The sequence below is a fragment of the Chrysemys picta genome, chromosome 2 (assembly GCF_011386835.1).
Source record: "Chrysemys picta bellii isolate R12L10 chromosome 2, ASM1138683v2, whole genome shotgun sequence".
Taxonomy (NCBI): Eukaryota; Metazoa; Chordata; order Testudines; family Emydidae; genus Chrysemys; species Chrysemys picta.
Window position 1 is genome coordinate 206,406,550 of NC_088792.1, and position 1,063,441 is coordinate 207,469,990.

The 1,063,441-nt window shown below is 42.0% G+C and overlaps 6 protein-coding genes and 2 long non-coding RNA genes across 18 annotated transcripts; 4 read left to right on the plus strand and 4 right to left on the minus strand.

The window, feature by feature from the left end:
* Nucleotides 1–150,730: 150,730 nt before the first annotated feature.
* DLGAP1 (DLG associated protein 1) lies at nucleotides 150,731–783,860 on the plus strand. Of its 5 annotated transcripts, XM_065585317.1 has the most exons (14): nucleotides 150,731–151,005; nucleotides 267,859–268,007; nucleotides 389,297–389,406; nucleotides 498,133–498,262; nucleotides 565,463–566,488; nucleotides 583,872–584,086; nucleotides 638,270–638,447; nucleotides 641,848–642,088; nucleotides 744,563–744,936; nucleotides 752,439–752,530; nucleotides 763,673–764,094; nucleotides 772,772–772,863; nucleotides 776,865–777,017; nucleotides 780,057–783,860. In XM_065585317.1, the coding sequence occupies exons 5-14, from the start codon at nucleotides 565,535–565,537 to the stop codon at nucleotides 780,264–780,266; spliced, it is 2,931 nt and encodes a 976-aa protein (XP_065441389.1). In that variant the 5' UTR covers nucleotides 150,731–151,005; nucleotides 267,859–268,007; nucleotides 389,297–389,406; nucleotides 498,133–498,262; nucleotides 565,463–565,534; the 3' UTR covers nucleotides 780,267–783,860. The 5 variants fall into 5 exon arrangements, with proteins under 5 accessions (XP_065441389.1, XP_005303188.2, XP_005303189.2 ...); XM_005303131.5 differs by lacking the exon at nucleotides 498,133–498,262; XM_005303132.5 differs by lacking the exons at nucleotides 389,297–389,406; nucleotides 498,133–498,262 and having other exon boundaries at nucleotides 150,788–151,005.
* A 24,642-nt stretch (nucleotides 783,861–808,502) lies between these two features.
* TGIF1 (TGFB induced factor homeobox 1) lies at nucleotides 808,503–820,238 on the minus strand. The gene is made up of 3 exons (XM_005303137.5): nucleotides 819,181–820,238; nucleotides 811,193–811,419; nucleotides 808,503–809,541 (listed from the first exon to the last, which is right to left on the minus strand). The coding sequence occupies exons 1-3, from the start codon at nucleotides 819,194–819,196 to the stop codon at nucleotides 808,978–808,980; spliced, it is 807 nt and encodes a 268-aa protein (XP_005303194.1). The 5' UTR covers nucleotides 819,197–820,238; the 3' UTR covers nucleotides 808,503–808,977.
* A 53,724-nt stretch (nucleotides 820,239–873,962) lies between these two features.
* LOC101935947 (myosin regulatory light chain 12B) lies at nucleotides 873,963–883,827 on the minus strand. Of its 2 annotated transcripts, none has more exons than XM_005303138.5 (4): nucleotides 883,416–883,827; nucleotides 879,506–879,704; nucleotides 879,170–879,331; nucleotides 873,963–875,278 (listed from the first exon to the last, which is right to left on the minus strand). In XM_005303138.5, the coding sequence occupies exons 2-4, from the start codon at nucleotides 879,687–879,689 to the stop codon at nucleotides 875,106–875,108; spliced, it is 519 nt and encodes a 172-aa protein (XP_005303195.1). In that variant the 5' UTR covers nucleotides 879,690–879,704; nucleotides 883,416–883,827; the 3' UTR covers nucleotides 873,963–875,105. The 2 variants fall into 2 exon arrangements, with proteins under 2 accessions (XP_005303195.1, XP_065441390.1); XM_065585318.1 differs by lacking the exon at nucleotides 883,416–883,827 and adding an exon at nucleotides 883,112–883,307.
* Nucleotides 883,828–901,112: 17,285 nt separating this feature from the next.
* Nucleotides 901,113–904,896, plus strand: LOC101936479 (uncharacterized). The gene is made up of 2 exons (XR_010598825.1): nucleotides 901,113–901,672; nucleotides 902,339–904,896. It is a non-coding gene; the product is annotated as an uncharacterized LOC101936479 (long non-coding RNA).
* On the minus strand, nucleotides 904,419–915,507 carry LOC101936202 (myosin regulatory light chain 2, smooth muscle minor isoform). 2 transcript variants are annotated; one of them, XM_005303139.5, is made up of 5 exons: nucleotides 915,018–915,507; nucleotides 914,161–914,348; nucleotides 907,070–907,268; nucleotides 906,663–906,824; nucleotides 904,419–904,935 (listed from the first exon to the last, which is right to left on the minus strand). In XM_005303139.5, the coding sequence occupies exons 3-5, from the start codon at nucleotides 907,251–907,253 to the stop codon at nucleotides 904,763–904,765; spliced, it is 519 nt and encodes a 172-aa protein (XP_005303196.1). In that variant the 5' UTR covers nucleotides 907,254–907,268; nucleotides 914,161–914,348; nucleotides 915,018–915,507; the 3' UTR covers nucleotides 904,419–904,762. The 2 variants fall into 2 exon arrangements, with proteins under 2 accessions (XP_005303196.1, XP_023964596.1); XM_024108828.3 differs by lacking the exons at nucleotides 914,161–914,348; nucleotides 915,018–915,507 and adding an exon at nucleotides 909,459–909,618.
* A 129-nt stretch (nucleotides 915,508–915,636) lies between these two features.
* On the plus strand, nucleotides 915,637–919,734 carry LOC135981689 (uncharacterized). Its single transcript, XM_065585319.1, has 2 exons — nucleotides 915,637–918,097; nucleotides 919,015–919,734. The coding sequence occupies exons 1-2, from the start codon at nucleotides 917,518–917,520 to the stop codon at nucleotides 919,512–919,514; spliced, it is 1,080 nt and encodes a 359-aa protein (XP_065441391.1). The 5' UTR covers nucleotides 915,637–917,517; the 3' UTR covers nucleotides 919,515–919,734.
* Nucleotides 919,735–948,946: 29,212 nt separating this feature from the next.
* Nucleotides 948,947–979,110, minus strand: LOC135981690 (uncharacterized). The gene is made up of 3 exons (XR_010598826.1): nucleotides 978,706–979,110; nucleotides 951,988–952,784; nucleotides 948,947–951,756 (listed from the first exon to the last, which is right to left on the minus strand). It is a non-coding gene; the product is annotated as an uncharacterized LOC135981690 (long non-coding RNA).
* Nucleotides 963,844–1,062,817, plus strand: MYOM1 (myomesin 1). 5 transcript variants are annotated; one of them, XM_065585321.1, is made up of 40 exons: nucleotides 963,859–963,999; nucleotides 967,310–967,381; nucleotides 967,531–968,065; nucleotides 982,260–982,397; nucleotides 987,421–987,631; nucleotides 988,248–988,405; nucleotides 992,461–992,553; nucleotides 995,828–995,916; nucleotides 996,044–996,106; nucleotides 997,548–997,712; nucleotides 998,325–998,486; nucleotides 1,004,909–1,005,050; nucleotides 1,008,553–1,008,752; nucleotides 1,010,825–1,010,881; nucleotides 1,011,390–1,011,514; nucleotides 1,014,734–1,014,917; nucleotides 1,015,589–1,015,763; nucleotides 1,017,858–1,017,979; nucleotides 1,018,958–1,019,284; nucleotides 1,021,156–1,021,352; nucleotides 1,023,863–1,023,989; nucleotides 1,024,976–1,025,160; nucleotides 1,026,201–1,026,315; nucleotides 1,032,199–1,032,355; nucleotides 1,033,386–1,033,492; nucleotides 1,033,645–1,033,689; nucleotides 1,038,525–1,038,661; nucleotides 1,040,535–1,040,679; nucleotides 1,041,742–1,041,801; nucleotides 1,042,080–1,042,147; nucleotides 1,044,726–1,044,839; nucleotides 1,045,766–1,045,853; nucleotides 1,046,676–1,046,714; nucleotides 1,046,807–1,046,912; nucleotides 1,048,264–1,048,427; nucleotides 1,049,263–1,049,299; nucleotides 1,049,634–1,049,656; nucleotides 1,051,383–1,051,438; nucleotides 1,059,696–1,059,911; nucleotides 1,062,676–1,062,817. In XM_065585321.1, exons 2-40 carry the CDS (start codon nucleotides 967,375–967,377, stop codon nucleotides 1,062,688–1,062,690), a joined length of 5,154 nt encoding a protein of 1,717 aa, XP_065441393.1. In that variant the 5' UTR covers nucleotides 963,859–963,999; nucleotides 967,310–967,374; the 3' UTR covers nucleotides 1,062,691–1,062,817. The 5 variants fall into 5 exon arrangements, with proteins under 5 accessions (XP_065441394.1, XP_065441395.1, XP_065441396.1 ...); XM_065585320.1 differs by lacking the exon at nucleotides 1,062,676–1,062,817 and having other exon boundaries at nucleotides 1,059,696–1,060,734; XM_065585322.1 differs by lacking the exons at nucleotides 1,018,958–1,019,284; nucleotides 1,062,676–1,062,817 and having other exon boundaries at nucleotides 963,844–963,999; nucleotides 1,059,696–1,060,734.
* Nucleotides 1,062,818–1,063,441: the final 624 nt, after the last annotated feature.

A 1,063,441-nucleotide genomic window follows, 5' to 3' on the forward strand; every position in this document is an offset into this window, starting at 1 on the left:
CTACCAAAAAGCATATATTTGCATAGTTTCTGCATTAATTTTTAATTGGGTGCTAGTCAACAATGCAAATCGAATTGCAGTTGTTCAGCAGCCCTGTGATTGTGCTGTCCACCCTAATTAATGAACAGCTTCCTCCTTGAGTAGATTAAAGAAGGTAGTCCCATTACCCAAAGCTATTTCAGTCACGGTTATAGTGCACCTCATCAGAAGTGTGAAGCGAGGCAGCATTTCAATTAGCTGTTATACAGTAGCTGCTTTTTAGTTTCTCAGCTATTTTTTTTAAAATGAGTTTTTAAAAACTCTCCTGACCTATCTCCCCATCATCCCAATGTACACAATAGAGAATGTCTCTCTCAAATGTCACTTCACTGTTGAAAGTAAAACTAAATCTGATCACATTCTCAGTGTTACCACAGAACTGTGAAGTGAAATTCAGCACTATCCTGCTTAATGTACAGAAGAGGGGCCTCTGGGCTTGACTCTCCATCTAGCATCACCTGCACAAAGTGGGTGTAAATGCTACTACCTGATTAAAATGGCAGCTTACAATCACATTACCGTACACGGGTGTAAACGGCTATAAAAGGGGCCAGGCCATAGCAAATTGAACCTGTCATTTGTTAGTTGCACACAGGGCCAGCTCTGGCTTTTTGGCCGCCCCAAGCAAAAAAAAAAAGGGGGGGGGGCTGGCAGAACGGCAAAGCAAAAGAAACCTGCGGCGCGGCCGGAGCGCGGGTGCAGGGGGACTGGCTGGAGGGGGGAGGGAGCGGGCGGGAGAGAGAGAGAGAGAGAGAAGGGGGCTGCCATGCGGCCCATCCCGCTGGGCTGCTCCCTGCTGAGAGGGCGCCGCTCCAGTCGGCGGGGAGGGAAGGAAAAGGACTGCCCTGCAGGGCGCTCTGGTTCTCCGTGTCACCGCCCCCTACAGGGCGGCTGGAGCGGAACAAAAAAAAAAAAAGCAGCCGTGCCGCCCTAGGATTGGGCAGAATGCCGCCTCGAACAATCTGCTGCCCCAAGCACCAGCTTGCTCAGCTGGTGCCTGGAGCCGGCCCTGGTTGCACATGGCTTTCGCACATGGAAGCCTGACAAAGATGGCAGAACAGGTTATCACCCTCTGTGGTTCTAGGGCCTGATCCTACAAACAGGTAAGAGCTTTCCACATGGACCTGAGTACCCTCAGCTGACACTGAATTTAGTGTAAAGCCCTTAAGCACAGCATTGAGTCCCAGTATCAGTTTAATTTAAGCACATGCTTAAGCTTTAAGCAGCTGCTTAAGTGGTTTGCTGAATTGTTTTCTAAACCAGCGGCTCTCAATCTTTCCAGACTACTGTACCCCATTCAGGAGTCTGATTTATCTTGCATACCTTTAAGTTTCACCTCATTTAAAATCTACTTGCTTACAAAATCAGACATAAATAGACAAGTGTCACAGCCCACTATTACTGAAAAATTGCTTGCTTTCTCATTTTACCATATAATTATAAGATAAATTTATTGGAATATAAATAGTGTACTTGCATTCCAGTGCATCGTATATAGAGCAATATAAACAAGTCATTGTATGTTCTCTGCTTTCTCTGTATTGTTTGGAAAATCTAAAGCCTGCTTCTGTAAAAGAAATACAAGTTAACTCACATTTCAGACAGGTGCTTCCAGTTCAGCTTGCCACTGACAGAATCATACTTATCAGAATGCATGTGGCTCCGTATATCACCGACCCTATGGTTATAAGCCAAGGTCTGCTTAAAAAGAAGCCATTTCAGTTCAGGCCATTCGATAATATTTTTATTTTATTTATAATATTAAATCAAAGAATATACTCAACACACACTTGTGGTGCTGGTAGTCCTGAAAAGGGCTCAAGGACACAAGTATGAAAAAAACAGTGGATCTAGTGGAACAAATGTCAGAATTGTATTCAAGTTCTTCTCCTCTACCATATCCATCACCATAGGATCTGTACCCATTGCCAACTTGGCAACAGGTATACTTATGCAAAGGTGTGAATTCTTCATGGGGAAACTGCAAACAGACTTTAGTTCTTGGTTTTTGGATGGGAATAATCTCTGAGCAGTTTATTGAGGATGGTGAGAAATTGAGAGATCTGATATGGCACTTCCTCTACAGTCAGCCCATGTATGAAGGTAAAGTAGATAGTTAAGCGGTCCTATCAAAAGTCAGAACCTCTGTCTGTTAGCAAAGTGTAGATGTACCTGAGGAAGAAATACATATATTGGCATTTTCTCCAAGAGCATTTGGCTCCAAATTTTTTTTAAAGATCCTAACAATTTGTGGTTCTCCTAATGATCACATTTAACTTTTTTGCAGAAGTTGGAGTGTTAGCTTGGATGTTTTGGACACATTCAAATTGGGCAGTTTCATTCTCCCTATAGCATTAATTGTGTAAAATACTCCTTTTCCTGCTCTGCAATGTTGAGTGGTGTGGCTGTTAAAACATCTGCCACATTTCACCTCAATGGCAGCTGAATTTCTGTGATGGGTAAAGTGAGTTCATTCACTATATATTGGTGACTTAAAGACTTGTTTTGGTTAAAGCCACCTTTTTTCCTTTTAATTATTATTATTGATGCCTTGGATTTCATTACTACCTACCCTCTCCATTCCTCTGACTTTTCCTTTTTTTCTCAGGCCCTGGCATGGGGTCTGCATGTATTGCACAGAGTCCATCTAAAATACCCACCTTTAGTGAGATTGAGAATTTTAAATAGAGGTGGTCAGAACCCAGAATTTCCTTTCTATGGGAAATACTGAATTAAAAAAACATTCATGCCACATCAGAACGAACCTCATTTAGAAATATCCCATCAAACAGGAATTCTGAAAGGTAAATTTGAAGTCAAAAGAAAATGTCATGTTGATATTTTCAAACCCCAATTTATGAGGCTCCCTCCGCTGCCTGGAGATCTGACAGCCCAGTATCCAGACTCCCAGCTGTAGACTGGGGAAGCTAGAAGCCCTGAGAGTCCTGGTTCTAGCTCTTGTTTCCAGGGCTGCCAGGCTCTCAGCTCAGGAGCAGCCCACCAGGTGGGCTACCAGGGAGGAGGGAGAGCTAGCAGGAAACCAGGCAGGTTTCCCTAGGCAACCTGCTTAGCTTCCATTGGAAGATGATTAATTGAAAGTGACATGCTCCCACAGAGCATTCTGATTTAATCAAATTGGCATTTTCCAACAGAAAAATGTTCCTTTAGAAAATTTTCTGACCAGCTGAGTTTAAACAGACCCAGTAGACTCTGATGTGTCCCTGCCCACAGGGTGTTAATGCAGCTGCAGCCCTTTATCAGGGCTGGGGTGCTTCTCCAGATAGAGTTTTTGGGAAGGACTGACTGACAACCCCTCAGAAAGCCACTGGATTTGTGGAGGGAGCGGGACATCAGGCCAGCTTGCTGAAGAAGCAGGAGGTGGGACCAGGCCTGTCCTCTGTCCATTGTCATCATCTTAGTAGTCAGCTGGTCCAGAGGGGAGACCCCAAATCAGTTGGCGGGGGATAATAAAAGACTAAGGTGAGGGAGAGAACTTGGCTTTAGGCTTCACGACACCTATGGCCACAGGCCCCTCCTATTTCTACATATCTAGGGCAATCTAGAAACATGAAGGAATCTTGGCTTTGCTTTAAGATTTTTAAAAAGCAAGTTTCTAACCCTCTTTCCTTTCTAAGAGCCGTGTAAACATCACCTGTGTAAACTCACTCACTGTGAGATTTAAAAAGTAGTAGTAGCTAAGCTCCCCTTCTGCAGCAGGAGGCTGGGATGGTGGGAGCTAAAGAGCCAGTTATAAATGGGGTGACTCACCTCATCAATCCTTTCCTGATTCCTCAGGTTGGCCATGTACTCATGAGGGACAGGAATTGGTTGGGGGGGGGGGAAGAGGCGGCATAGGGACACTGCAAAAATGGCAGGGGTAGTTCTGCATAAGGGCCCAGGGAATGGTTGGACTGTCTCCATTCCCTTTTGTGAGGGAAATGGTATTGGCAAGTCATCTGGGTTCAAGATCTAAACTGGTTGGGGAGGGTGTGACTCTTGGGGTGACCAGGATTGTGGGTCACTTGGTTACACCCTGCCTCCAACATGAGGCAGTCTTTCTTGTGGTATCTGAGTGTGAGCACCTGTACAGTACCAGCCTTTATACCACTGCAACACTCTTCAGGACTCAACCTGCAAAGCAAAATTAGGACTGGCAAACATTAGGTGCACCCAATCCCTTGAAGAGCATTCCCTGTAGTATCCAGCCCCTGTCACTGGACACTCTAAGAAATTACCAGGTGAGTTGCATCCCAAAAAGAATGTATACACGCAGCTGGAAGGTCACAACTCAGGTTTCACACTCTGCTTAATAACACAGCACTGAGATATATTCATAATAAAACAAAAATATACTTATTAACAAAGATGGAGATTCAAGTGATACTGAGTCAGGATAATGGACACAGAATTGGTTACAAATAAAACAAAAGTATAACTTGCTTTCTAGACAGTAAAACTTAATTTAACAGGCTACAACCCTTGTCTAAAGCAGTTTCTCACCCTCTAAGTCTTTCTGCAGAGCTTGCTGGTTTTCAGTCAAATTGCCCATTTCCACCCAGGGTGTTCTTCAGTGAAATGGAAAACAAAAATGGCCTCTTGCTTTTCCTATTTCCCAAAGGTCATTATCCTGATTCTGGGGACAGAGACAACTCCATGGGGCTCAGACCCAGAGCAGGGGTAGGCAACTTGTGGCATGCAAGCTGATTTTCAGTGGCACTCACACTGCCCGGGTCCTGGCCACCGGTCTGGGGGGGCTCTGCATTTTAATTTAATTTTAAATGAAGCTTCTTAAACATTTTAAAAACCTTATTTACTTTACATACAAGAATAGTTTAGTTATATATTATAGACTTATAGAAAGAGACCTTCTAAAAATGTTAATGTATTACTGGCACACGAAACCTTAAATTAGTGAATAAATGAAGACTTGCCACACCACTTCTGAAAGGTTGCCGATCCCTGCTCCAGAGTGTTTTCCCCTGTTGAATTTACATCCCCCTGTCAGTTTCCTCCCAGGATTGCTGGCTCCAAGTTGCCTTCTCTTCCCCATGTTAAACTTTTTTCCTTTTGCTTCACCTGCAAGTGTAGCATCCATTGTGTTTGGCTCACAGTGCTTAATTTACATGACAGAACGAGAACTACTTTCCCTCCTGTCAGGAGGAAACTTGTTTCTTCCTTGGTTTTGTTACAGACTTCAAAGCACAATATCCGTAGGCGTACATAATTCCTTGTAGAATGTCAATACATTTCATGCAGATATTAATGACCAGTTTGTCACCAGCTTTTATCTAATAACCAAAAAGTGGGTTGTAAGGTATGTACTATGAAAATGGTATTAGGCCTGACAAACTCGCTACACCTGCTAAGAGTTGCTGACAGAGTGAACTGCTGATGGGCCTCTGTCACAAAGGAGATTCTATCCAAGTTGGTTCACTTATCCCATATGGAAAATCCTGTTGTTCGGGGGCTCTCAAACTGTGGTCAGGACCCCAAAGTGGGTCACAACCCCTCTTTAATGGGGGGGCTCCAAGGCTAGCTTAGACTTGCTGGGGTCCAAGGCCAAAGCCTGAGGGCTTCAGCCCTGGGTAGCAGGACTCAGGTTACAGCCCACCTGCCTGGGGCTGAAGTCCTTGGGCTTCGGCTTTCTCCCCCCTCCTGGAGGCGTGTAGTAGTTTTTGTTGTCAGAAGGGGGTTGCAGTGCAAAGACGTTTGAGAACCCCTGCTGTAGTTAACAGGGATTTGTGTGCTACACTTGCCTTATTTATACTAGCAAACACTGTTTATGGTTGGAAGAAGTGTCTTCCACAGAACAGCAATTATTTTGGGTTCACAAGAAAATGATCAAATTGAACTTCGAATCAGTATAAATAGATTCTAAAGTGAATTCTAATAGTCACTGAAGCGTTTCAATTTCTGTCATACCTTATAAGTTAAGCAAAACATAAAGTAATTCTACAAATTGTATTCACTACTTCTAATCAGGCCTTTCAACCATAAAATGAACTATTTAAGGATGTAAAGCCTAAAAATACAAAAGAATGAAACAAGCAAGATTTCTCCTTTCCAATTTCTTATTTTATCCTTGTAAGGTAGTTTATGTAAATTGCAACTAACGGAGATTGTCGTTCTCCAAGAGAACAGGTATATTCAGTATGTTTGAGTTCTACTAATTGAGATGAACTTTGTTACACTCAGGAAAACTTACTTTGTAAATTAAACATTCTAGAGAATATATATATGGAGATCCATAGGTTCAAAGATAAGGTTATTTTTTACTTAGGTTCTGAGGACTGTAGAAGACTTAAAAGATGGTATGGTATCTGTCCCAAGGCATGTAAATCTAGTTACATGGTAATGTAAAAATACACTGGGAGACCTAATCTGAGTGTTTGTCTTTACTTTTAGTCTAAAAAGTGGCTTCCTTTCATAGCTGTTGGATCAGGATTCATGCTGATTCAAATTTGACCTATGAACTTGGGACTTAATAAATAAGGGGATATTGCCTTTCCAGTGATTATACAATTCAACATTATTTCTTATAATCTAGGGAAAACTCTGGTTATCTGTATAGTCTGCTCAACAGACATCTTCATTTTCATATGTTTAGTTTCCACTATTGCATAGTTTTCCTATCAGCCAAACAGGGAGAGGCACCCAGGTCCCCTTACAGTTCAATGGAGTTGAATGCCCTGAGTCTCCTTTGACAATCCCAGACTTAAAACATTCATTGTCACCTGGCTTTTAACTAGTCATTCAACATTTTATGGAGAATGTGAAGAGTTACCTAAGGGGTGGCTCTGTCTAGAATTCAAGAAAGATAATCTATCTCGTTTCCCACCAGTTGCCATCTATAAGAATTGTTCCAAAAGTGGAAGGATTCTCACTGACTTCCAAAGGGGTTGGATTGGGTACCAAATAAGGATCGTGCAAACTTTCCTTTTTAAAAACAACTAATGATGATGACTGGTCTCTGAATCAGCCATAATTTCATTAATGAATATCATTCAAGTGCTGTTTACACCCTTTTCCAGAGCACTACTGACGATGTTAAAGAAGCCTGAACTGAACAGTTACCTCCAGACCACAGTAGATACCTCATTTAACTCCATAATTTTCCACTCGTTGGAGTGAAATGAGTGCAAGACATTTAATGGATTCATGGAATTTTCTTACATCTGCAGTCAGAGAGAGCTCTCTAGCCTCTTGTAATTTCACACGTCTTGGCACTTACTCTAAAGAAAACAATATAAAATCCATTACTCAAGGATATCATAAGGATTTTGATATTTTATATAGTCTTCTAAAAAGTATGACCTGACATAAAACAATGAGATTACACTAAACTCTACCTTTTTTACATCTGTAATAGTTACAGTATTGATGATCTTCATTTAACAAGCCATCCATATATAATTTGTTACTAGCATAAGTTAACTCTATTTTTAATTTCATTTAACTATTAGAATGTTGATGGAAACATCTTTGGATTTAAAAAAAAAGGGTGCTACAGCATTGCATAGCTTTTCAGCATTCGCTAAATACTTTTGTTCCAAGAAACAGTTTTTCTTTTAGGTTTCTGCAAAATCACTCAGTTAAGGTGACTACTTTCCCATAGTCTCTATTAGACACATCTTTATTGGTCTGTTTGCAACCATGCACCTCCGTTAACCCTGTATAGAGAGCAGGTTACAGAAAATTATTTAATTACAGCATTAAGACTTAGCATTAACGTGACTTACTAGTTTTAGTGAACATACCTACGCTACCTGGACATCTACACAGCAGTGACTACAACTCCTGAATCCTGTCTTCGCATATACGGTGTCCGGTTTAAAACCTGTGAACTACTTGAGTGTTGTCCCTTTTTTCAGTTCTGCAGGCCCAGCTTGTAGGATTTGTTGTGCAGAGGCCTTGGATCAAAGTTGGCCAAGGTAACAAAGGTCCAACTCAGAATGTTTTATATAAAATCCTTTAGGAAAAGGTGCGAAAAGGAAGCAGACTGAATTAGTTCAAACAGAAAGATCTACTGATGCTGCCCAAGAGTCTGTTGATCATGTCTAGTAAACAAGAGGAGAATGGGACCAGAAATTAATGGGCCAAAATTGGAGTAGTGGAAGTTAGGGTTAATTGGTGCTCAAGGTAATGAGGGATGCATTATTCCACCTATTATCCCCCTGGGGGGGGTCTCCAAAAAAGGCTTTGGGTGGGGATCAAAATGGCTGGGAGAAGGGTGGACTGAAAGGAGAAAACCTCATGGCTGCCACGGTCTCCTGGGATCCCAGGATCCACCATGACACCGTTGGGGTTACATCATCCTGATCCTGAGAGAGATCACTTGACCTGGACAAGGGACCTCGATGATATCACCACATCCTCCATCTTTGGCTAAATCCTGAACACCAGCTGGAATCTGAGACTTGGATTCCTGCTGTCACCTCCTTCCTTGGGCATTCTCTTCCTTCTTCCTCCACCCTCACCTTATTTCTTTCTCCAGCAGCAAGGTTGCAAGTAAAAATCCACACCAGGGACTGACACTGGACTTCCTATCTTTCCTCATTTTGTCTCCAAGGAAGCAGGATAAAACTTCGACTCCAGCCCCAGATCATTTTCTAATAATTTATTTTCACTTCCCTAAAAAGGACAGTTACTACCATCTTTAATGTCATCTAAATGATTCAAACAGGGAGATTCCTTATTAAACTCTACAGCTAAAGGGAATAAGGGATATTGTTAAAATAAAAGCCTTATTTAATACTTCACATCATAAATGTTTCAGCTGTTTTTCCTTTTTCTATATCTTTAATGAAAGTTAACTTTAAAAATTAATGGTGATTGCCATAGGACTGAATAGGCAAAGGTCTCTATCTGAAACCCTGAACATCCTGTTATTGTACAGCACTGATAACACCTGGAACACTCTGGGCCACTTGTTTTATCAAACGTAACGGTGTAGGAAGATCTGTTGCATTAAAAGGTAGTGTTTTACAGAGGAAGTGTCTAGTTCATTTCAATGAAACATTAGGCATTATTTGCATGGGGATTTTTTTAAATGGAAGTATAGGAGTGCCCTTATTTTGATCAGTTTACAATGAGGACCAATCTGTGTTTTCAGGGTTTGTATACTCATTTGTGGATCTCTCACTGCTATCGTTGGATGCTAAGCACATGCAGCTATGGGCAGAATTTTGTTTTTCCTTGAACTGTCATTCTCTGAGAGCTGCTACAATTTTGGATCTTTAAAACTCCTTCTGTCTTGCAGGGGATTTGATACAGATGAAATTATTGAGTTCCTGACTTAAGGAAAAGACACTTCTCTTCCCCCACCCCCACCCCCACCCCCCGTAAGATGGTGCAAATTTGAGGGCTTGAGGACTGTAACTGTAGGAGAAACATAGAATACAAGTGACATGGCCTGGATGGAACTGGGGGACTCTTATAAATGAATAGAGGTTTGATTTATTGAAGACCTTTCCTGCCATGCTTTGAAATGCAGAGATGATTGCTTGGAGGTACCTTCTCTTCTCCTTTATGCAGGCCTACATCAAACATGCCAAACCTGTGGGGGGAAAACACCGAAGTTGGGCTTGTTTTTTGGCTTGTAGCTTGTTGCGTGTGGTGTGTTTTTTGCTCCTGGCAAACAGGGGCTGGGGGCTCGGGGAGAGTCAGGGGTGCACAGTGGGCCCACCATAGTACCAGATGCACGCCGGGGGATCTAGTCACATAGAGTGCTGGGGTTCTTGGGGACTAGCTTGTTTTGGCTTTGTTTTGAAATGGGATTAACTTGATTTTTGGCTTCTTGTGAAAGACAGCGTTCTTATTTACCACAAGAAAGTTGGCAACTGTGGCTTACATCCTATTTCCTTTCTTTGTGTGAAGGAATTGGTGTTAGTTGATTGGGAAGAAACCCCAACAGTGAGCAAGCTAGGGCATAATTAACCATCTTGAGGTTTATGAACATTCCTATGAATTAGAGATAGGATGCTGGAGTAGATGGACCAGTGGTCCAATACAATATATGCTAATTCTCATGTGCCTGCTGTTCCTCCTTCTTACCAACTTCATCAGTGCTGGTCACCTATAAAGTCCCATTTCACTACCACTAAACAAGACTGGAAATGAGGTGTACATTTTTAACAATGAGAATAATCATTGGAACAACTTTCCAAAACTCATGCTGGAGTCTCCATCTCTGGTGGTTTTTAAATCAAGATATGCTCGAGTTCAAACAGGATTTTTTTTTCCAGGAATGTTCTATGGTGTGTATTATGCAAGAGTTCAGACTAGATGATCATAGAGGTCCCTTATGGTATTAGAATCAATGAATCAGTATAGAAGATTAACGAGAGCAACAATTCATCCTTCTGAATATGCTTGGACACTAAGAGTAGTTTACTGGTACAAAACTCAGCAGGCAGTCTTATGAAGTCAAAAAGTGACCTGGTGACATAAGGCTCACATTAAGAACTTGACTGCAGCTATAACTTTTCAAACTGAAAACAAATAGGAATATATTCTTTGATCTTAATGCTATGGAAGGAAATCGTGTGTGTGTGTCCAGTCTTTCATGACAACCCAACCTTCTTTCTTTTTGACCATGTGCTGCTATTGATGTGCACACTACTCTCAGCTGACCTCTGAGACAGGTCTCCTAGTACTTAAACTCATTTCACTAAAAGTCCAGGAGACCAGCTCTGAGATATCAATGGGACCTCTGTGGACTGAAGACACAAACTAGCACTGCAGTTTGTGTGGTGCTGTACTATTTGTCAATAGTTGGTGTGTTTGTGTGTACATCCTGCTTAGTCAGAAACCTAGTGAGCCAAGCCTACTACACCCAGAAGTCTCATGAAAGACACACAAGTCCTTTAATGCCTGTCCACAGTAAAGCTTTTAAACCACATAATCAAAGCTCTTCTGAAAAAGTTAACAGATTCTCAAGTAGGAGGTAGCAGAACTTTCCTCATACGCTGCCTCACAGGGGAGATTATCTATGTCCAGTGATTAGAGAAATTGAACTGACCCCTAGAAGATCTGGAGAGGCAGAAATAGTAGTTTTTGAAGTTGTGGAAACTCTTACAAAAGTTCCTTCTTACCATTATCTAAGTACTGGTACGGCTCCCATCCTGGTAGGATCTGAGCACCTCACAATACCCCAGCAATTTTATCCTTGCATCACTCCTCTGAGAGGCAAAAGCACTACTATCTCTGTTACAGAAAGGAAACTGAGGTGCACAGAGATTACCTGCCCTAAATCACATGGAGTCTGTGGTAGAGCTAGGAACTAAATTCAGTTCTCCAGAGCCCCAGTCCACTATGTTAATCATGGGGCCGCCTCCTACTCCAAGAATGATTTGGACAAGTATACTTGGTTTCTCTGGCTGTCTGCAGCACAGAAGTGGTACTTAAGCTACTATACCCCAAGTTAGATGGAGACCCATGTACAGACTTAGCCAGTTTCCATAACATTTAGGTCCACCTCTAATTAGCTTCATTGAGTTCTTTGTGCTAGCCTGTGCTCAGGAAGACTAAACAAATTATCTCACAATAGGAGAAATTCCAGGTCTTTTCATTCATGGATGTAGCAAATGAGCACTTTCATATTTACAATGGAGCTACAGCTAAACAGTGACTAAAATCTGAAACATGAAGCAGAAAGAATAAGCTTCATTAATCAGTTTTGACCTCTACAGGCAGTTTACTTCAGTGTTAAAGTGACTGAGAAGCACCTATATTTCATGCCTGTATGCCACAGCAATAACCAATTAGGTACAATATGCTAAGGCTAATTATAGAAATGATGCTAGCTGGGTATGAAAGGCTGAACAGAACAGCTCACAGCTGGTATAATGGAATCCTTTACTCCTGAGATCTTGCTGAAAGCTGTATCTTGCTACTGTATTTTCTTCCCCGACTTTCTTTTGACAAACACATGCAAATATTTTTTCAGCTTTACATAATAAATTGTTTCAGGGCATGACCTGATCAAGTGTTCCCTGGTGTAAACAGTGTGTGGTATTTACACAAATTGGGTTCCACAACTTATTAAACTAGGGCTGGGTTTCTTTTATTGCCTCGGAATGATTTTTTTTTCTTTCCAATTTCCTAAAGGAATAAATGATCTGTGAATTTTTAAATGGAATAAAAGACCTATTACAGCCATATCTGCCACCAGCCTATCACAGGGAAGTTAGTAAAGCACTCAATTAGAACTGAGCAGTAGCAACCTTGCAGCTGGAATGCCATTGTGTTGTATTTATAAAGCACTCTTCATCCTGGGATTCCAAAGCACATTGTATAAACTGAATTGCTATGTAATCACTGAAGTACAGTCACTTCAGAAGTGCTATATATGTATGGAGATTGCCATTGTGTTGTCACACCTTGTTAATGGTTTTAAAGTTCTTTGAAGATGTAAAATGTTAATTCCCAGCACTTACATAAGTGGGTGCTGGGCATGACCTGCTATAACTAAAGTTGCATAATAGTTTCCATTCTAATTCTCAGTTTTTCAGTCATTCATAATGCTCTCAGATTTTCATCTTTTGAGCCAATGTTTTCCAACAGCATGGCCTCAGACTGAAGACATTTTTTCCCAAAAAGAGTTTGAAGATAAACCATTCAAACACTTTTGATTAAGAGAACAAAAGTGGAAGATAGGTCCATCAATGACTATTAGCCAGGATGGGCAGGAATGGTGTCCCTAGCCTCTGTTTGCCAGAAGCTGGGATTGGGTGCCAGGGCATGGATCACTTGATGATAACCTGTCTGTTCATTCCCTTTGGGGCACCTGTCATTGGCCACCATCAGAGGACAGGATACTGGGCTTGATGGACCTTTGGTCTGACCCAGTATGGCTGTTATGTTCTTATGTAAAAAGGAATACTCTTCCCATCTGTTTTAAAGCTGCTCCCCTCCCCCCCCTCCCCCCCCACAAAGCTGATATTTGAAACCTGAAATTTGGTATAGAAATGACTTTGGGGAACTGTGCACGAGCTTGTTTTGAAAGAAACTGGCTTTGATTTCTCCGTTATGAGTATCTGGAAAAAATGCACTTGGAGCAGGTGTGGTAGACTTTCCCCACTGCACTCATTAAATGCTCATGTAAGGAAAGCTGTGCTGCCTGTGCACTCAGATCCACAGTAAATTAGCTGTGCCATCAAATGGCTTGTCACCTATATTGCTGAATTCAGTAGGGAGAACTGAGGAAGAGATGTTGTGCAGACCTTGTAATTTGTGCAAGACTTGAGGAACTTGGATGCAACAGTGACGGGAGTTAAACATTTACAGAGCTACAGGACAGGCAAGGGCTGCTAAGGCATCCTTGATTACAAGGTGTACAGGGGCATAATGTGCCCAAGGCGTGAAGGAAGTATTCTACAGAGCTCCTAAAATGTGTAGGAAAATGTCTCTCCCTTCTGAAAACATAGGTTTTAGGAAAAGGGTTTCTTTTCCTATCTGCCCAAAACCAGCTTCATGTATTTAATTTTACTATTTGACACGGTAAATCATGTAATTAAGCTCTATGTCTGAGTGGGTATACAATATTGCACACGCAACCTCAGTTGCAATTTCCTGAATTTCTAAAGTTTAAGTGTGCAATATTGATCTGTTAACGTTTTTATTGGTGTAGTTTTATGGCCACATTTCGCCACTGCTCCAGCTATGCAAATTGAATTGGGTGGAACACTGTCGGAGATGCTAAGACTATCAGAAATGAGTAGAATGTACTTTTGGTTTTTTTTTGTTTGTTTTTTACTGAGTGACAAGTCAACGCTTAACGTGTTAAGTGTGGCATTAAATATGCCCTCAAAAAATGAAGTACACACTCACTGCAGGTCAGCAACAAAATATTACTGGTATTGTATGTAGTTAATGAGAGAGACTTAAGATGCCACACTGTTATTTTTAAGTAAATTTTGAAAAGAATCATTTATTTAATGCTATGGATTGTGGGACTGGCTTAATAGCACACCAGCTGGGAGAAGGAGTGTTCTCAAACTAAGATCTGAAAAGTTACTACTTGGGCTGCAGGGGAGAGTGGTCACCCAGATCCCCCTGAAAACAATGAGAAGGAACAGAATGGACTCCCCTATTCCTGGAATGGGGCAGTTATTCTGGTCCTTGACAAAATCTAAAGTTCAGGGGTCCCAGAAGCTGACTAGAAGGGGGTGGCTGCAGAAAGACAGATCAAAGTTGCTTGTGTAGACTGAAGTTTCCTGGAACTAAGTCGTGCTTGCCAATTGCATAAGAACCTGAACTCACCCAGATTTAGTCCTGTGATAACCAGGCAGGCACAGAGCTCTCCTGTGCACCCACCTTTGGTAAAACCTGGAGTCAGACCTTCTGGAGTGGAACTCTGAATTTGTTGTGTTCAGCCTTCTAAATGCCATTGAGTAGGGTTACAATTCAGAACTAACTGCACCTCTGATCCCTTTTCAGGCCTTTCTGAGTGCACCTCTCCCCTAGTACCACCGGTATAAGACCTCATGCCTTGACCTACATGGGGTAGAATCCCATGACTGCCCTATTCTTAAAAGGGGTGCAACAGGTCCAATAGCACCACAACAGGTCCTACTTGACTCAGTACATGTGATTCTTCCCTTAGGGAGCCACGAAGCAGCAGTGAATGCAGTGACCCAGAACAGCCTTCCTAAAACACAGATTATTTGCTTGTTCCTACTGTTAAGAACAAAGTATAAGAGGTTTTTTGTTTTAGCACAGATACATATACATATCTTACCTAAAGGCTTAGACAGCCCTATCTTTCTCTAAGCTTCTCTTGAAGTTCCCCTGTCCTTCAGGGACTGCCCTTTTAAATGCAGCTCAAAGTCTTTGTTCCCTGCTGTGTTTCCTGAGCCTGGTTAACCTAGTCTGGGCAGCGCCTCAGGGGGTCAGTGGTGGACTTCAATGTAAATAGCTCTGCATTACCCCTAAAGTGTTTGTTTGCCAGGAGCTGGCTTTCATCTGGAGCCATTATCTGGCCTTCCTGTAGTCAACCCCTGCTTGAAGTAACTCCCTACAAGGGCCTGCCGAATATATAGCATTCATAAATTATTACAGAGAGACTCCAAATCTGTCTTAAGTATCATAATGTTTGTTTGTTTGTTTGTTATTGGGGAGGGGGAAGGGCTAGGCTGGAAAACACAAGTGTGAACCTGACAAGAACCAAAAGAAGGAAAATGATCAGGAGCAGGAAAAAAAACACAAGCTGAGAGCAGGTCTATGCTATAAACTTACAGTAGTATAACTACATCGTTCAGGGGTGTGAAATCCATACCCCTGTGTGACGTAATTATACTGAGCCTAACCCCCCTGTGTAAACAGGGCTCTGTCAATGGGAGGGCTTCTCCCGCCTCCATAGCTGCCACCTCTTGGGGAGGTGGAGTACCTATGCAGATGAGAGAAGCTCTCCTGTTGGCATAGGTGGCATCTACACTGAAGCCTTATAGAGGCGCAGCAGCACCAGTGCAGCTGCAGCATTTAAGTGTAGACCTGCTCTGAGTTTCCTTTCTATCATTACCCCTGCTCTGCCCTATTCCCTCAGTTCCCTCCCCACACACAGGGACACTCACTTCCATCTACAGCCGAAAAGATTACACACTGTAAAAGTGGAAAAGCAAACAGCAGAGCTACATGGTTCAGCCATAGCAGAAGCTAAAGATACTGCAGTTTCACTGCTTCTAACTTGAGAGGCAGAAACTAGTACAGCAGATCATCCTACTTCAGTCACAAGAGTCTCATTTCAGAATTCCATCCGCATCAATGCTGGGCTGGCCCTTTCTTCTATGAGTCTGTTGTGTAAATGACTGGAGTAAAAGTATGGAATTGAGCACCATTAAGATATCTTACATTAGCAGTTTCTGTTAGAGGATGCACTCTGCATCCAGTAATCTGCTTTGTCTCTGAGGCTCTCAGCCCCTTTTTTAACTTGCAGTATTGATGTACTGGGTAATACTGGAACTCCATGGGGTAGTGCTGATGCTGCATCAGTGGAAAGATGCTTAAAATATACCTCGAGCGCTGAGTCAACAGTGATTCACTAATGGCTCCAGTGGTGCGGTTTCAGTTTTTATTTGGGGGCATGGAGCGTGTCCGACAGTAGTTCTGATCCACTTGTGACAGAAAAGATGTTTCCTAACTTAGATACAGGGCGCCAAGGTGACGCTACCATGATAGGAAGAGCATTAGAAATGCATAGGTATTTCAGATAGTTGGACTGTAACCTCAACCCACACAAGGACATTATGGTAAGAGTACATTTGAGGGGGGTGTTTTAAGGGACACTTGCTTATTCCAATTCCCCCTGCTCCACCATAAGGGAAGCTTATTTAACATGACAAAAGGCCATCTTTTCCTGGGATTTTTGTGCAATTGACTGATGGTAACACTTCAGTCAATAGGCCAGATTCAGCTCTGATCAAAGAGCTTGACTCCACCTGAAGTCAGGGGAGTTATACCCAAGAGGAGTAAGGGAGAAGACCCAGCTTTGCAAGAGACCCATTACTGTAAGATGACTAGTCAGTCTATCAGGGCTGAATATTTCATAATGAACAAAATTAGAACTTTTGAGTAAAAGTCCCAGTATTTTAGGGCTTGTCTGGGTCATTGAAGTCAATGGGGAACAGGAACTGACCCTTATTCACACTATAAGATTTTTGTTGAAATACCCTCCACCCCAAGTTTCTTACAAATCCACACAATCCTATCTTCCTCACTTGTCTGTTTTATTTTCTTTCGATTTCTACATAGCTATGACACTGATAGATGTTAAGTGCTGCACAAAATTAAAAAATGCAAGTGCTCAGGAGGGACAATAGGTAAGACAGAAGTAATAAGAACTTAAGCCCCACAGCCCAAGAGTAGTCATCCCTCATGTGTAGGAGATCTTTGCAGTAGATCATTAAAGTGTGAAGTCAATGAGGTTGCACAGGTGTAACAGAGCAGAAGATGGCCCAATGTGCCTTCAGTTCACAGCTTCATAGTGACAATTATATATACTTTAAAAAGTTATGCAATTGTGTGCCTGAGAAATGATGCATACTATTCATCTACCTAATCAGGTTAACAACCTAATTTAATTGATCCTAACCACAGCTTTGTTTAAGCAACAAGATATCAAAAGCCATGCTTAGTATCCCAGATTTCTGTAATAAAAATGTTTTTCCAAAATGAGGGTAACAATAATATTAACCTGCAGAATTAGCTTTTTTCTCTGAATATAAATGGATACAAAAGTGGGTATGCGCACAACTCCTCCCCTAAACTTCCAGCACAGGCATGTCTGATGAATGCATTTGGACAAATATTTCAGCCTTCAAATGCTAATCCACAAACTACTCATTTGTGCTCCGGTTTTTATAAGCATCGTAGCCATTAGACATTTATTTGTTATAGTCATCAACCACCTTTCCCAATGGCGACAATCTCTTATGCATAGTCACATACTCTCAACTCTGCCATAATGAGCCTATTTCCATAGTATGACACATCCTCAAAACTCCTTTTCAATTGACTACCAAAGGACTGTTTGGCTTTATCTCTGCCTTATCCTCCTCTAGTAATTTTCCAGTCCAGGTAAGTGGAGATGGGCTATGATTGGGGCTTGCCAAACCAGTTGTTTTTGATTTTGTAGGGACACGCTCCACGTGTGTGTGTGTGTGTTTTATTTATTTATTTGAAGTTGACTTACAGCTGAGGAACATGTAAAAAAACCACAACCCTCCACTTTTCAAGTCTCCCCTTGTCATTCATGAGTACCTGAAGCTAAATACTTATGATCTTAGAGTTACAAGGGGAATAAACTAAAAATATACACCCCAGGCTCAGCATGGCAAATCTAGATGCTATATAGGCACATGCAGTAAAACAACCTCCCGTATTGCCAAAATGCATACAGGAGTACACAGCAAGGGATCCCCTGGTATTTTCAATATTCATATTAGAGAATACAGTAAACCAATGCCCATTATTGACCACATGTGCACAGAAGCATCCACAAAACTAGCCTCCATCATTAACTTAAACAGAGGTTCACACAGCAAATCAGTCCATTAACAAAAATCCATCATAGTATTAGCAAATGTACATCGGGGCCTGGGATCAACCAGCCCCCACCTATGCACTTTTGCTTTGAGTCAGGACTACTGCATGCTTCAGTGTGAATTTTTTGTTCTAAGATAATGCTCCAAACTGGGTGGCTTAAGCATAGCAAAATGCATATGTATGGAGTAGTTCATTTTGTGCTCTTGTGTGCATTTTTGTTAAAGTTGCTTTCCTGCATGCTGTCCTGTGCCCTTTTATTAGGAAATAGGGGAAAACAGCCATATAGTCAAAATACATGAGTTCAAAAGTACACTGGCTCCCGTGTGTGAGCCTAGGGGTGGGAAATATACTGGTGTTTATATTTTCTTCTTTAATTGGATCCAAATCCTATAAGCCCATTTCTGGCTTTTTAGTTTGTAAAGTGTAGTTCCTGAATATATTCTCCAAAATGTACATTAGGATTCATTGTATTGTGTGGAGTCCTTTTTAATAAGGAAGAAATCCAGTTTGCATGCTTTAAAAGTGTATCTGCTGATTATTAGCCAAGTAAAGGAAGTTTCTTAGCAACACTTTCTTCTGTGATATGAATTATGCAAATTGTTTCGTCAGTAGATTGGCTAATGATAACCTGACTTGCCCCATCTATATAACAAAATGTACGAAATAGTACATCTGAAATTCCCTGTAGAAAGTTATAAATAATCCATGTAATTCAGAATAAATGAATATTGGGAAGAGGAATGAGAAGGCCAAAGAAATCCAATGTAGGATGGAAGATTTTGTTTGAGCTGCTGCCAATCACAGCTGAACAGAGAAACCATGGGACCTCTTCCTTCCATGTATGTACTTGTTCCTCCTCTTTCTCTTCCCCCTCTGGGGCTGACTGCATACTAGAAGTGAGGTGCCATATTTTTCAATGTGTGAAATATACATATTCATGGGAGGAAAATAAATGCTTATGCAAGAACAGTGCATACACTACAGCCTTCACCTATGCCCAAGTGACAAGTGTTATATTGTATAACTGTCATCTGCTAACTGATTTTTCAAAAAGGTGTGGTTACCACAGCAACTGCTCTATACTTGTTATTTACAGTATGATACCATTTGAATATTGTACTAAGCAGATTCTCTTTACTCCTAAGGTTAATTTACATACTTTCTGTTCTACTTAACCTGTGGCTTTCAGAACTCACCAAAAAATTAACTGACCCTCAAATCTGATAGAAGATTTGCAGAAGAGAAGCAATCTGTACCCTTCAGTTGAATTCTGTCCAGGTCAGGGTGTTCAGAGATTAACTTTGAATTTAATGTCCGGACTTAGAGGTTCTACAGTTGTACTGGTTCCATAGCTGTAACTAGCAGTGAAGAACTGTAGCTGGTAGAGACTAAGGGTATGTCTACACTAGGAGAGTAGTTCGATTTTACTTAAAGCGACTTTGTGGAACCGATATTACAAAGTCGAACATGTGTATCCACACTAAGGACAGTAATTCGACTTTGTGAGTCCACACTAACGGGGCAGGCGTCAACATTGGAAGCGGTGCACTGTGGGCAGCTATCCCACAGTTCCTGCAGTCCCCGCTGCCCATTGGAATTCTGGGTCGAGCCCCCAATGCCTGCTGGGGCAAAAATGTGTCGGATGGTTTTGGGTAACTGTCGTCATTCAACCGTCACTCCCGCCCTCCATCCGTGAAAGTGCCGTCGGGCAATCAGTTCCGCACTTTTCTGGTGAGTGACAGCGCGGACGCCACAGCACTGTGAGCATGGAGCCCGTTGCAATTATCGCTGCAGTTATGACCGTTGCCAACACCTCGCACCTTATCCACCTTTTTCAGTGGCAGATGCTGAGAAATCTGGCGAGGAGGCTACGGCAGCACGGTGAGGACATTAAGTCTAAGAGGGGCACAGACCTCTCGCAAAGCACGGGCTGAGAAATCTGGCGAGGAGGCTACGGCAGCACGGTGAGGACATTAAGTCTAAGAGGGGCACAGACCTCTCGCAAAGCACGGGACCCCACGCTGTAGACATCATGGTGGCAATGGGCCATGTTGATGGTGTGGAACGGCGATTCTGGACCTGGGAAACAAGCACGGATTGGTGGGACCGCATAGTGCTGCAGGTCTGGGATGAATCACAGTGGCTGCAAAACTTTCGGATGCGTAAGGGAACTTTCCTGGAACTTTGTGAGTTGCTGTCCCCTGCCCTGAAGCGCAAGGACACCCAGATGCGAGCAGCCCTGACTGTCCAGAAGCGAGTGGCCATAGCCCTCTGGAAGCTTGCAACACCAGACAGCTACCGGTCAGTCGCAAATCACTTTGGAGTGGGCAAATCTACCGTGGGGGTTGCTGTGATGCAAGTAGCCAACGCAATCGTTGAGCTACTGCTCTCAAAGGTAGTGACCCTGGGAAACGTGCAGGTGATCATAAATGGCTTCGCTGCGATGGGATTCCCAAACTGCGGTGGGGCTATAGACGGAATTCACATCCCTATCCTGGGACCGGACCACCAGGCCAGCCAGTACATTAACCGAAAGGGCTACTTTTCAATGGTGCTGCAAGCACTGGTGGACCATAGGGGACGTTTTACCAACATCAATGTCAGATGGCTGGGCATGGTTCATGATGCTCGCATTTTCAGGAACTCTGGTCTGTTTAGACAGCTGCAGGAAGGTATTTACTTGCCGGACCACAAAATAACTGTTGGGGATGTGGAGATGCCTATAGTCCTCCTCGGGGGCCCAGCCTACCCACTAATGCCCTGGCTCATGAAGCCCTATACAGACGCCCTGGACAGTGAAAAAACTCTTCAACTACCGGCTGAGCAAGTGCAGAATGGTGGTGGAGTGTGCTTTTTGGACGTCTGAAGGGGAGATGGAGAAGCTTACTGACTCGCTCTGATCTCAGCGAAACCAATATCCCCATTGTTATTGCAGCTCGCTGTGTGCTCCACAATCTCTGTGAGAGCAAGGGGGAGATGTTTATGGCAGGGTGGGAGGTTGAGGCAAATCGCCTGGCTGCTGATTATGCCCAGCCAGGTACAGCGGGTGATTAGAAGAGCCCAGCTGGACACTCTGTGCATCTGGGAAGCTTTGAAAGCTAGGTTCCAGAGTGAGCAGGGTAACCTGTGACTATTACGTTTGTTTAAACAGAAGCTGAACCTGCCCTCGTTTCTTTACCCAGTTAATGTTGACTATCCTTTCCAGTTACCAACCCCCTTCTCCCCCTTCCAACACCTTTAAAAATAAAATAAATGAAACTTTGTTCATTAACACCATTTTCTTTATTAAGGATTTTGCGGTAAAGTGTTGAAACTGGGACGCAGACTGTGGTGGGGAGCGGGTGTAGTGATGGAAAGGACACTTCTAAACTCAAGGAATGACAGGCTTCCGCTCCTAGAGCGGTCCGCAGTGGTGGACTGGTTGTTTCAATGGAGGCTGCCACCCCTCCTTTTCGGGACGCTGTGTGTGGGGGGCTATGTGACTTTGTGGCGGGGGAGGGCAGTTACAGATCCCCTGCTGCGTGGCTCTGTCATCCAGGCTAAGGGACCGCTGCATAAGATCTGTAACCACCCTCCCCTGCCACAAACTCACATAGCCCCGCCACACAGAACATGAAAACCACCTCCCAGACTGACCAGGGTGCCTAGTGACTGCAATGTGTGTGTGACCTTCTGCTGAACTTGCCCCCGTGTCTGTACCCTGGTAAAGATGACTGTCCTCTCCAATTACCAACCACGTTCTCCCCCCCCCCCCCCCCGCACCTCCTGCTTCAAACACACTCTCCTCTAAAAGAACATGAAGGAAACAGTAATTAACAGAAACGTATTTTTTATTAACAACTACACAGGGGATGAAACTGGGACAGGGGCTTGGGTGAGGTGCTTTGGAGTGAAGGAAAGGACTTATCAAATCTTTGGGAATGAGAGCCTTCTGTTACTTGAGCAGTCTGCAGGGGTGGAGTGACTGTTTTCACGGCCCCTGCCGCCCCTCCTTTTTGGGATTTTGGGTGAGGGGGGGATGGGACTTTGTGGCAGGGGAGGGCGGTTCGAGAGAGAATGCAGCGGGGCTCTGTCCTCCTGCCTTTGGTCCTGCAGAACATCTACAAGGCACCGGAGCATGTCCGTTTGCTCCCTCATTAGTCCAAGCAGCGTTTGAGTCGTCTGCTGGTCTTCCTGCCGCCACCTGTCCTCCCGTTCGCTGTGTGAGCGCTGGTATTGCGACATGTTCTCCCTCCACTGGGTCTGCTGTGCCGCCTCGGCTCGGGAGCAGCCCATAAGTTCTGATAACATCTCGTCCCGTTTCCTTCTCTTTCGTCGCCTGATCTGCACCAGCCTCTGGGAGGGGGATGCTGGGGTAGCTTGGGAGACACTCGCAGCTGTGGGATGGGAAAAAGGGAGTGAATTCCTCAGAAAGATAGTTTTGCGAACAATGAATATAGTCTTTCTCTGTGAACAAGATCATGCACAGCACCTATCACATGCGCACTCAGTACAAGGTCGAATTTTCGGCCTTCCCATTGAGTGCCTGGGGTCTTGCTGTACAGATCACACAAGCGGGGCCAGACAATGGAATTCGGCTAGCAGGCGGACATGGTAAGCCATAGACTTTTGGCTGCTTTAAAGCTTAATTTATAGCAGTGCCCTCCTTTCATGTTCCAAGCAATGCTCCTAGCGTTGGTCAGTTCCTGCTGCCGGCAATCCGGCCAGCAGGAACTCTGCCCCTGTCCCACCCCCCTCGCGGTTGTCCCCAGGAAAGATCCCTCCATGCTGCCCCTGTCACGCCTCCACCGTGTGGCTGTAAACGGCCGGTTACAGTTATGTAAAGGAACAGGCAATCAGTCCCAATACTAACATTCCCCTAATTCAAAGAAGGTCACCATGAGTGATATCACTCTGAGGATTTCGGAGACAGAGAAAGACCGCATGCTGCATGAATGCCAGCAAGCACCAGGGCCGTATGCCGCCATGCTTTGCGAGGCAATGATCCCGGAGTATCTGCTGCTAGCCTGGCGCAGAAAAGTTTCCTACCATGGAGGACGCAATAAGGCCGCTCTCCCCAGGAACCTGATGCAAAGGCTTTCACAATACCTCCAGGAGACCTTCGTGGAGATGTCCCAGGAGGATTTCTGCTCTATCCCCAGACATATTGACAGAATTTTCCAGTAGCTGCACTGGCAAGGACTAGAAACTAAAGCGCCTAGGGCAAACTAATCATGAAAAACCCATTGTTAAGATACCATTCCTATTCTGTTCAAAATAAATGTTTAAAACACTTACCTACTGATGTTTCCCCTGATTCACTGTCTGGGTTACCGCCTTGGGAGGGTTGGTAGGGGATCTCCGTGAGGGTGATGAAGAGATCCTGGCTGTCGGGGAAGTCAGCGTTGAAAGCGCTGTTGACTGCCTCGTCCTCCTCATCTCCTTCCTCATCTTCCCCGTCCACTAACATCTCCGAGGAAGCAACCGTCGACAATACCCCATCGTCAGAGTCCACGGACAGTGGTGGGGTAGTGGTGGCGGCCGCACCTAGAATGGAATGCAGTGCCTAGTAGAAACGGCATGTGTGGGGCTGGGATCCGGAGCGTCCGTTTGACTCTTTGGTCTTCTGGTACCCTTGTCTCAGCTCCTTGATTTTCACGTGGCACTGCGTTGCATCCCAGCTGTATCCTCTCTCCGTCATGGCTTTGGAGATCTTCTCGTAGATCTTTGCATTCCGTTTTTTCGATCGCAGCTCCGAAAGCACGGACTCATCGCCCCACACAGTGATCAGATCCAAGACTTCCCGATCAGTCCATGCTGGGGCCCTCTTTCTATTCTGCGATTGCATGGTCACCTCTGCTGGAGAGCTCTGCATCGTTGCCAGTGCTGCTGAGCTCGCCACGATGTCCAAACAGGAAATGAGATTCAAACTGGCCAGACAGGAAAAGGAATTCAAATTTTCCCGGGGCTTTTCCTGTGTGGCTGGTCAGAGCATCCGAGCTCGGACTGCTGTCCAGAGCATCAACAGAGTGGTGCACTGTGGGATAGCTCCCGGAGCTATTAGCGTCGAATTCCATCCACACCTACCCTAATTCGACATGGCCATGTCGAATTTAGCGCTACTCCCCTCATCGGGGAGGAGTACAGAAATCGATTTAAAGAGACCTCTATGTCGAAATAAATAGCTTAGTTGTTTGGACGGGTGCAGGGTTAATTCGAGTTAACGCTGCTAAATTCGACAACCTCCTAGTGTAGACCAGGCCTAATACAGCTAGCCCACTCCAGTGTTTTGCTTCCAGATGCAGGATCAGGCTGATCAGATCAACAGCACACAGGATTCAAAGGAAAACTGTACTACCATGAGCAAGCTGGTCTGCTTCAGGTGAATTGTAAAAGATAGTCTCATTACAGCATTCAATGCCTTTTTCTTTTTTAACATTATCACAAGAATGCTTTGATATATATTCATCAGCAATGATACAAACTTCTACCTCCGGGGGGTGGTATGAACGTGTTTTCATTAATGAATGTACATATCCATCTGCCTACCTATGTTATGTACTTATACAGCCCTGTCATTGTGGTATCTTAGTATCTAGCTAGGTTGGAGTAGTAAGTCCATGTAATGAAGGTAAAAGTAATTAATGGTGATTGCCCATTTTTTCTTCAAACAGCATGCAAGATTCTCATTTATGTGCCCTGACCTACTTGACTTGACTGTCAAGCTTTCCTTAAACAAACAGTCACAGCTTCTGATTTGGTCCCACAAGAGTCTACTTGCTTTGTCCAGATGCATTTATTTGCTGAGAAGCAATGTAGCCTGTTCTATTAGTTTTAGAAAGTTGCATCTTGCTTGAAGACCTAAGGTAGTACCTAGAAGCAGTGAAATTATGGACTGAAACCTTCTCCATTGAGCCTTAGCAGACTTGTGGGGGGGAAGCAAGGGCTGAGGAAAATAATCAGGAAGCCAGTTCTGAGTCCCCTGTCCTGCACTCTCCAGACCAGCAGAAATTAGAGCTGCTAAGGTGTATACCAATGCAAGCTAAGCTAATTTTAAGCAAACTACTGCATTAAGCTCCATCAGAAAGGGCTAAACCTGTTTGAGTGGTTTAAAATCAATTTGTCTGTCCACACTACAAGCACCCCACTATAGACACCTGCTACAGGGATGGAAGGGGGATTTCCACCCTTTCAAGAGGCATAGCTAGAGCAACGAAAATTCTTCCATTGACCTAGCAACGTCTATACCTGGTCTTAGAACAGCTTACCTGCATCTCTTAGGGGGTGTAGTTTGGTTGGTTGGCAGTGGTTCTCCCTCCCCTCTTCTTCCCCTTCCTCCCCACCCCCACTCCTGAGCAACGTAGCTACGTTGACCTAAGTTTTAGGTGTAGACTAGATCTCAGTTAAGTTGGTGCAACTTTTCTAATATAGACAAGCCTGAGAGTAGGAAAGTAAGAGTGTGTCTCCATTGCAATCCGAGGTGTGACTATAGCATTCATAGACATACCCAAGCTAGCTTTGGTCTAGCTCACTTGAGTAACAATAGTGATTAAGTCACAGCAGCACAGGTTAGCCACTCAGGTACATACCCAGGGTCCTGGGCAGGCTGGTACAGCCACGCTGCTGCATGTGCTGAGGTGGCTTCACTGCTATTGACATTGGAGCCAGCTTTGCTCTAGCTAGCTCCAGTGTCAAACTTGTGTACCTCTACTTGCTGCAGTCTCACCCCCTGAGTGCAGTGTAGACATACCTTAAGAAGAAATTAGGACAGAGATGTTACATAGGCAGGGGCTATACAGCTGGCTGACAATGAATTCACAGTGATCTATATCCCATTACCAATTCCTTGAGCATTCAGAGAACAAACACAGATTTTTGGTAGGCTTTTGCCCATGCCAAAACCTGAACGAATTATAGGCAATCTAGTAAAGGAACACTTCAGAGAAAACAACCCAGCAGGAAAATAAGTTTTTACAATGTTATGTAAAGGAACACAGGCAGCTTTAATAGCAAGGAAACTGTTTTGCACAGAATTAGCCATCAGTACTAAACATCTAGGGAATACTCAAGTACAGCACCAATGTGATATTGTTACTATAGCATACATCTCCCAGGCTTACTTGTCTCATTACTGGTTTAGATTTCAAATAAAATACTAATAATATGACAAGCTGTAGAGAAACCAGAGAATTTTTATATAACTCGTATCTGCCAAGATACAAGAATCCAGGGAGAAATGACACTAAATTTGTGTGTCATAAAGTTTAATAAATTCTGGCAGCTTTTCCCAAGTCTGCTTTGAAAACCCTTAACCATTAAAGATAATGGTGATGAAATTGATGGAGAAAATTCCCACAAATTTAAAGGAGAAAGCAAATTGGCATTTTCCAGTCTCTAAATGCACACTGCCATGTACAAATATTACAAGATATTTATGTAATATTAGTACGTTATGCAGCAGTTACTTACCATGAGCTCAAGGCAGATAATACAAGATAAAGCCAGTTCTTACGTAACTTAGATGGAAAATATAAATATATATTTGGTCCTACTCCAAATCAATAGCCTCCTACTGCATTGGGAAATAAATACATGTAGGACAGTCTCTAGGTATGAGATTAAAAGAGTTTCAAGTCAAAAAGACGAGGAGAAAAAAATAAGTTATACCAACTGTTACAGGCAAAATGAAATGAATGAGCTATTATTTATTTATTGTTCTATCCTAGCTTCTGGCTTGTGCAGCTGACATATGTAGTATGTATAACCCATATAATGCCTGTTGTCTTCAATAGAGTTGTGCTGGATTTAAACTGGTGCAAGTGAGATCAGAATCTGGCTGACTGATTTTGGTGGCATTATGGGACCCTTTCTTTGGAGAAGCTGTCTACTCTTGTGCAATGTATTAAATATAAATAGGCTCAGGTCTTTTTTTTCAGTTTATTCTTTTTAAATGATTCTCTCAATTTAGTGCAAGCCCAGTGACATTACAAAATCTGAAGTAAATGGGAAATATTCAGTGTTTTGGTGTTTTTTTTTTTAAGTCTTTACAGATTTTTGGATGTAAGTGGTCCCTTGCAACATTAATAGCCCACATATAACACCATACGTATGGAAAAACAGAAGTTGAGTAGAAACAAAAATGAAAGTCATCTATTTGCACTGACATTTTTGAAAAATAAATGAATTCAATAAATTGTGCAAAATAAACTACTTAAGTGGTACATAGACCTCATCCTGGCCTCCTGGGTGGGATGAGTTTTCACCCAAAGCCCTTAAAATAGTGTTGAGAATTTTTTATATGGGATCTCTGCTCCAAGGAGAAATTTACACGTTTCTGAAACACTCCACTGAGCAAAAACTTGTATCTTTATTATATAAAAAAGTAAGGCAGAAAGCATTCTACATGTTCTTCTGATATTTTGATCAAAAGATGATTTAAAAAACATTTTATTGCAGTGGAGACTACCACCATTTTTCTCCACCAGAAAAGGTTATTTTGAATTTACAGTACCCTGGACTGTTTATAGTGTAGTGCTTCAATAGAGGTGTTTCCCAGTCTAAAACTTTTACACAGAGAAAGTACAGACATTGTGTTTAGATTTGTTGCTAGTTCACTTGACCTTGATGCATGGGGACTCTGGTTTTTCCTGAGCGTCTTTAATGTCATAATTCTTGCCAACAGATACATTAATGCTTGAAGAAAAACTACTTTAAGCTAAATCTCACTCATCCGGGTCCTGTGAAAAATGTTTGAAACTGTTTACATTTGATTAACACTGCATAACTTCCTTTTCAGGTTGTCTGAAATGAATGTACAGTATTATGAGCCAAAGGTACATAGATGCATTTAAATTGCTAGGCACAGAATGAATCTGAGGGCAGAATCTAGATCAAAGACTGTAGAAAAAACAGTTTTAGTACTTCATAAATAAAACTTAGGTCCAGATTCAGCAAGGTATTTAAGTATGTGCATAATTTGTAGATCTACAAATTATGCACATGCTTAAATAGCTTGATGAATTGGGGCCTTAATTAGTAATATCAAATTACTAATACTTAAATAGCTTGATGAATTGGGGCCTTAATTAGTAATATATATATATGCAACTAGCAATACCTGGAAAAGTAAGCTGGGTTTCTTACATTATATCTTATAAATTCTTCTTATAGGGAGATACTTGGTGCTCTCGGATTGTACCAGCCTTTTAATCTTAGATTTAATGTAGGTGTCAGTTTTAGATTTTGCCACAGCTGGTCTGTCCTATTTTCTTCCCACTATCTTGTATGAGTTGAGGATCTGGCCTGATTTAGTATCCTGTTAATTAAGCTCTATTGAAGTCAATGTCACTCTGGTTGTGGTTCTGGCTTATCCTATGCACTTCAAAATACCCGCCGGATGTTTGACACACAGAGTGTGTGGCAAGTCAATTAATCTTTTTGTGCTGCAATTTATCCCTCTACAAAATGTTTGTAATAACAATTACCTGCCTCACAGCGTTGTTGAATGACTTTTAATTAATTTTAAGAATTTTAAAGAATCTCTGAAAGGTCCTGTAAAATTGTTACTGTGTAATACACATGCACTTCATACTTCACTCTGCAGGGTCCTAGACCCCAGGCTCCAGCAGTGAAACAGCCCCTCAGTCCAACCCCATGAGCCCAAGTCAGCTGGCACAATCTAGCCATGGATTTTTCTTGTCTGTGTAGACATACCCTTAGGCCTGGTCCACACTGGGGGGGGGGGGGGGAAGAATCGATCTCAGATACGCAACTTCAGCTATGAGAATAGCGTAGCTGAAGTCTAAATATCTTAGATCAAATTAAAATTACTTACTTCGCGTACTCGCAGTGCTGGATCGCTGGCCGCGGCTCCCCCATCGACTTTGCTTCCGCCTCTCACACTGCTGGAGTTCAGCAGTCGACCGGAGAGCGATCAGGGATCAATTTATCGCGTCTACATTTGATGTGATAAATCGATCCCCAAGAGATCGATTGCTACCCGCCAATCCGGCGGGTAGTGTAGACATACCCTTAGAGTTAAACAGTAAGCACACAAATGCTGCAATACTAAGTGTCCAGTGGAGGCTGTGGTGAGTCAATCCTTGCAATCCTGGATCTTCTTTTCTGCCTTAATTCAGTTTGAGGGTCAATGAGGAAATTCTGATATGTGCTTTCAGAACTGAGCAGTTTCATATCCTCAGTCTTGGTGCATCATGTGCACTTATGTCTTCAACATACCTGATAGACAATGTGGGGCCTGAAGAAGAGCTCTGTGTAACTCTAACACTTGTCTCTTTCACTGACAGAATTGGACTAATAAAAGATATACTATATCATCCACCTTATCTCTCTCATATCCTGGGACTGACACAGCTACACCACCACTGCATTCAACATACTTGACAGATGTTTGACACAAATCAAAGTTCTTGATTCTGGTGATTTTATTTATCCAACACAGAGAAATTGGGTCATATTCATATCTGACTTAGCTCCACTGATTTCAAGGGAGTTATACCAGAAATAAATATCTCCTATACTATTTTTATACATGATCCTTCATTTGCCATTTAACATTTCAGGGGAGTTGCTTAATTTTCCTCCTCAGGGTTGTTTTGCTAAAATGGTTGTCAGTATCTGGCTATTTCAAGCATGCAGCCCATGTTTGCTGCTTGGCAACAGAATGTGTCAAGTTAGCATGTCTTTGATATGTCAATTATCCCTTTCCCAGCTGCTACAAAAACATCTGTTAACCCACCAAACATAGTGAAACTATATCTTTCTTGCCTGCTGCTGAAGATTGTGCTAATGCACCTGCAATTTTCCAACTCCTAAAGAGAGTCTCTCTGGATTTGGCAGCACAGAAAGGTTAAAGGCAAAGTACTTTAGGTAGGCACAGAAACTACATTTTTCTCAAAGGTGCTGAACCATTGCTTTTGTATTTATTATGCAATGAATTATAAAAACAAGAAATAAGTATAGTTTATATGACACCCAGCAGTACAATAAATTGGATTTAATGTACTATTAAATATAAAACTTTGGGAAGGGATAAAGGAAAACACCACTCTCCGATAAATAGAAGGTAAAACATTTTTAGTGGTACTTGTAAACTACAGCGGCTACCATTGCCTCTTACACAGCAGTCAAGCACAAAGGCTTCTTGCACACCCTGGCTGTGGCCAAGGTCATCTCTGGCAGCATGACTCCAGTGTAGCCAGAACTCATAGGAAGCCATGGGGCAAAACATGGAGGTAGGCCCTATGGCTAATTCTGGGGTAGGTGTGTGGCCAGTCCTTATGCACTGATAGTGAGCAGGGAAACTGCAGGGATTGTGACCCAAGGACCCTCATGATGCCAACTCAGAGTGTATATGGGGTGCAAAAGGGTTACAGGGATCCCAGGTCTGGTATTTACACTCCAGCTCACCAAAGAGTGCCATGTAAAGTTTCTACTGAAAGCACATGTCACACTGGTCATCAGAATCTCTGCGAAATATGTGTGCAGATAATATGTAAGGAGAGGGGTGTGTGTGTGTGTGTGTGTATAATCTGGTTTTAAGGCCTTGTAGTTAAAGGCAAGTCACCCAGAGGTAATATGCCTTGAGACAGATTTCACCAGACAGGTGGTGGGAGACACTTATCTCCCTAGTTGACCATTGTGTATTGTGCATCTTACAATCAGATGCCTCATATGCCCCAATAGTGGGGGGCGGCAAAGTGAGGGCAGCTGCCTTCTGCAGTGTTACTGAACATGCTCAGTACAAGCCAAGCAGCAGATCTGGAGGGGCACATGACCCTGCATGCCCTCTCCCACATGTTGCCTACGCTTACAATAAGAAGTAACGAGTCAAATGCTAATTAAGAGATTGCGGGGAATTTAGAAGGAAAAATTAACAGGGAAGGTAAATAACCGGGTGGGAGGGGGAGGACCCTGTTTTACTGAAGCACTGGTCTAATATATTTAGTGGCACAGAAAATTGCCCTGGCATCCTTCATCATGGGGAGACAAGCTGCCAGTGGGCTCCTGACAAGAAGGTTTCAGACTTCGGGGTATGCAGTACCTTATTAGACACTAGGGCATCTTGTGAGCTGAGTTAAGGCTCTAGAATGCATGTTATGATTTTATTTTATACATAACCAGGAACCGAGGATCTGGGAATGCTATGAGCCTCCAGTGGGTTAGGGGCTAGACACCACAGGGAGACACTAGGAGGTTGGAACATGCCTATCTCTAACCTTTGTGAGGGACTGCAGAGTCCACATGGGCTGAGAGGGGAGTGCTTGTGTTGCCTATCGCTGGGAGAGTCAAGGAGCTGATCCCTGGCAGGCACAGACAAAGTGTCCACACGCGAAGGGCAAGTGTTAGCCAGGTTCATCACAACTCTGGGTATCCCCCATGAAACATTACAGGGTTCCTCACTTAGATTGCCTACCTCAGGGTGCCTTTGGCTCACCACTCCCTTAACTCTCCTATTTCAGTTCTGATCAGCTGCTCCCACGGGCACTGAATTGTACCAAATGCTATAGTGTTTTTATGATGCATGTTAGAAATTTCTATCCTAGAAATAGAATGAGACCATGAATCTTGTTCATAAGTGAGCTGTGTTGAATTGAACTTAGGTCTAATATAGGTGAAATTTCTTATGTAACAGTGTCTCTCTTTAAAGCTGCCATCTGGCCATAACTTAAAGACTCCGTCATCAAGGATCAGTGATTAGTACGTGAGTTGAGGTAGAGTGGGAAGCAGGCTGCTGGATCTCTGCTAATAAAATAACATTGGATCTGTTCCTGTGTGCGAATTGATTTTCCCCACTCCCTCTGACAAACTGTTTTTAATCTAAGAAGTTTCCTTCTGTCATTCACACTTCCTCTGAGTCAGTGCATTGCAGACAAGATAATTAAAAATTAAAAACCTCCACCATACTGTACACCGTAATGTGAGCATTTGCAGTTTAGTTAGACATTTCACTTCCAACATTAAACCTAACGATCAAGAAGATGAGGGAAATGATCTTGGATAAAATAAAATGCAGAGATCCTACCCATCATCTGAAAAACACAGCGACAAATTCTGCTGATGGGATTTGTGCATGTTTTATCATTTGGCCTCAATGGGAGCTATGGGTGTGGCAGAGGGCAGATCTATTCCTCTCAAACAATCAGCAATGCCTGCTTGGTTAAGGTATTTTGAAGGTATTTAGAAACCACTTCCTATCTCCCTATCGCTTCCTATAATATATATATTATACCCAAGATTTCCAAAATAGAGATACCGTCTTTAAAATGAAGCTGCATGTGGCCAATGTACTGAATCATGGGAAGGGAACCCCTGTGCTATCAAAATTAATCACTCTACAACCACACACATGAGAGCTAAGTGTCAATAGGTTTCTTTCAGGTGCTTATAGTCAGTACTCTGTTAGTAGGATGCATTCAACTTGAGAAGCCTGGGTAATGGACTGGGGGAGGTAACAGTACTTGCGGTGCATGGGAAATCTTTGCATAACCCAATTTTAGCAAAGATTATCTGGTTCCTTTTGAGCTTTGTTTTCTGAGAGTTGTGACTTAGGCCCAAATCATCAAAGGTATTTAGGTGCCTGGGAATTAGGTGCCTAAATACTTTTGAGGATCTGGGCCTTAGTGTTGATCATATAGATGCTGTATGCCCTGGGAGGGTGTGATAGAGTGCTGAGAGCCAGCATCTGACCCAGCACTCTGGTCACTTCAAACTAACTAGTTTCCCCAGAGAAGCCCTGAATGAGGGGTGGAAGACTTAATTACCTAATCAGACTGCTGAGCTAAGGGGCTAACTATCCCATTAACTGAGAAGGTAGTTAAAGCACCAGAAGGATGCACAAAAGGAGGAGTGAGGGATTAGCAGAGCTCCCTAGGTCTTTGGCCGACGATGGTACAACCTCTTCCTGGTGAAAGGACTGAGCATTGAAGAACACTGTAGGTAGAAGTGCTGCATGGAGATTTTGATGGTGGCTTAGTGGTGGTACCATAAATGAAAATTCACAGAAGTGTGGACAATCAAAAGGTCTCCAAAATTGTGTGTGACCTTGGGGGGGGGGGGGGGGGGGGGGGGAGAGAGTTGCCTGCCTGTTACAGAGGGGTTATCTACTTTATGGCATTTTTAAAACCTCTTTGTGGGTTTTTGTGGCACATCCTTATTTCCTGGTTTTTCCCCTATTATTTCTATAAAACTCCACAGGATGAAATGTCTTCTCCAACCTTTTTTTATTTGTGTGGCTAGATAAACTACATTTGTGTGATACTACCTACTTGAGGTCAGTGGGGAGCTGCAGGTATCACTGGTTGGGCACCCATCCATTGAAACACACACATTATTGCAAAACTTTTGCTTGACCTTATGAAACAATCCAAGTAGACTAAATATGTAACTGCATCCTAGAACTTTTATTAGAGATCTCAAGCACTATTCCACTTTGGTTATCTGGGGAATTTAGAGCCTTCAAATTTCAACCTCGTCTGGAAGCTCTTTCTAACATGAACATAATGACCTAACTTTGTGTTTCTGAGCATGGATGCTGTTGTCAGTAAAGTCCATTGTAATGGCAAACGTTGCCTTGTCACCCGTTGCTTAATAATATGCACAACTTTTTTTGTTAAGTTGGATTTAATATTCCTTTTCAAACTGCACAGTGAATCCCCTTTTGTAGGGGAAACTTCTATGTGGTGTCTGTTTCTGTTACTGTATTGTTTGTCTGCTCTTTTTGTAGGCAAATACTCATTGTCGAAATATCATCTACTGTATGTGGGTGTATTTCATCACCTTGCATTCCAGCAGCATTCTCCTGAGCTGCTTGCGGAAACAACCAGAGGCCTGCATACCAAGAAAGGGGAAAAAAATCATAGGCAGCAGTTGTAGACCAAGCTGGATGAGCCAGCATCTCAGAGAGGTGATTAAGAAAAAGCAGAAAGCCTACAAGGAGTGGAATATGGGAGGGATCAGCAAGGAAAGCTACCTTATTGAGGTCTGAACATGTAGGGATAAAGTGAGAGAGGCCAAAAGCAATGTAAAGTTAGACCTTGCAAAGGGAATGAAAACCAATAGTAAAAGGTTCTGTAGCCATATAAATAAGAAGAAAACAAAGAAAAGTGGGACCGCTAAACACTGAGGATGGAGTGGAGGTTAAGGCCCAGTATATAAACAAATACTTTGCCTCAGTCTTTATTGAGGAGCTTAGGGATAATGGTAGGATAACAAATGGGAATGAGGATTGGAGGTAGATATTACCACATCTGAGGTAGAAGCCAAACACGAACAGCTTAATGGGACTAAATCGGGGGGCCCAGATAATCTTCATCCAAGAATATTAAAGGAACTGGCATATGAAATTGCAAGCCCATTAGCAAGAATTTTTAATGAATCAGTAAACTCAGAGAAACCGTATGACTGGAGAATTGCTAACATAGTTCCTATTTTTAAGAAAGGAAGGAAAAAAAGTGATCCGGGTAACTACAGGCCTATTAGTTTGACATCTGTAGTAAGTAAGGTCTTGGAAAAAATTTTGAAGGAGAAAGTAGTTAAGGACATTGAGGTCAATGGTAATTGGGACAAAATACAACATGGTTTTACAAAAGGTAGATTATGCCAAACCAACCTGATCTCCTTCTCTGAGAAGGTAACAGATCGTTTAGACAAAGGAAATGCAATGGATCTAATTTACCTCGATTTCAGTAAGGCATTTGATACAGTTTCAAATGGGGAATTATTAGCTAAATTGGAAAAGATGGGGCTCAATATGAAAATTGAAAGGTGGATAAGGAACTGGTTAAAGAGGAGACTACAACGGGTCATACTGAAAGGCGAACTGTCAGGCTGGAGTGAGGTTACTAGTGGAGTTCCTCAGGGATCGGTTTTGGGACCAATCTTATTTAATCTTTTTATTACTGACCTTGGCACAAAAAGTGGGAATGTGCTAATAAAGTTTGCGGATGACACAAAGCTGGGAGGTATTGCCAATACAGAGAAGGACCAGGAAGATATACAGGAAGATCTGGATGACCTCCTAAACTGGAGTAATAGGATGAAATTTAATAGTGAAAAGTGCAAGGCTATGCATTCAGGGATTAATAATATTTTTTGTTATAAGCTAGGGCTGCATCAGTTGGAAGTAATGGAGGAGGAGGACCTCGGAGTATTGGTTGATCACAGGATGACTACAAGCTGCCAATGTGATATGGCCGTGAACAAAGCTAATGCGGTCTTGGGATGCATCAGGTGAGGTATTTCCAGTAGAGATAAGGAGGAGTTAGTATCCTTATACAAGGCACTGGTGAGACCTCATCTGGAATATTGTGTGCAGTTCTGGTCTCCCTTGTTTAAGAAGGATGAATTCAAACTGGAACAGGTACAGAGAAGGGCTACTAGGATGATCCAAGGAATGGAAAACCTGTCTTATGAAAGGAGACTCAAAGAGCTTGGCTTGTTTAGCCTAACCAAAAGAAGGCTGAGGAGAGATGATTGCTCTCTATAAATATGACAAAGGGATAAATACCAGGGAGGGAGAGGAATTATTTAAGATCAGTACCAATGTGGACACAAGAACAAATGGATATAAACTGTCCATCAGGAAGTTTAGACTTGAAATTAGATGAAGGTTTCTAACCATCAGAGGAGTGAAGTTCTGGGACAGCCTTCCAAGGGGAGCAGTGGGGGCAAAAGATATATCTGGCTTCAAGACTAAGCTTGATAATTTTATGGAGGGAATGGTACGATGGTATAGCCTAAATCTGGCAATTAATTGATCTGTGACTATTAGTGGTAAATATGCCCAATGGTCTGAGATAGGATGTTAGATGGGGTGGGATCTGAGTTACTACAGAGAATTCTTTCCTGGGTGTCTGGCTGGTGAGTCATGCCCACATGCCCAGGGTTTAGCTGATCGCCATATTTAGGGTCGGGAAGGAATTTTCCTCCAGGGCAAATTGGGAGAGGCCCTGGAGGTTTTTCACCTTCTTCTGCAGCGTGGGACAAGGGTCACTTACTGGAGGATTCTCTGCACCTTTGAAGTCTTTAAACCACGATTTGAGGACTTCAATAGCTCAGACATAGATTAGGGGTTTGATACAGGAGTGGGTGGGTGAGATTATGTGGCCTGCGTTGTGCAGGAGGTCAGACTAGATCATAATGGTCCCTTCTGACCTTAAAGTCTATGATTCTATGAAAAGAAATCTGATGAGGTTCAACAAGGACAAGTGCAGAGTCCTGCACTTAGAATGGAAGAATCCTATGCACCCCTACAGACTAGGGACTGAGTGGCTAGGCAGCAGTTCTGCAGAAAAGGACCTAGGGGTTACAGTGGATGAGAAGCTGGATATGAGTCAACAGTGTGACCTTGTTGCCAAGAAGGCTAACAGCATTTTGGGCTGTATAAGTAGGAGTATTGCCAGCAGATCGAGGGACATAATCATTCCCCTCTATTCGGCATTGGTGAGGCGTCATCTGGAGTAGTGTCCAGTTTGGGGCTCCACACTATAAGAAGGATGTGGAAAAATTGGAAAGGGTCCAGTGGAGGGCAACAAAAATGATTAGGGGTCTGGAGCACATGACTTACGAGGAGAGGCTGAGGGAACTAGGATTATTTAGTCTGCAGAAGAGAAGAATGAGGGGGGATTTGATAGCTGCTTTCAACTACCTGAAAGGGGGTTCCAAAGAGGATGGATCTAGACTGTTCTCAGTGGTAGCAGATGACAGAACAAGGAGTAATAGTCTCAAGTTGCAGTGAAGGAGGTTTGGGTTGGATATTAGGAAAAACTTTTTCACTCGGAGGGTAGTGAAGCACTGGAATGGGTTACTTAGGGAGGTGGTGGAATCTCCTTCCTTAGAGGTTTTTAAGGTCAGGCTTGATAAAAAGCCCTGGCTGGGATGATTTAGTTGGGGATTGGCCCTGCTTTGAGCAAGGGGTTGAACTAGATGACCTCCTGAGGTCCTTTCCAACCCTTAGATTCTATTATTCTATTATATGTTGAGCAATGTGAGGTCCTGCATTCAAGTCAATAGCAGCTCTGTCTTTTTTGCATGTGTCAGCTCATCAACTTCAGGGAACATTCTAGGCATCAGTGGGCATAACATTGACTGGTGAAAATTGGGGGCTAATCCCCCCCCCCCGCCCCCGTTATCCTCCTCCCCCCCTCCTCCCACAGGAGCCTAGTGCGGCCACAGTACTCCTAGCCCCGGTGCTGTTGGCACTGGGCAGCCAGCCCCCATGCACCAGTAGCGCCCCTAACCCCAGTGTGCCTGGCGGGCAGGGCAGCCCCAGCCTCCTCGAGACCCCAGCAGGAGGCAGGCCGGCCAGCAGGAGGCAGGCCGGCCAGCGCCAGGCAACCTGGGCTAGGACAGAGCATTGGGAACTACAGTAGCGGGGCCTGGCAGTGGAGCATGGGCAGGCCATGCTAAGCTGTTTAGGGAGGCACAGCCTCCTTCTGCCTATGATACCTGCCACCCATGGGGGGGTGGGAAACAAAAGGGGCACATGAGACACATACAACTCCTGCCAAATGGTTAGCACAGCCAGTAGTTTCACCACTGTGTCAGTCTGTCTAGCTCAAAGAAATGATTGAGGGCAGCCCCCCATGCTCTCTCTCCTCTCCCAGTCCCAGAAAATAAGAAATGGGAATGAGGGCACAAGGAACCCCTGCTGAGGGTTGTGGGGGCAATATGGTGGGAAGAATGCATAGGACATACAGCTCCTGATATGAGGTAAAGGAAGAATGGGGGGCCACAGAGTCCTTGGCATATGGAGAAAATGGGGGACAATCCCAGGGCATGAGAGAGGGGTCGGGGAGTTGCAGGGAGTCTCTGAACCATTGAGAGATGGGAGAGTGGAGCACAAGGAGCTTGTCCGGAGCAACTCAAGATCCTCTGTATGCAATGTCTTGGCCTACAGACAGAGATGATACATGTGAGGGGGTCATGGGGGGGGCCCCGATTTGCTGCTTGGCTTGTACTGAGCATGCTCAGTAACACTCCTGAAGCCGGCTGCCCTCACTCAGCCCTCCCATTATCTGCAGGTATGAGTTGTCTCTACCTACAGAAGCAACTGGAGGCCCTGAGTGCGATCAGGGCCCATTATGCTTGGTACTGCACAGTCAGGTGGGCAAGAGTCCCTAAAGAACTAACAATTAAATTAGACAAAGGGCAAAAGGGGGAACAGTCGATGAGAACAGTCTTCACTGTTCCTCCTAAGTTGAGTCCTATCCACACACACAAAACCCCTTCATGGGAGTGTGGAGATGCTTTTAATATGAGTTGGCTGGGCCATCAGAAAGTATTGGTTACAGCTTGAGGTAGCAACTGACAAGTTGTGCTAACACAATCCCTCTGAGCAATAATACAATTACTCTGTCCAGTTTGAGAGTTATTTTGCAGTGTGGCTGCTAGGTGAACTTTGAGAGGAGCTAACTCTGCAATGATTTGCCAAACATCACACAGAAGCTCAGAGGTAGAGCCAGGAATAGAACCCAGGTGTCCTGACTCCCAGTCTAGTGTCCTATCTGGTAGATGCTGCATTTAGTTTATTGGAGCTAGCTGAATTGGTCAGTTTTTCTAGAACTCATTTTCTTCATCTAAAACACTATCACTGATTCTGGGAGAATCCTATTAAGGGTTACAGAGTAGCAGCCGTGTTAGTCTGTATCCGCAAAAAGAAGAACAGGAGTACTTGTGGCACCTTAGAGAGACTAATAAATTTGTTAGTCTCTAAGGTGCCACAAGTACTCCTGTTCTTCTTTTTATTAAGGGTTAGTGAGTTTTCACTATTTTACCGTGCTCTGTAAAGTCAGACAATGCATCCTCCTCTTAAATGCTTGAAAGCCCAGTCACTTCAAAGAGCTTGTACATATATATGACATGCTGTGGCTTTCATAAATCTGTAAATTCTGCTGTGTTTTGTTTCTGACTCCTCCTGGAACTCTCAAAGCTTTGGCTTTGCTTTTGGCATAATGTGGTGTATTTTGTTTTGTTTTACACTGTTAGCATCCTTTTCACTAAAATTCCACACTCAGTTGCCTGATTTCTTTTGGTTTTTGGTCTATTTCTGAGAAGTTGTCAGATTTACCAGACATTTCTGGGTGCTCAAAAGACAATATCCATAGAGGGCATTAGTTTCATTCTGTTCTGACATGCATCCGTGTATGCTGTAAGAAAACAATTGTTACTCCAATTCACATCTGCTCATTATGACTCCAAATGGAAGATTTCCTCTGTATAAAAGCCCCTCCCTCCAAAAATGGCTCAAGAAGGCTATAGTGCAAAGAAACAGATTAAAGCAAATGACGTAGCACATTCTGTTACAGGTTACAACTCTAGTTTAATTTAGACTTAAATGTTAACAAATAGTCATCCTGCAAACCCTTCAAACTACCAAGTTTTTCTTATTAAGGGGAGGCAATAATTTTATGTCCAAAATAGTTACAGAATAACAAAAATCTGAGAAAATTTCTTGCATTGGGAGACTAAGACAACATGGTTTGTTATTTATGCCATATGTGTTGCTCTGGTGAAGGCCATTAGAGGATGGTCAGAATTCTTCATAGAGGATTGGTCCGCGTGTGAGCATCTGCTACTGCAAGGATTTGCTAACTACTGGATAGTTTGGGGTGTCTGTTGCTGGGTCCTTTTTGAGGTAGGATAGTTGTGTGTGTTCCTCTCCTCTTCCCCCTTTCCCCCCTCCCCCAACCCATGAAAAGAAATCACATTTTAGCTTAACTAAAGCTGTTGAAAACAAGATATCAACCATCTGAGGTGGTTGTGGGCACATTGTAGGTAACTGTGAAGGGTAAGAGGACTAGGGAGTTCCTATCAAATCATTCTGTTAGTGTTCCTTTCCCTCCCATCTCTTCCCCCAACCTCTCGCCCTACGGAAGGGCTTTCTCTCTCTCTGTTCCCCAGGCCACCTTTTTCCCTTGCAGAAGATGCACTGCCATTACCAAACCTTCTTTCGGCTGTGAAGTAGTATTAATAGAGGGGACCCTGTGGTAACAAATACTATCTTGAATCCCATTAACACCTGCACAGATTCCTAATAAATCTGAGGCATTGGCAAGGAACAATGGCATAGAGCACTGACTTAAGCTGGTCCCTTTGCTACTCCCATCTAGTCCTACCTACAAAGTACTGCAGATCCCTAAACTATACGTGGAGCTTCAGAATCCTAGAAAGGTGGCTAGTGTCAATGAGGTTGTCAGACCAGTGCATCTCTGTGCTCCCTACCATGAATGTATTACTGACTTTTTTTCCCCACATCCTTCCACGTGCAAACCAAGTGCCTTGGTTCCCTTACCACTAACCCAAGTGTACATGGTTCAAAATGAGGGTATAATTGTAACTAATTTTTAGAAACTTTTATACATCACCCAAAAATAGCTCTTCCATCTATGATACATTAGAAGCTAGAGTTTTATGTATTGCTCTGTAAACAGAGAAAAGGTTTATCGAATGTTACAACTTGACTGGGTTTTTTTTTAACTACAACTTGAGATTGTTGCCTGCAACATCTTGGTTCTCTTTCATCTTCCCTATAAAAGAAAGGGAGAGTGGGACTTTTAAAAACGTTCTCAACTTCCATATACTGCGTTTTTTCTCTTGTGTAAAATCATCTAACGGGGGGTGGGAGGAGGGAAGGAAAATGCTGGAAAGTCTCTCAAATAGCATCCAATGCCCTTGTTTGGGTAGTGGGAGGGAGAGCTCTTAGAGACGGGCTCCTATTTTAGTGACACCTGTTTTATGACAAAGGCAAAGAGCGAAAAGAACATAAGATGAAAACAGAGCTGCATTTTTCTAGGTTACTGGAAGCCAGCAGGAACAGTATACAATCATATCAGCAACTTCTGGACTCTGGTTATGCACCCTTCGCTCACAAAAACTGACTTGCTCTGGCTGAGTTGCTCTGACTTTTGTGTCTCGCCGGGTTGAGGAAGGCAAAACATGTTTGTCAAGTGTCTGAAGCATAGTCTTCAATCTGCCAAATTGATCACAGGAAAATGCTAAAGTTAAACTTGTCCTGCAGTAACTCTCAAAATTGGACAGTTATTAGACCAGTCCAGAGAGAGAGAAGAGGCCTGAAAATGAGGAAGTAATGAGTAAGAGAACAGGGAGCTAAGTTTCATATTGCAAGAGGCTCAGAACAGTGGAGATAGTAACTCTTCTCATCATCTGGCCTGCCCAGAACAGATCCAATCCACTGCCCTCCAGGATCAGGAAATATCATGATAGTAAATCCTGGTTCTTAGTATGTGAAGGTAATGAGTGGCGCTGAAAATGGCAAATGTGGTGGAGCTGCCCCTGAAATTGCCAAGTCTTTCCAGAAAGATGTGCAAAAGGGGTGGCAACCTTAATCAAAGGGTTGCATCAATGTAAGTTTCTGCTAGTACTTTACTGTTGACAGGCCTGAAGTGTGAGGCTGTTAATCATGTTGGTGATCACTTACACAAGGAATCATACTGAAATGAATGGGACTACTCCGGAGGAAGCGCCCGTGTAACACCAACAGACCCTGGTGGTAGGCAGGCAGGATCGAACCTGGGATCTCTGGAGCTTAGTGAATGAGCCTCTACAGCGTGAGCTAAAAGCTAACTGGTTGTTAGCTAAGGCTGTAGAGCAGACTCATGTTATCTCTCGCTTAAGTGGTCTTGGTGTCACTAGATGGGACAGAACTCCACACTCAGAAGGTGTGCAAGTTACACCCCACCATGTGTAAAATCTCCATAAACTGGCTCTGTTTGAATAGGACCTCGACTTGTTACCATAATCACTTTTTTCTAGTGAGAATATAGCAGTCTTGAAAACTCCTAATAAGCAACCTTTCTAGTCCAGACAAACACACTTAATGCCATTTCTCTGACCTCGTACTGTTCCAGCCATTTTACATAACGTTCAGAGGTTTAAAATGACTGTCCATCTATTTTAGCTCACATTTTTAACACCTAGCCTAACACAAGTGTTCACCAGAAAATGAAATGTTCTATTCGCAATGTTCTAAGGTTCCTAGTCCAAATGGTTTGCAGGATGTGTCACACTGAATCTGTGTAGGACTGAGAGATGGCTCTCCTGCAGCTCAGATTTGTGCATTGTTGGGGAAGAGAATTCTACCGTTTTTTGGGAGGGAGGCAGGGGAAGAAAAACAACTGGCTACAAACAAGGCAGCTGCTTGTTGAGTTGGTGTGTTAAAAGTAGCCTCAGTAGAGACAGATTAGGGTTTAGGATACAAGTAGGGATGATGGCAGGAGGGTAAAAGGTGCATGGCTAATGCAACTTGTCACATGACTTAGCAATTTTGGATATCAATGCCAGATGTGAGATTTGTGTATGTAGGCTCCCCTCTTGGAGCAGGAAGAGGCTGTTGCTTGTAGGGGGAGAAAAATCGTATTCTCTAGTAGGGTAATAAACCATTGTGTATCTTTTGTGTTTTTAATTTCCTCAAACAGTGAATTCCTAAGTAAGCTAGCACTAAAATATCAGGGGCTGGCTGTTGCTGAATCTAGCCAACTGTTATCACCATAGCAACCATACATTCTGGATCCATGCTGGAGATGTCTGACTCTTCTTGGATGTTAAAATATGATTCATTTTTTAAAACAATTTATAGCAGATACACTTCTCTTCTTGCATATGAAGGAAAGATTTCTTTAAATCCTGTTGCAGAAAAAAGAGTGGATGTACTGTACACTGCAGTATAGTCTGTATACCTTGGCTTAGTTCCTAGATGGCCATATGTGAATTGCAACAAGAGTGTAAAATCTATCAAGATCAGGAAAACTCTACAGAAAAAATATTAATGCCAGACATGAGTTATTGCTTTCACAGGAAGAAATTATAACCCTAATCCAAAGATCCACTAAAGTCAATGGGACTCTTTTCTCCCCCCTCCCCCCCCCCCCCCGCCCCATTGGCTTCAATTTTATTTGCATCAGGTCCTAAAGCTGAAACTATGACTGTTTTTACCACTGCTGTAAAATGAAATAAATATCTTGCTACGTTTCACAGTGTGCACAGTGTTTGGTACATCTGTGGTCCTCTCCAACAATTGGAAAATGAAAACAAGCCAAAGTCTTAAATGACCTCTAGTTTTCCATTGAGGAAACTGCCCAAAAATCTGTGTGGAAAAAGGTTGGACTAGATCAGCCTGGGGCAATTCAGCATGCCTGTTTATCAGCTGCTCTTGTTTGACCTGTTGTTCCCCTCCGTGAAAACAGCCAAACTGCATTTTTTATTACTGTATTTTAATACTGGGCTAAATTACCAGGATTAAACACTTCTTTTCATACAGTGTAAATCCAGGCCCTAAAATGCACGCTGTTTGTCACTCTTAATCCATTGCTTTTGTCTTGCAGAAAATGCACTATTTTGCAAGATGACTGTCTTTAAAAATTGGAATTGGCACCCTTTATAGCAGTTGGGTGCACTTGTATTGTATACATGCACTGTGGCTACAGGAATAATGCCCCCTCTTTCCCTTCTAAACAGAATTGGCACTGAAAATTTCCCAGTGGCCTTTATGAAAAAGGTTAAGGCATAAGACTGCTTTTGCGACCTGACTGCATGCAATTTGTCCAAGCTTTTCAAAGTGGTTGCTGATTTTTGAGTGCACAACTTGGATACCTTGCACCTGATTTTCAGGTTTCTGTAACTTGTATTGATTGTTAGAGGAGCTCTATGCTTCTGAAATCTAGGCAAATCTTGAGATGCCTAGAGCCCCTAAAACTCCTAGTCAGCCTTGAAAATGTTGGTCTTAATCTTTCCCTCACTTCCTTGTTAAGGATAATAGCTGCTACCTATGATCTAATCAGAAGAGGTGACCACAATAACTGATGTTCTGATGGAAGCATTATTTTGGTTTCATATTGAAACATTAACAGACAGACATCTCTGCAGAGAGAAAGAGAACCTACTAATCTATTATATGCCTTTTCCACAACTGATTCGGAATTTACAATGACTGGCTAATTAATCACACATCCTAAATTGTAGGTTATGAAATGGAATTCTGATATCACTTGTACATTAGCTGTGCTTTTTCCTTTTTTGAAGTCACTGACAGCAAGAGCTGATATCTGGCTAGACAAATTCAGTCCTGGTGCAAGTGAGCACAACTCCTGTATGGTCAATAGGGTTATGGCAAGGCTGGCTTTCACCAACTCCTGCTAATGCACCTACATAGTCAGTATGTGTGTGGGTAGGTTATCTCTAATATAGTCTACGTGTGTTATACCAAGGCAGTTTGCTTCACTTCCTGCCATGTTTTCAGTGTAATTAACGGGCAAGTTGTTGAATGTCATACCACTGCCTAATGTTTCTACTGACTCCACACTTGTTCTAGAGCTTTCCATGTTTAAGTCTTCTAGATAACATTTAGAGAATGGTGAATTTAGAGATGGGATTGAGAGAGGGTCGGGGAAAAAGAGGAGGGGATATAATCCTTGACTACAACACACTCATTATTTGAACCTTGCCGTTTTTCATTGAATAACTTAACATACCTTTTTTTAATGTGATCAGCTATACTAATTACCCTCTCAAAAACTATTGGCTGCCACCAATCCGTTCATGGAGGGAGCTCCTCCCGTAGGAGACTCACTCCCACATCCTCACACTCCTGGGAAAGTAAGGAGGGGCAGCCATGGACTATGAGAGGCTATTCAGGGAGGTGTTAGTACAGCCTGGGGAGGAGTGGGCAGGCTTGGGGAAACTGCATCACAGAAAAGCAAGTGTCACGAACCTTCCACAATTTTGGCCCCTATTACAGGCAATCTTGCAATGATGCAAAAAGTGCTTGCTGCCCCATAATTTTGGGAAAGCTAACTCAGAGAGCGTGAGGAGCGCTCTTGCACATGATGACCTGTTGCCACGAAGAAGGTGCACTAAACAGCAAGCCGGCAAATCATGAGGTCTAGTCCAAGCTCTTCTGCTGCCTTGTTAATATTTCTGTGCACTTCACAACCCTCATTATGAGCCAAGGTTTCATACTGCAACTTTCTTGGGGTATAGCCATCACTCACTTGTCTCAGATAAGATAATGGAGAGCAATAAGGGGACAAAATACTTTCAAATCTTGGTGGGGGGAAGGCTTTTGTTTGTGTCCTTGTTTTGGGGGTTGTTCGCTCTTGGGATTAAGAGGGACCAGACATCAATCCAGGCTCTCCAAATCTTTCTGAACAAGTGTCTCACATTTCAAACTTGTAAGTAAACAGCCAGGCAAGGCGTGTTAGTTTTTATCTTTGTTTTCTCAACTTGTAAATGTACCTTTTTGCTAGAGTGTTTATCTCTGTTTGCTGTAACTTTGAACCTAAGGCTAGAGGGGATTCCTCTGGGCTCTTTAAGTTTGATTACCCTGTAAAGTTATTTTCCATCCTGATTTTATAGAGATGATTTTTACCTTTTTCTTTAATTAAAAGTCTTCTTTTTAAGAACCTGATTGATTTTTTCCTTGTTTTTAGATCCAAGGGGGTTGGATCTTGATCCACCAGGAGTTGGTGGGAGAAAGGAGGGGGATGGTTAATTTCTCCTTGTTTTAAGATCCGAGGGGTTTGGATCTGTATTCACCAGGGAATTGGTGAAGAGTCTATCAAGGCTACCCAGGGAAGGGAATTGGCACTTTGGGAGTGGTGGCAGCGGACCAGATCTAAGCTGGTAGTTAAGCTTAGAAGTTTTCATGCAGGCCCCCACATTTGTACCCTAAAGTTCAGAGTGGGGAAGCAGCCTTGACACAGTGGCACTGCTATGGGTACCCGCATGGCCCCACGATATGCCAACATTTTTATGGCTGACTTAGAACGCTTCCTCAGCTCTCGTCCCCTAACGCCCCTACTCTACTTGCACTACATTGATGACATCTTTATCATCTGGACCCATGGAAAAGAAGCCCTTGAGGAATTCTACCATGTTTTCAACAATTTCCATCCCACCATCAATCTCAGCCTGGACCAGTCCACACAAGAGATCCACTTCCTGGACACTACAGCGCTAATAAGCGATGGTCCGGTAAACACCACCCTATACTGGAAACCTACTGACCGCTATACTTACCTATATGCCTCCAGCTTTCATCCAGACCACATCACACGATCGATTGTCTACAGCCAAGCTCTAAGATACAACTGCATTTGCTCCGATCCCTCAGGCAGAGACAAACACCTACAAGATCTCTATCAAGTGTTCTTAAAACTACAATACCCACCTTGGGAAGTGAAGAAACAAATTGACAGAGCCAGAAGAATACCCAGAAGTCATCTACTCCAGGACAGGCCCAACAAAGAAAGTAACAGAACGCCACTAGCCATCACCTTCAGCCCCCAACTAAAACCTCTCCAGCACACCTTCAAGGATCTACAAGCTATCCTGATGGACGATCCCTCACAGATCTTGGGAGACAGGCCAGTCCTCACTTACAGACAGCCACCCAACCTGAAACAAATACTCACCAGCAACCACATACCACACAAAGCTGGTTGCCAACTCTGTCCACATATCTATTCAAAGGACACCATCATAGGACCTAATCACATCAGCCACACCATCAGAGGCTCATTCACCTGCACATCTACAAATGTGATATCTGCCATCATGTGCCAGCAATGCCTCTTGCCATGTACATTGGCCAAACCGGACAGCCTCTACGCAAAAGAATAAATGGACACAAATCAGATGTCAAGAATTATAACATTCAAAAACCAGTTGGAGAACACTTCAACCTCCCCAGTCACTCAATTGCAGACCTAACTTGCAATTCTCCAACAAAAAAACTTCAAAATCAGACTCCAAGAAACTGCAGAATTGGAATTAATTTGTAAACTGGACACCAGTAAATAGGTTTGAATAAAGACTGGGAATGGATGGGTCATTACACAAAACTATTTCCCCATGGTTATTTTCCCCCTACTGTTACTCTCACCTTCTTGTCAACTGTTGGAAAGGGGCCATCCTGATTATCACTACAAAAGTTTTTTTTCTCCTGCTGATAATATCCCACCTTAATTAATTAGTCTCATTATAGTTGGTCTGGCAACACCCATTTTTTCATGTTCTCTCTCTCTGTGTGTGTGTGTATTCCTACCGTATTTTCCACTGTATGCATCCGATGAAGTGGATTTTAGCCCACGAAAGCTTACGCTCAAATAAATGTGTTAGAAATGTTTTGTGTTTGATATGTTCTTCACTGTACTGGCTTTCCCCGAAGCTCACAAGTTCTTTAGGGCTGATTAGAGCCTAACTCTGTGGTCGTTGCTGAAAAGCCTCTGCCTGCAGCAGCTGCAGTTTTATCCAGGAGAATCCAAGGTGGTCTCTCTTCAGTGAGCTCATTATTAGTGCTTTGACTGAGCCTAGCCCTTTCTCCATTTTTAGATGTCCTCTGACATTCCCCAGCTCCTTCAAGAGCTGTTAAACACAGCAGGCACCAGTGTCTTGCTGGGGCAATTTCCTCTTCAAAGGGCTGTTCCTTTGCTGCAGCTATTCAATTCTATGAAGGGAGCAGAAGCCATAGGCACAGTTGAGGTTTCATTATGCAGGTGGCCAAATGTGAATCCTTCCCACACTGACTGATGTCCCTTAGACAGGGATGGCACAGCCTCATTCATGCCCTATCATGCTACTTGCTGGCATGGCTACCTGCTTATTTCTATAAGTAACTTGCTTGTTAATACAGGTTGTTGGCCTATCCTTCAGCCCCCAGTCTGGACTGCCAGTGGACAGCTCTGTATCTGCATGCTACCTGATTGGGATGCCCATACAAGGAGTTAAAACTCCCACCAGCATAGATCATCGACTCCGCCTACTCCTCTCGCGGAGCAGGATTACTGGCGTCGACAGCGAGCACTTCCAGGATCGATTTATCGCATCTAGACAAGACACAATAAATCGATCCCAGAAGATCGATTGCTTGCCGCCGAACCAGCAGGTAAGTATAGACGTACCCAAAGAGTAGTCCCCAGGGAACAAGGTGACCATAACTAGAAACCATTATAAAAGAGCTACTGGAGTTGCTAAAGATCCTCTGGGTCCTCATAATTTAGAACAATTATAAAGGAACAAGGATTTTTAAAAATCTAGTTACTGCATTGCAGAGCTGCATCGGCTAAAAAGGCTTCTATTCCCTACATAGAGCTTCCTCCTCGAGATTGTTGCTATGGCTGCTTGTTTCTATCAGTAATGGCAAGTCTCGATGACAAAATTAAGTCGACCTAAGGTACATCGACGGACAGCCACCACAGTCATGGAATCGGTTTTACACCTCCACACTACACTCATTGTGGCAGCAGTACGCATCCTCACCAGAAGCGCTTGAACCACTTTAACTGCCAGTGTAGGGTAGTGTGGGACTGCTTCTGAAAGGCAGCAACAGTCAATGTCAGCAATACAGTGTCTACGCTGACACTGCATTGACCTAACTACATCAACTGAAGCAATGTGCCTCTCGCAGAGTTGGAATTAAGTCGGTGTAGTGGGCAAATTACATCAGTGGGAACACCGTTGTAGTGTAGGTTTCAGAGTAGCAGCCGTGTTAGTCTGTATCCGCAAAAAAAAGAACAGGAGTACTTGTGGCACCTTAGAGACTAACAAATTTATTAGAGCATAAGCTTTCGTGGACTACAGCCCACTTCTTCGGATGCGTTGTAGTGTAGACGCTTACAGAGTTAAGTTGACGTAAGCGGGCCTCACTCTGTAGTGTAGACCAAGCCTTAGTAAGTCCAAAACAGTATTTTTTTGTTGCAGACTCAAACTGTCCTAGAAGTGCCACAGAACAGCAGAGAATCTTTCAGGGAGGGTCCAGACTTAAAAAAGCCTGAGGAATTAACTAAAATGAGATTCCTGCCCTAAACATCCCCCTCAGACAAAAGCAGCCATAACTGGAGCTTTTTTCTTTTCTTTTTTTTTTTTTTTCAGCCCCAAAATTCCTGGAGAGTAGTGAGTGATTACAGAGGGAAGAGCACCTGTGTGGTGGGGGAGGGTGGGGCATTGTCTTTTTTATTTTTCCTCCTGTTCTTTGAGAATTTTAACTTCAAGGCCTTTCTCCTGAGCATCCTGTATTTCCCCATCCACTCTTTCCCTGCCCTAAAGTGGTTAAACCATAGCTGGAATGAGACTACAGAAGAAAAATACTTCATAATAGTGTTCTGCTTGCTGAAGAAGCTGTATAATCCTGGCATTAATATCCACCGGGAAATATGATATGGCTTGAAACGTCACACCAACCACATCAGTTGTCATTCAAAGCTATTTCGTAACTGTCCTAAGATTAACACTGACACATTTACCAGGCTGGCTAGCCTCTGCTACAGCTGGTTCAGACTGCTCCTGTATAATATCAGCATACTCCTGTATAATATCTTTAGGGCTCTTCATTTTTTGTTTTTTGTTGTTTAACTTTTCCGGGGATTTTATCAGTGTTTATTACTACAACAAAAACCGCTGAAAGTTTGTGCAAAAAAACGATTACTATTTTTTCCTGTTAAACATTGGGGTTTATTTTGATGTATGGAAGGACGGGGCGGGGGAGGGAGAAGTATTCAGTAGATTAATGCTTTGATGAATGGAATTCAATGTGGTTTGCTGCAGAACTCAAAACAAAATGTCATCTCTGAGTTTAAGAAAACAATACATCTAATCCCCAAATAAAACTTTTCATTTGAATAAACAGTTTATTGTTGTAGACTTAGAACTATTAGCCTATCAATATTTACATTTAATAATTGGGCCCAATATCTTAAAATATTTATAAACACTCAGTCGTGTGTGAAGTCCTTCGGTGTCATTTCCAAAAATCCTGCATACCATAGGCTCACAGCAGTCTTTTAAAGGAGTCTTTTCGAAGGCCTGTTCTTAGTTAACCGCTTGAAATGTGTATGTGGTGGGAGTGAGATTCATCAGTACATTCAGACGCACATGCACTACAGACCTTGCATTCATGCCTATTTGTGGAAAGGCTATCTATTAGTCTAAGATACACACTTCAACGGGTAACTTTGCATATACACATAGACTAATGTATTATCATAATACATATATCTCATGCAATGTATTATATTTTCATAATAAAACAAGTTATTTTTTTATATATTTGAATGATACAAAAATAGGCGAGGAAATCAGGGGGAGGGAGGGAGAAAGGAATAATACTTGTAAAACCTGGAATTTTTTTTTTTTTTTTAGTAAATCAATTTTAAACTGAAAATGAAGGGTCTTAAATATCATTTTTTATAGAAGTTGCTTCCTATTCTAAATATTGGGTGGGAGGAGGAGGGGAAATACTGCAGTGTCCAGATATTAAGGCTTGGTAAATGTTGGTGTTTTAATGGCAACCACTGTACTTTCTATTTTTGTCTTCAGCAGTTTTTTTTAATTGTATTTGTACTGATTTTTAAAAAAATTGGAGCAAAAAGCAGTGTGATCCAATTTAGAATGCATAGCAACACTGGTGCACTAATTATAATTTTGCCATGAGCAATTGTCAAAATCATAAAACTGCCAGTCTGTCTGGTTATGGGCAGCATTCTATATCACAGACATCTGGCAGAATCAGCAGAGGATGATTGGCTTGTCAGACTACTGGCAGTGTGCAGGAACAAAAAAATTCACTGTGTGGGAGATTACTAGTTGTACTTTGCAGCTGAAATGGTGCCTCCAGCCCTCCCTCCCCCCCATCATACCCCATCACCACCTAATGAAGTGTCAATTGGTACTAGGCAAATGAATCTGTGACTGCCACCCCAACAGTGGCTGTTACAAATACTAAGGGGGGATGGCTCAGTGGTTTGAGCATTGGCCTGCTAAACCCAGGGTTGTGAGTTCAATCCTTGAGTGGGCCATTTAGGGATCTGGGGCATAAATAAATAAAACTGTTAGGGATAGTACTTAGTCCTGCTACTGAAGGCAGGGGGCTGGGATCAATGAACATTCAATGTCCCTTCCAGTTCTGTGAGATAGGTATATCTCCATTTTTATTTTATTTACACTCTTGCTGCTCTCAAACTTCTCCACCACTCTTTACAGAGACTTGGAGTATTACTGTATTTGTCTAATAATGCCTAGCACCTTTTTGTAATATACAAGGGCCAAAGAGCTTTGCTGCAAAATCCATGTATGTGCCACTGCCCTAGGAGAAGAGTGAGCAGCTGTTGCATGTGGACCATTGCATTGTCTTTTTGCATTATTTCAATAGAATATCAAATTAACCATTACATAAACCATCAACCAGGTTAAATTGCTAAACAGCTACTTGACTTCAGTAGATAAGGTCTTTGGAGGCAAGGACCATTTTGTTTTAGGCCCTGTCTACACTGGCAAGTTTCTGCACAGTAAAGCAGTTTTCTGCGCTGTAACTCCTGATGTGTACACACTGCCAAGCCACTTAGTGCGCAGAAACTGCGCCGTTGTAGCAATCTAAAAAAAAACCACCCTGACAAGAGGCATACAGCTTTCTGCACTAGGGCTACAGCACTGTGGTGCCAGTGTAGATACCATGGCCATTACAGCACTGCGATTGGCCTCCAGGAGGTGTCCCACAATGCCTGTCCTCGCCTCTCTGGTCATCGGTTTGAACTCTACTGTCCTGCCCTCAGGTGACCAACCGTCATCCCCACCCCATACATTCCTTTGCAAATTTGAAAGTCCCCTTCCTGTTTGCTCAGTGATACATGCAGTGGTCTCAGCGAATCTTTTCAGGTGGCCATGCTCCATGCACCAGGTGATCCCCCGCTTGGAGCAATGCCAAGCTGCTGGACCTCAACAGCATTTGGGGAGAGGAGGCTGTGCAGTCCTAGCTGTGCTCTAGCCATAGGAATTATGATACCTATGGACAGATATCACGATGCATGATAGAAAGGGGCCATGACCGGGACACATTGCAGTGTAGGGTCAAAGTGAAGGAGCTGCAGAACACCTACCACAAGGCACGGGAGGCAAACTGCCGGTCCGGTGCTGCGCCCGTGAACTGCCAGCTCTACAAAGAGTTGGACACTGTACACGGTGGTGACCCCACCTCCACTGTGAAGGCCCCTGTGGATATTTCGTTGGCTCACGTGCCAGTCGAGAGCTGGAAATATTGGATGAAGAGAGGGAGGGGGACCCAGAGGCCGAGGATGACTCAGAGGCCAGAGATGCATGCAGCCAGGAGCTCTTTTCTACCCAGGAGGAGGCTAACCAGTCACAGCTGTCGGCTCTTGGCAAAGTGCAAACAGGAAAGGAGCCCCCTGGTAAGTGGATCTGACTATGGGAATTGCTGAAGCAAGTTGTTGGGGGCAGGAGGGTTGCAGAAAGCAGGCTTGTCTCCTGCGGCATGCCTAGTCTGAGGGGCGGAACAGGCTATTGATTGACTCCCTCACTTCACAGGAATCTCCCTCAGATCTCCAGGAAACTCTCATGGAGATACTGGGCAATCTGCTGCCACAGGTTCCTCGGCAGAGCTGCTTTGTTTCTTACCCCATTAATGAAACTTTCCCACGCCACTTTGCCATCATGGGGGGGGGGGGGTGACCATTGCTGAACACAAGCAAGCCTCAGAGGGGCTAGGCCAGAAGCTGCAGGCTTGGAGAAGACCCTCCCTTGATTCCCCGCTCACCCTCAGCAGCGAGATATCTTCCATAATGATCACATCCTGTGGAAAGTGTGGGGACAGGAATGCTTATCAGGGTTCTCCCCAAGGGTCACATGCCCATTGTACAGCAGGGTCTGGGAAGAGAGATTTACCCTGCCCCCGAGGCTACTCACCATTTGGGGGGTCTTATGGCTCTTGTGTGCTTGCCTGGGATCGGACAGTTAGTGACAGGTGTGTGTTGTTTTAAAGCACTGAATCAGTGTTGTCTGTGTTGCAAACAATACTGCTTCTGTAAAATGTTGCATTTAAACTTCACAGAGATGACCTTGGGAGGCCAGCCTCCCTCTTTGTTATCGGCGGCAGAATGGCTGCGCAGAATTAGAAAGCGGCCAAGAAGAACTAAGGAGGACTTTCTCTGTGAGGTTATGATGCACTCCGCTGCCGAGAAACAGGAATTGAAGGAGTGGTGGGACAGCAAGAAGAGGGACCGAAAGGAGAATGTGGCACACCAGAAAGAAACCACGGAGTAGCTCTTAAACGTTATGGAGCGCCAAGTGGATATGTTCCAGGTGATACTAGCTCTTCAAACTGAGCAGCTCCGTGCCCACCCTCCCCTGCAGCCACCATCGCAAAACTCTTTCCCATGTGCCCCCCAGACATTGCAAACACACTGTCATCAACCTCCTGGCTTCACTCTCTACTCACAGCAGTCCACTCCCACTGCACTCAACAGCCATCCCGCTACAGTTTGGCTCTCCTGAAGTACAGCACCCGCTGCATTGTACTCCAAAGGAGAAGGTTATGTATGATCACTGGACATACACAAATCTGTAGCCGTCCCAGGACCCCTCCTCCTCTTGGGACCTTCCTATCCCCTCCCTGCTGATGAATTTTTTCATTTGACTCTCTCCTCCATTTGTAGTCTTTTAATAAAAGAATTGTGTTGGTTTGAAAGCAATCTTTATTCTATTAAGTGAAAGCAAAAAGAGCACTGCAAAGCAACATACAATTATGTTAAGGCCCCTTCTTACATCATGTTCATCCATCCCCTCCTAGCATTACAAGCACTGCAATCCCGAGCATAGCAACAACGATTAGTGGCTTTCAGCTTCAAATTGGTGCCTCAAGGCATCCCTGATCCTTATGGCCTCACGCTGTGCCCCTACTAGCCCTGGTCTGTAGCTGTTCAAACTCAGCCTCCATGTGCTGAGCCTCTGCGGTCCAGCCCTGAGTGAAGCTTTCTCCCTTCCCTTCACAAATATTATGGAGCATACAGCACGTGGCTATAAGCATAGGAATATTGTCATCGGCCATGTCTAGCTTCCCGTACAGGCATCCCCAGCAGGCTTTTAAATGGCCATATGCACACACAAGAGTCATTTTGCACTTGCTCAGCCTGTTCTTAAACTGCTCCTTGCTGCTTGTCAAGTTACCCTGTGTAGGGCTTCATATTCACAGCATTGAGGGGTAGGCACAGGGCTGGCCGTACCATGAGGCAAACTGAGGTGGCTGCAGGACCCGCTCCAGCTTTTTTGCCGCCCCAAGCAGCGAAGCGAGGAGAAAAAAAAAAGAGAGAGAGAAAGCCGCGATCAGCAGCAGCTCTACCGCACCACTTCATTCTTCTGCAGCAATTTGGCGGTGGGTCCCTCACTCCGAGAGAGACTGAGGGACTTGCCACCGAAGACCCAGACATGCCACCCCTTTCCAAGGGCCGCCTCAAGCACATGTTTCCTTTGCTGGTGCCTGGAGCCAGCCCTGGGCCTCAGGTGCCAGACTGTGTGGGGGCGCCACTAGGACCCAGAGTGTAGAAAATTGTGTCTGCTGCTGGTGCATATGTATTCTCTCTGCTCTAGATGCACAGAGATGGTGGAGTGCTGGGCTGGAGGAAGGAGGGCACAAGAGACATAACAGGCAGGCAGGAGACAAGGTGAGAGGGACTAACAAAGCAGCAGGAGCTGCAGGGAGAGGAGGAGGATCCTCTTATGTACCTCTCTAGCACCCCCAGGAACCTGAACTGATTCACACCAGCTTCTCAGGGAGCTTCCTGTTTCCTGCTGCTTCCCTGAACCCACTTGAGGAGAACAGGCAGTCAACTGAAGTAGTAGGAGCCAGTTAGGCCCTTAAGACGCTGATATCTTCTCTCACTCAGGCCCTGCTACCAGCCTACTTATTTGTCCCCTTCAATTGAGTGTTGAGAGCCACTATAGCTGGCACAGAACAGCAGTCATGAGTGAAAGAAGAAAACGCCCCTCTGGGGCAGCATTCAGAAGAAAGAAAGCAAGCAAAGGAAGCTTTTCTGTCTAAGCAGGAAGGAGCTCTCCTGAGATACATAGACACAAATGTTCACGGTGAGCCTTCCGGCCCCAGTGAGGATGTGAGTGGTGAGGAGATGCCTGATCTTCCAGTTAGTCAGAGTGCAGGTGACCTGGCAGTTACTGCCGCATCCATATCTCCATCTCAAATGGATGTAACCACGAACATTCCTGAAGAAAAGTGTAGATCAGAGAAGAGTGTGGTGGAGGCGCAATAAACAGCTTCTGCTGAGTTTAGTTCCTTAAGTCTAGATGATCCAGGACTGTGGACCCACTTGAGCAGTAGCCTGAGGGACTTCCTTGTACTGCATGGGCCACAGCAAGTGAAAAACTTCATGTTCCCCAAAGACAATGAAAATAGTTTCCATCCAACACATTGGAAATCCCCAAGGTTTGACAAAGTGAAGAGGCCATGGCTTATGTACTCAAAAACCCAGAATGCTGCATACTGTTTTTATTATAAACCTCTTCCAGTCTAATGTTCCAGCCACATTCGGTTCTATAGGAACAAAGGACTGGAAAAATCTGGCTAGAAATCTGGCATGCCATGAGAAGGCAGCAAATCACCAGAGAGCATTCCAGAGGTGGAAAGAGCTTGAGATGAGACTAAGGTTAAAGGCCACCATAGATGATCAGCATCAAGAGAAGATTGCATCAGTCTCTCTTTACTGGCAAAATGTTGAAAATGCTCATTGCTTGCTACCCAAAACCTAACACTGCGTGGCACTTCAGATCAACTGTATGCTCCAAACAATAGAAACTTCCTTAAAATTGTGGAGCTGATGGCTGAGTTTGATGCTGTAATCCAGGAGTATCTAAGAAGAGTCACCACCCAGTAAATGTACACACACCATGACCTTGGAAAAACAATTCAAAATGAGATCATACAGTTACTGGCAACAAAAGTCAAACAGAAGATTGTGGCAGATCTGAAGTCAGCAAGATAGTACTCTGTTGTTCTGGACTGCACCCCTGACATCAGCCATACAGAACAAATTACTTTAATGGTGCGTTTTGTAACAACAACAGAACCTAGTGAAAATGTCCCTGCAATGGTAACTGTCAGAGATTATTTTCTAGAATTTATTGACATTGATGATCCTACAGGAGCTGCTATGACAAATGTGCTTCTTAAAAAGCTGAAAGATACAGGAATTGCGATAGCTGACGTGAGAGGTCAGGGCTACGATAATGGTGCCAACACGAGAGGAAAAAACAGGAGTGCAGACACAGATCCAAGAGTTAAACCCTCGAGCTTTTTTTTGTCCCATGCAGTTCTCATTCATTGAACCTGGTGATGCAGCATCAGCTTCTAGTGAGGCTGCTGAATTTTGTAATAATGTAATTCAAAACATCAACGTATTTTTCTCTGCATCAACTCATCGATGGCAAATTTTGAAGCAACATCTGGGAACATCCTCTCTGACACTGAGACCACTGAGTGCCACATGATGGGAAAGTCGACTGGAGGCAATAAAGCCTATCAAATACCAAATTGGGAAGATAGATGATGCCATAGTTGCCATTATGGAGGATAATGCTATGACAGGCACTGTTTGTGGGAGAACAGTAGCAGAAGGAAATGGAATGACCAGAAACATACATAACTTCAAATTTCTGTGTGGCTTAGTGTTGTGGCATGACATACTGTTTGAAATAAATGTTGTAAGCAAGAGACTCCAAGTTGTTGACCTAGATATATCTGGAGCAATCGAACAACTGGACAAAGCAAAGTCATACCTACAGTCTTACTGGTCAGATGAGAGATTTCAAAACATTCTGAAGAGTGCTCAGAAGTTGGCAGAGGAACTTCACACTGAAGCTATTTTCCCACCCATTCAAGAATACAAGAGTCACCAAAGAAGAAGACATTTTGATTACAAGGTACAGGATAATCCCATAAGAGACCCCAAACAACAATTCAAAGTTGAATTCTTTAACCAGGTGCTAGATTGTGCAATACAGAAAGTTGAACGTTTCTTGCAGCTCAAGGAACACAGCAGTATATTTGGGATGTTGTATGATATTCCAAAACTCCTTACTATACCTGAAGAAGACCCTAGATGCAAGGCAAGGCACTAGAGACAGTGTTAACATATGACGACATGCGCGATATTGATGCGAGTGATTTAGGTGATACCCCCTGATACTTGAAAACCCTTTCAAGATACATTTCAGCAGGATCAACTCGAAAGGCTGTTCTGGAATATATGTGCACAAATAAGATGGCCACCCTCTTTCCAAATGCTTTTGTTGCTCTGCACATACTTCTAACACTTCCTATAACAGTTGCCAGTGGAGAACGCAGCAAAAATACATCTACACTCCTCAATGACACAGGAGAGGCTGGTCGGCCTTGCAACCATCTCAATAGAGCATGAGCTGGCCCAGACTGTGGACCTTCAGCAGAAAGCAGTTCAAATCTTTGCAACCAAGAAGGCATGGAAAGCACCACTTTGATTATTTAAACAGATAAAAATGCCAGTGTTTACTATGCAGACAAGAAAAGTTACATTCGTTGTTCAGGCGTTTGAAAGTTGTGTTACTTAAAATTTTTGAACAAGGCATTTTAAGTTGTTTGTTCTCCTTTATTGGGGTAGATAGCAAAGCAGTGCCATGAGAGGAGTAGAACAGGAAGAAGGCAGAATTGAGACCTTTCAAAGTTTTGGCCCAAGCGAGTGGGCATGGGGGCATCATTTGAGCTCCCCGCCTCAGGTGCCAAAATGTTGTGGGCTGGCCCTGGGTAGGCGTGGTCTCCCAAGATCACAATGGGCATTTCGACTTCCCCTATGGTGATCTTCTGGTCTGGGAAGAAAGTCCCTGCTTGCAGTTTCCTGAACAGGCCAGTGTTCCAAAAGATGCATGCATCATGCACCTCTCCGGACCAGCCTGCGTTAATGTCTGTGAAATGCCCACGGTGATCCACAAGCACCTGGAGAACCATTGAGAAATACCGCTTGTGATTAATGTACTTGGTGGCTAGGTGGTCTGGTGCCAGAATTGTAATATGCGTGCCATCTATCGCCTCTCTGCAGTTAGGGAAGCCCATTTGGGCAAAGCCATCCACAATGTCATGCATGCTGCCCAGAGTCATGGTCTTTCGGAGCAGGATGCGATTAATGGCCATGCACAGTTCCATCAACACAAGTCCAACCATAGGCGCCAACTCCATGGGTGCTCCGTGGCTGGAGCACCCATGGGGAAAAATTAGTGGGTGCTCCACATGCACCGGCAGCCAAGTTTCCCCCGCCCCTGCCTCCTTCTCCCCCCCGCCCAAGTGCCCCGTGTCCCCGCTCCTCCCCCTCCCACCCAGTGCTTCCTGCCACCTCCCCGCAGCACCTAACAGCTGTTTGGCAGTGCTTAGGACTTTCCGGGAGGGAGGGGAAGGAGCGGGGACGCAACGCGCTCAGGGCAGGAGGCGGAGAAGAGGCAGGGCAAGGATGGGGACTTTGGGGAAGGGGTAGAATGGGGGCAGGGCAAGGGCAGTGCAGGGGCAGGAAGAGACGGGGACGCAGGGGTGTCGAGCACCCACCGGGCAGAGGGGAAGTCAACGCCTATGAGTCCAATGGTCGACTTTTCCACTCCAAACTGGTTGGCGACCGATCGGTAGCAGTCTGGAGTAGCCAGCTTCCACAGTGCAATCGCCACACAGGGCAGCTCTCATTCTCGTGTCCTTGGGTCACAGGGCTGGGGCGAGCTCATCACACAATCCCATGAATGTGGCTTTCCTCATGCGAAAGTTCTGCAGCCACTGCTGCTCATCCCCGACGTGCATCACGATGTGATCCCACCACTCAGTGCTCGTTTCCCGAGCTTCTTTCCTGGAGATGTGCTGAGGCAACAATATCTACTGCTATCGATGCTTAGCTGTAGGCGTTAAGACCTTTCCTCTTACAAATTTATTTAGCAGATAATTAACTTGCTCTCGCACTTGCTGTCTCTTTCTCTGTGTATATATGTGTAATGTGTTTATATATAAAATGGTATGCTAGAGATGTGGGGTTTTTTAGGCTATGGCTATACTAGAGAGCCTACGGTGGCTCAGCTGCACCGATGCAAATGTGACACTGTAAGCTCTTTTTGGTGTAGTGGTTCTAAGCAATTAATTACACCAGCCCCTGCAAGCGGCAGTAGCTATGTCTGGCAGGAGAACTTCTCCCACCAACATAGTGCTGTCCACACCAGCACTTAAGTTGTCGTAAATTATGTCGCTCAGGGGGCGTGGCTAATTTACACCCCGAGCAACATAATTTATTTTGACTTAAGCTGTGGCGTAGCCATAGCCTCCAAAGAGAAAATTAGCATAAGGGCGCACACACACTTGTAATAGTTTAAAAACCCTGCTACAATAGTCACATTTGAACTTTTCCCCCCTTATTGATGGGGGAGGCCTCTTCTGCCCTGATTCCAGCAACCAGTGGGGCTACACCGTGCAAACCCCAATCATAGACAAGGAAAGTCAGACTTTGTACCAGTGGTGCTTAGGTTAGTTTTAAGCAAATAATGGCTTTCCATGTCTGCACTATGGATTTGTACTGGGGCAGAAACATTGGATAGTGATTTCTGGGTAAAATTCCCAATGTAAACAAGGCCTAAATAACGTCGCACAAATATTGTGCGAACATTAGCTAAGGAAGAATCATATTCTGGTGGAAATCTATCGAGGGAGGGAGTGACATAGGTAAAAGCCAGGCCTTCATGGGTTCACAATTGTCACAGAAGCATGACTTCTGGAATTTTGTTAAAATTGAAGAGATTTACAAAACTCTTCTTAACTGTAGTCCTTATTAGTATACGCTACTTCCGTACATTATAAAGCCGTGGGTGCGAGTGCTACTAAACATGAACAAATATTTTTTTAAATAATCCAGTCAGTTCAAAGCAATAGTTACACAAAATATCATGCCAAATAAAAATGGTAATATTGCCTCTTCTGTAATGTCACCAGTTACACCTCTACCCCGCTATAACGCAATCCGATATAACACGAATTTGGATATAATGCGGTAAAGCAGTCTCCGGGGGGGCGGGGCTGTGCGCTCCAGCAGATCAAAGCACGTTCGATATAATGCGGGTTCACTTATAACACAGTAAGATTTTTTGGCTTCCGAGGACAGCATTATATGGGGTAGAGGTGTATATGCAATTAATCGCTTTAATATTCCAAAGCTAGTCTAGATAATGATGCTAAGGCTAGGGAATACTATAAATGCTGTGGGGGGAAGAGCGGATCAGAATTATTGGTGGGTTTTGTTGTATTTTCTATTTTCTCTGGCATTGGGCGGTATAAAGAAATGCAATGAGACTTTGTGTCGGTACGATAATCTTCAGTGCAATGCCAGAGAATGCTTTGCCTGCAGTTGAGCACCGTGAATAGCAGGTAGAACAGGGCTGGTTTTAGACTACAGACAGAATAGGCTGTAAACCAAGGCAAAAAAAAAATGGAGGGTTTAGATACTCCACTTTGCTGAGAGCCCTGATTATTTTGTAACCTGAATAAAAGGACTTGGGAGCTAAAACATCCTGATGTTTTTCTGCTGCTTTTACCTGCTGTAAAAGACCAAAGAATTTTTAAGGACTTGTCTACCGCTAAAATGCTACAGCAGTACAGCTGCGCCGCTGTACAACTTCAATGTAGCCTCTACTTGTGCTGATGGGAGGGATTGTCCCATCGGTATGGCAGTCCACCTCCCTGAGAGGCAGTAGCTGGGTGGATGGAAGAATTCTTCCATCAGCCTACTGCTGCCTATATGGGTGATTAGATTGGCTTAACTACGCTGCTCAGGGGTGTTAATTTTTCACACCCTTGACTGACATCGTTAACCCAACCTAATTTTCTAGTGTAGATCAGCCCTAAGTATAAGACAATGGAGAGAGAAGCTCTTTGTGGTGCAGGATGGACTCTACTGTTGCCCTATCTGGGTTGCAGCAGTGGGGGAAGGGAAGCTTTGCAGGGCCAGGAAGAATCTTCATAGGAACTTCACCAGAGTGAGATTCTGAGTAGAGCTGCTGGAGCTGAATTGGTACATTCTGAATGAGTGGATTTTTTTTTTAACTGTGCTAAATGCACCCCCTTTGGTAGTGGTTCCTTATGATAAGCTCCCCTCCCCCACATCAGGTAAATGGATTGCAGACTTTCTGCCACTGCAGCTTGGTCCCTGTGGATACCTGCCAGGAGTTATGCTGAACTTGGCCCTGTGTTTGTGATCTCTCTTTAAAGCAGCATACTGAAAAGTGCATTATGAAGAGAGAGAGCTGAATTTAATTTGGAAATTCTATTAAACATTGCCTTTCTGGAATGAAGTATTGCTTGGCATATCAAGTTCCAGCCTGAATAGAATTGTGATCATGGAATGGTATAGTGCTGTTAGCTAATTCTAGATGGGTGAAAGCTATTCGTTATCATTGAAAAACATTGTATATTCATTCCTTCTCTCTCTATATTTTGGTTTCTGTCTAGTTGGAGGAAGCTTTAAAAGTACCAAATTTGCTGCATTGATCAAACTGGCTTAAAAGCTAGTGACTATGCATTTTGATAGTCCCTTAAGGTCACTTTTTTCTAGTCCTTTATTCTTTTAACTTTCTCTCTGATATTTTTCAATCAGATTTGTCTTCTGACATTCTTTTGGCTCAGGTTTGATAGTCAGATGTATGGGTAGAAATATGTTTCAAGAGAACACATTGAGCACATATTGTATATTTCCCTTTATTTTTAAAGTGATACACTTAATTTTATGTAAGCTATTTTCCTTAAATTCTTTGTATGTTTAAAGATTAATGCTATCAGCTTGCCTTCACAGGACCTCTGACTAAGAATTCAGAGAGTTATTTCAGTCAGGAACTAACTTTTTGCATCTTATTGCTACACCATCACAGGAGTTTCCCAGGGAGAAAAAGTGTGCCAAATGCCTTTCCCATTTAGTGTAGGGGGGAAAACTCTTACGGCCTAGTGAATATTGATGAAGGAGGATGTGAAAGAGACTTTAAGCATGCAACGTACACTGGCAAATATGAAAATTACAACTCCACAGTCCGTCCATCTAGAGATTAAGCTAGCCACTAAAATAATCTAACTACCGTCAGGGAGGTTAGGGACTCTCATGATCCGGATACCCAAAGGGGAAAACAAGGGTTGAATCCCAAAGAATAAGGAGTCAAATCAAGTGATTGTATACAATGTTTTTGGGCTGTTAAAACATGTTGAGGTTTAAGATTGCTCTAAACTTAATCATTGAGATGTATCCAATGTATCCAGGCTATGGTTAAGAATTTATGTAGTTGTGTATAGTTGAGAACTGAGCTTACAAACGTCAGCTTGGACAGTGAGTGATCAGCCAGGCAGAGGCACTTCCCACACCCGGTGTTGGGTATCTGGACCTGTTTTCAGTATAGGACATTTTAATCTTTATTTACAAAACTCTACCATATAGTTGGTGTTTTTTTGTTTTTATTTTTTTACTTCCTTAGTAAGCAGAACTTTTGGACAGAACTTTTAATGGTTGGAGGTTTTGTAATGTTTTTCAATGGCTGCTTCACCATTCTAAATAGCTTTATTGTTCATAATTAATAATCTGTTAAAAGAAAACAGCATTTGGATGGTACTTTTGAATAGGATTTTGGTGTTTAGGCTTTACTGATATTTACTGGTTTTGTTTCTTTTTCCTTGCTGCTGGGTTGGTTTTTGCTTTCAAAGCACACAGCTCTCTGAAAAAGAAAACGCAACATATTGACTCCTTTTTCGAGCCCTTATGGGATTTTAATTAAGTAGCACGGCTTGTTTACTTTTTTACTGTATACATTGCATGTTGCATGGGAATGCACATTTTTGTATGTTTTACTGTTTATTTGCTATAACATCATATTATCCATATTAATTTAATTATATAATACCCTTTTTCAGCTTTTTCAGGTATTGCTTTGTTACTGAAAAAGATCCAGGTATTTTCCACTATCCTGGTTTTGGTCACCCTTTTACTTCCTATTTTTATTTACTTATTTATGTTTAACATTTAACTTAATTTAAAAAGTTAAACTTGGTAAAAGCATTGAGACATCCAAAAGGTTAACTAACAAACTTAAGACTGTATGCAGTATTGTGTAGCCATGGTGATCCCAGGATATTAGAGAGAAAAGGTGGGTGAGGTAATATCTTTTATTGGACCAATTTCTGTTGGTGAGAGACAAGCTTTCGAGCTTACACAGAGATGCTCTTCATGTCTATGTAAGTTCAAAAGCTTGTCTCTCTCACAAACAGAAATTGGTCCAATAAAAGATATTACCTCACCCACCTTGTCTCTCTAAACTAAATGTAAGATTGCCAGGAGATGTTGGCTGCTGCCCAAGGGGTGTGTGTGTGTGTGTGTGAGCTTTGCAACACTGATTGAAAGATTTGGGTGGATGTTTAGTGAGATCTTTTAAAAGCCAATTCATTTTACTCATACACTTCTTTGTAAATAGGTGTTTTCTTAAATTCTGTGGTCCTTTGCTATGTTGTGAACAGTTTATTATGAGGGACCAAATAAACATTTTAAACTTGCTCAGCTTAGCCTTGCTAGCGAAGCCAGTGAACCATCTTCTTTCCTAAAATGGTTTTACCTCCTGAAGTTTTCCTTTTGTAAATTGTAAGTTATGAACAAGTGACACATTTAAGTTGCCTACATGTCTGGAAACTCTCTTTTTATATTTAAGCCTTTGAATAAGTTCTTCATAAGTGAGAACTTTTTTGGCCTGGACTTTGATAATTGCTGTATTCTAGCAATGTATTACACTACCTTTTTCACTCCCTTATATTTCTTCTGTATTTCTGCTATCTGAGACTTTAGTAAGCTCATTGTTATACTTAACGTTTTCTGACAGGCAGTTTCAGCTGCTGTTTCATTTATTTTTTGCTTTAACTTACCACTACAATTTATTACCTTCCTTTTCTGTGCCCAGGTTGCATCCCTGCTTGTACATTTGGAAGCAGTTAAGCCATATAGGGATTTCTATTTCCTTTAGTTGTTTTAACTAAATTGTCCATAGTCAAACAATTTAAATCAGATTGTCTCTGTGCCTGCAGCAGCCAGCACAATTGATTTACAGACACATTCATCGGTAAGACCCCCAGTTTCCTTTCAGAATGGCTTGGAGGGCAGGGAAAAGCATAGCGCCTGACCTCCCATTTGCGTAATTTGTTCGATTACTCAGGATTTCACCAGGCATGACTGCACCAAGTTACACTTCAATAACTGGATTTCATTATCAAACCAAGCATTCACTTCTTTAATACTTTCACTGTTTAACATTTCCACAACCCCCAACTGCTTAATTCCCTCAGAACTCTGAAGTATTCCTTTGCGCAAAATCTCCTTTTAACTTCTCATTCTCTTTCCTTAAATCACTTATCTCCCAAAATAACACATTTTCTCCGCCAAATTTTTTTGGCAGCTCTTAGTTTATGATATTTTTTGCACTTATTGCTTAACTTAGGTACACTGTGCCAGCAAAGCTGTACTCACTAAATACAGTCCTTGAAGAATGGCCACTTTTTCCTTTAGATTTATGCAAATGGGTAACAGACACTGTTTTGGGTTTTTTCCCTGACTTTTCAGGATTCTTTTCCATTTAGTTTGTTTCATCTTCTACAACTTTGATTTATGCTTTTTGCATTCATCTCTTAAAGTGGCACATTTCATTTGCAAAGTTTTAGTCATCAGAAATAATCCTTATGAAACTGATGCCTTGACTTGGGCTCTCTTTGCCAGCGGATTAATAATAATAATTAATAAAAAACTAGATACTAAATTTTCCCTGGCTGTCAGTGGGTCTCCTCTATAAAAAAATTCAGTGGCATTTAACAGACCTCTACTGTACTCTGCCAAGCATTCTTTTACACAGGTATTTAAAGTACCTCTCTAATTTTGTAACAACTTTTACTTTGTTTCAAAAATGCCTGAGACTGCACCCTTATATCTCTTTGCTCTTCCATGCCATTCTTTTCTTTTTCAATATTTCCCACATAACTGACTAACTCTCTTACTTCTCTACACAGAGCTCCTATTCCCAGGATTAGTCCTGCAATCAGAAGTGCTGGAACAATTTTTATAGTGGGGGTGCTGAGCCATTGAACCGAACTGTAAACCCCTGTATATGATGGAAAACACTTCAAGCCAGGGGGTATGGCAGCACCCCCAGTACCCGTAGTTCCAGCACCTATGCCTGCAATAACTGGATTTTGATTTGGGGTTTTTTGGGTTATCTTTGCATTTTTTTTAAATCCAACACTATTCACTGGAGTTCCTTTTTCACCCAGTCCCAAGGTTGCCCTAATACCTCTCTTGGGAATCCATAGGGACCACCCTTATACTTAACCTACTCCTCCAGTGCCCTGGAAACCTCCTCAGAGTTAAGCCCTTCTAATGCCACTGCTAAATTGCTAGTCTGCGAATCTTGACAGTAAAGTTACACATATAACAAACTATATGTTACCTACTCCAGATGACTGGATCTGATCGAAGTCACAGCACCATTATGTTGGGAAGGTCTCCAAGACCTCTTCCATTCAATTCCCCATGAACTCACTTTGACTCTCATCACTCTGGTTCATTTAACTGGCATAGAGTAAAGCTACACTGAGGCCTGGTCTACACTATAGAGTTATGTCGACATAAGCTAATTTATGTCAACCTAACTGTAAGCTTCTACACTAAAATGTTGCTCCCGCTGATGTAAGTCTCCACTACAGCGACTTAATAACTCCACCTCCACGAGAAGCGTAGTGCTTAAGTTGATGTAGGTAGGTTGAGGCAGTGTCCATGGAGACGCTGTGTTGCTTACATCGCCTGTTGCTGACACCTGGAGCCCCACTGCCACCTTCCAGTGAAGGAGGGAGGGGAAGGAGATCTCAAGCCCGGGCTGCATCCCAGTGAGGGATTGGAAGGAAGTGGGGGAAGGAAAGCCAGAGCCTAAGCAGCGGGGCTCCAGCTGCCAGTGCCCCACATTGTCAGTTAAATCAGTGCAAGTACTCCTGGTGAGAATGCGCACCACCGACAGAAGGAGCATAGTGTGGACATTAAAAATTGAATTAATTACTGTGGTAACTGTATTTTAACTTGTAGTCTTAGTTTTGTAGTATAGACATGCCCTGAGTTGATGAGACTCAAGCATAGGGGGTGGATATAGAGCATACTTCACATCTAAAGTTACACAGCAAACCTCTTCCTTTATATACACTTACATGTTACATTGCATTCACTATACAGTGCATCTCTTGTTTTGGGATTGGCTCGGTCACTTTGTAGGAACCAACCCTTGTACAGCATGCTCTGTCCATGCATGACTTACTCTTTACCTCATCTTTGTCCATTGTAAATGGTTCCCTGGGTATTCCCCCTTATTTTAGGTGTATAGACATTTTGTTTCCAGCCTTCTGATCCATTTATCTCCCTAATCCTGTCTCCCAAAATATGAGGCCTCATCCTTGTCTAATTACTCATGTCAAACTAAGCCTACAGTTGTAAGAAACACTTAAAAGGCCACACCTAGAATAAGGCCTAATAGCTTCTGAGAACACACACAAACTGGAAGAGACTCAGTCAGGCAGACAAGCCCAAGGAGAAACTGAAAGTATGGTGTCTGACCCTGGAAGAAACCTGGGGAGAAGTTTTTGGGACAGTAGTGCAGGCTGAAAAGACCAAACTTTGATTAGCTGCTCAGCTTAAAAAGGGGTAACAGTATTAAGAAAGGAATACATTATGTTCTTTCTAATGGAATTCTATAACTAGATGGTATTGCTTCACCTACAATATGTACAATTCTAGATGCCATCCAACATTTTAGGAAGTATTGCAAAAGAGCAACAGAAATGATGAGGAATAAAAAGATCTCCAAAGGGGAAAGACTATAAACTTTATAGGCTTAGATGCTATGGTGAGGCATGCCCTAGATTAAACTCTAAAATAATTTAGACTTAAAGAGGAGACAAATAAAATGTGACATAACAGTGTATAAAATGTGACCTGCTGCGTATAAAATAAGGATAGAGATCAGATCTTTATGTCCATTTCTGAAATGCTCTAAAAATCCACATGCTGACTCTTACTGTCTTGAAATTTGCTGTGCCACACAGGAATATGGGCTACAGTTAGTGGAACAAAATTTGGGTTTGTTTGAGCAAAGGGATTCCTGATATGCAGCCCCCTAAATCATGTATTTACAGAATTGTCTGGCTGTTTTTCTGCACACCTGGAAGTAAGACTATATGGCTTTGATCCTCCCCAAACTGCTTTAACCCTTTTGATTTACTTCTGCTAGGGTATAGGACCTACTGGCCCTTTGGGAAAGCAATATTGGAGTTATTTGGGATACAGTTAGTGATGCCAAATCAGCACAAGCTTAACTGACACACTGGGGGTGAAATGTGCAAGTGCAGTGAGATGAGGGCTCCAGTGCTAGCTAGATGCTTTACAGACAGTCTGTTATCACAGTGGCTCAAGATGACAAGTCCCTGAACCTGAGCTGCACCTATGCCCTGGGAATTGGAGCCCTAACCATGGCAATTTTTCAGAGAATGTCTGTTCTGTATGCTTCTGCTTGCTGTAGGGGTTCCTTTGGAAAGCTTTGTCCCAAACCTCTGCTCTAAGAGCAATATTCTAAAATTCAAGTGCCAACTTTGATTTTTCTTTAGGAATATTGACAGAGAAAATAGCATCAATTAAATAGAAGGAAGATGAAAGGCTTTAATACAAGCATGACTCATACTCTTCACCCTTTCCCTGAACAAGGGGATGGAGTGTGACCAAAGGAAAATAAGGTCACGAGCCATTTGGTCAAAGGGTTCCTGATACATAGCCCCCAACATAAATTGCTGATAACATTTTCAGATTCTTATTCACTACCTCTTCAAAAAATTATATGTGTCGGGATTTCAGAGCAATGAGGGGGAAATATTTGGTGGTGGGAAGCAGTGTGGGGGTTGGAAGGCTGTTGATAGAGGAAGCAATGAAGGGAGTGGGGGACTCGAAGGCCATAGAACCCCAACACTATCTATAACCTTTTTTATTTAAAATGAATTTAGTAATTTTGTATTACATTATCATGGGTTCAGCTCTTGTTACTACAATTTCAAAACTCCAAAGAAGGAAAATTACCTCTGGTGCTTTTCTCAAATGTGGAGACTCTAGGAACACACACAGTCCAAAGATAATGACCATAGTCATTCATTACTGACCATTCCCAGTGGCTATTACCAGTCTTACGGGGGTGACATGTACCTTAATTTTGTATTTCCTGGTTTTCAGAGGCTTGAGTACAGCTGAACTCATTGCTCTGAAAAGCACAGTGAACCACTGGGCAACCTTAACTTTGTGTTAAGTTTGGGGCAGTTAAGACTTGATCTATGGAACTTACTGCCACAAGACATTGAGACAAAGACCTTACTTAGCTGGATTTAAGAAATTATTAGATGTTTATGGGTAGAATTTGGTCCTGTGGAGAGGCAAAACATACATCTTATTTACCACTTGAATCCTCAAAAATAATGCTGACTCCTGGGCAACACTGAATTTCACTCTTCTATGAATAACAATAACTGCAGTTGCACTAGCTAGTATAAAAACTTAAGATATATTTGTCCTAATGATTCAGGCTATATACCAATCACTAACTGCCTGGGACTAGGAAGAGAGGCCCAGATCCACAAAAGCTATGTAGGCTCTTAACGTCCATTGATTTTGATGGACGTTAGGAGATTAAAAACCTGTATGGACCTGAGCCAAACTTCCTATTCCCCATCTCCCTCCTCCCTAGCATTTTATTGCATATTTTTTCACTTCAGGATTTTGCTCTTTCTCCTAGGCTAAGGATCTGGTCCTGGTCCTGTCACAGACTAGATACATTACTTGTGTGCACCAGCCTGGTCAGTTGTACAGCCAATAGCAAGTTGGGTTTTTTTAATTCTGGAATAAATTCCTGAACGAGGATCTACTTTCAATAAAACAAACACTGTTTAGAGATGGACACGCTAATCAGAGAATGATCTGTTCCCCTTCTAGTATGAATAGACTATAGACCTCTTGTTAGTGAAAATGAGTGAATAAACCCCAGAGACAATAGTGTATTTACATCCCCTCTCACTTCAAAAATTTGATTAACAAAGGGTTGTTTTTGTGGAGGGTATTAAAAGTCTTGCTTTCAAATTACCTTAGGAATCAAAACCTAGACAAATTTTTCAAGAGTTTCAGGGGGAATCTATTTCCTAGAGTTTTTGAAAGTGAGGGCAGAGCTGAATTTAGTTTCTCCACTAGATGGTCCCAAATTCTCCTGATCCTTGGACCAATGTGTACTAAATTGACCCCCGACAAATCCTTAGAAATAGTCATTTTTTAAAAGGTAAGATATATTTTACATTTTTAATCACCAGCTTTATGTAAATGGAAATTTTAGTTAAATCTTAGCATTGTTTTGGGAGGTATTTTTAATGCAAAAGATGGAGCTGATGACTTATGGTCTATAAATCGAGACTGAAGCACAAAAACTCCTTGAAAGCACAGTTTGGACCACTACTGGTCTTAACTCAGCCTCTCATGCTTCTGGGGTAAATGAAATGAGCTGCAGTGAAGATTGTGTCTTTCTCAGGGGACTTTAGACAAAAAATTCTTATTTGCTTTCTGCAGACAGAAAAGATCCAATGACCGCTATCAAAAAGTTAGAGATATGTCCTGGTTCCCTTTGCCAAGCTCCTCCTGTCGTCTTCCCCCAAAATTCTACCACAGAGGATTACAACCATCTGACTGACATAGTAATGACTGTGTTTTAGCTCAGCTTTTTTTAGCTTTTTTTCTGTTTGTGAATTGTCCAAACCAACTTCGATTGTTATGAATATTAAAAATTACTCAGATTTTGTGAACATATTTTAATCTCATGGATTGTTCATGCACTATTCATTTTGGCCCTACCTTCAGCTATTTAGTTATTTGTTCAAGATAGAGGATTATTGCTCAGGTCACATGGTATAATCTTTGGTCCTGATTGGATAACTGAAACGTTTATAAATAGAGGGAAATTGGAGACTTCAAGATGTCTACAAGCACTTTGGTGGAAATCTTAACTTGAATGCATTTGTGAAACCTTCTTGTTTTCCTCAAAGATTCCTGTGAACAAAAGCAAATCACGCATATAAATGAGATTTAAAAGGGCCATAAATACCATCACAGAAGACTGCAGTTATTACTTGAACAAATATTTAAATGTTTTTGTAGATTTTGACACCATCTATTATTTCATTAACTCTCTAACCCTCTACATTAAGTATTATGTGTTTAAAGAATCTGTTTTATAAATGCCTGGGGTTGTTTTCATTTTAAAATGAAAAAATGAGTAATAGTAAAGTGTTTTTGACTAAATACTGTGTAAAAGTCTTGCCAAATTATACGTATGCATGTTGAGTAATATCTTTATTGCAGTATGGCAGAGGTTCTCAAACTGTGGTTTGCGGACCACCATTCAGGTCGTCTGCAGATAGTTCCCTCTAAGGTGTGCAACTGGGTGGCCACACACAAGAGAATGAAGGGCCACCCACCTAATTAGTGGAGCCGCGCAGGCATGGCTCCACTAATTAGGTGCCTGAACCACATGTAAGGTGAGGTGGTGGCCTTGGGGGGTAGGTGGGACGGGACAGTGGGGTGAGAAGAGGAGGTGGGGTGGAATTTGGGACATGCAGGGCTCTGGCGGCCAGCCAGAGAAAGAGGCGACTTTCCTCAGCTCCAGGGCTGCAGCTGCCGGGGAGAGACAGGCCTCCTTCCCAGCCTCAGCTCTGTGACTGCTGTGGCAGGGGAGAGAGGGCACATCCATCGCATTAGAAAGGTAAGACTACCGATATTAAAATATGAGTTGTGTGCTTTTATTTGTAGAACAAAAAAAGTTAATTATTAAAAAAAAAATTTATCAACCGCTTTTATCCAAAGTGCTTTACAATAGTTAGCTGACGGTACAAAAAACATTTAGAAAGATCATTAAGTGGTCCGCCAAGACTCTCAGCGATTTTCAAGTGGTCCACGAAAAAAAGTTTGAGAACCACTGCGGTATGGGATACATGTAAATAGTTAGCATGTGTAAAGAATGTGAGGATTCTTTAAAACAATGCATATCAGCAGAATCAACTAGTACTGAAGTGACTAAAAGGTATGAGTGAAAACAGTTGCCAAAAAAGTGTTCTTAACAATGGTCTCTATAAATACAGCCTGTCTGTTATCATGAAGTCTAGTCCTATGACACATGTGATTACCAAGCCTTGTGTAAATTTAAAATATAATCCTCTTTTGTACAGTAACATGTGGATTCTTTATAAGAGCTTAGAGAGTAATTAGCTGAGGATTTTGGATTTATTGACTGCATACAACTAGAGCAGGGGGAGGGAAAGACTTGAGCAATTTTCTGTCCCATACTTTAGTTCTAGTTTTCTCCAGCACATAGTAGCTCTAAGTATAATTCCATCAGGTACTGATACTCAAATTGACTCTGTCAGTGATTCCTCTAATTCATCCTCTGCTTTTTAAGTATTAGTCCTATTAGGGCTGTTGAGTCTATTTACTATTAAGTTAGTGTCTAATGATGTCTCCACTGAGAATATGCTCTGTGTTTGTGTATGGTGGGTGAGACAGAGGGGAGGGGTGATGGTCTGTGAAGACATGGTAGATAATCTGTGATTTTTATTATCTCAGTCTCACTTCTTATAGAGACCTTAATACTGCAGTTAAAACCTCCTCCCATTTTGCATTCAGTTATCACCTCTAATCCCCTGCTGATTAGTAGTGATGAATTCACTGAGTGAGTGTTAACGTGTACTACTGTATTAGCTCTTACTGTTTGTAAGATTTCCACATGCTTACCTGTTTAACTGACAGTGATAAGATTCTGCATTACCCTACTGGCCTCTTAATACAATGTGATTCCTTTTTTAAAAATTAATTACCAGTGTTTGAAATGCCCTGTACCTACACAATTCTCAGTGGCATCAGTCATCTCTTTTAAAAGCTGTACGTTACTTTGTTCTGCTGAAAGATTAATGCTATTTTATGTGCTATATCCACTGCGCACATCATCTGTGTAAGTTCTTGGGTGATAATTATTTCACTCAGAAATAGCCTTCAGTAGCAGACAGATCTTTGTGGGGAGGGTCTCCCTGAGGGTGCACTACAAAGTGTAGGATGAGATGGAGTTCCAAGACAGCTGATATCTGTGCCATTTACAATGATCCCGATTCCCACTCTGCTGAAAAGATAAAACTTGCTGGCAACGTTAGAAGCTTGGGCTCTTTCCCTTTGCCCTTTTATCTGTTGCAATCTATTCCTGTCTGAAGTGTAGCAAGAAAAGAGCCTTTTTCTTGTTGAAAGGAATGGGGTTGGGGCTGGCCTTTTGGTGGAAATGAGGTTAATGTTTGAAATCTCCCGTCAGGTTTTTTCTTTCTTTGAATTGTAGCAGGGTAAGAAGAGAAAAATCATATGAGGCAAAGTCAACACGACATTTGAAAAGCAAAAAGTATGGGATTTTCATTGTCCTATCCCACAGCCTGCCATTTTGGATCAATGGGTTAAGAACATTAGACTGAATGGAAGTCAGGGAAGAGAGAGAAGGAACAGAATGTTTTGAGGGGGAGATTGGGGTCAAGTAAAGAAAGTGATCTCAGGAAAAACGGAGAGATTTTGGTAGAAATGTGTGGGTTTAGGTAACCTAGGGAGGTTTATGAGGAAACACTTTGGCAGCTAGGGTGAATATTATGGTGGTGTTAATTACATTGAGTGTTAGTCAATACTAGAACATGCAGCTAATATGTGTTGATGTACTAACACCAAGGTTCCATCCTTCCATCTGATCCATGAAAACAAGACTAGCTGGAGTCCCATGGAAGTCAATGGGGCTGTACACAGGTACAGGGGTCACTTACATGGATCAGATTGCAGGGGATCTAATGGAGAAGATACCGAGCTGATAGGTGACTTGGATAGATGAAGTATATCTGTTGCTGTTGAGCAGGAACAACGAAACGTCTAGCAGTACATTGCTACTCTTTCTAGCTGACAGTATGCAGCAAGTATGACAAGGTTTGCATAGTATGACAAAATGAAGGAAGCTTGTTAGTATCTAAGACTGTCTTTGTTTGCTCTTTTTAAATTGGATGGGGTCATCTCTTTGATTCTCAAACCACCAATTTATCTAGCACAGAGATTTCTTGGCATGCTTTTTCAGTCACTCAACGGAAACACAGGCCAGCTTTTGGTGGGGTAAGGAAGATACTGTCATAAAACAGCTGTAGAGACCCAGAGGTCAGCAAGAAGTAGGCTCAGGCAGGAAGTTTCTCTATTGAAGGCTTTTTGAATAAAAGGACAAATTCAGGCAATGGTGCACAATCAAATCATCCTTTTATAGTAGAACTTACCAAAAAACAACACAAGAAATAGTTTTGCAAAAAGTTTTGGGTTTGTTTTCATTTGAAATGTTCAAAACATGACTCACTATTTAGTTTTGGGGGGACATGTGGGAGGTTTATATTCTTAATTTTAGTTTATCACATTGTTGAAATTATCATTTACGTTTTATTTACCAAAACCTGTTTTTGGTTTAAAAAAATCAATTTTTGGTAAAAATTGAAGGAAGGTTATTTAAAAACATAACTTTTTTTGCAAAAAATGAAAAGTTATGTAGACAACTTTTCAGTTTTTAAAAGGCCTTTTCCCCCCAACAATTTGTTCATTTTTTTCAACTTGTTCAAATAAAGTGGAGTGGAGTGGCTCTAATCTAGAGCCAGAAGTTCTAGTCACAGTTTACTTCTCAGTATCCTTCACTTAAGGCCCTGGTCCTGCAAAGACTTAAATTTTGTGTAATTTTATGTGTGTGACCAATCCTATTGACTCCAGCTCATATATAAATTTGTACACATGCTTTAAATCAATTTGGTGCCAATTTCAATCTTGCTCTATATCAGACTCCAACATTCCTCCAGAGTATTAAAAGAGAACTGAAGTGATTTTCACTACTTTCTTATACCCAAATCCTGCGAACACTACTGCACTTATTAACTTCACTGAAATGAATACTAATCCCATTAAGACAATTAGACTATTTATGTGAGTAAAGTTAAGCATGTGTTGAAGTGTTTGCAGGATTGGGGTCTTAGAGAGCTACAGACTCTTTCACTTCACATGGAGATATCAAAGAAATGGCAAACTGCTATCTAAAATATCTCAAGCTGTTTCAGATATTCATTGATATGAATTAGGCAGCTGTGTATTCCCCGGGGGCTGTCATTTTAATGATTATTCCAAGAGAAATCACGGCCTGATTACTCTTATCAAGATAAAAAAATCAAAGATGCTGGGAATAGCAGAAGATTCCACAGCTCTTTCTATATTAGAAATTTAAGTATCATATGGATATGCATTTTCTCTCGCTCACACACTCACACTTGTCTGAAAAGAACTGTTCAAGTCTCCTGTTATTCCTGTGGCTACAGTGCAAGGTCTCAAGATACGGTAGAAGTGGGATTTGAATGGTGCATAGGTCTTTGGTCTCCTGCAGAGGGTGAATTGTCCCCTGTGTCTCCGCTGCAGCTCCTCATGTTCATATGCTCATGCTTACAATACAGTTGACTCCTGCTTGATATGCAAGGGATTGTAAAACAATAGTTATTAACGAATTAGGATCAGCAAACACTTATATGCATGAGTAATTTTGAAAAGGATTACTCCCATGCATAAATTTACTTACCTACATAAGTAAGTATGTGGTAACTGTGGTATGTAACCTATCACTTAAATCAATCTCTGCTTGATGATTGGAGGATAGCTACTGTAACACCAATTTTTTTAAAAGGCTCCAGAGGCGATCTTGGCATTTACAGGCCGCTAGGCCTAACTTCAATACCAAGCAATTTGGAAACTATAGTAAAGAATAGATTTATCGGACACATAAACGAACACGAAATGTTGGTGAAGAGCCCACACAGCTTTTGTAAAGGCAAATCATGCCTCACCAGTCTATTAGATTTCTTTGAGGGGGGTCAACAAACATGTGTACAAGGGTGATACAGTTGATACAGTGTACTTGAACTTTCAGAAAGCCCTTGATAAGGTTCCACACCAAAGAGTCTTAAGCAAAGTAAACAGTCAAGGTATAAGAGGGAAGGTCCTCTCATGGATAGTAACAGGTTAAAAGATAAGAAACAAAGTATAGGATTAAATGGTCAGTTTTCACAGTGGAGAGAGGTAAATAGCAGGGTCCTCCAAGGATCTGCAGTGGGACCAGTGCTGTTCAACATATTCAGAAATGATGTGGAAAAGGGAATAAGAGTGAAGTGGCAGAGTTTGCAGCTGATACAAAATTGCTCAACACAGTTAAGTCCAAAGCTGAATGCAAAGAATTACAAAGGGATCTCACAAAACTAGGTGCCAGGGCAACAAAATGGCAGATGAAATTCAATGTTGGTAAGTACAATGGAAACACTGGAAAATATAATCCCAACTATCCATAAAAATGATTGGATTTAAATTAGCTGTTTTCATTCAGGAAGGAAGATCTTGGAGTTATTGTGGATAGTTCCCTTAAAACATCTGCTCAGTGTGGATCAGCTGTCAAAAAAAGCTAACAATGTTAGGCACCATTAAGAAAAGGATAGATAATAAGACAGAAAATATCATAATGTCATTATATAAATCCATGGTACACCCACACCTTGAGTACTGCATGCAGTTCTGGTCACCCCATCTCAAAAAAATATATTTTAGAATTTGGAAAAAGAGAAGGGCAACAAAAATGATTAGGGGTATGGAACGATTTCCGTATGAAGCTAAATTAAAAAGACTGGGACTGTTCCTCTTAGAAAAGAGATGACTAATGGGGGATATAATACAGGTCTATAAAATCATGAATGGCATTGAGAAAGTGAATAAGGAAGTGTTATTTACTCCTTCACATAACACAAGACTCAGGACTCACCCAATTAAATTAATAGGTTTGTTTTATATATGCTACCTAAGGAAGTACTTCTGCATTCAGTGCACAGTCAACCTAAAGAACTCATTGGCAGAAGATGGTGTGAAGACCAAAATATAAGGGGGTTCAAAAGAGAATTAGATAAATTCATGGATAAGGCTATGGTTTAGTCATGGGTATTTTTAGTAAAAGTCATGGACAGGTCACGGGCAGTAAATAAAAATTCTCAGCCTGTCCATGACTTTTACTATATACCGTTGACTAAAACTTGGAGGGGCAGCGGTGGCTCAGGAGGGTGGCCTGAGGGTGTGTGGCCTGGGGGGGCAAGCCATGGGTGCTGTGGAGATGGGGTTGGGGGGACTGGGACAGGCTTCCTACCCAGCTCTTGGGAAGTGGTGACCCTAGCTCCATGTGCTGCCTCCGCTCCACTCCAAGCCCCGGTTCTGCAGCTCCCATTGGCTGGGAACCGTGGTCAATGGGAGCTGCGAGGGCGGTGCCTGCGGATGAAGGCAGCATGTGGAGCTTGGAGCTGAGGGAGGGGAGTTGCTGTTGCCCATCCGGGGAGCCCGCCCAGGTAAGCACTGCCCTGTATCCCAACCACCAGCCCTGCGCCACCCACACACCCAAACTCCTGCTGCTGGGAGGCAGGGGGGCCCAAAACTGCCCCAGCAATGGCCAGGCACACCACCTGGCCCAGGGCACACCACCTGCCCGAGCTGCTCAAGCGGCCCCAGGCCAGGTGCACTGGCTGTTGCAGAAGTCACAGAGATCACGGAAAGTCACAGAGTCAATTAATTCTATGACCTCCATGACAAACACAGAGCCTTATTTATGGCTATTAGGCAAGATGGTCAGGGATGCAACCCAGGCTCTCGCCATCTCTAAACTTCTGTCTGTGAGAAGATGGGACTGGATGACAGAGGATGGATCACTTGATAATTGCCCTGTTCGTTCCCTCTGAAGCATCTGGCACTGGCCTCTGTCAGAAGACAGGCTACTGTGCTAGATGGATCATTGGTCTGACCTGCATGGATATTCTTATGTACTTATCCTTGTGCTGTTACATTACCTCTCATTTCCAGTGCTCTGTATGTTACAGCAACCTAACGCAAACATTTATCCAACATATAACAAGCCTGATTCACTACTGCATTACTCCAACTTTGTGCCAGTGTAACTTAGGTTGGGGTAATGCAGGCCCAATATACCTACAGTGTGCCCAACTATTGTTTTTTTTCCCTCATGAATCTCGTGATAGTTGTTTTTCATTAAATCCCCAGCTCCTGGAGTCAAGTGATTACATCAGACTCTCAGCTTTCAATATTTTTTTAAGAAAAGTAAGCTTTTAGCCCTATTTGTTTCAGAGAAAAGTTTGAAGACATGAAGTGAATGTACCCTAAAGGCTCAAAAATGAGAAAGCAATAAATATAACCACAATTTTATTATTTTTAAAATATCATGGTTGTAAGGGGCCTTATTTGAATATTTTGAGTACTTGATGTTGGTATAAATTTTCATTTGAACATCTTAACTGTTACTGTTCTGATTTTTCTTTAATTATGTCTTGTTATCTCATCATACTCTTACATGGTGTTATGAAAATTAGCAAGACTTATTTTTAATTTTTCTAGGAATAAGAGTCACTGATGCTTAAAAGTGGCAGTGCTTTGCTAAAATAACTGACACTTATGTAACTTTGGCCACAAATATTTGGAAATAAAATTTCAAGTAAAATTACATCACACTGCAGTCAGGAAGTCTAGCTACTGCAGAATCCTAAGAAGGGAATGATCAATAATGGCTAATTAACTTTGGTGTGAATGTGAGTGGAATAATTATTGTGTGGGAGGAATAATTATTGTAAGACATCGGTGGGAGAGCAGATAGGGTTGACAGTTGAGCTCTGAAGATAGGATGGTGGAACAATTGCCTTGTGATAAGGAAATATGAACAAGCCTGGTATCCTGTGAATGGACATTGTCTCTTAAAAAGACAATGATCCACCCATATTTTATTGTTGAGATAGGGGAAGATTGAATACTGGAGTTCCAGTGGTTCCCCCCCTCCCTCTGCCCCCCACCAGGAATCAACAATGAGGTGAGTTTTTTTGAGGAGAAGGGGTTTTGTTTTATGCAATATTGATTTAAACTTTTAAATAAGAAATTAATGGTCTTTATGCTTGTTTTTATCCTCCCTCCCCACCCCACCCCACCCCCAATATCCCTGCAGGTATTTCCCATGTACTTAATACTTTTGTGTTTGTGAAAAGAACTTATGGGTTGCCTAAAATAACTTACATCTGACTGAGACAAATGAAGTATAACCACAAAGTGACAGCTGCCAACTTGCAATTAAATCCTGGCTCTGACCAGCCAGTGTGCCCAATTTCAGACTGAAAATGAAAACTGGCTTCTTGCCTCTACTTCCTTGTAAATGGCTCTGAATAGCAGAGGGAATCAGTGGTTTCCACAGCCTGCTATAATGGGAGGAGAGCAGATGACAGTATATGTACTCTCTCCAGAGAACACCATGAAGAGCTGGTGATGCAACACAGCCTGACGTACCTGTAGCATGTGATTGATGCCAAGCCTCAGTGCAGTACACTACAGTGGAAAAGCAGTACACCATCTCCAATATTCTTCAGGACAGATGTCACATGGTTCACTCCCAGGTGGCCGCAGCAGTACAAGCAAATCTCACCTCAATTTCCCCTTGCTGTCCCAACATGTCAACTGAGTTGCCCATCTTCCTCACAATAGACCAAAGGGATGGTTAGCTCCCCCTCCAGGGAAAAGAATGATGTTCTTTTCCAATTCAAGTCCAGTTTCTGGGTAATTTATTAGTACAATTCCAGGCCTCAGCAGATCCCTACAAGTAAATCAAATCACTACCCCCCAAAGTAAAACAGCTGGAAAGGCAGTCGTGCTCCATCCCCACCCCAAGGACATTATCTCCAGGTCCCCCACCTGAGAATCCATAATCAGTCCATTTCCCATTTCCTCTATTCTTATTCCAGCACCCATCCTCCAGACCATCTACCTGGGATGGAACCAACCCCATTCTGTAAATTCCTGTGCTTCTATTCCAGGCCTCTACAGCACTGGCCATTCTTCATACTACTTATTACTGTTCCACCAGATCCTCAAGTCAGGGCTTCTACAATAGGGTTCTGCAGCATTCCGCTCCTCTGACACCGTCACTGGTGAGTCCCACCACTAAAGAGCTCCTCCAGACACTTTCCCTTGTTTTGGGGGGCCTCCACATGTGCCTTTTACCCAGCAGTATGCCCCAGCTCTGGCCAGTCCTGTACTACCAACTCGCTTCAGTTATTTCTCTACACCAGGTCTCCACTACTGCTCACTCTCTCTTCATCCATGCAGGTGTCGTTCCCCTCCCCCCTGAGAATTCCAGTTAGTACCACTACTGCTTCCCATTACTCTTTAGCGAGGCCTTTTGCCCTTTATCAGGAAGCACCTAATTAGTCACAGATGAAAGGGACCTTTTAAAGAGGCAAATCACCCTGGATGGGATCCACACAGGTACTTAAGTGCGTAAATCTGGGATTTAAGAACCTAAGTCCCAGTTTTAGGCTCCACTGCGATCCACAAACTCCTGCCAAAGCCATAGGTTACTAAATTCACTTGGTGCCTAAGTTTTCAGGATAAATGTTCTTTTGGTGCCTAAGTTTCTGCCTCTGGGCACGCATGCTGCTGCCTGCCTCCGTCCACACAAATATGCAGAGGGCAAACAAGGATTTTTTTTTAATCCCTTCAGAATCGTTTTAATTTTTGTAAATGAGTGAGAGAAAATCAATCTGCAATGGCAGGAGGAGAAAATACATTTATAGTAGTTGGAAACAAACCCCCTTCAGCAGCTCTGCAAATAAAGTGAAATCAAATGACTATAACAGGCATGATCTAGCCAGAAGAAATACTGCAGGTAAAGGAAACCTCAAAGATTTCTCCCCACCCTCACAGGTCAGAAAATGCCCCCAAAAGATTTCCCCCCCACACACACACACAAAACTGTTTCCTGGCATCATTGCTCAGATGGAGGACCATCTGGTTGTTGGTACATATGTAATAGTAATGAGTGTTATGCATTGAAGAGGCACTAGGCCTCACATATTACCTTTTTTCCATCCCCTCAGAAATGCACTATGAGCTTAGAAAACCAGCGTCTAATTGTAACAATAGCTTTCCTAAACCCAGCATTTTAGTCAATAAGATGGAAAGATTTCAAAAATGTAGTTTGATATTAATATGTAGACATTTATACTTCTCTCCCATTAGGACCCTATCCTGCAAACCCTTATGCATGTTCTAATTATAATTTTGTATCCAGGAAATAACTAAAGCCCAATTACGATCACCCAAGTGTCAAACGCTGTTATCAGTGTATAAGCACCATCCAGCTGATACATTTATCTATTGCATAACTGGGATGTGGTGAATTACCACCTTAGGCACTTTATTTATGTTTTCCCCTTTGTCCATCTGTTTTAGGCCCTATTGAGAGTGCACTTCATTTATTGATAAGATATCTAGTAACTCGATCTAATCAGTTTATTAAACATAGATAAATCACACAAACAGAGAGGTTTGTACTTTACCAGTCTGGAGAACAGGCTTGCAGCAGTTACATCTTCACTCTTTTCCAAACTATGAGCTCAGTTCTGCTCATATTTATATTCCCCTTGTTCATAACAGATAGAAGATTCCACTGTATTACCACAGATCTTACATATTACTTCTTATCCAGCACAAAGACATCTGTACCACTTATCCCAAGCATCTGTACCCACAGTACCTAGCACACTGCTCATATCTGGCAATCCTCAACAGAACATACATCTTGTTTCTGACAGATTCTACACATTCAGAAGAAACAGATATTACAATTGTTTAAATCCTAGTAAATTTCCACAAAAACTTAGCATGAATACAAAGCATTCTGGGAGTATAGTTCATAGTTATACAAGTTGGCATGACTTTAAACCATTCTGGAAGTGTATGATATTGGCTAACGGCCCCAATTCTGCAAACACATAAACCATGTGTGATGGGGTGTACAAACCACACACTGGGCAAGAAGGGGTTAATAACAACTTGTGGGCTCAATCAGCCCCACGCGGCTACATCTGCAGTAGGTGTCAAATCTGAAGGAAGGAGCTAAAAGGGTTAAAGCTGGGTCAGTAGAGGGTCTAGAGGGAAGTAGAGCAGATCTCTGGATCTTGCTCAGTGAGAGAAGCCTGGCTAGAACTTGGTAGGTAAGTTGGGTTCTATAGACAGAACCTCCCTGAGGGAAGGTAGGTCTGAACCAGGACTATTGTTTAAGTTCCTTTCTAGTGTCTTGCCTGTTGGCCCTGAGAGGGGTGGCTGCATGGCACAGCCTTCCTGAGCATGGTAGTTGTGGTGGAAAGCTGGGAGAAACTGAGTTCACTCAGGTTTCTTTGCTCTGGTGGAGAGGGCATCAAGGTCAGGGAGTGACCAGTGAAAATGCTACTGAAGCAGAACCAAATGAGTGGCAGAAAGTGCTAGATAGCTGATGCAGTGAGCCTAGAGAACCTCACAGGTACACAATGAGCCTGAAAAGAGCTGTGGGAAAGGCCTAAAGACCGGTCAAAGTAGGAAGTGGCCCAGAGAGGAAGCGTGGGGTCCGAGTACAGCAGCGGTTCTCAAACTGTGGCTCAGAACCCCAAAGTTGGGTCACAACCCCATTTTAATGGGGTCACCAGGGGTGGTGTTAGACTTGCTGTGGTCTGGGGCCAACGCCCAATCCCCACCACCCAGGGCCAAAGCTGAAGCCCATGCCCCACAACACAGAGCCAAAGCCCAAAGACTTCAACCCTGGGCGGCGGGGCTCAGGCTACAGTCCCCTACCCCGGGGCTGAAGCGCTTTGGTTTTAGCCCACCCCACCCAGGGCAGCAGGGATTGGGTGGGCTCAGAGTTCAGCCCCTGCTCTTAGGGTCACGTAGTAATTTTTATTGTCAGAAGGGGGTCGCAGTGCAATGAAGCTTGAGAACCTCTGGAGTAGAGGGACTCTGACTGTGTGTTACCATCCTTGGACTGGATCCTAGAGTAGCAGGAATCCTGGGTTCCCCTCCAGGCCAACAAGGAAGGTTGTACAGAAACACCCGATAAAAGAAGTATTGAGTCTGGAGTTGGGCTGGAGACCCAATTTGAGATTGGCAGACTACTGTTTGTTGCATTATTTGTCTAACCCAGAAGGTGAGAGACTGTGTGATCAGGCCAGAAGGCTTAGTCAAAAGTGGCTCATCAGCAGGCCTGCCTGACTATTGGGTGGGGGTGACTGAGGGGAAGGCCCTGCAATGCCAGACCAGGCCACAAGGGGGTGCTCTGGTAGTGAGTCATATTCTTACACCATGCTTAGCACTGCCCCTTCCTTTATGCCCACACATACTCTTCTTAATCTTTTTCCCAATCCACAGTCAGAACTGGTTTTAAGCAGAACAGGTTTTCAAACCTGTGTCACACAGTAGCAGCTGTCTACTCAGCATAAACTCTTGGGAATGTTCTATCTGCCTCTCTCTATCCATCTCACTGACTCTCTTTGGCTATATACATAATATTCATTTAAAAGCACTCAACATACTCTTTCCACTGGCAAAAATCATTTAGCTCTTAACCACATGGGACCTGATTATTCAGTAATCTAAGTGTGTACTGATGCGAGCATATACATTCTGATTCACATGGGTATGGATAGATGGAGGCCTATCTATCTGTGTGTGCATGCACAATAAATGCAAACATGCATATATACATCCATTAGTGTATGTGAAAAATGTCTTCATTTGCCTACTGCGATGCACAGAAAATCAAACCCCTTATCTGGGAAGCAGTGTGGTCTAGCAGAAGATGTGAATGCAAGTCAGGAGGCCTGGTTACTCTTCTCCACTCTGCTCCTGGTTTACTTGGGCTTACTTCACATGTTTAGGTTTCCCATCTTTGTATACTGCTGTGAGAACTGTAGATGAAAAGCAAAATAAATGCAGATAATTATGACTAGATATGACTATTGTTTAAGTCAGTGGTTCTCAACCAGGGGTACGTGTACCTCTGCGGGTATGCAGAGGTCTTCCAAGGGATACGTCCGCTCATCTAGCTATTTGCCTAGTTTTACAACAGGCTACATGAAAAGCACTTGTAAGGTCAGTACAAACTAAAATTTCATACAGACAATGACTTGTTTATACTGCTCTATATACTATATCAGTGTTTCTCAACCTGGGGACTATGATTTATTTTGTAATTGTATGGTAAAAATGAGAGAATCAGCAATTCTGTAATAGTGGCTGTGACACTTTTGTGTTTTATGTCTGATTTTGTAAGCAAGTAGTTTTTAAATGATGTGAAACTTGGGGTATGCAAGACAAATCAGCCTCCTAAAAGGGGCACAATAGCCTGGAAAGGTTGAGAACCACTGATTTAAGGTAAAATGTTAAAAGCACTTGTACCAAACAGAAAAGAAGAATTTATGCAATGTGATGTTGATTTATCACAATATAGGTTACATGTAAAAAGGTCTCCTAGAGGATTAACATAAAATCATGGTGACTGTCTTAAATATTACACATATGCAGGGAAAAATACAGTGTTGTTAGTTGTTAAAATGTGCGATTGACTGACAGAGTCTGCAAGGCAAGAATTCACAACATTTTTTCTCAGTAAACATACCCCTTCTGTGCCATGATGTCCATTCCTTTGTACAGGGGATTACTAAGCCTTTTGTGAGTAATAAGCCACTTTTGTACAATAACACATGTGGATTCTTCCTAAGAGCTTACATTGTAATTAGTGAGGCTTTTAGATTCATTGACTGGATACAATTGTAGCATGGAGAGAGAAACCCTGGCTGTCTTGTCCTTTTTCTGACCTGTACCTTAGATTTTCCCATTATAAAGCATCAGCTACATTAAACATCATGAAGAAATGTAGTCTAGTGGGTAGAGCCTGGACTGGGACTCAAGAGACCTAGAGTCTATTCAGGGCTCTGTCACTGGCCTGCTGGGTGACCTTGGGCAAGTCACTTCACCTTTCTGTGCCTCAGTTTCCCAATCTGTAAAACGGGGACAATGATACATTAAGCATCATTAAAATTACCACTGACACTCATTCTATCTGGTGGGGTATTTGAGAGGTTTCTCAAGAGAATACTACAAATCCTGTTTTTAAAAAAAAGATAAATACAGTGTAGTATTTTTAATGCTGCCCACTATTTCTCCAGGACAGCGCCACATGAGTCTAAAGCCAGAAAAGATTGATTAGCTCTCTAGGTTCTTCATAAATCAGTGTACACTTGTCCGGTACCACTCTTCCCTTATGGCTGTTTTAAATTGATCTTCAATTCACTTTGTTCTTCACTCTGCTCCGTTCAAAAAACAAAACAAAACTCCTTCCATTTGGCATTATTCGCTCTAGGTCCCAGCAGAGTCTGATGATCTATGGTGCTAAGTTCAGCCAATGTGTTACCTCTCAGAATTTTTCAGTTTTCCACATGTCTTTAACTGTCATCAGATTTCTCACTGCTATTGATTCCTTGGTCCCTATGTTATTTCTCTTGGAATCTTTGAGGTAGTGAAACTCTGCTTGTGGTCCCTATTATTCTTCAACTGCATCTACTTAGGAGTAAGGTAATGCAATAAAGGTACAATGAACATTGTTCTAGAAAAATCTGGTAAATGTCTAACTCTGGTTAACCTAGTTCAGGTGAATGTAACGTTCTTGAACTGTTAATGATTGTCACAGAGTGATATTGCTCAGGGGGAGCAGGGCCAGTACACACATGACTCATGAGTTTACCCTAAAAGAGGGCACCTGGACCTTAGAGGTGAGAGAAACCTGGTGAGTCAGGACTGCTTGGTTCAGTGAGGAAAAGCCAGATGAGAGCTGCCTGGGAGTCAGGAGACTGCAGGAGGTCTTGGGAAAAGCTACAGAGAGCAGAAAGGTGGAAAGAGGGAGGCATTGTCAGGAAAGCATGGAAAGTGGAAAGGGCTGAAGGCTCAGAGCAGCAGAGGGAGATGTGGCCAGAGAGGGCTAAAGGCTGGAAGTGAGGAGTGGTGAGATATGACAGAGCAATACCTGTGTGGTGAGAGATGCTGAGAGTCAATTGTCTCGGGCTGGCACTGTGAGCTAAAAATAGCAGTGTAGATACTGGGGCTGGGGCTACAGCCTGGGCTCTGAAAGCTGGAGAAGGGGAGGATCTCAGAGCCTTACCTCTGGTCTAAGCCCAAACATCTATACTGCTATTTTTAGTCCCATTGCCTGAGTCAGTTGACCTGGGCTCTGAGACTTGCCGCTGTGTGCTTTTTTGCTATGTACCAGTACCCTTGGGGACTTGGTTATAATTTATGTACACATGACTTTGGGGGAGAAAAGTAATCTGAACACTGAGTTGCCCTGCAAGCTGTCCTTGTGGCAGTGAGCTTAGTCACAAAGGGCCAAGATCATGTCATTTAGGCAGCGCTGTGCACAAGAGGTAGACCGACTCAGGCAGTATTTAAGAAGGCAAGGGTCGGTCTGTCTGTATGGGAGAATGTGGAGAGGAACAGTCCTTCCACTTTCCTGAGAACAGGGACTATGGTTGTGCTAGGCCCTTCTTGCATGGGGGACAGAAGAAGGTTCCTTGCATACTCTCCCCAATCTGGCTGGTCACAGTTTGTCCCAGAAATACTACATATTTCATTATATTTCCACTGAAGTTCTGCGACTGATAATGGATCTGTCAATGGTGCTTTTAAAAATTACTATTTAAGATGTGGTTTTTCTTCCCCTTCAGAAATAATGCTGGGGGGAAACAACTTCCTTTTTTTTTTTTTTACAAAAGCTATTGGCATTCCAGTGGGATTTCCAAACTTCAGGGAACACTAATGAATGTCACTGGATGTGCAGGAAACTGCCTTTCATATTTTTAACCTTTAAGGTGGGGATGTACCTTGGCAAATAACCAGAGATTGGTTAAACTACTGCTATTATCAGTTCATTTAATATTCAATACAGTATGCAGTTGATAAAATTGGAGGCAGAGATTAAAGAATAAAGGCACCAATCGTGCAAATTTGGAACTATGTCCTTAAACTTCCACATCTGAATAATACCAATGAAATCAATGTGACTACTCATGTGAGTAAAGTTCAGCATCTGCATAAGTGTTTGCAGACTCTGGGCCCAAAATACTTATCCAATTTCTAATGAAGTAATGGAAAATGAATTTCCTGTCTAAGGGCTCGTCTCCACTTACCAGAAGATTGACGCACGGCGATCGATCCACCAGGGGTCAATCTAGTGAAGACACGCTAAATCACCCGCCGATCGCTCTCTGTCAAAGCCGGTACTCCACCAGAACGAGAAGCATAAGGTAAATCGAGGGGAGATTTTTCTCCTATTGACCTAATGCGATGTAGACACCACAATAAGTCGACCTAAGGTACGTTGACTCCAGCTATGTTATTCACGTAGCTGGAGTTGTGTAACTAAGATTGACTTAGCCCCATAGTGTAGACCTGCCCTGAGAATTTGAAAGGGAAATCTTTAATGAGATGAACTCTAAGTCCTTGTCCAGTAGGATATTTTAAATCAGTATGGTTGCTCAGTGTTAGAGACCCTCTGTGTGCTTGCAAAACAGTTGATCCATAGTGTAACTATTTATAAAACTAAAGCAGGCTAAATGCAAACGTGTACAGAATTCCAAACTTTGAATTATTTACTACGAGCACATAGAGGACTTCCCGTAGAAGAGGGTAAACATTTTGCTGTCTGAAGGATCAGTTTACTCAGTGAATAAAAGCTTTTGGTGATATCTGAAGGAAAATAAATCTGGTGACAAGCCTGAAGACATTTCTCTAGCTTCAAACTGCAAGAAACAAGATGCATCTATTTGCAAAAGGGATTGTTGAAGAAACAGATGAACTAATGCTTCATCTTCAGTATCTCTCAGCTTGAACTATAGTGAAGAATGGAATATCCCTGAAGCTAATCAGATCTCTTCATGAACACTGGTGACATGCTGAATTTTTTAAGAAAAGGAACGGCAGTCATTAGGCTTTTCAATAATAGTATAGCTGTTAGGTGAGAGTCCTAACAACATTTGAAATACTAAAAAGTACACTTTCAACCTACTGTCCTGCTTGGCTTCTGAAATGTACCTTTTTGTCAAAGAAGGTAACCTTCTAGAACTCTTCCATTGAGTCCACATGTACATAGACTAGGAGGAACCTTGAAATGTGAGATTAATTCCTTTCTAATAAGCATGCTATAAGATCTCCGTATATATTAAGCAGAAGTTTGCTGAGGAAGGCTGTAGTTTCTTTGCTGGGGATTTTGAGTTTTCTCTCAGTATATTGTACATCTTATGTGGGGGGTATTTTTGGTCTTACTAATGTGCATGTGCCTAAAGAAACTATAAACTACAAGAAATGTTTTTAAACATTTTTTTTACAACCTTCAATTCAAGTCAACATGTCTGTTTACAGTACAGTAGTTGTGTTGGTCCCAGGAGAGTAGAGAGTGAAGGTTGGTGAAGATTTTATTGGACCAACTTCTGTTGGTGAAAGAGACAAGCTTTTGAGCTTACACAAATCTGATTTGAAAAGCTCTGTGTAAGCTCCAAAGCTTGTCTCTTTCACCAATGGAAGTTGGCCCAATAAAAAACTGGGGAGACAAGATGGATGAGGTAATGTCTGTCGGAGACACAGTAAAAACTGAGCTAATGCTAGGATTGTGTGAGACCGAGAAACTTGGATCTAAACTGAGTGAAAGACCTTGTACCAATGAATTACAGTTGAGGGATATGCAGGCCATAGCTGCAAGATCCATTATACAATATGTAGATATATTTTATTTAAAAATAGATTTTTGTGTGACTTGGATACTTCAGATGTCTTTTTGATATGCATTAACTTTGAAAAATTCCTTTGATATAAACCAGAACTCTTTTCTATGCATCATCAGCATGACTTATTTGCATGTTGTGTTGTAAGATGTGAGGAAAGGGAAGATGACTGTTCTTTGACAAGCTGGAGCATTCTTTAAGTGCCTGCCTACAAACAACATCCGCACTGCAGTAGAATGAAAAACTGGTAAATTTTCCATAAGAAATGGGAACACCTTTCTCCCTCCTCCTGCAACTTGACTCCATCCTCTGCATAAGAGAACTAGGTAAATTACCAATCTTTAAAACAAATGTTGCCCTTGCACAAAAAGAACCTGAAGCTTTTGCTCTATTGTTCTTCACTAAGAGCAAGTATCACCTCTATCTATTAAAAAGACTGGGGAGGGATATTTTTAAAAATCAGATTCTCTGATACCAAAGGCCCTCTGTGCTCCCCTCTCCCCTGGGAAACAGTGCAGGTGGGCAGCTCTGTTTTATGCTAGGAGTCCATGGGAGCCCTAAAATGGAAGCTCCATTTGGAGGTGCAGTGAACAGGCATCTACCATCCCCTCCCTTTGTAGCCAGCATCAGCCAGCTTTAGATCCCTTGCAGGGGTTATGGGCATCTGACAGTACTGTATTCCTATTTCTTGTTGGAGAGTGAGAGACTTAAAGCCTGGGTTGCACTGCTTGGGAGTAAACTGGGCACCGCATCTTAAGGATTCAGCCCATTTCTGATTAATTTAATGATGGAGCCTCTGAGACATCTGAACATCTGCTTTGTCAGATTCCATGTGTAGGTCAACTTGTCCAAGGGGGCACAGAGTCACCGTCTCTGTTTAAAGCTGGAAGCTTTCACTGACAGGCAAAGTACACATTTTTATGCCAACACATTAAGAAAAATCTGCTGGTTTACATTCAAGCAAGCCTCTTAGCAGAGGTAGAAGAATGTCTGGCCAGGGGGCAAGAAACCCAAACAAATAAAGCTTTGACTATGGAGGATTCCGCTTTTCAGTCATTACCAAGCATTGCTGCACCTGCATGTGAATGATTTGCTGTTTTACATATCTAACTGGTTACTTTTCATGCCACCTTGGTTCCGCAGCAAACAAATTGACAATTTATCTATGGTTTGGTGTATTAGAAGTCACACACTTTCTTCCTCACTAGGATTTAGTACTCATGTTTCAGACATGAACATGATTGATTAATAAAATAATTGTAGCAAACTGACCTGCTGTCCACACACCAACACCATATGCTGTACAGTTGAGAGATCTTGTTTACCTTATATTCAAATTGTGTGTTTTAAAAACAGAAGAAACTACTTTGCTTGCCATCTTGGTGCAGAGAGGACAAAGTGCATGCACCTATGACCCTTCCTTCCTCCTTGACAGGCCCTGAGATCAAAGATCCCTGGGTTTGGAAGTGGAGGCACTCCTACCATGGTACTGCAAAAACTGAAAAGTAAATGGAGGTGTGCAAAAATGCTGTAGCTAAACCTATTTTGTTACAAAAGCAAAACTCTTGTAGGTTCCCAGACCTCAAAACAGATTCTGCTGAGCAGTCCTCAAACAGGCTCTGGGATTCTACCTTGTGTTATGCAGTCCTTAGCTGGAGGAGTGACACAGTGGCTTTGTCCTTCAGAGTGACAACCAGCTGGTCTCTGAATTTTCCCTCCACCCTTGAAGATTCAAGAGCAGTCGTTCTCAATCCTCAGCCCCTAGGCCACTTGCAGCCCAATCAGCACACAGCTGCAGCCCATGTGCCATCTTCAGGGTCATACAGGTAGTATATATATTGTATGGATTCAGCCCACATAACACATAGAGAGCTGCATATGTGGGCCACATTGGTAAATAGGTTGAGAACCACTGTTCAAGGGTGACTAGGTGAACGGGCCCATTGCTTTCACCTTCATTTCTCATGTTGCTTTTATATAGATTCAAACCTTCCATTTCCAGGAGGCAAGCAAGATGGGTCTGCTCCATTGCTTCTGTTGCTCGCAGGAATTCCATTTGGAGTCATGTAGTCTTGGGAAGTCTTTCAACCTCAGAAAGGAGTAAGAATAAAGCATGATGGCAGCATGGAGACTGCCTACAGAGGTGTTTGTACTTTTACTGTTGGTAATGTATAGGAGATTTTTTTTTTCCTCTCCCTTAGTCTGAGCTAACAACTTTTAAGATAGTATCAGGGGGGTAGCCGTGTTAGTCTGTATCTACAAAAACAACAAGGAGTCTGGTGGCACCTTAAAGACTAACAGATTTATTTGGGCATAAGCTTTCGTGGGTAAAACCTCACTTCTTCAGATGCATAGAGTGAAAGTTACAGATGCAGGCATTATATACTGACACATGGAGAGCAGGGAGTTACTTCGCAAGTGGAGAACCAGTGTTGACAGGGCCAATTCAATCAGGGTGGATGTAGTCCACTCCCAATAATAGATGAGAAGGTGTCAATTCCAGGAGCGGAAAGGCTGCTTCTGTAATGAGCCAGCCACTCCCAATCCCTATTCAAACCCAGATTAATGGTGTTAAATTTGCAAATGAATTTTAGTTCTGCTGTTTCTCTTTGAAGTCTGTTTCTGAAGTTTTTTTGTTCAATTATAGTGACTTTTAAATCTGTAATAGAATGCCCAGGGAGATTGAAGGGTTCACTTACTGGCTTATGTATGTTACCATTCCTGATGTCCGATTTGTGTCCATTGGTTCTCCACTTGCAAAGTAACTCCCTGCTCTCCATGTGTCAGTATATAATGCCGCCATCTGTAACTTTCACTCTATGCATCTGAAGAAGTGAGGTTTTTACCCACAAAAGCTTATGCTCAAATAAATTTGTTAGTCTTTAAGGTGCCACCAGACTCTTTGAACTTTTAAGATAGTAACTTTAACAGAGAACAGATCCAGATCATGGCCAGCTAGGATGATGCTCTTTATTAAAAGGCCATGAGAGGTGGGGATTTCCAGTTGAGCTAAAAGTTATAAAGATTTGTCTGAGCATGGACTTGGGTGGAATCAAATTCCACAATTCCTTGAGCTGTGTGCCCATAGGAGGCGCATTAAGATATCTTTTTTTTTTAAAATTTGATAGGTCCCAGATTGTGAATGTTTGTCCATTTCTCTGCTCATGACATACTCCCTTCTTTGTCATTCTCCCACTCTAGGGATAAGCTCATCTAGTGTCAGGTTTTTCTTGGCCAGCTGATTGCCAGTGGGGCCATTCCTCTGTTACTATAACATAGTTTCAGTTTCAGATTATTTTACTGCAATAATAGGAAATCAAATGGGCTCCTCTCCCTGTGGGCATGTGCTCCCAGAGCTCTGAGAAACATCTCCTCTCTTTCTCTTATTGGTGGTCTCCTGATATTGACTGGCCACTCTGAAGCATGGCATAACATCTTTGCGATGCAAAATGTCACCTTGGAGGACCAAATCCCAAAGATAGTTTGTCTGCCGCCAATTTGTGTCTGCAATACTTGGATTCAGTCTGCAAAATTATGATGTAGCCAGTTTGGGCAGGTTTGGATTTCTGCCTGAACTGTTTGCTTGACGATAGCCAAAATGCTAAAACTACCAGAGTTTAAAGGGATACTGGGCAGAACAGAATTTTGCTATATCAAAGTCATTTCACTGAACACTCTTGATGGGAATGAGTCACTTGTTCATTGAGATGCAAAATCAAGGCCTGTAATCTCTCTGCCTGGCCAATCATGTTTGAATGACAATATAAAGACAAATGCTATTTATAAAGATGACTAGAAAGAGTTAGCAGGCTGATTGGATAGCACAAATTTCAAAGGTGTAGATTAATCTCTGAATTACACAGCTCAGAAGAAATGCCCTTCAGTTAATGAAGTTGAATGCAGTGTACTAGTAGCAGGACATATATGTACATTAGGCCTGATTTTTTCCACTGCCTGGCAGCTTGTGGATTCATTAACACTTGTGGGAGGTGTTAAAATGCTGCTGAATTGGGTGTAAAGCACCATTCCACTTTCCACAGAAGTAAATAACTCCCCAAGGGTCAAGGCATATGGAAATTCCCCACACAGAAATGTTTAATGACAATAATGCAACCTTAAATACCCTGAAATGAAATTGCCTTCACCAAGTGGAGTGCAGGGATGCTGTATTGACCCACAGTTCTGTAGTTATTTCTCTGTTACAGACGCCTGCACTCTGAGGCCATGTCTACTCTACCACTTATATTGGCAAAACTTATGTTGCTCAGAGTTGGGAGGAAAAACACACCCCTGAGTGACCTAAATTTCCCTGGCATAAGTGGCAGTGTGCACAGCGCTATGTCAGCAGGAAAGTTTCTCCCGCTGACATTACTACCAGCACTGGTTGAGGTGATTTTATTATGTCAACGGGAGTGCTCTCTGTGTCGGCATACAGAGGCTACACAAGTGATCTTACAGTGGGAGGGGAGGGATAGCTCAGTGGTTTGAGCATTGGCTTGCTAAACCCAGGGTTGTGAGTTCAATCCTTGAGGGGGCCACTTGGGGATCTGGGGCAAAATCAGTACTTGGTCTTGCTAGTGAAGGCAGGGGGCTGGACTCAATGACCTTTCAAGGTCCCTTCCAGTTCCCAGTTCTAGGAGATGGGATAGCCCCTTTAATTATTATTATTATTAGCAGCACAGCTGCCTCGGTACAGCTGTGCCTCTGTGAGTTCGCTAGTATAGACATGGCCTAGGGTGACCAGATAGCAAATGTGAAAAATAGGGACGGGGGTCGGGGATAATGGGCACCTATATAAGAAAAAGACCCCAAAATCAGGACTGTCGCTATAAAATCAGGACATCTGGTCACCCTAACATGGCCTGATTTGGCCGTTGCCTTCAGACCTCTACATTCATATGTTGATGACAAACATGGCTGGTTTGGCTTCTCATCTTCTCTCTACTGTTGAAGTTGCTTGTTTCAGAGGAAAGGGGTGAGAAGAGGGAAAGCATGTTCCTGCACATGCAGTACCCACCAATTATAATAAGGCCCTTCATGGAACTTTCTCCCCCTCTGGCTGCCTTTTTTCAGCTTTGTCCTATTCCTGGACCCTGCAGTGTCTGGTTTGCAGTGCCCACCTCAGCTGGGATCTCCTTCTAAGAGATGCAGTGCCAGGGACACGGAGATGTCATGTTGGGGCCAAACCCCAGTCTCTTGAAAGAATGAATATGAAAAAACTTCCAGGAGGAAAATGTTGTGGAGACTTTTTCCACTTAACCCTCCCATGCAAATTTTCCCACAGGAGAGAGCAGCTGGGCCCATAGTAATTCCAGCATACTGGGCTAATAAACAATTCAGTCTCTGCCTTCGTTAGCCCAGGATGTGGTTATGACTGAGTTAATCTGAATTAGTCCTCAAATGAATTTATACTGAAACCTTAAATTGTACCTTTTTAAATACAAGGAGCTGTAATAGAAACAACAAAATTGACCATTGAACTGCTACAATTTGAAAAATAAAAGTGAAATGCTATGGTGGGCTTCTGCATCATTTCCCTTTATATCTTCTCTTTCTCCTTTCCTAGGCCACTGAGGTTTATATTGCTTTGTAACAACATTAGCTTCCATGCAAGCTGGGAGGAAGTGGCTGTGTTCAGCCTCTGAGGATAAACAATCTATGGGAACAGGACTGTTGTTTTGGGGGTTAGGTGGTTTTTTTTTTTTTTTTTTAATGTGGAAGCAGTGAGCTGAGGAGAGTGGGAGGAAAGAAGGAAAGCTAAATCAGACTCTAATTCTCTTTGATTTTTAAAGGAGTTTCCTAATCCTGTTTTCTCTGCTTTTTGAATTCCCCCTCACCCTCCATCAGAATGTTACGTTTTCCGTTTCAGATGATGCTTCAGGGGGAACGGCTTGTTTGCTAACACAATATGAAAAAAATTGAGTCCTAGATGCTGCTTAGTGTAGCAAGATGAATAGTTATAGTACAGTCATTCAGAAACGATGGTTTAGGGCCAGATTCTGCCACCCTCTGCTTTGTATGGGACTATCTGGAGTAAAGCAATACTCAACAAGAATAAAGTTTGCAGATTCTGGCCATGGGGATTATTCAAATTAAATTTAGACCAATTGAAAGGTGGCACCTTTGCAGTCCGTCTATAACTATTCAATTTCAGTGTCATATCTCAAACAAGAACCACCCCTGAGCTATTACATCACATACTTTCTGATAAGTTTGAGTAAAACCACAGGATAACCATTTCTTATTTTGCATTACAGAAATAATGGAGTAAAAACTGCAGTGTTAAGTTACTTCTTTTTAATGAAATATTGTGTGCTACTTTCTAAAACACATTAGAGGTTTAATATTTAAAAATGTACGGTTACCATAAACTTAGCCGCATGTGGTGGCTAACAAATCCCTTTTGGTAACTGAAGTCTCTCTCCCACTTCATCCTGATGTTACGGATTCCATACAGGAAGATACACAATGCTTGCTATACAGGATGATTTACCAACAAGAGTACCAGAGACCATAAACAGGATAGCTCTGCCAGGAAGGACTCATTAAACAGCTGTTAAAATTGCCAGAAGACTTCACACAAGTCTGCCAGGTTTGGAAACACATCTATCGTTCATAGGGACAGGATTCAGTCATAAAGCACAACAGCAAAGTGAGAATGAAATGTCCTGACAGTAGAAATGTCATCTTATTTATAATTTGACCATATTACTCTGAGTGACGGTTCAATCACAATCTTTTTTTCAGATTGAAATATGACTCATCAAAACTAAGGATAAACATCAGTGATGTACTTTCATTCAGGCTTGTATTTGCTAAGGGGAAGAGACAATAGGATCTCATTTTAGGCAATGGCTAGAATTTTTATGAGCAGGAACCTGTAATTATTAAAGCTGAAGGTGTCAGAGTGCCCTGTATCTGCTATAACTGAGCATTTCAAGTTAAAATGGAAGGTTTTTTTTATCTGCCCCATGCCCCTAAACCTGAGGAGGAACATTGTATCCAATCACCAATCCTGTGCTCCTTTTTCCTCAACCAGAGTATTTTGCTTCTATGTGGCCAGTTCGAAACCAGCTCAGATCTATAGTGATCAAAAACGAATACCTTCTGATAATAGTCAGCAGTCTGTGATGTGAGTTAATAGAAGAACTGGGGGTAGAGTGGTGGACAAGTGCTCTTATCTTAACAATCAAACTTGATACACAACACTCAAGAGTGTTCAAGGATTGAATGGATATGAGGACTGAATTATCTTTGGTAAAGTTCTATTTAAATGTGGGGATACATCATTTTCTGCTGTGAAAAGGTTTACATTGTTAACTGTTCTGTGGATGGAGAAGTATGAGCTTGAGGGCTATCAATCTAGGGCTCATGAAAGGAAGCTAAGTCAGTAGCCTCAGTGTGCTACCCACCCATGTTTGATCACATTTTTCTGGTTGTCTGATATTCATGATGTGGAGCATCACGAGGCACATCTCGGGTGGAAGGTGTTGGAGGCACTGGTGGTTTCATAGCACTCACTGGAACAATAGTGGTATCAAGCTGTCTGGCCAGACTTTGGTTATTCAGGAATGTTTGAAGCAGAACTTGACATTCCTCCACCTTCCCCCTCCCCTAAAAAGGCATTTTGGGGATAATTCACCTACAGTCCAGTAGCAGTGAGCCCTAGTTCTTAGTTCCTTGGGCACATTATCATCCCCCTCCCCTCCTCCTCAGGCCAGTCTTGTATACTGTGTATCTGTCAGGGGTAAAATTATCATGCTAGACATTGGAGGCAGCAGCCTAGGAAATGTGGTCCTAGGATGACCAGAGGGTGAAAATCCTCCACCCATCAGCTATCACCTGACAGGAGCAGTCAGTCTGCTATAACAGCTGTTAGGGAATTCTCCTTGATTCTGATCCTGAAATCAGTGGGAGTTACAATACAATCCTAGCATTTGACCCCCAGTTCGTGCATACAGCTCTTAGGAATTATAGTATAATGAATTGGAGGAATTATCAGACAGAGCTTTAATCACTATGTAATGGGCTGGACTAGACCCAGAGGCCCCTTGCTGGCTTCAGGGTCCTGCCACACCCATCCCAAGAAAGGAACAGTGGAGAGGTCCTCCAAGTAGGCCAGAGTGGTTGCAGGGAAGCAGCCCGTCAGGGAGGCTTCAGGGAGCAGCCAATGAAGGCCCAGCAGGCTCATATAAAAGGGGCTGCAGGGGCAGACCAGAATGAGTTCAATCTGTTTGCAGAGACTGAGGGTGCAAGAGGTGCTCCTAGCTGGCTGGCTGTAGGGGCTAAGGCAGGTAGTTGCTGGCAGGGACTGGGGAAATGAGGAATAGCTTCTGATGGGCTGCCATGATCTATTCAGACAGGCTGCAGGGAAGTGCCCCAGGGAAAAGCAGTTAGTTAAAGGGATGTGGCTGTTACTTAAAGGGTCCCTGGGCTGGGACCCAGATTAGTGGGCTGGCCCAGGTTCTCTCCCCCACAGGGCTGGAGTGCTTGCAACTAACTCCGAATGGCTAGAGCCAGCTCCAGGCGGGCAAAGTTAAAATTGCATGGGCATCTACGTTAACTCTGTATTTCCCCGTTGTCAGAAGTATGAGTTTTGCTGAACTTGATGTTCTGGAAGGCCACAAGCTATTGCCAAGCAATCATAACTGCGTGTTAACAAGGGTTTTGCTATTTAACTTCCTAGAATTTTTTTTTAGAGAAATGTTTGTTGGTAGGAGCTAATGCTCATTTAGACAGTTGTCCTCATGTAGGTTTGCAGCTGATGTGTGGCTGTGATAGGTGATTAATAAAAAAAAATCTACCTTTTTTTTTTTTTTAATATAGCGCTTTTTATCAGATCTTAAACTCTACAGCATTCACATTTTGCAGATGGGAAAATGAGACACAAAGAGGTGAAGGGACTTGCCCAAAGTCACCCAGCAGGCCAGCAGCCAAGCTAGGTATAGTCCCAGTCCAGTGGCCTCTCCCCTAAGCCACCTTGTCGCTATGTGATTCCTCAGTGTTCTTCCCCACCCTTGCTCTCCTGCACACTTTATTATAGTGGAATGGGGATAACGGTTGTGCTTTGAAACATTTGCAATGCATAGCTGTTAACAGGGCTGGTGAGAGAAATGTTATCCATGGTCTATGCCCCACAACCTTGGCAGTTGTATTACATAGTTGTTACAGTAACTTTAAGCATATGAGAGAAGACTGGTGTGTGTCTCCTTCTCTACCTTCTGCCCCACCTTTTCCTGCAACATGTAGCCCACCTAGGGTGACTATATTTCCCAAAGGGAAAATGGAACACTGAGTGGGGCTAGCCTGAGTCCTCCTTCCCTCCTCATACCCTTCTCCACTGCGGGGCTGGCCCGAGTCGCCCTGCCTGAGCCCTGCGGGAGGCTGGCATCACTGCACATTCCTTGACACGCCACTTTTTTGACAAAATAGGGCATTTGTCCCATTGGCTCTTGCCAACTGATCAAGAGCCACTGGTACAAATGTTCACTTTTGCCAAAAACGTTGGGACAGCTGGGACAGAGCTTAAAAAAGGGACTATCCCAGCCAAAATGGGACATATGGTCACCCTAAGACACCTCCCCTTCAACTTTTCCAGCTCCCCCCCTGCTTCCTGTCCTGTGGTTGGCACTGTAGAAGACACTAACTTGTAGGAAATTGCTCCTTTGTTGTCTCCTGCCCTATGCTGCTGCATTCATGTCACAGGTTGTTTACTGGAAGGCTGCATGCTACCTTGGTTACGTAGCCTGAGCTGTGCACTGAACTGGGCCCCTCGTCCACCACCCTCCCCGAGCTGGGACTACTGCCCCTGCCTCAGCTAGGCTGCCCATGCCCACTCAGTCCACCCCACCTCCAAACCAGCCCCCTTCCCCACACACTCTGGCCAGACCCCCTCACACACCTCACATGGGTGACTTATCCTAAATATTCACATTTCTGGATTTCAGGTGTTTAAACTGGTTCCCTTCAGTCCCCCAACCATAAATCCCAGCTCACATGGAGACAAGTTCAGACATTCCTGGGACGGCAAGCCCCTTCAGAACCTAGGGGGTCAGAGGTGGTACAGTCCGAACCCCTTACATGTGTAGAGACCCTCCAGAGCCTGACCCACATGTGGGAGGCAAGGCATGGGGCTCCGGAACTTGCAGAGGTCAATGATCCCAGCTCGTGTAGGGGTATAGGGAGAGGGGCTCAGACCTTCAGATAGGCAGGCTCCCTCCAGAACTTAGCTCACATGAACGGGGGAGGTCAGACCTCTGTAGATGGGGAAGCCTATGGGGGAGGAATGTGGCTCCCATGGGGGAGGAATGTGGACTTGACAGGTGTACCTGCCCCTATTCTTCCCCCAGTCCCTTTGTCACTCACCTCCATGTCCCCCTTTCCAGAGTCTCACCACTCTCCCCTTATTCCTACCTACTCTTCCACTCTAATCACCCTCCACTCCTAGCGAGCATTTTCTGTGTAGCTTCCTTCCAAAAAATACTTTCAGTCCCTTCTGAATACTCTGCTGTACTTGGGTTGCATTTCTCCAAAATTCATTCTGCATTGAACTGAAACCCACTTTGCAAATATCAAAATGTCCCACAAACCCCACATTTCAGCCAGCATTAATCTTAAAACGCTGGGATTGCAGCTGCACATTAAATAGGTCTTAACTGAGATGTCCATGATGATGCGCAGGTCCCTCTTCCGATTTGATACACTTAATTTAGAACCTAGCAAGATGTAGGGGTAATTCCCACCCCCACACACACCTGACCCTGAAAAGCTAAGGGACCACTTTAAAATCCACTGGGGGAGGCTGATCCACTATCACTGTGATCTCACTGCACCCTAGGAGTCCAGCTGATGATGGCTGTAGGAGAAATATGCTCAATCGGGGCATTTTCCAGCTATTCTGTCCTGCTCTCTCCCAAGCCACCACCACACAATGTTGGAGCTCTGCTAGCTTCCACTTGAACCACTAAAAGAGTGGAGACTATTCCAATGGAAGATGGCTATAATCCTACCCCTGTGTCTCTCACGTGCACTCAACTTTCTGACCCAGGGGGTCTTTCTGGGGTCTGCCATGATAGAAACAGGCATAATGCCTGAATGAACTTACTCCTGTGTGGTTATGCTGTTAAATTACAATTCTTGTGCTGCAAAGGACATCTGTTCTTAAGGGTTCCATCTCTAAAAACTCACCTCTTTGGGAGCAGGGCAGGGGATATAGTGAGAAACAGAGCGCTGGCTCATCACTACGTTTTAAGGTGTGGAGCGTATTTTGTTTTCTAAATGTTAAACTAGTCCATGCTTTGCTGGCAGGTAAATGCTTTCCCTTATGACTCAGTTTGCACCTGATGAAACTCATGTGGCTTTTTCAAGAGGTTTGGGGGGAAAATTGATTATTACAAAGTTGGCTGTCTCACTTGCACAGTGGAGTCTTAAACATTCAGTCTTGGCATTAGTATAGCCATAGAAGATTGAAATGTAAACCAGGCTTTCTCAGCATGTGTCTCCAGATCATGGAAGGCAAAAAAGCAGATCTCCTCTTGTTTTAGTAGTACCCTGGAGGACAGAGCAAATCAAATAACCCAGACTCATTTAAAAACTTTATTTCTTGAGGGAGCATTTCTTCTACCCAAAAACTGTCTGGATCAGCAGAGAGCTATTTGAGTAACTTTAAAAATAAGCAGCTTAGTACTTCCTATTTTGACAAGGTTTATACATTTTGTTGCAACCAGCTACACAGACTTCTACACACCAAGCTGCCCTGGACTCAGTTTCTTCTTTTTTTAAAGGGAAGATACAATGTGCATACACATACACCCAATTTCCAACTGGTTTTATGGGGCGCTGGTTATACAAGAGCCCTCATTACAAGGCCTACTTAAAAAAAATTTACTATCACCTTTGCTCTAGCTTGTGATGGTTGTGAATACCTTGACAGACTTAACAGATACTAAGTGGTGTTTAAGCAGGTGACATTCTTCCCTCAGAGTTCATACTGAATTAATGTTCTAGCAAAGTGGAGCAGGTCATAGCCCTAAATTTGCAATGGAGGAATTTCTCTGCCTGTAAATCTGTACCTGGCCTGTACTGTACATATCAAACACTTCCATAATATCATTTCCATAACTCTGCTTCCCTCCTGTATCTCACCAGACCTCAGACTCTTCTCTGGTCTAGGAAATCGATGAAGAGAAATGTCACAGTGAACATGGGGAGGGGAAAGAGCATCCACTCTCCCAAATCCTGTAGGATCTCTGCTTGCTCAGCAGTTAATAATATAGCCTCAGGATGTAGTAACCGATGAGGAGGCTCTTTGCACTCTGGGGGTTTCTTCACTTGAAGGGGGGGAGGGTGGTCAAAGGACCTCTGCTAGCAGGGGAATGCCTTGTTGGTGTGACTAGGAGCTATGCTGATAGTGATACTCCTGGGGGGAATTCTGCGCCACTGGGCACACACAGAATTCATGTACCCTGCAGATTTCTTTGCTTCCTCTGCAGAAAATGATGGGGAAAGCAAAGGGAAGCTGCAAGAGCAGTCACGTGCCTCTCCCCAGCAGTCCAGGCATGTCATTTTGGGTGCCGGAAGCAGACAGCAGAGAGAGAAATCACTGTGGCGGGTGGGAAAAGAGCTGGGGATGCTGCAGCCGGTGGCTCCTACCCTGTGCCAGGCTTAGCTGCTAGTACTGGCTGGGCTGGGGATGAGGGCCGATGGGAACTTCCTCTTCCCCTTCAAGGAGCAGCCAGGTCCAGGTCAGACCCATTCCCATGCCCAAAAACCTCCCCGGCTGCAGAAAGCTCCACAGTCTGCCTCCCCCGCTTCCTGCCCCCACCACTCCTCTGCTACAGAAGGAGGGGGTCACTATAGGGTAACTTGTCTCCCATCTGCCCAACCCCATGCATCCAGATCCCCCAGACTCCCCTGCCAAGCCTCACACCTAGAACTCTCCACTAAGTCCCCTCACACCTGAACCCCCACCCCACTGAAAACCCACCCCCTGTATCCGGACTCCCACCCCTTCACACAGACCAGCTCCCATTGAACCCCCACCCCAATGAGCTCCACCCTCCACTGCATCTGGACAACCCTGATGAGCCCCCACACACACTACTGAGCTCCAACCAGCTGCACCCAGACCACTGCTGATCTCCCCACACCCAAAAAAAAAAACCCTGCCAAGTCCCAACCAGCTTCACCTGGACCCCCCCCCTGCAGAGAAACCCATCACCGAGCCCCTGAGCATTTGGATCCCCCCAGACTCCCATCCAGATTGCCCCACACAGAAAACTCTCACACCACATCAAGCCCCTCCACGCTTGGATCCTTCCAGCCTGAGCCTGCCTGCCTACACCTGGATCAGGGCTAGGCATGTGTGCAAAACTCTGTCACTGTTGCTTAGTATCTTGGTGTACCTGGCGTGGAGGGGCAGGGCCCTGTGGTTTTTCTGGGGCAGGCCTTGCCCTTTCACTGTGTCAGGGTTGGATGCAGCCTCACCACCATGTCTGTGTCCAGGGGGGAGAGAGGAGGGCTGCAGGATGATCTCCCATCTCTGTGCAGCCAGTGGCCTGTGCTCCCCACTGCTATGCTGGAGTCTCCATGTTTATATATTAACAAATAAAATATGCAGAATTTTGCAGAATTTTAAAATATTGTGTGCAGAATTTTTTTTGGGGGGTGGTGGTGCAGAATTCCCTCAGGAGCATAATGAGCCAGGGTAGATCAGCAAGGGCCTATAGGCACAGACTTAGAGAACAAGACAACTCAGGGTGTGTCTACATGGCAAAGAAATCCCACGGCTGGCCTATGCCAGCTAGCTCAGGCTGCAGGCCTGTTTCATTGCTGTGTAGACTTCTGGGCTTGGGCTGGAGCCTTGTTTTAGGACCCTGTGGGGTGGGAGGGTCCAAGAGCTCAGGCCTCAGCCCAAGTCTGGAACTCTACACAGCAATGAAACAGCTCCACAGCCTGAGTCCCACAAGCCCGAGTCGGCTGACTTGGGCCAGCTGCAGGTTTTTCTTTGCTGTGTAGACATACCCTAAGCCTCCAGCAATCTCTAAGGTTTCTAGATATCTTTGGGCTATTACAGGGTTGAAGGCCAGATTTACTGCATGTAGGAGAACAGTGGAGACCCCTGAACCCAACAGAAGAATGTAGAAGAAACTTCCGTCTCTTTAGACCACCAGAGTGCTTCACAAACACTTGAGTTATACGCACAAGGATCAGATACTCATTAATTTCCCCCTCTGTGGGAGGGGGTGTATTATAGATGGTGTTACCAGCTCTGCCTATTACTGTTGAGGATGTCTGACAATTCCCGTTATCAAACCCTATTTTCAGTTGCTGATAACTTTGACAAACTTTAACTATTTGGTCTGAAATCTTCCATACAAGATATCTGCCTCAGGGTGGCTTTTTGTAGGGATGAGGGTGGGGAGGGGAGTGGGAGGTGGCATGCACAGGGCTTAAGCTCCAAAAATGGTTCAGCTGTTTCCAAGAACAAGATTAGGGGAAAAGACATAGTTTTGTCAATTGTTAAAAATTCTTACAACCTTTTTGCTGAGAAGCGCTAGTGCCTTCTTACTTTGGAGCAAAGGCCTGAAATTTGGTGTGAGGGGAGAGTAGTCACCTTGGTATCAGTGAGGTGCCTTTTTCTGTTCCTGTGATTGTAGTCTGGGCCACTTCATATTTGAGACCAGCAGCCAGGGCCGGATTAACTTTTTGTGGGCCCCGTGCCAAACATATTTGGGTCCCCATTGGGGAAATAGGGCATGTGATAGGGGGGCGGTCCGCAGAGCGAGGGGTGGTTGGGGGCAATGAGACACAGTGCAGCAGGAGTGGCCCCACTCAGCCCAGCACAAGGGAGGGTGGGAAGGGAGCAAGCTGTGAGAAGAGACGGGGAGGGGGAGCTTGGCTGCCCTACTGCAGCAGGTATAAGGGGGTAGCCGTGTTAGTCTGTATCTACAAAAACAACAAGGAGTCTGGTGGCACCTTAAAGACTAACAGATTTATTTGGGCATAAGCTTTCGTGAGTAAAAACCTCACTTCTTCGGATGCATAGAGTGAAAGTTACAGATGCAGGCATTATATACTGACACATGGAGAGCAGGGAGTTACTTCACAAGTGGAGAACCAGTGTTGAGAGGGCCAATTCAATCAGGGTGGATGTAGTCCACTCCCAATAATAGATGAGGAGGTGTCAATTCCAAGAGAGGAAAAGCTGCTTCTGTAGTGAGCCAGCCACTCCCAGTCCCTATTCAAGCCCAGATTAATGGTGTTGAATTTGCAAATGAATTTTAGTTCTGCTGTTTCTCTTTGAAGTCTGTTTCTGAAGTTTTTTTGTTCAATGATAGTGACTTTTAAATCTGTAATAGAATGACCAGGGAGATTGAAGTGTTCACTTACTGGCTTATGTATGTTACCATTCCTGATGTCCAATTTGTGTCCATTTATTCTTTTGCGGAGGGACTGTCCGGTTTGGCCAATGTACATGGCAGAGGGGCATTGCTGGCACATGATGGCATATATGACATTAGTGGATGTGCAGGTGAATGAGCCCCTGGTCATTCTATTACAGATTTAAAAGTCACTATCATTGAACAAAAAAACTTCAGAAACAGACTTCAAAGAGAAACAGCAGAACTAAAATTCATTTGCAAATTCAACACCATTAATCTGGGCTTGAATAGGGACTGGGAGTGGCTGGCTCACTACAGAAGCAGCTTTTCCTCTCTTGGAATTAACACCTCCTCATCTATTATTGGGAGTGGACTACATCCACCCTGATTGAATTGGCCCTGTCAACACTGGTTCTCCACTTGTGAAGTAACTCCCTGCTCTCCATGTCTCAGTATATAATGCCTGCATCTGTAACTTTCACTCTATGCATCCGAAGAAGTGAGGTTTTTACTCACGAAAGCTTATGCCCAAATAAATCTGTTAGTCTTTAAGGTGCCACCAGACTCCTTGTTGTTTCTACTGCAGCAGGAGCCTCACTGTCGGGGCACCAAGCTTCTGACCCCCACAGGAGAGAGCGGGGGCGGAGAAGAGTGGGCCTGGTTGGGGCCCCCCTGGAGTGTGGGCCCGGCTCCATGGCACCAGTAGCTACATGGTAAATCCGCTACTGCCAGCAGCAAACTATAAATCAGGTATTAGGGATCCAGTCTCTACTCCACTTGTTTGCTTTCAAACTGGCAGATGCAGAACACTAAGGCTATGTCTACATTACCGCGGTAAGTTGACCTAAATTATGCTACTCCAGCTACGTGAGTAACTTACTGTGGTGTCTACACCATGCTGGATCGACAGGAGATCCTCTCCTGTCAACTTACCTTACTCCTCTCATTCCTGGTGGAATACCACAGTCAATTGGAGAGGGCTCTGCTGTCGATTTAGCGGGTCTTCAGTAGACCAACTAAATCAACCCCGGGTGCGTTGATCTCAGCAGCATGGAGGTAGTGTAGACATAGCCTGAGCCCTGGAGGAAGAACTGGGAAGGAATTTCCTCATAGTGCTCCTTAGGGTGTCTTCTGCCTGACACAGGAGTAGCACTAATAGTCTCTGAAAATGTTATTCTGGTTGAATACCCTAGCACTAATTTAAAATGATGTTAAATCAGACCTGAAATGCACTTCCAGTTTTAGGGTTTTTTTCCCCTTCAGAGCTTTAACATTCAATTATATGTTACCTAGAAATATTGTAAAATTTATAATCCTGCGTCTGATCTGTGTACAAATAAGGGTTAGGTTGACCGTGGGAAGGACTGAGCCAAGTGAATTGCAAAGACTTTTCAAAAGATTTGCTTGTTTGGAGCCCTAATCCTGGGTTTATTACAGTTTAGTCATCTGCAAAGCAACTGATTGGGTTGGCAAAAGTCTTATGACTTCAGATGTGGAGTAAGCACAAAGAGTAGAATATACTTTGGTGATGCGTACTTGGGTTTTTAATGCAAATCTATATAACTACTTCCAAAAAAATTCCTGGGAATTTTAACACACACTTAATGAATTTGTCAATCACGCTATCTATTGTTTGCTTTCCATTAATATTTGTGTGATTTAGTCTTATTAACATGGATAGTCACTGAAAGCACACAACTATTTGTATCAAAAGTACATGCACATGCATTCAATTAGTGAATGGAAACCCTGGTCATAGGTAATATGATAATTGTAACTAGCCAACAAGCTTGAATAGCAAATATTGAATATTAACAGAACTCGGTTCAGAGAGCTAAAACACAAAATAATGATTTAATTACAAACTAGAGAAAACCTCAGATCTACACACAGAAATATCATGAATATAAAGAGGTAATAGTCAGGAAACAACCTGCTCATGTCTCTCTAGGTATTTTATAATGACCAATAACTGTATTGAATAATAAAAAGCATGAAAGGAGATACACAAGGGAATTATATGACAATAGAATGATTTGGGGTTTCTTTAAATCTTACATGATGTGTTAAAAGGGTACTCATACCACAGGGATAAACTATAAACATTTAAAAAAATATTGGGTGGGGAGCACCCATCCAGAAGCAATCGCTAAGGAATGGTTATCTTACAGCGTTAGGAACACTAGAGTTTTTCTGTCAAAATAGTTGGCCAGTTCGACATCTTAGATTGGATTTCAGCTTTTTTGTAGTTTCTGTTTATGTTCTGACTTTTCTTCTAGGCTTTCCTTTAGAAAACGTCTCAGCTAGTACTTGCTGCCTTTGTGTGAAGAAGTCATTTTGATAATTTAACATCCTTCATTTTTGAATGAATACCTCTGTTGCTAAAGATAGGGATATGACATTTCACTTTTAGATAAGTGGTAATTTTTTTTCAAAATTGCCTCTGACTTAGGTGCCCAAGTATCATTGAAAGCCAGTGAACCAGGCCATTCCAATCAGGTTAGTGTCTTAAAAAAGAAAAAAGACAGGCATTTTAAAATTTTCTTTCCTTTGATTAATTTAATTTTGCTTTTGTGCTAGCCTAGCTGGTATAAAATATTTGATTTCAAGACAAAACAATTTTTAAAAGAAAAAATATTGTAAAACAATGCACACTGGCCTTGAATCTGTTTCCATTACGCTGCTTTGTCGATGTCGGTTTAGCCAATTGTCTCTTTTGTAAGGGGCATGGCCAGGGGAAAAGAAGGGAAAGGACAAAGTGCATCTGGGCTCCAGAAATTCCTACTGCCAGAATGGTCTGGCTGTGATCAGCTGAACGTAAGTTCTCTAACTTATTCTGTGGGTCAAAATAGTCCCCCAAATCAGGCCCAAAATCATAATTATGAAGATGGTGTAATGTCACACTTGTCTCACCATCTCCCCCAAATTCTGTACCCAATACAGACTTATCAGACCAGAGAATTAGGTGCAATTGTTCATACATGACTGCACTCTATTTGCTCTCTTCCCTTTTTTTAAATACTGTGATTTTCCACTTTTTTTTAAAGTGCATCTCAAAGGGACGAGAACTGCAGAACTTTCAGCAGAAAGTCCTAACTCATAACTCAGTGTTCTTAAGGTGCAATGTTCAGTAATAACTTTCCCAGGTCATTAATTAGAAGCTGTAGGGTAATTACGTTAAATCTTGAAATACTGCTTTGCATTGATTACAACTGGACAGTAAATGTCCTTGCTGTATTGTTTAGCATTTATGCAATACTAGACACATACTCTGACAGCTAGTATGGTTTCCCACAAAACACAACATAGGATTCTTCACTTTACTACCTGTGTGTCAGAAAAAGAATTGACAGTTACAGAAGTGAGGGCTATTTCATAAAAGAAGTGGTCACATAAATGTCTACACCAGCAATTAGAACTGGTAGATGAAACTGATTTTGCTTCATGAGTGTCCCATTAAGTGAAACTTTGAGTGTGTTTCTATAGATTCAGAAATAATTATTGATACTAGATCACATGATATAGCTAACACACTCAGATTCTGAGCATGTCTACATTTACAGCAAAATGTGCAACTCATGTCTACTTTTAAGTATGTACTAGAATTGCAGTAAAGCATTTTGATCTACTAAAGAGCAGGCACTACTTCTTGCTCCCTGCATTTTCTTCAGCCACTTTGGCTGCACATGGCTCCATTTCTTCCAAATCTAGGTAGGTTCTTATACCACCTTTATCATTATAGTATCTGAGGGTCTTCGAGTAATGCATCAGGCGAAATGTGGTTCATTCGGTCTCATCCTCTCCCCAGGAGCAGAATTGCGAGCACAGTGTAGCACACTGTTTTGGTAGATTCCCCAAAACAAAACAATTTCTCTTTAATGTTCATGCTACTGTGTGAGTGTTAGAGGAGGCAGGTTGAAGAAGTGAGCCTTGCACTCAGATTGGAAGGGGGTGAGGTTTGTGATGGCCCATAGTTCCTGTGGGAGTTCTTGTTGGCTGCTGAGAAAGCTCTGAGTAGTGCACAGTTGAGGTTTACCCTTATTGTAAAAAGTCTCATTATGCCTGAGGTGTGGAGTTGTTGATCACGGTCCATCGCCCTCGAACTTTAGGTGATCTTTTAGATATGTTGGGCATAGGCCATTGAACACTTTGAACTTAACTCTCAGCTGGCTTCCCATAGAATAGAGAGGGGAAGACTGGTTAGGTATGCTCATGATAACCCATTTTGCTGAGAAGTTGTGTTGCAGCGTTTTATAGTAGTTGGAGTTTCCTAAGGCCGGTGGCTTCGTGTCCAGGCATACTGCACTGCTGTAGTCAAGATGGGAAGTAAGAAAGGCATGGCTAACCAAGCCCAGTTTGCCATCTGCCAGGATGAGATGGAGTGTCCTAGCCAACTGAAGATGTCAGAAAGTGTTACTCCTGGATGATGAACTTAATGTCTCTGAGGAACCCAGGAACACTCTTAAACTACAGACAGGACTGACAAACTGTGGTTGTATAGCTTTCTCCAAAGGAGACTGTGCCATAGCACCAAACTCCTCAAAGTGGCCAACCACAAAGTGTTTCCTCCTGTGGTGCTCCTAAAGAAGGGAACCCTTCATCTTCAGTAGCTCTGCACCTTTGGAACTCCTCAGGGCAAAAGTGCCCATCATAGCCTGACTCCTGCCACCTCTCTCTCTTCAGCGTCCTCCTCTGGCACTGCCTGGTGCCACTCAGCTTTTCCCTCAGGCCTGACAGCCAGTCACGTGTGGCAGAAAGACAGAGTCATGTTGTAACGTCGCAAAGAGAACTCTTTGGTTGTGTAACTGAATAGTTTGTAAGGCCTTGGCTAGGCCTCTCTGGATCAGCCATGCATACGCTCCAGTCTCAACTTTCCATGGTACAATGTTACTACAAAGCTGCCAGACTGATCTCAGTGTTTTGTAAGTATACAGGGGGTTTTATTATTGTACGTACTCACAGGAAAAAAAAATTCAATTCTGTAAGCGCCATTGCCAATTCCAAGAAGTGGACAAAGAGCATGAGGCACATCTTCAAATTATGAGACTTCTACTTGAGTAAATAAATGTTGACTCTTTATTTGCCTTCTGTTGTTGCTTTTTAGCCTTTAGGATGCTGTCAGGCTTTTCACATTTTCTCACTTTTCTCTGCACCATAAGGCCAAGAAACATATTTTAAAAAAACAAATAAAAGCTGAGATTCTCATGTAATCATTTTAGAAATCTGGGTCTTGTTTAATAAATAAATAAAGTACTGTGAGGCTTGCAATAAAATTCTGAGTTGTCAACAGTGCATCAGTAACTATGTAGGTTGAGATTAACAAAATTCTGCTTAAGTAGGTAATTGATATTCTTGAGGTTCAGAATAAGTTTCATAACAAGTAGCATTCACACACTAGATTTATTTACACATCCTGTGTTTCACAGTTGTACTCCACATCTGCATAGCTCTTCCACATGAGCAAAAGAGAGCTCACTTCTCTGCTTGTGTGATTATCATCAGCAATGATGAGACTTAATTACTGGAAAAGGCTGTTTATAATTAAAATAACACCTGTTTATTGACCGGTACATAATAGCCCAGGGACAAATACTGCTCCCTCTTTAGTGCAGAGAGCTTCATACTCAGTGGAACAGGTGCAGTTTCATTGTGCAAGAGGCTAGGATTTAGGAGAGATGGGTAAAGGTGCATGACAAGGGATGGAATGGTTGATCTGTGGAGATGTGGCTCCCCCAACACTAAGAATGCAGTAATGCCCAGGCTGCCTGCATTTCTAGCATACAGGCACAATGGCTGAAGTAGCAGCTCCTCATCTTGGGCAGGGGTACAAAAGGTTCCTTCCCTCTGGGCTTCACAGCGATCACAAGCACACATCCTGGTGCTTGAGAGAAAATAGATGGAAATGGGTACAAGTCTACAAGAGGTACGCATCATACTTCCACTTATAGTCTGACACCTTTGCCACCACTGGTATTGCATTCATTACATTTAAGATATTTCTATCAGACATGCTGAATCCAACCTATTCTTTCACCAGACCTTGTTCAAAGTCTTAGTGTGAGATCACTTTAAAGTTTAGATGTCTGATGGAAAATTCTGCCCCTTAAGAAACAGCCTTTAAAATAGTAACGGATGCTATTTTTCCTTTTTTTAAAAGGAATTGTTAGCATATTATCTGATAGTGTCTAATTGGATTTAACTGTCAATCAGTTATAAAGCTTTAATTTAAGCAAATAACACTTTAAAATAATGTTGAAGTAATAAACATATTTGGTGTTAATAGATTTCAAATAAGTTTACACTGTGCTTGTATGCATGTTTATGCTTTGGGAGGACTTAAATGTAAAGCAGATTGGAGATGAACTTACTAATGAGGATCTTTGAAGACACCATTTCCTTGGGGGAGAATGCTTACATGCTAATATATTCAGATTAATTTTCATGTAGTTATCATTCACTTTCAGGATTAAAGTTAATGCTTGGATTAGGAGTAGGAAATGGTAAATCATGAAGTCAGCACTAAGTTCTTATACCTGTAGAGATTTTAGTTGTGGATCTGTATTCAGTCATTTAATGCTTCATGTCCATATACAGTCTTTTTTCCAGAAAAGATTGAATTACCTTAAATTATAGAATTCAAAACTGAATTAGGTTCATGGTCAAATTAACGAGAACAGTACAAAGCTGACATGTTTAATTTATAATTCCTGACATAGCTGACTGAATGTGTGTGTGTGTGTGTGTGTAAAACCTGTTTTGTGCATCTGTTTCCACTTCCTGGGTTAAAATGATCAAATGTGTTGGAGATATCACTTTATTTTGGATTAGTTTCCTGTGATAGTAAATTTATCAAATCCTAACGTAAAAGTATGATGAAGGACTTGGGCCATGCAAACGTATTGGCATAAAGAGGAGAGATGTGTTGCACTGCTGACTTTTTTCAAAAGGATTAAACTACATTAATTCAAAAGACAAAGAATGCAAGAGCCTACAGAACTATGATGATTTAAGAAGTCTAAAGATAGATAAAGAGTATTGTTCAAGAACTGAGTGTAATGTAAGCAACATCACAGGATTCTAAACGTCAACAAAGTAGTAGATTCCAGTGAGTCCTCAAACAAGAAATTAATTGTACAGACATGTATAGATAAGAAAATGAGAAACTTTAATATAATCTTGCTGTTCATGCTTACCAGCTGATTATCAAGGCAAATGAAGTGATCTGAGGGTATAGTCAATATACTGTATCAGTATGTGAGGTGCACTGGGATCTTTTGGAAAGCAAGATACTATATAAATACAAGATAACCTTCTGGATGTTCAAAAAATATTAACTAGCAATGCTAGGAACGTGGCAACCATCCTGTCAAGTAAGCAGTGGGGTGATGCATACCCCATGTGTCCAATGGTGCATGAATATTGGGACTGTACTTGCAATGTCTAGTTTGTCAAGTATTTAAAACAAAACACTGTACCACCGGTGTATAATAGGGTAGTTGGACCCTTAAATGAAATTGGGACCAGCGCTCCTCTTCTGGACCTAGTTTGATGTAATGAGAGGGTGGGGCTGTCCCTGGGAGCTATAAATGGGAGACAGTCCAAAGGCAAGAGGGTTCAGAACCTAGAGTCCCGATAAGGAGAGAGATTCCAGAGTCCTGAGAGGAGAGAGATCAGAAAAGAGGAGCTGGGCTGAGCGAGTCAGGGAGAGGGTGCCCCGAAGGAGGGAACAGTGGGAGTTCCCAAGGGAGCAGTGGTGCCAAATCAGGTGATGAAAGCAGAAGGCAGTTGGGGTGGGGGTGGGGATGGGGGAATGTCACCTATGAACTGCCATGGCCAGAGGGCTGGAGAGAGCTGAAGGCTAAGAGCAGCAGGGGGAGATGCTTGCTGTCTCAAGCTAGACCGCTGAGGCCAGAGGGCCAAAGAGGGCTCAGCGCTGAGGAATGATGGAGTGAGTTCACTGTGGGCTCCAGGCATGAGCTGGAGCCAGACCTGGAAAGGAAATAGGGTGGAGAAGTACCCCAGCTTTAGGGGTTTGGGTGAGGTGTGGTCAGATGCTGGAGCCCTGCTTGAGAGCTAGGGCATGGTGAGATGCTGGTGCTGTACTTGCTGTGTTGATGAACTGGTGGGACTTGAAGGATTGAATGTACTGTTCAGACTGTACTAGGGAATGCTGGATTATGGTTGTGAGATAATTTATTACAAATGAACACCCATAAAAGACTATTGGTACTCTAAAAGCATGCAGAATATTACTGAGGTCTCCAGAAGAAAGGGAAAACTCAGGCAAGTGCATCAGTCATGCAATGGCCTGAACTAGGAGGGTGCCCGAGGTGGAGCTGCTTTTTTATAAGATGTTTAAGGACTAAAGACCTCATAAGACTGACTTTATTAAATGAACTTTAAAAAAATCCTGCCTTTCTCTTCTTTCCCAATTTGTCACAAATGCATACTTGTGCCATTACTGACATCCAGTCTCTTGGAGGTGGCAACATTCAACTAGCAAAATGAGAGGCTATTACTGAAGTCTCTTTAATTTTCTGAGTGTAAATTTGTGCCCATAAAATCAAAAATTTGGGTTAAAGCCTTGCTTTAAAGCCAAGCCCTCAAATGATTGTTAAATGGCATTTATTGTACTTGCTTGTGAATGATTTGGAAAAAAATAAAGGCACATTGGTCACTCACAATAGTCCTGGTATCCTTAAATGTAGTATATGGTGGCCAGTAATCTACTTTAAAATAGCGGAGCTGTTTATCTGTGTTTCACCATAATGGATATCAGAATTTTTTTTAGTACATTCCAAGGATATGAATACTGTTTCATAACAACAAAACTAGATAAAATTCAACATACATCAATATGACTTCAGAAATAATAACTACATGCCACTAATTTAGCTAAAAGTAGTTGGGTTGCATTATTCAAACAAAACAAAGTTGTGTTGAAGTAGGAACATTACGCTATGACTTTTTAAAGAATCGAATTCTCAGTTTCCCTTTTCACTGTGTTAATTACAATGACTCATCATGACATCTGTTGAAATGAACTAATTAAGTGTTTAAACACCTTTACTTCCATCTGTCAATATGAAGGTCTTCTTGCCCTTGCATTTGCTATTTATCTAATGCGTTTTTCCTAGTATACCTTTTTCTAGTTCTCAAATTAGAAATGATGTTCTCCCCCCCTCCCCCCCCCCCCACGGCCTTGGCGATGTTACTATCAATTATCTGCACCAGCTTAGAAAAATAAGTTAGCAACAATTAAATCTTGTTTATTTTGCAATTAAAATTCTCAGTCAGGCATGCATCATTCGCCAGCGGGTTGGCATTCTGTGTTGGTCATAACTTGGCCTGCTACCTATTTCTTATTTTTATTTTACTCACCATTCTACTGTTTCTGCATGTGTTCATCTGCACTTAAAAATACCAAAACTAGTTGAGGTATTGGCTAGGTTTTTTCCAGGCTATCCAATGAGACAGATGTTAGCCTCTTCCATTCCATGTATTTGGGGAGGGGAGGAGTGTTTTCATTATGTATCCATGAGCTCGCAGGGTCAGTTCAGGACAGATCTCAAATATTTTCATAGCGTGGGCTACAACAAAATAGCTTCATGGACCCCTTGCCCCTGCCCCTTCACAATTGCATATAATCTCTGCAGTAACTACAGCAATTGCTTACATTGGGAAGGTAACCTCAGAGAAGAATTTGTGTACTGAAGTCTTTAACCCCTCCACCTGTCCTCTCAACCCAATCCCCTGTTGACTGCTAACCTTCTGCACTCCCACTCCTCCTTTTCTCTTTCTGTTCTGTTCCATTCCTAATACAAAGCCTGCTCCAGTATCACCTTCCCCCACACTCCATTTTTATTAACATACTGCCCTCTCCCCATGTCTAGAATTGCTTTTGACTGCTCCCTCTTGTTCAACACATACACATTGTGTTCAAGTCTTGCCACATCTTCCTCAATAACACTTCTAAGATTGTCCCTTTCTTTCTGGTTAAAACTCTCATACAGGCTCTCAAAACCATACTGAGTACTGTAATTGCCTCACTTCCAGTGCAAGGGGAAAGATACTCACCAAATGGGGAGAGGAAAGGAAGCACAGTACCCTAGTAAGGGATGTCTATTCATTCTGCTACTTTGATATGCTTGATTTTGCTGATTTCGCTCCCATTCTCCTTAATTTGATTCCTTTCCTTTACCAGTACTGGGTCATTCAACTATGTGGGCATTATTAATCAATCAAATCAGATCAGGAAGTCAGAGCTGTACCAGGGGCTCTGGGGGTCTTCCTCTGCTTTACCTACTGGTACACCTGGGAACTAAATTCTAAAGTCAATACGTAAATTACTGAAGTCTTCTGTTACAACTGGATTTTTTTACATCTCAAAACTGCTGATTATCTTCAAAAGATAAGACTCATTTAGCTGCACTGATATCAAGTTTATTTTCCTATTTCCGTACTGCATTGGTACCTTTCTTGTTCTGTTCTGACTCCCATCTTCCTTGGGACAGGTACGGTATTCTGTTGCTTTAGTTAACTGTTCTGAGTTAGGACCCTGGTACGGGGAATCTCATTCCACCATTTTTCTTTATCTTCCTGCACCATCAGATGCATGCCATCAGTTTCTGCCATTTATTTCAGTCTTGTGCTGGACTGTTCAGGCCTCTGAATGCCATGTTGATGGAATTTGGCTTCTTTCTCTATTGTTCTGTGTAATGTTTCCCTAAGTCACCCTCTTTCTCTGCCCAGGTTGTGTCCATATCACCATTTGACCTGGAAGTCATGCTTAAAGCATGTCCTAAATATGTCAATTGTCATCTCACCATGTGGGCTACTTAAGGTTGGTTTGTACTTAGAATTTCTGATGCTGCAAGAAACCCTCTAACGGATGCTGAAGATTTTCTGTAGGCATTTATTCTTTCCATCTACTCAGGAAATACTGATTCTGACTCCATAAGAAGCAGATATCGACTAACACAGGGCTGCGTCCTGAAGTCAAAGGTCAATGTCCTCCTACACTTATGCAGGTCAAAGACTGTGCTCTAGCTATGGAAGACTAGGCACCTGCCTAGCGCAGCAGATTTCTGTAGACTTGCCCCCCATTCCCTCTATGGGCAGTGGCAGCAGATGAAGTGGAGGGGCTGCCTGGGGAGGGGAGCAGCCCCGAGGCGGGACTCTGAGAAGCAGGAAGCAGGGGACTACCCGAAATAAATTATAAAAACTGCAGGATTTGACCCACAGTGAAGATACTCCTATTTTTTCACAGTGTGAAATTCTTCCTGTGATATTCTGTATACAGGATGCTCTCTCTTTCTTTGTTGTAGTTTACAGTTATTTTACAGCTGGCGTAGTATCATTTCTTTTAAAGGTGTCTGGTTACTTTATCTCATTCCTTTGTTATGTAATCCAGTAACACTTTAACTATTCTAACAAGATTTTTTTCTACATTAATGAAAATGTTTTAGCTGTACCATAATTGTATTTCCATTGAGAGCTCTTTACTCTCACTAGAGAGCATATTTCAATATGAATGTCTTCTTTTTTTCCCCTTGAATGTTCCATTCATCACTTAAGTTTAAGTGCCTGCACTTCTCAAAACACTGGTTCTAAAGTTTGATTTCATAATCAAATATGACTGAACGTTGCATAGTGAAGGCCTCAACTAAGCTGACTTGATTGTCCAGTCATGACACCAAGTCTTATCCATAGCTCTACATAAGCAGAATAAAAGATGACATGAGCATACATGACAAGTACTCTAACAAATAAGTACCAGGGCAAGATTGCTGTTGAGATTAGGGTAATTCCACTTTGAACATCAAAGCTACTTGTAAATTGACTACAATTCTCTTCCTGCCCTGACGTACGATACTAGTATGTTACATAGTATGGGAGAATCTCAGATGAATTCAATTAATTCAAAATATGGACAAATCCCAAATTTCTAGTCTATTGTTAGATATAACATGCTAAAATATTAATTTATGCTGCTTCATATCTCTACTTTTCAATAGACTTTTTCTTCAGAAAACTCATGGTCTCTATTTTCACTCTTGTACAAAGGCTTGTATTGCACCTAATGGTGCTGCTAGAGGGATGTTCAAACCAGGAAAGAAGAATGGTATCAAAAATGAGGCGTTCTGATTAAAAAATTTGCATTATGCACACACTAAGAGAATTGCTATAGTGACTAGGAGAGAGGCCATTTAAATGGGATTTGAGCTGGATGCATGCTGTAATATTAAATACTGGACAATGTCCGGTATGCAAGGGAAATCATTGCATGTATTCAAATAATTTGAAAGCAATTTTAATTAGACTGTAATTTGTATTCAAAGCTAAGATTCCACTCATACGATGGTAATGTCTACTCCACAATAAAAGACCCACAGCTGGCCTGGTTCAGTTTTGAGACCCTGTGGGAGGAGGCAGGGAGGTGTCTGAGCCCAGACTCCAGCCCCAGTCCAAGCCCAAATGTCTACATTGCACCTTTATAGTCAACTGACCCAGCCTCTGAGACTCCTTGCTGCAGGTTTATCACAGTGTAGATATGCCCAAAGGAACTAAAACAGTTCCCAATTGAAGTATGTGGAATTTACACCATTGATTTCACTAAGAGCAGGTTGAGCCCCAAAAGAGATCCCAAATGGCACTACAGAAAACTTACAAATAATCTCCAAAAATCTAGAGGAGATATCCACAAATTCTGCAGTTTGGAATGTAATGACATTAAGTACCGTACTAAAGTATGGCAAACATGCTTCAGATTTACAGTGGACAATCCTGGTCTAATATGCGTGAAATCTTAGCAGCTTATACTCAAACTGAGCAAATTAGAAACTAGAATCAGTGGGGCAAGATCCAGACTTTAGAGGTGTCTGAAATCTGAGATATGGGATTTCTATACAATATTTAGATTGAGATTTTATAATAGACAAACACTCATGAACCCTGGGGTATTAGAAATCTAGATTTTTACAACTTGAGCCCATTTCTTCTAGTAATAGCTGTCACAGTTTCAGGCTCAACTGCACCTTTGACCCCCTTCCTGGTCTTTCTGGAGGGCACCACCTTACGGCTTCGAGTGTCCAGTAGTCACTTCTCTCCGGCATCTAACTGGGAATCCAAAACTGAACCAATTAACTGGTTTCAAATGAAAACAGTGACTGGAGGAAAATTGGGTTTGAAGATCCTACGTCTGGAATTTGAGCAAGAAGTCTGGGTGGCTCAAATAGTGGGTGAATTAATATTTGGCTTGGATTTCATTATGGCTAATAATTGTGTAATCAGTGTCAGGAAAGGTGTCTTACAAATTCAGCTTGTGGAAATTTTTGTTTAAAGATAGGGCCCAGGTGAGACAAATGACTTGTAGGCAATTGGTTTTCCATGAACAAATTGTCCTGCCCCCAAGCAAGGGAAAGATGGGAGTGGTTGAAACCTATTTTGAAACTGAGGGTACTGCAGGAGAGAGAGAGGGATATCTTACTTGCTAAAGCTCTTGTGGATCTAAAACAACCTGTTCACTTGTTGAATGCTGCTGACAAGCAGCAAATAGTAAAAAAGGGAACTGCACTTGCAAAATGAATTTGGTGAATACTAGTATAGAGGAAAACTACAGGTGAATTCCCTGAGTTTCTATTAGACTTGTTCTAATGCAGTGTTGTACACTTACAAGACGAACAGCAGAACAGTCCAATACTTTCTGGTTAGGAATCAGTTGTTCTCCTGATGCAGCAAAGATACAGGTTGTACTGCACTGGTCTGGGACAAGTTTGATAGTGGAGGAAACCAACTCATTAAATAGCCACCTCAGTACTTGCTAGAAGGAAGAAGCATTTATAGGCTATTAAGGACATATATCAGGAAGACATAACTTTGGGACTTACCCATAGTTCTGGTTAAGAAAAAGATGGCAGCACCAGATTCTGTGAACTACAGAAAATTAAGTGAAGTTGCAAAGGATTCTTATCCATTACCATGAATAGAAGATACCCCATATTCTGTAACAGGTTCAACCTGGTTTTTCACACTGGATCTTAAAAGTGGGTATTTGTCTTTTGGATCCTATGATGGTTGGACTAGGCCCAGAGCCCTTCTGCTGGAGGCCTCAGGGTTTTGCCACACCCATCCCAGGAAAGAAGCAGTGGAGCTAAATCCTCCAAGTTACCTAGAGGGATTGTGCAGGAAAGAAGCCAATCAGGAGGAGGTTGGAAGGAGCTAGCCAATCGGAGGGTTGCAGGCTAGTATAAAAGAAGCTGGCGCAGTGCTGCAGGTTAGTGTTGGTCCTTGATGGAGCCAGAGGAGTGCAGAAGGTGCTCCTGCTGGCTGAAGGGAAATGCAGCACCCTGGACAGCTCACTACTGTCAGAGACTGGGGGAGCAAGGACTACCTCCTGGCTGGCTGCTGGGTCTGAACATAAGAGTCCCCAGGTAAGGGTGAAGCATTAGTGAAGGCTGGGGCCATGGGGAAGTGGCCCAGAGAACTGAAAGCAGTTTTGTTAAAGGGACACAGTGGCACATGGCTGCTATTCTTAGGATCCCTGGGCTGAGGAGGGAATTTCCACTCATAGAAACTTAAGGCTATACAGAGCTACTCCCCAGACACTTTCAGATTTGCAGTTTTATAGGGCTCTGCTCCTATTACAGAAGGTTCATTTGTGGGTTGGCCAATATTGCACAGGATTTTGACCCATGTGGATTAACAAGAAACCCTATAATACAAAACTGAAAAAGTTCACACCTTTGAGGATAGCCTCTGATAAAATAAAGACTCTAGAGAAAGAAGGGTAGAAGCACTAAGATGGACCCTGTACAGTACAAATCCAAATAAACCTGGGTACATTTGTGTCCCAGGATTAAGCCCCAAATCACCCATAATCATCCATCTAAAGAGGTATCGGGGGACTTCATTGTGGCTTCCCCCTGAAACTGAGAATGTAGCTGTGGAAGTTTGACAGTGAATTCTATGTTTTAATTGAATGGGTGGGGACTATCACCACCAGTAAGTACCACAGAAACAGACACAGCTCAGGAACACTCTGAAAGGAAATCCAGGGAGATAAAAAGCCCCGAAGAGATGTAGGTGGGAAAATTTTTTGTTGGGTGATGATATGAAACTATCTTGACAGACACTGTATATATCTAGATTGTTACATTTGTATCCCCTATTTATTAAATTACTGTATTATTTTTCTTTCAGTTTGCGATTGGTTATTAGCTGTCATCAATTTAGCCTCATTGGGAAGATGAGCAAAGCTGAATTGGTATTACAAACTGGGTGAAACCTTGTTATGGGTTGAGTGAAAACCTCATGGAGATTAATAGATGTGAACTTACCCTTTAATTAAAATAAGTGGAAGAACATACCCTTTTGTCTTGGGGAGGAGGGGTTATGTGAACTTGTCCAGGAGTTTTGAACTGTGTGGGCAGAAGGGCTTTTGCTGAATGTTTTGGGTAAGAGTATATTATGTGTGTCTGGGAAGGCTGAACACAACATCACATAGTGGCAGAGAGCCTGGAGAAATCCAAACGGAAGCCTCTAAGCATGGTGTGACAGTGGAAGAAGTGAGGGAGAATGCTTTTGGGCATGGTCTGGCTAACAAAGCTTTGGACTGTAAGCTAAGAAACTTCTTCTTTTGCCTTTAGTTCCTCCTGCTTTCACAGAACATTCCTTTTAAACAAACAAGATTCCATTAAAAAAAATTACCAGACTCCCATCATCAATCTCTACTCCAGACTGGAACGTTCACAGGGCCTGTAACTTTTGACTAGCCAGTCAGGTCAAAATATTAACTCTCCAAGATTTAACAAGATTATATAGCCTTTTTGTTTTTGTTTTTGGGGGTTGTTTTTGGCAACTACATCACATTACTGACTCATTCAATTTGTGATCCACTATAGCCCGCAGATTCTTTTCAGCAGCACTACTGCCTGGCCAGTTATTCCCCACTTTGTATTTGTGCATTTGACTTTTCCTTAAGTTCAGTATTTTGCACTTTAGTGAATTTAATCAGGTACAAATTATTATTTTTTAAATTTTTGCTGATCTACAGTGGGCTCACTCTCTTTCCCCAGGGGGCAGGATCTGGACAAACTGCTCTAGTAGGACCCATTCAGCGACCTGCACCCCCATCTTTGCTTCTGGTCTGAGCCATCTCCAACATGAGTCACGCAGCTTCTGGGTGACCAGGCGGGGTTGGGCCCTGGCGCATACCTCTCCCCTGGGAAGCATTGCCGGAACCTTTTCTCTGAGATATCTAGGGCGTCGAGGATCACTGCCTTGACCTGGGCATAGTCCTGGGTAACGGTGGGGTCTAAAGCGCGGTATGCAGTCTGTGCTACTCCAGTTAAGTATAGGGCCAGCACTGCAGCCATTGATTTTGGGACCACCGGACAACCATGGCCACCCACTCAAAAGTCTCTAAGAAAGCCTCAGGATCATCATCAGGCACCATTTTGGGGCAGGGTTAGGCAGCTCTGCTGGGGCAGCAGGTTGCACAATGGAGGCCACCTGTTGGACTAGCTGTTGCTGCTGCTGCTGGGCTGCCAATTTGCGAATTAGCTGCTGCGTGGCCATCTGCTAGAGGAGTTGCAGTTGTTGCTGTTGATGATGGGTGTTTTGCTCAGCCATCCATGTCAGCAGCTGTTCCGTCTCCATTCAAGGGCTTGGCCCGGGGCTTCTTCTCACTCTCTCTCCTCCCTTTTTTTGTTTTGCTTTGTTTTTTGTTTTGACTCCCTTCAGCAGGGAGTGGGGTCAATGCCCACATTTTCCACCATTTCCAATAGGGCCTTCAGTGGCCGGGCAGCCTAGTGGCTAGATCGTTGGTTAGGGGCTGGAGGGGGGGACCTGCCCTCCTTTCCCTCAGGTCCTGGCTCAGAGTCCTGGGCCACTCACACCCCTAGACAGGGGAGATGGATCTTGCTCCCAGCCATGAGGGAGTGGGGGTCCTCAGGACCTGTTGTTTGAGCTGCTCTGTATGTAAGTTCTTAGTTTGGGGCATGACCCTGCTAGTTCAGTTTCCCCACAGTTGGGGCTTGGCGGTATATTCCCCTTGGCAGGGGAAGACTTACTTGCTTCCAGTGGCTGCATTGGCAGGCAGGTGGCATCAGACACAAAGCTCCTGCCTCTTCACCAGTCAGCCCCTGACTGAGCCAGGCTCCCTTCTTTTCTCCCCCTTCCAGGCCTGGCATTGGCTGCAGTTATAACGGGGCAGGGCTGGCTGAACCCACAGGTTTTCTTTAACCCCTGTTGTGCCTGGCAGTCATCTCTCTGCTCCTTCACATGATGTAACTACTTTATTTCTTAAAATTCAGAATGATAACCCAAGAATGCAAAAACAGACAAAGCAGGGTGCTCCCTAAAACAGAGGCACAACTTACCTCATCTTACTTTAGGCTGGCTTCCTGCAGAACTGACTCTGATCGCATGCTCCCCTATAGGGCCCTCTAGTTTGCAAAGAGAACCAGGAAACCCCTTGCACTTTACGTGATAACTTGTAATTTTTAACAGTTTCAATACACCAGAACCTTCACCTATCCACAATCCACATTGACAGTTACAATCCGCTTCAGTGCTGCAGCTGAGAGTCTTGATGGTGGAAACTCTTGAAATCCATGGGCAGGGTAGTAGGGAATCCCCACCTGTGGAACTATCTTCCAATGGAGCCGGACTCCTTTCAGTAACTCCTGTTTTTACATATTGAATTTATTTTACACTTCCTGTTTTTAGTATGCTGTATATTTTCATCTTTGGGTTGTTAACTCTGAAACCAACTTAGATGACTAGAGTAGTTCATACCTCTCAGTTATTGTCACAAGCTGTAGGCAAATGCCTGACAATATCTTGACCTCAGTTTTCACCTGGTTTGCACTTTCCAAGTTTTGTTCACAACTGAGAGCTAGAAACATACATGTGTGTTATTTAAATGAACACTGGAAAACAATTCTGTGCCAGCGGTGAATTTTGCAGCGCCAAATCCATGGCATACAAGGAGTCTGTCATTACTAAGATTCAGTTTCATTCTCTTTGTAAAACGCTTTTTTATCATACACACTCAAACTTTTATTTTCTGTCATTGTCAGGACTTTTTTTTTTCTTATTAGGCACTGTTAAATATTCTGGTGTCAAATTGAAATAACCTCATGTTTGGCTACAGTGGAAAATACACACTGGGTAGAGCAAATTGTACATTTCCACTCATTCTGCAAAGAAGTATTGGCCAAATTTATTTCAGTTTCATTCCAGTTTAGCACAAATGCTAATGATATTTTTAATGGTATCTTGTGTATTATAAATACTAAGTTTGGGGAGTCTTGCTGGCAAGATATCAGGAGTTGAGGTACATCTGCAAAGTCATAAAGCTCATTTGCTTCTGATGTCTTACTTATAAATAACAGAGGAAATTAGTTTTAGGCAATTTCATACCTATTTTGCAGTTCTTCAGAGAAGCAGAACCATTATCCTATGAATATTTAAATTTTATGTGTTTCCTCTTTATTTATTGCAAACATACATCTCCTATGTTTCTTGGATAGTAAGATCCTAAGAAACTACCTAAATCATGCTTTAATTCTTTTAAATCATATGATAGTTCTTTCTCATCTCCTCATGCACCTACTCTATTCGCTATAGCACGTGAATAGATTACTGTGAGGTGTATTGTTGCTTGAATAGCAAAACTGGAAAATTCTGCTTTCTGGTAAAGAAAAAGTCAAATTTTCTAACTACAAGGTGGCAGTAAGGCTATTTTTTAATACATAAACACAAATCATTCTTAATATACTGCCACAGTCTCTCTGTCAGCAGTATAAAGAGTGCCATTTAAGTACATCATTGAACAAACTCCTGGCCACGTCAGTACAAGGCAAATTAGCTGAAATAATAGTAAAGAATAATCTTGTCAGACACATAGAACATAAATTGTTGGGCAAAAGTCAACATGGTTTCTGTAAAGGGAAATCACGTCTTACTAATCTATTAGAGTTCTTTGAAGGGGTCAACAAACATGTGGACAAGGGGGAATCCAGTGGACATAGTGTACTTAGATTTCCCGAAAGCCTTTGACAAGGTCCCTCACCAAAGGCTCTTATATAAATTAAGTTGTCATGGGATAAGAGAGAAGATCCTTTCATGGATTGAGAACTGGTTAAAAGACGGAACAAAGGGTAGGAATAAATGGTAAATTTTCAGAATGGAGAGGGGTAACTAGTGACGTTCTCCAAGTGTCAGTCCTAGGACCAATCCTATTCAATTTATTCATAAATAATCTGGAGAAAGGAGTAAACAATGAGGTGGCAAAGTTTGCAGATGATACTAAACTGCTCAAGATAGCTAAGAACAAAGCAAACTGTGAAGAACTGCAAAAAGATCTCACAAAACTAAGTGATTGTGCAACAAAATGGCAAGTGAAATTTAATGTGGATAAATGTAAAGTAATGCACATTGGAAAAAATAACCCCAACTAGACATACAATATGATGGGGGCTAATTTAGCTACAACTAATCAGGAAAGATCTTGGAGTCATCGTGGATAGTTCTCTGAAGACGTCCACGCAATGTGCAGCGGCAGCCAAAAAAGCAAATGGGATATTAGGAATCATTTAAAAGGGATAGAGAATAAGATGGAGAATATCTTATTGCCCTTATATAAATCCATGGTATGCCCACATCTTGAATACTGCGTACAGATCACTTGATCATTACCTGTTAGGTTCACTCCCTCTGGGGCACCTGGCATTGGCCACTGTCAGTAGACAGGATACTGGGCTGGATGGACCTTTGGTCTGACCCAGTATGGCCATTCTTATGTTCTTATGACTGAGTGGACTTGTTGGCTCTAAAGTTTTAGTTTTGTTTTTGAGTGCAGTTATATAACAAAAAACCACTGCATTTGTAAGTTGAACTTTCATGACAAAGAAATTGCACTTCAGTACTTGTATGAGGTGAATTGAAAAATACTATTTCTTTTGTTTCATTTTTACAGTGCAAATATTTGTAATAAAAAATATAAAGTGAGTACTGTACACTTTATATTCTGTGTTGTAATTGAAATAGATATATTTGAAAATGTAGAAAAACATCCAAAATATTTAATAAATTTCAGTTGGTATTCTATTGTTTAACAGTGCAATTAATTGCGATTAAATTTTTTGAGTTAATCGTGTGAGTTAACTGTGATAAACAACCCTAATGTTTTTATTTTTCGCAAAATGTAAAAACTAAAGATTCTCTGTATAAAAAAAAAAAAAATACCCCCCCCCCCACAGACTCCACATTTTTCCATGGCAAATGGCTATCTCGGATCCCTGGTGACCATGTAATTAAAGACTGTATAGTAATGCATATGCGCAAGGGGGCCACATTAAGGTGGCACAAGTAACCTTAATTCTGGCATTTTCCTAGTTTGAGATAATTGTATCTCTATTTGGAGCCTTTCAGCCAAATTCCACTTTCATACAGCTATAAATACAGGAGTAACTAGCAGAGTCCAATCTTCCACCTGAAATCATAACCGCCAAAGTGGAGCTTTCAACTCCCATTGACTTCAGTAGGCGTTTTGGGCTCCAAGCACAAGTAACTTTGTAATCTCACAAGTTCAGCCCTCAGTTTAGTGGGGGTCATGAGAGTAAAGGTAGTTACGTGCTTATATATTTACATGATTGGGGGGTCTTAGTCTCAGATATCCAACACCCTCTTCAGGTTATTTTAATGTTACCATGTTCAAATGTAAATCCCCCTTTGTTCAAAGCACAATTCACCAGGCACATCATTGAGAATTATGAAAGATATATTAATTCTTCTACATCAACTTTTCTACTTAGTATTTGTTGCCTTTATTTTCTCTTTGATAAGAATATTTGTGAAAGAAAAGGAGTTTTGCATAGAAGTCCCTTTGGTCCTATGTGTTCCTACCCTAAAGTGACAGACAATCTTTGACACCACACAAACAGTCACTGTTTGTCTCAGGACTGTTACAGTTCCAGGTGGAGAATAAGTAGCCAGATGAAAACAGTGACCAAGACATTTCATTTCATTATATAAATACACTTACACATTTTGCATTTAGAAGTTACATCATTTTTGTTCTGTGTTTGTACAGCGCCTAGCACAATGGGGGCCTGGTCCATGATGGGGGTTCCAAGGAGCTAACAATACTAGTGCTCAATTTTGAAAACTCAGCCATGCTTTGTACACTCTTCGGAGTCTCTGCATCAAGTTATTCCTGTGACAGCTGTCATTCCCACCCCAGTCTCCATTGCACTTTTTGTTGCGCTATGTGAAACTATCTGAGCCTGAATCTTTTTTAAACTTGTATGCACTGTAACTATTGGGGCTGCTCAGTAACGGAGTATACCAAACCTTTCAGGTGCCAGTAGTGTGCCAGGTGTACTGCAACTTGGAGGCAAGCACTGTAGGTGCTTCAGCAGATAGGCCTTGTAGGCAGTAGCCTTGGGAGTGTCTGAGTTTGGACCATGGCTCAGGGAAAGATTGTTTTACTATGGCTGGAAGGAAAGGGAAAGGTTGTAGATACCCTAAGTACAGAGGCGTAAACAGTTGCAGTTCAAAGTGAACAAAAGAAGTATGTGTTTGGGTCCATGGGGCGGTATAATTGAGAGTTAAGGCTTGTCTGGCCGAGAGTCTGGGCTGCCCTCTCCAGTCCAGTCTCTATTCAAGCAAATAGGTGCTTACAGGTTCCCAGGTCAGGCTCAATTAGTGTCTCTCATAGGGGCCCCTCTGCATTGACTCCCTGCCCAGCCGCTGCTGCTGCTCCCCCATAAGTCCTGCACATACCCGCACCCAGCTGTAATGTCTGGCTCTCAGTCTTTTCCACACATGCAATTCCTGGGGAATTCTGCCTCCAGTTTCTCTGCATCTCCCGACTCACTGTGCAGCTGCTGCTTCCCAGAGTCGAGCCACTACCTGCTTCAGCATTTTTCCCCTTATGTGACCCAGGGAAAGGCAAGTGCAGTGGGGAGGGAGATGATGAGAAATAGTTCTTGCTTAGCAGATCCATCACAGTGCTGTGGGCCACCTCTTTCAGGTACTGTACAATAATAAATATGAAGGATTCCTGATTATGAGTCCTTCAACTTGAAAGCATCTTTAACATGTCTTACAGACTATATCACCTTGGACTTCAGATGGTGTGCCAAGTCTCCAATACTTGAATATGAAGTAGAAACCTGAGATTTCCAGTGATGTCGATTCCACTTGCTCGCAAAGAAGTTGGTTCAATGTATGACTCTTTGCAGAGTAGCAGCTGTGTTAGTCTGTATCCGCAAAAAGAACAGGAGTACTTGTGGCACCTTAGAGACTAACAAATTTATTTGAGCATAAGCTTTCGTGGGCTACAGCCTACTTCTTCGGATGCATGTAGTGGAAAATACAGTAGGAAGATTATACACACACACACACACAGAGTGAGAACATGAAACAATTGGTGTTACTATACACAGTATAAGGCGAGTGATCAGTTAAGGTGAGCTTTATCAGCAGGAGAGAAAAAAAAAGTGTGGCTGATGTGATTAGGTCCTATGATGGTATTCCCTGAATAGATATGTGGACAGAGTTGGCAACAGGGTTTATTGCAAGGATAGGTTCCTGGGTTAGTGTTTTTGTTGTGTGGTGTGTGGTTGCTAGTGAGTATTTGCTTCAGGTTTGGGGGCTGTCTGTAAGCAAGGACTGGCCTGTCTCCCAAGATCTGTGAGAGTGATGGATTGTCCTTCAGGATAGGTTGTAGATCCTTGATGATGCACTGGAGAGGTTTTAGTTGGGGGCTGAAGGTGATGGCTAGTGGCATTCTGTTACTTTCTTTGTTGGGCCTGTCCTGTAGTAGGTGACTTCTAGGTACTCGTCTGGCTCTGTCAATCTGTTTTTTCACTTCAGCAGGTGGGTATTGTAGTTGTAAGAACACTTGATAGAGATCTTGTAGGTGTTTGTCTCTGTCTGAGGGGTTGGAGCAAATGAGATTGTATCGTAGAGCTTGGCTGTAGAAAATGGATCGAGTGGTGTGGTCTGGATGAAAGCTGGAGGCATGTAGGTAAGTATAGCGGTCAGTAGGTTTCTGGCATAGGTCCTAAATCACATCAGCCACACTATCAGAGGCTCGTTCACCTGCACATCTACCAATGTGATATATGCCATCATGTGCCAGCAATGCCCCTCTACCATGTACATTGGCCAAACCGGACTGTCTCTACGTAAAAGAATAAATGGACACAAATCAAATGTAAAGAATTATAACATTCAAAAACCAGTTGGAGAACACTTCAATCTCCCTGGCCACTCGATTACAGACCTAAAAGTCGCAATATTACAACAAAAAAACTTCAAAAACAGACTCAACGAGAGACTGCTGAATTGGAATTAATTTGCAAATTGGACACCATTAAATTAGGCTTGAACAAAGACTGGGAGTGGATGGGCCATTACACAAAATAAAACTATTTCCCCATGCTTATTCGCCCCCTTCCCCCACCCACAGTTCCTCATATCTCCTTGTCCATTGCTGGAAATGGGCCATTTTCATTACCACTACAAACAGTTTTTTTTTCTCTCCTGCTGATAAAAGCTCACCTTAACTGATCACTCTCCTTATAGTGTGTATAGTAACACCCATTGTTTCATGTTCTGTGTGTGTGTGTGTGTGTATATATATCTTCCTACTGTATTTTCCACTACATGCATCTGATGAAGTAGGCTGTAGCCCACGAAAGCTTATGCTCAAATAAATTTGTTAGTCTCTAAGGTGCCACAAGTACTCCTGTTCTTTTTGTATGACTCTTGTTTCAGCTCCTAAGAAGACTTTTGGTGGTAGAATTCCATATATCCATGCTTTTCATCACTGTGTCTCCTATTCTGCATCAAGATAACCTCCACTGTGAAAATCACTTATTTTCATCCCTGTTTTTAGTGACAAAATCGTTGATAACAATTTACAGGAATTTGTTAAGGAATTTTAAAAATTATCTCCAAAAACTCATTAAGAGAACCAAAACCAAAACCCCCAACCAAAAATCTGCTTCAACCAGCTGCAATAAGTCACTTAGGTCATCAAAGTTTTTGAGTGACATTGCCATGCCCTGAGAGAGAAAAAAGCAGAAAACCTACTCTTCAGTCCAGAAGCTTCAAGCCACTGAAGTATTAAACCCTTCAGTTCTGTGTTCACATAACTGCCACTGACTTCAACAGGTGTTACAGGTGCATAAGTTTGCAGGGTTAGGCCTTACAAATGGTGAAAAGGGGGCAATTGTATGAATCACCAAATTTCATTGGAAGAGAGCTAAAGCAACAATACCAAAACTTGAACTACCAAATCCCTGGCTACTGCGTATGAAGCAGCATTCTGAGATCTTAACATACACCTAATTGTGTAGCTATTTTGCAAATGGTGGGTTACCTCCCTCAGTCAGGGGAGTTATAATAATCTGCAGAAGTTCTTTCAATTGCTTGCTCCAACTACTGGTGTTATTTCAGTCTTGGCTGGCTGAAGCTAAATCCAGATAACTCCCATCCACCCCCAATCTCAAACACTGAATCATTCATTCCACTACACACGTGGAATCAGAAATGGAGATGTAGAGTTGTGTATCATTAGCATAAAGATATTAATAATCTAATTAAATGCAAATACTGTATGCATATTAAAATGATTATGCAAAAGTCTAGATACAAATTATGTAAAACAACCGAAATTAATAAAACACACAAACATTGAGTAGAGTTCCATGCAGGCAGAATAAAACTTGTTATTTTTCAGTCCCTGTGATTGAGATGGTTGATGACATTGATGACCCTTCATAGAAATTCGGTAAACATTGATATGGGTATGTGTGTGGATGTCTTATGATTTGTTAACTTTATAATATCACATGGTCCTTCTGTTGCTCTTTGTTCCACTAATCACCAAGTCTTAGTGGTGGTCCTAGTGACCTATGAGAGTAAAGTGAACATAAGAATGGCCATACTGGGTCAGACCAAAGGTCCATCCAGCCCAGTATCCTGTCTACCGACAGTGACCAATGATAGCTGTCCCAGAGGGAGTGAACCTAAGAGGCAGGGCCGGCTCTAGGCACCAGCAAAACAAGCTGGTACTTGGGGCGGCACATTTTTTGGGGCGGCATTCTGGCGCGGGCCATGCCGCCCCTAAAAATGTGCCCCGGCCACCCTAACTCACCTCCGCTGCTGCCGCTCGCGCGCCGCTGCTCGCCCTCCCTCCCAGGCTCTCAAACCCAGGAGGGAAGGGGAGCTCCCGAGCGACCGCGGTGTGCGAAACAGCTGATTCGCGCGCCGCGGCCGCTTGGGATCTCCCCCTCTCTCCCAGGTTTGAGAGCCTGTGAGGAAGGGGGAGCAGCGGCGTGCGAATCAGCTGTTTCACGCGCCACGGCCGCTCGGGATCTCCCCCTCCCTCCCAGGTTTGAGAGCCTGGGAGGGAGGGGGAGACCCCGAGTGGCCACGGCGCACGCGCTGCTTCTCCCTCTCCCTCCCCCCCTCCCTCCAAGGCTTGAGAGCCTGCGGGGAGGAGGCAGGGCTGGGGATTTAGGGAAGTGGCAGAGTTGAGGCGGGGCCGGGGGTGGGGTAAGAAAAAAACGGGGGGGGGGGTGGCCAAAATTGTTTTTGCTTGGGGTAGCAAAAATCCTAGAGCCGGCTCTGCTAACAGGTAATGATCAAGTGATCTCTCTCCTGACATCCATCTCCACCCTCTGACAAACAGAGGCTAGGGACACCGTTCCTTACCAATCCTGGTTAATAGCCATTAATGGACTTAATCTCCATGAATTTATCTAGTTCTCTTTTAAACCCTGTTATAGTTCTAGCCTTCACAACCTCCTCAGGCAAGGAGTTCCACAGGCTGACTGTGCGCTGTGTGAAGAAATATTTCCTTTTATTGGTTTTAAACCTGCTGCCCATTAATTTCCTTTGGTGGCCCCTAGTTCTTGTATTATGGGAACAAGTAAATAACTTTTCCTTATCTACTTTCTCCACATCATTCATGATTTCATATACTTCTATCATATCCCCCCTTAGTCTCCTCTTTTCCAAGCTGAAAAGTCCTAGCCTCTTTAATCTGCCCTCATATGGGACCCGTTCCAAACCCCTAATCATTTTAGTTGCCCTTCTCTGAACCTTTTCTAGTGCCCGTATATCTTTTTTGAGATGAGGAGACCACATCTGTACACAGTATTCAAGATGTGGGTGTACCATGGATTTATATAAGGGCAATAAGATATACTCCATCTTATTCTCTATCCCCTTTTTAATGATTTCTAACATCCTGTTTGCTTTTTTTACTGCCTCTGCACACTGCGTGGACGTCTTCAGAGAACTATCCATGATGACTGCAAGATCTTTTTCCTGATTCGTTGTAGCTAAATTAGCCCCCATCATATTGTATGTCTAGTTGGGGTTATTTTTTCCAATGTGCATTACTTTACATTTATCCACATTAAATTTCATTTGCCATTTTGTTGCCCAATCACTTAGGGCTGGTCTACACTTAGTCCGGACTTCGGACTAAGGTACGCAAATTCAGCTACGTTAATAACGTAGCTGAATTCGAAGTACCTTAGTCCGGACTTACCACGGTCCAGACGCGGCCGGAAGTCTCCCCCCGTCGAGGCCGCGTACTCCTCTCGGAGAGCTGGAGTACCGCCGTCGATTGTGAGCACTTCCGGGATCGATCCGGGATCGATTTATCGCGTCTTAACCAGACGCGATAAATCGATCCCAGAACATCGATGGCGTGCCTCCGGACCAGCCGGTAAGTGTAGACTAGCCCTAAGTTTTGTGAGATCTTTTTGAAGTTCTTCACAATCTGCTTTGGTCTTAGCTATCTTGAGCAGTTTAGTATCATCTGCAAACTTTGCCACCTCACTTTTTACCCCTTTCTCCAAATCATTTATGAATAAGTTGAATAGGATTGGTCCTAGGACTGACCCTTGGGGAACACCACTAGTTACCCCTCTCCATTCTGAGAATTTACCATTTATTCCTACCCTTTGTTCCCTGTCTTTTAACCAGTTCTCAATCCATGAAAGGACCTTCCCTTTTATCCCATGACAACTTAATTTATATAAGAGCCTATGGTGAGGGACCTTGTCAAAGGCTTTCGGGAAATCTAAGTACACTATGTCCACTGGATCCCCCTTGTCCACATGTTTGTTGACCCCTTCAAAGAACTTTAATAGATTAGTAAGACATGATTTCCCTTTACAGAAACCATGTTGACTTTTGCCCAACAATTTATGTTCTTCTATGTGTCTGAGAATTTTAGTTTTTACTATTGTTTCAACTAATTTGCCCGGTACTGATGTTAGACTTACCGGTCTGTAATTGCCGGGATGGCCTCTAGAGCCCTTTTTAAATATTGGCATTACATTAGCTATCTTCCAGTCATTGGGTACAGAAGCCAATTTAAAGGACAGGTTACAAACCATAGTTAATAGTTCCGCAACTTCACATTTGAGTTCTTTCAGAACTCTTGGGTGAATGCCATCTGGTCCCGGTGACTTGTTAATGTTAAGTTTATCAATTAATTCCAAAACCTCCTCTAGTGACACTTCAATCAATGACAGTTCCTCAGATTTGTCACCTACAAAATCCGGCTCAGGTTTGGGAATCTCCCTAACATCCTCAGCTGTGAAGACTGAAGCAAAGAATGCATTTAATTTCTCCGCAATTATTTTATTGTTTTTAAGCGCTCCTTTTGTCTCTCGATCATGCAGGGGCCCCACTGGTTGTTTAGCAGGCTTCCTGCTTCTGATGTACTTAAAAAACACTTTATTACCTTTTGAGGTTTTGGCTAGCCGTTCTTCAAACTCCTCTTTGGCTTTTCTTATTACATTTTTACACTTAATTTGGCAGTGTTTATGCTCCTTTCTATTTACCTCACTAGGATTTGACTTCCACTTTTTCTTGTTCAGCCAATTGCTAAGAGAAATACATTTATTTACATTTATGGGAGATAATGCTGCCCACTTCTTAATTACAATGTCACCTGAAAGTGAGAACAGGCATTTGTGTGGCACTGTTGTAGCTGGTGTCGCAACATATTTATGTGCCAGATGCGCTAAAGATTCATATGCCTCTTCATGCTTCAGATATTGTTCCAGAGGACATGCTTCCATGATGATGACGCTTGTTAAAAAAATAATGCGCTAATTAAATTTGTGACTGAACTCTTTGGGGGAGAATTGTATATCTTCTGCTCTGTTTTATCTGCATTCTGCCATATATTTCATGTTATAGCAGTCTCAAATGATGACTCAGCACATGTTGTTCATTTTAAGAACACTTTCACTGCAAATTTGACAAAATGCAAAGAAGATACCCATGTGAAATTTCTAAAGATAGCTACAGCACTCGACCCAAGATTTAAGAATCTGAAGTGCCTTCCAAAATCTGAGAAGGATGAGGCGTGGAGCATGCTTTCCAAAGTCTTACAAGAGCAACATCTGATGCGGAAACTACAGAACCGAAACCACCAAAAAAGAAAATCAACCTTCTGCTGGTGGCATCTGACTCATGATGATGATAATGAACGTGCGTCAGTCTACACTGCTTTGGATGGTTATTAAGCAGAACCCATCATCAGCATGGATGCATGTCCCCTGGAATGGTGGTTGAAGCATGAAGGGACATACGAACTTTCAGGTGACATTGTACACAAGAAGCAGGCAGAATTATCTTCTGCAAATGTAAAGAAACTTGTTTGCCTGAGTGACTGGCTGAACAAGAAGTAAAACTGATTAGACTTGTAGGCTCTAAAGTTTTACATTGTTTTATTTTTGAATACCGAGGTTTTTTTGTACATAATTCTACATTTGTAAATTCAACTTTCATGATAAAGAGATTGCACTACAGTACTTGTATTAGGTGAATTGAAAAATACTATTTCTTTTGTTTTTTACAGTGCAAATATTTGTAATCAAAAATAAAGTGAGCACTGTACATTTTGTATTCTGTGTTGTAATTGAAATCAATATAGTTGAAAATGTAGAAAACGTACAAAAATATTTAAATAAATGGTATTCTATTATTTTTAATCGCTTGACATCCCTAAAAAACATATTAACTAAATTTTACTGAAAGTGACATCACTTTCAATGTGTGCAGCTTCACACTCTTGTGGTTGATTTTTTTGAATGCCCTTTAAATTTACATAGCTAAACATACTCAAGTAAACTGCTTCCAACATGTAAAGGTTCCTCAACATAGTATAGGGTTAAATGCACATCAAATTTCACTTCAGCCTCCAGAAGTAAGTAAGTAAGGTTATGAAAAGATGCCAAAAACTTTAAAAATCACCCCCAAAAGACTGTCACGAGTTTGGCAAGGACAAATTTCACGTTGATGGTAATGTGCTGTACCGGACACAGCAAGGCTGTAGATCACATTCGACGGCAGACAATTGTAGAACACAGGGAAAGCGCTAAACAAACTGAATGAAAAGAAGTGAAAACAAGAGGCTGAAACAGCAGGGCCATCGACAACAGTAAAGGAATAATGCACGGTGACTGGATCATTCCAGCGTTTTGCAACTGCCAAACAACAGCATGAACCTGTCATTTCAAATTTTGTTTGAATGTGTGTAAAAGCATCCATTTCTCTGCATAAAATGGATTTATCTGTTGTCAGAGATTTTTTTGAGCAAGCACTTTAAGGGAGTTGGTGTCATTCCCAAGTCAGATCAATTGTATTTCCATTGCTTACCAATTCTTTTTGAAGAGGAAAAACAGCACCTTCTTCTGAAAGGAAACTCCATTGCCGTGATCGCCGATGAAACAACTGACTTCCAAAATAGACCAATTTTCAACATTTTATTTCAGGTGTTCAAGGTAGAGCCTCCTAAGCATGCTGACACTACCGCACCACAGCTTGTAAAGACAGTGTACCTCGGAAAAGTTAATCATGCCACCATTTCACAAGCCTTGATTTCCTGCATGGTGGAATTCAGCATCCCACTTGATCAAATATTAGCATTTGTAACAGACAGTGTGAGCTACATGGCAAAGGCTTGGAATGATGTGCTTTGCAACCTGAAGTCAAACTGTGCCCACATTCATTGCTATGCACATATAGTCGCTCTGGCAGGAAACACCTGTCGAGATTCCTTTAAGCAAACGGATCGCTTTCTTGCTTTGATGAAGTCACTTTTAGTAAAAGCTCCAGCTCATCGTGCACGGTTCTTGAAATACCTGAATAAACAGAGTGTTGATTTGCCAAGGCTTCTACCCAAATCAATTGTTACTAGGTGGAATACATGGTTCAACTGCGTAATGATTGCTGCTGGTAAATGTCAAACTTGCTTAAAAATTGTAAATATATCAATAAGCTATTGTGTTCAACTGATACCTATCTATATATTAAAAAGAAGAACAGGAGTACTTGTGGCACCTTAGAGACTAACAAATTTATTAGAGCATAAGCTTTCGTGGACTACAGCCCACTTCTTCGGATGCATACAGTGGGCTGTAGTCCACGAAAGCTTATGCTCTAATAAATTTGTTAGTCTCTAAGGTGCCACAAGTACTCCTGTTCTTCTTTTTGCGGATACAGACTAACACGGCTGCTACTCTGAAACCTATCTATATATTGTGGCTAGGGAAACTAAAGTTCAGCATTTCATTTTAATTGCAAAAAAAAATGCTGTTTTAATTAGAGAATTTGGGGATTATTTTATCATGGAAACTAGGATCCCTCATGATCACATACCATTTTTTTCCATGGGACCCCCATCTTATTGTGGTGAGGTTCTGGCATAATTACATGACTGCAGGAGCTGAAGTTTTAAGAAGAACACCAAATATCATCAGATATTGACAAGAAGGTGTGAGCAACAGTTGGGAGAAATTAGAATTGGGGAAATTAAGTTTAGGTTTTGTAATGACCCAACCACTCCCAGTCTTTATTCAGGCCTAATCTAATGGTATCCAGTTTGCAAATTAATTCCAGTTCTCATTGGAGTCTGTTTTTGAAGTTTTTTTTTGTTGAAAAATTGCCACTTTTAGGTCTGTTATTGAGTGACCAGAGAGATTGAAGTGTTCTCCTACTGGTTTTTGAATGTTATGATTCCTGACGTCAGATTTGTGTCCATTTATTCTTTTGCGTAGAGACTGTCTGGTTTGGCCAATGTACATGGCAGGGGGCATTGCTGGCACATAATGGCATATATCACATTGATAGATGTGCAAGTGAACGAGCCCCGGATGGTATGGCTGATGTGGTTAGGTCCTATGATGGTCTTCTTGTCAACTGTCTCTAATGGGCCACTCTCTTACCACTTCAAAAGTTTATTTTTCCTCCCTTAGTATCCTACTGTTAATTGATTTTTATCTCCTTAGACTGACCTCACACTTGGTAAAACAACCCACATCCTTTCATGTATTTATAGCTGCTCCTGTATTTTTCACTTCATACATCCGATGAAGTGGGTTCTAGCCCATGAAAGCTTATGCCCAAATAAATTTGTTAGTCTCTAAGGACTCCTAAGCACAAGGACTCCTCGTTGTTTTTGCTGATACAGACTAACACGGCTACCACTCTGACACCTGTCACCAAATATCATGAGACTTAATTTAAATAGAACGACTACAACACTCACTCAAACCCATCTACTCCTCTACTAATAGTGTTTCTTAGTAGCAGGGGGAACAAGAGACTGACATGGCCAGGGCTGGGAGGAGTTAGAGCAATTGATCCACGCACCATGTTCCTCTTGAAATCTATTTGAATTTAAGATGCATTAAGATGTATTAAGCGTAAATGACTGCTACTTTCTGACCTGTGAACAACAACCTCTGAGGGACTGAACATGAGTATCCGGGGGAAGGAGCTCTATGGGCTGATCCTGTCCCACTGAGAGCAGAACACTCACATTGATAAGGGCTGGCTTTGAGGTAAAACAGAGATCTGCAATCTCTGCTAATCCCATTTTCTATAAATATTTCACAGAAAATTCCCATTCCCAAATTTTCATCCCTACAGGCCTCCCATTGCAGCAGGGATGATAATACAGAGACGCAACCTTCTGCTTTTGTTTTAACCTAAAAAGGGAGAGATTTGGCTGTATATACCTCTCCCTGTTTACTTTACACTTTGATTAATGTGATGTCTATAAGAACATGTGTGGATGTTAATTCTGATTAACTTTAATTGCACTGCTTGCACACCCTTAACTTTGTAAACTAATTGACCTTGTTCTTTATCATTCCTTTTGTAAAGGGTAACTGTCCAAGACTGTGGTGTGCAGTAGCGCTTAACCTTTTCAGAGCCATGGCTGTTGTACTGTTTTCAGTAAAACTGACTGGTTGAGCCTTTGTTTCCCCACCCAACACTGCCTCTAGTTAATCAGAGGAAGTTCTCAGAGTCAAAAGCGTGGCAGATTTACACAATTGAACTTTGAATGTTTTGATTTAAATTAGAAATTGAAAAGGCCATTCTCAGCCCAGCTAAGCATAACAACCTTGTGGGCAACACATAGCCTGTGTTCTAGTCATGAAGACAAAAGAAAGTGAACACAAAGAGCAAAGGAAGAAATATTAGCACACTTTTCTGGACCCTTGCTATGTCTCTTAGTGGAAACAGGAATCTTATGGTCAAGTGTGTTAGTAAGAATTCTATATTACGAGGTCCAGGATGATAAGAACGTCTGACCATCATCCAATGACAGCAGGAAATCATCCATCAGTATCACTAAAGCTGTTTCCATCCTGTGTCCTGGCTTGAATCCAGATTGTCCAAGGCCTAGGATATTGGCTTTAGCTAGATCAGCTTGTTGTTGGCATTTGGCTAGTTTCTCTATGAACCTTCTGAGGAATTTAAGGTTTGATACTGGGTAGTAATTGGCTAGATCCAATATATCCAGGGTGGGTTTTGTCAGTGCTTGGTTGGGTTAGTGTGTTTTCAAAGAGAGAGGATTAATCCCTGAATGACCCACTGGCTATCTCAATCATGAGATGCATCAGTTTGCTCCAAATTTTCACCAATCAGTACAGGTACTGGTAGAGGTCAGAATTGCAGGTGTTGGGTTGAGACTCCTTCAGGGATTTATAATACCTCTTCCAAACTGAATGGACTAATCTCAGGGAATGATGGTGGGCTGTTTGGCTGGTATAGTCTGTTCCCTTCTCAGAATAAAGTAAGATAACTACAGGAAGAAAAGCAAACTACTACATTTTCTGGGATGGAGTAACATCAAACCTCCTTTTCACACAATCACAGATTATAAATTATTACCACCTTTTAAGCCTTCCTCCTTTATTTTAGGGTTATGGATTTATCATATAAATAGGCATGCAAATCAATACAAAGTCTGTCTTTTTGAATAGACCTATTAAGCTATTTAACCCACTACTTTGGCAGTGCAGGAATGTAGTCTCAACTGCTTTGTCCAAGCAAATTTTTAATAATGAAGATATGAAGCTTTTACTACTTCCCTCAGGAGTCTTCCACAGACTAATATCAAACATGTATAGGCTAAATATCAAGAAAAAGGTTGCAACAGTCTGTTTCATCCCTCACACTCACTCTCTCTCTCTCTCTCTCTCTCCCTCCAAGAACCACATTGCACTGCAGTTATGGTCAGAAAATTTGCTATTTGATTTTAAAACATCACATTCTTATTCAATGTTTTTTTCCTCTTTGTGTGTATTTTAAATCACATCTGCTTAGTTTTCTGAAAAATATTAAGTTTTTACTATTTATACTCCTGTTAGTCCTGCAGAACCAATGCAGCAAAAGTGAGTTTGATTTGTTTCTGGCCCAAACAATAACAGAATTATTAACCAAATTCCAATGGCAGAATCTTAATTATTAGTAATGTTCACTGAGCCAGAAAGAATACAACATAACCTTGAGACCCCGGTTTGAATTGCATGGATGGGAGTTTTCAAAGCCATCTTTCAACTTGCTATCTGAAAAATACGTGGTGAGACGAACATGGGACCTTACTGTGCCATGCCTAGTGACTTTTGAGAGTTTAACTACACTTTAAATGATTTGTCTCCTTCACTTCTAAGTGATTATCCTATTCCCCCTTGATTGTTTGTTGAAGCTATATATATACTTTTCTCACAAATCCAACCCTCCCTAGCCCATGAAACTATTCCTCTGTGTGTGCAATCTAAAACTGCATTTGCTTTTTTGCTTCTACTTTCCCTCCACGGTAATCCGTTAAGTCAGCTTTATGGCCCCTTTGTCACTGAAGCATTGTGAAAGAGTGGTAATGTTGCAGAGAATCTGGCCGCTGGGTATAAGGAATCATAGAATTACTGACTACCCTACACTGCAGTATTTTTCATAAGTGAGCAGTTTCACCTGGTAACACTGGTCAAACTCTTTTTTTCTTCCCCTCAGTGTTGTCTAATAAGCTATGTACTAATTTTCTGTCAGATGTCCTCTACCCCAAAGATGGCTGTGCTATAGTGGTGAAGTGATTTATTTATGTTAATTTGCTCCCCTGTACTGAATGCCTTTTTTACATTAAAATAGATTTTAAATGTGTTTTTAAAAGACTAATGACTATACACACCTGCTTGTATCGCTGAAATGTTTTAACATGTATTATGGTTTTGGGTCAAAAACAAATCTTTTGTGATTCTTTGTTATACAAGGAATGGCATTTGGAATAGTGATTCAAATGAAAATGCTGTCAATGTATTTTGTGTCTGCCTTCTGAAAATTGAGTAAAGTATACTGTGGACTTTTTTCATGTATCTGCAGTTTTCCAAGGCTGTACAAACTATGAAAGGTCATGGAAACTGGCTCTACCGCTAGATGCCTGATATTGGGGGAAATCAGCTTGCAAAACACATGCACTCTGAATATCGGATTGTTGTCAAGAAGTTTGGAGGGAAGAAGCTCATATAAACAAGTTCCTCATTTTCCTTCTTACAGGAGGTATAAAAGTGTGTTCCCTAACATTTTACAAATCTGTTGTTTTGGAGTTGTATAATCCGCCTCAGCTGCTGGGAAGCAAGCAATCAACAGTGACAGCATAATGTCTGAAGTACACTATATGGCTGCTACCAAGGGGAGAGAAGGCTATCAGAATCAGAGTAATGTCTGTGGCTCTGCAGACAGGGGAACTGCCCTGGGCAAGTAGCAGCTGCTGACTTGCTGCTGGTAAGACAAGTATATTGAATCAATTGTCCCCTCTGCCTCCATGCGTTGAGAAAATGAATACCTGGCAGATACCTCCCCTGGGGGCTACAGCAGAGAATTAGCTGCCTTTGTGACATCACACACCTTACTCCCATGGAAGACATGGAGATATGACCCATGTGTGGGAAGGGAGAGGGTATAAAGGGGTGGATATGCCATTTCCTCTCCTCAGGCGATCAGCAAGATAGTCACTGAAAAAAGAATAGTCTGTATTAACTTTACATGGCATGTTTCTCTGTGTTAGGGGGCTGCTAAGGGCAAAGGAAGCCAAGCCCTGTCAACTTGATTCCATGATGGTAGGGAGAGAGTCACTGGAGGGTTAAGGAGCAGGGTGGAGGTCAAAGGTTCCTGAGTGGATGTTCTTGGCCTCCGGTGGATCACGAAGACCTGGAAATATTTGGAAGTTGGAACACTTTGTCCTTACACTGCGTGGAGCAGACACTGCACCCTAAAATGAACTAGAGATGGTTGAAAATTTTCAGATCTCAAGGTTTTTCAACAAAACAGTGGGACATATTTTTCAAACATTTGGAAATAAAGGGATGATTTTTTCATACAACTAGTCTAGGAACAATCTTTTGGAACTCCATGGAGTTTTTTTGTCCCTATATCCCCTATATCATTTTTTCTGTTTGTAGGAAAAATCTAGGCCTTTATTGTTGCTACCAAATTAATACTGCACTATTTATATTGTTTATTAGTAACATACTTTACTCTCTCTCTCTCTCTTCAGCACTAAGGAAGTATGGAATAAGCAATAGTTCATATTTTTAATAAGCAAGAGGTGGGGGGGGCGGTCAACTTGCATAGCCCATTAAGCGATAGATTTTTTTTAAAGTGATGTGCAAGAATTCTCCATGTGACTCCAGCTAACATCAACAGGAGTATCATAGTCCCCAGATGTCACTTAAAGTTTTTTACCCATAGACTTTTTTTAAAAGGGGGTTGTTGTTTCTTTGAATAAAAAGAAAAGAAAGGACTTCTGTGGGATTGCAGTAAGGGCAGATTTTGGCTGATGAAATTTAGAAGCCTAGTACGTTTAGGAGGGATCCAAGAAATGCTCACTTCTTAAATTCCTAACATGACTATTTATTATTTAACATTTACATTCTAGTATTAGAGACTCCATTCAATACCAGGGCCTTGTTGTCCTAGGAGGTACTGTACAAACATATATGACGACATACTTACACTCTAAAATATCTAATACATTTTCTTTTGCCCAGTTTCAAGTTTGTTTTATGGTAGAAGTACTAAATTGCTGTATGTTCTCATAAATTTTTCTTGAGTAGCTCACATAAATTGTTCCTGTGCCTCTTTTGGTTTAACTACAGGTTCTGTAAGAAAAACTATCCTTAATTTTAATTTCGTTTTTGAGGCATGTTATTTTTGTGTGAATGGTACATAAATTGGGGCTGAAAAAGGAATTTATTTATTTCCAAATTGCCTGATCCTGCTGCCATTAAAATTTATTTCAAAACTCCCATTGACTTCCATAGGAACAGGAAGAGGCCTGAAATGTCATCTTATGTCAGTTTTCAGTCTTTATTGCACCTTGAGATAATCCCTTTCCCATGCTTGACTGACACTTTTATTGATGTAAGTCTTAATCACCGATTGCTTTTGTAGTGTAATTCTACTACAAGTTCCTGTTAAAAGCTTTCCTCAAAACTATCCTAAATGTGAGAGATCACCATATCTTCCCGCTGAGAAGTGGAGAGCAATTGAGCATGTTATAAAAAATGTGTTTTAATTTTGGATATGGGGCATCTTGATCGATTGGTAGTAATGTTCTTAGGCAAGTGCTTGCCACTTGACTTATCAGGAATCATCTGCCCATGCAGCAATGACAAAAACTCACAGAAAGGTTCTTTCTTTTAACACTGGAGAAGGAACTTCAACAGAATAAAGACAACAGTTTTGTATCTCTACAGTATGTCTCGCCCTGCTTCATTGCAAAGCAGATGACTACTCCCCTCTTGCCTGACTCTCTGCTGTTGGTTTAAAGAAAAGGCAAACTTCACATTTTTGCCCACTCTCCTTCTCTTTTCTATATAAACAATCTTTAACAGAAATTAATATATCATCTGGAAAAGGCACTGGTTCCACCACTTATTCAAATCTGGACCTTAAGGAGAGTTTTGTCTGGTTGATTCATTTGGATAATCATCACAAAGTTGTCAACTCCTGTTGAATAAGTTTAGGACTCCTCTCAACACAATTATCTCCCTTCTGTAAAGTAGTAGCATGAGCACCTTTGCTATGAGGTTCACTCAACAATTCAATTGATTTAGAATCAGCTAAAAAAGACAATCTTGTGGTTATGGCACTGGCATGGGCCACAGAAAATCTGAGTTCAATTCCTAGCTCTTCCAGAAATGTCTTTTGTGAGAACTATCTCCCATCCTTCTGTTTGACTTGTCCGTTTAGATTGTAACTATTTAGGGCAAGGACTGCCTCTTACTATATTTGTAACAGCAACTAGCACGATGATGGCCTAGTCTCAATCGAGGGTCTCTAAACGCTGCTGTAATACAAATAATAATGAAAACGCTATCTTTTTCTTCAGTACCTCAACTGTATAGTATCTCTGGTGCAGCTATGTCCACTGACAACAGTGCCACTTAGGACAAATATTTATTTCTAAGGTTTGCAAAATTGTTCTGATATGTCAGGGGAGATTTTGACAGCCCAGCTAAATGCCGAGGCCACTGCCATTACTGGAATATTGATTATTATGCTTATTGCCAAAAGCAGCTGTAAAGCCTTTGTAGCAACCTTAGCATAACTAGGCAGGCCAGGAGGGGAGGGAGAGTGACCACAAGAATTGAGCATGATCCTGCACCATCTTGTCTTGCTTCTTTCAAACTGCTGAAGTATGCGGTTTTGGAAAGACAGGAAGTCTGTCTATATTTGAATTCTGGTGTGCGTGAGTTGGGGCCCAGGAGACTGAAGACTCTGCAAAAACACATGTATAACTAACCACTTGAAACTTCTTGCTTAACAAACTGCTTGTTCAGCGGTTATTGGTGATTGACAAGCTATGTGACATTTTGAGCATAAAAAGGGAAAGAGGTCTGCATGATTTGGATTTGAACCTTCGGGACATCTCTTGGAATCCCCAGCAACAGGCAGAGGCCTGGCCACCTGAACCTTGTCGTTCAGGTGGCCAGCCTCTCCAGATTGTGGGTAACTATAGATTTGGGGAGTTCTAACCTTTTGCATATCTGTGTATGCTGGAGCTCAAATACAATAGTAATTTTGGATACAAGCACTTTGGGTTTGTGCCAATCTTTAATCAGACAGAGGGGCTGTGTCCCTAATGATTTATTTTCTGAAACTGCCTCACAAAGAGTAAAGTTACCAAGAGCTTTGGGTTGAGAGAACCCTGGATAACGTGTCAACCCTATAAGCAGCTGAACTGGGTCTCTGTAACTTGCTGGCTGTGTCATGTTCCCCACTAGTTGCTGGTCTACATACAGGAGAAGGGCCTACTACTGTTACCTGTTAAAAGTACTACTTAGCCATAACGGCAGAGGGTAGTGTTTTTTGGATGCTGACGATCCCCACTGATTCCCAACAGCAATGGTGGCTCTAACCTAGCTCTGACTACTGTCATTTGCATGATCTGTTCTATAGTTAGGTCAGACACTAACTGTAATTTTTCTGAAAGCTCCCTGTTTAAAACTCCAACTACTAGACAATCTTTTGTGTTTTTTCTTACTGATTCCCATGTGATGCTGCTCTGATTGCTTGTATGAGTCCTTGTAAGACTTCCATGCTTTCTCCAGGCCTCTGCACCCTTGGGTAAAAACCTATGTGTTCTTGTGGAGCATTCTGGCTTTGGAATTAAATTATGCACTTATTTTCTCCTTTCTCAGTAAAGGCAAATGATTTATACAACTTGAACTTCATTCCCCACTGCATACATCTATGAGATGACTTATACTTCGTCACTCTCTCGGTTAAGTTTTGTTGTGGTTCAGACTTAGGAAAGGACTCTTTTTCCACTCAGGCCATTCCCTAGGTTTATCAGTGTGAAAGTCTCGTAGAAGGCTGAAGTTCAGCATTTTCTTTTCCTCCTTATTTGTGCTTATTCAAAATGACTCTACTTCTGAAACCATTGTCACGTGATCAGGGCCGGCTTTAGGCCAATTCCACCAATTCCCCCGAATCGGGCCCCGCGCCTAAGAGGGCCCCGCGCCCAGTGGCAGAGCCGCCGGGGTGGGGGCAAGTGGCCAAGAATCCCTTCCCTGGCTAGAGGCTCCTTTTTAATTTTTACTCACCCGGCAGCGCTCCGGATCTTTGGCGGCACTTCAGCGGCGGGTCCTTCACTCGCTCCGGGTCTTCGGCAGCACTTCAGCAGTAGGTCCTTCAGTGCCACCAAAGACCCGGAGCGAGTGAAGGACAAACCGCCAAAGACTACGAGTGCCGCCCGGTGAGTACAAGCCCCACATGTTTTTTTACGTGTTTTCTTTTTTTTTTCAGTCATCGCTGCCGGGGCCCCGTCAAAACTGTTCGAATCGGGCCCCGCACTTCCTAAAGCCGGCTCTGCCATGATAATGGTAAAGATTCATGAAGAGTTGCTAACTTTGTATAATGAACACGGAACTTTTATTCGAATAAGGAAAATAGTGTCATCCATAAAGCTGCTCTGGCTGCGTCTTGCTCTTTCTGTGCTTCGCTGTGGAGATTCTGCCTAGAACCCTCCCTAGTCCACTTCTGCCAGGCTTCCTGTTACAGATCTCTGGCACTCAATAAGATATGTCTCTAGTAGCAAACTAAAATTGGGAAAGAGAGTTATAAATAGAGAATGTTTTTGAGATGTCTGCTACTACTCCTTGTCCAGGTAAGTTCGTGAGCAACATACATAAAACTACAAGTCTGGCTTTGAATAACTCTGTACTAAACAAAAGGAAAAACAGATTGACAAAAGCCATTAATAAAGTCAGAGGACAGTATAACAATGGAAAATGGCAGAGATCGGTTACCCTTCTATATCCTGCCATTTAATTTATTTAGTGTATTGTTTTAGATATTTGTTTCAGTTCGCAGGCAGATTTCGATATAGGAAATACTGAAAAATTCATAGATATGGCATTTTCCCCTCAGTGATTTGTGTCTGACTAATAATCCAATTTCATCTCCTAGTCAGAGCTTCCTGACCCTTCAAATCGTTGATAATACTTTTGCATGCTCTGTTCTGAAATATTTCCTGTAGATTTTAGGATGGAAACAAGCCCTCGCCACTGTGATAGATTCATTGGAATTGAATGTTCGTTTGATAGCTACAGCAGGGATCGGCAACCTTTGGCACGCGGCTTGCCAGGGTAAGCACCCTGGCAGGCCGGGCCAGTTTGTTTATCTGCCGGTTAGTCTGCAGTGTCTGCAGGTTCAGATCGCAGCTCCCACTGGCCGCGGTTCGCCGCTCCAGGCCAATGGGGCCAGCGGGAAGCGGCGGCCAGCACATCCCTCGGCCCGCGCTGCTTCCCGCCATCCCCATTGGCCTGGGACGGCAAACCGTGGCCAGTGGGAGCCGCAATTGGCCAAACCTGCGGACACGGCAGGTAAACAAACCAGCCTGGCCCGGCAGGGTGCTTACTCTGGCGAGCCGCGTGCCAAAGGTTGCCAATCCCTGGCCTACGGGGTCATAAGAATGATTTCTTTGACAAAATACTTAATTTTATTTGTGAATCAGAAAAGAAAGAAATGAGAGAAGTGCGTGTAATCAGGTGCAGAACAAGGTCAAGCTTTTTCTAATGTGTCTGTATCTGGCAGTTGTGCTGAACTAGCATTGTATTTGGATTGCTCTACACCATATTTCAGCAACTCTTCTTCCTTACACAGTGGGGGATAAGGGGGAAATTTATTACAGTGTGTTTGTCAGATAACCAGGCACCATGACATGATCCAATCTGAGAAGAGCAATGTATGTAACTTTCTATGATGTGATCTGCTATAGAAGCTCCATGTGATGCAGTAAGAAGCAACAAGTAGCCTTATGATGGGCACAGCTCTCTATTATGAGTCGTTTAGATTACTAATTATAGGCAGAACTGGTAGTGCTGCCTGTAGCCCAACACTTCCCATTATCAGACATTCTTTCCAGGTGTTTGTCTCTTATAACTGCCAAACTTTAACCATTTGGGCTGAAATTTCCTATGCCAGATGTCCTCTATACTCTATAGGCTATATTTTTTTAAGTGATGGTTAAAATGATTCATCCATTGCTAACAACCAGATTAGGGGGAAGAAAAGTTCTTTTGCCTGTTTTTTTTTTTTTAAAGAAAAAAAAATCTACAGCCACTTAAGTAAGAAGCTCTAGCATTACTATGTCTCGGAGCAAGAGCTTGACATTTGGCAGAAGGTGCATCACACTGATGTCAGGGAGATGTCTTATTGCTGATCCTTGGAAAATTCATCCAAATTTGGCCACCTTATAAAAAAAATAAAAAATCTCAGTGCATGCTCAATCGAGACTTATTAGAGTTTGGAAGCTAAATTATCTGAAGATTGTTTGTCTACGCTGGGCATACTCGATCCCTTCACAGGTCCTGTCTATGATCAGATTGTGCATGGACTATCCTGCAGAGCAACTGAGCATGCTTCAGCCCAGGAAGGCAGGAGCTGAGCTGAGCAGGACTTTTCTTGAAATTGCTCCTTTTGGCAGCCAGAGGTTGTAGTGGTACCAGGAAGACAGGAACTGAGAGCAGGGTTACTGTCTCTCCTGTGCTCTCAATGCTTCTGTTACTGGCATTCAGGTAGCAGGGAAGAGAAGGAAGAAACAGTCTGGACGAAATGCAGAAGGGTGAGACGTGGTGGGGAGAGTGAAGGGGGAAGGATCTGGAAGACAGTGGGGGGTTGGATAGCAGCAGAAACGGAGGGCCCTCAGGCACACATCCAACAAGGAAAATCTCAACCCAAAAGGTTAAAATTTCAGTTAAACAACTGAAAACAAGGCATTATACTAGGAAAGGTTGAGTGACCTTAATAGGCAGCCCTACCAGTTCTACTTATAACTAATATGTAAAAGAATTGGTAACAGACAGCTGTAAAATGTGCATCAGATGTAATATGGCCTAAACTAACTTTGAACAAAATTTCTCCTCTTACTGAATTTTAATAATTGTGTGTTGTAGGTAGGTTTAACAGTAAAAGTCCAACCTCTCTGGAGCAGAAACAAGGCTGATTCAGAGGAACAAGATCTAGTTTTGGAAAGCAACACATAGCCAAAGTTAGGAATTCATGCCAATGAATCTCCTGGAGATTCTCAAAGCCAGGGAGTGAATTTAGACACATCTTTAATTGAAATTAATGAAAGAGATGGGCTTGTTTGCACAAACAGAGTGTGGCAAGCTGGGGTATGAATTTACCCTGCATTAGGCTGCCTCACTCTAACTATTTGTGTGCACCTTACAGATGTGCCTTAACGGTTCACTAGAGCGCTTTGAGCTAGGCCTGTTTTTAAAAGGAATAGATAAGCGCACTCTAATGAACTTCTAACATATGTCAGTAGGATGCACATGAACAGTTAGATTGTGGAAGGCTAGTGTGGGGTATATTTACACCCCAACTTGCCATGGTCCAAGTGTTCATGTAAACAAGCCCTAAATCGTCTCGATGGCTTTGAAAATCTCAAGTATTCCTTAATAAAAGCTTTGTGAGAACAACCCTCTTAAAAGTATACTCATCCACTTGTTAAGAGCCACTACAGAGAGTAAGATTTACGATCAGCCAGTTTAATTCACATTGTAAAGAAAAACAAACGTATTACTACAGGTACAGGCCACCTCTAACTTCTTGGTTGTAACCATGGGTTGAAGTTGTGTCCTTCAGCTACACAAGAGAAACTTCAATAGCTGTAGCAGTATTAAGGCTTATTATAACATATAATTAAACAGTTCTAACTTTCTACCCAGTAGAAGGCAATGGTACACAAAAACTGATTGTGTATTACAAAAAGCTTGTTGCCTGAAGCTTGAATTGGTAAATGCTTGCATTTGGAAGGGCAGCATATGAGCATTTATGCAATCATTTTAATTTGCCACTACTGAAAACCTGTATTAGGATCTCTCTGTGCGGTCATGAGAAAGAACCCTGACTCCTGGAAGTAAGAGGATGAAGTAAATTACTAAAAAAAAATACTTAAAACTGCAATTTAAAATTTGGGATTATTTAAGGAGATTAATAATTAAAATATCTCACCTACTCAGGCTCTTGTCAAGTCTAAGGGTCACCTTCCCGTTTTCACTGTTCTTGATCTATACATGATTTCAGATCACTTCCTTCTTCAGCATTCTGTCTTCTCCTTTTGCTTCTCTGACACCTATATTCTTCCCCTTGGGGTCTACTGCCAGTGCTGTTTCCATGCCTTCTTGAAATGCCCTCTTCACCCCAGTGAAGTATCTGTGCTCTCCTCTTTCACACCCCTCCTCAAGAAAAACTTCTTTCAAGATAAGTATTACTCTGCTACTAAGCCAGGCACTATTGTTTAATTTAAAAAACAATCACACATGCACAAAAAAATCTGCATGGTTATGGGATGAATGTACCTCTTGGAGGAACAGAAAGCTCAAGCTTTCCTCCAGCCTAGCCCAGGAAACTGTATCAGGAAACTCCTGTTCCCACCCCAAAGTCCAGGAAGCAAGGAGGAACTGAAAAATTGACCATTCTGCTTAAAGATATGGACTACATTGTTTACAAGAAACAGTGTAGGTCGGAGGTGCTGATAAGAAAAGACCATCACACAAGAATGGATGCTTTCTCCTTTCAGCTCTCTCTAATCTTGAAAGTAAAGTGGAGCTACCTCTTTTCCTGGGACCCTTCATAAACTCAGCCTCTGCTGCCACATCATTCCTGTCTTAAGGTGTTACTAGCATCTAATTCCTTAGACTAGGCAGAATGCAGTTAACCCTTCTGCTATATTTTTTTCAGGCTGACACAGGTAACTCTGCTAAACCCTGAGTTACAACTTCATAGACCTACTGCTGGCAGGAGAAATCTTTACATAACTACATATGGAGGATTACATACATTCTAGTATGAGGTCTTCACACTTTTTTCCTCAAAGTTTCAACAACAGAATATGCCAGGTTTGAAGCCAGCATTAAAATACAGTTCATTATGACAGGTCAAATAGTTCTACTAAGACACAGACGAATCAATTGAATACTGAAAGTACTAAACTGCTCTATGTAGAAGCAGAAAATAAAACAACAAATCCTCTATTTTTAACTATTTATCCAAATTAGCTCAGATCAGATTCAGCATCTGGTTTTCAGTTAAAGGAGACTTGCAAGAATTTTTGCAACTTTTTTGTGTGTATGTGTGTTCAGCTTTATGCTGTATAAAGGCCTGAAAGGGTGTGGATTTTTGTTTTACTTTCATTCTGTTTGTTCAAAAATCAGGCCACCTATGCACATCATAAAGAAGCAAAACAAACAACCATAAACACAATTTTTCTCCTTTGCAAGTTATTTTGTCTTTTTTAAACATAAACCCAGTTTTACAGCTGGATCACTACAAGGGTTACTGGTACAACTTGCTCGTAGGGTGGTACTCTGCCTGGTTTGAAAGGCCTGTGCCATATCCCTTTCTACTACATAAGCCAGGTTATGAGGCTGCTCAAAGCCAAACAAAGCAGATTTCATATGAGCATCTAGGTAGGCAATGGAACTGGGTTCAGTGGGGGGAAAGTTACAGGATTGATTTTTACCTGAATCCAGTGGTCCTAACACTCTGCTCAAGTTATATAGAAAGGCTGAAGTTGCAGCCCACACCCATATACAGAGATAGCAGCTGTAGGAAGAGGGCTGAGTTTACATCAGACTAGAGGGATAGATTTTTCTTTTCCTAGCTCTCTTGCACTTCCTCCCTACTTCTCATTGAGAACGGGTTTTATTAAAGGGCATACTAGCTTAGGGCTGGTCTTCACTACCCGCCCGGATCGGCGGGTAGAAATAGATCTCTCGGGGATCGATATATCACGTCTCGTCGGGACACGACAATCGATCTCCGAATCGACACGCGTACTCCACTAGCCCAGGTAGGAGTAAGCGCCGTCGACGGGGGAGCCGTGGCGGTCGATTTGTCGCCATCCTCACAGCGGGGTAAGTCGGATCAGATACGTCGAATTCAGCTACGCTATTCCCGTAGCTGAATTTGCGTATCTGAAATGGATCCCCCCATAGTGTAGACGTAGCCTTAATGTCCATCATTGTTTTAAGATTAGATTTAAATTTGGAGAGGTGAGAAGAGAAACATGGGAATAAATAATGAAAAAAATAAGGAACCATGGAATGTAGTGGATAGTAAACTTTATTAATCTATATATAAATCTCCTAAACTAGAACTCAGTGTCCTGAAATAGGGATTGGGGTTGTGGAGGCATGAGAAGGGGAAAAGTAGAACAGTGTTTCATGGGAAGGTTAAGGGATCAAGGCAAGGATAGTATATTTCCCACAGACTTTTTCTCTGTATCCACATACCTAATGGAGTCACTCACAGAAACATAGTGGAGTGCATGTTGCCCAGCACTAGAATTAGCTGGAAACGGTTTATTCATCAGATCTAGCCTTTCTTTCCCTCTCCCCCCTGCCCCCCCATGAATTGTCTGTGACTAGATCTCAATTTACATTAATTCATTCCTTGATTGAATGCACCATCTTTGATCTTATACATTTCCCAAGAACTCTTTGTTGCAAGTATTGCTTTAAGTACAACATTTGAAATTTGAGTGTATTTGATTGGACATATAATTGCCACAATGTTTCTGTTCTCTAATTTGGATGAATGTAAACCTAAATCAGGTTTCCACTTTGAATACTTGCAAAAATAAATTCAGAACATTCTTTTCTGTGAATATTTTGCAGTGCTCACTCTAAATTTTGCTGTGAACACAAAAAAGAGATGGAAAGCAATTATGGCAAATTTGTTCAAAAATTCTAACAAATGTTCATCCATAACTTTTTGAAGTATTTACGCATCATTACCCAGCACTCTCCAGTCTGTGCTTTCTTTAAAGCCATTCTGGCCAGAGTCAGCCCTACAGGGATGGTACAGGGATGATACCTCCCAACTCCTGTTCTTTTGGGTACCTGTTGTCACTTATCCATGAGCGAAAAACCCCTTTCCATATCTCTTTGCACAAAGCCCTCCAGAATTTACAGCCAGCCATTATTACCACTGTTTATTATTTTGATATAATAATCATAGGACTGGAAGGGCCCTCCAGAGGTCATCTAGTAGTTCAGTCCCTTGCACTCATGGCAGGACTAAAAATTGACCTGACAGGTGTTTTTCTAACCTGCTCTTAAAAATTTCCACTGATGGAAATTCCACAACCTCCCTAGGCAGTTTATTCCAGTGCTTAACTACCTGACAGGAAGTTTTTCCTAATGTCCAACCTAAACTGCCCTTGCTGCAATTTAAGCCCATTGCTTCTTGTCTTATCCTCAGAGGTAAATGAGATCAATTGCCTCTAATGCTCGGTGAAATTTTTCAGACAAAACTTTTTTTACTGAAAAAAGCAGATTTGGTGACATGAAAACATTTTGCAAATTCATGTCAAATTTGCCTAATTGTTTTTGCTGAGAAAATCTAAACATTTTGTTTTGATGCTTTTAAAACAAAACATTTCAGTGTTGATTTTTTGATTCAAAATGACTTTTCGTGTAGAGTATTTGTTTGTTTTTTAAAAGGTGACCCTCCCCCCCCCAAAAAATCAAGAAATTGTTTCAGGCTGAACAAAATGTTTCATTCAACCCACACTTTGACCGGAAACTATTTTTTTCCTGGTTTGTTTGGGAGCTAAAAAACAGTTATTCACACAGCTCTATCCTTGACACCCCAATCAGAATTCAGCTCTTCACTAGTCTAGGTGCAGTATAAACATGTAATAATAGGAGTTCCACCCCTGACTATGCCCTGTCTACATTGGCCAGGGCAAGGATGTTAGCACCTTCCTCAAGCACCAGATGTAACCAGGCTTTTCTGCTGTAGTCTGGCCATTGTAGAGAAGGCCTAATGGCAGCAGTACAGACTGTTACTAAACTGCTGTGGGCTAATCCCTGCTACCCATGGAACCTGGTATTACATTTCTGGCAAGCCCCACGTGTAAACCACTTTCCCCAGTTCCTCCAACCCCCCAGCCCAACAGCTGTGAGTGATTTCTAGTCCCTGGGTGTACAGGTGGAGGGTCTTTCCCTTACATAATCTCTCGGGGATTGGGGCGCACCGGGCGGGCGTCTCTTTCCTCCTCCCCTCAAGGGCCAGGGAGGAGGCAGGCTCGCCCGGGCACCCCGCGGCCAGCTCCTGGGGGGGCCGCGGCGGGGCACCGCGTTGGCTGCATGTGGGTGCAGGGGCCAGTAGCAGCGAGGGCTGCAGCGAGCGCTGTGGTGGGTGGGCGAGGGAGCGCGGGGCTCCTCCCCCTCTCCCCAGCAGCACTAACGTGCGCACACGGGTGGGGGTGTGTGAGCGGCGAGTCTCCCTCCCCGCTCCTCTCCACGGGCGCAGCCAGAGCCGCGCGTTGCCGGACTCCACTGCAGCCGCCCGCGCCTGGCCAGGAGGGCTGCGCGCTGCCACGCGGGGCAAACGCGCCCCGCACACGGCTACTGCGGGAAGCCTGGCCACAAACAGGGGATTAGCTGCAGCTGCCTCCCTCTCCTCCCCGACTCTCCCGCCAGCGCTGGACGGCCGGAGCGCGGACACCTCAAGGTAAAGACGCGCTTCGGTGTTGTTTGCTGCCCGTGTAAACGGGCGGCATGGGGGGCGCTGCATTCTGCCCCTGGCAAGCCGGCGGGGCCCCCTCCGCCTGGCCTGGGGGTGGCTGCTCCTGGGGGCTGTGGGACTCCCTTCCCTGGGAGAGGTGTCGCCCCTTGGCTCTGCGTGGAAGGGCGTGTGTGTGTGTGTGTGTGGGGGGGGTGCTTAGCAAACGCGGGCCCCGCTGCAGGCTGCTGCTGGCGGGGGGTGTGAGGCAGAGGAGGCGAGGTTTTGCCATGGCTGCCAGGGAGGCGGGCATCACTGGGGGGGCTGGAGAGTGGCGAGGGAAGGCGCCTGAGCCGCCCCCACCCCTCATATTTGCTGCATCGTAGGGCTGGAGAGTTCGTGGCTGGCCCCACGTTGTGGTTTGCCGCGGGTGTCTGGGCGAGAGCGGCTGGTCTGCGCGGAAAGCGGGGAGCCCCTCCTCGCTTGCCCCTCTGAGTCCCCCGGGCCCCGCTCGCCCGCCGGGTGTCTCTCTCTGTGTTGTTCTCGCAGATTTCCAGCCCCGATCCGCATGGACTCATTCCTAGTTCACAACACCGCGGGGATGTAGTAACCATGATAACGATCGCTGGCCCCCCCGGTGCACCTAGCACAGAGACGCGCGCACACACAGAGGATGATAGTACAGCAGAGGCTACTAAAATAGGTCCCTTGCTTGCTGTGTGGGCTTGACAGCTAGTTCGGCTTGCATCCGCACCCCCCCCTCCCCCCCCCCACACACACACTCTAGAAAAAGAAGTAGGGTGAGAATTGTGTGCTCTCCCAGCAAAGCCCCGGGTTGGGTATTCCCTGACACCGAGGGAAGACCCTGCCTGTATTCGGTAGTTCAGAGCGAGCAAATTGAGTAAGCCGGGCTAGGTTTAAAAATCAAACAATGCCCGCTCCTCAGGGCTGGAGGGAGAGGGCTAACACATTACACTTTCATTTTCTGGGAGTGCGGCTGCTGGAGAACCTTTCGAGGCAGAAAGGGGGAAGAAATGAAGACTGCATTCAGGAGTCTGCGCTGCTGATGTATTTAGGAAGTGTAAATCTCTCTCTCTGTGCGAGAGAGGATGGCTGAAAACCCAGGGAAGGCTGAATTGGTCATAGTTCCTTGTCAGTTTAAGCTACTGCGTTTGGCTCAGCTGATGCTAAAAGAGGTTCAGCACTGAAATGTCTGGAGGACCCTCGTTAATAAACCCGTTCACTAGTCAAGGAACAGCAAACCTAGTCTGTGTGTGTGTATGAAGGGACAGACTGGGGAGGTCAAGGCTTTTAGATGAACTAGAAGCTCATCATCCCAATCCCTTTCACAGTAGAGAGATGTTTCGGTGTGGCATTTTCCCTCAAAACACCTAATACACAAAAGCAGCCAAATGTAAACAACATATTGTAAAGATCAATAAATGTTAACTGGACAGTTTCTGAAAAGCCAGGATTATTTGTCTCCCCCCTCCAGGGGGTAAAATGGCCAGTATTCAATCTGGGCTAGGACCTGAGGACCACAAGGCATTTGAAGTTGCTGTTAGGGATAGTTGGGAAAATCTATGACACAGAAAAGTCTCATTTATGCTATTTGATTAGGAATTTTGGTCCTTTAACTTGGATTGGGTTTAGGGAAGGCATTTTTACTGCTCATGCTACTCAGTGTTCATAATGGGGATTTTCATTTGATTTGCATTTTTGAGCAGGAATGGTGTACAGAAAGTAAAGGGTGTAAACATGCCCTCCCAGACAATCACCAGGAGATTTTTCTTCTTGTGACTTGATTGGTGGTAGAGGTGGGGATTTAAAGCATTTCAAAAGCAAATTTGGAGAACGTATAAATCTTGCACGTTTTTTTTTTTAATCATTTTCTAGATTTCTGAAGAGGCAGAGTGGGAGAAATGGAACATATCTTGTTTTGGAGGATTATTCTCACCTACTGTGAACAGATTCAAACTTATATAAATCTCCCAGTATCTTGAGAAAAATATCACATTTAGCAAGGGCTGTTATGTAATTGTGGTTTTATTTTTGTAATCTAGATAAGGATAACAGTCAAACTATTGTACTGTGTTTATTTTTAAACAAGATTGATGTGCTTATTTAGTCTGGGGGGAATGCTGAGAAATTAATATTAATCAGGAACTACTTTGATTCTACATGTGATTGATTTTTTGGATAATGTTTTATTCATATTTTTATATTTACTAGAAGTATACTGTATACATTTTCTATTATTTAAAAAAAATGTAGCTGACCTATGATAAAAACCGGAAAACACTGAGAATAGTTGTCTAACGTTCTGATAATCTACTTCTAAATTAATATCAAGGGCATAGATGTGATAATCATAGATGACAGATGCTCTCCCTGTTGCATTGTACAATACATTTTTATATTAATAAACATATACTATTTTATATAGTGGTCAGTTTTAAAAGGCAACATTAGCCTGCAAAGGTCTTTGAGATATAGTAGCGCACTTCAAAAGTTTCTGCTGGTTTGATAGATGTTACCTGTTCCACCAGTATTCCCCCTGTTAAGTACAGGGGTTATCCTGAAACAACTGGAGTATCCAATACCACTGTTAACTGTTGGTGAATACTGAGTGTTTAGTGACAATCACTGTATTTCTTTTTCCTTCTTCACTCTTTATACTTGTTTTCCTGTTATACTTCCGAATTATTGAAATCAGATGTCAGCTAATGAAAACAAACATCAGCACAAATGCTGTATTTTTTACTAGAGAGGTAATTAGGTACTTTATTTTTTAAGTTAACAGTAGTGCTTTGCTTTATGTATTTTTCTGAATTAAAGGGATTTTTTTCTCAACTAAACAGGCATTTTGATACTACATTTTGTAAATAGTCGCTTAATCAAAGACCATTCTAATCTATTTAGTGTTGGATGGGCACTTTAATCATATAAATATAAAATGTGCATGAGAGAGATTTTGTGATGTTGCCCTTCGTATAATGATATTACAGCTGAGGGCAACTGAATTAGTCACGCTAGCATCTGGAAGTACAACATGTAATGTGCATACAGTTGTTAAAAGAATATATTAGATAAAACTCAGTTCCTTAACAAATAGCTTTTGAAAGTACTGTCCACACAATTTTACATTGTGATTTTCAAGCTATGGTCTCAGAGTGTGAAACTTGATTCAAGATATTCTAACTGTAACAGACGGGCACAATGCCGTCAAATTTGTGGTGTCATTTTAAGACGATAGAGCTCAAGGCACTTAATCATGAGATATTGTATCCTATCCTTAATCTCTGTAACCAAAATTAATTTTTACGGCTTCTACAGTGTAATCTTTCATATTTAAGAAGGCTGTTTTTGTCAGTAATATATAATACATGTTGTGTGCCTCTGTTAATTCCAAATTCTGGACCTCTGCACAAAGTCCAGCCAAAGGAACCTGAATAGGGGATCTCCACGGGAACTAGAGGAATGGAATCCTTTCCCTTACCGCAGGACAAGAATACAAGCATATCCATTCTATAGCTTCTAGCAGCAGTCACTGGCACCTTCTTCTTTTACATGGGATTGTTGTTGAGTGACTATGCATAGCTGTGCCTTTGCTGCTCCCTAATGCTTCCTCTCTGCTATCTCAAACAGAGCGGTGGTCATGCGGAGGGTGCACAGTATCCTTGCACATGCGCAGCACTGCTGCAGTTGTTGCCCCCACATTTTGTTCCTTCCACCCCATAGGGTTGACCTTCATGAATATGCTTTTGCTCTTTGAAGAAAGCACTTTTTTTTTCTGTCAGGCAGTTGGTTTGAAGATGCTGGTCCTATCTATGTCTAAGAACTCAGAGAACCTTATTTATTTCATCTCTTTTTATTCCACTTTGGAGGAATGATGGACCTTTCTTCTTTGTTATGTAGGACTTTCTTGGACAAAGTTTCTTATGGTGTTATGATCTGGCTTTGTATAATTTGAAAACATTTGTGAGGGGCAGTGATTTTCTTTTTGTGTTGATATTTGATGTCCAGATTTCTATTTGGGTAAAGATATGTGATATTGGATCATTTGAAAACATCTGCTAGAGCAACCAGCCTTAATACAAATACTAGTATCATTTGTGGATCTGTAATTAGAAGGCAGATACTAATTCCAAGTCTCGCTCCTCAAACTACTCTTACTTGGTGGTGAGTTGTTCAGGTCTATACACTCTTTAGAATGCTTCAGGATGCTTTGGAATCATGGAACATATTTCTGCTCCAGGAACCCTCCACTTCCACCATGTTTCTATGGGAACTACCTTGTTATCCCTTCTTTTTTAGAAAACTATTCTCTCTATCACATCAATACCAGGTCAAGAAGCCATCACTATATGCAAAACCAGATACCTTTGGAACATGACCTACTAAAGAGAATTGAATTTGCACCCCTTTTCACTGTTTTTCTAGTATGCGGACAGCTGCATTTTATTTCTTTTAAGCTGAGGGAACAGTATTTGATCAGTGAGAAGCCATTTTCAAAGGGTTCTCTATAGGATGTCAGTTACCCTTCCCATATCCGAAACTATCATTCCAGTTCCACACCACGATGTTTATTACTATATTGTAAGAATTTCAGACCAGCATGTTGTCTCATAGTTCCTTCTTTTCCAACCTCAAACCCACATAAAAATATCCTTTCTGAATTCCCATGCACAAGAAAACTGGTGATTTGAGAACTGTGGGCCCTCTGTATAAGTGTGTGAAGAAGAGTAAACTTTTAGATGCTGGTAGGTTGTCTTCCTTCAGGCTGTGACTCAGTTGCTACATTTTTATCTCCGGACCTCAAAGATGTGTATTGCCAGTTCGTATTTGACTGTCCCACAAGTTATGCCCAATGTTCTCCGGTCCAATAAAACTCCATTCTGTGCAGGACCTGGGTGAGGAGAAGAATGTATTTTATCTTGTGATTCCCAGGACTACTGGGGGCTAGTTTGATGCACAGCACCAGTAAAACCAACACCAAGATTGCTCTAATTTGTGTTGGCTTGTAACAGCTCCCAGCAAACACTTCTGATGTCACTGTGGGGTGGCATAGAAGGATGTAGAGCCTATGCTGGCTCTTACTCCAGCTAAGATTCCTCAGGCTATTATTCAGCAGCCTGGTCTGAGAACCTGCTTGGACACTTTTTCTCTTCCAGGCTCAGTCTTAATCCCTATCTAGAGCATACAGATGGAAAGTAACAGCTGCAGATAGCAACTGGAGCATTCTCATTAAAACCAGCTAAGGTGGGTTGGTAAGATGGGAGGCCAGTGTTTAATAAATAAATTAAAATACCATAATAGAGAGTGGGGGTTTCTGTGGCAGCTGCCCCAAAAGTAACTTCTGTAGCTAATTCTTTGTTGGTATTCTGCAGCTGTCTTGGGAGATGATGGTTTCATAGGCTGAGCATGTAAGTATCTCTCTGATTAACATGTTGAGAACTGCTTTGTCTGATGTTCTCACCTTGTCTTACACACAGTAAAAGTGTTGAGAAATGAAAAAGAAACCTTGGTTTCTATTAGTTGGTAATAGACTCAACTGTACCTTTTACCCACCACCTTAGTAAGGGGTTAATGTGGAGATGCACTGCTCCAGCAGAAGCCCTGGGTGACATCATGTCTCAGAGAAACACAATGCCTCATGGAACTCCCCGGTACTCAGGGAGGTCAGGCCTCGTGCTGTGACTTCAAGGGGTTGAACATTCTCCTATGCCAATGGTACATCTCTGTGGTGTATGGTGGGACAAGGGCCATGGCCCAGCTGCTTCCTCTCCTTTTGCTGTGGGCCTAAGGGATGCTAGAAGCTTGAGGTTTCCAGCTGTGTCTAACCACAAGGAGGCTGACAGAGGCTTCTTGTTCTTCCCAGTTCACACCCATTCTCTGCCTATGCACCTGTAGAGCAGCCGGGCATAATTTAGCCCAGTATTTGCTATTGTGGTTGATATTCCTCCTGTCAACTATATTGCTGCCATACCTCTTTGTTTTCATATTTTCTGCCACAGGACAATTCTGTGGAACTCAAGAAGAGTGAATTCCTGTAGGTTCTTACAAAATGGGATCCTGTCATAGCAAGTCATCTACCCAACTGTTTGCCTCATCTCAGAGAGAGCAGGTCCCTTCCTCATGGAGTAAAGGCTTATTTGATGAAGAGAGGAACTTAAACAAATGTTCTTAAACATATTTTGCGAATACCATAATCTCTTATTTTTTCTCCCAGTGACAAGAGGTGTATTACATGACTGAGAAGCAAATAAGAATAAACGGGGAAAAAAACCTCACACAAAGGATAAATAGTGCAGCTAGGACTCACCTTTATGAGTTCTTAGGTGGTAGCCACACTGGCTGTATCAATAAAATATTACAACCATTGTGATGTCAAAACAAGCTAATTTCATCCAGATCCAAACAGGCTAGTATATTTGTATAGTTCTGTTAGCTGAAGAACATTAGTATGATGTAACATAATATATCTATCATAGAATATAGTATAGTTTCATGCATAGCATACAATATTATTGAACCATTTTTTATGAGAAAATCACCTTGAATAGTTAGACATTTCTGTTTCTAGCATTAATAGTTTTAATAAATATATGCAGTCAGTTTATTTATATATACTGACTCAAGTAGCATTGACAGTTATTAGACCAGTAATTGTGTATCCAAAAATATACTGTATAGAGTATTGTTGTTTTTATTTTTTTACAGATTACAGGGAAATGCTTACATTTATTTGGGAAACAGTCATTCTTAGTGAGAAAAGGCATTATTTTTATTGATGCACTTATTTATGATATTTGGTCAAGAGATTAGATATTTGCTGCACTAAATAAACTCAAAATTGCACTATGGAGCCTTTGTTTCATGTCCTCTGAATGTTTTCTTGCTGATAGAGAGAAGATGAATCTAAAAGTATTTATAGTAGAGGTACTGATGTTGAAGTCAATAGAGGCTAATGTGTGGTGAACAAACCAGCTGGCTGCTTGCTTATCCAAGAGAGCAGTATTTATAAATCTACCTGCTAAGATGCTATGAACTCATTTGTTTTATTGGTTCTTAGATTTCCATTTTTAAAACTATAGTCTAGTCTAACCCATATAGATATGGCACAGACAAAAATCACTTGAAAGATGGGGTTGTTTTTTTCCCCCCCCCCCCCCCAAGAAATTCTGCAGAGTTGTCATAAGGCCCATATCAGTTCAACTACAGTACTTAATGTTTAATTGCAGATGAATAACAGTTTATTTCTAATAGGTTAGTGACATAAGGCAACATAGTACCTGGTAATTACCATTTTTCTCTGAAAATCTGTAAATGTGTGATACCAATAAAGATCTCTTACCATAGATCAGCAACAATGCTCTAGTAGATTTCTGGGCTGCAGAATGCTCGTGATGCTATTTTATTTCTCTATAACTGAGGATGGTGGTATGTTTGCTATCTGGGAATTTGTACACTGTTTTATAATGAAAGATATATGGCAAAATTATGTGTGAACAAGGGTATTTATGCATGAAAAGGAGTATTTTCTATTCTTTCATCTATTGCTAGTTAAGTGTTTCAGTCATCCAGTCAATAGACAGAAACAACATTGCATGGTTTACGTGACAATACACCACAAATAAATAATGAATGGGCTAAGTGAACAGTACATTTACAACCCACAGATACTTTACGCTAATAAACTATTTGGCAGCTACTTGCAAGTTACAGGGTCAGTTTGCAAACGGGGGAGGGGGGGAGGAAAAAGGGATAAATGTAATCAGGTAACTTGTTTGCAATCAGTAATTTGTACAGTTCTGTAAATAATATGCTGCTATTAACAATTTACATCAGTAAATGGGGGATCTAGACAAGTATGAATATCCTTATGAAGATAAGCCTGGCCCCCCCAAATTCATGTAAACAAAGGCCCAATCATGTGAATGTTCAAAAATCGCAAATAATAAAGAGTAGAGACATGGACATGCTCTGCAATACAGTATTTGACTAGCTTTAGTTACAAAGCACCAATAGTGTGCTAAGTACATATAAAACCAACATAGCATGTTTTGAATTAATTTACCTTTTGCATAAATAAATAAATGGAGTTTCCTACAAAAACACTTCAGTTTGTACCCTGGGCTTGATCCTGCACTCACTTTAATGGAGATCTGTTTGAGCAGGGAATTCAAGACAAGCTCTTTGACCTATCAAAAGCAGATGAGTTTATGTGAACAGCAGGTAGGTGGTGTGTTACATTGGGGATGTTCCATTACCCAAATGCTATGCAAACACCTTAATTGATTATGCTTAGCCTACTGCTTACCTGTTATTTTTTTGCACTACTTTTGGAGAGATATATATATATGGTGAGGGATTCGATCATACCATCTTTTTAGAAGGCCAGACTTCTCTCCAGAGCATGGAAAAAGTGAACAAGGTACATGCATTGCATCAATAATACTCCTTATTCTAGGCTTAGATTGCCCCTGGAAAAACCTGTCTGTAGCAGAGGACCTTTCGAGAAAGAGGAGGACTCAGCTTCATGTTTCAGTTTCTTCTGAACTCTTCAGTCACTGAGACAAGGTTTACTCCCCTTGGAAGACGATGCAAGGACTTGGCTCTGCCACCATACCCACTCTCTTGGCAGACTTTCCATTTCTGTGGACACTTCAGGTTGGCTTATGCTGCCATCCACCTTGCTGAGTATTTTGGCTCTTGAACTTTAGTATGGCCAGAAGAGAGTTGGACCTTTTTGTATTAGGCTGGAGAAAGGTTTAATTTATGAAGAAAGTCTTTCCTCTAAAACTTAGTAAAGATCAGATGTGTGGCAGTATATCACCTGGGAACCATGTACATATGTAAATCAGATCTGCAAAAAATCTCAAACTATTGAAGTTAGTTATTTGTGTATAATGATCTCATGTTAAACTGTTGAAGAGCAGTGTATAATACAGTACGTTATTATTTAGGACTAAATCATACAAGTCTTTCACACACAACTACACATGGAGAACACTGGGAGAAGGTTTGCAGGGTCAGGTGCTTATTCTGTAAAACACAACATAGTTCAGAAAGACTTGTTATTGTAGGAAGAGATAACAAATGGAGGATTCAGGGATCCAATAGGACTTTGTGTTTTTACAGAACAATTGTGACCCATTGGGAGCTCTGCTGCCCCATTTTAATTTTCTTTGCTTCCCTTACCCTAGTAGAGAAGAATATAGGGCTTTTATAAGTGGTTCAGAGATTGATTTAGACATGCTGACCTGCTCAGGATATTTCATGTCAACTTCCTTCACAACTATAATGCATTCAAAACTGACTATTATGTTGGTCCGAGTACTGTTTGAATAGACTAACATTGTGTTATCCCAGTTGTGTTGTATGAATTGGTCTTTTACAATTAAAGACAGATAAATCTATTGACATTGCATTAGCATTGAGCTGAAGCTTTACATGCAAACAGTTGGCCTTGTTCACTGTTCCTCTCTTCCATCCCACAATGGTTGCTGGCCCTAAGTCAGCAACATGGGTGGCAAACCTGTAGTACATGCTGAGATCGAAGTTTTTCTTCCTTTTAGTTTTTGCATTTTTGTCTAGGCAGGATTGATGTTTTAGGATTTTGTCTTACTCGGCCAAACAGGGAGGGGGTAAGATCCCTTAACCTCCATGCCTTCTTAGCCTACTTGCAGTTTAGTTCTGCCCCTGGTCTCTAGAAACTCCCCACAGTGTGGAGAGAGGCTGGGAGTAGCTGGCCAAATGCAAGGGGGATGTAAGTGGAATCCTTTCAGGAGGCATTGTGGCTGTGAATTTCTTCCTGGGGCTGCTTCTGTGGCAGGACGCTTACTCGGGGCTAACCTGAAAGCCCAATCCAGCCCTTAGTGATCAAACCCTTCATACTACCCTTGAAAACATACTCATAATGTTGAGAATTAACACTCTGTTAGTCAAATACCACTGGCCATGTAATATCACCATGGATACAATCACAGTGGAATGGGAAGGCTTACTACTATAATAACCACAGCAGATTGACAATGGCAGAGCAAATAGTATATAAAATTCTTTCAAAATAAGATGTGTGCCCCTCCACAAACTGTAAATAATCACTTCATTATTTAGTGTGCTGTGATATATGAATGAATTTTTAAAAAATTGACTACAGTACAGCTGTACTGTGAAGCCTAATGTGATAAAGGTTTTCCCACCACCAGTAGTCCAATAACTTATTACTACAATTAAGATTCATAGATGTGATTCATTCTGTCTAACCAGATACAAATTGTTTTTTATTTGTGTAAGTTATTATTCAAAGCCATAGCTGAATTCATATGATACAAGAATATTTAAAGGACCACTGAATTAACTATATTTCATATATATTTGAAACAAATAAAACTTTTTGACCAAACAATGTTGAAATGATTAGTAGCCTGTGTTTTAGTTTGAGTAATCAAGAGGCCAGTTCCTATGCCTAGTGAAACTAATTGCAAATCTCCCATTGACATCCCTCGGAGCAGGACTGAGTCCTATGTTAGATACTGAAACGTACAATGTTTGTAACCCAGATAGATGGTCATTTTCTGGTTTGTTCATCCTTGCTAAGTATTGTTTTAAGCTTTACTGCCTGCTGTGTGTTTTGCAGAAGACAAATTATAGCAAAGCCACAGTATAGTGAACAAAAACTTAAAATGAATTAATCAGTGTGTGGACTGCACACATTGAAATCTGTCAGAAATGGATACATTAAATAAAGGAAAAAAATCATGTTTTGGTGTCTGAATTATCAGATTAGTCATGGATTGTTGCCCACAAACAATTTTACAGAATCTTAACGGATAGTACTTCCTGTCTGCTAGGTTCCATTATTGTCTTTACAGTATGCTGCTAGTCACACTGAATAAATTCATTGGATTTTCACAGGGATAAGTTTGAATAAATGCTGTAATTTATCAGCGTGCTTGCTTAAGTTAGTACACATAGTTTCAAGGGTTTTTCCCACCCACTGTAAAAATCATAAGGAAAAATGCTGAAAATGTAGGATTAATTTTGGCTGTATTTAGAGTTGGGTAAATACTCTTTTTTTTGGGGGGGGGGAGAAGACAATTAATCATGACTTAGTCACTAACTATTTTTACTAGTTCTGTTTGTATTTAATAAAATACGAAATCAAAATAAAAAATACTAAGGAAATAGTTCTGCCAAAACATTTTTTTTAGCCTTTTCATAATGTCAAAATAGGCCTGATCCTGTTTTCCTTGTGCACCCACTATCCATTGATTTCAGGTAAATTCCTACCTAGTGCTACATGGAAGCACAAATTACATTGTCATTATCCTATCTCTCAGGAGACATTAAGCACCAAAGGCCAGGTTCTTCTCTAGCGCATCATCAATGAAGTAAATGGAGTTATAGCAGGGATGAATGTGACCCAATGCCAAATTCAAGTCGGTGTGAAACTAAGTACTTGGAGCCAACTACTGAGTTGTTCATTCTGGAATTCTAATTTTTGGCATATGGTATGTACACATACTTAATTCTCTTATCTCATCCAATACTTTTCTAAAGAAAAGGGGAGAGAGAAGAAAAGTGACTATTTGACAGGAGTATTGCATCACTGGCTAAAGAAATGGGAACAAATTCACCTGTGATGTAAACCTGTTAGATTATGTCAGGAAAGTATTTGGTCCTTCGTGACTTAATATTCTATAAGTGCCATATTAGGCATCACAGTAGACAGAGGTTAAGATAAACAAGCATGAAAAGTGCAAAGGAAAAGGCTTATCTTCTATGCAGTAATATTATAATTTGACAAATCATAGGTATGAAGCTGAATACAGTAGCAAATAAGTGAAACCATATTTTTTCTCCTTGTTGCTTTAAAGAAATGTTTTCTATTGAGCTTAACTCTATTTTCAGGCTAATGAATTTGAAGCAAAATTGTGCTTTGTAAAAGGAAAAGAATTTATATATAAATTATGACTTGAACCACAGAAGAAAACTACATCAAACTGAAACAGTCTAAATAATTTTTTTGTCTAGCTTAACTGTAAATAAGCACTTTGTTCAAGTGACCTTTCTCAAATGAAGTAATAAAAATGTACAGCAAAGCATGAAAGTAACAAATCAGTCTCTTCGAGCTTTAAAATATTTAGGCCTGTATTTATGATGACAATTCAGAAGTGACTTTCCCGTTTCACAGATGGTAAATTAAATAGTTCATTTCTGCAGTTTCAGACCACTTAAGTTAGTTAAATAAAAAAGGTTTTGTTACATATACTTAATATAATGTCACATTAATGTGAAAATGGTAAACTTATAAACAATTACAGTGCTAAACAAACCGTAACAAATACCATTATTTTCCACATAATTGTGTGATACATGAAATTAGTAAGAGGTTAGAAGGAAAGTATGCTCGTATTTCTAAAATCTATCATTAATCACAAAATTTAGTTTATCAAGAACCTGAATTGCAATCCATTTATATTAACTTCAGTAAGATATTCTCTAAGGTCACACTATGTTAGAATTGTTGATATCGTTATAATTCATATAGAGAGTAAAATCCTCCTAGCCATGTTGAAGACAATGGCAAAACCCCCATTGACATAAATGGGGCTAGGATTTTATCCATTGACTCTCACTGAGTTGCCCCCAAAAAAGCTTGTCACAAATCCTAACTGTAAAATGTACATCTAAAATATTTATCAATATAGAAATAATTTATGGTTTAGTACGGGGTTCTCAAACATGGGGGTCGTGAGCTGTCAGCCTCCACCCCAAGCCCTGCTTTGCCTCCAGCATTTATAATGGTGTTAAATATATTAAAAAGTGTTTTTAATGTATAAGGGGGGTCGCACTCAGAGGCTTGCTGTGTGAAAGGGGTCACCAGTACAAAAGTCTGAGAACCCCTGGTTTAGTATAAATGGAACAATCCATAGGACCCTGATCCGCTGTTCGTTGAAGTTGAGACTACCGTTGACTCCAATAAGCACTGCATCAGGCCCTCTGTACATAATTTTTAAAATGTCATCAGTGATTCATGTGTCACTACATAACACACATTTGTGAGAATTTTAGTGTTAGAACTAAAACACTGTATTACTGAACAGCATAAGCATCTATGATTGTGATCATGTGTCTAGAAGTAACACAAAAAGCAAGAACATGCTGAAAAAAAGCAAATGCACCTCCAAACAATTTGATGATGATCAAAAATGGTTTTTATTGACAAAATAAACACAGAAAAAAGTGATAAAACTGATATGCTAATAAATTAATCAAATGCAAATTTTGAACATACCCAGAGACACAACCATAGTATCATTAAAAACAATATATAAAATACAAAACAGATGTTTATTGATAAAGCCTTCTAAGCTCTATTAGAAAGCAGCAGGATTACTAGATTCCAACAGATCAGCCTGTCAGTAATTTGGGAAGTGCTACTATATATACTGTATTAGGCCCCAGACTCCTTCTTTTTTCTCAGGTGGAAGGATTAGCCTATTAAAGTAGATGATATTCCTTGTGGTATTTCATTTCTCAGGGTGCCTTCCATGCTCAGAACAGTGTCAAGTAAAGGCAGACTTGTAAAAGTAAAAAAGCAACCACCTTCTCTTTCCCCCCCCCCCCCCCAACCAGGTTCAATGATGTCTCATTTTTATGCACGGGAATAAAAGTCATGCAAGGTAGCATTTCACAGTAGCTTTTCTAACTACAGTGGGATTTATGCATGTGCTTAAGTGCTTTGCTGAACAGGGGTGGACTTAAGCACATGTTGATAGCTGTTCTTTTGTTCTACTGTGCCCGGAACAGCAAGTGTCCCTTATTATGTGTTTATGACTAGCCCAATGGGAGTCCAGACTCTCATGGGACCACAAGGTGCTACTGTAATAGAAATAACAATAATGAATATCTACAATGGGCAGAACGTGCAGACTCCTTTCCTTTTTCTTGACTGTTGAGTGCTTAACTGATCAATCTTAATACTCTCTTAATGTAGGTTTTTTGTATGGAATGCTGTTTTGGATAGTGAGGCTCACATATTACTCTTTGTGTGCTGAGAACCAGCTATTCAAAAGTGCTCAGGGCACACAACTAGGGCCAGATTTTCAAAAGAACTCAGCACCCAGCAGCTTACTCTGTTCTCAATGGAAACTGCTGAGTGCAGAGCACTTCTGAAAATCTGGCCTCTAAACATCATTCATTCACTTTTTCTTCCTCATTTATTATTTCTATTATAGTAGCACCTTGCTATCACCTCTTTTCCTTTTGTATTCATCTAGTACTTGTGAGCCCCTCAATACTTTTCTTAACGTCACTTGCACATATTGTGAGTCTATCAGGAAAGTCCATTGTGTGCCGTCAGTGTTGGCTTTCATGTGTCTCTGTATAAACTCGGGTGGAGTTCTAGTGATCTTTCTCTTAAGACTCTGAGTTTGCACCACTGTGTAACCAGGACATTCACCTATCTGACTTACTGGTATGTGCACTAGCATTTAAAAAGGCACAAATATTAAGGGCAAACAAACAGACCCATAATCCATGACCCTCCTGACAGTCATGACATCACCTACTCATTAAAATATTGTTCTCAACCTGAACTTCAAAGGCTAAATCTTTAAAGCTCTGTATCTGAGTTGAGCTTGCAGTACACACATGGACAATCTGGTATTTGTGTAAAATGTATATTTTTTTCATGTTGAAATATTGTGCATGTCTGCACCAATTTTTGGAATCCAGTTTAGGCTCAGCTTTGGAAAATATAGGCAAAGCAACAGAAAACATGAGAGTGCGCAATTACATAGTATCCCAGTTTTAAGACTACAAGGTGAAATTCATCTCTGTGCAGTGGGCCTGCATAGGGCCTTATGTACCTCTTATGTCCCACCTAAGATATACATTGAGGGTTTAAGTGAGGTTTAATCAGTGCATAGGGCCTTTTACAAAGAGATGAATTTTTCCCATAGAGAATAAAAGATAGTGGTTATTAGGGTTACCATATTTCCACAAGCAAAAAAGAGGGGGGGGAGCCCTGCTCTAGTCCTGCCCCACCCCATTCACTCCCTCCCACTTCCCACCCCCTGACTGCCCCCCTCAGAACTGCCAACCCCCCTGCTCCTTGTCCCCTGACTGCCCCGACCCTTATCCACACCCCCACCCCATATTCGCACCCCCGCCCCCAGACAGACCCCCGGGGACTCCCATGCCCTATCCAACTGCTCCCTGCCCCCTGACAGGACCCCCAGAACTCCTGACCCATCCAACCCCCTCTGCTACCCGCTTGCCTCGACCCCTCTCCACACCCCTGCCCCCCTGACAGCCCCCCAGACCCATCTAACCCCCCTGCTCCCTGTCCCTGACTGTCCCAACCCCTCTTCACACCCCTGCCCCCTGACAGCCTCCTCGTCCCCCCTCCCCCCAAACTCCCGACCCATCTAACCCTCCCTGTCCCCTGACCAGGGCCAGCTTTAAAGAGCCCAGGAATCAGGCTGCTGGGGCCGCCGTCCTGGGGCCGGAACCGCTGGGGCTGGGCCGGAGGGAGCCGCTTGGCCAGGGCCGCGCCCCCCTGGAGCTCTCCTCCTCGCGCCCCCCCGCCCCAGCTTACCTGCTGCTGCTTCCCGCTTCCCCCTGCTTCTTTTCAGACTTCCCGTGAAGATCTGATTCCCAGGAAGCAGGGGAGGGGGAGGAGCAGGTGGGCGGAGCGTTCAGGGGAGTAGAGGAGGGGGAAGACAGCTGCGGGGCCGGACAGCGTGGTAAGGCTGCAGGGGATGGGGAGAGCCGGGAAGGGGCTTTGGGTGCCCAGCGGTGCTTGGCCACTGCTTTTCTGTCTATAAATAGCTGACCGGGGGGAAATCGTGGACATTTTTAGATTTTTTTTTTAAAAATCCCCCCCGAGCGGCTATTTATAGACCGAAAAGCCGGACATGTCCGGGGAAATCGAACGTATGGTAGCCCTAGTGGTTATGCTGGAAGATAGTGTATATTTCTCTCACTGAGGACTTAGAATACTTAAGACTATCAAACTCATTTCAATGTCAGTTGCTTTTCTAGGGGTGAAAAGTCAACCAGGCTTTCAAGAGAAGTTTGCTAATTGGAGCAATGAACATTTCATTAATGTTCCATTCACAATAGAAGATAATTGCACTATGATGGGCTGTCCTTTTGATTCACATACAGAATAAGACCACAGGTTGATCTGCTCTTGTCAGATCTTGGTGCCTGACAACAATATGCATGTGTCTGTTGTAACGTTTCTGAAAGACTTTTTCTGTAAACCCCTTATTTATTGCCACGCTTTAGTCTGTGATTTGATGTTCCTCTTTTGCTTCATTTAACTTCTTTTATACCTCAGACATCTGCCCCTTGACATTTTATTCACTGGCTTGAGTCTGCAGGGAACAAAACATCTCTGCACAAGAGATGTGGTATAAAGATAAATTCTAATATATGGACATGGAACTAAAAAAATTACAGTAAAATCTTAGGACTGAAGAGGAAAATGACTTGTGCTTGATTTTTAGGAATTAAGTAACTTCTTTAGAGTAGTGGGACCACTGGGATGTGTACTAACAGTACTCTGCTCCCTTCCTGTGCATGCAGCTTAGTCCTGTGATCATGAAGCAGCTGGTGCTGTTTTATGTAGCTGAGGTATCAGCCTTCTAACGTGACTCTGGGATCTACTATTGATGGTGTGATGGATCTGCTGTGCAGGGGACTACAATGCCTATCAGCACTCTTTCTAGTGCACTTCCCTTTCCCCTGATGAGGTAAGGGAAAAATCCTGAGCCAGGAAGTGCGAGGCTCCCTTGGGGTGAGGTGGATGCATGGCAAAGTGGGAGCTGCAGGAGAAGATGAAGCATGAGCCACTTGGCAGACCTGGAGCTGAGGAGAAGCCCTAGGAACTGTACAGAGCTGCAAGTGGAACAGGCTGTGACTGCAGGTCTGTGTGGGACACATGGGAGAGCAGCAGTGACTGTGCAGGGAGCCAGTGCAGAGGGGCCCCGATGAGAGAGACTAACTGGGCCTGGCTTGGAAATGTGCAAGCACCTATTCGCTCAAGTAGAGACTGGACTGGAGAGGGCAGCCCAGGCACTAGGCCTGACTCTCCATTATACTGCCCCAAGGACCCAGCAAGAACTGCTATTGCCCACTTTGAACTGCAAATGTTTAAGCCTTTATACCTAGGTATTTGCAACCATTCCCTTTCCTGCCAGCCCTATTAAAATTCCCTTTCCCTTAGCCATGTGTCTGAGTGGTTACTGGGACCCACCAGGAATAGCGCCCACAAGACCTGGGTGCTGAAGCACCAACAGTACTTGCCTCTGAGTTGCAGTATACCTTGCATGCTACTAGCACCCTGGGGGTTTGGTGTTCTGGGCAGTCCCAGTAAGTGCAGTACTGAAAATCTTGACATGAGGCCCAATAGACAGCAGACGAGGGGATTGTGTGCTGGGAGGTGCAGCACAAAAGAATATCGGAGGGAAGGCAGGGACTGCTCTTCAGAGCTACTGACTATGATCTTGGGGAAAGGATTCCATTCCCCATGGAACATCAGAGGCAAAAGCCCATTTTCCTGGGTTTATCTTCTTCCTCAATGACTGAAGATCAGAAATATATTGTAATGGTTGTGGTCATGTATGCTTAGATGGATCATACATTAAAGGCAAGCTAAGGTCGCAACGGTAAGCATTATACACCTACCCCGATATAATGCGACTCGATATAACACGAATTCGGATATAATGCAGTAAAGCGCGGGGGGCGGGACTGCGCACTCTGGTGGATCAAAGCAAGTTCATTATAACGCGATTTCACTTATAATGCAGTAAGATTTTTTGGCTCCCGAGGACAGCGTTATATCGGGGTAGAGGTGTAGTTGCAGATGCAGCCCCTTTCTGTATAAGCACTATGACACAGCATGGGCAAGCTTAATTCTGATATTGCCTGGCTTTTCAATCCTACCATTCTTTTAAAGTGCTAAATTTTTAAGTAAAGAAAACTGAACTCCTCCGCCCTCAGAAGTTCCATATTGTAGAATCACATTCATTCTCACATGGGTCAAGAGCAGCATTGGGACTGCTACAGCACAGAGTTCCAACGAGCTACTGGAGAAAGAGGTAGCAGTAGCAGGCTGTTATCCTTCAGGGTGGCTAGCATGGTATTGCCCCTGCTTCTGTGGCTGCACTATTTTTAGTGTGCTAGCTCAAATGAGAACTAGCGTGAGTATGTGTATGCAAGCTGGGAATCACATCCCCTAGCTCGTATTGTAGACCTAGCCAAATAGGCCTCCAGATGCGATGGTCTGCAGTACTGCCTATATTGTTAAGGGGCAATCTAGCATGTCTACTTCTATGTAAAACCCTCTTCCAAAGCCTCCAAACTCTGGGGATATACCAGATATGAATAGAGCTACAGCTATTAAGATTTCTTCAAATGCTGTAGCTTCCAAACTTCTTGACTGTGAAATTCGAAGGAAACAACCCACTTAAAAACTGAAGTGTGTGGTCCTTGAGAATAACCAGAAATACTGTAATTCAAAATTTGAAATATTTCCTTTTTTGGTAAGCCCATTTACAGTTCAAGTTGCCTGTATCACCTTAGATGCACTGTAACTTACTAAGACTTAGTTACAAGTGCTACAACAGCACAGCTGTCGCACTGTAGCTGTGCTGCGGTATGTAGGCACTTTAAAGTGACAGAAGGGCGTTTTCCATCACTAGTAAACCCATCCTCTTGAGAGAAGGTAGCTAGCTGATGGAAGAATTCCTCAGCAGTTGGGCTTACGTTGGCTTTACTACGTCTCTCGGGTGTGGGGGGTTTTCACACCTGCTGAGTGACATAGCTAGGTACACCTAAATTTTAGATGTAGACCAGGCCTTAGTCAGAATTTTACTGGCCTTGTTTAAAAGATTAAAAAGTGCTGCTTATAAAATCTTTTTAATGAAGTACTTGCTGTGTGTGTGTGTGTGTGTGTGTGTTTTTAAACCCTCCTCTCCCCCCCTTTATTGGTGTTCAACCAAAAGCCTTATTGCTGTAATTACAGCTGCTGTTTCTACTTGCTCTGAGTTGGTATGGAAACGTTCCCAGATAAGGTGGCAGTAGAGGCTTGACTGACTGCAAACAAGTATTTGCTATTTCAGCACACTAAAGGGAGTGCAGGAAATTGTTATCCACGCTCAGTAGCTACTCTGAAGGTGGTGTGACATTTTTCATTAGGGGCAGACGTTCCTGCATGTGCACACTTCTCCCTTGGTTAGAAGTTGGAAGCTCCTAACCAATCACTAGTGAGGTCTCTCGGGGTAAAAAACTGGCAGCCATTTTGAGCACTAGTCAGATCCAGTCCAGCAGGGAGATGATAGAGCTGCCGGGGTAACCCAGACTGAATCTGTGTTTTGGATCTCAATACAGTTTCCTACAATTTTATGGAAATCAGTGGCATGGAGACTGTGAAAACACCATGAAGGAGACCTTGTAGGCCAGCAACCAAATATCTTTGAGTTGTATCTCATTGACCCAAGGACAATGTATGAGCCTAATAGCTACAGCAATTTTTAGGGGTGTTTAATTTGCAATTGTGCATGTGCTCAATATGTGGCTGCCATAGGAATTGGTTATGTGGTACAACTAAATGATTTTATCTAGTTATCAGCATAATACCAAGGGTGAGCCTACATGAAAACAAAAGATCTCTGACTGTCAAAAGTCCCAATCTCTACTCCTTTTGTGCGGTTTATATATATTTTAGGGTTTAGGTGCTGTTATATTCATCTTAAAGGAAAATAATGCATCTCTAGTTAATGTTAGTCTAGCTAGGGAATGCTGTAACTGTTACGCTGAAATGGTTTCTTTTGGAGTGTTCGGAAAAGAAGAAAAGCATGAAACTTAAATGTGTGTGTAACTGGTAAAGACTGTCTACTACTAATACTAATATGGAGATATTCCTATCTCATAGAACTGGAAGGGGCCTTGAAAGGTCATCAAGCCCAGGGCCAGCTCTAGGTTTTTTGCTGCCCCAAGCAAAAAATGTTTTGGCTGCCCCCCCACCCCAGCCCTGGGCTCTTCCCCACCTCCCCCCCCAACTGCACCCTCCTGCCGCCCCAGCCCTGGGTCACTGGTAACTCGCTCCCAGAGCGGGTCATTCAGCAGGAATTTTGGATGTGCACAGAAAACAGACAGGATTGGTTCCCATATGGTTACAGAACTGCAGTAAAGTGGAACAGTTTTCAGCTTGTGTGACTGGAGGATATCTGGATGCATATTATAAGACTGTCCTACATAAGTGAGAAAAAGTTGAGGTGCCTTTATTATTCTTTTGCTCCATTCTTTGTTTCTATGGGGAATGCACTATCATGGTCTTCCTTTTAAACAAGTAAAACTAAAACTTAAAAAAGCAATGGCTGTTGAAAATAGCAATTCCAGTCCTAATAACCACTGGGAAGCATTTCTTGCTCAATTTCTTCTACTTTTTCTACAGCAAGTTACAGTGAATCAGTGTATTTGATTTGGGGGAAATGAAGTAACAGCTGCCCAAATTGAGCCTGAGCACTCCTGAATTTTGAGGGTGTTCAAATCTGGAAGGCAAGTGCTAGATTCCCTTTCTGAATATTAGCTATATCTGGAAAGGAAAAGTCAATTTCTGCTTCCATGGCTCAGAAGTGGAAATCCTCCTAAGTGCCTGGTACTGTATCTAAAGCTGCCCAGGTCCAGAGCCTCCCCTCCCTTACTTTTCATTTTAAATTCTAGTGGGATCCACATACCTCCCTTGCTAGGCTTCAGATAGAGAGGTGCACCATCCATTTAGTCCACCCAATTCCTTCTTTGGGGGAGAGCCCAGGGCTGGGGCGGCAGGGGGTATGGGTGGGGGCCAGAGCTGGGGCGGCAGGAGGTGTGGGGGGTGGGAAGAGCCCAGGACTGGGGCAGCAGGAGGTGCGGGTGGGGGGAGAGCCCAGGGCTGAGGCAGCAGGGGAGTGCAGGTGGGGGCCAGAGCTGGGGCGGCAGGGTGTGTGGGAGAAGAGCCCAGGGCTGGGGGCATCAGGAGGGTGCAGGTGGCCAGAGCTGGGGCAGCAGGGGGTGTGGGCAGGGGAGAGTCCAGGGCTGGGGCAATACAGGGGTGTGGGGGGAGCCCGGGGAGGGGGGGGCGGGCGAGCGGCAAAAAACCTAGAGCTGTCTCTGTTCCTACCATTCACAGCAAGCTGCAGATTTCAGTTCCACACTCCTTCCCCCACCCTTTCCTGTTGCTAGTGGCCAAGGGAATGCTGGGAAATGTAGTTCTTTCCCTGCTCCAGGGCTGGCTCTATAGGCAGGGAGCTAACCAAGAAACTACAGCTCCCAGGGCCCCCTGTTGATTCTCAGCTCCCATGCTGGATTCTTGCGCCCCTTGCAAATCTGCCGCCCCAAGCAACTGCTTGCTTTGCTGGTGCCTAGAGCCGGCCCTGATCAAGCCCAGTCCCCTGCCTTCACTAGCAGGACCAATTACTGTCCATGACAGGACAGACCCCATCCCATCCCATCCCTAAATAGCCCCCTCAAGGATTGAACTCACAACCCTGGGTTTAGCAGGCCAATGCTCAAACCACTGAGCTATCCCTCCCCCCAACTGGTAGTGGATTCCTAAAAAAAAAAAAAATAGTGAATCCTATTATCATGTTCATCTTCTAGCATTTAGAGGTTTTCTATAGAAAAACATTTTATACGACTGTAGAATAGAAATGTGGCATTTCATATATTGTGGTGTTGTCATCATCAAACACATTCAGTTTACTGAGGACTGCTGCACCAACCAGAGTAACCACAGTTGATAAAATCGTAAAATGAAGTTCCGAGGACTGGCACAATGCTGCTAATCCATAAATCTCTGGGACGGTCTCACAGGTGAAGCCAGGGAGGTTAAGGCATGCACCCTTCACATGTCGATGGAGATCACAGTGTGCTGATATATTTTTGTCCATCCTGACAACATGGCTGACGAGTATGCAAAGCTGCTTTTAACATAATGAGTGATTGGAGGAAGCCCAGATCTCTGTAAGATTATGGCATATCACTCACAGTTGAACCACTTTATGAACATAAGAACGGCTATACTGAGTTAGACGAAAGGTTCATCTAGCCCAATATCCTGTCTTCCGACAGTGGCCAATGCCGGGTGCCCCAGAGGGAATGAACAGAACAGGTAATCATCAAGTGATCCATCCCCTATCGCCCATTCTCAGCTTCTGGCAAACAGAGGCTAGGGACACCATCCTGCCAATCCTGGCTAATAGCCATTGATGGACCTATTCTCCATGAATTTATCTCGTCAAGGATTTGATATGCTCAGGATTTGGTGCTGACAGTGCATGTGGAATGCCTCTAGCCATTCCAAGTCTCCCTGTAAGAGGGTCCAGCTTTCTGACTCATATAGCAGTATGCAGGTTTGACAGTTCCTAAACTTTGTCTCAGCGCAGACATTTTTGTGCCATAAGTGAGACATTGACTTCATGCAGGAGGCGGTTGGACCTACTTGTTGGAGTCCATCCTGTTTACAGCTATTGTTTGAACTGTGATTGCAGCGTAAGTAGATGAACTTGTCAACATTCTTCACGGTGCTTGACCCCAACCTGCACCAGGGGTTCTGTACCTTGGTCTTCTGCCATGAGTCGTTCAACCTCAGTGCAGGCAAAATCTGGGCAACTTGGCAAGTAGTGTGGTAGCTACTGCAGACTGTATACTCTTTTTAATGGCTATCTCTTTCAGTATTACTCCTGTATACAAGATATCCTGGCACTACAAAGTATGCCTCTTAGTCTTTTGACACTCCAGAAAATATTAATGTTACTCAAAAAGGGTGTGAAGTAGCCCTTTTTATTTAGGCTAAACTGTGCTTTCATTTCCCCTAATGCGATGAATGATATTGGCATTTCAGCCCAGTATCAGAGAAGCTGTTTGTTCAGTAGTTGAACTATATGCTCCAAAGAGAACTAGTTGCTGTCTGATTAATTGCAACTTTGTAATGTTTCATTTATTTAACTACCTCATTGCAGCTGGTTGTTTCCCACTGAACATAGAGGTTACCTGTTGGTTCAAGTCTATTTTTATTTTCAGTAACTGTGCATGTGACTAACTTATTTTTGTGGCAGTGGCAAATTAGATATATTTGTTTTCCTAACTCTTGAAATGTTATATTAATAAGTTTGCATTTTAGAGGCATTATTTAGTTATGAACAGAGTTAGTGGATTAAGCTACACTCTTACTGAAAATAAATGCATTTTATGCTTCAACAATTAATGAAATTTGACAGAAGCTAACATGAGTTTCAAAATAGACCAAAATTAAGAGTGTCTATAATAATTTCAGTGGTTGCTTTGTGGCATTGATATTATTCCATAATCCTATCTTTTGGGATGACTACAAGTAAGTTAGCATTAACCAGTTTACATAGACACAGGAAACTTTTTGAATGTTTAATACTCTTTGAATTCACATGGTAGTTCTGAGATATATCTGTAGGCTGAAATGTCTTCACAGAAGATTTTGGTGAATAATTTTGCAGATTGAACAAATGCTTAGAAATCATGATCTCCTTGTGGATGACTTGTGTGTGTGTATGTACAAATACAGGACTAAATTGGATGGGAAAACTGTCTAAATAGACCTGTATAAACTATCTGTAGTAAGCTAGTTGTATATAGATGGTGTGGTGTGGTAAATGATGGTGGAATACTTAAAAGATTGAGTGAGGATCCTGATTTGTCTAGCATCTGAGTTGGGGCCACGCACAGTGACAAACTGATCTTTTTTGACCTCATTGAGGTCTTGACTGCTTAAATGTAGCAGGAAGGATAATTGCTAGAGATTATATTCTGTTCTACTGAATGGCAGAATCAGGAAGGATCATTGTTGCAATACATAATGCAGGAAGGATTAAAATGATAGACTGTATTAACAAGTGTATATATACCCTTACTACTATCCAGTAAACACAAACTTTCTCCTACACATTTACATTAGGGAAATACATATGACTATACAATTTCATAGATAAATGTACTTGGAATTATACATGTTTTCTTCTGTTTAGATCACCTGAACTTTACTGAGCCAGACTCACTGTAGTAAAGTATAATGATGTAAATTACTGTAGGTCACAGCAGACAGTACAAAAATACATGAAAAGATGGTCAGAAAATTCTGACCTACATTGTGGGCCATTGTAGTCAGAATCCATAGGCCATTTAGAACATACCGGAAGTGGCACCTACAAATTCACTTATCTCTATCCTCACTTTACAAGTATGAGCAAAAATGCTTTCTTGCCAGACCAGAAGGAATTAACTAGAATGCTGTTCTTGTTCCTTCCAATGTTATAATGCTTCATGTTCTTAAAATATTCATTTGTACTCACCAATGTGACCTATCCTTAAGAGTCTTATCATTCAGACTTTACACAACTTCAGTTTTAGGAACATGTTAACTCTGGTGAAACAGAAGCTAATAGAATTTGTGTGGGAGAAAGGAAGATGTTCTAAGTAAAATTTTAATTAAATAGTGAAATTTCTGTTTTGGGACCTCTGAATATTGGTGCTCTACCTTTTTTTTTTTTTTTTTTTTTTAAGTGATTATTGAAGCATATGATCTGGGAGCCAGCAGTCCTGAGTCATAATTCCAGTTCTGATAATGACTCCCTTTGTGTTCCTGGGTATATCACTTCACTTGTCCTCTTTGCTTCAGTCTTTCCCCCTGGATAATAGGAATAATTGTACTTTCCTATTGTGATATGTAGGTTGTGAATGTCAATAGCTAAGCTACTAGAGTCTGTAAACTTGTAATCTATTTAAGTTTACAAAGAGAAGGTTAAGGGGTGACTTGATCACAGTTTATACGTACCTATCTGGGGAACAAATATTTGATGAGGGGCTCTTCAGTTTAGCAGGCAAAGGTATAACATGATCCAATGGATTGAAGTTGAAGGAGGACAAATTTGAAATGAAAATAAGGCCAAAAAATTAACAGTGGGGGGTAATTAACTATTGGAACAATTTTTACCAAGGGTTGTGGTGGATTCTGCATGGCTAGCAATTTTAAATCAAGTATGGATCTTTTCCTAAAAGAGATCCTCCAATTTCAAACAGAAATTAACTCGGGGACATTGTATGGCCTGTGTTATTCAGGGGGTCAGATCATAGTGGTCCCTTCAGGCCTTACAGTCTAGGAATCTGTCACTTTGAAGAGAGAGTAGTAAATATTAAAATGGTGCTATACTTACATTAGTTGGTATTTGTGAATATTTTGTTCCAGGGAGCAGTAGTAAGCATCAGTTTGCTATTCTTGTTTAGCAGCTTTCCTAATCTGTAGAGACCCTTCCTTGTGTGGAAACATTGCCACTGGGGGGGGGGGGGCTATTGCTTTGACAGGTCTTTCCTTCACTCCTCTTCCATTCTGGATTACTTGGAAAGGACACCCCTTAAGGGATGTAGTCTCTCCCTTATTCATATGGTTAACTTAGATAAAGGTAAAAAGAGTGTCTCCTATGCATCAAAGGGAAGACAGTAGTTAATGCTAGAATGTCATTTGTTTTAATAACACTGCTCTACAGCCAAAATGCTTCTGAAATAAATGTAGTCAAACTTTACTAAATCTGGGTCACTGAGAACGAAAATGATGCTTAAAATTGTTGATTGGCTCTAGTTTTCAAGATATGCTGTTGGGTCAGTATATACGACCCTTGACTTGGGAATGGCGGAGGATAAGTGAGTTATAAAGGGAAGGGATCTCAACTTAAACCAGAAATGACTAAAATACATCTATAGGTAGGTCTACACTTACCCGGTAGTTCGGTGGCGAGCGATCGAACTTCTGGGTTCGACTTATCGCGTCTTGTCTGGACGCGATAAGTCGAACCCGGAAGTGCTCGCCGTCGACTGCGGTACTCCAGCTAGACGAGAGGAGTACTGCGGAGTCGACAGGGGAGCCTGCCTGCCGCATGTGGACCGAGGTAAGTTCGAACTAAGGTACTTCGAACTTCAGCTACGTTATTCACGTAAGCTGCCACTGAATAACGTAGCTGAAGTTGCGTACCTTGGTTCAAATTAGGGGGTTAGTGTAGACCTGGCCTTTGACTGGATTTATGAATAAGTCTGACTGGGTTTGGACAGTACTTGCTTTTTAGGCAAAACAATGAGTGATGCAATCTGAAGCTGGTATTGCGTCATACATGATATGAATTGCATCATGTTATTCCTAAAAGTCATGGATGATGCAATCATAATGAAGCTTACATCACTCTGCTGAACAAATTGCCCTATATCGGCTCTAGAAATCATACAGTGTCATGCTCTCTTATTTGTCAGTGTTTGATTTTGCAAAGGGACACATTTCTGTTTAGCCAAAGTGAGCAGAGATGCCTCATACTTGTGTGAACAGTGCAGATAACTTCTGCTGTGTTTGTGGTGAAGTGACTTTTGCATCACAAAAGCGCAGTATAACCACTATGGTTAAGAAAGCCTATCACCTTTATTTTGGCTGCAAAATTGGAGATCAGGACAAGAGGTGGGCCCCACACATATGCTGCAACACTTGTGCAACAAATCTTCGCCAGTGGTTGAACAGGAAAAGGAAATCTATGCCTTCTGCAGTGCCAATGATTTGGAGAGAGCCAACAGATCATACCAGCAATTGTTACTTCTGCATGGTGCCTCCAGTTGGGAAAGGTGTGTCAAAGAAGAAAGTGGACTGTGCATTATCCAAGCATTCCATCAGCTATACGCCCATTACCCCAAGGAGAAGGACTGCCGGTTCCTGATGCACCAGAATCATTCTCACTTGAGTCAGATGAGGAAGAGGATGAAACTTCTGGTCCTGAACCATCAATGTCGCAGGACCCACATTTTCTCCCATCCTCCTCCTCTGAACCACACCTCATAACACAAGGTGAACTGAATGACCTTGTCAGGGATTTGGAACTACCCAAGAGTAAGGCAGAGCTGTTGGGCTCCAGACTACAGCAGTGGAATCTCCTGGCAGGTGATGTTAGGGTTTCCATGTTCCGTGACCGTCAAAAGGATCTTGTCCCATTCTTCTTCATGGAAGATGATCTTGTAGCGTGCAACAACATCGATGGTGTGATGGCAGCCCTCAACATCGTTCACGATCCAGATGAGTGGAGACTGTTCATTGATTCATTGAAGACGAGTCTTAAAGCTGTTTTACTGCATAATGGCAATGTTTTGCCATCAATTCCAGTTGGTCATGCAGTCCATATGAAGGAAACCTATGACAACATGAAACAACTTTTGAGGTGCATAAACTATGACCAACATCAGTGGCAGCTTTGTGGCGATTTGAAGGTTGTTGCTCTCTTTCTTGGTCTGCAGACTGGATACACAAAGTACTGCTGTTTTCTCTGCGAATGGGATAGTCGTGCAAGAGATTCCCACTACATCAAGAAAGATTGGCCACTCTGACAGTCATTGGAGCCTGGGAGGAAAAGTGTTCAGCATCCGCCACTTGTTGAATCAAGGAAGATTTTGTTACCACCCTTACACATCAAGCTGGGTCTGATGAAGAACTTTGTCAAGGCCATTGACAAAACACAAGCAGCTTTCAAGAACCTCCGTGGAAAATTTCCAAGGTTAAGTGAAGCTAAGATAAAGGAAGGTGTCTTTGTTGGTCCTCAGATTCGTGAACTTCTTAGAGATGATGCATCTGACCATGCACTGCATGGCAAGGAAAAGACAGCATGGAAAGCCTTCAGTTAGTGGCAATAAATTTTCTCGGAAACAACAAGGTTGTTGGTGGAAAATCTCCTCAAGGCATAGAAAAGCTTTGGTTGCAACATGTCACTAAAGATACATTTTTTGCACACTTATCTAGATTTTTTTTCCACCGAACTGCGGAGCAGTGAGCGATGAGCACGGCGAGCGATTTTCACCAGGACATTGCAACAATGGAGAAACGCTGTCAGGGCAAATGGAGCCCATCAATGCTTGCAGACTATTGCTGGACAGTGACAAGAGATGCTCCATTTAATGAATACAAGAGACAAGCGAAGAAGCGCCGAGTAGACACTGAATAGGACTAAACTGTGTACATAATAGTTTTTTGCCTTTTGTTTCATAATAAATTTTATTTATATAACCCTTTTGCTGATTTTTAAAGTGTTACATAAACAGGACAGGTGAATTATTATCATGTAAAGCAACCATAAACACATGAAAAGACCTAGGTTTACAATTTAGGATTAAAACTCGATCTACACAATATACAGAGACATAAAATGTAAAAACTTAAATATCTTAGAAACAGCCAATCAGATGTTTTAATTGTCATATTTAAATTCAGCACATCAAAATACATAATAAATAGCACATTTTATCTCTGAAGCAGACGACTTCTCAAAAATTGTAGACCAGTGTAAGGAAAAGTTAAAAGGTATTTGGATACAGTAATACACTACATGCAGCCATAGGATCTGGGAAGCAGGTATATTCTGAATGCTGTAAAGAGGTATTATTTAACAAGCCATTGTAATGAGGATTAGCGGAGTTGGGAGCTCAGTTATAGTAATTTTATATAAGATTGCAGAACATTTTAGGAGGTGTTGAAATGTATTTATATAAAGTTGTTGTATTCTTGCCAAGTTCTGCATGTGAATAACTGCTTTAATAGTCTGTTTTACAGTTAAATCTTCTAGAACGCAACAGCTGTTATATATTTTGTCCCTATAGTTCTATCCAGCTGAATTTTCCTATTGCCCTTGTTAACCCTCTGCAGTAGTGCTCATTAACTACTTAATGAGAGAATGATTAATAGGTTACCTTGTTGATGAATTTGGACAGCAAATACTTATGACTCTCTAGAGTTTGATCTTTATGTCACCCTTAAGGCCACCCTTAAAATGACTATTTTGTCCTATTACTGAAGTGTTTTTGCAAACGTTGGGTGGCTTTCTGACTTTTTGTTTACTGCATGGAATGGTCCACTGTGGCCTTCCAGTGAATGTTACTTTATTATCATGATTTATGACTAGAAACATGACTCCTTATTCCCACTGTGGAATAATGGCAAAGGTGGAGATAGTGAATGGAGGCAGTTAGGGGAAGGATGGCGTTCTGAAAGAAAGTATAAGGACCTGGTTGGTTTGGGTGGAGTGAGGAAGAAGCAAAGACATGGAGAAGGAGGAAAGAAGAGATCAAGATTTTCAGTGCTTGCATGAATGGAACTCTGAGTATCTTGGAGTTTGCCCTCTGTGCTATGTGTAGTAATTGGGGGAAGAACCACGAGTGGCACATCGTTGTACCACCTTCACTGTAGCAATTAAATAGACAGGGTAAAATGCCGAAAGCCGCCTGCCTGCCGTGCTTGGGGTGGCAAAAAACATAGAGCTGCCCCTGGATACTAGACAGTTGTTCTAGGGCATGGGTCGGCAACGTTCGGCACGCGGCTCGCCAGGGTAAGCACCCTGGCGGGCCGGGCCAGTTTTATTTACCTGCTGACGCGGCAGGTTCGGCCGATCGCGGCCCCCACTGGCCGCGGTTCGCCGTCCCGGGACAATGGGGGTGGCGAGAAGCAGCGCGGGCGAGCGATGTGCTGGCCACGGCTTCTCGCCACCCCATTGGCCCGGGACGGCGAACCGCGGCCAGTGGGGGCCGCGATCGGCCGAACCTGCCGCGTCAGCAGGTAAATAAAACTGGCCCGGCCCGCCAGGGTGCTTACCCTGGCGAGCCGCGTGCCGAACGTTGCCGACCCCTGTTCTAGGGAGTCATTCTTCTATCACTTTTGCTGTGGTAATTCTAACAGCAACTAGGAGATGAGTGATCAGTTGTTTATAGATTGTATACACGGTTTTCAGGATAGTTCACTATAACTACTAAGATTACCTGACAGCTGATACTCTATCTCCCTTATGGAGTCTCCAACAGTTTTCCAAAATTTCTTAATTTTTAGATACATGTCCAACAAATATGGAAAAATTCTCCTATTTCATTACATTGTATCCAGCATTTACCCATTCTTGTACTATATACTTGTTTAAATGTAAGGGCAGTTACAGACCATGGATAAAGAATTTTAATGTTTCTTTTATTAATGTTTATTGAAGTGTGAGGATCATTTCTCCATATATTCTTCCATTCTTCTAAGCCTATATCAACTTTTTGTATTTTCATGAACAGAATTATTTCCTCTAAGTAATAGTTAAACATTACTTTGTATAGAGTGGAAAGTAGTTTTTGCAGATTCCGTGAATTTTCTCCCGTTGATTTTCAGTTAAGCCAGGATTTCACCACACTATTTTAGCAATCTCTACAAAACATTCTTTTAAAATTATTTTTAAAAATCATTACAAATTGACCATAACATATTGAATTAATAATTGACTATCACATGAATTGGCCATATTGGGAAATAGCCCACAGTATTTCATATCTGAAAATAAGCCCAGTGCTATTTAAATTGGTTTCTATTTTTAATGTCCTAATTGTAGAAAAATATTACTTTTTAAAAATTGCTCTTATTCCTGAATGAATTTTGTTATAACCAAGCTATAAATCCATGAAAAAGAGGATCTGTAGTGAAAATAGCAATACAGAATTTAACCATCATGTGCCAACAGCTATTATAAACTAGAACTGGTTCCCAAGCCCTAAACTATATAGAATATTTGTACAGTAAATGTATAATTCCAGTAGGCATTAGCTAATTAAAACTGAATTGCTGAATCAAGAGGATTTCTCTGTTCTGGCATTTTGTATAGATTAATTTCCAATTGAATTTATTTAATCCAACCTCTATTAGTCGAAGTTTATGATTACTAAGGGACAAATACTTCAGTTCTTAGCGAAAATGCACATTCATTTGAATGGGAGTTTTGATTGGATTAAATACTATGGTATTTGCCCCTAAATGCCATTGAATCTATAAATGTTGCAAGCTTAAATAAATATTTCCAACTTTTCTTTTAAAGAGGGACTGCCACTGTAGAATAAATGTGTATATCAATTAACCCCCTTTCAAAAGAAGGCACTCCTATTGAAAAATAACATTAATTCATATATTAAATCCAATTTCAATTAAACCTTGTAGCCATCCCTCCAACATAACACTGGAAAGTCTGAGACAGGCAATATAGAATCTAGGAACATTCACAATAGCAGAAAATTTATCTGTTCTTTTAGGAAGATTTTGTTGTGGCTTGTGCTTAAGAGATGTTAGTAAGAGTACGGGGACATCTACGCTGGCAGAGTTACATCGCCGCTCAGAGTGCTGAAGGGAAACCGCTGTTGTATGTTCACACTGTCACCTGTCTATGCAATAGCGTCTTCACACTTAAGGCACTTGCATCAGTATTCGTAGCGGTGCACTCTGGGCAGCTATCCCACAGAGTATCTCTTCCTCTTCTGCCGCTAAGAGTTGTGGGAAAGCAGAGGGGGTTGCAGGGCATCCTGGATCCTGTCCCAATGCTCCGGAATGCATTGCTTCACATCCTAGCAATCCCTGTGCTTCGTCCGCGTTTGGTGCCATCTTTCAACGTTTTGTGTACTGCGTGCTCTGCCTCTTCGGTCCTGCACTGCTGACAAATATGCTGCTCGCTCTCACTAACTCATCACTAGTGGCAGTGGAGTTATTCCTTAAACTACAAAGGCAAGAGGAGTTCGACATTGATCTCGCCACTTGTAGTAGCTACGACACAAGATTGCTTGTGGCATTCACAGAGGTGCTGACCACTGTGGAATGCCACTTTGTGGCTTGGGAAACAAGAACCTAGTGGTGAGATCACATCGTCATGCACGTCTGGGATGATGAGCAGTGGCTGCAGAACTTTCAGATGAGGAAAGCCACATTCATGGGACTGTGTGATAAGTTTGCCCCAGCCCTGCGGCACAAGGACATGAGAATGAGAGCTGTCCTGTCGTTGGAGATGCGTGTGGTGATTGCACTGTGGAAGCTGGCTACTTCAGATTGCTACCGATCAGTCACTACCCAGTTCAGAGTGGGAAAGTCGACCAGTGGACTCGTGTTGACGGAAGTGTGCAGGGCCATTAATTGCATCCTGCTCCGAAAGACCATGACTCTGGGCGTGACATTGTGGATGGCTTTGCACAAATGGGCTTCTCTAACTTTGGAGGGGCGATAGATGGCACACACATTCCAATTCTGGCACCAGACCATCTAGCCACCAAGTACATTAATCAGAAGGGGTATTTCTCTGTTTCTCCAGGTGCTTGTGGATCAGCATGGGCGTTTCACGGACATTAATGCAGGCTGGTTCGGACTCATGATGCACGCATCTTTCGGAACACTGGCCTGTTCAGGAAGCTGCAAGCAGGGAATTTCTTCCCGGACCAGAAGATTACTGTAGGAGAAGTTGAAATGCCCACTGTGATCCTGGGAGACCCTGCCTACCCTTTAATGCCGTGGCTTATGAAGCCATACGCGAGGAACCTTGACAGCAGTAAGGAGCAGTTCAACAACAGGCTGAGCAAGTGCAGAGTGACTATTGAGTGTGCTTTTGGCCATTTAAAGGCCTGCTAGTGCTGCCTATATGGGAAGCTGGACCTGGCCAATGACAATATTCCTATGCTTATAGCTGCGTGCTGTACACTCCATAATATTTGTAAAAGGAAGGGTGAAAGCTTCACTCAGGGCTGAACCGCTGAGGCTCAGTGCCTGGAGGCTGAATTTGAACAGCCAGAGACCAGGGCTATTAGAGGGGCGGAGAGCGAGTCCATAAGGATCAGGGATGCCTTGAGGCACCAATTTGAATCTGAAAGCCGCTAAAATATGTTGCTATGCTCGGGACTACAGTGCTTGTAATGCTAGTAGGTGATTGTGATTGGTGCAGATGATGCCTGTGAAGGTTTAAGAAAATTGCCTGTTGCTTTGCAGGGCTCTGTTTGCTTTCAATTAATGGATTAAAGATTGCTTTCAAACCAAAACAATTCTTTTATTAGAAAAACAACCAGAAGAGAGAGACAAACAAAAACACATCAGCACTGGGTGGGAAGGGAGGGTCCCAGGAGGAGGTGGGACCCCGGGGCGGTTAAAGATTTGTGTATATCCAGGTATTATATGCAACCTTGTCCTTTGGAGTACAGTGCAGCGGGTACTGTTCTTCAGCAGTGCTAAACTGCAGAGGGACGGGTGTTGAGTGCAGTGGGTACTGGGAGTCTGCAGGGCTGGACAGTGAGCGGGGAGGAGTGGAATGCAGCAGGTACAGACTGGGAGCCAGGAGGTTGATAAGAGTGTGTTGGCGGTGTCTGGGGGGGTGCATGGGAAAGAGTTTTGTGACAGCGGCTGTAGGGGAGGGTGGGTGGAGAGCTGCTCGGTTTGCAGTGCTAATATCACCTCGGGTGTGTCTGCTTGACGCTCCATAATATTTAAGAGCCACTCCGTGGCTTCATTCTGGCGTGCAGTGTTCTCCTTTCGGTCCCTCTTCTTGCTGTCTCGCCACTCCTTCAATTCTTGCTTTTCAGCCGCAGAGTGCATCATGACATCACACAGAAAGTCCTCTTTAGTTTTTCGTGGCCGCTTTCTGACTTTGTGCAGCCGTTCAGCCGCCAATAACAAAGAGGGAGGTTGAACTCCGAAGATCGTATCTGTGAAGCCAAAATGCAACATTTTACAGAAGCAGTGTTGTTTGCAACACACAGACCACTGATTCCATGATTTAAAACAGCCACTATTCACTTACCTGTCACTAACTGGCTGACCCCAGGCAAGCACACATGCGCCACAAGACCCGCAAAATGGTGAGTAACCTGCTGAGGGTGAGCAGGAAATCAAGGGAGAGTCTTCTCCAAGACTGTGGCTTCCGCCCACGCCCTTATGCGGCTTGCCTGTGTGCAGCAATGCTGCCCCCACCATTGACTGCAGAGTGGTGCGGGAAAGTTAACCTTAACGAGACAAGAAACAAAGCAGCTTTGCCAAAAACCTGCGGCAGCGGATTGCCCAGTATCTCCATGAGAGTTTCATGGAGATCTGAGGCAGATTCCTGTGAAGTGAGGGAGTCAATCAGCACCCCGTTCCGCCGCTCAGAGTAGGCATGTGGTGGTACGTGCATCATACAGAGACAAGCCTGCTCTCTGCGGTCGTCCTGCCCCCAACAACTTGCTTCCGTGATTCCCAAAATCAAAGACACTTACCAAGGGCTTCCTCTCCTGTTTGCGCTTCGCCAAGATCCGAGTTCTGTGACTGGCTAGCCTCCTCCGGGATAGAGAAGAGCTCCTGGCTGCATGCATCTCTGACCTCCAAGTCGTCCTCTTCCTCCACATTCTTGTCCAAGATTTCCTCCTCCTGGCTCAGTCCACTCTTGACTGGCACGCGAGCCACCAAAGTATCCACAGTGGCCTTCGCGGTGTGTAGAACTGGAAGCTCGTGGGCGCAGCACTGGAGCAGCGGTTTGCCTCCTGCGCCTTGTGGTAGGCATTCTGTAGCTCCTTCACTTTGACCCTGCACTGCACTGTGTCCCGGTCATGGCCCCTTTCTGTCATGCATTGTGAAATCTGTTCATAGGTATCATAATTCCTATGGCTGGAGCGCAGCTAGGACTGGACAGCCTCCTCTCCCCAAATGCTGATGAGGCATTGCAGCTTGGCAATCCAGCAGCTTGGCATTGCTCCAAGCGGGGGATCGCCTGTTGCATGGAGCAGGCATGGCCACCTGGAAAGATGCGCTGAGACCACTGCAAGTGTCACTTAGCAAACAGGAAGGGAACTTTCAAAATTCCCAAGTAATTTAAGGGATGGGGCTCACAGTTGGTCACCTGAGGGCAGGGCAGTAGAGTTCAAACTGATGACCAGAGAGGTGAAAACAGACATTGTGGGACACCTCCCGGAGGCCAATTGCAGTGCAGTAATTGACCATGGTGTCTACACTGGCACTGCGGCGCTGTAGCCCCAGCGCAGAAAGCTGTATGCCTCTCGTCGGGGTGGCTTTTTTTTAGTGTTGCAACTGAGCAGTTTTTGCGCACTAAGTGGCTTGGCAGTGTGTACACCTCAGGAGTTAAAGCGCAGAAAGCTGCTTTACTGCGCAGAAACTTGCCAGTGTGACAAGGCCTAATGTTCATGGAACTGGAGTATACTACCAATAACAGCTAGTCTAAAGCCGCAAATATTCTCAATTTTTTTATTTAGCAAGCACCTGTTTCAAAAGATCAGAGTAAATTATGCAAGAGTAGATTGAAAGCAGTCATAATAAAGCTCCGCTCCAGCAAAACACCTGTATAGGGCAGGGGTCTCAAACTCAGATGACCCCGAGGGCCGCATGAGGACTAGTGCATTGGCCCGAGGGCCGCATCACTGAACCTCCCCTCCTCCCTGCTGTCTCTGGCCCCGCCCCCACGCCACCCCTTCCAATTAGGCCCCGCCCCTGCCCCACCTCTTCCCACCCCTTCCCTGCTCCATTCCAATCCCTTCCCTGAAGTCCCCACCCCAATGCTGCCCCCAGGGGTGCAGAAAGGGTGCAGGGTGCAGCGGGGGCTGAGGGCAGTGAGTTGAGGTGCAGGAGGTGTGCAGAGTGCTCAGGACAGGGAGTTGGGGGTACAGGAGGGCTGTGGGATGTGGCGGGGCCTCAGGGCAGGGAGTTGGGGGTGCGGGATGTGGCAGGGGCCTCAGGGCAGGGAGTTGGGGTGCAGGCGGGGTGTGGGATGTGGCAGGGGGCTCAGGGCAGGGAGTTGGGGTGCAGGCGGGGTTCGGAATGTGAACTCCAGCCTGGTGCCGCTTATCTAGAGTGGCTCTGGGGTGGCAGCAGCACTCACTGGGGCCAGGGCAGGCTCCTTGCCTGCCTTAGCCCCGGCTCCATGCTGCTTTGTTCCAGGAAACAGCTGGAACCGTGTCCCTGCAGCCCCCGAGCCCCAAGGGGTGTGCTGCCGGCTGCTTCAGAGAGCAGTGCGGCGCTTGCAGCATCGGGAGGCAATCCCATGGGGTAGGCAGAGTGGGGGGGGGGTGCGGGGAGCTTGGCGGGCCACGCACAAGAGCTGCGGCCCGCGTGTTTGAGACCCCTGGTATTGGGGAATGCGTGTGATCTGATGGTTTGAAGCATAAATACGTAGTTCTTTACCCACTTAAAGGAAAGCTGATATAATGTAGTTCTCGGCTCTGTGAGCTGAGGGGTGAAAACATTATCTACTATCACTACATCTATAGTCACAGCTATAATCTCTGGGCCAGATAAACTGTGGTTGTACTAGCAGTAAGTCCACCATGAACAGGATGTAACAAGTCCCTGCTTCATTCAGGAACTGGAACTTGCCAATACTAATCTCAAAGTGGGTTGGCCCATCTGGTTGGGGCAGGGGCAGGTTCTCTGAGAAATGCATTATTATTACTATTTTCCTGGGGATCCTCCACCAGCACTTAGTTTCCCTTTTCCCAGCATTTATTCCACCCATGATGCAGCTACGCCAGCAAAGGGTGCAATCTTCATTCCCTCTCCCCACCTGCACCCACTGAGGTTGGTAAATTCTAAGGCCAGAAGGAACTGCGGTGATCATGCAGTCTGACCACCTGTATAACAAAAGCCATAGGTGTGCCCAAAATAACTCCTGCTTGAGCTAGAGCATATACTTTTAGAAAAAAAATCTACTTTTTATTTAAAAATTGCCAGTGATGGAGAATCTGCCAGAATCCTTGGTAAGTTATTCCAGTGGTTAATTATACTCATTTTTAAAAATGTGTGCCTTATTGCTAATATGAATGTGCCTTGCTTCAACTTCCAGCCATTGGATAGTGGTATACCTTTGCTAGATTGAGGAGCCCATTGTCAAATATTTGTTCCCCATGTAGGTACTTATAGGGTGTAACAAAATCACTCTTTAACCTTCTCTTTGTTAAGCTAAATAGACTGATGTACTGGACTCTGTCCCTTTAAGGCATGTTCACTATGAGGTGAATCTGGTGTACTCAGCTGAAATATAAAGAAGGGTAAACTTTTAAAATATAACTAAGTTAGTAGATACCATAATATAATAAAAATAATTTACAAACTGTCAAGAAGCTGTCCCCTTTTAAAGCCCTTGTTTTGTCACGAATTCAGACCATGAGCCATGTATCTCTTCTATCAGGTAATGTAATCAGGCTGGACCACTGAAAAGTGTGAGTACAATGGCAGCTCCCACTGGAAGCCACCAACTCCGTGGAGAGATAGAAACAGTAACAGCTCAAGACATTCCATAGAAAACTATGCTATTGGAGCAGGGTTGTTTTGAATTCACATTTTGATGGTGAGCTAATAGCTTTTGTGCTACAGTGTTGTTGCTCTGGCTTCAGACTCTGTATTGTACGCTGCAGAATGAAGCACCAGAGGAGAAATTCTTGCTGCTTCTATGAAATAAGTAATTGACTGAATTAGGGAGGCTTAAGGATATGTGGGAAACGTTCAGCTGATCCCATCCTATATAGGAACGGATATTTGGTTGTGTCAAAGAAGCACTCATCAGTCAGGGGTGTATGTTTGAACATGTACATGTGTGCAACGATAATTAAACTCGTGTTTGTCCTCCCCTAACATACATTTTTCTACTTTAAACTTCTTATGTCTGTATTAACTATGATGCTAATTTAGGCTCTGATCTTCAGGTGCTCAGTTGTAGCATCTCTTCTGATCACTTTAGTGCTGGAGTTGGTATTATAGCTTCCAGTCGTAGCAAAAGCTACTATTGCACATCGATGAAACTGTCTGACCATGCCCCTTTAGGTGCCTATGGTAGCTTTGCCATTTTCTTCAGTGCAGCTGGCTCAAAAATTAGCCTCATCACTTTTATATGCTTATTTTTAACTCTTGAGGAAACAGTAAAAAGGCATGTGTTCTCAGTAAGGAGTAGGCCTTCTGATTTCACATGGTAAAATTGATCTGTGTTGTGATCTGTGAGCAAAAGAATTGTTTTAAATGATGAAAGCATATACAGTACTTTCAACTTAAAAAAATAGTTGAAGGGAATTGTATTCTGTCTTTCAAAAAAATTGTCTGAGCTGAGACCAAGCAGAGAGAATATCTGCCACAAAGGAGCATTTTTCAAAAAGTCTGAGCTTGTGAACCAGGATATTAAAAAAACAATACTGTACTGACACAACCTTAACTGTAACATGTTTTCAAGAGTAATGGGACTATTTTGACTCATAGCAATAAAACCTTATACCACACCATAAGTATTCTCTTTCATGTGTCTCTGCTGAGTGACTCTGTGAGGTGTTGAGTGCCCTTCACTCTTGCTGGATCAGCCTCTAATTACAGAAGTGTGATGGGGTGTTCATAATGCATACATACTGTGTGTGTGTTTCTAATATATGTAATGTAATATTAAATGAACTTCAATAAGGTTTACAGTCTTTTTGCATGCCCAAATAGCAATTAAATCAATAAGAGTAGGATCTGGTCTGTTGAATGTAATCTTATGTAAGCCGGAGTCGAAGGCTATGTCTACACTACAGTTTATGTCAGCATAATATATGTTGCTCAGAGGTGTGAATAAAGCATCCCCTGAGTGACGTAAGTTACACCAACATAAGCGCTGGTGTGGACAGTGCTGTGTCAGCGGGAGAGCTTCTCTCACTGACATAGCTACTGCCACTTGCGTAGGTGCTGACCGGAGAGCTCTCTCCCATCAGCATAGAGCATCTTCACCAGATATGCTGCAGTGGCACAACTGCAGTGCTGTATGTGTAGACTTGCCCTAAGTCTTTGGACTGAGATTTCAAAGGTTGCCTGTTTAAAATTAATGGCAGTTGTGTATCCAGATCCCTTTAGATAGCTTTGAAAATCACATCCTTTAATGTCTTGAAGATATTAAGAACAACTTCAGTAGTAAATTAGGTGCAATATTACTTTGATATTATATGCAGTACTGACTGCCAAATGGAACCTAATATGAACAATAGGGGATAGCAATGTAGTAGGCCTAATTTTAATATGAAATCAAATAATTTAGTGTGTGTGCAAAATCAGCAGTTGAGCAACTACAACTCCCATTGCTTTTCTATTTCTCTATTTTATTAAATCTGAAAATTCTAAATTACAATTTAGACTACGAAAAGCACTAATGTATTGTATATTTTGTTTTAAATCTTCCTGCTTTGTAAATTTGCCATATTTGCATTTTAGTTTAAATAATTTTAATCTTACAGAAGATAATTACTTCTAAATTAGATCTATATCTGAATATTATTCTCTAGGTAATATTTTCATTTTGAGTGAGATGCAAAATAACTAAAGTTTTGTCTTAATTATGTGGATCGTATGTGGTGGATTTTTTTTTTTTTTAGGCAATGTTAACAAAATACAATAGGAGAGACAAACACTGCTTTTTATTTCCTTGCTGCCAAAGAGGAATGTTCTGCAAGCACTGAGAGCTGGGAAATAGCATATGACCAAAGCAAGGTCTGCAATGAGATGGGTGCCCTCATTTCCCATGGAGATTAGTGAGAATTGAGAATTTTCAGAACTGCAGGGGCCTGGCATCTCACAAGACCAGGCCTCAAATGAACACGTGGACCAAAGCTAGGGTTACCATTCGTCCGGATTTACCCGGACATGTCCTCCTTTTTGTGCTAAAAATAGCGTCCGGGGGGAATTTGTAAAGCACTCAAAATGTCCGGGATTTCCCCCCTCCCCCGGCAGAGCAGAGCGAGCGGCTGGGAGGGCTGCAGGAAAGTCCCGGGCTGGACTCCGGAGCAGCTGTAGAGGAGCTGGATCCGCCCTGCATTCTGAGCAAGTGTATCAGCACAAAGTGCAGCCCTCCCCTTTTGCAACTGGGAGCGGTTTCTGCCATGCAGCGTAGCAAAACGGGAGCGAGAGCACTTTGTGCTGATACAAGGGCAGCTCTCCCCTGCAGCCCGGTCCGGCAGCACTGTGCAGGGCCAGGGACCGGGTTTTGTTGTGCAGGGCCAGGGACCGGGTTTTGTTGTGCTGGGGAGCTTAGCCACGTGTCCGGCTGGCACAGAGCCAAACACCCTGTTCTGAGCAGCAGGGTAAGGGGGCCAGGGGGCAGGAGAAGGGGCAGGGAGGTTCTGGAGGGGGCAGTCAAGAAACAGGGGGGGGCTTTTTGGGGGGAGTGGAGAAAGTTTTGGGCAGTCAGGGTACAGGTAGGGGGTAGGGTCCTGGGGGGCAGTTGGGGGGGTCTTAGAAGGGGGCAGTTAGGGGACAAGGAACAGGGAGTCTTAGGTAGGGGGTGGGGTTCTGGAGGGCAGTTAGGAACAGGGGTCCCAGGAGGGGGCAGTCAGGGGACAAGGAGCGGGAGGGTGGGGGGCTGGGAGTTCTGGGGGGGAGCTGTCAGGGGGCAGGAGTGGGGAGAGGGATCGGAGCAGTCAGGGGACAGGGAGCAGAGGGGTTTAGATGGGTTGGGAGTTCTGGGGGGGGCTGTCAGGGGGTGGGGAGTGGTTGGATGGGGCGTGGGAGTCCCAGGGGTCTGTCTGGGGGTGGGGGTGTGGATAAGGGTTGGGGCAGTCAGGGGACAAGAGGCAGGGAGGCTTAGATAGGGAGTGGAGTCCTGGGGGGCAGTTAGGGGCAGGGGTCCCAGGAGGGGGCAGTCAGGGGACAAGGAACGGGGGGAGGGTTGGGAGTTCTGGGGGGGGCGGGAAGTGGGAGGGGCAGGGGCGGGGCTAGGGCGGGGCTCCTCCCGTCCTCTTTTTTGCTTGCTGAAATATGGTAACCCTACCAAAGCAACCATTAGGGCTAGAACTTTCATGAGGAAAGGTCATACATTTAGGCTCACATGTACCCCGGGGTCAAAGTCATTCCTAATGTAATTCCAAGAGTTTCATCAGAGATGAATTTGACCATTGTTTCTGCGCAAGGGTTTAATTTTTATCCAAGCTAGATGGCCTATAAAGGAGAGCTTAATCATACCATCAGAGAACATCTGAGTAGTTTGCTTTGCTTCTCTGTTGAAATACTATTACTGTTCTAGAGGAATTTCCAACAAATGTGCTCCGCAACGTCTAGGGCAATTGTTCCTCCTCCCCAGTCCTGACCAAAGGAGAAGGCAGTTGGCACGCTGATAACAGAGATGTTGCTTGCTTAGAATGGCAAGATTCCTTGGGTCATACTCACTCCTTCATACTGAGCTCCAGTTTTCAACCTGTAAAAGTAGCATGCTCCCTAAAAATTATGTTAAAGGTGAATTGCAAAGAGGGGACCCCCCCACATACCCTAACAACAAAAAGCTTTATCTTTGATTGTCTGTTTTGTCTAAAATGTGCCTCAAAGGTGTGTGTGCTCACACACAGGCGCTCTCGCTCTCTGTCTAATCTCTTAAAAAGCAAAGATTATTTAGCAAAAATCTGTGGCTTCCTTCTGTGTACACAAATCTACCTTTATGATGCCCTCTCATGCTTGGACATGGTATTGCAGGGGACTTTGCCTCTTGTATCCCCCCTGCTGGACACCTCTTTGGCCCCGTGATGGCCAGTCCTAGCCAGCGTCTTCTCCTGACTCCCTCTCTGGGTCTTCTGTGGCTCTGCCCTCCAGCCAACTCATGTGATGGTTCACTCCCCTTCCAATGTAGCTAAAGGTCCAACTTAACGTTATTTGTCAGTGTCCAGACGTCTAGTTCTTGTGCCCTTCTCAGACTCGACTGAAATCTTCTGTTTCCTGACTCCTGCAGATTCTCTTGAACTGCTTCTTCCTCAGCAGGATCCCCCCACTGCTTCCCTTCAGCAGGGACTCCAGCAGTTTACCTCTGAAGCTCTCCCTGCAGGCCTTATCTCAGGACTTTCCTGCACATGAGCCTTTCCTGCTCCCTGTGGGTGACTCAGTCTGACTTCCTCAAGGTTTTCCCAGAGGGGATGCCTACTTGTGCCTCTCTCCAGGGTCTTCCCCCTCTGCTGAGGTCCCAGCTCTATTTAAGTAGTGCTCTCCTTGCTTATTAACCACAGCTGGGGTCAGTCTTTCTAATTACGCCCCATTACACCTAGCTGTGGTAATTAATTAGCCGTTAGGTTGCCAACACATCAATTAGCCTGAAGGCTAGCTGCTAAGTCCTCAAAGGGCCAGTCCATCGGGGACATCTTGTCACGTGTAATTAATTATTTCCAGAATCTAAACATTGTCACTTTTGCCTACCCATAATTTAATGTTGGAGAGGGACCTACAGCAAAATCTTGGATCTTGCTGTCATCTTGGCTAACAAACCAGGTATTGAACCAGGGGTGTACAAAGCTAAAGCATAAGGCTACAGCTTGAGTAAGAGAGCCAGATTTTGTAGCTGAACACTATGAATCGGTATAGAGGAGGAATGTAACGCTCCAGTGGGTTATACAGTACAAGTGCTTCCAGTCTTTAGAAAAGAGAGGATCAAGATCTGAGCTTTGGAGCTAGCTCCTGTTCCTATAATAGGCTGGACCAAACCTCTGAACACACCCAAACTATGCATTCATTTGGATCTTGAGCTAAACTTTGCATTTAGAACCTATCTCTCTCCAATAAAGTGATTATTTCAGAATATTTTTGTATGCCTTGGGTTTAGTTTCCCCTTCTGTCTGTCTGCAGACACTTTAACCTGTGTTCATGATCATGGAAATTACTGGTGTAAATCCCCATGTCTCTTATTTAGAAGAGACCCACTTCTCTCTTCTGTATGATGCTGCACAGATATTATAAAGGGCAACTCCTACCCCAGCATCCATAGAAGGCCCCACGTATAGCAGAATCCACAGCTAAATGGATCTGCCAGTTCTCCTCCTCCTGGGAAGGGACTCACTAGCATTGCAGTGTCTACTCCTAAATGTCTTTATAGTTTATTGTAGAATACAAGCATGAAGTTTACTATGAAGTTATAGCTACTATGTTAATGTATTATGAAAATGTAAAGTAATTTCAATGAATAACTGAACATGAATTTAATTCAGAAACCCTTGGGGCTATATTCTCATTTCAACGAGAGGAGGTTTATCCTTAATAAAAGTCTTAGGCATAACTCTCGGTGCATTGAGATGAGAATATGCCCAGTACTACTTGAACATGAAAGTTATGAACCATCTATTTAAAGGTTTTACAGTCAAAAGAGTGGGAATTAAAAAGTAACTAGTTAGTCCTTATTTACGTAGGAAAATTAGCTCAAATTTGAGTCTCAGAGGAAATTTCAAAGGACTGTGTGTCACCTCTATTCCGTGTTATCTGATCAAATTGGACATGAAAGCAAATGGTCTAATCCTTCTTGTTATATAAGCCTTGCAAAACATGCTTTATAAAATATAAATTGACTTTAAAAAAGCTTGTTTCTAAAGAAAATTGTTTTAAGTTGCATTTTTCACTAAATGAAATTAGTCTTGATTATGAAATATGAACATTCCAAATGCTTTCCAATATATTAAATACAAGTTATTAATGATTTTGTTTTGTTTCAATGAAACTTAGTGAGTCTGTCTTCTCAAATAAACTTTATATTTCAGACTCACAGATTTTTTTTATATGCCCTAGTTTGCTCTATAAAGAAAATACATATTAATATTACTATTCTTTGTGAAAGAATTACATCATTTGGTACAAAGCCCTCATCCTCTCAATAGGTAGGCCATGGGCAGGGACGGTATTGGCTTCCCACATCTGCCTCATCCCTGATCTGTATGGGCTTTTGGGAAGACTCCCATGTCACCTCAAAGCCTTGGTATCCCAGTTGAGACTGACAAGATGGGTGTCAATTAGTGTGGTGATTTTGTGATCTCAGCAATATCCATTGGAAACTACACTGAGACTAGCATCTTGTATTATACAGGCCAATAAACAGCCTTTGGATAATTATAAAGTTCGTTATTGCAGAATAGTGTAGATTTGAGCTAGTTATCTGGCAGTGAAAGATCTTTATAATAGTGACCAATCCACCTGACTATCTAGTACACTGAACTCCTGCTTCTCTTATTGCTTTTATATCACTTTTCCAATTGAATTTCCATGTATACATTTAAACTTTTTTTTTTAATATTGTCTGGAGTTAAAATGAACTATGTTCATGGGGTCCATTTCTTATCAGTGTGTAGGATATTGCTTTTTCAAGTTATTCTAATCAAATTTTTTTCATGCAGTCAATGTACTAGAATTCTTTATAACCCCACATGGTGGGGGAACAGTGGAAAGAGTCTTGGCCAAAAAACAACCACCAACCAAACTTTTGCAAAATATTGGGGGATTGAGTTTTCACACACTTAATTTTTCTCTTGTTGTTTTAGTCACAGTTATATGGGTACTCCAAAGATGAGGGAGAAAGTCTCTCTCACTCTACAAGCTTCCTAGCTTGCTTATAGGAGAGAAGGTCTCATTCTGTACACAAATTTAGCTTGTTTCTCTTAGCATTCTGTATCACCTAATTAAACCTAAATGTAGAGCTGGTCAAACATTTTCAGAATGAATGTTTTTCTATATTCAGTCTGAATGTAGCTACAGCTGCATTGGAATTGTAATGTTCTATGGAAACATTTTGATTTTGACAACTTTGTTTTGAGGAAACAAAAAGCATTTTGTTATGATTGACCTTATCAGAATGGAATGGTTTGTTTTTTGTTTAAAAATCACTGTTACAAATGATAAACATAAAGTAAGAAATAAATTGTCTAACTCAAAACTTAAATGATTATTGACACAAAATGGTTTTAAAAATGTTTTTAATGGGAAATCTCAATTTCAGCTTTTTGTTACAATTTGGAATGAATTATTTTTAAATGTCAGAATTTCCCATTGAATGGAAATTGCAGTTCCTGACCAGCTCTACCTGAATGTTTTATTTTGATGTAAATGTATACATTTCAACTGGTTTTGATGTAGAGGGTCATAGCCTATATTGCAAAGTTGTCCATATTGTGACTATATGATCTGTCCTAAGTGAGGGCCACGTGAGCAGCCCTCTCCCTCTCAGTACTTGGTGCATCTTTTCCCTCCCATGATGCAGGAAACTGGTGAAAGTGAGTAAGGGAGCACGTTACAGCCGTTTCTCTCTTCCAACCTTCAAAAGTTGGCTTGAGACTTGGCTATAAATTCCAGTTTCTCTTCCCCAGAGATTTTTCTATAATTTAATTTACAATTTATTTCATAACCTTTCCTTTTAATCACAGTCGTTTTATAATGCTGTAATAAAGTACAGTTGTCTTATCTTTACTTAGTGAGCAACTGTGTTTTTCACACTAACGGTGTTATTTCCCCACTCTGTATAGGAGCAGTTTTATTGTTGCTTCAGAGTCTAGACATTTTCCACTGCAGAGAAGAATACAGCTTCTGCAATTTATACTCAGTACTGTTAAGATTCATATGAAATTCTTTCTTTTTACAGTAATTAGTAAAATTGCTTGTTACCAAAAAATGTAAGTTTTAATATGCTATTTTATTTAAATTATGCCTTTTATTTAAAACTATTATCTGACATATTACCTGCGCTTTATACATTTCGGTAATGTGATGTCAGAGTTTACTGCCAAGCAGAATTAAAATCTGAAATGATTTTGGCTAAATGATTATTCCTAAACTTGTCACCTTTTGAAGCTGGGGCTCAAACCAAAGCAAGTGAGATTCTTTTGTTAAGTTTGTGAGCTTTAGATCAGACTCTAGCTCCCCTTCCATTTAAATACATAAATAAACCAAAATAGAAATTTCCATACCCTCTTAAAAACATCATTAAGAGGGTAACAGATCTAAATCAACTTGGTCAAAGTGATTACTGGTCATATTGGAGATACAGTGCATGTCCAAAGGAACTCAGAAAGGATTCTGATACATGAAATTAATGGTGGTGTTCTGGACTTGCACAGTAGCAACTGAGATCAGAATCTAGCCCTTTGATTATCAGTTTAATCAACATTATAATCTATAGTGGAGGAAAGATTCAGCCCAGAGGAGGAAAACATTTAAACTCGGCTCTATTTGTTGGTGTACCAAGAAGCCATGTTCTTCAGCAGAAGAATAGCCAGAATGAGATAGTAGGAGAGAATGGATTTATGAAACAGGAGTATGTGCCAAAAATAACTATTGGCAATGCTGGAAAAAAAATATTTTAGAATGTTATATAAGAGAGCTAGTTTAACAGCTGGTTATTGCCTGTGCCCACATGCAGTGTTTAAAATAACTGCATTATATTCAGAGGGTTTATTTAGACTTTAGGTTGATGAAAAGAGCTATTTCATGCCTTCCTATGGCTGTATGCAGTTTAAAGTTTTTAGGTTTATACTGAGTTCACTTCAGAAGATCTGATGTACAACTAATACCACCTGTTTCAATTATCCTTTGTATATTGGGCATATTACATAAGTATTCTGTCATTAATTTCAAACACATTTCAGCTGTATCAACAGGTTAAAATACAGACAGTTAAATAAACAAGACTTGTTTAAAATTTTAATAGTTTATTACACATTCTGCTATTATTAATAATGTGTCCAAAGAATTGGAAAGATGTAAAATGTGGACTCTCAAACTGCGATGAAATAGTAGGATTTTAAAACACCAAGCAGAGAGATCTTCCTTGTAATTAGAGACCTGAATGTGAAAGTGTTAGCTCTCATAAATAAGTAATGGGAAACTATATGGCCTTGGTTTACAAAATGAGAGAGGAAGGCTTTTAATTGAATTCTGCTGCTCTAATCACTTGGTCATTATAAACTCCATCTTCGCCCTAGACATTTATACATATGGACACCACCTGATGGTATGACAAAGAATCAAACTGAGTATGTAATGCAATGCTGGGGATTGAGCATCCAGTGGGTGAAGACTTTTCCAAGGTCAGACCATCAACTGTTAGCCTCAAACATAAAATTAAAACTTAAAGAAAGATAAGATGTTTGGCAGGTCCATTGCAGTTGGGTATGTCCAGCATCAGCAAAAACTATGATTTCTGTCAAGAATGGGTTTAGGCATTGTCACAGGTGAAAGAGGACAATAATCCAAATGAATTTTGGAATAAACTAAAACTATTATGCTTGAAGCCGCCAGAGCACATATTCCAAAAAGTCCACATCGGACTGCGTCATGGCTACTTGAGAAGGTGTTTGAACTGGAGAAATGATGGGACTGAGTGAAAAAGAATGACATGGGGGCCTGAAGAATGAAGGAGACAGTACAAGGAACTGAGCAGTCCAATCTGAAGACAGTATAGATGAGATGGAAGTGAATACATAAGGGTAAAATGCATGGGATTTGAGAACTGCAAAGAGAAAAAATATAAAAGATATGTTCACAGTGGTTAGACTTACCAAAAAGTTTTCCACGTGACTAAGTACAATAAAAGATCCTGATGGCAGAGTCCTCACTGAAAGTGATGGTATCAAATGTTGGTGGAGAGAGTGCTGTGCCAATCTGTATGCCTCGGAGCCACTCACAATATAGGATGACAGAATGAATCTGAAGCCGGAGGTATTAATCCTGAGAGTAGAAGTGGTTTGTGCTATGAAAATGAAGCCTGGGAAGGCACCAGGGTTACCTAACATACCTGTAGAACTGTTAAAAATGATTGACTGTGGTACTGATTTCATGTGGAAAATTTGCAGTGATGCATGGATGACTAGTAATAGGCTAAATGACTGGACAAAGGGAATCCTTCTGCCCTTACGAAAGAAGGGAGACATAACTGAGTGTAGTAACTATAGTGTCATCTCCTTGATATTGCAGGTGAGCCAAATTCAGCTCTATGTAATCCAGGATCTCATTAAGCGAATGGTAGAAGCAGAACAAGCTGGTTTCAGAGAGGGATGAGGCACACATGATCAAATTGTGAATATATCATATCCTTGAAAAATGCAGGGAGTACAATCACCTATTGATTGTTTTTCCATTGACTACTCAAAAGCATGCAGTATCATCTGACATGACTGTCTTTGGAGCATACTGGCAGATATGGAGATTCCAAAGCATCTCATTGACCTCATTGAAAGTCTGTACTGCCAACCACAGACCAAGGTGCACACAGCAACAGGCAATACCGCGTGGTCTTATACTGGGCAGGTTGTAAGACAAGGGTATATTCTGTCCCGAAGCCTTTTCAACATGTATGTAGAATGTATTATGAGACAAGCCTTGGAAGGTTTTGATGAAGTAAAAAGAATGGGATTTCCTTTGGTGGCCGCTTCTTAATGACCTGATGACATGACACTCTTTTGCTGCAGTTATGGATGGAATGCAACAAAAGTTGGTCTGTTGGAATCTGCAAAAACCATTAGGCGTATGGATAAATATGGACTATTCCTGAATACGTCAATGTACATGCATTTTATATTCACTATGCTTAACAACAAACAGGACGCAAGTGGAATCATGATTAATGGCCGAGTTTGTAGAGGCAGTAGATGAATTCAGTTATCTGGGATTACGTTGTTCGTCCTTCACATTCAAAGATGACCATGACATCACTGGTTGGTTTAGTCTTTGTGAACACTCGAGTAGCTGATCAGGCCAATTTGAGCTTTGACCTCTATTTAGCACACTGAACAAGAGATGCCACTGTGGGTTATTTGATTAACAGCGGATATGTTGCTATTGCGAGATTTAGGCTGCTAGTGCTTCTGCTCTGCCTCAGCAGTTCTCCAGTATCTGAGACTTTGCCAAGTAGAACGATCATGAGCAAGATCTTCCCAAAGCTCTGGGTCAGTGTTGAAACACACCAAGGATAACTTCAGGGAGTCCTTAAAATGTTTGTTCTGGCCTCCCTGAGAGTGCTTTTCCTTCTTTAGCTCACCGTAAAATATGTTCTTTGGCAGTTGCTTATCTGACATTCTGGTGACATGGCCTGCCCATCTTATCTGTGACTTCATCAACAGAGTATGGATGCTTGGAATGCCTGCCTGTATGAGAACCTCAGTATCTGGAACCTTGTCTTGCCATCTTATCCTCATCCGTTTCCTCAGATAGCTCATGTGAAAGTGATTCAGCTTCAGAGCTTGATGTCTGTACACTGTACAGGTTTCGCATGCATAGATCAGAATTGGCCACACAATAGCTTTGTAGACCTTCAGTTTTGTCTGACTAATACCTCTGTGCTCCCACACATTTGCACATAGTCTGCCAAAGGCCATACTTGCATTGACAATTCTGGCATTGGTGTCATCATTGAGGTGAACTGCATGTGACAGTGTGTTGCCTAGCTAGGTGAACTTGTCCCCTGCCTGGAGGGTTTGGCCATTCACTGTGATAGTAGGCTCTATATAAGGCTTTCCTGGTGCAGGCTGGTACATAACTTCAGTCATCTTGATGTTAATTGTGAGACTGAAGTTGTCACAAGCTGAAGAGAAATAGTCCATATGTTGCCGCATGTCAGACTCAAATTTGGCATGCAGGGGACAGTCATCAGCAAACAGAGGATCATGAACATTCACTCCCTGTACCTTCGTCTTTGCCTGTAGTCTCCTCAAATTGAAGAGCTTTCTATCAGTCTGGTATCTAATGCCAATCCCAGTGTCTCCGTCACGATAGACATCTGTAAGGATGGCAGAGAACATCCAACTGAAGAGGGTTGGGGCCAGCACACAGCCCTGCTTGACTCCATTGGTGACTGGGAATGGTTCAGATGACTCTGTCCACAATGCTAGCAAGCATGCCATCATGGAATTGCTGAACCATTGTGATGAATTTCTCCAGGAAACCAAATTTTGCCATGATCTTCCAAAGGCCCTCCCAACTGACTGTATCGAATGCTTTTGTCAGGTCAATGAAAGTCATATATAGGTTGGAGTTCTGTTCCTGGCATTTCTCCTGAAGTTGGCGAGCTGCAAACACCATGTCTATAGTCCTATGTCTTCTCGTGAAGCCACACTGACTCTCAGCAGGAGCCCTTGTTCGATGTGTTGCAGAAGGCGATTCAGCAGAATTCTGGTGAGAATTTTGCCTGCTATTGACAAGAGGGAAATACCCCAATAGTTGTTGCAGGATTGTCTGCTGCCTTTCCACTTGTACAAGTAGATGATGGATACATCCTTGTACTCCCGGGGTATAGTTCCTTGAGTCCACATTGACTGGAAAAATTCAGTTTCAGAGCCATGTGTGAGCCTCTGACTTGTAGATTTCTGCTAGTATAGCATCTGCTGCAGGTGCTTTACCATTTGACAGCAGGTAAATTGCTTTCACAGTTTGTCAGTATTGGAGAATCAGCAAGAGATATATGGATATCATTCTGGGGCAGTCGATCAATTGCCTCCTCACAAATAGATGTTTGTTGATTTGAGGATGTTGTTAAAATGCTCTGCCCACCTTTTATAGTATCTTTTCTTTGTCAGTGAGCAGCGTGGTGCCATCAGTACTCAGTATTGGAGATGTTCCTGATGACTGTGGCCTGTATATTGTCCTCAGAACATCAACAAAGTTCTTCATGTCATTTCTGTCTGTGTAGGATTGAATCGCGTCTGCCTTGTTGCTCAGCCATGAGTTTTGCATCTCTCAAACTTACATAGGACAGTCCTCTTGAGGTTGTTGAAAGCTGCTTCCTTAAATGTTGAAGTGCTGTCTCCTAAACAGGCCTTATGAAGCTGATGTTTCTTGTTCAATAGTCTCCCTATGTCAGTATTTTTATCAACCAATTTTGATGTTTTGGTGTGATAGGACCAAGGGTATTAGATGCAGCTGACTACACAGAGTCTCTAAAGAATGCCCAATTTTCCTCACTGTTAGAGTTTGCTTAAATTGTTACAAGTTGGTTGCGCAGTTCTTCAGCAAAAGCCTGTTTCACATTCACCTGTTTCAATTTGGAGACATTAAACTTTTTGGATGCTTTTTAACCTTGTGGTCGCCTACTAAGATGTATACAGATATTCAGCTTGGAGATTATAAGCCTGTTATCAGTCCAGCATTCTGTACTTCTCATGGCCTTTTGCCACTCTAACATCCTGTCTGTCTCTTCTGATGATGATGTAGTCAATTAAATGCCAGTGCTTGGAGTGTGGATTCATCCAAGATGTCTTGTTATGGTTTGACAGGCGGAAGACTGTGTTGGTGATGAGGTTGTGTTCGGCGCATTTCCCAAGGCCATTTTTTCTAATGACACCTGGCCGTGCCTGGTAATCTGCGCCAACTCTGTCATTGAAGACACCAAGGATGATGAGTTTGTCTGCTTTCAGCACTTATGCGATAAGGGATCTCAAGTCTTTGTAAAATTTGTCCTTTATCATATCTAGGTTGGTCATGGCGGGTGCATGGGATGATATAATTGAAAGTTTCACATCTTTTCCTGGACAGTGGGAGTCTCACTAGCATGAATCTATCATTCACACCCTTTGGGAAATGTGTAAGCTTGCCAAGCAGCAGTGTTTTGATGGCAAACCCAGCTCCAGCTTCACGTTGCTTTTCTTTACAACCACTCCAGAAGAAGGTATAGCCAGCTCCTTTTTTTTTTTTTTTCAGTGAGTTATCCTCCTTCAGCTAGGCAAGTTTCACTCATGGCCACTATCTGGATTTTGCAGCAGCTCTAGTTGGTATTCTCTCTGGTCCATCTACTGTTGTTCAGTCCATTAACGTGCACACATTCCAAGCACTGATGGCGAGTGGTGATATAATCTGGGATTATATGTATGCGAGAAAGGAGGTTGTTCCAAAGAAACTGGAAGATCAGAAATGGCTTGTTCAGCCTTCCTCACAAAAGTTTGAAAAAAAAATGGCATTTTGAAATGTACAAAAGTTTAATTTTCTCAGTAACAAACTATAGATACGAATCATGGGAAATTAATGCTGCTGAGAAGAAGAAAATTGAAGCCTTTAAGGTGTGATTCTGTTGAAGAGTCTTTTCTATATCCTGGACATAAAAGAAGAGAATGTGTATGTGTATGTTAGAAGTGCTACTGGACAGAAGCAGACCTTGTTGTCAGAAATCAACAAACTTTTATGTACTTTGGTCACATGGAGATGGAAATAACCTTGAAAAAGTTATCATGGAAGGATTGGTAGCAGGTTGTCATAGTAGGGGACCAGCAAGGTGATGGATAGATGGTTTGTGACAGATCACTGGGAGCCAGCTGCTGAGTGTTCGAAGTTACAGATGGATCAAGAAGGCTTCCAAAAATTCTGCTATGATGTCATCAATATTCAGACATGTATAAATGAGTTTTATTTACTTACTTTTAGTTAAGAGCTGAATAGCACCTTTAACTTGAAAATTCCATCTCAGGCAATGGGAAGCTAAATATATTGTATTTCACAAATGCAGGTGAATAACTTATAAAGTATTTTCCATCTTCGTAGGTGGTAAAACCTATATTGACTTCAATAGGAGAAGTTAGATCAGTACTTCTGAAAATTCCATCTAGGTTATATAAAGGAAAATATTTCTATATCAAATACTCTTTACCACAAGTATTCCAAGAACTGTTTGCTAAGAACAAGTTAATAGTAGCTTTTCCACTTGGATCAGATTATCATAGCTTGTAATTTTTATAATGTTTCTTCCTTACTGACTCAGGCTCTGCTCATTCAAAGCATTTAAGAATTTTAACTAGTAGGGTATTGAGCAGTTCCTTTAGTTTCAAACCACGGGGAATACTCCATGTTTAAGTTAAGCATGTACTTAAATGCGCTGAATGCCAAGGGACTCATTAACAAGATCAGGTTCTGTGCCTTTTTAGGAGATGATGGCCGTTGATGTAAGAGCAGCATCCAACAGAACTTGGGTTCTGCAAGCTTTTCCTTCCTGCTTCCCAGGTGAAGTGAAATGGCTGTGGTTCTGCAGTGAGCGAGAGGAGCGGCAAGAATATCAGGTGCCTCCATAGGGGTTGTACATGGCACTGTGCAGTACAGAATGTTGCCCTGAAAGGGCTCCATGAGAGCTGTTGTGTAGGGCATCGGGGACATTGCTGGCATATCTGATCATATGTTTTCATTAGCTATTGCACTAGAAAGCATTAGGGCTGTGGAGAGATCTATTGGAAATTTCCTTCATCCTTGCCCCATGCAGGTTCCTAACATCCTAGTAAGCCCCTCAGTCTGGATGCTGGGAAGATAATTTGTGTGCGTGTGTGTATTTGCATTTGCCTTGTATAAGGAATTATTTATTCTCAAGACCCAAGCCAGAACATGGGGGAATTCCCATTAACTTTAGTAGGATTCGGTAGAGAGTACACGTAGGATCATGGAACTAATCAGAGTTACCGTACCTGAAATTTTGTTCTTTGCTGTCAGCCAATACAGACTTTTCATTTCAGCTCAAGGAAGGATTTCTCTCTTTGAATCCTCTCTTCATATCACTTTAATGTTTTATCCCACAGATAAGTCAGACATGAAGGAAGATGGAGGGGAAGAATGTGGTGGTTTTTTTTAATGCTTTCTTTTGTGCTCTCAAATTCAAAAGACACTGAAGGCTGATCCCAAATGACTGAAGCAGAGCTTAAAACACTCTTAAAATAGTTTGCATGGTTTAATTATTGGACATGTAGAGGGCCAGTTTACAAGTGGGCCAAAGATCAGAATTTGTAGGTGAGAGTAAGTGAGTGGATTTCCCATTCTACTCCGAAAAGAATCGACATGTGCTATATTTACAAATACTCTCTTGCTGGGATTTCAGTTTTATTAACTTTTATTACCCACAGCAAAACCGTAAACCTTTGGCTATGCTTTCTCCCTAAACATAGCTATTCCTAGGGTTTCCCTGCAGAGTACTTACTGACCTTGACCCCAGGTTTCTCTCAAAGAGCCATTCACCTCTTATTTCCAGGACAGTGGTAATGAGCCATATCTGCAAACTGTGGGGTCATATCCGTTTTATGAATACCTGCTAGTGGGGTGAATGAGCAGAAAAGTCCAGCCACTACGTTACGTTGCGTTACCCTGGGTATAACAAAGTGCCCAGGATGGGATTCTGAAATTTAATAGACCTAGTACAAAGTTCAAACACACTATTTTAATCCATAGATTTAACCAGGTGTAATTGTTATAACATCAGCTTGTAATTTATTCTTGCTTCAGGTGTTGATGGCATAGAGCAGTGTTGTTGTTGTAGTCAAAAGTGCAGAACATAATGCAAGACCTCTGTGTCCAGGGTTCCAGAGGGAGCACGCTGAGATTGCTCAGTTAGGGTAATCTGCAAAGAGTGGGGCAGATGATCCCCCAAACTGGTGGTCATTTCTAATAGTTAGATCAACGGTTCTCAAACTGTGGGTCAGGACTCCAAAGTGGGTCGCGACCCTGTTTTAATGGGGTCATCAGGGCTAGCTTAGACTTGCTGGGCCCAGGGCCAAAGCCCACACCCCACCACCCAGGGCCAAAGCCTGAGGGCTTCAGCCCTTGGGGGTGAGGCTCAGGTTACAGGTCCTTGCCTGGGGCTGAAGCCCTTGGGTTTTGTCTTTGGCTGCCCCACCCAGGGCAGCTGGCCTCGGGCGGGCTCAGGCTTCAGTACCCCTCCTGGGGTCATGTAGTATTTTTTTGCTGTCAGAAGGGGGTTGCGATGCAATGAAATTTGAGAACCCCTGACTCTAGATTCACCAAGCCAGCAACAGCTTCTACAATACCTTAGTGGTTACCCAGAAGCCAAAACACAGTTCCCTTTAAGCAACCCAGTTTTGGGCTCCCCCTCGGCCCAGACAGCCGAGTCAGATATGATGAGGACTACTGAAAATCTTGTTCATCATATAAAAAGTTCCACCTATTTCAAAGGATCGGACGCATTGCCCACCAAGTCAATGAATATTTCAGATCTTACTAAAATACACGGCTGTAGTCAATTCTTATTAACTACACTAAGATTTATTTAAAAAAAGGGGGGGGGAGAAGAGAGCATTGGTTAAAAGTTCATTATACATACAGATATGAATAAAGTTCTTAGGTCAGTTTCATAGTAGAGATAGTGAGCTTTAGAGTTGCAAAGAGTTCTTTCAGAATTAGTTCCATAGGTCATACTCCAATGTTTCCTGAGAGCCACACTGTTCATACAGAACTGTGCCCAAATGACATAATTAAGCCCTAAGTAAGAACCTCTGGACTTCACCCAACGTGAATAGTTCAGTCATCATCAAAAGCAAACCATTGCTCGTATCTGTCTACCTGAAGTACTTTGAGAGTGCCCATTACTGTAATAGCTAAGCCTTAATGAGTACCCTATAGTCACATGACTAGACCCTCTGTAACACATAGAGGGAAAATGCCACCTAATATCAGGGCTAGGCACTGTACAGACACGGAGTGTCCCTGCACTGTTTTCGCCCCTGCATGCCCGTGGCAATCCACGTGCACCAAAGAGTTAACAGTCTAAATAGATAAGACAGAAAAAAGAGTATGAGAAAGGAAGCTTTATTATCCCGGTCTTAGAGAGATCATTATAAAAATAAGTGGTTTGCCCTCATCTGGAATAATGTGTGCAATCCCAGTTACCCCATTTCAAAAAAGTATATTACAGATTTAGGGGATAAGATAAGGCCATTGAAGATGTTTAGGCCCATAGAAAAATGCTCATATGTAGAGTGACTGAAAAGATTGACATTTGTTTACCCTAGAAATAAGACATAAGATGGGACAGGATAAAAAATATACAAAATAATATACAGTATAAAGAAAGGGGATTGGGAGTTTCTATTCTGTTCTGATCCAGGATGACCATTCTTGTGTTTCTATGTGGCACTGAGGGATGAAGTGATTTGTCCAAGATGAGAGCATGTCAGTGGCAGATTTGAGAACTGAATCTAATTCTGTGGACTACCAGTCCATTACTGTGACTGGTTGGATCACAGAAGCCTCCTTGGGGCTGCCAACTGATGTGCCAAGACTACTTCTGCCCCTGCTTCCCATGCCAGCTTGGGACTCCAGCACCCTGTCTTGTTGAGCCAGACACGCCAGTCTGCTCCAACACAGACACAGGATCTGAACCACGTGTCCCAAAGCTGCAGACTTAACTGAAAGCAACTTATAGAAGTGTTCCTGTCTTTAACTCTCAGATGCCCAACTCCCAATGGGGTTTAAACCCCAAATAAATCCATTTTATCCTGTATAAAGCTTATATAGGGCAAACTCATAAATTGTTCGCCCTCTGTAACACTGATAGAGAGAGATGCACAACTGTTTGCTCCCCCCCCCCCCCCGGTATTAATACATACTCTGGGTTAATTAATAAGTAAAAAGTGATATTATTGAATAGAGAAAGTAGGATTTAAGTGGTTCCAAGTAGTAACAGACAGAACAAAGTAAATTACCAAGTAAAATAAAATAAAACATGCAAATCTAAGCCTAATACAGTAATAAAACTGAATACAGATAAAATCTCACCCTCAGAGATGTTTCAATAAGTTTCTTTTACAGACTGGACACCTTCCTAGTCTGGGCACAATCCTTTCACCTGAAACAGCCCTTGTTCCAGCTCAGGTAGTAGTTAGGGGATTTCTCATGATGGCTGCCCCTTTGTTCTGTTCCACCCACTTGTATATCTTTTGCATTAGACGGGAATCCATTGTCCCTCTGGGATCCCACCCCTCCGTCTCAATGGAAAAACATCAGGTTGAAGATGGATTCCAGTTCAGGTGACATGATCACATGTCACTGTAAGACTTCATTACCCACTTGCCAGCACACACGTATACAGGAAGACTTACAAGTAAAACAGAGCCATCTACAGTCAATTGTTATGGTTGATGGGAGCCATCAAGATTCCAAACCACCATTAATGGCCCACACTTTGCATAATGACCATAGGCCCTCAGAGTTATATTTCATATTTCTAGTTTCAGATACAAGAGAGATACATTTATACAAATAGGATGGCCACACTCAGTAGATTATAAACTTTGTAATGATACCTTACAAGAGACCTTTTGCATGAAGCATATTTTAGTTACATTATGTTCCCACTCATCAGCATACTTTCATAAAATCATGTAGAGTGCAACGTCACAATTACATTAACCACAAGCCCATTCTTCCTTTCACATGTAGAGCATATGATGCCATTGACCATCTGGAAAACACTGCTAACATGGCTTTCCATGAACAGACTGGAGCCTGCCTTCGGTTACTGGCTCACCAAAAAAAAAAAACAAAAAAACACAGTTGAGTTGACACAACATCTAATGCTTCTGTAATTATGCTGTGGCAGTTTTTCTAATGCTTTTCTTCTGGAGGTTTAGTTACAGACATGTATTATACATGTTCAGTGTTAAAATTAATTTTCACCCAAAGGTTTTGAAGTTGGTCTCTTATAAGTTAGGTCAGTGAAGAGAATGCATGTACACTTAACTAATACAACTTTCAGGGCCCCCTGCAGTTAGTGTACCTCCATTATGAGGTCTTTTCCATCCTGCTTTCATTGGGTCAAAATAGAAGATGATTCTTGCAGGGAAATTGGTAGCATTTGGAGCATATCACTTAAGGTGTGTCCACACTGCAAATAAACGCCTGTGACTGGGCTGTGTTGACTGACTTGGACTTGCAGGGTTTGGGCTACAGGACTGTTTCATTGTGTACGGACTCGGGCTGGAGACCGGGCTCTGGGACCTGAATCCTTCCCAGGCACCAGCCCGAGCCTGAATGTCTACACTCCATAGCCAGAGTGAGCTGACGTGGGCCAGCTGCGGGTGTTTAATTGTAGTGTAGTGTTAGAGAGTGTTGAGCAACAGAGTGGAACCTATTTAGTTAAATTGATCTCTTTATTTGACTTAAAAAAAATCACGTGGTATGAATTTTTCATATGGAGATGCTTCATCAGAATGGTGTCCAACCTCTTTTCATTCTTGACAGTGAGTGGCCGTGTTTCAATCCCTTACATCAGAATACTGATTACTAAAGTGTAATATCTTCCCCTTGTCTTTCTGCTTATCAGGGTCTCCAGTTTGCAAAGGTATTTTTGTTGAGACACTCATTTATTGTGAGACTACCAATAGGATTTGATAATGTTTGATGGACTATTTTGGAAAAGGGGTAAGAGAACATAATAAACAATAAACTGTGCTTTGAACTTTATTTTAATTAAAAAATACTTGAAGTTTTATGACTTTTAGAATATCTTATGTAGCCACAATGACTATCTAATATTGGAATTGTTCTGGATATTTACTAATTATCCTTCTTTAGAAGGCAGCTCTGATACAGAGTGACACAGTGACAAAAGATTGGCTGCCAGTGATATCAAAATGATTACAAAACTCATAACTATTTAGTTCTATAAATGTTTCATCAATGCATATTTAGTGACATTAATGGAAGTTGCACAAAGGCATTGAAGGAAAAATGTATCCCTTTGCTTTTAGATGCTAATGGTGCCTGTATTCAAAGAAAAGCTTCTTAATGGTAGGGACATCAATAATGGCTAAATGTGAAAGATTGATGGTTGGAGTTGCTAGGGCAAAAAGTAGAGTACACGGTACAAAGCAGATAATGTTTAGGATGCAAATTTATGGCATCAGGTTGGTATGAAAACCTTGTGACATTTAGTGATTGCTGTAACTTCTGAATCACTTCAGCCTAGTAAATCACTTTTTACATATTGTGACTGTGATGTAGAGCTATACTAGTCCACAATGAAAAGATCTCTACTGTGTGTATATATGTGATTAGTATATGCCCACATAGTATATACCTCTCTATTTATTGTACCATTAAAAAAATTCAGTTTCTTCTACATTCTTGATCTTTTCCATGATTAATTTTTTTTTAAATAGTAGTGACATGGCTCAGGAGTGAACATAAGTGTTTATGGTTACAATTCTGCTAATAGGTCCCAGTCAAAAATAGGCCCCAATCAAAACTCACTCATACTTAATGTATCTCAGAGGGACTATTCATGTATTTAAAGTTAAACATGTGCTTAAGGGCTTTCCTGAATCAGTGCCTGATTGTAGATCTTTAAGAGCACATTTTAAAAAATGAACAAGATTCTTAAAGATAATACAGAAATGTATTCATTGAAATGCAGAGCTGGAAGAGAGCTTGAGGGGTCATTTAGTCTGAGGTGTATCTCTAGACCATCACTGACAGGTGTTTGTCTAGCCCGTTTTTAAAACGTTCAATGATGGGTGTTCCACAACCTCCCTTAGAAGCCTATTCCAGTGCTTAACTAGCCTTAGAATTAGAATATTTTCCCTAATATCTAACAAGTCTCTCTTGTTGCAGATTAAGTGTGTTGCTTGTTGTCCTACCTTCAGTGGATGTGGAGAACAATTGTCACCATCTTCTTTAGAACAGCCCTTAATGCATTTGAAGACCAACAGTTCCCTCCTCAGTCATCTTTTCTGAAAACTAAACATGCCCAGTTCATTCAAACTTTCCTCATAGGACAGGTTTTCTGAACCTTTTATTATTTTTGTTGCTCTCCTTTGGACTCTGCCGTTTGTGCACATCTTTCTTAAAGTGTGGTATTCAGAACTGGACACAGTACTCCAGCTGAGGGCTCACCAGTGCCAAGGAGAGCAGGAAAATTACCTCCCATGTCTTGGCATACAACGCTTCTGTTAATACACTCCAGAATATTAGCCTTTTTTGCAACTGCATCAAATTGGTGAATCATATTCAATTTGTGATCCACTGTCACCCCTCGATCCCATTCAGCAGTATGATCACCTAGCCAGTTATTCTCTACTTTGTAGTTGTGCATTTGATTTCTTTCCTTTAAGTGTAGTGGTTTGCACTTGTCTTTACTCTGTATTTTGTTGATTTCAGACCAATCCTCCCATTTGTCAAGGTTGTTTTGAATTTTAATCCTGTTCTCCAAATTTCTTGGGACCTCCTTCTCCTCCCCCACCCCCCACCTTGGTGTCATCTGCAAATTTTATAAGCACTCCATTATCCAAATCATTAATGAAAATATTGAATAGTACCAAATTGAGGCTACACCCCTGCAGGACCTCACTAGATACTTCCTCACCATTTGGTAGCAAACCATTGATAACTATTCTTTGAGTACAGTCTTTCAACCAGTTTTGCACCCACCTTAAAGTAATTTAATCTAGAGCATTGGGGGTGGGGGGAAGAGAGAGAGGAATAGTTCGGTGGTTTGAGCATTGGCCTGCTAAACCCAGGATTGTGAGTTCAATCCTTGAGGGGGTCATTTAGGAATGGGGGAGGGGAGGAAACAAAAACAAAAAACCAAAACTGTCAGGGACAGTACTTGGTCCTGCTAGTGAAGGCAGGGGATTGGACTTAATGACCTTTCAAGGTCCCGTCCAGTTATATGCAGATATACCCATCTCATAGAAGAAGATAAGCATGTTTCTGTAATTAGTTTGAGAATGTATGTGGGATTGTCAAAAGACTTACTAAAATCAAGATATAGTACATCTACAGCTTATATTCACTAGGCCAGTAACCCTATCAAAGAAGTAAATTAGGTTGGTTTGGGATGTTTTTGTTTTGGCATGTTTGACAAATCCATGTTGGCTATTACTTATTAATACTATTATTCTCTAGGTGCTTACAAACTGATTGTTTAACAACTTGTTCCAGTATCTTTCCAATTATAAAAGCTAAGCTGAATGGTCTTTAATTCCCTGGTTCCTCTTTGTTCCCCTTTTTAAAGATAGGAATTGTTTGCCTTTGTCCAGCCCTCTCTCCTCTGGGACATCACCCAATCATGAGTTCTCAAAGATGATTGCTAACAGTTTTGAGATAGCTTCAGCTATTTCCTCCGGTGAATTTCATCAGGTCTTCTTGATTTGACTACATCTAACTTATCTAAATATTCTTTAACCTGTTCTTTCCCTGTTTTGGTTTGCATTTCACCCCCCCCCCCTTACTAATATTAATTCTGTAAAGTATACAGTCACAATTTACCTTTTCAGTTAAGACTGAAGCAAAATAGGCATTAAGCACTTCAGCCTTCTTGATGTCATCCCTTATTAGCTCTCCTTCCCTGCTAAGTAGAGGGACCTACACTTACCTTTCTTTCTCTTGCTCCTAATGTATTTATAGAACCTCACACTCCTCTCCCACTCTTGGCCTGCAGGGGGGAAAAAAATCAAGATTCCTAATAGTTTAGTGGAAAGAAGTAAAAAGTATTGGAATAAGGTGGTGTTGGTCTTGGAATCCACATTTGCCAACGATATTTGTGTAAAAGTATGAGTGATCTTAAAGTCAATGTTAATGGAAACAGACAAATTTAAGAACAAAACTGGAAGACATTACAATGAGACCTTACAGTTATATTTTGAAATTGGGATTACAGATGTTGGAGAACTGGTGCTGTACTAAACTCACCTGAAGGTTGTTCAAAATTTAATGTTGATGGCTGAAATAAATTTATAAAGGATATGAGGGGAAAAAAACACCCACATATATTATGTAATCATCTGTGTAACAGTCAAATTAACAATTTTCTTCATTTTCAAACTGTATCTATAAACAGTACAAAGGAGTTCTAAGGTTTTTCTAAGTCAGCAGAAGAAGGGGTGTTTTGGAGAAAATCTGTGGTTGCCAAGAGACTTACACTAAGGCACTGAAAAAGCACAAGTGGATTCTGCATCTAGTTAGAGATGTGCTCTCAGAGCCTAAAGGTGTGAGATGCTGAGACCCTGACCCCCGCCCCCCCCATTAAAGGGTGGTGACTTAATTCCAATTAAAATTCGTTAGCATCTCTATAGGATCAGCCCCATCAAAATAGCTTCATTTTAGGTCATTTTTAAAAAACAAAAATGCACTTGCTGTTGTCCTAGGCATATATACAATGAAATCATTAACAATTACTAGATACATGATGAATTTTTCTTTATGCCATTGTCTGTACAGAAATAACAAAATTCATTTCCTTTTAACCCATGCTTTCCTGAGAAGCCTTGTACCCTGCTTCAAAGTCAGCAAGCTCAAGCTGTGTCACAGCAAAGGAGAAAGCAAGTACCATTGCTGACCGATCATTTTCAGTGAGGGGCAGTCTGCAGCCGCCCCCTTTTTAAACCAATATATTGCCATCTTGAGTGCATCAGCTGATCTCAACTGTGGGCATATATACAGTTTTTATTGTTTTGATTTTTTTAAGTTTGAATTGCACTTGGAAATTAAATGAAATTAAAGCTAGTGTGGATATTGAAATACAAATCAGAAAACTTCGATCAAAGTGTTGACAAAAAATGAGTGGAGAAGGGGAAGCTACATTTCCCTCGCCCCTTCCCCCGTTTTCCAACCAGCTCCAAACACAGGTGTTACTACTTTTCTACAAGATGTGCGTTTGTTTAAGTGGGCTACCTCCTTCTGCACTAGGTGTAGCTTTTAAATGGTCAGAGCCCCAGCTCTGGGACCGTCCCACCTTGCACGGTGCTGCAGCCTGAGCCGGAACGTCTACACCACAATTAAATAGACCCCTTAGCCTGAGTCCTGTGAGCCTGAGTCAGTTGGCATGAGTCAGCTGAGGGTGTCTAATTGCAGTGTAGACATACCCATATACATTGCAGTAATCCAGGTTCAAAGTCCGAATAGATGGATAACTGCTGTAAGGTCCAGCTCTGAATTAAAGTTGACAAGCAACGATGGAGAAACAGTTGCTGTTCTTCATTGCTGATACCTGACCATCCAGAAGCAACTGGTATCTCCAGAACGTTTAGGCTGTAGATGTATGTCCCAAGCACTGGGCATATCTCCCAATCACAGAAGCTGAAATAAATTCTGCCAAATCCTCTGTTTGCTTTGCCAGATTATGGGCCTTTGTCCATCATTTTATCCAGACTGAGTTTCACCCAGTTAGTTGTCATCCAACCCCAATCTCTGATGACAGTAAAAAGATTCTCTGAATAATTGTAATGATGTGCTTGTCATTTATGACCTAACTTGGAAACCCTTTCTGGTTTTATATTGCAAATAAGTGCATATGGTTCTCCTCCCACTTGTTTTAGTCATGTGTGTCCATGTGTTGTGTGGTGAGACTGAATGATTCACTTTTGTTTTTCTTTTTGAAGGGCAGTTGTTTTTCATCTTTTTTTTTTTTTTTGACATGGAACTGCACCTTTCTTGTATTAACACCTTCTGTAATATCTCTAACTTAACAAAATTTACTGTAGTGAGCCTTTTTATGAAGCAGTACCAGACTGGGATTCACATTGGGAGCTCATTGGTGGAGACTATAGACTGCTCAAAGAGACTGGGACTGGTATGAAGAACCCAGAGGGGTTGACACCGGAACCGGCTAGGTAAGAAGACTGAGATTGGAACTGGGATGAGAATCTGGGGAAGGGGAAGAGACTGGGACAATGAGATGGGGGAGCATGGAGGAAGGGGAGACAGGAGTAAGATGAGGACAGAGACAGAAGGGTCTGTGACTGCTGGGGATGAATTAGGGTTGTGTAGTGAAGGATAACGTTGTCTGTAGGATCACTGCTTCATCTGTTGCAGAAGTTGGAAGGTTGTACAGAAAGAGATCGGAAAATGCAGGCACAGAAAGGGAGGGTTTTACTGCTAAGGCATGCCCTGAAGACTTGGATTTTATCCCTGCGTCTGCCACAGAGTTCCTGTGTGATGCTGGGCAAGTCACTTAAATCAGATTTTTCACAGGTTATCACTAATTGTGTGTTCCTCATTTTCTGGGTGCTCAACTTGATACGGTGAGGTCTGGTTATGCAGAAGTATTGAGCACTCACAGCTGCAGTTGAAGTTATTGCATACAGGCAACCTTAATTCTAGTGTTTCCTGACTTTTCAGTGCTTGACTTTGCAACCTGAACATTTTTAACATCGTTTTTTTTATAGTGTGTAATATTGTGACAGCACGTTGCAAGCTAGTAGCTAACCCAGTACTCTGATCACTTAAGTATAAATTAGCTTCACCAGGAAAGGTCTGATGGAGGATGAGTACTTAATTGCCTAAGCAGAGTGGGGAGTTGATAAGCTAAGGAGTTGTTTATCCCACGGCAGGAGGAGGGTTTTTTTTTGTTTTGTTTTTTTGCTTTGGCAAAAAATGGTAGAGCCGGCTCGGCAAGGGGTGCGTGCTCAAAATTTTTTTACTGATAGGGATGCGTGATCAAAAAAGTTTGGAGACCACTGCCCTAGGAGATAAGAGAATCTAGGGGTGATTTGTGGTCTTTTTCTATAGAAATAGTACAGATGGTAAAAAGGTGTCTGTACTGGCATAAAGTAAAGCACTTAGCAGCCCTAGGGCATGGTTATCCACAGGTACATCTTACCTTTAGTTAAAACATAAATTAGCTACTTGAATAGCAGTATGTGAGACATTGGCATTGAGCCAGTGCTGTGTATTTATTCCTTAATATTTACCCTCTATGTAGTCATATTATATTATATTGTTTGTATTTTTGCTGAAAAATAGATCTTAATTGTAAAGCAAAACAAACAAACAAAAGCCCTCACATTGGTAAGTCCTATAGTTCATGTTCATGGAAAGCATGTACGGTATATAGGAGGAAATCATTCCACCTACTGTATGTTATAAAGGTGATTAGTGTAACCAAATGTAATGCAGGGAGAGGCACTTGGTTGAAAGATGGCTGCACTGCTGTGATGCCCAAGAGTGTGGATGCATTTTTGTTTCTGTATGCAGCTGGATGGGAAATATTTTTTTTAAAAGCATTGGTCACATGGTTTTAAAAATTCATCCCAAACTGAAATACATGCCACCCTTAAAGCCGAATAATTGTTCCTGTTGCATATATTGTACCTTGCACATATAGCCGTCTTTTCATCCGTACAAAGCCAGATTGTAAAAGTTATGTAGTTGCTCAGTGGCCGGGAATGCACCCTGGAAACCTGCCGCACACCATTGTGGGAGTTTTGGATTGGGGAACCACATAGACTATAGACCTGCTCATGAGTCAGCTCTTACAGGCAAGCCAGAAACACCTCCTGTGTTGCCCTGGTGAGACATGCCATGGAAAATTCTGCTCTGTGCCTGTGTGAGATCTCTGCACAGCATCATCTTGCCCTTCCCTGCCCCACCCATGCAATATGGCCATGTACACCCAAACAAGGGGGATGAGGAAACATTTGTCCGTCAATGGGGTGTGGTTTGCAGGGAGGGTTTCAGTATTGCCATCAAGTGTTTGTTTAAAAATCAAAATCAGACCCTCCCCCCCCAAATCATGAGATTTTAAAAATAGCTTTTGGTGTCTTTTTATTTGTCTTTCTTCAGGGGGTCACATTTTCAGGCTTTTTCTCCAAATCGTGAGGGCTAGACCCTATATTTTATTTTAACGAAGGGTGAGATTCTCATGTATCGGATGAATTCAGGTTTAAGGAGTTTTAAGGAATTCACAATAAAATTGCAACAGTTGATGACACGGGCTTGGTGGCAACTCTTTCCTGCATCTCTATCCTCTTGTGATTGCATGTGCTTTTATCTTATGCTCATGTGAAATAATAATTGGTGGGGCATGTAGGGCCAAATAATGTATTCTTTGAAGTCCATGTTTAAGTACACTATGTTGTCACAAGGTTATTTGATTTGATCTTTTTAAATTGATGGATCTATTTTTGTTTTTCTTTAGTGTACTTTCAAAAGATTGTCATGGGGCCCCAGAGCATTGTACAGATGCTGTTCATTTTAAAGTAGTAAAAATCCAAAGAAATTCATGAAGTTGACATTTAAAAACTGGCTCCCTAAATTGCACCTGTATAAACGTGTGGAAAATGGCTAATTGTGCGTGCAAATCAGCATTCAGATGTGCAAAAACAGATTAGTAAATTCAGGATAGGCAGCAAACTTTAAAAACTTAATCTTAACTTTGCCTTTTTGCTATTTAGAGTTGAAAATCAGTCATGGCTCTTGGAGGTAGCCCGGGCTGGGAAATAGCATTTTCGTTGTATATGTGCTTTTTGGGGAGGAGGAGTGGGGTGAATGAGGTGGTGGTGGGGAATTCAGCCTAAGAGATCAGCTCATTAAAGAGCCTGCTGATGCAGTCAAAGAAAATTGGATTCAAGAAGCTGACTCTGTCTGTAGGTGCTACTGTTATCCCAAAACTGAAAGAGTATGAACTTAACAATGGTAGAGAGCATAAATTCTAGGTATTGACAATTGCTCCAGGTGGTTGCTATTTATCCATAGGGATGAGTTGAGGGACAGATTGGATCTGTAGAATTGTCCATGGGTTTGAAGATCAGTTTGTCCTTTTTGTGTAACTTTTTAAAGAATTTGCATATTCATGAGCAAAGTGGAAGCACAGATTCTGTTGGATCATAGCGGATTCTTACATAAGGCAAGCAGTTCCACTCTGCATATGTTTTCAGTTGTGTATCAATAGATGTAATAGTTAATGTAGAAAAATAGAGAAGTCCAGCTTTTGCTTGTGTATCGCATGGGGCTTGTCTTCTCTAGGCTTTATCTCTAACTGGTTCACTATCAGTTAACTGGAGGTACTTATGTGTATGTAAAGGCTGTGTGGACATTCCCCACAAGTTTAATCCAGGCTACAAACATTGGTTCTTTAGATTGCCAATTAACTCAAGATATTTAATTTAGGAATCAACTCAAGGTAAAAAAGTGTAATGAAAACGTACCATTAGTATTAGCTGCCGGTCATGACAACTCTCTGGCAATAACTCCCAAGAACATTACTGTTAGTTTGACTTGATCAATTTTTGTCCTACAGTACATATCTGACAAAAACCTAGCTAACCTTAACTTTAGTTTACACAGACCTATCACCAAACTTTTATCCAATAACAAAAAAACCCACCATTTTTTTCAAATAATTGTAATTCAAAGTGCTTTAAAACAAAGCAAACATTGGAAATTATAGAATGATACAGTTAAGGTCACCCAAGCAACCTTAACTTTGCCCTGGCATACACTCAGAGTCATGTATGTGCTCTCATATTCACTCAGTTGTTTGGATGGACTCATAGACTTCAAGGCCAGAAGGGACCATCATGATCATCTAATCAGGCCACAGACCTCTCCCACTCATTCCATAACCTCTGGCTGAGTTACTGAAGTCCTCAAATCTTGATTTAAAGACTTCAAGTTAGAGAATTTCCCATATACTCTAATTCAAACCAGCAAGTGACCTGTGCCCCAGGCTGCAGGGAGGGGCAAAAACATTGTTGGCTTGTAGTCCTCTTGCGATCAACCAATACACTCAGGTCTTTATCTGCCTTTTTCGCTTCAAGCTAGTACATTCCCAGCCTATAGCAAAATGTCTTTGTCAGTCTCTAAAGACATGACTTTTCATTATCAAATTTCATCCCATTTCTATGACTCTAGTTTTCAAGGTCTTGCAAATCTTCTTGTATGATATTCCAGTCCTCCTCTGTATTGACATTATTTCCCAACTTTGTGTCATCTGCAGATTTTATTAGTACACACCCACTTTTTTTGCCAAGGTCATTTAATGAAAATCTTACAGTAACTTGCTCACAAAGGTTTTCACAAAATCACACTTGCACTCAATTTCACCGTTGTCTACACTGATTTTTCCACTTGCAGAATCATTCTCGTGCACGTGCATGCTCACATATATGCCCATTTGTAGTCTTGCGTGCTAGCACACGTGCATACCCAGTTGGTCTCCTGCATAGTATCTGTCAGCCTGCTTTACACACCCATATTCACAATCACCCATGAGCCGCACAAACATTCATCCTCCCTATTTCCATTATCCCCAGCACGTGCTGACAATGGGGAAGTCAATTTATTTCCTGACCTTGCCTTTTATATAGATAGGGTCCTTGAAAGTCTCCCACAACGAGCAGGATTCCGTTGTACTAAGGGAAGTCGTTAATTCTCTGAGTGGGCATATTCCTTTTACTGAGGAGGAAATCTTGCCTACATTGTTGGGACCTTGCACCAACACTCTGTAGCAATTCTAAACATTTGGGGTAGGAGGGTGGCATTTTCCCATGTCCCTACTTGAGCTTTGTGGAAAGTACTCGCTCAAGGGTCTTCCACAGCTCTTCATTCACAGGGCAGGTCCTGCCCTGTACCTAAGAAAAGGGCAGCAGCTCTTCCCTCTGAAGTACTCTGTGATGATGTGGACTTTAAGGCTAAAGTCAGATCACTGTGTGAGAAATAAGTAGACATGTCTAAGGCTAAATATTGTGTGCTCATGGAGGTTACTTACAGGTTTCTGTTCTGGATTCCACAATTATGATGGTATAACAAAGAAAAAAGGCTTTATTTCCAACTCTTCAACTTAAAATGATTGCCGCTAGAGATAAAATATCCTCTTGGTGTACAAGTGATACATGTTTTCATAGTCGTCTTTCCTTCTAAGATCAGGCATGTCTGATTACAGTCAGATACACTTGTATGTCTTATGTTTGAAGTATCTTAAAAACTGGAAAATTATCCATTTGTTAGCCACATCTTTGTTACCAAAAATAAGACTGTGTGAAACAAATAAAATACCAACAATGTAGGTGTCAAGGCTGTATCCCCACTTTGAACTTTAGGGTACAAAATGTGGGGGCCTGCATGAAGACTTCTAAGCTTAACTACCAGCTTAGCTCTGGTCCGCTGCCACCATCTCAAGCTAATTCCCTTCCCTGGGAAGCCTTGAGAAACCTTTCACCAATTCCCTGGTGAATACAGATCCAAACCCCTTGGATCTTAAAACAAGGAGAAATTAACCATCCCCTCTTCTTTCTCCCACCAACTCCTGGTGAATACAGATCCAACCCCCTTGGATCTAAAACAAGGAGAAATTAACCATTCCCCCTCCTTCCTTTCACCAACTCCTGGTGAATCAAGATCCAAACCCCTTGTATCTTAAAACAAGGAAAAATCAATCAGGTTCTTAAAAAGAAGACTTTAAATTAAAGAAAAAGGTAAAAATCATCTCTGTAAAATCAGTATGGAAAATAACTTTACAGGGTAATCAAAGAGCTCAGAGGACTCCCCTCTAGTCTTAGGTTCAAAGTACAGCAAACAAAGATAAACACTCTAGTAAAAGGTACATTTACAAGTTGAGAAAACAAAGTAAAACTAACACGCCTTGCCTGGCTATTTACTTACAAGTTTGAAATAGGGAGAGACTTGTTTAGAAAGATGTGGAGAACCTGGATTGATGTCTGGTCCCTCTCAGTCCCAAGAGTGAACGACCTCCCAAACAAAGAGCACAAACAAAAGCCTTCCTCCTCCCCCCCCCCCCAAGATTTGAAAGTATCTTGTCCCTTTATTGGTCCTTTGGGTCAGATGCCAACCAGGTTACCTGGGCTTCTTAACCCTTTACAGGGAAAAGGATTTTGGAGTCTCTGGCCAGGAGGGATTTTATAGTACTGTACACAGGACATCTGTTACCCTTCCCTTTATAGTTATGACAGTAGGTATAAAAGTAATAATGAATAATAACACTTCCTCAGCATGTTCATTTAGGATCTCAAAGCAATTTATCAAGTAAATCTCTCAATGTGATGTCAAGGACATAAGTTACAATAGAAAAGAAATGATTATTCTTTGATTTAATTTCCATAAGGATGCAGGTCGTGGAAGTGAAGCTATTTTCTGGGGACCCCACTTTAAAGATAGAAATGATGAAGGCAAGTGTCTCTGTCCAAGGAAATGAAGACTTGCTAAATTAAAGATTTAGTATTGCATTAAAAATATGCTGTCTGTCTCAGTGATAATGGTAGTTATAGATGTGATTTCAATGCCACCTGAATTTGTATAAATCTTCATACTAGTAAATCACAGGACCCCCTCCCTCAAATTGGTCAATATGAGGTGCTAGCTACTAGAAGCCGCTGGCAGTGATTTATCTGCAGCAAACAAGCTAACAAATGGTCAGTAGAATGGATTATGTAATTCCTTCTTAATATTCCTTCCTGTGGAACGTTCATCACTGTCAAGCAGAACCTATAAAGGCAAAAGCACTGAGTATCTGCTGAGCCTGATTGAGCTAAATATAGCTTTTTTTTAAAAGATGGATATGACTTCTTGATGCTCTTCATAGACCTTTTCTTTAGCATTAAACAGGTGTAAGGGTTAATCAGAAATAGGGTGACCGTATTTTCCTATGCTGAATACAAGATACCATGTAAAATTACTCATATTCAAGCAAGTTCAACAGCAATCAATCACAACTATGCAGTACAAACATTCAAATTAACATAAAGTTGACTGAACCCTTGTTAAAAAGAAATACTGCATAATTGGATTATTTTTATTTACCTTTTAATCTTTTTATCTCTCAGGCTTAAGGGTTCACATGGGGAGAGGTGACACACACACTCCTGTACACCTCTTTAACACAGGGGGTGTGACCGACTGACCCTCCCTTCCCTGCCTGCCACACTGTGCCCTCCATGCCTGGTTGGGCCCCAGGGATGGACCCTCCTCTCCTGGTGCCATGTCTTCCTGAGGTAAAACGTGGACGGGGGCAGGCAAGTTCACATGCTGCCCCCCGCCCGGATTTCTGTCAGGGTTCACACCAGAATGTGGCCAGCAGCAGCCTTTTGGCACCGTGTGGGAGGGAAGGGATGGCAGCTGCTCCCAGCCGCAGGGGAGGAGGGAAGGAAGGGACAACCGTGTCAGGAGGGCTTCAGAGTAGACGCTACTTGTGCTGGCGGGAGGGGTTTTCCCATTGGTATAGGTAATCCTCCTCCCCAATAGGCAGTAGCTAGGTTGACAGAAGGATTCTTCTGTCAACCTAGTGCTGTCTACATGGGAACTTAGGTCGTCTTAACAATGCCATTCAGGGGGTGTGGATTTTTTGCACCCCTGAGCTACATTAAGCTGACCTAATTTTCTAGTGTAGACCCAGAATAGAACGCTCTCAACTTAGCATCTAGATCTGACACTCACTTTGGGAAGACAGTTCTGCAATCTTTCTTTAACTAGTATGCCTCATCTCACATTCCTTGGAGGTTGTACTGCTCACTAGATTTCCACAAGGAAGAATGTAGTCTGACTGTTGCATTTGTGTAGTCACAATACCTGATTAGCTTCCTCTCTGTCCTAGAGTTCTGCTCTCTTATGCCTCTGGATGGTGATGGGCGAGGACCTCTTACAGCCTTGATTCCAAACATTCAGTGTAGAGAATGGTGTGTCTGTTGCCCCAATGGGCATTGAACTGGTGTGTTTCCTGGCCAGTAGCAAGTTGCCTTGTAGAACAGTCAAAACTTTTCCAACTGTCATTTATTTATTTTTCTGTTTAATTTCTATTTCTATGGGAGAAAAGTAGCATTTAAAATTTGTATCTTCATATACTTTTAACTGCTACTTGTACTTGATTAAAACTCTTTTAAATCTTTGCTTCAATGAAACTGAAAACGAATCTAGATCGCTTGAATGTAAAAATACGGATCCAGATCATCAGCTGATGTAAACTGGCAGAGCTTCATGCATGTAGCCCATAGTACAGTGTTTTCCTTAATTAAGTTAGCACAAAAATCTGAGATACATAATTGTGAATGACAGAAGAGCAAGGCACTACAGTAAATGTGGTACCACAAATGATATATGCAATCTTTTGAATACTTATCAGGGAACTTTGGTACATATATGAAAACAATTTGTGTATAGCCCTTCCTTTTTTTCTTACGGTTTGAAAAATAGGCCTACGTGTCATATCTCACAACGTATTGCAAATGTTAATCATAGCAGAGGAGACAGGTAATATTTCATTTGGCTTTACTGCAATCAAAAAGCATTAATTTCTTTTCATTGCACCGCTTGCTCTGGAAGAACTGAGCTGTGTATAGCTGATTTCAATTCTTACCGACAGAAGTACAAAAGAAACACATGAATAAAACATTACTATAAATATGCGAACATCAAAGTTACCTTCTTAGAATATTATTTTATATTTGACTGTGTAAAATAAGGGCTATTTTGTTTGTTTTTTTTAAAAGCTGAGCATTATTTAAAGTACTACAATACATTTCAAAACTTGCTATGTTCCCATATCAGGTACCAAATTCTGGATTACAGTTGAGAGAGCTTGCTTCCTTTTAACATTAAAAAATATGCAGTAATACAGATTGAAATCCACAATGATTTGTTCACAGATAGGCATGCAACCTAGTGTACCTTTTTGTGAAAATAAGGGATTGTGTGATTTCCCCAAATCTGCAGAATAGCCCCAATAGGCTATTCTGGGCGAGTGTTTAAATCAGGGTGGACTGAGAGGCAGCATGGTCTAGTGCAGGGGTTTGCAACCTTTTTCTTTCTGAACAACCCCCCTCCCCATGCTATAAAAACTCCAGGGCCCAGTGGGGTGAGGGGTGGAGGAGGGTGAACTCTGGGCTCCAGCCACTGGGTAGGTGGGGGGAGCCTTTGGCATAGGCATAGTTTGACTTCTGTTTGGGTGGGCAGGGCCTGGTAGGGCTCGGACCAGGTTCCACATGCAGGGCCCAGGGAGGGAGCGCCACGTCCAGGGCCGGCACAACCGATTAGGCGACCTAGGCGGTCGCCTGGGACACTAACATTTGGGGGGCGGCGACCGCGGTGGCCGGACCTTCCGCCGCCTCTGTCGGGGGCGGGACCTTCCGCCGCGTAGGGCGGCAAAAAAGCTGGCGGTACTCCTGGCCACCTTCATCCCCTGACTCACCTCAGCAGGCCTCCCAGCCTGTTGGGATTGTGAGGGAGGGGGTTGCACCAGCTCAAAAAAGTTAGAAAACCACTCAGGGTGCAGGGAGAGAGAGTAACTAGGGGCTGTGTACAGGCAGGGGGTAACTCAGGGGGCAGACATGGTTGGTAGGGCTGTGCGTGGGCAGGAGGGTAGCTTAGGGTTCTGGGCAAGGGTAGCTAGGGGCTGTGTGCAGGTAGGGGGTAGGTAGGTGCTGTGCATAGGCAGGGGGTAGCTCAGGATGCAGGCACTGGGTAGGTAGGGGCTGTGCAGGGAGAGGAGAGCTAGGGGCTGCGTGCCCCCTCCCCACTCCTCCCCGATGGCTCTACGGGCCCCAGAGCTGAGTCCCCCTACCTGGGCAGCTCTTATCAGTTGCACGAGTAGTCAAAGGGGGCTGGGGCTGAGGAGCAGCCATAACCTTGGGCACCAGCAGCAAGAGATGGGGAATGCCAGGGCTGCCTATTCCATATCACCAGCCAGAGCAGCAGCTGCCCCGCACTGCCCAGCTCCAGCTTTCCGGTTTCTGACCTGCCCAGGGGACAGGGCCTCGAGGGAGAGCCGGGGGGAGCACTGGGTGAGAAGTGTGTGTGTGGTGGGGAGAGGAGGGTGGAGCTGTCCCTGGGACTGTCCCACTCTGGGTAAGGCACTGCAGTTTGGTGGGGCAATAGCCCCTGTGCTCCCGCAACTCTGCCCATGGGTTTGGGGCTTCTGTCCTGCCCTGCGCCTTAGTCTGGTGCGGGATGCTGGGACTTGGGCTTTCAGCTCCCTACTTTAGCCCCCTGGGGGGGCAGCATGACTCAGGGCTTCAACCCCAGGGTTCCCGACTTCCGCCCTGCGGGGGGCGCTGGAATTCAGCTGTGCAGCTCCGGGCTTTAGCCCCACGGGGGTGCCAGAGATCAGGACTCTAGGCTTCAGCCTCGGGGGATCTGCAGCCCCCCCAAAACAGCCTCTGCTCTAGTGTATGTGGGGCACGGGATGTGAGAGTAGAGACCTGGGTTCCTAGCTGTGCCACTGATTTGCTGTGTGGTGTTAGGCAAGTTCCTTCACCTCTCTAGGCTTACGTTTTTTGCTCCCACCCTATCTCTCTCATTTATTTACATAGTAAACTCTTTGAAGTAAGTGACAGTCCCTGCGGTGTGTTTGTGCCTAGCATGGTGGGGCCTATAAGCAAATAAATAATGAATCTTGCGGAACGAATAGTTTACTCGGTGGTTGTACAGTGACCATTTTTTTTGGACTAGATGGACCTCTGGTTTATTCTGGAATAGCAATTCCTACCCATACCAAATATATGTTTACACTGGTCTTTAAAATAAACCTTAAACGTCTGAAAACAAACCATTCCATTTTTACGTTGCAATGCACTCTAACTAAGAAAACCAATAAACGTGTGGTGCTCTCCGACTGGTTGCAGGCATCTATTCCACTCATGTCCACACGTGCGAGAGGTGGCGCTTGCTCCCCCAACTCCCCTCATAGCCCTTGCTATGGTTATTTAAGAGCAGCACTGCCCTGACTCACCCCTCAGTTCCTTCTTGCTGTTCGTGGCTAGAGTCAGTGTGCTTTGTGTGACCTTTCCTCATGCTTGTCTTCACAGCTTTTTGTCTTTTGTAGATAGTTATAGTTGGTACACTTAATTAGGAACCGTTAGGTAGTTTCTCCTGCTGGGATGCTCTTTGTGTGCATATCTTCCTCTACGCTGAGGGAGGGAGCAAATTTCATGAGCTTACGCTATACGGATTTCTGTGCAGCACAAAACAAGACAATTTTGGGTTTACGCTCCAGAGGGGGTGTGCACTTGAGTGCTGGGCAATTCCCGAGCTGAATCTTCCCACACAGAGCTGATCTCAGTGTCTGTCTTTCTGCAGCTGGTGTGTGTGTGTGTGTGTGTGTGTGTGTGTGCGCGCGCGCGCTGGAGGAGGCTTGAGGGCTTGGCTCAGCAGGACAAAAAGGCCCAGGCTGATGGAACGGGTGGGCTCAGTGGGACCCCAGTATATCAGGTGGCACCCTAGAGTGTGTGTGTGGGGGGACCTGTTACACCCACTTTTTGAGAAATGGAAAGATATGAATTCCCCTCCTTCTGAGAGAGGCTGCCACCATCATAATGCATTTGGTAAAGACATGTGGGACTGGTGACAGGCTGAAGGAGAGAACCATGTACTGGTAGGTGATAGCCTGCGAAGATTGCCATGTGAAAATAAGCATCCTTGAGATCGAAAGCAGCAAACCAGTTATGATTCAGAGCACAAAGAACAGTAACCAAGGTGACCATAAGGTTTGTACCTGCTGAGAGGGGTCCCTGAAGAGGGACAGAGTAGGGGGGACAGGACAGAAAGGGAAGGGAGGAATGGATAGGAACTGAATGATGTAACCTGATCCCAGAGAGCTTAAGGGCTGTCTGTCCATAGCTGTTGTCTCCCAAGCACTGTAGAAGTAAGACAGCCTGTCCACAAATAGCTGGAGAGTAGATAGGATATCAACAACTGAGGCCCGCTTTCGAAACACCAATCAGACTGTTTAGCCACAGAACGAAGAGGACAGACCATCTCACTAAAAGCAGACCGATATGGTTTCCTTCTCTGTGATTTATGCCCCTTGCTGCCTCGGAGGATAGGTGGGCTGACAGAAACATCACCGAGGACAAGATTGTTGCTGCTGTTGATGGTTCCCAAAATTCTGTCTCTACAGCCTAGGTATAAATCCCCAGTGAGCGTAGGGTGGCCTGGGAGTCTTTGAAACGGGGTAATATTTCATCAGTTTGGAGACTACCATCAAACGGCAAGTCCTTTATGCTTTGCTGGGTCTCAGGAGCTATGCCAGAGTTTTGTAACTATGAGATTCTTCTCATTGTTGCAGCTGAGGCCATGAGCCTGGACGAAGCATCTACTATATCCAGGGCTGATTATGAAGGGTGTCTTGGCCACTAAATGACCTTCCATAACAAAGGTCTTGAACTCCTCCCTGAAGGATTCTGGTAACTCATCCACAAATTTGGACAGTGGCCCAGTTCACAAAATCATATTTTGATAATACAGGCTGCTGGTTTACAAAATGCATCTGCAAGGAGGGAATCAAGTATAACTTTCTCTCCACCAAATCTAGCTTTTTGGACTCTTTCTTTAGGCATATCTTCCCTGTCTCACTTGCTGCCATGTCAGCCAGGGAGTTTGGAGCTGGATGAGTGAAAAAGGATTCGAAGCTCTGCATTGGCACATAGTATCTTTTATCAGTGCACTTTGCTGTGCATGTTAGAGTTGAATTATTCCAAAAAGATTTAGCAGGCTCTAGTATTGCTTCATTTGTAGCAAGAGCAACTCTTCCAGGAGCTAATGGCTGAAGGATATTCACCAATTTATGGATGTTTTCCTGCACAAACTTGTCCTGAATATCTAAGGATGTTGCCATGCATTTGAGCAGATCCTGATATTTCAAACCAATTTCACTTCAAAACTAGTTCAGGAGTCGGACATGACAGTTTTTCCACAGTATTCCTCTGTGTTACTCTGCTTTTTCCTGTGTAAACCCATGGATATCTCCTGCTACAATTTAGCCATTAATTTGGAAGGCCATATGAATACTGACATTGATGCATTTTGCTTTGACTAGTAACCAATATTTAACAAAGCTTTAGTGTACCCAGGATGAAATGTTAAGTTCCAAGTTACTGCTGACCTCTATTTTAAAATGTCTTACTTTTCAAAATTAAAGCTACATTTGTAAACGTTGGGTTATTTTTAAAAAGGGTTGTAATATTGCTTAATCATAGCAATCTGCTATCTAATAGGTTTATCCTTTGGATGGGTTGGAATGGAAAAGCTTGCACAGCTGCTACCCATGCTGTACCTGTTTGGATAAACAGATAAATTCATTATCCAGTACTGTCAATATAGCACTCTTAAACACTAAAATTCAGAAGGGAAAAAATGGCCACTAGATCTACATCAAAATTGCATATCTTTATTTACTAGCTGTTCTAACTTGTACAGGTCAGGTTTATTGCTACATATAGCTGTAGAATTTTCACTTGGGGCATGATTCTCATTTGCATTGAGGCCCATTTATATTGCTCTGGTAGTAAAGGGGCCTTGATATGGTTGTAAATTAGTGACACCAACTCTGAGCAGTATAAATGGGCCTTGAGCATTTGTTTTATTAAATGGTCATATTGCAAATGGATACCACCTTTTTGGTAAACATTCTTTTATTTTGTTGCTGGCATACTACGCTTGTGCTACTCCTCTTTTAGCGCACACATCTTTTTTTTTTTTTTTTTAAATGGAGATATCCTATCTCCTAGAACTGGAAGGGACCTTGAAAAGTCAGAGTCCAGCCCCCTGCCTTCACTTGCAGGACCAAGTACTGATTTTTGCCCCAGATCCCTAAGTGGCCCCCTCGAGGATTGAACTCGCAACCCTGGGTTTAGCAAGCCAATGTTCAAACCACTGAGCTATCCCTCCCATCCCATTACACTTTTGATGGCTTTTCTATTGCACACATTTTACATGAGGAGAAATACTGCTAGTAACAATGAAGTGCTAAAGCTGTTGACATTTACCGTCATTTCAGCCAAGAATTGCCTGGAAAGTGTTCCACATAGATTAAAAAGTTCCCTTGTTGCTAGTTCTGTATTTTTATGAACGTCTTTGAAAATGTGTTTGGTAACAAGTTATTCTAATCACAGCAAAATTTCAGGAATATGCATCCTTCTGACATTATATTGACATTATAGTGACATCTTAGACCTAGTTAGCAGAGATTCTTTTGCATATAATGAACTGAATTACAAAGAAGAACAGGAAAACCCAGATTTAAGGTTTCTCATGTGTCTCTATATTGCAGCACATCAAGATTGCCTGCTGTTCTCCATTCTCTGCAATATTTAGGATCAGTGGGATGAGTTTAGGACTGAATGGTAATTATAAATATAGAAAAGACTAATGTTCTTTTAATGTAATGCAATTTAAAAATACTAGTCAAAAACCACTAAACAATTAAGGGAAATAGCATAGGGAAATACAGCTAAAACACCCTGCCACTAATGTTAAAATGGATTTGTGTGACTCTCAGTGCTCTGTTAAATAATAATAATTAATAATAATACATAGCTTTGTATAGTCCTTTTTATTCAAGTATACATTACAAAGGAGAGCAAGTATCATCTCCATTTTACAAATGGGGAAGCTGAGGCATGGTGGTGTAAAGTCACTTTCCCTACGTCACTGGCAGAGCTGGGAATAGGCTGCAAATGAACAGATGGCTGTGTGGGTAGCTGTTCTTTCATGGCACTTGACTCTCTGACCCATTTCCCCCCCAGTTTTCCTGTGACTTTTGTTTTGTTCCTCTTTGCACTGGTTAGTGGTTATATAACCTTAATTAATTATTATTTGCCTCCCTTCCCCACCAAAAAATGTACTTGAATGAAACCTGATATCTGGGAGGATATCTGAAGGGGAAAAAATGTCTGAAATACAAGGAATGTTGTAGAGTTTACATATCTTTGTATGAAAAGGACCAACTTAAGAGTTCAGCCCATCTCCAGGCCCCTGTGGGTTGCACACCCTTACCTCAGGTTTCACAATGTGTCTATCCCCCATTATCTTGGGGGTGGGGGAAGAGGAGGGTTTTCTTCCCGCTTCATGAGAGGGTGATTGGTAGGAGAGCCTGGGCCCTCCCTGAGGTTGCCTCCCTGGGTCACCACTTACTTTCCCATTTTAGGGCATGGTCATAATCTCAAACAATCCAAGTGAATCCTTAAGGACAAGCTAGTCTCTCCTCTGGGACCAGGGATAGCTGCTGCTTGCAGACCTATACTTTCCGGCAGCAAAGGGCCCCTGCTATATTCTTATTCAGGAACTCTCAGGATAGCTCCATCTTTCCATCCTATGTGCTATTTACCCCTCTTACTGAGCTGTCTGTCTCTCTTTTAAACTCCTCCTCCTCCAGCTAGAGCAGGCAGAGTCAATTGGGCCCAGAACTGCCTCGTTATCCCGTGTGTGTGTGGATTGTATAACCCCATCACAAGGATCAAAAGGGATTATAAGCGAAGATGAAGTGAAAGATGCAGACAGCGGTGTCCTTGTCCTCCTTGAGTCACAAGAGATTCATATAAGGTATCCCTTATTCACAACACAATACCAACAAGGTAGAGTACTCCATACTTGTATTTCACAGATATTTAAATATCTTTCTCACCTCCCAAAAATTATAATATTCATCAATAGTAGAGCAGCAGCACTGCATAGCCCAAAAGGAAAAGCAACAATGATGCCAATAGTGCTATAAAGTACAGAAAGAAAGAGACACAAATAGACGTTTGCCACTAGAGCTGGTTGAAGTTTTTTCTATTTGGAAAAAGCTTCCTCAGGAAGGACAGGCAGGGAAAAAAGGGAGGAGGTGTTGCCTTATATATTAAAAATGTATACACTTGGACTGAGGTTGAGATGGAAATAGGAGACAGACTTGTTGAAAGTCTCTGGGTAGGGATAAAAGGGGTAAAAAACAAGGGTGATGTCATGGTAGGGGTCTACTACCTAACTAGGAAGAAGAGGTGGATGAGGCCTTTATTAAACAACTAACAAAATCCACCAAAGCACAGGACTTGGTGGTGATGGGGGACTTCAACTACCCAGACCTCTTTGAGAAAATAACACAGCCAGGCACAGATTATCCAACAAGTTCTTGTAATGTATTTTTTATTTCAGAAGGTGGAGAAAGCTACTAGGGGAGAGGCTATTCTAGATTTGATTTTGACAAATAGGGAGGAACTGGTTGAGAAGTTGAAAGTGGAAGGCAGCTTGCGTGAAAGTGATCGTGAAATGATAGAGTTCATGATTCTAAGGAATGGTATGAGGGAGAACAGCAAAATAAAGACCATGGATTTCAAGAAGGCAGACTTTAGCAAACTCAGGGAGTTGGTAGGTTAGATCCCATGGGAAGGAAGTCGAAGGGGAAAAACACTTGAAAACAGTTGGCTGTTTTGCAGAGACACATTGTTAAGGACACAAGAGCAAACTATCCCACTGCGTAGGAAAGATAGGAAGTATGGCAAGAGCCACCCTGGCTTAACCAGGAGATCTTCAATGGTCTAAAAATAAAAAGAGTCTCACAAAAAGTGGAAACTAGGTCAAATTACAAAGGATAATATAAAAAAATAACACAAGTATGTAGGGAGAAAATTCGAATGGCCAAGGTACAAAACGAGATCGAACTAGCTAGGCACATAAAGAATAACAAGAAAACATTCTAAAAATACATTAGAAGCAAGAGGAAGACAAGGACAGAGTAGGCTCATTACTCAACGGGGGGAGGGGGTGAGAGAAATAACAGAAAATGTGGAAATGGCAGAGGTACTTAATGACTTCTTTGTTTTGGTTTTCACCCAAGAAGGCTGGTGGTGATTGGACGTCTAAGAGAGTGAATGCCAGAGAAAATGAGGTAGGATCAGAGGCTAAAATAGGAAAAGAACAAGTTAAAAATTACTTACACAAGTTAGATGTCTTCAAGTCACCAGGGCCTGATGAAATGCATCCTAGAATACTCAAGGAGTGGACTGAGGAGATATCTGAGCCATTAGCGATTATCTTTGAAAAGTCATGGAAGACGGGAGAGATTCTAGAAGACTGGAAAAGGGCAAATATAGTGCCCATCTATAAAAGGGGAAATAAGAACAACCTGGGAATTACAGATCAGTCAGCTTAACTTCAGTACCCAGAAAGATAATGGAGCAAATAATTAAGCAATCAGTTTGCAAATACCTAGAAGATAATAAGGTGATAAGTAAGTCAGCATGGATTTGTCAAGAACAAATCGTGTCAAACCAACCCGATACCTTTCTTTGACAGGGTAATAAGCCTTGTAGATGGGCAGAAGCGGTAGACGTGGTATATCTTGACTTTAGTAAAGCTTTTGATACTGTCTCGCATGACCTTCTCAGAAACAAACTAGGAAAATACAACCTAGCTGGAGCTATTATAAGGTGGGTGCAAAACTGGTTGGAAAACCGTTCTCAGAGAGTAATCATCAGTGGTTCACAGTCATGCTGGAAGGACATAATGATTGGGGTCCTGCAGGGATCCATTATGGGTCCGGTTCCGTTCAATCTTCATAAATGAATTAGATAATGGTATAGAGAGTACACTTATAAAGTTTGTGGATGATACCAAGCTGGGAGGGGTTGCAAGTGCTTTGGAGGATGGGATTAAAATTCAAAATGATCTGGAGAAATGGTCTGAAGTAAATAGGATGAAATTCAATAAGGACAAATGCAAAGCCACTTAGGAAGGAACAATCAGTTGCACACATACAAAATGGGAAATGACTGCATAGGAAGGAGTAATGCGGAAAGAGATCTGGGGGTCATAGTGGACCACAAGCTAAATACGAGTCAATAGTATACACTGTTGCAAAAAAAAAAAAGGTGAACATCATTCTGGAATGCATTAGCGGGAGTGTTATAAGCAAGTCACGAGAAGTAATTTTTCCGCTCTATTATGCGCTGATTAGGCCTCAGCTGTAGTATTATGTCCAGTTCTGGGCACCCCATTTAAGGAAAGATGTGGACAAATTGGAGAAAGTCCAGAGAAGAGCAACAAAAATGATTAAAGGTCTAGAAAACATGACCTATGAGGGAAGATTGAAAAAAATCGGGTTTGTTTAGTCTGGAAAAGAGAAGACAGAGAGAGGACATAACAGTTTTCAAGTACATAAAAGCTTGTTATAAAGAGGAGGGAGAAAAATTGTTGTTCTTAACCTCCTGAGGATAGGACAAGAAGCAATGGGATTAAATTGCAGCAAGGGAGGACATTAGGAAAAACTTCCTAACTATCAGGGTGGTTAAGCACTGGAATAAATTGCTTAGGGAGGTTGTGGAATCTCCATCATTGGAGAATTTTTTAAGAGCAGGTTAGACAAACACCTGTCAAGAATGGTCTAGATAATACTTAGACCTGCCATGAGTGCAGGGGACTGGACTAGATGACCTCTCAAGGTCCCTTCCAGTTCTTTGATTCTGTGATTTGACAAAACGAAACATTCCATGGGAACATATTCATTTTGCACTGCAAATTTAGACAAAGTCTAAAACAAAGAATTTCAATAACGTCAGTGTTTAATTTCAGTAAGGTCAAAACACTATAATGTAATAAATTTTAATATCAAAAAAAGTCAAGTCAATAAAGTCAAAATGAAATGTATCAATCTAATTGAAACCATCTACCCACACTGGCTTAATTGGGAGGTGAGTACACAGCACTATTAAAAGTCAAGACAATGGTAGGCTTATTTAAAAACAAAACAAATAAACGCACAAAACAAATCTATACTACTCCTCAAGATTAAAATATATATATCAGCATTTGATCACATTCTTGTATCTTAACTATCCATGACAAATACATGCCAACTTGAAGCCATTTTATTGACATTTTGTTCACTTAGACAAATATAGTTAGCCAGGGATAATACTAAAGCAGGTTTTACAGTGATATAATCTTGTTTATTCAGATAATTTAATTTTAACATTGTCACAATTATGGTATCTCAGACGAAATCCAGCTATTAAACACAACAAAACTACTTCTTCCTTCTTTCTAATATTGAACTATAGCCTTCTAAAAAATGTAAAAGCTTTTTTAAATAGACATGGATACTAAAATGATGAGCATGGTCAAAAACCTTACTGGAATAGAATCCGATAACGATAGCTTTTGGTAACAAGTCACCAATAGTGAATTAACTCAAGACAAATACACAGAGTATTATAACTAAAGAATTCCTTTCTAATGCCCACAGTGCTTACTACTAAAAGTAGACCCATTGACTTCAACTACACTCCACAGTATTTGCAGAACTGGCCTTTAACTCAGGAAACTTGTCTGGTTTTTGTTTCATCTGTGAAGGCTTATAATTCAGATAATTGTCATGATTAATTATATGTTTAAGGGCCATGCATACTTAATAGAACAACATGAATAATAGAAATATTATACCCAAACTGTACAGTTTACTGAAGAAAAGGAAATGCAACCAGTATCCTTTTTTTATAAGTGGTTATGAAAGGAAAGAATTAGTTTACAAAAATAGCTTTTGATAGATTATTAGTAGTAAGAGGGTCAGCTTGTATTGGTGGTAGTCCATTAAATATGATGTAGATCTTCCAAGTTTTGAATGAAATATCCTCTGTTTCAGTTGGGGTTTTTTTTTTTTGGGGGGGGGGGGGGGGTAAAACACAGATTTTGGGTTGAGTTCTGAATTTCTAGTTTGAAATAGGTAACTTAAATCTCCATGGTTTATTTTGTGTTCTTTGCTGGCATCACATTTTCTGCTATCTGTGTTGAACTCCAGACCCAAGAACAGGTTCAGTTTATCCAGATAAAAGCCAATGGCTGTTCTGCACAGCCCACCGTCAATCCCTCTGCTGTAAATCACCTCAGCTCAGTTGCGGGTTAAACTTGAAACCTGTAGAGCTAAGGAATTACCATAGTTGTTCACAGCTGAAATAGTGTCAAAACCAGGCTGCAAATATGGGAAGAGAAGGAATGTGACTTAATTATACATGTTGCAATCTGTTTCTAACAGAGGCTTGTAGCAGTTTTTTAAACTATCCACTGTGACATTTTATAATCCTGGTATCTTTATAAAGTGTGGCTTGTAGACAGCAGTTATGATTTTTTGTAATCAAAAGTCCACAACCATATAATGTTTTAATAAATATTTCCCTGTTGAAGTTATTCTTTTTTGAGAAGCAACTCTTAAGTAGTTGAATACAAAGAAATAGGTCAAGGTACTCTGTTCAGTGGGAAACCTTTTTAAATTGTAAACACCTATTAGTTTAATAAAAAAAAAAACTGAGCAGAATTCAAAATACCTCCTGGAACTCCCTTTGTTAGGAAGTATAAAAAGGATAATATAAGTTGAGTTTTTTTTATAAGGAAAAATCTGTTTGCAGATTTTCCTTTAAATGCGTCATGCAAATGAACAACTGATTTTTTTGTTTGTTTTTCCAGCATTTTAAACAAGAACTCTGTAACAGAACTTTCACCAGGTGTCCAGATATAATTAATGAATAATTTGGGCAGGCTTTTCAAGGAAAAATGGCATAATGCTTGTCAGACTGTCTTGAGTAACCAACCTCCAGACAGATTGTCAAGGAACAGGGCACAAACCCCAAACTGGTTGCATCTTCTATAATTAGATTTCACCAACCAAGAAACAAGAGTGAACTCTGAAATGGAGTCACAGATGGTCTCCTTGGGCACTCCGGTCTATTTTGTCATTGAGGCAAGCCTGCCTTTGTGATAGTTCATCCCTTACACCAAAAATCACAACAATATTCAGATTACTTCTAGTCCCAAAGGGCCAGTCCCCAGTAGTGTAGCTAGGCGGGGAACGGGGCAGTGGCCGCTTCCCCACTGAGCATAAGTGTCGCCTTGTCAATTTCTTGACGCCTTTGTACTCACCCGGGGGAGCGATTTAAAAAAAAAAAAAAAAAAAGGTGACACCTGCTGTGGCGCTTTTATTTTACTCACCCGGCAGCGCGCCGAGTCTTCGGCGGCGGGACCGTCACTCACTCCGCTGGTCTTCGGCGGCAGGTCCTTCAGTGCCGCCGAAGACACCCGGAGCGAATGAGGGGCCCGCCGCCGAAGACCTGGATCGCTGCCGGGTGAGTAAAAGTCCCGCAGTGGGTGCCCCCCCTTTTTTTATCGCTCCCCCTGTTCCCTCCACCTGACTACGCCACTGCCAGTCCCTTACCCCAGATCAATTGTATGCTAGATCTCTCACCAAAGTCAACACTTACAGCCAATCCTGTAATAAACTAACTAGACTTATTAACTAGGAAAAAGAAATGAGTTATTTATAAGGTTAAAGTAGGTAAATATACATGCACAAATGAGATACAGTCTTATGTTCTAAAAGGTAATACTAGCTGCTATAATGTGCAAGCTGTATATGTCCTTTAGGGCTAACCCAAAACAAGCAGCTTGGGGATCTCTTGCTTCTGCTAAGTGTATTGTCCTTTCCAAATTCCAAGCAGCATAATGATAACAATTTCTCCTTAACAGGGATTTTTATTCCCTTCCCCCAGTGTTCAGGCTGTGATGGGACGAAGGCAGGCAATAAACCAAGTCTTTTGGTCACTGATGTTTTACAGTGACTTGTCTGATGTCAATAGGCCTTCTTTTGTTGCAGAGGAGGTGACACCTCTTGTGGTAAACTAGTATTTGACAAAAAGAAGAACAGGAGTACTTGTGGCACCTTAGAGACTAACAAATTTATTAGAGCGTAAGCTTTCGTGGACTACAGCCCACTTCTTCGGATGCATATAGAATGGAACATATATTGAGGAGATATATATACACACATACAGAGAGCATAAACAGGTGGGAGTCTGTATGTGTGTATATATATCTCCTCAATATATGTTCCATTCTATATGCATCCGAAGAAGTGGGCTGTAGTCCACGAAAGCTTACGCTCTAATAAATTTGTTAGTCTCTAAGGTGCCACAAGTACTCCTGTTCTTCTTTTTGCGGATACAGACTAACACGGCTGCTACTCTGAAACCTAGTATTTGACACTTGGCAATGCTTCTCCCCTGGCTGTGGGGAGTTAGTTTTGGCAAACACTTTTATAGATACAGAGTAAATGCTTAAATATTACCATTAACATGAGATACAGATATTAGTGATATTAATACATGCAGCATCCTACAAAGATTTCATAAAGTCTAAACACAATCTTATAATTATAATATCTCTTTTTAATAATAACACACAGGTGAGCTAGACTGGCTTCCAGCTATGCGTTTGTCAGTGTTCAGTGAGACCCAGGGCCCTTGGCGTGAGTTGGCATCTCATCTGCCATCATCACACCACTTTCCTGAGGAAAATTTACATTAAATTGTTGTTTTTGTTTTTTATTTTATTGTGTTTAACGCTGGTTACTCATTGGTTTTCTGTATCTCAGGTCATTCTGGGTCATATTCTGATCTCAGTTACACAGGAATAAATCTCTAGGATCTGTTTCTCCTTTATACTAGGGCCCATGTGCACCACAACTGGCAGTATAAAGTGAGTGTCACTATACACCTGAATAAGAATCAGGCCCATGGATTTAATTGGATACCAAGGAAAGCATCCTAAAAGATGTTGTGTTGCAGTGTGTGCACTTCCACAGTGTTCTTGGAACGCTTTTATTTATTTATTTGGGGGGGGGGTATGGGGGAGGATGGATATGCCTTCTTCCCAACACAGGGCTGTGTATAATCTTTCAATCTGGTGTGCTGTCTCTGTAAATATATAAATAATTATATGACTTGTACTCACCCATTCAAAAAACCCCATGAAATTAGGGCATCAGAATTTAGCATAAGCCAGTTCTGTATTTTACTCCCCCCCTCCACCCCCCCCCGATTTCACTAAGGGGAGGCGTCAGTAGCTCTGTGACTTATGCAATGCTGATGAATGTACTGATTCATAGATTGCCTAGATGTATCTGCTAACAGAACTCTCAAGGCTACATCAAGGATAGCTTATTCCAAGCCCTATGGGAGAAAGAGGACCCAATTCACTAACTTATTTTTCTGGGAAATGTATTATAGGACTTAGGGAATGTATATGCTGCAGGGGGTGGTTTGGGTGGTATTTAGACTAGAAGGTGCAGCTGTGTGATTTTGAAGGGAAATGGGAGAGCACTTAATTTGCCTGGGTTGACCCTAGCAGTTCAAGTGGGAGCTACAGTATCCCTCATAATGGGAGATCATACTAAATCCTCATTGGCCTCCAGATTTGGCAGCTGAATTCTAACACTGGGTCTTTACCACCACTGTGCAAATAATGTGTCTTGAACCACAAAATTACACATACTTAGTCTCAGTTCTCTGTTTGAACTGGATCCACAAACCAATAATGGTTTGCTCAAATTTTGTTTGTATTGGTGATGTGTCCATAAAATTGTTGTGAAAACTTCTTTTGAATCATCTGGCTACCTGCACATTTTTTTCAGGCTGTGCTTCAGGATCTGTTTCTAGCTAAAGCCTGATTTGTTAGGATAGATCATGTGGTACAAGATGCAAGGCAATTTGCCTGTGTCTGACTGAGCCTATCTTGTGTTCAGGAAGTTTGAGTCCTGCTCAGCAGAAGCCACTTTGGACTGGATTCTCAGAGGGAGACTTTGCATTTTTTTTTTTATTGAGCTTCCTGAGTCATCTGTAATAATGTGTGTGTTGAGGGGAGGGGAGAGACATAAAAGCAAAACAATTCTCTGGGAGCCCCTTTCTTTCTGCATCTGGTAAGTGGCCTAATACATTACCTTAATCAGTTTTCTTTCAGTGGGAACTGTACAATTTCTATTTGTAAAAATAATTTATGCATTGTATTGTCCTCCTTTTCCAAGAGCATCTTGTTTCACCTCTTCTGTTGTGTCAAAAGGAGACCCACAGCATATTTGTTTTGGATTTGAGAGGGCCAGCACAGTCTAGGGTCTCTTCACCCCCAGCCTGATGCTTTGTGTATCCTCTGTGGTGTATGCATGAGTGGTGGTGGTCATACAACACAAATGGAGTTTAGTTTTTTAAATGTAAATCATTGCTATGTTTAGAAGAATCATTTGATCAATGTCAGCAATTAATGGTGACACCACTGTATAAAACTGCCAGAACATTTCATTTTAATATTAATAAGTAACCTCCATGTCAGTTATAATGGATGGTTATGGTATATTTGACAGTGGCATCCTTCTCTTGAATCTAGTGAAAGTGAGGAAAAGCCAAAAAATATTATGATAAATACACTTTTCTTTCTTGTACACTGACAATTTGTTTTAAATAACTTAGGTAAAACTTTATTCAGTTTTAGGCATGAATGTTTATACACTTGCAAATTCTCCTATTAATCCTGAGGAATATGTTAGCCTTGGGGCCAGTTGGCGTGCTATTGTGCACAACCCTGCACTGTGGATATTGGGGGAGCCCAGGGAAGAACTATGACTCAGGAGGCACAATTCTTGGAGCTCCACCTCACACAGAAACACTGCACCCCCTCTTCTATCCCTCAACAAATGCAGCAGTGTTCCCCCCACCCCCCAACCTTCACACCTGTCTAGTGGCAGGGAGGGATGCGTGGTCCAGGCCTCTTTGTTATGGTTGGAGTGGGTTTCCCCCCTCCCGCCAGGATCACTTGGAAGGAACATTCCCTGAAATCTAGCAAGCACGGGGATTATACTGAGTATTGCCTTTTATAAGGGGAGCTCAAAGGAGACAACTTCTTGCACCCTCTTCTGACCCCACAGCACATCTGGGCAATTGCTAGATGCAGACTAGCTCTTGGTGAGGGGATGATATACGTATTGTAATATTTGCCATCCTGTTGCACAATAACATTGCTTTCCTTTTCCTTTCATTCCTCACCTAATGAAGGGATGGGGGGAAAAGTTGCCTGTATTATTTACTCTGCACAAATGACCCCCATGTTAGCTTTGCAAAGTTCCTTCCTGACAAAGTATGCAATAATTACAAGGTTTGCTTCTTACTGGTGTACAGTATTTGCACAGTGAGCTCCCTTACTTCCAAGAGAACATATTTTCAGGGAGTTTGTTCATATACAGAGAAAAGTGGGATGGTGATGCACCAGAAGGTTTCTCTGCAGCCCTCATTTCTTTTCTGCAGTAGAATAAGCAGAAAGTTAGTGATGCTAAAAATATCACCCTTTTGAGTTTCCATGGATGTCTTGGGTTTCCATGGATGTTGAGGTATTAAGTGTTAAGGGCATCTTTAATTGTTTGAGTGAGGGGGCAAAAATGGAACTACATAATCGGCTTTGATTGTATTTACAGGAGGGAAGCGGGGAACACTCAAAAAGCAATATGAATCTCACATTCACCAAATCATCCATTCTCTGCCTGCATTTACCTCCTACTCATTTTTTCACTGCTTTTCTGAATTGCATAAGAGGAGCGGGGTGTAGTGTGGAGGTGTCTGAGAGAAGAGAAAGGAAAAGAAAGTGAGATAGAATGACAACTAAGACTCCTGAAAAGAATTGGGGACTATCCTATATAATTCCATTAAAGCCCACTGAATATTTCAGAATGTAAGTAGTTTTATTGAAGCCATTCTATATTAGGCTGCTGTTCTGAATGCGTTCTGAGATGAATGAAATAGGTAATGTTCTTATCAAATTGGCACATTCCTTTTTGCCCGAATAGTGATGTCACTATCTTCCAGTACTACTTACTAAAGAAAAGGACATAGGCAGCAATAAATAGGGAGGTGAAAGGGAAGATAACCACATTCATTATTGTCTCCAAACAACTTTGATTGTGTCTGTCTTATTCAGGACCATATTCTCCCCTCTGCTGCAAGGCATAGTTGGAATTAAGCTACAGTAAATATCAGCCATATCTGGCTAGTAAGGTGGGAGAGAAGGAGCAGAAGCTGTGAGGCATTCTGTCTCTCTCCTCTGAGATGGCAGATGCCACTGCATACAAACACAGTATGTTCGGGGTTCTCTGGGTTTTCTGGGGGAAAGTGACCTGTTGGAGACGGGATAAGTCCAAGATGAGCTGCCAATATTTTTAACAAGGGACTCACAAATTTTTTCCTCCTTAATCTATAATAAAGCTTGGCAAAGTGAAAGATTGGAAATCTATTTATTTACTTTTTCATTTAAAAAAACAGGAAAACACATTCTTATCATAACCAATGGAGTTAACAATTATGGGGCACCATCACTTACTACTCAGTGATATTAAGCAGCGTACTGTAGGAAACAATCATACTTTGTTCCTGAAAAATGAGTATATGAATATTATAGCACTGTTGAGCCCAGATAACTTGACAGGAGGGTTAAGACTTTATTTTCTGGTGAGTCTGGCTTTATCCTCTTCCAGAACATTTAAAAAAAAATGCCTGTCATTTGGTGCCATTTGGCCCAATCTGCTTACAAAATACTTCCAACGGGAATTAATAAATACTCTGAGCAGCCTCTTTCAAGGCTTTTGTCTCTTTGGTAAGTATAATGTGCAGCTGCAGTTGGACCACCACAGGCAGCAAAGCTCCTAAAGTAGCCCATACTGCCAGTGGTAAGGTACCAAGGGACAGTATGGTGGTGCTGGCTCTATACCCAGAAGCCTCAAAATCTACAAACTGCCCTTTGGATCTTGGAGCATCTGTAGGGTCAGAGGGTCCAGCCCCTACCCTGTCTGCATTGCTACAAACCATTTCCCTGGAGTGAATGATCTGTTCAGAGCTTTCAGTGCAACTTTCTTCTCATCTACTTTTCCTCAGGAAGTGATGAAAAGACCTTTAGGTACAACCCCGGGAAAGGAACTGGGAGGAGGATAGGAGCAAGGGGAACAAGGGCAGGAGTCGGACAGAGAGGCTGTGCGGGGCGTGGATGGGCAGGAGCTGGGAAAGGGGCATAGGAACAGAAAAGGACAGGGAGAAGAAGCTGGAAGGGACAAGGACAGAAGGATCTATAAACCACAGCGAACATTCCCCTACAGAACCTAGAATTTGAACCCATTATTCCTGAGTGTCAACATTTCTTTGCTCTCTAGCAAATAATTAGCAAACCTACTAACGAAGTGTCTTACTATCCCTCTACAGTGGCATAGTCCATATACAAGATAACAGCTAGGTGACTGTTGGCTGAAGAGGTAGCACTAAAGATCTCAGAACTCCTGTTGGCCCATGTTGAGTGGAGTGGTCAATGTGGTTCATGACACACTTTCTGTTTTTTCAATTTAAGTATGTAGGAAACTACATCCAAAAAGCTATGTTAAAAGAACACACAAATTAAGAAACATCAGAAATAAGGTTGTTTTGTTTAACTTTCTTTAATAGCTCTTATGTACAAACAGCTGAGGGCAAAATAGACCAGCGAGCGTATGGACAATCAATTTTTCAGGTAGAACTGGTGAATATAAGTGCTCATTTCTTCTTTCAATACTTCAGTATTGGAGTATTGCACCAAATGCATAGCCCCTATTTTCACCATGCAGAGTGTTAGGAAGGGCTGGTTGATTGCCTTTTAATGCTTAGCACTCTGGGGTATCCTGCTTAGTATTGTGTTTTTTACCAGTGGTTCAGGTCTCCTAGAAATAGGCCAATGTATTTTTAATCATACATTTGATTTTTAACTATATCCTGTTTGTTTGAAATGTACTTAATAAATATTTCAAATACCTCTGTTGACTTGCTAACTTGTTTTTAATTAAATGCTTGTTAAATTGATTGACTTAATTGAATTGAGTGTTAACACTCTGATGAGAACTGGGTTATTTTGAATCTAGTTAGCCTTCAAATGAAGGTGGGGGTTTTTTCCGTTTTTTCTGCAGCATAATTGCAATTGAGATTACATTATTATGTGCATAATATGTGACCTCTCATTTCATGCAGGGTAAAGAAATGATCTGAGCTATTTAAAGTACGAACATAAAGTACATGGGTTTTAAGATAAGGTATAAATTTAACTGTTTAGCATCTAAAAAACACTGTTGCTCAGATGGAAACATTATTTATAAAGTGTAGAAAGGGCCCCAGGCAGGCCAGGGCCCCATTCTGCTAGGTGCTGTACAAAGCCTGGAACAGAATAGTCTGTTTAACCTCTGACTCCATTTTGATTTTTCAAAATGAAGCTTATGGTTTTTAGGTGGCCTACAAGCTGAATTTGTCATGTCATGAATAAAAATGCATCCGCTTCAGAATTACTTTATTATTTTCCTGCCGTCAGGCTTATAAATAATACTCAGTGCAAAAACAATTGAAAGCCTCAGCGACTAGTGTATATAGGTCTCAAATGTCGAATCCTTCTCATCAAGGCTTCTGTGGTTTTTCAAGGATCCCACTCATTAGGAAAACTTCTGTTAGGTGGTTTTTTGTTTGTTTTTTTGTTCAGTCAGGAATTTGTATGCTGTTATTTCATTTAAATAGTGACATGGGATACAATACTGTTGGTTTTTAATGAGTGCAATGATGACTTGAGGCACATCAAGTATGTAGAGGGAATAACAATGAAGAATATAATTATGCCTTAATTGACAGCATCTCCATAATAGGGAGCATCCTAAGAGCTGCCATAGTGGATCAGACCATGGTCCATCTTGTCCAGTATCCTGTCTGACAGTGGCCCATACCAGAGCTTCAGGGAGAGCAAACGAAATGGCAATTATGGAGTGATTCTCCTGTCTTCCACTGCCTGACTTCTGGTAGTCAGGGATTTAGGATTTTCCTGAGCATGGGGCTACATCTTGACCATCTTGGCTAATAGCCATTGATGAACCATGAATTTATCTAGTGCTTTTTTGAGCTTTTTTGGTCATAGCATCCCATGGCAATGAGTTCCATGGGTTAGTTGCATGTTGTGTGAAAAAGCACTTCCTCTTGTTTGTATTAAACATGCTGCCTGTTAATTTCATCAGGTAACTCTAGTCACTTTTTCCACATGATTAATGGTTTTATAGATCTCTATCATGTGCCCCTTATTTATCTCTTCTAAGCTGAACAGCCCCTTTTCTTTCATATGTTTAACAGCAAGATGACAATCCCCCCCCCCACACACACTCTAATTCACTGCTGTTTTCACCCCTCTTTCCTAATGAAGTTTTCATTGTGGGCTGACATTAAGTGTTAAGAAATCATTCAAAGTCAGATGATTCAAAGACACATGAGACACTACTTTCAGATGCTGATTAGCTCGTAAAATGACTAAGTCCATAAATGATAGTCTGTCTAAAGGATTTAATAAAACGTCACAACTAATAATTTCATGGGATTTTAAATCCCACTTTTTTTGGTTGATGTATTACGTTTCTAAAAATCTGGCCCAGACTGTCAGCAATGAATCATTGGTCTCTTCTCATATCTTATTTGTTCCATTTTTATTACTGGGATTTGTGAAATATACTGAAAACAAAGATTTTTTTTTAAAGGGTAATGGCAAGAGTTCTGTGTCTTATATTGTGCATCTTATCAAAATAAAACTGATCCAAGTGACAGGTAATTCATAATGAGAGGCAGAATTCAGAATCCTAAATGAGCCTGCAGTAATAGTAGAGTGTACAGGAACATATACGATGAAAAAAGCACCTAATGAGAATAGTTTTCTTGTGAAGTTTATAAGGGGGTTAGGCAATTGTCTTAAAGCTATTGTGGGCCCACTTACACCAGTGCAACTTCGTTGAGTTCAGTGGACTTACACAGATCTATACTTATGTAAATGAAAGCAGGATGAGGGCCCAGGTAATTAGGCAGAGATGAGGGAGGATTGAAACTTGAAGTATCTAAATATATTGAGAATTAGATCCATTTTCTTGGATATGACCTCATCCTTTCAATTTTGGGTCTAGTGAAGATCCAGACCCAAGAAGTGTGTGTTTTCTGGATCCTGTTTACATGTAGCCCAAGATGGCAGAAATCTCACAACCAGTTGTGAGAGTTTGGTGCCCTTGAATTCACACCCAAAATTTAGCTCTAGTTCAGCCTTAGATCCAAAGTCTTAAGCTTGCCCTACTCTAATCTTGATCCGAGCGATGCTACTTATGCTCATCTTTAATTTCTACCTACTTCTTGCCAACAAACTTGTTTTTGTCTAATTTCAATGTCATAAGTTTTGAATGGCTGATTTGAAGCCAGCCATTGTCACAATCTATAAAACTATCTCCGTATCATCCTTAAAATTCCCTCTGCTGTGATACCTACAGAATACTGCCATCCAGTAAAGGTTATGCAGATGGCAAGATGTGATTACTGCTCCTGATTAGTTTATTATGACTGTGAATTGTACACAGAGCTAGTCATTGCTAAAACATTTTATTATTAACTCATCTTTTCTCTATAGCTTCCTCCAACTACCTTTTTTCTCTTCCAACCTGTTTTCTTGTTTTTTGGATTATAATCTCTTGTGAAAAGGGAAAGTCACTTGCAGAATGTTTGTACAGTGCCTAGCACAGTGGAACCCAGGAACTGCGGCCAATGGGAGCTGCAGGTGCGGTGCCTGCAGGCGGGGCAGTGCATAGAGCCGCCTGTCTGCAGCTCCGCATAGAAGCCGGAGGGGAGACGTGTCGCTGCTTCTGGGAGTTGCTTGAGGTAAGTGCTGCCCATAGCCTGCACCCTGAGCCCCTTCTGTGCCCCAACCCCCTGCCTCAGCCCTGATCCCCCTCCTGCCCTCCGAACCCCTCAGTCCCAGCCCGGAATACCCTTCTGTACCCCAAACCCTTCATCACCAGGCCCATCCCAGAGCCTGCACCCCCAGTCAGAGCCCTGCCAAGCCCCAGCCCTCACCTACCCACCCACCCGGTGCCCCAATCTCTTGCCCCAGCCTGGAGCCCCCCTCCACACTCCGAACCTCTTGGCCCCAGCTTGGAGAATCCTCCTACACCCCAAACCCTTCATCTTCAGCCTAACCCCAGAGCCTGCACCCCCAGCCAGAGCCCGCACCCCCACCCCAAGCCCTAACCCGGAGCCCCCTCCTGTGCCCTGAACTCCTCATTTCTGACCCCACCTCAGAGCCCATACCCCCGGCCAGAGCTGTCACCCCCACCTGCACCTCAACCCCAATTTTGTGAGCATTCATGGCCTGCCATACAATTTCCATATGCAGATGTAGCCCTTGGGTCAAAAAGTTTGCCCACCCCTGTTCTAGGTGCTACTACAATATAAAATATAGTGACTAAAAATTATTACCATTTGACTGCTGTTCAGTGGCCTTTGTGAATTGCATTTGCGGAACATCACAATATCACTACCAAAAGCATAATTGGCATACTTGGTAGCATTTTTAGTAGAGGTGAGAGCAGAAAGAGTAGGGCCCTACCAATTCATGGTTGTGAAAAACATGTTACAGATTGTGAAATCTGAACTTTTGTGTACTTTTACCCTGTCCTTCAGAGCTGGGCAGCTGGAGAGTGGCGGCTGCTCTCCAGGCACCTAACTCTGAAGGTTACGCCTCCCCACCAGCAGCAATGCAGAAGTAAGGGTGGCAATACTGCTGCCAGCTGGTGGGGGGGTTCGTAGCCTTCCGAGTTAGGTGCCTGGACAGCAGCCACCACTCTCCGACCGCCCAGCTCTGAAGACAGCACCGAACTAAAGATGGCAATACCGTGACCCCCCCTAAATAGCTTTCCAGCCCCTTTTGGGTTCCCCCCCCCCCCCCCGTTTGAGAAACGCTGAGTCTTAAGGGCTTTATATGTTTATATTTTGCTGTTTTAAAAATACATATTCCTGGTGGTTACAACACTGTGAAATTTAAGATTTTTAAAATGCTATGACTGTGAAATTTACAAAAATGGACCATGAATGTGGTAGGGCCCTATGAATTTGCATGGAGATTGAACTGCCCTGTCCAGAGGAAATCCTCCTAGGTCAGGGATGAGGCACAGGATGTGGGTGATTTAGGAAAGCTTATACTGCCATTTTATGTGCTGTAATCATCGGCGATTCCTCGAGGTTGAGAATGATCTCTTTCACAGGTTTTATTTTTCATGGGTCCGTCAATGACTGAAGAGTCCCATTCTTGAGCCAGAGGCTCATTTGCAGACATTGCAGGTGGTGCTGGAAGACCAGGTTGGGCCGCAATTGCTGTGTGACTGTTGTCTTTCCTTTCTTTCCTGGCGTTCTTCTGCGACCAGGCCAAGGCGATTTTCCTCAAAAGTCGACATTCCCTTCTGACACGTCTTCACCAGTTATCCCTATCCTGGGATGCTGTCTCCCAGTGTGCTGTAATCATTGTGCAGATAAATAGAGGACTCTTGTCTCCATGGCAGTCAATCCAGAACTGTAAATAAGCACTAATTTAATTTTAAAAATAAAAAAACCCAACTACAGTATTTATTAAAGCGTGCTTTCTTGGTATTATGCATGCTAGGTGATAGCAATAATGGCGGGATGCAGTCATTTTCTGAAAAACAAAATCTTGTTTAAAAACAAATAATAAACGAAATACTAACAAATTAAAGTTAATTTGTAAATATCTTATGCCATTCATATCTCAGTTGAATATGTATGACTTTCAAGTGTCCCAATAAAGGGATATATTATTTTAATTCCTCTGCAGTTGCCAATAAATTAAACTATTATACCTGTCAGTCTGCCCTTGGTCTTTCTAAAGGGCTCTTAGTTAAGTTTTCTTGCTGCTTAATAATTTGGTTCTACTTGGCTGAAGCTCTGAAGAGGTGAAATTTATTTTCTCTGGAAAAATATATGAACGTTTTCCTAACTTGAGGCCATGATATATTTCTTAACTGGAGCAATATACTGTATATACACTGTAGGGATCAATTCAGTATTGGTAGGGAGATGGATTGATAATTGTTGGGGTGTGGATAGATAATGAACTACAAGCAAAATAGTCAGTAAAGGTATTAATTCAAATATATAGGTGGCCCTTAAGATAGTAGGTAGCATTCTAAAAAGTCACCAACAACAATTTATATTGAAACAGAAAAATGAAGTCTCAAGAATTGTCAAGTCACTTAAACTGATTCTGATTTTTAAAAGTGCATCAAGTCTAATGTTTATAGATCTTGAATAAAAGCCATAGAAGCCAGTTGGAGTTTTGCCATTGACTTCACTGGGGTCAAAATTTCACCCTTGACTCCTCCTCTGAGATGTGCACTCCACTGTTCTGAAGTGAATCTTTCTTTAAATATGTCAGTTGCACCCATACATCACCCTCTATTCACAATAAAGGGAGGAATACAAATGACTCTTCCTCACTTTGCTCCAATCCTCCGTATCTGCATAGTGCAGGAGAAGATCATGCATGCTATTTAAGTGGGGAAACTGCCACCAATATAAGTAGATACGCAAGGCCATTTTGCTCAAGAGTTTAGCACAAGTTTATTGTACTCTGATGTAATAGCAAAGCCATATAATACCAGCCTTTAAAATCAGTGTAATCTATATATTTCATTTTCTAGCATGTTCATTATCTTAGTATCTGAGCACAAGGTTTGAGCCTCTTTCTGGACTCTTAACATCAAGAGTAAATGAACCCTCATGGGCCATTTTTTAACTGCCAGTTTTGTCTGGCTAAGGGGAGGATTCATAGATTGAGAGACCAGGAGGGACCATTATGATAATTTAGTCTGACCTCCTGTATAACATACGTCAAAGAATTTCACCGAGTAATTTCTGCCTCAAGCGTGATTGAAGCTAGAATATATTTTTAGACATCTAAGTTTGATTTAAAGACTTCAAGTGATAGCGAATCCTCCACTTTCCTTAGTAAGTTCTAGTGGTTAATTTACCCTCACTCTTAAAAATACGTATCTTATCTCTAGCTTCAGCTTCCAGCCATTGGCTCTTACTAGGCCCTTGTCTGCTAGATTAAAGAGCTCTCTACTGTCAGAAATCTTCTCCCCATGTAGGTACTTATAGACTGTGATCAAGTTGCTTATTAACCTTCTCTTTGGTAATCTAAATAGACTTAGCTTCTTAATTGTTTCACTGTAAGGCAAGTTTTCCAGACTGCAAATCATTCTTAGTTTTTTCCTGAACTCTTCCAATTTCTCAATATTCTTGTGTTGTTTTGAAGTGTGCACCCCAGAACTACTCCAGTAATTGTCTTACCAGTGTTATGTATAGAGATAGTATCACCTCCCTGCTCTTCCTTAATATCGCCCTGCTTATGCATCCAAGAATTGTATTTAACGTTTTTAGCAACAGCATTACCCTGGGGATTCCATGTTCAGTTGGTTATCCACCATAACCTCTACATCATTTTCAAAGTCATTTCTTTCCAGGATACATTTCCCCCCATCCTGTAAATATGACCTATGTTCTTTGATGCCAAATGTATGACCTTGAATGTTGATCAAATGAGCCCCACTTACTAAGCAATCCAGATCTAGATGTTCATCCCTCTTTCTCTCAATCCTTTTGTCAACTTTAATGCACAAAAATATATAACAAAATAAGATGCAAGAAGCACTTAAAAAACAAAACCAAATCCCACAGATTACTTTCTTCCCTTTAAGTCAGAGGTTTAGGAGGAAAACTGACACTGGATTACTTTGGATCCTAAATGGCCCAGCTGGGTCTTAGGTGGAAGCTAGTATACTTGCAAAGATAACGAAACAAGAAGTTTGGAGAGCTGTTAGCCAATGGAAATAAAATAATAATGTAATAAAACTCCATTACTTCACAGAATTCACACTAGGGCTCATAATTCATCCTCATATTTTTTTTTTAGATCCTCCAGAGAGAAAAGATGGGGATAGCTGTCTCTATATTGCAACACCCCATAATATCCTAAAATGGGGAACATGAAGTTTCTCCCTTTTGTCTTCAGAAGTTCCCCTTCTCTGAAGAAAGAAACACTTAAATCTCCTCAATATATGTTCCATTCTATATGCATCCGAAGAAGTGGGCTGTAGTCCACAAAAGCTTATGCTCTAATAAATTTGTTAGTCTCTAAGGTGCCACAAGTACTCCTATTCTTTTAAAATACACTTAAGGTTCTACAATTAGTGTATTCCTGCGAAAACTTCTGTGGCAATTGATATTGCTATACAAATTTCTTTTCCCAGAAGCCCCTGACTTACAGGCAGCCCAAGTCCCACAATGACCATTCAGGGCTGAGGAAAGCGGGGACAATTGTACCAAGGCCATGAGCTCAGGGCCCCATCCTAGAAATATTTGTAACTGGGGTGAAATGGGGGTAAAAGCAGGGTGAGAGGCAGCATGATGTACCAGGGTCCTAGATTTCTCTTGACTTGTATCTTTTCTAGTTCGTATTTATGTATAAACAATAACATGGGGGGTGCATTTAATTTCTGTAGTTTATTTTTTAAAAGTGAATAGTTGCATATTGTTGTAAATAAGTTATCTTTATTTAATTCAGTGTGCAATGCAATAGTGGGATGACTTTGCAATGAAATAAGCACACACTTCCAAGGCATTCACCATTTTCTGTGTGCGTGTAGTTCCACGGTAGACCATCACTACAAGACACACCAAGCCTTAGAAGTAAAGTTAGGGTTTTAGGATGCCTGCTACCATATTCTTGATTTTGAAAAAAAAATGTAAGTGACACCCTAGTTGATTTACCTGATGTTAAATGATGATCAAGGTGTCAGTCTTCACTGTCATGTTTCTGTAAACAAATGTTAGAGCAGCTTTATCTATCTGATTCAGTAGAATGTCTTGTGCTGCATTAAAAAGACAGCTAATTTTAAGAGAAGGGAGGCAATGTACATGCAGAAAGATTTGTTGAGTCTCAAAAGGAAAAAGGCCAAGTTAATATTTTTGTTAAACCAAATTTTTGTTGGCGTCTGTGAAAGTGAACTGTTAAGAATGGATTGAGAATTCAATATTAATTTTTGCATTTTCAGTTCCGCTCTTCAGGGAGTGGGCTAGCTGTTTAAATCTTAAGATTGTTGATATTGTCAAGACTGATTAAGAAAAAGTGAATTCATATCCTATTAGTGTGTGACACCTAAATAGCGGATTTCTGAACATGTTGGGGGGGGGGAGCGGGGGGGTAGGTGGTGATGAAAGGATAAGATGATGGACTTTTACTAAGTAGCTTTGCAAAATTGTTATGAAAATTTAACAGCTTGGCATAAAATCTATTCTCCAGCTTTTTACTATGAAGATTATTGGGGGGTTTTCCAGATTTTATTGGTCACAAAAAATTATTCTCCTTCAGTGAGTAGAATTTTCAATTATTTTCCAGTAATCTTGTTTCCTGCACAAATTTGTTTTATTTTTTCCATTAAATCTTTTGGTAGAATTGTCTATCTCTTAACAGAGAACTTTCAAGAGAGAGGCCTTGATCTAGCTCTAAAATTGAAAGCTAGGCATTGCTGCATATTTGTTAAAGCCATCTATTGCATGTGAGTACATAAGTTCAGTAGCCAGTTTTGCAAGATTCAGGAAGATGATGTATGTATTTAGCCTCAAGTCTACATTTGCAATACAATGCAGTATTCCAATAGTTCTCCAATTTTTTAGGAAGAACTGCATAGAGAAGGAGAGGAATAGTCTGTTTATGCGTGCGCATGTAAAATATATTATATATGGCAGGGGTGGGCAAAGTATGGCCCATGGGCTGCGTCCAGCCCACCAGCCATTTTAATCCGGTCCTGGAACTCCTGCTGGGAAGTGGGGTCGGGGGCTTGCCCCGCTCTGGCGCTCCAGCCGGGGAGTGGGGTCAGGGGCTGCTCCGCGCGACTCCCAGAAGCAGTGGCATGTCCCCCCTCCATCTCCTACGTGTAGGGGCAGCCAGGAGGTAGTCTGCACGCTGGATGGGGCAGTATGCAGAGCCGCCTGGCCGCACCTCCACATAGGAGCCGGAGGGGGGGACATGCCGCTACTTCCGGGGGCTGCTTGAGGTAAGCCCAGCCTGGAGCCTGCACCCCTCCCCCCCTCCCACACCCCTGCCCCAGCCCTGATCCCCCTCCAGCCCTCTGAACTCCTGGGTCCCAGCCAGGTGCCCCATCCTGCACCCCAAATCCCTTATTCCCGGCCCCACCCCAGACAGAGCTCTCCCCCATCTGTGCCCCCACACTCTGCCCCAGCCCTGATCCCCCCTCCTGCCCTCTGAACCCCTTGTCAAGGCTGTATCCCCACTTTTAACTTTAGGGTACAAATGTGGGGGCCTGCATGAAGACTTCTAAGCTTAACTACCAGCTTAGTTCTGGTCCGCTGCCACCATTCCCAAAAACTAATTCCCTTCCCTAGGTAGCCTTGAGAAACCTTTCACCAATTCCCTGGTGAATACAGATCCAAACCCCTTGGATCTAAAAACAAGGAAAAATCAATCAGGTTCTTAAAAAGAAGGCTTTTAATTAAAGAAAAAGGTAAAAATCATCTCTCTGTAAAATCAGTATGGAAAATAACTTTACAGGGTAATCAAACTTAAAGAGCTCAGAGGACCTCCCTCTAGCCTCAGGTTCAAAGTATAGCAAACAAAGATAAACACTCTAGTAAAAGGTACATTTACAAGTTGAGAAAACAAAGGAAAACTAAGACGCCTTGCCTGGCTTTTTACTTACAAGTTTGAAATATGAGAGACTTGTTTAGAAAGATGGGGAGAACCTGGATTGATGTCTGGTCCCTCTCAGTCCCAAGAGCGAATGACTTCCCAAACAAAGAGCACAAACAAAAGCCTTCTCCCCACCAAGATTTGAAAGTATCTTGTCCCCTTATTGGTCCTTTGGGTCAGATGCCAGCCAGGTTACCTGAGCTTCTTAACCCTTTACAGGGAAAAGGATTTTGGAGTCTCTGGCCAGGAGGGATTGTATAGTACTGTACACAGGACAGCTGTTACCCTTCCCTTTATAGTTATGACACCCCTCGATCCCAGCCCGGAGCACCTCCTACACCCCAAATTCCTTGTCCCCAGCCCCACCCCAGAGCCTGCACCCCTAGCCGGAGTCCGCACCTCCCCCCTGCACCCTAGCCCCCTGCCCCAGCCCGGAGTTTCCTCCCACACCCTGAACTCCTCATTTCTGGCACCGCTCCAGAGCTTGTGCCCCCAGCCAGAGCCCTCACTCCCTCCCGCACCCCAACCCCAATTTTGTGAGCATTCATGGCCTGCTATATAATTTCCATATCCAGATGTGGCCCTCTGGCCAAAAAGTTTGCCTGCGCCGATATATGGTATGATATACAGTATTATCTTACACTGTGAGTATGTGATATAGGTACAGTTTCCCATCCTATTCCCACACTGTCCTCATCTCAGAACATTTTGTTTTTTTGCAATACAGATGCTCCCTGGGTTATGCAAGACCTGACTTGCGCAAATCTGCACTTACCGAGAAAGTTCCGTAAGCTAGAAATAGGGGTGTGTGTGTGTGGTAGTAGACAGGCAATATAATAGAAATAATACTCTTTGGAATTACTGCTTCCATTAGGTTATTTTTATTCAAGTGATTTATTACATCATCTAAACTGGATTTAGAAGAGTTTAAAAGTTCCAAAAAGAGAACCACCAAGAGAGAGAGGCTTTTTTATTTATTTTAGCTTACAATAATACATATTAGCTATGCCAGGCTTTAGGCAAGGTGTCTAGATTCCACAAATTAATAATACTGCCACATAAAAGATTGAAGGAGCTGCTGCTCCTCACCCCAAACACAAATAAGTACATGAGGAAAATAAAAGTCTAAATAAATACCCCTTCATACCATGAGCACTCACCTTTATCATGTCCTTCCCTGAGTAAGTAGATAGGTCTTGTGGAGTTCCCAGAAGGCCAGATCTGGGATGCTTTTCTTGTGCACTTGTCACTAAGGCTAAGGTGCACTTGTCATGGGTATTTTTAGTAAAAATCATGGACAGGACTCGGGCAATAAACAATAAATCACAGAAGTCCCAACCCCTCTGCCTGACAGCTGGAGCCCCCTGCCATGCTCAGGGCTGAAGCCGAAGCAGTCATAGAGACCTGTTAAAATCACGGAATCCATGACCTCTGTGACCAAATTGTATCCTTAGTGATAAGTCTGCATTTATATCACTGTCTTCTGAAACTGAAGAAATGGGTAAAAAGTTTGCGACCCATAGAAAGATTTCATGTTCACTAAATAGCAATGATACAACAGTAACAAGAGTCAAAGCCAATTAATGCTTACCTCTGCAGTGTCACTGCTGTAGTATAACAGGTTGTCAGATTTAATTTATTTTAAATTTTTCAAACGCATGCTGCTGTCTTATCCAAATAGTCCAATAGAGCTTTCTATTGGCTTATTTCACAAGAGCATCTCACACTTCCATGAAGGGTATGAGAACAAGCCACCTCAAAATCACTTTTGAAATAAGTTTTTAAAATATGAACATAATAGGTTTATTACTTCCTAGTAGCAGCGGTAGCTCCTCCATAGTTGATTCAAGCTAGCTTCTCATTTCAAATCCCAGCTTCAGTACCCACCTTGGTCCCTAGATCAAATAACTTAATGTGATATCTCATCCCAGGGTACAGCTTTTATGGAAAGTTTGGAAAAAAATTAAACAGGAGTTTAAAAGTTTTTTTTTTTAAATGGTCCCATCACTGACTTTCTGAACATTTCCCTAACATTTTTTGAATGATCATACCTTCAGAATGGCTTGGCCTATAAACTCAAAATTTCATGTTCTTATTTGGACTTGACGAATAAAAGTGCTCTTTTTTTTTTCTTTCTCTGAGTTGATAGGTGCAATGGGGGACAATACCAATATATACTTCAATTTTATAAAGCTTGTACATGCTATGGCAGGCGGGAAAGAGATTAAGTATGGGCTCATTACAGCAGAGACCCTGTGCCTCCTCTTCAGATTTCTCTGTGCCTCCTTATCCAGATCGGAAACATTGTCAGGAAGGTCTGGGGCCCCAACGAAAGCAGCAAGGAGGAATTGGGAAACAGACTATTTTGCCAGTTTACAAGAGACGTAAGTTTAAGATTGTCTGCTCTACCAGCTGAAGCAAGCCATCTTTTGCTATTTTTTTGGCTTCTGGAAGCTAATACCAAACTACATGGTCACCCATACTTTAGGGGAGAGCCTCCAGCTTCTCCTCTGTGCTGTTTTTTTTTTTTTATATATGGAGAATGGGCCCATTTACAAAAACTTTGTCTGTTTGGGGAGTATAGTGATAGGAGAGCAGCAGATCTTGGGTGTGCAGTGGTTTGCTATGTCCATTTACAGAGAAAGTGGAGCATAGTGACAGGATTTTCTTTTCAACATCTTTATTTGCCATTAGAGAGGCAGCATGGTCCAATTGATAGGGCATTGGCCAGGAATCCAAGAGAATCTAAATTCTGTTTTTGGCTTTGCCATTGGCCTACTGTTTAACCTTGGGCAAGTCACTTCAGGTTCATCTGTTTCTCAGTCCATCTTTTGTCTGTCTTATCTATTTAGATTGCTCAAGCTTTTGGGGGCAAAGCCTGCTCCTCACCATGTGTTTGTATAGAACATATCACAAGGGGCCTACTCTATTATGGGGCCCCTAGTACTGCTATGATACAAATAATTTAAGAAAATATATAAAAGCAACAGTATACATTTGATAACACATTGTCTCTACAGAACAAAGGGAAAAGTTTTGGATAAATCCATTTTACTGCAATAGAGCTTTGATGATTTACAGGCCCACTGTGTCTATAACTAATCTTTTGTATCCCTGCGCTTAAACCCATCTGGCTAAATGGCAGTCTGCTCCTTCACACTGTTCATGTTACCTCTCTAAGGATAGATGCCAAGTGATCCTGCCGGAAGTTTCTCCACTGTGACAGCATTGCCACATGGATGACATATTTCGCTTTACACCTGCTGGGACTTGTGTGTCAAAAAAAACAATCTGCATAGGTGCAGGAACTAGGGTATGCTGGGGTGCTGCTGTACCCTTTGGCTTGAAGTGGTTTCCATCATATACAGGGTTAACAGTTTCGTTCAATGGCTCTCAGCATCCCCACTATAAAAATTGTTCCAGCATCCCTGACAATGGTGAAATGAAAAACAGTGTTCATGGATGCTTATAGCTATACTGCAGCTAAAGTTGGGAAACCATTTGAACTACATGGGGGTCAAAACCTAAGTAAAGTGAGTGTATAACCTACAGGCACTCAGAGAGAAGACAAGTCTCATGCAGGCAACAGGGACACATTACAAAGGAGTGAATTTGATGAAAGATAACTGCAAAGTAAATATTTATAAAATGACAATATGGGAATCTTTCTGCCTGTGCACTATACACTCCATTCACAGTCCCTATAGGTATGGCATAGTCAGCTAAATTATTAACAGCATATATTACTTAATGTTTATATGGGGCTTTTCATTTTTAAGGAATTGTACAAATATTAACTAAGTATTATTAATACTGGTCTATATTGCTGCTCTTCTCATTGCCCTCCCTCCCCCACTCCTTCGAATACCCTTTTTCAGCAATACAAGGGACTGGTTAAGGGGAAAGGAAAACTCTGCAAGAGATCCCTTGCGTTGTGTACATAGGGACCCAGCTAAGATCTGGGCTACATTGAGCTAAATGTGATACATCCACAGGAGGTTTGTCTACACTGTGCTTTTGTCCACACTAGACAGGTGTGAATTTTAGTGCGTGCTAAAGTGCTGCTCACCAACTGGCCTGTGTGGACCCTGTTGGTGCACACTAAAAGTTCCTTAGTGCATGTAATGTAGTCCCGTTTCAAACTAGGGAACATGCACTAGGGAACAGTTAGTGTGTGCCAGCAAGGTCCATGCTGGTCAGTTAGTGCAAAACACACTAGAATGGGCTAAAATTCACTTCCCAGTGCTGTGGACTAAAATACTGTGCAGACAAGCCCTGAGTAAGAAACAATCCCTGTCCCAAAGAATTTACAATCTAGATACACAAGGTGGACAAAGAATTATTATCCCCTATTAAATAAGGGGAACCATGGCATAGAGAGATTACGTGATTTGCCCAAGGACACCCAGGAAGCTTCTGGCAGAACTGAGATATGTATACAGATCTTCTGCGTGCCAATCCAATGCCTTAACCACAAGACCATCCATCCTTCCTAAAAACGAACCATTGGCCAAATCCTGTAGATCTGCCAGGAGGCCAGAGCCATCTGAGTGTCTGTATGTTTCTGTCACCCTCTGCAGCTTCCTGGCTGTTGCTCCTCTGACACTGGACAGTCATAGGCTCTCTGGCTGCGTTGCAACCTGTGACCCTCCTTAATTGGGAGGACCCTACTGTGGTGCTGGAGATTGGAAAGGGGAATGCAGCCTCAGCTTTTATTACCTTTCCTGCCTAATCTTCCCAGAGCTAGTGGGAGCTGATGGGTAGATCATGAAAGTTTGATCTGGCCTATTTATTCATATTATTTGTACGAGGCAAAATCCACTTTATTTGAAAAACACGGTTAAAATGTTTTCTTGCCTGTTTATTTTTTCCCTCCTCATCCCTTTTGTTCCTCATCATTTAGTTTGCATGCGTTGACTCCTTTGGTCAGTGTGCTGGCTGTAAAACTGAAACTATACATTTATGGTTGGGACTACAAATAGGCAGGGTGGATGAAAAAGAATGAGAAATTTGAAATCCATTATGCTAGAACCCAGCTTTTCCTTTTCCTTTGGAATTTTTGGAAGGTCAACAAATACAAAGTGTAAGGAACATTTTAACAGTTTCGTGTCTTTGAGCACTAATCACGTAGGGTGTTCTTGTGGAACTGTCAGAGCATATAATTTTTTTAATATATGGTTTCCAGAGGAACATATTGATGGTGCATACCATGGAACAGTAAATGGATCTCATTGCACTTTATAAATAATGGAGGTAAGTATAACTTTTCTTTGGGTATATATCCCTGTGGGTGCTCCATGTTGTGTATATGTGCATATGCGCCTGTATGCCTTCAATTGAAGATTTTTCTTCAGTAGTGTTTGTGGGTCCATGCCTGCGTGGTACACATCCTCATACTCTGGACCGAGGATGTATAGGGAGGGGCAGACCCGCTGCCACTCCAGTTCCTCTCAACTGCCTGTGCCTGGAGATGTGTTGTGTCCACTACTTACCTGATATCTTTACCTTCTTTGTTCTGTATGTTACTTAAATACCTTATTTTTAGTTTTTCACCTCAGCACTGGTTTTCAGTTTCCTTCTGCCGTTGGAGGGACATCACCCCTCCATTCTTTTTGGCCATGGCTTGGACCTCCAGCCCTGGGCCTTTCTTCCTCAGCTGGGGTATAGTCCATGGTAGGTTATGCCCAAAACTCTGGGCTTCAAACCCTGCCAGACCTGCCACAGGTCTTTCCCCCTCAGCGACGGGTGCTCTAGCTGCCTTGAAGGGTCTCGCATCTCATTTAAATGCAAGGTCTGTGCTAGATTTTAAAAGCCAATCTCACAAGCTTAGAGGAGATGGATTGAAGCTCTTTCTCATTAAATGAACTCTGAGACCACAGGGGCTGACTCTCCCCTGCCCTTCAATCCCATACATCAGTATGTCTCTCAATGTGTACTGGTGGCCTCTTTGACTTCGGCTCCAGGGAGCAAAGGTAAGAGGTCTCTGGGAGAGATCTCCCCAAAAATTGGGGTCTAAGGAGACCCCAGCTCTAGGTACCGGCTTCTTCTAGCAGGGTCTAGTACTGCCAAAGAGATCTTCCACCACTCCACCCAAGGAAAAGTCACTTGGCTAGCAGCCACATTCAACACCATGCTCAATACCCCTAGAGGCCTCTGGATGCAGGGATTCAAAGAAGCCACTGTCCTTGACTTTGGCATCCTCTGTGGGCCCTGGGCCTAGTGAGAGCACAGACCTCAAGCAGTACCAGATGGTGCGGATGAGCGGAGTACTGGAGGAGTACTGCCCCGGATCACCAGTATCAACTTCATTTCTCTGACAAGAGAACCAAGTTCCCCTCTCCTGAGAGTTGCAGATGAGGAAACCTTTCTTGGTATCGACACACCCAGTGGCTCCAACTTACCCATCAGTACAGCCACATTCTACCTCAAAAAGCTGGATGCTGATACTGACTTGGATCCCATCTCCCTTCAGCCACTCATACCTATCCAACTGCCAATACCAAACCATCTGCTAGTACCACTGCCCTTGGCTTCCCGATAGTACACGGGATGATACAGCTTCTGAATCAGACATCTCTGCCGGGACTCAGCCATCTTTCCCTTCCACCCCTCCATTCCCTTCACCATACCCGTAAGAGGAAACTCGAGGATCTGGCCATCGTCCTCCCTGCCAATCTTGGCAGGAGCACTCCTGAGGTGGTCCTGCCTTTTCTTAAGCCCTGCCCCATTAGGCATTTTGGAACTCTTTGGTGACCAGTTTTACAGGGTGCCATAAATGGACCCACAAAATCTCTTCCCCGGGAAGTCCCCTGAACTAAAGAGGACTTTGAGGAGCAGCAGGGTCTAAGAACTGAGGAGGAAACACTTCCAACAAATCTTCATCTCCTGATGCAGCAGGCATGCCTCCACCCCCATCCTCCAGGTATGACTTTAAAGTTTGTCAGGGCTTGATGAAGAGTGTGGCCAAGACTTTACAGATCCCCCTGGAAGAGGTGCAGGAACCCTAGCATTCCCTGTTGGAAAGCATCCATACCACATCACAAGGCAAGCTAGTGCTGCCTGTTAATGATGCACTGTTGTCACCTGCCTGTAACATCTGGCAGCCACCTGCAACCATTCCACCTATGTGCAAGAGGGCTGACAAAAAACACCATGTTCCAGCAAAGGGTTTTGAATAGCTGTTATTGCATCCCACCTCCTCATTGGTAGATATGGGCAGTGGAGGAGCAGCTAGCACCAGCAGAGATCTGCTCCGCACTACAAAGAACTTGCGTTCCTCGGCTGCAATAGCTGCTCCTCAGCGACATTACAATATTCAGAGTTGCAAATTATCACATCCTACTAGCAAAATATGATCACACCAGCTACTCAAAGTTCTCTTCATTTATTGATTATCTGTCACAGAACCAAAGGGACTAATTTCAAGCCTTTATTTCTGAAGATCAGACTGTCGCTCGGGCGTGTCCCTTGATGCAGTTGACACAGCAGGTTGCTCTGCAGCCACCGATGTGATTATGTAGCAAGCTTTATGGCTGCAGTCTTCCTCAAAGTGTAGATAACCATAGAGTTCATACCCTTTGAAGGGCCTGAGCTCTTCAGCAACATGAAGGACAAGTCCCTGCATTCTCTCGTGGACTCCTGGGTGGCTCTTGGTATTTATGTTCCTGCAACCAAGAGGAAATTTAATACATTTCAGGTGGACCTATGATCTCACCTGGACCAATGATCTCACCTGGCTCACTTTTATATTTTATCCCCTTTGAGCCTATGGGAAGTTGCTCTCTCTTCTCCACTGATCCTTCTAAGACGGTGTTCCTCCTACCCATTACCTCAGCCAGATAAATAAATGAACTGGGAACACTTATAGCTGACCCATCTTTACACAGTGTTCTACCATGACAAGGTGACTCTCGGCCCTCAACTTCGCTTCCTGCAGAAAGTCACTTTGGACGTTCACATCAATCAGGCTATCCAACTACTGGTCTTTTAACACAAATCTCACTCCTTCCTCCAGGGAAGAGGCTACCCTACATGCTCTAGATGTGAGAAGGGCTCTCACTTTCTGTCTCGACAGGACCTGACCTTTCAGATTTTCACCTAGACTCTTCATCTCTATTGCTCATGCAAGACAGAGACATCTGCACAAAGACTGTCCAGCGTGGCATGCTATGACATGACCCAAGTTGCACATTCCATCTAGGGTGGTGGCCATTCTACAGGAGCTCAACCTCAGTAGCCCTGCTCAAGAATGTACCCATTGCTGATTTGCAAAGCTGCTACTTGTTCATCAGTGCATACATTCACTCAGCACTATGCCTCCATCTGTGCTTCCAGATCCAATGCAGCCTTTGGTTAGGCTGTCCTCCAAACTGTTATGGATTCATCTCCTTAGCGCCTTCCTCCATATTGAAATACTGCTCTGGAGTTTCACAAAGTGGAGACCCATAGGGACATATACTCAAAGAAGGATAGGCTTTTCACCTGTATAGTAATTGGTGTTGTTTGAGGTGTTATATCCCTATGGGTGCTCTACCACCTGCCTTCCTTTCCCCTTTGCTTCGGAGTCCTTGTCTTTGGACTTCAGAGTTAAGAAGGAACTGGGGTACCAGCAGGTCTGTCCCTCCCTGTTTACCATCAGTCTGGAGGACAAAGATTATTTCGGACGCAAGTGTAGACCCGTGGACACTGCTGAAGAAAAATCTTGGATTGAAGATGTGCATATGCAAACAATATGGGACATAACATCTGAAAGAACTCCAGTTCCTGCACAGGTAAATAACCTCTCCTTATTTCCGTTGTATAGAAAGGGAAACCAAGGCAAGGAGTGGTGAAGAGACTTGCTCGAGGTCATACAGCAGGTCAGTGACAAAGCTAGAGGTCTCCTGGCTCCCAGGCCAATGCTCTATTCTCTGAACCACTCCTCCTTCCCCGTTCTGTGGGGTAATATATTATCATTTTTATTTTTAGTGTAATATATGGTAATTTATTCAACAGATCATAAGTATTATAAATAGATTTTAAATGTATTTATGTACTATAACTCTGAACTTTTATGATCACAAGCAAATAATATTCTCTGTTAAGAAAGATTTCTCCATCCTTATTCCTCCAGTTCAGCAGCATTATTTAAGAGAAAAAGAGAGAGAAGTGAGCCTAAAAATATTTTAATTATAACTTGATGGTTCTGACACAAACCAGTGAAAGCTAGGAGATTCAAAGATAAGGCTTATACGCTAGGGGTACGTCTACATTGCAATTAGACACCTGTGGCTGGCTTTGCCTGCTGACTCTGGCTCTCTTGGGCTGCATGCAGGGCTGTTTAATTGCAGTTTTGACTTTCTGGGAGGCTGCAGGCTGAGCCTCACAAGCCCGAGTCAGCTGGCACGACCAGCCCTGGGTGTCTGATTGCAGTGTAGACATACCCTAGCTTTCATTTACATTTGTGGCTTTTCCCCTCTCCTTCTTCCCAATAGTCAAAGTTAAAGATGCATTGTTAATCTTCAATGTTCTTGGTTTTTCCAGTTTGGTTTCATATGTTATGATTTAATGTTTTGTAGGATTTTAAGCAATAATAAAACACTTATTTCAGAAGTGTGGGAATGTTGATGAATGGTTAGAGACAGGGACTAAGTGCTATGACTCCCTGGTTCTCTTCCTGGTTTTGTTACTGACTCGCTGTCTGATCTTGGTCAAGTTAGGCTAGGTCTATACTACCCGCCTGAATCGGCAGGTAGAAATTGACCTCTCGGGGATCGATTTATCGCGTCCCGTCGGGACGTGACAATCGATCCCCGAATCGGCGCTCTAACTCCACCAGCGGAGGTGGTAGTAAGCGCCACCGACAAAAAGCCGCAGAAGTCGATTTTGCCGCCGTCTTCACAACGGGGTAAGTCGGCTGCGATACGTCGAATTCAGCTACGCTATTCACGTAGCTGAATTTGCGTATCTTAAATCGACTCCCCCCTGTAGTGTAGATGTACCCCTAGTTTAAACTCTCTGGGTGAAATCCTGGCCTCACTCAAGTTGACAAGTAAATTCATACTGACTTTGGTTGGGGCCAGTTTCACCCTCTGTGGCTCAATTTATTTGCGCATTAAATGAGGTTAATGATACCTACCTCATATTGGTTTTGTGAGGCTTATTTAGGGTTTGTAAAGAGTTTTGAAATCATGGATGAAAGGTGCTAAATAAATGCAAAATATTTGCTTTTTCCTTTTAAATGAGTGATTGTCTCTTTGCTATACGATAGTTATTCGTAACTGATATAACCAGCAACCAAAGCCATGATTATGACATGATTAAACATTATATACACATGCATGTAGTTTTGCTTAATGGGTGTGAGACACAATAAATATTTTAGCTAGAACAAAGCTTTCCTTCAGTTCTGATGCAGGGATTGTTGCCTTTAGTGTTCACACAGGCATTAAGCTCTGTTGAGTTAGCAAAGGTAGAGGCATTAAAAAGTAATCTGATGTCTGTGAAAACGCACTGGTCTTTTGCCAGGCATATTGAACAACCTGTGAGCTGTTTGCGTCAGAACAGTCCATCCACTGTTGTAATTCACAGCTGACTGAGGAGGATAAGAAATCATGCCTTAGAGAATGACTACACATGCCTGCAGTGTGAGTGGCAGTAGCAAGCAGTGGTGATTCATTCTCTTGATGCTGAAATTGCCAGCATCCAGAGAAAAACTATTTGTTTTGAACAAGAAATATTTTATCCAACAGAGAATGTAGGCATTATAAACTGTTAATCAGGACATTCGTCCTGAAAGTGTTTTTTAATTTGCAGCTTTAGTGGAGAGGGAATCTCAGATTAGTCTATGAAGGCGGTAGATTGAACTGCAGGTTTTTAGGAACTCCTCAAATTGCACCTTAGAAAGTTTCAGTATGTAAATGCTAATGAAATGTTTCCTATTTGTATGGCTTAATGTTTTCTTGGAATGACATCTCTCCAATACAGATATAAAACAGCCAGTTTAATTTGCTATGGCTTTTCTACAGAAATAGCACCTGAGGCTGTTACTTTGCTAAATCTCATGCATTAAGCAGGGTCCAGCCTAGTTGCTAGTTAGATGGGAGACCTCAAAGGAAAACCCAGGTAATTGTGTTGGTGATTCAGCTGGTAGTATTCTTTCCTCTGAATCGCTATTGAACCATTCCCAAACTAGGTGTTAGGGACATTATATTGCTGGAGCAGCTACAGCTATTATCTGGATGAGCCATAAAACTCATAAATGCTGCCTCAGCCCTGATATTGTCATGAGCTCTGGAACAGTGAACCGCCACTGAAGTTAATAAGGTTCCATGCAGGCTCAGGGGTCTGTTCAGATGGAGTTTATTAGAATCCTAGAATATCAGGGTTGGAAGGGACCAGAGGAGGTCATCTAGTCCAACCCCCTGCTCAAAGCAGGACCAATCCCCAACTAGTCAGGGCTTTGTCAAGCCTGACCTTAAAAACCTCTAAGGAAGGAGATTCCACCACCTCCCTAGGTAACCCATTCCAGTGCTTCACCCCCCTCCTAGTGAAAAAGTGTTTCCTAATATCCAACCTAGACCTCCCCCACTGCAATTTGAGACCATTAATCCTTATTCTGTCATCTGGTGCCACTGAGAACAGTCTAGATCCATCCTCTTTGGAACCCCCTTTCAGGTAGTTGAAAGCAGCTATCAAATCCCCCCTCATTCTTCTCTTTTGCAGACTAAATAATCCCAGTTCCCTCAGCTTCTCCTCATAAGTCATGTGCTCCGGCCCCCTAATCATTTTTCAGAGTAGCAGCCGTGTTAGTCTGTATCCGCAAAAAGAAGAACAGGAGTACTTGTGGCACCTTAGAGACTAACAAATTTATTAGAGCATAAGCTTTCGTGGACTACAGCCCACTTCTTCGGATGCATATATGCATATATATATATATGCATCCGAAGAAGTGGGCTGTAGTCCACGAAAGCTTATGCTCTAATAAATTTGTTAGTCTCTAAGGTGCCACAAGTACTCCTGTTCTTCTTTTTGCTAATCATTTTTGTTGGCCTCCGCTGGACTCTTTCCAATTTTTCCACATCCTTCTTGTAGTGTGGAGCCCAAAACTGGTAAGCTTCTTTTTAAGATGAGCAAGGATTTCACTGTTAAGCCAAGCTGGTCGCCTGCCATATTTACTATTCTTTCTACACATTGGGATGGTTTGTTCCTGCAACCTCAATAAGGATTCTTTAAAATACAGCCAGCTCGCCTGGACTCTTTTCCCCCTCGTGTTGTTCTCCCAGGGGATCCTGCCCATCAGTTCCCTGAGGGAGTCAAAGTCTGCTTTTCTAAAGTCCAGGGTCCATATTCTGCTGCTCTCCTTCCTATTGCAGGTTTGGGACCTTAATTGCTAGGAGGAGAGAGAGCCCCAAAAGTTCTTAGCAAAGTAGCCGTAAACAGTGGAATCTGTGCTCCACAGCATGGAATGCACTGGAAACCGCTCTTAAATTGGTATGATGTGCTCTGAGAATATAGGCAAAAAAGAACTGTAGAAATACAGAAACACATTTTTAAAGAGTGGATACTATGAACGAGCTTTTAAACACTACAGAAACTTAACCCTAAAACTCACAACTATAATTGCTGCTGTGCTATTGCGGGTTATGATATATTGTACTGTGTTGCAGTTCTTAAATATAGATATACAGTAGGGGGCTGATTCTCTACTGCCTTGTGTCTTGTGTAGTTACACCTGTGTAAAGAGGTATAAGATACTACCAATCTTATTTGGTAGTGTTTTGCACCAACTCTACACAAGTATGCATGTCCAAGGAATGAGTATATGCATGTCCAAGGAAAGAATCTGTCTCAAATCTATGCATAAACTGATACCATGGCACAAGTATTTTCATCACATTCATTAATGTTGAAAATATAAATTTGTGTGTGGTAGCTGCTCGCCTCTCCTCTGTTTACTCTTGTTAAAACATTTGCTGAACAGCCTTGAAGTTTTCAAGTTTACCACTCTGTGAGTCATAAACTAACAAATTATTTACAACCAAGCTGTTACAAATATGCTCAGAGTAGGCTTTCTGTGTGATCTTTATGGAATGTTATGTGATTAGATAATCTGTTTTATCACAAAATTAACCCAGCCTCCCATTGACTTTTGACTTTGTTCATATGGATGTGTGTTCTGGTTCTACTATTATTATGGAGATTCATATCTTCATAGTGACTGATTTAGCAAGAGAAATAGAATCTAGAAGTGAAAGATAACTACAGTTGTATGGTATGCAGTTCAAATAGATTGTTTTTCTATTATGTATGTAAAATAGAACTTGAATCTGTAGCTGTGTTTTTACTGGAAATTTCATAACACATTTTCTGCAAGAATAGAATTAAAAGACAAATGCAGTATAACCCAGAGTTTAATTTTCATTTGTCTCAGACTGGGGAGCTTGCTTTGTGTGTTCAGAATTTTTCTGCCAAAGTCCTTAAATTCTCCCAAACATCTGAATAGAAGTGATTCAGGATAGCTGTGTGATTTAAGGAAGAGTGTGTGCTGCCCTGACAGTACATACTATGTGTAATGCTATATATTTGGGTTTGATTATTTCTGCTTCCTTTTAATGCAGATTCCATCTATGATCATGGTGTAGTACTTGCTGCATCTGCCACTGATGGCAGGAAAGCCACATATGTCATTTAAATAATTAGATCAGACTCTATTTTTCCATTTAGGCAGAACCTGGAGCTCTGAACTGTGCAGAGTCCTCCCCTCTCAGGAGGAATTAAGTGTCAGGAAATTCCTCCTGGTGCTAACTGGTATGCAGAGGACACACATTCACTGCCACAGTTCACAGGTGTAGCATACTCCCTCAGCACAACTGGCCAGATCAGCTGGGTGAATCGTGGAAAAGGCAGTGACATGGCCAAACCCTTCCCTTTGGGGTTTTTGGTCCCCAGAAGGTGCATGGAGGGAACAATCTCTGTGCTCCAGGGAGATCAGGAGGCCCAACTGCTATACAGAGAGACAAGAAAAAGGAACCCCTGAAGGGTCAACTGTACATTCACAGAGCAGACTTGCGCAGTCTGGCCCATCAGTATTCTCTACATCTGGCCCAATCTGTTGGAGGAAACCAGAATGCTGACTCAAGATATTTTTATGTTGAGTGAAATCTCATGGGGGGATTGCTTTTAAAGATACAGAGTGAAATCTTCCCCATTGGAGAGGTTGGGAATTTTTCTATTGACTTCTTTGGGGCCAGGATTTTAGTAAGCTCCTTATGTCCATAGAAAAGTGCAGTTTCTCATGAATTGCTGTTATGGGTCTGTTGTGCATGATTTGTGGTACTGTAGCTCATGTTAAGAACAAAACTCCAAAGTGAAATTCAACTTTATTTGCTGAAGTTTTACACGCAGCAGCAGCATATTTGCTGATCAGGTTCACTTTGCTGATGTGCTTCCAGGCAGTTTCACAACTAGAAATGTGCAGTGAGCTGAAATACTTGTGACTGACTGAAAATTCCTGTTAACTTCATTTTTGGGTTGTTTATTCAGAAAACTTTTAAAAATAGCGCAATGCTGCCATGTTTGCTATTAAAACAATAAATAAAAAAACCTCCACCTTTTCCTCTGGTGTAAATGGAAATGGGCCACTTGCTCATTTGATCAGAAGAAATTCACATATGTAAAAACTGTGTAACTCCCTTTTATTTTTATGGGATGAGCAAAAATATATGGAGATGGAGAGGACAAGTGTATCTATGAAGCAATAGAAAGTTTAGGAATAATGTGTTTCATTGAAAGTGAATGTGGTGAATTATTATTATTATTTTTTGAAGGAGAGAGGAGAGTAGCTGTAAGACACCTTTACCAGAAATGTCAGGTGTTTTTTTGTTTTTTTTTAAACATAGATACATTGTGCATTTGGATTATCAATCAGAGAAGGAGCTTATGAGGATAAAACTAAGCAGCCCAGAATGTAGTAGGGAGAGGTTTTCAAACTATGGTTTGTGGAGTACTTGGTGGTGGTTTACAGAGAGGTGGCTGGTCATATGGTCCTGATTCTTCTTTCAAGCCAATAAGTCATATAAAAGACAGATAAATACACATTTACTACTTTTCTGATATTATTTTTCCATGTAAGCAACTGTTGTAGTTGCCGTAAGGACATTATGTGTGGAAAAGGAGGTGATTTGTGGCCCTATCTTTGGTTCATGCTATGAAATATTTGAGAACTCTTGTAGTTATGGATGAAAATGTCATGAGCTCTGCCTGGACTAGTTCAAAGTTTAAAGATCCTGAAGCAAGGGCTTTCTTTGGCTACAATCTTTCTGGTGCATGGAGACGGGTGAGGAAATCGTATTGCTAGTTTCTTTGTGCGTCTTGATATTGGGTCTGTTTTCATTAACTTTCCTTTCATATTTACATTGTTTCTATTTATGTCCTCTTATCTAAATTGGACCAAGAACAGGAAACTGCCATGGATTATCCATGCCATTAGGAAGAATTTTAAATGCTATAATTAGTCTTCTTTTATCAAAGCCCATTACTTTGAGTTGCTGGATGCTGCAGCTAAAAATTTATCCAAATCTCTTTGTTTCTTCCATTCCTGCAGTGATTATTAGCAATTTAAAAAAATCTGACAAGAACCCTAAATATCTGTATTATATGGTTGTTTAAAATGTGTTGAGTATGCCATCAGCAAAGGAAGAAATATCCCAACTAATGAAAGAAGTATGAAAGACAGAAATTTATCCACTGCAATCAGCTGCTATCCGTGTGGAATGTGTAACACAGCTTGAGCAATGAATAGATTGGAGAAAGAGGGAATGATTTTTGGAGGGGGAAGGAGGGCTGTTCTTTAGAAGACAGAATTATTACAGACAAACTATCCCTTTTTATGTGCAGCTTCAGTTAATCAAATGCTTTGCAGCATCTGCTGATTTTAACAACTTGGGTGGTCAATGATGGATAGCTGGCTCGTTTCACTGTGGCTTTCCCACCCTACCTGCTGTCTGCTTTGCTGTGTATTGAACTCAGTTTATGGATTTTCTTGGCTATACCATATGATTTTGGGCAGCATTCAGTGGTGTCTAACAGTATGTGCTACCTAGCTCTTCCTAGTTTTTCAGACGCCTTTGTACAAAGAGATTAGTTGCAGTTAGAGATGTGCACCTGCTAATCTCTCTTCCTTTTCAATGAAAGGCATTATTCCTAATCTTTATATTGCTTCATAGATATACCTGTCCTCTCCATCTCCATATCATTCGTTCAGAATCCTACCTTCTTTTTTTATTATTTGTAAGGGTAACAAATAAGGGCTTTGTTCGTGAAATGATGAGATACCATATGATGTGTACAATATAAACACCTAGATACAGTCAAATAGATTCTTAATGTCAGCCAGGAATGAAAGTGTACAATTAAGTGCATCATTCAGCTGTCACAAGTGTCTCCTGCTTTGCTAGTTAATTAGAAAGTCTTAATTACTTCTAAAGAAATACTCTTCTGTAATGAGGAATTATATATATCTCAAGGGCTTCTTTTCACAGTTTCAAATAAGATTTTATTAATCTAAAATCTGTAGCTCTTCAATTGACTTATATTTGTTTGTCTTTTTTCTTTTATTCCTTTGGCAGACAAAGTTCCTAGGAAATCGCAAGAGTCATATTGTTCAGGATTTCAAAGAGCCGTCATTTATCTTTGTGGATACAAGTAACGGACAATGGTGCCCCAACCATCAGTTCAAGCTGCTTGAAAAAAGACTTCTGTACAAACGGCATGAAAGGTAACCTAACCGCAGCAGGAGCCCCAGTGTACTTTAGCTCTGCTTGACATCTTTTCTCCCCCACCCTTCTTCCTCATTCAGACCTCCTAATTCCCACTCTGAGGAGTAGTTAATTAGACTGTTTAATTCCAGGATTCTAACTAAAAAAGGATTGTTTCTGCTCTCTGATACTTTTCTAGATAGAAAACAGCTCTTGAAGACAAATGGTACGTGCCTCATATTTGTGCTCCTTGCAATGGAAGGCTGTTGGTTTTAGTCAGTGTTTTTCAAGAGGTATAGAGTAGTAAGCAAACAGGGAGTGGTGAGCAGTGGTTGGAGATGTACTCTTCTGAATCTCTGTCTGCTATGGAACCATCACACTTTGACTTGGCCAGTTCTGAGGCATCTGAACAGTTTCACAGAGATCCAAGTCTTTGACAAAGGAGCTGTTATAGAAGCTGTGGCTTTGACAAAAATCTTCTGAGATCAAACGTGAATGTCCTGGATTAGAAGAACCCATTGCCTTTCATTGGGTTAATCCCCACCTTTCAGATGCCGGGAATGTTATTGCAGTCGTATAACAAAAAAGAATCTTGAACCCTCCCCCCCACCCCCAAACTGTTCTGCATTGCCAGATCAATGAACAGAAGTAGTCAACATAAACCACGTTTTCTGGTGGCTACCCACAACACATAAGGATTCACTTATAATGAATTATGCTAACAATATTTTGATAATTAGCAAAAAAGTCTTACCCTCTGACAGACCTCCTAATTCTCACTATGTATAATATTTAAAATTCCAACAGTTGGGTTCTACTAGCATAAAAATACAAAGTAGTTATGAGACTCCTGAATGTGATCTTCTTTTAAGGGTAATTTTAATTTATTAGCATTTGGAAACTGATTAAGAGATTTGCTTGAAAATAGTTCAGTTTTTTTTTTTTTTTTAAACATCAAGCTTTACTCAGGGTTTCTGCGCCAAATTTACACTTTTTTCCCCATAGGAAACAAAGATGTTGAACATCTGCTTTAAATGCAGAATGGAACCTAACATTCAGCGGTGTTGCTCCTGATGCAATTTTACCCTTAAAGAAATCTGAGCAGATCTACTTCTGAGAGAGATTTTTTTTTAAAAATCCAGAAGAGGTGGAATATAACAGATTTCAAAATGTTTTATATAACTTTCAACAAGAAGCAATTTATAGCAACCTTAGATTTATATAACTTCTAACTCTGATTTTTAGTGGCACAATTTAGAGAAGCTGTAGTGCTTTCACTATAATTTTAAGGAATATGTAATCAGTCTGTCTAATCTATTTTAAGCATTTCTAAGGAATACATCACTATAGTTTCTAGGTGCTAAATCTGAATACAACTGACAGCTTGCGATAAACTTGTATTATACAGAATATCAAAAAGGAAAATGTGTATTTGTTTTTAAAGACAGTCTGCTTACTGCAATCCCGGGTTCCAGAATTGTGCCATTAGTAAAGCCTATATTAAGGAATCTGTATTCATTGTGAATCTCACTCTTTGGTCTGGGGGAAACTCCGTTTGTCCCAGAAAAGTGATGCTTTTGATTTGTTGAGGCCAGGTACTTGTTGTCGTAGTCATACAATACTGAGGAGTGTCAGAAACATCAAACAAGGGTGATTTCATATCATCTTAGCTGAAAAGTGATGCATACATGCATCCAATTGCAGTGGCCCAGATTTGGAACATAATGAACAATATGAAATTTTCAAATGAAGAATAAAAGATACCTAGGCGAAACCTGCAATATGGCATAGTACCTTTTGTATGCATATAACTGGAGGTAGTTGAACAATCTTGAATAATTTATTCAATGAAATTTATGATATTATTCAAATAAATTATTCAGATATTTTGCTCATTATTTGCTTGGCTTATAGAGATGGGTGAATAATTCATGAAGATTTTCATTGAATGGTTTAATCAGGGAATCTTCTTAATAAATATTTTCATTATTTGTTCTGTTCTACCAATAGCAGCATCTGCCCAAACCCCGCTCTTAGACGTGCAATAAGTATACACTATTGTGCAATTGTAGGAATTTTGTTATATGCTGTATGGTAGGGTATACTACTTGTCTGGGTCTTGGGAGAGGCAGGAGAAAGGTGGCAGTTAGAAAGCTGTGGAGCTCCAGGCCAGGGAGGCAAGGGCTAACAGTGGGCACATGAAACACCTGAACCCTGTGGGCCTTTCTGAAAGCCAGTTGGCGCACCTAAGAGGAAGTGCAAGCTCAGAGCATTGGACTGGGAGTGGCTAAAAAAACAGCAGCTGGTCTGCATCTCCAGGAGTCAACACTCCTAGTGTCACTGTAAGCCTGTTTTGTTTAGAGTGCATATATTTTCAGCTTGTTTTCTCCTGATTCTGAAGAGGAAGAGCACCCAAAGACTATTTTCAGTCCACTAGAAATCTTTACCAGAGAGAAGGGGAGAGAAAGAGAGAAGCACTCCAAAGAGCAGTAGTTAGATAGCCCTAGCCCAGCTGGAATTCCAGACTGCTGAGTGGGAGGGAGTTCTCCTCTACCAAGGCCCGGAGAGACGCCCTCCCCGTCCCCCCGACATGACCAAAAGTGTGAATAGTTGTGACCTATGGTAATGAATAGAGCTGAGTGGACACATCATAGCAAATAGTATACTTGAGAGTTCAGCGTCTCTTTCTGCTTGTCACTTATTTGAATGTATTTGTTGTTCAGATTTTACTGAACAGGTTATTTTGGGTCAGATGGTGTACTGGTACTACACTGCCTCACAAGGGAACAGGAGGAAGTGTAGCTACTTTGCCCTCAGGGGCCCCCTCCTTGCACAGTTTGCATTAGGCTTCCTAGATTGCTGCTCTTTGGAGCATTGAGGCTGTGCCAGAGATGTGCCTCTCCTCCTGCCAGGAGCAAGTGGCCAGGGGGGCCAGGGAGTAGATGCCATATAAACATACCAATAGTAACATTCCATTTACTGATGTGTAATTGTCTGCCATCATTGCAGCCTTGGACACAGTGCAGTTGTGAGTGTACATCCTCATTGCACAAGCTGCAGTCAGACCCTTTCTGATTCATGTAACTGCTTCTTGGCTAAGGCCATGGTGAGAGGTTTTGAGAAAACCTTCCCCCTTTTGTGTTAATAAGTAGTGCCCCACATAATATTCATTAGCTGCCTTCACTGATCTAGTATTGCTAGACTCAATCAATAAAAATGAGTCAGCCCCTCCCCCGATAATAAATTTGGATTAAAAAATTATGCAACTTTTAAAAAATAAATGCTGGATCCTGTTTGTTTGCCTCTTGGGTTTTTACCCTTCAGGATTCACAAGATTCAGCTTTTCTCCACAACCACGAGGACTAGAAACATATTTTCATTTTTTAAATGAAAGCTGAGATACTCCCCTAATGGCATGATTCTAGATGATGGAGGTTTCAGAAAATGTCATAAAACTCATGGTGAAATTGCAAGAGTTGGGAATACTGCTGCTGATCAGCACTAGGGTTACCATATTTTGTGCCTCCAAAAGGAGGACACTCCACGGGGCCCTGGCCCTGCCCCCAGCCCCGCCCCAACTCCGCCCCCTCCCCAAGTCTCCGCCCCCTCCCCTGCTTCCCGCGAACATTTAATTCGCGGGAAGCCTGGGCAGGTAAGGGGGGTGTGGGGGGAGGAGGTGCGGCCCAGGCTGGCCCCCCTGGCGGCTCCAGCCTGGGTCGGCTCGGGCCCTGGGGTGCCGGCCCTGGCCCCCGGCCGACCACCCCCGGCCCGCCCAGCACTGCCGGCCGGCCCCCGGTGGCCCAGCGCACCCCCCGGATCCCGGCCCCGGCGGCCCAGCGCACCCCCCCGGCGGCCCGACCCCGCGGCCCAGCGCACCCCCCCGGCGGCCCGGCTCCCGGCCCGACCCCCCGGCCCCGCGGCCCAACGCACCCCCCCGGCGGCCCGGCTCCCGGCCCGACCTCCCGGCCCCGCGGCCCAGCGCACCCCCCCGGCTCCCGGCCCCGGCGGCCCAGCGCACCCCCCCGGCTCCCGGCCCCGGCGGCCCAGCGCACCCCCCCGGCCCCGCGCACCCCCCGGCGGCCCGACCCCCCGGCTCCCGGCCCCGCGGCCCAGCGCACCCCCCCGGCGGCCCGGCTCCCGGCCCGACCCCCCGGCTCCCGGCCCCGTGGCCCAGCGCACCCCCCCGGCTCCCGGGCCGACCCCCCGGCTCCCGGCCCCGCGGCCCAGCGCACCCCCTCGGCGGCCCGACCCCGCGGCCCCAGCCCAGCTCCCGGCCCGGCACTGCGCCCCTGGACCCCGGCCCGGCACCGCGACCCCGGCCCCGCGACCCCGGCCCAGCCCTCCCTCCCGATTTTCCCGGACATGCCCGGCTTTTGGGGATTTCCCCCCGGACGGGGATTTGAGCCCCCAAAAGCCAGACATGTCCGGGAAAATCCGGACGTATGGTAACCCTAATCAGCACACAGTAAGGTGTAATGGTAGCAAAGGAAGGAAATATGTCCGTTTCAATAGGCATGTTTAGGCCTAAACGCAAGGGCCTAGTAATCAAATTAGTACCAAGATAAAATTGTCTTCACCACCAAGACCTTCATCTAGTCACAGGCCAGAATATTCTGCTGCAGAGAAATGTTTGATTTTTTTTTTGTTCTCTTTGAAAAGGGTGGGGGAGGCCTACCTTTTGAGTTCAGAAGATGTATATGTTGTGCGGTCAGAGAGAGCTGTCAGTTTGCTATTATCTGGAGCCAGAAGGGTCATCTGAGGATGAAAGGGGATAGATGAGGATGCTGCCACATTGCTCAAAATAATTTACATCATGGGGAGTATTTAAAGGAAAGTATTACTAGAATTGGGCAGGAAAGAACAGCACAGTTTTTTGAGCTAACACCTATGTCCAAGGACAAAGTGTGCATGCCATTCAGGAACAGAGTAGGAAGGATAGTTTAATGTTCAGTGCAGTGGACTGGGAACTTGAGAGTTCAGGATTTAATTTCTAGCTCTGATTAATAATTGAGAGTGGCTCTGATACTATGGTTATGGGAGCACCTGTTGAGTTCTTAAAGTGATCACAACTGGTAATGAAAGTGGGCATATCCCAGATGTGATGCTTATAACACCTTCATACTAGATGATCTAATGAAAATAATTCAAAGGTGTGCAATTTATTGGGGAGTAAAAAATTAAAATGGATTTCATTATAGATCCTATATCATGTTTAAAAAGTAAAATAAAGTAATCATAGGTGGATCTGACAGTGCGGTTGGACTTCTTAGTGGCGATGAAGAAACTACCCACAGAGTTGACACTGTAAATAGATTCATGAGATCTCAGAAAGGCAATCAAGCAAGAACATTACCTATTGATGCCTAAACTTGCAGATATAATAACAAGTAAATTGGCTGATGCCCATTTTCTCAGTTCTGGAGGCTAGATCTAGGTACTAGCAAGTAAAACAGGGCAGAGGAAGTTCATTCTAACCATGTTTAATACCGTAATAGGCACGTAAGATTCACTTACTCTTTGGTATTCATTCAGCCTGTGATGTGAGGTTCCAAAAAAAAAAAAAGGGGGGGGGAAATATATGCTGAGCTTTGTGGACTCAGCTATTGTGGGTGATGTATTGATGTTTGGTGCTGTCGTGGAAGAATATGATGCCAATCTATGTACTATGCTCCAAAATCTAGAGGAAAAGGAGTTAAATCTACACAAAATCATCACCGACGAACTAAGCTAAAATATTTTGGTCATTTTCTCAGTGGAGAGTATGAACCTGATCCTAAAAAATAGCAACCATCACTGAGATGAGGCTATCTAGAGAATTATGCTGAGCAAGAAAATTTATCCAGGATTTATCTTGTTGGGTTTATGTGTTACTTTGTAGAAATTTTGACACCAGGTTTTCTAAAAAGAAACTGAGTTTCAATGGGATGCAGTATTTGATTTTCAACAAACTGAGGCAATTAGCTGTCAATGTTGACATACTATGATAAAAATAAAGAAGTAACAGTTCAGGAGGATGTGTTACAGGATCTGATTCAATGCCCAATAAAGTCAATGGGAAGCTTCCAGTTGGCTTTAGTGGGTTTTGGATTAAGTTCAATGTCAGGGCTTGAAACTGCACTACTTCAAGAAGAGAAGCCAGTAGTTTATGCGTCTTAACCCTCTGACATGTATAGAAATAAATTGTGCACAGAAGGAGATGTTTGCATGTATGCTTAGCAAGGAGTGCTTCCATCAAAATACATACGGGAGAAAAGATGCAGTGGTGTCTGAGCAGAGCACTTTGGAGGCAGGCATGAAAAATCATGTTACAGCCTCACCACAACTGTAAAGAATGATGTCTGAAGAAACATGATGTTGTAGGTAAGAAAAATGCCAGATGTTCTTAACTTGAGCAGGTGGAGTTGACAAGGCTTTTGACCACACCTAAAAACTACCTGCATGAATATATGGGCACTTGACGGTTGTCATCTTACTTAAGCAGGCCAGGTCTTAAGGCCCACTGAGGGACTGAATGTGTATATTTTTTCTAATGCTTTTGAAAGTTAAATATCTGCCTTCTAAAATATTTGCTTCTAGCAAGCCTCAAGTTTGTTAACAGTACATTTTATATGGTTTTTTCCCCCCCCTGTGTGAAGGGAATAGTCAAATCAGTGGTAGTCAGCAAAAAACTATCAAGATGGTTTTGCTAGTTTTGGTTATCTGAATGCATAGGAGTTAGAGCTTGAAGAAATGCCTCTTGTTAGCTATTATGCAGTTCTTTTTAAGATGCAGTCACATGTAAAGTTTGTTCTGATTCTCTCTCTCTCTCTCTCTCTCTAAAATTAAGAGTAGTTTATTCTTATGGATTAGTCTCACATAAAGAAACTATTATTTCGGAGCCAAAACATTATTTGTCCCTTTTTTATTTTATATTAAAAAAACGATTAAACACACAACGTCAGTGAATCTAGACAAGTAGGAAATTCCCAGGGTGGATGGGTAGGGGAGGGGATATACGTACAGCCATGTGTAATTAAGTTATGGTAGTTGAGAGATTTTTAAATAGTGTCAATTAAAATACAGGAGAGAGACAATGATATATGAAGAGTGAGCAGATAAGATTGCCTATTTACCACATTCCAACAAATAAATACTTCCTTGATTCCTTTAGTGCGTCTTCTGTTGTTTCATTTCTCTTATTTAATATATGGTTGACATCTGGTGTGAAACATTGCCTCTGTTAGAAAATTTTCTGATTTTTCTCAGCTTTGGAAAAAGCTGTGTGGGAAGAAGTTGTCTTTTAATCCTGCATTTTGACTACGTAATACCTTTATTGTAAGTCTCCCTGTATGAAGTTGTATATATTTAAAAATGGGGAAAATGCTCATTTTATGTATAACAAGTTTAGGCCAGTACCTGCCAAGTCTGACAGTGGATATTATAAAAAGGTAGCATGCTAATAGCTTAGTACCAAAGTGGTGTTACGTGTCTGAATAACAAAAATTAAAATGAGAAGCTCATTTTGTGAATAAAAGATAATTTAGGAAAGATTTACATCATGTTGTAACAGCCATTAGAATATCAATATTATGGTATTGGCCAGCCAGCCTTAAAATGAGGATTTAATTTCTGTTCCTCTTTGCTGTAGGGTTGTTACAGATTTGGTTTGTACCTTTTTAGTTGCAGAGCAGAACTTTTTCATATGACAAACAAATCAGTATGAGTGATGCCAACCGTTGGTTGTAAATGGCATGACAGAGTTTGCAAACTTTACTAGCAATTTTAAAGACGTTATTAAAGTAAGATATTTTTTGGAACGATTTTGTTTCCTATCTGACTGATGTGTAGCCCATGGCTTTTCTTGAAAATGTGATAGATAGATATTAGTACCTTTCCTGTGAAATAAATGAGGAGGATTTATTCTAAAATTTCACTAAGAAAAAACTGTGCAGACAGGTGCTCTTTGCTTGTTTCGAGAAGATATTCAGTGTTCACTTTCAAGCTGCAACAGTTTAACTGGGAAATGTGAAGCCGATCTCCTATTCTACTTAGCACTTAGAAGAGGAAGTCCCTCACCCCAAAGAGTATTAATTTGTTGGGTGTTGATTTTTTTTTTTTTTTTTTTTTTAAAGAATTGGCTTTTTTTAATGTCCTTGTGACGGACCTCAGTTGGACCACACTAATCAAGCTATTCAAGATTTCTGATAGTTATTCTTTGAGAGCATGACACTGTAGAGGTGTGTGAACAAAAAACATATCATCCACGCAATTTACCTAGTTGTACTTTTTTTAGTCACTTGATTCCCTCTTTTTTTTTCTTTATTTTTTATTTTATTTCTAACTTTATTTCTTAGTAGTATTTTCCAGCCAGGAGGGTCATTGTGCCCAACCCAGTACTGGGGGACCCTTACCATAGTCCTCAGATTTTAGATTTACTCAGGCTGCAGAGTGGCCGTGCCAGTCAGTGATCTTCAGTTGCACTGTCTCAAGTGCTTGAGTGAGGGTTGTGTAAGATCAGTTTGTCCATTAGCCTAGTTGTCATGGAATCAAGACCAGGAGAAGGAAGTTGAGGGAGGAGCGTCTCCATTACCTTTTGGTTGAGGATGCCCTTAGACTGGAGTTGGAACCCCACTGGTCATCCAAGGGAAGTACTTTGATTCCTTCCCAAAGTGCTTTCCCCCAGTTTTTCTGCAGACAGGAGCTGAGGGAGATCCCTGTCACTGGGACTATCTTCTTTGAGGCCCAAGACTTCAGAACAGTCCTGGCCCCAGAAACACAAGAAGGAGGCATTGGGCTCTTTAGAGTCCAAAATGCAAGACTCCTATACAGAAGATTGTTCAGGTACTGATGGTAGAGCAAGCCCTTTGGCTTGCTGCTCCCTGGTACTAGCTTATACAGAGAGACCTGAGACATCAATGCATCAGTCCTCCCAAGGACTGGCAAGACTGGCTAACTCTTCAGCTGCAGTGGAGTAGTCATCCCAAATCACTGTGGGACAGCCACCCATATCCGTACTCACTATGCCAGAGGCTTTTGCTGTGCCCAGGGACTTGTTATGCTTGTTGTACCACCTTCACTATTGCTTCAGGTCGGCGGCATGGATGCTGAGATCATCTGCAAAGGAATGCTCTATTCTGGGGTCACCAGCTTTGGGCTTGGTACCACCTCCTTCGACTTCTTTTGGTCCAGTACCAGTTCCTCCACACTGCATGTAACTGGCGGCTAGGAAGCTGCCTATACTTTCCCTAGTGCCACATCCCTGTTGCAGATCTAGATCTCAGTTACTGAGGTCCCTTTCCAGTACCGCACCATCTCAGAATACTCTGTGTCTTCATCAGACTCTGAGGTAGGCTGTCGAGTATCTTAATACTAGAGTCTAGAGCTTTCTCCCAATCCACTTCCCACACTTATCAGCATGGGTTTGAGAAGAGCTTAACCAGGGATTGGGATGCTTGGGCCAGACATGCCTGGGGCCCCGCCCCGATACTGTTCCAGCCCTATCAGTGGCCCTGTTAGTTGCCCTATAGGATGCCTCCAGCATCCAGCTCTATATTGCCAATAGCTCATACGAGTAGATCCCCCGCAGAAGAGAGCCATCTCCTGCCAGTACCAAGAGACTGTGATGGTTGATACCGATCAGCCTTCGGAATCTCAAGCTCAGGATTTACCTGTTCAGCTTTGGAGCTGCAACCTGCCTTGGTACCACAAGAACAGCCTTGAGCGCTAACTGCTTTGCCTCCCCCTTATGCATCCTCCTCACCATGCGTCTCTGACTTTAAGGCATTTCAGAAGATCTTCAGGAGAATGGCAGCTTCTTTGGGCATTCAAGTGGGGCTAGTGATGGAGAATACCCGCATGCTGACTGACACTCTCCATCCCGCTGTGGTAGAAATGGTAGCCCTGCCTATCAAGGAGGCCCTTATGCAGCCAGCCAAAACACTGTGGCAAAGTCCTTCCTCCATTGCACCTATGGCCAGATGAATGGAACATAAATACCAGCTTCTGTCCCAAGGGTTTGAGCAGTTTTATTTACATCCCACACCTGGCTTATTAGTAGTGGCCATGATGAATGAGAGGAGTTGGCAGGGCTGGGCTAGGGCTACCCCCAAAAATAAAGATCCCCAAAAGCTCAAACTTTTTGGTAGAGAAAAATATTCTGCAGCAAGATTACAACTCCAGATCACCAACTATAGTACTCCTGTTGACAACATATGACTTCTCTAACTGGGAGGCAATGTCTCTTTGCAAGCAAGCTGCCCAAGGGTTCCGGAGAACAATTGCAATCACCCATCACCCAGGGCTGCCTCGCCTCTCAATCAGCTCTGCAGGCTTTTTTGGATGCAACAGATTCCACAGCCAGGCTTGTGGACTGCCCACGAGGGCAAGTTACACATAAATGTATTTGAGTTGCATGCAATATTCCAGGCATGTTGGCAGTTCCTGCTTTACATTCAGAGCAAAACTGTCCAACTACTTGCTGACAACATCACAGCATTGTCTTATGTGAACAAGCAAGAGGGTACCAGGTCAGACAGTTTCCGTCAGGAGGCAGTCAAGTTGCAGAATTTCTGCATTCAGAGTTTGGTCACTCCCAGGTTATCTCACTTGCTGGGGTTCAAAATGGCCTGGTGGACTGTCTGAGCAGATCCTTCAATTTAAACACATACATAAGGGGTTTTCCATTGGTGGATCTGTTTGCAGCTGGGCAGAACAGGAAATGTTCCTGGATCTGTTCCAGGGCTGCTCACAACCTTGGATCAATATCAGACACTTTTCTGTTGCCATGGGACAAGGGTCTGCTGTATGTGTACCCACCAGCACCCCTGATTCCCAGGGTCATCCTCAAGCTCAAACAGGATCATGGTAGAATGATCCTTATAGATCCAGCCTGGCCAAGACAGACTTGGTATTCAGTTCTGTAAAAATTGTCCACTCAAGATCACTTGTTACCAGTGTAACTTTAGCGCCCTCGTGGCCAAGATGGAGTCTGCTCTGCAGGCAGCTCTGGCCAAGAGCAGGTGCGCACAGGAATGCAGCCGGAGAAATCCCTTCCACCCCAGGGGCACCTATTCCAAACCCACCAGAGTGGACACACACACCCACAGGAATCGTACAATGGATATGACCAAGGGAGATATTTATTTACAGAGGGATGAAAGGAGAAATACAACAAGGGGAAATATAGGAGGAGCAGCAGAACAGGGTTGCCTCCAAAACAAGGCCTCACAGGCCCAGTGGTAGCACAGTCTGGAAGGGCAGACACTGAGCAACGTGTCTGCACGCAGAGTTCAGAAGTCCTGAGCAAAGTTCCAGTCGAGTGGTGAGTCTTGGGTGCTCCTGGTCATCTTCGGCGCCAGTGAACTTTCCCCCAACAAACCCCTCTGGTGCCCTCTTCTGCCGCTCTCTGCAAAGCCACACAGAGCGACCTCCCCACTTAACTAGCTGCAGCCTCCCTCCTTGTTCCCAGTGCAGAGTCTCAAGCCCCAGTACTCACAGCCCCATGCAGCTATGGGCAGCCGTGATACCGGGTCCAGCTCTGGCCTGTCCTTCTCGGCAATTCCTACCTGGCACAGTGCTCCTCCTGGCTCCTGTCCTTGGGGGTCCCCAATCGGCCACCCTGCCCTTCGCAGGCTTCAGGCAGGTTCTCTCTCTGCTTCACTTTTCCAGGGCCTGCAGGCTGCCTCTCTCCCTCATTGGGGCTCCAGCGCTGCCCCCTGAGTTTCCCTCCTTTTTTCTTACTCTTTCCCCCCAGGAAAAATATTTAAAGGGGCCATGCTCTCTAAACCCCAAAGGGGTTACACCAGTAACCAGAGACTTCATGACCCAGAACCAGTGCGCTGTGCTGCATCTGAATCCTGAAGTGCTGCATCTCACAGCATGTGAGTGATTGAATGCAGAGGCACATGGTGTTCAGTAGCAGTTGAGAATGCTCTTCTTAATAGCAGAAAACCTTCCACAAGAGCTACTTACCTGAGTAAGTGGAAGCATTTCTCTATCTGGGCAGCCTCCCATAATATGTCCTTGGCTCAGATTAAGAGTCAAACAGTCTTGGGCTATCTGTTGCACCTTGAGGAATCAGATCTAGCCATCAGCTCTATTCGGGTGCATCTCAAGGTTTCACCCTATAGATGGGTAGACTGTGTTCATTAACCCTATTACGACCAGATTCCTGAAAGTTCTAGATAGATATCCAGCTTGGGATTTGAATTTAGTGTTGTATGTTCTTATGGATCTTCCTCTTGAGGCCCCAGCACCGTGCTTGCTCCTACATCTGTCAGTGAAGGTAGTTTTCTGAGTGGCCATTGCCTACCTCTTCTAGGAGAGTAGAGAACTAAATGCATTGGTCACTGACCATATACAGTTTTCTTCCAGGACAAGTTTCAGCTTGGACCACACACTAAATTTCTCTTAAAAGAGATGCCACCTGAATCAGTCTGTATATCTGAGTTTCTTCCAAGCTCTTTATTTCTTATGACGAACATCTGAGAGACAAACCATTCGTGACTCAGAGACTCTTGAAATGGATCACCACCTGCATCACCATATGTTAGGCTGTCAAAGGGGTAACAACTGCTGGCAAACTCACAGCACACTCAACAGAGCACATTCAGCCTGGGCAGTGTTTGTGGTACACAATGTCCAGATTATGGGCAACAAAGTGGTCTTTTCTTCCAACATTCACTATCAGTTATGCACTTTCTGCTGCATCGAGGGAAGAGGCAAGTGTAGGTAAAGTGGTTCTACAGCCCCTCCTCCTGGGGAGATAAGAGATTTATGAGCTATAGTTCTATAGTGTCAGTTAAAACGGAGAGTAGGTTTGTAATGTGATGTATCACATTTGGAAATCAGAAAATGTAAGCCTTGAGTCAGTGGTCAGCTTGTATCATGCAGCCTGTGACAGAATGCAGGTAAGCAAACAGGTAAGCTTGAGAAAGCTGATGGAGGTCATTAGACAATCAGACTGTCCAGCTGGATGGTCTAAGGAAGCCAAATACCCCATCAGCCCAAGGCTGATAAAGAGGCAGGAAGAAAGTGCCAGGAGGGAGCGGGAGGGGAGACCAGGGCTAGTTGAGCTCAGAAACACAGAGGCCTCAAGGGAGGGAGATCTCTGTTCCCCTCAAGAGTGCTGTTGGAGGGTGGTGGTGGTCAGGGACTCCCTCCTCCGGGGGACTGAGTCATCTATCTGCCGCCCCGACGGGGAAAACCGAGAGGTCTGCTGCTTGCCAGGAGCTAGGATACATGATGTGACGGAGAGACTGCTGAGACTCATCAAGCCCTCGGATCTCTACCCCCTTCCTGCTTCTCCATGTGGGCACCAATGATACTGCCAAGAATGACCTTGAGCGGATCACTGCAAACTACGTGGCTCTGGGAAGAAGGATAAAGGAGTTTGAGGCGCAAGTGGTGTTCTCATCCATCCTCCCTGTTCAAGGAAAAGGCCTGGGTAGAGACCGTCGAATCATGGAAGTCAACGAATGGCTACGCAGGTGGTGTCGGAGAGAAGGCTTTGGATTCTTCGACCATGGGATGGTGTTCCAAGAAGGAGGAGTGCTAGGCAGAGACGGGCTCCACCTAATGAAGACAGGGAAGAGCATCTTCGCAAGCAGGCTGGCTAACCTAGTGAGGAGGGCTTTAAACTAGGTTCACTGGGGGAAGGAGACCAAAGCCCTGAGGTAAGTGGGGAAATGGGATCCTGGGAGGAAGCACAAGCAGGAGAGCACAAGAGGGGAGGACTCCTGTCTCATACTGAGAAAGAGGGACGATTGATGAGTTTTCTTAAGTGCCTATACACAAATGCAAGAAGCCTGGGAAACAAGCAGGGAGAACTGGAAGTCCTAGCACAGGCAGGGAACTATGATGCAATTGGAATAACAGAGACTTGGTGGGATAACTCACTTGACTGGAGTACTGTCATGGATGGATATTATCTGTTCAGGAAGGACAGGCAGGGCAGAAAAGGTGGGGGAGTTGCGTTGTATGTAAGAGAGGCGTATGACTGCTCAGAGCTCCGGTATGAAACTGCAGAAAAACCTGAGTCTCTGGATAAAGTTGAGAAGTGTGAGCAACCAGGGTGATGATGTGGTCAGAGTCTGCTATAGACCACCAGACCAGGGGGATGAGGTGGACGAGGCTTTCTTTTGGCAACTAGCAGAAGTTGCTAGATCGCAGGCCTTGGTTCTCATGGGAGACTTTAATCACCCTGATATCTGCTGGGAGAGCAATACCGCGGTACACAGACAATCCCGGAAGTTTTTGGAAAGTGTAGGGGACAATTTCCTGGTGCAAGTGCTGGAGGAACCGACTAGGGGCAGAGCTTTTCTTGAACTGCTGCTCACAAACCGGGAAGAATTAGTAGGGGAAGCAAAAGTGGATGGGAACCTGGGAGGCAGTGACCATGAGATGGTCGAGTTCAGGATCCTAACACAAGGAAGAAAGGAGAGCAGCAGAATATGGACCCTGAATTTCAGAAAAGCAGACTTTGACTCCCTCAGGGAACAAATGGGCAGGATCCCCTGGGAGAATAATATGAAGGGCAAAGGGGTCCAGGAGAGCTGGCTGTATTTTAAAGAATCCTTATTGGGGTTGCAGGAACAAACCATCCTGATGTGTAGAAAGAATAGTAAATATGGCAGGCAACCAGCTTGGCTAACAGGTGAAATCCTTGCTGATCTTAAACGCAAAACAGAAGCTTACAAGAAGTGGAAGATTGGACAAATGACCAGGGAGAAGTATAAAAATATTGCTCTGGCATGCAGGAGTGAAATCAGGAAGGCCAAATCACACTTGGAGTTGCAGCTAGCAAGAGATGTTAAGAGTAACAAGAAGAGTTTCTTCAGGTATGTTAGCAACAAGAAGAAAGTCAAGGAAAGTGTGGGCCCCTTACTGAATGAGGGAGGCAACCTAGTGACCAAGAATGTGGAAAAAGCTAATGTACTCAATGATTTTTTTGCCTCTGTCTTCACGAACAAGGTCAGCTCCCAGACTGCTGCACTGGGCAGCACAGTATGAGGAGAAGGGGACCAGCCCTTTGTGGAGAAGGAAGTGGTTTGGGACTATTTAGAAAAACTGGATGAACACAAGTCCATGGGGCCGGATGCGCTGCAACCGAGAGTGCTAAAGGAGTTGGCGGATGTGATTGCAGAGCTATTGGCCATTATCTTTGAAAACTCATGGCGATCGCGGGAGGTCCCGGATGACTGGAAAAAGGCTAATGTGGTGCCCATCTTTAAAAAAGGGAAGAAGGAGGATCCGGGGAACTACAGGTCAGTCAGCCTCACCTCAGTCCCTGGAAAAATCATGGAGCAGGTCCTCAAGGAATCAATTATGAAATACTTAAGAGGAGAGGAAAGTGATCAGGAACAGTCAGCATGGATTCACCAAGGGGAAGTCGTGCCTGACTAACTTAGTTGCCTTCTATGATGAGATAACTGGCTCTGTGGATGAGGGGAAAGCAGTGGATGTGTTATTCCTTGACTTTAGCAAAACTTTTGATACGGTCTCCCACAGTATTCTTGCCGCCAAGTTAAAGAAGTATGGGCTGGATGAATGGACTGTAAAGTGGATAGAAAGCTGGCTAGATCGTCTGGCTCAACGCGTAGTGATCAATGGCTCCATGTCTAGTTGGCAGCTGGTTTCAAACAGAGTGCCCCAAGGGTTGGTCCTGGGGCCGGTTTTGTTTAATATCTTTATTAATGATCTGGAGGATGGTGTGGACTGCACTCTCAGCAAGTTTGCAGATGACACTAAACTGGGAGGCGTGATAGATACACTAGAGGGTAGCGATCGGATACAGAGGGACCTAGACAAATTAGAGGATTGGGCCAAAAGAAAACTGATGAGGTTCAACAAGGACAAGTGCAGAGTCCTGCACTTAGGACGGAAGAATCCCATGCACTGTTACAGACTAGGGACCGAATGGCTAGGAAGCAGTTCTGCAGAAAAGGACCTAGGGGTCACAGTGGATGAGAAGCTGGATATGAGTCAACAGTGTGCTCTTGTTGCCAAGAAGGCTAATGGCATTTTGGGCTGTATAAGTAGGGGCATTGCCAGCAGATCGAGGAACGTGATCGTTCCCCTTTATTCGACATTGGTGAGGCCTCATCTGGAGTACTGTGTCCAGTTTTAGGCCCCACACTACAAGAAGGATGTGGAAAAATTGGAGAGAGTCCAGCGGAGGGCAACAAAAATGATCAGGGGTCTGGAGCACGTGACTTATGAGGAGAGGCTGAGGGAACTGGGATTGTTTAGTCTCCAGAAGAGAAGAATGAGGGGGGATTTGATAGCTGCTTTCAACTACCTGAAGGGATGGATGTCGGCTGTTCTCAGTGGTGGTAGATGACAGAACAAGGAGCAATGGTCTCAAATTGCAGAGCGGGAGGTCTAGGTTGGATATTAGGAAACACTATTTCACTAGGAGGGTGGTGAAGCACTGGAATGCATTACCTAGGGAGGTGGTGGAATCTCCTTCCTTGAAGGTTTTTAAGGCCCGGCTTGACAAAGCCCTGGCTGGGATGATTTAGTTGGGAATTGGTCCTGCTTTGAGCAGGGGGTTGGACTAGATGATCTCCTGAGGTCCCTTCCAACCCTGATATTCTATGATTTTGAGAGAGGAACTACGCCCTTTGGCAGAACTATTACGGTATGTCTACGCTGCAAGGGAAGGTGTGATTGTAGCATGGGTAGTCATACATGTGCTCGCTTTAATTGAGCTAGAATGGGTAACAATAGTAGTGTAGATGTGGCAGCATGAGCTAACAAACTGAGTAACAGGCTCCCTAGCTGCTTATACTCTGGTGGCAACACCAGGGTGAAGGCCATTTGTCTCATCTGTAATTACTTTATTATTTAATTTGTCCTTATTGAGATTGCTTTGTAATCCGTTGTAGCCACTAAACATAGCAAAACAAAATAAACATCTGGTGAAGTATTAAGCACTGTGTACACTGACATCATATAACCCATTATGTATTAGTAAATTATAAGTAATAAAAAAAAACTCCAACCATTGGTCCTACTATATAGGATTACCTCAGTGAAAGGCATTTAATAAACTAATGAAAATCTAATTTATGCAGTTCTTCTTTGTACAGCACCATTCATGTAATTAATAATTAAATCACCTCCATTTACTCCCTCTGTATTAATGAAACACAATGTAGCAAAGTAGTTGGAAATTGAAGTTGGAGGGGATATAATGAGATAACACTAATTGAAAAGCACATTAACAACTCTATTTGTACTGCAGTTCAGCACAGTGATACAATAACCTCTTGAGCAATTTTTTCTCTTTTTACTCATTTATTCCAAACAAATACCCTCTCAGCCTGACCTTTGAAAGCAGCCCAGACTCTCTACAAATGAATTCTATCACAGCTGGTCAGATAGTGTAAAACCCTATTCACAAACAATTAAATGAATTTGAAACTTGGTTGTGGTTTAGCCCATTTATAACACTTGATGGCCGGAAAGCCAATTTCATTTCCATGCAGAATTTTGAGGGGACCTCAAACTGGGAAGAAAAACCAAAATCTTGAAAAATCTCTCAGAAATGAAATTCTGCAATATTTTGCTTTAGAAATGTTCCCACAGCAGGAATGTTTTGGTGTTTCTGAAACAACATCCCTGGGAGCCCCAGCTCCACAGTAGCCCGCCAGGCAAACTGCTGAGAAACCAGGGAGCCTGGGGAGTCCAGCACCCGAACTCCCTGACTGGAAGGTTGCTGAGCAGCCAGCAAAGCAAGTGCAATTCCCACAGAAATGTTTCTCTTTCAACAAATCAACATTTTCTGCACAGCTCTATTCCTGAATCTTCATAGTACCTAGGTTTAGTTGGCAAACATTTGTTCCAGTAGTAAATTTGGGGGCCATATCCAAAATATTGCTCATTCAGGTACAAAAATTGTTTCATGATGCAACTAAATTTGTTTCAGTGTAAATATGGTTTAAAACGGTCATCTAATCAAGGAACGGGAACAGCACTACATGATTTACGTGACCAATCAGAAAGCTTCAGTAATATATTCCTTGCAAATACTGAATACTCAGTACAAATATTTTGTGACCATTGCAGAGTTTTAATATAAATGTACTTTGACAATTTCAGACAACAAGTAAATTTGTAAAAATCATGATCTGTGGACAATTTGTACTCAGAAAAAATAGGAGAAAACTTGAAATGCCATACTGAACCCATGGACGGCAATGGCAGAAATCCCGTTACTTCAGAGAGGTCAGGATTTCATCTTTGGTGAATCAGTGATACTCCGTAAATAGTAAGACCAGCTCAAGCCAGTATCTCATTTAACAAAATATTTTTTCTATTGTAATACTGGTCAGAAAAGTTAGAAAATTAGAAATTTCTACCAACATTTTTATTTTGGAAAATTTGTGAAACATCTATGGAAAATTTCTGTTACCTGGTGAGGAACATAAAGGACCTGGTGAGAAGTGGGGGAATTTGAAAGGTGTAGTTGGGATAACCTTTGGTATAGGAAGGGGAGGCTAGGTCGAAGGGGATTGAAATTCAGTGAGGGATGGGAAAGGAAGGGGGAGGTTACATGCTTGTAAAGGGGGAGAAGAGAAGCAGTGCTGGAAGTTACATCAGAGGAGCTATTGTAGGAGGGGAAAGAGCCCCAAACTACTTAATTGGTTGATTTTATTTGGGAAATCTGAAAAGACTTCGGAGGAGGGTGGGAAGCCAGAAATATTTTATATCCAATTCACAGCTCCACCGCTTACTTTTGGCACCAGCTGCTACTTGTTTGTACCTGTACACCAAGGCCATGTCTACACTACAGGTGTTACAGTGGCACGGTTCTGGCATTATAACTATGCCATTGTAGCTCCATAGTTTAGACGCTTCCTACAGTGTCAGATGGGATTTTTCCATTGTTGTAGCAACTCCACCTTCCTGAGCGACAGTGGCTAGGTTGACTGAAACATTCTTCTGTTGACCTCTATGCACCTACACTGGGGGTTAGATCTGCCTAGCAACAGCACTCCATGGTGTGATAAACTGACACCCCATAGCAGTGTAGCTATGTCAACTTAACTTTTAAGTGTAGACCAGTCCAACAACCAGATGAGATTCATCAATCCTTTTTTATTTATTTTAAGACCAGAAGGGGCCATTATGGTCATCTAGTTTGATCTTCTGCATAACACAAGCCATAGGACTTCCCTGAATTAATTCCTGCTTCAAGTCCAATAGCTGTGGTTGAACTAGAACTAAGGTGGGCACTCTCACATTCCCAGAATACCAAACATACTGGTATTTCTGGAAATGGTATGGCCTGCCCTCGCTGGTATGTCCACCCGCCTCTCCTTCCCCCCCCCCCCCCCCCCCCCCCCAATCCGGAGCATGACTGTGCATGTAGGGTGACCAGATGTCCCGATTTTATAGGGACAGTCCTGATTTTTGGGTCTTTTTCTTATATAGGCTCCTATTACCCCCCCACCACCATCCCGATTTTTCACATTTGCTGTTTGGTCACCCTATGTGCATGCAAATTGACGCTGCATGGAGAGGCACAGTTTTGAAGAGCATGCCTCACCACCTCAGCTGGCATGACTTTATGCACATGGTGTGTGCAAGGTCACTCTAGCAGACAGAGCGGTGCATTCTTCATTCTGGCACCCTCCCATCTAATAACGGACAAGACCACTTCCGGTTGTTTCTCGGTTCTGGGTGGGGGACAAGCATTAGAAAAGCAGGACTATCCAGTTTAAAACTGGACTAAGGTGATCTTTAGAAATATATCCAATCTTGATTTAAAAATTTCTAGTGATGGAGAATCCAGCACAATTCTTAATGAATTGTTCCAGTAGTTAATTACTCTCACTGTTAAGAAATTGCACTTTATTTCCAGTTTGAACGTGTCTACCCTCAACTTTCAGCCTTGTTATCTTTGTCTGCTCCCTTGAACAGCCCATTCTCTAGTGTTTACTCCCCAGGCAGGTAGTTAGAGTGTGATCAAGACACCTCTTCACCTTCTCTTTGTTAAGATAAATAGATTTAACTCCTGCAGTTTTGGATTATAAGGCAGGCTTTCCCATCTTCAGTCATTCCTGTGGTTCTTCGCTCAACTCTTCCCAATTTTTTAACATCCTTCTTGACGGCTGGCAAACGGGAACCAAGGCAGTCTACCTTGCTGCTCCCCCATTGTTGGCAAATGTACCCCAGACCATGATCCTGATCCAGCAAAGTACTTAAACATGTGCAAAACTTGAAGCATCAGAGCAGAGGTTCTGGAACAATTTGTATGGGGGGGGGGGGGTGCTGAGAGCCATGGAACCAAACTGTAACCCCTGTATATGATGGAAATCACTTGAAGCTAGGGGGTGCAGCAGCATCCCTCGTTCCAGCACCTATGCATGTGAGTAGTCCCCTTGACTTTAATGTTGTTGTTTTGAATTACAGCTGCTTCTGTATGCCCCATTCAGAGATTGAAGCCCCCATTGTGCTAGATGCTGAACAAGTACAGAGCCGGAGATGTTTCCTGCCCTTAAGAACTTACATTATAAATAGACAAGTCAGACAATATTTTTACCTCTGTGTTTGGCACTGGTGCACCCGCTGCTGGCATACTGTTTCTAGTTATGGTCTCCACAATTCAAGGAGGATGTTGATGTATTAGAGCGGGTTCAGAGAAGAGCTATGAGAATGATTTAACAATTAGAAAACATGCTTTATAGTGATAGATACAAGGACCTCAGCCTATTTAGCTTAACAAGGAGAAGGTAAAGGGGTGACTGGATCAAACTCTAAAAGTACCTATACAGAAAAGGAATATTTGATAATGGACACTTTACTCTAACAGACAAAGATATAACAAGATTTGATGGCTGGAAGTTGAAGCATGATAAATTCAGACTGGAAATAAAGTGTAAACTTTTAACAGTGAGGGGTAATGAATCATTAGAACTATTTACTAAGGGTTGTGGTGGTTTCTCAATCACTGGCAATTTTTAAATCAAGATGGATAATTTTTTGTAGTGATATGCTCTAGTTCAAAAGGAATTATTTTGTGGAAATTATATGGCCTGTTACACGGGAGGTAGGGTGACCAGACAGCAAATGTGAAAAATTGGGACAGGGGGTAGGGGGTAATAGGAGCCTATATAAGAAAAAGACCCAAAAATCGGGACTGTCCCTATAAAATTGGACATCTGGTCATCCTAACAGGAGGTCAGACTAGATGATCACACTTAAGACCTTGCAGTCTAGGAATCTGTTAATCTAGGAATCTATAATAAACAGGTGGCATACAAAGAAAATGTTAAGTACAAAACTTGGTGGTGTGTTTTTTTTGTTTAATTCCCCTAAACTCCTTTATTCCTGTTTATCCTGTGTACAAGTGTTCCAGGCAATCTGCGCTACCACTGTTGATCCATAGAGTCCTTTCTTCAGTCAGACCACATCTATCTTAAGCACTTTGCAGGACTGGGTCCCTTGTGCCTACTTCAGCCACATGCACTTTAAGCAATAGCGTTCCCTATTGTCAGCATTCATTGAGAATTCTTTGAAATTTGAAAACTACTCTATGGATAGGCACAATGAGAATGTACCTTTACCCGTGCTGGTTCTCTGTTAGGAAGAAAGTTAAAATTATATGGTGTCTATTGTATATCCATGTCCTTATTGGATTTGCTATTACCCTTCATAATTGGACTCTTCCAGTAGCTTGCTGATTGAGATATTTGAAAAGACCACAATGAAGTAAGCTTTAATTTTAGAGCTCAAATTCTTTCTATGAATGTGATGAAAATGTTCAATATCTAGTAAAGGACTTCTTTCTAGACAGAATTTTTGCAGTTATTGTAGCTGTCCAACTTTCTCAACTCAGTCTTTGTAAATTCTGTTTCAGAAATGATTGCTGAGCTACCAACTATATTTTTGCAGAAGCTTCTATGGCTGACTCCATTCCAATAACAGTAAAATATTGTAGAAGAAGGGGAGAGTGGTTATCACATAATCCAGACATTTTCAGATTCTGTGATGCTGTTATTGCAAAAATGGTTATACAGAGAGCTGGGAACAAAACTGATTTATACTGAAAATAAAATAACCATTTTACAATAATGTGAAGATTCTTGAGTGGAGATAGGCAAAACCCTGGATTCAAATACCTACAAACTTTAGGATCTTTGAAATCTAGATCTTAAACTTTGCAGCTTAAGTCTATGATTAGTCTATTCTATGATTCTAAGTCCATCTTTATTTCTGAGTGACTAAAACCAACAAAAGCTAGGAAATTCAGCTTGTAGACTCTCCTCCTTTAATACTGCAATGGGTTTGGAAAAGTGTGTGGTTTTTTCCTTATATCTCATAGAATATCAGGGTTGGAAGGGACCTCAGGAGGTCATCTAGTCCAACCCCTTGCTCAAGGCAGGACCAATCTACAACTAAATTATCCCAGCCAGGGCTTTGTCAAGCCTGACCTTACAAACCTCTAAGGAAGGAGATTCCACCACCTCCCTAGGTAACCCATTCCAGTGCTTCACCACCCTCCTAGTGAAAAAGTTTTTCCTAATATCCAACCTAAACCTCCCCCTCTGCAATTTGAGACCATTACTCCTTGTTCTGTCATCTGGTACTACTGAGAACAGTCTAGATCATCCTCTTTGGAACCACCTTTCAGGTAGTTGAAAGCAACTATCAAATCCTCCTTCATTCTTCTCTTCTGCAGACTAAACAATCCCAGTTCCCTAAGCCTCTCCTCATAAGTCATGTGCTCTGCCCCCCTAATCATTTTTGTTGCCCTCTGCTGGACTCTTTCCAATTTTTCCACATCCTTCTTGTAGTGTGGGGCCCAAAACTGGACACAGTACTCCAGATGAGGTCTCACCAATGTCGAATAGAGGGGAATGATCACGTCCCTCGATCTGCTGGCAATACCCCTACTTATACAGCCCAAAATGCCATTAGCCTTCTTGGCAACAAGGGCACACTGTTGACTCTTACCCAGTTTCTCATTTACTGTAACCCCTAGGTCCTTTTCTGCCGAACTGCTGCCTAGCCATTCGGTCCCTAGTCTGTAGCAGTGCATGGGATTCTTCCGTCCTAAGTGCAGGACTCTGCACTTGTCCTTGTTGAACCTCATCAGATTTCTTTTGGCCTAATCCTCTAATTTGTCTTGGTCCCTCTGTAGCCTATCCCTACCCTCCAGCGTATCTACCACTCCTCCCAGTTTGTCACCTGCAAACTTGCTGAGGGTGCAGTCCATGCCATCCTCCAGATCATTAATGAAGATATTAAACAAAACTGGCCCCAGGACCAACCCTTGGGGCACTCCGCTTGATGTCGGCTGCCAACTAGACATGGAGCCATTGATCACTAACAGGAGCCATTCTATAGAATAATGGAATTACTTAACATCTGCTTTCTTCTTTATAGTATATGAGAATATATGTTATTTTCTTGTTGTCATAAGCTTTTTTGATCCTGTATGTCCTTGGCATGGTTCTTGCTAGATGTCTGACTTTTTTGTGCATATTGTAGGATTTTGCATAAATGTTGTGACTGTTTGCTTTTATTTTCTCAGCAGCAGCATCATGGTGGCATGGTATTTGAAACTCTAAGGACCTGCCTCTCATTGATTGTTAATTGTAAAGGAAATCATTTTAGCTGTGCACTCGTGTATTGTGTTGAAATACACCAAATTTGAAGGTGTATTAAGGATAGCTCTGGTGTGCCCCAAAGGAACGTGTGTAACCAGGATACCCAAGGCTCCTGAGAACATTTTTGATACACAATAAACACAATGTGTAATGTGCATGTTAATGTCAAATCCATACTATGGAGATATTAATATGTGGGACTTATTTCCAGCTTTGTAGTAGTGGAAAGGAAGTTATTTCAGATCCATTGATTAGTATTTAAGCACATGTTTAAGTCAATGGACTTAAAATTAGGCATATGCTTTGGTGAATTGGGGCCTTAATGCATATGGTGGCAGGGGTTGTTTTTTCAGGAACTTAGGTGAATTCCAATAAACAACATTAAGTGGAACTGATCACCTTAAGTGGACAAGAACTGTGTTGTAAATAATTTTAAAACCATAAGTTATAAATCGGATATTTCAATTTTTTTAAATATACAAAGTCAAGTAAGGGATAACTGTCTGAAATGGCTTATACGTTAAATGTCAGCTTTTTTTCCTTTTGTTAAAATATGACACAAACTGTTTATGAAAGAGGAAAAACATATATCTTAATGGCGCTAATAATGAATAAAAATCAGATCCTGTGTTGACAAGCATGTACACCAAGTTTCAGTAAAAATGAATTCAAATAGCCTCCTTTGGGTTTTAGATTAGATGACTGAGGATGTTCCATGCAACCATGTCAGCTGTGATTTTGTGATGTATACTAGAAATGCTGATAGAGCCTTAGCTGTACCAGTCCACTCCTGAGTGTGACTAGAATTAAGTAATAAGGCATGACAGAGAGAGCATTTCTAGGCAATTTTAGCTTGTTTGAGGTGGTTTTACAAGACAGAGTGCAAAAAATCAAGAGCCTAATTCTGCCAGCCTTAGTAGTTCCTTCAATCAGTGTGGGACTATTTGCATAATAAAGCACAGTTGTTCACTGTGAATAACCTGACATAATTGGGTCCCAGGTGATTTGAAACTTGAGAATTACTACTTGACCACCTGAGAATTGTAAGAATGACTAGGCATGCACTGCTTTTTGTTCTATTAGTATTATAAAATGGAATGAACGCATAATAATGATGAAAACTGGTCTCTGCATTTATTAAGTTTTAGTGGTATGATATCGTTGAGAGCCAGCCAGAAATCTCGGTTGATGTCCTAAATTCTAAAGTCATTTTATAGTAAACATTTACTGTTCTATTCAAGCTTCCTGCCTCGGTTTCTACATTCTGCTAAAAAGAGAGATGATGCCTTTTGTTTCATCCTCATATTTTGCTTTATTTTCAATGTAGCAACAGCACCCAACATATATAATGTAATAGTCATTCTTTCTGGCACCAAATCCTTTTGCATTTTAAAGTAATTAGTCACAGGTAAGGTTGCTAGATTAAGTGTACCAAAATGTGGGGCTGCGTGCTGATACTCTCCAAAGGGAGAGATCCCTCTAAGGAATTTTTCAGTCCTTCCAGACAACTTGTCAGGATTGAAAATGGAAGTTGCAACCCTGATTCATCAAGAAAATGATTGTAGAATGAATGTTTCCACTGCTCCCCACTGCATTGCCTACAGCATCTTTTGCATTGCTTGTTCTAAGTAGGAAAGCAGTGAGCATGAAGAATGAGAAATACCACATCGAAAATCTGGAGTTCCTCTACAAATTCTGGATTTTTTTTGACCACCTTCTTCAGACACATGCCTGTACTAGTAGAATTCAGCTAAAAAAAATCTACAGTTGATTTTTTTCCCCTCCTTTGTTGTGCACAGACCTACGTTCTGTATAATATTTATGTCAGGACATCTCTGTCCTTTGGAACTACACTGCATATAAAATCTATTCTGATATTTTCACATTTTGAATGATGCATGATCTGCTACAGCAGCTAACTTTATTGGCTGATTTTTATTCACTTTACTACAAGCCTTTAAAATATTCTTAGCAAAAACCACAGAAATAATTTTTAATCAAATTATCTCAGATAGATAATCTTTCAAAGAGAGGGCTAGAAAGTGAGTTAAACTTGAAATCCTCAAATCCACTATGATGATGTAAAAAAAAGATCTTATTTATCATGTCTAACAAATTACAGTCTATTACAAGCTTTTAGTGATGCTGTCTGATGCCTCAGCTGAGCCTGCTTTATAGCAGTAGTGTTTTTCTGCTTTTTATTGTGCATCTGGAGAACTAGTGAGTGATGATAAAATCCTTACATTTACTGAAGTGTTTCTGCCAAAAAGACTAGCAAAGCATATTATAACTATATGCATGCAGCACATATCTAGGCTGGGGGTGGGCAACCAATCAACACACAGCATAGTGAATAATAATGAAAGGAGGGAAAATTCTGCACCAGGAAAAAATTCAGTTCTTACAATGGGATCATGGTATTTTTAAGTTGCTAAGGTCTTGTATGAATCTGAGTCTGTTGGGGTAGAGCTATCCCTTTAAAAACCATTGAATGATGAACGTTTGTTAGTTGTTGTATTTTGCCAGACACCTATTGGCTGCCTGTGCAGTTGTCAGCCTTGTAAAGAAGCTACCTTTCTCAACCTAGAGATATGGCAAAATCCTCCCATCTGGTCCATGGAGGAGATCTGGGATAACTAGGGGGAAAGGGTTTCAGAGAAGAAAAGCCTTCCTATTAAAAGGTGTACAAACCAGTCCAACATCTGTGCAAAAGCATGGGTTTTTTTGTTAAAGTAATTTTTATCATGACTAGGGGACCTCTTTGTTGTTGTGAGTCTACATGGCATAGAGTGCATGTCCTGGTAAGATAGGTGCTAAACCCAGGGTTGTGAGTTCAATCCTAGAGGGGGCCATTTGGGGATTGGTCCTGCTTTGAGCAGGGGGTTGAACTAGATGACCTCCTGAGGTCCCTTCCAATCCTGATATTCTATGAAATAATTTATCTCATAGATCATTCTATGGTATACCTATCTCATAGAACTGGAAGGGACCCTGAAAGCTCATCGAATCCAGCCCCCTGCCTTCACTAGCAGGACCAAGTACTAATTTTGCCCCAGTTTCCTAAGTGTCCCCCTCAAAGATTGAACTCACAACCCTGGGTTTAGCAGGCCAATGCTCAAACCACTGAGCTATCGCTCGCCCCCTAGATAAATATATCTATATGGGTCCAAATTGTCAAGACCAGCCATTTCTTCACCCACTGTAGTTTGGGGGGAGTGCATAAAGGGTTATGCCAGCAGGGTGCGTAAAGGGGAGTGTCAGCTCCCTGAGCTGGGGCTGCTAAGGACTAGTCTAATTACAAATTAAGTCTTAGAGGAGCCTTGGCCTGTTCTAAATTGATAGCCCCAAAGGGCCATTCTGTCAAGTGACAGAGACATAAGAGGTGACATACTTCAGAAGCCCTACCCCATATAGTGATTTCCCCGGGATGTGGGAGTTCCTGAATATCTGCTTAGGATGAATTTCAAGTTGTCTGTGCTGCTAGATCAGCACTGAGCAGCCCATATCATTTCTCCTGTGAAAGAGAATGAATGGAGTTGTACAATATCTTTACCATCAGTGTTTCTCACACAGATACAAACTGTCCTAAACTCCCTGAGAAAATACTGCATGAGCAGTAACAACTCCTGGAATTTGCTAGTAGAGTAATCAAGCTATTCAGAAACACTAATGATGCATGGTGGCTCCCTGTTGAGTATACCTCTTGATCTGGGCCATGCATCATTTACATACTCTACCTTATTGCTTAGATTGTTTTTACGAGAAAAAGCAAGAATAAAAATATACTGTAGCTTTTATTCGTACAAACAGTATATGCAGATCTAGACTTATGCAAACCTGAAGGTTCACAAGAGAAAAGAAGAAATTGTTTTGACAGCCAATTCTGAGCATAACTGTAGTGAAAAGCAGCTCACTTCATGGTGCATGATTTTGAAGTATTGAGTATGAGGACTCCATCAGAGTTTCATCAGTGGTTGAATGTGGCGCTAGGTGCTCATTCATAGACGACCACAGTGCAGCAAGCAAAGGTCTGAAGTCATATCACTGCAAATCTAACAAATTGATTCTTGCAGCATTTAATAGATAACACCTTTGAAGCAAAATTCAAAGTTAGGAAATAATTTTTGTTACAGCAAATGTAGCATATGATCTGTACATTGAGATTGTCTGGGGAGGGGAAAGAGAGATATCACAGACACCCCAGGGGAATGCTTTTACATTTCTCTAGGGGGTGGCTCTATTATCTTGACTAGCAATAGAAAGCATAGCTGATTGTTTCCATAAAGAAAAGCTATCTAGTGCTGTTTTTCAGATGAGAATTTCATTTCCCACAAAAAGTTTCCTAAGCATTTTTGTCCCTAAATGGTAATGGAAGCAGGATTGTACCTCAGCTTCCAATTTGCAACTTCTATGTGTATACAAGGCACTTGCGCTTCCGCTTCAGCTGAGTGCATCTTTGGACACTAATGCTTCTAACTTCAAGAAAGCCATCTTTTATGATTGACTATATTGCATTATATAATCTATATTACTAGGTTTTGGTTCTCCCACTGCTATTGTACTTATCCTGAGTTACTTTCACTTTAAAAGAGACATTCCATCTTCATCTTTCTTTCCAATCTTTCTGACTTAATGATTGCAACTTGATTACAATATATACCTCATTGAACATGGCTCTGTTGAATGTTTACCAGCAGAAGATGATGGTGGCTTTTTCCCCCCTCAGCAATATTTTCTTTTATAATCAGCATGTCATGCATTGCTAGACAGTTGTCTTTCAGATCTTTACATTCAGTCTTTGAAACTCAACAATAAGGGCTCATTTAGAGAAAATCTCACCCTCGGTTGTGTTATATTCTCCACCAGTGGGTTTTCCATACAAAATTCTTAGCATTTTAATGCTTTGTTTCTTTTCTCGCTGTGAAGTTTTATTCATTAGTCATAAAAAAGAGGGGCAGAGGCTGAAGGGAGAAAGAAGCGTGCCCTAAGGTGCGGCTGAGTATACTTTGACAGAGTACAGATATTTATAGAATGACACAATTACTTTCAGTGCTAAGATTTATCAGTAATCTGAAAGTAAGAATAGCTTCATGTAGGCCTCAACTGGGGAGGATCAGTGCATGTACTTTATATTTAAAGCAGGTGGTGATCTTCATGCAATGTCTAGTATCTGAGCCAAGGGAGGATTTTTACAGCTCAAGTCAAAGGAAATAAATCTTATGTCTGCATTGTTTGAGGAGAACTAGCTTGTAATCATATTTATTGTAATTTTTTTGCAATCGTTTGGTAGTAAATCTATTAATTTACTGCCATAGATAATTTTCACTTGTTTCTATGGTCCTGCTAAACGGAGTCCTAAATGAAATAGACAGCACTGTGACACCGCACAGTGGGATACGAGGAAGGTGTCTTTTTTTAAAATTCTTTTCATACTGACAATGCCTAGTTTTTGACTCCGTGCAAATAATGAGGAAAGCTAGTATCAAACATAATTTTTCGTAATGGAATTCAGCTTGTAAATGTAATTAGAATGCCATGAGCCACTCTCTTCCTGAAGAGTCAGTCAGCTCATTGTTTTCTTCTTTTGAGGATAGTATGTTTTGTTTTTTATGAGATCTTGAAAATACAGGGGCATCTACATTCCTGATACAACACTGGTCTACAATTTTTGAGAAGTCGTCTGCTTCAGAGATAAAATGTGCTATTTATTATATATTTTGATGTGCTGAATTCAAATATGACAATTAAAACAACTGATTGGCTACTGTTTCTAAGATATTGAAGTTTTTACATTTTATGTCTATGTATATTGTGTAGATAGTAGAGTTTTAATCATAAATTGTAAACCTAGGTGTTTTCATGTGTTTATGGTTGCTTTACATGATAATATTTCACCTGTCCTCTTTATGTAACACTTTAAAAATCAGCAAAAGGGTCATATAAATAAAATTTATTATGAAACAAAAGGCAAAACACTATTCTGTACATGGTTTAGTCCTATTCAGTGTCTACTCGGTGCTTCTTGGCTTGTCTCTTGTATTCATTAAATGGAGCATCTCTTGTCACTGTCCAGCAATAGTCTGCAAGCATTGATGGGCTCCATTTGCCCTGATAGCGTTTCTCCATTGTTGCAATGTCCTGGTGAAATCGCTTGCGGGCTTGTTGCTCACTGCTCCGCAGTTCGGTGGAAAAAAATCTAGATGTAGAAGTAACAATTGCTGGTATGATCTGTTGGCTCTCTCCAAATCATTGGCACTGCAAAAGACATAGATTTCCTTTTCCTGTTCAACCACTGGCGAAGATTTGTTGCACAAGTGTTGAAGCATATATGTGGGGCCCACTTCTTGTCCTGATCTCCAATTTTGCAGCCAAAATAAAGGTGATAGGCTTTCTTAACCATAGTGGTTATACTGCACTTTTGTGATGCAAAAGTCACTTCACCACAAACATAGCAGAAGTTATCTGCACTGTTCACACAAGTACGAGGCATCTCTGCTCACTTTGGCTAAACAGAAATGTGTCCCTTTGCAAAATCAAACACTGACAAATAGGAGAGCACGACACTGTATGATTTTTAGAGCTGATATAGGGCAATTTGTTCAGCAGAGTGATGTAAGCTTCGTTATGATTGCATTATCCATGACTTCTAGGAATAACATGATGCAATTCATATCATGTATGACGCAATACCAGCTTCAGATTGCATCACTCATTGTTTTGCCTAAAAAGCAAGTACTGTCCAAACCCAGTCATAGATTTATTCATAGATCCAGTCAAAGATGTATTTTAGTCATTTCTGGTTTAAATTGAGATCCTTTCCCTTTATAACTCACTTATCCTCTGCCATTCCCAAGTCAAGGGTCGTATATACTGACCCAATAGCATATCTTGAAAACTAGAGCCAATCAACAATTTTAAGCATCATTTTCGTTCTCAGTGACCCAGAATTAGTAAAGTTTGACTACATTTATTTCAGAAGCATTTTGGCTGTAGAGCAGTGTTATTTGCATGCAAGATAGATAAGCAGTTTGTAATGAGTGAAGGGGTTGTTTGGATAAAAAGCATATACTTTAAATAACTCAGTTTCATTATCAGCAATACTAATAACACTAGAAATGGTTAGAATGGAAAGTAGAAAAAGCAAATTTATTTTCCAGTGTTTTTGCCATTCTTGCAGTGATCTAGGGCAGTAACATTATGCGGTTTGGTTGCATTTTCTGGTGGATCTGGGTTTCTGACATTTCTGGGAATATTTTCTTTTTTTAAAAAACATTTTTAAAAATAAAACTGAAAATATTTGTATTACGTTTTTAACTCTTACCTCTGTTTTTAAGATAACTGAAATATTGTCCCAGAACAATGTGGCAGTGTCCCTTTAAACTGCAAAAGACCTTGACTGAATAAAATAAAGGAGTAAATAGAAAGATGCACAGCCCAAGTGCATGTAAACATGACGTTATACACCCATTTGGTGTGAATTAACTTACTGTTTTCCTTCAGGCGATGCATAAGAAGGGGTAATTCCCACACACAAAGACAAAACAGACTTTGTGTGAGGACCACTGTGGGAGTTCGTAGGAGGGAAACCTCCCACAGCTTGGGGTATGGCCAAGTATCAGCGCAACCAGGATGCAGCTGCTCAGTTTGTATGAAGTGAATCCACTCCTTTTGCAGACCTATTGGCCCCATCCTACCACTCCCATGCTTGACCCTCTCCTCACATGCTAACACTTAGAGACCTACAACAGAGCTCAGCTCTGTAGAGCACAGGAAGATGTAGAGTCCCCTGTCCAGCCTCTCTACTCTCTATCTTCCCTCACTGGACTGAATCCTAGTGTCTCTGGTGTATTTTGGGGCTTCCACAGCTTTGAGGTCCCTGGAGGACTTTGCAGAGCTAGTTGGATTATTTTGTAGCAAAGAAATTAGCTGGATCAGGCCCTTTATGATCATTAATAATTTGCAAACTGATGCAGATGTATTTGTTGATCACAACTGTTCACTAAATAGTTTGAACAAGCAGTTTTCGACTGTGGAGTTTTTATTAGCTGTGCAGTTCATCTTTTCATTATTTATTGTTCATTGCATGTGATTGGCCGCTTAAATCATTTGGTATTATTTCTGCTCCCTTATATGGATCCCTGAAAGATTTTTAAACTGATGAATAATGGTGATTAGCAAATGTAGAAGAGTGAATACTCATGTTCATGCATAAATGCCCTGTGGTCACAGTGATACTAGTATTGAAACAGGGGGAAACTATAACAGAGAGAAATGTACTCCTAGCCAACAAGTACAGTTGTAAGGGGACTATGGTGATGAGAAATGTATGTGCTGTATTAATAAAATTCTTATCCATGTCTGATTCAATAACAGATGCTTATTCAGATGGTACAGTTTAGAGCCTCACATCTTATGTAAATACATGATTAGATTTCAAGTACCTTTGGAAAGGCTGCCAAACCTGCCTGTATAAATCTAGCCAAATCTGTCTTGATAACTCCAAACAATCTTGCATGTTTTCAGGCACTGGAAAAAGTGACAGCAGTAAGAAGGTGTTTTCACTCTGCTAACAGAGTGTGACAGTGTGCAGGAGTGATCCTGCCTAGTGCATTGACTGATCTTTCCTTTACCAAGGGGCTGTCCTCACCTCAAGCTTCCTTCCCTCCCCTTTACACAGGTGCTTAGGAGAAGGAATATAATAGTGCTATGGTGATTTGCACCAGCTGAAGATCTGTTTAGAGAGAGGAAAATGTCAGTGGAAGGCAGGACTCAACACCTCAGGGTCGCAGAACTGAGCTGAACCTCATCTGGGGAATTTCTGGTCACTCTTTTTCTTGTGGGTAACTTGTTTTGATTTCTTGTTATAAATATGATCCCTCGAGGAAAAAGCCTTGCTGACTGCACCTCCATTGTGTTTGTGCTGAGTCATTCCACCAGGTTATAGGGAGAATGCAGGCAAAAGGTTAGTTTTTTCTAATTCTTTCAGAGGAGTGAGTATTTCAGTAGGTGTGACAAACTGAAATGAATAACTCTAGGGAATGAAGAGAAAAGAAGTTTTCATGTTTCAAGTAATACTCTTACAAATTTGTCACTGCTAAAACTCTTCTTGGTTACAAAAGATATGTACATACATTGTTTATTTGAATAACCATTAAGAAGGAAATGGTTGTTTAGACTGTGCAAATGAGAGCACCTGTCTCCAGGCTAGGTAAGGATGTTAATCATGATGTGATTTTGAGCACAAAAATATGACCCTGAGTTGTTTGTAAATCGGAGAAATATGTGCACATGCTTAGATGCATGCAATTGCATGATCAGAGCTTTTAATTCTGCACTGCTTAAAATGTCTCTCATTTACCAGGTTAGGTATGTACACACTAAGGGCCAAATTCTGTCTTTGGGATGCAGCTGCTATTGAATTCAATAGGAGTCCGTTGTGTGCTTGATTGGGCAACAGTTGGACCTGAAAAGCTATTAGAATGCTATCAAACTAGAATGTACTGGGAAAATGCAGATACCTTGAATGTACAAGCAGTCCCCATGCCAAAAAAAAAAAAATCGTATTGCAAGACATTTTCAATTATTTAAACTTAGTGAAAACAGAACATGATGGTTCTAATTCCTCCTGTTTTCCTTTTGAAATTACCATTGTGCGCACACAGTATATAAGCATTTATACCCAAAACATCCTGTTGGAAAGTAAGGAAGATTTGTTTTCTACTTTCTGCTCCAAGCAACCAAAGTAAATAAGACATTTGTTGTAAGGCTAGGACTCTGTGTTTAGTTTCATCTTAGAGCAAAAACTTGTGGTCCTGAAAATAAGGGATTTTCATGGGAACACTAACAAAACCATAAGTATAGTGGTATGAAGGTCAATAATATTCCCTCTGGCCATAAAAATGAAATCTGTTGGGAGGAGGGGGTTACGTAATTTGTTCCTAGTTCAGAAATGACATGTTTAACAGTTCCACCTGTGGTGATGCTTTAGGGCAACCTCTAAGCCTTAATGCTGAACTCTAATTAGTGTGGACAGGATCACAGTGCTGGCTTTTTGAGGGAACACAAGATAACATGCAGACAACATAAATTACCAGTGAAGTAACATGACTGGCTTTGACATTGTGATCAGTTCATTTATAAAAATACATCTGTCCACTATTCCATTTTGTAATAATTTGGCAATAGCTACCAAAACATTTTGCACCCTGGTGCTGTAGGGAACCAGACTTCCAGATAAGTATAGAAGTAGCTATGTAGCTGGAGGGTTTATGGTAATTCTGTAAGCAGTAAAGTGTCTCTGCAAGGGAGAGATAAACAGCTAGTAATCCTCATAAGTCCCCACTGATAGCCTATCCATCTCTGCTATAAATTAGAAAGCCTAGAGATTAGGAAAGCTAGGCTGGGTGTAGCTCACAGCATTAATCACAGATTTAGGACAGCAGTGTGCTGAAATACTGTCCATGGTATTTTACTCCAGGTTACATTAGTACATAATGTAGTTTGGCATAAATATATAGGAAGACTGATTTTTGTTTAACTTTTGCAGAGAAAGTTTTGCAAAAGACACTATTATTTCATAAATTCTTTAAAACTAAAAGATCAACTACATTGTATAGATAACAGTACATTAAGTTTGTTATGAAAAAAAATTGTGCTGTTCTGAAATTCTTCCATTCCTCCAAATTATGAAGAATTTTTGATCTGTTTTTGTTTACATTCATTTTATATGCACTTAGGGCGAAATTGACTTCAGAGCTTGTGTGTGTTTTTGTTTGCATGGGAAGACAAGGTGGGTGAGGTAGTATCTTTTATTGGACCAACTTCTGTTGGTGAGAAAGACGTTACTTTTTGCTTTCAGAATCTATATTTGTTTATGCAAATTGGGCTATTAGACATGCAGTCACTTGATTTTTCACATGCAAATTTCCATTTCAGCATGCAAAATTTGCATGGGCTCTTCTAAAAATATGGATTTCAATGGCTAGAAGCAAATGGTTGAAACAAATGTTCTTCTATTAGTGCAGAAGTTATTTTAAAATGGTAGCAATCATTTCATAAATAACATCGCAGACTCATTTTATTCAGATCCATAATGAGGAAATAATGAATCATTTCAGTCAGCGGAATAAAGAAATAATTTACTCAGCAGAAAAGTCTGATACCCATATGTTTTTATGATGATAATTCAAAGGCAACCAGGTTAGATGACCAAACTGTGTCATAAACAGAATGAATATGCTTTAAAAGACCATTTCATTTTCTAAAGTTGGTTAACTTTTTTATTTTGCTTTGTTACATACCACATTCGTACCATGATGTTTTATATTTCAAACCCAATATAAAATGTTTTAATACATATAATTCTAAAATTGGATATTTTATAGTATGTCAGAGTCTTGAATTTTATATCCGATTCTTCTGCCAAACATTCATATCTCTTAAAATCTGGAATTTATGTTCAGGGGTTATTTTAAAGCTTTCACAGTGGTTGTAACCTGGAAACTATATTTTTCTATGCACTTGATTTAAATCTTTGAAAGTGTGTGCGGGACTGCAGCTTGAACATTTTAGATAGTATCAAATTCAATGAACTATTGCTTAAATGTTGAACATGGATATATATCACCAAAAACCTCATTTCATGGGTTTTTATGTACTGTAACTGTGTGTGAGGTCTAAGATACAGTGAAGGTGTTTCCACCATGTTCTCTATGGGTATGTCTACACAACGAAATTAGGTCGAATTTATACAAGCCGGTTTTATAGAAATCGGTTGTATATAGCAGATTGTGTGTGTCCCCACATAAAATGCTCTAAGTGCGTGAAGTCGGCGGACTGCGTCCACAGTACCAAAGCGAGCGTTGCACTATGGGTAGCTATCCCACAGTTCCCGCAGTCTCTGCCGCCCATTGGAATTCTGGGTTGAGATCCCAATGCCTGAATGATGCAAAACAGTGTCGCGGGGGGTTCTGGGTATATGTCATCAGGCACCTCCCCCTCCGTCAGAGCAACGGCAGACAATCGATTCGCGCCTTTTTACCTGGGTTACCTGTGCAGACAACATACCACGCCACGCATGGAGCCCGCTCAGCTCAGCTCACCGTCCCCATATGTCCTCTGGGTGCTGGTAGATGTGGTACTGCATTGCTACACAGCAGCAGCTAATTGCCTTTTGGCAGTAGACGGTGCAGTATGACTGGTAGCCTTCATCGGCGATCTGGGTGCTGGCAGACGTGGGGCTGGCAGACGTGGGGCACACAGCAGCAGCCCCTTGCCTTTTGGTAAAAGATGGTATATTACGATTGATATCCATCGTCGTCATACTGCAGTGGCTGTCAATCATGTGTACCTGGGCAGACATGCTCAGTCCTATCTAACAGTCTCGATGATGATGGCTATCAGTCGTAGTATGCTATTTTCTGCCAAGCGCCCAGTATTTTCTGCCAAGCACCCAGAAGATGACGAGAGCTATCAGTCATGCTGCACCGTCGTCTGCCAGCTTAAGATGTAAAAAATAGATTTGTTCTGTATTCATTTGCTTCTCCCTCCCTCCGTTAAATCAACGGCCTGCTAAACCCAGGGTTTTGAGTTCAATCTTTGGGGGGGGCCATTCTGTGTGACAGTTGTTTGTGTTTCTCCCTGATGCACAGCCACCTTCGTTGATTTTAATTCCCTGTACCTGTACGCCATGTTGTCACTCGCCCCTCTCTCCCTCCCTCCGTCAGATACTAGTTTCGCGCCTTTTTTCAGGCCAGACGCCATAGCACTGGGATCATGGAGCCCGCTCAGATTACCGCGGCAATTATGAGCACTATGAACACCACGCGCATTGTCCTGGAGTATATGCAGAGCCAGGGCATGCCAAAGCAAAACCAGGACCAGACAAGGAGGCGATTGCAGCGCGGCGACGAGAGTGATGAGGAAATTGACATGGACAGAGACCTCTCACAAAGTACAGGCCCCAGCAATGTGCAAATCATGGTGTTACTGGGGCAGGTTCATGCCGTGGAACGCCGATTCTGGGCCCGGGAAACAAGCACAGACTGCTGGGACCGCATCGTGCTGCAGGTGTGGGACGATTCCCAGTGGCTGCGAAACTTTTGCATGCGTAAGGGCACTTTCATGGAACTTTGTGACTTGCTTTCCCCTGCCCTGAAGCGCCATAATACCAGGATGAGAGCAGCCCTCACAGTTGAGAAGCGAGTGGCGATAGCCCTGTGGAAGCTTGCAATGCCAGACAGCTACCGGTCAGTCGGGAATCAATTTGGAGTGGGCAAATCTACTTTGGGGCTGCTGTGATCCAAGAAGCCAACGTAATCAAAGACCTGGTGATATCAAGGGTAGTGACTCTGGGAAACGTGCAGGCCATAGTGGATGGCTTTGCTGCAATGGGATTCCCAAACTGTGGTGGGGCCATAGACGGAACCCATATCCCTATCTTGGCACCGGAGCACCAAGCCACTGAGTACATAAACCGCAAGGGGTACTTTTCAATGGTGCTGCAAGCCCTGGTGGATCACAAGGGACGTTTCACCAACATCAATGTGGGATGGCCGGGAAAGGTACATGATGCTTGCGTCTTCAGGCACTCTGGTCTGTTTCGAAAGCTGGAGGAAGGGACTTTCTTCATGGACCAGAAAATAACCGTTGGGGATGTTGAAATGCCTATGGTTATCCTTGGGGACCCAGCCTACCCCTTAATGCCCTGGCTCATGAAGCCGTACACAGGCAGCCTGGACAGTAGTCAGGACCTGTTCAACTACAGGCTGAGCAAGTGCCGAATGGTGGTGGAATGTGCATTTGGACGTTTAAAAGCGCGCTGGCACAGCTTACTGACTCGCTCAGACCTCAGCGAAAAGAATATCCCCATTGTTATTGCTGCTTGCTGTGCGCTCCACAATATCTGTGAGAGTAAGGGGGAGACATTTATGGCAGGGTGGGAGGTTGAGGCACATCGTCTGGCCGCTGATTACGCGCAGCCAGACACCAGGGCGGTTAGAAGAGCACAGCAGGGCGCGGTGCACATCAGAGAAGCTTTGAAAACGAGTTTTGTGACTGGCCAGGCTACGGTGTGAAACTTCTGTTTGTTTCTCCTTGCCCCAACCCACCCTCCCCTCCCCCTTCGAGCACCACTTGCAGGGGCAATAAAGTCATTGTTACTTCACATTCATGCATTCTTTATTTATTCATCACACAACTAGGGGGATAACCCAAGATAGCCCGGGATGGGTCGGGGAGGAGGGAAGAAAAAGGACACACTGCAGTTTAAAACTTTAACTCTTATTGAAGGCCAGCCTTCTGATGCTCGGGCAATCATCTGGGGTGGAGTGACTGGGTGGCCGGAGGCCCCCCCACCGTGTTCTTGTGCGTCTGGGTGAGGAGGCTATGGAACTTGGGGAGGAGGGCTGTTGGTTACACAGGGGCTGTAGCGGCGGTCTCTGCTCCTGCTGCCTTTTCTGCAGCTCAACCATACGCTGGAGCATATCAGTTTGATGCTCCAGCAGCCGGAGCATCGACTCTTGCCTTCTGTCTGCAAGCTGACGCCACCTATCATCTTCAGCCCGCCACTTGCTCTGTTCATCCCGTGATTCAGCCCACCACCTCTCCTCTCGTTCATACTGTGCTTTTCTGTAGTCTGACATTGACTGCCTCCATGCATTCTGCTGTGCTCTTTCAGCGTGGGAGGACATCTGGAGCTCCGTGAACATGTCATCCCGAGTCCGCCATTTTCTCCTTCTAATTTTCACTAGCTTCTGTGAAGGAGAAACATTTGCAGCTGGTGGAGGAGAAGGGGGAGAGGTGGTTAAAAAAGTCACATTTTAGAGAACAATGGGTACACTCTTTCACGTTAAATTTTGCTGTTCACATTACACAGCACATGTGCTTTCGTTACAAGCCACAATATCTGTGAGAGTAAGGGGGAGACATTTATGGCGGGGTGGCGCATTTTTCCTCTTATATTGAGAGCCTGCCGGTTTGGTGTGAGAGATCACTCACGCAGTGCCAGGCAACAGATTTCGGCTTGCAGGCAGCCATGGTAAGCCACAGTCTTGGCTTTTTTCACCTTCTTAACATGTGGGAATGGTTTCAAACAGTAGCGCCCTCATTTCCCATACCAAGCACTCATTGGGTTGGCCATTTAAAATGGGTTTGCAATGTAAAAGGAGGGGCTGCGGTTCCCGGGTTAACATGCGGCACAAACCCAACTAACCCCCCCTCCTCCCCCCACATCCAATTCTCTGGGATGATCACTTCACCACCCCCCCTCGCCCCCCAACTGCGTGGCTAACAGCGGGGAACATTTCTGTTCAGCTGAGCAGGAACGGGCACCTCTGAATGTCCCCTTAATAAAATCACCCCATTTCAACCAGGTGACCGTGAATGATATCACTCTCCTGAGGATAACAAAGAGCGATAAGGAATGGATGTTGTCTGCATGCCAGCAAACACCGGGACCATATGCTGCCATGCTTTGTTATGCAATGATTCCAGACTACATGCCTCTGGCCTGGTGTGGTAAAGTGTCCTACCATGGCGGATGGGATAAGGCAGCCCTCCCCAGAAACCTTTTGCAAAGGCTTTGGGAGTACATGAAGGAGAGCTTTCTGGAGATGTCCCTGGAGGATTTCCGCTTCATCCCCATACACGTTAACAGAATTTTCCAGTAGCTGTACTGGCCGCGATTGCTAGGGCAAATTAATCATTAATCATTAAACACGCTTGCTTTTAAACCATGTGTAATATTTACAAAGTTACACCCACCAGAGGTCCCCGGTGTGCCCTCAGGGTCTGGGAGCACGCCTTGGGTGAGTTTGGGGGTTACTGGCTCCAGGTCCAGGGTGATAAACATATCGTGGCTGTTGGGGAAACCGGTTTCTCCGCTTCCTTGCTGCTGTGAGCTATCCACATTATCTTCATCCTCCTCTTCCTCGTACCCTGAACCCTCTTCCCTGTGTGTTTCTCCAGTGAAGGAATCATAGCACACGGTTGGGGTAGTGGTGGCTGCACCCCCTAGCATGGCATGCAGCTCCGCGTAGAAGCGGCATGTTTGCGGCTGTTCCCCGGACCTTCTGTTTGCCTCTCTGGCTTTGTGGTAGGCTTGCCTTAGCTCCTTAATTTTCACGCGGCACTGCTGTGCGTCCCTGTTATGGCCTGTGTCCTTCATGGCCTTGGAGACCTTTTCTAATATTTTGCCATTTCGTTTACTGCTACGGAGTTCATCTAGCACTGATTCATCTCCCCATATGGCGAGCAGATCCCGTACCTCCCGTTCGGTCCATGCTGGAGCTCTTTTGCGATCCTGGGACTCCATCACGGTTACCTGTGCTGATGAGCTCTGCGTGGTCACCTGTGCTCTCCACGCTGGGCAAACAGGAAATGAAATTCAAACGTTCGCGGGGCTTTTCCTGTCTATCTGGTCAGTGCATCTGAGTTGAGAGTGCTGTCCAGAGCGGTCACAATGAAGCACTGTGGGATAGCTCCCGGAGGCCAATAACATCGAATTCCGTCCACACTACCCCAATTCCGACCCGCTAAGGCCAGTTTTATCGCTAATCCCCTCGTCGATTTTATCGCTAATCCCCTCGTGGAGTAAAGAATCCGGTTTAAAGGGCCCCTTAAGTTGAAAGAAAGGGCTTCGTCGTGTGAATGTGTCCAGACTTAATTTGATTTAACGCTGCTAAAGTCAACCTAAACTCGTAGTGTAGACCAGGCCTATGACTGCATTGCTTGTTTTTGTTTTCAAGCTGCCTCTATACATTTTCCAAGTTTAGGAGGAGTCAGAAGGTGCTGACTTTGCCTGAAAGGACAGGCAGACAGTTAACTGTCAGACAAACTTTGAGACTTTCATAAAATACTGTAGTTATTAATAAACTGTGTGTGTGGGTGGGGGGGGATTAATGTGATGAATCAGTGGGGGGGCGGTGGGAGATTTTATATATATAAATATAATAATAAAAAAATGTGTGTGTGGTGTTTTTCTCTTGCAAGTCTCCTGTTCCTTTCGCATCTCCACTCCTATCATGTCCCCAACAGCATGTATGCCCCATCCTCACACCGAATGATGTCTCCCTTCAATATTGCTCCTTTGCTCCAGAGCATGTTGTCAATCTACCTGCTTATTACAAGTGTCAATCTGAGGAACTAGTTGCCAGTGATCCACAGGTGGCTCTCTCGGGAAATATCTCAGCACCTGAGACATCATCAGCTGATCTCCCCTCTCACTGCTCTCTCCCAACAAAATGGGGCCTGAAGGGAATAAAAGGAAGGTAGGAGCAGAAGATTTCTCAAGAAAAAAAGCTATAAGCTGTGCATTTTAGTGAACCTTGTGCATTCTGTGCAGTATGGCATATGTGATGAAATTTGCCTGCTTTTTCTGGTGTCCTTCGTTTCATTTTAGGGGAACTTTGTCTCTTTTTAATGACCAGATGCTTCTTGATTAGTATGAGGAAAGTGCTTACAGGTAAGAAAATACCTAGTGAGCTCACTGTGTGCTTTGAGATCAGGATGCGGAATCCTGGATTAGCATAAATCTATCCCTAAATATGGGAGTAACTATTAGGCAAACACTATGTTTCTGAAACTTAGATATGAAATCCCTCCCACACCAATTTCCTCAACATTATGCTCTTTATCCAACTTTGATCTAATCAAGTAGAGGTCTAGAGCCCTCATGATGTGTACCTGTTACAAGAATATGAAACTGATCATAAATCACTTGAAAGCACATCTGGGGAAAAAAAACACTCTTGTCTTTTACCACCTAGAATCCCACGTATGACACTGCTGTGCTCTTCTAATTGCCCTGGTGTCTGGCTGCGCGTAATCAGCGGCCAGGCGATTTGCCTCAACCTCCCACCCCACCATAACTGTCTTCCCCCTTACTCTCACAGATATTGTGGAGCATACAGCAAGTGGCAATAACAATTGGAATATTGGTTTCGCTGAGGTCTGACTGACTCAGTAAAATGCGCCAGCATGCTTTTAAACATCCAAATGCACATTCTACCACCATTCTGCACTTGCTCAGCCTATAGTTGAACAGCTCCTTACTACTGTCCAGTGTGCCTGTGTATGGCTTCATGAGCCATGGCATTAAGGGGTAGGCTGGGTCCCCAAGGACAACTATAGGCATTTCAATGTCCCCAACAGTTATTTTCTGGTCTCGGAAGTAAGTTCCTTCCTGCAGCTGTACAAACAGACCAGAGTTCCTGAAGATGCGAGCGTCATGTACCTTTCCCACGTTGATGTCGGTGAAATGTCCCTTGTGATCCACCAGTGCTTGCAGCACCATTGAAAAGTACCCCTTGTGCTTTATGTACTGGCTGCCTTGGTAGTCTGGTCCCAAGATAGGGATATGCATTCAGTCTATCGCCCCACCACAGTTAGGGAATCCCATTGCAGCAAAGCCATCCACTATGACCTGCACATTTCCCAGAGTCACTACCCTTGATAGCAGCAGCTCAGTGATTGCGTTGGCTACTTGGATCACAGCAGCCCCCACAGTAGATTTACCCACTCCAAATTCATTCACGACTGACCGGTAGAGCGGCGGTGTCGGTGAGCTGAGCAGGCTGCACACTTGCCATGATGGCGTCTGCACGGGAAAAACTCGCGAAACAATTGTCTGTCTTTGCTTTCACGGAGAGAGGGGCGACTGATGCCATGGACCCCAAACCACCCGCGACAATGTTTTTGCCCCATCAGTCACTGGGAGCTCAACCTAGAATTCTAATGGGCAGCAGAGCCTGCAGGAACCCACAGTGCAACTCTCCGAAAGTTGATGCTAGCCACGGTACTGTGGACACACTCAGCCGACTTAATGCGCTTAGTGGGGACACACACAATCGATTGTATAAAATTGCTTCCTAAAAATGGAATTCTATAAATTTGACCTAATTTCATAGTGTAGACATAACCCTGAGGTTGCAGAGCTAGATGGGGGCTAGATTCTTCAGTGCGGTGCTGCTGCCCAGTGAAATAAAATATAAGTAGCCTTGAGAGGCATTAGGAACCAGGTCACAGGAAAAGTGGCTAGATAAATATACATCTGAAATAAAGTATAATTGATTGATTAAATGACTGACTGAAAAGTATTTCAAAATATGTTGGCCATATATATGTAAAGTTACTTCCAATTGTCAGAGTAGTTACAGTTGCTAAAGAGAAGGATACATGGATGGATAGATTTGCTCCTGAAAGGATGACTATGCTAATCAGATTTTGCAATTTTAGCATGCCAGTGCTATGTTAATGGCTGTGACATGATGCTGAGCATGCTCAGTATGAGATAGCTCAGTGGTTTGAGCATTGGCCTACTAAACCCAGGGTTGTGAGTTCAATCCTTGAGGGGGCTACTTAAGGATCTGGGGCAAAAATCTGTCTGAGGATTGGTCCTGCTTTGAGCAGGGGGTTGGACTAGATGATCTCCTGAGGTCCCTTCCAACTCAGATATTCTATGCTTCTATGTTAAAGTATATGGAGTCAAGAGCTCATGCACTCAATAAAAGTACTGTGAATTCTCTTCTGACTAACCTGCGTGTTGAGTGCTTGCTAACAGTTATGTATATCTGATGATGTTTCACTTATGGGGAAACTACTAGATTAAAAATCATGGGCCAAATTCTGCTATTAGTCTATTTGTTTTACTAAACTAGAAAGAATTTTAAAAATCTACAACTTTTCACAATAATACGTTTTTTACATTTTGCAGTTTGTTCACCTTGGATGATGATGATTATTTCTATGAAAATAGAGCCATGTTCCACATTCATGTTATAATACCCTACCAGGCAATTGCAATGTTTGGATTACAAACAAAGCCCCTGTTCTTGTTGGACAAGCAGTTTTTTTTCCAAAAGTGATTTCGCCTGAATATTAATGGCTTACTATTAGACCCCTAAAATTAATATTGTCCTAATGAAGGGTGGGCAGGGCTAACTTTCATCGTTAGCTTATTTTTTTCTTCTTCTTCTTTGTTTTCTCTTAACAGTCTGCCATATTGGCATTATAGTATAATAATGGATTCCTGAATTAAAGTTATTAGCAGATGCCAGAGAAATGAACTTGCAGCTCATGCAGCAGATAAAAGCTATAACAGATTTTTTTTATTGTTTGTGTAGTTTACGTTTTGTCATCTTATACACTGCTGTAACGACATGACATATACATAGATGAACACCATTTGTTAGAGAAGAGTCAACATGGCTTTTGTAAAGTGAAATCATGCCTCACCAATTTATTAGAATTCTTCGAGGGGTTAACAAAAATGTGGACAAGTGTGATCCAGTGGATATAGTGCACTTGGACTTTCAGAAAGCCTTTGACAAGGTCCATCACCATAGGCTTGTGACGGGTTGGACCCCTTGGGAAGCCACCTGATGTGCTGAGATATTACTGAGTGTACCTGTTCTACTAGCATGGGCCCCCTTTTACCTGTCTTGCTGAGCCAAGCTCTTAAAACCTCCTCTAACACGCACACAGGCAGGGCCACACCCAGCTGCAGATCAGCTCTGGGAAGACTCAGTTTAACGGTCTTGCTCCAGCACTCAGATGTCCATCTCCTTTGGAGTGCAGACCCAAAGATATATTATGAAATTCGCCCCCTCCCTCAATGGGGAGAGAGGTGTGCACACTCTTTCACATAACGCAAGAACCACGGGTCACCCAATGAAATTAATAGGCAACAGGTTTAAAACAAATAAAAGGAAGTACTTTTTCACAAGACACACAGTCAACCTCTGGAGCTCATTGCCAGGGATGTTGTGAAGGCCAAAACTATAGTGGGGTTCAAAAAAGAATTAGACAAGTTCATGGAGGATAGGTCCATCAGGCTGGTCAGGGATGCAACCCCATGCTCTGGGTGTCCCTAGCCTCTGAGTGCCAGAAGCTGGGAGTGGACGACAGAGGATGGGTGTTTCAATGATTGCCTGTTCTGTTCATTCCTCTGAAGCATTTGGCATTGGCTGCTGTCAGAAGACAGGATATTGGGCTAGTTGGATCATTGATCTGACCCAGTATGGCCGTTCTTATGTTCTTAAGACATATTTCAATGATTGAAGCATGTGTTGCTTACTGCCACTTTAAGAGGGAGCTCTGTGTTTCTGCAGTTCCACCATCTGGGGAGAAGGAGAAAATGCTGTAAGACCAAAGAGTCTAGAGATGGCTGCCAGACAGGCAGATCTCTGCAAATGCTGCTTTTTCCAAGCCTGAGTCCTTTTTCTGACCTTCAAAGACTTTGGGCATGGCTACACTTGCGAGTTAGAGCACATTAAAGCAGCCCAGTGCGCTCTAACTCATGACCCGCCCACACTGGCAAGGCACGTAGTGCGCTCTGACTCCGCGGCTAGAGTGCTCCTGGCACTCCACCTCGTTGAGTGGAATCATGTTTGATGTGGCCCCATCAAGCACCCCGGTGCCAGTGTGGACACCCTGGTCTGTTAATGCGCTCTGATCGGCCTCCAGAAGTGTTCCACAGTGCCTGTTCTAGCCACTCTGGTCGTCAGTTTGAACTCTACTGCCCTGCCTTCAGGTGACCAACCATCGGACCCACCCTTTAAATTCTCTGGGAATTTTGAAAATCCCCATCCTGTTTGCTCAGCCAGGTGTGGAGTGCTCTCAGCACATCTTTCCAGGTGACCATGCCTCCATGCGCCAGGCGATCCCCAGTATGGAGCAATGGCGAGGTGCTGGACCTCATCAGTGTTTGGGGGCAGGTAGCTGTCCAGTCCCAGCTGCGCTCCAGCTGTAGGAATTATGATACCTTTGGGCAGATATCAAGGGACATGATGGAAAGGGGCCATGACCGGGACACTCTGCAGTGCAGGGTTAAAGTGAAGGAGCTGCGAAATGCCTACTGCAAAGCCCACGAGGCAAACAGCCGCTCCGGTGCTGCCCCCACGACCTGCCGTTTTTACAAAGAGCTGGACTCAATACTTGGGGGTGACCCCACCTCCACTCCAAGTACCATCATGGACACTTCAGAGCCCAGTCCAACAAGGCAGGAGGAGGAGGAGCAAAGTGCGAGCGAGGGTGCTGAGGAGGAAGAAGACACCCTGGCATCCCTAGGTGCATGCAGCCAGGAGGAAGGTAGCTAGTCCTGGTGGCCGGTGCTTGGGGAAGGACAAACACCAGAGGAGGTTCCCGGTAAGCAGCTTTTATTTTGGGAAGGAAGTTATTTGGTGCGGGCTCTTGGGGCGAGGAGGGTTAGGGCTGCATGCGTGCCTAGATGCGGAATAGGGCATTGATGTGCTCTCTCACATCATGGTAATCGGCCTCAGTGATCTCTTCAAAGGTCTCAGCCAGAACTTGGGCAATGCGCTTGCGCAGGTTTTGTGGGAGAGCCACTGTGGTCCTTGTCCCAGTCAGGCTAACATGTTCGCGCCACTGCGCCTTGAGGGGCGGGGGGACCATTGCTGCACACAGGCAAGCTGCATATGGGCCAGGGCGGAAGCCACATTGTAGTAGAAGACCCTCCCTTGCTTCCCAGGTCACCCTCAGCAGCGAGATATCTTCCAGGACGAACTCCTGTGGAAAATGTGGGGACAGTGTTCAGTATAGGGGCCCCCTTCAGCTGTTGGCTTTCCCCAAGGCACAGAAACCCAGAGGACAGTACAGCCATGAAAGAATCAGTCCCCCTTGACTCTGTGCTTACTTACCATTTTGGGGCTCCCGTGAGTTATGTGCACTCGCTTTGGGATGGGCAAATTATGCTATTGTGTAGACTGTGCTTGCCCTCCTTCAGTATAGGGGAACCATTGCTCTGTCTGGTGTGAACAATGCTGCCTCTGTTAAGTGTTGCATTTTGCCTTTACAGATGCAACCTTGAGATCTCCGCCATCTGTGTTATCACTGGCCGAAAGGCTGCAAAGAATCAGGAAAAGGCCACGTAGATGCAAAGAGGACATGCTGCATGTAGACATTCAGCACTCCCTTAATGAAAATCAAAAAGGGCAGGAGTGGCAGGAGAATGAAAGGAGGGTCCGCCAGTAGAACGCGGATCATCAGCACCAAGCACGGAGCGGCTGATAAGTATTATGGAGCACCAAGCGGACTAGATCCAGGCGCTCGTAGCCATGCAGGCGGAGCACTACTGCACCAGCCCTCCCTCCCACCCCAGCAGCCCTTGTCCCAAAACTCTTAACTCTTTCCCTTGTGCCCCCATGTCACCTCCAACCCACTTTCCCCAACATCCGGATTCTTATCGCCACCAGCTGCTTCCAACACTTGTAGCTTCACCACTCAGCCCTGAAAACTACAACCCTTACCGACTGTACTCCCATTACCATGCAGTATAGCCATCCTGAAGTGCAACACTCATTGTATAGCACTCCAAACAGGAAGGCTGAGTATGATAACAGGACATATCATCTGTGTCCTGTTACACATCTGTGATTGTACCATTCCCCACCCCAGCCCCTTGCCCTTTCTGTTTCCCAAGCAGTTGTTTCTTTTCAATCAATGGATTTTCTTTTCAATAAATGGATTTTTTTGCTTTGAAAACATTCTTTATTATTGCATAATGTAAAAGATACCTTAGCCCAGGAAAGCAACAGGCACTGCAAGTCAGTGTATCATATGTAGCAAACACAGATTCCTGTTAACATTGGAACCACTGCATTGTACTCCCATTCAGGGCACCAGACATTACTGGGGTGGCTTTCAGCCTCAAATTGCTCCCTCACGGCATCCCTAATCCTTGCAGCCCTGTGCTGGCCCCCTCTAATAGCCCTGCTCTCTGGCTGTTCAAATTCAGCCTCCAGGTGTTGAACCTCCGAGTTCCATGCCTGAGTGAAACTTTCACCATTCCCTTCACAAATGTTATGGAGGGTACAGCATGTGGATAGAACTGCGGGGATGCTGTTATCGGCCAGGTCCAGCTTCCCATACAGAGAGCGCCAGCGGCCCTTTAAACGGCCAAAAGCACACTCTACGGTCATTCTGCACCGGCTCAGCCTGTTGTTGAACCGCTCCTTGCTGCTGTTAAGGCTCCCTGTGTAGGGTTTCATGAGCCAGGGCATTAAAGGGTAAGTGGGGTCTCCAAGCATCACAGTGGGCATTTCAACTTCCTCTACTGTGATCTTCTGGTCTGGGAAAAAAGTCCCGGCTTGCAGCTTCCTGAACAGGCCAGTGTTGTTCTGAAAGGTGCATAACGCACGCATCTTTCTGGGTGCCTATGTTAATGTCAATGAAATGCCCACAGTGATCCACAAGCGCCTGGAGAACCATTGAGAAATAGCCCTTCCCATTAACGTACTCGGAGGCTAGGTGGGCTGGTGCCAGAATTGGAATATGCGTCCCATCTATCACCCATCTGCGGTTAGGGAAACCCATTTGTGCAAAGCCAGCCACAATGTCATGCATGTTACCCAGAGTCATGGTTCTTCTGAGCAGGATGCAATTAATGGCTTTGCAAACTTGCATCAACACGATTCCAATGGTCGACTTTCCCTCTCCAAACTGGTTAGCGACTGAGCTTTCTGGAGTTTGGCAACTTCTAGATTGCAATAGTCACCCGCTTCTCCACTGGCAGGGCAGCTCTCAATCTTGTGTCCTTGTGCCACAGGGTGGGGGCGAGCTCCTCACACAGTCCTATGAAAGTGGCTTTTTACACCAGAAAGTTCTGCAGCCACTGCTCGTCATCGAAGACTTGCATGACGATGTGATCCCACCACTCAGTGCTTGTTTCCCGAGCCCAAAAGCGGCGTTCCATGGTGGTGAGCATGTCGATGAATGCCACAAGCAATCTCATGTCGTATGTGTTATCTGAGTCGATATCATCGTTGGAGTCCTCACTGTCACTTTGGATCTTAAGGAATAACTTGACTGCCAAACATGATATGCTGGCGAGGCTCATCCGCATATTCCTCAGCAGTTCGGGCTCCATTCCTGCAGACCGAAAGGGAAGACAGAGCGCGCAGTACAAAAAACGTTGAAAGATTACACCAATTGTGGACGGAAGCAGAGGGATTGCTGGGATGTGAACCAATGCATCACAGGGCGTTGGGACAGGGACCCAGAATGCCCTGCACCCTCTCCCCCTTCCCACAAGCCACAGCGCCAGAATGGGAAGAGGTGCTCTGTGGGATAGCTGCCCACAATGCACTGCTCCCAAAGCCGCTGCAAGTGCTGCAAATGTGACCACACCAGTGTGCTTGCAGCTGTCAGTGTGGACAGACTGCAGCACTTTCCCTACTGCGCTCTACGAAGGCTGGTTTAACTCAAAGTGCTCTACATTTGCACTTTGTGTGAGCTTCTGCATGAATGAGGTTGGATCTGGTGTGCATGGAGGTGGGTGTGAATTGCATTTGTTTTCTGGGGCTATTGCCAGTATGAGATCATCCGTTTATCTCACGATCCTGGTCATCTCAGAATTTTCATTATTATTCATGCAATGTAGCTTAGACATATTAAGAAAACATGCTGCTAATGACAATCAAGCCTTGGCTGCCCTTGAAGTGTTATATTATGTCATTGCAAAAAAATAATTCTAATGTTTCGGCTATATACTTTTTCCTTTAGGGCTGAGAAATTCACACAGTTATGTCGCATCTTATTTTTCAGACATTAAATTTCTCACAAATGCAGCTGCTGTAAGTGATAGGTGATAAACTTTAATGGGTATGAGAAAAAGGGAAATATGATAGAATGTGGCTTCAAATGAACAAACAGACGTCTCTATCAGGAGAAAAGAGTATCTGGAATATATATGTGTCATTCAGTGATGTTCTGGCTACATGGTCATTGTAGTATACATTTTAAAGAGGATTTTATTTGTTAGACTCCTTAAGAAGGTAAATAACTGCAATTGATATCTTGGAGAACTTTCTCAGGGCAGAATCCTACCCAGGTTTGTATGTATGTGGTTCCCACTGGAATAAAAAAAGAGTTGCACACAGAATTTGTCCCTTAAGTTGCTGGCCTTGATTATAGTCAGTGTCGTAGCAAATAATATTGGGACTTCAGGCATGAAAATGTGAATGCTTAACGTTGGAGACAAATATCATTCAGTTGGTTGGGCCTGAAATCTGAGCTACAAGTTTTTCTTCTTCTTACTGTTTGCAGGAGGGAAAAAAAACACAAATCCTTAGACTAGCAGCCCTGTAATAACAAGATAGGGCGGGCCTGTGCGGAATAAAAGAAGATAAGACAGATTTAGGGATAAATCATGGCTCTTCAGTCACAATCCTCTAATAAAGGGGTGCAGAGAGGGAGGTACTATGGCTGAATCAAGTACCATGCTTCCGGGAGAGCAGATCAGTGACACCACTGCTGTACTCACTACCACCCTTTCAGAATGTAGGGTTACCATTCGTCCGGATTTACCCGGACATGTCCTCCTTTTTGTACTAAAAATAGCGTCCGGGGGGAATTTGTAAATCACTCACAATGTCCGGGATTTCCCCCCCAGGCAGAGCAGAGCGAGCGGCTGGGAGGGCTGCAGGGAAGTCCCGGGCTGGACTCCGGAGCAGCTGTAGAGGAGCCGGATCCGCCCTGCATTCTGAGCAAGTGTATCAACACAAAGTGCAGCCCTCCCCTTTTGCAACTGGGAGCGGTTTCTGCCATGCAGTGTAGCAAAACGGGAGCGAGAGCACTTTGTGCTGATACAAGGGCAGCTCTCCCCTGCAGTCCGGTCCGGGCCAGGGACCGGGTTTTGTTGTGCAGGGCCAGGGACCCGGTTTTGTTGTGCTGGGGAGCTCAGCCACGTGTCCGGCTCGCGCAGAGCCCAACACTCTGTTCTGAGCAGCAGGGTAAGGGGGCCAGGGGGCAGGAAGGTTCTGGAGGTGGCAGTCAAGAAACGGGGGGGGGGCTTTTTGGGGGGAGTGGAGAAAGTTTTGGGCAGTCAGGGTACAGGTAGGGGGTAGGGTCCTGGGGGGCAGTTGGGGGGGTCTTAGGAGGGGGCAGTTAGGGGACAAGGAACAGGGAATCTTAGGTAGGGGGTGGGGTTCTGGAGGGCAGTTAGGAGCAGGGGTCCCAGGAGGGGGCAGTCAGGGGACAAGGAGCGGGGGGGGTAGGGGGCTGGGAGTTCTGGGGGGGAGCTGTCAGGGGGCAGGAGTGGGGAGAGGGATCGGAGCAGTCAGGGGACAGGGAGCAGAGGGGTTTAGATGGGTTGGGAGTTCTGGGGGGGAGCTGTCAGGGGGCAGGAGTGGGGAGAGGGATCGGAGCAGTCAGGGGACAGGGAGCAGAGGGGTTTAGATGGGTTGGGAGTTCTGGGGGGGGGCTGTCAGGGGGTGGGGAGTGGTTGGATGGGGCGTGGGAGTCCCAGGGGTCTGTCTGGGGGTGGGGGTGTGGATAAGGGTTGGGGCAGTCAGGGGACAAGAGGCAGGGAGGCTTAGATAGGGAGTGGAGTCCTGGGGGGCAGTTAGGGGCAGGGGTCCCAGGAGGGGGCAGTCAGGGGACAAGGAACGGGGGGAGGGTTGGGGGTTCTGGGGGGGCGGGAAGTGGGAGGGGCAGGGGCGGGGCTAGGGCGGGGCTCCTCCCGTCCTCTTTTTTGCTTGCTGAAATATGGTAACCCTACAGAATGTGTCCTTCTACATATGCCATTCCAGTTCTGCTGGCCAATGTGAAAGATGGGAAGAGAGGACAGAATCCTGCTCTTTCTTCTTTGGGGAATCTGAGGTCACTTTTGGCACTTGACTCATAAATCCTTTATTCTCCCGGGGCACAAGGACCATGATTGTGCTTGGTTGTTACATGGGAGTTCAAGAAGTTGGAGAAGAGCTTCTGGTCCTTCTTCCTGTGCATCCACATATGGGTAGTTAATTAGTAGTGAATTAAGGTTTTTTTATTAATTGTAAAAAATGAAGTGATCCTGTGTTAATGATTTTCATTTCCAGCTCTGGTAAAGGTGCAGTAGCTGATTACTATTCCTGGTCCCAGTCTCTTGATCAGCAGGCTGGCAAGTGCTGGCAGTGCTATAAAATAAACCCATTAGAAACTTTGCATAAATAAGTTCCTTACATAACTGAACAATGATATTTCCTGCCAATAATGGAGAAATCTTGAGGAACTCAAAAAGAGGAAGTCCCTCCCAATTTCTCTGTATCAGAAGGGTGTGGCTGTGACATTATTGTAGTGTCCTGAAGTCGGGAATGTAAAATGAGAAAAATGGAACCTAAAAATGAAGCCTTGAGAAAATAATTCTGAATACAATCGTTTTAACTGAGTAGTCTGATTTCCCCATATAAAAGGCAGGAAACATTTTGTGAAAAATGTCAGGAAATGTTTGCATGGGAAAATGTCTTGTCAGAAAATAGTGCTATAAAATATGGTTTTACTGGTGCTGACTACCTTTGAGAGATTTGGATGATAAATCTAGCACTGGAGGGTGTTTTAACAATAATACTTAATATTGCTCTAGTTTTATTGGGTTTACATCATTTTATATTTTACTGGGGGGAGACAGACCTTTCTTCTTAGTAGGTAAGTTCTGAGCACTTTCCTTTAAAAATCCATGTATTTTCCTAGTGATTACACTCAAAATTCCCCGTGTTCTCACTTTTCTCTCTCCCCTCCCTTCCCCTGATTACTCTGTTTTGGTGACCTTTCCTCCAGGGAGGGTGGATGGCTCTGCATCCCTTCAGAGCCTGCCGGTGAAATTCCTTCAGTCATCCATAAGTGACTGCTGGAGACTGATGAAACACCCACACTCCCCTCAGAGAGTGACTGTGTTGCCTCTATAGTATTCTGAGTTGATGCCAGTCTGAGGATGAGAAACTGATGTAGGAAGCCATATTAGATCTCCCACTCTGCAATGTGATATGGGAGATCTCTCCTAAGTACAAAACGCATATATTTATTTGTTGAAATATCTCCAGTTCTATTTTTTTCCTGCCTTACGTTAGCAATATAAGGATATTTTATTCTTTTTAGTATTGAGATAAAAATTATTTTTACAAAATGTATTGACTATATATTTATTAGCACATTATGAAACATCATCATAAATAATTAATGCTAAGTTACACAGTGGGCAGACTGGAAAAAATAGGTGATAGTATTCACCAGAGTAACTATAAGTTCTGCCCACTTGTGGTACCTCAGTAAGATGCTATTCATAAGATAGTGAAGATCTTCACAAAATAATATCTCACTTTTTGGTAAGCTTGGATCAGTATAAGAAACTTCCTCACTACCTTCTGCATCCTTGTGTAAGGGGCCAGACACAGTCATGGTCCTCATGCTCAGGAAGTGTAAGGGAATTTGAGATAAGTGCTCAAGGTGACATTAGTGAGCAGACATTTTTCCCTGTTATAGCCTTCAGAGTCAAGAAGGCTTGAAAGGAACAGGAGCAGCTTGCACCATTCTGAGAGTTATTGATTCAGGCTCTCTGCAAACTTGGGCAGATATGAAACTGATATAAACTGATACAGTAATTTCACAATCATATGAACTAGAGATTTATTTTAGAGAGACGGAACTTATTTTATATTTGATAAAAGTTAAGATCCTGGAGCACAAGATAGAAAATTACCACTTCGCTGAACTGCTGAGAGTAAGTGCAATCCAACTGCTTTAAACTATCACTGAAAAACTCAAATAAAAAGAGTACATTTTGTGAGGCTTTATGCTTGCTTTTAATTGTCTATTCTCTAAGCACCCATTCCTGCAAAATATATGCCTCTGAGTGCTGAACGTACACAACTCTCATTAACTTCCTTGGGAATTGAGGATGCTCACACTTCTCATGACTTAATCCCATATTCACTACATTTGCAATGAGTCTCCCAGCTGAGAGAGGTTCTCCAGAACTATAGATTTTGAGAGAACCTTTCCCTAATTGTGCTGTAAGAGCAAATAGATTATTTATTGCCAAAGGTCACAGAGTCACTTGCCTAAATTGATTTTTGCACTGAGGACCCTCCTTTCTGCATAAACTGTTGCACTAGACGGGTTCCCTACTATTAAATAATCATATATATTCAGCCATGAAAACATAGTGAGTTAATTGTAGCAGCTCGTTTCTTTGGGAAGTGTTTTGGGGCCTAATCCTGCTCCCATTGAAGGCTGTCATTGATATTAGAGGGAACAGTAGCACGTGCTTCATATTAACATTGTTTAAATCATCCTGAAAGAAAAACCACGAGTGCATTGGGGGAGGAGGGGGGAAAGGTAAGAATACAAAATCGACTTAACATAAATTATTTTTTTTTAAAAGTTATAAACATCTATCACTGTTACTATTGCAATATTAACTGTGTACAAACTGAAACTGAAAAAGGTTTAATTTATATTTATTTTAGTCTGAAAAATATGGCAAATAATATTGCTATTAAAGTAATGCAAACGAATTCAAAATCTTCTGAATATGTATGCCTCATACGAATTACTCAGCCTTCTGTAAGTGAAAGAATTGTGTCATCAGTTTGGCCAGATGACAAGGCATATGGCAGACTCTTTTATGATGCCTTTGATCTGTAATGATAGCTGTATGTGTAGCTGTACCATTTGAGTGAGGATAGAACAGTAGTGCAGCACATGCTGCTAAATGGAGCAAACTGCTTTTATCGAGGACAAAAAAATCCCCAAAGAGCAACATTTCAGAAAGAGGAAGGAAAAAGAAAAGCAATGCAATCACCCAAGGGAGTTGCTATAGAAGCAGTAATCTCAAGCATCCAGGCACGTTGCCAAGAGCTCCAGTACGTTGGGTTAATCAAAACTTCCAAGTTTCCTGCCAATCTGTGGTGCTGCTTTTTGGACAGCTCTGTGCATCAGAGGGGAAAAAGAACCTGAAATGGTAGTATATGTGCATGGGGTAAATGTATATTTTCATTGTCTGTTAATTTGCATTCTTACCCTGTAGATTTTTCTTTTTTGCTCCTCTAAAGAGATTTCCACAGTATTAGATTTTTAACAGAAGTAAATGTATTTTTTTACAGATACAGGATCAATTCAAATACTCTCAGATAATATATGCTCTTTCTTTATTAATTAGTTAATGTCCTAATGGTAACATACTATACATTTGATGCTTCCTAGAAGTAGAAAAAGAAATAGTGCTAGGAAATTTTTTTTAAGTAAACTATTTCTAAATAAATAAGAATAAATGTTATAAATTCCCTGTTTATTTAGGTAGTTGTTGGATTAAAGTGTTTTTGTTAAATATTATCAGACCTCAAGGAAGTTACATTTTTAATTGACTTTGATGAGCCTTGTGTCTAGAGAATGTACCATAGGAACAGTGTTACATTTGTAGAGGGACAAATTATAATTTTAAGTCCTCTTCATCTTTAATTTCTGTGAGATGGATTTTTCCCTCTACTCCTATGAGCAGAAAGGAGCAGGAATCAGATGGATGCAAAACGAAAAAGTGTTGTGTAGTTTGATTTTCTCCCCACCTGTCCTATGGTAACCACCAGAAATGCTGCAGGGGGAACGGGCTGCACAAGCTGGGGAGGCAGTGCAGGAGTTAGAAGGAATGGAGTGTCGCCTCCACCACTCCTCTTGAACCCCACTGCAGTCTCCACACAAAAAACAATCATGGGGTCAATGTTAACTTATATGGTATGGTACACTTTAAAGTGAAATCCCCCCACTTCCCCAGGGAGACTGGACAGGTGCAAGTAGGAAAGCCTGGGAACCATACTGCCATAGAAACTGAGAGGCTACACAGGGGTATTGGCCTGGAGGCAAGGGCAACGCACGGAGCCCTGTGTCCCCTGCCCAGGGGTTGCAGAGACGTGGTGCTGGCAGCGCCGCGGGCTGGATTTAAAGCCCTGAGGGGCTGGATCCGGCCCGCGGGCCATAGTTTGCCCACCCCTGCTCAAGAAGGTCATCCACTGATTCCCTGCACCTACAAGTAGGCAGCTGGCCCCAGTGTAGCGGCTGGGCAGGATAGGTTCGGCAAAACCCCAGGGTGAGCCGTTATGCATTCTGTGCTGCAACCCTCCACCCTTACCCAGGGATAGTGAATGGGGGACTCTACTGAAAGGACTTGAGTGGGGAGCCCCATCTCCATCAAATGCAGACAGTTTGGCTTAATTTAGTATAGAGAAGACATTTATGCGAGCAGGGAAGCCCTATGGATTTAGCAATGCCCAGGCATCAGAAGGCTCCTGTCAGTGACCCAAGTAGAGTGACACTTCCCCTTCCACATCTACCCCTCCCCCCAACAGGAGAATTTTGAAGGAAATTCTTGAGTCTAAACTAGTAGAGTTCCCACTGCTCCTTGGTTTGACCAAGATATTTTTAATGGTGGGAAAATATACCCAGAAAATTAGATGTGGACTAGGACTTCATACTTTCCAGAATATACCTCTAATTTAACTTTATTTTAAATTTACCCCCTGAAGTTTCCCACTCACTATGATTTCAAATATAGCAGTGAGCAATTGGCCTCGTGATATGACAACTTTGGGGCACTGTTGTAGCTCAGTCGCCATCTCTCTTACGCTCATTCTTTTTTCTTGTAAAGAAGGGCAGAAAATAGTTGCACTGTGGATCAAATTTAGACAAAACTGGATTCTGATTTTTTTTTTTTTTAAATTCAGGATAGGCCATGTATTATAACCTTAATCTCAAAACTTACAATCAGCCACATGGCAAACTATATTATAATCATATTGATGGTACTGGCAGTCCATTTGCACAGAAGTAGATAATTTCTTTGCTTTTCTCAAATATTTTGGCCTTTCAAAATTGACATCTAGAATAAGATTCTTTGCACACCAATTATGTTTCAAATGTCTGTATTACGGAAGATGGTTTGTTTAAAATGTCCCAGACCGCCATTTATTAGTATCCAGAGAGAGAGTTTTCAAAAGAATATGAAAAAGACGGGAACACTTTAAGTCCGTTAGATATTTTAGGTATTACGGGTCTGGATTGGTACATTATATGCTATTACGACATGAAAAAAACCCTATATATGTACACATTTTATGGAGGGAGAACAGTCAACTGCAAAGCTGTGCCATTTTAGTGATGACTTGCTAGACATTCAAATATTTAACTGTTATTAAAATAACCGAAAACTGTTCTAAAATGTCATTGCCATAAGCGGGGTTTTGGCTTTACAGCAGAGGTGTTGATGTTTGGATAAATACTGTGAACTTTAAATGCAATTTCAGTTACTTATTGCTTCTTTTCATAGGACAGAGATTAGTAATTTGCTTATTAATTTTACACAATCAGTTCTTCTATATACAGCTACTTAACATAAATCTCACCATGGCAATCAAATTATGTCAGTTTCCTTATTGCAGGTGGCCAGGCTGCAATCCATTACACTGCAGCTTATTTGATGTTAACAAGAAGGGCCTAAAATTGGGGCACCCGGGATAAGCTGGGATTCATAGGACTGAAGCTGTGCAGGAGGCACTTTCCTTTAAACTCACAAGTGATTAGTTTTTATAACCGTCCCTGCTGTAGCACCATGACTCATCAAATCCCAAAGGCAGCTTTACAATTACTATACCGCAGTTAGAGGGGGAGTGCCTAGTGAGTGCAAGGATCATCACTCTGGATCACTCATTCCCCTCCAATAATGTTCTTGGTTCTGCTATGGGAATGTTGAAAAATAAATACTGCCAGTCTGATCCTCAAGTCATAGAAGGGCCAAATTCGGCTCTGAGACACGAGCACAATTGCCACTGTCTGATGAAATATAGTTGGGATTTATAATACTGTACATGTCTTTCCAGCCTTTCTACTGACAAGAAAAAGGGTCTCTTCCCTGAACTGCATTTAATATACCTCTGCTAATTTGCACATTCAGCCCACATGCTGCTACATCTACATAAGACCAGGCTTGTTTTCTTTTTTTAATCAGAAACGCCATTTAAACCTTACATGCATAAAAAATCTGCATCAAAATTAACACCCCCATAAGCATTTTTCTTCATGAATCAGGCTCCAAGTCCCCTTTAAAGGGAACTATTTATAGTGCAACTCCGTCACATATTATGTAAACTGACAAGCTTCCTTCCCACTGTACAGCTGGCAATAATAGATGAGATCGGTCCAAAGAAGCCACATTTCCCCCCTAATTCAAATAAAATATCAGTCCCTGCTCCATAAGTATTGTGAGTATTTACTGGTTACTGGGGTAGTAAGGAACCATCAGAGATTTTTAATGTAATATAAAGGGATTACCTTTTTATTGGGTCTCAACCAGAGGAAGCTGAGAAAAATGTCAGCTGTTTAATTATTAACACTGAGTCTAAATCAATAGAAAAATAAGCTTTGATGGTGATCTTCAAAAGGGTTTTTATCATTACTTTCCCAGTTACAGAGAGAAAATGACACTGAATTCCAAGGGTCTAGTCTGTGTTTCTGTTAACTGTATTAGAAGGTTACAGTTATGGGAGATTGCACAAACATTTATATCGATGATTAGTTTAGCACTTTGCTTTTTAAAAGTATTAGTGTGTTCAGCTTCATTATCCTCTCAATGTACTTATGGGTAACTGCTGGAGAACAGACCATAGGCTAATGATTAACACTCCATTAAGTCCTATTGATGTTAATGAAATAATGTGATGTGGAAGTCAGTGTAGAATTTGGACACATGTGGTTCTGGGGCAGCACACAAATGTGGACTGCAAACAATTAAACATAACACCATTTTAAAAAGATAGATGCATGCGACTTACGACTGGCTGGACTGCTGCTGTTTCTGCCTAGGTTGCTATATGAAAATATACATCTGATTGTTTTTGGACAATGAGCCTACATAGATCTTTCCATATTCCTGTAGTTTAGGTTATGTACATACATTTTATTTCGGAAAAATATATTTAGTACTACTGAAAGTTGCTGGATTGACACTTTTGGAGATTGCAGTCCTTAACGTATACATAGAAAAAATATAACATGAGAGGTAGAGATGGAAAAAGAGTTTTGAGGAATGAAACAAAGCTAGGGGAGAACTGAAAATGTGGGTGCACTGCTCTGAAAAGGAGAGCTGTTGAGCCAAGAGGTTGATGATGATGATGATGAAAGAAGAGAATAAAGTTATAGTGGAGGAAGTTTGTCTGGTCCTGGATTTCATTCAAACATAGCCCGTGGCGTGGGGGTGGGACCTTTTGATTAGCAAACAGGCTGACTGCTCCAATTTGCCATATTGGTCATTCGACAAAGTTTCCAGTCAGTGGGTGATGCTATACAAAGCAGAAATAAACAATATTTTTTAGATGTTCGCTTACACTGGATGCAGCTAACCAATAGAAATCTGTAGTGCACCATTTAGAAGTATGCCTAAAATTGTTGTTTTTTTTTAAACCCACTTATTTCAAGGGGTTTGGTCTAAAAAGATTTACCTTAGCTAATGCCATAAACCAGTCCTTGGCATTCAAGCTCAGAAGACTGGTATCTTGTGCCATTTGCACAGCAGGATTGCTTTGTTTGTGGCTGTTTTCTGGTGTGATGATACTAGTAGTACAAAAGCATTTTCCCTTTTTTCTCAATGTAGGGAGCTTTAACTGTTGCACTATAAAATGATAGAGTACATTCCTTTTTATTTTTCCCCAAGCACATTGCCATTGTGGTGCTGATTTCAATGTACTTTAATTTAGTTGGGCAAGTAAATGGGCCACTACTGCTGTTCACTTTGTGTTGGTTGATCTGGGATGAATAGTACAAATTACCATATTTATTGATTCATTGTCAGGTCAATAGCTTAAGTACACCACAAGAGACTCATTCTCTTCAGTTTCTGAGTTTAGGATCTGTAGCCGGCTTTTAAATGTGGGTCCCCCACTTGAAAACAAAAAGCCCTCCTGCTAGGATGAAGAGTTTTCATAGATTGAGCTGTCTAGGTTATCCCACCCTAAATATATATAATAAATCTTATAAAGCAACAAACTTTCTCTCTTCTAGAAATCGCTTTAACATGTTTTAAAATGTTTAAAAAGGGAATTTTTCAAGCTTTTTGTTCCTTAAGTTTTATTTGTTTAAAGTGATTAATTTCCCACCCCCAATGATATTTCTGTTCCTCCTTTCAGTCACTTTTATCACAATCTAGATGCTGTTTAAGGAGTGACTGTCCACATAGAGTTCACTCTTGACATGCCTGCACCCCATTCATGCAAGATCTTCTTAAATAGCAGTGTCCAGTGGGTCTGCGTCTGCACCCTGCAGCACTTGGAATCACCATTAGTTGAAGGTATAAGGGGCTGGGTGGCTTCAACCACCTCTTAGTTTCTTCTTACCGTCCATGGTAGAGATAGAACCTTGTAGTGTCCATGTCTTTTCAACCTGCATGAGATTTATTAGTTATTGCTCTTATTCATTATCTGTAGCTGTTATTTTAGCATACTCCATTGGTGTAGAAGCATGTACACTTCCTTACTAATTAAGTATCCAGTTTCAGGAAATAGCCCATTGACTAATTTGGGTCCTCATGCAAGAGAAAGTCTCTGTTATCACCAGATTTTTGCTCAACCATCAGCTTTCAGCTCAGTAGCTATTCACAGCAAGCATTGACACTGCAAACACAGGTGGAGCAGAGGACTGACACGACTTTATAGTCTTTTCCTGGTGTGCTAGCAGGCAACCCAAGTTGCAAAGAATGAGACAGTTAATGGTGCCTATCTGAGATAGATACTTGATATTACCCAGAGGATTCTCACGTGGCTGGTCCAAGACTTTGGTCTTCTCCCTTCCAGGTGTCTTCAGCTTTCAGGAAGCAATGTGCTGAAGGAGACAGGCCATTTTATCCTATTTCTGCTGGGTAGTCAACTTGGTTCCCCTTCTTTGAGATGGTGACATGGACCAATCAGATGGCGACCCATAGTTCTGATGAAGATTTGAAATGTCTAGTCAAAATGAGAGTTGTCCCCTCTCACCATCCAGTCAGAGAATGATGCATCACTCTTGAATTCTTGGGGCTGGAATAGTCTAGTTTCTTTGTGCAGAACGTCTTGTCATACCATTTTTTGTAAGACAAGGCCATAGCTATTGATACAGCCACTTTGGGACAGCCATTTAAACAACTGCTGGTTAGCTCCAGCCAGTACCTTACCTCTGCAAGCCACTTTCCATGAGCCCCAGTTGCAAAGCATCCCTTGGCCAACTTTGCATGCTCTGCCTGCTCCAGGTGCAGTTTCTCTATTAGCACCCTGCTTTCACTGACATGTCTGATTTAAAGTTCACGTAGTTTATACAACGTCCCTCCATGTTCTTTGATGCTCTTTAAACTTGCTTTAACAGTCTATTATGAAATCACAAAATCACTTCAAGAGCTGTTGTTCTCCAGCAGGCTGGAACAGCTGAATAAATCTTCCATTTTTGTTCTCCTTATTTTAACAACAATGGGGGGACCTTTGTATATGTGGCTGAGCTGTGCCTGTGCATTATTGATCAAACAGTTATATTTATGATTATTCAAAGTTGTGATCAATACACCTTATGACACATTATTTGGTTTCAGTCCCTTTTATTTACTGCCTTTTCCAGCACAGGTGTATTTCACTAAATTGATAACATAAGCATGCTTGATTGCAAATATTAACCACCTTCACTTTATCACTGAGCTAAAAGAAACCAATATGAATATGACCTGCTTCTTTCCATAACAGTACTGCCCATAAGGCAAACCTTGTCATTAAAGTTTGATATTTTGCCCAAAGTGGTATCATTTATAGTCGACTCCTGTTTTACATGTAACTTCATTGAATCAAAATAGTTTTTTTCAGTCTAGTTTCCTATTTTTTACCTTTCTGCTGCATCTGACAACCTCTCATATCGTATCTTTATATTTAGTATCTGTATTTTAATTCATTCATTCATTCACAGTAGATTAGAGAATGGGTACAAGGGAAGTCTATTCAGTTGCAACAATGGTGGGATTAACAGGCTTCCTGTCTTGCCTGTTCTGGGTTATATTTCTCTCTTGAGAGAGGCTGTAGAAACTCTTGAGCCTCAGACTACTCGGTAAGTCTGAGGAAACTCAGAAGAAACCGTGCTGTTAGACTTCAAGTTTTTACTTTCTAGACCCCTGTTCTTTCCTTTCTAAAAGACCTTGATACTGGGAATTCTTACATAACAATGGCAATGCCCTACATCAACAGGCAAGGAGGGGCCTGAACATCCCACTCTGCCAAGAAGCCATGAGTTTGTGGTTGTGGAGTATTTTGCACCAGTCACCCTGGAGCTCTGTCTCCTAGGTCTTCAGAAAACCCTGGTGGACTAGCTCAGCAGAGATTTCTCCAAGAGCCATGAGTGGTTGCTCAAGCCCTTGGTCCTTCAAGACAGTCTTTCACAGATGGGGATACCTGACGATAGACCTCTGTGTGACATTTACACAGTTACAATTACAAATGCCAAAGGTGGTGCTCCAGAGGAGATGAGAATCCAGGATCCCTCACCAATGCTTTCCTCATGGCCTCCAGACCTCCTGTATGGGCTTCCATAGATACCCAAGGTCTCCAGTGTCCTGTGGAAACTCAGTTAGGACTCAGGAACTATAATCCTGATAACCTCAGCTTAGTGTGACCCAGGAATCTCTTGGTACCAACTGGCAGAGGGTATAGGGGTGCATAGCGTTACAGGGATCCCGAGTCTGGTCTCTACATAATAGTTTGTCAAGGGGGGGGGGGGCGATGTCTACTGAAAGCTTGTCTCACACAGATCACATAATCATTGCAAAATGGATGTGCATAAGGAGTTGAGTGTGTAAATTGAAAATTATGCTCTTAAAGTCTGTGAGTTGAGGCTGATCACCAGAGGGAGATTATACAAGTTTCTTTCAGACAGGAGATGCTTATCTGCCTGTCTGCCTATATGTAAATTGACTATTGTATATTTCACAATGAACACCTATTTTGCAGTCTGAGCAAAATGCTAATCAAGTGATTGCAAAGTCTCCAGAAGAGGTTCTACACAGGAAAAAACAAGCAGCTGGGGTTATCCTGTTTACAAGTGAAGAGAATAGATGGTCGAAACTATATATCTGGGAGTGCAGAGGTACACTCAGGTATTCTTCACCTAGGGGACAAGCTGCCAGCTGGCTTGTCTTTCGAATGAAGGATCACAGCCAGTCTGGCTGTTTAAACCCGGAAGAAAAACTTTGGGTGAACTAACTTCTGAGACGGGCGAATGAGTTGTTTAGTTAAGTTTAGGCTCTAGAAAGTGTTATAATTTTATTTTGTATGTAACTATTTGTTGCCACTAATTCTGCTTGCTTCTTCTTGAATGTCTGCTCTTTGTTAAATAAACTTGTACTTGATTTCACTATACAAATCTAAGTGCTGTGTGTTAAGTGGAGTGGGAAGCCTGAGGTGTAACTGATAAGGTGGAGTGTACCATTCCTTTGGAAGTAGTGGATCTGTGAATTCTGAGAGTGTCCAATGGAGCAGAGGCTAGAGAGTCCAGAGGGATGCTTGGAGGGGTTGGAATGTGACTATTGCTTACTTGCAGAGGGACAGCAGAGCCTGCATGGGCTGAGAGGGCAGTGGTTGTACAGCCTGTGGCTGGGAGAGTCAAGGAGCTGACCCATGGGAGGCACAGATAAGGCTTCCTCACTCTAAGGCAGATAACAACAAGATGCCTTGCAATCCTGGGTACCCCAGGGAAGCATCATATTGGGCAAGACTGTTCTGGTATTCCGATATATGAGACTGTCAATCTGGAACTGTTACTGAGTCTGCCTGACTTGCTGTCTAAGAAGAGCAGCTAGGGCCTACATCACCAGGAGTTGCTGCAATGCTGGTTGGCTGACACCCACTGAGAGGAGTTACTGAGCATTTGTCCTGGACGTCGCCTTCCAGAGCAGGAAACTGTCCATGAAACAATCTAGCCAACTTAAATGGAGGCCGTTTTCCATTTGGTCTGAACAGTAGCATGTGACATCCCTACAGGGGTCGCTTCTGGCTGTTCAGGACTATTGCTCTCACTGAAACAATTGTGGCTATCACTCAGCTTTATTAAGGGCCATCTGGACACCATCTTGGCTCACCATCCCACTCCCATTGAGTGCCACTCAATATTTTCTTTCCCTACTATGACAAGATTCCTTAAGGGACCACCCATACCTTTTCACCAACCAGAGAACCTCCTCCTCATTGTCCTTTTACGTAGATAGGACCTGTCTGAGACTGTTTATGGTATTCACAGATTGGACAAAGGGTCAGCCAGTATCCTCACAAATACTGTCCAAGTGGTTTCAGAATGATATTTACCTGCCATGTTCTTGTGAAGAAAGATCCACCTGGATGTATTAGAGCTTGTTAGACTAGAAGTCAGATCACTTCTGTCACCCCTTTCAATTGATTTCCCTGAACTCCCTGAAGGAGATTTGTAGGGCAGCAACATGGAGTTCGATCTATACATTCACCACTCACTGTGTGTTGCTGCAGGCCTTTAAATCAGATGCAAGCTTTGATAGAGCAGTCCAGTCCGTATTACAGTAGGACTCCTTACCCATCTCCAAGAAAGGATACTGCCTACAAGTCACCAAGAGTGAAATCTGTGTGGACAGTCACTCTAAGAAGAAAATACGGTTACTTACCCTACTATAACTGTAGTTACTTGAGATGTGTAATCCACACAGATTCCACAACCGGCCCTCAATCCCTGCTAATAGGAATCATGAGACATGGGATTCTTATGGGTGGAGGAACTGAGCACTGATGGTTCTTTACCACTTCTACCCTCAGCTGTGGAAGTCACGAAGGCTCCCAGGGTGCAGTCACAGCCCCAGTTGGATCTCACATGCATGGAGTGCATGCGCACCAAGAGTGGAATCTGTGTGGACTACACATCTTTGAAGAACTAGAGCAGCGGTTGTTAAACTGGGGGTCGGGACCCCTCAGGGGGTTGCGAGGTTATTACATGGGGGCTCGTGAGCTATTAGCCTCCACCATTTATAATGGTGTTCAATATATAAAAAAGTTTTTTTTAATTTATAAGGGGGGGGGTTGCACTCAGAGGCTTGCTATGTGAAAGGGGTTACCAGTACAAGAATTTGAGAACCACTGAACAAGAGTTACTGTAGGATAAGTATTTTAAAAGGTCTTTTTAAAAACCTATTTTTCCATCCTAAAATGGTAGACTCTTCCTAGATATTTATGATGTATTCATGAAAGAACCCAAATTGACGAAACAGGTTCAAGAACCAGATCTGTCAACTTTGGAAAAAAATCAGGTAAAAATGACTTTAAAACAGCTATATAATGATATCCAGTAATCCAGAAAGAAAATTCCTTATTAAGTTTTAGAGTATGAAGTCAGTGTACTGAGATGCATGGTAAGGTAAATGACAGTACACAACCACAACCTGTATGCTCTGAATAACCTATATGCTCTGAATCACCAATATATGGGAAAAACCCAACCTTTTTTGGCCTGTTCAATAAATGTTTCCACCTTCTCTGTCTCCAAATAGCTCCTAAAGGATATATGATTCAAGAATGAACCAGACCAATTCATGCAACAATAGTGAATTATGCATAATTGCTATTGGAATTATATATATATATTATAACTCAAAACATTACATTTGAATTACCACAAATATTTAAGGAAAGAAATCATTTTCATATGAAATATTTACCAGTTTGAGACTCAACCAGTTAGCATTTGGATCTGCTCTGCATCCTAGAATTGATCAAATGAATGCAAATTATTCTATCTCACAGTTGCAAGTACAGTAAATCCTCACTTCAAGTCGTCCCGGTTAACGTTGTTTCATTGTTATGTTGCTGATTAATTAGGGAACATGCTCGTTTCAAGTTGTGTAATGCTCCCTTCTAACATGGTTTGGCAGCCGCTTGCTTTATCTACTGCTTGCAGGAAGAGCAGCCCATTGGAGCTAGCTGGTGGGCGCTTGGAACCAGGGTGGACCGGCAGCCCCCATCAGCGCCCCCTATCAGCTCCCCGCTCCCCTAAGTTCCCTGTGAAGCAGCTGCCTGCAGTTCAGCTGTGTCCCTCCCCCCACTGCCATGTGCTGCTCCTGCCCTCTGCATTGGAGCTACTCCCCGAGACTCCTGCTTGCTGTGCCGGAGGGGAGGGAAGGAAGAGGGGGGCTAATGTCAGGGTGTCCCCCTCCCCCCTGCTCCTGCACCCCGCTTACCCCATCTTCCATAGAGCAGGGCTCAGGAGGGAGGGAGCTTGCAGCAGCTGCGGTCTCAGCAAGCTGATCTAATTAACAAGGCAGTGTACTTAAGGGAAATGCACATATCTCCCTCCATTCCTGCTGCCTTGTAGAGTGAGAGAGTTAACCCTTGAGGGCTCAGCCAATTGCTAGTTCATCATTTAGCAGTAAGGGAAATATCCCACTCTCTGACTCCTCCACCTCAACCAAGCTTCACAATCATCATCACTGTGTACCAGTATTAAATTGCTTGTTTAAAACTTATACTGTGTATGTGTATGTGTATATGTGTGTGTGTGAGTGTATATATATAAAAAACATAGTCCTTTGTCTGGTGAAAAAAATTTCCTTGGAACCGAACTTCCTCATTTACATTAATTCTTATGGGGAACTTGGATTCGCTTAACATCATTTTGCTTAAAGTCATGTTTTTCAGGAACATAACTACAACGTTAAGTGAGGAGTTACTGTACAAATCGTATGGGAACTTGTTCTCTGTAGAAAGTATCTCTAAATTTTTGCTGTTAAATAGACTTCTTGCCTGAAAGTTATGGTATGATTTTTGCAGCATGTGTGAAGAATGATTTTATACATTGATTTCTGAGATGCTTGCAAATATCAACAGTAGTGTGTGTCATACCTTTAGGTACACTTGCTCCCTTCCTCTGTGGGCTCTGAGAATGTCTAGAAATTTGTATATGTATGGGTCAGTTTGTTCCCAGGTAATCTTGTCTCTTGAATCTCGTAAGGACATAGCATCTTCTAATCAAACCCAGATATCTTTTGAAATTGGAGAATCCAGTCATCTTATTTGTATTTTGTTAAATATTAGTCACTCTAATTTTTCATAGTCATGGAGTTCAGTCGTTTAAAGCATGCATAGTAGAACTTAATTTGCCAACGCAAATTTTCTTAGTGGATTTTATTTGCCTGCCTGGATTCTGAGTTCCTGCACTGCATCCATTTTTTTACAAGGTGTGGAACTAATTAGGCATGGACTTGCCCCGTGTATGAAGATTCTTGTGTGTCTAAGTACTTGTGCTGAGGCTTGAAAATAGAGCTACATGTTTCTTTCTGGTCTGCAATATTGTGAATAGTTAGCCCATCATGTACTCTGACCAAACTGTAGTACGTGTCATCTCTTCTGTAGAGCCCACAATAAGTAATTCACTGTTTTTTATATATTCAAAATTATTGATTAGGGTATAAATAACCAACCGCCTGACCCACCAAGATGTGTGCATGTCTATACCCTGTTGCCACATGATCATGCTGCTGTAGACCCTGTCCATCTGTACCCTTTCCCCCATCTACTGTTTGTCACCATTGTTCATTGTGTCAGGAGTGTAATTTAGACTGTAAGCTCTTTGAATACTCTTTTGTTTTGTTTTGTTTTGTTTTTTTCTCTGAAGCGCCTAGTACCTTTTTGGGTGCTATAAAATAATGAATAATAGCAACTGTTTGCTGTGGGAGAATCAGAGTTGTTGGCATAGGCAGACTGTGTGGAGGATATATTTTGCTTTCAGTGCTATGGAAACAACCTCTTCTTTTCCATTTCTTTCTAACAGATGGTGCTTCTTTGTTAATTAATAAAATGTAAAGTGATCCATTTGTGGCCCCAATCCTGCAAACAATTCACATACAGTATGTATATATATTTAAACATGCAAGTAGTGCCATTGAAATCAATAGAACTATTCCTGTGCTTAAAGTTAAATCATGCGCTGAAATGTTTTCAGGATTGGCACCTAACTTGAGATTGTTCTGTTAAAAATATACACAAATGTGGTTAGGCAAGTCCTCAGGCAGAAGGTGATACACAGGAACTTATTTTGATGTTCTGTGTGGTGATATGCAAGCTGCATATCCTTTTGCCATACAGAGAAGTTGCTTGCACATCAAGATCCGTCTCCACAACTCATCTGGGAAAGACTTGGAATTTAATGTCCTTTAAAATATGTGCTCCTTAAACTTTAATATTCATATTGTATCTTTCCTGCCAAGCAATTAGTTAGAAAAGTATGACAGCCAAAGATGATGATGTTATAGTGGAGGTCAAGGCTCCTGAGCATGTTGATTATTCTTTCTCATTGCCTATTACCTTTGCTGAAATTGTATAAATCCTGATTATTGCATGCAACTAGTCCTCAACTGATTACATTACTAGGAATTGTCAGTGTTGTCATCATCAGGGTCAGTTCTTATCCTTGAAATATATGGAAAGCTCTTTACAAAATTATCTTTAACTCTCTCATTTCAAAGCTCATATCCTTTCAGCCAATTTGGTGGCTAAATCTACTATCTCACTGTGTTCTAAGTATCATAGTTTGAGTTCCCATTCTGCCCTGGTGGTATGAGGAATACCTTTCCATTTCTTTTTCCCCTCTGTGCTTGATATATGTAATATACTATTTAACATCAGTTATTTTAGTAAATATTTTTCCCATTTCTTGTAACCTATGTTAGCTTTTCATTCTGCTGGTTTTTAATTTTTATGCCCTATATTAAGAGAGACTGCAAATCATAGTAAAATATTTCCTTAAAATTCTTGGCCAAAATTTTCAAACATCTATATTTAGGTCTGATTTTTTTTAAGAGGTGCTGCTTACACACAACTCCTTTTGATATCATTAGGAGCTACAAAGGCAAGCATCTCAAACTCAGACAACTTTTATTTATGTACATAAATAAGGATATATATGCCTAACTTTATGTACCCTTGTTTGAAAATTTTGATCCTTAAGTATGTTTTTTAACATGCTATAGCAGTAGTCCACAAACTCTGGGATGCATGCACCTAGAGGGGTGTAGAGAAACAATGGGGGGGGGGGGATATGTGGTGGGGCCCAGGCCAGCCTCTTTGGGGGTGGGGAGGGAGAACCACCTAGCCCCACTCGGCCACCAGACCAGCTCTACCCCCATCTACAGCTCCATTCTGCTCCTAGCCACAGCTCCACTCTGCCCCCTGCTCCAGCCCCAGCTGCAGCTCTGCTCTGCCCCCAGGGAAGCTCCACCCCCATCTACAGCTCCGCCTCTGGCCCCAGCTCCTCCCCCATTCCCAGTTCTGCCCCCAGCTCAGCCTTCAGACCAAGCTCCTTTGTTGAGGAAGCCTTAGCTGTGTAGAAATGGAGGGAGTGTGTGGACAGATTCCATTACTGGTGAGGGTGTGTGTGAGACCAGAAAAGTTTGGGTACTACTGTGCTGTAGTTATTACTCTGTCCAACAGAAAGCCATATATGTTTAATTTAAGGTTACAAAGTCAAGCCCTCAAAAGTTAGGAAATGCCCTAATTAAGTTTGCCAATGTAACCCTAATACTGCCCCCTTGTAGGTATGCATTATGATACCCGTTGCCTCATTCAGTGCATCTCCTCACCCCTGCCCTACTTTCCCCTGCATTCGAGTCAATCTGGTTGCTCCTTCTCTTCCATGGGCACCTGTTGGGGGACCATTGAGCGCGCAGGAGAGACAGCCTCTGTGCTCTCTGTTTTGTGTGTCAACTCCACAGCAGCCCCTGGCAACTAGAAGGAGCAATTGCAGGGATTTTCTCTGCAGTCCTGCGCTGGATCATGCCCAGTGCCAATAGACTCTTTGGAGGATTTAGCTGCCAAACATCAACAGACAGAGCACAGGAAAACTGATCATTTTTTGGAGGGCTAACTTTCGGTGGATTTTGTTTAGGCACAGCAAAAGGCACATCTCTGATGCCAGGACAATTTCCCCACCAAATTTCAAGACCCTGCTTTAAAGGATGGAGGCTCTAGAGATTCTTAATGAAACATTTATAATTGTTTAACATGGGTAAAACAATGAATTTTTCTCTTACCTCATTCTTGGAAATAACTGGATCATTTTAGCCCCTGCCCTGAGTAGGATCAGATGCATTATTTGAGTTTTTCACAAACATTAGTTTTCACAGAACCCCCCCTGAAGTGAGTGGGGGTATTATCTGCATTTTACATATATATCTAGCAAACTAAGGCACAGATAGGTCAAAAGTATCCTGTAATTTTCTGTGCCCAACTTTAGATATCTAGGGCTTTAGTTTTGTATAGTGTGCTTAGTTTTGTATAATACTTTTTATATTTGAAGCACAGCTACCATTGACTTCAGTTGCAGCTCTGAGTGCTTAGTGAATGCTACTGGTCATGTCTCGTTCGCCTCGATTTTGTTTAGAATTCTTTACACATTTTCAAGTGGCATGCTTGATTCTTTGTTCTCAGTGAGATGAACAAAGTAAATCCCATCAGGGAATGGAATTTATTTTTTCCAAGTCTTGTAAAGCGCACTTGATGTAAACATTGGCTAGATCCTAATAGAACCACTAGAATGTATCAGATGCTTATCTCTCTGCAACTGAATGGAAAAGTTAAATGTTGTTTTTATGTGAAGTGTCTCCATTTCCCCTCCATAAGTTCCCACCCATTTTCATAGCAGTAAAGAGGTTTTTACTACATTCCATGTTGCATAGCAGAGGGGAGCATATAGGTCACCCTTCAGACAGAGCTATCTGGTAAGTTAATAGACTACACAGGCTTGAACTGGCACAGCCACAGGCATCATTTCTGTTTTCCACAAGTCTGTCTGATGGACTGAGAAGCATAACCAGTTTCTGGGTATCTCTTGGAACATATACCTTCTTGAGAAGTATCTCTTTATGGGACCTCTGCCCCTGAGCTAACTAGTCTCTTCTCCCTGTGCATCTGGAGTGGTGGGAGTGATGTGGGCTTTTCCTGTCTGATGTCTCTGCCAACCATATCTCCCTACCAGGTCTAGAACCAGAATAAAGGAATTCCTGGCTCCTGGCCCTTTGTGGCAAGTCTGCTTGTACTTATTATTCTGGGCTTTCTTTTAACTTCCTTTTCATTCATTTTCTCACGTATTAAGAGAATACAGTGACACATTTTGTCTCTGGGGTCCAAAGGGCAAGATAAAGTATATTGTATGGTTGTACAGCATGTGTATTATGCCATTTTATTTGTCACTTCTTTCATGTAATTTTATATTGTTTTTATAATATGTTTGTCTCTTGGCTGTTTGGTTCTTTCACTCTCTCTGTGTTTGTAAATACAAATCACCCAAAGCCTATTGTGGGAATGATTGGCATAGGGCCTCTTGTTGTAAAACATCCACTGGAAGTTAAATAAAACATTTTCCCCTCCTTATTTAAAAAACAAAAAATGTAAAGTGTCCTAAGGTGAAGGTTTCTCTTTGGGAAGTCACCATAAGCATCTAGGGGGCAGGGAGGATAAATACACACTGGTATTTCCTCTCAGGTGGCTTCTGTTCAGCCTTACAAGTGGGATAGAATTTGGTAGTGTCCGCCTAATGCAGGGGTAGGCAACCTATGGCACGCAAGCTGATTTTCAGTGGCACTCACACTGCCCGGGTAATTTTAAATGAAGTTTCTTAAATATTTTAAAAACCTTATTTACTTTACATACAACAATAGTTTAGTTATATATTATAGACTTATAGAAAGAGCCTTCTAAAAACATTAAAATGTATTACTGGCACGCGAAACCTTAAATTAGAGTGAATAAATAAAGACTCGGCACACCACTTCTGAAAGGTTGCCGACCCCTGGCCTAATGTATGGTTATTCACAATACTATAGACATTAGTGTCAGTTTCTGTACGGAGAGGGATTGGATTGGAAGACTGTGGATTTGGCTGTTCAGAATAGATGCATATATACTTAAATGAATAATAGTATAAATCCAAAGGGGTAACATACAACCATGCAGTGGAGGATTCTCAGAACATTTCTAAAACTGTGGTTTTATTATCAGAACCCTAAAATGGAATGGTTTTGTATTATGTTTCATACTTGTATTTCTTAGAGTTCTGTTAAAATGTTGGTATTTCATATATGTTGATGTTCTTTATTCAGAAAAGCATGTGTCACATCTGTACTTTTAAAAAAATTCGTTTTAATGTTGACAGTTGGCCTTTAGGAATCTTCAGCGATCATACATAGTATTTTGTATAGGTTTGCTTGTGACAGAACAGCTGCACTGAATAATATGAAACAATTCAGATGTCCCTAAATCCACACAACAGCAAGACTTTTTTTTTTTTTTTATTTGCAAACTTGTAACAATTAATTGTTTCTTCCTGATTTTGTGGTCTCTTGAGGTTCTGTTGTATCTTTAGTTTTGCACATAATAGCTATTGTTTAGGATGTGGAATTCAAAAAATAGATTTATTTGAATTTCTAGGTCATTTATTATCTCTGTGTATTTGGTATATAGCTGAGCACACACTGTACCGTATCTAGAGGAGAGATTGTTTTGAGGTATTATTTTTACCACCAGTGTTGTACAAGCTGAGAGACTGATTAATATTCTCTCTTTTCGAACTTGAACTGTATAATCATAGCTGCTATGTCATAGCCATAGGGACAGATTTTAAAGTATCTCAGTTTTTCTACAGGATTGCGGCCCTATCTTGTCTAAAAGTTAAAAATGAACACAATTTCCTCTCAAATAACTAGCAATAGTAAAGATATTTGTAATTAAAGCCAGTGTTCCATGCCAGCTTTCCATTTTCCCTAAACTCAAAGAAAATCAAATTTTAATCAACTGGATTAAAAATTAGAGCTATGAAAACAGTGGTTGCCTTGTGTTAGCTCTTATGTTATCTTTGGAGAAAGGTAAGTAAAGTATGTTTGTGGGAATGAAAAATTCTGAACACTAAAACAATTCTCATTGAAACATAAGGGCCTAATCCTGCTCCCACTGGATTCAATGATAAGACTGCTGGATCCTCAGCTGATGTAAATCAATATAGCTTCAGTAGAGCTCTATGCCTGTTTACATTAGCAGATGATCAGTCTTATTACCTATTTATTAATTTCTGTTATTGTATTATTAATATTAATATTATTAATATTAAACGATGTTTAATATTCTAGCAGAAACACAGCATGCTGTAATATATGCCCCAAATTTGAGTTTTTAGTATATTTCCAGCTTCCTTTGTTTAAAAAAAAAAACACATCCAACTCTTTTTAATATTTCACTACAAAGCTGCAGTATCATTGTCACAGCAGCAAAACTGCTTCTCAAAATTGTGCTATTGACATCCAAACTGTCAAACATTACACTTCAAAATGCTTTAAAAACATCAAGGACTTACAGTGAACATAAAATTAAGGCAGAGTAAGGAAGTGAGATATCTGTGGGTTTGTATTTGATTTCTAATGCAAAATTACTCCTATTTGGGGGAAATAAATCTCTGGCAAAAATGTATTTCTCTCTCTCTCTCAGTACTATTGGGCATTTGTTCAGAAATGTTTATGAACATTCAGACACAAAAGAGTAACAATAGCTTCCCACAGTGAGGAACACACATGAAAATGCAAAAAAAGATGCTCTCTCAGTTAATTGAGTGATTAGGAGTTCAGTAGGGACACATTTTATGCTGGAACCTGTGGGCACTTAGGTACAGTACCTAACTTTACTAATGCGAGTTATCCTATTGGGAAAAAAAACCTCAACTTGTATGAGAAAAGTCATTCATATGCATAAGTATTTGCAGGATTGAGCTTTTGACTGCATTATTTTTTTAGCTGTTGTGTATTAAAACATTAAGCTTTCCATTTACATCTCAGGGGCACTTTATTCCAATTAGTTTAATACGGTCTGTCTTGTGAGTTTTACTAAAATAGTTTCAGAAACCAAATTTAAAAGCTTGTATGACATTTTGAAATACAGAGTGTATTGGCTATTAAATGGTAAATGACAAGCTGCTATCTTGGCTGTTGTCAAATGGAAATTGAAATTAAATTTAGCACGGCTTCTTAGGTATTACCAGACTAAAGAGCTCTCCATCAGCAGCAAGTGTCATGCCCAATTGAAACAAAAGCTGAAATCCGACAGTACAAATTGCTGTCTTTAGCGTGCTCTCGATGAACCATTCCAATTCCTTGTCAGGTTCTCTGGCTGCTACTCACCTAGCACAGTCATATTAAGGCTCATTTGGAGTTACTGTCATGGTTCCATGTTTTAGTATCATTTCTGTTCCTTACAGAACCTGGCTCCATGTTCATGGTGCTACAAAACATTATTTGAAGTGGGTGACCTTTTTGTAACAAGCCCCAAAATCATATGAAACTTTGCTGGTTTCTAGTTTCAGTCCAGACTTAAAACTTGGCCCAGTTTCACTAGGGTTAGTGACCTGGATCAAATTTTGAGCAATCCATCTCTCTATCCTTGAGTTAAAGGAGTTATTTATGAAAATATATTAAACTCTGCAACTCAGCTGTGGCCATAGATGCCCTGCTTTAGTTGTGAAACCTGTCCTCCTGCTTCCTTAATGAAGTAGTCTCCTGCTTTAGGAACATCCATGAAACAGAAACATTTTTTTTTACTGGGTATTTTAAAAATCTGGTAAAATTGATGCTTTAAATTGTTTCTGGAAGTGTATCTTACTGTGGCCCTGTAATAGCAAATCACAAGTGTGTCTTAATAAAGATTAAAAAATCCTTCTTACTTTCTCTAGCAAACTAGGAGCAATATCCCATTTGATTATTTGCCATGTTATCTCTTCCTTGTCCAATGCTCCCAAATGAGGTAAACTTGCCTTCCTTAATAATGCCCAAATAATGCCTTCTTTAATAATGCTTTCTTTGGGCATCTATCACTATGGATCCGTGCAATGGAGAACCTATATATGTTTTTTATTACAGTGGTAAGCGTTACATTGGCAACATTTTTCCTAATTACCATATAATACACCATATAGGTACATTTCCCAGACCTGAAGAAGAGTTCTGTGTAAGCTCAAAATCTTGTCTCTAATAAAATATATTCATTCACCCACCTTGCCTCTCTAATATAGTGGTATCTGAAATACCATTATAATGTCCTAAGTGCAAAGGAAATTGCTATGTTTCCTGAATGACAGCTATGAGGTAGTTGTACATAGATGTTAGCTAAGATTTTCAAAAGTGATAAGGGACTTTGAGTGACTCTAATTAGCCATCCTGAAACCAAGGCATGGTCTACACTGGAGGGTGGGGTGGGGGATCGATCTAAATTATGCAACTTCAGCTACATGAATAACGTACCTGAAGTACTTAGATCGACTTCACCGCAGTGAGTCGACTGCTGCTGCTCCCCCATCGACTCCGCCTGCGCCTCTCGCGGTGGTGGAGTACAGGAGTCGACGGGACAGGGCTCGGGGGTCGATTTATTGTGTCTAGACTAGATGTGATAAATCAACCCCCACTGGATCGATCGCTGCCCGCCGATCTGGCAAGTAGCGTAGACATACCCCAAGTTACCTTTTAAAGGTGGGGGTATTCAGAGGATGGCTGAAAGTCAGGCCTCCTTAAAGTACATCAGGTTGGGCATCCAAGACACTTTTGAACATCTTGGCTGTTGACTGTCTATAATGGCTACTAGGATGTGAAATTTTTACAATTTGGATGTAGATCTTAGGTTTTTTTAGAAGCTGTGTAGCACTTCTAGATACTTTCTTTGTTCACATTAAGCAACAGAATGTGCTAGTTGCTTAGTGGGTGTTAAAACTGATAAAGGTGGCTTGGCAAAGTACAGTTTCCCTAAAGCGGTTACTTTTGGTTTAAGAGCAAATCATCCTCTTTACTGTGACAACTTAGAGGCTGCTGAAAATGTGAGTGAAGGGAGTCCTCTTGGCACCAGTATTAAGAGTTATTTAAATGTTCTTTTCTTTTACTTAAGAGAATTAAGTAAACCGTTTTGGTCTCCCTTTCTCAGGTGAGCTCAGTTCCAGCACTAGAATAATGCCAGTAAAGAAAATCAAACTAACAGATTCACTAAAGCAGAAAAGTCTCATTAGTGGAGTGAGCTATGATGCCCGCTCTGGAATGGCATTTGATCACTCAGCTGTAGTGATTCAATCATTCCACACAGCTAATTTAGTGTGTTTCTCAACTCATGTCACGGAAGATTATATGAAGATTCTGGCCGTTGTTTGCCTGTGTAGGCAGACTGAGATAATCTGTGTTCTTATGTGCAAGGAGGAAGATGCTGGATCATAATCAAAATTATTAGGCACTAGTATGTTTTATTTTTACAGTCCTAGATGTAATGATAGTAATAGTGAAGCAGTTATCAGCTACAGTTGTAAAGATGCGAGGCCTGTTAAGAGTAGAAAGAAATTGAGGTCGTACTCTTAGTTACATCAAGTCAATTCAGGTATGAGTGAAAATACTTGATAGCTCAGATTGGGTTCTGATTCTACTTTTTACTAGACTATCAATGTCACTAATATTTATATATTCCCACACATCAGAGAGAAACAAGAACAATTTCCTCTAATCCATGCTCAAGAGTTTATGAATTCTTTAGTCCAATTGTTGTCTGCTGTGTGATACCATTGATTGCAAATAGATTTCAGAGAGAAATCATCCAAGGCAATTTAGGATTCCTTAATCTGCTTTTGGAGAGCCAGTTCAACTGAATTTACTAATATGCTACTGTGATGAATATATATAATTAATGGTAAATAGTTGAGGGATAAAATATCGTTTTCTTGGGCAGAATTCAAAGCCATTTATACAATGCACAACAGAAACACTAGTACAAGAGATGAAGTGTTAGCAAACAATATGGCTTTCTTTGCAGCAAACAAGATGGCTTCTTTGCATACTGAAAGGTAGGAAAAGGGATGACCACTGTGCAGTGCTGCCCACTTCTTGACTCTGAGCTGATCTCATGTTGTTTTTCCTCCACTCCCCTAGTCTCAATGTCTTTTACATCTGTCTCTCACAGGCATTTCATGCCTTTTTCCATATTGCCATTCACACTTCACTCTTCCCAAACCTGTTTGCCAAACAGTTTCCCTCCTCACCACATTCATATCCCTCCTAAAAATACCCTTTTCTCTTCCACTTTCTCTCTCATCTGTGAGGCGCTAGAGGAGGCATAGTTAAGTAAGCAAAAATAAGTGCCTGATGCGTCAAGATGCATACATGCTTTCCTGACTAATTTTATGACCTGACTACTGCTACCTTTGCCTACCCTCTTCTCTTTCTCACACTTTTTTTTTTTTCTGGTTACAACTCACTAATGCATCACGATGAAGGTAGAGTGCCTGTTTCTCAGTCCATGGGCCACGCCTCTTAACTATTTTTGAGGCACGTAGCACATCTTGCAGTGCTTGAGCTATAATTCCTATTACGTTTTATTTTTTCATTTGGGTTGAAAAAGGCTAGTCCACAGCTGAAGTCATTGTTAATATTCTTTCCCAGTCGTTTTTAAAAAAAAAAACGCCCTCCCCCCAAACTTTATTTAATAATTTTCAATAGATGCTGTATTAAGACAATAACATCACTGGGGTTTGCGGAAGAGCTATTGCTCTTAGTAAAAGAGCTTGGTATCCAGCTGGGAAATCTTGTTTGCCTATTGACTGGATGAAGATTATGGTAAGGCGTACCTTCTGCATATCCATGTGTCCTCTCAAAGGGGTAAATACTATATTGAGAAGTAAGAAAACACTTTTCTTGGTCCCATAGTATGCTGTGACTTCCATGGGAGTTGTTGGACGCTCAGCACTTTCGAAAATCAGTTGCCCACTATGGACATGGGAACCTAACTTTAGGCACCTGATTTTGAAAATGTTGGCTACTTGTGGATAGTAGTGAGCATGAATAACCGTACCAGAATGTTGCACAGAGCCACTGAACCTGAAATGCCTAAACCCAAAGAGAAAATCATCTCACACAGGAACAAAACTGAATGTAAAAACTCTGCTGTCTTCCTCTGATATTCCAGCTACATCTCCTGCAACTAAATCCCCAAAAGAACCATTTAAATGCATTATCGAATAAATTAACAGAAAATTTCAAAGAATACATGTTACAGTTTCAGCCATGGATGGAGAATTGGATTCTGTGAGGCAAAATGTAATAAAATTGGATATATGTGGTCAACAACAAAACCTTTAAAGCTGAAAATGACTATTTAAAAAAAAAGGTATTAGAAAATGGATTTTTTAATCTCAAACTGTTAGTACACTTACAAAGGAGAATAAAATCCTTAGCAACAAAATAGAGCCCAACACAGACTAAAAATATTAGATTACTTGGGCTTTTAGATAGTGAAGATGACTTGAAATTGTTTATGGAGCTGCTGGTTCCTAAATTATTAGATTTAAATCTAACAAGACCCTATTCAATTTGAAAAGCTTATCCTGTCACAATAATAGTACCAATTTTGAATTAATGGATAGAAAAACAATTTTTTTTAAAGTTGCTGAGCTATAAGGTAAAGGTAGAATCTTACTGAGACCTAGACAAATGAAAGAAATGCTCTATAAAAATACACAGTGGATTTTGCTTTTTCCAGACTTGAGTCCAAGCCCTCAGACAAAAAGAAGATTGCTCACACTTACTTAAAAGGTTTTAATAAGGAGTAAGTTGAAGCTGCGCTCTTCTTTTTTTTCTTTTCCCCATGCAAAACACTGGAAGACTCAAATTAACCGTTGTTGAGGAGCGCTAGGTCAGATCGTAGCATGTTTGAAGGGTGCCTATGAACCACTATTCACTTCTGAAAGGGTCTCTGTCAGCTCTACCTTGGCCAGCATGAAAAGCTGCTATGAATCTGGGCTGTGGTGGAGCCAAAATCCATACTGATGTGGATCCAGTGTTCTCATTTCTTGACAAACACTAGTATAGTGTTCCATGCTGATCTGGAAGCTATATGTTATCTCTGGTCTTCCAATACAAAGTGTCATAATGGTTCCACTGTTTGTCCTAAAATGAGATTTGTCAACATGACCAACCATAAAGCACTTTTGTACCCTGAAACAGAAATATGTAACAATGCAGTATCATAACAGACCTGCTCTTTTGAGAATTTGGGTTCATGCTTACTCTAAGGACAAAAATTAATTCTTGCTGCTTTTTACTCCTATTAGTACTTACTCTCTCCACATGGTGTAGGCTTTTAAGCTAGATTCTATTCCTTCGTGTGCACATACAGACTTGTTTACTGAGGTCTGCTCAGCTACATTTAAGCAAACCCACTGAAGGCAAATGAGTTGCATAGGTGTTGCTGAGTGACTAGTTTGGCCTGCAGGGCTGGTGACAGACCAGATGAAGAGTCCAACTTGATCTGAATTTCCATGTCCAGTTTGCAGGGCTGGTGGCTGGGGGGGAACCCACGCTTTTTACTTCTAACCTTAGCAAATTTGAAATGGAAATCCTTGTGTGACAATAAATGTTGAATTTCACTATGCTGCTTCTAGTGTCACATTTCAGATTAGAGCTGTGCTTAATGGCAATACATAGTTGGCTCCCCAAGAGGTATCTGCAAAATGTGAAACCATTTTCTACTCATAGCAACAAATTTATGGATAACAAAAGGGGGCATGCAAGTTTAGTGAAATAAAGCATAAGAGGTGAATTTGGACAGAATGGACTGTTAACATTACTGTTATATGAAATAATTTAAATACTCTTATGTCAAATAACTCCTACTGTAAGTAAAATACATGAGAACCATATAATAGACCAACGAGAAACACATTCATTGTACCATTAATGAAATGTTGCAGTTTTATAATCGGATAAAATTATATAAAATTCTTTGTTTTAGGCAAGCAGACACTAACATAGTCATATCAGTTCATCCCTGTACTTTTATTGAGGTACAGATCTTCTGTTTGGTGGAAGTTTTTTTTTTCCTTTTTTTCCCAACCAGTAATTATCTGCAAATAAAAGACAAACATCTAGCAAGCTAATTGGCTCACATGGAGTTCGTTGCATCAGTTTAAATTAAATAAGCTTTGGAGAGAGTTAGAATTGACACACATTTCTGAGGGGAGGGAAAGGCTGATTTTTAGTTAGAAAATGGTCTCCCACGGAAGGCCTGCCCAAGATGGTAAACACAGAAGAATGCACTCCTCGTAACACCACTAATGTCTTCCTTTTTCTCTCTTGTTGAATCTCAGCATACCCTGGAAGATGTGAATTTGCTCAAAACTATGGTGGGTTTGCAGAATTTTTTTCTCTACCAGTGCTAGCTTATAGTCATTGCTGAAAAATGACAATGCTGTAGATCAGTGTGTGCCTATGAAGTTGTTTCAAAATTAGTGAGGAAACGGCTTGATGTGCTTGCAGTGTGCTGCTGATAGATAGCTTTTCTCCGTATTATCCAGTACAGAAGATACAGGTATCTCTTAGTGTCTGAGCGAAACTGAGGCATAACTGATAGCAAGTTTGGTCTGAGGCTCAGTCCAGCTAAGATTGAGGAGATGATGGTAAATTGGGGAAAGCATGCTCTATCACGTAGAGCTGGAGGAATCTTTGTTCTTTCTGGAACCTTACCACTGCTCTGGTGTTTCAAAGTCTAAATTCTCTGGCAAAGGTAAGCAACTGTCTAAGTCAAAATTAATTAAAATTGTTAGCAGTGATATTAAACAACATAATCCTATTTAGTTTTATATCGTCAGCATCCATTTTTGGCAATGGAATACAAGTAGGCTCAGCTTTGTATCCTAAAAAACATTAGAAACTTGGCAATGTACCTTTTACTCCAAAATGAGAAGTTATTAGGATAAGACCATATTTCATCTCATTTGTAAGACTGTCTAGTACCAAATTTCATAAAAAATTGCTATCCAGAAAATATGAGGTTAACTAATAGTCTGATAAAGGAATATGTAAACATTATCTTAAAAGTTGTTTAATGAATGGCTCTAATTCTTATATTTTCATCTCATGTCTGTCTGTTGTTGCATAACCAGGCACCTGAATGATGATGTAGACTAGAGAGAAGTAAATTGTTGGTATCTGTGTGGAATTTTTTTTTTTGAGTAATTTTTTCTTTTGATTCTTCCGTCATCCCTTGTTTTTCACATATCCTTAACTGCAGAATCATCTGTGAACCATAAACTTAAGATAATTATATCAATAACAAAGCTTTTTTTAAAAAGTCTTTCATTCTACCTATCCCGATGTGTTTTATCGGTGATATACACGCAGGAAACACTTTATTACTGAAATTTATCCAAGTCTGCAATGGAGGACAGCTGTCAAGGAGACCATCAGCATTTCACAATTGGAGGAAGAGGGGTAAACCTCCAATTTTATGCAGTCTTTCAAATCTGTTTGCCATGAAGTGAGACCAGAGGTCCATGTACATTTGTGCAGTTATGATGCATTTGTATACGTTTGCCATGACTGAATGTAGTTTTACCACTTAGAAATGTAAATGGCTCATGCAAATATCAGATTTGCAAGCACAATTGCAGCAGTTGTATTCAAAAATGCATTTGGAGCTTGAACTACATGTCATGAAAATCAACATATAGGAGTTTGTTTTTAGGAGCTGCCCAAAAGACCAACCGTAAACTAGATATTATTTATCCTAGCTTGGAAGGAAAGATGATGAGCTGAGTTAAACCTGTTGGGATTTGAACTTGTAGTTCAAGAGAATCTAGGTGTTTCAGCTCTGTGTTAAGACTTCTAAACCATCTTTTGACATTATAAATTAGGAGTAATTGATTTGGCAGACTTTTTATTTTTTAGTCTTTAGAAAATGTGATACCTATAGAATGGAATGGAAACACATTAAGCTTGGGATTTTCAAAGGCATTTAAGGGCACTAGACCCAATTTTGTCATTGCTGTGATCAAGACCATAGAAGAGAGATTATCTCTAATTGCTTCTTGTTTTTAGCTGACAATTTAAATGGTTAATCTTATTTTGATATGGCTGGGGGGGGGTTATAGTTATTACATACAAAAGAGCTACACTAAGTGTTAAGGTTACAAAGTCAAGCACTCAAGTTAGGAAATGCCAGAATTAAGGTTTCCCAGCAACCTTAATTTGGCTCTCTTGAGTGTATGCATTGTGATAGGATGTGTTCACGTAATTAAAAATGCTGTCTTTTTCCACAGGACCTCTGCCTCATTCGTGCACAGGATGAACAGTTCTCAGGGAATGAACGTGAATTTATTTAGTGACTAAGACTACTGTCTTTAGGACCCAGGCTTCATTTGATGCACAAATTGAAAGATGTGTAGTGACTAAGCCAGGGGAATGCAGGAAGAGAAAAATGATTGTGTGGTTAAGGCAGTTGAATGTTGTCCTGGGGAAGTGGAATCCATCCCTGCCTCTGCCATGGAGTTTCCTGTGTAATACTGGACAAGTCACTTCAACCAAACTTTTCAAGTTTTCTTCTGTGTGTTCCTCATTTTCTGGGTGCCCAGTTTAAGACAGCTGGAGCCTGATTTGCAGAAAAGCTGTACATTCACAACTGCAGCTGCAGTCAGTGGGAGCTGTGCTTTGAACATATAAAGTGCTACAAACATACTAAGTAAAAGGCCCTAAGCATCTCAAGATGGTGACCCAAAATTAGTGGATAGTTTTGACAATTACGGATTTAACCTTTCTGTGCCTCAGTGTCCCATCTGTAAAATGGGGGTAATAATCTAATTTTACTTCACAAGGATGGTGTGAAGATATATTAATATTTGTTGTGCATTCTCATACTACAGTGATAAGCACCCTAAAAGACTGAGGAAATTAATAATTCTGTATTAAGTCCAGGGTTTGGATAGTGTGCAGTAAATAAGGCCTAGAGCCACACATTGAATGATGAGGATAAAAAAAGAAATATTGAATCACTACCTATTCAGAGAACACCATCCATCTTGTGCAATCAATGAGGCAGGCGTCGTGTGGAAAAACAGTATTTGATCATGCAATTAAAGTCTCGATTGAAATGTATCCAGAAGGGATCGGTGCAACCTTAATTCTGGCATTTCTTAATTTCTGAGTGCCTGATTTTGCAGCCTTAGTGTTCTCTTAACATATTTTTGGTATGTAATAAAATATATTTGATGTAGTCTGAATTGATCTGCACCCTTCTATGGAGGAAATGGCAAGTGGATCCACATAGTCATGAAACAACTATCTCCAGCTTACTTTTCCCCCACCCCTTCCCAGATCCACTCCCCAAGGCAGGATGCAGGAAGCCCTCATGGAAGTGTGCTCTATGATGCACCATGGTTGTGGGCTTATCCAGTCCTTTCCACTCTGCAGTTGAACCAAACCACATCTATTGGTAGTCAGGACCCATTATCCCTATAGAAGGAAGTAGGATTCTTAGGGCTTGTCTACACTACCCGCTGGATCGGTGGCAGCGATCGATCCAGCGGGGGTCAATTTACTGTGATAAATTGATGGCTGAGCACTCTCTCGTCGACTCTGGTACTCCACCAGAACGAGAAGTGCAACGAGTTGACGAGAGAGTGTCAGCTGTTGATTTACTGCAGTCAGGGCCGGCTCCAGGCACCACTGCAGCAAGCAGGTGCTTGGGGCGGCCAACAGAAAGGGGTGGCACGTCCGGCTCTTCGGCAGCAATTCGGCGACGGGTCCCTCAATCCCTCTCGGAGGGAAGGACCTGCTGCTGAATTGCCGCCGAAGCAGCTTTTTTTTTCCTTTTCTTTTTTTTTCCGCCGCTTGGGGCAGCAAAAATGCTGAAGCCGGCCCTGACCGCAGTGAAGTCACCACCAGGGCCGGCTCCAGGGTTTTGGCCGCCCCAAGCAGCCAAAACAAAAAAACAAAACAAAACAAACAAACAAAAAAGCCGTGATCTGCAGCAGCAATTCGGCGGGGAGGTCCTTTGCTCCCAGGCAGAGTGAGGGACCGTCTGTCGAATCACCACCGAATACCTGGATGTGCTGCCCCCTCTGGAGCCGCCGCCCCAAGCACCTGCTTGAGAAGCTGGTGCCTGGAGCCGGCCCTGGTCACCGCAATAAGTAGATCTAAGTACGTCGACTTCAGCTACGCTATTCTGGAACGGATGTGTATTACCATCAATACATGTTTTTTTTTCCTATTTTGTAAATCTGCCTTTTTAATTCTTTCATAATGTGACTTTATTCTTAATTTCTGGATGAATTTTGGCTCATAAAATGAGGGAGATGAATTGTAGTGGCTAGATTAAGACACAATGTGAGTAGCTGCTATGCCATATTGACCAAAGCATCTTAGTCCTGACCTGCAGCATCCCTTATGTTTCATTGCTGGGCTCTTTTGAGCAACTATTGCTCCCTATGGGTAGAATTTTCAAAAGTGTTTAGATTACTTGAAATCTGCTCCCATTGAAGTTAGTGGTAAACCTCTCATTAATGTCTATAGAAGTTAGGTCAGCCTTGAATACTTTTTAAAATCCCACCCTCTGCTAAAATATGTGATTTTTCCAGTACTAGAGAACCACTGATCTTCAGAGCTAAAAATGCACTTGTTTTCATTCAAATTCCTAGTATCGCTTTCCATACTTACTCCTTTTATTCCATTCCCTTTTTCAGAGGTGCCACTTTGAGGCACTTATCACTCTGCTACTATTTTGTAAACCATTGACTCTGTTGACCGTCTCAGAAGAGCAGCAGTAAACGAGACACTTCTTTTAGGGACTCAGTAACATGCATCTTTTTCTGTGTTAATGTAGCTATTTTGAAAACGACAATAATATGCCTGTCAAAAACTAGGGGGAACAGTCAATAAAAACTTCTTCCAATTTCTTTGTGGCAGGGAAGCACAATTGTCTATTTATATATGTGTGTGTGTAATATCATGTATAAAAGGCATTGTGTATGTATGAGAGAGAAAGGCTTGCATGAAGATTTGCAGTGCTGAAGATGAATAGAATTTTCCTTGACTCCTATCCATGTAAGAGTGTCTGTTTTTAAACGTACAGCTGGCTGTAGCACTTTGGGGAATTATTACTCGGTCTACTTGTATGTATACTTGATGAGTGCTCTTAGCTATGCTTTCCTCTACAAATTGTTAACCACGTGTTCATCTGATCTCTAAAGGGTAATGGAGTGGGAGAGTGGCTCTGTCAGTAATAGTTGTTTGTAACAGGGCAGAATAATGGTTACTTTTAAAACTTAAAAGGCGATGAAGTGTGGAGTAGTTGAAACAGTGGAATTGTATTGTTGTTTGTATTCAAGAAAGGTGACTGGCAGATAGTACTGGACACTAAAATATCTGGAAAGGACACTATTAGGCATGAGAAGGTAGTTCAGTCTTCGTGCCTATTCAGAGCTTGGCCTTCTTGCTGAGAGTGTTGACAGTTTGTAGTGGTGTCATCACAAAAACACCCACCATCTCAACAGCTATCGAATGGTCAGAACCAGCTTAAGCTGAATTTGAGCCACTAAGCAAGAATTAAAAGGGAAGTGCTTCTCATCGTTTGACTGCACTGGAAAAGCTACAGACTTGCTTCAAGGTAATTTCCAGTATTCATTGGGTTTTTTTCCTCAAGTAACTTTGGTTTAATAAAAGCAATGTACACATTTAATAGGGTGGCAGATTGTAAGACCCTGCATAGCAATGTGTTGCTCTTCTGTTGGGTAACCCTAGGCTCAAATGGAAAAAACACTGTATTAAGTTTCAGGGAAATTACTGCAGAGTTAGGCTGGCAGGAAAAACATACCATAAAAATGGGGGGGGGATCTGTTTGGGTCAAGGAGGAAATTCTAGAAACAGTCCAACTTGCTGCGGAAGCTTATGTTGAAGTTTATGCTGGGCTTTTTGGGGGGGAGGAGGGTTATAATAAAGCCAAATCCCAGAAAGGGGGTGAAGTATTTAGGCAATTAAAGGTGCAGATAGGTGTCTATTGAAATTTTCGAAGCACCTAGCATCTAACTCCCATTGATTTCAAATGGAGTTAAAGGGTCTGAATTACTGCCCCAAAACTGCAGGTTTACCAGAAAACAGCTAACAGAAGTGTGCTTATCTTTAGCACTGAGATGCCCAACTCCCAATGGGGTCTAAACCCAAACAAATCAGTTTTTACCCTGTATAAAGCTTATACAGGGTAAACTCATAAATTGTTCACCCTCTATAACACTGATAGAGAGATATGCACAGTTGTTTGCTCCCCCACGTATTAACACATACTTTGAGTTAATTAATAAGTAAAAAATGATTTATTAAATACAGAAATAAATGTTGGGGGGAGGGATAGCTCAGTGGTTTGAGCATTGGCCTGCTAAACCCAGGGTTGTGAGTTCAATCCTTGAGGGGGCCACTTAGGGATCTGGGGCAAAATCAGTACTTGGTCCTGCTAGTGAAGGCAGGGGGCTGGACTCGATGACCTTTCAAGGTCCCTTCCAGTTCTAGGAGACAGGATATCTCCATTATTAAAAATTAATTAAAGAAAGTAGGATTTAAGTGGTTTCAAGTAGTAACAGACAGAACAAAGTAAGTCACCAAGCAAAATAAAATAAAACACGCAAATCTATGTCTAATCAAACTGAATACAGATAATCTCACCCTCAGAGATGCTTCAGTAAGTTCTTTTTTCTCAAACTGGACACCTTCCAAGCCTGGGCACAATTCTTTCCCCGGTACAGCTCTTGTTCCAGCTTAGGTGGTAGCTAGGGGATTCTTCATGATGGCTTTCATCTCCTTCTTTGTTCGCTTCCACCACTTTATATAACTTTTGCATAAGGCAGGAACCCTTTGTCCCTCTGGGTTCTCCCCCACCACTGGAAAAGCACCAGGTTAAAGATGGATTCCAGTTCAGGTGACATGATCACATGTCACTGCAAGACTTCATTACCCACTTGCCAGCACAGACGTATACAGGAAGACTCACAGGTAAACACAGCCATTTGCAGATGATGGTCCTGGTTAATGGGAATCATCAAGATTGCAAACCACCATTAATGGCCCACACTTTACATAATTACAATAGGCCCTTAGAGTTATATTTTATATTTCTAGTTTTAGATACAAGAGTGGTACATTTATACAAATAGGATGATCACACTCAGTAGATTATTTATAAGCTTTGTAATGATACCTTACAAGAGACCTTTTGCATGAAGCATATTCCAGTTATGATAAGTGAATATAATGTGTTTTTATAAAACCATATAGACTGCACAATGTCACACCGTCCTATAGACTACACAACATCACAAATGCAACCAACAGGAGGTTGATTTTCCTTTTTGGTGGTTTGGGTTCTGTAGATTCCGCATCAGAGTGGCTCTCTCTCAGATTTTGGAAGGCACTTCAGATTCTTAAACCTTGGGTCGAGTGCTGTAGCTATTTTTAGAAATCTCACATCGGTACCTTCTTTGCATTTTGTCAAATCTGCTGTGAAGGTGTTCTTAAAACAAACATGTGCTGGGTCATCATCCAAGACTGCTATAACATTAAACATATGCAGAATGCAGGTAAAACAGAGCAGGAGACATACAATTCTCCCCCCCCCCCCCCAAGGAGTACAGACACAAATTTAATTGATGCATTATTTTTGTTAATGAGCTTCAGCATGGAAGCATGTCCTCTGGAACAGCGGCTGAAGAATCAAGGGGCATTCTGATGTTTAGCATATCTGGCATGTAAGTACCTTGCAACGCCAGCTACAAAGGCACCATGAGAATGCCTGTTCTCACTTTCAGGTGACATAAATAAGAAGCAGGCAGCAGTATCTCCCGTCAGTGTAAACAAACTTGTTTGTTTTAGCGATTGGCAGAATAAGAAGTAGGACTGAGTGGACTTGTAGGCACTAAAGATTTACAGTGTTTTGTTTTTGAGTGCAGTTATGTAACCAAAAAAAATCTATATTTGTATGTTACTCTTTCATGATAAAGAGATTGCATAAAGAGGTGAATTGAAAAATACTATTTCTTTTGTTTATCATTTTTACAGTGCATATATTTGTAATAAAATAATATAAAGTGAGCACTGTGCATTTTGTATTCTGTGTTGTAATTTGAATCAATATTGAAAATGTATAAAAACATCCAAAAATATTTAATAAATTTCAATTGGTATTCTATTGTCATAAGTGCGATTAATTGCGATTAATTTGAGTTAATTGCGTGAGTTACCTACGATTAATGTACAGGCCTATTAAATACCTTTGAAAATCCGCCCATAGTGGCCTGTGTGCTGTGTTGGTAACTGAGTAGGGATTCAGCCTGTCCACTTGCCTTAAATTGTGGTTCTATTGTGGAGTTCCATGACAACTTTCTTTCAGTAGGAATGATGAAACTGAGGTGCATCAGAACATTGGCTCTCAGTTGCAAAGATATTAAAATGTTGAGGAAATACAACATCTGCCTAAGTATTAAAAACTAATCAATGCTTTCTTTAGACTAGAGCATAGAGTGCCTAAGAAGTACAGGGTCCAATGATCTTGAAAAATAAATTCCACAATATTGATCTGGATCTAATGGAATGCTGCAACTTTTAGTGACCTTTGTTACATGAAATGTATTTTAATGAGAAACACTCCTTCTCTCCTTAACCAGCAGCAAACCTATCCAACTCAGTCCTTCTCATTAGTTCTTTGGCCATAAAACACAAAACTGGGACTCTCAACTAGCCCCCACAGCAGTCGAGACTGACCTCTTCCAACCCATCTCTATTTCAAGCAAAAATTTTGCACTCCAATGAGGGAGCACCTCACTCTAAAATTAAAGCCCATCCTTCCCCTCTGTTTCCAAAAACATACTTTGTATCCTGGCCTTGTTCCCTGTTACATCTGTATCCTGAATTAGGGACAAACTTTAGCCGTGTTCATGTGCCACTATCACAATAGACTCCTGCCACTCTAAAGCTTTTGTTATTGTTTACTTTTTATATTCTGGCAGTGCCTAGGAACCCCAAATCAAGGCACTGTACGGACAAGTAATAATAATAATAAAAAAAAGACAGCTCTTCCCATAGATTGCTCACAGTTAGCATGTCAGACAGGTGCAAGAAAAAACAAAAAGGCACATCTGCCATATCTGACAAAAATAAGCGCTTATGAGCATGTCAGTATTATATCCACAAACCAGCAAGTCCAGCAGCAGTCACAGAATACTTGAAGAAAGGGACTAAATAAATAAAATAGCTAGCTGCATTTGCCTGTCGGCAACAAGAAAAAAAACTACCCATCCTCACCCTTAAATGTGTGGTTATCTGAAGCTCAGAGTAAGTCGCTGCACCATTAAACCATATGATAGGTTTTCAAATGCCATTTGGGAAAACAAAAACTAATCAGGAAAGAGAGAGCAGGAGAGCTCTCAATCACTCTCGGGAGCAGGAATGAATTTCCTACTGCGGTGACAGGATACAAACCCCACTCAACTTCAAAGGGTCCGTCAAATCCTGGGGGAGCCAGTTCTGTTTCTTATCCCAGTGAGCCCTTCCAAAGTACTACCCTCCATCAAGAAGGGGGTAGGCATAGGCACAGTTGGAACCTTGTTTTTCTGATCTTGGAGGCATTATGAATGCAAGCACATGACTGACTTAAAAAATGAGAATATCTTTCTTTGGCATATAAACAAGGGCATGCTGTGTGGAGTACAAATGGTGGCAAGTGAGAAAAATGTAGTGTGTGCAGACTCTTTGCAAAACATAAGAAATACGTTGTTCCTGGATGTGATTCAGAGGAAGTGTGAATTCTTAAATAGGGAGAGCCAGTGTACCATCTGGTGGTGAAAAAAATACAAGTTGGTACTCTTCTGCCTTAGAAGATCAGGTGAAGGCTACTTTATGAACATCATAGTATATGCCTTTTTAAAAATATATATATAAGTTGATTTTTACATGATTGGTAGTCATAATCTCTGCTATATTTGATAATCTATGTTCTAGTTTAGCTGTATATTGTTTTACTTTGTCAAAATGGCTGCATATTATAAATAAACAAAGTCCTGATGTTAGTATGGACAAGGGTGCAACAGAAGCTCCTTTTATGCCTTTCTTTGCACATCAAAAATAAATCCTTATAGATTCATAGATTCTAGGACTGGAAGGGACCTCAAGAGGTCATCGAGTCCAGTCCCCTGCCCGCGTGGCAGGACCAAATACTATCTAGACCATCCCTGATAGACATTTATCTAACCTACTCTTAAATATCTCCAGAGATGGAGATTCCACAACCTCCCTAGGCAATTTATTCCTGTGTTTAACCACCCTGACAGTTAGGAACTTTTTCTTAATGTTCAACCTAAACCTCCCTTGCTGCAGTTTAAGCCCATTGCTTCTTGTTCTATCCTTACAGGCTAAGGTGAATAAGTTTTCTCCCTCCTCCTTATGACACCCTTTTAGATACCTGAAAACTGCTATCATGTCCCCTCTTAGTCTTCTCTTTTCCAAACTAAACAAACCCAATTCTTTCAGCCTTCCTTCATAGGTCATGTTCTCAAGACCTTTAATCATTCTTGTTGCTCTTCTCTGGACCCTCTCCAGTTTCTCCACATCTTTCTTGAAATACGGTGCCCAGAACTGGACACAATACTCCAGTTGAGGCTAACCAGCGCAGAGTAGAGCGGAAGAATGACTTCTCGTGTCTTGCTCACAACACACCTGTTAATGCATCCCAGAATCATGGTTGCTTTTTTTGCAACAGCATCACGCTGTTGACTCATATTTAGCTTGTGGTCCACTATAACCCCTAGATCCCTTTCTGCCATACTCCTTCCTAGACAGTCTCTTCCCATTCTGTATGTGTGAAACTGATTTTTCCTTCCTAAGTGGAGCACTTTGCATTTGTCTTTGTTAAACTTCATCCTGTTTACCTCAGACCATTTCTCCAATTTGTCCAGATCATTTTGAATTATGACCCTGTCCTGCAAAGCAGTTGCAATCCCTCCCAGTTTCGTATCATCTGCAAACTTAATAAGCGTACTTTCTATGCCAATATCTAAGTCGTTAAGGAAGATATTGAACAGAGCCGGTCCCAAAACAGACCCCTGCGGTACCCCACTCGTTATGCCTTTCCAGCAGGATTGGGAACCATTAATAACTCTGAGTACGGTTATCCAGCCAGTTATGCACCCATCTTACAGTAGCCCCATCTAAATTGTATTTGCCTAGTTTATCGATAAGAATATCATGCAAGACCATATCAAATGCCTTACTAAAGTCTAGGTATACCACATCCACAGCTTCTCCCTTATCCAAAAGACTCGTTATCCTATCGAAGAAAGCTATCAGATTGGTTTGACATGATTTGTTCTTTACAAATCCATGCTGGCTGTTCCCTATCACCTTACCACCTTCCAAGTGTTAGCAGATGATTTCCTTAATTACTTGCTCCATTATCTTCCCTGGCACAGAAGTTAAACTAACTGGTCTGTAGTTTCCTGGGTTGTTTTTATTTCCCTTTTTATAGATGGGCACTATATTCGCCCTTTTCCAGTCTTCTGGAATCTCTCCTGTTTCCCATGATTTTCCAAAGATAATAGCTAGAGGCTCAGATACCTCCTCTATTAGCTCCTTGAGTATTCTAGGATGCATTTCATCAGGCCCTGGTGACTTGCAGGCATCTAACTTTTCTAAGTGATTTTTAACTTGTTCTTTTTTTATTTTATCTGCTAAACCTACCCCCTTCCCATTAGCATTCACTATGTTAGGCATTCCTTCAGACTTCTCGGTGAAGACCGAAACAAAGAAGTCATTAAGCATCTCTGCCATTTCCAAGTTTCCTGTTACTGTTTCTCCCTCTTCACTAAGCAGTGGGCCTACCCTGTCTTTGGTCTTCCTCTTGCTTCTAATGTATTGATAAAAAGTCTTCTTGTTTCCCTTTATTCCCGTAGCTAGTTTGAGCTCATTTTGTGCCTTTGCCTTTCTAATCTTGCCCCTGCATTCCTGTGTTGTTTGCCTATATTCATCCTTTGTAATCTGTCCTAGTTTCCATTTTTTATATGACTCCTTTTTATTTTTTAGATCATGCAAGATCTCGTGGTTAAGCCAAGGTGGTCTTTTGCCACATTTTCTATCTTTCCTACCCAGTGGAATAGCTTGCTTTTGGGCCCTTAATAGTGTCCCTTTGAAAAACTGCCAAGACTCCTCAGTTGTTTTTCCCTTCAGTCTTGATTCCCATGGGACTTTACCTATCAGCTCTCTGAGCTTACCAAAATCTGCCTTCCTGAAATCCATTGTCTCTATTTTGCTGTTCTCCCTTCTACCCTTCCTTAGAATTGCAAACTCTATGATTTCATGATCACTTTCACCCAGGCTGCCTTCTACTTTCAAATTCTCAACGAGTTCCTCCCTATTTGTTAATATCAAGTCTAGAACAGCTTTCCCCCTAGTAGCTTTTTCAACCTTCTGAAATAAAAAGTTGTCTGCAATGCAGTCCAAGAATTTGTTGGATAGTCTGTGTCCTGCTGTGTTATTTTCCCAACATATATCTGGATAATTGAAGTCCCCCATCACCACCAAATCTTGGGCTTTGGATGATTTTGTTATTTGTTTAAAAAAAAGCCTCATCCACCTCTTCCACCTGGTTAGGTGGCCTATAGTAGACTCCTAGCATGACATCACCCTTGTTTTTTACCCCTTTTAGCCTAACCCAGAGACTCTCAACACTTCCATCTCCTATGTCCATCTCTACCTCAGTGCAAGTGTGTACATTTTTAATATATAAGGCAACACCTCCGCGCTTTTTCCCCTGTCTATCCTTCCTGAGCAAGCTGTATCCATCCATAACAACATTCCAATCATGTATTATCCCACCAAGTTTCGGTGATGCCAACAATGTCATAGTTGTATTTATTTATTAGCACTTCCAGTTCTTCCTGCTTATTACCCATACTTCTCGCATTTGTATATAGGCATCTAAGATACTGGTTTGATCTTTCCTCCCAGTTTTGTCCTGACCCTCCTTTCTCTCTGCCAATATAGCCCACACTCCCTCTCGTTTCCGACCCATCTCCCAGGTCTCCATGTTCCCGACTTACCTGCGGGCTTTGCTCACCTGTCCCCGTCGAACCTAGTTTAAAGCCCTCCTCGCTAGGTTAGCCAGTCTGTGTCCAAATAGGGTCTTTCCCCTCCTCGAAAGGTGAACGCCATCTCTGCCTAGCAGTCCTTCCTCAAATAGCATCCCGTGGTCTAGGAAGCCAAAGCCCTCCTGGCGACACCATCTTCGCAGCCAGGCATTCAACTCCATGATGCATCTGTCTCTGCCCGGGTCCCTACCTTTGACAGGAAGAATCGAAGAGAATACCACCTGCACTCCAAACTCCTTCACCTGTACTCCCAGAGCCCTGTAGTCACTCTTGATCCGCTCAGTGTCACACCGCGCAGTATCATTTGTGCCCACATGGATGAGTAGCATGGAGTAGTAGTCAGAGGGCTGGATAATCCTCGACAATGCCTCCGTAACGTCTCAGATACGGGCTCCCGGTAGGCAGCATTCCGAGATGAAATGTCAGGGCAACAGATGAGCGCCTCCGTCCCCCTCAGCAGAGAGTCTCCGACCACCACTACCCCATGTTTCCTATTCGCAGTGGTGGCAGCAGACCTCCCAGCCTTAGGGGTACGAGGCTTCTCCTCCTTTATTGTAGGGGGTGATGCCTTCTTTAGTGTATCAAGAAGAGCATAACGGTTACCTATTACCACGGCGGGAGGGTTCGGAGCAGGGGTGAAGCACTGCCTGCTGCCAGAAGTAACCAGCTGCCAGTGTCCACCCTGAGCCATCTCCTCCTCCACCAGTGGTGTATCAGCAGTCCGGTGTACTGGGACAGCTACCTCAGCTGTCTCCACGTGGACACTGTCCAGCAATTGCTCGTGGATTCGGATGCTCCTCAACCTAGCCACCTCCTCCTGTAGCTCTCCCACCTGTTGCCTGAGAGATTCCACCAGCGGGCACCTTTCACATTGGATGGTTCCCCCCAGCCTGGATATCAGTAAGTGGAAATTGCAAGTTACTGTCTCTGCAAAACCACACCAGGATCTGGGTAGACGCATCCATGCTCAGGCGCTCTGTCTGGCTACAGGCACAGGTGGAGGAGACAGAAGCAGTGCTGGCACAGGTGTTGCGGGTCTTCCTAACCATCATAAGCCTCCCTCTGTCAAACTCCCGTCTGCAGCCCCCTGCCCGCTGAACGGGTTGTTTAAGCAAGAAGTTTTAGGTTTTAAGGGGAATAAAGGGAAAACAGATAGAACCGGCAAGGGACCCTCGCCCCTTCCCACTCCCCTTGCGAAACTCCCTGTTAGCAGCCCCTGGTCGCTTGTGCGCTGCTTTATAAAGCCCTGGCCTGTATGAATGCCCCACCCGCTGATTAAGACTCAGCCACTTACCAGAGGCTTCTAGCTTTCAAACCTTCCTTTGAAGCTCACAGCTTCCAACTGCCAGCCACAGCACACGGTCCTTCAACCAACCAACCAACCAAACAGACTGACAAACACAAGCTCAGCACACAGCAAGTAACCCCCAAACACAAACAAACACACACTACAGACAGTCACTTACCCCAAAAGGGTGCTGTATTGCTCCTCCTTCACCTGGAGATCTCCCTTGTGAAACTCCCTGTTAGCAGCCCCTGGTCGCAATGCGTTTAACTTCTATCAATGTACCACAATGTACTTGCTAGATGTAATGTTGCATGCCTTATGACATAGGACAATTCATGGTCAAACTTATCAATATCATCTTCATTATATTGTTAATCATACCTCCAGCTTTTGAGTGCTGTGTTCTCAGTAGCTTCCACTTCAATACTAAAGCTAAAATTGCCAGCTAATGCATTTCAGCTGCATCTCAGTATGAGTATTGTGTTAATGAGCAGGTTTGAAAATAAGTGTAATGCCAGTTTAATATCTTACATGGAAAGCCCTCTATTATGGGGTAGACTTGATCTTTTGTATTCGAACAAGTATGATCTCAAGATCCTGTTATTTCAATAGTTCTCTGACCATTTCAAATAAGAATGTGGAGTTGTTCCAAATATATTTCCTTTTTGCACTTTTAAAATGAAATTGTGCTAAGTAACCATATATTGAGATAAATGGAGCTATTGAAAAGGAGATATTTAATTTAGAGAGGAGGCAAATAAGGGGGGACATAAGAGGCATACAAAATAATGAGTGCCATAGAGATGGTAAATTGGGTGATCCTCTACCAGAATAAGGTGCCATTCAAGGAAAAACTTTACAAAACTAACCTGAGAATTCATTGAAGCCAAGTAGAATTAAAAAATTAAAAAATAAAAAAAATAAAGCCTAGACATTTTTATAGAGTTGTAGAGAACAGCCACAGTTACATTAGATAGGACTTTTTGAAAGGGGATATAAATACCCTCATGCTCCAGGGCATAAGCCAACAATTCTCTAACTGATTTTTTTAGGAGGAAAATCTACTATGGGTTTTTCTGTGCCGCCTTCTGAACTTTGATCACTGTAAGAGATGTGATGCTGGGGTGGATGGACCACTGATCCAGTCTGTTACAGCAATTCCTATTGAACATCTCGCCTTAGAATGATTCTTCTAGTCCTTCATCCAGGTCCCAGTGCACAAGGAAATTGCCAATATTATATATAAGATGCAAAGTTTATTATGGAGAGTTGAATTATTTGGAAAGAATGTAGACTATTGCAATCAGGGTTGGTAAATCACTGTAATTTGAGTTACTGTTATTAGCAGGCAGCACTTTTTGAGGGTGTGATACACAGAAGATACTATAGTACTAAAGTAGTTCTAGAAAATATTGTGGTAAGGTTTTGTAAGATGTCAATAAATAAGTTGTTACAAAAATATGTCCTCATATGTTTATATTAAAGGTTTTCATAGCATATCTGCAGCCCGGCAGAAATGTTTTTCTGGTGGAACACTTGTTTATGCTAGTGAGGCTTGATTAGATACTCCATTCCTATTTGAATACTTAATGTTTTCATAGTTACTGAAATAGGGATGTAATCGAAGGACTAGTTTAGAAAGTTAGTTAATGCTGCTGCTAATGTGGTACAAAAAAAATTAAAGTTCAGGAGAGAATATACAATAAAAACTTATATTTAATTGTGCTTTTAGTAGTATATATGCTTAGCACTATTTCTAAAATAACCTCTTCACTGTAATAATGTTGGATATTGTGAGGACCCTTTCTGAATGAGGGTCACCTATGTTACAAGAGGAGAAAAATCTGTTGCGGAAGTTTCTGAGAGCTCAAGAAAAGACTGAAGTCTACACTATTTATTTTTCAATACAAAATAAGCTAGTCTTGTCACACAAATAAACCCGAAATTAAAGAAGTTTTTCACCTGGTGAAAGAGACACTTATTATTGCTTCTTTTATATGAAGTGTAGGACTCTTAAATTCAAATTTTGTTCACTGTGACAAGATTTACCAAATTATAGTTTGAAATTATACGTGCATACGTAAGCTTACACAGTAGTCCCCCTTTCTAAATAAAATAACTTGATAATTGTTAGGGATTTTTTTTTTTTCGGTAGAATACCCAGAGGAGCTAATTTCTATGCACAGATGGTCTGCAGAACTTCAGCTGAAAAAATCCAAGCTGCTTTTTTAATTATAGAAAGGCACAACATGGCATTTGATTCAAGTAACAGCTTTTTTTTGTGACACAAATCCTCCTCTGAATCATTTTATAACTCATTTCTGGTGAGATTTCATTTTAGTCTAAAGCAAATGGCTGCAGTATAGGTGGTTCTATGTAATAGGTCTATAATTAATGTCATTTATAATGTCATAACAACACTACTGTGTCTTATATAAGAATTGTAATAAGCAGGACATGTCACTACGAATTTGGTTCCAAATGTGGCAGGCAGGTTGATTCCTTGCTTCAATACCTTAAGCCAATCAGAGAAATTTATTTGATAGGAAAACATTTTAAAAAAATTATTTGAATTCATACATATTCCTTGGCCAAAACACTGTATATCTTTTGTGGTTATCCTGCAAAATCAAATTTTATGCACATTCAAACAAACTCCTGCCTAATCATATCTCTCTTCTCACACTAGCATTATTTTAAAAGAACAAATTTCTTGTTTTTTTTTTTTTTTTCAGAATACACCTTTACCCCGATATAACGCTGTCTTCGGGAGCCAAAAAATCTTACCACATTATAGGTGAAACCGCGTTATATTGAACTTGCTTTGATCCGCCGGAGTGTGCAGCCCCGCCCCCCCCGGAGCACTGCTTTTCCGCGTTATATCCGAATTCGTGTTCTGTCGGGTTGCGTTATATCGGGGTAGAGGTGTACTCTTCACTCACCATTCTGGTGAGTCTTTTTGAAATATTCAGGCAGGAGAAACTCGCCCATCATGTACTGGATTAAAGTAACCTACAGTATGCTTTCTTTGCAAATATAAAATTGCAGGCTACCTTTTATGGCTGCACTGTTTCATCACTATCGCATGACTGCAATGGGGTGGAGAAGCTCCCTGTGTAGCATAGTTAGGAGGAAAATATCGAATTCTACGTTCATATTTCTGTCAGACATGAGAGCCAACTCTTTTTAATACCTGAGCAATTATGCTGTGTAAGTAGAGTCTTATATGGTCATAAATAACATGTATTTAATTCAGGCAGTGTATTATATATGTAATGTTAACGTATGTAGTTTGCTAATATAACAGGAAGTTACTTGGGCCTTGGCTACACTTGCGAGTTACAGCGCTGTAAAGCCTCCCCCAGCGCTGTAACTCACTCCTCGTCCACACTGGCAGGGCACTTACAGCGCTGTATCTCCCGGGGTACACCGCTGCAGGTACTCCACCTCCCCAAGAGGAATAACAGCAACAGCGGAGTGGCTACGACTCACAGGTGTGAGTGTAAACGCTTGCAGCGCTGTACTAATCAACTTGTCAAGTGGCCAATCCCCTCCATTGTTGTGAACGGCTGCAGGAATGCAGAAGTGCCGGTTTCAAAGCTTGTACCACAGAGAAAAGGCAAACAGTTTGCTGTTTGCTTTGAGTGAGTGAATGAATGAGCAGGGGGCCAGGAGTTCGGAACTTGAAAAATACAGAGCTGACACGCTCCAAAAAGCACACTCTCTCCCCCCACACTCCCTGTCACACTCTACCCCAGCCCTCCACCCCCGTTTTGAAAAGCACGTTGCAGCCACATGAATGCTGGGATAGCTGCCCATAATGCACCGCTCCTAACACAGCTGCAAATGTTGCAAGTGTGGCCACACCACTGCACTGGCAGCTGTCAGTGTGGACAGACTGCAGCGCTTTTCCCTACTCAGCTGTACGAAGACAGGTTTACCTCACAGCGCTGTACAGCTGCAAGTGTAGCCAAGGCCTTGGGATGCTGCAGCACTGTCAGTATTGTGTAATGCTAGCGTTTTATATTCACTAATCTGAATAATTTCTTATATGAAGCGTTCTACTACAGCAGAACTAGCAAATAGATGCCAATGATCAAATTCACCAGCATAGTGAGAACATGTATAGAATGAGCATATTAAGACATCTGAGTCTACACTATGTAGAGCTAGTGCCAGAGGCATTAATTGCGTATTTTCCCACTACATTATTAATCTTTTCCTCGGCATTTGATGAGAACCCCCCCCCACCCCCCCCGGAATTATCCATCTCTAAAAATATGGTTGAGCAAGCACACTTTTAAATAGCATGCTTTCAGAGAATCACTGTGACTAAGATGAGAGCCTGATAGAATGGTAGTGAATCTCTAGAACAACATTCCAGTTAGGCAAGGATTTTCTTGTAGGGAAATGAAACTTCTGTTTTACATTTACATTTACGTTCTGTGTTACAGCTGAGGGAATAAGAGAAGCCCCTTCACCCATTAAGAAAGTTTGTTGAAGAGGAGTTGTTCATAGTGAGGTTGGATACCACAGTCAGTGTCTTTTTTTAAAATGCCTAAAGAACAGCAAGAGGCAGGCACTATCTTAAGAAAGAAGTGGTGATGTTACTGAAAGCCTGGAAGGAAAAAAATTGTCCTCAAAACCTGTTGTTTGCCATGGAAAAGATATTTCCAGGTAGATTTGTCAAGTCTGTGGCTGACACATCTAGGGGATTGAGGATTATGCTAGAAAACCTTCACCTTGATTGTGAATTACCATGCCACTCGTCAATAAACAGTAGGGTGACCAGATAGCAAATGTGAAAAATTGGGACAGGGTGTGGGGGTTAATAGGAACCCATATAAGAAAAAGCCCCAAATATTGGGACTGTTCCTATAAAATCGGGACATCTGGTCACCCTAATACACAGTCATTACACGGTTATGGAGTAAAATGGTTGCCTTCCATAGCATATCATGGAGTTTTTACTGTGGTGGATATTTTCTGAATTCTGTGAGGCTCCTACTAAACATGCTAGACCTGATATTCTACTTTCCTGCACCTTGTGTATTCATCTACCCTTGGGTAAAGTAGATGGAAAATGCTACCATTATGACTGGTAGCACTTGACAGAGATTTGGCTGTTACTTTGCACAGGTGTAAATCGCCACACAAGGTGTGGAGAATCAAGCCTATTGTATTTACCTTAGTTCCCTTCCTTCATAAACCTTTAATACATGCTCTGTCTAGTCATATTTTTCTTTAGGTGACTGCGTGTAGGTGAAGAAAACATGGTTTTGGGACTTTGTCCAAATGGCAGCAGAAATTCTGTTCTTTAAAAATGCATTGATTTTCTTTTTCCACCAAAACAGCCCTCTTTATACGCAATGGGAAGATATTTACAAAGTTGGCAGGGACTACAAGGATTTGCCAATATACATATAACAGATTTTTAAGTGGAGTAGAAGATATAGGCATATTTTTGCCATTAAGTTTTATCTAACTTTAGTAGAGATTAGTTTGACTAATTAAATAAATGAGAAACAAAAAAGAAGTTTCCCATTATTCATATCCAAATACATATGAGAGAAATTAGCAGAGAGAAGGACCAGATCATCACCTCCTGTAAATTGATGCAACTGCATTGACTTAATCGAAGTTTACATCAGTTTACACCACTTGAGGATCTGGCCCAAAATTTCAGCTAACATGTAGCTAAATGCTTTTAGTTTCTTAATCTCCTGATATTTAGTGGCATTTTCCCTACAAACATATTTTGTTTTTAAATTTCTTTTATCAGGAGTAATCAGACGCCTAGGCGCTGACTCTGTGGGTGCGCTCTGGGGCTGGAGCACCCACAGAAAAAATATAGTGAGTGCTCAGCACCCACTGGCAGCCCCACCAATCAGGTCCTCCCCCACACATGCTGCTGTTTGCGTTGTTTGAACACTGGACCCTCAGATCCTAGCACAACCACAGGAGTAACTGATATCCTCTATGTTGGATCAGCCACTAGAGGGGAGAGTTGTGTAACCCAAAATGTTTTTCAGCTACTTTGCTAGACAGCAGTAGAATATTACAGACCAGGTCCCCTGGGTTCCATCTCTGGCTCTGGCATGTTCAGTCTGAAAGGGAGTGTGGCTGAGCGGATAAGGCTTGGGTCTGCTACATTAGAAAGCTTGGATCTATTGGCAATTCTGCCTGAAGCAGGGCTAAAAAGTGGTGGTGGAGCAGGGCAGGGACAGTAGTGGTGGTGTTCTCACAGTCTCTGTCCACAAGCCAAGCTCCATACACTTGAAATGTAAAAATGAGCTGCCACTCACAGCAGATTTTGTTTATGTTCAAAATATGATTATCCAAGGTCTGATGGGCTCCACAGGCTGGGTTCCTCTTCAGTGCCATTCAGATACATTGTAGGCCCCAGACCCGGTGTCCTGTAATAATGTCAGAATCTCAGCTTTCATTTAAAAAAATAGTCTAGTGAAGAAAACTTAAAAATACATATAAAAAAAATATACTGTCCTGAGTATCACGGATGGAGTGAAATAAGATTGAGTCTGCAGACAGCCTCCAACAGATGGAGGAACATCAGCCACTAGAACCAACCTGGTCTTTCAACCACTAGCCTATCACTAGAGCACACCCGGCCTACACTGCTCTAATGGTGCCAAGAGGAGACTATCTAGTTGTGGGGTTGGATGCCATACTCTGGGACTGGCTAATTCTTGACTGTCATCTAGGGTTGGGGGGGTGAGGTCTTGGTCGGTAGCAAGAGCTGTGACTAGCATAAAATATAAACAGCTGTCAATAGAGATTTGAGCTCATGGTCCCCTGGCTCCCAGCACAGTGTATTTTCCCTTAGGCTACGGGATATTGGATGAAGGAGTTCTCTGTGTCCTCCTCCCATCCCCGGCCAATGCAGAATGGAATGGGCATAGAACAGTGGTCTTTCTCCCTGGGACGTACGTGTGTGTGCATCTCCCATTAATGTTAATCGGGGTAGGGTTTATGTATATTGAAGGGAAAATAATCTATCAAGATTTTCCTAAAATCCACAAATATTGCATCACAGAGCAAGACTGTGACACTCATTAAAGTTCTGTTGAGGAGGGCAAAAGGATAGCTACTTCCTCCAAAACATTAAAACTGTCTGACCATCCTCATGTCCTCTGGAAAATAACCTATTACAGCAAGGGGCCCCTAAAGAGACTTATCCATGTTTGCTTTGATGGCTCCAGATTTAGAAGTACATGCCATTAACATTAAGTATAGTAATTCCCATCAAATAACCATAAAAAAAGCTCAGTAACAAATGTAAAGCAAAAGGAGCACACATATGGCCAAAGCAAACTCATTTAACAATTCAAATGAATATTAAAAGACTCTTTTTGCTCTATTCACTAAGCTCTGATGATGATGATACTTTAACTCTGCACAAATCTACCTTTCAGGATGGGCCTCCAGTAGAGTATCTAGCCTGCTCTGTGTATACAGCAGCATAAAGTACACCTCTACCCCGATATAATGCTGTCCTCGGGAGCAAAAAAAGCTTACCGCGTTATAGGTGAAACTGTGTTATATCGAACTTGCTTTGATCCGCCGGAGCGCTCAGCCGCCCTCCCCCCCCCCCAGAGCGCTGCTTTACCGCACTATATCCGAATTTGTGTTATATCAGGTCGCGTCATATCAGGGTAGAGGTGTAATTTCTAATAGAGTGTGCTGTACACTTGGCTGCCTTTACTTGGTTTTTCTAAAGCCTTCTGCATATGATTTTCATATTTCAGTGGGCTAGAGAAAAAGAAACATTAAAAAACCTACCCCATGAATATGTTTATAATTTACCTGATATATATTTCAAAACTTGTTTTATGAAGTACGTTCAGTATTAACTATCGTGGAAATAATTTTGATGTAAGAATATAAATGTTCTGTCTTAAGATTATAGAGAAATTGATTTGATTTGTCATGTACTCCTCCATAAACTTTTGCACTTTTATGTTCTTAGGTGGTTTTTACTTTTTACCTATGAAATTAAACTACAATATTTCAGAAGAGTTTAGTTCTACTTGCAAAACATTTCTATCTTTTTGTATCTTACCATAATGAATTTGTGACATTTGGTGTAAATTATTTAGGATATTTTCTTTCTCATCTATACTCTTCAATTGTTTCCATAGTCCTCAAAGAAACTTTTACTTTTAAAGCAATGCATCTTTGTCTGTTTTCTGCGTTCTCCATGCTTCATATACCTTGTCCATTTCTCCCACTTTTTTTTTTTTTTACCATCGATGAACAATCTGTTCAGTTGGCTTCATGCATTTATGCATGATCTTAAACTTGGTAAAAGTGATAAATACCCTGTCTTCCCTTTGCTACTCAGCCCCTAAGTCATTGTGACAGCAGTAACCAATGTTCCACTTAGAATGGGTTCATCAGGTCCTCAGAAAGTGCCTACAAAAGCACCTTCACACCTCCAAGCTCACTGCCTTAAATATTGTTATATCATATCACCTAATTCATGAGTCCAAGACTGTGTCCAGCAAAGCTCATAATAAAATATAGAACTATCCTGTCTCCCTGGATGGTGGAATTATTACTCCTAGTTTGCAATCCAGTGGCACTGTCACTTTCTCTGCTATTTCGCTTCATTTCCTCCATATGTTCTCCTAAATGTGAACACTTGGGCAACTGTTTTACATATCATTCATTCACATCATTTTCTGTCTTACAGTGAAATCTACTTCATGCAGTGTTTTCCTCTCATTTGCTAATTACACCTCTACCCTGATATAACGCGACCCGATATAACACGAATTCAGTTATCACGCGGTAAAGCAGTGCTCCGGGGGGGCGGGGCTGTGCACTCTGGCGGATCAAAGGAAGTTCGATATAATGCGGTTTCACCTATAATGCGGTAAGATTTTTTGGCTCCCGAGGACAGCGTTATATCGGGGTAGAGGTGTATGACTGTTTCCTAGTCCTTTTTTCCCCCCTGAAGCTAGTTCCTCAACTAATATAAGCCAGTTTCTTCACCAATATTTATATTTATAGTTTTTTATGATTCACCCACCAATTGCTACTGCACTTGAATGTTACATAAATAATACTATTAATTTGCACTTATACTGCTTTACATTTTCTAAGCACTGCGCAAACTAACTAATCAAGCCGTTAATACACTAATTAATCAAGCAACAACAGCAAGCAATTATACTGCATCTTGCTACATTGGTACAATCAGGAACCTCTTGCATACTGGTGTACTATAAAGTCTAATCAAGAATAGCATGTATAGATGAGATACCTAATTAGGAGTTTTCTTCAGTTTTCTTAAATGAGACTTCTTAATATGATTGCATATATAATTAAAATAACCTGATTACATAATGAGAAGGGATTTTCAGAAGCTGTCGCGATTGGCCTGACTCTGCTTCCATTGAAATCAGTGGCAAAATTCCCATGGTCTTCAGTGGGATCAGAGATAGGCAAACCCTAAAATCCTATGCTTAAGATTCAAAAAGCAGTGCCATCTTGATCTCAGAATGCCTCTTGCTTATTAGTAAGGGGTAAAAAGAGAGAACAGTGTGGACTGACCTCCCAGCAAGAGGGTAGAGCCTGCTCTTTTGTGGAATAACGGGCTGCCAAAATGCCTGCTTATGCCATGTTTCACAGATAGCAAAATTTAGTTATTAAAAAATAAATTCATTTGCTGTTTCACTTTTTGAAAAGTTTGAATCAAGTTTTTCAGTTTATAACTAATAAAGCACAAACTAATTCTTTTGAGTAATAGTGATATAACTTAATCTTTTGACATTTGGAGATGTACAGTGAGATTCTGTTTCCTCCGATATATACAAATAGGATGATGATATAACTGTCAGTATATTATTTGCAAACAGCTGTCTTGAGAAGACTGTCATAAACCTGAGAAATCTAGGTAATGTTTGTCTGGGTCTTTCATCCTCAGCCTCATTAAGATGACTCAATCTTGTTATAGCGTCTCCAGATGAAAAACATAATTTATTTTACTAATAAAGGTATATTGTAATCCTGCAGGATATAACAACATCTAATCCTTACTGCCCATTGTCTCACTGGAACAGTTGAGGTTGATGGGGTTAAGGTGATGCCCCATTCCAGGATGTGAACCTGAGTAACTGAGGAGCCATGCCCTTTTCCATCAGAAGCCTGCTTTTTGAAATTTCTCATTTTTGATCTTTTGCTACTGTAGATCCCAGTCATCTTTCAGACAAGGCTTTAAGACATTTATACATTTATTTATTATATTTTTGTTCTTCATTTTAATGTGCTTGTTTGCATGTCACCCAGCCCCATTCTGAATAGCAATTAAGATTTGTTGCTGGAGAGATGTAACTTTGTTTTGAATTAAGATAGCTAGAAAACTTTGAGTATTTTGGTGCAAAATACCCTCATCCAAAAATCTTCAGCTTCATCTTAATGTCTGGGGATTTTTGTGGGAACTTTTTTGTCCTCCACAAAAAGGCACTTATTTTCTATGAAACTGTTAGTCTTTAAAGTAGTATGCTTTTTTTTTTCTTGCTCTAGTGGTTCCGTGCCACAAGCTATCAGAATTGTCCTTGCAATGGATTTTAATGGGTAACAGTACAGGAGCATCAAACAGAAGAGATTATGATAAGCTTCAAATACCTCATTGAAATATTGTATTTGCACAAAACAAACTAACAAAAAACCCCAAGGCTTGAAATCTTTCTAGCAATTTTGCTTTCCCACTAATCTAATTCTCTTTTTGATTTAAATTATCTTGACAGTCATTGCTGTGTTTTTCTTTAAATTCATTTGCTGTGAGGTAAATCATCACAAAAAAATTATTTGTGTGCCTAAAAACTTCAAATACATTTATCAATTGCTATAAGTTATAATGTTAAAGAATCCAAAATGCTATCAACATTTTCATTTGGGCAGTACATTTTCTCCAATATTTTCTTTGAAGAACCAGCCAGTGTTCCGTGCATGAAGGGTTCTTCAAAGACTTAACGACGCTCCTGTTAGCAACGTGTTTTTCTCTTGACATAATGCTGTGTCCAGAATGTTTCAGAGTGGTAGCCATGTTAGTCTGTATCAGCAAAAACAACGAGGAGTCCTTGTGGCACCTTAGAGACTAACAAATTTATTTGGGCATCAGCTTTCGTGGGCTAGAACCCACTTCGTCAGATGCATGGAGAGGAAAATACAGGAGCAGGTATAAATACATGAAAATATGGGAGTTGCCTTACCCAATGGGGGGTCAGTCTAATGAGACAATTCAATTAACAGTAGGATACCAAGGGAGGAAAAATAACTTTTGTAGTGATAATGAGAGTGGCCCATTTCAAACGGTTGACAAGAACGTGTGATTAACAGTAGGGGGAAATTAGTATGGGGGAAATTACGTTTAGGTTTTGTAATGACCCAACCACTCCCAGCCTTTATTCAGGCCTAATTTGATGGTGTCCAGTTTGCAAATTAATTCCAGTTCTGAAATTTCACGTAGGAGTCTGTTTTTGAAGGTGTTTTTTTGTTTTTTATTTTTTTAAAGAATTGCCACTTTTAGGTCTGTTATTGAGTGACCAGGGAGATTTAAGTGTTCTCCTACTGGTTTTTGAATGTTATAATTACTCATGTCAGATTTGTGTCCATTTATTCTTTTGCGTAGAGACTGTCTGGTTTGGCCAATGTACATGGCAGAGGGGCATTGCTGGCACACGATGGCATATATCACATTGGTAGATGTGCAGGTGAACGTGCCCCGGATGGTGTGGCTGATGTGGTTAGGTCCTATGATGGTGTCCCTTGAATAGATATGTGGACAGAGTTGGCACTGGGGTTTGTTGCAGGGTTTGGTTCCTGGGTTGTGTGTTTCCGTTGTTCAAGTGAGCGGGACTGCTATGGGTACCAGCATGGCCCCACAGTATGCCAAAATTTTTATGGCTGATTTAGAACAACACTTCCTCAGCTCTCCTCCCCGAACGCCCCTACTCTACTTGCGCTACATTGATGACATCATCATCATCTGGCCCCATGGGAAGGAGGCCCTTGAGGAATTCCACCAGGATTTCAACAATTTCCACCCCACCATCAACCTCAGCCTGGACCAGTCCACACAAGAGGTCCACTTCCTAGACACTACAGTGCTAATAAGCGATGGTCACATAAACACCACACTATACCGGAAACCTATATTTACCTACATGCCTTCAGCTTTCATCCAGACCACATCACGCGATCCATTGTCTACTGCCAAGCTCTAAGAAACAACCACATTTACTGCGATCCCTCAGGCAGAGACAAACACTTACAGGATCTCTATCAAGCATTCTTAAAACAACAATACCCACCTGGTGAAGTGAAGAAACAGATTGACAGAGCCAGAAGGGTACCCAGAAGTCACCTACTACAAGACAGGCCCAACAAAGAAAGTAATAGAATGCCACTAGCCGTCACCTATAGCTCCCAACTAAAACTTCTCCAGCGCATCATCAAGGACGATCCCTCACTCTCACAGACCTTGGGAGACAGGCCAGTCCTCGCTTACAGACAGCCCCCCAACCTGAAGCAAATACTCACCAGCATCTACACACCACAAAACAAAAACACACAACCCAGGAATCAAACCCTGCAACAAACCCCAGTTTCCTCCCTTGGTATCCTCCTGTTAATTGATTTATCTCATTAGACTGACCTCACACTTGATAAGGCAACTCCCATCTTTTCATGTATTTATACCTGCTCCTGTATTTTCCACTCCATGCATCTGATGAAGTGGGTTCTAGCCCACGAAAGCTTATGCCCAAATAAATTTGTGCCACAAGGACTCCTCGTTGTTTTTTTCAAGAATGTTCTGCAGCATTTCTCAGGTTTGATTTGGGTTACCTTAACTGAATGAAGAGTGAGTGTATTTTATATGTCTGGTCTATGGAGAATATCCATCAGTTTTCCACAGAGGAGAATGCCAGCTCTGTCCATATGCAGTTCCAACTGCAAGCATACTTATAGAGCAACATTTGAGTTTTGATCCACAGAAGAGGTTATAATATGGAAATACAAGAACCTGACAAGGGAAGTGCAAGAAGACTTTCAACAAGGAATAGTAAAGTAAACAAGAAACAACTTTGCCTAGTTACAGTCAATTATATAAATATGGTCCTATGTGCTATGGAATATAGTCTGATATAATATTGCATGAATTACTTATTACAGATTGTCTTGACAGGATAAGTAGAATATCCCCTACCTGACTGATGTATACTTCTGTTGCACAGGTAGAATGTTAGAGGATTTGCTCTTCTTCACCTCTCTAGTGTGTCTTTCAACCAACTGTGAAATTAAAAATTCTTCCCTGCCAACAGCTGGATGCAGTTTGTTAGTTTGTATGTTATCAAAAACTGTTTAAATGCATCTCAAGTGCTATTTCAGCAATAATTGAAAACAGGCTTTCAAAGTTTTAGAGTGAAGTACATTTCAGTGATTACACAACTCCACTACCATAACTAACGGCAAGGATTCTAGTCCATTGCGGGAGATAATATGGACTCTATTTTCTATTGTCTGTTGGCCTCATCTCCCTACTTACTTAAACACAGTCATGATACTGATGTGATAAGTGGTCATTGTTGGCCTACATGAGTAAGAAAATCTCTCTCTTATAAATAAATTTAGCAAGTAAAGTTAAAGTATCCGAAAAGAAATGTATCCTACTTCCATATAACGTAATCTTAGATCTAAGTTTCTATTTTACTTTAATAAGATAGAAAGCTAATTATACCTTATTTCCTAAAGGAACACTAGCAACCCTCTTAACTATTTTTTTTTTAAATGACCAGATTTTGAATCTTTTTCAAAGTGTACAACTGAGATTCACAAATCCAAAGAGAGTAATTAAAAGTTAAAATGTGCACAGAGTAATTCAGAACAAATGTTAAAATAAATCCAGCCACAGTGTTCTTTGTCTGCATATACATTCTGCTACAATGTTTAAAGGATCATGTAAATGTATTTACAAATGATAAGAGAACAGTAAAGTAATTTCATAGATTTTTAACACCAGATAGGGCACTATGATCATCTAGTCTCACAACCTGCTTAACTCAGGCTATAGAATTTCAACCAGTAATTCCTGCAGTGGAGGGAATTGTTCTTCCCTGCCACATAGATAAATACTATCAAGCCCAGTTCCTTATGATTGAACTGGAGCACATCTGATCTCAATTTAAAGACTCCAAGTGATGATGAATTTACCACTTTCCTTGGTAAGCTATTTGAATGGTTACTTACCTTCACTGTTAAAAAAGTTAACTTATTTTAGGGTTTAATTTTTCTAACTTAGCTTCCAGCAGTTGGTTTTTGTTATGCTTTTGGGTGTTAAATTAAAGAACCCAGTAGCGTCAGATATCTTTTCCCTGTATAGTATCAGGGGGTAGCCGTGTTAGTCTGTATCCACAAAAACAACAAGGAGTCCAGTGGCACCTTAAAGACTAACAGATTTATTTGGGCATATGCTTTCGTGGGTAAAAAAAATCTCACTTCTTCAGATGCAACAGATTTCTCCCTGTATAAGCACTTGCAAACCATGATCAAATTACCTGTAAACTTTCTCTCTGATAAACTGGCGATGAAATAGACCTTACAGTTGTAGCTGCATTTAACTTTATATGATATTCATGCAACTTATTTGGAGTACATTTTCAGGGTAATTGATACTTATTTAATGACCTGTAAGAGCATGGGTGGGCAAACTATGGCCCAGGGGCCGCATCCAGCCCTTTAGACATTTTAATTTGGTTCTCGAGCTCCTGCCAGGGAGCGGGGTCCGGGCTTGCCCCGCTCTGTTGCTCCAGCCAGGAGTGGGGTTGGGGGTTTACCCTGCCCCATGTGTGCCATGGCTCCACGCAGCTCGCGGAAGCAGCAGCATGTCCCCCCTCCGGCTCCCATGCGTAGGGGCAACCAGGGGGCTCTGCATGCTGCTCATTCTCCAAGTGCCGCCCCCACAGCTCCCATTGACCGGGAACCACAGCCAGTGGGAGCTGCAGGGGCGACACCTGCAGATGGGACAGCGCACAGAACAGCCTGGCCATGTCGCTGCGTAGGAGTCAGAGGGGTACATGCCGCAGCTTCTGGGAGCTTCTTGAGGTAAACGCCGCCAGGAGCCTGCACATCCGATCCCCTCCTGTGCCCCAACCACCTGCCCCAGCCCAGTTCCCCCTCCCGCCCTTGGTTCCAGCCCGGAGTACCCTCCTGCACCCCCAACCCCTCATCCTCAGCCCAACCCCAGAGCCAACACCCCCAGGTGGAGCCCTCACCCCCCCTGCACTCCAACCCCCTGCACCAGCCCAGAGCCCCCTCTCGTACCCAGAACTCCTTATTTCTGGCCCCACTCCACAGCCCGCACCCCCAGCCGGAGCCCGCACCCCAACTCCCAATTTCATGAGCATTCGTGGCCCACCATACAATTTCCATACCCAGATGTGGCCCTCGGGCCAAAAAGATTTCCCGCCCCATGTAAGAGGATGCCTTGCCCCAGCTCTGATTTCAGGGTGAGCCACATGTGGGTTAAATGAAGTGATCCCAGGATAAAAAGAGCAGGAAGTTGCAGTAAAGGGGGGAAGTTGGGGAAATTGCAGATCTCTATAGACACTCTAAGGAGCAAGAAGGCTTCTGTAGAGTATGTCACTCTGTCTGGAGTGGTTCATGAGCATGAGTGACGACCTCAAAGCAGAATGTCAAAAAGCAGGGCAGACACCCCAGACTGGTGGTATGTTCTATAATTAGATTTCACCAACCCAGTAACCAATGTGAACTCCTGAAGCACTAAAACAGTTTTACCCTGGAGTCACAGACTGTCCCCTTGGGTAATCCAGTCTATCATGCCACCCAGGCAAGCTGGACTTAGTGATAGTAGTTGCTATACACCAAAGATCACAAAAGATTCAGGTTGTTTCCAGTACCAAGAGACCAGTCGCTTACCCCAGGTTAATTTGTACCTGAGATCTCACACCAAAGACAACCCCGGTATCCAATTCTATAGCAAACTAGCTAAGGATTTATTAACTAGAAAAAAGAAATGAGTTTTTTACAGGTTGCAGCAGGCAACATATATACACAAATGAGTTAGTCTATGGTTCCAAAAGGTGACACAGAGTGGTAATAATCTGTCAGCACCGAATGTCTTTTAGGGCTAATGCAGGTTGACCCTGGGGATCTCTGCTTCTTTTCCTAACTCCAGCCCTGTGAGAGCTCAGACAGCAGAGAGAAAAAATATTCATGTCAGCTGTCTTTATTTCCTTCTTCCAGAATTCAAGATAATGGAGCAAGATTTCTTGCGTGTAGAACCTTCAGGGGTCCGAGAGGCCATTAACCCAGTCTTTGTATTGTTATGTTCCACAATGGCCCATTTAGTTTTGATAGCCCTTCTTGATGGGCAGGGGAACTACTCCTCCTGCCTGGGTTCACAAGTTCAGAGTAGGCATTTTTACAGTTATAAAGCAAAACTTACATATTACCTTATAGCATGGGATACAGACATTACAAGTAAGATTAATGCATGCAGCAATTCTGGTTTCCAGCTACAAATTTTTCAGTGCTCCACTGATGCCTACAGCATTGGCAGGAGCTGGCACCTGGTCTATCAGTGTCGCAGGGAAAAAAGCTGAAAGAGCAGGAGAGAGATCTCCAGGAAGGGAGGCCTGGGAGACACTGTAAAGGGCAGCTGGGATGAAGGCTATGTGAGTTTGTGTTTTGATTTTATTTTAATTTGGGGTAAGCAGGAAAGACATTGAACAGCTTGGGGCCTATAGGGCCAGTATGTATTAGAGGCCCAAACAAATGGGATCTCTTGTGGGGATTTTTTTGAACCACCTTCAAACTGTGAGTTCTTAAAGGGCCCTGAAGAGGCAGAAACAGAGGCTGAGTGGTGAAGACTGACTGCCAGCCATGAGGGGTCCTTGGGAGCTGGCTACATGGTATTACAGATCCTTAATGAAAACTGAAGGCAATGTATTACTCAGGATAAGGTTTTTATTTTGTTATGATGATAGATGTGTTAGCAGTTTTTATTTTACTTTCAGTTTTTTGAGGTATGGGGTCTGTATTTGATTCATTAAACTATATGTCTGTCACGATCATTTTTTAAAAATGAGGACAGAGCCATGAGTTGACATTAGCGCTCATGAGAACTAACTGTAACTAAGTACAGTTTCTAGACACTGACAACAAAAATCAAAAATAAATAACAGAAATAATTTAGGGCCAGTTACACAATTGATGTAAATTAGATTATTGTTGCTCTGTTGGAATTAAATTGGCCTATTGCGTCTAGAGATAACTATTTGATCCCAGACTACTTCTCACTGAAAATAAAGGTTAAAGCAAAAGTTCACATTTTATTGTAGCTTAATATGAAATAATCAGATATTAGTGACTAGGGCCAGGTCTTTCTGTGGTAGACAGACTTGCTTAGCCTTTAAAAATAGTAAAAAATTGAGACTTCAGTTAAAACCCCTTTGAGATAAACGGTGTGTTATTTGACTGAGGGGGAAACAGGACTGCACTGATTGATTACAGATGAGATAGAAACATTAAAAATGAAGGCTTGGATTCTAGAGAATATACTAACATTTGTGAAAAGCAGAAAACGCTTGAATCCAGTTTTTTCTGCTACCTCTGCTTTTTATTACCCCCTTACATTAATGTGTAGGAAAAGAGAGAGGGGGATGAAAACTGAGTGTATATATAAATGTACAATAACTCATGAGATGATGTAATCCAGGGCTGAAGAGTACAGAAGAGAGAGTAAAATTGTGGTTTAAAGTCTGCATGGGCATAAGATTAGATGGCCACAACATTAAATATTGAGGCAGAGCTACTACATTATATGGTATTCCAGACGAATGCCAGTAATACTCTTAGACCATACCATTATGTATCCTGTGCATCTTACATAAATCACAGTAAATTATTGAAACTTTCTAAAACATTTCTAAACATATTTTCGAGTGGGAATACTTTTGTATCTCTACGCCAAGATGTCATTGTACGTCTCCCTGTATAGACTTCTGAGGGTGAGGGGGAAACAATTAACTACTAAGCACTAAAAAGAACTTACTCTTCATAAAAATGTGACAACTTTAAGGTCTGATAGTTTGGAACATTTCCTTTTCATGGAATCATAGAATATTATGGTTGGAAGAGACCTCAGGAGGTCATCTAGTCCAGTCCCCTGCTCAAAGCAGGACCAACACCAACTAAATCATCCCAGCCAAAGCTTTGTCCAGTCGGGCCTTAAAAACCTCTAAGGATGGAGATCTACCTCCTTAGATAACCCATTCCAGTGCTTCACCGCCCTCCTAGTGAAATAGTTTTTCCTAATATCCAACCTAGACCGAGGCAAAAAAAGCATTGAGTACTTCAGCTTTTTCCACATCATCTGTCACTATGTTGCCTTTCCCATTCAGTAAGAGTCCCACACTTTCCCTGACCACCTTCTTGTTGCTAACATACCTGTAGAAACCCTTCTTGTTACCCTTCACATCCTTTGCTAGCTGCAACTCCAATTGTGCCTTGGCCTTCCTGATTACACCCCTGCATGCTCTAGCAATATTTTTATACTCCTCCCTAGTCATCTGTCCAAATTTCTACTTCTTGTAAGCTTCCTTTTTGAGTTTAAGCTCACCGAAGATTTCACTGTTAAGCCAAGCTGGTCAACTGCCATATTTGCTATTCTTTCTTCACTTCGGGATGGTTTGTTCCTGCGCCCTCAATAAGGCTTCTTTAAAATACAGCCAGCTCTCCTGGACTCCTTGCCCCCTCATATTAGCCTCCCAGGGGATCCTGCCCATCAGTTCCCTAAGGGAGTCTAAGTCTGCTTTTCTGAAGTCTAGCGTTTATATTTTGCTACTCTCCTTTCTTCCTTTTTTTAGGATCCTGAATTCAACCATCTCATGGTTACGGCTGCCTAGGTTGCTACCCACTTCTACTTCCCCTACCAATTCTTCCCTGTTTGTAAGGTCAAGAGGAGCATGGCCCCTAGTCGGTATCTCCAGCAGTTGTACCAGAAGTTGTTCCCAACACTCTCCAAAAACTTCCTGCATTGTCTGTGCACTGTTCTATTGGTCTCCCAGTAGATGTCAGGGTGATTGAAGTCCCCAATTAGAACCAGGGCCTGTGATCTGGAGACTTCAGTTTGTTGTCCGAAGAAATTTCCTAATGATATAAGGATGGGTCATGAGATATTAGACCATAAACCTGTCACTAGTCCAGGGCTGAAAATTGCTGACCTGGGCCTCAGGCCAGAGTAATTTGGAGGACAAATTCTACATTGTGAGAGGTATTTTCCCCCCCCCCAGGCAGGTTAACTTTTTTTTAAAATGACAGAGGTTTGAAATGTTAGAAGTAGTACCAGCATGAATGAGTTTGTAGGCAGAGACTAGGCCAGATGAACAAAGGTATATGATAGATAAAATTTGTAACATGAGGTCTGCAGTATTTCACTTGACTCTGCAATTATCAGATTGATATCACCACCGCACCTTCAGTGTTAATATTTTATAGCTTGCCTAATAAATATTTTTAAAGTAATAATTATATTTAAAATATTTGATTATTTTCTCCTATTCTTTTGCTTTATGTGCAAGAAAACTCTCATATATGATTTACATGGAATATACATTTCTTGAGACTAATTGTATAATTATTCTTTTGTACAGTAATGACTGTTGCTGTTAGCACTATTGCCATTGGAGATAATTCTGAATATATACCAGAACACTATATCCTAAATCAACAAAGCTCTTAAACTTTTGGATGACTTTGATAGTCAGAAAATGTAGTTTCATTTGTTGTTGTTTTTTTTTTTATACATATTCAGAGAGTTTCACGTCACTAGGAATACTTATGTTCACCAGGTGACATTAAGCATAATGAGAAAATGACATTGCAACTGTTAAGACTGTTATATTTAAGATATAAATGTTGCATAGGACCTCTCCTTTTTTAGTTTCTCACAAGTTCCTCTTGGGTAACAAGCTCTTTCTTCTCCTCCATAATCTCCATTAGGCTTCTTGTGGCCTTCCTCCAGATTAATAGTGATTTCCCCCCCTCCCTCCCCCAAATCTTTTATGTGAGCCCGTCTGAGGTTTCTGACTTATGGCTTCCTATCTCACATCCTTCTGTCTTTAATGAGTCATAGTGAGAAAAAATGGTTGTGCCCTTATGTATAGTGTGGTAGTGTCTACTGTGAGCTGCATTCAGCTGAAGTACTTCTCTGTTATGGTCCTAGTGTGGAGATAATTGATTGAGCAAGTGGAGCTTTGCGGAGTCTGTAATTATTTGTTACTGCATACTTACAGATATGACCATTGTAAACTAACCTGCTCGTGTGGTGCATCGGGCCTAACATTCGTAACCTTTAGAGTCTCCAATAATAATATTTTTAGCATAATGATATAAATGATGATGTGTTTCAGAGGACAGTTACTTCACAATGGACAAAAAAGTCACAAACATTTGGGTAGCTCTTGTGCCATGACAGTAGAATGATATCCTCCAGTAGAATTTACTCCCCATAGTTAAGGCAATGGTAACCCCACTGCAGAGTATCTGGAGTTCAATAAAAGTCAGTTCCAATGGATCGCTACAGAAAAGGACATCAGCTACATTTCGGTTATGTAGAATGGGGAATATCATTCAGGACATTCTGCAATTAAAAATTGATATTTATTGCACTATATTCTACACTTTGAGCGCAAATACTGCAGTGTTTTCAAGTATAGCAGATAATAAATGTCCACTTTTAATGGCTTTTTCTTCCTGGATGTACTTTCCTATACATGAGCTATGGGAAAAAACTCACCCTTTTATCCCAGTTGTTACATGAAGTTGCAGAAATAATTTTCAAATAAATAAGAAGAGGAGACCTTGGTGAGTAACCAAGTAAACTTTTTCAAGGAGACATCTTTAAAATGTTGCTGTTAGGGTTTTAAAAGTTTTGTTGTTAGTGTGATTTGGTTATTTTCCAAACTAGAGCTGGGACACTCCTTCAGACAGGCTTAATAACGAACAATAAGAATCTTATGGTGCAACATTCTCATATGAATTGGACACCTGAGGATGGAGCAATCTCATTTGAAAACACTTTAGAAACATATAAACTTCAACTTGATTCCTTCAGTTGCATAACAGAGTGAACTAGATGGGGCCATGTTCTGCAGCTAACCAGCAGAGATCATCAGTTATGCCAGGGGTCGGCAACGTTCGGCACGCGGCTCGCCAGGGTAAGCACCCTGGCGGGCCGGGCCAGTTTATTTACCTGCTGATGCGGCAGGTTCGGCCACCCCCACTGGCCGCGGTTTGCCGTCCCGGGCCAATGGGGGCGGCGAAAAGTGGCGTGGGCGAGCGATGTGCTGGCCGCGGCTTCTCGCTGCCCCCATTGGCCCAGGACGGTGAACCGTGGCCAGTGGGGGCTGCGATCGGCCGAACCTGCTGCGTCAGCAGGTAAATAAACTGGCCCGGCCCGCCAGGGTGCTTACCCTGGCGAGCCGTGTGCCGAATGTTGCCAACCCCTGAGTTATGCAGAACTTCCCATTGGTTTTATTTGAATATTTCATAGGGAATTTCCATTTGCAGGCTGATAGCTGGATAAAGGCCTATGTTTGTCTTTTTTCCTTATGTTATATGTAGACTAACCACTCAGTTTCATATGCAATTAATACTTAAGGTCAGATTGAGAATAATACAGTTGCAGTGGAACAGGAAGAATAAAGTATCTGCCATTCACATGCTGCTATAATGTAATAAATACATAATTTAGTCGTGAATAAATGAAATCAGATTTAGTCTATCTGTGGAAACAGATACCAGTTTCTATCATCAGTAGAGTATATTGTTGGCAAGTGACATGAGCTGTCAGCATGATTTTAGACTCTTCTCACTTCTTGCAGAGTGCACAGCTGAAGTCTTCAGTGATTCAGAGATTTAAAATGCCTCTTCATTTTTGTGCTAGACACTGATATCAGTACGTTTTCTTAAGATATGAATAATTTCTGCTTCAGGTACAGGAAGAAGTGATTGTCGATAATGATTGTCTGTTGACTTCCTAAAATAGCATAATTAAAAACAACTCTTTGTAGAGCACTTTAATCTGCATTCATTTTTGATCCCTTATTGTTAAATAGCTTTAGGGTGTCTCCTTTTCAATTTAGACTAAAATATAGTCTTGCATGTGTGTATAATTGGTGGCAAATACAATGAGGCTAAATGTTGCAGTGTGACAGAAGATACTTATGGCTCAGTATTGGTAATGCAGTTCTCCAGTTGTCATGGGAAAAATAATCAGTATGTTTTGACTTAGAGCAAAATCTGTGTGCATTATTATTACCATACATCAGTGATTGAGCTGTAGAAAATAAAGTATTGCATTAATATTTGCTGTGCGTGGATTAGTTGAATTGGTTGACTTGGTAGAAGGCTTAAGCAGAGATGTGGGCTTTCATATTATTTAATTATATTTGTAATTTATTGTGGTTCAGCATGCAGCATGATTTCTAATTGTCAGAGGGAAACAGTTAATTTTACAGATGAAGTTGGAGTGGGAGGAAACAGTAACAGTGACTGTATTGCGGCTGTAGGAGGAAGGTTGTTTCTTTTTGTGGTTTTATGTTTAGGGTATTTCTGATACTGCCAAAGTAGGGTGGTTAATAATAATAATAATAAAAAAATCCTCATTTGCCAATAGATGCCATGCAGTAGTTCTGATATCTAAGATTACTGCAGTTTTCTCTATTTTAGATAGCAAATAGCTGACTTACTTATCTTGTATCTAAGGGTTAGCAAATGTTGACTTTAATGGTTGGCCTTTTCTGAAAATATGTGGATATCTGCTGTGTGCAATGCAATGTATCAATGACTCTAATGGCTTATAAAAATTGTGTGAGGCCCCTCTGATTACATATTTGGTTTTGCTGTGGTTGATGTCATGGTTTTCCATACACAAAGAACAACCATGCAAGGTGACAGGTTTGGTGGTGCCCAGAACGGGTCCAAATCTCCCCCCCACACACACATACCTGCCTTGTAAGCCAGTATATGTATTTTTTTAATAATGTAAAAACAGACTGGAACCAGTAAGTGTTTAACAGTTTCCCTATATTGCACCATGTGAGGGTATGTGGGGGGATGAGGGCTCTGGCTGGGGGTGAGGGCTTTGGGGTGGGGCTGGGGATGAGAGGTTTGGAGTGTGGGAGGGGGCTCAAGGCTAGGGCAGAGGGCTGAGGTACAGGGGATGAGGGCTGGGGGTGTAGGCTGTGAGGTGGGGTGGCGCTGGGGATGAGGAGTTTGGGGTGCAGGCAGGTTGCCGCGGGGCTGGGGCCAGAGAGGAGGACTCCACATTCCCCCCCAGCCCTCTCCCCACAAGCAGCAGTGAGCTCCGGGGGAGGGGCCCCCTGGTAGCACAATCACCGGGCACAGTCACTGCATATGCTCCTAGGGGCTGGGCCCCTCTCAGGTCCAGGAAGCCCCCTCGCCTCCCTGTGGTGGGTGCTGGGGGGGAGGGCTGCCATCACGTGTGTGCCTCCTCCCTCCACAGGCGGCAGCTGTGCCACCACCTCAGCCTGCCATCGCCACTCCCTTTTGTAGCCTGCAGAGGCTGGTGAGGGAGCACAGCGCAGAGCGGCAGGGCATCCGCCCGCTGCCCAGGGTGCAGGCAGAGACGCCCTGGGGGAGGTGCGTAAGGCAGCAGGCGGAGCCGGGGGAGAGACCCAGCCCCAAACATTGGTGGAGCCAGGCCACAGGGCCCTGAATTTGCTGGAGCACAGGCACCACGGACCCATACAACTTGCCGCCCCTGAAACCATGTACATTCACACTGAATTATTTTTATTTTACATTAAGAAAAACAACAAAATAACCAAGACAAAGGTGCTTATCTCTAACAGAAATGTTAGTGTCTCTTCTATACAACGCCCTGTCAACTCAAAATGGCAGAAGACAGGCTGAGAAAACAAGCTATGCAGTCAATTGTCTAACAACACAGTTCAGGGCCCTGAACTCTGAACTGGATTTTTCCACTGACACTTATATTAATGCTCATGGGAGCACTGTGAACTGAAGACTGTTATTAATCCACAGAATAGGTACAGCAGAGGTGAGGGTATCTATCTTCCTTATGCTTCCCTTCAGACCAAAACTACAGGAGCCACAGATAGAGGCGATAGGTAGTGGCCACTTGTCGCCTCAGAACTGGTTTTTAATCATCTACTTTCTGTAAATAGGCTACCAAACAATTGTCAACTGGTGTGAAAGATTTTGGTCCCCAGCATGTGCTGAAATTGAACCAATGACTCATTGTTGTAAGATGCCTGTCTTTTATATAGGGGTTAGATAAAGTTCTGACTTTTACATTAGCTGAATTTTGAGCGAGTCTGTAATGAAAAATGGTATATACAGTCTGTGAAGCTTCAGGTTTAGGTTTTTGCAGTGAAGGGCAATTCATAAATATACAGTGAAGTATTAATCCTGTTATTTCTCTAAAACACTGTGATCTGACATTGATCAAAACATAAATCTCTAGTGTTCCAGTTAAGGATACAAGTCAATCATTATTCAAAAGAGCATAAATAACTTTTAAAGGCTTTAGTTTTAGGAACATTTGTGATATAACCATTATATCACAAATATACCTTACCTTCTGATCAATCAGAATTCCAATTAATCTGGCTAACAGAATGAAGAGTTGGTGTGGCAGCAGTTTAACTCCCCCAATGAGAGCTAGTCTGGCCATACAATAATGGTAGACGTCTGACAAAGTTATAGACTTCAGGTAAAAGTTGTGCAAGTGTGTGTGTGAGAGAAGGGCAAAGAGTGAATGTATGTTGTGAGCAGAAAAATAACTGGATGAAGAATTGAAAGTAATATTTTAAAGGCCCAAGCCAATGCAGGCATTTGACTTAAATAGTATCCGCAAGTCCTGTGCACGTTGTGGGAGAAAATCCAGCCCGCAGCTGAGCACGCAAAAAAATTAGGCACAGAAAATTAGAGATCACCTCTAAAAAGTGGGTTGCATGTATTTACAATACATTTTTTTTTTCAGAAAATTCTTCTGATAGCTAATGAAAAACACTAAGCAAAATTTAATTGTGTATTGGGCTTTTCAGTGGTTTAGCACTCAGTGCTTTACACAGCCATGTGGGCAACATCTCTTCAGTTCCTGCCTCTAACTTCTTGTACCCTGGTGAGGTGGTGGTAGTTGCACAGGTAACTCATTCGGCCTGTAGGGTTCTGTGGGCCAACAGCAATTCCTTTTTAAGCCTCAATTCAGGAAGATATGTAAGCACTTGAGTTTTAATGGAACAATTCACATACTTAAAATTAGGCACTTGCTTAAATGCCTTGCTGGTTTGGGGTCTTAAAGAGCAACTCTGGCAGCTTCCAACGGGAATCCTGTGTATCTGGGGAAATGCAGAACCTTAAGGTTGTGGTTATGGTAAAACACAGGAAAAACATGGAACCAAAACAAAGTCTCCTTGAGGCTTATTTTCAGAAGCATTGTTGAAGTCAACAGAAAGTGCAGATACTCAGCACGTCGGAAAATTAAAGCCTCTGGTGTATATCTTTGGATGAATTTCATCTTGGATTTAATTTTAAATGTTATATTTAATTTTATTTAATTTTATAGTACAGGTAGATATTTTAAAAATTATAATTTTTTAAAAAATTTGCAGCAATATTGCATTCCAGTAAGGAAATCTGAAAATGTACAGTAAAGTTAGTATTGTCATTAAATTAATGTCTTTTCCTTAAAGAGACTTTCTCAACTTGAAATCTACTACATTTCAAAATATGAGTTAAAAGTGGTATCTAGCACTACACCTCCATATAAGTCTTCCTGCCAATTGTTGTGGTTTTACAATCACTATTTATTTATTTGTTTTTTAAATTCCTCTCCCATGGAAGACCCACACAAACACAGTAAAACTGGCTAACAAATTGACCACACAAGGTTGTACATAAAGTGCCGTCAATTGCGCTGTTAATGAGATGACGTTCTATCCTTGCTTCTGTAGGGTACACAGACCCTGAATCAATGCTGAAACTCACCCCTTGCTGGAAGTTGGATTTATTACTAATGCAAAAGACAATAACATAACTAACATAAACTGCAGCCTCCTTGAGTATGGTCATTCCTACACTTCCCCTCCAAGGCCTTCTCTGTCCTACCTTCCGAGTTTTCTCCTCAGATTTCCTTCTTCCATATCTTGTGTGAAATGTTAAGAAGCTGTACTTGCTATAATGTGCTATTCAAGGGAATTTAATAGTGAATGTTTTCCTAGATGATATACTCTAGTACAAACAAGAATTAATTCAGGGGAGTTCTGTGGCCTGTGTAATGCTGGGGGTGAGACTAGATGATCACAATGGTCCCTTCTGGCCTTGGAATCTCTGAATCTGTGACACCATTGAGTTTTTAAAAAATGCTTTGTCACAGTTAATGTAAAGATGCTTACTCTGTAATATGGTAACAAACTGTTAAACAGAGAGGTCTGTTGACTATATTACTGAGTAATGTTTCTGTAAACAAAAGCTCACTGTTGTAATGATTACTATTTTGTTTCTGATATTTACCGGGCAAGGATTTGTAAACCTATTGAAACTTCCAAAACAAATAAATAGTTTAAAAACACTCCACAGGCTTTGCTCTGAAATTTTTTACCTGCTATTATTACCATTAACGCCTGAGGTTAGTAAAACTAAAAGAAATTTAAAATACACTATTTTGTTCTCACTCTTTCAGTTTGCTTACTCTGTGCATAAATAGGTTGTCAGGGCTCTTTTCTTGATCAGCCCTGTTAACAGAGGCTGGAACCTGGGAAAAAAGCTTTTGAAGTTGGTCTAACTCATCATTGTGTATTGTCCACCTGAAAAACTACAATAGAATGTGAATGAACAAACCTGTGCTTGAAGAGATGTATAATAAATTTGGAGTGATGAGATGATTCATCTCACTTGCTTAATAATGAGAAGACGTTTATTTACTTTATTCTCAACACATAGTTTTGATGCCACTAGAGGGGAAAGATAATCGATATCACTTTAAAATGTTGAAAATAATGGAACTTTTCATACAGAGAGAGAGGCTGGCTTGAAAAGAAATATTTTTTCAGTTACCTTAAACAATTTTTAAATGCACGTTTTATATATAATTAATATGGCTGATCTGTAGAGTTGTTTTGACATTATTTCTCCACCTTCTCAGTCATCCTTTGACAGTTGCCTTGTGAGTAGGGGGTTGGCAGCTGGGAGGAAGAAGAGGTGAGAGGAAAGAAAATTCAGTATGTCAAGTGTGGCAGAACTATCAAAGTCAAACATACCAAACCAATCTATATATGTATAAGGGAACAAACAGTGTGCTTGTATGTTGTTTGGGAAGAAATCAATTATACAGTACCGGGAATATGGCTTTATAAATACTTCAGTTTTCTATTTTTTTCCCCCTTGTACACAGAAAAATGTAGAATATGGCACCAAGTAGCTTTGGTATCAAAATCTCTCATCACTGCAATTACTTTTAATGGCTGAATGAGTAGTTGCTTTTGAGACTGTTATTAATTTTTATCTTGTTTCTGGCTAGTCGTTTACCTATTGCATTTTTATTACATTTCAGAACAGTCAAGCATCACATATCACAACTGACATCTGTATTAAAGACTGTGCAAAATTCTCCTCCCACTTTAAGCCTTGAAACAAACCAAAATGGAAAACTGATTAAAAGAGGTGAGCCCTTTTTTCTTAATCTGATTTTTTTCCCCCAGTCTGCCTCTGCATTTGTTCTTTCAGATGTTTCTCTATAGCGCTGAACATTTTGGGTAACCAACCATAAAAATAAATTGACCCCAAATTGATTGCCTTCTTAATGAAAATGAATATCAATCTGGTGACTTGGTATCTTTCAGTTGGCAAAGTATCTGTACTTGGTGCCTATATCTGTAGACATCTACGCTTGCAGGTTTTAAAGAGCATTAACATTGTTAGTCTTCTGTGAACATTATTCCATCTCAGTAAACTATTTTCATTGGACTTGCATGAACAGAAAAATGTAATATATAAATGTAACTGTTGGGTAAAGCCCCAAAGAACTGCATGTACTGTAACTGTAGAGCCAGATTAGAGAGAGGATTGGTTTGGCCTGGAGGAGTGGGGCAGGGAGGGTGAGAGGGAGATCAGAACAGAAAAGGAGCACTGAAAAAGCATGGGGGAAGGGCTGCAGCATCTTGGAAGGAACATTGGAATAGCCTAGAGGAGCTTTGAGAGTGAAAGAACTGCTCTCTCCACAGCTTCCTTACGGTGAAAGCTGCAGAAAAACAGGACCTTATGGATCTCATACACATGTTGAAGATAAATAAGCCTCTAGCAACTCTACCCTATTGAGGGCAATTGGTATGATGGTGAAATGTGGCCCAGTTTGATTTACATCAACATATTTTTTCTCTTACTTGTAAAACTTATCCCAACCTTAAAAACACTGTCAATTGCACTCGTGCAAAAAAAAAAAAAAAAAAAATGTAGTATGTAATTTAGCGGAAATGAAAGAATGACTTTAGAATGCATACTACTCATTATGCAAACCCAGATACATCCTATCTAGACACAAAAAAGAGAGAGAAATTGTATTTCCGAGTGTTAATTTAATGGAGGCAATAGAAGATTAAATGGTATAGAATCTGGCCTTTAGCATTAGCACACAACTGGCCTGACAAGCCATAATAGGAGATGGAAACTTTGTGGGGTTTTTTAAGAGAGGTTTCCTTTCAGAACATTAGTCATGCTGCTATAAAACTGTAGTTATTTTGTAAAATAACTCTCAGCACTTGCTCTTAGTGCACCTCTGAAAAATCAAGGACATTTAATTGTGTAGCATATTGTAGCTGTAACCAATAGAACATCAAAATTAGATGTATACCATGCTTATATTGCACCTTCTACATTTTCTCTGAGTCAGCTGAGCTTGATTTATCAAACCCAGTGTTTTGCAGTCTCTGAACATTTTTATACCAGTGATTTTCTTCCCCCATTGGGTTATCAGGTTTAATACTGTTGATTGCAAAAGTAACTGCTTATCAATAGGTATGTTAATGTGTATTTTTAAGAGTTAATTTGTTCCTTTTAAATAAAGATAGTGCCTGCAATGGCAAGTACATTGCATTTTAGTGCATTTGGTAGAAATAAAGTATCCGTGCTTTTGGCAATATTTCTGTCCTTGATTAATTGTCCTCTGTGCGTATATTAAAGGAAGGACTTGGAACCAGGATGCCACTGTCCTTTTCCTGGCTGTGCCAATGACTTTTTTCAGTTCAACTCTCTCTTCCTCTGTTTTACCCTTCTGTAAAACAGTATCATACTTACTTGAAGGGATGATGAGAGTTAATGCTTTGACTCTCCCAAGTAAAAGCTGCTATATAAAAGAGCAATATGTTGTTCAATAATACATTTATTAATTGCTTATATTTTTGGCATCAGTTGCAGTGCAAACTGAAATCTAAAAGTCTCTTCCTGTTATAAGACCTATTTTCAGTTGCTTGTAACTTTACCAAACTTCAGCCATTTGTGCTGAAATTTTCCATTCCGGGTGTCTGCCTGAGGTGTGGGTTTTGTTTGTTTTGCAAAACTGCAGCCATTTCTCACAATGAGGCTAAAGAAAATATATTTTGCCCGAGTTTTAAAAAAAGATATTCTTACAACCGTTCTACTGAGAAGCTGTAGCAGTCCATTCTTTGGAGCAATGACTTGAAATGTGGTATTTGGGGAGCGTGAGTTGGTGTTACATATGTGCCTTTTGCTCTTCCTGTGAAAATCCACCATATTTGGCCAACTTGAGTCTCTGAAAATCTCAGAGGGGTAGCCGTGTTAGTCTGAATCTGTAAAAAGCAACAGAGGGTCCTGTGGCACCTTTGAGACTAACAGAAGTACTGGGAGCATAAGCTTTCGTGGGTAAGAACCTCACTTCTTCAGATGCAAGTAATGGAAATCTCCAGAGGCAGGTATATATCAGTGTGGAGTTAACGAGGTTAGTTCAATCAGGGAGGGTGAGGTGCTCTGCTAGCAGTTGAGGTGTGAACACCAAGGGAGGAGAAACTGTTTCTGTAGTTGGATAGCCATTCACAGTCTTTGTTTAATCCTGATCTGATGGTGTCAAATTTGCAAATGAACTGGAGCTCAGCAGTTTCTCTTTGGAGTCTGGTCCTGAAGTTTTTTTGCTGTAAGATGGCTACCTTAACATCTGCTATTGTGTGGCCAGGGAGGTTGAAGTGTTCTCCTACAGGTTTTTGTATATTGCCATTCCTGATATCTGACTTGTGTCCATTTATCCTCTTGCGTAGTGACTGTCCAGTTTGGCCAATGTACATAGCAGAGGGGCATTGCTGGCATATGATGGCATATATAACATTGGTGGACGTGCAGGTGAATGAGCCGGTGATGTTGTAGCTGATCTGGTTAGGTCCAGTGATGGTGTTGCTGGTGTAGATATGTGGGCAGAGTTGGCATCGAGGTTTGTTGCATGGGTTGGTTCCTGAGTTAGAGTTGTTATGGTGCGGTGCGTGGTTGCTGGTGAGAATATGCTTAAGGTTGGCAGGTTGTCTGTGGGCGAGGACTGGCCTGCCTCCCAAGGTCTGTGAAAGTGAGGGATCATTGTCCAGGATGGGTTGTAGATCACTGATGATGCGTTGGAGAGGTTTAAGCTGAGGACTGTAGGTGATGGCCAGTGGAGTTCTGTTGGTTTCTCTTCTGGGCCTGTCTTGTAGCAGGAGGCTTCTGGGTACACGTCTGGCTCTGTTGATTTGTTTCTTTATTTCCTTGTGTGGGTATCGTAGTTTTGAGAATGCTTGGTGAAGATCTTGTAGGTGTTGGTCTCTGTCTGAGGGGTTGGAGCAGATGCGATTGTACCTCAGTGCTTGGCTGTAGACAATGGATCGTGTGGTGTGACCGGGGTGGAAGCTGGAGGCATGAAAGTAGGCGTAGCGGTCGGTGGGTTTTCGGTATAGGGTGGTGTTAATGTGGCCATCGCTTATTTGTACGGTGGTGTCCAGGAAGTGGACCTCCCGGGTAGATTGGTCCAGGCTGAGGTTGATGGTGGGGTGGAAGCTGTTGAAAGCATGGTGGAATTCTTCCAGGGTCTCCTTCCCATGGGTCCAGATGATGAAGACGTCATCAATATAGCGTAGGTAGAGAAGGGGCATGAGTGGACGAGAGCTGAGGAAGCGTTGTTCCAGGTCAGCCATAAAAATGTTGGCATATTGTGGGGCCATGCGGGTGCCCATAGCGGTGCCACTGGTCTGGAGGTATATATTGTCACCAAATTTGAAATAATTGTGCGTGAGGATAAAGTCACAGAGCTCAGCAATAAGTTGTGCTGTGTCATCATCAGGGATACTGTTCTTGACAGCTTGTATTCTATCTGTATGTGGGATGTTTGTGTAGAGAGCCTCTACATCCATGGTGGCTAGGATGGTGTTTTCTGGGAGGTCACCAATGCATTGTAGTTTTCTCACCACAGATTTCCTGACTTTATCCTAGATTCTGTCTGCACTGGGCATGCTCCAGTTCCCTCAAAACTGGACTGAGCATGTGCATGGAGCGACAGAGCATGCTTCAGCCCCAGGCATAGGTGCTGGAACTACGGGTGCTGAGGGTGCTGCCATACTCCCTGGCTTGAAGTGGTTTCCATCATGATACAGGGTTTACAGTTTGGTTCAGTGGTTCTCAAAACTCCCACTATTCAAATTGTTCCAGCACCCCTGGCCCCAGGCATCGGGGGCTGCACAGGATTTTCCCTGCAGTTGCACCTTCTGACAGCTAAGAGCTGTCATGGCACTAAGGGATAACAGGAAGACTGTCTCCCGTGTTCTCACTTTTCCCACTTCTGGCACTGAGTAGGAAAAGGAGGAAGCCTGGCTGGAACACAGAGGGGTGAGGAGCCAGTCCTAGGGGACTGGTGAGGGAGAGACAAGAGGTCAGGAATTGAGTCGGGGGGAGGGGAGGGTGGAATCTAACTAGGTTGAGTAGCCAAAGAGGAGGGAGTGGCGTGAAGGGATGCAGGGGACTAGGATGCGGTGGGGGTGGGGGAGGTGAGGGGGGCAGAACTGTGATGAAAAAACAGGGGAGAAGGGAATGTGAGAGAGAGCCTGAGGGTAGGGACTGAGATGAGGAGCTAGGGATGGTCACAATGGAGACTGGAATAAAGACAGTCTGGAAGACCCAGGGGCATACTTTTCCACTGGGCATCTCAGTAGTATTGTTGGTGTTAAATTGAGTGGAATAAGTTTCCTCTTTAATGATTGATTAAGAGGTTAGCATTTGGAATTAAATATTGTTTGCTTTAGAAGCACAATCAAGGGCTAGGTGTAAAGGGATCTATATGTATAGATGAACATTGCCCTCTTTAATATCATAGCCCTCTGCCTATGCACTAGAAGCACAAGCAAGGCCTCTTGGAGTGTGGACAAGAGACTACTTCATTAGAAACTGACAGTATAGAATGCCACAGGGAAGGCCTTTCAATATGGCAGAATATTTGGGGAATTGGGTGCGGAGCTGAAAGAGAGGACAAGCAGCCATAGGCGCTGACTCCATGCTGGAGCAGGCTCAGGGAAGAAATGGTGGGTGCTGAGCACCCACCGGCAGCCCCCTTATCTGAACTCCCCCCCCCCCAGCGCCTCCTGCCTGCCAGGGGGCCCCACCTATCAGCACCCCTCCTCCCCCTCCCACACTCCCTGCCCGCCACAATCCACTGTTTTGTGGCATGCGGGAGGATCTGTGGGAGAGGAGCGAGAATGTGGTGTGCTTGGGGGAGGGGGTGGAACGTGGCTGAAAGAGGCGGGATGGGAAGAGGAGGGGTGGGGTGGGACCAGGAGGGGTGGGGTGGGACCTTCAGGGAAGGGGTGGAGTTGGGGGCAGGGCCTGGGGCAAAGCTGGGGGTCAAGCACCTCCTGGCACTTTGGAAAGTTGGTGCCTGTGCAAGCAACAAATACATTCACAATAAAAATAGTGTATCAAATTGTTAGAGAAGGAATTGAAAGATAATGTAAGGAAGTAACAAATGGAACTCTAACAGAGGATAATAATTCTCGTGAAAATAGCATTAATGTAACCAAAATGTTATGGGGACAACACACAATGATTAATTGCACAACACACAATGGGGTCTCAGTCTATGACTGAGGCCCCTAGGTGCTATGGTAATGCAAACAGTAAGTAATAATCTAATGCACCGGGCTTAAATCGACTTGTGAAATGAGAGAGGATCATGACTGAACTGATATGATCCCATCATGAATTAGTCATTTGTAAAAAGGCTCATATTTTTCAAAGGCTTATAAAAGTCTACTAGTGTATGGCTGCTTTGGATAGGAGTTTGTTTTCTGAGCCAAAACAAAATGGAGGGAGGTGTGATGGGTTGAATCACAGAAACCCCCTTGGAAACTGCCAACTGATGTGCCAAGACTACTTCTGCCCCTGCTTTCCTTCCCTGCCAGCTTAGGACTCCAGCACCCTGTCTTGTTGAGCCAGACATGCCAGTCTGCTCCAACACCGACCCGGCGTCTGAACCACATGCCCCAAAGCTGCAGACTTAACTGAAAGCAGGTTACAGAAGTGTTCCTGTCTTTAACACTCAGATGCCCAACTCCCAATGGGGTCCAAACCCCAAGTAAATCCATTTTACCCTGTATAAAGTTTGTAAACTCAAATTGTTCGCCCTCTATAACACTGATAGAGGTATGCACAGCTGTTTGGCAGAAGAGAAGAAAAGTGTTTAGGAAGGTTAGTGGGGGAGAGTCTACAGGAAATTGATTATTAGATATGTGGAGAGAGCTGAGTCATTCTTATCCCCAATTTCTCTGTGTAAGGATGGGTATTACTGTAATTTCTCCCTCTCTTAATTTCTTCCTCTCACTGTTAGCGCCAATATTGGACATCTGATATGTCTTACTCTTTCTAACTGATTAGGCCTGTGGAAAAAGGGCAAAACACCTAGAGAACAAATAATCACCAATTAAAAGATGTGAGGTCTTAGATGGCATAGAAGAGGATACCTAGGTTATGTTACTAATGATGCTAATGTGGAGTTTGTAGTTTATATATAAATGAGGGAGAAACTCATAAGTAGAGCCTCAGGTTTAATTCATAGAAGAAGAAAAGTGTAGATGTCTAGATGAAATAAAGATAGTGGAACAACAATGGAAAGAAACATGTTTTAAAGAAATCTTGAAAAAACTCAGAGCTCTCAGGGCTAACTGAACACGATACTTTTTGGGAAAAATAGTGAGCAGATTTTATTGTGGCTTGAGCAATATTTCTAGGAACAGAGAAACAAATCCCAGGTGTTCCTAGCATATAAGCTTGGATTGGGGGCAGGGGAAAGAGAAATATTTTGACCATTCGAAGAAAAGCATTTGAATTGTTTCAAAAATTCTATTCTCACCTCTACACATGAAAATACAGCCTCAAAACAAAAAATCAGGGAATAAATCTTTAAAGCAAAAATGCCCAGACACACAAACAATATAAAGGAAGAGACCTAATAAGAATGAGGATATTCAAAAGGTGATTAAGGGTCTTTCTGCAGGCGTGAATCTCTGTCCCAAAATCTGCAGGCCAAGATGTGCTGCAGTCTTCTAGCTAGTCATAGTTGGAAGAGGAGACCACTTTTTACAGCTGTCACTGTACAGCTGTCATAGAAGCAGGAGTCCTAGAAGACTCCCACGCAATGCACCCATTTGACACTTTTAAAGGAAGATTCCTTTGATGGAGGGTGAGATGATAGTTTGAGAGCCCAAGTTAAAGTAACCCAACTACCAAACTCATGCCTCTTGTTCAAAATCCTACTTGAGTTTCCTCAGGAAAATGACAGGACTACATGAGCGAGTATGGATATTTGTTCTTAAATGGATGGCTTGATTGTTAAATGTATGTATCAATCTGTTTTCCCCTTACTTTATTTGAAAAGTTTGTAAATAAAGTCTAGGTAGATGTGTGTGTACGTGAATGTTTTGTGAAAGTAGTGCCAAGAGACCCCCAACTTAGTTTTGCGAATCTACTGTGCTAGGCATTTACAAGCACAGTCCCTGACCTGAAGAGCTTACAATCTAAATAGACAAGACTGAATGTGAAGAATGTGGGAGTATTCTATATTATTTTTGTTACAAATATGTGTACCTCTGTCTTTTTGCTTAACATCAGATGTGTTCTACATGGGTACAAAGATTAAACAGTCCTGGGCAGTTGGTTCTCTGCAGGTAGGCAAATAAGCATCAGCAATTAAGTTAGTAGTATTAATGGGCTATATAGTGAATCCACAGCCAGAAATCTACCTCTGACCCCTCCAGTGAGATGCATAAACCAAATCAGCTAGGTTCAAGGGTCCTAGAAAAATGGAACTTTGAAATGACTTAAAAAGTCAGCTGGTGAACTCGGAGGGATAGACGCTGACTGATGGTCAGACAGATAGAGGCAGCTGCTGCAGGGGTACAGGCTGCCTTGCTCAACTCCAATACTGTAGCAGGGGGAGAGAAATGGGACTTACCTAAACGTTACCTTACCTGGCAAGGGGTGCCCACAGAGAGACTGAGTGAGGAGTCTAAGGTACTGCTCACTCTGGCACCGTAACATTGGGAAAGGAAATGGACACAGAGGTAAAGTGAGACTACTTAGATGAGTAATCTCACACTGTTGGGAATACAGGTTATGCTGAATTCTGTTGGAATAAGATTATTAATAATGATGATGATGAAAGCATTAACTCCAGCATATATCTGATTCAAATAGATCTCTTTAATTCAGTCATAACAAGTATCCAAACTGCTGTATAAATAATGAAAAGAGAAATCTGTGCCATTGCTGAAGAGCAGATGTCAGGCCTAGAGTAAACTGAAACGTACTTAGTGTTAGGTAGTATAAAGTTTATGTTGACATGGAGGTGCTAATTTTGTTGTTTGTGTTTTATTTAAAAAAAAAAAGGCCACCACACCTTTCTCTCTCCCATCTCTTTATTCCCTTAATCTATATCTGCAAGGTTGTTCTATCTCTGGGGTACCATTATATGAACTCTAGTTATCTTTTCATTTCATTCCTATCTCCTTCAATCTGTTGTTACTTTCTTCTACATATTCTGGGAAAGGTTTTCAAAAATGGATTCTGGTAGGGGCTTGTCTACACTTACTGGGGGATCGGCGAGTGGTGATGGATGTGTCGGCTTTTGATTTAGCGGGTCTAGTGAAGACCCACTAAATCGACCACAGATTGCACTCCTGTACTCCACCGGATCAAGAAGGGTAGGGGGAGTCAAAGGGACCCCGCGGTAAGTAGATCTAAGCAACGTTGATTTGAGTTACGCTATTCACGTAACTCAAATTGCCTAGCATAGATTGAATTTCCCCTGTAGTGTATTCCCCTGTATTCAATTTCCCCTGTAGTGTAAACATTTTGGATGTCCAAATGGAGATGCCTTAAAGGAGCCTATTATTTAATTAAAAACAAGGCCCTTACGATGGTGTAGCAGATCAACACTCTCCAGCGCGGCGCCTCCTGCTGGTCGTCTGGGAATTAGCTCTTTTCCAGCTTCGGAGCACCCTCTGCTGCCTCAGGCCCCCCGTGCCCCTCCCAAATCCCAGTGCCCCTTTACTTCAGGGTTCTGCCCCAGAAGTACCCCCACAAGTCAGTGAGAATTTAGAGTAAGACCCATACTCTGGGTCTCTCACTCTGGATCGCCCCTCCCAGGGAAACTCCCAACCCTCAACACCCACCTTGCCTCAGCGGCTACTGCCAGTCGTCATCTTGCCCCTGCTCACTGGGGCAGACTCTGCAGCCCCAGTACCTCTTTAGGCCTTGCACAAGGCCTCAGCCTGGGGAGTTGCCAGGCTGGAGCTCCCCAGCTCCTTTTGCCCTTCCCCGGCACTGCTCTGCTTCAGGTACCCTATTCCTAGGCAGCTAGGTCCTCTCTCTGCCTCAGCTCCTAGCTCACAGCCCTTTTATAGGGCCTCCTGTGGCCTAATTGGGCATGGCCCCAGCTGTGGCGGCTGCTTCCCCAATCAGCCTAGCTTTTTCCACCGGAGCAGGGTAACTGCCCCACTACAGATGGGTATTCAGAATCACCCTGGGTGTGTTTCTAAGATCCAAAGGGGAAAAAAGTCAAAGAAAAGGACTTGACTTATATTTTGCTGCACACCACTTTACTTTGTCTTCTGTAATTATAAAACTTGCAGCAATCACATTTTCCCCTCAGATCAGATATTAAGCAAGAATTTGTCTGGGGCCTTTATTGAAGCTTCAGTGGGGTGGAAATTTCTTGTTAATATCTTCTTCCTTATATTTTTTTTAAAGAGGGAGAAAACATTTAAATATTTTAAATTTAACAGAATAAATTGCACACAAAAGTTTTCAAAAGAATGAGCCAAGAAGCTTTCAGGAACATAGATGTTAGATTTTAATAAATCTTGGGAAACTCTGGAAATTCCAGTGAACTGGAAGAAACTATAAAGTAACTGGTGATAAAATTTTGGAAATGACAAAGATTGTTAGTGGTAAATACTGATGAGGTTGGGTCGCTTAAACAGAACTATTTGGATGACTTGGTAAAGTCAGAGTGATGCAGCCAGATACAGGATTATACATTTAGGAATTTTTAAAAAATGAAGACCATTTTACAAAATGGGGAAATTCTGTCCTGTAAAAGTAACTCTCAAAATAATGTAGGGGTCAGGCTGAATCACCAGCTGAATACGATCTCCTAGACCAGGGGTCGGCAATGTATGGCATGCGTGCCGATTTTGAGTGGCACGCAGCTCCCTGCCGCGGTCTCGGCCCCCAGCCCCATGCAGCCCCCCTGCCCACCGCTCTCCCCTGCAGGGGCAGGAGGCAGAAGCTTGGTTCTGCGGCAGCCAAGCTTCCCCACTCCCCTGCTTCTTCCCTCAGTGGTGCTTTCCTGCCCCTCCTCCTCTCCGTCCCTGGCCAATCAGCTGATGGCCATAGAGAGGGGGAGGGAGAAGAGCAGCAGCGTGCACACAGCTCTATAGAGGATGCAGAGAGGGGTAGGGATGGAGCCTGGGGGAAGAGGGTGGAACAGGGCATATCCCTTCCAGCCCCCTGCTATAAGCCGCTCAGGGCAGGGGGCTGGGAGCACCCCCACGAGCCGAGCACCCCAGCCCTCTGCCCTGCACCCCCACAGCCCCAGCCCTCTGCCCTGCACCCCCCCCACACTCAGCCTTCTGCCCTGCACCCCCATACCCCAAGCCTTCTTCCCTGAACTCCCTGCACCCCAACACAGACCCAGCCTTCTGCCCTGCACCCCTCTGCCCTGAACCCCCCCACCCCAACACACACCCAGCCTTCTGCCCTGCACCCCTCTGCCCTGAACCCCCCCACCCCAACACACACCCAGCCTTCTGCCTTGCACCCCCACAGCCCCATCTCTCTGCCCTGAATCCCCCCCACACTCAGCCTTCTGCCTTGCACCCCCATACCCCCAGCCTTCTGCCCTGCACCCCCCACACCCCAACACACACCCAGCCTTCTGCCTTGCACCCCCACAGCCCCATCCTGTGACGGGTTGGATCACAGAAACCCCCTTGGGGGCTGCCACCCGATGTGCAAAGACTACCCCTGCTTCTGTTTTCCCTGCCAGCTCAGGACTCCAGCACCCTGTCTTGCTGAGCCAGACACTCCCGTCTGGCTCCAGACACAGACCCAGGGTCTGAATCACTTGTCCCAAAGCTGCAAGTTTACCCAAAAACAGCTCACAGTAGCGCGCTTGTCTTTAGCACTCAGATGCCCGACTCCCAATGGGGTCTAAACCCAGATAAATCCGTTTTACCCTGTATAAAGCTTATACAGGGCAAACTCATAAATTGTTCGCCCTCTATAACACTGATAGAGAGATATGCACAGCTGTTTGCTCCCCCAGGTATCAATACGTACTCTGAGTAAATTACTAAATAAAAAGTGATTTTATTAAATACAGACAGTAGGATTTAAGTGGTTCAAAGTAGTAACAGACAGAACAAAATAAGTCACCAAGCAAAATAAAATAAAATGCGCAAATCTATGCCTAATCAAACTAAATACAGATAATCTCACCCTCAGAGATGTTTCAGTAAGTTTTTCTCAGACTGGACACCTTCCAGGCCTGGGCACAATTCTTTCCCCTGGTACAGCTCTTGTTGCAGCTCAGGTGGTAGCTAGGGGATTCTTCATGATGGCTTCCTCCACTTCTCTGTTCTCTCCCCCCCCCTTTATATATCTTTTGCATAAGGCGGGAACTCTTTGTCTCTCTGGGTTTCCACCCCCCCTCACTGGAAAAGCACCAGGTTAAAGATGGATTCCAGTTCAGGTGACATGATCACATGTCACTGCAAGACTTCATTACTCACTTGCCAGCACACACATATACAGGAAGACTCACAGGTAAATACAGCCATCTGCAGACAATGGGAGTCATCAAGATTCCAAACCATCATTAATGGTCCACACTTTACACAATTACAATAGGCCCTCAGAGTTACATTTTATATTTCTAGTTTTAGATACAAGAGTGGTACATTTATACAAATCAGATGATCACACTCAGTAGATTATAAGCTTTGTAATGATACCTTACAAGAGACCTTTTGCGTGAGGCATATCCCAGTTACTTACATTCACTTATTACCGTATTTTCTCTAAAACAATCTCAGTTACATTATATTGACTTATTATCAAGTTTTTATAAAACCATATAGACTGCACAACGTCACACATCCCTCTGCCCTGAACCCCCCCATACCCTCAGCCCTCTTCCCTGAAACCCCCACACCCCAACACACACCCAGCCTTCTGCCCTGCACCCCCCCCAGCCCTCTGCCCTGATCTCTGAACCCCCCTCACACACCTCAGCCTTCTGCCCTGAACCCCCTCCCCCAGCCCTCTTCCCTGACCCCTGAAACACCCCCCTCCCAGGTCTGGGGTCCCGGCCGCAGGCCCTGATCTGCCCGCTGCCAGCCTAGGTGAATAGAACCCCAGGCTGGCAGCGAGCTGAGCAGGCTGGTGGTGTAAGATCAGCATTTTAATTTAATTTTAAATGACGCTTCTTAAACATTTTGAAAACCTTGTTTACTTTACATACAATAGTTTAGTTATATAATATAGACTTATAGAAAGAGACCTTCTTCTAAAAATGTTAAAATGTATTACCGGCACCTGAAACCTTAAATTTGAGTGAATAAATGAAGACTCGGCACACCACTTCTGAAAGGCTGCCAACCCCTGTCCTAGACTGATGCTATAGCTTGGTCCAATAGGTCCAGTGTGATGATTGGACCTGTGAATATTACTTCTGTGTCCAGCATTGGTAAGACCACTACTGGAATATTGTGTCCAGTTTTGGTGTCATTGCTTTAAAAAGGATGTTGAAAAACGGAGAGGGCTTAGAAAAGAGATACAAGAATGATTAGGGATCTGGAAAGTACATCTTGTAATGAAAGACTAAAGGAGCTAAATCTATTCATTTATTAAATTGCAAGTTAAGTGGCTTCATCACAGGTAACCTGACAGGGAAAAGGTAACTAATACTATAGGGTGTTTTTTCTGTAGCAAACAAAGGCACAACAAGATCCAATGGCTAGAAGTAGAACCTACGAAATTCAAATGAGAAATAAGGTGTACATTTTTAAGTTATGGTAAATAACCTTGGGAACCAATTTATCAGGGGATGTGATGCCTTCTCCATCCTTGAAGGCTTTCAATCAAGATTAGGGCTAGGATTTTCAGAGATTCCAAAGCCAGAAGGGACTACTATGATCCTCTAGTTTGACCTTCTGTATAACACAGGCCACAGATCTTCCACCAAATAATTCCTAGAGCAGATCTTTTAGAAAAACAGGCACACATGATTTTTAAAACTGTCAATGATGGAGAATCCGCTGCAACCCTTAATTACTCTCACCGTTACAAAATTATTCCTTATTTCCAGTCTGAATTTGTCTAGCTTCAACTTCCAACCATTGGATCGTGTTATACCTTTCTCTGCTAGATTGAAGAGACCATTCTTAAATATTTATTTCCTCATGTAGATACCCATAGACTGTGATCCATTCATCCCTTAACCTTCTTCGTTAAGCTAAATAGACATAAGGTATGTTTTCTAATCCTTTAATTATTCTTGTGGCTCTTCTTTGAACCCTTTCCAGTTTATCATCAACATCTTGATGTACGGACACCAGAACTGGACACAGTATTCCACATCAGTGCCAAATAGAGAGGTAAAACAACCTCTCTATGCCTACTAGAGATTCCCTTGTTTATGCATCCCAAGATTACATGCTGTGACCAAGAGTGCTAATCACATTGGGAGCTCATGTTGAGCTGATTGGCCACCAGGATCCCCAAATTTTTTCCAGAGTCACTGCTTCCCAAGATAGATTCCGCCATCGTTCAAGTATGGTCTACAGTCTTTGTTCCTAGATGTATACAGTTACATTTAAATGTATTAAAACACAAATTCTTTGCTTGTGTCCAGTTTATCAAGCAATGTAACTTGCTCTGTATTAGTGACTTGTCCTCTTTATTTACCACTCCCACAATCTGTATACTTACCAGTTACAATTTTGTTGTCTTCCAAGTCATTGATAAAAATATTGAATAGCATAGGGCTAAGAACCGATCCCTGGGAGACCATGCTAGAAACACACCCACTCTGTGATGTTAGTCATCCATGTTAATCTAGTTTTCAAAAGACACCACTCTTTCAGTTGGAATTAAATTGAATTAGTGGCAATGTGGACATAATACATATACGATCAGCCAAGATTAGCACAAATTGCTGTCCCAGTACTAACATGCGCTCCATCTGCAACTCCATTTTGTTTAGAATCATAGAATATTAGGGTTGGAAGAGACCTCAGGAGGTCATCTAGTCCAACCCCCTGCTAAAAGCAGGACCAACCCCAACTAAATCATCCCAGCCAGGGCTTTGTCAAGCTGGGCCTTAAAAACCTCTAAGGATGGAGATTCCACCACGTCCCTAGGTAAACCCATTCCAGTGCTTCACCACCTTTCTAGTGAAATAGTGTTTCCGAATATCCAACCTAGACCGCCCCCACTGCAATTTGAGACCATTGCTTCTTGTTCTGTCATCTGCCACCACTGAGAACAGCCTAGCTCCATCCTCTTTGGAACCCCCCTTCAGGTAGTTGAAGGCTGCTATCAAATCCCCCCTCACTCTTCTCTTCAGCAGACTAAATTAGCCCAGTTCCCTCAGCCTCTCCTCCTAAGTCATGTGCCCCAGCCCCCTAATCATTTTCGTTGCCTGCTGCTGGACTCTCTCCAATTTGTCCACATCCTTTCTGTAGTGGGGGGACCAAAACTGAACACAATACTCCAAGTGTGGCCTCACCAGTGCTGAATAGAGGGGAATAATCACTTCCCTCGATCTGCTGGCAATGCTCCTACTAATATAGCCCAATATGCCATTGGCCTTCTTGGCAACGAGGGCACACTGCTGACTCATATCCAGGTCCCTTTCTGCAGAACTGCTGCTTAGCCTGTTGGTGCCCAGCCTGTAGCAGATTTTTCTGGATTCTGATGTCCTGGGATCAGAATGGCAAGAAGTGCCCATTTTGTTAAATAGTTCTGATAGTCCCACATAGGTCCTGTTTGCAAGCTATTTTCAGTGTGTAGATCATTTCTCAGACATGCAACTGAGTAAAGGTGGCCAGAGAAAATGAAGTAGAGATCATACACTGAATTTCATGCATGGGAAGACCTCTTGAATCAAGTTTAGATTTGGCAATGGTGAAGCTTCTGACTTTTGTGAGAGCTGTGGAACTCTGAATTTTCACTAATAGCCTGTCTATAAATGTAGAGCAATAATCTGAAATGAATAATAAAACAGTCTTTTGGCCTTATCCTGAGAGAATTCTTCAGCACAAACTCAAGCAAAGGCTATACATTAACAATATGGAAACAGAACAGAAAATAGGATAATGTGCTAGTACAAATGATATACTTTCAAATTCTGTGTCTTACCATTCCTACACAATTCTAAAACGGTGTTTTTATTAAAATATATATATGAACATGCTTTTGTGAGCCCAATCTTTTAAATTCATAATATAAATAAATTGTATATTTTATACTTCTGATTCCCTGTTTGATCTATTGTGAATATTTTGGAACCTGATTATACAAGACATCTGTTTGACAACTAAGATCTAATTGTAGATTGTTGAGGTAATATCAGTGCTATAGAGGTTATTTGTCATCTTAAAGAACCATACATCATTATCAGAATAAAAATTATACTGACGAGATTGCAGCAGTTCTCATTGTGATTGTGTAGCTGCTCTGCGTGGACCATCAAGTCCAACAAGGAGTTGCAGCAATATATATTTGAGACAAATTGCTACTGACAACTACTCTATATTCTTTGGAAGATTTATAAAAGTTGGAGCTATGAGCAACCACTGAAAGGATGTTTAAGCCATATGATGGAGCTATGACTGCAAAACAAATAATTTAGTTAATGTGATTTTAAAAAATGTTATGAGTAGGACTGTCAATTAATCACAGTTAACTCACATGATTAACTCAAAAAAATCGTGATTAAAAAAATGTATGCAATTAATCACAGTTTTAATCGCACTGTTAAACAATAGAATACCAATTGTAATTTATTAAATATTTTGGATGTTTTTCAACATTTTCATATATATTGTATTCTGTTTTGTAACAGAAATCAAAGTGTATATTATTTTTGATTACAAATATGTAAAAATGATAAAAGAAATAGTATTTTTCAATTCACCTCATACAAATACTGTGGTGCAATCTCTTTGTCATGAAAGTGCAACTTACAAATTTAGATTTTTTGTGTGACATAATTGCACTCAAAAACAAAAGAGTGTAAAACTTCAGAGCCTACAAGTCTACTCAGTCCTACTACTTCTTGTTGTCTTAGTGGTGGGCTGAACAAGTTTGTTTACATTTACAGGAGATAATGCTGCTCTCTTCTTATTTACAATGTCACCAGAAGGTGAAAACAGGCATTTGCATGGCACTTTTGTAGCCAGCATTGCAAGGTATATACGTGCCAGATATGCTAAACATTTGTATGCCCCTTCATGCTTCATTCACCATTCCAGAGGACATGTTTCTATGCTGATGACGCTTGTTAAAAAAAATTGCGTTAATTTAATTAGTGAATGAACTCTTTGGGGGAGAATTGTATGTCTCCCGCCCTGTTTTACCCACATTCTGCCATATATTTCATGTTATAGCCATCTCGGATGATGACCCAGCACATGTTGTTCATTTTAAGAATACTTTCACTGCAGATTTGACAAAACACAAAGAAGGTACCAATGTGAGATTTCTAAAGATAGCTACAGCATTCGACCCAAGATTTAAGAATCTGAAGTGGCTTCCAAAATCTGAGAGGATGAGGTAAGGAGCATGCTTTCAGAAATCTTAAAAGTACAACACTCTGATGCAGAAACTACAGAACCCGAACTACCAAAAAAGAAAATCCGTCTTCTGCTGGTGGCATCTGACTCAGATAATGAAAATGAACATGCATTGGTCTGCACTGCTTTGGAGGGTTATCGAGTGCAACCCATCATCAGCATGGACGCATGTCCCCATGAATGGTAGTTGAAGCATGAAGGGACATATGAATCTTTAGCGCATTTGGCACATAAATATCTTGTGACATCGGCTACAACAGTGCCATGAGAACGCCTGTCTCACTTTCAGATGACATTGTAAACAAGAAGCAGGCAGCATTATCTCCTGCAAGTGTAATCAAACTTGTTTGTCTGAGCGATTGGCTGAACAAGAAGTAGGACTGAGTGGACTTGCAGGCTCTAAAATTTTACATTATTTTATTTATTTATGCAGGTTTTTTAACATAATTCTACATGTGTAGGTTCAACTTTCATGATAAAGAGATTGCACTACAATACTTGTATTAGATGAATTGAAAAATACTATTTCTTTTGTTTTTTTACAGTGCAAATACTTGTAATAAAAATAAATATAAAGTGAGCACTGTACACTTTGTATTCTGTGTTGTAATTGAAATCAATATATTTGAAAATGTAGAAAACATCCAAAAATATTTAAATAAATGGTATTCTGTTATTGTCTAACAGTGCGATTAATTGCGATTAATTTTTTTAAATTGCTTGAAAGCCCTCGTTATGATGTTTCAAGATCAAGAGATTCATGGTAAAACTTTAGTGAAAGAATTCCAGTGTCCAGACAACTGGGATGTCTGCATTTGTGTGTGCAAAAATAGCTCTTTTAATTAATGCAATTTTTAAAGGTTAGGTTTTAATAGTTACACTTGTTAACTACAATAACTTTTTATGGTAACTAAAGCAATTCAGTTTCTGATATAGCCAAATGCCTCTGGAAATTTTTTTACCAACAGTAACCAGTAGAACCTCAGTGTTATGATCACCTCAGGAATGGAGGTTATTCATAACTCTGAAATAGTAACTCTATTATTGTTATTTCAAAAGTTTACAACTGGACATTGACTTAATAAAGCTTTGAAACTTTACTATGCTGAAGAAAAAATGCTGCTTTTAACCATCTTAATTTAAATGAAACAAGGCACAGAAACAGTTTCCTTACCTTGTCAAATCTTTTTTTTAAACTTTCCCTTTATTTTTTTAGTAGTTAATGTATAACATAGTACTGTACTGTATATCCTTTTTTTTGTCTTTGCTGCTGCCTGATTGCATACTTTCAGTTTCAAATGAGGCGTGTCGTTGACTGGTCAGTTCATAACTCTGGTGTTCATAACTCTCAGGTTCTACTGAATATAATATATATTGCTTTCTAAATCATTTCATAAATGTTTTTCCTAAAATGAAATATGAAATACAGTAAAAGCTGTGTTATCCGGCACTTTACCAACTGGAATGCTCTAGAAACCAGCATTTTGGGAGGGGATGCATGGCACGGGCTCGGGGAGGGAGTTTGGGTGCAGGAGGGGGCTTGGTGGAGTGGGTTGGGGGCGCGGGAGGGGTTTCGGTGTGCCGGATCCGGGTGGCGCTCACCTCAAGCAGCTCCCTGCAAGCGGCAACATGTCCCTGCTGCTCCTAGGCAGAGGAATGGCCACAGGGTCTCCATGCGCTGCCCACCCTGCCCAAGTGCCAGCTCTGCAGCTCCCATTGGCTGGGGACCACGGCCTAGGAGCTGCGGAGGCGGCGCCTGCGGGCAGAGGCAGCACACAGAACTGCCTAGCTGCGCCTCCACCTAGGAGCAGCAGGGACATGTTGCCACTTGCATGGAGCCGCCCAAGGTGAGCGCCGCCCGGATCTGGCACCCCAAAACCCCTCCCGTGCCCCAACCCCCTGCCCTGAGCCCCCGCCTGCACTCCAACTCCCTCCCTCTTAGCTAACCAGAATTTTTCACTTACCAGCATACCCTGTTTCCCCAACATGCCAGATAACACAGCTTTTACTGTATATGCAACTGGTAAATTGTGCGGTATGAAATGAGGCAACCCATCCTTCCTAGAAGGTACAAATTTGCACTGATTAGGTCAAAACTTATTTTCTTTAATATGGTTTGGAGTTTGCCCTCAAGCAGAATAATCCCAGGGCAGGATTGAAGACAATCTGCAAACATGACATCAGGAGGGAAATAACACCACTGGGTTGGAGTGTTCCTTTAAATAACTTCTGTAGCGCTTCTTTGGATTTAAGATCAAGAGCAATCAAGAGAGTGCACACCGCCTGCAAGCAGCTTAAGATGTATCTTATTATATGATATATAAACTGGTTATGAAACCAGAACCTTTTACCCAGGGGCTATTTCCCTAAGGTCATTTGTTTTTGGAGGAAAGTTAAAAGAAGAATCAGCTTAGTCTTGCAGCAAAATTTCCAATATAACTTTGAGTCAGTAATGTCTGATGACACCGGTCAGTCAGATTTCATAAGGAATCATGAACAGAGCTAGTTTCTTAGCGCCACAATGACTCCAAGAAGTTCACGCTGTGGGAAAAGTATGACGGACCCAGATATAACCGATATATCTGCAGTGCAGTTTTAAAAATTGCCACGTTTGGGAGAACACCATTTTTAAGGCTGGACAGACTAATACATTGGGACTACTTGCATAATAAATTTGGGCCATACGGAGATCTGTGACCTGAATATATGAGATAATAGAAAAATCATTAATGATCAAGTATCCTGATACCCTGGGCACAGCCAGAATTTATTTATCCAGTGTTGACTATCTGCTATTTTCTTGAATAAACTTGATGGTTTAGATAAAAGGTTTTAATTTTGAATTACTAAACTCTCTCTCTCTCCTGTAGTTAAGTACACAAAAAACCCAAGGTTTTGTGTGTTGTGTCAAGTAAATGGTTAGGAGCCAATATGTAAGGAGAATCAAAGATAGCTGTATTAATATACAAAACTTGTATATGAATTCAGTGTAGCACACATTAAGTGGGCTTTAGATGTACATTTTTGTCTACCTATATTTTATTTGCTTTTTGTTTTTTAATTTTTGTTTGCATTTAAACAAAAAAACCTAATGAAATTTTAAAAACTGTTTTCTTTTCTCTTTACATTGTGTTTCTACCATGTGAATAAAAATTGGAAAAATATCTGGCACGAGGTCAGACTTTCTGGTTTCAGTTAAAATTGACTAATCCTGCTTATTTGTGTTTGACATCAAACACTGGAGCAAATTCTGGATGGCAAAATGTAGTTATTTAGTCTACGTTAATTACTACTTTCCTGAATCATAGCTGTCCTGTCAGTTCCAAGTAGGATACAGTGATCAGGTACAAAATGTTGTGATATTGTGATACTTTGTAATAGACCAGATACCTTCTCAGAGATACTTCTTGGCTAGAGCTAGAAAGGTGGAATCCTGTTCATTACAATTACCAACAATTTATGCTCTTTAGGTAGTCTTACGATATGTCTAACACTCTTTATTCTGGCATACATTCTTGAATTGATTTATATTTCAGTGTTCGCTCTCTATGGAAATGTGCAATAGTTTCTAACTTTGTGAAGTGGAAGCATCTAATTTTGTGAAATATCTGCAGTGTTGATCAAATTTTGACCTCTGCAAAACATTTTTTGACATTCTGAAGTATTTTATATTCATTATTTTCAAGGAAGGTTAATAGCTAGTAGACTTATTTATAGCAATAAAGTCTCAAAAACAAAAGAAGCTGTACCGGGTATGAGTACCATATTGTACTCATCCAAGGAAAAATAACTGATGGCATATTTGATTAACTTAGGTTATTTATATATCAAACATTGGCTTTAAAAAAATCTAGATTAAACTAATGTGAATTGCCTTCTTGTACTCAGTTGTTTTCTCCTGCTGTCTTAATGATTGTTGGGAGTCTGACAGTTATAAAACTGGGATTTTCAAATCCCAGCCTAAATAAATACTTTCATAGCCAAAGATGTCTCTGTTTTCACCCAGTGCAGACATTTTTCATTTTTTGCATTGAAATTATTTATCTCATTTATAGGGGTGGTTTGAGCACTCTACAGCTTGATGAAATGGAGGAACAACTGAATAGAAAGTATTTACTCTGTTAATTAGCTTTTTTATATGGCTCATTGTCACAGTTCACAGGAACTGCAGCTGTATTCACCATCCATGGTCCAACAAGGGCTCCCGGCTTCTCAGCCGTCACCTCTCTTGGGCAGAGACCCGCATCTCTCTCCCTCCTGACCAGGTTTTTCCAGACTGCACAGTTCCCTGCCTACATTGTAAGTTCCCCAGCAAGTAAGACTGCCTAAGCAGTCCTGCTTTGCTTTCTTTTCAGAGGCTATAAGCAGGGTAATTGTCAACAGTTATAAATTACCACTCAGCCCTTTCTTAGCAAGCATGTTTATTCTTAAGGTACAAAATGTTATAGAGAAAACAATAAAAGAATTTATATGCATGCTAATAAGCTCACGAAACACCACCCCAACTGCAACAAGGGCTCTGGCAGGTGATCTGTCCTTCAACCCCACCAAGGAGTTTTTCTGTGGGTACAAGTTCATTAACAGCTATTAGCTCAGAAGAAGCACACCCATAATTTTGAGTTCTCCTGTTATGCAATTTGAGCTTCTGATCTTGGGACCCTGGGAACAGGTAATCAGCTTGCAGTCACCCTCTCCTAAGGGCATAGCTTCAGAGGGCTGGGTTTTTGCATAACTGGAGGCGAAGGATATGGATGTGGGGGATGGGATGGGAGGGACAATCTGCATTTGCCTGCTGCTACATATTTCTCAGGAAATCCTCTTCACACACATTGTCCCAAAAGTTAATTCTTGTCTGCCTCATTGTTCAGTATAGTCCTTTGATCATCCAGACCCATAATAATACATAATTTTTTTGCATTTAATGCAATAGACTCCAAAGATACTTAAACTGAATCTAATAAGATTTCCCATAGATATTGCAGGAGCTTGGCATATTTGTCAACACTCATCACCATAGTATCTGAGCACCTCACATACATTAATTAATTGATTCTTTCCACCCTGTGAGGCAGCAAAGTAGTGAGCTGTAGAGGGTATACCAAAGAGAAAGCCACTCTTCATTGGGACGTTTTTTGAGATGATGGGGCCTCGTGCCCAAATGTGAAGAAGTGTCTCTTTCTTAGTTGGGAGGATGGCAGGCTTGGAATTTGAAATTGAATGGGAAAACCATTTCAAATTTGTGTCAGTAGCTCTTTGTTGGAAAAGGGGAATGTAGTGGACTTCCACCACTCCCCAGGATCCTGTCAGTTCCAGTTATTTGGGTGGACCCACCTTCCATAAATATCTCTGCTGTCAATGAGTTTGGTGGCATATGTGCATCTTGTTTTGCTTTGGGGAGCTTACTGCTGCTGATGGCATCTCAGGTCTTACTTAAAACCACATTCAATATGAATAATCCTGGAAGACTAGGCATGTCCGTTGACTATGTCGCTGAGCACAATTAGCTTTCACCCACCAGCAGCACCTAAAATGGCAAATAATTTATGTGGGTAATGACCATTATAATTTTATCCTAAATATTAATTGATGTGCTCCTGCTGAAGGTAGAATTTAAGGGCTGCCAGCAGGGTGCTTTTAGTGAGGAGGTTAGATGGCTCAGGATCTAGTGTCCAGAGACTCTCAGAACAAAATGCATGTCAGTTAGCATGTTCAGTGTGTGAAGTGGCTTAGGAAGGCAGTGTGGCCTTGTGATTAGAGTATTGAACTGAGACAATAGACAGGGTTCTACTCCTGGCTGGGCAACTGGTCTGCTGGGTGAGCTGCAAATCACTTCTCCTATCCGGGTCTGCTTCTCCATCTCTAAAATGGAGATGGTAATAATGACCTCCTTTGTATAGCACTTCGAGATCTACTCCATGAGAAGCAGCACCATATAAGGACTAGGTGGTATTATTTATTAGAGAAGGCAGCAAAATGGTTGGTGAAAGTTACTGCCTATAGCATAGTATAATTTGTTTTGTTTAAATTATGTAAATAAAATACACCCAGAGGCATACTAAATCTCTCTACAAATACATACTTTTCTTTCTTTGCAGCAAATAGTTCTTTGCTGTTCCTGAAAAAAACGGTAATTTTGCATAAAAGATAATGAATAATTTTTGGTGAAGCTAATTAGTTGATTGCTATAAATTGCATTAGTTTTTTAGTGTAAATTTAGCCCCTTACTATCCATTTACAATTTCATTTGACAAGATCATTGATGTTGATGACTAAACACTTTTTATTTTGCCTTCCATTCTCAAAAGTTGTTTAAAGCACAAAGTGGCAGACATCAGGCAGCTAAATGTTTTCAAATGTGCTAGTTTAGTGGAGAGGCTGTTTGAGTAACAGAGGAAGAAAGGGAGACTCAGATTAGTTGGTATACTGTAAATAACTTTAGTTCCATATGGTTGTCCATAATAAGGTGACAACTTACCATTTTATCTATCTTGATGTACACTAATTAACAAATTTAGTGACATACCAGGTTGTCGAAAAGTGTTACTCCCAGCAAGGGAAATTTACCTTGAATTCCCTTCAGTTGCTGCAACACTACACTGTGCAGGCCTGTCACACACATTAGATAACCTTGTGTATATTTAGTCACTTTAGAAAGGAAAATGAATCTGGATTGCTTTTCACTTGTTTTTCACAATCTTCCACTACGCATGTAAAGTTACAGTAACAGAGTACGAATGCATGTATTTAGCGAGGAAACAGAGTGGTCTGCAATGTACAGTACCAAAATCCAGAAGATTGAATCCAAGCAGGATGCCAGGCTTCTTCTCAGTTGCTTGGAATTTTTTAAAAGGTTCTATTTTCTCGGGGAGTTTTAAACCATAGTGTTTCCCTCTGGTGGGAATTCCTTTCTTTTTTCCCCCCCGTTTCTGAGGGAAAAAACCCAATGTGAGTCACTCAGCTTTATTTGATAGATATTCGGTTATTCATTGTTTCTTACCTTGAAAACCCATAACATCTTTACCAGTTCTCTTTTATTCCTTTGCAAACCTCTTATTCAAAAGTAAATTAACATAGGTTAAGTAACAAGTGCTGCTGCTATGCCGCTGCAGTGTAGATGTTTCCTACGTCGATGGAAGGGATTTTTCTGTTGATGAAGCTAATCCATCTCTCCGGGAGTCAGTAGGTAGGTGGATGGAAGAATTCTTTTGTCAATTTAGCTCCATCTACACTGGGATTAGTTTGATACCACTCAGAACATAGAATGTTTCATAGCACTGAGTGACATCGCTAGGTCCATCTAATTTCTAAGTATAGACCAGACCTTAAATATTAACAGTTGCCTCTCCGTGCAGGAGAGGGCTATCTTAAACTGCTTGTGGCTAGCTATTAATGCTCTCTTTTACAGGCCACTGCGGAGATGCCACAGCTTACTCTCTCACCCAGCAGTGTGATAATTCTGCCTTCAGGAAAAGAACTAATGGGATGGTCATGTCTTTCTTTAGGATAACCAGTCAGAAAATGAAATGACAATCATGTGGATTGACTAAGGAAACATGAGAGTTGGGTTTCGAGTTCAGAATAGTTGCCATTAATCATTACAGAATTCAAGGCTGCTCATTACACTGGGAAACAGTTTGACGGACAGAAAATGCATTTTTCCATTTTAAAGCATGGGAAAGTTGTTGTAAATTGTTGTAAAGACATTTCTGTGCTTTTAAAAAAAACTAGGAAGTGTATTGATTTTTCATTTTCTTAGAAGAATTTACCTTCTAAATCTACCAATCTGTGCTTTTCCTGTGCTTTACAGTGACGAACTGTTCCTCTTTCCTAACCTAGATCATGAAAAATGTTTGAAATTTTTGGCATGATTTAAAACTTTTCTTTGCTCTTCTTATTTACATATTGTGATCTTTCAGTTAATGGCAGAGTGAACTGTTTCATAACAGTTGGGGGGAGGGATAGCTCAGTGGTTTGAGCATTGGCCTGCTAAACCCAGGGTTGTGAGTTCAATCCTTGAGGGGGCCACTTAGGGATCTAGGGCAAAATCAGTACTTGGTCCTGCTAGTGAAGGCAGGGGGCTGGACTTGATGAACTTTCAAGGTCCCTTCCAGTTCTAGGAGATAGGACATCTCCATTAATTTAATTTAATTTATAATTTTTCTTCATAATTCATTGATGCGGTATTCCCTCATAATTTGTTGCGATTAATTCTTGGGCAGCAGATTCTTTTCATTTTTTAATTGCAAATATTACAATCAAATATGCATTTTGTGTTTTGTTCTGTAAATTATGTAACTGTAAATATCAAAGAGCATATTTGACTAATAGTCAATATAGGACTAAAGTGTTTTATAGGCTTATGCTGGCTCTGTGCATGAGAATGAATTTCACCCAGTTTGCACCAAGTTGTTTCACATTTTGCTAGTATTCAGTTAAGCAAAACTTGAGCAATTTGAATGATCCATGGAAAGTGAACATGAGAGGTGTTAGCATGATCAGAGCAGTTCACTTTTAGATTTGGGGGAAAAAATCATTAACATATCAATTGTTCACTCAATTGTATTTATATTATACTGGAGTTTTCTAGTACTGACTTTTCTGTTTTTGTAGTCTACTTCCTTCTCAGACAAAAGAGCTTGTTTAAGGCTACTATTTATGCAGCAGTATTAAAAAAAACCCAACCCTAACAAATAAATATCTTATCAGCTACAGATATTGTAGTGACTTGATTAAAAACAGCAAGAGCAGCCGATAATTTGTTTCTAAAAATTACCTTAGTGGGCCATCACGGCAGTTGTGTATTCTCTAACTGCAGATGTATTGTAATTCTTTTGACAAGTCAGCCAGTAATAATAATTTGTCCATGGTTTAAGTCACTGGGACATGTACCTTTTTCTTTCTTAGCTGTCTGCATTTCTTCCTCCCTGTTCCCCCCCCCCCCCCAGCTTGGCTGTAAAAACACCCCAACTCTGGCAGGAAGGGCAAGAGAAAAAACTTGATTTATGGGCAGATAAGGTGCTGCTTAAATCACTGCATCTGTTAACCTCCAGGCCTTTCTCTCCTTTCCATCCTCGATAATGTCCTGGGGTAGATGCCAAGTGCCACACCTAGACAACATACTTTACTCCACCTTATACCTTTCATAAGCACTAAATTAATGTAACAGGTTTTTTAAATAATTTAATTTTAAAAGATTCAAATGTAAATAAAGTTGTAGGTAACTACTGTGAAAGTGCTGTGCCTGATCCAAACACAGCCTTTTCATATTGACTTTCCGTCAGGTGAAGGATTAAACTCATGACCTTTATTGTTTGGCCGTTCCATCTACAATGAGGATAAGAATCCATTTCTAACTGTTTTACCCAATCAATTACACTATTTGATGGCCTGTAACAATTTAATTGGGCAGCTTGATAATATTTACTGGCAGAGTAAAGCTTTTTGACAGTTGTGAAGAAAATGCCAGCTAAACCACTCGTCTTGTTTTGTCAGCATTCTTCAGAAGTAATGAATACTTTAAAGCTCTCTTGATGATAGAGTGCATTTTAATTGTCAGTGGTTACTTTACAGACTTGCTAAACATGCATTCTCTCTATTGTATGTTTTTGAGGGAAACTTTCAATCAAATCGTGGGCTGTAAGTCATTGCACCCCTTTCCTCCTCCCTTCCCCCAATTCAGGAAGCTGTAAAACAGTTCATTGTCAAGGACTTTTACTTTGCTTTTAGTGATTTTTTTTTTTTTACAGGGTTTCAAGGGACTATTAAAATTGAGAGTCACTGAATCATGCAGATCAAGAATGTTTTAACATGTCATGCAAGTTAATAAGCAAGAAAATTTATACAACCAAGGGGCATCTTGTTTCATAAGGAAGTAATCTGAGAGCATTTTCAAAGCACTGCTACATTGTCCTACTTCATAGTAGATCTTTCATTGTGATGGATTATGAAATATTCTATTAAGTAGTAACTTCTTAGGTAAGAATTAAATGAAGGATCATGTTACATCACAGCTAGATCATTTCAAGTTAGTACCTGTAGGGAAGCATAATGCAGAGCATGCACACTCAATGGGAATAGAACTGGGTGAACAATATACTCCACCGCTGTCTGGGCCACAGGGGAAAGCAAATCCTTGGGCCCGTTCATAAATTACAACCAGCTTTTTTCTTCCCACCTTGTTAGGCACTCAGCCGAGTTGTGGATGGGGGATCCTTTGCTGATTGGTGGGGTGGATTGGTGTACTGTAAGCCTGTTGCCTCACATACACTCAAGGGCTGGGGGAGTGTGTTCATAAGCCCTTCACCCTGCCTACGATGCCATTCTGCATCTGGAAGCAACTGCACCTATTCTCCCTGCCTTGGGATTAGAGTAGCTCTGGGTTTTTGAGCCTTGCTGTGGTCATATTGCGAGTTGTCATTTTGTGGCTGGGAAAGAATTTTTCCATCACCCCCTCCCCCCGACCCTCCTGGTAAGCACCGCCCCGCATCCCAACCCCCAGCCCTGAGCCCCCCCAACACCCAACTTCTGCTGCTGGGGAACGGGCCCGAGACTGCCCCAGCAGCAGCCAGTGCAGCTGCCCCAGGGGCTGCCCAAGGTGCTCAGGCGGCTCCCGGGCCAACTGCACCGGCTGCTGCAAAAGTCACAGAGGTCATGGAATCCATGATTTCTGTGACAAACACAGAGCCTTAGTGATAAACTGTGTACTGTCGTGCAAAAATGGTTGACTTCTCTCTCCTCTGCTTTGTGGCCTCTGCTTTTTTGCCAAAATTTTTATTTTTGTCAAAGACTATTTATTTTGTTAGGAAAAAAATGCTTTGATTAAACGTTTTTGACAACTCAGACCCATACTCCTCCACTGTATTTACACATCCCATTCCTTTCTGTCAGAAAAATAGTCCACTAAAGAAAACGTTAGTAATGCTGCCCACTAGAGGTTGAACAGGAGACTTATGTGTGAACTACATGCCAGGGGTGTGATTCCCCTGCTCTCATACACATACTCGCACTAGCTCAGTGAGCGCTAGCATAAGACTGTGTATGCGAACGGGGAGTTACACCCCTTGCTCGTAGTGTAGACATAGCATTGGGGTTTGCCTACGCTGCAGCTGCGAGCAAGTCTCCCAGTCTAGGTAGCCAGAATCCCACTAGCAGGGCTCAAACTAGTGCACTAAAAATAGCAATGTAGATGTTGTGGCTTGGGCTGGAGCTTGGGCTCTCAAGTCTAGGTAGTTGAATGGGCTTGAGAGATGGAGCTCCAGCCTGAGCTGCAACATCCACATTTGCTATTTTTGGAGCTCTAGCTCATGCCCCACTAACACGAGCCTGTGTATCCAGACTGAGAGGCTCACTCCCAGCTGCAGTGCAGACATACCCTTAGAGGTCTGAATTATATGAAAATTGGCCTTGTGTGGAGAAACTGTGGCCTAGTGGACAGAACACGGGACTAGGTCTTTGAGACCTGGCGTCTATTCTTGGCTCTGACACTGGTTTCCTGGGTGGCCTTGGGCAAGTCACATAATCTCTCCTTGCCTCCGCTGCTGGGGGAGGGATAGCTCAGTGGTTTGAACATTGGCTTGCTAAACCCAGGGTTGTGAGGTCAATCCTTGAGGGGGCCACTTAGGGATCTAGGGCAAAATCAGTACTTGGTCCTGCTAGTGAAGGCAGGGGGCTGGACTCGATGACCTTTCAAGGTCCCTTCCAGTTCTAGGAGATAGGACATCTCCATTAATTAATTAATTAATTCCCCATCTTGGGATAACGATACTTGCCTCCATTGTAGTAAAGTGCTTTGAGATCTGATGATGAAAAGCACCATAGAAGAACAAGGTGGGATTTATTATTGATTGTAAAGCCAGAATGCAACTTACAATGAAGGAATGCAGTTATATGAGCAGCTCTTCAATAGTAGGAAGTTGACTGAGGGAAGAGGGAGAACTTGGGGCAAAATCAGTACTCGGTCCTGCTAGTGAAGGCAAGGGGCTGGACTCGATGACCTTTCGGGCTCCCTTCCAGTTCTAGGAGATAGGATAGCTCCATTTATAAATTTTATAAGTAAATAAACTGAGGCAGTTTTCCCAAAACGGCTTCTGTATTTATTGTGAAGAGCAGAGTGCCTATCTACTGTGCCAACAATAAATGTAGCCATTTGGTGCTGTGGAGCAGCACCACTGGCTGTGCCAGAGGTTTACAAATATCAAGATAGGTAGAAGAAAAGACAGGAGTGCTTGATCCTTGGCACTGACTTTATGCCTCACCTGAGTTCTTTCCACCTCATACCAGTTCCTGCTGCTCCCCTCTGCTCCCCACTGGCTCCCATCTCTACAATGTTGGGTTGTGAGAAGTGGTCTTGACATAATTTAACATCAGAATTTTCCTTTATATGGCCCTGTGCAAGACATTTTGTACTAATGAACATTTTTGAGGCAATTTTTCTTTGTTCCAGGGCACACGTTTGTACAGTATCCAGCTGGATATGGACTGTATGGTTGTTGTCTATGGGCAATGATATGGTCTCTGGCTGTTACTTTTAATAAACAAGTCATCTTGCTTTTATTTTTGTATGCTAAACTTGTTCTAATTTTTATTATAAAACTCCATTGGACCCAGTATAACTTGCAGAGTTAGGCAGTGCCAGTTAGGTAAAGCAGGCTCTTTAACTGTATTTTCAGGGGGCTCAGTGAACAAGAAGCTCAAGACAGAATTGTATTTAGTTTAGGAAGGTATTGGTATCAAGAGTATGACTACCAAAAAAAAATAGTCTTGTCAAAAACACGGTTCAGTTGAGTCCCCCATTCTTGGGTTCCTTAATATCCATTCCCCTTTCCTCTTATGATTTAAAAGTCACCATTTTGCTTGTGTGGGTCAGTCAATCTGGAATGACCTCTCACTCCTACTGAAGCATTGACCCATTTCATCTTTTTAGTTCTACTCTTGCATTCCTTTTCTCTGTAGCGTGTCACTGGTACTGTCTGTATATCTTTTTGATACTGTGTGTAACGAGGCAATATGAAAAAATTGATTTTATTGACATTTTTATAAATATCCTTAAGACAGTATGTACTGAAAAACTTGCATGGTAAAATATAAACAAACTAGTGAGTATAATAAAGAGAAACTATTCTGCTCCTATCAAAAAACACACATTAAGATAAAGATTGTGTGTATTTTAAGGGTAGGTGCCGTAAACTTCAATCTAGAATCATGGTGTCTGTACCTGCACTTGTAATGTCAGTCGTAATATTAGAATTAAACTCTTACTGAAACATAAACCTATTGAACACATTTCTACATTCTATATGCTGACCACCCATTCACCAAAAAATCAGCAACAACATAGAAATGTTATTGTTTATGTTAGTGTCATGGGATTGCTTTGTAAGGGCATGATTATGACATTCTTACTCTTGGTGAAAGTATCTTGCTCTACAAGTAAACCCATTAAAGTCAATGGGACCATTTGTGGAGTAGGGTGCTACTCCCAATGAGTAAAGATATCAGAATCTGGCCCAAAATGAAGAGAAGATTCCAGTAGAGTACTTCAGCTTATGCTCCTGCATATCTCTTCACTTGCCTCATATAGTTTACCCAAACCTGTCTCTCCTGGCTGTTTGATCTGGAGTTTGGGTTCTAACACATTCTGAAGTTCTGTTGCTGATACCTTGCTTCTTGAATCTGTAACACTAGGCTGGAAATCTTGTGGGAGTTTTCTCATGAGAATGTTTTTACTTCTGTTTCTGACTGGAAATACACAAATACAGGCTTTCTAGAGATATTTTGGTATGTATGGTCCTGCCCAAAACCAAGATGTACAAAATAAAAAATATCTGATCATTTCAGAATTCAAAAGGTTTGTTACAAGTCCTTTTCTAAAAAATAGATAAAGGTTCTGATCTTCTCTGAGTTGGTTAGCTGAGATGTTTTGAACTCAACCCCCAGGATGAAATCTTACATTGCCCAAAGTGGGTGAAAAGTAAGAGAAAGGGCACTGTAACCTCTAAACCTGTAGGTGAAATTTCTGTTGAAAGGAGAGAACAAAGTCAAAAAAGATGGAAACTGATGTGGTTTGACCTAAAAGAACTGTTGCCTAGGGATGAAAGGAAGTGTCTATATAGGAACGATCAGAAATGTGTTTTGACTAAATAATTTTGGTGGAACAAGGTTGCCACTCTTTTTTGATATTTCTTTTTTGAAGAGCATTTGTCAGCTTACACTGCTCCAGTGTGGCTGGAAAGTGTAAAAAGAATCATCATTACCACCACATTGACCAGCTTTTGTCGTCATGGTTATGACCACGACCACATGGTGGGACTGGGCCTTATTCTTGATTTGCAAATTGTTCTAACCAGACCCAATGAGGAGAGGAAACCAGATAATATCAACATATTCACAGCTCTGTTCTGAGCAACTTCTGAGGTGTGAACCTAAGGATCCTGTTGTTTCCCCTTGTGCTCATTTGCAGCCACATTTTATTCTTCTTCTCTCTTTTGTTGTCTATCCAATAAGAATCTGGATTAGCCAACCATGGCAAACCTAAACTTGTATTGGAACACTGCTGTGACCAGTTTGGCAAGCAAAAAACAATTCCTGATCATTGTGAAAATGTTGATCTCCCACAGACTAGCAAGTTGACAATAAAAAGTATATTAGCCAAATGTTTTTCATGGTGGGAAAATAAAGCTAATTGGGTCTTGTGCTGTGCCTCAAATTTTCCAGTAGCTCAGCTACAATCCAAAGGTAACAGCTGCATTTTCCTGTCTTTTTTCAATATTTACTTCACTTCCCCGTTGTTTGTCTTTTCTTAAGACTTGAGCAAAACAACCTGAGGACCTCAAATCTACCACCTAATATTGATTTTTTTTTCTTTTCTTCAAAACAAGGTCATTTGCTACTGTCGAGACCATCGAGCACCGGTTTTCCCTTTTGAAAGACTCTATAGAGTAGAGAGAAGAACTGAAGGAGATATTAAAAATGAATGTCGGTGTTTAACTCTTTTGTTGTGTGATTATGAAGTGTTTGGGGTGGTACAATGAGCAATTCCAAGCCCTTCTAATAGAAGTCCAAATTCTAATTATTATTCATGTTCTGGCAATCAAATACTGTTGCCCCTTGGTCTGAACGATTTAGCCAATATTAGGGATTTGCAGGGTAGTTTCCCTTAACAGGAGAAACTGATTATAGGAGTCGGGTATTTCTGGTACACTATTCTTTATGTACAAAGAATGTACCTAGTGTCCTGTTTCCCTGAATACAATAGGAATAAACCACAGGAGGTAGTTTACTTGCTTACAGTTTCCAAGCCTGCCTTTCCAGTTAGTCCTGTGCCCCAAGGAGCTCTGTCTCTGCTCGCTGCCATGGCCATGCTACTGTGGCTTTCTCTGGCCTTCTGCCTCTGACACACACAGCTCCAACCAATCAATGCCACAGCCCCAGTGTTTGCAACCAGTCCCCAGGGAAGCCCCTTGCATGCATGGCTTAGCATCTGCTGATCAGTCTGGTATGCAGCCTAGTGCCTTCACTTCCATTATCTTCGGCTAGCTGACTCCATAAAGGAGCTTAATTGCCTCTTCCCATTAGCCTGAATGAAGGGTGGCTAGCATGCCCAACAGCTTTAACGATGCCTGTGATTGCCTATAAATCAGACACTTGGTGGCAGGCATTAATACCTTCCAACATAACAGTACCAAACAGATAGAATTAAAAATGACATCCTACAACCCAAAGCTCATCCCTACTTATAATTATGCCCAGTTGTTGAAAAGGCTGTATGCTATTATAAAAGTTAGTGAAGTGTTTTTATTAGATTAGAAATGTCAAGGAAACATGGTTTCATACTAGTGATTCCTATGGTGGACCCAGATAGTTTGAAGTTAACTACTTAAAGTTTATTGAAGTGTCAGCTATGTAAAGAACTGTTTCATAAATTCATTTTGTTCCTCTCTGCAGTTAGCTTTGGTTGGTGTTTGCTCTTGTTTCAGTTCATGCAGTGTTATACCCTTATATTTTCTATTCCTTGCTGTATTGATACCTAAATGAGGCCCTTTCTTAATCTCTTCTTTGCTAAAGAAATGCAGACCTACATTTTCCATCAAAGCTTTCAGAAAAGCAGAGATTCTTGTGTTTCTATGTGAGCCTGGTTGACCTACACTGTAACACTTCTCTCTATAGTGCTCTTTTTATAATGTAACTAGAACACTGAAATCCGAATTGCTTGCCTACTGCCTTTAGCTGAATAGCCCATTTAATCCAAAAAAATCTATTCTGATCATGAAATTACTGTTGCTTCTTGTAATTGAGTTTTGAGTATTTCAGTTTTTAGAGAAAGATGTGTGATATATGAGCAAGGTGAAAAGAGAACAAAATAACCATGTTAAATTGCATGAAAGGAAATGTTACCAAAGTAGGTGTGTAGGTGGGTGGGAGAGGAAAGGATTATATCATAAGGACCCCAGAAAACTGTCAGATTTTTGTAACACAACTCTTTGGAAGTCTTGAAGTTATCCAAAGGAAGTGCTTCAGAGCAGGGATCAGACATGACTCTCTGTTCATCATTACAAATGGAGATTAAGTATGCATTCTGAGGTGCTAGCAAGAAATTTCATATAAACTTGAGCTATTATATATCAGGCCTTAATCTTTGTAGAAGTTGTAAACCACTTCTAGACAGACATTACAGTGCAGTTTGTTGTAATTAAAAAGTTATTCTATTTTTCACTGTGATTTAAAGGCTTTTTAATATTTAGTGCTAGACTAAATATAAATTGGCAGTCTAATTCCAGTAGGTGAGGCAAAGATAATGGTTTGTACTGTGATGGAGCAGGGAAGAAAAGCCTTATAATACAGCATGAGATGATGTAACTGCTGTGCTGATGTAAATAAGGGAAGTGCATAGTCTTCAATGGAGATAAAGCTATTAATTAACATATAACTGAATCGCATGTTGATAAAGATAATCACTGCTATGGGTTAGATAATCAAACCCAAAATTCCAAACTCTCTCGCCACCTCTGCCTTGTTTTAGGAAACCTATGTCTGTGCAATAAATAATTAGTTTCTTGACTTTTAAAAAAGCTGACACGTAAAAAGACTCTATATCTAGTATATGTAATTAATTTTTTCTGAAGAGGAAGCTCCAAGTTTTCCATTTACTCATTTAGTCTGCCATTCCATTATACTCAAAGGGCAAAGCATCTTCAGTAATTTTGTACAGAATACAGAGAAGGAACAAATAAATGACTGAAGTCACAGAGAATTTCATATGCAAGTAGGTGTTTCCTACTTTCCCTGTACACCTTTGAATAAGGAGACTGCAAATTTCTTGAATGGATGGTAATAAACAGATTTCCATACTGAGTTTTATAAATGTGTCTATAGAAGTTGATTTTTGCCTCATGGTTTGAAATAAGGGTCTTAAAAGAATTCACTACTGAATCTCTGTGTGTGTGTGTGTGTGTGTGTGTGTGTGTGTGATATATATATAAAATCTCTGAAGCCATTATATATATATATAAAATGGCTTCAGAGATACTAGATTCAATGCACATTTCAAAAAGCTAGAAAATCAGGACTGATCTTGTTAGATTATTTTCTATTCATTTTATAGCCTTATCTTAAAGCACTGCCTTCTAATATTCAGTACAATGAAATAGGGCGGTGGTTCTCAACCAGGGGTACATGTACCCTTGGGGGTACATGAACCCCTGGGGGTATGCAGAAGTCTTCCAAGGGGTACATCAGCTCATCTAGATATTTGTCTAGTTTTACAACAGGCTACATAAAAAGCATTAGCGAAGTCAATACAAATTAAAATTTCATATGAACAATGACTTGTTTATACTGCTCTATATACTATACACTGAAATGTAAGTACAATATTTATGTTCTAATTGATTTAGTTTATAATTATATAGTAAAAATGAGACCATAAGCAATTTTTCAGTAATAGTGTCTGTGACACTTCTGTATTTTTATATCTGATTTCATAAGCAAGTAGTATTTAATTGAGGTGAAACTTGGGGGGATACGCAAGACAAATCAGACTCCTGAAAGGGGTACAGTAGTCTGGAAAGGTTGAGAGCCACTGAAATAGGCTTTAAAATGAAGAAATTGTCTCAGAACTTTGACTTATGAAAGACTTAAAAAAAATTAGCTAAGCAAGGACGTACAAGATGGTGGTATTTTTAGAGGTTAAAAACAGGGTTTGAATTTGCTTATTGGCTCACTTCACATTCCTGGCAAACAAGAACATAAGCTCTTTCACTAGGTGCTATAAAGCATTTTTAATGGAAGAATAAAATCTTACATGACAAACATTTTTAGTAGGATGCCATGCTATCAAAAATAGATATCAGGCTGTCTGTGGTACTAAAATTATTTTTCACTCTGTTTTCTGCCCAGTCTGATTGATGAACAGGAATTTGATGAACAAATACTATTAATAACATGAATGAAATAAACTAAAAAAGGAAATGGTGCTAATTCAAAAAGTATGGATGAAGTGCAGTTTACTAGAGAAAAGATTATTAGGTATTGTCATGGGAAAATCTAATACCATATGCAGTAACCAGTCTAGATTCATAACACTGGACGTGCTTTTCAGGGTCTACTTTTACCAATGTCACAGCAATGTATTGATCCCTTGATCTGTCCCTAACAGGCAAGCTGTTTTCTTGTTATGTTACTTGCATGTATTTCTGAAATAAAACAAGAATTGTATGTTCATTTTCATAATAATTATAGGATATATGTAACATCTGGCTAATGAAAATATATATTTTTGAGAAAAAATATTTAGTCGAGATGAGCCAAACTGAAAATTTGGATCTGGATTTTTAATAGTTGTCAAAATTTAGGTGAACCAGTGTTTTGGTTTGGCCTATTATGAAGAATTGGGTCATTTGTAACACATGGGTCAGGTTTGTTTTTTGAGGTTTTTGTTTTGGTCCATCTCTTGTACTGATATTACAATCTGATGTTCTGGTTGCTAGGATAAATTATGTTTACAATTCCACATTTATGACTGAATTTCTTGGTTACATTAGCTGGTTATCCAGTCTAAAAAAGTCAGTAAAGCTCAGGAACAGAAATACCTTGAGCAAAATTACATCAATAGTAAATTATTATTATGGCCAGATTTTCAAGATCTCAGCACCTAGCGGCTGCCCTATGACCCTTTTTGACAGGCAGCCGGTCAGGGACAGGACTTCTTACCTAAAGTGTTCTTAAGTCCACCTTTCTGACTCTCGCTGCTATTATGCTTTTTAGGTCTCTTTAAGCCTGTCACACCACACAAGAGTGTATGCTGATGTCTCTGTTGAGGCAGATACTACCATACATCTTTCATGCCGTGTCGTATGTTTTCCTTCCAGTCATTCACTATTGTACTTGCTGCTTTGGATAAACATTTAAATTCTCATATATATATATATATTTTTGGTCTTCACCTTTCACATTCTTATTCCCAGATAAACTTACCCACTCCCAGGCCTCTTTGCCCTTTGTTCTAGCCTAGGGAACCATACTTCTGCATGTTGATTTTCCTGGCTGGAGGTCTCAGCCAGAAGCCAGTTCACAGAGTTCCTTGCATTAGTGGTTAAAGGCACAGGGCTCATATAATTATATCTGGGTGAAAGTCAGGGCTTAATTGGCATCAAAGTGGCTTTGTGCTGACCCTCTTCAGAAGGGTGAATTTCACTTTCTTGGCATTAATTCAGCTCTATATCAAACACGAATTATTGACAGATTAATGCTGATTTACCACAGTAGGCATGGGGAGAACATAGTATCTCCAGGTGAGTTTTGAAAGTGGAGAGTCAGTGAAGCAGAGAGATGAGGAGGTTATTTTGAAATGACAAGGTGAGGGGGAAGAAGGCTCTAGCACAGAGTGGTGGTGGTTGTGTGAAGGGACAGAGAGTAGGCTAACAGTGGGCAGCTAAAAGGAGCAAGGAGGGAAGTAGAGATGGGATTGCATCAGAATTCCTGATCCATGCATGCCTAATATTTGGGTGTGTCCATATCCACAATATGGGGACCAGAGCCATACGTTTGGTTTTGTATCCAACCAGCTATAAGTGTTTGAAAGTGGAAATTAGACCCAGGCCCTGTTCACCCCGAGTGACGTTTGTCTCTACTTGCTCTCTTCTTGGAGTGTCAGGACCAAAGAACTCCACTATTCTTCTATGGTCTGTTAATTCGGGCTGTTGTCCCAACCTTCTAGGGAGTTCCTAGCATCATGTTATTACATAAGACTCTCAGTTTTCATTTTTAAACTAGGAGATCACACATTTTGTTGCTTCTTTAGGTCGAACTCATTGTACACACCAGGAGCTCTTTGCATCTCTCTATTCTCCCCCACACGCCCTTTCCATTCCCCCCTATTTCAGGGGAACCTCGCTGCAACCTCCCCAATCGCTCCTTCATGCCAGCAGCTCTGTGTCCCCTCTCCCTCTCCTCCCTGTCTCAGAGACTCCCATTCTCTATCAGGGACACCCATACTCCTGCCATGAGAGGTGCTCTGTGTGCCCCCAATTCCAGAGGCTCCATTCTTCTCCATTTTTCCTCTCCCCTTGCCTCCCCATTCCTCTCTTCCCTCCACTAATGCTATTCTCCTTCTTTTTTTCTCTTTCAGGATGTTAACATTATAAAACTGTATTGGGAGAATGGGTAGAGATAAAATGGAGGAGTATTGTTATTCTGAGATGTGTTAGTGGCTGCCATCAATCAGTTCTTTGACCTATAGATGATTGCAGAGTTAGTTCAAAAGTTATGTTATATACAAACAGAGAAATGACAACAAGTTGAGTGTAAGGCCTCACAAGCTTGGCAGAAAACCTTCATGGTTGTGGATAAATGCTTGAAAACAAGACCCCTACAGGTTCAAAATCCAGGGGGCAAATAAAAAGACACACACCCCCAGTTTATTATTTTTGAAAGTCTTGTCATGTTTTAAGTCAATATCATGATATTTGGGACCTGACGTGACTTCTGAATGCTGTGCATTGGCATTAGTGTTTGTCACACATGAAAACATTCATGCATGTACAAACTGTGAAAATCTGTAGCCTATGTTCACCCTGTGACAGGTTCCCTGCAGTGCAACCTGGAACTGGTGTAGCGCTGAGCCCTCTGTCCCTCCAACCTGAGCTCCCTCTCACACTGTTACGCTGTTGCTAAGCCACAAACCTCTGTCAGGTGCTGTCTGACAAGCCTGACCAGTGTAAATTTATAACCCAGTCTGCCCCTCCCTCAATGTGGAGAGGTCATGCAACAGTTTTTGTTCCTGAGCAGATTTCCCAAGCAGTTCAACCAAAATGCACTGTTTTAGGTAAAACATAAAACAGGTTTATTAACTACAGAAAGATAGATGTTAAGTGATTATAAGTGGTAGGCATAAAGGATACAGATGGTTAGCAAAGAAAATAAAAATAAGCGCACAATCTAAGTTCTATAAGCAGGATTTGAATCAAGCAGTGTCTCACCCTGATAGATAGTGCAAACAGGTCACAGATCTTCAATACACAAGCTGTCAAGTATCAGAGAGATAGCCGTGTTAGTCTGGATCTGTAAAAAGCGACAGAGTCCTGTGGCACCTTGTAGACTAACAGACGTATTGGAGCATAAGCTTTCGTGGGTGAATACCCACTTCGTCAGACGCTGGCTGGAACTCTCCTTCAGCTTGGGACCACCTCCCTAGTTCAGTCTTTGTCCTCCAGATGTGTTTCCAGGTGTTGAGTTGTGGGGAGAGTGAGGCTAAGTAGTAATGTCACTTCTCTTTTATAGCTTCTTCCAGCTTGCTGGAAAGAGCCTTTTTTATAATGTGGGTCAAGCAGTCTCCATTGTCTATGTGTTATCTCTGAGAAATCTCCATTGTATTCAGTTCCTGGGATAATCCTTGGGAGTGTGGATTTCCTTTTAATGGGCCATTGGTGTGTCGGGCTCCTCCATTGTTGTACCTGAAAGGCTGCTTGTTGGTGTTCCCAACCGCACAACATATTTCAGTAACTCACACATAGCAAAAATTCGTAACTTCACATATGATGAATGCATATACAATCCAACAGGCCAAGACATTTTAAAATAATACTTCACAGGACATACTTTGTACAAAACATATTAAAATTATATGATTGTAGTGAATATGGGGGTTCCAAGGTGCTGCTTTGAGGCACAGCATGTCACACATCCTTTTTACAAAACTACAATGGATTTTGTACAAAGTATGCCTTGTGAGGTATCAGTTGAAAACTCATAACTGATCATTATTGTCTGGGGTAAAATGTGTGAGGCAACATTGTATGTCAGGTTATAAGGTTCTACTGGATGACATTGCTGAGACAGACTCCAAGTTTAGGAAAGCAGGCACAGACCAATTCCTCAGAGACAAAAGGCAAACTGACGTCGCAGCCAGGTGACGTCAAAATCAAATGGACTATCGCCTGGTTAAACAGCTATTCTTTGGCAGGAAGAAGGGTGTGAGTGAGAAATTTACATCTTGGGAAACAGAATTGCTGTAGCTTGAACCCCAGCTGGAAATGATTCTCAAAGAAGATAAATGTTATAAGAAAAGAGAACAGAGGACACAAATCATCTCTCTCACCCCATGTCTACTCGTAGTATCAACAACATTCGAAAGACAAAGAAAGCATTACTGAACAGGGAGAGGGGTCCTACTTGAAATATACAACCAGACTACTGAGAGCATGTGGTGAGAAAAACCGTTTTGCTTTGAATTCACTTAGTTTGCTAAATTAGGTATTACCGGTAGTTTGCGTTTTACCTTTTATTTTTTGTAACCAATTCTGACTTTTATGTCTCATTACTTGTAATCGCTTTAAATGTGTCTTCAGTTAATAAACTTGTATTATTGTTTTATCTAAACCAGTATGTGTTTGGATTGAACTGTTTGGAACCTCCATTTGAGATAACAGGATTTGTGCATATCATTTTCTGTTAATGAAATGACGGACTTTCTATGAGCTTGTATTGTCTAGGAGGGGACTGGGCAGTACAAGACGCACATTTCTAGGGACAAGTCTGGAAGTGGGAATTTGCTGGTGTCGCTCGGCAATATAATTCAGGAGTGGCTGGCTAGGAACACTCCTGTAACTCAGCTGGGAGTAATTTACATACTAGAAGCTGTGTGTGAGCAGGCCAAGAGTGGTGGTTCTCACAGCAGAGCAGTGTAAAAGGCACCCCAGGTTGGAGAATTGAGAGGACACAGCTGTCAATCAGTCCAGATTGTACCCTGGAGAATGTCACACAAACATACCCCAGTTGGTTCAGAACTTTCAGCTTCTTGTGGCTAGCACTGCCTTTCAAAACCGCAAGTCCGAGAAACCCTTGGGGAGTTACTAGGAAACATTTGCCTTCCATTGTGTTATAACAGCTTTCAATTCGTGAGTGTTTTGGGGGGGGGTTCTAGGTGTGTGATTCTGAATGCATAGAACCCTAAGGTAAACTATTAGATTTGTGAGCAACTACATAATTTGTGTGTGTGTGTGTGTGTGTGTGTGTGTGTGTGTGTGTTAATTAGCTTCTGAATATTAGCACTGTTAGAAAAAATAAATTCCAGCTTGATTTATTAGACTACAGAAAAAGTGAATAAGTGTCAGTGTCTTTAGCATGATATGAGGAGGATTTCAGATGTACGTATTCAGGGCTAATGATAGACCAACCTCATTATCTTATGTTTTAGACCTTGAAATAAGGTTTTTTTGACATATTTTATGCTGTTGGGATGCAAACATAAATGATGTGCGAACCGGAGATAATTCAAGGTTACTTTTCAAAACATCTAATAGAAATATATAACTCTGTATTGTGTTTGACATGTGCTGCTGCAGAATTCATTAAAGTCTTATTTAATATGATTATTAATTCTTATATTCCAGATTATTAGAGCTGGGTCTTGCTGCTGTTTTTCTAGCCTAATGAGGCTAGAAATAACAAGTTTACTTTGTTGCTTTGTTAAATGAGGTTCTTATAACTCATTATTTAATAGCTGGACCTTGGCAACAGTGTATCTGTGAATGAAAGGACAGAACCAAAGCTGATGACAGGTGCAAAAAGTGGGAAACATGGTTAGTATGCGCTGACATTTAAAATGGGGGATCTGTTTAATATGATTTGTTAGGAATACCTAGAATTATTAGCTCATTTCTTCTCCACTTATACCAATTTATTTAGGTTTTGAGTGGGGAGAGAGGGAGAAAGTTGCCAGTGGAGACTTGAAAGCTTAAAACAAACATTCATAATTAAAATGTTTGAAGAAGATTTTCAGTTACTGAGTGCTTCCATATGGTATTGAAATAAGTCATCTTACCAAAACTCCTGAGAAGTGATTGCATGCTTTGTGTGAGTATGTTTGTTTAAAATATCTAGGAAAAAGGCATTTAACAGCAAGTGGTTCATGCTGCTGTGCACATATCAAATGGCATTTGGTTTGGCCATGTTACAGTCAACAAAAATAGCAGGACAAAGAGAAGCTAATTTTGATTTGAAGGCTCAGGAAGGAAGGCTATAGAAGAAAGAGAGACAGCAGGCAGGAGGATACCTGTACAGCTTAAATTAATGTTGCTACATAAAAGACCCATGGTGTATCTTAAAATTAAACTGGTGAGCCAGGTATAGTGATTGGGAGCACAAAATGGAGGAAAAAGAAAAAAAAGCTGAATGATTTTATAAACAAGCCACTCCTGAAAGCGTCTCCAGCAGCTTGACAGAAACATGTCTATACAAAATTGTTAATTGTGATTAATAATATCTGTACTTCATTACTTTACTAAATGTGAAGAATGACTGTCGCTCTTTTATAGACTATTAATGCATTGTTACAAACCACATTTATGAAAGTCAGTATCTTTTATGTATGTATTTCTCTGTGAAGAGCTGCAGATGTTCGTATTCTCTTAAACTGTTTTAAGAGTCAGTATTTGATGTACACATGTGGAGCACATACAGCAGTGGGGTAGGGTTCATAGATTGGGTTCTCCCCATCCATTCACCCCTGCCCCACCATCTCCTATGGGAAAGGCAAGGTCAAATCAATGTGGCTACAGCAGTGAGAGAAGAGTATATTTTCAAAGACTTGGGAGCTTCTCCTCTGTCATCAGCAGTTTTGTTCATACTGTAGAAGGAAGGGGGCTTTCTTTGAGGTCAGTAGGAAGCACAGAGGACACACTTGGTCAACAGTGGTAGCGCAGTTTGGATGGCAGATGTAGAGTGGAGTTGGGGGGGTGTTTGAGGAACTAAGGAATTTAAAAAAAAATCTTGGCATTCATTTCTAGATCAAGCCCTGTATATCCCTATGTATTGAAAAGATGGGCCCTATTGTTTTTGCCCTCTACTACTCGTATACACACAAACAAAGCCCTCACCTTGAGGTGAGATGGTAGTTGCTTGTGCAAAAGGAATGTCATTTAAAATGAAGTCTAAGCATTCAAAGAAACCATGGCAGTAGGGTTTTGGGGTTTTTTTGTATTTACAGTAACTACCTTAAAGGATCTTATTTTCCCAGCAGCTGAACTGAAAGTTGCCCTAGTAAACAGCAAAAGCTATTTTTATGATCAAGTTAATATGTCAAAATTTTTATGATGAATAGATTGTCTCTTTCTGTCTTAGCAGTGAGGGAGGGTATTTGGACAGGCAGGGGAAAGGCTAGCTGTTGGCATCTTGCTGGGAGGGGTTAGGACATGCCTTCTACCAGTAGGGGCCCTCTCTTCCCCACCCAGAATGTGTGTGGGGCTGAGGCTAGAGAGGGTTGAGTAATGGTTCACTTGCCCTAGCCCACCATTGGTCCTGTCTGAGGGGGCGAAGAATGCAACTGATTCCGTTGTGTTTAAATATTCCAGGGTGCACAACAGCCCTTCTTGCTGCTGAAAACTGCCCTGCCCACTCTACCCTGTGGGTGGTGTAGTTGTCAGAGCTGTATTTCCAGGCTTGCTTTGGGTCTAACCCGATCACCTTTTTGGGGTCAGGAAGGAATCTTTCCCTAAGTACAACTTGGCAAGGTGTCCAGAGCGTTTTTGCATTCCTCACAACACCCTGGAGGCCTGGTAAGTTGGGGACAATAAGAATTGGTGAAAGTACTTTTTTTTAAAAAGATGTGATGTGCAGTCTATGGTTTTATAAAAATATGATAATAAGTGAATATAATGTAACTTGGATATGCTTCATGCAAAAGGTCTCTTGTAAGGTATCAATACAAAGCTTATAATCTACTGAGTGTGATCATCCTATTTGTATAAATTTACCACTCTTGTATCTAAAACTAGAAATATAAAATATAACTCTGAGGGCCTATTGTAATTATGCGAAGTGTGGGCCATTAATAGTGGTTTGGAATCTTGATAACTCCCATTAACCAGGACCATTGTCTGCAGATGACTGTTTTTTACCGGTGAATCTTCCTGTATATGTGTGTGCTGGCAAGTGGGTAATGAAGTCTTGCAGTGACATGTGATCATGTCACCCGAACTGGAATCCATCTTTAACCTAGTGCTTTTTCAGTGAGGGGGGCGTGGAAACCCAGAGGGACAAAGGGTTCCCGCCTTATGCAAAAGATATATAAAGGGGTGGAAGAGAACAAAGGAGAGAAGAGCCATTATGAAGAATCCCTTAGCTACCACCTAAGCTGGAACAAGAGCTGTATCAGGGGAAAGAATTGTGCCCAGGCCTGGAAGGTGTCCAGTCTGAGGAAAAAACTTACTGAAGCATCTCTAAGGGTGAGATTATCTGTATTCAGTTTGATTAGACATAAATTTGCACGTTTTATTTTATTTTGCTTGGTGACCTACTTTGTTCTGTCTGTTACTACTTGGAACCACTTAAATCCTACTTTCTGTATGTAATAAAATCACTTTTTACTTATTAATTAACTCAGAATATGTATTAATACCTGGGGGAGCAAACAACTGTGCATATCTCTCTATCAGTGTTATAGAGGGCGAACAATTTGAGTTTACCCTGCATAAGCTTTATACAGGGTAAAATGGATTTATTTGGGTTCCGACCCCATTGGGAGTTGGGCATCTGAGTGCTAAAGACAAGCACACTTCTGTGAGCTGTTTTCAGGTAAACCTGCAGCTTTGGGGCAAGTAATTCAGACCCTGGGTCTGTGCTGGAGCAGACAGGAGTGTCTGGCTCAGCAAGACAGGGTGCTGGAGTCCTGAGCTGGCAGGGAAAACAGGAGCAGGGGTAGTCTTCGCACATCAGGTGGCAGCTCCCAAGAGGGTTTCTGTGATCCAACCCATCACAGGAGGGAAAAAAAGGTATAAAAATGTCAAATTCACAGCTTGTAGCCCATATCACATGCGAGTAAGAGCTCCCCGGGGCCATCTCCTGAAATAACTCGAGCATATGACCTGGGAGAGACTGATAGAGCCCCTTGGTGATCCCAGAATGGGCTGAATCAGAACTTGAATAGTGGGGGTTGAATAAGAAACCAACCTTTATTCCCTGGTTGTATGGCATGAAGCCATTCAACCCACACTGGCCACAAATAATGCCCGCTAGTTTGAAGTGAGGGTCAGCTTCTCCTTTAACATTAAAATTAATAAAGTTGCAGCCTCCCTCTTTAAATGTCACATGTCTATGTCATCATTTTCCTGCATGTCCTGGTCAAATGATATATGGAACATAGAGCAAAAATTCCATTTAAATATTCTGATATGATTTGAAAATTTCCTTTATAACATTCAAAATACATAAGGGATTTTAGGCAGCTTGTGTGTTGAGACCACAGCCTATTATGCTGATCTCATTGTTCTAGTCTCATTGTTTCTTTGTATTCCCCTCTCAATCTGTCTGCATCCCGCTATTATGTCTTAGATTGTAAGCTCTTTGGGGCAGGGTTTGTTGTTTTGTTCTGTATTTGTACAACACCTAGCACAATGAAGTCCTGGTCCATGATTGGGGCTCCAAGGTGTTATGACAGTACAAATAAATACTAGTGATAATATTGAACTTCAGTAGTATTTGTTCAAAAGTCTCCCTAAGGAGCTGTTAAAAATCCCTCCCTCTCTCAAAGTATAAGATTAAATTGGCTTATTTATATACTCAAAATTAGAACTATAATTGTAGTGGTCAATAAAAGAAAAAAAGGAAGATTTCCTTTTGCTCACCACTGCATTTCTTCACTTGCAGTGCTAGGAAACTCTCTGTTAATCCTTTTATTAGGTATTATAGCACCTTAGATCATGAAGTATAGTTGGAGCAGTAAAGGCTATATTGTGGCATCATTTCAGCATGTTGTCATCTGATTTTGATAATACTGTAGCTGTTGCAGTGAGTTTGGTTTGTTGCAACAACTGGTTTCCAGTTAATATTTTGAGATCTTAATTTGGAAATGCTACAGGAATTCATCCAAACTCTGATATTATTTCTGATTTATAGTAGAGTACTCGCTGGCAGGCGGCAGTCATTTGCTGACGGATCTTGCTTTTACATGTACACTGATGTTATGGAATTGTATCTCTCAATTAGCACGATTGAACACTTGGCAGTTACATTGTCAAGGGGAAGTGATTTGTAGGAACTGGTCATCATGTTCCTTTGCATAAAGAACCTTTTGTTCTTTATTTTTCTGTCTCATTCCATAATAGATTGTCTTGCATTATATCATGTTCTGTGCCATATGTAAGTACATGTCTGTCTCGAGTCTAGCTGCACACTGTTTTGGTATTACAATACTCACCATTGAACAGTGAACATTTACCAGCAGTAATCATGTTACCGTGTTACTTCAGCATTTGCTTAAACTTAGAATGTGGACTCTTCAGTACCACAGTGTGGTAATTTTTGGAGCATTTCACTAATGATGACCCTCCACACCTGAATGTGAAATTCATATTATGAAGATATAAAGTTCTTTGATGAAAGTTGCTATCAAATCTATCTTGAATTTGTACTATTACTGTACGAGACAGAAGATAGCTATATAGTGTTCCATTTTCTGAGATCTGGGTCTTTTGTGCATCTTTCATGGTAGAAAAACAGATTTCTGTGCTTGAAGTCATTGAATAAACTAATTTCTCTGCCTTTTTTGGATTGACACAGGGAAAATATTTTGCAAAGGAAGTCTGAAGTAGTGTCAGGTAGATGGAGGACTTTATGCATCCCCTGAAAACAATTAATTTGCTAAAAACATCTAACCTTTTTTAATGAATTTTGTACTTTTTATACTTTTGCTAGATTCACTTTTAAAGCTATGGAGACTGAAGTCTCTTATTTAGCCACAGAACAGGTGTAACAGTGTAAGTTTCCTCAAACTGCCTTACAATTGTACATCAACCATGGTCTGGAAGGAACACCTATTGAGGTGATGTATGGTAGTCCTTGCCTATTCAATCCTTGGCTTTTCTGCTGTTGATACCAACAAATTCGTCAGGTGTGTGTGTGTGTGTGTGTGTGTGTGTGATATGTGTTTACGTGTCTCCTGTGACCTGGAATGAGACCATCGACTTATTGTACATAGGAAAACAATCACCTATGGCAAAGACTTGTGATCACCATATATTATCAGTTCCTGAAAAAATACAGTCTCCTTATGCAATGTCTCACCTGTGAGGGAATGGATACATCTCAGAATAGTTTCATCTGTTTGCTGAATTGATTCGAGAACAACAGGAAAGTAGCAATATTCATCTCGCATACAGGTTCATGAACTTTAGCTGTGAATATCCGAGGTGTAGGGAACCTGGGCCAACTTTGACTGGGCCTGGATAACTTTATTTGGTCAAATGCTAAATGAAGTTTAGTATTATTAAGGAATGCTAAAGCGTCTGATTTTAGGTGAAAAAATGGAGTAGGCCAGGCATTCACCCTGGACTAGGCCCCCCTCAGATACCCTTTTCCCTTGTCATGGTTACTATCACAAGGAATTAATGGAAATCTGTGAAAGGGTAATTGAGGCCTGCTCTTTAACTATATTTATCGAAGTAAGAATGGGACTTATTCCATTAGATGGAAGTCTGCTGCTGACTCCTTCTCACACAGGCCTCTGACATGTCCTGCTTACAAAGAGGACATCTGCTTGTTGTCACCAATTGATTGTGCAAGAAAATGTCCATCTTAGACTGGATTCTCCAACTATGACCTTAGCTTGAGATATCGTATTATTGGTCCTTGTTGAGCTATAGCCAACATGCTGGAATCTCTAATTCCAGTCCTCAAGATGGAGCAAGGGGACACTGAACCCTACAAAAGACTCTAACCATGCAGAAAGAAGTGGGGACTCTTTTCCACCAATGATGACACCGAAAGTTGTATCCTGCTCTCTTCCCTGAACCAGTCAGCTAGAGAAGGAGAATTGAAGGATGCTGACCGCCAGCTAAACCAAATCTAAAGTCTACAACGAAGAGAAAGAAAAGATCAACCACCTCTGTGCACATGAAATGAGCTCAAGTTATTTACAATACCAGCATTAATTCTCAACTAAGACCAACCACATGAGTTAGAGACTCTAGGAAGACAATAACATGAGGTGTTTCTATAGAATCCACAGACATCTGAACTCTCCAACATTCCATTTGAGAGAGACAGTGAGTGTGTGTTTTTGTGAGTCACTAACCATTTTCCCAGGCAGACACTGAAAATCCAAGTCTGTTATTTTAATTAGTAAGAAAATATTTTGGATTAAAAACATTTCATTCCAAAAAGTGCAAAGTACCTGATTTTTAAGAATCACTTCTGCATCTCTATATAAGAGTGCCAGAAAGGTACACACATTGTATTAATTTGAGAAGGAGAATAAGCTAAGTAAAACCTATGCTGGACTATATTTATATTCAGAGAAACTTAAAGTGGAACACCGAAGTGGGAAACTATGAAGCAGGGTTTCTCAATCCATGGATCAGGATTGAAAATTGGATCACCAGAATGTTTGAGACTCACGTGGCAGCTCCTGTGGCCCCTGCTCCCCAGGACTGGCTGGGCTCACCTCCCTGCTCCAGGCACTGCAACCTCAGTGCCACTCAGGTTTGGCCCAGCCGTCATGATGACAGGAGTCCAGGTAGGCCAAATTTGAGTGAGTGCCACTGCAACCCCATGAGCCAGGTCACAACTCCACTCACACAAATTTGGTCCAGTCAGGGGCGGGGCCAAACCTGAGTGGTGCTGCAACTCCAGAGGTTGCAATGCCTGAAGCAGAGAGCCAAGCCCAGCCGGCCCCATAGCACAGGAGCTGCCGCTCTGGGGTGATTGCCAAGCAGGACCTTCACTTCCCCCAGGCAGGGCGTTCACCCCCAGACTATTTACTGGGTTGTAACAGGCCATAAACATTTACAAATGGGTCCTCAGCCCAAAAAGGTTGAGAACCACTGCTATAAAGAAATAATTCCAGGAGTTTTTTCCTTGAAACAAAGTTGAGAGTCAGCATCTGCTTTTTAGCAGACTCTGAGCCCAACTGATTAGTTTAAAAGAAAAGCCTTCTTCTTTAACTTTCCTATTGAAGTATTTCTTGTATTAACCTCATAAATTGATGTAATTACTCATTGTAGTAATTTAGCGAGCCAGATAAATTGAACCTTCCATCTATTAATTGAATTTCAATTGTAACCTTAATTTGATCATGATGTGTTATATTTGATTAGTTTAGGTAAATTAGTTAGTGACATATTTCCTTAGCTTCATATTTGTTTGCTTTTTCTTTTAATGAATCCATAAAAGCATACTGGACTGGTTCTTCTCTCAAAACTTTAACATGGGAAAACAATCTACCTAGAGGTAAAGGTAAATACATTGAGTAGCTTCTGGACCCGTATTTTGATTATTTGATTAAAATTTTATTACCACGGTAGAGGGGAAAGTTGAAAACAGGAGCTGGTATTAATGTTTCTGATTCAAGCAACGCTTAGCCCCATATTTTGAAATATGGCTGTCTCGGTTCTGTCTGCAATATGTCTGCTCAGCTGCTACGTATGCAGCAACCACATTTGCAGATGCAGACCGACATTTGTGTATTCAGATTGGGTAATTGTATGTGTAATGAGTACTTAGGCATGTATTTGCACAATTTGTATATGTAGTATACATGCAGTTTAGAAATATAACTTAGGTACTGACATTTGAAAACGTTCCCTTTATGCCTGTTACACTAAAAATAAAATACATTTTGTAAAAGGTATAATAATCTAATAATAATAATGATAATAGTGGGTTGCCCTTACACTTACGATGCAATAATCCCAACAATAATATGGATATTCTTAGAAGTGGTAAATCAGTTTTGTATATGATGGAGAGTAGGCAGTTTTCTTTCAGAAATGATTCTACTTTAACTGTCCTAAAATCTCAGTATAGTGTCTTCTTTCAGTATAACAATTTAAATATTTCAGTATTTGCAGATACAATATGCTGTATGTGCAATTGTGCTTGCCGTATCAAAAGTTATTAAAGTACGCTGAGACGTCAAAGTGACTAGAAAAGAAATTAATAATTACAGTAATGAATAATTATTATTCTTGCTTGTTCTAAGTAATATTCTAATTAGCTTTTAGGAAATGGTAACTTCCTCTGTGACTGACACCTCAAACAGTTCCTGCGGTTGAAGGCACTTTGGGTTAACACTGAAGGTCTCACTTCACCTAGAGATAGGTGTTTGTGTCTCTGTCACTTCCAACATGGACCACTCTTGTAACCGTATATGCCTGTGTGGGTCTTGCTCCTGCTTGCACCGCAATATGACAGTTTCTAGAATTTTCCTAAAAGCTTCTGTGCCATGGAGGCACAAATCAAAGTTGGGATTCCAACCTGTAGTGAGTGACTTACCCTTGACTTCCCATTCCTGCCAGCTCTTGTCCACTACTTTATCTCAGGAAGCAACAATATGCAGCAGAGTCCATAGACAGGAAACTTTAGCTTCCATGCCAAAAAGTTGCCCCCCTTGCAGAAGGGAGGAGTGAAGCTGTCTGCTCTGTATGATGTAGTGACTCTGTTAATGGCCACAGCAACAGAAGTTATTAGAAGTCTTTGGGTGGTGTGTTTGGGCAGGGATCTTATTTTGAAGATTAGAAGGAGGAGTAAGTTGTATAGGAAAAGTGGAGTGGCTGCTGTGTTGGAAGTGTGTTGGAAGCTATCCAAACAGCTGTTCTCACCCCTCATTACAATATATTGTGAATGAGTAACTCATCTTTAGGATCCCAAAGGTAGGTGCAGTACAAGTGCCTAAACTGTGTTTAACAATGATTGATAAACAGGAAATGACTTTTATTCCCTTGACTTCCAAAAGCAGGCTAAAATCGACCATATGGTTTTCTCATAGCCTTTTTAATGTTTCATTCAGTCCATCCCAATCTTCTGTAATGTTTGTGGCTTGACTTTCTGAATTGCTCTCCCTCTCTTCTGCTTATTAGGTAGTCCCATAAACACTGGAACAAAAAGACGGGACTTTTTCATCTTGATAGGAGAACTTGAAGCTTTTGCATGTTATGGAACTTCCTTGTAGCGTTTGCCATAGTGAATACATAGGAACTAGAAACCATCCCTTTTGGGGACTTGCCACCTCCTGCTCTTTGACTTCTCTACCCAAGAGACATCTAAGTGTGGCTGGGATTTTGTACATGGAGTGGAGTGAGTCATGTTGATAACAGTATAAAAGTACAAACAGGGCAAATCTGAGATTAGTAAACAGAATCCGAAGAAAGGATTTTGATTTTGGTAATTTTTTGGGTGCTTTATGAAAAAGAGAAGTTGGAATATATTGTTCAAGAGACTGCTGGTTATTTGAGTATAGATGAGTATGAGTTTGGTGAACAGGGGGATGTAGCTTTCACTTCAACTTTTTTGTCTGCATATTGCTTTTTTTTTTTTTTGTCCACGTCAAGGCAAAATCCCCACTCTGTCACTCCAAGTGCAGGAAGTGAAGGCCTGCAAGGATTTTAAAAATTAATACTTGCCACTCCAGGCTTGTATTAAACTCCCAAGGTTACAGCTTTTCTCTGACCTTGTCTTGGTAAATACTGCCACCACCCAAATGACAAAAAAACCCTTTGAACCCAGGAAGGAGCACATTGGAATTCCTCCCCGTGGGGTACCCTCAAGCCCTTTCACCCCCTTCTGGGGAAGAGCTGAGAAAGAAAACAAAGGAAATTAGCTGTGACCACCAGCTAATCAAACAGCATATGCACAAACCTCTTAGGACGCCAAAAATCCAATCCTGTTCTTAAAAAAGGTAAATTTTATTAAGAACAAAAAGAAAGAAAATACATCTGGAATTTAGGCTTTTGCTAGATTTTAAAAGAGCAATTCCAAAAATCATGCACCCAAAAATAGCTTTCTTGGGGTGCATGATTAAAGGTTAAAGGTTACAAGCAAACAAAAGCGTCTGGGGTTAGCACAGAGGAGATCCACAAGCCAAAATAAAAAATAAACCTGATTGTGTCTAACTAAACATTGCCTATCCAAATAATTTCTTATAGTTATGGAAGGTGAATTTTCATACCTGGTTTAAGCCTTACACTAGGGTTACCATACGTCCTCTTTTTCCCGGACATGTCCGGCTTTTCAGCAATCAAACCCCCGTCCGGGGGGAATTGCTGAAAAGCCACACATGTCCGGGAAAATGGCCGGCACTTCCTCTCCCCCTGTGGCTCTGCTCCACTCCTCCTCTCTCAGATTTACAGAGCCAAGCTGCCCGAGCAAGCGCTACTGGCTTCAGGCAGCACCCCCCCCCCCGCCTCCGGACCCCGAGCCCCCAGCCAGGCACTTCTCCTACCCGGCTCCAGCTGAGCTGCTCCCACGGTGCAGGGTCCGGAGGCAGGGGGGGGGCTGCCTGAAGCCGGTAACGCTGGCTCCTGCAGCTCTGCTCTGGAGCCGGGTAGGAGCAGCTCGGCTGGAGCTGGGGAAGGGACGTGTCCAGCCAGCTCTGGGTCCTGAGGTAGGGGAGGGCTGCCAGCAGCTCGGCCTCTTACAGTCTGAGCTGGCAGGAGCAGCTCAGCTGGAGCCCAGGTAGGAGAAGTGCCTGAAGCCGGTAGCACTAGGGCAGCTTGGCTCTTAAACAGAGCCGAAGAGTCAGGGAGCAGCAGCAGTCGCCAGAGCCTGCTCTAAGGTAAGCCAGGGATGCCAGCAAAGCTGGGAGTACCATGCGCCGCTGATTGCACAGGTGGGGGGCAGCGCTGGGGGAGCTGCTCCGGGGAGTCGCCAAAAAGCACTGACTGTGGTGGGGGAGGAGGGGAGGGCAGTGTGAAAAAGGCAGGAGTGTGCAGAGGGATCAGAGCTCTGGCTGCGATGGGCATCGGGCTGCCTTGCCTGCAAGTGGATCAGAGCTCCTGGGGCTGGGGTGTGCTGTATGGCACTCAGCTCCCCATTTGTGATGAGACACAGCAGTGTGGTGGATCACTGCAAAATACCTGCCCAATCAGAGCTGCGGGGGCAGGGCTTGCAGGGGCTGGCTCCGACAGCTCCCATTGGAGCTTTTCCCAGCCAATGGGAGCCTCTGAGCTTGGCTTGTGGCGGGCCCAGCACGTGGAGACCCTGGCTGCCCCTGATCCTAGGAGCAAACACAATGCCAAAACGAAAATACAAAGTTCACTACATATAAAGAATTACGTTTTAGAATTAAAGAATTAAATAGCTCAAAATGTCCGGGATTTTACCGGGCAGGGAGGAGAACTGGGTGCTCCAAGGCATCTGGGGAGCTGGGAAACAGAACAGTGTGAGCTGCGTGTCCTGACCGCTCCCAAAAACTGAGCGCCGGGGCAGATCCTCCACTGAGCAGCTTCATTAAAGTCATGGGAGTCTATACTAGTGGAGTGCCTGACTTTAGAATTGGTGCAGCTGTTTCGTGTGGCTGGGAGGGAGGAGGGGGAATGTGGGGTGCTCAGGGGAGGGGGCGGAGACTTTGGGGAAGGGGTTGGAATGGGGGCAGGGAAGGGGCGGAGTTGGGCGGGGCCGGGGGTGGGGAAAGGGGTGGGACCGGGGGAGGGGAAGGGGCGGAGTTGGGGCGGGGCCGGGGCCCCATGGAGTGTCCTCTTTTTTCAATGTTCAAATATGGTAACCCTACCTTACACAGCATTGCTGCTCCGTGTCTCCTTCTCCAGAGAACAAAAGACAAAGGGAAAGTTTCTTTCCCAAATTTAAAGTTCTAGCCTTCCCACTGGCTCTTTTGGTCAGGTGCCCACTCCTTTTCTTTTACCTGTGGGCTTGTTAACCCTTTACAGGTAAAGCAAGCAGAGAACAGACCAAGAGGGACTTTAGGGCTAACTGCTGGCTGGGTGTCCATCAAAGGGAGCTACTCCCCACCCCCTTCATGTATCACAGTCCAAGCCTAGTTATATTTGCTTACCAAATTTTGATGAATCTCAAACTTTTAAAATCCTTTTGTTAGTATATTATAAGCCCATTTTCAGGATTAATTCTGAACTGGGAGGTCCTTTGACCACTGAAGTTCAAATGGAACACAGGTGAAAGATCATTTAGGAGATATGTTGTTTCAGCTGCTATCAGCAAAGTAAAACACTATGCACAATGTGCCCTGATGTAGCAGACTATCATGTATGAGGGTAGTGAAAAGGGAAACAAGGGCTAAAGAAGAAATGTAGGAGCAGAACATGGACAACTAGAAAGGGAGGATAAAACAAGTTTTGAAAGGAAACTTCGCTGCAAAGGAGGAGGAAGAGGAACCAGGGAGAGGGGAGAGAAATAGGATAACAGCTTCTAAAAACTGTATAGGGGGCAGAAGGAATGGGTTTCCCAGAGGAACAGAATTCTGTGACCAACATTGTTTTTTAATGTTTTTCAGGCCTAAATGGCCCGTTACATTTAATTTTAAGAATTAATGCTGCACATTTCACCAGCAGTTCAAATGAGAAGCAAGTGAACAATCTGATGTATCGAACTGTATGGGAGTCTTTATTACTTTTGGCAGTATTACTTTAATCAGTTTTGCGGTTCGCAGTGTGCCAAGCACTTGGTCTATAGCTATCGCTTAGGGAGATTCACATTTGACATATGCAGCTAAGCTGCCAATTTTCAGCAAAGGAGCCTGACAGACCATATTTCCAGTGCTAATTTATATTTGACATCTCATTTAAACCCAGGAAAGGTTGATAGAAAATCTTAGAATACAAATAATGCCAGTGCAGCAAGATTCTGAAAAGGAGATGCTGTTGACCTTCTTTCCGTGGAATTATTAAATAAATGTATCTAGTATAAGAGAACTGTAGAGTTAATGAAAAATAGCTCTAAAAAGCAGGAAAAGCCAGAACTTTTGAGAAATCTGTACTGTACCTATAGAAAAACATAATGCAATGTATTTTTGTGGAGGTGATGTCTGAATAGACCATTCATTCAAAGAAACTATTGTACCTCAGCCATTAAATGTGTTTCAATGATACTTTACAATCTTATTTTACTGAATTTGTGCAAGGCATTTAAAATGACTAAATCTGTGCAGACACAGACCAGGAAGGTATTTTTAAATAGCTTTTCAGTGAGAGATGAGACTTAATAATCTTAAAGTGTACTTGTTGTTGTGTTGGAACAAGTGCACTTACAAAACACAGTGGGCCAGCATCTCAGCTGGTGTGAATCTTTCGGATCTTACTCAGTATGTGAAGCTTGGGGCTTTATTCTGGTGGACAAAATCTAATACAGCGATGTGCACACTAAGTAGTAGATGGACAACATCCCCTCCTGCTGCAGTCATACAGATTTGGCAAACTTACAGCCTCACTATTTTTGGCCTCCACAGAGGAAAATAGGGGCAGGAAATAGTGCATACTAACGTAAACAGTAGTGTAACCACTTTCAGTCAGAATACTCAGGTATGCTAATTTAAATATAATTTCTGTAAATACTCGTAAATCAACTTTGAAATGTTGCTGTCTGCAAGTATTCATTACAGTAAAACTGGATACCTTTTATTGTTTGAAGAAAGTTCATGCAGCAAAGGTACAAATATCTTTAAATAAAATGCTTTAAATTCCAGAGAATATTCATAGAAAACATTTTACAGTGTTAAATTCAAACTAAACATTTTAAAGTTAACCCCCCCCCCCCCCCCCAAGAAAAATTTAACAATATAAAAGTGTCCTTTTGGAACTAAAGGTGGATGACTCTTGCTGAGTTCAATCCTCCCAGATGCTTTGGGGTACTTCTTTGTACAGCTGTCATGCCATATTTTACAAAACCAGTAACTCTGATGGTTTGGCAGTCCCATGGGGGCACAAAATACAAGGTCTTCAGGAGCCTCAGCAGGTGTAAATTGATGTACATCCAATGAAGTTGATGGAACAATGTTGATTTACACCAGGTTCTGGACCACAGTGGGTATATGAGAATGTATCCGGGTAGGATATTGGCAGAACTGTCCATAATAGTACAGCCATTGAAAAGGCTACAGAATCTGGGAACAAGTGCAGAATTCCCCTCCTGCTCACCGTTGTGAATCCCACCTGTGGTCTCTTCAGCCTGCATGGAAAGCTTGGGAGGGAGTAGATACATAGATAGACTAGAGTTACATTGGTTTTTATTCTAATGGGGGAAAAAGAGAGCTCAGAACACTAGTATCCTCAGTATGTGAATACCAAGAAAAATTAGTCTTCACTATATTCAACTGTTTAATAGCTACAGCAATATTTGATAGTTCCCCATTCTAAATATAGAGAATCTTGCAAATACTGTGAATATCACAAACAATGGTAAAACCATCTGTTGTAGTTTCCAAGCAGTGAGAATGAACATTTTCATTTGTTCTAAAAACTGATGAAGACATCATCTGTAAAAGTACTACTTTGCCCCTTTGACTTGAGTCCTCCTTGTGCTTACTGGAAGGTCAAAATCCAACCAGTGGACCAAACTTGGTGATGAAACCTGGTCACGTGTCACCTGAGGCACGTTGCGCAAACGCTAAGAAGATTGCAAATGGAAACTCCCAGGCATCATAATACATGTACATTTTCCAAGCAGCTAGGTCTTAGCTCCTACTCTAATTTAAATAAATGACAAAGTCAGTACTGCCGGCTCCAAGTATTCAAAAAGATGTTTAAGGTCCCAAGAGATCATGATTTTGACTAAAAAAGCATGAGGTTTTATGTAAAAATATATATGGTTCTTTCTATTTGCCTTCTTGGCTTTTAGTCATTAGGGTGCCCTTGGGTCACATTTTCAAGTGTTTCTATGCAATGATTAAGGCTAGAAACTTACTTTATTTTTAATGTAAGGAGATTTTTACCTATTCACATGCTTCTCAGAGATAGGATTCAAAGAAAATACCAAATATTCTGAGATTTGAGATGAAACCATGAGCCTTGACAACACTGCAAAGTTCTCAGTGGTTTCATGAGAGTAGTCAGGGCCATTGTTTTTCTCCCAAGAGAAAAGAAAAGAAATAAGGTCTTGCGTAAAGTCTTAATATTTCTGGTAAACTAGAAGTACTGTAAAATATAACTACACCACTAATGCAACCTGGGTTCCTCTGAAGAACCTCCATTACTTTTGTCAAAGGTGACAGGTCTTTTTAATCTTTAGACAAGCTGAACACGTTATTGTTTTACAGCTAACTTAATTTGTTCAAAGATGTCGTGAAGCTGCTGGCTTGACTCATGAAGTGATGATATGATACCCAATATGGTAAGTTTGAGAATGGTTTTCTTTTGGAAGGCAAAGTTGATTAGGGGTCGTTTACACATTGCTTTAGTATGCACCAGAGGGGTGTAACTTTTAGTCTGCACAAGTGTGTCATGCACTAAATGGCTTGTGTGACACTGCTGGTGTGTACTCAAAGTACCCAAGTGTATGTTAATGTCCCATTTCAAACTTTTGTTTCAAACAGGACTACTTTTATACGCACTAGGGAACTTTTAGCATGCACCAGCAGCGTCAATGCAAGCTAATTACTGCACAGCACACTGGTGCAGACTAAAATTTACACCCCGGTTGTATGGACTAAAGCACTATGTAGATAAGCCCTTCTCTCCCTATATTAGGAAACTTCTTGTTTGTCAAGCTCTTGAGAGAAAAATGCCATTTTAAAAAGTTCACAGATGGTAAATCAACCAAGAAAATCTCAGCAGACTCATATTAGTATATTCACAATCCCATCTTCTCTTATTAAAACCAGTGGCATACTAGAAGACCAGTAAATCTCTTCATTTATCCAGCAAAAGCTGCTGAAACCTACCAAAAAATGACTGTTTTATTCAGTTGTGAAGAAAACCAAAAGTCTAATCACAGGAGCTCAAAGTTACTCCTCTCTAACACGTATGTATAGAACAGGTGTGGATATCTCTGGAGCTAGGTGTGCTTCTGTCAAACAGAGATAGAGATTTGTGAGAGGGTGTGATTTGATATGTTGCCAAATAACAAAATGAACCTTTCAGATATCAGAAGAAAATATTTTTGATTACAAGGAATATTGCAAAAATTAGATCTTTAGTTCTAAAATCAGACCTGAGGGTCTGAAAAATAGAGCTGCTGACTCTTAAAATTACAGGGAATAGTCTGTTTTTTGTTCTCTTAGAAAAGTTTTCTCCACTCCCCTTTGAAGACATTAGTCTAGTGCAGGGGTTCTCAAACTGAGGATTGGGACCCCTCAGGGGGTCACGGGGTTATTACATGGGGGGTCGTGAGCTGTCAGCCTCCACCCCAAACCCCGCTTTGCTTCCCTCATTTATAATGGTGTTCAATATATTAAAAAGTATTTTTAATTTATAAGGGGGTCGCATTCAGAGGCTTGCTATATGAAAGGGGTCACCAGTACAAAAGTTTGAGAACCACTGGTTTAGTGATATGATCTGTTTCCTTCCCTGTCAGGCACCATAATGACACACTCTGGGAACTTTATCAGCATTGGACTAGATTGTCATATAGCTTACACCAGGGTGGCTCCCTTTAATTCAGTGGAGTTACTCCTGATTCACACTGGTGTAAATGAGAGGAGAATTAGGGCCATTTTCCTGATGAAACCCTTAAGAGTACATACAATCTAGGGGGGGGGAAGACCAGGAGATTTCTCCTTAGCTGATGACAAGATTTTATCACTTTGATGTATTTAAAAATACCATAAGAAACTGACAATTCCAAGTCCAGTTCAGATTTTTCTGGGCTTCTAGTTCCTGGTATTAAACATCACTGCTAACTGTTAAAGGACAGAATCCACATCTATTAATGCTTCTTAACTAATATCTAATGATTCACTTATATTTAATATAGAATATAAAAGAACTTAAACTATAATTGAAATATTGTGACAATAAAAAATATAGTTTTGTCCATATAGACTATTAGTTAAGACATTCCAGTGGAAAACAAAATTGATTAAGACATTATTTCTACAGCTATTCCAATACCATGAAGGATTTATGCAAATACCTTAGAGTCCAATTCTTCTCTGAAAGTGACTGTAAAAATAGTATTGTGGGGCTCCATGTTTATCTCTCATAACAGTTAATATTTAAGTAAATTAAACGTATTCAAGTCAGCAAGGGCCTGACAGAATTCACGCTGGAGTAGTTAAGAAACTAGCTGAAGTAGGCTTGGAACCATTAGTGATTATTAAGGCTGCGTGTCTGTCAGGGAGGTCACAGAAGTTATGGATTCCATGACTTTCTGTGACCTCTGTGACTTTTGCAGAGGCAGGTGCGGCTGGCTCTTGGGTTGCCCGAGCACTCGGACAGCCCCTGGGCCAGTAGCAGCAGCAGTTTGTGTGTGGGAGGGGGTCACGGCTGGGGCAGGAGGGTTGGGTGCAGGGTGGCGCTTACCTCGGGGTCGGGGGCTTCTTGGAAGCAGCTGGCATGCCCCTACAGCTCCTAGGTGGAGGGATCGCAGTGCTCTGTGTGCTGCCCCTGCCTGCAGGCACCGCCCCCAGAGCTCCCATTGGCTGTGGTTCCCAGCCAATGGGAGCTGTGGAGCTGGTGCTTGTGATGGGGGCAGTGCGCAGAGCCCCCCTGGCCTTCCCTCCCCCAGGAGCTTCAGGGACATGCCGGCTGCTTCTGGGGAGCTGCGTGGAGCTGGGTAGGGAGTCTGTCAGCCTCACCAACCCCACCCCCCCCAGCACCAGCAGGGGTCCCGGGCCACGCAAGGCCCCCCCCCACCTTTCCCCTAGTACAAGTGGGGGGTCCCGGGCCGCACGCTGCCACCTGGTCTTTCCCCCGCCAGCACCAGTGAGGAAGTCTGGGACCACCGCCCCCAAGGCACCCGCGATGCCCCCAGAGCACCCCCAGCCTCCGAGCCCAAGTTTTTGTTAGGGGTATGTAGTACAAGTCCTGGACAGGTCACGGGCCATGAATTTTTGTTTACTGCCCATGTCCTGTCCATGGCTTTTACTAAAAATACCCGTGACTAAAATGTAGCCTTAATGATTATCTTCAAGAACTCGTGGAGGACGCGTGAGGTCCCAAAGGACTGGCGAAGAGCTAACGTAGTGCCTGTCTTTATAAGGGGGAGCGAAGAGGACCCAGAGAATTATCGACCAGTTAACCTAACTTCGATACTTAGATACTGGAACAAATTACTAAGCAGTCAGTTTGTAAACATCTAGAGGATAATATGATGGCATGTAATAGCCAACATGGATTTGTCAAGAACAGTTATGCCAAACCAACCTAATTTCCTTCTTTGACAGGGTTCCTGGCCTATTGGATACAGGGAAAGCAGCAGATGTGATATATATCTTGATTTTAGTAATTATTTTCAGACAGTACCACATGACATTCTCATAACCAAACTAAGGAGATGTAGTCTAGATGAAATTATTAGAAGGTTGCTGCAAAACGGTTTAAAAAAACCATACTCAAAGAGAAGTTATCAATTGTTTGCTGTCAAATTGGGAGGGTATATCTAGTGTGGTCCCTCAGTGGTCCATCCTGGGTCCAGTACTATTCAATGGTTTCATTAATTACTTGGATAATGGAGTGGAATGTATGCCTATAAGATTTGCAAATGACACCAAGTTGGAAGGGGTTGCAAGCACTTTGGAGGACAGGATTAGAATTCAAAAGGACCTTGACAAATTGGAGAATCGGTCTGAAATCAACAAGCTGAAATTCAGTGAATACAAGTGCAAAGTACTTCACTTAGGAAGAAAAAAATCAAATGTATAACTATAAATGGGAATAACTGACTAGGCAGTAGTACTTTAATGTAAAAGGATCTGGGGGTTATAGTAGATCACAAATTGAATGTGAGCCACCAATGTTCTGCATTTGCCAAAAAAAGACCAATGTCAATCTGGGGTGTATTAACAGCAGTGTTGTATGTAAGACACAGGAAGTAATTGTCCCTCTCTACTCAGCACTGGTGAGGCCTCAGCTGGAGTCCTATGTCCAGTTCTGGGTGCCATAATTTAAGAAAGATGTGGATAAATTGGAGGGAGTCCAGAGGAGAGCAGCAAAAAATATTAAAGATTATAAAAGCTAACCCATGAGGAAAGATTGAAAGAATTGGGCGTGTTTAGTCTTGAGAAAAGAAGACAGAGTGGGGACCTGATGACAGTTTCCAATATGTTAATGACTGTTATAAAGAGGACAGTGATCAATTGTTCTCCACATCCAATAAAGGTAGGACAAGAAGTAATCTGCTTAATCTGCAGTAAAAGAGATTTAGGTTAGATATGAGGAAAACATTTCTAACTGTAAGAATAGTTAAGCACTAGAATAGCCTTCCAAAGGAGGTGGTCTCTCTTATTGGAGCTGTTCCACTGTATAAATAAATATTCATTGGGCCCAAGAAAGACTGACTTCTCTATGATGCATCAGTTAGGGCACTCAACTGGGGTGTATGAGACCAGCTTCAAGTCTAGCGCTACCTGATTCAAAGCAGGGACTTGAACCTCTGTCTCCAACATCCCAAGTGAGTGCCCAAAGAACTAGGCTATTAACTATTCTGGAGAGGGTCTCTCCCTATGTTTTTCACAAAAAAATTCAAAAGATCTAGCTTTCATTCCCATGCAGCATGAAAACAAATACTGAAACGTAAAAATTAACACGTGCTTAGGCACTTTTCAAACCCATGTATTATTGAAAAGACAATAAAACCCTGGGTTAATCTGCATTTGGCTACTTCAGTGCTGTTATCACCTGCATTATGAAAACATTGAAGAGCTTCTTTACACAATATTGTTTCATTATGTTAGCCTGTAATATGGAGATGTTCTGATGTTACTACAGATAAGCACATTAAAAAACAATTAGGAAAAAAGTGAGAGTGTCTGCACAATAACAGATGTTCAGACATTGGGTACTGCTATTAAATGATTAATTGAAATTACAGTCAGCAGCACAAATTCTGTACTGCATTATACACCCAATGACTTAATTGGTGTTGCATGGAGTGTAAGTTGGCGTGGAACTTGACCCAAGGTCTAAAGTGGGGGGGGGATCAAAAACACAGGCAAAAAGGGGTATATTCTATATAGACAGATACATGAAGATCCTAACATTTTTTCCTTAGATTGGTTTAACCTAGTACACGGCCACATTTTGCAACAGATACTGCATTTCTTCACCATATGTTCCTATTGCTATTGCTACAAGGTCCTGCCTTCCATGTGTACCTGTGTGTGTGATGGGAAAAAGGAATGGTGCATTGGATATCTGACCTGATGTTGCATTATTTACTTCAAAGGTCTGTTTAGTTACTTTACTTTCAGGGAGGAAGAAAAAAGTAGATGTTGCACTTCTAAGACTGGATCCACTTTGCTATTACTACTCAGTCACAGCACAGAACTACATCAGCAGCATGTTTTCAAAGACGCTTTGTTGCATTTAGCTAGTGTAACCAGGCTGCAGAAAATACATGTTGACATTAAGGTAAACAACCCTTCATTCTCCCTAAGCACACCTGTCAGCAGAGATGTTTAAAGGACTCTGCCTTGGAATGCAGGGCTTATGTATTTGGCGAGTTGTCACAAAAATAAGTCTGCTTTCCAAAATAGTAGATTCTTCCTTGAATTTCAGCTGCAAACATTTTGCTGCTGTGAATATAATTGGCTGCAACCCTAGGTTGTTTGGATTTGAGTTCCATTACAGATATTAGGTCTAATCCAAACAAGATGGGTCCTGAAACTACAGAGTCATGTATTGCACTGTTGGCATTTCTTAGCGTTGTTCATGACAGTGACATGGCGGAAGGCTTTCTGTTCAATAGTCGGAATGTAAAAAACAATTGTAGGAATGCTTTTTAAATCTTGCATAGCATTTATATGGGGGTTTTGTGAAATGGACTCAGTAAAAATAAAGGGCCAAGCAATGAAACTAAATAAAACCTGAGTCTTTGCCGCTAACATTGAAATGAACCTAACTTTCCAACGTGTTCTGAAAGTCTCTACTAAGGGTATGTCTACACTACGAAATTACTCCGATTTTACAGAAGTCGATTTTGTGGAACAGATTGTATAAAGTCGAGTGCATGCATCCACAGTAAGCACATTAATTCGGCAGTGTGCGTCCATAGTACCGTGGCAAGCGTCGACATTCCGAGCGGTGCACTGTGGTAGCTATCCCAAGGTTCCCGCGGTCCCCGCTGCCCATTGGAATTCTGGGTTGAGCTCCCAATGCCTGGTGGGGCCAAAAATTTGTTGCGGGTGGTTATGGGTAAATGTCGTCAGTCAACCCTCCCTCCATGAAAGCAACGGCAGACAATCATTTCGTGCCCTTTTCCCTGGATTGCCTGAGCAGACGCCATAGCATGGCAAGCATGGAGCCCGTTCAGCTCACTGCAGCAGTTATGAGCATTGTAAACACCTCGCGCATTATCGTGCAGTTTATGCAGAACCAGAAGCTGAAAAACCAGGCGAGGAGGCGACAGCAGCACGGTGATGAGAGTGATGAGGACATGGACACAGACTTCTCCCAAAGCGCAGGCCCTGGCAATGTGGACATCATGGTGTTAATGGGGCAGGTTCATGCTGTGGAACGCCGACTCTGGGCCCGGGAAACAAGCACAGACTGGTAGGATCGCATAGTGTTGCAGGTCTGGGATGATTCCCGGTGGCTCCGAAACTTTCGCATGCGTAAGGGCACTTTCATGGAACTTTGTGACTTGCTTTCCCCTGCCCTGAACCGCAAGAATACCAAGATGAGAGCAGCCCTCACAGTTCACAAGTGAGTGGTGATAGCCCTCTGGAAGCTTGCAACACCAGACAGCTACCGGTCAGTCGGTAATCAATTGGGAGTGGGCAAATCTACTGTGGGGGTTGCTATCATGCAAGTAGCCAACGCAATCACTGAGCTGCTTCTATCAAAGGTAGTGACTCTGGGAAATGTGCAGGTCATAGTAGATGGCTTTGCTGCAATGGGATTCCCTAACTGTGGTGGGGTGATAGACGGAACCCATATCCCTATCTTGGGACCGGACCACCAAGACAGCCAGTACATAAACCGCAAGGGGTACTTTTCAATGGTGCTGCAAGCACTGGTGGATCACAAGGGACATTTCACCAACATCAATGTGGGATGGCCGGGAAAGGTTCATGATGCTCGCGTCTTCAGGAACTGTGGTCTGTTTAAACGGCTCCAGGAAGGGATTTACTTCCCATACCAGAAAATAACCGTTGGGGATGTTGAAATGCCTATAGTTATCCTTGGGGACCTAGCCTACCCCTTGGGTGGTAACAAAATCTTCCTTGATTCAACAAGTGGTGGATGCTGAACACTTTTCCTCCCAGGCTCCAATGACTGTCGGAGTGGCCAATCTTTCTTGATGTAGTGGGAATCTCTTGCACGACTATCCCATTCGCAGAGAAAACAGCAGTACTTTGTGTATCCAGTCTGCAGACCAAGCAAGAGAGCAACAACCTTCAAATCGCCACAAAGCTGCCACTGATGTTGGTCATGGTTTATGCACCTCAAAAGTTGTTTCATGTTGTCATACGTTTCCTTCATATGGACTGCATGACCAACTGGAATTGATGGCAAAACATTACCATTATGCAGTAAAACAGCTTTAAGACTCGTCTTCGATGAATCAATGAACAGTCTCCACTCATCTGGATCTTGAACGATGTTGAGGGCTGCCATCACACCATCGATGTTGTTGCAGGCTACAAGATCACCTTCCATGAAGAAGAATGGGACAAGATCCTTTTGACGGTCACGGAACATGGAAACCCTAACATCACCTGCCAGGAGATTCCACTGCTGTAGTCTGGAGCCCAACAGCTCTGCCTTACTCTTGGGTAGTTCCAAATCCCTGACAAGGTCATTCAGTTCACCTTGTGTTATGAGGTGTGGTTCAGAGGAGGAGGATAGGAGAAAATGTGGGTCCTGTGACATTGATGGTTCAGAACCAAAAGTTTAATCCTCTTCCTCTTCCTCGTCTGACTCAAGTGAGAATGATTCTGGTGCATCAGGAACCGGCAGTCCTTCTCCGTGGGGCGTATAGCTGATGGAATGTTTGGATAATACACAGTCCACTTTTTCTTCTTTGACACACCTTTCCCAACTGGAGGCACCATGCAGAAGTAACAATTGCTGGTATGATCTGTTGGCTCTCTCCAAATCATTGGCACTGCAAAAGGCATAGATTTCCTTTTCCTGTTCAACCACTGGCGAAGATTTGTTGCACAAGTGTTGCAGCATATGTGTGGGGCCCACCTCTTGTCCTGATCTCCAATTTTGCAGCCAAAATAAAGGTGATAGGCTTTCTTAACCATAGTGGTTATACTGCGCTTTTGTGATGCAAAAGTCACTTCACCACAAACATAGCAGAAGTTATCTGCGCTGTTCACACAAGTACGAGGCATCTCTGCTCACTTTGGCTAAACAGAAATGTGTCCCTTTGCAAAATCAAACACTGACAAATAAGAGAGCACGACACTGTATGATTTCTAGAGCTGATATAGGGCAATTTGTTCAGCAGAGTGATGTAAGCTTCGTTATGACTGCATCATCCATGACTTCTAGGAATAACATGATGTAACTCATATCATGTATGACGCAATACCAGCTTCAGATTGCATCACTCATTGTTTTGCCTAAAAAGCAAGTACTGTCCAAACCCAGTCATAGATTTATTCATAGATCCAGTCAAAGATGTATTTTAATAATTTCTGGTTTAAATTGAGATCCCTTCCCTTTATAACTCACTTATCCTCCGCCATTCCCAAGTCAAGGGTCGTATATACTGACCCAATAGCATATCTTGAAAACTAGAGCCAATCAACAATTTTAAGCATCATTTTCGTTCTCAGTGACCCAGAATTAGTAAAGTTTGACTACATTTCTTTCAGAAGCATTTTGGCTGTAGAGCAGTGTTTCCTATCGTTACATGCATTAATAAAAAGATGGTATTACAAGGTTGAGAGGAAGGTTGGTCTTGTGGCTAAAGCACTGTGCCTGGACTCTGCTGCAGATTTCCTGTGTGACTTGGGCAAGTCCTTTCACATCTCTGTGCCTTCAGTCCCTTTCTGTAAATGGTAATAGTACTTCCTTTCTCCTCCCCTTTGTTTGTCTTGTCAAGCTGTCTGTCATGTCTTCTTAAATTATACACTCTTCGTGGCAGAGACTGTCTGTCTCCACTATGTGCAGTCACAGCACCTTGCACAGTGTGGCCCTCATCTTGGTTGGGATCCCTAGGTGCTAATGTAATACAGAGAGTTAATAAAAATGCAAAGGAAAGCTGATTAACAGCGGAGTTTTAGGCTCTCACTATGATAGATGGAACCTGTAGGATTCAGACTCCCCTAAGCCTATAATCAGGAAAATGTTTAGAAAGTTAATAGGTCTGGTTTATTTGAGTAGTAATTAATTGGCTATGGCTTTATGTGCAATCTCTTGTCGGACTGGAGAAACTACAAAAGGAACTCTCTCTGTGCCAGCTTGACAAAGATCCTTTTTTAAAGCATGATGTTAAGAAAGGATATTTTTATCAGTCTTGCAGTGTTGTCATGACACTTTTCTAGCCACATACAAAATCTTTTGGCCTACATTTATTATGATGCTTGATGAAAATTACTTCACTTTATGCTTCAGCCTACTCCATTGTAAAATGGGCCAAATAATGGTTACCTATTTCACAGGGTTTTGAGGCTAAATCGATTAATATTGATGAAGCACTTTAACTTCTTTGGATGGAAGATGCTAAAGTTGTCCCCTTAATTATTGTCAATAGTATTACCAATAAGATCATGTATTTGAGCTATGACTTCAAGGTTACAAAATGCTAATCATCTCTGTCAGCCATTAGTTTAGATTTCATTTGCTATTAATTTACAATGGTAAACTCAGTAGAATTTGTTAATTTCTTACCTTGAATAATAGCACTCATAGATAATGTTTTATTTGTTCAAACAGTTTTATCTATGTAAAATAGGCATTTTTATGCCAAATGGACAAGGCATTAAAGGGCCCTAAAAGCACCATCTCAGCCATTGGAGGATTCCTCAGTTCCTAGAACTGAGGAAGACAGCAAGAAAAGACTGCCCTCTGATGATCCCCTCGCAAGTCCTGGCAGAAGGGGGGTACCAAAGCAAGGCTGGAGGTTGGAAAGGTATTATGGAGGCAGGGCCACAGCATGGTTGCTCACAGGGCAGCCCAGGGAGACTGCTGTAACTTAGACAGGCTCTCATGGCTGTCTAAGGGTATGTCTACACTACGAAATTAGGTCGAATTTATAGAAGCCGGTTTTATAGAAATCGGTTGTATACAGCCGATTGTGTGTGTCCCCACATAAAATGCTCTAACTGCATGAAGTCGGCAGACCGCGTCCACAGTACCGAGGCTAGCGTCGACTTCCGGAGCGTTGCACTATGGGTAGCTATCCCACAGTTCCCGCAGTCTCCGCTGCCCATTGGAATTCTGGGTACTGCATTGCTACACAGCAGCAGCTAATTGCCTTTTGGCAGTAGACGATGCAGTATGACTGGTAGCCTTCATCGGCGATCTGGGTGCTGGCAGACGTGGGGCTGGCAGATGTGGGGCTGCATTGCACACAGCAGCAGCCCCTTGTCTTTTGGTAGAAGATGGTATATTACGATTAATATCCGTCGTCGTCGTACTGCAGTGGCTGTCAATCATGGGCATCTGGGCAGACATGCTTAGTCCTATCGAACAGTCTCGATGATGATGGCTATCAGTCGTAGTATGCTATTTTCTGCCAAGCGCCCAGTATTTTCTGCCAAGCACCCAGAAGATACTGAGGGCTATCAGTCATGCCGCACAGTCGTCTGCCAGCTTAAGATGTAAAAAATAGATTTGTTCTGTATTCATTTGCTTCCCCCTCCCTCCGTGAAATCAGCGGCCTGCTAAACCCAGGGTTTTGAGCCCAATCTTTGTGGGGGGCCACAGTTGTTTGTGTTTCTCCCTGATGCACAGCCACCTTTGTTGATTTTAATTCCCTGTACCTGTACGCCATGTCATCAGTCGCCCCTCCCTCTCTCCTTCCCTCCCTCCGTCAGATACTAGTTTCGTGCCTTTTTTCAGACCAGACGCCATAGCACTGGGATCATGGAGCCCGCTCAGATCACCGCGGCAATTATGAGCACTATGAACACCACGCGCATTGTCCTGGAGTATGTGCAGAGCCAGGACATGCCAAAGCAAAACCAGGACCAGCCAAGGAGGTGATTGCAGCGTGGCGGCGATGAGAGTGATGAGGAAATTGATATGGACATAGACCTCTCACAAAGTACAGGCCCCAGCAATGTGCAAATCATGGTATTACTGGGGCAGATTCATGCCGTGGAACGCTGATTCTGGGCCCGGGAAACAAGCACAGACTGCTGGGACCGCATCGTGCTGCAGGTGTGGGACGATTCCCAGTGGCTGCAAAACTTTTGCACGCGTAAAGGCACTTTCATGGAACTTTATGACTTGCTTTCCCCTGCCCTGAAGCGCCAGAATACCAGGATGTGAGCAGCCCTCACAGTTGAGAAGCGAGTGGCGATAGCCCTGTGGAAGCTTGCAACGCCAGACAGTTACCGGTCAGTCGGGAATCAATTTGGAGTGGGTAAATCTACTGTGGGGGCTGCTGTGATCCAAGTTGCCAGGGCAATGAAAGACCTGGTGATATCAAGGGTTGTGACTCTGGGAAACGTGCAGGCCATAGTGGATGGCTTTGCTGCAATGGGATTCCCAAACTGTGGTGGGGCGATAGACGGAACCCATATCCCTATCTTGTCACCGGAGAACCAAGCCACCGAGTACAAAAATCGCAAGGGGTACTTTTCAATGCTGCTGCAAGCCCTGGTGGATCACAAGGGACGTTTCACCAACATCAACGTGGGATGGCCGGGAAAGGTACATGATGCTCGCGTCTTCAGGCACTCTGCTCTGTTTCGAAAGCTGGAGGAAGGGACTTTCTTCCCATACCAGAAAATAACCATTGGGGATGTTGAAATGCCTATAGTTACCTTTGGGGACCCAGCCTACCACTTAATGCCATGGCTCATGAAGCCGTACACAGGCAGCCTGGACAGTAGTCAGGACCTGTTCAACTACAGGCTGAGCAAGTGCCGAATGGTGGTGGAATGTGCATTTGGAAGTTTAAAAGCGCGCTGGCGCAGCTTACTGACACGCTCAGACCTCAGCGAAAAGAATGTCCCCATTGTTATTGCTGCTTGCTGTGCGCTCCACAATATCTGTGAGAGTAAGGGGGAGACATTTATGGCGGAGTGGGAGGTTGAGGCACATCACCTGGCCGCTGATTACGCGCAGCCAGACACCAGGGCGGTTAGAAGAGCACAGCAGGGTGCGGTGCGCATCAGAGAAGCTTTGAAAACGAGTTTTGTGACTGGCCAGGCTACGGTGTGAAACTTCTGTTTGTTTCGCCTTGATGAACCCTCCGCCCCACCCCCCCACCCGGTTCACTCTACTTCCCTGTAAACCAACCACCCCACCCTGCCCTCCCCCTTCGAGCACCGCTTGCAGAGGCAATAAAGTCATTGTTACTTCACATTCATGCATTCTTTATTAATTCATCACACAATTAGGGGGATAATTGCCAAGGTAGCCCGGGATGGGTGCGGGAGGAGGGAAGGAAAAGGACACACTGCAGTTTAAAACTTTAACTCTTATTGAAGGCCAGCCTTCTGATGCTCAGGCAATCATCTGGGGTGGAGTGACTGGGTGGCCGGAGGCCCCCCCCACCATGTTCTTGGGCGTCTGAGTGAGGAGGCTATGGAACTTGGCGAGGAGGGCTGTTGGTTACACAGGCGCTATAGCGGCGGTCTCTGCTCCTGCTGCCTTTCCTGCAGCTCAACCATACGCTGGAGCATATCAGTTTGATGCTCCAGCAGCCGGAGCATCGACTCTTGCCTTCTGTCTGCAAGCTGATGCCACCTATCATCTTCAGCCCGCCGCTTGCTTTGTTCATCCTGCGAGATCACTCACGCATTGCCAGGCAACAGATTTCGGCTTGCAGGCAGCCACGGTAAGCCAAAGTCTTTTGGCTTTTTTAACCTTCTTAACATGTGGGAATGGTTTCAAACAGTAGTGCCCTCATTTCCCATACCAAGCACTCATTGGGTTGGCCATTTAAAATGGGTTTGCAATGTAAAAAGAGGGGCTGCGGTTCCCGGGTTAACATGCGGCACAAACCCAACTAACCCCCCCTCAATTCTCTGGGATAATCACTTCACCCCTCCCCCCACCGCGTGGAACATTTCTGTTCAGCCGAGCAGGAACGGGCACCTCTGAATGTCCCCTTAATAAAATCACCCCATTTCAACCAGGTGACCGTGAATGATATCACTCTCCTGAGGATAACAAAGAGCGATAAGGAATGGATGTTGTCTGCATGCCAGCAAACACCAGGACCATATGCTGCCATGCTTTGTTATGCAATGATTCCAGACTACGTGCTACTAGCGTGGCGTGGTAAAGTGTTCTACCATGGTGGACGGGATAAGGCAGCCCTCCCCAGAAACCTTTTGCAAAGGCTTTGGAAGTACATGAAGGAGAGCTTTCTGGAGATGTCCCTGGAGGATTTCCGCTCCATCCCCTACACGTTAACAGACTTTTCCAGTAGCTGTACTGGCCGCGATTGCCAGGGCAAATTAATCATTAAACACGCTTGCTTTTAAACCATGTGTAATATTTACAAAGGTACACTCACCAGAGGTCCCCTGTGTGCCCTCAGGGTCTGGGAGCACGCCTTGGGTGAGTTCGGGGGTTACTGGCTCCAGGTCCAGGGTGATAAACATATCCTGGCTGTTGGGGAAACTGGTTTCTCCATTTTTTTGCTGCTGTGAGCTATCTACATTATCTTCATTTTCCTCTTCCTTGTACCCCGAACCCTCTTCCCTGTGTGTTTCTCCAGTGACGGAATCATAGCACACGATTGGGGTAGTGGTGGCTGCACCCCCTAGCCTGGCATGCAGCGCCGCGTAGAAGCGGCATGTTTGCGGCTCTGCCCCGGACCTTCCGTTTGCCTCTCTGGCTTTGTGGTAGGCTTGCCTTAGCTCCTTAATTTTCACGCGGCACTGTTATGGCCTCTGTCCTTCATGGCCTTGGAGACCTTTTCTAATATTTTGCCATTTTGTTTACTGCTACGGAGTTCAGCTAGCACTGATTCATCTCCCCATATGGTGAGCAGATCCCGTACCTCCCGTTCGGTCCATGCTGGAGCTCTTTTGCGATCCTGGGACTCCATCACGGTTACCTGTGCTGATGAGCTCTGCGTGGTCACCTGTGCTCTCCACGCTGGGCAAACAGGAAATGAAATTCAAACGTTCGCGGGGCTTTTCCTGTCTACCTGGTCAGTGCATCTGAGTTGAGAGTGCTGTCCAGAGCGGTCACAATGAAGCACTGTGGGATAGCTCCCGGAGGCCAATAACGTCGAATTCCGTCCACACTACCCCAATTCTGACCCGCTAAGGCCGATTTTATCACTAATCCCCTCGTCGGAGGTGGAGTAAAGAAACCGGTTTAAAGGGCTCCTTAAGTCGAAAGAAAGGGCTTCGTCGTGTGAACGTGTCCAGGCTTAATTCGATTTAACGCTGCTAAAGTCGACCTAAACTCGTAGTGTAGACCAGGCCTTAGTCATACTAGGGGCCACTCTAGGCCTTCACCAGTCCAGAATCAAGAGGATGAAAAGGTGGCTTAATGCCACCTTAGTGCTCTGCCCCAGTCCTTCCCTGGGCTACAAGTTCTGTTCTGCTACTCTTATCAGCACAGACTCTCACCCTTGCTATTTTTAAATGTACATAACAAGAGAGGAGACAGTGCAGACAATTTCTGTCCTAGCACATAATAATGTGCTATGCCTTAATAAATGAGACTGTGTTTCTTTAAGACCGTACAGTGCAAGTTCTCGGTGTTCTGTTTGCACCTATCTTTTGTTTGATCATGTCTGTTTCTAGAAAGGCACTTACATTGATCACCTACTATGTTCCTTGCAGCATACTTTGTGTGTGGCCTCGTTCATGCAGCAATATCTCACTGAGCTAATGAGAGATTTTTTTTTCCTGGAAGACCATGCCAACATAGCTTTTTAATTACAGAAAGAACAATTTCATTTCATTGTGTTAGGGAAATTTCTGAAAAAATGGAAATTCTGTCAAAAATGTCTGATTGTGGGGACCTTAACAACTAAGGGTATCATTTACTAAACAACCTGTAGGCCATAAATAGGTATGTGATATATTCCCCTACCATAAAAGAATTTCAAATTAATTCAAAATTGCTGGAGGAAGTCATTTATTTGCACGGTAAGAGTTATTTGCACTGTAACAAATTTCTAGTTTTTCTCCTAGGCAAAAATCCAGCCATTCCTTCTATGGCCATTGTGGTTGCACTGAGTCACGGGAGTGTCCGGATTTGGGTCCCCATGCAGAGTTGTGTTTTCCAGCTCCATGGTGGGTTCATTCTACCCCAGATAATGAGTTAAAGTTGGGGCAAAGTGGGGGCAGGGTTGGTGGATCTGCAACTATTCAGATCCTACTGCCATTCTGTGACCTACTGAGGGGAAGATTCTATTTTTCCCCACTCTCCATAACCCTGATACCAAACCCAGCTCATATAAAGAATAAGGCTTTGCCTTTTGATAAATAAGTGGGACAAAATCAAATCTTTAGCCATAGCCAATCGCATCTTTTTTAGTGTCAAGTGAGTCAGAGGTATGATGGCAATATGACAGCTGTAAGCTTGTGAGAATATCCTGTAGCTGCAAGTCCAGTAGAATTGTATGTAGAACGTGCTCTAAGGGTTAAAGCCTAGATGGCAATAATGTAATGTGGGATGACTCATTTCTTCATGTGTGATTAGATGTAAGCATCCCTGGCAGATAATCAGGTCTCGCATTGTACAGATTACAAAAACAATCCATTTTTGTTAATATTCCTGCATTACAGTGCACACACAGACATGTGTTTCAGCCTTATTTGCATTTTTAATTCCGAGGAATCCCATTGTCTTTATCCCTAAGACTCAGATGCTAAAACACAGGAGAGAATCTTGTTAGACCTGTAATTTTAACAGGCATTATTTGCACTGTTCTTTAAACGGAGATTGAACTGAATGGAAGAAATTTTGTTGGGGAAGCCCATCCATGCAGCTAACATAAAATGGGAATGACCCTATATTTTGTCACCAAATATTTTTCAGGTTAGACCTTGGCAGGAGAATAACCTTGTTATAAGAGAGTAGCTTATTAAATGTAAATATCTTCAGCCTTCTCTGTCTAGGCAAGAACAGCATATTGGAAAGCACTTAATGAACAGAGAGAAAACTTAATTAGACCAAAGGAGACAAGAATAACATTAGGAATGGCATTGGAATGTCAATATGTTCTGGCACTTGTTAGTGGTTAGTAGGAAGCCAGTGTATTTCAGAGCCTAGCATACCCTGACATGAGGGGAGCTGCAAGCTGTTGGTTCAGACTAGTTCGAATATTAAGGCCTGCAGAGAATTGAGTGGTCATATTAAAGCTTCTATTGGTTATTGGAGGAAGGTGTGTTAGATTCATACTCTTCAGAAGCCATTCTCTGTAATCATAGAATCATAGAAATGTATGGCTGGAAGAGATCTCAAAAGGTCATCTTATCCACCTCCTGTGCTGAGACAGGTCTAAGTATATCTACTAGATAGGGTGATCAGACATCCCGATTTTATAGGGACAGTTCTGATATTTGGGGCTTTATCTTATATAGGCACCTATTGCCCCCCATCCCCGTCCTGATTTTTCACACTTACTCTCTGGTTACCCTACTAGGCCATCCCTAACAGGTATTTATCTAACCTGTTCTTAAAAACCACAAATGACAGAGAGTCCACAATCTCCATTGGAAGCATATTCCAGCTCTTAACTACCCTTACAGTTAGAAAGCTTTTCCTAATATTTAATCCCAAATCTCCCTTCCTGCAGATTAAGCCAACTACTTCTTTTCCTACTTTCAGTTGACATGGAGAACAGTTGATCATTGTTTTCTTTATAACAGCCCTTAACATATTTGAAAACTTATCATGTACCCCTTCAGTCATCTCTTCTCAAGACTAAACATGCCCAGTTTTTAAACCTTTCCTCATAGGTCAGGTTTTCTAAAACTTTCAGCATTTTTGTTGCTCTCCTCTGGACTCTCGGCAATTTCTCCACATCTTTCTTAAAGTGTGTAGCCCAGAGCTGGACACAGGACTCCAGCTGAGGCCTCCATAGAGCCACATAAAGTGGGACACTTACCTCCCACCATTGCACCCTGTCCTACATACAATAATCTTAAGTATCCCAGAATGATATTTGCGTTGTTTGCAGCAGCATCATACTGTTGACTCTTATTCAATTTGTGAACCACTATAACCCCAAGATCCTTTTCTTCAGTACTATCACCTAGCCAGTTATTCCCTAATCTTTATTTGTGCATTTAATCTTTTTCTTCCTAAGTGTAATATTTGTCTTTATTGAATTTTATGTTGTTGATTTCAGACCAATTCTCCAATTTGTCAAGATCCTTTAGACTTCTAATCCTGTCCTCCAAAGTGCTCTAGCAACCTCGCCCAGCTTGGTGTCATCTACAAATTTTATAAGCATCCAAGTCATTAATGAAAATATTGAATACCTGTAGCACTAAACCCAAGACAGACACCTGCGGGACCCCACCCAATTCTGACGGTGTACCATTGATTACTACTGTTTGAGTATGGTCTTTAAACCAGTTTTGTACCTACCTTATAGGAATTTCATCTTAACCACATTTTCCTCGTTTGCTTATGAGAATGTCATACGGGGCTGTGTCAAAGTCAATATACATCACATTTACTGCTTTTCCCTTATCCACTAGGCCGGTAACCCTGTTACAAGAGGTTTTTAACTAAATTAAAGGAGATATCCTATCTCCTAGAACTGGAAGGGACCTTGAAAGGTCATCGAGTCCAGCCCCCTGCCTTCACTAGCAGGACCAAGTACTGATTTTGCCCCAGATCCCTAAGTGGCCCCCTCAAGGATTGAGCTCTCAACCCTGGGTTTAGCAGGCCAATGCTCAAACCACTGAGCTATCCCTCCCCCCGGGTTGAATTTGATGGCATGGGAGTTCCCATCAGATTTAGATGTTGTCCCCCCCACCACCAAATGAATATTTTTTTCAAAATATCAAGAATAATCTCGTCCATTCTTGGCATGCGTGAATAATTGTGATTTACAGATCATAGCTCGATGTCTAATAGTACAATTGCAGGGAACTTCTCAGGTTCTAAACAAAGCTGTCCTTTCTGATAGCAACTGGTTATTGAAAAATACTGGGAGGTTTTTCTGCAGGCAATCAGTCTTTTATTTTTCTTTGTTTTATCAATGTTTTGCTTGAGGGCACTTTTATATTAAGTGCTATGGATCAGAAGAATAGATAACTATATAGTGTGTCTCAATAAAAGAGAATAAAGTTGAAAACACAACCATGAGCTGCATAATAGGATAGTGTTTTTTAAACTGTGGTACATGTGATTTGTATTTTCTGGACTCAGATCCATCTTTATGATGCAAAGTTTGGAAAATTCTTGTGACTTTTCCAAATATATTTATGTAAAGTGTGATTGTTCTCTGAAAAATGGTCCTCTCAAAAAGGCAATGTGAGGTTCCATTATTTATTGTTCCTTGCTGACCTCCAGTTTACAAGAGGACTTTTTGAAATGTTAGACCTTCAAACTCTACCTGGGTTCTGGAAGTCAAGTTGGGTTCTTTTCTTCTTGTGCTTCATTTTCTTCAGATTTATGCCTTAAACACACCAGGACAAATCCACTGAGTCAGATTTTCCATTCCTTCTTTCCTATACTGAGGCCAGGGAAGAAGAGGGGCAAAGGTAGCTTTATGCCATTTTTTTTCCTGGCCCTGGTCCTCTGTACCAACTTGTAATAGCTCATTATCAGCTGTTGTCCTGGCATAGAACAGCCAGAGTGCCAAATACTCCAGCCACATACCCTCTTTTTCCCCAGCCTACCCCAAATTAGCCCTTTCACCAGGGACCAGACATAGAGCTATTTAGGTGGGTATACACTGAGTATTCTGTAGGTGCTATGTACATTCCCATTGAGCTAATGGAGTGATTTTCACCAGTTATAAAGTGTTCCTTGCCAAGGTGCTTGGACACTGCACAATTAAGTCATAACTATGACGGAACCTCATGATCTGTTTGGTTCTCTTTGTGATCACATTGGTATTCACATGCATTTCCGTGGCACTATTGTAGAGGAAGAGCACAGCCACTTTTGTGTCTTTGAGCTTGTACCCAGGTAGTCTTGAAGTAACTTCGTAGCAGAAATCCCATTGACTTTCAAGGGAATGTGTGTACTAAATGTGTGTACTTGTCTACAATTATATTGCTGCAGTGGCTATAGCGCTTAGTGAAGACACTGCCTATGCTGACGGGAGAAGCCCTTCCTTTGACATAGCGTTATCTACACTGGGAGTTTAACTGTGTTGCTCAGGGGTGTGGAAAATCCACAGTTATACTGACCTAAGTTTGGTATAGGCAAAGTCTTTTAGGGCAGGTCTACACTAACCCCCCAATTCGAACTAAGGTACGCAACTTCAGCTATGTGAATAACGTAGCTGAAGTTCGAAGTACCTTAGTTCCAGATTACCTCGGTCCAGACACGCAGGCAGGCTCCCCCGTCGACTTCGCGTACTCCTCTCGCTGAGCTGGAGTACCGCAGTCGACGGCGAGCACTTCCGGGTTCGACTTATCTCGTCCAGACAAGACGCGATAAGTCGAACCCAGAAGTTCGATTTGCTTGCTGCTGAACTACCGGGTAAGTGTAGACCTACCCTTAGACAGGGCAAAATCTCTTAAACAGGCCCTTTGGAAAATCCCAGTCCCCTCTCTGTCTTTCATTAGAGCCCAGTTCATTTTAGATTGAACCAAAGGAATACTTAAAGGCAGTTCTCACAATAGAAAGATAGAAAATAAAAGTTTAGTTTAAAATGTATATGTCTTCATAGGGGTTTAAGACAAAATCCTGAGAGTGGGCTATAGAACATAAATTATACAAAATGGTAGAGGAAATCCGATTGTTATCAAAGAGTTGTTCTTGGCATTGCCTTTCAGTGTTGTTTCTTCCTACAAGAAGAATGTATAGTCAGTGTTAACTCCTAGACCAATTGTAGATGCTTGAGTCTTTGATGTGGAGGAGTGAGAAAAAATAATTTATTTTGGAATAAGGTTGCTTTTGAAGTCTTACAATCTACAGCCATATATCAGGCCATTAACATTTGGTCAAAATACATGTTAAGTGTCTGATTAAACATCCTCCTCTTTTGTAGCTCAAAATAAACCTAATTATGAACATTTGTTATAAAAATGTATTGACATTTGATGAACGATACAGTATTTTGTTTCCCCTATCTGCATTAATGTCATTGTGTGTTACCAAGGAAACTTGTCAAAAGGCTTTTCTTTACATAGACCACAGGGAACTTCCACCCTTGAAATAAAGCAAACAAGATCTTTACATATTTTCTAATTATCCCTCCTTTTATCTTCCTAATAAGTTCATCAGCACCTTTCTAGTAGCAGAACTTAATTAGCACCTCACTCAGTTTTACCCAGGTGGTTTAGTCTTGTATTTAATAGCAGACTCCTGAATGACAGATTAACAGTGAATACCACATTAGAAATTATCTATAACAGTGTTTTTCAATCTTTTTTCAGTTGCGGATTCTTAAAAAATTACGACTGGAAGTGCAGATCCCTTTGGAAATCTTAGACATAGTCTGTGGACTCCCAGGGGTCTGCAGACCACAGGTTGAAAACCACTCATCTATAAATCTGCATCAGATAATATTAATATTGCACAAATTGGTCACATTTATTACACTAACCAAAAGCCATTAAAATAGCAAGAAAGATAATATAATTTCAGAAAAGAAGTTTGAATAGCTATCCCAGCATCACTTTAAAAAGGCAGGAGGATCATAAACAGGGGCCCTCTGGTGATAACACCAAGAAAATTCTGACAATTTAAGGGGAAAAACTCTCAATTTATTTTCTTGATGATTAACTTCTTCAGTACCTGGAAAGATAATGGAGCAAATAATTAAGCAATTAGTTTACAAACACCTAGAATATTCTAAGATAAGTAACAGCACGGATTTGTTTAGAACAAATCATGTCAAACCAACCTAATAGCTTTCTTTGACAGGGTAATAAGCCTTGTGGATAGGGGGGAAGTGGTAGATGTAGTATATCTTGACTTTAGTTAGACTTTTAATATTGTCTTGCATGCCCTTCTCCTAAACAACCGAGGAAAATACAACCAAAATGGAGCTACTATAAAGTGAGTGGAAAACTGGTTGGAAAACTGTTCCCAGAGAGCAGTTATCAGTGGTTCACAGTCAAGCTAGAAGGGCATATCAAGTGGAGTCCCACAGGAATCAATTCTGGTTCTGTTCAATATCTTCATCAATGATTTAGATAATGGCATAGAGAGTACACTTATAAAGTTTGCGGACGATACCAAGCTGGGAGGGGTTGCTTTGGAGGATAAGACTAAAATTCAAAACGATCCGGACAAATTGGAGAAATGGTCTGAAGTAAATAGGATGAAATTCAATAAGGACAAAGGCAAAGTACTCCACGTAGGAAGGAACAATCAGTTGCACACATACAAAATGGGAAATAACTAGGAAGGAGTATTGCTGAAAGGGCGCTGGGGGTCATAGTGGATCACAAGCTAAATATGAGTCAACATTGTAACACTGTTGCAAAAAAAGCAAACATCATTCTGGGATATATTAGCAGGAATGTTGTAAGCAAAACACGAGAAAGTAATTCTTCTGCTCTACTCAGCACTGATTAGGTCTCAACTGGAGTATTGTGTCCAGTTCTGGGTGCCACATTTCAGGAAAGATGTGGACAAATTGGAGAAAGTGCAGAGAAGAACAACAACAATGATTAAATGTCTAGAAAACATGACATATGAGTGAAGATTGAAAAAATTGGGTTTGTTTAGTCTGCAGAAGAGAAGACTGAGGGGGGACATAACAGTTTTCAAGTACAGAAATTATTGTTACAAGGAGGAGGGAGAAAAAATGTTCTCTTTAACCTCTGAGGATAGTACAAAAAGCAATGGGTTTAAATTGCAGCAAGGGTGGTTTAGGTTGAACATTAGGAAAAACTTCCTGTCAGGGTAGTTAATAATAAATAAATAAATTTTATTTGGAATAAATTTGGAAATAAATTTGAAATTTGGAATAAATTTCCTAGGGAAGTTGTGGAATCTCCATCATTGGAGATTTTTAAGAGCAGGTTAGACAAACACCTGTCAGGGATGGTCTAGGTAATACTTAGTCTTGCCTTGAGTGCAGGGGACTGGACTAGAAGACCTCTCAAGGTCCCTTCCAGTCCTAAGATTCTGTGATGGTCAAATCTTAAGCACACTGTAGAAAGTGTGGCATAAGAAAATAATGTTTCTTTTTCCTATAAAGGAAAGAAAAAACAAACAAGTACTGTCAAGCAATATTGTAAGAATAAAGATGGTGAGCATACAGAATGTGCCCTTGTCTCAGACACATCAGTCATTCTTCAATTCTTTAATCCTGCAGGACAATTCATTTCATTTTGTAGGATTAAATTCCAAAGTACTGCAGTTGCCAGACCCTATAGCCTCTGCTAGCTTCTAATTACCAGGATTTTATATTTTACTTTTTTGTCCAAACAGTTTTCAGAATCTGGTGATTTTAATAGATCAAGACATACCTAAATAGTGAGATTAAACTAAGAATAACCCTCTGATGGAAAGCACTAAATTAATTGTTGCTTTCAATATGATTTGTAGATGAATTTGAGGAAATTAATTTCATGTGCTTGATACTTTCCCTTGAAATATTAACTAGTCATACCCACATATACAGCTATATGGGATGTTTCTGTTTGTCTGCCTATGCCAATTCAAGTGATATGTGGTGTTTATGAAACTATCTAATGTGATGAGGTCGTAACATACCACTTATAGAAAGTGAAGGTAGGTACTGGAGATTTTATAATGTACACTTCTCATTTCTTTTTCCTCAGTTTCTTCCTATATTGTTCCATTTTCCAGAATTGCTCCCCAGGGTATCTCAATTTGTTTCTTGGAGAGTGAAATGACTTTTTTATTGAGATAAATAAGAATGTAGCCAGTTGACTCTCCAAGAATGTTCTTTGAGTTATTTTCTTGCTATGCTGTTTGGAACTCAAGCAAAATCAGCATGAGACTAAAAGCAAGAAAAAAAGTCCTTAAAGAATATGATTCCAGTCTATGTACATTGGAACTGAATTGTTTTGTTCTTTCAGTATCCTAATTATCCTGCACAAAGGTCCAGAGCCTTAACCTCTTGCTTTGTATCACTCTAGCAGCATAAAACAGGCTTAACTGTCTGGTTGGGGTTTTCTTTAGCATTGGGGAATCCCCAAGTGGACTAGAGCCAGCAAAGCCAAGTGTATGTCACTCCCTCTCTCATCCCAGCTCCCATACAGGATGCATGTTGGGAGAAGGCAGCAAAGCCACAGCGCTGTTGCAGTCCTTGGTTTGTGTAATATCCTTATTGGGATCATTACTATCTGGTGCAATTTAGAGCTCCTGGCCTACCTCCTGGAGTGGGGGCAGAGGCAGGGAGTAAAGGTCTAAAGTCACCTTTGCTTTCCCTCACCTCAGTTGTACCAAGACCATTGATTTATACAGAAAGTGATAATTTGTACTGAGCAACAGAAGATTCAGAACATTGCAACTGCAATCTTTCATTTGGCATATCTATATGTTAGGATATGGGGAAAATTCCTCTTGTTGGATGGCAGGATGTTACTACCGAGATGTATAGTATTCCTAATAAGAACATAACATAAGAATGGCCGTACCGGGTCAGACCAAAGGTCCATCTAGCCCAGTATCCTGTCTACCGACAGTGGCCAATGACAGGTGCCCCAGAGGGAGTGGACTTAACAGGTAATGATCAAGTGATCTCTCTCCTGCCATCCATCTCCACCCTCTGACAAACAGAGGCTAGGGACACCATTCCTTACCCATCCTAGCTAATAGCCATTAACGGACTTAACCTCCATGAATTTATCCAGTTCTCTTTTAAATGCTATTATAGTCCTAGCCTTCACAACCGCCTCAGATAAGGAGTTCCACAAGTTGACTGTGCTTTGTGTGAAGAAGAACTTCCTTGTATTTGTTTTTAACCTGCTGCCTATTCATTTCATTTGGTGACCCCTAGTTTTTGTATTATGGGAATAAGTAAATAACTTTTCCTTATCCACTTTCTCCACATAACTCATGATTTTATATACCTCTATCATATCCCCCCTTAGTCTCCTCTTTTCCAAGCTGAAGAGTCCTAGCCTCTTTAATCTCTCCTCATATGGGACCCGTTCCAAACCCCTAATCATTTTAGTTGCCCTTTTCTGAACCTTTTCTAGCACCAGTATATCTTTTTTGAGATGAGGAGACCACATCTGTACGCAGTATTCGAGATGTGGGCGTACCATCGATTTATATAAGGGCAATAATATATTCTCAGTCTTATTCTCTAGCCCCTTTTTAATGATTCCTAACATCCTGTTTGCTTTTTTGATTGCCTCTGCACACTGTGTGGACATCTTCAGAGAACTATCCACGATGACTCCAAGATCTTTTTCCTGACTTCTTGTAGCTAAATTAGCCCCCATCATAATGGATGTACGTCTCTAAAGATATTCTGTACTGGAACAAATGCTGTGCTGGATTATACGCAGATCTGGCAGCACTCACATCCAAGCCACTTGGAATAAAATTTGAACAATTTAAAATATAAAATAGTTTAAATACAATCAATCAGGACTATTTCTGCACTGACTTTAACTGACCGACTTAACTACTGAAGTTGCACCAGTCAGGTAACAGAGTCTAATAATTAATAAGATTTAAATCAATACAGAATTTAGTTTGGTGAGTCTTCTTTACCATAGGACATTTTATATCTCATAAAATTAAACCAAAATATCTTTGGTAGAAATATTGCTTTTTAGACTGAAAATTTCTTGAAAAATCACAACAATAAATAGCATTCTATTGAATTTGGGAAAATGTCTATAAGGGGACTAAGCAGCCTGCTAATGAAATTAGCAGATTATACTACTAAGGAGAGTGACCGTAAAAAGCATGGATTAAAGCAAATGGAGCTAGAGAGGTTCTTAACATGGGCAAAATATTCAAAATTCATTTTGGACAAATGCAAGCAAATACATCTAAAGAAAAATATCTTCCAAGGCACGCATGCTCAATAAGAGCAAGAAACCTGGAAAGTTGCTTTGCACTGAAAGATCTTGGGCATTAATGCACAACAAATGTGTTATGAGATTGTAATTCAGTATGGCAAAAAAATAAAAAAGGTTAGTTTAACTCAGATGTGGCATACAAAGATGCATCAAGTCATTGAGCAGGGAGGTAATAGATGCTTTCTTAATAACTCCAGTGAAACCACATTTGGAGTGTTGGGTTTGACTCTGAGTACTTTGGTGATGATAAATTAGGAGTTCAGAAACAACAGCAAAATAATCAAAGGGCAAGAATGACTGAAGTAAGGATAGATTAAGAGATTAATCTTTTATGTTTTGTCTAAATTATAATTAAGGAGGGAACATGTAAGCCAACAACAAGGAAGTATAAATGCAGTAAACACCAAAGAGGAAGAGAAATTAACTAGGGCTGGCTGAAAATGTTCTGTTGGAGCTGTTTTTTCAAAGTGTCTGCTTTCTGTGGAAAATTTTGACTTTTAATTGAATCCCAGTGTCACGCTGTCTGGAGTAGTTCACAATTGTAAGTGCCTACCTAGGGCAGACTGTCAGAAAACAAGGTAGACATCCCAAACTAGATTTCACCAAGCCAGTAACAAATGTGAACTCCCAGATCACTATACCAGTCTTACCATGGAGTCACAGACAGTCCCTTCGAACTCTCCAGTCTGTCTTGCCACAGAGACAAACTGAACTTTGTGATAAAAGATTACTTAAACCTAAAATCACAAGTCCACATCAGGTTTCTCTGAGTCCCAAGAGACCGGGCACTTACCCCAGATCAATTGGTACTCCAGATCTTACACTAAAGACAACACTGCCAGCCAGTTCTTTAGTAAACTAATTAAAGATTTATTAGCTAAGAAAAAAGAATGAGAGTTACTGAGAGGTTAAAGCAGGTAAAATATATGTACAGGTGAATTAGCTTGTAACTCCAAATGGTGGCAGAGATGTAATAAACTGCCAGTTTCCCAAAAATCTTTCAGGATATCCAGATTATCTCTGGGGATCTCTACTTTGTATCTGGCATACTTCCCAGTAAGCGTCCAAACAGTCAGAGATAAAGGCGCTTTCTTTGAATCCATATTTATAGTATCTTTCACACAGAAAGCAAGCAGACAGTGTCTCTACCAACATGGGCTTTCCCTTTGATGATGTTGAGTGAGGAAAATGCACTTTGAGTCTCTGATCTCAGGTCATCACCGCAATGGCCATTTGCTTTGAAATTAGCACCTTTTCTGATAAAGTCCTTCGTTAGCATTCCCTAAGGCTTCTGTCAAGGCTAAATCCCCGCTCTGGCACTTTGAGTGCAGAAGGTAGGGGCCTGCAAGGATTCTAAAAATTAATACTTGCCACTCTAGGCTTGTATTAAACTCCCAAGGTTACACCTTTTCTCTGACGTTGGCTTGGTAAACTCTGCCGCCATCCAAATGCGCAAAAAAAAAAAAAAAAAAAAACCCTTGAACCCAAGAAGGAAGACTTGGGAATTCCTCCCTGTGGGGTATCCTCAAGCCCTTTTGCCACCCCCTCCTTCACCGGGGAAGAGCTAAGAAAGAAAACAAAGGTAATTATCTGTGCTACCAGCTAATCAAACAACATGCACAAACCTCTTAGGACACCAAAAATCCAATCCCGTTGTTAAAAAGGGTAACTTTTATTAAAAACCCAAAGGAAAAAATACATCTGGAACTTAAGATTTTGCTAGACTTTAAAAGAGCAATTCCCAAAAATCAAGCACCCAAACTAGCTTTCTTGGGGATTCAGCTTAAAGGTTACAAGCAAACAAAGGCATCTGGGGTTACCACAGAGGAGATCCACATGCCAAAATAAGAAATAAACCTGATTGTGTCTAACTAAACATTCCCTATCCAATAATTTCTTCTAGGTATGGAAGATACTTTTTCATACCTGGTTCAAACCTTACACAGCATTCCTGCTTATAGCATTGGTGCTCCGTAGGGTGACCAGACAGCAAGTGTGAAAAATCGGGATAGGGTGGGGGGTAATAGGAGCCTATATAAGAAAAAGACCCCAAAATCAGGACTGTCCGTATAAAATCGGGATATCTGGTCACCCTACTGCTCCGTGTCCTTGCAGCCCAGAGAACAACAGACAAAGGGAAAGTTTCTTTTCCCATTTTAAAAGTTCTAGCCTTCCCATTGGCTCTTTTGGTCAGGTGCCCACTCCTTTTCTTTTACCTGTGGGATTATTAACCATTTACAGGTAAAGCAAGCAGAGAAGAGACACCAAGAGGGGTTTTACAGCTAACTGGCTGGCTGGTGTTCATTAAAGGGAGCTACCCCCTTTCACTTCATTTATCACAGCTTCTTTGGTGTCTGATGAGTTATTTAGTTAAAGGGATACTTACAATGTAAATATTTGCTATTACTTTATAACAGGAACAGGTAAGTGAAAACAATACATGTAGTTTTCATGAAGTTTAAACATCTGAATACACACTTACACATTTAAAACTTTGATCTATACTAATACACATGTGAATTGGCCTGGTGTTCTGACCTGAGCTGTCACCTGGTTTGCCAGCATCACATGCCAAACACCTGAAAACTGAAAAATTTTGGTTTGGAAATGATGCAATGGTGCTTCATAGGAGAGTTGTATTCAGCTGATTCATGCCTCCATCCTCTATGGGCTCGGTTACCCAACCAAACTACATCTTTCAAGATGCACTATGGCAAGGGACTCCCAGGATGCACCATGGGAGATGTACTTCAACAAGGAAAATATTTATTTTTTATCATTCATTGGTTATTTTCACTGCTTGATAGATGATTTTTTAAAAGACTCTTGGTACTATAGTGTGATGGATTGCTTTTAAACTGTGATACCACTGAGTTTTAAATCTAATAGTAGCACAGAAATTGTTGTGGTATCTCTCATGTTGACTAACAGCAACCTTATTCTACCCCTAATATAACCTATCAACAACATTTTACACTACTGTATTAAATACATTATCAATACTCTGTAGTTGAAAATCACCAAATTGTGACTGTGGTGAGGTACAAACCGTGCGACACATCACCAACAACTGCCCTATTCATGCTAACAGGATCCACCTACCTAGTCTAGAAGCATTAGAATGGCTTTTGAAACACAAGATTCAGTTATAATCCCAGCCCATTGCTTTTCAAATGACATACAAAAGAAGTTCAGTTGCTAAACTAATCTATATTCTGCTAATATAACCTCAGATTCCCACTGTTCTATATAGGGTCCAGTCCTGTGGAGAGCTGGGGGAGAGAACATTCCAGATGGGGGCAGGGAGAAGTCTGATTAAAAACTGGGGTCCCACATGTATCAGGTGACCAACCTCACAGAGATGGGACCATTGAGGCAACTCTGATAAGGGAAGCAGCAGTCCGACAGGATGGAGGTTGTGGGGCCTCTTTAATAAACCCCCAGTCAAGGACAAGAGCAACTCTGTAGGATCAGGGGCCAATAAAAGCCTTATTTTTAGGGAAGCAGCAGCCATTAGGAGGTATTAGGGGGCAGAAAATAACTCCAGTCAGGTATAGCAACTGGGAGGTGAAAGCCAGGGAGGAAAGTACTGTGGTGCCTCATGTCACCCTGACCTCAGATGTCTTTTCCAGTTGTGTACATTTGGGGATGGAATGAGGCCTAGCCACAGGTAGCTGCAAACTCTTGGCCAGGGTGGGAGTCCGGGATTCACAAGGAGAGAGGTTCAGCATAGCTTTCTCACACTTACTCTTTATACGCGCTATGGAGAAAGACTGAGGAACAAGCAAGAACTCTCTCTGATTCCCTGTGGGGTCCTCTCTACCCTAGGAAACCCCTGTGACTAAAGCCTTGCATCCTTTTAAGATTGACGGTAGGCTGCCATTAATAGGAAATGATACATGAACTGAAAAATCTTCCTGTGCTAAGTGCACAGCTACTGCTTTGCAATCAGAGAGTTTATTTGTGCCTGTGTTAATCTTATGCACAGAACTCACCAAGCACTGGAGGGAAAAAACAAGGTTTATAGGATAATTTTCCTCTCCTCTGGTCATGAACTCTTCCTCTACTTCCAGTTAGGCAGCTGTTTCCAGTGAAGGCCCGATACAAAACCCACTGAAGTCACTGGAAAGACTATTGATAATGGAAATAATAGATGCTATACAAATTGACTAGAAAGAGAATTGTAATAAATCTCAAATGGCCTTTAAATTATTATTTCCAAGCTCTGAGTAGTTTTTCATATGGCCCTTTTTGTGTTTGAAATTTTCAGTAAAGGTATGTGAATATTGTCAGTATAGAATATTGTCATTTTGTAAGAATTGGGCTTGGGCAGGTGCGTTTTGGTAAAACCCTCAGTTGTTTTACTTTGCCTTTCCAGTGACAACTAAAACCACTCATGGTTTTGCTTCAGAATTTGTGATCTGTGATCATATCTGTTTTACACTTTCCAAATTTCCCTTGATCATTTGCCACATTATCACTCTAAAATGATAATTTCTTTCCCCCTTTTGATAATTTCTGTCCTGCTCTTAGTACAATGAGATTAATGAAGCATATCAACCCTCTCTCTTGTGTCACTTCTACCTCTTTCCCCATTCCTTATCCACCCTTGTCTATATTTCTCTTGTCCTGCTACTATTACTCCTTTCCCCATCACCTCCTCTTCCCCAATGTTGCCCCTTCTCTCATATTTACTCCCTTGTGTTTTAATTTCCTTCTACTCTGGTATTTCTGTGTATCCCACCCTGGTTTCATCCCTTTTCTGCCCATGATGTCTTGAGCTTCCACCTTTGTCTTCATTCCTTCCAACTTTTGTTTCCTGGGTCCTGGGAAATAGGTTGTTGAAGAACATCACCTGTAGTTCCCACCTCTTACCTGAGGCACTGGGAGGGGCACTTGTGGGAGGAGCAGACTTTCTCTTTATCCCCTTTGAGTAAGTCACTGAGAAGTAGTAGTTATGCAGAGTAAAGGTAACTTTTCATCTTCCTCTGAGGTACTGGCATGTGGGGCCCGAGGACTAAGAAGTTGGCGTCTTATTTTGCTAGGTCTGAGCAAGACCCAACTTTCAGTGTCTCTATCATTCTTGGTTCATAGAAGAAAAGTGATAGTATCAAGCATATTTAATCTATCATGCAGATTTACTTCAATATCAGAATCTTTTCTGGAAAACTTTTTCTGAGTTTGGATATAATGAGACAGAACCAAAAACAGGGTTATGATTCCAGATTTGGGGTTTCCATTTTGGGGGGAAAAAAACAAAAAAAACCTCTAATTTTTTAGCTGGTGGTGAGTTAGCATCCAGGGATATGTGTGACCCCGCTTAGATGATGGCCTTCCATTTCTGGATAAAAAGCCCCAGATCCAAGCCTTTTTAACAGATTTTCTTTTCTTTTATTTTCTTTTCTTTTTCTTTTTGTGATGACTCATGGCCATATGGAGGAGGGGAAACTCCCTCCTTTTCCGTTTTTCAAGACTGGGGTGTTCTTTTCAGTTTCAATGTCTTTTCATTAACTTTAATGGTCCAGCATTGTCTCTGCCTTGCTAGACAATGGATGTGTATTTGAATTTAAGTTTTGGGAAACAACTGGCTTGGGTGACGCACCCTGCTGTGATATATACTTCAAATTGTAGCTTGCTTAATGTTTTTGGTTTACAATGTTGTTTTTTGAGGAAAGTTATTAAAAGTGCTGAAATGAATTGGAAAACCATCAGTTGCATATTATTAAGATCTTGATTCAACTATACGAACAGCTATGAAAGCTAATTCCAGCTTGGATCAGTTTTCAGAGAACTCCACTTACACACTCTTACCAGGACACTGAATGACAACTTCTTCAACCAATAAAACAGAAAATAAAAACATTATAGCAAAGCATACTGTCATTTGTTAATTAGACTTCTGCAGGCAGGAGGCTGTTAACTATGGAGGGCTAATTAACCATTTCATGTATAAAATACATCACAAACATAACTAACTCACGAGTTTTAGCTCACTTTAAAATACTTTTTTTGGGCAATTTTAAAATGTTTTTCTGCACAGTGCTTCTGATGGGTCCATTGGTCATTTGACAGTACATACACACCATGAAATTTTATTCCCAATCAAATACTCCCATTAAAACCTATGAAATAAAAAAAATATATGTATTGAAAAGTTTGGAGTAGAACCAATAAGATCAATAATAATCATAAAGAAGAATAAATAACAACATGAAATAATAGCACCTTATATGGTTGGGTAAGCATTATTATCTCAATATTAAAGAAGAGGAAACTGAGGCAAGATAAAGGACTGGCCCAAAGTCATACAGTGAGTCAGTAGCAGAGCTAGGAATGAATCACTTTCCCGAATTCCAATCCAGTGTTCTATCCATGGACCATGCTGCCAGATAATGTAAGAGAGGGTGTTCTACCAATATCTGTCAGGCTATCACCAAAATAGGTGAAGTTGATGAAGGAACAAGGTGGAAGCAAGATAAGCAGGATAGATTTAACCTTGCATAAATTTAACTTTTATTATTTAGAAAGGAAAGGATATTTGATCATTCAAAAACCCAATACAGGCTCTGAGATATCCTTCTAATCAAGTCTTGTCTGTATCTTTCCACATCAGTGGGGCGCACCATCACCTTTCTCCATTTCCCCTCCACTAACAAGATGGTTGCCTTAATCCGATGTACTGAAATTCTGTGTATTATGATATTTTGTATTTTTTTCTTTACTCTTTGTTAGGGGTGTGAAAGTTAAAAAATGAAGAAAAAGAAATCAGCCTTGGTAATGTGGTAGATAAAATTCTGTCACTCCCCGCTTTCCCTACATTTGAGGGCCACTCTAATGGTGAAAATGATTTAGGCCTTGTCTACACATGAAAGTTATTGCATATTTAACTAACATGCAATCAGTAAAATCTCTGACCTACAAGGTTTTGCATAAGAATAAAAGATTTATACTGAGGATTAGGTACTGTAGTGTTAGGAGCATTAAAAATTCATAGGTAGTAGATAAAACTCTCTCAAAGTAGAGTGATAAGGGTAAGCAAAGTGTCTTTGCACTTAAGAGACAGAGGAGGGTACACAAATGCAATGAACCATTAATAAAAGTGAAAGAAAGACACCTAATGGTCAAAAGGAAATTAACAGAATAGAACACAGCACAAATCTAAAAACAGATGGGAGTACAATTTAATATCATAGCCTTATATACTGAGGGGCTGAATAATCCAATCAAAATGTTAAACCTCTTGGCAAAACAGCATTGGTCCATAGGCATGCTCTGAGAAACACAGTTACAATAAAAGAGCAGGAAAAACTCCAAACCCTCCCACACTGAATCCAAAGTAAGACAAAGAAGTAACCATTCTCATGCCCAAACTTATCTTCCTCCCTCTTTCCCCCCACGCCCTATTAGATGACTCAGACAGTAAAATGTTAGTATTAGGAGAAATTAAGAAGACAGCTCTCCCTCCTAAGTAGTTTCTTTCTTTCGGATTTATAAAAATAAAAACGCCTAGGTACAAATAACAGTGCTTTAAAATACATACATAATATACAACCTGAAATAGTGTTGCCGTTAAAATATGCTAACCCATCAGCTCTAGGTTCCCAGCCATACAATTCTTTACCAGCTCCTTGGAAGAAGGAGTAGGTAAATAAATAGTTCTTGCAATGTGTCTTGAACTGGAGATCCCTCGCAGTTTTAAGGATAGCAAGCAAACAAAAATAACTATACATTTGTATACTAGTATTAAAACTTTATGCTGCCACTTGTATCTACATGTACCAGTTTTACACCAAATACTAGTATATATCATTGCTAAATCACTTCAAAGCTTTCCTACCTCTGCATTACAAAGTTGTTTCAAATATCAACTGATCTTTTGCTAGCCTATCTAACCATGTATAATAAAGCCTCGATAAATATATAATTATGTACTTTTAGATAAACAAAACTGCATTGAGGCCCCAAAATACATGTTTAACGTAAATCACTGCAACAAAAAGTTTTGTTTCAGAAAAATATGGACAAATTACAGAGATTGCATTTCAGTATGTAAAGAGTACTTGAAATGGAAAGAGGAGGCTTTATGGGATATCCAACCCAACTATGTTATGCTCCAATTTTTGTTTTGTTTTCATGTATAGAATTTAATTATTACAGAGTTCCGTCTAGAGCCCCTCAAAAGTACTGGGTTTTATTCACCACCCCAGTACTCCAGTTTTACATCAGCATCACTCATTTGAAATCAGTGAAGTACCCCAGCATAAAAACTGGAATAATAGTGTATTGATACCGGCCTATTATATCCATTTCTATATCTGTACATCAAGAAGCAAGAATTTTGCTCCTGTTACTTTCTCACGTTCTTTAAGATGCACTTTATGTCCCCTCTGAAAAGATTTGGGTTAGGTTTTCTTTAATTCCATAAAAAGAACAGGAGTACTTGTGGCACCTTAGAGATTAACAAATTTATTAGAGCATAAGCTTTCGTGGACTACAGCCCACTTCTTCGGATGCAAGAAGTGGGCTGTAGTCCACGAAAGCTTATGCTCTAATAAATTTGTTAGTCTCTAAGGTGCCACAAATACTCCTGTTCTTTTTGCGGATACAGACTAACACGGCTGCTACTCTGAAACCTTTAATTCCTTAGTTTTTCAGAAAAATAGTGTGAGTTGGTTCATAGCAAGGGGGATCCGCAGCTGTTTGCCTTTTATGTCAAGAGGCATCCAAATCTCCTGTTAAGTAGCTTGGCACATGCTGTGTTTTTTGGATTGGTTACTGAGCAAGTATTGTTAGAAAACTGACTTTTTGATTAGAAGGTTAAGCATCTTCTGACTGAATACTGAACATAATTTGATTTTAGTAGACTGTAACTCCTGTATGTTATTAATAGAAGGTATGAAGAGGGGATTGAAAACTATGTTGAAAATGTTCTTCTTTGTCACACCTTTCGTAAGTCGTTTCCCCTTTTGTACCATTGCAGTGATGTTCTAGATTAGAACGGTAACACATGGAATGGCAAAATAGAACATTCACATACTGCCAAGCGATTATTCGTGTCTTGGTATGGATGGCTTTCAACTAGAATTATTTATCTCAAAATTAATATATTTCCAAATTCAGCTGCTGACAGCACTTTTTTTTTTAAAATACTGATCCAGACAATTATTGGTGATATCTATGTTTGTGAAATCGATACGTCAGCACCACTTTTCCACACAGGAATTATTCATCCATCCGTTTGTGTGGGTGATGATTCACACAATAAAAGTAAGGCGGAATACCTCACCTTCAGCAAAGCTCTTTCAGTAGATTCTGACAAGCTTCTAGTTTCTATGTATTCATCATGAGCACTATATATTGTTTTTCAAAGATGTGGTGAACATTTTGCGGGGTGGAGGGGAATCTTTTGAAGGAAACTTGCCTTGGGTAAGCAGACCTGCTATACAAATTAGAAGCCATGCTGTTTCCCTGCTTTCTCCTGCCACTCTTAACTGTCTGCTCTGCTCAGCACTGCTTTGATGCAGCATTATCAAAACCCACACAATCACAGCCAAAAGAGCAAAAGGTACACAGAGTCCATGCTTTGTGCTGCTCTAACGGTGTATGTGTTTTTCCATATGTTGTATTCATGAAACCAGCATGCAACTTGTATTTAGTCCTGGGCAGCTTAGTGTCAGAAAGATGTCAAGAAGTTGGATTGAATTCAGAGAAGAGCAACAGAAGTGATTAAATGGATCTAGTCATTGAGAGAACTAAATATAACTATGGGAGGGCTAATGAGAGAAAGGATGATCTTGTAGTCAAGGAGACTTTAGTTCCATTCCTTGCTCTACAATTGATTTCCTATGTGACCTTGGGCAAGTTACTTAATCTTTTTTTTCTTCTGCCCTCAGGGTATGAAATGAGGATAATAATACTTCCCGGCCTCACCATGTGGTTGTAAAGATAAATGAATTCAGGTTTGTGGGGCACTCTGCTACTACCATGATGAGGTCTATATAATCATCAGATAGATAGGACTAGAGTGGTTTATGATAACTGACTGGCAGTATTTGAAGGATATAAATCCTAGGGAGTTAGAATGGGATGCACGTGGATATTAAGAGGGGATGAAAATAAGCAAAGAAAATATAGGTTGAATATCGGGTAAATGTTCCTGATATTTGGAAATTATTTCGGGTCTAGAATAATCTCCAAATTCCTACTATCCACATCAATTATAAGAACTGAATTTGGCAAAATACTCAAAAATATCCTTTTTAGGGATATTCTTAGGGATACTACCTTGTCAGGAGGGATGAATAAGTGATATAGTACATTTTTTCTCTCTCGTGTCACTTGGACCAAATTTAAAAGCCTGTTGCTGAGATTTTGACAAAAAATCCTTTTATTCTCTTTATATTTTTTTTATCAGAGAGATTAGCAGTCTTGCATAGAGTTCTCTCATTAAGAGGCACTATTTAAAACTACTATTCTGTTGTCTGAGGAATGCCCCTAGACGTCTTTTGGAAAGCGTGAAATGAGCATGCAGGATTTAAATAGTACATGCTACCTGAATTTCCTTTTTGGCTGGAAGGAAAATTGCCAAAGTGGTGATTATGGCTAATTGCAATTCATTTAAGTTAATTTCAAGTTTCCATTCCAGAATGAAACCAGAAATGCATCTGTGGTGACCATATGATCATCTTTTAATATCGAGAGCTGATGAAGCTACAGTAAGCATTGTCGGTTTTAAAAAAAAAAAATTCAGTTCCTTCAAAAAATTATTTAACCAGAGCCATGAGCATTGAGATGGAATGGCACTTCATCAAAATGAATATTTCAAGGAGAATAGTGTTCCTGATTGTTTGTTTAATTATTAGAAATAAAGTTTATAAGCACCCTAGAATATGTGCAAGAATGAGACCAAACAATACAGCCTAATTAAAAACATGAGCAGACACCAATTGCAGAAAAAACCCAAATTCCTGAATGCATGAATGATTCATTTGAAAGTGCTGATAGGAAGCCACGTGGATTATAATGTTTATAAATAGTAGGACTAAGTACAAGTATTTGCTAATTCAAATAAATATAATTGAAGGACATTTAGGGAAGGTTTTGCTGTTTTAGGCCCTGATTCAGCAAAGCACCAAGGAATTTAAACACATGCTTAACTTTTAGGTATGTGAGTAGCCCCGTTGAAATCAGTAGATTTAATTAACAAATCATAAAACATGAAACACAATATCTAATAAATAAGAAAAGAGAGAATGTATAAAGGAATTCTACTTGACGGATGAAATGAAATGAAATGATAGGGCAATTATAGTCATGCCTGATATCCCATGCCAATGATTCTTATTAGGTTTTTCCTTTCTGTCAACTAAATTTGCCTTACAGACTATCCATACCAATGTTTTAGCTTTTTGTATAGTATTTTCCCTCTTTAAGGTGCTTCACAACTGTTAACTAGTTGATCCTCATAAAACCACTTGAAGGCCCATAAGTGCTAGTATCTCAGTTTTAAAGAAGGCAAAAATAAGAGAATCGATAGAGGTTAAGGCCAAATTCTCAAAAGTATCCACTCTCAGTTCCACAGGAGGCTCTGGGTGTCATAAATTGCGAAACAAAAATTGAGGCACATAACATCAGTGGACACTTTTGAAAATGTTGGCTTAAGTATGTTGCCCAAAGACACAAGGAAACTCAGTGGCAGACCTGAAGGACACAAGTGGTCAATGGGGGTCACAAGTAGAACTAAGGGGCTCCAGACTCTTCTTAGTCTTGTGCTCATCTGTCTCCCTCTGCCACCTTCTCTCTCTCTCAAAGAGATTTTTCTTGTCTGCTGAAAGTGTTAATCCTCAGACCTTGTCCAGAGAGGATTTGTGACCAAGGACTTTCCCTCTTCTTCTCTCATCACACCAATGATTTTATTTATTTATTTATATCAGACTTGCTCCCATCTCATTTACAACATGATTTCTTCAAAAGCTCCTTCTGATTGACCTATTTAAGTGTCTGCTGATGAAAGCTGACAATCTGATCTTTTTAATCATTTAATGTCACATCACATATCTGTAATTAAGGGAGATATGAAACCCTTATGAATGACTCATGTTTTTTTCCTGATGTGACTTGCAAGCTTGCTTGTTACTGTATGTGCTGTGTTCTCTGGCAAACTGCTCCCTTGCTCTCTTCTTGATTGACAGGTATGATGGTGACCTAAATTTATCCTAGAACTTCCTCTCTCCCTCTCCTCCCTTCACTTTACTATTGTTCTTCCAGATTCTTGGGAACTGAATGTTTCATATATCACATTGTACTTACTATGGATTTTTCACTTTCATTCTTCAAATCCTGTGGAAAATCCATGCACTGTAAACTACAGCAATGAATTTTAATAAAGTAGCTGCCAATACTTTGAATGTACTAGGTGATACACGATTATTTGCTTTCACATGAGATTAAGTTTGCAAAATGTGTTCTGAATAATCTAAAACATACATTATTTTTTTTGCATTCAGTCATACATTCCTCCTCACTCCAAATAAAACCAAAAACCCCAAAACAAGAAAGGACAATTTAAGCATGTGCTTCCTGCCATATTCCAGAGTCTCTAAAGAGAAGGCTATATTTCTAGTCACTGTGGTATTTGTCATTGTTAAAATTATTTATAATTTATATTGCAATAGTGCCTAAAGCGCTCAACAAGGCCGGGCACCCATTGTAGTATGTACTGTATGAACTTACAATAAATGACAGTCTGTGCCCCAAAGAGCTTACAATCTAAAATACAAGACATAACAGGTGGCTGAAACAAACAGTCAGGGATGAAAGAGTTACAAATATTACAGGACGGGTTCACATGAATTAGCTGTTTGAGCAATTCATAGCAAGTCAGTAGCAGTGATCACAAAATTACAGCTCAGCGCTGTTATGATTTTACATTGTAGCCATTGTTTTCAGATAGCCCTAGAAATTGCTGCTCTTGAACCCTTGCTTATAGATTTGGAGTGGTTTTCTTCAGCTATCTAGCATCTCAAGTAGTTTTATAGAGTGTAAAATTTAAGGCTACTTCACCTTTTGCAGTAGAGTCAAAAATACTACACAGTTGCCAACTTTCACGCAGTAAATAAGCACCATGACTTTCACAATAGCCAAAATTCAAGCTAATCGCATTTCAAAACAAGGCCAAAACAAGCCAGTCCCTAAGAATCCCAACACTCTATGTGACTAGATCCCCCAGCATGCTGTCTGGGAATATGGTGGGCCCACTGTGCACCCCGACTCTCCCCCCCCCCTTGTCTCCCCCTTGCTCCTGCTTTCTGGGAGCTGATCAAAAAAAAAAGAAGCAACAAGCTACAAGCCAAAAACTAGCCAACAAGCAACTCTCAAGCCAATTAAGCCGAAAACAAGCCCAATTTCTGTTTTTTTTCCGTGGGTTTGGCATCTCTGAAATAGTATTGTGACATTAAATATCAAATCTTACTTAGTCTTCTGTATTTGGCTTCATTTCAGTAATCTTTTTTGCTGTGACAAAGCTCCTGTGAATCATTCCTGAATCTGTGCCTTGTGTCTTTTGTGAAACACGTTGGCTCAATGCAGTTTTAGCACTAAAAGAAAAGAACACTGGGAGATTAGCCATTGAACACATTTCATTTCAGGCGGTTATCCCCAATATAATTATTTTAAAAGGTCATCATGGGTTTCCGATATCACAATGATGGTAGATATTAGATATGAGACTATGATTGCACCACCTATGTCAATAGGTGGGGGTGGAGAGAAAATAATCTGCTCCCAGGCATGGGGGTTTGTGTGAGATCTTTGTTCTTGTGGGCTGAACAAGATTTTTCTTCTACTTTTGCCTCTTTTTTTAAGCATCTGCCTGATATTTGGCAGGTCTATGCATTTAGAACAAAATCTATGCAGAAATATTAAAGCTAGGAATTGAATAGAAATTTACTTTGAAGAACTTCACTCAAATACTGATCGTTTTCAGATATTTTCAGTTCACATTTGTGCCTCACTAATAATAGCATATTGATGTTGATTTCCATAAAGAGTAAGTAATGTGTATACAGCTGTGACAGCCCCAGGGCTAACATGGCTGTCGATGAAGTCTTAATATTACAGCCTTCTTATCTCATACTGAATCCTGCCAATCTGAGGACGAATTCTTAGGGTTTAAACAGATCATGAGGATAATTTGACAAGGCACAGCCAAATGTGGCATTTGAAAGGTACTAGTTATTTTTGCTCTGATATAGTTTTTTTTCTCTTTCATTTATAAGACTCAGTGACAAGCTGTTTCTATTGTTCATGGGTTTGGGACTCCTAAACTTCATAAATAACAAGTGCTGAACTATTTACAATGGAATAAGATAGGGGAGAGGGAATCGTAAAGAATAATATGGTGGCACTAAAAGAAAAATTAGGCTGAATATCAAAAGAATCTTGTTGATATTGAAGTTTATTAGACTTTGAAATAATCTGCTGTAAGAAGTGGCTGAAGTGCCTTTGTTTTTCATCAAACACTAGATTGGACAACATACTATAAAGTGCACAGTAGGTGGAAACCTGCACCAGCAGGTAGATTGACTAAATGACCACCACTAATTGACCTTTTTCGTCTTCTATGTCTTTAATCATATAGCATTTGGGAACAAGTGAAACAACCACTACATGGAAAGATAAAAAAGTAATGCAAAAAAGATGATGTTGAAACAGGGTAACATTTTCTAAATCTACTAAATGATTTAGAATCCAAAATCCCCTTTTCAAGTGCTCTGACCACAGGATTATCGTGTTAGTATTTGTTTTTTTCACTCCCTTTGGAGGGTGAAGAGGATCGGAGCAGCAGCTGGAAGGAAAGTAGGACGCCAAAGTGGCCCAATGACCATTTAAATGACTTTGATACTTAGGAGCCGAGTCTCATGGAAAATAAAATAGTAAATTCCATTTTTAAAAGTGATTTAGGTATTAGGAAACTGAAACTCAAATGTAATGATGAAATTTAAAGCAAAAGTCTACAACTTTATGACCTTTTAACTTTATTTTTGTAATTTATTGCACATTCAGGTTTGATTTTCAGATTGAAAATCCATGTGCATTTCTGTGGCTTTGTGCACACAGAACATTATATATTCATATGTAAATAAGGTCAGATAGGCAAACAACTACACCTCTACCCTGATATAACGCGACCCAATATAACATGAATTCGGATATTACGCGGTAAAGCAGCGCTCCGGGGGGCCGGGGCTGCGCGCTCCAGCGGATCAAAGGAAGTTCGATATAACGCGGTTTCACCTATAACGCGGTAAGATTTTTTGGCTCCTGAGGACAGCGTTATATCGGGGTAGAGGTGTATGTGCAGACTTTTTAACTGAAATTCGGGCCCTCAGTAAAATGCACTGAATGACTGTCTTAATCCTACCTTTAGCATTGCAACATTATATTATAGTGAGTTCTCTGTTTTATATCCCAATCCGGAACTAAAAATAAAGCTTCATTTCACAACTGCAAGGATTTTATTTTCAAATCTCTTGACTACTGTATTTGTTTGGGGCTGCATCTCTCTCCTGTAAGTAACTTGTACCCAGAAGTTCAAGGTGACTTACATTCAGTTTGGGACTCTTTTCCTGAAGATAAAGAGGACAGAACTAGTTGTCTTTGTGTCCTTTCTACAGAATCACCTTGGATCACAGTTTCTGGCGTCCCACTTTCCTTCCAGCTGCTGCTTCCACCCTCTTCCTCCTCCAAAGGGAGTGAGATCACCCCAACTCTATAGCCACACTCATCGCCTGCGCCACATACAAAATGGTCTCTGAATCTGGCACAATGTGGGCATCAGAACATCTGCTTCCCAATAAGCCAATGGCCTCGTAATGCCTGCTTGCCTCATCTTAGGTGCTGGGCCTGTATCTCTGAGATTCCATACCAGTTCTTTTGCCAGCTACAGTCCAGTCTCCTGACAGGAACTACCCAGCCTGAGGGAAGTGTCAGGAACTGACAGCAAGGGGATAAGGTGGTTCATCTTGTGTTTACCGTTTGTCCAGTCAGAGGATTATGAGGAGTATATATGATGTGGGACTTTATCCTTGCAAGATTCCTAACCTGCTTTGCTTCCCATTGGCCAGAAAATCTATACCTGCTATTTGCCATGGTTGTGACAGGGACTTTAAATCCATCCTAAGAATTAATCAAATTGACTTTTGGGATTGAAAAATAAACATTATCACTTTCAGTCACTTTTGATACTTTACTACACCCTACTCCTGGGGAAATTCTGTGTCACTGCGCATGTGCAGAATTCATGTCCCCTGCAGATTCTTTTTTTCTCCACAGAAAATACATTCTTCTGGAGAGGCGCTGCAGTTACACCTTTTTCCCACCAGGGGCTGCTGTGATGCCAGAACAGAGAGCAGCTGGCTCACTGGCAGTAGCAGCCAGCAGCCAGCTGTGTTCCTCACAGTGTCCTGCCTACCAGTCCAGGTTAGGAGATACGGGATATGGATGGGGGACAGACAGAGTGGGCACATGGGCTGCTGGGGGGGTCACACAGACTAGGGTTCAGAAGGGCTAGTTGGGGGGACAGACTGGGGTAGAGGCTGAATGGGAATGGGGCTACAGGGCCACATGGAGATGGCGAGCAGGGTGAGACTCAGTGGAGGTGCAGGGACACGGGGGAAAGAGGGTGCAGGGACATTTGGGTACAGGGGCAGATGTGCCTGACTGAATGGGAAAGACTAGGGGCCAGCCAGGGTCTGCATGGGGGAGGCTCCCCAACTCCCTAACAATCCCTACCCTCAAAAAAAACTTGTTCCATACATCTCCCACCCACACCCAAACACCTGCCAGGTTTACTCCCAGGCTCCTTCCCTCTTCATCAGCTCCTTCGTTACCCCTGACTCCTCCCAAGCCTTTGCACTGCTTCTGAGGGGTGTGGGAAATACATTTCTGTATTGTAGTTTAAATGAATTATTACTCAGAGTTCTGTATTAATATGCCTGGTAAGGAATCTATTTGTCAAAAAACATTTCCTGAATCTTTTTTGTTGTCTATATTGCTACAGACATATTTGCTGACAGGTATTTTGAAATAAATTACCAAAATAATTGAAACTGGTGTGATTAGACTGAGTGTTATTTTGACAAATAAAATTTGGAAAATTTTGTAGAATTTTTAGTTTTTTTGGCGCAGAATCCCCCGGGAGTAACACCCCTAGCCATCACATCTTGAGGGAATCCTCTCTCCGTCCCCCTCTCATTTTCTTCATTCTCTTTTCTACTACCTTCTCTCTCTCTCTCTCTCTCTCTCTCCTGCAGCCCAAATCAGTCCCTTCTTCATAATCAAATAAAACCTCCAAGTACTTAATCCTTACCTCATACCACTGAGGACTCTCCCCAGGTATTCCTGTGCCAGGTCTGCTCTTGAAGTGCTTGTCTAATTAGCACTCTGCATGTGCTATAGGTAGAACGGGAAGTGGAAAGCTGATTAGACAAGCACTTGACTTCAGGAGAAGACCTGACTTAGGAAGAGTCAGCTTTTCATGCAGGGGGTCTTGCTACAGGCCTGTGGTAAGGAAAGGGAATTTGGGTGTTTAAAAGGTGGAGTAAAAATTTCTCTTATAAAATCAGGAGGCTTGCAGTTGAATTAGGAGTATTGGCAAGGATGAGAGACACATCAGGTGAATGATGCAGTTTATTTTTCGAATGAACAGATGGCACCTGCAGGTTTTAATAACAAATTGTGTCCTGTGAATGCTTTGTTCATACTGCACCTGAATTATTTTACTAAATACTCAGTTTATGGTGTCTTGTTTCGTGATGATACACAATTCATTGTAGTATATTATCAATTTTTGTATACGGGAGAATGAAAAGACTATATTACAAACCGGGTTCCTTAAAATGATCAATTCTGAGTGGCAGTACAGACTGGATCAAGAAGTCTCTTGCCCATCCATTCCTGTTATTTCCTTTCAGGAAACAGAAGCTTTGAGCAGGCATGCACATCTCATTAAGGGGTGGAAAAGCCACTATGACCTTGATTTTTTTTTTTCTTGTCAGAGGTGCCCAGAACCCACAATTCAAATTGAAGTCAGTCAGAGCTGGGAAACTCAGCTCCTCTGAAAATCAGGCTCCAAAAGTGAAAAACATTCTGATTTATTTCATCTTATGCTGCCTTTTGGCCAGATTTCAATGTATTGTGGAAGTGGGTATGTAGATAGATCATTGAATTTATGAACCATCAGTAAAGCAGAAGTGCTTAATTGTTTGTAACGCCAAGCCTCAAAGATTGAAGCATTGATAAAGAAATGAAAAAAAATACTACTAGAGGTTCAGCTCATAGGAAAAAAGATGGCTCAAGGCTGATGGTGATTTATGGAAGAAAGTGGAGGAATATCAGTGACTATTCTAAAATAATGTAGAATATTTCCTAACAACTGTTCTAATCATCACATATAAAACGTCATTACAAATATAAATGATTACCAGAATATTGTATCTTTGTGAAACCAGGTACAAAAAAACTGGCTGACCTCATAATCTTTCTTTATTGAATACTGGTTTAAAAAAAGTAAAAATATTGCAACGGCTGTAGACAAGTTCAGTTTTAAAGCCCTTCACTTTGGTCTAACCCATTTGACAGTGATTTATTGTGTGAATAACTTTCAGTGGAGACTGCTATCTTAGTAATATTGTAGACCCAATAAATTTTAAATGGCTTAAATACACCTCCCAGTTTACGGAAGAAAAATGTGCAAATTAAGCTTTCTAGAGGATTAAAAACCTAATTAAATCAGATCAGAATGCTTCCAAGTGTGATATCTCTCTCTCACCTCTGTCAATACTGTAATTTGTTTATCAACAGAAACGTAGAAGTAGTGATAGCAATAGAGGTTCTTAGACGAAGACAACAGGGGAATATATTTTTCTATCTTAATTCAGTCTGTTTGATTTTTATTGAAAAACCCAGAAGTCCAGTAATTTAAGCAGAGGATTTAAAGTCAGGCCTATCCCAGCACTACTACTGATTCACATATCATTGTAAATCTGGCCTGCTCTGACTTTGTGAGAGGAGTGTAAGGGAGTGAGGTGCCCAAATCCTACTGACTTCCAAAGGTGTCTTCCTTTGACAATCACAGCCTAAAATGCTCTCCTTTCAATTTGCTAATCTGAAAACTAGCTATAATACAATCCTCGAGCCTTAAACTTCCACCTCTCATGCAGGAATTCAGTGTTGTTAAATGGAAATCACCCCATGAGATAGGGGAGTAAAATTCTGTATTCTCCATTTGAAAGAGATGTTGTGGAGTTCAACATTTGTAAACTGTTGTGAGATCCTTCGATGAAAAGTACCCTGTAAGTGTAAATTATTATTAACCTTGCCTGTTATATATGGTGATATAAATTAAACTACCATGTGGTACTTTTCTTAGAAGTGAAGGACATTTTTTTTCCAGCAGAAGTAGTAACTAGTAATGTAATTCACACTTCCAGAGAAGGATAATGGCAGCAATATAGTCCTCATTTGGAAAAGCTCTGAGGCTCTGGATAGGATAGTGATGATAATGAGTAAGATTGTCCATCTGTAACAATAGAAAGTTTATAAGTTTAAATAGCTCTGTCAAATTTAGAGGTAACTGAAACTCTCTATTTAATGGCTCTGATAGTATGTGAAATAGAAATTGCATATTACAGTTTTACTGTGTATAATTCAAAGGCAGAAGAGCAGAGTAGAAAAACACCAAGATATCTAACAGGAATTCTGAGAGGTGAGGTTGAAATCCATTTGTTTGGTACACAAAGAAGGATTTGTCTGCCACAGATGTAGAGCAGCACAGTAATAATTTAGAATACTGTATATTGACTAGGTATTTAGGATGTTTACTGTTGGTTTAGTTTAATTGTGTGCTATAAAGAAAACGCAGGTGGGAAGGAAACAGTGGCTCCAGATAAGTCACTTCTTGGTGCATGCTTAAGAGTTGCTGTAAGAGACAGTGCCTGACTATTAGCTGTGAAGATGTTACCTCCTAGCTCCAGCTGTCTTAGCACATTGCCTTGATCCAGAAGGCCAAAAGTTCAGGAACTTACAAGAATAAAGGCATTCTGGCTGGGGTAAAAGGACTCCCTCTCCCTCTCTCCAGAGATTGGGAAGCTGTTCAGACTGACACAGGCACCCACTGGAGAGTTGGGAAAAGCTCAGGCTGCCTAGGCTACCGTTAATGGATGGTATAACCCTTTGGGTAAGATAGACATGCTTGTTGTTTTAAAATATTTTTTCTCTTTGTTCCTACTGTTGAAATTAATCAATATTTTTGTGACACTCCCTAGGATATACAGGGTTGTGTGGCACCTCACTATTACCTGCCCTTAGCATGAAGCAACCTTGGCTGTTCCAACTATGGATCAGCTCCCTGAATCCAGCAACCTCTCCAACACAAGCAGTACCTTCCAGACCTCAGCATCTCTATAAAGGTAGCAATATGCACACACCAACCACCAAGGTCTTGGGGTGTTCCCTGCAGTATTCAGCCCCCTTATCTGCTGAACGCTCAAAGAATTACGAGGTCTGTTGTCCCCAAACGGACAGTATACACACCACCTTATAAGATTCAATTCAGGACCAGCACTTTGCTTAACAGCACAGCACTGAGATATATTTATAGTGAAAACAAGAATAAGTTTATCATCCAAGACTTAGAGATTCAGGAGATAGTGAGTAAGGATGTTGGAAACAAATGCTTACATATAAAACAAAATCATAATATGCTTTCTAGAGACTAAACTTAACTAACAGGTTAACCTCCTGTCAAAAGAAATTTCTCACCCGAAGTCCTTTTCAGCATTTTCAACCAAGGTTGTCTGAGACCCTGTTTTCATGAATGTAAATGCATTGTCCATTTACTTCCTAGGTGCAGGATGACAGGGTGTCTTTTTTTCCTTCCAGAAATACACCCGAAGTTCACTCTCTTTACTCATAGACAGGATAATCTCTTGTGGTACGTTTTTTCCTGTGTGCCCCTTTCCCCTTGATTCCATATCTTTGTTAACATTTGCCTTTGTATGCAAATGGGTATCCATTGTGTGAGCTTACAATGCTTAGTTTACATCCCCACAAAGAGAGAGGTGAATAAACATCTGTTGTATGACAGAAAACCTGTTTTTCACTTCTGCTGGTGAGTAGTACCTTGATTCGGACTCTGAGAACATACCGTATTTTCAGTATATATACATAACTCCCTATGTAGTATCTGTACATACATTTCACAATGATCATTATAACCAGTGTGACACCGGCTTTCATTTGGGACCTCGCATGACCATAGGTGCTGGAACTAGGGGCGCTGGGGGGGGAGGTGCTGCAGCACCCCCTGGCTTGAAGTAGTTTCCATCATATATGGGGTTTACAGTTTGATTCAATGGCTGTGAGCTCCCCCACTATACAAGTTGTTCCAGCACCTCTGCACATAACATTCTTTGGTGACCCAAAATATTCATACCAGAATCTGGATATTCCTGTAACCCTCTTGCCAGTTGGCGTTAAGAGGTTCTTGGATCACCACTCTGGTTTAAACACGACTGCTTGGTCACTGTGTTAACCACTGGTCACAAACTTATGGAAGGAAGGACCACAAATGCCCAAACTCAGCTAGACACGCTGGGTAAGCTTGTTTGATACACAGGGTTCTGTAGTGCAAGGTTCAGTCTAAAGGTATCTTTACACTTGGAGCTGGGGGTGTGATTCCCAGCTCACAGAAATGCTTGCTCTAGCTAGCACACTAAAAATAGTAGTATAGCCACAGTAGCATAGGTAGTGGTGTGCAGTGGGAGGAGCTAGCAGCCGCAAGTACAAACCCATCTGGACCCCAAGGGTAAATACTCGGGCGGCTAGCCCCTCTCGCCGTTGCCAAGACTACTTTGACTGCACTACTATTTTTAGCATGTTAGCTTGATGAGATCTAGTGTGAGTATGTCTCCTCAAATGGGGAATCACAACCCTAGTTTGTAGTGTAGGCATTCTCTTAAAGTAGGGAAATTGCAGAATTCTACCCCAGGAGAAGTAAAGTCATGAGATCTGACACTGGAGGGATGCTCTCATAGAGATCAGAAAGGGGGCAGTGGTGCAGCTAACCCTGTAACCATGCAAGTGCCATCCTCATAAAGTATTATCCACTTTCATGCCAGAGATATGACGGTACCTAGCAAAAGGTTCAATATAATGTAAGTGGGGGAGAAAGAGGAGAAAGATGGCAGGCACATCTGATGCCACTCAGTGGGGGACTGGATCAGAGATTTTGTTATTTTAAATGTATCCTCTAGGGATGGCTACCACTTAACTTTAGCTTGAAACGCGAGTCTATATCATATATTTTTCATTATATTGAACAAAATTCCCATCCAAATCCACTGAAGGTGTTCTTTTTTTCTTTAAGAGAAACACATGTAGTTGGTCCTGACACCAGATTTCATGAACAATATAAATCATTATCCGTACATAAAAAGGCCATCTGTTTCCAAATAAACCTAACTGGATCTATCTTTCCTAACAACTTTTAATCTGACTGTTCATGTGACAATAATGGAATAATTGTTATCAGAACAAAGGACCACAGCGGCTATGTCTACACAACAAAGAAAAGCCCACTGCTGGCCCGACCCCACCCACTTGCGGTCACGGGATTTGACTGCAGGGCCGTTTCATTGCTGTGTAGACTTCTGGGCTCGGGCTGCCACCCGGGCTCTAGCACCCTGCACGGTGGGAGCTTCCCAGAAGTCGGGCTCCAGCCGAAGCCCAGAAGTCTACACAGCAATGAAACAACACCTCAGCCCAAGCCCTGCAAGTCTGAGTCGGCTGGCATGGGCCAGCCATGAGTTTTTCTTAGCTGTGTAGACATAGCCAGTGTTATCCTTAACGTTGTATCAGTGCACATATTTAACCAAAAACAATATCACCTGCATAAGCCAGTTTTATTTGTCATGTTCAGACTTACCACCTACTGTAATAGGAATTACTCTGCGTCTTTCAGCCTGTAACCTCAAGATTGTTTGTAATAGCCGCTGGGAATTGGGTCAGTTTACTGACCTCTACTGTTTACTACTAATGGCAAGTCTGCTCCATTTCAAGAGTGCAGAAAAGCTCCTATTCTTCATTCTACCGCCTGTTGCAGGATGTTCATTTAACTGTATGATTTAAAATGAAGAACATTTGGCAAATTAGCAGGCAGCTGTTCACTTAGGTGAATGACTCATACAGAGATATTTATGGTGCATAACTATTTTTCAAGCCTGTAGAAACTTAAAAAGAAAAATGAAGACAGAAAAGGAGATGTTTTTGCTACTGTGTCCATGAAAAATGTTGAAGACTGAACCCTGTTCTTATTTAACAGTTTATCTTTCAAAACTGAATGATAAGTAGGTAAATCTGAATCTTAACAAGTATTTCTTAGGGAATAATAATGTAATGTAGCACTGCAAAAGAAATTACTCCGTTTTGGATATACTTTATTTCATATAGAATGATTGATTTGCAACCTATTAAATTATGAGGTGGCATAAAATGTACTATAGTTGGGACCAATTAGCTGAGGATCAAAGGAGTCATCTTTAATCTTTTCTTCTTATGAGATGCTATATACATATATATTTCAAATGCAAAAAGAAAAAGTAGAGAAAAACATTTTAATCTGCCTTCTACATTGCATAGATTCCATTTAGAAATACCATTATTGCAAGATTTCAGAAGTATCATATTCATATAATTGTAAGAGCCAAGCCTCAGCTGGTGTAAATCAACTATACTAATTGATATCAGCTAGGATTTAGACCTTGAGTCTATTATGGATGATATAGACAGTAGTGTTTGGAATTGTAAATTTATGGGATTCTTTCACTGAATCTGTGTTGCCCCATGTTTTGGTGCATTTCTTTTGGTTATTTGTTACCTTGCAGTGCTCAGCTAGCTATCTTCTAGATTTCTTTTAACCCACTCTGCTGTCCCCAGCTGTGAAACAGACAAAATGTGTGTCTCCTGCTCTCAGGTACTGCTCGTCAGTTCTTACTCTCACTCTCCTGCCTAGATTAGCACAAACTCTTCTGGGTGTTAGATTAGTGGCCCATACCCAGGATACATAGACTATAAACATAACGGGGAAATATATTCAGATCAAAGGAGAAAATTGAAGAGGAATATTTTTGTTGCTTTTGTTCTCTGTCTCTTTCTCTTCAATTCTGTCTCTTCACATATTTGAAATTGTGTAGTGCAAACTGCTGCTTTAAGATTTGTAGGACCTTTAGTGCCACTTTGTGCAAAGTAGCACTCTAGAGAATTAGGCAGCTGAGCAGTTCTCTTTAATTCTGCACTCATTATATTCGAGAATCCTGCTTTCAATTTGCTTTTAGAATATTTCTAAAAGCAGTTGTTTAAAATATGTAACCTTTAAATGCTTTAAGCGCTACAACAGCTGTTTCCAGTAAGTGTCTGAAAGGACCCAGGCTTCTCTTTCATGTAAATAAGGTAAATTTATGTTCAGAAGGGGGGAGGGATAGCTCAGTGGTTTGAGTATTGGCCTGCTAAACCCAGGGTTGTGAGTTCAATCCTTGAGGGGGCCACTTAGGGATCTGGGGCAAAAATCAGTACTTGGTCCTGCTAGTGAAGGCAGGGGGCTGGACTCAATGACCTTTCAGGGTCCTTTCCAGTTCTATGAGATAGGTATATCTCCATATATTTTAAGAAATTACATGGATACATTCTGCCACTGCCTGCTATATTTCTACTTCATCGGTGTAGAGAGCAGATAAGGGCTTTTTTGTTAAATAATCAGAACACAATTTAAAGTCTTAAAAATACTCTTGAATGGAAGGAGAGCAGAGTCATTTATATAACAGTTACTGTTGTTAGCTAATGTTCAGATGCTTAAACAGAAATACTGAGGTGAATTGGTGTCTTGTCACTAATAGAAAAACTATGCACTGCTGGAGATCACAAGACCTAGTACAGTTTATAAGGTTATTCATAAAGAATAACTTTGGGCTAGATTTTCAGCTGGGCTGAGAATCACTCAGTACAGCAGAGGATGGGACCCATCAGTGGACTGTAATCGGCTCCCAATTCTCTGCCTGACCTTGGAGTTAGTGTAGGTTAAAGACTGTGGAGCTGCTGTAAATTGTGCCTGCTGCAAATGCGTTCCAACGGACTATCTGGGGATGGCAAAGGGACATCACACTCCAGCCACACCTCTGTAGGCCCCTATTCCAGTGGCCATTGCATGGTCATGTACAAACCAGCTGTAAACTCACAGGGAGTTCCCTCAGACCAGGAGATTGTCTCCTAGAGAGGTGTGTACAGTTTACATTCTTTTACATTGCCTGAACTACATGAGCGAGTGAAGTGGGGCTGTAAATTTGGCCCTCTATTGTGTTTTTTTAAGTGCTTTCAACTTATAGGCTGAGCAAAGAGAATAGAAGATCAAGTTCAGTGAAATAAACACACACACACTTTTAAAACTATTATTTGAATTTAACTGGAATTGTCAGGTGAAATGTCAGTTCTTTTCAGCGTAAATTGCACTCCTCGTTCATATACACACTCCTCGTTCACAGTAGGTTATAGCTTCAGAGGTGAACTGAACACGTATGCATTAGAAATCCATGTGCTTTAAAGAAAAAAATAAATAAATAGACCAGGAGTGGGGGAAGTGAGAGAAAAGTACTGTAGTCCTAGGATAAGTTTTATGGTTTGTTCTATTTTGAACATATTTCTGCTCCTATTGGAGTCAATGGGAATTTTGACTGACTGAAATGGGAACAAAAGCAGGCTCTTTATCTGTTGTTTTTTTTTAAATCTGTTCACACTTTACTATAGCTCTGCATGCTGTGCAGTTCTCTGAATCATGAGTAAATTACCCTTGAGATGGCCACATCATGTGGTGCTTGTCCTGCTACTTAAAACCCAAAAGATCATCCTTAAAACACCCTTCTACATGTGTTTTATATTTAATTTCATATTTTCTGCAATGCTCTGGGAGAAAAAATTTACAATATGCATTTAAAAATAGAGATAACAGGCTGGTTTGGGAAAATGGGCACATCCACAAACCTGGAGAGATAGAGGTTTGTTACTACTTGATTGCCTAGGAGTACACATTGTCTACCTACCCAGTGGCCTAATTCTCTCTTATTTGGTTTGATTCCCCATTTTACAGATCCAATCACTGTATCAGGCCGTGTCATACTTGGTTACCCTAGGCCTATAGACAAATTACCCTGACAATCAAAATAAAAGGGAAAAAGGCCACGAGAGGTTGAAAAAATATTGGTGGAAAGTCTGTACTGTATTTAGAATATAAAAATATATTCTATATCAGCAAGATTTCACCAGCGTAAAAAATGGATAACCAAGCTAAAGGACAATTGCAGCTACTTGTAAAATACAAAACTGAATTTGCCTAGCATATAGTAGCTGTCCATCTCCAGCTAATAGTAGTTGATTTAGAGAATTGCTCCAGGTGAAACAGTATTCAAATTGGTAGGACAGGAATAAAATATTTTAATTAGAATATGTTTACGTGAGTTGCTGGATGTAATTAATCTTTTCTTTCCTTAACACTTCATGTAGACTCCATCACTCTCTGGAGCATGCCAGCAGTAGAGAATTTCCTCTGGCACATTATAGCCCATCTTGTCAATTTGTAAAGAGAACAAAACTCTCTGTACTAGGAAAAAAGAGGAAGTTGTCAGACAGACAATTTAGCTAAAATCACTCTGTAACTATATTTCACCCAGATAGCAAACAACAGTAACAAGATACTTAAAGTATCCAAATTACAAAGCAGCTGAAAGTTCTCCACACCCTCTATGGAATACTATACCAGCAAACTACCAAGCAGAATAAATAGGGGAAGTAAAATTCTTCTTCTGATCTGCAATGAAAATAATCTGCATTTTATAAAGGTGCCTCCTGCTCTTGTTGTAGTGTCAAAGGAATTAAGAGCAGCCAAAGAACACAAATACAGCACAGCAGTTCTAAGGGAGTTAAAAAGAATTTTGAATACTGTATTTGCATTGCACATCAGTCTCCCAAAGTGTTATCTCAATAAGGATCTAGAGTGGATAAACGTCTACATAGACAGAGTTAGCTTTCTATTAGTATTTATTTTTGTATATATCATCTCTTTGTAGTGTCTATGTGAGTGTGTAATAAATATACTGTGTAAAATATAATCTTTCAGAAATGTGAATTTATTAATTCTGAGAAATGTCCTTGAGCCTTGAAGTTGTCTATCAACCAGGCCAGCATGGGCAATGGCAGTACAAATTCCCCACAATGCCTTGCTGACATGCCTTAAACATGCCAAGAAATTTGTCAGCTGAGGTGGTGGCTTTCTGATGTGAACATCTCTGCTGTAACCGGACTAAAGACCAATATGCTCATTTTACATAGGCCACAGAGGTTAACAACTTTGTCACTACAAAATTTGGCAGAATTTGAAATGGTAAAGAGGTGAGAGGTTCTACAACATACTGCTTTTTCCTTAAACATCTCCTCTGTTTTCCTGTGACGTCAATAAAATGTAAGTATTTTTGTTTAATTGGGATCATACAAGCTAAAACTCAATTGTTAGGAATAGTGTAATTGAATCTTGCTCAGCTAAACATTGCTCATTTAAAAAGAGAATATATTACTAGCTGACCAATGCCTTGCATGGGTAAAACACTGACTGAAAGAACACCAGTCTCCCAACAATTCTTTAAAATGTGTGTAGCTAAACCTATCTTTCAGGTGGATGACAGGGTCTGACTCAGGTGTAGGCAACCTATGGCACGTGGATGACCGGGTCCTGGCCATCGGTCCGGGGGGCTCCGCATTTAAATTTAATTTTAAATGAAGCGTCTTAAACATTTTGAAACCTTATTTACTTTACATACAACAATAGTTTAGTTATATATTATAGACTTATAGAAAGAGACCTTCTAAAAAGGTTAAAATGTATTACTGGCACGCGAAACCATAAATTAGAGTGAATAAATGAAGACTCGGCACACCACTTCTGAAAGGTTGCCGACCCCTGGTCTGACTTGAGATACTGCTGGAAAAGTGTATTGTGGTCTGCAAACCTATCCCAATCGTGAATTGTAGTACTCAGTCTTAAAATCTTTTTAATGTTGACTTAAATGACTAGGTAGCATTCCCTCACAATTGACAGTATTTTTGAATTAGTTATCTGAGTCATTGAAATGTTTTTTAACAATGACCCCTCTATATTGTTCAGAAGTACCAGCTGATTCTTATCAGACACATTAATAAATGTTGCCAACTTCCTGACATGGACTGACCATTATTATTGGAAATGTTTAAATCTCAAAGATTTAATATTGAATAAGGTCTTAATAATCCAAACCATAATCTTCTATTAATAATTTCTGACAATGGGTATTAGTAATCCTTTTCTTAGAGGTTCAGAGGATAAAACATCCAGAAGAGAGAGAATATTATTTTTTCATCTTAGTTAATTATGTTAAATTAACCTGCCTGTTTTTCTGTGTAGCATGGGAATTCATTCACTGAGTTGGCCATCTAGAGTGTTTGGGTAGAGCCCTCTCCGTTCACTTTGCATTATTAATGAAAATAGATTGGATTTTGGAAAGAGGGCATCTTGAACTATGGAGACTGAGTACATGTTCAGTTGGTGCCTGATAAAATTTATGTAATGTTTTTTTCATCATGTAAACTTGTATTTTAAGGAAAATTCCTCTTCTGGTTCATTACTTTAGCCTTCTGTAGGAGGCATGATGATGATTACTGTTCAACTTCGCAACTGACATTATTGCTGCTATTTTTGTTGAAAATCATATTCACGCTTACTCATTCAAAATCAAAGAGGAAGACGATAAATTTAACAGGAAAAACAAGGGTATGTTTGAGATAAGGAAAAATCAGTAGCTTCTGGTTTCATAGATGGTATAAAATATAATTACTTCACTTTGTCAAGGTGGATTTGAATACAGACAAATGATGTATAATCAGATGTAACCCAGGGATCTAGATATGTGGAACATAAGATTAGAAAACAGCTAACCTGGTTGATTGGGAAAGAAAAGAATGAAAATTATTTGACAAATTAGTGGGGAAATGAGCTGTAAAAAAACTGCTTTAAAAGTAAACCTGACATTCTAAAAATACAAATTACCTAAATGCATGTAAATTAAAATCAGGAAATAATGCTTGCAAGTTGCATGGTTTGATCACAAAAGCTTCTATAACTTTAGAAGTAACTTTGATCACATAGCTTCTATAACTTTAATCATACAGTTGTGATGAGAATAAGAAGGTGTGTGTGTGTGGGGAAGTGTCTAACAAACTGGGTTCTCATATTTAAAACTTAAAAACAAGTTAAAGACTCAGATCTGAAACGGTCCTAAGTAAAATGGGAGATGGGCTCTGGGTTTCTTATCCAAGGGACATGTGGTAGAGTTTGAGGGCAGGTGGTTGGTAAAATATTTATTTTAAGAAAGATCAGATCTGGGCCCTTGATTTTCCATTATCCTCCCACACAATTTTCATTATTTTCATTACTATTGCAGGCTGGTAGACCTTTGGTTCCAAAACCCACAAGCCTTTGTCACTTGAGTTAGAGGACAATCTCTGTTAATTATAATATTATTAAAGGCTTATTATTAATAAAGTTAGTTACTCGGTAATAAGGCTTATTAAGCTTTATTCTTAATATTATAAAACAGTGTAAGACAAGCAGTAGAGAGCAACATAGCCACTAACATTGGTGCAGGTCTGACATTTTAAGCAATAAAGGTAGGCTTGGAAGGATTAGATTTTTATAAATAAATACTGATTTCACAAACAGGCAAAAAATACTCCCATTAATAATAGTTGAAATTTACAGACAGGCAAAGTAAGAAAAATGCTACTTGAAAACATATTAGAGTTTGATTTAAGGATATTTACTTCGCATATTTTGATGGGATGTTGACAATTTGTTTTAATAGTTATAAAGCTTTAATGACAGGACACATTGAGATTCTAAAAGTTAAATAATTGTCTGACACGTCCTCCCCATTGCCTGACCATCCCCCCATAGTTTCCCACAACTGCAAAAATTTAGATAAATAAAAATAGAAAAAATGCCCCCGTAATTTTATACAATTGAAAATTAGCATCAATATCGATTGAAATTATAAAAAAATAAAAACTGAATTCTGCCAAACCTAAATAAAGGGCAGCGGTACATATACACAGTGCATTATGTCCGCTTTAAATGTGTTACCCATTCTAATGAACTGAATCTTTTTGAATACATGTAATCTACATGACAGTCTCAAAACAGTAAAAAACACTTTTAGGAAGAGGTGTTAAATCTCTGCCAAAACTCTGCATAGATGGAAAACAACAGGTTTAGGTGACCCATTGAAGAAATTTTTCAAAACACTTACAGCTTTGCTAATGCATCCTATATTTAGACTGCATAATTTCTCGTTAATAAAAAGAATTTCTAAGAATCCATTTCAACAATGCGAATTACCTATAGAGAATCCTACTGAATGTAGAGCACAGAGTTAAATTTAGCTGGGTTTACACCGACAACAAGGCTTTGGCAGCAGAAAAAGATCCAAAGGAAGCTTGCTGCAGTAGAAAGCAGCTGCAGTTTCCCATCTCTGAGAGAGGGGTTATAGATGTCCAGCAGTTGAGCACTGCCCAGAAATTGCTGTTGGCCAGGAAGAGTGGGATGGCCATGGAGAATCAACTCATCCTTTCAGTATCGTTATTTAGCGGGGCTACTTTAGAGGTTTGAAAGTAACCTAAAACTGCTCTCCTTTCTGAGAAAACTCAAACAGTAGGTAGTGGCAATATGCCACCTGCTCTCTGTTAGGATCAATCCCATGAGTGAGCAGGTGTATGGAGGTGCAACGGCTCTTCTCTGCATCAGCTTGAGAGAAGCTGACCTACAGATTTTTTTTAATTTGTATTTGACATGATCTTCACGATAGTGACTAAAGTTCTGCAAAATGATTTTTTTTAAAAAACCTATCAAGCATATAATTCACCTTAACCAACGTGATTCTAAAGCCAAATCTGTGTCAATTTCCATTAATAAATGTCCTTAAACACAATGTTCTGAGTTGTTAAAGTGGTACAGAGGGATTTAGCTGTCTGATCCCCAGTCGTTGAATAATAATTGAATGGCTATATTTCTCTCCCTCTTCCCTATACCTCTCCACTGTATCTCCTATTCTGAAGATGGAAAAATTACACCCATAGATTTCCATTACACCATTCCATTGCAAGATCACTTGATACAGGAAAATCTGTTGACTTGGTGGACTAGGTATATTGAATGTATTCTTCATGCTAAGTAAACTTTTACCAGTGACATTCACATCAGAAACTGGAACATAGTATTTGCCGTGATGCATCAGACAGTTGTCCGTAAAGTATGAGAAGCTGGTTCTAGCAGTATCCATTATCTGATATCTCAGATGGATTATAAAAAGGCCACAGTGCACCAGGTTGTCAGCTTACATCTCAAAGCCCAAGTTTTAATTTGGTTGTAATATTCTGCCTTTTTTAAAAAATGTAGCCACAGTATTTGATTTAGCCTGCTGAAATGTTTATTTCTACAGATTGTCTCATTTTCTTTTATTTATTCTAAGTTTTGCTGCCATTGAATTACTGATCAGTTTTCACTAGAGATGGGCCCACATCATCAAAATTTGATCTGGACTTCAAATACACAAATCTCGGGGGTTTAAATCTGTAGTATTGCTTCTGCCCAATAAAAATGGGGCCGGCAGCAAGAATTGGATCCAAATCAAGATTTAGATTACAACATGCTCTTATGCCTTCACGGCACGTATGTAATATTTGCTGTACTTTTGAGTGTGTCACACTCAAGTTATTTTCCTCTTTCCAAGCTGAATATTCCCAGTTTTTGCAATCTCTTGTTGAATACGCTTCAGCCTTATCATGTCTTTAGACTTCTTTTTTGGACACCCTGAGGACTGAAACTGCTGGTCTTGGAAGAAGTTAAAAAGGGGTTATACTTCAGCAATGTGTAATACCTCCCTCTGTACTCAGTGCCAGGTTTACAATGGCTCCAGTGGCTCCATGGAGCTGGGCCCATGCTCAGAAGGGGCCCTGGCCTGCTCCACTTGCACTGCGCCCCGAGACCCCACTGGCTCCCTCCACCCACCTCCCCTGCTCCTCTCTGCCTGCCCGTCAGCTGGCTCTCACCTCTGCCACCTGGCCCCTCCTCCCTGCTCCTCTCAGCCCCCTGGCCGGACCCCAGTGCACCTCCAGCTCTGGGCAGTCTCTGCTTCCCATCACTTGTGGGGCCCTACCTGTCTCCCCGGAGCTGAGCCACCTGGGACTGTGCAGAAGCCTGGCCAGACTCAGCCAACTGTGCGTTGGGGGAGGCAGGGAACAGCGTGGAGGGCTTGGCTGGGCCCCTCCAGGCAAGTGGGTTCTGAGGAACCCTGGCCAGGCCAGGTCCTGGCCTGGCTGATCGCACGACTCCCAAGGGGCCGGAGTGATTCCCGGCCCTGGGACCAGCCCTGGCTGCGCTGCCAGCTCTGCCCGGCAGACACAGTCCCCTCCCAGCAGTGCCGGCGAGTGCAGCCAGGAGGTAGGGCGTGGGGGAGTGGGTCTGTGGGGAGCCCGGGGGGTGCTGGGCTGTGAAGGGGCGGGGAGGATCTGTGTGTGTTCAGGCACTAGGGAGTGGGGGTTCTGTGGGGGGTGCTGGGCAGTTGTGGTGGAGCTGTGGGCAGAGTGGTGTTGTGCAGGGCGCTGTGAATTTGTGGTGGTCTGGGGGGGGCCTCTGGCCATAGGGAGGTGGGGGGTGTTGGGCAGGGGAGGCTGTGTGGCATGGCATGGGTCTGCCCCCAAGGGAAAGGGACACGCTGGCAGCACAGGGCCGGGCAGGCCACTGTGCATCTGGCAACTGCTGGTTTGTAACTAGTGCTCTGCACTGGGCGAAGCAGGGCTGCCCCTGCCATGCCCCATTGCCACTGGCTGGCTCCTCGCTCCGGGGACTGGCCTCCCCGCGCCATGCTCCATTGCCTCCATGGGGGCCCACAAATATATTTGGTGCCAGGCCCACAAAAGGCGATTCCTGCCCTGTCTGTACTGCAAAATTCCTTCTCCCCGTGGTGAGTTACATAGGAGAATGATTTCAACGAAGGTTAGATTTTAGAACTACAGTAATTCAAGGGCACATGGTGAGAAGTGAGGTTTGAAACAGTCCTGAACAGGAATTGTTAAGAATGCAAAATGAGCTCTTCAGAGATTCTATAACTTGAAATTGTGGATGAGTTACTTATTTTATAAGGGGGTGCTAAGGCAGGGGAGGATTTTGATGACAAGCTGACCTTTCTGCTGGATAGGCCAGTTTCTCACAGAGCCAGGATGTGCAGCAGAGAAGGTCATGAGTATTTTCAACTAGATGGGGCCCTTAGGACATGTATACACATCTCATTCTTTGTTAGTCAGATTCTATGAACATGTGTTGTTATCCACAAACACCATTTCAAGAAGAAAAATACATATTTTAACTGAGAGAGAATACAAATCTTGTAAGTATTTTTATGTAAAATAACAGTCAACGACAGACAAGTAAGTAGCCCTTGATGACTAAATTCACAACTCACTCTAAAAACAACCAATAAACAGATGCATTTGGGGAACTTTACTAAGGCCTAACTGGTATATAGACTATATTATTTTATCATGTGTAAATTCAGGTGCTTCAGAGTTTTGTAAGTGGCATGTATCTTAATGTTTCTGTGTTTATAATTGTTTGCTGAAGCTTTACAAGCAATACTTCTAAAGGCAGCAGGGGAAACATGCAGGGATTGAACCAGGGAAATACAGAGTTGAAAGGTTTCAGAGTAGCAGCCGTGTTAGTCTGTATCTGCAAAAAGAACAGGAGTACTTGTGGCACCTTAGAGACTAACAGATTTATTAGAGCATAAGCTTTCGTGGACTACAGCCCACATCAAACTGTCTGTACTGGGCTATCTTGATTATCACTTCAAAAGTTTTTTTTCTCTTACTTAATTGGCCTCTCAGAGTTGGTAAGACAACTCCCACCTGTTTATGCTCTCTGTATGTGTGTATATATATCTCCTCAATATATGTTCCATTCTATATGCATCCGAAGAAGTGGGCTGTAGTCCACGAAAGCTTATGCTCTAATAAATTTGTTAGTCTCTAAGGTGCCACAAGTACTCCTGTTCTTTTTACAGAGTTGAAAGTACAGTGTCAGTCTTTGCAGCTTGAGATGGAGAACCAGGCTTTGTAGCTGTGTGCTGTAATTGCCGTGCATCCTGTATGGATCAGGCACAGGATGGAGGGACACGCAGAACACACTGACCATAGTTTACACATATACCCACTAGTGCAATTGAAATAATTTTGTGGATGCACATTTTCCAGGCCTAACTGTTTTTGCAGACGTTTGAAAACACCTTTGAAAGTACCAAGAAGAGAAGTCCTGTTAAGGTGTGATGGCCACTGACTTAGAGCAATTCCTGCTTGGGGCCCTAGCGTGTGACTGACTTTCCTTTGTGTTGCATGTGTTGTCTGAGAAGGATGACATTCCATTCATTTCAGAATTTAGATGGTGACAGTATTATCCCACCAGTGATTTTTTCTTAACTGAATTTTGATATGTCATCTTTGCTGTCTGAGAAAGAAATACTTAAGGACCTGACCCAGTGCCCACTGAAGTCAGCTGGAAAGCTCGACATTGGATTAAATTGACTTCACAAAAGCAGAGATATGATCTCAGTGATGTGTTTTTCTTATAATGCTGTTAGAACAAACGTAAATTCACTCAAAACATACAGATCAGTGTAGCAGATAATAAAGCCCTTCTTGTATAGAATATGGATATTTGTAGGCAAATAAGTTCTGTATCTTTCATTAGGTTTAGTAGCAGATATAAATGACTTTTGCTTTAACTTTTGAATAATAAATGCCACTCTCATCTTAGCTGGTATTTCAACACTGCCATGGAGAAGTTGAGAAACTCTTGCTGTATGAATTACAAATCCACATATGTACCCATTACCCGTTCGTTTTTTTTTTTCCAGATAATCAGAACACAGTGATATGCTCACTACCACTCGAGTGGTGTTGTTTTTAAAGAGACAGAACATGTTCACCATGTTGCAGTCTCAGCCTGAGTAATCTGTGTAGATTATGAGAATTATTTAAATGTTGAACATGGCAGCTATTAACTCTCTTCAAAAAATCACTTAGTTTTTCTTAATAAATTCTATTTTAACTAGATGGAGTATTTCAGTCTTATCAGTCTGAGGCAAGTCTAATAGATTCCCAGCCAAGCATAAGACTTAAGAGGAGGTTACCCTTCTTGCTAAATCAAGATGAGATCCCAGCCACTCAGATAAAATCAGAGAAAGCAGGTAAATGCTCCCTAAACTAAACCACCTGTGTGCTAATATGCAAAAACTGACACCATACCATGGTATAATGAGGGGAAAATCCTTCCTAGCACTTGAGAGACTGCTGGTAGAAGCCAGAGCACAGATGTCCAGCAGTAATAAAGTAACTGCAGCAATTAACAAAATCCCAGGGAAGTGAAAGCAGGAGCCTTTAAAGGCCGCCCACCTCGGTTTCTTTATTGCTACTAGACACCTGTGCTCTGAGTGCTACCAGCAGCCTGTCGCGGTAGGAAGGATTTTTCCCTCATTGTAAATGTGCAACAGGGTTGTCACATTAAGGCAACCATTGGCTAATTGGGACATGGGGGAAGCAAGTCAGATGTGACACCAACCCTGCCTCGGCTGCATGAGGCATCATAGGAAGGAGGGCTGCAATCAGTCAGGCTGACCAGGAACATAGGAGTCTCCCCTGCTAGTTCAGTAACCCTCCTTCTCCCCAACAAGCAAAGAGACTGCATTCTAGCATTTGGTGAATGTTCAGTTAGATACAAGAAGAAACGTTTGAGCTTTTAATACCCTGTTTAAGAACTAAAATGGCAAGATTTCTTTTTATTGTTACACTGATTAAATTAATAATTTCAAAGATGCACCACTGTTTCATATGTACATTCCTTCAGGTTTTGCATAAGGTCAAGACTAGTGTCTGCAGTGAACTTCTAATACGATGGGCGGGTGGGGGGGGCTGTTAGAAAACTGTGTTTCAGCCTTGTAAATGTCCCCCGGTTCCATTTCGTGCCTTAAGATTCCACACAAGTTCAGGGCATATCCTGGTGGGTAACAAGTACGTGAAAGTGAAGGGTGCTTTTTGACAACTTGTCCAGTTACCAATTTGCAATCAATTTCTCATTAGAAAGTGAAGAAAATAAAGCAACCTGTCCATCAGGCAGTTTTAACACCAAGCTCATCTCCAAATGCCATTAGGTGGCAACTGGATCTTTATTTCTGACTCCTATCTTTACACTCTGGATTTTCTGAAATGCGCATTTGGGATTTCCTTTTTTCTTCTTCTCGTATTTGTGTATTTATGGACAGGTTGCTTACACTGGCTGTTTTGTGTTCATCATAGTAACTAAATTGTTGAATAGAATTTTTTTTCTTTTGAAGTATTGAAGTTCTCTCTTCAAGAAGCATTCTCTAAACATTTTTGCAAATTTCACATAGCTTAATTGTGCAAATGGGTGGCCAATTTAAAAAATGTCTTTTGGATGCACTTGTTATTAAAAATGCCATAGTGATTTTAGCCAGAGTAAGAGTATTAGCCCTGGTAGCCTATCCAAATTCAAATTGTGCGATTGTTTTCTGCCTACCTAAATTCTCTTGGTAGAAATACTCATTCCGATGAGATATTCTTTATTTTCTAGAACTGTTGCATATTATCACTTTCAAAAAACAAAAATTAGAATAGGAAGCCAAATATTACAAACTCTCAAAAATGTTCCTTTTACATTTTCAGTGAATCTTAAGGTCTTTTCTTATTTTTCTGAAGCAATTCACCCATCTCCATAATAAATATTCAGCCTCCCAATACTGGTGCAATAGTTGCTATCGGGATGGGTTGATGCTTTCATTCCAATGCCTTATTCTAGTGCCTCTTAACTTTAACTTAGTTTAAACAATGACTGTGGAGACTTAATTTTCTTATGCTTCATCTGATCCCAGAAATTACATTTAAAGATATTTTATAACTAACTGGTCATTTTTAGATATCCAACTATTTAATCCTAGAGAGTTTAGAAGTAGGTTGGCAGAACTCAATTTTTATAATTTTGATGGATAATATTGATTATTTTTAACATTTTTTCTGATTTTTATCACTTTTAATGTTTATAGTTGTGCAAAATTATGTGGTTAAATCCTCTGTTTTCTATTTTATTGATTTTAAATGTTCACAGTTATGGAAATTACAGGAGGGGAGTCAGATAATTATTAAATGATAGATGTTGATATTCAAAAAGTTCAAGGTTAGTAACCATTAAAACATAAATTGTCCACATCACATTTCACACTATGCAAACTAAATATCTTTTTAGTTTGATTTAAAATTTCAAGCAGTGTTTTTCTTTCTTTGTTCATCTGACAGTTTTGATTATCATCGCTGGAATATGTTGTCAGTTTGTGTGTGCACGGAGAAATTGACATTCACGATAAAAATCTAATCCTCCTAAACCTATTTATATGTTGTTTTAAGCCACAGCCAATAATAAGGCAAGTTGTAGAAAAACACATCCCCTGCAAGAGTTTCTACAGTCATTTTGCCTGACTGCCAGTGTTACAGAAGTGCAGCTGCTTCCACTCCTCTCTTGCTCCTCCTCTGTGTTGGTGCAAAAGGGTAGGAAAGCTCCCACCTCCACCATCTTTTAGTGGGCTGGACACAAACTGGCTTAGAGGAAGACATGATCCATGTCCCAAGGAGCGTGCATCTAAATTAAATGTTAGCTTGATAGCAAGTATTTAAGGAGCCCTCTTTACAATTGAATAACTAAAAAAATCACAAATGTACAAACAAATGTTAGTTTTAAAATTTCTAATTTCACACACTTGCATGCTTCAAAGAGGACAACTGGGGTTTGTTTGAACAAAGGTACATAGAATTCTCTGGCTTTGCACAAAAATGATACACCTGGAAGTTCATGCACAGAATGAAAATAGATTGACTCTTAGTTTTCAAATGAAATATATAGTTGATAGGAAATGTAGCTTTTTCACTAGCTTCACAGAGTCCTGCAGCAATTCAGTGCTGTGCTTTAGCTCTGATTTCCCTGGCTTCAGTATAACACTTTGTTATAAGGTTTTAACTATTCAGTACTACAGAGAATACATTTTTGTATGATTGGTAAAATGCTTCAAGTGGCATTAAAGAGCATCACTTGAACTCACTTTTCTCATCACCAGTGGACAATTTTTTTTAAGAAAAGGGTAATTTATTATGCAGATACATATGAATTTTATTTAACACATTTTAGTTGGCAAGATGTTTATCTTCTTGAACGTGTTTTCATGTAAATTATTAAATCTCTTTCACCTGGAAAAGAAAATTGCATATTTGGAATCAGCAGTGTTGGGTTTTTCTGTATGGTATTTTTTATGTCTTGCACATTAATGGGTGCCTGTGTATAACCACTTCCAAGATTGTTCTGAGTCAGGTTCAATAATGTGTATAGCACCAAGCTTAAACACTTGGCTGAATTCTGCCCCCACTGTAGTCAATGGCAAAATTCCCACTAACTTCAATAGGGCCAGAATTTGTCCTTTGTGTGGGCCAAAGGTAGGACTCATTAGGAATGGAAAACAAAAGGTTTTCCTATTATATCTACCCTCTCCAGAAATTCAGACTCCTCTGATCTTTTACATACTACAGTACCTATGGAGTTAAGACCTGATCCAAAATCTTTCAAAGTCAGTTGGTCTTTTTTCATAATGAATGGAAACTGTTACCATAGTTTTCTTATAATAAATGTATCAGTATTCTATAACATTGGTGTGTGTGTGTGTGTGTAACTTTAAGTCCCAAGTTTTTGTAAGTATGAAGAATGTCTTAAGCCTCCAGGAATATGGGGTGCATGGTTTTTATTGACTTTATAAGAGAGACTTTTGAGGCTTATATAGAGTATTTTAATTATTTAGAGTACTCCTCTATTAGTGTTTTCCACTGTCTCTTCAGAACTGTAAAAATAAAAAGGCAATAGTATTAAATACTGATGATTGGAACTGGAAATAGAACAACACTTTTAATTATTCATTTGAGTATATCTCATTTCAAATTAAAATGAGGCACCCAGTCTCCATTATGTTGGAATAATATCTCTTGAAGTCAGTCTGTGAGCTTGGCTGGAGGGGGAATTGGAAAGGCGGGGTGAGAAATCTGTGTAGTGGAGGGGTGACCTCAGTGGTAGCAGAGTGGATCAGACAGTTTTGGAATTGGTGAGATTGTCCAGCTCTGAGTTGTCTGCAGGGTAAAAGCTCCTTTCAGCACAGCTTTTTTATATCCCTACAGGTCAATTTAGCTGGAAGCTTATCGTGATTAGGAAGCATTAGCTGGCTAGGGTGTGAAACTGTTATGCAAGTCTGTCTGCCCGCTGACCTTACTATTCTTGAACTGGCCCAGACACTCCTGCTTGATGACAATTTCTTTGTCATAGTTGTTTCCACAAACCCAGTCTCTACAATAGGCTGCAATATTTGCAAATAAGTATATTTTGTGTGTGCTCCTTATTAGAATACTAAGACTATAAATAGCCAGAGCCATCACAAGAATATCTGTTATGTACTTTGAGAATTAATAAAAGTGCAAGTGTTGATATATAAAGATACAGCTCATGTGTACTTATACTTACCTGCCACTTGCTTTCATGCAAACTATTGGTCCCATTGTGTTCCCAATTTAGAGAGGAGAAACAAAACAATGGAGTGGTTGCTAAAACACCAAGGAAATGGGAGCAGGATTCTCCTCCACTCATCCTTTGGGGTATTTATCTTTAAGACCCATTGGAGCAGAATCAGAATTAGATAAGTTAAGATGTGCATTGGATACAGCCATTATAAAGGTCCAGGTGGGGAGAGGAATTTTTTTGCCCCTTAAGGGAGACTTGACCCATTAACTTTCCATGCTCCCACCCCTGGCTTCTGTTATACAGGTAACACTGCATACTCTAACACAAATAGATAGAATTCTGATAGTTAAAATGTCTTTACGCTGCAGGGTCAGTGGAAGGCTGCACTTACATGACCACCCCCCGAGGCATAGCATCTGAGGAAGGCACAGTGCCTTCAGTCATCCAGTTTTGCTGGCTGATGCAGAGAAGGGGCAGGGCCATCGCCCTTACCCATTTATTTCCTACCCACTCTGAGAAGTCTAGTGCCAGATTCCTCCAGTCCTTGAGCACCAGGGGCCTTGATCCAAAGTCCACTGACGTCAGTGGAAAGACTCCCATTGACTTCAGTGGGCTTTGAATCAGACCCTAGGAGCACAAGGACTAGGATTGTGCTTAGCCTGTGTGGCAGGTGGGAAGACTTCTTGCTCTAAAACTCCCACAATCCATTCCCCCCCCTCCACTGTGCAATTCTAGAAAAAGTCTATTCTGTTCTATTTAGCTTCATCTTCCATACCCATCACCATTGTGTGTGAGCACCTAACCTGTTACTCTGTTCGCAGTTTTAGATCTTTTGGCGTTGTTGACAGGCTGAAAAGAATAGAGTAATTAATTAAAAAGAGAGGATTATATATTCAAAAGGATGTTTTTGTGCTGCAGGATTAAATGTGATCATAAACTGTCACTCAAAATCCATTCTGAGATTAAAAGTGTATTGTGCAGTGAAATGAGATCACAGAAGGACTAGGGTGTGGAGAAGAGCTGGATGTTGATTTTGCAGTGCAGTAACAGGTTCAACTTTTCCCAGCTGTGATTTGTCAACTGATTGCACATCCAAACAAAGCTGATGGATTTTCATGTAAATTTAATTATGATTTCATTAAAAGCACTCTGTTTGTGGCGCTCTGTGTTCCATTTCATACATTACTAATTGCTGAGGATGAGATTCGGTTGTTGAAATGCTTGTTATGAAAATTTTTGAAAAATGTTTTCATTAGCTGTACCTTTTAAAAAGTGGTGAAAAAGTGTTTTCAACAAAAATTCATGAAAAAAGTCTGCTTTCCTTGGAAATTTTTGATCCTTTGACAAAAAAAATTAACATTCAAAAACTGAAAAGGTTTTGGTTTTCAGCTGAAATATTTGAGCTAAAACCCAAAATATTTCAATTCACATATGCTGCCATGGAGGCCTCATGGGAATTGTAGTTTGGGTGCCTCATGTCCCAATTCTTCACTGTGGGACAGGTTCCCCAGCCAAACTACATCTCCCATAATGTACCAAAGCCAGGGACTCTTGTGATGCATCACCAAGAGGCGATACCATTGTGCATCATGGGAGATGTACCCCAAGCATAGAGCCCAACTTATAGAGGAGAATGGAAGCATGAAGAACCAAAAGTACAACTCCCATGAGGCCCTACGGTGGCACTTCCAATTCAAAGCATTTGTTTTATGGCCAAAATGTTTAGGGTTTTTTTTAAAATAAATAAATAAATTTCCCAACCAGCTGTAGTTTTCACCTTGCTAGTAGATTATTCAGGCAATGGGAAATTGTTTGATCAAACAGAAATCAATTTTCAGCAAATTGAAAAATAAAATAAAAAGTGTCAAACAAAACATTTCATGTCTACAAAATCAAAATATTTTTTTCATTTTGATCATTTTTAAATTATTTTGATTGTTTATCAATAAACGAAAGGAAGCTTTTCAACAAAAAGTCAGTTCAAACCAAAAAAATAAAAGATTTAATTTCCAAAATATCAAAGTGAAATGTTTGTTTTCAGAATTATTTTTAGTTTAGTTTTTTTTCCACAGCCACAATGATTTGGCAAAATCAGCATGAGTTTGCTGAATGTTTCAGTATAGCTGAATCTGCAGTTTTTGCCAAAAAACGTTTCAGCCAAAACATTTCACCCAGCTCCAATAAGGAGTCAGGCTGTGTGAAAGCCTTGCCTAGAGCTCTGAATCCTTAGTTTTACAAATTGATAAATTAAGTGATTTACCAGTGAGTCAGTATCAAGGAAGGAAACTCAAGGTTCCTGACTCCCAATTCTGGATCCTATCCACCAGACCATTATAGGAAAAAGATGGTGTTTTCAATCCATTAATCTGTGAAGGTTTGATATATATTTTGTTCATTCTTAAATATAAATCTCATGTACTCAATAAACCTTTGTACTAAACCGGGGGGGGGGGGGAGAGGTTCAGAGTAGTGGCTAATGTTACAGTAAATGTTTTGAATAAAACCTTTATGCATTCAGGGAATTCTTCAAATATTATAAAATATTGGGTGAAACCCTGGTCCCATTGAAATAAATGGGAGTTTTGCCATTGAGTCAGGATTTCATCTGTTGTTTCTGGAGTGAGTAATCTTACCTGTTGGTCTAAACAGAATACTGTCAATTGGCAGTTTGAGAAACTTTGAGGGTGCAGATTCCCACTAAACATGGAATTCAACAAATGTAAACAGATTGGGCCAGATCCTCAGCACATGTAAATCAGTACAGCTCCACTGAAGTCTATGAAGCTGCTGTCAGAATCCTGGGCAAAGCTAGGCAGGACTAGTGGCAGGAGCTTGGGATTCCAGGACTGAAACTAGAGATCAGAGCCAGTATCCAGGTCAAGAGTCAAGCTGCAAGTCAGGTCAGAGTCAGGAGTTAAGCCAAGGGTCAGAGGCAGAGTCAGGAATCAGGCCAAGAGTCAGTACCAGGTATGAGGGTCCGTGTTGGAGTTCCACCGGTGAATCAAAAGTCAGAATCCAAGCCAGAGTGGAGGTCAGTACCAGGAGTTCAGGAACAAAGAAACAGTACAGTCATGGCAGCTAACTAGGAGCCACATCATTGCCTGGACACTTCCTGGTATGCCCGTGGGGTTTATATAGGGCCAAGGAGCTAATCAGGGATCACTAAGACCACTGTCAATCTGGTCACTTTAGCTGGAACTTCCTGTGGCATTGAACCTCTGCAAATTGTGAGTCTTGAAGAGTGACTAGGTTATAGCTGCTGCTGGGTGGTAATATGAGGATGCTGGTTGCCTAGTAGCCCTGCAGGCCCGGGTTCTAGTCTCACTGATCCTTACAGCTGTGCAAATATAATACTACTGAGGAGCTGTCCTACCGTTTTCTCCAATTTTTTTTACTAAAAAAACCAAAGCTGCTTGATCATGTGTGCAGGGGACCATTCAGACTGGTGCAGTGTCCCCATATAACTGACTGGATAAGAAAGAAAGCTGAGTGAGGTATGGAAAGCTCATTCCTACTGTACCTTGATTGATCTTATGTTTGTTTTCTAGGCCAAAGGTAAAGCAAACTTACGCTGTGAGCAAAAATTCTCAGGAACGCATATATTGTTGGTTATAGTCAAACCGAGAGAGACTAGCAGTTTGCCCTGAAGTTTTGTTCTGAATAGCTGGTTTTGCGAGAAATGAGTTATGAATAAATGAAAATACAGTTCAGCCTCAATTTTCCCAAATGCCATTTTATTAAAGGCAGTGGTTGTATTAAATCTGAATTCCTAACAGTGCTAGACTCTGAAATGGTCTTCCCATAGCTTGAGCCGATTCAAATTGAACTGAAAGCAGCATGTACTAAGAATATACTGGAGGGCCAAGGAGCTAAACAGGGATAACTAAGACCACTGTCAGTCTAAGACCACTGTCCAGAATATACTTTCTATTCTATTTCCCTGGCAAGGGAATGAACAACATGAAAAGCTGTGTGAAGTTTAGCACCTTTGCTTCATGGGGATTTCAGTCTGGCTCACCATTGTTGCTGGTTTCACTTGCAATTTCACATCTGTGCAAACCCAGAAAAAATCAAAGTGAAATTTGGACAAAATGAGCCAAGGTCACTTAATAGGAATAGTATTTGAAAGGGTGCAGTTCAGAAGTTAGGAGATTCTTGTTTATACATCTGATCTTCTAACAGGTTGCCCCCTTCATTGAGCTTTCATCAGCTGTCTCAAGCACAGATAACCATGGCACAGGTATCTTATCAGGTGCACTGTAAACTTAAACCCTAAAGGCTTGAAAAACAGAAGGCAAATAAAAAGCATGCAAAATGTGTTGATTTTAAAAATCTCATCATTTTGGGGGGAAGGGACCTGAGTCATGCTGTTTGAACACTTGAGGCTGGTAATACTGCAGTTCTTCTCTCACTGCTTAACATTGGCATTGCTGGCAATGAGCCAGCATACTCTAACCCTACAAAAATTACAGTGTGAAGAAGAGGCAAAGATAATTCCTCACAAATATTCCCAATCCCTCTAGGAGGTTCCCCTTCAGTAGCTTTCTAACTGGAAGGTATTCTGACAACAGTTTTCATATGAAAACAAAATACTCTGAAATGGTCTTCCCATAGCTTGAGCTAGCTTTTAGTCATGAAAGAGCTAGGAAATCTGAATCATTTTATGGTTTTGCCCTCTCATATGTCTGATTTTTTTGCATTCAAGAATATAGAAGCTGTTTTTTAAAAAACGTGAGGCTAGAGTAAACTGAAAGCAAAAATGGCATTTACTATGTACTGCATAGTACTGCAAGTCAGTCTATCCCGTAGCAAAGTCCTGAACCTAAGCCGGGCACAGTAAGTTTAGTGCAAGAATCTTTGCCTGACCCCAAAAGGCTGGCTAACTTCTGTGATTTCATTTAGAATAGAAGTACCAAGAAATGAAAGACAGTGTCTGGATTGCAATAAAGTCTTGTCCATTACTGTATTAATTCTATGATTCTAAGCCACCATGTCACTTGAAATTTCAGGTGTGCAGAGGCTTCCTGTCTATTGCAACTTTAAGAGAAAGTGACTAGGTCCTATGCTAAACACTAGAGGTTTATTTTTTCCTGTCTGCCCTTTGATATAGTGTGAGTAGCACTTCAAAATGTGTCAAAAATTGTTTTACCTCAGGAGTGGGCACTGACCGAGAAATCCGGTGATCACAGCAACTTTACAAATTTAAACAGAATGGCACTTTCTTTTCATATGAAATTCTAGCTCCATCCCACTTCTTAGCATGGGTTTTCTTCATTTTGGTGTCTTTAAAGCACTTAATGTTTCTCCTTTGGGAAAAGCATCATCTATTATTTATCTGTAGCCTCAAGCGGCTTCTTTACATGTTTCTTTCTAATGCAGCCTGCACTGTTTCAGCAGGAGAGCAAGTTTTATAAAACATAAGGGTGTTCATTAAGATGTTGTGAAAATTACATTTGTCTTTTTGTACAGATTTATTACAGATTGTTATTTTTCTAGTGCTTGATTCTCATTTTACTTTGCATATAGTAAAACCAGTATACAGTGATTTAAGAGTGCAAATTTGGAAATGCTTCCTCATGCTTTTGTTAGTGTGCTTGTTTCCCTTTCTCATACTTGTAAAATGAAGCAAACACATCTCATGTGACTTGTAATGAATCGGGCAGGCCCTGGCAATGTAGATGAGTACACGGAAAAGAGTTTTAGCTGCAGTATAAGCTTGTCACATCATAGCCTGGAAATAACATTTTGTAGGAAGGATTTTCTTTCTGTTTTCACAGAGGCCTCAAATGAAAAACATGCCAGTACTGCAGTATATCTGTCATAGATTGGGAATGTTTGTGCAGGTGTTGGTCCTGCTGGGAAAAAAGTTAAGTGGGTTCTATTGACTGAGGCTTGATCTACACTAGAAGCCTGGTCTACACTACAGGGTTAGGTCGAATTTAGCCGCATTAGGTCGATTTTAAAATGAATGCGTCCACACAACCAACCCCGTTCCATCGACTTAAAGGGCTCTTAAAATCGACTTCTGTACTCCTCCCCCGACGAAGGGATTAGCGCTAAAATCGACCTTGCTGGGTCGAATTTGGGGTAGTGCTGACGCAAATTGACGGTACTGGCCTTCGGGAGCTATCCCAGGGTGGTCCAATGTGACCGTTCTGGACAGCACTTTGAACTTCGATGCACTAGCCAGGTACACAGGAAAAGCTCCAGGAACTTTTGAATTTAATTTCATGTTTGGTTAGCGTGGCAAACTCAGCAGCACTCAGCAGCACAGGTGACCATGCAGTCCCCCCAGAATCATAGAGCATAGAATGTTTCTACGCTCCCCCTATCATCTCCGTCCCTGAGGTTATTGCAGATTAGAAGGCGATGACATGTTTTCCGAGCTCATGCAGTCCTCCCGCACTGATAGGGCACAGCTTAATGCATGGAAGCATTCAGTGGCAGAGGCCAGGAAAGAATTAAGTGAGCGCGAAGAGCGGAGGCAGGACACGATGCTGAGGAAAGCCAGCAAGAGCACAGACCCCCGCTGCATCCATTGTATAACTGCCTACCCTCCTCCCCATGTTCCATAGCTTCCTCACCTAGATGCCCAAGAACGCGGGGGGGAGGTTCCGGGCACCTAGCCACTCCATTCCAGAGGATGGCCCACGCAACAGAAGGCTCTCATTCAAACAGTATGATTTTTAGTGTGGCTACAATAAGCAATGTGGCCGTGGCCTTCCCTCCTCCCCCAGCTCACCCGGGCTACCTTGTCCTTTCTCATTTTTTTTTAATTAATAAAGAAAGAATGCATGGTTTCAAAACAATAGTTACTTTATTTCGAAGGGGGGGAGGGTGGTTGGCTTACAGGGAATTAAAATCAACAAAGGGGGCGGGTTTGCATCAAGGAGAAATACACACAACTGTCACACCATAGCCTGGCCAGTCATGAAACTGGTTTTTAAAGCCTCTCTGATGTGCAGCGCGCCTTGCTGTGCTCTTCTAATCGCCCTGGTGTCTGGCTGCTCAAAATTGGATGTCAGGTGATTTGCCTCAACCTCCCACCCCACCATAAATGTCTTCCCCCTTATTCTCACAGATATTATGGAGCACACAGCAAGCAGCAGTAACAATGGGAATGTTGATTGCACTGAGGTCTGACCTAGTCAGCAAACAGCGCCAGCGAGCTTTTAAAGTGTGTGACGGTGAGATGAGTGGGCTCCATGCTTGCCGTGCTATGGCGTCTGCATGGGTAACCCAGGAAAAAAGGCGCGAAACGCTTGTCAGCTGTTGCTGTCATGGAGGGAGGGGCGACTGACGACATGTACCCAAAACTATCCACGACAATGTTTTTGCCCCATCAGGCATTGGGAGCTTAACCCAGAATTCCAGTGGGTGGCGGAGACTACGGGAACTGTGGGATAGCTACCCACTGTGCCCCGCTCTGTGGTCTGGGTCATAGTCAGTCTAGCATGATTGACAGGTTTAACTTCTGCTATCTTGTGCTGCTGCTTCAGCATCAGTAATGAGATCTCTGTCATTGTAAAGATGAGATTTACAGTTTAAAAATCTCTTGCTTCCAGACCTGGAAGCTTCTTAGATATTAGACTTTAAAGTTGGGACATTTTTAGGAGGTTTCAAAAGTTTTATTTACTTACTTTCCCTTTTCTCTTGGTACTGTACAGCTGAACTTGTACTAACTAAGGCACCTAGGTTTACAGGTGGAGGAACACAACAAAAAAGAGTCTCAATAAAATTATTTTAAATGCAAAAAGAATTTCTAAAATAGTTTTCCCCCTGTGAGATTTTTCCCCCTGTAAAATGCATTGCATACAGCGTGGATGATGGCTTGGTGTAGTATAAAAGATTTTAGAAGGAACTGAGTATGTGTAGTTTGGAAAAGAGGAGATTAAGGGGGGACATAATAGCGATCTTCAAATACTTGAAATGTTGCTATAAAAAATGGAGAAAAGTTGTTCTCTCTTGCCACATAGAGCAGAACAAGAGGAAATGGGTTCAAACTACTGCATAGCAGATTTAGATTAAATCTCAGCAAAAACTTCCTAACTGTAAGAACAGTAGGACAATGGAACAGTCTGCCTTGGGAGGTTGTGGAAGTGCCTTCACTGGAGGTTTTCAAAAGGAGGCTGGGTAACCACCTGCCTTGGATGGTTTAGACACAACAAATCCTGCATCTTGGCGGGGGGCTAGACTCTATGACCCTTGCAGTCCTTTCTAACCCTATGGTTCCATGATTTGGTCCACGCTTGTTTGGGGTGAGCTTACATAATTCACTCATGGTTTTGCTGCTCATGAGCAAGTATAATGCAAACTTTTCAGTTTATTAATAAAGCCACACCATAATCTCACTCACACATATAGACAGACACAAACATACACTGCATTTTATATTTGAGAAATTATTGTGGCTACACACACACATCTACACAAAATATCTAAAAATGAAGGTCCGTTTTGCTATTACTAATTTAGTTCCTGATGTACGGATAACATGCTTTAAAATGTTACGTTGTCAAAAATGTATGTCGGTTCAGTAAGGCGAATACAATTTTGAATGCACTAAATGAGAAATTGTGACCTTTTAAAAAATATATCCATAAAACTATGAAAATGTTTATCATTTTGCTCTGAGCTATTTAGAGTATAATGCTTTTTTTGTTTTACAAATATGATTGTGTGATTTTCTTTAAAATGTGCAATCGTGGTAAGTTCAGCCAGCTAAATCAACAATCTGTAATGCATCTTTTTGTTTCAATGATATTTTAATTGAGGGTATATTTTCAAGGCCAGTGAAATGTTTGTCTTTCTGGCAGCTTCTAGCTCAATACATGGATTCATCATGTGGACAAAGTATCATTTAGTTAAAGTGCACTTCAGTGCCAGAACCAAGAATTATTTCCCATCAGCTTCCATTCTAATTGGGTTTTAGTGTTATAAAACAATGTGCAATCCAATTAAGTTATTCTGTAACAAGTGTTAGAAGGGTGCTGCTTAAAGACCTACAGTAAATGTAGGCAGATGTTCAGTGATTAAGGATCTCAGCTTTCATCCAGTGAAATATTTTGATATTTTTGTGTGTGCGCGCACCTGTTGGAAATGCAGAAGTACAGTCTCAGAGATATCCATCAGTAAGAGAATATATTATGACAATGACATTGTGCAAGTTAAAGTAATTTTGTAAATGTAGATGACTAAAGACCTTGCTGCTAATCGTGGGGATTTTGTCTGTTCCTTTTTCCCCCGCTCATTCTTCAAAGAACCCTCAGAGAATTTGGCAGATTCAGAACCTTGGACAGAGCGGGAGAGAGAATGGCTGTAATAAACAGTGTCTGCAAAAGAAAGATGCCCAGAATGAACACACAGCCTGCTAAAATAGTAGGCTGGGTATTCAGCCTTAATAAGACAAGGGATTCTATGAGCGCTAAAGGATTTGTGAGCAGTGGATGTTGTGCAGTAATTGCCGCAAATTGATAAGTAATGTTCAGTTCCGTTGGTTGGTTGGCTGAGAGATTTAGAGTGCATAATATTAATTCCAGAGTACTGACGCTCTTTAGATATTGAAATTGAATGTTCAAAAGATGCTTTCAAAATTATTAATTTTCTAATTAAGGGGAAAATATCCCAGCAAGTCTCTATTAGTTGGTGAAGGCCCACTGCTGCTTTTCAGTACATTCTTTGGCAAGGCATGAAAATTAAAAGTTAAATACCGCATTAGGTTTTCAAGCAGGTCTTGATAAGGGTTATTTTCAGAACTGATGCTTAATTTGGTGACTTTTGGCATTCACGAAAGTGAGACATAATGACTGTCATGTATTTTAAATCTATGGGGTTTATTTGTAAATAGGTACAAATTTCAAGAGCAACTAAGTGACTTAGGAGCATAAGTCCCATTGATTTTCACTGGATTTTAGGCTCCTGTGTCACTTAGATGCTTCTGAAAATGTTACCCCCCAAAATTACCTATATTACAGATATAGCATTGATTCCCATTTGCCTTCTAACTTGCTAATACTTCCGCTATATGTATTGTTATGGCGGGCGTCACCAGGAGGTGGTACTACGCATAGTCTTCCAAGGTCTTTTTCTTAGCATGTGAGCAATTGTACGGTCTTTGTTATGTAAGGTGCTGGGTAGAGGAAGCTGTGGCTTGGCAGAGGGGAGATAGCATTTGATTATGTTTTCATTAATCATTTTAAAAGTTTGGGCATGATTGTGCCTTGTCCTGCATGCCCATGCAGGTAATAAGGGGTTGTAAGGTGCCTCCATACTCTCCTACAGCACTGCAGATGTTGTATTGCAGGTAACAGTGTAAGGGAAGAAGCAGCCTCTGCAGAGCTGCTGCTTCCCCTCCCATGCTGATGAATGGGAAGAGAGTAGGTGAGAGTGGGGACAGGTGGAGCCTTGGGCTGTCTCTGGGGCCATCTCCCACCACCCAGGGAAGGGGAAACCTGGGAGACAGATTGACTGTGAGGCACAATCTCCTTCACAGGCTGTTCCTGATGCAGCACAACAATGCCACAATTCAGCCCTTTATTTAAAATTGAATTTATCCTGCTGTAAAGCTAGAGATGGGCCTGAGCTGCAAAGTTGGGAAATGAAGATGAGCATTCCATTACTCCAGATATATCAAGGTCAACACCTTGGAGTCTCTTGCTTACAACATTTATTTCACACAGTATGTCATGCCACAACACTAAGCCACACAGAAATTTGAAGTTATATATGTTTCTGGTGAGTCCATTTCTCTCTGCCATTGTTATCCCACGAACAGTTCCTGTCATAGCATTATCCTCCATAATGGCAACTATGGCATCATCTATCTTCCCATTATGCACCATTAAAGTCATTTGTTCCGTATGGCTAATGTCAGGTGTGCAGTCTAGAATAACAGAGTAATATCTTGCTGACTTCAGATCTGCCACAATCTTCTGTTTGACTTTTGTTGCCAGTAACTGTATGATCTCATTTTGAATTGTTTTTCCAAGGTAGTGGTGTGTGTACATTTCTTGGGTGGTGACTCTTCTTAGATGCTCCTGGATTACAGCATCAAACTCAGCCATCAGCTCCACAATTTTAAGGAAGTTTCCATCGTTTGGCACATACAGCTGATCTGAAGTCCCACGCAAGTGCTAGGTTTTGGGGAGCAAGCATTCTCACAATGGCAATGAGCCTTTTCAGAACATTTTGCATCAGTAAAGAGGCTCTCTGATGCAATCTTCTGTTGATGCTGATCATCTATGGTGGCCTTTAACCTTAGTCTCATCTCAAGCTCTTTCCCCTCTGGAAAGAGCTCTCTGGTTATTTGCTGCCTTCTCATGGCATTCCAGATTTCTAGCCAGATTTTTCCAGTCCTTTGTTCCTGTAGAACCCAATGTGGCTGGAACATTAGATTGGAAGAGTTTGCAACAAAAACAGTATGCAGCAGTCTGGGTTTTTGAGTACATAAGCCATGACCTCTCCACTTTGTCACCATTGGGGATTTCACGCCAGTAATATGTTGGATGGAAACTTCTATTTTTCATTGTCTTTGGGGAACATGAAGTTTTTCACTTGCTGTGGCCCATGCAGTACAAGGAAGTCCCTCAGGCTACTGCTCAAGTGGGTCCACAGTCCTGGATCATCTAGACTTAAGGAACTAAACTCAGCAGAAGCTGTTTATTGCACCTCCACCACACTCTTCTCTGAGCTACACTTTTCTTCAGGAATGTGCATGGTTACATCCATTTGAGATGGAGATATGGATGCTGCAGTAGCTGCCAGGTCACCTGCACTCTGACTAACTGGAAGATCAGGCATCTCCTCACCACTCACATCCTCACTGGGGCCGGGAGGCTCACCGTGAACATTTGTGTCTATGTATTTCAGGAGAGCTCCTTCCTGCTTAGATAGAAAAGCATCCTTTGCTTGCTTTCTTTTTCTGAATGCTGCCCCAGAGGGGCGTTTTCTTCTTTCACTCATGACTATTGTTCTGTGCCAGCTATAGTGGCTCTCAACACTCAGTTGAAGGGGACAAATTAGCAGGTTGGTAGCAGGGCCTGAGTGAAAGAAGATATCAGCGTCTTAAGGTCCTAACTGGCTCCTACTACTTCAGTTGACTGCCTGTTCTCCTCAAGTGTGTTCAGGGAAGCAGCAGGAAATAGGAAGCATCCTGAGAAGTTGGTGTTAATCAGTTCAGGTTCCTGGGGGTGCTACAGAGGTACATAAGAGGATCCTCCTCCCTCTCCCTGCAGCTCCTGCTGCTTTGTTATTCCCTCTCACCTTTTCTCCTGCCTGCCTGTTATGTCTCTTGTGCCCTCTTTCCTCCATCACAGCACTCCGCCATCTCTATGCATCTAGAGCAGAGAGAATACATATGCACCAGCAGCAGACAATTTTCTACACTCTGGGTCCTAGTGGGGCATCCCCTTCCCCCCCACACACAGTCTGGCACCTGAGGGGGCTGCCTCAGTTCGCCTCATGGTAAGGCCAGCCCTGCCCACAGGTTTTGAAATCGATACAAATGTACTAACAATTTTTCATTCTTAACATTAATAACATTCTCACACCAATCAGTATTTATACAATGAAAAGCTTTACTTCCCTGCCTCGCAGATCCAATCCTGGGAGGTGCTGAGCCCCACTACCTGGCAAACTGAAGTTGTTGGGGGTAAAGGTGCTCACTGCTCCCAATCACATCAGTGTGAGAGTTGCGGGGGCTCAGTGATGCCAGGATCAGGGCTTTAGCTGAAAGCTGAAGGTTAATACGGGGACACACTGAAGAGAGTGAAAGGTATATTTCAGAGAGTGACTTGCATAAAAATTATATTCTGCTGAAACTCAAATTCAAATCCTACAGGCAGATTAAGAGCACAGGAATTACAAAGGTTTGGGGATCTACAGCCATACAATGCACATTTCTTCGTGTAGTTGAATTTTAATATTGTGCTGGAGGGATGTTGGTGGCTACTAATAAATACGTCTTTGATCTATAGGTAAACACATACATCCCTGAAACTGATAGACATGCTAGCCACCTTTCATTGAGGCCAAATCAAAGAAGCATTTGAGCTTATTTATGGAGCAAGGTAACTGAAACAATAGAGAAGCCACTGCCCAAGGCACAGAGTCACATGAGAAGGCGTGAGCAAGAACTCACTCAGGGACAATGAGGGGTTTGCTTGGGACTGATGGGAAGAGCAGGGGTGGCAGCATTGACTGATAGAGCTGTGTGTGTCAGAAGTAAAAGCGAGCAGATAGTGTGAGTTTGGCCCTGGGAGGAAGCCAAGAGAGAGCTTCTTTTGGGAAGAGTGATGGCTGGAGAGGCAGGCATGGAAACTGTGAGCAAGCAAACTGCCTGCTGTTGTTTTTCCCTACAGAGAAACAGGATTCCAGGTACATTGTTTGTAAATAAACAGGATTGCACCAAAGAAATATCTGACTCTATCATCAGTGTCTCTTCCTAACAGAAACAAACCAACAAGGCCCTGAATATTGCCTAACCGCTCCGGCAACAATATGCAGCAGTTCTAAAGTCTATAAGGCTGGAGTCTCATTTATACTAAGGAACTATACTGGTCTAACAATGTGTAGGTGGTCTTAAAATGGATATACTGCCAGAGGGGTATAAAGGGACCTTAGCATAAATGAGAATCCCACCCTATAGTGCTACAATATTAAGTTACAGTGAATTTAAATAACAGAAAACAGTACTAGTTTTCTGCCCTTTTACTGATTTATTGCTATTAGACAGCTAATTGCAATCTGGCTGAGTCCTAACCTGTGTGGATACAGTTTGATACCTTCAGGACTCTGAGGCTTCATTAGCTTATCATATTCTAAATTATTTTACATTCCCAATTATACCATGATGGCCATTTAGTCTCCTGAGTGATCTAACTGCCTAAAAATCCATTAAGCAAGAGGACCTTGCGGAGTGCCTGTATATTATGAGTCACAAGCCTGTAACCGCTCTAGGGGCCCAAACACGCCTTCTGAGTGGAAAAACTCGCTGGAAGGGATCCTGTGAGAGGAAAACTCCATGAATGCCTCCCAATTGTTTGTGTGTGCGGTGGAAAGATATTATGTCCCCTTAGAACAACCAAGGAGTTCTGCTCTAAGAAACTATGAATCCCTTTCTGAGGACCATTTACACCAGCTCTGTGGCCAATTGTCCTTTCTCTGGTACTCAGCCAGGGCTTTCTCTACCAGCTACTGTGCCCGTCCAGGAAGTCAGGTGGGGAGCATGCAGTGCAAAAATGTGAAAGCTAACACAGCCATAGGCTGCTGGATTGTGTGTGTGTGTGTGTGTGTGTGTGTGTGTGTGTGTATTCTGCACAGCACTGGATGGAAAATTCCCTTCTGGACTTGCCCATACTTCCTCTGGTGCCCCAGCCTGACCCCTTCTCTAACCACAGATCCCTGACTGAAGAGTGTTTAGTGGCATGTAAATAGCTAACCCTCCTCCATGAGCAAAGAATGAGATTCACATATGGGTGGTCCCCTCTATGCATCTCAGGGGAATGATCAGGTCCAAAAAGTGTGCCTATAATTCATGTATAATTTGATTTCTCGAAACATAGTTCTGCTTTTAGGAAAAAAAGAGTTGAATCTGATAACTAGTCTAGAAAACTCACTGGCCATTCAGATTCCTTGTTTTATCCTCCCAGTTTAAAAAGGAAATTTAGATTAATGTATTTTAGGGACTATACCAGATTGGTGCAGTTAGCCAATAAACCGTCTGTACTGCCATCAAGTCACCACCAAGAGTTCCCCTAATCAAAAATTCAGCTTCAGACCCTCACGAGTACAGCTGGGTGGCTAATCCATACCAGAGAATCTATCAGACAAATCTCACCTTTCTTCGTGAATTTTCCAAGGACAGTTTGTGAATTTCTAAAACATATTCTTTGTTCGACAAATAATTTCTTTAGCTAACTCTTTGTCTTTAGATTATTTGTGACTAGTTCGTTGTGTGTATCTGATCAAAAAAACCATGCCAGTTCACATTTCCTTTAGATTTGAGTTTCAGCTGATTTAATGGCTCATCCTGCGATAGAGTGGCTAAGAAGGAGAATCTGATATCTTTTCTTGAACCAATGCAAACATTACTTAATGGACTGAATCTGTGCATGGGGGAGGGGAAGTAGTTTCTTCAGGTCAAGAGCACAATCAACAGCCATTTTAACCAACTTGTATAAATACAGTGGATTCAAGCATTTTTTCAAAATGTTTACAATAAACTAATAAAAAATGCATGAAATAGATTTGCATGAGTAAAGGCTGAAAGCATCATAAAGAAAGTTTTGTGTCCAAGCATTCAAAGTTAGAATTATCACTCCAATAGAGAACTCCCAGATTGCAATACAGAGACACCACTAGGAGAGAGCAACGGACACAGAAAGGAGTTTATATCTCCTTCCATTCCAAGTTCAGATGACTTAAAACCAACAAATCATATGTTGTTTTTTTCTATCAGTTACCATCTGTGTTTTGGATTTTAAGTGAATTTGTTTCCCTGAACAAAAGAAAACAAAACATTTGGTGGCCAAAAATGAGTAGAGAGGTGGTCTTCAAAAAAGATATTTTTCCCATTGTGGTTTGTACCACCATTTAGTCTAATTATCCCTATCATCTCACTCTTCATATTGTGATTTTTTTTTTCAGAGGAAAGCAAATATAAGCATTTCTCTTCAAGAAAAAAGAACTAAGTTGGAAATGATACAAAAAGCAGCACTGGCCGTCAGTACACTTACAAAAGCTTGTTGGCAACAAAATAAGACATAAAGAGACACTTAAAATCTAATCAGTTTGAAAAAAAACGAACTCAATGTTTAGGTTGTACTCCTGTCTTTGATCCCACTGCCAATTCATATTAGCTTTTTGTGAACATTTGTGCTAGCAATCTGATAAGAATTACATTCACCTAGTCCGAGAAAAGAATGATGATGAAGATGGGGTTTCTGTTTTTTTTTCTACTCAGAAATAAGAAATGCAACTCAGATTTCAAACAACAAAACTAAAAATAAACTACCTTCCTGAAAAATTGTCAAATACTTTCATGTTGTGAATAGATTCAAGACAATCACAATCTGTCTGTGGACATTCGAAGAACAAAAAAAGGTGAAATTATTCATATAAATGGTTTGTTATGAATTACACATCGGTTTCTAATAACTAAGCATGTACTTTATTTCTATTTGACTTGTACAATGTTTGTTACTAGAGTGTCTGGCTCAAGAACTGTACATGTGAAAGACAATCTATGCTGGAAGACCCCGAGAACTGTTAAAAGGTTTTGTTTTTGTTTTAAATTCAGATGGTCTTGTTTGGTTGTTGTTGTTTTTTAATTATGATGGTCCATATGGGGGGATAATTGTTGTAGAAGGAGTGGATTTTCAGGATGGGTAACAAGGAAGAAAGTAGGACGCCTCCGGGACACTGAGCTAAGAAAGTTTGGTGGGGGAGTGGCACTATATGTGAAAGAAAGCATAGAGTCAAATATAGCAAAAATCTTAAATGAATCAGTCTTTACCATAGAATCTCTATGTATTGATATTCCATGCTTAAATAATAAGAATATAGCCATGGGAATATACTACTGACCACCTGCCCAGGATGGTGGCAGTGATTGTGAATTACTCAGGGAGATAAGAGGCTACAAAAAACAGAAAACCTAATAATAATGGGGAATTTCAACTATCCTCATATTGACTGGCTAATTGTCACCTCAGGATGGGATGCAGAGAGGAAATTTCTAGACATCATTAGTGATTACTTCTTGGAGCAGCTAGTCCTGGAACCCACAAGGGGAAAAGCAGTTCTTGATTAAGGCCTTGGCTACACTCGCGGATTCACAGCACTGCCGCGGCAGCGCTGTGAAGCGCGAGTGTAGTCGCGCCACCAGCACTGCAAGAGCTCTCTCGCAGCTCTGCAAGTACTCCACCTCTCCGAGGGGAATAGCTTGCAGCGCTGTGAGCGAGCGTGCAGTGCTGCAGGCGCTGATTACACTGGCGCTTTACAGCGCTGCACTCGCTGCGCTCAGGGGGGGGTGTTTTTTCACACCCCTGAGTGCAGCAAGTGCAGCGCTGTGAATTGCCAGTGTAGCCAAGGCCTTAGTCTGTAGACTAGTAGAACACAAGATCTAGTCCAAGAGGTGAATGCAGCTAAAATGCTAAGTAAGAGTGACCATAATACAATTAAATTTAATATCCCTTGACGTGGGGGAAATACCAAAGAAGACCACCAAAGTAGCATTTAACTTCAAAAGAGGAACTACACAAAAATGAAGACACTAGTTAAACGGAAGTTAAAAGAAACAGTGACAATGGAGAAATGCCTGCAAGCTGCATGGAAACTATTTAAAAACACCATAATAGAGGCTTAAACTAAATGTATACTCCCAAATAAAAACAAACAAAACTGTAAGAGGACCAGAAAAATGCCACAATGGCTAAACAGAGTAAAAGAGATGAATAGAGACAAAAATTGGAAGTCAAATCTTACTGAAAAAATAGAAAGGAACATAAACTCTGATGAGTCAGGTGTAAAAGTATAACTAGGAAGGCCAAAAAAGAATTGAGAATAACTAGCAAAAGACTCAAAAAATTAAGAGCAAAATTTATTTTAAGTACATCAGAAGTAGGAAGCCTGCCAAATAGTCAGGGTGGCCACTTGACAATCGAGGTGCTAAAGGAGCATTTAAGAAAGACAAGGTCGTAGCAGAGAAGATAAAATAATTCTTTGCTTCAGTCTTCACTGCAAAGGATGTGAGGAAGATTCCCACTCCTGTGCCATTCTTTTTAGGTGACAGAACTAAGGAACTGTCTCAGATTGAGGTGTTGTAGCAGAGCGCGGACTCACCGGCATGGTGCCCTCTGCTGGCCAGTGTCTCACCTGCCTCAGGCCGGGTCCCTCCTGGACCCCGGTGCCCTTTACCTCAGGGCTCTGCAGTACCCTCACACTCTGGGTCTCCCCTCCCAGGGGAACCTCCAACCCTCTATTCCCACCTTGCCTCACTGGCTACTGCCAGTCATCATCTAGCCCCGCCCAGCCTTCCTCCACCAGAGCAGGGTAACTGTCCTGCTACTCCTCCCACAAAAAAATCACCACCCCTGTGGATAGGGGGGACTCTTCCCTTGGTCTCCCCAAAGCTGCACCTCCAGGGCTGCCCTCTTCTTTTCTGCCACCCTTTGGCCATTTCCCACGTGTTCATCTCTGCCTTTCAGGGGGCCTGCTCCGCTGCCTCGAGCTGCGCCTGCAGGTCTGCATCTCTATGACGCTCAAATTTTAGGGTCTGGGTCCATTTGGTGGCCCTGACCACCTGGGTCCCGGCCTCATGCTGGGCCCAATCAGTCTCGTTTCTTTATGTGTAACCGGCTCGGCGACGGTCTGGGTCCCGATCTCCTACTGCCTCCGCCACCTCTTGTGGGTGGCCCAATGGCTGGTCAGCCATTATTCCTGCGGCCTCCACGTTGTCCAGTTTTGCCTCCTTCGGCCGCCCCTCAGTTCCCTTGAGGGGGCAGTGCCTCCTAAGGTGGCCCGGTGTATGGCAGTCCCAGCAGGCTCCCTGCCCCTTTGCTGCCCTGAGCCCCGGCTTCTTCTGTTGGTCCTTCTCAGAGACAGCCTTCTCTGGGCTGCCCTAGGTCAGGCTCCTTGAGGCCGGGCACTCCCTCCATAGATGCCCCCCGCCGTCCACAGGCCCATCACCTTCATTGCCTCCTGACTTCCCTCGCCAGGTGGCCTCTCTTCTGGGCTTGTCCCTTCCCCCATTCTGGGTGAGGCTCCCTGCCCCCATTCCTGTAGTGACAATCCACCCTTACATGTCCATGCCGCCCACAGGCGTAACAAGCCCTGCGCTCCCCCACCGGCCTCCTGGCCCAGGCTCTGGGCTTCTTCCACCGGTCTCGGTAGTCTCTCTGGAACTCCCTCTGCGGGAGTTTCACCAGGGCCCGCTGCTCCTCTGCCAGCTGCCCCAACTGTGCCTGCAAGGCCCACTGTACCTCCCATTGTCTCTCCTGGTTCTCCCGGACCACACGGAGCAAGGTCTCACGCCTCTCCTGTGTTCCATCAGTCCCCTTCTGTCGGGGCCCTGGAACTGGATCCCAGCCAGGAATGGCACAAGAGCCTTCAGCAAAGAACATCTCTGTATATGCTGGGTCCATTGTCCCCTCCTCCTCTACTCGGCAGTAGTCCCAGTCCTATCCCTGCCCCTTGTATCAGGGGTGACCATCTATGCCCACAGTCTCCACCACATGTAGCAAAGACTCACCACTGCAGCGCCCCCTGCTGGTCGTCTTGGGAATTAGCTCTTCAGCCTCAGAGCACCCTCTGCTGGCTGGTGTCTTGCCTGCCTCAGGCCCTGTGTCCCTCCCGGACCCCGGTGCCCTTTACCTTGGGGTTCTGCACCACAGTACCACCACACTCTAGGTCTCCCCTCCCAGGGGAATCCCCAACCCTCTATTCGCAACTTGCCTAAGTGGCTACTGCCAGTCATCATCTAGTCCCCGCTCCCTGGGGCAGACTGCAGTCTGTAATGGCCAGTCATCATTGGCCAGGGGGGTTGGACCAGCTGCCTCTGCCTAACCCCAGGCTGTACCTGTGCAACCCCAGTACCTGCTTTGGCCTTTAGCAAGGCCTGCAGCCTGGGAATTTGCCAGGCTGGAGCTCCCCAGCTCTTCTTGCCTTTTCCCAGCACTGCTCCACTCCCGGTACCCTGAGCTCCCAGGCAGCCAGGTCCTTCTCTATCCACAGCTAGAGAGACTTACCCAGCTCTTCCCTGAGCCCTTATAACAGGGCTAGGTGTGGCCTGATTGGGGTGTGACCCCAGCTGTGGCTGCCTCCCCAATCAGTCCAGCCTTCCTCCACCAGAGCGGGGTAACTGCCCAGCTACAGGTGTCAATAAAGGTGTTTTGGAACAGATTGATAAACAGTGATAAGTCCCCAAAACCAGATGGTATTCATCCAAGAGTTCTGAAAGAAAACAAATATGAAATTGCAGAACTACTAACTATGGTATGTAACCTATCACTTAAATCAGTCTATGTACCAGATGACTGGAAGATGGATAATGTGATGCCAGATTTTAAAAAAGGCTCCAGAGGTGATCCAAGCAATTACAGGCCAGTAGGCTTAACTTCAGTACCAGGCAAATTGGTTGAAACTGTAGTAAAGATCAGAATGATCTGACACATAGATGAACATGATTCGTTGGAGAAGAATCAACATGGTTTTTTGTAAAGTGAAATCATGCCTCACCAATCTATTAAAAGTCTTTGAGGGTGTCAACAAGCATATGGAAAGGGTAATCCAGTGGTTATTGTGTAATTGGACTTTCCGAAAGCCTTTGACAATATCCCACACCAAAGGCTCTTAAGCAAAGTAAGCAGTCATGGGATAAGAGGGAAGGTCCACTCATGGGTCAATAACTGGTTAAAAGATAGGAAACAAAGGGTAGGAATAAATGGTCAGTTTTCACAGTGGAGAGAAGTAAATAGCAGGGCCCCCCACAGAGATCTGTATTGGGACCAGTGCTGTTCAACATATTGATAAATGATCTTGAAAAGGGGTGAACAGTGAGGTGGCAAAGTTCGCAGACAACACAGAGTTACTCAAGATAGTTAAGTTCAAAGCAGACTGCAAAGAGTCACAAAGGGATCTGACAATACTGGGTCACCATGCAACAAAATGGCAGATGAAATTAATTGTTGATCATTGCAAAGTAATGCATGTAGGAAAACATAATCCCAACTATACATACAAAATGATGGGGGTCTAAATTAACTGTTACCCACTCAAGAAAGAGATCTTGGAATATTATGATTAGTTGTATGAAAACATCTGCTCAATGTGCAGTGGCAGTCAAAAAAGCTAACAATGTTAAGATCCATTAGGAAAGGGATAGATAATAAGAGGAAATATAATGCCGTTATATAAATCCATGGTATACCCACACCTTGAATACTGCATGCAGTTCTTGTCACCCTATCTCAAAAAAGATACATTAGAAATGGGAAATGTACAGAGAGAGGCAAACAAAAATGATTAGGGTATGGAACAGCTTCCATATGAGGAGAGATTAAAAAGACTGGGTCTGTTCATCTTGGAAAAGAGGCTAAGGGGAGATATGATAGAGATCAGTAAAATCATGACTGATGTGGAGAAAGTGAATAAGGGGTCACCCAATGAAATTAATATCAATGTAAAACAAACAAAAAGAAGTATTTCTTCACCCAACACACAGTCAGCCTGTGGAACTCTTTGCCAGGGGATGTTGTGAAGACCAAAACTATAACTGTATCAGAGGGGTAGCCGTGTTAGTCTGAATCTGTAAAAAGCAACAGAGGGTCCTGTGGCACCTTTGAGACTAACAGAAGTATTGGGAGCATAAGCTTTCGTGGGTAAGAACCTCACTTCTTCAGATGCAAGTAATGGAAATCTCCAGAGGCAGGTATAAATCAGTGTGGAGATAACAAAAGGTTATCTCCACACTGATTTATACCTGCCTCTGGAGATTTCCATTACTTGCATCTGAAGAAGTGAGGTTCTTACCCACGAAAGCTTATGCTCCCAATAAAACTATAACTGGGTTCAAAAAAGAATTAGGTAAGCTCATGGAGGATAGGTTCATCAGTGGCTGTTAGCCAAGATGGCCAGGGATGCAAACCCATGCTCTGGGTGTCCCTAAGCCTCAGACTGCCAGATGCTGTTTCTGGATGACAGGGGTGGATATCTTGATAATTGTACTGTTCTGTTCATTCCCTTTGATGCATCTGGCATTGGCCACTGTCGGAAGACAGGATACTGGTCTAGATGGACCTTGGTCTGACTTAGTATAGCCGTTCTTATGTACTTATAAATGAAGGAAGAAAACATTGCACAGCAATTCTGGTCACAGTACAGTCAGTCTCAGTATTGCAGTAGTGGACATCTGCTTTAGTGCATATGCTTTGCAAAATATCAATGATCTATTGCAAAGAACATAGGAAAGGGTAGTATGAGAAAGAGATGCTTCCATTAGGGGCTTGATATTGAGTCCTTATTGTACGTAACTAAAAATAATAATTATTAATTACAAAGAATCCAAACTTCCTTTGATTATGGATTATGAACAGGATTTGAATTTAAGAAATTAGAGGCCAAATTACCAGCCCAGTTCAAATCAGCCCTTCACATTTGCAGGTACAGATAATGGTGATTGCAAAATTGCACCCCAAATCACTTATTTGCGATTGCAGTATGCATCTGCAAAAATGGGTATGAGTAGCAGAGAATCTCAGCCTAAGCACAGCTGTCCTGTGAACAGACCCATTAGTAGTTTTATATTTCTCAGAAACATTTTATTTAGCTGATGTTACAAAAAACATGTTGACTAATGATTTCATTAGTTTCTCATCTCCATCAAATTTGGCAAGCTTCAGAATATGTGGAACAGATGATATTTCTGGAGATGAAAGGTGCTGGAGCAAGTATCTGAAGAAAGAAGATAGTTAACTGAATAAACAGGAGGAGGTAGTGAAAGTGATGGCAGAGAAGTCAGAAAAAAAAGTCAGTGCGTGCACTCCCACTCTGTGATTGTTTCCTATTGTTTTGTTTTGTTAAATGTGTTGGGAAATTATGCTAGATTGCCTGCAAGTTTGATCCATGCATCTTGTGGCTGGTAAAAGAACAGCTGGGAAGTTTGGGGCTAATTATTAATGAGATTGAGTAAATACTTCTCTTGGTGAATGCAGGGTGCCAGCTGCCTGTAAACAAATAGTCCCATAATCCAAGAAAACATTTTGGGGTATTAATAACCTGGAGGAAGTGTGTCCTAGTGGATAGAATACTGGACTGGGACTCAGCAGACTGGGATTCCAGTCCCATCTCACCCACTGGCTACTTAGTGATGTTGGGCAAGTCCTATCACCACTCTGTGCCTCAGTTTCCCCATTTTTGTTATCTGTGGGTGATGATTTACTCCTAATAATGGACACAAGTAAAATGCCTCTACTGGATTTGTCAGATTGCTGATACTGTTGACCATATAGTTTTGTTTATACACTTTGAAGTCTTGTGGGAGTGGATGGAAAAAGCACTCAGAAGGTTTGTTCCTGCTGTTGAGAGGTTCTCAAGGATAGTAATGAGCACTTCCTGCTCCTTTGCTAAACTCTGGCAGGAATTTTTACAGGTTTCCATGCCTCCTGTTTACTATGTACTGTTCAGTGTGTATTCACAACCACTAAAGGAGATGTTGGTTTACAGCATCACTCATGGCTAGCACTCAGGTCTACATCTCCTTTTCACTGAGCATAGTTACTGTAGTTTCTGTGCTTTCCAAGTGTTGACAGAGATGGGGAAGTAGATGAGAGCATGCTGGTCACACGAGATGGAGGCAATGCTCCAGCCTATATTATTGCAATGCTCTGCACTTGGGGCTACCTTTGAAAAGGATTTGAATGTTTAATTTAAACAGAGAGGTGAGCCACAGTCTCCATTTAACTCAAGTTCTCTATGATCTGCACTCGTTATTAGAGCTGTGCCAATCACTGATTATTATTTTTTTTTGGTTCACTGACAGTACCAAGAAATTAGAAAAAATATCATTTTGGGTCAGATTAAATGCTTCATTTGACCCGAGATGAAACATTTTGTTTCAGGCATTTTTAACTGTTTACATTTCTTAAAAAAAATATTGGGAACCAAGGGCTAGATTCACAAGGGGCCTCAGGTGCCATTCACAGAATGGAGGTGGTGCCACCCCCTTTATGCCAGATAGCCCAGTAGCTAGATCACTCATCCAGGAAGTAGGAGACCCAGGTTCAAATCCGCACTTCAGAGCAGAGTCTTGAACCCAGGTGTTCCCCCTCTTAAGTGAGTGTCCTAACCACAAGGTGGATAGTCTGTGCTTGGGTTTTCTCAATCTCTCCTTTTGAAGCTGTTCCGCTTTGTATAAATTAAATATTTACTGGTGCAGGGACTGTAACATGGGTGTCCCCTCCCAGATGAAGGCGCTAACCACCCAGCCATAGAGTCACCCTCACACACTCTCTGTGGCTCTGTGACTATGCAAGTATCTTAGACAAAGTGGAACAGCTTCAGCAGGAGAGATTGAGAGTAACCCACCCTAGAATAGCCCACAGTCTTGTGATTAGGGCACTCATCTGAGCAGGGGAGAACTGGGTTTTAGGCCCTGCTCCAGAGGAGGGATTTGAACCTGTCTTCCCCATCTTAGGTGAGTGTTCTAACCACTGGGCTATTGGGTGTGAGGGGGCCACCAACAACCTCTTCTCCTTCTTGGTTTTGTGAATGATGCCTTAATCCCCTTGTGACTCTAGCCCAAAAAAATCAAAATGTTTCGTTCCGGAAATGTCTAAGCGAACTAAAGACTATAGGGTTGGCAAGTGTAACTGAAATCATAATTTTCCCTTACCTGGTGGTGGGGTGTGAGCTGGGAAGAACTCAATTTGTCTGTCAGAGCAGTGTGAGTCTGTAGCACTGGTGGTTAGAAAAGTTATATTTTTACGTACAAAGCAAACCATTTTGACGTTTCAGAATTGTTTTTACTAAAACAGTTAACCTAAATTGATATGAAATCGCAAAATGTTTTGGTTGTTGCAAATCTGCATTTTTGGATAAAATATTTTGCCCATCTCTACTATGTGTCTGTTTCCTTTTGGTTACAATTGGAGTAGACCATAAATGATTTTGGATCTAGCTGTTTGAGAGATCACCTCTCTTTCTGTGTCCCTCCATGGAAGACCATTAAGATTTTCTGGATCACCCTCACTCTTGTATTTTCAACTTTCCACAACCATCAGCAGAGTGTTATCAATGGAGGGTCCATGCCTCTGGAAACTGATTTATCAAAGCCCAAGTTTGGCAAGTTTCAGGGCACAGTGTCGGACACCTTCTGATACTAAAGAATGGGGTGGAGAGGATTTTTAATAAGGAAGGAGATTTGTTATATCCATTGATTTTCTGATTGCTTTTATATTCGTGTAAGATGCCAAAGGGTCTGGATAAGAGGCACCAACTATAAATGTTTAAATAAGTAACAAACTTTCCATTCTTTTAAACTCTTTTGAAACTCAGTTACGATTTTTCCAACTTTATTCACTGTTTGCTCCAAATTCAGTAAGGCACGCTATTTTATATTTTTTCTTTCAGTGTCTAGCTATGACTATTTATTTATCAGCCGTAATAGAGAGACCTACTTCATTTACCCCTGTGCATTTCTGTAATGAGCGTTGCAAAAATCTCATCTATAGCCTTAAAAATGTTTTGTTCTGTTTGTATATTCCCCGGTTTCAGGAGGCAGGAGGTGTTTGTTGTGTCAAATCATTAGATCAGTTTACCCCAGCAAAATGTGATCTTTTTGGTTATAACAAATCAAGTGGAACCCATTGTGCTGGAGGGGAGGCAGCTTTGTGCTTGTCAAATAAAACAAGGTCAAGAATCAGAATACAGCACCACTTGTCATGTGCTCAGTTTTTACCATAGTCAAGGTCATACATCCTGACCATATACAAAAAGTATTTTAGCAACTGACCTTTCCAAAGTACAGTAATCACAGTGTTGGCTCAATATACACCCTTCACTTATATTTTAGTTATTTCATTTACCCTCCCATCACTAACTATTAATGCACACACTGAAAATATTTACAGAATTGTGAAGCCTGGGTAGCTTCCCGGAAGCTGTTATACAGTAGCATGCCTATCGTTCCTACTCCCATCAAGATGGAATTTTTGAGGACTGATGGGAATATTTTTAATGGAGTTTCTCATTCATTTTTCCTCATTTTCTTTATATTGCTTCAAAACTGGAGATAGGTTATTTTTGTATTTAAAAAATATTTTCACTTCATTATAATACAGTTTTAATTAGTCATCTTGTAATGTATTTGCAGATGCATGCACACCCTCTTTAGGTAGCATTCTATAAGCCTGAATAGGGTATAGTATGTGTGAGATCGATAAATCAAGCGTACACAAAGAATGTATGTTAGAAGAAAATTATTAAGGTTGCTAAGTCAAGCACTCATAAGTTAGGAAATGCCAGAATTAAGTTTGCCTGTGCAAGGTTGCCCATGAAGATATGATAACTCACCTTTTAACTGTGGTTAGCAGTTTGAGTTCACTATCTGGTAGACTGTAACTCAAGTGAGTAACCCGAGTTAAAAGTGAATTGCCATGTAATCACTGCTATTTTAACCCAAGTTAGCTAGCGCAGGTTAGCCAACCAATTTAAGAACACACATTTTATGTGCAGTGCCTGAAGAAGTGTCTACTGAGCATATGTGAACTGTGAGTTTTCCAAAGACATTTAACTTGCCAAAGTTTGAGGGGATTTTCACAATATGGCAGCTAGAAATCTGGGCTCTTCAGAGGAGCAAAGCCAATATGACATTCAAGAAGAAGCCATTTTTGCAGTAAAGCCTGTGTTGTCTCATTTAATAATGCTTAATGTAATGCCCCCAATTGCATTACAAATAAAAATTCATTTTTATTTACAAATCCAGAAAATTTTCAGTATTTAAGCTACAGCTTTAGGAAGCACACCCATAAACAGAGGGCTTCATTCTCTTCTCCCTTACACCAATATAAGGGCCTAGTCCAAAGCCCTTTCCACAGACTTCAGTGGACTTTGGATCAGGCCCCAAATTAGGAATAATACCACTGAATTTAATCGTCACACTGGTGCAAAACTGGTGAAAGTGAGAGCAGAACTGGACCCAGTGGTTCCTATACCATTAGAGAGCTCACCTGAAACATACTGAGAATACTCTCAAAAAGTCAACCGACCTCTCATTAAAGGGAAAATTTCCCTCAAATCATGATTTGACTCATGGGAAAATTTGTTGAATTAGGGCACTTTCAGATTCATTCATTCATTCTCAGTCAAAAGTTAGGTACTAAAGAGCGGGGGGTAAGGGATGTATATGTGTGAGAGAAAGGAATTCAGAGAATGGACATTGTGAGGAAAATCTGGTAAATTATTTTTGGCTTGTCTTACATCCTAAGCCACAGTCTCATCATACTTGGGCATCCCTTTCCATGCCCCCTATCGGGGCACTGTAGAGATTTTCTGGAAAAAGAGCAGGAACTAATAGAAAGCAGAATAAGGTGCTATTAGAAGAGAATCCTTGTTTAAAAAAGGAATGCTCGTCATGGTGCTATACTGAGGGCCATTCCCCAACTACAGCCATCAGTTGCCAGCCACTGTTGTAGCTGCACCAGTGAAATACCCAGCATAGAGAGGCAAAGTTACTATTGCACTAGTGGACTTTACCCCAGTTTCAAGTACAGATAAGCTCAGTTGGTGCAAATAGCAGCTTTGCCTGTTGGTGCTACAGCTTTGTACCAAGGGCTGTGTTTGGGGCAAATCCCCAGTGTAGACAATGTCAAGCTGTCAATCATCTACTAGAAGTAACTTTAAATTTGAGCGTAGGGACTAATCCAAAACCCACTGAAGTTGATAGAAAAATTAGACTGAAATTACATTTTGTCCTGATTTAGTGTAGCATAGTGTAGCACCATTCCGTCCTTAGGCTTATAAACAGTCCTTAACTTGTATGCTGTCAGACAGCAAGGCATTTCCCAAATTCTTGAACAAAGATATATAATTTATCACTGAGAAAATAATGTATTTGATGAAATTGTTTTTTCTTCTCATGGAATATCCCTGAGCAGTTTGCTTTTGTTATTAGAGTGTATTCAGAAAAAAAAAATCAGTATTTTATTCTATGGAATGTCTGTGAATATTGGACTTTTGAACTGTGTGCTTAGTGGTGATTGGCTAGATATGTCACCTGACATTGTTTTGTTTCCTGATTGAATGAGAAGGGAAAAGTACTTCCTATACAAATAACTGTGTATGCCAATTTAAAATTCAGTTTCTATGAATACTTACACATGCAATTTTAAAATTTGCTTTCAGTAAGTTTGCCAGTAAAATTTTATTGCTCATATAGTCAAAGAAAGATAACACAAAAGGTATAGGAACTGTAACCCAGAGAATTTATTTAAAAATTATAACCAAATATTCACAGAAAATGTTTTGCATTATTCAACCAATATCAATTTAATGTTTAGGTATATTAGGTACAATATTTAACAGAATTAAAATCAATTGAAATAATATTGGATGACGTACAAAATGCAACTATTTTTAATAAGATTTATTAAAAATATTAAGAAAGGAAATGGGTATAGGAGATGCTTCCATTTGGGGAAACAGTCTTCGCAGTATGGGGTTGTCTACGCGGGGGAAATTAGAGTGTTACAACACAACTCTGAGATGACATGATGACTAACCCAATGTTGAACACTCAGGACCCAATTCTCATTTATATCACAGTTAAATATAAAAATAATATATAAATGGAGATATCCTATCTCCTAGAACTGGAAGGGACCTTGAAAGGTCATTGAGTCCAGCCCCCTGCCTTCACTAGCAGGACCAAGTACTGATTTTGCCCCAGATCCCTAAGTGGCCCCCTCTAGGATTGAACTCACAACCCTGGGTTTAGTAGGCCAATGGTCAAACCACTGAGCTATCCCTCCCCCCAAGGGAGTACCTGTATTTCCTCTTAGTGGTCCAGCATGGGCAAACCACTCTTAGGCTTCCAGCTCCCTAGCTTTTGCCTCTCTTGAGTGGAGGCCTGCATCTCTCTCCCTTCTGACAGGGGTATTTCCATGCTGTACCGTTCCCTGCCTTCACTGTGTATTTCCCAACAAAGACAGTCTGCCTAAGCAGACCTGCTTGCTTTCTCTTCAGAGACTGAGAAGAGTGATTGCTACAGATATGCTACCACAATTTTTTTCATAAAGTAAAAGCATCACAGAAAAAACATACTAAAAACAATAAAAGAACCTTCACTTATGCTAATAAGCTTGCCAGAATTCACCTCAACCCTGCCTGGTGAGTCCTTGTGGTTATCCGTTCATCACAACTTCAGCTCAGAACAAGCACACTCATGAAAAAGTTTAGTCCGCCCTTTATACAGATGAGAGGTCTTTGATCTGGAGTTTCCAGAAGCAGGTAGTTAGTACACAATGGGTCTCTCTCCCCAGGGCATCTCTTCAAAAGGTTGGCTTCAGAAGGGAGAATTTGCATTCCCTTCACCTCAAATTATTTCCTAAGGAAATTCACTTCGCACATATTGTTTCAAAAAGATCTTGGGACTTCCTTATCCCTTCCAGAGATTGTATTAATATTTTTTCCTGCTAAAGAAGTTCCATACCATCTCCCAATAATACGTAAACATTTGTATTTGTAATACAATGAACTCCAAAGATGCTAAACTCAATTTAAGTAAAGTTTAATTTAATTCAATAAGGTTTGGCCAGGGTGGAACAATTTACATTAAAGGCCTTTTTGCACCACTTTGACAATGTGAAGAATCCTTAAAGAGGTGGGAAGGTGTAATTTGTGTCCTCTCTAAGGCCCGTTTATACTTCCAGAGCAATATAAAAATACCTTAGTGTAAATGAAAATAAGGTCCTGAAAGTAGATGTGAACTGTCAATAAGAAGAATTTTTCAGAATGTTATGAGCATGTAAAAGGTTATAATAAACTCATTACAATATTTGCCAAATAAACATGACTGTCCTGACCACTCTTTTATTTATATAATACAACCATACTGGCATAACAGACTTGGAATACGTGAACCAGATTTTCAAAACTGGTGTCTAATTTGTACCCATAAAAATTGCATTTATATATTTTGCTAAATTTATGCTTAAAGATTTCTATGCACACAGACTGGGTACTAGGCATATATGCACCTGTTTGTGCAAGCCATTACTAATGGGGTTTTACAAGCAACGGTGCGTGTGCAAATTTTCCAAGCACAGTTCGGGTTCCCATATTTGAAATTTTGGCCTCGCATAATTATTTACCTGGTCTATAGATGATAAAAGGAATGTTTCCTGATACATGTTTTATTTTACTTAACAGCATTACTTAGATTGTATGAAATTATTCATGTTCAGTTTTTAGTTAAATTTAAACCCTAGTAAATGCATTAATCTAAGGTGCAGTAGATCCATTTAATAATTGTAGGTGAATCTCTGTAAATATTCTTTTAATGAAAACATGTGGCAAGTGTTTAAGTGTTGGCTTATTGAAAAGCAATGAATGGTTTTCCACTTTAACCTAACACAATACATTTCTGGTTTCAAAGGAACATATGAAACATATATAAAATCACTTAGATAAGTCAGGTATAAAGAATAGTGAGAAACTTACTATATTTAGTGGAACCAATGAAGAGAAGACAGAGGGTGAGTAGTGCTCCTTTATTAAAGATAGACGTGCCAGAGATGATCTGAGATAAAGAGTAATACTGTCTCAAGAGCATTTCTTTATATTTATTGAAAAGGTACTTAATTTAAGATAAGAAAGAACATATTTGGCTCATAATGTTTTCACTGTTGCAGTTACGGTGCTGCTCACTTAAGCATCACTCAGGAAAATAAGTAATGCATCTATGTTGTAACTGGCAAGATTCTCTTCTTCAAGACACCTCCAGCTGATTATTAATATTTAAAGAGTTCTTGATCAAATCCTCCTTGTGCACTGTATGTCAGTCAGTGCAAAGGAAACTGAATTAAAATGCTGAAAAATGGAATACAGAGGCTAAAAATGTATTCTCAAACATTTCCATATTCAGTTGCAAGGCTGTTATGAACATTTTGGCCCCAAAACTACAAACACTTAAGCATATGCATTACTATTCTGTTGTGAGTAGTTCCATTAGCTGTTATGAAACTATTTGTGTGTGTAAAGTTATTCGTGTGTAAGTGTTTGCAGGATTGGGGCATCTTGAGGACTATATGGCTGTATGCTAACGACGAGTAATTGATTGAACTTGTACCATTTTATATTTTTCTACTTCTTATTTGTAATGGACCAAGATATTTCATTGATATCATAACTGCATTATTACCACCAAATTTATCAAATGGGTTGTCAGCTAGCAACCTGTCCTAAAAATCCCCAAAATATTATGGGTCAGACACAGATGCATAGGAAGGAAATTTTGCTGTATTAATTTTTTCCTTTAAAAACAATTTTCCCCTAAACAAATATAGGAAACTGTACCAAATGGTTGTTTTGTGATGTGGATAATGTCATTGAAGAACAAGTTGGGATTTATTTCTTGAGAGGTGAAAGACTAGGTCATTTATCCACTGTGCCATCCCCCTTCATGGTTCTTATACAGACCTGGGATTAATATTTTGCCAAGGAAATTGAACTTTGAAGCGTGCTGGTAACAATTCCACAATGTTTTATTTTTCCCTTCCAAGATGTGCATATGCAGCTTCCTGTTAAGGGTTCTGGTAATGTCTTTCCTATACTAAGGAGTACTCCAACTGCCTATACAGATAATTGAAAGCGCTGTGTACACATATTAATACATCACAGCCTGCATTAATTGTGATAAAAATAAAACCCTCTGCAGTGTTGGCTCTACACAGGGTCTGTGCAGCACTGTCAGTATTATTCATTCTACAGACGGCAAGGATTTCCTGTTTCACACATCGTTTCATAATCTCAGATGTGCAATCATATGTCACATGTACAGCACTTCTCACAGGGAAGCACTGAAGAAACACTCTGATGCACTAGATAGCAATCTGTAGTGGAGGACAGCAGTTTTTACTAGCACTTGCCACAGTGCAAGGCCCTTCTTACTTGAGTCCAGTGAGCCATTCACAATGGAGATATTTTTCCACTGACACAGATCCAGACTGTATTTGCATGAACCATGCTTCCCCACTGTAGGTTGATGGCATAAAGCCTAAGCTATCCATATGCTCATGTGTGCTCTGGAATTGCAGAGGCATGGTGACAAATTGGCAATTGCTACTGGTCCTGTGGGCGTCACTGAGCTATTGCTGATTTCCTTCATCTCTTATAATGCGTGATGTTCTGGGAAGTTATGCACATTCTGTTTCTTCGTGCTGCACAGGGAGCTGAACTCCAAGAAGTTAAGAAATATGGCCCATGTCCCTTGAGATGTAATTGACCTGTACGTGAAACAGTGGGTCAATACTGCTATTTTAATAGTAGGAAAAGTTTTTCTAGAGTGGTTTAACCCTGCCATACAATGCTGCTGAGCACCAGCATGAGTTTCACAGATAATGGGACATGTGTGGCTAAAGCCACTGCACTGCTTTGAAAAATCTTGTGGAAAAAAATCTATGTGGAAAACATTCATCACCATTTAATGTGCTTTCGAAAAAAATTGGGTGCTTTTGAAAATCTCCCTCGTAACTGTTGGCAAATTTTAATATTTAGCACACTGCAATATCTAAGGCCTTGGCTACACTTACCCGCTAGTTCGACGGCTGGAAATCGAACTTCTGGGTTCGACTTATCGCGTCTAGTCTGGACGCGATAAGTCGAACCCGGAAGTGCTTGCCGTCGACTGCAGTACTCCAGCTCGGCGAGAGGAGTACCGCGGAGTCGACGGGGGAGCCTGCCTGCCGAGTGTGGACCAAGGTAAGTTCGAACTAATTCGAACTAAGGTACTTCGAACTTCAGCTACGTTATTCACGTAGCTGAAGTTGCGTACCTTAGTTCGAATTAGGGGGGTAGTGTAGACCAAGCCTGAGATACCACAGCTATTTCCTGTTCTTAGCAAAGGGAAATAGCAGCAGTACCTCAGATACTGTGTACTGTGGTGTCTTTAATATTGGTAAAAACTGCCTTCTTAATGGGCATCTTTTGGGGCGGAGTGGGGGGGGGGGAGGGAGTTTTTCATGTCTGTCTGTAAAGTACCTACTACTCTTTCAGCAGTATGTAAATATTTAATAATAATACAGAATAATTCATAATTTAATAGTGTTTAAATCCAGAAGGGACCATTAGATCATCTAGTCCAACCTCCTGTATCTCCCAGGTCACTATTTTTCATCCAGATACCCATGTATTAACCCCCAAAATTTTAGTTAGACTAAAACATTTTAATCCTCAGAAAACTAAACTGTGTGCCACAGGGAGAGAACAGGAGAGACCGAGGTACCCCCAGCGCTCATTGCCGCTACAATGGCAGGGAATTGATTAGGTGAGATATGCCCAGATGATTTTAGCAGCCTAAGCATGACAGAGGAAGGGGAAAAACCACCAATATGCCAGCCAATCTGACCTGGGGGAAAATTCCTTCCCAAACCCAAATCTGTTGATCAGTGTGTCCCTGAGCATGTGAGTAAGACACTCCAGCCAGGCATCCAGAAAGAGAATTAATAATAAATGGTATTAAAAAGCTATAATATTCCTGTTGATATAGGTAATAATAAGACTTGGCATTCTGTAGCATATTTCATCCCATTTGTGGTGCCTAATCCATCTTAATATCTGTTTACATTCAAGCGCTGTTGAATTTTGCATTATTCAAAAATGAATAGGCAAGTTGACAGTGAGATTTTTAAAGGCTGAGATGATCATCTGAAACTAAAGATTGTACCAAATATATTCATGGTATGATCATTTCTACCCTTAAAAAAAAAATCTAGCACATTCTAGTTCAGTAATAGTGAGCTAGATTTTAGTTATTCATCCCTTTGGCAGCCCAAAATACAGTAGGATTCAGTAAGAGACTGTGAAATGGTTCTCATAGACTTTAAGGTCAGAAGGGACCATTATGATCATCTGGTCTGACCCCCTGCACGCTGCAGGCCATAAAACCGTCCCCGCCCCTTCCCTGGACTCTGCTGCTGAAGTCCCCAATCCTGTTATTAGTGACCTCAATCGGCAGAGACCCTCCTGCTAGAGATCCCTGCCCCATGCTGCGGAGGAAGGCGAAAAACCTCCAGAGGCTCAGCCAATCTGCCCTGGAGGAAAATTCCTTCCCGACCCCAAATATGGCGATCAGTAAGACCCCGAGCATATAGGCAAGAGTCTCCATCCTGACCCCTTTTAGCCATTATGCTATTTACCTACCATTGCTTGGTTTTCCTTGACAACTATGTTTTACCATTAAACCATTCCCTCCATAAACTTATCTAACTTAATCTTAAAGCCAGACAAGTCCCTCGCCCCCACCGTTTCCCTCGGAAGGCCGTTCCAATATTTCACCCCTCTAACGGTCAGAAACCTTCGTCTAATTTCAAGCCTGAACTTCCCCACGACCAGTTTATATCCATTCGTTCTCGTATCCACGTTAGTACTAAGCTGGAATAATTCATCTCCCTCCCTTGTATTAATCCCTCTAATATATTTAAAGATAGCAATCATATCCCCCCTCAGCCTTCGCTTTGTCAGACTAAACAACCCAAGCTCCTCTAGTCTCCTTTCATACGACAGGTTTTCCATTCCTCTGATCATCCTAGTTGTTTATTTGAAATCCTATTGAATATTTCATATTAGAGCTATCAATAAGCTTACTGGACAGCAGAGTAGTCTTGCTAGCCTGGATGACTTGTGTAGACAGACGCTGAGAAAATCATACATTGTGGAGTTTAGTTAGTTCTGAAAACTAGCCTGTCACTAAATATTTAACAGAGAAATCTTCAATGAATAACTTGTAAGGAAAGTCAGATAATTGTCCTAATTCTGCCAATTGTTCTAACTAGTCATTAGAAGGGGTTTAAAATAGAGATCTTATACCGAAATTATCTCTGATGTTTCCATTGAAGTCACTGGAGTTATGTCATGGATGGCCCATTATTGTAATAATACTATTCAGTGCATGTTTATTTTGACTGCATGGGAAATTAATCTCCATTTTGGCTGTTAGTACAATTTTAAAAACTGTTTTTAGATAGTGGTCCAAATCCTGCTCTCTGATATGCATATACATATCACCCAGGAGGGGAATAGTCTTTTTTTGTCCAGAGGCACCAAGCTATAAAAAGGGGAAAATATATTACTGCGTTTTGCTTACATTTAAAAATCTTTGAGCAGAGGCCAAACTTGATACATTTGAGCTCCAAAATGAAGATTTCAGAGTTGAGAGTGTGAAAATATCATTTATAAACAAACATGAGAATGACCTTTTTATGGAAACTGTTTTGTAATCTTTATACAATGGAGGCTATCTATACTTGCTAGAATAGCTAAGCGTTCATTTAAGTTAGTGGGAGTCTTTCCATTGACTTCACTGGGTTTTAGATCAGGCCTTTAAACATCTTATCAAAGGAAGTCAAATTTCAAAGCTTCTTAATACAATACATTCTACTCTGTGATGTTTTTGTATTTACAAAATAAACACACAGAAAGAAAATATAAGGACTCGGGGACAGCTGATATTCCCACTATGCCATTGGGAGACCATGCAGAGGCACAGCCAGGAAGCCTAAAAAGAGTAGGTGCTGCAGGAAGTACCACCCAAGCGGCCCAAGTGACAGTACCTGCGACACTCTGCCAAGCACCCTTTTTAACCTCAGGGGTTGCTCTAGGAAGTTGTCTGGGCAACCACACAGCCGCTCGAGGTAAACGCTGCCCAGCCTGAGCCTGCACCCAACCCCCCTGCCCCAGCCCAGAGCCTGAACCCCACACCCAAACTCCCTCCCAGAGCCTGCACTCCGCACCCCTGCCCCAGCCCAGAGCCCACACCCCATGCCCAAACTCCCTCCCAGAGCCCTCACCCTGCGCCAGCCTGGTGAAAGTGAGAGAGGAGAGCAAGCGAGGGAGGGGGGATGGAGTGAGCGGGGCCTCAGAGAAGGGGTGGGATGGGGGCGTGGCCTCAGAGCAAGGGGCAGGGCAAGAGTGTTTAGGTTTGTGCAATTAGATAGTTGACAACCTTACCTCCAACTCCTGCCCAGTGACTCTTGTCTCTGGTGGGCAGACCTCCACCCAGCTGTGACTTCTAAGCCAGACTGCCTACACCCTGATCCCTTACAGAAAGAGACATAGATATAATTTGTTTATAATTGTCATAATACAACAGAAATTCTCCTTCCAATTTATTGTTTCATCTAATGACACACTCAGCAATGCCACATGTCAAAGCAGCAGTCACTAAATAAATTTCTGGTTTAAGTTAACTTCTTGTTTGTTCCTTTAGACTAGTTGATATCAGCGTGCAGTCCTCCTGTCATTGATGTATTGATTTAAAGACTTGTCATAAATCAGAATACAAAAACATTACAGGTAATAACACAAGTATATTTATTGTCATAACATAAAATAATACTTAACACATCTTTTTTATTATCAGGAATCTCATTGGTAGTCTTCAAAGGCTTTTTGGTAATGGTCTGAGATCACCCTCATCACTATTATGTTAAGACCGTAGAAGTCTCTTTTAGACCACAATATAATGGAATTAAACCAACATTAAGGGTCTCAACAGAGTTTTCTTCTGTCTATTTATTCTGGCAGAAATCAGCAATCCTTTTCTTTTGATAACAACTCTTTCCCAGATTCTGTCCCAAACCTCCTGCCCAGATGCCCTTGACCTATCATTCACTTTTCAGCTGGGAGAGGAGATGAATGACTTTTTTGAAAGCTATTATGAACACGACTGTGTAATCATCCGGCAATGAATGCAGCCTAAAAAAATCCTGTAATCTCCTTTCTCCCTTAGGGAGACTGGAGTCACCCCTTCTTAGCATTGTACATCTCCACTAATATAAAAAATACCAGGATAGACTGACATTACTTAGGTGTTCTGATTTAAGGCAACATTTTCAATAGCTTATATGATGCATGTGAGTTTGTGTATTTTAAATTTCCCTATGCACGGTGCTTTACAGAACTGTCTAATGGATATTGTGAGGTAAAATAATAGGCCTTTGCCCCACCCTACCTCTCAGACATATTTCTCTCTGAATCTGTATTCTGAACCCGAAGCATAAAGGAAGGATGAGATCTGATAAAAGATATACATGTATCCCAGTATACTTATGAGTGGCTCAGTACAGTCAAACTGAGCAAGAAGTATAGAAACTCTGTGTACAGTGGCCGAATTCTCTGCTGCTGTTATTGCTATAGCTCCATTGAAGTCCATGGAATTGTGTCAGTTTACAGCACTAGAGATTTTGTCCCATTAGGTCTTTCCTTCATTTCTTTCTGTAGCTATTTTTATATTCACCTACTTCAGTCTAACAAGGGGAGTGAGGGGTGGTTTAATCACTAGTAGAAATAAATTCTGGCTTACTTTCATTTTTTCTGAGAATGGCAGGCACTGAAACCCAGCTCCCTACATAGATATCATATGATATATGAATAATGTAATCAGAATTCTTCCTGGGAGACTGTGATGGTTCTGGGGGCACCCAGGACTGTGAGTCACCCTGTTACTCCCTGCCTCTAGCATGAGGGAGTCTTGCCTTTGCTTGGCTAAGTGTCAGTTCACTAATTGCAAGCCACTCAACTACTCTTCTCTAGGCTACGCCAGCCCTCACTTCATCTTGCAGGTTAATAATAGGTGCAACCCAGTCCCTGAGTCCCTTTGAATCATTCCCCTGTGATATCCAGCCGCTGACACTGGCTACTCACAGAAATCCCAGCTCCTCTGCCCTCAAAGGGCCGTGTGCCCCATTTGATTAGTCTTACCTTGTATCGCCACTCCTGTGAAATCACAGAGCACTTATGACTGCTTGTAATAAAACAAAAGAATAAATTTTTAACCTAGAAACGAGAGAATGGTGGACAAAAATGGTTACAACACAAAACAAAATCATAAGTTGTGAACCTGGGTCTGCACTTCTTAAGTTTCCTTTTCTATCTAATAAAGTAGGTTCCCTCCCCACCAAAGTTCAGTCTGTTGCAGCGTTGTCTGGCTTCACAGAAAGTAGGGTTCAATTTTTAATGAGAACATCTTGCTCCTCAAGATGTCTTCAAGAGGTTTTGATTGTTTGCAGTTGTCTCTGATGGTTTTCCATTGAAAGTCTTAGGATTGAGCAAAGCTAAACAATTGAGCTTTGCATTATATCACCAGCTAAACAACTTCGGGTGACAACTTTCTTCTATCTGAATGGGTCATCACTGAAACGTATTATCCCCTGGTGACTACTTTTTAGTCCAAGTCCAGAAAGCATACTTGCAGTATAAATACACCTCTACCTCGATATAACGCTACCTGATATAACACAAATCCGGATATAACACGGTAAAGCGGTGCACCGGGGGAGCAGAGCTGCGCACTCCGGTGGAGCAAGGCAAGTTCAATATAACGCGGTTTCACCTATAACCCGGTAAGATTTTTTGGCTCCCGAGGACAGCGTTATATCGAGGTAGAGGTGTACATAATCCCTTAAATATCACCCATACTTGTATCTCACAATGATTATGAATCTTGACAGGTTACAAGCTTTCTGTAGATATTTTACATGTTACACTTTATGGATAAATATCCTGTACAACATGTTTGGTGTAGTGAGTTTGTCAGGTTTGGGTTGAGTGTTGTTTGCAAAGAACAGGGGACCCTTTGCCTAGGAACTTCTGTGTCACATAGACAAATGAGGTGACACAAACAGAAACTGATCCGTTTACTTATATTTTTGTGGTAGTTTTTACCTTAACTTAAAGAACATTCTCTTTTTAAAATGTCTGAAATTTTAAGTGAATTTAATGCTCTGAAGGTGTCAGATTGACAGGTGTCCTCCATTTATCCACTGAACAGATAACTACTAAATCCAGACTCTAAAATAGCAAATTTACATTTGCCCATGTCCCTTCTGTAGGCCTTTGGTTGTTTGGGTTTTTGATGGGGACAGGGGGTTCAGCTACAGTGTCTTAAAATAATATGATCTGATGCTGCTGTAGTTCAGATTTCATAACTCTAGTGCATACAATACTTTGCTAGGGCACACATGCATCGCTGTTTTAATTATGGTTGGCCAAATTTCTAGAATGTGAGGTTTGATGATGATTTCTAGGTCTGGCTTTATTGCGAACCTCCCAAGCAAAAGAAATGTAGTCTGAAATAGCGTTTAACACAGCCCTGAATCTTTCATTTCACACTGCTCTCTGTATCATGCAAACTACATGTCAATAAGCACTGATGCTGTACTCATGAATGTAAGTTAAAAGTACAGCCAGGACACTGGTTGTAATTGTGAGTTACAATGGGAAAAATCTAGAACAATGTCACTGGTTTCAGTAGGATTACTCTAGTTTTACATGTTTTATTTGAGATCAGAATGTCGGCCATCATGTGATGCTATTTTAAGAATATGAAGAATATTGCTTTTGGTTAACACTCAATCTCAAACATATGAACATTTCTTAGCCTATTTTCAGAACTGATGACAAGCTTAATCTACGTATAGGTTCACTTCAAAACCTGATCGTACTGCACAACATGGCCATAACCTTAATTTGTCCGTTGTGGATTTTAGTGATGATTCATATTGTTATCAATAGAGGCTAATGTGCTAATGTAGCTATTTGCTTGAACCTGCATTCTTGAACAGAATTTGGCCAATGCAGTTGACGCTTTTGTCACACTTTTTGGATTTCAGGTGTTCCAATTCCATGTTTCTTTAGAAATAAAAAACCTGCTTTTGTGAACTTTTAAAGAACAACAAATTGTAAATGTTTCCAAGTTATCTTGGGTGATAGAGGGGGCATGGGTGATTTAGGGATACGTAATGGGAGAGGACAGAGCCACTACTGTTTGGCATCAGTTCAAAATCTGATCCAGATGGTAGTGACCAAAGCCTAAGTAATATTTGTGAAATGAGTTTGCTTTAATTTTTTTTTTTATTGTATTGTGGTAGAGACGCATGAGAAGACATGATCCCTGCTTTGCAGAGTTCACAATCTGAGCTCACTCTAGTTCTTAATGGATAGTTCACCACATCAAAAGTAGTATCCATCTGTGCTTATTTTGATATGATCCCTGGTGGAAGTTATGCTTGTAAATACCCACTTCAATAATAGGAGAATAGCCAACAGTTGTAAATTACAGATTTTTGTAAATGGTGTTTATGTATAAAAATAGACGAGTTAATAGTTTAATTGTTTGGGGAAGTGATATATCTTTGTATGAATGTCATACTGCTTCCTTGTGCTCACTTTTAAAACTGACAGGATTTCTGGAGGCACGTTTGTATATTTTTATTGGAATTTTTTTCTTTGCGATACCCCTGATTGATACATACAAAATTGATTTAAGGTCTGGGTGAAATAAGACCTACAGGAGTGATTTGAAGTCTGGATAACCTGTTTTACTATGAGAGACTAAGAAGCTCAGTCCATTTAGCTAATGAAAGGGAAACTTAAGAGGTGACTTTATCATAGTCTAGAAGTGCCTACGTGGGGAGAAGATTTTTGATGACGGAGGGCTCTTACGTCTGGGAGACAAAAGAATAATGAGATCAAATGGCTGGAAGCTGAAACTAGATGAAATTAGACTGAAAATAAGATACAGATATTTAAACGTCAGGATAATGAACTATTAGAGCATCTTTCAAAGGGATGTGGTACAGTCTCCATTGCTTAAAGTCTTTAAATCAAGAGTGGATGTCTTTCTAAAAGATGTGATGTGGATCAACCAAGTTATATATAAGTTGTGGACCTGATGCAGGAATTAAAGAATGAATTTCTATGGCCTGTATTATGCAGGAGGTCAATTAGATAGTGATTATGTCCCTTCTGCACTTAAAAATTGATTATTCTGGTATTCAATTGTGTATCTGCCCAGTGTTTTGAATGGAAAGGCAGGATTTCTGCTGAATAGCAAAGACATAATAATCAAAGTTTTTTTATTACCTTTAAACTAGTGAGCCTTCTCAGTCTTAACAAGAGAGGTTCTAAGATTAACATATTCTGTTCCTTTTCACTCTAAGCCTGATTTTCATGTTACTTAAATTGTCAATCAGGAGTAACTCCACTGAGGTCCATGGAGTTATACCAGTGAATGACTGAAGACAGAACCTGTTTCCATCCTAGTGCCCAGGCAATGCTGCTGGGATCATACCATCTCTCCCCCAAAATTAGGGTTAAGGTGGGCTATAAAGTGGGGGTTGTCTCCCTGCCGTGCCAATCATAGGAGCCCTGCACACACCCCACCACCGTGTTTCCGCTCCTGTAACAAACATCTCATTTAAATCCTTTACCAAACCATTCATCTGATCACTGTATCCCTTCCTGATGGAGTACCTGCACTGGACATCTGCCCCTCACTTATGTAATGAGTTGCGATATCATAGCCTAACTCTCGTTCCCTGCTCACCCTAACTAAGCCCTCCCCCAAACCTGCTGGGCGGCAGGCGAAATAACCCCTACTCTGAAAAAATTCCTTCCCATCCCCCTGAGAAAGGAGTGGCTAGCGCAGTGCCCACAGCAGATCCTGACCAAACCTGGTATTTCACTACTTGCGAGGTTGCGGGTTGTTCTGCCTGATTTGGGAAACAAGGGTTCTCTCCTGCTAGGCTCACTCTTTATCAACTTCTTCTTTTGTGGTCCTTGAGCATTGTCATGCTGATCCATTCTGCATCTGCAGCAATGTCCATGCCTCTCTACCACCCACCTTAAAGCCCCCTGGCAAGTGTGACAATTTCTACACACACACACACCCCGCTTAAGGTACAGTGCAGTCATTTTTCCTGTCCTGTAGAGCTAAATAGACAACATACAGTAATAGGGCTGGAGATGTGACAAAGTCAGGCATCCTTCAGTACTAACATGATATTTCACCTCTACTGTTTGTAATGCATTTCTAGAGAGAACATATGCAGTGACTGAGACTACATGGCTTGAATTCTGTTAATTATGTATACAGGAACAAGAAGTACATCTAACAAGCCTCCACTGGGGGCTCCGTCTTTTTCTTTTGAGAACCAATGCTTCAGAATTAACCATCTCTGACCTCACTAATTTGATGAAGAATCAGTCCCAGACCATGCAAATAAAGATCAGTCAATCAACTACACACAACTCTAGAGCTGGCCAGTTCAATCCAGGATATCAGAGAGTTTATTCATTGTTTCTTTTCAGCTTCTTAGTCAAGTTCCTACATCCCTATTTTTACAAAACTGAGGCAATAACTGGTAGCAAATAATTGATGCAATGGATTTTGCCTCCTCGTTTGCTAATTGTCCACAAGCAATTTCTGAATTTCTCATACTTGTTCAATATTTTAAATTATTTATGGAATAGTTTCTGTGAGTGATTTTTAGTTGTGTTATTTGCAAGTTGTTCATTGCAAGTATTCAAAATCCAATATTTGAGCTATGTTAGTTTTGATTTGACCCATGGAGTACACAGCATTCTTTTCTGCTACTTAACTGGATGAGCAGAACTCTTAAAATCAGGTTCTTTTTGTGACTATGGAAGTTCAAAACTTGCATGAGTATTCTATGCTGCTGTCTTAAAATTAACAGTTTGCATACACATTCAGGCCACTGAACCAAGTCACTGAAATATTCCTGAAAAATGAACACAAAAAGGCCATGAACATAGCTGAAGCAAATTACATTTTTGTTTGGACAAATATTAGTGGAAGTATTTTGAGGTATTTAACCAAATCTTCAATTTTCCCAGTCAGGCTAATGGCCAAAAGAGAATCCAAAATTGTGATTGTAGGCTTTTAAAAGCCTTTAAACTATATTTATTTAAAATATATATATTAAGTGCTTCCATATTTAAGGTGGAGTTGAATTGATCTTTACATATAAATACAGATTAACTTCCTTAAAACTACAGCACTGTTTGAGCACCGAATGCATTTTCTAAGAATTTATAAGTAAATCAATTAATTAGTTTAAGTTAAAATTAATTTTAAAATGGTCCCTAACTGTATTTTCATACCTTAACATGTTTGGATTTCTTTTGAATTTATAATGCTTTGATTGGTGATAATTATAACATCCCTGTTCTATTTTACCCTTATATTTGATATTTACTCAATTTTAGTGCCATTTTGCTGCAGGGTTTTTGTTTGTTTTTGTTTTAATCTGGGAATATAGTTAGATGTATTAAACTTGTAAATTATGGAACAAACCAATCAAGCAGTACAGTGTCAACAAAAACTAATATGGTAAATTTTGGCAGTTCAGTACAGTGAATTATAAATCCTTTCATGAATTATACGAGAGCTTTACATTTCTTTTTGTTAACTGTCTGTTTAAACAACATGATACATTTACCAGTACCAATACCTTCAGATAATCCTTTTATGTGTGTCAACTAATCTCAAGAGTCCACCATATTAACATTTTTTTAATAAAAGAGTGTGTGGAAATTAGCTCAGGAAAAATGCAAGCTCCTTCTGATCTTGCGATTTAGATAAAAGTGAGATGAACTGAGCATTAATTATTTGGCCCTGTTGCTTCTAGAATTAGGAGTTTGTAGAAGATGATTTTGAAGAGGGCATTCTAAAAAGTAATTCCAGTTTTGAGCTAAGCAAAGGTATTTTGTTTCTATCTTATCAACTGTCTTTGCCGAGGTGGTATATATAAGGTATTTCAAAAAATTCCTTAGGGTAGTTCCTCAAGCATATTTCCTGCAGCAGTTGGTAGGCCCTTTATATAAGTGAAACTTCCTCACATCTGTATCTCTGGCCTGGTTTCTTGGTGTCCCATTGAAGAGATGTGGTCTGGGCAGATAACTGGTAGGAATCAGAGCTCTATGAGGAATCTTCAGGATCCCCCTAATTTCTCCAAAGCATTCATACATCATTCACAACACTGTCACTGAGCCCTACCTTACAAATATTTTTTTCCCAAGAACTAAAAACCCATCAGCACCATATCGTAGTCTGGCAAAATTCTGAATATATTCAAGGCTGTATAATACCTAGCTTGACTGTGAAATGGGTTCCCCTGATAATATTTTCAAGGGTATTTTTATGGGGCCTTACAGTTGGTTGTCCAGTGACACTCTGATGGACTTGTGGTGGCAGCATATGGAATTCCCAGCTACTGAGGCCAATGGTCTCATCTTTCTTGTCATGTCACTAAGCCCTTGCAAGTTCTTATGTTTCCCTGGTGAGGCTGTTCCATTAGACACTCAATTATATTTTATTTGGAATGGAGGGGTAGTCAACAAACCTTCAAGAAAAGCATCATCAGAATTAAGGTTGTTGGTATTATTCCACCACTAGTTCCAGCAGCTGACAACCTGGTCCAGGACAAGAGGCAAATGGAAAGCTTACAGAATGTGATATTGACATCCTTTGTGGAATATAATGTTGCTTGGACTTAGAAGTGTACCATATAAGAAGTAAAGAGTCACTGGCCGGGGGTAGTGAAAGAAAACAAAGAATCCTATATTTCTGTTTAAGTAGATCAAGGCCTACAAGCACTCCATGCTGAAAGCAAGAGCAATGGAAAGTGCCTCATAAAACTATATTTTATTATGTTTAAGACAGCCTGGTACTCTCAGCTGAGGGGGGGGGGGGGGGGAAATGAAGTGTTTTATTTAAAACAATGTTCAGTTTGATTTTTAAATAATAAGAAATGTGAATCTAAAAATAAGAGCCATTTTAGTAAAATGAATTTCTGAATTTAATATGTCACTATTTGAAAGCATGTAAAGTCACATACACACAAACGCCCATCACCATAAAAACTTAGGCGTAATGGTATGTGTGGTGCATGGGGTAGACCCCTGCACATGGGACTAAGAAAAGCCAGGCACCTGACGTGAATGTGAATACTGTGATTTCAGGATGGCGTACAGTAACCCTCTTAGAACCACACAAACAGTTGTCTGGCTATACTGAAAGGAGGACAGGAGACATTTGATACAGTTTTGATCAAGCTGAAACTTTATTATTAGATATCTGGGACTACCCAGCAGATTAAAATGTACAGTGCAAGTAACTACATGTTCATTCAATAACTTCCGCCAGCCTTCCCCCTCCCCCGTTTTTTTCCATCCAGGTGCCTCAGCCAACCCATTGCTGGGACCTTACCATCCACCCCTCCCCCCATATGAGGGTTAAGGTGGGCAATCAGAAGGGGGGTTGGCTCCCTGCCGTACCATTCATAGGAGCCCCAAACCCCTCCCCCCATTCCATTCCTTTAACCAATACCTCCTTTTAAAATCCTTTACCAGCACATGCTGCCTCACCTGCTCCATGGAAAAAGGGCTTCTCATGTCTGGGTTTGCTTCTTTTCAACCCCTCGCCCTTCCAGACCCAGGCGATGAGTCTGCAGCTCTATGCTGTATCCACACCCCCTTTTGCAGCAGCTTCTGACCTCTTCCCCTCCACTCCAGCCCCCCCAAGCACTGTTCCCTTTTTCTCAGCAAGCGGGACAATCCCCCCTCCCCCCCCTTAAAGGTGGAGTGTGGTCCATATCTGAGGTCAGAATTTTGCCCTGATTCTTGCTGCAAAAATGGTGTGCTACAGAGTTTCACGAGGCTCAGACTATAAACTAGCTAGCAAAATGTGAATTAGTAATCTTGCAGATGCAACTGTGGATAATGTTAGTGGAAGTCCCGTGTAGGCTTTGATCAGCAGTGTTCATTATTCTGTTGTAAAATAATTCTGATTACCACAATGGCTGTCCTTTGATCAGTGATGTGTAGTGTCTGGATGACTCAGCTCAAATCCTGCTTTTATAATATAAATTAAAGATTACCTTTTTTTAAAAAAAAATTACCAGGATTTGACAACATTAAAATATCTGACTTTTACAAGAATAGTATTGTACGTTACATGCATTGTATGTAGGTTTTATCTGCTGAGCATCACATTCTGATTGAAAACACAAGCCTTCAACAGTTTGTAAGTGAATAATGTATACAAAATGAGTCCTTCTGCATGTAAGTTCTTAACGTAGCACTTCTTGTTGCAGTACTTCCCTGTTCACAAGACCTTCAATGTTGTTGGGATGTCCAGGGTATATTCTGGGACTTGCCTCTACTGAGAATACAAGACAGGTTCCTTCTCTGTGTGATCCTGAGCAGTTGAGTCATTTGAATGCTATGCGACCAGCATGCAGTGATCCAGATTCTCCTTTCCCTTTATGATGAAATAATAGAGAATCTCTGTGCCACTACAATAAGTGAAAGATCTTTAGAATTCACAACCAAAACAGGTACTCTGCAGATCCTTAGGTTTGAAGTGAGGTAAATGACACAAGCCAGCCAAGTGGTATATAACCATATAGTTCCAAATTATGATATTTTGCTTTTCTTCTCCTCAAATATCCCTCTTGAACTTTCATGTAACACTGTTAACAGAATGCTAAGGTAGCATTCAAAAGTCAGAAAATAGAATTAGAGCTTCCTTAAACTGATCTCCTTAAACATATACTTTACAATATAATCTTTAAATGTATATTCACATAGTGTTTCCCAAATAGTACAATTTAATATATTTTCACACACACACATTATACACATCCCTCTCCCTCTTCTTCTCTCTGTGTGTATATATACATACACATTTCTAGTAATTTAAGAATTTGATTATGAACAATAGTAAAGGATTCATAACAAGACAAACTTTCCAATTATATATATAATAATGTGTGTAACATAATATATTGCTCATCTAGACATTTGAATGCATTAAAAGCAGCTGGGTCATTTTCCTCCTCAGAGGCAAGAATAGAAAATGGCAATTATGAATCTGCGATAGGACCTACAGTACCACAAATTCTACATACAATATGCTGCACCCTACCCTAAGAGAGAGATTCTGTACTGAAGTACCACAGAAAATGCATGACTACAAGCAGTCTAATTATATAGTATATCATTATTTATCATAATGGACCTGACTTTGAAACACATTAAGGATCAATTGTGTGTGTGTGTGTGAATGAGGTAAGTGGGAGTGAAAATTATCACTGTTTGCCATTTTTATATGCAGTTCCCAGATTTGTGCATGCAATCCAAATAATTGCACAGCTAACGTGATTAAAATTCAGTCTCAATATGTCAAAATGTTGCAGAGATGTATCACTGTTGCAGCTTTTGCAGACTTTGTAATGGTATTTGAATGTGACTCACAGATTAATTATGTGTTAGAAAGTTCTTGCAGTGACTACAATCTTAGTGACACACTCAGAGAAGAATTAATTTATTATTAGTCATAGAGACAAAAAACTACAGATAACATGATAAGCTTGGACTTCAATACTGTCTCACCACAAACACCCATTTTGGTGAAAATCTGGTTCCTATGTGGCTATAACATTTAGAACCCCCAAAGTGTATTTCCAGTAGGTGTATCTAATGCAGTGGGTCATTTGTGATCACATTCTAGGACAGGAGTTCTCAAACTGGGGTGTCGGGACCCCTGAGGGGGTCGTGAGTTATTACATGGGGGGTCGCAAGCTGTCAGCGTCCACCCAAAGCCCAACTTTGCCTCCAGCATTTATAATAGTGTTAAATATATTTAAAAGTGTTTTTAATATATGGGGGGGGGGTCAAACTCATTGGCTTGCTTTGTGAAAGGGGTCACTAGTACAAAAGTTTGAGAATCACTGTTCTAAGGTATATAAGTTTCTGGCACCCTTCACCACAGTCATTTGTGAACTTAAAAATGCTGGGGTATGCTAACGCAGATAGGAAAAGTAGACAAGGACAAAAAAAGTGTTTATAATCCATCCATTCTAATCACATAATCCTGTTGTTTCTCTCTGTTGTGAGTTTTCCTTCAATGCTATGCTAATTTCAATACACTCCTCAAAGATCAACCAGAGTGTGATTGTTTTCTTTGAGATACTCCCATTTATTGATCTGTCTATAAAGTTGGAACAAGCAGAACCTTTCTCTTGAGGATTCTCTTCAGCTGTTCAAAGCTGTAATTATAATTTAAACGTCATTTGCCTGGTCTGTCTGCTTGGCATGGCACCAAAATCTGCACATTCTTTTGAGACGTTTACCCTAAACACATTTCACTTCAGGACATATGCCAAAAAGGATTGGGAAAATTAATGGGGCATCTTATTTTCCTTTTGTTGGACTCGGGATACCTTTAACAAAGTACATGGGCACATCTTTTTACATACGTATCCTTGTATTTATTTATATACCTGCATTATTGTGATGTAATACTGACATTATTAAAGCCCATAGAAAGGCCAGGCCAGAATAACTGGTTGTAAAATATCGAGACCTGGGAGATCAGTGCTCTGTGTCATGACTGAGGAGTGTATGGCAGTTTGAGTCTCAGTTCAAATGTATTTTTCCTGTGTTTGTAGGGTTTGTAACTCTTGAGACAGCATTTTCAATCCCTGGTATACTCTGTTAACAGCTATTCTTTTTGGTGACACACATTAAGTATATGGATGAAATTCTCAGGACTTAGTTTGAGGATAAGGAGAATTTCCTCCATTTGTCCAGGATGGATACAATAGGATCAAATGTGAGAACTGTTATAGATGACAATATTAAAAAGCATATTTATGGGGAAATGTGTTCATATGTTCCAAATTGCCACACACAATACCTTTGGCAAGACTATTCTGTTTTTAGACACAGAGGTCCCAATTCAGGACAGCATCCGTATACAGGAAGGGTGCTTAAGTGCTTTCCTGAATCAGAGCCATAGTTTTAGTCTGACCCTGTCTGAAACTGAGATTTCAAAATCAGGCTGTGACTCACTGAATGATATTTCAAAGGAATTATGTTCACTGCACAAAGAAAATGCAACCTCCAGAGCAATCTGGCCCTCATTTTCTCAGATGTGTACTGCAAGGATTACATAATGTGGTTAGGTGGCTTTTACCCTTCAATAGGAAATCATACACTGCATACAAAGTAATTATTTGGTGACAGTATTGTATATTGCTAATACAGTTTTCATGTTCACTTGTTGCTCATAAAATTCTCAATTCCTTGAAGATTTTCTATATTTAAACTATGCAATATAATACAAATATAATTAGGTGGTGGTTCCTTCAAATGACCTCTGCAAGTATCAGTTGTACTTTCTGTATGTTATGGAGTTTGTCTCATTATGAATCTTATGTTGTTGTTGCATAATCAAATTCTGAAATTACTAGAAAAACAATCAGTATTTACTACATATAATATATTGTCCACGTGAAAGAAACATCTAACCTATAATGTAATATTTTGTAAGACACTAACTATAACCTATTTCTGAATACATAAGAATACACAAATGTTAATGCTACATTCTATATTTTCTGCTCTACTCTGCTGTATTATCTACCCTCTATAAATAAGGCTACGATTTAGTCAGGGGTATTTTTAGTAAAAGTCATGGACAGGTAATGGGCAATAAACAAAAATTCACAGCCCCTGTCCTATCCAAGACATTTACTACAAATACCCCTGACTAAATCTTAGGTGCTCTGGGGAGGCCTGGGCACTGTTGCTGCTGCGGGGAGGGGGGGACTCCGGGGGCTCTGCGGCTGGCTCTGGGACCAGGGCCGGCTCTGGCTTTTTTGCTGCCCGAGGCAAAAAAGCCTCCCACCGCCCGCCCCTGCCCCCCCCCCAGGCGGGGAGCGCAGCAGGGGAGGGTGCCGAGCCCGGCTGCGGGCCCGCTCTCCCCGACCGGCCGGAGTGCCGGGGGGAGGGTGGCGAGCCCGCCGCGGCTCCACTCTCCCCGGCAGCCAGAGCGCCGGGGGGGGGGCTGGAGGGGGAGGGTGGCGAGCCCGGCCAGGGCTCCGGTCTCCCCGGCAGCCAGCGAGACCAGTCGCGGCCTCGCTCTCGGGCCGGAGCGCCGCGTCACCCCCCTCCAGGTGCCACCCCAAGCACATGGTTGGTGGGCTGGTGCCTGGAGCCAGCCCTGTCTGGGACCCCCTGAGCAGCTGGCCCCCTGGGTGGCTCCAGCAGCAGCCAGTGCGGCTCGCCCCAGGGTCGCCCCAGCTGCTCGGGCAGCCCTGAGGTTATCTATATTGACTGCTGCAGATGTCATGGAGATCCCGGAAAGTCACAGAACCCGTGATCTCCGTGACAGACTCACAGCCTTATCTATAAATATTATTTGCACATGATTGTAACTAAAGAATTTTGCTACCTAATAGTTTCTTCATGTTTTTTATGAAACACAAGTAACGCAGTTGTGTGATCTTCTCAGATAAAATTGGAGAGGCTGTGCTACATATCACTAAATCTTTTTAAAAGGGAGAGGTTTCCACAGACATATAAACAGGAAACAGGTTTCTGGAAAGCATTGCACATTAATAAACACAGAATATAGATGATTTGTGTATCAGTTAATACAGATAAACATCATAATAGAGTCTATGTGCATAGAATACTTGAAAGCTTATAAACCTTGTTTATTCAGGTTCTGATGTTTTGTATGCCACTTTGATTCCAAACCATGTTAGTGGCATATGAATAATCTAGGGCACAATGTTCCAGCACATTACATCATACCAACATATAACTGATATATGTACTGTGTACTGTAATATGTGTGGTCATCCTGAGTCAGTAATAAGTATGAATAGGTTTTTATCTCCTTCTCTCCTAAGGCATACTTAAAATAACAGTGGCAAACATAATACTGATTCTGAATAAGATTAGACTTCTCCAGCCTTACAAGATAATGTTTTATTTCTCTATTATGTCATCCATCACTATGCTATCGAGTGGTCTTTTGTTCTTCTAGTCACAGAGCTGCTATTTCCATTGTTTATAAATCTGTAATAACTTCAGAAAGTATCCTTTATTATTTTTATGATTGATTAAACAGTCTTGGTTTGGCCAAGATATAACAATACAGCACAAACTCAATTTTCCTCATCTCAGCTACTTGTGATATGATCAGATTCCCCATTGGCTATTGATGACACTGAAAAATTCCTTGATAGGTTTAACCAATTTTGTTATGTAAAATAATATATAATCATATTAAATCATTCCCAAATGGGATGAGGGGATGCAGTTGTTTAATATTGTTTGTCAATGTTTCAAGTATTTTCTGAATGGAGTTTACATAGTAATGAAAACAAATGTGCTTTTTACTGTTCATAAGGATAGTCCTTTAAATATGTAGTAGAAGCACTATAAACCTCTGTAAATAGGGAAACTATATCACCAGTATGCTTTATTCAATGTAATGTACATTAGCGCACCAACTTAGCCTGATACTTTTCTGTTTTTGTTAGATCCTCCTATAGTAGCAGAATAATTAAAGTACAATGGGACATATCTTTGTTAATTAGATATTTGATACATAATAAAAGAATGGTGCTCATTTCTGGGTAGATATTTTCAGCATTATCATTTTCACAACAGTCAATGCAATGTAAGGACCTCTGTAATTTAATATAACAACAGCCTAAGGGTTAAGAATAAAAAAAATTTGACTCTGTCTTTACATTATATAGAACACACTTCTGGCTTTTATTCCATCTGTATCCATATCTTTAGATACTGCTGATCACTCCCTTCGCCATGGCAGCCTGTTTTTCCTCTTCTTGTTCTCCTGCCATTGTGAGATCTTCCGCACTGCTTTAGGTGTTTCTTTTTCTCCCTGATTCCTTCTTTGTAGTGGTCCTACCAGGCCTTATTCTTAGCCGCCTCCTCTTTACTGTAACCCTGCATACACTTGTGAGTGGAGAGGGTTATCTTCTTCATGGCGGTGACTTTCAAATCTTCTTTCTCACTCTCGGTCCAGTCCATTTTCTTCTGTTTATCCAGCATTTTCTCCTGGATGATTGATTGACAACACTGACTTAATACGGATATAAAACTGAACTCTTACTTTCCTCCTAAGGTCGTCCAAGACCACAACTTGTCCATTAGTAAAATTATTCTCCTCTTCCATCAGTCAAACCACATCTTCCATCTCTTTGAAGCCCTCCACCTGGCACACCGCATCTAGTTTAAACTTTTCACCTTTGCCTTCTAGTTCCCACATAGCTCTGCTGCAGCCTACAAATCAGACCTTTCCTCTTACAGTGCTCTTGCTCCTTCCCACAACCACTCCACCCCACCAGTGACACAGTCTATATATGCCATTCATTTCCTTCCCTTGCTCTCATCTCCACGACTTCTTCCATGCTGCCCCCTTATGCATGGAATGGCCTCCCTATCAAGTCTTCAAACTCTTCCCCCGTCTCTCCCCCCCCCCTTCTCATTCAAATTTCTCCTCTGCCAAATCGCTACTTTCACAATACCCACAAGTTGGGAATTCATAATAACATGGATAACTAAAAAATAAAAGTTGCTCAGTCACCATTCTGGATTTTTCTACTTCACCCTGTCTCCTTTAGGTCTATGTTTTAGAGTGTAAGCTCTTTGGGAGTGGAATCGTTGCGATCATTTTCTTGTGTGGTGAACTTGTATTTTGTTAGCGCTAAAATAATTATGATGTAATCTTAAGGCTCACAATATGACAATGAAGGGATTTTTGTAAACATTATTACATGGTTGAAGCCCCCATTTGCCAAGCTTTATAGTGTGAACCTATATTCATAGATATTAAAGAATGGGGGAGACTTATTTGGTCATCAGGTCCATTTTGCAGAACTGTTCTTGACGGTATATTCTTTGCCAAGTTGCATTTTAAATTACTCAAGTAATAGAGCTACCACCATTTCCCTTGGGAATCATGGCTGTTCCACAGCCTAATAGATCATGTTGGTAAAGCTGTAAAGTGTTCTTTACAACTGCCGGATACTTTAAGTACTGTGTAGTTGACAAGACCTGAGCTCTGAATATAGTCTCTTTTAGTGCTTTTAAAAGTACTTTAGGTCATGTCTCTATTTGAGTAAACCAGTGAGCTCATCTTGTTTGAATATTTCAAATGCCATCTGTGATATTTTGAAAACTTTTTAGCATTCAAGGTCTCCGGACAGTGAACATTTTCTGCATTGCCCAGAGGTGGTATGGAAGAGTAAAATGCAGTACATCCACATCAGATCTGTAGCATATCGAGAAACATTTTTAGCTTGCTAGAGATTCAGAGGAAAATATAAAATATGTTCTGGTTAATGCAAAACAGGCTTTGCTAGATCAAGACCAATTTAATGCCATCTTTGTGGTTGATTTTCCAGTAGATGTTATGTCTACATCTCATTAAAACATAAACACTTACCTGATGAAAATACCTTACAGTTGCCACTCCAGTTGCTACACAAGTCTTTCCACATTCCCAAGAAAGACTCAGACTGAAATAATGTTCCAAGAGATACAATGCATTATCAGCCCCAATGGAAACAATAGTGTAGGTGAGAAAGTTCCAGTTCACTTATCTTAAAAGAAGCTGCAAAGAGACTGCACAACAAGAACTGCCCAAAAAAGCCCAATGCTGCTGCATCACCCTTCTATGCACCAGCTCCTTAGACATTGCTGTGAATTATTTTACAACATTAGCAATTCATACATTAGTGGTATAGATGTTGCAGCAACATTACTCCAACTGGTCCTTTGGACTACTAAATTTGCCACTGGTGAGATATGAACTGGGGACATGTAGATTGAAAGGTTGTAGTTATTGAATCACTTGAGCTAAAGGAATATATCTGGTTGCCAGTTGTAGTACTGTAACCTTTGAAAGTGACTCTGAGGCCAAATATTTCCAATCCACTCAAGTAACATACTCTTTTGCATTTGAAAAAGCAATGTAAAAGATTTGGTTGTACAAATCCCATTGACTTTAGAGGGAGCACTGATACTGAAACACTTTCGTTCTTTGAAAATTTATGAGAATAAGTCTGAACACCAAATACCAGTCAGGAGTAAGTCAATAGGTATGTAATGGTTCCAAAGGTGTGTACTGTAAAATGATTACAGTTGGGGTATGTTTTCATGGAGTCAGCAACCTTTATTATTATTTTATTATTTTATTATTGGTTTGATATTGTGCGTATGTACTGGGGGCGGGAAAGGGGATGAAGTGCTCAGACAATATACTGTATAAATCTATGACAGTCCCCTTCTTCCTGCACCTCAACTTTATTCCTTGCTCAAGCACAGGCCAGGGTTCTGTCTTTTCAGGGCTTTTCAAAAAAGCATTACACAGAATTAAACCTCAGGGCTATTGTATGTAAACCCCTGATAAATGAATTTTAATAGTTCCCAGTTGATTTCAAAGGGTGCATACCATACTTTTACTAAAAACAAACATTTAATGCGCACAAAACCACCTGGGAGTGGATGGGTCACAAAACCACCTTGTAAATAAAAACAAAAACTATTAAGCAGTACATTTACGGTGTTTTACGTAAATTTATGGTGTTCTCATACAGACTTTCCTCCTGGTCCTGTGTCAGTCAACTACTGAGTCTGCTGGGCTGTTTTTAACTTCTTTGTTTGTAACCTTCCCTCTCCCACACACCCACCTTGGTCTCTGATTGAGTCAGCTTTCAGAGGATGACTAGGTTATCACCTGCCAGGTGAGTTGCCCACAATGAAAACATCATATAGAGCCTTAGAACAGCTACTGACCATATATGGTAACTGCCACATCATGTTCTGGAAGTTTCTGGGTCTTTCTAACTGTGTTACCCTGACCACCTCTCTGCACTTCTGCAAAGACACAGACTATCCAACTAAGATGCATGGCTCCCACACTGGTTCTCTCCCTTGAAGAAATAAAGTCTCATGCTGCAATATAAAGCATGTGAGTTATTCTTAGTGTAGTATAAGAAAGAAAAGATGCTTACAATCTAAGTAGACAAAAGACATAAACTGAATGGAAACTACACTTGGAGCCTGATCCAATATCCAGTGAAGTCAGTGGAGAGACTCTATACTTTGCATTGGGCCATAAGTAACCCAGAAAATGTTCTGAAAGAGCATGATTTTGTTTAATGAATTCAGGCCTGATCCTGCAAATATGCATGGGAGTAATTTGGGACCCACTGAATATACATATAAGGATTTGCACACATGCATAAGTGTTTGTAGGATTGGGGCCTTAGAGAGTACATGACAGCATTTTTACTGCTGTTAGTTAGTTAGCAATGGCGGGTTTTACAGAAGAAAATCTTCCCTTATCTAGTTTTCACTTGTTAGAACAAGTTTGCTTTTTGTAATTTGTTGAGCTATCCTTTCTGTGATGATATAAGGGGTGACCAATTGTCTAACAAAGGGGAGTGAGAAAGGATTTTATGTTTAAGATTTCTAACATTAAAGGCAATTATATGAAAAATATGCATGTCAATTACTGCATTGGTTTAAATATCTCACATCTTCTGTTGTTTTCCATTCTTCTAGGCCTTTCTCTGAGATCTGTCTGTAACATAACTATACATATTAGATGACTTCGGGATACTCTTTACATCAACAATGAAAGGATTATCCAGCAACCGCAGTCATCATCATGGGATTACCTGTGACCCTCCATGTGACAGTCTGCCACATCACCCAGACAGGCAGCCATATTTGTTAAATCCAGTGGACCCTCACCCTGCAGATCACCCTTATTATACTCAGAGAAACTCTTTTCAGGCAGAATGCATGGTACCTTATAATGATCAAATTGCCAGCAGCACATTTCCTCGGCGACATTACAGTTCCCACCATGAACTTAAAGACGAGTGTGCTCTTGTTCCCCATGGAACTGCTAACAAAACTAATCGCATTCCTGCCAATCTTTTGGACCAGTTTGAAAGGCAGTTGCCTCTTAATCGTGATGGCTACCATACCTTACAATACAAACGGACTGCTGTGGAACATCGCAGTGACAGTCCAGGGAGGATCCGCCACTTAGTTCACTCTGTTCAAAAGCTCTTCACAAAGTCTCATTCTCTTGAGGGACCATCAAAGGGAAGTGTCAATGGTGGCAAAGCAAGCCCAGAGGAGACACAGACTATGAGGTATGGGAAGCGTAGCAAGAGTAAAGAAAGGAGGTCAGAAGGCAAGTCCAGATCCAATGCACCAGGATGGTGGAGTTCAGATGACAACTTGGACAATGATGTTTGCATTTATCATGGTCCCAGTGGAGTTATGACTATGGGAAGGTGCCCCGATCGTTCCACTTCTCAGTACTTTATGGAAGCCTATAATACTGTAAGTCAACATACTGTGAAGTCATCCAAAAGCAATAATGATGTCAAATGCTCTACTTGTGCAAACCTGCCCGTGAATTTGGATGCCCAGTTAATGAAGAAAAGCTCTTGGTCCTCTACATTGACAGTGAGCAGAGCCCGTGAGGTTTACCAGAAAGCTTCAGTTAATATGGATCAGACACTAGTGAAGTCAGAGACATGTCAACAGGAGCGGTCTTGTCAATACCTTCAGGTATAGTATGTAGCACTGATTGCTGTTTACTGAATTGTTCTTTTTGCGGATGTTTTTTCATTCTGATATTTCAGAGGTTATCGTCTATCATGTTTTGAGAGGTCATTGGACGTAGAAAAGGGAAAGGGGTAATCCAGATAAAATTTAAAATAAATTTGCATTTTATTGCTAAAAGTCAAGTTTCAAATGAACTTTTCCAGTGGGCAACAGGCTGATTTATTTATTTATTTGTTTATTTATTTATTTATTTATTTTTGCGCGTGTGGGAAGAATGAGAGCTTTGGGGGGGGGGGGTTGGATTCAAAAGGCAGTCACAGCAGGGACCTAGGGAATTGGAGGTTGCTTTGCTTGTATTTAGCATTACAATGTCACTCAACAGGATGTTACCAGCAGAGGTGCTGGAACAATTTTTCTAGTGGGGGTGCTGAGAGCCATTGTACCAAACTGAAAACCCCGTGTATATAATGGGAACCACTTCAAGCCTGGGGGTGCTGCAGCACCCCCTGCAACCTTAGTTCCAGCACTAATGGTTACCAGTATACAAATTCTTTGGTTTCTGTAATTTCAGGATTTGCCTTCATTAGTTCTTATTTTATTATGAAAATTGGAGACCCTTTGGAAACTTTGAGATGTCTTAATCCTTTATACACCAGTAAAAAAAAACTGCTAGCTGTTTTTCCACAAAAGATTAAATAGTTATTGTAAAGTGTCCAGATTTGTGTATCTGGCTATTTCTCTTTCTTATGGCATTGATTCAAAAACATAAAATTGAAAGGCTGTAATGATTGCTTGTTCTGATTATACACTTTAAGAGTACATCACCTACTCCCTCACAAGCTGTTTGCCGTTAATAAAGCGTCACTATTTTTCACCAGTATTGTATCTTTAAATGTCAAGAATCAGATGTCTGCTCTTGGAGCTATCATACTGCCGGTGGATGTGTGTGGCAGAAACATGGATCAGAAAATATTAAAACTGTTTCATTCCTAGTTGAGCTGTGGATAGCTTTTATGCGTTTTAAACGAAGCAGTTATGGCACATCTAAGTGTATGTGTAAAATGGAATAACGTTACACAGAGAAGAGAGAAGACCATGAGGAAAAAAGAGGTTTGAGAAGAGAACTTTGTTTTGCTTTAAAATAGTGGGACTCTTGCATGTTTATATGTATACAGCAGCCCATTTTTCTAACGTGGTTACCTTTGTGGGACATTCCGTTTCCACATTTTGTTGCTCAGGTCATTACTCAGATAAAGGGCAGGATTCAGATGTCCTATTAAGGCACCCACATTTTAAAATTAAGCTCTATAGGTTACGTGGCATATAAAATCATTTAGAATACTAAGCTTTGAAACTCTGTTTACAATATTTAAAAAAAGGATGTGTATATTTTCCATTAATTTATAGCAACATGGGGGAAGGGGAAATGGAGGAAGTATGTATTCTCAGGGTGTGTGTATAGATGCGCGTATGGAGTGGGGAGGGACTTTAGGGCTGAGTTACAATTTTAAAGGTTTGATACAGTAATTTTCTTCAATCTTAGTTTTGGGAGCTAGAAGAAATTTTAATTTTGGAGTTGAATGTCTTGGTTATTTTGGATTTGAAGTTTTTTGTTGTTTGTTTACTCATTCAGTTTCCAGGCAGGTATTGATAAAATAGCTGACAATTCAGTGTGTAACCAGATGGATAGAAAAGAGTAAAAAACTATGCCAACGTCAGCTTCAAATAAGCACTTCCAGAGAGACTGCTAGATAATATTTAATTGACAGGAATAGGCTTATAAGTGGAATTAGAGGAGAGTATCTGTATCTTCATGGAAATATGTCCAACAATGCATGGAATTAGAATGACTGAACGTTCTCTTATACATATGACATGCTATTTATGTCCAGATTATTTATTATTATTATTATTATATACTTGCTTTGAAAAAAAACTGTGATATGTCAGTGTTTGAAATTTGCTAAAAAGCAGAGGAAAATCTTAATCAAGCTCTAATTTACATTGCTAGCATTATAAGACATCAGCCAGGTAATAATTGCTAGTGTATGAGGCAGTCTGAGACAACTGAAACTGTTATTTATTGACAATTTTAAAAAATAGCAAATGTATATGTTAGTAAAAAATTGTGCATATTTAACTGCTTCCCATTCACATATCACTTGTCATCTGAGAGTATAAGCCCTTTATGGCATGTACAATATTTCCTTTGTATTTGTACTGCTCTTAGAACACTGGGGCCCCAATCCTAATTGGGGCCTGTAAACTCTACTGCAATATAAATATTATAAATAAAAATAATCAGTATCCTTCTGTCAATAAGATGTAGATATGTTTCAACTGTTTTTTGTTTCTTGTTGAAACATAGGTAGGCTGGTTTCCTGGGTTAGGACAATTTGAAATGTACTAATTGAGATAAAACTAGTTAATTACAAAGCCATGATAGTGTTGGACAACTCTGATAATGACTTTGACTAATGTGGTATTTCTTTGCTGCTTTTTTTAACTCGTTAACCAGATTACTAGAAGCTCTTTTCAACTCACTTATAATTTAAGTTGCTATTGATGACGCAGCAAGTGGACTACATGATCCTTGGATGAGGCTAGTGTTTTATTTATGCAAACTGTCCTTATGCTATAAATGTCTGAACACAATGGATATGTGACTTTTTTGTTCTACTGAATATTCAGTGTGATTTTTTTTTTTCTCTGAAGCTGCAGGCTTGAGTCTGGCATGGGTCACAAGTGAAATAGTTCTCTCAACCCTTCCCCTCACCCTATGCCTGCCTGTTTTTATGGCCTCTATTACTGTAGTATCAGAACACCTCATTATTTAGAAATAGAAATAATGAGCAATAACAATCTCACTCTGTAGAAGAAATAACTTAAGTTTGATCATTTCAGTCTAGTCCCCAATTCGCATTTGGCCATATTAGAGATGGCTTAATCTCTGAAGGTTTGGAGTGTGGATTCAGAGCAGACTCCAAACCTCAGGTTGCTCTCCAAACCTATGGATGTTCCTCAAGGACCCATTCTTTCCTCTTAATACAATCTTTCCTCTGTCCAATAGGCTCCAATAGCTGTAGGAAAGCTAAGTGGAAGTGGCTAGTATGACCCCCTCACAGTTCCATTTTCTATACAAATAGCTGTGAGTTCCCCTGTGCTATTTTAGGGAGATGGCTGATTGACCACCTCTCCTCTCACCTGCTTTTCTGAGAGGGTGGTGTCTTGCCTACTGCCTCCGCCGCTTCCTATGGGGATGTTGTTTCTGGTAGACCTGCTCTGATAAAGTCCCAAGTGAAATATTATAGGGGCTGGGAAACTTGCCATCCCACCACTTCTACAGTAGTGAAAGGCAGATCCTCACTCTTAGGTCCTGCTACACCTGCTCCTTTAAATCTCGCAGTATTCTTAGCCTGATACTTCTGTGCTTCTGCAGCATAACTGGGGATGGAGACCGTGCACAGGTGCTTTCATTAATGTGGACTTTGGGAGAAAATAGATGATTCTTTTATGTGGGCATAGGGTAAATTAGAACTACCCCATCTCTTCTCTGGGAAGTAGGTGTGTGTTGGTGGGAGGGAAGGGAATGGGGTACAGTCTGGTATTAAACTTTTACTTACCTCAAGAAAATATTCTGATTTGGTTCAGCTCTAGGAATGGTCCAAGCAGCGGAGGGTGGGAAATGGGAAGGAGCATTCTTATTTTATCCATGATAGTTCCCCATGCCTTGACAGTGAGATTTGTTAGGTAGTGGAACAGTTTCCCAAGGCTTATGGTAGACAGTCCATTGGAATGTTCTAAGCTAGACATATCACTAGAATTTGCAATGTAGGAAGCAATACTTCCCTGGCCTAAAAACGGTCTAAATGCATAGATATTTTACCATTCTTAATTTTATGGATCTATGGTAATTCATGCACCAGCACTACCACACTACACAGTTAGTCTCTAATGATGTATTTACTGCTGGATATTCCCCACAATTGTTTTCATAGCCTTCGCCTATCTGTAAAGAGAGAAAAAAATGCACAGATTATTTTTCAGATTTTCCCCCATTTTTTTTATTTGGGTCAGTCGTGTTTTTTCATGACACACTGTAATCATTTGTATCAAGATACACAGGATAGGGAAAGCAAGCTATTTATTTCCTGGCTTTAATTAGAGTTCACTAAGCTCTTTGGAGCAAAGACTATATTTTTCTTATGTGTTTGTACCGTGCCTGGCACAGTGAGGGCCTTGGCTGGGGGCCCCTAGGCACTACCACAGTATAAATAATAATTTTATATTCTTGGCATAGGGCAGCAGAAAAAGTAGAACTTTGCTGCTGGCAGCTACAGTTCAAGGAAGACTCAGCAATAGAAAAGTGGCAGGGTGGGGTGGGAAAGTGAGGTATCCAGTAGGTGAGGAATCCTATGCAGCTATCAACATACCATGCTTTGTCCAGCAGCCCATGAACAAGCGACTTGGAAAAAAATCTGTAAAACTTGTAAGCCAAAAGGCTTGAGTATGAGATGCATATTTTCTAGTTTATTGTCGTTGGATCTGGTAAAGAAGGGCCTGATTTGTCCCAGAGCCTATGCCTTATTTTCTCTTATGGCTTAGACCCTGTTGGAGGCCATCAACAATGTCCATAAACTACTCGGTGTAAAGAAACTCTTCTGCTTCAGTAAATCCTGCTTTCTTTTCTTAGGAACAGGCACCTCCTTTGTAAGATGATTCAGTAGGTATCCCATAGCTTCTCTGGTCCCATTTCTTTGTAAGGCTAAATTGAGTTTATTGCTTAACTTCCTAGTGCTAATCTGTATTGTGAGATATCATATTATTTGATCATTTAGTCTATTAAATCACCTGGTAAATTGTTTATTCTTCTGGGATAGTAATTTGTTTAAAATCTGTTTTGCTGGGTTTATCTGTGCACATTCATCTGAATTTGCAATCATTCTCTACTTGTTTTTCTTGTGAACTTTGTTTGCATTTCTGTCACGGTGAAGTGATTACTAAATTAATCTACTCAATGTGTCCTTGTCTTGCTAGATGCTATTTGTTCCCTGCTGCAGCTTACATATCTAGAACTTGATTCTCCACTTCTTTCTTCCACTGAATGGTAAATCTATCCTTCACAGCTGCAATTTTCTTATCAGTTCTGCAAAACAGCTAAAGTTGAAGCCTCCTATTATCATTTTATCCTGATTTCTATTTCATACTTCTTAATAAAGCTGGTGAAATAATTGAAAAGAAAAATATACTTGCAAATAAAACACCAAATATAATAATGGAATTATATTATTCTCAGGTATTTGAACGATCTCCAGGTATTCATGAAAAAGTTTGTGAATCCCAAAAGTTTCATGAACTGTAGCATAACTGCAAAAAAGAACAGGAGTACTTGTGGCATCTTAGAGACTAACAAATTTATTTGAGCATAAGCTTTTGTGGGCTACAGCCCATTTCATCAGTAGCATAACTGGTTATTTATCTCACATTTCATACCAGAAAAACACAATTCACCCAAAAGTGATTTTTCAACCATGAAAATTGATCATCCAACCTGTTGGTGAATGCTTATGAATAATGAGTAGATCTGTAGAAATTGGGATGGGTTTGTAAATGATTCACAAATGGGAGCTAAATTTGCAACAAATATATACATAATGAATAATTCAACCAGATCTTCTACTTAGGCATACATAGTCTTCAGCCTAATTCTGTATCTATCCAAGACACCTTTGCTGTGCTGTGAAAAACCTTTCCTATGAAAATAACCCATAAATAGGTATATCTCCATATATATATATATATCTCATAGAACTGGAAGGGACCCCAAAGGGTCATCGAGTCCAGCCCCCTGTCTTCACTAGCAGGACCAAGTACTGATTTTTGCCCGAGATCCCTAAGTGGCCCCCTCAAAGATCAAACTCGCAATCCTGGGTTTAGCAAGCCAATGCTCAAACCACTGAGCTATCCCTCCCCCCCCCTTCGCAGAATATTGCTAAGTAATCCTGTCTTCCTCTTGCAACCTCTTTTTAAATTTACCCTACAATAACTTTCCATCACCTTTATTATTGCAGTTGGTAAGGATGACATCACTGTATATTTCACTTTAACAACCACCATTTTCTCATACAATTAGTTAAAGACTGGTCTTTGGCATAGCTGTCCCATTAGTTGCTCAGTACCCCACTGATGCAGGCCCTGTAAGTACCTAGCTAGATCTTCTGTGACAATGTCCACTCTTTAATGATTATGCCTGCAATTTATCTGCCATTGTACTTGAGATTGTTGTTTCCCATCCACTAGTTGCTTCACAGTTCCATTACTTCTCAATGTTGGTGACTGTACACATATACACAATACATTGTTCTAATTTGACTTTTAGTTCCACTGTCCATCTTGCTTGAACATCCTTTCATTCCAACAGCATGTTTACCACTCTGTATAAAATTCTATCACTTGGATTTATGCCTCCTCTCAGCTGTGTGATGCCATATAGTGTTAATTGTATAGTATAAAGGGGCCATTAAATACAGCTGTTTGAGTTATCCCATCATAAAGTACTTTAGAAGCTTGTGTTTGTGGAAACTGTATCTAAGACATTAAAGTTGATGCCTGGTAACAACTCCAACTCCAGTTGATACTTGAGAGAAAACAGACTAGATGTGATCCCATCTCAGAACCCTGGATCTGATACCTTCCTGTCACCATGAACACTGGGGATGTTCTAATCTGAATTTTGTGGATTGGGTCTTTCTATAGTGGGCCCAAACCAAACCCTATTCTGGACAACCCCATCCTCAGGGACAGTTTGGATCCAGATCTAAATCTGGTCTGAATTCTACAATGTGGGCCCATTTCTAATGGAGACATGTACAGTAGTTTGGAGATAAATGTTGAAAGTGATACTTCTCTTTTTAAGGGTGGGGAGTAACGAATATTTCTGCTATTTTAAATTAAGCTTCTTATTCCAAGATTGAAGTAGAGATCAAAAAACACCACAACTGCATTACCCAATGCAGGCAGACTGGTCTAAGCTAAGAACAGTATGACTCAGTCTTGTTGGTCTTGGCTGTTAGGAACCTAATACCAGTTTTTCCCCATGTAAAGATGCATACAGTTATTTCAGTCAAATGAACTGATTTTAAAATAGAACCTCATTGCTAAAATCCCACAAGTTGAAACAAATGTTGGCAAGAATATTGCAGATATTTGATTTTCTCTAAATGGAAATAACCTATATATCTGCTTTTCTGAAAACTGCTGAAGGTTATTTTTAAATACAGTAAAACATATAGTGTTAATTATATCTTAAGTCCTCCTTTTTTGCATATTTCAGTGACTCCTAAAACATGCACATTGAAAGGATGCTGTGATATTCATGTTTGTTGTTCTAAGAATTCAGTATTCATGATTGCCAAGAATAGACCTAGAAAGTGGAAGAGGGCAATTGAATTTTCTCTAACATACAAAATAGCCATAATAACTGCTAGGAGAACCAAATTGCATGGGTTTGAAAATCTGCACTGAGGAGTCATTAAGTATTGTTCTTAGTTGTGTGATTTCATTTCATTAAGTATTTGCATACTAATAGAAAGCTAAAGTTACAAGTCTACTGTTGAGTGATGGCCAGCCACTCCCCTCCAGCCCTTGTGTTTACTTCCAGTCACCCACATTGCATTGGCAAAGCACAGGGAGAAGCTTAATGCTCTCAGCTGCAGTAAACCAAATCAAAATTGAGATGAATAATGAACTTAATTTGCCAAAAAGACAGTCTGTTTGATATTTCATCTAATAAGGTAAGTTAATAAACATTCTAGGCAACAGAAAGGAAAATATTCTTTTTTTATTGTTTAAAGCCTGAATAAAATCCATATTTTTATCCTCACATGCTGGAGTTTATTTCAGATTTCATCCAATGTGTGAATTAGAGATGAATAATCTAGCACTTGAATGCCACTATATACCTGTCTTTTGTTTATTTGGGGACCCAGAAATATACATAAGAAAAATCCAGCTTTTTACACAAAAAGAATACGAAAAGAAATTTACCAGTCACCGCAAGCTTGCTAATGATAAATTTAGTCTCTTTCAGAGCAAAGTAAATTTAGATAAAGATCAGAGCATGTAAATGGCACAGCAAATGCAATTGAAACCAGTGAAGGGATTGGCTATTGACTGTATGTGTTTTGCATGGTCTGTTTATGGTACAGTAAATCTAATAGCTGATGTTTGAGCAGAAAGAAAGAAACTATAGTCAATATTATTTTTCATACTTGTAAGGAACATTATATTTCTACGTGATTACTTAAAATGGAAGTGGTGTGTTTCATTAGCTGACCCAGTTCTGAGGCCTCTGTTAGGTGCTATTTTTCTTCCTTACATTTGTTTTCTGTTTCATCAGACTTTTTTGTTTAATTAAAGCACATTCTTCGTTATTAGTTCTGTAAAGAATGAAAAATCACTATGAAAGATCTCACTTTACATTTATTAAAGCCCACTTGCAAAATAAAATGCCTCTAGTCTCCATATTATTTTGTTTAATAGCTTGATAATAAAAATGAGATTTTAATTAAAGAGGGGACGTTCTTTGGATTTGGCTTTTATTTTCTACTGTTCTCTCTATATTTCTCTCTCTGTCCCTCCTTCTCCCCCTCTCTTCTGGAAATAAAAATATTCTGTGTGATGCAGGATGGTTTAATTTAGTTAGGCTGTAGTATCACTTCCCGGCTCTCCGAGCGCTGGTCAAGTGAAAAAATTCTCTAAGTTATTCCTAATGCTGGAAAAATTATACTGTTGAGGCAATTGGATATTACAATATGCTTAAACATTAAAGCAAAGTGAAGGTACTTTCTCAGGTATAGAGATCTTATTCCCCTGCATCTTCAAAGGCAGCAGCTACTATCTACACATACTTACATGCAGCATAGTATTTGACCTGGCAAGATACATGCTGGCCATCAAAAGTTGCAAGAGCTGAGCAAACCTCCCAGTCAGAAAAAATGATCTGAAAACTCACATAGCCACCTTTCCTCAACATTTCCCCAGTACCTTTGGATGCACAGCACTGTAATATGTGACACCGTATCTGAGAATGTAATAATAAGGCCCTTGGAAATATTATTGTTTGTTTTATTTTTGGTTATATATAGTCAATTTTATTTTTCGTTCTCTAAGGACTGAGTACTCAATATATTTTTTTCCCCAGAATCTGAAACATTTTTCTGTGACAGCAGATGATATCAGTCTACTAAGCCACAGAAGCTTTTTGCTTTAAGAGCCTAAGTAGAGGCAATAAGTAAAAAACAAAACCCAGCATTGATTTGAAATACTTTTAGTAAATTACTGTTTATATTAAAAAGATGTGCAAAAGTGGCAATACAAGAAATACATCTAATGTTGTTGAGTTTTAAAAATAAGGATCTGATACGTAGTAGGAGTTTTGTCTAGTAGGTAGGACAGAGGTTTGGAATTCAGCTGGACTCTTGAGTTCTATTTCCGCTCTGCCACAAACACATTTTTTAAGATTGTGCTTATATCGCTTCTACTGTAATTATCAGATTTGGATGCCTAAACTTAACATGTAAATCTATACTAGATCAGCTATAATGGGGACACTCTAAATGAGCTCTGAAAATTAGGTCACTTATTTTAGAGCTTAAGTACTGTGTTGATTTAGATACCTAACTTTATACGAAGTATGAAAATGTTGGCCTAAATGCCTTATGCCTCAATTTATCCATCAGCAAAGGGGGAATAATAATAATGCCTAGCATGTAAGGGGGTTGTGTGGTTTAATTTATTAATGTTTGTGAAGCACTTTGAGATCCTTTCATATAAGGTGTTATAGAGACATAGCTAATAATAAATTAAATGTCAACTACTTTATCAGCATTTTTCCCCTTGAAAATGCTCTGATTCATCACTGTGATACAATTTTACCCTGACAGGTTTCAGAGTGTTAGCCGTGTTAATCTGTATCAGCAAAAACAACGAGGAGTCCTTGTGGCACCTTAGAGATTAACAAATTTATTTGGGCATAAGGTTTCATGAGCTAAAACCCACTTCATCAGATGCATTGAGTGGAAAATACAGTAGGCAGGTATAAATACACAGCACATGAAAAGATGGGAGTTGCCTTACCAAGTGGAGGGTCAGTGATAACGAGCCAATTCAGTTAAGGTGGAAGTGGCCTATTCTCAACAGTTCATAGAATCATAGAATATCAGGGTTGGAAGGGACCTCAGGAGGTCATGTAGTCCAACCCCCTGCTCAAAGCAGGACCAATTCCTAACTTTGTCAAGCCTGACCTTAAAAACCTCTAAGGAAGGAGATTCCACCACCTCCCTAGGTAACCATTCCAGTGCTTCACCACCCTCCTAGTGAAAAAGTTTTTCCTAATATCCAACCTAAACCTCCCCCACTGCAACTTGAGACCATTACTCCTTGTTCTGTCATCAGGTACCACTCAGAACAGTCTAGATCCATCCTCTTTGGAACCCCCTTTCAGGTAGTTGAAAGCAGCTATCAAATCCCCCCTCATTCTTCTCTTCTGCAGACTAAACAATCCCAGTTCCCTCAGCCTCTCCTCATAAATCATGTGCTCCAGCCCCCAAATCATTTTTGTTGCCCTCCGCTGGACTCTTTCCAATTTTTCCACATCCTTCTTGTAGTGTGGGGTCCAAAACTGGACACAGTACTCCAGATGAGGCCTCACCAATGTCGAATAGAGGGGAACGATCATGTCCCTCGATCTGCTGGCAATGCCCCTACTTATACAGCCCAGAATGCCGTTAGCCTTCTTGGCAACAAGGGCACACTGTTGACTCATATCCAGCTTCTCGTCCACTGTAACCCTAGGTCCTTTTCTGCAGAACTGCTTCCTAGCCATTCGGTCCCTAGTCTGTAACAGTGCATGGGATTCTTCCGTCCTAAGTGCAGGACTCTGCATTTGTCCTTGTTGAACCTCATCAGGTTTCTTTTGGCCTAATCCTCTAATTTGTCTAGGTCCCTCTGTATCCTGTCCCTACCCTCCAGCGTATCTACCACTCCTCCCAGTTTAGTGTCATCTGCAAACTTGCTGAGAGTGCAGTCCATGCCATCCTCCAGATCATTAATGAAGATATTGAACAAAACCGGCCCCAGGACTGACCCCTGGGGCACTCCACTTGAAACTGGCTGTCAACTAGACATGGAGCCGTTGATCACTACCCGTTGAGCCCAACGATCTAGCCAGCTTTCTATCCACCTTATAGTCCATTCATCCAGCCCATACGTCTTTAACTTGCTGGCAAGAATACTGTGGGAGACTGTATCAAAAGCTTTGCTAAAGTCAAGGAATAACTCATCCACTGCTTTCCCCTCATCCACGGACCCAGTTATCTCCTCATAGAAGGCAATTAGGTTAGTCAGGCATGACTTGTCCTTGGTGAATCCATGCTGACTGTTCCTGATCACTTTCCTCTCCTCTAAGTGCTTCAGAATTGATTCCTTGAGGACCTGCTCCATGATTTTTCCAGGGACTGAGGTGAGGCTGACTGGCCTGTAGTTCCCCGGATCCTCCTTCTTCCCTTTTTTAAAGATGGGCACTACATTAGCCTTTTTCCAGTCATCCGGGACCTCCCCCAATCGCCATGAGTTTTCAAAGATAAGTTGACAAGAAGGGGTGAATACCAAGGGAGGGGAAATGACTTTTGTAGTGCTAATGAGGCCAATGCAGTCAAGGTGGCCCATTTCAAACAGTTGACAAGAAGGTGTGAGTATCAGCAGAGGGAAATTACTTTTTGTAGTGACCCATCCACTCCCAGGCTTTATTCAGGCCTAATTTGATAGTGTCCAGTTTGTAAATTAATTCCAGTTCTGCAGTTTCTCGTTGGAGTCTGTTTTTGAAGTTTCGTTGTTGAAGAATTGCCACTCTTAAGTCTGTTCTTGAGTGTCCAGGGAGATTGAAGTGTTCTCCTACTGGTTTTTGAATGTTATAATTCTTGACGTCTGATCTGTGTCCATTTATCCTTTTGCGTAGAAACTGTCCGGTTTGGCCAATGTACATGGCAGAGCGGCATTGCTGGCACATGATGGCATATATCATATTGGTAGATGTGCAGGTGAACAAGCCCCTGATGGTGTGGCTGATGTGGTTAGGTCCTATGATGATGTCCCTTGAATAGATATGCTGACAGAGTTGGCAATGGGGTTTGTTGCAGGGATTGGTTCCTGGGTTACTGTTTTTGTTGTATGGTATGTAGTTGCTGGTGAGTATTTGCTTCAGGTTGGGGGGCTGTCTGTAAGTGAGGACTGGCCTGTCCCTCCCAAGGTCTGTGAGAATGCGGGATCGTCCTTCAGGATAGGTTGTAGATCCTTGATGATGTGCTGGAGAGGTTTTAGTTGGGGGCTGTAGGTGACGGCTAGTGGCGTTCTATTACTTTCTTTGTCGGGCATGTCCTGTAGTAGGTGACTTCTGTGTACCCTTCTGGCTCTGTCAGTCTGTTTCTTCACTTCAGCAGGTGGGTATTGTAGTTTTAAGAACGCTTGATAGAGATCCTATAGGTGTTTGTCTCCGGGATTGGAGCAAATGCAGTTGTATCTTTGTGTCACTACAAAAAGTAATTTCCCTCTGCTGATACTCACACCTTCTTGTCAATTGTTTGAAATGGGCCACTCCATGCATCTGATGAAGTGGGTTTTAGCCCACGAAAGCTTATGCCCAAATAAATTCGTTAGTCTCTAAGGTGCAACAAGGACTCCTCCTTAGTTTTCCCGTGGTGTAACATGATTAAAATCGATAGTTACTCCATCATAAAACTGGAGTAAGTAGTGAATCAGGTCCTGCATAATATAATAATATAATATTTTCTGAGAAAGTTGATACCTGCAAAGCAAAAATGAAAATTGGCTTAAACGGATTTCTGCAAGCAAGCTAAGCAAACTATATGAGCATTCAGCGGAGGGAGAGGGGGGAAGTTGTAACTAGTACCACCCCTTTTAATGAATGGTTATTTTTGTGAAATTGTCTTTGTACTTCCTTGTTCACTGAAGCTTTAACAGTATGTATCATATCCTGACTTCCCAAATGCCATGAATTGAAAATTAAACTTCTCTTTGTGGTACTGCATTCTGAGTTATCACATAACTCTGTATTTAGCTCAGTTTTTCCATTACCATATTATCCGGGGTGCTGTAACAATTTGTATAGTGGGGATGATGAGAGCCATTGAACCAAACTGCAAACCCTGTATCTGAGGGAAACAACTTCAAGCCAGGGGGTGCGGCAGCACCCTCAGCACCCCTAGTTCCAGCACCTATGTATATTGTCATTTTCTTTGTCAACTATGGATTTCCCCTACCAGCCTCAGTGTAGTAATGGTACTTGAAATTTTTTACCTTCTTATTTTTGCACCAGCAAGTTCCCCCATTCTGGAATTGTTCAGACAGCAGCAACCAGTTCTCTTTTTGGTGCCCTTGGACTTCTGAATTCTCAGTCTGTACCTTCACATCTCATAGCTCAGCAACAGCAAAGTGGATGTTAACAAGATTGTTTGTTGTTTTTCACTAAATAAGCCTGTGTCACTGAGCTAGGAGAGCCTAGACTTCTGAATGATGATCTGATGCATTGTGTTCACGTGCACACACATACAGCTAACTTTTCAAAGCTGGACAGGACCCCCATTTGTGCATGGAATTACACATTTGCATGTGTAAGTATAAGCTTATGTGGCAAACCCATTGCAACCAGCTTCGGAAACTTGTTCAATAGTATCTAAACCACTGGGATAATCTTTGTGACAAAAGGCACTGTATGCACTAAGACATCGAATTTCTTAAGTTGTGTTAGAGTTATGGTTCCCACAACAATTATGTCTCATCTATATTACAGCTAAATACTAAAACATTACATCCAACTATACATACAGTATTGCAAAAACTACAGGCGCACAACTTGGCTGAGATATGGGTAATGTGTATTAACTTTGAATTCCCGGACTTTTGACCAATTAAAAGTCTCAGTCTTAATGTTGCATTAACATAGGTTTTTAATTTAATGCAGTATAATTTGTTTTTAATTAATTTAGTATAACAAGGTGAGCATAGATACTAAAATCAAACATAATGAATGGAAATTAAACAGAAGAGATTTATGAAGTAAATGTTCCCTCAGAACATTCAGATGTACTGTACATAATACGACTTTAAATAATCTTTATCCTAAGGGTGACTAGAAATCTATTTTCCTGAGCTTTTCTTATATGTTGTAAAGTTCTTGTGAGGTGTCCCAACTTTTCATTCACGATGTCAACAAGCCCTGATTTTACTAATCTTGTGTCAACTTCTTTTGAACAATTTGGAAACTCAACTCTTTACTCCCAACACAGGAGGTAGGGGGATGGGGTGATTTTGCATGCTCTTAGGTGTATTTGAGAAATGCTGAGGGTACGGACCTCATGCATTTTATTTTATTTACCCTAGAAACGGTGCAAGAAGCTAAGGTGAAAAGGAGATTTGTGTGTGTGTCATAAGTGTACTGGTGAAAAAGTGTAAAATACTCCCTATTTCTATAGGCTGTGCATCCAAAGTCAAAGCCAATATCAAAAGATACGTACATATACAAATATACACACACACGAAGTGGGCATGAACTGGAGCTCCAAATCTGGAGTTAGGTGTATCATCTTCAGGGCATCAGCTCTAAATCAGTCCCTGGGGTGTTAATATGAAACCAAAGCTGGATTTGGGCCTAATTTACGGTTCTTGTTTGGTTTCTTAACTCCTGATCTCCAGGTGGCCCACCTTCCCTTTATCTGGTACTTCCTGCTGAAAGTACCTTCCTCTCAAGTCCCCCACCAGTTACTCAGAAGGAGAGGGGTGGAAGAGAAATTTGTTTAAATGCGTGGTTTTTTTTTTTTTCATATGGCAATGTAAATGTACGTGGGATTGTTTAATAGGTGAACTAGGCGCAACCCAAAATATGTCTCTTCTCTGAAGAGCTTAAATTCCTGAGACATTAATAGGTACAATAGAGTGCAACACAATACAAAACAAACTCAGTGTGCTGTGTGGACATTTGAACTGTAAAGCTTCACAGAACTAGAGTTTTCAGGGCAGTAACTGGGAATTATTTCAAGAATATAGATGATTGTAAAAGAAGGCATGAAGAAAGAAGTGTGCAAAGGAGTAAGGATCAGTCAGGAGAGATGCTTGAGTGGTAAAAAGAAATTATGGCAGAGACAGAGGCCAGAGTAGACTTATGGGGTGAAATCCTGACTCCATTGAAATCAGTAGCAAAGCTCCCATTGACTTCAGTAGGGCCAGGATTTGCACCCATGGAGTACTTTGGAAGAGAAACAGAAGCTTAATACAGAAGAGGAGAAGGAGCCAGTGCAGAAAATCCAGTAAGGCGTTGACACGATAATAGTACCAAAGAAGGATGATGAACTGGAGGAAGAAGAGATGAGAAAGGAGGAAGTCAAAAGGAAAAAAGCTGCAATAGTCAGCATAAAGTTACCGAAGAATGAAATATTGTCATGGCAGTAGGGAGGGAAGAAGGAATGAATTTTGGAAATATTGTGAAAAAAGGATTCAGGATTTGATGAGGTCCTGGATGTGACAGGAAAAGAAATAAAGGAACCAAAAACTGCACCAGGATGGTTTACAACTAGCTTGGGTGGCTAATTATAATCATTTGGGGTCTGTGGAATACTTTTTTCATCATCTGGTGCAGTGTTTTGTTGAGTTATGTTTTATAGCAACATTGCCAGAGTTTGTAGGCCATAAAGCTTCACCTGCACTGGCTGCAGTTACATTTGAAAGGGCTTATCTGCCTTCAGGACTTGTCATGTTCCTGGTTGTGGGGAGTCAGCAACTGAACGTTAATTTAAATGTAACAAACAACTAAGTAAATGTTTGACTTTTCATTATGACAGGTTAAACAAACTGCTGCACGAGTGCTCTAAGAGGAGACAGTATATAAGAAGCAATGTACACTCATTAAGCTGCATTGAAAGTTGTGTGTTGTGGGATCACATTTAACAATTTATATAGCACCAATTTAGGGGGACGCTACTATTCAAATGTTGTAGGTTAATTTTTGACCCCTAAAATTTGACAGTGTCCATTTAGTATAACATACAATGGTCACTGTGTGAGCCATATAAATTGCCTTTATATGTTGATCGCAGTAAAGGGAAGGAGAAAAGAATAGGTGGGAAAACTAAAGATTACAGGTACTTTATTTCTTTAAAATGTTGCCTACTTGCTTTTATGATTTTGGAGCATCTACTCAAATTATGCCAATCTGGAAATATTGGGGTGCTGCAATCAAAGAACTGACTGCAGGACCACTTCTTCAGTTACCCTATTCCACCTCACATCTGCTCTCATTTCTACTCTTATTCAGACAGGCATGTGTTTTCTCAACTTCACATCCCAAGATGATGGCCTGTAACCCCAGGCCAATAGGAATGGGAGGCAAGGCCTGGACAAGGCAGCTGTCCTCATGGAATTTCCAAAATTGTCTGAAAACACATTCTCATTGTGATGATTTTCTATAAACAAGGAGCAAATGTAATGTTTGGATAAATTTTATTTTAGATTAAAGGAAATAACAAGGAGAAAGAACAAATATAAAGTCACCATAAGAGAGAGAGGGGTGGATAAGTGTGATTTTGAACACACGGCCATTTTGAACTTCTGAAACTCAGAGGGAGCATCCCTGCAGGCAGACTATTGGGTTCACTTTACTATAAAAGATGCAGTACATAGAAAACAGCCAAAGGGTACGTCTACACTTACCTCCGGGTCCGGCGGCAGGCAATCAATGTTCTGGGATCGATCCCGGAAGTGCTCGCTGTCGACGCCGGTACTCCAGCTCGGCGAGAGGAGTACACGGCATCGACGGGGGAGCCTGCCTGCCGCATCTGGACCCGCGGTAAGTTCGGACTAAGGTACTTCGAATTCAGCTACGTTAATAATTTGCGTACCTTAGTCCGAAGTGGGGGGTTAGTGTGGACCAGGCCTTAGAGTCACACAACTATATATGCTGCTTCATTACATTTAACATGCATCTAAACTGGAAATGGAAAGTGAGGCCTTCTGGCGTGGAATATATCCTGAACCAAAACCCTAGGGTTGGGTTCAGATCAGAACACACACACACCCCGTTTGAAGAGATTCTGATTCAAGAATCTAGATTTGTCCCCTCTGTACCATGCAAAGGGCTGACCCTTTTCTTCCCTGCAAATATGTTAACTGTACTGGAGCCACTGGGCTTTACTTAGAAACCCAAGATCAGAGTCATATATCCTTTCAATGAAAGCTCAGCTGCAATTTACTGTTTTTAATCTTACTGTTGCTACAGAAGAAGGTATATTGAATATGTAAATTGTGTTTATTACTCTAGGTTCCCCAAGATGAATGGAGCGGGTACGCTCCGCGAGGCAAAGATGACGAGATTCCATGCCGGCGGATGCGCAGTGGCAGTTATATTAAAGCCATGGGGGACGATGATAGCGGGGACTCAGACACCAGCCCGAAGCCATCGCCAAAGATTGCAGCACGAAGGGAGAGCTATCTCAAGGCCACCCAGCCCTCACTTACGGAACTCACCACCCTCAAGTAAGACATTGTCAGAATGAACTACTGAGCCTCAGAGAAACACATTTCTGTTCCTCTCTCCTTTCTCCACTTTCTGGACCCCAAGTAAGGAAAGCACTTAAGCATGTGTTAAAGTCCCAATTAAGTCCTCATAAATGATTTCCTGAATGGGGTGAACTTTAACACATGCTTAAGTGATTTCCTGAACTGGGGTGCTAATGTTTAGGATTCAAACCAACAAAGCACCTAAAATCATTGATTTCCATGAGACTGCTCACATGCTCAAAATTACATATATTCTTTAAACACCTTGTTGAATTAGAACCTTACGTGCCATATTCCACAAGCCTTACTGTGTATGTACTTCTGCAAGTGTGAGTAAAATTTAACATGAGCGAGGCATGTGAAATTAGACCTAAATCAGTCTTTGTAAATCCTCAAAGAGGGTTTTGACAGTAAGCCCTGAAGAAAGAACAGGAGTACTTGTGGCACCTTAGAGACTAACAAATTTATTAGAGCATAAGCTTTCGTGGACTACAGCCCACTTCTTTGGATGCCCTGAAGAGTGAGCATTGTAAAATAGAGAAGTCCATATCTTCAACCCACCCATCCAAAAGTACATTATTATTTAATTGAGAACTATGACCAAAAAATTAAGTCTGAGAATTGCTTTAAAGAGACTTTGATAAAAAAAAATTACAAAGTGACACAGAGAATCTAAAATCATCATTGTTTAATATTTGTAGCTCTTTTCACAAAAGCTAAAGTTCCTAAGGAGTTTCAGATAATGGAGAAGCGAAGTGTCAATATACTGGAGGAGGTAGTAGCCTGTGGATAGAGCTTTGCTAGATGAAACAACTTTGGAGATATGTTAACTTGCTTGGAATGGGTTTTATGAATTAAAAGTAGCACTCAAAATAGATTGTGTTTTTAAGACCAAAGAAAACATTCAGTGTATAATTTAAAAAACCCAAACAGTATAACATATATTTAATCTACATTTGTGCTGGGTCAGAACACAAAACAACAATGAAAGAACAAGAGCCCATTGCTTCTGCCACTGAAATCAGTGGCAAAACTTCAACTGATTTACATCAAAGCAGGATTTGACCCAAACTAACTGAAAATCAAATAGTTGTATCTAACTAGAGCTAGCTAATGTTTCGAACATTCATTCTGAAGATTCTTTGTGAAAATGTCATAACATTTTGTATCAGCTGGGACCCAAAGTAAAAATCCTTAATAACTCAAATTAATTATTTGAAAAATGTTGTTGTTGTGGAAATTGAGGGAACATGTTACTGATTACTATGCAATGTACTACGAAAGAGGGGGAAATGAACAGTACCCAAGCAACAACTCAGACAGGAGAGTGAGACAAAACATCTAATAACGAGACTGAAAACATGTGTACACTTCATAATTTTGGGAGGCATTGAGATACCTAGGTGGCAATCACTTATCAGAAGATGATTGACCAGATTATATTAAATTAGGTTAGATTAAGTTAAATGTGTCCGGTTGAAGGGAGTAACTGCAAACAGGTAGCAGCAGCCAGGAAACTCTAGTGTAACTTTTCCCTAGATTTATATTAGGTGAAAAGTTTCTAAATGAATTATTATTTCCAGGGAAGCAAGAATATCTGCCAGATGCTAATTCAGAATGTACGGCTCCCAACATTGCTAATAGCAGTGGAGCAGAACTGTTGTTAGCAATACTGGGAAATCATGAAATGTTTTCCGAGTGTTGGCAGGGCAATTCAGCAGCATCCAAGATCAGTGTCTGTTATTCCCTGGCCTCTGGCTTCTTCTTTCCTGGAACTCTAGATACTGTTCACATTTTCTCTGTGGCCTTGTGTTCAGGTTTCAGAAGCCTTAGTTTGCAGAATTTGTTACTGAACATCTTTTTCCCTTGTGGCAGCAAAGCCATGTTCTGGCCTGGGGCTCCATGGCCTAATCTAAATGGATTCCAGTTACTCTCTTGCTTCTTTATTTTATTGGGCTCAGTATTACAAAATGCTGAGCACTCTGGCCCTGATCCAGTAAAGCACTTAAGCACCATGCTTAATAAGCATACGAATAGTCCCACTGAAGTCAACATGCCACCAAAATGATATAAATGAAAGAAAAGTTGGGAGCAAAAAGAGAACAAACTACATATTAGAAAAAACAGAAATCTATTACTCCTCTCCCCATCTCCCCCCATCCCCCAGTAAATGGATGGCAAAGCTACAAATAGAACCCAGTTTGTTAACTGTCACATTTGTTCTGTGGGTTCATCTGCGAGGCCATGAATCAATTAAGCATAGATTTCGCTGGTGTTTTTGGCTCGCTAGCAACACCAAGATTGATCAACTTCTGTCTGTCTGTCTGTATCTCATCAGAGTATTAGAGTGCCATTGTGATATTGTCCAGGTAACTACGTTTTTAATTGAATTCACTGAGCACTAGATTGTACCTAGCTGCCATACACCAATGCAGAGGAGTAGGGGTGAAGAAGTACGGATCTTGAGTCCAAGCCCTGTTGAGAGAATGGTTGCTGCTCCCACCCATAAAGTGACTAGGACCAGGGAAAAAGGGGGCAGGGAGCAGGCAGGCTCTTCTCGTATATGCCAGCCCACACAGCTGGACAGACTGGGGAAAGTAACCTGCACCCTCTTCACGGCCACAGTAAATTACCCTCCTTTTGGGATAAGAAGAGTGTCCTGTGAGGAATTTTGACACTCACAGTCACAAATCCACCCTGGTTATATCCGGTGCCACTCCTGTGGTTAGCCAGGAATAAGTCTACTTTTATGTCATGGAGGTCATGGAAGTCACGGAATCCATGAGGTCCAGAGACCTCCATGACATTCTCTGCTTCAGCCCCAGGGGCTGCAGGACTCTGGAACTGACAGCCAGTGGGGCCCTGGCATGGTTCCAGCGACAGGCGACAGCAACAACAAGTGATAGGGGGCCCCTGCAAAGTTCCAGCGATGGGCAACAGCCTCACGCGATGGGAGTGGGACGCCTCAGGTGAGCAGCTGGGGTGTCCCAATTTCTCTTTGGGAAATTTGATCACTCTGCAGCTCCCAGCCACTGTGGGTGGAGAGGAAACCCCACAGCTCCCAGCCACCACGGTGATGGGGGAAACCATGGAGCTGCAGCAGCAAAAGTCCCAAACAGGTCATGGCTTCCGTGAATTTTTGTTTATTGCCCATGACTTGTCCATGACTTTTACTAAGAAAACCATGACAAAATCTTAGCCTTAGTTATGAACATTTACAACCAAAGTCTCTGTAATCTCTACATGCAGTTTATGCCCTATCTCTTACGCAGGGCTTCATTGGACTTCAATACCACCAACCCCAAGTGTGCAAGAAAAACTCTCATGATGGGCTTTAATACATGTTGGAATTTTTACACTTTGGCTTTGGAGATGTTAAAAATAATAAAATTTAGGTTCATTTTAGTTGCCTTCTGGTGTTGCAGCTTTTAGGGTTCACATTTTCAAACCCTTTTCTCTCCAGCCAAGAGAGCTAGAAACCTACTTTTTAAAAATGAAAGCTGAGATCAATCAGGATCTAGGGCTCAGAGAAATACTCCAAATGTCTTGAGAGTCACAGGAAAATTGCTAGCACTGGTACATGTATAGTAAAGTGATTCTAGATTGGTGAATTGACGTAAATCTGTAAAAGAAATGCTGTTCCATAAAAGAGAATGGTGTACTTGCCTGAGATTTAAGCTAACAATTGTTTCTCCCTGTTCTCTGCAGAACCTCACAGCTGTAATAGTGAATCATAACTCACTGAACAAAAAAAATAACCTAAAATTAGTATGAGATGCCTAGGGCTACAGCTTTTAATTTTTTTTAACTTATGTCTCCTCTGTTGTCTGTGATTAGTGACAAAAGTATCCTTCTGAATTTCCCTCATTAATTTCCCCTCTCCTCCTCTTGTCTCGGACACCTCATCTGAGATAGTGGTCATTGGTCATTACTAACAAAGGTTAGTAAAAATGAATGGAATTAATTAAAAAATAAAAACACAAGTTCTCTGCACCACTTAAAAAGGGTTTTAGTGAAATCTAAGGTGTGAAGCAGCAGAAATGTATGTGGTAGCCAGAGATTTAAAAAATAGGGAGGGCAGGAGCTTTGTTTTCATTATGGCCTCAGTTTAGAAAAGTACTTAAACCTGTGCTTAACTTAAAGTAAGTTCTCCTTAAGTCCTTTTCTATTCAGGAAAGCATTTAAGCACATGCTTAATTTTAAGCACCTTTAAGTCCCATTGATGTCATAAACTTATAGGCTTTGATGAAGCAGTATCTAAGTCACTAACATGGAAAAAAATGTAAAAAAATATTTTTCCTTATTATCTACTTTTCAATATGAAATAATGTTAAATAGAATCGTTTTCTGACAGTCCAGATTGGCATTTTGTGTGAGATCATGCCATACCATTGTCAGGGTCTTAATGTGTGAAACGTACTACAATATTTCTTTTAATGAGATTTTTTGTGAAAAGGATTCAATTAATCTCTGGGAACTGAAGTCTGCTCCATATAACAAGCCCCATCCAGTCCATTCAGTGGCAGTGCAAGCAGGGCCGGTGCTACCATTAAGGCAAACTAGGCGGTTGCCTAGGGCGCCAAGATTTGGGGACACCAAAAAGCGGTGCCCCCAATTTTTTTTTTATCGCGTTCCTGGGCTGGGCTGCCGGCGGCGCGCTGACACGTGCGGCTCAGACTCCCTCTCCCAGCACAGCGGCCGCTCCACTTCTCCCGCCTCCCAGGCTTGCGGCACCAATCAGCTGTTTGGTGCCGCAAGCCTGGGAGGGGAGGAGAATTAGAGTGGGGGTGGCGTGCTCGAGGAGGAGGCGGAGCAGAGGTGAGCTGGGGTGGGGAGCTGCCGCACGGCTCCCCGAGGGGGAGGAGATGCCGCGGGGGGGCGCCTCGGCAGGGGTGAGCTGCCGTGAGGGGGCACCTCAGGGCAGAGGGGGGGAGGGGAAGCTGCCGCAGGGCTTGGGTGTGTGTGCAAGGTGTAAGTTTCGCCTAGGGCACGAAACTTCCTTGCACCGGCCCTGAGTGCAAGTTCCTTCTCGCTGCTCTATTAATGACTCAATCTTGACCTAAAGGAGACCATCTCAGGGGTGTTGAGGATAGTTTATTTTCTGTGTGTGTTCATTCCTTGGCTTCCCTGATCAGTGGGTCGGTGAGGTTCTGTGGCCTGCAGTGTGCAGGAGGTCAGACTAGATGATCACGATGGTCCTCTTGACCTTTAAAGTCTTTGAGTTTGAGTCTTCTAAACCTACAGCTTTGATGGAAATAAGGCATAATTTTTAATGCTGAGAGTAATTAACCATTAGAACAACTTACTAAGGGTCATGGTGGATTCTCCATCACTGACTATTTTTAAATCAAGATTGGATGTTTTTCCTAAAAGATCTGCTCTGGGAATTATTTTGGGGGAAGTTTAGTGGCCTGTGCTTTACAGGAGATAAAGACTAGGTGATCACTGTGATCCCTTCTGGCCTTGGAATATATGGATCTATAGTTTCAGTTTTGTGAACATGTCTGCTGGGAACTGCACTAAAGCCCCTAAATCATTTCACATAGGCTACCAAGCAGTGGTGTGATGCACAACAAGTTGCTTCCTTTGGTCACTGTTGATTCAGGCTAAATCTGTACACAAATAAAAGACTTTATGGGAATGATCGAAAATCCATTCAAGTTAATGGAGACTCTCTTATTGACTTCAGTGGGCTTCGGATCAGACCCTAAATTCCATTACCAGTACCCTGAAGCTGAGCTCCTCTCCCCTCCCCAATCTTGTCTTTTCTAACAGTGAAGAAGAGAATGTGATGGGTGTGAAAGGAGTTGTTATAAAGAGACAGCAGTGGTAATGTTTCAGGGACTTTTTGCATTCCCTTCTGCTTGTCTCGTCTCTCCCCCCACCGCTCCGTGTATGAACTCCTGTGTGACATCTAGTTGGTCTTGACTTTATCTTTGGGAGAAAAATGGGGCTCGTAACTTAAAGCCATCTCCCCTTTTGCTTTCATTGTTTTTTCATTATGTGGGATTTTTTTGTCTCCAAATGCACTTTGCCTCACATTGGTCCCACAGCCCACACACTCCCTCCCACCTACCTACCATTGCTCACGCTCCTTCTCTTCCAAGAAAAGAAATGGTTTTCATTATCTGTGTTTCTTTTTCTATAAGTAGCAAGCTTTTAAAAGCACAACTGTGTCATATCTCCTTTATGTAATATGAAATTTATTTTCTGTTTTCTGCTGATTTTTGTTGTTATACCATACAATCTCCCTCCTACAATCTTCCTCTCATGCCATGGTTTCCATGTGGTTACAGAACATGTTTCAAATGCTATGGGTAAAATTCTGAATAAAGCACAGCTTGCTGTGATCTCGAAATCCATACCTCCGCTGCTGCACTCCCATTATCCTACCAGGAAGTGAGAAGCTTTTTCTTTTCTTTGCTGGCAATAAATATCCCCTTGGATTTTAATAATTAACAAACTAGTAAAATCTGGCCCTATAGAAAAGGTGAGATTTTTCTGCCTAGTTCTGAAAAATGGTAAATAGTTTGACTATTTTTTGTTGTTGAACAGATAGAAACAGGATTTATTAATCTGACTTTTAAAGAATGTGCACAAAACAGGTGACTGACGTTCCTGGTGCATCTGTCCTGAACCAGCACCTTTCCCTTTATTATGTGCAGTCATCTTTAACTTATTTTAGTTATGGTAAGAAAAGTAGTATAAGGTATAAAGCAATCTTTATCCCCATCCATGTCTATCTGATCCAATGTGTAGGTAACATATTCAGCGAAATGTGCATATGTTCTCTTGATACCTGGAATCAAAGGAAGTTTTCTCTCTGCCTCCTTCCTATGCACACTATTCCCCTTCTGACAGACTGGCAATGTCCTGTAATATACTGAACATACCTTATGGAATTAAGATAAGCTTTACTGAATTAGGGTTAATGCCTTTGGAGTACAATTATAAATGCAACTGTTTGTGTTGTTGTGACACTGTACGTACCCTCTCTAGCGGGGGCAGAGGGGGGAGGCAGATGCATATGTACTTCCTCCATTAGACACCTCCTTAGGAAGCTATGCATATACTAGTTCAAACTGGATTTTTGGATAAAAGCCTGGGGTTTAACCTGCCTCAGGGCCTTCTTCCTGTTCCAGCAAACAGACAGGACCCCTCCTCCATGGTCCCAGTCCTTAGGGGAAGAATGGAGGGACTTGGCTTATTGGAGCCTCATAAGACTCTGTGCTTGTTGTGAGCTGAAGCTGTGATGAACTTGTGTAACCACAAGGATGCTCCCAGGGTGGGGTATAAAAAGACTGCATTTGCCAGAGCTCATGTGACAGTTGGGATAAATTCTGGTAAATGTATTAGCTAAGGCTGTCGATCAATCACAGCTAACTCACGTGATTAACTCAAAAAAATTAATCGCAATAAAAAATTAATTGTGATTAATCGCACTGCTAAACAATAGAATACCAATTGAAATTTATTAAATATTGTTGATGTTTTTCTACATTTTAAAATATGTTGATTTCAATTACAACACAGAATATAAAATGTACAGTGCTCACAAATACTTGCACTGTAAAAATGATACGCAAAAGAAACAGTATTTTTCAGTTCACCTCATACAAGTATTGTACTGCAATCTCTTTATCATGAAAGTGCAACTTACAAATGTAGTTTTTTTGTTACATAACTGCACTCAAACACAAAACATTGTAAAACTTGACAGCCTACAAGTCCACTCAGTCCTACTTCTTGTTCAGCCAATTGCTAAGAGAAACAAGTTTGTTTACATTTACGGGAGATAATGCTGCCCACTTCTTAATTACAGTGTCACCTGAAAACGAGAACAGGCATTCACATGGCACTGTTGTAGCTGCGTCGCAAGATATTTACGTGTCAGATGCATTAAAGATTCATATGCCTCTTCATGCTTCGGCCATTGTTCCAGAGAACATGCTTCCATGCTGATGAAGCTTGTTAAAAAAATAACGCATTAATTAAATTTGTGACTGAACAACTTGGGGGAGAATTGTATGTCTCCTGCTCTGTTTTACTTGCATTCTGCCATATATTTCATGTTATAGCCGTCTCAGATGTTGACCCAGCACGTGTTGTTCATTTTAAGAACACTTTCACTGCAAATTTGATAAAATGCAAAGATACCAATGTGAAATTTCTAAAGATAGCTACAGTACTGGACCCAAGATTTAAGAATCTGAAGTGCCTTCCAAAATCTGAGAGGAATGAGGTGTGGAGAATGCTTTCAGAAGTCTTAAAAGAGCAACACTCTGATGCGGAAACTACAGAGCCCAAACCACCAAAAAAGAAAATCAACCTTCTGCTGGTGCCATCTGACTCAAATGATGAAAATGAACATGCGTCACTGCTTTGGCTCGTTATTGAGCAGAACCCATCATCAGCATGGACACACATCCTGTGGAATGGTGGTTGAAGTGTCAAGAGACATATGACAGTCTAGCGCATCTGGCATGTAAATATCTTGCGACACCGGCTACAACATTGCCATGCAAATGCCTGTTCTCACTTTCAGGTGACATTGTAAACAAGAAGCAGGCAGCATTATCTTCTGCAAATGATAAAGCAATTGCACTTCGGTACTTGTATTAGGTGAATTGAAAAATACTATTTCTTTTGTTTTTTTACAGTGCAAATATTTGTAATCAAAAATAAATATAAAGTGAGCACTGTACCCTTCGTATTCTGTGTTGTAATTGAAATCAATATATTTGAAAATGTAGAAAACATCCACAAATATTTACATAAATGGCATTCTATTATTAACAGCACGATTAATTGCAATCAATTTTAATCGTGATAACAAATTTTAATCACTTAACAGCACATTCGCATATGTGTAGGTTTTTATAGGTTTTAATGTTTTTTTCTGTAATGCTTTCTACCTTAATAAAGTAGGCTTGCTTAGAAAGAGCTGTCTGGTAATTTACAGCTATGGCAATTACAGTTATCCATCTCTGAAGAGAAAGCAAGCAGATGTCCTAGGGCAACATCTCTATGCTGGGAATGACTCAGTGAAGGAAAGAGAGACAAGCTTTCGAGCTTACAGAGAACTCTTCTACGGCAACACTGTATGCAACAGTAAGGAAAGGCAGCTATCCAGCCTGGGAATAGCCTGGTCAGAAGGGACAGAGACACATCTCCACCCAAGACAGGCAACAGCTTAGGAGCTGGAAGTTGAGTGGCTGCCTGTGGTGAACTACTGAGGGGATATACAGGTGCAAAGGCCCTGAATTATGACAGCCTCAATATACAAACTCTCTGTTTAAAACAAGGTTTCTGGCTGTGCTTGCCAAATTCAACATCCTTGCTGGTTTGGGGGCATAGGGTTACTGAAGCTTCTGGGATTTTACTTACCTCTCAGAATATGTTTTTAAAATATCACAATGTGGATACCTTTCCAGTCATTTGAATTTGTTGGATTATATCTGATCAAAGCAGTGTTGCTTTGATCTTGTTTGATCATATGTGTTGTGGAAGAAAGTCCAACTCGATCACCGATGCATTTACTTCACCAGTCTTGCAAAAGGAGAAATTACAAAGAGACGAGTAAGAGGAAATTCAGTCTCACAAATCCATACTTTTTTCAAGATACCATTTTATGGATAAGTTAGTTTTATTCATCCCAGTTGTATATACAGCATTACTGACCTGTACCCTAAACAATTAGTCACATCAGTGATGATGAGAAAGTAACACACAGGAGAAGTAGCATATGTCTGGGGAAAGTGTTAGGAAGGATTTATAATTTACAGAATTCTGTTATGTAACTTACTTCATCAATGTGTCTCTTCCGGTGGCCTCCCACTTATCAATGTAAATAGTACTTTATAAATAGGATGAGCCAACACTCCCTTCTGCTAATCATATGCTGGAAGCAATACAGTAAAACTTATATACTGAGATCTGCTTATTATATACTTATATAATGTGTGTGCGTTTGCGCGTGCTTATATAATGTGGGTGTGTGTTTTAGGATATAATCTCAAAACAAGATGAGATGAGACTGAGAATCTCTGAGTCCTGTCTTCTAAGAACCTATACAACCACCTCAAACAATAATGATAAATTGATACAGAAAGAGAGAGAGATCACATCCCAGTAATGGCAGTGGCAACAACAGACTTGTAGCAGAGATTGGCCTGGTCTTCTACCCCCTAATATCCCAAACCCACTGTTTCAGTGTACAGCGAGCTACAGTGGATATTAATTGACAGAATAAAATATTTCAATAATAATATGAACCCAAAGAAAATAATGGGGGCACTCCCACACACCTCCACAAAACTTAACATATGTTTTTTTAAAAAAAATGGGCAGCTGATTAAAAATCATGAAATTAAGTCTCCCAACAACTATTCAAGGGTTAATCCTGGGTCTGTCCCTGGAGAACCAAACTGCAAGAGTCAGCTCAAACCCTGTTTCCTTTAGAGTGGTAGCCATATTAGTCTGTATCAGCAAAAAAAAATGAGGAGTCCTTGTGGCACCTTAGAGACTAACAAATGTATTTGGGCATAAGCTTTTGTGGGCTAGAACCCACTTCATCAGATACATGGAGTGGAAAATACAGTAGCACGTGTATATATATATATAGTACATGAAAAGATGGGAGTTGCCTTACCAAATGGGGGGTCAGTCTAATGAGACAATTCAATTAACAGTAGAATACCAAGGGAGGAAAAATCACTTTTGTCCTGGTAATGATTGTGGCCCATTTCAAAAGTTGACAAGAAGGTGTGAGTAACAGTATGGGGAAATTGGTTTTTGTAATGACCCATCCACTCCCAGTCTTTATTCAAGCCTAATTTGATGGTGTCCAGTTTGCAAATTAATTCCAATTCTGCAGTTTAACGTTGGAATCTGTTTTTGAATTTTTTTGTTGAAGAATTGCCACTTTTAAGTCTGTTCTTGAGTGACCAGGGAGATTGAAGTTTTCTCCTACTCGTTTTTGAATGTTATAATTCCTGATGTCAGATTTGTGTCCATTTATTCTTTTGCTGTCCAGTTTGGCCAATGTACATGGCAGAGGGGCATTGCTGGCACATGATGGCGTATATCGCATTTGTAGATGTGTGTGAACGAGCCCCTGATGGTGTGGCTGATGTAGTTAGGTCGTATGATGATGTCCCTTGAATAGATATGTGGACAAAGTTGGCACCAGGGTTTGTTGCAGGGTTCGGTTCCTGGGTTAGTGTTTTTGTTGTGCGGTGTGTAGTTCCTTTAGAAGCTCATCCCTGGCTGCTTCTTCCCAGGGTTATTACTCTCCTGCCACCTGGACTCCTAGAGGACAAACTTTGTATTGCAACATGTTGACATTTGCATCAGGACCCAGGTTGGGTTCAGATTTGGGCTGCATTAAACTTTACACCTAGAAAGCAACCCTTTGGGATAATCCACACCTACTGTATTATAAAATATAACCAAATAAACGTACTAGCGGTATTTATTATTAGGCTGAAAAAAGCCACTGGAGATAGAAGGGCAGAGAGATACCAGGATCACTAGTACATGGAGCTATAACATCAGAACATCCTACATAATTTGCACAGGTCTCGGAGAGTTTGCTCCGGTGTTAATTTGTGGAGGGAAGAGTTGGGATGGCAGGTGCACACACACTCAGCCCACACACCTGGGAGGAAGTGTGCTGCATTTGCACGATAAGGACCACCATTGTAACGCAACAGCAACAGGATTATTTCTATATTAGCACATGAAACACATTTTGAAACTTGGGATGCTGCCCAATGAAAGGAGGGAAGAAGAGTGCCAAAAAGATTATTGCATTGAAAATGTAGTAAGAGTCATTGTGTGAGCTTTCATATCTGGGATTCTGTTTCAACATTATGCTCAATATTTCAGGAGAAAGGGGTACAATAAGATAATGAAATAAATGATTTTTACATTGTTCTCTGCTTTTTCTAAACTGATGTTTCTAGGGAGGAAGGAAGGCCTGGCATTTAAACAGTAGCAGTGGGATGGAGAGGAAGAAAAGGAAAGTAAAGAAAGATGTAGGAAGCCACATTAGAACCAAATGGAAATAAGGAGAAGAGAAATGGAAGAGGGTAAACAGAAAATAAAAACCATCAGGAGAAGGTTAAGTAAATAAGGAAGGGACAGGGAAGAAAAAGAAAGAATAATACATTTTGCAGAATTTGTCAGACCTACTGTAGAATGGAGGGGGAACTTTGTACAGCTTGGAAATTACCTTCCTGCAAGTGCCCTGGGTGGTAGAGTAAGGTTCTCCCACCTTGTCGGCTGTAGTACAGAGGGGGAGAGTTTAATGGGATTTGTTTTCCTCTATCCCTCAGGCACTTTTGAAAATATCCCCTAAAACTTCTCAGGCCTAATGCAAACAAGTGGTTTCAAAAATGGAGAGTGAAATACTGGCCCCATTGAAGTTAATGACAAATATCTAATTGCCTTCAGTAGCCAGGATTTCAGCCAGAGGTGAGGAGAGGCAGAATGCAGGGAGAAAAGGTCTTCATCTTCACTCTGGATGTGTTTCTCAACACCAACAGCGCAGCCTGTTCAGTTTGCTTTCTTGTTGGGTGATTTTCAGTTAGGGCTCGGTACAAGAGGAATCTTCCACTGAGTAGTTAGTATTAGTAAGATTTAATACTAGGCTTCAGTTTTGTCAAGTCTTTAGTAAATGAGAGAGAGAGAGAGAGAAATATTTTGTTCTCGTTTTTCTTGGGTTTGTTTGGGCCTCACAAGAAAGAGAATGCAGCCTCCCCAAGAAGGGCAGATTCCCAATTTAAGAAACAAAGTTGGTTTTCAATAACCTTCCCAGCCCCAGTTACTGGCACAGTAATCCATTGCTAAACTTTTTACTGTCCTTATTACTTTGTCACTCATAGCAACCACCTCTTCTCTCTGTAAGGTAGAGCTCAGCCTGTTTTCAAGCTTTTTCTCTATTCAGACCGATGAGCCTAGAGATAGCTCAGTTAGGGTTAATAGATAAGAACATAAGAATGGCCATACTGGGTCAGATTAGGTTGACCAGATAGAAAGTGTGAAAAATCAGGACAGAACGTGGGGGGTAATAGGCACCTACATAAGAAAAAGCCCCAAATATCAGGACTGTCCCTATAAAATCGGGACATCTAGTCACCCTAGGTCAGAACAATGGTCCATCTAGCCCAGTATACTGTCTTCTGGCAGTGCTGGTGCCAGATGCTTCAGAGGGAATGAACAGAACAGCGCAGTTATTGAGGGATACATCCCCTGTCATCCAGTCCCAGCTTCTGGCAAATGTATAAGTGAAAAGAAAAATGAAGACAAGACGTTTTGGGTGAAAAAAGTACTAGGTGCTGAAAGCAGTTGTGGAGCCAGTGGTTTCTTGATGGCAGCTCTCTTTAGTTTTCTATATGTGATATGATATATTTAAGGATTAGAGAACATTGATTTATTGTGGGAACTTAGAATGAGACAGCCTTGGCAATAGGAGACCAACTATCGTAATTTCCCACTGGCAGCAGAACACAATTATTCTAGATGTAAAACATGTTTGGTCATTAAATCCTTGCTTTTACTAACAGGAATGTCAGGAACACTGCTCCTCTCTTGCAGGCTTTGTCTTCACTGGCGCACTGGTGGTGGGGTTCTTACAATGAGACAGCTGGAAAGTCCTACTGGAGACAAGGCACTTGTAGTGTTTACTTTAAGGTAGCTAGGTGAGGTCAGCACTATATCCTTCCCTACCCATGGCCTAGTTTACCTCTCAGAACTACAATGCCTTGCCACCTCTATATTTTTACAGCAGGATAGTACCATTAATGTTAGATGAATACTGTAAAATAATTCCCATCGATATCAAGTAGAATTTTCAATGAATTCATTTCCCCATTTCCATTTGCATTTGCTTTCTGTGAACACTCCAACCATCATGAGTTACTGACATGAATTTGGAGAGCACATTTGCACACAAGTGCTAATATTTGTGGAAACTGAATTTTAAATGTGTGTATAAGTATTTACACTATAAGTGCAAGCAAGTTGTGCAATTTGGGAACAGAAACAATACCATGCAACTTATGTAACCAATCATAACAAAGCAGGGCAGTTCACATTTTAAATAATTAAATCAAATGCTTGCAATAGAATGTTTGTGATTAATCCAGAGAATGAAAAGAAAATTGTCAAATAAATTTGAATAATACATACCTTCAAAAAAAATCATAAACCTCTTGCAGATAACCCATGAGCAGAAAAAGAGGCTAAAACATTTGAATAATATTTGTGATACTATTCACTCAACCGTAGAGTAGCAGCAAGAGCTACCTCTTTTGGAGGAAATGTTTTCTCTTAACGATGTCACTTAATTCACATTTATTTATTGCTTAATTAGAAAATTCCCAGCTGCCCAGAAGATACATTTGGAATAAACCTGGATCCAAACACCCTCAAACTTTGGGAATGTTCAGATCCCAGTCCAGACTTTGCAGTCCACATCTCTAGGATAAATGCTGAGGAGAGACTAGCTTGAATATCTAATAGCAGTTGTACTCAATATCAGCAGCTGTAATCAGTCAAAAGCCAGAACACCAGGTAATCTTCCCACAACAACATCATGGCTTTGTCATGTATATGAATGAACTTTACTCATAAATATAAGCTGTCAGCACTAAAGTGGACCTTCCTTACCCATCTCTTCTCTCTTTCCCTTCCCAGATGCTAACCCTTCCCAATTTGCTTTCTCTCATTTTCATTGGAGCATGAAGGACTGTTTAATTTGCACTACCCCACTGTACTCCTACAAAGTACTGATTCTTTGTGGAGGTGCTGAGAGCAAATTTAAATGAACAAACTTTGCAGCAGAGATGATAGAAAATTTAAAAATAACTGCTGGGGGGGAATCAAAATTTCAAAGTTGTTTTTCTTTCAAAGAGTTCAGAACAGGCCCATTTTTATTTTTTTTAAAGTTTTATCTAAATATTATTGAAATGATTATTGAGTCTTTTTTTTTAACTGGGGGGGGGAGCTATTTTGCAGGGGTTTTGACCAAGTCTGGCTTGCTTTGTAGAAATGCATCATTCACTGCTATTATTTTCTGTTGTAGTCCCTGTTTAAGTAGAAGAGTGCAGAGAACCTGTGATTCTTTGGTTCTTTATGTAAAAATTACCTCTTCCTCTATACAAAAAACAGTATTTTGTGATGCCTTTGCTTTTTCTTTTGGGATTTGAGACAATATAAATCCTGTTCTTCACTTCCTTCTTAGTCATAGTTCAGAGGAGTTGCTAGAAGTAATTTAGGAGGAGTAATTTAGCAGTATATTAGGAAATAGAATGGCTGTTTGCTGTCTCTTTACCATCAGACTGTTCTTGGTGGCATATATGACCAGCAACTACTGTTGCCAGCATATCTTTATTTTTTTTCCCAGTCATAACAGTTAAGACCCTGATCTTGCAAGCACTTACACACATGATTCCAGGGCCGCCCAGAGGATTCAGGGGGCCTGGGGCAAAGCAATTTCGGGGGCCCCTTCCATTAAAAAAGTTGCAATACTATTAATAATAAAATGTATTTGGAAATGTAAAAAATAACTAGTGAAATACATTCAAAAATTAATTTGTAATAATTTGAAAATACACTAAATACATTATTTAAAAACATTAAATGCTTTAATGGTATGTATACATTTGCAATTACATAATGGGCTGTTGCTGGGTGATGGTGATGGCTGGTGCCAATGGGCTGTCGCTGCCTGGGGGTGGTGCTGCTGTTGCCCAGGGCTGGGTGGGGAACTGGGCTCTGGGTTGGGGGGTGTCTGGCTCAGAGGGGCTGGGCTCGGAGCTGGGGGTCAGGGCTCAGAGGGGCTGGGGTCAGGGCTGTGGGGAGGATGGGGTCAGGGGAGTGCCTGGCTCAGAGGGGCTGGGCTCGGAGCTGGGGGTCTGGGCTGTGGGGGATGTGGTCGGGGGGAGCCGGCTCATAGGGGCTGGGCTCGGAGCGGGGTCAGGGCTGTGGGGGGATAGGGTCAGGGCAGGCCTGGCTCATAGGGGCTGGGCTCGGAGCTGGGGGGTCAGGGCTGTGGGGGAATGGGGTCGGGGCGTGCCCGGCTCAGAGGGGCTGGGCTCGGAGCTGGGGGGTCAGGGCTGTGGGGGAATGGGGTCGGGGCGTGCCCGGCTCAGAGGGGCTGGGCTCGGAGCTGGGGGTCAGGGCTGTGGGGGGATGGGTCAGGGCAGGCCTGGCTCATAGGGGCTGGGCTCGGAGCTGGGGGGTCAGGGCTGTGGGGGAATGGGGTCGGGGCGTGCCCGGCTCAGAGGGGCTGGGCTCGGAGCTGGGGGTCTGGGCTATGGGGGATGTGGTCGGGGGGTGCCCAGCCCCTTACCATGCCGCTTACCCCCGTCCCAGAGCCTCAGCGCGCTGTGTCCAGTGCTGCAGTGGCGTGGTGTTTCTAGCGGGGCCTGAGCTCCCGCCGCTCGGCCGCAGCTCGCAGCCCCGCCCCCTTACCAGCTGAGACGCCGGGGGATGGGGAAAGATGGAGGCAGGGGGAGCCTTCATCATACTCGTGGGGACCTGGGGCAAATTGCCCCACTTGCCCCCCCCTCTGGGCGGCCCTGCATGATTCACTTTACTCAATCGGAATTCTTAAAGTTGAGTATGTGGAAAAGTGTTTGCAATATCTGGTGTTTAGTGGATTAAGTATAGTAAGTAGAAAGTAACAGAGTAGGGAATTCTTACATACTCTCAATTTATTACTGGTATTTATTTACTAACTTTATAATAAATTATACCGCCCCCTCTTTAAAGCATTTACCATCAGGAAGGATATGACTATCTCTGTATCTTAGGGGTAGAACTGTGGGACATAGTTTCAGAAACTCCATTGTGATTAATTGGACAAAACCAAGTTTTACATCTATATCAGGCATTCAGGTCTTTCAGATTTGTGTCTGTCTGCACCAGATCTATTTTTTGTTGAAAACTGTCTCCATTTGTTCTAAACTCCTCCACCCATGTCCATATTCCAGTATCACAGGCTACTGATTGTGTCCAGCACTGTGCTCCATACTTGTAGTCTTTGTAAATCCTCATCCAGTCGGTACTATCACCGAAGAGCTGATAGTGCTTAGTAATCTGCTCTCTTAGTTATATCTTTCAAAACTAAAATGCCCATTATCTGAATGCCGCAGTGGAAGAGGAGGGAGTAATTTTTCAAAGATCACAACTGGCCTAAGGACTGTTGGCACTGATGCATTTTGATGAAGCAGTTCTCCAATCCTGTCTTTGAAATTAATCAGTCCCTAGGTTCTACATGGTCATGGAGACTGCTTTTTCTGTTGTTGAATAATAAGTACAGGTGTTCAGCCTGCATTTAGACCTGCACAATTCCTTCATATACCTTACATGGAATCCCCATGCCCGCATTTGGAAACTGTACTCTAGTATGCTGCTAGCCACACCACACTTACATCTCACTGTGTGGTCATGTATTTGCTGGTTTAGTTTGCTAAAAAGATTCACCCAATCAAATTAATAGGCAGCAGGTTTAAAACAAACAAAAAAAAGTACTTCTTCACACAACGCACAGACAACCTGTGGAACTCATTGCCAGGGGATGTTGTGAAGCCCAAAAATATAACTGGGTTCAAAAAGAATTAGCTAAGTTAATAGCTTCATCCATGGCTATTAGCCAAGATGGTCAGGGATGGACTCCCATGCTCTGGGTGTCCCTAATTCTGTGAATGCCAGATGCTGGGACTGGATGATGGGCGATGGATCACTCAATAATTGCACTTTTTTGTTCATTCCCTCTGAAGCAACTGACTTTGACCACTGTTGAAAGACAGGATACTGGGCTAGATGGACTGTTGGTCTGAACAAGTATGACCTTTCTTATGTTCTTATTAGTACAGCTGATGTATTAAACCTGCCATGCAGAAAATTCACAGGACTAAAAAGAGAAGTGCACTTACACAAAATTCTGTGTAGAGCCCTTATCGTCCAGTATAATGAGGTGAGCAAACAGGCAACAATAACATGGTTAATTATTCATGGTAATTTTCTGTTCTGAGCAGCTAGAAGTAATAGAATGTAGACATTAGTTCACCATGAAACTCTGGAACATTTATATTACAACTGCAAAAGTAGATATAAAATAATCTATAGTTGGTTTTGTTGGGTTTTTTTAATACTGTGTTCCTACAAGATGAACATATCTCATACTCTGTGAACTCTTTGGTATCTTTTGCTTGAAGGATATGTCTACACTGGAACTGGCGGTAGACATACCTGAACTAGCTCTGATCATGCAATACTGTGGCCACGGGTTGGCCAGCTGCCCCAAGTATTTACCTGAGGGTCTCACACAGGATTTTTCTTGTGATGGCTGACCCATCCTGCCAACCATGCTGCAGCAACTACACTGCTATTTTTTGCATGCTAGTTCAATCAGAGTTAATACAGGTATGTCACCTACCTGGAAATGACACCTCAAACTCCTGTGTAAACATAGCCTAAGACTGTTGACTCACACAGTCTTAGGTGAGAGAGACATGAATGTGAGAAGTTCTGCTGCCCTTTGACTGAGAATGCAAGAAGATACATTGATGCACATCCATTTATATCATATACTTTTGCATGGTTGTTTTATATAGGAAGCTGAAATGTTATTCAAAGTATTTTTAAATAATCTCTGTGAATGAGGGGGCAGAGGGAGAGAGCCTGACACACAGCAGGAACAAATATTGAATAATATGGAAAAGAATAGCTTCAAATATAGCTCTTTATCCCAGGTAGATAAGAGAGTGCAATGTTCATTTGATCAGATTGGCTTGTTATGATCTGCCTCTTCTCCCTAACCAATATGTAAATAATTCTCTTTTGTGGGGGGACCTGTTTGACCTTTCTCAAAATGTGCTTGCTTTCTAATTAAATGGATGCTACAAAGTCATGGAACCATTGTGTCTGATCAGTAACATGGTCATCGTTTGTGTTTATTCATGTAAGAAAAGGTGCTTATTGAAGATACCACAACAGTCATTGGCTTATTTAAGAAATGTGTGTTGTCACATCTTCTAAGTTTCACAGTAATTTCCAGCTACCATGCAGAAAGACTATGATACCTGATAAGACTCTACTCCTGCTGCCCAAAGCCTGGCCTGTGGCAAGCCCACAGAGTCCAGCCAGGCCTGATTGACTTTGTCATCTCTGAGTGCCAACAGCTGCATCTAGAACACTCAAAATCCATTTTTTTTTAATGAAGCAGGAATGGCAGCCATGTTTTTTTATTTTATTTTATTTTATTGTCTGTGCATGTCTGCAATGTGACAGTGATGTATCATGCTGAAAGCAGGTTCAGGAGCTTTCAGGGTCAGCACATAAATCTCTCCCCTTTCATATCTGACAATTGGTGTTGCAGATCTGCACGCTTCAAAGGAAATATTGAAAAACTCCCATGGAAATGAACTCATTTTTCTGCTGGGCTCATCTGCAAAAATGTTGTACTCTGGTCCCAGAAATTGATGATTTTGTCATACAAGCGTAGGGATAATGCAGTCAGTAAATTAGACAGAAGCCTGTCAAAATTCTCTCCTTATAATAATACCCTGTATTATTCATCATTCCATTCACTGTCTGCGTGACAATATTTGAGACGTGTAATCAGCTGCGAAACAACATTAAGGATCTGACTGCATCTGGTTTGTGTGTGTTTGTTTTTTAACTTAAGAACTGCTGTATTGCTTTTTTTTATCGCATTTACTGAAATAATTTATTTCTGGACTGAGATTTGCTATGCCATGTTTTAGTCAAGAATATACTTGTATTAAGACCTTAAAATGGGTGTAAGTAATTCACAAAGACTATAAACACCTGGGGTGAAATTCTGGCACCATTGATTTCAGTGGAGCCAAGATTTCATCCCATAAATGGTACTGCTATAATAACAAGGATTTTGGAGCAAAAAAAAAAATCTGTATTTACGGTGATGTTTATTCAAAATTTAAATCCATACCTGTTTGAATTTCAAGGGAGGGGATGGTAGCTCAGCTTCTAAAACTGAAGGAGTATATTTTCTGGTGGGAATGCAGCCAGAATATCACAAGAATGGCCATTCTTATGAGATTTTGGTCCAAAATGTTAAAATAAATAAATTATAGGACATATCCTATCTCCTAGAACTGGAAGGGACCTTGAAAGGTCATCGAGTCCAGTCCCCTGCCTTCACTAGCAGGACCAAGTACTGATTTTTGCCCCAGAGATCCCTAAGTGGTCCCCTCCAGGATTGAACTCATAACCCTGGATTTAGCAGGCCAATGCTCAAACCACTGAGCTATTCCTTCCCCCTGAGTGATGTTGGAAATCGCTTAGTATTTTGGCATTGTCTACTCAGAACCCTAGATCTGATTTTACCTCAAACCTGAACCTCCATTAAGACTGATCCAGATCCAGAGCCACTTTGGCTCATGTACAGTCAACTCTAGACTCCAGAGTCAAATAGATTCAGGGACATAGGCTCCGTATTTTGGAAAGAGTCAGGTACTTCCTGCTCAGATTTTGTTGAAATTCTGCGGAGGCAGATTATTCCATCACAGCTGTTCAGTCCTTTGGTATTGGATAGAACATAATTTCTCACATAGCAATAACTCTGTCTTTTTCTCTATTACATACATTCTGTCCTGTGTGAAGTAGGGCATGGGTTAATTGCCATTTACTTTCTCCAAACAGTGACATTTGAATTGAAGGTGTGCGCATTATACCATATTATAGTATTAGAGCCTTAATTTGACACTTTGAGCTCACTCCTCACTGTGGTCACTCTGTGCCATTGTGAAGGCGTAAAATCAGTGAAAAGTGTTTCAAGCATGCAGTTTGAGATTTCTCAGCATCTGTGTTCTACTCTTGTTCTTTCTTTTATTAAAAATGAATATTTTTATTATCTTATGAAGGAAAACAGAATATAACAGAAAAACATTCAGAAATATTGCAAAACAGCACAGGAGTGTGTGTGTGTGTGTGTGTGTGTGTGTGTGTAAAATTAACATCTAACACAAACAAAATACAAGAAAGCAGGTTACAAATCCCATCAATTTCCTTATTCAGCCATGCACATATTCCCAAGAAACATGTCCATAGCTCCCGCGATTTCTGAAGTCAATTGTTTATTTGGAAAGAGCTTGACCAAGTTTCAGTCCTGACATACTGATTTTTTAGCCAGTTTTAAACTCTGGCCAAAATCAATGCCTCCAGCCAAGGAACACAGTACAGCGCTCAGGAGCGGCTGAAAAGGTGGCCTTTTTGTTAGCCTGATTTAGTGCATGCTGTATCCTAGGGGGCATCCCCTGCCCACAGTTGCACCAACTGCCGTCAGTCCCATGCAGCTGATATAGGAGCTAGGGATCAGCAAAGCATAGGAAAGTCCTAGCCATTTACCGCCTTTCCCTGTGCTAGCACCAAGGCGGTGGGTGGGAGGGGTTAGGAAGCACTGGGCCTGCTGTCAGTGAAGGCTCAATCTCCAGGAGGGTAATTCTCCCATGGCTACGTTGGCTTTAGGTCCACAATCCTCCAGCAGTGCAGCACAAAGATCTGGGCTTCCATCTCTTAGGAGTCATACAAGCCTATAATAGAAAAGCCTCGTGTTCCCAAATTTTAAGCACTTGAGTCATCCCATTGAACTCCAGAGGAAAAATCACATACTTAAAATTAAGCATATGCATCTTTGCAGGATCAAGGCCTCACTTTTCTAACTTTTTCCAAAGCCCATCTACATTCCTAGCTTCTCTTTTCTGAATTTTTTTACTAATTCTCCACTATTCTTTCACTAACACAGTGCCAAGATTTGTGCATGGAAAACCCCTGGTATTGTGGTCTCACCATCCCTATACATATTCACACATCCCAGTTATCAGTTTTATTTTCTATTTTATTTACTTTTGTTTAAATACATTTTTTGTTGTGCAAATGATGAGTGAATAGCATTTGGGTAGAGTCAAGCATAATTCCCAAAGGTGGTGGTTAAGATTTTCTTAATTCCTTTCTTTACTGAAGCAAGATATTGTGCTGATTATCTGTTTTGGAGTGTTTTATGGTAGGTCCTATCTTCAGGGTTGTTAAGGTATAATGTGAACAACACCAAATCTAATACTGATCTCTGTGGACCTCTGCTTCCCACCTCCCTCCGTGATCTGTACCCATTTATGAATACCCTGTTCTTGAGCAGTTGTTTATCCTGTTATCCACTGTCAGTAACATCCTTATTAACCTTATATACTATTCTGAATGCTGTATTGTATCAAATACTTGCTTGAAGTCCAAAGTATGTGGCTTTATTCCTGTTAACTCTCATCGTCTCTTCCTCAATCAGATTTGTGTAGCAGATTTATCCTTTATGTATCCATGGTGACTTCCTGTTTCCAGTATATGCTTGTCCATGTGTTCTGCTTTGTCCATAATATAAACAACTCTTGATTTTCTTGTCCATATTGAAGTTAGGCGTATGTCTGTTGTCTTCCAGCTGCTCTTTCTCCTGTACTCAAATTACTAGGTCCATATGATGATACAGATAATTCTTTAATTTATGCTATTTCATATTAAGGCAACAGCCTAAGTCACTGTTTTAAAAAAATCAACTCAACATTTATATACATGAACAAAAATAAATCTTTTCCATAACAGACTAGTTAACTAATTTGTTACTAGTCTGATGAGAATTTTTTATCTATTTATACATTTCGAGGTTAGATGTTAAATGAGTTGTACTTTATACATATGGTTTACAAAGGAAGCTCAATCATTTCTACAAGTATTCCTTCTTTAAAGAAATAGGAACAAACACAATTTCTATGTAAAATACTACTTAAAGCATCCATTTCAGAACTTTTTGGAACTTACTCACAGTGCATTTGAAAAAAAATGTTTTAAATTATCAACATGAATAATATAGCTTAAATTTTTTTCTGTAGAAGGTCCTTTAAGCAAATTACGTATATTATCCAGAGGTGGGCTAAGAAGGTAGTTTCCCTTAGCCTAGGGGAAGGATTAGATTTAGGTTAACACTTAAAATTCAGTTCCAGAGTGGACGAGGGTTATGGTTCATATGTGATTAGGCTGAAATCTTGCAAGCTGTTCCCCTGGTGCTTCTGCAATTTTGTGTTGTATTGAAACCAGATTAGAAAGACTAGCCTCCTTCCAGTTTGGATGTGGGGATTTGAGGGCAAACCCTCTGCCCTCTTTCCGCCACAAGAAGATGAGGGTAGAAATCAGATCTGACGTTCCATTTGGACCTCTCCCTGATAATATAATCCAAACAACTTTTTTTTAAAAACAATTGCGTACACAATATATACCTCCATATGGAATATAAATAAAAAATCCAAATGCGCTCTCACAGAGAAAAACACTTGGATATTGCACTTTTGTATATATGGTTTTATTTGGATTTTAATTGTATAACAGCCATGTTGTCACACCTATGCACATTTCCATGCCCAGTATATGCAATCCACCAAAACCAATATTATATAGATATCTTTCCGTTCTAATTCATTTGAATTAATAATGATAAAGAAAAACTAGTGTCAAGCTGTGGATCCTATCCTGTTCCTATTAAAGTCCTTGGGAACTTCAGTGTAAGCAGGATCTGGACGCTCTGTCCTTAATCTACAATGTATTGCTTATTAGTTGCATCATCTATAGTATTTAAAATTGCAAGTTGGTTTTGGGGGGTGGGGGGGACCAACAAAGGAGATTTGAATGTAAAAATGTCAACTCCTCCCCCCCCCATACAAATACAGTTGCTTTAAGCAGAGGATAACATCTACTATGAATAAACCAAACTGCTTGTAAAAACAGTATCTTGCTGCTATTCTTCTAGGCTCTCTTCAGCGTAGACAAATTTAACAGCTTCCTCTTCAATAAAATGATACACTAAGGTTAATTATAGTGCAGGAGCACCACAAGGTATGATTTGTCTTCTCAGCATCTGTCACATTCAAAAAGAACATGATGGGTGCACCTGGAATGAGAATACTTGGATCACAACATTAAAGTAGGGAAGGGGAAGGACAGTCTAGTGATTAAAGCAAAGAACTGGGAGTCAGGAGATGGTTCTATTCTCAGTGCTACCATAAGCTTCATGGGTGCCCTTGGGTATGTTATTAAACCTGTCAGTGCCTCTGTCTCCCAGCAGTAAAATGTGGATAGTACTTCACATCGGGGATGTTAGGAGAATCGATTAATTAATGTTAGTACTGCAATCTGAGAACTGTGTATTGAGGAGACTATAGAAGTGCAACCAATTGTTGTTGTTAGTTATGTACTATACTTTTAGCCCTTGATTTTTATTCCTAAAGGAATATTTGCAATTATATTCCGTTATGTTGACCAAGATGTAAGAAAACTCCCCTGTATATTTCACAGGCAGATGATGCATGACTTTGGGAAGAGGTGAATCCTCCACATGCACTCTCTTGGATGGGGAGTGGTTAGGGTTGAAGAATCAGCAGGGGCAGGGCCCTTCAAATGAAGGTAGACAGAGGATCCATGAGCCAAAAGGGGCCAGTTCCTGTATTTGTTAGTCATCTTCCCACATGCATCATGCTGCCATTGACTGCCTTCCCATCCACTGTACATACTCCCTCCCTCCATGATGTCTAACAGCCACAGAAGGGAGAATTACCACTGTTTGGTGCGGCAGTATCTTATGCTGCATTTTGCAAGCATGTGTCTCCCCATCCTTGACCCCTTCTGCCCACACCCAAAGCTAACATATGTCACAGAGAGCCCACAGATGGATCCATGGTGGGGGAGAGAAGGTATGATCAGTAGACACTGTTCCCTTCAGTGCAACTCTCCTACCCCATTAGCAACAGATTTTCTTTGAAGTTGTTCTCCTCCGCACTGCAGCAGATGGGAATATATGGATTTATTTTATAGCAGGAAAAGTAAAGCCTCTATAGGTATCACAAGATGTTTTAAAATATTTTGCCAAGACCCTGCCTCCTGGGATGTGTATGGCAGACAGGAGCAAACGCACACACTGTAACTCTGGAAGGGTCACAGTTTGGATGGTAGGAGAGTCGCCATGTCATGCTGTATGAATTGTGTTCTCAAGGGAAATTAATGTTGCTCTGAGCAGAAGTAATTTTCAAAGGAGACTGTCAGAAAATCCACAGGTTTCTAAACTGTGGCTTTTACCCTTTTTGGAAGGTAGAATGCAGCCGCCATGAGAAGGTGCCGGTAGTAAACTATCCATGAGTTGACCAGGCTGATGGGGAAAGGACAGCCCAAATAGCATGTGGAAGGAAATGTGTTTTGTGCAGCTGTCCCAGGATCCTCAAGGAATTTCTAGCAGACCATCAGGCTCAGCCAAATTCCCTTACCCTCCTTGACACAGCCACTCTATTACTGTTATTAGCCCATTTCCTCAACCAAACGTCCACTGACTCTAAACCTGCTCTCATTGAAGTAGTGGGGGCAGGACTGGTCCCATTCATTTCAGTGACATTTGTCTGAATCAGGATTGAATAATAACTGGGAACTGTATTTTGCCATCCATTTTAAATCTGATTTCTCCATTGACAGACTGTGTCAAGACCTCAGGATTTGATCCATTATCAATAATTGAAACTGTGTATCTGATTCCACATGTAGGTCAGTGTCGCTCCTGTATTATGTACTTGGATTTTATAGCTGCAGATATTGCATAAAACTAAAAAGTTATTTTTATCATCCAGTTATGGTATATTTTCAAGTGCTGAGTAGCTGCTACACAAGGATGATTAGTGAAGAAGTGTACATGAAAAATCCTGCCTATGTGTATCCAGATTGCCATATCTACAAATGGACATTTAGCATTCCTATCTCTAGGCAAACAAATGTTAGGAAATATAGATATTGTCATCATAAGTGTATTATTACATTGGGCTCTATCCATTTTCCGCTTCCACAGAGCTTCACTTCTCATCCATGTGCAGATTACCATGTTAACAGGTCTGCTAGCTTCTGGAGAAGAAAGTCTATTTCTTTTTTCATCAGGAACATTTCCTTCTTAACCAGAAAAAATAGAATAAATATAAAATAACTGAAGTATACTTTCCGTGAAGAGTACATAAAAATCTTTTAACTCTGCAGCTATTTAAAACTGCTGCACATTGGCTTCTTGTGTGATCATCAGCATTGCCAGCCCTACATGTTCAGGAGTCAGGCTTCAAAATACCAAAATTTGCATAAAAGTCAGAATATATTTTTAAATACATTTGGAGGTTTTGTTGTTTGCCTTCTGATTTTAGAATCCTTAGGGTTCATGTGTTTAAGGTTTTTTTTCTGCAACCATAAAGGCTAGAAACTTTTTCTTCAAATGAAAGTTGAAAATCTAATGCTTCCAGGAGCTGGGTCTTTAAGAAAAACATACGCTAATACAAGACTCACTGGAAAAATTGCAAGAGTTGGTAATAATGGATTATTTCTCCCTCTAATGGCTGACTAGTCCTGATGAGCATACCACCAGCTACTTATTGACATCTAACGGAATTACTACTTTAGCTCAGCTGTCGCGGGCTTATGCTTTTGATGCTAAAGTTCTCTGGTTCAGGGCCTGCTTGAGTACCCATATTGTTTATGTATATGGCCATGTCCTCATTACACCACTTTCATCTTTATCAGTCTACCTGTACTACAGTGCTGCTGGATTTTGGTATTAATTTCATTTAACTATATTACAAACTCTATAGGCTTCTAATATTAGAGAAGAAGAAGAGCACCTTATCAGTCTGCTTCTATTACATTTCTAAGATTCTACAGTATACTATACTTTTGCTAATTTAATACACAACATAATTAAATACAAGGAGTCTGTACAGCATCATGTGCACATTGTTTTAAACTTATTGTGTGGTGGATTTGGGCTGGGTGGATTGTCTAGAAGTCCCCAGCTATAAACACCTTCTAGAACTGCATGGGTTTATTAGTAGTGGAAGGAGCTTTATCACATCCACTTACCATAGGGAGCTTACCTTAGATGACATAAAAGGGATCAAACTCATCCTTTCAATGCTGGGACAGGAGAGATTAGATGTGCTGTAGAGTGGCATGCTTGGCCCTATGCAAGAAGGAGAACCTAATTTTGTTTTGTAATAACCTCCTGCTGGTTATGAGCAGAATTAATGGATTCAAGAAGGAGGTACATCTAGTCCTCTTTGGTCTGAAGCAGAGTGGGCATGCCACAGGACCTTAAGGCAAAATCCTCAGGGTTCGGAACTGAGCTTGGAAGATCCATCTCCCATATAAACTCGAGGAGTCTCTGTATTCAGATGTCATCAGATATGTCTTCAGTCTGTGGTTCCTGCCAATGGGAAATGGATTAATACATTGTCATGACTGTGTTATTTTTCTACGCAAGAAAATAAAAACATAAGTGATAAGTGATGATAAACATTTGACACAGACAAAAGCAGCCAAGTAAGGAAAAGAAAAGGTCAACTGTACAAAGATATGATATCTATCTGTAAGCAGAGTCAGGATGAGCTCTACCCTGACATCTGGTGGTGAATTATGGCAAGGGTGGAAAAGAACTTCAGGGGCTGATCTTGTTTGCATAGGCACACCCACCCGCCTAGCCTGGGACAACAACAACTGAAAGTGGTTACCTTGGCTGGTGTGGGATCCCCAGTTTCTCTGTTATTGGGGCAGGAAGAATAAAGTATTGTTACCCTGATTCTGTGAATCAAGGCCAGCAGAACTGTTGTATGACAGAGGGACTCACCAGTAACTAAGTAGCACTCGCTAGACAGTGAATTGAGAGAGGTTGGGAACAGGTATGTGTACCTGATGGTATGCCCCCGCCTCTTTGAGGGCCTGGAACACCAATTACACTACCCCCCTCTCCACTGTTGAATAGCAGAGCTAAGTTTGCTTCCATTAGGAGTCTAGCTAGAAGTTGCTGAACTGAATTCACTTTGGGCCAATGGTGCACCAGCACTGGGGCTCCCCTACTACAAGCTGAAATCACTAAAAGAGCTAAAATTGCTGAGCTGAGATCACTGAGTGCTGTGTTAACCAGTGGGGGAGCCTGAAGAAATATTGCTAAGCAGCTGGCAGAGCCAAGCAGTTTGTGGGATGGTTGGAGCGGCCCATGGAACAGCGACTGGAGCGGCTCAGAGTGGAGCTGAGCCATTTGCGGGGGCAGCTGGAGCGGTTCATGGAACGGCTGGTGGAGTGGAGCGGCTGGCAGAGCTGAGCAGTTTGTGGGACGGTTGGAGCGGCCCAAGGAACGGGGAGCAGAGCGGAGCAGTTTGTGGGGACGGCTGGAGGAGTGGAGCGGCGCAGCTGGTAGAGCGGAGCCATTCGTGGTAAAAGCTGCAGCAGAACTCTATGGAGAGGTGGGGCAGTCGGCCTCGGACCACATAAGGTGCCCCTTAACATCCTGTGTCCCCCCCCCTCCATTTCCACCCAGGCTGGTGGGGGGGTAAAACTCTGCAGATAAACTTTTGAACTCTGGGGCGGCACTGACCAGGGACAGAGACTTTGGGGTTGTTGGACTTTGGGGTGATTGGACTTAAGACCCTGAGGGGAAAAGGACACTGCCAAACTTACTTGGAGGTGGGTCTTTTGCTTATGGTTTGTGTTATGAATCCTGTTTGTGGTGTTTCCCCAACATAATGCCGCATTGTTTCCCTCCTTTATTAAAAGGCTTTTGGCAACACTCAGACTCCGTGCTTGCGAGAGGGGAAGTATTGCCTCCGTGCTTGCGTGAGGGGAAGAGGCGCCCGGGGGGGGTATGTAATTGTCCCAGGTCACTGGGTGGGGGCTCGAGACGGTTTTGCATTGCGTTATTGAAACGGAATCCCTAGATACTGAACCCGGCCCTTGTTGCTCCCAACTCAGAGGGGCAGAAGGGTTACATTTTTATAAATTAAATGAGAATAAGGCATTTACAGGCCTCATTTAAAGAAAACACAAGGTAAAACTGTAAACTCCCTTTAAGGTTCAGAAATCCACATGTGAGCTCAGGGGCTTTGGGAAGCAATGTAGATTTTATTGTAATTTGTTTAAAGTGGGTCATTTCAGTGTTTTACTCTTTCCTGACTTCTCACTAGGGCTGTGAGACTTTTATTGATTGATTGATTGGTTCACTGGCCAAATTGAAAACATTAAAAAATTGTTTCCAAAACAAAATTTCAGTTTTCTTAGGGGAAAAAACCCAATGTCCTTCCCCCAAAAATAACCCACCAAAGTTCATTTGGGGTCAGTTAAAAGGTTTTGTTTTCTGGTATTTAGGAAATGCCATTCACAAAACTGTAAGAGGAGGTTGGGGAGCCCGGTTCCTTCTTTTACCATATAGCCCAGTAGTTTCAGTCCCTGCTCCAATTAATAGTTAATATTCAGAGCACTGATCTGCATGTGGGAGATCCAAGTTCCAATCCGTGTTCTGAATCCTGCAGAGTGGGGACTTGAACCTGGTTCTTCCACAAACCAGGTGGGTGCTCTATCCCACAGGGCTTTAGGATAAAGGGCGGGGGAGGGGAATCCTGGCCAACTCCTGTTCTTTGAGTGGTGCCTAAGTGAATCTTGCTGGAAGAGAAATTTGTCCAAAAATATTCAGTGAATTTATGTCAAATTCACAAATATTTTCAGTCAACCCAAACCTGCATACCTGGCCAAAAAATTTCCCCCAGCTCTACCTACCATAACTTTTCTAAAACACTATGTCTTTATTCAGCTGACATTTTCAAGGAAGATAATCCAAACATCAACAAAAATATTGAACAAAACAGTTCCATAAATCAGCACATCTCTAGTTAGTGTTTTTAATCTAAGGGATAGATTTATTTTTCCTAAGGCAGATTTTGACCATCATCCCACACATTCTTTTGTCTTTACTAAACAACTACTCACCTGCTGTATCAGTTACAGTAGTTGAGTTTTATTATTTCAGTCGTTTAGTCAGTTTTGCCTTTGGAATATAAATAAAAATAATCTTAGTTTGCTATCCCCTTCCATCCAAGAATCTCAAGTACTTTTGCTAACTTTAATTTAAACCTCATAAGCATACTAGAGAGGCTCTGTAGGGAAGCATTATCAGACGTCTTTGCACTGTGAGAAAGGTTAAGTGACGTTCCCCCAAGTCACATAAGAAATCTCTGACAGAGGTGGAAACTGAATTCAGGAGTCCTGGTGTGGAGACCCGGGCTTTGATCACTAGACAACAGTACTTTGCCCTGAAAAAGCAGAGTTTCTTTTTCAAAAATTTTAATGGTATTTTAAACAAGATCCCAAGGATGTTTGGTGCCTCTTTGGTTAACTGAGACATGTCTTGAAAGTCTTCCATGTCGCCAAATATCCTATCATTACATTGTGATAGGGAGCATTCTTTTTTACCTCATTCATTGCTGTTGGTTTGATATCTGGCTTTACCTTATAATTGTGCTGTTAATCAACACTGCTCAAACATATATTTAGTTTTGTTCTTGTGCTGCCTAAATGGAAGAGTGTCTCACTTTTGGCACTACATAACATTTGTGTTTATTCATTTTCTCTTCCTCTATTTTTCTCCTATCTGTTTTTCCCCTTTTTTCCTATCTTGAGATTGCTTGGAATCCGGGTGGATTTGATTTAAATCAAATCGATTTAAATCATGATTTAAATCACTAGTCAGGAAGACTCGATTTAATCCTGGTTTTCTACATAAAAGTGCATTTTTGTTGGTTGTTATAACCTTAATACATACTCTTCACAACACAGAGCTAGATGTAGGTTTCATTTTTAGAAAGTACACACTATACATTTTTAAAGTGATTTATTTTGAAAACTTTTCAGATTAGTTTTACTGCTATATCAGAAAATGAATGACTGTTTGGTTATTTAATTTACCAAAGGTAATTGAAGCAGATATTTATGAAGTCATTGAGAGATGAACTATCTCCAATTCAACAGGTTAATCATTAATATTTGGAGGATTTTCTTGCCATGCTGTATTAGGAGGAGAACATCACCAGACAGACATTTAAATTGTTTTATTTAACTAAAACAACAATGTTATGTATTCTGGATTTTTTTCTTCAACAGCAAACTTATAATATTTTAACAAAACAAGCATATGAATTTTTGAATTTAGTTAAACATTCAAGTTTTTTAAAATCATGGTTATTTTTGTTAAAAACAATGTTAACTAAAATAGTTAAATGAAATATTAAAAAAAATTAAATCTACTATGTCAGCCAGGTCAACACGAGAAACTTAAAATATTGGCTTCTGCAGCTAACTCAGTCGTCTTCACCTTCATTTTCCTGTTTGTTCATAATCTGGAAAAGAAAAACAAGCATTCCTCCTTTTTCAGGTCCCAAACAGTTTCTCAATTTGGAATGAATTAGTCCAAAGGAAGAAATATTCTTTCTACACCAGCAGAAGAAGCTACTGCTGTTAAAAGTGAGATTATCACTTCAACGGTCTCCGAATCCAAGTGCTTAAGTGACTTCCACCAGTTCACTGGTGTGACTTTCTTTAAAACATCATCAGCAAACATATATTTCTTGAATGGTTCACCCTTAGCTCTAAAGTTTATTATAGTTGGCATTATGGAGGGATGATTGCTGGATGTCCATGTGATAGCCAACTCCTCTTCTTCAGGAGTTAAGATTTGACCCTGGTACCGAGTATTGAGAATAATTGCAAGAAAATGAGCTGGAAATAGTGCTTGTCCCATTCGTTTTTTTAATGCTTGTAATTTAACTCTGTCATTGTATATTTCTCTTTTTAAGATCTCACTCAGTTCCTGCCAGATTTCAACAGCATCAGCAATAAAACCGCTATTTCCCTGCATTTTGTTCAAGGCTACAGAAATAGGCTTCAGGGTACTCAGCATGTGTTCAACATTTCTCTTAAGTCTGATGTTGAGAACTTTGGCTGTCACAGTGCCATCTATTTTTTCACGATTTTGTTTACAAAGAGTCATCAGATTAGGCCAGTTCTTGATATAGTGCTCAAAACAGTCCACTACTGAGTTCCATCACATGTCTTGCGGGAGAATTAGCTTGGTTCCTCCCACTTTTTTCAGAGCAGCTGCAGCAAAGTGGTTGTTACGGAAGTATTTTGCAATTTCAACAACATTAGCCTTTATTTTTGGAACACTGAAGTCTTTGGCTAGGAGGTGCATCAAATGAGCACTGCAACTGTATGTTATTAGCTTGGGACTCTCTTCTAAATAATTTCTTCTCATCTTGGAGACATTGTGACCAAGCTGCCTACTAGACATTTGAAATTTTTTTCACAGTTTGTTATAGCTTTTACTGCTACTTCTTGTAAGTATTCTGTTGTGTGTGCATTTCCTGATGTATCAGTTGCTTCTTTAAGGAAGACATTCCCTTCTTCTGTTGTCACATAAGCATATACAACAGGATTATTGTGAACATCGTTCCACCCATCAAGACTCAGGTTAACAATTTCACCCTCTAGACCTTTTGCATGCTGCCCAATTTCTCTTTCATACACTTTATCCAGCAATTTGCCTGCGACATCTGCTCTGTTGGGTGGACTGTATCCTGGCCTTAATGACTGAACCATGTTAATGAAGTGTGGGTTCTCAATAATACAGAAAGGAGAGTTTGTTGCATAAACAAACCGGGCAATTTTTTCACCAAGTATCTCCTTTTGTAATCTGCTGGTTCTTATCACAAACTTATCTATGGTTGTTTCTGGATTATGGAGATTTTTTTTCTTTTTGCTACAGGTGATATACTGTGGCTATGTGATATACATGATGTGACTGAAATACTATCATTGGCAGATAACTCTGAAACTATAGAAAATGATAGTGATCTTGAAGGTGGATAGTCTTCAGAATCCTGTATGTTGAGGATGGATTCTCCTAAACAAAATAAGTCAATACAGTTATTTAATTATTATTACCATACTGCTCATTTACTATTACTCATTGCATTCACTGGCACTCGGTACTACTTTAAAGGTGAATTTGTAAAAGGAAGATCTTCCTATTTAAGCTATTTATTTTTTTATCACAACTGTATCTAAAATGCTAGTACCATAGAGGAACAACTATATTTTTTGCTCAAACATGAGAATTCAAGAATAGTCCAGAAGGAAGACAGGCAGTCCTTAAAAGAGAAGTATGACATAAAAAAAGGTTTACCAACGTGAAGATCCTGCATGTTCAGATATGTTCCTTTCCTTATCTTCAACGCAGCTTCCTCCTGAGAAGGAACGCTTCTCATGATGTGGTTTCATTCGGGCAACCAGGCCTTGCATTTCTTTGTTGCACTGTTTGTATTTTGCACGCATGCCTGTCTTACCCACAGGTAGAGGAACTTCATTAAAATATTCGCAAACTTTTACAGCCTGCTGCCATTATATGTTTTCCCTTCTAGTGAGAGAATGGTATGGTAGATTTCAAATCCATGAAGGCTACACTCAGAAAGACCTCAAGACTTCTAGAATATGCTGCTCAAACAGTTTCACATTTGTTTCTACTGCCTGTCCCTCCCTTCTCACATTTATCTCTAGACTTCTTCTCCTTCTCCAGATCTATTCTGCCCCCAACAATCTTCTATTCATTGAACTTTTTGAAATTTTGCACTTTTAGAGAGAGGTAAGGGATTGACTCTGTGTACACAAATTTTCAGAGAGGGACAATAGGGTTGAGGTCTGCTATTTCTCACCTCTATATATTTATTTATTTAAAAACATTTTTGCTGTTAACAAGCATATCTCTGGAGACACAAATGCAGAGTTTGAGAACTGCAAAACTAAGCATCTCTGATGGTATTTTCTAGACTGAGCAATGAGTCCCATTGGGTAGATAGAAAGATTAACCCAAATAATCTATACAGAAGCCTCTAGAACCCCATAAGATTGGGTCCCTAATCCATGAACTATTGGAACTCATTTACAAAACTTTTCTTGAACATTACATGAATATATTGTCTCATACTATAGAATTACAATTTATAATCCCTATTCCATGATGAGATATCTTTGAGCTATAATAAAAAGAACAGGAGTACTTGTGGCACCTTAGAGACTAACAAATTTATTAGAGCATAAGCTTTCGTGGACTACAGCCCACTTCTTTGGATATGCGGAAGTGGGCTGTAGTCCACGAAAGCTTATGCTCTAATAAATTTGTTAGTCTCTAAGGTGCCACAAGTACTCCTGTTCTTTTTGCGGATACAGACTAACACGGCTGCTACTCTGAAATTTGAGCTATAATGTATCTTAATTAAAACTACCTATAGATAGGTTTTTCCCCTCAAAACTGTTTTTTTTTATTATTCGTTGATTTTTATCTACCCTACTTGGAATTTCCTCTGACTTTTCATTTTAAATAGGCAATGGGTAGACTATGGCAAAGCACTTAGTCACAGTCAACGCTTAATCGCATAATTAATTTTAAGCATGATGCCTAAGTCTCACTGAAGGTTAGGCAAGTATGACTGAATGCCTTTCCTGAATTCCTTTATTGGGAGTTGAGGATGCTCATCCCCTCGTACCAGATGCTCACCACCTTGCAGGATCCCAGTCTTGAAGGAGATTTAGACTTTGAACACAGTTTTCACATCCATTTTTAGCCCTGCACTACTTGAGTCTCTAGCAGCCCAATGACATTTTCCCTGGTTCTTAAAAATTCACCCCTTTATTCCCAAGCTCAAGTGAATGTTTCAATCTCTTTCACTTTCATAAGATTACAAACCATATACTTTAAGTGATTGCAAGGGAGAGTGCTTAAGTCTATAGCTGGCACTGGCATTTTTAGGCAAGCTTGCAAAGCTATTTTTTTGCTGTACTCCCTCTCACTCAAAAATATAACCAATTCCTGTCTGCCATGAATGACTATGCACAGGGCTGGCCTGAGGACACAAAAAGTATCTGGATTTTCTTTAAATAAAAATGTTTTTGGTTGAATGCAATTCTGAGTCTTTTTGAGCATGTTCAGATTTTTAAGAAGAGTTTGCAAAGTGAAAATAAGATCTACACTCTACTTTAGGCTGTTTAACAGTCTAACGTTGCCTTCACAGGTACCGATTGAATTATCCAGGCAACACTAGATTTCACACGGATCTGAAATAACAGGTTACCACTCTCTTGAATCCTCACTATAGCTGATAAGTCCCTGATAGCTTCCACAATGCAAAGTTGTAAAGAGAGGAGGGCAGGAAATTGTGAAACACACACAGACAACTGGACTATCTGGAATTATCTGGATTTCTTTCAATAGAGAAAAAGCTGAAAGAAAAGCAGTGGATCTGCTAATCGAACAATAGCTCTGGTTAGGGAGATTCTTTGAGTGGCATAGAGGGGAAATCTCTGTGCTCCAGGGATGTTGCCTTTATGATCACCTAGATCACTTGAAAAGCCGAAGGTCCTTAAAGTAATAAAGAATTGGGCCCTGAGTGTCATAGATAACTTGGAAGGAACCGAAGGGTCCCTCTAATTTTCATAGCTACTTAGATGCTGGATTTATTTTTATCACAAATAAATGCACACAACACGGTATTTTTGTATTTCTATCTTCCTTGATATATAGGTACAAGTTGCTGCTGCTTTCTCTTAGCCAACAGTAAACTCAATTGAACAGCTTTACATTGGCCCTGCAGCTGCAGGGAGGAGGTGGATCCGGGTCATATTTGAGCTTCAAGCTACCCTTTTTAAGACACAGCTAGAGAAACTAGATGTAATGACATCCAGTAGGCACTGATCCTTGCTCCCAACATGTTCGCAATTCACACACAGTTGGCAGCAGCAGCTCTATCCTTATTAAACTCAACAGCTCACAGGTGTTCAAAGGAAAAGAAAATTTACCAATTCCAAACCTCTCGCTTAAAAAAAGTACCCTGCAAAGAAGAAAAGCAGACTCCTCTGCAGGCCCTTTGAATTCTTTAGTGTTCTTAAAATACAAACAAGCTAAAATGGAGGACATTGAAATAACCACTTAGTAAAAGTGCACATATGCAATCTCCAAATTATGCCATGAGGGGGAAAGCGAAGAAAAATAGTTCAGCACAACTTCACAGTTTGCAGGTGTTAACCAGAAAATGCATACTTTGAGTTGAGAACTAGTCGAAGTATTTGTTACAAATAATACCGTGACGGGGTTGGATCACAGAAACCCCCTTGGGAGCTGCCATCCGATTTGCAAAGACTACCTCTGCTCCTGTTTTCCCTGCCAGCTCAGGACTGCAGGTTTACCTGAAAACAGCTCACAGAAGTGTGCTTGTCTTTAGCACTCAGATGCCCAACTCCCAATGGGGTCTAAACCCAAATAAATCCGTTTTACCCTGTATAAAGCTTATACAGGGTAAACTCATAAATTGTTCGCCCTCTATAACACTGATAGAGAGATATGCACAGTTGTTTGCTCTCCCAGGTATTAATACATACTCTGAGTTAATAAGTAAAAAGTGATTTTATTAAATAGAGAAAGTAGGATTTAAGTAGTTCCAAGTAGTAACAGACAGAACAAAGTAAGGCACCAAGCAAAATAAAATAAAACACGCAAATCTATGTCTAATCAAACTGAATACAGATAATCTCACCCTCAGAGATGCTTCAGTAAGTTTTTTCTCAGACTGGACGCCTTCCAGGCCTGGGCACAATTCTTTCCCCTGGTACAGCTCTTGTTGCAGCTCAGGTGATAGCTAGGGGATTCTTCATGATGGCTCCTCTCTCTCTCTCTTTGTTCTGTTCCACCCCTTTATATATCTTTTGCATAAGGCGGGAACCCTTTGTCCCTCTGGGTTTCCCCACCCTTTCCCCCCACTGGAAAAGCACCAGGTTAAAGATGGATTCCAGTTCAAGTGACATGATCACATGTCACTGCAAGACTTCATTGCCCACTTGCCAGCACACACATATACAGGAAGACTCACAGGTAAACACAGCCATTTGCAGACAATGGTCCTGGTTAATGGGAGTCATCAAGATTCCAAACCACCATTAATGGCCCACACTTTGCATAATTACAATAGGCCCTCAGAGTTATATTTTATATTTCTAGTTTTAGATACAAGAGTGGTACATTTATACAAATAGGATGATCACACTCAGTAGATTATAAGCTTTGTAATGATACCTTACAAGAGACCTTTTGCATGAAGCATATTCCAGTTACATTATATTCACTTATTATCATGTTTTTATAAAACCATATAGACTGCACAACGTCACAAATACTCGTTACGAATCTAGGCTCTCCTCCTTCAAACGTTTACCCACATCAATAGAACCACTCACAGTGGTAAGTACTACTGCACCCAGGAGTAGCTGTGGACAAGATCAGGCTCTTATCTGCTGTTTTTCATTAGGGAATCCCAAGCCAACCCCATTTACTTCCATTTGTAAGAATTTTCCCAAGTAATTTGACTGGCTATGTGTGTTGTGTGGTTAGTTACATAAGTCACATGGTATTGCTTCTGCTCCATCACTGGATGACTGAAATGTTTTAAACTGGAGAAAAATAAAAAGGAAATAACAAGCAGTGCACTTCTGCTGTACATTTTCACATAAACATTCACTCTTCCATTTGTGAAACTTTGGGTAGTGCTCTTGGTTGGTGAAACCAAGAAGTGCTCTTAATCTTATCTACTTCGAACTAGACAGACCAAACTAAGATATTTAGACATTTTCTCCCCTACAAAAAAGGTAATGAGAAACAAAAATACTGGCAGGTCCTATAGTCTAATGATCTCCCTGAATTTGCGGTATCCAGATTTGATCCCAAGTTTTCCAGGCCACGTGGGGCTGAGATTGCTACGCAGGAAGCAGGCCAAGGTTCTCAGAAGAGGAAGCTTTTTGCTTTACTCTTAAGTAATCATGGCACTCAATCAGGGCCGGCTCCAGGCACCAGCCGACCAAGCATATGCTTGGGGCGGCACCTTGGAAGGGGCGGCCAATCTTGGGGTGGCGGGGGGCGCTCGGGGTTTTTTGATTTTTTGGTTCGGTGGGGCGGCACTTGAGGTTTTTTGTTTCTTTGTTTTTGTTTCAGCGGCGCGGCACTGGGGGGACGGGGGCTGGCACGGTGCTCAGGGGGGCGGGGGCTTTGGTGGCGTGGCACTGGGGCAGGTGGGGGGTTGGGCAGCGCAGCGCTCGGGGGGGACGGGGGTTTGGGCGGCGCTCAGAGGAGGGAGACGGAGGTTGGGGCAGCCCGGAGTGGCGCTGGGGGTCGGGGGTTTGGGCGGCCCGGCGCTCGGGGTTTGCGCGGCGCTCAGGGTGGGGGTTTGGGCAGCCCGGCGTGGCGCTCGGTGGGGGGCGGGGGGTTCGGTGGCGCAGCGCTCGGGGGGGGGGGTGTTACAGCGGGGCGGCGGTCTTTTTTTTTGCCTGGGGCGGCAAAAAAGTTAGAGCCGGCCCTGCACTCAATACTAGATTGTGGGGTGTTTTTTTTTTTAATATTATAGTCTGCACCTAGCAAACATTGTTTGCATGCCTTTACCAGTATAAGTAAAGACAAAATATGCTATATACTGGCCAACATCATATAGTGCCATCACACTGGAGGCCCCTTCCCCCCCCCCCCCCCCCCGTCCCCACCCCCCATCCCCAGTGGTGGAAAGTCAGCCCACTCCACAGTGGATTCCAGAGCCGACCAATGATGTCTCACAAACGGGAGGCACTGGCCAAGGAGGGGTGTTGTAAGGCTAACTGAGAGAACCCCCAGGGAGTGCAGCAATGCAAATACAATCTACTGCTCTCTAAGATGACATTCCTGACAAGTAGCAGCCTTTACTGATGTAGTTGGCAGGGAGTTGCAGTTTTCTCCTCCCTCTACTAGCAGAGGTAAATCAGTCCCCTAGATTGTAAAGTGGCTTGAGAGGAACAGTGAAGATGCTGGAATGTCTAATTTAGGAATTGTCTAAATTTGTAAACGAGGTTGAAATTAGGACCACCGTGACCAGCTAAATTGAGGTAAAATGTGTTACTTGGCATCTAGACTAGGGGAACGGTGGTGGATTAGTAAACTTCAGCCTCATTACCTATCTAGTCAAACCCTTAGAAAAGAAACTGAGGCCTAATTTTCTTTGCTGCAGAGTAATGCTGAGAAGCTACTGCTAATATTTAAGAGGCTATGCTTGGAGTGCTGTTACTAGGTACCTGGGAGATGAAGAAATGTAAAGGTGTAGCTGACACCTGTGCTGTGACAGTAATCAGTTACTGTGATCATGGCAAAATAATCCCAAATGACCAGAGCAAACATGAAATCTTCTTAGAGGGTCACAAGCTATGCTAGTGGATCCTCTGATATGTACTGAGAAGAAAGTTTTAATACACCTCAAGAAGTGAAGCTGGGCACCTTTGGGCATGTCTGTGGTACGAGTGCTATAGCTGCCGCACTGCAGTTGTGCCACTGAATTGGAGCGCAGACTCTTGCTACAGCAAAGGAATTGGTTTTCCAGCACGGCAAGTAAATCCACCCCCTTGAAAGGAGTAGCTAGGACAACAAAAGAAGTCTTCCATCAACCTTGGCATTGTCTATACCAGGGTTTAGATTGGCTTAACCATGTCTCTCGGGGTGAATTTTTCACTCCCCTGAGTGATGTCACTAGGTTGACCAAAGTTTTAGGTGCGGACCACGCCTTACCAACCTTGTTATATCTTGCCAGACTGAGTGTGACTAAACAGGATGGGTTTCTTTTCTGGGAGGTATTAAAAATACTTCAATATTCTACAGTAATGCCCTATACACCACCATAATAATACTATCAGAAATTGTGTAATACTGTATTGCAGTATTTCTTTTATAAACTCTCAGACTGTATGTAAAAGAGACAGCATTGTCACACCACTTTTGACAAGATTACAGGGTTAATTCCAGGATCTGGGCAAGATTTTGGTTAAGAAAATGATTCATAGATTCTAGGACTGGAAGGGACCTCGAGAGGTCATCGAGTCCAGTCCCTTGCCCTCATAGCAGGACCAAATACTGTCTAGACCATCCCTGATAGACATTTATCCAACCTACTCTTAAATATCTCCAGAGATGGAGTTTCCACAACCTCCCTAGGCAGTTTATTGCAGTGTTAAACCACCCTGACAGTTAGGAACTTATTCCTAATGTTCAACCTAAACCTCCCTTGCTGCAGTTTAAGCCCATTGCTTCTTGTTTTATCCTTAGAGGCTAAGATGAGCAAGTTTTCTCCCTCCTCCTTATGACACCCTTTTAGATACCTGAAAACTGCTATCATGTCCCCTCTCAGTCTTCTCTTTTCCAAACTAAACAAACTCAGTTCTTTCAGCCTTCCTTCGTAGGTCATGTTCTCAAGACCTTTAATCATTCTTGTTGCTCTTCTCTGGACCCTCTCCAATTTCTCCACATCTTTCTTGAAATGCGGTGCCCAGAACAGGACACAATACTCCAATTGAGGCCTAACCAGTGCAGAGTAGAGCGGAAGAATGACTTCTCGTGTCTTGCTCACAACACACCTGTTAATGCATCCCAGAATCATGTTTGCTTTTTTTTGCAACAGCATCACATCATATTTAACTTGTTGTCCACTATAACCCCTAGATCCCTTTCTGCCATACTCCTTCCTAGACAGTCTCTTCCCATTCTGTATGTGTGAAACTGATTGTTCCTTCCTAAGTGGAGCACTTTGCATTTGTCTTTATTAAGCTTCATCCTGTTTACCTCAGACCATTTCTCCAATTTGTCCAGATCATTTTGAATTATGACCCTATCCTCCAAAGCAGTTGCAATCCCTTCCAGTTTGGTATTATATGCAAACTTAAGAAGCGTACTTTCTATGCCAATATCTAAGTCGTTGATGAAGATATTGAACAGAGCCGGTCCCAAAACAGACCCCTGTGGACCCCCACTTGTTATACCTTTCCAGCAGGATTGGGAACCATTAATAACTACTCTCTGAGTACGGTTATCCAGCCAGTTATGCACCCACCTTATAGTAGCCCCATCTAAATTGTATTTGCCTAGTTTATTGATAAGAATATCATGCGAGACTGTATCAAATGCCTTACTAAAATCTAGGTATACCACATCCACAGCTTCTCCCTTATCCACAAGACTCGTTATCCTATCAAAGAAAGCTATCAGATTGGTTTGACATGATTTGTTCTTTACAAATCCATGCTGGCTATTCCCTATCACCTTACCACTTTCGAAGTATTTGCAGATGATTTCCTTAATTACTTGCTCCATTATCTTCCCTGGCACAGAAGTTAAACTAACTGGTCTGTAGTTTCCTGGGTTGTTTTTATTTCCCTTTTTACAGATGGGCACTATATCTGCCCTTTTCCAGTCTTCTGGAATCTCTCCTGTCTCCCATGATTTTCCAAAGATAATAGCTAGAGGCTCAGATACCTCCTCTATTAGCTCCTTGAGTATTCTAGGATGCATTTCATCAGGCCCTGGTAACTTGCAGGCATCTAACTTTTCTAAGTGATTTTTAACTTGTTCTTTTTTTATTTTATCTTCCAAACCTACCCCCTTCCCGTTAGCATTCACTGTGTTAGGCATTTCTTCAGACTTCTTGGTGAAGACCGAAACAAAGAAGTCATTGAGCATCGCTGCCATTTTCAAGTTTCCTGTTACTGTTTCTCCCTCCTCACTGAGCAGTGGGCCTACCCTGTCCTTGGTCTTCCTCTTGCTTCTAATGCAGTGGTCCCCAACCTTTTTTGTCTGGCAGGCGCCAGACAACGAGCCACCGTGGACCGTGGCTAGTGGACAAGCATCTGCCGAAATGCCGCCGAGAAGTGGCAACATCAATAGGCGTCACCGCCGAAATGCCGCCGAAAATCTGTTCTAATGTATTTGATAAAAAGTCTTCTTGTTTCCCTTTATTCCTGTAGCTAGTTTGAGCTCATTTTGTGCCTTTGCCTTTCTAATCTTGCCCCTGCATTCCTGTGTTGTTTGCCTATATTCATCCTTCGTAATTTGTCCTAGTTTCCATTTTTTATATGACTCCTTTTTATTTTTTAGATCTCGTGCAAGATCTCGTGGTTAAGCTAAGCTGGTCTTTTGCCATATTTTCTATCTTTCTTACCCAGCAGAATATCTTGCTTTTGGGCCCTTAATAGTGTCCCTTTGAAATTCTGCCAACTCTCCTCAGTTGTTTTTCTCCTCGGTCTTGATTCCCATGGGACCGTACCTATCAGCTCCCTGAACTTACCAAAATCTGCCTTCCTGAAATCCATTGTCTCTATTTTGCTGTACTCCCTTCTACCCTTCCTTAGAATTGTGAACTCTATGATTTCATGATCACTTTCACCCAAGCTGTCTTCCACTTTCAAATTCTCAACGAGTTCCTCCCTATTTGTTAAAATCAAATCTAGAACAGCTTCCCCCCAGTAGCTTCTTCAACCTTCTAAAATAAAAAGTTGTCTGCAATGCAGTCCAAGAACTTATTGGATCGTCTGCGCCCCGCTGTGTTATTTTCCCAACATATATCTGGATAGTTGAAGTCCCCCATCACCACCAAATCTTGGGCTTTGGATGATTTTGTTAGTTGTTTAAAAAAAATCCTCATCCACCTCTTCCACCTGGTTAGGTGGCCTGTAGTAGATTCCTAGCATGACATCACCCTTGTTTTTTACCCCTTTTAGCCTTTTACCCAGAGACTCTCAACACTTCCATCTCCTATGTCCATCTCCACCTCAGTTCAAGTGTGTAAATTATTAATATATAAGGCAACACCTCCTCCCTTTTCCCCTGTCTATCCTTCCTGAGCAAGCTGTACCCATCCACAACAACATTCCAATCGTGTATTATCCCACCAAGTTTCGGTGATGCCAACAATGTCATAGTTGTATTTATTTATTAGCACTTCCAGTTCTTCCTGCTTATTACCCATACTTCTCGCATTTGTATATAGGCATCTAAGATACTGATTTGATCTTGCCTCCCAGTTTTGCCCTTACCCTCCTTTCTCTCTGCCATTATAGCCCATGGTCCCTCCTATTTCCAACCCATCTCCCAGGTCTAAATGTTCTCCACTTACCTGTGGGCTTTGCTCACCTGTCCCCATCGAACCTAGTTTAAAGCCCTCCTCACTAGGTTAGCCAGTCTGTGCCAAATAGGGTCTTTCCCCTCCTCGAAAGATGAACGCCATCTCTGCCTATCAGTCCTTCCTGGAATAGCATCCCGTGGTCGAGGAAGCCAAAGCCCTCCTGGCAACACCACCTTCGCAGCCAGACATTCACCTCCATGATGCAACTGTCTCTGCCCGGGCCCCTGCCTTTGACAGGAAGGATTGAAGAGAATACCACCTGCATGATATCATGCCTATCTAGATTTTCCCCTGTAGATTCAATTCACTATTGTATTCTCTGCTTCATTTGTCCATAACTGTTGTGTAGCTTTGCTGTGCACAGTTAAACACTGCTGCATTTCACCCTAAGGTGAAATGCAGCATTCCAGTAGTGGGTGAAAGCATCCCTAATTATTTGGCCTATTCTTTTGTTTGTATATGATGTTTTGGGATCCTTTGAGATGAAAGGCACTATGTACATATATGGCTTCATTGTATAATAAGAGCTAAGACATTAATAGATGAAGCACAGAGTGGTATCAAAATTAAAGACTGAAGATGCCCTTAATTTTGGCCCATGGTCCTTAAAGCACAACCTCAGAAACAAAGACCATCATGAGATCATCTGGGACCACAGCTAGTTGTAAAAGAATGGTTTCTAGATTGATTCTGGCAGTGACTTCATGGCCAGCCAGTCACAGGTAGCTTTAAAGAAATGGTGCTTTTGAAAAATGTTTATGAATATAAATTGATCAAGGTCCTCTTGTCCTTTATCTATCAAATAAATAAGGGCTCTCTGGCAGGACACCATGTGCTTATACAGAAAAACAGCACATTTTGCCAGCTGGAGATAGACACATCAGAAAGCTGTGTGGCATTTAACTGAGCTGAGTTTTGGATTAATTTTTTAAGTGATATCTTGTTCAGCCATATTAAAGCCTGTAATATCAGGCAGAGAGACAAATATGAGTGAAAAAACACTGAAGTCACTGCCCCTTCTCATCCTGTCTCTGTCTGACATCTGATCCACCTCAAAAGGACATGTAAGGTATTATTAATAAAATAATGCATACCCCACATGATTAATGGGGATGAATGCCAATTGGTCTGTATAGTTAGAATGATTTATAATCTGATTAATGGAGTCTTAGAATCAAAAGGGAAACAGCTGCCACTTTTGTACTATTGCTGTTGAATTTCTGCTCAGCAAGTAAGATATTCTCATTATGTGCAAGTTTTTGTTTTTCTTTCTCATGGCTGGCTCCATAGCAACTGTACCATGACATGTACTAAGATTTTATCTTCAAAGTGCGAACCCCTTAGCAAGACAATCATATTATTTAAAAAAATACGGGAAAGGAGGTTTTTCAAAATGTGGCAAACTTCTAGTGAGAACAAATGCACAAATTAGTTGATATTCTGCCCTTGCCAATTTCTGTAATGTGACAGCCTTGTACACTGTGCAGTGAAAAGTTAACACAACATAATGCAAGAGCAACAGCAATAAAATTACCCATTTGATGACCCACGTCATGACTGGAATAAGATTAATACGCTTGAATGGCTTTGTTCTGTGCATGTTCTTCATTGGTGTCCTTCTGCTTTTACTTAGCATCAGACAGCAGATGATTTTTCCCTTAAAGCAAAATCCACAATGAAAATATAGTTAAACACAGAACTGTGCGCTGGATGCTCCCACCAGCCAGGTTGGGGGAGAGGGTGCATTCAGCATAGAATTAATTAGCTCCATGGGAACTATGCTATCAGGGATAGCCTAGAAAAATGAATTCTGGGATGTTTAACCAGCAAGAGGCAAAGATTTTTTTTTTTTAAAGATGAGTTAAAATATATTTCTACACTGGCTGCTCCTCACAGCCTGACTAGTGGAGGTATTCATTACATATTTCTGGACACAGCACCATTTCCTTTTGTCTTGTACAGCTATGACACTTAATATTGACATGACAAGGAACCCATGTGGCACAACACTCTGCTTTGTGCTATGAATTTGCACATTGAAACGCAGAAGACCATCTAATTATATTTTCTCAGGGATATCTTATTTTATTGTCAGAGCTTTCAAAACAAAAAAACAAAAAAAAAAGTCAGTCACTGCCGACACATTCTCCCGACTCTACACTCCTTTTCATGCACAAGTGAAATATTTGTAATACTTGCTTACAGAAATCAAAGGATTTATGGGAACACTGCAAGTACCAACCCCAGCACATACGGGCAGGACTGAATATCCTCCTAGTGCCACTGTCTCACCCTGCCCCAAACCAAGACAACAACGTAATATCAAAGTACACAGCAACTTAACACTAAGATAAAGACACTGCACCACCTATTGGTGGAGGTACTGTCTCCACTGATCATATGATCATCTAATACATTTGCCATAGACAGCACAAGTACAATTTTTCCAATCTCCTCTCAAAAATAAAAGGAAATATTCCTATCATCAGATTTTTCCCTGTTCTTGTAAATAGAAAAATCCTCCTTGTCCATCTTACCTTTTGCATCTCAGAGTCAATTTGAAGATATAGTGGCTCTTCCTGTAAAACATTCAGAAGCACTCCATTCAGACACAATCCTGCTAACATAGTTTTACCCCATAAGTGTATTTGAATAAATGTCAGGGGCCACCTCGGGTATGGCCAATTTTCACAGAGCACTAGTCACAAAGAGGTGTGCAAAGAGGGCTAAAAGTTTTCTTTGCACTGTTCTGATCCTCAATTATATTATGGTTTAGACCAGGGGTGGCCAACCTGAGCCTGCGAAGGAGCCAGAATTTACCAATGTACATTGCCAAAGAGCCACAGTAATACATCATTAGCTCCTCCCAGCGCCTCCTGCCCACCAGCAGTCCTGCTGATCAGCGCCTCCCCGCACCTCTCGATCAGCTGTTTCGTGGCATGCAGGAGGCTCTGGGGGGGGGAGGGGAGGAGGAGTGAGGGCACAGCAGGCTCAGGGGAGGGCCTGTGGCAGAACCAGGGGCACATTGGAAAGTTGGCGCCTGTAGCTCCAGCCCTGGAGTCTGTTCCTATACAAGGAGCCGCATGTTAACTTCTGAAGAGCTGCATGTGACTCCGGAGCCACAGGTTGGTCACCCCTGGTTTAGACACTGGACTAGAATTCACTTGTTGCCTTTGTCACAGGCTTCCTGTGTGACATTGGGAAAATCATTTAGGGCTAGATTCTCCCACACTTACTTGTATTGAGCAGTACCTTACTCTGTGAGTAGTCTCATTGAAATGAATGATGCAAATGAATGGAGCACACTGTGTGCTGGGTGAGTAAGGCTAGCAGCACCAGGCCTTACATCTTTGCCTCAGTTCTGCATCTTGGGGCTAATAATACTCCCCGTCTCACAGCAGTTTGGTAAGGATCAATTCACTACTGTTTGTATGGTGCTTAGATATTATAGATAAAAGTTGTCCTCTTTGTGCTGTGTTAAAGCTGCCTGAAGGCTTCCCTAAATTACACCATCTTTCAGTGGCCACAATAGATCAAATCAAGATAAGCTTAAGGGCACCCCAACCACACCTTTATCTTTCCATCCTACTAGTCGCAGGGGTCTAGTATACAAGCCCCGTGTAAGTAAGCTCTTTGCCTCTCCCTTCAGGGCCACTCTTGTACTTGAGTGATCATCCCTGAGTCATGTAGACAGGCAGTGCAATGCAAAGAGAATGCAACACACCAGAGGAGCTGGTTCCAGGATCTTTGAGAGCATCTGCTCGTGCTGCTAATCATAGTATATACTGAAGTCAGTGGAGCTAGTTAAGCCATTTCACTTCAACTGTAGATCTTGCCCATAGTCATAATCCTCTGTGAATCATAGTTGGTTGAAGTCGCTGATAATAAACTAAGGAAGTGAAAACTTGAAACTATGATATATTGGCAGATTTATTCCTAAACAGAATAAAGTTTCCTGTGGCTTTTCAGCTACTCTTTAAAGACTATTGTATAGTTATTGTGGAATATGACGATGATAATGATTTATTACACATTTATAAAGTGCCAGTCCTGAACATGTATGGAGCTGTTAAATAACTCTTTTGCTATATAAGGGATGCCTTCAACAACAGTTTAGCTATCTGTATGCACTCCTTGCCTGTCTTTTAAACCTTAGTTATTTTTTCCACCGTTTTTAAACATAGTGAAACCTGTGAATATGGTCATCAGTGAGCAACAGTCACCTCCTCTAATGGCTGCCAAAATCTCAGTCCCTGCATGGCGCCCCATCTGTCATGTAAACCGGCAGTATGATAAGTAGGCACCTGTGAAACACATTCCCAGACACGTGCTGAACTGGTCAGTTGTATAGTTAAGGACCAACTATCTGACCAAAATAAGTCAGAAAAAAACCTATTTGCTTTGACCACCCACATCCAGAAACAATAAGAAAGCACATACCATGGCAGAGAAATTAGGTGATTTTGTATGGAACTGGGAAAATACTGCAAAAAAATGTGCAAATACATGCTCAAATTTTTACATGGATTCATGCCTCTTTTGTATTTGCTTTCCATGAACATTCAAGCAATCAAAGTTTAGTGGTGCCTAGGGCACGTGATCATGTCTCCATCTGATGGCAGGTCCCTCTGACCAGAACAACTTGCTTCTTATAGCCATGGGGAGATCTCCTTTAGCCCAAGCCGGTGAGGTCTTTGTTTTTGGTACTGAATATCCCAAGTTTGTTCCCTGTTGATGACTAAGGTATCTGTATCACTCGTTACAGTGGACCAGACATTTGCAGAAAGCAAATTTCAAAGATGCATGCCTGGGTATTTACAAAAAACAAATTTTAATTTGACAATACTTGTGCACTGAGTTTTGTGATTTGTTATATTCAGTGCTTGCATGCTCATCCAATCAATGAACAGAAACAACACCAGGTGACGTATTTGATTAATTTGCAAATAATCAACACAGTTTGAATTTTTTATATCAAATATTGAATACGGGCAGCAAACTGCTTACAATCAATCCATAAAATAAAACAAAAAATGAATTAATTTGTTTAACAAATATATTTGAGGTCCTTCTGATCTGCTTGCAGCTCAAAAGAGAGCAGTGAAATAGTTTGTATTCATCTGATAATTTTTTGTGATGAATTATTCATTTAACTTGGATTTTATGCGTATTTTCAGTGCTCCAAGTAAATTATATATAGTGAATTATTTCCAAGAGATCTACTGATCAGGTTTTGGTAAATTGTTATTAAAAGGCTCTGCCAGCCACAAATAGAGGTGATAGGTAGGTCAGTCATTTTATTTTTAGTGTTGTGTGTGTGTGTGTGTGTGTGTTGTGTTTGAGCACTGCTGGAGAGTATCTTAAATGGAATTCCAGATTCCATTTGGAAATCTGGAATTATTGCCCCAAGAGTAATCTGAACATTTTCTATATCTAGTCCATCCAATTACTGACTCACTGCTTGAAGAAGGCAAATGAATGACCAGTCTTCAAATGGTGACAGAATTCTTTAATAATAATTATCTAATAATAAATTGTTCAAATTCATTTTATTACATCGTCCAGAGAACATGGCATTCCAGTTGTTATTAATAGGTTTTACAGTATTGTCATAATTACGCATGGGATCTAACCATTAAACTAGTTATGTGTACAATTACACAATCAAACTGCACACCTAATATATGTAGACAGTTACCAGACTTATGTGTGCAGTTGGGAAAGGCACTGCAATAATTTTAAATAGCATTTGTCCTGTAAATGAGAGATGATTTCCTTTGCTACAATTTCAGTATACGAAATCACAACTAGATGGTCACTATTGACACTGGAATCCATACAAAATATTATTCCCACTTACGATGACAATATTGTTGCTTTGGGTCAAATAACACATCAGTTAAGGAAATGTATTTATCGTTAGTCTTTCTGGCCCAGTGTGATGAAAGAGGACCTTTAGCTATATTGCTTCTAGCCAGTTCCCTATTTTTCTAATGATGTATTCATTATAGGTGGAAAAACAGAAATGGACTTTTCAAACTTTTGAATTTAAATGAATGTGCATTTACAAGCTACTTAATGTGTTTCCTGAAAATGGAAAATAGCTGTTTGACATGAAAAATGCCTACAGCCTGGCAGCTATTGTCACTATCCAAAATAACTATTGAATGTAACCAAATTACACCCATATAGCAGTATATTCTTGGAATGATTTACTATAGGGTTAGGTTGTCCAATGACCCCAGCTGCATTTTGTGTACATCATATGTAATTGATTTACAGTTAGCGGCCCTTATCTCCTAGAATTCCATAAGAAGCAAGCTGTCACGTCAAACTGGAATATGCTATAAAATACATACCCTATCTATGTATCAAATGTATATTGCAAAAGATTAGCACCAGGTTACCTTCCTATGAAACAAACCCTAAGAGGAACTGAGTACCTACAACTCCCACTGATTTCAGTACGAACAGTAGATGCTCAGCAGCTCTGTGCTTGATGACCCAGTCAACTATATGGCTTTCCCCTAGGTCTTTTCTTCTGGACTCCCCGTCCCCCTTATTGATGGTCGTTGTAATGAGATTCCTTCAGTATATTATGTTTGAAACAGCCATTTCTTTGACGGCACTCACCATGTCTTCACTGCTCTTTTAATAATGGAATGTGTATCCTTCAGCACTTTACTCTTAATGCAAACAGTAGTCCATTGTCTAATTGCTTTAAAAGTAACACCCATTGCACTACTTGCTGTGGTTCCCATAAAGCTCACCTCTGCTGTTGTCATTACAGCATGAAGTTTTGCTTTGGACTAATCTGTCAATAAATATAGTGCAGATTATGATGTTGTGACTGATTTGTCCTTGATTTACCAAAACAAACAAACAAAAAAAACCCCAAACCTACCAAACAAAATGGAAAGTCAGTTTGGGTATATAAGAACATCATAATGGTCATACTGGGTCAGACCAATGGTCCATCTAACCCATATCCTGTCTTCTGACAGTGGACAATGCAAGGTGCTTCAGAGGGAATGAACAGAACAGGCAATCAAGTGATCCATCCCCTTTCGTCCACTCCCAGCTTCTGGCAAACACTGGCCTAGGGACACTCAGAGCATGGAGTTGTATCCCAGACCATCTTGGCTAATAGCCATTGACGAGGCTATCCCCATGAACCTATCTAGTTCTTTTTTGAACCCTGTTATAGTTTTGGTCTTCACAACATCACCTGACAACAAGTTCCACTGGTTGACAGTGCATTGTGTGAAGGAGTACTTCCTTTTGTTTGTTTTAAACCTGCTGCCTATTAATTTCATTGGGTGACCCGTAATTCTTGTGTTCTGTGAAGGAGGGAATAACATTTCCCTATTCACTTTCTCCATACAGGTCAAGATTTTATAGACCTCTATCATATCCTCTCTTAGTTGTCTCTCTTCCAAGCTGAAAAGTCCCAGTCTTTTTAATCTCTCCTCATACAGAAGCTGTTCCATACCCTTAATCATTGCCAATTCCAATATATTTTTTTTGAGATGGTGTGACCACATCTGCACACAGTATTCAAGATGAGGGACTACCATGGATTTATATAGAGGCAATATGATATTTTCTGTCTCATTATCTATTTGTTTCCTTATGGTTCCTAACATTCCATTAGCTTTTTTGACTTTTGCTGCACACTGAGCTGATGTTTTCAGAGAACTATCCACAATGGCTCCAAGATCTCTTTCTTGAGTGGTAACAGCTAATTTAGACTCCATCATTTTATATGTATAGTTGGGATTCTGTTTTCCAGTGTACATTACTTTGCATTTATCAGCATTGAATTTCCTCGGTCATTTTGTTGCCCAGTCACCTAGTTTTGTGAGATCCCTTTGTAATTCTTTGCAGTCTGCTTTGGACTTCACTATCTTGAGTGATTTTGTATCATCTGCAAATTTTGCCACTTCACTGTTTACCCCTTTTTCCAGATTATTTATGAATATGTTGAATAGCATTGGTCCCAGTACAGACCCAATGGGGACACCACTATTTAGCTTTCTCCATTCTGAAAACTGACCATTTATTCCTACCCTTTGTTTTCTGTCTTTTAAACAGTTACTGATCCATGAGAGAACTTTCCCTCCTATCCCATAACTGCCTACTTTGCTTAAGAGCCATCAGTGTGGGACCTTGTCAAATGCTTCCTGAAAGTACACTATATCCACTAGATCAGCGTTTCTCAAACTGGGGTCTGTGAGGGAAGTCCAAGAGATCCGTGGGCCCTGCTGATTAACTCATCCCCCTCCCTCCCAGCGCCCCTTGCACACCGGGGAACCTGTTCCTTGGAGTACAGGAGGTGCAGGGAAGGAGAGGGAGGATGGGGGACTGGGGCACTTGGGGGAGGGGGCAGAAAGAGGCGGGGAACAGGAGGGGTAGGAGTGGAGCAGGGATAAGAAGATTTGGGGTGGGGTCTTGGGGGAAGGGGTGGAGTGGGGGTGGGGCCTAGGGCTGAGCAGGGGGCTTGGGGGTCCACGGCAAAATTTTAAATCAAAATGAGGGTCCTCGGGTTACTAAAGTTTGAGAACCGCTGCACTAGATCACCCTTGTCCACACGCTTGTTCACACCCTCAAAGAATTCTAACAGATTGGGGAGGCATGATTTCCCTTTACAAAAGCCGTGTTCACTCTGCCCCCAACAAATCATGTTCATCTATATGTCTGATAATTCTCTTCTTTACTGTAGTTTCAAGCAATTTGCCTGACACAGTAGTTAAACTTACTGGTCTGTAATTGCCAGGATATGGAGGCTTTTTAAAAAATTGGCATCACATTAGCTATTCTCCACTCATCTGGTACAGAAGCTGATTTAAATGATAGGTTACATACCAGAGTTAATAGTTCTGCAATTTTGCATTTGAGTTCCTTCAGAACTGTTAGGTGAATACTATCTTACTGCAAATTTATCAATTTGTTCCAAACCCTCCTCTAATGACACCTCAATTTGGGACAGTTCCTCAGATTTCTCACCTAAAAATAATGGCTCAGGTGTGGGAACCTCCCTCACATCCTCTGCAGTGAAGACGGAAGCAAATAATTCATTTAACTTCTCCGCAATGGCTTTATCTTCTTCGAATGCTCCTTTAGCACCTCGATTGTCCAGTGGCCCCACTGATTGTTTAAAAAGCTTCCTGCTTCTGGAGTACTTAAAAAAAATTGCTGTTAGTTTATGAGCTTTGGCTAACTGCTCTTCAAATTCTTTTTTGGCCTTATATTGATATAATAGGCATCACATAAACTTGTTGGAATGATGATAATCAATGGGACACAGTAATACCAGGGTATTAAATGAACCAGATTGTACCTTTGGCCTGTAATTATACCTTTTCACTTGTTTTGCCAGAGTTTATGTTCCTTTCTATTTTCCTCAGTAGGATTCTTTGTTTCTAAAGGATGCCTTTTTGCCTCTAACCACTTCACTTTACTTTGTTTTTTAGCCACGGTGGCACTTTTTTTGATCTTCTTACTATGTTTTTAATTTGGGGTATACATTTAATTTGAGCTTCTACTATGGTGTTTTTAAAAAGTTTCATTGCATCTTGCAGGCATCTCACTTTTGGGACTGTACCTTTTAATTTCTCTTTAACTAGCTTCCAATTATTGTGTCCTATTATTATATCCTATTATTATTCTCCTTTCTGAAGTTAAATGATACTGTGGTGGGCTTCTTTGGGTGTCTCTCTCCCACCCCACCCTACCCAAGGGATGTTAAATTTAATTGTATTATGGTTAAGGCTAAGATTATGTCACGAAGGACGTGGAAGTCACAGAATCCGTGACTTCCAGCAAGCTCCATGACATTGGGGGCCCTGCAGCTTACCAGCCACTGGTGGCAGCAGGGGCCCCACAGCAGCCCAGCCTCCATGGGCAGCAGGGGGCCCTCCCATAGCTGCCCAGCAGCTGCAGGTGGTGGGACCCCCTTCAATTGACCACCTGGCACCGCCGGTGGTGATTCCTGAGTTGCCCAGCCACTACCACTGGCAGGGGTCTCCCCTGCAGCAGCTTAGCCGCTACAAGCAGCCAGGGCCCCGTGGCAGCTCCCAGTCGCCAGCGACAGCAGCAGAGGGACCCTGGAGCTGCTCAGTGGTTGCGGGCGGGGGGCCCCCTGCAGCTCCCAAATGCTGCCACTAGCAGGCCCTGCAGCCACTAGCAGACCCTGCAGATGCCCTACTGCCTCGAGCAACAGGGGACACACTCCCCCTGCAGCTCCCAGCCCTGCAGGGCAGTGGGGGGTCCCCCTCAGCTCCAGTCCCTCCCCATTTTGTCAGGGATATTTTTAGTAAATGTCAGGGACAGGTCACGGCTTCCGTGATTTTTTGTTTTTTTGTCCGTGACCTGTCCCTGACGTTTACTAAAAATATCCATGACAAAATCGGAGCTTTAGTTATGGTCGCTATTATCAAGTGTTTTAGCCTCTGGACCTGATCCTGCGCTCCACTTAGGACTAAATCAAGAATTGCTGCTCATCTTTTGGTTTCCAGGACTAGCTGCTCCAAGAAGCAGTCATTTATGGTGTCAAGAAACTTTATCTCTGCATCCCATCCTGAGGTGATATGTATCCAGTTAGTATGGGAATAGTTGAAATCCCCCATTACAGTTGAGTTTTCTGTTTTTATAGCCTCTAATTTCCCTGAGCATTTCCCATCACTCATCATCTTGGTCAGGTGGTCGGTAGTATATCCCTATTGTTATACTGTATTCTTCTTATTCAAGCATGGAATTTCTATCCATAGAGATTCTATGATACAGTTTGGTTCATTTAAGATTTGTATTATATTTGACTCTACACTTTCTTTCACATATAGTGCCATTCCGACACCAGCATGACCTGTTCTGGCCTTCCGATATATTTTGTACCCTGCTATTACTGTGTCCCATTGATTATCATCATTCCACCAAGTTTATGTGATGCCTATTATATCAATATTCTCATTTAATACCAGGCACTCAAGTTCACTCATCTTAGTAGTTAGACTTCTAGCATGTGTATACAAGCACTTATAAAATTTGTACTTATAAGCGAACTGGAACTGGCCGATTTGCAGTACTGTACTGAATTTATATATGCCCCAGGGTTACATAATTTCTGGTTTGAGTCTTACTTTCCTGCAGAACAATTTACTGTCATTCCCAGTCACAGTTAAGCTATTTGGATTTGATGAAATGTCTCTTTCCCACTGTTTCCTTCAAGGATATCCAGCGAACACTCTCCAAAACTTCAAATCCGGAGCCACAGTTACTTGAGGGCAGTGAGTGAAGTCTCAATCAATAGGAGTTTGGACAGTCTGGACCCTGCAAGTCTGTTAACTTCTCCTAAATTCCGTTCCCGGAATGAGAGCTACATGAGAGCCATGAGCACCATTAGTCAGGTGGGTGGCAAGCATGCACAGCTAAGGACAAGATCAAAATCAGTCCCCAGCCAATTCAGCTGCATGTGCAATATGTAGAACCAGAAACCCTTTTTGTGTGTTCATTGAAGTCAGACATGCAACAGATTACATATTTTCAAAAGCATTTGAATTTTAAAAGGACTTATGGGGATGTTTTTCGTGTACATTTTTGTGAAGGAAGAAGATTTGAAAATGTTATAGTCTAAATTTTAAAAATTGTTTGGTGATTTTGGTTGCACAACATGAAATGTCTTAAAGGGGCCCGATTTTTAGTGGACAGGTGCTCAACACTCCCTCTAAGAAGTTTCAGGTTTAACATACAAAATAACGAGTCACTTCTAAAAATGTAGGACTTGGAGTCCTAGTGAGAATGAGTTTTCCTTTAAGGAGTGGGAACCATAAAATGTTTGAGGGTAAAAAGAATAAAGGTTACTGGTATTTTCTATTCCACAATTGTTGTTTTGACATTAATCCAATATTTTGAAAAGGTTTATTAGCTCCTTTTACACATTTTTTTAATTCTGATAGAGCTTTGACTTTACGATGTACATGGTACATATGTGTTTGGTTCACACATTAATTATGAAGATGTGCATTATTTTCCTGAAAAATCATAACATCCTCTTTTGTGCCAGCTACAGTCTGTCAGTTGAATATTGTGTACTCTGGGGCATTTTAAATTGTGAGTGTTGACACAGTAGAATAGCCTGCCCTTATATAAAATATGCATATGGAGTCATCATGCTGTCACATCTGTCTAGCTGCCATGCATGCAAAATAGGACACAGGTCAGGGATGTGTTGAGTGCCCTCAACTTTGCTTAAAAACAGTGGGAGCAAAGGATGCTCAGTACTTCACAGAGTTGGGCCCTAAAACGGTGCTAAGATAAAAGGTAATTTTCTTTGGGAAAACTTGAATGAATATGCACATTAAAACATCATAGTTAGATATGTTATTCTGCAAGGGTATTCTTGCATGTTGTGTATTTTTTGCCAACTAGTGTAAGGCACTGCATTTCATTTGGTGTTGTATGCTGTGATAAAGTTCCTCCTCTAACTTGATACGTTCTGCGCTTTCTGGCGGATTTGCTCGCCTCAGAGGTTCACGGCAGTCCTCAGTTTGGCTCCTTTTGTTAGTGGCACAAACCTGCCGTTCATTCGGCTAACCTCATCACTGGCCAGCATTGGGAAAAGGAGAACAATCCCCGCAGTCTCTGCTGGCCCACCTAATGGGTCGGGGGACAGGCCAGAGACCTCCCTCTCTGGTGGGACCCACATATCAAATAGGGAGTTGAGGGGATGGGGGGGGGAACCCAGGCCTGCCCTCTACTCTGGGTTCCAGCCCAGGGCCCTGTGGAATGCAGCTGTCTATAGTGTCTCCTGTAACAGCTGCGTGACAGCTACAACTCCCTGGGCTACTTCCCCATGGCCTGCTCCCAACACCTTCTTTATCCTCACCACAGGACCTTCCTCCTGATGTCTGGTAACGCTTGTACTTTGCAGTCCCCCAGCAGTATGCCTACTCACTCTCAGCTTCTTGCACCTCTTACTCCCAGCTCCTCACACATGCCCCTCACTGACTGAAGTGAGGTCCTTTTTAAACCAGATGCCCTGATTAGCCTGCCTGTCTTAATTGATTCTAGCAGTTTCTTAATTGTCTCCAGGTGTCCTAATTAGCCTGTCTGCCTTAATTTGTTCCAGCAAGTTCCTGATTGTTCTGGAACTGCCCCATTACCTTACCCAGGGAAAAGGGACCTGCTTGACCTGGGGCTAATATATCTGCCTTTGATCACTCTCCTGTAGTCATCTGGCCCGACCCTGTCACAATGCTCTAAATCACTGGTAATAACTCATGTTATAGATGACCATCACCGCTGTCACAATTTTGAACCTCCAATTTATGCCAGCAAAGGTAAAAGCCAATTTAACTGGATAGTACATTTTCAGTGGAGATTTCCTTTTTGGACTTAGATCAATTTTCATTTTAAAGTATTCATGGAATAAAAATAATGCTGTCTATGTGTTCATATAATATAATTATCAAGGCAATCTAAAAGTATCACTGGTTGAACTTAAGAAATCCTGGCCCCATTGATGTCACTGAGTTTTTGCCAGTGACTTCAGTGGGGCCAGGATTTCACCCAGGGACTTTTATGCAGGATAAATGGGCTAGAGGATTGACTTTGGTCAAAGATGAAGTCTGCACTGCTCAGGCAGGGACTGCTGAATATGGACATTCAGAGGAATCATCTGCTTATTATACGCTGTCGGAGTCTACAGCACTAGCACAAAGTATAAGCAGGTGCTGTAGAAACCAAGTTATGAAGGAAGCCAGCAGAAAACAGCAAACTGAAATTGTAAGTGTGGGATAAAACTATTTGACTCCAATTTAGACGGATTGATTTGTGAGATGGTTGAAGCTATCTATGCTCCGAAGAGTGTAGGCTTCCTTGCCAATAAAAATAGGAAGCTTAAAAGAAATCCTAGAAGTGAGCTCTGGGAGTCACCTGTCTGATAATCTAGTTTATCCCCTGCCAATGTAGGATTGTTCTTTACAACATAATATCCAGTGCTTTGTCCAGTGTTTTTTAAAGCAATCAATCTCTTTCCAATATTTCCCGTAGGAAGTTATTCCACAGTCTAATAGATTTCACTGTTCAGAAATATGGCCTGATACTCAACCTATTTTTTCTTAAAATTCATCCCAGTATAGCATCTTTCATATCTTCCTAAACCATTCACATCTTCCCTTGGTCTCTGTGCCTTTAGAATGCCTGAGAAATAATGAAATCATGGTATACATTATTGTTTCAGATGTGCATTTTTCCTATGGTGGTGATTATAATTTTAATACCAATCTCAAGGCTCAATCCTGAGTTTAGAAATGTGGGTGCCCATTGCCATATAAACACTGGCAAATGGCTGCAAAGTTTGTAAGTTTGCAAGCCCATGTGGTTTTGTGTGTAACTCAAGCTAGGAGAGCCTGGCTCTCTGGGAGCTGGTTCACAAAAAAGGGTTAAATAGTCTGTTATAGCTGCCAGCCAAGGGAGTTAGTCCTTTCATTCAAGTTGGAGAGGCGCAGACTCTTAATACTAGAAGTCCAGATTTAATCCCTGCTGTTGGCCCAAGTTGGGTTAGTTACATGAGATTGGGGCTGAGCCCTCAATGTCCATAGCTCTGTATTTTCTTGACTCTGAACATGCACATTGTATATTTTTCTTGGAGAATTGTTACTGCATTAAAAAAAACCATTTAAAGTGTAAATCATTTACTGTTCGAAGGGAACTTTTAATGGAAATCTTTGTTTGTAAATGTTATTATAGGATAGATTGCTCTAATGGGATATAATTACAGGAAAAATACTTGTTCTTGGCCTGCAGGTGAGTGAGATGGAAGTAAACGGTCAGTTTGAATCAGTCTGCGAGTCAGTGTTCAGCGAACTAGAGTCTCAGGCCGTAGAGGCCCTGGATCTGCCAATGCCAGGCTGCTTCCGCATGAGGAGCCACAGCTATGTGAGAGCAATTGAGAAGGGCTGTTCCCAAGATGATGAATGCGTGTCGCTGAGGTCCTCATCTCCCCCACGCACGGCCACCACAGTGAGGACCATCCAGAGCAGTACTGGTGAGTAACAAAGAGGGAATTCAGGAGGGGGCAAAAGAAAAGCACCAGTTGGCACAATATGTATACACACGTGGTAAAATCCTGGCTCCAAATCCTTGCTAGGCATGAAATGCACTAGAGATGCTATGTTTCTTCTGCATATGTGGACCAGACTGTGGGAAACCTGCATATCCTCACATACCATAGAACCATGCTCTTCCTGGGAGCAGCAGAGCCAATAGTGTAAGGAGAGACATGCAGATCCACTGACCCAAAAACACAGGGGTGGAGAGAACAAAGAGGTCACATCTGCTACTCTTCCTGTTCCCAGGAATGCAGCTACAGCTAGGCTGTGCAGGAGCAACACACTCTGGCTCTTGTTGAAATGGATCCTAATTGGCCCACAGCTGGGCAGATTGTTACTGGTACTGTTGTCAGAAGCTACCGGTGTGGTGCTTCTGCTTTCTCCTGTTGATATCACTCGGCTGCGTGCGTGTGTTCCCTCTGTGTGCTGCCCCAGCTCTGCGCAGATAGCTGACACAGCAGACCCGACGAGAACCCCCAATGACCACAGAGTCTAGTAAGGTACAAAGGCACCTCGGCCAGGTTTATTGCGATCTCGGACACAATTGCAATTCCCCGTAGATTACTTAGTCTACCGGGCATACTACTAATAGATGTCTCTTGGCAAGGACCTGGCTCAGTGGTGGGACTTTCCACTGCCCCCGTGGCCGGACAAAGACACCACCCCAGGGATACATTTTTATACACAGGTACAAACAAGTTACACATCACTCCTGACGTATTGAGGTGCAACCCCTCTACGCAGCAAGGTACAACCCCTCTACGTAGTAAAGTGCTGCCTCGCACCTTGTACCTGTTGGTTCGATCAAAACAACTCTATCCATCATTTTACCCTTTTGCCCCTGTCATTGGGATGGGTCGGTCTGTTCCCTGTTATCTGTGGAATGTTCCGGTTATAGTGTATCTTGGTACCATGTTTATACTGTAGCTATGCTAAATGAATATATATTTATGCAACATCAGCCCTTTCCTTGCCAACTTCTGTGAGCAGGGCCTGCCTCTTGCTCACAGCTTTACTTTGCTTCATATTAGCAAAGCCTTGACCATTACTTTAGTTTGGTTCAGGCCTCATACTGGGCCTTCATTAGGCCTTCACTTACTACATTGCCTTCACTTACTACAGGTACCAGTGAAAATTCGGATTCAATTTGCTCGATGCACAGCAGTTTATTGGAGGAAGAATTACACAGGCAATAAAAGATTATATAATGCGTCTCCCTAATAAGCCTCAATTCCCCAAGCATAAACCCTCCGTAACTATATTGGCCTTACACAGTATCCTGATTGGCAAACAAAGCAGGTTTAGCTACCAGTCCTAGGCTAGGTCCAAGCTACCCGCCCAATTCGCCGGGTAGAGATCGATCTTCTGGGATCGATTTATCGCGTCTCATCTGGACGCGATAAATAGATCCCAGAAGCACTCCCCCGTCAACTGTGGAACTCCTGCTCGCTGAGAGGAGGAAGCGCTGTCGCCGGGGGAGCTTGCCTGCGCCGCGTGGACCCGCAGTAAGTAAACTTAGTTCGATCTAGGAAACGTCGACTTCAGCTACGCTATTTTCGTAGCTGAAGTTGCATTTCCTAGTTCGATCCCCCGCCCCAGTGTGGACCAGCCCCTAGATGGAGATTTCTTTTTCTTCTCTTCTCTTTTTTCTCTCAAGTACTTGGTCTGTCAAATGTCCCCCAAAGCAGGGTCTTGGTTACCCCGAGGACCTCTGGTTCAAAAGTTCTCCAAAAATCCCTCATAGCAGGGTGTTGGCTACCCTGGGACCCTCTGTCTTACAGCGTCACAGAACTCTTCAGATGTTAATTGGGGAACTAAGAACTGTACATATGATATTCTTAATATTTATACCCTCTGCTCTCAAAGGAGTCTCATGTCCTCGAAATATGCCCTATGGACATTTCATTACTGATTTTTCCTAATTAATATTTTAAAAGGGACTGCAAAACAGAGACCAAAAATCAGTTGATGTTTATACCCTCTCATAAATCATTCACTCGAGCTCTTAGTGTGGTGCCATCCAAAAGGGTCATTTTGACCCTAGTCAGCCTGTGCCACGTTCACTGATTGCATGTTTTTGCGTTTTCTTTACTTGGTGAGCTGGCCTTCGGCTGATATGTTCTGAAGTTCCATGTTGAAACACACACACAGATAGAGCCTCCGATCACTCTCAGTAAATTTCCATACCAAATGTCTGATGTTAAGAGAACCCTGCTCCCAGAATCCTCTAGCAAATTCGGACATATCAAGCCATACCAAAATCATGTTCATCACATTCACTCATATCAATCACAGTAATTCAACACCATCCCAACAGCCCTCAGCTGGTGTAAATCAATGCACTCAGTGGAACTATGCTGATTTATACAAGCTGAGGATTTGACCCTCTGCTTGCAGATAAGTTGGGAGGATCCTCTTGCACAATAAAACCTGCATAAAGTCCTCCTCTTTGTGGTGGTGTGAGCACATTTTAAAAATTGGAGGAGACGAGGTGTGATAATGAATTACGCCTTCAGCCACTTTGCTTAAACAGGATAGCAAACAGTGGGGGAGAGGCATGTCTGTCTCACTCTCCTGCCCTTCATCCTAATGGGGTTCTGGGTTTGTAACAGAAACCAGAAGATATGAGGTTGACGATTTTTTCGAATCTTAAATTATTTATGGTTGCTTTAAAAAAAAAAAACTCTTGCTGTTTGACGTGCAAAGATAATCATGATGTCCACTAACCAGTATCAGCAAAATTCATACTCAAGAAAAAAAAAAAAAACAGATCAGGGAACAAAAGCAAAATCTGTATTTTCAAAGCCCTATTCAGGAAAGCCAGAAACAAGGCCTCTCAAGCTGTTTTCTCCAGAGGAGTATTGAAAAGAGCCTACTGCTTTTGACTTATTCCTCTGTATCCATTCTACTGCCTCACGCAAGCATCACTTAATTCTACATTCAAGTTGCTAGAAGCCATTTCATATTCCACCTACCATTTTTCCCCATGGTTTGTTAATTCTACAGTCTTCCCTAATTTTTTCCCCTTTTGTGTGTGTTATCTCACTCTTGCAGTTGCTTGAGTTCCTTGTCTCTGATCCCTTTCCCCCTACAAGGCCACTTTTTCAACTGGTTTTCATTGTCAAAAGACTTTTTCGGTCCTTTTATCAAAAATGTGCCGCCTAATTTATACCATTTAAAATATGAAGTGTAAGCATTATTGGATGTATGTTGGCAACGCATCATAAACTTCAAAACAGCTTTAACAACTGTGATAGTACAGTTCTCTTCTAAACCAATGGCTAGTAAGAAACAACTTCCAAACTACAGGGTTATGAATGTGAAAGGTCATTTTTCTGTGTGCACAATTTATCCATGTAATTTGCACCCAATCGCAGCTGAAGGATTTACATAAAATGTGTGTTTCATCATACAATAATGGTTCATTTCCAATGTGTTGGGAAGCATGCAGCTGAAGGCAGAGAGCTTGCAGTACGTAGGTGCCATTATTAGCCTGTAATGGATGCATGGGAGTGTGAGAGATCTTTTCAATAAATTGATTTTTTCTTAAGAATGAGAAAAGCTATGTTTAAAATGTTTTCTGTTTTAAAATAATTCTAATAATCAACCCACATAAGAAGAATGTCCATTCTTTTTGTACTCAAAAGTTTTGGTGGTTTAGAAAAAATGTGGGTGGGGTAGGGTATGAATAAGAGAATGAAAGATGATTGTAGATGATCCCAGAGAGGAGAGAATGTGGGTTGGAGAATATGGCCCTAAAACGATAATATAAAGAAACAGATCTTTAGTCATTTGCTACTCCTTTTCCAGGTGCCTCTTTAAAGTCCAGAGAGGGAAGCACCTGCAGCCCTATACTGGACATTGCAGAAGGATTTAAAAGACTGCTGCAGGTTTCTGTTCTTTCTCCTGAATTATAGGAATTACTGGGTTATTTTGCTTTTTATTTTGTCTTTCTAGGCTCTTCAGGGTCACATTTTGTCCTTTATTACCACTTTACCCATATCTCTTATGGGGTTCACAACCTCAACTGGTAGTTTAATTTCATCCTAGGGCATCCATGTAATCTCTTTCACCCTTGCATCAGGCTAATTCACAGGCAGTAATGCAATAGTCAGCCTGGGTAGTTCCTATTCGCAGTGTAGAAAAAAGAAGATCCTTTTTGTCCCATGCAATTAGCCAGAAATTCAGGGGTTTTGCAGGTTCTTCCAGTTAGGAGGAGAAATTGATGATGGAGTGAAGTAATTTTGATGTAATCTTGTGTACATTCTTTGTAAATAAACAAGTCCTGTTTCTGTGAACACAGGAGGAATTGAACAACAGGAGAGAAGTTTTCTTGCTCACAGCTCCAAACCTTTTCAGCCAGCACTCAGCTCAAAAGGAGCTCTTTCTTTAGGCTTTTCTCAGGGCCACATTCCTAGTTTTTATTCAAGCTGTGTCGGGTGTTTCCTTGCTGCCTTCTCTGTACCTTTTTCCTCTCTTTCACAGACGCACAGTCCTTCACAAAATAGACACCAAAACCCCTCTGCCCACATGTGCCTTGCATGTATCTTTGTTTTGGGCGGTGATGTGGCTGGGGTTAGGGTGGAGACCCCTATTGTTTCAGCTATCTTGTTCTATAAAGGAATTTAACCATTTCTTACCACCATCTTGCATGATGGATGGTAGTAACTTCCGTTCCACCCCATAACAACAGATAATAGGTCTGTTAGATAGTTACAGAAGGAGGGGAAAGGAGTCTCGGGTTTATTTCCTTGTAGGTGGTGTAACAGATATATTTGCTGCAGACATCAGACACAGTTATAATGAAATCTACATGCACTTAATAGTCCAGGACTAGAAACCTGTTCCACCTACTCCAGAAATACTGGCCTCTATCAATTTACACGTTCACTGTCAGTAGTAGGTGGCTAATGAGGAAAATAGAAAGGAGCAAAACCTCTGGCAAATAAATTGTAAAAGTATCATAAAGCAAGCCAAGAAAGAATTTGAGAAGTAACTTGCTAAAGAGGTAAAAACTAATGGTATTTTTTAAGTACATCAGAAGCAGCAAACCTGCCTAATAGGCAGAGGGGCCACTAGATGACATAACACTCAAGGAAGACAAGGCCATTGCAAAGAAGCTGACCAAATTCTTTGCATCAGTCTTCACTGCAGAGGATGTTAGGGAGATACCCACATCAGAGCTATTTTTGGATGACAAATCTGAAGTACTGTCTCAAACTGAAGTGTCAATAGAGGAGGTTTTGGAACATATTGATAAGTTAAACAGTAATGAGTCACCAGGACCAGATGATATTCACTCAAGGATGCTGAAGGAACTCAAAAATGAAATTTCAGAACTACTAACTTTAGTATGTAACCTATCGATGAAATCAGCCTCCTTACCAGATGAGTAGAAGGTAGCTAATGGTATACGGATTTTAAAAAGTTCTCCAGAGGGAATCCTGGCAATTACAGGATGGTGAGTCTTACCTTAGTGCTGGGGAAATTGATTGAAACTATAGTAAAGAACAGAATTATCAGACATATAGGTAAACATAATTTGTTGGGGGAAGAGTCAACACAGCTTTTGTAAAGAGAAATCATGCCTCACCAATCTATTAGAACTCTTTGAGGGAGTCCACAAGCATGTGGATAAGGGTGACCGAGCTGATATAGTGTACATTGGTTTTCAGAAAGCCTTTGACATGGGCTCTCACCAAAGGTTCTTAAGAAAGCTATGTAGCCATAGGATAAGAAGGAAGGTCCTCTCCTGGATCAGTAACTGGTTGAAAGATAGGACACAAAGGGTAGTAATAAATGGTAAGTTTTCACAATGGAGAGAGGTGAAGAGGGAGATCCCCCAAGGATCTGTACTGGAACCTGTGCTGTTCAACTTATTCATAAGTGATCTGAAAAAGGGAGTGAACAGTGAAGTGGCAAAGTTTGCAGACGATAAAAAATTATTCAAGATATTTAAGTCCAAAACATACTGCGAAGAGTACAGAGGGATCTCACAAAACTGGATGACTGGGCAACAAAATGGCAGATGAAATTTAACGTTGAAAAGCGCCAAGTAATGCACATTGGAAAAAACAATCACAACTATACATATACAATGATGAGTTCTAAATTAGCTTGTTACAACCCAAGAAAGAGATCTTGGAGTCACCATCACCATGGATAGTTCTCTGAAAACTTCTAATCATTGCACAGCAGTGGTCAAAAAGGCTAACAGTATGTTAGGAATTATTAGGAATGGGATATAAAATAAGTCAGAAAATATCATAATGCTACTATATAAATCCGTGATGTGCCCATGCCTAGAATACGATGTGCAGTTCTGGTCGCCCCATCTTAAAAAGGATATAATGGAACTGGAAAAGGTTCAGAGAAGGGCAATAAAAATGATTAGGCATATGGAACAGCTTCCATATGAGGAGAGATTAAAACGACTAGGATTTTTCAACTTGGAAAAGAGAGGACTAAGAGGGGATATGATAAAGTCTATAAAATCATGAGTGGTATAGAAAAAGTGAATAGAGAAGTGTTATTTACCCTTTCACTCAATACAAAAACCAGGGATCACCAGATGAAATTAATAGGCAGCAGGTTTAATACAAACAAGAGGAAGTACTTTTTCACACAGTGCACAACTAACCTGTGGAACTCATTGGCATGGGATATTGTGATGGCCAAAAGTATAATTGAGTTCAATTTACTCAATGGATAAGTTTATGGAGGATAAGCCATCAATGGCTAAGATTGTCAGGGATGCTGTACTTGGGGCATCTCTAAACCTCTGACTACCAGAAGCCAGGAGTAGAAGGCAGGGCTGGATCACTCAATAATTACCCTGTTCTGTACACTCCCCCTGAAACTCTTGTATGGGTCACTGAAGGAGAAAGGATACCAGGCAAGAAGAACCACGGTCTGACCCAGTATGGTATCTCTTATATTTTTATCCTCTAAGACGGCCTGCCACTTGCTCACTCATACATATACCAAATTAAGTTACATGAGGTAGTAGGACCAGAGGAAAAAGAAAAAGGAGAGTTCCTACCCCGTCACTTGCTACAAACTCCTCTTCTTAGAAACCCAAAATAAACAGATTTACTATAGACTGAGTGTAGATATCCATGGCCCCGGCTATGGCAGGTTTTACTTGTCATCAGTCTCCTTAGGAGAGCCTTCCTTTTAACTTGGTACAGAATTTTATCTGATCACCTCTCTCTCACTTAATGGGTGGTGACAGCACATTCTTACAAGGCCTAGTCTATACCTAAAACTTAAGTCAACCTAGCTACGTTTTTCAGGGATGTGACAAATTCACAGACATAATTAAGTCCTGGTGTAGAACACTGCAAGGTCAACAGAAGAATTCTTCCGTCGACCTAACAACTGCCTCTCAAGGGGGTGGATTTAAATCAACATTGCTGTAGTAAGTGTCTACATTACTGCAGTGTAGCTGCGGCGCTACTTCTGTGCCACTGTGGCACTTGTAGTATAGATATACCCTAGGACTCAGTCCCTTATAAATGCATATGCCACTGATATCTGGGCCTTGACAATATTATCAAAAACATTTGGTCCCTGTGCTGGTCAGCGTTGGTCATCAAAGTCTATAGTGTACAGGAGAGCATTTGGGGAGGAGGGTATTCCTTTTTTTTTCTTCTTTTTTAGTGAAACCAAATGAATCTAAAATAATCAGAGAATTGATATGTTATAACAACTCTTTCAGGACCGCTCAAATGTGACCTCTGTGGGGTTTCGTTTAAAATTAAGCTCCCTAACTCTTCATTTCATTCAGATTCAACTAGATAACTATGTGTTTAAACATCACCGGTTCCATTCTGCATGTATGTAGCTCTCACTGTAGGGACATAGTTACAGCCTAACCAGAGCTGACATGTCTTTTTTCAATTTATCTTAAAGTTCGGTCTCAACTTCCATGAAGGCCTTATTTAGCTACTTTTTATCCAGCTCTTTACTGGCTATGCCTCACTCTTGGCATTTTCTCCAGCCGCTGTGACTCCTGGCTACCTGAAAATCAAACTTAAAATCCTAAGTATCTGTTTCTCTATGGACAGATTGGCCCTTGGACAAAAAGCTCTGAGGAATCTAACAGAACTTTGAAATAACTGGTGCTCCGTCAGTTCCAACTTTCTCCCCCGGGTACATGTGCATTTTATTTCTAAATACTTCCTGCCACAAACTCTTTATTTCAATTGCAGTTTTTCTATTTGGTATGCAATCCCCTTAGATCAGTGGTTCCCAAACTTGTTCCGCTGCTTGTACAGGGAAAGCCACTGGTGGGCCGGGCCGGTTTGCGTACCTGCCGCGTCTGCAGGTTTGGCCGATCGCGGCTCCCACTGGCTGCAGTTTGCTGCTCCAGGCCAATGGGAGCTGCTGGAAGCAACATAGGCCGAGGGACTTACTGGCTGCCTCTTCCAGCAGCTCCCATTGGCGTGGAGCAGCGAACCGCAGCTAGTGGGAGCCGCGATCGGCCGAACCTGCGGATGCGGCAGGTACACAAACCGGCCCGGCCCACCAGGGGCTTTCCCTGCACAAGCGGAGAAACAAGTTTGGGAACCACTGTCTTAGATATTTGTACATAAAACACCTAGCCTGTCTTGGCCAGATATCCAAAGGAGGAAATAAAAGCAGCCTATTTAGCTGAAGAATCTAAATGAGCAAATATTGAGTAAAGGATTTTTTAAAATTTAAAGTCATAATTAAGTTCCCTTTCCAAAACAAAAAAGCCTTGTATCCCAGCTGAACCTGTGCAACAACTGATGTACTGTGTAGCCACCAGATTACAAAGGGACCAACAACTTTGGTGGTTGTTTTTTTTGTTTGTTTGTTTTTTGTTGTTGTTTATATATAAATATATATATATATATATTTGGTTGTTTGTTTTTGTTTTTTGTTTTGTTTTTGTTTTAAACAGAAATTTTTGAAATCTCAAAAACCCTCACAGGACAGGAAAACCATTTCCTAACTAGCTCCATTATTGTGTAGCTTTCCTGTTTGCTCTTCCCGCAGACCCTTACTAACTTAGATCAATACATTCATTCAGAAAATTCTAATAACGCACCATAGTTATACAGTACCTTTACTTCACTAACTAGGACATTTACAATATTCATACCATTACACACTATTATATCTCACTCTATTATATATCAGCAATCATAGATTAATGCATAGCAGCTTCTCATCTGTCACAATGTTTATGTGATATTCAATATCATTTTATTAAATATGAATTTAAAAGCAGATTTGGGATCCTTACTTTAAAGTAATTTCTAGCTTTGGTAGCCTGGCAAAGTGCTCCTTGTGTGCTCTCCTCATAGCTACATGATATAAAACAGGGATTAATAAAGCAAAATCTAAGACGAATGTTTTGTTTGACTGGTTGTTTGATTGATTGTTAGCTTTCCAGTCAAGCTACAATAATAGTGTGGCTTTTGCTTCCTAAATGTCTTCTTCATGCGCTGTGCATGTCTCCATCTCTATATAAAGTAGTAAGATCATGTTCTTGATTTTTCATTTTAAAAGGCTACTTTTAAAAGCAAGGATAAAATACAGTTTTATGTGGAAAGCCTGTTTCAACTGCAGTTTAACTGTCTTCTAAGAATTCACAAAAATTTTGCCAGACTTCAGTGAGCTAAGTTTTCTATTTCATCATGTAGTATTCCATCCATCTGATCGCTAATTTAAGGTATCCGTTTTCTTTTTATTTAACTGTCTTTTTAACTTTTAATCCCATTTTCCTTGTTCCCAACTCAGAGTTTTCTGCATCAGCCAGTATATCCATATACCAGATAAATACAGTACTGTTTGTGATTCTTTTCTCAACCTCTTATGACTATCATGTAAGATTCTTTTTTCTTTTTACATATGTCACTTATCCTTTCCCACTTTAGCTTCTTGAGGTCAGCCTGCTCTTAGCGAATTCTTTATTTCCTTGGTTAGCCATCCATGCTTAGAAGAGCTTTTTGTCTATAATATCTTTTGCCAAATCATTTTGGGGGAAAAGTGTATTATTCAGCTACATGCTCTATGTGTAAGAATTGTTGAAACTGTCTTTCATTTTGATGAAGCTAGCTATAGAATATCTGATTGTTAGAGTTGTTATGGGTTTGACAGGATTAAATGAAATAAGAAAGCATGGATTTATTCAGAGAAGGTGGTTTTATCAGAGATGCATAGATAATCAGTTAGTTTTACTAACTAAACGTATTGGGGGTTCATTCATATATAGTTTATATGGTGCAATTGTGATTCCTTCATTGTGAATGTCTTTGTATATTTGAATTAATTGAATGTTTCCTCGGGCTGCCTTTTGTCATGTCGGGAATGGGAGGATTTAAGCAAAAGGTGAATTCCCTTCTGCCTTAAACTCCTGTACTCTGCTTGCATCATACATATGTGACACTTTGGGGATTTACCCAAACAAGTAAGGGGTTGTGTCACTCCTGCCCTGCCCTGGGTGCTTAAGTGCAGTACAGCTTTGGCTCAGAGCCCTGACACCAGTAGCCTGCTTTTACAGCCCAGTGACCTCATCCTTGCTTCCACCATCCTGGTTACTTCTAGCAAGGTGACACCGACAGTCCTTCCAGTCCCAAAACCAGCTCCTCTGCAATGCCCAGCCCCTCTTACTGTAGCACGCAGAAAACCTTAGCAAGTTTGCTGCTATGTAGACAGTACACAGTACAAGCCTGCCAGTTGGCTGAGAATGTTGCTCTTCAGTTTGAAACACTGAGATGGTTGTGGAATAAAACAAGATTTAGTTTATTACCAAAAAACAGACATTTAAGTGTTACCAAGTAGAAGGAATTTAGAAGTTGTTACAAAGAAAGTAAAAATATGCTACTTAATAAACTCGAGCCTTTTGTTCAAAGTAGTTTTCTCACCACAGTTGTTCTTCCAGCAGGGCTGGCCAGTTCTTAGCCCAAATCCAACACAGAGCTCACAGTGCTTGCTTTCTTTGTCTCATCCAGTGAAAGATGCTCAAATGGTTTTCTCGTTCTGCTTATATCCTCAAAGTTTATCTTTGTTTTCAAAGTCAGGAAGCCCTCCTGGGGGCTCCACTTGCCGTGTCCACCAGGGAGCTGATGCCATGTTAATTTTTGCAGTCTCCTCCCATCACCGTGGTAGTTAAGCGGCCATCTCCCCCACTCGCTGGTTTGATGGCCTTGTTTACCTTTTATGTATATGTACTTCTTTTGTTTTTCTTTGCTCAATTTACATTGGAGACACATTTAAGCAGGCAGGACCACATTCCTTCATTTAGGGCGGGGTGAGTTAAGCCCTACCTGCAAACATATTTTAAGAGCATATTTCCAGCACATATTTAGAATTTTTCATATATCACCCATACACACACCACACCGTAATAATAATGACCAGCATGCTACCAGTTCTCATATGACACCTTACATGACACCTTTTAAATACAGATTATAACAACAGTGAGCTGGGGTGCACTGAGCTGGTCAGGCCAGCTGAGACTCACTGCTAGATACCAGGGAGCCCCTTGCTTTCTGGCACAGGGGTGCTCTTACAGTCCCAACATGCTTATGTGAAATTTATATTCATCATTGTGTGATCAGAGGTGCCAAACCCATTTTGCGCAGACTCAGGAATCAAATTTGGGGTGATATAGGCTTTTTCATCAGAACAGGAGTGTGTGAGTTCACATGGACCAAAATTTGCCCAATATGGTTATTTATTACAGCGGCAACCAGTTCCCCGGTGAGACTGAGATCCCATTGCGCTGAGTGCTGAACAAAGAGACTGTGAGAGACAGTCTATGACCTAACAGTTCGACAGTCTGAGGCCTCAGTTCTACAGACACTTATGCATGTTATTAACTTTACTCATGTGAGTATTCTCACTGACCTCAACAGCACTAATCACATGATTAAAGTTAAATATATGCATAGTGTTTTGCGTACTCAGGGCCTAAATTGAGACAAAATGCAACAAGCTGATATAAGAAACAAGTAGAGGGAGCGGAGGAGGTGTGATGAGTGTAACAGTGACTGAAAGGTCGTTCCGTCGGCTGGCCGTGGGCACATGTTGCAGGCTTGAGAGTTGGTTATTGGTTATTTTTTTAAGGATATCAATACATTCAAAATGTTAATGATGTCAGTGATCCCCTGGGTAAATATTGTTTCAAATCAATAACTGAAGGCTGGCTTCAACATATTTTCAACTAACTTCTTTGGTTGCCTGAACTATGAGTGGGCATCAGTTCTGATACAAGAAGAGAATTCTGATCTCAAGGAAACAAATTTTCTCTGCTAATCTGGGCTAAAATCATGTGTGGCGGGTATCATAGGTAGGAGGAGGCTGTGCCTCCCCAAACAGCCTAGAGTGACCCTGCCCACGCTCCGCCCCCAGGCCAGGCTGCTCTGTCCTGGCTGGTTGGGGCTGGCCAGCCTGTCTCCTGCAGGGACTCAGGGCGACTGGTGCTGGGGCCATGCTGCCAGCCCAGCGCTCAGACCACGCCGCCCAGCGCACCGGGGCTGGGGACACTGCAGCCATGCCACCCAGCACTCTGGGCTGGCTGCCCAGTACACCAGGTCTGGGGCCGGGGGCCGCAGTGAGGGTGCTCTGGGCAGAGGGGGGCAGAAGGGGAGGGGGAGCAGAAGGGAAGGAGTGAGGCCTTGGGTAGAAGGGGAGGGGCCGGGGGCTAGCCTTCCCCAATGGTTGGGTCACCGGCTGTCCATGGCTAAAATTGTTGTGTGACCTAAAATATAAAAATGAGACGGATTCGACTTACCAGATGAATTATGAAAGGACTATATAGCCCTTGTCAAGAAGACTGTATGCAAATTAGTCCTCAGTTCCAATGAAACAACAGAATTCTGATACATATTTTCCCCTGTATAGCTGAGCAGAAAATCATTCAAATTTTACCTTATATGGAAGTCTTACTAAGCTTCTAATTATTTTTGTTGACCTTCTCTATTTCTGCTGCATCCTTTTTGAGATGGGAGTGACCAAACTGTCTTCAAGATGAAGATGTACCGCAGATTTGTATAGTGGCATTAAATTTTCAGTATTATCCTCTGTCCCCTTTTTAATACAGCCTAACATCTTGTTCACTTTTTTAAATACAGCTGTGCATTTAGCAGATGATTTCACTGAGCCATCTACAAGGGCCTCTAGGTCTTGTTCCTGAGTGGTTACAGTTAATTTAGAATCCATCAATGTGTAAGAATAATTCATGTTGTTCCTTCAAATGTGCATTACCAAGTGCTTTTCTGCACTCATTTTCAGCTGCCAATGTGTTGCCCAATCACTTAATTTTAAATCCTTCTGAAGTTCACATAATCCTCTTTAGACTTCACTAACCTGAATAATTTTGTGTCATCCACAGATGATAATTTTAGCACATTGAGATACTATTGGACTTTGCAAGCACTCACAAACAGGTTTCTTTGGTTTTTTGAAACAACGGAGTCATTTTGTTTTTAATCAAAATCTTTGTAACAATTTTTAATAAGTGGATTTAATGAGCACAGCTCCTGCAGGGTCTCTTTACTACAGAACAACTCCTTTGGAGCCATTACACTTCATCATGTCAATACTTCCCATTTCAAAGTTCCCATATTGAATATTTATTTACCTGATCCAATGCATATTATATATTTTCAAACCTCCTAAGTATGTATTTATGCAACAGTTCATAACAGTAATTGGCTTTTTGAAGTGGCTATGGACTATTGGCACATACATTATTAAGCAGTTCTCAAAGCAAATACTCTATTGTTTTTTATAATACCATAAAGGAGAAACCCAAAGGAAATGCAGCAGCAACAATAAACATACATTTAATAAGTGGTAAGGACATGACATATACATCCAAATGTAATTTACCTTCTTATGCCTTGGTATGCTCCTCACTGATTTCAGACACTTGCAAAGACAAGGCACAATAGGACTTAAAAATACAGGGACGTGAAAAAAGTCTAATGTTATTTGTAAAGAGAGAAAAATTAGCTGACTTATTAGAGCCTGGTATCTGCTTGATCAAAAACATTACAGGCAGGTGCTGGTATTTGATCCTAATGCTCCTCCAACCATTGTTCTCCCTAGAGCTCCTCTCAATAGAGTAAATGGATATTCTGGTCTTCAGAAATTAGTTTCCCTATCGAATTTGGCTTTGGTCAGCTGGGAGTGCCCTAAAATTGCATTCCTCTTAAAATTTAGTAAACTGTCTAATAAGAATAATTCCTAGTCACTCTGATCAAGGTTGGATTTGAACTACACTATCAAAGGAACAAGACAAATAAATAATTGTGCAGATCCCTCTAGTAGGACAAATCTTCGGTTTGTTCTGTTGCAAAAGACTTCCAATTTTTGTCCTGAAGCTTTTCGTCAGTACGGCCAAGGGAATAATAAAACCTGACTTAATAATCACATTCTTTTTTTGTAATGATTCTCCAATAAGCTGTCTGTTCAGTTAAAATAAAACTTAGGTTGGAAAGTTTGAGAGAAAAGTCAAAGTTCTTGCAATATTATAACAAAATAGATGATGATTATGACACACTTTTTTTGGCTTTAAAAGTTGTAGCTTTCTTCTTGGCTTCCTTCAATTAAATTAGCATAGTGTGTTATCTGTAAGTGGTTTACTTCGTAAACTGCCAGATAAAATGAACTAACTATGTCAGAAACAGTATCATTAATACTATGTTATTTTAGAAATGCTTTCAGCAGGTCAGAAATTAACAAACTGTGCATAAAACTGAGGCAGCCCAGGCATTATAAAAATAATCTGGCTGTCTCAAAATGCCTTTAGAAAATCTCACTCTCTGGACCCAGTGTAGTGTATGAAAAATAATTTACACCTGTCATACTGATATTGCACTTTTAAAGAGGTGTTACCTCACTCAGCTCTATGAATTCTTACTTGGCATTTTACCTGCAAGTCAAAGATATCTAAAGTTTAACACTGTAAAAAATGGTTCTAAGAATAAAATGTGTAAATATTGCATTGCACTTCACTTTCTGTATGGGTGTTCTGTTTTAACACATGCTCTTCAATAAGGCTACTGCACTTTGGTCCTCGACTTTGTTAAACTGTCATTCACGTTATTCTCACTGTGAATCTGACCTAACGCCCATTAAAGTCAATGGATGTCTTAATATTTATTTCAATGAGAAGTGGATTAAACCCAATAGCACAATCTTTTTGCAATGCTCAACATGCTTGTTTCCTTGGGATGTTGTTATAAGACAGGTGCAACGTAATCACCATTCCCCATACACAAAGAGTTGAGTTTCCCTTAAAATGTTAATGCACAACTCAATTTATTCTCCATGGAAAAGACAAATTAATCACAGTGTTAAGGGCGAGAAGTTAGCTATTAAGTTTCGACTGTCAGCCTTACCACTATGCTTCTTAGCTTTGCTCACGTTTCACTGAGGCCTTATTTACACGGGAGAATTGTGTCATGTTAGAACATGTGTTAATGACGGTGAATTGATTATAAACAAACACTTCTGTTTGTCACATCGTCTGGTCATGGAGACAATGTTAAAAAGGACTGTCTTTGTCTACACTGAGTGTTTAACATCATGTTAATTAACACCTGTTCTAATACAATGTAATTTCTCAATCTAGACAAGACCTGAAACCCCTCCTGTAACTCTACTTATCCTCACAACTCTCGTGCCTTCCAGCCTTCAGGTAGAGGCTACCAGACTCCCCGTAGTCTCCCCTCCATTTTTCCAGTACTGGGATGGGACTATATACTTTCCTTGTGGAGGATCTGTGAAAGTTAGGAGGAGTCTTCAGTGCAAAGACTAGCAGTATGTCCTGTAAGCACAGGTGGGACTGCTGGATGACAATTTTAGGAGATGCTGAGCTCACATAATGAAAGCTCATGTGTCTATAAAAGAGTAGGAGTTTATACAGTTCTAGCTTTTAATATTCTAATCAAGAATTGTTCATAGTATTCCAGGGAACATGTCCTCCTCGAGGAGCAACTGGTTTGATGGTGTAAAAATAAGCTATTTTTGAGTTATCAGATGACCAAGAAAGGTTGGACTCATTTTATAATACAGAAATGTGCTGCATCACACAAAAATAGCTTGCTCCAAAAATGTAGTTCTCAGTTATGCCTGATCCTACAGGGAGGAATGGGTGCCCAATGTTTTTATCTTACTTACTCCCCCTTAACTCCAGCACATGCTTTCACAGCTGTGCAGAGCAGAGCCGGATGAAGTGTTTTGGACAAATAGTTTATTCAGTGAAAAATGCCAGGTTGACCTTTAAAAATTTGCAAATTTTACATGAATTTGTAGAATAGTTTGGGACCCAAAAAAAGCTCTAAATTCATAAGCGGACTTAGGAGCCATTCACAAAATCAGAGGAGGAGGTGGCAGCAGCAACAGTAGCCTTATACCCAATGGTTAGGGTGCTCACCTGGGATGGGAGAGACTTGGGTCTCTCACCAGCTACAGAGTGGGGATTTGTAGCTAGGTCTTCTACATCCCAAGTGAAGTGCCATTAGCACTGGCTTACGGGGTGTGAGGGGGCACCTCCACCACCTCCTCTGTCATTCTAGCCCTTCATTTCCTTTGCCTTTATTATTTTTTTAAATATAAATGCCGAGAAACAAAATATTTTGTCTGACCCAAAACAAAAATTTTGTCAACTTTTTTGATTTGCTGGAAATTCTGAAAAGTTTTAGTTTCGGTTCAGGTCGAACTGACTTTTTCTTTTCCATTTTTCAGCACTGTCAGTGAACCAAAACATCACTTATTCACCCAGCTGTAGTGCAGTGACATACGAGGGCATCTCTTTCTCCCTCCAAGATCCCCCTGGGCCATATCTAGAGTAGGAAAAGAAGGTACATTTAAAAATGTGTTAGCTAACACGTTGTAACGAACACATGTTTAAAAATGTGTTTGCTGGCTTCCCTCCTAGTGAGTAGATACATACCAGGTGTTTGGTAGGCATAAAAAGTAATGCCTTCTTCAAAAGTCTCTTCCTTGCTTTGAAAAGACAGACTCAAATAGTGAATGGAAAATATAAAATATGACAGATAACAATGGGTGAGGAGCGGTAAACTTAAATTTGGAACTATAAGGTGCAGAGTTATTTGCTGTCTCTTCTTCCCCACTCCCCCACCCTCACCCCACACCGCCCGGTTACACTTGCTCTTTCCCCAGTATGTTTACTACATTTTTAAGTATACAATTGCAACGCAGTGCACTCTGTCATGCTGTAAAAGTAAGCTAGATTTTTCTTTTAGAATTTACATGGCAAGTTTTGCTGTTTTATGGCCTAATAGTGTGAGGTACTGTGTATCGTCAACTGCCAGCATCACAGGCCTGGTCCATAATTTCCATATGCCTGATGTCACAGAAGCATCTCCTTTGCTGCAGAGGGTTTTACGATGAGAAGAGACTGGGTCAGGGGAATAAATGTGTGGGAAGCCAGCTTACAACGTCTTTTGAAAAATAAACCTAGCTTTTGTAGTTCTTGTTCTGATGAAAGCTTAAATCTCAGAGGCAAGCTTTAAGCTTTTACCTGTCTCCCTGCGAGAAAAGCTCCCTAAGCAGTGATTTAAAAAAAGATTCCTATCACTCCTGATCTATGAGAGTCTTTAAAAGACGTCTTTTTTAAATTGTTCTCTTCCCTCTGGAAAATAAGAGTGATGTAAAGCATGATTTGTAAATCATGACTTCTGGACAGTCTCTTCAAATGGAATTGTTCGTTATCCATTACGTTACTAGATAACAAATCTTGGGGAATGTATACCTTCTATTGCTTACTTGTCTCGGAAAGCAATCATGCCACAACATACGCAAAGCAAGGGATGCTGACTTTTGACCAATGGTTAGATCATCCCCTTTGCTTACATGAATGAAGGAGACCCAAAATCTGTCAGCTCCCAACTGGGAGACAAAAATAGTGGGAAGGGCAGCTTGATGGGGTTTAATATGAAAAGACTCCAAGCTTGTAAAACTAAATTGGCTCTTTATTAAGAGAACTATTTCCAGACATGCTGTCACTGCAACTAGCATTCTTAGCCAATTGCAAGCAACAGAGGGTCCTGTGGCACCTTTAAGACTTAGCCAGTTGCACACACAGACCGACTTTCTGGTGTCTCCTGCAAACTCTTCCCTCCTTCAACCTGTGCTCCTCCCTCCAAATCCCCTGCAAATTGCTACATCTTTCCTTGTAATAACTTTTGTTGTTGTTGTGTATTTTGTACAACTTTGATGATTTGTTGGGGCCAGAGGTACTAGTATATAATCCACTGTAGGGACATAGCCTTTAGTTCCATCCCATTGCAGTGTATTAGGCCTCATAATTGTACTCCAATCCATTCAAAATGATCTGGAGACACTGCAGAAATGGTCTGAAGTAAATAGAATGAAATTCAATAAGAACAAATGCAAAGTACTGCACACAGGAAGGAACAATCAGTTACATGCATACAAAATGGGAAATGACTGCCTAGGAAGGAGTACTGCAGAAAGGGTTCTGGGGGTCATAGTGGATCACAAGCTAAATATGAGTGTAACACTGTTTCCAAAAAAAGAAACATTACTCTGGAATGTATTAGCAGGATTGTTGTAAGCAAGGCACGAGAAGTAATTCTTCTGCTCTACTCAATGCTGATTAGGCCTAACTGGAGTATTGTGTCCAGTTCTGGGTGCCAATTTTCAGGAAAGATGTGGACAAATTGGAGAAAGTCCAGAGAAGAGCAACAAAAAATATTAAAGGCCTAGAAAACATGACCTATGAGGGAAGATTGAAAAGATTGGGTTTGTTTAGTCTGGAGAAGAGAAGACTGAGAGGGGACATGATAATAATTTCTTCTGTACTTGAAAACTGTTACAAGGAGGAGGAGGGAGAAAGTTGTTCTCCTTAACCTCTGAGGATAGGACAAGCAGCAATGGGCTTAAATTGCAGCAAGGGCAGTTTAGGTTGGACTTTAGGAAAAACTTCCTGTCAGGTTAGTTAAGCACTGGAATAAATTGCCCAGGGAGGTTTTCTAATCTCTGTCATTGGAGATTTTTTAACAGCAGGTTAGACAGACACCCGTCAGAGATCATCTAGATCAGTGGTTCTCAAAGCCGGTCCGCCGCTTGTTCAGGGAAAGCCCCTGGCAGGCCGGGCCGGTTTGTTTATCTGCCGCATCCACAGGTTCGGCTGATCGCGGCTTCCACTGGCTGCGTTCGCTGCTCCAGGCAAATGGGGGCTGTGGGAAGAGCGGCCAGCACATCCCTTGGCCCACGCCGCTTCCCACAGCCCCCATTGGCCTGGAGCGGTGAACCGCAGCCAGTGGGAGCCATGATCGGCTGAACCTGTGGACGCGTCAGGTAAACAAACCGGCCCGGCCCACCAGGGACTTTCCCTGAACAGGCAGCGGACCAGAATCACTGGTCTAGATAATACTTAGTCCTGCCATGAGTGCCTCTCGAGGTCCCTTCCAGTTCTATGGTTCTGTGATAATCCATCAAGTATGATGGTTTTCAAACCAGTCTCCCATTTCTTGTTTGTTATTACTGTTGGTGGGGGAACGTGCTTCCACTGTGTTGCCATTTTCATTCTGTTGAGTGGTGCCCTATTGGTCCTCTGTCTTGCTTATAAACCTTGTTTATGGCTCTCCTATGTCAAGCTAGCTGATGGCTGAGGCTCTTTCTATGTCCTCCTGGTCCTGGCTTTCTGTCACTCCTCAGCAGTTGTCTTTGGTTTTGTCTCCACTGCTCTCCTGAGTGTGTAACTACCACCTATGATTTGTGTCCCAGTGTAGCTTGGACAGTTGTTGCCTTTTGCCATTGCATTTTGCAGCTATTTGATGATTGGATCCAGACCTTCTGCCCTGTGCATAGTGGCCTCAAGTCCAGAGCTCCTTTGTTGTAGCAGGCTGCCCGTCCCTGCTTAGCTTAACTGCTTCTGTGTACTGTCTGTAGGTTCTCTGCTAGGCTTCAGTATACTATCCGTCATGAGAAGCAGAGTCTTGGTGTTCCGGCCATCGGTCTTTGTGCTGAGCTACTATTTAGTTCCTGGGAGAGTGTATTGCAATGGTTCAACAATGCCAGGTAGAGATCCTTTCCTGTCTGTTTTGCCTTTGCCAGCAGTCTCTTGGCTGTCTTTTGTGCTGTCTCTGCCTTCCCTTGCGGATACCTAAAGAAACACCTCTTGTGCTTAAATTCCCATTTGGCACTGAATTGTCTGTACCTTGCAAAATGCCCCTTCATTTTTCTGATCACAGTTCTTGTCCGAGTATTCTCCAGGCAGTCTGCCCTCCCACAAAAAATTGGAGTAGTAATTTAGTGTGAGGATGTAATTCCTGCTATTAAAAATGAACTAACCTACACTTTTACCAAGGCTGGGATTTCATGTGGCCATATACTCTTGTGTTGTCAATCCTTATACGCTTTGCACACCTCACCTCTCAGTTTGCCATTCATGCCTGGCCAATAGTTACACTCCCTGGCTCATCTCAGGCATGCCTCTATTCCCAGGTATGAAGCATGTATCCATCACATGAAGTTAACTTTTAAATAGGCTGGGATTACTATTAGACCCCTTTTAATGAAATCCAGTTTTGCGCACACAGCTCGCCCCTTACCTAGGAGTAAAGAGTAACCTCCGGAGGCACTTGCTTTTTGCAGTCTGGCTAACCCTGGAGTATGAACTGTTTTACTGCCTGCAGCACCCCATCCTGTTCAATGCTGTGTTGGATTGCCTGGAGCATCCCATCAAAGACACGGAAATATTGTAGCATGTTGATAGACTTGATTTCCCGTTCCACCAAACTATCTGTGTTTTACTTTGTAAGGTATGTCCTGCTCATTGTATCTGACACCAAGAGTGACTTTCCTGGGCAGTACCTTGTCTTCACCTCATAGTGCTGGAGTCTCAATAACATGCGTTGTGGTTGCTTGGGTACACTCAGCAGTGACTTCTTCATGATGTTTTCTAATGGCTTGTGATCAAAATGCACATCCACCTTGTGACCACAGGTTAGGGTGACCAGATGTCCCGATCTTATAGGGACAGTCCCAATATTTGGGGCTTTTTCTTATACAGGTGCCTGTTACTCCCCACCCCCTGTTCTGATTTTTCACGCTTGCTATCTGCAAAAAGAACAGGAGTACTTGTGGCACCTTAGAGACTAACAAATTTATTTGAGCATAAGCTTTTGTGGGCTACAGCCCACTTCTTCGGATGCATGGAATGGAATATATATTGAGGAGATATATATCCATATACAGAGAGCATGAAAAGGTGGGAGTTGTCTTACCGACTCTGAGAGGCCAATTAAGTAAGAGAAAATTTTTTTAAAGTTGCTATCTGGTCACTCTATCACAGGTGAACTGATGGAATCATTCCATTCCAAGAGCACAGCCAGTAGCTCCTTTTCTATCTGAGCATATCCCCTTTCTGTGTCTATCAGGGCTCTATTAGCAAATGCTATGGGCTGCTGGTTTTGCATCAGTGCTGTTCCGAATGGCTGTAGTACTTTGGGACTGATGCCTCTTGTGATTTTCTTTACTCTGTCAAATGCCTGTTCCTCACCATTCTGCATTTTTGTGTGTTAATTGCCTCGAGTTTGTAGGCTTCTGACTGGTGTATACAGAATCTGGAAAGACAGTTGGCCACCCCTATAAATCACTGGATTCCCTTGCCATCCTTTGGTCTGATCATTTCCTTAATGGCTCTCAATTTCTCAGAAGCCCACAGATATCTGAGATGGAGACCTCAGTTCTTTGCTTCAGCTTGTCTGCATTCAGCCTAATATTCCACTTCCAGCACCTGTTTAGGAGTTGTAACAGCTTGGTATCATGGTTATGGATTGCCTCTTCACTGAGACCTCCTTCTCCTACAATAGGAGTATGGTAGCTACAATCTTGATTCCTGGGAGAGCCTGGTTCAATTTACAATGGAACACCACTGAAGCCAGGCTGATGCCCATAACCATTCGTACTCAGTAGTACCTGCCAAAAGGTATGGCAAAGGTTGTCCGGTGGCTGGATGGCTTATCTAGCCCAATATTCCGGAACCCATTCTTAACATCACAAACCGTGAACTCTTTTGCTCTGGATAAATCAGGTACCAATCAGTAGTAATGAGCAGTGACTTCTTTTCATTGCGCTAGTCAGTGATTTTGAGTCCAAGTGCTGCCTCAGTTTATCTGATGGTTTGCTCACCACTACTAGGCTGCTAATCTAGTCTGTGCTAGTTTCAACCGGTGAAATGATGCCTCTTCTTTGAAGGCTTGATAGGTCCTCCTTCATTGACTCCACTGGAACTAATGGAACTCTCCGTTTCAGAAATCTCACAGGCTGCATGTGGAAGTATATTTCTAACTTCAGCTTGCCTTTTAAGTGTCCATTCTTCTGGCCTCCCACAAACGATTCTATCTTTTATTAGAAAATCTTTAATCTCTCCAAAGTTACATGTAGATGCCAGATTTCTCAGCTGTGTACCATAAGTATCTATTCCCTCTTCTGCTTCTTGGTTTCAAGTTTGCAACAGTGTGCTCAGAGGGCTGGGCGGCCCAGTGGTAGGCATGCCTGACTTCTGGCCCCTCTCTTCCCTGGCAGAGGTGCCAGAGTCCTTAAGGAAGGGTGGTGGGGGACTCGGGCCCTTCCTCTCCACTAGATCCCAGCCCAGGGCCCTGTGTGAATCAACACCGACAGGGTTCTCCCAGCAGAAAGTCTAAATCCACTGGCTTGGGCTATTTTCTATCTTTGTCTTTTCAGTTTGGGGTGTGGCCTCTATATTCCAAACAGTCTGTAGTGGCTCAACTCAAGTGAACCTTTTGTGGTGCCCTGCTGCAGTCTCAGGTCCCCCTGGGCAGGGTGGCTGTAAGATTGGTGGGGCACAATGTCTCTATAGTTAACTCACATTGTTCACTTACTGCTGAGTGCTCCTCAGTCAGGGACTCAGTGCTTCTTCCCTGGTGGCTGTCCTGGCTTTCAGGCTCCTAGTGTAGGGAAGCAACTTGCTCCTGCCTCTTCGCCAGTCAGCCCTGAACTGAGCCACATTCTCTCCTTTTCTTCTCCCCTCAGGCCTGGCATTGACTGCAAGTATAGTGGGGCTGGGCCCAGAGGCTCTCTTTAATCCTTTCTATGCTGGTGTGAGGCTTCTCAGCTTCATCACAAAGTTAAAAAAGAAACAGTATCTCTCTATACCCTGATTCTGTCAGGGCTTTGGAGCGGGGCCCAGAGCTGGAGCGCAGAGCAGCTCCGGAGCAGTGGAGCTGCAGGTTTTTGCCTGGAGCTGGAGCGGAGCCGGAGCACAGCTCCAAAGCCCTGGCACAATACTCATCAACCCCTTTATCAGTTGTTCCAGTGTTTCAGGTATTATTCCTGGCAACTGTCTCTCACTCACTTCTCGTCCTTTTTTCTGTATGAGATAGTAAAAAAGTTCTACCTTCATTTTCTCCTCTTTATCCTCCATGGTCAGCTCTTTATACTGACTCATTCTCCCAAGATTTTTTGTCTGGAAATCCAGTACTCCCAGTGGATTGAGTCCCTGTTTGTTCTAGTCTAAATACTGCCTTGTTTTCCTCTTGTTCACACTATGTTCCTTGCTATAGGTCTCACTAGACTGATCACTGCCACCATGTTTCATGTACTACGTTCTGGGTAATAACATGAAAGGACTCCATACTTGTAAAACTTAACTGGCTCTTTATTAAGAGAACTATTTTCAGAGATTCTCCTGCTGTATCCTAGCCATATGCACACAGAGATTGACTTCCTGTTGCCTCCTCCAAACTCTTCCCTCCTACAGTCTGTGATCCTCCCAAGTTCAATGCAAACATGCCCCTTCACTTTTACCACCATTGAAGAAGTTGCAAGAAGTTATTTTGCTGACCACTGCAGAAGGTGGGAGAAGCCCTGTCTCCAACCTCACCTGCCACCTCTCCAGAACCTAGCATCCATGGAGAGGGAGCAAGGATGACACATCCAGTATGTATTCTGGCCAATATCTTCTGCGGAACCACAAGGAAGGATTAAAGCTTCTTGTTCCAGGCCAGAATTTGGTCCTGTATAAGTAATAATAACTATCAATCTCTGTGGATGTATCAGAACATACAGTGCATCTCTAGGACTATACAAATGCAACCATTCTGGCTATATGGCATGAATCACTGAAGGGATTAATCATGAGAACAGTATTAGACATCCACTACTTTTCCTGGGCTTCCAGAATGTCTGTCACTATTTCAAAAATATACACCAAAAGCTTTCCTATTTCTTTCTTTAATTGCTTGGCAATGTGATAATTATTTCAATTGGCCCTGAGGCCTTGACTACTTTGTCAGTTTCTGATGTTGTACCACGCTGGCATCATCTGGCATAGTTTTTGCAACTAATTTTTCCTCCTGAAAAATGTATTATTGTCATTGGAGCATGACCTTGTGTTTCTTTAGGAGAAAAAGAAGCCAAGGCAAATTATTAATTCAGGCTGTCAGCGATATCTAGCTCATTTGTATTGTTGTGGAAAACGTTTTACATGTAAACTAAAATTGGGGCATATTGTTGGCAATTGAGCAAAAATACATGGGTGGGGGAGGCAGACCTTTTCACTGGGGCAATTTGCAGCTGGAAAAATGAACATTTTGCAAAACTTAAATTTGTGCAAAGCCTCCCCCAAACTATTAATAAGTCACAAAATGACAGGTTTTCATAGGAAAAGTTTAGAGTTTGTGAAATTAGATTAAATTAGGAAAAACTTTAGCCTAACAAACTGTTTAATGTCAGTGCATTCATTTTATGAAACGAAAACTGCTCCACTGAGTCTTGTCTGATTATTTACTTCATATATGTCTATCTAACGAGCCAGGTTCCCCTTTTTTTTAATGGGAACTGAATACATTATGATTAAGTTGATCTGGTTCTGAGTCCACAAATCAGTCCATTGCCTTGATGGTTTATGCTTGAACAAGGTATTCGTTAATACTGAGGGCATGGCTACACTTGCAGATGTAGAGCACTGTGAGTTAAACCAGCCCTCGGACAGTGCAGTAGGGAAAGCGCTGCAGTGTGTTCACACTGTCAGCTGCAAGCGCACTGGCATAGCCACATTTGCGGCACTTGCAGCAGCAATGAGAGCAGTGCATTATGGGCAGCTATCCCACAGAGCACCTCTTCCCATTCTGGCGCTGTGGCTTATGGGAAGGGGGTGGGAGAAGGAGGGGCATTCTGGGTCCTGTCCCAATCCCTCGTGATGCATCGCTTTGCATCCCAGCAATCCTTGTGCTTCGTCTGTGTTTGGTGCCATCTTTCAACGTTTTTTGTACTGCGTGCTCTGTGTTCCCTTTTGGTCTGCGGGAATGGATACCAAAGTGCTGAGGAATATGCTGACAGGTCTTACCAGCATGTCACGAATGGCAGTCGAGTTACTCCTTAAGCTACAAACTGACAGTGAGGAGTCCGACGATGATGTTGACTCGAGTAATGCATATGACACGAGATTGCTTGTGTCATTCGCGGACATGCTCAACACCATGGAACGCTGCTTTTGGGCTTGGGAAACAAGCACCGAGTGGTGGGATCACATTGTCGTGCAAGTCTGGGATGACGAGCAGTGGCGGTAGAACTTTCGGATGAGAAAAGCTACTTTCATGGGACTGTGTGATGAGCTCGCCCCAACCCTGCAGCGGAAGGACACAAGATTGAGAGCTTCCCTGACGGTGGAGAAGTGGGTGGCTATTGCAATCTGGAAGCTGGCAACTCCAGACAGCTACCGGTCGGTCGCAAACCAGTTTGGAGTGGGAAAGTCGACCGTTGGAATCATGTTGATGCAAGTTTGCAGGGCCATTAATCGCATCCTGCTCAGAAGAACCATGACTCTGGATAACGTGCATAACATTGTGGCTGGCTTTGCACAAATGGGTTACCCTAACTGTGGAGGGGCGATAAATGGGACGCATATTCCAATGCTGGCACCAGCCCATCTAGCCTCCGAGTACGTTAATTTCTCTATGGTTCTCCAGGCGCTTGTGGATCACCATGGGTGTTTCATTGACATTAACGCAGGCTGGCCCAGAAAGGTGCATGACGCACGCATCTTTTGTAACACTGCCCTATTTGGGAAGCTGCAAGCCAGGACTTTCTTCCCAGACCAGAAGATCACCGTAGGGGAAGTTGAAATGCCCATTGTGATCCTAGGAGACCCCGCTTACCCTTTAATGCCCTGGCTCATGAAACCCTACACAAGGAGCCTTGACAGCAGCAAGGAGCGGTTCAACAACAGACTGAGCCAGTGCAGAATGACTGTGTAGTGTGCTTTTGGCCGTTTAAAGGGCCGCTGGTGCTGTCTGTATGGGAAGCTGGACCTGGCCAATGACAACATTACCACGGTTATATCCACATGCTGTACCCTGCATAACATTTGTGAAGGGAAGGGTGAAAGATTCACTCAGGCATGAAACTCGGAGAGAGCAGGGCAATTAGAAGGGCTCAGTGCAGGGCTGCAAGGATTAGGGATGCCTTGAGAGAGAAATTTGAGGCTGAAAGCCACCAGTAATGTTTTGTGCTCTGCACGAGAGTGAGGAGCGGTGGTTCCAATGTTAGTAGGAATCTGTGTTTGCTACGTATGATGCACTGACTTGCAGTGCCTGTTGCTTTCCTGAGCTAAGGTATCTTTTACTTTATGCAATAATAATGAATGTTTTCAAAGCCAAAAAATTCATTTATTGAAAAGAAAATCCATTTATTGAAAAGAAACACAACTGCTAGGGAAACAGAAAGGGGAAGGGGGTGGGGTGGGGAAAGGTTCAATCTCAGATTTGCATGTGTCCTGTTATCATACTCAGCCTTCCTGTCTGCAGTGCTGTGCAATAAGTGCTGCACTTCAGGCTGGCTAAAATGCATGGTCATAGGGGTTGAGTGCAGTGGGTAAGGGTCGTAGTTTGCAGGGCTGGGTGGTGAAGCTACAGGTGTTGGAGGCAGCTGGTGGCAATAAGTACCCAGATGTGCGGGAAAGTGAGTTGGAGGTGACATGGGGGCACAAGGGAAAGAGTTTGGGGACAAGGGCTGCGGGGGTGGGGGGGCGGGCGTGGTAGTACTCCACCTGCATGGCTACGAGCGCCTGTATCGAGTCCTCTTGGTGCTCCATAATGCTTAGCAGAGGCTCTGTGCTTTGCTGCCGGAGATCTGCATTCTGCTGGCGAATCCTCCTTTCACTCTCCCACCACTCCTGCGCTTTTTGATTTTCATTAAGGGACTGCTGCATTACTGCTTTTACGTGGCCTCTTCCTAATTTTTTGGAGTCTTTCGGACGGTGATAACAAGGACGGCTGAGATCTCAAGTTTGCAGCTGTAAAGGCAAAATGCAACACTTAACAGAGGCAGCATTGTTCACACCAGACAGAGCAATGATTCGCCCGTACTTAAAGACAAGCACAGTCTACATAATAGCAGAATTTGCCCATCCCAAAGTGAGCTCACATAACCCCCAGGAGCCCCAAAATGGTGAGTAAGCACAGGGGCAAGGAGGACTGATTGTTTCACGGCCATACTGTCCTCTGGGTTTCTGTGCCTTGGGGAGAGCTAACAGCTGCAGGGGGCCCCTATACTGAACACTGTCCCCACATTTTCCACAGGAGTTCGTCCTGGAAGATATCTCGCTGCTGAGGGTGACCTGGATGCAAGGGAGGGTCTTCTACTACAATGAGGCTTCCGCCCTAGCCCATATGCAGCTTGCCTGTGTGCAGCAATGGTCCCCCCCCCCGCCCCTCACGGCACAGTGATGCGGACATGTTAGCCTAACTGGGACAAGGAGCACAGTAGTTCTCGCAAGGAACCTGTGCAAGTGCATTGCCCAGCTTCTGCATGAGACCTTTGAAGAGATCACTGAGGCAGATTACCGTGATGTGAGAGAGCACATCAACGCACTATTCTGCATCTAGGCACGCATGCAGCCCTAACCCTCCTCGCCCCAAGAGCCTACACTGAATAACTTCCTTCCCAACATAAAAGCCGCTTACCGGGAACCTCTTCTGGTGTTTGTCCTTCCCCAAGCACCGGCTGCTGCGACTGGTTACCTTCCTCCTGGCTTGAGAACAGTTCCTGCCTGCATGCATCTAGGGATGTCGGGGTGTCTCCCTCCTCCTCAGCGCTCCCGCTTTCCTCCTTCTCCTTCTGCCTTGTTGGACTGGGCTCTGAAGTGTCCATGGTGCATCTCGGAGGTGGGGTCACCCCCAAGTATCGCTTCCAGCTCTTTGTAGAAAAGGCAGGTCACGGGGGGCAGCACTGGAGCGGCGGTTTGCCTCGCAGGCTTTGCGGTAGGCATTCCGCAGCTCCTTCACTTTAACCCTGCACTGCAGTGCATCCCGGTCATGGCCCCTTTCCATCATATCCCTTGATATCTGCCCAAAGGTATCGTAATTCCTACGGCTGGAGCACAACTGGGACTGGACAGCTTCCTCCCCGCAAACACTGATGAGGTCCAGCACTTCGCCATTGCTCCATGCTGGGGATCGCCTGGTGCATGGAGGCATGGTCACCTAGAAAGATAGACTGAGAGCACTCTACGCCTGGCTGAACAAACAGGAAGGGGATGTGACGGTGCCCCCCATAAGGCTTTATGGAATATGCTTATGATTGTATATGTGACATAACTGGAATATGTTTTAGGCTACATATGCCATGTAACATATCTATGTAAAGGTAATGATCTACTGAATGTATTCATCCTATTTGTATGCATGTATCATTTTTGTATTCAAAGTTACGAATATTGGCTATATACTGGCTTGCTTTTAACTAGCCTAGTAGAGCATTTGGTCAGCTTCTTGAGAAAAGTGCAAATTAAGTGCCCAATCAAAAACCATTTAATCCAACAATGAACTTGAAAATGCCAATCCACATCTGAGCCTTCCCAGGAATGTGGCTTGGCTGGTAAAAACTGAGTCATGCATGGCCATGTGGCTTGCCCCTGTGACTCCAAAACTCCATCTTAGAGCTGGACTTTGCATAGGAGAGAGGAGGCAGTCTCCACCCACAAGAGAAAGTCTATTTAAACCCCTGGGAGACCCCTCCATTTTGTCTTCAGCTGGCTAAAGAGATAGCCTCCCCACCCCCAAGGATACCTGAAAGAAACTGAAACAAAGGACAGTAACTACAGGGGGTGTGAGTGATTGCTAGACCCAGACTAGAAGGAGATGAGTCTGTAAAAGGAAGCTTACTGGACGAGGTTTTTATCTGTATTCAGTTTCTTAGACATAGACTTGAGTGTTCTATTTTATTTTGCTTGGTAATTCACTTTGTTCTGTTTGTTACTACTTGGAACCACTTAAATCCTACTTTCTGTATTTAATAAAATCACTTTTTACTTATTAATTAACCCAGAGTATGTATTAATACCTGGGGGAGGGGCAAACAGCTGTGCATATCTCTCTATCAGTGTTATAGAGGGTGAACAATTTCTGAGTTTACCCCGTAGAAGCTTTATACAGGTAAAACGGATTTATTTGGGGTTTGGACCCTATTGGGAGTTGGGCATCTGGGTGTTAAAGACGGGAACACTTCCGTAATTTGCTTTCAGTTTAAGCCTACAGCTGATAGGGGACGTGGTTCAGACCCTGGGTCTGTGTTTGCAGCAGGCTAGCCAGTCTGGCTCAAAACAGGCAGGGCATTGAAGTCCTAAGCTGCCAGGACAGGAAAGCAGGGGCAGAAGTAGTCTTGGCGCATCAGTTGGCAGCCCCAAGGGGGTTTCTGTGATTTAACTCATCACAGGGGATTTTCAAAATTCCCAGAGAATTTAAAGGGGGGGTCTGACAGTTGGTCACTTGAAGGCAGGGCAGTAGAGTTCAAAGTGATGACCAGAGTGGCTAGAACAGGCATTGTGGGACACTTCTGGAGGCCGATCAGAGCGTATTAACAGATTAAGGTGTCCACACTGGCACCGCGGCGCTCCAGCCGGGCACATTAAGCGTTATCCTTCTTGTCGAGGTGGATTACCAGGAGCGCTCCAGCCGCAGAGTCCAGGCGCTCTACGTGCCTTGCCAGTGTGGATGTGTCATTCGTTAGGGCGCCCGGAGCTGCTTTAATATGCTCTAACTCACAAGTGTAGCCATGCCCTAAGTTGTTTTTAGTTACCAATTGCATGAGTTTCAATCCTCTGCTGTTTGCCTTGTCATTCCCAAACTTCCCAACACAGCTGCACCATTCTGGGTAACTCTTGGGGCCAATATGTGCATTCCAGGAACCTTTTACAATTAAGATGTATCTACACCAAACAGCTGCTAACTTCTTATTAATGTTACCATAGAATTTTTCGGCCTCAGTCACTAGTCACTGGAAAAACAATTACCTTATAGGAATGAGCTGCCAATCTGATGGTCCTCAGCCCCAGTTTGTTGACCATCACTTAGGAGCTGATCTGCTTCCTGATCAGCAGCACAACTGCATGCTGCCTTTTTTTCCTGCCACCCCCACTTCAGATTAGCATGTTTCTTTATGCAGTAATCATCATTTCATTCCCAGTGCATCTGGAGTCTCACAAACCAATCAAATTCCACTTATAGGACAAGAGCTCATTTTGTATTAGTTGGGGGTAACCTGCTTTCAAAGTACAAACATTCCATGTGCCAGTGGAGAACATTTGCTTAGCCAGTTTAATTTGTTTGAAATCCAGTTGCTCCTTCTCAAATGCTTCACTGCAATTATCCAGTGCAAACATGTAACTTCCTCCCAAATATTGTATCGTCTCTGCTGAAGTGTCACCATGGCATTGTAAGTGATTATGGACAGTAATTATGGTGGTGTCCATCTCCAGTATCCACTGCTGTTGTCTTCCAAGCATGATCATCCGCTTCGGGGTGCGCGGCACCCCTGGTTTGAACTTGGAGTTTTCCTTCTCCTAGGTGGCTGCCTGCCAAGGTTGAAGATCTCCACCTAGCCTGAACAGTCTGGTTTCTTTTAAAAGGCACCAGACACTCGCCTTTTAAAAGAAAGTTTGGCTGTCGGGGGTGGTTGGTTTTGCTGGCCATTTGGGGCATTTAATAGAAGTTGGAAGCTCATCCCCAGCCTCACCAGGGCCATAACAGCCCTTGTTAGAGGCCTCTAAGTCTTGCTTACATTTGAATTTTGTTGTACAGAAAGCTCCTCAGAATTGCACTATTAATCATATTTTAAGTCTATGAAAAAGGAGCTAGACTTTCAGCAGAGCTCAGGGTAGGGAAATGTATTTTTAAGAAAAATACAGAACACACATTTAAAATGTCATACAGCAGGCAAAATTACTGTTGGATAATCCAGAAACCTCTCTGCCGGGGTCACGGTCCCACCACTGAAAATTGTGTGATCATAGGGTGGTAGCAGAGAGAGAGTAGGGGAGGTGACGGGTTATTCAGCCAAACAGTGGAGGAGAAGGCGCTACTTCTAATGTCACATTTCCACCAACTGGTCCTTATTTTGCATAGAATAGATCAAACATACAGATTGTATGTGTTTTCCTTTCATTTCATGAGGCACACAGAATTCAATCATAAAATAATAGGTTATACATCACCCTTAGTATAATTATACCAAGTTTAGCTGAAAGAGTCAATTTTCCTTTATAACCATTTTCTCGTTATCTAATCATATGTAGCAGGAAGCTTCATAAGTAATTTGTCTGGTTCCATTCCACCTTATGATTTGCCTTTCACAGAAATCCATTTTTGAACAAGGTGTTATAAATATAGTATAATTAAATATGTTGCATTCTTTCAACTGGTAAATTAGAAAATGTGAGCATAAGGTAGATGAAATTGGGAACATAGAAGCTGTGTTACATTTCAAACCCGTTTCCTGTGTGGCCAAGGATGGGAGTGCTTTTGTACGTGCATACAGAAGTGCTAAGGTGGATTTGTCTCATCTCTTTTGATTGCCTGAAGGGAGTTTCATTATATGTCAAAACTCATCACAAGGATCGAATTCAACACAGAAATGCACATCTGTTACTCTAGTTAAACTAAATACAACTGTCTAATCTTTAGTGTATGGATTGATTCATATTCAGGGCCACCTATGAATTATGTACAGTACTGATGGTCTGAAAAGTCCTGGGTTAATTCCCCTTTTTCTGTTGTACACACATTCTGAGTGAAATACAATAATATCCCTGCTAAGTACTAAAGGCAGTAGTGTCTCTAATAAGTGGAATGGATTTGTCGTTGAAATAAAGGGGACTCAGATAATCCTTCTGAAATAGCTGAAGGGAATGCTATTGCGTCATGTCTTTTGAAACTCTGAAATCTGTGAGGATATCTGTGAAATCAAAACATAATCGAGCAAGCACCGCTAGTGTTAGCACCTTCTTCTTAGCGTATGTGCAACGTGCCTCAAGTGGCATATGACCAGGATACATCACCGAATTTGGTCCACTTGGATCATTAACTTCCCCGGGCCAGGTACTAACAGGGAGTGCGACATGAACACTGATCCATGCCTCCCAGGGCAATATGGATGTTTCACAGACTGTGATGCACAGTTGTACAAGAAGTTTGGTCTTGCCACAGCCAAGATATAATTCAGAATTTCACAGATAACAGTAAATGTTGAGGTTAGATCATTCCACTGTGTAGAGTTGGTCTAGAATTAAAATGATAAAATATTTTAACAGATGCACTCCTACTTCCAGTTCTGGGAAAGAATATGCATTGTACAGGTATACGAATTTACTATTATGCAACGATTATTTAGTTGTGTTTTGTTAATGTGTTTCTATCATATTAACTTTTAGCCAGTCTATCATTTTTGTTTCTTCTTGACAAGAATTGTAAGGATTTGCATTTGAAGTTGTTCTCTGGTTTTTTACATCCTTTGAGCCAAAGTATTTCATTTGCATCTGCCTTTAAATTAGTGTAGAGATGGGTCCACGCCAAAAAGTTCAGATCTGAATCCTAATTTCTTAAAGTATAAGTCATTTGTGGTTTTGGTAAAGGCTTATTACTAATTTAAAGGGGAGAAATGAACTATTTTAGAAAGGCCACTGCAAAATCGATAACGATAGGGGTCCTACCACAATAAACAAAATCCCATAGTGTTGCCCACTCTTCTGAAACTAGTGCCCCATAGCCAATATTGGGGTCCTCTTTCTGCCAAGTGGTCAGATTCTCTGGTTTTCCAGGTTGGCTTCCCAGTGAAAGAGAAATTAGTGACACAGAGTCTATGTATAGTCTGAAGATATGTCTACACTACAAGTAGGGGTGTGATTCCCCTGCTATTGTATACATCAGGGGTCGGCAACCTTTCAGAAGTGGTGTACTGAGTCTTCATTTATTCACTCTAATTTAAGGTTTCGCGTGCCGGTAATACATTTTAACGTTTTTAGAAGGTCTCTCTTTATAAGTCTATATTATATAACTAAACTATTGTTGTATATAAAGTAAATAAGGTTTTTAAAATGTTTAAGAAGCTTCATGTAAAATTAAATTAAAATGCAGAGCTTATCAGTTTAGTGCAGTGGTTCTTAACCTGGGGTGCGAGATGGTCTTTCTGGGGGTACGAGACATGCAAGATTTTTTTTAGAAGGTAAATAATCAAAAACACAAATTAAGCACAGGCACATAAGTACAACCACGGTACTTTGTTTCATCAAACCTATATATTTATTGACATTATACATTTTTTAATGATTACTGTAATATACAAAGTTTTCAAGTTTTTAAACTAATTGTAGTGTAATTTTGGATAAGGGGTGTGAGAACATATATTGAGAACTCCAGACAGTCAGCGGACTGAGCGGGGCCGGATGTAGTGTATTAAATTGCTCCCCATAGGAATGTGCTTCTTACGGTGTACTACTTATGGCTGCCAGTCCTGATGCTCTGAGTGGCATGGTAAGGGGATGGGGAACGGGGGGGTTGGATAGGCGTGGGAGTCCCGGGGGGGCCTGTCAGGGGTCAGGGGTGTGAATAGGAGTCGGGGCAGTCAGGGAACAGGGATCAGGGGTGTTTGGATGGGGGTGGGTCCCGGGGGGAGGATAGGGGTGGGAGGTCCCGGGAGGGGGCGGTCAGGAGACAAGGAGCAGGGGAGGTTGGATGGGTGGAAGGTTCTGAGGAGAGCAGTCAGGGGGCAGGGGGTCCTGGGAGGGGGTGGTCATGGGACAAGGAGTGGAGGGGGGGGTTGGATGGGTGGAGGGTTCTCAGGGGTCAATCAGGGGGCAGGAGGTCCTGGGAGGGGGCTGTCAGGAGCCAAGGAGCAGGGGGGGTTGGATGGGTGGGGGGCTCTGAGGAGGGCAGTCAGGGGCCGGGGGGTCCCGGGAGGGGGTGGTCAGGGGACAAGGACCTGCGGGGGGGTTGGATGGGCCAGGGATTATGAGGGGGGCAGTTAGGGGGCAGGAAGTGGGAGTGGTGGATAGAGGGTGGACTGTTTGGGGAGGCACAGCCTTCCCTACCCAGGTGTAGTGTATTAAATTTCTCCTCATAGGAATGTGCTACTTACGGTGTACTACTTACGGCTGCCAGTCCTGGTGCTCCGCAAGTAACACATTCCTACGGGGAGAAATTTAATACACTACACCTACGGACAGAACCCCAGACCGGCGGCGGGCTGAGCGGCTCAGCCCCCCGCTGGTCTGGGGTTCCGGCCGCCGGCTCCTGCCAGCCAGGCTCCCGGCTGCTGGCCCCGCTCAGCCCGCTGCCAGCCTGTGGTTCCGTTCAGCCAGGCCGGCAGCGGGCTGAGTGGGGGCGGCGGCCAGGACTCCGGCTGGCAGCAGCATGCCAGTAAAAATCGCAGGTTGTGACCCCTGGTATACATACTTGTGCTAACTCTTATCGAGCTAGCGTGAGTATAAATAGCAGTGTCGTGGCAGCAGCACTATGCTGAGTACATGCCCACCAGTTTCAGATGGGTTCATACTTAGCATGGCTCAGACATGCCTCCAGTGCCGTTACGGTGCCCAGATGTCCCCGATTTTATAGGGACAGTCCCGATTTTTGGGTCTTTTTCTTATATAGGCTCCTGTTACCCTCCGCTCCCATCCCGATTTTTCACACTTGCTGTCTGGTCACCCTAAGTGCCGCTGCCTGTGCTACTGTGGCTATACTGCTCTTTATACTCATGCTAGTTCGATGAGAGCTAGCGCAAGTATGTGTGCGCCAGCAGGGAAATCAGACCCCTAGCTCGTAGAGTAGATGTAACCTAAGCGTAACTCGGATTTATACGTATACACCAATCCTGGAAGAGAGCAGTCACAAAGCATGCAGGCACTCCCCTCTACCAGAAATCACAGCCCCTGTACCAGTTCTGCACTTGGAGATAAAGGTGCTGAGGTTTGTGATGGTCCTTAGTTCCTGAGTGAGTTCATTCCACTATCTCGGATTGTCCCCCAAGAAAGTTCTTTCTCCCACAAAGATGAGCTTTACCCTTTTGTACTGATTGTGCCATTGTGCCAAAAGAGCAGAGTTATCAACCATGGCCTTCATCCTAGAGGGGATGCACTCATCTGGCCACTGACTAGGTATTCTAATGAGTCAACGTTCTGTTGAGCAGGATCTCCACTGTACTTCTCTTATGGCATGATTTGATTGTATTTGATATTTTAGTTGCCCAGCTTTTAATCTGAGTGGTATTTGTTTGGAAGAATTCATTTTCGTAGTTTAAATCCAAAAATTAATTATATTTGTAAGTGGTTTTTCAAAACTTAATGTTAAAAAGTATCTTCATGAGAGCATGCAGAAACCCAGCTGAAATTGGTGATTGACAGTTTGTAAATAAGTAGTGAGTGTGCTTATACAGGATATTGATAAAGTTCATGTTAAATACAATGTTTGTTTTACATTTTGCAGCTGCTGATTAATATAAGGAGTAACAAGTTTCATCTAATTGTAATGCTTTAATGGAGGAGATTTTCAGGACTACACTGTAAAGTGGTTGCTTCACTGTTTGTCTTTTTTCTCTTCTACATTTCTCATTATGTGTTCTTCAAGCTGTCATTGATCTGTTTATAATGTTTTAAAAGTGAACTTGTCCAGGATTTTGAGCCAGAGCTTCACTAATTTCTGCCGCTCTGAGACTATCAATTGCACACAGTAGTAGTATGAAATCAGCTTCTCTTCCTTTTTAGAGCTACACACAGACTAAGACTGCTAAGTGAAAAGAACAGTATTTTCCTGGTGACCTGCATGAAAGAATGTAGTGGGCAGATTTTGATTATGTAGATTTTAATAGAGTTGATTGTTGGGGAAACACCGGGCTAATAAAATACTCTTGTTGCTTAGGAAAGAGGAATTCTTCCATAATTCTGTAAATCCTCTCATAAACCATCTCATATGCCCCCTCATTTTGTTCTGGGGAGTCATTTTAGGGCAAAATAAACTAATCTAGTACAACTATATTTGAATCTCATTTAGGAAACAAATTTATTCAAGAATTAAAATTGAAGCATCAATTTGAAATGTGCTGTACTATCTATTTACAGAATACTATGAAATATTACAATATACTTTATAAATTAGAATTGGCACTAAATCCAGTAGATTGCAAAGGCCATGCTGTTATTGTCATATTATAGGATCAGATGCTGTTAATATTTATTTTATATTCAAATTAGAGGGGGGGGGGAGAAAGAAATAGAATCTTTGGAAAACATTGATTTTCAAAGGTAATGGCAACCCAAAGAAATAACTAAGGAGAGGAATATCTTTCACGTAAAGCAAAGAGGTCACCTAAAAGCAGTCAAGGAAACAAAAACAATAGATGTTTCTTTAGGTGAGTTACAGAAGACAAAAAACGTGTTGGAATTATTCACCCAATAACTTGTGCATCAAGAAATAAAGTTGGATTTCTCTTATTAACCTCTTTGCTGCAGGAGAATATACCTATACATAAGACAGTTTTTAATTAACAGTTTTTTAATCACTGACATTTCTTTGTGTATTGTAGGTGGAGCTGGTAGCACTACCAGTTACTAAGGTTGTCTGGCACGTCCCATTTTTCAACTCTGTTTTCAGTTGCTTGTAACTTTGCCCATGATCAAAAATTCGAATTAACTTTTATTTTAAAAGCTCTAGAAGCCCCATCCTTTGGAGCAGGGACTTGAAATTTGATGAAGTGGAGGCTTTTGTGTAAAGGATACGTCTTTTAATGACCCCATGAAAATCCCCCCAAATTTGGTGAACTTTTAAGCCTGTAAATACAATTCACACATGCTCAGTAGAAACTTGCCAAGTTCCCCCAAAGATTCTGTCTGCACTGGGCATGCTCCCGTCTGTCTTTGAGCAGGAATTTCTTTTTAATTGTTGGTGTAGGCTGGGGCCAGATCAGAGCACCAGAACTGAAAGCAGGGAGCCTGTCTCTCCCATACTCTCGATGTCCCTTCTGCTAACACCCAGGCACTGAAAAGGAGTAGGTTACCTGATTCTAATGCAGATGGGACAAGAACAGCACCTGAGGTGTTTATAGGAGTAGATTGGGACAAGGAGACTGGGGATGGGGAAATGGGGACTGAAAGGTTTCAGGGAAGAAAGGGAAACTGGGCCTGGGAGTTGGGGTGGAGGGAGACTGGGACTGGCTTGAGCCAGGGGACAGAGGAAACCAGAGCTGGTTAGGCAAGAAGACTGGGACTGGAAGCCAATGGGAGGGGGAGACTGAGACTGGATGAGGAGCTTTGTGGAGACTGGGATAAATTGGGAAAGGAGACTGGGACTGGCAATCAGTGAGATGGAAGTTCAGAAGAAGAGGAGACACATCTGACAAGGAACCAGGGTGCAGGAGAGACTGTTATTGAATGAGGAGCAAAGTGACTGGGACAAGGAACCAGTGAGGAGGACACTGGGATTGGAGAAAGGTGCTGGGAGGAACACTGGAAGTCCATGGGGACGGAAAGCAGGGAAGGAGACGAGAGACAGATAAATGGACAAATAGAGATGGGACTGGTAAGGCAAAACTGGGATTGGGACAAGAAGCCTGAGGAGTGGACACTGGAACTGCCTAGATGAGGAGAATGGGACTGGAGTCAGGGGTGGGGAAGAGACAGGACTAGGACAAGGAGAGGTTGGAGAGGACAGGGCAGAAAGGTCAAGCATGAGGGGGGGAAATGGTCAGAGGAGTCTGGCCCCACTCGCCTCCAATGGAACCCAGAATTTGAGTCTCCTCTGTTGTAAGGAAATATCTGAGACACACACTGGCAGAAGGTGTGTCTTATCCCCCTTTAATGCTGGTCTTTATAGAGGATGAAAACTACTATTGCTATCAGTTACTCTGTTAGCTCAAGTGGCAGAGGTCTGCGCAGTGGATCTAAAGGTTCCAATTCCATATGGGTGTCAATATGGTGCCACGCGATGGAATTTCTGTTGGGTTTTTCTTCAGTTTGCTTTTTAAAAAAACAGGAAATGACACACAAAAAACTACAGTAAGAAAACGTTATTAAGTTTGCATAGTCAAACATTCCAAAGTTAGGAAACATCAGCATTAAGGTTGCCAGGGCAACCTTATTCCGGACCCCTTGTGTATATATGCATTATGATTCAGTCTTTAGTTACATAATCACATACTATTTTTCCTACAGAACCCCTGTCTCATTCAGTGTACCAGGATTGAACTGCTGTGGGAATTAATAAAGGTGTGTAGTGAAGAAGGCTGTTGTCTGTAGGATCCTTGCTTCATATGTTGTAGAAGTTGGAAGATGTGTAGGCAATGAGGCAGAGGATTGCAGGAAGAGAAAGCAGGCTATCATGGTGAAAGCAGCTGAATGCTGCCCTGGGAGACTTGGATTCTATCTAGAGTGGCAAAAAAAAATTCAGCTGAAACGTATTTTGACAAATAAAGCAAATTCAGTAGCACTGAAATCTTTCATGGATTTGTGTTGTTTTGCTGAATTGTTTGTCTAAAAAAAATTGGAAAAAGTTGAAAACATTTTCTAAATGAAATATTTTGATTTGAGGGTTGAAACTGTTTCATTTTGGAATTTCCCTCAAATTTATGTTGAAAAATGTAAATATGTTTTTAAAACCACTAAAAAACAACATTTCAAGTCAAATAAAACATTTTGTTCAACCCAAAAGTAATTTTTTATTTTATTTTTTTTTAATTTGCCACAAATTCAGAAAAAATCTTTTTCAGTTGACCTGCACCAATCTTTTTTTTTTTTTTCAACAGCTCGCAAACCAAAAAATTCATTATTTTCACAGAACTAATTCTATCCGTGCTTCTGCAACAGAGTTCCTGAGTGAGCCAAACATTTCTTAGGTGGTCACTAATTGTGTGTTCCTCATTTTACAAGTGCCTGACTTGAGACTCTTCAGTCTGATTTGTTGAAGAGCTCAGCACTCAGAGCTGCAACTGATATCAGTGGGTGCTGTACTTGGAACAAATAAACTACTATATAATGCTAAATATTCAGGTCGTAGGTATTTCAAATTGGGTACCCAAAATTAGTATTTTTTACCTTAGTGTAGGGTTACCATACGTCCGGATTTCCCCGGACATGTCCTCCTTTTGTGTGCTAAAAATAGCGTCCGGGGGGAATTTGTAAAGCACTCACAATGTCCGGGATTAGCAGAGAGTGGCTGGGAGGGCTGCAGGGAAGTCCCGGGCTGGACTCAGGAGCAGCTGTAGAGGAGCCGGATCCGCCCTGCATTCTGAGCCAGCAGCTCCCTTGCAGCCCAGTCCAGCAGCACTGTGCAGGGCCAGACCGGGTTTTGTTGTGCAGGGCCAGACCGGGTTTTGTTGTGCAGGGGAGCTCAGCCACGTGTCCGGCTCGGCTGCACAGAGCCCAACACTGTTCTGAGCAGCAGGGTAAGGAGGTCAGGGGGCAGGAAGGTTCTGGAGGTGGAGGTCAAGAAACGGGGGGGGGCTTTTTGGGGGGAGTGGAGAAAGTTTTGGGCAGTCAGGGTACAGGTAGGGGGTAGGGTCCTGGGGGGCAGTTGGGGGGGGGTCTTAGGAGGGGGGCAGTTAGGGGACAAGGAGCGGGGGGGGTAGGGGGCTGGGAGTTCTGGGGGGGAGCTGTCAGGGGGCAGGAGTGGAGAGAGGGATCGGAGCAGTCAGGGGACAGGGAGCAGAGGGGTTTAGATGGGTTGGGAGTTCTGGGGGGGGCTGTCAGGGGGCAGGAGTGCGGAGAGGGATCGGAGCAGTCAGGGGACAGGGAGCAGAGGGGTTTAGATGGGTTGGGAGTTCTGGGGGGGGGCTGTCAGTGGGTGGGGAGTGGTTGGATGGGGCGTGGGAGTCCCAGGGGTCTGTCTGGGGGTGGGGGTGTGGATAAAGGTTGGGGCAGTCAGGGGACGAGAGGCAGGGAGGCTTAGATAGTCCTGGGGGGCAGTTAGGGGCAGGGGTCCCAGGAGGGGGTAGTCAGGGGACAAGGAACGGGGGGAGGGTTGGGAGGTCAGGGGGGGGCGGGAAGTGGGAGGGGCAGGGGCGGGGCTAGGGCGGGGCTCCTCCCGTCCTCTTTTTTGCTCGCTGAAATATGGTAACCCTACCTTAGTGTCTCTGTTCTTCCTTTGTAAAATGAGGGAAAATACCACCCATTACTTCACAGGGTTGATGTGAAAATACATTAATGTTTGTGAAGCACTCAGATATTATAATGATGAGAAACCATAGAAAAGCCACTAATTAAATTAATAATTCTGTCTATTTGAATACTGTGCAGTAAATAAAGCTGGAGTGACACATTGAACAGTGAAAATAGAATATTGAATAGCTGCTGATTAAGTGAGAATCACAGGCTTAGAAGGAACCGCAAGGGTTATCTAGTCTTACTCCCCAGAATTGTCCATCCTGTGCCTTGAATGAGGCAGGGGTCCTGTAGAAAAAATAGTTAAAGATTGTATCATAATGCATATGCACAAGGGGGGAGATTAAGTTATAAGGTTGGGATTTTCCTAAATTTTTAGTACTTGATTTTGCAACATTAATAATGTTAATTTAATAGTTTTTAATGTATATTATATTGATAGATATAGATAAATAAATATGGTGGGTGTGGATGTGGGGGGGATTCATGCCCAAATATATATTATATGTATGTGTCAAGGCTGATTCCCCACTCTGGCACTTTGAGTGCAGAGGGTGGCGGCCTGCAAGGATTTTAAAAATTAATAGTGGCCACTCCAGACTTGTATTTAACTCCCAAGGTTATAGCTTTTCTCTGACCTTGGATGGATAGATGCTGCCACCACCCAAGTGCAAAAACTCCTTTGAGAATCCGGGAAGTCACACTTGGGAATTCCTTCCTGTGGGGTACCTCAAGCCCTTTCACACACACACCTCCGGAAAGAGCTGAGAAAGAAAAAAAAAAAGGAAATTAGCTGTTGCCACCAGCTAATTAAACAACATATGCACAAATCTCTTAGGACACAAAATCCAGTCCTGTTCTTAAAAAAGGTAAATTTTATTAAAAACAAAAAGAAAGAAAATACATTTGAAAACTCAGGCTATTGCTAGATTTAAAAACCCCACTTACAATAATTAAGCATCAAGAATAACCTTCTTGAGGTCTAGCTTAAAGGTTACAAGCAAAACAAAAGCATTTGGGGTTAGCACAGAGGAGTCCACAAGCCATAAAGAAATAAACAGAAATAAACCTAATCACATCTTCCTAGACATTTTCTGATCTACTTACATATCTAGGGTTTCAAATGAGTAGTTTCTAGGTACTGATCTGGTGATTTTTCATACCTGGCCCAAGGTCTTACAGCATAGCTGCAGCCTTCTCTCTGCTTCTTCCCGACAACAACAGAACAGACAAAGGGGAGTTTTTTCCCAATTTTAAATTTCCCAAATCTAGCCTTCCCATTGGCCTTTTTGGTCAGGTGCCCACTCCCTTCCTTTTACCTATGCAAGGAGACTTTTTAACCCTTTACAGTTAAAGCAAGTAGAGAACAACTACTAAGAGGGATTTTATAGCTAACTGCCTGGCTGGGTGTCCATAAAAGGGAGCTACCCGCCTCCCCCCCTCCCCCCCTCCCCCCGCTTTCATTTATGACAGTATGTACGTGTGATACTTAACTTTCAGACCTTTGACCGTTACTTTGCATTATGTTGCAGCCTAATGCTAAGTGTTCACTAGCACTTTTGTCAGCAAAACTTTTGTTGGTCGGAGTGTAAAAAACCATTCCCCTGACCAACACACGTTTCACCAACAAAAGCGCTGGCGTGAACAGCACTACGTCGGCAGGAGACACTCTCTTGCCAACATAGCTCGACTGCTACTCTGTGGTGGCAGTTTAATTATGCTAACAGGAGAGCTCTCTCCAGTCAGTATAGAGTGGCTACACAGGAGACTTTACAGCAGCACAACTGCAGCGGTACAGCTGTGTCATTGTAAGGTCTGTAGTGTCGACGTACCCTAAGTGTGTGTATTTTTCCATCTAGAAGCTCCTGTAAATCTTATTCTAATAGGTCAGTCTGCTAATGAGCAATACTCTTCATTCCTAGTCTTTTTAACAGTCCATAGTATTCCTACGTAGACAGAAGATGCAAAGAGAGATCAGCACCACTAGGGGTCCTCTCTTACCAATTCTGTTCTTACAAAGTATTTCACCCACTTTCAGAGCACACAGCTTAGGCAGTAACGTCAGATGTAAAATACTTTTGTAAAACCAGCTGTGCAATATGTAAGGGCCTACAGTATGTCTCAGAAGCAACTGGTCATAACATAAGGCTGCAAATAAACAGAAAACAAAGCTAGCTATTAAACATATATTGCCAAATGAAAGTGAAAGATGCTGGAGCAGCATAGCACTGATGGATGCACTGGTGCTTTGCCTTTGGTGTATAACCATTTGTCTCATACAGATGCATTAAAGTGTACTGTAAATAAGTATAAAAAACAGAAGTTGAAGAAAAGGTGATTACATTGGGGTAAATGGTTAAGCGGAATATGCTCATTTTAATATTCCAGACATCTAAGCAACTTCCATCAGTTGCCATTTTTAAAATTGTCTCCCCAAAGTGTTTCCTCCTTCTCCCCCAAATGTGGAAAAATTCTTCCTTCTCCCTTCAAAATACTATCCCTGCCTAAGACCCATGGCAGCCAGTGACAGCTTAACAATGTGGTGTTCTCAGTGTAGTGTGCTTGAACTTTGACTGTCTTTTTTGGGAAGATAAGTTTCATTATCCCCATTTTACAGATGGGGAGAGAATCTGTGGCAAAGTGTGTTATAATACAAATTTTGTTATTTTTTTTAAGATATACTACATAAAATGTTTGGTAACATATTTATTTTGTTAATTATTATTATTTAGCAAGCAGCCAGGGTTTGTACTCTTTGCCCCGATAAAGCCAGAACTGGACAGGAAGGATGTTATGATTTGGTTTCGAGGTGTGCTGGCTTAACAGAATGAGAAACTTTGTACACCATTTCATCTATGACTTGCTCAAAACACCAGTGTTTTAGCCTTCTGGCTTTCAATAATTTTGATCACCAAATTGAAACTCATTCATTTAAAGTTTTTTAGTAGCTATAAAGGTATATTTGCTGCTGAATTTTAGAATCTAGAAGTGTTAACTGCATCCAAACAGTCAAGATATTTAATGTTCAACATTTAAAGTCTTACTGTTTGGAGTATTTGGGGGGGGGGGGGGAGTTGGAGGGGGCTGTATTTGTATGACATTCACACAAGTAATATAAGCATTAACATTCTCTCTACTTCTTGCTCATTTTGTACATACAACTATGTGTGTGTGTGTGTGCCTGTGTGTATGTCTCTATGCTCATATGTACTCAGATTTTGCAGGCACAGCTTAGATACCTATATTTGATAAGTTACCCTTATTTGTTACTTGACTTGTCTTTTTTGCCAAATGAACGTTTGCACTCATGAGAAAATTCAGATGACTTAATTAGTGCAAATGTAGGGTATAAATGTTGGAACAGCTGTAAGGAAACTAATATTTGCCAAGTTTATTTGCAGTGCCGTGGATTTCTTAATGAGGAAGAGTGTCTTTCTCCTAGGGCCATTAATTTTGCTGATTATTGTGAACATTTGAAATGGCATAAAAGGGCCAATTTTTATATTCCTCTCCTCTTGCAAGAGATAATATGGCCTAATTCCCATGTGCTACGCAGGCGTATATGGTTGTGAGTGTTTATCAGTGCTGTACATCACCGCTGTTATGCTCAGGTTGCAGTCTTTAGCATAGGAGTCTGTGTATGACCATTGTTATGATTAGAGACAGACTTGCAGCAGTGCAGTAGATCCAAATTCCCTTGAACCTTCGGCAAAGTTCAGATCTGGATCTTTGCAGTTGGGGGTCTCTCTAGAATAGCCTGAACCAAAACACATCCCCCAAACACCTTCAGATTTAGGGAAGTTCACGTTCAACTTTGTGACTTCGGTCCAGCTGTCGTTATGATATAAATCTCAAATTAACTAAATATCCTTTTATACTTATTTCCTGAATGTTAAGACCTGAACCTTTATAAACAAATCATCATGTAGGAACATTGAATATGAGGAGTATATATGAAGGGAAGCTTGGCATAGTGACCAAAGAATTGGAAAGATGTAAGATGCACACTCATTATGGCAGCATGTAGAGTGCTTGCACTGCATTCTTCCTTAGCATGAGTATAAATAAAAAAAATATAAACTCTTTGGAAGGTCTACTGCATCTGGACTTGTACAAAATCAACGAAAACCGTATGACTTCTTTACAGAACAGTTAGAGTCATTGTCACAGGTGAAAGAGGAGAACAACCCAAACAAACTTTGGAATAAAATGAAAACTGTTATGATCAAAGGCACACATTGAGAAAACTCATTATCGGACTGCACCATAGTTGTTAATGAAGACGGTAAAAAACGATGCAGAGTAAAAGAGAGCATCTTAGAGACTGAAGATCATAGGAGGGAATACAAGAATTGAGGAAACAGACTCAAAGGCAGTCTAGATGAGACAAGAGTGAACACACCAGGCAAAATGCGAGGAACTTGAGAATTATAAAGAGAGTAATAACACATAAGGTATATTCACAGTGGTCAAAGTTCTTACCACAGAGCTTTTCCCACGACTGAGCATTATAAAAGATCATGATATCAAATGCAGGTGGAGAGAATACTGTGCCAATCTGTATGCCTCATTAGAGCCGCTTACTCTGCAGCATGACAGAAAAGAGAGTACAGAGCCATCAATCCTGTGAGAGGAAGTGGTGCATACCGTTATGAAAATGAAGCCTGAGAAAGCACCAGGGATAGATAATATATCAGCAGAATTGCTAAAAGTGATTATTGACCACAATATTGATCTCCTGTGGAAAATTTGCAACAACGTATGGATGACTAGAAATTGGCTTGACGACTGGATCCTTACCAAAGAAAGGATATATAACAGAGTACAGTAACTATCGTACCATTTCCATGATACTGCAATCAAGTAAAGTGCCGCTCTATATAATTCAGGATCTCATGAAGTGAATGATAGAGGCAAAACTACAACCACTACAAACTAGTTTCAGAGAGGGATGAGGCACACTTGGTCAAAGTGTGAATATCTGTCATGTCATTGAAAAATTCAGGGAGTACAATCAGCCATTGATCATGGGTTCCACTGACTATTCCAAAGCATTCAATACCATGCAATATGACCATCCCTGCAGAAGATTGGCGGACATGAGGATTCCAAAACATCTTATTGGACTCACTTCAAGTCTGTGCTGTTGACAACAGATCATGGTGAGAACAGCAGCAGGCAGCAGCATATGGTTTTCCATTGGGCAGAGTATTAGACAAGGGTGCATTCTGCCTCCAGGTCTGCCTTTGAGATGTGATGCTGCCTAGATCCTGGATGGAAAAGAAGACTAATGCTTAAGTTAGAAATATTATTGGAGAGAAGTGGACTCTGCCCTCAGAAATTAACAAGCAAAAACTTATGTACTTTGGTTGCATCAGGTGTAGAGGTAGAAATAACTTGGAGAAACTATCATGGAAGGAATGGTGCCAGGTCATTGTAGCAGGGGACGACCAGCAAGAGATGTATAGGTGGTGTGCAGCAGATCACTGGGAGGTCAACTGTTGAGTGTGGAAAGTTAGTCATGGATTGAGAAGGCTTCTGAAAATTCTGCTATGATGCCACCAGTTCTCAATTATAAATAAATGGACTTGACGACTACTGTTGCTTATTTCATTCATATTATAGTTTCATGTGTCTTCAGAAGACAGCTTTAAGTCTCCTTGTCACAAAATCAAACAACCCACATTATGATGCATAACTAGGGATGAGCAAATCAAACAAATTTGCCAGATAGCTGTGCCATTTAGAACAACAATATTTGTTCATCCACCCTGGTAGCTGCTGGCATGAGCCAGCAGCAGACCCAAAGTTTCTAGATGATTCTTTCACCCTGCCTGGTTTACTGAGTCAGAGGGAGAAGAGAGAGCATTGATGCAGACACAGTGGGACAAAAATGAGACAACAGGGTGATGATGCAGCCTCTATTTTTCTAAGCAGACCACTGTGGTTCAACAGACAACTTTTGGTGAAGTGCACTCAGAGTTTTTACATGTGAAGTATTGCAACATCTGCAAATCTGTAATATCATAATAATGAAACCTAGAGCAGTCAACAACTTTTTAATTTCTGCTAGCAAGTGGCCAGCTGTTAACATGGGGCACTCTCCTCCCTATTCCAGTGGTCCAAGAAAGGAGAGAGGAATGTTGGGTTTTTTTGTCATTCTGAAGAACTTTTTTCCTCTGAATCTTTCCTCCCTAATTCTCCTTTCCATACCATGCACCTTCTAAAGTGTCATGTTTCAGTGCTTCCCTTGTCCCAGTCTCGACTCTATAGCTGGCTCCAGCCACCAGGCCTAGAGCCTGACACCCATTCTCCCAGAAATGTAATGTCCCAGTTTTGACAGTACAAAAAGTGGTGTTATCAACAGAAAACTGCTAAATTGATCTAGTTCCAGCCAAGTATCAATTCCAGCACAGTGTCATTCATTTTAAAAATTCTAATTATAAGGAAAGGAAAAAAGTGTGTTCCCTAGCAGCCAGTAGCTAGCACCCAGAAAACTGCATATGAAAAATGTATGATGAAAGAGCTTGAAAGAGCATATGTGATTTTAGGAGGATTACCATATACAGAGAGGATTATTATTTGAGAGACAAAGAGAGTCACAGATTACAGGTCATTTAAGTAGAGTAATTTTTCATACAGAGGTATACTGTACACACTCTGTACTAGGCTCTTGGCAGTGGAAGCCTCTTCAGTTGGGTTATTTGTAAAACAGAGTATTGTGCCAGACAGCTAGAATTTAGTAGAAGCTTTTAGAACATAAAGCATTTTAACTTTTGCTTCTGTGCTTTTAGCTTTATACATCAGCATTTGAAGCAAGCAAACTGCAAGCTATTTGCATTCGGAGGTGCATCAACAACAAAAAATAATCTTCTTACAGATTCCTGGCCTCTGGTGTGTTAAAAAAAACAAAATCCAGAAATCTAGGTCAAATATTAAAAGCCTTTCCATTGGTGGTTGAAGAATATCCAATGGAAAAAAATAATTGTATTGCTCTTTGTAGAAACAGTCATTGTTGGTCTGCCCTCCTGGTTTTTGACATGGTTACATCACAAACATCTGAATTTCTCTTAATTTTCCGTGTAAATTGTTTCCTAACTGATCCTTGCAACTACTTGAAAAGTTAAATTACAACAAAATTGCTAATTTACCATTTTAATAGCATAAAATAAATGGGTGTCAGTGCAAACTAGGGCAATGAGTGTTTCAGAGAGCAGGATTCTCATATGTTTCATTTTGCTACCTGGGCCTGCAGATACAACTTAAAAATTTAACTTGTAGATCAAATTCTAGGGCGGGAAGCTGTGATAATGTTCCTAGGAGTGTTGTGAAGTTGCATGATAGTTCACTGACTCCCTGAACTGTTGTCCAGTTATTTGACATATCCTTATGCATATGCTGGGTCGCCCTGGAAATGGGAGTATGAAGTTAAGTTCTAGAGGTGCATCAAACAAAATGATACCGCATTTTAAACAACATTAATCTATTACCCTATTTTCTTACTAATGACATGCTTCACGAGTTTTGAAATCATCAGGAAATTTAGAGCTTTTATTTTCAAAAACCTAGTACAATACTCAGTTGTCTTTTTGAATGATTTAACAAAGATGGTGGTCTTCCAGCAGAACTGCTGGGAGGCCTCTTGAAAAGTTTCCATCGCTTAGGGTACACATACACAGCATCTGGGAGGTATAATTCCCAGCTCAGGTAGACATTCATGTGCTAGCTCTGTTTGAGCTGGCACCTAAAAACATCAGTGTGATCATGGCAGCATGGACGACAGCTCAGGCTAGGAGCCTGAGTATAATCCTCCCTTAGCCCTATGTGTACATACTCAGGCAGCTAGCTCAAGCTGCCACCCATGTAGCCAGAGACACATCACTATTTTTAGGCACTAGCGCAAGCAGACTAATTCCCAAACTGGGAATTAAACCTCCCAGCTTCTGTGTAGAGCCACAAACATGGTTAATAATCTGGATCTGAATTCTCAAAGAGTTCAAGGAAGTTAATTTCTAGTATTTGGAATGGCCCTCAGCCACAAAGTTAAAAAGGGGATCAGAGTTCCAGGGGTCTGGATCCAATCTGTCCAGGTTCCAAAATTCTTATTCAACATTTGAGGAGGATCAGAAGGGTACCGAGAAGTCACCTATTACAAGACAGGCCCAACAAAGAAAGTAACAGAATGCCACTAGACATCACCTACAGCCCCCAACTAAAACCTTTCCAGCGCATCATAAAGGATCTATAACGTAGCCTGAAGAATGATCCCTCACTCTCACAGACCTTGGGAGGCAGGCCAGTCCTCGCCTACAGACAGCCCCCCACCCTGAAGCAAATACTCACCAGCAACTACACACCACACAACAAAAACACCAACCCAGGAACCAAACCCTCCTACAAACCCCGGTGCCAACTCTGTCCACATATCTATTCAAGGGATACCATCACAGGACCTAACCACATTAGCCACACAATCTGGGGCTCGTTCACCTGCACATCTACCAATGTGATATATGCCATCATGTGCCAGCAATGCCCCCTGCCATGTACATTGGCCAAACCAGACAGTCTCTACGCAAAAGAATAAATGGACACAAATCTGACATCAGGAATCATAACATTCAAAAACTAGTAGGAGAACATTTCAATCTCCCTGGTCACTCAATAACAGACCTAAAAGTGGCAATTCTTCAACAAAAAAACTTCAAAAACAGACTCCAACATGAAGCTGGAGAACTGGAATTAATTTGCAAACTGGACACCATCAGATTAGGCCTGAATAAAGACTGGAAGTGGTTGGGTCATTACAAAACCTAAACTTAATTTCCCCAATACTAATTTCCCCCTACTGCTACTCACACCTTCTTGTCAACCGTCTGTAATGGGCCACTCTGTTACCACTTCAAAAGTTATTTTTCCTCCCTTGGTATCCTGCTGTTAATTGATTTATCTCATTAGACTGACCTCACACTTGGTAAAGCAATCCCCATTCTTTCATGTATTCATACCTGCTCCTGTATTTTTCACTTCGTGCATCTGATGAAGCGGGTTCTAGCCCACGAAAGCTTATGCCCAAATAAATTTGTTAGTCTCTAAGGTGCCACAAGGACTCCTTGTTGTTTTTGCTGATACAGACTAACACGGCTACCACTCTGAAACCCATCCAATATTCTGATTCAGACTCATCCCATCTCTTATAATAACCTAAGCTAAGCTTTATATAGAGCTGGTGGAATTTTTTGTGCAAAAAGTGTTTTAGTCAACAAAGGGCTTTGATGTGAAAATGAAAGTTCTTTTTCGATTTTTCATGAAGTTATCTGCAGCATTTTGTTGAAATTGTTTTCAAAATTATTTTTATTTAGTTTTCAATAAGCAAATGCAGTGTTTGCTAAATTTCAATAAAAATGTTCTGGAAAATTGATCCATTTCATACCTTGTGAAATTGAAACAACTTCGAAATTTCAGGAAATTTCATTAACTAGTTTCCCCATTTTTCAACTAAGTCTAGCTTCATAGTTAAAGGTGTTTAGGTATTAGTAAACAGCACATGTGGTACTAAAGATCATAATATGGGGGTGAAATCAGGGATATTCAAGTGGAAAAAAAAGTCCTTAGTTTTAACTTACATGTTTAAAGTGGCTCTCTACAAAACACCAGATTAATTTCGAGTGTGATCCTCATGCTTAAGACCCTGATCCTGCACCACTGAAATCTTTGAGAGCTTTGCCATGAATTTAATGGTATTGGATCAAGCTCTTCCTTGACAGTTACGCACCTTGAGAACATGAAGCCATAGATGCTGGAACTGGGGGTGCTGCCAAACCGCCTTTTCCCCCCTCCCCGGTTTGAAGTGGTTTCCATCATATACAGGGTTTACAGTTTGGTTCAATAGCTCTTAGCACCCCCACTATAAAAATTGTTTCAGCACCCTTGCATGAAGCTGTCAGATTCATGTCAAGGGTCAGATTCATGAATCCGAGGCCAGAGCTTTCTCAATCATTGGCTCAAAATTCTGTAACTCCCTTCTGGACCACAGACCACACCAGCTTTATATAAAAGGCAAGACTCACTTCTGTAGCCTAGCTTTCTCTCAACAATAGTTAAGAAAAAGTAGACGGGGAGGAAAACAAGAGCGCATGCGCACACCCTGAAAGAAGGGAGTGTGCAGAAGAATTTCCAGCAACCTCTTAGGAAGGAGGTAAAACTATAGTCCCCAGTTTGGGCCATGTCTGATATTATTTTGTTATGGATGGAGGTTGGATACTACAGAGATGGGTGCCCAATACAAATGCAGATATGTAGATCGTGAAGTATACAAGGTGCTGGCCTTCTGACCAGGGCCGCCTCTAACTTTTTTGCCGCCCCAAGCAAAAAAAAAAAAGAAAAGAAAAGAAAGCAGCGCTGCTCCACCGAAACAACCCCCCCCCAGCGCCGCCCTGCCCCACTGAAACAATCCCCCTCCGAGCGCCGCCCTGCTCTGCCGAAACAACCCCCCCGAGCACCGCCCTGCTCCACTGAAACAAACAAACAAACAAAAACCTCGAGCGCCGCCCTGCTGAACCAAAAAAACAAAAAAAATACCCGAGCGCCGCCCCTTACAAGGTGCCGCCCCAAGCACGTGCTTGGTCAGCTGGTGCCTGGAGCCGGCTCTGCTTCTGACAATGTAGTGTGTTCTGTTATTCTTGGTACTTGGATCATTGATACAATGAGATCATCATGGCAAAAGTAAATAGTTGTATTTTTGTTTGCATCCAAAAACAATACTATTAGCTGAATATTTGTATAATTAAATAAATCCAGGCAGCAGATTAATGATTCATTGACAAGGAGAACAGTTCAGAATGGTAGGAGCACAGTTTTCCCATGAAAATTTGGCAACTGACTTTTCAATCTAGAATGGTATTCACTTGAATATGTGTGTGTTTGGGATGGGTGTCTGCCTGATATGTGCACAAGTCGTCTTTCCCGTGTTCAGTGAAGGGTACAGTATACTGTCAGAAGGTATAGTGTTCACATTTATAATACATAAATTATCTGTCAGCATTTTCCGCTGTTGTGGATGAAGAAGTAACAATATCAGGCAAACACCAGAGGGAGTTGTAGTTCTACTGAAGAATTATAAAAGGAAAGACTTAGGGTCAGATTTGCACTCTGTCTCTGCCTGAAGAAAAAATCTGTGAGGAAGGAGCTCTGCTTTCACTATTTGTCATTCGCATTCTTTTGATTGCTCTGTGGAGATTAATAGAGGTTATGTTCTGCATAATTTAGAGCTGTTTGTTTTATATGATGGTACTATGGCTCTAAGATACTTTTGCAATAATAAAATAATGACACTTTAGCAATCAGAGCCAGATAAATAGGAAATAAGAAACAACCTTTCTTGCTTGTTTATTTAAATAAGACTGTTGTTGAACCATTCTAATGCATCCTCCCTCTATGCATGATGATGCTGTCCAGTCCCCCAGGCATTTAGGTGCAAGTCTTACACCTGGCCATAATCAGTGAACATGGTAGACTGAGCCCTTAATATTTTCCCAATTGATTCATTCTAGACACATATTATTGTCCCTTGCACTCTCCTCTTGCCCCACCTCACTACTTACCCACACAAATCTTCTCCCTCTATTGCCACAGATATAGACTCAGGTCATCTTACTAGCCACATGTGGAGCACTTTCCTTGCTAGTGAAGGAGTTCTGCCTCTGTGGCACTGTATCACAAACGAGCCAGATCCTCTCCTGCACCAAGATGCACTTGGCCCGAGAGGTGTGGAGCTGTAAGTTAAGGCTCCCTGATTCTCTGGGTCTGGTGATTACTAAAGTGCAATGTGCTTCAGCCTTGCTACAGACATGCCTCTTTCCACTCCCAATGTGAGGCTGAGACCAGCTTAGGGGCTGGCTATGTTGTCTCTGTGCTAGCTAAAAGCCAGCCTCCCTCATGCTAAGGGAGATGTCCAGATCCAGGAAAAGCGAGCCACTGGGCTCTTTGTATATATATTGGTGCTATCTATATGACTTTCCACTAGTGGTTAAGCAGATGTCAAAGCACCGAGAAAATCCAAAGATGAATCTGTGCATTTATTAGAAGGACGTTTCAATGTACAAACAGATTCAACTCCACAGCCATTTGCACAACACCAGTTCTGAAGGAGGGCTTCTGGTAGTTCCATTTGAACTTCCAAGACATAATAATATAAATGTAGACTCTCTCTGACCTCACCCACTTGAAATTGCTGCTTTTTTACTCTGGCTGTTAGGTTCTATTATTTACAAGGTACTTAGCATTCCGTAGCCATAGAATTGAGTTTCACCTGCACAAAGTAAAAATATAAAGCAGCTCATTACAGAAACAATCTGCCTTTTCAAAAGGGAGGACCTCAAAGTGCAGCTCTAGTCTGAAAAGGGGATTTTGTAAAAGTGGCATTATGGGGTTCCATGTTTATGGTCTCTCAATGGCTTTCATAACAAATTTACTCCTTTACAAGTAACAAGATAATTTTCCTAAGAGCCAACCTGGGGTCTGAAAGTCAAGCTGTTTTCTTTCTGGCTGACATGTCACCACTTCCAAAAAATATTCTGCACTAGGTTAACAATTCCATTGGCATTGTGTGGTATACAATAGAACCTAATGCTCCCACTCTTTCAAGTGTGTTAGCTCTACGGGGCTAATAGCAATAAAACATAATCAAATCATAGTTTTGTGACTAACGGAGCAGATAACTTTTAATACACTCAGGTGGCAAATCTAGAGAGGAAGAAGGTAACATTTTTCTAGATGATCTTCAGGGAAAAAAAACTTTTTTTATAATCTATGGGAACATCATTAGATGTCAATTTAATTGTTGACCTCAGAAAGTCAGATCCATGCACAAAATATCCATACCATAAATCTTTCTTTCGATACATAAAAAATCTGAGAGATCTAGGACCAGATTCTCATCTCAGTTACACCAATTTAAATACAAAGCAGGGGCCAGATTTACAAAGATAGCTAAAGATACTAAAGATGCAGACAGGTTCAGAATGGAATATATAAAATCGTCTAAGCTGGTTAGGTTAACTCCCTGCTTAAGTGTTTTTGAAAACCCCACTAGGCACCTGTCTGCATCTTTAGGTGCTCAAGTACCTTTGTAAATCTGGCCCTAAATCCATTAATTAAAAGCCAATTGAACTACTCCTGATTTACATAGATACAATTAAGATCAGAATCAGAAGATTCGCCCTAATCTTCCATCACTGTGCAGGGGACCTAATTGTAATTTTCATAAGCTTTAATAGGGATCGTTTTCATCACTACCTTGTAGGTTAAGAGTTACTTATGTGAATTGCTCACATAACCAGTGGAAGAATAGACCCTAAAAGTATTTTAAAAGTGTACAAATAAGGTTAGGTATCCTGCAGGTGTGAGTGCTACCACGTTGTTTGACACTATTGATGGTGGAAAGAAACTGTGTAAATCAAGTTTTATACTGAATGCTGCTGGTGTCCTGGAAGAATATGATGTGGCAGGATGTGTAATGCATTCATCTGAGACAGAGTAGGCTTGCTGTAGATCATGTTTCGAAATGTTGAATTAATCTGTCAAACAGGATGCCAGTGGATATAAGCCATGCTGGCATTGACCATTTTTCAGTGCAGGCACTTCTAACTATTGGAATAATATTTGTACAAACCTATATCATTACCAACAGTTAAAAATAGGATATTGCCACTTGGAAGTGCGAGGAACGGGTTATGTTTGAAGTAGCTGTTGTACATTCTCTCATCGTGCAAAGCACCGTACAGTCACATCACAATAAACAGTAAACACAACACCTGGGGTCATTGGGGAGCAATCTTCCTCCATGTTTCCTGGTCTTCACACAGCCTTGAGAAGCCATACCACATCTCATTCAGTCAGCCACATCATTGATCCACGCTCGCAGCAGGCGCCCCTGGCACTTCGCACCAGCCCCTGCAAAACTTGCTTCGGCAATCTTCTTATGCTCATCCAACCCATCTTTCCCGCAAACTCAAGTTTTCTTTGTCTGATCATGTTGATGATATCCAGTTTCACTCCAGCTATGCTGTAAATTTGGGCAAGTACCTCCTTGTTAGTCACATGCGAGGTACAGCTAACGCACAGCAATCACCTGTAGCATTTCAATTTGAAGGCAGAACGCCTTTAATGTCCTGTTTCCTTATGCTTGCATGCATATACCAAGATGCTGAAGACATGAGACTACAGCAATTTTATTTCACACTTCATGGTAATTCCTTCTCCAGAAGTGGCTGAATGTCACCGAAGCAGCAGTCACAAGTCAAATTCTATGTCAGATCGCTAAGTGATGTCTCACATCCCTCGTAGTCATACCACCCAGGTATTTGAAGTACCTTATGCATTCCAATGCCTCCTCAGATTTGGATTGAAATATCTTCTCTTTTTCAACAGACTTAGATGTCACCATTGTCTAAGTTGCCGTAGTATTACCTTAAAGCCTCAGGATCTTTTGCCAAGCAGCATGTATGGGCAGTCTGTAAAATGAGGACCTTCTGAATTTAAAGAGCCCTCCCTCTCTACGATTCCCTCAGAGGCTTCCACTGTGAGGAGAAAAAAGAAAAGAAAAAAAGATTAGCTCACCTTTTGGAGAGTATAGTTTGCAGAATGATACAGTATCTAATACATTTTTAAAATCTGTGTATATGTGCCTATGTTGAAAATCACCTGGCAGAATTAAGAGGGCTGCTTTCATTAAGGCCAATCTCATACCATGAGATGTCACCCAGTCACTTGCACAAACCCTCAGCATAGTTCAGACTGTAGAAAGACAAGGAGGTAAACAAGAAGCCCAGGTTTGGGGACAATATCCTAGCAACAAAATAAGCCCAGATTTTCAAAAGTGAAGTCCTAACCTGGGCAGACAAAGCAGAGTTTGCCTGTGGGCTATGTGACTCCTTTCTTGTTAATGTCTAAAGTCTTTGCACCAAGGAGTTAGGGTACTTAATTTGTGTGTGTTGACTTTGCAAAATTTAGCTCTTATAAATGTTCTATTTATGCCTCTCCTGCCTGCGATACCAGCCTGTTGAACTGTTGGTTAAAATCCCAGGTTTACAAAATCGGAGTCAGGCTATATCTATACTTGGAGCTGGGGGTATGATTCTCACATAGCCACAGTCACGCTAATTCTCATCAAGCTAGCGTGCTAAAAATAGTAATGTAGCTGCAGTAGCATATGCAGGGGCAAGCAGCAGCACAGGCTAGCTACCCCAAGTACAAATCCGCCTGGGCACTGTGGATACGTGGCTAACCCGTTCCACCACTATCATTGCCCATGCTTACATGGACACACTATTATTTTTAGTGCACTAGCTCAATGAGACTTAGGGTGAGTATGTCTGTGCAAGCTGAGAATCAACCCCCTAGCTTCAAGGGTAGAGATAGCCTCAGATTCAGACTCACTTACTGGAGTAGTACCTTACTCTACAAATAGTCCTGTTGAAGTAAGGTGGAAGAATCTTACTGCCTGGTTTTCCAAAACTCAAGAAGCCTTCATATCTCCCAGACTGATGGTAAATTAGGGCATGTACCCCAAAGTTTTTGAAAGCCAAACCTTTAGTTTACCTGTATTACGACAGTGCCTGGCAGTTAGCTTTAATCAACAAGTATCTTTTATCAGTGATTGGCAGATAAATTATCATTATCCCCATCATTAGATCTTATTAGTTTCATTTATACAGCACCTTTCCCTTTACAAAGCTACATTGGAATCAACTCTGGATTTGCTGTCTCTTTTCTGCTTGAGGCAGGCAGATTCTTTCAGAGGCTGCAAACTGAAAGCATTTTCAGGGTAGCTGAGAACAGCCCTAGAGAGTGTTACGCTTTCTCTGCCATGTCCAACCTAATCTGTCACACTTCGAGACCTGAATCAGCATTGAGTCATTGCAAGGCCCCAAAATGTGTCCAATATACTTTGCAACATTTAAAGAAACTGAGGTCTAACCAACAAATCTATATGAATCTAATTTACCTTCTCACACCAGGGATCTGATCATAGGGGTTTATTTCTTTTTCTGTCTCTGATATGGACTAGTTTAAAGAACAAAGTGCAAACAGTACATAAGTTAATAAGTCTGAGTAACTCTTCTGCATGAAAGCAACAGGACAGTGGAGTAAGAATGTGCATTTCACCTCATCTTTGTTTCTTGTACCCTTAAAAATAACAGCACAAAACACCCACTCTTAAATTAGTCCATGATTCATGTTAAATCCTACCCTGGGCCAAGCCTGTACTAAACCATTTTGATATGTTGTAAGCAGAGGATTATTTTAGAGGTGAAAATACGCCAAGCCTGAAGCTTTTTGTATACACACAGATGTATATTTTGGGGCCAGCAGTTCTCTGCCTGACCTCAGAGAGACATGATGAAACACAGCAGCAGCAGATGAGCTGATCAAGCAATTTGAGCTAATAACCATGGCATGTCCTGTGATGTGGTTTGCCTACAAACCTATTTGTTTCTTTTGAAAATCCAAACTACCAGAATGACATCAACTGTACCTTCTTTTAAAAGCCTAGGCAAGATAGTGAGACTGTTTCATTTCTTAAAATGGTTGCAGATGTTTGTGTGAAGGCTACAAAATGTGGAGCTTTTGAAATGTGCAGGTGTGGGAGATGATCTCTCACGCGTTACAGCTGATCACATTTCTGAGTGGCCAGCATAAAATATATGTTCAAAAATAAGTGAAAAATATGCTAAAAGCGATGTTTTTGTGAGTGTTTTTTATTTCTGATTATATACATTTGCCTCCTTTTGTCTGATGCCAGCCACAGCCTGGACCTACAGAACTATCACTAGTCGGAAGTAGGGATTCGGAAGACAGGCTGGTGGTTTTCATTACAGCCACATTGCTAAAACAGACATCCATTGCTGGTTCAGGATTCCCATTTGAGCGAGCCTCACCTCTACATTCTGGGAGTGTATTGTGCTTACTAAGGCCAGGTTATGCCATTTACGATCTTCTCTAAGTAGTGGACCTTCTGTTAGTGTCAAGAAAGCATCCCTGTTCAGGACAGCACTTAACCACATGCTTAAGTACTATGCTGAATTGGCATGGACTTAACACATGCTTAAGTGCTTTGTCGAATCACGGCCTGTCTCTCTCATACACCATGCACTCGGTAAAGCCCCTAAGAAAGTTGTGTGTTTGTTTTTATTACAAATGATTTTTAAAATCTGTCATTTCATTTCTGGAAACTATCTTTCACTATCCATTTTGTCCTTTTCCATTTGGCAAACACTTTATTTTGCAATGTTTCTGGTCCTGCAAATGTCTCCCTTTCGTTTATGTTTCTGTCTTTGCATCAGCCAGTGATGTCAGCAGTAATGTGAATAATCCAGGAACAAAAGAGCAATGAGGGGAGGACACACGTGGCATTTTGATCTGATCATACTGTTATCCCTTTTGACCCGAGTGACAGTCTAAGTTCAGGATCTGGAAGGTGTTCCAGCTGGGAGCAGAAATTGATGATGGAGTCTGGATTTTGTTTTATTTTGAATGCAGTCGTTTTTATTTACAAGGAATGTACAAAGTCCTGTTTCCTTAAACACAGACAAAACTTAACAGGGGACAGTGTCCCTGCTCATAGCCCTCAAAGCACTCTTTTTAGCCAGCACCCCAAAAGCTCACTTTCTAGGCTTTTTCCACTGGTGAGTTGCCAGCTGCTTGTTCATTGTGTCTCTCTTTCTCATCTCTTCTTCATCTTGTCTCTCTCACACGCACATCCCATACCATGGGTAGTCAACAGGTGGACCACGGGCCAAATCCAGTCTGCCAGACACTTTTAAACGGACTGAACAATCTTTTTCTGTACTTCTTATTATCATTATTGTTATTGAGGTGTGAAAAATGTTTCTCTGGACCTTGACTCTACCTTGGCCAAGAAATTTGGACCTTGACAAAAAGTAGACCCCCCCCCATCCTATACCACATACATACACACACACATCACCCTAGTTAGCCAATACCCAATGGAACCCTCCATTGGCATTATGCTAATTTCTGGGCTAGCTCACATAACCTTTGTCTTAGGTGGGGGCTTGTGATTAACGTATTTTAAATGAAAGGTGACGGTTAAGCTTGTAACAGTACCAAAATAATAGTAAATTAATTGTTCATTGACAGTGAGGAAGAAGATTCACTATGTTTATATACACGTATATATGTATACAGCCTGTAAAATACATGTTTAATTACTTAGGTGCTCAAATATCATGGTAATGAGCAAAGTAACTCATTAGATTTGACCAAAATGGTCATTGTCAGCATAGATAGACTCCAAATATGAGCTTCTCTAAATATATAGGTTTTCCTTGCAAGCAGGCCCACAACAGGAAGTGTCACAAGTGTTAAAAAATTCAGCGCATTTCATGTTTAAAATTGTGCAGACTAAACACTTTGGGCCAGATACTGCCTTCAGGTGCTGTACATAGATTCAATTGAATCAATGGGAGTTGGGTGCATGTATCAGAAGGTAGAATTTGGGCTTGTGATTTCAGAACTCTTGGTGTTCCTATTTTGTGGCTTTGGCTCCTTGTTAGTACTTATGCTCTCGGCGAGAACTGGTCCTTGTTGTCTTATTGAAAACAGAAGCTTTTAAAGCACAGGGCTGGTAACAGAAATTATGCTGTAGTGTGGGGGGAAATTTTCACTGTTTTTATCTGATTTTTCTACAGATTTGTACTGGCCATTGAGTGTGTTTACAAGTATTTATTAGATGTTCAGTTTCATCAATTAATAACTGTATTTTTGAAGGCTCTCCTCATGTCATACATTTTAATGCCAGATATTATTGTAAAAGTAAATCAAAAATAGGAAACAAAAAAGCAACCCCCCTACAGAATCTGCCCAAATGAAAGGCAGCAACACAGTGCATTGCAGGGCATTACCTGTAAGAATGTCCCCAAAGTCCATTGAAGTCAATGTGGCACATCCTCAGATGATATACATTGGCATAGCTCCATTGACTTCCTTTGATGATTTATGCCAGCTGAGAAACTGTCCCAATGAAAGACTCCTGTTGACTTCAGTGGGCTTTGGATTGGGCCTTAAAGCTGTGAAAGTAACATGCCCAGTGGAACGGTAATTGAGTCCCCCTGTGCAGGGCTACCGCTCTGAATAAGGAAAAGACGTTGGACGCGAGGAACATTTTCTCAGGCGCTTCTTGAGAGAACCTGCCGCTGCTCTTAGAGTAACTTTCATAGGAAGAGGCCAAAATCTCTTCGGGTGAGGGAGTGGGAGGATACTGTGCCTGAGCAGGAGCCTCCAGAAGTTCTGGATTGACTTAAGAGAAACATCCTAACTTCCGGAGGCAATGTATAAATTATATTCTGTTCTTCAGCATTCTCAGCATACATGGTAACCATCAACGTCCATGTAACCGTGTGAAATAACAATCCAAATGCTGCTTAGGAAGAATGAATCTAACACCTTTCCAACATTTAAACCTCTCAGTCTCACAAAATAGACCCTGCTTCTGGGCTGTGCTATAGGGCCAGCTCCCATCGGTTGCTCTAGTAAACCCAGGCAGATCCTCCCTACCAGGAATTCCCACAGTGCAGGTGTGGCATAAGCTACATTGCCCCCACATAGCCGCCAACGTAGAAACATATTGACGGGTGACGGGGGTTCTCTTCTCCAGCTATTCTGGATTGAGAGACAGCCTCATAGGGAGCCATGGGGAGCAACATAAATTAGAGCAGCCCGTGGGGTTGATTTATGCTGCAGCCACACTGGCCCACCAGACATGTCCAAAATTTGGGAGGCACAAAGGGGGGTGCACTTGCCCTCCCCCTCCTTGGGCTATGCACCTGTGTAATGCTGCTAAAGAAATGCAGCACAGAATCAGGCCCAAAGTCTCACTTTATGTCTCTAAAATTGCTGAGAGTTCTCTTGAAATAGCCCATAATGTATAAGGTTAAAGTAATCTCTTGATTACGTGGTTTTATGTGTAGGCCTGGAAGTAACAGCCTATTCAAAACACCCATAACAACAGTTAAGATTACCTGAAAAAGCAGCTTCCCTTTACCATGCCAAGGTACTTATCCAACAACAGTGCTGCAGTTGTACATTCAGTGGATTTGGTTTAATTCACTGGTATGTCTGAGGGTTGTGGTTTTTTGTTAACGAGGCTCCCCAAAATGAAATCCAGAACACTTTATGATACTTTTTCCTCTGAATGAGAAAATGATTTCAGGTTCTTTGGGGGGCTTATAGCACATGTTTTCTGCTGCGATGGCAGAAACAGAAGAAAAATTTCAGTGAAGTCCCAGTCCAAGGTACGTCACTTGTTTTTTGACTAGGTGGTAGGAGAGGAACTGGCGAGGAAGTGTGCTGCCGCTGGTGGAGAAAGGTTATAGCTCCTGGCTGCAAGCCCAGACCTGGTCAGTAGATCAAAGACTCTTCCCTTGGCTCTCATTGCAGCTGGAAAAGCAGCTGGTCCATAGCCTGTCAGCATCCCTAGACCCTTTCCTTCCCTGCCAGGCTCCCAGCAGCTAAAGGGTTCACTTCCCTGCCCCTCCCCCACCCCAGTATTGTGTTTGTAGCTTTCTTCCCTCGGTGCTCTCCCCAACTAGGTCCTTAGCAGTGGAGGATATTTTTACTTACTACCTACAGTGTCCCAAGATCATCTGTGCTGCAATACTGAATGCTCCACCCCTCACTCATTACAGTACTACCCCAGCCCTTGATTTTTACGAGGAACAGGAAGCAGGGGCACCAGAACAAGGGGAGTCAGGGGGCCATGACCTCACCAATTTTTACCGGCCGAAAGGGCAAGTGACAGGAGGAGGAGGTGGAGAGGAGGGAGCGGGGACTTGGGGGAAGGGGCAGCACAGGGGATGGGGCCACGGTTCAGGCTCCTGTGGCCCTCCCACTTTTAGGAAGCTTCTCGCCACTGCTGACTGGAGGCAGGGGCTAAAAGAACAAAACATGGTTCTAGAACTACATTTTCATTTGAGTTTTGTTTTATAACCAACTGGGGACTTGCTCCAAAGGAGGATTCCATGCTGGAAAAGTGCTCTCATGACAAACCAGCATAAAATCCATACTTGAATAGCTCTTTCACACACGTCTCCACCCCAAAAAATGTTGATTTTTTTCATGTGGTTTTTCTTTTTGAAATATATAAATGGCTTTCTCCAAAGATGCTGCTTGTCAGTTCTATGACCTAAATTGGTTGACAGTGGCCTTTTAATGGTTTCTGGCTGTAGCTCAGTGGTTTGAGCATTGGCCCACTAAGCCCAGGGTTGTGAGTTCAATTCTTGAGGGGGCCATTTAGGGAACTGGGGTAAAAATCTGTCTGGGGATTGGTCCTACTTTGAGCAGGGGATAGGACTAGATGATCTCCTGAGGTCCCTTCCAACCCTAATAGTCAATTATTCTATTTGTCCTGCATGAGAGTCAAGTCAACATGTCTGAAAATGGAGTACAGTCTGTGAAATAAGCTTTGTTCATAATTCTCATTTACAGTGGTATTATAAGGGATGGTTATTTTTTAAAACTTGCTGTACACTAAAGAGGAGATTTCCAAAGGCACAAGTGGCAGTTGTACCCAACACCCACTGAAAATCAGTAACTGCCATTTAGGTTAGGGGTCTAACTGCCATTTGTGCCTTTTGAAAATCTCCCACTAATAGCTTTTCTTGGTGATAATCAGACATGGACACTCTTAGCTTAAAATTGCAGCTGGAGCAGCAGGCACTGGGTTTTTACATTATACTGAAACCTGCAAGTTGTTCCTTCATGGAAATAACAGAGGGCCTAAAGTATTGGTTTTATGACAAATGATATGCCACTATTCAAATTACTATAAGAGCATTGTCTCAAGTTCACAGTTCATAGAATCATAGAATATCAGGGTTGGAAGGGACCTCAGGAGGTCATCTAGTCCAACCCCCTGCTCAAAGCAGGACCAATTCCCAACTAAATCATCCCAGCCAGGGCTTTGTCAAGCCAGGCCTTAAAAACCTCTAAGGAAGGAGATTCCACCACCTGCCTAGGTAACGCATTCCAGTGCTTCCACTACCTCCCTAGGTAACAGTTACCAGTGTGAGCTACTATGGGCTATTTAGACCAGAACCTCTTTGGGGCAGTGAGGTGGGAAACACTCATCCTTGGAGCACCCTTCCATCCACATGTAACGTCACTGGTATCCTCAGCTCCAGTGCCTCCTGCAGCCCATCTGCCTCCCACCTGGTCTTCTGTGACTCAGCGCTCTGGCCAAGTCACATGAAGTTCACACCCCTTCTGGAGTATCACGAATAAGTCCAAAAGAAAGTCCAAACAAATCTGAATAATTATTCTGCTCATTTGGGCTACTGAAGTCTTCTACTTCCACTTACAAACCCGCTACTGAAGTCTTCTACTTCCACTTACTCTGCTCCCTGTGGATTTCTCTCTGTAGAAGAGTCTTGGTGTCCATTGCAGTCTCTGCCTGGATTTTCTCCCTTTCCAGGGCCCACCACAAGGATCAATTCTCTCCCCATGCCTTCCGCAATCTTCCTACCCCAGACCTTTTCCAGAGAGAGCAGGAAAGACCTCCCCACCTCCTCTCTTCTGGGACTTCTCCCTTCAACTGAGCTCCCTCGGCTCAGGGATGTCTAGCTGTACCTCCTTTGGCCAGGGATAAAGGGACATATGGCATATAAGGAATAATGGAAAAATTAGTTACCTTTTATTGTGTTGTTCATTGTAACTTACACTGTTAAACACAGTAGAACTTAATTATCTAACTCCTCTTTCATACAGATGTCTCACATCATAAAGCAATGTTACCATAAAAGAAATTAGAGTAAATGAAGACAATGGAGTAAGAGATTATTAACACCAGTTATAGGTATTGCTGTTCTCTATCGCAGTGTGTCTCTGAGGAGGTGCAGTTGGACATGGTGTTTTTGCATGTCCATGTTAATTGTTCTTCTCCATCTGTGGTACTTTGTGGGCTCTCTTCTCCCTTTTTATTATTTATATTGTGGTAGCACCTAGGAGCTCCACTTATGGGCCAGGACCCCATTGTGGTACATAGGATATCTCCATTTGTTCATTTAATTTATCTCCTAGAACTGGAAGGGACCTTAAAAGGTCATCAAGTCCAGCCCCCTGCCTTCACTAGCAGGACCAAGTACTGATTTTGCCCTAGATCCCTAAGTGGCCCCCTCAAGGGCTGAACTCACAATCCTGGGTTTAGCAGGCCAATGGTCAAACCATTGAGCTATCCCTCCCCTACATATTGGGCAAACTCAGAACAAAAACATACAATCGCTTTCTTTTTTCTTCCCATCTGTCTTTTCTCTGTGCCTCTCTCTCCCCTTCCCAGCCCAAGTCTCTGCAGTTAATATATTTTTGCATTTACAATGCATGAAATAATTTATCATCATCAATTAATATAAAAGGAGCAACACATCAGTCTTAGGTGTTTTGTTTTCAAGAAAAATGTAATTTGTTTTAAAATATTGTACCAACAATGATTGTTTCAGCAACTTTAAAGTTAAAAAAATCTCATATGCTAAGTACATCTGTATTTGTGTAGGTCCAAATCAAGAGCATCTAAGAATGTGATTATAGTGAGTGCTGTCTAGAATTCCCAGCCATGCTTTTAAATAGACTTTAGAATTCAGGCATATTAATCATTACAAGAAGCTTTGAATTGGCTTCAAGGGGGTGTGGGTGTGAGGGGCTGAGTTGGTCTGAGAAGCCAACTCCAATCTTATTCATAGATTCATAGATTCTAGGACTGGAAGGGACCTCGAGAGGTCATCGAGTCCAGTCCCCTGCCCTCATGGCAGGATCAAATACTGCCTAGACCATCCCTGATAGACATTTATCTAACCTACTCTTAAATATCTCCAGAGATGGAGATTCCACAACCTCCCTAGGCAATTTATTCCCGTGTTTAACCACCCTGACAGTTAGGAACTTTTTCCTAATGTCCAACCTAAACCTCCCTTGCTGCAGTTTAAGCCCATTGCTTCTTGTTCTATCCTTAGAGGCTAAGGTGAATAAGTTTTCTCCCTCCTCCTTATGACACCCTTTTAGATACCTGAAAACTGCTATCATGTCCCCTCTCAGTCTTCTCTTTTCCAAACTAAACAAACCCAATTCTTTCAGCCTTCCTTCATAGGTCATGTTCTCAAGACCTTTAATCATTCTTGTTGCTCTTCTCTGGACCCTCTCCAGTTTCTCCACATCTTTCTTGAAATACGGTGCCCAGAACTGGACACAATACGCCAGTTGAGGCTAACCAGCGCAGAGTAGAGCGGAAGAATGACTTCTCGTGTCTTGCTCACAACACACCTGTTAATGCATCCCAGAATCATGTTTGCATTTTTTGCAACAGCATCACGCTGTTGACTCATATTTAGCTTGTGGTCCACTATAACCCCTAGATCCCTTTCTGCCGTACTCCTTCCTAGACAGTCTCTTCCCATTCTGTATGTGTGAAACTGATTTTTTCTTCCTAAGTGGAGCGCTTTGCATTTGTCTTTGTTAAACTTCATCCTGTTTACCTCAGACCATTTCTCCAATTTGTCCAGATCATTTTGAATTATGACCCTGTCCTCCAAAGCAGTTGCAATCCCTCCCAGTTTGGTATCATCTGCAAACTTAATAAGCGTACTTTCTATGCCAATATCTAAGTAGTTAATGAAGATATTGAACAAAGCCAGTCCCAAAACAGACCCCTGCAGAACCCCACTTGTTATGCCTTTCCAGCAGGATTGGGAACCATTAATAACAACTCTCTGAGTACGGTTATCCAGCCAGTTATGCACCCACCTTACAGTAGCCCCATCTAAATTGTATTTGCCTAGTTTATCTATAAGAATATCATGCGAGACCGTATCAAATGCCTTACTAAAGTCTAGGTATACCACATCCACAGCTTCTCCCTTATCTACAAGACTCGTTATCCTATCAAAGAAAGCTATCAGATTGGTTTGACACGATTTGTTCTTTACAAATCCATGCTGGCTATTCCCTATCACCTTACCACCTTCCAAGTGTTTGCAGATGATTTCCTTAATTACTTGCTCCATTATCTTCCCTGGCACAGAAGTTAAACTAACTGGTCTGTAGTTTCCTGGGTTGTTTTTATTTCCCTTTTTATAGATGGGCACTATATTTGCCCTTTTCCAGTCTTCTGGAATCTCTCCCGTCTCCCATGATTTTCCAAAGATAATAGCTAGAGGCTCAGATACCTCCTCTATTAGCTCCTTGAGTATTCTAGGATGCATTTCATCAGGCCCTGGTGACTTGCAGGCATCTAACTTTTCTAAGTGATTTTTAACTTGTTCTTTTTTATTTTATCTGCTAAACCTACCCCCTTCCCATTAGCATCTTCTTGCTCTTCTTACTCTCCTGATAAATCATTTATTGGAACACCTTGTTACAAAATTCCCTTAAAGACCTATACAATTTATTTAGCACAAAATATGGTTCTCCTAGCAATAATATTCCAGTCTGTGCTTATGCTTCTCAACACCTAAGTAATAGGTTATGAGCATCAGGATGTTACAGGATGCTAGGGAATGGAGTGAGGGTATGTAGTGGTTTCTTCCCTGAAAACTTCTGTAATAGTGAATTGTTTGTAACTTTGAGGCCCCTTATTTCTAATTTGACCTGACACAAGAGTGCTTTTGCTTGTATGCTTTCTTATTGTGATATTCAATACAAAATTCCATATAGGAGCTGCAAAACATAGGAAAATGCTACATTTTAACTTTTTTAGAACTAATGACTTTGAGAGAATATAATGTTTTTATTTTGTCTTATCAAACTTTTTTTTTATTTGATTTTGCTGAGTTTGGAGTAGATATGGGGGTTGAAAGGTCTAGATTTTAAAATACTGACTACAGGGGTTTAGTTCCCATCCGAAGATAACCATGAGCAACTCCCAGCAAAGTAAAAAGGAGCTACACATACTTTTTGAAAGTCTGAATTTGGCCCTATATTTATAGAATGTGAGCTTTTTCCCTTGCTGAAAATCCCAAACTATACAGAACCAGTTGTACATGACACACTGTAGTATTGCTAGCCCAACTATTCAAATATCATCTGTCAGGCATCCAAAAATTTAAGACTGAATTAAAAATCAAGGAATTTTTTAAAAGTACATTCAGGATTCTGCATATTTTCCATCTGGTTTTTGAGCCTTTAGGATCACATTTAGGGCCACATTTTTCTCTGCAACCATGGGGGCTAAAAACCTTACCTTTATTTTCCTTTTTTCTTTTTTTTAAAGAAAGCTGAGGTTCTCACATATTAACATGACTCCAGAAGGTCAGGTTTTAATAAAGACACCAGATATCACAAGACTCATTAAAAAAATTCAGAAGTTGGCAGCAGTATGCCATGGGAACATAGAATCATGGAAGATTAGGGTTGGAAGAGAACTCAGGAGGTCATCTAGTCCAATTCCCTGCTTAAAGCAGGACCAACACCAACTAAATCATCCCAGCCAGGAGTTTGTCAAGTCGGGCCTTAAAAACCTCTAAGGATGGAGATTCCACCACCTCCCTATGTGACCTATTCCAGTGCTTCACCACCCACCTAGTGAAATCACTTTTCCTAATATCGAACCTAGACCTCCCCCACTGCAACTTGAGACCATTGCTCATTGTTCTGTCATCTGCCACCACTGAGAACAGCTGAGCTCCATCCCCTTTGGAACCTCCTTCAGGTGGTTGAAGGCTGCTATCAAATCCCACCTCACTCTTCTCTTCTGCAGACTAAATAAGCCCAGCTCCATCAGCCTCTCCTCGTAAGTCATGTGCCCCAGCCTCCTAATCATTTTCGTTGCCCTCCACTGGACTTTCTCCAATTTGTTCATGTCCTTTCTGTAGTGGGGTGTGGGGGCAAAACTGGACACAGTACTCCAGATGTGGCCTCACTACTGCCGAATAGAGGGGAATAATCACTTCCCTTGATCTGCTGGCAGTGCTCCTACTAATGCAGCCCAATATGCCGTTGCACACTTTTGACTTATATCCAGCTTCTCGTCCACTGTAATCCCCAGGTCCTTTTCTGCAGAACTGCCTCTTAGCCCATCGGTCCCCAGCTTGTAGCAGTGCATGGGATTCTTCCGTCCTAAGTGCAGGACTCTGCACTTGTCCTTGTTGAACCTCATCAGATTTCTTTTGGCCCAATCCTCCAATTTGTCTAGGTCACTCTGGACCTTATCCCTATCCTCCAATGTATCTATCTCTCCCTCCAAGCTTAGGGTCATCTGTGAACTTGCTGAGGGTGCAATTCATCCCATCATCTAGATAATTAATGAAGATGTTGAACAAAACTGGCCTCAGGATCAATCCCATGGAGCACTCCGCTTGATACCGGCTGCCAACTAGATATTGAGCCATTGATCACTACCTGTTGAGCCCGACAATCTAGCCAGCTTTCTATCCACCTTATAGTCCATTCATCCAATCCATACTTTTTTAACTTGCTGGAAAGAATACTGTGGGAGACTGTATCAAAAGCTTTGCTAAAGTCAAGGTATATCACGTCCACCGCTTTCCCCATATCCACAGAACCAGTTATTCATCATAGAAGATAATCAGGTTGGTCAGGCATGACTTGCCCTTGTTGAATCCTTGTTGACTGTTCCTGATCACCTTCCTCTCCTCCAAGTGCTTCAAAATGGATTCCTTGAGGACCTGCTCCATGATTTTTCCAGGGACTGAGGTGAGGCTGACCGGTTTGTAGTTCCCCAGATTCTCCTTCTTCCCTTTTTTAAAGATGGGCACTATATTTGCCTTTTTCCAATCATCCGGGACCTCCCCCGATTGCCACAAATTTTCAAAGATAATGGCCAATGGCTCTGCAATCACATCCGCCAACTCCCTCAGCACCCTCGGATGCATTAGATCCAGACCCATGGACTTGTGCATGTCCAGTTTTTCCAAATAGTCCTTAGCCTGTTCTTTCACCACTGAGGGCTGCTCACCTCCTCCCCATACTGTGCTGCCCAGTGCAGCAGTCTGCGAGCTGACCTTGTCTGTGAAGACCGAGGCAAAAAAAGCATTGAGTACTTCAGCTTTTTCCACATCATCTGTCACTAGGTTGCCTCCCCCATTCACTAAGGAATTAGGAATGTTAGGAAGCATGGATAAATTCTACTATGTGTCCTATAATATCATATCTATTTATAGTAATTTGATCTAGTATGTAGTCAAATGGAACAGTACACACTGAGGAGAAGGGTCACAACAAGCTTTGTGTAGGTGGTGTGTAACTTCGTCATGAAGCAAGTTTCATATTGAAACGGACAGGTCCTGGCAAGTGTTTAGAGAAGTGCAAAAGTATACATGGAGAAATCAAAATATACATTTAGAGGGAATATGCCTTTTATTTGCACATATTATCAACAGCTGGATTATGTGAAGCACCTGTATCTAGTGTATATAATTTAGTGTGGGGGGGGGTTCTGTACTTTCAGACAGCAGCAACAAATGGGATTATAGCAGAAAATTGACATCGCATCACATTGACACATAGCTGGGCAAATATTGCAAAAAGTATTTGCAAACATTTATTTAAATATAAACCTTATAAAGGTGACAGCTGCAACTGCACAGTAAAGGTTGAATTTTTTCACTTCAAGCAGGGATTCAACATCTTTGTTCTATGTATGAAAAATACAGCATATCCTCCCAACATTACAGCACTTTTACCCTTTGAGTTTAGAACAAATGTTCAGACAATTTACAAGTAAATCTGTTAATTAGTTTAGGAGTTAAAATTAATCTTAAAATGTGTCCTTTAAGAAATGTAGCACTTGGTCACAGACCTTTTTTGTTGTCCTGAGTTATCTTAACAACAGAATAATACAAATGCTTCAGACTTCCCATATAGTTTAAACCCACTGAAATATTATTCATAGGCTACATTTGAAGGGTTTTTAAGGTTTAATGTTAATTTTCTCATGTTCTTAGTATTGCCAACCCCCCAAAATTTGAAAATTAATAAGTCAGCCTCCCCTCTCCTGATACACACACACAATCAGGAAAACAGTATTTTTGGTCTGTCTTTTAATATTTGAATTCCCCTGCCCATCCCTTCTGTGTGTGTGCATAACACTTAGTGTCACCAACTCTCCAAAATTTATAGAGCAAAGTGATTTGGGCCCCCACTGCAATCAAATTATAAAGATTTGTATATAATGTTGCCTTTTGATGTGGAGCTTCCAGCTTCCCATCAAACCCCAAAATACTAATTAATTAATTCTGCTCACATCTGTCCTCCCCCAGCCCAGCAATTAATTATGCACCCTCCAGCAACTTTGCCCCCCCACAATTCTCACATCAGCCCCAGGTCTGCCCCTTGCCCGCAACACACCTATGCTCCTCCTGCAGCTCCAGGGGTTCTTCTCCCCCCGCCCCTTTGCAGGCCTGGAATTGCAGTAATGGAGAGGGGAGGAGCAGAGTGACCCGTTTTTCACAGTAGGGGTGAGGAGGGGGAAAGAACCATTCTGATATGTGGAGCTCTTTCTTCTCCCTTCTTTGCCTTGCCCTCTCATGAAAATGGTATTGGCTGCTCCCTCCTCTACCCCAAAACTCCTCTGGCTCCTGATGGGAGGGAGCAGAGCTCTGCCTGCCTCTGCAGCAGCTCTGATTGGCTGCTCTTCCCCAGGAGGTGGGGAAGGGAGGAAGGTGGCCAGTCAGAGGGTTATTTCCATGATTGGGAGAGTGGCTTCAGCCGGGCTTGAAATCACATTGTGGAGAGTTGGCGATGCAGAATCCTGCCGCAAGGGCTGACGCATAATCTTCAACTACAGAGGATGCCATGAAGAGCTGCCACCTTCAAAAAGCGTTTCCATCCCATTGCTCTCAATAGACCAGGAGTCTCAGGTGGCCATTTTAAGAAAGGTACCTATCTCCTATTATTCTCAATGGGACTGACTGGTGATCTCCACCTCCTGACAGCATTCAGGCCCACAAGTGATGGCATCTTGGCTTCACTTTCATTGGGAGGCGGTGGCCGAGTCCCTTTGAGAACCTTGGGAGACAGCAGTTACTTTGAATGACAGCAATTCTTTGTGAGTTGTTCGGAAGGCAGTGACTTCATGCACCAGCCGCTGCTGACGGATAAACTATTACTTTTCAAAAACAACGGTGAAAAATGACCATTCGAGGCAGGAGAGAACAAAATCTAACGTGTCTTTAAAATCTGTTTCATCTAATCTGGATCCACAAGCATTAAAATGCCATGGCTATTGCATGGTTTCACTGCTGGGCAGAGGTTGGGTTATTTGGTGCCCTAACAGTGCATTCCATTCCTTAATATATTTGGATTTATTTTAGGTTTTAACGTTAACTTTGAATTTCCTAAGTTTTATAATGCTTGGTTTGGGGATAATTACAATGTGTTTTACCCTAAGTCACTGATATGCACTCTCAGCCTTAACTCTTCCTTAATGTAGGTTTTATGTAGCTGCTACTCTGAAACCTGTCAATAAAAAGTATGAATTTGTTTGATAGTATTTCTGACCATGTCATATATTTTCCACAAATGTTTGTATGAGTAAAAGCTGGTTCTCAGAAAGCAAAAATGTCTCACAGCAACCTGAGGGGAATGTGGGTTCATGATAGGGTTGTTCTTGCGGCCATTTTGAAGCCTCTGATCTTTCTCCCCTTTGTAGAAGAAAGTTTGTCATCCAAACAAGAAGCCAAAACAGTCCCATGTGATAAAGAGGACCAGTCAAACACCACAAATACTGAATACTTCAAGATACAGCTAAAGTGAATAGTTTGAGAACAACCTCTAATCTGAAATAGCTCCACACAAAGTGTACATGGAATGATTCTGAATAACAAACAAATACACAAATATCTAAGTATTTTTGCTCATAATTTGTGTAAAAAAAAAAAGTTTAACAAATTATTTGTTATGAAAATTTTCCCCGGCTATACACTTAATGTGGTTTTACTGGCATGCACAGCCTTCCAAGTTCCAACAAATATTGTTGCTCATCATTTTTCCTTGCCACAAAAATGTGCTTTTAAAATGAACAAAGGGAAACTGTAGAACCTCAACAGTGCTGTAATGCACACATTCATTAAATCCTTAAAACGTGTGGCCTTATATTGTATATTTAAAGTGTTAAAGTTCTTATGATTAGCTTTACAGAGGGCATACGGCTAAAAGACACTGAATCTTATATAGATATAATGCTGTATTTGTACCCACTTAGATTCATAGTTTGTATTAATTATTCCCACAAGTGGTCCTACACAATTAAAATTTTTAATAGCTTATAGGCCTTGTTAACTCTCTGAAATATCAAACAGTTTATATCCTCCATCTGAAATACTCGCTCTTTTGTTTTTCAACTAGTGGTAATTAGCTGGTATTGCTCACTTCTGAAACATATTAAAGGTAGGGAATATAGTGAACCAGAGAAAAATGCATTAGGTGGTGGTGTGGGGCAGAATGCTTTGCATTTTGTGCTATGTATCCTTTGCAACCTGGGACTGTTCATTATTATTTTTCAATGTATTGAGAGAAGAGTGTATTTAGGCAGCTATTTGAACAAATGTCTCAGAGGAGAAATGGTAATAAAATAATGATCTCACCATGCTATCAGTGAAGAGGTGTCTTATGTGCTAAGATATTGAATTTTTTATGAGAAAGCTTCAGTTATTGCCATTTTCATGATATTCATGACTTCTAGGGAATGTGGTTTATTAATGGATACCATTGAAAACCAGACACAAACTGCAGCGCCCAATAGTACAACTTCTCAAGGGCCTGCAGAAACAATGATGTCTTGCTCAACAAGCTATCTGTTGTTTGCCAAGTGTGATTCAAAGTCTTTCTTTAAGCATTCTGACCATGTCTACAATCCAGGGGCTACAGTGCTGCCGTAGCACCATAGTGCAGATGCTTCCAACCTTGACAGAAAGGGATTTTCCGTCAATGTAGATAATCCACCTTTGTTGCAAGGTTGCCAGAAGAATTCTTCCATTGACCTAGCTGCACTACACTGAGTTAGCTTAAGTCCGATGCTCTGAATTAAGTCCGAATTTTTCACACCCCTGAGCAATATAACTAGTTTTAAATTTTAAGCATAGCTCTAAATTGTAAGTGTAGACCAGGCCTAAGATGGGACAGAAAGGAGATACTGGCAGACCGGAGGGGCAAGCAGCCCCTTCACTGACCCATCTGACTCCCATAAGTACTCTGGCACGTTTTCCCCTCCGAGCAGCCTGGTAACACTCTGGAAACCAGATAGTGTAGTAACACATTCACCTGTTTAGATTGTAAGCCCTTCCAGCAGGGAACTCTCTTTTTTATGTTTGTACAGTACTCAGCACAATGGAGCCCAGTTCCTGATTGGGGCTTCAGGCACTATCATTGTACAAATATTTACTTCTATTAATAATAATAAAACACGTAGACACACACCACTTCCAGTGACACCCTCACCAAAATACCCCATTCCATTTCCCAGTTATGTTGCCCCAAAATAGCCCTTTCCACTCCATGGTAAGTCTTACTTAAATCAGCTCCTCTGGACATCAATAACATTCATCCCATTTTCCAAACCTTCCTATGCTCTACTATAACTCACCTCCGCACACACCTTTCACTGATGTAACTTTAAGAAAGAAGTCAGTTTATAGGGGGCAAATATTTGGTCATTTTAGGTACAGGACCTACAATTTTGGTTTTGTTGTTTGTAGGTTAAATGTTGATTATTTACTAAATGTGGAGCTGTTACTTTGGGTTATTTCTTCACTCAAGTTTTGTGGTTCTGTAGGCAAGTTGCCTTGTTTGATTGAAAGTTATATTTTTAGTTATCCTCTGTAAAGATGCCCAGATGCTTTGGGGCATGTGTTCCTACAATAAATAGTATTATTATCATACTGAACTATTATTCCCACTGTAGGACATAAATACTGTAGACCAAGCTTAAGTGTATACCATTTTTTCATTAGTCTCTCTATATTACCACGCTGTACAGATTTAAGTCTGTGAACTTACTACTGTCTTTATGTTAAAAAAATAATGTGAGTCCACTATGTTATACACGCTGGGCCTGATTCTGATCTTCTTATGCTTAATTTACACTGATTTCAGTGGATTTATTCCTAGTGTAAATTGAGATCAAAGCCAGGCCTACTGCTCTTGATTCATTTTACTGAAAGAGCAGTAGGAGCCTGATTTTGATCACATGTACACTAGGAATAAATCCACTGAAATCAATGGAATTACACCAATGCAAATGAATCATAAGGAGATCAGAATCAAAATGAATCAAGATGAGTTTAATAGTACTAGTGTACTAGCACACCAGTATAGTGTACTAAATGAAATGCACAACTACTACGAGAAATTACTTGGCAGAAGTTGAAGCACCAGACATACAGAAATGTTTGCTCTGAAATTCCAGAGACTTAACCGTCCCTTTGGTTTTCTGGAATGCTTTGATTTAGTCATGTGGAGTGGAAATAGTCTGTAACATCAAAAGGGCACTTGGAATAATACCTCTTGTGCAGTTACAGGATATGTGAAGTGAATTAAGTGTCAGTGAACTTCAGTGTGATAGTAAATTTATATATAATATTAAAGACAGTTAGGAAAAGTTTAGTTATCTCCAAATGTGGAAGTATTTATAATCAACATATCTTTATATAGCACCTTTCCTCTAAAGCATTTTATAAAATATATAATCTCTAGGTGCATAATATATAATATAGGCTATATTGGAGGATGGTGGTGGTGAATCTATTACAGGCACACATCGGAGTAGTTTCACTTCCTCTACCTGGGTGCAGAGGTAAACCAGGCAGTTATAGTTTTGTGAGTGCAAATTTTACATTACAGAAAGACTTGTTCTTAGTGCAGCTAAATTAAAGTATTGTTAATTTTAAAAATAAATAATACAAGACTTCTTTGCAGGTACAATTTGGACTCCCAGAACTTGCATCTGCAAAATGAATTGTACACAAATTTGAGGGTACTGTTTTTGATATAACCCACCATGACTCATAAATTAATCCTGTTATCTGACTCTGATTTACTGACACTGGTGACAGGTATTTCAGTTTGTTTTCCACTATGAGGCTGACACTGTTGTTTCTAGGGTTTAGTTTCTGTTGTAGCCCAACTATGGTCTTTTTGTTTGCTTAAAACCTTGTTAGAGCGGGGAACCAGATTCCTGGCAATAACAGTCAAGAGAAAAGGGATGTGGGTGTGTCATGTGGGCTGGAGCCCACTGACAGATTTTGACAGTTTGCAGGCACATACTATCTAACAAAAACTACAACGAAGTATTTCTTTAACCACAATTTCTTCTAAACTTCTCTGGACGTAACTTGCAGAAAATGTTATTAATTAAATAATAGCCTTTTACAAATTATTTTCAATGTAGTAGGGTGTCGTCTGTCAAATAATAAACACTCCTGTGTCATGAAACATGTCTAAAAGAAATCTACAGCTTCCTTTGTACCTCTCTGTTAGTCTTGTTGACGTTTCTTTATTAAGTAGAGAATACAAGGAGTGGCTTAAAGATTCCAGCTGCATGTAGCAGGAAATAAATTTTACAAACATAAGCCACAAACTGCAAAGGCTCCTTGTGGATATAAGGCTCTCCCAGTTCATGGTCCCACTGACTTTAGTGGAACTCTGCACAGACAGATCCTTACTTCTGCCCAGAGCCCTTGGCAGGACCAAAGCAATGTGAGGAATAGTCTATTTAATATCATTATAGCTAGACAAGAATTAAAATGCTTTTGAAAGTCAAACCCGCTTTTCCTTGATGACACACTTCTGAATTCTATTTATAAACCATTGAGGCCTTTTCTGATTGTGTTGCTGTACAAGACATAAAATTGCACAAGAAAAAACAGAAAATTCTCAATATAATTTAGTCCAAAATAATATTAATCTCATAACTCATATGGCCAGATTCACCTACATCAGGGGTTCTCAAACTGGGGGTCAGGACTCCTCAGGGGTTCAGGAGGTTACTACGAGCTGTCAGCCTCCACCCTGAACCCCGCTTTGCCTCCAGCGTTTATAATGGTGTTAAATATATTTAAAAGTGTTTTTAATTTATAAGGAGGGTTGCACTCAGTGGCTTGCTATGTGAAAGGGGTCACCAGTACAAAAGTTTGAGAACCACTGATCTACATGCTCTGCCTGCTTTGTGTTGCTCATAACAACATAAGCAATATAAGCAGCTATAAACTCAGTTTAACCTACCAATTAAGGTGGAGTTGTGACTACTTTGTGTTACGTTACAGCAGTAGGTGCATACCAGTGATCTGGCCCTTAACTTTTTACAAGATGATTAATAGAACCCCTCTTCTCATCATGTATTTATAACAAAAAAACTTGAGGTGGGCATCAACAACCACCTCAGATCCAAACTCCCTTAAATGTTGGCAGTGTTTCAAATTAAAAGCTATTACGTTTTTCTGTATGTAAAGAGCAGATATTTTACTCTCAGTGAAAATGACCTTTTTTAGATTTAGAAAAAGACTAAACGAAAACCTCCAAGACTTGTGTGTGTCTCCTCTTTAACTATCTGCACCAAAGTGAACACAAAATGGCCGCTTGTCTCTCTGCAGACACCAGAGTTCTTAGCGAATTAAAGGTCATCAAGCACTCGGTAAACCATAGAACCGAGGTCTGAATCTGAATGCAAATTCTGCAAATGACAACCCTCTTTAAAATGAGCCAAACAAAATGCCCAGTCTAAACACACTCTAACTTTGGAATTTTAAAATTGGGGTTTTAGTATCAATCTCTCAGAAAAACCAACCAAGTTGCAAAGGACTTCCTTCAGGGATATTTTCCCTTGTGTTTGTCAGATGAATAGTCTGAAAGGCAAAGAAAATTCTCTTCAAGTAACTGAATCTATCTCATACTTATATCAGACATTCCACCACTTTGGCATCCTGTGGAAATGGTAATCATGCCACTGTATTAGTATTTAGTACTGGAAAGCTTGTAATCCACCACTCAAGGGGGAGTCGGGGAACATGGACGATGGTCAAGAATACTGTAATTATGGAGTTGGGATAGAATAAGCAATGAGGTAATGTGTATCTTGAGCTGAACTTTTTTTGTCACAGGAGGCCGGTTCCATGTGTAATTGAGATGCAGCTTTTGTTTGTGTTCTCGCACCCAGGCCAGTAAAACACAGGGAAGGGCTCACCCATCGGGTGGTGGTAACTGAAATTTCCTTTTCCAAATGCATCAAAGATCTTATCACTTCTCAGACCCCAGTCACTTCCTCTCCTCCCCTCCCCCCCAAAATAATGCAACACATTTACATTTATCTTAAAACTGAAAGAGACTGTATGTTCATTGGCATGTTACTAGCTTACATCAACTGCAACCAGATGGATTTTCTGTATGGAGAAGAACAAACATTGATGCAGCTGTTATTTTCAGATAATTTTTAATTAAGACATTTCATGTATCTTTTTGTAATGTGGTTGTGGTGTGTTTCTTTCCAGATTAGTAACATATTTATATTAGTGCCTTTCTTCCTGAAGAACTTTGCGTACTATATACAGTACCAGACATACAAAAAGCAGCCACTCTGGGTTAGAAGGTTACAGCCAGAGAATTGTGTAAATTTTGGACATGGACAATAGCAGAGAAAACCTCTACTCTTACAAAGCTGCCAAGGGCTATTTAATACCTACCCAGAGCAGACAGGATGTTGGGGGTTTTTTAAGGTTTCATTCAAAGGGTCCCATAGACAGTAAGACAGCCCTGCTGGGATTTGATCCTCTGACCACAGAATTGCTAGGTATGCTAGGCCTCATGCTTTACATCACTAAACCATGCCTCTGCTGTTGTATTCTCTTCCATGTTGTCTTAAAAACTTCAAAACAAAATTAAATTTCCTACACATTTTCCCATTTGTATTTAGCAATGTTTTTCCTTGTCTGAAATTAAAACTGATATTGACAACTTTCTCTTCCTTTTTGTATTGGTCTTAGTTAATTGCTGTTTTGTGCAATAGCATTATGGCAGAACAGCTTAGTGAGTAAGATGCATTAGTAAAACTTGTGCTCCCTCTTGCCCTCTGTGACAGACAGGCTGTCTGGATCTGCAGAAAATAAAACATCAAGGGCCAGATTTTAAAGAAATAAGGGGCAAATCAAATTGGCCAAGCAGCTAGAGTAACACACATGCATTTCTATATGACAGGAGAAAATTGTCTTATTTTTCAAAGATTTAATGATTTTTGAAGACCTCTCCATATCCCCATTCTGGGAGGATGTGAAATGTCAGGAACTTGCAGGGAGAGGCAGTTGTATTCTTCTGAGTCATACTGGTTTTTGCCTGGAAGGCAGGTCTCACTAGCTCTAATCTATGGTACAGAAGGGTTCAGGGCCACCCAGAGGATTCAGGGGGCCTGAGGCAAAGCGGGGGAGCTGCGGCGCTTGTACTCACCCGGCGGCGGTCCAGGTCTTTGGCGGCATTTCGGCAGCAGGGGGCCCTTCAGTCACTCCGCATCTTTGGCAGCACTGAAGGACCCGCCCACCGAAATGCTGCCAAAGACCCGGAACAACTGAAGGGCCCCCCACCGCCAAAATGCCGCCGAAGACGCGGACCGCCGCCGGGCCAGGGCTCACGGGGCCTCTGCGGGGCCCGGGGCAAATTGCCCCACTTGTCCCACCCCACCCCACCCGGGCGGCCCTGGAAGGGTTCATGTGTTTAAGAGGGGAAGGGTGGAACTAGGGGCAGAAATACAGATGGGCCTTCGTGGGAGAAACCCAAAGGACAAAGTCAAGCTCAGGAGAAAACTTACACTGCAGTTTCAGTTTAGGAAAAGACAAAACTCAGGAAGAGGTTCATTTTAAATAGTGGGGGTGTGTGCACATATATGCACACAAGCACTAGTGTGGGAAGAGTGGTCTGTAGACTCTGCCTGTTCACTGTATGTATACTTACAGTGTTCCACCAGGCCTGTGGTCATATATACTGTATATTGTACAGTGAGTTTTTCCTACTATATTTCAGAGTGATAATGCACTGAGAGCTGCCCAGACTGTTGCGATTAGAAAATTATATTTACACAGTAACAATCATTACTCAGTTCTGTCTCCACATAATCTGCAGAAATGCAGAAAAAGTTGCACAGACAGGCATGTGTGTTCATTATGCACTGATTTGAACATGTCATGCAGGCCTAATATCCCACATGGCAGACTGTGCATTCACATGGGTTTTCAATTCTCAGTTGATGTGGGTAAATTGCACCACTTTGAAAAGCTAGGTTCTATGTAAAGAGTAGCTTTTTAAAAGTTAGCAGGCAGATTTATTAAAAAAACAAGATGATACTGGGCCTGATTCTCCTAAGTGATACCACTGTAATTCCATTGACCTCAGTGGATTTTATTCCTGATTTATACTGCCATACATGAGGAAAATTAAGCCCTTGGAATCTGCAGAGCATTCCACAGCAGATTATAGCATACAAAAATATTTGACTATAACAACAACATATATATACAGAAATGTAGTGCCTTCCATCTTGAAAACGTAAAACAATTTACAGACTTGGACCTCTTCTGAAGCCCTCAGGGATCATCCATTCACCACCAGCATTTGTTAAAGGATACCCTCTTTCAGGATATTTCATATAATTTTTAAAATAACATTTTTCATTGTGGTTTATATAAAAAAATATTTTAAACCCTTGGAAGCTCATCTCTGCCATCTTTGTGCATGCGCACTGATTTATCACTGTGAAGTAGCTCATGAGTACTGGCCTGCTAACATTTATTTATTCTTTTAAGAGTCAAACACTCACTGAATATATTTTTAAAAGCACATATAAAGATAGAGTTGTGCTTTGCACAGAAGTAAAATAAAGGTTGTAGCTCAGCCCTTCCAACTTCAGTGTCTATTTTTAAACAAACTGCTTTACCGCGTTTTATCTGAATTCGTGTTATATGGGTTGCGTTATATCGGGGTAGAGGTGTATATATTGTGTGGATGTGGTCCACATAACACACAGAGACCTGCATATGCGGCTCACAATGTTAAATAGGTTGAGAACCACCCCGTCCTCCCTTCAGTTCCTCTTTACAATCCCTGGTCAGTGGCGGCCAAGTGCTGTCAGTTGTTCCTCTGTGAACATGCAATTAGTGATTTTGGCTAGTTAGTGGTACTCATTTTTGGGTCCTCAAACTCCTTTTTCTTTCTTTCTTTCTTCCTTCCACGGTTGGTCAATCAGTGGACTCTGGGCAGCATAGGTCCCCTGGCTTCAAACCTTGCTCTCCATGTTACAAGCCAGTGTCAGTGAGTGACCCTCATTCTTGCTGTCTGAAATGCTTGGATGAGGATCACATCAGGGCCAGGTGTCCAGTTTGCCAAGGCTTCAAGTCAGCACCTAAGAAGCTAAGAGAAGAATGCCTCAGGTATATTCTGATGGAAGCCACACTTTGCCTGGCATTGGTCAGTTAGAAAGGAGTTGCTCCCCATCCAGGAGTGCTCTCCCAGCCTTACAAAAAGGCAGAGAAAGGTGATCCCCTTCATCAAGGCACTCCTCAGAAAGACATAAGCACTCAGAGCCCTCTCAGTCTCCGAAGCCAAAGAAAGGGACGGCTTCCACTTCAGGACTGAAGTAGAGTGCTCCTTGTCTCACTGCCCACAGTACCACTTTGGTTTAATCATAGCAGAGCCATTGAATCCAGTTACAAAGCCAGAACTGTCGAGGCCAGCTGCTGCTTTAGAGCAGGCATTAGACCATCAGTCTCTATCACAGTGGGGCAAAGGCCTGTCTTGGTATTGACCACCCTGGAGGCCTGTGCAGCTGCAAAAGATCTCTTCAGCCCTTTGGTATGGCCCTCGCCAGTTATTCAGACTTATAACATCTTGCCAAGGTTGTTGCATGGGTGCATTAGGTTGCTTTTTCTGTTCGTGTCCATTATGGCACCAGTGGCTTCTGGTCTGGTACATCCATCCATCATAAAGCTGGCTCTGAGACCAATGGCAACCACTCTGTCTCAGAGCATGGTACCATAGCCAGGAAGCCCCCGATGTAGCCGCCGGTACCACAGAATAGTCATAGATCTTGGTCCCGATCTCCGATTACACTGTCCGGTACCGTGCCTCCCTGCCTGGTGGAGTACTCAGAAGTGGACTACTAAGTCTCCCACTACCGGGAATCCAGGGCATCCTCCAGGGATCATTACTGCTTTCATAGGCATCATCGTGGCAAGAACAGATCAAGAGATTGGTGGGCCTGGTGCAGGCACAATTGTTCCTACCCTGCCAGCCCCATCATTGGCCCTACTGGGTTCTATTCTTGATACTTCCTAATAGCCAGTGCAAAAGGAAGTCTAAAGCCAATTCTGGACCTTTGGAACTGAAATAACTACATCAGTTCTGCATGATCACCTTCACAACTATTATCCCTTTATTAGATTCAGGAGATTGGTATACTGCCCTGGACTTGAAGGTTGCATATTTCCACATAGCTATTGCCCTATCACAGAAAATTTCATAATAGAAGGGAACCACTTCCAGTTTACAGTTCTACCCTTTGGCTTATTGTCTGCACCAAGGGTTTTCACAAAATGCATGGTAGTGGTAGCTGCCTTCCTCCACTGCTGGAATGGCCAGGTATACCTTTACCTAGATGATTGGCTGCTGCGGAGCCATTGCCGTCAGCAGATGGAAGAAATTATTCATCGAACTTTCCCCGTTTTCATGCCTAGGCCTGACAGTGAACAGAGAGAAACAGATCCTCGTACTCCTCCAGAGAATAGAATTTATCACTTGTCCCAGATTCAATCCTAGTTAGGGCCTTTCTGCTGCTACCAAGGTTCCTAACTGTATGAGACCTCTGCATGTCCCTCAAGAACCATCGCTAAAGAATTACTTCAGGCTCCTGGGGCATATGGTAGCATGTACTTGACCCCACATCCAGGCTGCATCTCAGAGCATTACAGACATGGCTCAAATCAGTGTACCACCCTCAAATATATCACCTGGAAAGACTAGTATGTATCCCTGGGAAAGTCTTATCCTCCCAGGATTGGTGGATGAGCCAAGACAACGTCTGCAAGGGAGTTCCTTCCTCCCCACCTCTTCCTTCCATGAATTTAGTCATGGACACCTCAGCTGTGGGGTGGGGAGTGCATCTGGGAGACTTGCAGCTCAAGGCTTGTGATCCAGTCAAGAGACAGGACTACACACAAACATTCTAGAGCTAGGGGCAATCTCCAGAGTGTGTCGCCATTTCCTGCCCCACATACATGACAGACTTGTCCAAATACTTACTGACGCAGGAGAGCACTGTTCTACATCAACAGGGCGGGGGGGGGGGGAGCAGAGAGGCGGGTCAAACAGCCTGTGCCAGGAGGCAGTCAGGCTGTGGAGCTTCTGTATACTAAATTCATTGATACTCAGCATCACACCTGCTGAGGGTTCAGAATGGCTTAGCAGACAGGCTAAGCAGATCCTTCGCCTTGGATCTTGAGTGGTCCCTCAGCATGACTATTCTGAGATCAGTGTCCACTCCTATTCACATCCCATCAGAATAGGAAATGCTCCCAGTTCTGTTCAAGGGCGGGTCACAGCCCAGGTTTCATCTCAGATGCGTTTCTTTTTTCTTGGGACAAGGACCTGCTCTAGAACTACCCCTAGGACTGCTGATTTCCCAAGTCATCCTCAACCTGAAGCAGGCAGGACCGAGACAATATGATACTCACTGTGCCAACATGGGCGAGATAATTGCAGTATTTGGACCTTTGCAAACTATCAGTCAAGGAACCTTTCCCCTAGCTCCAGTCAAGCACCTGATATCACAAGATCACAGGTGGGTGTTGCCAGGGTCAGCTTTAAGCCGATTCAGCCGATTCGGCTGAATTGGGCCCCACGCCTAAGAGGGCCCCGCAGCTCTCCACTCCGCCCCCAGCTCACTTCTCCCTCCTCCCCTCCCCTGAATGCTCCGCCCCCTGCTCCTCCCCCTCCCCTGCTTCCCGCGAATCAGATGTTCGCGAGAAGTCTGAAAAGGGGCAGGCGGCGGCAGCAACAGGTAAGGGGGGGGCGCGAGGAGGGCTCCTGGGAGGCACGGCGCAGCCCAGTCCGGCCCTGGCCGAGCGGCCCCGGCCCCGGCGGCTCTGGCTCCAGCCCGGCACGGGCCCCGGGGCACCGGCCCCGGCCGAGCGCGCCGGCCCGGCCCCATGGCTCCGGCCCAGCCCTAGCGCCGGCCGAGCACCCCCGGCCCCGGCCCGAGCGGCTCCGGCCCCGGCCGAGCGGCTCTGGCTCTGGCCCTGCTTGGGCCCCGGGGCAGCAGCCCCAGTTCCGGCCGAGCACCCCCCAGCACGGCCCCACGGCTCCAGCCCCGGCCGAGCACCTCCGGCCCCAGGGCGCCGGCCCAGCCCCGGCCCGAACACCTCAGGCCCCGGCGGCTCTGGCTCAGGCCCCAGGGCGCCGGCCCCGGCCCCAGCCGAGCGGTGCCGGCCGAGCACCCCCGGCCCAGCTCGGGCCCCACGGCTCCGGCCCCGGCCGAGCACCCCCGGCCCGGCTCGGGCCCTGGGGCGCTGGCCCGAGCGGCCCCGGCCCGAGCCCCTCAGGCCCCGGTGGCTCTGGCTCGGGCCCCGGCGCGCCGGCTCGGCCCCGGGCTGAGCAACTCCGGCCTGGCCCCGGCCCCAAACCCCGCAACCCCAGCCCGAGCGGGGCCCCCAGGAATCGGGCCCCACTCTTGCTAAGGCCGGCCCTGGGTGTTGCACCAGAATCCTCAGGCATTACACCTCATGGCCCAGTTCCTGATTACACCCTTTGGAAGCACATTATTCAAAAGTGGTCCAGAATGCCATGCTTAATAGTGGGAAACTCTCTACAGGGGCTTTATCCCTTTAGAGGAAGCGGTTCTCTAACTCAGCAACTAACTGCAGTGTGTCCCCTACACAGACTGTGATTCAAAAGATGTTGCACTAATTGTTAACCTAAATGAGTCAGGTTTGGTTGTGAGCTCCATCGAAGTGCACCTGGCTGCAGTCTCAGAATTCCACCTCTGTATCACAGGGAGGATTGTTTTCTCTAATCCAGTGACTACCAGGTTCTTAAAAGCTGTAGATAGATTGTTCACACCTTCTCTAGGGACCCTACTCCACAATCGGATTTGAACTTAACCGTTAGCCTCCTGCTCATGGTTACATTTTCCAGGAAGGGGGCCTTTTTAGTAGCCACCATGTCCATGAGGAGAGTAGGAGAGCTGCATGCCTAGTAACAGATCATTCAAATGCTCTTTTCTCCAAGGAACAGCTTAGGCCACATCCTAAATTTCTTTCAAAAGTAATATCTGACTTTAATCTCAGCCACTCGATTTATTTACAGGTTTGCTTTCCAAAGCAAAAGTCCCAGACTCTGCATGTTCGCTGAGCCCAGACAGACTCTGCATGTTCGCTGAGCCCAGACAGACTCTGCATGTTCGCTGAGCCCAGACATTTTATCTAGACAGAGCAAAGCCCCTTCATGTATCTTCCCATCTGTTCATCTCCTACCCATAACAAATGAGGGGGCATCCTGTGACGGCACAGCGCCTGTACAAATGAATCACCAGCTGTATCGCCATGTGTTATAATGCCAAGGATGTTATTCCTCCAGAAAAATTGTCAACCGGAGCTCACTCACCATCCATGACATTTATGAGTAAGGTCCTGATTGTAGACATTTGCAGAGCAGTAATGTAGTCCACAGTCCATACTGTTGCTAGACTTTATGCACTTACTCACACATCAAGGGAAGAAGCTAATGTAGAGAAAGCAGTTCTCCTGTTCCTCTTCCAGTGAGACTCCCAGACCCACTTTCACTGGAAACTGCTTGTGAATCACCTAATTTAATGGACATATGCAGTCACTCAAAGAAGAAAAAACACTCATCTTTCTTAACTGTTGTTCTTTGAGATATGTTGCATACATTCATTACACGATCCACCCTACTTCCCCCAAAGCACCAGAGTCTTTCATCTAAGGATCCAGTATGAAGGAACTGTGAAGGGGTGGGGGGCTCCCTACCCTTTATACCCTCATCTTGGATCACAAGGAGCAGCAGGGCGCAGACATGCCACCCATATGATACCATTAGGCAAAACTCCCTGGCATCAGCGCATGAAACATAAATACACATCTAGTGTAATGGGCACGTGCATCACATCTGGAAGAACAATGGTTAAAAACAGGGTCAGCTAAGTTCAAACTCTATAAAACAAGAGGGGGAAAGGTTTTGTCCTACAATGCTTTTATATTTTAGCCTGGCTCTGTAATTCAGAGGTTTTTTAAAAAAATTATTCAGAAATGGGAAAAATAGAAAGGAAATGTTTAAAACAATCTTGTCCTTTTGAGATGATGCTTTTGATGAACAGGTCAAATCAGCAGGTTCCTAATCTCAGAGAAAGCAGCTGCAATGACCTAGTTGGTTGCTAATACACTGCACATTCGTATCATGTATAGAAAAGTCAACTAAATGGGATAAAGTGGGATATAGTCAGGAAAAATGCTCTTATAAAAATATTCACTTCTGTTGTATTAGTAAATTTCACTTCCCAAATTAAATGAATTTCACTCCTGAAATTCACTACATTAATTAAACACCAATGTTATACACAGAAAGATTCCATTACTGTGACAAATTACCTTTGAATTGTATGACTATCTAATTGTTTTATGTTGGGGGTTTTTAATAATTCTGTTCCCTGATAATTCTAGGATGGGGCTGATTTCATCTACACCGTTCCTGTGTTCCAAAAGCCTGCCTGATCCAAAAAATTTGGCCAAACCATCTTGAATTATTGCTCTTATCAGATTTCAAAAGCTAAACAAAGTTAAGCTGGTTAGCACTTTGATGGGAGATCTTTACAAAACAAAGGTAGCAGCAGGAAGTAGGGTTGGTGATTCACTAAGTTACAGTCTTCCCTTGCATAAATAAAGCTTATCTGCATTTGGAAATTTACTGAAATAGTTATAGAATAAGTGGCTGTGTGAACACTTATTCCAGAATAAGAGTACCTTTTCCAATTTAGTTTAATCCACATTGAAAGTGATAATTATTCTGGAATAACTATTTAAGTAAATTTCCAACTGTAGACAAGCCCTAATGAACCAGTGCCTCAGTGTGGTACCCAAACATGACTGCATTTGAGCAGTGGGTAACACTAATGTGATTTATGTGGTGTGTATATCCTTTCAGATCCTTTATGATAAAAGGGTGCTAGACAAATGTAAATTGTATGATGATTATTACTAACCTGAGCTGGTTGAATTATTCATTGTGACTAAAATTCATTGCAAATTTATCCCGTTTCCCTGATTGCAGATGCTTCATTGATTTTACAAATCTATTTGTTGTTCATAATTAGCAGTTTATACAAATAAATTTTAGTCTATGGATTATTCATGAACTGTTCACTATTTGTCCTTTGTGTTCTGTGCTTGGTCATCTAACAATGGTAATGTTTCCTCTCTGTGATTGGATGAGAATAACAAATAGTGAATAAACTCATGCCAGGGTTGACATGCATATAGGTGTGAATATGAAGAACGGCCATTCCCAAAACATTAATGCAAACAAAAATTCAAGTCACACAAATATTTGCAAGTGGCAAACAACAAAAGGTGTGAGCGTGGTCAAATAGGACAGCTGTTTCAATTCTGAATCAATGTTGGCTAGCACTGTTTTGCAGTATTCTGCCAGCTCTGTCAATATTCTGACTGAAATCTCTGTTTTATAATTTCTGTAGGAAAGTAAAAAGAAATGTTGAATTATGTGATTAGTTATGGCTAACAGATTTGGGCACAGGATCCAAACTTGTAGAGATGCTTTCTCTTTTAAAACCCATGTGTTCTAACTTCCTCAGCCAGTGTCATAAGTTGTCTTCTGGGGCAGCACTGGCCAGTGAAGACCCAGAATATGAAATATTGACTGCAGAAGAGACACCAGACCTAGAGAGAGAATACATTTGTGTAGGTAGTGGGATCTGTCAGGAGTGGGATTCAGGAAGAGGAAGCAAAGAGTCAGTACTGAAAGTTGTGGGGAGAGAAAGGAAAAATGGGAGAAAGAAAAGGTGTTTTATTTGAAAATCTGAGTCCGTCTTCCTCTCACCTCAGTTTGAGGTTTAGGAGAATGTGTTACAAGCATTTATGGGATTCTATGAATGTGTGGGACTAATTTTGCAGGAGTTTGCAAAGATTTTATGTGAGTTTGTGATCTCCAAAAGCGTTTCCATAGATTAAAAATGGTCTAAATAGTTCAAATTGTCAACATTCAATGTATTTTTATTTGGGGGAGGGAGGCTGTATCTTTTAACTGATGGCCCAGCCTTAACTTTCAGTTCTGCAAGCACAAAAATGTATCTTTAGGTTCCCGTATTTGTGTAAATTTCAGAAATCCTAAAACTGTTGTGTTGGGTGGGGGTGAATGAGGGGCAGTGTTCATCCAGGCTGAGACCTTAAATAAAAATTCCTAAATCTTTGCTTTAGACAAGTTGCAGTTAAATCTTGGGGGCGAGTTGGGACGGGGTGGGAAGGGAGCATGGAGAGAGAGAAATATATAATCAAATCAGCAACAGTCTCTGTAGTATAATGGTGCTACTTTCTAATGCTGGGAACTATGGTAAGTATACCTTGGGTTTTGCCATTGGAATGACATGCGATACATGCAAACTTCAGGGCAGCATGATCATCATCTTGGCAAAATTTAAAATTCCTTCGTTGTGAAATTGAAATTATTTTTTAAAAATTATGAAGGTAGATAAAGTGTAGCTGGCAACCCATTATCACAGGCAGCTGATGCTGAGTATGCAGCCTGCATAGAAGTTACAAGATTTTGTGTCTGAAGTCTCTTACATGCAGTGGATTAGAATTTACACAGGGACCCCAGTCCCTCCCCCTCCCTCTCCCCATTGCATAACCTATTTTACATGCATTTCTTCAGGGATATTGTGGGGGTTAGGAAAAAAGGAAAATGTCTTTCACTCAGCTCTTGTTGAGGCTGGTTTTACCCTTTCTCTTTCAATGTATCCCAGGACCCCAATCCTTCCTTGTCTTTTACTTTTTGAAACAACAGGGAGTGGCTACCTCCCTTGTGTTAGCCCAGGATTCCAGACAATAGGTGATTTTTGAGCTGTGAGTTATTGAAATGGTCTTATCTGTTTCCTGGGGTGACAGTAAATGAGATGTCAATATAACGTCTTTTGTGCTGATGACATTCAATCTGATGACTAGGAATTTTTCACACTGGGCTAGTATTTCAAACTGCTGTGTTGGCATATTAACTAGGACTCTTACCTAATTTGTTGTATGTAAAAATAAAATGAGATCACTCATAGTGACTTCAACTATCCTACTTAACGAGGTGGTAACTAATTAATGTACATTTAGAATGTGAAGATCATCATGGCCTTTTTTAGATATTCAGATGCATACATTTTCAGTTGCTTGTTCTGGTCTCTGTGGAATAAACATATCACACAGAGTGCTCCAATGCAGACCTGGTCAGAAAGAGAATTCTGTTTTCCCAGTTCTGGACAAAGTTAATTTTCCTCAGTCTTGATAAAAGTTTGCTGTTTTTCTCAAAATCAAACCAATGAAAACCGATATATTTTCTTGCCTTATGCTTCTTTTCTAGTTTTCCTCCTCTTTGTAAATGACTACATTTAACTGTGATCTGACCAACTACTCCCTTGGCTGATAAAGGAACTGCCCCAGACAGGTGACTGAGGATGGCAAACTGTGCTTTTAACGGATTCATTGATAAGGTTATCGGTAACTGCAAAGAGACTGAACCTTTGAGCTGTGTCAGATTTCTCCCAGTCTCTGGTGCCAATGTCTGGTTCCTCCCTCCTCCCGCCAAAAACCACTTAGTTCACTTCCAATCTGTCGTCTTCTCTTTCTTTTCCCTTCTGCAGGCAGACTTCACATTTCATTTTCTCCTGGGAAAAATGAACACACAAAATGCTTGTTTTAGACATTTCTGATCACTGTATGGAACACCCCAAAAATGACAGACATACTGAACAACATGAAACAAGTCAATACTTCTCTGTTTGAATGAACACTATTACACAATACACATGTATAGTTGCTTTCCAAAATGCTGCTTGCTATATTTTGTTTTTATTATCATTCCTGTAATTCTAAGAAAAATAAACCGAGCATATTTACTTGACCCAACCCATACTAAACTTACAATAAAATACATAGAAATGGATTCTCAGTTGGTATAAATCAGCTTCAGTGGAACTATGTTGATTTGCACCGGCTTAGGACCTATCTGAACTACAGTTATCAACTGTTTTCTTCTTAATTTATGTTAGCTTTATTTTCTTGTCTTTGGCATTTGGAGAATTTTCTTCCAGAATACTTCCGATTAAAAAATGGCAGTCCTTCCTCCTCCTGGCATCTAGGTAACTCTTTTTTAAATGATGACCAACCTATTAATAAATTCTTCCATATGAAGCCTTATAAAATAAAATTCCCAAACCAAACAGAAATGGAGATCCTCACACATGCTACTCAACTCACTAAGGGCTTGATCCTCCAAGGTGCTGAGCACTGTAGCTCTGATCCAGCAAAGCACTTAAGCATGTGCTTAACTTGAAGCATGTGGATTACTCATATGCTTAAAGTTAAGCAGGTGCTTAAGTGTTTTGCTGGATCAGGGCCAAAGTGCTCAGCACTGTGAAGAAGCCCTAGGAGAAAACTCTTTCAACATAATCAAGTAGTTTGCTTAAGAATAATAGAGGCAGCTACTTAAAATGTTAAATTGCATCTTATATACTTTTTGCTAAATAACTTGTTTATTAAGTTTATCTCAAAAAAACAACAATGAGGAGTCCTTGTGGCACCTTAGAGACTAACAAATTTATTTGGGCAGACGCTTTCGTGGGCTAAAACCCACTTCATCAGATGCATGGAGTGGAAAATACAGTAGGCAGGTATAAATACACAGAACATGAAAAGATGGGAGATGCCTTACCGAGTGGGGGGTCAGTGCTAAGGAAGCCAATTCAGTTAGGGTGGATGTGGCCCTTTTCCAACAGTTAACCAGAAGGGGTGAATATCAGAGGGAAAATAACTTTTGTCGTGCTAACGAGGCCAGTTCAATCCTGGTAGATATGGCCCATTCTAAACAGTTGACAATAAGGTGTGAGTATCAACAGAGGGAAAAAAATTTTTGTAGTGACCCAGCCACTCCCAGTCTTTATTCAAGCCTAATTTGATGGTGTCAAGTTTGCAAATTAATTCCAGTTCTGCAGTTTCTCATTGAAGACTGTTTTTCAAGGTTTTTTGTTGAAGAATGGCCACTTCTAAGTCTGTTATTGAGTGTCCAGGGAGATCGAAATGCTCTCCTACTGGTTTTTGAATGTTATAATTCTTGATGTCTGATTTGTGTCCATTTATTCGTTTGCGTAGAGACTGTTCAGTTTGTCCAATGTACATGGCAGAGGGGCATTGCTGGCACAGGATGGCATATATCTGAACAACCTCAATGTTTATGGAACAATAAACACTCCTAGGTTCACTGCATGTATCTAATATAAATATATCTATCACATGTACTATAACTTCTCTAAGATAAGGTTCTACTCTGAAAAGCAAATTTATAAAAATGGCCTCATTTTTATTGTGTTCCAGAAATCTCTGAATCAAATGTGTTCAGTTTACAGGTAAAAAATATGCCAGTTCTCCAAACTCAGCCTGGAATCTAAAAGTCAAGCTGGATTCTTTCCATTTCATGCAGTGTCATCAGTAATAAATTCTGTTAGTCTGTAAGGTGCCACTGGACTCCTTGTTTTTATCAGTAATAAAAGTTCATTTACACCTGTACAGACTTCAGTGGGGTAGCACAGGTATAATTTATTAGAATTTAGGACTTGTCAACACACAAAAGTTGTACCAATGTAGCTAAGTCCATTTAGAAACCAATACACTGAGTTCAGTTGGGGTAAATTTCTTGTGTGGACACTTTTATTTCAGCCCTATTTTGATTTAGTTTAATTTTTAATAGCCTAATCCAGAATAAAATTATCCATGCAAGAGATTGGTTTGGACCAATTTAACCTAATTGGTTTCTAAACCAGTTTAGTTAAATTGGTGCTCAAACAATGGATAGACCATCCCCTTGAAAACAATTCTGTTCATGATGCACATAATAAAATAGCATCATGCTCATTCCATCATAATTGAATTGGCTCTGCAGGGCTAATGGGAGTAAAAAACAGTAAAAATTTATGTTTTGTTGCTAACGTCAGCAGTAATTACTCTGAATTCATAAATGGAGCTGTTCTGTTGAGGAGGAGGAAGGAGCAGTTGTTACATTTGCAATCAGCGAAGGATCATGCTTTAAAGCAGTGGTTACCAACCGGTAGATTGCGATCGACTGGTCGGTCCTGGAGCCTCTGACAGTCGATCGCGATCTCTGGCAGCTAAAAGTCCGACAGCGCAGCAGTGCTAAGGCAGGCTCCCTGCCTCCCCTGGCCCGGTGCCGCTCCTGGTAGCGGCCGGCATGTTCCTGCGGCTGCATAGTCTCTGGGGGGGAGACAGGAGGTCTCCGCATATTGTTCCTGTCTGCAGGCACCGTCCCCACAACTCCCATTGGCCATGAATGGGGAACTGCCGCCAATGGGAGCTATGGGGGCGGTGCCTTGAGTCACACTGCCCACCTCCGAGGGGCCACAGCAATGTGCTGACCCGTTTCCAGGAGCGATGCAGGGTGAGGGCAGGCAGGGAGCCTGTCTTAGCTCAGCTTCGCTGTTGTCTGGGAGCCTGAGGTAAGCGCTGCCAGGCGGGAGCCTGCATCCCAACCACCTGCCTCAGCCCTGAGCCCCCTCCCAGAGCCAGCACCCCAAACACCCTCCTGTACCCCGAGCCTCCTCCTGCACCCTAACCCCCAGCCTGGAGCCCCTTCCTGCACCCAAACTCCCTCCCAGAGCTTGCACCCCTCACCCCTTCCTGCACCCCAACCCCCTGCCCCAGGCTCAGCCCAGAGCCCCCTCCCACACTCCAAACTCCTCAGCCCCAGCCCAGAGCCGGCACCCCAAATGACTTCCCCAGCCCGGTGAAAGTGAGTGAGGGTGGAGGAGAGCGAGTGATGATGGGAGGGGGCTGGAGTGAGTGGGGCAGGACCTCAGGGAAGGAGCGGAATAGATTCTGGATTGCACTTAAATTCCAAAAGTGATCTTGTGCGTAAAAAGGTTGGAGGCCACTGCTTTAAAGTGTCAATAGTCCAGTTAAAGATGGTTGCTGTGCAGTGGTTAAAGCAGTCCATGCTTGCGGTGATGTAGTTAAAACACAGATGGACAGATGTGTTAATATCCAACCTGATTATCTGTGAGTAATTTGATCATCTGGTATCTAATTGGCTAAATCAAGTAATCTAGTACCTGAAAGACACATGAATTCTTGTGATTGCATGCAAAGACATTACCTATAGATTTTTCAGCAGTTCTCAAACATTTGTACTGTTGACTGACCCCTTTCACGCTGCAAGCCTTTGAGTACGTCTTTTCCCCCTCCCCCCCAAATTAAATCACATTTTATTAAAACACTATTATAAATGCTGGAAGCGACGTGGGGTTTGGAGGTGGAGGTTGACAGCTCGCAACCCCCACGTAATAACCTCACGACCCCCTGAGGGGTCATGACCCCCAGTTTGAGAACCCCATTCTAGTCTGACCTCCTGTATAAATAACATAGGCCATAGAATAGTAACTTCTGCATCGAGGCCAATTACTGCTGGTAGAGCTAGCTATTTCTAAAACCACTGGCTGAAATTGCTGCTTTGATTGTTTCATCAGCATTCATCAGGTAGAGAGGAAATAACAGAAGAGCAGCAAGAACAAAAAATTGCTCCTTAATTGAACTGTGAAGGAGGTCGTGACCTGCAGTGCTTTCTTTTATGAGAAGTTTAGTAAAATATGAACCTGATTCTGAGCTCACTTACAGGTCTATTACCCAGTTTCACTGATCTTAGTTCTGATTTACATTGGCTATCAGTATGTTGACCGTGGCCCCTTATATATTTTAAGTATTCTTTCCAATTGTGTGTAAATGGGGGCATGGGTGAAAATGGCTAATACCATAATATTTTCTTGCACATATTGAGTAAAAAATTTTAAAATGGCACCTAAGTTGCACCTGCAAAAAATATAGATGTATGCAATGAAGTTACTGCACTTAGAATCTGCATTGGCATGCTCAGAATGGGTATTGTGGCATAGAAACAGGTGCTTGTGTGTACTAGATTTCAAAAGTGCTCAGCAACTACAGTTGGGGTCAGATTATCAACAGGGTTCTGCTGACATTTAGGCATCTAAATAAGGGTTAATTTCAAGTAGGGTGACCAGATGTCCCGATTTTATAGGGACAGTCCCGATTTTGGGGGCTTTTTCTTATATAGGCTCCTATTACCCCCCACCCCCGTCCTGATTTTTCACATTTGCTGTCTGGTCACCCTCATTTCAAGTGCGCAGCACCCAAATATCTCCCATTGTGACACACATGGCCAGATGTTCAAAAAAGTGTAAGACTCAACATGCTAGCTCACCATCAGAGCTCAGCTCTTATTTAGGCATCAATATAAGCGACCAGATTTTCAAAACCAGTTTGGGTGCTGAGCTGTTTTGAAAATCTGGCCCCAATTGTGGGTGCTGAGCACTTGAAAAAAAAAAGTCCAGCCCCAGGGTTGTCACCTCCAGCATGCAGAAAAACCAGCTGCTGGCCACCCGCACCAACAAAAAGAGTCCTGGTGTCAACTATGGCTAATTTCCCCCCCAAGAGTCCCTGTCTCCTGTCCCGTTCCTTATCCCTGCCTGCTGATGACCCTCGAGTCCATCCTCCTTCCCAGCCCCCAGTGCTGAGGAGCCACAACGGTTTCAGCTGGTTGAGAACCTGGCCCAGATAGGGAGACCCAGGTGCTGTCCATGTTCCTACCATGTGACATGCGTAGCAGCTACAAGCCTGCTGTGTGGACGCACAGCTTACAGGGAACATTGGTCCAAAGTGGGGGAAAAGGGGTCATTAAAGCTTTACACCAGAAAGTGGCAAAGCAGTACAAAAACTGGTAATCTTATCCAAAAGCTGAGTTATTTTGAAAGCGGGCCCTGGATGTATACATATGCAGGTTTTTCACACTCAAATACCTGTTTGTGCATACTTTGAAAATTTTGCCCATTTCAATTTATGGACAATATTACCTGATAGAAACTGCTGGGAACTCTTTGGTGTTTATGTGCATTGTAGTAAAACCTAACATAAATAGAATACCAGTGTCCAATAAAGTGTTTTGCTGGAGATATGCAAGTCCTAGAAGATGTACAGGAAAAGGACCTGATCTCTCTAAAAAGCAGGTTATTACATTCATCAACGACCGTGTTAACTGCCATTTTTAATATAGTTTCGTCTCTTCACCCTAAAAGCTTTTTTTATAGAACAAACTTATGGTATTCAAAAAAGTTTTGCAATTTCTTACTGTAATGTTTGTGACAACATTTAAGTTCTGTAGGATAATATACTTTTCAAGGATCCTTTTTCATCTAATATTTCATATATTGCTCTTGTCTTCTTCAAATAAGTCAAGGGGGTTTGAGGAGGTATTTAAATTCAGAAAGAATTAAGAAAGTTCACTGGACTAAGCTATAGCTCAAACAGTGTTTCCCTGATTAGCTCAGTTTAACACTGTAAAGATGAAAAGAGAGGGTAAATAATTTACAGACTGACTAAATAGGACAGTAATGCTGGATTCCACACACACCACCCCCTGTTGCAGCCTTCGGTAATGATTTCATACCTTATGTCAACTAATAGAAGTAATAGTCTTCTGTTTTTTCTTCCCTTCCCAACACACCCTGATTTCACTGAGCATAGAGGTTTGTTTTGTATTGAGAATAACCTGCCACAGTGGTTTTAAACCAGTTTCCCTTTGAAAGAATCTGTCTGGAAGAGTGCCACATTATTGTTTTATCGTGGTTCTGTGGTTCTGCTGTTCTGGGCTTCTTTTGTTCCAGGTGGTTTGCCAGTCGCCAAAGGTTACTGATAAGTCATCAGCCTGAGTGAATTCCCATTCAGTTGTCCATTGATGTATGTAGGTTACTGGCTGATTTGATGTTATCCATAGAGTCCTTGTTAAAAGTAAAAACTCTCTCTCTAAATAGTTCAATATTACTTAGACAATTACTGGATGGCACTGGTCAAAGCAGAGGTAGGTGCCATTCATCTCCTTTGTTACTTCACTAGACAGTAGGTTAAAGCAAATGCGCTCATTTTTCATTCACTGAGATGAATTCAAGATTTGACCATGCACAGTATATAGATCTGTTTTATCTCTGTCCTTCAGATAAGAGAAAATCAAAGTCATAACTACTTGAAACCATTAAAGATTACATTGCATTTTTTTCTTGAGTAAGGTGTTATACTCTGTTCTAGCCGAGTTGTAATTTAGATAATTACATTCAGTCTACATAAAACTCCCCCTGCAGTTTCAGTTGTGTATGGGTTTCTTTACTTCTATGGCTGTTGTGTAATGTCTGCTGTGTACTGTTAACCTTCTGCTCTGTTCCCGCACAAGGGGACTAAATTTCAGTAACAAGTGAATGATTTCTGTGAGCCAACTGTGTGCATATAATTCCATATATGTAATTATTAGATGGTAGCAATATCCATGTAATAAATTGCACATAGACTCCTTTCATGGCCTCACCTACACTCCGCACACTAATTTATCTCCACAGGGACAGTGATTAAATTTCTGAACATCATAGCAGCTTCAAACAGCTAAGGGGAAAAAAGAGAAAAAACGTGCCAGAGAAATATTTTCATCTTTTCTGCTCAGTATAGTTTGAGTTGCAGGTTAGCCATATTCAGCCCTATACTTGTGACACGTTTCTGGTCTCATTTCTTGCTTCCCTGCAGAGCTAGAAATTGCTGCTGTATGGTACCAGCTTTTCATTAGGAGAAGCGGCACTTGCTTTTAAGCATTGAAGAACCTGAGATACTGGACCTTAATACTGTGACTTATTATGTATACTACAGCTATTTTAGATAATCTGTATAGCTTTCTATAATTTGCTAATTTCAAATTTTGTCTGTTTCCAAATCCTGTAGAGGGTTAGGTCATGATAATTAAGGCACTAGGCTTTACAATGCATGGATATGGAAAAAATGTGACATACCCAGAATACATGATGGCTTTAGTGGCTCTCATTTGGGATGATACCTATAACTGACACTGATATTATGCTGACAGACAGTTTAGAATTTCTTATGGAAGGCTTTATTTCAATTTTGTTTTTAATTACAAAGCTTTGCTGCCTCAGCAGCCATCTGCCATCCAGAAATAAGTAAGTTTTTTTTATTAAGAAAGCATAAACATTGAATGTGTACTAACAAAAGTATATAAAATATGGGCCCAAACCAAAATTCCAGTTCCAAGCACTCCCCCACACTTGGATGGAACAGGGTAGAGTGTGGGTAGGAGGGAAGGAGGTTGACATCTTAGTTGTAATCCAAATTTCATGTCTGGGTCCTATCTCTGTAACAGGCCAAATCAAAACCCTAAACCTGAACACCCCAGAATTTGGGGAGTTTTCTAATCTGAATTACGAGTCTCAGGCTGGTTATTTAGTTTGTAAGATCTTTACCAATGGGTCCCTGTCTACCCACATGCAGTACAGCATCTGAGTGGGATATATGGGCACTGCTGTAATACAGTACAGATATTTAACAATAGTTGCATGAGAAAAGTGGCCACCGTCTATAGGGTATGTGGCCAAGTAACAATGTTTGCTTTATAGTTTAATAATTTGTGTTATATAAGTACTGATTAACCCTTTTACTGCACCCTGTAAATTATGGACTTAATTGCTTTTTTTTCCCCATGAGACAGTGACTATTAGTTACTTAACTTTAAATCTGCATTCTCTTATTCTTCCTTTTGCTAACCATTGTGACAAAGTTCCTCCTCTATCTTGGTGGGTCCTGCGCTTATTGGCAGATTTTCTTGCCGCAGAGATTCACCATGTGGGTTGGGGAACAGCCCAGAGACATTCCCCTCTGGAAGAACCCACAGTCCAGGTCAATTGGGAGGTTTGGGGGGAACCCGGGCCCGCCCTCTACTCCGGGTTCCAGCCCAGGGCCCTGTGGACTGCAGCTGTCTATAGTGCCTCCTGTAACAGCTGCATGACCGCTACAATTCCCTGGGCTACTTCCCCATGGCCTCCTCCAAACACTTTCCTTATTCTTACCACAGGACCTTCCTCCTGGTGTCTGATAACGCTTGTGCTCCTCAGTCCTCCAGCAGCTCACCCGCTCACTCTCAACTCCTTGCACGTCTTGCTCCCAGCCCCTTACACTCGCCCCACAAACTGGGGTGAGCTCCTTTTAAAACCCAGGTGCCTTGATTAGCCTGCCTTAATTGATTCTAGCAGCTTCTTCTTAATTGGCTCCAGGTATCCTAATTAGCCTGCATGCCTTAACTGGTTCTAGCAGGTTCCTGATTACTCTACTGCAGCCCCTTCTCTGGTCACTCAGGGAACAGAAAACTACTCATCCAGTGACCAGTATATTTGCCTTCTACCAGACTCCTGTACCCCACTGGTCTGGGTCTGTCACACCATGCTTATGTGAAAATGTCAAATTAGACAGGGAATTGCATGGCTTACATATCTTCTCATTTGCACTGTCCAAAATACTGTCTGAAACTGATCCCATTGCACAACTCGATCTGTCTGCCTGCGGGTTTTGTAGAGCACCCGTCACTGGTTTATACAGCAAGCCTGTGATTGCATGCTCGTGTTTGTTCCCTAGCATTCATCTCCCTAGTGAGCTTGTTTAAACAACAGAAGTTCTCTTACAATGAAAAGTTTGAATTCAAGTCTTGATATTAAGCAAGGCTGGGTTGTTGTTTTTTAAACCATTGGACTTCCTTCTGGTTGACACTCCTTGTTGCAAATTCCTGTCCTGTGAGTTAGCACTTCGGAAACATTAGCTGGTAGAAGAAACACTCTTACTTTTTTCCACCTTGGAGAAAACTGTCCCACCAGGTATTTGGGATCAAAATATCACAAGTAGATGTGCCACAAAAATAGGAAAAGAGCAAAACTAATTATTAGGACTTTTTTCGTTAGTCCGTTAATACAAATGGGAATGATGGGCCTGATCCAAACCTCACTGAAGTCAGTAGGAATCTTTGCACTGACTTCACTGGTTGGATCAGGTCCTATGTATGCCCTGGAGGGAAAGAATAGACTCTTTTGCAGACTCTGGGCCCTATACGATAATATGAAAAACAGCTTTGTATCTAGAAAACCATAATAATGCTCTGGGTTTGAGTGAAGGATTTCCTGTCTTTGTCACTCATCCACCAGCGTGCAACCTTCTCCCTCAAAGCCCACCTTCCTAGTTGTCTTTTTTGGCAGAGAAGAGCAGGGTGGGATTCTCTTTGGCCCCCACTGACACAGCTCCTGGCATGGCCAGGAGAGCAACATGATGCTCTCCTGCACTGACTGAACACTCAGCCCCAGTTAGGCTGGGCAGAGACTGCCAGGTTTTTTAGTATTTTTAAACCCCTTTTTAATATTCAAATGTGGTAGCAAATGTAAAAGCCAAATGCCTTTTTAGACCCTACCGGTTGCCATATCACAAGTTGCCAGGTTCTTGAAAGTGATTGGGAAGAACAATGAGGAACAAAGTCCATTTGCTTGTTATGTTGCAGACTTCTGAAGGGCTCAGTCAGCTCTGACATTTAGAGAGCAGCTGCTACATGTTGCAGGTTTAGCATTGTTTTGTTGTAGTTTCAGCAAAGGAGTGGCAGCAGCTTACCTCATTTCCAGTAATGAAGTGCCTGGGGCTTTTTTATGACTTGCACTCTGCCTGGGTTTGCTCAGTATGTGACTCCGGAAAACTAAGACTATGTATTGACTTGTTAAAACAACTTTGTCTTTTTCTTCTTCTGTTTCTTTTTACAATTTCAGCATATGACTTCTCGATTCTTTGCTCCTCTCCAGAACAATGCTGTGTTTAACTAGATGCAGGCATGTTTCCTCACAGTGTGAACTGTTTTCCCCATTGGATGCATTGAGCAGTGGAACAAAATACTTCTAAACCAGATGCTTACCTAGGGTTACCATATTTAAAAAATAAAAAAAGAGGACACTCCACGGGCCCTAGCCCTGCCCCTTTCCCACCCGGCCCCGCCCCAACTCCGCCCTTTCCCTGCCCCTTCCCCAAAGTCCCCGCCCTAACTCCCTCCCAGCCACGCGAAAAGGGCTGCCCGAGCGCTACCGGCTTTACGGTTTGCCGGGCAGCCTCCAGACCCTGCGCCCCCGGCCGGCTCTTCCCCAGCGCAGCTGGAGCCTGGGAGGGGAAGCGCCCAGCCGGGGGCGCAGGGTCTGGAGGCTGCCTGGCAAACCATGAAGCCGGTAGTACTCGGGCTTCGGGCAGCCCCTATGCCTCCGGACCCTGTGCCCCCGGCTGGGCACTTCTCCTCCCTGGCTCCAGCTGCTCTGCTCCTCCCCGGACTCAGACTTCGGCTACCCGAGCCAGCGCTATCAGCTTACGGCAGCCCCCTTGACTCCGGACCCCAGCCGCCGGCTGGGCACTTCTCCTCCCCAGCTCCAGCTACTCTGCTCCCGCGGCGCAGGGTCCGGAGGCACGGGGGCTGCCCGAAGCCGGTAGCACTGGCTCGGGCAGCTTGGCTCTTAAACAGAGCTGAAGTCTGAATCCAGGGAGGAGCAGAGCAGCTGGAGCCGGGGAGGAGAAGTGCCCGACCGGCGGCTGGGGCCCGGAGGCACGGGGGCTGCCAGAAGCCGGTAGCACTGGCTCGGGCAGCTTGGCTCTTAAACAGAGCCGAAGCTGAGTCCGGGGAGGAGCAGAGCAGCCGTGGGAGATGAAGTGCCTAGCCGGTATTTTTCCCGGACATGTTCGGCTTTTTGGCAATTCCCCCTGGACGGGGGTTTGATTGCCGAAAAGCCGGACATGTCCAGGAAAAACTGGACGTATGGTAACCCTAGCTTACCTACTATCAGGAAGTGTCCAGATTGCTGGTAGATACCACCCTATAGGAGATATTGGCTTCTTTTTTAGGGTGAGGTGACCAGTGACAAGGCAGCTAGTGTTATTACTGCTTCCCTTCTATTTTGGAGGATCTTACCCCATTTGAGACCTCTCCTCAAGGTTTTTCATGGTTTTCCCATCTGTTAAATAGGGGAAATTACATGTACCTTTCTGGGGTGTTATGAGGATTAATTATTTAATGGACCAAATTCACTCCATACAGGGAAGTGCAAATTGCTGTGCCTCCAGGGGGGAATCATCCAAAGTACTGCCACTAACACTCCAAGGACATTCTCCTGGCCATTAATCAGCTCAGTCACTTCTGGTGCAGATGTGTTTCATCAGCACCCAAACCACATTCTCCAGCATTCTTTTTAAGTCCATCTGCATGTGCTTCATCAACAGCAGTTAACTATCCTGAACATCAGTAGGTTATACATCGTAAATGCCATGCTGCTTTTGGCTGCTCCAGAACTGGTCAAGAGTTATACAATATTGAGTCCTGTTCAGAAATTGTTACCTTTTCTTTTGCACCACCAACTTGTCCTTTCATGGGCTGTTTAAACCAGACCTTAGTTCACATAGGGAACTACTAAATGCACTGTTTTTAAAATATTAGGAGCTTGTTTTTATTCATTCCCCCCACACTGGTTCCATCCCACAAAGAATTTGTTGTTTCTGATGGATACATCATAAATCAGGGCTTGTCTTCACTACGGGGGTAAGTCGACCTAAGTTATGCTACTCCAGCTCCGTGAATAAGCTCCACTCCAGCTGAAGTCAACGTAGCTTAGATTGACTTACCCCGGTGTCTTCACTGCGCTGCTTGGACGGGAGATGCTCTCTGGGTCGACTTCCCTTGCTCTTCTTGGAGAGCTGGATGGCGTTGACCAGAGAGCGTTCTGCCGTTGATTGAGCAGGTCTTCACTAGATCCACTAAATCGATCCATGCTGCATCGATTGCAGCAGCATTGAACTCCCCGTAGTGAAGACCAGCCCCAATCAAAGTTTGCTTTATTACACTTTCAAAACTCTAACTACTTCAGTGAGCTTTTCTTTTTCCATCCTCATTTCACATGCTTGATGAATCTACTGATGGAGAATTTTATATTTGCAGACATATTATCAGAAATACTGGAATCCATGTATGATTTCATGACCTGGTGATGCCTTTTACTCCATAGAAAAGAAAATGCCTTCATACAGCCATCAAAAAGACGAGTTGTGTGGATCTGGGTTAGACAAATTAATACCATAATGGCTTTGGCTCAAGAAGCATATAGTGCAAACAGGCAGCAGAACAGTTGTAGTACAGTTACCTTTTATGTGGGTGGCACAGATTTCTGCCAATTAAGAGGCTCTGATAAGTCATTTCTTGTCTTGTGATTGTTGTTAATAAGAATGTATATGAACATGTTTGCATCTGAACTATGCACAGATTAGTGCCTGTATTTATTTTCTTTAAAATAAAATATTGCTTCATTGGGTTTTGGTTCCTAATAAGCTTTTTTCTCATTTTAGAGCATTCCAGGATTTCACTAATACAGAGCAGCCAAATGGCCTTTGAGGATAGATTTTTATTTATTTCTCTAATTTTGTATGCAGACCAAAATTCTCAAACCTGGGGGAACCTAAAGTTAAGCTTCCAAATTCACATTCAGGCACCTGAATAAAAGTGGTCTGACCTTCTGAAAAGCAGGGCCCCACAGTCCCAATGAACCATGGTCTTTCTTTATAGGCCCCAATACAGCAAAGACTGATAGAACTACTCACAGTGTGTAAAATTAAAGAAGTGCATAAATCTTTGCAAAATTGGGGCCGTCATTAGCACAGGAGAAATCTGCGATAACAGTTGGCAATATGTTTTTTTTTTAAAGTGGCTTCTACAGTTATTTTTTATGTTTAATAAATATTTCAAAGAGACCTGAGGACCTCTGACAAAGAATGAGACATCTATTGTATTCAGGTGCATAGACATAGGTTTTCATATAATTAGTGGTAACAGACTTTAAATAAGGATGCTCTTTGCTTTTCTTAGGCCATGCCTATACTACAGGGACTGTAGTGGCATTGCTGTGGCTCTGTAGCTATGCTGACATAATCCCATAGCATGGATTCAGCCTATAGCTATGGAAAGAGCTTTTCCATCTCCCTGATAAACGGTAGCTAGGTTGACAGAAGCATTCTTCTGTTGACCTTGCTTCCTCTACACCTGGAGTTAGGTTGGCATAGCTGTGGCTCTCGGGTGTGTGAATTTTTCACACCCCTGAGTAGTGTAGCTGTGTTGACCTAAATTTTAAATGCAGACCAGGCCACAAATGCAGTAGCTGCAGCTCCCATCTTTACTGTCCAAAGAACTGTTTAAAAATTCGGCCTAAATATGGGTCTAACGTAGTATACTGATACCACTGTGATAAGTAGAGTAAAAATACCTAGAGAGAGAGAAAACCTGGTTTCAGTAAAACTTTGCATATAATACAATTTAGCCAGAGTGAGTGTCTGGGGGCCAATCTCTGTTAATCTTGTTTTAAAACCATGCCATTTTGGAGGAAGTCCCATTGCTTGACTCATTTAAAGACTGGACTGACACAAATTAATAGAAAAATCCAGTGAAAGAAATAATAAACTGGCAGAGGAGGGACTAGATGTCAGTGTCTTTTCCAACCCCTGTATTGCTAATCATGTGATTCACATCTGAATGAGTAGAAATATTAAGTAGGGTAATGCAGCTCTCTAACTGGAGCCTACTGTGGCATGTTGATGTACAGGGCCCTCCTCATCTTTGCCCCACCCCCACCCTCACCCCACCCCACCCCCTATACAGATTGACCTTTGCATGGTTGGAATCCATTCTTTTCCCCATTGGTTTGCTGCTAAAATGTGAAAACCGAAATGTAAGTCAGAGTCTTTCTTACTCTTTCCAGTGTCATCCTGCATTACCACGTATAAGAAGACACCACCTCCTGTTCCACCAAGAACCACCACAAAACCTTTTATTTCCATCACAGCCCAGAGCAGCACAGAGTCTGCCCAAGATGCATACATGGATGGGCAGGGACAAAGGGGCGATATCATCAGTCAGTCTGGACTTAGTAACTCTACAGAAAGCTTGGACAGTATGAAGGCCCTAACTGCTGCTATTGAGGCTGCTAATGCACAGATCCATGGCCCTGCAAGTCAGCATGTAGGCAACAATAATGCAACTGTCACCACAACCACCACCATTGCCACCGTTGGTGGGGAAGACAGAAAGAAGGATCACTTCAAGAAAAACAGATGTTTATCCATTGGAATACAGGTGAAGTATAGGTTTTTGAGTAGCAGATAAGTGTCTGTTTTTGTTGGTGTGGGTTTCTGTATTACTTATGGAGTGGTCCATTTTTTTCTCTTTTGAATCCCTTTTTTGGTTAGTTACCCATTTCTATCAGGTGACTGTAGAGATTTCAGTAGTATTTAATTATTCTCAGTGTTGCTGGTGATGTTTTCCTAATTAATTTTAAATATATCAAATGTAAGGATTTCTTGAGTCTTTTTGCTACTTATTATTCAGCTCTGTTAAATTGCACACATGAGCACAAACCTATGAATCATATCACAGCAGGGGTCAATGATATCATTGAAAGAGAATCTGTAAAACAATGATTTACACTACACTATCACCAGAAAAATATTTTCAGCCAGCTTGGCTGAATTGTCACTGCTTATTCATGCATTTGGAAACAACGGTTAGTCATTTGAATGAGGCAGCATTGTTCTACTTAGCTGTTATCTCAGCACAGGATAAGATCCCTCTGATTTGCCCTGTTTTAAAATAAATTAAACTTTGTTACCTCTAGTGAAATGTAACAAGAAAACTAATCCAACCACACTCAGTTGAAGCTTAGGGAAAAGAGAAATGTAAATAAGCTATATATTTCCATTTTAGATTTGATCTAACTTTTTTTGTTAATCTCTCTCACGTATCCCTTAAAATAATGACTGTAGAAGTATGACATACTCATAATCATTATCTACTTTTTCATTCATGCTGTTAGAACAAGACAGTCTGGGTTGGAGTCAACTAAGACTCAACTGTGGTTTTTGCAGGGAAAATAAATCCCAAGCAAATAGGGCAGTGTCTTCAAACTGACCAACCCTCCTCCCCCTGGAAAAAGTGGTTAGTCTTTTCCTAAAGATGAAGTTTGCACATGAATGGTCTCACACAGATTTCCAGTATGTTGGTCTTATTAGGTTTATCTAATTACTATGGGCAAGGCTGAGACTTTAGGCTGCATGTGGTGTGGAATTGGGAGCAGCCCCTGGATCGAATTGTGACAGAAGACGTGTCTACACTACTGTCGCTACAGTGGCACACCTTCAGCATTGCAGCTATGCCACTGTAGCACCATACTGGCTTCCTACAGTGACAGAAGAGGTTTTTTCCGTTGATCATAGAACCATAGAACTGGAAGGGACCTCGAGCGGCCATCTAGTCCAGTCCCCTGCACTCAAGGCAGGACTAAGTATTATCTATACCATCCCTGACAGGTATTTGTTAAACCTGCTCTTAAAAATCCCCAATGATGGAGATTCCACAACCTCCCTAGGCAATTTATTCCAGTGCTTAACCACTCTGACAGGAAGTTTTTTCTAATGTCCAGCCTAAACCGCCCTTGCTGCAATTTAAGCCCATTGCTTCTTGTCCTATCTTCGGAGGTTAAGAAGAACAGTTGGGTCTGCCATGGGCAGTACTTCCAGTAATGCCTTGTCTCTCAGGGTTCACATTGCTCGTGGCCCTGCCATGGCTGCTGGTGGTAGCATGGAAGCATCAGTCACCCAGAGCCCTGCACACTCAGGCTTTACTTCACCAGATCTTTATATCATTCACACTTCAGGTCCCCTGGGTCATCGACGCTAGGCCAGGCTTATCTGGGTGTTCCCTGTGAAAACTCTCAACCTGTTCTGGGGTGTAGACCTTACTCTCAGGACTGTTCTTTGGGACTATAGCTGTCCCAGTCTATGAGGTACCACAGCCTGCCTAATTTCAATTTGGAATCCAATATGGCATGGACTTCACATTCCTCATGGTCTTGAACCGGAACTTGCAGGACGGTGGCTGCATCTGGTTGGGGAATGGGTTTACCATGTATGGCTTTTGGAGGGAAATATGAAAGACAGGGTGCAGGTTGAGAGACCTAGGTAAGTGGAGCCTGAAAGTAACAGGATTGATTTTCTGACAGATTTGATAAGGAATTGATGGTCTAGTTTGTGAGATGGCCTGTTTGTGTAGGGATTTTTGACAGATAGCCAAACCTTTTGGCCTACCAGAAAGGTTGGTGCTTCCTGTCTTTGGTACTTTGTGTGCCATTTTAGGCCACCTTAGCATCCTCAAGGTGGCCCTTTACCTCTTTCTGACGGTGGCGAATCTGCCGAACCAAGTCTGCCCCAGTCGAGTTTAGGGAGGCTGTCAGTAGCATGGGGTAGAATTGGAGAGGGAACCCATTGGAACAGTTTAGGGCAACTGTGCCTGTATGTCCTCTCAGGTGTTCAGCAAGAGAACCCACTCTTGGCTTTCAGATCCCCAGGTGTTTCCTTTCTTGGATGGAGACACGTGTCTCTCTTCTGACCCAGGTATATCCAGGCTGGATAGTTACCTTGTCTTCACTGTATAATTCCCTGCAAAGACAGTTTGCTCAAGGATACCTGTGTGCTTTCTCTTGAGAAACAAATACAGTGTGGTTGCTACAGCTGTAAGTTACCCCACAGCTCTTTCTAGGCAAGCTTACTTTTTTCTTAAGGTACAAAGCATTACAGAGAAAACGTATTAAAAAAAAATAAAAGGACCTAAACTCTTTCTAATAAGTTTACCAGAGACCATTCCAACTCTCACATGGTCTCTGGCAAGTGTTCTCTTTTAATACCCTACCCTAGGGAATTCCTTATGGTTAAAAGTTCATCATAGCTTCAGCTCAGAATAGGCACACTCATAACATGTTCAGTTTCCTTTTTTGTACAGTTCAGGAGTCTTTGAACTGGAGTTTCCAGAAGCAGTTAGTTTACAAAAGGTCTCTCTCCCCAAGCCATATCTTAGAAAAGTTTTGCTTCACAGGGAGAGAATTTGCATTCCCTTCCTCTCAAGGTATTTCCTAAGAAAATCCACTTCACCCATATTGTTCCAAAATGACCTTTGAACATCCAGAAATTGCATTAATCTTGTCTTTGTACTAAAGAAGTTCCATACAATCTTACAATAGTACATAAACATTTGCATTTGTAATACAATGAACTCCAAAGATATTAACCCTAGTTCAGTAAGGTTTAACTTCATTCAGTAAAGTTTAATTTAATTCTATAAAGTTCAGGATTTTACAGGATAATGTCAATCCATCACACCTGTAATTGCAAAAAAAGGGGCTCTGCCCAGTGGAGGCATGATCGGTGTGGTATGCAAATTCAGCATAGAAGCAGGAGGTGGACCAGTCCTCTTGGTGATAGAGTTAACTAAACATCATAGATTTTGCTCTAATACTTGATTCACCTTCTCTATCTGGCCAGCCGTCTGGGGGTGATACACAGAGGAGTGGACACTTAGTAACCAGAGGGCTTTGCACCTTAAGCACGAGATGAACTGTGGTCCTTGATCTGATTTGATGCAATCAGGAAACCCATGGAGATGAATGACATGCACTACTAGGAACTGAGCAGTCATCTTGGCTGAGGGCAAGTGGTCACAGGGGACGAAATGTGCCATCTTGGTCAATTGATCCCCGATCGTTCCTACTGCCATGTAGCTGTTGGATTCAGAGGGTTCTACGATGAAGTCCATGGTAACAGCAGCCCATGGCCTGGATGGGGTTTCTGGTGTCACAGGGGTGCCGAGCAGCTTAGTGTGTGGTATCTTAGTATGGGTACACAAGTCGCAAAAGTGAATATAAACTCCAACGTCAGCCCACATCAGGGCCACCAAAAGAAGCAGGAGGCTGGACAGTGGGTTTTGAGGTACCCAAAATGGCCTGCTAGGGGGTTATTGTGATACAGTTACAGTACCTCCAACTGCAGAACTTATATGCAACCATCAACATAAATTATTCTGTCCTGCATGAAATGTTGCCTCTTGGTCCCTATTCTTGATCAGTCTGGGGGGGTCCATTCTAAAGCCTTCTGGGGAGAGGATGTACCCCAAAAACTCTGGAAGTTTGGTCAAAGGTATATTCTCTAATTTTGCGTACAAGCCATGATGTCGTAGTCTCTCCTAAGATGGCATTTGTGTTGCTCATGGTTTTCTGAAAAGTCAAGCATATCGTTGAGGTAGACTACTACCTACTGGTTCAGAATTTCTCTGAACACATTATTAACAAAGTGTTGAAAGATTGTATGTGCATTAGTTAGTCTGAATGGCACTACCAAGTATTCAAAATACCATAACGGGTCCAGAAGATGGTCTCCCACTTGTACCCCATCTAGATATGCATTAGGTCCTCTGTGGTGAATAATCCATACAAATTGCTCATGATCCAATAGTTTTGAGATTAGAGGCAGGGAATATCGGTTTTGGTTCAACACAAAGTAATCAACACATTGCGTAAATTCAGTCATAACAGTCTTTCACCCTGGGCTTTTGGTCAATGGGGCAGTACGGTATAATCCCAGTACATAGGTAGTGTGTCTAGATTTCTTTTTTGAAAAATGTCAGCATAATATGGTATTTATCAGGAATGTGGGAGGTCGAAGCTGGGGTGGTCCCCACTTGCCAGCTGCCGCAATCTGGGATTCGTTCAAGGGAGGGATTGATGCTGCCTGGGATGGGCTCCCAGATCCAACAATTCATCGCTGCCGATGCATAGGCAGATCTGTTGGCAATGCTCAGAGAAGAAGCTGAAGTAGATGGCACCAGTTAAGGAATCTCCTGAATTTTTGGCAGTTTCCATCAAGGCGTTTGAGTCGAAGCACCACAGGCCCCTGTTTGAGTGGTTAAGCCACCATTCATGCCTGGAATGTAACATTCTTCTCTTGCGAGAGGCCCACTAATTCGCAGAGGGCTAGGTTTTCTGCCAAAAATTGCATCACCCAAGCCCGCAGAGCATGAACCTCGGTCTGGAGACAGACTACCTGCTTCTGTGGATCTGGTGACCTGTGTGGTGTGCCAGGCAGTAGGAGGCCCATCCCTTCCATCTCACTACTGGGGTATCGTCCATGGGGGGGATTAGAGGCGGTCTGTGAAATCTATTACAAACTGGGTTATTGGCAGTCAGGCCTAGCGGTCGGAGCAGGAGTCAGGAACTGGTAAACAGAATCAGGGATTGGAACCAGACTCAGAGACCAAATTCAAACCCGAGTCAGAACCAGGAATTGGAACCAGATTACCTGGAGTGAAGGAAGGCAAGAGCAGAGCTGGATTCAAGGCAGGAGCAAGGCTGGGACAGGACTGGAACAAGGCGAGGAAACAGGGATCAAGAAGAAGGCATGGAAGCAGGAATAAGGCAGGGTCTGTCTCAGCAGCAGGTCAGGGATTGGCCTTGTTGCACACACAGCTTCCTGGGACCCCCTCCACGCTTAAATAGTGGCACCTGAACCAATCAGCATCAGAGAGGGTGCTGCCATTCAGGTTTCCCATGGCTGGCACATCCTGTAGTGCCTCGTCTCCCAGGATTTACAGTGCAGTGATCTTGGCTGTGCTGTGGCTGCCAGGTGGTGGCATGGAAGCCACCTGGAGCCCTGCACACCCAGGCTCTAGCCCACCAGATCCTTATGCTCAGGGGTGTGGAGAGTAAGGACATGTCTACACTTACCAGATCAGCACTGCTGCAATCGATGCAGCGAGTGTCGATTTAGTGGGTCTGGTGAAGACAGGCTAAACCAATGGGAGAGCACTCTGCCATCGATTTGTGTAGTCCACCTCCCCAAGAAGCGTAAGGGAAGGCGACGGGAGATGTTCTCCCGTCGACACAGCACAGTGTAGCCACTGCGGTAAGTAGATCTAATTACGTCGACTTCAGTTACATTATTCACATAACTGAAGTTGTGTATGTTAGATCGATTTACCGCTGTAGTGTAGACCAGCCCTAAATTTCTGCAGCCCTTGAAAGGATGCAGCTTATTGCTTCCCTTGTACTCTTAGTTCCTCCCTACCCACTTGCTTGCAGGAGGAAGTATCCAGATACCCGGATACCTCAGCACTAGACCTGAAACCAAGATCCAGATAGGCTGAGCAAGCTGGGGAGCCCTTAATCCTTCTTACTCCCCTAATCAGTCATATAAGGCAATGGCACAGTCTAGCCCTGTGTCCCTCATTTCAGTGAACAACTTTACTGCTGACAAAGACCATCCTACAGGAGAAAAAATTACAAAGCTAGAAGTAAAATTATTGGAATAATAACAAAAAAATCTATGTGCATTACATTGGAGGAAACCTGAATTAACAATGGTATTGTAACCCTTAATCTTAAAAGGACGTCTAGGGGTCTCCCAATCCAGTCTTAAAATCACTGTTGCTGTAAGTAAAATATATGTGAATTTAATACTGTATTGCAGTAGCCATTAAGGGGGAGATTTTCAAAGGCACAACTGGCAGTTGTTTGTGCCTTTGAAATTTTCCCCTAAAATATTGACCTATACTGATTGCAAGTAATTATATTCCTTATACACAGTGTGACAGGCATATTGAAAATACAGTGGGAATGTTAGTTACTTATAAACCATAACAGTGTCCAGTGAACTTGTCTGTCTCAAGCAACAGTGTTGAGATGCTCCCTTAAATGTTTTGAGAGATATCGCACCTTGAACCTTTCACTGATCCGGGTCTACTACTCACCCAAATCTCAAGTAATAGTAACTTTAGAGGGAAAGTCAACTGTTGTCAGAAAGAAGGAAACATTTTTGTGGCAGGTTGCTTTAATTTTGTTGCTGTTGTTAACCAGACCTTTAAAGCAGAGCTATGAAATGTCAGCAGTCCTAGTGTAGACAGTAGAATTTCTATTACATATATTTGTGCACATTGAGCAGTCCCTACATCATGAGTAATCCCATTGATTACAGTGGCACTAATTCCAGAGGAATTTACTAATTATTATGCCACTTCTCAACATGAGAAGACACATAGAGTAAGATGTTCTCTGCCCAATCCCATAAGAGTTTACAATCCTCCTGGGTCAATGCATAATCTCCTGTGATTGAATTTTAATTTCAATTTACTTTGTAAAGTAAGCCTAGCTAAACTAGGAGAGTCATATGAAGTCACTGAATATGTGTTATGATGAATATCTGCATGCATGAATATGGAGAGCAATAAAATAACACCATCAATAAAGAGCAGTTGATAGTTCTTTGGGTGCTCTGAATATTCCCATTTCTGGGTAATGCACTGACTGGTGCAGAGTCATTTAAAGAACTTGGGTTACAAGTAAGTAACCTTCATTTTCTTTTAAATCTTGTATCTATAATAGTCAGTTCCAGAACCCTAACATTTAAATAAAACAAATTCCTTTAAAAATGTAATTTTAACATCACTTCATATTCACGTTAATTAAAGTGTGTTGTAGAATAATAAGCATCTGTAATACACTGGATAAATTTCATCTGCATTTTGAGAGTCCATCATTGACTTAAAAAAATATATAAATTAGCACAAAATACTATTATTTGAATAACATTATAAATGTGCATAGCATTTGGCACACAAACTATCTGAGTAGATGAATGTAGTTATGGTACCAGCCATGTGTGTATGTCCTTGGTAATTAAGACAATAATAAGTAAAGTGATTCAGCTGCCTTAATATCTTTCTTAAAAATACATTCTATTTATATCTGGTTATTTCTTCAGGTTGATGACGCTGAAGAATCCATCAAACCAGGTGAAAATAAAGCAACCAGTAAGTTCCAATCCATAGGAGTTCAAGTAGAGGAGGAGAAGTGGTGAGTAAACATTCATTTGATTTTCTGAATGCACATGTACAATATTCTCTTTCGTGCCTTAATAAAAATATCTCAAAGCAAAATCAGACCAGTGAGACCAAATATCCAAGAGCCTGGCATGCAAACAGCATCCTTTTGAGTTTTTATGGCATTTAGTATTTTAAAAAGTAAATATGAACAAAGGTACCTGAAGGTAAAGCATGTATATGTTTCCACAATTCATTATGTTCCTGTTTTACAATTACACTAAAAGTGATGCATGTTCATTTGGAATGTCATAATTTAAAAGGTATAAAAACATTTTGAAAATCTTTTCTAAAAAAATAAACAAAACAATCTCACTTAAAAATAATATGAATCTTGCCGTAGGAGATAAGTTCTGTTGATATTATCTCTCTCAGTAAAACACTGTAGTCTGAAATAATAGGTGAATGGCAGCTAAGCACAGATGTGTGGTCTAATGGTCTGAACACAAGACTGGGAATCCGGCTGGCCTGAGTTTTACTGTTGGATTTGAGATTGATCTCTGGGGGGATTTTGACAAGTCAATTAATTTGTCTGCCTCTGTTTCCCTACCGGTAAAAGATGGATAGTAATATTTTCTTGCCTATGCTGTGAGGATTAATTATAAAGTAATATCTGTAAACCACTTCAAAAATAATACTGCAAAAATAATACTGTGTTATTGCTCTGTTGACCAATACAGTGACAATATGTATTGCTAGTATTGAAGCTAGTAGTCTAGAATTAAATGCACCATCTTTACATTAGTGGGTACATGAGTACAAGCCAAAAGCTGGCTTCTTGTACATTTCATCCCCCTACTTGTTCACAAGAGGACAACAGATAGGTAATATGCAGTGTTGTTGTAGCCATGTCAATCCCCGGATATTAGAGAGATAAGGTGGTGAAAGAGACAGAAGTTGGTCCAATAAAAGATATTATCTCATCCGCCTTGTCTCTCTAACAAATTGGTTAAGCAGGGGATGGAGCTGAAGTGCATGAGTGCCTGCAATCATGATAAAATTCACCTCCTGGATTGGCTGTTGTTGGGTTGCTGTGCTGGAAAGTTGAGTACGATTCAGCATTGTGTCGCATATTTTTCAGGCGCTGATTTTTCAGGAACGGTAGGAGAGTTAAATGAAAAACATTATATACTTTAGAGAGCCATAAAATTTTGACAGGTTTCAGAGTGGTAGCCATGTTAGTCTGTATCAGCAAAAAGAACAAGGAGTACCCGTGACACCTTAGAGACTAACAAATAAATAAATGCCCAAATAAATTTGTTAGTCTCTAAGGTGCCACAAGTATTCCTCATAAAATTTTGAGTAATTATCCGTCAGTGAGATTTTTTTTAACCCATTGTTTTGCGACACCTAAAGTAAAACGTCAGTTTATAAAATGTGAATCTCTTCTAGAATTGTTTATTAAATTAGTGCTTGAGATAAAAATAAAGAAGCCCACCCCTGGCATTTATGCTTTTTTCCTGCCTGGAGCGCACTTCAGGGGACCATTCTCTGTCTAGAAATTGCCAAAGGGACTTTTACTTTCTACATTTCATCTATAGGGCAAATCCTGATCCCTGCACAAACCTGACTCAATGGGTTTTATATGAGGGTTGGGTGAGGGGCAGAATTTTCTCCTTCCTCTCAGGACATGGAGCACCAGCGGAGGAGCTCTACTGCCACAGCTGCAGAGGTGGACACACAGTCCCTCTGATCCCCCTTCACGGGGGAGTTTTGGCTGGCATAATTGTGGTTCGATGGGCCACACTGCCCAAAAGCCACTGTGCAGTAACATAGAGCCACTGTGAAGCACTGCTTCATTCCAGGCAGTGGGAGAAGAGTCCCCCTGTAGACTCTCCCCTCTCCCCCCAGCAAATATGAACCACTTCCAACTGGGGCCTGGCACCTTCCTACAATCTGCAGGATTTGGCCCATTGACAGTAGTAGAGAGTGGGTCAGAAAAGTATTTAGCACTAATTTTCTATATTTGACTGTTGCGCATTTGCTAAGCTGATAACCAAATCACCTATTGTTTACACTATTGTTAAATAGACGAGACTGTCATTATCTTGTACCTGAGCATTTCTGTTGTGGTTCTAAAAGGTTAAGGGGACTTCAGAGGGGAAATGTGAACTGTAGTGACCTTGTTATGTTGTTGCTAAGCAAGGTCCTCATTAACTGTTAAAACATCTCTTTCTGGAAGACATTCCTTTACATACGCATCCTGAGCCCCCACCGCTTTCCTAGTGTTAAGTAAATTAGCACATTTAAATAGGTGATGATAGCCACTTAACTCCTCCCCAAGGACAAAAGAAATAAGTGTCCAAAATAAGCCAACCACTGATGGTAAATACCTTACTTAAGCAGTATTCTTTCTGTTACTGTTTTTATTGTTCTAGCGAGCAAAATCAAGAGATAGGATTTGCCTGTCAAGGTCTATACTGAGATAGCATTATTTCTGCATTACCTAAGGACAGCTGTGTTTTGGGATTCCTTGCTGATAAAGTTGAGACTGCTGCTGTTTTGAGCAGAATGGCAAATAGTAATCCATCATGTACTTCCAGAAATGAACTGACTGATAAAAGACAGCAACCTAATAGTCAGAAAATGAGTGCACTCAAGACACAAAGAGCTTATCATCACAATTTGGATTCCTATGCATTTTGTTAACACAGCGGGAGGACTTTTAATGAATATCTCTTAAAGGAATAGACTTGTAAATGGAGTGCATTCTTCCTGGCCCCAAACCACAACATCTGCAGAAACACAGAGAACCCATTTCAGATGGATACATGACAAAGAAATAAACCTGTTAAAGAAATCATCTTCCAGGACACTGAAAGATAAAATACACTAGAAGACTGGCTCTAAAAGGATAAATATATTACTTGAATAATTTTCTTTGTGCACCAGCCAAATCAACGTATGTCATGAAGCAACAAAATTGGCCTCCCTCTACATCAAGAGCCCTCCCCTATGGCATTCTACAAGGTCCATAATTTCTCAGCCCTATTTTTCATTCTATCTACTTTGTCCCCCTTGGTCATCTTACTGCTACCCTCTAATCTTCACCACCATTCTGATGTGATGAATCTCACCTCTCCATGTCTTTTTATTTCCTTAATGACGACTCCTCCTTCTTCGCCTTCTGTGTCTGGACCAAATAAACAGGAGGATTTGTCTCAGTTTCTCCAGCTAAAAGTCTCAAAAAACAGAAGTGCTTCTTTTAAGCAAGGGGAGCATCCTCAACACACAGCTCTATCTCTTCCATCTTCCTCCTCTTGTAGTGTCTGCACTACAGTGTCACAGCTGCAGCACCATAGTGTAGATGCTTCCTACATCAGTTGAAGGTTTTTTTCTGTAATAAATCCATTTCTCCAAGAAACAATCTTCCATTGACCTAGCTGCATCTACACCAGGAGTTAGGTTGACCTAACTATTCGATTGACCTAATTACTCACGGCATGAAATTTTTCACAGCCATGAGTGACGTAGGTTGTTCTAATTTTTAAGCGTAGAACAGGCCTCAGACTACCATTCGTCTCCACTATACGTGACCTTGAATGCATCTTTTACTCGTATCTCTCTTCCTACACTACCTGTGTTTATAAATTTGCCCATCATTATCTCTGCTACGTTGTCCATATACAAAAATGCCTTGGGTCCAAATCTGTTATGTTTTTTATCCAACCCTGTGTCCTCTTTCCCCTTTATTATCATAATTCTTTCATACTGGCTCCCAAGCCCCAGTTCTGCAATGTTGCTCAATTATAGATGCCTTCTCCACCTTTTCATGTGTCCAAAGATCATGTGTAACCTTATGAACTGGCTGCAGTTACTCACCCACCCCTCATCCTTTCCCTCACCATCATTGCTAACTACATCACCCCAGTCCTCGGATGACTCTACTGGCTTCCCACTTATTTAAGGGAAAATTTCAAAACTGTTGTCTTCATTTTTATAGGCTGGATCAGGGTCATGGACACTTATTTTGTGGTCCTACATTTTCTCTACTCCTCTCCTGATCTTTCCTTTCACCTGTGACTCAATCTTCACCTGAAGGGACCACCTCTAGGGCCTTGTGTACACCAGAGACTTGAATTGTTTGTGCTTCAACTACTTGTATCAAACCAATTGAAGCACAAGCTATTCAGTGCACCCACACGAACCATTCTGAATAGGTTTAAGGGTTGTCCCACATCCTCACTAGTACTGTTCTAGACTGATTCAACTGCGGTGCCCTTGCTGGGTGCCTGTCCCACTGCTCGATGGTAATTCCCTGTCTCTGCTACCCTCACATTGTCCCCTCCAGCCCGATCTAGGCCTCCATGGTATCCCCCCAATCTCCCCTATCTTTGTCTCTATGGTATACCCTTGTCATACCTTGCATTCACATTCTAAGTTAATTCACTTGCACCACAGCTCAGAGATGTTCGCTGGATGTAAGCCTGTCATAAATGGTTTATTAGAAAGAGACATGCAGCCATAGTTCATAGACCAAGAATACTGTCCTGGGGCAAAACAGGGGTGTTAAACGCCCACATAAGTGCCTCCCCACCTTTCCAGGCCAGGGAAAGCTGCCCTCTTCTCCTGGATACACTTCTGCTCTGTCTAGTACATTAGATTTTATCTACTATGTACACTGAGACTCTGTCACGTTAAGGAATAGTATCTCCGTTTTGGTTTTGGGGGTTTTAACCGACTAAAATAGAACAATAACATATTCTAAAGAGGCTAAATTACAGAGCAAAATGTTTCCAGCAAAATGTGAAAAATCGACCAAGACATCTACAATCACTGTAAATGCTATGAGAAGAAAAGAAAGAGAGCCCTCTTTTTACTCTGGCTTCTGTGAGTTTGTGGAGCACAATCCTTCCTATGCTGCCTTTTTCACTTAGGCTTTAATTTAGCTTAGATGCTCTTGCATTAACATTAAAACAAACTTCCATGGGTTCCTGCTTGTGTCGCTTTAACATAAAAATAACGCAAATTATTGGGATTTCATTGTTTTATGTTTGTAGTCTGTTGTTTCTCTGTTGCAAGTCAAACTTCTCAAATCTTAGCTCTTTAGGTGAGGCATCTCCAATCTATACTTGAGCTAAGGTGCTAAGATTCATATTGACTTGGTTCTGATTTGAAGTATTGTCTGTCCCCACTGATTCTGTCAGTGGAAAAAGTTTCATTGAACAATTCTAAAAGATCAGAAATAAATTTTATTAGAGAATATTTAAAAAATAAACGATACAGAAAATTTGAAGCATCAGTTATTGGTCATTGGGGGTAACATACAGAGTATAGGGGTATGTTGGTGTTTTGGGGTTGGGCAGCACACATAGTATATACAGACTGCAATGTCCCCAATGAGGGGTGGGTAACCGGTGGGCGGGATCAGAAAACAGTCGATAAGCGGTGAGGGTCTATCACCCATACAGGAAGTAGAGACAGTCATGGGTATAAGTAAGTGGGCTGGGTAATGGGGATGGGGTGACCCTCACGAGGTGGGATTCAGCTAGGTTTGGTGGGTTCAGGGCTCAGAACAGCAATAGAGGAGTAGACGAAAGATAGTTACAAACAAAAGATTCCATAACTTGAGAGACCCGTTAGTCTATTACCTATGTTTGACATGAATCTTGAAGATATATGGTTCAGGATCCTGCCATTACAATACACGCATATCAATGATATTGAATCTGCTAGCCTTTCCCACAACTTGCTTTTTTTAGTTAGCATCACCATAACCTTGGCAGGCAAGCACAATACAAGAAACAACAGAACCAATAGGTACATAATGAAGCCAGTTGAAATTATTAGAAGTGCCTTTGTGAGTTGACATCTGTAAGATGCTTTGGAACCTCTTGCAGTAGAAATGTAAACATGCTTCTCAAAAGAAACACAAAGAAGCAGCAGAGAGATGAATGCTAACGAGTGACCCTGCTGTTGCTGTTCAGAACAGACACTGTATTGTGCCCCATACTGGTTTATCCAGTCTGCAGTTTCATGGTTTTCTGCACCTTAGGCCAGATATTTGCTGTTGTTCTCCAAAGTTGTAATTATTACACCTTATGCCTGCAGGGCACAAACGAGCATGAAAGCACTGAATCTAAAAGCAGGGGAAGAGGCAAGTCCATGAGTTCATGTTTTTAGATCCTTATTCTAACAGTCAGCAATTTACGAAAGCATTTTTTTCCAGACAGACTTAACTACTTGTGAATGCTCTGTATGCGTAAAGACATTGTAAACTTTGCACATTAGCTGTAGAAACTCTCCTGCATTATTGTTGTTGTTATATTATTATTATTTATTTATTTGTATTGCTGTAGTGCAGTCATGTATGCAGCATGGAATTTTAATTAAATAAGCAGAGAGGTTTTGGATACAGATAGTAGTTTGTAAGAATAGAACATCTTAGAAATGGCTGCAGGACAGAAGTTACTTTCAGGAATAAACAAACATTAGCGGAGGCAGTTTGTATAGTTGTATGTTCTGAGCACAAAGGCAGTGCTTCCATCTACAGGCTTTTTCATTTCAATTCATTTGTATTTCTGTGGCCAGGTCTACGCTAAAAAGTTAGGTCAACCCAGCTACATTGCTCGGGGTGTGAAAAATCCACACCCTTGAGCAACATAGTTAAGCTCACCTAACCTCTGGTGTAGACAGCGCTAGGTCGGATGACAGAAGCACTAGTGACGGACCGATTCTTCCGTCGACCTAGTTACTGCCTCTCAGGAAGGTGGATTAACTATGGCAAAGGGGGAGAACCCCTCCCATTGCTGTAGTGAGTGTCTATGCTGAAATGGCACAGCTGCAGCTGTACAGCTGTGGCAGTTTAAGCGTAGACATAGCCTTTGAGTTATTTAATTCTAAGCTGATGCTGTATTGTGTTGACAAGTCATTTTTCTTTTGAAGGCAGATACCTTTACTCAGTCCAGTGCCAAGAATAGTCGGTTAGGCAAGCACGTTGCGTTGTTTTATTAGATAAAAACAAAGGCAAGCAAAATTAGGCCATTCTCTTTTATATGTTGAGCAGAGTCTGTGTTTGGTGGCACCAGCTCATATTGAAAACAGGAAGGATGTACTCCTGAAAGTTTTAAAATGTGATGCCTCTGGCAATACATTGTCCTGGTAAGCAGAGCTTGATGTTTTCACATGTGGGATTTGTTGTGTATTGAAAGCCAGACTGTTAACTGCAGTTCAAATAGTCATTCAGTTCGCACAGATGCTAAGACAGAAGCATATCAGCATTTAACTCAAGCTTGGCCTACACTACCAACTTATGTCAGTATAACTACATCGCTTAAGGGTGTGGAAAATCCACACCCCCGATCAACATAGATATACCAACCTTTCCCCTGGTGTAGACAGGGCTATGTCAATGGGAGGGCTTCTCCTGTTGACATAGCTATAGCATCTCGAGGAGGGGGAGAACCTACGCTGATGGGAGAAGCTCTCCTGTTGGCATAGGAGCATCTTCACTAAGCTCTATAGTGGCACTGGTGCAGCGCTGTAAGTGTAGACAAGCCCTAAGACACGCAAACTGTGGTGAAATCACAAGAGACCTCCTGAGGGGCCTGGAGAAGATGTGCTGTCCATATTAAAGGAATTGCTTTCCCCCATGATTGCTGTCCCATTATATTAATTATCATTAGAAGAGGAATGCTTTTTTATTTTTATTTTCCTGCTATCTGTGGCTCCTGACTGAACAACTAAAAGGGAACTCTTTTTGCGCGCGTGTGTGTGTGTGTGTGTGTGTGTGTGTGTGTGTTGATGGCCAGTCCAGGAAGAGGGGAGTAATAAGAAATATAAAGTGAGAAAATGGGAAGAAAGAGTTTTGCTTATTAAAGAATAAATAAATACCTAAAACTGAAGAGATCTGTCTACGTCATATTTTGTAGTTTGTCGGTGCAAATGGAGCCTATCGTGTAAAACTTTAATTGGATAACTGACTTTTGCATCACCTAACAACCTTTTTCAAAGCAAGTGCATAAAAGCAGCTGTTTTGTTAGAAACATTATGTTGTATGATGTAAAAAAAGTCTCTATAATTATAATAAACTTGACAGATGCAGATATGACATATCTGTTTTACTGAGAAGACAACTGGTATCATTAACAATTTCCTGCATAATCCCTGAGTCTGTTTTAGTATTAAGGAGCCCCTCCCAACTCCCATTTTGTCTTGTTGTGCCTCTCTCAAAGCTTCATATCAATAGCCATTATTCTTCTATTCCAGTAGGATTAAAGAGGATTCTCTTTGAAGTCTGTCAGTGAGGCTCCCTGCCTGGATGGTCACTATTAAATGATGCAAGATTCTCCCCTACATCCTCCCATCCATCACTCCACCAGGGATTAAATACACTTGACCAGATTTTGCTCTCAGTTACATATGGTAAATCTGGACTCACTCTTCAGTGGAGTAATAAGAAGAGAATGTAAATGAGAACAAATGAAAATGAGGTCTGAATCCAGCCTAGTGCCTGTCCAGCAGTCCCATCCCGTAGAAGGCTAGGCCTGAAAATAGAGCCGTGGTCTTCGAAGGGTAGGGTTCAAACTGGACTAGCTGACAGTAGCTTGGAAAGCAGATAATTTCTTTGAAAGGGAGTGAGGAGCAGGAGGCAATTGCCGTCTTGTACTCCAGAATCGATGTTTACATTAAACAAAATTAAGGACTGGATTCACCAGTACACTATTGCTGCTTTGCACTTCTCCCACAATAGAGCAGCTGTACACCTGTCTTAGCTCTGGCTAATTAAGGGGGTGGGGCTCTATGGCTACTTTGCCTCACTGGAGCTGTGCAAAAGGATTTATGGCTGCAGAGATTACTGTCAGACTGTGAACCAAGTGTAAACTAATGCAGATTCAGACAGACACAATTGGACACAGCCTGAATTAGCAGTGTGGAGAGCTATGAACTGTACTCATTGCAGGTGGATGTTCACTCTGAAGCCTAATTATGTTAATTTAAATGTTATCCTTTTTACTTATTTCATCAATCTACCTCTCTCTGTTCTCCTCCCTAAAGAGGTAAGCTAGGCAGCTGCCCAGTTACTTTCTTCCTCTGTGCTCCCACACAGGTCTCCAGACCTCACCTACTCACAACATTCACTTGACCCCTATTTTTCCCTCTGTTTCTCTTCACAATCTACAACCGCTCATACTCACCATCTCTGCCATGCCACATTCTCCTGCAACACACTCAGTTTCCTCCTGCAACCCTTCAGTCTGCCTCCTGCCCCTTATGCTCCTCTTTGTTCCCTTCAGTTTGCCTCTTCTCCTCACACTCTCCTGTGCCCTCTCTGTCTGCCTCCTGCCCCTCAGGCTCTCCTGCTGCATCCCCTTTCAAGGTATGTCTACACTGCATGCTTCTTTTGGGAGTGCAGAGTGGACATATGCGCAGGCCCCCCTAGAATGGGTATAAATAGCAATGTACCCGGTGAGGCACGGCTTAGGCAAGTAAAGACGTGCCTGAGAAGGCTGTGGGTATGTAATCGAGTACATACCCTACACAGCTCTCTGCTTGCCCAAGCTGTGCCTCCCTCTCTACACTGTTATTTTCACCTATGTAGCGTCCCACTGCCTCCCTCCTGCTGGAGTCTTTCCCTGCCACAGGAAAATACTCTGGCTGAGGCGCAGCAGGGGAAGACTCACCAGCTTTTTCTGGTGCCCTTCCCTGCAGGAATGAAAGGCTGTAGTGGGGGGTTTCCCCACATCCTTCCCTGGCCAGACCCTTTTCCTCCCTGCAGTGAAAGGCTCCGGTGGCAGAGAGCTGCTGAAGCCTTTCCCCGCTACCTCTAGGCTGCTAGACTAGTCTTTCACTGACATGTGTAGCTACACACCACACTGTGAACACAGCCTGCTTTTCACTGCCGTGTGTAGCTACATGTGCCATACGTCATCAATACTAGTATGTAGTATAGACTTAGCCTCAGTCTGCCTACTGCCCTGGCCTTTCTCTGACTCCCCATACTTTCCTGTACTATTTCCTCAACTCACTCCCCATTCCTCCTCCCCCAACAGTCCCATTCCTTGTATCTCCATATTCTCCCATCTCCTGTCTGGCCCTTACGTGCTGACTAAACAGTTGTTTCTTCCCTCAGAAGAGCCAGGCTTTAACCATATTATAAATTATAGGAGACGAAGGCCATTTTTGCTGAGGGAAATTTCACTGTCCTCTACAAATCTTAAGACATGGTGACCATCTTGCTGCAGGTAGCCTGTGGCTTTAGTCCTGCTGACAGTAACGGGAGATGGCGGCCATTACGGATATGGGCAGAAGATTGTGATATTGAGGGAGGAAATTAGAAAATCCCAGAAGCCCTTTAAAAAACAATATTGTGAGACTTGCAATACAATTATGAGAGTTTGCAATAATGTCTTTTTGTGAAGAAGTAAATTAACCTATTCATAACTGAGGTAAATTAGAAATTAACATATAGAATATTTATGCTGAAAATACTTTTCCTTACCCACACTGTCATAAAAATGCTTTATGTAATTAATTTGGTGGTCATAGCTTATTGGCAATCTCAGCAGAGAGGCAAGGACTGAATGTACATGGACACTGAACTATCCTGGCATCTACGGGTGATAATATTGACCGGGGAAGCATGGTTTCTCACTTCTCTGACTGTGCCTGCTTAGTGCATAGAGAACTTCAGGCCAAGATTTTCAAAAGCGACTAATAATTTTGGCTGCCTCTGTTTTTGGGTGCCCAACTGGAGACATCTTAAAGGAAGTCTTATTCAGAGAATGGAAGTTCAACACTTTCTGAAAATCAGGCTCCTTTAAAGTGTCTAGTCTAATTGGACACCCAAAGTCAATAGTTAGCTTTGAAAATCTTGGCCTAATCTCCAGGCCTGTCAATCCAAAAAACATCTCAAATGCTAACTTCAAATCATAATTTGGGGGGGAGGAGGAAATGTTTGTTTTAAGAAAAAAATCTATGCTGATAAATATTATGAACAAGATAAATCGGTCTTTCTATTTAAAATCTATAGCAGGGACAGCCATTCCCTCAGTCTTTGCAAGGAGAGACAGAATCTTAGAATATCATCTTTTACTGTATTTCCAGTTTATCATTGGAATGTTTGTCTAGGAAAATCTCTTTAACACTAAGCGTTTTGTTTTTATGTTCTTTGAAGCTTCCGCAGGTTTACTCGATCTAATAGTGTAACAGCAGCTGTGCAAGCAGACCTGGACTTCCATGAGAATTTTGAAATATCATTGGACCCTCAGGAGGACAATACATGCACTGGGCAAATATCAAGACAATATTCCCGAGATGCAAGCACCTCCACTGTTAGCATACAGGGGTCAGGAAACCATTATCATGCATGTGCAGTAGATGACGACTTTGATACAGATTTTGATCCTTCAATTTTACCCCCTCCGGATCCCTGGATTGATTCTATAACTGAAGATCCTCTGGAGGCTGTTCAAAGGTCAGTTTGTCACAGAGATGGGCACTGGTTTCTGAAGCTTCTTCAGGCAGAAAGAGATCGTATGGAGGGCTGGTGCCAACAGATGGAGAGAGAAGAACAGGAAAACAACTTACCTGAGGACAGTAAGTAACTGAATACAATAATATCACTGTTAGAAATAGTCATTTCCGACCTGATCCAAAGCCTGTTGAAGTCACCAGGATTCTTTCCATTGACTCCTATAAGGTTTGATAAGGCCATTTGCCATTTATCTGTACAATAATCAGATGATAGGCCTGGTTATCAGAAGTGCCCAGTACCTGTAACTCCATTTGAAGTTGAGAGCTGCAGATGCTCATCAGCTCTGAAAGTCAGGCCATAATAGTTTCCGTGGATACCATGTTCCTAAGAGGTTGTGGATGGAAATTAAGCTGTCTTGTGTACATTTGTATAGATGACATACATGGGCCTTATTTAGATATACTGTACATCCACAGTGTATGGATTGGCATATGAAATAATTTTTCTGGGTTATACTATATGTGATGCTGTCAAGAGTCACAGCTTCCTGGATAAATGCTCCTCATATGATAAACTTTATCTTAAATGGGAGTTGCACAGCTAATTTCTGGCCACTGAGCTGGTCCTCTAGATATTGCAGGCTCCCCATATTCTGTGACCCTCACACACTAGGGGTGTGTGTGTGTGTGTGTATATAAATAGAATGTGGCCTCTAATTTTGCACATGCAAATATTACACAACATTGTGAGTACAAGGCACATAACACATAGATTTGGCACACTCATACTGCAACCTATTTATTTTTCACTAACCTCATTATCAGAAATGGCTGAACTATTGTTACTGAAACTATTCAACCCAATGTAGAAACCAACCATGGAGAATTTCAGACCAAATGGTTATAATTTGGCAAGATAGTAAACAACTGAAAATGGGTTATAACAAAGTGTTACCAAAACCTTAACTATAGGATATAACTACCCATTCCACCTATCCAAAAAACTGTTGCCCAAACCACAACTTCCAACGGCAGATCCAAACTTCCCAAATTTGAGGTGTGTTTGGATTCAGGGTTTTGGTTGGGTTTCATCTTTAATGTATATTATTAGTGTTTATTTGCACAGGACACATGCCAGAATGGAACAATTACCCCCTGTAGGTATGCAGATGATACAACCCATGAACTGGGCTGTGAGGGTTATAGTGAAAAGTGTGTGCACACATACATATATGGGGAAAATAAATATCAGTCCAATCACAAAATATACTTGCCTGCTTGTTATCATAATGACTGATGATAATGGAAAAACCTAATGATATTTTACTTGCCCATCAAAACAATTACTCATCTAGGGCAAGTGGGGAAATTGAATTTAATAAGGCTAATTTATACACCGCTTTTAGTGAGAACTTTGTTGATGTATTTCATTGTCTTTTTAGTTATAACGTTTTTAAATTTTTAGCAATCAGTGGAAAAATTCTAATTTGGAGTGAGTAAGGTAGGAGTTATGTAGGCTCTACTATTGCCTCCATGTACAGTATAAATTACATTTTACATATCCTGCAGATTATTTATCTGCCTCTTTATTAACTGGCGCTTCCTTGTTTTGGTGGAGGTTACAGGGGGGAAAAGGGGCAACCTTGTTTAACAACCATTAGTGAGTTACTGGCTTCTTTGTGATGTCATCTGCGATTCTTGAATGTGACAGCTGCTTCCTGTGGACATTGTGTTTGACATTCCACTGCAGGACAGAGTTTCCTATTCTACCTGAAGCCAAATAAAAGCATATGGTGAGGGCCACAGTAGCCAGCTCACTCATGCTGAGAACAAAAGCTTGTTGTTGGAAACTCAGAAGCAAATTGTGTCTTTTTCATATACACACACACACACACACACACTCTGCAGAGAAGGAGGGAATTTGTAATTGATAAAATGTAAGTAGAGCAAGGAATGCATCTCTTGTTTTCAACCTTCAACTCTGACAGTCTGCAGTGTGTTTTTGGCCTGATAACAAAATAATGAAAATCTGCAGTGAGCGAGGTTTCTTCAATGCCATGGCAGCTGACAGAATGCTTGTTCCCTCAGCACTTGAAGTAAAATGATACAAGCTTCTCTCAGACAATGCAGCCCTTGTGTGAAACAGCTGTCTCTGGGAGACGGCTCGCTGCTATTTGACAGTAGCTTGTATGTTACATAGATACGTTTGGTATTATCTAACTGGGAATGAATCTACCAGATGGGACTGAATGTTTCTAGCTAGGAATGAAGTCTACTGCTGTGTATAAAAACACAGGTTAGGGTTTCAGTCATTCCAGGGAGAAATACCAGTATACATAAATATGTCTTTGCCCCCACTTTCTTGTCATAAACTACTTATTGTATGAAATTTGCTGGTTTTATCTGAAAACATTTCCTCATAAAACTGTAGCATATGTAGTAGGCAGATTAATACCACTTTATTGTTGTATACTCACTCTTACAGTCAGGACACCTGATACTCCTTCAGCATATTTTACTATTTTGTGAATTCAGCAATGATTCTAGAGCTTTCTCTTTATGAAAGGAAAGAGTTGGAAGTAAAAATGCAAACCTAACCATGTATTAAGGACCTGATCCAAAGCCTACTGAAGTCAATGGGATTCTTTCCATTAATTTTAATTGACTTTGTATCAGTCCTTGAACTGACCCTACCACACAACAAACTCTGACAAACCTTACATCAATGGGCCAGAGTCTCACTCTCACACTATTAATCAATAGAAATATGATCTCAAGGCACATTTGCAGCTGGTTGTGGGTACAAACAAAAGCATTCCTCCAATCCTTGGGCCATTTACTGAATTCACGTAGAGTTTCAAAGGAATTTGAAAATTAATTTAATTTCATTAATCTTAAGAAACATTTCTATTCATCTGTGTGAAGTAGTGTAGCTTATTGACTCATAAACTTTCAGATGACCATCCAAAGCAAACAGTGGGTCTGATTCACCATAAGTCCTGGGTTTTAGGCAGGTGTATACAACAGTGTAATACTGGTGTAATGGAGAGATGAGTCAGACCCAACAAACTAAAGACTAAGAAAGAAAACAAAGGAACTTACAAAATTTGTGCCCATCATCAATCTTATCACTTAGCATGTATATTGTACCCCTTTGGGCTTGCCTAGACATAAAAGTTTACCTCAAATCTGTAGTAACCCTGTATTCAAATCTAGGGTCTCGGCTAAACAAAGGCAACAAACTGTGATAAATTAATGTGGGACTGGCAAAGTTTTAGTAATTTGTTTTAAACAAAGCATGAAATGTGAAGCTAAGGAAGGAAAGTTTGGGGAGAGATAGGAGTGACTCTTCTTTCTGCAAGTGATTATGAATGAGAAAATAAAACTAAACATTGATTTCTCCTTGTCCCTCAGATGTATTCCTGTAGTCCTAATTATGAGCAAATAAAATCATCAGTTATTCCTACAGCTCCCTGGCTCTTCCCTGAACTCTGCTTTTCTATAACTCTTCTCCCCGACTAGTTCCCTCTACACCAGCTTATTTCCCAAAGTCTCAGAAGAGCCAGGTCCCAGAACTTATCCTTGCCAGTGTACAAAGATTTAAAGAAAAGCGAAATATCCGCAAGCTACAAAATACAATAACTAGAAAACTTGTCAGTCACACTAATAAAAACCAGGTAAATCAAAGGACCAAAGGCCTGATTCTGCAATGCTTATTCATATTAAGTGGCACTTACTCATCCAGATAGTGCCATCAATCTTCAATGAGATCACTCACAATAATAAATGCTACTCAGTGTAAGGTTGTAGATTCTGTCCTTAACTTGTTTCATTCAGCTTCTTTTCTCCTTAATAGCTGACTAAGGACAGGAGTGTTAGCATTAACTTTGAATTTCCTGGCTTTTGTCATGCTTTGAGTTATTTAAATGCAAGTCTGTTGACACAAATAGGCTAAATATTGGTCCATCCTGGCTGGGAAATGGATTGTACCATCTCTATGGCAGGGTTCTTTCACATGCACAGTGCACAACTAACATCTGCAACACAAACCTCAGTCTTGGTCCATTTTATTTTCTGCCACTCTTCCCTCCCCTTATTCCTGATGCTCATCCTTGTAGTCAGCCAGTCTTCTATCTTCTGTTATCCGGCTGGTTCCCCCTGACTAACTGTCAGGTGTTAGAGAGACACGGTGGGTAAGATAATATCTTTTATTAGGCCAACTTCTGTTGGTGCAAGAGGCAAGCTTTCCTCTCTCACCAACAGAAGTTGGCCCAGTAAAAGATGTTACCTCACCCACTTTGTTTCTCTCATATCCTGGGACCAACAGGACTACAACAACACTGTAAACATCAGGTGTTCATATTTTATGTGGCATTTTATAACCACAGTCCCAAAGTGGTTCCTTTGTTCTTTGTTAGACACTGAGATGAGATCCATCATAATCGAAGTGCAAAGAGTTTGGCTGGTGTTTAGAGTTCAAATAATATTTTTTAAAAACTCATCATATTATGACTTTTCAAATCACCTCAATTTTACTTCTTCATCGCTTTTTTCTATTTCTTGTTACCCTTTGATACATATGCAGACAAACTCCTTTCAAGATGTACCAAACTCCACTTTTTGCAATCACTTTTTGTCTTATTTGGGGGGTGGGGGTGTTGCATTTTCCCTCCTCTACCTCTGCGTTTATTTATGTATCATCCAAAATGTGTACTAGGCACCATTAGAAGTGATGGTCCTTGCTCCAAAGAGTTTATAGTCTGTGTGGCTTTAAATAATACCTACCTATTTTCATCAGTACATCTCAAAGCGCTTTACAAAGGAGGTCAGCATCATTATTCACATTTTACAGAGAGAGAAAATGAGGCACACAGGGGTGAAGTGACTTGCCCAAGGTCACCCAGCAGCCAATGGCCAAGATGGAAATAAAACTCAGGTCTCCTGAGTCCCTGCCCAGTGCTCGATGTACTAGACCATTCTGCAAATATACCAGGTTAAGAGCATGTGTAATCTGGGAAATTGACCAATTTAGCTATTCCAAATTAAATATTTCACTATAGCTATTGCACAATAACTCCCCCCACATGGACACTTCATTCTGGAATAAAAGTGATTTTATTCCAAAATATTTATTTTGCTTGCCAAATCACCTTTTTCCCAGAAGAGAGTGTCCACATGGGGGAGTTATTCCAGAATAAAGTATACCAGAATAACTATGGTGGGATAGCTTTTTCTGAATAGCTATGCTGGGCAATTCTCCCCACATAGGCAAGGTCAAGAAGTGGATTTATGAGGGGAGGGAGGTCCAGGCTATTAGGAACAGAAGTATATGGTTGCTATGGACTGTTATGACTGCGTCTTGATGGATTTAATGAACAGGAGGGATTGTTTGTTTGCTTATTTTGTAAATTTTGTTTGTAGCATTATGAACTAAAGTAGTCAATTTTAATGTTTTAATATATACTACTTTCCTCCTGCACCTCAGTCGTTTTCTGATATATTGTCACTTTCTCTTATTCACTTAGTATTTGTCCCCAAACTTGTGTTCAAGAATGGAGCCTCTCAGAATTTTAGCCAGATAAATGCAAGTGTGTTTTTATTTCTTTTACCACAGTACACCTTAACCCTTCCATTTCTGGCACTAGAGATTTTGACTGAGTCAGAGAAATGGGTACGCTGCCTTGAAAACAAAAAACAACAAGTATTATAAGGCAGTATTTAGCTTTTGAGAAGACTTTTGCCTTCTGGGGAGATTCCTTTCAGTCTTTCACGTGCTTTGTTTGAAGTCTTTTTTTTTTAACTTCTGTGACAGGGTTGGCCTTGTTGACTGGACTGCTTGTTTTCAAGGGGTAGGAAAATCAGTGACACTTGACTAGATACAGCAGGAGCTACAGCAGAAGTGATAACAATGGAGAACAACATCAGCATGCATCTCACAATCAGCTGGGGTAAAGGTTTTAAACAACTAGCCAGTCATAGGCAGCCAGGGGTAAGAACTTCCTTTCCCCCCAGTTCTATCTAATGATATTTTAGAATATTAAACTTATTAAGTATTCTTTAAAAACAAAAAGGAAGGGGTGCATCGCCATCCCCCACCAAAAGTGTATTTTAAATTCACTTCTAAACAGACACTCAACATTACCTCCATGCAACCAAAGTTCTAAATAGATAAAGTTCTATCTTAACTTTTTACTGAAAAGTTGAGGGATCATTTCCCCCCTCTCAACTCCTAGGCTGTGTTGTGAAGCATCAGATGGCCAAGCTCCAGATGAGGCAGCTGTTCTGAAATATACACAGTGGGAAGAGTTTTCATAACAATGGGAACCACATGAAAGCTCTCAAAGTAGCTCCTCCCCACCATTGAAAGTTCCTTTCAGTTGAGTGGTTTGCACACTGGGTTGCATAAATGACTAGACACTCCAAGGGGTGCATTTTCAGCACAGTGTGCAGGGAATTAGACACGCAACCTTTACTAACAATAATGACAGTTGTAAGTAGAATTCCCGGTGCAACGTGCTGAAAACATTCCACTTAGTGAATCTTCCAGTTCAGAGCTGTTTCCTGGCAGCGCTGAGCTCTGGGAGCAAAGTGGAAGGCTTGGACTGTGCTTGTGTGTGCATGGCGTTCTTTTCTGTAGGGCTCTGAAGGGAGAATCATAAAAGGCTCTCACCCCACCCCACCCCCGACTATTTTACCCTTCTTCCTTTTACATTTACAGTGTATTCTATGTCCAACTTTACTTCCACCTGGCTACGTTGTTGTGCTACATTAATCAGCCTTAAAAGGGTAAAACATGGAGCTATGATTGTATACCTGGCTTCGGTTAAGCCTACTTCAGTTCATAACTTAGTTTTGTCCCTACTCGGTTGGTCTCTGTGTTTGTGAATACCCAGAATAGTCTTTCAGTGTTAAATGATTTTGTGGCAGTGCTCTGGTAGTGCACCTATAAAGTCTGGCCTGTGCTGAGTGGGCTGAGTTCTTTACCCTGGATTTTACAACCCCAAAGTGTTGAAGGGATTTTCCCCCTTTGAGCTCTCCTCAACACTGTGTTTGAATTTATAGGGGTTTAGCATGGTCCATAGACAGGGCATCGGCTTGGGAGTCAGGAGAATTGGGATCTATTCTGGGTCCTGCCACTGACCTGCCACGTGACCTTGGGCAAGTCACTTCACCTCTCTGTGCCTCAGTTCTCCCTACTTCACGTTGTCAGTCTTGTCTGTTTAGACTGTAAGCTCCTCAGGGACTGCCGCTCTCTATGTTCTTGTACACTGCCTACCACAATCGGGCCCTATCTTAGTTGTGGCCTCTAGGCGCTACAATAATTATTTTAATAATAATGGTTCGAATCAAAGAAGAACGAATGTTGTTCATGTCTTTCATTAGTCAAGTGGTAAATACCAATTTAAGTTCATCCAGACTGTTGTAAAACCATATACTATGGGCCGGATTCTCTGGTCTACTATAATTCATTGCACCACTCTGATGGTGCAAAGAGATCATAAAGCTGGCTTAACTGACCAGTGTGCGGGAATCGCCAAGAGGAGCAAAGCTGCCATAGTGACCCTTTGCTGCCTTCCTCTGGGACACCAGTGTAGTAGACGCAGCTGGGGGAAGCATGGCATGGAGCACCGTTATGCTCTGGTGAGTGTTGGCTACTGAAATGGCCAGTTAGGGCCATAGGTGGCTGGGGATGACTGAGAGCAGCCCTGAAGCTGCTCGAAGTTGCAGTGATGACTGAAAAAACCTCTGGATAGCCCTAGGACCAGGGTGGAGGTTGTAAATGTGACATAGAGCCACTGTTCCCTCCTCCTAGGGCCAGCACCAGCCAGCAGTCAGCCAGACCCAGGAACTGGGCCCTCTGTTTCTAAGGGAAACAGCAGAGGTATTGGTAGAAGCTGTGTTTCCCCAATGTGGCACATGATTAATTACACATTTCTAACACTTTCTGAAAGCTCTTCACTGTTCTGCATGTGAGGCCAGGTCTACACTAGAAACTTTGGCAGGTATAACAGTGTCAGAAAGGGGGGTGATTTTTCACAACATTTCTATATCAGCAAAAGCTATTGTGTAGATGTGGTTATACCAGCATAGAAGTATCAGAAGGGTAGCTGTGTTAGTCTGGATCTGTCAGACGAAGTGGGTATTCACCCACGAAAGCTTACGCTCCAATACATCTGTTAGTCTATAAGGTGCCACAGGACTCTTTGTTGCTTTTTACAGCATAGAAGTGTGCTTGCACGGTTTATTAATTCAAACAGAAAATTCACCAAATAACTCAAACCAAAGCTATTCCCCTGACCAACACAGGCTTCAGGAGTCCAGAGACTTTTCACTCTACGCCTCTCTGCTCCAGGGACAGTAACAAGAGCCAGTCTCTGTCCTGCAGCTCCCCACAACTGAGTGCTCTCAGCCCTTTGTAAGTATGACCTGGCTCCTTCCCAACTGGGTCTGATAATCAAACAGGGTTGGCTGATCACCATCCCCCGGCCTTTAAAAGGGCAGAGCATCCTGTTACACCAATGTTTTTATTTGGGGATCCCGTATAAGTTATACTAGGAAAAATACTTTCTGTATAACTATCCTGGCAAACCTTTTCTAGTGTACACTTGGACTTAACTGTTATCAGCTGCTCTAGAATGCATGAGTCAGAGGTAACATTCTTTTAAAAAATGAATGATGTTTACTCCATAACTTCCTCATTGGTGTATATGGTTCAGTCACTACAGAAGGGCACTGGTCTAACTAGTGCTGGTCTAACCAGGGTCTAACTGGTGCTGACTTATGTTTGCTTTCCTGTCAGTTCTAGGGAAAATTCGAACTGCAGTGGGCAGTGCACAGCTTCTTATGGCCCAGAAATTTTACCAGTTCAGAGAACTGTGTGAAGAAAACCTGGTATGTAATGTTTATTATAGATATGATTGTGCATCTGTTATTGCTAAGGAATTTACTCTGAGTCACTATGCCTTAAATTGTATAAAGCTTTTTTTAGATTAGAATATCTGCTATTTATTCCAATAAAGGGCTTGATTCCTCCAACCAATGTAAATCCATTGAATTTAATCAAGTTACACCAGTGTAAAAACAGTGGGAGATCAGTGTGAGGCCCATAATAATTAAAGAGAGAAACTCAAAAGGCTTAGGATGAAATTCAATGGGAGCTTTGCCAATGACTTCTACAGAGGCAGGATTTCACACTTGGAATTTGGATTCTTTTCAGATAAGCACCCAAAGGTTTGGATGCTTTTCAAAACTGAGTTAACCTCTTGAGTCTTCAAAATTGGACTGGAAATCTTGTGGGATGACACTTTCTCATGGGATTTCCAGTGCTGCTTGCTTTCAGTTGGACAGATGTACCGTAAAGCAATATCTATTGTGGGGGGAGGGATAGTTCAGTGGTTTGAGCATTGGCCTCCGAGACTGAGGGCTGTGAGTTTAATCCTTGAGGGGGCCACTTAGGGATCTGGGGCAAAATCAGTACTTGGTCCTGCTAGTGAAGGCAGGGGGCTGGACTCAATGACCTTTCAAGGTCCCTTCCAGTTCTATGAGATAGGTATATCTCCATATATTATTATAATTTTCGCCCATCTGCCTCCAAACCAGGGAAATATAGATATTCAAAAATAAAAAGTAATGAATAATTGAAGCTAACCAAACTCTTCCAAATCTCCAAAAAGGCAAAAGAAAGTTCTTAATTTCTCAGAATCAGTTTGCCTATCCCTAATAACGCACAATACATTGTATACCACATACCTAAAATGTTGATAATACTTTGCATTTATCAAAGATTTCAAACCATGTTTTAAACTACCGTATATACTCGTTCATTAGCCCATTCGTTTATAAGCCGACCCCCCATGATGGTTAGGTAAAAATAGCAAAAACTGTATGACCCTTTCATAAGCCGAACCTATATTTCAGGAGTTGGCAGACTTTGGCTCCTGGCCTGTTAGGGTAAGCCGCTAGTGGGCCTGGACGTTTTGTTTACCTGGAGCGTTCACAGGCATGGAGCCCCTCAGCTTCCAGTGGCCGCGGTTTGCCGTTCCCAGCCAATGGGAGATGAGGGGCTCCATGCCTGCAGATGCTCCAGGTAAACAAAATGACAATGTATTAATATTCAATTCAATGATTCCATAGAGTTTAAAATCATCACATTTTGGTGTAGACCCGTTTATAAGCCGACCCCCGCTCTTTGATGCGTCACTTTTTTACCAAAAATATTCGGCTTATGAACAAGTATATATGGTAATTCTTAGATTTTAAGGCCAGAAGGGACCGCTGTCATCATCTAGTGTGACCTTCCAGTATAACACAGGCCATAGAACTTCCCTAAATTAATTCCTGTTTCAGCTATAGTATATGTTTTAGAAAAATGGCCAATATCGCTTTAAAAATGTCTAGTGATGGAGAATCCACCGCGACTCTTGATAAGTTGTTCCAATAGCTAAATACTCTCACTCTTAAACATTTTCATTTTATTTTTAGTCTGAATTTATTTAGTTTCAACTTCAACTTGTTATACCTTTGTCTGCTAAACAGAAGAGCCCTCAGTTATCAAATGTTTAATGATTCACCATTGGACAGTAGATAAGGACAATTATCCCAAATTTACTCATGAGGAATATGAAGCACAGAAAGATTCAGGACAGAGCAGAGAATGGAACGCAGAACATATGGCTCTCTTTCCTCTGCGCTAGCCATCCTGTTATTAAGTTCTCTTCTTAAAACATCCAATCAGACTGAGATAAGACTGCCGTGGCTCCAAATTACAGATAAACTGATTTTGTTTTTCATTGTTACAAAAACACTTTTTAAACCATGCCAAGTTGACATTATGGAATAGTGTGTATTTTAATGTGACATTTGCTTTCAGCATCTGACCCAGTTCTCATCCAAGTCATTAGGAGTCTCTCAAAGATAGCTGGATCAGGGCCTTAAAGTGAAGAATATAACTGTAAAAGCTCCATATTGAACTCTATTTTGTAATCAGAGGCTCAATCCTGTGGCAAAGTACTGAGGGCCTTCAGCTCTCACTGAAGGCAAAGGGAGATGAAGCAGCACCTCAGAGGATCAGGACCTAAATTAGAAATCTGCCTAAATTGCAAGATGCAACGGAAATCAGCTCTGCATGAGCTAGTCCTTCTCTTATTAACATGAAGAATGAAAAAGTATTTTGTTCCCGTATCTGTGTATGTAAAAGTTACTATTTCAGTTTGCCTATCTAATAATGTCAATGGTCAAGAAATAAGAATCCTGTTATAACCTTTATCCTTTCTATGTGACTACTTCGTTTTCCACAGTCAATGCTTTGGTGGGATAAGCATCACACTTCTCTGATGTTATGAAAAAGATGAGGTGGTAGAAATTTCTTAAGGGAAACAGGTTTCAGAGTGGTAGCTGTGTTAGTCTGTATCAGCAAAAACAATGAGGAGTCCTTGTGGCACCTTAGATACTAACACATATATTTAGGCATAAGCTTTCATGGGCTAGAACCCACTTCATCAGATGCATGGAGTGGAAAATACAAGAGCAGGTATAAATACATGAAAAGATGGCAGAGGAAACCTAATTTCCCCCTACTGTTACTCACACCTTCTTGTCAGCTGTTTGAAATGGGCCACTCTCATTACCACTACAAAAGTTATTTTTCCTCTCTTGGTATCTTACTGTTAATTGAATTGTCTCATTAGACTGACCTCACACTTGGTAAGGCAACTCCCATCTTTTCATGTATTTATACCTGCTCCTGTATTTTCCACTCCATGCATCTGATGAAGTGGGTTCTAGCCCAGGAAAGCTTATACTCAAATAAATGTGTTAGTCTCTAAGGTGCTAGTCCCTTAAAAACAAGGACTCCTCGTTGTTTTTAAGGGAAACAGTTTCACAACCAACACTTTATTTTTTGCTGGAGAAAGATATGTTAACACAACCTGACATAAAACCATAATCTCAACCGAGCCAGCTATCATACAGAATTGTTGGGTGTCAGGACAGGTCTGATTTGAAGAGGCGCTGAGCACCCAGAGATCTCATTACTTCAAGTTCAAGTGAAGTTGTGGGTGTTCAGCACTAGTGAAAAATCAAGCTGTAAACCAGTGTATCCAACAGTCTATTTTATTTAAATCATTTAAAGAGATCCTTCAGACAGACTTCACCAGAGCAGTGTGCAGCATTTAACTGGAAGGTCAAAATCTTATGAGCCAGTGGCACAAGTAAAGTTTTAACGGCCAGATTCTGGTTCAACATATAACTCTCCCCAAAAGAGTGCCCTGCAAAAGTAGGGTTAACGTGCATCCATATTCTCTTTCCCCATATATTTCCCTCTGCAAAGATTATTTTTGCCAGGAATATAAATAATCTGTCCAGGGTATATTTATTTAAACTGTATTATTTTCAAAGTCCTTAATAACATTGAAGCACTGTATGAATGTGAATTAATGCCCTGTTGAATCAGTAGATGCACATGCAGAAATGTGGGATGAAATCCTGACACCGGCGAAGTCAACAGGAGTCTTGCCATTGATTTCAGTGCAGCCAGGATTTCACCCATGTTAGACCCCTGGGCTGTGCCAAAGAGTGCCACTCTGCTGCTCCTGGACAGGGACATGGGACCTTTCCCCATGTTTTGATGGGTAGCCAGAATTGAGGCCACTGACTTCAGGGGAAAGCACAGCTTTTCTGGAGCACACCTGTCAGAAATTAGCCCTAAATCGTTATTATAAGTAAAAATACTAGTAAGAAGTGTTCTTTCTCATCTCTATTAACTCCTTCTAAGTATCTCATTGATCATTTGAATCTAAGTAAACTTTTTTGCTGGTGAGGTGCATAGCCATTTGTACAAATGCTTTACATTAGAAGATACTAAAGCCAAAATATTTTTTTCTTCTGTTGTACAGAATCCTAATGCACATCCAAGGCCGACCTCCCAGGATTTAGCAGGGTTTTGGGATATGCTCCAGTTGTCCATAGAAAATATTAGTATGAAATTTGATGAACTTCATCAGTTAAAGGCCAATAATTGGAAACAGATGGATCCTCATGACAAGAAGGTAGAACAATGTAGATTTTGTATGCTTCATTTAAAACCCTGCACAAATACTGGACAAATTAAATAGTCCTCTGCGTACAGATGTTAAAAATGTGCAATGAAGCTCATATCAGATTCATTTCACTGTAATAACAATGTTTACATAATAATCATCTGGGATATTATCTGTAATATGTTTCAGACATATTTTAAAACCAAAACTGTCTTTGTGAATTGGATAATGGGAATGTAGTACAATACTTTGTTCAACTTTACATTTAATCATACTAGATGATCAGTCGTTGGAAGGAACTGCCAAATATATTGATTCTTAAATTTAAATAAATCACATTTATGGTGCATATTATTGCATATAGCAAGAATTCAGTTTACTTGCACACTCTAGGCTTTGTTATTGAGAAAACTAGGGAAGTAGTGTAATTATCACTGACTTTGGTAACCAGATCATAAGTACAGTGATAACCAACTGCCATCATACTGAGCTAAAAACAAACTTCATGCAAGTTGCATGGTAATCTTTCCATGCCATTTCTTTTTTGTTTGTTTTCTTTTGTTTTTTAAATGGAAATTCTTGTAATCGGGTTCATTTTGCTGGTAATGTTATTTTTCCAAGATAGCCCAAAAATCATTTGTAGCACTGTTAATTATTTTTAAAAGAGTTGTCCATTGTTGCCATAAAGAGACTACCAGGTTTCGAAGTGTGAGCCACGTTCCTTTTTTCATTCTGGTTTGGCACATATCCTTATTTTTAATCCTTACCATCAGGACAGCTGATCAGCTGGTCAAACAGCACCTTGGGTGAGCCACAATACAGTTCTCCAAAACTATTGTTATCATAACTGATTATTTTATAGAACCCATAAGTGAGCTAGAAACTTCACGGAAAACACTTAAAGCCACATCTGTGTCCAGAGGAACTTACAATCTAACGCTATGCTCCTGCTGCCATCTAATTCTACAGCTGAGTTTCCATTAGGCTCAGAAGTGGGCACTGGCTGATGAATATGACACATAGGTGGGGATATAACATACACCAAAAAGGCAAGGGAGCAAGGAGTGCACCATTTACAGACAAAGTATTATACCCTTGTTCAAGTAATATATACATCTGGGTGACCCACGCTGATGTCTGGATTACTTGCCCCTAAAAATAGCTCTGATCTGTCTTGTTGCTGACAAGCAAAGTGGCATTTTCTTTTGGACAAATAATAATACAAATTTCCACAAATCTTCCAGCAGGAAGGTTTGAAATACAGTTCTGTTAGCATCCTATTCCCACCAAACAAGACTAAAAAATCATGCCCTTTGTTCCTGAATTCGGAGTGCTAAATTCCAGGTTAATCCCAAACCATCAGAGGACTACCATTAGTGTTTTATTTGGGGGTGGCCCTTGGTTGTTTTCTGAGGCCATGATACAGAAGTCAGGTAATTATTTTTTAATATGTCTTTCTTGAGAAGGAGCTGTAAAACTGCAAACACACATGCGCGCACGTGCTAATGTACCATTTTTCATTAGCTTCTAATGCAAAAGAATGTATCCAGTCTCCAGCATGAAGAAAAGAGAGTTTTACTAGAAATGTCCCTTTCATTTTCCTTGAAAACATTTCAAGGAATTCCCACCAAAAGGAAGACTATAAAGGGTTAAAAGAAGTTAAGCAGTAATGAAGAAAGGATCCTATGTATTTACAATCTACTATAGGAAGGTAGAGGTTATGCACTTTAAAGAATTACACTGACTCTGTTCCTGTTTCATTTGACTGTGATTTTAAATTAAACTGTTCATCTCCTTATTTAGAAAGAAAGAATGAAAACTTTCTGTGGAATTGATATTTGCCTCTGTCTTCCTCCCCTTGGGCCCTTGTTAAACAGCATAGATTAATCTTTAGATGTAGAGGAAAAATCAAAGTGTGAATAAGTGCAACTAGGCGGCTTTACATTTCAAGTAATGAAAGCTGTTGTGATCAACATGAAAGCAAACTAAAGGCTAGAATGGAATCTTTGTAGTAATAAAATCCCTACTCTCAGAAACCATGTTCACAGTTGGAAGGGGATGTAATTTAAAAGACAATCTAAATTGACTTGACAAAAACTTTATAGCTGCCTGAAATTCAGAACTGAATCCACACTTTTTCTAAAGCCATCCTTATATATATAAAAATATATAAATTTCCTCTTTGTTAACCATGTATCTTTGGCTGCCAAAGTGACGATTAGTGTTTGTTCTCTCAATGATTTTTTTAAAATTCCTACCCATTTTCAGTTTGTAGGTTATTGTAATTCCTAACGGTCATTCAGCATGGTGCTAAATTTTAAGAATTTTTATAGTGAGACATGAAAAGTATGGATTATTTGAGCTATTACGAAGATAGGCCACCACTAAGCACATGTTTTTTATTCTAACTGTGGTACGCTAACTCCAAGCTGCTAGTTTACATTACATTTACTGTGTGATATATATCCATTGAATCTCAGTGTTGTAAGCCCATCTAGTGCTATGTATGTACTGTGTGTAAGGGACAAGGTCATTTGTGTATTTCACTTCTGTAACACAGATTGCTGCTATAGTAAATTAATTTTATTAACAAACCCGAAGAGTTTGATAGGAGTTTTTTTTTTTTTAATTCCGTAGTAGAATTTATACATTAGATTTATGAAACTGTATTACCTTAAATAGTGCTACAAAATTCTGTTTAAGATGCTCTCCTTTCTAATCCCTGGCACCAGGACGAGAAGTCTGGATTCCCCAATGGGAACCGCATTAAGTGGTTAGCTGTGGGAGCTTCGGCCCTTTCAGCGCCAGGCGTTTAATACACATCGTACCTGTGGAGAACTAGCACTGCTATCAATACTATCCTTTGCTTTAAGCTTACATTATTTTTATGAACCCTTGAATACAAAAGCCAGTTCAATGAAGAAAAAAATGCAGATAAGAACTAACAAACCTTAGGTAAAATGTGTGTTCTAACTACTGACCTATCCTAGTTTTTCCAAGCTTTCCCTGAGAAGCTGTATAATGTCATTAACCTTCTGCTTTGATCAGGAGAGAAGGGTCCCTCCTCCAGTGCCAAAGAAGCCAGCGAAAGGTCAGGTGCCACTCATACGGGAACGTTCTCTGGAAAGCTCACAGCGTCAAGAGGCCCGGAAACGGCTGATGGCTGCCAAACGAGCCGCATCTGTCCGCCAGAATTCAGCCACTGAGAGCGCTGAAAGCATTGAGATTTACATCCCTGAAGCCCAGACGAGGCTATGAAGGGATCCCACCAGGAGGACTCTCACTGGCAAGACAAGTCTCTTGTATAATCTGCTCCTCTAGGTCCCTATTCAGAGCCACCATTAAGTATTTGTATTCCCCTCTTTCTTTCTTTCTCTCTCTCTCTCTCCCTCTCTCTACATAATCCCACTGATCCCAATGAATTCCACTTTTGTGGTGTAGTTGTCGATCCTCCAAGAGATGTCCTCTAATAACCGTTGCTTTCTAAAGGTTTGCCCATGTCATTATGCTTTGTCACATGTATTGATGCTGCCACCTTGCCTCATGTAAGAGAGTACAATCCTTCTTTCTGTTTAAGAAATAAATACAGAACTCACAGACACACACACACACACCTGTATAGTAAATACACCATTTAACGCATTCATGATCTTTAGTTTATCTAAAGTTAGTCTGTTACCTGGTGTACAGCAATATAAAACTATAGAGTATTTTGGAAATTCAGTAATGCAGGGTGACCCTTTGGGACTCTGCTGTCTTCCTCATTAAAGATTAAAGGAGCTATGGTTCGGATTCCCTTCTTTTTATTATTATTATTTTTTAAGCAGATGGCGCACTTTATTCTAAACCTCAGAATCATATCTTACCTGAATTTAAGACGTCACAAAGGGCGAGGTAGGGGGAGAGATAGCTGTGGTGTGGTGAAAGGAGGGAGAAGTAAATCCTGCAGGTGAGATTGTGAGGGACAGAAAAGATCCTGTGAAAAGATAGCTGCACACTCTCACAGCTGCACAAACTGCCTCATTTGTATTTCATCAATCACTACTTAAACATTTTGATCAGCAGAAGATTGTAAATTCGATCTTCCAGGGAAATCATCTATTTTGAAAGACAATAAAAAGGCAAAAGGAAAGGAGATAAGAAGAAATGATGGTTGAAGATAATATAAAAAGGGACTTTTTTGTCAAAGTATTAAGAATTTTTAAAACTGTACTGTATTGTCAATTCCTATCGTATTGTATTGTACTCTATTGGTTTTAAAAAAAGAGAAGAAGAAAAAAAGAAAAAAAAAACAGCTTGGTTTTGTTGATGTCTTAATCTTGGTGAAACTATCAGATTTCACACCCATCCACCCCTGTTACTGAAATACTGTAAATGGAATCCATGCTGTTTTTCAAAGCAAGACTTTGTTTTGTTTTATACACAGCTGGTTGTAAGCTTCAGGTCAGACTGCTTCCATCAGATGGTTCATAGCTGGGAGTAAGTTTCTCCTTTAGTCTCTTTTTTAACAATATAAAATACCCCATTTTTCAAAAATTAGGATTTTTCAGATGCAGTGGGACCATAATGAGCCTATATTTGTTCTCTACATTAGCTTCTGAAATCATGAACAATATGCATTCTCTAGTCTTCAGCAATTTATTTGATACTTAGGGTAAAATCTTGCCCTTGCTGCTTGGAGTTGCACTGATGGAGGAAGGTGTTGGCTGTGCATTAGTGACACTAGCCATTGTGCCAGCACAGGATAGGATGTCTTGGGTATGTCGCTGAAAATGAGCAACTGGCACATGCTGCAGAAGGCAACGTTAGTGCTAGTTGGCCGGGCCCACCTGGTTATGCCCCATAGTCAGCAGACCATGCCCTTTTGGGACTGTTGTGTGTCTTCTGGCATAGTAGCCATTCCCCATTGTTAGTGCTCTCTTGAGCTCTAGGTTAGAATCCTGCCCTGCTCAGGGTGGTTCTTATGATCTCTTCTCCCACTTGGACATCCATATAGCACTGGGCAGGGTGTGACCCTTACAAGAAAGGAAGATCTTTTCTTTCTAACCTGGAAATGGGTATAGCGACAGAGTCCACTGAGTGGTGGCTAATGTGCACTTTGCATCCAACCAAAGTTGGCTGTAAATGCCCTTATTCTTTAAACAGTGTGAACATTCCACCTGTGAAAATTCCAGTGCATGGTAGCCTTAACTGTGTAGCTCCCATCTTAAAACATTTGAAATTCCCACCAGATAGTTAAGCACTTTCTAAAAATATACATCTAAGATCATGCCAGACAGCTTCTTTTAATGTAACATAGCCAGGTGCTAATTTAATTTCATTCAAGAAATTAGGAGAGGTAATAGGTTCTGGCACCAAATAGTTTCATGAAAACATTGTAAAGCCACTAGAGAATTTGCTACCTCTCAAAGCCATTGATATCTGAGCTGTCTTTATAAATAGGGCACAAATATTTACTGCTGTGGTTTACAAGATAAGGGCTAATAATTTAATATTTAAAAGACTTTTAACTACAGTGATCAGAAATCCAGTGTAACCCCACTGAGTGCTTCATGTTAAGGGAGCTTTGAAAGGTTGGCCCTATAAGCATTTGAATACCAGTGTATTTGCTAGTTTTGAAAAGAACCCACTTCATTTAACTTTTAGCAGCAATGAAAGATCACAATGTTTGCAGTATATATAGTGCCAACTGCCACTTTTGATCACATAGTCATGTTAAGTATTAAAAATTATTTGGAACTCATTTGTACTAAGATGTACAAAGCAGCATTCAGGTGAGGATGCACGCTCATAACTACATTTCAGTTGATTTGAAGTTTTCTGAAAGAAGAGTTAAGACTTATATTGAGAAGTGGCTACAGAAATTTATATAAAGGTTATGCCATAGTGAGTTCCAAAAAATAGAAAACAGAAGACTTTTTAGTCTTGTACATTATGAATTGTATTTGTATATCATATGATATTTTTGGTATGTATTTTAAATTGATTCTTAGTTGAATGCCTGTTGGTTCCTAATGACTGTGGACAGGCCATTATAACATTTGCCTAGCTTTACAGCAAAATTTGAAGTGTACACCCAATTTAGGAATTGGTAAATATGGGACAGAAACTACTTCTGCCCCCTAGAATGCCACTAGACTTATTACATATCACCACAGACAGTTGTTACATCATTTATTTTAGTGTAAGTTGTAATTATTTATTTTTATTCTTATCTGTTCAAATATAAACTAAAAGTTACTATATTGCGTTTAACTTGGTATAAAATTGTTGTTGTTTTTTTTCCTTGGGGGAAAATTTAAAAGAAAAAAAGGTTGTTTTTGTCTCCTACATTGAGTTTAAAAAAAAGTATTTATTATATTTTTTGCAGATGTTTCCATAAAATTCTCATAATCTTTTTGTAAAGAATGATGAAGAAATGGATTAAAGATTTTTAATATTTGAAAAGGTAAATAGAAATAACTTATTTGTAATATATTTCAGTTTATTTATTGGTGTTCCCTTAATGTTCTGATGTGCACTATCACTTTAATTTGAATTTTATCTTTGTGAATTTATTGTTTCTTTTTTTAAAAAAATGTTTAAATGCATATTTTAAATAATAACTGGAATGTAAATCACTGTCCTACCTGCATTCCCAAATGTGATTTTAAAAGTGTTTTTGGTTTGGAAAAAAAGGAACAAAATTGAAAGCCTTTAGATGGAGGGGTGGAGAGCATTTTTATGGCTTTATGAATTGGGTTTTCATAGGATTATCTATCTAGTTTGTGTGTGGACAGAAAAATGTAAATAGACGAACGTTTCCCATAATGTAAAAAAAGAGCAAATTAATAAAATAATTAATGCACTGTTTGTAAGAGCTGTGGGTTTTCAATGCAAATTCACAATCCCATAACTGTAAAAATGATTCATTTGATGTGCTCAAGTATAAAAGCATAACCACCAGAATGCTACCGTTAAGTATTCAGAGGTTTAGATTCTGATCTTCCAAAGACTTTGCATGAGTCACTCAACTCACATGAAGAGTCCCCTTGAACTCACTGGAAATAGTTGCATGAATAAAGTTACTCACATATGTAAGTGTTACCAGGATCAAGGCCTGGCTCCTTAGAAATATTTTCAAAGGCAAAGCTACATGGGGTTAAGCCCCACAAAGACAACAGAAGTTCTGCTATTGACTTCAGTGAAGTGAGGACAAGCCCTATGTTTATTTATTTTTCACCACACTGGGTCCTTCATGCTGTAATTACCTTCACTTGTGGCTAAAATGTGGTGAGACAAATTGGCATAAGCAAGTACAGCTGAATTCCTTTCAGTGGAATTCTGTCCACCTACACCAAAAAGAACTTTGTCCAGTATATGTGACAAAGATATTCTGTAATTCTTAAAGCAATGCCCATCTGAATTCATCTGTGTTTCATAACAATACAAATGAATGCCAACATTATAAAATAAATCAGGCTGTGGAGTCAGTATATTGAGGATAATTATTTTAATTTCATGCCTGTACTCCACAATGTACCATACCTTATGCTAGTTAAGCCAATTATATTTGAATTTGTCACCCTCAGATGGTATAACCACACTAACATCTTGTGTTCTATAAGGGACAGTGTCTAAGCACAGGAAGACTACAGTGGAGGTTTGTGTCAACGATGTGATAGATGGGAACCCATTGTTAAAGCTTTACCACCCACCAGATGGAAAGAATTTCCCTTTCTTTGACAGAATTCAGTCTCTGGATACAGCTAAACTGTCTCTACTAGAAGTGATATCCCTGAGGTTCATTAAAAATCCTTCTGAAGTAGACTTTTTTACATCCAAAATGGACCAGAATGCACCAAATATCAGATATTTTCAAACTGTTTTCCAGAGGGAGAATGTACAGATCCCTTGTGCAAGGTCTTTACCCCCACCCCACCCTCATGATTAATCAAGGTGAACACAGTCTGTGCTAGCAATACACTTGGTCTATTTTTCAAGACCAAATTATGATTACTTCCTGCAAGCGTGACTTAATATCAGGTTATTTGCCAAGCATTGTTGGTTTGTGCTTAACTGTTTGGAGCAGTCACACTTTTCACTCAGAAGAAAAGTGACACATGCAATCAAGGCAAACTCCTCTAGTTTTTGTGTTTTATGAGTAATTGGGCACTGTGGCATGCTATAAATTGGAACAATGTTGGGTGAAAACTGACACCTGTAGCTTCTTTTTTTATTGTAACTAAGCTTGGTGGTGTTCAATCAACACAATACTGCCTCCTGTTCTTCCTCTTCAAGATATTTGAAAGAAAAGTGACAAGCTAACAACCCCTGGCAAAGAGCAAATTATCTTAGCTGGCACACCAAGTCATGGGTTAATGCAGCAGTTCATCTAGTCAATAAAAATGCAGCTTTGCTAGGAAAATCTTTGCTTCATGTGCTACACAAATAGAGCTAGGCTCACCAGCATGTCATGAGAAGGTTGTGTTACAAAAAACTAACATTTCCCCAAGTACCAGTACCCACATTAAAAAGATTTTGTGTGTGTGTGTGTTTTGCATCAATAAAAAATCTGTTCTTCCATGCACACCATGCACCTGCAGGTGACACAAACACATTCTCTTTCTCTCTCTTTTTAAGATGCTTTTGTGCTGACAGAGGTGGCTTCACAGTTCCCTTCTGTGTTCTTGCTCGGATATTGTGTATAGCAAAAAGGTAGATGCTATTATTTTATTCCGCAGGATTTGTTTGTATTTCAGCTGCTAATCATGATGTGATTGGCATGTTCAGCGGACAGTCAGACTTTCCCACGCGTAGGACTTATCTTCATTCAACAGCCTCTCACTAGTACAAATTAATAGAGCAGGTCTTGTATTTCTCTGTGAGACACATGTACAGTCTGCGCAAAGACAAAGAAACAAGGAAAGGAACGGGGCTTCCTGGTAATTGTGTTTTTCATGGTTCTCTTCATTGATCCAGTAACAATATAATCATAGAAATTAGAGACAGAAAAGCTTTATTAGGTCATTGTGTTAATCCCTCTGCCAATGCAAGATTGTTATCTATTGTGCTGCTGTGTCAGGTAAATCCTGACTTTAGTGAGTTAGCTCCACCCAGCAAAACCAGGTGGGAAAATTGAGCTGTGGCACTGACATAAGCTGCTCTGCGTGACTCATAGTGAGGCCTCCATCTTCTCACCCAGGAGGGAACAATCCCCATGGCTGGGTGCCTTTTTAATCCAAACAGAAAGGAAGCAATTATTGGCTTTGCCGGCTCCATTGAGAGAGACATATCTGAGAGTTTTAGAGCCTCTCGAGGATTCAAACAATACGGCCTCTCAGAGCTTCTAATGGGGGCTGCCATTCTGTGGAAGGTACATTTGAGAACTGTCAAATATTCAGGGAAAGGAATGGGCCTTGAGCGGAAGAAAAAGGATCAGGCCAGAATGTGAAGAATAGGCTGACTGTATCGTATGTAAAATCACACAGCGTAAGAAAGGTCACTTGGGTAAAATCTCTGCTGAAGTAAAAACCCATTATGGGGCTCATAACAGTATAACAACAGGGACTGAATGGTAAATACTTAATGAGGAGGGACTCCTTTTACAGTCTGTCTTCACATATTATAGCTTGCTATACAATAACTTATTTTAACTAGGGGAGTATTAACTTGACCAGTTCCTTCTCTCATTGAACTCTGGAGAGAGACCTGGAGGGGGTCCTGTATCAATATTTTGGCTTTGAAATAATGTGCCCTACGTTTTACAATTTTATTGTTACTGAGGCTCAGAAAGGTTGCCCGAGGTAACTGCATGAGAATGTGATCATTCTTGAACTACTGCAGCTCTTGAAATACAGCTGAAACCATTCCTTTTTTATTTTATAAAACCTAGGCAAACAAATGAAATAAAGCTTTTAAAAGCCTAGTGCATGGTGGAGGGTTTAGACCATTCATAAAGTTCTTCTCTAATACAGTGTAACCAAGTACACAACAGTTCCTTGGATATCTTAAGCAGAAAAGTTTTCCACCATTTAGAAAACAATATTGAGTCATTTGTTAGTCTATAGACAATAATGGCAAGTGATTGCCCAGCTTCATGTATCCTAGACTTACAGTAGTTGATATGCCCGAGAATGGGATGCCTAATCCCGCTATTGAATAATTGACATTGGATGGGGAAACTGGTACCAGTGATGGACCATAAATTATATACCGAAGAGGTATGATGCAACAAGGCCCGGTTGCATGGCTGGCACCAGGAGAGAAATGGCCACCAGACATGGCAGGAAGTGATGCCATCGGTATGAGCAGCTGACGCAGAGATCTTCCAAGGACAGATTTGGGAAGGGAGCAGCAAAAAGAGACACTGGAAGGTAGAGAATGGATAACAACAGTAGTATTAAGTTTGGCACTGGAGCATTGCGTCAATTTCATTTGTGATCCAAATGTTTGTCACCACTGGTCTATAACCACAACTGGAGGCAGGTAGCCCTGAAGCTCCTTGAGCCTTGTACGCAGGGATGGAACGTTTTGTTTCACCCATTTCCCAAGAACTTGTTTCTTTGCCATCAAAAATAGTTTTTAAACATGCTGCTTTGATGAAGAAATTTCAACTTCCCAAAACATCAATGCCAGTGTAATGCTTATAGTATTGTTGGTTGATTGATAATGTGCCTTTTGCAAGCCTCAAAGTGCATCAGAAATGCTGAGCACCCAAAAATCCCCTTGAAGTCAATGGGAGCTGCAAATGTTCAGCATGTTTGCAAATCTGTGTAGGCTTCTACTATATAAAGAGTTCATCACACACTACTGAAGTGCAGCTGCCGTTGGGATGGAATGTGGCAGCTGTTAAACACAAGTAACAGTACACACCAGTTTTAGGCCAAGAAGAGAGAATAGTGCTATGGCCAATCAAAACTGCAGCAGAGATTCAGGTAGACCAGTGGTTCTCAACCTATTTACCATTGTGGGCTGCATATGTAGCTCTCTGTGTGTTATGTGGGTCTCATCCACATAATATATCTACTACCTGTGTGGCCCTGAGAATGTCACATGGGCCACAACTATGTGCTGATTGGGCCGCTAGTGGCCCGCGGGCCATGGGTTGAGAACCACTGAGGTAGACAGAATGGGTCTCATTCACATCTCATACCAGTTTTAATCCAGTTTCATACCAATATTTGACTTTAATGAAGTTACTCCTAATATACACTACTGTAAGAGAAAGGAGAACTGCTGTGTAATTACCATTTTGATTTTGCTATAACGATGATGATGCATATTAGCTCCTCCAGTGGAAAAGGCGCATGCATCAATTTCCAAGTGAACCAGAAACGCTTTTTTAAAGTACCTGCATTTCAGGCCACAATCATATGCAAGGGCACAAGGTCACTGTCCTTATTCTCCACTTAGTAAATAGCTTGGAGATAAAAAATGTAAAACCTGGTGGTTTGTGTCATTCATGGCTTGTATCACTCCAAAAGTCTCTAACTACAATTTAATATTTCTCTAATCTAATGTGTCAGCTGACAAAGCAACTTCCTTTAGTTTACATCTTTCTTTGTAAGAGCCTCATGACAACAGCAGTGATGTCTGCAGAAATGTACGTACAGCTAGGAACTCAGCCATATGTTAGCAAACCGCTGTGCACTTCATACAGATGAAAAATGCAATGTGCATGAATAGTGATCTTACTGATTTTTATTATTATTGTCAATTAGTTTCTCCCAGCAGGAGCTCGGGTAGGCACCAGACGCTGTATATTCGGTTGTACCTGTGCCAAAATAAAAATAACAACAACAAAAATTTCAGTGACAAAGAGATGTTTTAAAATAAAATAGCTGTCAAAATGTAGATGACATTTGTCATTAGATTTTAATAATTGCAAAGTAGATTTTGATTATAAACATGTGTATGTGTCAATTTGAAGATGAGCAGTAAAGGTTTCAAACTGAAAATTTTAGTCCTATGTGCTGAATACCCCAATCAATAGGGCATGTAAGTTAAAATTAATGTTCAGTGGCCTCATGCCATGAATGGTAAACATGATCTGAAGATCCAGCATCCACCTGAGGGCACAAAACAGGTGCCACACAGCTAATGTGCTAAGTATTGGACTTTCCTAATACAATCATATCTACAAAACTGACTAGTCCCAATACCATCCAGCTAACCAACAACTGAGATTCTGCTCTTTCAGAACCTCCCTTTATGTCCCCTTTCCTGTTCACATACCCGTAAGCCATGGCAACAGAAAACCTACATGTCTTAGCCTGTGTCCTCTAGTCATGCTAATTCAGAAATTGCTGCAAGTGCAGCACTGACTATACACTTCCAGGTAGCAATAATTCAACACAGGTGGGACCAGAAATTACTAATCCCGAATAAGGCTGTCATACCGTAGGTCCTACTCCAAATGCCTTTCAAGCAGCTTCCTATCTTTGAGGTGGCCCCATAGATTTCCAGCAGGTGGCTTGGAAGCCTGCTTTCAGCTACACCTCTGTGAAGGGGGATTATTCCATTTACCCTACATTTACAGCAATAAGAACTGAGACTCTGGCTAAATTCTTCTCCCTGCTCCACTAGTGTAAATCCAGAGGTCAACATGGCAAATGACAGATTTAACATTTCCCCCTCTTTTGGTTGCAGAATACTTGGAACCTTCTGTTGCATTTTATGCAGCTAATTTATGCATGCCTTCCTCTCTTGGTACCATCGAGTTCTGATGAGTTTATTCCTATCAATATTTAGCTAGTGAAATCCAGTCACCCCATTATGAGTGTGATAAGACGAATATGACCAGACCAGGGTCTTAACATAATCAAAACTTTGTTTCATCACGCTGATGCATTAGTGCCCCAGAATATTATTTTCAACAGTACAGAATTAAAATTCCACAGTATTCCATTCAAGCAAACACAGAATTAAAAACAAACTTGTAAATAGTGTATGTGGAAAGTATCTATATTACAGTAGTGCTCAAAAGGCCCAACTAAGCTAGGAGCCATGTTTTGCTACACACTGCAAAGTATTGTTGGTTCATTGTCCTGAAGCAGTTACAAATAGTCCTTTACCCAATTTAACACGGCTGTGCTTTGAGGCGATAATTATCTAGAGACGTGTTTGAGGGGCAGGATGGTCTAGTGCAGTGATCCCAAAACTTTTCAGGGTCTGGGGGCTTCCGGGAAGGTTGGGGGAAAGGGTTGGGCATGCGGACAGGAATAAGGGGCACTGAGGTTGAGGCCACAGCTGGGGGTGGGGGCAGGGGTGGCGCCCCCCCCCACGGGCCGAGGCCAGGAGTCGGGCTCGGGGCGAGCAGCCAGGGCAGAGAACGGAGCCCTGGATGTGGGGCCAGCAGCCAGAGCCAGGAGCGGGGCTGGGTTGCGCTCCTCCCCCATGGGTGCTGGCCTGGGCCCCAGCCATGCCCCCCTAGGGGGGGTGCACCCCACATTTTGGGGACTGCTGATCTAGTGGTTAGGGCACTAACTTAGGACACAGGTGGCCACGAGGCAATTCCCTGCTCTGCCACAAACTTCCTGTACAATTTTGGGTAAGTCACTGAGCCCCCACCTGAGTTCCCCATGTGTAATATTGGGATAGTAATAGCTCCTACCGTACAGGTAAAGATATATCTATTAAAGCGTGTGAAGTGCTTGAAGAGCTACTGATGCAAAAAGTGCTATAAGAGCTGCATGTTATTATTTGCAGTCCCAATAATTATTCCTCTTTAATATATTACTAGTCTGGCACTAACAGTGTGCTAGACACTTACAGAGCGGTATAAAGTCAACGTTCTATGCATGAACAAATTTACAATCTAAATAAAATGTTACCATTTAGATAGACAATCTTGAGCTAGTCCTTTGGCAGAGGCAGTGGGCAAACAACAATATCTTACAACGTCAAGTGAAGCAGTAATGACCAAAAATTATTTTGCTAGTCCGGAACCAGGACATTGTACAATTTAAGGAAGCTAAACCCAGCTGTTCCTCCATTAATGGAAGAGACTAATGCCTAAACAGCCCTATTAGTGAGGCAGGCATAGTTAGTAGCTGCTGAGAAAGCTAAAAGTGGGACTCAGGTGAGTTAATGCTTTTAGATATATTACACGTGCAGGCGGTATAGGAACCCGAGGAGACATTTATGGCCCATGGCCAAGAAGCGGAGTGTAAGCAGAATCTGAGAGCCCCACTGAAGGTGTGAGTGTTTGTAAAGGGAATGACAATTTCTACAGCTGTGAGTGGCTGTGGTTACGTACATGTTGGATCCCCTCCAGCTGGGGAGAAAACATTTGCAGTGAGATCTGGGCGCCGCATGGCCCAGCTGAACACTGCCATAGATCAGAAACACAACGGTTTCAAAGTTCAAACGTAACATTGCAAAAGACTTGTTTTTCCCAAGTGTGTGCCTAAGATTTCTATACTGTCACCTCCGCTGGCAACAAAAGCTGTTTACTGGTTTTGAAAAGCTATGTAATTCGAGCTCAAGGAGTAGTAAAGATGATTACAACATCCCTGCATTCAGCAGTGTTTGGTGGTTTGCTGTATCTTTGTTCTTGATCTCTGGGAGCTCAGGTTTGTTTAAAAAAGGAGGGGGTGGAGGGGTTAAAAGGGTAAGTTTTCCACATGGAGATGAGCTAAGTTTATTAAAGCAGGGGCACATGTAAAAAAAGAAAACCCACAAAATCAGGTATAGTATGTGCCTATGATTTCTATGAGCCAAAAGCCAGAATCTCTGACTCAGGAGACTTCCCACTTCTGACAGATCTCCTGCTGCTCTTTACAGGAAAGAACAAACCTTTTAATTACTGCTGTTTGTACAGCACACCAGACACTTTTCTGTACCACCACAAGTAGTTCCGGCTGCATTGTGCAAACACTGCTGTGCCCTCTCCACACTCAGTAATATGACGATTCGTATTCCCAACTTGCAAAAGTGCTGCTGAGGACATGAAGCGGCAACTACAGACAATTTCCCAAGGTCTGGTTAATGTTTCAGCCCCTAACCATTACGGCGTGTACTTTGATCTTACACACAGCACATTATTGGTTATAGGTTTGTTTCCACCACTTCCCTTTAGGGAAACCAGAGAGGAGGGAGCTCATCCAAAAGTGCTGATCTCTGCCAGCTTTGTCCTTCATGGATAACCAAAAACACAGACATAACTCTGATTTCTATATACACACTTTGATATCTTTACACAGGAGAGACGAGTGAGGCACAGCTGAATATTTGGAATATAGTTTCATTGTCAGCATATGAGAATGCAAAGGTCTTGTTTCTTTTGTGGTGAAAAGCTCTGTGCCAGACTTGTTTTAGTTATTACGTTTTTAATTACTGTGGTATAGCACAGACGGTAGTAATGTACATCAGACATAGATTAATGATTAACAGGGAAATTAAAAAAAACCAGAAGAACAAAGAAAAGCCTGTACTCTGTTTAGTTGCTGCTTCTATGTATAATGAATGGTGTCTACATTTCTGCATAGTCCAGGCAGGTAACAAATAATTAGCTAATGAAGGATCCATGGGACCAGCCGACAATGTATCCCTCAGGCACAAAAGGGCTGGGAAGAGGCATTATGACTAAATGAGTAAGAATGTATTCGGGTTAGCATTGGTCTTCTAACAAGAGTCATAGGGTGGTTAAAATGCAAATTTAAAAAAAATGAACAGTCCAGTGTCATGCACATGGGTTTGTACACCAAATAACTTATTTTTTCCCAGTTTTAATGCTAACTGGAGCTGTGCTTGAGATGTAGAGTAACTACAGTTCTGAATACAGCAGTGGTCACATTGACCATTAGAAACCCAACCCTGCCCGCCACATTTTTAACAGTCTTACTTTTAAAACATTGGGGAAGGCGAACGCTGCTAACTCTCCGGGGACCTAAAGCTCGCTGACCTGGGTCTGTGCTGCTGAGCTGCGGCCCTCTTTCAATCTGCCATGCAGCCTTGGCAGCTCTCAAGGTTCTCCGTGAAATTGTTTCGTCTGTTACCATCACATCCACCCACCCAACTGCAAAAATCCCGAAATGTCAAAAGTCATGGGGATTTAAACACAAACATGAAACCGGCAATGCCTGTGACTCCCAGGACAAAAATGCAGCCAAAGGGCCAAAATGCGCAAGCCTTACTCTGGGAGCAATTCCACTACAGTCAATTGAATTACTCCTGTCGGAGCTCACCAACTTGAGTAATGGTTGCACAATTGGACTGTGAATCATTATGGTCATCAGCCTTAAGAAAAATAACAGAAACTGGAACTCAGTCACAATATTATCTTTGCTACCATGTGAAAATCCAAAGCATTTAGCTGCAAGCTATTAGTATGTGGTTTCAAGAATTGATATTACCTATTTACTTTTGGACTAGAGGATTTTTGTCACTTGTGATATATATACATTTGCTTAAATGTATAGTAAGTCAGATCAGTAGTATGGTAATGAGACTTTAAATGATCAAGGTCAGGTTATGATGGTAGCATAATAGCTCATTTTTTACATGTACCGTATATACTCGTTCATTAGCCCGTTCATTTATAAGCCGACCCCCCAAAATGGTTAGGTAAAAATAGCAAAAACTGTATGACCCTTTGATAAGCGGACCCTATATTTCAGGGGTTGGCAGACTTTGGCTCCTGGCCGGTTAGGGTAAGCCTCTAGCGGGCCTGAATGTTTTGTTTACCTGGAGCGTTCACAGGCACGGCGCCCCTCAGCTCCCAGTGGCCGTGGTTCTCAACTCCCATTGGCTGGGAACGGCGAACTGTGGCCATAGGGAGCTGAGGAGCTCCATTCCTGCAGACGCTCCAGGTAAACAAAAAGAGACAATGTATTAGATATTCAATTCGATGATTCCATAGAGTTTAAAATCATCAAATTTTGGTGTAGACCTGTTTACAAGCCGACCCCTGCCCTTTGATGCATCACTTTTTTACCAAAACTATTTGACTTATGAACGAGTATATACGGTAAGTTTTTTTCATGTAACTTCTAAGTGTTGCCTGACTTGGACATTTCTTAAGGATGTAAATTTAAATGAGCAGTACAGTAACAGAGGGGTAGCTGTGTTAGTCTGAATCTGTAAAAAGCAACAGAGGGGCCTGTGGCACCTTTAAGACTAACAGAAGTATTGGAGCATAAGCTTTCGTGGGTGAATGCCCACTTCATCAGACGCAAGATGAAGTGGGCATTCACCCACGAAAGCTTATGCTCCAATACTTCTGCTAGTCTTAAAGGTGCCACAGGACCCTCTGTTGCTTTTTATGAGCAGTACAGTTGACTAAGCAATTTTTCTTGGGTAGAGTATTTAATTTATTTACATTTTAATTTTTTAATAAAGCTGCTTAAAAATGCGCCTCCCCACCACACACACACACACACACACACACACACATTGTATTGGTATCCCTTTGGGCAGTTAGCCAATATTGGGGTCTTGCTAGTTGCTACCACTAGAAAGCAGAATTGATGATGGAGTCAGGTATCTTTGATGCAGTCCTGTTTACAAAGACTGTGCAAAGTCCTGTTTCCCTGAACTCAGGAGGACTCCAACAAACAGGAGCTAGTTTCTTTACTCAGATCTCCAACGCCCTTACAGCCAGCACTCAGCTCAAAAGAGCTATCGCTAGGCTTTTCTCAGGAACACACGCTCAGTGCTTGTTCAGGCTGTGTTTGGCTTTTTGGTCCTTCTCTATGTCTATTTCTGGGATGTTTTGCTTGCTTTTCTCTCTCTCTCTCACACACACACACACACACACACACACTCCTGCCCCTCTATTGAAAGAGCTATCCAACCAATCCCCTCGCCCATAGAGTTCAAATTCTTGAGCAGTCTCCCATGTGCCCTTTTTTTGTGTGGTGACATGCCTATGGTCAGAGCGGAGGTCGCTATTGCTTCATAAAGGAGCTTACCTCTTTCTTACAGCTATCTTAAATGAAGGGCGGCAGTTACACCCATCAGCTTCAGTGACATTTCTCCCAACCCACAACAGCTTTTATTGATGCAGTAATTACTGTCTGTAGTTTAAAGGACTGAAACCACAAGGTAAGTCCCCCAGGTTAATTTTTATCATTAAGTGTGCCCATTAAAATGTTTATTTTCCACCTGGATGAGATATAACAGGGCCTTCCCTAACAATTGTGAAAACTAAGCAATGCGCCAAGGGCTAAATTTCTGCTGGTGCTCTGGTATAGAAATGACCCATGTTTGATTCCCAGGCGGCACCTACACTAGGAGGCTATGCCAGCAAAGTTCAAAGATAGACTGAGGCCTGGTCTACTCCTAAAAGTTAGGTTAAAAAATTCACAGCCCTGAGCACCATAGTTAAGCTGATCTAACCTCCAATGTAGACATGGCTAAAGAGCTGGAAGACTTCTTCCATTGACATAGTTACCACCTCTGAGGGAGGTGGATTGCCCCTACATTGACAGAAAAAAACCCTTCTGTTGCTTTAGGAAAAGTCTGCACTACAGCAGCATACCTGTAGCTGTACCACTGTAGCGACCAATACCATAGTGTAGGTAGGCAACTCATCTGGTATTAAACTGGACAGTCCTGCTTTTCAAGAAACAGAATCAGATGTCCAGTATTGGACAGGGAAGCCATTTTGAAGCATATGCTTCCAGTCACTCAGCAGGCATCCCTAGTGTCATCCAATCACAGCAGGCAATAGCCTTGACTGGCAGGTAATAGCACAGAAGCTGGCCAAGGAGAATGCTTGAGGTTGCCAAAGAAAAAGGGAGCTGGCCTAAAGAGATCTTTTTCAAAAAGCTGGGTGGAGAAGGGACACTGACCAATGAAAATAGGAAGGGGGCAGTGCTTTGGGGGAGCCTGGCCAATGGGTGTGAGGCATGGCAGAACTCAGGAGTAGACCTAATAACGTGTTTTGTGGGCAGTACCTGACAGCAGCACTGGCCAATGGGTGACAGGTGTGCAGTGTAGGGGAGCCATTGGCTGGGGGCGGAAGACAACATAGCTCAGGAATACAGAGGAGGGTAAGGGGTTGGGCTCTTAAAAAATGGCATCACCCATGTGGCATGACCTCGAACATACCGTGTGCGCGTGAGGTCATCCTGATGGGGTGCGGGGTGGCGGGCAGTCCCATGCTGTTCCCAGAAGTACTGGAATGTCCGGTATTCTGGGAATGCATGCGTGGCCACCCTATCGTAGCATGGACATTATCTCAGGCCAGGTCTATACCAACAAGTTAGATTGACCGAGCTATGTCACTCAGGGATGTGAAAAATCCTCTCCCCTGTGGTTTACACGGCGCTAATTTGACAGAAGAATTCTTCTATCCGTCTACATTAATCTTCTTCTTAGCATATGCACAAGGTGCCTCAGGTGGCACATGACCAGGATTCTTCACCAAATTTGCTCCCCTGGTTGGATCATTAGCTTCCCCGGCCCGGGCCAAGTGCTGATGGGGAGTGTGATATGAATGCCCATAATGGTGCCAGGAAAACCCCTCCTGTTGCTTTAGTGTATATCTACATTGAAGCACTGCAGTGCTGCTTCTGTGCCACTGTAGCAATCATAGGTGCTGACTCTGTGGCTGCTCTGGAGCTCAAGCACCCACTGAAACAAAATAGTGGACGCTCAGCAGCACCTGCAGGGCTAGATTAAACTTTTGTAGACCACACCGCCCGGACTGTGGCCCCACCTCACTCGGCTGCTTCCCCTGAAGGCCTGCCCGCCACTCCACCCTGAGGCCCTCCCCCACTCGGCCTCTTCCCCCGCCCCCCCTGAGGTCCCAACTGCCGCTTGCCCAAAAGCAGAGAGGAGCACCCACTGGTTAAAAACAAAAGTCAGCGCCTGTGGTAGCAGTTTATGTGTAGTCTCATTTCCCAGGCCAGCTGGAAGGGCTACAGAAGTAATTAGTCCCCAGGTGAAGAGAGTGCCTCCAATTGCTCAACAGCAACCCCACTGCCCATTTAAGAAGCAGTGCTAATGAGCTTTGAAAGGAAGCTCTTACAGTCTTTGTCAGCTCAATGAGCGTGGTGGGGTGTAGTGCTGGGAATAAAAGGAGATTCTCAAGGGAAGTGAGAGAGATGCTGAGCTCTGCTCCTCAGGAATTTAAACAAGAATAGTCTGAGTTACCCTAGTGTTGTTTTGTGCCCCAAGAAAATCTCTCATGGAATCACTAAGGAAGCCTGACAAACTCTAACGTACCAGTTGAAAATCCCTTGTTACCAGAGCCATCTTTTTGTCCCTGTAGAGAATCTTAGCTTTCATTTAAATAAATAAATAAAGAAAGAAAGAAGTTTCTAGCCCTTTTCATGCTAAAGCTAGCTTCGAAAATTGATGCAAAGAGCTTGCAAAGACTAAAAGAAATATCCAGCAAGAGGGGCCAAAATGCCCCTCCTCCCCACTTCCATAAATGCTATGTATTTAAATTAGTAAGTTACTGGCTGTGGAGCAGCCAAAAGAATCATTTCTCTAACCCTTCCCTTCAGCTGGCACTGTGCATCCATGGTATGATACCGGGACAGAGAGAACTATTACAAAAGAGGGTGGCAGCACAGCTCTGTTTTTCAGCCCACTCTAAAGCGGGCCGACTTTGCTTGTTAACATTTGCAGCCTTCTCTGAGTGCAGTGACTCTTGCAGCTGCTACAAGAGGCACACGCTTCTTGTCTTCCCTCACCAGAGCCTCTAGGCATATGTATTGATGTAAACACGGCCAGGAACAAGAACAAACCGAGGGATTTGAAGTGGCAAGCCACAACTTTACCAAACTTAACACAGGGAGGAGGCTACCTGCCCTATCACCCATGCCTACTAGGTATTTTAAGTGGTTCCAGTGTGGGGGTTCCAAGGCTTCTACCATATAATCCATAATTTGACGTAGACTCACCTCAGCCTACCACTGGGATTCAGCTCGCTCTTCGAGTCCTGCCACCCCATGAGGGTACTAAAAGCAGGGCCTGCAAAGGCCACAAGATCTTGCCCTATCCCATGAGCATAAGGCCCACCAGTAATATCCCAGGGCTTTTACTTCTGGGAATCTTTCCTTTGAACTGCACTGCAAACCAGCCACAAGTTGCAATGAACTAACATCTTTACTAAGTACTATCACTAATTATTAATTATTAATTAGTAATAAATGTTCCTATTTAACTTCACTGCATCTCCAGGACACTGCAAGGAAAGCGGAAAAACTCCCCTGACTGCTGCCAATTTGGCCTATAAGAAGAAAAATTCCTTCCTGACCCCAAAACAGGCAATCAGTCAGACCTGCAGCCTCTGCAAAACACAGCTCCAACTAAGGCTACCAGCACAAGATGGGACAGCTGGGACTGTGCAAAAAGAGTCTCCCTATGGCCACAAGCCAAGCTAGGGTTTAAATGAAAGAAAGGAGCTGGCAAGGAGTGAATCAGCTCCCTTCCTCCCCAAGCTAGCCAGTGAGTGGCTAGAGACCCTGAAGGGGAGGGGCACTCCTGCATCCCCTCTGTGCACTGTTCTCCTCCCCCATTTAACTGGGGCTGTCCCAATCACGCTCTTCAAGTTTCCCATTTGTTGAGGTGGGTGGGTAGCATTTTCTACACCAGCCCCTGCCACTCCAGTAGCACATGCAGTACATGGAGCAAGATGCTGTTACATTGAGTAGGAAGTCTTGTATCTATTGCAGCTACCGCAGCTGGAGTCTGCATGCTCACCCAACCTCAGTCCAGAGTCCAAAGAGCCCTGGTTCCCCCTCTCCGGGGGAGGGGAGAAACTGGGACTTTCCCTCCCACCACCCAGCTCAGGGAGATCTTCGCAAGTCAAAGGAGGCCTACCCACTTAAAGAACCAAAAGGGACTTATTCCCGCACTGATCACCAACAGGGATGCACTCCCTGTCTAACCAACCACCCCAAGGCCAGACATTGCATGATGGTCCATCTACTGCCACTGTAGTTGCTGCTCTTCTGAGGAACTGCTAGGAGTAGTGGCTGTCTAGGGAGGAGCTACGGATGAAGGGGAAGTACAGTGGGTCAAGAGGGACTGGGCTGAAGGAGGTAGTGAAAGGATTGCTAGATCTGTCAGTAGGAAGTGTGTGGGGATTGGGATGGAATAAATGGATATTTCTGATAGTAGTGAAGTATTTTACCTATCAAATGTTGCATGTATAACTATGGAACTTTTTGAGGGAGCCCTTTGTTAAAATTAGGTAGCACATCACTCAAAACACCTCAGCTGAATGAAAACAGGCTGAAGTCAAAATGAACCATGAATAACAGCAGCACCTACCTGCTGACATCAGTAGCGTTAACTTGAACTAACCTTTTAGTCAAGCTTGGCACTGGAATTTCTACTACATACCTTATTTGGGGAAGTTAATATCTGTCTGTTGCAAATCACAACAGAATAAAAATTTGGCATGCAGTTCAGCAGTCCAGATGAATAATTTTTTTTATTGAAACTAAAGATGCCACAAACCAGCTTTTAAACAGTTGACTGATCAAAATAAAAGTTGGCAGTTTTTGAGTGCATTTTTATCAGTCCTAGCGCTTCTTAATGCATTCACTTTTAAACTGTTCCTTGTTGTAGCACTACAGCAGAAGTTAGAAAAAGGCTACACTTGTTACATGTTTAAGAACAGCACATTGGTGTCTCTGTATAATCTCCTTTCATACCATATGGGCACTAGGTTGTTTATGTTTGCTTCCTAGCAAAGTAGGGATTGGCTGTTTTTTGTTAGCGAGACCACAAGGATTAGATGACTTTCAAAACAACACAAATATAGTCAAAATAACTGCTAACTAGTTAAATAGACTACATATAATATTATATAAGCACTCTGAAATAAAACAGAAGAGAGACACAATAGGGGGAAGTATTCAACCACATGATTATATTAGACATACAAAAGGAAAAAATAAGAGCTGCTTAACACAAGGTCAGACAATCAGAACACTGTGGGCTAGAAAGGGAAGTGAAATAACAAGGACTGGCAAAATAGCTGAATGCTTACTCAATGAAATAACACAACAGTTGCCATCTTGACAGTGAATGTGTGTCTAATATCCACAATCTCGAGAGCAGCCAGACAAATTTACAAAGCAAGTTAGAATGTGTCAAATATAACAAATTTCTCCTAGCCTAGAAATAGATGGAATTCAACCATGCGCTTTAATTATAATACTAATTAATATATCATGGTTGAAAAAAATCCAGAAGTTCTTGGAAATTATCATAAAGATTTCCCTTCCCTCCCACAACTTTCAGAATGCTGAAGTCCTATACCCAACGCATTAAAAGTTCAGTCACCAAACAAACCAGGAACTAGTTTTGCATCTGTAACGTACAACAGAATGATGCTACAAATGAGGTTGAGAGCAAAGTGATGACCAAATGTTATGGTCCATAAGTCACATGAATCAAAGACTAATCAGATGGTGAGGGTTCATCCTCTAGTACCGCTCTCCTCACTCTGTGGGTGATCATGCGTCCAAGGATATATATATGCATCAGTTCCCCATGTGGCTGCAGCCCCACCCGGGATGTTGCAGATGACCCTTTGCAGATATGAAGAGCCACTTGTGGGAAAGAAGTGGGGGCAAGCTTGAAGGATATACATCCTACCTTCCCCTCCTCCCCCCATCTGTAAATTCCAGGATTGTAAGTGCTTTAGGGAAGGGAGCACAGCTTCATAATTTTTATTAGTATATGTATTGTGGTAGCACATATAGGCCCCAATCAGGAATCGTGGACCTCCTTTGTAGTATTTGTGTGAAATACCCAGAACAAAGGTGCTAATGTAATACAAATATTAAATAATAATGTTAATGTTATTGTAACTCCTGGGGTTTCTGTGATCCAAGTGTGCAGGGCCATTAATCGCTTTCTACTAAGAAGAGTTGGGACCCTGGACAATGTGCAGGAGATACTGGGTCATTGTGCTACAGTGGGGTTCCCTAACCGCAGTGGGGTGATAGATGGCACGCATCTTGGCACCACACCACATTGCCAAAGAGTACATAAACAGAAAGGGACACTTTTCTCTGGTGTTGCAAGCGCTGGTGGATCACTGGGGGCATTTTACCAACATCAATATGGGAAGGTGCATGACACATGCATCTTTAAGAACACAGATCTGTTCAGAAAGCTGCTCGCAGGGACTTTCTTTCTGGATCGCAAAATCACGTAGAACTGCCAATAGTGATACTGCAAGACGCACCTCATCCCTTACTCCCAGGGCTCATGAAGCCATACAACAGACACCTGGATCGCATCAAGGAGCAGTTCAACAATAGGCTGAGCAAGTGCAGAATGGTGGTTGAATGTGCCTTGCGCAGTTTGCTCACTAGGTTAGACCTCAGTGACAAAAATAGCCCAATGTTTATAGCTGCCTGTTGTGTGCTTCATAATATCTGTGAAGCAAAGGGAGAGAAGTTTCCAGATGGGTAGGGCATGGAGGCAGATGGGCTGTCTGCTGATTTTGAGCAGCCATATACCAGGGCTATAAGAAGAGCTCAGCATGGAGCAATGCGTCTCAGGGAGGCTTTGAAAATCCATTTTAGTAATGACCCACAGTAATGCGCGCTGCTTTTCTCTGTTGTGCCTACCCATAGTCTGAATATTGCTGTGACTGCTTCGTTTCTTTCTTGTGCACAGCCCTCCCTCCATCCCTCCCTTTGAAATTGCATATTCACCAGTGGTTCCTTCCTGGCATCATGCTCAGCCATGCTGCTGTGCTGTGACTGGCTGGCCTGCTCAGGGGTAGCTCCTGGCTCTCCAGGACAATGGATCCCTTGCTTGCCGGTCTCCTATTCTCCTCCTCCTGTGCTGGTCAGGGATTCTGACTCCTCAAAGGTCTCCATACTGCTCTTGGGGGTCATGGTGGGGTCACCTCTGAGAATTGCATCCAGCTCCTTGAAAAAGTTGCCTGTCTGTGGTGCTGCACCAGAGTGACTGTTTGCCTCCCGTGGCTTCTGGTATGCCTGCTGCAGCTTCTTAATTTTCACATGGCACAGCCGTGTCCCCCTGGTGTAGTCCTTCTCCTCCATTCCCCATGCTATCTGCTCGTAGATTTGTACACTTCTACAGCTGGACTGGAGCTGTGCCTGCATAGCCTCTTCTCCCCACAGACTCGGAAGCTCCACCACCTCCTGTGTATTCCAGGCAGCAGCGCGTGGAGAAGGCATGAAACAAACAGAAAATGGAAATTCAAGAGTCCCTGGTCCTTTAACAGGGGAGGGGCTGTTTCCTGTGTACCTGACTGCTAGACAGTGGAGTTGAGAACAGTGACCAGAGTGCTCACAGTGAAGCATTGCGGGACACCACCTGGAGGCCAGTTAAATTGATGTAAGCAATGCAGTGCCTACACTGCTACTACATCAACCTAATTATGTTGAATTAAGTGCTATGCCTCTCTTGGAGATGGAGTAATTAAGTTGACGGAGCAGGTGAGTTATGTCGGCAGAAGGGACCTGGTAGCATAGACACAGACATTATTAGGTCAACGTAAGGCAGCTTATGTCACCCTAACTATGTAGTTTAGACCAAGCCTGAGTTACTTATATGTGATATATGGCCAGATTCAGACCGTGTTCGTACTGGACTCCACTGGCATAAACCCAGGGACAAGGTCCCACTGATGGAAAGCCTTTGGCCAATGATAGGGAGGTTGCAGTGGCCAAAAGCAGCATCATCCTCCTTTGGAAAGGACCAGCCCAGGGGCAGAGGCAGCCCCAAAGGAATATGGGTGCATGGCCAGAACAGCCAGTGGATGCCCTAATTCAACCCATCCGCTCAGAAACCAATCACCCTGGTTCTTCTATGGAATCACTGAAAGAAACTTTACATATGTGAGTAGTCCCCTGTTCCCCACGATGAGCAGGTGTGCCAGTATTTGCAGGATCTGGGTCTAGAGTTGTTTCTTTCTGGATGGAAACACTAAAGGGTGGTAGCAACTCTGCCCACCCTCTGAGCATGGGATTAGCTGGTGAGACAAGTCTGATTTACACACTAAATCTGATCCATACCGTGTGATTATACACTAAATCTGATCCATACCTTTTAATTAAGGCTCACTATGGCAGGCTGCTATATATGTATAACCTAGCTGTACAGCTGTGCAACCCTTCACTTTTACGTCACAGGAGTTTGCACAAACTTCTGCCGCAGTTTATACCCTCATTGGTTTGCAACCCAGTGCTGAAAACTCTTGATTGGTTGGTAAATCTTGCAATATTTTCTGTGGGGCAGAGGGTTCCCCTAATCCCTAGTTCCTGGAGTCACGTGATTAGAAGGAAGCTGAGATTCTTGCAAAGAACAAAGCAAGCCTTTAGTCCTTATGGGTGTGGAGAAAAGCTTGAACATGTGCTCCAGCTACACCCTAAAGGCTCAAGAAACAGAAGGCAGATAAAAAAGGCAGAATCCTTTTTTTTTTTTAAAGATTTAATGATTTTTAAGCCAATCTCGTGACTTGGCGGGGGGAATAGGATCCTGACTTTTGAATGCTTGGAGATGGCAAAACTGCAACCCTGACAAATGAATCCCAAATCTCAAAGTGTAAGTCAAGCAAAATGGCTGATTGACATCTAATCTCAAATTGAAACACCATGAAATCATTTATTTCATGTGAGTCTGGTACAAACCTTTGTGAGCCTTTGGATACAACTGGTCTGAGTTTTGAATTTGCAACATAACCAGCAGCATTTTGTGTAATACTGGAAGTTAATATGTTGCACAACTGTGAGGAAATTCCAGTCATGACATGGAACAGATTATTCAAGTGGACAGTGGAGACTATACAGCACGCATGAATGTAATTATGATGTCAAGAATGGGGCAAGGATTAAGGGACATTGCACTAGACAGTTGGTAATCTAACCGCTTTCATTTTAATCTAAATACTGGAGCTACAAGCAAAGATCCAGCTAAACCAGTGAAACAGGATAAAGACATAAGAATGTGGGAACTCAGTAAACAGACTTAAAACAAGTAACATTCTGCACCAGGAACATTTGCTGTGTTTGTGGGCTTGACATCTAGCAAAAACAAGGAGAAAAGGTTAACAACTGTAATACACACTGGATTTAAATGGTCACTAGCATGGAGAAAACATTGAAATGGATCTTAAAAGAATTGCATGTTAATATCGAAAGATGTTTGTAGCATTTGCAGAAAGCCAGCACAGAACGCTGAAACATGCAGACCAATAATCTGAACAATACAAACTTTTTAGTTATACAATTTGCTGTTAACTGTAAATGACATAAACACAATAGGTATAAATAATACTCCGTATGTTCATCGTACACATACAACCTAGGCAGTACATCCCCACGTCATTTGGTTACAGACTTTAGGTATTCTTTCCCTCTCTCAAGGCCATACATATTCCAGTTATGCTCCCCACTCCTACCCAATTGTGCTCCCTCCGGATCCCAAGTTCTGCTTCCTTTCTCCTTCAAACCTCTTCCCATTAAGTATGGTACCAACTCCACCCTTACTTCTCGCTCTCCCAGTTCAAGTCATGCTCTGCTGGCGCACAGGCAGCACTCCAGAAGCTGAGTCAGTGCCACCCAGGAGCCTGTAAACAAGCTGCTCTGACTTCAAGTGAGTTAGACCAGTCCCTAGCTCCACCCCCGCTTGCGGCTTGGTAGAAGAAGGGAAGGATGGTGAAAGTGGGATGAGAATGGCCCCAGCACCAACAAGAGAGTGCAGCGCTGGCAGTCAGCCTATCTCCCTTCAGCACATCAAGCTGGCTGCTATGCTTTCAAGCTCCCAGGCCTGTGCACTGAACTAAACTTAAGAGTACAGCTGCAGCTGTGGTACCACCAGCCCCAATTTGAGGATTCCTGAGTCTAGTTTCATCATTTCTGCACAGTAGACAGAGACTGTATCTATAGTCACTCACGCTGTAGATATTCAGCAACATAGTTTTCTTGGCTTTTGATCAATTTGTGAGTTAGCTGTTTTTATTGGCATCGGTCTGTCGTGTCTCTCAGGTCACTTACTCTGTTCCAGCAGATGATACGTTATTGCTCTCTATTCAAATGTGGTAAACGACTGTGTCATGTCCTCTACTTGGGTTCTGTGAGTGGTGCTAAATGTCAATCTGGTTGTGCCGCTTGAATTCTAGGTAGAGGACAGTTTTGTTTTAATTAGCACCAGTTATCCCAGCAGCAAACACTGTCAAAGCTGCTTCTGTCCTTTCATTGTTTTTTTTTTTTTTAATGTTTTTTAAACGCTGTTTCCCTAAATAAACTTTCCTTTTGTTCTCTCAAGGCTGAGTGGCTGGCACACTTCTCCCAGGCTTACTCGTTAGCTACTTGGACTCATGTTCAGTTTTGAACTCTAGCTCCATCTGATACCCCAAATTTATCTCCACAGTTTTGTTAGTCATCTTAGTCCCTTTGCTGGTTAGTACCACAGTGACTGAATCGCCACTGGTCCAATCTATTGAGAAGTCTTCCCAGAGCTTACCAGGACTAATTTACAGCAAACAGTAAATAAAACTCTCTTTTGAGATTATTTTGGTGGGCACTTCAAAATGAGTCCCATTTTTTACCTCCAAATTAAATAAACTCCTCAGGGCAGGGAGAGTCCTTACTCTATGGTTAAGTAGCACCCAGCACAAAGGGCTTCTACTCCTGACTCAGGCGTCTTGCTGCTTCTTTAATACAAATAATATATAAAGTTTGGCCCCAAATAAAATAGGTTGTAAATTCAAGAAGTCCCCAGAATGGTACCTGTACCATTCATTAGAGATTATTAGTCTGATCCCATGACATATAGGTAAATGAAAATCAGGCCTACAGCCACCATTCTTATTTCACAGCTAAGACTATTTTAGCCATGACCAAAGGAGCTTTCTCCCTCATCCTGCTGCACCTTCATGCTTGTTGCTATTTTAGTGGAACTGCAGAAGTCAGCAAGTGAATCTCTTAATATTTTTTAATCTGCTGAGTAAACGTCCCATTTAAAAGGCTAAGGAATGAAAAGAAGATCTCAGAAAAGACTGCCTTTTTATGGCCTTGTTTCCTCCCATTTTTCACCCCTCCTCCAACTCATAACACCCTAGCAGCAGCCACAAGTAATCTGTAACACAGGGGAAAGCTATGTAAATGGATGCTTGTTTACACACTTCAGAAAAAATGTAGCTTATTTTTTGCTTGAGGTCAGTTTCTCCTTAACCCAATGCCTGGGGCATGGGAGTCAGGATAGTTAGCAGCAAACTCCATCTCCCTCTTGTAGGTTACATAAAATTTCAGAGTAAAGAGCATCAAAATAATTAGCCTCTAGCACCATTTCAGACAATGCCCATACCATAGGAGATTGGAAAACAATTCCTCCCTTATGGACTTGGGGGTCCTGGCGGCTGAACATGAGGAAATGCAATTCTAGGATGCATAAACAGGGGAATCTCAAGTAGGAGTAGAGAGGTTATTTTACCTCTATATTTGGCACTAGTGCAACCACTACTATAATACTGTGTCATTTTGGTGCCCACACTTCAAGAAGGACGTTGATAAATTGGAGAGGGTTCAGAGAAAACCACGAGAATGGTTAAAGGATTAGACAACATCCTTATAGATAGATGCAAAGAGCTCAATCTATCTTAACAAAGAGAAGGTTAAGCGTGACTTGATTACAATCTGTAAGTACCTACATGGGAAACAAATATATAAATGGACTCGTCGATCTAGCAGAGAAATGGTGGGGTGTTGAAGCTAAACAAATTCAGACTGGAAATAAAGGTGGTTCTTTTAAAGAGAGGATAATTAACCACTGGAGCAATTTACCAAGCGTCTTGGTGGATTCTCCATCACTGACTATTTTTAAATCAAGATCGGATGTTTTTCCAAAAGATATGTCCTAGAAATTATTTCAGGGAATTCTATGACCTATGTTATACAGGAGGTCAGACTACATGATCACTCCTCTGGCCTTACAATCTATGACCAGATTTTTCCTTCTGAGAGTCAACCTCACACTTAAGAAGAAGTATCCTTATGATATATATTTACAGGTAGTTATAAAACTGGACTTAAACATTTTGAATAGGTATTCCAATAAAAACAGCACAAAGGAGATAGAACTGTGTCTAGACAGGCTTGGAAATAACAGTGTAGAAAGTTTCTGAACCTGAAAATGCTGTTCTGTGAGAACAAGGTACATTCTCCCTGGTGCATACAGCTATGTCTGCCTATGCTCAAAGGAAGTTACAAGTTTTACCTGTATACAAAATACTTCTATTTTCCTTCAAACATAGTATTTTCTAAACATACAACATACGAGATGACCTTGGGATGTCATATTTGAAACCAAAAGCGTCGCCTGACCATTGAATTTGTTTTTAAAAAGTGCAGCACATGTAACCCCTAACATGGAAGTGAATGGAGAGCAAGAGATGGGCAGAATAAATAAAGTAAAAGCAGCAATGAAGTTTAAAGCTTTAAAGAGTTCCAGACTTCCAGCCAAAGAATACTCAGGAGGGTAGAGACATGTCTACTATCTCCAAAGGATTAAAATCCACTGCAAAGCACCAAAAGAAAAACAAATTCTTTTTAGTTATATAAAGATGTCCTCAATGACCCTCCCCTTGACATCCCCCCAAAACACAGTAGAATTATTAGGGAACTGATTTTTCAGGGTAAGAACGGTTGATTTTGTAGCTGGAGGACTGGAGTTGGGTAGCGACATTCAAATAGACTGAAATCCAAGCTACAGATCTTAGGGTAAATTTTTTTTAGAAACAGGTACGCGATTTGGAAGCTTAAGTCCCATTTTCAGAAGTGACTTCGAACACATTTTAAAAAATATTTAGGCACCTTGTATGATTTTACAAAAGATCCTAAATTCCTCACTCGCTTAGGAGCTTTCGTAAATTCCACTAGGCCCCTAAGCAGAAAGGTGCCTCAACACTTTTGAAAATCTGGCTTTTAGGCGTCCAAGTCCCTTTTTGAAAATTTTATCCCTCATCTCACTTCCAGGCTGGGAAAACTGCACGTCAGATTTCAACGTATTGTGATGTCTATCCCACTCCAGTCCACCAGAAAAAACAGGTAAATCAACCCAGACATTACTAGTGTAAGAAAAGAAGCAGGAAAAAAATTCTTAGGCCATCTCTGTACATCACAAAAGACCAATGAAGAGCACAAAGGCAACTGGGTCTACTCTTTTCAGTTCACCTTCAAGAGAATGTTCTCCACTGAGCTGTCATATACATCAACTCAGCAATATTTTAGGAATGAGGCTGGGATTTTTAAGGGATTTCTAAGGCAGAGAGGTACCCAAATCTCACTGAAAGTCAATGGGAGTTGGGCACATAACTCCCTTTGGCTCCTTTGAAAAGCTCAGCCCAAGAGGACACTGTCAGGTAGCTCTGGTCCACCTCATCCCTGTAAACGTCCTTTTTACAACAACTTTGTAATTTGCTTGTGCAGGTCTCTGATCGACACAGAGAGAAGACATTCTTTTCAAGCTCATGCTGGCTTCTTTCTATTTTGGTTATATTTGGAGCATAACTTGGTGTCCCCTGTGACACTCCTGTTCAACAAAACACACTGTATGCGTCCATTTTTAAAGAAAATATTTTATTACATCGTGGAAAAAAAGCATAATCATCCAGGTTCATATTGTTTAAAAAAACTGAACATTTGTTTGAGACAGCATGTCGGTATATTCTGTTCCACACGGGAATGATAAGAAGTCTACATCATTACTAGATATTGCACAGTCTGAAAGAAACAAAAACAAAAATCACATGATCTTGGGAACCATCTCACATTATGAAAAACCTACTAAGAAACATAAAAACAAACAAACAAACAAACAAAAACACCTTTTGTTTCTACAGTAGCTTTAAGTTTATAATTCTTGGAATGACCATATTTCACTGAAGACCACCTCAGTGACAGGAAGCTTCATTTCAGCAATCCCTTGTGCAAATAAGATTAATAATAATAATAAAAAATGCAGTTAGTCTTTTGATATCACATGGGCAGCAATAATCACATATGTGTTAAATTCCTGCCTGAAAAAAAAGGGGGAATTAGGCCATAAGTTTTGCCTGCAACTCCATCTCTGCTGCCCTTTTGAGTGCAACATCCACCAGAAGCTGAAATCCACTAAAATCTTGGTTGAGGTCTGGTGGAGTAGGAGGAGGAGTGTTGAAAAGGCCACTTTGTGCATTTGTACCAGGTCCCAGTTTAGAAGCATCCTCGTGGTATTCAAGAGTGTTGTCTGTGAATCTGCTAGCTGATGTCTGCTGCAGGTCGGTGGTTGGGCCTACACCAGCTGGCTGGCACAAAAGGAAAGGGGCATCTTTCAATGCAGTTACAGTGGTATGGCAAATCACTGAAGGTCGAGCCAAAACAGATCCTGGGGAAGAAGGTTTAGAAGAGACAGCCTTGTTTAGTCCTGTGGTACCAGAAAGAAATGAGTTCTCTTCCAACAGTGGAATGTAGTTTTTTGTGCCTGTGGAAGACTCCACTGGGCTGCCTTCAGAAATCTTGGTCCCTCTTCGTGAGATAGTGAATTGATTTGGATCCTTGCCATCCTTCCTCAGCATGTCAGGTAAAAGCCTGCGGCGTGCATTGATAAACCAGTTGCAGACCTGGGAACATAATGATATCTTAATTTCTACCTTCATTCACTTCCGCACTACATGCCATTAGAGTCTTTCAGTTAGATTAATGAATCCCTCCAAGCAGTTTCCTTAACTCTACAACAAAAGAGACTGATCGACAAGTTCTGACACACCTAGTAAAAACCTTTCTACCCCCAACTCTTCTCTCCATTGCAAAAAAAAAAAAAAAAAGATTGCTAGCCTGAAGTGGAAGGTTTAGCTTTTAACTCTGAACATATATTAACCTATTACCTATTGTTCTCTGCATTTAGGTTAATTAACAACAGGAAAACCTTTTCTCTCTGAAAAGAGCCACTCCTCCCACAAACAGTTACTGATTTTTCCTGCTCAACTGACTGTGTCAACAGACATAACATGAATTACCTCATTGAAATGCATCCTTGTTTAAATATCAAGTCAGTTTCCTGGGCAATAGCAGATGACTTAACGTCTTTTTTTTAAAGTATTTTTAAAGTAGTTTTTCCTTACAATGTTATATTAAAGAAATTTTACTTAACTAATTGCAACATTTATATCAAAATACTGATCTATAAAGAAAAAAAAATAAAATTTACCACTAATAGTAATACTTTGCAATTCTATATGACCTTCCATCCAAAGATTTTAAAATACACAAACATTCATGCCCTAAAGGCTTGTCTACACTATCACTTTTGTTGGTATAACTTATGTCGCTCAGGGTTGTGAAAAAATAGCCCCGAGTGATGTAAGTTACACCAACAGATGCACCAGTGTGGACAGCGCTCTACTGGCGGGCGAGCAGCTACAGAAGCGATTTTACAGCAGTGCAGCTGCCTCAGTACAGCTGTGCCACTGTAAACTCGCTAGTATAGACAAGCCCTAAAGACTCTCAGCTTTCCTGTGAGGTTACCCATACTACAATGGAGGAAAGAGAGGCACAGAAAGGCTAAGTGCCATGCCCTGAGTCACACATGTTTCAGTGGCAGAGTCTAGAACAGAACCCAAATCTCCTGACTCACCATTCCCAAATAAGGGCTTCATCCTGCAAACACTCATGCATATGAATAGCTTTACCCATGTGACTTGTCCCACTGACTTTATGAATCATGAAGACTCATATAAATAAAAGTTACATATACTCAAGTGTTTGTAGGATTAGGCCCAAAGTCACCATTTTAATAGCTCTAATAAATAGCTTTAATATGCTCTAATAAATTTGTTAGTCTCTAAGGTGCCACAAGTCCTCCTGTTCTTCATTTTAATAGCGTAAAGAAAATTATACTGCTAATACATGTGCTTATCACCCTGATCACTTTGCTTATATGCAAAGACTGATGCACATGCTTAACTTTATGCACTGTCAGTAGACCCACTGAAGTCACTTTAGCCACAATGTGCAAAATTAAGCATGTGCATAAGACAATACAGTATCAGGGACATCATCTGTAAGCTTGTATTTGTACACTACCTAGAACAACAGGGTCCTGGGTCCTAATCCTAGTCAGTGCCTTTGGGTGCTACCACAACACAAACAATAATAACATATAAAGAAAATTACATCTGTAGTATGAACCTTTTTAGAGAGACTAGAAAGTGGGTAACTTCAGAAGCGAAAACAAAGGCTCATTTTTATTTTAATTGGAGCTTTTAAAAATACCTGTAGTGTAGAAAGGTGTGTTTGTCGGGACAATAGTGCTTTTTCTTGCTCTGATGGATAGGCATTGTATCGGTGCTCATACAGCCAGTCCCGAAGAATCTGCACTGACTCCTTGGGCAGGTTACCACGTCTCCTCCGTTTGCCTGAGGCAGTGGAAGAGGAAAGATCCAGTGGGACATCCATGGTGTCATCCTCCTCCGTCTCACTGCCAGATATTGCAGCTACACCTACAGTAATAAAAAGGTGAGAATAGTCACTTCAATTCAATACACTTCTTATTTGCAGCATTTTTCACTTCGACACTTTTCTCTCTCTCTATATATATATATATGCTTCCTAACGTAAACATATATAATGATAAATATATAAATTATTTTTTAATGTATGAAGTATTAACAAGTGGACAATTCCTTGCCAGCTCAGATGTTGTGAGCCTTTATTGTGAGTCAAACCAGGCCTCATGTTTAGAGGATGTGTACTGTAACAAAAGTAGCACCAACTACCTATTCCTAGGGGATACTTCTCCACACAACCTCATTTACTGGTTCCCTTAGCAACCTTTTATTTGGTCATATGCAGTAAGTAACTTCCATCTGATGCCAATATCATGCCAAATGTTGGTCAGCAAAGGGTGCTACTGTGGTATGCCTCCAACAATCTTTTTTCTTCAAGGCTGTTTCATGGCTAGGCAAAAAGCCAATAGACAAGAATTTCAAAACATGCACCCAACCTAAACCTTGGCTGTATTGAATTACAATTTAACATGCTGGTGCGTCTCCTTCTGATTAAGGATAACTTTATAGGTTTAAAATGTTAACAGCGCTTTCCAGAACGACTAATAAAAATGAATAGCACAGGAAAAGAACAGAAAGCAAGTTGTGGCTGGTTCTTCTAAAGTGACACAAAATTCACTCACTGAGGAAAAAGTGTACAGCAAGGTAACAGTAAGTGCCTAAATAGTGCCACAAGGTAGTATAGAATTGCTATCATTTATTTTTCTGGAGAACAGGCCACACTTCAACTTTGTCCTGATTACTTATGCTTTGAACCTTATAGTTTTCCTCACACTTCAAGTAGTACTTATTCAGATATTGACATATGTTTACTGCAAGAACTCTAGATTTACAGTTTTACTGCACATTTTTCTCCCATAGAGAAGGAATTTATTTCAAATCTCATTTAGTCTCTGTCTTCTATAATTAATTCAGTAAACCATATGACTAATAATTTGGAACTACAATATGTGAACAATCAAATAAATACTTCATATTCTGTGGCTGAACAACAGTCTGCAATTCGGCTCTTCAGCAAAGTGTACAGTGTGACTGAGGAAACAAAACAAATAGCACTGAAATCCATAAAGGAAACTTTGCTTTGGCTTTAAGTACTTTAATCCCACCAGAAATTTTAGGAATCTTACAAACCATATATAAATCTAAATCACTGATACCACTAGATTCAATTAGCACAGTTCAGAAGCTTTTTTGATTCACAATAGGTTTGCTTTCAAAAGTATTTTCTCGAAATTACAAAAGGAAAATGAGGCCCTAAATCACTTTTAAGTTAGTCTGAACATCCTTTTTATTTAAAAAAAGAAAAGAAACTTGCATATTTATAAAAGCAAGCAAAGTTAAAAATCAGACAGAAAGGTTTCATATGGGCAGCTGTCCAAATTTCAAAACTACACCGCTACCTTGATATAACGTGACCCGAAATAACACAAATTGGGATATAACGCAGTAAAGCAGTGCTCCCGGGGGGGCGGGGCTGTGCACTCCGGTGGATCAAAGCAAGTTCAATATAACGCAGTTTCACCTATAACGCGGTAAGATTTTTTGGCTCAGGACAGCGTTATATCGAGGTAGAGGTGTAATACTTAAACTAAACTAGAAAAAAAATCAGTTCTATTAAAATGGAAGCTATGCCTGTGAAACTCTACATTTATGTTCATACTTAAAGATTTAATGGGAATTGATGTCAGACCCAAAAGAGAGAGAACTAATTGTGAGTTTTTGCATAGTAGTTTCACAGATACCTATGAAATGCACAAATGTGGTATGACAGAGTTGAGCATTTGATAAGTTTTGCCTTATCTCTATTCATGAACAAATCACAGTATTTCTTGAATTTGTCATTTGCAATTATTGAGATTTATCCAAGGAATTTTTTGTTAATACTCTGTCAATATTCACAATTCAGTCTGTGGTGGTTACTTAAGTAACTTGTGTGGTATTGTTTTCTGTTCCCTGGATGGATGATTTATGTAACTAACCAACACTCTGAATATTACAGTTGAATATACAATTCATACTATGATGATTAGTTACATAAGTTATCCAGTCAGGGTACAAAAACAATGACATTCAATTTAAATAACCAACTCAAGGTAAATTCTGAATTGTATATTTGATTTAGTTCTTAGTGCATGTATGTGGTATTTTCAAGTGGGGGGGAAAAAATCTATCAGGACCCTAATAGCGTCACATTAAAATATTATTTTGCTTGAAAAGTACGTTATGATGGCTCTACACAGCAGCTCACTAACTGCAAAGTAGACTTATGACTAGCTAAAACTAGTTTACAGAATTCAGAGAAAGATATACCACAATCCCATGGCTTAAAGTTGAAGCTAGACAAATTCAGACTGGAAATAAGGCGTTTTTAAATGTCTAACAGTGAGTATTAACCATTGGAGCAATTTACCAAGGGTTGTGGTGGATTCTCCATCCCTGACAATTTTTAAATCAAGATTGGATGCTTTTCTAAAAGATCTGCTCTAGGAATTATTTTGGGGGAAGTTTTATGGCCTATGCTATACAGAAGGTCTGACTTGGAATCTATGAATTTACCTAATGTTCCAAACATTTCTGTTTTTGCTTGTGGTAGATTAAAAATGTTGCCGCACTGATTTTTTTTTTTTTTAAGGGGATAATAAAATGTTAGGCCACAGAGACAGTTATCAAAACAGAGACCTTGGGAGACAGGTAAAGAAGGAGCTGAAAGCACAGCAATGGTGTAAAGCAGGAACAAAAGAGGTGCAATCAGTGTGCCTACTCACAGGAATAAATTTACATTCATAAGTGCAGTTATATAGAAATTATTTGAGATTAAATTCTCAAGGTTTAGTAAACATTCCATGCAAAGCTTCTTTCTAAACAGTAAGACCAGAGTTCTGCTTTGATAACAAAGATTTAGGGTTTGGAACTGTTGTTCTTTACCCGCTGCTAAAATTTGACATAAAGATTAAAAAAAAAAAAAAAAATATATTTGTTGAAAATGCAATCTGAGATCACATTGTTTTATTAATTAAAAAAAAAGTTTCCCTTCAAACAACTGTAAGTTTCCTAACTGTAACGCAGTAATAAAAAAAATAAATGAAACAACACTGGAGTCTGCACTTTGATCTGCTTACTTAGTGTGACATGTTCCCTCAATTTTATGACACAAAACAGGTTTTGGTTAAACAGGAACAAACGGCATTGCAGTTTCTCATTTAAATAAAAGAGCAGCAGACCTCTGAACCTTTAACAAACATCTCCAACGGCATGTGCAGAAGCTGTAGCAACAGGAAGTTAAGGCTGTAGATCTCATACAACCTCAGCTGATACTCTAGGAGAGCAGAAGCCACGTTGTTGCTGTCAAAACCCGTGTTTTCATTAGAACATTCATGCTGATTGCAACTCAACTTTGTATTTTCTTCTTATTAGTAATCAGACTATATGCTGTTGGTTTCCACTTTAGTAGGGCACAGCTGAAAGGCTTCCCACCGAGGCTCCATGTCTGGACCATTTACTGTTATTTATACCCCAGAATAAGGGCTTGTCTACATGCAGAATACTTCCATCTTATTTTAAGTTGTGATTTTAAAACTGATTCTGTTATACTGGTATAAAAGGCTTTGTGGACACTTATTTCTGTTTAAATCAGGCTTTTACAAGTTAGCTTCAGTTGATTATATGTTTAAACTGAAATAAACCCTTCTTAAACTGATGCAAGAATGTCTACAGAGTGTTTTGCACTACTTAAACTGAACGGGTGCACATTTGTATGTAAACAGGGCCTAAGACACAAGAAGTGACCCTGTCTCTAATTCTATAAGCTTTACTCAGATAAGCAGTCCTTATTCATACAAAAATAGTTTCACTGATTTCAGTGAGGACTACTCCTAAAGGTTGATAAGTTTTGCCTTATCTCTATTCATGAACAAATCACAGTATTCTTGAAGGATCAGCAGGCCCCCCTCTTTTATATAATGTGAATTGATTTACCTGCACCCAGCTTCTAAGTCTGGCAGCATGTAGAGAATTTAACATACTGTGTTACATTACATCACAGGCCAAAGAGTTCCTTGGTCCCTTTCTTGTTCACTGCTAGGGAGATCATGCCTTGAACACTGCATAAAATTCTGAGCACCTCAATACCTGGATGATACTAAATAACGGTAAAGAATTCAGTTAAAGCTTCCTGGCTTAAAAGCCTGAAGGGATAAATCTGATGAGGAAAAAATAATTATGTGCATAGTTTTTTCAAAATGATAACTAAAGTTGATATGGAAAAAACTATCAGTACTTATAAGGTATGAACACCAAGAAGGAGAAAGAATTATTTGGGATAGATTGGGGCCTTAACTTGGAGAAATGGAATAAAGTTAAGTTAAGCAAATTAAAATTTGGGCTGAATATCAGGAAAAATATCCTATTGTATTGTAGCAGAGCTTCCCAAGAGAACTGGTAGAAACCAATTGTTTGAATCACTTGAAACTGAATGAGTATACTGCAAGCCACAGTCTCCTTTGGCAGAAGGAATAGATTAGATCACCTCATGGATAATCTAGCTTCATTTTTCTGTTTCTGTGAATTTCTTTGGTTGGGTTGTACATGTATTTTTCTAGATAATATTTTCAATCTAAAAAGCCCCCAATCTTCCTGTAATTGACTTCACTAGGACTACACATAGTCATATGCATAATCTTCAACAGGGCTATACACCTTTGCAGGACTGGAGACTACAAGTGTAGTCTATAGGGCTAGCCTACCTGCTTATATATCTTCTCTTAACGGGTTTATTTGTTTTATCATAATAGCATTATAAATTTGTATTAAGAGTATTTTTGGCTGTAATGCAAGGCCACATCCTGTATGCTGAGCTAATGCAAGTTAGCATACATCTGTTTGAGACAGTTAGCCTAGATAGGTGATGATTACATATATATGTATAAGTATATATGTATGTATGTGACCTTTAACATAGATAAGTGAGGATGGTTAAGAGCGAGATAGTATAGGTAGGGGCATCCTAAGTTCATATAGTCTTCAAACTTAACAAGTACACCACAAAGAACACAGAAATAACTGGCTAGGCCAGAAATAAGAGATAGTGTGAATATGTCATTAATATGTACAAACATACCAGCCTATAGAGTAAGTGTACCCTGATATTTTTTGTGGGTGAGGAAATTAAGTTTGGACATGGAAGGAGGGCACATGAGAGAGCTGCAGTGTGACTGCTATAAGAGCTACATTTCATTATTATTATTTAAGAAATAAACTTTTGCCATCCATGGAAGAGGTTTCAGAGATTTAACTTAGGATATACCAATTTAGAAAGTAACTTTAGTTAAAGGTTTGTGAATTTTTTAAAAAAAATAACCAGGTTAAATAGTATTTATAATTAACCAGATCAGACACAGGAGCTATGGGAATGTGTAAAGGAATTTTCCATTGCAGATAATTAGAAAAGTTTTCCTTTTCCTTTAAATGTGATTTTACAAGTAGAAGAACCAGTTTTCTTTCCTCTGCATTGCTTTGAGATTTACTGGTTCCACAAAGTAGGCAAACTTGGCTGTACTATAAAAAACAAATTTTAATATTTTTTTTAGACTACAATAAAGAAATCTGAAATCAGGTCATGCTCTGAAACGTAAGTATCAAAATACAGGCCACAAAAGCAAACTGCAAGCCCAGCCTTTAATTAAAAAGGAAACAACAAAAATCATTGTCCTAACTTCTTTGAAAAGTTTCCATGCATCTGTGAGCTTCTTCTCACTTCCTAATTTCTGCCACATGAACTCTAAACCAATTCTTCTGTCTCAAAGGTTTGCCTTCCAATATGCCGCCTTTCATTGTTTCAGTGCAGAACTCCCAAATCACCAGGCAGACTACACACAGAGAGAAATACATAGGCAGACATGGTAACCTCGTCAGCATTTTTCACACATATTTAGTTTGGAGTTGGAAGTGTGTGAAGTTGGTATTTAGACAACCAGTAGCTGCTCTCTGGGAGAGGAATCTGAACAATGGAAGCAGCAGCAGACAGGAAACCAACTCATCACCACTACTGTGCAAATAGGGAGCACAGGAATGTTCTAAAAATAACTAGTCTAAATAATTCAGTAAAACCATATACCTCCAGTAACCTTAACAATCTGAACAAATCTACAAAAATGGGAAAATCTAGAGTCAAGGCTGTAACTGTCTCTAGGTACAGAGGGCTGGGCTTGGTATGCAACACGTGTTATCTAAAATCACTCCAGTTAGGAGAACACTGAAATATTTGGCGGGGGAGGGGGGTATATAAATTACAAAGTTTCGGTTTGAACTCTGAATTCCTTGCTTTTTTTGAAAGTGTAAACAGGACCCGCACTGACTGTTGTCTAAACTTTGCCTTTGCGGCTTAATTTCCTTTGTGTGTTTTGTTTTAAATCAGTATAGTCCAAGATTACTTATGAGAACTACAAACTATATTAGAGCGCATCTTAAATTATACAGCAAGAATTCAGAAGGTGCTTAATAGGTGTATTTAAAAATCATACTCTAATGGCTCCAGGAACATTAACAACGACGTAGATTTCTGGACCCTTGAACAACAAGAGCGTGTAGTAGGAAAAACAACACTGCTCTAGAGTAGTAAACATGCGCAGTACTCCTTTTTTAACCCTCAGTATCTTGGATATTTTAAAGTTCTTTAAATATCAAAAATCATTCATCTACATTACTGATTAGCCACTTAAAAATGGGGAGCTGGGGAAACTGACGAGGAAACAAACATCCGAAATCTGTTTTGTTTTTAAACAGCAGTAACGTTTTTAAAATGTTTTCCGATTCTTTGCAACCACGTTTTAGTTTTCACGATACTTAGAGGACTACAGATGGAAATATCGACAATCCCATGATTATAAAGTCTGTCCAAGTGGTAATTACGTAAGTAACACCAATGAAAAGTTTTCCAAACGTCTTTTTTGCTGCTTCCCCGCCACGTGGTGGGTAAGTTTTTAAATCACTTTACTTTTAGTATTCAAACAAAAAAAGAAGAAGAACTCTTTGATAAAAAGGCAGGAGATAGATCTGCAGATCGATTAAAAAAATCTCACTTTAAATTCTCCGACAGTCCCCCACTTTTGTCCCCTTTCCCCATGCTAACTCGCAAACAAAGAGCTCCTGCCACCCCGTTGTTCTGGCTGCATTGCTCAGAGAGTTGTATTTGGGTTGGAATTTGCTTTTTAAAGTTGTGAAAACAATTCCAGTCCCGTCCTTGGGGACCGGACTGGAGAAATTAGAGTGAAGAGAGAGAGGGAGGAGGAAAGGGGGAAGAAAAGGGCTGTTTTAAAAAGCGAAAATAAAACTTTGTTGGGGACAAAGCAGGCAGTTGACCAGGTTTTTGACAGGGAGCCAAGCAGCATGGAGAGAAAGCAGCGTCCAAACAGCCCCTCATGTTTTGTCTGGAAGTGAAACATTATCAACTGCCATTTCAGACATGAGCTCAACAAAGAGGAAAAGGGCCAGATTAGAAAGAAAAAAAGGAGGGTGAGATAAGAAAACCGGTTCCACTTTATTTAATAAGCCAAATCAAACTCCAGTGAAGTTTAAACCACACGCCTGTTATTTCCATATGGCGAAAGCAACATGCTTTCCACTTTCCCGTCCAGGTTTAGCAACAGCACGCTGAGGAATCACTCTGTCTCTCTCACACTCACACACACCCCTCCCTACCTTTTTTACTTTTCATCGTGGTCTCGAGCACCGGACTGCACCAGCTGGCAAGGCTTGCTACCCAACGGGCACCCCACGCACAAATCAAGTTGCCTTTTCTTGCTTGCGGAGCAATCTTCGCTTTGCAACTTGAAAGGCGGGCAGAGGGCTCCCTTCCCAGCCGTAGCTGCTACCCAGGGCGCTTCAATGGGCTATGTGTTGTGTCACGGCGAGCTGACAGCTTCCTTCTGCCTGGGATGTTTGGTCCGGATTTGGTGCTTTCCCTCCTCTTCTTTCTTTGTTCTTTTTTCCCCCCCTCTCCGGTGCTGGGCCCCAGCTTGTCAACGTGAGAAAAGGCACCAGGGGGAAAGGTACCCTCCGCCCACCTTTCAGCAATGAGTGAGAGAGTAACTGAGAGCAATAGACGCTTTGCCTCCTCCTCCTCCTCTCTGGCTGCGGAGACGGTTGTCAGCAGAGGGGAGGGAGAGGGATACTCACTCACACACACACAACAGAGCGTGTGATGTGACAGTGCAGGGCAGGCAGAGCCTCTGCGCCTTCTGGTTCCTGCCTTTCTTCCCAGCCAGGCGTTTGATCATTAAACTGGGAAGGGGAAGGGGGGGGGAGGATTTTGACAGCTGCCCCTGACTTAGCCTCCTCCTGTTGCTGCCGGATGAGCCACCCACTCCTTAGTGTGAAGAGAATGGAGAAGAAAGAAAAGCAGCGTAGAGCAAGAAAAGAGCGCTTAAAAGATTAGCATAGCATTGAACAAGCCCTGCTCTTCCTCCCCACCCCCACGGACTAGTCTCAGACCAAAAAGGAAAAAGAAAAAAACCTAAGACGCCAAAAGGCTCTTTGCTCCTTCTCCTCCTCGGGGGTTGTTATGGTTGGAGCCGCCTTGTTATGATGCTGACGGGCTTGCAGGGCAGTTTCGAAATTCCTGGCACGCCGGAGCCCGAGACACCCTGTCATTCTCACATGCTTTCAAACTTCTCAATCACGGTGCGCGCCGCAGCGTGGCGTGCTCTGATTCAGCGCGCTGCCGTCCCAGCCAGCCCCCAGCTGTGGCTGCCTTGTCTGGAAACGGGGCGACGCGCCTTTAGGGGTCATCCGGTAAATAATCCAGCCCCTTGTCCAACGCGGATTTGGTGACCTTGGGGTTGTTTCTTTCCCACCCACCACCCTAGTGTTTTAGAGGAACGAACACAAAAGTCCCCCTTAATTCGGGTTTGTCCGGTCCCCCCGTGTGAGAGAAGATTCTCTCGTGCTGGGGTTATTTTAAGCCGATTTTTAAAGGTTTTTTTGTTTTGTTTTCACTTTTTTGGATAGGCTTTGCTGTGCGTTTCAATCAGACATGCTCGCTCGTGGCTTTTTAAAAAACAGCTCGACTCAGCCCTCTTAAGTTATCACGTGGTTTCAGCAACAGTTGAGTCTGATTCTTTAAGATGAGACACGCTGGAGTTCGAGCTGCTTGTTCCTGTAGGGTGGTTCGATCCACCCTCCCCCTCCTTATCCCCCACCCCCACGCGAGGTCTTTCCATTGACTGAAATGGGAGCTGGCTCCAGCTCGTAAAATAACAAAGGCTCCTTTCCCGGAGTTCCTTTGTGCTCGTCCTTCATCGGTTCCAAAATTGGATTTTGTTTGATAAGGACGAATAAAAGTATTGACACAAAACGTGTGAGACGAGGAATTCAAGGGGTTCATCCTCTGCTTGACCTTTAGCAGGGAAAACAAGCAAGCCCCTGTGTACTCGCTCTCAACCCCACGTAACACTGTTTGAATTAAGGAAGGAGCCTTCCTCATAGTTTAGGCTGTAAAAGTAAACCTGGTTTTAAATTACACAATGAAACAGACCAGGAACCATGGCTTTACTTTGAGTCCAGCAGCCTATAGCTAGGCACAAAAGCCCATGCGCGTCCGACGCAGAAAGGGAAGCAATAGTATTTTTTAAAATGTCCTAAGACACCTTGTAGCTGTTTTTCTGTAGAGTAATTACCCTGCCATCGCTGAAGATAAAACAGCTGTGACGTTCTGAATGAGGGACATATGTGGAATGGGGAGGGTGGCTTTGGAGCAATTTAAGTTAACAAGGCACTAGTGTTTGCTGCTGCCTTCTTAGTGGTTCTCTTTTATGTAACTTAGGGCAATTTGGCACAGGGATTGGTAGCTCATATCCGGTGTATCTGCATGAAAGAGACGGAGCAACGAGTGAGTGAGCGAGCGGGGAAGGGCCTAACAACAGCCAGACATACTGACTCACGGAGGCTTGGGCCGGTGTAGTGAGAGTAGGGGAGGAGACAAGCAGTGCAGACTAGAACATAGGTTGGGGAGGGAATGCTGTGTAACTATGAAAGCAACAACAGAGTGGGTCATCTTTTGCAAAACCAAAATTGCTATTCAAACTTTCCTGGTGTTACTAGATGGGTTGGGCAGCTTCAGCTTGTAGGAAAGGGAAAGTAGCTCCCTTTCCCAGTAGCTGTGTAGATTTTTAAGCTTTTTTTTTTTTTTTTTGCCCCGGGGTGGGTTGCTTTAAAAAACAAACAAACACTAATTGACTAATTCTGTGGTTCAGGTGAGGGAGGTGTAAGTGTGTAGCTAAAGTTCAAGATGCTTTATAATGCCTTAGTTAGTTATCCCCCTCTAAGAGCTTGAAAGCAAGAGACCTAGTCAAGAGTGGGTATTTTTAACTTGAAATGAAATAACACTGCTTCTGAAGCACCGGTGATGACTCATGGGATTTTTTTTGTTTGATGTTTTCCTGTTCCCAGCTGTGATGTTTGAGTTTATAACTGGGGTTTTGCACGTCTTTCCCAGGTAATCCTAAAATATAATTAAGGGGGTTTTCAGAGAACTTCTGGGGGTACATCAACTCATTTAGATATTTGTCTACTTTTACAACAGGCCACATAAAAACCACTAGCAAAGTCAATATCAACTAAAATTTCATACAGACAATGACTTCTTTATATTGCTCTATACACTATATATTGAAATGTAAGTACAATATTTATATTCCAGTAGATTATTTTTATAATTGTGGTAAAAATAAGATAGTCAGCATTTTTTCAGTAATAGGGTGCTGTGACACTTGTATTTTTATGTCTGATTTTTGTAAGCAAGTAGTATTTGAGGAAGGTGAAATTTGGGATATGCAAGACAAATTAGACTCCTGAAAGGGGTATGGTAATCTGGAAAGGTTGAGAACCCCTGCTTTGCTACATAACAGCCAGGCCTGTTATCACTCACTAGTTTCATATTGGCTTTGGAGTTGCTAACATGTTAGTAGTTTAAAATCTTAATTTGTACATTTTGAGTATTTGAAAAACAAGTAGAGCCATTTGGTGAGGATAAATCAGGATTGTGTGCCTATCATGGTTACTGAGATGCTCCTGCCTCCTTTGTTCCAGAAGTTAGAGGGTTGTATAGTACTACCAGGATAGGTGCTCTTGGCTACCCAAAACCAAGGGGGAGGGACTAATAAACACAGATTACCAGTGATTTCTGAGAATGAGAAAATAGGGACAGGAGTGGCGGTCAGGGTAAAAATCAGATAACCAGAAGGGACACCGAGCAGAGAACTACTGACAGTGCCTAGTGCTCCTCAGAGGCATCTAAGGGATCAGTGGACATTGTCCAGAAGAACTCAGCTGGGAGTAGGGTTGCCAACTTTCTGATTGCAGAAAACCAAACACCCTTCCCCTACCCAGCCCCTTCTCCGAGGGCCCCATCCCCTGCTCACTCCATCCCCTCTCCCTCTGTCACTCGCTATCCCCCACCTTTACTCATTTTCATTTCACCCAGCTGGGGCAGTGGGTTAGAGCGAGATTTGGAGTGTGGGAGGGGGCTCAAGGTTGGGGCAGGGGGCTAGGGTGTGTATGGGGGGGTGAGGGCTCTGAAGTGGGGCAGGTGAGGGCTTTGGGGTGCAAGAAGGGGTGCAGGGTGGGGGCTCTGGGATGGAGTTTGGGTGCAGGAGGAGGTTCTGGGCAGGGGGCTGAGGTACAGGAGTGGATTCCAAGCTGGGGCAGAGGGTTGGGGTGTGTGTAGGGGGGGTTGAGGGCTCTGGCTGGGGATGCAGGCTCTGGTGTGGGGCTGGGGATTAGGGGGTTTGGGGTGCAGCAGGGGGCTCGAAGCTGGGGCTCAGGGGTTTGGAGGGCATTTGGGTGTGGGAGGGAGCTCAGGGCTGGGGCAGGGGGTTGGAGCACGGGAGGAGGTGCGGGCTCTGTGCAGTGCTTACCTCAGGTGGCTCCCAGAAGCAGCCGGTATGTCCTTGCAGGCTCCTAGGCAGAGGCACAGCCAGGTGTTTCTGTGCACTGCCTCTGGCCGCAAGCACTGCCCCCACAGCTTGGGGTGGGAGCACTGTGTGGAACCTCCCTGGCTGCCCCTGAGCCTAGGGGCTGCAGGGACATGCCATCTGCTTCCAGGAGCCATGCGGAGCCAGGGCAGGCAGGGAGCTGACGTAGCCCTGCTGTGCCACTGACTGGACTTTCAGTGATGCTGACCAGAGCAGCCAGGGTCCCTTTTCGACTGAGTGTTCTGGTAAAAAACTGGATGCCTGGCAACTCTAGCTGGGAGGCCTCACTGGAAAAGGGAATGGAAATAAGCTCCGCAGTCAGAGTATTGCTCCCCCTCATCCAGCTTCCTCCTCCTCCTGGTATGATGGATGGCTGTGCTGGCCAGTGCCCTAAAGTAACAGTTAATTTAGATCCCATCATTTTGTATGTATAGTTGGGATTATGTTTACCAATGTGCATAAATTCAAAGTAATCAACATTGAATTTCATCTGCCATTATGTTGCCCAGTCACAACGTTAAGTGAGATTTCTTTATAATGCTTCACTGTCAGCTTTGGGCTTAACTATCTTGAGTAATTTTGTATTGTCTGCAAATTTTGCCACCTCACTGTTTACCCCTTCTTCCAGATCATATTCATAATATGTTGAACAGCATGGGTTCTAGTACAGATAACTGGGGGACACCACTATTTACATTTCTCCATTCTGAAAAATGACTATTTATTCCTACCCTTTGCTTCCTGTCTTTTAACCAGTTACTGATCCAGGAGAGGACCTTCCCTCTTATCATATGACTGCTTACTTTGCTTAATAACCTTTTGTGAGGGACCTTGTCAAAGACATTCTGAAAGTCCAAGCACACTATATCCATTTGATTACTCTTGTCCACATCTTTATTGACCCCCTCAAAGAATTAATAGGTTGGTGAGTTATGATTTCCTTTTACAAAAGCCATGTTGACTCTTCCCCAACAAATAGTGTTCATCTGTCTGACAATTCTGTTCTCTAATATAGTTTCAACCAATTTACCTGGTACTGAAATTAACCTTACTGGCCTGTAATTGTCAAGGTCCCCTCTGGAGCCTTTTAAAAAAATTGGTGTCACATTCACTATCCTCCAGTCAGCTGGTACAGAAGTTGATTTAAATAAGTTACATACCACAGTTATAGTTTTGAAATTTCATATTCATGTTCTTTCAAAACTCTTGTGTGGCTACCATCTGGTCCTGGTGACATATTACTGTTTAATTTAAGTTTGTTCCAAAATCTCCTCTATTGACACCTCTATTTGGGATAGTTCCTCAGATTTGTCACCTAAAAAGAATGGCTCAGGTGTGGGAATCTCCTTGCATTCCCTGTGTGATGTTGTGCAGCCTATATGGTTTTATAAAAACATGATAATAAGTGAATATAATGTAACTGGGATATACTTCATGCAAAAGGTCTCTTGGAAGGTATCATTACAAAGCTTATAATCTATTGAGTGTGATCATCTGATTTGTATAAATGTACCACTCTTGTATCTAAAACTAGAAATATGAAATATAACTCTGAGGGCCTATTGTAATTATGTAAAATGTGGGCCATTAATGATGGTTTGGAATCTTGATGACTCCCATTAACCAGGACCATTGTCTGCAGATGGCTGTGTTTTACCTGTGAGTCTTCCTGTATATGTGTGTGCTGGCAAGTGGGTAATGAAGTCTTGCAGTGACATGTGATCATGTCCCCTGAACTGGAATCCATCTTTAACCTGGTGCTTTTCCAGTGAGGGGGGGTGGAAACCCAGAGGGGCAAAGGGTTCCCGCCTTATGCAAAAGATATAAAGGGGTGGAACAGAACAAAGGGGAGAGAGGAGCCATCATGAAGAATCCCCTAGCTATCACTTGAGCTGAAACAAGAGCTGTACCAGGGGAAAGAATTGTGCCCAAGCCTGAAAGGTGTCCAGTCTGAGAAAAAGCTCACTAAAGCATCTCTGAGGGTGAGATTATCTGTATTCAGTTTGATTAGACATAGATTTGTGCATTTTATTTTATTTTGCTTGGTGACTTACTTTGTTCTGTCTGTTACTACTTGGAACCACTTAAATCCTACTTTCTCTATTTAATAAAATCACTTTTTTCCTTATTAATTAACTCAGAGTAAGTGATTAATACCTGGGGGCGCAAACAACTGTGCATATCTCTCTATCAGTGTTATAGAGGGCAAACAATTTATGAGTTTGCCCTGCATAAGCTTTATACAGGGTAAAACGGATTTATTTGGGTTTAGACCCCATTGGGAGTTGGGCATCTGAGTGCTAAAGACAAGCACACTTCTGTGAGCTGTTTTCAGGTAAACTTGCAGCTTTGGGACAAGTGATTCAGACCCTGGGTCTGTGTTGGAGCAGATGGGAGTGTCTGGCTCAGCAAGACAGGGTGCTGAAGTCCTGAGCTGGCAGGGAAAACAGGAGCAAAGGTAGTCTTGGTACATCAGGTGGCAGCTCCCAAGGGGGTTTCTGTGATCCAACCCGTCACATCCTGCATTGAAGACCGATGCAAAGAATTCATTTAGCTTCTCTGCCATTGCTTTATCTTCTTTGAGTGCCCCTTCAGCATTTCAGTAATCCAGTGGTCCCAATGATTGGCAGGCTCCGTTTCTGATGTACTTAAACAACTTTACTGCAAGGTATATGAGTAGTTTAACATTTTTCCTCTGGGTTCTACTTTGCATTTTTCAACCCTGAATTTAATTTGCCAGGGTGTTCATCTAGCTTATTTAGGTCTCTGAAGTTCCTCACAGTCCTCTCATTCTAAGTAATCCTAAGTAACTTTGCATCATCTGTGAATTACTACTTGCCACTCTTCCAGATCATTAATGTATTAAATAACAGAAGACCTAGTAAGGAATCTTGATGAAAATTGACCTTTTAATTAAATCCTTCTTTTTGCTTTCTGGGTTTTAGCCAGTTCTTGATCTATGAAAATATTTTGCCTCCCTGCCCACCATGATTATTTAGCTTCTTTAGTAGCCTCTTGTGTGGAATCTTGTCAAAGGCTTTTTAGAAAGTATAAATTATTTATCAGCCAGTATTCAGGGCTGGCTTTAGGATCTGTGGGGCCCGATTCGAATACCCGGCGGCGGTCCGGGTCTTCGGCGGCACTTTGGCGGGGGGGTCCTTCACTTGGCTCCGGGTCTTCCGTGGCACTGAAGGACCCCCCCGCCACCAAAGACCTGAAGCAGACCGCCGCCGGGTGAGTAAAAAAAAAAATTAAAAAGGCGCTGCAGACATGAGGCCCGATTCTGGGGAATCAGCCTAAAGCCTGCCCTGATGGTATTTATTTACATAAAGATTAAAAGCCACATAGATGCCATGGGGGATGTTTATGAAATGTAATTTCTCCACTAAAATTCAGATTTGTTTGAAATTAAAAAATCTATAAAGTGAATTATAGGTTTAATCTCATTTAGGATAATGAACTGTACTAAATGGTGTTCATTTTCAGGAATTAAAAAATAAATAAAATATGGTCAGGGAATTGGATACCTCAGGAAATATGGAACCTATTTTCTCTGGGTCTATATTAGTGACAACTTTTGTCTACTACTGACAAGTCTCTCAGCTGTTTTGTGTTCTGTGTGTAACTTGTTGCTGGTTTTAAATTTGTATTATAGTGGAACACAGATGTCTATATCAACACCACCATTATAACTGGAATCCTTGTTGACAGTTTTTCAGCATAGCTCAAGAATTTGTAGGCAAGCAACAAACACTACAATCTGGTTGATTTTGTGTACCCCCTCTATCTAATCTATCTACACACACATTATACCTCATTTGAAAGTTTGTCTACTTTAAGAGGAGGCATGAGGTGGTGCTGTCAAGTGGTGATTTTCTCACAGAAATGAGGATAAACTATGACCTAGAATCATAGAACTGGAAGGGACTTTGAGAGGTCATCTAGTTCAGTCACCTGCACTCAAGGCAGGACTAAATATTATCTATATACCATCCCTGACAGATGTTTGTTAAACCTACTCTTAAAATCCCCAGTGATGGAGATTCCACAACCTCCCTACGCAATTTATTCCAGTGCTTAACCACTTTGACAGTTACGAAGTTTTTCCTAATGTCCAATTTAAACCGCCTTTGCTGCAATTTAAGCCCATTGCTGCTTGTCCTATCCTCAGAGGTTAAGAGGTCTCCTTCCTCCTTGTAACAACCTTTTATGTACTTGAAAATTATTATGTCCCATCTCAGTCTTCTCTTCTCCAAACTAAACAAACCCAATTTTTTCAGTCTTCCCTCATAGGTCATGTTTTCTAGACCTTTAATCATTTTTCAGAAAGGTAGCTGTGTTAGTCTGTATCAATAAAAACAACAAGGAGTCCTTGTGGCACCTTAGAGACTAACATTTATTTGGGCATAAGATTTCGTGGGCTATATCCACTTTATCAGATGCATGGAGTGGAAAATACAATAAGTGGGTATAAATATACAGCACACGAAAAGATGGGAGTTGCCTTACCAAGTGTGTGTGGGTGGGGTGGGGGGGGAGTGTCAGTGCTAATGAGGCCAATTTAATCATGGTGGATGTGGCCCATTCCCAACAGTTGACAAGAAGGTGTGAGTAGCAACAGAAGGAAAATTATTCTTTGTAGTGACCCCGCCACTCCCACTCTTTATTCAGGCCTAATTTGATGGTGTCCAGTTTGCAAATTAATTCCAGCTCTGCAGTTTCTCATTGAAGTGTGTTTTTGAAGGTTTTTTTTGGTGAGGAATAGCCACCTTTAAGTCTGCTATTGAGTGTCCAGGGAGATTGAAGTGCTCTCCTACTGGTTTTTGAATGCTACAATTCTTGATGTCTGATTTGTGTCCATTTATTCTTTTGCGCAGAGACTGTCCGGTTTGGCCAATGTACATGGCAGAGGGGCACTGCTGGTACAAGATGGCATATATCACATTGGTAGATGTACAGGTGAACGAGCCCCTGATGGTGTGGCTAGGTCCTATGATGGTGTCCCTTGAATAGATATGTGGACAGAGTTGGTAACAGGGTTTGTTGCAGGGATTGGTTCCTGGGTTAGTGCTTCTGTTGTGTGGTGTGTAGTTGCTGGTGAGTATTTGCTTCAGGTTGGGGGGCTGTCTGTAAGCGAGGACTGGCCTGTCTCCCAAGATCTGTGAGAATGAGGGATCGTCCTTCAGGATAGGTTGTAGATCCTTGATGTTGTGCTGGAGAGGTTTAGTTGGGGGCTGTAGGTGACGGCTAGTGGCGTTCTGTTACTATCTTTGTTGGGCCTGTCCTGTAGTAGGTGACTTCTGGGTACCCTTCTGGCTCTGTCAATCTGTTTCTTCACTTCCCCAAGTGGGTATTATAGTTTTAAGAATGCTTGATAGAGATCCTGTAGGTGTTTGTCTCTGTCTGAGGGATTGCAGCAAATGCGGTTGTATCTTAGGGCTTGGCTGTAGACAATGGATCGTGTGATGTGGTCTGGATGAAAGCTGGAGGCATGTAGGTAAATATGGCGGTCAGTAAGTTTCTGGTATAGGATGGTGGTGTGACCATTGCTTATTTGCACTGTAGTGTCCAGGAAGTGGATCTCTTGTGTGGACTGTTCCAGGTTGATGGTGGGGTGGAAATTGTTGAAATCCTGGTGGAATTCCTCAAGGGCCTCCTTCCCATGGGACCAGATGATGAAGATGTCATCAATGTAGCGCAAGTAGAGGAGGGGCGCTAGGGGACGAGAGTTGAGGAAGCGTTGTTCTAAGTCAGCCATAAAAATGTTGGCATATTGTGGGGCCATGCGGATACCCATAGCAGTGCCTCTGACTTGAAGATATAAATCGTCCCCAAATCTGAAATGGTTGTGGGTGAGGACATAGTCACAAAGTTCAACCACCATGTTACCTTTGTAACATTTTAAAGTACATAAAAGGTTATGTCCTCTGTCTTCTGTTCTTGACTAAACCAGCCAATTTTTTTCAATCTTCCCTCATAGGTCATGATACATGACCAGAAAGGATTAAGCATCCTGAAGGATAAATGACTTAAATTCAATCTTTACAGAGATATGGGGAGATGTTTGTTTTTACACATATATATTGGTAAAGGTCAACAATGTAATCAATGGTTTCAGAGTAGCAGCCGTGTTAGTCTGTATCCGCAAAAAGAAGAACAGGAGGACTTGTGGCACCTTAGAGACTAACAAATTTATTAGAGCATAAGCTTTCGTGGACTACAGCCCACTTCTTCGGATGCATATAGAATGGAACATATATTGAGGAGATATATATACACACATACAGAGAGCATAAACAGGTGGGAGTTGTCTTACCACCTCTGAGAGGCCAATTAATTAAGAGAAAAAAAACTTTTGAAGTGATAATCAAGCTAGCCGAGTACAGACAGACAGTTAGATAACAAGTGTGAGAGATTCAATGTTTGTAATGGCTCAACCATTCCCAGTCCTTATTCAAACCGGAGTTGATTGTGTCTAGTTTGCATATCAATTCTAGCTCAGCAGTTTCTCGTTGGAGTCTGTTTTTGAAGTTTTTCTGTTGTAATATAGCCACCCGCAGGTCTGTCACTGAATGACCAGACAAGTTAAAGTGTTCTCCCACTGGTTTTTGAGTATTTTGATTCCTGATGTCAGATTTGTGTCCATTAATTCTTTTGCGTAGAGACTGTCCGGTTTGGCCAATGTACATGGCAGAGGGGCATTGCTGGCACATGATGGCATATATCACATTGGTAGATGTGCAGGTGAACGAGCCCCTGATGGTATGGCTGATGTGATTAGGTCCTATGATGATGTCACTGGAATAGATATGTGGACAGAGTTGACATCGGGGTTTGTTACAAGGATAGGTTCCTGGGTTAGTGGTTTTGTTCAGTGATGTGTGGTTGCTGGTGAGTATTTGCTTTAGGTTGGGGGGTTGTCTGTAAGCGAGGACAGGTCTGTCTCCCAAGATCTGTGAGAGTAAAGGATCATCTTTCAGGATAGGTTGTAGATCTCTGATGATGCGCTGGAGAGGTTTTAGTTGGGGGCTGAAGGTGACAGCTAGTGGTGTTCTGTTATTTTCTTTGTTGGGCCTGTCTTGTAGGAGGTGACTTCTGGGTACTCGTCTGGCTCTGTCAATCTGTTTTTTCACTTCAGCAGGTGGGTATTGTAGTTTTAAGAATGCTTGATAGAGATCTTGTAGGTGCTTGTCTCTATCCGAGGGATTGGAGCAAATGCGGTTATATCTTAGAGCTTGGCTGTAGACAATGGATCGTGTGGTGTGTCCTGGATGGAAGCTGGAGGCATGTAGGTAAGTGTAGCGGTCAGTAGGTTTCCGGTATAGGGTGGTATTTATGTGACCATCGCTTATTAGCACAGTAGTGTCCAGGAAATGGACCGCTTGTGTGGATTGATCTAGGCTGAGGTTGATGGTGGGATGGAAATTATTGAAATCATGGTGAAATTCCTCAAGGGCTTCTTTTCCATGGGTCCAGATGATGAAGATGTCATCAATGTAGCGCAAGTAGAGTAGGGGCGTTAGGGGACGAGAGCTAAGGAAGCGTTGTTCTAAGTCAGCCATAAAAATGTTGGCATATTGTGGGGCCATGCGGGTACCCATAGCAGTGCCGCTGACTTGAAGGTATATATTGTCCCCAAATGTAATCAATCATTCTCTGTCTATGCTGTATTCTGTTAATTCAGAGATCAAAAGGACATCTTAACATTTAAATGAACTGTAAACATAGGATATGGCCGTATTCACCTCTTTGACATGCACAGCAAATCATCTGTGACTGGTGGAAAAACAGGCAATTGCCTTATGTTAATCTGTGTGAATAATTACCAGCAATGCTTAGGAAATGGGGCCACTTCAAAGTCCTCATAGAATATCAGGGTTGGAAGGGACCTCAGGAGGCCATCTAGTCCAACCGCCTGCTCAAAGCAGGACCAATCCCCAGACAGTTTTTTACCCCAGTTCCCTAAATGGCCCCCTCAAGGATTGAACTCACAACTCTGGGATTAGCAGGCCAATGCTCAAACCACTGAGCTATCCCTCCCGCCACTTCTGCATGCCTACTGTTTACGATAGGACTCCGAGCTGTCAAAGAAGGCCCGAAGCTGTATAAAAAAATGGCTTGGATCCTGATCCTGTCATCTCAGATCTGCTTGAGGTTTCATGCAGGGGAAGCCTAAATCACAAGGACTGAGATCCGAGTTCTGACTGGACCACCCTGAATATAAACATTAGACTATAACTTATGGACTATTTCTGAAAGAACTCTTTGCATCTACAAAGCTTGCCATCTCTGCTATGAATCTGAATCTCAAGATTATATTCATGTCTGCATGTATACTGATCTTTTAACCAATGCTCTCTTTTCTTTAATACATTTTAGTTTAGTTAATAGGAATTGGCTGTAAGCGTGTATTTGGGTAAGATCTGGAATGTTCATTAACCTCGGAGGTAATGCGTCCGAACCGTTGGGATTGGTAGAACCTTTTTTATATGATTAAGATTTTCAGTGATCCTCATCATATTTGACTTGGGTGTCTAGATCAGAGGTTCCCAAACTTATTTGGCCTACCGCCCCCTTTTCAGAAAAAAAAATTACTCATCGCCCCCCTGGAAATCTACCTTCTTTAAGTGAACAAACAGAAAGATGCAGTGACAAATTTGCTTTCTTTTATATATCTATATTTCTACCTACATCCTACAATATAGTAAAGAAAGATGTGTTATTAGAATATCGCCCATGACATCTGGTATACAGCGTTTTTTGCGTAATACGGCAAAAGACAACCAAACTAAAATACTAATGAAACTAATAAACTGGGTTTTGTTCTTTGCTCAGCAATAGATATATGTATTTGATATTAAATTGTCAAATATCAAACTAAATTTATCAAGAAATAATTTAAAAAATAATCAATATGCAATTAAAAATCAGTTAATAGTTTTAATTTAGTTTGCCCTTATTTAAATAATTGTTCCTTATTAACACATGCCTTATTTACCAATTAACACAGATGATTCGATAGATATAAATAAATGTTATAGTTAACAGTTGTTTTACGATTTCATTCCCCTGTTTTCGTTAATATTGTAATAAAAAAATATGACAAATATATTGACTATACACTTCAAATAGTACTGTACCGACACAAGCCTGCTACAATTTTATTATTAGTAAGCACTAGAGACACAGAACCGTATGGTAGACATGTACGAAAATGTATAAAAATACTCACGTGTAAATTGCTGTTTTATTGAAACAACAATAATACAATTTGCTTTGTATGTGATCCGTAATCCGTAAAGATCGAAAGTATCGAATATGAATAAAAAATTTTAAATACTTATTGCACTATTGTTAACTGCTTTTTACACAATTCAGAAACAATCTAAATTAGATTTCATACATGTCGCCTATTTATAGTATCGTATTGTAAACAAGTCATTACACGCACATATTCCTGCCGATGCATGCTGGACTTCCCGACAATGCGCGACACGCTGGCTTGCCAACACTTGCTTGTTAAGAGCTGTTGGCGGACTTGACAACTGATCGGTTATAATTTGTGAATTTATTTGGAAAATAAAGTAATCACTACAACTTTAACTCTGTTACACAGCAGATGAAACATGTACGAACGGTTTTTCAAAATTTTCTTATATTCTCTTCTTTCTTTATGCTTCCACCGCCCCCTTATTTTTATTCAACGCCCCCCAATTGCACCCGAGGTTACTACTGCCCCCCTGGATCGTTCCAGTGCCCCCCAGGGGGCAGTATCGCCCACTTTGGGAACCTCTGGTCTAGATGGAGACCTGAGGCTGGGTTCCTTTAAGGGAACTGTATTGTTGGCTTCTGAGTAACCAGTGAAGTATTATATAAGCTGTTTTGTGCTGGTTTGGTAAATCTAAGTATTAGAATGTCTACCAGCTTTGGGGATTGTCTGCCCCATTCTTTGCAGTTCACCCTAATTGAGTGACCTCAGTTGGCTCCCCTGGGACTCCGGTCACATCATGTTTTCTAGACCTTTAATAATTTTTGTTGCTCCTCTCTGGACATTCTCCAATTTGTCCACACCTTTCCTGAAATGTGGTGCCCAGAACTGGACACAATGCTCCAGTTGAGGCCTAATCAGTGCGGAGTGGATTTGGAAGAAAGACACATGAAATAAATCTGTTAGTCTATACCCAAATAAATCTGTTAGTCTTTAAGGTGCCACCCGACTCCTTGTTGTTTTTGTGGATACAGAGTAACGCAGCTACTCCCTGATACTTGACAAGAAGTAATTCTGACAACATTCCTGCTAATACATCCCAGAATTATGTTTTTTGTTTTGTTTTGTTTTTTTACTTTCCCACACTTCAGTGATATTTCTTGTGATCCTGGACTCTGTGCAGATTGTTCTTGTAATAACCACTCTAGCAATTAAATGGAAGGTATTCTTTCCATCCATGGTCTATATGTTGTCTACATGATCCTCTCCTTCATGGATGAGATTTCCATCAGCATGCAGTGGTAGAATTCCATCGGGAATGAACACACCAAAGAGTCTTTCTACTCCAGCTTTTGCAGCATTAGTGTTGAACCGCCTCAGCTCATCATAATTGACGCAGAATCCATGAAGCTGTAGTATGTCAATTAATTGTGGGACCCAAACTTATGGTGTAGCTTTGCAGCAAGACTTGTGTATCACGGTGTGGTAACTTTGGAACTGTTAAATACTATGCACTCTGAGATTGAGGCACCTTCTTTGAATGTCTTCTGAAGGATGATACTTATTGCTGGCTGAATTATATGCCTCTTTATCTGTCAACCAAAGGACAAACTCCTGCACACAAGAGTAGCTGACCTCTGTAAACTACAATTGCCTGGCCTTTGATGATGATCTGATGCTTTCATTTTGGCTATTTCAGAGTGAAGGACTGAAGCGGCATTATACAAAACAACTTGTTCATTTGAAAGCTGTTCATCAAGCTCACTCACCAGAAGGACATCCATGAAACATTTGGATGATTTATGTTCCTGCCTCAGATTACTAGCTGTTTGGATAGCATCCGCTGATGTTATTGTGCAGCATAGAACAATGGTAGACTTGCCTTATCCATGCTGTGCATGGAATGAAATTGTAGCACCACAGTATTCTTCTAATCTTGCCTGTAATTTGCTATTGGCGTAGCTTGCCGTTTCTACTTCTGAAGGTAGTAGGGCTTTATAATTTGTAGCAGCTTGGACAGGAGAAGAACCTACTTTATACATAAGATCTCTCCAATCAACTGATAAAATGCAATATCATAAGGTGATTACATTGCTGCAGTGTAACAAGGTGGCTTTCCTTTAAGATTTGTTTTACTCAAGTAGGAAGAAAGGCATGTTGAGTGATTAAACTGCATCCTTAGCAATAAAGTCTTCCACAGAATATCTGTGGAACATGTGATCATCTCCTCTTTTGAAGTGCCCCTCCCTTAGATTGGTTGTTCTCTAACGTTACTATTGTATGTCGTTTTTTGTCGTGTGTGTGGTTGTTTTTCCCCCTCAAGCAAACAATGCAACAGGACCAATTGCTGGAGGGCATGCTTGCTCTGGTGGATATAGAAGCAGGTGAACATGATAGACTGAATCTGATCAGAGAGTATTTTCTTTCCTTGGTTCAATACAACTCTGACAAGTGCCAAATTTGACTTGCTTGAGTAGTTCTGAAAGCACCCTCTATGATAGAGTATTGGTGGCACATCATGTGAACTAGAAAACTCATCTCATAGCTGCCAAAACAACTCATCTCTCCTGGCTTCTGCTGCCAGTATCTCAGAATTCTGTCCAGAACTGGTGTCTTTTGACAGTTTGAATTCTTTTGATTTCTTGACAAATAACATTTTTCAAAGTTTCTGGAGAGTCTTCCTCTTTTGATATAAGCTTGAAGGGGCTTGTTTCCTCTGTCTTCATATGTTGTGATTCCCTATAGAGGTAAAATACCCAAAGTATATTGTTAGCATTACTGTGACACTCTGTAACTCAAAGTAGCACCCTGGAAACCCCATATTCACCACTGTCATATAATTATATATTTTATGCAAAGTATGCCTTCAAGTATCATTTTAAAAGTCTTGATCTGCTGAACGTTAATATCCTGTTGGATGTGTGTGCTATTGTTATGTGTTGTTGTGAAGCATTGCTATATGTGTGACTGGAAATATGTTGAGATGTCCACAGCCAACCTTTCAATTGCAACAAAGGACCAGCCAGAAATGCTGATGTGAGAGTAGAGTCCCTTTAATGGGCCAACAGCCATCCCAGAGACCTCTTGGAGCACGTATGCAATGGGGACTGCCTGATTCCCATGTCACAGCAAAGATCTTTCCAGCAAGAAGAAAATATAAAAGAGGGGAAGTGACATCACTTGGCCCCTTCTCTTCTCCCCACCCGCCCCCGTCAACACCTGGAAGAACATCTGGAGGACACAGATTTTGAACTGGAGAACGGTGGTCCCAGGCTGGATCTGAGTCTGCTTGCACCATCTGTCAGAGTGAAGCATTTTGATTCAAATCCTGTTTCGTTTGTAGAACTTACACTGTAAATTTATTTTTATTTCTTCTGTAACTAACTTTGACCTCTACGCTTGCTTCATAAAACCAGATCTACACGGTGGTATGACTGGTTTTTAAATAGCTTTAGCTGAACCAGTATTCAAATTGATTAGAAAAGTTCTCCAGTAGAGAGAAACCATTTATGCTTCAAACATAAATACTGAACAATAATAGAGACGTATAAAGCTGCCATATTTATCACAATGACTTATCTCTAAAACCTAATTATGATGGGGTGTACTTCCCACATTGGCCTGGAGAGGGTAAATTAGGCCAAATTAACTGCCCAGGCTCCAGCTGGAGGAGTAGCTGGGGAGCAGGGGTTGATTAAATGAGGCTTGGCTAGGCAAGAACATGAGGGGCCTGTGTAAAGCCCAGGAGCAAAAAGCAAAAGGGGGCTGCAGAAAAGTAAGTTGTAGTCACTCCTAGGGAGGTGTATTCGGACTATAGAGGGTAGTCCACAGTTGCTCCCTGGGCGGAGGGAATTGAGAGGCTGGCAAGCCCAAAGAGAAGCCAGGAAGATAGGAGAAGGCCCAGGGGAACAGCAGCAAGAAATAGTGCAGGTCTTGGCTGCTAACCAGAGTGCCCCTGAGCTGGAGCCTGGAGTAGAGAGAGGGCCCAGATTCCCCTATCGGTCCCTGGCGATGTGGCAAGTACCAGGCAGTGGAGAGTGGGACAACTTGGTTTGGGAAGGCGGAACCATATGACCTGCCTGGAGGGATGTCATGAAAAGGAGGCTGCAGTTCCTGGAAGGAGAGGGGCCACAGGATGAGAGGAAAGTTGGGGCGAGACAGCCAGAGGAAGGTGCAGTGCCTCGCCAGAGCTAATTCGCAGGAGGCACCACCATGGTGAGTGCACATTGTGACATTGATTAGTAGCATTTAAATGCAGACATCCTTAAATACTCACTGGCACCTCTCATAGTGGGAGGGGGAAATAAAGCTAATGCACGTATTCGGTGTACTTTGTGTGTCCTGATGTTTCATTTATTTGAAAAGAAATTTCATTGGCTTTGTCTTCACTGCCAAGAAAGGTGTGTCTTTACCACAGGGGAACTAACATTGATTAGTTGTCCTGCTGTCAGTCTTAGTGGAGACAAAGCCCTGTACTCTTGATTGTAGTGTAGTTAGGCAAAGTCAACACTATCCCTTCCACCCCAGGGGCATCTGTTCCAACCGCCCCGGAGTGAACACCCACACCCACCGGAGAAGTACAAGGGATATAAGAAAGGGAAATATTTATTTACAGAAGGAGAGGAGAAAAACAACTCGGGGAAATACAGGGGGAGCGGTAAAACAGGGTTGCATCCAAACCAAGGCCCCACAGGCCCAGTGGTAGCACAGTCTGAAAGGGCAGACGCTGAGCAATGTGTCTGCACACAGAGTTCAGGAGTCCTGAGCAAAGTTCCGGTCCAGTGGTGAGTCTTGGGTGCTCCTGGTTGTCTTCAGTGGCAGTGAACTTTCCCCCAACAAACCCCTCCGGTGCTCTTTTCTGCCACTCTCTGAAAAAGCCACACCGAGCAACCACCTCCCCACTTAACTAGCTACAGCCTCCCTCCTTGTGCAGAGTCCCAAGCCCCAGTACTAGGGTTACCATACGTCCGGATTTTCCCGGACATGTCCGGCTTTTGGGGGCTCAAATCCCCGTCCGGGGGGAAATCCCCAAAAGCCGGGCATGTCCGGGAAAATCGGGAGGTCAGCCGGGTCAGCCGGGGAGCCGGGTCAGCCGGGGAGCCGGGTCAGCCGGACCGGCGGGGAGCCGGGCCGGCGGGGAGCCGGGTCAGCCGGGCCCGCGGGGCGGGGAGCCGGGTCAGCTGGGCCGGCGGGGAGCCGGGCCCGCGGGGCTGGGAGCCGGGGGGTGCGCCGGGCCGCCGGGGGCCGGCAGTGCTGGGCGGGCCGGGGGTGGTCGGCCGGGGCCGGCACCCCAGGGCCCGAGCTGACCCAGGCTGAAAACGCCGGGGGGCCAGCCTGGGCCGCGCCTCCTCCCCCCACACCCCCCTTACCTGCTTCAGGCTTCCCGCGAATCAAATATTCGCGGGAAGCAGGGGAGGGGGCGGAGACTTTGGGGAGGGGGCGGGGGTGTAGGCGGGGCTGGGGGCAGGGCCGGGGGCCGTGGAGTGTCCTCCATTTGGAGGCACAAAATATGGTAACCCTACCCAGTACTCACAGCGCCATGCAGCTCTGGGCAGCATTGATACTGGGTCCAGCTCTGGCCTGTCCTTCTCGGCAATTCCTCCCTGGCACAGTGCTCCTCCTGGCTCCTGTCCTTGGGGGGGGTCCCCGATTGGCTGCCCTGTCCTTCACAGGCTTCAGGCAGGTTCTCTGCTGCTTCACTGTGCGAGGGCCTGCTTGCTGCAGCCCTTCTCTCTCTTGCTCCGGAGCCACACCCTGGAGTTTCCCTCCTTTTTCTCACTTCTCCCTCTCCCCCCTTAGGAAAAAGATTTAAAGGGGCCATGCTCTTTAAACCCCAAAGGGGTTACATACATACATATATCTAGCATTAATAATTTGAATAATCCAAAGGATCTGTGAGCAGTGCGTGTGCATGTCCTTAAAGTGGTGTTTGTTGTATCAATCAAAAAATGCTGGACTTCCAGGTGTGGTTTTAGAGATTATGGGTTTTGTCTAGCACTTGGGGTAGCAGCACTAGTAGTTCATTTTAAAATGTAGGCCTAAATCTGATTGCAGATAAGGATTACATTCAAAACAGTGCATTCATTGCCTGGTAATGAATCAGTGTGTTATTAAATATGTTCCCAAACAGGCATTTCAAAGTAAATTTGCTGTTTAAAAGGGTACACTTCTCATTCACAAGACAAAGCAGAGTAGACCGTTTTTAGAATAGTTCTAAACTGCAACGGTTAAAATTTTGATGCATGTAATTTGTACCGAACAAGGATGTTAAAGCGTTTACAAGATGATAGGTGATGTAAGAGTCCTAATAAAGATAGTTAACATACTACTAAGGTGAGAAACTCGTTTTCGTGGGTGTTTTATTAATGCTATCTTAACATGCTATGACACAGCATAGGATGAATCTTACCTTACAGTAAAACTGTGTGGGTGTACACTGAAGAATAGCCTTAATAGCAAAACAAACAATACACTGACCAAAAAAGTTGTTGGTTTTTGTTTGTTTGTGGTAAATCCTACCACTCTAGGGAAAGAGTAACTAATACATAGAGTGTATGTGTATGGTCCATTTCATTGCAACAATGTGTTGGTACAGCTACTACCATAGACTGTTGATCAGCATACTTTATATTTACAAGTGAATACCTAAATTTAAAACTACACTCGTTCATAGGAAGAATGACTTTTGTTGATCTTTGCAGGGTATTTTGAGATGTTTGCATAGGAATAGGTTCTGTAATGATGGGAAATGTATGCTTTTTGGCTAGTTTGAGAAGTATAAAACATAATTGTAAATTACCATAAGCATATCAGTGATGCTAGTGATTAGTTAGGACTTAATCCCGCAAAGACTTAAGCACATACTTAATTTTATACACTGAGTAATTCTGCTGAACACACTGGCACTACTCAGTGTATAAAGTTAAGCATGTATATAAGACTTTGTCCACTTTGGCAAGTTTTACCCACCCCAAAATCTTTCCTTATTCATGGGAGTAGAATTTAGGACTATTTATATGATTGAGGGTGATTACTCAATGAATAAGGATTGCAGGAGGTGCTTAGGTGGTGAGCACGGTAGAAGCGAAGATCATATCCTTAAGTTGCATGTACCGAAGTTTTTTATATATATGACGTTATAACTTTGTAATATAAAACAGATTCTTACACAGTGTTTCATCACTGTTCATTGCTGTCTTATTGTAATAATTAATATGTAGCCAAGAACATTTTCAGAGGATATTATTTTGAATGCATGTATAGATAACACCACTGGCTTTTTACAAAATTTAAATAAAAATGGAATGGTCAAAAATAATGAACATCATGGTGTACATGTGTTGCACTGACCTCTGCTGGAGAACGATGGACCTCTGTCTATCAGTTGTCTATGGGAGGGTTTATACTAGGAAAATGAACCAGGCTGATTTCAGAATTGAGGTGCTAGTGAAAATGGGTTAAGTGCTTGTCTAGTGTAGATGAAACTGTTTTATTACTATTTCATATGGTATGATACAGTTTACAAGGGGAAAAACCGATGCAGACAGGTTTAGTTACTTGCCCAAGGCCACAGTGTTAAAAGTGGTATTAGAATAGGGTTACCATACGTCTGGATTTTCCCGGACATGTCCGGCTTTTTGGGCCTCAAATCCCCGTCCGGGGGGGAATCCCAAAAAGCCGGACATGTCCGGGAAAATAGGGAGATAGGGCCCGGCGGTGCAGGGCCGGGGGCCGGCGCGGTGCTCGGCAGGGGCTGGGGCCGGGGGCGTGGGCACTTGGCCGGGGTCAGCGTGGTGCTCAGCCGGGGCCAGGGGTGCGGGCACTCGGCCGGGGGCGCGGGGTCGGCATGGTGCTGGGCCGGGGGCTGGGCCGGGAGTGCGGGCACTGGGCTGGCACGGTGCTCGGCTGGGGGTGCGGGCACTTGGCCGGGGCCCCAGCCGGGCGGGAGACGCTGGGGCCAGAGCCTCTTGGCCTGGGTGGGCCGGCCGGCCGCCAAAGGGAGCCGCTCGGCCAGGGGGGCCGTACTGAGCTGCGCCGCACCGCATCCCGCCCCAGCTTACCTGCTGCCTCCCTGTTTCAGGCTTTCCGCGAACATTTGATCCGCGGGAAGCAGGGGAGGGGGAGGGGGAGGAGCAGGGGGCAGAGCGTTCAGGGGAGGGGGCGGAGTTGGGGCGGGGAAGGGGCGGAGTTGGGGTGGGGACCCATGGAGTGTCCTCCTTTTTAAAAATTAAAATATGGTAACCCTATATTAGAATCCTGGGTGAAATCCTGGCCCAGTTAAAGTTAATGGCAAAACTGCCATTGACTTCAGTCAGTGGAGCAAGATTCCAAGACTTCTAGTCCTATGCTCATACAAATAGTTTCCCTTCTCGTTAAATTAGTCTCCCTAGTCTGGATGGATCTGATCAGCACGTTGATAAAATGTAACTGTTTGGCAGGATAGAAAAAAGATCTAAAAGATGACTCATATATTGGAGAGGAAAATTCTGAGCTGTGTCGGGGAAGAGAATGAGAGGAAGTCCAAGAATACATGGTGATGGAATACTATGCTTCACTGACAGCCTGTAGGCTCATCTACAATGTACAAACTGCAGACATGGGACCCAATTACAAGAGATATCCCTTGATGCCATGGTAAAAACATGGTTTTGTCTTGCAGTGAAGATGAGACCTAACCTTGTCTTGACAGTATTCTAGCAATGTTGCAGAACTGCACATGTCATTGCAAAATAGAACTTCTTTTTTTTTTTTTAAACCGCGTCCGGAGACAACCGTGTTGTAACTTGGTTACCCAAAAGCAGGTCTTTTTATGGAGTTGATGGGCCATGTGTACACAAGTGTCAATTGTGCTGCTTTGCTGTTAAAATATATTTGTGTAAAGATTAACTGTAGGAATTCCACAGCTGTAATGCAGATGATGGTAATTTATTAACACTATGTCTGGTGTTGACTCATTTTCCCTCCCAAAAGCAATAAGCTTTTTTTGGCAGTGAAATAACAGGCTTTTGATTTCTGTACAACACTGTTAGTTGTTACCTCAACTTGTTTTGACCCTGCCCTTGTCAAAATGTGGGAGAACTTGTTTGAAGAAATTGATAATGCCTGCATTCACTTTTAAATTATAACAGACCAGGAAGTGAAGTTTACAAAACAAAGATGATAGATAACTGATGACAAGCCATTTATTTCAGTCTCCCATTTCTAATGATGTCATCTTTGGTAATAGAGAAAGAGCCTCTATTCATACAAAGATCAAAGTGTGTGTGTGTGTGTGTGTGTGTGTGTGTGTATATATATATATATATATATGTTTGTTTTAATATATTTCATAACTATTTATTTCTAGCATCTAAGAGAGAGGTTATTTATCACCCCTTGCTGCCAGCAGTTTGGAAGCTACCAAAGCTATATGCTGTTGCATTTTGTTTTAGTGCTCAGCATGCAGGAAATTCTCCCCATTCCCCATAAGTGCCAAGGGGTAGAAGAATATTGGCATCTTTTAAAGTAAGTAAAAGTTAATGTTTGCAAGTTAATTAGGACATCCAGCTTCTCCTGCTGTTTCACAAAAAACAAAGGGTTATTTTAGGCATCTTTATCTGATTCTACCAAGTAATGGTTTCCAGATATTTAATGTTTGGGACTTAACAGAGCAGCTACCTATCTCTGAGCTCCAAACTGTCAAATCCGCATTACTCTCCATCAAGTACCAGTTGAGGAGTGTATTTTAAGAGGTTTTTTAACATGACTATGATCATAGTGCCATGGCTTGAAAAGAGTACAATAGAACCTCAGATTTACAAACATTTTGGGAATGGAGTTTGTTCGTAACTCTGAAATGTTTGAAAGTCTGACCAAAACGTTATGGGTTTTCTTTCAGAAGTTTACAGCTGAACATTGACTTTGAAACTTTTCTATGCAGAAGAAAAATGCTGTTTTTAACCATCTTAATTTAAATGAAACTAGCACTGAAACAGGTTTCAGAGTAGCAGCCGTGTTAGTCTGTATCCGCAAAAAGAACAGGAGTACTTGTGGCACTTTAGAGACTAACAAATTTATTTGAGCATAAGCTTTCATCGGCTACAGCCCACTTCTTCGGATGCATGTAATGGAACACACAGAAAGAAGTGGGCTGTAGCCCACGAAAGCTTATGATCAAATAAATGTTAGTCTCTAAAACACAGAAACAGTTTCCGTACCTTGTCAAATCTTTTTTTAAACTTTCCCTTTATTTTTTTAGTAGCTTAACACAGTATTGTACTATACAGTATTTGCTTTTTTTTTTTTTGTCGTCTCTGTTGCCTGATTGCGTAATTCCGGTTTCAAATGAGGTGTGTCGTTGACTGGTCCATTCGTAACTCTGAGGTTCTACTGTGTGTCCAATCACAACAGTATGATATAATCCTCTGACAGATTACACACTGGTGTCTGGGATTCAGTTCAACCAAAGAAGAGCCACCGTGGTTATATAACAAAGCTTAAGGGACTTGCTCCAGCACTCAGATGTCCACCTCCCTTTAGGGTGACCAGACAGCAAATGTGAAAAATCGGGATGGGAGTGGGGGGTAATAGGAACCTATATAAGAAAAAGACCCAAAAATCGGGACTGTCCCTATAAATCGGGACATCTGGTCACCCTACCTCCCTTGGAGTGCAGACCTAAAGATATGTTATGAAATTTGCCCCCTCCCTCAATGTGGAGAGAGGTGTGCATACTTCTCCCCTCCCTCTCCCCCCCCCCCCGGTTAGAAATTACAGAAACTGGGTTTAATAATAAACAAAACACATTTTTATTAACTATAAAAAGCAGATTTTAAGTGGTAAAAGGGGTAATAAACAGAACAAAGCAGATTACTGAGCAAATGAAATCAAACATGCAAACTAAGCTAGTTTCACTAAAGAAATTGGTTACAAATAGTATTTCTCACCCTAGATATTGTTGCAGGCATGTCGCAAAGTTTCTGTGGTTCAGAGTTCCAGTTATATTCCTTTTGAGACTGGACCCGTCTCAGTCTGAACTCCCCCCCCTTGTCTTCAGTCTTCTTGGGCAGACAGGCCATGGAGAGGAGGAGTCCTGTTTGCCTTCCTCCTTAAATAGGATTTTCATAAGGCAGGAATCCTTTGTTTCCCAAACTTGACCCCCTTCCCTTCCCTTACAGTGGAAAGTTACAAGAAGTCCCAGGTAATGTTTTAGTATTAGGTGACAAGACCATCTGACTCTGTAGGATCACAGCGTCTATGAGTCAGTGGCAATATGGAGTGTTCACAGGAAGGCCAAGCTTTTCACAATCTATTGTCCTTGCTTATGCGCCATCCACCCTGTCTGGCTTTTCCGTTGTTGTACCTGAAGTGTTAGGAGTGGGCATCACCCAGAGTCACATAGTTGGAATACAGATACATAGTAAATATTCCTAACTTCAGATACAGAAATGATACAGGCATACAAATTGGCCAATCGCATTCAGTAAATCATAACCTTTCTAACGATCTCACATGTGCCATCTGTCAAAGTATATCTATTGTCATATTCATATCATCATATTTTCATAAAGAATATGGAATGACACATCACAGATACAAAACTACTCAAGATAGTTAAGTCCCAAGCAGACTGCGAAGAGCTACAAAAGGATCTCTCAAAACTAGGTGACTGGGCAACAAAATGGCAGATGAAATTCAATGTTGTTAAATTCAAAGTAATGCACATTGGAAATCATCATCCCAATTAAACATATAAAATGATGGGGTCTAAATTAGCTGTTACCACTCAAGAAAGAGATCTTGGAGTTATTGTGAATAGTTCTCTGAAAACATCCACTCAATGTGCAGCGGCAGTCAAAAAAGCTAATAATGTTGGGAATCATTAAGAAAGCGATAGCTAATCAGACAGAAAATATCATATTGCCTCTATATAAATGCATGGTATGCCCACATCTTGAATATTGCGTGGAGATATGGTCACCCCATCTCAAAAAAGATGTATTGGAATAGGAAAGCTTCAGAAAAGGGCAACAAAAATTATTAGCGGTATGGTGCGGCTTCTGTATGAGAAGAGATGAGATGACATGATTGAAGTCTATAAAATCATGACTGGTGTGGAGAAAGTAAATAAGGAAGTGTTATTTACTTCTTCTCATAACACAAGAACTAGGGATCACCAAATGAAATTAATAGGCAGCAGGTTTAAAACAAAACAAAAGGAAGTATTTCTTCACACAATGCACAGTCAACCTGTGGAACTCTTTGCAAGAGGAGGCTGTGAAGGCCAAGAATAACAGGGTTCAAAAAAGAACTAGATAAATGAATGGAGGATAGGTCCATCAATGGCTATTTGCCAGGATGGGCAGGGACGGTGTCCCTAGCCTCTGTTTGCCAGAAGCTGGGAATGGGCGACGGGATGGATCACTTGATGGTTACCTGTTCTGTTCATTCCCTCTGGGGCACGTGGCATTGGTCACTGTCGGAAGACAGGACACTGGGCTAGATGGAACTTTGGTCTGACCCAGTATGTCCATTCTTATGTTCTATGTAATACCTCGTTCCATATAAAATATTCATCACATGTAAATACCTTTTGGCATCATTGACCTGTTACCAATTTTAACATTTTAACGTTGTTTATTGAACATGGCTAGGAAGCCAGGGCCGTTCTAGTTTGATATAACCTCAGTTTGGTATTTGGGTCAGAAACACTGGGCAAGATGCTTTGGACCACACTGCTGACATAATGTGACCCTAAAGTAAGTTAGTCTGACCCAGCATAAAGGTGATCTTCTTGTGGTATAGAGCTGACATAAGGACTTTAGACACTACTCACCTGCACTTCTCAGCCCCTTTCTTCCCCTGCACTCCAGAATAGCAGGGGGAAATGTGTGTGTTTGGGCAGGGGGCATGATGGAAGGGAAAAGGCTGTGGCAAGAATTCTCATGTGCTACATTGATCCTTGGCTGCATTTTCAAACCCTTATAGCTGTTGCAGCCCAATGTTAATTAGAATAGTCTTTGGGCTGCTCTAACACAGCAGGGAGAAGCAGTGAGTAAAGAGATACAGCAGGATCAGGGAGATATAAAGGTGAGATTTTTTTAAATCATCTTTGTAGGTGTGCGCATACACATGCTTTGAGATTATTTAAAATGTAAAAATTCTCCTTTTTGAAAAGATTAAGTGGTTTTTAAAGGATTAAGAACCTGGACAGACAGACACACACACAGGTATAGCAGGAAAACTGCAATGGCTTCAATTAATTGCAGTCTGCAGTAAAACTGGTTTAATTGGGGCAGGGACCATCTTTTTGTTTGGTATCTGTACAGTGCCTAGCACAATGGAGTCTTTGGTCCATTACTGGATCTATCATAGGTTCTATCACAATACTAATAACTGAATCTGTGTTAACATGAAAATGTAACGCTGTACTAAAACCTGATAATTAAAACTTTTTATTGAAATTTCATATAGAGCAAATTATATACATTAGGGTTACCATACGTCCGGATTTTCCCGGACATGTCCGGCTTTTGGGGGCTCAAATCCCCGTCCGGGGGGAAATCCCCAAAAGCCGGGCATGTCCGGGAAAATCGGGAGGGCTCGGCCGGGGCCTCTTTGTCTGGGGTCGCCGGGGCCAGTGCGGGGGCGGGGGCCAGGCCGGGCCAGGGTCGCAGTGCTGGGCCGGGCTGGGCGCGGGGCCGGGCGGGGAGCCGGGGGCGCGGGGCCGGGCCCGGGGAGCCGGTCCCGGGGAGCCGGTCCGGGCCCGCGGGGTCGGGGAGCCGGGCCCGCGGGGTCGGGGAGCCGGGCCCGCGGGGTCGGGGAGCCGGTCCGGGTCCGGCGGGGTCGGGGAGCCGGTCCGGGGAGCCGGTCCCGCCGAGCCGGTCCGGGCCCGCGGGGTCGGGGAGCCGAGCCGGGAGCCGGTCCGGGCCCGCGGGGTCGGGGAGCCGGTCCGGGGGGGCCGGCCGGGGCCCGCACCCCAGGGCCCGAGCCGACCCAGGCTGGAGCCGCCGGGGGCCAGCCTGGGCCGCGCCTCCTCCCCCCACACTCCCCCTTACCTGCTACAGGCTTCCCGCGACTCAAATGTTCGCGGGAAGCAGGGGAGGGGGCGGAGACTTTTGGGAGGGGGCGGAGTTGGGGCGGGGGCGTGGGGGGGCGGGGCTGGGGGGGGGCCAGGGCCCCGGGGAGTGTCCTCCATTTGGAGGCACAAAATATGGTAACCCTATATACATGGTACATGTTGTGTATGAAGTTACTCATGTACATAAGTATTGGTAGGATTAGGGCCTAAGCAAAGAACAAACATAGAATACAGGCTATGATATGGTAGAACGTATTTAACCTTCATTCAACACCCCTCCTCCTCCAAAAGAATTATTTATAAATTATCTTTGTGGTCAGGAACAAAAGTGTTTCATTGATGAAGTATCATGGAATGAAAATAATGTGTTTAAAATGGTTAAAATAATATTGATTTCATAGCTTCTTTTAAAATATCAACTTGCTTATCATGCAGTTGGAAGTCTGGTCCATTCTAAGCATGTGCCATTTCCCCACTGCTGAAATTCCAGGGCTACGTGATCGCAGAAATCTTTTTCATTTTCCTTTTTATCTTCACTTGGCTTTCCTTGGCTTTGAAGTGCAGTTCAGGTCAGAACGCACATACACCCTTTAAAGCATCTGAAGTGGTTACCTCAGCTTTTGCTTTAGATCCTGAAAGTTTACACTTTTGTTCTAAGGCAACTGTACTTCAGATCTTGAAAGCCTGTCGCCAGGATTATTAGAGGCAATGGGGGATTTATTTTTAATGAAAATGTGGACCTCCCTATATACAGTTTCTTCCGAGACATTGTTAGGATCTATTTTGGGCAGAAAAACTCTTGACTTTTCTCTGCAACTGTCACTGGTAAATCTGAACTACGGCCAGGAAGACAGAGGCCCCTGCAAACCTGCCCATTCCCGGAGAACAATTAGCACTTTTTCACTTGTGGTTGTGCCAGGCAAAATCTGTACTATTGACATTTCCTCCTGAGCTAAAAAGGATTCTAGTCTACATTATTGTTTCCCTGCCCCTTGTGTCAGTGTTACACCAGTGCAACAAGTGGGAGTAAAATGCAACTAAATCTCAGAATGGTAAAGATTTGCACTCACTTTGCAGTGGTGTAAACTGCACAAGGGGCAGGGAAACAAAATCTATCTATCAGTTGACTAGGTTTTCATCACAATCTCTCTCACATTTTGAATTCCTTTTAGCTTTGTAATCTCTATTTTGTATGTGCTAAACGCATCTAACCTTGCCTAAGGCAGGTTTACTGTAATGCATGCCAGACAGGTATCCTGCCCAGGAAAGAGGCTAGGACGGTCACTGAGAAACCATCACAGAACAGTCTAGGGCCATCAGCTGTGATTGTGTCACAACTGCTGGCCCAACCCAATGGAACAATATCTGCATCTGCTCAGTCCAAGCACATGGCAACAAAAGAGAACCTATATTTAAAGGTTTTTTTCTCTGGGCAGGGCACCGTTCACTGCTATTTATAACCAGGACTAGCTAGTGAGAGAGAGCAGGAGAGACTCTGCTGAGACTGAAACGCTGATAAACCTTGGACTCTCAGTAAGATCAGGGGTGCCTCAGGACTTTTGTTATTCAAAGATCTGTAGCTCTCTGGTTCTTTTTAAGAGTAAAGAGATTGTGGTTAAGTAATTCCTTTGCTTAGCCTGTGTTCCTTGCTTTCCTGATGTTTCTGAAGGGGCCCAGAATGACCACAGGCTAAGTGGGATTCTGAGGGAGCATGTGTAAGTGACTAGGGGGATTGAGAGGCCTGAGGCACTGGTTCCAGAGTCTGGCGTGCTGCACTGCTGAGTCTCATGTTGCAAGAAAGGGCTCAGACAATATGTCTGAACCTGGGAGCATGTGTCGCAGACCCAGAGCTAGGAACAGTGACTGGGCTCTGCCCAGACCCAATTTGTTTGGAAGCATGTTGGACCCTGCAGTTCAGTTCAATTGCAACTGATTGGTGAGCATGGAGGGGTAGTGGGGCAGGCTGTAACAGAGATTGGTAGTGTTTCATATAGATGGTCACGCTCTGGACTTGCCTGATCTCTGGAAGATTGTTCCATAGCTAGAGCTCCTTGACTGAGAATCTGGCCTTGGTTTAACAAAAAAATGAATATAGTTTTATTTTCAAGAATAATCGTGCAACCTTTTTGATCCTTGACTCACATGAGAAATCCTGATTGGACCATAGGTTTGTCAGCTTCTTAATATTCTTGTATCCTTTGAGTAGCTCTGGTCTGGTGGATTTATCAATGGGCTGGGAATCAAGAGGTTCTGTTTCTGACCATGCTTACTGCATGACATTGGGCAAGTCACTATACCCATTTCACAGACTGGAAAACAGGCACAGAGACCAACATTGGTTAAAGTTAAATATCTAAATTCATGTTCACTTTCTCACAAACACTCCGTGGAGCAGAGCTTAGTGACACAGGACACATTTGTATCTTGTATTTTGCTGTTGTGGACATAGTGGGCCTGATTCTGATTGCACATCATTTTTAAACTCGATTGACTTCAATTATTATTCCCAATTAACACTCACAAATGAGGGGAGAATCAGGTTCTTTTAGGTACATGCTATCCCATAACTCTGGTGATGCTGCCCACCCTGATGTCTCCTCGCATCTCCTTTCCTCTGATGTTTGCAGCTACACCCATCAGTGACAGGGCTGAGACACTTCAGGAGCTTAATTACAGTGAAGCTCTGCAAATATCTCCCAGTAGGATTGTGGATAAGCTGCAACAGTCCTCCTGGCTTTGTCAGAATCCCTCCTCTTCCTCTGCTCCAAAGAGCAATCACTGTAATTAATATATTGTTTTCAAAGGCACATACCGACCTATAAGAATCAGTGCTACCATCCTTAAGACATGGAACCAGATTCTCAATGGTGTAAATCTGCATAGCTCCATTGACTTGAATGGTGCTACATCAATTTGCAACAACTGAGAATTTTGCCCATGAACAATTGTTTTACTTTTTTAAAATGATTGGGAGAACCTTTATTGCAGGGATCGGCAATCTTTGGCCTGTGGCCCACCAGGGTAAGCCCCCTGGCGGGCCGAGCCAGTTTGTTTACCTGCCGCATCCGCAAGTTCGGCCGATTGCAGCTCCCACTGGCTGCGGTTCACCGTCCCAAGCCAATGGGGGCTGCGGGAAGCAGCGCAGGCCGAGGGATGTGCTGGCCGCCACTTCCCACCGCCCCCATTGGCCTGGAACGCCGAACTGCAGCCAGTGGGAGCCACGATCAGCCGAACCTGTGGACTCGGCAAGTAAACAAACCGGCCCAGCCCGCCAGGATGCTTACCCTGGCAAGCCGCATGCCAAAGATGGCCGATCCCTGCTTTGACAGGAATGAAATGTGGGCTTTTTGGAAGGGCTGAAAATCAAACAGAACATTAATTAGCAAAAGTGCTGTGTCTGCTGCACGTCATGCTGAAAAACGACACGGAAACAGTACCTTAAGGAATTAAAAGTAAGGTATTGATTCTAATTTACACCAGTTTTACACAGTTATTTCTGATTTACGCTGGTATAAGTGACAGAAGACTCAGGCCCAGGAAAGGTAGGGGCCTGCTGGTGAACTGAAATGGTGCTGCACTTCAAAGAGCATTAAAAATGCCTCTGCAGAATTTGTTTGGTGCAGTATCACTCGTTTTCAGGACTGGATATTTTAGTGCATACCAGTAATTGAATTAAATGAAAAAGTTTTAAATTGCTTTTAATTACCCCCATTGGATAGACTGAATTACACAATTCTAAAAGTGTACTTTCAGGATCTGTAATTGGAGCTCTTTGGGTAGGTAGTGCTGGGAGGTACTTCCCTCCTGCACTGAAGCATGAGTTTTGTCCACGCAAGTGTCCTTTTATAAGACAGGATCCTGAAATGCCCTGAATAATCCTCAACACCTTGGCTCTGCACAGGAGGCTGGGGAAACCACCAGTGCCATGATTGATTCCGGCCTTATCTGCACCAGGGATCTGTAGCGCCAAAAAAAACCCCACAACCAAACCCATGAATGGGGATTTTTTTTTTTTTATTATTGCCAGACGGGGGCGATGGATTTCCTAAAAGTGTGTGTGTGTGGGGGGGGAGAGATGATGCTCTGCCCCTCCTCATCCTCCCCCCCTCAAGGCTGCAGCCTCCAGCCAAGCTGGACCTGGGCCAGGGAGCCCAGGCCCCTTCAGCTGCCTGGGGGTGTCCGAGAATAGCCCCTGGTCTCTGTCCCTGTCCCCCAGGCTCCCCGCCCAGGGCAGGTGGAGGGTTCGTGGCTCCCCACCGCTGCCTGCACGGCTCTTACCCCGACCCAGCTCCAGCATCCAGCCGGGCCTGGGGGTGGGTTCATGGGGGGCCAAAGAGCTGCCGCTGGGTTATGGTAAGAGCTGCCCAGGCAGCTATGGGGAGCCATGGACTTTTCACCTGCCCGGGACGGGGATATGGGATGGGGACTGCTCTTGCGGGGCAGGGGCAGACACCCCGGCAGGTGGAGGATCTGTGGCTCTCTGCAGCTGCCTGGGGTCCCCGGGCCACTCTTACCCTGACCGGGCTCCAGCTTCTGGCCTGGCCAGGGGATGGGACTTGGGAGGAAGAGGAAAGGCAGGGGGCCGGTCCCATGACGAAAAGCAGACAGGCCAGGCCCATTCACTTTCAAAAGTGGGAGGGCCATGGCCCCTTGGCCGCTCCTGTTCTGGCACCCCTGCTGCCAGACATGTGCAGCCCCCTGGTACAGAACCTTGGTGGGACTGGTAGGGAAATGAGGCCTTCTGTAAGGATCAGTCCTTACTGACACCACTGTGCTAAGCATGGCTTTCTGGGTGGCTTCCTGTCTTCCTTCCAATCACCTGCCCCCCAAAGATTGCTGCTTCAGGGATGGCTCCCACACAAAATCCTCTGTTTGGGTGGTGGCAGTGACAGCTCCTCTCCCCCAGACATCTGCTGGGGCGGCAGAAGTGCTACCTTAATTTCCAGTGCAAACTTAATTCAGCCCCCTTTAATTCCATGACCACGTGCTATTTTTCCCACAGGACCACTGTTTCATTCAGTGCACAGGCTGGACCTGCCCTGGCGATGTGTGGTAAAGAAGGCTGTTGTCTGTTAGACCCTTACCTCATTTGTTGTAGAAGTTGAATGGTGTGTAGTGAATGAGGCAGGGGATTGCAGGAAGAGAAAGGAGAGTCTCATGGTTAATACACTTGAATGTCACCCTGGAGTATTAGATTCTATTCCTGTCTATGCCGCAGAGTTCCTGTGTGATGCCAGGCAAGTAACTTAAAGCAAAATATTCACAGGTAGTCATTACTTGTGTGTTCCTCATTTTGTGGGTGCCCAGTGAGACACACCTGGGGTGATTAGCAGAACTTAGCACTCACAGCTGCAACTGAAGTTGATAGGAGCTGTGCTTTGGATGTATTAAGTGCTGTAAAAATGCTAAATATTTTGAAAAATGAGGCCCTAGGCATCTCAAATTGGGCACCCATAATTAAGGCTGCGAATCTATCACGGAGGTCACGGATTCCGTGACTTTCCGGGACCTACATGACTTCTGCAGCTGGCAGGTATAACTGACCCCTGGGCTGCCGGAGCAGCTCGGGAGGCCCTGGGGTCAGCCGCACCGGCCCCCCGCAATAGCGGTGGTCCCGGGCCAAATCCGCCCCCCACCCCCTCAACACCAGCAAGTGCCCCAGAGCCGCCCCTCCAGAGCCGCAGCCCAGAGTCCCCCAGAACACCCAAAATTTAGTGAGGGGTATATAGTACAAGTCATGGACAGGTCACGGGGCTGTGAATTTTTGTTTATTGCCTGTGACCTGTCCATGACTTTTACTAAAATTACCCATGACTAAATTTTAGCCTTACCTATAATCAGTGGATACTTTTCACAATGCTGGTCTTAATCTCTCTCTGCCTCAATTCCCCCACTATAATTAAAAAGGTAATAATACCACCTATTCTCCTGGGAAGTTGTGAAAATAAATTAATGTTTGTGAAGCACCAAGATACTATAGTGTGAGTACATGGAAATGTTCATGGGGAAAATAAACACATTTGCATTCAGTGCAGGGTTTGGATGGTGTGTGTTAAATAAGACCTGGGGCCACCCACTGAATGTGGAAGATAAAAAAGAAATACAGAATAACTACTGGTACTAATTCACTGAAAGAGGCAGGACTCCTGTATTAAAAATAGGATATGAACATGTAATTAAAGACTGTATAATAAAGCATATGCACAAAAGGGCTGAATTAATGCTGCATGAATAACCCTAATTTTGGCATTTCCTAACTTTTGAGTGCTTGACTTTGCAGCCTCAATAGTCTTTTAATTTCAATATAAGGTTGCAGTTGTATACTTTTAAAAAATGACCAGAAACCTGTCTCTTCCGCTATTTCACATTCTCACTGTGGTCAAGAGACCACAATGTGTTTACATTCTACTTGCTAGGTACAGTCCCTATACATTCACCATTATGAGGCATTCCACTCCAAGGAGTTCCATAGCCAAGGCAACAGAGCTGGTACAGTCATATCTACCCTGTTTACTCTCCGTACAGAATGCACATACCACTATCATTATCTTAATTCTCCTTGGTCTGAGATCTAGCATCCGTAAATCAGATCTCAACCCTGACCCCATCCACCGACGAAATAATAGCCACAAGCCACAGAGTATCTCAGTCTCCTAATGAATTCAGCAGGCTCTGACTTTATCTAGGTTGACAAAATATTGAAAGTTAATTGTGATAGTTCTGAATGAGAGAAATCCATGTTGTGGACTGTGCACCGTAAGAGACCGCCAGGATCCGATTTGGATATGGATAGAGACCATGGGAATTGTGTGATTATGGGAGACTTTAACTTCCCAGACATAGACTGGAGGACAAGTACTAGTAATAATATAATAGGGCTCAGATTTTCCTGGATGCGATAGCTGATGGATCCCTTCACCAAGTAGTTGAAGAACCAACAAGAGGGGATGCCATTTTAGATTTGGTTTTGGTGAGTGGTGAGGACCACATAGAAGAAATGGTTGTAGGGGACAACTTGGTTCGAGTGATCATGAGCTAATTCAGTTCAAACTAGATGGAAGGATAAACAAAAATAGATCTGGGACTAAGGTTTTTTATTTCAAAAGGGCTAATTTTAAAGAATTAAGGAAATTAGTTAGGGAAGTGGATTGGACTGAAGAACTTGTGGATCTAAAGGCGGAGGAGGCCTGGAATTACTTCAAGTCAAAGTTGCAGAAACTATCAGAAGCCTGCATCCCAAGAAAGGGGAAAAAATTCATAGGCAGGAGTTGTAGACCATGCTGGATGAGCAAGCATCTCAGAGAGGTGATTAAGAAAAAGCAGAAAGCCTACAAGGAGTGGAAGATGGGAGGGATTAGCAAGGAAAGCTACCTTATTGAGGTCTGAACATGTAGGGATAAAGTGAGAAAGGCCAAAAGCCATGTAGAGTTGGACCTTGCAAAGGGAATTAAAACCAATAGTAAAAGGTTCTATAGCCATATAAATAAGAAGAAAACAAAGAAAGAAGTGGGACCGCTAAACACTGAGGATGGAGTGGAGGTTAAGGATAATCTAGGCGTGGCCCAATAGCTAAACAAATACTTTGCCTCAGTCTTTAATGAGGAGCTTAGGGATAATGGTAGGATGACAAATGGGAATGAGGATATGGAGGTAGATATTACCACATCCGAGGTAGAAGCCAAACACGAGCAGCTTAATGGGACTAAATCGGGGGGCCCAGATAATCTTCATCCAAGAATATTAAAGGAACTGGCACATGAAATTGCAAGCCCATTAGCAAGAATTTTTAATGAATCAGTAAACTCAGGCATTGTACCATACGACTGGAGAATTGCTAACATAGTTCCTATTTTTAAGAAAGGGGGAAAAAAGTGATCTGAGTAACTGTAGGCCTGTTAGTTTGACATCTGTAGTATGCAAGGTTTTGGAAAAAATTTTGAAGGAGAAAGTAGTTAAGGACATTGAGGTAAATGGTAATTGGGACAAAATACAACATGGTTTTACAAAAGGTAGATCGTGCCAAACCAACCTGATCTCCTCCTTTGAGAAGATAACAGATTTTTTAGACAAAGGAAACGCAGTGGATCTAATTTACCTCTATTTCAGTAAGGCATTTGATACGGTTCCACATGGGGAATTATTAACTAAATTGGAAAAGATGGGGATCAATATGAAAATTGAAAGGTGGATAAGGAACTGGGTAAAGGGGAGACAACGGGTCATACTGAAAGGTGAACTGTCAGGCTGGAAGGAGATTACTAGTGGAGTTCCTCAGGGATCGGTTTTGGGACAATCTTATTTAATCTTTTTATTACTGACCTTGGCACAAAAAGTGGGAATGTGCTAATAAAGTTTGCGGATGACACAAAGCTGGGAGGTATTGCCAATACAGAGATATCATACAGGAAGATCTGGATGACCTTGTAAACTAGTAATAGGATGAAATTTAATAGTGAAAAGTGCAAGGTCATGCATTTAGGGATGAACAACAAGAATTTTGGTTATAAATTGGGGACACATCAGTTGGAAGTAACAGAGGAGGAGAAGGACATCGGAGTATTAGTTGATCACAGGATGGTTATGAGCCGCCAATGTGATATGGCCTTTAAAAAAGCTAATGCAGTCTTGGGATGCATCCGGAGAGGTATTTCCAGTAAAGATAAGGAGGTGTTAGTACCGTTATACAACGCACTGGTGAGACCTCATCTGGAATATTGTGTGCAGTTCTGGTCTCCCATGTTTAAGAAGGATGAATTCAAACTGGAACAGGTACAGAGAAGGGCTACTAGGATGATCTGAGGAATGGAAAACCTGTCTTATGAAAGGAGACTCAAAGAGCTTGGCTTGTTTAGCCTAACCAAAAGAAGGCTGAGGGGAGATATGATTGCCCTCTATAAATATATCAGAGAGATAAATATCAGGGAGGGAGAGGAATTATTTAAGCTTAGTACCAATGTGGACACAAGAACAAATGGATATAAACTGGACATTAGGAAGTTTAGACTTGAAATTAGATGAAGGTTTCTAACCATTAGAGGAGTGAAGTTCTGGAACAGCCTTCCAAGGGGAGTAGTGGGGGAGAAAGACATATCTGGCTTCAAGACTAAGCTTGATAAGTTTATGGAGGGGATGGTATGATGGGATAGCCTAATTTTGGCAATTAATTGATCGTTGATTATTAGCAGGTAAATATGCCCAATGGTCTGAGATGGGATGTTAGATGGGGTGGGATCTGAGTTACTACAGAGAATTCTTTCCTGGCTGTCTGGCTGGTGAGTCTTGCCCACATGCTCAGGGTTAACTTTAACTGATCACCATATTTGGGGTTGGGAAGGAATTTTCCTCCAGGGCAGACTGGCAGAAGCCCTGGAGGTTTTTCGCCTTCCTCTGTAGTGTGGGGCACGGGTCACTTGCTGGAGGATTCTCTGCACTTTGAGGTCGTTGAACCACAATTGAGGACTTCAATAACTCAAACATAGGTTGGGGGTTTGTTACAGGAGTGGGTGGGTGAGACTCTGTGGCCTGTGTTGTGCAGGAGGTCAGACTAGATGATCATAATGGTCCCTTCTGACCTTAAAGTCTATGAGTCTATGAGACAATAAGGGGACAAGGCAGAGTTAGGAGATTTCCAAATCTTCATTTTTTAAAAAAAAATCTTTAAACTTAGACTTTCCTGGCTTTCATGCATTTTATTTTATAATAATGTACTTTCTTCAAGTAATCCATCTTTAGAACTTTATCTTACCTTTTTTGGGATGTGGCAGGTGGGAGGAGGCTGGGATCCAGTTTTGGGTTTATCTTTATATACAGATCAGGGACTTTTAGGGAGATGCATCCCTTGCCTCCATGCTATTGTATTTCTTTAGGCCTCTGTCAAGATCCTCAGCTGTGTTACCAAGACATCTGCAAGTGAGTGGTTTTTACTCTCTAGTTCTTCCACTCTGAATCTCTCTTGAAAATAGGGCTGTTCTTTAGATTTACCGTATTATTTAGAATGATTTTACAAATAGGATAGATAAAGAGTGACTGTAGTTTCTAGGATCACTGGGGTTTTTAGAATCCTACATAAAGTCCCAGCTATTACACTACTTCTATAGTTAGGACACTTTTTTTTTTAAACTAAAAACTTTAATCTTGCCAGTCATTCAGATTCAATAAAAATAAGTCACTAAGTAGGACAAGCTCCTGCTATTTAGCAATCAAAGGAATAGGCTAGCCAATGGAGAATACAATTTGGCTCAGCAGAGGGAGTAGTCAGCTGGTTAGGGAGGGATGAAGCAGACCTGTCTCTTGCTTGGGAAGGGAAGCCGTGGGAGTGAACTGGCTTTTCAGAGAGAGAGGCAGATTGTCAGCAGATAAAATGGCTGACTCAGCAGTAAAGTGCCCACATTGCCTGACTCTTGGCTGAAATCCTAAACAGGGTAAAATAGCCACTTATACTGTGGGTTCCATTTCAAAATTCATCTGAGAAGTGGTTGTTGTGCCATAACTTTGATTATTACAGAAAATTGTCTGAAGGTTTGTGGTTAGGGTTGCCAACTTTCTAATTGCACAAAACTGAACACTTTTGCCCTGCCCCTTTGCCCTGCTCACTGCATACCCCCTCCTTTTGTAGCTCGCTCTCCCCCACCCTCCCTCATTTTCACTGGGCTGGGGCAGGGAGTTGGGGTGCAGGAGAGGATGAAGGCTTTGGCTGAGGGTACGGGCTCTGGGGTGGGGCTGGGGCTGAGGGTTTGGGGTTCCGAGCGGGGGTAGGGGATTGGGGCTGGGGGAGGAGGATGGGCTTTGGGACGGAGTTTGGGTACAGGAGGGGGCTCAGGGCTGGGGTAGGGGGTTGGGGTGCGGTCTGGGAGGGAATTTAGGTGTGGAAGGGGGCTCACGGCTGGGGTTTGGGGCGTGGGAGGGGGTGAGGGGTGCGGGCTCCAGGTGGCACTCATCTCCGGTGGCTCCCCGCAGGTGGCGACATGTCCCTCGGCTCCTAGGCAGAGGCGTGGCCAGGCGGCTCTGTGCACTGCCTCTACTCGCAGGTGCCACCTCCACAGCTCCCACTGGCTGCGGTTCCTGGCCAGCTGTGGAGCTGGTGCTTGGGGCCGGGGCAGCGCACAGAGCTCCCATGGCTGCACCTCCTCCTAGGAGCTGAGGGACATGTCGCCGCTTGTGGGGAGCTTCACAGAGCCAGGTAGGGAGGAGCCTGCCAACCCAGCGCCAACTGGACTTTTAACAGCCCAGTCAGTGAACTGCCAAGGTCTCTCTTCGATTGGCTGTTCCGGTTGAAAACCGGTCACGGCAACCCTACTTGTGATCTGTGTTACTCTGGTTGTGATTAAAGGAGGCCACATCAAGGCCAATCTCCGTAGGCACCGTTATGTTTTTTAAAGGCACTAGTCACACTAGTCTCTTTAAAACTGCTAAACTGGGACAAAAGGGTTAGAAACACATATCCCAGAGACACCATTTTAAAATTAAAAAAGCATGTGTGAGTGAAACAAGAAATACAAAGTGGTCCATGAAGCATCTACAAGGATCCCGTCTCCTTCATGGGGAAAATAGAACTGGATAACATTTGATTTTTTGGTGTTGACACTCATTCATAAAAAGCAGCACCTATCCTTTTTCTCTAGGTGCTCCTTGACCTATTTTAAAAATATATTTATATAGTTCAATTCAGTGACTGCCTTTCAGCCAATAATTCTCATACACAATAATCCAGGACAGGAGCAGAAAACCTATTTAAGATCTTCAAACTCTCCCACAAGTCTTTTCCCAATCCCTCACAGACATGGGAAACAAATGAGCCTTGTAGCATGGCCAGAAGGTCAATTAAACTAGGATTATTTCAGACTAGAGACAAGAGGAGTGAGTTCCAAAGTAGAGGGGTGCCTCTCAGAAAAGGCCCTGCCAGCTATCCCCCCTTACATGAATAGTGCTCCAGATCAGTTGCCTGCACCAATTTCAACAGTGGCCGTATGGCGTAAGGAAAGAGACAAGTAGGTTCCAGATTACTTAGCACTCTAAGTCAGAATTTAAGGTGTTGATTTTATCTTTGACTTAATAGGGAACCAATCTAGATCCAAAAGCACAAGAATCATGTGTTCCAGGAAAGATGTGCCCTGTAACAAATGACCTGCCAAATTCTGTACCAGCTTCAGTTTCTGAATAGATTTAAGATGTAACATGTCATACGAAAAGGGAGAAAATAGTTTGTTAGATTCCGTACATTCTTTTTCATATTCACTGACATGGCAGCTTAGTTCACTCTTCACCAGTTATCCTATTTTCATTCCATACCTGACCTTAAAGATAATGGGCTGTATTCAGATCAGTTATACTGGTGTAAATACAAAGTGGCTTCAATGGAGTTGCTTCAGAGTTACACTGGTGTAAATGAGAGCAGAATGTGGCACAATGCAAACAACGTAGCTCAGATTTTTTGTATGTTCTCTTTTAGGAGCTTATTCTTCTGTGCCTGGGAACATCTCCAGCACTTTCTGGAGACCACTGAAATTCACGCCATTTGGGAAAGAGAAAAACACAATAGTCATTTTTAAACACCTTACTGTCTACTCATACACCATCTAACCTCACATTAAAGCCAAATCACCTGAGTCTGCTAGATGGACATAGCACTTTAAAAAGAATTTATCTTATAGAAAGGACACTTACACTAATTTCACTGTTGTATTACTCTCATATCTTCTTTTGATTTAGATATTTATCTGGAACACACGTAGTACCACACATGGGTATCTAAAGCTGTATTCAAAATTGTATATCTTTAGAAAGTGAGTAGCTGTTCTTTACACCTTCAGTACATTTTTCACTATACACAACAGCTTAGCCAGCCATAAGTGTATGTGCAGTGGAGCCTCCCTTAGCTGCATGCTTTACAAGCTTAGGCCCTCTTCTTGTAAACACTTACACACACATTAAATTTTGCACACTGTGCATAGTCCCATTGAAATCAGACAGTTCATGGTGCATAAAGTTTAAATATGTGCTGTGCATAAGTCTTTGGAGGATCAGGGCCTGTGTGAAAACTGCACTGTGCACGTGTGACATGCAGCATTTATAAGGTCATAACTTGGTTAAATCAAACCTAAATCTTATGAGAACTCTTAAGAAGCATTTTTTCTTCAGGGTGGGCTCCTTGGATACCAAATTTAAAATATCAATGCCGATCCAAAAAAGATTACAAAAATGTTTTTAAATGGGAAAGTATTCATTCCTCCCCCGCCCCTTCCTCCTACTTGCCCTCAAAAGTGGAGGAATTGTTTAGTCCAATCTTAAGCAAAAATAAAATCTCCTTCAGGCACAGGCCAACCCTGGAAAAATTTCAATTGCAAAAATTGAGTATCTAAGAAAATTAGGCATGACTGAAAACAGGGAGTTAGAATAGAAACAGTTATTCAATCTTAACCACATGGGTCTCTGCTCCCCCTGCTGTAATGTTCAGTAGAAATGTCTGTGGATGTGAAATGGTCTTGACATCTCAGCTATGCTAGATGGGTGTCTCTTTGGCTTTTTGGCCAGCAATGTTGCTTTCTGTTGTTGGAGACAACAAAAGAGATGGGAAGAATGAAAGCAGGAAGGAAATCACAGTGCTAAATATGCTCAGCACAATAATGACAGGCTATTACACTCTGGTCTCGCCCTCTCACTGAGCAGACACTGGTCTGTTGTGAATCAACCCTACCTTTGGACCCCTTATGCTACTGAGCTCTCCCACCACTACCTGGATCTGGGCAGTGATTAGTTCACTGTTGTTAGTTCTGGGTGTCTCCGGCACACACCCCAGCTGCAGACTCTGTGTCTGACGGCCTTCTGGGCAGTGGGACCTTACAGCCTGGCTGCCTTAGACCCTGGAAACAGTGCCTCATCCCTCCTGAGCCCCCAGTTGCTTAGCCGTGTTCCCCCACAGAGTCCACCAGGCTGCGGGAGCTCTTGTTTCTAGTTAAACCGTTTAGGGGCAATGTGGCAGGCAAGCAAGGAAAACAGGCTTAGCAAAGAAATTTCTTAACCACTGGCACTTTACTTTTCAAAGCACACTAAAGATACAGATCTTTGAAAAAATAACAAAATCCTGAATGAAATCCCCTGGAGTCTGAGCTCATTCCTTCTGTGAGTCTTGAGTTTGGTCAGTATCCTTAGGTCAGGCACCGGTTCTGCCTTTTTGGCCTGGTCTGCTTGCATGTGGCGGTGGTTAGTGCTCACTTAATTTTGCATTTAATTTTCTATTTTCCTTTTTAAAGAAACAGGTAAGAGTTTCTTTTTTCCCCCCCAAGGCCTCAATCCTGAATCAGGATCTGTTTGGATTCTGCCTGAACAACATGTTCCATGTTAGCAGATCCTGACTCAGGATCAGCGGCCTTAAATATTCATTGTGCTATTGATTCCACTTCCACACTTTATCAGGGTTGAAAGCACTATGTATGTATTTGTATAAAATGCCGCATAGCACAGAAGAACCTAGGTAACTCTCAAACCACACAATTATATGTGTAGACTCCTGAACTGAAACCCCAGATTTGAAACCTCTCATCTGAACTCCAGATCTAGATCCAAACTTAATGGTCTGGATCCTTGCCTGTGGTCACAGAGTGGTTGATGTAACTCCAAGAGAGTGGGGGTGCACAAAGGTGGCTTTCAGTCAACTATGCACTCGCCTCAGGATTGGGGATGGGGAGAATCTGTCCACATATCTCTCTAATGAGCAGAACCAAAATCTTGTATCTGAACACTTTTGAATTTGGAGTAATTTTCAAACTCCACATCTGAGTTTTTTCTAGGGTGACCAGACCAGATGTCCTGATTTTATAGGGACAGTCCTGATATTCAAGGCTTTTTCTTATAAAGGTGCCTATTTACCATCCCCCCATCCCAATTTTTCACACTTGCTATCTGGTCACCCTAGTTTTTCCCCGTTTTGAGGTGTTCAGCTGAGGCTCCCTTTAAGAGGAAGAGGTTCAAGCTATGAAGCTGGATCCGAACCCAGATCCAGAGTTTAGATCCACTTTTTTTGTTCAGTCCTCTCTAGTTTACAGTAGTGCATAATCAGGTAGATAATATCATCATTCTACACTTAGCACAAATTTTGTCCTATGTAGCCACAAAAGTTCATAGCTAAAAAAATAAAATACCTAAAATCTGTAAGAAAAGAGTTTTAGGTAAAAGGGGAAAAGATTTCTCTTTTGGGTGAAGGCCAAACACAGAATGCTTCTGCGAAAAGCAGACTTTCTGAGAAAGTTATATGAAAGCAGGAGTTATAAGGAATGTCTGTAACTAATCTTAACTATACAGCATTCGCTACCCATGAATTTTGTCACAGAACATACTGTAGTAATAGGACTGTAGCATAATTACATGCAAAAATAACTTTTCCCATCTCAGTTCCTGTGCCTCGCTGCCCTTTCATCAATTTAAGCTTTAAGGTTCCTTTTATGACATTATATTGTATATGGCAATCTGTTGCTAAAGGGACAGCTGTAATGACAAAAGAAAAAGATATTGGCTTAATAGCGTGAATAAACAGGAGTAAGTGATTGATGAAATTTCTTTTCACACATGAGTGTCTTAATATTCAAGTGAGAAGTTTTAGAAAAGAGAAAGTTTAGGAGAGGAATGGACTAATACTTAACTGTCATTTTAATCTTTGTGTAAGTGGACAAGGTTATTTTACATTTTAGGGAGTTTAAATACAGAAACTATTCCACTGCTACATTCAGGCAAACTTTCAAACTGTAATATCTGATCAAAACCATCATCCTAACCCTAGCTCCCTCCTTGTAGAAATGGCATGTCTGTGGCTCCGCACCAGAGGTGACTATTTGCCGCCTCCCTTGCCTTTTGCTATGCCTGCTGCAGCTCTGATTTTTACATAGCACAGCTGCGTGTCCCTAGGTGGTCTTTCTCCTCCATGCCCTGACCAAGTTCCTGAAGCTGGAGCAGAGCTGTACCTGCACAGCCTCCTCTTCCCAGAGACCCAGTAGATCCACCACTTCCTGTGGACTCCATGCAGGAGCCAGCATACTCAGCTGGGCAGGTGCTAAGTGAACTCTTCAGATGGCGCAAACAGGAAGAGCAAGTTCAACACTTCCTGGGGCTTTAGCAGCAAAGGGGTGGTCACCTATGTTCCTGGCTGCAGGACAGCAGAGTTCAAAACAGAGACCAGAGCGGTCATTGTGAGAGGCAACAGTGTTTACAGTGACTGAGTCACTCTAATGAGGTCACCCTAAGCTCTACGACTCTCATTGAGGTGGCTTTATTATGTTGGCATAGCAGGTGAGTTAAAGCAGCAGGAAGAGCATTGCAGGGGGGGGGGTACACCTCCATAGTTAGGTCCAGTAAGCTGCCTAATGTCAACAAAACTGTGTAGAGTAGACATGGCCTAAGTGTGTCTCAGATAAGAGAGCCACTGAGGTGTATGGGATCCTTCAGCACCTGTTAGGAGTGGAGGAAGGACTGTTCCTGTATAGACGTATTGGAGCATGAGCTTTCGTGGGTGAATACCCACTTTGTCGGATGCATGTATTCACCCACGAAAGCGCATGCTCCAATACGCGTGTTAATCTATAAGGTGCCACAGGACTCTTTGCTGCTTTTACAGATCCAGACTAACACAGCTACCCCTCGGATACTTGTTCCTGTATAGGCCAGGGTGCGTCAGGTGCACCGAAGGGGTGTGTGCTAAGCAGCAGCATCATTGTTAAGACAGAATGTGCCCCCCCCAGTGTAGACCTGCGGGAACTAACTGGTTCTCTAGGTTCATATCCTCAATCCCTCTTCAGGATTTTCAGCACCAGTGGTGGTATTAGCCCTCCTCCCATCTTATGCTCTGGGAGTGTGTGAAGATGTTTTATAGTTGCCTCCTGCACAGCTGTGCTGAAAGAGTAGGAGTCCCTGCCTACAGCAAGCCCCTGCAGGACACCATAATTTAGTCCTAAATATGCTACTTCTCCTTCCTTATTCATGTAAGGAACCTACCACCAAGAAGCACGAGAAACAAATTAATCACTTAGATCCAGATTCTACTATCCTTCCTCACGTGGACTAGTCTCTTGCCCTGAGTTATACCATCAGAGTTCAAATCAGTGGGACTACGTGCAAAGTAAGGGGTTACTCCATGAGTAAGGGACAGGGATGTGCCTCTAAATGACACGAGGGAGGGGAAGATAGGGGTGATTAGAAAGGAAAGAGCTGTTATTACACACATTTTGTTAATTTGCAAAGCCAAGGGAGAAAGAGAAACAGTACCTGACACTTTAATATGGCTTTGGTTCAATATTAAATTTTATTTTGAATTTGTTCCTTATGTGTCAGTCTTATTAATGCTCTAGTGTTGAAATGGATGACACCAGCAATTCATGTAGTGCTCCTGTTCTTTAGCTATTTAAGCATCTGATTTCCAACCCGTCGCCTACAGCTGCCCTAACAAAGGTTGTCAGATTTTTAATGCTAAACAGCTTTAAAACTGGCTGCAAAACACCACAGTAAAAATAACTCTCAATTCTCTTCACTGTTTGGCAAATCTCTCAATGAACCAAATCAACTAATTGAAACTCAGTATGATATGATGTTGTGTCTCCATTCTTGGCTTCTTTAGTCTCACTCAATGTGTACTCTCTCTCACCCCTATTCAAATTGTTTGAGGCCATGACCTTAATTTCATCATTGATCATTCCCTGCTGGGCTCCCTATGCTGCTATTGCTCTCACCTCCCCCACTCCTCGGTTATATTTGAGCATTCTCTCCATTGCCTCACCACTCCAAAAATTACCATCTATCTCACTGTCCTCAAAAACTTTGATCCCATTAGACACTCTAGCCTGATTTGCTCTCTTGATCAGCTGCAGCCTAATTTCTGTTGTTCATTGATTTCAGCAGTTGCTGACAATCTTTGTTCCCTTTTCAATACCATTACTACAGTAATACAAATAATAAACTCTTATCTCTCCACCAAACTCACCTTCTTCCTCCCAGCCTTTACCTTTAGTCACATACAAAGAATTTGCTTCCTTATTCAATCTAAAATTTGCCCCCTTTTCAAACACCTCATCCTATTGTGCCCCACCGTTTTTTATTACTACTTCCCCTCCCTCTGACTCATAACAGAACTTCCTTATGCTATCCGGGACCTACTGACTAGGGCCATTGGGCTGCACTGTTGTGAGGCCCAGGACAATCTGGTAGACTGTAACTGCTGTGTCAGTGTACCCCCATCCATGCCAAAGGGGGACACCGGGTGCATACACTGCCACACAGGTCCTTACTTGCCCCTAACAAAACTTAACATTCTTTGTCCCAGCATAACTCCATATCAGCATGCCTTTCATACGCATCATGCATCATTACAGTCTTCTGTGCAGCAGTTATCTGGGGAATACTTGCAGCTGGTTGCCAAAAGATCATGCTGCCACTTCACTAGGCTCACAGCTGCTACTACCCCTGTTTCCCCGAAAATAAGACATCCTCCGAAAATAAGGCCTACTTACAGTTTTGCCTCTCGTTGTAATATAAGGCATCCCCCCCGATAATAAGACCTCCCCGATAATAAGGCACCCACCGATGTGTACCGTATTCTTCTTCATTGAAAAATAAGACATCCCCTGAAAATAAGACCTAGCGCATCTTTGGGAGCAAAAATTAATATAAGACACTGTCTTATTTTCGGGGAAACAGGGTATGCAACTCAGAAAGCTTGCATCCAGACTGGGAGACTACCAGGAAGTGGGAACATAAATCTCTCATACAGGATTATGCTAGCATAGGTACACCAACATAGCTATGCCAGTGTAGTCTCCATATTCTAGGCCTAGTCTACACCTAACGTTCGACTGATATAGCTATGGCACTGACGTAGCTATGGCATGCCTGAGCATCACAGTTTAGCTGACCTAACCCCAGATGTAGATACAGCTAGCATGAGGGAAGAATTCTTCCTTCCCCACATGGCAGGTTAAGGGGATTATCTACTTTGAAGGAAAAAACCTTCTGTCGATATAGGAAGTGTCTATACTATAGACCAGTGGTTCTCATCATTGTGGTCCACATATGCGGCTCACAACGTATTACATGGGCTGCAGGTTTCTCCCTCCCCCTCCCCCCAGCTAAAACCTCCCACAATCTCCTATGCCCAGCACCCATTTCCCAAAGACCCTTCCACAGAGCAGGGCCAGGAGCGGAGCCTTGGGCAGCTGGCACCCCGGACCCCACTGCACCCCCCGGCGTAGGCCAGCAGCCAGGACCTGAGGCATGGGGCCAGGAGTGGAGCCCCACATAAAACCTGGGGATGCTGCAGCACCCCCGCCCTGTCACTGCCCTGAGGCCCCCCCAAACTTGCCCAGAGACCCACTGTCCTGCCCCCTACCCCCCTGCAGCACTCATCAGCGCCCTGCTGGCAGGAGTGCTCCTGCAGGCTGCCAGATGCTATCTCTCCCTCAGCCAGCCCAGCCTGCTGCCAGACCAGAGCACCAGTGCCAAATTTTGAATTTTTTAGCATACAGCTGGGCCACAGCTGTGTGCTAATTGGGCCACATGCAGGCCGCAGGTTGAGAACCACTCTCTAGATGCTACAGCAGTACAGCTTTACTGCCATAGCTGTACCATGTAGCACCTGTAGTATAGACACAGCTATAGCCACAGGCTTAATAGGGATCAGAGTGTCCAAACACAGACTAAGTGAGCAATAGCTATTCAGAACTTAAGAACATATGCACTTTCAGTCACACCCCAGCTTATTTGGAATAGCTTTCCTGTGTAGAAAAACCCTAACTCATTCTAACACCAGGATTGGAAATAGTATTATGACAGATTTGACAGAGAGAGAGAGAGAGAGAGAGAAACTGGCTAAAGCTTTTCAAATACAGATACCTTTATTACTTCTTATTTCTGTTACGGAAGTGTCTAAAAGCCCCATTGTGCTAGATGCTACAAACACAGAGGAAGACAATCACTGCCCTGAGGAGCTTACAGTCTGGAGTTCTGAAAGTCGAGCTGCACATGTGAACTCTGAGCGCAGCCACTGCCTTTGCTGTCAACCCATTTTGATTCAAGGTAATAACAGGAGCTATGCACAGACTATTCATAATATAAAAAAACTACTAAAGCAAATTATCCTGAATCTGTCTCCTCTCTTTTTTCCCCAATTAAAAAAAAAAAACACTTCAGGAGTTCAAACCACTCTTGACTAAAGAATCCAGGATAATGTCTTTTTCTTTGTTTTTAATGTCTATCTCATGCTGCTATTATCATATAGCTAGAGTAACTCTGCACACTGTATGATACTATATAAGACTGCCCTGTGTAAAGTACTGTAAAGGGCCTCCATCTATTTTAAAAATGTCTCATGGTTTCTGGGTGACTACATACAAAATGCCAGGGCAGAAAAGCAATGAAAACAGCGAGACAGTAGAAGTACTGTTCAGAGAGCTTTGTAATCTTAAGCAATTTAATTTTCTATACTGAAAGTTAATTATTTAAATAAGTGACAGACCAATTTGATGCCTTCATGAAATAAGTGACTATGCATCATTAAGAAGCACCGATATTGCAAATACCTTCATACCCTGTTGGTTTATTTTCCAGGGGCGGAAATATGCAGTATATTTAAATATTTTTCATAGGACCTCTCTTTGGTTCTATTTAAGTTCTCGTATCACCTTCATCCGCATAGTATCTGGGAAGGAAAACTTGAAATAAATCCGAGAATTATTTAAGTATGCAGATAGCTATAATAGCTTTCTTGCGTCAGCTATATGTCTAACAAACAAATGTAAGAGAATCACTGAGTACAAATCTCAAGTGCCACACAGAGAGACAGATGGGCAAACTGTGTAGGAATGTCAATAAATACAGTATTGACTAAAGGCTGGAACTCAGCCAGCTGACCATTTATTTTTTGGATAATAAATACTGTCTAGAATGGTGAAGGCAGGACTGAGAAGAAATTATACTGGCACTGTAAAGATAAATATGGGAAATGAACTCAGATGATTGAAGTGTCCCTTTGAGAGTAGTCCTAAAGCAGACCCCACTGACTTTGGAAGGAATGTGCCTGAATCAGCATTGCAGGATGGGGCTGTTAAGTTGGTTTCAGAGGAAGAAAAAATAATTGAAACAAACCCCAACCATTATCCTTAATTTGATAATGATGCGATCTCTCACGTGCCTCTAGTAGGTAATCTTAGTGCTTTTAAAGCCATCCATAGGAAAAAAAAAAAATCTTGTTAAGAGTGAGCGTGAGTAAATGAGGTAGGGTGGGAGGAGAGGGGGGTGTCCCATCCAGCCTTGCAAATTCAGCAAGGAATCTATTAGTATGATAATGTCTGGAAAGAAAGATTGTCTAGGCCAAAATAGCCCCTCAATTACACTGTGCAACCCATTACTCCTGTGTAATCCGATTGCCTTCAACCTGGTGATCTGTATGTGACTAACTTTGGTTAAAATTGTAATGGTTGGCTCTAAATGCAGTTTGCATCTTCACGCCACACAGTTAAAACTCAGTTTATAAACTAGCAGTTTTGTCCTTTGGCAGAGGTATGGTTTGCCTAGGGCTGCCTTCTTATAACAGGAACAGCACTCTGGGTTTCTGCCATGCAAAGACAGGACTGTGTAATCAGTTTGCTAAGTCCTCCTTCAGTAATAGTTGTAGTAGAACATCCCAGAATGCATGTGCATATCTTCTGGGCGTTTTGGGCTTGGGAGAGGTACCATGAGCTAGCTGGCCAAGTTTTCCCAGAGAATATTGATACAAACATAATTATGCAAGGACAGCTGAGGTGGCAGAAAACTAAACTGTTACCTGTAGCTGGTTGTGGTTACTACGTCTAACCAATTAAAAAATATATATATCACACTTAGTAACATGGAAAAGACTTAAGAGGGATGGTACCTAAAGAGGACATCAATACTAACTTTATTTTTAATGGTTGTGTTGTGTTAGCCATTATGGAAAAATACATCTTAGGATTCTTGCTACTGCTCTTGTGTAACCAATAGAATACTGGCACACTCCTCAATGTTTTTTTAAAAAACTTTAGTGCCAGAGATACATTGTGCTGTAACTAACAATAGGATTCCTCTACCTTACAACCTAAATTAAGATAAGAACAGCAGAAGGAAACAATACAGAAGAGTATTAATTGAAGATTATACAATTCAATCTTTTTTCTGTGTCATTTAGAAAAATGTTTTTACTACAAATCAGTTTTAGCTTTTTTACACAAAACTGATTTTCTGAAGCTCATCGTTTAGGTATCCCTTTCTGCGGTTGTGAAGGTGAATGAGGACCATGGTAGGAGTCTGTGCAGAGATCACTTCAGGGAAGCACAGTGAGGGTGGTTAAGGAGCAGTGTTTGTGCTAATGTCTCACTGTAGCTTTTTTGCAAGAGTTTCAGATGTCATGTTGACCTACAGCTACTGGGAGAGAAGACTTATGGCTGCAGGTGTCTTTATGGTCATGAGTACCTATAAAGTTTGCAGCTGTCCACCACCCTCTCAGACTTGCCACCCCTGTTGAAGCTTTGTGGATCCCTCTCCTCTACACCTACTTTGCATGATATGCCTACCTTCTGGCTACTGGTTACAACTACCATCCTTCTGCCTGGGAATCCTGGCCAGGTTTTGTTTCAGAGCAACTCAAAACTGTTGAATAGAACTTCAGCCTGACAGGGATGGGAGGCACTCAGCAGAACTCAAGTCACACTACTCTTGCCAGCCTGAAGTGCAAGAGACAAAACCAGCAGCATGAGGCTATGTCTAAACTGTGTAGCGATGGCAGCAGCAAACTTCTAGGGTAGATGCAGTACAGGGGGAAAGTTTTTCCTGTTGGTGTAGGAACCCCACTGTCCTGAATATTAGCTATGGTAACAGACGCCCTCTTCTGTTCACATTGCTGTTTCTACAGTGGAGGGTTTGGCAGCATAGCTGTGTACCTACGGCATGTGGTGTTTTCACACCTTTGACCTACATAGCCATGACAGTGTAAGTTTGAAGTGTAGACCATGCTTTAGATGCTCCTACATAGCAATAGACACTATGAATACTAGCTCGCTGGACTGGCCCATACAAGTTCATTTTATAAATCTCTCCGGCACCTATTATCAGAGCAGATAAATGCTAGAGACACCTGGAACATTTCAGGTTATGTATTGTGGAGCAGTCAGGGTAAATTGTAATAAAAGTCATGAGTTTAGGGGAAATTGTGTAAAGGCACAGGCATGCCATTTAGTGGGGTAGATCAGATTGGGGAGGGGGGTTGGGTCCAGTCCCCAGGGAGAGGCCCAGGGCAGTGTAGCAGAGTGAGCCTACAGTGCACTCACCCTACAGCAGTGGGTACTATTTCACAGGGTGATCCTAACTCCCCCCTCCAGCCTGCTGGCTCTCACCTCAGCATGCAGACAGGGCCACCCTCCTCCCTCACCCTGTCCTGGGAGTTGCCAAATAGCCTGCTCCAACCTGGGGTGTGATGCAGAAGGGCCCAGTGCCCACCCTAATGAAATCACAGCCATTAAGTATAATGGACAAAAATCACACTATCTGGGACACGAATGCTATGACAAACCTGCAGCCCTAAAGATAAAGGGTTTTAATTACATCTAATAGTCAAGAAATATGGAACATAGGAACTGCCATCCTGTATTATACCCATTGTTCTTCTAGTCCAGTAGGCTGTCTCAGAACAGCATCAGATGCTCCAGAGGAAGATGTAAGAAATCCCACAGTAGGCAGCTGTGAGATAGTGTATTCCCACCTGTATAGGTCTTGTCCTTACTAGTCAAGGATTAACCATATCTATAGAATGCTTCAAGATCCAAGATACCAGAGTAGATAAATAAGGAAAGGTTTCAGAGTAGCAGCCGTGTTAGTCTGTATCCACAAAAAGAAGAACAGGAGTACTTGTGGCACCTTAGAGACTAACAAATTTATTAGAGCATAAGCTTTCGTGGACTACAGCCCACTTCATATGCATCCGAAGAAGTGGGCTGTAGTCCACGAAAGCTTATGCTCTAATAAATTTGTTAGTCTCTAAGGTGCCACAAGTACTCCTGTTCTTCTTTTTAAATAAGGAAAGATTTTCAAAGGTTTTTAGGCCCCTAAACCTGCACATTAGCACCCAGTGAGATTTTCAAAAGTGTTAAGCTTAGGTGTTTTTAAAAAAATCCCACTATGCACCCTAAACATCTTTCAGAAATCTGGCCCTTAGCAAACAAATGGATACACATACTGCATAACAGCGTACAAGTGAACTGTGTCATTACTTTAAGTAACACTTTCTTCTCCCCTAAAGACTAAACTTAGAGTAAACTTTCAGTGCATACCAAGAAATCCTGATATCAGTTTTGCTTTAATTGGAAATTCCTTGGGGCAGAGACCATATCTTTCTCTATGCGTTGTCCAGCACCAAGTAAGGTAATAGTACTCAGGTAATGACTATATTGTACAGTCAAGTTAGTACTTGGAATGATAGTGCCACCTAGTGATAATTTTAAATGTTGTTCAAAGTCAAAAATAATACTTGTTTTAAATGAAAATGAGGGTGTTAGAACATTTAAACTGTAGAGGATATGTAGTATGTTAACTTTCTGTAATGTATCGGATGGTAAGATTCAGATAAATTCCACACCATTAAAATAGCCAAATTCCATAGATTTTTATGAAAGAATTAACCTAGAATTTTTATCTTTTCCATTTTCTCCTTATTTTCTAGTCTTCCTTCTGTGTATTAGTACATGTCTCATTCACTACTTCTTTCAGACTTTTTCTATTACTTCACTTTTTCCTACTTTCTTTGAGACATTTTATGTTGCAGGTTTTTTTCTACCTTTATTTCTCCTGTTCCATCTCCCCTCCTGCCTGCTCTTCTGGGGACAGTTCTGGAGCAGAAGCAGCTGTCCTGCATTACTTCCAAATACAGGTGGTAATATTTTTTTCAAAGGATAACCAACAAAATGACCATCCAGCTGTCACACTCCCTAAGAAGGGCAGAGCTCTAGGACATTTCACTGGCTATTGAAATTACATTAAAAAGCCAGTGAAGAGTTTTTCATCCTGCAAGAATGTTCTCAAAACAGCATTTATTTCTTAATACAATAAAACATTCAACATTATTTCTCCACCGGCTTATCTATCGTTCATATAATGGGATTAATAAATGAAACTGTCAAGAAAAATGTTGGCTGGGTCAATGATGCTACAGATGACTTCTCATGTGAAATCACTAATTGTGTGGTATGAATTTCAAGCATGTGAAATTTATTAATATTTTGGTTTATTTTTTTCTTTACACTAGGAATGAAACAAATCCCCACATCTAGGTCATGATCATGCTGCCTAGACATCTTTAAAAATCACAAGTCCCCACTGTGGTTTTTGAGACATTATCCTTCTATTGCAGCTCTGCTGGTGCTATCAATTACCATGAGTGAGAGGGAGTGTTAGTGTAGACTGACCACCACTATCTTTTCCACTATCGTATCTAACCCTAGTCCAGTTGAACTAGACAACATGATAGTAAAAAAACCCACCACCACAACAGCAGCCAGTCTACATCAGTGGCCATATTTGAAGCCTACACACAGGCTAGAATCAGCTGGGGGAATACGTCAAAAAAACCCTCAAAGACCAGACCTTCAAATACAGCATTTCCCACCAGAGTAAGTTCACAACATTCTAGCATCAGAGGGGTAGCCATGTTAGTCTGTATCCACAAAAACAACAAGGAATCCGGTGGCACCTTAAAGACTAACATTTATTTGGGCATAAGCTTTCGTGGGTAAAAAACCCCCCACATTTTACCCACAAAAACTTATGCCCAAATAAATCTGTTAGTCTTTAAGGTGCCACCCGACTCCCTGTTAACATTCTAGCACTATGCCTTTTTTTGGGCAAACACTGGACAGCAGTTGCACTATAAACTGGTCAACTTTCAAACCAGTAGAAAGTTTAAGAGATGTTTCCTATATGAAGCATCAACAGAACCAATAACTGTAAAACAAGTAGAAATTTCTTAAGACTGCTCACTGTAGGCAGTTTCTCTACTACTCCATCTCAATATACTAATGTATCAAATGCAAAAGAAACCAAGACAACACATCCTAGGATGAATTCTTTATAGGATTCAGCCCCTTTACATTAACTTTTTTACTAATACCATGCTCAAAATGAATTCATTTGCATCATAAAGTTATTTTCACTGAGCTTTGAAACCTAAGACAGTTCAGTTAGAATGCCACAAACTTACCTCTAAACAAAACTAGTTATATTTCCATCTTATAGATCTTTTCCCAAAATTCAGTTCACAACAGCAACCTTTCTAGAACCAGCAAAACAGTCTCAGCCAATGTCAACTGGTCAGTTCTGTAACCTCACTTCCAGAGGTATAACCAATAACTGTAAAAACAAGTGGAAATTTGGTAAATAAAGCAGGGCCTCCATTCTCATAGCTATCCTAGACTGTAAAATTGAACCTCAAGAAATCTGGAAGAGATGGGTGGGGATATTTTATTGAATCTGCCATTACTGTTATGCATATTACAACAATAGGGGATACAATCTAAAAATAACTTGTCTACATGTTGCAAAATTCATACCTAGACCTTCCCTCAAAAGTTGAGAAGTGTTCAGTTCAGTAGTTTGGTCCAGTCAGAGAGGGCAGCACTATGCATCCTGGATCCAGATACATTTGGAGGGATCCAGTTGCAAGGTCCCTCCTCATTTTAAGGTACAAAGCTCATGAGCAAAAGTTATATTATAGCAGCTTCCTAGCAAACATATTAAAGAGCACTTGGTTTGTCATAACATAGTAACATTGGAATGCTACAATCCAACCTTCTACTCAAAGGCCAGGCTGTAGCAACAAACTACAGCTGACAAGCAGCTAAATCCCAAGGCAACACAGTCTAATACACAAGTTGTGGCCTCTAAGTGTGCAGAATAATGGATAAAATGATGATATATACCCTATACTGTGGCACAAGAACAAACATACATTAGCGCCAAGGTAGACCAGTTATTTCATTAAGTTGCTTTGGACAAAAAATTGTTATCAATACCCCCCACACACACTTTTTTTTTTTTTTTTTAAAGAAAGAAAAAGATTAAAGAATCAAGTTTACCGGAACTGTCTACTGAAATTATAGGAACTTTTAATAGAATCTTTGTGGGTAGAAAATTTACCCCTCAAACTTAAAATTTACAGAAGGCCTAGGATCAAATACAAAGCTCTGAATAAATCCAACCCCATGTCATATTTTTTCCATAATTGTACCTTTTATTTTTTTTAAAGTCTCCCAACTGGCAAGTGGGCAGAAGCTCTCTTTCCAAAATAAACTTCCATTCTGAAAGCAAAATTTATATGTTCCCAGTTGCCCCAAAGAGGCAGAAATAACATTGTAAAAACAGAGAGAGAGAGAGAGAGAAACATTAGTTAAGTTCACACTTTCTGTCCAGCCCCAAAGCCAAAACAGTTAATTTTGAGAGAGGATGGCAAGAAGAGAGGAAAAGGAGAAAACATTTTTCATCAACTAAAAAGAAACCTAGTACCACCACAGGTCTGAGATTTGCCAGAAGGCTCACTCCTGCAGACATTGTAAGGAGCATGAAACAGGTGTTCTGGTCATGTCTAGCCAAAATCTTCCATTTACATAATATTTTCCCTTTGGAAAAGCCTAGCATATTCCACAAAAAACTAAGTTACCAGAATATTAAATGCTGTACAGTTAACACTGGGCACAACTCCAGGATTTTTTCATAACACCAAACAAATCTGACTTCCAAGACTAGAACCATTCCTTTGCTCTGTACCAGAGTTTTAAATAAAGGAGGTTCTTCACCATGTTACATAAAATGTAATACCACTGCCCAACTTAAGTGCAAGAATGGTAACGTCTAAATGAAGACTTGTAGGTTACTGTCATACAAGTTGTAAACCCACTGCTTAGCATTTTAATTCTGAACTAAAATATCAAAAGTGGATACAACTGTCAACTTGGGAAAATGCTTCCACCTATCGTTAGAAAAGCCTCTTTACAAGAAAAGGTTTAATGAGGTATTTTATTTATATAACAATCTTTATTTCAAAATGATATTTATTATAAAAATGTAAAAATCCAGAAATAGGTCTTTTTCTCTTGGCCTTCACATTCACTGATCTTTATCCCCAAATCGTTTTCACTACAATAAAATCCCCCATTTCCAGTCTGATTACAGAGGTGCAAGTGTGCCATAATGGCCTGAAATCCATAAATTCATGGAAAGGCAAAAGCAGTGAAGCTAAACTGCATGCAACAGGTTCTACCAGCAAACAAAACAAAAACAAAACAAAAAAACAACAACCCTGAGAAATAAACATGAGTGAAAACAAGAAGTTATCTGCAGGTGTCTGCAGTTTTGTTCAATCATCTTTGTCTTTTGCTCCGTGTTTAAGGATGCGTGTGAATTCAATGTAATTGAAATTGCCCTTTTTGTCAATTGGTGCCTCTCTGTATAGCTCATCTACTTCTTCATCTGTAAACCTGTCTCCCATTGTTGTCAGCAACTCTCTCAGGTAATCTTCTTGAATGACCCCTAGAATGCAATATATACAAGGAATCAGAATAGAGAATATTTTGTATTTCTTCAAATGCAAAGATATGTCAACAACAGGATAAACAGTCACGCCAACTGCAATAGATATGTATCTGCCTATTACAGCATACAATAAATGAGTGTACTTGCACCAAGAGACCAGAATGGCTCTTCATGACATGATTAAAACTTCCATAAACTAATCTTCTCAAATTCCAGAGAGGCAGTTGCTTTGATACAATTTACAAGGATTCATGAAAAGAGGATATAGTACATGGAAGTACAGGCACTTGAAACAGATTTTAAAATGGAGGAACATAAAGACGTTGCTAACTGAGGCAGGAATAAATAAGGTCACTGCTGCTCTATTGTGCAATTTGCATTTTTTTTAAGGGATTGTATTCTTCTTAACTTTACCTTACAGTGGATGCACAAATACACCTAGTAGTTTCCTCTAATGACTAAATGGCAGCAGTTTGGCTTTTTCATTGCTGTCAAGTTCTGTTGCTAGAGGGGGTTTCATTTGGATACTGAAAGCATGTGGCACATGTCCAGGAGGAGGGTTTATAACTGAGGAGACCTGCAGACAGCCTGAGCAAGTTAAATCAGGAGGCAGGAAAGCTTGCTATGAGGAGTTGGAGGAAGGGAAATGGGCCAGAAAGGTGGGATAACTGAAGCTACTTATTTTATGATAAATAGAGATTAGCAGAACACAAGGAAATTATTAACACCGGGATAAAATGACTAAGATGACTTGGATACTGAAAATCAAGTTAGGTTAACTTAACATCAATGGCTATTAGTAGAGCCATTGGTTGCCAAATAATCCCAGAGAAGTTTAGAAAGTACAAAAAAAGTGGATTGTGGGGGGAAAATGGCAGAAGCAGCAGAGTGCAGAGGATGGGCCACATCCTGATGTCGAGATAAGAGACCTACATTGCCTCAGATGCAAAGCTAAGTTATTGAGCTCTAGCTAGAGACAACCCAGTCATAAACAAACTAGCTGACAGACTGCTACAAGAAGGACTATTAGACTATGCAAGACAGCTGTACTCCACAAATGGACATCACAATGATTAAGGAGTAAACAACCAGCATGTGAAGAAATAGGTTCTGCAGAGACTGATGCTTTAGAAAGGGACTAGATAACCTCAGTGAGCAGAGATCAGAGAAGACCGGAGGACAGAAAGCCAGACAAGCAGAGTGGACCAAAAGTAACCAGTGAGTCATGGACAAGTCTTTGTATGGTGTCGCAATGTTAAAGCGTTTAAACCAATATTCTACATTAAAAAACAGTAGGAGAGAAGTTTTCAATTATCCACATCTATATTAATAGGGCCAGATGCTCCATAGGATGGGATCATAGCACTTCACAGACCTGGATCAATAACTGAAGGAGATGACAACACAGATTAGCATCTGGTAGAATATTTAGAGGTAAATGCATGACAAGAGATGGCGTAGGGATTATTTGTCATAAGAGTGCAGGACTTTTTGGTGCTAGAGTTCATCTACATGGATCTGAATTCTTCCATCTGAATAGTTCTGTACTAGATTAAAGCCCTGAACAGTGCTATCAAATAGGAAAAGTTTGCAAAGGATACTGACAGAATACCATAAAGCAGCCTCACTAAGGCAGATGGAATAAAAGAATCAAAACAACTAATTTAGAATTGATCTTGGGGCAACCGTCAGAGACAAAGCAGATATTGAGGGAACTAAGAGTAGAGGAACAAACGTTACTAGTACAATTAGATTGGTTCCCGGTGCTATTCGGACAGATATGGAGGAGTAGTATATACAACTACAGTATAGAAGGATATGACATGTTTTGTAGAGGGAAAGAGAAAAACAAATGGGGAAGAATATGTGCTATATCAAGTCAGCCTGGGTCACAACTGCATTACTCTAGTTTCACACCACTAAAAACTCCATTCCTTTGTATACTTTCTTGGCATTATTCACCACACGGAGTTAACTGATGCAGAACTGGGGTAACAGTAGTTAGTCGACTCAGAATATATACATATGCATGCAGATGGAGACAACTGATAAATACTGAAAATGGCTCAACATAACTATAAGTTTCTTAATAACACATTGTTCAAAGTACAGATCTCAGGGAAAAAAACAAGTAAAAGTCAAAGGCAACCACATAGTAGTCAAAAATGTATGAACGGATATTATAAAGAACATTTATACTTATTAGTCAATGAAGACAAAATAGGCACAACTATCAGCAGGAAATATGTGTTAAATGTTAAGAAAAATAAAGTATACAATTAGGCAATGGAGCAAGATGCTAAAGGAGATTGTGGAATCAATTCAAGACGAGACTAAAACTGATTTATCAGGGATGCTTTACAGATAATGACAACCAGACAAGTCAACCTTGTCAGTAGGTGGGAGGTGGCTGAACCAGAGGCACCTTTCAAGCCAATTGATAAATAAATAAAATAAATAAATAAATAAGCTAGAAAGCATGACATTAACAATACTTCTGAGTATAAATTTTCTATATGTTCTTATTGATAGTCTGTATGTTAAAAAAGAAAGCCTAAACTGTAGGCATAGTGAATAAGAAAGACTACCCGTGGAGAGAAAATAATTCATCTACTAACAGACTTCCTCTTTTAGAAGAGGATTGAGACATTTCCTTAGGGAGGGAGGAAGTCACTTAACATCTGAAAAGACCTTACCAAAGAAGGGCTGTTTACCTAAGCTCCAGCAGGAAGGGGATATCCCCTGAAAAGGCAAAAGGTGCTAAAAACATAGGTTCAAAATAGCTGTTTGAAATTGGACAATACACATTGAAAGGCTCAGACTGAATATCCACAGATGAGATTAAAAATGCTACAAGAGACAATTGTGAGATAAGGTAATGTGTAATGACATCTGTGGTATGAAACTGATGTAATTTCAAAACATGCTAATGAAGGCTTGGCCCCAGTTTCCTATAGGACTATATTTGCTAAGTATAGTGAGTGCTGTGGAATTCACCCCTTTCTGCTGGATTGTGCTCCAGAATCTCAACTTTCATTAAAAAAAAGTTTCTAGACTTGCAGTTTCAAAGATAACTTTGAAACATGAAAAGACTGCAGACAAATGCAATGGCATCTGCCTGAGTCAGCAGAAATCTTGAAACAGTAGCTGAGAGGTGTGACCACCTCATTTCTCTCAACCTGGGCCCCGTGGATTTGTGATTCTGTGACAACGGAAATGATCTTTTTCCAGGACACCAGGGAATTCACAGTCAGGGTGATGTAGTCAGAGTGACAAACAGGGAAAAGTGGCATTGTGTGTGGACTTAAGTAGGGGACAATGTGGTTGGCATCAAGACTAGAGAAGAAGAGATTACAGTAGTTAAGATGCAACAGGGGGTCCCGAACAAGAGCCTTGGATACTGCATGTATGTATGGGTCTGGAGAGTGGGCCAAGTCAATTACCTTCAAACTAAACGCCTCCCATCTCAGTTACATTTTAAAAGCCACAGAAACTAATGTCTGCCCACCCAGCATTCTACTTTGGTGAATTCCTGTCTCCTCAGGCAGTTACATCTCATACTCCATTTTGGGGAGTTTGCATATTGCCTAGTTACATGTTCTTCCTTGAAGTCCCATCGTAGGAAACAAATACTGGTATGCAAATACTCATACAGAAACAGACAAGAGGACAATCTTCATCTGCACTCCAAGTTTGATATATCAGTTTCTTATCATTTGATAGGACATGAAAGTTAGGACAACTGTCCCTGTGTCATACCACATTTTATCAAGATGAACCTGTTAGCAAAACAGATCCTCACCCATGTATCAAATTTAGATTATGCTGTTAGGCTTGAACAACAGTGGAAAAACCAGAAATCCCAAGAGAGGTGTTTCATCCACTTACCTGTTGCCTCTTCATCAAAACAAGCAAAAGCATTTCTGATTACATCTTCCGGATCTGTGCCATTTAACTTTTCACCAAACATTGTAAGGAACATAGTGAAATTAATGGGGCCTGGAGCCTCATTCATCATGGCATCTAGGTATGCATCAGTGGGATCCTTTCCTACAAGTAAATAAGTCACTTCTTAGAATTAAAGAGCACTGTATGCATTTAGAAGTTAGTCATCTTTCACAACACAGTTCTCACATATTGAAGTTTTAACAAATTCATACTACTGGACTTATTTGAGACAATTGGTAACAAGAAAGTAACAATTTTGTAACTGGAGAACATTACCAAGGGAAGCGAGCATATCATGCAGGTCTTCTTTGTCAATGAAACCATCTCTGTTCTGATCAATCATGTTGAAGGCCTCTTTGAATTCTTGAATCTGTGACTGATCAAACATTGCAAACACATTGGAGGTTGCGCGCTGAGGGCGCTTCTTGGCGGTCTTTGTCTTTGCCCTTTTGCTAGACATGTTGATTATTGGTTTCTGGGTGGGGGGAAGTAAATACATTGACTAAAATACAAACTTAGAACTTACATAACAGCTGTAATGACAATTTACAGTTAAAGTTTACAGCTAGCAGATGAAATAAATGTTTACCATTCCCCTACTCCCCAACTCATCACCAGAACCCCTTTTCTTCCTCAGGAATGAGGGGAGAAAAAGAAGACAAAAATACAAGAAAACAAACGACAGCCAGACTTCAAACCAAAAAAAAAGTCATTAAAAGACTTCAGTTTGAAAATTAAAAAATATCATGCTTGCTTTATGAGAGGAGTCAACATTTCGGGGTTTTTTTGGTTTAAGTTGTACAGTCTAGAAATGATGTGCTAAGACGTTTAAGCGGTTCCCCAATGCCATATAATCATTCACAAGTCACTATCACCTCAATAGGTTTAGAACACAAACCCAACCTTAACTCTGTTCTCTTGTTTTGTTCTGAAATAAAAATATGCTGTAGAATGTATCCTATCAAAGTTTATTAAATGTACAATGCCAGTATCGAAGGAATATATTTCCAAGGTGCATCAGTTATAATGGAGCTTGATGGCTTCTAATATGATGGAAGGTTGGTGGAATAGAAGAATATTTTTACAAATTGAAATAATTGGTTTGATGTTAAAAAAAAACCCTGTTTTAGAGTAAGTAGAGCTTGTAAACTCTACAAACTTTAAGGGCAAAGTTAAAGTTGGATGAGCATGGTAAAGAAAGGTGGGGTGAGATTAAGGATAAAAAAGAAATTGGCTGGATCCATTAACTGATAGGTTCCAGATCTAACATTTGGAAGTTTTTTTAAAGCTGCATTATTATTGAAAAGCGCATTTTTGGGAGGGAGGGGTAAGTGTAAACTGAATTCCACTGAAACATTTTCAAGCTTAAGGGTAACTGTTTTTGTTTAAAGAACAGGAGTACTTGTGGCACCTTAGAGACTAACAAATTTATTAGAGCATAAGCTTTCGTGGACTACAGCCCACTTCTTCGGCTGTAGTCCACGAAAGCTTATGCTCTAATAAATTTGTTAGTCTCTAAGGTGCCACAAGTACTCCTGTTCTTTTTGCGGATACAGACTAACACGGCTGCTACTCTGAAACCTGTTTTTGTTTAAAGCAACAGAGGGTCCTGTGGCACCTTTAGTTTTTGTTTAGCACAGTTTTTGTTTAGAATTTTCTCTTCCATGCATGGCCTTAAGATGTGTTCCAAAGTTTAACTGGGGTGCTACATGGATCTGCAGAAAGGAAGCTCTACTCCTATAGACCTTGAGGCCAATCAAAGTGAGGGCTTGTCTACATTGGTACTTTACAGCGCTGTAACTTTCTCGATCAGGGGTGTAAAAAAAACACCCTCCTGAGCACAGCAAGTTTCAGCTCTGTAAAGCACCAGTGTGAGCTGTGCTCCCAGCACTGGTAGCTACGCCTCTCGTGGAGATGGTTTATTTAGAGCACTGGGAGAGCTCTGCCGTGATTTCACAAGCCACATTAAAGCGCTGCCGTGGCTTGCCAGTGTAGACTAGCCCCCAGGCTCTGCTCCTAAAGACTTTTACCAAGTCCACAGGAGGACTGCTTGTGTGGAAAGGAAGATTATATCTGTATTGGAAATGTAGATAGTTAGTGGAGAGAACTCATCCACATGAAAACTTTAAAGGACCTAAGTTTTATACGTAGAAGCATCTGTTAAGTGTTTGACTTGGATAGGAGTCGCCTCCTTTTCCTCTCCCCTATTATTTTACCTGACCTCCAGCTGGCAAGGCTCCACAAGTTATATTCTTGCTAATGTATCTTTGAATAGCATGACTGATATCAGCTATTGTTTAAAATTTATTCTTTTAAAACTTGTGATCATTACAATACACAAGAACTGATGTGCCCTTCATTAAAAGTGAACATTTAAATAATATATTAACTGCTCACTCATCTATGAGCTAGGAGAAAAGTCCTCTTTAGAGCACTGTTACTAATCTCCCAAAACCAAATGTTCAAAACAATACTCTTGTACGTCTTCACAACAGAGTTGACTCAGAGATGTGCCCAGATGGATTCATTGGAGGGTCTAGCCCTTTTTAGGCAGTAGTAGAACATTGGGCATGAGAAGTGTTTTGCCCTAATTTCTCAAGACTACAGCTATATCTGCAACCTGGTTCTTTGATATAACTGCAACACCTCACTACATTCTAAGACAAACTGTAAATGGAAAAAATGAAAGCCAAGGTTAGCAAGGAAGTTGCTGCATCATGTATTTAAAGTTTACAAGTTTTCCCACTTGTGTGGCAAACTGATGAGCTTTCCTCATAGTTCGACAATTTCCTACTGTCTAATTAGGGGCTATTCCTAACATGAAAGATAGCACAAAAAGGCACAAGGGGAAGCAGTTAAAAATAGTAAAAATCGGAGAGTGCACCCGTTTCTTCTTCCTGTCATATAAGGTTGGTTTAGATTGTCACATGGCTCTATAAAGTCCAGTGGCTCTCAAGATAGCTAGGTCCATGTGTTTGCACAGTCTGAATGAGGAGTGGGTCTGTGGTCTGCGTTTTACTCACTATCTGAGACTAGGTGTAGCAAACAGAGCACTGATCAGTACAGCATCTGAACTCCACAGTTCCACAGCAAATAGTAATTTGTGGTGCTATATAAATATTTTACTCAAGTTTAAAAACCGTCAGAGCCTAAAAAACCAACACTCAATTTGGTCGCTGTATTTACATCAATAAAGTGGCACCCTCAACCCTATAATAAAAAGGACAATTCCATTTCAGAAGCAGGTCAAAGTATGCCAATGTCCCACTAATTGGAAAGAACATAAGAGTCACCTAAATGCCCCATATTCTGTCCCTTACCTTTGAGTAATCTCACCCTGTGGTACAAATTCCTAATGCTTGAATTATCTTCTTCTGGAATCAATGCTTCAGTTCAATGACTAGACCCACCACTTTGAATGGGATACTTGTTTTTCCTTTCCTTGTCTTACCTCTCCTATTTTCTGCTCTCTTTTATTCCATTATTTCCCTTCCATCACTGCTCTCTCACTCTTGTCAGACCACATTCCCCTACAGCTGCACTGTACGGATGAGTGTAGCAAATTCCTGGGTATGTAGATACAGTTTATACAGCGGTTTCGGATCCTTCCGAACTAAAAAAATGCTACATAACCGAGGTGCAATGCGAGCGATTGCAGAGCTCAGCATCACCCCTGGGTGGGGGTGGCTCCCTGTCATGGCTTTCTGCAGCCATTTCCTGCCAGTCCCTTTCCCCGCACGCACAGACCGGAGCTCCCAGTCCCCGGGCGCTGCCCGCCTCTCCGCACACAGACACGAACGGGGCTGCAAGCAGTTTCCCTCCGCCCCCACCCGGCGGTGTCACGGCTGAAGGGGCAAGTGGCCGGGATGGAATCGGCCCCACCTCCGGCTTGTCCGGGCCCCAAGGGCGTGGGCGCTCAGAACGGGTCCGCCTGGGATGTTCGCGCAGGGCCCCGGTAACCCCCGCCCCGCGGGTCCCAGCGTCAGTCGGCGCAGCGGCGCGTGCCAGGGCCTGGTCCCCGGGAGGAGGGACCCTGGTGCCTGCCCGGGCGTGCGGCTCGGAGACCGGCCTGAGCTGCCCTCCGCTCCCGGGCGGGGCCCGCCAGAGCCTTGGGGAAGGGGCCCCTCGCCCCGCCCGGGCCCTGCGCGGTCACCGGGCTCGGCTGGGCTCGGAGACGCGGCCTCACCTGGCGGCTGCAGTAGAGACTCGGGTCCAATCGGAACTGGTAGAAACCAGCGGTGCTTCTAGCTGCCCCAACACTTCCGGAGAGCGCGGTCCCGGAGCGAACCACCGCCCGGCCAGGGGGGAGGGACGGGGGACACAGGGGCTAAACCATCAACGCGGAGAGGGCGTCAGTCGGGCCCGGGGCGCAACCGCGCCGCACATTGTGGGGAGGGGAGCGCGGCTGCTCCGCAGTAACTCTGCTGCTCACGACCCGCGCCCGGCAGAGATGGTTCGGACCGTAACCCCCCCCCCCCGCTGATGTGATGGTGCAGTCCGGTGCGCTCACTGCGTTCCACAGGGCGGGGCTAGCGAGGACTCGTACACAGGTAACCCCGCCCTATAGCGCGCGTGCGCACAACCCGTCTAGTTAGCGCAGGAAGAGGGCGGGGCTGTGCTGCCCTCACCTGACGGGTACGGTAGCGGCCTCACGGGGGCGATCGAGGGTTGCCCGCTTGCTCTGGCGCCCCCTGCAGTTGGGGAGCGGGTGTTGTTGCCAACCTCGCCTGTTTAAAACTCAGGATCATAGAAATTTAGCCCTAGAAGGGGACTCTATAAATCATCTAGTCCAGGGGTAGGCAACCTATGGCATGTGTGCCAAAGGCGGCACACAAGCTGATTTTCAGTGGCACTCTCACGGCCCGGGTCCTGGCCACCGATCCTGTGGGCTCCGCTGCCAGCCTGGGGTACCGTCTGCCAGCCCCCTTCCAGCCCGGGTCCCGTCCGCCGGCCCCACTCAGCCCGCTGACAGCCCCAAGTCACTGCCACTAGTCTGGCGGGCTCCGCTGCTGGCCTGGAGTTCCACTGCCGGCCTGGGGTCCTAGCCACTGGTCTGGTGGGCTTTGCTGCCGGCCTGGGGTCCCAGCCGCCAGCCCAGGGCTTTGCTCCTGGCCTGGGCCCGGAGCTCTGCAGCCGCCCCTAGCTGTGGCCCTCTGGCCCCAGCCTGGGGCAGTGAGGGGTGCAGACAGGGCACGAGGGGGCGCAGCTCAGCACCCCCACCTTAAAAATTGTTCCAGCGCCACTGCACTGGGATATTTTTAAGTCCTGATTTGCTGCTTACATCACTATCACATCACATGGTACAGCGCACTGCGTTTGACATTGTGTGCGCCATCTGTTGCAATTTTTTTTCCCACTGTAAGTTGAGGGGTATATTTGCTTTCTTAGGAGCTCACATTTTGTAAAAATTAGATGTCCATTCATTTCAGCCTTCTTGGACAGACACATTTGGATTTATTCAAAAGAAGGACCGTGCTGTTTGTGTTTTCTGTTGTAAAAGTGTTGTTTGTCGCACATCAAGTGTTCGAGGACATTTTCAAATGAAGCACGAGAAAACCTTTCTTGACGAAGCAAACAAGACAAGATCAAAAAGGCAGTAGCATGATATGAGAAGGAAAGCAGTGTTTTTAAATGCTAAAGTGTAAGTAAAAATCAAGCCACAGAAGGAAGTTACAAGATTGCACAGTGCATTGCAAAAAACGGAAAGCTGTTTACAGATGGGGAATATATAAAAGAAGTTTTTCTCAGCAGTTCAGAGGTTTTGTTCAATGACTTGCCAAATATCTAAAATCTTTATCTAGAATAAAAGAACTGCCTGTCTCTGCCAGAACAGTTGAGAGACACGTAAGTGAAATGGCAGAAAACATTAACAAAAAGTAGACGACTGCATTAAAAGACACAGCAGTACAACTGATGAGAGCATGGATATAAACAACATTCCACGTTTGGCAGTTGTTGCAAGATATTGTGCTTCCGATGAAATCCAAGAGGAACTTTGTTGCCTAAAACCCCTGCATGGCACAACAAAGGGGGAAGATATAGTGGAAAGTTTTGTAAACCATTTTGAAGAACGAGGAGTTGGCATCAGAAAATTATTTTGTGTGACAACAGATGGTGCTCCTGCCATGGTCGGAAAACAGAAGGGATTTGTAAAATTACTTGAAGATCAAATTGGCCACCCGACAGTCAAATTTCACTGTATCATCCATCAAGAAAACCTGTGTGCTAAAATTTCTAATTCAGAGCTTAATAATGTGATGAATACAGTGGTGCGAATTGTGAATTTCCTTGTTGCTCGATCTGCTTTGACTCACAGACAGTTTCAAGCACTGCTAGAAGAGATGGACAGTGCTTATAACGACATTCCACTTCACAGCAACATTCGGTGGCTAAGTTGTGGCAAGGTTTTGGTGCGCTTTGTAAACTGTTTTGATGTAATCAAGGCCTTTTTGTCGGAAAAAGGACAAAACTACTCCGAACTGGATGATGCCAAATGTCTGTGTAAGCTCATGTTTCTAACTGACATCACCACTCACCTAAACAAACTCAATCTCTGTCTCCAGGGTGCAGGGCAAATGGTTCTGGATCTTTATGAAGCCTGAAAGGCATTTGTTGTAAAACTAGCAGTTTTTTCTCAGGATATTCAAACTTCGACTTTCTGCTACCTCCAACACATAAAAGAGCTATCAACACGTTGCACTGTTAGTGTCGATGAGATTGGAATGTACATGCAAGAACTGGAATCAGAATTTTCTGACAGATTTCAAGATTTCCAGCGATTTGGCCCAATGCTTTCTTTCTAATTAAACCTGAAAAGTTCAACTAAAGTGACTTGGATTTGTCTGTATTTCAGTGGATGGGTGTTGAAGATTTCGAAATACAACACATTCAGTTAAAAATCTCAGAATTGTGGGCATCAAAATTTGGAGATTTGCGGAATGCACTCGAAGCTACTGAGAGAGATCATGGGGCCTCTGTTCTGACCTGCTGGATGTCCCTGCCCATGAAATTTAACTGTTTGAAGAAAATTGCATTTGCAATGCTTTCAGCATTTGGATCCACATACCTGTGTGAACAGGTATTTTCACACAAGTCCTCTGTCCTTCTCGGAGCTGGTTAACAACTGATCACTCAGAAGCCTGTGTGCAACTTAAAGTATCCAAATACTTGCCAGACATTGGAAAACTCAGTAAGGAAAAGTAAGGGCAAGGATCACACTAAACTGATAAGATCTGCATTTTAATTTAATTTTAAATTAAGCTTCTTAAACATTTTAAAAACCTTATTTACTTTACATACAACAATCATTTAGTTATATATTATAGACTTACAGAAAGAGACCTAAAAATGTTAAAATATATTACTGGCACGCGAAACCATAAATTACAGTGAATAAATGAAGACTCGGCACACCACTTCTGAATCTAGTCCATCCCCTGCACTGGGGCAGGACTAAATATTAAGATTACCCCTGAGAGGTGTTTGTCTAACCTGTTCTTAAAAACCTCCAGTGACAGAGATTCCACAACTTGCCCCTAGGTAATTTGTTCCAGTTAGGAAGTTTTTCCTAATGTCTAATGTAAATCTCCCTTGCTGCAATTTAAGCCCATACATTCTTGTCTTGTTCTCAGTGCTTAATCATAGAATCATAGAATCATAGAATATCAGAGTTGGAAGGGACCTCAAGAGATCATCTAGTCCAACCCCCTGCTCAAAGCAGGACCAATTCCCAGCTAAATCATCCCAGCCAGGGCTTTGTCAAGCCGGGCCTTAAAAACCTCCAAGGAAGGAGACTCCACCACCTCCCTAGGTAACGCATTCCAGTGTTTCACCACCCTGTTTAAGAAGAACAATTTATCACACTCCTCTTTATAGCAACCTTTTATATGCATGAAGGCTGTTATGTCAAAAGTCAGCCTTCCCTGCCAAATCAGGAGCTGCCTTAAAATCATGAGGGTTTTTTTTTTTTATTTATAAAGGGAATGGTGGGGGTCTCTTATTTGCCCATTTGGAGCCCATGAGCTGCACTCAGGTCACATTTTCAAGCTCAGCTCTGTAACTGTGAGGGCAGCAACTGATTCTGTAAGTAAAGTAGTGGAGCTGTTTGGCTACCCACGCACTCCCAGGAACACACCCACCAGAGTTGGCCACGCAAGGGCTGGGTTGGCTCCCACATGGGGTAGTTTCCGACCCTGTAGCTGCCCCCATTTGCCCTGGGGGCCCTGGTGGGTGCAGTGACGCCAGGGAACACCCTGAACACAGCCAGGCCCCACAGGCTATACTGAGAGCTGACCACAGAACCCTGCCGCTCTTCAGCCACCCTGGGGTGCTGCATGCCCCAGCTGCCTTGCTATGCTAGGGGCTTGCACCAGTGCCCTTCCTAGGATTGCCAGCTTTCTATTTGCAGAAAACTGAACACCCTTGCCTTTCCTCCTGCCCCATCCCTTCCCCGAGGCCCCACCCCCACTCACTCCATTCCTCCATTGCTTGCTCTCCCCCACCCTCGCTCACTCATTCATTTTCACCGGGTTGGAACAAGGGGTTGGGGTACGAGAGGGGGTAAGGGCTCTGGAGTGGGGTTGGAGATGAGGGGAGTTGGGGTGCAGGAGGCAGTTCCAGGCTGGAGGTTGGGGCCAAGGGGTTTGGAGTGTGGGAGGGAGCTCCAGTCTGGGGCAGAGGGTTAGGGTGTGGGAGGGGGTCCGGGCTCTGGGCTCCGGGTGCAGGATCCAGAAATGAGGGGTTCAGGGTGTGGAGGGGGCTCCGGGCTGGGGTATGGGAGGGGGTGAGGGCTCCAGCTGGGGCCACGGGCTCTGTGGTGAGGCCGGGGATGAGGGTTTGGGATGCAGGAGGGGGCTCAGGGCTGGGGCAGAGGGTTGGGATGTGGGAGGGGTGCAGGGTGCAGGCTCCAGGAGGGAGTTTGGGTGTGGGAGGTGGCTCAGGGCTGGTGCAGAGGGTTGGGGCATGGGAGGCAGTGCGGTATTCAGGTTCCAGCCAGCGCTGACCTCAGGCGGTTCCCAGGAAGCTGCCAGTATCTCCCTCCGGCTTCTAGGCGGAGGCGTGGCCAGGTGGCTCTCCCCGCTGTTCCCAGCCACAGGTGCCACCTCCGCAGCTCCCATTGGCCACAGTTCCCAGCCAATGGGAGCTGTGGAGTCAGCAGTCTGGGCAGGGGCAACGTGCAGAGCCCTCATGGCCACCCCCATGCCTAGGAGCTGGAGGGAGATGCTGGCAGCTTCCCAGGAGTCGCATGGAAGTAGGGCAGACAGGGAGCTTGCCATAGCCCCGCTGCAGGCAGCTGACCAGACTTTTAACGGCCCAGACTTTTAATGGAATCACCAGGGTCCCTTTTTGACTGTGTGTTTTGGTCGGAAACCGGATGCCTGGAAACCCTACCTAGGCCCGCTCTCAGCCTCGCACCCTCCGCACAGCAGCTTGAGCCACATGATTCACAAGGGCACGAGCTGTGACGCGCACGGCCAAATGACCACCACGTCATTTCATTGACGCCAAATGAAAACCTTATAGAAAACGAAGGGAGTCAGATTTTAGTGGTTGGAAGCCAAAACTGAAGTTCAGCACAGTTTAAAATTGACCTGCAGAAGAAAAAAAGTGGGGCTGTAACTTTTTTTTTGGTTTTATATGTTGTTTGAATGAAGGTTTCCTCAAAAAAATTATGTTTTTCTGCTTTTTTGTTTTATGTTAAAAATTCAGGTCTTATCTACCATGTTTTTCCTGGAAGTCTTTATGGATGATTAGCGAACTAGCAGGTTTATGACATCACAGATACTAGGATAATGAAACCTGATTAGCTGAGAGGACAAGTGGTTTTTATTGTTATTTGGGGGGGGCGTTGTTTGTTTTTTTTGTTTTGTTGGTACGATAAGACCTCATTGTTAAAGTCTTTGATAAAGAGTCAACCCTTCCTCCCTCCTTTCAATTTAAGTGCTGATGAAGATCCGGGTCTCCCAACAGTGATCCCCAGCATAAACAAGATGATGTTCCTAATATTTCTAAAGTAAAAAATAAGCAGAAACCCCCTTTTTAGACTATCCTCATACATCATAAAAGTAACTAACAAAAAAGGCACAAACTCATTCCCCCCCACCCCCCGCAATGGCCTTTAAGGACTCCCTGATCCCATTAATGCAGCCCCTTGAAGAAGTGGTAGGATTGGTTCATATGTAAGTACTCTCCTGAGGCTGAGGACTGAAATGTGTTCAGGGGAAGTTGTTAGTCTGGGACCCAAATGCTTCTGCATTTTTGGAATTTTTCTAATGTGCTCGAGGGCTGGATTAATTTACGTGTTACATATTCAAGTCACAGAGTGTGAGGAGTCTGGGTGTAAGGAAGTTGTAAATGGTTTACAATGTTGAAAATAGGAATAATAAAAACATGAATTCTGAATCACTGTTATTTTAGAAAAATACATTGCCAGTACCTTACCTTGTTATCATATCTCAGTTCCTGCATCTTCTTTCATTTTCATCATTAAACTTTTCTCATGACTATATATGACAGCCTATTAAAGTGAGAGCTGTAATGGCAGAAAAGGAAGCCAGACTTAATTGTATGAATAAACAGGAGAAGATGATCCATGAGTGATTGATAAAGATTCTTTTCATTAATCAGTGTCTTGATATACAATACAGTACTTCTCTTTTAGATAAAAGAAAAAAAATGTAAACGGAATGGATTATTGCTGAAATGTCCATTTACATAGCTGATTAGGTAAAAATGATTTAAGTTGTAGCAAGTCTACATACTGAAAATATTGGCACTCATACACTGTAGAGCACCATATAGTTTCTGGGGAATAAGGTCCCTTTTTTCCCCTTCAAGTACAATCTTAATCTCAGCACCCCAGCATCATAAACTTTTCCATTGTTTCCCATGTTGGTATTCATGAATACCTACTCTGTGGTCCATTAATCTTTGCAGAACAAGTCATCTTTTTGATTCACATAGTCACTCACCCCTTTTTGTCAGCAAAGTATAGGGATGTGGGTACCATTGATGGCCCTTGTGCAGTTCGGAAAACCCATCTTCTGAAATCTAGCTATTATTTCTGGAACTTTGCTTATGGAAACCACCTGTGGGTAGATCACAATGTTAATTGCCTTGCAAACCTGCACAACCAAGGTCCCGATATAGGAATTTCCAACCTTGAAGTGGTTTGCATCTGACTGATAGCTGTCTGGCGTTGCCAGTTTTCATGGGGCTATAGCTGTCTGCTTCTGCCCTAGTATGGTTTTGCTGAATCGAATGTTCTGAAGCTGCAGGTTTGGTGCAAGCTCATCACAACTCCATGAAGGTCTGTTTCCTCATTCAGAAGTTCTGAAGCCACTGCTGGTTATCCCAGGTTTCCAAAATGATGTGATTTTTGTTGTAGGAGCAGCAGTGATTTGTATGCTGCGCTGTATAATCTGTGTGCTCAAAAGATCTATTATACTTCCCCGCCCTCCCTTTTGTCTCCTCTCCCTCTTTGAATACCTGTGAAGTGGCTTTCCCTCTCCCCCTCCCTCCTGGAATGCTTGTGGGATGAATGGGCTGCTTGAACAGCTGGAAGATCAGAAGAGCTCCCAGGTAGACAAGGTGTCTGGAACTCTAATTAAGCAGCAATCACATGCCCAATGCCTGGACACTGCCCGAGGTGGAGCGTGACCAACCAGACGCGGCCAAGTCATCTCTAGTCGCAGGCCACAAGGAGCAGGTCCTTAAAAGGGGAAGGGGCCATGTGCTCAGGAGTGCAGTCACAAGATTGTTCCTCTGGTGAAGGCCCTTTGCCCCGACCAACTGGCCAGTGTTTCACCGCGTTGCATTCCATCGTGCCTCAGAAGACTTACCTTCATCGCACCGTCTATCGCTGCGTTGTGGGACACTTATCTTGAAGAATCCTGACATCTCCAGTGCCGCGCCTGTCCTGGAAACGTGAGTATGCAAGTGCGAGTGTGACCTCCCCCCGCTTCTTTTCAGCTTAGCTATCAGTATAATAAAAGTGCTGCTTTCTGCCAAACTCTGGTGGGTCATCTGTAACTTTCACTCTATGCATCCGAAGAAGTGAGGTTTTTACTCACGAAAGCTTATGCCCAAATAAATCTGTTAGTCTTTAAGGTGCCACCAGACTCCTTGTTGTTTTTGTAGTCCTCCCTAAGCTTACTAGCTGGCCCAATTTCAGGTAACAATTTTACTACACTGTGCTGGTTCTCCTGCGCCAGAAGTGACAGTCCATCCGTGGCCATACTGGCAATACCAGCATTCATCATATTTGTTCCATGGAAGCTGAATGGATTTGTCATTCCCCCTTAAGGTCAGCCATCTTTGGCATGTCAGAAAGTTCTGCGCAAATTCTACCCTGCATCTCGCCTATCATCTGCTCCAGTACATAAACATATGTCTTGAAATAAGTCACATGAGCATAGCCAGATCATCAGTCAGTTGCTCCATGTCTTCCACCCAGTTTAGCAAGAGGGAGAGGTGAGCAGGAACTGCCATGGGCAAATGTGTGAAGGTAGGGGACCATACCAACAGCACATAGCAAAGGGGTTCCTAGAGTGTCTCCTGATGTCCCTGAAATGGTAGTGCTAATATTGAGTAACAACAGTAGCAGTGTGGATGTAGGTATTAGGCAGGCCACTCATCCAGTATTAAACAAGACAGTCCTGCTTTTCTAGGGTTTGTCCCCCATCAAGTACTCAGACAAAACCGGGCATGGTTTTGTTTGGTATCAGATGAGAGAATGCCATTTTGAAGAGTACAGCGCTCCACACCCACCAGCAGGACCTTGCATTCAAAGTCATATCAGCTGGGGTGGGGTGGTGCACTGTTCAAAATGGCACTCCCCATGCGGCGTGACCTTGTATGAACTATGTCTGAGGTCATGCTGGTGGGGGCAGGGTCACACTAGCAGGGGCAGGCCTATGCCATTTCCAGAAGCACCGGAATGTCCAGTATTCCAGGAATGTGTGAGTGGCCACTCTTGCAGGTATACGCATGTACTCAGCATTATACCCATGTCCAGCACAGCACATGTGGATGCTCGGCATAGGTATACAGAATATGCACACGCATGTACACAGTGTAATAATGAGTATGCACGCCTGTGTATACATAGCCTTAGTAACAGCTGTTAGTACTAAGAAAAGTACTGCCACCTACTGATGATTTTCATTTTGCTTGTAAAACTGAAAATGCGCGCGCACACACACACACACACACCGTGGATTGGTAAAAATCAATTGTAATACAAAAAGGCTATAAATATGCATTTAAATAGTATTTACATCCTAATACAAGGCACTCAGTAATATTTTCCCCAGACAAATGCACAGAATAGAAATCATTTCACATTAAGTGCTCCAAAACACTAACAGAAAAAAATTCTTTCACACTAAGCACTTCAAAATGCTACATTTCTGCTCCTATTTCTTCCTATATTTCCTTCTGCTCCTCCCACTCTCCTCAAGATTTTCTCTTGACTGGTCTCTTTGTCTCCTTCAATCACTTTCTACTTTGTACCTTCTTTCTCATGCATGTCAACCCTATTTTTGGGGGGTAGGGGGGGGTGAGGGGGAAAGTCCCTGCTATTTTAGCACAATATTTAATTTTTCCACTCTGTCCATCTGAAAAGCTCCAAGTTCATCTATTTTAATAGAATTGAAATTTGTGTCTCCATTCTTCTCCTAAATGGTCCTTATTTATAGCTCTGAAAGCATATTTTGCCTTAAGCTTAAAACAGCCTCCCAATTCATGTACAGTACAGGAAACCTCTTCCCTCATTTCCTAACACTGAAAACTCACTTGTTTATGAAAATATTCCACCTACAATGACCACTTAGGCGTTGTGAATTTAGATTTGAAGCAGGGACAGACTATTAATTTCTATACTTGCTGTAAATCTGCATAATGGAAATAATAATGGCGATGATACACATAAGAAACAAAAGCAAAATTATCAAAAGAAATGCAGGGTTAGTTGATAGAGAATATTTTAAAACTTTTCACATGAAATCAGTGATTAAAAAAGTAGTGACAGTTCGAGTTGCACTGAAGAATATATCAAATATATAGGATTTTACTTAACTTTCCTGAGTGCTTTGTCAATGCTTACCAAATAATAATAAATGATAATCAGATATTTACAGTAACGATAATACAATGAAAATTTAGCTGATCCCATATTTTTTATTAGAATACCATCTGGATGGACATTGAACAAAAAATGTTCTAGCTATATTTTAACCCTCCAACATACCCTATTTATGAAATTTATCAGGCATCTTTTGGTTCAATAAAGATATCCCAGAGTGCATTATTGTACAACATCACAGATGTCTTGTACCCATGATATTAAATAGGGGTGTAGGGGTTTTGTGTCAGAGTGTTTATGTCCAGTAGTGCTGCAGTGTGAAATATTTCAGTCCAAAAGAAAAAAATTGAAAGTTATGAGTGAGGAGAGTGATTCTAATGGATATCTTCTCTGGGACACCACAGAGGGGTCCTGCTTCAGGCAGCCCCCATGCCTCTGGACCCCGCGCCCCCGGCCAGGCACTTCCCCTCCCGGGCTCCAGGGGCGCAGGGTCCAGAGGCATGGGGCTGCCCGAAGCCGGTAGTGCTCGGGCAGCTCGGCGCTTACAGAGCCCAGGAGTTCAGGGAGCACAGCAGCCGCTGGAGCCTGGGAGGGGAAGTGCCCGGCCGGGGGCGCAGGGTCCGGAGGCATGGGGGCTGCCCGAAGCCCGAGCGCTACTGGCTTCACAGTTTGCCGGGAAGTCTCCAGACCCTGCGCCCCGGCTGGGCGCTTCCCCTCCCAGGCTCCAGCTGTGCTGGAGAAGTGCCGGCCGGGGGCGCAGGGTCTGGAGGCTGCCCGGCAAACCGTGAAGCCGGTAGTGCTCGGGCAGCCCTTTTCGCGTGGCTGGGAGGGAGGAGGGGGAATGTGGGGTGCTCAGGGGAGGGGGCGGAGTTAGGGCGGGGACTTTGGGGAAAGGGCAGGGCTGGGGTGGGAAAGGGCGGGGCCAGGGCCCCGTGGAGTGTCCTCTTTTTTTATTTTTTAAATATGGTAACCCTATCTTATGGGATTATCCCATGCTTTGTAATCAAAATGTCTTCTTCTTTGTTGACTCCTGTATTCTTGACTGGGTGAGAAAATAGCTTCAGTGTGAAGTTTCTCTGCCAACTTCTGTGCACTCTTCAGAACGTTTTGAAATCCCTCATCTGACCGGTAAGACTGTAGGTATGACTTTGCTTTGTCCAGTTGTTCCATTGCTCCAGATATATCAAGGTCAACACCTTGGAGTCTCTTGCTTACAACATTTATTTCAAACAGTATGTCATGCCACAACACTAAGCCACACAGAAATTTGAAGTTATGTATGTTTCTGGTGATTCCATTTACCTCTGCCACTGTTCCTGTCATAGCATTATCCTCCATAATGGCAACTATGGCATCATCTATCTTCCCAATTTGGTGTTTGATAGGCTTTATCGCCTCCACTCGACTTTACCATCGTGTGGCACTCAGTGGTTTCAGTGTCAGAGAGGATGTTCCCAGATGTTGCTTCAAAATTTGCCATCGATGAGTTGATGCAGAGAAAAATACATAGATGCTTTGAATTACATTAAAAAATTCAGCAGCCTCACTAGAAGCTGATGCTGCATCACTGACCACCAGGTTCAATGAATGAGAACTGCATGGGACAAAAAAAGCTCGAGGGTTGAACTCTCGGATCTGTGTCTGCACTCCTCTGTTCTTTCCTCTCCTGTTGGCACCATTATCGTAGCCCTGACCTCTCATGTCATCTATCGCAATTCCCGTATCTTCCAGCTTTTTAAGAAGCACATTTGTCATACCAGCTCCTGTAGGATCATCAATGTCAATAAATTCTAGAAAATGCTCTCTGACAGTCACCACTGCAGGGACATTTTCACTGGGTTCTGTTATTGTTACAAAACGCACCATTAAAGTCATTTGTTCCATATGGATGATGTCAGGATGTTATGCAGTCCAGAATAACAGAGTAATATCTTGCTGACTTCAGATCTGCCACAATCTTCTGTTTGACTTTTGTTGCCAGTAACTGTATGATCTCATTTTGAATTGTTTTTCCAAGGTAGTGGTGTGTGTACATTTCTTGGGTGATGACTCTTCTTAGATGCTTCTGGATTACAGCATCAAACTCAGCCATCAGCTCCACAATTTTAAGGAAGTTTCCATTGTTTGGCACATACAGCTGATCTGAAGTGCCACGCAGTGCTAGGTTTTGGGTAGCAAGCATTCTCACAATGGCAATGAGCCTTTTCAGAACATTTTGCCAGTAAAGAGACTCTGTTGCAATCTTCTCTTGATGCTGATCATCTATGGTGGCCTTTAACCTTAGTCTCATCTCAAGCTCTTTCCACCTCTGGAATGCTCTTTGGTGACTTACTGCCTTCTCATGGCATGCCAGATTTCTAGCCAGATTTTTCCAGTCCTTTGTTCCTGTAAAACCCAATGTGGCTGGAACATTAGACTGGAAGAGTTTGCAACAAAAACAGTATGCAGCATTCTAGGTTTTTGAGGACATAAGCCATGGGCTCTCCACTTTGCCACCACTGTGGGTTTCACGTCAGTAATGTGTTGGATGCAAACTTCTATTTTCATTGTCTTTGGGGAACATGAAGTTTTTCACTTGCTGTGGCCCATGCAGTACAAGGAAGTCCCTCAGGCTACTGCTCAAGTGGGTCCACAGTCCTGGATCATCTAGACTTAAGGAACTAAACTCAGCAGCAGCTGTTTCTTGCGCCTCCACCACACTCTTCTCTGATCTACACTTTTCTTCAGGAATGTGCACGGTTACATCCATTTGAGATGGAGATATGGATGCTACACTAGCTGCCAGGTTACCTGCACTCTGACTAACTGGAAGATCAGGCATCTCCTCACCACTCACATCCTCACTGACGCTGGAAGGCTCACCATGAACATTTGTGTCTATGTATCTCAGGAGAGCTCCTTCCTGATTAGATAGAAAAGCTTCCTTTGCTTTCTTTCTTTTTCTGAATGCTGTTCTGTGCCAGCTATAGTGGCTCTCAACACTTGAAGGACATAAATCCACACTGTGTAGAGGTCAAAGCATAGGAGTTTATTACACACAGCGCTGGCGGAGTGTCAACTTGCTTATTAGGCTCAGAGATACTGTCAATCAATTGATTACAATGAAATATATAGATTTTCCATAGGCGGGGGAAAGTGACGGGGTAGGCAGTTCCACACCCCGGGATAGGTTTTGCAGCAAGACAAGATAGCACAGTAGCCAATGGTTAAAAGGTTACATAATGTCTCCGCCCATGGTCTCAAGTTAGCAAGTTAACATTTAATTAATACTTTGATAAAATGTTATTAGTATAAAATATATATGTTGACTTCTGATTTGGGGTCCATAGGAATGGAGCAACTCCTTTGATTGTCCAACAGGTACATTCCTTGGGGTTAAAGCAAAGAAACAGTGAAAGGATATGGTAATACAGATTGTCTCCTTTATGTCTTAAGGCAGGGCATTGGTCCCTTGGAAGAGAGGTGGAAGGATGCCATATCATTATACTGACATGTGCCAATTTTCATAAACTCAAGGTTGGATCTGTGGGAGGACTGTTTTCCCTTCAGGAGAAACACAATAGGAACAAGTATCAGAGGGGTAGCCATGTTAGTTTGAATCTGTAAAAAGCAACAAAGGGTCCTGTGGCACCTTTAAGACTAACTTTTGTTAGTCTTAAAGGTGCCACAGGACCCGAAGAAGTGGGCTGTAGTCCACGAAAGCTTATGCTCTAATAAATTTGTTAGTCTCTAAGGCCAGGTCTACACTAACCCCCTAATTCGAACTAAGGTACGGAACTTCAGCTACGTGAATAACGTAGCTGAAGTTCGAAGTACCTTAGTTCGAACTTACCTTGGTCCACACTCGGCAGGCAGGCTCCCCCGTCGACTCCGCGGTACTCCTCTCGCCGAGCTGGAGTACCGCAGTCGACGGCGAGCACTTCCGGGTTCGACTTATCGCGTCCAGACTAGACGCAATAAGTCGAACCCAGAAGTTCGATCGCTCGCCGCCGAACTACCGGGTAAGTGTAGCCAAGGCCTAAGGTGCAAGTACTCCTGTTCTTTTTACAGGACCCTCTGTTGCTTTTTACAATAGGAACAGGGATCCTTTGTTCAATTTGAAAGATTGGATGAAACATAATTATTCAGTTACTGCTTCAACATCTGGCATTTCTACTGACCAAGCATATCTTAGCAAAGGCAATATTATCTTGCTTATTCTGCTTTCTTTTAGCTAATCACTATTAGCTAGGCCTCTGGTCTCTTAACCAAACTCTGGACTTCGGGTCTGAAAAAGAGCTGGCACAATCCATATACCAGGTTGTTATATAAAATGCACATGGATTTTAACCCTTCAACACTCAATTGAAGGGGACAAATAAGCAGGCTGGTAGCAGGGCTTGAGTGAGGGAAGAAATCAGCATCTTAAGGGCCTAATTGGCTCCTACTACTTCAGTTGACTGCCTGTTGTCCTCAAGTGGGTTCAGGGAAGCAGCAGGAAACAGGAAGCTCCCTGAGAAGCTGGTGTGAATCAGTCCAGGCTTCTGGGGGTGCTAGAGCGGTACATAAGAGGTTCCTCCTCCTCTCTCTCCCTGCAGCTCCTGCTGCTTTCTATTATTCCCTCTCATCTTTTCTCCTGCCTGCCTGTTATGTCTCTTGTGCCCTCCTTCCTCCAGCACAGCACTCCACCATCTCTGTGCATCTAGAGCAGAGAAAATACATATGCACCAGCAGCAGACACGATTTTCTACACTCTGGGTCCTAGTGGCGCGCCCCCCCTATCCCCCAAAGTCTGGCACCTGAAGCAGACGCCTCAGTTCGCATCATGGTAAGGCCAGCCCTGGGTCCAAAGAGAAAGAGAGACACTATTCTGATCCCAAACAAAGTAGCTCTGCCTATTGTGTTGCTAGCAGACACCAGCTTGCAAGGCCTGCAGAAAAATGGGAACATGAGCTCAACCAGAGCAGCAAATGGGAATGACAGGAATATGCTAGTGCTTGGAACAGGAAAGTGCAACTGACCATCAACAAAACAATGAAAATGACTCTAAATACTGTCAAATACATTAAATAAAAAAACTGAAAAAATATAGAACAATTAATTATTTTTTCTACTGCTTTTCAGTTATATTAATCTTCAGTGTTATGTATAGGAATAGTAAGTTAAAAAGCATCAGATTGAAATGTGACTTTTAAGTTGGTTTCCCCATAATTTCTATCCTTTGATGTTTCTATTTTGTATAATTTATTATACTGCCAGTTGAGCAGTGACTTCATTTATTGTTTTTCTGCCTCAGTTTTTTGCAATCAAATCTTTTGCCTGTTACACTTTTTTCATACCAGTATTTAAAGGGAAACATGGATAAAATCCGTGGTCTTAAAAATCTTATAGACGTAAACAAGTGTATATTGATAAGGACAGGTGTAGCTTAAAAGAAAAGATTTAGGCCCTAATCCTGCAAATACTTATGCACATGGTTAACTTTTCTACTATGAAGTAAAAGGTAAGCACATGCACAAATGTTTGCAGATCATGGCCTATCCTTGTGTCTTGAATAAGTGTTCATACATATTTGATAGTATATATCCAAACAATAGGTAAGAAAAAAAAATTGGTTGGAGCCAATAGGACTGAAATGGTGGTTTTTTTATTTTTGTTTAAACAATAAAAACTAAAAAATACTGTAGTGTATTCAATTAGATTTTCAGGATAAAAATTAGACTATTTTGTTCAAAATTTGTTTGTTGGTGGGGCCATTTCAAAATCGTCACACCACTTGTGGGGTGATATAGTGTTGACATTACAAAACATATACTTCATAAATGATCAGCTCACAGGCTGGAAGACGTTTCTTACACTTGCTGTTTCTTTACATAACCGTTAATTTGCTTTTGTATTTTTACGTAGTGCATTTGTCTTTCTTTCCCACTTAACTGCTCCATTTTTACCATTAGAGACAGCAAAAGTTGTAAGATTAAAAATGGAAAATGGTGTCGTGTCTGATTAAGTGTTTTACCTCATCATAGGTTTCTGGCAACACTAAAAGAGAATGCTGCTGGCCATTTTCAGCCTCCCAAAATGGCACACTGAGTCAAGTGTAAACAGGAATAGCACCATTGATTTCCATGTTGAGAATCTGGCTTGTTAGTCACATTTTCTCCTTTTAATTTATGGTGCTGAACCCAGCCATCTGAAAGCAACCTAGAACTAGTCCTCAGATCTGCAGTAAAATAGATTTCCTCCTCCTTCACTGTATATACAAAACATAACTACCTCAAAATAATGCTATCACTTCTATGACATCGGTAACTTGTTATAGTGTATTATGATGGATTTAATGTTTGTCAAATATTTTAATGTTGTAACCACTATATGTATGAATATATTATTAACTCAAGTTCAGAATTAGCAGCAGGAGCAGATGTAGCCTTAAGGAACAAACATCTTTTGTTCATGCACATAGTCCCAGTAATAATCAGGGAGAAAGGAAATATTTATCAGCAGCATTATCTCTAAACGGAATGCTTTTCAGATTTTTCCATGAAGCTTCACTGGCTCTTTGAATAGATTGACCTTCATAGATGTAAAGACTCAGGGTAAATCTGTCATAAAAAATAAATCATTGCACTTTTCAATGGGACTTCATGGAGCACTAATATGTCAGTGCAGATTTAAGCCTCTACTAAATAAAATGTGTGTGTTAGCTTGCAAAAGACCCAAACAATTCACCAGAAACGTAGTTTGGTGCGGAATAGGTAGACCATTATATAGGAGCACTATGGAAGAATTCAGAGTAGGTTAAGCTGGTGTTATGTCTTCCAAGTTTTTTAACTCCTTACACAATGCTAAACCGAAATTGTCAGTGTTTCAGACTCTGCTTCAGTGATTGAATAAGTTATTTTTTATTTTTGGAAGTGGATTAGTAATGACATCCTCATGACCCCAGGCATCCAACTTCAGCTGTTTAGACATTCCTGGCTAGCTTGTTACAAAAGCATCTGACAGTCTTATATGGTCTCTTCACTGCCTATGTTGATAACCTTGCCTTGGGATGGTATTGTGACCTCTTGCAAGCTGGTCAGTCTCTTTCATTACAGCATGGGTACCAGGCAAACTTTAACTCAGAAGAGCAGCATGAGTAGTACAGCAACATCTTTGGAAGTTCCTCCTTAGTGACAAATGTCTTCCTGATGAGATGCTTATAGTTTGTACATAAACATTTTATGCACACTGTAAGAAAGGGAGGCATAAAAGGCATAAGCAACAAAACCATTGTTTTGCAATGGGATCCAGAAAATTCAGAGCAGCAGTTTGTCAAAATGCAGGTTGTATGAGAATATTGGCTACCAGGCCTTTATATTAAGAAGACCCTTGATAGGGAATGTCATCACAGGAATATTCATCACAGCACAAGAGAACTTACAGCACAAGTTGTGCTCTTTATGAAGTGGGCAAACATACTGGGTGGTAGTTGATGATGTGCTTTTCAGTTTGATATAAAGAACCTTGACAGATATTAATTTTAAGGCAGTGGTTTTCAAAATCTTGGTTGATTGAATGAGAGAAATCCACAGCCTTCTTACCTACTTGATGCCAAATGGAACATATCAGGAGCTAAGGTGTAGAATAAATACAAAACTAAAGAATTAGAGGCAGAGTCCTGTGGCACCTTATAGACTAACAGATGTATTGGAGCATGAGCTTTCGTGGGTGAATACCCACTTCGTCGGATGCATGATGAAGTGCATCCGACGAAGTGGGTATTCACCCACGAAAGCTCATGCTCCAATACATCTGTTAGTCTATAAGGTGCCACAGGACTCTTGGCTGCTTTTACAGATCCAGACTAACACGGCTACCCCTCTGATAAAGAATTAGAGTTAGCTGAAGTTTGGTTAAGGAAATATATGTGTTGTAAAGAAAGGCCTTGAAAATAATGTTATAAGGCCAGAAGGAATTGAGTAGGGAGGATGTCTGGTTCAAAGAATAATTAATGAGATAAGGAAAATTTTTAAAAAGGCCTCTGACTGCTAGCAGTGACTGCAGCTGGTTTTAAATAGGAAAAAAAAAAATCTGTCTTAAAAGGAGCCACCATGGATCTTCCCACCCTTTTCACACCCATGTTATCTTAAAAGTAAAGCCCACTTGAACGCAAATGCAATGAAAAAGCTGTTGGTCAGCAAGAAGGAAAAGAGATAAGAAAGGAAGGCCTTGGAGAAGGGAAAGTAACAAGGACAAGTTGCTTCAGACTGGGTTTCTGCTAAAGCTTGCAAGTTAGCAAACGGTATAGAGCCATGACTCTGAATGTCCTTTGTGAGACCTGACCTGATCATGCTGGAGCACACCAAAATGAGATGGTTTCCCCTAAGTCTGTCCAATTTGTAAGTATACTGATCACATGCTTATGAATATTTTGTTACTGTATTGGGTATAGTGACTGCTTGTTTTTATGCTGTGAGCATTTTTAGCTTAATTGTATAAAATACTATTTAGCCTTTGGACTTCAAGGAATTCATGGTTAAATTAGTATGTGGTGGTCTCCCATATTATTAATTTCTAATATTAATTCAAACATAAGGTGTGAGGGATTTGGATGGTGGGAGGTCCATCATATGACAAATTTTGAGACCCACTGTTAAGAAAGACACCCATTATTATATGTGGCAGAGAAGAGTCATGTAGAAGAAAACAGATCTGGATCTCAACTCACTTAGGGTAAGCCTCCACATCCACAAACAACAGAAAGCATAATGAAGTCTACATTTTGTGAAGTTATATGCACTATAAATTTATTTACACATCGAGAGTTGTTTAAATGTGAAAGGACGATGCCCTAGCCAAGGTTGCTTTTTTATTATTCTTTAGTTTTAATGTTACAAAATGATTTTTAAATGTGTTTTCTGCTGTTGTTTTTTAAAGGTCTGAGTGATTGCTTTTCCTAACTGCAACATCCCTGTCAGTGTGTTGTAGGAAAGAATTTATTGCATATTTGGCAAATGGCTTTTCAAAAATGTGCTGCTACTGAGGTCTTACTGATATTCCCACAGGGTGTGCCATAGGAACCACGCTGAAGAGCACTGTGACAATTGGAAAACAGCTACTGGGGAGGAAGAGCTGGCTGGGTGGTCTGTAATGGCAACATTGTTGTTAAAGAAGAAAGACTATCCAGGTAGGTAGGAAAAAACAAAACAAACCCAAAATGATCAAGAAAAGCAATGACTACGGGCAAACTGCCAGTTACAACTTGGATAAAAACACACTAGGAAATGTAGAAATAACTGGTTTTAATTAAAACATGGGGGGGGGGGGGGGAAAGAGACCACCCAAGAAAAATTTGAGGCAAAACTTATTTTAAACTACATATTTTACGAAGAAGAAACAGATCATCTCCAGGAATTACCATGCTAGAAACACCAGCAATATTAGAGAAAGGAATCTCTACATTTAAGATGAGTATGGCACTGTGAAATAATGTATGTCCACAGCTGCTGTTTCATATAAACATTCGCCCTTCCCCACTTAAGAACCCTTAGCAAGAATAAGGCTTTAGAGGAAGTGGAAGAAGTACTTCTGTCCAGAGCTACTACAAGTAGTAAGAGGGCAGTACTATACTTAGACACTCCACAAGTGCTCCACCCTACCTCAGACTTAGGGGGCCAGCAGTGGAAAGAAAACCTATTGACGCTTTAAGGATTTCACCCGTCACAGGCTGGAGGAGGTAGGTAGAAAGGTGCAGAAGCCATACTGGCTCCTATGCATACAAGGAGTGGAGTGGGAAAGAGAAGAGACACTAGTCTGCACTGGAAAGAAAAATCTTCTTGCTCCTGGGAATTAAGAGTAGAAGGAGATTTTTTGGGCCTTACTGTGAGCATCATGCATGTCCCTTTTTGGGGAATGGGAAGGAATTTTTCCCTCTGTGCCAGGTTGGGCTGGGTAGGGGGGCTTTATCCCTTGAGCTGCCCCATGAGTCAGTGGATAGATTAGGTTGTAAAAATATTTTATTGCAACTTGGCAGGTGACCACTGCATGTAATCATTCACTAGGGAGTCTGGTTCCCAGATAAATCAGAATTGGATTAGGAGAATGAAGACATCTCCTACAGGAACTGAGGAAGGGTGTTGGGGTTCCTAATGTCTGACATCAAGGGGACAACCCCCTCCTCCCCTAACCCTCATACAAGGGGAGTGCAATGGGGTTCTACAAACACTTCTGGGACCAGGTCAATATAGGGGACTGACAGCAGATTGTAATCAATTCCAACTGATGGCTAAGGAAAGATGACCTGCAAGAACTGCAAGGAGGTGGGAGGGGCTGTGCACATGCAAGGAATGAAATAGATAATTAACTATTTGCATCCTACTTTTTAGAACATGACAGCACTGCATTACTTAATTGAAAAATTCATCAAACAAGGAAGACCCTTAACATCAGCACGATTGTTTAAGAATGTGTAAATGAAGAAAGTTCTCATCGTGCTGCAGCTGCACATGAAATCAAGGGGCCTGTATAGCAACAATATATCATTTTTAAAATGCAGTCATTCAGTAGTGGTAGTGTAGACATCTCAGTCTAGAACAAGTTAGTGGTGGGGGAGGCAGGCAGAAGTAGGCACAATGGAAATATAAACGTGTTCCCTCCTGCTTGAATCATCAGCATCATGCTGGTCTTTATCTTATGTATTCCTGTTCTCCAAGTTACAATTTTCCAAATGCTCTCACTCCTCAAGTAAAGGAAAATAAATAAGGGCTAATCAGCATGCACACAAAAAAAATCATGAAAGCTGTTTACCTCAGTAGCACAATTCAGGGAAGAAAGAATTGGTTGCAGTCCAACTGAAAGTCTTCCCCACCCATTCTGTTTATGCCTACATTAAACACTAGCCAGACTTCCCTTCAAAGACTAAAGCCATTAGTTGTGAGTGTTAATATTATAAAATTGAGTATCACTGCCTCACTTAAGTATAAAGAAACAGTACTTGATGCAAACATTTTATAAACTGTAAACTTACTGTAATATCTTGAGTATTACCCAGATATCAAGAGTAGGTACATATGCTTTTAAAAATGAAGAAATTTTAAAATTTTAAAAATTTAAAAATTTAGTAACAAGACAATGTCACTTCACAAAACAGTTTGAGGTATTTTATTTATATAGCAATCTTTATTTCAAAAGGACATTTTTATTACAAAAAATGTAAAAATCCAGCTAAACCAGAAACATTGAGACTTTTTTCCTGGGCCTTCAAATTCATTGATCTTTGTCCCCAGATTCTTTTCACCACAATATCATCCCCCACATCCAGCTTGATTACACAGGTGCAAATGTGCCAGAATGGCCTGGAATAGATAAATATACTGAGAAAGGCAAAAGCTGTAAAAGCTAGATGCATGCAACAGGTTCTACCAGGAAAAAACCCTCAAAAATAAACGCAAGTGAAAACTAGAGCTAGCTGCAGGTGTCTGAAATTTTGTTCAATCATCCTTGTCTTTTGCTCCGTGTTTAAGGATGCGTGTGAATTCAATGTAATTGAAATTTCCCTTTTTGTCAATTGGTGCCTCTCTGTACAGCTCATCTACTTCTTCATCTGTAAATCTGTCTCCCATTGTCGTCAGCAGCTCTCTCAGATAATCTTCTTGAATGAACCCTGGAATATAATGTGTACAGTGCATTAGGATAAACAAAAAAAGTTCTTACTGAATCTTCAAATAGAAAGAATTTCTAGTTTGGAGTTAAGCAATCACATTATATAAATAAGCACCACACATGTATTGCTTAAGAGAGACAGAATAAATATTTACAAGCCCATTTAAGCATTAACTCCAGGGAGAAGGAAGACACAAAGCTGTCAATTTAAGACTGCAGGAGGCCAAAGTTAAATACTGTAGCTGCATTTAATAACAGGGCTGGATTATTTTAATTGCAAAAAATAATGTGTTTAATTATGCAAGCTAAGATTATATCCAAGTCTCATGCTTCAGAGTCAAGCTGGAGCGCTACAACAGGATTATGACAGCCTCTACACCTTCCAGCTCCCTCTGACACTTAAGGTAATGGCCACCGTAAGACTTGGATGAATGGCCTGATTTGGTACATTCTGCGTGACAACCTCTCAGCTTTTTCCACACAATACTCCCAGAACTTCAATGGCAAGAAGTGACCTCAAGTTGCATCAAGACAGTCTGGAAAGATGCAAGTTTATATTTTGGTTGAAACAAACAGATTTAAGACAGTATTAAGAAAAAACATTTCTACATGGAAGTTTGTTTTAACTGATTGTATTCACTTGTCTTAAACATTTTATACTTAAAACTGCTGAGCATACAATCCAGCTCATATTGAATGGGAGCTGAATCTAGCCTAATTTAAATGTCAAGGCCAACAATGTGAAGAAATCTGAATATTTCAGATATATTTGTATGTTAGTATCAATTTAATGCCAAATTCTAAGCCAGAGGTTCCCACACAGCATGGAATACAGCATCATAGAGCTTGTGTTTGGGCAGCCTCCCATAACATATATGTGAGCCATCTCTCCTACTCCTATTGGTGATCAAACATTGCTATGGCAACTTTCTCTTACATAAAAAAAATTAGATTTTATACATTTTAGTTTTCTTTTAAATACAGTTTAACAGGAGGAAATGAGGTGCCAGCAAGTGTTGGAAGTCAACTCTATAGACCACCAGCAAGTCTTTTGTGGGCAACTGGTATTCCATTAACCAATTAAAAACTGTTCTAAGTTTTTAAAATTATAGGAAATTTAAGACAGCTCCCAATCACCACATATTTGTTTTTAAATGGCTCTTTCAATATTTTGGGTTCTGATAGAGGATTTTAGGCAACTGTATAGGTTTGACAGTCTTTAAGCCCAATATTTCACCATTTCTGATGTAGAGATGATAAAATTACATTTAATGTTTTTTAAGCTTGCAAAATAAAAAGTAATGATTATCAGTAAATTGTATACTGGGGATATACACGGCTTGTCTATACCAGCAAGGTGTAAATTCTAGAGTGCACAATACACTGATGCACAAACTGGCTCATATGGATCTGCTGATGTGTACTAAAAGTTCCCTAGTGCATGTCAATGTAGTCCAGCAGTACTACATTAAATGTGCACAAATGGAGCTTTACTGCACACCAGCAGAGTTCACATGAGACAGTTAATGCACAACAAAGGGATGGGCATTGGGATTTACATCCCTGAAGACATGCACTAAGGCACCCTGTAGACAAGTTTTTAGAAGCCCATAATAACCTCAAATGATCTACTTAAATTCATTATATATTTACAGTCATAGTTGAATAAAAGAAATCCTTTTAAGATTCAAAAGCAGATAACCCAGCATTGATATTTCACCTGCTTACCTGTTGCTTCTTCGTCAAAGCAAGCAAAAGCATTTCTGATTACATCTTCTGGATCTGTGCCATTTAGTTTTTCTCCAAACATTGTAAGGAACATAGTGAAGTTTATGGGGCCTGGAGCTTCATTCATCATAGCATCTAGGTATTCATCAGTTGGATTCTTTCCTACAATTAAAGTATTCATATTTTCGATAGTCATTATAATGTGTTTATTCATCCACCCAATTATATGTGTCAGTTTTAAACAGACTAACACCTTTCATAAAGCAGCTCAAAAATGTATAAAAAGTTAATAGCTATGCTATTGTGATGATTGCAACAAGCACATAGACATTTTATAATGCTCAGTTAATATAATGATGGGGGCCACAAGTATCAGATACATAGACAACTGGAGAAATAAACATTACCAAGGGAAGCGAGCATATCATGCAGGTCTTCTTTGTCAATGAAACCATCTCTATTCTGATCAATCATGTTGAAGGCCTCTTTGAATTCTTGAATCTGTGACTGATCGAACATTGCAAACACATTGGAGGTTGCGCGCTGAGGGCGCTTCTTAGTGGTCTTTGTTTTTGCCCTTTTGCTAGACATGATGGCTGTTGGATTCTAGGGGAGAAAAACAGTGACTAAAGTGTAGGAAATTAAATTTAAACAACAGATGTTTAAGAATTAGAGTTGTGTATTAAACTACATCACAGTTCCTTGAAAAAAAAGTTTGAATTCTGAATAACGTGGTACATAGATCCACAAATTTACCATCCACCTTTTCTTATATTTTCTTTTATTAGAAGCTTAACTGCGATGATGTGTACTGGCCCTTTGGGGTTCAGAGGAAAACCTTCCTGGGCTGACAGCAGACTGCATCAAGCTGGTCCTTGAAAAGAAGCCCCCCCAATACCCACGTCCCTGTACATCAGCATATTATTCAAGCCTTGAGGGGTTAAACAGATTGGTATATTTGGCAGGTGAGGGGCCTTGCTAACCTGGCAGTTAGAATTATAGTCTGTTTACCTTGCCTGAGTGGGGCCAAGGAGCTCACAAGTAAGCCCAGATATCTAGAAAAGGTGATTCTCCTTTTTTTGAAGTTTATTTACTTTGTTATATTAGTTGAAGAGCATAAAAGACTCCTAAACAATCTGAGATCAGAGAGAGAGTGGCTCTTGGCTCTTATGTTTTTGTTTGGTTTAGGCGGTTGAGAACAAAAACACAGCATCCTAGGAAAGTTGTGTGTATGTGAAAGTTTTTTCAGCATCATTAGGCAGAGGGTCTGGTGTATGTTGAGTGGAGGGAGAGTCAGGGTTTAGTTACAAAACAAACTATGTACTGCAGTTTTGTTAGGTAACCAAGAAGCCTGAACTAATATAGCATATCAATAGGTGCATTCTAAACTATGAAATTGCTTTTCAATATGCACCAGATTGTGTCCCTTTAATGAAGTAAGGTAGTTTCATGTACTACACAAGTCTATGTGGTTTTACAATACACTTTTTTTTTTATAAAGGAAGTCAACAATATTGCAAGTGTGAAATGGGAAACTGATAAAATTGGGGGAACAGTGAAATTGACTACACAAAGTATTTTCAAATGTGCAAGTAAACTAACACTTAGTAAGTAAAATAATTCAAACAGAAGTGAAGCGTTCAAGTTTATGGTATCCATTCAGTTGTGATTATTTAAATATTTACCTTTTAAGCCAGTTTAACGATAACACTGGAACTGATCCACTAGCTTGAAATTTAAATACTAAGGCCTCAGTTCTACAACTGGATCTGCATGGATGGACCTTTGTGCCCATAGGGTATATCCTGTTGATTTCTGGCCTGCCCATGCACCTCTGTCTGAAGAATCAAGGCCTTACTGTTTAGTTAAAATATAAGAATTGTTGGCAGAGAAGATTAAAAAAAGTTACACTTAGTTATAACACCTAACTATTATAACAGAGTAACAACCCTTTTCCAAATTATTTACTTTGGGCATCAGATTGACTATACAGAGTGCTAACGATTTCCCTATTTGCCCTGATGTAGTTAGTTTCATCCTTCACACAGCAATAGGGTAGAGAAACATTTTGGCTACTAACAAAATGATTGTAAAGCCACAAAAACTGGCAGCTCTACTCTTGAGTAGATGTACCCTAAAAGTATTTTTAACTCAGCTCATTTAAAAAAATAATTTCAAGCTGACAGTGTCCCATTAACCTATATTACTGTTCATATCAACCCAGATGGATTTAATAATTATATCTCTCACAAAAACTGAAGCTAGCTTAAAAGTGAACTACAGGGTGCTAACTTAGTGTGCCACAGAATTCTGCATCATACCCAGACTCGGTTTTGTTATATGCCATAAATTTCTTTGCTCCTTGATTATGAGCTTCAGCCTAAACATCTGCAATTAAGTGTCCAAGAAGCCATTACCACCAGCCTATGTTTACTTGCAACATCCCGGTTTGACTAATTTACAATATTATCAAATGTTGATTTTTAAAACAAGCTACTTCTAAAAGTTAATTGCACCTCTGAAAAGAGCTAATCAATGAGTCACAGAAAATAGTCTCTCAATGACTCCTTAAATAGATCGCTTGTAAAGTGACCTTGGAGAAGTCAGTCTATCCAAAATAATATAAAAGGCAATTAAAGGAAGGGTACAATTTTAGTTCATTTTAGAAGTGAACTGAAGTTAACTAAATACAGCTAAGTAACTGCCATTGGCAAGCAATTAGAATTAAAGTACGTAATTAACAACCAAGTTAAAGCTAAAAGATCACAACTCTTTGTCAAGTAAGAAGTATTTTACCTTGCTTTATATCCAAGAGAGCGAGTGAGTGCTTTACCAAGCCTCCAGATGGTAAAGAGAGGCCACTGCACAGTTTATAGTCTTCCCAGTATATCTACAAATAGCATTACTGATTTTATCCACTGATTAATTCTCCACTTTTAAAACTTACGTTCCATATACGACATTCTTCTGACATATGAAAAACAAACTGCTATGCCCTGAACTAAAAATAACCAACAAAGCTCAACTGCAAGTCACCCAGCAACGCTCTTCATTACACTTTCACAAAACACTCTCTAAAACAAGTGTTCAGAGTACAATGAAAACAAAATTTCAGATTTAATGTCAGAAATAAAATGGATTTCCTGAAGTAACATAGCTCACCATAAACCATTAAGCTAATAAGCTAACAAATCTGCTTTTGAAACAAGAGAAAGAAACATTTTAAATTGGACACACTTCAGGTAGCAAGCCAATAACAACTCATCCTTATAATCTGAACCTCTACTCAGATTCACTGCTACTCAGAACAGGGTTATGCCCTCAAAACTTGTTAGAATGACAATCCCCTTAATTATCTGAAGTTCTTCAATGTGCTCTGATAATTGAGACTATACTGTAAGGAAAAGGGCCATGCAAATCAAACATACAGAAGAAGTGACTCCTTGCCAATCTCTCTTCTACAATTCTATTATTTTGTGCATGTAGAAAAAACAGACTACTGCAGAGATTAGAGGTAAATCCATGGAGGAAAAAAACAAAAACAAAACAAAAAACAACCACCCACAAATACAGTTCAATTTGGAAAAAATTTACTTCGCAATCTTCTATATCTTAAGGGGTAGAGGGAGAGGAGCAGATTCAGTGAGCGTGAGGAACCAGGAAATTTGCTACGGGAGATTTAGAGGTGATGGTGGACAGTGCATTCAACATGAATTTGCAGTCACATATGGCAGTAGTTCTCAAAACTTGCCCCCCCCCGCAGACCGCTTGAAAATTGCTGAGTGTCTCGGCAGACTACTTAAAGATCTTTCTAAATGTTGTTTATACTGTTAGCTAACTACTGAAAAGTGCTTTGGATAAAAATGCTATATAAAAACAATTTTTTGTTCTACAAATAAAAGCACACAATTAATATTTTAATATCAGTATCACCTTTCTAATGTGATGGATGTCCCCTTTCTCCAGTGCTGCAGCAGCCTCCGAGCTGGGGCTGGGAAGGAGGGGGGGGGGGGGGGTCTCTCCCCAGCAGCCGTAGCCCTGGAGCTGGGGAAGGTCACCTCTTTCTCTGTCCGCCGCAGCCCTGCACATCCCAAATTCCCCCCCCTCTCCCCAACCCCTCTTCTCAGCCCACTGCCTCCTCTCACCAACCCCTATTCTCCCCAAGGCCACCACCTCAGCTTACGTGCATCTTCTCCAGGGTCCAGGCACCTAACTAGTGGAGCCACGCAAGTATGGCTCCGCTAATTAGGTGGGTGGCCCTTCATTCTCTTGTGTGCAGCCACCCAGGTGCGCGCCTTACAGGGAACTATCCGCAGACCACCTGAATGGAGCTCACAGACCACAGTTTGAGAACCTCTGATATATGGCATTAAAAAGGCAGGAGCAATTTTGGACTGCATAAAGAGAAACATTAGGTTTCACAAGCTAATAGCCCATCTATACAATCCTGGTGTAGCCATGTCTAGAATATAGTGTTCAGTTCTAGGCACCGCTTTACTAGAAAGATATCAACACATTGGAGGATATTCAAAGAAAAGTAACAAAAATGCTTTAGGAGGCTAGAGGGATTAATTTATGATGAGTCTCTGAAGTGTTAGACAAGTATAGCTCAGATTTCAGAGTGGCTCAGTGTCAGCAAAGAGAGGACACAGGATGGGTGAAATCCCAATCCCACTGAACTCAATGGCAAGACACCCACTGACTTCAATGGGGTAAGGTCTTCAGATTAGTTTAATAGAGGGAAGTACACTTAGGAGTAACTAACATAGGTTAAGTTTAGGCTGAAAATGAGGGAGGGCTTCTACAGACAAGTTGGAATATCTGACGCTGAACAGAACAAAATAAAACAAAGGAATCTCTGGCAGAACATAGATTAGAAACATTTAGTAAATTTTTCACCTAGGTAAGTTTCTAAACTGATTGGTGAAGGCAACTGTTGATACTCTCTCTCTAATGTACACTTACTTTGTCCATTGCCTCTCAAGCCCTCACTTGTCATGAAGAGGTATGCAATGTCATTGTAGGGGAAGAATCATTTCCACCTAATATTCTTGATCGGTGGTAGATTGTAAATACCAACCTAAATGCTGATCTACTAAATTCCCGGACTGGTCATTTGTGATTATCTATTGTTTAAAACAGAGAAGTCCCAAAAGATTTTATTACTTGGATAATCTCACTCCAAGAGCTGTGACCAAGAAATGATGCTTTAAGAGTATCAGAAGAATTCCAGTTGCTGTACAATATCATTAATTTCTGTATTGCAGTAGCTCCTAAAGGCCCAAGCCCCATTGTGCTGGGAAGTATAGAAATAGAACAAGACGACTGTCCCAGCCCTGAAGATCTCACAATCCAATATTTTCATTGGATCTTACAAAAGCCACCCTCCTTAGATTCATAACTATATCCTGGTTTTGATTTTACTATTTCCAAAGTGAAGGAACATATGTCAGTGCAAAAATGAATTCAGTATTGGCATAAAACTAAACTGGATTTAGTCTTTGTTCCTAAACATGAAGCTCTGAATGGTCTAGACCTTGTTTATTTTGGGAACCATTCAGGAACTTTTTAGTAGTACCTGTGGTAGTCATTTCTTTGAGAGTTTGTTGGCCTTCACACAAGATGACATTTATTTAGGCAGACTTTTGCAAAAAATTCTGAAAGCTGGTGCAGATAAATCTAAAAGATGCAAGTGCAGCCATTGTACTAAAACTATGGTGATCATTTAACCATACTATGTGGTTAGTATTCTTACTTGAAAGATATAAAAATAAGCTATAGAAATGGGTACCATCTATATAGTGATATTCCAGGGTTATCACTTCTTGTCTGTCTGTATGTCACTCTGAAGTCTACAATGTCTCCTGAGTCAGTGTGAAGGAATGGAAACAGCTACAAGCATGGTTGAGAGCTCACCAGGTTCAATCATCACTGGGATTCATGGTCTGTTACCATCCAATTTTTAAGTTCTCTGCCATTTTGACTGTGTGGTGTACAGCTGCAGTAGGGCAGGTGTCAGTCACTCCAGATTGTGATATCAGAGGTAACTCAGCCAATTACCACCATTACTTTGCAGCTAATTTGCATTCAACAACTTAATTCGTTGTATGAGGAAGACTACACAGATGGGATTTATTTGGCCCAGCTGCCAGACCTGTGAAACAACATAGGCTTTCAACTACTAGAATATAAATAATTAGAGGAGGACAGTAAAGCTTCTTACTCCTCCACATCGGGGGGGGGAGGGGGGGAGGTAAAACCTAGCGACTAGATAGTTTAGGAGATTGGTAATAAGCTTTTCATTTCTATAGCACTGGTACGAATCAAGGAGTAACCAATGATTAGGTAGTGGCCAAAAGTTACTGCCTTCTGTTAGCTATCTGACAACACGTGACATGGGTTGAAAAACATTCTGGTGATATGCATTCCCATCACAAGGAAACTCACCAATCATAACTGGAAACATGGATAGCAGTCTCCACATGAAGGTCCAGGATTGAATGCTATATTTTAATATGCTCATCACCCTAGTATTTGGGAACACGACTAAATTAAGATATTATCCTCTTCTATTACTTTCTCAGTGATCAACTTCCAAAACAGCCCTGTTGTTCGCTGAACTCTTACTCATGTGGGTATTCACACTGATCTCAGGTTATTTTATTCCAAAAATTTAAAGAGGATGTTTGTCACATTTTATTTATTTTGTACAGCCTTCAGTATGTTTAAGAATGGCTCATCAAAAATGTGGAGTCAATGGGAACAGGATCTGACTCAATTTCCTAGGTCAACATAGAAGGTTACAGATTGATTATCTGAGCATATATGGGTCTAAAAATTAAGAAACCAGTTCAAGTATTTTAGAGCAGAAGCAAGTGATCAGAGCAAGTGATTTAGCCTCTCTGTGACTCAGTGCCCGGTTTGGATGGTAATAGTAAATAGATAACAGTAACTTTCTGCCTCACAGCAGTGTTGTGAGGATAAATACATTAAAGATTGTGAAGCACAGAGACAATACAGTGATGGAGCTAAGGCACTTATGTGGCCCCAAGGTAATACCTGGACACTTCATGTGTTAACTATTCAGAAACATAACATCACATCTCTTCTAAACTTATTTAGCTCTTCTGATTGTTTGACAATGTGGCTGTCCACATGCTAGAAAATGGAAGTCACAATTATATCATTATACTGGAGCTTTTCTTTAACATGAATCACGATCAAGGCTGCATTGCTAAAAATATGACCTACAGAATAATAAATTAATGTATGTGCTCTTAATCTGAGCACACATCCCTCATTTTCACCATTAGCTATTTTGTCAACTACTCTGGCTATCTTTATACATTTTCCATTTATGAAAAACACAGTATTTCAGCCTTGCAATATCATAGGAGAATCATCATCCAGGCACAAAGTCTACTCACTCACTGAATGCCAGGATAACTGAAATGAGAAAAGCTACGTTATTAAACTGTTGGAAAAAAAAAAGACTCACCCCAAGCAAGTTTTGCAAGGTTGATGTATTAAGGCAGCTTATGTAGTAAGGTTAGGTGTCTGCACCTCTTTCCACCCGAGCTATTTCGTGAGTTTCCAAACTGTGTAAGTTTCTTATACTGAGAAGTCCAAAGGTAGCCGGGTCACGTGAAGCCAGGGACAGCGTAAAATCTATCCTGTTTGCAGAAGCTGCGGAGCACAAGTTCATAATTTCTCAGCCACCAAACACAGTGCGAGCGATTGGAGAGTTCAGCATTACACCAGCCGGGGATGGCTCCCTGCAGCCGTTTCCTGCCAGTCCCTTTCCCCGGGCACTGCCCAGCTCGGACCCGCTTCTCGCCAGACTCCTTAGAGCTACGGAACCTACCGGGGTTCTGCTTCCTCCCAGCGCACCGGCCACCTCGGCCAAAGGCCGCGACCCTGAGCCACGCCGAGAGCCCCCAGGCGCAGTCCCAGCGCAAGGTGCCGCTGTAAAGGCTCTAGGGAAACCGGCCCCAGCCTCAGAACCGCCTGAGACAGCCCGCACCGGCCCGTGAGCGGGGCGGCCCTTTCCATCCCCACCCACCGGGCGGGGCAGCCCCGGCAGCCGCCTCCCACCCAAGAGGGGCCGCTGAGCTCGGCGGCGACTCACCCATCAGCCCCACCCCGCCTAGGGGCAGCAACTCTGCCCCCTCCCCTCCCCTCCCCTCCCCCCTGGGGCAGCGGGACCCAGCCCTGCCCCTCGCTAACAGCCCGCTACCGGCCAGTGCCCACAGAGGCAGCCGGACACGGGCCGGCCTCCCGCCCAGCGCGAGCTCTTGGACGCAGGACCCAGGAGACCCCGAACCCAGCCCCCCGGCCCGCGAGACGCGGCCTCACCTGGCGGCTGCAGCACAGACTCGGGTCCGAACGGGACTGGCAGAAAGCGGCGGCTGCTCCAGCTGCCTCGACACTTCCGGAGAGCGCGATCCAGACCGAACCACCACCCGGCCAGTGGGGGGAGAGGGGACCCGGGCTACACCATCGGCGGGGAGAACGCGTCAGTCAGGCCCAGGGCGCCGCCGCAGCGCATATACCAGGGAGGAGAGTGCGATTGCTTCGCAGTGAGCCTGCTGCTCACGACCCCCCGCCCGAGAGAGTTGGTTCGGACGGCACCCCCCCGGTGATGTGATGGTGCAGTCTCGTGCGCTCACTGCATTCCACCGTGCGGGGCGGGACAGGGGAGAGGGAGATGCTGATGCCCTTGTAAGGGAATCGCAGGGCGTTTCCTGTTTGTCGCTGTTACGACACAGGCTTCGTACGAGTCCCGGGTGAAGCGGAAGCGTCCGCACCCCGAGCTGGAGGGAGGAGCTGAGGGCTCCCAGGCCGCGGCATAGACCCGCCCCGCCGGCTAGGGAAACAAGCAACAGTCTGGGGCGCTTGCGCAATATGCGGCCCACCAGGGAGGCGGCTCCTCTTGCGGACTCCTGGAGCAATTCTCATGGCCACGCAATGCCCGAACCCCCCAACTCCCATTTCTAAGGGGCCGGAGGCGCAACTGGCACCGAACCGCAGTGTCCCCGGATCCTAGCTACCAGGGACCACTCCCCCTACTATCACCAACCACAGAGTGTCCCAGGATTCCAGCTACCATGGAACACCCGCCCCACCTGACACCCAGCCACAGTGTCCCAGGATCCCAGCTACCATGGAACCCCTCCCCCACATACCTGTCACCCAACCACAGAGTGTCCCAGGATCCCAGCTACCATGGAACCTCTCCCCCACATACCTGTCACCCAACCACAGAGTGTCCCAGGATCCCAGCTACCATGGAACCCCTCCCCCACATACCTGTCACCCAACCACAGAGTGTCCCAGGATCCCAGCTACCATGGAACCCCTCCCCCACATACCTGTCACCCAACCACAGAGTGTCCCAGGATTCCAGCTACCATGGAATCCCTCCCCCACATACCTATCACCCAACCACAGAGTGTCCCAGGATCCCAGGTGCCAGGGACTCCCTTAGCTGTCACCCAACTGCAGTGTCCTAGGATCCCAGCTGCCTGAGACCCCCAAACTGCACCGATCCCCATCTGCTGTTGGTAACTGGCTGGGGGACACAACTGTCATGCACAGCTCAGTATTTTCTTGGAGCCTCGCTCCAAGAGTTTCATTAATTTGTTTCACTCACGCTGCTTCTCCCCCTTATTCTGGGGTTCTTTCTGTGAATGTGTCACCAAGGCAATCTTAACGGCATATACGCTGGTAGGAAATTAATTTCAAAGTGTGTGTCCATGCAATTTAACATTTTCATGCACAAAGTATTCACGCCAGAAGTGCGTGGAGCAGACCCAACACCACATGACTTGCCTGATCACTCAAACTAATCAGTAGTGATTGAGTGTCAATCCATAGAGTGAAAACCATTTCACCAAGTTGAAATTTTTCATTTCTGATTACTTACATTACAGTAATGCCCGGATGCGCCAGACCAGCTTGGGGCCCCCATTGGATTAGGCATTGTTCATGCACGCAGTAAAGGGCTTGTCTACATGGGAAGTTATAGGAGTATACAGACAGTAAAGTGTGAATTTAAACCAATAGTTATGCTAGTGTAGCTGTGTGAGCATGTTATTCTGATATGAGTGCCTTTTACTGATTTAGGTTAGGTGGCTTTGAAAACTAGTTAAGATAAATCAGAAAAAGCCATTTATTCTAGACCAGGGGTAGGCAACCTATGGCATGGGTGCCAAAGGCAGCACACGGGCTGATTTTCAGTGGCACTCACACTGCCCGGGTCCTGGCCACTGGTCCTGGGGGCTCTGCATTTTAATTTAATTTTAAATGAAGCTTCTTAAACATTTTAAAAACCTTATTTACTTTACATACAACAATAGTTTAGTTATATATTATAGACTTATAGAAAGAGACCTAAAAATGTTAAAATGTATTACTGACACACAAAACCTTAAATTAGAGTGAATAAATGAAGACTTGGTACATCACTTCTGAAAGGTTGCCGACCCCTGTTCTAGACAAAGGCCTGGTCTACACTACGAGTTTAGGTTGAATTTAGCAGCGTTAAATTGAATTAAGCCTGGACACGTCCACACGACGAAGCCCTTTTTTCGACTTAAAGGGCCCTTTAAACCAGTTTCCTTACTCCATCTCTGACGAGGGGATTAGCGCTGAAATCGGCCTTTGAGGGTCGGATTTGGGGTAGTGTGGACGGAATTCAACTTTATTGGCCTCCGGGAGCTATCCCACAGTGCTTCATTGTGACCGCTCTGGACAGCACTCTCAATTCAGATGCACTGACCAGGTAGACAGGAAAAGCCCCGCGAACTTTTGAATTTCATTTCCTGTTTGCCCAGTGTGGAGAGCACAGGTGACCATGCAGAGCTCATCAGCACAGGTAACCATGATGAAGTCCCAGGATCGCAAAAGAGCTCCAGTATGGACCGAAAGGAAGGTACGGGATCTGCTCGCCATATGGGGAGACGAATCAGTGCTAGCTGAACTCCGTAGCAGTAAACGAAATGGCAAAATATTAGAAAAAGGCTCAAAGGCCATGAAGGACAGAGGCCATAACAGGGACGCACAGCAGTGCCGCATGAAAATTAAGGCGCTACGGCAAGCCTACCACAAAGCCAGAGAGGCAAACGGAAGGTCCGGGGCAGAGCCGCAAACATGCCGCTTCTACGCGGAGCTGCATGCCATGCTAGGGGGTGCAGCCACCACTACCCCAACCTTGTGCTTTGACTCCATCAATGGAGAATCATTCAACAGGGAAGCGGGTTCGGGGTACGAGGAAGATGATGATGAAGACAATGAAGATAGCTCACAGCAAGGAAGCAGAGAAACCGGTTTCCCCAACAGCCAGGATATGTTTATCACCCTGGACCTGGAACCAGTAACCCCCGAACTCACTCAAGGCGTGCTCCCAGATCCTGAGGGCACACAAGGGACCTCTGGTGAGTGTACCTTTGTAAATATTACACATGGTTTAAAAGCAAGCGTGTTTAATGATTAATGATTAATTTGCCCTGGCAATCGTGGCCAGTACAGCTACTGGAAAAGTCTGTTAACGTGTATGGCGATGGAGCGGAAATCCTCCAGGGACATCTCCAGAAAGCTCTCCTTCATGTACTCCCAAAGCCTTTGCAAAAGGTTTCTGGGGAGAGCTGCCTTATCCCGTCCGCCATGGTAGGACACTTTACCACGACAGGCCAGTAGCACGTAGTCTGGAATCATTGCATAACAAAGCACGGCAGCGTATGTTCCCGGTGTTTGCTGGCATGCAGACAACATCCATTCCTTATCTCTCTTTGTTATCCTCAGGAGAGTGATATCATTCATGGTCACCTGTTGAAATGGGGTGATTTTATTAAGGGGCCATTCAGAGGTGCCCGTTCCTGCTCGACTGAACATAAATGTTCCCCGCTGTTAGCCACGCGGTGTGGGGGAGGGGATCATCCCAGAGAATTGGGCGGGGGGGGGGGTCAGTTGGGTTTGTGCTGCATGTTAACCCGGAAACTGCAGCCCCTCCTTTTACATTGCAAACCCATTTTAAATGGCCAACCCAATAGGTGCTTGGTATGGGAAAAAAGGGCGTTTCTGTTTGAAACCATTACCACATGTTATGAAGGTTAAAATGCCAAAAGACTGTGGCTTACCATGGCTGCCTGCAAGCCGAATTCTGTTGCCTGGCACTGCGTGAGTGATCTCTCACACCAAACCGGCAGGCCCTCAATATAAGAGGAAAAATGCGACCTTGTAAAGAAAGCACATGTGCTGTGTAATGTGAACAGCAAAATTAAATGTGAAAGAGTGTACCCATTGTTCTCTAAAATGTGTCTTTTTTAACCACCTCTCCCTTCTCCTCCACCAGCTGCAAATGTTTCTCCTTCGCAGAGGCTAGTGAAGATTAGAAGGAGAAAACGGCGGACTCAGGATGATATGTTCTCGGAGCTCCAGATGTCCTCCCATGCTGACAGAGCACAGCAGAATGCGTGGAGGCAATCAATGTCAGAGTGCAAAAAAGCACAATATGAACGAGAGGAGAGGTGGTGGGCTGAATCGCGGGCTGAAGAGAGCAAGTGGCGGGCTGAAGAGGATAGGTGGTGTCAGCTTGCTAACAGAAGGCAAGAATCAATGCTCCAGCTGCTGGAGCATCAAACTGATATGCTCCAGCATACGGTTGAGCTGCAGGAAAGGCAGCAGGCGCAGAGACCGCCGCTACAGCCCCTGTGTAACCAACAGCCCTCCTCCCCAAGTTCCATAGCCTCCTCACCCAGCCCAAGAATGCGGTGGGGGGGCCTCCGGCCACCCAGCCACTCCACCCCAGATGATTGCCCAAGTATCAGAAGGCTGGCCTTCATTAAGTGTTAAAGTTTTAAAGTTGTAAACTGCAGTGTGTCCTTTTCCTTCCCTCCTCCCCCACCTTTCCCGGGCTACCTTGGCAGTTATCCCCCTAGTTGTGTGATGAATTAATAAAGAATGCATGAATGTGAAGTAACAATGACTTTATTGCCTCTGCAAGCGGTGCTCGAAGGGGGGAGGGGAGGGTGGTTAGTTTACAGGGAAGTAGAGTGAACTGTGGGGGGGCGTTAATCAAGGTTCACACTGTAGCCTGGCCAATCACAAAACTGGTTTTCAAAGCTTCTCTGATGCGCACCGTGCCCTGCTGTACTCTTCTAACCGCCCTGGTGTCTGGCTGCGCGTAATCAGCGGCCAGGCGATTTGCCTCAACCTCCCACCCCGCCATAAATGTCTCCCCCTTACTCTTACAGATATTGTGAAGCGCACAGCAAACAGCAATAACAATTGGAATATTGGTTTCGCTGAGGTCTATCCGAGTCAGTAAACTGCGCCAGCGCGCTTTTAAACGTCCAAATGCACATTCTGCCGCCATTCGGCACTTGCTCAGCCTATAGTTGAACAGGTCCTGACTACTGTCCAGGCTGCCTGTGTACGGCTTCATGAGCCATGGCATTAAGGGGTAGGTTGGGTCCCCAAAGATCACAATAGGCATTTCAACATCCCCAACGGTTATTTTCTGGTCCGGGAAGAAAGTCCCTTCCTCCAGCTTTTGAAACAGACCAGAGTTCCTAAGACGCGAGCATCATGTACCTTTCCCGGCCATCCCACGTTGATGTTAGTGAAACATCCCTTGTGATCCACCAGGGCTTGCAGCAGCATTGAAAAGTACCCCTTGTGGTTTATGTACTCGGTGACTTGGTGCTTCGGTGACAAGATAGGGATATGGGTTCCGTCTAACGCCCCACCACAGTTTGGGAATCCCATTGCAGGAAAGCCATCCACTATGACCTGCACGTTTCCCAGAGTCACTACCCTTGATATCAGCAGGTCTTTGATTGCATTAGCTTCTTGGATCACAGCAGCCCCCACAGTAGATTTGTCCACTCCAAATTGATTCCCAACTGACCGGTAGCTCTCTGGCATTGCAAGATTCCACAGGGCTATCGCCACTCGCTTCTCAACTGTGAGGGCTGCTCTCATCCTGGTATTCTGGCGCTTCAGGGCAGGGGAAAGCAAGTCACAAAAGTTCCATGAAAGTGCCCTTAAGCATGCGAAAGTTTCACAGCCACTGGGAATCGTCCCACACCTGCAACACAATGTGGTCCCACCAGTCTGTGCTTGTTTCCCGGGCCCAGAATCGGCGTTCCACGCCATGAACCTCCCCCAGTAACACCATGATTTGCACATTGCTGGGCCTGTACTTTGTGAGAGGTCTATGTCCATGTCAATTTCCTCATCACTCTCGTCGCCGCTCTGCAATCGCCTCCTCACCTGGTTTTGCTTTGGCATGTTCTGGCTCTGCATATACTCCAGGACAATGCGCGTGGTGTTCATAGTGCTCATAATTGCCGCGGTGATCTGAGCGGGTTCCATGATCCCAGTGCTATGGCGTCTGGGCTGAAAAAAGGCGCAAAACTATTGTCTGACGGAGGGAGGGAGGGGCGAGTAACGACATGGCTTACAGGGAATTAAAATCAACAAAGGTGGCTGTGCATCAGGGAGAAACACAAACAACTGTCACACAGAATGGCCCCCCCAAAGATTGAACTCAAAACCCTGGGTTTAGCAGGCCGTTGATTTCACAGAGGGAGGGGGAAGCAAATGAATACAGAACAAATCTGGTCCATCTTTCTTTTACATCTTAGGCTGGCAGCAGACGGTATAGCATGACTGATAGCCATCGGAATCTTCTGGGTGCTTGGCAGAAGATGCTGTATTACGACTGCTAGCCATCATTGTCAAGACGGTTCAATAGGACTGCCGGCAGGACTGAGTCTCCAGGAGGCAAAACATGTCTGCCCAGGTGCCTCTGACCGAACTCACTGAGGAATACGATGACAATGGATACCAGTCGTAATACACCATCTACTGCCAAAAGGCAAGGAGCCGCTGCTGTATAGCAATGCAGACCCACGTCTGTCAGCACCCAGATAGCCGATGACGGCTACCAGTCATACTGCACCGTCTACTGCCAAAAGGCAATTAGCTGCTGCTGTGTAGCAATGCAGTACCACGTCTGCTGGCACCCAGATGACATATGGTGATGGTGAGCTGAGCTGAGCTGAGCGGGCTCCATGCTTGCTGTGGTATGTTGTCTGCACAGGTAACCCAGGTAAAAAGGCATGAATCAATTGTCTGCCGTTGCTCTGACGGAGGGGGAGGGGCCTGATGACATGTACCCAGAACCCCCCGCGACACTGTTTTTGCATCATCAGGCATTGGGATCTCAACCCAGAATTCCAATGGGCGGCGGAGACTGCGGGAACTGTGGGATAGCTACCCACAGTGCAACGCTCCGGAAGTCGATGCTAGCCTCGGTACTGTGGACGCACTTCACCGACAAATGCACTTAAAGCATTTTATGTCGGGACACACACAATCGACTGTATAAAACCGATTTCTATAAAACCAGCTTCTATAAATTCAACCTAATTTCATAGTGTAGACATACCCTAAGAGTGTCCATATGGAGGGTTATACCTATAGCAGTTTAACTAAACAGATATAAATATACCGGTATAACTTCTCATTTAGACAAGTCCTATTAGTGCCTTCCTTGGAGAGCTTACAGTCTAAACAGACAACACAGACAAAGAAGGGTTTAAATTCAACCAGAGACAGAGTAAATATTTTCAAGCCCATGGAAGGAAGCTAGGGCTCAGGGCTTCAGCACTGTGGCATTTGCCTGGGCCCTGTGGCTTCAGCCCTGAGGGAGGCATCAGGGCTCAGAGCTACAGCCCCAGTGCGCACCATGGGGACTGAAGCCCCAAGCTCTGGCACCTCCCCTCCTTGTGGGCTAAAGCCCCAAACTCCAAATGGGGTGGGGAGGTCCCGGGAAATAAATATTGGGAATTTAAGCCCTGAGACAAAGGATGAAAGAAGGAATTATTTGCATTTTAGCAACAGAGAACTGCGGCCGGAGGATATGACCTGCCCATGGTCATGCAGAATCTTTGTGGTAGAGCTGGGAATTGTACCCAAAAAATCATAAACACAGTCAAGGAAAGTCTGATCAATTCACAGATATTCCACTTGCAGAAAGAGACTGAATTCATTGGCTGTTGAGTTTGGTTTGTTGATTCCTGTTTACTTAACAATTCACATTTGTCATGCTTGTGAAATTTCATGAGCACCTAAATGTCATTCCCCGCTGCAACAGAGCACAACTATCTTTTCCATCTCCCATAAAACCACAGTTGTCATGAAACTCTCATTCCCAACTGCCAACAGAGCCACAATTGTTATTTCCAAACGTCATCTTCATCTGTTACAGAGCTGCAACTGTCTTGCAAGTGTCATGGAATGTCAACTGTCATTCCCAACTGTCAAGGAACAACAAATACCTTCTCAGCTATCATGAAACCTCCAGTCCAATGTAAAAGTCCATTTACCTTTACAATTAGATTTTAATACAATATTCTTCATTTTCTGTCCTGAACTATTTTATTATTAAACAGCTGCTGGGTTGCAGTTGTGAGTGAAGCAGACCCATATCTATCTAATACATTTTTATACCTCAAAGGACTGTTCAGAAGCTTACTTATTCAATGTTTGTTAAATGTTCTGACCCCATAGTTTTTAAATACATGATTGTATTTATATATAAAAACTTACATACACCATGTCACTAGCAGTGCTGTTGACAAGATTATTTATTGTATTGGTGATGAAACCTGATAATAGCTCTCACAAGTCCTTTTTGTGTATACCAGAGGGAGTGTTTGAGGATTTCTATAGACTTGCCATGTCTCACACATTGGAAAAATACTTCATTCTGGAGTAATTATAAGGAGACTTTTAAAGGGAGCTGTCCTATGAAGAAGCATTTTGTTGTGTGTTTCAATAAGACTTGAGAAAGGTATTTCTCTCTGATTTTGAAATCTCTATTCCAACTGTCATAGTTTGTAACCACCCACCTTGTGAACCTAGAAACCCACCCCTTCCCCATGCCATCTGTGATGTTGTATGGTTGAAATATACCACTTATACAATTGCAACAAATCTTATACAATGTATGTCATGTAAAGTATCAATGGAAAAGTTACAATCTATCAAATATGATTATCCTATTTGTATGCATGTATCATTTTTGTATCTAAAGTTATGAATACTGACTATGAACCAGTATTTCAAATGTGTTTGATCCGGGGGTAACACCCACCTGGTCAAATCTACATAGAAGCCAGACAGCTTTGTGTTGATAACCCATCTAAGGCAATTAACTCTCACAATGGGCCACAGAAAAAACTCATTCTGGCCAAATGACTCTTCCTGCAGACGCCTTAGCCTCTTGTGCCTGTATTTTTCCACAAACTGTTCTGAGGGCTTTGTTTGGGACAGTAAAATTGCATCCACATGGAAGAGGGTATAAAAGACCCTGGAAACATATTCATTTCCTGCTTCATTTCACTGGACTTCTAATGAGGAAGGAAGCTCTAAACAAGGTCTGATGACCCCCAGGGCCGGCGCTTCCATTTAGGCGACCTAGGCGGTCACCTAGGGCACCAGGATTTTGGGGGCGACATTTTGCCACCCTCAGCAGCAATTCGGTGGGGGGGGGGTCCTTCTGCGCTCCGGGTCTTCGGCGGCAATTCTGCGGCGGGTCCTTCACTCACTTCGGGACCCGCCGCCGAAGTGCCCCGAAGACCGGGAGTGCAGAAGGACCCCCCCCACCACAGAATTGCCGACAACAACCAGGAGCATGGAAGGACCCCCGCCTAGGGCACCAAAAACCCTGGTGCCGCTTTGGGTAATTTCCAGAGAAGACTTTTTCAAACTAGCAGTTTATTTCATCACTGCTTCAAACCTGATACAAGAACTTTGCAATGACTGTGTGTGCATATAATTTCCTTAACCATTTTAACTCTTTTTTCTCTTATAAATAAACCTTTAGATATTAGATACTAAAGGATTGGCAACAGCATGATTATTGGGTAAGATCTGAATTATATATTGACCTGGGTATGTGGCTGATCTTTTGAGATCAGAAGAACCCTTTGTTTGGTTAAATTGGTTTTCAATAGCCATTCATCATAATAGTTTAGTGTCTGGGTGGTTGAGACAAGGGCTGCGATGCCTGTATTTTGGACTTCTTGTTAACCAGTGTGATGACACAGAAGCTTACTTTTGTTTCTGGCTTGGTATATCTAACAATAGAATAACCACCAGTTTGGGGTGAGTCTGCCCTATTTCTCAGCAGTTTGTCCTGAATCTAGCATCCTCAACCATGACCCACTGAGGCACAGTGACACCATCCAACACATTTGTGCTTGTTTTCGACGTCTTTCTTCATCTTCATTTCTTGAGCCCAATACTTCTATTAAAGTCACTTGCAAAAGTACTATTAACTTTATTGGAAGCAGGATTGTCACTTTTCTCTTTGTACTGCATGAGAGAAATGGCTATGTGTCATACAAAAATTGAATGTTGGAAATTAAATATTTAGAGGAACACGGTATCTTTTATCGATCAATAAAATAATAAATAATTAAAAATAAATAACCATATTCTAAGTGCTATCCTCACAAAAATATTCTGTCAAACTGAATTCAGTGGTGTTTTAAGTATGTCCCTACTTCTATGACCATTTCTAAAATCTTTAATTTGTTAGCATCTCCAAAATTATATTTTTTAACATTTTATAATTAGGAGGAACACTTTAAAGATAAAATGGTAACAATGTGTATATGGAAAGACATAAAAGACATGTAAGGCTGTAATATGTGTACAAAATGTCCACCTTTATTTTTAACATGATGTGTAATTCTAGTTAAATCAACTACAGAGGATGTTAGCTACTGTTAGGGAACAATTTATTATTAAGGCTCTAGCATAAAAAGTACCCATCAAAAATGCCACGGGTAAAATTACGGAGTAGACCTTTTAATAATTTACAAACCTGATGGGGTGATGGTAAGCTTTGAAAAAAATTATCCTGAAAAACTATGTTTGAAAAGGATAATAACATGCTAAGATTAAGGGCATGGTAACCCCCATAATGTTCCTATTAAGTAAAATGTAAAGGTTATATAAATGATTAATCTGGGATTATCTGAATGTACATATATACTAAAATATGAGGGAAATTGCTGAGTGGTAGAAAATAAGGAATATGTATTGTTAGTTTATTGCTGATGTTATGTTAATGATTTATAAAAACAGAATGGAGAATGAAAAAAATTATGAAATTTTGGTACATGGATAACTGGGTATCTGCAATGTTAAATAATGTTGATTGGTGGAAAGCTAATGAATGTGTAATATGGAAAGGTATAAAATCTAGTGGATAAAGGCGCTCAAGTCAGATAAATACTGAACCTGAAACTAAAGGAATGAGACTGAAAGGCTAGAGACTGACACCACGAAGTGCAGGAGGGCTTCCTAGTGCCCCAGAACTTGGTAATTTGAGCTCTTACCTGTTTGTTTATTATCTGGCATAAGTGTATATTCAGAAACCATAAGTGACAATAATTCTGTTTGAAAATTTCTAAATAAAGGTGAAAATTGATTGAGCCTAAATTGGGTGGACTCGCAACTCAGTTTCCCATCTTACATTCCTCGAAATATACTTGACTTTAGTGCAGAGAAGTTTGCCTCATTACCAATTACCTTTTGGTAAAAATTATTCATATTAACTATGTGATTTCAGACATTAAAAAAATATTTGGTGGGGAGAAAAGGAAATTTATTTTATATAGTGCCATTTAAAAGGACATTAAGGCTTTATGCATGAAAGGGGAAAAAAAGAGATATATCTCCCAAGGAGAGAAAAGGTACAAAAGAGTCTCTCCCTGCAGTTTTATTGTTGTTGTTGTTTGTGTTTGGGTTTTTTTGCATCAAATTCCTCAAAGGAAGAGGTGTGCAACCTTACATATTGAGAAGGGGGGAGGAAGTCTACAAACCCATTTGATCCCAGGTTTCCTTAGGAAATGCAGAAGGCAGTAGGATAGATGCACAAATCCTACCCTTTTGTTCCATAATAAATAATAATACCTAGTTCTTATATACCAGTTTTCATCAGTAGATTTCCAGGTACTTTACGAAGTAGGTAAGAATCATTGTTCCCATTTTACAGATGGGGAAACTGAGGCAAAAGCACATAAGCAAATTAGGTGCCTAACTCCCATTGAAAGCAATAGGAGTTAATGTGCTTAACCTGCTTAGACATTTTTGAAAATTCCATTTGGCACCTATCTGCACCTAAACACCTTTGAAAATCTAACCCAAAATTACTTGCCAAAATCACCCAGCAGTAGGGTGACCAGATAGCAACTGTGGAAAAAATGGGATGGGGATGGGGGTAATAGGTGCCTATATAAGAAAAAGTCCTCAAAAATGTGACTGTCCCTTTAAAAACAGAACATCTGGTCACCCTACCCAACAGGCTAGTGGCAGAGCCAGGTGTCTTGAGTCAGAGCTAATGTTCTATCAAGTAGACCACAGCAGCATGATACCTGAAAAAGTTTGTTCAAGACGTTATAAACCATTGTTGAATACATAACAGCCTGCAGCAGGCCCAAAGAGTTCTGCATGTGTTTAGCTTTACACATCTGAGTAGCCCCATTGATGCAGAGACAGTATTGCTGAAGCAGCTGACTCAACCACTTTGTGTAGGATGGGGGCAATTTGAATGGAAGTCCCTTATGCGTTGGTCTGTTCGGGGAAACAATCTGGCTTCCTGGCCTTACACAATCAAGAGTACTTATTGTGCAATATATTCTCAACAGGTTTCTGCATCCTCCATTATAAAGTTATCTTCACCAGGTTACCATTACTTTCCTTATGGTCTTGGGCCACACTGCAATACCTTTTCTCAAATTGAGTGTTATCTTACTTCATCAGTAGTTCCATTGAAGTAAATGGCACATTATGTAGAGCAGTGGTTCTCAACCTATTTACCATTGTGTTATGTAGGCTGCATCCACACAATATATTCACTACCTGTATGGCCTGAGGATGTCACATGGGCTGCAGCTGTGTGCTGATGTTGAGAACCACTGATGTAGAGTAAGATGCTACTCAGCATGAGCAAAGCTATTACAGTATGGCCCAACAATAGCATTAAGTTAATCATCCAAATTTACAGAGAAAATCTGTTGCTGGCATATGTCTTTGGGGTGAAATCCTGGCCCTATTCAAGACAATGGCCAGCATTTCACATCCTATCATGAACATGTCCTCTCTAAGAGGATTGTAGCTTATAACTGCTACTATAGGTCCATACATGTCAAGTCTCAGTCATTGGGTGTGACACTCACTCACTAGCATGCTATGTCACTCTCACACACATTCCTAAGCTTATCTCACTCATTTTGAGTAAATATATAAAGATTTAAAATATTTTTAGTCAGGCGCTGAAAGAGACAACAATACAACCGGGGCCTCAGAACTGGGGCATAGAGCTTGGAAAGTCACTTTCCCAGCTTGTATACTGTGGTAACCATGAAGATTACAGGTCCCTGTTCAATACCCTGGGAGAGGAGAGAGGAGGGTGTGTGTGTGTGAGAGAGAGAGAGAGAATACCTGACAGTCAAAAAATACAAGTTTGCCCAAAAAACGAGCATGTCTTGATGGAAAGTTTGCAGGTTCTGCAAAATACAGTTCAAAATTTAAAGCACACTGGACAAATTCATGGCCCTTCATTGTCCTGGTAGCAGTCAAGACTTCTTTTTTTTATTATTATTCTTTTTTTTTAAATGTGGTCTTCTCAATTTCTCATTGCTGTCCAGGGTTTCCTGGCTTGTCTTAGTTTTACTCCACTCAAATGCAGGAGAAGAAAGTGTTCAGTTTGTTTGAAAGAATAAGACCCCATTCAGACCAAACCTTGAACTAGGTGAGACACTGTCCTCTATTATCCCAGTGAAGCTGGCAAATCCTGAACTACCAAAAAAAGTTATAAAACCAACAAGGGGGCCACATGGCAATATAACAAAGCACATGAATGAAATGTGAAACCAAATTAGATATTAAAAGAAACATGGAATCTGAATCCTTTATCTATGATTTGTTAACTTCAAATTAATTAAATTCAATTTAATTACTTTATTTTTGCATTCATTCCATGTATTGCTAGGATGTGTTTTTAATTATTTAACTTTTATTTTGGAATCTGATTACTTTATTTTAGTTTGCTGAAAATGTAACATGAGCAATCATATACAAACCAATTATATTTGTACTGTAAAGTGTTTTTCAAATTGATGATCACTATGACAAGATGATATGCAAAATAAACATATTGTTGTATTGATTAAAACAGTTTTTGTTAGGTTTATATGAAAGTTTATTTTTGAATATTTTTCTTGTTCTGTCCACTGACTGACTGTGTGCCTAAACCACGGGTTATTAACTCTGGTTCTCAGGGATCTCCTACCATCCAGGTTTTTGTTTCAACCAGCAAATAATTGTTTTTATTAAAATCCACTGGTTTACATTGCATATGGAATTTTCACGTGGCCTAGAGTTTAGTATGAATTAGGACATTTAAATGTTTGCATATACAATATTAAGCAGTGTACATTTTAAAACAAATTATTAAGTGCTGGTTGGATTAAAAACCTGGACTATTGGATGTCGCCAAAGATGAGAATCCCTGTCCTAAGCAATGATCTAACACACTCCCTGAAAAGTCTCACTCTTTGGTCTTGAATCTCACTCTTTGGGGCTCTAAATCTTATACTTAAGGACAGCCAACCCTTGGCATCTCTGTGATCACATTTACCCATACATTCAAAGTTTTATCTCTTCTTTTGGTTCATAAGTAAACAGAAAAACAATTACCAGACTATTTAACTGTTTTTAAAAATAAGAATTTAATTACATTTGCAGCAAAATACAGCAGCATATAAAAAGTTGGGTGCACACAGTCCTGTAGGGTATTTAGTACAATTAATCAGGATATTGCTACACTAGTCATCAAATTCTGAAAAGAAATAACCCATCATGTGGCTTTTTTGGCTATGTTGTAGAAACTGCTTACAGACAGGAAGGGTGGATTTTGCTCCGAGCTGTTACAAACCCAGTGGTAAACATACTTATCTCTTCTAAATTACACTAACTGGTCCAAATTCTACTATCACTCACATGGTGCAACTGAAATCAATAATTGGCACTCATTTAACTGAGGGCACAATCTGGCCCTGTCATTGCTAAGGTATTCAGGTAGTAAAATGAATATACAGGCACCCCACCCACACAGATTAATGGAGATCTGATAAGGTCCATAGAGTTGCTGCTCCCCATCTTCCCAGAGTGCCTCTTTCCTTCTTTTTGCTTCCCTATACACTTCCTAGCTGAGGGGAATATGGAGCCCCAGGTTAGTTCTCTCTCCTGAATGATAATGTATGAATTAAAAAAGCATATTGAAAATACATGGTAACTTCAATACATTTGTTAAAAAAAAACCAGTTCAATACCAGTTTTATGGACAACACAGTGGTATATGGCATATGCAAAAAGGAACTACAACCAAAGTGTCTGAAACTTGAAAACAGAGAACTTTTGTGGGTTGGGCATGTTGGCTGGAAAACCATGTGTACATTAGGGTTGTACCCTGCTGAGACTGACATTGCAGAACTGCAAATAACTTGAAAACAATAATTATTTTAATATATTGTCTCCCTTGGTGATGCTATGTTGCATTATTCCAGTTCCTATATTTACCTTCCTTGTTTCCTCCAAACTGATATATACACAGGCCGCTATGTTGTAGTTTTTCTAATTATGATCAACTCACATTTTTTAGTATGGACAGTACTGTATCATTTCTTTTTAACCTTGTGAGTGTGTATGTTTTCTGTTGCTTCACACAGTTACAGTTCACTGAAGTTAGATTTTTAACTTCATTTAAGGGCAAAACCAGGTTCTAGCATACAACTCAAATAACCAAGCCAGTAAAAGGAATATTCCCTCCATCCTTGCTGCCTTGTGGCCACTACTGAAGCCCTGAAGATGCATTGTAGCCTTTGTGGTCCCTGCATCTCTTCTCCCTGGGGAACGAATGTTGTTTCCACATAGTAGCAAACATACTAACAGTGTATCTGGACATTTGCTGTCCATCCTTTAAATATTTCATGCATGCTGGGACACAGGGATTCCTTCTGTGCTCTATAATGCACATGGTGTATGGAACCCTTGTGCAGAGTCCTAACATTTTACTCCCCATTCCCTTAACCCGCCAGTTCTACTACTGTCAGGGTTGCTGGAAGATCTAGAAGGGATGGGGCAGAATTTTAATTTTAGCATGTTCCAGGCCTTGAGTATTGACCTAAATTCATTGTTAGGCATGTTTTTTCATCTGGTTGAGGTTCATGCAGATCATTCTAAGAGGCACAGAAAATGTGAAAAGTTCTAAAGGAAATGAGCTCTGCACACATAGTTAAGGCTACGATTTAGTCACGGGTATTTTTAGAAAAAGTCATGGACAGGTCAGGGGCAATAAACAAAAATTCATGGCCCCTAACCTGTCCATGACTTTTACTAAAAATACCTGTGACTAAATCTTGAGGGGAGGGGGAGCTGCCGGAGGAATGTCTGGGGGGAGCACTGCTGGGGGAACCTGGGGGGGGGCGCTGCTTGGGGGTGACACCTGGGGCCAGTGGCACCAGCTGCTGGGGGCCGCAGACTGCAGCTGCTCCGGCCGGAGCCCACTAGCCCCATGGCTGCTTTGGCTGGGGACCACTGCCCTGGGCCAATGGACTATGGCTGCTCCAGCTGGCTGATGACCGCTGCCTGGGGCTAGCAGACCATGGCTGCTCTGGCTGGGGACTGCTGCCAGGGCCAGTGGATCCAGCTGCTCCGGCCAGCCAGCTGGCTGGCCAGGGACCGTGGCTGCGCTGGCCAGACCACTGCCTACGCTACAGACTGCGGCTGCTCCAGCTTCCCAGCTGGGGACCACTGCTAGGGCCAGCAGACTGTGACTGCTCCAGCTGGCCTCCCAGGGACCGCTCCCGGGGCCAGTGGATTGTGGCTGCTCTGGCCAGCTGCCCAGGGAGCACTGCCGGGCCCAGTGGATCATGGTTGGCTGCCCAGGGACCACTTCCGGGGCTGGCGGACCGCGGCTGCTCAGGCCGCCCTGCGACCGCTGCCTGGGGCCACCAGAGCAGCAGCTGGTGTGGCTGTCCCCAGGGCCACTCCAACAGTGGCTGGTGTGGCTATCCTGGGGGGCTACCTGTGCAGCTGGCCCCAGAGCCAGCTGCTTGGGCAGCCCTGTGGTCAGCCACTCTGGCCCCTGAAGAAGTCATGGAGGTCACGGAAAGTCTTGGAATCCATGACTTCCACGATCTCCCTGACAGACACAGAGCCCTACACATAATTTATCCTACCATTGTTAACGGTCAGCAAATAGTTATCCAGTAGTTCTATGTAATTTATATCAGTTATAACCAGCAGGAGGAGCTCTTCACTTTGGTTTAAAAAAGACGAGAGAGAATATGTATCTAGGTATAGGAATTGGCAGAATTGACATTGTTTGATTAAACCTAAACTGATATTGGGCTAAATCCTACTCCGGTCTGTAAAGGAAAGGATAACAAGGATATGTCCTATAGAAGTCTGACAGGTGAAGATGGGTTTGAGGGATGGGATATAGTCAGGGCCGGCGCAACCCATTAGGCGACCTAGGCGGTCGCCCAGGGTGCTACAATTTGGGGGCCGGTGACCACGGCGGTATTTCGGTGGCGGGACCTTCTGCTGCCTCTGTGTGGGGCGGCATTTCGGGGTGGGACCTTCCGTCGCCTAGGGCAGCAGAAAAGCTGGTGGCGCTCCTGGATATAGAACAAACCTGGACTCTTCAGGAGATTAAGTACATTATTGCTATAAAAAACAGTTATTTGTCATTATGTTTATATGTCTGTCAAATAGTAACTGTTGGACAATTTTCAGACAGTGTAATGTCCATCTTACTACAATAGCCGCCTTCACTCTTCTTCAATGATGGTAGTTCCCTACTGTCTGGTCCCAGAAATTTTAGACATGCAGCTTTACTATCTCTCATTGCAGCAGATAGTTGTCTGAGAATTCTGTTTCAATGATTATCACTAAGCTTACGTTTTAGTCATGGGTATTTTTAGTAAAAGTAAACAAAAATTCATGGCCCATGACCTGTCCATGACTTGTACTATATAACCCTGACTAAATCTTTGGGTGGCCTGGGGATGCTGCATGTGCTTGGGGGGGTTGGCCTGGGGGAGTGCCATGGTTGCTCTGTGGGACCCTCACCAGTGCTGCGGGGGGGGGGGGGGGGGGCTGGCAGGCTCCCTGGAAGCAGCAACATGGCCCTCCCTCAGCTTCTAGGTGATGGCACAGCCAGGCAGCTCTGTGCATTGCCTCCGCCCCAACTGCCAGCTCTGCAGCTCCCATTGTCCAGGAGCCACAGCCATTGGGAGCTGCGGGGGTGGTGTCTATGGGCAGAAGCAGTGCACAGAGCCATCTGGCTGTGCCTCTGCCTAGTAGCCAAGGAAGGGGCATGTCACCGCTTCCGGGGATCCCCCCAAGGTAAGAGCCACTCAGAGCCCTCACTCGCTCCCATGCCCCAATCCCCAGCCCTGAGTCCCCTCCCACACAGGGGGTGTGGTGGCCCAAGAGGGCCCCAGCAGTGGCCAGTGCAGCTGGCCCAGGGTTGCCGAGCTGCTCAAGCGGCCCCCGAGCCAGCTGCACCATCTGCTGCAGAAGTTGCAGATGTCCCAGAAAGTCACGGAATCCGTGACTTCCATGACCTCCATGACAAACTAGCAGCCTTAGTTATCACTACAGCTGTGTGATACTTAACAAAGCTTGAAACCTGAAACAACTTGGTTGGTTTCATTACAAATCTAGAGCCAATGTATGCTCATTGGGGCAGGGCTCAAGTCTTCATCTCTGTATGGAAGCATTCAGCACACATAACATGTCACCACAATCTAAATAATAAATTATTATTATGAATAATAGTTATAATTATGTTCTCTTAATACAAATAGTCCCATTGACTTCAATGGGAGTACTCGGGTGAATAAAAAGATCATGATTTTGTCAGCTGATGATGGTGGTCTAGCTTAGTGGCCGGAGAGGGCAGCAGGTCTAGTGGCTGGGGTCAGAGCCATGATCAGTCATCTGGAGCTAAAGTCAAGGCTCAAACCAGAAGGCAGAAACTGGGTACCAGAGCCAAGGGTCAAGCTTAGGGTGACCACCAATGTTCCCTCTAATTTTTCCCATCCATGAATTTTGTTATGTGCACCAATATCGAGATAATGTGTGGATGTGCGCCAGCAGTAGGAAAAAAAACTAGATATAATATATATTTTTAAAAAGTTACCATAGGGATAATTACTCCAGCCAGGACAGATTAGACAATTTAGAGCTCACTACTCAAAGAATTAAATTTAAGCATAAGAGAGAAATAAAATTATGAAATGCATAGGCCAGTCAAAAAACTAAAATAACAGCACTTTGAAAGAATAAAATTACAGACAACATATGTGCATTGTAGGAAGTACCAAGAAGTAACAACAACAACAGGAAGCGGAGAAGCAGGAGGCATGGCCATTGAGTGGGGCGTGGCTCCTGCATGTGTCCTGCTTTTGCCTTTTGAAAAGGTGGTCACCCAAGTCGAGCTGCAGTCTATAGTTAGGAGAAAGAGCCAAGGGTCAAAACCAGAGGTCATGAACTGGAGCAAGCAGGGTATAAGGCAAGCAGGGGGAGGACAGAGGCACAAGGCAGGAGTGGCAGGAACAAGATAACACAGGAGCAGGCACAGTGATGGGCATGAGCATTAAGAAGACAGCAAGCTGCTGTTGCTGCTGCTGCTGGCTTAAGCGCCAGCCTGATTGCCTCAGCAGCCAGTCAGGCCAGTTGCCTGCTGCAGGTCAGTTGTGCTCAGAAGACTGCCCATACTCAAGTTAGGGTTACCATATGTCCGTATTTTCCCGGACATATCCGGCTTTTTGGTTCTTAAATCGCCATCCAGGAGGAATTTTTAAATATCTAAAAACGTCCGGGATTTTGCCATTATTATTTTTCACCAAAGAAGAGTTGATCATTCAAGAAAGAGAGTGAATGTTGATCACTCGAGAGAGTGCCCGCTTCCCCCCCCCCCAACTCCCTGTGCTTGCGCTGTGAAACAGCTGTTTCGTGTGGCTGGGAGGGAGGGGGGAGAAGGGGGAATGCAGCATGCTCAGGGGAGGAGGCGGGGCCGGGGCGGGGATTTGGGGAAGGGGTCCAATGGGGCAGGGAGGGGGCAGAGTTGGGGTGGGGACTTTGGGGAAGGAGTTGGAATGGGGGCGAGGAAGGGGTGGAGTTGGGGCGGGGCTGGGGAGCGGGGGGCGCCAGGGAAAGTTGGCACCTAGCCCTATGGTTCCAGACAGGTATGATCATTTTTCCATAGTGGCGATAGTGCAACATTGACAATTTCAGTGTCTTTTCTGAGTTCATACCGTGTACGGTAGTGTTTCCTCCAGAGCGCTTTATTTGATATTTTATTTTACTACCCCCAAACACAATGCCAAAATGAAAGTGTAAATTCACTGCAGAACTAAAGAAAAAATGTCCATGTTTTTGAAGTGGTAGAGAAGAATGGGAAGCTGAGTGCTTGGTATGTAGACCTGGTACTTACGTCTCTGTGAAAAATAAAGGTGTTAATGATTTACAAACTCATGTGGACTCAGACAAGCACAAAAAAGCAGTTCGAGGAGAGAGCTCATCAAAAATTGACAGATTATTTTGTAAAATCAGGCAGCAAATCAGAGGATGCTGTTACTGCAGCAAAGGGTGCTTTTGCATTTCACACCGTTAAGCATCATAACAGCTTTAAGTCAATGGATTGCACATCTGTCTTGTTGAAGAAGACATTCCCTGATTCTGAAGTAGCACGGAAATTTTCAAGTGCTAGAACCAAGACAGAAGCAATTGCTATCTCTGTGCTTGCACCACATTCTGTTGATGTTCTGAAAACGTTTGAAGAAAATGACATAGCTTACTGTGGAGTTGCTACAGATGGAAGCAATCATGGTTCAGTGAAAATATTTCCAGTAATTATTCAGTATTTCGACTGGAAGAATGGCGGTTTGCAGTCAAAATTGATTGAGGTCCAGAACCCACGTAATGAGACTGCTGACATGATTGCTCATTACGTAAAAGAAACGCTTGAAAAAAATGGTTTGTTCAAGAAGTGTATTGCATTTACAGGTGACAACTGCAGTACAATGTTTGGAGGACTCCGGCGTGATGAAGATGGAAAGAATGTTTTTGCAAACTTAAAGAAGTTGTTGCAGAAGAGAACATTAATTAGTGTGGGTTGCCCAGCACACATTTTGAACAACTGTGTTCACCATGCAGCAGAAAGAATGAACATTGACATTGAGAACATTATTTTTAAAATTTACCAGTACTTTCATATCTACACCGTCCGAACTGAGCAGCTGAAGAAGTACTGTGAGTTTGTTGATGTTGAATACAGAAAGTTGCTTTCTCATAGCAAGACACGATGGCTGTCATTATTTCCAGGCATTACAAGGCTGATACAGATGTTTCCGGCCTTGAAGTCATTCTTTCTGTCACAAGACAAACCACCCACAGTGCTTAAGACATTTTTTTAGTATGAATTAAGTGAGATTTACCTCTGTCACATGCATTCATGAGTGTATTCCAAACTTACACCCAAGAAATCAAAAGGGAAAGTAATTCTGTCGTGGAACTATCCTTCTTGAACGCAAGACTCACAACTTTATGTCCCTGAAAGTTAAGGGACTACTGGCACAAAAATGCATGGAAGGAATTGATGAAGAGTATGACAAATTCTGTGCTGAAGTTGATAATATGTACAGCAGATGCTTAGAATATTTGGAGAAGTGGCTTAGACGCCTGGACGATTTCTCTTGTTTCAGGTGGATTACCCTGAGTGAGATACTGAATTGGAGTGATGTGGAACCTTGTATCAAGTATCTGATCGATAAGGGGGTGCAAATTGATGACATGAAGTGTTTTGATCAGGTCAGCAACCTGAAGAAGTTTACGGAAAGTTGGAACAGTGATGACGAGTTCAGTAATTATTTGCTAGCACACCAGAAGTGGACCAAATATTTTGAGAAATCCAAAAACATTGAGTGTCGTTCAGAACTGTTAAAGATTGCACAGTTCTTCTTTGCTATTTCTTCTCACAATGCAAATGTAGAGTGAATTTTTTCACTGATGCAAAGCCAGTGGATAAAGGAAAGGAACAACTTGAATGTTGAGTCGCTGAAAGGAATTTACTTGTACAGTACAAGTTCAGACAAACTTCTTGTAAAGACTTTCGTGTCTTCTTAAAGAACAATCAACCACTGCTGAGAAAAATGCGATCTACAGAGAAGTATGTGTGGGCACATGAGGAGAAAGAAAACTGAAGAACTGGTGAAAGGAAAGGACTCACTACATATAAAGAAGTACAGTAAACTTTAAATAATTAAACTTCACTTTTGAGACCATATAACTTTTTCTTATACACCTCTACCCCAATATAATGCTGTCCTTGGGTGCCAAAAAATCTTACCGCTTTATAGGTGAAATCGCGTTATATCGAACTTGCTTTGATCCACTGGAGTGTGCAGCCCTGCCCCTCCCGGAGCACTGCTTTACCGTGTTATATCCGAATTCGTGTTATATCGGGTCGCGTTATATCGGGGTAGTGGTGTATATACTCAATATAGACGACATATAGCGCACAGCATATATAACAGTATAAAAACACATTAATACAAATGAGCTGGTAGATACTGGTGCAAATGCCCCCCCATTGAGTTTCCTCTTTTTTGAATGTTCAAATATGGTAACCTTAACTCAAATCAAGTTTGCAAATCTTCTTGTGAATCTGGGTTGAGTTTTGAACAAGCCTAGGCTAAACTTTTGAATGAACCTGGGTTGAATTAAACATGCATCTATTTATGGATTTGCTTGGAAATTATATGAAACTAACTGGTCTCTAAATCCAAACACCAGAGAAAAAATGGAGGTTTGAGGTGAGGTTAATTCAAAACTGAAATGAAAAGCAAAATTCACGGGTTTTGAAACCATGTGAAGGAAGACTGAAAAAAGCTGCACATGAGCCACTGCAAACTCCAATAATTCAATTTCACACGAAACCCTCTTTTCAGCCATGCACCCCAGCTAAACTGTCTGATTGAGCACCCGACATCAACACCTCACAACTGACTTCATGAATTCTTGCACGTCTTTGGTAAGGGGCAGATGATTCCCTCCCTTGTGTAGCATCAGGGGAGTCTAGTCACAGTAAGCCTGTGGAAATTGTGTTCGGGACTTTGCAGTAAAGATGAGTAGTAGCATCTCACTGAAGTGACTAAGCCACCCTTCTTCCTTCCACAACCATTATGTTTGCAGTGACACTGTGCTAAAAGGGCCTGGCCAAGAGGAGGTGGGAAAATAACTTTTCACTGTGACGTGTTCCCCATGAACTCCATCAGAGCCTTCTGTCCATTTTATGGCCTGGCCTTGATGGCAGGCATCCCCAGAAGAGTATGTATTTAAATTGGTAGCAAGTGAAGAATGGACAGTAGACATAAATGCTTTTAATACCGATGCTTTGAAAACCTGCTTATTTGTAAACCTAACCCATTGAACACTATCTGAATGTGTGAGCTCCTTTCAATGTAGTACTTGATTCCCATTGCCAAATATTGAAGTGAGTATGATTTTTCCACTGATGAGCTAGAGGGGAAGGGTTTTCAAGAGCCCTTATTAAGAGAGCTGGCTTTTGTGCCTTTTAAAAGAAAATCTTACCATCCATTAAACAACAACAAACAAACAACAACAAGTAAATCTCTGGCCCTTTTCCTTGCAGAAGCAGCCTTGAGAACAGAAACCAATGCAAACAGATTGATAAGATTGAAAAGCATGTGCAACTTGACTCTACTTCTGGAGTAGGAGGCTGGGGGGAGATGTATCCCAAGGAACCAGTACCCCAACCCTCTACAGAATGCTGTGCATAGTGGGATGACAATGACAGACAGAAATCGATTACAAATTGTGGGGGAAAGTGGACTTTTTTTTGCAACTACCCCAAAATGCTAAAGTTAAAATGTTAGCCCTCTCTCAGTGCAGTTACTATTGGGGGTAGCTACTGCAAGGGAAACTCCAATCTTGTGTCCCCACACCAGTGCCTCAAGGTGCACATGGAGGATGCACCATGTAGTCCCCATCCTCCTTCCACCTACACAAGCTATCTTGAGTGAGAGAATAAGAGACGGAGCCAAGCTTTACTGTATGGGAGTCCTGTAACCATTGCCATCTGGTTATCTCCATCAGAGCCTGCTTGCCCAGTCCCAGCTGGAGTCTGCAGTGCTGGTAGTGGGAAGAATGATGGACTCCTATTTGCCCTGAGGAGACTTGTTCTCCCATCCGATACAAGTAGGGTTACCATATTTTGTGCCTCCAAATGGAGGACACTCCCCGGGGGCCCGGCCCCGCCCCCAGCCCCGCCCACGCCCCAACTCCGCCCCCTCCCAAAGTCTCCGCCCCCTCCCCTGCTTCCCGCGAACATTTAATTCGCGGGAAGCCTGAAGCAGGTAAGGGGGGGGGGGAGGAGGCGCGGCCCAGGCTGGTCCCCCCACGGCTCCAGCCTGGGTCGGCTCGGGCCCTGGGGTGCCGGCCCCGACCGACCACCCCCCGGCTCCCAGCCCCGCGGGCCCGGCGCACCCCCCGGCTCCCCGACCCCGGCTCCCGGCCCGGCGCACCCCCCGGCACCCCGGCTTCCGGACCCCGGCGCACTCCCCGGCTTCCGGACCCCGGCGCACTCCCCGGCTCCCGGACCCGGCTCCCCGACCCCGGCTCCCAGCCCGGCTCCCCGACCCCAGCTCCCAGCCCGGCTCCCCGACCCCGGCTCCCCGACCCCGGCGCACTCCCCGGCTCCCGGCCCCGGCTCCCCGACCCCGGCGCACGCCCCGGCTCCCCGACCCCGGCTCCCAGCCCGGCTCCCCGACCCCGGCGCACCCCCCGGCTCCCCGACCCGGGCTCCCGGCCCGGCGCACCCCCCGGCTCCCAGCCCCGCGGGCCCGGCGCACACCCCGACCCCGGCTCCCGGCTCCGCGGGCCCGGCCCGGCTCCCCGACCCGGCTCCCGGCCCCGCGCCCAGCCCGGCCCCCTGCACCATGCCCCCGGCCCCGGACAAAGAGGCCCCGGCCGAGCCTCCCGATTTTCCCGGACATGCCCGGCTTTTGGGGATTTCCCCCCGGACGGGGATTTGAGCCCCCAAAAGCCGGACATGTCCGGGAAAATCCGGACGTATGGTAACCCTAGATACAAGCCACCAGCCTGAGAGGATTTGCCTTTCTGCCTCTCAGCAGTCAGGGCATCCTCTACCTCAGGAACAGAACAGGAACCATTTTCCAACTAACCACCCAGCCCACCATGATAGGGGAATTGGTCCCAATCAGCCACCTCACAGCCAGAGATTGCAGGACCATTTACCTGCTGCCATCACTGCTGCTTGAGGTGGCTGGACACTTCCACAGCTTGCCAAAAGCTGCCAAATATCCACTTAGAAGGTACTCCATTAGGTGCTGGAGAGGGGAAGCTTGGCAGCTTGAGAGGTTCTGGTAGGGTTTCCAAATTGGTAATATTTAAAAACTGGAAACTTCAACAGGAGTGCCGGAACCTCCACTACCCTGCCTCTCCCCACCCCTGAGGCCCCACCTCTGCCCCACCTCTTCCCCCAAAGCCCCACCTCTTCCCCTGAGTCCCTACCCCATCCACTCCTCTTCTCCCCTCCCCCATCACTCGCTACCTTTCCCCTCCCACTGCGACCCCACCCAGATCAGGACTGACTTGCCTGTGGAGTTGGGGCTGGGAGCTGCAGCTGCCTGACAAAGGTAGGAGGCAGCCCCGGCTGAGTAGGGACTGGAGTGAGTAATGACCCAGCACCTCCCCTGCTTGCAGTAACTGGACCTTGGGTGTCCAGTCAGTAGATCTGACTGGACATTGTCAGGTCCTCTTTTTGACCAGGCTTTCCAGTCAAAAACTGGGCACCTGGCAACTAGGTTCTGGGCTGAAGGGTGGAGGTTGAAGGGGCTGATAGGTTTTGGAGGTGGGAGAGAGTGGATTACTGACTTTTTTTGAACTGGGGGGGAAGGCATATGGTATTGGTGGATTTTTCTTTGAGGGGGAATATATTTTCAGTGAGCCCTGTGGCGGGGCGACGCCTCACCGATGCGGCACCTCCTGCTGGTTGTCCAGGGAATTAGCTCTTTTCCAGCTCCAAAGCGCCCTCTGCCAGTTGAGGTCTCACCTGCTGCTGGCCCCCGTGTCCCTCCTGGACCCCAGTGTCCTTTGTCCAGGGGTTCTGCCCACCGCAGCAACCCACAATCTGGATCCCACCCCTCAGGGGAACTCCCAACCCCCTATCCCTACCTTGCCTCAGTGGCTACTGCCAGTCTCCATTTAGCCCCCGGTCACCGGGGCGGACTGCAGTCTGCAAACCACTCATCATCGGCAAGGGGGGTTGGACCAGCTGCCACCGCCTATTCCTGGGCTGCCCCTCTGCAGCCCTAGTACCCTTTTGTGGGCCCTTAACTCAGCCTGCAGCCTGCGGCTTAGCTAGGCTGGAGCTCCCCAGCTTCCTCTACCCTTCCCCAGCACTGCTCCACCCTAGGTACCCTCCTTAGCTTTCCAGGCAGCCAGGTCCTTCTCTCTCAAGAGGTGAGAGAGAGAGAGTCTCTTCATCCTTCTCGCCCACCACCCTCTTATCAGGGCCAGCTGGGCCCTGATTGCACTGGCTGCAGCTGTGGCTGCTTTCCCAATCAGCCCAGCTTTTCCCCTGCCACAGCCCTCTCCCAGGGCTGTTTTAAGCCCTTTAGGGCAGGAGCGGGGTGACCACCCTGCTACAAGCCCCTTGTTAAAATTTTGGCAACAGAACACTAAATTACAATTTTGATTTTATTGATAAGGTAGTATGTACAGAATAGTAGTTCACTGGATCTTGAGAAGGGATGTGAAGGAGGAAAAGATAGTGCTTTGGGGAGGACATTCCACATGTAAGGGGAAGCATGGAAGAAAGCACAGACATATGTACTAGGGGTGCTGCTCCACCCCCTGCTTTGAAGTGGTTTCTATTATATACAGGGTTTACAGTTTGGTTCAGTGGCTCTCAGCACCCCCACTATACAAATTGTTCCAGCACCTCGAGCACAGATATGTTTGTGGGAGGAGTCAGCCATTTGGCAGACAAGGCTAGCAGGCTTAATGGAAGGAGTGAGTGGGGCTTGTGGTAACAGATCAGGAGAAAGGGGGCAGAGCTGTGAAGGGTCTTCAGGTGGGAACAAGAAAGTTGCATTATATTATAGGGTGGAAAGGGAGGAACCAGTGGAAGTATTCAAAGAATGGGTTGTTGAGGTCAGAATGACAGAGAAGGAAAATAAACTTAGCAGATGCATTTTGAAAGGAGAAGAGGAGGGATATGATGTGTGCATCAGTGAAGCCAAACAGAAAGAGGTTATAACAGAGTTGGGAAATGATGCAGGGCTGCTCCAAGTTACACTAGCTAATATGAACCCACTAGGAGCCATTATACCAGCGGGGGATTGCAGCAACATTCTGGACATGCTGTACCATACTGCCCCTTGCTAGTGGCAGGAGAAGGAGTGGCCAGAGTGCTTTCTGCTCTAGTCATCACTTGCTGGTGGAACATCCCCTAGGGCTTGTCTATGTCAGGGCTTAAGTCTGTACTAACAAATTAGTGAGGATTGAAAAAACCTGTGTACCCATGACACTAACCCTTAAAGTGTGCTAGCTCCCTATTCGGTGCAAATTCTGGAATCCTGTTTCAAAGTGTACTTCATTTGATGTGGATTGAGTTAGTGTGGCCTATTGTTCATGTGCTCCAACTACTACTCCACACTGCTTTGTGGGTGTCTGTGGCTGACCTGTGTGTTCACCTGTGTGCCCTCCACTGGGTTCTGGGGTCTAGCTGACTGGATGTCTCTCTTCCCCCCACCCCCACGCTTTAAAAACTAGCAGGGGGCCAGGATTGGGTCATCTACTCTATAGTGCGATATCACTCCAGAAGCCTGACAACAGGCCTCAAGGGAGTTGCCTGGAGCTGTGGTAAAGTTCTTGATCTCCTGGGGAGAAGTAACAGTGCAGGCAGTTCTTGCAGCCAGCCACCAAAATCAGAAACAGTTTGTGAAGACCGATTGCTAACAGGGTCTCACCTGGGATGCTTCTCAATGCCTTATAAAACTGAACATCTCAGGCAAATGTACAAAGACCCCAGGGATGACAGAAGAAAATCTGGCACTGGCCATTTGACCTGTCCCTTTTTTGAGGAGCTGGGCAGGTTTTATAGCTACTACAGAGCCCATCACCATTGTGGAGACTTGAGCTGTGCAGGACAAGCAAGAGCAGCAGCAAGACTCATTGTGCGAGGAGGACAATGAGGAGGACAGTGAAGAGATCTCCCTGAACAGCTCAGATCTCTTTGGAATTCAGAACCCAGAGGGTGACCTTGGAGGCAGCAAGCCCGATTCAGAGCCCCAGACTCAGCCCACAGCACAGGAGCAAGATTTACGAATCCAATTGAGGGGACATGTAAGATGTATCTTCTATTTTGCAATGTATTATTAGGCTATACAAATACAGCTGCACATTTTCAGGCCCCAGACACAAGTAAGAACAAAAGGCATCCCTGACAGCATTGCCCTAGAAGTTTACACTTTCTAGTGGATGCCTGGATGCCACTGAGCAAGTCTCTGCACCTCAGCCTCCCACCTATTGTTAAGACTTTCTCTCTTCATCTCACAAATATAGTGCAAAACACAACATGCAGCTTTTATCCCAGGCTAGTTTTGTTCTGTAACTTCTAACCTAGCCATAAGACAGTGCCTTCTAGCTTTGAAATGGCCAAATGCACATTCAACTATCATTCTGCTTGGTGCCTGAGTCCTAAAAATAGAAGTGCTGGAACACACTTCTTAGCTGGATCCCTGGGTTGATTTGCTCACAGGCAGCAAAAGAGGGAGGGGGGTCACTCTACTTCTGCCAGGACCCTTTGGCCTATGCAGCAGTAAAAACTCTCCCCCATTTTGGGGGAAGACAGGGGCACCTACAGCACTGACCATAGGTAAGGCAGGAAAAGAAGAGCAGGGGACATGCTGAGCCAAGGAAGTTCTGAGATGTGCCACGTCTGGGCCCCTGGTGCCAGGGAAGGATGCAACCCGGAGAACGCAGGGGGAGGTACCATGCAGCCCTGTGGGCCCCCTGCACGCCTGCTCCCTGTGGAAAGCCCCAGCATCTGGGCTGCAACCCCTTCCTTGCTGCTGCCTCATCCAGGGAAGGGAGCTTGGAGAAGTGCCAGGGCCTCCCCTCCAAGCCTGCATTGCTGGAAAGCCAGCAGGGGCTCCACCGCTGGGTGGGGCTGTGGGCAGCTCAGCCAATTATTTCCTGCATAGGCGGTGGGTCCCTGTCTGCAGGGCAGACCCGCACTGCTGTCTTGTGCATGGCCGGGGGGTGGGGGGAGATGGTGGCTGCTGGGTCTCCACTCAGAGCCAGCCAACGGGGGAGGCCTTTGCCCCTTACCCCTCCTATTCATTGTGCCCCAGTTAGAAGTACCGGAACACCATTCCAGCTCTCAAAAAGAGCTCCATTCCGGAGCATTCCAGCACCACTCCACTGCTGACTCTGCAACTATTGAGGCGATAGTTAAACATTTAGTTTCTTCTATCCAATTGACCTGAAAATTCATTAGCCAGGGAATCTAGGTCTCCTAGAATTAGCTAGGTGATCCTGGGGGCAAGCTTTCCATTATTCACTGAGGTAAACAGGTGTGTGTTCTGAAAGATCCTAGCATTGTGGGCCTTTCCAGACCTCCCTACATGTATGTTTATAAACCTGCCATCGTGGTCAACCAGGCATTGGAGCACGAAGGAGAAATCCCCCTTTCTGTTGTAGGAGTCTCTGTGGTAGTCACATCATTTGCTCAGTGGTGGGTCAGTTGGCTTCCAAAACCAAATTCACCCAGAGCTCATGTAAAGCGCAAAGAACCTCTACTTGTTCATACCTGCTGGCATTGCAGCGCAGAGCTTTCTTGCATCCATGCTTGCCAACAGCAATTTGAAAGTGATGCTTGTCCACCCAGAAAGAAAAAAAGCATGAGATGGAGGGAGTGGAATCATGGGATTTTTGGAGTTTGACCGCTAAGTTCCAGAATTCCACTGACTTCCACCTGGCTTCTGCTGTGCATCCCACAGTGCACAGCAAGAAAAATCCCAGAATTCACACAGAGGGCCATTGCAAACTAGAGTAGCTTATAGCAGGTGTATAGGATGGCAAAGAATCAGCCCCAGTATTGGGAACCACAAACAGCTCTTTGCTTACTGGGTGCAGCTGAGGATTCAGCCTTTTATGATCATTGTTAGACCTGTGCAAACCTTTCATAATGAAACCAAAAACAAATCTCATTCATGATCTTCAGAGAAATTTTCAAACCTCTATACAATGTAAAAATATTGTAGTAGAATTAATAATCATGGTATTTTTTCCATAGGCAAAATTAGTGAAATTTGATCTAAACTGCAAAATTTTCATTTATTTTAATGGATTTTGAAAATCTGCAAAAATAGATGTACAAAAAGTAATTTCCAGTTTTTCTGTACTAGGTTTGGTGACAGCTCATGTTTCATTACACAAAATATTGATAATTATAAAGAAAACAGTGGCATAAATCTTAAGGAATAATATGTGTCTTTGGTCCCAAAATCTTGGCAATCTTCCCTAATATAGACCAGCTGTAGTGAGGTTCCACAGAAATCCAGCTAAAACTGGAACATTATTCAGGAATTTTAACCTCTCCAAGAAATTAGCCAACATGAAGCTTTAATTAAGGAAACCACAGAATGTGAAAATAGGCTTGTGAACAATTCATTTCAGTCTCTGCTTTGTGGTTAACTTTTATTATTTTGGCATCTGACCAGAGCTAAAGTGATGCTTTAGCTAAGGGAATCTCATTGCAAGTACAAATACAGTAACAATGGCTAAGCTTCAAAGAGCTGCCATTAGGTGACAAATGGTGGACAGATGGGTTCAAATTTGAGCCATCTAATAGAAAATAAAACATATATCGGATGATCAAATTTTTCCTCTCCATTTTTTGCCTGTGACTATAAATAGTGAAGAAGATTCACATGCCATGTTTCTCATGTCTGCTGCATATATTTCTTTCTTGGATTGTTAACTTTAAACTCAATATCATTCTTAATATAACAAAAGCAGTTTCCACATTTTAAAAACTTTGTTCTATAACTTATAAAGTGTTACCTGTCCTAGTCATTGATCTAATTACTCTATGCGAAAAATTATACTGTTAACTACAAGAGTTCTTTCAATTGAACTAATCTAAACAGTGTGTCTAGCTACAGACAATAAGTCTGGAAAATATCTTCTCATTGTTAACGTCATTAATTGTGTCAGTTAGGTTTAAAATGTAGTGGGTCATGTAACATGAATATCTTTTGTGATAGAGACTGTGTTCTAGTTATGCTGTTAGGTATTCTGGGATTGTGTCTATGCATGCCTATCAATGAAGAATAGATTCCTCTGGAACTAAATTACTTGTGCAGCTCTTTTTCATGTGTAGCATGCAAGGTTTGGAGGAACTGATAGAATAAACAGTACAAAAGTGGGAAATAACTAGTTTTGGCAGAATTCAATTTTTTTTTTATAATTTTGATCAATAATATTACTTTTTATTTTTAAGCACTTTTTTAGATTTGTATCAATTTAAATGTTCACAGTTGCATGAAATTATGAATTTTAAGCATTTTTTCAGTTTTTATCAATTTAAATTTTCACAGTTATGGGAAATTATGGGGGTCAGATGATTATTTAATTAAAATAGGCACTGAGATTCAAAAAGTTGAAGCCTTATAAACTGTTAACACAAATTATCAACATCACATGTTAAAATATACAAAGTAAATATCCTTAAAATAAAAAAATTAGACCTGTTCTTACTATTCATTCACGAGTCCATTTGTAACAAGCCTAATTCCAAAGTCTAAATCACTGGATTTTGACATTAGTAAGTTCTAAAGCAGCATTTTTCTTACTTTGTCTACCTATATGTTTAGATTTTTAGTGATAGAGTTTTTGTCAGTTTGTGTGCGTACAGTGAAATTGATGTTTGCTGACATCTTCCAATAAATATCTAATAACCAGCAAGAAGAGACCTGTCCATCCAGTTGCCAAAATCTTCACCAACAACACCGAGAAATATTTCGAGAGGTGGAAATGATCCTTTGTTACGTGGACAAATGCATGTAACCAATGTTTTATCAAAACTGCCAATTCAGAGACTCATGGGCAGAAGGACAAAAATCTTGGTGCCAGTATCCAACATACTTCTTGAACCAAAGACAGCTAACCCTAAATAGTCACAAAGACGTGTATGCAAGGAAACTAGAGCAGAAGGAATTCTGTGAGAAGAATGACAAATTGTTACCCCCACTACAAGTGGTTGACTTGCTATCAATGTAACAGCTCTACCAGCTGCACTAAGGTCATACATCATCATACTCTTCGAAGGTCAGTCCTAAAGGAGGAACAGAAGACATCTAAACAAACCAAGGAGGACACTGGCTCTTTGCTTGTTGTGGACATCTAGAATGAAGTAGCCAGCTGAAGTAACGCATGCCCACTCAGTCAGGGTAAATGAAAAAGACTAGCAGAAGAAAATGCGGACTCCAGTTGTGGACACTGCAGAAGGAATTGTTCTGAGAACAAGAAGTGGCTAAGTGTTAAGAAACCCATTTTGGTTCAGAGACTGTAAGTACTGACAGATTATTTTGTGTTTGTTATTTTTGGCTGGTGTTATGTTTTATTTTCATTTGATTAAAAAAAAAAGAAACACTAAAACCTGACCTAGCTAAGATGACCATATTTTCCCAAAGGGAAAAACGAGACACCACACGGGGCTGGCCCGAGGCCCCCCCGCCACCCAAGCCACCCCCTCCTCCCAGCCCTCTCTACCTCCTGCCTGCAGGGCTGGCCCAAGGCCCCCCTTTCTCCTCCGCGCGCGAGGCTGGCCCAAGCCCCCTTGTTGCCCACCTGAGCGGGGATGGCCCATCCCAAGCCACTCTTCCTAGCCCTCCCTCCTGCTCCAGGGCTGGCATTGCTGCTCCCCACTGCATATTCTTCTGTACCCTGCTAGGGGTCGCAACCCACTTGTTTGGCTTTTTTGATCATCGCTTGGCAAGAGTAAATGGGACAAATGCCCAGTTTTGCCAAAAAATTCAGGATGGCCAGGACTGGGCTTAAAAAAGGGACTGTCGCAGCCAAAACAGGATGGACGTGGTCCATCCTAGACCTAGCTCATGTGACTAGGGTCAGACAATAAAGTTTCAGGGCTGGATTCTCTGGTGTGCTAAGGTCACTTTGCACCACATTTGCCTCCTGTGCCAGTTGCCTCCTCCTTACCCACCAACATAAGAAAAGGTGGCAGCAAGATGCAGGGAGGGAAGGGATGAGAGAAAGTGCCACCACTACTTTCTACTATGTTCACACATGGCTAGGACATAGCAGGGAATTAGGGCTTCATCCAGTTCCTTATCAGCACTCATTTGTGTCCAACCCTTATTACACTGGGCAGGCCATTGATTACTTGCATATGCGGCTCACTGGATAAGCTGTTATTTACCAACATTTTTGATATAATTGACTATATCTTGAAAAAACCCATTACTGTGTAGTCTACTCACTTGAAGGCGTAGGATGCTTGGAAGGTTTATTTTCCCCACAGCTGCCACCTCTAGCAAAAGCAATTTTATTCCAAAACTAAATTTGACAGCAACATTGAAAAAATTGATTTTTATTTTTGCTTACAGAACTGAAGCTAAGGAAGAGCTGACTGGCTTTTAATTTCAAGGACTCTTCCTGTTAGCTCATTATTTTAAACTAATTTTACGCTCATATCTGACACTTGAAAAGTAAACATTACTAATCAAAGAAAGCATTATGATGTTTACTGAAGATCTCAGATATTACAATATTGCCATCAGCATTTCTCACTGATACATGATCATATGTGTGAAAGATTGATTAGCTAGTTTTAGCTTTTACCTTTTAATTACAGGCATAATTTGAAGACATGGGCCACTTTGCAGATTAACATTGTTCAATTTCTAACCATCTAGTTATACCATTCTGAATAGTCATACCATTCTAGTATGTTCTGCATTTGAAATGGTTTCCATTGTGACTAGAGCTGTCGATTAATCACAGTTAACTCATGTGATTAACTAAAAAAAATTAATTGCGATTAAAAAAATTAATCATGATCAATCACAGTTTTAATCACACTGCTAAACAATAGAATACCAATTGAAATGTATTAAATATTTTTGGATGTTTTTCTACATTTTCAAATATATTGATTTCAATTACAACACAGAATACAAAGGTTACAGTGCTCACTTTATATTATTATTTTTTATTACAAATATTTGCACTGTAAAAATCATAAACAAAAGAAATAGTATTTTTCAATTCACGTCATACAAATACTGTATTGCAATCTCTTTATCATGAAAGTGCAACTTACAAAATGTAGATTTTTTTTTTACCTAACTGCACTCAAAAACAAAACAATGTAAAACTTCAGAGCCTAAAAGTCTGAACCATCTGAAAATGAGAACAGGCATTTTCATGGCACTTTTGTAGCTGTTACTGCAAGGTATTTACATGCCAGATATGCTAAACATTCGTGTGCCTCTTCATGCTTTGGCCACCATTCCAGAGGACATGCTTCCATGCTGACGATGCTCATTAAAAAAATTGCATTAATTAAATTTATGACTGAACTCCTTTGGGGAGAATTGTATGTTTCCTGCTGTTTTACCCACATTCTGCCATATATTTCATGGTACAGCAGTCTCAGATGATGACCCAGCACATGTTGTTCATTTTAAGAACACTTTCACTGCAGATTTGACAAAATGCAAAGAAGGTACCAATGTGAGATTTCTAAGGATAGCTACAGCACTCGACCCAAGGTTTAAGAATCTGAAGTGCCTTCCAAAATCTGAGAGGGATGACGTATGGAGCATGCTTTCAAAAGTCTTAAAATAGCAAAACTCTGATGCAGAAACTACAGAACCTGAACCACCATAAAGGAAAAATCAATTTTCTGCTGGTGGCATCTGACTCAGATGATGAAAATGAACATGCGTCGGTCCACACTGCTTTGGATCATTATCAACCATAGCATCTCCTCCCTGGCAGCAGTTGAACCTAGTGACCTTACCCTTCCTCTTTGGAAATTATTGAGTCCTCAGAGCTGCATTGGCTGCTGTGGGGCAGCAGAGCAGCTGCTCCATAGCCTGGGGGAAGATTCCTTTCTTCCTTTCATGTTCAACTACTCAGGCTGGGTGCTGGGCTAAGGATCCGTCTGTCATTGTGAATCCATACTTATGGTAAGGTTGCCATGTGGCCGGGTTTTTTTCACTTGGGACATGGTAGAATGCCCTACAATTCACACCCCAATAGTCCAGACTGCCGACTGTTAGGATAAGGTAAGTAAAGAAAAATCATAAAATAAAAAAATACACATGGTGTGTGTGTGTGTAGGGTGGTATAAAATAGTTCGTTAAAACATTTTAGTAATAATTAGCCATAGTCAGCAGCACTAAGACTCTTTGTTGCTGGGGATGGAAGTGACCATTGGGTGTTTATTCTGCATTTCAGAGGTGGCAACTCTATAATATGTGCTCTGTTTAAACATTTGCAGTGTTTTAAACATTTGCAGTCTGATTGGCTGCCTTCCCCACCTCCCTGACAATGTCATTTTCATAGGAGGGAAGGGGGAAGGAAGGAGCAGCCTCTCTGCTGCCCTTTGTGAAAAATGGATCAGTCTGCTCCCCCTTTCTCTCCCCCTCCCGGCAACACCAGATCTGGGAAGGGGGGGGGAATAACTCCTCCCCCACAGGCCTGAGAAGGGGATCCTCCTGCAGCTGCACCCCCAGACCTGGGAGGACATTGAAGCACTCACTGAGTGCAGGAGGTGCACTGAAGGGTGAGGGGCAGATATGGGTGCTCCAGGGCAGAATTGATGTGAGAGGTGGGGGGAATATCGGCACAGGCCTAATTAATTAATTAGTATTTAGGGACTTGGGAAGAAGCTAAAAGCTTTGTGCCATCAGGCAGGCAGCAAGAGTTCCTGCAGTGACAGCCAGAGTCACCTTACTCTATGCATTTGGGAAAATAAACACTGTAATTGGCCCAACAATACTGAGTTGGACTGGGGGGAATTTGAAAAACAAGACAGACCAGAAAACATGATATTTAGTTTAGACCAGTGATTTTCAACCTGGAACGCGGACCCCTATGGATACACAGACTATGTCTAAAATTTCCAGCGGGTCCATGCCTCCATTCAAAATATTTTAGGGGCCTGCAAATTAAAAAAGGTTGAAAACCACTCTTTTAGACAAACGTAATAATTTTTAGGCCAGACTTATGATTTTTGAACATTATGGGGTGGCAATATTGCCTATATGGAAAGCATATCATGAAACTGTATATTAAGGTTGCTCTACAAATGTATATATCATTGCATTTTAGCAATAAGAACAATTTTTAGTTACTGCATAATGAATTTAAAGTATGCTTTTGGTTCTTTAAGGTTTGGAAAATAATATGCATATTAAAGCAAATATAAGGCTAGGAAGACAGAAATAATGGCAAAAAAAATCTCTATCAGTAAATTAACAGGCATCTTGTCTTCTGGTTGTCTAGCATTGGCATCCCATCATCCTAAACAACTAGTGCCAATTTCTACAGTTCTTATTCAAGCAAAATTCCCATTGATTTCAGAGGGAGTTTTGCCTTAATAAATAATGGAAGATTTGACCTATATTGACTAAATGAAAATTCAACAATAAGCAACTTCTGAAATAGCAATTGATAAATCTTGCACAGAGCATACAGATCCAGTCTTTCTTTGTGCAAGACATTTATTTTCCTATATTTTCAGTCTGTGATAACTTTCTTTATAATTGAAGTATTACTCTAAACTTACTCCAACACAGGTAACAACCATTTTTTATTTCAGTTCAGACCTGCAGGGTCTGGGTAATTATGGTAGCTCAAAATAATTGGCAAAAAGAAGAACAGGAGTACTTGTGGCACCTTAGAGACTAACAAATTTATTAGAGCATAAGCTTTCGTGGACTACAGCCCACTTCTTGCATCCGAAGAAGTGGGCTGTAGTCCACGAAAGCTTATGCTCTAATAAATTTGTTAGTCTCTAAGGTGCCACAAGTACTCCTGTTCTTCTTTTTGCGGATACAGACTAACACGGCTGTTACTCTGAAACCTGTCAAAATAATTGGGTTATACTGCTGTATACTATTCTGCTTCATAAGGGATAAGCTTGATTGAAAACCACAAGTGAAGTGGCATTGGATTTAGATATTTTGCTAGTGGTGCATCATCCGAAATAGTAATTCCCTGTGGGGTATGGAAAATTTAGAAAGCGCTCCAAGCAATCAAGCACTGTTTTGATACTGTGAACAGCAAAATATGAAAGAGAGAAAGAGTGGACTATTACACCTGACCTCCTCCCCACCCCTAAAAAGCACAGAATAATAGATTAAAATCTTTGTAAAAGAAATGTGAACCAAACAGAGTCCTGTCTATGGCAAAAATGAATACATTGGAATAACATAGGGATAGACTGGGCAAACTACCCAAATTCTCTCACTTTGATGGTGAGAGCCCTGCTGAACAGAGACATTTTGCCAATTATATAGTGGTGTTTACTGTTTTGCCAGCAGAAATTAAGTAAATTTGCTTTTATAGAAACAAATAAAAACTGGAAATGAACCTAGAAAATGTGATTACATTTTTTTCTGGTGAGGAGAACATTTTTGTATTGGTCTAACAGTAACAGTGGACAACTGATTATCATCAGTAGATACTAGCATAGTTCCTCTAAATCATGTTTATTTGGTGCTTTAGAATCTGCAGTGCCTTTGGGAGCAGGATTCAGTCATGACAGAGTCAATTTTTCCTCTTGCAAGCTCTTTTTTCCATGACGCTGGAAGTCAGTCACTGAGCTTTCGTCCAGACTCCAAATCAAATCTTTATTTTCTTTCACTACCAGGCTGATTTCTTTCATTAAAAACAAACAAAAAACATTTGCTTAAAAGAGTACGTATATTTTAATTTATGCTCACAAAAGTATTTTAATCTTCCTGGCTAGTTTCCAATATGATAAGAAAATAATTGTTAATAGTTCAGTCTTTCTAGTTTTTCAACTACACATTCATAAAATGGGGAAAATAAAAGTGAGTGATAATCAGTGAAACTCCTGAACTGACTTTCCAAATGAAAAGGGATATAACATCAAACACAAATGGAAATCAAATATGCCCAGAGAAGGCCAAGCTAGATCAGGGATAGATAGCCCAGATTTTACTACAGAGAAAGGTCTAGATAAAGTCTATGAGATACAGTAAACGAGAACAGAGCAAAAAACAAAAGCCAACAAGAAATAAAAAACTGAATAAAATAACCACCTAAATACAAAACAAAGTGGCAGATGGGAGAGACTGTACTATATAAAATTGTACTTCTTGTAAAAGCACAGTAGCAGATAGACTTCCAATGACTACTGATTCTACTCAGGATGTTTGCTATTATTCTTAAGGAAAGTCCTTATAATCTCTTCCTCTCCCTCATATTTAGCTTTGATTTATGGCTAGACAGTAGTAGCCATGATCTAAGAAAAAAATTAGGGGAATGTTAGAATGTTTCTGTTTTCCAACTTGCATGTTCCCATAAATTTGTACCAAATATTCCTGTCAAATTTCGGGCAAATAAAAATCTCCACAGAATTCCCAGTTGTGAAGATTCAGTAGTGGTGTCTGAGTCAAGGAGAAGCAGAATAGTTAGTGTAACAGAGCACATAGATTTTTAAAGAATGATTTTTAGTGCCAGTGGACTACTACATCTGCCCTCCCCACTGCCCCTATAAATAACTGAAGCGCTAAATGAAAAATGAGGCAGATGAGAAACTCAGCCCACAGAATAGGGCCTAAGTTGTGCACTCAGCAAAAATGGGCAATATATCAGTTGTTGATGCATGCAGCAACCTGCCAAATTATGGTATATCCCAGCCATTTAAGACCTTGGTAGAGACTGGTGAGCCCCAGGAATAAGGTTTGCTTATCTGACAGCACGTAGATTGATAACCTGATGTATGAGGCAAAAGATACTTCTGCTTTAGTACTTCGTTCTTTATGCCAGATTTTGCATGCCAAATTTCATGATGCAAGTTCTTATGCCAAATCTTGTCCAGCAACATCAGCGTACAGAATGGTGATTGAAAATGGAAAGTAGAAGATGAAAAGTAAACAAGGATATATATTCTAAGAATTGCACAGCAAAGTACAGACTAAGAGGAGGTGGTGAACAATTTGGTCACCCTAGCAAAAACCTTTTCTGTGCAGTGAAAAAAATATTATGTGATCATGTAATTAAAGACTGTATCATAGTGCAAGGGACAGAATTAAGATTAAATAAGCAACCCTAATTCTGGCATTTCCTAATTTTTAGGTGCTTGACTTGGCAAACTTAACATTCTTTTAACTTAGTTTGAATGTAATTTCCTATGTATTTATTTTTTTTAAAAGGCAAACAAACCCTATGATGTACAATTGTAAGAATCCCTCGTCACACATCATCATCACAGTTGGAAAGTGGTGCCTTCAGCACAGAATCCTAGGCCTCATCACTTGAGCTAAGAGAGTAATTTAGCTGACGGTAGGAGGAGGCTGTTATCTTATGCAAACCAGCCACTCATGTAGGACATACCCTGTTTTCCCGAAAATAAGACATCCTCCGAAAATAAGGCCTACTTACAGTTTTGCCTCTCGTTGTAATATAAGGCATCCCCCCGATAATAAGACCTCCCCGATAATAAGGCATCCACCGATAATAAGGCATTTTTCATTTCTGAAAAATAAGACATCCCCTGAAAATAAGACCTAGCGCATCTTTGGGAGCAAAAATTAATATAAGACACTGTCTTATTTTCGGGGAAACAGGGTATAAGTTGTAGCAGACTGAAACAGTGGGTTACATTTGCAGGAGTAGCTACATTTTACAGACAGCATACCCAAATACGAAAATTTGGTAGTCTTTTTTAGAACTAGTGTGGTTAAATGGCTGAGAGTTGGGTTTGCCATATTAAAGGTCTAGGTTCCTATCCCATCATGTATAACTCCTCAGAGAGGTATAAGGCCTTACTCAATAATAAAGATTGTGAAGAGCACAGAATTCTCTCTTCTTACTGTTTGTTTATTTAGGAAGTATTAACAGGCTTACAAATTTTTGCATTGTAAATATCAGAAACAAAACTATAATAATTACAACCGTGAGCTTTTGTTTAAAGAGACATTATACAGTAGTACAGTCATCAGATCTCTCTATTTAACAGTGTTACCATATTACAGAGTGGGCGTCATTGCACTTATGACATGTTGTTTCTAGTGATTTTATTAAATTGTGTGGAATCTCTGATTACACATATTGAACAGAACAGGCAAGTCTATCATGTGTTAATATTTAAACAAATTGGAGAGGTGCACTTTTTGCATGTGAATGTGTTGTCTGAGTAAAAGGTGACCAAATATCAATGAATTTATTTGTCCTCTGTCAATTTTTCTGGGCATGTAATTGGTGTATTAATTTCTCCATAACAACATCTTCTCATATTTTTGAACCATTCCTCTGCAGTTAGCCTGGAAAAACAAAAATAGTCCATCAGTAGAATTCTTAACACTAGTCATGAGAAGGACTGAGTCTAGAATTCATAGTCTCTTAGCCCTATGCTCCTTCCCCAATTTGGCGAAAAGGTGGAGTCATTTTTTCTGCGTCCCATCCAGAAGGTTAGTGCTGTGCGGCTTCCTGAGTGTGGTACATGTGCATTGTTAATAGAACATCAACAGTTTTTGGTAGCAAGCCAGGAACAAGCTACAGTGAGAAAAAACAGATGTAAATGGTGATTTTTGACAATATGTAATTTAGTCATATTAAAGTGGATTTTCAAGGGGACAAACAAAAGGCACCTACTTGAGCTCAGAACTATCACCATGCCAAATTTCAAAGTGTTACTGTAAATCATGGGATCACAGAGCTCGTAAAAAAATAATTTTTAGAAAGAAAAGTGGTAGGCAATCTCAGTATAGGTCACTACTACTCCTCTTATACTATGCATAAACTATAAAGGCTTATGCTTCAGGTCTTAAGCCAGTCCGATATGTGATTGTGGAGAAGGCATATAAAACCTGGAACATCTAGTGAACTGTTGCCCAAGAGGGGCAGCCTTGATTCAAGCCATGTCACCAGAAGTCATAGAGTGGATGACAAACTTGGATAGCAATCTTTCGTGTTGCATTTCAAGTTTCCATATGAAAGAAGAATGACAGATGTTAGGGCAAATTTCTCTATGGGCAGGTTATTCCATAATTGTCCACTATGCGGTTTCTTGCACCTTTCTCTTAAGCATCTGGTACTGCCCACAGTCAATCAGGACACTGGACTGATCCAGTATGGCAATTCCTATGTTCCTATCTCCTCTTCTCCTGTATTTGTTTTGTAAACCTTTGCCTCCTTTCATCTTGACTGATACAGTTTTTGTTTTGTTTTGTTTTGTTTTTGCTGTCCCTTAAGTTGGTTCAAAATGTAGAGATTTGTCTCACTATCTGTACTGACAAGTGGGAAAACAAAACCTTCATTACCTAAAATTTCCAGTGGCTTCCTGTCCATTTCAGAATTCAGTACAAAGCCTCCCCCCCAGTCATCAGAATCCCCTGTGGACTTGTGCTCCCTCCTTTGTATCTCTCCAATCTTATTCCTCCCTGTTCTCAAGAGAATTCCTTATGCTCTTCAAATACCAGATTTCAGTGCATTCCCTCTCTTTCCTCAGTGAGTGATAGAGCCTTCTGCCAAAGTGTCCTCACCTTCTGAAACAGTCTTTCTGTATTTAGTTGACTCCCTGACATTTCAAATCTCTAATCAAAACCCTTTTTGGCCATCTTCAATAAAACAATCCAAAGATTTCCAGGTTTCCCTGGCTCATTTTCTCTGAAGCTTTTGTCACTGTTGCAGGGCTGGCCTTACGATGAGGCGAACAGAGGTGGCTGCCTCAGGTGCCAGACTGTGTGTGTTAGGGGTGGGGAGGGTGCCACTAGGACCCAGAGTATAGAAAATTGTCTGCTGATGGTGCATATGTGTTCTCTCTGCTCTAGATGCGCAGAGATGGTGGAGTGCTGTGCTGGAGGAAGGAGGGCATAAGAGACATAACAGGGAGGCAGGAGAAAAGGTGAGAGGTGTAAGCAGAGTCAGGATGAGCTCTACCCTGACATCTGGTGGTGAATTATGGCGAGGGTGGAAAAGAACTCCAGGGGCTGATCTTGTTTGCATAGGCACACCCACTCGCCTGGCATGAAACCACAGCAACTCAAAGTGGTTACTTTGGCTGGTGTGGGATCCCCAGTTTCTCTGTTATTGGGGCAGGAAGAATAAAGTTTTGTTACCCTGATTCTGTGAATCAAGGCCAGTGGAACTGTTGTATGACAGAAGGACTGAGTGAGTCATTCACCATTACCTAAGTAGCATTTGCTTGTCAAGGGGCATGGGTTACAAAACCCAGTGAATTGAGAGAGGATGGGGACAGGTATTTGTACCTGATGGTGTGGCCCCCTCCCCAAGGGGGTTGAAACACCAATTGCACTACCTCCTCTCTCCACTGTTGAATGTCAGAGCTAACTTTGATTCCCTTGGGAGTCTAGTTACAGACTGCTGAGCTGAGTTCGCTTTGAGCCAGTGGTGCACCAGCACTGGGGCTCCCCTACTACTAGCTGAAATCACTAAGAGCTGAAATCACAAAGGAGCTAAGGCTATTTAAGAGCTGAGATCACTGAGGCTGTGTTAACTAGTGGGGGAGCCTGAAGCTATAGCTAAGCTAACTTAGCTTAGCGGGGAGTGAGCGGAGTGGAGCGGCTCACAGGTCGGTGAGCGGAGCAGCTGGAGGAGCAGCTAGCAGAGCAGAGCAGAGCCTTGTGGGAGCGGCCCAAGGGATGGCTGGAGCGGAGCGGAGCGGAGCGGCTCACAGGTCGGTGAGCGGAACGGTGCAGCTCACAGGTCGGTGAGCGGAGCGGAGCGGCTCACAGGTCGGTGAGCGGAGCAGAGCGGCTCACAGGTCGGTGAGCGGAGCGGAGCAGCGTGGCTCACAGGTCGGTGAGCGGAGCGGAGCAGCTGCCAGAGCAGTTCGTGGGACTGCGGGTGGAGTGGAGCAGTTCGTGGTGAAGGCTGCGGTGGAACCCCACGGAGAGGCAGCCGGTTGGCCTCGGATCACTTAAGGTGCCCCTTAACACCCTGCTCATCCCCCCCCCTTGGACTCTGGGGCTGCACTGATCATGGACAGAGACTTTGGGGGGTTGTCGGACTTTTGGGACTTTTGTGATTCTTGGGTTGCTGGACCCAAGAGACTTTGGGATTGGTGGACTTTTGGGACTTTGGTGATTCTTGGGTCGCTGGTTTCAAGAACCAACGGGAGAGGACACGGCCCAATTTGCTGGGGTGGGTCTTCGCTCATGGTTTGGTCTAAAAACTCTAGTTGTGGTGTTTTTTCCATTTAATGCTGTTGTTGTTTACCTCATGTTATTAAACATTTTCTGTTACACTCAGACTCCGTGCTTGCGAGAGGGGAAGTATTGCCTCTTAGAGGTGCCCAGGGGGTGGTATGTAATTGTCCCAGGTCACTGGGTGGGGGCTCGAGCCGGTTTTGCATTGCGTTATTGAAACGGAACCCCTAGATACAGAACCCGGCCCTTGTTGCTGCCAACTTAGATGGGCAGAAGGGTTACAGAGGGAATAACAGAAAGCAGCAGGGAGAGAGAGGAGGAGGAGCCACTTATGTCCCTCTCTAGTACCCCCAGGAGCCTGGACTGATTCACACCAACTTCTCAGGGAGCTTCCTGTTTCCTGCTGCTTCCCTGAACCCACTTGAGGAGAACAGGCAGTCAACTGAAGTAGTAGGAGCCAGTTAGGCCCTTAAGACGCTGATATCTTCTGTCACTCAGGCCCTGCTACCAGCCTGCTTATTTGTCCCCTTCAATTGAGTGTTGAGAGCCACTATAGCTGGCACAGAACAGCAGTCATGAGTGAAAGAAGAAAATGCCCTTCTGGGGCAACATTCAGAAAAAGAAAGAAAGCAAAGGAAGCTTTTCTATCTAAGCAGGAAAGAGCTCTCCTGAGATACATAGACACAAATGTTCACGGTGAGCCTTCCGGCCCCAGTGAGGATGTGAGTGGTGAGGAGATGCCTGATCTTCCAGTTAGTCAAGAGTGTAAGTGACCTGGCAGCTACTGCAGCATCCATATCTCCATCTCAAATGGATGTAACCATGCACATTCCTGAAGAAAAGTGTAGCTCAGAGAAGAGTGTGGTGGAGGCGCAAGAAACAGCTGCTGCTGAGTTTAGTTCCTTAAGTCTAGATGATCCAGGACTGTGGACCCACTTGAGCAGTAGCCTGAGGGACTTCCTTGTACTGCATGGGCCACAGCAAGTGAAAAACTTCATGTTCCCCAAAGACAATGAAAATAGAAGTTTCCATCCAACACATTACTGGCGTGAAATCCCCAAATCCCCAATGGGGACAAAGTGGAGAGCCCATGGCTTATGTACTCAAAAACCTAGAATGCTGCATACTGTTTTTGTTGCAAACTCTTCCAGTCTAATGTTCCAGCCACATTGGGTTCTACAGGAACAAAGGACTGGAAAAATCTGGCTAGAAATCTGGCATGCCATGAGAAGGCAGCAAATCACCAAAGAGCATTCCAGAGGTGGAAAGAGCTTGAGATGAGACTAAGGTTAAAGGCCACCATAGATGATCAGCATCAAGAGAAGATTGCATCAGAGTCTCTTTACTGCCGAAAAGGCGCATTGCCATTGTGAGAATGCTTGCAACCCAAAACCTAGCACTGCGTGGCACTTCAGATCAGCTGTATGTGCCAAACAATGGAAACTTCCTTAAAATTATGGAGCTGATGGCTGAATTTGATGCTGTACTCCAGGAGCATCTAAGAAGAGTCACCACCCAAGAAATGTACACACACCACTACCTTGGAAAAACAATTCAAAATGAGATCATACAATTACTGGCAACAAAAGTCAAACAGAAGATTGTGGCAGATCTGAAGTCAGCAAGATATTACTCTGTTATTCTGGGCTGCATACCTGACATCAGCCATACAGAACAAATGACTTTAATGGTGTATTTTGTAACAATAACAGAACCAAGTGAAAATGTCCCTGCAACGGTGACTGTCAGATGTGGCCTGGGCTGGCATAAGTTAACTGCAAATATCTTTCATAACCAACCATTGGTGGTTAAATAGAAGTAATTTTTACTCCTATTGGCTCCTTGGTTACCAAGCAAACAAATACACATTACCTGAAAATATGGACATGTTGATATTTTTGGATAACAATTCCACTTTTGAAATGCAGGAATGATTCTGGAGAGGAAAATGAGGCAGAAGTATGTCATCAAGACCATTAAGAAAATATTCCCTTACAACACAGATCTAATGTATATACATAGCTGTACCTTTAGCATATACTGGGATAGGTGGGTCTAAGCCTGCCCAAAATTAAAGATCCAACCTCTCAACCAAGGGGAAGGGTGGGCCACAGGCCCTATACAGTGACTAATACACTCAGCAGTAATGCACAACATCTGAAGTGCTGTTTAGTGCTAACCACTTGTAGCAGCTTGTCATGTATCTCATGCATTTGGAATCTTGGCTGAGCCTGGTTAAACCTGCACAAAGATAAGAGGGGCTGCTTCTCAACTGCCTTCCATTCTATGTAGTCATTCACACCTGTGCAAAGAGGGTGTACAGTTGATGTAAAATGAGGTGTCGTTAAACCCACTTTGTCATGGCTTTATACAGGGGCAAATGTCATAAGGTGCAAGGCAATGGGGAATCAGGTCCACAGCTTCTATGTCTTAGGGGGGCAGTGAGACTGCTACTTTTGTGTGTGAAGTAACAACACCTGAAAGTTTTAGTGACCTCGGTGCTTTTAGTATGCGTGACAAACTTGCCCTGACAACAAGAAGTCAGAAGCAATATATATGGCAGGTTAAGCCATGTACTGTGACCAGAAATTGTTAGGCAAAATGTCCTTGGACTGCTGTCTGATGGAAAAATCAGTTAAAAGCTACCAGACTATTCGCTTGGTCACTGCATAAGCTCACTACTGCTCTTCTCTGAACGATAGGTCTTTTGATGAGCTCAGAGAGAAGAACTATTATGCAATTTACCTTTACCTCCCTCACAATAGTTGGTATAAAGGCAAATGGCTGGCAAAAGACCAACAGCAAATTTGGGCAGTAATCCCTTTATTCTCCTGCTGTGTGGTTATGAGGTAGAACCTGCCCCTGCATTTGGCTATGTAGGGACCAATTGATCTTGTTCAGTGAGCTCCCTGACAACACTCTCAAGAACCTGGCATTAGACGGTAATTGTCATGAGTAGAATCTGGGACTCTACCGTAGGGAAATGGGAGTGCAGAATACCTTATGAGGCATTTCACAGCCAGCAAAAGAAGAGAAGATTGCCTCTACAACAGCAATTTTCAACCCGTGGTTTCCACAGAGGTCCACACCTCCATTCAAAAATTTTTAGGGGTCTGCAAATGAAAAAAGGTTGAAATCCACTGCTCTACAACATAAAAATTAGTACCACAACTGCAGAGAGTAGAAGGCCTGTGGAACTGTTATGGGCTAGTAGCCTGGGAACCTTTTTCTGCCAAATCACACTCTAAATGTGGTTTCCAGTTTTCCCATTCAGAAAATTGTGTTGGTGTCTGTCACTTTGTAATTCTAAATAGCAGGGAGCTAAGTTAAAATTCCAATGATTATGATCTCCCAATGTCTAGGTAACTAAATATATGTTGACACACCATGTCACAGGAGTTTTTAGACCTTAAATGCTCTGTGATTTGTACTGTTTATTTAGATAGAAGTTAAATGGTTTGAAATTAGCACCTGAATAGCATCCCTTCTATAGCCTGAAACAGATTATATACCCCTGAAAGGTCTAAATTTAACTGCCAGGTATAATGAAGGAACCCAGAGGAATTTACTCTTAATATCCTATATGTATCTTATTTTCAATGTAAGCCATTCAGGACAAGGATCCTGTTTCCTTATATATCTATAAAGTACCATGTATGGTAGTGGCATTTTATCATAATAAATAATAGTAATATAATCTTTTGCAGGTTTTAATATCTGATCTGTCATGTAGGCAATTTATGGTATAATAAAAGTAAATTAATACATACTATTAATATTTTGCACTTCTTTACTGTCTTTCATTGAAAGATTCCAATGTGCTTTGCACACTTGAAAGTGTTTCTAATTAAGGAAGGGTGTGAAATTTAAAGTGCAATGGCTGTTCCTGAATTGCTCCATGTGTGGACACTCTTATTTTGTTTCCATCTAGCTTTGAAAGTGCTTTTGGCTAATGGGAACAAGGCACTCTTACTCTGGAATAAGTATGTCCGCACCTGCAATTAAATGGGAGCAACTTCATGTGTCGACAAGCCCTAACAAAGCCTCATAAAATATTTCTATGCATTAAGCCCTAACAAAGCCTCATAAAATATTTCTACGCATTATTGTACCTATTTTACAGATGGTTGAACTGAGGAACCAAATTTGGGAATCAATAGCAGACCCCAGAAGTCCTGAAACTCAGTTTCCTACCTTATCTAAATTAACATATATTATGGCCCATATTTTCTGGCCTAGCTGCAGCTGGAGAGGCACAGGACTGCCGATCAGTAGAAAAGGTGACTTTACAGCATCAACTTTGCATTCCCCGAGTCCTGGGGCCAACAAAGGGTCTGACCAACCCCTGAAGCCCAGCTGCTAACTGTTCCAAGGAGTGATTCCAGTGGCCAAATATAGCTAAGGAAGAGGGATGACTCAGCTGCGCTCCTTTTTACTGGCCATGTCCTCTTTGCTGGGGAGCAGGTGACCAAAAGCTACTATGAGGGATCTAATCTACACCACCCAGGGATTCCGCCTAGGAAAGAGGTCTCCTAAGGAGGGAGTTTACAGCAGACTTTTCAACTGTTTTGCACTGCTTGGATGATGCAAAACAATCATAGTGGACCTATGAGTTAGGGCCTGTATCTATATAAATCTACATGCACAAAATAAAATAGTCTAATAGCTTGTATCTTAAATAAAATGCACAGTGCTGGAGAAAATACTTGTTTGTTGTAAAGTCACAATACATGCCACATATTATACACAGATATTTCAAGTCACAGAAATTCATCTGTTGTTATATTCAGCCATATTAATTGCATATAATGTCTGTGTCAAGTTTCTGTGACTTAAATGAAGGAAAAAGAAAACCCCATTTAATTATCTGTGGGCTAAAGCTAAAGGAAGTTTTCCCTGACTATAGCTTAGTAGAGATAATACTTTTATTAATTTAGAAAAAAATGTTGGCTCTTAGAACTGTAGTGTTTATATCTAGTTAAATGCCTGGCATGAGGTTATGTCCTTAATTTAGAATCTTATCTTAAATATGATTATAAAAAATGTGACAGCTTGTCAACAGACCGGAAAAATCATGTTTTCTATTTAAGTGACACTCACTGCTTCACCTTATGGACATTAGCCATTAATTACCTCTCTGAATTCTCTTTCATTTAGTTGGAATCTGTTCTGTACATAGCTATACATGTTATGTTGATAAAATCATGTAGTGTAATTTGGACATAAAAAAATCCAAGGAGTCCATATAAAATTCAGGTTACTGAACACTGGCTTTTGCAAATATGGAGACTTCTCTTTTCTACTTTAAAATCATGCTGCAGAACATTCTCTTCCTTTTTCTAAATCTGATTGCATTTCAGTGACAAAAATATATAGAAATGATCTTGAACTGAGATACAGATTTTGTGTTGAATTTAGTGAGGATACTTAAAAGAGAGAACTCTTAGCTTGAAGCTACAGTCATCATGTGTTTGCATAGAGATAGCTCCCTGTATCTGTCTCTATCTCTCTCCCTCTTTGCTGCTATATTTATCAGCCTTCCTGGCCATAAAAGGTCTGGACTGTGGCTCTGACATTCCACTGACTACAGGCATTATTTTTGTTCTGGACCTTGGAGTCCAGTTCTTAGCCCCGGTCCTGACACCTCTTTGCTGGATTTAATTTTGCTGGATTTTTCTTTCTATCATTCATCCACTTCAGGACTTTTATATTTGTCATTGTTCATTTGGCAACTGGTAAGTGTTCCATTTAGACAGGAAATATTTCTAACTTGTAAGCTCTCTTTATTTTGAATCTGTACTCTGGATTGATGGTAGCTCCCTTTAATCTTTTGAGCTCAGTAGTTAGTTGAGGGAGTTGTGGTAACAGGTTGGAGAAATCTGAAAGTGTAGCTGCAGAGACAAAGCCAATCCGTACGGGGGCTCAGTTATTATCAGCTCAGCTATCCGAACAGATAGCTATAGGACTTTTCAAACGATGCATGAGTTATTAGAGGTACAGGAGACTTTTGTTGTATAAATTCCTCTTGAATGAGAGAAAGTGTAAATAATCTTCTAAATATTTTCTAATTGTATGGGATTTATGGTGAATTCTGAAGCAGATGAAGTGACACTGACTAAGCTCAGAGGAAAATCTGATATTTTTTCCTCTGTCAACATTTTTGTTTTTCTATTTCAATATTTTTTAAAAAAGGATTTTGAGTAGATTTTTAAAAGCACAAACTATTCAGACTTACTACTAGCTCAATGGATAGGTTACAAATTAAATATTTCTATAGTATATTTATATTGTACAAATAAGTACAGAATATATGGACCCAAAAGCTGTACCTGTGGGTACCTATGATATGGACCATTGGCCACCCATGTCTAGGCTAGGCTCTGAAGTCACAAAAGCATATACAAATTCCAAGGGGAAATGCTACCCTCACACATAGCTGGGTACTGTCAGGATGTACTGAGCATGTTATAAAAATTAAGACATAGGACTCAATCCTACTCCACTGAAGCCAAAGACAAGACTCCCATTGATTTCAGATTTTCTTGTGGGCTTTTAAAGGAACATAGGAATTGCCATATCAGATCAGACTAACCTGTTCCTACCAATGGTCATTACCAGATTCTCAGAGGAAAGTGTAAAAACCTTATAATGGACAATTATGTAATAACATGCCTAACATTAGTTTCTAGCTAATGTCAGGCAATTAGCAGTTAGCTTATGTCCTGCACCATGAGGCTTGATATCTCATGTAAGTTTGTATACTAGCTAGTGTAACTAACTAGTTAGTGCATATTCATATCTGTATAAATGTATAATCTTCCTAAGAATCCTACTGAGCTCTTTGCTACAGTGATTTCTTGTGGCAGTGAGGTTCATAAGTTAATTAAGTTTTGTAGAAAAAAGTGTTTCCTTTTAAAAATGTTAAATATTTTGTAAATAAATGGCTGACTTTAAATTCACTGACTGTTCTATTGTTCTCATCTTCTAAAAATGTACATAGGAATGCCTGATTTAACTTCTCTCTACTATGCATTTTATTTTATACTCTTCCATCATGCCGCCTCTTATTTTGTCTTGTTCTCTAAATTAATCAGTTCTAGTCTTTTTAATCTCTCCTCCTAAGGAAGTCTGTCTAATCATTTTAATTGTCCTGCTCTGGACCTTTTCTGTTTGTTTCATATCCTTTTTGAGATTGGTTGACGAGACTTAACGCTGAAATATTCAAGATGAGGGCGTACCATAAGCAACAGGAACAATGCAACTGCTAGTATCCAGAATGAAGCTTGCCAGTGCTGGAGACAAAGCTGGTGAAGATGAATGGGGATCAGCTGTAGCACTCTCTATGACAGGAAATCAGAGTGTCTTGCTTCCTTTTAATGTATAGAGCAAGACTCATCTCTTTGCACTAGCCTGTCTTCTGTGGACATGGATTCACTCTGGCTGGCAAGCCCTATCCCTATCTTTGTGTGGGGGAATGAAGATGATGAAGGTGTAGAAGAAGAAAATAAGACTTATACTACAGTGATTATTGCTATATGAATAAGAAGACATATAGTTTATACCAGCAGTTCTCAAAGTGGGTCGTGACCCCATTTTAATGGGGTCACCAGGGTTGGCGTTAGACTTGCTGAGGCCTGGGGCCAAAGCCAAAACCCGAGCCCCACTGCCCTGGACCAGAGCCTGAACCCGAGGGCTTCAGCTCAGGTTATGGGGCTCAGGTTACAGGCCTTGCTGCCTGGGATTGAAGCCCTTGGGCTTGGGCTTTGGCCTCGCCAGCCTGGGCCAGTGGGGCTTGGGCTTTGCGCCACGCCACCAAGGCGGTGGGGCTCAGGTGAGTTCAGGCTTTGGTCCCCCCTTCTGGGGTCGTGCAGTAATTTTTGTTGTCAGAAGGGGGTTGTGGTGCAATGAAGTTTGAGAACCCCTGGTTTGGATATATCAACCTCCTTCTTGTTGAAAATTGAGTTTATTCCTAGTCTTTATTTTCTTTCTTATAACAAGTTCTAACTTCAAGATAGAAGTTAATCTCTCACCCCATAACTAATTATTTAATTGCCTCTTATGAGGGACTTCAAATATTTTTTGAAAGTCCAAATAAAATATACCTTCTGGTTTTCTTTTATATACTACCATAACTCATTGGGTCCTTCATGGAATTCTAACAGATTAGAGAGGCGTGATTTTCCTTTACAGAAACCATCTGGTTTGTCCCTATCCTATCATGCTCATCTAGCTATTTAATAACTCTGTCCTTCATTTTTTGGTTACCTGGTGTCCAGTTTACCTTGTACTGGCTAGCTCTTTGGTCCATCATTTACGGGATCACACGTAGCATCTTTTTAAAAGATAAATATAATATTGGCTACCCTCCAGCCCTTTGATATAGCAGTTTATTTTTTTAATGATAGTTAAGAACTCTTGAATGAATATTCCACAGCGCTGCTATATAATTGCAATTTAAATGATCATTTTGGTTCTAACACATCTTCTTTTGATACCTCAGAGACCCGTAACAGAAGATAAACTATAACTGGAAAAATGTATTATGAAATTAGGAAGGTTAAGAGGAACTATGAAGAGCAAATTGCCAAAGACATAAAAATGAATAAAAAAAACTTTTAAGGTATATTAGAAATGGGGATCCTGCACAAGAGTTAGTGGGATCACTAGATTTCCAGGGGGAAAAAGAGCAGTCAAGAAAAATAAGGACATTGGAGAGAAGCTAAGTGATTTGTTTGCATCTGTTTTCATCAAAGAGGACAATAGGCAGGTGTCTCCCCAGTGCCACTTTTGAAGGTAAAAATGAAAACGGGAGTGAAATTCTAGCCCCAGTGAAGTCAATAGCAACACTGTTATTGAGTTCAGTGGGACAGGTTTTCACCCAGATATTTAATGACAGTTGAGAACTTTTGAAAGAATACTCCACAATGCTGTTAACTTTGCCATTGAAAATTATCAGTTTTGTTATCAGGACAATATAGCTGTGAGACTTTGGCTAAGTTGTATCAGTGAGCATAGGAACATTAAAATTCTATTCTTTTTTCATAGTTTGATTTAGTCCTGGGGATTACTTGGTTGACTCCAGATCAGAACAGGATTTCTGAACCCTATGAATGACATGTGAGTTTCCTGAACCCTAAAAAAATTGTATGAAGATTGTCCTAAGTGCATTGATTTGACTTAAGGAAAAGTTTTAGGTTTTATATTATTTGTTAATTCAGAGGTTTCCCTGATTTGAGTTTTCTTCTGTTTAATCTATTCTTTTTCAGACGGTGCACACCTTAGCATTTCCAGGCAGAAAAGTGCAGTGGACAGTGAGTTAGGAGGCACCATGATGGCTTTACCTTTCTACCAGAAACATCACCAACACTATGACCGTGCGTACCGCCACAAAGAGCTGCAATCCACTCTGAGCCAGTACCAAAAGGAGGAGAAGCGTAAATCGGCTGTCTACAGTCATGGGTCTACAGCCTACACTCGTGGATCTGCCGCCTACCGCCATGGGTCTGCAGCAGCCTACAGTCATGAATCTGCAGCAGCCTACAGTCATGGATCAGCAGCCTATGGTCACGAGTCTGCAGCCTACAGTCATGGATCTGCAGCCTATGATCATGAATCTGCAGCTCACAGTAGGAGGTCTGCTGCCTACAGTCTTGGATCAGAATCTCTCAGTAAGATGTCTTCAGCCTATGATCATGAATCTGCAGCTCAGAGTAGGAGGTCTGCTGCCTACAGTCTTGGATCAGAATCCCTCAGTAAGAGGTCTGCTGCCTACAGTCTTGGATCTGAAGCCTACAGTCACGGGTAGGACAAAACACAGCCATATTTTTGGGACAATGTTGGGGAAAACTGTTTGCTGAACTTGCCCCCCTTAGATCAGAGTCAACGCTCCTATTGACTTCCAGGAGCAGGCACTGTAATCAATAATGTTAATATATTTTCCATACTTACTGCTTTCAGTTAGTTCTGGGGAGGTGGAAGAAATTTAGTCCACTTGTTGGAAGTACTGTGGTGACGGGCCCACTGTAAGAAGAACGTAGATAACTAGATAGCTTTTCTAAGGTGCAATGGCTGTGTTTTTACATTATATGCACAGTTCATATTAATGTTCAAATTGTCACACTGTAAATTGGTTGAGAAGCTTGGTATTTTCAAAGCAGAAACAACATGAAGTTTTTGTCAGGTGCAAGAAGAGCATGTCATAATTGACACTGAAATAATATAATAAAACATTGTCTAAACAATTAGATTAGTGGAATGTGCTAGATTTCCTGGCCTCAGGAACTTCAGTGATAATAAAAGCAGCTAGGGTAGTATTAAAGCAAGATTAGTACTGCAGTTAGCAATAGAAGAAATGATCATCAAGTCATAGCAGAAAATATCTACTCTCAATTACATCAGCGTAAACTCATTAAAGTCACCAGTGTACTTCAGAGGAGAATTTGATCTGTTAGGCCAAATTCATGCTTGGTGGAACTCTTCTGATATCAGTGGAGTTACACTAGGGATGAATTCTACACTCAGGTCAATAGAGTTACACCAGAGATAATGAATTTGGTCTAATGCATTTAACAATTTTCTTACAGAAACATAACCTTAATACGTTTCCAGTTATTATGAAGTTTTCATATGAGTAAATAGATTTGATTTTTATTTTAAGTCATATATATTATGATGGCTTCCAGGCTGCTCTATTTTAAACCAGATGCCAACAGCTTTTAAAAGCCATACTAACCCCCAAATCCAAACCCAAATATAGATCTAGATCAGAAAATTTTAAATAACCCCCATTCTTATAACGGGCTGATGCATGACACTGGATTCTAAATACAAACCTAGATTTTAATTGTGTAGCTTAAGCCTATCTTGGGAAAAAATATGCCATTTGAATTTTGAGCTAAATTCATGGCGGATAGGTCCATCAATGGCTATTAGCCAAGATGGTCAGGGACACAACCCCATGTCCTTAAGACTCTCACTACCAGAAGTGGGGACTGGCTGACAAGGGATAATTGCCCTGTTCTGTTCTTTCCCTCTGAAGCGTCCGGCACCTGCTACTGTCAGAAGACAGGATACTGGGTTAGATGGACCATTGGTCTGACTCAGCATGGCCGTTCTTATGTTCTTATGAACTTATGCTCGCATCAGTTCTTATTTTATCCAAACTGGATCCTTTAGACCAGTGCTTCTCAAAGTGGTTGTCGGCTGCCAGTCCGCGGCGAGTTTCCTTATAAGAGCGTCGAATAGGATAATAATATGGCACCGGTCCCTGGCAAATTGGAAATAAAAATGGCCAGTCCCCCACATCAGATAGCTTGAGAAGCACTGCTTTAGACTCTGTCATACTCAGTGGTGCAAGTAAAATCCATTTCTTGCTGGTAGGGGGCGGGGGGCACTTGCTAAGGGGAGCATGTGACCTCCCCACGTGACCATCCATGTGACTCCTCCCCACCCCAGCCCCAGCCTGGAGCCCCCATGTTCTCCCTGTCCCTCCCCATGATCCATCCCACGTTGCCTATGGGAGAGCGGGGGGCTCTGTCCTCCTCCTGCTGCGCCAGAGACTTTGGGAAAGGAGCAGAACATGGGGCCACTGGGTAGCCCCATGCTGGCAGCTCCTCCGGTGCGGCTGTACCACCCGCAGCCCCACCCCCTGCCCTTCCACGCAGCTGCATCTCCTCCGTCTGTACAGCAGCCCTGCCGGGGGGCGGGGCTGGCAGTGTACAGCTGTGCCAGAGAGGAGTTGCCGGTGTTCTGCTCCTTTCCCCACTGCAGTTCCTGGGAGAGCCCTGTGGTTCAGGGCCCTCCCAGGAACCACAATGGGGAAAGGAGCAGAACCCCCAGCCCCACCCTCTGCCCTTCCATGGAGCTGCATCTCCATCCTCCGTCCATGTACTACAGCAGCAGCCCTGCCAGAGGACAGGGCTGGGGGGCAGGGCTGGGGGTGGTACAGCTGCCGGAGGAGCTGCCGGCATTCTGCTCCTTTTCCCTGCTGCCCCTCCCTGCGGGGAAAGGAGCAGAACCCCCAGCCCCACCCCCGTCCTTCCACAGAGCTGCGTCTCCCACTGTACAGCAGCAGTCCCACTGGAGGACAGGGCTGGGGGGCAGGGCTGCGGGTTCTGCTCCTTTCCCCACTATGGCGGGGCAGCGGGCAAAGGAGCAGAATATCAGCAGCTCCTCTGGCGGCTGTACCGCCCCCAGCTCCACCCCCCAGCCCTGTCCTCCAGTGGGGCTGCTGCTGTACCGATGGAGCTGGAGGAGAGGCAGTTCTGTGAAAGGGCTGGGGGTGGTACAGCCACGCCAGAGGAGGCGTGGGACTGCCAACTCCTCCTGTGTTTTTCTGATACGCTGTACTGGCTATAAATAACTTGCTGGTATGGTGTACCGGAGTGTACCAGTGTACTTGCACTGATGGTCATACTCATAGGACCAGATTCTCACCCCTCCTGTGGCTTCTTTACACTGCTTCAGGGCACGTCTTCACTACCCGCTGGATCGGCAGGTAGCAATCGATCTATTGGGGATTGACTTATCGTGTCTAGTGAAGACGCGATAAAATCGATCCCCGATGGCTCTGCCGTCGACTCCAGAAATCCACCACGGCAAGACGCGGAAGCGGAGTTGACGGCGGCGCGGCAGCGGTCGACTCACCGCCATCCTCACAGCCAGGTAAGTCGACCTAAAATACGCAACTTCAGCTACGCTATTCACGTAGCTGAAGTTGCGTATCTTAGGTCGACCCCCCCCATAGTGTAGACCAGCCTCAGTAGCACAAAGCAGCCATATTAGAATTGGAAAAGGTAAAGAGAAGGGCAATGAAAATGATTAGGGGTATGAAACAGCTTCCATGTAAGGAGAAATTAAAAAGATTAGGATTGTTCAGCTTAGAAAAGAGATGACTAAGATACAGATATGATAGAGGTCTGTAAAATCATGAATGGTGTCAAGAAAGTGAATAAGCGAAGTGTTATTTACCCCTTCACATAACACAAGAACCAGGGGTCACCCAATGAAATTAACAGGCAGCAGGTTTAAAACAAATATAAGGAAGTACTTCTTCACACAATACACTGTCAACTTCTGGAACTCATTGCCAGGGGAGGATGTGAAGGCCAAAAGTGTAACTTGGTTAAAAAATAATTATATATGTTCATGGAGGATAGGTTCATCAATGGCCATTAGAAAAGATTATCAGGAATGCAACCAAGGCTCTGGGTGTCCCTAAATCTCTGACTGCCAGAAGCTGGGACTGGATGACAGGGGATGGATCACTCGATAGTTGCCCTGGTCTGTTCATTCCCTCTGAAGCATCTGACACTGGCCATTGTTGAAAGGCAAGGATACTGGGCCAGGTGGACCACTGGTCTGACCCAGGATGGCTGTTATGTTCTCATGTTCAGAAAGCATTACTACAGGGGCAGCCAAGGATTCCTTGAGAGACAGTCTATGCTACCTGCATCCCTCACTTTGTGTAGTGGATGTGTCAGGAAAGGTATACTGAGATGCAGAGTGGATTGCACAGCATTTGACCTGATCCCCAGATGGCCTGTCATGTAGGACAGTGGTTTTCAACCTTTTTTCATTTGCGGACCCCTAACAAATTTCAAATGGAGATGCGGACCCTTTTGGAAATCTTAGACATAGACTGCAGACCCCCAGAGGTCCATGGACCACAGGCTGAAAACTAATGTAGGAGACTCAGTGGTGCAGAAAGCATTCTCAGTGCATTTGGCATATACTGTAAAGAGTTTTGTGGCGCTGGATCATGCTCAGTGTAGATGGAATGCTTGTCAGTTTTAGCAGCACGCTTCTAACAAGCTCTGCTGAGTATGGAGAAATGACAATTTTCAGAGGCTTATTGACAGGGACCAGATCAGCTAGGACCAACTGCTGGCCTGCTCCCTGACTGACTTCTCTGCTAGAGAGCCATGAGCCAATCCGCACTGCCTGGGAACTGACAGAGTGGCCACAGGCCCTGACTGGCTGCTGGTTTCGAAGCTCTGCTTATAATCCTGGCCCTGACACCAGATCAGCAGCTGCTCAATGCATACTGTGCCTGCAGCTGTGCTTGCCCTTGTTCCAGTGCCTGCTCCCCTCTGGCTTCAGACTTCTGGCTTCAATCCCCAGCTCTGCATGACTTACCACTCTGGTTGACCCTCCAGTTCTGGCATTTGGCTTCTGCCTTTCCAGTACTGAACCCTGGCTCCACCTCGGGGTTACCCAGCTCGGGCATTTGACTTCTGTCCCTCCAGTACTGACTCTTGGCCTGTTTCCTGGACTCTGCCCATCCTGGACCCAGCGCTAACTGGTAGGCCGAACTCTTGCTTCCACCACTAAGCCTGAGCACCCATGGCCCAGTCAGCTATAGTTTGAGTAGCCCCAATACAAAGGCTAAGGACCCACATCGCCGGCATGTCCCCCTCTGGTGGGGGCCCATGCAGAACTTGCAGGTGCACAATGCGGCCCTACAAGCCCAGGAGGCTTCACTATCAACCCTGGCTCTTGCCCCCCAGATGCCAAAAGTCCCACTCCCAGACAAGTTTAGTGGTGATTGTGGTCAGTTCTGAGGTTTCCTAAATCAATTCAGGTTCCTCTTCTTGTTACACCCCCAATTGTTCCAATTGTTCCCCACAAAGCAGTAGTCTGCTCACTGGGGAAACCTTGGCCTGGGCCTCCTGACTTGAAACAGTAAATCCCCCTCCTGGGTCAGTTGGAGCAGTTCATTCAGGCCATGTTGGTTCTCTTCAGTGACCCCCCACCACACCCAAACTGCTGAAGCTGTGCCGCAAGCATTACAACAAGGGCGTCAATCAGCCACCAATACGCTGCCAAATTCCATCACCTTTCTGTGAACACCACATGGAATGAGACTGCGCAGCGTCATCCATTTCAGATTGGGCTGAACGATGATATAAAGGATGCACTGATGTGGGTTGAGCTGCCATCCCATCTTACAGCCTGATCAACATATGTATCAGAATTGACAACTGTCTTCATGAGCAGTGCCGTGAACGTGGCCCAACCCCGTGAGTCCTGACAACACCCAGGCCTTCCACCGCTCAACAATGCACCTGCTCCAGAACCCATGTATGTTGACTAGGCCCACCCAGGATATCAACTGGGAAATCTCTGAAGTTCAGGATTCGGTTCCTCAGCTAGGTGTGGTGCTCTGTCCTCTAGTGGCACCTAGTCCAGCTAGCGATTCATGAGTCTGCTACAGCGTTGGCTAAGAGTCATGTGGCTTTTAGGTCATGCAGTAGAGCCTCATGCAATAGCTCCAAGCCCCCACTTGTAACCCTGACAGACCCTGGTTGTCGGTGGGCAGGATTGAACCTGGGACCTCTGGAGCCGTTCTATCAGTTCCAAGGCATTAGAACATAAGAATGGCCACAGCACCTGATTGGCTGTTGGACTGGTAGTCCTGCTTATAAGCCTGCCCCCCCCTCACCCCACAGCAGCTCAGTGGCTGCTCTATGAGTACCATACCCACAGCTATGCTTGCCCTTGTTTTCAGTCTCTGCTTCAGCCTGCTTCCAGTTCCTGCTCCCTTCAGACTTACAGCTTTGATCCCTGGCTCTGCCTCTGATTTATGACTCTGGTTGACCTTTTTGGTTCTGGCATTTGGCTTCTGTTTCCAATACTGATCACTGGCTCCACCTCTGGCTTATGACTCTGGTTTACCCTTCAGCACTGGCTTCTGTCCCTCCAATACTGACCTTCATTTCCTATATCTGCCCACCCTGGACCCAGCTGTAACTGGTTGGCTGAACTCTCGTCTCCACCCCTACACCTGACCACATACAGCACAATCCGTTACACTTTTAACTCAGTCAAATCTGGGTAGATTTTCAGGGGGACCAAAAAATAGGCATCTCTCTGACACTCGGGTGACACCTCAAACGCCACCAGATTACATTTCCCTGATCCAAAGCATGGATGTACAAGAGCTCTTTGAAGAAATGAAGAGGAAAAAATTAACATTGGCAAAACTGCCTGTTGTTTGCTAGCATCATTTTTGGAAATGGTTGAATCATTTTCATTGAAACTATCCGAAGATATTCAGCCTCAGGCAGGGACCAAGTATGGAGAATTTCAGCCTTAATGGTTACAGTTTGTGTGAATTATAAACAACTAAAACCCAAGGTCTGGAATGGAAAGTGTTAGGCAACTTTACCGATAGGCATCGCCACTAGCTCTGCCCCTTACTTCTGTACAATGGCAGAGCTAGACTAATCCCACTTATTTTCTTACATTGAAGGATTAATCATTCAAATTTGTGTGCAAGATTTCAGTGGTTTTTCATGTGTATTTTTCATGGCTGGCAACATATTGTTCGCTGACAGCAGCTAATAATCCAGTGCAAAGGAACTTGTGCTGTAGACTTGTTGTTCACCACAGCATGGGTCAGATATTTACTTAAAGAGAAAATACAAAATATTTGGCAAAACTTGAGCTTGAAACATGTTCACTTATTTGCAGAAAAATAATGATCACGAGGACATGACTGAGACAAACCAAACAAACAGAAAAACAGGGTGTTTTTTTCAGTATGTGCAATTAATGCTTTTGTCAACAACAAATAAATATCACGAGCAAAGTAATGAAGCTAGGATCAGTGCAGAGTTGAGTAATTCATACGCATTAGTATCTGTGAGAAACACAAGAAGATAAATGAGTAATCTTGAAATCTCTATTGGCACTGCCCCCATCCATCAGTTTATTATAGGTGAGGATTAAAATGAGCTAGCTTACAAAAGTGTCAGGCAGAGCCAGAAAATGTTTTCATGAGACCTGCTTCATGAAAGCAGTGTGACCAGCAATGTGACCTGGCCGCATGATGAATCTGTCAAGAAGTTAAAATGAATATAATAAAAAGAGTACTTCTCATCTATCTGGAAGAGATTGGCTCTCACATGTGTCTGATGAGGCTCCACATTTTTTTTGAGTCTATAGCCAATTCTCTAGTCTACTATGTCCTCTTTGCACCATGTAAACGTAAACACTGCAAAGTGGACTTAAAAGAGGAGGAGATGGCCCAAGGAGAATTTCCCTTTCACAGGGGAACTCTGCTTGCAGAGGTGGCTCTGCTATCTCCTATACCAGATGCACTCCCCACCCTCGGTAAAAGGGGAGGGAAGGGGTGTTCTGGGGGCATGCTGGGAATAGGATGCCTGATTCTCCATCGGTGTAAGGTCAAGTTAGAGTTGCTCCCCTGCAGCTCTAACTTGTGTTGGGGCTGGCGGCTCAGGATCAGGGAGCTACAATCAGTTCCTTGAGCATTCCGACCCCCATTGTACCCGGGCGTCACTCGGGTGGAATGGAAAATCTGCCCCTACAGGCCCAGAAACAATGACAAGACAAATCACATAGGGTAGATTTATATTTAGTACATTTATCTGGGGGCAAGATACCAAAGCAAAGCCACAGCTTGGGGTACAAAGGCACTGTGCAATGATCTCAGATTGGGCTTCTATTATGAGAACTGGGTAGAAGTTCACATTGATAGCTATCCTGTTTTTACATCTATATAGGATTACATCTGGGTTTACATCTTTAGGGACAACTCTAGTTCTGCTCCCATTTCATGGGTAAATTCAGTGAATCTGAGCAACTGAGAAACACTGGCATTAATATTAGAAACACACTGAAAATTTTGCAAACTATATCCAGAAATGAGGACAGTAAGCTCAGTTCACAATCCTGCTAACGGATTACAGATAGCGTCTGACCTGGATAAAATATACATATATTAGTTTGGGAGATCAAATTAGGCTGAGAGCTATTTAAAGGTCATGGTAGTGTTCCTCTGTGAAATCAGAGAGCAATGTTGGTCTGCTAGGTTCTTCTCCAGGGAAATTCTGTTGCACATATCAAGTAAAAGCTTTGGTCACAACTTATTGAAATAAAGGGCAAGATTTTTGGAATCTGTTTTCAAGACGGTAGAGGCCTCTTTCTTAGGCCAGCTAAATGGTGACTATAGACAGAATTTATTTATTATAGAACACTATAATAAAGATTGTGAATAACCAAAAAGGAACCAGGAGGTGCAGTGATACCGAATTTGTCTTCATATGCAAACAACTCAATTTGAATGTGCTCGTGTTAGTCCTTCATATAGCCCACTTTGCATGGAATGGAAGCTAATGAATGATATGAAGATTAGGAAAGAAAATGAAGTCCAGTTCTGGGTTTTCTTGACAGAAAGCCTCAGTGAAAGCCTGAAACATGTTTATTCAGCTCTTCAGTACAGTTCCTTTGCTGTTTGAAGCTTTTCAATACTGTACAGGGACAGACTAGATCTCACAGGAACAAGCCTGTGCTGGGGAAGGTGAAGAGATGCACGGCTCTAGCGCATGCACTACAGTCAGTCTTTCTATGACTGTTTACTCTAGGCCAGGGTTTAGGAAGTAAATAGTATAATGGCTAATGAGGGTCAGGCTGGAGAATCTTGCCTACGTGCTCGGGGTTTTACTGATCGCCATATTTGGGGTCGGGAAGGAATTTTCCTCCAGGGTAGATTGGCAGAGGCCCTGGAGGTTTTTCGCCTTCCTCCGCAGCATGGGGCAGGGATCGCTAGCTGGAGGATTCTCTGCTAATTGAAGTCTCTAAACCACAGGATTTGGGGACTTCAACAGCAGAGTCAAGGGAAAGGGTAGGGACGGCTTTGTGGCCTGCATCATGCGGGAGGTCAGACCAGATGATCATAATGGTCCCTTCTGACCTTAAAGTCTATGAGTCTAAGTGCAGATTGTTAAAGTAGTTAGTCTGTGAATAACAAAAGCCAGGAAGAATTATAGGGTCGGTGTGGGTCCAGTAGCTGGACTAAGAAATCATATTGGTATGCTCTACAGTAGAGTGGTGTCTCTTATCTGCCACAAGAAACACTTCATCGGGGGCAGTTTCTGCACTCCGGAGACCACAGGGGCTGCAACTGTAGCTGGCCCTTAGACAGGGGGAACAAGAAAGGTGACGGCTCCAGTGCTTTTCTTACTCTCACAGGGGCAGACTATGGTCTGGTCAAAAGGATATAGGGAATAATCTCAGATTTCTGTAGCAAAAGAGCGACAAGCTGGGTGAGATATTGGTAAACCAGTGAAAGATATTCCTCACCCATCTTGTCTCTAATATCCTGGGACTGGCACAGCTACCATTACACTGAATGCTCCCTGTCGCAAAAGAGACTGTAGGAGGTAGCTCTCATGGGAGATTCAGCTCAGTCGATTTAGTTAAAGGCAGTGAGTGGGAAATTTACAGGGCCGCCCAGAGGATTCAGGGGGCCTGGGAAGGACCCCCTGCCGCGGGTCTTCAGGGCACTTCAGTGGCGGATCCGGAGCGGAAGGACCTCCCACCGCCGAATTGCTGCTGAAGACCCGGAGCAGAAGAAGCTCCGGGGGCCCGGGCGCCACAAGAGTTTTCCAGGGGCCCCGGAGCGAGTAAAGGACTCCACTCCAGGGCCCCCGAAAAACTCTCGTGGGGGCCCCTGCGGGGCCCGGGGCCTGGGGCAAATTGCCCCACTTGCCCCCCCCCCGGGTGGCCCTGGAAATTTAAGGCAGGGCAGGGGTATGTGTGATATTTTTATCATATGCAATGGCTCTCAATGAAAATCTCAGGTCCATTCTTGCTGGCCAGGACTACACATTGTAATGGAAATCCCTACATGAATCTGCAGTACCTGAGGGGCCTGCAGGAATGGAACTGACCTTTTCAGTAATACCAGTTGTAGAGAAAATAAAAGAAGGGATATTCAGCTGCAAATTTTTAAAGGCACACTTAGATCACTTCATAGGAAATGGAGTATGCAATTTATTTTATCTTTGCAAACTCATTTTATTTTAGAGAGTTACAGTTAGGGAAGACAAAGATACTTGGAAAAAGAAATCACAAGTAAAGCAAAGGGAAGGGCAGTGGTAGTCTCAAATACAGGTAATTTTTAACCCCTTTAAATATAAATTGATTGTATTCATTCTTCATATGTTGTTTTGTTTTCTGCCTATCTGACAATCACTGTACTCCACTTGGCAAAGTGCTTTGAGCCATAGATTAATGGGCCCTGTATTTTTACTATAGCTCTAAAGCCTTTTGTGAGCCTTTATATATATATATATATATATTATATATATTTGTGTTACTTTACTTTCCCTTCCACACCAAGGCTCCACCAAGGGCCATCCCCACCCACTTTATGGGAAAAAGAGTAGCAGCCCCTTGGTGCTTGTTCTCCCAACAGCATTGTGATATGTCATGTGAATAACATGCACAAGGAAGTAAGGGGGCTCTTTATGCTCCCCCTCCCAAATTCCTTGTGTGGGTATAGAGTCTGGCTTGTAGTCTTGTGCACAGTCTGATTTGAGAAAAGAATTGACTAGAACTAGATATGAGCCAAGGAAGTGAGGTTCAGTTCCTAATCAAAGTTAGGTTTAGGTTAGGTGTGACAGGGCTCCACTCACCATGCTGGTGCTTCCTGCTGTCCGTCTTGGGGATTAGCTCTGCAGGCTGGTACGCCCTCTCCAGATCGTGCCTTGCCCGCTGTCACCTGCTCCTGGACCCAAGTCACTCCAAGAACTGCGATATCCTCTTCATGACACAGCCCTCCGGCCATATCACAATATGTGCTCCCCCATTCCAAGGGTAAGTGCTGCAGTCCAACTGTCCCACCATTTCCCCAGTGGCAACTGCAGCCAGCACCCTCTTTGCCCTTGCCTCAGGGACTCAGCCTGCAAATCCCAGCAGCCAGCCAGGAGCTCTCTCTAGCTCCCCCAGTCCCTGCTAGCAGCACTGCTCTGTCCAGGGTGCTAGCTTCTTTCTGTCTGCCTGCCAGGCACCCAGTTCTCCCTCCTTAAGCTCCAGGGAGTAACTGACTGCTCTGCCCTGCAGCTCTTCTTATATGAGTCTACCAGGCCCTGAATGGCTGTTCCTTTCAGCCCCTCTCTAATTGGCTGCCTCCTGCACAGCCTCCCTAGGGCTCTATTAATCCCTTAGAGGCCAGTGTTGGGCCATCACGCTACTGTTCTGGGTTTGTGCTTCAGGAAGAATCAAGGGTGGAAAAGGCCTGGGTTGGATTTAATGGTGCTGAAAAATTGAGTGAACTTAGATTTCCACCACTTTGGGCCTGACATCTAATGAAAACAGATGTTCCCTTATGTTTCAGTTAAATCTAAATGAGAATTCAAAATTGGTCTCTCTAGATTTGGAAACAACCAGGAATCAAAAGGCAGGTTCAGATCCAGGTTTTCAAATCTGAACCTTAGGAAATTTGAAGGGGTTCAAATTCAAGATGCCAGTTTTGAACCATTTTTAAGTAATACATGAATAAGACTTTTTGGTGGGTAAAGAACTTAGTTTTCCTTCTGAGTAGCGCTCATTTATGAACAGTAACTAGCATGCTTTGGGCTTGATGTAATATTTTTACCACTTGTTTGATGCCTTGTCACAGTGCATTTGTGGTTTGGCTGCAATGCTCTTATTATATCATCCACAAATCCTAAAGATGAGTATATTATCTAACATTATACTACTGCATATCTTGTTTCACTCTCATGCTCTGTGTTGCTATGTCTTGATTGTTGGTTTATGCCTGGATTTTGGTGCAGGAGGTTATAAAGCTTGGAGTTTCTAATGGATTTGCTCTGTGGCTGCTGCTGAGCAGTGCTCCTGAAGGAGCCATACTGCCACAGGGCATGGGGGCTAGTGGAGCAGAAACCATCCCCTAAATGTCTCTGATCTGAGTGGTATTGGGAAAATTCTATGAACAGAATTTTTCTCCCCACTCTTAGCCCCTTCTTTGGGCTTTTCTGCTGCAGAGGCTGATTTCATCCAATAAATCCACTTTGTGTGTATGAATATGGGAGAAACATTAGGAAAAGTCCAGACATAGTGTAATAGTGGATGGAGTATAAATGCAATGGTCAAAGATGCAGCAAAGATGCAGTCAGTCCTATTTAGCATATGGATATCCCCTACATTATAGGCAGAGCTGGTAGCACTGCCTATTATTCAGGTTGCCCAAAGCATGTGATCCTGTAATTAAAGACTGTCTTATAATGGAGACACGCAAGGGGGCAAATTAATGTTTCAAAGGGACAACCTTAATTCTGGCATTTTCTAACTTTTGAGTGCTTGCCTTTGCAACCCTTAATAATGTTCTTTTAATAGATTTTTGTGTGGTATATATCCATCCATTTAGACACAACTGTAGATCGGAGGTGTAATTCATAGTTTATCATATAGGTATAATCCTTTCCAGGATTTCACAGAGTAGCCAGGAGCAAAGTATTGTGAGATGCAATTTGCTAGAACTCCAAGCAGAAACAATTGACATGACCACCATTTGTTGGTCAATGTGTGCAGTTTGTAGCAGTGGACATGCTAGTCTTTGCCCTGAAGATAAGGATGAGATGTACATCCCTGCTTGCACTTTCTTGAGCACTATGGAGAGATTCTGCCTGGCAACCAAACCTGGAACAATGCTGTTTGTTCCAAGTTTGTGGGAGCCTGTAATTTTTTTCTCCCTTCAGGACTATTGCAAGTGAGGGTGGGATTTAGCACATATTTTGGAATATCAGGAAGTTCCTTCTTGGAATACAAATTATGGTACTGACATCTCTAAAGTATGTTACCTTCTAGACTCAGGCTTCAGCCTACAGACTACACAAGCCCATAGATACCTGAATATTTCATGTATTAGCACTAACAGTATAGATTTGGAGATCATCTTGCGTTTTCATCCAAAGGTTCCAATACCAAATACCTGGACTTAAGATGTGCCTGATAACTATGGTCAGTCCTTTCGGGCTGCCCATTTATAGCTGGTGTTAACATGGATCTTGGCGACATACAGTCTGAAAACCGGATATCCTTGGATTACTTGTGCCATGTTCTGATTGCAAGTGGGTAGACAAGCCAAGGATTTAGAAAAGGCTGATGCTTATTTGGGACTTATACCTTTGGAGCATATTATGAATATGAGAAAAAAATGGCTAATAATAAGTTCAGTGCTCATTATTGTATTGTGTAATACTGAAAATATCAGTAAGGAGGACATGTGCTTTTGGAAAGAGGAAGGCATTTGGTATTCCATTTTTAAACTAAATTATTACACTTTTAAAAATAAACCAAAATACTGTACGACTACCCATGCCTTAAATGTATTCTGACTGTCTTCAGAAACTTGTCCAAAGTTGAGGGGAATCCATGGATTCGGCAACTGTGGCATTCTCTTTTCCTCTGTTTCTCCCCTTCTCTACTTTTCCTTCATTAAATGACAAATTAATTCATTGTGCTTGCTTTTTTTCTTTATTTGGTAGTGGGGTAGCATGGTATAGTAATAGTACATGGTCTTATCAGTCACTGAAATTCATGCTGCCATACAGTTTGCATACATATAGTTGAAAAAGCATTAGCACGCTGAAGTGTTTTGCATATAAAAAATTATTCCAGCTAGGGGAACTAGATAACTTCATGTTTGGTTTTAGAATATAGAGCTTTTCACCCATAGTTCACTGGTTCAAATCGAGTTCGGAGGATTAAAATTCTTTAGGATTTGTTAGATGTTCAATGGCCCTTAGTAGCAGGTGAGGTAGTCTTAGTCTAAGATCTAGTAAACAGGTAGCCACATCACAAAAAATATCATTACGATTTACATGAGTTGGAACCCGCCTATCTTGATTGACAGGCTCTGCAGACTAGCCATGGACAGGGGTATAGAAACTCTAGAAGGCCCAGCTCACAGGAGTGGTGAAATGTGCACTGCTACTAGGTATGCTGGACATTCTCTGTACATAGAGGGATTTAATTTCAAGGCCCATCACTTTGGCACCTTTAATGAACAGTGAGATAAAATGCATTTTGAAAACTTGCTAACTGAAACATCATAATTGTTTGCTAAGAAAGCATACGAGAGCTTAAATTATAAAATCCCTAGTATTTCTTCTAGTTTTTCTGAATGTTTTTTTCAACAGCTTCCCAATTTTCTTTGAGTCTAATGATGTGGCTTTTATTTCAGACTAAAAGATTCCAATATAATGATAGAAGATCGATCCTATAAGTTGAGTCCCAAAGCAAAGAGGGCAAAGCAGAGTTTATTCTCTGAGGAGAAAGAAAATAAAGCCATTGACTATGTAGTACCAGTGTTCACGGGACGGTATGTTTGTTTTCCTTTCCCTTTTTCTTGGTATCCTTGTTTATTCATAAAATATTCCTTATTATAATAATTAATAATCCATCTCTTTTTTTATTTATCAACCTCAAAATGCTTTAAAAAAGGGGGGTTAGTTTTCTCCACTTTGCATATGGGGAAACACACAGAAGTTAAGTGTCTTGCCCCCGGTCACTGAATGTGTGAATGACAAAGCCTGGAAGGAAACTCAGGTATTCTGATTTAGTTTTGTGCCCTTGTTTCTGTGCACATCTTATTTCCTATGAGAAGGAAAGAGAGGAAGGACATTTAGCCATGAAACCTGGGCTTGATGCAGGAATTACTGGCTAAAATTCCATGCAATAGGTCAGATGGTTTTTCTGGCTTTTCACATCTGTGAATCTGTGGTGAATTTGAAGGGTCAGGCACCCCACTTCCTAGAAATCTGGGAAACAAGTTTGTACCCACAATTTTGTTGGCTTTTCTAGTTTAAATATTTTCTCTATAATTTAAATGTCTCTTATCAAGTCAGTGTTAAATATGGCAAAATTGAAAAAAACTTGGTCATGTTTTGCCCTGGCAGAGGAAAAAATGTTAACGATAAAACTAATTAAGATCTCAAGTCCAACATAATCAACTCTAATGCTCCCAGGTAGTGGTGGTATTTATATCATGTCTGCTATTGACGTGATAAATTTCTGCTGCAGCAATGTCCTAAGTAAATCTGAATGTGAACTTTACATAGTAGCCAAAACCAAGGCAAACATGGAGACTTTCCTGGGATATGGCATAATGATTTATTATGAGATAATGACAGTCCAGGCATAGTCATTTGTTCAGGTTTATTCATACCAGGACATGTCATGGAAAACTAACTCGTGATTGGAGATCAGGAGAAAAGCCCATTTGTTGTCAAATACACACCTCTGTTTAGCTTTTATGTCTCCTGCGAAGCTGTGCTTTTCACATGACATTTATGAAGTGTGAGAGACAAGGTAGATGAAGTAATATCTTTTATTGGACCAACTTCTGTTGGTGGAAGGGACAAGCTTTTGAGTTTCACAAGCTCTTCTTCAGTTCTGGAGAAGGAAACTAGAGTGTCCAAGCTAAATACAAGGTGGGACAGATTAAGCATAAGGGGCTCACAAATATTGTAGGAGACCACATAAAATGAAGTAATTCATACTTCTACAGTTGTAGGACAATGGAGGGTCAGTGGGCAGCAGCATGTGTTATAAGTTGTTGCAAAGGGCCATAAAACCAATGTCTCTGTTAAATCTATGTTATTGTCCAGTGGAGTTATGAATTTAAGTTCCCAAACTCATCTGTTGAAGGTGTTGTGCAGGTTTCCTTTCAGGATGAGGATTGAGAGGTCAGACGTGGAATGGTTGCTATGTGAAGGTGTGGAATTCAGTGGTATCATGGGTTACTGCTGAATTTACACTTGTAAATTGTAGCACTTCTACTGTGTGTGTAACCTCATGCTTTTGTGTGGAATTCAAATTTTCATCTCGTTAGTGGGACACATTTGCTTTTGCCTTTTTAATACCCTGTTTTTGAGATGAGGCATCTCTAGCCCAGAGGTTTTCTTTCTTGTTCTATCCCCTCCCATTATCTCTAAATCCAAGAGCCATTTTTCTTTTACCCTGCCTACTCCTCCTTGCCAGAGATTCACTGCTCTTTAATTCAACTAAAATACAAAGACTTATGCCCCCTACAAAACACTATTTTGGAGTTTTAAGTATGTCTCCCATGATGGAAAAAGATAAATTTAAAATTTCATGCACAATTTGCAATAAATCTCCTTTAAGGCTACTTACGATTTATGGCACTAGGTGATATAGGGCAGGTCTACTCTAGAAGTGCTACATCGGCGCAGCTGCACCACTGTAGCATGTCTGGTGAAGACGCTCTAAGCCGCTGGGAGAGTGCACTCCCATTGGCATAATTATTCCACCTCCACAAGAGGCGGAAGCTATGTAGGCGGGAGACACTCTCCCACCAACATAGCGCCGATGTGGACAGCGCTTAAGTTGCTGTAACTTGCGTCACTGAGGGGATGTCTTTTTCATACCCCTGAGCGATGCAAGTTAGATCGACTTCAGTAGTAGTGTAAACCTGTCCTCAGGTAACTGGGCTGTTTTAAAGAGTGTTGCATTTGCGATGTTCCATTAGCTGCTTCTCCTTCTCTTCAAGACAAACATGTCTCCTTTTAGCTGTGCCTAACCTTTACAAATACAGGATTTATTCCTCCTTTTGGAAGGAAGTGTTGTCCAGCAACTGGATGACATTACTCCTGATTTGCTTTACTTTGCTTTGCTTTACTACTGGGTTGTGTGATTTGGGGCAAGTCACGACCACTCTGTAATTCATTTTACTTGTTTGTAAAATTAGTATAATAGTACCTAACTCAGAAAGGAGTTGTGAAGCTTAATTAATTTCTGTCTGTACAGCACCTGGAAATCCTAAAATAAAAGGTGCTATAGAATTCCAAAATATTATCATCAGTACAATTATTATGCCTTATACTACTACCTATTGTCGACCCTATTTCCTGCACATGGCAACTCAGAATGTTGTGAATGCTTTTGGGCCATTTTGTTGGCCCGCACTGTGATTTTGAATTAGTTTAAGAGTTTTAAAAGGCACATGATGGTCATTAAGTGTCCAAGTAGGCATTTTATCACGTGTTTTGTTTTTGTGAATTTGTTGGCATCATATTGGTGTCTGTGTGCCAGGATTGTGGAAGTGATATGTTGCAATAGTGTCAAGTATTTATTCTTGTTTGAAGGATAATAGCCCAGACTCATTGAACCATGTGCATGTTATAAATCAGACCTAAATTCTCCTGTGAAACCAATCCACAGTTTCCCATGCACAGATAGTTTGTCCAAGGAGTAGGTACTTAAAAAGGTCAGCATTCTAGCCATTCTACCGTGCTAGTACATTGGCAGTGGTACTGTTTCAATAATGTTTCCATTATAACCCTCTGTTTTCAGGGGTTTCAAATTCTTCTGTAAAAATTCACTCACATGGAATACAAAGACTCAACTCATTATTATTTGTTCTTACACACACAGAGTCAACATCAGCTTCTGTGCAATTGCAGGGTATAAGTCAATGCAGAATTTGGTCCAGGGAGGATAAAATTAGGGAAAACATGTTCTAGCATATAAAGCAACAAGTGCCCAATCCAACTACCACTGAAGCCAATGAGATCATTTCCACTAAAATTAATTGAAACAGAATCTGGCTCATAGACAGGAACTCTGCACCCAACAACACATGTAAGCTGTAAACTTGTGGGTGCCATACATTGAGAACTGTTTTCCTGAAGAAAGTATTTTAAATATATAATTTTAGGCTTGAACCTGCAGTCTATACCCAGGTAAAGTTCCCACTTATGTCAATGAGAGTTTTGACTTTATAAGGAATGCGGAATGAGGCCCTAAATGCTCTGTTGTTTTTGCTGTGATTCACCCTTTCAGGGAACACTGAACCCTGATCTTTGGCCTTGGCAGATAAGGAAAGGAAGAAAGCTGTAGATCTACACACTTGAGGCCCAATCCTGCAAGGTGCTAAGCCCCTATTTGGAGCTGAGGGTGCTTATTATCTCACAGAAGCTGCTCAGCAGCTTGAGGATCAAATCCACGTTCCATTAATGTTATGGTATCTTAAACATTTGAAGGGCGCTACCAAATTCATGGTCCATTTTGATCACTTTCATGGCCAGAGGGTTTTTTAATTGGTCAATTTCACATTTTCATCTGTTTACATCTGAAATTTCATGGTGTTGTAACCATGGGTATCCCAACCCAAAAGGTACCTTGCAAGATTAAGCTTTAGATATGTGTTTTCACTTTCATTTGCCGGTATCCATTTCTAACTTTAACTCTTATACTTGAATTCACTTAAATCCTATCTTCTTTTGTTAATAAACCTGTTTTATTTTTAATCTAAACCAATCCAGTGCTATGTTTAAACTGAACTGGTTGATAACTCCAATTAAAGTAGCAAACTGTTGAATATTTCCTCCTTAGAGCGGGAACAAACCATAATATCCCTCTGATTTTTCCAGGATAGGGCGGGATATTTCAGAACACATATTTCTGGGAAAATTCAGGGTTGGGAAGATGTGGAGTCACCATACCAGTTGTTAACCACAGTTGGTGGAAATCTGTGGTATTGCAGGGAGGCCCCAGGATCCAAAAAGCATTGGAGCAGGGCTGCCCAGTACATAAACAGAGTGCATGCTTGTTGCTGACTATGGGCATCCCACGAAGTGAGCTAGGGGCAAGGCATTGTGAGGCACTTGGGGTTACAGGGTAAGAGGTGACACAATGCTTCACTAATCTGGATTGCACACCTGAATGTGACAATATTACTAGAGCTGATGTTGATTGTATCCTCCATTGTTGAATGCCTGAGAGGGATGCTGAAAAGAGAATAAAGTGTTTATGAAACGCTAATAATCTTTTAAAAATATTTTAAAGAACAAATGACTTTACCGACATTAAAGAAAAAAGTGCTCGTTTGATTGCAGAGAGCCTGGGACTGTTCTTTTTCATATAAATCAGAAGTGAGAACTTTGTTATACTGCTGCTGTAATCTCCAGTTTGTGGTGTTATTATAAGTGCCACTGCTTCAAATCACTATTTGAAGTGTTATTGTGATAGCTCTATGGGTATATCTTACACTGTTCTTTATAGCCATGGAAATGTGAAAGTACAACAGGAAATGTATTCAAATGAAAACCTGCATGACACACTTGTAATAGAGAAATGCTCTGAAAATGGTAATGACCTTAGATAGCATGATATACTCAGTCATTGAGCTGTACCCTTCTGTGTATCTGTTGTTAATATGATATGAAATTGTTTATTGGGTAATGATCCTTAAAGTAGAAATGCATTCTGAAGAGTCTAAGGCCCATTATTAAATCGAGAGGGCCAAGCTAAAATGAAGTGTTATAAATGAAATGTTTTCTCACCACTTTCCAGTGTGATTGTGCTTTTTTTAATTCCTTCAGTCAAATGTATGTCAGCGGAATTACAGATACAGAAGAGGAAAGAATTAAGGAGAGTGCTGCATACATTGCCAGAAGGAACCTCTTTGCTACAGGCGAAGGAATTAGTGCAACTAGAGTGGCCACTTCATCCTCTACAGAAGAGCAGCATGAAAAGAAGTCAAGGAAAGTAGCGATACGAGAGTCAGCTGAACGTCTGGCCCTGAAGAAAACGGTAATAAGACACAAATGAATCCATGGAGTGTAAGAACTTTGGGCCTGGGATTGGTTTTTTTGTTTGTTTGTTTGCTTTTTGTTTGTACAGTGTCTGGCACAATGGGGCATGTCATGGCTGTCTAGCCAGCACCCAGCTCCCACTCTGCATGCTTGCATCATGCCGGGGGCAGACAACAGTCAATGGGGAAGCAGCTTCTTAGTCCCGCCCCTAAATCCTTCCAACTCTTATGCAACTTTCCAACAGTTGAGCCTTTCACTAAGGTTCCCCTCAGCCCTGGGACCTGGCCCTGCCCACAGACCAGCATCCCCCAGCCCTGCGACCTGGCCCTGTCCACAGACCAGACCTGCCTTCCTTGGCACCTGGTCCCACCCACAGATGGCTGATTTTTGTGTGCCTTGGAGGTGGCATCGCTAGTAATTTTAGAAGACCATCTTGAAGCTGAAGAATGTCTGTCTGTCTAAGTAAGAAGGATATATTAAGTATAATAATCTGGATTTTAAAATAAAAATAGCATTCTGCATATTGCCCTAGAAAAAGCTCTAAAACTTTCTTGGGGTGTGGAGCAGTAGTATACGTAAATGGTGAGTTTTATGATGAAATATTTCTGTTCTAGTTAGAAGAGACTGAGGAATTTCACAGAAAGCTGAATGAAGATAAACTTTTACATGCTCCTGAGTTTGTTATCAAGCCTCGTTCCCATACTGTCTGGGAGAAACAGAATGTCAAATTACATTGTACTGTGACTGGCTGGCCAGAACCCCGTCTTACATGGTAGGCTTGTATCTTCATCAGCAATACTGTTCTTGATTGCAAATATGCATTCTGAATTGGTAAATTCTCAGGAAAGCTATGTGGGCGACACTGAGGAAAGCGCAATGTAGATATGTGATCAATGCAGAGCAGTGATGTAAAAAGCAAAGGCATTCATGAGAAGCAGGAAAGATTGCCATACACCCTTATTCACAATGAGTAGCTCCTTACTCCATGAGTGGTCCCACTGATTTCAATACTTAGCACACTTTAAATTAAGCTGAGAGAGCTCATAATGAACATACTCTGAGACTCCCCAGAAGTCCTCCAACAAAACAAGGGAAGACCGGATTTGACATTTTTGATATTTCTAAGATAAAAAACAAGCAGAGGCCATCCTCCCAGCCCGCCTTCCCTTTTTAAAAAACACTTTTCAGGCCACCTTTACAGAGAAAGAAGCATAAAGGTTACAAACAAGCTCAATTTAAAAAACAAATCCTTTGCAGGTCATCTTTAAGGTGCAAAACTGCTGTTTTTTTATAAAAATGTCCCAACTAACCAAAAAAAAAAAAAAAAAAAAAGAAGAAGAAAAAAATGGAAATAAAATAAAATATATTATCAAGGCCATCTCGAAGGGAATGTTTTTCTTTGAGGCATCAGAGTGTCTTTATTGTCTCTGGAGCATTAATGGCTACTGTGGTTAAGAGCAGATGCTTAGCTGCTGATTCAGTTAGTTTCTCTCCATGCGAGGACGCAAGCATGTTCCTGGAGGTCACATCATAATTATTTAAGTTATATGCCATAGATAGATTTAGGGCCTGATGCAAAGTCCATTAAACCCAGTGGGAATCTTTCCTTTCACTTCAGTGGTCTTTGAATCAAGGCCTTAGTCTAAGGGCTTGTCTCCACTTACCGTGGATCGATGCTGCAGTGATCGATCCACCGGGGGTCGATTTAGCGGGTCTAGTGAAGACCCACTAAATCAACTGTCGATTGCTCTCCTGTTAACTCTAGTACTCCACCGGAACGAGAAGCATAAGGTAAGTTGACAGAAGAGTTTCTCCCGTGGACCCACTGTGGTGTAGACACCGCAATAAATCGACCTAAGGTACGTCGACTACAGCTACATTATTTACGTATCTGGAGTTGCGTAACTTAGGTCAACTTAACCCCATAGTGTAGACCTACCCTAAGAGGTCCCAAAATATTCTATTACAAATGTGTGGGGCATAGATGAAAGTCTAAGTCTCTTGGATTAGTGTCTTTCCTGGCTGGAATTTAATTTATGCTTAATTAGTGCTGAGCTGAGGAGCCTTTCTGTCTCATTTTTTTAAATCTGGCCTGGGCTATCCAGAAATACAATCAAGTTATTGAAACAATTAGATGGGGACATAGTGGTGTTTTTTCAGACTTTAAATGGAATTTGATACTTGCTTTTATCTTATACAATACTTTGAGATTGTGTCTATCAAGCCATAAATATTTACAACTAAGAGTTGACAGAAAATTAATTTATGTTCAGTACTAAACATTAAAGGATCTATAAACTGGAACTGAAACTGCATTTGTGGAGGCATTAGAAAAACTGATAAAGACTAACATGACTACCACTCTGAAACCTGCTCTCATATCAGTATTTTAAATATTAAACAAATGTTTGGGTTTGCTGCCTGAATTATTTAGCATCCTACAGGAACTCTGCTGTACTTGTCATTTTATTTACTATCTATATTTCCTTTGCATTGTGCTTTTAGACAAATAGCTCACTACCAAAAATTTACCTATGGGCCTGATCCAAAGCCCACTGAAGTTAATGGGAGTCTTTCCACTAAATTCAGATCAAGTGGTCTGTGGACAAATTGTTTCAGTTGTGTACACATTTAATATTTTAGTTGCATTTATTCAAGAGATAATCTAAAATTGGTATTTCAGATCTGACTCATTTTGAACTTAAGAAAACATCCAGTTTTGGATCAAAATTCATAGCTGGAGCCCAACCCTATAAGATGGATCCAAACCAAAACACCAGATTTGAACCCTTTTTAACTTCAGCTCAAATCTATCTTTAAATTATTCCAAAAGATTGACATATTCATTTAGGGCTAAATGAAGCTTTCAGATATATGCCCTTGCCTCTCATTGAAGTCAATGAGAGTATCCAACATGCATGCAAGGACAAACTGGCTCTTGAATTAAATTTAAACCGCAATAAATTTGGGTAGTGGAATTTAGTACATTATTTTATTTCAAAAAATGTGTACTTTGTGCTTGGTCACCAATGGAAAGAATGAATTCAGAGCCCTTACAGCAGGTGGTTTTGCTCAGACATAAGAAGAGCACTGAACTGTATCTGATAACATTCATTCAGCATTTGTTAACCAAATGTCATTCACATATTCCAAGCCGTTGTTCATTATGTGAACAATGAAGAATTTTGAATGCCGTGGGTGACAAATTAAAAAGCTTCAGGGGCTTTCATTCTAGAAATCCTTACAGTGTGATGCAGGTTCATTAACTGATGCAGTTTTATTGGCTCCATTGGAAAGAAGATATGAAAAACCAAGGATATTTGGGACTTGCAGTAGAAAGTAAAAGTTATTAGTGCATAATGATAGTGGGCTGGTTGCAATCCAACATTTGCTAATGATGTGGCTGTTCTGGAATTTATTTGACTTTCCAGAAATAACAAGTGGTCCTTCAAAAGTGTGAGGCAGATGAATATAAATCTGCCAAAAATGTAATCATTTATTTTTCACTAACATGATCATGAAAAGAAAAGGAGTGCAAGGATTCTAAAAACTGATATAATTCATTTAGGGTTTGATCCTGCACAGTGCTGAGCACTGAATGATCTCAATTCCTACAAACTTCAGTGGGTGCTCAGAACCCTGTCACGGTGTTTGGTAGCTTGCTGGCTCAAGTCCCTTGTTTTGTGTGTTACTATCGGGGGAGTCAGTGCATGTGGTCAGAGATGAGTTCTGCATAGATGCCCTGCACATCCCCACGCAATGCAGCTGGGGAGCACCACTGGCTAGTCCAGGCAAGAAGTGGTGGCAGTTGGATCCACTGTTATGTAGATCTTCTGACCATTGTTCCCTGTAAGACAGGATATAGAATAGCAGGGCAATAGTGCCTATCAAACAACTCTGGTGTTGCGCACAATCTGAGGGATAGGATTCCTTCACCCCCAATCCCTGTGGAATGCCCTTGCACCAAACCCATCTCCTTAGACTTTGCACTGAGAGGAAGATCAGACTGAAAGTTAATGGGACTTGTGATGTTAACTCACTTAAGCATTTTTGAAAACCCCACACTTAGCCCTGTGGCCATAAATTTGCTGGTATGGGTAATGTCTGTTATTCCCAACAGTAGGAAGACTTGAAAGGCAACTTTCAATGTAAGGGTTGATTAGCAGAGATAGCTTTGGCTTGATCTGTTTCAAAAGTGATTTAAAAATACTGTTATACTGGTTTCCCAAATAAAATAAGCTATACTGGAAGAAGGGCTTTTTCGTGGGTATAACTAAGGGCTTGTCTATACTTACCGCGCTGGTTCGGCGGCAGGCAATCGAACTTCTGGGTTCAATTTATCGCGTCTTGTCTGGACGCGATAAATCGAACTCAGAAGTGCTCCCCGTCGACTCCGGTAATCCTGCTCGCCGCGAGGAGTACGCGGAGTCGACGGGGGAGCCTGCCTGCCGGGTGTGGACCCCCGTAAGTTCGAACTAAGGTACGTCGACTTCAGCTACGTTATTCACGTAGCTGAAGTTGCGTACCTTACTTCGATTTGGGGGTTTAGTGTAGACCAAGCCTAAGTCTACCCTGGGGTTTATACCAACATAGATTGGTAACGTAAGTTTTAAGTGTCGTCTAGGCTTTAGACTGAATATATGGTGGTGTAGAGAGCCACAGAGTTATTATTGTCATTGATATATAGAGGTCTGAAATATCTCACTTGTGGCTCTGCTACTCATTAATAATATGATATAGATTGTAACCCAAACACCAAGCATTTGCCCTTTTATTGTAAATGATTTATACTTCAGATTACTATATCTTGTTTTTGTTGTTCCATAGGTACAAAAACAATGTGCCCATCAATGTGCATACTCACCCTGGCAAGTATTTCATTGAAAGTCGATATGGAATGCACTCACTGGAGATTAACAAGTAAGGGAGTACCAGATAATTAAATGATTTCAGTAAAAATGTTCCTGTTGATTTACAACTGCCTAATGTGTGTATGTCTCTTGGGAGTCGAGGGATAAGAGCTACGAAATTGGTACAGTTGAGCAGAATAGTGTCTCCTAAAAATGTAAGAAGCTCTGGTTTTCATCTATCAAGGATAAGCAGTCTTCCTAAGTGAGTTATAGCTGGATTGTAGTTCAATTTATAGTTGAGTCATAAATACTTGGGCTACTTTTGATAACCTCTGCCACCTTCTTCTCCTCCCATTTACAGTATAAACATGATAAATAATCTTGTCCAGGCTTACAATTGTGACTAGTACAATATTTGATGATTTATTTAGCTCTATTTTCAAATACAAATCTTGGGTGTTAGTCTTACAGAAAAGAACAGTGTTGGGCGCCACCCACACAAACACAAGAAGAGTTTTAGCAATATTCTTCATCCAAATTTGGAATTTTTTGCAGTTGCCTGTATTAAAGAAAAATTGAAACATGGAGACCTCTTTGTAATGTGAGGCTCCTTGAGTGATCAGTTCTGCCTTCAGCATTCAAGTGCCTACTTTAGATGCCTAAGTGCTGATTGGAGCATACAAATGTGAGATTTGGACATCATAGTAAGATTCTCACATTACAGAGTTTACCAAACAGTTCCCATAGGTCCCATATTAGACCCCTCTGTGGGATATAATAACATGGACAAAATCCCAGGGATAATAATCAGTACATTTGGGTTTTGTCCTACTTCTTCTATTCATTGATCCTCATCCTGAACTTCAAAGAGACATTTTAAAATAATTATTCCTCCTGTAGCTTGAATTTGAGTCCTGGAGAAACTTAATATTTACTAACAATACCAGTTAGAAGTACTTATCTCTTCAACATTATGCTCCCAACAGTTTTAACCTGTTCATATATTTAATTCAGCTTTATTTCTTATTTCTTGAGCTAGCTTATTTGAATCTTAAACAATTGTTTGAACATCTATGCAAGGTGTTTTATTTGTTTGTCTTTACTCTTCCATATCCACATAATGGAGAAAAGTATTAGTATGTTATTAATTAAATAAATAAACATGCACATACTCCTTGCACATTGTACCAGGTGAAATTCAGAGACTTTGCTCAAATGAATAAAAGTGAACCTTCCCTTGGCTCTTTGGCATCTGTAAAACATCTGGGAAGATACTGAGCTCCTCCTGATGAAAGCTGAAAGTATTCAGCACTTCACAGTATCAAACCATTTGTAAGGAATATTGGATCTGATTCTTCTCTTATTATATCAGGAGTGAATCAGTTTAGTTAAATGGTGTTGTACTGATGTAAAACTAGTGAGGGGAGACTCAAGCCCCTTCTGTACAATAATCTAGGGCCTGATCTTGTTTCCATTGAAGTCAATGGGAGTTCATGAGTATGGACTAAGTAAAAATGGTGAGGAGGGGGAATAAGTAGCTGAGTGAGTACTAACCAAATACTAGGTAAGGACCTCAGGATTGCATCCCCAAACTTTTCAGAGTACAATTTAGTAGATTCTTTACTGAAATGCTTTGACTGGCAAAACAAAACTGTGCTTAACTGTAGTGAAGTTCTACTGTGAAGAAAAATATGTCAGCAAGGTACAATTTTAGTTAGGAAATTTAATTAGGACCCTGAGGAAAGGTTTAAAGAATTAAGAAACAAAGAAACCCTATAAAGACCACTTTTCTCTCTTTCACTGCCTCAGACCCTTCAATAACCACTCAGCCCCTTCCCTGTCCCCATCATTCAGTTAATTCCCTGAATCCTTTTCAATTCCCTGCTGCTCTCCAATAGCTCTGGAAGAGTTTCTGCTGGCCTCAGGCCTCTGCTGAATTCTACTTTGTACTCTCTGGGACTAAGTGCTCCAGAGAGTTAGACATTTGAATTCAGCACAGACAAGGACTAAACAGATGGAATATGATAGGTGTTTGGACATGATCAGTAAAGTTGGGTGAAGGGTGAATTGGGAAACTAATTGGATGTTTGCATGGAAGGAATAGGTGCTACTGAAGGGTTGGAAGAAGGGAAAGAGTAATGGGGATCTCATGAGAGGTTATAGGTAAGGCTCCGTGTTTGTCACAGAGGTCACAGAATCCGTGACTTTCTGTGACTTCTGCAGTGGCCCATGCGGATGGCTTGGGAGCTGCCTGAGCAGCTCGGGCAGCCCCTGGGCCAGTTGCACTGGTTGCTGCTGGGGCAGTCTCGGGACCCCCCTCCCCCAGCAATAGGAGTTTGGGTGTGGGTGTGGGGAGCTCAGAGCTGGGGGTTGGGGCATGGGGCGGTGCTTACCTGGCGGGGAGGCGCCCGTAAGGGCGACAGGAACTTCACTCCTTCAGCTCCTAGCTCTACGTGCTGCGTCCAGCCGCAGGCACCATCCCCATGGCTCCTATTGGCCACAGTTCCCAGCCAATGGGAGCGGCAGAGCTGAGACTTGGGGTGGAGCAGAGGCAGCACATGGAGCTAGGAGCTGGAGGTTGCTGCTTCCCAGGAGCTGGGTAGGGAGCCTGCCCCAGCTCCGCCAACACCCCCCCCCCCAGCACCCATGGCACCCTCTGGGCCACTCTCCCCAGCACCAGCGGTGCCCCCCGAACTGCCCCCTCCCCAAGTTTTAGTCAGGGGTATATAGTAAAAATCATGGTCAGGTCATGGGCCGTGAATTTTTGTTTACTGCCCATGACCTCTCCATTACTTTTACTAAAAATACACTAAAAATACACAAAAATGTAGCCTTAGTTATAGGTAAGAAAGCACAGCCATTCTGGTTGTTGAAGAGAATAAAGGAGGGAGATAAGTAAGTCATACAAGTGAATCCAAGCATAATGAACATTCAAGTTCAAGTCAGTCTGGCGGATGGGTAAAGTTTCAAGTAAATTCTACTTTTAAGACCAATTCACTTCTTCTAGTTAATGAGTAAAGGAGGCTTGTGTTTTCAAAAATCTCATAAGGCCCTGTCCTGCACTCCTCACTCATGGCCTGCTTCAAAATCCATTTAAATCAATGACAGTCTAAGTTTAATCAGGTGTAATTTATATTGACTTCAATGGGACTTTTACCTGAGTAAGGTTTAGGCCCCTTGTTAATTGAATGAGAGAGAAAAGCATTTAAATCAACACTGAGTAACCATTTGCTACATTACATTGTGAAAATAATGTTTAGAAAATGAAGTTTTGATATCAGGCATAGATCCTAGAAATGTCAAAGAGTACTAGATGCCCTGCCTAATCATTTGCATCATTTCAGATGTGATTTTGAAGACACCGCTCAGTATCGAGCTTCTGCTATGAATGTTAAAGGAGAACTTTCAGCTTATGCTTCCCTTGTGGTAAAGAGTAGGTTTGCAGGATATATTTCCTTTGATTTTTCTTTGAGGGGGCACATTAAAAATTCTGTTTACATGGCTCAAAGTGCTGATTACTTCTAGGCAATTGTTGACTAGAGTTGTTCTCTTTTTTATAGGATATAAGGGAGAGTTTGATGCAAGTTATTTTCATGCTGGAACTGTTACCATGCCTCTCAGCTGTAAGTTCAAAAAATGTGTTTGCCTGACCTAATCCTTTAAAAATTGTGCCATTGTGACAAAACAACCAAGCAGATTATTTGGTGACATTGTTTAGAAACAAAATGGGTCTGATTTTCAGAAGCTCTGAACAGCTGCAACTTCAGTTGAAGTTAGTGAGAGCAGCAGATGCTCGGCACCTCTGAAAGTCAGACCTTGTATGATATAAACTGATGTTATCTCTTGGGGCTGGTCCACACTAACCCCCCCAGTTCAAACTAAGATACGCAACTTCAGCTACGTGAATAACGTAGATGAAGTCGAAGTATCTTAGTTCAAACTACAAGGTACTTACCACGGGTCCACACGTGGCAGGCAGGCTCCCCCGTCGACTCCATGTACTGCTCTCGCAGAGCAGGAGTACCGGTGTCGACGGCGAACACTTCCGGGATCGATTTATCGCGTCTAGACAAGACGCGATAAATCGATCCCAGAAGATCGATTGCTTACCGCCAAACCCGGAGGTAAGTATAGACGTACCCTTGGTGTCCACAGCAATTTTTGTTTATTTTACAACTGTCTACTGTACTTATCTGTTAGAATAGTGAGATAGACACTGATACATGCTTTGTGTTTATACCTTTGGCATTGCACTTAGATCTGGAATATAAATGATCAAAGAAAGAGGTGGAAGCCTCATCCCTTGAAACCTGTAAGACTAGACTGGATAAAACATTAGAGGACAGTCTTGCATTGGCTTCATGGGAGGGACTGGATGACTTGATAGCTCTTGTTCATCTCTAACTTCTATGATTTCATGAGGACGAGTAATAGAGATCAAATCGACAGAACCTGAAGTTAAGTCTTCTAGGTATAAGTAATCAGTGGGGCAGATCCTCAGCTGGTATCGAAGTAGCTCTACCAAAACCAATGGGGATATGCTGATTTACACCAGCTGAGGATCTGGCCTTACATTTATAATTACTTTCAAGTTTTACATAAGTACATTGAAATTTGAGGAGTTGTAGCAATACTGCTCATTTAAATAAAGTATATTGGACCTGCTTCTGCAAGGCGCTGGGAGCTCTGTATTTCATAGAATCATAGAATATCAGGGTTGGAAGGGACCTCAGGAGGTTATCTAGTCCAACTCCCTGCTCAAAGCAGGACCAATCCCCAAACAGATTTTTGCCCCGCAAGGATTGAACTCACAAGCCTAGGTTTAGCAGGCCAATGCTCAAACCACTGAGCTATCCCTCCCCCCCGAAGATTTGGAAGATTTGAGAGAAGGGGGGGGGGTTGGGTGTTTTTATTATTTATTATTGTGAAATGTAGTAATAATGTGAGGCATCTGCTATAAAAATATAGAAGGTTCCATTTATATACAGTAGTTTTTGCTGGTTTTCGTCATTTATCACTACAAAAAGATAAAAAATTAAATAATCAGACAGTTTTCTTTAACAGTTGGTGTTACCCCCCATGGCTATGCTTCCAAGTTTGAAATCCACTTTGTTGACAAGTTTGAGGTAACCTTTGGGAGAGAAGGAGAGACAATGAGTCTGGGTTGCACAGTTATCATTCATCCCGACATTAAGCGCTTCCACCCAGAGATCCAGTGGTACAGGAATGGTAAGCACATATTACAAGATGAATTTTAAACTTGTCTGACACAGAGCTTCATTCCCTTTCATATCCAAATGAAGAATGAAAAGAGGAAATATAAGGGTATATTATAGCTGTAAGATATGGTATAAAAACAAGAGGGAAATGTTAATGACTTTTTTTCAAAATTTTCCCTTTTTTTTTTAAATTAAAAAAATGGCAAAATTTTGAAATGCAAAAAATTTCAATTAGCTCTACAGTTGGTCAAAAATGAGAGGAAAAATTTGGGAAACTATCTGAATTTTTCCCATTTCTTTTCAATATTTTTAAATCTGAAACATTTCAACCAGCTTTAGTATTTATATAGCCATTCAGTGCTTGTGACTTTTGTTATTCATTGATATGTTGAAACCTCTCTTAACTGATCACTCCAGAGACTGAGAAAAATCAGTTGCTTAACGGAGTTAGATCAATGAAGTCAGTGTAAAATAGGTCTGAGAGAAGAATTAGGGATACTTTTGTGATTCTCTTTTAGGACAGGAAGTTGTCTAATACGGATGATCTCTTGTACAGGTTTCATTTTATTTAGGAATAGATTCAATTCAGACATCTCTCATTACAGAACTCTCTAATTTCTAGGTGTTCTTATTACACCATCCAAGTGGGTCCAGATGCATTGGAGTGGGGAGCGGGCTACGTTAACCCTTGCTCATGCTAACAAGGAGGATGAAGGTCTTTACACTCTTCGTGTGGTCATGGGGGACTACTATGAACAGTACAGTGGTTATGTCTTTGTTCGAGGTAAGATCTGGTGATGTTACCCTATGAAGAAAGCAGGATAACTAAACAAAGTGAAGAGAAATCAATCCCATTAATTTCACCTTTTTTTCAAATGAAAACATTGTAACTATTGAAAACTGTGAGATGCTTTTAAAGAGCTTGTTAATCAAGATGAACAAAATGCTGTGACGTTGAAGAAATGTCAGTTGTTTAGCATTATAATTTCCCATTATTGTCATGTGGAAAACTTGATAAGATACCTCATACCTGGGTGGCACCGCCATGTGTTTGAGGGTCTTTGGAGCCTACTGATAGCACCATTATTCAGATGAAGAAATTCACTGTATTGGTGCAGTTATACAACTCTTTGGCTATAGTAGCTTGTGGACAGTGATGAGCACTAATGATAAAGAGAAGAAACCCATGTAACAGATTATGAATGTATTATTTTGCCCATTTGTTGCTAACTACAGCCCATTGTTTTGACCAAGATGCTGTGCAATAACTATTTGACTCTCTTTAACACAGTGTGTAATAAGTTAAAGTACATTAGGAAGTTTATGAGGCAAGTAAAGAGTAGAAGTTATTTAAAATTCAGAACCCACTAAAAGATTAGTTTTCTGTCTATCTTGGTTTATACTCTTGTACATTGATAAACTTCCTACATTTTCCTTAGAGGGAATGTCCCTTTAAAAAGAGCCTTGATTATCAAATTTCACTGGTCCATGCACTGATTCTATATCTGTCTCAGCTGCTGAAGGCAGCTGAAGTGTGTAATGCTAATCCTAAAGGCTCTTGAAATTCTTGGCTCTGTGAACGTGCCCAGAATGGCGCCACTTTGCCAAATATAGCAGAATCCGGTGATATGCAGATTACAGCCTGCTTGGAGATCATGACTAAAGCAGTCATGCTCACAAATTGTAGAAAGAACCCATCAAAATGTTTGTTTGTGACCTCACAACAAAATAGAAAGATGGGAAAACAGACATATCAAAAGCTGTGTTGGTATATACATAAATTATCATTTTTGTTAGTATTTCATCTCTTGCATGAGACAGAGAATTGAGGTCTTAGCCAATTGTTACCATTAAAGGCCACATAGCACTTTTTGCAAGAGTATGGATGTAGCTTTGGTATCCTGGCAAATTCAAATTAGGTGAATTACAGTCTTGCTTATTTAAATTCCCCCTACAGTTTCAATTGGATAATACAGAGTTCACTTCCTGTCCTAAACTGTTGTGTAATGATGCTACATACAGTTCATCAGCTGCCATATTTACTCTGAAGTGGTTGCCCTTATAGAAATTCCCATCTACAGGCCCCCAACTTGTGAGGTGCAGAGCACTGCGCAGGATCAGGTCCCTATTGTAAGTGCATTAGTAAAGTTTCTGAAGTGTTTTGTGAGCCTTCTGTACTACTGTACAGTGGTCACCATTAACAAGTCAGCATTTGCTAGCAGGCAGTAGGGGTGAAATCCTGGCCCCATTGAAATCAATGGGAGTTTTACCACAGTTATTTCCTAATCTAACTATTGGAGAGGAAGTGTGGTACTCAGATACCACTATGTGTAGGGCCCTACCAAATTCAAGGTCCATTTTTGAAAATTTCATAGTCATAGCATTTTAAAAATCTTGAATTTCATGGTTTCAGATATTTAAATCTTAAATTTCACAGTGTTGTAACAACCAGGAATATGTATTTTTAAAACAGCAAAATATAAAGCCCTTAAGATTCCGTTGTTTCTCAAACTGGGGGTCCTGACCAAAAAGGGGGGTGGAAAGCTATTGTAGGGGAGTAGTGGTATTGCCACCCTTTCTTCTGCGCTGCCTTCAGAGCTCGGTGTCAGAGAGTGGTGGCTGCTGGCCGGGCGCCTAGCTCTGAAGGCTGCGCCCCCACCAGCAGCAGCACAGAGGTAAGGGTGGCATGGTATGGTGGCAGCAGTATTGCCATCCTTATTTCTGCACTGCTGCTGGTGGTCGTGCTGCCTTCAGAGCTCGGCTCCTGGCCAGCAGCTGCTGCTCTCCAGCTGTCCAGCGCTGAACGGTAGGGTAGACCAGATTTCATGGTCTGTGACATGTATTTCATGGCTGTGAATTTGACAGGGCCCTATGTGTAAATATTGGCAATTAAAGGCTTTTAAATGTTGACCACTAGATGTACATTGAAGATTTACTATTATTGCTATTAATAATGTTTATTATTGAGTTATATTTAATGGATTATGTATTGTGTAAATAGTAGTTTTTAAAGATAACACCAATGCTATGATAGAACAGGAAAAAAATTATATAGAAGTCAGGCTCGGTAACATTGACATAGCATAGCTCCAAAACCTCCCAAATTACACTGCAATACCTGCAAGGAAAAACAGTGTAATATGGTCTTTTCCAAAGCTTTAATTTAGCGTGCTGAATAATCTTTTCATGTTGTTATTTTGGAGCTAGAAAGAATAAGGGTTGGAAACTTATTGTAAATAAGATCATTATAATAAATAATATAAAATGCTATAATACCCTGGGATCCAGCAGTTTTAAAACTTTTGATTTTAGATAGAGTAGGGTTACCATACGTCCAGATTTTCCCGGACATGTCCGGCTTTTGGGGGTTCAAATCCCCGTCCGGGGGGAAATCCCCAAAAGCCGAGCATGTCCAGGAAAATCGGGAGGGAGGGATGGAGGGCTCGGCCGGGGCCTCTTTGGCCGGGGCCGGGGTCGCGGGCATGGTGCCGGGCCGGGCGCGGGGCCGGGCGGGGAGCCGGGAGCGCGGGGCCGGGAGCCGGGCCGCGGGCCGGGGTAGCGGGGGGTGCGCCGGGCTGCGGGGCCGCGAGCCGGGCCGGGGTAGCTGGGGGGGGGGTGCGCCGGGCCGCGGGGCTGGGCGGGGAGCCGGTCCGGGGTAGCGGGGGGGGATGCGCCGGGCCGCGGGGCCGGGCGGGGAGCCGGTCCGGGGTAGCGGGGGGGGGGGTGCGCCGGGCCGCGCGGGGAGCCGGTCCAGGGTAGCGGGGGGGGATGCGCCGGGCCGCGGGGCCGGGCGGGGAGCCGGGGGTGCGCGGGGCCGCGGGCCGGTCCGGGGTAGCGGGGGGGGGGTGCGCTGGGCCGCGGGGCCGCGAGCCAGTCCGGGGTAGCGGGGGGGTGCGCTGGGTCGCGGAGCCGGGAGCCGGTCCGGGGTCGCGGGGCCGGGCCGCCGGGGGGTGCGCTGGGCCGCGGGGCCGGGAGCCGGTCCGGGATAGCGGGGGTGCGCTGGGCCGCCGGGGGCCGGCAGTGCTGGGCGGGCCGGGGGTGGTCGGCCGGGGTCGCGCCTCCTCCCCCCCACACCCCTCTTACCTGCTTCAGGCTTCCCGCGAATCAAATGTTCGCGGGAAGCAGGGGAGGGGGCGGAGACTTTGGGGAGGGGGCGGAGTTGGGGAGGGGGAGGGGCTGGGGGCGGGGGCGGGGCCCCGTGGAGTGTCCTCCATTTGGAGGCACAAAATATGGTAACCCTAAGATAGAGTTTAAAAAATGTTTACTTAGCAGAGATGTACTGTTTTCCTTCAAGTGTTAGGCTCCTTTCTGTCTAGCCCTAACCCATCCCCCTGTCCTGTGAAGTAGCACACAACAGGACTGGTAAAATGCCAGGAGTAATTGGACAAACTGATGTTGATCGAGAAAGAAACAATGCCTCTTCTATGAAAACCTGTCACACAGACTTCTTGGAAAGGTTACAAAATGTTTATTTTCCTCACAAATATGCTAATAAACATACAGCTACACAAACAAGTCATGTCCCACAAATGAGGATACAGTTGCATAAACATTTTCAGCTCCCTATATCTAGCACTGCACTTCGGCATTTAAAGTTTTAGATAAGGTTTGCCTAAAAACAGACTCCACAGTATCAAAATCAGGGCTCCTCTGACACATAGGCCCAGACTTGTAACAAACATTTGACAGGAAGTACATATATACCCTTCTTCAGTTTATTTTCCAAAATGAGTCTGTCTAAAGTAGTAATAGATAGACCTCAAAGGGTCTTTCTTGATAAGCATCCTTGCTTATCTGAATTCCTTGTGCCTAAATGTCCTCCAATTTATTCTGGATTTGTACTGTTGACTTCAGTGTATTTACTCCTGATTCACACTAATGGAAGTGAGACCAGAATCAAACCCCTTCAGTTAGTTCCGGGTTTACAATGGCATCAAAGGCACTGGGGTGCCAGGTCCACACTGGGAAGGGACCCATTAGAGACCTGTCTAACCCATCCACCTGGCTGGGTCTGGCCCCTTGCCCAGGGCAGTCTAGCCCAGGTCTTGCTGTCTGAGCGGCTCCCCAGTGCGGCTCCGGCTCCGAGAGGTCTCTGCTATCCATCACCTGTGGGGCACTGCCCGCCTCTCCAGGGGCCGAACCGCCTGGGACCAATGCAGAGGCTGGGCCAGTCTCTGCCAGTGGGGGGAGTAGTGCGGGGGGCTTGGCTGGGCTCTGCCAGGCAAGTGGGTCCTGAGGGAGCCTGGCCTGGACAGGCCCCACTCCTGTTCCGGCCTGGCTGATCGTGCCGCTTCTGAGGGACTGGAACGATCCCTGACCTGGGACTGGCCCCGGCTGCACTGCTGATTCAGCCCAGCAGACACGGTCACCTCCCAGCAGGGCTGGTGAGTGTGGCCAGAGGGCAGGGCACAGGGGAGTGGGTCTCTGGGGGCCTGTGGCAGGGTGCTGGGCAGTGAGGGGGCAGGAGCACTGGGCAGTGGCTGGGTGCAGGAGGTTTGTGTCTTTTGGGACACTTGGCAGTGGGGAGTATGTGGGGTGGCGTGGGCAGTGGGGAAGGTTTGTATGTATTGGGATGCTGGGCATAGGGGGGCTTGTGGAGGGGTGCTGGGCAGTGGGAGATGGGGGAGGTCTGTGTGTGTTGTGACACTGGGTTGTGGGGGAGTCTATGTGGGGTGCTGTGCAGTTGTGGTGGTGGGGCTGTGGGTGGGCACTGGGGGGTCTGTGGATGGGGGGACGCTGGGCGGGGTGGTGGTGGTTTGCAAGGCGCTGTGCAGTTGTGGTGGGGGGTCTGTGGGGAGGGGTCTCTGGGCAGGGGGCACTGGACATAGGGGCTTATTGGAGGGGTCTTTGGGTAGGGGGCACTGGGCATAGGGGGTAGGGAGGCACTGGGTTGGGAGGCGGTGTGGTATGTGGCACCAGCCCGCCCCCGAGGGGAAGGGGCGCACTGGCAGCACAGGGCCGGGCGGGCCAGTGTGAGTCTGGTGGCTGCCAGTTTGTAAATGGTGTCCTTGTGCTGGGCTGGGCCCAATTGTCCCTAACCAGCCCTTCACTCCGGGGACTGACCCCTCCCGTCTCCCTGCGCCATGCCTCATTGCTGCCATGGGGGCCCACAAATATGTTTGACACTGGGCCCACAAAAGGTTTATCTGGCCCTGCCTTCAGTCTGAAAAAATTGGGCTGGAAAGCTCAAGAGAATAAGTTTTCTTGTGCCAGCCCCATTGATTCCTGCCTCCTAGTGGAGTGAATATCCTACAAGAATAGCTTTTCTTCCAAGCCCAGCCAGAACAAGCAATGAAGGGAGTGTGGAGGGGGGGTTGAAAATGAGAAAGGAAATAAAAAATTTCCATTTATATTCACTTTTTGAATGAAAAATATATTCAAAATTTTTCAAATGTCAAAGAATGGCTTGGACTGAGTTTGGGATTGGTTTCTGGTTATTTATTTTATCCAACCTTCTTATGGAATCCATCAATGTTTCTGTTATCCTTCCCAGATCACCCACCACAGTTCATCCATCTAAAATGGAGTTGTATCTCCTTAAAAAATACATCCTCTCCCCCACCCGCCAAGTTCAGGAGTCTAGCAAACAATCATTTCATGAAGATGATTGTTTTCAGGGGCGGCCTGGTTAAAACCATACCTTTTAAGGGGGACACTCTGTCTATCCAACTGTAGCTGGGGTTGAGGGTTGGGGAAGATGTCTGAGACCTAATAACATTTTGTCAACTTGTAATTTCATCATGAAACATGTCAGTGAGCTCACAAAAGTGTACCGTATCACTCTTTGTCCTTGAAAACTACAACACTCTAGATCCAAACAACATTGCCTGAGCTACTGTCCAGTGCTAAGAGAATAGAGTTTGATATTTTACGTCAATAAAGCAGCAGGATGACATTTAATCACCCAAGAGATTTTACTTGAAGTATGGCAGTATCTTAATCAAGAAGCAAGATTCCTGATTTGGTTTGTTTTAGAGGGCCTCGATCAATGATTACAATATGCTGCAACATACTGGGTGTTAATAAATATTGATAACAGAAAAAGAAATCTATAATAATAAGGAAGATGTAGGACCCAATCCTGGTCCCATTGAAGTGAGTGGTAAAACTTTCATTGGTTTCAATGGGAACAGAGTTTGGCCCTTAAAGAGTAACCTGGAAAAAACTGTGACTCAGATTTAAAAATGTAAATCTCCATCTTCATAGATGCAGATGCTGAAATGCCAGGAGCCCCGGCTTCACCACTGGATGTGGAGTGCTTGGATGCTAACAAGGATTATGTCATCATCTCCTGGAAACAACCTGCTGTTGATGGAGGAAGCCCCGTCCTTGGATACTTTATTGATAAGTCAGTATTTATGTCAAACTGTACCTACTACTGTATTGCTGATCACTGTTATTCAACAGCCTAATAATAATTTAGTGACATAAAATGTGATATTGTCATTTGTAGCTCTTCTTGATAGCTAAAAATACTGCTTTTCTATTTCAGATTCAGACTCCTAGGGCCTAATTTTATTTCCAATAAGTTTAGTGGGAGTTGGATTGGGCCCTTAATTATTTAGGAAATAATCTTGTGAGTTGCTCCTTACCCTGTACTCCCTTTGACTTCAGTGGGATTCGAGTCCTCAGTATCATGCAGACAGTGCTCGGTAATGTGCAGAATCAGGCCCTTAATGAGTCAGCCTGAGATTCCTTCTGCAGTATTGCCAACCCCAAATATTCAAAAATCATGTCAGGCACCAAAAAATCATGATATTGGCTATCAAATAATATATGCTGAGTTCTTTATATTTGCCTTTTGGTTTCTGAACCTTTGGGGCTCACTCAAATCATATTGCCAAGCTTTTCTCTGACAATTACTTTTAAAAGAAATGAGAGCTGAGATGCTCACATAATGTGATGAGTCATCTCTGAGTTACCCCTGAGCCTGTTTAAACCTGATAAGTCATCCCTGAGCCAGAGAGTGTGATGAGTCATCAGAGGGAATTTGCTGCAGGTCTTGTGATAGGGCCTGTGCCATTCAACCAGGGTTCAGCCAATCCACAGGTGAGGACCCACCCATGTGATCCCAAAGCAGGTACATAAGCGCCTAAGCATAGCAGTCTCTCCACTCTGTTCAACATTATTACTTGGCTAGGAGCATTCTCATTGCTTAGTAGTTCTGACAGCTTGCCTGTGCTCCTGCTCTAGCTCATCCCTGTTTCCATACTAGCCAGTCCCTGCTTGAACCTGTGTCTACTTCTGCCTCAGCCAGCCACACAGTTATTCTGACATCTAATCACAGGATTCCAGGAGCTGGGGCTTTATGGAATACACCAAATATTGTAAGACTCCTGATAAAATCATGAGAGTTGGCAATGCTAATCAGTGATAGAATGCTGCTTATTCAGAAGTGTGTATAAGCATTTATAATGAGAGACCTAGACCGTGGGGCAGGTCTAAGTATATCAGTGTTCAATTCAAGCACGTTTTCTTTTGTTTGATCATTTTCCAGTTTCCCGTAGCGTCCTAACTGATATGAGCTTGGTCTAAATTCCATCCTCCCCTCCCCCCCAGGAATTAAAAAACAACAGAACAAGACACTGAAAAATAATTAATTTTGAAACTGAACTAATATCAAACAATGTTAGTCAACAATTCAGGTAACTGCTAGCTCAGCCACAGGATGTCTCTTATTACCCTCTTGCTTGTCAATCCATAGAAGATGTTAATAATCTACTTTTAGCTCTGTACTTTGTTTAGATCTTACAAATGCAAATATTCATCACTATTCTTAAACCCCTCCTCAAGACTTATTTCTGCCTTGGTGCCTATAGTAAATTGTCAACAGATAATGGCCAGGCATGTGGTCAGTAGGGCTTACTGAGATCACTACTTCTTTTGTTTGTTTATATCATTTTAATAAATTGACTCAAAACCTGCTTATTGTGTATGTAACCACCTGTTCCCATTATTGTTACCTTCACCCTCATTTCTACACTCATTTGTTACATCGTGTCATAAATTAGACTGTGAACAATTTGGGGTAGGGACTCTCTCTCTCTTTGTTTGTGCAGTGCTGAGCACATTTGGTTTTAATTCTTTATATTATAATAGTACCTACAGGCACCAACAAGTTCAGGGCCCCATTCGCTATATGAACATATAACAAGAGACAGTCACTGCTGCCAAAGAACCTACAATCTAAGATGCGCAAGACAGATAAAGGGTGGAAAAGGGTCCAGTGATTAGGCGACTTGGGACTCAGGAGAGACTGGTTCAAGTCCCTGCGCCACCCTAGACTTCCTACGTGACCTTGGGCAAGTCACTCTCCCTCTGCCTTAGCTGTAAAAGGGGGATGATTGTACTTCCTTTCTTCAGGGAGTGTTCTGATGATAAATACATTAAAGAGTGTGAGGTGCTCAGCTACTACAGGATGTGCTACAATTAAATACCTAAGGTAGCTAGATTGTCCCTGTTTTACAGGTAGGGAACAGAAGCACCAGGGGGCAAATTTTCAAAGGTATTTAAGTGCCTAAAGATGCTGACTTTTGATAAGGCCACTTGGTGCCTAGCCCCCAAGTGACTTGCCCAAGATTACAGAGGCTGTAGTAGAGACAGGAATTAAACCCACATTTCCTGAGTCCCAGCCCAACACCTTGGCCACAAGACTATCATGTTGCAATCCTGATTGGGACCTTTGGGTGCTACTGTAATACAAACAATAATACCTGTCAAAAAGCAAAGGCTTTCTTATGGGTTCAGAGAACTATTTAGGCAGAGTAATAGTTACCCAAGCAGTTATTTCAGAAGCAACAAAAATGTTAATGGAGCTGCTAGTTTATCTTCTTATTTATCATGTTCCTAGAAACTGGGAGGCCATTGAAGATAGATCTTTGTCTTGTTATATATCATGAGTGCAGATGGGCTGGCTAGAGCAGTGACACATAAGACAAAATGAACCTGCAGTGCTGGGTTTCTAATAAGATAAATTGGCTTTTCCATAACTGATTCCCCACAAAGAAAAAGAGCTTCCTTCAGCCCATAGTTCAAGCATGAGAGAAGTGCAGAGTTTCTTTTAGCTTTAATGTGCATAGGAAGAAACAAATTAATTAGACCACCAGCCTGGTCTCCTAAAAACCTCAGCCTCTCCTGAACACCTTCCCTGCTGCGAGTTACATTTCTCTTCCCCAGAGACTCAGGTTATTGCTGCCTGGTAGGCTCACCAGCATTTTGCCATGGAACTACTGCTGGACAACCAAGCCTTGCTGATGCACTGCTTGCAGTCACTGCCTCCCTTGATAATCCTGGCAGCATTCAATGTGCTATCATGTCTGACTATATGCTAGAGGGTTTTTTTACCCTATCCCATCTAGGGGCTGTGTGGGGTCTATCCACCTTGTCACAGAACACACAGCATATGTTTTTATGTCCCATGAAGCCAATTATATTTGCTGGATGTTCAGCAGAGGATGTAAATTTTCAGTGCAAAGGCAGAGGAGTTCATTTCCTATAAACAGGAAGGGGAGTTGTGTGTTTCATTTCCCATGATGAATTTGAAACTCTCATTGAACATCCTGAGGCACACTTTAAAGCATTCAATCAGTGAATAGTGTTAAGTTTCTTTTTCACTACCTCAGGAAAGAAGCAATGCAGCTGCAGAGGATTTAGTGCCAGCATTCACATAAGGTATTTGAACCCTTAGCGTTTTGTGAGGCTGTTTTTATGTTGGCAATATGTGAAGCTGTTAGGCAGGCTGGTAGGATCAACAATGTACATGAACAGCTGTTTGGAGTATTAGGGGTGTATGCTCGGAGTTCTCTTTCTCTTTCCATCTTCAGTACTACTTGAAATGTTTGTTTTTTCAGATGTGAGGTTGGCACCACTCACTGGTCCCAATGCAATGAGACTCCGGTGAAGTTTGCTCGTTTCCCTGTCACGGGTTTGATAGAAGGTCGCTCCTATATATTCCGAGTCCGGGCGGTGAATAAAGCTGGAATAAGCATACCATCACGGGTTTCTGAGCCTGTGGCGGCTCTGGATCCTGCTGACAGAGCTAGGCTTAGAAGTAAGAGTTTTTCAATATATTCCCTAAGACAGTTGTTCTCAACTAGGGGTACGCATACCGCTGGGGGTATGCAGAGGTCTTCTATGGGGTACAACTCATCTAGATATCTGCCTAGTTTTACAACAGGCTACATAAAAAGCACTAGCGAAGTCAATACAAACTAAAATTTCATATAGACAACTACTTGTTTATATTGCTCTATATACTATACATTGAAATGCAAGTACAATATTTATATTCCAAATGAGAAAGTAAGCAATTTCTCAGTAATAGTGCATTGTGACACTTTCAAATTTTTATATCTGATTTTGTAACCAAGTAGTTTTTAAGTGAGGTGAAACGTGGGGTACACAAGACAAATCAGATTCCTAAAAAGGGTACATTAGTCTGGAAAGGTTGAGAGCCACTGCTCTAAGAGGCTTAAGAAATTTGACTCCTGCAAGAATCTATGCACATTTGTTTTGTAAGACCTCAAAGTTTCCACAAGAGGGAGCAATGCAAAAACAAAATATCATCTTTTGTAAACTTGGATTTGCCAAGAAAAACCCCCAAACTTGAAGGCTGAATCTTCTCATCAAAGCTTGTCTTTTGTTATCTGAAATACAAAGCTGTGTACTTACAGGAAATTGAAAAAAAGGAGCAGAGCAGTTTCCTGGAAAGTGCTGCTTTTGTTTTATTAGCAGATTCCATGAATAGTCCCTTGCTGTGTAGCAGGTAAGGGAGCCTAATTCTATCAAAGCCATGGAGTAACACCTGCATAAAACTGGAGTAGGCCAGTGGAGAATCAAGCTCAAACTCTTTATCCTGAAAGTTAATGTTTTGTGAGTCACACTCCTTATCCTGTGGACTGCCAGTTTTGCTCTTTCAATGACAAAAAGGCCTTCCAAGCGCTGATGGTAGATTTTTATTTAAATGTTTATTTTTACTTCCAAGTATCCATCCCATGCCGAAACACAAGCCTAAAGTCCAGGTCTTCCCATTCTATTCTGAAGTTTTTGTCATTAAAACAAGTCAGGGTGAGGGAAATACTGTACTGAACCCTGTCCTGAGTTGTTCAAATGGCATGCAGAGCCACAGGAGTGATGCCACAGGGATCGCCAGCCAGCGCTGTAGTCAGATAACCAAAATACCCCACTTGAAATGAAAAAAAAGGAAATGTTAGAGAAAGGCTCAGGCTGTAAAGGCCCAGGAAAGTTAATCACCACCTTGCTCAGAGCAACCTGGGACTTGGGAGGCATTGTTCTATTGTTTTCTTGTTGTGGAGAGTGGAAAGGCAAGACTTGGAATGAGTGAGGGGAGCTTGTCCATGAGAAGGAAGCCTGATCTACATAGCATACTTCCATCCTCCTTGTTATCTCTCCCCTTCCTTACCTCCATGCTGCCCCTTGCTTAGTCTATCTTACTCCTGGATGATCTTCTCTTCAATCCCCTTCTTTTCTTCCCTCCCTTCTACCTTTCATGGCCCTGCAGCAATTCAGAAAAGTAACTCAGCAGATCTGACTTTCATCTGTGAGGAGATCCGCTACTCCAAGGTGAAAGTGCATTGAACAGGTTAATAGTCTAACAGGCAGAACAATGCACTGGACTGGCAGTGAGAAAATCTGGGAGGCTTTCCCAGTTCCTGGGTCAATCTAATAACCATTGCAGGATTTCTGCCACTTAGAATAAAATGTCTTCAGCCAGTCCATCTGCTGGATAATGGACTCAAGCTTTCAATCTGGCCTTCTGTTAATGTAGTCCAATTTCATTATTGAAACCCTTCTTGGTACAAATAAAGGAGGCTTACAGTGCTGCTAATGGGCTGCAGCGCACTACCAAATGTGTCCAGGATTTCTTAAATACTGTGTGTATAGTTTTTGTTGTTGTTGTTTTTAAACTGACATTTGAATAATAACTCTAAAATCATTTTTTAAAACTTTTGTCCAGAACATTCAGTATCTTAGATGGAGATTACATAAATCTCATGTCATTCCAACCATTTGCTTTGAATAGTAAATGAGTTACTTTTTCATTATTTTCAAAACAGTTTCTGATCTGTCTCACTCTCATAATAACTCTACTCTCTATTTCAGGTCACCCTTCTGCTCCCTGGACAGGACAGATTATTGTCACTGAGGAAGAACCTGCAGGTAAACACGTACCTTCTCTTAAAAAGGTCTGACCTGGCGCTGATTGAAGTCGATGGAAAGACTCCCACTGACTTCAATGGGCTTTGGATCAGACCCAAAGTCCTTTACAGTTAAAATCTCTGTAGCCTAAAATACCTCTGAGGTTAGCTGTCATGGTTTATGTTATTCAGGTCCAAATAAATAAACATGAAAACAATTTATGCAAATTCAGAAACAGTATTTAGATATTTTTAACTCTGCTATTTTTTAAAGAAATCACACTTCAAAACAGTGAGGTCCGCATGAGATACTTGATTTATGCTTTCATCAGGATAATGATTCAGAAATTCAAATAAGTCAGTGCACATTTTGAGGAATTTTAAAATCACTCAGCTTTGAAATTATCCGACCTGACAGAAATAAGTCTATAGATGTTTTCTCAGGAGCACCTGGGGCAGGGCTAGGGACTCGGCTAACATAGCTACCTGATTCAAACCTAAACTTCCTTCTCTTCTGTCCGGTTCTACAGAGGGTGTTGTTCCCGGCCCGCCATCAGATCTCCATGTTATTGAAGCCACCAAGAACTATGTTGTGCTCAGCTGGAAACCCCCTGGAGAACGGGGTCATGAGGGTGTCATGTACTTTGTGGAAAAGGTAAAATTGCGGCATCAAAGTAAAGTGAAGTGTCATCTTCTTAAAAGTTTGCTCTGCCCTCTTGTCTAATCTTCCCAAGCTACTGTACCCTTTATACTGAGACCTTCGGACTATTGTCTTTTCCATATTCAAAGAGCATAACATGTGCACTCAGTCTAGATGACTTTTACTGTTGATTAAGGAAAACCACAGAGAAAAAAAGAACAAAGATAAAATATCCACGAAAGTGAAAGCAGAGTGTGCCTCTCACTTGAACTACATCATGGGCCCACCTCCTAGCAGATAGGCAGATGGACTTTCTACATAAGGGTGCAGTACAGGGAAAGCAGAATCCTACAGATACCTCACCTGTGTAAATAAGGCTAGTCTTGTGGGAGGTCTGGGTTCACACTGTGGCTGGAGATGTTCCTCCAGAGAGCCATTTGGCTTCAACTCTTCTTTTCCTCCTTCATCTGTATTCTCACATTCATCCTCTATAGTAACATTTTCATTGGCTGATAACAAGCACAACACATTTCTTTTCCAGTCATACACAATCATCTGTCTTAATTTTAGTGCCCTCTCTTTTCTGAATCTTTATGTTGTACCTGCTGGCCAATGTAATTCTTAATTTTCTCCCCTTTTAGCTCTTCCAGGTCTGTTACTGCTCCCCCAAATCCTCCTGACAATGCTTGTTTTTTCCCTCTTTGTTCCCTACTGGTCTAGGTGTAAAATCATGAGAGACATACTTTGTGGGTTCTCTACTTTGTGAATCTGGTAAATCAAATCTAATTAGCAAAGTACATTTAAAGAATGATGAATTTTCTGTACAGCGGACTGTGGTATACATGACAGAAGAATATCTGCAACACAGCGTGACAGGGTTCTCCCTCCATTTTTTACCTTCATGCCCTTTTAAGTGTCTGCACAAGAAAGTGTTTTGCTAGCCCATTGAATGCTGGGTGACAGGCCGCAGATGTGATGTGTGCTACTAACGTTTTCCTGAGGAATATTTGAAATTCCTCAAACAAATTGAGGACCATTTAGGTGACCCACATGGAGTGAACATATTCTTTATTTTCTCAATAATATTGGTAGCAGAAGTGTTCATCATATGCAATACTTCTGGCCACCTGGAACAAGCATCAGCCACAAATTCAATGCACTTGCTTTCCCCCCACCCTCCACTCCTGAAAAATCAAGGCCAGATTGTGGCTGATCATGACCTAGTACATAAGGGAAGGGAGAAAGTGCAAGGAACCACCTCTACTTTGCAGCCCCTCACAGCAGCCTCCAACAATCACATTCTCTGGATTTAGAAGAGAGCAGGGACTGCACATTGCTAGTGCATTCTGTGCTGCAGTCCACCCTCAAAGGATGCTCTGGAGTGGCCAGGGAGCTCCAAGAAGCACTGTGGTGATGTTACTGCTTTGCCCCTCTGATGGTACTGGAGACCTTTCTGTGAAAGATGCTTCTTTTCCCCTCCTGAAAATTCTAGAGCCAGAGCAAGGATTGGAGCACTGATCCCAGGATATGATGCAGACTTGGTCCTAGCAATGGCAGTGCTTCCTACACACAAAGGATTCTAGGATGTATCAGCTATGACATAGTGAAAACAGGAAGCCTCTAGAAATAGGTAACTACAGACCAGTACCCAGGAAACTACAGACCAGTTAGTTTAACTTCTGTGCCAGGGAAGATAATGGAGCAAGTAATTAAGGAAATCATCTGCTAACACTTGGAAGGTGGTAAGGTGATAGGGAACAGCCAGCATGGATTTGTGAAGAACAAATCATGTCAAACCAATCTGATAGCTTTCTTTGATAGGATAACGAGCCTTGTGGATAAGGGTGAAGCTGTGGATGTGGTATACCTAGACTTTAGTAAGGCATTTGATACAGTCTCGCATGATATTCTTATCGATAAACTAGGCAAATACAATTTAGATGGGGCTACTATAAGGTGGGTGCATAACTGGCTGGATAACCGTACTCAGAGAGTTGTTATTAATGGTTCCCAATCCTGCTGGAAAGGCATAACGAGTGGGGTACCGCAGGGGTCTGTTTTGGGACCGGCGCTGTTCAATATCTTCATCAACGACTTAGATATTGGCATAGAAAGTACGCTTATTAAGTTTGCGGATGATACCAAACTGGGAGGGATTGCAACTGCTTTGGAGGACAGGGTCATCATTCAAAATGATCTGGACAAATTGGAGAAATGGGCTGAGGTAAACAGGATGAAGTTTAACAAAGACAAATGCAAAGTGCTCCACTTAGGAAGGAAAAATCAGTTTCACACATACAGAATGGGAAGAGACTGTCTAGGAAGGAGTACGGCAGAAAGGGATCTAGGGGTTATAGTGGACCACAAGCTAAATATGAGTCGACAGTGTGATGCTGTTGCAAAAAAAGCAAACATGATTCTGGGATGTATTAACAGGTGTGTTGTGAGCAAGACACGAGAAGTCATTCTTCCGCTCTACTCTGCTCTGGTTAGGCCTCAGCTGGAGTATTGTGTCCAGTTCTGGGCACCGCATTTTAAAAAAGATGTGGAGAAATTGGAAAGGGTCCAGAGAAGAGCAACAAGAATGATTAAAGGTCTTGAGAACATGACCTATGAAGGAAGGCTGAAAGAATTGGGTTTGTTTAGTTTGGAAAAGAGAAGACTGAGAGGGGACATGATAGCAATTTTCAGGTATTTAAAAGGGTGTCATAAGGAGGAGGGAGAAAACTTGTTCACCTTAGCCTCTAAGGATAGAATCAGAAGCAATGGGTTTAAACTGCAGCAAGGGAGGTCTAGGTTGGACATTAGGAAAAAGTTCCTAACTGTCAGGGTGGTTAAACACTGGAATAAATTGCCTAGGGAGGTTGTGGAATCTCCATCTCTTGAGATATTTAAGAGTAGGTTAGATAAATGTCTATCAGGGATGGTCTAGATGGTATTTGGTCCTGCCATGCGGGCAGGGGACTGGACTCGATGACCTCTCGAGGTCCCTTCCAGTCCTAGAATCTATGAATCTATGAATCTATGAATAGGTGATCACTTGGAGAACTCATGAGGTGGAAAGTCTATTTACACATTCTGAGGCCTGGTCAAGAAGAAGAATGTGGCTCCCCATCTTCCATAATAGCTGTGGGGTTGGCAGTCAGATGGAACTTCTTGGCAGTCTAGATTGTCTACTAAGTTCTGTGCATTGAATAGCTCTGTCCTAATGGCTCTTTCTTGTTTTGAATGCAGTGTACTGCAGGCACAGAGAACTGGCAGAGAGTGAACACTGAGATCCCTGTAAAGTCTCCTCGCTTTGCTGTTTTTGACTTGGCTGAAGGGAAATCTTACCGTTTCCGTGTTCGCTGTTGTAATTCAGCTGGCATTGGTGAGCCCTCAGAAGCAACTGAAGCTACTGTGGTGGGTGACAAACTTGGTAAGTGTATAGTCAGACATATTATCCCATGTCTGTGGCTACCCTTTAAGAGCATCGGGTAGTTATTTTGTTTGAAGCAGACACATGGATGCTCCATAATTGACACAACTGTGAATGATAGACAGTGATTTGTTCTTTATTTCATTGTTCATTGTGACTTGAATTGTGGATCCTTTAGTATATATTGAGGTGGCAGATGCTAATCAAGGACATCAAAGACTTCAAATAATCATGCAAATAACTGGAAACACCACAAATAATAATAAAAAAAATGGGCAATTTTTTTGGATAAAAAATGTTTTATTTCATTTGAAAATTTTCACAGAAAAGAATTTCCAAATTTGACCAGCCCTAATTGTTTTTATTTTATCAAATTATGCAATCTAAACCAAAACTAAATCTTATACTTCTAAAGTTGATACAAGGACTTCTTGTGGAGGAAAATCCAAGATAGTAGCCATAATAGAGTAACATTGGCTACTTTAGAAGTTGAGGGCTGAATTCTACTCAGAGTTACACTAGTGTAAATTTGGAGTATAGAAACTCAGATGAAGTCATTGGAGTTGCTTGGATTCACACTTTCATAATCAAGAGCAGAATGTGATCCTTATTTTGATGTTGGTAAATTTTACCCTTATTGGTCACTAATTTATTTTTGTTTGTCCCCACAGATATTCCCAAAGTCCCAGGCCGTATTATACCAACCAGGAATACAGATACCTCAGTGGTTGTCACTTGGACAGAATCTAAAGATGCCAAGGAGTTGGTTGGGTACTACGTAGAAGCAAGCATAGCTGGATCTGGCCATTGGGAACCAAGCAATAACAATCCAGTGAAAGGCACAAGGTAGTGGTCATAAAAACATGGAAGGCAGGTTTGCTGGTCCCTAAGCATGGCAAGTTTGTTTGCTGCTTTACATACTTTATGGCTATAACAATAATAGTATAACTAGTATAGTGGTAGCAAACTAAGGTCTGAATCAAGATTGGGGCCACATTTCACTAGGTGCTATACAAACATATATTAAATCATGGTCTCTGACCCCAAGAAACTTACAAGCTAATTTGAATTCAGAGGCAACAAATAAGTGTAACAAACAAACAAAAAGGGGAAGTGGCAGCAAGCAAGGAAAGAACAAGAGTAACAAATAGGTTAGCTATTGTACAATAGTACAAAATAGTAAGATAATGAATGAGTGAGCTTGCAAACTTAGAAAACTAGATTGCATGGTGTTTGGGAGCAAAGCTTTCCATTTTGAAGGGCAATGGTAAATAATTCTAGAACTGTATAACTAATATGACACCAGCAAATGTGGCTGCTTTCCCTCCAACTGCCCTTCCTGTCACTGCTATTTCACTTTCATCATCAAAGAGACTCATGAGCACATTAGAAAATTCCATGCTACATTGCAAATGTACTAATTATTTGCATACAGAACTTACATCCTTTATTCATACTAAATTCATTCTGTCAGTCAATGAAGTTACTCCAGATTTACACCTTCATAAATTAAACCAAAATTTGTCCTAATAGGAATTTTGCCTGAGTAAATTTTACACTGCTGTAAATCCAGAGAAATTCCATTGAATTCAAGGGAGTTATTGAATATTTATGTTGTAATGGAAAGCCAGGTCTGGCTTATTATGACTTATTATAGTAACTGATTAATATTGCTAACATTACAATCATTAGCCACCATGATAGAGAATTATTATTTATTTGTATAACTAGCGTGCTTAGGTTCCAGTCAGCATTGAGGGGCTTTTGTTGTATTGAGGACTTTACAAACACAGAGTAAAAGATGGTCCCTGCCATGAAACGCTTACAACCATTACTATTTATTATGCGATAGTGTAATGAAGATGTTGCCTGGGCAAAAATGTACATCAACCTTCTGTCCACTATTGACTCCCCTATTTAAATGTTAAGGAGGTTACTGTGTGATGTTTAGAAGCAAGAAATTGAAGTTGAAATTCTGATATCTTTTTTTTTCTGCTCTTATTCTCTATAGTTACTGTAACTTTCATGGTTATTGTAATTTTTCAAGTATGGTTGAAGACAAATTATAGCAGAAACTCATACTAACCACATAACTTTACACCTAGCATTATAAGCATGGCACTGAAGCAGACAGGTCTAGGTCTTGCAAGTCTTTGTGATGTACCCGTTGGAAAGTACAAGCGTGAGCAGAGGCTACATGTGGGTGCAATTAGGTCTGTGTATTCCTCTGCACTGAGCAGAAGGAAGCTACCCCCTGACACAGCAACTCCCATACTCTCATGAGCTCAGGGAAAAAAGTGGTAGGTGTTGGAGAATGGGCATGTCTCAGGAGACAGGAGTGTGATCCTTGTTATGCAAATGAGGTGCTTAGCTGTGCCCTCCGGTCTTTGACCTTTCTCCTGCTACTAGGCAGAAGTAATTGATTGCTTACTGAGAAGTGCTCCTTATCCTGCCCATCACATTATAACTTGTACTTATCCCTGCCACTAGCTATACTTGGGCTGTGCAAGATCAATCTTATAGGGGGTTAATATGGCAATTAAATGAATATTTCATTTTTAAAAGGAGCAATAATCATTAACTTCTTCACAAAAATCAACATGCTCATTTTATTTTTCCATATTTCACCTCTGTTTGCACACTTCCATAAGCCTTGCTTTTATCAGACAGAACCCTTAAATTAGCATAAGAACTGCTCACATACAGATCGGGTTGACAGTCATTTCCAGACATTATTACTGAAACAAACCTATTTGCTTCCTTGAGATAAAATTTCATATTAGCCTTCCTGCTGATATCCAAATCTCCTTTGTATGTTGTCTCACTGCAGTACAGCTACTACAGGGGTGAAATCCTGGCCTCACTCAGGTCAATGGCAAACTCCCATTCACTACAGCGGGGTAAGGGTTTTCTAAGTGTTCCTTTACTGTTTTGCTTTAGATTCATTTGCCATGGACTCCTCACTGGTGAGAACTACATTTTCCGAGTCAGAGCTGTTAATGCAGCTGGACTCAGTGAATATTCACACGAATCAGAGGCTATTGAAGTCAAAGCAGCCATTGGTAAGCTATGTTCCATTGCCATGGTCAATAGTAAACAAAAAATTGAATGATTCCAGAAAGTTTTTTTCAGCAATTATTTGTAACTAATTATATTGTTTTACAGTATTGTCCACAGATAATGATTTTCCTGTTGGTCATATCATGTGTAATGCTTCACAGCCATACTTTTACAGTCACTCAGTCACTGCGCACTTGTAGATTGTTCATCTTCACCATCCAGGCTTCCTCAGATGTTATTCATGAATCACTGTATGAAAACGCTGTTAAGTTCACGTCATAGTTACGCTGGAAAATGGAATGCCAGTCTAATTTCATATTGATATAAATCACCTCTAATACACATCATCCTGCATAAAGTCAGTTCCTAAATCTAAGGGCTTGATTTATTTTCATACCTGAACCTACTAATAATGCTGTCGTTCTCTTCTGTAAACCTCCTAAAACCCTGTGCATCCTCCATACTGTTGATGAGCTTTTTCTGTTTTGCCTGAACTAACATAAGGAGACTAATGAACTCACTGAACCAGAATAAATTGTATGTTTTCAACATTCTAACACTATTTGTATCGAACTGACATACCTCCCAACCTCAGAAGACAAGTGTGGCAGAAGAAAGAGGCACTTCTAAAGATGAGCTGAAACGATCATAGATATGGGTAAAAGGATCTAATCTTAAAAGAAGTGTGGCAAGTGACAATCACTTTACTTCTATTAGCTTTCCAGATTATTGAATGTCAAATCTGTGCTGTAAAATATACACCATTAAAAAAAGAGTTACTTGTAGTGAGAAGGTTGGGAGGTACTATATGCTTTTCACATTTCTCGTGAGTCGAAGCATATCGTAATGTCAGCAAAAATCATGTTTGTTCATGTCCTGCCTATGTTGTTCTTTGTGATCATTTCTTCATTCTGTTGAATAAATGAAGAAAAAGGAATGATGTCTAATTCAAAATGTCTGTTATTTTCTGGCAATTGCAGGGGGAGGATTGCTTCATGGTGTGTGTCCTGAACTGAGTGGTAAAGCTGGTGGACTAACAGACTACACTACCTCCTGGGAAGGCATGCATGAGTCCTCCCAGCCTATTTTTGACACAGATGCTTTGCTAAAATGCAATGCTAAATTTAACAGACACATGCTACCCAGTAGCTCTGATAAGCTGGGGAGTACAGGAGTCAGTGAAGTAAGAGAAACGGTTAAGAATGTTCCTACACCTTCACCACAGAAGGGAGCTGCTAAGCAGGCAAGTAAGACTCAACCTGGGGACCCTTTGGCATTGGAGAAAATGAAAGAGAAGAAAGATATAGGTGAGAGCTAATAAACAGATTTCACCATTTCAGCACATTCATCTCAGACAATGTTCATCGCTTATCATCCAAGTCACAATGGACATTCTCACCAATGATGCATCTTTCATCAGATCCATTTACATACTCAGCTTTTCATTAAGGGTCATTATGCATGGAATGGTATGGGGGGACCATTTCCCATACAGTGTGTCTGTTGACAGCAAAACATTTAAAATCATTTACTAATTTAATAGCTTGCTTTACTTTACTTTATATATTACAGTTATGTATCCAAAAATACCATGACTTCTAAATCACTTTGGTGGTATTTCTGGGGATAGCAACAAAGCTTGTAATGCATAGTCAGAGGGATTTTTAACACCTGCCAGCAATTCATTCTCTATAAGGAGTCTTGATATTCAGACTTTAGGTTATATACAAAGGAAACAAAATCTCGTGAGTTAATTGTTACATCATAGTGAGCAGAAACACCTCTGCTGTTATCAGATATATTGAGTTCCTTTCTGGATTTATGCTTAGACTTCTTCTTATACTTTAAGGCATAGTGCCAGTGAATATTATATATTGTATTTGTTAGTTGACAGTAATACTTTAATGGAGAAAACCCATCAAGTTTGTAAGTGCACATACAGCAGTTATATGCAATCGACACTTTAGCATCCACCATACTTAAGGACACTGGGCTAGATCTTCAGCTGGTATAAACCGGTTACTTCAGTAGAGCTATGCTGACACCAGCTGATATAGTCTGTTAAACAGGACAATAAGAAAACAGGGGGAATTACTGTAATATGTACACAATTAGACTTTTCTTATACATCTTCCAGCAATACATGCCCATCATGGTATCTGAGCACCTGTCTAAATGTATACCTACATACAGTTGAGTACACTTCAGCAACAGTTTCCTGCTTAAATGTAGTCAATTATTGATAGAGTTATCCTTGATTTCAAAGGCAATACTGTTTTTTCTCCGGGTTTCCTTTACTAATTAAAATAAAGTTTTTGCTGACTGGATGATGAGTTATTCTGAAAGAACATTCAGCAAATGAGGTCGTTCAAAATTCTATCTGAGCTACATCCAAAGTGAGACAAGGAGTTCCTAAGTATTGCCAACAGCTGATCAGTGGTAAATACTCTGTGTACAAATATTCCACCGGTATGCATATAGGATATATTGTAAGAAAGTGGATGCAGTTGCAGGACTGAAGTTTCATGCTTTCTATGTTGGTTTAAAAAAAAATTGTGCTCCAGATATTTTTGAAGTAAGCTCCAGAAACAGCCTCTTCCATTTCTGATCAGACAGCTGTGCTATGACTGTGCTTTCCTTCAGTAAGGTAAGTTTACCCAAAGGGTGCAATGATATCATTATAACATTCAGAGACCAAAAATGAGGAAATAGGTGGTGTTGCATTACCTCTTTTCTCATCATGGTACTGTGGGGTAAAAAAAGGAACTAAAGAAAAAATTGAGTGCGGGAAAAAGTTTGGTTTCAGCAAAAGAAAACAAATCATTGCATCTCCAAAATTTTGCAAGTCTGCTATGGTGTTAGTTTTAGTTTCTGTTCTTTCACTGTACTGAAAATGAAACCTGTTCACTTATATGAGAGCTGCAGTTGCGACACATACTTTCACCGTGTATCAGCTTGTTTCTCAAATATCAAACACTGCTGTATAGCTAATGCTTATGTAGCTTAGTTTTTTATTGGCTCATGGTGGCCTTCATCCTGCATTCCTTACAACAGCAAAATTTCCATTGACTACAAATGGAATTTTTCCTGACAAAGAAGTACAAGATGAGAAAGCCAAATGCTCATTTGACTAGTAGAATGATTACTGCTTATTCATATGATGTTCATGTTGACACAGCTGCCCCATCTCCACCTTATGACATCACTGTACTTGAAAGTGTTCGTGACTCAATGGTGCTAGGATGGAAACAGCCCAAAATCATTGGCGGAGCTGAAATTACTGGCTACTATGTGAACTATCGTGAAGTGATTGATGGAGTTCCTGGAAAATGGAACGAGGCCAACATTAAACCAGTTAGTGAGAGGGCCTACAGGGTAAGAGGTTAATTTTCATATTGCTGAGCATGCATCAGAAATATATATGTAACAAGACAGATTAGGAAAAACAGCTTCTAATTCATTGTTTCCAGTGGATTGGGATGTTTATGTCAGAGATACTCTATAGCAAACAAATGCTAGTCTAATATTTGCTTGGTTTGCTCATTCTTTAATGCCAGAGATATAATAAGAGCTATGCTGTCCTTTTTTTGAAGTATTTTGGGTTTCTTGATAGAATGGTGTTATATAAGTGAAAAAGTATTATTACTCTATTAAATGTGACTCAGAAACCGGTCTACAATTTAATAGAGGGTATTCAGCTTTTAAAAAGGTGTGTCATGTCCTAGATGGTTAATATGTTGCTCACAATGATTTGTGATGCTATATCAGGTATGTATTAGAATGAAAAGTAAAACAACTTATTCTTCTAGTCCTTTGCTTCTTGTCAGTGTTTATTTCTAAAGCACGATAAGAGTCACCAGTTAACACTTCTTGGATGCAGAGGGTTTGTATATAAATGTTTAGTGTCATACCCTGCCCTCTGCTTTGTGGGTGGGAGTAGAGTAGGGTAAGCTTTTTCCTATGGCTATGTCTACACTACACAGCTTTTAGCGACATGGCTGTGTCACTAAAAGTCACGCCATGTCGCCACTGTTTGTCGGCTCTCCTGCCGACAAAAAACTTCCACCCCCAATGAGTGGCATTTGCATTGTTGGCAGGTAGGGTGACCAGATGTCCCGATTTTATAGGGACAGTCCCAATTTTGGGGGGATTTTCCTATATATGCACCTATTACCTCCCACCCCCTGTCCTGATTTTTTTACATTTGCTATCTGGTCACCCTATTGGCAGGAGAGCGCTCCTGACGACAACACGCTGGTCACACTGGTGCTTGTCGAAGCAGAACTTTTGTCTTTCGGGGGAGGGGAGTTAACACCTGTGAAAGACAAAAGTTTTGTCATTCAATTACCAGTGTAGACATACCCTAAATGTGTGAGTACAAATTATCTGCATTCAGTAAGGCTGTGTCTACACTGCCATTTTCAGTGCTAAAAGTTTAGTCATTCAGGGGTGTGAAAAAACACCCCACTGAGCAACAAAAATTTTAGCACTGAAAAGCGCCAGTATAGACAGCGCTCCCGGTGATAAAGCTACCATCCCTTGTTGTTTTCTATTGCCGGGAGAGCTCTCCCACGGCGATAAAGTGTTACTACACTGCTCACGTCACGCCACAACCGTACTGTAACGTGGGCAGTGTAGACATACACCTCTACCTCAATATAACGCTGTCCTCGGGAGCCAAAAAAAATCTTACCAAGTTATAGGTGAAACCGCGTTATATTGAACTTGCTTTGCTCTGCCAGAGTGCGCAGACCCGCTCCCCCCGGAGCACTGCTTTACCGCGTTATATCAGAATTCGTGTTATATTGGGTCGCGTTATATCGGGGTAGAGGTGTACCCTGAATGTAACATCAATCTACAAACTTATCTCTTGAACGAGCTACAAACTATCTTTCAGTCTGGCACCCATCACCATAGTATCTAAGAACTCATGTCACCAATAGAAGCTACACATGCCCAGCATCTTTGAAAATGAGGCCATTAGCACTTAATAGAGTATGAGGGAGTTGAGCCACTCCTGTGCTGACTGGCTGTGGCCTAAAGAAGTCATGGTCTGGGGCTAGATCCTGATCCAGCTTGCAAGTATGCTACCATCTGCAGCACATAATTGCCAGGGGTGCACACAGCTGCTTTTCAAATGAGTGCCGGCGTATACCTCACTGCAGGGACAGCTCCCACATCAGCAGGCTGAATTATGTAATTAACGCATGGCTGGTGACACTCTGCTCCCTACCTACCTAGCACAATGTCTAACAGTAAAGATAGTTTTTCGTTGTTGGTTTTTTTACAGTTTATGCACATTTAGAACATTCATAGGCTAGGTCTACACTACAGACCTATATTGGTATAACTATGTCACTGAGAGGTGTGAAAAATCCATACCTCTGAGCGATGTAGTTATCTACATCCCAACCTAACCCCCTGTGTAGACATCGCTATGTCGATGGGAGAGCTTCTCCCCCGACATAGCTTCCCCCTCTGGGGGTGGATTAACTATGCAGATGTGAGAAGCTCTCCTGTCAGGTGTAGTAGTGTCTTCACTAAAGAGCTAGAACAGTGCAACTGCACCACTGTAGTGCTGTACACGAAGACAAGCCCAGAGTCTCAAACCTTCCTCAGTTTGCTGAGATGTGGCTGCTTATAGAAGGTATTGCCCAGGTGTCAGTGCACAAAGGTAGCTTTTGTAGTGCCTTTTCATTCTTAAATGATTGAAAAGAAATGAAAGTATACATAACTGATTTTGAATATTGCTTTCACCTGTTCATTGTACAGGCTTTATAAAGAGGGTTTGTATCCTAGAGTTTACATATGTGACAGTCATCAGTACAATCTCCTTCTACAACTTTAAAGCAAGGTTAATGGGTATTGTTTTCTTAATCCTGCAGATTCACAATTTGAAGGAAAACATGGTGTACCAATTCCAAGTGGCTGCTGCTAACCTAGCTGGGGTCGGCACACCCTCCCCACCTACTCGATCCTTCAAATGTGAAGAATGGACCATTGCTGTTCCAGGTAAAAATCTAAACAAAACATCAAAGCTCAGCATCATTCAGTGGAGCATACCAACCCCCCACTCTACACAAAATGAGAGAGGAAGGCTGCTGGCTAGAATAGGGTTCTGTTCTTATTCTCAGCAGGCTGCATCCTGAGGTCTGCTATGGGTTTGCTGCTACACCTGCTGTGTGCTCTCAGTTCACTTCCAATAGAAGTCAGTGGAAGTAAAGTATCAGAGGGGTAGCCGTGTTAGTCTGGATCTGTAAAAACAGCAAAGAGTCCTGTGGCTGCATGCATCCGACGAAGTGGGTATTCACCCACGAAAGCTCATGCTCCAATACGTCTGTTAGTCTATAAGCTGCCACAGGACTCTTTAATGGAAGTAAAGTTGCTCTGCACATAAGGCTCTCCATTGCTTTGCAGAGCCATTTACACCTGTGCAAAGTGGGTGTTAAACATTGCTCTTCTCATTTGGTAGCATTTAATACCCACTTTGCAGCTAATTGTTTATTTATTTTCTATTTAGGTTCCTATACTACATCTATGCCTGGTGTAAATGTCTACACAAGGTGCAAGGCAGTGAAGAAACAGGCCCTTTAGCCCTGTCCTAAGCATGTCAGTTCAGGGCCAGATCCAATACCCATTGAAGTTAATGCAAAGACTCCCATTGACGTCAATGGGCATTAGATCAGGCTCTCAACAAATGAATGAGTTTAATAATTAACTTCTCTCCCTATCATTTGATGAGGCTGGTCATTTATGTTTGATTGACATATTGTAGGTTAGAAAAAAAGGAAATAGGATCATTTTGGGAGCTAGTTCATTTTGAACATGGCCAGGACTGTATAAGATCACAGGTACAATGGAGTTGCATCTACTTACACCCACTCTGAATTTAGCCCACAGTCTTTTTGAGATGGTACATTTTTCATTTGTTTTATGCAATGGCCTGCTTGTGGCTTTATTTAATGCACAAGATTCCAACTTTTTTTTTTATCCTTTAGGACCACCCCATGATCTCTTATGCACTGAAGTTAGAAAAGACTCTTTGGTTTTACTGTGGAAACCACCAGTTTACATTGGCCGTAATCCTGTAACTGGTTACTATGTTGATGTAAAGGAAACAGAAGCAACAGACGAACATTGGAGGAGTGTCAATGAGAAGCCAATTGCAAATAAATTCTTAAAGGTAATCAGTTTTGGAACCAAATTCAATTATACCAGTGCAACTTCTGTGAAGTCAGTTCTAGATACGCCATTCTATTTTGGTAGTGCTTCCTTATAGTTTTAGACTTACCAAGCTATGTTGTGCCCTCAATTACACCCATGTAATCCTAGCAGAGTCACATAGGGGTTTAACTTGGAAAAGAATTTAGCCCAGTAAGTCTAAAAATAAAAGAACGCACTACCAAAGTGAAATGGCATTTCTAAAATAAGGTTATAATACAGATGTATCCTCTGTATTTCCTGACTCAAAGGTGAACACAAGTGGCAAATCACTGCGGTGTGTGCTGTGAAAATATGACAGGATGACTGGTTTTAATATAATATACCCTGTCATCTCATTTTTTTGAGTTTGTAATTTAGATGGCTAGGCTATTATGGTACATAATTTCATGGAGCAATTTCTAAATATAAGATTAACTGTATCTTGATTCTAAACATTCTTCCAAGAGTGTACAAATGTATACATACATTTGAAATTTGTATATTTCAAAGGTCATTTAAAAAAAACACTTCATTTTAAAATGTGATCTTCGCTTGTGTATTTTTAAAGAGACATTGGAATGTAGTATAGCCTCAAACTGGATGTTAAAATCATTATAATCCAATAGAGAATGACATCCAGATTCTAAATATCTATGGTTTGAATTATTGACTCTGACTACAATTTTTTTAAAAGCCAGAATTGACCTGCAGTATTTTTGTTCTGCTGCTGCAGAGGCAGATGGACTGCACAAGAGTTAAAAACATCCTGTTCCCAGAAATGTGCTAACATCATTGATGACACCATCAAAAATGCTGGCTAGACTCAAGTAGCAAACAAAAATAAGTCACGTTAGCCTGGATGGGAGGGACATGAGGAAAGTGGAAGTTTCCAAGTGAAAAAAGAGGGGGGAAAAAGAGGAAGATATATTATTGTCAAGCCGCCAAACTAGTATTATAGATATGGAAGAGTAAAATGAAGTGCTCAGTAGTGTGCTGTGCTTCTCTATTTGCTTGTTCTAGGTCAGTGGCCTAAAGGAAGGTGTCAGCTATCTATTCCGAGTGCGAGCAACAAATCAGGCTGGTGTCGGGAAACCTTCTGATACCACTGACCCTGTCGTAGCAGAAACACGACCAGGTTCGTTTACACTCTTGTTTTGCATCTGCATTAATACAGGTTCATATTTATCAGACATGCTCATAATCAGAGAATACACACAAAGGAACTGAACCCATATGTCCTTCGATGTATTACCAATGCACCAAGCCCTTTTCCTATAAAGGATACCAGCTGAGTGAGACTCTTTACCTCCTTTATAAAATAAGTTTTCTGAATACACTTGGATGCCTATACTATACATACACACAAATACTGGAACACACAAATATGGTAAAATAATATTTGTATGCAATTGCAGATAAATACAGGGTCCAGTTGTTCCCCTAGATCAGGGCATGGAGTGTAACTTCCACACTTAGGTTTTACTTTTCCCCAGATAGAAGGGAGATCAGCTGCTGCTGCCACTGCAGCTCATATCCCTTCTGTCCCTTGACTCACAGAGAGTTCCTGGGGAGGGGACAGGCTGTGAATGGGCCAAGGAGAATGATCTTTTTCTCCCTTGGCACCAACAGTAAATCCTTTCACAAGTTAACACAGACACCCTCCTTGCTGTGGAGACTACCTTTACATGGAGAGCTCAGGGCAGCTGCTGATTGGAGAAACACTTGCAGCATGGCTACAATGAATCCACAATGCTAGAAAGGTGTGGAGAGAAGCAGGGAACCCAAGAGTCAGTGTGGAGGCACAGAATCCCCACACAGCTGGACCCAGAACTCCAGTGGATCCATGGGTTTCATATAGGTATCTGAGTATCTGTGGTTTTGGACTCTGAACCCCTGTTATTTCCACAGAGGACATAGCCCTTAATAAAACAGAAAAACATGGAGGAATCTCTATGAGCCTCATAGAGCTTTCCTCCCTCCAGATCCTTTCCATTGGTATTTCCATAGGAAGAGGCTGTTGGGCCCATGGATTTTTAACCTACTCATAAGAGATAGTACTGTTGTTAGAACTGACACACAATACATGAAACTAATAAAAACAAACACAAAAGTAAAACATCTAAGATGCTGAGGTTCATGCAGGTATATTTTTTGTGTGCTGTAAACACAAGCTGCAAGAGGGGGGAGGGACAGCTCAGTGGTTTGAGCATTGGAGTGCTTAAACCCAGGGTTGTGAGCTCAATCCTTGAAAGGGCCATTTAGGGTTCTGGGGCAAAAAATATAGTTGGGGATTAGTCCAGCTTTGAGCAGGGAGTTGGACTAGATGATCTCCTGAGGTCCCTTCCAACCCTGATATTCTATGATGAAAAATGTACCTCCAAAATCTTCTTAAAATACATAATTTAATATAAGATGAACACATCTAAGGCTGCAGTCTAGTTCTAGGAGCTCCTTGAGCCATTGCAACTTTTGCCAGTAGCCAATGATAGCAGGACAGGGCCCTTAGGATGTCTACACTTCAATAAAACATCCCGTCTCAGCTGACTCAGGCTTGTGGGGCTGAGGCTATAAAATGGCAGTGTAGATGTTTGGACTCACACTTGGAGCCCTGATTTTGGGATCCCATGAGGGGGGGAGGATTCCAGAGCCCAGGCTCCGCTAGTGCCTGATGTCTATTCTGCAATTTTAGAGCCCCACAGCCTGAGCTCTGTGATCCCAAGTCAGTTGACGTGGTCCTGCTGCGGGTGTTTCATTGAAAGCCATAGCGTCTTATTGTTCTGACATTGGGTTATGCACAATGGAAACAGAAAACCTCATGAAATAAGAATTGGATGAACATTTTCCTCAAAGTTTCTGCTTCCCTTTGAGGATTAATGCTTAGCCTTCAGACTGATAACACAAGCTTGTCATGCAATAGCAACCCCCACACATATCAAATAAGGAATCTCACATATAATTTCAGTTCCAACAGAATGAGAATTTAAGCAGTCATTCAGAGCTGGGGATACTTTTTTACCACCTGCAAGGAGATTTAAGCCTTGGCTACACTCAGGAATTCACAGCGCTGCCGCGGCAGCACTGTGAAGCGTGAGTGTAGTCGCGCCGCCAGCGCTGTGAGAGAGCTCTTGCAGCGCTGTATGTACTCCGCCTCTCCAAGGGGAGTAGCTTGCTGCGCTGCGAGCAAGCATGCAGCGCTGCAGGCTCTGATTACACTGGCGCTTTACAGCGCTGCACTCGCTGTGCTCGGGGGGGGGGGGGACGTTTTCACACCCCTGAGCGCAGCAAGTTGCAGCGCTGTACAGCGCCAGTGTAGCCTCATAATTCCCATTGAGATCTATGATAGCTGCAGTAAGGTGTGTGTCTAGAGTAATAGGGCCAAGTTCAGCAGAGAATGTCCACAGCCCTTAACGCTGGGGGCAAGGCTGCAGAGCTGCACCCTGGCTGTTACCCATATGGGACCCTTGTCTCAGGATTTCATTATTGCTCGGGGGTACAGAGCTGGGGTCGGATTCCAAGTCCACAAAGCAGGAGAGTCAAGATTTGGCCCAACAAAGTTCTCCGGGAAGCTCAGGGCCAATTAATCTTGTAGTGACTTTGTTGTTGGCACATACTTTTAGCTCAGATCTGTAAATATGGTCAATGCCAAACTACACTTCTTATGAAGGGTTAAGAAAAGACAAAACAAATCTCTCAGAAAGGCAAAAATCTGGTTAAAAATGCTTTCACTCAAACCATGCAAATCTCAGGCACAATCATGACATTTTAAAAAACTGGTCTCAAATCTTCTGGAAAGGTAGTTTCCCAACTAATGTTGGCATTATTAAGATCTTGGATAGATGCAAAATATTATTTTAGTCAGATGGGTCTCTCTCTGGAGAATTCCTGCATTTTGCAAATAGAATTGCAGTGTTACTTTTGGCGAATAAGTCAGAAATATCAGCAGGAGAGCAAGATCTCTAACCCAAGAGGAATAGAAACTTAAATAAATATACTGAAAGAATTATTTCTGTCAGTAGGACTGGAGGCAATCTCCTATTTCCAGCATGTTTGGGTAATATGGTCAAATATTTTGTATTTTTTTGTTTCTAATTTGCCAACTATGTACACTTTTTCCTTATAATGTTTTAAAAGGTAAAATTAAATAAAACAGTTGGCCCAAACAAACAGCAAACCCTCAAACAAACCTATATCTTTAGCTATAACTTAGTCTTGATTTCAAAGTGATTTCATTGTGTATGTTTTCCACAGAAAATCCCAGGGCTCTGAGGAGTATGCTTTAACCCTTTTTCAAATCCCGTTGTGCCAGCCCCTAGTTCTGATACTGCTCACTGCAAAGTAGAATTAGGTCCCGATTCTGCAAAATCATCTGTGTGGGTGGACCATTGCACCTGCATGAAGCACCATTAACTATAGTAGGACTCTGCCCAGACATAAGGGTCTACCCACAGGTATCAGATTGCAGGATCAGGGCCTTAAACCTCACCTATGTCTTCAGCTGAGGATTCTCCTTATGTAGAGCCAACACAGGGGCATATTGGAAGAGTGGCTTTTAGATGAGCTCCTGTCTAGAGTGCTGCTGTGCTCTGGCAATCCTCAGCTGCTAGAACAGGGATCGGCAAACTTTGGCACGCGGCCCATCAGGGAAATCCGCTAGTGGGCCGGGACAGTTCGTTTACCTGCAACGTCTGCAGGTTCGGCCGATCGCAGCTTCCACTGGCCGTGGTTCGCCATTCAAGGCCAATGGGGGCTGCGGGAAGCAACGGTCAGCATATCCCTCGGCCCGCCCACTTCCCGCAGCCCCCATTGGCCTGGAGCGGCGAACTGCGGCCAGTGCGAGCTGTGATCAGCCGAACCTGCGGATGCTGCAGGTAAACAAACTGTCCCGCCCCACCAGCGGATTTCCCTGATGGGCTGCATGCCAAAGGTTGCCGATCCCTGATCTAGAAACATGCTTTAGTTTCTTAGTGACCTGTTTAAGTATATATGGTAGAGATAAAGCAAAATGAGAAAAAAATGAACTTATAAAAATGCACCCTGAGTTGTATAAACAACACCACTGCCAGTTAGGGGGAGGGATAGCTCAGTGGTTTGAGCATTGGCCTGCTAAACCCAGGGTTGTGAGTTCAATCCTTGAGGGGGCCACTTAGGGATCTGGGGCAAAATCAGTACTTGGTCCTGCTAGTGAAGGCAGGGGGCTGGACTCGATGACCTTTCAAGGTCCCTTCCAGGTCTAGGAGATGGGATATCTCCATTAATTTATTTATATTTATATAAATGCTGAGTGGTAGTAGTAATATATAGTGAATGCAAGCTAATGAAGTGTCAAGCATATTGCCTTTTGAATTGCTCTTATAGCAGAGTTTTTGCATATTACCTACACTGTCATCAAAAGATTGATAAGCTAACAATGTGCAATGGAAACAAACACTAATGACATGTCAAATGGTGAATTTCCATATAATGGATTACACTGGTAAATTTACAAACATGTTACTGCCCAGTAAGAGATATGTAGACCTCAGACTTTATTTATCATTCATGGGTACTTTACATGTATTTCTGAACTGCATATTGCATTTCGGAAAGGGCTGATAAATGATAATACTGGTATAGCAACAAATATTGATCTCTCCTTTTATTAAACATTTATGGCAAGCTATAAGCAATAAGACAGTCAGTTACATGTTCACAGACTACTTTATTACCAAGGAATGTGCTTCTGCTCACAGTATTGGAGAAGCCATGTATAGTATTAGGATTATGGGAACAGGACTCAAGAAATGTGCTGGAAATAAAGCACTTATTACTAATTTCTGGATATCCTGATGGCTTTTTGTGAATGAGGTCCTTTTCTTAAGATATAACATTTTAGAGGAAAAGTATGTCATTGACATTTTAGGCAGTTCAAGACACTCTCAAACTGAATATTATAACATCAGAAGCCTTTTTAAAGTATAAGGTCCAGTTCAGTTCAGAGCTGTGCAAAAAACAATGGATATTCTTCAAGTCCTCTTGAATGAACAGTGCTTCCAGTTGTTAGATAAAAATTACCTCCACATTCGACACGGGGGAAGAGCCATCTCTGCACCCATACAGAAAATGCAGTTCTCTTGGCTGCACAGGTATGCATGAAAGGCAGATCCTAGGTATATTCTGGCCCTGGACTTGTTATTCCCCATTCAGTGCCCTACCAGTGCACACTGGATGGTCCTACCCTTACCAAAGCTTGCAGGCACTGAAGTAGCAAGCAGTATTCAAAACCAGCTCTTGGTTTGAACCAAGGTGTTGCACTTAGCTGCCAATCACAAATACACTCCCTATTGGTGTGCACAGGATGCATTCCATAGGCCATTTCAGGGCAATATGTCAGACTTGATTAATCCAACATCTGTACGTGTGAATGAGCTGCTGTGTGTAACACTATTAGTTGCACGAGTGCTACTGTGATGATTCATTTGTGAAATTAATATGAATTCTTAATTTCCTATTCACCCCTCCACCTTTCCCAAGTATACTCTTGTGTACGTGGCATGAACTTGTATTTTACTAGAAAATTAGAAGTTTTCCCTATGTAAAGAATACAATGAATAGCCCTTACTGTGGCAGGTATTGCTTTTACAATATTTTCAACATTTAATGCATTTTAATGGACTTGCATTTGTTCTTGTTCAGTTTTTCCAGTGCATTTAATTTTATTTTTAAGCCTGAGATAAGGCTTCTTTCAGCCCAGGGCCCAATGCTGCAACCTTCATGTATGCATAGTCCTTAATTATGTGCAAGTAATCTCATTGACCTATGTACCCTTTTTAATTTGTTCATTACTTCAGTGGAATTACGCACCTAGATAAAGACTCTTCTCATTGGTAAAGGATCAAGGACACTAGCCTGTTGCAGCAGCTTATGTATGTGCAGAAGGAAGGAAAGGGCTCTGCTTAATTTACCCTGTGAATGATGTGCATGCAAATAATTTATGCTGCTTTCTATTAAAAAGTAGACATGCTTTGTTTTGCTCTTCCAGGAACTAAAGAAATGGAAGTAGATGTGGATGATAATGGAGTCATTTCCCTGAACTTTGAATGTGACCAGATGTCTCCAGATTCTAAGTTTGTCTGGTCCAAGAATTATGAACCAATTGAGGATGAATCTCGATTAGCCTTTGACGCCAAAGGCGGAAAGTAAGGAACCTTGCTTATAACAACTCTGTTATATTTAGAAATCTTGGGAATCACAGAAATCCATCCCTTTGGAGGTGGACCTCACCAAGATTATTCATGCCCTTGTCACTGGAAGGTTAGATTATTACAGTGCTGTCTACATGGGAGACCACCTTCAGACTATTGCACACACACAACGATGCATCCCACTTGTTTAAGCAATGCTTCAGATAAAGAGCACACTACACTTCTGCTCTCTAACCTGCACTGGCTACCAGATTTGCAGGTGCAATTTAGTATTTTTTAAACATATTTAACCTAAATTGTTTTGATCCTGACTGCTTCAAAAACTTTCCCATATTATACTGCACTCGTTGCATTCCTTTGAGGTGCTGGAGCAAACAACACTCTGGTTTGATCAGGAGGGAGCTGGTGGTGGGGCATTCTCAGTGAATATTGGAACATTTTTGTTCACCAGATCCCAGATTTGGTGACTTTCAGCATGGTCTGGATCACCTGTTTCCCCAGGCTTTTTCTCGGGAGGAAGGAGATGCAAATATACAGGTGCAAAAGTAACATATATGGAAGAAGAAATGGATGTATGAGCCCTGCCAATCGTAGCACCCCAGAAACCATGTGACATTCCCCTCCCTGTTTATAGCCATCCCTAACACATCCCTGACATCTCACATGAAAACAAAGTCCAGAGAGATGTTTCCTAGAACCAGCCTGTATTTACCATACTCCCAGCAATATGAACCCTTTCTGGCATCTTTATTCCATCTCTCATATGCTCTACCCTGCAAGCTCCCATTTCTCTTCCCTGCAGGACTAAGCTGGACTTATTCAGATCTTTCATGTACCAGATACACAGTCTGGGGGGGGGGGGGTTCAACATGTATGGTAAACACCATGGGATATACCCACTTTTTCACTGGTTATGCCCCATACTCTCCTGTTCAGCCAGAGCCACAGCAGATGCAGCACCCACTAGTAGGGGAAAGGGAGATGTTCTGATTCAGGGTTTTAATCAAAATGTTTTTGTCTGAAGGTCAAAAGCTGCTTTTAAAGATCTTGGGGAAGATGATTTGGGCATTTACTCTTGTGCTGTCACAGACACTGATGGAGTTTCATCAAGCTACACAGTAGATGAGGAAGGTAAGGAAAAAAACTATTTCTTACGATGCCTGCTTTATCTTTCACATCTCACTTCTTTTTCTGCACTACATGAAAAAGTAAGAGACTCTGTGATCATTATAACTGTTAAAACAGAAACGCATACGTAACATCTCTTTTTAAAATTTTTGTAGAGATGAAACGCCTGCTCGCTCTCAGCCATGAGCACAAATTCCCAAGTAAGTGAAATGAGCATGCTCATAGAAGAGATATTGGCATGAGTCCCTGCCAGCAACAGCTAGGGGAGCTGCTCCGCTGGCTCACAAGAAAAGCATGCAATGTGTGAAGCGGAGGTTATGGTTTCTACTAGTCAGTCTTTCAATTCTTCCCAGTACATTAATGTATTAATTGATGCCTTTGCTGTTTATTTAGATGCTGCTCTCTAGCTGTACAGTATAATCTATATATTGGATGTGTAGTAAGCATTCCAATGGATTTGTTTTTTTTCTGGAGCGCTGAATTTTACACTTACTCAGGACCCTATGAGTTGCCAAGCCAGTGTGAGAGTTTATAATTTTCTGCCCCTTTAACTTTAGCTGGCAATATTACTGCAATGTAAGTTAAGACCAAATTCAAGGTTAACAAAACAAAACATCACAGCAAGTCCAGCTAGAATGCACCATCTGCACAGGAGTTTTCCTTCTGAACTTCCCCACCTTCTTCTTTTTCTGTTACTGTAGACAACCTGACCATTCTTCCTGTTACACAGGTCTGTACCTTGAGGACTATATTTAATGATTCCCTCGCCTACTAGCTACAGGTTTTATTTATCACTATGCTACTCCAGTTTTAAGCTGGTGCAATACCACTGTTTTAAACAGAGTCACAATGGCGTATAACCGAAGTAACACAATGGTGAATCCAGTCCCGTATATCCAGGTCTAAATCTTGCCATATCTTCCTCCACTACATGTCTAAGTTCTGACTATTCCTCTCAATCCCAGTAGCTAAAGTTCTTGTCCATCACCTCCTATCTTTATCTCAGCTACTCAAACCTCCACCCCTCCAGTCCATCCAAACCGTGACTGCTAAAATGGTCTTCCTTGCCTATTAGTCTGACCACAACACCTCTCATTCTGAATCCCTTCACTTTCTCCCTTTTCTACACCACTTCAAGGCCCTACACAACTCTACTCCGGTCTACATATCCGTCATGGTCTCTTATTGTGTCATGCACTAACTGGCCTTTTCTGATCCAGTGATGCCAACCTCGATGTCCCACTTGTTTGCTTCTTCCCCAAAAACCTCCATGACTTTTTCTATGCCATTCCCTACATGTGGAATGACCTCCCAAACTCTACAATCTGCTACCTTCTCATCATTCAAATCTCTTTTTAAGACTTACTTCTTCTATGATGTCACCAAAAGCAAGTCAACAATATTATTAATTTATAATAAAATCAGCAACAAAAATAAACTCTTAATTGTACCTTCATACCCAAAGTTAGTAACCACAAAGTCGTATTCCATCACCCTTTGCCCTTCTTCACCCCATCCCTTCTCTGTCGATTGTTCCCCCTGACTGTGTCATGTTCTATATAAGAGTGTGAGTTCTTCAGGGCAGAGATCACGTCTTTCCCTTTGTATTATCAGGGACCCACCATATATCTAGACACTGTAAAGTATTAAGTAACAATAAGATGAGTTGTATCCGCAAATGCCTAAGAGAAGAGAAAATAGTAATGAGACCCCCTCGGGTATATGAGGAGCTTCAGTCTCACCTCCGGATAAACTATTTTTACAAGCACTAACAAAATTAGTAATGTATGTGAAAATTAATCACTAGAACTTGCATGTTCAACTTAAACACTTGCATGTTAATTTATTTAAACTGCTCAGTGCTTACTTTAACACATTTAACTTGTGTTCAGAAACAACTACAGCTGGCAAGCTTATTGGTAAGTGGGCTGCTTGAGTACTCCACACAAAAGGTATGTCTGCACAGCAAAGAAAAACCCATGGCTGGTCCATACCAACGGACTCACATGGCTCAGGCTGCAAGGCTATTTCATTGCTGTGTAGATTTCTGGGCTTGGACTGGAGCCTGGCTTTTAGGACCCTGCAGGGAGGGAGGTCCCAAGCCTGGAAGTCTAGACAGCAGTGAAACAGCCCCTCAGCCCCAGGCCCACGAGCCTGAGTTGGCTGGCACAGGCCAGCCACGGGTTTTTCTTTGCTGTGTGGACATACCCTTACTGAACATAGACAATGTATGAGTGTAGTAGCTGCACAGGGCCAAGAAGGATGGGTAAGTCCTCTGTATAGCTGCTCTTCAACTTGGTAACTGCTAAAGGAGGTTTAATCAGGTGCTTGTGATAAGTTGAGACACTATACAGAATAGGAAGTAAAACTCAGAAGCAAGATTGTTAAAAGTTTCCAATACAGCTGCCAGTTAGTGCTTCATAATATGGACACATTTTTAAATGAACACTTTTGTTGGAAAGCACGAGGACTCAGTCTTGTTAGTCCTGTGGACTGGGGAGTGACTTCTTTTCATAGAAGAAGATGCCTTTAGCTTATTTTAGTCCTTTATAGAACTGCCTCTGGGAAGCTTGGTTTTTTTCTTTCCATTTTAGGCTAAGATATTCATAGTTAATTACATACAAATCAAGTTAAGACTTTAAAATTGCCACAAACCTGACAGTAAAACAAAAGCAGCACAGCTTAATTTCTTCATTTACACCCACTTCCTGTTGCAAACACTGGTACATCTGGCATTTCTCTCCTTTTGTTTTTAGAGATTAAGTAAGATCCAAGGTGCCTCTCATTTCTCATAGTAAGTGAGGAAGCTTTTTACAGCACCATTGCACTAACATGCAGGAGTCAAAATGAGGAGAAAGTGGTGGTGCTCTGCTCACCTCCCAGTTGCCATAGCCAATCCCCTGATGACTCCATTTGCCACCTTCCCCTTTTCCTGCTAGTTACTGACCATCCTCCTTCCCCTTTTGGCTATTCCCCCATTTCCCTACCTATCAGATGTCTTCAGGTGGGGGAGAAAGGAAGAGGGTTCCCTGCTACTCAGGACAAGGATGTGTGTGTGAGAGAAAGGCAGACAGAGCAGTCTCATGTGCAGAGTGAAGCTTCCACCTGTGCTTCACAGCCTGATTCAGAGCAGGCTGGGAGGCAGCCGCTTTCATGCATGTTGCCTGCTCCAGAAGGTGCGGTAGGGTTCTGGGAGGAGCAAGCAAGTGAAGAGGTGAAAATCTTTAAAGGAGCCATTTCCAGGTGTGAGAAGTGGGAAGAAAAGTGAAAATGATTTGTAAGTTTCACTCCCTGCTGCTGGCAAGTGGAGCTGAGCAATGGAGATGACAAAGGAAAAATGCCAGACTAGCCCTGCTAGAAAACAGGCTAATATGCCCTGCAGTACAGCCTTGTATCTGAAACAGTTTCACAACCCAGAGTTGTGCTGTTCATACTTTGGGTATTCTGTTTTACAGTATAGCATGCATAGCCCCACTTTACTGTTGTTGAGTCCTTTATATGTCACATGACCTCTACCAATATCTATATGATAGGAGAGTTTCACATTTAGTTCTACAGCCATTACCAGACTATATAAACAAATGAAAAGATTCTCCCCCTGATTGTCTCACAAAGATGTTTGTAGATCCATCTCAGTAGCTCCGGGACAATGTCACACCCTTCCATGCATACACTTTACAGTATTCTCACAGATGAAAAACAATGACACACTAATTCAGACTACAAATCTGACATGTCCTTATTATATTTTGGGAGCTCCTCATATACTTATGCTTGTATATGCTGTATACTCATAGGAGATGTTTCAGAGTAGCAGCCGTGTTAGTCTGTATCCGCAAAAAGAAGAACAGGAGGACTTGTGGCACCTTAGAGACTAACAAATTTATTAGAGCATAAGCTTTCGTGGATTACAGCCCACTTCTTCGGATGCATATAGAATGGAACATATATTGAGGAGATATATATACACACATACACACTTGTTATCTAACTGTCTGTCTGTGCTGGGCTAGCTTGATTATCACTTCAAAAGTTTTTTTTCTCTTAATTAATTGGCCTCTCAGAGGTGGTAAGACAACTCCCACCTGTTTATGCTCTCTGTATGTGTGTATATATATCTCCTCAATATATGTTCCATTCTATATGCATCCGAAGAAGTGGGCTGTAGTCCACGAAAGCTTATGCTCTAATAAATTTGTTAGACTCATAGGAGAGTAGAGAAGTGTTCATGTACTGTTTGCATAGCTCTGTGAATCTAGGTAAAAATCAAGGAGAGCTATTTAGATGCTCAACACCTTTCAAAAATCAGTCCCTATATCACTAGGTCTAATTGCTTGTGTTTTCCACGTAAGCTAAAGCCTAAGGAAAAGTTAGAATGAAAATAAGATGAAGACTTGAACTTGTCAATAATGGGAAAACTAAAACCATGGCTAAATGTATTGTAACATAAATGGCCACAATGCCATTCAATGGAGTTGACCCTGCTTACGTCAATAATGAATGTGACTCGTAATGTCAGTGTTTCTGGTTATCTCTTTGAAAACGGAGTGTACTGCTGAAATTTTTGGCATGATATGACACACATGATCAATTCTAGGAATGAAGGACCAGCGTGGGGTTCAGCTGTTTACTTTCTGATTACCCTTGAAGGCAAGACCTTGCAGGCTATTTTTTTCTGCTGAGTCATTTTGACATTTTATTATAACATTACAGAGTGAGTCATAAAGCATGGTTCTTTCTGGGCCATACACACTCACATCATGCTGCAGAGATATTTTCAGTTTACCTTTGAGACAGATTTTTCTTTGAGTTAGAATGGAGCAGCATCAAATATAACTCAAACACTGAATATTTCTAGCTCTACACAGCCCTAGTGACCCGGAACAATAGAACAACTACACAGAGGGTGGGGGCAGACAACACACTTCCATAAATTCTACACCTATCAGTGGGAGAATTGGCTTTTTGACGATGAAAAAGAATAGTTGTGAAACACAGGAAAGATTCTCTTCAGTCTTTTCTTTCCTTTTCGTAGCTGTCCCACTTAAGTCTGAGCTGGCAGCTGAACTTCTGGAGAAGGGACAAGTGCGATTCTGGCTGCAGGCTGAAAAGCTGTCTGGCAATGCAAAGGTCAACTTTGTATTTAATGACAAGGAAATTGTTAATGGAGAGGTATGACTTTTATTGCTTATGGTTTTCTGACTTTTATAAGCAATAGGTATCAATGTTCCAGCTAAGCACTTTGGATATAATCAGGTCCCACTGCTCTAATGCATTTACATGGAAAACATAACATGAAAACATCAGTATAAAGATTGTGCCCACATTCTGAGCTGTGGGTGAGCACTGCTGGATGCAGTTCAGGAGGGTGCACTCAGAGTGGCTTTCTGCCACCTGCAGAGGCAATACATAACTGTGGATAGTGGGGGAGGGCACAACTAAACAATTCTGTGGGGGCACGTGACCGCCCCATGTGTTGCCTCTGCCTTCACTCCCTGAAACTTGGTGTATGTAGACAACATACACTAGCAACTACCTCCTCCTCCTCCTGCTCTCTGTCCTGTGAGTGCCCAGCCCCCTACAGAGCTTGCAGGCATCCCTCCCTGCCTGAATGCTCCTCAATTAATTTAGCCAGTGTTCAAAACAAGACCAACAAAAGGAGCAACACAATTGGGAGGCACAATCCCCCACACGCCATCAGGATGGGTGGCACCAGGGTGGGATGGTGCTTGGGGACTGGATCGTCTCAGTGAACAAGAAGTTGGAGAATTATCAGTCACCTTTTGTTGGAGGGAGGAATATGACACCCCCAAATTGCCTTCACCTTGATAGGCACATTGAAGGCTGCTGCTGTTTCAGTGCACCCCCAGCAGCAGAAAGCTGCTACTGGGAGTGCATTGGAGCAGCAAGCAGCAGCAACAGCATAGTCCACCCCACTTTCCCACTCTGCCCCCTAGCCCCCTCTGCTCACTCACCTCCAGGGCTCTTGGGCTGGATAGGGCTCCACCTGAGTTGCTTGGCGCTGAGGACCATGTCACAGTTCCTCTTCCCGATCTCGAAGATGTCCCCCTCACTTACGTCAGTGAGCAGTCTGCGAAGCAGGCAGCAGGAAGCGCTTGGACTCCAGCAGCAGGGAAGAAGCAGCAGCCCATGTAGCGATGGGGAGCTCAGCCCACAGCCAGCTCAGTGCCCTGCTGCTTCCTCCCTCCCCACGCTGTACAGACACATGGTGAGTGCCACCACCAGGGGGAGCCGCTGTTGGGCATCCTGGCGAGAAGTGGCCCGAGAAATCTGGTGAGGCCTGTGACCCCACGTGTCCCCCCACCCCGATCACCTCTGGCCACCTTTGTGGGCATCCAGATTCTCTAAGCAGCTAGGGACCATTCCAATCCTCAGAACAAGGCAGTCCTGTAATTTAGCTACCGTCCATATCCCTCTGTAGGTCATTCCAGGAGACCAAAATTCCCAGAGTGCAGTGCATTCAAACCACATCCCCACATTTCCTCATCCATGTGCCCACCCCCTGAATTCTGATTACACCACTGACCAGAATTCTGCATGTAACCCAAAATCAGGGCCTATGTTATGTGCAAGTTCCCATAAGCAACAGGCAGAGAACTTTTTTTAACCCCAAAACATATGAAGTCTCTAGCATTCCACTACATTGGTTAGAGGGCATGGACAGGGCATTCTATAGAAGTAAGATATAAAAGCATCATCTCAGGGAAAATATTGTTTTGAAGAGTTGGGCAATAGTTTTCATATATTTAAAAAAATCCTTTCTAATGAAACAGAACATGATGCTCAGTACAGAACAGATATAAAGAATTATGATAATAATAAATATGCTTATATTATATTTGATTAACATATTTTATATATATGTTTAGTTATGTGCATACAGCCCGGGACAGAGACAATGAACAAATCTGAATAAAGAAAATAAAGAATGTTATTAAGTGTATTATAGAATGTGGCCAGATAGATGAGTCTTTTCTGATTCTGAAGAAGACCATTACTCTCACTTTTCTTTTTGTTCCTGAAGAAATATAAGATGAAGGTGGACCATAATACTGGCCTTATTGAAATGATCATGGATAAAATTGAGGACAATGATGAAGGGACTTATACCTTCCAACTTCAGGATGGAAAAGCAACGAACCAATCCAGTCTTGTCCTTATTGGTGATGGTAAGCTCATCTAGAACTTCACTTTTACAACTAGTGCAGTGTGATGAACTAAAGAGCCAGTGACTCCTGAGTCTTGATCTGTGCTCTTACACTAATTTCTTAATATCGATCATGTCCTTGAGCAAGTCACTTAACATCTCTGCTTCAGTTTACCTATCTGTAGAATGGGGATAATAACACCTACTAAATCTGGTCAAGTTTCAGAATTTTTTTAAATGGGGAAAAAGGAAATTTTTCCATTATAATCTTTAGGAAAAATGTTCACATTTTCCAACCATTTCTATTACTTACATGCCCCACAGTGGCATTGTGTGGATTAATTAATTTTGCGGCGTGCTTGGAAGATGGCAGGTGCCATATACTACCTATAATGTCTCTCTCACATCTGTCTAGCTAGTTTTCCTATATCTACAATGAAAATGTCCCACAATGCTAATGTGATGCAAATGTTGTTGGAGATACTTGGAAGTGTTCTCCTATTTCAAGTTAGATATTCAGATATACCTACAGCTGTCTACATTTCAACTGCTTGATGATTCTGCTGCCATTCTTGTTTTCCTTCCTCAGAGGATCAAATGTGATTAGATGAGTGACACTAAATGTCTTCTCCTTTTGGTGGCATGTATTCAGATATATTTACAATTCATACTTTTCTCTTTGATCTTTTCTCTTACGTGAATTAAATATTACTCATTGTAGCATTACATTGACATTTACTATAACAAATGAGTTTAAGAGGGTCCTCAAGTGCTGAATGAACCACCATCAATAACACACATTTCCTCAAAAGGTTTGGATACGTGTAAAAGGTTTAAAATCTGTGGGTGGCTAGGAGAGCCTGGGTCAGCTGTAATAACATTGTGACAGCTGAAATACTTAACACATGAAGTATTTACTATCAGCGACCTGGGATGAAAAGCTTGAAGTTAATAGCAAAACTCCCATTGACTTCAGCAGGGACAGGATTTCACCCCTACAATACAATAATATCCCATTCCCAACTAAGGAGATACTCTGTCTAGAAGGCTCATATTTGTTTTCCTGATTGTTTTTGATCCCTAGTGTTCAAGAAGCTACAGAACGAAGCAGACTTTCAGAGGCAAGAGTGGTTCAGGAAACAAGGTAATGAACAGCATAATCATATGCAAATGAAAGGAGTTCAGGCATCTTTTGGCTGATTAAATGTAGGAGCAGGTTTAAATATGATATTTTGAAATACAAATGCCTATTCAATTCTAATTAATTCCTTACCTCATTTTTTACATAAAGAATAAAGAATAAAAGCCTATATTTCTGACATTATAAAAATAACAGTATATCTAGCAAGAAAAGTTCATTTGACTTGTCTTTTGTATTGTGATTATTGCTCATCTGATTTTATAAAAACTCATTTTAAACAGGTCCTCATTTTGTTGAGTATCTGGGATGGGAAGTTACCGCTGATTGCAATGTGTTGTTGAAATGCAAGGTAAGAGTTGGCTGGTTTTCAACACTGTTCAGATAGTTATAAAAGCAAGAGATATACTGGACCAGACTATGGCCAGTCACTGCACAGGTGTGCAAGGTGGGGAAGAGTGCAAAGAGGTTTCCTTTTTCTTTGTATTACCCAATTACATCTGGACACAGTCACAGATTCTGTGCTGTCTTGGGCACAAACTGCTTTCTTCTTAATGCTCCCAAAGGGTGATCTGTGGGGAGGAGGCAGGGGCCCTTCTAAGCAGAGCAGGTCAGAAGAAGGGAACACATACCGCATGCCATTAAGGGGTGTCGCAAACAGGCATGCTTCATCTGCATATTGGATAGTGCCATGAGGAACTGAGCCTCTGACCGTTGGACTTGGGTGATTTGGAATTTAAGGTTGACTTCTTCACTGTACTCTCCTCCTTCTGTTTTGGGCTCCATAGTGCTCCCACTGGGATGTTTTAACTCCATACCTCCCTTTCCTCAGGGATGTGCCTAGCAGGCACTATCACTATAACTGATATGGTCAAACCACTGTTTCTTTTAGCAGGAATAGCTTCTCAATCTAACAGTAAAGCCTTAGTCTTTGAGTATGGGAGAGAAAGAGATCAGGAGGGAGAGTTAGCTCCTCCGGGCAGGGAGTCTGCTTTTATTGAAGTTTGTGCAGGGCTTAGCACAATGATACCCTGAACCTGACTGGAGGCCTCTTGGTCCTATTGTGCTATAAATATTAAATAGTAAGGAGAACCAGGGAGCAGGGGTGAGAGACAGGAAGGAGACTCTGTTCTAAAGGGATACAGAGCATTTCATCTCTAGGTCATAATGTTGTTATAATTTGGCAGCTTTCTTCTGTCCTTTCTGAAATGCATCGGTGATATCAGTCCAGTCCCTAGTGCATATATGCCACAAAAACAGTATGCTCTGGTTTGCTGTCTCAGAAGAAAGGCCAAGAATATAATGAACAAGTAGACTGAACAACCTATTCCTCAATCCAGGAATGGATAAAAGGGCTTTGTTCTCCAGCACTGTCAACCATCCTTCAGTCTAGGAGGAGCAAGCAAGATGTGTGTGTGTCGGGGGTGGGGGGGGTGTCTCTCTCTCAGAATGCTCTAAAGCCTTTTTTTGGTTCCTATTCTTTGCTCTGATTTGGGCAGAGTTCCTCTGGGTGGTGTTCGCTGACTCCTTCTCAGAGCAGTGGAGATTGTTCAGGGTTCCCTGCTCTGTGTTCCCCCTGGATCTCTCATTTGACCCTGGGACCTGTAGCACTCTCCCTGTTTTTCACTTTTTGTCCCGGGTGTAACCCTTCTGCCCATCAGAGTTGGCAGGAACAAGGGCTGGGTTCAGTATTTAGGGGTTCCGTTTCAATAACAGAACGCCCAAACCGGCTCAAGCCCCCACCCAGTGACCTGGGACAATTACATACCACCCCCCCGGGCGCCTCTGAGAGGCAATACTTCCCATCTCACAAGCACGGAGTCTGAGTATAGCAAAAGCCTTTTCATAAAGGAGGGAAACAATGCGGCATTATGTTGGGGGAAACACCACAAACAGGATTCATAACACAAACATGAGCAAAAGACCCACCTCCAAGTAAGTTTGGCAGTGTCCTTTTCCCCTCAGGGTCTTAAGTCCAGCAACCCCTCCCACAGTTTCTGTCCTTGGTCAGTGCAACCCCCCCACCCCGAGTTCAGAAGTTCATCTGCAGAGTTTACCTCCCAGCCTGGGTAGAAGTGGGGGAAGATATGGGGGCGGGCATCTTACATGCACCACTGCTCAGGTTGACTGCTGATTGCCATACCTCTCCATGGAGTTCTGCTACAATCTTCACTGCCAGCTGTTTCCCCAGCCACACTTCTCCACCAGCTGCACCTCTCCCCTATCCACTCCTCTCCACTAGCTGTCCTGCTAGCCACTCACCAACTTGTCTTCAGCCCCCCCCCTCAACCTCTCAGCAATTTTAGCTGGTACACCACTAGCTCAAAGTAGGTCAAATGCTTAAACCCAGGTATGAGTGACTTCAGCTCTGTAGCATGTAATAAGACTCCTAATAGAATCAAAATTAGCTCTGTTGTTACATAATGGAGATAGGAGAAAATAATAGTGGTGTTTAGGCCCCACACTACAAGATACACGTATCTGTCCCCCACATTTCTCTATTCACTAGGCTTTGGAACCCATGTCCCTAGCGAGTGCTACTTAGTTGAGGGCAAGTCCCCCCATCATAAAATGCCAAGTACAGTTCTACTGTCCTTGATTCACATAATGAGGATAACAACCCTTTATTACTCCTGCCCCAATAACAAAGAGACTGGGGATCCCACAGCAGCCAAAGTGACCATTTGAGCAAGCAGTCCCATCATGCTAGGCAGGGTGCGTGTGCCCATGCAAATGAGATCAGCCCCTGAAGTCCTTTTCCACAGCTCACCACCAGATGTCAGGGTGGAGCCCATTCTGATTCTGCTTACACCTGTAATCAGTTAAGTTCTGGATTCTGTGTCCCCTTTCACATAAGCTGATACACCTAGCACTCAATTCACTATATTAAAATAATAGGATAATACTGATGTGCTTTTCATATGTTTTAGGTGGCTAATATTAAGAAGGAAACGCACATTGTTTGGTACAAAGATGGGAGGGAGATAATGGTGGATGAGGAGCATGACTTTAAGGATGGCGTATGTACTCTGCTGATATCAGAGGTGAGTGACTCTTGGCTTTTTGATGTACAGATCCACTGTATTCAGTTCAGTTCATAGATGTGATCTAATCTGATATTCCAACATATCCACTATAGATAGGAACTGGGATATAGTTTATAAAGAAAAAGCTTACCTTGCATTTATTTTTTGGCTACAGCAAATTTCTATTTAAATCCTTGTGAATTCAGATTTTCAGGAAACTGTGAGAAAGAGCTAAAGAGCTTCACACTTCCCTTTTAAATCAGTTTAAAGAGCTGGAGGATTACATCAGACTGCTGTGCTGATTACATTAGAAAAGGGTTAAACAGTAATGTGTGCTCCTATCAATCAGCGAGAGGAAGCCTGGTCTTGTGCTTAAGGCACTACACAAAAATTAATGAGATATTGGTTCAGTTCCTAGTTCTGCTGCAGGTTTCATGTGTGCTCTAGAACAAGCCACTTAGGCTGGGTCTACACTACCCGCCTGAATCGGCGGGTAGAAATCGACCTCTCGGGGATCGATTTATCGCGTCCCGTTGGGACGCGACAATCGATCCCCGAATCGACGCTCTTACTCCACCAGCGGAGGTGGGAGTAAGCGCCGTCGACGGGAAGCCGCAGAGGTCGATTTTGCCGCCGTCCCTACAGCGGGGTATGTCGGCTGCGATATGTCGAATTCAGCTACACTATTCACGTAGCTGAATTTGCGTATCTTAAATCAACCCCCCCTGTAATGTAGATGTAGCCTTAGTTTCTCTGTGCCTCAGTTCCCAAACTGTAAAAGGAACAAAATTCTATACCTAGTGAGAAAGAGTATATAGATAGAAGGTTAAATTTGGTGTCCATATATATTTTTTGCCAGCCACATAAATCACCAGGACAGAAACAATATTGCTCTCTGAAATAACTTGTTTTGAATGCTACTGTTTGTTGTTATTGCTTTATAGTTTTCCAAGAAAGATGCTGGTAATTATGAAGTAATACTGAAGGATGACAGAGGAAAGGACAAAAGCAAACTGAAACTTGTGGAAGCAGGTCAGGACAACATTCTGAATGATTTATCCCATACTGGGATAGAGTTTTGCATAGGCAAATTGCGGTATCTTTTTCAAGTGGTTTTTGCTTCTCCTGCATATTAAACAGGCTCCTAAATCAAAAGTTATCACAGATGCCATGAGACCATCCTGATGGTGACTTTTCAGCAACAGAGCATTCCAATATACTTTTGTTAATTAGATTATTTGTAATATTTCCTCAGATACCCCAGTTGAGGGTATTCCCAATTATAACAGTTTTCAAATTGTGTGCTCACTATACTAAAAGTAATTCCATTAATGTAGAAGAATGTTGTGGATCTAGAACATTTTATGAATATGATATATTTTAGGTTCCCCTGGGGATGCACGTACAGACTTTTTAATTAATCTGTTTTGCCAATAATTTATTTAAGGGTACTTCTAGTCATAGAACTCTCTATATTTTATAGATTTCATTGCTACTTACTGTGCCTCGTACATGGAGCAAAATTCATACTCAGTATTTAATACATTGATATGGAAGGGCCAAAATTCCAGTTGAATACTGTCACCTTTAGAAAAAAAGAATGTTGCCCTGTTCAGCAGTGAAGGGTTTAAACATGGTGCTGAAACCATGGAATAGATAGGCAAGCTCCCTGAAAACACTCCTTAGCTTTGTTGTGCTTGAAACTGAGGAATATAAGGATCTGATACATTTTAAAATGCAAATCAGATTTCTGTTAGGAACTCTTTAGAGGGAATGCTTTAGAGTCATAACACTGCATGCCAAATTTTCAACCTATTACTGAGTAGTCTCAGACTATGCATTTTGTTTCCCCAGCTTTTGCAGATCTGATGAATGAAGTGTGCAAAAAGATTGGTAAGTATTTAATTCCCCTGTCAGACGAATGACTCATTGTGCTTCTTCATGAATGGCAGTAGGGTTGCATAAAACATGTGCTCTTCTTTCAGCTGTATCTGCAACAGAACTGAAAATCCAGAGCACAGCAGAGGGTATCAGATTATTCTCTTTTGTTAATTATTACTTGGAAGATCTGATGGTGAGCTGGTTACACAAGTAAGTGTATGAAAGCTTGCTAGCAGTCTACAAATTCTTTGGTTTTACACATTCAACAGGAAGTGATATGTTAAAATACTGGGCCCCATTCTCCTTTCATTTACTCCCACGTAATCATGCGTAGCTCCATTGAAGTCAATGGAATTATATCAGTCTGTCAGAGGGGAATTGGACCCATTAATTTTTAGCAGTCTGGAGGAAGAACATGAGTAAAGTATTTATGACCAGAAGGTCCATGAAACTGAAGAACACTTGGAGTTCAGAAATGTTTAGCTCGAGGTCAGCCAGTCTGTCTCCCTGAATTGCACTTTTTTACAAAATTGCAGGTACAGTACAGTTACAGACAGGGCCAGCTCCAGGTACCAGCTTAACAAGCAGGTGCTTGGGGCGGCCAAGGGAGAGGGGCGGCACCTGTGGCAATTCAGGGGTGGCAGGTCCCTCACTCCCTCTAGGAGTGAAGGACCTGCCGCCAAACTGCCGCCGCCGATTGCGGCTCTTTTTTTTCCCCCAATTGCCGCCGCTGATCGCGATCGCGGCTTTTTTTTTTTTTTTTTGCTTGGGGCAGCAGAAATGCTGGAGCTGGCCCTGGTTACAGAACTAACAGGTGCAATATATATCTCTGGTTTCATCCTTATAAGACCCCTTATCTATTAAACTCCAACATGTGCCTTGGAGAGCTTCCAACCAAAACAAGACAGAGAATGAGATTTTCAAACCCCATTTAAATTAATTGCACGTGGGCATCAGAATCCCTCTGGCAGCTTTGAAATCTCAGCCAGAATGGACAGGATGCACTGGGAAATCCAAAGGAGTGACTGAGGATTATTTTAAATCTACTTAGTACCATCTCTACTTTCAACTTTGCATTGCCAGGAGTCCCTACACATTTGAAAACTGGAAGCTAATATCAAATGCTGCAGATTTGTTGCTTGCTCTCACTCTCATGTTTAATTTTTAGAAACTAATTTTATGTTAGAACGATCACATAAATTCACCAAGGGTTAGTAAATTGCTCCCTGGCACTCTGTTACATTCCAAGGCATTAGTTTAAGGATAAAAAGAAATTGAGCGACTGATTTGACAAAGAGCTTCCTCCCTTGTCTAGGGTAATTAACTCTTTGATTAGAAAGCTGGGAAATGGATACTTTTGTGGAAAGAGATATACTAATGTATGCATGTATTTACCTAAAGGACCAAATTCTGGCACTGTACCAAATTCCCCCCAAATGGAAATATATTGTTGCTACAAAAGCAGCTTTGTTATATATTCATGTCCTAGCCATTCATAGCCCTTTGTACAACCCCCCTTTTCATCTCATTCAGAAGCAACATGTTGCTTTTTATTTTTCAGTGATGCCAAGATTAAGTATACAGACAGAGTTAAGACTGGTGTTACTGGGGAGCAGATCTGGTTACAGATCAATGAGCCAACTCCACAGGACAAGGGCAAATATATAATGGAGCTCTTTGATGGTAAAACTACACATACAAGGAAGCTGGATCTTTCTGGACAAGGTAAAGGAGTCACACTATAAATAGCTAATTCTTCAGAGTTGTCAGTGCCGATATCTTTCACCAGCATTCAGAACAGGGGTTAAAGGTGTAGAGGGAAAGCTAATGGTGTTTGGATTAATTCTGGGATAGATTTCCACCCAGAAGGCTCTTGAGTCCTAAGGAGAACATGTGCCAGAAACAGGCTGCTCCCGAAGTCCAACCTTTCCTTCCAGAGCCATTTCTACCCACAAAAGCCCCAACTCCACATTGTGTTTGTGGGCTCCAGGTGATGGGGGAATCACATTTAGTGAAATAATTGTTTTCCATTCTGTACCCTTTGCCCAGTTTCTGGCAAAGTTTTTGTCCCTTCTTCTCACTCAAGGGGAGAAAGGGTTTGTCAACATCAAACAACGTATGGAGAAGCTACAACAGGAATAAATCTTGCTGTTCAGTTGGTTACCTGAGCATCAAAGTGAAACTTTGCAGTGGGCATGAAAATACTTGTTAAAAATTGATTTTTTTTTTTTAATCCTGAAAGCTATAATTAATTTGGAACACTGCAGTTTTGTTCCTGAGGTATCTTTAGTGAGATAATCTTAGCCTCTCTTGGTGTGTTTAAAGACTGATTATTTTTTATTATTATTATCACATTCAGCCCTCAGTTACCTACAGACCACTTCATTTAATTAAACCTTTAGTCATTTTAAGTCTTGTATGGTATCAAAGCAAAGACTGCAAATGTTAATTTTTCTTACACTGATTACATTTTAATCTACATCTTAAAATGTAAATTACCTTCTTGTGATTACTGGTCTGTGAAAACTACCTTTTAACATCAGCGTTTCTCTTTTAAAAGCCTTTGATGAAGCCTGTGTTGAATTCCAAAGATTAAAGTAAGTATTACTCGTGACAAGTATTATTTTGAATACAATATGCTGCTAATAAAGCAAGAAACTGTACTCATGTTCACTTTGTTTAACACTAAAAAAAATCCTTTGAGCCAAATCCTGGTCCCACTGAAGTCAATGAGAGATTTGCCATTGACTTCTATTGGATGAGGATTTGAGTCTTTGTTGATAAGGAAAAAGTGGAATTATCAAGTGACGTACTGTGCAGAAAGGTTTTCCTTAAGTGATTTAAAGCAATCTCAAAGATTAGCCATTTGGTAGTCATCCTAAATTAATCTCAACTAAAATTGAATTTTCTTTTTGTTTCCCTCAACTACAGACAAGCTGCTGTTGCAGAAAGAAGTAAGTGAGCTTTCTTTTACAATGATCTCCATAAACTGGTGATGAAGTTTCTTTTATCCTCCTGACTATGGGTGTGTGCATTTGATAAAACTAGTTTATCCCGACACCAAGGAGAAACAGGAAAAGTGACCTCTTTGATCGCTAATATTATAACAATCAGCTAGTGACCATATAATTATGGTTGTGTTAACTTTTTCCAATCTTAGCTTCTGTTTTCACAGCCAAATAACTTTCCCTAAAAATTACCTTTTGAGCTGAAATTTCTCATGCCTGCTCTCAACACAAAAGTGACTTTGTTTTTGAAAGTCTGAAGAAAATTATTTAGTTGATTTTGAATTATCCTACATGGTAAATGGCTTCACATCATAAGCACCGATGAAAAATATTACAAATGGATAACTGGGCCAAGTTACAGGTGCTCTGGGAACCAGAGGTTTGAGCTTCCTGACATCTGTGCATTTAAAAATCTCAATCATAGCATTATACTGAAGACACAAAATACAGAGTAATTTAAAAGGAGGGGGGGGAAAGTATTTAATCATTAGTTTAATTAACAAAGCCATTATAAATTAATTACAAAGATTAAGCTCTACACACTTTCCCTTCTATTTAAAAGTGCATGGGGTGGAACAGATTAATGCAACATCTCAGCAAAGTCTCCCCTCTCTCTACGTGATTGGGACCAGCATAGAAATAGTGTAGGCAAAGTTGGAGTCTGAAAAGACAGTGGAGAGGAATTGGTATGCAGCATTTGGAGTCCCTAACACTAAAGATCCTGGCCAGCTTCTCCAAACTCTGCTGCAGCCCCCACCACCACACACACCCAAACTAGTATGACAGGACCAGTAAACGTGCTGCCCCTAGATGTTGTTCCTCAGCTGTACTTTGACTCGGACATGGATAGTGGGGAGAAGGCACGCCCCTGGGTATAGGTTAGCTCCCAACTCCTGCTCCTTCCACCTCTGGCTTCAACACATTTCTCCAAAAAGTCTCTATTTTACAGAGGGCAAAGAGCACCTATGTTGAAGGGGAGCATTCCATGTAGCCACTTTCTGCTTCTTCGTGGCTCCCTCACTACTAACAAAGGTTGAATTTCAGTTCCTGAACAGCTGCAGCAGAGAATGTGCATGCTAGGGTCACTTTACTGATATCGGATTGCAGTAGGGTTTTGAAACTAAAAGCAAATGGCTAGATTCTGATTTTGTTTACACCAGGATAAATCCAGAGAAATTCCACTGAAGTCAATGGAATTATTCCAGATTTACACTGGTGGAATTGAGATCAGAATTTGTCTTTTTATTTAGATCTGAAGCCTAAACTTCACTGGTTTCTGAGTCTCTTCTATGGGCTGCAACTCATTTCTTTTCATAAACTCTGAATTGCCAGACTTTTACCTTGGAAACTTAGAAACATTGGGCCCAATTCTATATTCTTTGTGCACTCAAAACTCAAACTGAATTCACTGGAGGTAAGGATAAGGCCCATACTTTAATTTCTCTGAGGAGGTGATTGACAGTCAGATATTAAGATGTCTGCTTTTTGCAGCAGAGTGACATGATTTTACATGTATAAATGGTGTGCTAGGAATACTGAATAACTCTCTTCATTTGCATATCCAGAGACTTGTACAAAAATAAGATAAAAGAACAGCGCTAGAGGGGAAATGAAATCTGGGACAGAGTTAGTTTTGCAGACATTAAAGGAAACTTCACTCATGTATTTTCAGATCGTGCCCGGATACTTGGAGGTTTGCCCGACGTTGTCACCATCCAGGAAGGCAAGGTGCAGTAAATGAACTATAGCTTTATACTGTAGCAGAGCAGCTTTTATATCTTGCAGAAAAGGGGAAAACATAAGAATTATTTCAAAGGTTCCATTTTAAAAATCTGCTGCATTATTTATTCATTCTCTATCGTCTGTACATAATTTGAATTTCTTGGACAGATAGGTTTATGTATTTGGGGCAGTTTCATTTGTTAAGCATAAGATAAAAGTGAGATGACAATGCCAGTCAGGACTAAAATGTGAACCATGTACTTCTTAGGAAATTCAGAGACAACCATATCTTTAAAAATTTACATTATGCACAGAGATTTCACAGTTGCATTTTTCTATGGGATATTGAGTAATGCTGAATTCCTTACACCCAAGACAGCCAGTCAATCTGTATGGATGATGGTAGTCCCTCAAGGCATGGCACCAGTCAGATCTGGAGAGTTGGCAAGTAAAGTGTGGTAGAAACCTACACAACCTCCTACCTCACCATCCTAAGAGACAAAGGAGAAATTCTTCTCTTTTATACTAGGGTAAATTTGAGATAAAGCAAATGAAGTCTTTAAATCTTGATTTGGGGACTTCAACAGCTGAGTCAAGGGAGAGAATTCTTCCGGGAGTGGGTCAGCGTTTGTGGCCCGCATCATGCGGGAGGTCAGACTAGATTATCATAATGGTCCCTTCTGACCTTAGAGTCTATGAGTCTATAAGTCAATGGAATTACTCTGGATTTATAGTGATGATGGTGATGTTGCTAAATCTACTGTTGAGTTTGACAGATGAGCTACAGTCACTTATTGTGGGTCCTTAGATCAGACCAAAGACCAATTTCAGACCTGCAACCCTATCTGCAGGTGCCACAGGTGAAGACAAGTGTAGATGAATGTGCACTGCTTTTAGCTTTATGCCTCACACATCTCTCCTTGATTGCAGCAATCCATGAGCTCTCAAAGTCTTTCAGTCCAAGGTGGCAGAGCTGCCGCCATGGATCTTGTCATGGGCTAAGAGCTCCCAGGTGTCGAGGTCAACATTGCAAGATTGGACGTTGGCTTTGAGAGTGTCTTTGTAACGTTCTCTTGATCGGCCCTTAAAATGAGTTCCAGTCCAATTCTCCATAAAAGTCGGCCTTTGGTATCCTATTGTCAGACATACTGACCACATGACCGCACCATCTCAGCAACACTCTCACTATAAAAGCTTTGATGCCTGTGATGTTGCAGCTCTCAAGCACTCAGTGTTTGGAACCAAATCTTGCCATTTAATTCCCACTGTCTGCCAGAGACATCATAGGTGGAATTGGTATAAGTATTTTATGTGGTGTTGATTAGTAGTTGAAGGGAATGCTATAGTAATCAGACATTCTCACAGAGAATTCTTTCAACTGCAACAGAGTGGGGAAGAAGGCAGGAGGAAAGTGAGTGAATTTGCCAGTTTTCAGCTGAAATAGTTGCTTTTGCTAAGAGATAAGTCTGATATATGATTGTGGTGGGAAAACTTGGGTGATTATATCAGTTGAGAATTCTCTGCGAGAGAAGAGTTGAAATAAAACAATACAGATAAGTATGAGCTTTCAGAAGCAAAATGCAGTGATATATATATATATATAGAAAGATTGGTTGGAATTATGCAAAGTGAGCTGTAAAGGCCTCCTAGCACATTCATTACTTAAAACCACAAGGATATTTGAGATGTTGTGAATAGAGGAAGGCTGGATGTTACTAAAAACTCAGAGCACTCAAGATGAGTATCTTTGGCCCAACAACTATGGATTCAATAGGATGTTAAGAGACCTTGTTTTATTCATGAGAAGTGTAGACAGAGTTGTAAAGTCTTTTACAATTAATATAGTACAGGATTTGTGTAGTCATCTAAGTTGGTGGACTGGGTCCAGAAACAAGAGTAAAGTCTCCGCCCAAGTCTTGTTCAAAAGTTTTGACATAAAACAAAGGTTCAGAGAAATCTCAGTTTGGGCTACGGCCCTCTAGCAAATGGGTGTGGTACTTTGCCTCCTCAGAAAACTCTCATCTTCTCTTGCCTAGGTAGCTGTGTTTGTCGTTTGCTGAGTTCAGACACCTGTCCTGCTTCATTACTTCACCCTATACACCTGCATGAGATCTAGACAGGGAACAGAGAAAGCTTGCTGGTCATGAACTGGAGCCTCTGTGCTCTGTCAGTGAAGGAAGGAATTGATGTTAGAGCAGGGTAATGGGAGGTTCACCCAGAGATCAAGGGAACAATACAGATTTTTATGTAGTAACTAAACTTTTATTTATTCCTGTATTTCCTATTCTACAGCAACTGCCAACTCTTAAGAGCTTTACTCTTACCCCTTAGCCTGTTCCATCCACTACAATGATCAGTCAATGCTGACATTTAATGTCATTGCTGGGCTTTAAAGCTGACACGTAAACCATTAATAGGGGACAGAGGAGTTCATCCTGCTAACTCATTGTTTCAGGTTCTCTTTAGACTCGGGCAGACATGCCATTGGTTTATGTTTAGTTCACATTTGGAAGGTTATCTCTTCAGTCACAAGGGCTAGAAATTTACTCTCTCTCCTTTTTTTGTTTTGTTTTTGGTTTTGGTTTTTTGTTTTGGTTTTTAAAAGAAAAGCTTAGTTTCTGTACAATCTGAGTGTGTCATGAGGTCTGGATCCAGCCCATAGCCCATTTGTTTGACACTGCTGTAGTGCAATATATTCTTCCTCCTGTGTTAGATCAGTGCTGGTGGTTGATACCATAGTCCTGCTCTGAGCCCATCTCTGCAGAGTCTCTACTAATACTATAGCATAGCATCTAGAGTTCCCTGGTGCTTGTGAGCCACGAATACACAGACTGGGATTGATTCTGACCTCTGCAATAGGACAGAATAGGGGAGGCTCATGTCATTCTCTCACCCCAGCCTCCTCATACAGAGCTAGCCCTAATCTAGCCCTGTAGGCTCATGATCTTGCCCATATAATTCAGTGTGTTCCAGCACATACATAATGAAACAATGGTCTCAATATTGTATGAATTCACTCCAGGTTGAATCTTGGTATTCAGGATCACAGACAGGGATCTATTCTTCTTTTAAAAAAACACAATTATACAAATACACATTGTTCTGACCATTTTGAAATGAAGCTAGTGTACAAAAGAGCCTTTTACTGACACTTGATGTACGATTGTAATTATATAACTGAAATAAAGACTTGGTTAAAAAAATATAATTTTGCTAGTCACCATCCTATAACATGAGCCAGGAAGTTTTAAAATGAAAAATAAAATAAAACCCACCAAAATGAAATTATATGCATTGAAGGCATTCTAGTCTACCATATACAGTGACATTACAGTAACTGCTTACTTCCATATTGATCGAATTGTCTACGGAACAAATAGTACTTGTAGGGGTGGGAGTGGCCCCTTTGTCCCCAGCGTTTGTATGTATTCTGGAGAGATGGGAGCATCTGTTTACACCTGGTGTGTAATTCATGCAACTCTTATAATCCTCAATGACATTTTAAAATGTAAAGTGAGGTAATGCAGGGTTTATCAGTTACAAGGAGCCTTATGATGTTCTTTTATCACAGTATACATAAGAGCTGCTACATCTAGTGCAATCATATAAACTGAGGGGAGCAGATTTTTCATCCTTGACTTTGAATTTCCAGGTGTATGCAGATTTGGCCCTTTAATTTAAAAACATAACCATAATGTTATTTACATGCATTTTTGTATTGAATTGTGTGTAGTGGAATATATGAATTGATGTTTGTTTTAACAGCATATGATAATGTTCCAGATGTTTGCACTGATATACATAAATGGGTTTTCAGTCTTGTAATGTAATCTGAAAAGCCTAAGTCTCAAATCACAGCACGTCAGGTGAGGATTTGAGTTGGCAGTGGGTACTACTGTAAGTTATATATATGGCAGGGGCCAAATTCTGAAATTCTCATTCTGTTTTTACTTGGGCAAAACTTCCAGTGATTTACATGGGTGTGTTAACTGAGTAAGGAGTGACTTTTTAAAAACAAAAGTTTTTATCCTGTTTTGTAATCTGAATTTCTGTTAGGAGCTCTGCTAATCTGGAATATAGGTCACCTGGTCTCCTTGAGGGTATGAAAATCTCCTGCCAACTATCCAGAGGGGGGTTCTAGTCCTTTCCTTCTTCCCCCTCATTGCGCCAAGCATGAGTGATGGAGAGTTTCCCTGAAGAAAGGGAATGATCCTTGGAGGGGGAAGCTGCCCTCCCCAACAGGAGCAGGCTAGAGTATTTTGCAGCTGGTACTAGAAGAAAGACCTCAGGATTTGACCCATATTATAATAACTGATTTCTATAATGCCATAGGTGTGCATAGTGTTTTACCAACACATATGTTGATAAGGTCCCTGTCCCGAGGGCAAAAATGTTTAAAACAGATAGATGCAATGCTAGGTACAAAGGATCAGGCCTTGGCAGCAGGCCCGCTGTAATGAAACTCCCGCCCATAAGATTTTAAAATTACCAGGGATCTGACCATCTTCATACTGAAATATAAGAATTATCTCTCCACATAAATAGGCAGAACACAAACAATAAAGAAGTGAGTGCATCAGAGTGGGAACACATAGCACCAGTGATCAGATCAGTGACGTAAGGTTAAGCAAAAGGGGAAGTTATTTTAAGAAACAATTTGAAGGAGAAAAGGGTTATTGGTGCTGCCGTTTCTCTCAGTTAGGGAAAAATTGGCACAACTGTAGACCATTAGGGTTTGAGTGATGTATCCAATACAGCTCTCTGCGTCACTGACAGTAACTCATTAGGACTTTGCAATGACAATAGGGACAATTCAATACTGATTCCTTATGTGTCAAAGAATGCGGACACAATATAGAACAGTGGTTTTCAAACTTTTTGTATTGGTGACCCCTTCACACAGCAAGCCTCTGAGTGTGACCCCCCTTATAAATTAAAAATGGGGGGATTTAATTTAATGGGGGCTTGGGGCTGTCAGCCCCAGGGAGCTAACAGCTCGTGACCCCCATGTAACCACCTTGTGACTCAGGGCCGCCCAGAGGATTATGGGGGCCTGGGGTCTTCGGCGGTGGGGGGCCCCCACCGCCGAATTGCCGCCGAAGACCCGGCTCTTCGGCGGCATGTCCCGGGGTGGAAGGACCCCCTGCTGCAGGTCTTCAGGGCACTTCGGCGGCAGGTCCTGGAGCAGAAGGACCCCCCGCCACCAAATTGCCGCCGAAGACCCGGAGCGGAAGAAGCTCCGGGGCCCCGGGCCTCGTGAGAGTTTTCCGGGGCTCCCTGGAGCGAGTGAAGGACCCTGCTCCAGGGGCCCCAAAAAGCTCTCGTGGGGGCCCCTGCGGGGCCCGAGGCCTGGGGCAAATTGCCCCCCCCCCTCTGAGCGGTGGTGGTAGAGATGTGGTTCTCAACCAGAGGTATGCATTCCCCCAGGGTACGCAAAGGTCTTCTGGGGGTACATCAACTCATCTAGATATTTGCCTAGTTTTACAACTGTCTACATAAAAAGCACCAGCGAAGTCAGTACAAACTAAAATTTCATACAGACAATGACTTGTTTATACTGCTCTATATAATAAACACTGAAATGTAAGTACAATATTTATATTCCAATTGATTTGTTTTATAATTATATGGTAAAAATGAGAAAGTAAGCAATTCTTTAGTATTAGGGTCCTGTGACACTTCTGTATTTTTTTGCCTGATTTAGTAAACAAGTAGATTTTAAGTGAGGTGAAACGTGGGGGTACTCAAGACAAATCAGACTCCTGAAAGGCACTGAAAAGGTTGAGAACCACTGAATTAGAGGAACAGAAAGCTGATTTTGGTTTTTCACTACATTCCACTCCTGTCATCTCACAGGAGATGATTTTCTCTGGAATAAAACCCTTCAAACTACATTTGAAACAGACTGTTTTAAATAATATTTTACATTGCAAGCAATATATTACAGATGTAGGAAAAGAAACAGTGAGACTGATATTAAGATGATGGATTTTTCTGTTCAGAATGTTAGGGCTGAAGCTTTGCCTGGAGGGCTCAGCATCATAGAGATAAAATTCCCCGCAGTGCAGAATGCCAGCATAAGGCCTGCACACCATTTAAGTCCCACTTAAACCATACTTCTCTATACTTGACTGTCTCTGAAGTGTTCATTTTTATGGACTTTTCAAACAAGATTTGATGGACTTTATTTTTACATTTTCTTATATATGATCTATTATTTGATTCCTGCATATTGTCTTTGAAAGAATTTGTACTGTAATTGTTTACAAGCTAATTATTTAAAAAAATGGGGAAAAGGAGAGGAGGAAATGTTTAACCCCAGGAAACAGACCTTACCCACAGCCTGACTCTCAGCTCAACACACACATCCAGGAGTACTTGCGGCACCTTAGAGACTAACAAATTTATTAGAGCATAAGCTTTCGTGGACTACAGCCCACTTCTTCGGATGCATCCGAAGAAGTGGGCTGTAGTCCACGAAAGCTTATGCTCTAATAAATTTGTTAGTCTCTAAGGTGCCACAAGTACTCCTGTTCTTCTTTTTGCGGATACAGACTAACACGGCTGCTACTCTGAAACACACATCCAGGGTATTCAGAATTAAAGCTAACACTTCAGCTTGAGATGTTAGCCTTTGAAGTGACTATCTTGAACACAAGCACCAGTTAACTACTTTTCACAACATTTTAGTGAGCTGAATTCAATACATTGACTCAAGAGAAGGGGCAATATTTGCATACAGTGGAAAACCTAAGCAAAGAAGAAAAAATTAGACATATTCTGAATCCTAGACCCCAGCGTACTCACCTGCGTCTGACTGGGGGGACCAGGGATGTAGAGAGAGAAGTCATTAATTCACACAGAATAATTGTTTTGACTTATTTAGCCTTTCTTTTTGCTTGTGGAATGTTGGTCAGCAAATGTACTCGTTATTTGAATTTATTCAATGAGAGGTAATTTTGCAAGTTTTTTTCTACTATGAATTGATTCCTGACAATCTGCTGTGAATATTTATTGCTGTATTTATTAGTCGCAGTTGGTCACATAAGTCATATGGCATTGTGATTGGAAGAGTGAAATTTACAATTAGGAGTAGGGCTTGAAAAAGCCACCGGGGCTTTGAATCTCGTGGGAGAAGTAGCAGCTAACTTAAGCAGGATGACATTTTTTAGGACACATTAAGCCTCCTTTCCAGGCAACTGCTCTTACTTAAGGCAACATTCTGAGACAAATAAGGTTCCACTCCTGGAGATCCTATATGTCCCAAAAGGGAAGGGGCGGGATATGCCCCAGCTGTGAGAGCCTTCATTCTTTTAGTGATTGTATGTTAATTTTATTTTAACTTAGTACTTTCTTTAATAATTAAGGACCAGTTTCATCCTTTGTATTGAAGTGAATGGCATGCTACACATTTACATGTCTGAATATCTTCCCTGTGGGTATTTCTGGGTTGTCATTGAGAGAGAAAAATTAAAGGAGCTCTGACTACTGGTGCATGAGAGAGATTTGCAAACCTGCAGCAGTTATTGAACTGTCAGGGTGATCTTTCTAACAACTGGCCCTCTGCTAATGAAGATACTGCCTTAATGTTAGGACCAAATTCAGCATTCATGCAGACTTAGCTCCGATTAAGTTCAAAGGGAAATATGTGTGTGAGCATCCAAGGGCAGAAATTGGCCCTGAAAACTGTATTGATTTCAGATAAAAATAATAGCAGTTAGATGTTATGCAGTTTTATGGGAGTCTGTAAAACAACTGGATCTGTTTGTGAAATAGTCAGGATGTAATTTAGGGCATTCTTAAATTTGAGATTAATTCATGGTCATTTAATGATTAAGCATTGATTATATTTAGGGAGATTTGCCTTTAATTTTTGGTACACTTATAGAATTAACCTGAACAAATCCATCCAATTTGAAGATGGTTCTTCAAATTTTCATTTAAGGCCTAACATTCAGGTGCTGCTAATGTCTAATTTTTGTATTAAGCAATGCAGAGGGGGTTGTGGTAATGGTCATGAGGGAAGAGGGTCCATAAAATACTGAAGGTTTTTAATGGAGCTTTTTAATTAGTTGTGTTCATTCTCTTCCTTCATGATGGATCAGACTACATCAGAAATTATTGATCTTGGATGCTTATGGGTATCCATTGTCTAATAGCAGGAAGCTAAGAGGGGACTTTGAGGGAATTATTCATCCAAATGGATGCAAAAAAATCAATTAACAACTGTTGTTATTTATAACCCATTTGTACATTTTTGTAGGCGCTTAATCTTACTTGCAATGTCTGGGGAGATCCTGTCCCAGAGGTCACGTGGCTGAAGAATGAGAAACCGTTGACAGCAGATGCCCACTGCATCCTGAAATATGAATCTGGAAAAAGCGCCAGCTTCACTATGACTGGTGTTAACACAATCGACTCTGGGAGATACGGCATTTTGGTGAAAAACAAATACGGCACAGAAACAAGTGATTTCACTGTAAGTGTGTTCATACCTGAGGGAGAAGATGAAGTATCTCAGCCTGAGCCCAGTAAAGGAGATAAAAAGAAAGTGTGAATTTGAGACTAGAAAACAGAAGTACGGGGGAGAGATTGACTGATATACTGGCATAATTCATGTGTGTAAATTGTTTTATGCATAGCAAATAGCCTTGGATCCTTCCACTCACTTCACTTGTGTTTTTATTACACTTATTTACACCAAGCAAAATAGTGCCTTTACTAATGCATATTTAAACACCATTCTCTTATAGCTAACCACACAGAACCTAACCCTGCAAATCTTAAATTCCTACTGAATGCAGCATCAGGGCCAAGATTTGACCCTCTTCCTCCATACAACACAAACCAGAAGAGTGAGGGAGAATTTCAAGGGAGGCAATTAATGAGGTGGCTGAAAGGATTAAGAATGATCAAGGCTTAAAGGAGATGTTTTTCTGAGCAACAATTTAGATTTGGTCAGACTTTGGTAAAGTAGTGTATGTGGAGTGTACTATAGCTATTAGAAACAGAGGTCCTGATTCTCATTTACAATAGGCCTTTTACACAGTTTTGGCAGTATAAAGAAAGGTGTCTTAAAATGGGAGTAAATGTTATTTATAACCACTTTAAGGTTTGTTTATCCTGTCTGAGTAGTGTAAAGGGGCTGTGGTATAAATGAGAATGAGCCCCAGGATGCTAAATCAACAAATATGTCGTATGTGTTGCTATAATATTAATGTGCGCTCATGTCAACAACAGTGTATGATTCCTCCTCAATGGTTACAAATAAATGGAACACATTTCTTTCATCTCTACTTTCACCTTGTTTCACTGTCTTGTTTTGTCGGTCACTGGTCTGGTAGTTGTTCACAGCACCTTCCAGTTAACAACTTCTTCACCACTGCAACTTCCTGTAGTGGCCCTTTTGACTGTGATAATCTTCACTTTGGTCTTTACTATAAAACACAGAGTGAAATCACTGAAACTTCCACATGTTTCAATTCTGATCTTCACCAACTTCAGACCCGTAGGCACGTAAGCACATTCACAAGTTAAAGCACATGAGTAGTTCCATTGACTTTGACAATTCTACTCATGTACTTAAAGTTAAGCATGTGCTTAAGTATTTTGCTTAATTGAGAAAATCTCTTTCTTAAAGTTCAGCATATTAACATCTGTTATTGGACATTAACACCACAGAAAACTAGCAATGAGTATTAGAAGTAACATAAGCTGATAAATAGTACATTCAATATTGTCTTTTTATACATTTATTTCCAAGGGATATAAGCTGCGGTGACTGAAATTTTTCTCAATTACATCATGTAGAGTAGAAGCAGCATCGTCTGGTGAACTAAGCATGGTGATAGGACCCAGGAACTCCTAAATTCTTAATATCAGTTCTACCATTGATTCGCTGGCCAGATTTAACCCTATTGTGCCGCCAATGAAGTGGACTTAACCAAGTCTCTTAAATTCTCTGTTGTTTTGTTTTCCCCTATATAAAATTAGGACAGTACTATTTACTTAACCAACAGGGACATTATGACTATTAATAATTTTTGTTTGAAGATGAAATGTTATATAAGTGCCAAGCCCTGTTATTGATGCAGAGAACTTAATGACTTCTGAAAAGAGGCCACTGGGCTAGATACACCCTAATAGGTGCAGAGAGGCATAGCTTACATTACACTGTGATAGCAAGGCCTGCTCCATTTCAGGAGGGGATTCACCCATGGAGAAGGACAGGTATTCTTTCCCTCACTGCCCTTCCTGGGGTTTGCCCTAGGAAAGATCAGCATAAGTTTCTGTTGGGACCAGGACCAGAAGCTTGCCAGTGGACACTGCAGTGTGGATGTGCCGGATCACCTCAGCACATCACCCAGCTCCGCTGAACCACACACTTAAACCCCCATTCCACCCGTGTGAGAGGCTCTGATGGTTCCTGTGGGCCTCAGGTAGAAGGGAGGTTGCGGCAGCCTTGCTCCACAACAATCTTCCTCCAGCAGACTTTCTGCTCCCAAGAACTTTGTATCCTGTCTTTTACTGGCCATTGTGGGTGAAAACCAGGAATGAATTGGTAATGTATTCATTGAAATTTATTGTTACCTACAGCTTTTCCTTATAATAAAGTAGAGAAAGAGTAGAAGCCGTAGAGTATGAAGCGCCAATAAAGTCAGTTCACTTCTTAAAATTCAGCTAGTTACACTGAGTGTCTCAGTCTTCACAGACATGCGCAATAACAGATTAACTATACTTTTCTTAATTCATAGTCTCTGTAGTTTTTTCCCATTGTTCTTACGAAGGTTACAAAGTAGGTATTCATCAAATCCTAGACAAACTATTTTTCAGCTGAAAGCTTTATATAACCACTAATCCAAATCTTTGATCCTTTGCAACAACTGCCTTCTGTGGCGGCAGTGCTAATACTGTATATTTGTCAGTGATTTACAAAAGCGCCTTTGCTCATTATTAAATGAGCTGGAGCAATGGAATTCATATGTATTTCCAGCATCTTAAGTCATTATCAACTCCGTCTCTAATTTGAGAGCAAACTTATCTTAATATCATGTGGAATGTACCATGTTATATATTTTTTTCAGAATAGATCTCACTGAGTCACAGCAGCATGATTTGTCACATCAAAATCTGTAGAACTAACGTATCTTCAGCATTTTATTTAAGCATGGTATGTGCTCACCTTTTCACGCACTTTTATCTCCTATAACATCTCAACTATTGTGAACCCACAAATCCTGCAGTTTCCCTTGCTGTAGTAATGACAGCTCTGTGAGGATCAAACAGGTAAGTGCTGATGGTAATTAAATCCTTGCCATTTTTGGTTTAGTGTGTAGCCCTTATTCATGTGAGGAGTCCATTGGATGCAGGATTGACCTCTGAAGTCTAGTGTATGAAAGAATAACTGTAATTTTGATAGCTTTAAAATTTGAGAAATTTCTTTTTCTAAAAGTAAGAACACTATAAAACATTCAGCATGAAACACAAACCATGCAACATTTGCCCAGTTTGGGTTTTTTTGTTATAAATCTGAAGCTGAGCTCAGGTTCTCTCCAAAAGATTCATAACCTTGACAGACATTTTGAATTAACCTAGGTTGACTTCTGTTTGAAATCCTGCAGAACTTACAGTTTCTAATAGATTGCTAAGAAATCAGCAGAAAAGTGACACTCAAGGGGCACAAATCCCCTGTAGATCAAAACTGAAGAGAAGGGATTGTGAAAACTTTTGTGAACTGAAATTACTAAATTCTGTATGGCTTAGGTAACAGGACAAATTTTAATGCATTTATCAACATTGATGTAGGTCATTTTTGCACTGAAATAGTAACATTTTGACTAATTTCTAAGAAAGGTTGAAGATTTTGAATGTATGCATCCAAAGCAAAACCTATCTATGTTTATGCAGTAACTGACTTCAATTGCAACACTTATATAAGTAAGGCAAGCAGGATTTGTCTGGTAGGTCTGATCCACCAAAGCATTTAAGTATGTGCTTAACTTTAAGCAC

Excerpts from the sequence above, each read along its gene's own strand:
- DLGAP1 (XM_065585317.1), top strand. The coding sequence starts at position 565,535 with ATGAAAGGATTATCCAGCAACCGCAGTCATCATCATGGGATTACCTGT. Across the intron at positions 584,087-638,269 it reads ACGGAACTCACCACCCTCAA|GATATCCAGCGAACACTCTC; the intron begins GTAAGACATTGT and ends GTTTCCTTCAAG. Across the intron at positions 638,448-641,847 it reads CCATGAGCACCATTAGTCAG|GTGAGTGAGATGGAAGTAAA; the intron begins GTGGGTGGCAAG and ends CTTGGCCTGCAG.
- TGIF1 (XM_005303137.5), bottom strand. Across the intron at positions 809,542-811,192 it reads CACACCTTTCTACACTACAG|GTCTGCAACTGGTTTATCAA; the intron begins GTATTTTTAAAA and ends TTATGTTCCCAG.
- LOC101935947 (XM_005303138.5), bottom strand. The coding sequence starts at position 879,689 with ATGTCTAGCAAAAGGGCAAAGACAAAGACCGCCAAGAAGCGCCCTCAG. Across the intron at positions 879,332-879,505 it reads TGATATGCTCGCTTCCCTTG|GAAAGGATCCCACTGATGCA; the intron begins GTAATGTTCTCC and ends ATTTACTTGTAG. Across the intron at positions 875,279-879,169 it reads TTTTGATGAAGAGGCAACAG|GGGTCATTCAAGAAGATTAC; the intron begins GTAAGTGGATGA and ends ATTGCATTCTAG.
- LOC101936202 (XM_005303139.5), bottom strand. The coding sequence starts at position 907,253 with ATGTCTAGCAAAAGGGCAAAAACAAAGACCACTAAGAAGCGCCCTCAG. Across the intron at positions 906,825-907,069 it reads TGATATGCTCGCTTCCCTTG|GAAAGAATCCAACTGATGAA; the intron begins GTAATGTTTATT and ends CTTTAATTGTAG. Across the intron at positions 904,936-906,662 it reads CTTTGACGAAGAAGCAACAG|GGTTCATTCAAGAAGATTAT; the intron begins GTAAGCAGGTGA and ends ATTATATTCCAG.
- LOC135981689 (XM_065585319.1), top strand. The coding sequence starts at position 917,518 with ATGCAGAGCTCATCAGCACAGGTAACCATGATGAAGTCCCAGGATCGC. Across the intron at positions 918,098-919,014 it reads GGGCACACAAGGGACCTCTG|CTGCAAATGTTTCTCCTTCG; the intron begins GTGAGTGTACCT and ends CTCCTCCACCAG.
- MYOM1 (XM_065585320.1), top strand. Across the intron at positions 998,487-1,004,908 it reads TGGTTATGTCTTTGTTCGAG|ATGCAGATGCTGAAATGCCA; the intron begins GTAAGATCTGGT and ends CCATCTTCATAG. Across the intron at positions 1,049,300-1,049,633 it reads GTTGAATTCCAAAGATTAAA|ACAAGCTGCTGTTGCAGAAA; the intron begins GTAAGTATTACT and ends CCTCAACTACAG.